The sequence below is a fragment of the Schistocerca cancellata genome, chromosome 8 (genome assembly GCF_023864275.1).
Source record: "Schistocerca cancellata isolate TAMUIC-IGC-003103 chromosome 8, iqSchCanc2.1, whole genome shotgun sequence".
Taxonomy (NCBI): Eukaryota; Metazoa; Arthropoda; class Insecta; order Orthoptera; family Acrididae; genus Schistocerca; species Schistocerca cancellata.
In genome coordinates this window covers 481,473,059-482,626,491 of record NC_064633.1, presented here as the reverse complement: position 1 = coordinate 482,626,491, position 1,153,433 = coordinate 481,473,059, and the positions used below count along the sequence as shown (strand labels likewise).

General features: G+C 42.7%; 1 protein-coding gene across 1 annotated transcript; it reads right to left on the bottom strand.

Moving 5' to 3' along the window:
- Nucleotides 1–242,342: 242,342 nt before the first annotated feature.
- Nucleotides 242,343–774,322, bottom strand: LOC126094592 (allatostatins). Its single transcript, XM_049909060.1, has 2 exons — nucleotides 774,209–774,322; nucleotides 242,343–244,150 (listed from the first exon to the last, which is right to left on the bottom strand). Exons 1-2 carry the CDS (start codon nucleotides 774,210–774,212, stop codon nucleotides 243,306–243,308), a joined length of 849 nt encoding a protein of 282 aa, XP_049765017.1. The 5' UTR covers nucleotides 774,213–774,322; the 3' UTR covers nucleotides 242,343–243,305.
- Between the last annotated feature and the right edge of the window lie 379,111 nt (nucleotides 774,323–1,153,433).

The following is a 1,153,433-nucleotide window of genomic DNA, read 5'->3' as shown; positions in this document are numbered from 1 at the left end:
GTAAGGAGGGCTATGCGTGAAGCGTTCAGTGAATTCGAAAGTAAAATTCTATGTACCGACTTGACAGAAAATCCTAGGAAGTTCTGGTCTTACGTTAAATCAGTAAGTGGATCGAAACAGCATATCCAGACACTCCGGGATGATGAAGGCATTGAAACAGAGGATGACACGCGTAAAGCTGAAATACTAAACACCTTTTTCCAAAGCTGTTTCACAGAGGAAGACCGCACTGCAGTTCCTTCTCTAAATCCTCGCACAAACGAAAAAAATGGCTGACATTGAAATAAGTGTCCAAGGAATAGAAAAGCAACTGGAATCACTCAACAGAGGAAAGTCCACTGGACCTGACGGGATACCAATTCGATTCTACACAGAGTACGCGAAAAAACTTGCCCCCCTTCTAACAGCCGTGTACCGCAAGTCTCTAGAGGAACGGAAGGTTCCAAATGATTGGAAAAGAGCACAGGTAGTCCCAGTCTTCAAGAAGGGTCGTCGAGCAGATGCGCAAAACTATAGACCTATATCCCTGACGTCGATCTGTTGTAGAATTTTAGAACATGTTTTTTGCTCGCGTATCATGTCGTTTCTGGAAACCCAGAATCTACTCTGTAGGAATCAACATGGATTCCGGAAACAGCGATCGTGTGAGACCCAACTCGCTTTAATTGTTCATGAGACCCAGAAAATATTAGATACAGGCTCCCAGGTAGATGCTATTTTCCTTGACTTCCGGAAGACGTTCGATACAGTTCCGCACTGTCGCCTGATAAACAAAGTAAGAGCCTACGGAATATCAGACCAGCTGTGTGGCTGGATTGAAGAGTTTTTAGCAATCAGAACACAGCATGTTGTTATCAATGGAGAGACGTCTACAGACGTTAAAGTAACCTCTGGCGTGCCACAGGGGAGTGTTATGGGACCATCGCTTTTCACAATATATATAAATGACCTAGTAGCTAGTGTCCGAAGTTCCATGCGGCTTTTCGCGGATGATGCTGTAATATACAGAGAAGTTGCAGCATTAGAAAATTGTAGCGAAATGCAGGAAGATCTGCATCGGATAGGCACTTGGTGCAGGGAATGGCAACTGACCCTTAACATAGACAAATGTAATGTATTGCGAATACATAGAAAGAAGGATCCTTTATTGTATGATTATATGATAGCAGAACAAACACTGGTAGCAGTTACTTCTGTAAAATATCTGGGAGTATGCGTGCGGAACGATTTGAAGTGGAATGATCATATAAAATTAATTGTTGGTAAGGCGGGTATCAGGATGAGATTCATTGGGAGAGTCCTTAGAAAATGTAGTCCATCAACAAAGGAGGTGGCTTACAAAACACTCATTCGACCTATACTTGAGTATTGCGCATCAGTGTGGGATCCGTACCAGATCGGGTTGATGGAGGAGATAGAGAAGATCCAAAGAAGAGCGGCGCGTTTCGTCACAGGGTTATTTGGTAACCCTGATAGCTTTACGGAGATGTTTAACAAACTCAAGTGGCAGACTCTGCAAGAGAGGCACTCTGCATCGCGGTGTAGCTTGCTAGCCAGGTTTCGAGAGGGTGCGTTTCTGGATGAGGTATCGAATATATTGCTTCCCCCTACTTATACCTCCCGAGGAGATCACGAATGTAAAATTAGAGAGATTAGAGCGCGCACGGAGGCTTTCAGACAGTCGTTCTTCCCGCGAACCATACGCGACTGGAACAGGAAAGGGAGGTAATGACAGTGGCACGTAAAGTGCCCTCCGCCACACACCGTTGGGTAGCTTGCGGAGTATAAATGTAGATGTAGATGAACTGAAGATAGGGTTATGGCAGAATACGGGCTTGGTACTATGCATGAGAGAGTAGAAAGACTAATTGAGTTCTGCAACGAATTTCAGGTAGTGTTTAGCGAATATTCCGTCCAAGAATCACAAGAGAGGCAGGTATACTTGGAAAAGACCAGGAGATACGGGAAGATTTGAGTTACATTACATCATGGTCAGACATGGTCCATTGATAGTGACTGGGCCAAATATCTCACGAAATAAGCATCAAACGAAAAAACTACAAAGAACGAAACTCGTCTAGCTTGAAGGGGGAAACCAGATGGCGCTATGGTTGGCCCGCTAGATGACACTGCCATAGGTCAAACGGATATCAACTGCGTTTTTTTAAAATAGGAACCCCATTTTTATTACATATTGGTGTAGTATGTAAAGAAATACGAATGTTTTAGTTGGACCACTTTTTTCGCTTTGTGACAGATGGCGCTGTAATAGTCACAAACGTATAAGTACTTGGTATCACGTAACATTCCTCCAGTGCTGACGGTATTTGTTTCGTGATACATTACCCGTGTTAAAATGGACCGTTTACCAATTGCGGAGACGGTCGATATCGTGTTGATGTATGGCTATTGTGATCAAAATGCCCAACGGGCGTGTACTATGTATGCTACTCGGTATCCTTGACGACATCATCCAAGTGTCCGGATCGTTCGCCGGATAGTTACGTTATTTAAGAAAACAGGAAGTGTTCAGCCACATGTGAAACGTCAACCATGACCTGCAACAAATGATGATGCCCAAGTAGGTGTTTTAGCGGCTGTCGCGGATAATCTGCACATCAGCAGCAGACAAATTGCGCGAGAATCGGGAATCTCAAAAACGTCGGTGTTGAGAATCTACATCAACATCGATTGCACCCGTACCATATTTCTATGCACCAGGAATTGCATGGCGACGACTTTGAACGTCGTGTACAGTTCTATCACTGGGCACAAGAGAAATTACGGGACGATGACAGATTCATTGCACTCGTCTTATTTAGCGACAAAGTGTCATTCACCAACTGCGGTAACGTAAACCGGCACAATATGCACTATTGGGCAACGGAAAATCCACTATGGCTGCGACAAGTGGAACATCGGCGACCTTGGCGGGTTAATGTATGGTGCGGCACTATGAGAGGAAGGATAATTGGCCCCCATTTTATCTATGGCAATCTAAATGGTGCAATGTATGCTGATTTCCTACGTAATGTTCTACCGATGTTACTACAAGATGTTTCACTGCATGCCAAAATGGCGATGTACTTCCAACATGACGGATGTCCGGCACATAACTCGCGTGCGGTTGAAGCGGTATTGAATAGCATATTTCATGACAGGTGGATTGGTCGTCAAAGCACCATACTATGGTCCGCACTTTCACCTGATCTGACGTCCCCGGATTTCTTTCTGTGGGGAAAGTTGAAGGATATTTGCAATCGTGATCCACCGACAACGCCTGACAACATGCGTCAGCGCATTGTCAATGCCTGTGCGAACATTACGGAAGGCGACCTACTCGCTGTTGAGACGAATGTCGTTCCACGTATTGCCAAATGCATTGAGGTTGACGGACATCATTTTGAGCATTTATTGAATTAATGTGTTATTTACAGGTAATCACGCTGTAATAGCATGCGTTCTGAGAAATGATAAGTTCACAAAGGTATATGTATCACATTGGAACAACCGAAATAAAATGTTCAAACGTACCTACGTTCTGTATTTTAATTTAAAAAACCTATCTGTTACCAACTGTTCGTCTAAAATTGTGAGCCATATGTTTGTAACTATTACAGCTCCATCTATCACAAAGCGAAAAAAGTGGTCCAACTAAAACATTCATATTTGTTTACGTATTACACGAATTTGTAATAAAAATGGGGTTCCTATTTTAAAAAATGCAGTCGATATCCGTTTGAACTATGGCAGCGCCATCTAGCGGGCCAACCATAGCGCCATCTGGTTTCCCCCTTCAAGCGAGACAAGTTTCGTTCTTTGTAGTTTTTTCATTTGACGCTTATTTCGTGAGATATTCGGCCCAGTCACGATCAATGGACCATCCTGTATGAGGAGCAGTCAAATGAAAACCGAACTCCCGCCACAAAGGGACCAGTGAATGGTTCCATCCGAAAGTAATCACGACATGCGCTACAACATTTATCCCGTTTGGAGACGAGACGCTCACTTCCTGTTTCGTAGAACGAGCTGGACCATTGTCGGATCTTCAACCGCGCACACTGTTGCACTTCCCCGTCCGACTGAAACCGACTTCCACGCATTTCTTTCTTGAGGTCGTCAAAGATGAAAACATCACACGGTGAAAGAGCCGGGCTGTACGCAGATGCTGCAGTGTTTCCCAAGCAAATCGCTGAAGGGCAGCTTGGACGTTATTGTGCAACAGGATGATTCCGTCGTTCAGCATTCCGACAATCAGAGGGTAAAAGACAAAGACGACAGTGGAAAAATCCCACATCGTCCTCTCCAAAGAAATCCAGAGCTCTTCACACTAGTTTCAGTAAGGTCATGACGACCTCCTTCTTTGACGGCAGGGACCCTCTGCTCGTCGGGTTCCTCGAGGGTGGAGCAACAATCGATGCGCAGCGCTACGAAGACATTTTCCAGAAACTGCGACGACCTTGAAGTCCAAACGCACAGGAAATGTTGTCGGACGATATCATCCCGTTGTACGATAACACCCGCCCCCACACTGCCAATCGGATGAACGCTACGCTTCAGAGATTTGGCTGGGAAATTCTTCAACGTCTTCCGTACGGCCCGGATCTTTTACCGTGTGATTTTGACATCTTTGACAACCTGAAGAAAGACACGCCTAGACGTCGGCTTCAGTCGTACGAGGAAGTGCAAGAGTGAAAGCAGTCGTGGATTCGCAAGTGGTCCAGGGCGTTCTACGAAACAGGAATTGATCATCTCGTTCCCCAACGGGATAAATGTGTTAGGCGTGCGGTGATTACTTTCGAATGGAACCATTCCATGGTCTGATTGTGGCGGGTGTCCTCTTTTATTTGACTGCCACTTTTATGCACACAATAAGTAAAATTTCGTTGTTTGCTGCGCTTTCTAGTGTTGTAATAATAGTGATCAGCAGTGCTTTTTTATGTGTTTTACCTCCCAGTCTCATATGCAATAAATTAATTAAAATACACTGTAAAGCTAAAGAATCTGGTACACATGCCTAATATTGTGGAGGGCCCCAGAGAGCATGCAGAAGTGCCGCAACACGACATGACATGGACTCTAGTAACGTCTGAAGTAATGCTGGAGGGAACTGACACCATGAATCCTGCGGGGCTGTCCATAAATCGGTAGAGTACGAGGGGGTGGAGATCTCTTTCGAACAGCACGTTGCAAGGCATCCTGGATACGTTCAACAGGAAGTTTTTAGACTCAGAATGTTCTCGGATCCACTCTGTAGCAATTCTGGACGTGTGGAGTTGTGTACTGTTCTGTTGGAATTGCCCAAGTCCGTCGGAATGCATAATTGACATGAATGGATGCAGATGATCAGACAGGATGCTTACGTACGTGTCAAGTGTCAGAGCCGTAGCTATTCGTATCAGGGGCCCCATATCACTGCAACTGGACACGCCCCACACCATTACAGAACCTACACCAACTTGAACAGTCTCCTGCTGACATGCAGGCTCCATGGATTCATTATGTTGTTTGCACATCCGTACACATCCATCCGCTCGATACAACTTGAAACGAGACTTGTCCGACCACGCAACATGTTTCCGGTCGTCAACAGTCCGATGTTAGTGTTGACGGGCACAGGCGAGGTACAGCTTTGTGTTGTGCTGTTATCAAGCATTCACGAGTGGGCATTCGGCTCCGAAAGCCGATATCGATGATGTTTCGTTGAATAGTTCGCACGCTGACACTTGCTGATGGGCGTTCATTAAAATACGCAGTAATTTTCGGAAGGGTTGCACTTCTGTCACGTTGAACGATTCTCTTCAGTCGTCGTTGGTCCCGTTCTTGCAGGATCTTTTCCGGCCGCAGTGACGTCGGAGATATGAAGTTTTAACGGGTTCCTTATATTCACGGTACGTTCGTGAAATGGTCGCAAGGGAAAATCCCCCATTCATCGCTACCACAGAGGTGCTGTGTCCCGGCGCTCGTGCACCGACTGTAACACCACATTCAAACTCACTTAAATCTTGATAATCCTCCATTGTAGCAGCAGTAACCGATCTAACAACTGCACCAGACGCTTGTTGTCTTACATAGACACCGTCGACCGCAGCCATGCTTGTCTACATATCTGTTTATTTGAATACGCATGCCTATACCAGTTTCTTTGGCTCTTCAGTGTATAATACCCAATCTAAAATGAAGTAATTGTGCAGAGTAGTACATAATTACATAAAATGGTTCCAGAAAATGCAAAACACAAACATTGTTTCAACTAAGGAACCTGCTGTGATGAAATTTGAATCAAAGATTGAGACAAACGGTTCAAACGGCTCTGAGCACTATGGGACTTAACATCTGAGGTCTTCAGTCTCCTAGAACTTAGAACTACTTAAACCTAACTAGCCTAAGGACATCACACACATCCATAGCCGAGGCAGGATTCGAACCTGCGACCGTAGCGGTCGCGCGGTTTCAGGCTGAAGTGCCTAGAACCACTCGGCCACACCGGCCGGCAAACATTGAGACAAGAAAGACATGTTTGGATAATGAAGCACAGGCTACGCAAAATCTAAAGCAGCAGCCAGGAAGGAGGAAAATTCTTGTAATGCTCACACACAGGAGTAATGGCATACTGTTTCATTTCATTCAGTCGATCAAATATCTAGGCGTAACGATGTGGAACGACATAGCATGAAGTAACCCACTAGGTCATTTATAGAGCTGGTGAGTAACCAAATACGTTTTATTGAGATAGACTAGATCCTATCCATAGTTTTACAGGGTGAAGCCGAACCATGCCAGCAAATTTCAGAGATTGTTCAGGAATGTTTTTTGAATATTTTGGTGTAAGGAATCCGTGGTCCTCCGGGGGGGGGGGGGGCTTTTTGCACAGTAATAATGTAGTTATGATTTATTAGTTTCATTTCTGTAAAAAGATCTTCACAACAGTGAAAAAAAGACGTGTAATATACCTGTATCTTGAATGATGCGGTTTACCGTAGATTTCTATGTACTGATGCAGAAGTGCTGGTCACATCGTTGCCGGAAACAGATAGCGTCAGGGAATCCATACACGAGGTGCATATCGGACAACTCTTGATCCTATTCATACTGTTGTGTATTACTATTGACATTCAATTAACACTGCCGGAAAAATAATCATGAGACAGAAAGGAGTAGTACAGAAAGCAAGCTTGAGAGCGAAGAGTAAAGTGGGTGTTACTATTACGAATAGGAAGCAGCGTGAGTGAATGCAACAACTAGATAAAAAGCACATACCATTTAAACTTGTGCCGCCATGCGGTGTTCTCATGGTTATGGGTTGCCAGACATGCCCGCTCAGACGAAGGTAAACGTCGAACCGTCACTTCAGTGACATAAAATGAAAATCCAGCAATATATTCTCTTCTTGTAAACAGCCAAATTCTGTTTCGCGAGAGCTTGTGAGGAACTGAAAGAAGTGAAGTTTTTCAATAGAAGATTATTTCCCAGCCACCTTGCGTATTGAGTGTATTTGGTGAGGCTCTCATGAGCCGTTAAACGACAAACATCCACTGAGTGCGCCACTGTAATAAGAGAGACGGCATTCAGACGCGGAGCGTCGGGGAGATAATAGCCTCATGCGGTGCGGTCCCGGCACCCATATGAAACACAGACTGTCTCCGCCAGGCGCTATTGGACCCTTGCCATCTGGGGAAGCCGTTTCTGCATGCTAATGAGCCCTCTCTCAAGCCACACGCAGAGACTGTTGATCTTCTCCGGTTTCTCTTTCGTCATTTCCCGAAGCACTCTAGTAATTCGCGCTTCTCCCGGGCTGCCTGACGTCACATTACAAACACGGAGCCCAAAGACCACACAGACAGCTAGATGTCTACGCCGATGAGCTCTATTCTGCAGCCACACTTCTACACTGTCTCTCCGGAATGGCCTTATTAGACCCAGTGCGGGGGTTAAATTCCTTTGCCTTCTTCGCCAGTACGCTACGAGAACTGAGCCTTGTCTCCGTAGTGGCAGTTAATACGCATTTAACAAGTGTGTCCCCTGTTTCTCGGGACCTTGTGCTTACGCTTGGCTCACGCGTGCAGGTTACATGCATGTTACTCAACACGTGCGCACTTGTAATTTCATTTCCTATTTGATAGAAGCATGACTGCTATCCCAGTGATCACGGTGTCTATTTTGGTAGCAGCATCTACCGCTGCTCTCGGGATTATTTTGGAAAAAGACGAAATCGTAGAAAGAAGCACGAGAGGTGTGTCAGTGAATTCCTCTTTTGCCTCGTAATGTGTGAGAGTCGAGGAACAGATAATGGAGGCAAGTAGTACGCTATTTACAATTTTTACTCTTGCTTCAGCGACTGATTGTGAAGTAATCACACATTTAAGTGGACACAATTCATTTAGCATACCACAGTTGGGATTCCAGAAAGGCTGCTCGACCGAGAATGCTACTTATACATTCACTCACCAAATAGTGCAAGCCTTCAATAATAATCTGTCACCTGTTGGTATTTGTTTGTGTTTTCTCCAAGGCCTTCGATTGTGTAGATCTTAATCGTCTGTTAGAAATACTCAAGTTTCATAGAATGGCCTTACACACAGCTGGTTTGAATCATACTTGACAGACAGAATGCAGAAGGTTGTGCTGAATCATTCAGACAATGTCTGAAAGGTAGAAAATATTAGTAACGAGGGTAAAAATCACAAAGACAGTCCTGCAGGCCTCAATTTTGAGTCCACTCATAATCCTCATATATATGTGAATGACCTTATACTTAACATTCAACTAGCAATGTTGCTACTTTTTGTAGACAATAGTAGTATTATAATAAATCTCATTAAAGAAATAGCAACAGAAGAGTTAGTAAATGATATTTTCCAAAGAATTAGTAAGTGGTTCTCTAAAAATGGTCTCTCCCTAAATTCTGAAAAAACGTACTGCGTTCAGTTCTGTAAAAGAAATAGAGTTATATGAACAATTGATGCAGCACATGAACAGAAGTCAATAAGTAGGGTAGAATGCTCCAAATTTTTGGGTTTACATATTGATGAAAACTTGAACTGGAGGAATTATATTACTAAGCTTCTTAGACAATTAAGTTTATCTACTTTTGCTCTATATATAATTGCTAATCATGGAAACAAACAATCAACCTTCTGAAATATTTTGCATTTTTCTACTCAATAATGTCATATGGAATAATTTCTTGGGGTAAATCATTACTCAGTATTGATTACACAAAGCGAGCAGTAAGAACAATTACACTGGTCAACACTCATTTTCTTGCCAAGGATATTTGAGTGGCTTTAGGATGGGTTAGTGGTGCTGAGGACGAATATAGCAACCATTTATGCAGTTTGGCTCTAGTTTTTCAGATAATGCATGATTTATTCAAAAAATTAGAAAAAATTGCTAATACTGAACTCGAGCGCTACAAACTACAATGAAAAAAGAAAATAATCTTTATAAATAGCTTCTATGAAAACCTGATAAGCATTTGTCCACGTATAAAACATAATTGAAAAGTTTCTCTATAAGTATATCATTTTCCATCCATGACGAACCGCTTCCTGCACGCTTTCCTTTTATAGGTCTCTTCAGAACAGTCACGTTGCAGATTCCAGCAATAATCTGCCATCATATGCCTGTCCCATCTTCCTTTATATCTTTCCTCTATTCCTTTCATATCTTGATGGAACCGCTCTCCTTGTTCCTCACTGAAATCACCTAGATTACGAGGAAATCGATCCAAGTGGCTGTGAAGGAAGTGCAATTTTATGCTCATGTTAGCTCCTAAGTTTTGAAAGTTAGTGAGCATGTTTTTGACCAGTTCCTCGTAATTGGGAGCTTTATGATTGCCCAAAAACATTTTACAACAGCGACAAAACTGTTCCAGGCCGATGCTTCAGTGACAGTCATGACACTTGTAAAATTGGTATCGTTGATGAGCCTGCGAATCTGAGGACCATCAAATATTCCTGCCTTAAGTTATTCACTACTGAGTCCAGGGAACGTATTGCAGATGTATGTGAAGCAATTACCATTTCTGTCTAAAGCTTTGGTGAATTGCTTCATTAGTCCTAACTTAATATGTAATGGTGGAAGAACAATCTTGTCCCTACTAACCAGAGGTTCATTAATGATGTTTGCTTCACCAACAGCCACATGTTCCCTTGGAGGCCATGTTTTCTGCTTCCAATGTTCGTGCTTTGCCCTACTATCCCACATGCAGATAAAACATGGGTGCTTTGTGTATCCACTTTGTTGTCCAAGCAAGAAGTTCACCATTTTCAAATCAACACAAATCAACCACTGGTGCTGCATATACTGAATTTTCTGCAGAACCATCTTGATGTTAGCATATGCTTCACAAAGGTTTGTTGAGTGGGCAATTGGAATAGATGCGTAACGATTGCCTTTGTGTAGGAGAACACATTTTAAGCTTCTAGTGGAACTGTCTATGAAGAGACGCCAGTCCTCTGGTCTATATTCCGGCAGCCCCAACTCAAGTAAAAGTCCAGGTATATTGCTGCAATACACTATAACCTCTTCTTGGTTGAAGTATGGAAGAAGGTTTTCTTCTCTCGTCCGGTGAGCTGTTATTTTAACACTTGGATGAAGACAGTTCTTTTCCTTAAGCCTGGATGCTAAGAGTTCTGATGCTTGCCTTGAAAGATTGAGTTCTCGTATCAAGTCACTGAGCTCCTTCTGGTCGAACTGCTGGGGTTGTGTCTCACGTCCTTCGTATTCCGAACCACTACTTGTACATTCCTCGCCGTGCACCTCGTCATCTGATGATGTTAGCGTGGGTAATGTTGTGAAGGTTGGTACAGGAACATCGTTGCTGTGCACCACCGGTCTTCTTACTGACTCCAAATCGGGATATTCCCACTTTCGTTTTTTGAACCTATTAAAACCTTTCACATTAACAATGCAAAAATAGAAATCATCTGTATGGTTCTTCTGCTCTCGCCATACCATAGGCACTCCGAAGTTTAAGCTTTTCCTTTTTCGTTTTGTCCACTGCCGTAAGCACTCCACACAGCATTTACAAACTTTATGGGGTGCCCACGCCTTGTCTTGATCTCCAAGTTTAATTCCGAAATATGCCAGATACGCTTCCTTCACAAAAGGAGTGATATTCTTCCTGTTCTTTTGAAGAACGTATTCACCACAAATGTAGCAGAACTCATCTGGATGGTTCACGCAAAGACGGCGTGAAGAACTCATGTTTTCCTAAAACAAAATTGCACAAATACTACATATTATGCAGAACTTTCTTGTATTTGCATGTCAATCACATCCAACAAACATCATTAATTGTTTTGTGTGAAATGAATACTGACCTCTTATTTGCTACGTCACGATGAAATGGCTCTATCTCCTTGAAGCTGCACTGCACATGTGTGTGACTTTCGACCATCGCCATTTTTCTTGTTTACACTGAACGCTACCTATCGGCTGTTGCGGGATTACCTTGGCCAACAAATGAATGTCGAGTACCGCCGAATTCAAATCTGCACAACCCTCAATATCTTCAACACACGCACCGCACAACAGGACTGAACACATGCTGACAGTGTGATGTTTGCATGATGTAATCCTCAACCACACAGATGCACTCCCTGAGCACAATTGTTTAATAAAGATAGTACAATATCACTAATTAAAAAACAGGTAGCAAATACATTACACCATATATGGACCCTGCAGTCGATATTATCCACATGAAACTCTCATTTCCACAAATAACCTATATCTCAAAAACCAGAGCCAATTTGGAAAAAGTACAAATATACTCGGAATGAGTATCATAAAAATATCCCATTTTCGTTCAAACTTCCCTGGCAACGAAAAAAAAATTTATTTTGTAGAGCTGTGTTATAGTATCCATTTACAGACGTCACGTAGGCACCTCTTCACGGAGTTAGGACTTTTAACTGCGGCTTCAGAGTACATATTTTCGCTAATGAAGTTCATAATAAATAATCCAGATAAATTTTAGAACAGTGATGTATATACCTACAAAACTAGAGGGAAAAATGACCATTATTACCCATTGTTATAGTTGCCTGTGACTTCAAGTGGAGTTCAATATGCAGCAACAAAAATATTTCATAAATTTCCCAATGACATAAGATGTCTGACAGGTAGCGAAGCAAGTTTTAAGTCAGATTTGAAATCATTTCGCCTCGAGAACTCCCTCTATTCTGTCGACAAATTTTTAATTAAAAACTAGTAGCCTTTAAAAAAAAGATTGTTTTTAAGTGTAGTCGAACGAGTAGGAATAAAATTATAACGTGTTCATCAGTGTTAACGCTAATCATGTATACATATCCTGTAAACTGACTTGTTCTACATACGTTCGATAAAAGAATCGTACAAATGATCTATGGAACATGTAACTAACTACAGCCTCCTAAAGTGGACGTAATGCTTTGCAAAGTAGAGCCAAAATAATGTCTCCAATATTTTCCCTGTGGCTTACACGTAACAGCCGCTATCGTGCAGCTTAAAGGGATTGCTCCAACACTATGGTGTAGGCTTCCAACAATAATTTCTAACACAACAATAACATGTTTCCAGTTTACCTGCTAGATGTCCATCCCCAGTTCAAAAGAGGGCGCCACCTGCTACTACTGTACAACTTACTAGCTGCAGTGACCTGCTATTTGTCTGTGGATGAAGAAGATCCATTACAGCTTCCTGTTTCGCGTCTGTGGTAGTAGAATGAAAATGTTGGCCATTTACAAAGGAAAAAAAATCAGTTCCAATTTTGACCACCAGATGCAAATTTAGCATCGTGCACTATTTGTATGACGGTATGACATCTGTGCTTTCATTTGACAAGTTGTTACGTGAGTGAACAGTGTTTATTTATTTATTTCATTAACAGTACAGAGTAACCCACCATCTTGAAATGTAAGGTGGGCCGGATGCATATGAATCTAACAGTAAAGACTTCTCATTATTACAAACTTACTAGTATACAGTTGTCAATGCTTTTTTAAAATAGTATAAAGAACATAATATATAAAGATTTCTCTGAGGATACAGCGAATTGCATGCTTAACAATTGTTAAAATGATTCCTTACAATTTGATACTACCTAGTTGATGAGAGCTGGTACTGCGAACGGCTGAAAGCAAGGGGAAACTACGGCCGTAATTTTTCCCGAGGGCATGCAGGTTTAACATCAACAAGAGCAAAACGAGGATAATGGAATGTAGTGGAATTAAGTCGGGTGATGCTGAGGAAATTAGATTAGGAAATGAGACACTTAAAGTAGTAAAGGAGTTTTGCTATTTGGGGAGCAAAATAACTGATGATGGTCGAAGTAGAGAGGATATAAAATGTAGACTGGCAATGGCAAGGAAAGCGTTTCTGAAGAAGAAAAATTTGTTAACATCGAGTATTGATTTAAGTGTCAGGAAGTCGTTTCTGAAAGTATTTGTATGGAGTGTAGCCATGTATGGAAGTGAAACATAGACGATAAATAGTTTAGACAAGAAGAGAATAGAAGCTTTCGAAATGTGGTGCTATAGAAGAATGCTGAAGATTAGATGGGTAGATCACATAACTAATGAGGAGGTGTTGAAGAGGACTGGGGAGAAGAGAAGTTTGTGGGACAACTTGACTAGAAGAAGGGATCGGTTGGTAGGACATGTTCTGAGGCATCAAGGGATCACCAATTTAGTATTGGAGGGCAGCGTGGAGGATAAAAATCGTAGAGGGAGACCAAGAGATGAATACACCAAGCAGATTCATAAGGATGTAGGTTGCAGTAGGTAATGGGATATAAAGCAGCTTGCACAGGATAGAGTAGCATGGAGAGCTGCATCAAACCAGTCTCAGGACTGAAGACCACAACAACAACAACAACAACATGGGTACACTCCATACAAATACTTTCAGAAACGACTTCTTGACACTTAAATCTATACTCGATGTTAACAAATTTCTCTTCTTCAGAAATGCTTTCCTTTCCATTGCCAATCTACATTTTATATCCTCTCTACTTCGACAATCGTCAGTTATTTTGCTCCCCAAATAGCAAAACTCATTTACTACTTTAAGCTTCTCATTTCCCAACCAAATTCCCTCAGCATCGCCCGATTTAATTCGACTACATTGCATTATCCTCGTTTTGCTTTTGTTGATGTTCATCTTGTATCGTCCTTTCAAGGTACTGTCCATTCCGTTCACCTGCTCTTCCAGGTCCTTTGCTGTCTCTGACAGAATTACAATGTCATCGGCGAATCTCAAAGTATTTATTCCTTCTCCATGGATTTTAATTCCTACTCCACGTTTTTCTTTTTTTTCCTGTACTGCTTGCTCAATATACAGATTGAATAACATCGGGGATAGGCTACAACCCTGTCTCACTCCCTTCCCAACCACTGCTTCCCTTTCATGCCCCTAGACTCTTGTAATACCCATCTGGTTTCTACACAAATTGTAAATAGCCTTTCGCTCCCTGTATTTTACCCCTGTTATCTTCAGAATTTGAAAGAGAGTATTCCAGTCAACATTGTCTAAAGGTTTCTCTAAGTCTAAAGATGCTAGAAACATAGGTTTGCCTTTCCTTAATCTATTTTCTAAGATAAGTCGTAGGGACAGTATTGCCTCACGTGTTCCAACATTTCTACGGAATCTGATCTTCCCCGAGGTCGGCTTCTACCAGTTGTTCCTTTGTATGTATAGAATTCGTGTTAGTATTTTGCAGCCATGGCTTATTAAACAGATAGTTTGGTAATTTTCATATCTGTCAACACCTGCCTTCTATGGGATTGGAATTATTACATTCTTCTTGATGTCTGAGGGTATTTCTCCTGTCTCATACATTTTGCTCACCAGATGGTAGAGTTCTGTCAGGACTGGCTCTCCCAAGGCTATCAGTAGTTCTAATGGAATGTTGTCTACTGCTGGGGCCTTGTTTCGACTTAGGCCTTTCAGTGCTCTGTCAAACTCTTCACGCAGTATCATATCTCCCATTTCATCTTCATCTACATCGTCTTCCCTTTCCATAATATTGTCCTCAAGAACACCGCCCTTGTATAGACCCTCTATGTACTCCTTCCATCTTTTTGCTTTCTCTTCTTAGAACTGGGTTTCCATCTGAGCTCTTGATATTCATGCAATTGGTTCTCTTTTCTCCAAAGGTCTCTTTAATTTTCCTGTAGGCAGTATCTACCTTACCCCTAGTGAGATAAGCTTCTACATCCTTACATTTGTCCTCTAGCCATCCCTGCTTAGCCATTTTGCACTTCCTGTCGATCTCATTTTTGAGACGTTTGTATTCCTTTTTGCCTGCTTCATTTACTGCATTTTCGTATTTTCTCCTTTTATCAATTAAATTCAATATCTCTTCTGTTACCCAAGGATTTCTACTAGCCCTCGTCTTTTTACCCACTTGATCCTCTGCTGCCTTCACTATTTCATCTCTCAAAGCTACCCATTCGTCTTCTACTGTATTTCTTTCCCCCATTCTTGTCAATCGTTCCCTAATGCTCTTCCGCAAACTCTCTACAACCTCTGGTTCCGTCATTTTATCCATGTCCCATCTCTTCAAATTCCCACCTTTTTTACAGTTTCTTCAGTTTTAATCTACAGTTCATATCCAATAGATTGTGGTCAGAGCCCACATCTGACCCTGGAAAAGTCTTACAATTTAAAACCTTGTTCCTAAATCTCTGTCTTACCATTATATAATCTATCTGAGACCTTCCTGTACCTCCAGGCTTCTTCTATGTATACAACCTTCTTTTATGATTCTTGAACCAAGTGTTAGCTGTGGTTAAGTTATGCTCTGTGCAAAATTCTACCAGGCGGTTTCCTCTTTCATTCCTTACTCCCATTCCCTATTCACCTACTACGTTTCCTTCTCTTTCTTTTCCTACTATCGAGTTCCAGTCACCCATGACTATTAAATTTTCGTTCCTTTCACTGTCTGAATAATTTCATTTATCTCATCATAAATTTCATCAATCTCTTCGTCATCTGCGCAGCTAGTTGGTATATAAACTTGTACTACTGTGGTAGGCGTGGGATTCGTATCTATCTTGGGTACAATAATGCTTTCACTATGCTGTTTGTAGTATCTTAGCCGAATTCCTATTTTTTATTCATTATTAAACCTACTCCTGCATTACCCCTATTTGATTTGGTGTTTACAACCCTGTATTCACCTGACCAGAAGTCTTGTTCCTGCTGCCACCGAACTTCACTAATTTCCACTATATCTACCTTTAACCTATCCATTTCCCTTTATAAATTTTCTAACATATGTACCTGATTAGGTGATCTGATATTCCATACTCCGTGCCGTAGAACGCCAGTTTTCTTTCTCCTGATAACAACGTCCTCCCGAGTAGTCCCCACCCGGAGATCGGAATGGGGGACTATTTCACCTCTGGAATATTTTATCCAAGAGAGCGCCATCATCATTTATCAATACAGTAAAGCGGCATGCCGTCTGGAAAAATTACGGCTGTAGTTTCCCCTTGCTTCCAGCCGTTCGCAGTACCAGTACAGCAAGGCCGTTTTGGTTAGTGTTACAAGGCCAGATCAGTCAATCATTTAGACTGTTGCCCCTGCAACTACTGAAAAGGCTGCTGCCCCTCTTCAGGAACCACACATTTGTCTGGTCTCTCAACAGATAACCCTCCGTTGTGGTTGCACCTACGGTACGGCTATCTGCATCGCTGAGTCACGCAAGCCTCCCCACCAATGGCAAGGTCCATGGATCATGGGGGGGGGGGGGGGGTCGGGAGTGTCCTTGCATTTAGTGTTAGTGGCCAAATACAAAAATAATTTACTGTTTTGAAAAAGTAACGTGCATTGAACATGCTTAGATTATGTGGCACTTTAAAAGTAGGAAATTTTCACACTTGTCACGTCATGTATCTAAGTCTGCTGTGTCATAGCAGGACTGTAGCTCAAGCAATGGTTAAACGTGGAATCGCCATGTTTGGCACACTAGAAACCATGACAACAGATCAGGATACTAATTTTTTTCTGAGGTGATGAAACAGTTATGTCAGCTGTTATGGATTCAGAAGTTACAGACAAACTCGGGACCTTTGCCTTTCCGGGCAAGTGCTCTACCATCTGAGCTACCGAAGCACGACTTCTGCCAGTATCTCGTCTCCTACCTTCCAAACTTTACAGAAGCAAGGTTCGCAGGAGATCTTCTGTAAAGTTTGGAAGGTAGGAGACGAGATACTGGCAGAAGTAAAGCTGTGAGGACCGGGCGTGAGTCGTGCTTCGGTAGCTCAGATGGTAGAGCACTTGCCCGCGAAAGGCAAAGGTCCCGAGTTCGAGTGTCGGTCGGGTACACAGTTTTAATCTGCCAGGAAGTTTCATATCAGCGCACACTCCGCTACAGAGCGAAAATCTCATACTGGAAACATCCCCCAGGCTGTGTCTAAGCCATGTCTCAGCAGTATCCTTTCTTTCAGGAGTGGTGGTTCTGCAAGGTTCGCAGGAGAGCTTCTGTAAATTCTGGAAGGTAGGAGACGAGATACTGGCAGAAGTAAAGCTCTGAGGACCGGGCGTAAGTCGTGCTTCGGTAGCTCAGATGGTAGAGCACTTGCCCGCGAAAGGCAAAGGTCCCGAGTTCGAGTCTCGTTCGGGCACACAGTTTTAAGCTGCCAGGAAGTTTCATATCAGCGCACACTCCGCTGCAGAGTGAAAATCTCATTCTGGCACGTTAAGTTGTTGGGTGTGGCGCATGTCAACATCGCAACAAGGTCGCACAAACCTGTCTGGTCTCCCGTAGCTGGTCGGCCGCAGACAACTGTGACTCCTTCAGTGTTGGAACGTGAGGACACTCTCATTCTATGTGATCGACGGATCACAATAAAACACCTCGTTTCTCAACTGGACGTCTCTGTTGGTAGTGCTGACACGCTCATCCACCAGTTGGGTTACTCAAAGGTGTGTGCCTGCCGGGTTCCTCGGTGGCTAACAGAAGACCATGAAGAGCAACGAAAAGGCCATCTGTGAGGAATTGCTTGCGCATTACAAGGCTGATCATGAAAAGATTTTGTCTAAAATCGTCACAGGCGATGAAAATAGGCAATCCAAGAAGTGGCGTCATATCACCTCCCCTCTGAAGAAAAAGTTCAAGTCCGTACATTCAGCTGGTAAAGTTAAGGCAACGATGTCCTGGAATTGTAAAAGGGTTATCTGTTTGACGTCGTCCCTCATGGTACAATGATCAACTATGAAGTATGCTCCGCTAGCGTTTACTGCGCTAGCCTCAGGAAACTGAAGAATTGACTTCAGCGTGTTCGTCGCCACAAAAATACAAACGAACTTCTACTTGTCCATGACAACAGAAGCATCACGCAAGTGTGCGCACCCAACAGGGCTAACAAAACTTCATTGGACTATTCTGCCTCATCCACCCTATAGCCCGGATCTCTCATCTTCCAACTTCATGTGTTTGGCCCAATGAAGGATACCTCCGCAGGAAGCAGTTCGTGGATGCTGGGAATGTTCCTGATGCTGCAAGGCGTTGGCTCGGACGTCCACCAGTAGATTGATACTACGCAGGCATACATGCCTTCCCAGTAAGGTAGCGTAAGGCCGTCGCATTGAATGGAGATTGTATTGAAACATAAGGTTTTGTAACCAAAAGAGTGCAGAATAATACTTGTATTGAAATCCTGAATAAAACGAACCCGCTTTTAGGGAAAAAAAATGTTTTGAATTTCTTATTGAATGCCCCTCGTACTTATGTGTATATATTTATATCACAAAAAACAGCTTCGCTAGAGGCTATCTGATTCCAGGAGTCGATAATTTTTGCGTCTCATTGCTACAATAGAGCGGAAGCTCCTGTATTTCCATGCTACGTCACAGCTTTAGACTCCCATGCGTTTCCTAGTAAGAGGGAAGTAAGTAGTCGACGAGTAGGAAGTGACTGCAGCGCCACTATTCGTCATACTCGTGGAACTACAGCAGGAAGGAAGGCAATCAGTATAGTACTGATTCACAGCGGCGTCTTAATTTCTAGTGTATGCAACCCTCAATGCTAGATTCTAATTCGCTTCGTTTCTGATCTGTAGCGTCGCTTTTTCAAGTCTTTTTCCTTTGGGGCAAACCAAAACACGTTTCAAACTTCCACAGTCCTACACGTGACTTCTTTCCTAGATGTAAAACAGCATAACAAATGAAGTGCATACAAAACAATTAGTGTGTTATGGAAAGACTATGAGATGAAGATTTTATGTATTTGTTATTGAAAGAAACAATTTGGCGATAAACTTTTTATGCTCTAGATATTTTACCTACGGAAGATTACAAGACATTAAAGATTTCGCAACATACCCCTGTGTCGAGACACGGCTGTTGAGAAACGCTGTCCACGGCTGTTGAGAAACGCTGTCCTAGTTGGAAGGACACGGGAACAGCTAGGGGGCGCCTCTGCCCCGGATGCGGCCGTTACCGCTCCGCCTGTGGTTAGTGGTTGTTTGTGCGTCCCTGTGGGCCTCCCGTTGTGGTCTGCCTCCTCAGTGGAGACACGTCTCGCCGCACGGCTGTCTGTATTCTGTGCAGAGTCCCGTGCAACCAACTGGTTGTCACTACGGCTGTAATCGCTAGGAGTTTTCTTTAAATGACGTCCATATCTGTAGATGAAAAGTTCCGCATGCTGCAAGTACCAGAGTTGTGGGCATCAGTATGTTTCTTTTTTATCATTTTATCTTTGAAAAATTAAGAAAAGAAAGCCTTTATTATCCAGTTAAGTTATATATGTGTTGACTTTTGTCACTGCAATTCTACGGCGAGTGGTGTGTCGGAGAGGAAATGCTGCTCTGGTTTCTTCGGTGAAGATAGGTTTCTAGAATCTGGAGAATTACAATTCAAACAGAGCCCGATTTCGTTTTATAAAGTCTCCCACCAGGGTTTCTTGATGTCTCTATATTGCCCTAGTACTGCCAACGTAATCTTGCAGCTTTTCGCTGAATCTTCTCCATTTAATTGGGTTTCCCTTCTAAATAATGAACGTCATGTGACTAGGGCCTCCAGTCGGATAGACCGTTCGCCAGGTGCAAGTCTTTCGATTTGATGCCACGTCGCCGACTTGCGCGTCGATGGGGATGAAATGATGATCATTAGGACAACACAACACCCAGTCCCTGAACGGAGAAAAATCTCCGACTCAGCCGGGAATCGAACCAGGGCCCTTAGGATTGACATTCTGTCGCGCTGACCACTTTTTTTTAGTTTAGTATCATAACCACTACACCACTTTTTTCATCAGTCCCCTTTTTTTCTTTTCTTTTTTTTTTTTTGAAAACAAATACTCCAATTAAACTGGTTTCGCCTTCCAGTAAACAAAAATTTTAGTCTCCTTTGCGATGGCGAAGAAGCAATCTTTTGGAATAAAAAAAAAAGTTTCTCAAAGCCAAAATCAAATTTCATTTTCCTTTAAGAAGAAATTATGAGGAAGAAGTAAGAAAAAGTTTTCTTGTATTTTATTATTTTGACATATTAAGTCGTCGTGCGACTTGTAGTTAAAGATCAGTTCTTACAGGAGCGCCTGAAGTGTCTCCGCCTACAGCAGGCCAGCTAGTCCAAACGTGTCTTCTCATTGCGTAGGCGTGGGTTCTGGGTAGCAGATCTATTCAGTTCGGTTCGGTTAATATAGTTTTCAGCTTCTCAGGGCTTGGACGTTCCAGCTACGAGGTCGGTCATCGAAGGTGCTCCATAAGAAATTGGAAAAATATTGCTTATAGCGTGGGTTGCGTATTATGACACAGTGTCGTTCGTTGAGATAAGTCGAATATCCGAGCGTAGACTTGTCCCCAGAAGTAAAAAGATAGCGGATCGTGTGGCCACAGATCCAATTCACAGAGTGAGTTTTGGCGGAGGGGTAGAAAGGTAGAAAGTCTGATCGGGGTACAAAAGCATGTGGACGTCGATCTGAGCTGGTATCTGTCGAGTAAGAAACGCCAAAATTCGCCGCGCAAGTGTTCAGACGTCGAACGCTGTGCCACAGTGGAACCGGTGGACATCCGTGTCATCCACTCCACAGTGGGTGCAGAGGGATGAATCGGCGAGATGGGTGCGGTACAGACGATCTCGGTTAACTTGTTTGCCATTCACGGTGATGTACCACGCTGATTGAACGTCTGATTCGAGAAAACGCGCATGGATCGCCTTCCATATGTGTCGCCACACGTACTGTGGATACTTCCGTTCGATGGGATTGGACGGGCGGCACTGTTGTAACAATTCGGAGACTTTTTTCGTGAGGTACAAACGTGTAAGTGGTAAGGACCCGTAGACATAACTGAACTACAGGAAAAATCGTTGGTTGTAATAAAAGGAGGTTGGAGTGGTCGATACCAGTACTGGGGCGGACAAGGAGGCCGGCGCAAAGTTGTGAAGCAGGAGGCTAGTAAGGCTCTCCGAGCAACGATGCCAAAGGTTTAGTTGGGAGCTGACGTAAAGTGCCTTGACACGAGTCGGCACGTGGATGAATCCCACCCCGCCACGATCTCGTGGCAGTGCAAGGGATTCATATTGCACCTTGAATAACATCCCCGAGCTGACGAAGGAGCCAAAAGCCATCAACAGTCGTCGGGCCAGGAGATTTGGGACTGGTAGTACTTGAGCCACGTGTGGTATACGGGAAGCATGATATATGGTCCATCATATTTCGGGCTTGCAGCCGGATCACGTTGACATCTTGGCACGATATTTCGGCTAACAAACATGCAGCCATCTTCAGGTGAGTACGAGACTGAAGATTACTGGTGCGCGTCGTTCTATATATACCGAAAATTGGCGCGGCGGCGCCTGCGCAGTGGAGAAGGCTAATACCGCGCCCCCTATCTAATTTGGCGCGCTCTGCAGCACAAGCGGGCTGCGCATGCGTAGTGGTGTACCTACATTTGCGCTATCTGTCGTAAAGCGCCTTCGCGCAGCTGAGGCGCGGTAGTCGAAAGTATAAAATCAATTTTCGTCAGCCGTCGCAATAGATGCAGAACAATGTCTGTGTGAAGCGAAATATCGTGCCAAGATGTCAACGTGATCCGGCTGCAAGCCCGAAATATGATGGACCAATCAATACGCCGGGAAAACTTCAAGATACACAGCATGATATATGTTCACGTATTGCGCGCGTTGGGTAACGTCGAGAGCTCGTAGCCGGTGATCTGCGAGATTTGCTCTGATTGTCTGTAGCAAGCGTCTACCATTGATAGTCGCTGAGCGGCGCAGATCTGCTGCGAAATTAAGTCCAAGACATCGTATGGTGGCGGCGACACTAAGGGGGGCAGCGCATCTCTCCGGCAAGCCCTCACCAATGAGCAGGACCTTGGATTTTGACATGTTGAGGCAGCTCCCCGACGCTTCGCCGTAAGTCGCCACCCATGTCAGTGCTGCTCGTACTTCATCTTCACTGCGCAGATATAGTACTATGTCGTCTGTGTAGGCTGTACAACAAAAACGGTGGCCATGCACAGCCATACCTTCCAAACGTTGGCGCATGCCCTGGAGCAGGGCTTGCAAGGCGAAAGCATACAAAATCGTGGAAAGAGGGCAGCCTTGTCGCACAGATCGTGCGATGACCAGGGGTGGTGTGAGGCGACCATTGTACATGATTTTAGAGGTTGCACTACTCAACAGGCGCATAACCACTGTGACAATACCGCCAGGAAATCCCATATGCTGAAGAACTGTCCGTAAGTAGAAGTGGTCAACACGGTCGAAAGCCTGGCTAAAGTCCAGTGAAGCCAAGGCGCCAGGGAGACGTTGATAATGCGCCAATGCTATCATGTCTCTGTAACGGCAAAGGGCCGTACGGATGTTGTTGTCGTCTCCTAGGGAAGTATGGTCGCAGGATGTGACGTAACGTGCTACCTTCGTGAGTCGCGATGCCAATAGCCGTGTGAATATTTTCATGTCGCTGTTGAGCAAAGTAATTGGTCGATAGTCCTGGACCCTCGATAACCCGTGCGGTTTATGTACGGGGATAATAATGCCATCTAGAAAGGCACTCGGGACCACTGTCATCGGTGACATCAGCTCTTGTGCGATTGCCGTCCACGTGGAAGCCAACAAATAGTGAAAACTTTTATAAAATTCGATGGGTATACCGTCAGGTCCAGATCTGTTATCAGAACACGCCTTGATAGCATCTACCACTTCATCTGTGGTTACGTCGTCTTGGAGGTCATGCACTGCATCCTCCGGAAGAGTGTTCGTTGTAAGCTGAGCGACTTCTGTGATCAGTGCTGCAGAATGCGGTACGGGTGCGTATAGCCCGGCAAAATGAGCATGGAGAGCACGACCGATGCTTTGTTGGGTGTCGTGCCGGCGCCCTTCCACATCAGTGAGTACTTGTATCAGAGCTCGTCGTCGTCGTTGTCGTTCCTGAAGGAGGTGGTACATCGACAGACGTTCTTGAGGGATACGATTAGAAGTACGAGAACGGACTACAGTTCCTTCCAAGTAACGCCGCATGATCAAGGAGATCTGCGCCTTCGTGCGATGGACCATCGACTGCCGGGCTGGCGAGAAAGGCGTGAAAGGCATCATCGCACAGTCACGTAGTGTAGTAGAAGTGCAGGGTATTAGTTTGCCATGCCTTAAATTCCTTCCCATAACTCATCAGTGCCTTCCTGAGGGTCGGCTTTGCACAGGAGAGCCACCATGATAAGGTGGAGTCATAGGCTTCTCGACGATAGCGGCAGCATGCCCACGCTTCTTCGACCATACGGCGACAGTCTGAGGAGGTCAGGTGAGCGACATTGAGTTTCCACAGACCACGACTATGCCACACTTGCTGTCGGGTGAGAGTGACGTCACAGAGGTACGCATCAAGGTCTGAAAAGGCCAAGGGCCAGACTTCCGCATGACGTGTGCCATCAGCAAGGGAGCGAGTAACGTAGATGCGATCAATGCGGCTTGACGAGTGAGAGGTGTAGAATGTATAGCCCGGTTGAATTCCGTGGAGCTGAGAGAGATGCACAAGGTGAATGTCGCGGGAGTTGGTCCGCGGGCTCTTGTGTCGAGTTAAAATCCCCACTGAGTACCAAATAGTCCTGCGAACCTGTGAAGAGGGGTGTGACGCTTTCGGCAAAAAAAGTTTGTCGGTCACGACGGCGGTCAGTTCCGGACGGAGCGTAGATATTAATAATACGCACGCCGAACAGTGTGAGGGCCATACCTCGCGCAGTGGGGAGATAGATGACGTCCTCTGCAGGGAGTCCGTCGCGTAGCAGGATGGCGACGCCGCTACCGGTGTCGGATGCGGGGGAAACATATGCGTTGTATCCGGTGGGAACTAGGAAGTCAGCCACAAACACCTGTTGTAAGAGTGCTATGTCAACATCCGCAGAGTAAATAGTGTCTCGAAACATGGACAGTTTATGGCGGGCACGAATGGTGGCAAGATTCATCGTGGCGATACGATATTGCTGTGTACGGCCATCCTTAGTATTTGCCGAACGTGCGGTAGAAGTAGCCGGCAGATGGAGACCCGCCGGTGGTGCCGCAGTGGTGATAATTACCGGCGGGGTGCCAGCCCCAGTGTCGCCGTGGTGGACTCCTGTGCAGACACGCTGGCAGTCTGTTCCACTTCTTCTTCGACATCATCGGCCCAGGAAGCTGAGGACGTGGACATGTGACGGTCACGTACTTCCGGAACGGGTGTTGCGGATTCCGCAACATGAGTGGCAGGGGGACCGCCGTCATCATTCTTTGACAACGGCGAGGACACGTCTCAGGCTGGGAGCGGAGGCGTCACAGCAGGGGCGCCTATTGCTGCCACATCGCGTGACTGGACGCAATGTGGGAGATCACCGTCAGACGTCAGGTCGACATCTCGCGGGGCCGTCTGAGAAAGGGCGTCATCGGAAGGCGTTCGTCGTCGTTTCCTGTGTTTGCGAGGCGACCGCTGTTTTCTGATGTGGCCTTCTGAATCAGAATGTGGTCGCCCGTCGTATGACGCCGAACCTGTCTAGACAAAGGCAGACGTCGGCACGACACCGAGGTCGACGTCCATGGTTCCGACAGGAACATCGGTTTCGGTCTGCAACCCGGACGGTCCTGAAGCGAGCACTGGAGGCGACGCCGTGCTTGTGTCGTCGGCGCTTTGTGCTGCGGCGGGTGGCGTTGACGATGCTGCTGGCGCAATCGGGAGTAGCACGACGGGGTCCTGTGCTACCTTGGCGTAGGTGATGGGTAAGGACGTGACCGTCGAAGCCTGGGTGTCTTCACGTAACAGCGTCTGTATTAAACGGCGGTGTAAGCATTCGGAACGTACATGTCCCTCCTGGCCACATCCTGCGCACGTTCGTGCTGTCCATCGTACATGACGATGGCCCTTACACCGCCAATCAGCAGGTACGATGGGACATGTTCCGTCAGCTCAATTTTTATTTGACGGACGCCTTTTAGTACTTCCCCATCATCCATGGACCTTGCCGTTGGTGGGGAGGCTTGTGCGCCTCAGCGATACAGATGGCCGTACCGTAGGTGCAACCACAACGGAAAGGTATCTGTTAAGAGGCCAGACAAACGTGTGGTTCCTGAAGAGGGGCAGCAGCCTTTTCAGTAGTTGCAGGGGCAACAGTCTGGATGATTGACTGACCTGGCCTTGCAACATTAACCAAAACGGCCTTGCTGTGCTGGTACTGCGGACGGCTAAAAACAAGGGGAAACTACGGCCGTAATTTTTCCCGAGGGCATGCAGCTTTACTGTATGGACAAATAATGATGGCGTCATCTTGGGTAAAATATTCCGGAGGTAAATTAGTCCCCCATTCGGATCTCCGGGCGGGGACTACTCAAGAGAACGTCGTTATCAGGAAAAAGAAAACTGGCGTTCTACGGATCGGAGCGTGGAACGTCAGATCCCTTAACAGGGCAGGTAGATTAGAAAATTTAAAAAGGGAAATGGATAGATTAAAGTTAGATATAGTGGGAATTAGCGAAGTTCGGTGACAGGAGGAACAAGACTTTTGGTCAGGTGAATACAGGGTTATAAACACCAAATGAAATAGGTTTGCGGGTAAGCTACTACAAACAGCATAGTGAACGCATTATTGTGGCCAAGATAGACATGAAGCCCACGCCTACTACAGTAGTAGAAGTTTATATGCCAACTAGCTCTGCAGATGATGAAGAAATTGAAGACATGTATGATGAGACAAAAGAAATTATTCAGGTAGTGAAGGGAGACGAAAATTTAATAGTCATGGGTGACTGGAATTCGAGAGCAGGAAAAGGGAAAGAAGGAAACATAGTAGGTGAATATGGATTGGGGCTAAGAAATGAAAGAGGAAGCCGCCTGGTAGAGTTTTGCACAGAGCATAACTTAATCATAGCTAACACTTGGTTCAAGAATTATGAAAGAAGGTTGTATACATGGAAGAATCCTGGAGATACTAGAAGATATCAGATAGATTTTATAACGGTAAGACAGAGATTTAGGAACCAGGTTTTAAACTGTAAGACATTTCCAGGGGCAGATGTGGACTCTGACCACAATCTATTGGTTATGAACTGTAGATTAAAACTGAAGAAACTGCAAAAAGGTGGGAATTTAAGGAGATGGGACCTGGATAAACTGAAAGAACCAGAGGTTGTACAGAGTTTCAGGGAGAGCATAAGGGAACAATTGACAGGAATGGAGGAAAGAAGTACAGTAGAAGAAGGATGGGTAGCTCTGAGGGATGAAGTAGTGAAGGCAGCAGAGGATCAAGTGGGTAAAGAGACGAGGGCTAGTAGAACTCCTTGGGTAATAGAAGAAATATTGAACTTAATTGATGAAAGGAGAAAATATAAAAATGCAGTAAATGAAGCAGGCAAAAAGGAACACAAACGTCTCAAAAATGAGATCGACAGGAAGTGCAAAATGGCTAAGCAGGGATGGCTAGAGGACAAATGTAAGGATGTAGAGGCTTATCTCACTAGGGGTAAGATAAATACTGCCTACAGGAAAATTAAAGAGACCTTTGGAGAAAAGAGAACCACTTGTTTGAATATCAAGAGCTCAGATGGAAACCCAGTTCTAAGCAAAGAAGGGAAAGCAGAGAGGTGGAAGGAGTATGTAGAGGGTCTATACAAGGGCGATGTACTTGAGGACAATATTATGGAAATGGATGAGGACGTAGATGAAGATGAAATGGGAGATACTATACTGCGTGAAGAGTTTGACGGAGCACTGAAAGACCCCGGGAGTAGACTACATTCCATTAGAACTACTGATAGCCTTGGGAGAGCCAGTCCTAACAGAACTCTACCATCTGGTGAGCAAGATGTATGAGACTGGTGAAATACCCTCAGACTTCAAGAAGAATATAATAATTCCAATCCCAAAGAAAGCAGGTGTTGACAGATGTGAAAATTACCGAACTATCAGTTTAATAAGACACAGCTGCAAAATACTTACGCGAATTCTTTACAGACGAATGAAAAAATTGGTGGAAGCCGACCTCGGGGAAGATCAGTTTGGATTCCGTAGAAATGTTGGAACACGTGAGGCAATACTGACCTTACGACTTATCTTAGAAGAAAGATTAAGGAAAGGCAAACCTACGTTTCTACCATTTGTAGACTTAGAGAAAGCTTTTGACAATGTTGACTGGAATACTCTCTTTCAAATTCTAAAGGTGGCAGGGGTAAAATACAGGGAGCGAAAGGCTATTTACAATTTGTACAGAAACCAGATGGCAGTTATAAGAGTCGAGGGGCATGAAAGGGAGGCAGTGGTTGGGAAGGGAGTGAGACAGGGTTGTAGCCTCTCCCTGATGTTATTCAATCTGTATATTGAGCAAGCAGTAAAGGAAACAAAAGAAAAATTCGGAGTAGGTATTAAAATCCATGGAGAAGAAATAAAAACTTAGAGTTTCGCCGATGACATTGTAATTCTATCAGAGACAGCAAAGGACTTGGAAGAGCAGTTGAACGGAATGGACAGTGTCTTGAAAGGAGGATATAAGATGAACATCAACAAAAGCAAAACGAGGATAATGGAATGTTGTCGAATTAAGTCGGGTGATGCTGAGGGAATTAGATTAGGAAATGAGACAGAAGAGAAGATATAAAATGTAGACTGGCAATGGCAAGGAAATCGTTTCTGTTGAAGAGAAATTTGTTAACATCGAGTATAGATTTAAGTGTCAGGAAGTCGTTTCTGAAAGTATTTGTATGGAGTGTAGCCATGTATGGAAGTGAAACATGGACGATAAATAGTTTGGACAAGAAGAGAATAGAAGCTTTCGAAATGTGGTGCTCCAGAAGAATGCTGAAGATTAGATGGGTAGATCACATAACTAATGATGAAGTATTGAATAGAATTGGGGGAGAAGAGGAGTATGTGGCACAACTTGACAAAAAGAAGGGACCGGTTAGTAGGACATGTTCTGAGGCATCAAGGGATCAGAAATTTAGCATTGGAGGGCAGCGTGTAGGGTAAAAATCATAGAGGGAGACTAAGAGAAGAATACACCAAGCAGATTCAGAAGGATGTGGGTTGCAGTAGGTACTGGGAGATGAAGAAGCTTGCACAGGATAGGGTAGCATGGAGAGCTGCATCAAAGCAGTCTCAGGACTGAAGACCACAACGACAACAACATAGGTGGTAAATGTTTGCCACTTCTCCGCGACGTGACCCAAGACGGTGCCATATGGTTGGAAAGCGGCAAGGACCACATCCTGAGGCACCTCGAACGGGAGCTCAAACACCCGCAATGTCCGGAGACCGAATCCAGCATGGGCGACTGTCACAGCACCCATATGTCCACGAGAGTGTTTAAATTTTAGTCCGGTGGCATGACAGTGAATTATGCCAGTGCAAATTTCCTCCGTCGACATCTTGATGTAGACAACACTTCCAGTGATGGAAAAGTGTATGCCGATTACGTCCTGGGGGTTCAAACGTAGATCCTCTCGGATGAACTGTTCGACTTCGAAAGCTCTGGGTCGTGGATGTTCGGCCTGAAACGTTACTTTGATCGTTGCACGGCGGTACGAGTGCGCCATGGAGTACGTTAGTACTGGACTCGATAGACAAACACCGCGACGCGGAAGTAAACACCGCCGAGAGCGGAGCTTCGGACGGCGCGCGGAGCAGCTCCGCACGCTAACACGGCTGTGATCCGACTGACCACTCAGCTACCGGGGGCGGACAGTTTTCCATTCTGCAATTTGATCAAAACCTTAATCCAGGAAAACATTCTCATTGTCAGTATCCTTAAGTACATGGGTCAGGTCGGTTGATTTTTCCCGTTTTAATAGTCCACCTCTCTCTAGAACTTTCAAAATTATTCTTTCTGTATCTAAAAAGTGTTTAGCTAATTTTAATAAGAGATTTCGACCTTTCCCATTTATTTTTGTGTTTATTTTATTTTTTTCTTCAGAAAATGTGTAATACTATTCTGGTATCAATATGTTTTACACGGTTTCGTTAACGACAGATTTCTACTGCACGTACGAAACTTCCTGCAATAAAAATGTTACAAAATCTCTAATAAGATAAACCTCTAATGCAGGTAGTAAACTCAAACTTGCAGCAGAGCTTATACAAATCCCTGTGATCTAGCTCTTAGCATTTCTGGATAGCGATGCAGAGATTGCAGTTACGATTGCTGATAGAGGAAACTGAGAAACAAACTGGCTGCGAATCTGACGCACAGGCCATCGAAGTGGCGACAAGTGTGAAGACCGGCGTCGGTGTTTACTTCTCTATTTCTATGTATTGTGAAATACACTACCTGATCAACAGTACTCGGAAACTCCTATGTAACGCATAACGGGCCTCTAGACGTCACCAAAGGTGGATCCGCCAGTATAAAAGGAGGCGGTGTGTGTGTGTGTGGGGGGGGTGGGGGGTATTGTTTTTGCAGTACAGAAGCAGTGACAGCAGAACGAGGCTGTCATCTGAGTAACATTTAAACCCTTCTTCAGCTGCCCAAGTCGACTTTCGGTAACTGTGAAGTGCACAACCATAACTATAGCCTGGCATACCTCGCATGCTGACGGGCAGGGTCTGTCGAACAACGCATATGGTGATAGTAAAAAATTGCATGAAATGAGGTGAAGGAATTAATCGTTAGTTCCAGTATGCTGCCAGCATTCCAGGTAGCACAAAGACTTTGTGTAGAAACATAAAAAAATGAAATTACAACAGTCGATCAGCTTCTCGTAGAAAAATAATTCTGTAGTCCGTGCTAAGCGATAATTGAGGTGGTGTAAAGAGTGACGCGCCTTCAAGTGGATGATATGGAGCGATGAATGAGTCTATACCCTCCGACAATGGAATGGAAAGGTCTGAATCTGGCGAACGCCTGGAGAACTTTACCTGTATAGTGGTAACAGTCAACTACGCAGGAGCTGAGGGTGTGGTTCCCTTATTAGGCTTAAGGAAATGCTAAATGTGGAAGCATATGGCAACATTTTACAGTATAGTGTGCTGTATGCAGCAGAGAAACACTACGGCCACGATGACTGTGTGCAACAGCATGACAATACTTCCTGTCAAAAGCAGCGTCTTGGGGCAGCGGTCTGTGGGCAGTAACATTCCTGAAATTTACTGGCCTCCCCAGAGTCCCGACATGAACACAGTGGAACACCTCTGGGACGAGCCATCCACATCTACATCTACATGGATACTCTGCAAATCACATTCTAGTGCCTGGCAGAGGGTTCATCGAACCACCTTCTCAATTCTCTATTATTCCAGTCCCGTATAGCGCGCGGAAAGAACGAACACCCATATGTTCCCGTACGAGCTCTGATTTCCCTTATTTTATCGTGGTGATCGTTTCTCCCTATGTAGGTCGGTGCCAAAAAATATTTTCTCGTTCATAGGAGAAAGTTGGTAATTGGAATCTCGTGATAAGATTCCATCGCAACGAAAAACGCCTTTTTTTTAATGATGTCCAGCCCTGTTCCATTATCATTTCAGTGATACACTCTCCCATATTTCGCGACAATACAAAACGTGCTACCCTTCTGTAAACTTTCTCGACGTACTTCGTCAGTCCTATGTGGTAAGGTTCCCACACCGCGCAGCAGTGTTCTAAAAGAGGGCTGACAAGCATAGAACGTTACTTCTCTCCAGACGCGAACGTTGACATGGTTACCTTCTCTTGTTATAGCTCTTAAGACAGAACGGACTGCCAGTCTTTCACAGACATTCGAACACCTCATTGCAAGCGCCGGCAGCAGAGCTCAAGCCGTCACAGCCCATTTCAATATCCACTAACATGTGTCCGCTGTAGCGTCCGTCTAAATGAATATAAGAATATTCTAGCAGTGAAGTCCAATATCGATTAATGATCTTACGTTACATTGATGACAATGTTACTTAAATGATAAGTTTGTCGCAAAGAGAGAAAAATTAAAAATATTTAAATCTCAACCATTAACTTCACCGAAGATTGCAAACTAGGCTCTCTCCAATTATAATGAGACTTCGTGGAGATGCGTGTTTTTTGACACTATAACTTTCTAGATGTCTAGATTTCAACATAGGATTATACAGCTCACCGGTTGCACACAACTGCTAGGTACATTGACCTAAGTTTCGACATCTACTAGAGGTTTCTTGATCAGAATGAAATTTCGCTAAATCGTAAAATTTCATTCTGATGAAGACACCCTTAGAGGGTGTCGAAACTTACGTCAATGTATCTACCAGTTATGTGCAACCCGTTGGCTGCATAACCCTATGTTGAAATGGGCATACGGTTTGCTGAGTAACAGCCATGTTCAAAACTGTAAAATGTCTAGATTTAACCTGTGTGGTTAGATGCAGACAGCCGCAACATTTACTAAGAACAGAATCTTAAATATTCGATCAGGTACAACAATGATCAGTGCATTCAGATATTAAAATATCCACAAATCTATTACATAAGAAATATTTATTATATACTGTATATATGTTTTTTAAATCTTGCTTCACAGAATGTAACCCACTGTACAATAGATTCTCTTACACCAATGCCTGTACTCTTTCTCTAACCGCATGGCGATTCGAATCAGATTCGTCGGATTAGAATCAATACAGTTCGCTCCGATGCCAACCAAGAAGACGGTCAACATGGAAGATAAAAGTGTACAGTGAAAAAAATATAAGAGGAACGAAGTTCCTGCAGTGCTTACACAGAAATTGTTTACATGTCCTCTATCTTTCAAACTGGGTCTACGCACGTGGAAAAAGTTTAATTAATTTTAGCGTTGATGCAACACCACTTACTTTTGATAAGATAGTGTGTTACTTGCGGTAATTTACTGTCAGATGTAGTAGTCTTTGGGAACGTATTACAAGCACCAGGAAAAACACTTTTAATAACATAAATTCGTAGATTGTTAAATGGGGGAGGAGAAAGGGTTTCCTTGGTGTTGGGAACACGGACAGTTACACGTTCTAATTCTGTCCGCTACACAAGTATATGTTGTTTCTTCAAGCGATATTTGGTTGTTGTACTGCAAATGTAATGAAAGTTAAAACGTACAAAGTACTTCGATCTTTACTTCATATAATCGTATTAATAAACGATTGTTTTCTGTGAAAGTCAATAATTCTGCACGGATACACTCATTACATGTAAATGACATCAGGCTCAAAACGACAAAAACGGAATAAATACAAACAGGTAATATTAAAATGTGGGATTTTTATCGACAATTCTTGCAGATAGACCCGAAAAAAATAAATATAGATATAAAAATTGTGTCTTGCAAATGAAAATTCAGGTCACTGACAGAACTGTGTGAGTAGTAATATTATTGGCGAAGTAATTTGTCGTTACTTTGGAGAAAGTTCCATTAGAAGAATAAAATCTGAGAGTGGTAAATAAAATGGCTAATAACATTGGCGGAAGGAGTTTTACCTCTAAGTCATTGTGTTCCAACAATACGCATCGACGGGCAATAATAACATAAGAGTTCAGCGCAAGTGTAGAACAATCGCGTTATGTTTCTAATGGGGCAACTAATTTGTGTAGTCAATAACTGTTATATTACTGGAATCATGAGTATGCTGTTGACAAAGCGCTATATCAAAAGAGAAAATAAATGACGTTTTCATTTTAATTCGTAATATTCACTTACAATCCAGTGACTATGTCCGCAGCACGTCATTAGCTGCTTTTCAATGCAAAGCATTAACGATTCTGATCGAGTAGCACAAACTGTTTTAACTCGCTGCAGTTATCATCGATGTGTAGGCTGAATACATCTGTCGTCACAAACGAGCGCAACATTATTTAGCATTATTTCCAGCCGTGTCATCGGTTAAATTTGTATAGCTGCGCAAATGGATCGGCATGCACATTCTTCTTCTAGCAATAAAAGTTTGCGCTGTTATTCAGCATACGACTGATTCAAAGCATTCGGATTTAGCGTCACATTGCTAACTGACTCCTGGCTACTAGTCCTATAAAACTATTTCTTATGTAGCAGATTTGTCATCGATTCTACAGATGTGTATTTTTGTGTTATTAGCACCTTATTTCTTAAAATTTTTGTCAGTTTTTTTTTAGTAATTCGATACATCCTTTAATTTAATTAAATTCGCATGGACGAAACGGCGAAAACAGCATTTACGGGCAAAACTACAAAGCAACATAAAATGTAACAGAAATCATAAGGTGAATGGAAGTTTTAGACATTATGGGAGGATGATGCATTTGCAAAGGAAAGCACTTGCAAGATGCTGTTGGACCAATGATGCAGAATTACTGTAGTACTTGGTGTCCTTATCAAGTAGGCATAAAAAAGTTCAGAGACTTGTTTATAAGGCCGTAACAGGACTGTATAATCCACACGGAACTGTAACGGAGATGCTTACACAACGTTATTGGAATGGTTTGAAGGAAAGGTGAGGCTAGACCGCGAAATCCTTTAGCGCATATTTAGAGCTCTTGTATCAAGGGAGACTGTTCCGTCATATATCACAGATAAGGACCATGTAAGTGAGGTAAGAGGGATTAGGGTGCACGCCGTGGCATTCCGTTATTTTTCCCAACGTTTTTACAAAACTTTACTCACCACGCTCTGCTCTATTGGCTGCCTTCGTCTGGAGCCCTCTACGCAATAAATGGCACACAATTTCATGGCGTGCGTTGTAGTTTCAGGTACTGTCAGCACAACTGTACCGTCTGAAACACTTCGTGACTTACCTGATATAATACACCCATTAAAGTGAAATGCACGTATTTATAAGCCAACGACCAAGACTTACTTTCATTTTCTATCTGGGCTTCTCATCTGTATTTTAACTATTTATGATAACTATTATTAATTTAACTATTTATGATAAACATTCGGATTTTTCTAGTATTCTTTCAAAAATGGTTCAATAGGCTCTGAGCACTATGGGACTTAACTTCTAAGGTCATCAGTCCCCTAGAACTTAGAACTACTTAAACCTAACTAACCTAAGGACATCACACACATCCATGCCCGAGGCAGACTGTAGCGCCTAAAACCGCTCGGACAACCCGGCCGGCCCTATTCTTTCGTTATCTCAAGAATTTAATTACTAATTTCTTGATTTCCCCAGTCTTTGCTTCCCAGACGAATCACCGTCTAGTATTTCATGGTCTTTGTGTGTAATTCTAGTGCTTTTGCGTAACATTGTCATCCAATCATCGAGTCATACGTTCAGAGATGAGTCACCGTTTCTTCAAGGTTACATTTGTTGTTGCTGTCGTTGTTGTTGTTGTGGTCTTCAGTCCAAAGACTGCTTTGATGCAGCTCTCCAAACTACTCATACTCCTCAACCCTCTTCATCTCCGAACAACTACTGCTTACTGTATTTATCTCTCGGTCTTCCTCTACGTTTTACCCCTCACACTTCCCTCCAACGCTGAACTGGTGATACCTTGATGTCTCGGAACGTGTTCGTCTTCTAGTCACGTTGTGCCACAAATTTCTTTTCTCCCCAATTCTATTCAATACCGCCTCATCAGTTATGGGAACTACCGATCTAATCTTCAGTATTCTCCTGTAGCACCACATTTCATAAGCTTCTATTTTATTCTTGTCTAAACTGTTAATTTCCCATGTTTCATTGCCATATATCGCTACACTCCAAGCAAATACTTTCAGAAAACACTTCCGTACACTTAAATCTAAATTCTATGTTAAGAAATTTCTCTTCTTCAGAAATGCTTTCCTTGCCAATGCCAGTCTAAATTTTATTTTACTCTCTACTTCAGCCATCATCAGTTACTTTCCTTTCCAAACAGCAAAAATCATCTGTTAATTTAAGTTCCTCGTTTCCTAATCTAATTCCCTCAGCATCATCTGGTTTAGTTTGAATGTATTCCGTTATCCTTGTTTTGCTTTTGTTGATGGGCATCTTCTATCCTACTTTCAAGACAATGTCCATTCCGTTCAACATCTCTTCCACGTCCTTTGCTGTCTCTGACAGAATTACAATGTCATCGGCAAACTTCAAAGTTTTTATTTCTTTTCCCTGAACATTACCCCTACTCCAAATTTTTCTTTGGTTTCATTTACTACTTGTTCAATGTACAGATTGAATTACACCGGTGGTAGGCTACAACCCTGTCTCATTCCCTTCTGAGTGTCTGCTTTCGTTTCATGCCCCTCGTCTCTTATAACTGGTGTCTGGTTTCTGTACAATATTCTATCCTCGCTCCCTTCAGAGCTTCAAAGGGAGTATTCCAGTCAACAACATTCTCAAAAGATTTCTTTAAGTCTACAGATGCTATAAACGTAGGTTTGTCTTTCCTTAACCTATCTTCTGAGATAAGTCGTAGGGTTAATATTGCCTCGCGTGTGCTAAAATTTCTCGGGAATCCAAACTGATCTTCCCCAAGATCGACTTCTACCAGTGTTTGCATTCATCTTCAAGGAATTCGTTTTACTATTTTGCAGTCATGACTTATTAAACTGATATTCACCCTGTCAACATCTGCTTCCTCTAGAATTGGAATTACTACATTCTTCTTCAAGTCTGAGGGTATTTCCACTGTCTCATATATCTTCCACACCAGATGGAAGAGTTTTTTCTTCGCTGGCTCTCCCGAGGCTGTCAGTAGGTCTGCAGGAATGTGGTCTACTTCCGGCGACTTATTTCGTCCTAAGTCTTTCACTGCTCTGTCAAATTTTTCTTTATCTACGTCTTCTTCCATTTCTATAACACTGCTTGCAAGTTCATCCTTGTATAGACCCTCTCTATACTCCTTCCAGCCGGCCGCGGTGGTCTCGCGGTTCTAGGCACGCAGTCCGGAACCGCGCGACTGCTAGGGCCGCAGGTTCGAATCCTGCCTCGGGCATGGATGTGTGTGATGTCTTTAGGTTAGTTAGGTTTAAGTAGTTCTAAGTTCTAGGGGACTGATGACCACAGCTGTTAAGTCCCATAGTGCTCAGAGCCATTTACTCCTTCCACCTTTCAGTTTTCCCTCCTTTGCTTAGGACTGTTTTTCCTTCTCAGCTCTTGGTATTCAAACAGCTGCTTCTCTTTTTACCAAAGGCCTCTTTAATTTTCCTGTCGGCAGTTGCTATCTTTCCCCTAGTGAAATATGCTTCTAAATCCTTACATTTGTCCTCTAGCCATTCCTGCTTAGCCATTTTATACTTCATATTAGTCTCATTTTTAGACGTTCGTATTCCCTTTCGCCTGATTTATCTGCTGCATTTTGATATTTTCTCCTTTCAGAAGTTAAATTCAGCATCTCCTAAGTTATCCAAGGACTGCTACTAGGCCATGTCTTTTTACCTATTTTATCCTCGGATGCCTTTACTATTTCATCTCTAAAAGCTACCCATTCGTCTTCTTTGTAATCCTTTCCCCTGCTCTAAACAATCGTTGTCCAATGTTCCACCCGAAACTAGCGTCAACCTCTGGTTCTTTCAACTTATCCAGGTCCCATCTCAATTTCCTACCTCTTTGCAGTTTCTTCAGTTTTAATCTATAGTTCATAAACAATAAATTGTGGTCAGATTCCACATCTGTTCCTAGAAGGTCTTACAATTTAAAATCTGGTTCCGTAATATCTGTCTTAGCACTATATAAATAATCTGAAACCTTCCGGTGTCCCCAGGTCTCTTCCACGTATACAACCTTGTTTCACTATTCTTAAACCAAGTGTTAGCAATGACTAAATTATGCTCTGTGCAGTATTCTACCAGGTGGCTTACTTTTTCATTCCTTTCCACCCAGTCCATATTCATCTGCTACTTTTCCTTATCTTCTTCCCTCTGCTATAGAGTTACAGTCCCCCATCACAATTAAATTTTCTTCTCCGTGAAGCATCTGAATAATTTATTTTATCTCGTCATACATATCTTCAATCTCTTCATCCTCTGCAGAGCTAATTGGCATATAAATTTGTATTACTGTGGCGGTATGGGCTTCGAGTATATCTTGTCTTCGATAATGCATTCACTATGTTGTTCATAGTAGCTTACTCGTATTCCTGTTTTCTTATTCATTATTAAACCTACCCCTGCGTTACTCCTATTTGATTTTGTATTTATAATCCTGTTTTCACATGACCAGAAGTCATGTTCCACCGGCTACCGAACTTCCCTAATTCCCACTATGTCCGACTCCAGCTTATCCATTTCCCCATTTTAAATTTTCTAATCTAACTACGTGATTACCGCACCCCGATCCGTAGAACGCCAGTTTTGTTTCTGCTGATGACGACATCCTCCTGACTAGTCTCCACTCGGATATCCTAATGGGGGATTATTTTACATCCGCAATATGTTACCCAAGAGGATGCCATAATTTTTAACCCTGTATGGCTTCGGGAAAAATTACGGCTGTAGTTTCCGCTTGCTTTCATGTGTTCGCACTACCGGGACAGCAAGGCCATTTTTGTTGACCTTACGAGACAAGATCAGTCAATCATCCAGACTGTTGCGCCTGTAACTACTGAAAAGGCTGCTGCGCTCTTCAGGATCCATACGTTTATCTGGCGTCTCAACAGATACCCCTGCGATGTGGTTGCACCTACGGTTCGGTTATTCGTATCGCTGTGGCACCCAAGTCACCCTCACCAACGGCAAGGTCCATGGTTCATGGGGGGAGGGATAGGGGGAAGGAAAATTACATTTAGTGTCTTAATTTTCTTATATAGATCATCATTATTTATGTCTCTATAGTCACAATTCTCTTCTCAGGGTTCAAATTTTATTCAAATTTTTTTATTGTATCTTTTTCATGTTTAAGATTTTTCCTCAGAAGTCTTTGAGATATTATTATGTTTTCTTTCTCGTACACACTTACCTCTGCTACGGCAACTTAGGAAACCGCCTTTGTTTAAAAGCTTTTTTTAGAAGCTTTCCCCATAAGATTGCAGTGATCATGGAAAATTTTGTTCAAATAAGTACCTCAATAGTTGTTCTGACAAAATAATAATAATAATAATAATAATAATAACAACTATGATAAGGATGTTACTTTCAGATAACTAATAAGAGCATAGCATGTAACGGTTATTGATATCAACGATCCTTATCTTCGCTCCAAATAACAAGGCAGAGCCATGGAACAATGAAACAAATCAAGATCAACCATGAGTCTTCTTTATCTTAAGGTCAATTTACTTTAATAAAAATGATAACTAAACCGGTATTAGAAATTCTTGCAGAAAACGAATTTTGCGTGGTTTGTCTCCAAGTAGCCTCCTTAATTCTGTTGTCCATTACAACTCTATAATCCTTAAGTACTAACGAACGAATGACCTTATATGCATCAAGCAAATGGGATCTATAGCGGCTGTATGCCCTAGGAGCGAAATGACCTGTTGATAAATTACGTGTACGAGCAAAGTTAGTTGGAGTACATACATATTTCATACAGCATACTTGTGACAAATAATGAGGGTGTTCTGTGAGATTTAATGTTAAAGATTTGTTTCAAGTAACTGGGGTCATAGTTTATCCATTGTCAAGTTCCAGCTTTCACTGAAGAGAACATTTAAACAACGCCAACAGCTCAACACCTTTTTTTGCTGTACGCCTCTTGAAGGCAAATGACGTGAATGTGTACGGAGCCAACACGATCCAAGTGTGAGTCTACTACCCTACACGACCTCGATTAGTTTACTACCTGAGACTGAGAACCTGTCAAGAAACCTGGCAGAGAGTTTGGTGTTATACCGTCCGAGTTCGCTCACAAACGGCAGCGATTACAATCTCACATCAGACTATTGTACTTTGGACATGGATATAAGGCCAGCATGTACTGTAAGAGGCTTTCATACGGCATTCGACATTGATTCTGACTCACGGCTGACATGTCTGTCTCATATTCCCAAGTCTATGTGTCTTTTCGGGCTAAAGCACAGACTTCTTTGAACACGCACCAATTCCACATTTCCAGAATACGGAACCCCACGAAAAAATAGTTGATGTTTAACATGGTTCTTAATCAAAATACTCGGTCCAGCCACATTAATGTGACCACCTGTCAAACGACTTAAATACCGCGGTTTGTAGGGCAGACGTATGGGAAGGGAGTCAGTGAGGTTCTGGAAGGTTACGGCAGGGATGAGGAGTCCCGCTGACTCCTGTGGCATGGCCAACTGCAGAAGGTTGCCCAGTTGAGGATCCATGTCGCGAAAAGTCCGATCGAGGTTCTCCCATACAGTCTCGATTGTGTTTAAATCAGGGTAGTTTGGTAGCTAGGAGAGTAGGTAAACTCATCCTGGTGCTCTCAGAACCACCCATGTACACTGCGAGCCGTGTGGCACGTTGTATTGTGCTGCTGGTGGATGCCATCGTGCTTAGGAGAAAACAAATTCCATGTAGGGCTGGACATGGTTCCCAAGCAATATGCTTACTTATGTTGATGCAATGTGCCTTCCAGAATGATGAGATCATTCGGAGAATGCCCGAAACCATTACCCAGGCCATAACGCTCCTTCCTCAGACCTGACCCATTCCGATGATTGTTGCAGGACGGAACTCGCAAACGGCCAACTGTCCGATGGAGAGTAAACGATGGTACGTCTGACAATGGTACCTGTTACCTCTCAGTGCACGTCCAGTTGCGTTATTGGCGAGGAAACTCCAGCCTTCGTCGTCCATTAACAGCAGTCAGCATGAGTGCACGAAACCGGCGCCTGCTGTGGAAGCCCATGCGCAGCCACTTTGGCGGTCGTTGATGGGACGGTGTTGGTAGCTCTTTGTTCATCTGGGAGGTCAGTTGCTCATTCTGCCATGAACGTCTCCGCAGCCTCCAGTCACCGCTGTCACCTATGGTTCATGGTGCATCACAATTGCCTCGACACCGGTTCTGAATAGGCCATCTTGCCATAACGGCATAGATTAAGCATGGTAGCACGCGAACATATTACAAATTTAGCTGTTTCGGAAGTACTTACACCCTAGCCCGGAACCCAATCATCATGCCATTTTGGACGTCAGATAAATCACTCCGTTTCCGCATTATGACAACGACTACACTGTGTTCCGCTTCTCACCGAAATATTTTGTATACCTTCCGCTGCTAATGCTACCATCTGCCGTATGTGAGTGATTATTGCACGTTGACTTCGAACATTTGCGGTGGACATACTAATGTGAGTGGACCCTGCAACTATTAAGCAATCAGTTCCACTTCTGGTCCTCATCACTTCTGTTCTGAAAACAGCTTGTGTCAGAGGTTTTGAGAAAAGCGATGTAGCTTGAAGTCTCTGATACCGTCAGTCAGAACTGTTGCGATGAACGACTTGTGGTAGCGGTCAGTTGTATTCATTTTCCTGTGAGAAATGGCACAAAGTTATATTTTTGTCAGAATTTAAAAATGATGTTTCAAGCCTTAAAAGTAAATGCATTAGGCCTATAAACAATACACTAACAAGGGAACCTCCCCATCGCACCCCCCCTCAGATTTAGTTATAAGGTGGCACAGTGGATAAGCCTTGAAAAACTGAACACAGGACAATGGAGAAAACAGGAAGAAGTTGTGTGGAACTATGAAAAAATAAGCAAAATATACAAACTGAGTAGTCCATGTGGAAGGTAGGCAACTTCAAGGATGAAGGGAGCGCAGGAGCGCAGTGGTCCCGTGGTTAGCGTGAGCGGCTACGGAACGAAAGGTTCTTGTTTCAAGTTTTCTCCAAGTGAAAAGTTTAATTTTTCATTTTCAGACAATTATTATCTGTCCGTCCGTCCGTCCGATGCGAGGTAACTGCGCCTTAGTTTGGGGACGCTACACCTAAACAAACATCGAAACAGTCGACTACAGCGCACGGAAGAGAGAGTATTCCTGCTAACGAGGCTCCCTGGCTGGCAGTTGACTGTTCGCTACTTTGGATGAGAGTGCATTAAATACGTAACATGTATTCCGTGGGCAATATGAATCCAGCAAATATAGCTCGCGACTTCAATAACAAGGTCAATGAATATTTTTCGAACTGCAAGTTCGCTGTGCGGTCGCAAAACACAGACACTAAACTTATTACAGTGAACAGAGACGTCAATGAACGAACGGACAGATAATAATTGTCTGAAAATAAGAAATTAAATTTTCCACTTGGAGAAGACTTGAACCAAGGACCTCTCGTTCCGCCGCTGCTCACGCTAACCACGGGACCACGGCGCTCGTGAGCTCAGATTGTCCTTGACGTTGGTTATCTTGCGCATGGACTACTAAGTTTGTATATTTTGCTTATTTTTTTCATAGTTTCACACAACTTCTTCCTGTTTTCTCGATTGATCTGTGTTCAGTTTTTCAAGGCTTATCCACTGTGCCAACTTATAACGAAATCTGAGGGGGGTGCGATGGGGAGGTTCCCTTGTAAGTAGTACTAGCAACTACATTGCTCTTACATAATGTGTGTCAACATGACTAGAAAAGGTTTTGATTCAGCACATCATCGATACCTAAAGAAAATGTATTCTTATGGGACACCCAAAGAAATGTATGATTGGATCGAATGTTTGCTGACAGCCAGGACGTCGCACGTTGTTCATGATGATGAGTGTCCTGACGCCTAGGTAATATCGGGTGAATTCCAGGTAAGTGTAAAAAGACGCTTGCTTTTCGTATCATACATGAATGATTTTGCGAGTGATATTTAGTGGATCACCGGGGTTCTGCAGGCGATCTAGCTATCTATTACATTTATTCCTCACAAACTACAGCACATCCAATCAGATCTCTACAAAATGTCAGCTTGTTTCATATCTTTTGTAATGAAGTTGCACACTTTACGAAACAAAAACGTGGAGCTATCCTTTGACATGAAGTAGTACGACCATATTGTGACACCATGAGGTCTATTTGCTCGGGCGCTGAGGTTGAGCGGCGAGACCACGGTAATGGAAATTGCGTGCGTAGACGGCTTCAATATTTTGATTACGGAATTGTGTCTAACAAGGAACCTCTTGAGCGCGACATCGCAAAAGGCCAATGATGTTTACGGCATTCGATGCCCCACGTACTGTCTACCATGCAACCACAATATTGGCTGCTAATGGCAACAGGGGGTGAGACTGGAGGTATCCATAGCTGAGCACAGCGTGAGGCTACGGAGAGTAGCTGAACTGTTTAGTCGCATAACAGTGCTACAGTGCAAGCAGAGGTGACACAAAGCAGAGCAACAGCAACGATAAACAAAGCCGAAGTTGACATTTAGGAAGAATGGAATTTCTCAGAGTGAGAACGAGTGGCAGATGAAATATTAGCATTTCTGCAAGATGAGTCCATGGAATGTGCGGTGACGTATACGCTCGACTGTGCAGACAAATACAGGAGAAGTACAATGATGATGATATGCGTTTAACAAGTCAGAGTGATACTGAAACAGGTTTCGAGTCATATAGTTCATCAGCCTTGTCCGGTAGAGAGCCAGAAATCCCGTATACTGTGAGACATAGTAAAGGATAATCGTTGTCCAAGGAGCAGATATTGAATATTATTATATATTAGGAAGATCACCTGCAGCATGGTAAAAAAATAAATAAAAAAATAAAGAAAATGAAGAGATTTCGAATACATCCTCAGCAATATGATCATATGGTGCATAAGGAAAAGCTACATACATTCAAAGGAGTATGAGGTGCACTTGTTGTAAAATCTGGAGTTTGTACATTTCAAGCATGCTTGATACATTTTACAGGATATGCATAATAGTTATCTAATACATTACACTCATTAAATTGCATACAACATAGATTAAGTGATTTCAAAGAAAACAGTAGTAGCAGGGCAACAGGGGCACCAGAGCGTTTTGTTAGTGTGGGTTGCCTACATCAGGGGCAGGTATGCAGTCAGGAGCAAGCCTATTGTTCTCCTTTGGTTGGCAGGCCATTAACCTATTTTTGTTCTTTGATTGACAGGTCCTTAATCTATTGTTCTGTTAAAAGGATCCTTCCTTTTGATTGACAACCTCTTAACCTATTGTCCCCCTGCCCACCCCCCTCCATCACCCCTCAGGAAACCTCAAACCCAAACCTTCCCCCTTGCTGTCACAGGTACACTTTCAGGTCTGAGTTACTGGAATAGCCCCTCTCACCCTCATCAATTTGGTTGACAGTTTAGTTAAACTGATTAATTAATTAACCTCTCCCTCTCTGGGAAACACCCTTCCCTTCCACCCTCCCTCCCAGAAATTTGCAGGGAAAAAGTCAGTTGATCTGTCATTTGGTAGGAATTCGATTGTAGTGTATGCAACATTGTTTGAACAATTTAGACAAGGTATAAAATATTGCTTAATTATTTATGGCAGTTTATGGAATAGAGTTTATTTATTTAGTTAAAGAATTTGTCAGGAAATCGATTGCAGTCTATGGAATATTGTTTAAACAATGTGGGCAATTTGTGGAATATTGTTTATTTAAACAAGTTGGGATTCAAGGCAATGTTTAGAAGACATTATATTTACTTATTTAAAGAATTTTTCAGGAAATCCATCTCGCCCTCCCCACCACCCCCATCCTTTCCTGTTACCCTCTCCTCCTCCCCTTCTCTGTGGAAATTGGCTGCTCTGCGGTGGAGAGGAAGGATGTCATGAAGTCAAATTCTGGGGTATATTTTTTGTTTAAAAAAACAGTTTATAGGAATTGGATTTCTCTTGCTCATCATTACCTGCTGTTTGGGTAGATGCAGGTCTTGTAAGAAGTAATTAAATCGATTGCCTTTCTTTTTATTCACATCCCGCAAGGAATAGTGTCATGAAACACACATCACATGTAGTTAGACAGTTAAAATCTTTTGATTGCGAAGCACACACCGCACACAACACCACTGCACATGCTCCCAGGAGTTGGAATGCACTGGTGGACCCTGCAAAGCGACGACGTGGCTGTCAGCTGTTGAACCATGCACAGTTGTCAGTTTGGTCCCACGAGCATGAGGCAGTGGCATCCCTTTCATACTTGACACCTGAGAAATGTCTGTCGAAACACGTGTCTAGCTAGACACCATTGCTCGTGCAGTGATGCATTACTTTTGTAGCTGCCACCCAGTGAGATGTTCACATAGCCACATAGTGGCACACCCTCACAGGTGCAGCTAAAACGTTGTCAGTGTTATACTGATGTCACATATCTATGTAAATAACAGCCAAGTCTCCCTCTGGATGTTCTGTAGATATGTTTTGTAATGCTCCCCATAATAACACAGAATGCATTCCTCCCAGCAGTCCTAACGGAACAGCCTTCCCATTACATATCATTCCCTCCCAGAAATAGTAAAGGGTCACAGAAATAGTTAGCGGCCGCCTTCGTTTTTGTTGTAGGAGCTTTCATGTGTCTCAGTTTGGCTGCACGGAAATTCTTGTCCTAACAGTACCTGCTAACGAAAATAGCCCAGAATAACACCGAATGCATTCTTCCTAATGGTCCTAATGGAACAGCCTGTCCATCACGTCTATTACTGAATTTACCCATCAAAACTGCTCCTCCTGCCGGTGTGGGAGCACTGTCTGCCATTGTTTCCTGCAGCTCAGACTTTCAGTGGCAAAACTATCTTTTACAGATCGCCATATTGCACTGACAGTTAAACCCAACAAAAGTGGTCTACATATCGTCAAATTCTTCCCACATACTCACTGTGCCGCTGTGCACTGCCAATGGAGGAAACTGCCACCCCTAAACACGGCCTATGATCGCAGCCACAGAAGTGCACGTCAGCCAGAGTGAGGCCACCTGGCTGTGGACCCTCCACCCCAGGAGGGCCTGAGTGGTAGGAGTTCGGACACTATCAATACTCCCAGTGCAAACAGTTGTCATATTCAATATTCTCAAATTTCTGCAGAGTATACATGGGACACATGTGGTCCCAAAGGCAACTCAATGAAAACTTGGTATTAGTTTACTATTCACCTGTCCAGGGGGAGTTGTGAACCAAATTGTCATAAGCCAGAAGTTTTCTCAGACTCTCTGAACTGGTGTACAAAGGATGGGCGAGCCCCAGCTTGGAACAAAGGCGTCTGCTGAGATGCTGTTTCCAGCCCCGACCTGCTTGCTTCTTGCTGTGCTTCCTACGGACATCTCCAGACTCACAAGAATATTGTGAAACAGGCACATATTTGACAGTGTAACTACAATTAAATATTAGGATTGCTGACGTAGTCAGACAGCGGGCGTTGTACTGGATATGTCTCCTCTTGATGGCCATGGTTATAGAACAAACTTCAGTATCTATAACACACATAATTTTCCACGAAAAAAATCCTTCATTCCCCTTATAGCTATCGATGTGCTGAGTCTATACATCCCTCATGGTAGGACACATAGTAGCAACCACCAGACACTCATATACAGGGTGAGTCACCTAACATTACCGCTGGATATATTTCGTAAACCACATCAAATACTGACGAATCGATTCCACAGACCGAACGTGAGGAGAGGGGCTAGTGTAATTGGTTAATACAAACCATAAAAAAATGCACGGAAGTATGTTTTTTAACACAAACCTACGTTTTTTTAAATGGAACCCCGTTAGTTTTGTTAGCACATCTGAACATATAAACAAATACGTAATCAGTGCCGTTTGTTGCATTGTAAAACGTTAATTACATCCGGGGATATTGTAACCTAAAGTTGACGCTTGAGTACCACTCCTCCGCTGTTCGATCGTGTGTATCGGAGAGCACCGAATTACGTAGGCATCCAAAGGGAACGGTGATGGACTTTAGGTACAGAAGAGACTGGAACAGCACATTACGTCCACATGCTAACACCTTTTTATTGGTCTTTTTCACTGACGCACATGTACATTACCATGAGGGGTGAGGTACACGTTCGATGGGCGTTTCATAGGACGTGGAGGACGTATAAATTGGCCTGCCCGTTCTCCTGATCTTACACCTCTGGACTTCTTTCTGTGGGGTACGTTAAAGGAGAATGTGTACCGTGATGTGCCTACAACCCCAGAGGATATGAAACAGCGTATTGTGGCAGCCTGCGGCGACATTACACCAGATGTACTGCGGCGTGTACGACATTCATTACGCCAGAGATTGCAATTGTATGCAGCAAATGATGGCCACCACATTGAAGATCTATTGGCCTGACATGTCGGAACACACTCTATTCCACTCCGTAATTGAAAACGGAAACCGCGTGTGTACGTGTACCTCACCCCTCATGGTAATGTACATGTGCGTCAGTGAAAAAGACCAATAAAAAGGTGTTAGCATGTGGACTTAATGTGCTGTTCCAGTCTCTTCTGTAGCTAAGGTCCATTACCGTTTCTTTTGGATCCCTACGTATTTCGGTGCTCTCCGATACACACGATCGAACAGCGGAGGAGTGGTACTCAAGCGTCAACTTTAGGTTACAATATCTCCGGATGTAATTAACATTTTGCAATGCAACAAACGGCACTGATTACGTATTTGTTTATTTGTTCAGAAGTGCTAACAAAACTAACGGGGTTCCATTTAAAAAAACGTAGGTTTGTGTTAAAAAACATACTTCCGTGCATTTTTTTATGGTTTGTATTAACCAATTACACTAGCCCCTCTCCTCACGTTCGGTCTGTGGAATCGATTCGTCAGTATTTGATGTGGTTTACGAAATATATCCAGCGGTAACGTTAGGTGACTCACCCTGTATATACCGCAAAGACAGTTGTTCAAAGGCTCTCTTGGTTCCCCTTGGCACAAAGGCATCACTGTTTCCAGCCACGACATGCTTGCTTGCTTTCTGCACCCATCTCCAGACTCTACAATTACAAGAACATATATATTTTCACATTGTTTGCCAGAGTATTATACCATTTACGCTATACTTCTCGATACCAAGCACATAGCCATATTGCTTGCATAGCAGTATTGCATGCACAGTATAATTCTGAAGATATAGACTGGAAATTATTTCTCTAGAAACCCAAAAGTTTAGCGAGTTGCAGCGAGCTGTAAACCACTGAGTAACGAGAAACGTACCTCATCTGTGAAGACCTTTACGTGAAAACTCGAACAAAACAGAAGAAACCGCGATTACCACGTATACCATGTCGGTGATGTAACAGATTCCAAATCATCTCTATAATTTACAAAGTCAACTGAGGAGTTTCTCATATCTAGAGAACCAGCAAACATGTCTTCCACCCTTTTTTCACCTGCTAGATGCACACACCACAATCGCTGTTCTCTCAACTAAATAAGGGGGGAATAAGGGGGGAAATGTGCTGAAGCAGTCAACCAGACAATTTTCATGGGAGGCAATAATGGTCCAATGCAAACACATGTCCATACTGAATGTTCTCAAATTTCCTGGAGACCACATGCGATCATAAAAGCTGTCCAACGCATACTGAATATTATTAGTTCACTATTCAGCTATCTAGAGAACGACACGGTCAGGTCAGCTACATTCCTGTACCCCAGTTGGTCTTTCCATTCAGACTGCTCCTGCCGTTAGCGGGAAACATGAATCATTCCCGCCACAGGCCACCGCCGCTGCGCGCTATGCACCCAAGACAGAATCATCCTAGGAAAACGGCTACATAAATATTTGACCACTGTGCTTACAATTAAACATTGCGATCGCAGTCGGAATTGGACAACATTCGACAATGAGCGAAGTATTAGAAATACCCCCTGCTGATGGCTGTGGCACTGGAAATAGAAATATCTGCACCATTCTTATGACTTGACATACTTTACCAAGTAAAAAAAATCTTCCATTCCTTTTTTTATTGCAGTATTCCACGTCAAATCCATACCTTGCTTACAACTGGACATATCATTTTCTTTGCAAGTGTCGGAAAACACACACATACTTCATAAGTTTGATGCTCAAGGCGAACCTAACATGCATCACCCTACCACTAAGTGTAATACTTCGCCAGTAAGTGATTGCTGGCGATACGAAAATATAGTGAGCGAAAATCAGCGAAGGCTGGACATGTCTCACAAGTTCCTCCTGTGAGCGGTGCTACTGTGTCTTAGAATGAGAGGCGTAATCGTCTTAAAAACCGCCAGATGTTAGAAACACGATCTCAACGACCATATTACAATCACAATCGGTCTTGGATGTACAGGTGCACACAAGTATCGCTAATGATGTCCGTGTTGAAAACTATACAAGACTTATAAATCGAGGTATGGCATTACCTCCGAATGAAGTGGCTTTCCCAGACAAATATCGCAGCACTGAATATAGATGGAGATCACTGGAATGTATATTATCAGACCAACAGTGCGGTTACACGTCGAGGACGTAAGATAAAGGAATTTCAAAGCATTAACTTGACGATGCTCAGCAAACTGCCTAATCAGCCAGAAAATTTGTAGATGAGATAAACGAACTTATCCCATCGTTCAGTAAGAAATTTGTTTTCAACTCCGACCAATCGGGATTTGAAGAGGAAATCCACATGGAAGGAACTCTGGTAATTAGACGTACAAAGAGAGTTGTACCAAGATCAACTAAGATCAGTGCCTTAATGAATTCGTATATAATTATGTTGACTGTTAATCTGGATGCAAATTGACTGTAAAGTTATTTATTGTGCCGAGAGAAGATGGAGGTGCTCTGCCCCCTTCGATTCTTTCACGTGTGCGTGATCTTGCAAGTACAGTATGGAATATTGACGTCGCAGCATGGAGGAGTGGGAAAGTGGGCATAAGAGAACTACAGCTATTGTTTGAACACTGCTTTTGGCTAAGGGCTTCTTAAAATAACATGTTTTTGTTTATTCATGGTCTGCATATAAAAATCATACTGCTTTAGAGGAAACTGTCCCTGCTGAAAAGTGTGTGTATTGCAGTTCATACCACCTGGAACCACTGGACGAAATCAGCCCTTGGATGTTTGTTTTTATCCGTGCCTGTAAAACATATTTTCCAAAAAAAATGGTTCAAATGGCTCTTAGCACTATGGGACTTAACATCTGGGGTCATCAGTCCCCTAGAACTTAGAACTACTTAAACCTAACTAACCTAAGAACATCACACACATCCATGCCCGAGGCAGGATTCGAACCTGCGACCGTAGCGGTCACGCGGTTCCAGACTGAAGCGCCTACACCGCACGGCCACACCGGCTGGCCATATTTTCCACTCTCTGCGACTACGCCTTAAAGGATAGCTAGTTTCACGACAAGCTCTACGAATGACTGTTTCACATTTGGTTGCATGCCATCACATTCTATCAGTTCTCATCACTCCGCCATACCAGTATGATTCTATATGCATGCTGTAAGAGTGATCTAGCTGAACATCCTGCACGGTTTCTAACTCCCAAAAGGTTCGGCTTCAACCTTGATGGTGCAAACTTTGTGATCACTATGGCGCCTCATTTTCTCTCCATGTTCACGGTGGAAATTAAGTTTTTGTTTTGAACATTTCCTTAATATCGACGATGTTTTGTGAAGTGTTATACATATATCCCACAGAAAGTTCATCTCTGCACATCCCGGATACTCATTTTCTGTCAGCGTGTTGTCACTAGCAGCTAATATTTTTCCTTTCACAAATGTTAACACAACACTTTCAAATGAGCCTTATTAAAGACTGAACTTGCGACGTCTATACTAGGTTAATCTCCCCAGAAAATCGCCGTAAAACTTACAAAGTATCTTTACAACACGCCGCTACTTCGCATAACTTTACAACCTTCCGCGGATGAGAGAATAGAGCTACGTGGACTCGTCAGAGCTTCATTGTCGACTAATTCCCTTGGTCAGATTCCCGCGCCTTATGTAGGATGTAAAAGACAACGTACACTATATGATCAAAAGTATCTGGACACCTGGCTGAAATTGACTTACAAGTTCGTGGTGCCCTCCATCAGTAATGCTGGAATTCAGTATGGTGTTGGCCCACCCTTAGCCTTGATGACAGCTTCCACTCTCGCAGGCATACGTTCAATCAGGTGTTGGAAGGTTTGTTGGGGAATGGCAGCCCATTCTTCATGGAGTGCTGCACTGAGGAGAGGTATCTATGTCAGGCGGTGAGGTGTTCCAGAACATCCCGAAGGTATTCTATAGGATTCAGGTGAGGACTCTATGCAGGCCAGTCCATTAGAGGGATGTTATTGTCGTGTAACCACTCCGCCGCAGGCCGTGCATTATAAACAGATGCTCGATCGTGTTGGAGGATGCAGTCGCCATTCTCGAATTACTCTTCAACAGTGGGAAGCAAGAAGGTGCTTAAAACATCAATGCAGGCATGTGCTGTGATAGTGCCACGCAAAACAACAAGGGGTGCAAGCCCCCTCCATGAAAAACACGGGTCCCGGCGGAGGTTAGAGTCCTCCCTCGGGCGTGTGTGTGTGTTTGTCCTTAGGTTAATTTAGGTTAAGTAGTGTGTAAGCTTAGGGACTGATGACCTTAGCAGTTAAGTCCCATAAGATTTCACATACGTTTGAACATTTTTTTTTAAAGACACGACCACACCGTAACACCATCCCCGCCCAATTTTACTGTTCGCACTACAAACGCTGTCCGCCGCTCGTGGTCTCGCGGTAGCGTTCTCGCTTCCCGAGCACGGGGTCCCGGGTTCGATTCCCGGCGGGGTCAGGGATTTTCACCTGCCTCGAGATGACTGGGTGTTTGTGTTGTCCTCAACATTTCATCATCATCCAGGAAAGTGGCGAAATTGGACTGAGCAAAGGTTGGGAAATTGTACGGGCGCTGATAACCACGCAGTTGAGCGCCCCACAAACCAAACATCCTCATCACTACAAACGCTAGCAGACGACGTTCACCGGGCATTCGCCATACCCACACCCTGCCATCGGATAGCCACATTGTGCATCGTGATTCGTCACTTCACAGATCGTTTTTCCACTGCTCAATCGTCTAATGTTTACGCTCCTTACACCAAGCGAGGCGTCGTTTGGCATTTACCGGCGTGATGTGTGGCTTGTGAGCAGCTGCTCGACATGAAATCCAAGTTTTCTCACCTCCCGCCTAACTGCCAATGTGCGATTAGGAATTCCTGTATGATGATGTGGATAGATATCTGCCTGTTACACATTACGACCCTCTTCAACTGTCGGCGGTCTCTGTCAGTCAACAGACGAGGTCGGCCTGTACGCTTTAGTGCTGTATGTGTACGTTTCCACTTCACTATCACATCGGAAACAGTGGACCTAGGTATGTTTAGGAGTATGGAAATCTTGTGTACAGACGTATGACACAAGTGACACCCAATCAGCTGACCACGTTCGAAGTCTGCGAGTTCCACGGAGCGCCCCATTATGCTCTCTCACGATGTGTAGTGACCACTGAGGTCGCTGATGTGGAGTACCTGGCAGTAGGTGGCAGCACAATGCACCTAATATGAAAAACGTATGTTTTTGGGTGTGTAGGGATACTTTTGATCACATACGGCATACAAAATTATTATGTTTACACGGTTTCATGTAAGATGACTAAACACCCCAAGATCAGGAGTTTCATGCTCCTGCCAGCAGCAATTCTGGAGTTATTAGTGTTTAATCGAAATTTGATTGTAGTTGAGACCGACTTCGGATTAAAATCTACGAATTCCAAGTTTGGTATGAGGATCTAGGTTGACATTATATTCATGAAGTTAATGCCACTTTGTGTTCTGTATACTAGTTGTACATTTACCCGTGTTTGTTTCCGTTGTTGATCGTATCGTTGTAGATTATATAGTAACAATTTTGGTAGGAGTCAAATAAGGTTGAGCGTAAGTACGTAGCGGTTTTCTGTTAGTCTAATAAACACAAAATATACACGTAACAGAGACGTTAGTCATCAATAACATGTTCTCCTTCACTATTTACAACAGTCTGCCAACACTTGGGTGGCTTTTCGGTTCTGTCACTGTATAAATTAGTGAGATTTTGAGACGAAGAACACGTCGATCCATGTTCTGAGAGCATTTTCATCCAGAAAACATATTCCTTGATGATTGTCCGCTTGAGAGCGGGAAAGTTACTAGTGCATTAATGTAAAAGGATGACATTTTCATTAACACTTTGAAACAATATTCATCACATAGCAATATTCATCACATAGCACGTCTCTGTACATTACCAACGTTAAATCCTCTCCGATCCCTGTTCGGGAAACAATGAATCTATAACGTTTTTCTCACATAAAAGGAGTTTCCGTGTATCTGCTGTAAACACAATAATTTTGTATACGTTGTTTTTTACACCTTATATAAAGCGCGAGAATATGAGCCCGGGAGTTGATCGGCAATTAAGCTGTGGCGAGTCCACGTAGCTCGATTCTGTCATCCGCGAACTGTTGTAAAGTTAGGCGAGGTGGCAGCGTGTTGTAAAGATAGTTTGAAAGTTTTACGGCGATTTTATGGAGAGATGAACCTAGTAGATAGTTAGAGCAATTCCACGGTGCGAACTATTCAGGCGAACATTAACTTTGACGTGTGTGCTCGAATTTGTTTTTTGAACAGTCACATCGAGTCGGAACTAAATAATTTTGATAGACGTTTTCAAGAGAGCCACTCTGATTTTTTCATACACATTCCGTTCCGTGCCATATAAAAACCCCTTGGCTGCAGTAACGCATCCTGGACATTTACGAGCATTGGTATTTTAAGCCGAGCAAACATTGTTTGAACTTCTGCTATTTTATGTTCTTAGTAGCGCATCCACAATTGTTACTTGGGTTGTTAGTGATGAATATAATCCACTGTAGCTGTAATTTCAAAGTTCATTTATTTTGATAAAGGCATCTACACATCAGGGTTTCAGGGCACTAATCCCATCTTCAGGTGCTTCTGCGACAAAAATGGAGACTAAGTAGAACACTAAACAAAAGGAATGAACATAGAGGATCGTTAAGGCTGTAAATTATCCGTAGTACATATCTTACATGTTTACGACAAAACTGTACAAGTTACACAACAAATTTATCCAGTAGTGTGAGAGAGCCCATGCGCGTGAGGCATGAAATTTATGGGGTCGGCCGGTGAGACTCGAGGTAAACAGGGCCTGACCGAAAAAAAGGACTGAATCTACAAATATACGCTCATAGACGAAAATAATATAACCTGATGATCTACTATGAACGGACCGAAATGTAGCATGGACTTAAGAAAAGCGACATAAAGCCAAAAATGCCGTTACCAACACCAGTTTTACTATTATACGCTCATCTCACGTCCTTATCGTAACATAATCACATGCCCATGTGGGAGTTGAAGATGAACTGAGAGAATGAACGTAAATATTAATAAGGACTACATCCCCGTGATATGGGCTCAAATAGAGTTAAAGTAGATAGCACTGATTCATTGCTAGCGTAGAAGGAAACTGCAGTCTGTCTGCAATAGAGGCTGCGTGCCAAACACTTGAATGCTGCCCACTGTATGCGACCCGTCTCAGAAGGCACCAACAAGAGATGACTGGCATGTACTCGAATAAAAAATTGCTCTACGAATGATCATAGCCTCGTCTGACTCTCACGTTGAAAAATGGTAAGTGACGGGCACTCGAAAAAAAAGCACTACATCTCGGGAGATGTGTTTTATTGAACTTCAAAGACTGTCTTTCAGAGCCGAGAATGTTCTTTAGTCCCTGCGTACCTGTCCAGTAGAGGTAAGGCAGCTGAAATTTTGCAAGCAACAGCTAGCACAGAAGCATGCAAGGAAACAGTCTTTACACGCCTCTTAAGTCAACGTAAAGGAGAGAAACACTTATACGTGGCGCTATAAAGCGCATCGTCTATCACGAATTTCACAGTAATTCGTAGAGAGTGTATTTTAATGCAGACGTAAATGTAAGAGCGAAAGTTGTAATTCCGCCATAACCTATTTCCTTTATTTGTTCATGTTCGTTGTTTCCCTGCATGCATAGTGTATAGTGTAACAGGTGGAAAGCAGAAAATGCGCAGGTTCAGAGTCCTGAGGATTAATTTAATGGCGTCTTCGAAAGAGGCTTCATGGTGCAACAGGATAGGACCAAGCGCAATTAAGTGAGACCATTCTAATGAATGTCTTTCATGAATGAACAAAATTTATTACTTTCGTTCCATTGTACTAAAATACTGCCTAGAAGAACTACTCGATGTTATTCAATCTGTACATTCAGCAAGAAATAAAAGAAACCATAGAGAAATTCGAGGAGGAAATTAATGTTCAGAGAGCAGAAATAAAAAGGCTGAGGTTTGCAGATGACGTTGCAATTCAGTCAGAGGTGGCAAAGAACTTGGAATATCAGGAACGGAATGTATGATGTCTTGAAAGGTGGTTATGAAATTAGCACCAGCATAAGAAAAACAAGGGTAATGGGACGTAGTCGAATTAAAACAGCTATTTATTTATCGTATCGTATTATTATAAATCAGCTATTTATTTATTGTATTATTTGTAAATCGTATTAATGAAATATATATTGGCCACGACATCTTGGTAGATGATTGTTGCAGTGTCTGTGTGTTTATGGGTTGCATTTTTCCGTATGACTTGTCAAGCCAATGGCAGCACGGCATCTCTTGCCGCAATTGTCACAAGTATGTCTGGCTGCTGAGATAGGAGCAGTGGTAGCATTGCGAAGCTTTTTCTGCCTTAATCTGTCTAACAAGCCTTCATCATGCTTCGACATTCCAGATGATATATCATCACGCCACTCTGGTCTCATGCTAGCGCGTGCCTCCCACCTGTTTGTGTCGATTTCAAAGCTCTCCATATCTCGTTTACAGGAGTTCTTGAACCTCAATACAGGACGTCCTACAGGTCCTTTGGCTATAGTGATCTCTCCAAGCATCACCTCACGTTATCCACGGGTGTACTGCCGGTCTACAGTGTCCAACGGGCACAATATTTCGGAGATCATACATGTCGCCATCATCAGGTGAACTGACGGACTGCGGCCCTGTGAACGTGCCGGTACGGAGATCTGTACGCTATGGCTGCTCAGGGGGAACTGGGTTCTGTCGAGGCTGCGGACGATTTAAATACCCTCCGCCCGCGGCGCACTCCCTCCGCCGTCCGCGCCCCGCGCCACGGTCACGCGGTGGAACAGATTGCGACGGAGTCTGAGATGACATCGGTGAGATGGCTCTGTCCGCCGTGGTCGTCACAACTATACGTTTGCTCGATTTACTCTTGACTAACCCAATCGCTGGTTCCCAAGCCTTGCTAAGATTATAGCCACAGTCACGGTTTATGAGGTCGTCATTGGAGCGAATTTCGATGGCCTCTCTAACAACGCTGTCCCAGTATCTCGACGTCTGTACCAGAATCTTCGTGCGTTCATACTCCATAGCGTGATTTTCCGACAAACAATGTTCAGCGACCGCCGACTTGCTCGGATACATCAGTCGAGTGTGCCTCTGGTGTTCACGGCATCGATCCTCGACGGTACGCATCGTCTGACCAATATACGACTTGCCACATTGACACGGAATCTGGTACACGCCGGCCTTCCTCCAACCGAGGTCATCTTTGGCGTTCCCCACCAATGCACGAGTTTTATTCGGAGGACAAAACACAGTTCCGACCCGGTGTTTCTTCAAAATGCGGGCGATTTTCCCCGAGAGTGCGCCTGTATATGGAATAAACGCAGTGCCTACCTCCTCCCTCGTGATTTAATCCATCTGCACAGGTTGTGCTGTAGTGGTTGGGCGGAGAGCACGTTGCATCTGCCACTCTGAGTACCCACTTTTTCGAAATACAGTCCTCAGATGTTCCAATTCCTGGGTTAGACTCTCTGCGTCAGAGATAGTGCGCGCCCTATGTACTAGAGTTTTAAGTACCCCATTCCTCTGTGAATAGTGGTGGCAGCTGTCTGCGTGCAAATACAGATCAGTGTGCGTTGTCTTCCGATACACCCCATGACCTAGGGTGCCGTCAGCCCTTCTCTTGACCAAGACGTCAAGGAAAGGTAATTTACCATCCGTTTCAGTCTCCATAGTGAATTTGATGTTGGGGTGTATGGAGTTAAGATGTGTAAGGAAGTCAAGGAGTTTATCCATACCATGTGGCCAGATGACGAACGTGTCGTCCACGTAACGGAAAAAGCAAGTAGGTTTCCATTCGGATGACGACAGGGCTTCCTCCTCTAAGTTCCCCATGTACAAATTCGCTACCACCGGTGGAAGTGGGCTACCCATGGCGACTCATTCCGTTTGTTCGTAGTATTCACCATTAAAAAGAAAATACGTGGAAGCCAAGACGTGCCTAACAAGTTCAGTGGTCTACTCGTCAAACTTCTGACTAATCAATTCTAGTGACTCTCGCAGGGGTACCCTCGTAAACAAGGAAACGACGTCAAAACTCACCATGATATCTGACTCATCCAACCTGAAGCTATCAAGGCGATTAACAAAATCCACGGAATTACGGATGTGATGAGGGCATTTACCCACATAAGGACTTAATATTCCCGTCAGGCATTTGGCCAACAAATGACCTGAGAAGTTAAGTCCCATAGTGCTCAGAGAGAGCCTGAAATAATGCGGCAAAGTGAGGAGTGGTGGACTGAGACATTTCCTAGACAAAAAAAAGGACGAATGGGCATATCAAAGATCAAAACAGTGCTGATTTGCTTTTTTGACAGTGGAGGTATAGGGTATAAAGAATTTGGTCCTCCAAGACAAATTGTTAACCAAGCGTTTTACAAAGATGTTGAAAGGCTCAGGAAAAGGGTGAGTGGTGTGAGACCGGACATAGCAGACGAGTGGATGCTGTGTCATGATAACGGCCCGTGTGAAAATGCCACTTCCATCACTAAATTTTTGACTTCAAAAGACATTACAATTGCCCCACAGCCACCCCCATTCACTTGATCTGAATTCTTGTGACTTTTTTCTGTTCCTGAAAATGAAAAATATCTTAAAAGGCCGTCATTTTGGGACTCTGGAGATCATTCAAAAGAATGTGAGGGACATGTTAAGCTTTTCAGCGCAGCTACCAAGACTGGTGGGCAACGACTCCCTCGGTGTGCAGCTACCGAAGGTTCAAAATGGTTCAAATGGCTCTGAGCACTATGGGACATAACAACCTAACTAACGTAGGGACATCACACACATCCATGGCAGAGGCAGGATCGGAACCTGCTACCGTAGCAGTCGCGCGGTTCCGGAATGAAACGCCTAGAACTGCTCGGTCACCGCGGCCGGCAGCCACCGAAGGAAACTTCTATGAAGGCGACGGTATGTTGTTCGAAAAACAAATTTTGGTTGGTAAAAAATCAGTGCCATTACATTTCTCACACATCTCGTACATCAATTCAACTGTCAAAATTTCAGGCAATACTAACAACGGGATCTGAATATTACTTGTACCGCTGGTGAGAATGTGCATTCACTTCCTCAGGATGACCAGAACTCTGTTTAATGTTATGTGTTCGTTATACGGAAGAGCTCATTAATTTATTTCGTACATCTACATCTACATCTACATGGTTACTCTGCAATTCACACTTAAGTGCATGGCAGTGTGTTCATCGAACCATCTTCATACAAATTCTCTACCACTCCACTCTCGAATGGCGCGTGGGAAAAAGGAACACCTAAATCTTTCCGTTCGACCTCTGATTTCTCTTATTTTATTATGATGATCATTTCTCCCTAAGTAGGTGGGTGTCAAAAAAATATTTTCGCATTTGGAAGAGAAAGTTGGTGATTGAAATTTTGTAAAAAGATCTCGCCGCAAAGGAAACCACCTTTGTTTCACTGACTGCCACCCCAACTCGCGTGTCATATCATGACACTCTCACCCCTATTGCGCGATAACACGAAACGAACTGCCCTTCTTTACAATTTTTCGATGTCCTCTGTCAATCCCACACCACGCAGCAATATTACAGCAGAGGACGGACAAGTGTAATGTAGGCTGTCTCTTTAGTGGGTCCGTCGCATCTTCTAAGTGTTCTGCCAAGAAAGCGCAGTCATTGTTTCGCCTTCCCCACAATATTATCTATGTGGTCTTTCCAATTTAAGTTGCTTGTAATTGTAGCTCCTAGGTATTTATTTGAATTGACAGCTCTTGGATGTGTGCGATTTATCGTATACCCAAAATTTATCGGATTTCTTTTAGTACCCATGTGGATGACCTCGAAATTTTCTTTGTTTAGCGCCAATTGCCACTTTTCGCACAGAAATTGTCTCTAGATCATTTTGTAATTGGAATTGATCGTCTGACGATTTTACTACACGGTAAATTACAGCGCCATCTGCAGACAACCTAAGGGGGCTGCTCAGATTATCACCTAGATCATTTATGTAAATCAGGAACAGCAGAGGGCCTATGACACTACCTTGCGGAACGATGATTTACCGTCTACGATCTGTGACCTCTCTGAGAGGAAATCACGAATCCAGTCACACAACTGAGACGATACTCCATATGCACGCAATTTGATTAATAGTCGCTTGTGAGGAACTGTATCAAAAGCCTTCTGGAAATATAGGAATATGGAATCGATCTGAGATTCCTTGTCGACAGCACTTATTACTTCATGGGAATAAAGAGCTAGTTACGTTGCACAAGAACGATATTTTCTGAATCCGTGTTGGTTACGTACCAATAAGTCACTGTTTACGAGTGGACAGAGCAGAGGGGAAAGAGGGGACGGCAGGGAGTGCCGGGAACGCTCAGCCCGCCCCCGTCATTTCCGCAGTTCTCATTCAGATGACGTTTAATTAATCCACGCCAGTGATGGAATCTCTGATGGCGTATTATTCCCTGCGGAAATTAAATACAACTACCAACACATGATCTGGTCATTAGGCCCTAGTAAATTTCATCTTGATCAAGTACATCACTATCCGCGTATTATCCATCCACTTGCTGTGGAATAACTGAATGGCCAAGTAATGATAAAATAGGGAAAGAATTTACTGTCTGATAGGATTAGTTCCAGGAAGATAGTAAAGCAGTCGAGAAAAGTAATGAGACTGATTCGCACTATTTTTCATTTACATGCAAACATGTAGGAAATTGTTCTGAATAATCCTGTGTGGTCTGAAAATCACATACACTTGTAATTATTTACACCGATGTTATTTTTTCAAACTCAATCAAGCGCCTTTTCGAAACAAAATAAATAAAAAACATGTAATTCATTTTACAGCAGACTGGTCAAAACGCCAATTATTCAACACACGTGTTTTATTCAGGGAAGGGAGGTTAAAAGTCTAATCAACAAAGAGCTTATTAGAGATTTAGTACAATCAAAAATACAGAAGGTTTGAGATGGAATGTGGCCTGTTTAGGATATCATCGCCGTGCTTTATAAGCTGATTGGTATTTCGTCATTTAGGGACGTACTTCAGGCAGTGTTTCTATTGGGGTCGGATGTACATCAATGGAACTACCTCTAAATACGCGACGAGGAAAAATTATAGCAGCAAGTGGTACCGACACAATTCACTAAAGATAACATCTCAAAGCTCATCAGATTTTCGGTAAGTATATCTTTTACCCTATAGTCGTATGGTACGTTTCGCAAGTACATATAGTATGTAAGCTTTCGTTTACCTATGACAGATGTTCAATTTTCCCTCCACTGGACACGCTACAAACATACAGATTACAGTAAAATTCGTCCCATATTTTTGCTAGTATGCCTGGTGTGATTGAATTCACTGCTGCAAGTACGCGGTGTCACAGTTCAAAGATTTACAAGGGAAGCACGTCCTCCCTCCCCCCAAACCCTCCAAAAAGACTTCGGGATCAGGCGACAATGGTGCAATGCTAGATCTGTACGCCTCTTACGGTCGCACGGTCAATCCATTGTTGAGACAGCTCATCAATAAAGAAGTGCTCTTAGTTGTTGGTGGAAATGCGGTTGTGCTCCGTCTTCTCCGAAACAAAAACGCCTTCGATTGCTATGCTGCCGCCACCACACACACACGCTGGATAATCATCTATCGAGTTAGCGAGCTAACTGCACCAGGGAGACCCCTAACAACAATCACAAGAACCAGCAATTTACAACTTACAAACTTTGTCTTCTAGGCGTAAGATAAAATTCTGCATAAATTTCTATCCTCATTTATGCGGAAGATAAAGTCTTTTGAAACATACAGTATATCAGTGTTACACCTTTGCCATACTTTGACGAGTCCGACTAGTGGAAACAAATGCGGACCTAACGAAAATATCACGAGTCACGCTCGTGTTAACGAAATCGGGCCAAACATTTCTTTGTGTGTGTCGGATGTGGCTCTGTCCATTAGTTACATTATCCAAAAAATAATAGACGATCAGAGAAAGGAAACATATATTGATTATCGAATAAATATAGCAGAAGCAACGTTAAAAAATGTGCAATTGCTGTACTGTGAAAAGCGTTGAAAGCCATCCCTAGATGAAAGAAACTCTTTGACTCCAAGAGCAATATTGAGCCCATTTCCCAAAAGAAATCGATCAGACGCACATAAAAGCCCACAAGGATGCGCAAATTTCGCATGAAACACAAAGTACAAAGCGAAACGGCGAGGAAACCGTGGAGTGTAAAGTGGCATTACTTCTACCACACTGTTTTCGAATCTACCATGTAATGCAGGGCTACTAAGTTAAAGAGATGTAGGTATTTTCCAGATGTAGGTATTTTCCTGTTCGAAAGTCGTTCGAGAGGACCATTTCTTCTTCTCGGTCACGGATTTCGACGAAATAAGTGGTACAGCAAGGGGTTAAACGCCTAATAAATAAAATGTACAGTTTTATTTGCTCAGCACATTGTTAGTAAAATTCTTTTTACATCTTACAGTTGGCAACCTGCGGATACACTTTAAAAAAATAAAAAAAGGTCGCACCGCGAAGTAATTATTCGCGAATGGGGCGGAAATCGGTAGACGTAATGTGATCTAAATGGGCAGACAAACAAATGGTCACGATTTCCACCTCTGACCGTTATACAAGCAGTTATTTTGCTTGGCGTTGATTGACAGAACTGATGAATGTTCTGAGAGATCTCGTGCCATATTCGGTCGAATTGGCGCATTAGATAGAATTCCGGCATGGTTGGAGGGCCCTGCCCCGTAATGCTCCAAACATTCTCAGTTGGGGAGAGCTCCGGCGACTTCGATAGGCAAGAAAGGGTCTGGGAAGAACGAAGCCATGTGCGGGCGGGAATTATATCGCAGAATTGTACGCTCAGGATGACCTGCTAGGAAGGACAACAAAACTCGACGTAGAATATCGTCTCCAAATACGTCCTCGGCCTAGAATCAGCGAAGAGGCGTCTGGAGAGTTCCCGGAATTCACTGTCGTCCTCCATACGGCCGGACAACGAGGAGTGACTGTCTGGGGTGCCATTTATTTTCATAGCAGAATCCGTTTGGTCGTCATCCACGGCAGCCTTATAGCGCAGAGATACGTCGACGATCTTCTACACCCCGTTTTGTTGCCCCTCATGGCAAGCATCGTGGTTGCCAAGTGTCACCTTGGCCAGCAAGGTCGCCGGATCTGTCCCCAAACTGAGAACTTTTGGAGCATTATAGGCAGGACCCTCAAACATCTCTGGATTTGATGGTCTAATGCACCAATTGGATATAATTTGGCGTGATATCTCTCAAAAGGACATTCAATAACTCCCTCTACCAGGTACTTAAATAATTTTTGCAGAGTAATCATGTAGCTGAACTCCATCTATCAATGCCAAGCCGAATAACTGCTTGCATAAGATCAACGCGTTATTGACTTGCTCAGTTTGTGAAGCTCTTCTTCTTGAATAAATCATCGAATTTTTCTGAATCTTTAATCATTTGTTTGTCTGTACATGTGCATCACAGCTGTCTATTTCCGTCCCATTCGGGTTTTTCGTTCTTCGTGCGTCGTTTCCCTTTTTTCTCTATTTTTTTGTCTTTTAGTGTAATTGTTTTCCTCACATATATCTCTGCAATAAAACAGTTGTAATAAGTAAAATGTTCAGCAAGCGGAACTTGTTGTGCTATATCTCTTGTCCTGACTGTTGGTAAAGAGTGGAAAAAAAATTGTAATGTAAGCAAAGTTGCATGTAATGTTTGAAAAACAACTCCGAAATGCAAGTTCGATGACTCGTAAGAGACCAACCAGGTAGAAATTTCGGTGAATTATTCTCATTATGATCCTTCTTTGACCACTAAAAATCATTCCTTCAGTATCTCATTTAAGTATTCGATTGTGAACACCAACTCTAACAATTTAACTAAATATCTCACTTATTAATTCAGACAAAATACAGCAGCAGCACCTTTCGAGAGTAGCAGTCATTCGAATGATGGCTACAAAATGGTTTCTTTTAATGTGTTATAATCCTTTTTATTAATTCGTCACTGCAGCGAATAGAATAGAATAGCAGCAAAGAGACTTTAAAGATCGAGCGCATATAGCTCTTTTGCACACTTAATTGAACAACAGCAGCGGTTAAAAAAAGTTCGCGAAACGTACGATCATATCACAATGCATCACACAAAAACCGCAAGGCTATCTAGAAGAGGCTATACTCCGGGGCAGCGGGCGCACGCCAGTGTGCAAATCTTGGGCAGATCTGTCTTACGGTTTCTTTGGCCGTCTGTATTGGCCTGACAGAGATACAACATTTCCGCTACTGCAGAAAACGAATGACCGTAAGAAATCCCACATCAGGGGTCTGCGCCATTACGTTTTAGCTCAGAGCCGGCCACGGCGTGCCAGACTTCACGCGGGCCAGGCGTGTGGGATCGCGTGAGGGCCAAGGCTCGGTCTGGGTAAGTTTTGGTCGTTACTACCCGCAAGTAGTCAGTACAGCGTCACGTGTCGTTTGGTATTGCGGTGCGGCATCTTTCGGTCGGTACAGCCCTCCTCAGTCCGGCAGAATCACGGTGTCAGTGCAGTTTACCTTTTACTATTTGCTCGTGGTGTGAAGGACGTTCACTGGTTCAGTGGCTGTTTGCACGAAAGAGGCAGTCTAGCGATCCACCATCACAAGCCTTCAAAAATGAATAAGAATCGCACAAGAGAGGGATGAGAATTCTTGATATATTTTATGCAGTCGCATAAGCGATTGTTAGAGCAATTTCCCTACGAAACGCTTTAACAATACTGTATAGAAAGAATTGAAAAACTTAGTTGACAATGAAAGAGCGAAAAATCTACAACGGTCGATAGACGGGATTGAAACGCCCTGCTAAACACGCAGGACAGGACAGGTAGTTGTAACTGTGGAAAGGGGCCAAAATGAGCGGCTGTCAGTTACACTCGAACACATGTAACTTTATTTATTTGACTAAAGAATACAGTACAAATTCTTCATAGTTATTGGCTGAATACGCCACACTATTTTATGCCTTAAGGACACAACCACTTTAATTTAAAAAAAACTGCTAAAAGTCATTAACTCAAAATTCAGACGCCAAAAAGAACATTTAGAAGACAGAAGGCCTTACGTTAAGTAAGTTCTATAATTTGGCTGAAGGCCCAAAAATCTAACACTTGGAAATCAAGGAAATTTAGTTTTAAAGCGGCCGAAGGCCCGTGACATAAAACACCACTAAAAAAAATTCAACTTTAATTCAAAACCATCGGCTATGAGCCGTACAAATACACACGACAGTAAATAAGAAAAGGCAGTTCAGCTAACGGCGCTCAGAAGTTTCGGGGGTCGGCCAGCACTTGAAATACTAACGTTCACTCAGGTTGTAACACTTTCATGCCGATAATTTGACCAAACATTGCAAGAACCCAAAAAAATTTTTAAAGACACAGCTTTAATCTTTGGGACTTAATTACCGGCTGAAACCAACCTTAATTACAAATATCTGAAGGTCACTAACTTAAAACGGAAGCATAATCAGAAATTTAAAAGGCAAGCAGTATCTTAAAACAATTCTTTAGTTAGGCTGAAGTAAACAAGTTAAATCCCAATCGGCTGAAGGCCGAAGACTTAAAAATTCAAAAATTTTTTAAAATGCCAAAGGGCTTACTGAGGGTGGCTAGAATTTTCCAACTTGAAAACCACGTTGTTGCTCCCGGGGATATCCCAACAGCCGACAACGAACTCCAAACGACACAATATGAACAGTCTCGACTTGCTGGTAGGTTAAATCAGATCTCAACTTCTGTGTCCAGTGTCGGTGAGCCATGGACCTCGTAGCAATGGGAACAGCACCACACACTCCGACACCACGCACAGACCGCCAGCGCCTTCTAGCCAAACTAAGCTCCGCCGAGAATTCCTCACTGCTCCACGCCAACCAACCGACTCCTCAGAGCCAGCACACCGACAACATTTAAAATAACTTGTCAGTCAAAATCACACAAACTACATACAGTTTCACGAACACTTACACGAAGAACTAGACAACGCTAATGGCAGGGACTGTACAGTAACAGGGACGAATCACGCATTGGCACACACAGCCAACCCATAAGTGATCGCTGGTCAAATACACGTCGTCCGGCAAGAAGACCGACCGACGACCAACCAAAGTCGTCCCCACTCCAATCATGTGTGTCGGCAACCGTCGGGCGAGTCATGGCGGTCCGGACCTCACTGCTGCCATGCCCCGACTGAACTTGTGCTGCGTGCCAACTCCAACACTGCCAGCTCCAGACTGCACTGCTAGCGCCTCCCAATTCACTGGAAGATCCGAACTAACTCCAAACACACGACAACCGGGAAGTAATAGCAGTGAGAAAAGATAATACGCCAGGGCTTATATCGATAAGCGCAGGTGCTGCCGCTCACGGGCAGGCAAGGCGGCAACTCAGCGACACCAGTGATTGAAATTAACATAACGAGGTGGTAGTACAGTAAAAACAGAACGGCAAATGAGATATGGCATGAACACGAGCCACACACGGCTCCGGGATTCTTTGTTCTGAACAAGGTGTTTCAAAAAGTACTTTATGTTAAATTTACAGACACGTAGGACGTGCATAAATTGGTGGTACCAGTACTAAAATTTCTGAGCTCACACGCATTATTCCACAGTTGTCGATGGGCATTAACTAAGAGTACGGAGACTTTGTATATTATTGAAGAGGACTTCCATTAAGCGTGCATTTAAAACTCGCTATTGTTGAGTTTATGAAGGAAAAAGAGTGCAGGAATGAAAATTAGAAAATACGGAATGGTTTGCAAACCTCGGATTTTAAATGCACTTGACTGCACACTGCCTATAGCAAGACATTGAATTGTGAGAATCAACTCCTTTCTGATTTGATAGGGATGCGTTTAAAAAGAAAATCCCGCCATAGAAGGGTCAGATTCTGACAAACACAGTCCAGTTCCCTAATCTCACTGCTATTAAAGAAAATGCGAGGTTTGAAGAATTCATTGTGGCCCTGAAAGAATTAAAAAGATAGTTTTGTAACGTTTTGAAGAATCTGCCGTCTTTCACCTGTTTTTGAGACCGTTTGCGGTTTAAGTTGAAAACGCTCCAGGGCATGTGCAGATGTAACTGATTTGCAAGGTAATTCCCATATTCAGGAAAAATCCTTTTACATTAAAACTGTCCACAACTTCTATCTTGCTTTCCTCAGGTAGAGTTTCTAGGTGTCCATAATGAGGTCGGAAAAATGCTGCAATATTTCGATCGACATATTTGTGTGACATACTTTTTCTCGAAAAATGAAACTAAATAAGTAACGATCTCGTGGTAACCTGAATGAAATTTTCTGCTCCTATCGGTTTGCCGACAGTTTGTGCCAAATAAAAGTTGTATTATGTCTTCAGCACACCAAGAATAATGAAATAATACTGTAACCTCCCAACAGTTTATTTCGGAAACCTTGCAATAGAAATGGTGACTAACCTCTCAATAAAAATGTGACACATATATAACCTTTCAATAATTAACTGACTGTGAATCTAAACTGGTAAATGGACCGAGCGAGGTGGCGCAGTGGTTAGCACACTGGACTCGCATTCGGGAGGACGACGGTTCAATCCCGTCTCCGGCCATCCTGATTTAGGTTTTCCGTGATTTCCCTAAATCGCTTCAGGCAAATGCCGGGATGGTTCCTTTGAAAGGGCACGGCCGATTTCCTTCCCCATCTTTCCCTCACCCGAGCTTGCGCTCCGTCTCTAATGACCTCGTTGTCGACGGGACGTTAAACACTAATATCCTCCTCCTCTCCTCTCTAAACTGGTAAATCTAGACGTCAGCAGTGCTAGCGTCATGGCCCTGAAAAGTCATTCTGAGTAAACTGAAAATTCTTACCTCAACGATGTCGCCGGATAACGCGTATATATCTGCTCCTATAAGAAATTTTTCTGGCACAGCCCAGTGCAATGCTGGCCACTAGATTTTGTTATGTTTATAAAAAAGACTGATTTTTCTTTACGATAATCAAGATGACCATGGATAGGAGAAATTAGTAAAATTTTTAAATTCAGATGAATGATTGTCAAAAGCTATCTTTATAAGAAAGATTATTATTAAAAGATTTTTAAAAACATTTACACGGGACTTCATATAACAATAGTACAAAATCAGTTGTTGCAAATTACATATGCCAGCGGCAATAAATAATAATAATTTTTGCTTTTACCTTATACTACATCGCTCAGGCACCGTCATCGTTCTCCACGACCGGCCTTGCTAATACCATACAGGACACAAGTGCTCTCTGTGAGCTATACAACACGACAACTGCTCTGTACGACCGGTCTGACCCAACCGCCCGACTGCGAGCTACTACTAGTACTACTACTACTGCTGCCGACACTGCTCTCTGGTCTGCGATGCTATTGTAGCTTACATATCTCAGGCAGCGTGTGAGCAATCCATCGAAGTTACATCTGCTCAAGTGCGCTAGTAATAAATTCCTTAGTCATCGACCTCTTACAATACTGAAAATTTGTTTCGTGATCTATGTTGTTGAGAAATGTGAAACTTAAAACCAAATTGTATGCAGTGCGACTACACTGCCATTTAAGTGCGGCGCATTCGTAGTTCCCCCCTCTTCACCTTCCTCGGGCTCTGACAGCGTGGCGAGGCGGTGTGGGAAGTTTGCACCAAGGCTGAGCGCTACAACACTCATGCCAGGGCGTGGCCTGTGAACTAAATTCTGGGCTGCCCCTCCTTTACGAGGATCCTCTAGCGATGTGGAATGGTACTGTGGAATGGGGATTTCAACATCTACCACGCCTGCAGATAAAACTTGACACCTAACTTTATTTTTTTTCGAGGTGATGATTAAAACCTCTTGACTACCCCATCTACACCGACGGCATGTCAGATCTGCAGTTTTCACAGCCTTTGGAGTATTGATGGAATGCTTTCACTGTAGAGACACTAAAAGTTTATGTGGTTAGCCACTTCCATAATTCTGCCCTCTTTGTGCTATAAGCCAGTGTGAAACATCGCAGAAAGATCGCATTATTTAGCCATGTCAGGGGTGCGAAAAAAGGGTGCATGTAGTTAATCACTTCCCTCATGTACCTAATTTTCCAGTATGCTGCATCATGAGATATGCATTGTTGACATCATTTCTATGAGGTGTTCCTAGTAAATCGAAGTGGAGGGTACAATATACTTACATAGGAAGTCTGATCGAGCGAGATGGTGCAATCGTTAGCAAACTGGACTCACATTCGGGAGGACCATGGCTCAAATTCGTATCTGGCCATCCGGATTTGGGTTTTCTGTGATGTCCCTAAGTCGCTGCAGACAAATGCCAGGACGGTTCCTGTGAAAGAATATGACAAATTTCTTGACCGATCCTTGTAACAACTTGAGCTTGTGCCAGTCTTTAATTGACGTTGACTTCGACTGACTGTTAAACCCTAATCTTCCTCCTTTCCTCCAGGAAGCTGACCTATAGCAGTAATTAAATATTTCAGTATGCATCAAAATGTGTACTAGCAGTAGATAGCAATAGAGTTTCTGAAGAAGATTTACCCCTAACAATTAATCGGTTTTGTTCTGTTGTTGTTGTGGTCTTCAGTCCAAAGACGGGATTGATGTAGCTCTCCAAGCTTATCTATCCTGTGAAGGCTCTTTATCTCCGAGTAACTAGTGCAGCCTACATCCATCTGAATCTGCTTACCGTATTCAGCTTTTGGCCTTCCTCTACGATTTCTTGTGTGGCCCTTCCCTTCGAGTCCTCCCTCGGGTATGGATGTGTGTGTTGTTCTTAGCATAAGTTAGTTTAAGTAGTGTGTAAGTCTAGGGACCGATGACCTCAGCAGTTTGGTCCCTTAGGAATTCACACTTATTTTCTACAATTTTTACCCCTCATGCTTCCCTCCTGTACTAAATTGGCGATCCTTGATGACTCAGAATGTGTCCTGCCAACTGATCCCTTCTTTAACTCAGTTTGTACCACAAATGTCTCTTCTCCCCAATTCTGTTCAGTACTCCCCATCAGTTACATGAGCTATCCATCCAATCTACAGTGTTCTTCTGTAGCACCACATCCCAAAAGCTTCTATTCTCTTCTCCTCTAAACTGTTTATCGTTCATGTTTCACTTCCATACATGACTACAATCCATAAAAATACTTTCAGGAAGGACTTCATGACTCTTGTATCTATATCCGATGTCAACAAATTTCTCTTCTTCAGAAACGCTTTTCTTGCAACTGCTAGTCTACATTTTACATCCTTCCTACCTAGACCATCATTAGTTATTTTTCTTCCCAAATAACAAAACTCATTTACCACTTTGAAATTCTCATTTCTTAATCTAATTCCCTCAGCATCATTTAATTCGACTACGTCCCATTATCCTCGTTTTGCTTTTGTTGAGGTTCATCTTCTATCCTCCTTTCAAGATACTGTCCATTCCGTTGAATTGCTCTTCCAAGCCCTTTGAAGTCTCTGACAGAATTACAATGTCATCGGCGAACCTCAAAGTTTTTGTTTCTACTCCATGGATTTTAGTTCCTACTCCGAATTTTTCTTTTGTTTCCTTTACTGCTTGCACAATATACAGATTGAATAACATTGGGGATAGGCTACAACCCTGTCTCACTCCCTTCCCAACCACTTCTTCCCTTTCATGCCCCTCGACTCTTATAACTGCCATCTGGTTTACGTACAAATTGTAAATAGCCTTTCGCTCCTTGTATTTTACCCCTGCCACCTTCAGAATTTGAAAGAAAGTATTCCAGTCAACATTGTCAAAAGCTAGAAACGTAGGTTTGCCTTTCCTTAATCTTTCTTCTAAGATAAGTCGTAAGGTCAGTATTGCCTCACGTGTTCCAACATTTCTACGGAATCCAAACTAATCTTCCCCGAGGTCGGTTTATACCAGTTTTCCCATTCGTCTGTAAAGAATTCGTGTTAGTATTTTGGAGCCGTGACTTATTAAACTGATAGTTCTGTGATTTTCACATCTGTCAACACCTGCCTTCTTTGGCATTGGAGTTATTATATTCTTCTTGAAGTCTGAGGGTATTACGCCCGTCTCATACATCTTGCTCACCAGATGGTAGAGTTTTGCCAGGACTGGCTCCTCCAAGGCTATCAGTAGTTGTGTACTCCTCGGGCCTTGTTTCGACCAAGGATGTTGATGTTAGCCTCAGGATACTTGGCCAATATCTCTTCAGCATGAGTGGTCAGCAATGTCATAGGTTCACCTTCCATTGCTGGTAGTGGACTAGCGCCGAGCCTAAGCCCAGAGAAAGTATGTATCTGTCACACTAACGTTTGAGGCTCTGCCCTGGTCATTACTACTGGGGTTCTTGACTTGCTAAACGCAGCGATCGTTCCTTGCTGAATAGCTTCAACAAGGACAGCAGTTGTGATCTTAGTAGTACTTGGAAATGGACTCTCCATACTGAGAAGACATAGATAGGACACCAGTACATCTGTTACCATGTTTAAACATAAGGTCTTCACCTTCAGAGAGCTGTCCCAAAACTTTTCCAGTTTCCATATGTTGCAATATCTTCCACATTTTTGTCAATAAGAAACACCAGCTCTGTCTTTCATTTCAACCATCCCCTGTACTGTGGGATTAGCTTACCTTACACCACGCAATGTCCAGCTTGCTGTGAGAGCCGATGGATCAAAATGTATTAGTGTCGATTTAGCAACTGACAAGGGCCTCAAATCATGGTAGAAAAACAAAATGTGTAGCGGTGTACAAAGATGTAGTCATACACTGCTTGCATGTGTTTAAAAAAGAAAGTATCGAACTGCTTATGAAAGAACAACACAGGAATCTTCTGTTGTGACTGATAGTCTGTGAGATATGGTCTTCCTACACTACAGGTGAGAAAACTTAACACAGTTATGTGGATACGACTCCGATCACTGGCCACTTGCTCCTAAGGACCGATATGTATATATTTAACGGGATCACCACACATGCTCGATGTTAACAAGCAGACGTTCTTTGTTTTCGAAGTATAGGTAGAGGGAGACGCCATAACATCTGATCTAGTTCTCTGCTAGTTGATGTTAGCGAAGTTTTTATAGGTTGCAGATTTACTCCTTTTACTCTGTAGGATGATATAAAAATAACGATGAGAGAGAGAAACTCCGCTGTCAGTGCAGACTCTGACGCCAGTACACTGTTATATTTCTACGTAGTAAACATAGGGATATGATAAAGGAGATTAGGACATGTACAGGGGGATCTTTATAGACAATCATTCAATATCTATGAATTGAAGGTTTGTGCTTCTGAATTTCTTTGTGCACTGAGCGTATACTCTGAATGGTCGTGAAATTCCTCTTGTAAGTTAGTGTGCTTATTTCTTGTTGTGGTAGCTACCTGCCCAGACAATGATAGGTGGAGGACTATACCGATTTCTAACTAATGGAACAGTAATGTCGAAAGGTAATGGGATTTCAAGGGAATTTGCAGGGGTTTGTGACTTGGTGGGGCGCATTTCTTACTCATCAAATCAGGTGGATTCAAATGCTATATTCTTAGACTGAAATATTCGTGAGGATACAGCAAATAAGTTATACGCCGACGAAGGGGAAGTTGAAAGTTGGTCTCTATGCTGCTTGTAAGTGTTGTGGGCAAACATGTTACCACATCTCACATATGTATCGTGAAGTGAGTGCAATGAGAAAATTAGTGGCTAACAAGGATACTTTTAACAAGCGACCATCACCAGCAGAAATTCCATCTTTTGTTTTCTTGATAAATAAAAGACAAGGTTCTTCTGTGAGTTTTGTGTGGCTGTAAATGGTTGGAGTGATAAAAATTTACATTTACAGCTATTTTCTTACTTTGCCAGCCATTGCACAGTTTGTAGCAGATGGTACTCTGTACCACTACTAGTAATTTCCTTTCCTATCCCACTCGCAAATAGAGCGAAGGAAAAAGAATATCTATACGCCTCCATATGGGTGATAATTTCTCTGTTCTTATCTTGGTAGTCCTTCTAGGAAATTTATGTTGGCGGCGGAGGAAACCTTCTGCAGTGAGCTTGAAACGTCGGCTCTCTAAATTTTCTCAATAGTGTTCCTTAAAAAGAACATCGTCTTTCCTCTAGGGATTCCATTTTTGAGCTACCTGGTGAGTATAATCCGACTGCAGGAAAGAAAATTAGTCACCATGCAAAGTGATTCCCATGATCAATTTAATTAATCAGTCAATCAATCTGATAGCAATGACGTGCTGCTGGGAGTTAAGAAGCAAGGGGCAGAGTGTCGCAGATATGATTCGCTAGTGGGAACGGTTATCGGGCGTTTTTTTCGTTTCGGAGGAATCTTTCAAAGAAATTTCCATCTCCCACCTGCTTAGCGAGAGATGACTATCGTAAGAAAATCAGCTGTAGTACCTAATTTATAAAGTGATAAGTAGATCAAATGTTCAAATGTGTCTGAAGTACTAAGGGACCAAACTGCTGCTGTCTTCGGTCCCTACTCTTACACTCTACTTCAACTAATTTAAACTAACTTATGATAAGAACAACACACGCACCCATACCCGAGGGAGGACTCGAACCTCCGGCGGGAGGGGCCGCGCAGTCCATGCATGGCGCCTCAAACTGCGCGGCCACTGCGCGCGGCGATAAGTAGTATAAACCTCATATTTACTACTCTTTTGTGCTGCTACCTTAAGAGACTCCATAGGTGATGAAGCATTTTGTTAGTTTAAGAGACTTTGAAAGTGAGGAGGTATCCGGTAACACAGGCAGAGCATGCACTTAGCACTCCGTCATGAGCCAAGAACGAATTTACTATTCTAGCCCTGAGATGTAGTACACAGCCGATATTAAGCTGATAAGAACAGATTTTTTTTACTCATGAGAGAATACTTAGAGGAAATATGCAATATGTCATATTGTTGTACAGGATTTTCACAACAATTAGCGATACCGTAGCGATGTGAACACATGTGTACGCTCTCATTTCTTGTATCTTCGAAAATAACACATATGAATGGGAGGAATTTGCACCTGCTTATCTCACACAGGCTGCAGCCAGCGGCTGACCGGAAGCTGCGGCTTAGTACGTGGCGACTAGCTGATTACACAGAATGCTCCAACCTGTTGGTTGTTGCCTGCAGCCACGGGGGCAAGTCACAGCGGCGGCGCCCTCTAGATGGCTGAATAGCGAACTAGCCAGTATGGTGGCTGAGCGGTGACAGAAGTGGACATGTGTGTTGCGTGAGAAGATTTTGTCGGTCACGGTGGCAGTCTCTCTGGCCTCTTCCTACCGGCCTGGATATGAAGATATGATGTCCTGGCTGTCGCGGTTCGCGGCACGCCTGTAATCGGCGCGCGATTCGCGATCGCTAGTGAGTGCTACAGGAAGGTTTATTTCGCCAGATATGTTTCGTGTAAGGTGGAAACGTTGTAGTGGAGGAAAGTGCTTGTGTTCTCAAACGTTGGTGCATACAAGACCTCATATACAGGGTGTTTCAGAAGTGATGGCCAATATTCGGGGATATGTCAGGAACGATCATTCGAAACAGAAAAGTCAAGTAAACATGGGCTCTAAAACTCATACCTTAAGAGCTATGAGCAATTCTTGATCCTCGATAGTGTGAAACAGATCTATTCTACTGCAAGCCCTTCGCGTCCCATGTTTTGGGAAGTGGTAGTATGAACCAAAACAGGAAAAAAATGTCCGGTAAACATGTGCTCTAAAATGCGTACCTTCAAAATTATGAGCACTTGTTCATTGGAAGAAATATGTTTCAAAGTAGCGAAGATGAGCAACTACTTATAGCTCTTAAGGTATGCATTTTAGAGCACATGTCTACTGCACTTTCTTTCTTGTTTTGGCCCATACTACCACTTCCCAAAACATATAAAGCAAAGAACTTGCACTAGAAGAGATTTGTTTCACAGTATCGAAGATCGAGAATTGCTCGTAACTGCATTTTAGAGCCCATGTTTACTTGACTTTTTTGTTTAATTCCTGTCATATCTCTGAATATTGACAATTATTTCTGAAACACCTTGTATATTTAGCGCTACTATCTATTTATGTCGGAAATTTAATTACTTGATTTGCAAGATGTTTGAAAAAATGTTTTATTAAAAAAACCTTCATCAAAACTTTGTCGCAAGATTTATTTGACTCCTGTAAACTGTTTGATAATTAATTTGATAGGATAGTGCAAATGGACTATGTACTGCCATCGTTGATATCGCAATTGCACCAGCTCTCCCTTCGTCCCCAGCATTAACCAATAGGAACACAGTATTCTGAGGAGGGATGAAAGCCTACATTTGCGTGTTTGGACACGCTGGTTCTTGCATATTTTCACGCAATCAGGAAGTAGCTTCTTGAGAGAGACAGAGACAAAGAGCGAGTCTGGAATTTCCCGCTCAACAGAATGCCACCATCTGATGCTCTGTCGGGGGCTGCAAGATCAAAGGAAGCCGACTTCCGGTCCGCAGTCGACGGTTTTTGACCTCCAGTGGCGGCGCCCGGACGATAGACACGCGCGGAACGACCCAAAACGGGGCCTAATACACCGCGCTTTATTCAATTCCTCGGCACATACAGTTATTACGTCGTGGGAAGCGAGAGTGTACAGATGAGTCCTACCCAAGTGGGGGGAGGGGAGCACTGTCTCCCACCAACTGATTAAATATAGAATATCCAAACTGAATTGAACAATATATTACACTACTAGCCATTAAAATTGCTACACCACGAAGATGACGTGCTACAGACACGAAATTTAACCGACAGGAAGAGAATGCTGTGATATGCAAATGGTTAGCTTTTCAGAGCATTCACACAAGGCTGACGCCGGTCGCGACACCTACAACGTGCTGACATGAGGAAAGTTTCCATCCGACTGCTCATACACAAACAGCAGTTGACCGGCGTTGCCTGGTGAAACGTTGTTGTGATGCCTCATGTAAGAAGGAGAAATGGGTACCATCACGTTTCCGACTTTGATAAAGGTCGGATTGTAGCCTATCGCGATTGCGGTTTACCAAATCGCGACATTGCTGCTCGCGTTGGTGGAGATCCAATGACTGTTAGCAGAATATGGAATCGGTGGGTTCAGGAGGCCTCGTATCACTAGCAGTCGAGATGACAGGCATCTTATCCGCATCCCTGAGTCAACAGATGGGGGCGTTTCTAAGACAACAACCATGTGCACGAACAGTTCGACGATGTTTGCAGCAGCATGGACTATCAGCTCGGAGACAATGGCTGCAGTTACCCTTGACGATGCATCACAGACTGGAGCGCCAGCGATGGTGTACTCAACGTCGTACCTGGGTGCACGAATGGCAAAACGTCATTTTTTCGGATGAATCTAGGTTCCGTTTACAGCATCAAGATGGTCGCATCCATGTTTGGCGACATCGCGATGAACGCACATAGGAAGCGTGTATTCGTCATCGCCATACTGGCGTATCACCCGGCGTGATGGTATGGGGGTATTGGTTACACGTCTCGGTCACCCCTTGTTCGCATTGACGGCACTTTGAACAGTGGACGTTACATTTCAGATGTGTTACGACCCGTGGCTCTACCCTTCATTCGATCCGTGAGAAACCAACATTTCAGCAGAATAATGCACGACCGCATGTTGCAGGTCCTGTAGGGGCCTTCCTGGATACAGAAAACGTTCGGCTGCTGCCCTGGCCAACACATTATCCAGATCTCTCACCATTTGAAAACGTCTGGTCAATGGTGGCCGAGCAACTGGCTCGTCACAATACCCCAGTCACTACTCTTGATGAACTGTGGTATCGTGTTGAAGCTGTATGGGCAGCTGTGCCTGTACACGACATCCAAGCTCTGTTTGACTCAATGCCCAGGCGTATCAAGGCCGTTATTACGGCCAGAGGTGGTTGTTCTGGGTACTGATATATTTGTCCAATGAATACCCGTTTATCATCTGATTTCTTCTTGGTGTAGCAGTTTTAATGGCCAGTAGTGTATTATGGATATTGATTTGAACTCAATGTCGTGAGATTGTCCTCTCCAGCTCAGGCTGTGCCTTTTCCCACAAATTTCCATATGGGGAGGGGAAGCGGGGGAGAGGGGAGCGGGTGCTGTGGGATTTCTCAGAGGGAGGGGCAACTAATTGATTAATTAATTAATTAGTCAGTTAAATTGTCATCAGACTGTATGGCAGGTAGCACAATGTTTTGTACGAGATCACTTTGTAGTGCATATCGTATCATTTGAGTGTAATTCGCAATTAAATAAGCATGTCAAGACACGAAATATGTTAGATTATGACGTCTGAATTTGAAACAATGTTTCGTAGAGTAGCACTTTAGTGCATCTTACCGGACTAGCATGTCTAGTTAGTAAATTATGTCAGGTCATGATCTTTGTATCTGAATGGTGGCGTAATTATAGGGGCAATGTACGAAAAACTTTGTTCATGAAGCATGCATGACCAGTATCGCAAAATTGCTTAGAATTATGTAAAATTCTTGTTGTTGTTGTTGTGGTCTTCAGTCCTGAGACTGGTTTGATGCAGCTCTCCATGCTACTCTATCCTGTGCAAGCTTCTTCAACTCCCAGTACCTACTGCAACCTACATCCTTCTGAATCTGCTTTGTGTATTCATCTCTTGGTCTCCCTCTACTATTTTTACCCTCCACGCTGCCCTCCAATACTAAATTGGTGATCCCTTGATGCCTCAACACATGTCCTACCAACCGATCCCTTCTTCTAGTCAAGTTGTGCCACAAACTTCTCTTCGCCCCAATCCTATTCAATACTTCCTCATTAGTTATGTGATCTACCCATCTAATCTTCAACATTATTCTGTAGCACCACATGTCAAAAGCTTCTATTCTCTTCTTGTCCAAACTATTTATCATCCATGTTTCACTTCCATACATGGCTACACTCCATACAAATACTTTCAGAAATGAATTCCTGACACTTAAATATATACTCGATGTTAATAAATTTCTCTTCTTCAGAAACGATTTCCTTGCCATTGCCAGTCTACATTTTATATCCTCTCTACTTCGACAATCCTCAGTTATTCTGCTCCCCAAATAGCAAAATTCCTTTACTACTTTAAGTGTCTCATTTCCTAATCTAATTCCCTCAGCATCACCCGACTTAATTCGACTACTTTCCATTAACCTCGTTTTGCTTTTATTGATGTTCATCTTATACCCTCCTTTCAAGACACTATCCATTCCATTCAACTGCTCTTCCAAGTCCTTTGCTCTCTCTGACAGAATTACAATGTCATCGGCGAACCTCAAAGTTTTTAGTTCTTCTCCATGCATTTTAATACCTACTCCAAATTTTTCTTTTGTTTCCTTTACTGCTTGCTCAATATACAGATTGAATAGCATCGGGGAGAGGCAACAACCCTGTCTAGCTCCCTTCCCAACCACTGCTTCCCTTTCATGTCCCTCGACTCTTATAACTGCCATCTGGTTTCTGTACAAATTGTAAATAGCCTTTCGCTCCCTGTATTTTACCCCTGCCACCTTCAGAATTTGAAAGAGCGTATTCCAGTCAACATTGTCAAAAGCTTTCTCTAAGTCTACAAATGCTAGAAACGTAGGTTTGCCTTTCCTTAATCTAGCTTCTAAGATAAGTGAGTGTCCGTATTTCAGTGTTCGTCCTATGTGATTTATGACTACAGGACTCCTATGAACGGATACGCACTTTGAGTATAGGACAAGGCGATTTCATGGTGGTCGCGCATGACTAGGTGTCGTATTAATTCTGTGCCATGAGACGCTGTTTTAGTAACTGTTTTTTACACAACTTATTAGCTAAACAAACGATATGTATTGTTTCTAAACGTTTTCTTCGTGTAAACTATTTATGTACACATGTTGCTGGAAGATAATCATCTGTACGTTTAACGCAAATTTTATATTCGAGAAACGAATGTAATTTTTGTTTCATTGAACTTTGTATTAAGTATGACCTGCTAATAAAGGCACTGGGAAGCCCCCTATTTTAACTGTGTCCATTAATTTGTGCCCATTGATTGTGGACGCGCATCTGGATATGAAATGCCTGTCTTATGCTAAAATGACGGCTGAAAGCAAGGGGAAACTACAGCCGTAATTTTTCCCAAGGGAATGCAGCTTTACTGTATGGTTAAATGATGATGGCGTCCTCTTGGGTAAAATATTCCGGAGGTAAAATAGTCCCCCATTCGGATCTCCGGGCGGGGTCTACTCAAGAGGATGTCGTTATCAGGAGAAAGAAAACTGACGTTCTACGGGTCGCAGTGCAGAATGTCAGATCCCTTAATCGGGCAGGTAGGTTGGAAAATTTAAAAAGGGAAATGGATAGGTTAAAGTTAGATATAGTATGAATTAGTGAAGTTCGGTGGCAGGAGGAACAAGACATCTGGTCAGGTGTATACAAGGTTATAAATACAAAATCAAATAGGCGTAATACAGGAGTAGGTTTAATAATGAATAAAAAAATAGGAAATCGGGTAAGCTACTACAAGCAGCATAGTGAACGCATTATTGTGGCCAAGATAGATTCGAAGCCCACGCCTACCACAGTAGTACAAGTTTATATGTGAACTAGCTCCGCAGATGACGAAGAGATTGATGAAATGTATGCTGAGATAAAAGAAATCATTCAGATAGTGAAGGGAGACGAAAATTTAATAGTCATGGGTAACTGGAATTCGATAGTAGGAAAAGGAAGAGAAGGAAACGTAGTAGGTGAATATGGAATGGGGGTAAGCAATGAAAGAGGAAGCCGCCTGGTAGAATTTTGCACAAAGCATAACTAAATCATAGCTAACACTTGGTTCAAGAATCAAGAAAGAAGATTTTATACATGGAAGAGACCTGGAGATACTGGAAGGTTTCAGATAGATTATTTAATGGTAAGACGGAGATTTAGGAACCAGGTTTTATATTGTAATACATTTTCAGGGTCAGATGTGGACTCTGACCACAATCTATTGGCTACGAACTGTAGATTAAAACTGAAGAAACTACAAAAAGGTGGGAATTTGAGGAGATGGGACCTGGATAAACTGACTAAACCAGAGGTTGTTGAGAGTTTCAGGGAGAGCATTAGGGAACGATTGAAAGGAATGGGATCCCGGCGGAGGTGCGAGTCCTCCGTTGGGCATGTGTGTGAGTGTTTGTCCTTAGGGTAATTTAGGTTAAGTAGTGTGTAAGCTTATGGACTGATAATCTTAGCAGTTAAGTCCCATAAGATTTCACACACATTTGAACACTTTTTTTGAAAAGAATGGGGGAATAAATACAGTAGATGAAGAATGGGTAGCTTTGAGAGATGAAATAGTGGAGGCAGCAGAGGATCAAGTAGGCAAAAAGACGAGAGCTAGTAGAAATCCTTGGGTAACTGAAGAAATATCGAATTTAATTGATGAAAAGAGAAAAAACATAAATGCACTAATTGAAGCAGGCAAAAAGGAATACAAACGTCTCAAAAATGAGATCGACAGGAAGTGCAAAATGGCTAAGCAGGGATGGCTAGAGGACAAATGTAAGGATTCAGAGGCATATATCACTAGGGGTAAGATAGATGCTGCCTACAGGAAAATTAAAGAGACCCTTGGAGAAAAGAGAACCACTTGTATGAGTATCAAAAGCTCAGATAGAAACCCAGTTCTAATCAAAGAAGCGAAAGCAGAAAGGTGGGAGGAGTATATAGAGGGTCTATACAAGGGCGATGTACATGAGGACAATATTATGGAAATGGAAGAGGATGTAGATGAAGATGAAATGGGAGATATGATACTGCGTGAAGAGTTTGACAGAGCACTGAAAGACCTGAGTCGAAACAAGGCCTCGGGAGTAGATAACATTCCATTAGAACTACTGACAGCCTTGGGAGAGCCAGTCCTGACAAAACTCTACCATCTGGTGAGCAAGATGTATGAGACAGGCGAAATACCCTCAGCGTCCAAGAATAATAGAATAACTCCAATCCCAAAGAAAGCAGATGTTGACAGATGTGAAAATCAAGAAATTATCAGTTTAATAAGTCACGGCTGCAAAATACTAACACGAATTCTTTACAGACGAATGGAAAAACTGGTAGAAGCCGACCTCGGGGAAGATCAGTTTGAATTCCGTATAAATGTTGGAACACTGAGGTAATACTGATCCTGCGACTTATCTAAGAAGATAGATTAAGGAAAGGCAAACCCACGTTTCTAGCATTTGTAGACTTAGAGAAAGCTTTTGACAATGTTTACAGGAATACTTTCCTTCAAATTCTGAAGCTGGCAGGGGTAAAACACAGGGAGCGAAAGGCTATTTACAATTTGTACAGAAACCAGATGGCAGTTATAAGACTCGAAGGACATGACAGGGAGGCAGTGGTTGGGAAGGGGGTGAGACAGGGTTGTAGCCTCTCCCTGATGTTATTCATTCTGTATATTGAGCAAGCAGTAAAGGAAACAAAATAAAAATTCGGAGTAGGAATTAAAATCCATGGAGAAGAAATAAAAACTTTGAGGTTCACCGATGACATTGTAATTCTGTCAGAGACAGCAAAGGACGTGGAAGAGCAGTTGAACGGAATGGACAATATCTTGAAACGAGGATATAAGATGAACATCAACAAAAGCAAAACGAGGATAATGGAATGTAGTCGAATTAAATGATGCTGAGGGAATTAGATTAGGAAATGAGGCTTTTAAAGTGCTAAATGAGATTTGTTATTTGGGAAGCAAAATAACTGTTCGAAGTAGGAAGGATGTAGTAGACTAGCAGTTGCAAGAAAAGTGTTTCTGAAGAAGAGAAATTTGTTGACATTGAATGTAGATATAAGAGTCAGGAAGTCCTTTTTGAAAGTACTTGTATGGAGTGTAGCCATGTATGGAAGTAAAACATGGACGATAAACAGTTTAGAGAAGAAGAGAATAGAAGCTTTCGAATTGTGGTGCTACAGAAGAATGCTGAAGATTAGATGGGTAGATCACATAACTGATGAGGAGGTATTGAATAGAATTGGAGAGAAGAGAAATTTGTGGCACAGAAGAAGGGATCGGTTGGTAGGACATATTCTGAGGCATCAAGGGATCACCAATTTAGTACAGGGCTTTTACAAATGATTGAAACGATTTCACAGCTCTACAATAACTTTATTATTTGAGATATTTTCACAATGCTTTGCACACACATACAAAAACTCAAAAAGTTTTTTTAGGCATTCACCAATGTTCGATATGTGCCACTTTAGTGATTCGGCAGATATCAAGCCGATAATCAAGTTCCTCCCACACTCGACGCTGAATGTCCCCATCAATGAGTTCAAAAGCATCGTTGATGCCAGCTCGCAGTTCTGGCACGTTTCTTGGTAGAGGAGGTTTAAACACTGAATCTTTCCCATAACCCCACAGAAAGAAATCGCATGGGGTTAAGTCGGGAGAGCGTGGAGGCCATGACATGAATTGCTGATCATGATCTCCACCACGACCGATCCATCGGTTTTCCAGTCTCCTGTTTAAGAAATGCCGAACATCATGATGGAAGTGCGGTGGAGCACCATCATGTTGAAAGATGAAGTCGGCGCTGTCGGTCTCCAGTTGTGGCATGAGCCAATTTTCCAGCATGTCCACATACACGCGTGAAACTTGCGCGCACGCGTTCAACCGTTTCCTCGCTCACTGCAGGCCGACCCGTTGATTTCCCCTTACAGAGGCATCCAGAAGCTTTAAACTGCGCATACCATCGCCGAATGGAGTTAGCAGTTGGTGGATCTTTGTTGAACTTCGTCCTGAAGTGTCGTTGCACTGTTATGACTGACTGATGTGAGTGCATTTCAAGCACGACATACGCTTTCTCGGCTCCTGTCGCCATTTTGTCTCACTGCGCTCCCGAGCGCTCTGGCTGCAGAAACCTGAAGTGCGGCTTTAGCCGAACAAAACTTTATGAGTTTTTCTACGTATCTGTAGTGTGTCGTGACCATATGTAAATGAATGGAGCTACAGTGAATTTATGAAATCGCTTCAATCATTTGTAATAGCCATGTATTGTAGGGCAGCGTGGAGGGTAAAAATCGTAAAGGGAGACCAAGATACACTAAGCAGATTCAGGAGGAAGTAGGTTGCAGTAGCTACTGGGTGATGATGAAGTTTGCACTGGATAGTGTAGCATGGAGAACTGCATCAAACCAGTCTCTGGACTGAAGACCACAACACATGTTAAAATGTGTAGCGGGTACATGTGTCATTTGTATTTTTGTAATTCTTGTACATTTGTTGTCGTTATTCACTGTATGGAAAGGTGCTTGGACGTATCCACATTTAAAACGCGGCATACCCATTGGCTGCGGACGTGCGTTTATTCGTGAGGCTGGTGCTGTTTGCGATTTTGACCTTCAGTTTGATTTTTACTTGGTAAGATGGGCGTGTGGCATTCAGTCATTCATTCTTATTCATTCATCATCCATAAACCGTGCACCGCCAGTTTGACGTTTATTATTGAGATTAATCACTGTCAGTGCACGTGTGTTTCTTTTCAAATAATTATTTTTTGTTACATTTGAACTTTTTATAGTAATTCCACTTTTGTATTCACTGTTCACCGACAACTAAGTACTGCTTTTTTGTAATCTCCGTAGGCTAGGCTCGTAAATGAAACTGAAAATACTGCAACTTTTGACAGAATCACTAATAAACGATTCAAGAAAAACATGCATGGGGAGAGATCGGAACTTTATGGATGTGTAGGCGCTTCCCAGCGAAAATTCTGCAGCGTGCGCGAAACAACATTGGCAACACGTCGGCGGGCCAACGTTTTGCCAAGGTTGTCCCTTCCCATGCGATTTCCATATTTTTATTGGCCTGAAGAAAGACATTTGTGGCTGTCGATTTGCTTCGAACGAAGAAGTACACGCCTGATTACAATTATGGTTCAGTCGGCAACTGCAAACATGAAGGCATTGACCTTTCCGTCTCGCAGACGAATAAAAATATCAACGGTTATTGTTCTTACTATTCAAAATAAAGTTTGGTTACTTTTTTGTGTCTATCTCGTTTTCATTTGTCTGCTCCTTGCAGGTGCATTTTGTGTCCAGACAAGAAAAAATATCTGGATATTTAATGGGTTCTGCAGTGTTCGCAACTGATGTCCGGCCTATTTCAGATGCTGGTATACGGGCGTATTTTATACAACAGCTAAATGGCTCCCCATCAGGGTGCAGTGTGTAGGGTTGTTAACGGACGGAATGTGTGCCAAAACCGTCCGGAACTTCCGGAAAATCGTGCTGTCAGTGAGCGTTATTTACACGTCCGGCAGAAGCTGACGTGGAGTACAGTGATGAACACGGGCCATGATTTATGGAGTCAGGACATAGCGCTGGTTTCTGTCGCCGTTTGCCCATTTTTGCTCTACCCAAGAGGACGAGGCTCGCTTTACTGAATGTCTCTCGCTATGTTTGTGGTGACCCCCATTCTAAAAAAATGAGGATTATATCACGAGCTCTAAAATTCGTGTAATTTTAAGCACTATAGCTTGACTCAGGTAAATAACTGCTGTAAGGGGACTACCATAAAATTCCCCTAGAAAAATTTATTTTGCGTTATAAAAATCACATAAGCCCTCTAGAATTCGCATCTGATTGCTGTTAGTAATATTCCTCTTCTCCGGACACCCACAACGGTTAACACTCATTTCACAACACTTCTTGCAAATGTGACGTCAATTTGAAGTCAAGCGCAGTATCGACTACCGCAGGATGCGCTATCGTCTCTCGTTAACGTTCTCTACGAGCATCTGACAAGACCAGGCACACTTATTGGAGATTTATAAAAACACGCCATTCTTGGAAATATTTATTATAAATATTGTTACTCTGTAAGTAGACTTACATAATGACTTATCGCCTGTTAGTGCCTTCATATAAGAGTTCTCACTCAGGAGTGGGTTGTTTTGGTCAATACTTTACAAATTAAGCCTACAACACACTTGCATTATAATTTGCAGCAAGCCGTTTCAAGATTGCAGAGCATCGAAAATTTTTTCATGAAGACGTGACCATTAGCATGAAATGTCAACCAATAATACATTAACGATATAAGCCTTCAAGAAATAGTACGATAACCAAGACGAGAAAAATATACCATCACCCGAACTGCTGATGTCTAACGTTGTGCTTTCTGAAATCGAAAGATGCAGGTTAGCATTTCGAGGCATGCAAATTTTTTTTTGTTAGCGTTATTAACAGATTCTGGGACTTTCTTATGAATACAACACAGCTATGTTCTGCAATATCCTATGTTATGTGCTTTTCCGTGTGACTAGAGAACGAAGGATGAAATAAATATTTAGTCATTTCTGAGAGTGTGGTTGGCCAGGAATCCAAAAGGACAGCTTAAATGTCTGCGAGTGAAACGAAGAGCAATAACACTCACATTCTTCCTTCTCACAAAGCCGATAGCATATCGTGTGGTCGTCGATATTGCACGTGATGCTAAATAGCAGCACGTTTGCAGGATGTGTGAAATGAGTGTTACCCGTCCACAACCACTAAAGAGTGCTAAAGGACTAAACAAGGAATAAATAGCTGTCTCAGTTTCACGCAACAATTTAAGGAAAACTAAACGCTGTGCAATTTATGAAAAACGAAATACACTGTCATACACATAAGCGATTGGTCAGTGAAAAAAAAATGAAGATATTCCGCAACTAACAACACAGACATTGCGCCTCGAAGTAATAACTTCCAGACACTGTGAAAAAGAATGAAGGACAAATACAGTAGCTCTGACGCAAATATGCCGGCCAGTCTAGAACGGACACAAAGCAATGACCAAGTTCTACACCTATACAGTTTTTTTTGTTTCTGTAAGGTAACTGTGTGGGTTGTGAACTCCGCGTCTTTGGGGCCATTGTTCGGCGCAGTGCAATCAATCGTGTGCAGTTCAGTCTTCCGTGTACTGCATACTCCAAACTCAAAGCTAGGTGGTGGGTTGACAGTTCCCACTCAATTCAAGTAACGAATTTTTCCGAAAATCATTAATAGAAGGTTTTTCCCTCACTTGTGTCCCTTTTTCTATCACCCAGCAATAATTTACAAATAATATTTTTGTAACTTGTATTTGAAATAACACTATTACATTTTGTTCTATTGTTTCTTTAATTTTTGCCGGTTTAAGTTTCGAAAAAATTGCATTTAAGCTGCTTGGGCTGCACGTTGTCGTCCAGTGAGGGGTTGAGTAATTTCAGTTTTAGGCAGATGCTGCATCTACATCGAGATCTACATGGATTCCTCGTATTTCACTGTACGGTACATGACGGACGGTACTGTGTACAACTACTAGTCATTTCCTCTCGTGTTCCACTGATAGACAGAGAGATGGAAAGTCACTGTCTAAAGCCCACCGTACGAGACTTAATTTCTCCTGAAGCGAAATTTACGTTGGCTGCAGCAGGCTCGTTCTGCAGTCGGCCTCAGATACCGTATCTCTAAGTCTGCTCAACAGAGTCGTGCGGAAAGAGCATTGTCTTCCCTCCAGGGATTCACATTTGAATTCACGAAGCACCTCCGTAATACTTGTGTGCTGATAAAATCTACCGGTAACAAATCTAGCAGCACGCCTTGAATTGCTTCCATGTTGTCCTTCAATCCGAGCCGTTGGGAATCCCAACAGTTCTGCGTTTTATTGGCAGGGCACTTATAAAATGTAACAGAGACGGCCTAAGCCACGCTTGTCCGTCCTCTTTTAGAATACTGCTGCGCGGTGTGGGATCCTTACCAGATAGGACTGACGGAGTACATCGAAAAAGTTCAAAGAAAGGCAGCACGTTCTGTATTTACGCGAAATACGGGAGTGAGTGTCACAGAAATGATACAGGCTTTGGGCTAGACATCATTGAAAGAAAGGCGTTTCTCGTTGCGACGGAATCATCTCACGAAATTCATCACACCGGCGACAAATTTTGTCTAAGTCATCTTGTATGTCATTTCGTATCATTCTGCTCTCACTCAACGACACTCTCCCGTAGTCCGCAGCGTGATCAGCATACATCTACAATTTGCTCCTCACTCTGTACGTCAGGGCACTGACGTATGTAGAGAACAAAAGCGGTCCTGCCACACTTCTCTAGAGCATTCCTAGCGATATCCTTGTTTCTAATGAACATTCGCTGTCGAGGGACTCGTTCTGGGTTCCATTACTTAAAAAGTCTTCGAGCCACTCACATATCTGGGGACCTAAACCGTATGGTCGGACCTTCGTCGACAATCTGCAGTGGGGAACCATGTAAAATGTGTAATGTGGTAACTACGACCTCTTAATTCAGGCAGATAGGAAAACCGGTAAGGTCTGGACTAGTGGTGATTTTACATACTTTATTCATTGCTAGAACAGCAATTTTTTTTCACAACTAGGTATACCCGGCGAACTTCGTTCCACCTCTGAAAATCTTTATATGTTATAGCTAACCCGGCAAACGTTGTTTCGCCATATAAATTTTCTATAGTCTATAAGAATAATGTATACGTGTAACACAATGTATACGTGTGACACGATAGTCGTAGTTGGCGGGAGCTCGTGACACAAACAATAATAATGGCCGAAAACTGTGTAGGGAATGAGAAAAGGCTTAGGTGGAAGTCCGGCAGTATCGGCCACTATTAGTTCTAACGTAGAAGAGCATACAAACATAGCGGCAATTTCGCGTCGAAACATGTTCTCCAGCATTATGAATTAGGCCAAGCGCCCACGCATCGATTTTTATCGTACGTAAAAATATTGTACGGTTAAATTCTTTTAGAGGAACACAGGAGAGCATAGGAACTTCTTTGCTCCACTAAAAGAATTTGATCGTGCGATATATTTCCGTATGATAAAAATCGATATGTGTGCGCTAGGCCTAATTGTCGGTTTGACAAAAGACGCGTGCTACCTAGTTAAACTTCTCTATCTAGTTACGTCGATTCAACGAGGGATATTCGAGTCGTTGCTTTTATTACGTTTTCTTCTATTAGCTATCTATGGAATAGTGAAAGACTATCACCGATAGACAACTGGCGGGGATAATCGATCAAGTGATAATTGATCAGATATCGACCGGGGTTGAAAATGATTTAATTACTAAAATGGCTATTAAAAATAGGGGTTGGTGGTAGAAGGGTGAAAATTTAGGGTTGTGTGTATTTTTAATGCCACGTCATACAAAAATAAAAATAAAAAGTTCTGTCGGAAAAATAAGAAAAAGATTTTAGGGTGGACCACCCCTATCACTTAGGGGTATGAAAAATAGATTACTACCGATTCTCAGACCTACCGAATACACATTTAAAATTTCATCAGAATCGATCGAGCCGTTTTTGATGAGTATGGCAACTAACACTGTGACACGACAATTTTATATATAAGGATTTCACACACATAGCAGCCAATTACCCCTTTCTGTTAATTAATTAAGAGCCCAAGTACCGCGAATCGTTTAATATTCAATACCAACTTAAATAATTTGCAGAAAATTTAACCCAAAATAACTTAATATTGTTTTAGGCGAGGCGCATCCTGTATGAGACAGAGAATGAAATGAGGATATAGTCGTAATAAAGGTAGACATAAATCTAAATAACACCACCAGAACACATCAGAAGGGCCTTAAATACCAAATGGTGAGAATAAAACATGATTTAAACTTGACTGAAAAAAACTAAAACCATACTTCAACAATGAAAAAACAATTTAACACGAATATCTTGGGAATATGATTTTAAACCCAGAAACATACAGCAATTGAAGATTTAACACATTTTCCAATAACACAAGAATAATTAAGTTGCAACAGGTTAAGGTATCTGTTGGGGTCACAAGGAACATCAAAATTTGCTTAAGCTGAAGGCCACAAGCTAACGGACACAAATTCAGAATTATTCCATGTATAAGAGACGCTCAGAGAGACGCTTGGCTCTGAATCGATCTCAGTGAACACTAAGATGAAGATCTAAAACACAGTGATATGCCCAGCAGTAATGTACGGTTCAGAAACATGCAGCATGACAAAGCGAGAAAGGGAAAAACTATTAATATTTGAAAGAACAGTAATGAGGAAGATATGGGGACCAGTTTTAGATAACGGAGAATGGAGGAGGAGCAAAAAGAGGAAATCTACCTTCTGATACGACAACCAACTATCCTACAGAAGATAAAGAGCAAAAGAATACAATGGGTGGGCCATGTAGCCCGTATGCCAGATGGAAGACAGGCGAAGATGGCACTTGCGGGGAAACCAAACACCAAACACCCCATTGGACGACCAAGGCAGCGCTGTATGGACGACCTGGCGAAGGACCTCGCAGCCCTGGGAACTGAAGACACCTGGAGGAACCGGTGACGAAACAGAAAGGAATGAAGGCAGTTTGTGGAAGCAGCGCGCGGTTTACAGTGCCTGTGATTGCTGAATATCTATCTATCTATCTATCATAAAATTAACTTGAACAACAACATTAAGTAGTGCGGCTGTGGTTGAGGAAACAGCGCGAAAAAGAGTCAGCGGCGAGAGCTGCCGATTGTATGCACTTCAAATGACGTGAACACCGTGCTAAGTAAGCCGAAGGGCCATCAGTAAGTGGAGCCCGTCCTGGGCAACATGTAATACCAATGTGGTGCAAAAGATTAACAACGGTAATTTAAACAGAGTTAAAACACACAGCCGTGCATCAAATAAATAACTCTTAGGGTGGAATTAATTAATGTGAGCTCTTACCAAAAACAATGGCAACCAAAAGATTTAAGAACAAGCTACAAATATTTTAAAAAATAATTTCAGCAATAAAATAGTTAATATCAGAATTTTTCTCCTTTTAGCAAACTACTGGAGCAGCCACAAGGACACTCGCGTGACATTCAAAGCTCATCCGTACACACATTAATCTATAGCGGTTTGGAGTGAACAAATATGTTCTGGAACAGACCAAAATTTATCGTAGCCATTTAAATAGAATAGACGCACTATATAAGTTCTTAGCCAGCACAGGCCTTTAGCATTAGCTTCAAAGAAACCAGAACAACAAAAGAAAATAATAAATAGGCCAATAAAATAGCAAAAGCGACACCCTCTGACGTGAACAATTAAACATCCGTGGTAACTGGTAATACTAAAACATTTCGCTGCACCTCCAGTTGAAAACTACATGACCAATCACTTACTTTGCTTTGGTTAGTTGCGTTCGTGGAGGGGACCAAACAGTGAGATCATTGGTCACATCGGATTAGGGAAGGATGAGGAAGGATGTCGGCCGTGCCCTTTCAAAGGAACCATCCCGGCATTTGCCTGAAGCAATTTAGGGAGATCACGGAGATCTAAATCAGGTTGGTCGGGCGGGAGTTCGAACCGTCGTCCTCCAGAATGCGAGTCCAGTGTGCTAACCACTACGCCACCTCGGTCTGTTTACTTTAGAATTCAGAAGAATCTATGGGAGGCCGACAAGAACGGGTAACACATACACTAATGCACACCACCAACCTCTCAAATAAGCTTTCTGCTGGAACATGGTGCTTCACACTGGCTAAAGGTTTACAAGCACAATAGGTGCCTAAGGTTAACACAAATTATAATAAGATATTAGCCAATGAATCAGTCTAAAATGTCTAGAAGATCTTGGTATCTCATTGCCCTTCGAATACCATGGAGACACGCGCATCCTCACCCAACAACCAGTAGAAGATAAACCACTGCGCGTCGTTACTTAATAACTTACACGGTATAACATTGATACGCCAAGCTAAACCCGCAGGACAGGACAGGTAGTTTAAATTGTGGAAAGGGGCCAAAATAAGGGGCTGTCAGTTACACTCGAACGTACAACTTTATTATTTGATCAAAAATTACAAGATCCCAAAAAATTTTTTTCTTTTTTTCAACACACAGCTTTAATCTTTGGGACTTAAATACCGGCTGAAAGCCAGTTTAATTTAAAAACGGCTGAAAGCCAATAACTTAAAGCTCAATCAAAATCAGAAATTTAAAATGCAAAGCCTTATCTTAAAACAGTTCCTTAATTAAGCTGACGGCCGAAAGAATCTGACACTTTAAGAGCAAACAACTTAAATTCAAAATCGGCTGAAGGCCCAACACTTAAGACTCAATAACATTAATTTAAAAAAAGCCAAGGCATTACGTAAAACAGTTCTTAAATTAGGCTGAAAGCCCAAACCATCTGACACCTTAATGGGAAATCAACCGTAATCTAAAAATCGGCTAGAAGCCATACAAGTACAAACAACAAGAACAAACAAGAAAGGCAGTACACCCAAGGGCGCTCAGAAGTTCCGAGGGTCGGCCTGGAGTCAAAACACTAATGCTCGCTTAGGTGAGACAGGTTGTCGGCCCAACCATTGTCGATCCGACGACAACCCAACCGACAGTCAGTCAACAGATAATATTTAGCGCCTCTGATTTTTCCTAAAAATGTGGATTCCGGTGTTAATTTTTGTTATATGGTGTTTGAAACGTGCACCACTTATTTATGAGCTCTAACTGTATCTTCTGACCAAATTCTGGCTTTCTAGCTTCATTATTTAATGCCACTCATTTTTCTCTTAAACCTGCATTTCTGCGTAAAGTCTATAACATAAAGACTTGGTATTTGGAACATTATAACACTAAAACATATTTTAAAAAAGTTTTAAACATAAATTTTCACTCTTAATTTAATTCTTAATTCTGGTGCAATAATTTGCGCGCTACGCGCAGACGCGTTAAGGTGACGTGGCGCTACTAGCAGTGAACTGGGGTAAGTCCCGGCACACTCACTCGCCCCTGTATCACACACGTGATACAACGATTGCTTCGCTTCAGTTCGACAGGCGCCGGGGAACGAAACAAAAAGGTATTAACATGAAAAAAAAACAAAAAAAAAAACAGGTAGACTTGAATATGAATTATACAAGGCGAAGGTGTGATGATGCGAGCTGTTTTGATTTATCACTAAATAAAGGAACAGTAAGTGTTATAAAAGTAAAAAAAAAATCATTTTTAATTGAATGACCAGTGCTTTTCCGTACTTAAAATACCTACAACCTTCTCAACCAAATATCCAGCCACTATATTTATAGCAGAATGATAGTGGAACATTCCTGGCAGCATCACGGAATGCTTGAATCGACTAAGGTTAGATAACTCATCGGCATGGGAAACACTCTCACGTATAAGGCATAAGTATCGATACTTTTCAGAAGTGGCTTAACAGGCAAATGTCTTTACATTTTATTAGATGAGAAGGCAGGAAGATTAGTGGTTAACGTCCCGTCGACCACGGGGGTTAAAGAGGGAGCAGAACTTGGAATTAGGGACGGATGGTGGAGGAAATCGGTCGTGCTCTTACGAAGGAACAATCTCGGCATTTTCATTAAGCAGTTCAGGGAAATCGTGAAAAATTTAAATCTGGAAGCCCAGATGGAGATTTTAACTGTCGTCCTCTAGAATACGAGTCCAGTGTGCTAGCCACTATGCCACGTTCTTCGGTACGTTAGAAGTGATCAAATGTACGTTTTGTTCCATAGATCCCAACCTTTAATAGATCTGAATGTACAGTAAATGTTAACGCGTAACTTGCTGAAGTAGTATTGTATTTCTTGCTGAAATAGGACACGGGTGAAATATCAGTTCAATTAGAAGGGGAGTATAATTAAGTAGTTAACATGGTATGCTACACCCGGTTTAACGGTTCTGACTTTAGTAACCAGTATTTTGTTGTCCTCGATATCCACTGTCAGAGATGACCCCAGTCAATACCGATAAAATCAGTCAGCTATTAATTGCAAGCTACCGTGCTCATTGGCTGGTTCAAATGACTCTGAGCACTATGGGACCTAACAGCTATGATCATCAGTCCCCTAGAACTTAGAAGTACTTAAACCTAACTAACCCAAGGACATCACAGAACACCCAGTCATCACGAGGCAGAGAAAATCCCTGACCCCGCCGGGAATCGAACCCGGGAACCCGGGCGTGGGAAGCGAGAACGCTACCGCACGACCACGAGCTGCGGACGTGCTCATTGGCGACCAATTTGCTTACTGTCCTTACAGATCATCACTGTTGCATTTGCTTCCATTGAGGACAGAGGCCAAGCCGTGATGACTCGGATGGTAGTCAGGCCTTGAAAGTCAAGATCAGATCTCTCCGACAGACTCAGTAATCTCCTCTTGACGTCCAGTGGCATTCGCTAAAGCAGGCTCAGAACTTATGGAGGGAGGAATGGGAGCTGCCCGGACCTCCCGCTTTCCCCACGCTAAGACCAGCCGACCACTGGTTGGGGACCGTGAGGTGAACGCTCTGTGACCCCACCCAGGAGACTGGAGTAGCCACATCACCGTATGGTACAAACGCGGCCAACGTCGGACTATGCTACCTGGCTAACGTGCGATCTACGTCTCATTCAGCAGCAAATTAGTGTACTTGTGTACAGCATTTTTAATGTACACAGATGCCCCCTAACACTGTAACACCACGAAGACAGCATGCAACAAAGGTCGAATCAGGCCTAAGTGTACTGCATTCTTGGTTATAGAGACGCATAGCGTTTCAACAGAACAACACGAAGTAGGTATGAAAAACGCTATCTACATTCCTATTCAGTGTATTCCAGAAGGAATGTGTCACTATTCAGGGAGATGACGGGAATCTTCATTTGAATCAAAAAACTTCACTTGGACGTATGATCTTTCCCGAATGGTTTCCGATACAGAACATACTTAACGTACATTTGTTTTTGGGCTGGTGGCGTGCACGTATGTCTCTTACGCATCCAACCTCTTCGATGTTTTCGTCTAGCCCAACTTACCTCGAGGCTGTCAGACTTCTTTCCTCGGGATGTCTTTCTGCCATTCAACTATCCCGTTCACACGCAGATGACCACGGTGTGCTGTGAGCGATGTAGTACGAGGGGTTGAGCGTGTATCAGAGGAAAACAGCAGTTAACTCTGTATGTACACGCGCTGGCTAAAGTTCCGCACAGCTACAATAATGAAGAGTATCTGCATACTCTACTTTGGTGTATATTTACGGTTTTGTGATGCTACTGCTCAAGATGCTGTCGAATAATACCGTAGAATTTCTGATGGTAGAGTGTTGGTCGTGGTAGTACGTTTAATTGGCAACCAAGATCGCCAGACCTTTATGCCATTAGATGTTTGTATATCGGGTTGGATGAAGTCTGAGATGTATAAACGAAAACTGAATAAGCGAGATTAACTGCTTGGTCGCATCATGGACGCTTCTGTCGTCATTAGGGAACTCGTGGAGGCACTCAGACAAGCAATACACCTTGTCCCAAGAGTGCACAAATGGATTTCAATTGACATTGGGATATTCGAAAATTCATCGTGAACTGTGCTACAGCTTGATGTGACGTTTAAGATAATGCTTAGAGCAGAATGTGCTAAAAGTACGCATTCTTCAATTGACATTTTGTAAAACACATATCTTAATGTTTACTAACTGTTGTTGAGCCGTGTCGGGGTTTCTGGTGTCGCCTTTAGAATTCCTGGCACCTCTAGCTCGATCTGCCGTGTCATGTCCCTCTGGTTTGAGGCCGCTAAGATCTTTGCTCAAGGTTGTTGATGGGGGACGGGGCGTGTTGTGGCGCGGCGAGTTGGTGAGTGGTCACGGAGCAAAGAGCAAAGAGGACGGTGTGAGAGGTCCGCCCGGCGAGTACGAGGAGCACTTGCGCAAGTGTCTGGGGCACGGAGTCTGTCGAGTGCTTGCTGCGCACATTTGTGGCCCAGTTTGAATCCGTGGCCGACTTTGCGTGCCGTCTTCGTGCGTAGCCTGGCCAGGCAGCTCTGGGACGTGGCACACGGCTGGAAGAGTTGAAGCCAGCCAGCTTCGCTGTGCTGATTCTGGGCCCCCTTGGCAACCGGCAAGCTTCTGCTTCGATTCGTAAACTTCAGTTAAGTTTCGGACTTTGAGGTCCTAAATGTTATTTTCTTATTGATACCGATAGATATGTTTCGATCATTGCGATTTATTAGCTAATATATTTCACCACCAGTTGGTTCCTTTAATTGTGGCTGTTGTTTGCTTTTCCTGAGTCGATAATGACCTTGGTTGTTTGTCTTCGAATACTAGATAAGTACCTTTCTCTTGTAATACAACCGGGTGCCGTCATTGCGGACGCCATTGCTCTGTTAATTATATTGGCTTAGGAGGTGCCTGGGTCTCAAAATTGGCAATTGCTGAGGCTATGTAAATGGGTTTGGCAGCCAAGTTTCCTTTCGAGCGTTTCGCCGTCGTTGTATAGGCGGTATCTTGCAGTAAAGTGGGTATACCGTTCGGCTAGTTATTGTTGCTTTCACATAATTAATCTTGCTGTGTTATTATTCCTTTAGCCGATCTGTATCTAATGAAAAGGGTCTTGGAAGGCCTGTCCTCTCGTTGTAACCTTTCTTGGCCTTCCTATTTGGTGTAGTCTTGTGCTCCTTGCTTTTTAGGCTTCTGGTGCACCCCTCGTGAGGACGCAATTGAAACTCTTGTTTACTCAACTAAAGCTGTTATTAATGACGGTCTGCCAGTTTTGCATTTGGTACTTTTACTTAACTGAAGCGGTTGTCATTGAAGTCTTGCTTGTTTTCTATTTGGTAATTTTGCTTAAATGAAGCTGTTGTTGTTGAAGTCCTGCCTGTTCCCTTTTAATTAAATTAAGAGCTATTTCATAATTTGGATTAGCTGAAACTCTTATTAATCAAGACCTGCCTGCTTTTATTGCTCTATTATTCAGACCTGATAACTTACTCAATCTGTGATGTAACTAACTGAAATCGCGGCAGCCAAAGGTCTAACTGTTTCATAAATGCGAATAAGGTGGTAACAGGAAATTACACATGATGGCAAATGGACTGTAACCTTTCGCCTTACATCCCTTTACTCAGAATTGTAGATTTCAGTCGTGCAGGATCGCACAGCCAAGTTACGTACATTGAGTGAGGAGTTTATCCACAAAGACAGTGTGACGACGACTGGAACTCCAACAACTAGCACAGTGACCATCGTTTCAGGTTTCCTAGATGCTGCTGCAGAGTAAGTTGGGTCATCTGTGGGCACAAGAGTGGCTTCACGTTGCCTTTCTAGAGGAATCTCATTTCTGCACACAACATCACCATGTAAACCTGTCAGTGTATTGAATAAAATATTTCCGAAATCATACGGAATGGGGCACATGTCCATACGAAGTTTTATGCTTCAAACGATCGGTCCTGTCATATCCCTGAATACTGACCGTTCCTCCTGGGACACCTCGTATCAGGAAAGATTACGCAATGGTCTTCTCATTTGGGAATCACAGTTAAGTGTTTGTTGTTTGTGATATGATCATCTTATGCCTCACGTAAAAAGACGACACATATTCCAGAACATGTTGGAGATCGACAGCTGCAGAATCGGGACCTGTCGAGACTGTGGTTCATTCTTCCATGGCACTGCAACTCACTTTGGTTATGATTCCACCGCTGACATACGGATCTGCAACCTTTGCGTTCCGGACGGCAGGCACACGATGCTATGCAGACTCTCAAAGGCCACACGCTGGTAGCGCTGTAGAGGACATACACTATGTGATCAAAAGTATCCTGACACCTTCAAAAACATAAGTTTTTCGTATTAGGTGAATTTTGCTGCCACCTACTGCCAGGTACCCCATTTCAGCGACGTCAGTAGTCATTAGACATCATAAGAGAGCAGAGTGGGGGGCTCCGCGGAACTCACGGACTTCGGACGTGGTCAGGTGATTGGATGTCACTTGTGTCATACGTCTGTATGCGAGATTCCACACTCCTAAACATCCCTAGGTCCACTGTTTTCGACGAGATAGTGAAGTGGAAGCGTGAAGGGACACATACAGCACAAAAGTGTACAGGTCGACCTCGTCTGTTGACTGACAGAGACCACCGACATTTGAAGAGGGTCGTAAAGTGTAATAGGCAGACATCTATCCAGAATATCACACAGGAATTCAAAACTGCATCAGTGTCCACTGCAAGTACTATGACAGTTAGGCGGGAGGTGAGAAAACTTGGATTTCACGGTCGAGGGGCTGCTCATAAGCCACACATCACGCCAGTAAATGCGAAACGACGCCTCGCTTGGTGTAAGAAGCGTAAACATTGCACGATTGAACAGTGGAAAAACTGTGGAATGATGAATCATGGTACACAATGTGGCGATCCGATGGCAGGCTGTGGGTATGGCTAATACCCGGTGAATGTCATCTGCCAGCGTGTGTAGTGCCAACAGTAAAATTCGGAGGCGGTGGTGTTATGGTGTGATTGTATTTTTCATGGAGAGGGCTTGCACCCCTTGTTGTTTTGCATGACACTATCACAGCACAGGCCTACATTTAAGCACCTTCTTGCTTCCCACTGTTGAAGAGGAATTCCGGGATGGCGACTGCATCTTTCAACATGACCGAGCAGCTGTTCATAAGGCATGGCCTGTGGCGGAGTGGTTACATGACAATAACATCCCTGTAATGCACTGGCTTGCAGAGAGTCCCACAGAGCACCTTTGGTATGTTGTAGAAAGCCCAATTCGTGCCAGGCCTCACCGACCGACACCTCCTCAGTGCAGCACTCCATGAAGAAATGGTTGCCATTCCCCAAGAAATATTGCAGCACGTCATTGAACGTATGCCTACGAGAATGGAAGCTGTCATGAAGGCTAAGGGCGGGCCAACACCATATTGAATCCAAGCACTACCGATGGAGGGCGCGGCGAAGTTGTAAGTCGTTTTCAGCCACGTGTCCGGATACTTTTGATCACATAGTGTATTTGATTGTTAAGTGTGGAGTTTATATATCAGCATACTAGGGGGGGGGGGGGGGGGAACTAACTGATATACAATCTGGACTTTCGCTACTCCGAGGGTGTACAGGTTGTCATGGGTATAAGTACAGTTGAGATACACTCCTGGAAATGGAAAAAAGAACACATTGACACCGGTGTGTCAGACCCACCATACTTGCTCCGGACACTGCGAGAGGGCTGTACAAGCAATGATCACACGCACGGCACAGCGGACACACCAGGAACCGCGGTGTTGGCCGTCGAATGGCGCTAGCTGCGCAGCATTTGTGCACCGCCGCCGTCAGTGTCAGCCAGTTTGCCGTGGCATACGGAGCTCCATCGCAGTCTTTAACACTGGTAGCATGCCGCGACAGCGTGGACGTGAACCGTATGTGCAGTTGACGGACTTTGAGCGAGGGCGTATAGTGGGAGGCCGGGTGGACGTACCGCCGAATTGCTCAACACGTGGGGCGTGAGGTCTCCACAGTACATCGATGTTGTCGCCAGTGGTCGGCGGAAGGTGCACGTGCCCGTCGACCTGGGACCGGATCGCAGCGACGCACGGATGCACGCCAAGACCGTAGGATCCTACGCAGTGCCGTAGGGGACCGCACCGCCACTTCCCAGCAAATTAGGGACACTGTTGCTCCTGGGGTATCGGCGAGGACCATTCGCAACCGTCTCCATGAAGCTGGGCTACGGTCCCGCACACCGTTAGGCCGTCTTCCGCTCACGCCCCAACATCGTGCAGCCCGCCTCCAGTGGTGTCGCGACAGGCGTGAATGGAGGGACGAATGGAGACGTGTCGTCTTCAGCGATGAGAGCCGCTTCTGCCTTGGTGCCAATGATGGTCGTATGCGTGTTTGGCGCCGTGCAGGTGAGCGCCACAATCAGGACTGCATACGACCGAGGCACACAGGGCCAACACCCGGCTTCATGGTGTGGGGAGCGATCTCCTACACTGGCCGTACACCACTGGTGATCGTCGAGGGGACACTGAATAGTGCACGGTACATCCAAACCGTCATCGAACCCATCGTTCTACCATTCCTAGACCGGCAAGGGAACTTGCTGTTCCAACAGGACAATGCACATCCGCATGTATCCCGTGCCACCCAACGTGCTCTAGAAGGTGTAAGTCAACTACCCTGGCCAGCAAGATCTCCGGATCTGTCCCCCATTGAGCATGTTTGGGACTGGATGAAGCGTCGTCTCACGCGGTCTGCACGTCCAGCACGAACGCTGGTCCAACTGAGGCGCCAGGTGGAAATGGCATGGCAAGCCGTTCCACAGGACTACATCCAGCATCTCTACGATCGTCTCCATGGGAGAATAGCAGCCTGCATTGCTGCGAAAGGTGGATATACACTGTACTAGTGCCGACATTGTGCATGCTCTGTTGCCTGAGTCTATGTGCCTGTGGTTCTGTCAGTGTGATCATGTGATGTATCTGACCCCAAGAATGTGTCAATAAAGTTTCCCCTTCCTGGGGCAATGAATTCACGGTGTTCTTATTTCAATTTCCAGGAGTGTATTTTAATACATAGACATATCAGTGTGTTGCCTTTTTCTATGTCTCAAAGAGATGTCTCACGAACACTTCACATAATTTACTATCAGATGTGTTCTACACGGTCTAACTGCACTACTAAGTGGACTATGCCTGTCAGTACAGACCAACCATTCTGTGTCCACGTTTCCACACCTCAATACCTGACCAGTTGTCCAGGGGAAAATAAACATTAATGGCTTCTTATTGCCATATTTTTTTTTTGATGTACCAGCTATCCTAAAAATAAAATAGTCAGTATAGCTGTAATTATTAGTCTCCAAATGAAGTATATATTTATGTAATGTTGTTCAGCACACTGTTCTCAGTCATTAATAAAAAGTCTGCATTTATACCTGATACACACAGTATAATTATAAGTTACTTGTACTGGAAGCTGTTGTTGGTTCGAATTCTGGATTACTTACTTCTGGATATTCCCTCATATGGTGAGAGTGGAGACAGGCAATTCGCCCATAAACATTGTCGAACATGATCGTTTTGGTGGCCCAGGTGTTACGGAGTGGGGAATATCCAAATGCAGGGTACCATTACACTCACTGGACAACGCTGTTGTGACATGGTACTGCTGCCGCAAGTGCGTCTTTTTGTGAGCACATTCAGCCCTTACTTCATTAGTATGAATGACAATGCGTTACCGCATCGAACAGCGCGGGTGGAGGAGCTCTTGGAGCGAGACGGTGTTGGCGAACGATCTGGCCTGCCCATTTTCCCGCTTAAATCCCATCGAGCACGTGTGGGGTGTAGTACGACTATATGCACCAACGACCAACCAGCAGCTGTCATCCGCGCTGGCGGAAGCATGGGACACCGTACCATAAGAACTTCTTATCAAACTTGTGACTAACACTGTAGGACGGTTCGGAGCATGCGCAGCATCAAAATCCCTACAAAGAAGGACCATTATCATCGCGCTGAACTCAGAGCATTTATTGTCTTTCAGTTAAAGTACAATTTCCGTTCGTCTCATTTTGCATTTCTTTCAGTTCCTTTCTGTACTGTACTGTAGCAGCTCTTCAATGCATGGCCCTAGTTTCGTCGAGCTATATGTACAGTCGTGCTCAAAAGTATCCGAACGACCTGAATTGCATTTCGCCTGATTCGAATGCAACACACATAGCGCAGCTGTCTAGCGGGTCCTCTAATCGCCCCTCGGTACAGTCGTTTGACTATTGAAAATGGTTCCAACAAGTCACCACCAGAAAACACTGCTCTGTATCGCAATAACTCAAGATGTAAAGTAATACCAAGGTGCTACAAATATCAGGGAACATCTTATTACAGATAAGACGGTTCTTCAGGCTTGTAAGCTCACATTTATTACAATAAATGACATACATATGTTACCACTCTCATTATTACGTCAGATAGGTAATTCACATAGTAAGTTCGCCGTATTCATGATTTCCTCTTCAAAATAACATACCGTACTTATTATTTAACACAAAATGACATTAAAAAATTAAGTTATTCACGAGCAGCTAGTTGAGAATATGTATGAACTTCAAATGACACGACGAACCGTCTCGTTCTGCATATGGATTCAAACCCAGGTCATGCAGACTAAGCAAAGGCATCGTGACTGACGGAAACTAACAGTCATTCCTGACTAGGCATACAGAGAGTGATATACCTCGATTTTAGACAGTATCAGTTAGCAAATATCAACTTTAAATTACATAACGTAAACATTTTGTTAATGGACGCGAATTCCTACCCAGCATCTACTGTCCTTGTTAACGAACTACGAGAGATGTTAAATATTACTTCTTCACAAGTAACTTACTTGAAATGCCGTGAGGTAAAGCTTTGTGTTGAACAGGGATTCGAACGCAGAACCTAATTGGATTGTCATCGAAGCACAATCAACTGTGACATATCGGATTTTCTCGGCAGTAGCTAGATGTTTTAACTGAAATGACGAGACGAAATATTAATTTTTTCTTTCCCAGGACTCCAACCTAGCACCTATCGCTGTTATATTCTAGAGAAAAAGAACGTTAAAAATGGGTTTGTTACACCAGCAGTGACATGGGAGCATGTCTGAACTAGAAATAATATGACGAAGAGTTCAGTGCTGACTGGGAATCGAGCCCCACACATATCGTTATTGACTGCACACAAAGAGACGTCAGCTACCGAATTTTTCTCCACCAGCAGCTCGGAATAGCGTACTTGAATTTACAATGATCTCGCAAACAGTTCTGTGTCTCACTGGGACTCAAAAACGTCAGATACCGTTAGTGTTGACAACGAATGAAAATACATTAAAAATCAAAAAAATGGTTCAAATGGCTCTGAGCACTACGCGACTTAACTTCTGAGGTCATCAGTCGCCTAGAACTTAGAACTAATTAAACCTAACTATCCTAAAGACATCACACACATCCATGCTCGAGGCAGGATTCGAACCTGCGACCGTAGCGGTCGCTCGGTTCCAGACTGCAGCGCCTAGAACCGCTCGGCCACTCCGGCCGGCTTAAAAATTAAAATTATTACTCACCAGCAGATAGGTGTTCTCATGCTAGAGCTTGATAATACATAATGAAAGATTTAGTGCCAGGCCAGGATTCGAACCCTTTCACGCGCAATGTGTGGAGATGTTGAGGAATCTGCAGTTTTGAACAAACAACAAATTGCAGTCGAGCTGTATTGTCACGAAGGGATCAAATTCCGCGTTAAGGGCGGTCTGAGTTGCATTTCCAGATCAGAACCAATTTTATCGACATACAGAAGCTCAAATAAAAGATGGAATAAGTGTCCTGTGACCCTACATAGCGTTTGTTTCGTCACTAGAAATAAATAACTAGTATAAGAAAGATTGCTGGTGATAGAGTCTCTACGTGACGCGACTCCTGACTTTGTAGAGAAGGAATGTCATGTTTAACATGAATGTCAGACCAGAATGCCATAATATCTTCTTCACTTGGCGTAGCCAGAAGAGCACAGAAACTGTCTCTCCGTATCAAGAATCATCAGCAGAAGTTGGAATCGAACCCAGACTATAAGTATATGAACCTAGCACCAAATTAAGAGACCACCGAATTCTCGTCACTATCACTCATTTTTCTATCACATCAATGTTGTGCCACACTGGATGAGAATTCTGACACACAGACTCCCTGTAGTAGTTTCCAGCATGTTCAGTACAGTCATTTACTTGGTTGACCGATTCGCCATGAACTAGCTGCCTCGGCTACCCAGTGCATACATTCGACTGTATTTATAATCACCGAAATAAAATCACGAAACTGACACCTACACAGAACTGCCAACAGTGTAGGATGCAGAAATTTGAACAGGAAGTGTTCCTTTCGACTTTAGCTACTCTATTGTGCTATCTGTTTGTTAAAAAAGTCGTGCAGTGCAAAAGAAAAGCTGTAACTGTCTGTCTCTCAGAAGTCTAGATCCGGCCATATGCATTATCTCACAGCACTGTGCAATACACAAGTTCTGGAGGAATTGTTGTTGAGTTCTTGAGGTGTTGTAGCTATGTGTCAGCTAGCAGCGTAACGGTAAGCGTCGCGCACTGTTGATAAGACGTCGCGAGTTTCGATACATTCGCTGCTACATTTTTTAAAACGCCATACTGCTGTCTGCTGAAGTTATCAATCTAATGGAACTTTGAACATAATTCCCTTCACTTCTCAACCTAAAATAGTCGCATGTGGAAAAAGGGCTGCGACATTTTGTTCTTTTCAGGTTTAATAGATGGCCAGGGTGCAGATGCATCTCGAAAATTTTGTATTATGTATGGGGAGAGCGCATCGTGACGAAGTACGTCAGAAAAGTTTTTTCTACATTAGCTGTCGTGTGGCAGTGGCATTTTATCCTCCATAAAACCTTGTTTGACAGCTTTAACTCAGAACAAGTTTTCTGTATGCATCTAATCAATAAACTGCATGTGCATTGTCAGACTTTTATAGATAACATAAGAGAATTCGCATATATCGTTGACGATTAATTTCTCTCTCATGTTAACTAATGTTTTAACAACACTAAAAGAAACAATACGAAAACTGTGCACTGTATTATAAGAAATGAAATAAAACTACCCACGATAACCTTACGACGAAAGTATGTTTCAATAAAACTGAGTATCTGTACACAAGCGTACCTCTATCGGCTCGAATTAGTAAAATACTAATCACTTAGATTTCGATTGGGTCTGTGTTTGATTGGTATGCTGTGTCATACTCAGGTGGTATGCAAATGTGGCATTTCATAAATGAAGTTATGTATTCCTAGAAACCCAAAATTTGTTTGTCAGCAGCGGAAAGAGGCGTTACCTGTTGTGCAGCATTGTAAGTTTTTCACCGTTGCGCTATGAGCCGAAAGTATTTTCTTGCGATTTCCTTATCGATGTGTGATCTGACTGCTTGTAGCTCTTTCACAGAAGGGATAAAAACGTTACAGTCAGCAAGACTGGAACCACAAACCATAACAGACACTTTCTCTCAGGTTAGCACGTCTCCTCAGAGCTAGGAAAGCGGCATGCGTGTAGGTCTCCTCTTACGAGACGAGTAGTGGCTAGAACTCGTAAACCGCTATTTAAATGACGAGATTAGATGCGATTTTCACGTGCAACGACTTTCCTGGGCTGAAAACCGTAAATTTCCAATCTTTTGTTACAGCTCAAGCGTTAATAATAACTCAGATTATTCAATGGAAATGACAGGAAAAATCATGTGAACTTTGAGGCTTAATTCCGTGCACACCAGGAAGTAACTCGTCGATCACAGAGTTGCCAAATATACCTTGCCTTGTTGCCAAATCTCAGTTACATTACCAGCAGGAAGAAGACGAACCGATGTGGTCCTACATTGGGCTGGGAAGTGGCCATAGCTGACGTCTCAAAGACGCGGCTGCTACGGCCTGGAATACGTAATCCGTCTAATTCGCATTTCTGTAACTGGGTTTAGGGACTGGAGCGTAGTTACTAATAATACTCAGACTGACTGCAAAGTAAGCTTCATAAATCTGTAACTCTCATAGTTGGTTTTATATATCTTTCGTAAGTGTACTCAAAACTAACAAAATCATTGACGAACGTTTTCGTGCCTCACCGACAGTCGAGCACAACAAACAAATAAAAAAAAGACTGTGTGCGTGTTTGTGTGTGTGTGTGTGTGTGCGTGTGTGTGTGTGTGTGTGTGTGAGAGAGAGAGAGAGAGAGAGAGAGAGAGAGAGAGAGAGAGTGAGGGAGAGAGGTAAAAAGAATGAGAGAGAGAGACTAAAAAATTGTTGCAAAGAAACTGAATCATGGTATATAAAGAAATCTTTCATTAAAAGGACACGTACTACATCATTACGAAATGTCGTATTCATGATCTATGGAACAAGTATTAATCTAGTCTAATCTAATCATATCATATTGCTGACTAGTCATGAAGAGGCACGAATTACAGAAATTTTCGCCAATATCAGTAACCAAATCTAAACTTAAAAAAAAGACTGTTTTTGTAATAAACCGGGACTCCTTTAAAGACCCTTTCGTCCCTGTTGACTAACCACGAAAGATGTGTGATATAACTCCATTCAGAAGGAACAAAGTGTTCATGCATTTAAAGATGAAGCGCATGATGTGAAGTTCTGTGACGGAGATACGAACCCAGCACGCAATCGGATTGTTGACAAAGTAAATTAAAAATAACAATTCCTCCAGAACTTGCGCATTGCACGATGCTGTGAGATAATGCATATGGCCGGATCTAGACCTCTGAGAGACAGACAGTTACAGCTTTTCTTTTGCACTGCACGAAGTTTTTAACAAACAGATAGCGCAATAGAGTAGCTCAAGTCGAAAGGAACACTTCCTGTTTAAATTTCTGCATCCTACAGTGTAGGCAGTTCTGTATAGGTGTCAGTTACGTGATTTTATTTCGGTGATTACAAAATAGAGTCGAATGTATGCACTGGGTAGCCGATGCTGCTAGTTCATGTCTATTAGGTCAACGAAGTAAATGAATGTACTGAACATGCTGCAAACCACTACAGGGAGTCTGTGTGTCAGAATTCTCATCCAGTATGGCGCAAAATTGTTGTGATAGAAAAATGAGTGATAGTGAAGAGAAATTGATGGTCTCTTGGATTGATGCTAAGTTCATATACTTATGGTCTGCGTTCGATTCCAACTTTTACTGATGATTTTTGATAAGGAGGGACAGATTCTGTTCTCTTCTGGCTACGCCAAGTGATGGAGGTATAATGGCATTGTGGTCTGAAATTCACATTCAACATGATATTCCTAGCTCTACCAAGTAGACGTTAGGTTGAACCAGAATAAAGTCAGGAGACGCGACACGTAGAAACTCTATCAACAGTAAACTTTCTTATACTAGTTATTTATTTCTAGTGACGAAACAAACGCTATGAAGGGTCACAGGACACTTATTCCATCTTTTATTTGAGCTTCTGTATGCCGATAAAATTCGTTCTGAACTGGGAATGCAACTCAGACCGCCCTTAACGCGGAATTTGATCCCTTCGTGACAATACAGCTCGACTGCAATTTGTTGTTTGTTCAAAACTGCAGATTGCTCAACATCTCCACATATTGCGCGTGAAAGGGTTCGAATCCTGGCCTGGCACTAAAGCGTTCATTATTTATTATCAAGCTCTAGCATGAGAACAGCTATCTGCTGGTGGGCAATAATTTTAAATTTTAATGTATTTTCATTCGTTGTCAACACTAACGGTATCTGACGTTTTTGAGTCCCAGTGAGACACAGAACTGTTTGCGAAATCATTCTAAATTCAAGGACGTTATTCCGAGCTGCTGGTGGAGAAAAATTCGATAGCTGACGTCTCTTTGTGTGCAGTCAATAACGATATGTGTGGGGCTCGATTCCCAGTCAGCACTGAACTCTTCGTCATATTATTTCTAGTTCAGACATGCTCACATGTCACTGCTGGTGTAACAAACCCATTTTTAACGTTCGTTTTCTATAGAATATAACAGCAATAGGTGCCAGTTGGAGTCCTGGGAAAGGAGAAATTAATGTTTCGTCTCGTCATTTCAGTTAAAACATCTGGCTACTGCCGAGAAAATCCGATATGTCACAGTTGATTGTACTTCGATGACAATCCAATTAGGTTCTGCGTTCGAATCCCTGTCCAACACATAGCTTTACCTCACGGTATTTCAAGTAAGTTACTTGTGAAGAAGTAATATTTAACATGTCTCGTAGTTCGTTAACAAGGACAATAGATGCTGGGTAGGAATTCGCGTCCGTTAACAATGTTTACGTTATGTAATTTAAAGTTGACTTCAAAATGGTTCAAATGGCTCTGAGCACTATGGGACTCAACTGCTGAGGTCATTAGTCCCCTAGAACTTAGAACTAGTTAAACCTAATTAACCTAAGGACATCACACACGTCCATGCCCGAGGCAGGATTCGAACCTGCGACCGTAGCGGTCTCGCGGTACCAGACTGCAGCGCCAGAACCGCGCGGCCACTTCGGCCTGCGTAATTTAAAGTTGATTTTTGCTAACTGATACTGTCTAAAATCGAGGTATATCACTCTCTGTATGCCTAGTCAGGAATGAGTGTTAGTTTCCGTCAGTCACGAAGTCTTTGCTTAGTCTGCATGACCTGGGTTTGAATCCATATGCAGAACGAGACGGTTTGTCGTGTCATTTGAAGTTCATACATATTCTCAACTAGCTGTTCGTGAATAACTTAATTTTTTAATGTCATTTTGTGTTAAATAATAAGTACGGTATGTTATTTTGAAGAGGAAATCATGAATACGGCGAACTTACTACGTGTATTACCTATCTGACGTAATAATGAGAGTGGTAACATTTCATGTATGTCATTTATTGTAATAAATGTGAGCTTACAAGCCTGAAGAACCGTCTTATCTGTGATAAGATGTTCCCTGATATTTGTAGTACCTTGGTACTACTTTTCATCTTGAATTATTGCGATACAGAGTAGTGTTTTCTGGTGGTGACTAGTTTAAACCATTTTCAATAGTCAAACGACTGTACCGAGGGGCGATTAGAGGACCTGCTAGACAGATGCGCTATGTGGGTTGCATTCGAATCAGGCGAAATGCAATTCAGGTCGGTCGGATACTTTTGAGCTCGACTGTACATGATGTCTCTCACCTATCAGCCGTCAGGGGCATTTTCTCCTGTGTTTCGGCAGATATTTGTAATTTTGATTTTGCAGTGTGCAGCTGGAGTCAGTCCCCTCCCCTCTCCCCCTCCCCCAAAAAAAAGGAAACGGCTCATGACGTCTTTCATGCGACACCCAATGTGGGTTTGCTTCTTATTAGAAACAAAAGTATTTAAAAAGTGAAATTTATGTGCCCATTGTATACAGCGGTCACAAATTAGTCTAGTGGGATATTAGGTTCAGTGATAGACATAAAAAGGACAAAATGGTTCAAATGGCTCTGAGCACTATGGGACTTAACTTCTGAGGTCATCAGTGCCCTAGAACTTAGAACTACTTAAACCTAACTAACCTAAGGACATCACACACATTCATGCCCGAGGCAGGATTCGAACCTGAGACCGTAGCGGTCGCGCGGTTCCAGAGTGTAGCGCCTAGAACCGCTCGGCCACTCCGGCCAGATTAATAAGGACAGTAAAAAACGAAGGATAACCAGTGTTCCAGCAGCTGGACTGAACAGCGTAGTTGCATGCCGGCAGCTGTCATCGTGGGTCAGGACGGCGTTGTCGCTGCTGAACTGCTGTTTATTCTTCGTATTTTACTGTCCCTGTTAATATATACTGATGAATTGAATATTGCAGTAGATAATTTGCGACCGATGTTTCGAACAGGCATGTAAAATTACGCTTTAAAAATAATTTGGTTCTAACGGGAAATAAAACGATCCGTTGACACAGGACCTCCTGTGAAAGACGTAATGAATAATTTTCGTTTGGGGCGTCTCTAGTTACACCCTGCAAAAACCTAATTGCATATATCTGCCAAAATACCAGAGAAAATGCGCCTGGTAAATCTTAGGAGAGACACCATATATCTGGAACAATCTTTCGTTGAAGCTAAAGACATGCAGTCATATTTTACTCTCCTCAAAGTAGCCTCCTTTGGCTTTAATCACTGCTCTGCATACGGGAGGCACTCTTGCTATCAGCTTCATTGTGTTTCCCCGGTGATATGCCGCCATTCCTCTTGTAGTCTGTTTCAGAGGTGATGAACGTTGGTAACAGGCCTTGATTTAATTGCTCTATCCAAGTTATACCAAAGCAGATTATGCTTATCCATTACGGATATTTTAGAACCGTGACTGTATATTGAATGTAAATAAGTTATACATAACTGCAACCAGTGACTTTTTTTGAATAATAATGCTTTATTACAGTAACTGGTTTTCGAACCTTTTCAGGTTCATCTTCAGATGGTTTCGAGAGGATCCGGGAAGTTACATCATTACTGGTAGTAGCATAATGCTGGGTGCTGGATTGCGACAGTATAGGCGGCTTTTTTCGGATCTGTCTGCCTCCATTTTGATGTCCACAACACTTTCACACAAACTATATTAGTTTACACTTTGACAGTGACACTTTTACTAGCATCCATGCTGGATGCCAAAATGCTGGTAAAATGTCACTGTCAAAGTGTAAACTAATATAGTTTGTGTGAAAGTGTTGTGGACATCAAAATGGAGGCAGACAGATCCGAAAAAAGCCGCCTATACTGTCGCAATCCAGCACCCAGCATTATGCTACTACCATTAATGATGTAACTTCCCGGATCCTCCCGAAACCATCTGAAGATGAACCTGAAAAGGTTCGAAAACCGGTTACTGTAATAAAGCATTATTATTCCAAAAAAGTCACTGGTTACAGTTGCGTATAACTTATTTACATTTTATATACCAAAGCAGTTCAATAGGATAATGGTCGGGGGACCGAGGCGGCTGGATCATATTTTTCAGTTCCTTCTTGTTTTCTAAATTTGCCAAATACGCTGTACACAGTTCTGAAGTGTATTTAGGGTCCTGAACTTGCTGTAGGACGAAACCCTTACGAATCAAACGTCTTCCACATGACTTTGCATGATACTGTAGAATGCGATGGTAATCCTCTTTCTTCATTGTTCCGTTTATTTGTACAAGATCACCAGTCTTACTGCCTCCAAAACATTCCAAGACCGTGAGGTAACACCTTCCATGCTTTAATGTTGGAGACACACGTTGGTGCAACATTCGTTCACCGGGTGAACAAACTTGAGTCATTTTGTACCAAAGGCCTCAAATTTGCATTCCTCAGTGAACTGTACCTTTTTCCACTGATTTACTGCACAGCTTTCTTGTTGTCGTGTCCAGTGTAGCCTCTTTTGCCTTTTAATAGCCGTCACTAACGGTTTCTTAGCCTCTTCACGGGCATTAAATGTCAACTGCCTGAAAACGTTGATATACGTGCGTTTCATTCTCAGTCACTATGCCAAAGTTTAAAGTTCTGAGACGGAATCACCGCAAAACATAGATCAAAAAATACACAGGGCATTTGAAAGTCCTAGCATCAAATGTCTACGGGTGATAGATCACATCATGGAGAACGACTTTTGGCAGAAGGAAGATGTTCGTTGACGTTCCACGGCGCCCCCAGACATTCTTCAGTACTTTCCGGCCTTGGGACGACGAAATTGAACCGAACTAGGAGCGTATACTAATCTGGGTCTCTGCTTCCTAGCTAGCCCGTAAATTGATGGAGTGGTCTTCAACAGGAAAATCATAACATTCTCTCTAAGCAGAAAAAGATATTTTAAAATCGAATCTGTAATTTTAAGTTTGCTTGGCTCATCCAATTTCACGCAGAGGCGATGGCCGGATTGAAGGACAAGGATTGGTGTTTCAGGAGGCACCGTATGGAAAATTTCTACTGTATACAAGAAACGCGGGAAAACATCATCCACTAAGTTACACTGCAGACGAAAGTGTGTGTTGAGTGATCGTGACAGACGGGCATTGAAAAGGATTCTGAAGAAAACTAAGAGGGCATCAGCTGTGAAAGTCACTGCAGAACTGAATTCGATCTCGTGATCCCTGTCAGCACCAAAATAACATCAACTGAGGTCCACAAGCAGAGAATTGCAGGGCCAGCTGGAATTTCAAAACAACTCATCACTGTTGCAAAGGCCCATAAGACGAAAACTTGGTGCCGAAGCCATAAAACGTTGACTTTGGAGCGCTGTAGGAAAGAGCAGATAGGTGGAAAGAATACATTGAAAGCCTCTATGAGGGTGAAGATTTGTCTGATGTGATAGAAGAAAAAACAGGAGTCGATTTAGAAGAGATAGGGGATCCAGTATTAGAATCCGAATTTAAAAGAGCTTTGGAGGACTTACGGTCAAATAAGGCAGAAGGGATAGATAACATTCCATCATAATTTCTAAAATCATTGGGGGAAGTGGCAACAAAACGACTATTCACGTTGGTGTGTAGAATGTATGAGTCTGGCGATATACCATCTGACTTTCGGAAAAGCATCATCCACACAATTCCGAAGACGGTTAGAGCTGACAAGTGCGAGAATTATCGCACAATCAGCTTAACAGCTCATGCATCGAAGCTGCTTACAAGAATAATATACAGAAGAATGGAAAAGAAAATAGAGAATGCGCTAGGTGACGATCAGTTTGGCTTTAGGAAAAGTAAAGGGACGAGAGAGGCAATTCTGACGTTACGGCTAATAATGGAAGCAAGGCTAAAGAAAAATCAAGACACTTTCATAGGATTTGTCGACCTGGAAAAAGCGTTCGACAATATAAAATGGTGCAAGCTGTTCGAGATTCTGAAAAAAGTAGGGGTAAGCTATAGGGAGAGACGGGTCACATACAATATGTACAACAACCAAGAGGGAATAATAAGAGTGCACGATCAAGAACGAAGTGCTCGTATTAAGAAGGGTGTAAGACAAGGCTTAGCCTTTCGCCCCTACTCTTCAATCTGTACATCGAGGAAGCAATGATGGAAATAAAAGAAAGGTTCAGGAGTGGAATTAAAATACAAGGTGAAAGGATATCAATGATACGATTCGCTGATGACATTGCTATCACTGAGTGACAGTGAAGAAGAATTAAATGATCTGCTGAACGGAATGAACAGTCTAATGAGTACGCAGTATGGTTTGAGAGTAAATCGGAGAAAGACGAAGGTAATGAGAAGTAGTAGAAATGAGAACAGCGAGAAACTTAACATCAGGATTGATGGTCACGAAGTCAATGAAGTTAAGGAATTCTGCTACCTAGGCAGTAAAATAACCAATGACGGAGCAAGGAGGACATCAAAAGCAGACTCGCTATGGCAAAAAAGGCATTTCTGGCCAAGAGAAGTCTACTAATATCAAATATCGGCCTTAATTTGAAGAAGAAATTTCTGAGGATGTACGTCTGGAGTACAGCATTGTATGGTAGTGAAACATGGACTGTGGGAAAACCGGAACAGAAGAGAATCGAAGCATTTGAGATGTGGTGCTATAGACGAATGTTGAAAATTAGGTGGACTGATAAGGTAAGGAATGAGGAGGTTCTACGCAGAATCGGAGAGGAAAGGAATATGTGGAAAACACTGATAAGGAGACGGGACAGGATGATAGGACATCTGCTAAGACATGAAGGAATGACTTCCATGGTACTAGAGGGAGTTGTAGAGGGCAAAAACTGTAGAGGAAGACAGAGATTGGAATACGTCAAGCAAATAATTGAGGACGTAGGTTGCAAGTGCTACTCTGAGATGAAGAGGTTAGCACAGGAAAGGAATTCGTGGCGGGCCGCATCAAACCAGTCAGGAGACTGATGACCAAAAAAAAAAAAAAAAAAAGGCATTTGGTCTGATGAGTCTTGTTTCACACTGTTTCCCGCATCTGGTCGAGTTACGTACCAAGAGCGAAACATGGCAGCAGTTCGGTGATTATTTGGACAGCCATATCGTGATATTCCATGGGCTCCATGGTTACTCTTACGAGGCAGTATTACTGCCAAATATTATGTGGCCAGTTTGCCTGATGAGTTTCATCCCTTGGTACAATGCTTGTTGTTCAATGACGATACTGTGTTCTAGGACCCCTTTCATATACCTGGAGGACTCGTTTTGTGAGAACGACTATAAATTCTAACATCTCCCCTGACCAGCGCAGTCACCAGATCTCAATATCATACAGCCCATGGGGTATATTTTTGAGTGGAAGGTGTGTGATCTTCATCCATCTCCACCATCGTTACCTGAACTTGCCCCTATTTTTCAGGGAGAATGGTGTAAGTGTCGCTTGAAAACCGTTCAGGACCTGTATTGATCCATTCCGAGATGACTGGATGGTACTAATTTGAATGCTAACGGTTTTCCTACACATGGTAATGGGATACGTTTTTCATGCAGTTCTTAAGTCTGAAATAAATGTGAGTGACGTATCACAAGTAAGCGGCGTATTAGCGAACCAGCAAAATCATTTTATAGCTGTTACGTCTAACCTATGGGTGGAAAAATATTGAATAGACTGTGAGACTAAAGTTGTTGTTGTTGTTGTGGTCTTCAGTCCTGAGACTGGTTTGATGCAGCTCTCCACGCTACTCTAGCCTGTGCAAGCTTCTTCATCTCCCAGTACCTACTGCAACCTATATCCTTCAGAATGTGCTTAGTGTATTCATCTCTTGGTCTCCCTCTACGATTTTTACCCTTCACGCTGCCCTCCAATACTAAATTGGTGATCCCTTGATACCTCAGAACATGCTCTACCAACCGATCCCTTCTTCTAGTCAAGTTGTGCCACAAACTCCTTTTCTCCCCAATCCTATTCAATACCTCCTTATTAGTTATGTGATCTACCCATCTAATCTTCAGCATTCTTCTGTAGCAATACATTTAGAAAGCTTCTATTCTCTTCTTGTCAAAACTATTTATCGTCCATGTTTCACTTCCATACATGGCTACACTCCATACAAATACTTTCAGAAACGACTTCCAGACACTTAAATCTATACTCGATGTTAACAAATTTCTCTTTTTCAGAAACGATTTCCTTGGCATTGCCAGTCTACATTTTATATCTTCTCTGCTTCGACCATCATCAGTTATTTTGCTCCCCAAATAGCAAAACTCCTTTACTACTTTAAGTGTGTCATTTCCTAATCTAATTCCCTCAGCATCACCTGACTTAATTCGACCACATTCCATTATCCTTGTTTTGCTTTTGTTGATGTTCATCTTATATCCTCCTTTCAAGACACTGTCCATTCCATTCAACTGTTCTTCCATGTCCTTTGCTGTCTCTGATAGAATTACAATGTCATCGGCGAACCTCAAAGTTTTTATCTCTTCTCCATGGATTTTAATACCCACTCCGAATTTTTCTTTTGTTTCCTTCATTGCTTGCTCAGTATACAAATTGAATAACATCGGGGAGATGCTACAACTCTGTCTCACTCCCTTCACAATCACTGCTTCCCTTTCATGCCCCTCACCTCTTATAACTGCCATTTGGTTTCTATAGAAATTGTAAATAGCCTTTCGCTCCCTGTATTTTACCCCTGCCAGCTTTAGAATTTGAAAGAGAGTATTCCAGTCAACATTGTCAAAATCTTTCTCTAAGTCTACAAATGCTAGAAACGTAGGTTTGCCTTTTCTTAATCTAGCTTCTAAGATAAGTCGTAGGGTCAGTATTGCCTCACATGTTCCAATATTTCTACGGAATCCAAACTGATCTTCCCCGAGGTCGGCTTCTACTAGTTTTTCCATTCGTCTGTAAAGAATTCGCGTTAGTGTTTTGCAGCCGTGACTTATTAAACTGATAGTTCGATAATTTTCACATCTGTCAGCGCCTGCTTTCTTTGGGATTGGAATTATTATATTTTTCTTGAAGCCTGAGGGTATTTCACTGTCTCATACATCTTGCTCACCAGATGGTAGAGTTTTGTCAGGACTGGCTCTCCCAAGGCTGTCAGTAGTTCTAATGGAATGTTATCTACTCCAGGGGCCTTGTTTCGACTCAGGTCTTTCAGTGCTCTGTCAAACTCTTCACGCAGTATCATACCTCCAATTTCATCTTCATCTACATCCTCTTTCATTTCCATAATATTGTCCTCAAGTACATCGCCCTTGTATAGACCATGTATATACTCCTTCCACCTTTCTGCTTTCCCTTCTTTGCTTAGGACTGGGTTTCCATCTGAGCTCTTGATATTCATACAAGTGGCTCTTTTTTCTCCAAAGGTCTCTTTAATTTTCCTGTAGGCAGTATCTATCTTACCCCTAGTGAGATAAGCCTCTACATCCTTACATTTGTCCTCTAGTCATCTCTGCTTAGCCATTTTGCACTTCCTGTCGATCTCATTTTTGAGAAGTTTGTATTCCTTTTTGCCTGTTTCATTTACTGCATTTTTATATTTTCTCCTTTCATCAATTAAATTCAACATTTCTTCTGTTACCCAAGAGTTGCTACTAGCCCTCGTCTTTTTACCTACTTGATCCTCTGCTGCCCTCACTACTTCATCCCTCAGAGCTACCCAATCTTCTTCTACTGTATTTCTTTCCCCCCATTCCTGTCAATTGTTCCCCTATGCTCTCCCTGAAACTCTGTACAACCTCTGGCTTAGTCAGTTTATCCAGGTCCCATCTCCTTAAATTCCCACCGTTTTGCAGTTTATTAAGGGTTTAATCGACAGTTCATAACCAATAGATTGTGGTCAGAGTCCACATGTGCCCCTGGAAATGTGTTACAGTTTAAAACATGATTCCTAAATCTCTGTCTTACAATTACATAATCTATCGGAAACCTGTCAGTAACTCCAGGCTTCTTCCATGTATACTAAAATGTCAACAAAAATGCACTTGTAGCAGATTACAGTACTAATTTATTTACATGTACCTCAATGTCTTCCTCAATACTCCTTTGGCTGCTCATGAGATACGATGGAGGTTACTTCGTGTACCATCATTATTTCTTGCTTCTACTTTTCATTCGTGAAAGGATAGCACCGTTTATAAGTTTCGATCTGTCTTTTATTGCGATTCCGTCTCAGAGCTTTAAATTCTGAGCCACATCTATACAGAAACAACATGGAGAGGTCTAGCTGAAGACTGAAGTGCATGGGACAAAACACGGAAGGCATTTACCCAGCAGTGAGTGTCAAGTGAATAATGATATACCCGGCCGCTGTGGTGGAGCGGTTCTAGGGGGTTCAGTCCGGAACCACGTGGCTGCAACGGTCGCAGGTTCGAATCCTGCCTCGGGCATTGATGTGTGTGATGTCCTTAGGTTAGTTAGGTTTACGTAGTTCTAAGTCTAGGGGACTGATGACCTCAGATGTTAAGTCCCATAGTGCTTAGAGCCATTTGAGCCAACAATGATGTAATGATAGCTCGCTAATTGGCCAGGAAGCTAAAATCTGGGAATAATCTAGATTATATGCATATTGGTTGTTATTCACGTTGTCCATTCACCCGATGAACAGCAGAAGCAGGAAATATGATGGTACACGAAGTGACCTCCATCACACCTCACGAGCAGCCAAAGGAGTATTTAGGTAGATATAGAAAAGTAGATGTGAATAAATTAGTACTGTACACTGCTACATGTCTATGTTGGCACTTTAGTCCCATATTCCAGTGATTATTTTTCCATCCGTAGGTTAAACATATATGCTATAAAACAACTTTGCTGGTGCTTGAATACTCTGTTTACTTCTGATACCTCACTCATGTTTATTTCAGACTTAAGAACTGTTTGAAATGCTACAGTAAAATCGATGTTGCTTAACAAAGAAAACGTGATGCTGGAAGCAGGTTTCTAAGACACATACACTGTATCGAATCAAAAATATGCGGAAACCTTTTAGTGGACGTCAACATGGCTTGTATTCACCCTTTCAGGTACCTCCAGCGAGGTGCCTGAAAGTCTGTAGAAGAATAAAAGTCCATTACTCCTCATGAGCTAAACCAGAGAAGGTAGTGATGTTGGACGCTGGGGTCTGGAGCACAGTCGACGTTCTCACTCATCCCAAAGGTGTTCCTCTGATACGACATACTAGTCATTAAAGGCTATTTGAAATGTGTTTATTCTTCTGATGAGACTAAGTTATTTGAGAATTTGACCGACTTAAAATGAGGAATAGTTTAGACGCAAGCATCTTCGTGTAGTAAGTGACTTAACCGGAGGTAATCCAAGTGTAACATTTCCTCCTCGTCGGCAATTGGTTTTAATATTTCAGTTATTTACTCTTGTCCCGTGAATCCCATACTAAAGTTTTTACCTACTGATCGCGTCGCCTATTTCATGGACCAGGGAATGTTATGAAGTATTTAGTTTAGTTTGGTCCTATGCGGACAGGTGTCTGGGACCATAAAAATCGCTTTCGATTATAAAACACAGAAGACACAAAAGTAGAATTTCATTTACCTTTTTGTATTTATTTAGGCTCGAGCATCGACTTATTGCTTTAGTTGCCCACTTTCCACACATTTCTTCATAAAAGTATTCCAAGCAATTAGCCTACGTCATTTAATAATAATTACCCTGCATATAATGGTGGATTTCATTTAATTTCGGAGATGTCAGCAAAGAGCGTCTGTTTCTTTTTGTTGATGAACGTAAAATAATTGCTCTGGTGTCGTTCCGTCTTCGTAAAGAGGGAGGCAAAAGAAGAAACACAGAGCAATATAAATATTTGCTGTATTACATCGCAGGTAAAAGGATTTCTTTAACATTAAGTATCGATATGAATCTTGCACGCTGGAGGCATAAAATAAAACTGAGGTACTACTACACAGGTATGAACAATGGGTGTGCGATTTAGTATGAAATAATTATAGCACATTTCTTCTTTGAGATGCTACTGTTGTCTGCTTTTCCCTCGCTGCGCAAGTAGCATCACGTTGTTACTTTCCAAAAAAATGTATGCACACTTATATAGCATATGCAGATAAGTAGCTGTCTTCATACAATACTTTCCCTAGACGGTGGAGTGTTTACGTTTCACGATACTTTCACCTCCTATTCCTAACATAACGCTGTTTGGTTTCTCCTCTGTCGTGTTATGTCAAGGGTAGACTCGAGAGAATTTGCTTACGAGGGAAAGGCTATTTACGTGATTACATAGACCATTCTTGTGATGTTGACTTTTGCATGGACTGTGATTAAGTATCAGCATAACCATATTTCAGTTTCTTGTATGTTTTTGTGCTAAGGATAGAAGTTGTGTATTAGATATTGAACCTCGTAAACATGACTGTTAACGGTTACCTGTGATGTCTGTGCTGGAACCGAATATCATCTGGATCAAAAAGGCATGAAGGTATACTTAGACATATTTTTCTCTGTTGTTTATTAAATGCTGCTGTTCTTAAGGAGCTTTTGGTCCTGTTTCATCTCTCAGTCATATAAACAGCTAATATAACGAAATAAGGCAATTCCTTCACAGACACTATACCCTGAGGTGAAAAAAGTCATGGGATACCTACTAGTATCGTGTCGGACCTCCATTTGCCCCGTTTAGTGCAGGAACTCAACATGCCGTGGACTCAGCAAGTCGTCGAAAGTCCCCTAGAGAAATATTGAGCCATGGTACCTCTATAGGCGTCCGTAATTGCAGAAGTGTCGTCGGTGCAGGATTTTGTGCCCGAACTCGATTATGTCCCATAAACGTTCGATGGGATTCACGTTGGCCGATCTGGGTGGCTAAATCAGTCACTCGAACTGTCCACAATGTTCTTCAAACCAGTCGCGAACAATTGCGGCCCGATCACGTGACGCATTGTCATCCATGAAAGTTCCATCGTTGTTTGGGAACGAGAAGTCCACGAATGGCTGCAGATGGTCTCCAAGTAGGTGAAATAATCATTTCCAGTCACTGATCGGTTCAGCTGGACCAGAGGACCCAGTCCATTCCATGTAAACACAGCCCACACCATTATGGCACCAGCACCAGCTAGCACAGTGCCTTGTTGAAAGCTTGGGTGCATAGTTTGGAGGGGTCCGCTCAAACCCTACCATCTTCTCTTAACAACTGAAATCGGGACTTATCCGACCAGACTACTGTTTTCCAGTCGTCTAGGGTCCAAACGATATGGTCACGAGCCGAGGAGAGGTGCTGGAGGCGACGTCGTGCTGTGAACAATGGCACTCGCGTTGGGTGTCTATTGCCATAGCCCATAATGCCAGATTTTGCCTCACTGTCCTATCGGATATGTTCGTCGTACATCTGACATTGATTTCAGTGGTTATTTCACACAGTGTTGCTTGTCTGTTAGCATTGACAACGCCATTACTCTCGATCGTTAAGTGAAGACCATCGGCCACTGTCTTGTCCGTCGTGGGAGGTAATGCCTGAAATTTGGTATTCTAGGCACACTCTTGAGACTGTGGATCTCAGAATATTGAATTTTCTCCCATTTCCAAAATGGAATGCCCTACGCGTCTAGCTCCAAGTACCATTCCGCGCTGAAAGTCTGTTAATTTCCGTCATGCGGCTCCAATGACGTTGAAGACGATGAATCACCTGAGACAAATGACAGTTCCACCTTGTGAAGGCGATACTACCACCAACTGTAGATGTGCAGTATCGCTATCCTATGACTTATATCATCTCAGTGACATTAATTCTTTCCCCAAATTTACAAATTTTTTTCATAGGAACGTTTTCCCACTGATTTTGAGTTATACTTAGAACAAAACGATAATTGAACTGTTATGCAAAGGTTTGTAGAGAATCACTAATTGAGATTCGTGTCAAAACTATTTCGATGGAAAATTTACAATCTTTTTCCCCTACAGTTTGTGTATCTTCACATACGGCTGCGTTAAATCATTCGTGATAGACAGAGAGTGCTTACCTGAAGTTAGTAGTAGCTTCTCAAAGTTATTAGAAGACCAATACATGTATAAAGCCAGTAAAGTGGCCCGCGGTGTAGCGTGGCTTAAGATCCTTCCAGATTATGAACCTTGGCGTTGATTAGCTCGGGATCACCTCCCAGCCGCTGGAAGCTCTCATCGATGCTTTCGTGTAGTTTCACGAAAGCCTCATTTGCATCCGGAAACCAGCGACCTCAGGTCGATAGACCAGTACTCGAACAACTTCTTTAACCCCTTACACGTGGCTTTCTTGTTGCTAAAACACAACATAGGTAAAAAGTGGAGCAGAGTGATGTACCTAGAAAATAGCGTACTAGGAATGCATGACGTTGTTTGTCAGTACTTCAGTTTAGTGACAGATTTTAGAATTCCACGAAGGAAAGCGCAGTAGTGAACGCCATAAACAGTTTCCGTCATTTTCTACAGTTTTTGTTGTTGTTAGACATGATTTCATCTTTTGTGCACCATTTGTAAATTTTTCGTGTTCCACGCATCTAAGTATAATGCTATGTAACATATTATAGTTACGTGCAATGTATAGTTAATTTTACAGATACAGAATTTGAAACATACCCTTAGAAAAATTTGCGATTTACTGTGCTGGTAAACCTCTACGTTATTTGATTTTCAAACAGCTGAGCAAAACTGAACGTACTCGTACATTTCTCTCTTTACTTATTCTGATCATCACTAAACTGACACACAATATTTTAGCGCTACGCAATCTGACTTTCAATAATCCTTACAAAAGAATGGCCCTGACTAACAATAACCTATACCTTTCATGAATCACTTACCTCACAAAAATCTTCGTTACTCGAACTACTGCAATACAGCGAGCGCCTATACTGTCAGTTAAATAAAAGATTCTAACTACTGAAGGCACTAACTACTGATAGGCATAGTTAGCAAATAAAAGATTTTAATAGAGAACAAACAATGTATCTACCTTAATAATGTTCCAAAGTCATCATATATATATCAGTTCATGATATCCAATATTACAAATTTACTCTTTCTGATGGACACACGTCCAGATCGTCCGCTCTCAAAATTTTGCCATCTCTCTCCCCACATCCACCACTGCTGGCGGCTCACCTTCAACTGCGCAACGCTACGCGCTGTTCACATCCAACTGTCCAACACTACAATAGCAAATATTCCAACAATGCAAACCAGCCACAGACTTCACACAGCACAGTCAGTCATTTTCATATAGAGCGCTACGTGGCGTTACCAACATAAAAACCTAAACAGCCTACTTACAAATTTTATGGTAAATATAATGCTCTGTGTTTTTGGAAATATTTATATAACATGCTGATGGTCAAGTCACAGTACATCTGCCGTACACCATCTTGTATCTTGAAACAGAAATAGGTCTTTTACAACGAAACATGAGGTACTTGCAAATGAACTGTGTTACTTTAATGTCATGGCAAATTTACGTGTCTTGAAACGGGAAATTTGTGGTAGTTTCTTATATCTTATATTTCATAAGATATTTAACTTGTGTCCGCTGCTCGTGGTCTCGCGGTAGCGTTCCCGCTTCCCGACCGCAGGGTCCCGGGTTCGATTCCCGGCGGGGTCAAGGATTTTCCCTGCCTCGAGATGACTGGGTGTTGTTGTGTCGTCTTCATCATAATCATTCATCCCGTTTACGGTCGGAGGAAGGCAATGGCAAACCACCTCCACTAGGACCTTGCCTAGTAAGGCGGTGCGAGTATCCCGCATCGTTCCCCTACGCTCTGTAAAGAAGCATGGGACTTCATTTCTCTTTTATTCCATTTAACTTGTAACTGATTTTTATTATACTTCGGCTTAATTTGATTTCACTTCCTGAGTGTTGATGAGTAGTAGAGTAATAATATAACAGATCGATCATGAAGTACAGTATTTGCAAGAGTTGCTCCATTGCAAGGCTTTCAAACATCAATCTAATATTTGTTCTTACGTAAATGACAATGTGGAGCAAGATTTCGCGTTTGCGAAAACATTTATTTTGCTGACTAATTTTTGTAATTCGAGAAAAAGACTGCAGTGAATCATTAAAAAATGTACAAATGCGAGTAGGACTCCCGCTGTGAGTGTTCCGTGCAAGCTCGGTTGTATATGTGGGTATTAAAGCCAATTTAGTGTGGCTCAGTGTCCTGTTGCAAGTCTTTCAATTGGACGACGCTTCAGCGACTTGCGTGCCCCTAAGCTACCCCATGTTACCCACCCGACGAAAGGGGACCTACAGTTTAAAGTGGAATCCGAACCAGGTGTCATTTCGGGTGCTTCCTCACATCGTTGAGAGGTGAAGGCTATGTTGAAACCAAGACTGCAAAATCCATGTTTTCACCGAGATTCGATCCCGCAAACTCTCGGTTTCCAGACACTCGCTTTACAGCTGGGAATTATTCGTGCAGATTAATTTATCTGTGATACGTGTGGTCTCTGTCTGCATTTTCTGATGCTAGCGACGATTTACACAGAAAGTAATTTAGCATCCTACTTGCAGCAGTGGCATTTAGAGGAACTGCTCGAATGCGGGAGCACTGGCATAAACGCAAGCAGTACGTCGTCGGACCATTGCTTGCAGTGTCCGTTCGAAGATTCTTGGTGAGTCCGCAATAGCAGTGATGGTAATTCTAGCGACGCGGTCTTCTCTCTCCTCAACGGTTTCATACAAAAGCTGCTTTCTACGCCCGCAGAGGAAGAAATCCAGACACGTGAGTTCAGGTGACCTGGGAGACGAGGCCACATGGCCACCTCGTCCTCTCGTCCTAGCCACCTATTATCGAAGGTGACTCACAGAAATGCTGAAATGAGCTGGAAGTATTTTTTATTTTTGGTCATCAGTCTACTGTTTGATGCGGCCCGCCACGAATTCCTTTCCTGTGCTAACCTCTTCATCTCAGAGTAGCACTTGCAACCTACGTCCTCAATTATTTGCTTGACGTATTCCAATCTCTGTCTTCCCCTACAGTTTTTGCCCTCTACAGCTCCCTCTAGTACCATGGAAGTCATTCCCTCATGTCTTAGCAGATGTCCTATCATCCTGTCCCTTCTCCTTATCAGTGTTTTCTATATATTTCTTTCGTCTCCGATTCTGCGTAGAACCTCCTCATTCCTTACCTTATCAGTCCAACTAATTTTCAACATTTTTCTATAGCACCACATCTCAAATGCTTCGATTCTCTTCTGTTCCGGTTTTCCCACAGTCCATGTTTCACTACCATACAATGCTGTACTCCAGACGTACATCCTCAGAAATTTCTTCCTCAAATCAAGGCCGGTGTTTGATATTAGTAGACTTCTCTTGGCCAGAAATGCCTTTTTTGCCATAGCGAGTGTGCTTTTGATGTCCTCCTTGCTCCGTCCGTCATTGGTTATTTTACTGCCTAGGTAGCAGAATTCCTTAACTTCATTGACTTCGTGACCATCAATCCAGATGTTAAGTTTCTCGCTGTTCTCATTTCTGCTTCTCATTACCTTCGTCTTTCTCCGATTTACTCTCAAACCATACTGTGTACTCATTAGACTGTTCATTCCGTTCAGCACATCATTTAATTCTTCTTCACTTTCACTCAGGATAGCAATGTCATCAGCGAATCGTATCATTCATATGCTTTCACCTTGTATTTTAATTCCACTCCTGAACCTTTCTTTTATTTCCATCTTTGCATCCTCGATGTACAGATTGAAGTGTAGGGGCGAAAGGCTACAGCCTTGTCTTACACCCTTCTTAATATGAGCACTTCGTTCTTGATCGTCCACTCTTATTATTCCTTCTTGGTTGTTGTACATATTGTATATGACCCCTCTCTCCCTATAGCTTACCCCTACTTTTTTCAGAATCTCGAACAGCTTGCACCATTTTATATTGTCGAACGCTTTTTCCAGGTCGACAAATCCTATGAAAGTGTCTTGGTTTTTCTTTAGCCTTGCTTGCATTATTAGCCACCTATTATCGAAGGTGACTCTCAGATAATAACTCACAGGAATGCTGAAATGGGCTGGAAGTATACACTTTGTCTATCATTCAGAGGTACAATCTCCAGTAGTTCTGGCTAACATGTTTCACGAAGCTGCGATATCTCTTCCCGTTAAAACGGAATGGGAGAATGTATGGTCCAGTTAACATATCACGAGAACGCCGGCCCACCCATAAACGTCGAATCGCTGTGGCGCGCGACGTCGAATACCTCTTGGTTTCGGAAGCGCCCAAGCTTGCGAAATGTGGGTACTGAGACAACCTCGTCGGTTTCACAGGACCTCTGCCGGAGATGAAAGATATAGAGCAGGCCGTTGTAAAATCCATTGCACGAACTGCGCTTCAGGTGGTAGTATTAGAACGTACAGAAGATAGAAAGGATGAAGCTGCTTGTAATGTAACGCATTCCACACCAGGCTTTGTCTGAGGCCAAGGATGCGTACAATACGTCGTTTACTTGTAGGTACACTGTTTACAACATGTAACAGGATTTCGTCTTCCATTTCGGGACTTCGCACTGTTCGATTCCGACCTATATAGCGTATACTTATGCGGTAAGTGCCTGTTCCATGTAGCAAGCGATACAGACGTCCAAATATTTAGTGTTGTAGAACCCGTCAGCTGGGAAAGCACTGTCGATGCTCGCTCGCTGAAGTTCGACCATTTCCATTCACAGGCCCTTGTACCAGATGGATGTTAGCCATTTCAGCACGCGTAAAACGTTCAAAGTTCGTTGCTGACGTCACAGAGCGGTAATGATTGCGACTGATTCGGTATGTTTACAAGGGAGTCACTGTTGTTGTCACGAGGCGGTGATGCTTCCGAAGTTGAGTTTCCAAGCAACCCTCAGAGCCAACCAACCGCAAACAGAATAGTTTGGAATGTCAGCACACATTCCCAGTTAGCAACACCGACACAGAAGCTGACGTCGGCGCAACTAACGAAGTCTTCCATAACATTAAAAGTTGACTTAAGATACTATATGTTCCTAATCGAATTATATTTGTTAAAATGTTCCCTATTACCTATGTTAATTTGAACGAATATTTTCGGAACACCCTGTAAGTAGTTTATCTATACTTCCATGGGTTTTTGTAGTATAGTTCGTGAGTATCTAAGTATGTGACGTAAATGGCTGTATCTTTTCATTGCATTGACTTAGAAGCTTGTATTTTTTATACTGGAAAAAGATTTTAGACCTTAATATGGTATAAATTTTACCTTGATGCCTCAACCCGTTCCTGAGAAACGGGGACTGACAGGCAGACGGCCAACACATTGATCCGATAAAGTTTCCGTTTTTTCTGGTTGAGGTACGGTACACCAAAAATGTATTAAACTTTTGTTACGGGCATATGTCTGAGAAGTGAAAATTGTATGAAGGTACTACATTTTCCCGTACTATTTGACATAGTTTCCAACAAACTTTTATTCTTGATAAAATTTACTTGATTACTGTTAAAATTCTCTGACCACATTTGGTTTAGGAATTTCACTGGTCTAGGACAAGTTTTATGATATCGCTTCACGTTCTGCAGGATGTTTCAGGAGGATTTAGCAAATATTTTAGAAGGTAATTCTGTACAATCCGGCCTGGGGTGGCCGAGCGGTTCTAGGCGCTACAGTCTGGAACCGCGCGACCGCTATGGTCGCAGGTTCGAATCCTGCCTCGGGCATGGATGTGTGTGATGTCCTTAGGTTAGTTAGGTTTAAGTAGTTCTAAGTTCTAGGGGACTGATGGCCTCAGAAGTTAAGTCCCATAGTGCTCAGAGCCATTTGAACCATTTTTTGAATTATGTAGAAAAGAAAACCACTTCAAATAACACGTGTTCAATTTTTGTCGGTTACAAATACAGTTTTTAAAATGTAACCAGACAAATAGCCCAGAAGGTATTAAGTAAAGGCAAATAATTAAGTTGATAGTTGATTTTAATAAATTTCATCTCTGTCTCCAAGATACTTTCCAACTCTCTTGACAACATCGCATGTAGCTCTTTTAGGAGTTCTTTTATGATAGCATCAGTATTAGTAATTCCAACCATCAATTGATCCTTCATTCCAGGCAGGAATGAAGACGTCGATTTGTTTCTCAATGACTTCTAAGACAGTGGTGATTCTGCTACTGTCACTAAATGAGAGCATTCAAAATAGATGGAAAGAACCTGTAGCTTCCTTGGATCATACTCACTACAGCAGGAAGATTTTGTCCTTAATCAGAAAGCTGGTTACAGTAAACACCACTAGAAAAAAATTTTACGTAAATTTAGATGATAAGGCCAATTACGTCGCGTCCATCTACAAGTCAACAAGAGATAAACATATCAAAAATGAGACATCTCTTAAAAGTAAAGATAAGATCAGTTCCACAAACAATTGAGTTTTCCATCCATTTCAGTTGGAAGAGACCGTAGAAGCTATAAAGAACGTGAAACTTAGGAAGGCAGCAGGTGTTGATGGAATTTACCCTGAGTTTCTGTTGCACTGTTGTCCTGCTGCTGTCAAGTGACTAGACACATTCTTTCCAAACATTGTAAGAATCAGGCCATCTGTCTCTTCAAGAAAATTAAGGTCATTGCTGTACTAAAGCCAAACAAAAAGATTCATCCAAAGTTGAAAACTACCGCACTACCGGTCTCCTTAGTGTCAAGGTCAAGCTCCATGAGAGGATCATTCATAACAATCTGCTCAGCCACTTGTCAATAGAGCAAATAGGTCCTACACCAGAAACAGGATGTGAGGAATAGGCGCTATCAATAGCAACTCATATTGAAAACAGCTTTGAGAAGCAGAAGATAAACATTCATCAGTATCATTCCAAGTCGAAAACTAACCATTTTAATTGGCAGCATCTTGTAAAAAACGAGGGTGAGTCAAATGAAAATCTTAAATAATTTTTTAAATATTACTTGTTGTGCAGATGTGGTACAAAGCTATATCACTTTTCAACATAATCTCCCCCACGCTCAATGCAAGTTCTCCAGTGATTACAAAGTGCATAAATTCCTTTAGAAAAAAATTATTTTGGTAGTCCGCGCAACCACTCATGCAGCGCCTGGCGTATGTCTTCGTCCCAAAAGAGAGTCAACGTAACCTTACCTGCTGATGGTTCTGTTCGAAACTTCTTTGGTTTTGGTGATGGTGAATGGCGCCATTCCTTGCTTGCTCTCTTCATTTCTGGTTGGTGGAAGTGAACCCAGGTTTCATCCCCAGTAACGATTCTTGCAAGGAAGTCATCACCTTCTCGTTCAAAGCGCCGAAGAAGTTCTTGACAAGCATCAACACGTCGTTCTCTTATTTCAGGAGTCAGTTGCTATGGCATCCATCTTGCAGACAGTTTGTGAAACTGGAGCACATCATGCACAATGTGGTGTGCTGACCCATGCCTATTCTGTAAACATGGTGCAATGTCATTCAGTATCACTCGGCGGTTTTCCTTCACTATGGCTTCAAAGGCTGCAATGTTCTGTGGAGTCACAACTCGTTGTTCCTGACCTGGACAAGGAGCATCTTCCACTGAAGTCACACCATTTGCGAACTTCCTGTTCCATTCGTAGATTTGCTGCTGTGACAAACATGCATCACCGTGCTGAACCTTCATTGGTCGATGAATTTCAATACGTTTCACACCTTCACTACGCAAAAACCGAATAACAGAACGCTATTCTTCCCTGTTGGAAGTCGCAAGTTGGGCGGCCATCTTTGTACTGATACTGCGACCGTATGTGTGCATCTGCACTATGCTGCCACCAACAGGCCATTCTGCACTTTGTTTGTAGCACGCTTACCGACTTACCGGATAACGGCGCGAAATTTTGATTTGTTTTGACAAATTTAAGGTTTTCATTTGACGCACCCTCGTAGATACTTCTAGGTGTTCTCAGCGAACCCCAAAAGAAGAGTTCACAAAATAAATGACAATAGCCCACAAGGTTTTGTTTTGGCCCCACACCTTTTTAATTTGTATGCAAACGACCTTCCGGAAACAAAGCCCAGAAATTAGTTTATGCTGATGATATTGCTCTGATCGCTAACGATCAAAGCTTTAGGGGAGATGAAGTAAGACTAAATTCAGACCTGAGGACGTTGGATGAATACTTCAATAGTAACTCCCTCCGACTAGAGCCTCAAAAGACCATTGTATCAACTTTCTACCTACGAAATAAGCAAGAAATCTACAAACCTATCATCACGTTTAGAGATCAGACTCTCCATTATTGCAACACTCCAAAAATCTGCTTGTGACCCTAGACAGGTCTTTGACGTACAAAATCCATCTCCAGAATGTGGCAGGTAAAATCAAAACTCAGAGCAATACAGTCCAGAAGTTAACAGGAACCGCCTGGGGGATACAGAAATAATCCTCAGATTATCAGCTCTAGCTCTTTCATAACCGGTCGCTGTTCCACTTAGGTAAACAGTGCTCAGACTAAAATAATGGGCACATAGCTCAATGAAACAATACGCCTCATCACACGGTATGTTCGCCCCACAAACACGCACTGACTATCGATACTTAGCAATATTAAACCACCGTCCATAAGAGGATCACATTCATTGGTGAGCGTGTGGACGAGAATAAAAAACAGCAAAGAATTACCAGTTCATTCAGAAAGTTCGTCATCAGAACCCAAGCGACTGAGATGTAGAAAAACATCGTGGCCCACAGCCTACTGGACGCTAACTTCAACACGCATGAAGCCTGGAACTGTCAATGGCAGCAGCAATCTCCGAAGAAGCATTACAAATTAATGAAAACTACCTGGGAGTGACAAGCAGGTTTTCATCTACTGACACGAGACTGGTGCACCCTGAATCGGGTCATAACTGACCGAGGCAGAGTCGGAGCATTACTGCACCAATGTAGATGAAAGTCCTCCCCTGGATATGACTACAGTGAAGAACACAGAACATTCCCTCAGACCTTCAAAGGGACACTGAACCTTCACATACTCTCTGAAGAAACTTCTGTCTGGGTTTCCAACCTGGACTTAGAGCTATGAACCGAACACAAACTAGAGATGGTGTTTATCTGTAGATATATGTACATATTTGATTAAATAGTTGTCTATATCTCCCTTTAGTCACACGATAAATAAATAATCCTTCTTAGAATGTAACCCCAACAAATACACTCCTGGAAATTGAAATAAGAACACCGTGAATTCATTGTCCCAGGAAGGGGAAACTTTATTGACACATTCCTGGGGTCAGATACATCACATGATCACACTGACAGAACCACAGGCACATAGACACAGGCAACAGAGCATGCACAATGTCGGCACTAGTACAGTATATATCCACCTTTCGCAGCAATGCAGGCTGCTATTCTCCCATGGAGACGATCGTAGAGATGCTGGATGTAGTCCTGTGGAACGGCTTGCCATGCCATTTCCACCTGGCGCCTCAGTTGGGCCAGCGTTCGTGCTGGACGTGCAGACCGCGTGAGACGACGCTTCATCCAGTCCCAAACATGCTCAATGGGGGACAGATCCGGAGATCTTGCTGGCCAGGGTAGTTGACTTACACCTTCTAGAGCACGTTGGGTGGCACGGGATACATGCGGACGTGCATTTTCCTGTTGGAACAGCAAGTTCCCTTGCCGGTCTAGGAATGGTAGAACGATGGGTTCGATGACGGTTTGGATGTACCGTGCACTATTCAGTGTCCCCTCGACGATCACCAGTGGTGTACGGCCAGTGTAGGAGATCGCTCCCCACACCATGATGCCGGGTGTTGGCCCTGTGTGCCTCGGTCGTATGCAGTCCTGATTGTGGCGCTCACCTGCACGGCGCCAAACACGCATACGACCATCATTGGCACCAAGGCAGAAGCGACTCTCATCGCTGAAGACGACACGTCTCCATTCGTCCCTCCATTCACGCCTGTCGCGACACCACTGGAGGCGGGCTGCACGATGTTGAGGCGTGAGCGGAAGACGGCCTAACGGTGTGCGGGACCGTAGCCCAGCTTCATGGAGACGGTTGCGAATGGTCCTCGCCGATACCCCAGGAGCAACAGTGTCCCTAATTTGCTGGGAAGTGGCGATGCGGTCCCCTACGGCACTGTATAGGATCCTACGGTCTTGGCGTGCATCCGTGCGTCGCTGCGGTCCGGTCCCAGGTCGACGGGCACGTGCACCTTCCGCCGACCACTGGCGAAAACATCGATGTACTGTGGAGACCTCACGCCCCACGTGTTGAGCAATTCGGCGGTACGTCCACCCGGCCTCCCGCATGCCCACTATACGCCCTCGCTCAAAGTCCGTCAACTGCACATACGGTTCACGTCCACGCTGTCGCGGCATGCTACCAATGTTAAAGACTGCGATGGAGCTCCGTATGCCACGGCAAACTGACTGACACTGACGGCGGCGGTGCACAAATGCTGCGCAGCTAGCGCCATTTGACGGCCAACACCGCGGTTCCTGGTGTGTCCGCTGTGCCGTGCGTTTGATCATTGCTTGTACAGCCCTCTCGCAGTGTCCGGAGCAAGTATGGTGGGTCTGACACACCGGTGTCAATGTGTTCTTTTTTCCATTTCCAGGAGTGTACTTACAGAAGGTATAAAGCAATGGCAAACAATTAAGTTAAAAGTTGATTTTAATAAATTCCCCCTCTGTCTCCAATAGACATTCGAATTCCCTTGAGTCGTGCTTTCATGATAGCAGTACTACTCGTAATCCGATCGATCAATTCGTTTCTTGTGCTTAACTTTCCTTTGCAGACTACACCTCTCACCCATGTTCACAGGCAAATACTCATGGAGTAAGGTCTGGGAGCCTCCTATTGAAGTGAATCAGATCAACGTTTGTTTTAAAAACAAGAAGGTATGTGTTGATTTAGTTCAGAGCGTTATCGGTAGGCATCAACAAATTTAACACATTGTGTTTGACCACGTTAATTTGTTTAAAAAACTGCCTAGTACGTGTCTGCATTTGATGAGATTTAAAATATTTACTGTGCACCTGTTGTAGACTTTTTGTGTCCATCATTTGAGACATGATTGGTATTGGTGATACTTGTTCTGAACGACCTGCTATTGCTTGAGCATGCGGTAGCAATTATTTCAGAAAGCCAACATTTTTAGCTTAACTTCCACGGGAATCATGAATATGAATTTGAAAACGCTTTGGCCACGGTTTATACGAGCGCTTAATAAATCGCAATTCTCCAGGGAGCGGGTGGCGCGTTGGCACAGGGCGCGAACGCCCCGCTTGATTTATGACGTGCACGATGTTTCGGAAACGAATAAAACCCATTAAACTAGGTCATCAATCTGCAAATATGTATCGACACAGCGGTACAGCGGTAACTCTGTGTGCTAATGGACGTATCCGTTGAGTTGATTTATTTGGAAGGTCACGATCGCCGTAAAAATCCTTTCGTTATTGTCCTTGTGTGTTATTTGATTCATGTACCGTTTAAAAATTTCACACTGTTTCGCAGTGGTACAAGTGTTAATATTCCATCTGCACCGTGACAAATTAGACAACTGCACGATATTTCCTGTTCCAACATTGAACTTTAAGCTTCTTCAGCGAAGTTCGGCGCTCTGTCGGTGGAATTGTTTAATGTTCACATATATTACACGCTGTTTATGTTAAATATCTGATACAGGATGTAGTAACGCTCCGCTCGGATAGCCTGCGGCGAGGCGGGTTTATTAAAAATTTTTACTCGTTCGTCGCACTGTTCGATGCAAAAGTTCCGCCTACCTCAGTACGGCGTCAGTTCACCATCCCGTTTCTATGCGAAGGTAGGTACTGTTAGTACGTCGAAAAAGCAGCGTTGATAAAATGACGCCTATACTTACGTTACAAGGTCCGCGTAACTCTAGTAACCAGCTATTCTGTAAATATCTTATAATAATTTTTGGGCGGAAGGTGGTTGCTTCATTCCTTTAGTAAAATGTCAAAATTCTAATACATGTCTTTTTATTTCCTTTAGCTCAAACGAAAAAACCTGCCATCAAGTCCAAATGCACTTAACTAACAAGACCACAGTTCTCAGTTAACAAACCATGCAATCCAGATCACACGCAGAGCAGCCAAAAATATACATAAATCCGACCCGAATAATTACGCGTTTTCAAACTTACAGTTCCGCTACTAATAGTGAGTTTCACTCTCGATCCTTTTCAGTGGATTTCTTTAACAGAAACTGCTTGCCAAATATTCCATTTATGAATACGAAACATGCCACGCGGGATTTACACACAGGCCGAAAGTTCACACGCAGCTAACTTTTCAACAAAACAATCCACCAAAACTTTCAACTTTCAACAAACTGTTCGTAAATGCAACTGCTTTCATGGCAACACAATCCAGACGCGAGGAACCAATTACTTCTTCATTTTACACGTAATGAAGACTGAAACGTTCATCATGACCTGCACGTCCAATAACTGACTAGCGACTCCTTGGATGCTGCTTCTACCACACACATCTATCTAGCAGTGCACGGGAATTGCTTAACTCTGATCAGCCCATCATTTTGGCTGGCCAATCAGAAGAATTGTTCGAGATCATTCTCACACCAAAACTGGCCTGCGCCAATCATCATTCTCAGATGCATTTACGTCATTCCAACATGCAAATACTAATATAAGATTTAGTAAAACCAAACGAAAAGAAAATTAATCTTGAAAAAAAAAATAGAATAGGATTTTACTTTCTAGCGATATTCTGGCTACTTCGTTACAAAAGCAAGTACAATAAAGACCTACGTCATCAGCAATGTGGGTACAAACATCTTTCCCATGCTATGATTGCGTAATGCGTTACATAAAATTAATCTTGAAAATTAACGTATGCTTCTTATACACTCTCACATTTACTCTCACTTATTCCCACAACAACATAAGACACAAATAATAATTTTATCTCATTTTTTATATTACTAAATGAAAAGTAGTTAAAGTTTTTAAATTAAAATCTCAAGTAAATAATTCTGCCCATTGAGAGTTCTGGTTATGTTTTCAAATAATACCAAAAGATAAACTGTTATAGTTCCTAACTGAATTTAATTCCCTAATCTCCGAAACCATGACAGTTACAACGTTGAAATTTTTATACAATCTTCTCCTGAATAACAAAAACTAGTGTACTGATTTTGAAAATGATTAAAATGATTGAATAATATTTAATATAGTTTATTTAGATTCGTCGGGGGTTTGAATCTACGGCCTCTACTAAGTGACACGGATACCGTTTCTCAAGGGTAGCAGTAGCGACAGGTGCGAATGACTCATCGCTAAGACACCGTTTGCCGTCTCCTTCACAGCCTCCGGCACCAATACTACGGTCTGTACTGCAATGTGGCTTACTGCAATAAATGTTATCACTTACGAACTTGCGACGTCACAAGCCGAGCTTGTTAAAGCGCCGTTCCCGGGACGGGGAGGTGTGCCGGCTCCGGATCAAATCCGGTCGCTTGTTTAATATCGAGGGTTGATGTGCTGGCTGGCCTAGATGTGGTTTTTAGGAGTTTTGCCACATTCCACTAGGTGAATACTGGACTGGTCCTCAATTACACGATTCACAAACATCTAGGAATCGTTCGCTCACTTTCATTTGACTAACACTACTGGCAGACCGTGGGGGGTGGGGGGTGGGTGGGGGGGGAAGCATATGTTGTCCGGAGGAGGGGGGGGGAGGGTGGTTAATTTCAGTAATGGGTATTCCTGTAAATTTTCCTATTTCTGTTCTGGACATTCTTCCATACAGTTAACATATAAGTTATTCAGGCTTGTTTATAACTTTTTTAATACTCAACAAATTTTCATGAACTAAAAAACATTTTTTCCTTAAAATGATGGAATTGTTATGTATTGCTAAAATTCAAGTTAAGCACCACCACTATGTACCAATTTCCGCATCTTTGCGACGGACTAAATGGTTCAAATGGCTCTGAGCACTATGGGACTTAACATCTGTGGTCATCAGTCCCCTAGAACGTAGAACTACTTAAACCTAACTAACCTAAGGACATCACACACATCCATGCTCAAGGCAGGATTCGAACCTGCGACGGACTTCTTTAGATAATGCAGCGATACATTTCCAAGAACTTGGCGAATTCGGTCCTTTTGAAGAACTTTTGGCTTTCTGCTATGAATCTTTCGTCATCTCCCAGAGGAAGAACACATAAGGCGATAAGTCAGGACTCCCTCCTGGCCTTCCAAGGGGCCACAGGGTTTTAACCAGTACGTTGAAAAATGGGTGTCGAGCCATGCTCGGACAGTAATTTTCCCATGTGAATGCAATACCATGAACACAATTTTCAAGCGTGTCAAGATACCGTGCAACGTCCTCATAGAAAAATTATACATGACTGTGCTTAAACTGGCACACAATATTTTTAGCGCAATGCAATCTGAATTTTAAAAATCCCTATAATGACCCTGACTAACAATAATCTATATCTTTCACAAATCACTTACCTCACCAAAAATCTTCGTTACTCGAACTACTGCAATACAGCGAGCGCCATTACTGCCAGCTAAATAAAAGATTCAAACTACTGAAGGCACTAACTACTGATAGGCATAGTTAGCAAATGAAAGATTTTGATGGAGAACAAACAATGTATTTACCTTAATAGTGTTCAAAAGTCATAATATATATAGCAGTTAATGACATCCAGGCTTACAAATTTCAAAACTCTGCCATTTCTCTCCCCACATCCACCACTGCTGGCGGCTCACCTCCAACTGCGCAACGCTACACGCTGTTAACAGCCAACTGCCCAACACTACAATGGCCAACAACAATGCAAACCAGCCACAGACTGCACACAGCACAGCCAGTGATTTTCATACAGAGCGCTACGTGGCGTTACCAATAAGAAAACCTAAATAGCCTACTTACATAGCCCCCATACTCCCCACAAAAAATTTTACAAATTGTTTTGGGCACTGGCCAATGCAGATTTGAAAAATTTTTTCATAATTATAATAACAAAGAAATCAAATGCACACACTTATTGTTACAATGTTGGTCAAAAGCTAACATTTTCTCACAGTCCATAAAGACAGTCCTGATCGTTCATCACAGTAAAATAGCAGTATTTTTCTCAAAGTCTGAGCAGTAAAAGAGAATGCACACGGAAGTAGTGGATTTAGATGCAGTCTTGAAGAAGTAGTGTTGTCATTACAACGGAAAGACACCGGAAAGACATGCAGACAGGTAATGGGCCACAACAGAGCAAACCCACCGCAGAGTCAGTCAAAGTTTTTAAGAATATTGGTAGGTAGGTCATCACAGAGTAGACCCACTGTAGTCCTGGTAGAGATTACGGTATTGGTGGACGACCAGAGGTGCAGACCCAGGGCAGTCGTTGTAGAAATAATGGTATTGGTGGGCCACCAAAGATGCAGACCCACTGTAGTCCTTGTAGAGTCGGCCAGCAGCCATCTGTTGCGACTGTGCAGGTTCACAGTCACCATCGAAGAGTCTTGCGGACAATATAGCAAATCCATGAACCACCATTTGTGCACTCACAATTTTTTTTTTGAAATACCCTTAGAACCAGCAATGCTGTTATCCAGTCCCTTGCTGAATTATTAACACACATCCAAACACTAACAGTCCTTTTTTTTCACATATTGTGCATATTCTATGACCAACAGAAATATGTGCAGTGAAATGAATGCTTACAAGTTACTTAATTTGATGAACTGGTGCCAATTACAATGTTATAACATGAGAATACAATAACAAAGGTACAAAATACATCATTAAAGAACATAACATTTACAGATAACATAGAGATAACATTTGTGGTAATGCAGGCTTTACAAAAGAATAGAAATTAACATGTACACCAGTGTTACAAGAATTGTGACATAAGTACATACATAAAAGATCAGAATAACTTTTGAAACATCAACTTCACACATGAGGATTAAAACAAAACAGAATAAATAATGTCTAAAAATCTTTACAAAGTAAATAACATATTATCAGAAAAATTCTACAACGTAACTCTTATTAGCTAAACACATAAAGACAGGAAAAACACAAATTCACATAGTGTAATAACACAAAAATACAGGACAGGGTTTGTTTTGAGTGTGACATTTGGTACTGCAGTCCATCTTTCCTCTTATTTCAACATTTGTTTCCACCAAAAAATTCCTATCCAAGCATGCTTTCTGTATTCTGTTCACATCCTCTTTCAAAAATAGTTTTTCTCCACTGTACACTACTTTTTTGGTCAAACCATTTTCTTATAGCTTCTCAATGCATTTCTTCCAATTCATTACAGTTTCCTATATAGTCTACCCCCTCTTAAGCTACCTTAAATCTACTGAGCTCAGATATTTATATACCAAGGGACGAGGCAATGCAGCAGCACAAAGCAAATTAAAACAAACAGCAAGGACAAGAAATGCAAATTGGCAAAGCTAGCAGCAGTAAATGTAATAACTTATATCTTAACATGACAAACCCACAAGCTGAAAAAATAGTACACTAAAGACAACAATGCAGATAAGTGAAATGTATAATCACATCTTAATGTCTATGTAATTAAAGCGGTGCACCACAAAAACGTATTCTATGAAATAAATTACCAAGTAGTTGAAAAGAAAATTATGTATGCAGTTACTGTTATTAATCCCTTCTTATTGTTCTTTCTATTCCAAGTGCTCCTTTTTCGAAGAATATGGATGATAAAATTATTATGTAATAGATCTGTTGGCAGAAAGTGTTCACATTAGCAAATGCACTTAATTTTATTTTATAAAGCCAATGCTGCAACACAGCTGGAAACATGATATTAAACAAAATGAGCAATCTCTCAACTAGAAAGACAATAGATGTAAAATGTTTCTCATCATTTCATTAGGGATTTTAGTAAATATCATAAATTAAGAGCTCCACAGAGTAATCATATGTTTTCAAGTTTGAGCATGTCGTATTTGCGATGATTTCTACAAAGAAATGTCAATAGCAAGGATAATGGCCTCCTTTTTTCTCCACCTGTACCTCTGAAAGGCACACACTAATGGCTTTTTCCAGGCGTCTGTCGCGCAGCTGGGTGTCCACAATGCATTACGTGAAGGTGGTCACTTAACTTTCTTACCGAAATATTTACGACAGCAGTTTCCGCTACAGTGACAGTCTCATATAAAAATATTTTCACAGGTTGAGAATTTGCTTACAAATGTGTAGAAAATAAAATCCTATAAATATAACAGTGTCCAAAAAATTTTCAACAGCATTGTAATACATTCACGCATGTACATACATTTCATAATTCTTAAAGTACAATTCTTGGTTTCCAACATCCTTTTTCACAAACCAGAGTCCCTAACCACTACTCATTATTCCTTACCTTATTACACATATACATATTCGTCAACACTTCTTCAATATTTCATCATAATAAATACATATCATAATAAACATTCCTCAACAGCATAATACACATCATTTTGGTAATAATAATATCATAATACCTCAGTCAAATCTCAAAAATGTCGTAGCTTTCTGCAATAATTTAAAAACCTAAGAAAAATTCTCTGCTCATTCCAGTAGTGTCATCTACCTCAAACGTACTTTAAATATCATGATCCCATACCAAACACATCATTCAAAGCTGTCATAGTATCACAATGGTTCCGAAAAAATATATGAACAGTTCACGAAGTACAGACAAAATACAATTTCATAAGTGTGAAGTTATCCAACTGTGTAATTGCATAAACATGTGTCACTGACATAGTAAAAGAAATGTTTGTCTCTCTCAATTAAATGATCAGATAGCTGTGTAATTTATGTGTTAGAGAAATATGGTACCGATGTGTAAAGTTGTATAAGCAAATACCATATTAGCTAGGGCTCCTTGTGCTTGCCAGACACATGGTACTCAAGGTAGGCGTGTACCCCATGAGGATTAGTGTAATTATACCCTCAGGTGTTACAGATTACAGCAATGGAATGAAATGTATCACGGAAAACCTTTGTACCATTGTACTTCAAATATCTTTAAAAATAAATGTTTTAAGTACAAAATTAATCACTCAAATACGTGTACTGTAGCGCTAAACTGTGCGTCTTGTTGTAAGATAATCTCTGTGGAAGTGTCATAGTTATTGTCCTCCGAAAGCTAAGTTCTGCAGAAGTCAATGTACTTACCTCATGATAAACAAAAGTGAAATGCTTTGCATATAGATATCTTAGTTATTACGCTTATTGCCATGATGAAGAAAGTACTGTGCTGTAAGGTATTGTTGTGCTAAGGAAAAGGCTGTCTGATTGTAGCTATACCACAAAAGTTACTACTAAAACATATTTTACTTTCAGAATAATTAAGAAAAACTGTGCAGATATAAAACAGAAACACCGCAAAAGCAACATTGTAAATTGTCACTCATTAGTAGTGTCTTGATAAAATCGTGTAGCTGTCACATAAACTAACCACTGTGTCATCTGGTATCTCACAGAAAGTACTTTAAATCCAGAATGTATTTTCAAGTAAACCAAAATGTTGCATTAAAATCTCATTAGCAGTACTGGTAAATGTTCTAAGTATGTGAGCCTTATAGTCGTTACGTAATCGTGCAACTAACAAGCAAGAATGTACAAATACCAACACTGTGTCGTCTGTTCATTAAAACAATGCATTCGTAATTTCTTTTGAAATAAGTTATCTTGGTTTTTGACTGGATATTTAACTTCAAACATCGTTGCATGTTAACAGATTCTAAGTCTGACAAAGCATACTGGTAACGTAATGTGAAAAGTTATATGGCAAAGACAAAGTTAAAAAGCAGATTATCTTTCAATAAACGGTTTTACATGTGAAATGTGGTGCATCCCTTTACTCTCTAGTGCGCAGAGTTTCAACTTCAAAGCAATTATCATGTTGTATACGTCGGTAAGGAATGCTAAAATTTTTCTCAAGGCTAGCGTCTTATGTTGTTTTTCTTGGAGCCAGCGGGCGCATGTGGCTGCCTGCGGTGCGAGTCATTGTCTGTCTCTTTGTTGGTGCGTGTCGTTTTTGGGATTAGGAGACCTAACTTCTACAAATTCACCTTGTCGAGAGTGCCCCGCTCTGTTTGAATCTCGACAGTTGTGATGCAATTCAGGTCTGTCGTTACGATTACATCGTCTGTCGTCATGTCGGTAGTTCCTGTAGTTTCTTTCTTGTCGGTTAAGTGGTGGAGAATTTCTCCCTGAATCGTAACTGCGCATTAGACCGTTGCGTCTAAAGTTATTCTGTCTCCCGTAATAATAATTGTTTTGGTTCCCATATTGTCTGTTTCTATGGTAGTCTCTGTGATAGTCATTACTATGGAAATGCAATCTTTCTCTCTAATTATTTTTACTCTGCCAACGGTTGTCATACAGGTGGTGTCTGTTTTGGTCACGATTTACATTGTAAGAATAGCCTTGTCGTGTCCAGTTATTATTTCTGTCATCGCGGAATTGTGACGGATGTGACCTGTAATTGTTGTGTTCCTGTTTTCGCGTTCCGCGATTGTCAGTGTCAATTTCCAATTCTTGTAACAGTCCCTGAAAAGCTTCAATGTCATCTTTGCAACGTCCTGCCAAAATAATAAGTCGTAAATGTTCAGGTAATTTGATTAAGCAAATGCGGATGAGTTCTGAGTGGCTGTATGGGTTTGACAGGTACTGATTGTTGTGCAACATGTTTTCAAAATATTTCATAAGACTGGAAAATTCAGATTGTTCGAAATGTTTCATCATTATAATGCTATGTTTTACTCGGTCTTGTGTAGCTTGAGACCAATATGCTGAGAGGAAGGCATGATAAAATTCTCCTTCACTGTGGCAATCGTGAATGACCGATCGCATTCTTTCAGCTGGTTCATTCTCTAAATAGCCACACATAAATTCTAATCTGTACTCTAATGATCAGTTGGGAGGAAAACAATGAGAGAATTGATGGAGCCACGCTTGTGGATGAATGTCGTTGTCAGAATTCTTAAATGTTTTGAATTTACGTGTAGTAATGAACAGCTTATAGTCAAAATCATCGTGTCGGCGAGTAGCATATCGGTCATTGTTACGTCGTGTCGGCGGTTCCATCTCAGAATTCGGTGCACCTTACCAATTTCTTTCATAATTTCCGAAATGCCCTGTGTTATTATTTTGTGGCTTTTCCGTATTTCTAAGTCCCTCTTCCCATGTTGGAGCGCGAGTGTCCTCTGAAATATGTAATTTTTGTATTACTTGTGCCAACTGATCTTGTACTTCCCGGATTTCTCTTTTGTGTTGCATATTAATTTGATTCTGATTTTGTTTGAATTTCTTAATTTGTTCATACTCTTCTGTGTCAGTGATGGCTATAGTTCTTGTGTCATTCAGATCATCATCTACCTTTGCAGATAAGTTAGTGAACTGATCCGAAAGTTCTGCTACTTTCTCCGATAGTGTACTTATTTCCTCAGTGTGTTTTTCTGAACCAAGTTTCAGAGTGTCCATTTGTGTTGAAATCGTATCTACTGTGTCCTTTAAGTTTTCCTGAGTTTTTTCAAGTAGCGTAATCGAATCGGTAGATGCAAGTGAGTCAATTTTAGCCCACAAGGTCTCATGATTTCATGCAGTTCTTTTATGGCTGCTTCGTGATTCTGTAATGCATTTTCATGCCGCGAAAAAATAGGTTGAAAATGCACACAAATTTGTGTTTTTACGTCATTACAGACTTTTTGACATTTCGATTCAATGTTATGTAACTCAGTAGTTAAATCTTCACGTGTTTGTTCAAGTGTGATGTCTAACTTTTGAAACTTTTCCTGTGTTTGTCTCTGATTTTGTTCCATTGTGTCTAACTGTTGCTGTGTTTGTCTCTGGTGTTGTTCCATTGTGTCTAAGTTTTGAAGCTTTTGTCCCATTTGTTGCATTAATTGTAATAACAATGCACTGGTGTCTGAAACATGTTCCTCAGTGCTATTCGGCAATGCATTTGAACCGGCAATATTCGCATTTTGAAAAGCAGGAAATGTGTCTTGACTTATTTGAGAAAACGGCGAAGACGCAAAACCTGAATCTACAGTATTTGCAGGATTGTGTCCTGTCATTTCGGATTCCTGAGGCAAGCTGTTGCCGACCGATCGATCGATAATGCTTCCCTGTTCACTAATTGTTTTACTGCCTACACCATTATTTGCAGCCCGCTCCATTTCCCTATGCACAGTTACCAAATTACTACTTTGAACATTAGTTAATTCATTATACGATGGCGCTAACACACTGCTTTCGTCTGCACTGTCATTTCTCAGTTTACTTCGGAGCCTAGTATTACGTTTTTCACACGCCATTATTGTCACAATATTTCACACGACAACACAGAAAACCACAATTTGAAGAGCAAAATAAGAAAACACATTAACATGGCATTGAAAATAATATCTCGTTAATTGCAAGCGCAGCTGCGAAATACATGGTGCAAATCTACATGCATGCCACAACTGTTTTACTGTACAAGAATGAAAAACTACAACTACAAAGCAAATTGTCTCTACAATTACGCGCTAGCAATAAACAAAAGCTGCACTAATTGCACAAACTACAAGAAAAAATCAGAAGATTCCAGTGAGGTATCCTCGGCTAAGGGTCGACATATGCAACGTCCCCTTAGAAAAATTATTCATGACTGTGCTTAAACTGACACACAATATTTTTAGCGCAACGCAATCTGACTTTTAAAAATCCCTACAATGGCCCTGACTAACAATAACCTATACCTTTCACAAATCACTTACCTCACCAAAAATCTTCTTTACTCGAACTACTGCAATACAGCGAGCGCCATTACTGCCAGCTAAATAAAAGATTCAAACTACTGAAGGCACTAACTACTGATCGGCATAGTTAGAAAATGAAAGATTTTGATAGAGAACAAACAATGTATTTACCTTAATAGTGTTCAAAAGTCATAATATATATAGCAGTTAATGACATCCAGTCTTACAAATTTCAAAACTCCGCCATTTCTCTCCCCACATCCACCACTGCTGGCGGCTCACCTCCAACTGCGCAACGCTACACGCTGTTAACAGCCAACTGCCCAACACTACAATGGCCAACAACAATGCAAACCTGCCACAGACTGCACACAGCACAGCCAGTGATTTTCATACAGAGCGCTACGTGGCGTTACCAATAAGAAAACCTAAATAGCCTACTTACAACCGTTGTGCATTCATTACATCGCGAATGAGATATGGACCCACAGTGAATACAATACCATGAACATGATTTTCAAGCGTATCAAGATACCGTTCTGCTTTCGTTACATCGCGAATGGGATATTGACCTACAACTTACGTGGATGTCATGCTGCAGCACCCTTTGACCTTTGAGCGATGTTGGCTTTAGTCTTCAGCAGTCACCCTAGAATCCTTTGTTTCCCAAAAATTCAAACTGTGCCCACTAACAACCCCCCCCCCCCCCCCACCGACATTAAACACGTCTTCGTCTGACCACAGGATATTACCAGTCTTCAGAACAAACAAGCATTATCATCCCTTATTCCAACCGATCGTCACAGACTTCTGGCGGTAATTCATGGCAGTTGTCTGATTTGCAAAGACGAAAATTCAATTCATTCTTCAGAACAGTTCGGATTGTGTGTCGGATTAAACGATTTTCGCGAGATTTCTGCCTTTGTGATTTCTGAGGACTTCGAGTGAACACTTCTGAATTATTTGCATATTTCCCTCCGTCACGGAGGCTGAGGTTCGACCGCTACTAACATCTGATACAGAACCTGTGTCTGTTTGCTTCGGGTGGCAGTTCCTTATGGTCTTTGCATGTGTGGACGGACGAGGTCCTTTCAGACTTCGCCACCATCAATGTAATTGTACCACCGATAGCCACACTCTGTACAGCAACCAGCTGTGCCCACTCACGCAAGATTAGACATTGCGCCGTGGTCAGTCACTGACACCTGGAATGACAAAAATCAGATACAATGTAATAAATTCTACTACTGTAGGGAACGAAATGATTTTTGTTTCATGGAAGTTAGTTGAGTTCAAAATCGTTCAAATGGCTCTGAGCACTATGGGACTTGACTGCTGTGGTCATCAGTCCCCTACAACCTAGGACTACTTAAACCTAACTAACCTAAGGACATCACACACATCCATGCCCGAAGCAGGATTCGAACCTGCGACCGTAGCGGTCTCGCGGTTCCAGACTGTAGCGCCTAGAACCGCTCGGCCACTCCGGCCGGCAGTTAGTTGAGTATTAAAAAAGTTGCAAACAATTTTCTACAGGGAGTTAATTCTCGCGCACACTATGGTGATACTATACAGCCCTCGCCTGACGCAGCAGATGATCTTTCTCTGCGGGAAACCGCTTCAAGCGTTGACCTATGTCAGTCGTTGGAGCTTACTAATACATTCTAAGACAAAAAAGACGACGTACCACGAAGAAAATATTCGAGTGATGCGGAAATCGGTATATGCGCTGTACATGTGCAGACATACAAATGTTACAGTTTCAGAAAAAGTGGATGGTTCATTGAAGGGAAAGAGTTTCACAAATTGTGGAATTCAATAACGCGTTGGTCCATCTCGGACCCTTACGCAAGCAATTATTCGACTTGGCATTGTTTGACAGAGTTGCTGGATGTCCTCCTGAGGCATAACGTACCAAATTCCGTCCAGTTGGCGCGTTAGATCGTCAAAATCTCAAGCCGAGATTTTGGGGCCTGCCCATACTCCTTCAAGCGTTCTCAGTTAGGGAGTGATCTTGCGACCTTAATGGCCAAGATAAGGTTTGGAAAATACAAAGACAAGCAGTAGAAACTCTCACCGTGTGCAGACAGGCATAATCTTTCTGAAAATAAGCCTAGGATGGCTTGCCAAGAAGGGGAACAAAACGAGCATAGAGTATTGTCGACGTACCGCTGTAATGATGCATGGATGACAACGTGTTATGAAAAGAAGTGGCACTCAGACCATCATTCCTGATTATCGGGCTGTATGGCGGGCGATAGTCAAGTTGGAATCTCACCACTGTCCGTGACATTTTCAGACACGTCTTCGCAGGTTATCGGGACTGTATTCGACGAGCGACTCATCACTGAAGACAATTATTCCCACGGAAAAGGTATTGGCCAACATTTGCAGGATTAACTAGGATCAGAACACCGGGTCACCAGTATTTTTAAACCTAGTGCTGATCTGGAGCAGGTGAAAGAGGATTTAGGATCAGGTTTGCAAAGATTTCACTAAGGAAGACACCATGGTTATAGTGGGTGGACCAGGTAATAGTACTTTTTTTCCTTAACATTCGCATTTTTATTAGGTTCTCATACTTTCTTATTAGTTTAATATAATTATATGCTATAATATTTGATATTATGTAAATATAAGTTGACCTTTTTTTGAGGGGTGACTTTGTTCCATTGACTTAATCTACAGGACAAAAAAATGGCTCTGAGCACTATAGGACTCAACATCTTAGGTCATAAGTCCCCTAGAACTTAGAACTACTTAAACCTAACTAACCTAAGGACATCACACACACCCATGCCTGAGGCAGGATTCGAACCTGCGACCGTCGCAGTCCCGCGGTTCCGGACTGCAGCGCCAGAACCGCTAGACCACCGCGGCCGGCAATCTACAGGACAGCTCGCACTACTTGTATAAAGATATTTTTCTACTTTTTCTGTTACACTTCGTAATTCACATGTTGCAAAGATTCTGCTACTGGATAGGAACAGTGATCAAGTAAGACTGACCTTGGGGTTTTACTAAAATGTGGAAATGATGAAATAATGTTTATCTTAATGCGAAGAAGTATTCCAAATTTGTACCGCACTGTTTGTAATGGAACATTTATAAGCCTGTGTCCTTATTGATTGGACATGTTACTTTCTTTTTCGTAGACGATGGAGGAAATGTGCGTTTTAATAGAGCTAACGTGGTAATTTTACGCTGTCCTGTTCAGTAAAGAGTGTGATTTACGAACTAGAAACATCCCTCAACTGCCGCTGGAGTGCGTTGCGATCGCGTATACCACGTTGGGGCCCGTGTACCGTATGCACAAGTCGCATCGTTCGTGAGCGTTCAGCAGCACGTTGAACTCGGCACGCTCAACGCTAACGTTCGACAGCACGGTCCGTGTGCCGACGGCTTAATCGTTGCCGACCGCACCTCCGTATTCTGCCTGTTTCCATATCACTGTATCTGACTACGTTTGCCTAATATAAACAGGGTGGTCTATTGATAGTGACCGGGTCAAATATCTCCCGAAATAAGCATGAAACGAAAAAACTACAAAGAACGAAACTCGTCTAGCTTGAAGGGAGAAACCAGATGGCGCTATGGTTGGCCCGCTAGATGGCGTTGCCACAGGTCAAACGGATATCAACTGCGTTTTTTAAAAATAGGAACCCCCATTTTTATTACATATTCGTGTACTAGGTAAAGAAATATGAATGTTTTAGTTGGACCATTTTCTTCGCTTTGTGATAGATGGCGCTGTAATAGTCCCAAACGTATAGGTACGTGGTATCACGTAACATTCCGCCAATGATGACGGTATTTGCTTCGTGACACATTACCCGTGTTAAAATGGACAGTTTACCAATTGCGAAAAAGGTCAATATCGTGTTGATGTATGGCTGTTGTGATCAAAATGCCCAATGGGCGTGTGCTATGTATGCTGCTCGATATCCTGGACGACATCAACCAAGTGTCCGGACCGTTCGCCGGATAGTTACGTTATTTAATGAAACAGGAAGTGTTCAGCCACATGTGAAACGTCACCCACGACCTGCAACAAATGATGATGCCAAAGTAGGTGTCTTAGCTGCTCTCGCGCCTAATCCGCACATCAGTAGCAGACAAACTGCGCGATAATCGGGAATCTCAAAAACGTCGGTGTTGAGAATGCTACATCAACATCAACTGCACCCGTACCATATTTCTATGCACCAGGAAATGCATGGCGACGACTTTGAACGTTGTGTACAGTTCCGTCACTGGTCACAAGAGAAATTACGGGACGATGACGGATTTTTTGCACGCTGTCTATATAGCGATGAAGCGTCATTCACCAACAGCGGTAACGTAAACCGGCTACGGAAAATCCACGATGGCTGCGACAAGTGGAACATCAGCGACCTTGGCGGGTTGATGTACGGTGCGGCATTATGGGAGGAAGGATAATTGGCCCCCATTTTATCGATGACACTCTAAATGGTGCAATGTATGCTGATTTCCTACGTAATGTTCTAACGATGGTACTACAAGATGTTTCACTACATGACAAAATGGCTATATATTTCCAACATGATGGATGTCCGGCGCGTAGCTCGCGTGCGGTTGAAGCGATATTGAACAGCATATTTCATGACAAGTGGATTCGTCGTCGAAGCACCATACCATGGCCCGCAGGTTCACCGGATCTGACGTCCGCGGATTTCTTTCTGTGGGGAAAGTTGACGGATATTTACTATCGTGATCCATCGACAACGCCTGGCAACATGTGACAGCGCATTGTCAATGCATGAGCGAACATGACGGAAAGCGAACTTCTCGCTGTTCAGAGGAATGTCGTTACACGTATTGCCAAATGCATTGAGATTGACCGGCATCATTTTAAGCATCTGTAATATGTATGACATCTGTACATTGTTTAGTTCTTGTGCAGTAAATAACTGAAGGTGTTCCCGGATAATGTACACCCATATGAAAGCGCAACTGAACAAAAACTGAAACTTCGCGGCTGCCAGCCAACAACAAAACAATGAGACAAATGACTGTCAACGTAAATGTGGAGCGAAATGTGCATGTAAGGCACATGACGTAGAAACATCCAGAATTCGTGAATGACTTAGAGGAAACTTAAGCAAACACTGTTTTATAATCCTCAACGCATTATATAAGCAGAAAACACATCAGAATAATATACGAAGTTTTAGCGATCTGCATAAGTCTCTGCCGGCCGGTGTGGCCAAGCGGTTAAAGGCGCTACAGTCTGGAACCGCGTGACCGCTCCGGTCGCAGGTTCGAATCCTGCCTCGGGCATGGATGTGTGTGATGTCCTTAGGTTAGTTAGGTTTAAGTAGTTCTAAGTTCTAGGGGACTGGTGACCTTAGAAGTTAAGTCCCATAGTGCTCAGAGCCATTTTTTTGCATAAGTCTCTTTAAACATAAACATGATAACAATGGACACATTCAGCAGGCATATAATGCAGTACAGTTTAAGGCATGTCTTACAGCGATAGTAAGCGCCAAAAAAGAGCCTTATGGAGATATTTTACCAGAATACGCAGTTTAGTGGTAATATTCTAAACAAAAATTCAATACTGAAGTTTCCGTAACACTCCTGTGATGTACGTGATATGCAGTATTAAAATAGAGTTGTAGATGGTTTCTGTCTGCGGCCAAAGGGCGCACATAATGTAAAAATATACACATGTAACTTAATCAACAATAAAAACTAATTCTTAAACTAAATTATTAATTTCCATAAAATTTGAATGTATACAGGGTGTCTCTGAAGGTACTGCGCAACTTTGACATGTTACAGGATCCAAACCAACTAAGATATTCACGCCATGTTCGGTTTATGTGATGTGAAATAATATCTCTCAAAGTTTGTATGCTATTCAGTCAATTTAAACATGTTCGTCTTGGGTGGCACGCACAACATTCAGTCTGTATTCTAGCTATATCCGCACTCGGTGCAACGTATCCGCATGGTTATGACGGCAACGATTCGTTTTTTTTTTTTTTTTTTTTAAATCGTTGATGTGATTGACAGGAGTTTGATAGACTCTGTCCTTGACATACCTCCACGGAAAGAAGCCCATCGGTGTAATATCAGGCGACGTAGGAGGATAGGCAATTGGACCACACCTGACAATCCCGCGATCCGGGAACACTTGGTGTAGGACGCTTCGCACAGTCTGAGCCCAATGTGGCTGTACACCATCTTGTTGGAAATGACTGTCTTTGCGGTCAGTCTATTGAGCAGACGCTAACGGCTGCAGCATGTCATTGTAATTGTTAGAATTAACTGTAATTTCTAAGAAAAAAATCGTGCCACAATGCGATAAACCATCAAAAAACACTCACATTCACTTTCGAGTTGTCACGTACCTTGCAGTATGCGGATTGGCTGTGTCTCAGATGCGAATGTTGTCTTTCTGCTTCGTCAGAAAATGTTAGGTAGTTTAGAAACTTCCTCTTCTAAACGGTAAAGAACGTCTATAGCCAATTGCATACGTTGTGGCTTGTCGCCTGGTTTCAACGTGTGGAACAACTATTGCAGTTGGTATGGACACATCTGTAAACTTCATAATGAATGGAACTAAAATGAATCGCAAGACAACTGTAATTCGTGATTTATTTATTGTCACATTTGGTTTCGCTTCATTAAAACAGCATCCTCAGGTGAACTACAAAGGAGGGAAATGATCTCATGCAATATATGTGATCAAACTATTACAAACATCTTTCAAAATTTTTTAAAAAAATTGTAAAGTTTGCGAGAATTTTCTGTCTTTGGATACATTCTTTCACTGTAACGACGCTCTCCCAACTTCCGTATTCAAAAATATCGCTGAATTTACCTCCTTTCGTTGTCTTACCATCGCTCACTAGCGCCTCCCATTGTATGTGATCTTCCCGTGTTAGTACACACCTGACGGCCTTGCATGCTGTACCCTTGCTATCACAAAAGGGTCTGGATAGATCCTCGTTTTACGTTATTTCAAGACGTCTTAGAGCTTTGCTGTCTTATTGTCTTAATTTTCTGTCATGGTTCTGTGTCCTTGCTCGTGGTATAGTCTGATTGACACAAAAAAATTTTAACGTGCCAATAACTATGTCAATGTGTTGCGGTTTTAATTTAGTATCCTCTATTTTAGGGATTCCACATGGATACGCTTATCGGCTTGTTGCTCAATCAGCCTTACGGTCTTGACATTCATCCATAAAGTGTGAGGGTGAGTGAAGGGGCGAAGGGGGGAGAGTTTGAGGAAGTGTTGGGGTGGGGGGAAGTTGGTTATTTAGCTCGCTAGAGACCCCAATGTCGATCTTTTCTGTTCATCTCTTTCGTTTTCACTCACTGTGCTTATATACGCAACCGCACTATTCGGCCCGATGTCGTGGTTTATTTTTTGACGACTTATCCTCTTCAGAGCATCGATTTTTGACTACGAACGTTGTGGACGTCTTGGTGCGGTAATATGGCATTGTTGCAAGTACGTTTTAATCTTGATTTCTTCTGAATGTTTAAGTACCTTAGGTAATATCTATAAAAGTATTTTCTTAAGAATTCTCGAAAAGTGTAAAATTTTTAAAAAAATGTTTTAAAATATTATTGTATTTCGATTATATGTATTATTACGGTGTCCTTTCTTGCTTAAGTAGTTCACCTCAGGTTGCTGTGTCAATACAGCGAAACGGGTTGTGACAGTAAATAAATCACCAGCGACAGCTGTCTTGCGGTTTATTTTTCTTCCAGTCATCATAAAGCTTAACGGCTGTGGATGGCCGCATTACGAAGTACTAGTGACGTCACTAAACGGTTTGAGATACACTGTGTACTTCAGAAACAAGGAAAGAAAGACCCGCTGAAGATACTGCAACTGTGGTGAAACATGTTTGAGCATGAAACAAAACAAAAAAAAGCGTTGTTGCAAGAACGCTTCAATTCATTATTTCAATCTGTCAACGTTCGTTCTAACTGGAGCTGTCACACATCTACATATACATCTACACAGATACTCCGCGGCCGGCCAGAGTGGCCGAGCGGTTAAAGGCGCTACAGTCTGGAACTGCGCGACCGCTACGATCGCAGGTTCGAATCCTGGCTCGGGCATGGATGTGTGTGATGTCCTTAGGTTAGTTAGGTTTAAGTAGTTCTAAGTTCTAGGGGACTGATGACCACAGCAGTTAAGTCCCATAGTGCTCAGAGCCATTTGAAGATACTCCGCAAGCCACTGCGCGGTGCGTGGAATAATTACTACCACCACTAGTCATTTCCTCTCCTGTTCCACTCGTAAACAGAGCGAGGGAAATACGACTTTCTGTACGTCTCAGTATGGGCCCTAATTTCTTGAATTTTATCTTCGTGATCCTTACGAGCAATGTATGCTGGCACCTGCAGAATCGTTTGGCAGTCAGCTTCAGATGCCGGTTTTCTAAATTTTCTCAATAGCGTTTCTCCAAAAGAACGTCGCGTTCCCTCCAGGGATTCCCACTTGAGTTTCCGAAGCGTCTCCTTAGCACTTACGGGTTGTTCGAGTCCACCGGTAACACGTCTAGCAGTCCGCCTCTGAACTGCTTCGATGTCTTCCTTCAATCCGACTTAGTTCGGATCGAGCAATACTCAAGAATAGGCCGCACCAGCGCCCTATATGCGGTCCCTTTTAAAGGTGAACCACTTTTTCCTAAAATTCTCCCAATAAACCGAAGTCGACCATTCGCCTTCCCTACCACAGTTCTCACATGCTCGTTCTATTTCATATCGCTTTGCAACGTTACGCCCAGATATTTAAACGACTTGACTGTGTCAAGCTGGACTAGTAGTGCTGTATCCACACGTTAAAGGTTTGATCTTCCTTCTCATCGACATTCACTTGCATTTTTCCACATTTGGAGCTAGCTGCCATTCATCACACCAACTGGAAATTTTGTCTAAGGCGTCATGTATCTCTCTACACTCACTCAACTTCTGAAGCTTACCATACACCATGGCATCATCAGTAAACAACCGCAGACTGCTGCCCACCCTGTCCACCAAATCATTTATGTATATACACTCCTGGAAATGGAAAAAAGAACACATTGACACCGGTGTGTCAGACCCACCATACTTGCTCCGGACACTGCGAGAGGGCTGTACAAGCAATGATCACACGCACGGCACAGCGGACACACCAGGAACCGCGGTGTTGGCCGTCGAATGGCGCTAGCTGCGCAGCATTTGTGCACCGCCGCCGTCAGTGTCAGCCAGTTTGCCGTGGTATAAAGAGCTCCATCGCAGTCTTTAACACTGGTAGCATGCCGCGACAGCGTGGACGTGAACCGTATGTGCAGTTGACGGACTTTGAGCGAGGGCGTATAGTGGGCATGCGGGAGGCCGGGTGGACGTACCGCCGAATTGCTCATCACGTGGGGCGTGAGGTCTCCACAGTACATCGATGTTGTCGCCAGTGGTCGGCGGAAGGTGCACGTGCCCGTCGACCTGGGACCGGACCGCAGCGACGCACGGATGCACGCCAAGACCATAGGATCCTACGCAGTGCCGTAGGGGACCGCACCGCCACTTCCCAGCAAATTAGGGACACTGTTGCTCCTGGGGTATCGGCGAGGACCATTCGCAACCGTCTCCATGAAGCTGGGCTACGGTCCCGCACACCGTTAGGCCGTCTTCCGCTCACGCCCCAACATCGTGCAGCCCGCCTCCAGTGGTGTCGCGACAGGCGTGAATGGAGGGACGAATGGAGATGTGTCGTCTTCAGCGATGAGAGTCGCTTCTGCCTTGGTGCCAATGATGGTCGTATGCGTGTTTGGCGCCGTGCAGGTGAGCGCCACAATCAGGACTGCATACGACCGAGGCACACAGGGCCAACACCCGGCATCATGGTGTGGGGAGTGATCTCCTACAGTGGTCGTACACCACTGGTGATCGTCGAGGGGACACTGAATAGTGCACGGTACATCCAAACCGTCATCGAACCCATCGTTCTACCATTCCTAGACCGGCAAGGGAACTTGCTGTTCCAACAGGACAATGCACGTCCGCATGTATCCCGTGCCACCCAACGTGCTCTAGAAGGTGTAAGTCAACTACCCTGGCCAGCAAGATCTCCGGATCTGTCCCCCATTGAGCATGTTTGGGACTGGATGAAGCGTCGTCTCACGCGGTCTGCACGTCCAGCACGAACACTGGTCCAACTGAGGCGCCAGGTGGAAATGGCATGGCAAGCCGTTCCACAGGACTACATCCAGCATCTCTACGATCGTCTCCATGGGAGAATAGCAGCCTGCATTGCTGCGAAAGGTGGATATACACTGTACTAGTGCCGACATTGTGCATGCTCTGTTGCCTGTGTCTATGTGCCTGTGGTTCTGTCCGTGTGATCATGTGATGTATCTGACCCCAGGAATGTGTCAATAAAGTTTCCCCTTCCTGGGACAATGAATTCATGGTGTTCTTATTTCAATTTCCAGGAGTGTAGAAAAAAACAGCGGTGGTGGTGATTAATGTTTAACGTCCCGTCGACAACGAGGTCATTAGGGGCGGAGCGCAAGCTCGGGTTACGGAAGGATGTGGAAGGAAATCGGCCGTGACCTTTCAAAGGAACCATCTCGGCATTTGCCTGAAACGATTTAGGGAAATCACGGAAAACCTAAATCAGGATGGCCGGAGACGGGATTGAACCGTCGTCCTCCCGAATGCGAGTCCAGTGTGCTAACCACTGCGCCACCTCGCTCGGTAAAATCAGCGGTCCTACCACACTTTCCTGGGGCGCTCCTGACGGTACCCAAGTCTCTCACAAACATTCGCCGTCGAGGACAGCACACTGGGTACTATTACTTAAGAAGTCTCCGAGCCACTCATCCATGTGTGAAGTTATTCCACATCCTCGTACGTTCGTTAACAGCCTGCAATGGGGCACACTATTAAATGCTTTCCGAAAATCCAGAAATATGCAATCAGCCTGTTGCACTTCATCCATTGTTCGCAGTATATCATCTGGAAAGAGGGTAAGCTGAGTTTCGCACGATCGATGATTTCTAAAACCACGCAGATTCGTGTACATTAGCTTCTCATTCTCAAGAAAGTTCATTACATTCGAACTGAGAATATGTTCAAGGATTCTGCAGCAAACTGAAGTTAGGGATATTGGTCTGGAATTTTGCGGCTCCTTCCAGTCGCTTAGAACTTTGCGCTGGGCGAGAGATTCGCCATAAATGGAGTCTAGGTAAGGGGTCAATGCCGTCGACTAATCTTTGTAAAATCCAACTGGGATTGCATCCGGATCTGGTGATTTATTTGCTTTGAAATCCTTCAATTGCTTCTCTACGCCATGGATGCTTATTGCTATGTCGCCCATACGAGAGTCTGTCCGATGGGCAAATGACGGTATGTTTTTACGATTCTCCTGTATGGACGATTTCTTGAACATGAATACATTCACACTGATGCTGTAACGAGAGCTAATACTCTTCTTAGAAGACGACGCTGTGCCAGTCCTGCCCTCAGTGCTGTTTCTGGGTGCACCACTGTTGACAGATCTCTTTTTGCTGCCACGTCCAGGCAAGCTGCTACCATGGTCACTATGCTGACAGCCCATGGTAGTCCAGAAGTCGTCGCACTGTTAGTGCGGGTACACATGTTGCTGTAAACAAAACCGGTTCCACATTTCAGGTATATGTCGTGGCTGAACGTCGTACACGGCTGCTCGATCGGTACAGCTGTCCTCCGGTGTGCCGTAGCGTGGGGCCAACTAGACTTTGCATGTGTCGAGTATGGTCTTCCCGTAGCCATAGATTTCTTATTTCCATGACAGTCGTGGGATTCCTATCAACATGGGCAGTAATTTCGTGGAACGATTGACCACGACACAGCCAATGTCGAATTCCGACAAGTACTGGTAGTCATTTCTTCTGCTTAGACGAGGTGTAACACGATCTTCTCACAAACGAACAATATTCAAACGTATTTTCTGAATCAAAAACCCGCTGTGTAATCTTTCCTTGTACACAGAACTAGCTGAGTACCCAGTGTTTCTCGGATACGTCTTTAGTCCAATCTTCTATTAGTCCATCTCCTCTTTCCCCCTTTTCCACTCCATCTCTTTCTTCCTATAGTTCCTTTTCACGGAGATTAGTGTTTGTCAGATCTCCTGACGTATATGTCACACAGTGATGTACTTTGGTAAGTACATTCAGTAGGTTATGTGGATACTGTCTGTGAAATGTGTTACAAATAGAATTAGAACAAAAGACATAATAAATTAAAAAATTATGCATGATGCTGCTATTTTTTCACTGGTCTCAGTGTTTTTGACCTCACGTGCCGTACAATGATATAATTTTGCTGATACATTAAATAGAATGTGTGAACGCTATCTGCAAAATGTGTTACGAATACAGTTAATAGTGAAGAAGTAGTAATTTATGCTTGAAGCGGCAGTTATATTGCATGAATAGTGAAAATGTAGAACGCGATCGTCATATTTTTCCTTTCATCATTCGCGGGGGTTGTTAGCGAGAAATGTTGTTTAAAAGTAATATTAAAAGTGGTATTTAATGAACTGTGGATGAAGTCCGACCAACAGGCGTTACATGCATTGAGAATAAATAATAGCTGAAATCTAGCTCTGCCAATAAAATTTAAAAAGGACGACAGATCGCTGAAATCTATAATTTACAAGTCAATATAACAGTCGCTGAGTGCAATAGCTTTCTCAATGGAAAGTAACCTGATGTTTAAAAGTTTGTTTAAAATTGGTTGCAAGTCACCAAATGCTCTCATTCTCAAACACTGGACTAATACAGTCTGCCTATTTGTTCTTAGTGAGCTACTCTAATTTTTCATCCCCACGCCCACCCCCACCCCTTTGATAGTAGGTTATTCTTATCTCCTCAACGACTGTTTCCAGCCAGTGAGTGATATTCGTACCAAGTTTGAAATCGGTCCAAAGGTTTAGAAGTAGATGCGGAACATTCCTACACACACATATATACATTCATGAATATTTACTTACATCCGTTTTTCTAATATGTATGGGGGTATATGGCAATACTTCTATCTGCTTTGTAGTGTTAATTTTGGAATGCCAATCATTTGTATATTCGAGAGTGTGGGACAGTTCATACCAATCAGACGTTTGTTGCATTCTGTCTGAATAGATTGGGGGTGGGGGGGGTGGGGAGGGAATAAAATGTAATATATAATGGAACCTGATTAAAAATTGCTGCTTAAATAATTAAAAGGGAAATTTTGAAACAATAATTGAAAGAAATTTACAAATTGGAAGGCACATATATCCTGAGTGAACTTTAACTGTCGCTAATTTGAACAGAACTTCAATATTCAATTAATTTAAGATCAAAATTCGACATTTAAATTTACGTACTTCTCGTTATCGCCATTGTGCATAGAGCTGGTTATGACGATCGCCCCTCCTCAGCTCACGCGGATTCCTCTTGATTGCTTCGATCCTTTTTATGCAGGATTCTCGTCGCGCCGCGGAATAACGAACAGATGGGTTTTTAATAAATTTCGCCTCCCAAATAACGTTTATAATACTTCTTTAATCTCCGATTAGAATACACATTTTTGAACAATATTAATGCGGTGGAACTCTTCATACGTTCTCCCAACATCACTTATAGAGACAAACAGATGACTATAAAGAAATTAAAAAATTGAAGAGAATATCTCTACTTGTTTTGTTTCTATGCCAATGTTATCTATGGTACAAATATATATAAGAACAGAACGAGGGAGAAAAGAAATAATAATAATAATAATGTGATACATTACAACTGCCCCCATGGTGCACTGACGTCATACGGAGGTGCACAGTGTCTGAACTTATTTCTCTTTTTATGGGTTGATATCTCTGGGCGGTATGGGCATAACTTTTATTTTTCCGCCACTTGAGTTATCCTATATGTTTATCAGTTTATATAGGCATGTCAGCTCCTTTAGTACATACATACATAAGTTTTCCTCCATGACAAAGTACTTGCTGTAAGTGAATAGTCCCATTATTGTCAGTCAGTATATGCCCAGTGTTTAGCTTGCGAAGCATGTGTGCGCAGCTCGACGTCCGTTACCGCCCCTGATCGCGTTCACATGTTCAATACAAAGTCAGAGTGCCCGTGTCGTGCGTTCATATAGTCTTCACTGCACAAATTCCTGAAGCAAGTGTTCAGCGGCGTGATCCTTTGTGAAATCTTCGATGCGTTGACAACTGGTTTCCATACCAGCTGCCCGAGGACTGTAATTCAACCCGCCGCTCGCACTTTTCAGTGGGGACACCAGTCGTACATCCGACATCCGCCGACAAGTTATGTTTCTTGCCGCTTGTACGACGTTGTCGAGCACAGAAAATTCATATTACACGAAGTATTGTCATTTTTAGTTCATAACGCGCACACCCACATATCTCACATGCATACTTAACACTTTGCAGGCAGGTTTCGTATGTTTTTCGCTTTGTTTTTGAGCGTCTTTCATACCGTTACTCTCGTTTGCTTTTACATTCTTTACATAACATTCATACAGTAATAGATTCTTTTTTCCTTTATGGTGTAAATTGACATACATTTCATTTCAATTTACAGGGACTTCTTGTCGGAGCATATTTATCAAGCTCAAAGAATTAAAGAAGTAAACAATAGTCGCCACAACAGATTCTACGCGCTGCTTAAATAACTACGCGTGGCGTCACCTCTCTAGCATTCCCCAGGAAGGATCTACACACTACAGGGGTCAAGAAATTTCACGGAAAGGCATTTATGTGCTCAGTTACGTCTCTTTACTAGACTTAAGTGTGACCCTCAGAACAAAATAGTTTGTCGTTTATAAACATAACGCAAACCTGGCGATATTAATCGTGTTTAAGGTGCAGCTCAATATTTACTTGTTATGTGCATTGTATAAAGGATAATCATTTCATACGCTGAGGTATACTGAGTTGTATCATCAACACTATATGTCATGTAAAGTCGTGGACAGAACGAGAGAGACCCCTCCCCTTTTCGTTATGCTGATCCGCACAGCTTTAAAATCTTCTACACCGCATAACAGGAAAGGCTACCAACATACTATGCACAGGCGTGAAATTGACAAACTATCCGAATTTTCTCAAACTGTTTTCAATCATGTGTGTGACTATATTAATGCTGATTAGTGTATTAAACACAACACTTAAATATAAGATATAAATGAAAGAAGAAACGCTAATTAGTATGAACTGTACTAATAAAAATGAATTTCAGCTTGTCGAGATAACATACCTGTTATAGTAAGACAAAGTAGCCCAGATCGTTACGAATTAGCAAAACATTATGCGCATTCGGCTGCGAAACGGTCTGTGTCAACGTTCAGACCACTCATACTGCATTACCGTTGCTGACCTACCATGAAAGTGTGCAAATTTAGCAATGCGTGAAGATTCATAATGAAGTTCAGTTAAAAATCATTCAGTGCCACACATAAGTCAAATCAATTATTGACAGAAGCGGAAAAAGTAATCAGTAAGAAGTATGAAATTCTACAAGATCTTCATATTTACATCCACAGGGCGCCGGTACAGAATAAAGGTAGCAATAAAACGTATTGGGGGCGCGAGAATTTCTTAAAATTGCTTTTCTGATAGTCTATCTGCCTCCATCAAGATTAGAACCGAAAAAAAACCCAGACGTACCTTGCAGTAGCAAACATATTTCACTAAGCTAGCAGACAACCCAAGCAAACAGCCCTCTATTATTACCCCAGACTTGAATAAGCCGGCAATTTCGCAATGAAAACGGCAAAATGATGTGCAGTTTCTGTTGCATAGAGCTTTCTGGACTAAAAAAAAATTTCTACCTTTTTGTCACCGCTTATGTGACAATCATTCGGGATGTTTGTCGAAATAACAAAATACTGTTATTAAACGAGTAAATTTAGTAGGATAATTCTGCATCCCCCCCCCCCTCCCCCAGGAAATAAACGGCTACATAGCTGCCAAACGTATTCTACAATGTTCCGAATTTTCCATTAGACTCGCCACAGCCAGAAAACGTTCATTAGCCGAAGTGTTTCTTAAGCTACCTAGCAATGGGAATGCTCGCACTTCTAAAACGCGGTGGCATTAATACTGGGATCTGAATTACCACGTGTATAGGCAAATGGATTTTTTTGCATTCCTGTAAACGTGATTTGGATCGAAAGGATATCTACGAGAAATATGCTGATGTATCGAAAGGGTATCTACGAGTAATATGCTGATGTATCGACTGCAACTAGAACATTTCCAATAAAGAGTAGGGGGAATTATTTATGCGGCCCTCATCTTCAGTAACTGTCGTAGCTATTTTCGTTGTTAGGATTTCGTCACCTAAATCGGTAAACATGGAACCCTACTAGTCTCACTTTCTTCACCGTCTATCTGTCTACCCAGCCCTTAAAACCCGTTTTGCTAATTCGTAACGATCTTTGGTACTTTGTCCTACTAAAACAGTTATGTTCTCTCGACAAGCTGAAATTCATTTTTATTTGTACAATTCATACTAATTAGCGTTTCTTCTTTCATTTATATCTTATATTTAAGTGTTGTGCTTAATACACTAATCATCATTAATATAGTCACACACATGACTGAAAACAGTTTGAGAAAATTCGGATAGTTTATCAATTTCACGCCTGTGCATAGTATGTTGGTAGCCTTTCCTGTTATGCTGTCTAGAAGACTTTAAAGCTGTGCGGATCAGCATAACGAAAAGGCGGGGGGTCTCGCTCGTTTTGTCCACGACTGTACAATGAGCTTAAAATAGTGTTTATATAAATATCAAACGTGCAAAAAAATTCAATATAAATCAGGTGTTTGACGCTTTCATGAGTAGTCGACGCTCACAGTAGTTAGGTTTCGACCCCTTGATTATTTTGTAGTGCTCGACCTTAGCTCAGCATCATGATATTCGACGTACTGCAAATGCATTCTTCTACACATACAGGGTGTTTCAAAAATGACCGGTATATTTGAAACGGCAATAAAAACTAAACGAGCAGCGATAGAAATACACCGTTTGTTGCAATATGCTTGGGACAACAGTACATTTTCAGGCGGACAAACTTTCGAAATTACAGTAGTTACAATTTTCAACAACAGATGGCGCTGCAAGTGATGTGAAAGATATAGAAGACAACGCAGTCTGTGGGTGCGCCATTCTGTACGTCGTCTTTCTGCTGTAAGCGTGTGCTGTTCACAACGTGCAAGTGTGCTGTGGACAACATGGTTTATTCCTTAGAACAGAGGATTTTTCTGGTGTTGGAATTCCACCGCCTAGAACACAGTGTTGTTGCAACAAGACGAAGTTTTCAACGGAGGTTTAATGTAACCAAAGGACCGAAAAGCGATACAATAAAGGATCTGTTTGAAAAATTTCAACGGACTGGGAACGTGACGGATGAACGTGCTGGAAAGGTAGGGCGACCGCGTACGGCAACCACAGAGGGCAACGTGCAGCTAGTGCAGCAGGTGATCCAACAGCGGCCTCGGGTTTCCGTTCGCCGTGTTGCAGCTGCGGTCCAAATGACGCCAACGTCCACGTATCGTCTCATGCGCCAGAGGTTACACCTCTCTCCATACAAAATTCAAACGCAGCAACCCCTCAGCGCCGCTACCATTGCTGCACGAGAGACATTTGCTAACGATATAGTGCACAGGATTGATGACGGCGATATGCATGTGGGCAGCATTTGGTTTACTGACAAAGCTTATTTTTACCTGGACGGCTTCGTCAATAAACAGAACTGGCGCATATGGGGAACCGAAAAGCCCCATGTTGCAGTCCCATCGTCCCTGCATCCTCAAAATGTACTGGTCTGGGCCGCCATTCCTTCCAAAGGAATCATTGGCCCATTTTTCAGATCCGAAACGATTACTGCATCACGCTATCTGGACATTCTTCGTGAATTTGTGGCGGTACAAACTGCCTTAGACGACACTGCGAACACCTCGTGGTTTATGCAAGATGGTGCCCGGCCACATCGCACGGCCGACGTCTTTAATTTCCTGAATGAATATTTCGATGATCGTGTGATTGCTTTGGGCTATCCGAAACATACAGGAGGCGGCGTGGATTGGCCTCCCTATTCGCCAGACATGAACCCCTGTGACTTCTTTCTGTGGGGACACTTGAAAGACCAGGTGTACCGCCAGAATCCAGAAACAGTTGAACAGCTGAAGCAGTACATCTCATCTGCATGTGAAGCCATTCCGCCAGACACGTTGTCAAAGGTTTCGGGTAATTTCATTCAGAGACTACGCCATATTATTGCTACGCATGGTGGATATGTGGAAAATATCGTACTATAGAGTTTCCCAGACCGCAACGCCATCTGTTGTTGAAAATTATAACTACTGTAATTTCGAAAGTTTGTCTGCCTGAAAATGTACTGTTGTCCAAAGCATATTGCAACAAACGGTGTATTTCTATCGCTGCTCGTTTAGTTTTTATTGCCGTTTCAAATATATCGGTCATTTTTGAAACACCCTGTATCTTCACACTATCACATTCATACAGATCAACTTACAACTATATTCACTTGCGGTGCGGTCCTTCCTTATGTATATATGGTACCTAACACTCGACAAGCATTTATCCTTCTTCACTTTAGGACGTGTCGATGCATCGTTCCCTGGAAGAAAAAAACTTAATACTAACTTAAATCTTCATAGATAAGTGTACAGTGACTCAATGGTCACTAATACCTCTTCCACATATTCAACCATGTATTCATTTACTTCAGTGTGCAGTCGTGCTATTACAACCTCATTTAATGTCATATGTGTGTCTCTACATACCTCGTAAATCTGAAAGATAAAGTGTATTACAGGCGTGGTGCGACCTCTTATTCAGCTTGTCTCTTATATTGTACTCGCTTGTTTACCTGCAGCAAGATTTATCCGTTCCTTCAATTATAATTAGTGCATGTACACTCAATACTTTAATTTGTAACTATATAGATATAATGATCGTAGTAGCGTAAGTTAGTAAATTTTTCGTAGTTTAGGATCCCTTTCCGTGTATATTATCTCTTAGCTTATCTTTGTTTGTATGTATTGTGTAGATAGTCGTAATTGTAGTATGGACCCTCCCTTAATTTTTTATGTCCCAGTTTATGCAATAGGCTTTAAAAATGCTGGTGCAGGCCGTAGCTCATAGGGTTTGTTTGTTTTGGGTGCTCCAACACTTTCAGCTGTGTCTGACGCACACGCGCTTACGGTTTGTTGACTAGCTTTTCCCCCAATGCGCACGCGCTGCGTAGCTCTGTTACCACTAACGGCGCGGCGAGTTGTGTATTGCAGTGCGCGCTACCGTGCGTTTCACAAGTTCTTTTATTCATTTACATCTAGGCTACGCGCATGGCGAAGCGTTGTGTTTAAAGTATCGTTATCTCCAGACACATAAAAGTAAAATACTTCCATGTTACAACCACTCACCTTATCATTTACACATTCGACATATAAGGAAAAAAAATTCCGTATCAAGTAACAACATAAATTCTGGAATGTGATTTTCCAGCATCTTAATTCTAATATTATATGAACAACTTAGAAGGTATACAGCCCTTCTTCAATATATGAACGTTGTCAAATCATTGTGTGGGTAAAGGCCCATTGTCTTTACTCGTATTCGCGTGTGCCAGGCTGTATGCTCCCGGGTAGGGGATTTTGGTTATCATGTATGGTCCGGTGTATAGTAATTGCCAATTACGATTCAGTTTTCCAATTTTTGTGGATCTGGAATGTGGTCTAAGTAACATCTTTTGTCCTGCGTAAAACTGTGTCGTACGATTTAGCTTTCAGTCGTAAATTCCTTTCCTATATTTAGCCCAGGTTTCAAAGTTGATTACTGCTAATTGTATTTTATCATCCACTGATAACTCCGGTAGCGGTATCTTGGGTAAAGGTTTTTCCCATTCGTCTACCTCTTTGCAACTGAACATCAGCTCATTTGGTGTAAATACAGTCGATGTATAGGGAAGGTTGTTAACAACTTGTAAAAAAGGAGTGACATATTCAATCCACTTGGTATGTTTACGAGGTACATAGGTCCTCACAAACCTCTTGAATTCCTTAAACACCCTTTCTATGGGGGATGCTTCGGGATGAAATTTGGATACTAAAATGTGTTTGATTCGGTTGGAATCTACAAACTCTTTCCATTTACATTCCACAAAATATGAGGCATTATCTGTTAATACGACTTCTGGTTTTCCTACTCCTGGAAAATAATCCCCTTTAATACGTCGTATAATTGAACTGGCTGTAAATTTCTGTACAGCATAAAAATTTACGTATTTAGTGAAAATGTCGTACTCCCCCTTTACCTCTGGGATAGGGTCGAGCCACATCTAACGATACCTTTTCTGAAGGTTTCTTAGCCACAATGGGTTGTAGTTCTATCTGTTCGGAGATGTTAGAATGTTTTGTTTTCTGGCAAAAAATACACTTTCTTACCACCTGCACCACTCTTCTTCTAAGGTTGGGGATATAACAATACTTAGCTATTTTATCAGTGCATTTTGCAGCGCCATAATGGTCCCAAGTATTGTGTGTGTATAAGATAAAATCATCCACATATTCTGTAGTTTGGGAGGTTTCATATGGACCAGAACACCTTTGTGAACAGTGAAAAACCTTTTTAATTTTTCATCACCGTTATGTCAAGTTTTGCTCTTACCTTACTCCAGCGTGTGTCTTCCTGCTGTAATTGCTCCATGTTTGCACATATGGACAGAGTATGGTCGGAGTGTTTTGTCCTCCATCAACATAGCTCTTATTTCACCTTCCTGCTCTAAAAGATTGTTGAATTCGAGAAAGGGAATCAGCTATTATGTTTTGATTTCGTTTTATGTATACTATTTCAGGATCGAATTCTTGAAGATACATACACCACCTGGCTATCCATCGATGTAGCAATTTACAAGTTAACAAAAACGATAGGGACTGATGATCCCAGTATATTTTTGTGTGTTTACCCCAAAGGAAACATTCAAACTTATTAAACTTACAGCCAAACACTGTAACTCCGTGAGTGAATATGAACATTCAGCTTCGGATAAGGTGCGACTGGCGAAGCTAATTACTTTAGGGATGAGATTTCCCTCTTCTACCATTTGAAAAAGGCATGCACCCAGACCGTGAGAAAACGCGTCGGTGCATAAACAAAAATCATTCTTCATGTCTGGTTGAGATAAAATATTAGCACTTAATAGGGCTTGCTTGTTGTTTTCGAAATTGGTTTGACAGTGCTTGTCCCACACCCAAGGTCTGGTTTTCCGCAGAAGATTGAGTAGAGCGTCACTGTTCATAAGTTGGTTAGGGATGAATTTCCTGAAAAATGACACCAGGCCTGAGATTGTCTTTAACAGGGTAGTTCCTAATGGAATCAGAATCCGGCAGTATGCCTTCCGAAGAGGTTATGTGTCCTAAAAATTTTACCTTTTCTTGTCCGAAATTAGATGTCTTGAAATTTGCTGTTACTCCACATACGGAAAAATGGCTCAGTACTTGTTGAATTACTCTTAAATGTTCTACCCAAGTGGATGTAGCGACTAAAACGTTGTCCACGTATACTGTTACCTTATTCAAAAGTTCGGGTCCTAGCACTTTGTCAAGTGCAGAGATAAATACACCTGCACTTACGTTCAATCCAAACGGTAGTACTTGACATTTGAAGCTCCTGCCCCCACATAGGAAGGCGGTATACTTCCGGCTTTCTCCATGTAGTTTTATTTGCCAATATGAATACCGGAGGTCTATTATAGTGAGAAATTTAACATTGTGGAATTTCATAAGCTGTTCCTCTAAATTGTCTGGACGTGTTCGGACTGGTACAATAATCTTATTAATGTTACGTGCGTCGAGGACAAAGAGCACCTTCACATCTGGCTTACTGACAGCCAAGATAGAACTACAACCAGGGGGAAATGATGGTTGTATTACGTCCCATTCAGGCATCTTGTGAATCTCTTTTCTTACTGTTTCCCTCTTTGTCCATGGTATAGGGTATGAGGTAGAAAAAAGTTTCGTGAACATATACTTCCATTTTCTACACGAAATCCTTAATAATACTCGGTCTTTTTTCAAATACATGTATATAAGCAAGTATCAGCTCGCTAAGTTCCACTTGTTCTTTAGACAAGCACTCTGATTCACTTACCTTTGTTCTTATTGTGTCGACGTTTATTTCTTCTGATGACGACTATATCAATTCCTACTTGGTATGTCCTAAATGTATCCATACCGATCAAACAATCAACTATTAATTTCTCTACTATGAAAAAACTGCATCGTACAGAAAACTGTCCTAATTGTATGAGAATTAAGGCTTTCTATTTCTGACCAGTGGCACTTTGTACCATGCAAATTTAGCACTGGCAGTGTGGGTACAAGTACAAGTTTCTTCTGCTCTTGAAAGAATCCCTGTGGCATCAAATTTGTCGTACAACCTGTGTCAGGCACAATGAGTACATCAAGGTCAAATATTTTGGCTTTTATAGTAGCTTGTACCTTGCTCTCTGTCACGGTTTTCTGCATACCCTTATTGCCTTGATACAGATAATCTCTCACATCATTACCATGACCATACCTGATAAAGCAAGTCTCTATCAAGCTCTGCCCCCGCTCCCCTCCAAGGTTACAGAACGGGGGCCTATCGTGACCGGTTCAAGTTTTCCGGCGTCGCGGTGGCATCGATCTCTGGGTCAGAAGTTAACTTCCACTAAGTTGACCATTGGTATTTGGTTACGCTAATTAGTCTCCTGAGAGGCTCTCGACTGAAATTCTCTTTGCTTCTGCGTGTTAGTCGGCACATGTGTGTTACTTTGCTGGCCGACTTTCGCTGTCTGTGGGTTATTCGGTTGTCTGTTATTGTCTTGCGCTTGCCAAGCGATCGGCTGATTATTGCCGGTACGTTATGTCTGTACATATTGTGCAGGATGCCCATAGGCTACTCGCCCATTGTAATTGATTTTGCTAAATTTTTGCCCATTTCTTTTATATCCACCTTTGTATTTACTGCTTTCTTCATTGCCGTTGTCATTACCGTTACCAATAACATAGGTCTGTTTGGGGTAAGGTTGCATCCGTGTTGTACTACGAATCCGTTGTTTACTTGTTGGTCCGTAAATCTCTTTGTCACTATCGGCGTATTAGCAGGCTTCGGTTGTACCGGTCTCTCTTCGTGTATTAAATCTGTTGAGTCCAGCACAGAAAGTATTCAGTGTCGTGTTCCGGAATGGTAATGAGTTTTTCCCTAATGTGGGCAGGAAGACGGCTTTTCAAAATTTTCAGCACGTCTACTCGAGATACCGGGCTTGTCCAGTATCTGGTTTTATTCAAATATTATTCAGAATAGCCCCTTAAGCTTCCATACTTGCTATTGAACGGAGCTGGGTTGAATACTTCTCGTCTAAACCTCTCTTGTATGGTCTCAGACCAATACTTACCCAGAAATGCTCTCTCAGACTGTTCATAATAGTGGCAACGTTCCTCCAAGTTCGTAGCCCATAGCCGAACATAACCCTGTGTGTATCCAACAACAAATTTAATTTTCTGGGCTTCGGTCCATGTACGAGGTAAAACATTTCGAAATGATCTGATAAAGACCACATGGTGTGTTCTTTTCCCTCCAGAAGTAAATATCGGAAATTTTCGATGCCTAAGTAATCCCTCATCTGCAAGCAATGTTGACAAAAAAGCCGCGCTGTCAGTGACAAGTGTGTTTATGTTCGCTTGTGACATAGCGCATGGCAACTGCGCTTGCTCAACAGGTACTGCAGGCAAGTGTTGTTGCATTGTGCAACCTTCGCAATTTTCCTTTGACGGGCTAACACCGTATTGTGGGTAACCAGGGAAGGTATCTAACTTGTCTAAAAGCATAGGTTTGTTTCCTGTCATGTGTTTTTTTGGAATGACAGTAGTTTCAGCATCACTATCTCGTAACCTCTCCTCTGCTTCCTTTAAACCCTAATCTGTTTTAGCTAGAAGTTGACTTTCTTTCTCTTTTAGAGCTTCTTCTACACTATCTACATAAATTTTGCATTCTGACACTACCTTTTCAGCAAGCGTGCTGCCATTATCTAGCATCTTTTTCAGTTATTTCCTTTACATCTGCACATAACTTATCTCTCTGATTCTAAACTTAACTGATCTACTCTTAGACTCAGATTGGGTATTTCTGTAGGTAGGTTTTTACATACATCGCTGACTGCGTTCGTCACATTTTTTACCGACGCATCCACTTATCCACTTGGGATTGCGTCTCCTGAATTTGAGAATATGCTTCAGTAAGGTTTTGTACCATACCTGCAAGTTGTTCCTGTTTATAGGTTACGGATGTTACATTTTCCGTTACAGCGGGACATGTCGGTGATTAAGGCTAAAATGGCTCTGAGCACTATGGGACTTAACATCTATGGTCATCAGTCCCCTAGAACTTAGAACTACTTAAACCTACCTAACCTAAGGACATAACACAACACCCAGTCATCACGAGGTGATTAAGGTTTTAGTTGTTTACCGAGTTCTGTGAACTTACCGGATAATTCGTCAGATAATTCAGTGCTTATAGTTTTGCTCACCTCACTGAACTGTTGACTAATACTATTCTCGAAATCATTAAATACCTGATTTTGCTGTGCAAACTGTTGTGTTATTAGATGCATGAGCTGTGTTAAAATGTGTGTCTCACTAGTATTTACATTGCTTTTGTGAACTATTTCCGTCGGCCGCTGTGGCCTGGCGGTTCTGTGCGCTTCAGTCCGGAACCGCGCTGCTGCTACGGTCGCAGGTTCAAATCCTGCTTCGGGCATGAATGTGTGTGATGTCCTTAGGTTAGTTAGGTTTAAATAGTTCTAAGGGGACTGATGACCTCAGATGTTAAGTCCCATAGTGCCTAGAGCCATTTGAAACATTTTGAACTATTTCCTGTTATTGCGTTGGCGTCGTCGTGAGCAAATAATCAAAGGAATTTTCGCTATCACGCGGTTCAGTTTCACTATTTGAAACAATGTTTCCCGGTGAGACCTGAGAAAGTGTCACATCGGGCGTCACATCATGATTAGTTATATTATTAGTTATATTACCAGTGTCATCATTTTTTAATTGTGGGACGCCAACTAGGTTGTTTGGGTAGCCATCGGCCAGTTCACGAGTTAGCGCGTTACTTTCAACTATTGCCAAGCTCGAATTTCCGACATCTTGCGTTTTGTAATGAGTTTTCAACAATGGCCATTTCATTTGCCTTCATTGTGAACAGTTTCTAACAAAATTATGAAAAAAATATTTTCAAAAACGAAATTTTGTTTGTATCGGTACTTTTCAACTAAAGCAGTTGTATATGCATATCTATTAATGAACACTTTGTTTTGCAATTTGATATTGACTTTAGACAAATTTTCGTCTTTCCTAAAGTAATGCACTTGCCGTAAAGGATATTAATTGGGAGGAAAAGAGATTATCTACTGCGAGAGAGACAGCGCCAATCGCGGCCATATAAGCATACAGCGTAGCAGCTTCCTACCTTAACCGGTGAAATCCGCATTCCCCGCGCGTTTGTTTGTAGGCAGAATTTAATTTTAATTTGCTCCTTCAAGTTTTTATTAGTTCCAATCAAACGGACATGTAACAAATGCAACAAAGGCCTCTTAGTTTCTTGAAACGATAAAATGGATCATTTATCTCTCGCCGCCGTCCTCTGAACGGTCGCCGTTGAATAGTAGCGGGTGGCGGTGGGGGGGGGGGGGGGAGGGGGGGGAGAAAATGTAACATATAATGGAAACTGATTAAAAATTGCTGCTTAAATAATTAAAAGGGGATTTTTGAAAGACTAATTGAAAGAAACTGGAAGGCACAAATATCCTGAGTGAACTTTAACTGACACTAATGTCAACAGACATTCAATATTCAGTTCATTTAAGATCAACATTCACCATGTAAATTTACATACTTGTCGTTATCGCCTTTGTGCATAGAGCTGGTTATAACGATCGCCCCTCCTCAGCTCACGCGAATTCCTCTTGTTTGCTTCGATCCTATTTATGCAGGATTCTCGACGCGTCGCGGACTAATGAACAGATGATTTTTTAACAAATTTCGTCTCCCAAATAACGTTCATAACACTTCTTTAATGCCCGATTTTTTGAACAATATTAATGCAGCGGAACTCTTCATACATACTCCTGCCACCACTTATAGAGACAAACAAATTAATATAAAGAAATTAAAAAAAAGAAGAGCATATCTTTACTTGTTTCGTTTCTATACCAATGTTATCTATGGTACAAAATTATTATATATATATATATATATATATATATATATATATATATATATATATATATATATATATACCATCACACAAACCAAGAGAAGATATCTAAACGAACAACTGGAGAGTGACTTTCAGAACTACAGTATAAGAGATTTCTACAGGACATTTCCAAATAGGAAACAAGGATTCACACCACAAAATCTCTGGTTTAAAAAACAAAATGGAAAATTAGCACTTACTAATGAAGAAAACTGCAAAGAACTCGCAGTTTACTTCGCCAATTTACTAAATTGTCTAGAACCCACAGAAACATTCCCAATTATTGAACCCGCACACACCAACCAAGGCTCAATACCGCCCTCAAAAGAAGAAATCCTCAAGCACATCCACCATCTCAAAAACAACAAAGCGGCTGGTGAAAACAACGTAGTAGCAGAACTACTGAAAAATTTAGGCCCTATATCACTTGAGGAGCTCCCGGAAATTATCAAAGAAATTTGGACAACAGAAGAATTACCTGAAGATTGGAAGTGTGCACTTATCCACCCACTGCACAAAAAAGGAGATAGAACGGATGTCAACAATTACCGAGGCATTTCACTACTACCAGTCACCTACAAGATCTTATCTGCACGCCTGTTGCAGAGAACACAGGAACAAATTGAACACAACATTGGGGAGTATCAAGCGGGTTTCCGACCCGGACGTTCCTGCCCCGAACAAATTTTTAATCTAGAAACAACGTTGAAATACAGAGCTATTAAACATAAGCCAACCAAACGTACATTAGTCGACTTCAAGAAGGTGTATGACTCAGTCGACCGTAAATCCCTTGTCAACACTCTTAACAGAACTCGGACTTTACCAGGAAACACGTATGCTCATTTAACAGACACTCTCCAACACAACCTCTAAAGTAAAATTCATGGGTGAAATCTCGGAATGTTTTGAGGTCAGAACTGGAGTAAGACGAGGAGACAGTCTATCTCCAATTCTGTTCAATATCGTTTTGGACAAGGTCATGAGGGAATTGGAGAATGAGCTTAGAAAATGTGGCCTATGGAAACCAATGAAGATTGGAAGGAAAACTGGAGTCACCTACTTAGCCTTTGCCGATGACCTTGCAATTTTGACAGACAGTGAACAAAATGCAATACATCAAATAGAAATACTCAAGGAAAGCGCCGAGAGGGTTGGCTTGCAAATTTCTTTTGAGAAAACGGAATTTATGTGTACGCTCTTAAACATACAGAATCTCACCACAAAATATTGACGGATAAACAGAGTTCCACATTTTGAATACCTGGGGGAAACTTTGGAATCCACTGGACTAGAAAAAAATCTGAAGAAACTCGAGCGAAGAAACTAAAGAGAGCCTACAGTCGAACACATCAACTTTACAACAAAAAGTGCTTGTCCATGCATGCAAAAATCATGCACTGTCATTAAACCCGAGGTGCTATACCCAGCAGAAGCCTTGTCACTCCATACCAAGATGCTACTACAAAATCTACAAAAAGAACGAAAGATCATTAGGAAAATCCTTGGATCACGAAAAACTGAAGCTGCATATAGACTGCAAACCAACAGAACTACAGAGGAAATTTCAAATATTGCTGCTGACATTAGCAGAAGACGCCTTAAATTCTATGGACACATACACAGACTCCCTGTGTATAGAGTCACGCGCCAGATACTCACAGCCACTGAAAACCTTAAAGGTATGACATGGACCGAACAAGTACGAAGAGACCTTACTGATGCTCAACTCACGATTCAGGATACTGCAGACCGTATCATTTACAGAAGCAAAATAGACAAGTGGAAAGTCCAGCCAGAGGCAAGAGCCCAAAAGACCAGTACAAAGTGGATGGATGAAAGAAGGAAAGCCTTGAGCGACAAAATGAAGGTCTCATGGAATCATGGAAAAAAACGCAGGAAGAACTGTAGAAGCTTCACGTGATCCATATATATATATATATATATATATATATATATATATATATATATATATATATATATATATAACACCATGTAATTTCAGGCATGAGTGATAGTTTTTACATCTTTACCTACATTATTCCGTGGATTAGTGCATTCTCAAATATACCGGGTGATCAAAAAGTCAGTATAAATTTGAAAACTGAATAAATCACGGAACAATGCAGATAGAGAGGTATAAATTGACACACATGCTTGGAATGACATGGGGTTTTATTAGTACAACAACAACAAAAAATACAAAAGTTCAAAAATGTCCGACAGATGGCGCTTCATCTGATCAGAATAGCAATAATTAGCATAACAAAGTAAGACAAAGAAAAGATGATATTCTTTACAGGAAATGCTCAATATGTCCACCATCATTCCTCAACAATAGCTGTAGTCGAGGAATAATGTTGTCAACAGCTCTGTAAAGCATGTCCGGAGTTATGGTGAGGCATTGGCGTCGGATGTTGTCTTTCAGCATCCCTACAGATGTCGGTCGATCACGATACACTTGAAACTTCAGGTAACCCCAAAGCCAATAATCTCACGGACTTAGGTGTGGGGACCTGGGAGGCCAAGTATAACGAAAGTAGCGGCTGTGCACACGATTATCACCAAACGGCTCGCGCAAGAGATCTTTCACGCGTCTAGCAATATGAGGTGGAGCGCCATCCTGCATAAACATCGTATGTTCCAGCAGCTGTTTATCAGCCAGGCTGGGGATGATGCGATTCTGTAACATATCGGCGTACCTCTCACCCGTCACGGTAGCAGATACTGACGTTGTGCTGTCCAGCGCCATCTGTCGGATATTTTGTGAACTTTGTGTTCTTTTTTGGTTCTAATAAAACTCCATGTCGTTCCGAGCATGTGTGTAAATTTTTACCTCTCTATCTACATTATTCCGTGGCTTATTAAGTTTTCAAATTTATGCTGACTTTTTTATCACCCTGTATATAAGGAAAAGAACGAGGGAGAGAAGAAAAGAAAATAATAATAATAATGAGATACATTACATGTCTTCATGGCGTTGCAGTTTTAATGGCCGGCAATGGGTATGAGGGAATGATCGTGTTTCAGTTCCCTGTCTGATCATCCAGATTCAAGGTGTTTATGGTTTCCCTAAATCGCATAAGGCAAATGCCAGGATAATTTTTTTCAAAATGACATAGCTGATTTCCCTTGCAATCCTTATTCAGTCCGAACGAGTGTTCGTCTCAGATGGGCGCGTCGTCGATGCGTCTATTAAAGATCTTAATGTTCTTTGCATCCGTGTACAAGGGGACCCAAACGTCCGTTAACATTTGAAAATGCACTAATCCACGGAATAATGTAGGTAGCGATGTAAAAACTGTCACTCATGCCTGAAATTACATGGGGTTTTATTGAAAGTAAAAACGAGTAGAAAAACTGGCCAACAAATGGCTCTGGACCGCAACACGTCAGTGACGCTGCATGCGAATCGTGTATAAAATGAGTTGTAATGAGAGAGTCATATCATCTCCACCGTGGCTCATAAATACATGCTGGAAGATACGACTTTTATGCAGGATACCGCTCCATCTCAGTTTGCTACACGTGTGGAAGACCTCTTGGGCACATTGTTTGAAGAGGATTGCGTGCTGATCCGCCACTTCCTTCATGCTTGGCCTCCCAAGTCCCGTGTGACTTGGTTGTGGGGTTACCTGATGTTGCAAGTCCACCGCAATCGTCCGACCTTATTACGGATGCTAAGAGACAACATCCGACAGCAATTTCACACCATACCTACTGATGTGCTGTACTATACTGTTTACACCACTGTCCCTCGACTACAGATATTGTTGATCAATCACGGCTGGCATGTAGAGCATTCGTTGTAAACATCATCATCTTTGCCAAAAATCAATTGTTATGCTAGTTATTGCTTTTGTATTATATGCAGCTCCATCTGTTGCTTATTTTGTTCACCATTTTCTTTTGGTTGCAATACAACCCCATGTCACTTCAAGCAGCTGTGTCGATTTTTACCTGTATGCCTGCATTATTCCGTGAAGTATTGAATTTTCACATATTAACGGACTTTTGGGTCACCCTGTATATACGTTTCAACTTTTTCCCTAACATGTTGACATTTTTCTGTATACTGTCTCCTTTCAATGAGGACACTTCAGGATTCTTAAGATAAGATTGTCGTCTCTTAAATGAGCTTCGTTGCTGCATAATAGTCGGATGGATTAAACAGTACACCTTCACCGTTTCGAGAGGAAACTGCCATTTGGCGGATTATTACATCACGTTTCACATTATAATGATATTGATTATATAATGATCATTTTATATATATATATATATATATATATATATATATATATATATATATATATATATATATATAGGGTGTTACAAAAAGGTGCGGCCAAACTTTCAGGAAACATTCCATATACACAAAGAAAGGAAATATGTTATGTGGACATGGGTCCGGAAACGCTTACTTTCCATGTTAGAGCTCATTTTATTACTTCTCTTCAAATCACATTAATCATGGAATGGAACACACAGCAACAGAACGGACCAGTGTGACTTCAAACACTTTGTTACAGGAAATGTTCAAAATGTCCTCCGTTAGCAAGGATACATGCATCCACCCTCCGTCGCATGGAATCCCTAATGCGCTGATGCAGCCCTGGAGAATGGCGTATTGTATCACAGCCGTCCACAATACGAGCACGAAGAGTCTCTACATTTGGTACCGGGGTTGCGTAGACAAGAGCTTTCAAATGCCCCCATAAATGAAAGTCAAGAGGGTTGAGGTCAAGAGAGCGTGGAGGCCATGGAATTGGTCCGCCTCTACCAATCCATCGGTCACCGAATCTGTTGTTGAGAAGCGTACGAACACTTCGACTGAAATGTGCAGGAGCTCCATCGTGCATGAACCACATGTTGCGTCGTACTTGTAAAGGCACATGTTCTAGCAGCACAGGTAGAGTATCCCGTATGAAATCATGGCGGTGAATCGAGGAAGTACAGTACATACTGACGAAACTAAAATGAGCTCCAACATGGAAATTAAGCGTTTCCGGACACATGTCCACATAACATCTTTTCTTTATTTGTGTGTGAGGAATGTTTCCTGAAAGTTTGGCCGTACCTTTTTGTAACACCATATATGTATATATATATATATATATATATACTCCTGGAAATGGAAAAAGCACACATTGACACCGGTGTGTCAGACCCACCATACTTGCTCCGGACACTGCGAGAGGGCTGTACAAGCAATGATCACACGCACGGCACAGCGGACACACCAGGAACCGCGGTGTTGGCCGTCGAATGGCGCTAGCTGCGCAGCATTTGTGCACCGCCGCCGTCAGTGTTAGCCAGTTTGCCGTGGCATACGGAGCTCCATCGCAGTCTTTAACACTGGTAGCATGCCGCGACAGCGTGGACGTGAACCGTATGTGCAGTTGACGGACTTTGAGCGAGGGCGTATAGTGGGCATGCGGGAGGCCGGGTGGACGTACCGCCGAATTGCTCAACACGTGGGGCGTGAGGTCTCCACAGTACATCGATGTTGTCGCCAGTGGTCGGCGGAAGGTGCACGTGCCCGTCGACCTGGGACCGGACCGCAGCGACGCACGGATGCACACCAAGACCGTAGGATCCTACGCAGTGCCGTAGGGGACCGCACCGCCACTTCCCAGCAAATTAGGGACACTGTTGCTCCTGGGGTATCGGCGAGGACCATTCGCAACCGTCTCCATGAAGCTGGGCTACGGTCCCGCACACTGTTAGGCCGTCTTCCGCTCACGCCCCAACATCGTGCAGCCCGCCTCCAGTGGTGTCGCGACAGGCGTGAATGGAGGGACGAATGGAGATGTGTCGTCTTCAGCGATGAGAGTCGCTTCTGCCTTGGTGCCAATGATGGTCGAATGCTTGTTTGGCGCCGTGCAGGTGAGCGCCACAATCAGGACTGCATACGACCGAGGCACACAGGGCCAACACCCGGCATCATGGTGTGGGGAGCGATCTCCTACACTGGCCGTACACCACTGGTGATCGTCGAGGGGACACTGAATAGTGCACGGTACATCCAAACCGTCATCGAAGTCATCGTTCTACCATTCCTAGACCGGCAAGGGAACTTGCTGTTCCAACAGGACAATGCACGTCCGCATGTATCCCGTGCCACCCAACGTGCTCTAGAAGGTGTAAGTCAACTACCCTGGCCAGCAAGATCTCCGGATCTGTCCCCCATTGAGCATGTTTGGGACTGGATGAAACGTCGTCTCACGCGGTCTGCACGTCCAGCACGAACGCTGGTCCAACTGAGGCGCCAGGTGGAAATGGCATGGCAAGCCGTTCCACAGGACTACATCCAGCACCTCTACGATCGTCTCCATGGGAGAGTAGCAGCCTGCATTGCTGCGAAAGGTGGATATACGCTGTACTAGTGCCGACATTGTGCATGCTCTGTTGCCTGTGTCTATGTGCCTGTGGTTCTGTCAGTGTGATCATGTGATGTATCTGACCCCAGGAATGTGTCAATAAAGTTTCCCCTTCCTGGGACAATGAATTCACGGTGTTCATATTTCAATTTCCAGGAGTGTATAATGAAAATAATAATATAATGATCATTATAATATCATTATAATGATATGATATAATGATATTCACATTATAATGATAAGGTTGTACACAGCAAAGATACATTTCGTAAACACTATCAGTAACAATTGAGGCAAATAGGCGGTGATAAGACATTATCTACTGCACTATCTTCTAGAAGTATATACGACGAACGATTGAATTTTTTGGCTGAATCGACGTTAGAGTGCCTCAAATGCGCCAGCACTTCGGCTTGATTTCCACTGCTGAGCATTAAGCAGCGTTGTTTCGCAGCTTTGTCAGTCAAATCACGCTACAGCACAAAGTGGTGGTCTTATTGAACACTGAATAAAATACAAGTATTTATATGTGGACAATGCCGTCTGGAAGCTGTACATACAGTAAGCACAAGCATTTAAGGAACACACGTTTGAATACGTGAAGTGACTGTAATGGCAAGTGTTCTCAAAATGTGCATAACAAGTCAATTTGTAATACACAGAAGAAGGTAAAAGATAACTGAGGATCTGCTCGGTGATGATCAGTTAGGCCTTAAGAAGGGTAATGGCAGCGGAGAAGCAGTTGTGACGTTGAGCTTGATAATAAAAGCAAGACTTAAGAAAAATCGAGCCGTGTTCATAGGATTTGTCGACCTAGAAAAAGCATTCGACAATGCTGCAAGGTAATACATGGTCCAGTCACACTAAAGTGACTACCTATCAAAAGCCTGCATAAACACCGGTTGCAGAGCGGACATGCAGGAAGAGGGTTAATGAAATTCTGGAAGGTACCCACAGGGACGTGGAAGAACGCCGCGCCGACTCCAGTGCTGCGGTCAACTGTGCTAGGTTCCTCGGTTGAGGATCCAAGGCGCGGACATTTCTGTCGCGCTGGTCCCACAGATTCTCGATTGGGTTTAAATCCGGAGGAGGGAAGGGGGTTTCGTTTCCAGGGCAGTACGGTAAACTCATCCGGGTGCTCTTTACACTACGCAACTACGTGACATGTTGCATTGTCCTGCTGGGAGATGCCATCGTTCCGAGAAAAAAACGAACTGCATGTAGGGGTGGACATGGTCCCAATGGATATATGACCACTTCTGTTGATCTACTGTACCTTCCAGAATGACGAGATCACCAAGAGAGTGCTGGCCGCGTTGGCCGAGCTGCTCTAGGTGCTTCAGTCTGGAACTGTGCTGCTGCTACGGTCGCAGGTTCGAATCCTGCCTCGGGCATGGGTGTGTGTGATGTCCTTAGGTTAGTTAGGTTTAAGTAGTTCTAAATCTAGGGGACTGATGACCTCAGATGTTAAGTCCCATAGCACTCAGAGCGATTTGAACCACCAAGAGAGTATCACGAAAACCTTCCCCAGACTACGACGCTCCCTCCTCCGACCTGGACCGTTCCGGATTGGCGCGGCGCCCTACACGCCAACGGCCACCTGCCTGATGACGTATAAAATGTGATTCATCTGGGAAGATCACACAGTGGACGCCCACTTTCACTATGGGTGCGAAAATTCTAGCCTTGAGCCGTGGAGGACCATACACAGCAAGGTTCGCTGAACGGTCGTTGTGGACACTCATACAATGAAGGCTTTCACGGATGTTTCAACTGCTGAGGTTCTTCCGGGTTGTATGCCCGTGGTCTGTGGAACCCTTCTATCCCTGACGTCTCGCCCAAAGCTACATTGGACACCTTCGGAGGTGCTCCTGGTTGTGCTGAGTCTTGCCGACTGACGAATCGGACGTCGAAGAACGGCCTTAATACCGTGGAAAGTGGGCATGGTCTTGCCTTCATTTGATAGCAGAGATAAACCTTGTCAAGGATAAAATACTGTTATGGCCGATCATAGTACGTCAAAGATAAAAACTTCTCATCGATTCTGCAGCGTCACTGTCCGTTTATCGCTGAGTTTCATAGTTTCTTCTTTTCTGTTGGGAATGATTTTAACAGAGAAGAAGAAGCTGTGAAACTCAGCGATATATGGACAGTGGCGCTACAGAATCGATGAGACGCTTTTATCTTTGATTTACTATGATCGACAGTTATATTTCATCCTTTACAAGGTTTATCTCTGTTATCACGTGGACCAGGAAGGAAAACTTAGACGGTTTGGAGATGTTTCCACCCTTGGCCCGAAAGCCTAACATCATGCCCACCTGGACGTCAGATGAACCGCTCCATTTCTGCATTACGAAAACGACTGCTCTGCTTTCCGCGCCCTGCCCCCACCCCGACAAACTTTATATACCCTCTACTGCTAGTGCTGCCACGTTCCGTTTGTGAGTGATTATGGCGTGTTGACGTTGAACATAGGCGGTGGTCACATTTATGTGACTGGATCGTGTAGAAATGATTAGAAAAATAGGTTTAAGCTATAGGAAGACACAGATAACATACACTTCTAGCCATTAAAATTGCTACGCCAAGAAGAAATCCACATGATAAACGGGTATTCATTGGACAAATATATTATATTACAACTGACATGTGATTTCATTTTCACGCAGTTTGAGTGCATAGATCCTGAGAAACCAGTGCTCAGAACAACCACCTCTGGCCGTAATAACGGCCTTGATAGGCCTGGGCATTGAGTCAAACAAAGCTTGGATGGCGTGTACAGGTACAACTGCCCATGCAGCTTCAACACGATACCACAGTTCATCAAGAGTAGTGAGTGGCTTATTGTGACGAGCCACTTGCTCGGCCACCATTGACCAGATGTATTTAATTGGTGAGAGATCTGGAGAATGTGCTGACCAGGGCAGCAGTCGAACGTTTTCTGTATCCAGAAAGACCCGTACAGGACCTGCAACATGCGGTCGTGCATTATCCTGCTGAAATGTAGGGTTTCGCAGGGATCGAATGAAGGGTAGAGCATCGTAACGCATCTGAAATGTAACGTCCACTGTTCAAAGTGCCATCAATGCGAGCAAGAGGTGACCGAGACGTGTAACCAATGGCACCCCATACCATCAGGCCGGGTGATATGCCAGTATGGCGACGACGAATACACGCTTCCAATGTACGATGACCGCGATGTCCCGATCATCGATGCGATCATCATGATGCTGTAAACAGAACCTGGATTCGTCCGAAAAAATGACGTTTTGCCATTCGTGCACCCAGGTTCGTCGTTGAGTACACCATCGCAGGCGCTCCAGTCTGTGATGCAGCGTCAGGGGTAACCGCAGCCATGACCTCCAAGCTGATAGTCCATGCTGCTGAAAAAGTCGTCGAACTGTTCGTGCAGATGGTTGTTGTCTTGCAAACGTCCCCATCTGTTGACTCAGGGATCGAGACGTGGCTGCACGATCCGTAACAGCCATGCGGATAAGATGCCTGTCATCTCGACTGTTGGTGATACGAGGCCGTTGGGATCCAGCACGGCGTTCCGTATTACCCTCCTGAACCCACAGATTCCATATTCAACTAACAGTCATTGGATCTCGACCAATGCGAGCACCAATGTCGCGATACGATAAACGGCAATCGCGATAGGCTACAATCCGACCTTCATCAAAGTGGGAAACGTGATGGTACGCATTTCTCCTCCTTACACGAGGCATCACAACAACGTTTCACCAGGCAACGCCGGTCAACTGCTGTTTGTGTGTGAGAAATCGGTTGGAAACTTTCCTCATGTCAGCACGTTGTATGTGTCGCCACCGGCGCCGACCTTGTGTGAATGCTCTGAAAAACTAATCATTTGCATATCAGAGCATCTTCTTCCTGTCGGTTAAACTTCGCGTCTGTAGCACGTCATCTTCGTGGTGTGGCAATGTTAATGGTCAGTAGTGTATAATGTGTATATAAACCAGGAAAAAGCAATGAAAATTGTAGACCAAAAGCGAAGTGATCCGATTAAAAAGGGTGTGAGATACAGATGTAGCCTTTCCCCCTTTTGCTCTATATGTACATCTAAGGAGTCGTAACGAAAATAAAAGATAGGTTGAAGAGTTGCATTAAAATTTAGGCTGGAAGAATGTCAACGATAAAATTCTCTGATGACATTGGTATCCTGAGTGAAAGCGAAGAACGATTATAGGACACAATGAATGGAATATATAATCTACTGAGCACATAATCTGGATTGAGATCACAGCGAAGAAAGACGAAAGTAATGAGAAACAGCAGAAACTGGATGAGTAGGAAACTTAACATCAAAAGTGAGGGACCAAGGAATAGTCGAAGTCATGAAATTCTGCTTCCTTGGTAGCTAAATCAGGTAATACGGACGAAACATGATGGACGTAAAAATCAGATCAGCTCAAGAAAAGAGTACATTCGTGGCCAAGACAAGTAGGCTAGTATCAAGTATATCCTCAAATTGAGGAAGACATTTCTGAGAATCTACGTTTAGAGCCCAACATGGTATGGCAGTTAATCATGGACTGTGGAAAAGAGAGATAGAAGACATTCAAAGAGTTAGAGACGTGGTGCTACAGAAATATGTTGGAAATTAGGTGGACTGACAAGATGCGGAATGAGAACTTTCTCCCCAGAAACGGCGAGGAGAGGTAGATGTGGAAAACACTAACAAGAAGCAAGGGGAAGAGCAATAGGAAGTGTGTTAAGACATCAAGCAATATGTTTTGTCGCACTGAAGGGAGCAGTAGAGGGTAAAAACTGTAGGAAAAGACAGAACTGAATTATATGCAACAAACAACTGAGGGATGTTGCGAGTAAATACTACTTTGAGATGGAGGAATGGAGTTTTTGGCTGATTGCATCAAACCATTCAGAAGGAATTTCGCTTTCTGTTTTACACTGTAACATAAATTTATATTAGCTGTGAAGTATGGTACCTGCAGTTTCTGAAATATGAAATGACAACCTGAAGCAATTGTAATGCTCAGATATCCCAGTAATCACGAACAGCAGTAGGAGAGGACAAAAGAAGGTCAGCATTAGGGTCTCATAAACATTGAGCACTTGATCGGACTGGATGGAGAAAGATGCAGGAAGTACCCCATCTTGCCCTTTAGTAGTAGTCATCCTGGTACTCGCGAGAAGTCTTTAATTAATGTCAAGAACAACAAACCAGATTAGTTTTCCAGGATTTCACTCCTGATTCTTCAGAAGACGACTACTCCCTCCAACTTCCCTCCCTCCCAACTCCTTTCTCCACAGAACACGAAACATCGTGAGTGTTTTTATCTAAAATACTACACCTAAAGCATACAGAGAAATGCGCTGTATGGAAAGTTGTCTTACGAGCTGATACGGAACTTCGTGGTGTACCTCCTATTTCAGTTTTCATTGACGGAACGCTGCTTCTGCTGTATCTTTTCCTTCCTGGGTATATTTCCACGCCCCTCTCGTCGTTTGCTTGTTTTCCTTGAGGTGCCCCTTTAATTGAGCGGCCAGTTCTTGGGTTTCGTCGCACGTCCCGTTTCCGCACGTGAGCACTACGGCTTCTACCGACTAACGCCGCCAATGGCGCTACGACTTATCTCCGCTGCCGCCACAATTCCAGGAGGCACAAAAGATGTCTCCGGTGACCCATTTTCGCTTCATAAGCCGAAATCCAGCACTAATACGAAACAATAAGACTGTAAGCCGCGTTTGGTTGACGCAGTTTCAAAACGCGTGTGTTTAAGATTATCTCTGTGGTGCAAGGACAGCTACTTGGAATCACCTGATTGAATTCAAAAAAAGTTTCAGAAATATCTTTCCATATCGAGTTTGCGAACTTTATTAAGTGTTGTCTCAATAAGCCTTTGAATGAACATTGCAAAAAAAAAAAAAAAAAAAATTATGCTACATTTGCTAACATTTTAAGAAATCTCAGATGAACTACTGACGTAAATGCATATTCTGCGGTGCCATCGTAAGATGTAATTTATCATCGTGGCATCATATGAAATAAATGTAGGTTGTAGTATCACTTACCAAGTGGCTTTTATTTGCGATGGATATTAATTAATTTCGCCAGAATATGTACAGTGCTGACGAACTGAATGATAAAAATTCGTGATGTTCACTATGCAGTAACTGTTGATATGAATAGTACGTATAATAAAAACTTTCCTTCTAATTCTGTCGAAAGACTCAGTCATATTTTGAAAAAAAAATCATATTTGTACCACCAGCAGTATAACTGTAGAGTTATTCTCTACCGGCTTCGGTTATAAAAAACATGTTCACGGGAGAAAACTGTAAGGTATAGAAGAGGGACGAATGTAAAACATATACAGAGAACATACAGAATGAGGAAATTAAAAAAAAATTAACCTGTAGTCCTTACACAGTATATATCAATGGATCAAAAATACATATTAATCAACTATGACACAACTAAGTGCACAAAACACATAAATGCACAAGAGTATGCCTGAGTGTAATCCACGTAAATATGACATAAATTAGCATAATTACAGTAACATGTACTTGGTGAGAACTTCACATTTAACAACTAGCACGTTATAGTTTTCAAAGGTACAGATGTTATGTGATCGTCAGAGAGCTCATTTGAAACGAATACAAAGTGTGAATACCTAAAAGGTTACAGTTGTTCTTTGGTCTAGTCAATGATTACAGTAACAAAAACATAGTAATGACATAGATACGTAACCCGGTGTGCTGTGTCGGCCTTAGTATTACAAGAATTAAATTGAAGGTGTATGTGTGAGATAAACACTGTGAAAGGGTCAATCTAGATGATCGTAATGGAGTAGGACATTTGAAACATTACACTATGTGGTAAATTGCAGATGAGGTTACTAGTATATGTAGGTCGACAGAAGCAATAACAGTATAAAAAACGCTGAAAGGAGGCGCAGAGAACATCTATTTGTAATAAATAATTAATCCTTTTCATTCTTAAAATTATACTAAAGTGAGTAGCAACTAGTACTGATGTAACATTTGGCTCACAAGGGAATCAATAGTCGACAGTAAAAGACTCACAGAATGATCAAGGTTTAGCACATGTAGACATGTGGTCGTTCCACTGAATATATCTATCTAGCTTTTAAGGGTATTGCTTTCCATATGAGGCGATCTATTTCTTCGTTGGCAGGGAGTAGTTTCAGAAAAAAACAAAAAGTAAATTTAATCCCAAAGAATGTAAATCTTAGGCACTGTAATATACGTCAAACTAACAAGCTTAAGTGATGGTTTCCATAAATTCCAATAACCAGATGACAAAGGCGAGACTGAGGTCTGGTGCGAGGGATAACACGAAACCTATGCATCGAGTAACATGTGTTGTAAATCACAAGTACAGTATGATCTATAATTCGAAAATTCTGTATTGAGTTTAAACGTTAAGTGCCTTTTTACAAGGAATGTGTACATAATACTTGTAGTTTTGAAAACTGTAATGCGTCAGTTATTAATTGCGAAGTTCTTACCGAGAACACATTGCTCAGTTGACATGTTAATATAGATCATATTTGATGAAAACGTATTTCTGATCCTTTGATATACACCGTGTAAATAGTACAGTTTAAAAACGTTTTTAATCTCCCACATGCTTAATGATGACTGTATATGTTGTACATTCGTCTCTCTTTTGTACCTTAAAAATTTCTCCTGTGAAAATGGTTGTTAAACTGAAACCGGTAGAGAATAAATATACAGTAAGACAGATGATAGTACAAATATGATTTTTTTTCAAAATATGACTGAGTCTTTCGACAGAATTAGAAGGAAAATTTTTATTATACGTACCATTCATATCAACAGTTACTGCATAGTGAACATCACGAATTTTGATCATTCAATTCGTCAGCACTGTACATATTCTGGCGAAATTAATTAATATCCATCGCAAATAAAAGCCACTTGGTAAGTGACAGCCGTAGACAGTCATCTGTGATAAGTTTTACTCAGTCATGTTTTTAGTTGTCAGGCCTGACACGTCTAATACTGACCTTAATGTGGGGAAATGGTCATACAGAAATGCAAGTAATATTACACAGTTCTTAATGGTAATATGCTTATAACACATGTGTCATTTTTAATATTTTTATTCCTCACTATCAAAGGGAACTTTCATATTGTATTCATGTAACGGTATCGATACTTACATTGAGCTTCTGAACACTTCGTTTCTTCTTTGTGCATCCAACTTCAACTACACACATTCTAAATTACTAACATAAATTTTTATGATAAATAGGCCAATAATGTATAACCTTATATGGTCAATGTTGGACTATGATCTGAAAACTGCGACTGCTTATGACATAAAAGGTAAATTAAAACAATTATCTGTGTCAGTCACTTATATTTTTTCCCACAACCCTTGAATGAGTGGATTACATTACAAATGTTTTTTGGATGCAGTCAGCTGTCTCTTTTGAGCTTCATTCGATGATGTGCCAGCAGGAAGAAGCCTATCTCTGGACTGTGCGTTGTCGTTTTGTGTTTCTATGCCTGTGTAAAGGGGGCGCACAGCTTCATTTGTAGAATTGCTGTGGACTGTGCTTAAGGATTTCGCCATCACTTAGGTGCCAGTCGATAACACGTCAGATACGTTCGGTAAGGTTGACATATGATGAATAACTTTGTAAGTGATAGGAGGACTGTGGCGTCGTTGCAAAGACAGTTGTCTTATTCTAAAATTACGTAGCCATTGAGGAAGACATCAGCTATAACGATATGTGGACTTAACTGAGAGGTTTATCGGTGCCTTCTGAAAAACAGACACTTTCCTCAATGAGGCCACGGGATGGAGATGTGTCATTGAGAGAGGCAAACCACATTAAATACGGTATTGCACTACTTTACCCATTTTTTGGCCTCTGTCTAGTTACGAAAATTATCTTAGACGATTATGTTTCCTCTTAAGAACATAATTTGACGTCATCAAGTATAAAAAGACTTCAGGAAGTAATATTTCCAAATTCTACTGTATAATAGATTTAATAGTTATTTATGTAGTAACCAAGTAATACACGAAACCGACCAAAGTAGCATAAATATGGATTTATTCATTAAACTCTGAACAGTAACGGAAATACGCTTCTCATGACCCCACACGAAACAAGAGAAAAGAATCATACAAAAGGTGCAACACTAGCGATAGGTAAGGGTATGAAAGGGCGAATCGCCGGTAGACGGCGCGGCGGAGACCGTGCAGTGTGCGCCCTTCGTACAGGCGGTCTTCAGTTGCTGGCCCGCACTCATACAGTTTGGTGGTTGATTTCAGTAAAATGAGCGGCGACTTTACACTCACACGCACTAGTAGCAAGGTATAGCAGTTTATGTTCTTTTGAAACATTTAGCGCGGCACGGTTTTGGAGCTGGAAGATAGAGTAGCAAGCTGACCAGTTATCACATTTTTTAATATGATGTTGAATGTTATAGTGGTGTCCCGTCCACAGACTGGTTTGATGTGGCACTCCACACTAGTCTACGCTGCGCAAGACTCTTAATCTCTGCATGCACAGGGCATGAAAGTTTTTCATATTCTCTCGGTCGCCACACGCAAACTGTCAGTCCTACAGAAAAAAATGAACAGGAACTTTTTGCGAAAAATTTAATGTACTCAAATTTTGTACTGGAATACGTCTTCCCTAGATGCCGAAGTTTTAGAATTATACAAGAAAAACTTACAAAAGCGACCTCCAAAGGCTGTTTTTCTTGAATAACAGTGTTAAATTCTTGGGATTACAGCTTGATGATAAATTCAACTGGGAGGAGCTCATCACAGAATTGCTGAAGCATCTAAACAAATCTCTATTTGCAATGCAAATTGTGTCAGACATAGGGGATATAAAAATCAAATACTATGCTTACTTTCATTCCATAATGTCATATGGGATTATTTCTTGGGGTAATTCATCAAGCCAAGATAAAGATTTCCGGGCACAAAAATGTGCAGTAATAGTTATATGTGGTGTGAACTGAAGAACATCCTGCATAAACCTGTTTAGGGAACTGGGGATACTGACTACTGCTTCCCAATATATTTATTCCTTAATGAAATTTATAATTAAAATATGAAGGGCTCGGAGAGATATAGTCATAAGCCACAACTTTCATGAAATTGAGTTTTTCATGTTGCGGCATTCTTAACAATGTCTTCTTCACAATCCGTTGAAAAAGTTCCGTGTTACTGCAACAGATGACAGGCTATGACGGAGTGCAGTTCTATGCTGTGCCATTTGGTGATAGTTTCAGAAGATACACAGTCACAAGCCACGGCAAAATGGCAGGTGGGTCAGGAACGTCTGAAGCGTCTTCGAGTCTTCAACGCATATTTGACACAGACAGTATGGAAGTGAAGAGCTTTACCCTTTGGATCCTGACAGTGATGAATCTTGGCATCCATTTAACCACCAGTTCCAGCTCAGATGACGTTTCATTAAGGAAATAAAACGGTTTATTTCAGGTGATTAATTTCCTGTGGCTTGTGACTTTGTTTCTCTCAACATTGGCAACGCATTAGACAGCCATCCTGTGTGTTAACGATGAAACTTGATGGGCACATTTATATTACTGCATAATGGTGCAATAATGTAGTTTCAAAGGCAAAAGATGCGTACAAAATATGTTATCATTAATGTGATTTTAGTGAAGTTTAATGTTTTATGTGGCTTATGACTATATCTCACACAAATTCTTAGACTATTTTGCTCTTCATATTATACCTTGAAATAAGTAGAATAAATGAAGAATCACCCGAAGAGCCAAAGCCTTCACGGAAAAGAAAGCGACATATTGATCAGTGGAAGAAAAATAAAGCAAAATGTCGACGAAATGCTGGTCAGCAGTATAAACCCACAAGACTGTTCAGGCTGCTACTATAGGAAGTCCCTGTATTTGTGCAAATAAATGCTTCACAAAACTGCTTGCAGAGGAAGAAAACATTTCTCATTCATTTTGGGACATAAGAAACTTTAATGCCCCGAATACTTACCTAATGAGCTGTAAGGAAATGGAACCGAAAAAGCGGAGGTTTGTTCACTATTTAAATACAAATGGTTTAATATTGTGTACATTTATTTAATTTTGTTATATTTGTCATAATTTCTTTCAAAGCTATCCAAAAAAGACTTCCAAGAAAATATCATCCAGGGATGTTACATTTTCTTATAATGTGAGGGTATGCGGAATAGAAGTCATGATCTGCAAGTAAGCTTTCCTAAGGGTTCATGGCTCACAGATACATGCACGAGGAGTGAGGAATTTGCAACATCAAATGAAGCAGGGATTTGCAGTGCCAAAAGAAGGTGGTAGAGGTTTGTATGTTACTCTGTGCTATAAGTTAGGGATGTACTCAAACTGAGTACTATACAAATATTTCTATTAGGAAGAGGATATTAGCTCATGCTTTTTTCTTTCAGTAAAACATGGAAACTACCCATATAAATTTCAAGACGAAGCTGTACAAAGTGTTAGAGAATTTCTCAACGCCATACCGAAATATAACAGTCATTACAGCAGGCAACAGAACCCCAATAAAGTGTATTTGGATTGTTATCTCACAACTGCTTCCTTATTTCGAGATAAATACTCCGAATACTGCAACGAAAAGCAGGTTCCTGCAGTATCTGAAAGTAAATTCAGAGAAATTTTCATATCTGAATTTAACATAGGCTTCAAACTACCAAAAAGTGACACCTGTTCAAAATGTGATGGCTTTCTAATTGCAATAAATAACCCAGGATTATGCGCAGAAGAAGTCACAGAAAGGAAACAACAATATGAACTGCATCTCATAAAGGCTGACAGAGGACAAAATATGATTGGGTCTTTAACTGCTCTGGCTAAAGAAAATTCGAAAGAGCATCATGTGATAGCAATGGACATGCAGCAAAAATTCCCCACACCTAAACTAACAGTAGGTCCACCATTTTAAAAGAGGAAAATATGGACATACAACTGTGGTATCCACGACTGTGGATTAAATAAGAATTATATGTTTCTGTGGAGCAGGAAAGATGGAGGACGGTGTTCAGATGAGGTTGGGAGCTGCTTATTGAAGTACTTGGAGATAACTAATCCCCAGACAAAACATCATAGACAACTGCAAGGGTCAGACAAAGAATTGGAAAGGTCCCTTGTTACTACCAAAAGATTTGATTCTGTCCAGCATTACTTCCCTGTGGTAGGTCACACCATGCTACCTTGCGATCGTGATTTTGGTTGCATTGAACGGTATGCAAGAAACAGACGTCCAATAGTGTACACTCCAGATGAATGGGCAGAAGTAATAAAATGTGTGAGTCCAAAACATTTCATTGTAACTAAAATGGAAAGAGAAGACTTCAGAAGTTTGGAAAGCCTGAAGACATTGACCTCGAAACGTACAGAATCCACGTCTGGAGATCCCCACCATTTCAATGAAGCTACTCAGTTTAAGTTTGAGTCTGAAGATCCCTTCAAGCTAAGTGTAAAGCACTCTTATTCAGACATAGGAGCTTTCATGTCAGTGGATATTCGTGTCAAAAAGAAAGGAAGGCTAGTTGAACCAAATCCATATCAGCTGCCAATAAAGTACAGAAAGCCACTACCAATTAATCAGAAAAAAATTGATGATGTGCTGTCTTTTATCCCGTATATACCTGCAGCAAATCAAGATTTCTTTTGGTCATGTACTGGAAATAACGTGTACAATAATAATGTAGAGGAACTTCCTTGATGTAACTGTATAAATAAAAAAGTAATTTATACATCTCAGATACCTGATATGTATATATTAATGTGTAAAAATTATATATTTTGCTTGCTGTGTAAGAGTAGTTAAAATAAATCCTTACAAATTCATACTTTATGTTTTAAAAAAATTTTGGGGAGATATAGTCATAAGCCACCGTTTACTACATCTTCATTAGAATCTTTCTAAAATTTATATTTTATAGCATTCAGAGAGTTGACTATTTAACAACATGCTTCGCAAGTATTAAGCAAGTGTTTGCAGTAGAAATAAGGTTTTTATTTTGTATTAAACATTTTCAGACCTCTATGGAACTTTAAACTCGCTGTATCTCAAAACTAGTTCGATGTGGCTTATGACTATATCTCTCCGACCCCTTCATATATCACTTTTTGAAACCAACAGCTCAATTCATGGAATAAATATTAGAAATAAGAATAATATTCACAAGGATTTAAAGGCACTTACTCTTGTACAAAAGGTGTGCATTATTCAGGAACACACATTTTCAATAACTTGCCAGCAGCCATAGAAAGCTTAACAACCAATAAAATTCAGTTTAAGAGAAGCCTAAAGGATTTATTGGTGGCCAACTCCTTCTACTACATTGATGAATTTCTCAGTAGACCCAACTGATTTGTGTGTCATGTATATATAACTTCTGCACCATGTCATTCAAGTAGTGTGTTCATTATAAATAAGTGTGTGTGTGTGTGTGTGTGTGTGTGTAAGTACGATCTAACTTCTGTACCATTTCAGTGCAGTAATATGTTCATTGTAAATAAGTATTGTAGTAGTTCTATTACATGTTTATTAACTTATAAATAAAAAACCTTTTTTTATTTTAAATTCTGTGCATTAGTGTCTGTAAAATGAGCCTTTTATATAGTGTTCATTAAAAAACATGACGATCATTCCACTTGGGACCTGTGGAAGGTACATTAGCTTATTTGTTTCAGTTGTAAATATATGCCATATATTATTGTTTTTCTGACATGTCTTACATCCTGGAGGACGTCCTCACTAGGAATCAATTGGAATGAAAGTAAATCTAATCTAATCTAAACGAAAGCTATGATTTCCAACGAAAACATATCCCAATACAAATTTTAACTACATGAAATTTCCTACAAAATGTCCCTTTCATCTTTTTACTGTGAGACTGATTAGTTGCATGTAGTGAGTGATAGGAGATGAAAATTTCACACATGGTGTTTGAAGGCATTGTGAACTGCATAAAACCCGTCGGTAGGGGCAGCTGAATCATCTTGCATACTCGTATATTGTAAACTACATGCATTTGAACTCGTTATTATCAAGCTTTGATCTCTCTCCACAAGTTTTACCCCTTACGCTTCCCTCCAGTACCAAATTGCCAATTCGTTGCTGCATCAGGATGTGTCCTATCAACTGATCCTAGTTTTACAGATAACAATATTAAGCGATTTTTTCAAACTCAGGTGTCTTTAGAGTGTGAAAACGGAAACAGTGTTATTGTATTTACAAAGATGGCGCTCTATGCTGTACAGCTCACACCAGCATGCATAAATAAACTAGTTGTTCCATAAAAACACGGGAGAACTGCCGGATATCAGTAACTTCCTGCCACGATATTTCGGCGCAGAGTCTTCTGGCCATCTTCAGGTGAATGCCACTGTAGTAGTACTGGCGAGTACGCGCTGAGCTCCGCTATTTAAAGCCTTCTGAGGCGACATTGCGCATGCGCTGCTCAGCGTGCGCGTTCATAACGGCTCCGTGCGCTGCGCCTCGCGCCCTCCACTGCGAAAGCCTGGCGTATCAGTGTCAGGTCGATTTCCATCTTTATGCAGATAACTACGTGGACTACGAAGTTTCTCTATAACAGGATTCCAAGCAGAGTTCAGCTGATAACCGCTATCTCGATTGATGAGAGTCTCATTGTCAGACAATCTTATTTCCACAGATTCATTGATAATCGAGCTCCAAAAGTTTGATGTATGGGCCAAAATTTTTGTGTCGTTGTAATTCATGGAATGGTCTGTGGAAATACAATGTTCGGCGATTGCGGACTTGGTGGGTTGGAGAAGGCGAGTATACCGTAGGTGCTCCACAATGCGTTCCTGCACAGTTCGTGTTGTTTGCCCTATATATGATTTGCCGCGTTCACACGGAATTTTGTAAACACCTGGTTTATGCAGGCCCAGGTCGTCTTTAACGGATCCCACCAGTGATGAAATTTTGGAAGGAGGGCGAAAGATGACTCTCACTTGATACTTTCTCAATATTCTGCCTATCTGTGAAGAAATATTCCCAATAAATGGTAGATAAACAGTCGACCTGAAGGCCTCTTCCTCTTCCTTGTTCCGTCGTTTGTAGGTCTTCATCACTCTGTTCACTTGCCTAGGTGAAAAGCCATTCTTCAAAAATACTTTTTGCAGGTGTTCCAGTTCCGCTTGAAGACTGTCGGCGTCAGAGATAGTATGGGCACGGTGGACCAAGGTTTTGTCTGCAAGCGGTCTTTGCAAACACAATCATTGTCCATCGCTCGTAATAGAGAATGAAAATTTCCGTCACATATTGTAGCCTCTCTGTGGAAATTGATTCAGCTACCACACAGATTGACGATTCAAGCTCGTTAAATTTGGTGGCATAGTTCCGATAGACAGTGTCTCACAGTGTGCCCCAGGATAGGAAGTTCTAGGAGTTACATATGATAAATATGGAGACCAGTCCATGATGGCCGCATTGCATTTGGAATAATGTGCCGCAGTGACTCTATTCCCGAAGTACTCATCAAGAACACGAAAGATGCACTCGGTTCGAAGTGGTTGGAGCCCATCTTGTACGGACCACTCAGTGCATGGCAGATCATCCAAGGCTTTCTGCGTTTCGACAAATTGTTCTAAAACTTGAACGTAACTTTCACTAGTTATCGAGTCCCACATGAAAAAAGACTCCATAATGCCTCTACTGTTTGCCACAGGCTGAGTAGTAACATTGGGAGAATTCAGTGGTTCCGCTTCACCCCAAAATCTCCATTCAACAACCATTCAGAACAGCCTATGAACCAGATGCTACTAAGATCAAATCCATCATGATCAATTATGTGAGAATCTGGTTTCCAGACGGCCGGAGTGGCCGAGCGGTTCTAGGCGCTACAGTCTGGAACCGCGCGACCGCTACGGTCGCAGGTTCGAATCCTGCCTCGGGCATGGATGTGTGTGATGTTTCAAAAAATGGCTCTGAGCACTATGGGACTTAACATCTATGGTCATCAGTCCCCTAGAACTTAGAACTACTTAAACCTAACTAACCTAAGGACATCACACAACACCCAGTCATCACGAGACAGAGAAAATCCCTGACCCCGCCGGGAATCGAGCCCGGGTATCCGGGCGCGGGAAGCGAGAACGCTACCGCACGACTACGAGCTGCGGACTGTGTGTGATGTCCTTATGTTAGTTAGGTTTAAGTAGTTCTAAGTTCTAGGGAACTGATGACCTTAGAAGTTAAGTCCCATAGCACTCAGAGCCAATCTGGTTTGCACAGGTAGCCGTTTGTCGCACAACAGGTACTGGAGTGACCGGTGATTTTGGAATCTGAGCGAAAACATATTTAAACTGTTTCTCAGTTTGTATCCGTGTTGAAACGCTTCAAAACAGCCTCTACTACAATTCGTAGGGCAGACTACCTCGATTCTTGCAGGACAAGTACAGAAATTGCGGTGACGTTCTCAGCAATTACGAAGGTTGGCATACAGTTCCCACTACATCATATTCTACATTACCTGTCAGAAAAAGACTAAGAGCTTGCGATTGGTCTTCACATCGGGTCTTGGTCTTTTGGGAACATGATATCGTGTTTGAAAACTGCACTTTGTTGCCGTTGCATTGTGTTCTAATGTGTTATTCCAGTACCAGTAACACACGTTGTTCGGTGCATTCAAGCTCTTTCTTCGATACGCTAACTTCCGTTCACGTTTCGGCAGTGGAACTGGGCTTCGTAGTACTATTTATAGGCACTGCGGTATTGCAATGACAGTGCCATCAGTTAGCAGCTTTTGTAACTACTACTTCGAAACTTTATAACATCCCTATAGCTTCCACAATAAAAGTATCTTCTATTGATCTTTCTTTTCATGTTATTTAATTTTAGAAAAAAGGAGTTCTTTGATGGAGCCATTGTAAATAATCATTGGCTGTGAGCTGATTACGGAACAGCCTTCGAAAGAATCAGCCTCCACATTGTTGCGTAAGGAGCAGTGAACAGTTATAAAGAGTACCTACCAGAGCAGGGCAGACTGCGTCGATATTGATTCAACGCTTATTATGTCGATGACCTTCAGTTAAGAGTCTGGAGTATTTAGTATGTGCTATATAAGATGCGCGAGTTAGGGACTGTGAATATTTTTCCGTTGCATGATACTGAGGCTAGAATTTGGCAGTGGGACTCTCATATGGGTGAAAACCTTCTCCTTCACAGCACTCTGTTGCCTTTCATTATATTTAGTAGACGTATCTTTCACAATAACAAAAGTAAAAATGCAAAGGTATTCCGAGTTCCCAAGACATTAAGAGTGTGACTGCTAAAACGAAGATTACTTTTTAGTTTTTATGGCTAGCATAAATTGTAATTAGCTTGACATTCTAATTTCATTTTTCGGGTGGAATTGATAGAAGTATCTTTCTTTGGTGTACTCGGCTTCAGAAGTGATCAGTTACAACTGTTTTGATTTCAGTTAGACTGAACAGAAATGTGCAAGGCTTAATCTACAAATCTACTGTTTTCAAACAGACAATAGACGAAAAACGAAAGATAGGAATCATACACTGCCTTAAGCCATTGTCGGAAGTCAAAATAACCTCTGTAATGGATCCCACAAAAGTAAATTGTAAAGGGTCAAAAGATGATGTGACTTTTTTGTATGTTGATTATCTAGACGTAGAACACGTTATATTGACGATAGCGGGAGTATTATAATGATCTGGAGCTGTAGATTTCTTTGTACCAAGGATAACGTTGAAACCCCTACTGCGTCGAATTATATTAAAATGCCTGACAGCTCAAATTCCATTAAATACTCATCCACTATGCGGATTCAGTTGAATGGCGAAAACAAACCATTTTAAAATTTGTCTCCGCCATTCACGAAGGTATTACAACGAATCGTTACAATGTAATTTAAAATGAAAGACGTAAATATCCTACTAAGAGTACACCCGTACCACAAATAACACTATCTCCTTAAGAAAGCCGCAAATCATCTTTTTTTCCGACCGACTGTTGCTTCAAGTATTGTTTTTACTTCTAGCTAGCTCCCTCGATTGTTTGTGCAGAGGAGAAGCTTTTATATTTATTTTTTAATATACCTCATATTTAGAAACGTACTCTGTTTTATCCATGACCACAATAATTATGATCCTGCTCTATCAACTTAAACCTGTTATGCAATTTCAGATAATTAAGCCCGATGGAAGTTGTTGATCGAAGCCCACGAGAAAGACGGACCGTGGTGCGTACGTCACACCACGTGACGCTGCAGGTCTTACGAGTGCCAGCAGCTGCCTCCAGCGGGAAGCGAGTAACTATTTCAGCCAAGTTAAATAATTGTTGACTGCTTGTTTAAATGCTTACAAGCCCTTAAGAGCACACGACAAATTTAAGAGCTTCAGTAAATACCTTTTCAAATAACATATTGGTTTCCCGTGGGTTCTGCACTGAGCCAAGCGTTCGCGAAGTGTGGCGGCCACGCTACTGGGGCGACGTCACAAGTTCGTTGCAGAACCCGCATATCTCGTTGGTTTGGTGATGCGAAGACAGCGCACCATCAGCTCGCTACCTACTGAGCTTCTACAGTTACACAAGTCGAGTCTGTTTTCTGACGTTCTTTACTAAGTTTGATTATCACTACTGTTATGCAAATCATTTGTTGCATTAAACTTAATAACGTAACGGTCCTGCGAGAACAAGCGTTTTCGCTCTCCAACGAAGACTTCTGCTCCCGACTATTTAAATATTTTGAGCTGTCACGTATTTTCATTTAAACCGATGGAGTAGGATTTTCAATTTTATCGTTAATAAAAAATCTACAGCTCCATATCATTACTACACTCCTGCTGTTATCAATGTAATGTGTCCTACAACGTGAATAATCAACATTCAAAAAATAGTATCATCATTTCACTCTTTACATTTTACTTTTTTGAGATACATTTGCCTTCATACACGTACACACCATCGCCATCTATGTGAATGATTTAGAGTTACAATTCTCTGTGAAAAGATGAACCAGAGCGCACTATTGTTGTATTTAGTGTTGCTACCAGGCCATGAACAGGGTGAGACGGTGACTGATCACTCAGAAGGATACGAAGTCGCCGCGTACTAGTTTGAGACAGCGTTATCGGCACCTGACAGATTGCGAAAGCGGCCTCACTTTCGGTCTCCATGTGGCCAGCTGATTTAATCGTGGAATGTCGAAATTTGTGAGTAATTTGCATGTGACATTGTCCCGATGTTGGACTGCATGGAAATATACGAGGGTGAGTCAAATGAAAACCTTAAATTTGTAATAACAAATCTAAATTTCGCACCGTTATCCTGTAAGTTGGTAAGAGTGCTACAAACAGCGTGCAGAATGATCTGTAGGTGGCAGCATAGTGCAGATGCACACATACCGTCGCAGTATCGATATAAAGATGGCCGCCCCACTTGCGACTTGCACCAGGGAAGAACAGCGTTCTGTTACTCGGTTTTTGCGTAGTGAAGGTGTGAAACCTATTGAAATTCATCGGCAAATGAAGGTTCAGTACGGTGATGCATGTTTGTCACAGCAGAAAGTCTAAGAATGGAGTATGAAGTTTGCAAATGGTGTGAATTTAGTGGAAGATGCTCCTTGTCCAGGTCAGGCACAACGAGTTGTGACTCCACAGAACGTTGCAGCAGTTGAAGTATAGTGAAGGAAAACCGCCGGGTGACACTGAATGACATTGCAGCGTGTTTACAGATTAGTCATGGGTCAGCACAACACATTGTGCATGATATGCTCCAGTTTCACAAAGTGTCTGCAAGATGGGTGCCACGACAGCTGACTCCTGAAATGAGAGATCGACGTGTGGATTCTGGTGAAGAACTTCTTCGGCGCTTTGAACGAGAAGGTGATGGCTTCCTTGCAAGAATCGTTACTGGGGACGAAACCTGGATTCACTTCCACCAACCGGAAACGAAGAGAGCGAGCAAGGAATGGCGCCATTCTTCATTACCAAAACCAGAGATGTTTCGTACAGAACCATCAACATAGAAGGTTATGCTGACTCTCTTTTGGGACGAAAAAGGCGTCATTTTGGAGCTTTACATGCCTAGAGGGACCACTGTCACCAGTGCATCATACACAGATCTCCTAAAAGTCATCTGCGGCCTGAAATCAAATCAAAGCGACGTGGATTGCAGGCAGCAGTTGTCCTTCCTTTTGCAACATGACAATGCAAGGCCCCACACTGCCCGTACAACAATTACAACAATCACAGACGTGCACTTTGAGTGTTTTCCTCATCCACCATACTCACCAGACCTTGCCCCAAACGATTTCCATATATTTGGACCACTCAAAGACGCAATGGGAGGAAAGAAGTTCCGTTCTGATGAAGAGGCACGCCACGTTGTGCATGAGTGGTTGCGCGGACTACCAAAAGAATTTTATTCTAAACGACTTTATGCACTTTGTAAGCGCTGGAGGACTTGCATTGAGCGTGGGGGAGATTATGTTGAAAAATGATACAGCTTTGTACCACTTCTGCACAATAAATAATATTTAAAACAATATTTAAGGTTTTCATTTGACTTACCCTCGTACGAGCAGGTAAACTCGCTGTTAAGATTCCGGTCGAGGACCCCTACAAGGACGATGCCTTATTGTGCACCGAGCATATCGTAAGCCTTTCACAACTGCGCGTGCCATCTGAGAACAAGTATCGACTCCCTGCAACAATCTGTGTCAACTCGCACCATTGATCGGAGACTAACAGCAGACGGACTAGAAAGTTGCGAGTACCGTGCCACTCGTGGGCTACCGTTGACGCCATAACACAAATGGCTGCGCCTGGAGTGGTGTAGTGACTGGTAAGCATAGGGTTCTGCACTATCCCGTATGACCATCATCAGCAAGCACGGCGGTGACCTGAGGAGAAGTCCGATTCTTCCAATGCTTTTCAGAAGCACAGCAGTTTTACTGCTAGCGTCAAGGCGCGCTGCGCCATCTGTTTTGAGTTCAGGTCGCGGCTGTTAGGAATTGAGGGTATTCAGAGGGAACATTGGTACGTCACGAATTTCCTGTGTTCTCATATGTTACCTTTCAACTTCGGGTGCATTTTTCAACTGGAAAATGCTTGCTCACACTTGGCACGTGTCTCTTTGAATTGTCTGCTCGATGCTGAGGCACTCCCGTTGCCTGTAAGATTTCTATGTCTGTTCCCCGATAGGACGTGTGTAAGAAGTGGAAGATAACTCTGTCACATTGCCAGTATCGTAATGAAGGACACGTTACAACAGTTGTGGGTCAACTTGCTTCAGCAGAGGACACATGAGACCCTTCCCAACCGAAACAGTTCATGCATCAAGGCTGAAGGTAGTTGAACAGAGTGATAAGTAGCTTATAATGCTAATTTATTTGTAAATTTGACTATTTTTTGGCCAGTGCAGTATTACTATATATCCTCCTAGCCCATGAAGATTCCGACTCGCGTTCAGGACGACTGTTCAGTCCTGCTTCCGTCCATCCGCGTTTACGTTTTCCGTGATTTACCTAAATCGTTCAGGCAAATTCCGGTATGGTCCCTTTGAAAGGGCACGGCCGACATCCTTCCCTAATCCGATGAGATCGATAACCTCGCTGTTTGGTCTCCTTCCCCAAATCAACCCAACCAAACCGTGAAGATTCATTTCGTTTCCTCCTCTCCTTCTGGGCGTTCCTCTTTTTTGTCAAGCAGTGTAAATTCCTATATAAGGAAATATTAGTCAATGGCTTTCTCATTTAGAAATTGCGATTGAAGGTTCGCTGTTTCTGAGAAGATCGTGTTATGCCTCATTGAAAAAGGTGAATCGTCTTTCAGAACGTGTTGGATATCGAAAACGCCAGGATTATGACCTATCGAGACTGTGATTCATCATTACACAGTATTCCTTGAAACACTGAGCCCCATAATCTAGCAATTTTGTAAAGTAATCTATATGAGACAATACTACTGACAAGAGTAACTTCACACCCTTGTTACAATGGTACGGTCCGTGATCATGATTATCTGAACACTAAAAATACAGCGATATAGAAAAAAAGGGGAAAGTACAACTAGAACTCGCGCTCCGAGAGGGTTACGTACAAACTTAATTATGTATATGGATATTTAATCGATACCGAGATCGAGAATCCGACGGCTTTTCGCTGTTTCTCAGTATCCTCACTGACAAGATATCTGTCCGGGGAATTCAACGACTTTCGAGAATTTATTAATTTTTTGTTAGTTTAAATTATCTGTGTGAGTTCGAGTTGACTGTGCAACTTCCGATGGAAGTTATCAAACTTCCCAAATGCGGGAATGACTGGACATGTTTTAATATCATTCATCTATGGATATATTAATCGTGCCGTCTTCTTTTCCGATTCTCGTCACTTTGGTCTTGCTATCCTTCTGTTCCAGTCCAGACACTTTATCCACTCCTCCATCAACTGCAGCTCTTCCTCGGTTCTTTAGAACAATCGTGTCATCAGCGCACTTGATGGCTTTTATTCTTCTTCTCCCACTACAAGTTCTTTTGATTTTTCCAAGACCTTATTGATTAGCTTCAAAAGTTTTTCAGTAAAAAGTGCTGATGACATTCTTCTACCCTAACTACCCCTTTCCGTCCCATATAGAGTTGCTTTATCAACCTTCTATTCTCCCAGTCTTTACCGGTATATTTCATTGTGTTCAACAGCATACGTCAGTCAAATTCTGTTAAATGCTTTTTCCCAGTCGAATAAACAAATGCATATTTCTCAAGTCTCTTAAGAAAAGTGATCTGTCTGCCATCATCCTCAGACATCCAGTTGCGTTTCTGGTTCCTCCACTTTTCTAAATACGAACTGATCTTCTCCTATACTCTCCTCTGTTTTCCTTTCTATTCTTCTCGGCACTGTGCGGCTGGTCCCGGCGGAGGTTCGAGTCCTTCCTCGGGCATGGGTGTGTGTGTCTGTCCTTAGGATAATTTAGGTTAAGTAGTGTATAAGTTTAGGGACTGATGACCTTAGCAGTTACGTCCCATAAGATTTCACACACATTTTTTTCTTCTCGGCACTGTTCCGGACACAGCCTTCGTAATGTGGCATATAAAACTAACTGTCTTACAGTATTTACACTGATTAGCACTTGGTGAGGAGTACAGATGTCTAACAAATCAGTTTGTCAGAAAGTGCAAAATGACAAAGCAGGAATAGGTAGAAGACAAATGAAAAGCTGTAGAAGCATGAATAGCGAAGTGGAAGATAGATCCCACTTACAGAAAGTGCCATTTGAAGGAAAGAAAAGCAGCAATATGAGCACCAAGAGCTCAGGCTGAGAGCCAGAACTGAGCAAGGAATGGAAGGCCGAAAGGTGGAAGGAGCAGGTAGAGGGACTGTATAAGGGAAACAAACTGATGAGAAGGGAGATGTGATACTGTGGGAAGAATTTAACAAAGCGCTGACAGACCTATGTGGAAACAAAAAATAGGCAATATTCACTCACAGTTATTGATATACTTGCAAGAACCTTTCATAACAAAATTATTCCAGCTGGTGTGCAAGATATACCAGACAGCGGAAATATCTTTAGATTTAAGGAAGAATGTAATAATTCCAATTTCAAAGAAAGGGGGTTCTGACAGGTGTGAATACTACTGAACTATGAGTTTAATAATTCATAGTTGCCAAGTAGTGCCACGAATTACTAAAGAAGACTGGAGAAACTCGGGGAAGATCAGTTTCAGTTCTGGAGAAACTAGAACACGTGATGAAATAATGACCCAATGACTTACCCTAGAAGATACGTTGAAGAAACGGAAACCTACGTTTACAGGACTTTTAGATTTAGAAAAATCTTTTGAAATTGTCGACTGGACTGCAGTCCTTTAATTTTCGAAAATAGCAGAGATAAAATACAGAGCACGAAAGTTTTTTTTTTTTACATCCTGTACAGGAATCAGACTGCAGTTATAAAAGTTGAAGGACATATAAGCCATAATTAAGAAGACGATATTCAATGCGAACTTTCAGAAAGCTGTGAAGAAAACTAAGGAGAAATTTGGAAAGAGAATTAAGTTCTGTTGTTGTTGTTGTGGTCTTCAGTCCAGAGACTGGATTGATACAGCTCTCCATGCTACTCTATCCTGTGCAAGCCTCTTAATCTCCGAATACGTACTGCAACCTACATCCTTCTGAATCTGCTTAGTTTATTCATCTCTTGGTCTCCCTCTACGATTTTTACCCTCCACGCTGAACTCCTATACTAAATTGGTGCTCCCTTGATGCCTCAGAACGTGTCCCCCAACCGAACCCTTTTTCTAGTCAAGTTGTGCCACAAATTCCTCTTCTCCCCGATTCCATTCAGTACCTCCTCATTATTTACGTGATCTACCCGTCTAATCTTCAGCATTCTTCCGGTACTTTGTTTTCGAAAGCTTCTATTCTCTCCTTGTCTACACTGTTTATCGTCCGTGTTTCACTTCCATACTTGGCTACACTCCATACAAATACCTTCAGAAAAGACTTCCTGACGCTTAAATATATAATCGATGTTAACAAATTTCTCTTCTTCAGAAATTCATTCCTTTCCATAGCCAGACTACGTTTTATATCCTCTCTACTTCGACCATCATCAGTTATTTTGCTCCCCAAATTGCAAAACTCTACTACTTTAAGTGCCTCATTTCCTAAACTAATACTCTCAGCACCACCTGATTTAATTAAATTACATTCCATCATCCTCGTTTTGCTTTGGTTGATGTTCATCTTATATCCTCCATTCAAGACACTGTCCATTTCGCTCAACGGCTCTTCCAAGACCTTTTCCGTCTCTGACAGAATTATAATGTCGTCGGCAGACCTCAAAGTTTTTATTTCTTCTCCGTGGATTTTAATTCCTACTCCAAATGTATCTTTTATTTCCTTTACTGCTTGCTCAATAAACAGATTGAATAACATCGGGGATAGGCTACAACCCCGTATCACTCCCTTCTAAATTTTATAGAGCAGAAAATGAAAAATTAAAAGTTTATTGATGACAATGTTATTTTCTCAGAAACAGCAAAGGATTTGGAAATGCAGTTTAACGGAATGGATATTGTCTTGAAAAGAGATTCTCAACAAAAGTAAAACAAGGCTAATAGAATGAAGGCGAATTAAATCAGGCATTAATCTCTGTACTAGCAGCACAAGGCCAGTAGATCGTTTGTATGTTCATTTTGCGAGCTTAAAAGTAGAAAAGAGTTACTTATTTAGATTGGGCTCTGTGATTTTGTAGTTTAATCGTGAATTTCTCGAGTGTGTGTGTAGTGTATTTTTCCACCATATGGATAGGGACTGTGAATTCAGGCTCTACAGCACCGCGGTGCTTAATCCATTGACAGAAGTGAACACGAGGCTCAAAATCACGTTTTTCGTGATAGGAGTGTAATAACTGTACCACAGGTACTCTCCATACTATTTTCTTCGAAGTGTGCGTTTCAGTGCAAGTTGACGTGTGTTATTGTCGGGTGGTCGCCCACATCATCCAACATCACCTCCTCATAGTCTGGTGTCCGGACATGTCTTTGGCTGGCTACCTGTGGTGTGAACGACTCCGTCTCTTGTAAGCTGTTATCCACGGAGATAAAATTTAGGATGACGCCTGTTGGGAAAGTGTTTCTGTACATTCGTGTTGCGTTACGGGCACTACATCCTACGTCACCATACATTCAATGCATGTCAGGCAACTCTCGTAACGAATAACGTTCCACCTTTGACTATGCTTCATGCACTGTGCACAGTAAAGCACCTCACAATGGACACATGACAAGTTGTCTGATGCAATGGGCGACTGACAACACGGTCTGTGTGCGGCGCAGATTAATGTCCCGGTGTGATGCATGCAGCCATGACGTGACACACGTGCTACGAGCTAAAGTGTGTACAGCATGTCTGTATGGTGGTCAGGGGTGTCCGCTATTTATCACAAATTACCTGTTCCAGTGTACAACAGACACCTGGGATCTTAGCGAGAGTGCGGCAGAACTGCACGCGCCTTTCTATAGATGCATTGAGAAAGGCGATCTTCACTTTGAACAACTACTATGAGCTACGTTGTCGTTATGCGGTGTACACTATGTCCGTTAATAAAACAATAAATATGCATTCCCGACCATTGGTTCCATTTCTCAAATACAATCTATTGTCGATCCACTCAAACTTCTTTCAGTTTGACCCAAAAGCTTGGAAACACCCTGTTTATTATTGTGTACCGATCGACTGGTCTGCATCTTTTTGGAGTTGTTTCAACAACTGATCTTTCTTATTGAGTGCTTTTGTAGTTTTATTTTTCCATTGTGGTTAAGTGTTAGAGTGCACTGACATCTGTGTGTTGTACTCACAGTACATTTTAACCTAGTATAGCGCAGAATGATTCAAGCGTGGTAAATTCAGTAATTGCACACGGAATACTTGCATCAAAATACATGGTAAACAATTACATACTGTAACAGAGTTGTATATGCAGCTGTAGATCACATACGTCTATGCTAAAATCAATTGATTTTGCAGTGAAGTTCGTCCAGTTGGACTCGCGACCATATTTTTTCCAAACTATCCAAGTTCATCTCTAGAAATTAAATTGTTCGGCTAGTGTAAATGTTTATTTTTTCTGAAAGTTCAGTAGCAACTTTAATACTTTTATTTGTTAATAATTTCATATCAAAAATATATTGTAATTGTTGAGTGAGTTTCCAGTGCTATTCTCGGCAGTAAGTTATATATGTTTCCTTATATCGATTCGGTAGTATTCGGAACTGATATCTTTGCTTTCGGAATTTCTAGGTAAGGGATAACACAGTCATTGACGTTACGTGGTGTGGATGTCCACGACGAGCCATCCATGACACAGACGCTTTTGTCAGTCATGGCCCCACTGCCAAACCCACTAACAAACCCTACATCCAGACATGATGGAAATTGAAGAAGACTATGGCAAGAACCGAGTTACAGCGAGGATTTTTTAACCGGGATAAATCACGAAGATCAGAGATGTTTGTCTTGAGTTCCGAAACAAAAAAAACAGTGACAGCGGGTGAACGGTATGGCTTACAACAATATGACTGGCGGAGTCGCGGCGCCCGATACTCTTGGTGCAAACGGTGTGATTAGATGGTAGCAACCAACACACACTCTAATATACACACACACACACACACACAAATAAACGACGCGCCACGAAGGAATTAGCAGATATCGACGGAAATCGGTGGATGTGATGTACATGTACAGACAAACAGGCGCTTATAATTTCAGAAAGATTTGCTGATTTATGCAAGAGGAAGAGCTTCACAAATTGGGCAAGTGAATAACGCGTTGGCACAACTGTGGGCCCTATGCAAGCAGTTATTCGGCAAGGCACTGACTGATAGAGTTGTTTGATCTCCTCGTGAGGGACATCGTACCAATGTCTGTCCAGTTGGCGTGTTAGATCGTCCTAATTCCGTGGTGGTTGGAGAGCCCTACACATAATACTGCCCAAGACAAGCGGCAGAAAATCTCACCGTATGCGAACGGTCATTATCTTGCTGAGTTGTAGGTCCAGGTTGGCTTGCCATGAAGGGCAACAAAATGGGCGTCGAATGTCGTCGACGTACTGCAGTGAAACGAAATGACATCCCAGACCATCATTCCTGGTTGTCCGATCATATGTTTGTTACTCCACTGTCTGGGGCTCCTTCGCTGGTCATAGGGGCTCAGTTCGAAGCGGGACTCGTCAGTGATACATTTCTACTCCAGCCAATGAGATTGCAGACCGAAGACATGTCTGGAGGCTCCCCAGACAGCGGCGGGATACTAGCCTGACCGTCGCCCTTCATACGGCCCGATAATCAGAGGAGGTGGTCTAGGGTGCCATTTCTTTGGATAGCAGGACCTCTTTGATTACCACATGCGGCCCACTTACAGCACAGCGGTACGTCGACGGTATTCCACGCCCCGTTTTGTTGCCCTTCATATCAAGCCATCCTGGGCTTACATTTCAGCAAGATAATGCTCGCCCGCACACTGAGAGAGTTTCTAGTGTTTGTCTTCGTGCTTGACAAACTCTACCTTGAGTAGCAAGGCCGCCGGATATCTCCCCAGTTGAGAATTTTTAGAACATTCTGGGCAGAATCTTCCAACCTGCTCGGGAATGTGTCGATCTGGCGCCCCAAGTGGACAGAATTTGGGAAGATAACCTCAGGAGAACAACAACTACCAGTCAATGCCAAGCGGAATAACTGGTTGCGTAACAGCCAGAGGTGGACTAATGCATTGCTGACTTGCTCAAATTGTAAAATTCTTTCACTCAAATAAATAAAAGCATTTTTCTGAAATTGTAATCATTTGTTTGTCTGCACATGTAAATAATATCTACTGATTTTCGTCCCATTCTGGTATTTTCTTTGTGGTGCGTCATTTTCCTTTGGGGTGTGTCATGTTTTTGTTTTTTGTTTTTTTTTCGCCTTAGATTGTATTTGCTGCAGTCTTCCTATAACGGCAGGTACTGACCAAACGGGACCATTTGTGCACAATGCTACTCCCAAGGTAATCGAAAACAACGACTGCATGTCAAAATGGAGGCAACTTCCGCGCCCCCGCTAATTGCGATGTGAAGACTACCTAAGCTGGATAGCGACTCTCCATGCTATTTGAAAACTTGGTTGCCACACAATGGTGTCTGTCCCGGGGTTAACTAAAAAATTCACATAGCCAACATGGCAGGGGATGGAAGCAGAACTTTTGCTATTGCCTCAGCCCCGTGGAACGGCACAGATCCTCGGCGCTCAAGCTGGATCAACTCTCTCAGCCGCGCGAGATTAGCCGAGCGGTCTGGGGCGCTGAGTCATGGGCTGTGCGGCTGGTCCCGGCGGAGGTTCGAGTCCTCCCTCGGGCATGGGTGTGTGTGTTTGTCCTTAGGATAATTTAGGTTAAGTAGTGTGTAAGCTTAGGGACTGATGACCTTACAAGTTAGGTCCCATAAGATTTCACACATATTTGAACATTTTGAACTGTCTGCGCTCCCGTTCTCCGAACGAGGAAGGAATTAATGTGTCTCTATAAATTTCAGCTTAAATTCAATTGTGATGATGACTATGAAAATCACTTTTTCCTCTTCGATCGGTTGTCCTCCCAGCAGGCAAGTCACCGGCGGTATTCAATGGCGGCAAAATTAGTCTAATTACATAAAATAATTAATTTGGTTTAATGACTTATTGATTAATTAACTATCCGGTTTGAAATTACTATCAATGAACGCGGAGTTTTGCAGTCAGCTAGAACCTGTGATTGAAATTACGAAATTAATTTCGTTTGTCTCTCTGTCTTTGTAACAGCGGCCGGCCCGGACAGGTGCCATGACCTCGACACGTGTGTGTTGTATGCGTTCAGAAAGTCTCCACAGTTCAAATGTTAAATAGGGCATTATGATCACAGACGATAGGAGACTGGCACTAAGGTCCTGAGGCCAATGGATACTCAAGAGAAAGAAATGAAAATGGAAGGTGAAGAAAGAGTAGTTCGTGTAAGGCATCGTTGAAACTTAAAATATTTTTAAATATAACTTCAATATAAACATTGCAAACACGTAAGTCAATAGTAGTAGAAAATCAAGAACGAGTTCTTTAACATCGAAAATATGAACCACACATAGTTGGAATACGTGAAAGAACTCTTCTGTCTAGGAAGCAAGATTACGCAAAATGACCGAAGCAAGGACGATATCAAAAGTAGACTGGAATTGGTAAATAAAGCTTCCTCCGATAACAAAAATCTGTTGGTATCAGATGACCAAAGCAAGGACGATATCAAAAGTAGACTGGAATTGGAAAATAAAACTTCCTCCGATAACAAAAATCTGTTGGTACCAGATATTGATTTGTAAATGAGTAAGATGTTACTCAAAGTGTGCGTCTGGAGCAGTAGACTGTCTAAAAGTGAAACACAGGCATTCAAAATTCAGGAGAAGCAGTTTCAATATATGAACTGTGGTAGCGTCGAAGAACGTTGACAACATGGTAAATACATGAAGGAAGAAATGAATGAATGCTAAAACGCGTAGGCAAGGAGAAATGTATTTGGAGGACCGTTTCTAGACGAAGGGACATACTTTGACATCAGAAGTCGAGTGGTTAGATGCGGTCCACCAAAATTTTCTCTTCTTGGCCAATCTCATACATTAGCATTTGCATTTAGGCCCAGTAACTCTTTTTTTTTTTTACATGTTCCTGTCTCTCTCTTCCCCTTCAATTATTTCACTGTACGTTCGACTTTGTTACCATGGAAATTGCTCGTTGCCCTAACACATACCCTATCAACATCTTGTACTTATACTATATCACTTTTCACACTTTTCTTGCTGCTTCTATAGCCACCATCATCATTTCTTATCCCATCAGTCGACTTAATTTTCAGCACCATTTATAACAAAAATTTCAAACACTTCGATCTATTTTATGTTCCTGCTTTCCCACAGTCACACGTAATTATATGGTCCAGAAATACATTCTCAGAAATTTCTTCTTCAAATTAAGACCTTTGTGTGATCTGCTAGACTTCTACTATCGGAGGATGCTCCCTTGCCCGTGCTAGTCTGCTTCTTACACCCTCTATTATACTTCTCTCAGAAGTTGTTCTGCTTTCGAAGTAGCGGAATTACATCACTTCTAATACTATATAGCCCTCAATTTTTATTTTTATTTTAACGCTGTTCTCATTTCTTCTGCTCCTCAATAATTTCGTTCTTCTCTGGTTTACTCTCAGTCCCCACTTTTGGTCAGTAAAGTTTTCATCCATTGAACATCGACTCTGATTCTTACACATTTTCGCGGATGACGGCGATGTCTCAGTGAATCTTGCCATTGATCATTTTCTTCATGTTCGGTACGACACCCGTATGGTGGTTGAAAGACACTGTAAAATTTCCTCCTCGGTTGTTCCTTATTCACTGATTATTACTTCATTGTATAATGTGTTTTTCACAATATGTCATTCCTTTGCTGGAGCAAACAAACTTTGCCACTTTTCCTAAATATATCTTCATGTTTGTCATTTTTTACGTAATGCTTTATGTTTATATGTCATCTGGCAGAATCACGTATGACAGTAACTATTAAGACCTTAATGTAAACTGTCTTCAGTCATTTGTCGCTTTCTAGCTAAGGTAAATCTCTTTTTTCATAGATGTATAGTTATGTCTGTATATGTAGTCACTTACTTGTGTTTACTTATGCTTGTGTAGCGTCTGACAGAAGTGGATTTTTGTTTATTTTATATCCGAAATGCAATAAATAACTCTTTTCTCTTTTTCCTAAATTACCTTTCACTCTGCAGACGCATTCTGTGCTTTGGCACACTCTTCGTACCGGACTTGGTTCTTACAATATCAAACTTCTAATATTCTTTTAATTACGCATATATGGTAGGCTACGTATCCGTCTGTTATATTGGTCGGGGAGAGAGGTGTATACATCAATTATCGGGAAGCCACACCAAAAATTGTCTGCCCAGAAACGCGTGCTGGCATAGTTGCGTTCTAAAACATTAAATATATGCTAATCTCGTAGTTTTAGACTGCGGCTTGGTAATTTACCTTTTCTCCCCAACGACGTACAACAATGCCGGAGTGGCTGCGGCGGCTATTCTTTCTTCGAGTTGACTTCCTCTCCGAAGAACCGAATTTTAAAACGCAACTCTTCGGCGCTTCGGGAGAGCGAAATTAGGACGTAGCTCGGTAGTAAAAAGAAAAACTTGCGACTCCCGCATATTTGAAATTTTACTTAACACAATTCTGAGGCAACTCGATTACATCTGTCTTTCTCTGACCAGCTCAGAAGACCGACAGACAGCGAGATCAGTGAAAAAGACAAATAAGGTACATAAAATAATTGCTATTTTTGTTCTTCCATCATCCATACGAAACCTTTGCCGTACGGAGACGGCGTCAATCTTTTTAATATTTGTAGGTCATTTAAAGAACCTGCACACTGTGACGCATTTATGGAACTATAAACACCCTGATTTAAATTGTTATATATTTGTTCTATCTGTTTCTCACGTGGACATACATGACAGTTGTATCGTCGATTATTACTACTGCACTCAGTAAACATTCTGCTTTCAATTTTGACGCTTGTATGTTATCTGCTCGCTCTTAGAACTGTTATGTCCGCTGTAAACAATCGGATAATATTACGTTTGTTGGCACTTGTAAGTACACAATTATTTAGACTGTTCTTTGTAAAGTATATTTTGCATATCAGTAAGACAGGCACAAACTTGTTGTATCTTTACTCTGATTTTTGTGGACTGCACTTGAATGACCAATGGTGCGAGTTTTAATAAAGTGAGCCGGCCGCGGTGGTCTAGCGGTTCTAGGAGCTCAGTCCGGAACCGCGCGACTGCTACGGTCGCAGGTTCGAATCCTGCCTCGGGCATGGATGTGTGTGATGTCCTTAGGTTAGTTAGGTTTAAGTAGTTCTAAGTTCTAGGGGACTGATGACCACATATGTTAAGTCCCATCGTGCTCAGAGCCATTTGAACCATTTTTTTAATAAAGTGAGTAAGGAACAAATGAGGCGTAAATTTTACAATATCTTTCAACTTATATTTGATAACATTTCCCTCTGAATGTTTACACCACCTCTGAACCTTTCCTATATTTCCTTAATTTCTTCTTCGAAATACAGTTTGAATTGCCTCTCTGGTGTGTTTTACCTTTCCTGCATCCAAACTAATCGTCATAAAGCAGCACCTCAATTCCGCTTTGCATTCCTATTTTATGTTAAGATAATTCTGCCTGAGCTGTATGTGCAGGGCTTAACTAAATAAGGAATGATAAAAATGGAAAAACGGGGAAAATGGATCCGACAAGTGATGTCTTTCGCTATATTAAATACGATTGCAGTTGGTTTTGGAAATCGTTCTGACAAGGAAACCCTTGAATGCGAGGTCTCTAAAGAGAATTCATATAACGCGTCGGTAGAATGGTGCAATCTCCCCCCTCTTTTTATTTTCCTCTTCCTCTCCTTTTACCCCCCCATCATCGGTCCACACACCCCCACCCCCCTCACCTCTCCACCCATCTGTCGTCGTGTCTCCTCTATGGCACAGTTTTAAGTGAGTCTTCAGTATTCTGCGTCCCCTTTCAGTATTGCGAACAGACACCATACTGCCGCTAGGTGTGTTTTTTTTAACTACTGCGAACAGAAACTAGACTGTCGCCGCATTTTTTAATGTTGCCTGTCTAATTACTATGTATTTTAATCAGCATCTCCAATCATTTGTTTTTTTATTTTCATTTCACAACTTTCCGACATGTTCCAGTTTTAACCAGTCACCGTTTTGTCGCCTGTTTTTTATTGTTTTATTATCTCATTATGTTTTTAACATCTGTAGGCTGCAGAGCGGCATAAAACGCTACTGCCAGCCCGCCAACCCTCTGGGGGGGGGGGGGGGGGGCAATGGAAAATCAGTAACGAAAAAAAATTGCTGCAATCGATTCGTCGGCTTTGTCTGAAGTTCCAGACTCAGAAGTTTGCTGATGGCTCACCTTCTGAGTGCTGTCGTTGCTCCATACTTTTGCTATAGTACAGGGTATTCTAAAGATTTTGGTGACTGAAGAGGGACAAACTCACGTTGTTCGCTAGTCGTCTCGTCTCAGACCGTTGCTAAGCAATGGCGTGAACTGCTGCCCTGTGTTGTTACTAACTGCGTCACGTCGCGATACGTTGTTTCCTCTGAAGCGGCCTACACGCGCATCAACCGACCGACCGACAAATTGTAAGCGTGTAGGCTTTTTGTCCGACCGACCGACGAACTTTCCCTGTCGGGGAAAGTCAACGGGACTAGTCAATAGCATCCCCCTCTCCCCCTTACAATCCATCCAACAAACTGTGCCGTCGTGCCAACCGCCCGACACAAATTTGTCATTTTTCACTGCGCTCAGAATTAAATGTCGCTCTATTATACATGATAGGGTTCAGTGCGGAGGAAAGGGTAAGGACAGAGTTTCTGGTGAAATATAAAGACGGCAGATGTTTGAGGGACACGTCGTACTACGAGTATAGCAACATAGATGCAAGAAATGAAGCCCTTTTTCATTTTTTATCGAATCCTTAACGGTTTCTTGTGACACATGGAGAGAATAAAAGTCCGTAGACCTTATATACACTCCTGGAAATTGAAATAAGAACACCGTGAATTCATTGTCCCAGGAAGGGGAAACTTTATTGACACATTCCTGGGGTCAGATACATCACATGATCACACTGACAGAACCACAGGCACATAGACACAGGCAACAGAGCATGCACAATGTCGGCACTAGTACAGTGTATATCCACCTTTCGCAGCAATGCAGGCTGCTATTCTCCCATGGAGACGATCGTAGAGATGCTGGATGTAGTCCTGTGGAACGGCTTGCCATGCCATTTCCACCTGGCGCCTCAGTTGTACCAGCGTTCGTGCTGGACGTGCAGACCGCGTGAGACGACGCTTCATCCAGTCCCAAACATGCTCAATGGGGGACAGATCCGGAGATCTTGCTGGCCAGGGTAGTTGACTTACACCTTCTAGAGCACGTTGGGTGGCACGGGATACATGCGGACGTGCATTGTCCTGTTGGAACAGCAAGTTCCCTTGCCGGTCTAGGAATGGTAGAACGATGGGTTCGATGACGGTTTGGATGTACCGTGCACTATTCAGTGTCCCCTCGACGATCACCAGTGGTGTACGGCCAGTGTAGGAGATCGCTCCCTACACCATGATGCCGGGTGTTGGCCCTGTGTGCCTCGGTCGTATGCAGTCCTGATTGTGGCGCTCACCTGCACGGCGCCAAACACGCATACGACCATCATTGGCACCAAGGCAGAAGTGACTCTCATCGCTGAAGACGACACGTCTCCATTCGTCCCTCCATTCACGCCTGTCGCGACACCACTGGAGGCGGGCTGCACGATGTTGGGGCGTGAGCGGAAGACGGCCTAACGGTGTGCGGAACCGTAGCCCAGCTTCATGGAGACGGTTGCGAATGGTCCTCGCCGATACCCCAGGAGCAACAGTGTCCCTAATTTGCTGGGAAGTGGCGGTGCGGTCCCCTACGGCACTGCGTAGGATCCTACGGTCTTGGCGTGCATCCGTGCGTCGCTGCGGTCCGGTCCCAGGTCGACGGGCACGTGCACCTTCCGCCGACCACTGGCGACAACATCGATGTACTGTGGAGACCTCACGCCCCATGTGTTGAACAATTCGGCGGTACGTCCACCCGGCCTCCCGCATGCCCACTATACGCCCTCGCTCAAAGTCCGTCAACTGCACATACGGTTCACGTCCACGCTGTCGCGGCATGCTACCAGTGTTAAAGACTGCGATGGAGCTCCGTATGCCACGGCAAACTGGCTGACACTGACGGCGGCGGTGCACAAATGTTGCGCAGCTAGCGCCATTCGACGGCCAACACCGCGGTTCCTGGTGTGTCCGCTGTGCCGTGCGTGTGATCATTGCTTGTACAGCCCTCTCGCAGTGTCCGGTGCAAGTATGGTGGGTCTGACACACCGGTGTCAATGTGTTCTTTTTTCAATTTCCAGGAGTGTATTTCTGTTTATTGGTTTTATTTTCACCACTTAACGAAAATGAAATGTAAAATGCAGAAATATCAACGTTTAATGGACGTTAATTCATAAAATATACTTGCTTAATTGCTGTAAGTGGTGAAAAAATCTAGCCCATATCCAAGTCCTACACTATGAAGAGTAAAGTGTGAGTTTTTTGATAAATGTTTCATTTCTTATTTATCTGTTATATTTATTAGATATTGTACGCCACCGCTATGTGCAGTCTTTCTTCTTCGCATTTGAAACGACTTTCCTTAGTCAACGACAAATCGAGTTCCAGGTTTCAAGAATCATTTTAGTAAATGATTTTGGGGATACAACACCACTGAATCTGAGGTCTTCCTAACTTTTCCCGGGGGTGGAAATCGAAATATAGCCTCTCATCGGCGTTTGCAGCCTCTCTCACGACAGTATTCTTTCGTTAAAGTGATGATGCGTAGCAGACCCGAGATATATGATTCATCCATTCCTAGACAATTACGAAAATCATCGGTTCTCAGCTGCGTAAGTAAACAGAACGTGGGAAAATTTTTTTCTTACATTGTCCACTTCTTTGCTCGTATCCCTCTCTCGGCGTTTTTTGGCCTTGTTACATTAAAAACAGGCAGGGGAAACACCCGTTTATGTTTCTGTGTAAAACCAAGCGGCATGTCGCAGAACATACACTCAATGTGTACAAGTCACAACAGGACGGCTCTTTAATCGCTGAGTCGGTCATGATGTGTGTAGGCTGCCAGAAATTGGTCGGTCAGTCGAAAAATTGGTGCGTGTGTAGCTGTCTAAAGAGGGTACGCGAAAAACAACCACCACGCAATTAAGGAAACCGTCCAATGATACCAGCAGCGAAGTAACTACGTAGGGACGACCGAGGCAATGTACCAGAGAAATAGGTGCTCTGGAATTTAAAAATAAATAGAAAAATGAAAAATTAAGATTACCCTCTTTAACTAGCTCGAAGGTCAATGTGCATTAGAATATGAATATACAGAAAAAAATGGACTAGATGTGGGCAAGTGTTTCGACTAAAGCTATGATGGACCATCTAACACAAGTGGTGCAAAACGTGGCGTGAAGAAAAGAGTCAAGTTACAATTTAAGTGGAAAATTTAGTAAAATCGATCAGTCAAGAGAAGGCTGTCGCTATGTCACAGTAATGAAAGTTTGTTTCGGAACTCATTCTGGTGTAAAAGTAGGGGACTCATTTACCCTCTTTAACTAGCTCGAAGGTCAATGTGCATTAGAATATGAATATACAGAAAAAATGGACTAGATGTGGGCAAGTGTTTCGACTAAAACTATGATGGACCATCTAACACGAATGGTGCAAAACGTGGCGTGAAGAAAAGAGTCAAGTTACAATTTATGTTCAGTCCTCAAAGGTACTAAAAAGGCCAAGGCTTCTGATCAAGAAACGTTCCTGTGTTTCGAAAAAATAGAAAAAAATTGCAAATTATCTGGTCACAGATTGGTGACGACCGAAAAATTTGTGCCGTGAGATCATCTTAAAGACACCAAATCCAATGCGCTGGGCTGGCAGATAATAAAGCATCTACACACTTACAGAGTACTTTATGTTCGTAAGTCTCTGACGACCATAATTCGAAAGAGTAAGACATAAAGAATGAAGTATAGCAATAGGTCTTAAGAAATGTAATCTTATTCCTTTCAAATTCAGTAAAACCTCTTGAAGTTACATGGTCTAAAACATGGACGTTGCAGTTGCATATGACTTCATAGGTACGATGCTGTCAGAAACAAAGGTGCAGATCTACCGTCGATGACGGGGTCATTAGAGACGGAGCACAAATACTGCAAGGGGAAAGACAGGTGAGGAAATCGGCCACTTCCTTTTCAAAGGAAGCATCGCTGCATTTGCTTTAAGAAATAGTATTTTTTTGGGAGGGTGGGGGGGTGGGGGGGTGGGAGGAGGGGGATGGGATGGACACGGGAAACAGCAGTCTGATTGGACAGGAAGTGATCTGTATCGTAAGACGTACCTTACAAAACCTTATTTCTTTTATTATTCCTACGAAGAAATCCTCAGTCTGAAAGAAACCTATGTCATACAATGTGTATGTAACATCAAATATTAAAGAACGATTATTAATTATAACTCTTGTCAGTTCTCTCATGTCAGTCTCCTCCTGGATACCAGATACCGGACTAATCCTGATCATTTTGCCAATGAAGAGATCACCATTGAATTTGTTTTTACAGGATACTGTCGATACACATTCCGTATCCTTAATGAAACTGTTTCCTCAATTTTTTTCTGCATCTCCATGACGCTGATCAACGCAGATTTTCCCGTCTCTTCCGGGTAGTTGCACTTCCCATGGGCAAGGGCCATCACCCTTTCGGCTTCTCTTTCACCCCCTTGCTAGAAAGCAACTGGCCTTTTAAGGCTGTGTTGTTTTAGCGGAAATCATCTGTCTCAGAACGTTTTCACGAAAAAAAAACCGCGCTCTGGACATGCCGAACAGTTCACAGAGGATATTGGAAGTAGTAGTTAGAGATGAAAATTGTATCACAAGATAGGAACAGATGAGTGACACCATTAGATATTAAATATGGATGAATGATGTTTGTGAATTGACACGTGATAAGATCAATAGTACGTCTTTGCAGTGGATTGGGTTAAAATAACTTTCGGTGACGAATGATGAGAAACGTCACAAAATTTTTCTACAGCAACTTCGGAATAAACTTCATATAGATTCTGTATCTCAGCAAGTCTTCTTTTTCCACTCGTTTCTAAGCTTTAGATTTAATTTATTTAGAGAATTATTATATACAAGTTATATTTTTTCATACAAAAACAGATAACCATTACTACTAATATGCTATTTCCATCTGAAGTAAAAATTATTATGAAAGACATCCCTGAACGCAACTGTATTTGTCTGACACTATGACAATTTGTTCTTTACCATATTCATTTAAAATCTTTCTGTTGTTAATTACACGCATATAATGGAGCTTGAAGTTAATGGAATTAATTATAAATGATTAAACCGTGGGGATAAAGTAAGAAAAAACTAAAATTCTACCAATATGTTGCACTGACCCCATTTGAGCGGAGCGCATCAACTAGTTACACTAATGGACATACAGATATAGTTCGCTCTTGAGATACAGCAAAATCGCTTAGTTTGTTTTCGATTACTCAAGAACTCCATTAACTATATCTTTATTGAAATTTGTTAACAATGGCTAGCGGAATACGCTAACTTCAATGAAAGACATAATTATTTTAGAACTGTGTGAAATCTGTGGGCTGGAGGTTGACACTTTGCAATGAACGAGTGTAAGTAATGTCTTAGATGGAAAACAAAGCATCATTATCCAGGAAGGAGCACTACGATGACTGCATATGTTTAGTTTTCCAGTGTATTAAATTGTAGCAAAAATATGCATGGTTTTTTTAGATCATTGTACATTGGACAGGAAACTGAAACAACATCCATAGGTTTTTGATTTATGGACATTTTTTATATCTGATTCTAGAATAAAGATAAATTTTGTGTGCTGAAGAATAATAACAAGTGTGGTTGCCCTTTGCAGTCCTAAGTCTAGAGCAGGCGTCCCAAACTTTTCGTCTGGCGGAACACTGATGGAACACTTTGACTATTTTGGAAGCTAATAAAATAATAAAATCTTAAAAATTGAGAAAAACTTGTTTCATTCAATGACTGCTTCAATTTGAATCATAACTAATAGCACAGCAATCATAATAAAAATTTTAAAGTAGGAGAAAACTTAAAAAACCGCCATGTTATTAACAGTTTTTTGCAGAGAACTTATTCACTTCCCGCAGAACATCAGTGTTGTGCAGAAGACAGTTTGGAGGACCCTAGTCTAGAGGAGTGTGGACAACGATTAGGCATTAGTGTGAAGACATTGTTGACAACTACTATTGTGGTGGTAGACTAACACACATATATATTTTTTAAGCCGCTAGGCACGTAATGATTTGATTTCTAAAAAATTTTTGTGTTGCATTCAAGATTTTAAAACGTACGTTTTGTGGTGTGTACATGTCTGCTGTGTGTGTGTGTGCGTGTGTGTGTGTGCGTATGTGTGTGTGTGTGTGTGTGTGTGACTCTGAGCACTATGGGACTTAACATCTGAGGTAGAACTACTTAAACCTAACTAACCTAAGGACATCACACACATCCATGCCCGAGGCAGGATTCGAACCTGCGTCCGTAGCGGTCGCGCGGTTCCAGACTGAAGCGCCTAGAACCGCTCGGCCGCCCAGGCCGCCGTGTGTGTGTGTATGTGTGTGTGTGTGTGTGTGAGAGAGAGAGAGAGAGAGAGAGAGAGAGAGAGAGAGAGAGGGAGAGAGAGAGAGAGAGATAGAGAGAGAGAGAGAGAGAAAAATGGTTCAAATGGCTCTGAGCACTATGGGACTCAACTGCTGAGGTCATTAGTCCCCTAGAACTTAGAAATAGTTAAACCTTACTAACCTAAGGACATCACAAACATCCATGCCCGAGGCAGGATTCGAAACTGCGACCGTAGCGGTCTCGCGGTTCCAGACTGCAGCGCCAGAACCGCGCGGCCACTTCGGCCGGCGAGAGAGAGAGAGATAGAGATAGAAAGAGAGTGTGTTTGCCTCAGGACAATGTCCGGACTCGAAAGAAAAGAAACTTTCGTGATGATGTAATTATGTTTTAACAAGCAGAACTCTTCAAGGAGTACTGCAGCATATTTTTCCTTGTGTTTAGATTCGCACGTTACATGTTCTTGTTTTGTAGATTCTTGTTTTAGCCGTCTGTGGTGTTACTTCACGTATGACTTCCAGTACCTCTTCGTAACAGGCTGATGTATGGGAAGAAAGAGTGATATATGGTGAACAACATCTAAGCGGCTTGGTTCCAAGAAAGAAGGTCACAAGTAGGATTTGATTCGACTTGATGGTTCAGCGTCGACGCCAGTGGTGGATTAGCTCCAGTCTGGCAGCAGTCTCACATTGTAGTAGTGCGGTCGCAGCACTCCCTACTCGTGTAATGCAACGGGACTGACATCAAGATTGCAGGCCAAACGTGAGTTGTGAACTGTTCAGGTGTTTAACTTGTTCCGCCATCGCTCAAGGACTTGTATAAGGATTCCGAATAGCATTCGTCGTTACAAACAACTATGTGGGAGGACAGCCACAGCTCAGAGACGTTATGAATGACAATAAAACCCTCAACATTCAGTAACGGTTCAAATTTTCATAAAAATTACAACAATTACAAAGTCAAGAAAGATGAGGTGTTTCCAAAAGCCGTACAGCTGTATGAAAGTGCTTTATTCGTAACTACCGGTTTCACGTGAGTATAGACGCATCTTGAGGTTTATAACCGTTATATTTCGATAATGCAAGTGAAAAATCTCGGATTCCCAGCTTTCTGGAAGTTATCCACCTTAAAAGTGAAACCACAATGGTGGGTTGTCATAATCAAATTGAGTACACCCATAAGATGATTGTCACAATGTACAAAGCATGACTGCTGAATGAGCCATGCCGGATAACACCACGCAGCGTATATTATGTGAACCGGTAGACACCAACTGTATAAAAATAATAAAGTAAAACTTAAAATCCCGTGTAATGTGCGTACTTCCGCCATATTGGTAATCAGCCGATAGGGTGTAAGCAGCCCGTGGAGGCTAGCAATACACTCAATACGGCGAAAGTACGCGCCTTACACGGGATTTTAAGTTTTACTTCATTGGTTTTATACGTGATATTATCCACCTTGGCTAATCCAGAAATCATGCTTTTGACAAGCATCTTGTGGGTGTACTCAATTTTATTATGGCAACTTTTGACTTTTAACGTAGACAGCTTCCAGGAAGCTGGGAAATTGTAATTTTCCAGTTACATTATGGAAATATAACAGTTATAAACCTGAAGATGCGTCTATACTGACGTCAAACCCGTAGTTGCTACAAAAGCACCTTCATACAGCTATGCGACTTTTGGAAACATCTCATCATTCTTGACTTTTTAAAAGTTGTAATTTTTATGATAAACTGAAAGGTTACTGAATGTTGATTGTTTTTATTGTTGTTCATAGGATTCGTTGTACTAAGCTGTGTATATTACAATATTTCTCACAATGATTGTGTCCTGTAATTTTTTTTTATTTCTGCCTCAGAAACCCACGCATCGTCCAGACGGGAGACGTCATAATCTTGGCGACGAGACTTTACTTGGTCACTCCAGTTACAGTCTCTCCCTGCTCCCCCAAGTTGAAGAAGAAGAACAAAAAGAAGAAGAGGAAGTTATGGAGAACTATTAAGAAACGTGTACGTTATGTTTTCGTGGTGCCGCAAGAAGTTTCTTTTGACTAGATGTACTAGGCATTCAGGCCGCCATCTGTGAGATCACATCTTATTATTTTATCGCTTCCACCTTCTTCGAAGACAAGAAAGAAAACGCTGTTTTTTTTTATTCCCACTTAAGTTCATCGTTTGTTTTGACTGAACGCACTTTACAAACTTTAGAGACGGTCTTACAAAGAACTGCGAAACCAGCGTTCTTCTGACAAAGGGCGTTGCGAAAATTTAGAATTCGTCACAGCATTAAGAATATTACTCAGATGGCAGGCGTACACTATTTGATCGAAAGTATCCGGAGACATACTGGTGGCCATTAACGTAGAGTATGCCAAAAAAAGCACTCCGTCTTCAGGCCACAAGTGGCCCACAGGGACCATCCGACCGCCGTGTCATCCTCAGTTGAGGATGCGGATAGGAGCGGCATGTGGTCAGCACACCGCTCTCCCGGTCCTTATGATGGTTTTCTTAGCCGCTACTATTCGGTCGAGTAGCTCCTCAATTGGTATCACGAGGCTGAGTGCACCCAGAAAAATGGCAACAGCGCATGGCGGCTGGATGGTCACCCATTCGAGTGCCGGCCACGCCCAACAGCGCTTAACTTCGGTGATCTCACGGGAACCGGTGTATCCACTGCGGCAAGGCCGTTGCAGAGTATGCCAACCACCTCATTTATCATGGACTGACCACTGCTGGGGACACTTTGAGTGAGGTGTCTGTGGAGAATTGGCAGCCCATTCTTCCTCAAGAGCCGATGACAAAGAAGGTAGCCATGTCTGCGCTGAAGCGAAATCGACGTTCTATATCGTCCCAGAGATGTACCACTGGGTTCATGTCGATCCTCTGAGCAGGCCAGTGCATTTCAGAACTGTTATTTCCCACAGAACGTTGCCCCATAGATGCTGTTTTATGACAGGATGCGGGGCCTTGCCGCTACAATCATCGTCGCCGAACTGTCCATCTACGCAGCATGAAATACTCTAAAATATATTCATATCCTTCACCATTGTGCCAAGGGTGATCAGATTTTGGTTTTGATAAAAAGGGTGCCACTACTCTGATTCAATGAGTCGCAGGGCACAGGTAGAAACACAGAGATCTTGCGGCGTTGAGTTCGCTGTGAGCCGGGTTCCTGGGTTCTTGACTGCACAGTGCACGAGGCGATGGCCCACAACAGGAGGTCCAGCCTGTAGCTTACTGGGCAGAGTACACACTTAGCGTGTTGGAACGTGTTAATATCTGGTGCTGAGTGTGCACTTGAGGCTGTGTTTTCGGACATTTTGTTGGTTGGTTGGCTGATTGGGAGGAGAGGACCAAACAGCGAGATCATCGGTCCCATCGGATTAAGGAAGGATCGGGAAGGGAGTCGGCTGTGCCCTTTCAAAAGAAACCATCCCGGCATTTGCCTGACGTAATTTACATAAATCACGGAAAACCTAAATCAGAATGACTGGACGCGGGTTTGAACCGCCGTCCTTCCGAATGCGAGTCCAGTGTGACATTTTCTACACGGGATGTTATGGCGGGACTCTCAAATAAATATGATTAGCAGTTGGCAAAGAAGATAGTTCTTATCTCAGATAACGTGTGCTGATTTTTTGCTAGTTCTGACGTCGTTTAGTCAGAGTGTTTTAACTGTTTTAGGTCGCTGGAAACTGTCCTAACTGTTTGACTAGATGAAACAAGCTACACTGAATGATTGTTTAAATTAATCTAAATTGACGTTGATGACTTGTTGTCGTGTCTTGTGCGAAATGCTGAGCCGTTTCAGGTAAACATTTGAGTAGTGGTTAATTTTGATACACACTATATGTGCGGATTATGATGGATCGTTTTATAAACATTGAACACGCCGCGCGGTCTGAGGCGTCTTGAGCAAATACCTTAGGATAGTCACAAAATGACAGTTGTACAACGGATTACCGGGCCAAGAGCGGTAGATTAGGACGCTGCCACAATTTGTGACGCCTTTGAAACAATTTTGGACTTGAGTGATAGTGAAAAGACGTTGCAGTCACGTTTTAACCATTTGTAGTTGAAACGGGTGAACTAGTGAGTGTGGATGAAGACCAGGAGCTATGTTTAGAAACTTAATATAAAACTATTAACGAATGACATAATAGGAACTTCAAAAAATTTAGAATTGAAGCCCGTAGGATAGATCGAAGTCCCAACAGCGAGGCAGCAGTCCATGAAAGCCTGTTCGCCAAAATTAAAAATTCATCACAGTAATTTTGGAGTGAGTATTTCGATTTGTCTTTGAATTCATTATTTTACGGTTTAATTTGAGAACAGTGTGTGTGGGGGGGGGGGTATTGAAATCACATTTGTGTTTATTAAGGTTGATACCAGTAAAAGTGAGAGGTGATTTCCTTGAAGAGGTACTACACCATACGAGAAAACAATAACTTACAGCAATTTCGGGCTAGAATCTGCCGAATAATCCCTCCTACAGCTATGCACGAGTTAGTGAATAATCAGTATGGCCTCAAACAAGGCATTCAAGAACCAATGGTAAGCGACAAATAACGAATAAAAAAAATGTGTCAGCTTTGGATCTCTCGTATAGTGCAGAACAACCGGTACGTCAAATTTTATGGGCGCTAACATTTGGCACTAGACAAAGAGCAATATCTCGCTGCTTCCCAAAAACTCTAGCTCAATTAGATCAGGTAATCCGCGAAATTCTGGCTATTAAATTCGTCGATTTACGAAGGGTTAGGCAAGGTAGGTCATAAAGAAACGTTGCCCAAATTGGGGGATGAGAGTGCAGCTTCTCAACAAAGGAAGGAAGGAAGGATGGTTGGCTCACAAGGTTACAAAGAAAAAGTCTGTCCAAAAATAACTTTTAGGAATTGTGGGCACTCAATGCATGAAAAGAGGGAATTTGCCGGCCGGTGTGGCCGTGCGGTCTAGGCGCTTCAGTCTGGAACCGCGTCACCGCTCCGGTCGCAGGTTCGAATCCTGCCTCGGGCATGGATGTGTGTGATGTCCGTAGGTTAGTTAGCTTTAAGTAGTTCTAAGTTCTAGGGGACTAATGACCACAGATGTTAAGTCCCATAGTGCTCAGAGCCATTTGAACCATTTTTAGAGGGAATTTATGCAGGAAAAGGGAGAAATGGAAGAATTATCAGATTTACAGTCCAAGAATGGTAATTTAGTTAGCGCTATTAAAATAACCCTCCCACCATGAACCATGGACCTTGCCGTCGGTGGGAAGGCTTACGTGCCTCAACGATACAGATAGCCGTACCGTAGGTGCAACCACAACGGAGGGGTATCTGTTGAGAGGCCAGACAAACGTGTGGTTCCTGAAGAGGGGCAGCAGCCTTTTCAGTAGTTGCAGGGACAACAGTCTGGATGATTGACTGATCTGGCCTTGTAACACTAACCAAAACGGCCTTGCTGTGCTGGTACTGCGAACGGCTGAAAGCAAGGGGAAACTATGGCCGTAATTTTTCCCGAGGACATGCAGCTTTACAATATGATTAAATGATGATGGCGTCCTCTTGGGTAAAATATTCCGGAGGTAAAATAGTCCCCCATTCGGATCTCCGGGCGGGGACTACTCAAGAGGACGTCGTTATCAGGAGAAAGAAAACTGGCATTCTACGGATCGGAGCGTGGAATGTCAGATCCCTTAATCGCGCAGGTAGGTTAGAAAATTTAAAAAGAGAAATGGATAGGTTAAAGTTAGATATAGTGGGAATTAGTGACGTTCGGTGGCAGGAGGAACAAGACTTCTGGTCAGGTGAATACAGGGTTATAAATACAAAATCAAATAGGGGTAATGCAGGAGTAGGTTTAATAACGAATAAAAAAGTAGGAGTGCGGGTAAGCTACTACAAACAGCATAGTGAACGCATTATAGTGGCCAAGATAGACACGAAGCCCATGCCTACTACAGTAGTACAAGTTTATATGCCAACTAGCTCTGCAGATGACGAAGAAATTGAAGAAATGTATCATGAGATAAAAGAAATTATCCAGGTAGTGAAGGGAGACGAAAATTTAATAGTCATGGGTGACTGGAATTCGACAGTAGGAAAAGGGAGAGAAGGAAACATAGTAGGTGAATATGGATTGGGGCTAAGAAATGAAAGAGGAATCCGTCTGGTAGAATTTTGCACACAGCATAACTTAATCATAGCTAACACTTGGTTCAAGAATCATAAAAGAAGGTTGTATACATGGAAGAATCCTGGAGACACTAAAAGGTATCAGATAGATTGTATAATGGTAAGACAGAGATTTAGGAACCAGGTTTTAAATTGTAGGACATTTCCAGGGGCAGATGTGGACTCTGATCACAATGTATTGGTTATGAACTGTAGATTAAAACTGAAGAAACTGCAAAAAGGTGGGAATTTAAGGAGATGGGACCTGGATAAACTGACTAAACCAGAGGTTGTACAGAGTTTCAGGGACAGCACAAGGGAACAATTGACAGGAATGGGGGAAAGAACTACAGTAGAAGAAGAATGGGTAGCTCTGAGGGATGAACTAGTGAAGGCAGCAGAGGATCAAGTAGGTAAAAAGACGAGGGCTAGTAGAAATCCTTGGGTAACAGAAGTAATAATGAATTTAATTGATGAAAGGAGAAAATATAAAAATGCAGTAAATGAAGCAGGCAAAAAGGAATACAAACGTCTCAAAAATGAGATCGACAGGAAGTGCAAAATGGCTAAGCAGACATGGCTAGAGGACAAATGTAAGGATGTAGAGGCTTATCTCACTAGGGGTAAGATAGATACAGCCTACAGGAAAATTAAAGAGACCTTTGGAGAAAAGAGAGTCACTTGTATGAATATCAAGAGCTCAGATGGAAACCCAGTTCTAAGCAAAGAGGGGAAAGCGGAAAGGTGGAAGGAGTATACAGAGGGTCTACACAAGGGCGATTTACTTGAGGACAATATTATGGAAATGGAAGAGGATGTAGATGAAGATGAATTGGGAGATACGATACTACGTGAAGAGTTTGACAGAGCACTGAAAGAGCTGAGTCGAAACAAGGACCCGGGAGTAGACAACATTCCATTGGAACTACTGACGGCCTTGGGAGAGCCAGTTCTGACAAAACTCTACCATCTGATGAGCAAGATGTATTAGACAGGCGAAATACCCTCAAACTTCAAGAAGAATATAATAATTCCAATCCCAGAGAAAGCAGGTGTTGACAGATGTGAAAATTACCGAACTATCAGTTTAATAAGTCACAGCTGCAAAATACTAACGCGAATTCTTTACAGACGAATGGAAAAACTGGTAGAAGCCGACCTCGGGGAAGATCAGTTTGGATTCCGTAGAAATGTTGGAACACGTGAGGCAATACTGACCTTACGACTTATTTTAGAAGAAAGATTAAGAAAAGGCAAACCTACGTTTCTAGCATTTGTAGATTTAGAGAAAGCTTTTGACAATGTTAACTGGAATACTCTCTTTCAAATTCTGAAGGTGGCAGGGGTAAAATACAGGGAGCGAAAGACTATTTACAGTTTGTACAGAAACCAGATGGCAGTTATAAGAGTCGAGGGGCATGAAAGGGAAGCAGTGGTTGGGAAAGGAGTAAGACAGGGTTGTAGCCTCTCCCCGATGTTATTCAATCTGTATATTGAGCAAGCAGTAAAGGAAACAAAAGAAAAATTCGGAGTAGGTATTAAAATTCATGGAGAAGAAGTAAAAACTTTGAGGTTCGCCGATGATATTGTAATGCTGTCAGAGACAGCAAAGGACTTGGAAGAGCAGTTGAACGGAATGGACAGTGTCTTGAAAGGAGGATATAAGATGAACATCAACAAAAGCAAAACGAGGATAATGGAATGTAGTCAAATTAAGTCGGGTGATGCTGAGGGAATTAGATTAGGAAATGAGACACTTAAAGTAGTAAAGGAGTTTTGCTATTTGGGGAGCAAAATAACTGATGATGGTCGAAGTAGAGAGGATATAAAATATAGACTGGCAATGGCAAGGAAAGCGTTTCTGAAGAAGAGAAATTTGTTAACATCGAGTATAGATTTAAGTGTCAGGAAGTCGTTTCTGAAAGTATTTGTATGGAGTGTAGCCATGTATGGAAGTGAAACATGGACAATTAATAGTTTGAACAAGAAGAGAATAGAAGCTTTCGAAATGTGGTGCTACAGAAGAATGTTGAAGATTAGATGGGTATCTCACGTAACTAATGAGAAGGTGTTGAAAAGGATTGGGGATAAGAGAAGTTTGTGGCACAACTTGACTAGAAGAAGGGATCGGTTGGTAGGACATGTCCTGAGGCATCAAGAGATCACAAATTTAGCATTGGAGGGCAGCGTGGAGGGTAAAAATCGTAGAGGGAGACCAAGAGATGAATACACTAAACAGATTCAGAAGGATGTAGGTTGCAGTAGGTACTGGGAGATGAAGGAGCTTGCACAGGATAGATTAGCATGGAGAGCTGCATCAAACCAGTCTCAGGACTGAAGACCACAACAACAACAACAACAACAACATTAAAATAACGGAACGTCCGCTTGCCTTTTGTTTATGTTTGATCAATAATGAGCTGGTGTCTCTTTGCTTGATTTGCCAGTACTATTTCCGGAGTCAGTTACAAATGATACATTGCTAATGACAGTTTTTAAGTGGGAAAGGTTACATTTAAATACTGAAGAGCATTTTATTACTTATAAATCAAGATTGAGGGTTAAAGGCATGATTGCAGGTGAAGGCGACCATTGGTGATTTTTCTTGGAAGCTCTGTATGAAACCAGTAGAGAATTTAGCCTTATATTTTTGGAGACTTTTTTATCGCCAAGTTTACTTTGTTTGACTGGGCGGAACGAAAATTTTATTTTAAGTTTAGCCTATAAGTTCGGTTTCAATGTTGACAGCATGGAGGTATGGAAACGATTATTTATTATAAACCTAGAACTGCAGCAACAACTGCGGAGGACCCAGATTCCTTAGACACTCAGTTAGCACATTTAGATGATTTTATGAAAGTGTAGATCAAACCAGTTTGCGTTAAATTCCAGGGTGTTTTAATGCAAGAATTTAGAAAATCCAATCTGTTAGAATATCGGACTGAGTTGACTGTTGTTCCGTTTAAGAAATCCCTATATCACCACACAGGATGAAGATATCAAAGAAGCTCATGGAAAATAAGCCACAACGAGGAGTAATCCAGCTGCGACTGTTCTGAAATCTAATGGCATCAGACAGTAGTAGACTACAGGAAATTTACCATAGATTGTATTAATATCTGTTTCACTGCCCAATTTACTCTCCTGATTTCGTTTGTTTAGGGGAGCGTGTTCTTTTACCATTCTTGATCTTAATCAAGAGCGTAATCAGATACCGTTTGAGTATCGTACAAAACCTATTCCGACTATATATGAAGATGGTATCTGTTCTTTCGGACATGTCTGAAAGTACAGATACCATCTTCAAATATAGTTAAGACTAACTGGCCATTGACCTTCTCCTTCTGTGCTGGATGCACACGTATTGCCCGAACTCTTACGGGACTCCGTAAGATTGTCTGCCGCGAGTAATGAGTGTAATAGGCAGGGGCACTATGAATGTAGTGTGTGGACATTAAGTTTGGAATGTCTTAGGGTCTTGATTTAATTATCATTTAAATATTGCGACAATTATCACGGTGTGTAACATTCTTGAATTTCACAGTGACCCCTTCGATCTGGCCACAGGTGCAGCAGTGCTTTCTCAGTTAGTGGACAGTATGTTTGCTGACACTAAATTTCGGTAAATCTTTCGCTATCTTGACGACTTGGTGATGTGTCGTAATACCACATATCATCTTCGGGAGGTTTTTGGCTGGTTAAGAAAGGCAGATCTGACGGTTAACCTACAGAAGGTAAGTTTTGCTTGTTCATCCATGAAGTTTTTAGGACCTAAAGTTTCTGGCGAGGGCGTTCTAAACGATCGAGAAAGAGTGGAAGTGATTAGTGAGTTTACTGACGCACAAAATACTAAACAAGTTGCACAGTTATGTGTGTGCAGCCAGTTGTTTTAGAAAGCCCATTGGCAAATTTGAGGAGAAGTTAGTACAGCTTAAGCCTTAATGAATTGCTTAAGAAAAGGTACAAATTTCCTTGGGGTCCCTCACAGGAAGTCTCGTTTTTGGCAATGGAATAAGCCTTGAAATCAGCACCTTTGTTAGCCCTACTGGACTTGAATGCCGAGTTAATCCTTCAATTTGATGTATCGGCATAGGGAATAAGGGCAGTTTAATTCACGACCAAAATGTGTTAAAAAGCCAATTACTTTTGCTTCAAGGTCATTGAACAATTTGGAAAAGAAGTTCTCAATTTGGGAGTTACAGGCTTGAGCGCTTGTAGTTAGCTTGGAGAAATTGCACTGCTATTTAGACCATCAAATATTTACCTAGGAGACTGGCAACCAAGCTCTCAGCCAGGTACTAGCTAAGCCGCGAAAAGCTGTGTACATTGCCAGGTTCGGCAATCTGCATCTCAACTTCCAGATTTAAGGTTGTCAATTTAATAGGGTAGGGTAATTTGGTGTCTGATAGCTGAGTCGCACCTTCGATGAGGTTGATGATAAATAAATGATCAGACCATAGAAGATCGAGGTCAGATTCCTTTAGTAAGTCCGATTTTGGTACCGATTCCTTAATTATTTCGTGATATCTGGGAATTTAAAGACTAAGATAACCGACTGAGAGAAGCTGAGGACAAGTTAGAGAAAGGAAAGGTGATCAAGTAAAGGCTGTAGTTTTAAGAGAAAAGGTCATCTGTTATAAATCGCACGCTGATAACAAATGTAAGATAGTTCTTACCGAAGAACAAGTTTCTTTGCTCTTTCGATATTTTCACGAGTCATCAGTATTTGGAAATTAGTCATATATAAAACTCGTAAAAATTTGCCCACAATTTATTAGGTAAGAAAGAGTATCCGGTTGGAGTATTTGTGCTGCTAGTAAGCTGGCCCAAATTAGCAAGCTAGGTTAGTTTGCATCCAAATCGACGGGAACAGCCTTTGAGAAGACGTTTGTGGATTCTGTGGGTCTTTTGCCTAGATCAAAGCTCAGTAATGGCTATATTTAAGCTTATTTTGCCGCGTTTACGCACGTAATCTCCGTGAATCGCTCCAGGTAAATAATGGGATTGTCTTTCTGAAAGGCGACTGCCGATTTCCTCCCCTAGCCTTTTGTAATTCGAGCTTGTGCTCTGCTACTCATGAATGCACTGTAGATGGGACGCTATACTCTAATCGTGCTTTGTTCCTTTTTTCGTTTACACGTTTTGTACGGCCGCTGCCTACTAAAGTGATAGTGCGAAATTCGCAGAGTGCTTTTTAAACCTTCACTAAACCTCAGCGTTTCGTAACTGATAATGCTATACCTTTTACGGCCCATAATTTTAAGCCGTTCTGCTGAGTTATGGAAATTCAACATGTAACAACCGTCCCTTAACTTCCAAACGCTACGTATTATGAGCGCAATAATACTCCTACGACCATGAAGTCCGCTCTTGTAAATTATCAAAGCAGACATCGGAGTGGCTGGGATCGTTCACTTCCGTGGTTAACCATGGCACTTAATCGAACCCATTCTGAAAGCCATCGATCTACACCCGCTAGTTTTCTATTAGGTTATTTTCACCTTACGCTCAGTAAATGATCTTTTATAATTTTAGATAGGAATATCAGAATTTAATAGCGATCTTTTTACTAATTTTATATGATCTTTTGTCTGAGAGCGTGAGTGCTTAGTAGGTGGTTACACAATTGAGATGGGCTCAGAGGAACATTAAAAAAGCCTATCAAAAGGAAGCTAAGTGGTACAACCTGGAGTGAAACGAAATACCTTCCGAGCTGGGCATAAGGTGTTCGTTGGGAATTTTAAGGTTATTGCTGAAGCCACTGAAAAAGTCACTAAAGAGCTATTGTCCAGATTCAAGGTTCTACCCTAAATTAGTAAGCTTCTAGCTCCGGTAATCATTTTGTAACTGACTTTCATGGGGGAAGAGAAGTGAAAGCTCAGCTAGTCCAATGAAGCCAGGTCCTCAAGCGTGATTTGAGTGTTTAACAGATGTGACTATGCAGGTACAGCCAATTTAGGATAGAGGAAGAGGAGGAGGAAGAGGAGGAGATCAGTATCTAACGTCGTGTAGACCAGTCGACAACTGTGTCATTAGGGACGGGGCAAGGATGGAGACAGGATGTGTGCATCTGTGTTTGTGAGTAAATAAGCCTTTTTTTTTAAAGGAGTCCATAACCAGATGAATTTGCGCCACTGCTGGAGTTTATTGGCTCCAAATATTACCGCTAGTGGATATAGAGGTGATGTCATCTGTGGTGACAGAAGGCTGCTGCATCCAGACTAAGGGCATGTTGTCCAAGAAGAGGAGCTGGGAAATACGTCTAGTCGAGAGGAGAGCTGGTATGCGAGACAGTGGGACCAGGGCACCGGTGCTATCTGGCCTGCAAATGTCGCCCATGTAAACGTTTATAACCATCCGATTGGCTAAAAGAGGTGTACCTCAACGTGCCCTTCGATTAGCAGTGCTTTCGCAATAGTGTCCCCTGGTCAGCAGTACCTGATGGGGGATCGTTGTCCACGTGAAATGAGCGTGGGTAGGTGCTTGTCTAGTAATGCCTGGTGCTGCACTGACCTAGGCCTAGCCGCTGTTCCATCGTAAGATGCAGTACCAGAAATTAAAGAATAAAACGACTTGCAATAAAATTTTGAAAGATCTCTGAATCCTCTCGGCAATCCATTTGGTTCGACCGCTCACCGTGCGCATGTCTAAATCGCGGGGAATGGAGAGACAGAGAGAGAGAGAGAGAGAGAGAGAGAGAGAGAGAGAGAGAGAGTGTGTGTGTATGTGCCGAGGACGGCACGATTTTAGTTTTGGTAACAAGGTTGGCACTACTCAAGTTCGATGAGTCCCTGACCAAAGTTGGTGAATGATAGATCCGGTGGAAACAAGATCTCGCAGCTCGGAGCGGTGGCTTGGAGTTCTCTGTGAGCTGGATTCCTCGCTTGTTGATTCCAGAGAGTCAACGGCTGGCGGCAGCTGGACCAGCGTCGTGGTCTACTAAGCAGAGTGACAGTTGGCTTGCTGGAAACGTCTGGCTCCCTATCGTTGAACGGGCAGCTCAGTCTGTGACTTATACCATTTTGGATTTTGTGGGCGGACGACCAAGTAAATATGAATATGATGTGTTAAGAAAGATAGTGATTACATCAAGTACTGTAAGCTCATGGTTTACTAATTCTGCCGCTGTTTGGCAACAATGACTGAACCGCTATAGTTCGCTGGAAACGGTCGTAGCTGGTCGGTTAGATGTAGACGGCCACAGTGAATGCCTGCGATTTTTGGATATTAAACGTAAAAATTAAGCTTTGGACGTTAAACGTACTGCAGTCGTGTAAATATTTTGCTAAACAACTTGGTGTTGGCCTCATGAAGTGACTGATGCTTACCAGGTTTCTTTATCAGAAAGGATTAATTAATGTATGTATATTTATACCAGGATAAAAATTTTTAAAGTTATGACTTTTCTCTGAGATGTATGCTATTTCACCTTTATATGATCAAGAGTAATTATTGCTGGCGTGTAAGCAAAAATTTTTGTGAGAAATGAACTCTGTTATTATATTTGCTTATATGAGCACAGTGGTTTTCACTGCCAGATTCCCATATCCAGTTATCAGGTTTCATCTCTACTGTAAGCAGCCCGTGCTTCACCACTGGCACTAAGCATAACGGCAGGCAACGTTTCCCAGACTTTCGCCAAACCTAAACCCTTCCACAGGACTGCAACAGGTTATATAGTGATTCATCACTCAACGTCGTTAGCTTCCAGTCATCCATCGTTCGCGGCGCATCCCTTGGCACTGACTACAGAAATGTGTGACATATGAGGAGGTGTTCGACCAATACACTTGTGTGTCATTATTTTTAACTCACTACGCACAGCATTTGTGCTTGGACTGGTGGTAGCAGTTTGGAACTCTACTCGGCTGTTTCTGATAAAACCACTTTCCAAAATTCGAGGAACGGGCCGGAGAGCGCGCGACGATCTGAGAATGAAGGCTACCTCCATGGTATTGGTTCCCGTGAGACACCAGACACAGCACCCTTATTTACATGGTGCTGATGACAATTACTTTCAGACTTATATGTATATGTTGTCTGTTCTTTCGGACATGTGAGAAAGAACAGACACCATATCCATATAAATATAAAGTTCTGGCAACACCGGCCATGACCTTCTTCCTCTGTGCGGATGCACACATATTCCCCAAATTCTTACGGGACTTGGTACGAATGTCTTCCACGAGTAATCAGTGTGGTGGGGTTGGACATTACGAATGTATTGTGTGGACATACAAGGTGAGAATGTGGGTCTCGCGGGAGGCGTGCGCGAGACAGTCCCTGCAGTCGCGCTATCCTCTGTGCCCTCGGTGGCTCACATGGACAGAGCACCTGCCATGTAAGCAGGAGATCCAGGGTTCGAGTCCCGGTCGGGGCACACATTTTCACCCGTCCCCGTTGATATAGATCAACGCCCGTTAGCAACTGAAGGTATTAATGCAATTCTAATTTCATTACTTTCAGAAGTGCCATCACGAAATTTCATTTGGTTTCTACTCTTCTTACTGGGAGCCAAAGGAACATAAAAGTGTGTCATCATTAGATCGCAGAGCTTACTGATTTGTGCTCTGGCTACTACACTCACACATGATTTGCAGTAGGGCGTAGGTTTTTTTTTTTTTTAAATGGCTCTCAGCACTATGGGACTTAACATCTGTGCTCATTAGTCCCCTAGAACTTAGAACTACTTAAACCTAACTAACCTAAGTACATTACACACATCCATGCCCGAGGCAGGATTCGAACCTGCAACCGTGGCAGTCGCGCTTTTCCGGACTGAGCGCTTAGAACCGCTCGGCCACCACGGCCAGCCGACCGTAGGTTTGATCGTTTATTTGGCATATGGCTGGCATCACACCACAAACACATTTATGAATATCAACATGGAAGTTGACTGTAATATTGCAACTTCGCATACTTAATTTTCAATTTTTATAATTCAGTTATTTCTCATACTAGTTACCACAGGATTACTACAAAGACGCAATTCTGTACCTAGTATGGATTCTGAAGAGCGTGGTGATCTTTGAGTCAGTCTGTGAAGCATGCAAGAAGTACTAAGTGACGGCTGCACCAGAGATTAATTCACAATTGGCCTCAATGTAAATGCTGTGACATGAGTCTGAAATGTGTACTCTTGTGTTCTGCATGTTGGAGTTCAGCCGTGTAATGGAGTTTGACGGTGCTAGTTTGTGTCCTACTGTTTGGTGAGGTGGTGATATGTTGCTTGGCTGTGTGTTAGGCGAGAACTTTTGCAACACGCTCTTCCTAATCATTCGGAGCAATCGCATGCGCAACTAAACTCATACGCAAAATTTTAGGACAAAAGTAATGTCAATACCAAGTAGCATACCTCGACAAAACATGGACCATACATAGAAAAAACTACTACTGTATAGTACAGAACGTAACTAAAAGAAATATGCAACGAGACAAACAGAAATGACATTTCTGAATTTGCCGCGATTTATGATGGCTCCCCGGGCATTACAAACGGCGGAACATGGTTTTTAATAGGGTGTATGATCACCATGTACGGCAATATATGCCCTGCAACGTACTCCGATGCTGGCCACAAGGTCGGTAAGGATGATAGTTGGTGCATGTGGACGTGCTCCACAATGTCTTCCCAACGCGTCTCACACGGCCTCGATGGGATTTAAGCCGAGGGAACGGGTAGGCCATACCGTTCGCAGAATATCCTCCTGTTCCAAGAGCTCCCCCACCTGCAGTGTTTCAAGTGTTCGCGCATTCACACCCATGATACTGAAATCAAGACTGAATGCTCCCTTGGAAAGGCGCACATGGGGAACGAGCAAAGTGTCACAATAACGCTGACCGTCAGTGTACCGTGTTCAAAGGTTTGGAAGTCAGTACAGCCATGCACATGCCTCCCTACACGATTAACACCTCGACCACCAAAACGATGATGTTGCACTATGTTCGTAGTTGCATTTCGTGTTACCACCTCTCACCAAGTGAGGGTACATCGAGAATCACTACTCAGACTGTATCTGCTGTCATTAAGGAAGAGCACGCGACTCTAGGCCTCGTTGGCCCAGACCTAATGTTCTTGGCGCGATCGCAAATGGCAGCCCTATATACACTCCTGGAAATTGAAATAAGAACACCGTGAATTAATTGTCCCAGGAAGGGGAAACTTTATTGACACATTCCTGGGGTCAGATACATCACATGATCACAGTGACAGAACCACAGACACATAGACACAGGCAACAGAGCATGCACAATGTCGGCACTAGTACAGTGTATATCCACCTTTCGCAGCAATGCAGGCTGCTATTCTCCCATGGAGGCGATCGTAGAGATACTGGATGTAGTCCTGTGGAACGGATTGCCATGCCATTTCCACCTGGCGCCTCAGTTGGACCAGCGTTCGTGCTGGACGTGCAGACCGCGTGAGACGACGCTTCATCCAGTCCCAAACATGCTCAATGGGGGATAGATCCGGAGATCTTGCTGGCCAGGGTAGTTGACTTACACCTTCTAGAGCACGTTGGGTGGCACGGGATACATGCGGACGTGCATTGTCCTGTTGGAACAGCAAGTTCCCTTGCCGGTCTAGGAATGGTAGAACGATGGGTTCGATGACGGTTTGGATGTACCGTGCACTATTCAGTGTCCCCTCGACGATCACCAGTGGTGTACGGCCAGTGTAGGAGATCGCTCCCCACACCATGATGCCGGGTGTTGGCCCTGTGTGCCTCGGTCGTATGCAGTCCTGATTGTGGCGCTCACCTGCACGGCGCCAAACACACATACGACCATCATTGGCACCAAGGCAGAAGCGACTCTCATCGCTGAAGACGACACGTCTCCATTCGTCCCTCCATTCACGCCTGTCGCGACACCACTGGAGGCGGGCTGCACGATGTTGGGGCGTGAGCGGAAGACGGCCTAACGGTGTGCGGGACCGTAGCCCAGCTTCATGGAGACGGTTGCGAATGGTCCTCGCCGATACCCCAGGAGCAACAGTGTCCCTAATTTGCTGGGAAGTGGCGGTGCGGTCCCCTACGGCACTGCGTAGGATCCTACGGTCTTGGCGTGCATCCGTGCGTCGTTGCGGTCCGGTCCCAGGTCGACGGGCACGTGCACCTTCCGCCGACCACTGGCGACAACATCGATGTACTGTGGAGACCTCACGCCCCACGTGTTGAGCAATTCGGCGGTACGTCCACCCGGCCTCCCACATGCCCACTATACGCCCTCGCTCAAAGTCCGTCAACTGCACATACGGTTCACGTCCACGCTGTCGCGGCATGCTACCAGTGTTAAAGACGGCGATGGAGCTCCGTATGCCACGGCAAACTGGCTGACACTGACGGCGACGATGCACAAATGCTGCGCAGCTAGCGCCATTCGACGGCCAACATCGCAGTTCCTGGCGTGTCCGCTGTGCCATGCGTGTGATCATTGCTTGTACAGTCCTCTCGCAGTGTCCGGAGCAAGTATGGTGGGTCTGACACACCGGTGTCTATGTGTTCTTTTTTCCATTTCCAGGAGTGTAGTCAGCGTGCCACTGTGGAGAGTGAGATCGCGTGCCTTTCAGTCCTGTTAAATGTAGTTGCAAACGCATACACTGTTTGACGTAGGTCACTTATTGCCTGTTGCTCAATTTAACGATCACCTACTGCAGTAACTGACCGTGGTCAACCACCTCCTCCTCTTGGGACAACCGTGCCTGTGATTCTGAACGCCCACCCCCCCAAGAAATAATGCTGTGAGGAATATTAAACTCCTGCGCTACACTCGTTACACTTCGTCCTTCTCCATCTCCCCCGCGTGATGTCAACCAAATGTTGCTCCGGGCCCTGTTGTAATGAAGATCACCGTCACAGTGCCCCGTAGCTACTCGTTGACTGACACAAATTGTCTCTTCCCGTTGCTTTAACTGCTTTTTGTTGCGGCGCTTGCCCCTTTTGACGCTGTAGTCACGGTGACCTCAGACCATGTGACGCACAATTTTCTATGCCTCCTTGCATATCTCTAGCAACCTACTCCAGCATTCATTTTCACCTCGTTCGTAATATTTTATGTTACTTTTGTGGTGTCACCGTTAGACACCACTCTAGAGGTTGCGATAATCGATAGCGGTCCAGCACTTGCAACCTCTTTGGACTCGCTGGCGCTTGCAGCGCCGCCGTATGGCACGGACAGAGACTTGCAGATCGCACCGGCCGAGTCAGCTACAGGTCGTGAGCGAAGTCAAATAAGAATAGCCTCGCTAGGTTCGCAGCCTCTAGTTCACGCATGTATTACGCACGTAATAGCAGCATTGTGTTATCTTGCTTGTTGTATAATCCAGTTAATGTTCTTTAATGAGTCATTTGTATTCAAGAAAGATAGTTGTTATTAGTTATTTTCCTGGAGTGCAGTAGCAGGACAAAGTTAAATAAGTTATTTACTAAAGTATTCCGGTAATAATTATTATAGAATGTTCCAGATACCTACAACCACCCCACTCGTGCTAGCCTCTATCATCACAGGGGTACCGATCGAAAAGCATCCTGCATTTGTGTGAGATTATGACATGCTGCCATCGATCTTCACATCATCTTTACCTATTTCGTCCCTAAGTTTTGCAGAGCAGTGTATTTTCTTGATTAGCATCGCAAAGTTCATCGATCAGAATCTTGGTTCACATGAGAAAATTCAGGCAGCTTTTATGTGTCTGTGGGGCAGTATGTTTCGAGGCTCGGCGCAGTATCTCACTGCCATTGACTGATCAGACAGGTAGTACAGTCTGTTTTGTCACCATCGCTATCAATGAAACTTTCTACATCTACATCTACACCTACATTTATACTCCGCAAGCCACCCAACGGTGTGTGGCGGAGGGCACTTCACGTGCCACTGTCATTACCTCCCTTTTCTGTTCCAGTCGCGTATGGTTCGCTGGAAGAACGACTGTCTGAAAGCCTCCGTGCGCGCTCGAATCTCTCTAATTTTACATTCGTGATCTCCTCGGGAGGTATAAGTAGGGGGAAGCAATATATTCGATACCTCATCCAGAAACGCACCCTCTCAAAACCTGGACAGCCAGCTACACCGCGATGCACTGCGCCTCTCTTACAGAGTCTGCCACTTGAGTTTGCTAAACATCTCCGTAACGCTATCACTGTTACCTATTAACTCTGTGACGAAACGCACCGCTCTTATTTGGATCTTCTCTATCTCTTCCATCAACCCGATCTGGTACGGATCCCACACTGATGAGCAATACTCAAGTATAGGTCGAACGAGTGTTTTGTAAGCCACCTCCTTTGTTGATGGACTACATTTTCTAAGGACTCTCCCAATGAATCTCAACCTGGTACCCGTCTTACCAACAATTAATTTTATATGATCATTCCACTTCAAATCGTTCCGCACGCATACTCCCAGATATTTTACTGAAGTAACTGCTACCAGTGTTTGTTCCGCTATCATGTAATCATACAATAAAGGATCCTTCTTTCTATGTATTCGCAATACATTACATTTGTCTATGTTAAGGGTCAGTTTCCATTCCCTGCACGAAGTGCCTATCCGCTGCAGATCTTCCTGCATTTCGCTACAATTTTCTAATCCTGCACCTTCTCTGTATACTACAGCATCATCCGCGAAAAGCTGCATGGAACTTCCGACACTATCTACTAGGTCATTTATATATATTGTGAAAAGTAATGGTCCCATAACACTCCCCTGTGGCACGCCAGAGGTTACTTTAACGTCTGTAGACGTCTCTCCATTGATAACAACATGCTGTGTTCTGTTTGCTAAAAGTTCTTCAATCCAGCCACATAGCTGGTCTGATATTCCGTAGGCTCTTACTTTGTTTATCAGGCGACAGTGCGGAACTGTATCGAACGCCTTCCGGAAGTCAAGGAAAATAGCATCTACCTGGGAGACTGTAACTAATATTTTCTGGGTCTCATGAACAAATAAAGCGAGTTGGGTCTCACACGATCGATGTTTCCGGAATCCATGGTGATTCCTACAGAGTAGATTCTGGGTTTCCAAAAACGACATGATACTCGAGCAAAAAACATGTTCTAAAATTTTACAATAGATCGATGTCAGAGATATAGGTCTATAGTTTTGCGCATCTGCTCGACAACCCTTCTTGAAGACTGGGACTACCTGTGCTCTTTTCCAATCATTTGGAACCTTCCGCTCCTCTAGAGACTTGCGGTACACGGCTGTTAGAAGGGGGGCAAGTTCTTTCGCGTACTCCGTGTAGAATCGAATTGGTATCCCGTCAGGTCCAGTGGACTTTCCTCTGTTGAGTGATTCTAGTTGCTTTTCTATTCCTTGGACACTTATTTCGATGTCAGCCATTTTTTCGTTTGTGCGAGGATTTAGAGAAGGAACTGCAGTGCGTTCTTCCTCTGTGAAACAGCTTTGGAAAAAGGTGTTTAGTATTTCAGCTTTACGAGTGTCATCGTCTGTTTCAATGCCATCATCATCCCGGAGCGTCTGGATATGCTGTTTCGAGCCACTTACTGATTTAACGTAAGACCAGAACTTCCTAGGATTTTCTGTCAAGTCGGTACATAAAATTTTACTTTCGAATTCACTGAACGTTTCACGTATAGCCCTCCTAACTTTGACATCGTTTAGCTTCTGTTTGTCTGAGAGGTTTTGGCTGCGTTTAAACTTGCAGTGAAGCTCTCTTTGCTTTCGCAGTAGTTTCCTAATTTTGTCGTTGAACCACGGTGGGTTTTACCCGTCCGTCACAGTTTTACTCGGCACGTACCTGCCTAAAACGCATTTTGCGATTGCCTTGAACTTTTTACATAAACACTCAACATTGTCAGTGTCGGGAACAGAAATTTTCGTTTTGATCTGTCAGGTAGTCTGAAATCTGCCTTCTATTACTCTTGCTAAACAGATAAACCTTCCTCCCTTTTTTTATATTCCTATTAACTTCCATATTCAGGGATGCTGCAACGGCCTTATGACCACTGATTCGCTGTTCTGCCCTTACAGAGTCGAAATGTTCGGGTCTGTTTGTTATCAGTAGGTCCAAGATGTTATCTTCACGAGTCGGTTCTCTGTTTAATTGCTCGAGGTAATTTTCGGATAGTGCACTCAGTACAATGTCACTCGATGCTCTGTCCCTACCACCCGTCCTAAACATCTGAGTGTCCCAGTCTATATCTGGTAAATTGAAATCTCCACCTAAGACTATAACATGCTGAGAAAATTTATGTGAAATGTATTCCAAATTTTCTCTCAGTTGTTCTGCCACTAATGCTGCTGAGTCTGGAGGTCGGTAAAAGGAGCCAATTATTAACCTAGCTCGGTTGTTGAGTGTAACCTCCACCCATAATTATTCACAGGAACTATCCACTTCTACTTCACTACAGGATAAACTACTACTAACAGCGAAAAACACGCCATCATGGGTCGCATGCAATCTATCCTTTCTAAACACCGCCTGTGCCTTTGTAAAAATTTCGGCAGAATTTATCTCTGGCTTCAGCCAGCTTTCTGTGCCTATAACGATTTCAGCTTTCTATCAGCGCTTGAAGTTCCGGTACTTTACCAATGCAGCTTCGACAGTTTACAATTACAATACCGATTGCTGCTTGGTCCCCACATTTCCTGACTTTGCCCCGCACCCTTTGAGGCTGTTGCCCTTTCTGTACTTGCCCGAGGCCATCTAACCTAAAAAAACCACCCAGTCCACGTCACACAACCCCTGCTACCCGTGTAGCCGCTTGCTGCGTGTAGTGGACTCCTGACCTATCCAGCGGAACCCGAAACCCCACCACCCTATGGCGCAAGTCGAGAAATCTGCAGCCCACACGGTCGCAGAACCGTCTCAGTCTCTGATTCAGACCCTCCACTCGGCTCCCGCTCTGTACCAAAGGTCCGCAGTCAGTCTTTGTGGCTTGTAAAGAAGTTTGATTCTCTTACATAATGAAACTCCGAATGCTACGTGTTTCCTGAGCACTTTCGTTACATGTACTAGTATGACTGAGTTATATTCTGGGAGTCAATTATATGGAGCTACAATCAAATATTCTTTCAAATTAATTTACCTTGTCACTCACTTTACTATTTACACAAATTATATCAACCTGTACTCAGCAGGACAATTATGGTAACTTGATGTTAAATATGCTATTTTCCTTCGCCAGTTGGAGAAAAAAATCTTTATGAATCTCTCACTGCAATTAACTTCAGCAAACACTACGAATATTATATTTCGGGGTTTTTTGCATGCATTTCATCAGAAAAGCTATGTGTCGGTGTTGCCGCAACTGGCAGAGACCAGTGCTTTAGTCTATGCAAAATGTACTAATCTGAAGCTTCTACCAGTTAATATAACAAACTTAGTCCGCATGTCCATTGGATTGCATGGGCCTACAAGCCACATTATTTTATACATGTTTATGCTTGGTGAGTACGATTAAATTCGGTTTATTTTTTCTGTGACCTTTGTGAATCGTTGTGCAAAATAATAATAACAATAATTCTTCACTGCCCAGGTAACATTCTACAAACTCTTGCAGTCAGAGCGTCTAAACACTATATTTAATGGAGCATAACTCTTAATTTGAGGCAAGTCCGGACTGAAAGTCATTTCTATCTGAAATATAGCAGGAAACCTGTAAACTTATCAGAGCGAATCGAATGCACGGAACCTTTTTTGATACGTTTGGTAGGACAACTGTGGAAATAGAAATACTTCATAAACAGAAATTTAGCACAGAAGGACTTGCCTCTTTAGCAGATACTAACCAAGTACATCAGATCTCAACTGCAAGCCCCTGTGATTTACAGAAAGTCAATCGTAATTTGTGCTAGAGTTATTTGCAAACGTAATCTCATGATACATCTTTCGATAAAAACAATACTCTTGAGAAAAAAGAAAAAGAGCTCACTTCCTTTGTTTCAATATCAATTGAAAGAACTGCTCCAAAAACCACTTCCTTTTAATGATTTATCCCAATATTTGGGTAGTTCGCATGCTTCAGCTAATGCTATTTGCCAGCAGTTAACAGAAACATTGGTGTTTTGTTGTTCACAATTTTAAAAATGTGTCCAGTTTCTCTAAATATAAATGCTTTTGATGTTCATTCAAAAAATGTTGTTTTCGTACATAATCGTGGTTGGTATGCGCTCATTCTTTGAACTAGGATCTTTGAAAATTTTGTGTTGTTCCGTATCAGAAGAGATGTTTCTAGAGCTGTGTTATTAAGGACCTACAAATGATAATAGATTTTTGTATGAATCCTAAGTCTTAATTTAAAAAAAAATATTTTTTGAAGTTCAAACTGTTTTACTCCCTGGAAATATCTAACGGCAGGAATTTTGAGGTCTGCTTCGTTTTGGCACCAACGTAAGAGACGCACATAGGAAAATCTATACTGCTGCCAAGATTCTGATAAGATATGATTATTATTCGTGAATTTTTAACTGAAGAAACGACCGTGGAAGAGGGTAATTTATCGAAGCAGTTTTTTTCACGGTTAAGACTATCGAGATCAGCAGCAAACGACAAATGTCTTTTCGAGTGAGGTACAGTAAAGAAGTTCCGCTTCCGTAGCTGAGTGGTCAGCTTGGCTAACAGCCATGAGGAGGAGCCGGGTTCGATTCCAGGTACTGCCAGAGATTTTTCCCTTGTTGGAGGTATGGTACAAGGTACATTCAGCCTCGTGAGGCCAGCTGCGGAATTACTCGAACGAGCAGCAGCAGCTCCAGGTTGACGAAATCCGACAACCGTGGGAGAGCGGTGTGCTGACCCCATTCCCCTTCATACCCCATTTGATGACAATATTGGCAGAAGATGACTCGGCGGTCGGTCGGTACTGTTTGATACTTCGTAGCCTGTGAGACCCATTTAGTTTAGCAATAAAGAGGATCCCGAGTAATGAAATAAGAATTGATAGATTTCATTGAGTTTGTTAAATTTGAACGAGAAAGTATTTCAGTACTATTTAAGTCGATAAGAAGTACCAAAAATTAACAGTTTTTAAGTTTAATGGATGCTTCGTGATGTGTGTAATGAATGATGATGTCAAAAAAGGGCAAGAGATAAATTCTCGAAAGCTCCATTTTTCCTTTATGCATTCCACTGACTGACCTTCGTGGTCAGTTACTTACATGAAGTGTCAGAAATCAGAAACACACTTGGAAATAAATCAGTTGATAAAATTCTGAAAGGAGACCCCTCTTAAAAGAACGAAAATTCCGAGCATTTAATATCTCTGCGAAACAAGACGATGTGAAACTTTATAATACTACTTTCCAAGCTTTTATAACCATCAAGGAAATCTAGTGCAAGCAGTCTCTTTATTGTGAACGAGATCCAGAAATACTATTATAAGCCTTCTAGTTACATGCAGCTATTTTATCTGTGAACTTTATGGAACTCTCAAAACAATCCTCAAGTTTCCTCCATCTCTGTAGCAAGTTGCGCGTCAGCCACATACAATTCGCGGAGTTTAATTATGTGCGCTAAGATGTAGAAATGAAGCTTCTGGAAGGTTACCGCAAGCGCAAAATGGAATCGGGAGACGAATCTGCTGACTTTTTATGGAACAAAAGGGTACATGTCTTTTACTGAGAAGCGATATTCAAATTACGAAAATGTTTGCAGTACGAGTTTATTGTCTTAATTCTCCTATTGTTGCCGTATTTGTTTACTAACTAGTAGTACTGTTCATTCGTTGTTTATATTTTTGTGTTACGTTAAGTGACTGAAGGTTCATAGACAACAATGAGAATCCATTCTTTAACGATTGTTGGTGTGGCACACAAGCCGGCCTGAGTGTAGCGTTACATGGTTTTCCCCGTTCGTTTAGGCAAATGCTGCTGTGCTCCTCAATCTCTGGCTCAGAAAATATGACACACAAAAAGTTGTAGTACAATAAAAGATTATGACATTCACAGACAGGTTGGACACACAATTTCCCAACTTAGGCTAACTGACGACTACGGCGACAGAAAGAACACCTGATCACGAAGTTAAATTAAAACCATTTGAACGCACCAATGAAAACAATGAACTCCGCATGACGAGATAAACACAAGGAAAGAGAGAGAAAGTCCTGAACTGGCACTGGTAAGCAGAAAACGATTTGCCCAATGAAAACAAAAGTACTGTGACGAAAAAATCATCTCCTTTCAGATAATGCACCTTTTCTTTTTCTGCTTTTATAACACTGCCGAATTACATGACAATTCCTTTAACAATGTGCACCACTGTTAGGTCGTTTATCACTCTCAGGATTAGGTGCACAACTAATCAGGACTGTCTTTCAGGAATGCAGTTACATAGTGTCTACCAACACAAAACAAAATAAAACTTTATAATGGTCAAATGATTTGTTAAACTGGAGAAACATTTGACATGCCTTTGAATGATTCTGGGAATCACATGCAGTAGCTGAGATGCTGATACGTTAGCAGCGTTAAGGGCACCACTGAGAGAAATTCCACATACATACCCCAATACTCTTTAAAACGCTCGATTTTAATTTAAGCACTGAACTTTAAATTCTCAATCGGCACCTTACTTGCTGTTCGTGATTTCGAGCATAATTAATGGGCGTGCCAAATATTTCGGTAATCTATTTTATCTATGACTTTTAGACTGAACATTTAAAAAAAGATTTAATCTTTCACAAAATTTTATATTATTTTGAAGTTTTGTTCAAAAAGCATGAAATATAGTACATTTAAACATCGATCGATGTTCTATTATTATTAAGAATATATAGATCAACAGAATGCAGAGAAGTTTCAGTTTGTGCGGTGATTTGACATTTTTGACACTTTTCGTGAAATATTTCAGTTTTCCCTGAAATCACTTATTACGTTTTTTCCTTAATTACCTTGACTAGTTTCAAGCAATTAAAAGTTTTTGGTCGAAATGAGACATCAAGCTGGTCAATTTGGTATCCTACTTTTGCTATGAAAATTCCAACAAAAATGTGATGCATGAATTCTATGGAGTTTTGTTTTCTCTCCACTCAAACATTTAAGCAAGAAAAAGAACAAATTCAGAAGCTGTATACACAGGTATGTTTTCTAAACACACCGAAACCTTCAATTTTTTTCGAGAATTATTTGACGGTTTGGTGAGAGAACTATCTCCCATCACAATGTCCTCACAATTTAATTGCTGATTTGTTTGTGTAGTTGAGTTGTAACTTCTTAGTGCCAAAAAAATATTTGTAAATTTCTATTTATTATAAATATAGTATTTGTTATAAATTTAACATTTAATATTTACTATTAAATTTCAATGACGATTATAATTATCATCTTCGGAACTATTTCCTTTTTAAATAATTAGATTTTGTATAACACTTATATTTAGAGTCACAGAAAGATGTCTTACAATAATTAAATATCTTACGTTCATACACTCCATGGAGCCAAAACCACTGTAACTGTTGTATTGCCATGGCCTAAAATTATTCGCTGCTTTCGTGTCGACTCTCAAAATTATGTGCGTACATCGAAAGCTAATGGACGCGGAACATACTGTGTCTAACGGGAATAGTTTTGCGAATGAATTGGAACACCAACAGTCTGCTTTTAAGGAAAATAGATGTCATTCACATCAGATTTTTCACGTCTTTAATAAGAAGTAAACGTCGCCAGTCATAAGAGAAAGAAGGTAAGGATCTATACAAGCCCAAAGAAAAGTACTAGTTATGCTGAAGCAATTGTCTGTCCACCGAGATAGGCTTATAGGCTTGTTCTCAGTTCTATGAAGACTGACTCGGATTTGAGGAAAGCCAGAGTTCATAAAAAACACTAACAATGTAGCAATAGCGCCTACATTGGCCAGAGAAAATGCAACTATTGAAAGATGCGTGGCACATAACCGCCACTACCACCTTTCGTAACCCAGTAAGTCATCTGTAGCTGAGATTCTATCTCCTCGTGACATTCCATGCTTTATTCTGCCACGAAAATCTTGGCCACGCCGAGAGAATTCTGGAATTAGGTTATAATAGAATCTGTGGAAGTACGTTTGGTGGGAGATGTTGACTCCTGCATTCATCTGGATAAGGGCTAGGACCTGGTGATATTTTTATTTTCTTCACAAAGTAAATTGTAGCTAATGCTGCGTCACTAAATTCGATAGAAGGCTGTCATGTAGCCAAGATCTACGCCACTTTGATGTAAACTTAGTGACGTGTAGTGCACGTGCAGCCTCCTGTCAAAAACTTACCTGAAAATGGCTGCCTGGTTATCAGCCGAAATATCGTGGCTAGAAGTCGATGTCATCCGGTTGCAGTCCCGAAAACTCAGGTAATATAAAGTATTATTCAGTTTTTATCTCTCTACGAGAGTGTACCATGACAAGTGGAGTTACTTAAGTAGTGATTTACTGTAGCTGCTAACAATTTTGATGAATGTTAATCACCTGAGTTCCTTCTTTTGCAGTTGCCGGAGGCTGATACTGCAGCCACTAGAGAAGCTGCTTCTGTGGATAGTGGTTTACTAATACTAACAGATTTATTTCATATTTAACTACTATTTTACCTAGTCAGCTCGTTACTTTGCCGGATTCTGTGTGTTTTTGCGTTTTTTTCTCTTGTGTCAATAATATTATAATCGTACATTTCATTGACTACTTCATTTCTAAATATTGCACATTATGAGAATTCCTACTTACCTAGGCCTATGTTTTGATATCTCAGAATCTTCTGTGTCTCCATCTCTTTCTCTCTAGCCTACTACGTACCGTAACGTACCGAAACATCGACATGTCAGTCTTTCACCCTCCCATAACCTGTAGTAACTGACAGTAAGTGAAGAAGTTTTACATAGTAAGTTCATCACGATTGAGTTTTGCTTGCTCTGCACATCACTTCACGGCGACGATAAATTTCAAGAAGTTCAGTGCTGTTTTTTTCTTATATTGGATGATAGAACATGTATTAGCGTCATCCTGTCCTTTGTTTATTCCATGAAACACAATATGTGCTGTAAACGGCTTTTCAGTTTATTTAGAGAAAATGCCTTAAGAGACCCTTAAGTGTAAATTTTCTCTGTATAATTTTTTAAGTAACAAGAGTGATATTTCTTCCATGTATTGTTGAAAATAATGTCAGTAATAATTCAAAATTCTTTCTACAAGCGTACAAAACCATTGGCATTTGATGTGTGTTTCTTAGGTCTCAATTTGAATACTGAAACAGTAGGCTAAGAGTAATATTGTAGAAGTGTCATCGTATTAGACGTTTGTTTATACTACAGTTACAGACTCGAACATAAACGAATCATGTATATGCCATGTGCCACTGCCAACACATTTCCAACTGACATAACAGTTCCCTGTAACGCCTTAACGCAAGAACCTATACTGGAGGAGCCAACGTTTCGGCCACGGTTACAGTGGCCTTCTTCTGGGTATACTGGTGTGTTTTTTGTGTGCACAGTAACTTGTATTTTGTTGTTACTGCTCACTAAGCATGAGAGATGTAATGTGTTACTATACAGGAGGGAATGGAGATATGCTATTGTCTGTTGCCTCTTTCGTTTTGTGCCATGATTGGTGCTCACCGGTGAATGAGACGTGGGCGCTTGTTTTCCACCAGCTGGACGCAGGTCACATGGCAGCAGCTGTTGGCCGGTAGTACTCGCTTCGTGTGTTGTCGGTGCGGCCTGTTGGACTCTTGAGGGCTGAAAGCCAGGAGCGGGCAAGCCTGTATGCATCTTGTCTGTTAATGTTGTTAGGGTGGTTTATTATTTCCATGGATTTTCTAAGCATGTGTTTTATCAAACGCTGTTCCTCAGCAAGAACACACCAGTTGATCTAGAAAAAGGCCACCGTAACCGTGGCGGAAACGTCGATTTCTTTAGTACAATATTTTTACATTATGACGCGGTACCATGCACAGAAATCTTTTGTGTCAACTTACTCTGGCTGCGGAAGCCTGCACAATTACATGTTTCCAACTGTCTGCATATCAGCTCGCTGTCAGGAATCACATATATCCCGTATAGGCCTAAGCACAAAAAAAAAAAAAATTCTTCTATATGCTGCGTAAAGCCGAAAGTGGAAATGGTTGGAGGAGTGAGGTGGATAAACCAGTATTTGAGTCGCCTTATTTAGGGGAAGTAATAACATTTCGGAATTTCTTAATAATGGCATAACAATAGTATTGTACGATTTTTTTCTATTCTGGTTCAATAGAAGTGTGTGTAGTACAGATATGCGCATTTGATCAAAATCTGTACTTTTACTTCTTTAGTTCCATTGTAACGTGTGAATTGTAGCACTCATCCAGTCCTATTTCGTAAATAGTGCTTTTGTATTCAGAGTGATGTTCATGTTACACCAATCATTAATGTGATTCAGAGATAACTTTGGAGTGGCATATTATGCATCGAAAAGAAAGTGAATATACTGAAATCTGTAAAAATGTGCATTTAGAGTAATTTATTTCGAACAGTGCAAACAATTTTGAGCAACAAAACTGTGATACTTCAACCTTTGCTACACTATCATAAATGTATATACATTGCAATTGGCCCATCATTTTCTTGATTCCAAAGCTGAAGCTGTAAGCTACTAGTTTAAGTAAATGTATTAAACTGACGTTCTAATCTGGAGCAGAAAAAAATTGAGACTCCATGAAATCAACATAAGAGATATTAAAGTTACAGTGTGTCTGTCGTTGCATGTGACTAAGCAGTTGAGAGAGTGAGATATCTGATTTCTTTGTGCTTAACTAGTTCTGAAGTATTTTCATACATTGATATACTAGTAGTTCATGCTTATTCTTTTAGGAATATCACATCAATTAGTAATCTCTAATAAATGCTTATATTGAATCATAATTTATTTATTTTCAGTATTTTACAGAAATAGATTCAGTGGTCATTATTTACTGACAAATATATATATGTAGGCTAATACATACAAGTTACCTGTTTTAATGCGAGAAACGCAAAAACTACAGCAGTAAAATGTTTCAGTCAAACATATGAGTCTGCTCATTTTTTTCATGGTATATTCGTGCCTCAGGAGAAAGTACTCAGTAGGGAGTCAGCAAATCTAGTTACTCAAACAGATTTGTTTTTTTTTTATTTTTTCATCAGTCTAGGAATTCACATAAAGTTATATAATTCACAAACGAAGACTAGCTTCATCATAATGTTTAGACAGGAACACTACCCCGCAGAGAAGCTAGCTGATAACAGGGTAAACACTGTTGTCGAAAGAAAAGCCAGAAGAAGATTTGATGCAATACTGTGAAAAATTCCTGTAGCAGAACTGCATTCTTGAAATGGCTTATGGCGACTTTGGTTGATGGCAAGACAGGCTTGAACACTGCAAGTATCATCATGTAGGATCCTGTAAACTGTTTCATGGTGGGCAGGGAAAGGCTGTGTGCTAACAGAGCATCTTTTAACAGAAAGAAGTGAAGCTATTGCTTTGGAATTTCAATAAATTGTCTAACACCTCTTTAAAGCAGATATAATGAAATAAGGATAAATTGAAATTAACTGACAATACATTTTAGTGATACTGAATGTCAGAAATCATTTGCTTTTTTTTCGACTAGTAATAGTGTGTGGGCAGCAAATATAGAGATTATGAGAGGAATTTTGTTTTACATTGTGATGTGTCCTAAGCAGACAGTGAACAATATAAGGTCCAATTCCAGGAAATCTGAACTAAATTGGGACATCATGTGAAATACATATGACAAAGGAAAGACTGCTGTTAAGAATGTCTCATACACTAGTGTACATTTACTGTGGAGAGCACGAATACTGGTATGAAGAGAGCAGGTGTCAAATTTATTCAGTGATGCAATGAGCAAGCAGAGGTAGACAACTAAAATGGATGAAGTGCTGGAAATAATGGCAGGTGAAATACTCTTAGAATGGCTGCACAGGTAGGCAGACTCGATTACCGAGTAACAGAAACGAGACAGACTCGCGGGACCTAGCTGGCGACTATGGAGAAGGGTGGGCATTGGGGCAGTACAGGTGGGGGCAGTACAGTGAGTGGCACAGAGCTGACTGAGGCTACTGGGAGTCGGCAGAGCGTGCGTCACGCTTGCCCAGACCGAAGGAGAAGCGGTGCTCTGCCGGTGCCCGCTTGCCCAGGCCGAATGAGAAGCGTCGGTCGCCACCGTACAGCGGCCGCTTGCCGAGGCCGAAACTGTACATGCGGCCCTCCCGTTTGCCCAGTCCGAAACTGTAGAGTCGCGACGGGGCGGGGCCAGCGCGCTTACCCAAGCCAAAGCTGTACGGGCGTGCACGCTTGCCCAAGCCAAAGCTGTAGAGTCGGCCGCGCTTGTCCACCAGGTCCGTGAACACGCCCGGCATCTCTTCCTCGGCCGCCTCGGGCAGCTCTCGCTCGTCGGCTTCCACTGCGACTGGCAGAGCGTCCTCGCCGTCGCCATCGACGTCGGCGAACAGCTCCTGCTCGCTGTAGTCGTTGGGCTCATCGTCGCCACGTTTACCCAAGCCGAAGGAGTAGGTGCGAGGCCCGCGTTTTCCCAAGCCGAAGCTGTACAGTGAGGCAGCGCCTGTGGCGCGCTTGCCCAAGCCGAAGTTGTACACTGGCAGGCGTTTGTACTCGGACACGTAGGTGTAGGCACGCTTGCCAACGCCAAAGTCGTAGAGTCGCTTGTACAGATCGTACTCGCTGTCGGCATCCAGAGCGGCAGCACCGGCAGAGGCGGCACCTGGCGGTGAAGCTGCAGCTGCCTCACTCGCAGTAGACACGGGAGCTGAGGCCGGACCACCTCCAGTCATCGCATCTCCGGGAACCTCCTGTGGTGTTGCTGGTGTGGTGCACAGCAGTAGCAGTACCAGTGCCGGTAGTGGCAACCTTGCAGCTTCACTAGAGGGTCTTGAAGTCATAGCTGCAGAAAAAAAATTGTTGTTAGCTCGCTTGGTACTTCATGACAGCTCTCAAAATCACTACCTGTTTTTTGACAACATACAAGTGATTCAGATGCTGTTACCGATTCACTGAATTCAACTGGCACTACATCTGTACAAGGAACTCTATCAAGTCCGATGACGACCATGTGATCAATATAATTTGCTTGTCACAGCTCTGGGTGACTATTAGGAAATGAAATCATAGTGTAAAAGATAAAAGATTCAGAAACATTGCCTTATAAAGTGTGTTTCACCACTGATTACAACAGAATTAAGAGGAGACATCAAAATGGGATGTGTGGAGGTAACAACTTTCCGGTGTGTTACATCTGAACCATTTACAAAAGATAAAGTGCTATAAATGGAATAAACCTACAGATATACAAAACCTTTAGGAATACACCGCTAATTACAGAAAGAAAAACTGTGGACACTTGGGTAACTATGACAGAAGTAAGGTATATTTTGGTCCAAAACTACCATGCAACTCAAGGCCAGTCCTCACTTGTATTTTCTACAGTATGATTTCGCTTGTTAGCTGTTGTCCAAAGGTCTGAGAGAGAAGTTACATCGATTACATAGCTGACGCCTGCCTGGATATCGTCCCTTTTACAGATGTAGTGCGGGTTGTATAAAAGAAATCAATTGGGGCAGCTGAAACACCCTGCGTGTCTAGACAAGTATCAGGCCGATCACTATTTTTATTGATGGCCACAACGGTTAGTCTGTTACAAATAAAAACTGGGGCAACAGTTTCAAGACATCTTCATACAACAAATTGAGACTTATAAATGGTATGAGAATAAGATGTTTTAATAACATTATATAACTGCCAATACGTGGACACATTTGCATTGGAATAGCTTCTAATGTGCGTTTTATTTATTTCTTTTTGCATAATATTATTATAACAACACCCCCTACAAATTAATCATGAAAGGTATAAAAAGCAACAGGAGTGATTTCGAATGTTAGAGAGTTAAAGCATCTTAGAAAAGTACGTTCGTATAATTGATACGAGTAAAAATATCTGCAGTAGTAACATGTAAATGAATTATTCGGTTTATTTTTCAGAAAATAGCGTAGTTATTAAGAGGCACTCAAATTTGCATTTCAAAACACAAATGAATAATTTTGATAAAAAGTGTTAAATATAATTAAATACTGATAACTTACTTTTCTGAAAGTAATAAAACAGGTATCTACTTAAACATTTGTATTCACTTCATGTATAACGTCATTAGCGATACATGTAATGAAATACAAGCAATTTTTTTCAGATGACATTTTTTGTCAAGGAAAGAGAGATATACAGGGTGTTAACGATACGACGTTGCCGTTTGTGTTATTCCGACCTACGATGCAAAGTTCCTTTGACATGTATGCATGTACCAGGTGATCAAAAAGTCAGTATAAATTTGAAAACTGAATAAATCACGGAATAATGTAGATAGAGAGGTACAAATTGACACACATACTTGGAATGACATGGGATTTTATTGAAACAAAAAAAAAATAAAAAAGCTCAAAAAATGTCCGACAGACGGCTCTTCATCTGATCAGAATAGCAATAATTAGCATAACAAAGTAAGATGCAGCAAAGATGATGTTCTTTACAGGAAATGCTCAATATGTCCACCATCATTCCTCATCAACAGCTGTAGTCGAGGAATAATGTTGTGAACAGCACTGTAAAGCATGTCCGGAGTTATGGTGATGCATTGGCGTCGGATGTTGTCTTTCAGCTTTCCTAGAGATATCAGTCGATCACGATATACTTGCGACTTTAGGTAACCCCAAAGCCAATAATCGCACAGACTGAGGTCTGGGGACTTGGGAGGCCAAGCATGACGAAAGTGGCGGCTGAGCACACGATCACCACCAAACGACGCCCGCAAGAGATCTTTCACGCGCCTAGCAATATGGGGTGTAGCACCATCCTACAGAAACATCGTACGTTCCAGCATCTGATTCTCTCCCTTTTTTTTTTCTTTATTGTAATTTCATTCCTCTGCCCCATATGGGCAGGGGAGGGCTGTCAGCAGCACAATCCGCCACTCTTCAGCCGAGTGACATGACAACTAAAACAAGAATAAAATAATACATACATAAGGAGATAAAAAGGGGAACATAAAACAGAGTAAGGGGAGAAAATGGAGGTAAAAATACACTGACACGTAGACGTTCATTGGGGACAGTTAAAAAGTCACCAGAAAGTTAAAAAACACAGTTGGCGATTCTTAAAACACAGAGAAGACACTGGATGCGCATGCACAGGTTAAAAGTTGGCCACAGTATTAAAAACACTTCGAAACAACACACTTAAAACCCACTTGGAGCACACACGACGAAGAATAAAACTACCAGGTGGGACCTGCCGAGGGAAAGGTCAGAGAGGATGGAAAAGGAGGGAAGAGCATGGGGCAGCTGGGGAAGCAGCGGGATGAAGAGAGGAGGGGCAACCGTGGGTTCACGAAGAGGCAGGAGACACATGGGGCGGGAGAGGAAAAGGGAAGACAGGGCAGGAGGGAGCGCAGAGACACTGAAAGAAGGCACAAGAGATGGAGGGGGAGTAGGAGGGGAAATCCGCTCAGAAGGAGGGAGGGGGGGAGAGGGAGCCCTGAGGAGGAGGCAGGAAGAGGGGCTTAGAGTTGGTAGGAAGGGTAGATGTCAGGGCGAAGCTCATCATCCGGGAGGGGTAGATGGTGGAAGTTGTGTTGGGAAAGGAGATGGAGGGTGTGGAGATGGAGAGAGGGAGGGACACAACGGTAAAGGCGCGGCAACTGGTTGGGAGTGGAGAGGAAGGGAGACACCAGGGAGTGAGGGGGATCAAGGCGGCGGACAATATATAGTGTGCGGATGTGTTCAAGGAAAAGGAGAAGGTGGGGGAAAGGGATGAGGTCATAGAGGATGCGCGTGGGGGACGGAAGGCGGATGCGGAAGGCGATTCTCTCTCTTATTACAGCTCCTTTTATACACGATTTTCATTCACAGTCACTGACGTTTTGCTGTCCAGCGCCATCTGTCGGACATTTTGAAAACTTTGTTGTTTTCGGTTCTAATAAAACCCCATGTCATTCCAAGCATGTGTGTCAATTTTTACCTCTATATCTACATTATTCCGTGGTTTATTAAGTTTTCAAATTTATACTGACTTTTTGATTGCCGTCAACCATGCATGTCCAAAGGAACATTGCATCGCAATTCAGAATAACACAGGCACTGCAACATCGTTTTTATTGCCGACACCGGGCAAACGACTTTAAAGTAGAATGTCTCACCTATACAGGTATATACATAATGGCTGTCCGAGTACAGGTTGTAGGCGCATGGTTGACGGCATGTGGAAGTTTGGGTTTGGCTGTGATTCGTGCACGGATAGCCAAATGCTAGGGCGACCGCTCGCTATAAGCGGGAAATGAAGGTTCGCGTCCCAACCCGCACAAATTTTCAGTGTCGTCATTGCGTTCTACAGCTCATGGTTGTCCATATTTGCAATTGCGAATACATTTAATGTATTCAGGGTGTTTGTTGTAGCTTCAGACAATTAAATATCGCGAACACGACCCATCGTACGAAACAAATGTTTCAGTTGAAAAGATAGTAAAGGGGACATCTGCCTGCGTTACAACCGGCCATTTCCTAACCAACCCTGCTGCATGGGCGGGATCAGCTTCGTATTTTTACATAGGAACCCCACATTTTTACTGCATATTCAGATTCTACACCATTACATACAGTGTACTCAAACTATTATTTCCCATTCATGGTAGATGCCGCTCTAATCGCCAAATGTCAAGTCTGCCTGTTTTTGCAATTAAGAACCGACACATTTGATTCTGCATTTCATTTACGATGTAAATGTAAATATTTGCTTTCTAACGGTTGATATCTCTGTTCAAACGTTACTTCCTTGTTGCAAATGTGATTGTACAGTACAAGTAATAAGGCTAGACATTGACATTTCTGGCAAATAAAATACTTGTATGGTAATGTTGTTTTCTGTTCTTTACGGGGTTCATTGTGGTCAGTCCCTAAGTCATCTGAATGCTTGACTTCGGTGGCCACCCTCGAACCCCGCCATCAGGGTGGTTCATTTAGATGTGTGTTTCCATCCAGCCATCGTAAGTCTAGCGCTGGCCGCTACGTGGCTACTGGCGAAATGCAAACCACAAGCATTGTAATAAGATAAGATGTACACGAAGTTATAGTGACAGGTGCACCTGCCATGCATACACAACAAAATCAAGTCTTCAAGAATGAAGGGGACTCACCAAAATCAAGTATTGCAGTGGAACAAAAAACCATGACAGCCACGTCGTTTTTGCTGGATCTCACTAAACGTAGTTTCTAACCAGACACTTGATATTTGTCGATTATAGCATCACGTATCAGGAATGGAAAACGCTGGTTTGAGTAAACCGTACGTAATTTTTGGCGTAGAATCGGAATACGTAATAAAAGTGGGAAGAGGGGGCGGGTGTTCACCTTTGAAAACGCCAAGTTGATCCCGCCCACCCAGATGTGATAGTTAAGAGGCGGCCAGTTGTAGCACAGACAGCTGTCCCCTTTACTAATATTAAATTCTCGCCTAAACATTTTTTTTGGTACGGTATGTCGTTTTCGAGAAACTTAGTTGTCTCAGGTTAAAGCAAACACACTCTACATAATTACTCTTCTTTTTATTTGCAGAAATGCATTCACAAAATTGTGGAGAAGGTAGTTCTTTCTAAATCTGCCTATAATTTGTGTAAGAATACTATCTCCAGCACATAAATTTGTTTTAAGATGGGTTTGTTGACGAGATTAAAGTTACAAAACATTGTTAACTGTTTTTATCTGTTCAAAGCACCTGATTGGATAAATGCACAAAGTGTAGTGGATGTTTCTAAATGACGATGTGTCACCACTAAAGTCTAACTGACGTTTCTTATATTGTTTATCTGATTTAATTGTAATGCAACATATAGGAGCTAATAGTTTCGAGATTGTAATAGAAAAAACGCTCATCGAATTTTTGAAGCGCTCCGTCTGTTCAATACTGAACAATGAACATAATGAAACTAAAATAAACATAGTACATGAACGGGAGTCAAGGAATAGGGCAGAAGCTTTCACAGGTTTGAGTACATACGTATTTCAGATAGGAGAGCAATGATGCTCAGCCAAAAGTCTTGGAGAATTTTGGAATTTGTTTAACTGGCAGTCGTGGAAACACACTAGTCGGTTTGTTAACATTTCTGAATAGTAATAGAGCTTGATCACTGTTACACAGTATTAAATAGTTCTTCAGCAAAGAATTTTCTATTGTGAAGAAGTTGCTGGAGAGAATAATATGTGGTGATCTTCCACAGTCATCTTGTGGGTATCCTTCAGAAGATTATATATTTAGTCACTGTTCTGCATTGTATGTAGAAGGATTAATTAAAGAAATTGGAAGTAATGGTTTCGCTCACAGAAACAGCACAGGAAGAAAAATCGAAGTTCAAAATTATTCAAGCGTACACCTGAAAGAAGCGTGCCATCAGTCACGTGATTCTTTTTGTCTGACATATTTCAGTTTATTACAATTCAGATCATGCAAATGATCTATACGAGGTATAATTAAATAAAGAAATAATATCAAGAACCTATCTCCAGAAGAACAGGTCTGTGATTTGACCCTGGAGGAAACAAGGTGGACTGGCAGCCAACACTGGAAATGAGTGAAATGACACAACAGTAAATTTCAGTCATTTCCTGACGTCAAGGATGGTGCAAAACATCGAAAGTTCATGCTTACACCCAAATGTGATGCTGGTTCAAACTGAGAAAATTTTGTATAAAGATATATCATCGGGCAAAAAAAAAAAAAAAAAAAAAAAAAAAAAAAAAAAAAAAAAAAAAAAAAAGAAAACTGGGTGCTGTTTTAGTATTTGTCAGTTTCCTTAACATAGAAACATTCATTGGAGCTACATATTCGTATCATGAACTACATAACATTTTTAAGTCACATTGGTATAGTTCGTAGGAAATAGTGCCTACTCACAATACTAATAATTTTATTTTCTGGTAATAAGTGAAACAGTAGGAGAAATCAGTATTCTATCAACAGCAGCGCATTACGTAAGCCACAAGCGAAAATTATTGTGAACCCTTTGTTAGTTATGGTCACAGGAACGGCATTGTGCTGCAACAGCATGCTGCAGTACGACATGATGTTACATCAGCGCGCTGGATTTGTAATCTGAAAGCTAGCCTTGCATTGTGCAACATATAAAAAAAAGTGTTCTATTCATTGTGGTGACGCTGAAATTTTATATGACATAATCGTCGTTACGTAACAAGCTACTGTTTCAGTTCTGGGATCTTATGACATACCAAAATTTATAATTCTCTAGTATTTGCAGACATCTCTCTAACACTTTACCTCCTGATGCGTAGTATGGCGCTGTTAGTGGGCTCAGATAGAGAAAACAAAAAAAAAAAAGAAAATCTGTGGACGTAGAGGGTCTTACCTCAGTACACACGATATTGTTATAATGGCGTAAGACAGCCAATCAGACGCCTCGTCAATTCGCGAAAATCAGGTACAGCCTCTGACGACAATGATGATGGCAGTCACCGAATGCTTGGTATTTTACGCGGATTTGACACGCTAAGTAAACCGAGAACTTTTTATGCAAGGACTCCGTTCGAAAAACTTCTAGCCATCTCCACAAAACATTTCACTGAATATAGGAATCCTTTGTTAATTTTACAGAGCATTTGCAAACAAAATCAGAGCACGAAGTGCATTGATGAGTTGCTTTTGAACTAATTCGGCAGCTTTCAATACTCAGCCAAACGAAAATTAGTATCTCATACTGACTATTGCGTAAAAAGTATTTACACTGAGTTAACAATAGGGATGAACTACCGTAGTACCGCAGTGGTTAAAGATCTGTATTCGAATTTGGGATGGACTGACTCCAATCGAGATTTACGTTTTCTGCGGTTTCCCGAATAAGCTTAATGACACTTTCAGGATGGATTCTTTGTGAAGGATACAGCTAATTGAACATCTTTCCTTGTTCACCTAGCTTAAGAAGGAAGGAAGGAAGATTAGAATTTAACGTCCTGTCTGCAGCTCGGTCAGTAGAGTCGGAGCACAAATTGGGTTCAAAAATGGCTCTAAGCACTATGGGACTTAACATCTACGGTCATCAGTCTCCTAGACTTAGAACTACTTAAACCTAAGGACATCACACACATCCATGCCCGAGGCAGGATTCGAACCTGCGACCGTAGCAGCAGCGCGGTTCCGGACTGAAGCGCCTAGAACCGCTTGGCCACAGCGGCCGGCAACTAAATTCGGGTTACGAAAGGATGTGTAAGGCAATCGTCTGTGTCCTTTGCCAAGGAACCATGTCGGCAGTTGCCTGGATCGATTTAGAGATATCACAGCAAACCTAAATCTGGATGGTCGGACGCGGATTTGAACACTCATCCTCTCAGATGGCACGAGTCAGTCCAATGTGCTAACCACTGCGCTATCTCGCTCTGATCCAAGTAGTTCAATTACAGAGTCTTCAGCGATTCGTTAAACTCAATTTCCTTTAGGTGAGAGGGTTGTTGAAGGGTGAGGGTTCATCGGCTGAATACTTGTTCGTCAATGTGAATTTTCTCGTGAACCGCGTTAAAATCGTTCTAATTATTTTGCAAATTATATTGTGCCAGGAATGCATATGTATACTACGATATAAAGATAAGTCGTTGTTTAATGTTATTACTAAAAATCTCGAAAAGTACTTGAGCGATTTACTTCAAATCTTTACACGATATTAAACTTTCGGACTGACATGTGATCTATATTTTTGTAACGTATATGGTAAATAAGTACATAAGAGTACATACTAAATAAAGGGGCCAAGTTTTTAGCAAAAAGTTCTTGATCGATTTACTTTCGACTTTTCACAGTATTCTATCAAACCTCGGTACGGACATAGGCTACATACATTTTAATATATATACAGTAGATAAATATGTGTTTAAAATCTGTACCAAAACTAAACTCCGTGTGAATAGGAAGGCCATTGGACAAATTGCTTCTCCCTTATTATTCTGTCTCATTATGTATATAATTTAATTGTGTACCCACGTCAGTTTTACAGAAATAGGAAAGTGGTTTTATGACTTATCGGACTATGATTACTACTACGGAATCTGAAGCGTCCGAAACTTCGTAATCTTACCCGTTCGAAGACAGAAACTACGTTAAATAGTGTCACTGAAGTACTATCCACACCGGTACAGAAGTTGGAGACGTCTGTCTCATACTCCACATTTCTATGAACCCAATAGATTTACTCATTCATTTCCAGCGACTATAATTCCGAGTCAACGTTTCGTCCGTTATAACAATAAACGAGGCTCAAGGTCAGAGAGAGGGGTAAGAGAACAGAGAGTTGCGGTGTAGGAGATGGCCAAAGACTGGGGGGAGGCGGGGGGGGGGGGGAGTTGATTAGCAGAAAGGAAGGGGGGTGATGAATGATTTCCAATTGCCATTCACATTTAGCAACTGCGAAGAATTGCCAGGTTCGCTAGTACTCCATAAAATACGTTAATAAACCGAGGTATGAGGACTAGCTCAAAAGTAATGCTTTCGAATTTGTTTATTTTCTTCTCAAATAGGCTGAGGTATTACATGCGATGCAGATTACTCAGTCCACTTTACCTACTTCGCTGAAGCAAGTTGCAACCCTAGAGAGCTGCGAATTACAGCCTATAAAATGGCGGTATGTAACGTAATTATGTCGGTGCATGAGAAACAGCATGCTGGTAATCCCTCAGGAAACTGAAACCACGAATTCTAAGAGTTCATCCCCACATGGAGCACCCTTTTTTCTTCAGCATGACGATGACAGATCATACACGAGCGCTGCGAGATGTGCAACAATCAGACGCTTTGGGTTCACTGTCATCGATCATCTCTATACGGTCCCGACTTGTCCCCAGCCGATTTTTATCTGTTTCCAAAACAAAGAACACATCAGAGGACTTCACTTTGATAGTGATGAAGCTATGGAAACAGTGGTGATGTTGTGGCTCCATCAACAAAGTCAAACAATCTGTAGTAACGGTATGAACAAACTGGTCTCCCGTTGGGAGAAACGTGTTCGTCTCCAGGATGACCATATAGAGAAATAAATGTACTGACGTGAAGGATAAAAATGTATACTGTTAACAAAGTTTTTTATTTAAAAAGATCAAAGAGTTTCCACATGAAAAGTACGGAGGCGTCACTTTCCAGCTCGCCCTCGTAGCTATAAAATTTCTTTCACTTGTGCCGTTTTTCCCGTGGATACGGAGGGTCGGCATGGTTAATAGGATTTGGCAATGTTAGTTGAAGCGGTGGCCGGATTCCCTTCCTGCCGCCACCCCGTACCCCCCGGGAAGGAATTAGTGTACCCCAACTGTCTGCGACTAGTGCAATCCATGGAATAGTGCAGAAGTGTTCAGACGTTTGTGAGCCGTGTAACTGAGGCGGGATGTGGGGACCAGCCCGATACTGACCTAGGGGGATGTGGAAAACCGCCTAAAAACCACATCCAGGCTGGCCGACACACCGGCCCTCGTCGCTAATCCGCCTGGCGGATTCGATCTGGGGCCGGCGCGCCTACCCGAGTCCAAGAAGCAGAGCGTTAGCGCGCTCGGCTAACCTGGCGGGTAATAGAGCATAAGTGTATCACAAGAAAAATTTCAAAGCTTTGTTCCATTTAAATAAAAAAAATGTTTTTTAGAATTTCGGACCTCAGTCTGTAACAACGGAACCTTATAGGATCACTTTGTTGTCCGCCTGTCTATCCATCTGTCCGTCCGTCTGTTAACTCCAATTTTCTAAGGAATGGATAGAGGTAGCAAGCTGAAATTTTGTGTCTACAGTCCCTAGAGGTTTTATAAAATTTAAGCCTCTAAGTCAATGCAGTCTAAACATCCAACCATTTATGTAACATATTTTGATATTCGAAAACACTCATCAAAACCTAGATGAAATATCTACATCTAAAATTAATTTCATACGGAACTCTCAGAGCACAAGTCCTATCACTTATCCAGTTTTTTACTACTATTATATTTCTTTTGCGCTGTAGAAACAATGCCTCTGTTGCATCAGAAAGCATGGTCACCTTGACATAACTAGAGGTGTTTGTGTGTGATATTTGTGATTAACATAAACAGAGGAAATCTCCACACATCATGAACTGCAAAAAAGGCAGAATTTGCAAAAACCTATAAAAATTTCGTAGGAAACCACCATTAACAAATAAAAAAAATATTTCGTATCACTTTCATTCAAATACTACGTGCATTTTAGCTGTCCTCGTCTACTTTTTCTATGTCTCGCTATGCCACGTTCTTCTTCGCACATACACAACAGTACCGGTCATCGGTCATCATCATCAGAATCATCGTCGTTATCATTATCATCATATTCTTGTACAGTTTCCAGCCACTGGCCGTGTCTGTTCCGAGCGTAGACCTGTCAATCACTTCCGTCTCCCTACCACCTCTCCGTCTCCATATTGACATAGTCTTTTCCGTTATTTGGAAAGCAGTCTTTCGCTCCTTCGAGTCACCTGCGTCTTAGTCATCCTCTTGGGTTTTTACTCGCCTCGTCTACCTTCCTGGGTATCCTTTTCTTCTGCATTCGCTTAACATTTCCACCCCATTTAAGCCTTGATTCTTGTATCCTATAACGTAAGGACCAGTAATTCCTTCGTCCTCTCGATCGTTAACCTGTCCATCTTCGTCACTGCAATACTGTACCTCAAGAATTTCCTCTAACTAGCTTGTAATTCGCTTCTCTCTCTTCCCTTCCTTTACGCAGGTCTCCGAGGCATACATCAGGATTGCAACGCACGTGCGATATACAGGGTGAACCAGGATTTCACTGACAAAGCATCAGAGATGGTAGTACGGATCTAAACATGAAAAAGAAATGTACATAAACAAGAGCTCTAAAATGCACACCTTGAAGGGCTAAAGTGTGTACTTTAATAGCTATGAACAATTGTTCATCTTCCCTGCTGTGAAGCACATCTCCTATGCTGCATTTTAGAGCTCATGTTTACCAGAATTTGTTTTTGGGTTCATACTGCCTTCTAACAAAAGGGGGAAAAGAAAAAGCCCTCCAATGAGCACGGGAGTTGGACGATCTATCACGCCAGTTGTAGAGAATTTGGAACGATATCCCTCAGAAGAAATCCAACATAACTCTATCAACCAATGTCAAGCTGGTTAACTGCTTTCATAAGGGTCAGAGGTAGACCACCGTGTTATTGATCTGCTCAGTTTGTGAAGCTCTTTCACTTGAATAAATCATCCATTTTTTCTGTAGTTGCAATCATTTGTTTGGCTGCTCATTTACATCTCAACTAAAGATTTCCATCTCATGCGGATAACTCCTTCGTGACGCATCTTTTTTTTTTTTTTTAGCTTGCACCATATATCCAGTACTTACTCATTTTGGGCTACCTGAAAACCTGCACTTTTGTGTGCCTAAAGGAGGTCGCATAATACAGTATATCCACGACATTGTAATTGGGTGTCACTTGTGTCATACGTCTGTACGCGAGATTTCCACACTCCTAAACATCCCTAGGTCTACTGTTTCCTATGTGATAGTAACGAGGAAACGTGAAGAGACACGTACAGCACAAAAGCTGATTCTCTCTCTTTTTTTTTTCTTTATTGTTATTTGAACACCCCATACAAGGTCGGCTGGCAGCGGAAAAGTTTAGTCCGCTCTTCAGCCGTAAGCATGACAATAAAAAAGAATGTGAGACATATAAGGAACAGAGTGGCGGTTAAAAAAACAGTAGATACAAGAATTAAAAAACATGAAGCCGTTCACAATCGACGAAACAAACAAGAAAACTGTCGGCACTGTGCACAAACACTGACGAGTTAGACGACACATGTGAACGAAGGAGCGTGGACGGCGAAAAACACAGATGCACAAACACGACGGAACAGACACTAAACTGAGGGCGATGATGATTCTCTCTCTCATTGCAGCTCCTTTTATACACGATTGTCATGCACAGTCACTGACGTTTTGCTGTCCAGCGCCATCTGTCGGACATTTTGTAAACTTTGTTGTTTTCGGTTCTAACAAAACCCCATGTCAATCCAAGCATGTGTGTAAATTTTTACCTCTCTATCTACACCATTCCGTGGTTTATTAAGTTTTCAAATTTATACTGACATTTTGATCACCCGGTATGCCCAGAAGAACAGGCACTGAGGCAACTACAGCAGTTATGAAATACACTAAATGTATTTGCACTTGCGAATATGGGCAACCGTCGCCGTCGGATGGAATGACTGTTGACTGACAGAGACCACTGACAGTTGAAGAGGGTCGTCATGTGTAACAGGCAGACGTCTATCCAAACCATCACACAGGGTTCCAAACTGCATCAGGATCCACTGAAAGCACGGTGACAGTAAGGCGGGAGGTGAGAAAAGTAGGATTTCGTGGTCGAGTAGCTGCTCAAAGGCCACACATCACGCCGGTAAATGCCAAACGACGCCTCGCTTGGTGTAAGGAGCGTAAACATTTGACGATTAAACAGCGGAAAAATGTTGTGTGGAGTGACGAATAACCGTACACAATATGGTGATCCGATGGCAGGGTGTGGGTATGGCGAATGCCCGGTGAACATCTGCCAGCGTGTGTAATGCCAACAGTAAAATTCGGAGACGGTGGCGTTATGGTGTCATGGAGGGGGCTAGCACCCCTTGTTGTTTTGCATGGCACTATCGCAGCACAGGCTGACACTGATATTTGAAGCACCTTCTTGCTTCCTACTGTTGAAGAGCAATTCGGTGATGGCGATTGCATCTTTCAACACAATCAAGCACCTGTTCATAATGCGCGGCCTGTGGCGGAGTGGTTACACGATAATAACATTACTGTAGTGGGGCCGGCCGCGGTGGCCGTGCGGTTCTAGGCGCTGCAGTCCGGAACCGCGGGACTGGAAAAGGATTGGAAAAGGGCACAGGTCATCCCCGTTTTCTAGAAGGGACGTCGAACAGATGTGCAGAACTATAGACCTATATCTCTAACGTCGATCAGTTGTAGAATTTTGGAACACGTATTGTGTTCGAGTATAATGACTTTTCTGGAGACTAGAAATCTACTCTGTAGGAATCAGCATGGGTTTCGAAAAAGACGGTCATGTGAAACCCAGCTCGCGCTATTCGTCCACGAGACTCAGAGGGCCATAGACACGGGTTCACAGGTAGATGCCGTGTTTCTTGACTTCCGCAAGGCGTTCGATACAGTTCCCCACAGTCGTTTAATGAACAAAGTAAGAGCATACGGACTATCAGACCAATTGTGTGATTGGATTGAGGAGTTCCTAGATAACAGGACGCAGCATGTCATTCTCAATGGAGAGAAGTCTTCCGAAGTAAGAGTGATTTCAGGTGTGCCGCAGGGAAGTGTCATAGGACCGTTGCAATTCACAATATACATAAATGACCTGGTGGATGACATTGGAAGTTCACTGAGGCTTTTTGCAGATGATGCTGTGGTGTATCGAGAGGTTGTAACAATGGAAAATTGTACTGAAATGCAGGAGGATCTGCAGCGAATTGACGCATGGTGCAGGGAATGGCAATTGAATCTCAATGTAGACAAGTGTAATGTGCTGCGAATACACAGAAAGATAGATCCTTTATCATTTAGCTACAAAATAGCAGGTCAGCAACTGGAAGCAGTTAATACCATAAATTATCTGGGAGTACGCATTAGGAGTGATTTAAAATGGACTGATCATATAATGTTGATCGTCGGTAAAGCAGATGCCAGACTGAGATTCATTGGAAGAATCCTAAGGAAATGCAATCCGAAAACAAAGGAAGTAGGTTACAGTACGCTTGTTCGCCCACTGCTTGAATACTGCTCAGCAGTGTGGGATCCGTACCAGATAGGGTTGATAGAAGATATAGAGAAGATCCAACGGAGAGCAGCGCGCTTCGTTACAGGATCATTTAGTAATCGCGAAAGCGTTACGGAGATGATAGATAAACTCCAGTGGAAGACTCTGCAGGAGAGACGCTCAGTAGCTCGGTACGGGCTTTTGTCAAAGTTTCGAGAACATACCTTCACCGAAGAGTCAAGCAGTATATTGCTCCCTCCTACGTATATATCGCGAAGAGACCATGAGGATAAAATCAGAGAGGAGCCCACACAGAGGCATACCGACAATCCTTCTTTCCACGAATAATACGAGACTGGAATAGAAGGGAGAACCGATAGAGGTACTCAAGGTACCCTCCGCCACACACCGTCAGGTGGCTTGCGGAGTATGGATGTAGATGTAGATGTAGACTGCTACGGTGGCAGGTTCGAATCCTGCCTCGGGCATGGATGTGTGTGATGTCCTTAGGTTAGTTAGGTTTAAGTAGTTCTAAGTTCTAGGGGACTGATGACCTAAGATGTTAAGTCCCATAGTGCTCACAGCCATTCGAACCATTTGAACTGTAATGGGCTGGCCTGGACAGAGTCCTGACCTGAATCCTAAAGAACATCTTTGGGATGTTTTGAAACGCCGACTTCGTGCCAGGCCTCACCGACCGATATCGATACCTCTTCTCAGTTCAGCACTCTGTAAGGAGTGGGCTGTCATCCCCCAAGAAACCTCTCTCCACCTGAGTGAAGGTATGCCTGCGAGAGTGGAAGCTGTCATCAAGGCTAAGTGTGGGCGAACACCATATTGAATTCCAGCATAACTGATGGAGGGCGCCACGAACTTGTAAGTCATTTCAGCCAAGTGTCCGGATACTTTTGATCACATAGTGTATCTCTAAAATGAAATTTGCGTTAACTAAAGGTCGTTATCGTTTTCCCCGATGTGTATCATGCCCAAATTTTTCTCACCTTAGCGCAAAGGTGTAAACTGAACAGGCAAAACTAATGTTGGAGCTATGTTTAAAAAGAAGTAAACTATGTTTGTGTTTTTGTGGTTTGTGTAATAAACACATGAGAACAAGATTTACTTGTTTCTGTATTCATTGCATAACTGTTTTAGTTAACAGCATCGTTCACCAATAGGCTTAAAGTGTCGACATTTCGTGATGTCACTGGAAAAGAAATTGTTACATTCGCTATACAATATCACTTGACTTACACGAGGAACAGGTATATTTTTAAGAGAGTATTAATTTTCAGAGCACCGAACCTTAGAATATAATTACTGCTTCCCACGATGTATTTTACTTAATTTTAGCTTCTCCGTTTCCGACGTAATAAACTTTCTGATTCACCTCGTTTTTAAACAGTCAAGGAATATCACATTACTCGGACGCAGATGAGCAACTAGAATGCTGAAGACTACACTGTGCTAACACTATAGCAGTAAGCTCATAACTCTTACCCCTACGCACATTTTCTTGCTGCTTTCGACGTACGTTAGAAATGTCTTGTCACTTCTGATTCATTAACTATATTACACCTGTTCTCCGCGGCATCAGGCCTGCAATCACAAAAATTACGGTGTATAATTAACTGCCGCTCCATTTATTTCAAGTTACACTTTTTCATTCCAGTAATAAGACAGCAAAGTTGTAAGTTAACAGTGACTGTCCTTGGAAAGACGAATGAGGACTACGTTTTTTGTCGGTCGCGAAAATTTCGTGTTACCAGGGAAAATTTATTGCCTCATTTGCACTTTTCAGTCCGAGATAAACTTTTTAAAGCAGACAAAAATGATAAAAGGGCTGTGAATAGGAGCACAAGGGAACTGGTATACAATGCAGACACTGGCATTTTACCAACGACGGTGTACATTTAGGCGGTTCCTGAGACAGAATAGAAACCAGCTATATAAGATGCAAGCAGAGAAGTACTCGAAATCTTTTGTACTGCATGGAGATAATTTCATGCACGTCATCGGTTTCATTCGAATATTGAATCTGTATTTCTGTTGATATACAGGGTGATTCAAAAAGAATACCACAACTTTAGAAATTTAAAACTCTGCAACGACAAAAGGCAGAGCTAAGCACCATCTGTAGGCGAATTAAGGGCGCTATAAAGTTTCATTTAGTTGTACATTTGTTCGCTTGAGGCGCTGTTGACTAGGCGTCAGCGTCAGTTGATGCTAAGATGGCGACCGCTCAACAGAAAGCTTTTTGTGTTATTGAGTACGGCAGAAGTGAATCGACGAGAATCCGCGGGAAACAACTAAGTATGAACGTGACTCGCCTAAGGTGAACGTTTTCTGTGCCATTTCAGCCAATAAAGTTTTTGGTCCCTTTTTCTTCGAAGATGCTACTGTAACTGGACTACGTATCTGGAGATGTTAGAAAATTGGCTCTTCCCTCAGCTCGAACAAGAAGCACAACAATTCATATTTCAGCAGGATGGAGCGCCACCACATTGGCACTTATCTGTCCGTAACTACCTGAACGTCAACTACCCGAGGCGATGGATCGGCCGCCAGGTAGCCCGTGACAGAGCACTTCATCACTGGCCCTTCAAGAAGCCCTGATCTTAGCCCCTGCGATTTTTTCTTATGGGAGTATTTTAAGGATATGGTGTTTCGGCCACCTCTCCCAGCCGCCATTGATGATTTGAAACGAGAAATAACAGCAGCTATCCAAACTGTTACGCCTGATATGCTACAGAGAGTGTGGAACGAGTTGGAGTATCGGGTTGATATTGCTCGAGTGTCTGGAGGGGGCCATATTGAACATCTCTGAACTTGTTTTTGAGTGAAAAAAAACTTTTTTAAATACTCTTTGTAATGATGTATAATAGAAGGTTATATTATGTTTCTTTCATTAAATACACATTTTTAAAGTTGTGGTATTCTTTTTGAATCACCCTGTACATTGATTATACAAACCAATAAAATATGTGTCAATAAACAGCTGCTTCGCTACCAACGGGACATTACCTAACATGTCTGCCGTTCTTGTAGACTCGTTGGTCACGAAAAAATGAACGGCAATAAATCTTTTTTAAACAGCACCCTGTATTTCTAATTTGGAAACCCACTTCCCCTCCTAAAGAACTGTTCAAATGCGTATCACAGTGTGCAATTCACGAAAACAAGACGTTATTAAAAACGTAACACAAAACTGACTTTCACTCTCCTGGCCTTGGGTGCAACGTACCTAAAACTTGGAGTTGACAGTAAACAGGTAAAAACACAAGAAAAATACACGACAATCATTCAGTGAACCATATTCAGCTAAAGGTTTGCGTGAGCACGATGTACATCATTCCATTCCTTGTGTATGTTAAAGATGGGACTGTGTTTGAATGACATATACACCGGCTTTAAAAATGAAATTTTTCTGTTAAGTTGTCGTGTGCTCATGAGTGGATTCACTGAAAGAAGTGAAAATAGTAACCTCGGCAGTTCTATCTGTAAAAGATCTGCGAGGATTGCTTTGCCTTCGGTTGAAATTTTCTGTCCCCTGAAGCGCCACGAGACGAAAAAACATCCGTCAGGAGGCTGGGCTACTGTCAGGCTGTCGGAGTTGTAATACGCTTACCTTCAACCACAATAATTATTAAAATGAAAATAAGTTTCAATATAGCCTAGCACGTTTTTAAATCGGACTAAAAAGTATGAAATAATTTCTCCTAGCCCCATGGTTCTGAAAATCTGTGTTAGTGAATTTTTAAGAAAATATGTATCGTGGGGCGCATGCAACACATAGCAGTTAGGACGTGAACCGTTGATGAATAAATTACGTATTGCATGCGCCCCAAGTTTTCATTAAAAATCTGCTTATATTCTTTTATTTTGTTTATGGGCAAAATCTTGAGTGAAATAGTCGCCGTAAATTGGGACAGCCTGTATAACAGACGGCTCAATAATAACTAAACATGAGAACGCAGTTTCATTTAATGAATTTATATTGAAATATGAGTCATTTTTAAATACACATAATGGGATTGTCAATTTTATGTAGTATAAGCAACCCATAGCAGCGTTACGGCAAAACTAATGAAGTCGAATTCTGTTAATAATCTGTCAGCTTCGCAACAAAATTTCTTGTAAAACTATGTTTACTGTATGTGTATAGGTCTGGGTAGACAAGTTCGAACAGGAAACAGACCTCTGACATTAACTCAGACGGGAAATGCGGTGCTCAGAATGGGAAATTAATCTGCTTCGTACGCAGCGTGGAACCGGTATAAATAGGTAAGTAGACATCGAGAACACCTTAAAGCATCCATTTTATTCCTCTTCGATGGTTGGTTATGAGCATCAGTTTGCGATTGAAAGATGATATATATTTTTTTTAAGTGTCCGTTAACTATTTAGGAACAGTATTCCCATGCTTTTACTCTTTATCGGACCAGACAGAGTGTGGATGATAAATCTGAGAAGTTATACATCTCGGTGTCTCGCAGAGTTTGTACGATGAAGATATATACAACATATCCTTACCACAAAAGCAGCTAGCGACACTGTATTGTGGGAAGTTATTTTCGAGAGGTAAGGCGGTGTTAAAGCCGTCTGCGTCCAATAGAGTTCCGAAGAGCAAGAAGTAATCGACTTGGGGAGCGGCTACAAAGGGGTGGGCCGCTCCGAATGCGGGCAGCTCACGGACTAGTCGCAGAGTTCGATAACAGCCGATGCGACATGGAGCAGGAAGCGTCTCGTTATATCTGCGCGGCGTATACACTTTAGAAAACTTTATTCGCATGCTGTTACTGAACAAGAATACGTAACAACTGAGCTGTTCAGTAGGGTATAACTAACGTAACACTACTTTTATGTATGTATGTATGTATCTCTATACTAGTATATAAAGACAAGACGCTGTTTACCGTTGTTACTAAAAATCTCTAAATGTACTTCACTGATTTACTTTAAGTTTTAAGACGATACTGTAACAAATGTTTGGACAGACATAGGCTGCATACGTTTTTAATATACAGGGTCTCTCCTAAGAGTCGTTAGGCGTTTCAGCAGATATTTGCAATTTAACTATTGAAATGTGATGCCGAAGTCGACCCAGATATTTGTGATAGCGAATTTCATTTAACGCCCAGGGAAATGTAATGCGTCGGTTTGTTCCCCGTGAGAAACAAAATGATTTTAAAGCGGAGTTTTACGAGCCTATTCGATTGAGCGATGCAAAATTAGTACAATGCGATACTCGTCTTTTCGATATACACTGAAGAGCCTAAGAAACTGATACACCTGTAATATCGTGTAGGACCCTCGCGATCACGCAGAAGTGCTGCAACACGGTGCGGCTTGGACTCGTATAATGTCTGAAATAGTGCCAGAGGGAACTGACACCATGAATTCTGCGGGGCTGTCCATAAATCCGTAAGAGTACGAGAGGATGGAGATTTCTTCTGAACAGCACGTTGCAAGGTACCCCAGATATTCTGAATAATGTTCATGTCTGGGGAATTTGGCGGCCAGCGAAAGTGTTTACACTCAGGAGAGTTTTCCTGGAGCCAATCTGTATCCATTCTGGATCTGTGAGGTGTTGCATTGTCCTGCTACAATTGACGAAACTGTCGGAATACACAATGGACATGAATGCATGTGATCGGACAGGATGCTTACGTACGTGTCACTTTCAGAGTCGTATCTAGCATATCAGGGAACCCATCACTCCAATTGCACACGCCCTACACCATTACAGATTCTCCACCATCTTGAACAGTCCCTGCTGACATGCAGGGTCCATGGATTCATGAGGTTGTCTCCATACCCGTACATGTCAAGCCGCTGGATACAATTTGAAAACAGACTCGTCCGACCAGGCAACATGTTTCCAGGCATCGACAGTCCAATGTTGGTGTTGGTGGGCCCAGGTGAGGCGTAAAGCTTGTTGCCGTGCAGTCATCAAGGGTACACGAGTTGGCCTTCTCCGAAAGCCGATATTGACGATGTTTCGTTGAATGGTTTGCACGCTGACACTTTTTGATGGTCGAGCATTGATATCTACAGCAATCTGCGGAAGGGTTGCACTTCTGTCACATTGAACGATTCTCTTCAGTCGTCGTTGGTCCCGTTGTTGCAGGATCTTCTTCCAGCTGCAGTGAAGTCAGAGTTTTTGATGTTTTACCGGACTCCTGATATTCATTGTACACTCGTGAAATGGTCTTCCTGGAAAATTCCCACTTCATCGCTACCTCAGAGGTGCTGTGACCCGTTGCACATGGGCCGACTATAACACCACGTTCAACAGCACTTAAATCTTCGTAACCCGGCATTGTAACAGCAGTAATCGATCTAACAACTGCGCCAGTCGCATCTGGAGCATTTTTATTCTTCGAGTTTTTTATCACATATTTGTATTATAAGCCAAAAACTACGTACGGCTTACTCAAACGATTGTTTTCCATGTGTGGTAGATGGCGCTGTAATCGACAGATATCAACTGTGACTGTTTTTGCAATTAAGAATCGACGCATTTGAGTCTGCATTCCATTTACCATTTAAATATAAACATAAATGTTCTAATGGCTGATATTTAACTTCAAATGCTAAATGTAAATGTGACTGTACAGCACAAATAATATGTCTAGATACTAAAATTTCTGACAGATAAGCTACTTGTATGGTAACGTAGTTTTCTGTCCCATACGGGGTTGATTGCGGTGAGTCACCAAACCATCTGTATGCTTGGTATCAGTGGCTGCCCTCGAACTCCGCCATCATGGTGACTGAATTCAGTGTCTGTTTCTGTCCAACTGGCGTCTAATGGCCGCTACGTGGTGGTGAGACGTAATCGACCGTAACCTTGACAAAAAGCATACGCCGTCTCACGTTCCCACGCAGTCCAACATCGGGGCACTGTCACATCCGAATGCCTCACAAATTTAGACATTACGGAATTACATTAGCCGTTTAAATGTTTACCTACAATGTGGTCCTTTTCAAAGTCTGTCATGTGCTGCCAATGTTGTCTCGCAGATGTACATCGCATCTCATTGTCCTTCACAGTAATCACTCAACGTCTGGCGATGTTCATTCATGTAATACGTACATATTGTCCCTGGAGGAATGGTCAATATTTGGGATCTGACAGGACCCATCATTCGCTGCAAAAAAAAATCTAGGAAACATGGTCTCAAAAACGCATAATTTAACAGCCATAAGCACTTCTTCATCTTCAATACTGTGCATGTCTTGTATTACAAGTTCAGTATTTTTCACATTTTGCGAGGACATAGTATAGATCATAACAATTAAAAATTGTCTGGTAAACATTAGCAACGACCTTGCCGCGGTGGATACACCGGTTCCCGTGAGATCACCGAAGTTAGGCGCTGTTGGGCGTGGGCGGCACTTGGATAGGTGACCATCCAGCCGCCATGTGCTGTTGCCATTTTTTGGGGTGCACTCAGCCTCGTGATGCCAATTGATGAGCTACTCGACCGAACAGTAGCGGCTTCGGTCAAGAATACCATCTTAACGACCGGGAGAGCGGTGTACTGACCCCACGCCCCTCCTATCCGCATCCTCCTCGAAGGATGACGCGGCTGTCGCACGGTCCCGATAGGTCACTCGTGGCCTGACGACGGAGTGCTGATAAACATTAGTTCCAAAATGCATACCTTAAGAGCCATGGGTACTTAGTAAAAGAGATGTGTTTCACAGCAGCGAAGATGAATAAGTGCTCATAGTTCTTATGGTATGTATCTTAGAGCCCATGTTTACTGGACATTTTTTTATTGTTTTGTTTCATACTACCACCCTTCAATATATGGAAAACAAAGATCTTGCTGTAGAAGCCAATAGTTTCACAATATCGAAGACGAAAAAGTGTTCATAGCTTTTTAGATATGCGTTTTAGAACTCATTGTTACTGGACTTCTTTCCTTCGAATGATCGTTCCTGTCATATCCTTGAATAATGGCAATTCCTCCTGGGACACCCTGTATACCCTAGCAGGTCTTGTAACAGGACTAAACTCGAATAACACTAATTGCACTCTGGTGGCCATTGTACGTATATCACAGACCATTGCAATGCAAATCATTTACGTACTAGCCGGTGGTGTGTAGCTGTACGAAGTCACATTGACATAGATCACGTCTTGCGGGTGCTTCACTTTTTTCCGGTAGTGTGTGATGTTCCACTTCGAAGCCAAGAATAAAGTGAAAGAAAATTCCGGAAGAGGAATGAAAGTACAAGAGGAACAGTTGCTAAGACCAATGTTCGCAGCCGAAATAATATTTCCGGCCGGATATAACAACAACTTAGAAGACATGTTGAGAGGAGTGGATCGTATAATTAGCAAAGAATGTTGTTAAAGGATAAACAAAGCAAAGAAGGCGATGGAGAGTAGTACAAAGTGAATACTTACATTCACAACATCGAAACTGGGAACAACACAGTAGTGGAAGAAATGGAGTAGTTCTCGTATCTATAAAACAAGGTTACATAGGAAGCCGCAGCCGAGAGGATATCAGAGGCAGACTCATTATTATTCAGACGACCATCCATGTCTCTCCGCCTTAAATTCGATTTTCTTTCAGTTTTGGGGAAAGTGACGGGTTCTCAAAACTGGGTTACCGTTGCTTTACTTCGTGTAGATGAAGGCAGTATAAATAGCATTTCTACTTTTGAACGAATACCGCATCATATTGAAATGAGAGCTTTCTTTAAGCGCATTCTGTAAGGGTTTCCCGGCTCTGGCGGATGTCGTGACCGATAAGATATTAATGAACTGCATGAAATTTAGTCACAATTGCGAATATGGTAAATAATAAGCTGTGTAATGGAAATATAACAATAAAAATTTGTGCCGGACCGGGACTCGAAACCGGATCTCCCGGTTATCGCTAGTGGTCGTGTTACCATTGGGCTAGCCGAGCACAACTCACGGCCAGACTCAAACTTCCATACGTCATCAACCATGTGTCATGGAAGCTTGATGGTTGTCCATATTCGCAACTGCGAATACGTTTCGTGTACTTCATGACGGCTGTAGTCGCCGAAGTGCCTCGCTGAAGTGCCTGTTTTTTTTGGACATACATTCTTGACCAAAGGAGGATAGCATCGCAATTCGGAATAACACAGGCACTTCAGTATCGCATTAATAAATTGAGCGCCGGACCTCAAGCCATGTTTAAATTGGAACCTCCATCCCTGTCTATTATGTTTCCGGACATCTTTCTTTTGAAAGACTCCTTAAGCACGCTGTCCTAGATTCTTGGCGTGTGCAACACAGTTCTGGTCACAATGTATTTAATTTCATGATTGTACTCGAGGAATGCACGGTAACAACTGATTTTCTTCCTTCTTTTTGTCGGCTGTGTCACTGCTCTTCCCTGAATTTTTCCTGGACTGCTGTAATGGATAGTCTGCTCCACGTATGACATGCCATATTCCCATGGAACGCAGTACACACCTGGCTTTCGGAAACCTTAATCGTCTTTAACATTATGAAGAAGACCTTTTATCTTTGTTGGCCTCGAGTCTAACTCAGTTACAAATTTGCACAGCGAGACGACCAATAGAAAATAGTGTGGCTGGAGTCCAGGCAGCTAGGATACATAACAACTCCACTCGCAGCGCTTTAAGAAGACGGCTATGGTGATCATCGAAAGATTGTACGTAATATGGAAAAAACAACTGTTGAACACTTTGAAACTCACAATTAATCAACTATACCGAGAAAACCTGAGGAATCACAAATGAATAGCTTGCGGAATATACACTTCTGGCCATTAAAATTACTACACCAAGAAGAAATGCAGATGATAAACGGGTATTCATTGGATAAATATATTATACTAGAACTGACATGTGATTACATTTTCACGCAATTTGGGTGCGTAGATCCTAAGAAATCAGTACCCAGAACAACCACCTCTGGCCGTAATAACGGCCTTGATACGCCTGGGCATTGAGTCAAACAGAGCTTGGATGGCGTGTACAGGTACAGCTGCCCATTCAGCTTCAACACGATACTACAGTTCATCAATAGTAGTGACTGGCGTATTGCAACGAGCCAGTTGCTCGTCCACCATTGACCAGACGTTTTCAGTTGGTGAGAGATCTGGAGAATGTGCTGGCCAGGGCAGCAGTCGAACATTTTCTGTATCCAGAAAGGCTCGTACAGGACCTGCAACATGCGGTCGGTCGTTCATTATCCTGCTGAAATGTAGGGTTTCGCAGGGATCGAATGAAGGGTAGAGCCACGGGTCGTAACACACCTGAAATGTAACGTACACTGTTCAAAGTGCCGTCAATGCGAACAAGATGTGACCGAGACGTGTAACCAATGGCACCCCATACCATCAGGCCGGGTGATATGCCAGTATGGCGATGACAAATACACGCTTCCTATGTGCGTTCACCGCGATGTCGCCAAACACGGATGCGACCATCATGATGCTGTTAACAGAAATGACGTTTTGCCATTCGTGCACTCAGGTTCGTCGTCGAGTACACCATCGCAGGTGCTCCTGTTTGTGATGCAGCGACAAGGGTAACCGCAGCCATGGTCTCCGAGCTGATAGTCCATGCTGCTGCAAACGTCGTCGAACTGTTCGTGCAGATGGTTGTTGTCTTGCAAACGTCCCCATCTGTTGACTCAGGGATCGAGACGTGGCTGCACGATCTGTTACAGCCATGCGGATAAGGTGCCTGTCATCTCGACTGCTAGTGATACGAGGCCGTTGGCATCCAGCACGGCGTTCCGTAGTACCCTCCTGAACCCACAGATTCCATATTCAGTTAACAGTAATTGGATCTCGACCAACGCGAGCAGCAATGTCGCGATACGATAAACCGGAACGCGATAGGCTACAATCCAACCTTTATCAAAGTCAGAAACCTGATGGTACGCATTTCTCCACCACACGAGGCATCACAACAACGTTTCACCAGGCAACGCCGGTCAACTGCTGTTTGTGTTTGAGAAATCGGTTGGAAACTTTCCTCGTGTCAGCAGGTTGTAGGTGTCGCCACCGGCGCCAACCTTGTGTGAATGCTCTGAAAAGCTAATCATTTGCATATCACAGCATCTTCCTCCTGTCGGTTAAATTTCGCGTCTGTAGTACGTCATCTTCGTGATGTAGCGATTTTAATGGCCAGTAGTGTAGTCCAAGCTCAAGGTGCAACAGCATCTCAAAAACATGAAGGTCTCCGTTACTTCTACTTCTGTGTAGATCGTTATCAAAGAAGCAGCAATTAATATCTTAAGTAATAGCGACAATGTACATCAACTCAAAGGGGGTGTTGCGCCGATGGCCTTGTTAAATGAAAATGGCTCAAATGGCTCTGAGCACTATGGGACTTAACAGCTATGGTCATCAGTCCCCTAGAACTTAGAACTACTTAAACATAACTAACCTAAGGACAGCACACAACACCCAGACATGACGAGGCAGAGAAAATCCCTGACCCCGCCGGGAATCGAACCCGGGAACCCGGGCGTGGGAAGCGAGAACGCTACCGCACGACCACGAGATGCGGGCCAAATGAAAATGACTGCGTCTTTTTAAAAGGAACCATCTTGTTGTTGGTGTCACTGAGAAAGTCAGAATAGCAACTGCCGACGCTGAAGTTATATGTGACGCCTGATTTTCATTTCGTCTAGATGATGTGTACTGTATCTACTCAGTACTGTGACTAATTCGGTTGCTAATGACCTGAAAATCAAGAGCCTAATATTAAGATACACTATCTCATCAAAAGTATCCGGAAACCTGAAAGTGGGGTTCTTCATCCTTCGACTGCTTTAACACCGCTGGGGACACATTCGGTGACATGTCTGGACGTCTGTTTGGAATGGTAGTCTTTCTGCCTGAAGAGCTGAGACCACAGAGGTTAGTGGAGTGTGCAAGTCGACGTTGTAACTTATCCCAGAAATGTTCCACGGGATTCAGGTCGTGACTCTGGGTAGAGTAGTCGATCTCAGGAAAATCGTCCACGTATCTTTGCCTCACAGATGCTGCTTTATGTCCGGGCGTATAGTCTTGCTGAAACGAACATTCATTGTCCACGAACTGTTCCTCCACTGTGCTCACGACACTATGCTGTTAGATGGGTTCATATTCTTCTGCATTTATCATTTGCTTAAGCGCATAGCGGATACGCAGTGTAAGTACGAAAAATACACCAAGAACACAAAACAACCTCCTCCACACTCACTGTTGGCACTACGCATGAAGGCAGGTAACATCCTCCACTCATTCATCAGATCCAAACCCTTCCATCGGAAACCGTGATTCATCACTCCAAATCACATGTTTCCAGTCACGCACTGGGCAGTGGCTTGCTCCTCTACACCACCGCTAACGTCGCTTAGCGGTGACTAGAGCATCGTGTGGCTTACGAGGAGCTGCTCGACCATCGTACCACATTCACTATAACTCATTGTGCTAGCTGGACTGCTGGTAGCACTTTGGAAATCACGAGTGATTTCTTCCCCTCAATTCATGCTATTTTTTATAATCGCCTCCTGTCCGACGGTCCCTGTACGTGCGCGATATTGCATGGCCTTGATATAGCTGTAGTTGTTCTTTCCCGTTTTCACTTCACAGTCACATCACCAACAGTCGACTTGGGCGGCTTTAGGAGGGTTGAAATGTCTCTGATTGATATGTTACACAGGTGACATCAAGTAACTAGTCCACTTTCGAAATCACTGATCTCTCCGGATCTTCCTATTCCGCTGTTAATACTTCTCTACTGACAACACGATACTCCCCACCTCCTTTTACGCTGGCGGTCCACCTCTCGTGACACAATGGTCAATTTAGTGTGACAGAGGCGTGTCCGGACATTTTTGATCAGATAGTGTGTGTGTGTTAGAACACAGGAGCAGAACGAGGTTCGATTCATGGGACAGTGAATGAAATGCAGGTTAAATGCTTCAGATCACACTTTCAACTGTCGATAAGTTACTAAATTTGTCCTAACAGCAACAGAGCAAGAAAAGAAGGCTATATGCTTTAGAATGGTATGGCATTTGAGAATAGGAGACAATAAACTGCCATCCAGCTACCCGTACGGGATTTTCAGAAGAAGTCGGTAATAAATGGAGTAATTAAAATTTGACAACAGCAGTTGATTTTGTAGCTTTTCTTGTGTTATTATTTTCTTATTGGGCGGGTATATAACATGGCACCGGAAGAACAAGTGGTAATTCTTGAAGGTAGCAACGCTCGCTTAATCCTAATTACCCAATCGATCACTTCTGTCGGCTTTAGAGTCAATGCTTACCCAAAGACCTCCGTTTAGATAATGTATTTTATTTTACGAGCGCACTCGAGAGAAGATTATTCATATCACTGCTTGTAGATAAATCTGGAGTATCGTGTAAAAGACTTACGTGGACTGCATTTAAACGCAACATCAGACAAGTCGGGCTCTATGATTCATTACTCCCTATGGCACAGCAGTGTAGTTCATTACTGTTCGTAGCCATAGTCATAATTGTTCAGCGAGATTTTCTGTTTAATTTAGAGAATGTTCGCATTAATAATATAGGAACCACAGCAGGTTTTTATTTTACGAGCGCACTCGAGAGAAGAATCATAGTTTAGTATCTCCTCTGTCGTAAGTATTTCAATATTCCTTTCTTCTATGAGGATGTTCCCCGTTCCAAATCACCTATATAAAGTGAAGTACAAGTTATCGCAACACGTAAACGGGGTCAGACAATTGAAGACTGAAAGGCATCAAAGGGAATTCGACCACCGATCGTCACCAACTTGCTTATTCGAGTCGTTCTGCGTTCACAACTGTTCAGTTCTGAAGAAACAAGATTTTTTTTTTTATTTCGTCCGTCTCAGTTGCGTTGACATAAAATTCAGATGTAGTGGTTACCGGTTTCGCTCTGACAAGCCATTCTCAAACTACACACATTGCTGTTAATTGTAGTTATTCATAGAATATGGCGCCAAAGGCACAGCACAGCATACAACGGGCAACAAGTATCCAGACTTATCATACGGTATGTATCTGTTTCTGAGTTTGGTTGTGTCAGTCAGTCCCAGTGGACACATAGGCTAACATCAGTGAGTGTACTTGTTGCTCACCATATACATTTCTGTGCATTTTGGCACCATGTTGACCACACTTATCATACGGTATGTATCTGTTTCTGAGTTTGGTTGTGTCAGTCAGTCCCAGTGGACACATAGGCTAACATCAGTGAGTGTACTTGTTGCTCAGCGTATACATTTCTGTGCATTTTGGCACCATGTTGACCACACTAACATTTCCTCAATCCACAATCCATATAACAATGCCGAACACATGGTACCACCGGGAAAAGATGATGAAGAAGAAGATACCATACGTATTTCAAGGGAAAGTTTTTCTGATCGATGAAATGGAAGGAGAAGATCAATTTGAAGTGACCTAGATTCACAGTTTTAGAGCCCAATGCAAGACGCCTAGGATGATAAATTTAGAAAAAGAGGCGATGAAATCAGAGATCAAATTGTAGGAACGTTCCGGCTGCTGACAGCTGCGGAAATATTTCGAGATACTCACAGTTCTTAGGCACGAGGAACCACTATATTCATAAAACGATGTGTAATACCTGAACTATCTGTCACAGTAAACCGACTTCAGGCAGGTGATTTCTTTTGTAATAAATTTTAATTACATATTATTAAAAAAATAAGTGTCAAATTGCTAAATATACATTGAGTTTCAAAGCGGAACAAAGCTTTATTTTCCTCATTAGATATTTCATAACAGACGATCCAGTCACATTAATGCGACCACCTCCTATCTTCGACGTCAAAGTGCAATAAACACTCACATACGGCGTACGGCAGCACTAGCAGTAGACGATATATAAAGAATACTAAGGGGAGCGGAAAACATTGCTATAATGCGGAAACGGAGTAATTTATATTACGTCCAAATGGGCATGGTCGTTGGCTCTCGGGCCAACGGTGGAAATATTGCTCAAACGGCTAAGTTTGTAAACTGTTCGCATGATGCCGTGGTTAGGGTTTGGATAACGCCATTTTTCATGCACGGTATATGCTTCTGCATGGTCGGACAGCTGTTCTCATAACCGTCCAACACTGTAGTTGTATTGTTTTTGCAAAGGACAGTATGGTTACTGCACTTCATTGCGTCCCAGAGAAGCCTTACTCAAAAGCATTGTAAACAAGACTGTTTCACAGATGAAATCCCTATACAATAGATTTAGAACAGGTCTTAGAGCTCGCAAATAATAATAGTAACAATAGTAATAACGATAACTGTAAAGATAAGAAATGTCGATGGAGATCTTCTAGTGAGCCCGTGGATATCATTCCCACTAACTAAATTAAGATGTATACCTTCCCTTCTAAACTGTTTACTTCATCTGAAAATGCACTTATCATTCTTTTAGTAGTTTCGTGATTCGGAATGTCTTCAGTTGCTACAATTGCAACAGACTTAAATCTGTTGAAAGCGCTCGGCATCGTTAGTTCCTTCAGTAAGATGGTTAGTTCCAAGGATCATTTTGCACGATAAATCGTGATGATCTGGAACGAGTCATTTTGCATTTTACGTCGCAAATTAATTTGTAATGCGAACTTTTCTAACTTTTTAAAACTGTTTTTATTATCATTAATTCCTATCCACCACCTTCTACAAATTACACGAACAGAATATCTTCTACGGTACAGACTTCGACGATGTGTTTAATTTCAAGTTTGTGCTCAAGGCCTGTCCACCGTGAAACGGAACACTGAATTTTGTAACAAGAGAAGCATATACTAAATCTGTTGCTAACTTACTATCGACAAATTATTGCAGTTAGTCTATAAACAAACAATTACCGTGATTGACCTACTATTTTATAGCAACGATACTTAGGCACAGCCGGCCGAAGTGGCCGTGCGGTTAAAGGCGCTAGAGTCTGGAACCGCAAGACCGCTACGGTCGCAGGTTCGAATCCTGTCTCGGGCATGGATGTTTGTGATGTCCTTAGGTTAGTTAGGTTTAACTAGTTCTAAGTTCTAGGGGACTAATGACCTCAGCAGTTGAGTCCCATAGTGCTCAGGGCCATTTGAACCATTTGAACTTAGGCACAATATACCTCTTTTTGTGAATCTCTCGATTAGTGTTGCTCTTCTTTTCAGGACATTTCACCTTTAGTGGCATAGTTCAGTCACTACAACAGAGTAATCAAACCGACAAGTCACATATGCTAGTGAAAAACTCTCATTGAATGGAAAACTAGGTTTACAGGTTTATATTTAATTCTATTTGACGCAGCACGATTTACCAGAAACTATCCGCAGTGCCGGTAAAAGAGTCGAACCGCATGACCCAATTCATGACTATATTTCAGAATTCAAAAAATTTTAACTGCTGTAGTGGTCACCACTCCATGTTTCAGTGTGAAACAGATGATTACAATGTAAACAGTCCAATGTACTCGCATCAGACATGTTTTTAACGCGGCCTGTGTGGTCTGTGTCAACTGCGGTGTTCTGTATCAAACAGCATTGATCATTGAATCAGCTATTCGCGGACGTCAGTGTAATCGCACTCCTCTATAACACTGGCAGCTGGCACTCTGCCGTCCGTAATCGGATGAGCATCGATATTACGTTCACTAATGCTCGTCGTACGAACCTCGTATGCTTCCGTTATCGTCTGAAAATTTCCGCGTGAGCCTTATGTCTTCAATGAGCACTACGTATACGTGAACAAGCTGATAAAATCTCGGACTCAGCCTGTTGTTCGAGGCAGCTACATCTACAGCTACACCTACACTCCGCAAGCGACCGTACGGTGTGTGGCGGAGGGTACTACGTGTACCAGCGTGACTGCCGGCCGGAGTGGCCGATCGGTTCTAGGCGCTTCAGTCTGGAACAGCGCGACCGCTACGGTCGCAGGTTTCTTATCCTGCCTCGGGCATTGATGTGCGTGATGTCCTTAGGTTAGGTAGGTTTAAGTAGTTCTAAGTTCTAGGGGACTGATGACCTCAGATGTTAAGTCCCATAGTGCCCAGAGCCATTTTTGAACCAGCGTCACTTCCCCCTTTTCCTGTTCCAGTCACGCGTGTTTCGCCGGATTACTGGTAAGCCTCCGTGTGGGCTAATACCTCCAATTTTATCTTCATGTTCTTATCGTGATATATACTTAGGAGGAAGTCATATATTGGTTGACTCGTATAGGATTGTATGCCCTCTGGAATTTATCAATAGACCGCATCGTGATACAGAAGTCCTCTCTTGCAGCTTCTGCAACTGGAGTCAACTGAGCGTCTCTGTTACGATTTCGCGCTTACTGAATGACTCTTTAATGAAATGTGATGCTACTCTTCTGCTATTTCCGCTATCAATCCTGTTTGGTGCGGATGCCAGGATGAGCAATATGAAATGGTTGATACAGACTGAGCTTTTCACGATGGTTGCAGCTCCCTCCTCCCAAAGTCGGGGACTTAGGCCGATAAGAGGCCTAGAACGGCAAGGGCATCCTGTGGTAGTGGCCACAACTGTGGCCATGCAGGAAAGCGAACTGCGTAGAGGGGAACAATATCCAGTTCAAGAAAATACGAGTACAAGCACCAGTGTGTTCCCAGCTACACAAGACACCAGTCCCTGTCAGAATACCGCCTGATGACCCTGTTAGGGCGTACCCGAGCATAGGACACGCCATACAATTCGCAATGCTGGAGCAACCGACTACCCTGACCACTGCCTTGCGACATGTGGTCTGGGTACTGCATAAATATGGCAGGAAGGTCACCTTATCGGTGATGGAATCTGTGGACAGAATCAGCTCAAGTCGATCAATCTCCCCACCGACTTCGGAGCTCTGTGGGATCGGGTCAAGAAAGTTTTTGAAAGACGAGGCGAAAAATTTGATCTTGATGACATCTACACACAATCAGTCTTGGCAAACGTACTCAGTGCTTTCGATTGGAGAAAGAACTCGCCAGATCCAGCAGTATTCCCAAGCTGCGAAAATAGCTTTTGCAGGTGCAACATGGCAAATTGTCAGCTGCGTGGACGACCCGAGAGCAGCAATAATAGTTACAAACAAATTATTACGGGTAAGAGTTCTCTCGCAGTACACAGTCAGTGCAACGTCGTGGAAATACAATCTCCCGCGGAAGTATTAGCTCCCGTAAATATGTACTTACAATCCGGAGATAATATTGAGCAAAACTTGGACCATCCCACAAGAGTAATCACGGCGTCGCGGGAACGGAAAGTGATTGCAACTGCTGATATTAATGCAAAATACCCCCTATGGTACAGTGGCTGAAGAGACACAAACGGAGGAAAAGTGGAAGAGTCTTTTATGGCCCTGCAACTTGTGGTGGCCAACAAGCCTGGCAACCCTCCCACATACACAGTGTGAGGAGGGGTGTGGACAAGGCACAAACACTGACGTGACGTTAACCACACCAAACGCCGTCAACATTATAAAAAAATTGGAGTCTTGAAGACAATGCCACCACATGTGATCACAATCTTACCACTTTCACAGTAAACGACAGAGAGTGCCACTGGATCATGGTGTGGGAGGTTCATATGAACTACAATAGAGCAGACTGGGAACGCCTAGCGAGGGAGTGTAATATCCCTGTGTTATCAGAAGGTGACCTACACCAAGACATATACATGAACAAGTATGCCGAAGAGATCACCAGTGGTGAAAGCAGCCGTACAAACTAGGAGGAAGACCATGGCGGCGTCTCCATCACCATGGTCAGCCGAACTAGAGGATGTGTGTCAGTCTGTCAGAAGGCCGAGGCAGCACTACCAGCGCAGTGTCGTCTGGTGGGAAAGGCAACGATGGTTGCAGCAATACAGGTAAACAAAGGAGATATTCCAAAATTAACTTCGGGCGGTTAGGGTACAAAGCTGGGAAAGCTTTGTTATAAACCAATTAGCTCAGACCCATGGGGAGTACCCTACAACCTACCTAGGAAGGGAAAAGACCCGCTCTCCAATGGTGATACCTAAACAAACAATAACAATAATAATTATTATTATTTTGTGTGGCTCAGTGTGCGTCTTTCAACAGGAAGACACTTCGGCGGCTTGCATATCTCTAATCTACGCGAGTTACCCAGGCGGAGAAAGGAGATTTCCGGTTTAACGTGGGGTCTCAACTACGTGTCGTTCCTGGCGACTGCTCACAGCGTCGAGAGGTGAAGGCTAGCTTAAAAGGAGACAAAATTTCCGTGGTTCGTCCAGGATTCGATTCTGCGACTTCCTCGTCGCCAGGGCGCGTTTTACCGTTCGACCACAAGGTCAGACTAATTGAAGCGGAGATAAATCCGTGACAACTGAATTACTATCCTTCTCAGTCCTTATGTAGCATTTACACCACACTCAACTTCTGTTTTTTCTGTCTCATGGAGTAAACAAAACTCCCTGAGCCTGATTGTGGGATAGATTCTACACCATCCGCTTTTCATGCGCCACTTGTTTTCGTTTGTGCATGTTTCCAGGAAGAGACATGGTCTACTACAAGAAAGACGTTTATTGCAGTATCAGTGTGTATTCGAAAAATGAAGGTAATTTCAGTCTTTTTCTTAAAAAATGCGGTTTTGAGCTAGAATATGTTTATAACATGCTGTAATATGCAACTATAGCTTACACTATTGTAGAAATTATTGTTTATTTGCAGTGTGGGGTAGCCGCGTTGTCTAAAGCATATTGTCACGGATCATGCGACTCCCCCGTCGGAGGTTCGAGCCCTCCCTCGAGCTTGGGTGTGTGTTGTCCATAGCGTTAGTTAGTTTAAATTAGATTAAGTAGTATGTGAGGTTAGGGAACAACGACCTACGCAATGTGGTCGCATAAGATCTTACCACAAATTTACAATTTATTGTTTATTTGATCACAACATTACAACGATATACTTTCTCGACATAGCAACATATATTTTCACATTTCAGTGGAATAGTTTTCACAATTTTTAGGTGTTTGAGTGTTTTTGTTATTGGATATACTTCAGTTGTTTTATAAAGAAAAATAGTATACACTTTCAAAAATCGTAAAATTTTGGTGTTTTACGACGATTTTTAAAATTTACTATTTTAGTTTAATTTTGTCTCAGAACAATTGATTGACCACCAATAGAAACTTTTCATTCATAAAATCTAGGCTCCGGACTGAGGAGGTTATTCTGATATTCTAGAGCAATCTATTGTCGGATTTGTATTTATAATTATCATCGGTTTCGTTCAAATAACGTACGTTTTCAGATCTGTAAAGACAAATAAAAGACATCCCAACTCTGATTTTACATAACTACTCCTAAATACACATGGCATAAATTTAACAGTGTATATACCCATTGTAGTTGCAGAGAATCCAGTCTACTTTATGCGCTGTGCTCCGTCTTCGGAAGTCGTAACTGTATACGTAGAGGCAGTATTTTTGTCTACGTTCGTTTAGCCAGGGGTATGTGAACAAGCATTATTGGTGCCTGTTTTGTCGTATTTCGCGTCAAAAGAGGGGAAGTGCTGCAAACGAACTTGAGGCGATGCCAAAACATCAGTTACAAACATACCTGAAAAATGTGCAAGTAGGAGGACTCCCAAAAGTAAGCGGAAATTATGCAGGAAGTATGACCACTGACAATTTTGAAACGGAACGGATTTGATAATACAAATACACTTATTTTAGCAGTTGCGAAGACGGATGTAAAATTACTTCAACAATGTTAAAGAAATCACGAACATTGCGGTCATACAAATGAAGAATTCTGCCATCAATTATGATAGCTGCGTGGTCAACGCTGCGGATTACGGAGCTAAGAGCTCGGTTTTGATTCACGGCCACGGTGGAGTTTTTTTTTACCGCTCGGGGCTTGGGGTTGTGTTGTTCTTACTTTAGCATCGTCATAACTGATATTACTATTGAGATGGCTGAATGAGCACTGTCGGAAAGTAAGCAAAAAATCTAAGTAGGATTCTGTTATTTACCGATGACGTTTCTGGTGCGCTTTTACCAACAAACATATTTTAAAAAGTCAAAGAACAAGTTGTTATTACTGAGCCTACGAAAATCCTTCAGTTCTCTGTGGACGGTGAACTTAAAAATCAGGTTAATGAGAGCACGCGCTGAAGCAAGTATGCGGTAATTCGTAGCACGTTTCTTCCGTCAATGGAACAGGAAGGAACCTCTATGCGTCGAACAATAAGGAAATCCTCTTCAATGTACTTCACAATGATTCGCGAAGTACAAGTGGATATGTAAATGCTACATAAAAGAAAGATGGACTATTAGTTCACGTATACATTTGGGCTTTAGTTAATACTCGTCTCTAACAACATTGGCGTCAACGGGATGTTAGTAAGTTCTAATATACCTTCAGATCACATGCGGCTGCGTTATCAGTAACAGAGAGAGTGCTGTACGCGGCTTTGGATATGCCTCTAATTTAGTAACTCAGCACTGCTGTATGGCCCACTGCAGTTACAATGGAGTTTAGATTCTGACAAACGGTGAAGTAGTTTACAAAAAATCGACATATTTGAACCAGGACTGCAATAGAAATAGGGGCGATAACAACTTTTGTATGTTCGTCATCATTTCTTGTTATTACAGAATAATGGTATCTCCATAACGTAAATAGTGGAACATGAGCAACAAACTAATTATTTAAGCAACAGCTGCTCTTCACTACTCGTGGGAAGAAAGGGCGAAATGTGAATTCATTTCTTTTTGCTTGGATGTATTGATACTTATTTTGTTGGTAAAAATCTTAAGGCATCTCGCTTACTCCAGCTGAAAACGACCTACTGTGATCCAAGGAACCACAAACAAGAGATCTATTGTGTTAGAGAACCACTCAAGACAAACATAGCTACACGGCAATGGGAGACTCTTTTGAAATGTAGTTCCCGGTTGCAGGGACAGCGGACGCTGTTTCGATGTGATGTCAGATCTTAACTACCGCAATTGACCATTAGCGGAAATTACTGTAAACAAATCCGGATTACGTCGGCCCGCAGTAGCGGTTTTGCTGCCCCGTGTTAATGCCGTGGCCACGAAATCAGCAAGTGAACATTCTTGAAACGAGTTTCCCCTTTTACACAAAAGAAAGGAACAGACTGGCAAAACATTCTTGATGAAACCTGCCATTTAATGGTTGCCCTGCTGTTTGCGAAACTGTAACATCAAGAAATAATAGATAAAGGGAAATAAAGAAAAGTATTTAAGGTTATCTTGAAACACAGTGTACTATACATCCGATTCTTCAGAATGCCCTCTGAAAAGGTTTCTGGTGTATACTGCCTCTTGAGACAACATCAAAGGTTTTTGCAAGGCATAATATTGACAAGCGTTCACTACCGAGTCAAGTGATGACTTCCTGGCTGTTACATCTGCTGACGTACGACTTACAGTGTGTGAGTGACAGGTGGTCTCTAACCCTCCCGCTCACTTCCACCGTGGGAAAGGAAACTGATTTATTAGAATATCTAAAGTGGGTGATAATGGCCTTTCGGCTGATAAGGGTAATGTTTAGGAAACTGGAAATTTTCTGAACCAATAATGTGAACCTAACCCTGAATAAATACTTTGGTGACCACGGCTTTGTGGTGTGACACGCCGAGGGATGATTTTAGTAAGATTCTGTAACTAAAATACAAGGATACTTAATTCAACTAAATTTCCATGATTCTTGTTCAGCAAATATTCCCGTAACATAATAAACAAACGTTATTGTAGGTATTTCCCAGACGAACGAGAGACGGAAATTAGATAATGTTATTCGTTACTAGCAGAAGTGTTTTTGAACGTATTTGTGATGTAACTCTTTTCAGTCAATAACACTAATTTATTTGATATCAGAAGATTGAATGTAAACATGTTCCTAACGAGCTTTTTATGCTACTTTTTAAACTGTTCTTAGTGATTTTCTATCACTTACAGTTTTTCTAATGTTTCTAATTATAAGAATTTTTTTCAGATAGCAAGATGGGTGCACGAAAATGCACCACATTTTATGCGAGTTGTTTTAGCAGGATAAAGCAATGCGTTATAGTGCAGGTTTGATCGAATAGGAGGTATTGGTGCTTGAGACTAAGAACATTTTGCATGAACCGCTTGTAGATCGCAGAAAAATTTGCTCTACTACATATCAAACATGGGTTGGTGAAACAGTTTGTAAGTGCTTTTCCACAAGACGGTTCCTGTTTTATACAGCCTTCTACAAAAGTTTCTTTCATCAGCCAATAAAACTGAAAGCTGGATTTATTGTTGGTCCACAAATTAACGTACTAGTGAAGGATCACTAATTTGAGAATACAATGAATTTTACAGAAAAAGATGCATGGAATGCTTTTAGGTCTGTTACCGAAAACTTTCTAGGGGGAAAACACCCAAACTGTAAGAACATAGTCAAAGGCATTTTGACACGTTTTAAGGAATTGAGTGTAAAATTCCAGTTCTTTCTTTATTAAGCTGACTATTGAAAATCTGGGACATTATAGTGAAGAAAAAGGAAAACGCTTCCACCAGGACATTAAGGAAATGAATAAAATGTACCAAGAATATTGGAATGAGAGTATGAATGCAGACTATTAATGGCTGTTGTGGAGGAAATTTCAAAATTAAACAGTATAGTACACATACTGTTTCTTAAGAAACTGTTCTTAGTATTTTTAGCATAGTCATAAAAATATGGACCTTGATTGAAATTTTATTTATTTGTACTCCAATTGCATAAGCTTTTAAAACATGAGATCTTATTTTGTAAAAAAAAAAAAAAACATTGACGTGACAGTCGAAAATAAAATTAATGACAAAAATTTGATAAATACAGGCTTTTATAATTATTTAATTTCGCCAACAAAACAGTGGCCGTTATGTAGGCTCCTTTATAAGGAGGTGGAACCTGATAAACGCAAAAATACTTCAGCTGGCAGGTAGGTGGCTGTTCGGATCAGCCATATAATTATAACCTAAAAGCTCGTAAAAACACTTTCAGGATCAATCATTGAAGGTCACATTCTAGAAAAGGACTAGCTATGACTGTGTAATTAATATTTCTTCATACACTGACGGGAAAAAACTGCAACACCAAAAAATAATTAATAGTAATAATAAATTAGAGTAATGAAATTTTGGAAACACATTTGTCGAGGTAAAATATGTAAATGATTAACATTTCAAGATCACAGATTAATGTAAGCGCGAGATAAGCCACTGCAAATGTGAAATGCTGGTACATTAATAACAGGGGTAACCGCTAGAATGTTGAATGCAGGCATGGAAAGGTTCATGCATTGTGTTGTAGAACTGCCGGATGCCAGTTTTAGGGATAGAGTTCCGTACCTATTGCACTTGGTCGGTCACTGCAGGGATGCTGTTTGCAGATGATGCTGGAATTATTGTCCGATGATGTCCCATTGTGCTCGTTTACAGACGAATCGGATGAGCGAACAGGCCAAGGCAACATATGGATACTCTGTAGAGCGTGTTGGGCTACAACAGCCGTATATGGACTAGCGCTAACCTGTTGGAAAACACACCCCGGGAACGCTGTTCCTGAATGAAGCACAACAGGACCAGTCACCAGATTGACGTAGAGGTTTGCAGTCGGAGTGCGTGGGATGATCATGAGAGTGTTCCTGATCTCATACGGAAACACACGCAAGACCTTAAGTGAGGTGTAGGTCCAGTGTGGCTAGCATGCAGACAGGTTGGCTGCATGCCCTCAACTGACCTCCCTTCAACCAACACACGGTCATTACTGGTACAGAGGCAGAACAAAATTTTGTCACGATGCACAACAGGCCTCCATTCTGCCCTCCAATGAGCTCTCACTTCACACTACCGAATAAGCGAGTCCTGGTGGTTTGCGGTTAGTGGAATGCACGCTACAGACTACCTGGCTCGGAGCTGTCCTTGAAGTAACCGATTTGTAACAGTTCGTTGTTTCACTGTGGTACCAATTACTGCTTAGATTGTTACTGCAGACGCAGTGGGATGCGCCAGGACCATATGCCGAAGACGATAGTCTCCTCTCTCGGTTGTGTCACGTGGCCATCCGGAGTCCGGTCTTCTTCCGACCGCACTCTCTCCGGAACACCGCTGCCAGCAATCAAGTACAGTGGCTACTGTTTGTCTACCGATAAGTTGACGACTGGCGCGGTGCTGTCGGGAAATGCCTTGCCTCCATGTTACGGCTGCCGAGGGGAGAGGAGCGGTGAGTGGAAGGCAACGTCTGCTGGTAACAGAAGTGCTGGCACCACTACCGGCGTTTTGTGCTGAACACGAAATCAGAGGCGGCACTCGCGGAAATATTGCTCGCTTAAGTGCCACGCACGACAGACCGGAAATCACCTGATTTTTGACATATTAATTTACGTACAATTTATGTATTTATTTATCGAAAACAATTAAAATTAAAGTAGATGAACGTACAACTGACGACACCATGAACTGAATGTCAAAAACTGATTTCCGGAATCTGTCTGCACGTTGAATTTATGAAGCGCATCACAGCAGTAATCTTTACATAGTGTAATTAACTGTGCCTGAAAGAGCTGTCAAAATGATGAAACTTCCAGGCAGATTAAAAATGTGTGCCGGACCGAGACTGGAACTCGGGACCTTTGGAAAGTAGGTGACGAGGTACTGGCGGAAGTAAAGCTGTGTGGACGTGACGTGAGTCGTGCTTGGGTAGCTCAGTTGGTAGAGCACTTGCCCGCGAAAGAGAAACGTCCCGAGTTCGAGTCTCGGTCCAGCACACAGTTTTAATCTGCCAGGAAGTTTCATATCAGCGCACACTCCGCTGCAGAGTAAAAATATCAGCCGGCCGGAGTGGCCGAGCGGTTCTAGGCGCTACAATCTGGAACCGCGCTACCGCTACGGTCGCAGGTTCGAATCCTGCCTCGTGCATGGATGTGTGTGATGTCCTTAGGTTAGTTAGGTTTAAGTTGTTCTAAGTTCTAGGGGACTAATGACCTCAGCAGTTAAGTCCCATAGTGCTCAGAGCCATTTGAACCATTTTGAAAATATTCTGTCAAAATGATGTTCACTGAAGATCACTCATACATTTGTGTTTGATTCAAGAACATCATCCTCATCGCTTGAGGGCGTGGTCTTGATGATAACTTCATCGATGGCCACTTCCATTATTCCATCTCGTGTCCAATACTCTTGCTACAGCTGCTGTACTTTCCTGCAGTGAGCCTGCCATTACTGTGCAGTAACTGAAAGGGAAGCAGTACGGAAAAATTTCCGTAACCTTTCCTTCGACTCTTCACCAGTGACACAGTTTTCCCTGAAATTGTGTTTTATTTTGGCACACGCCAATTCTGTCAGATTTAGCTCTCAGTTTTAGGGCGGTAAATACCCTACATTGTGGCCTCTGCTCTCAGACTTTATCCAGACGTACATTTACGCGACTGGTTTGTTTTACTTTATTATGGATAGCCGCGCGGGATTAGCCGAGCGGTCTAAGGCTCGGCAGTCATAGACTGTGCGGATGGTCCCGGTGGAGGTTCGAGTCCTCCCTCGGGCATGCGTGTGTGTGTTTGTCCTTAGGATAATTTAGGTTAAGTAGTGTGTAAGCTTAGGGACTGATGACCTTAGCAGTTAAGTCCCATAAGATTTCACACACATTTGAACATTTTTTTTTACTCTCCCTCATTGAGTCGTTGTAGTTTATTTGCTCATCTTCCAACCACCCTAACATCGTAATCCTGAAATCATATTTATTAGGCATTCTGTCGAACTCCCTGCTATGATATCGCGCATTATCCATACAATCACAGAATTAGATGGATTTTACGAACTACCATATCTGCAACCCCCGCCCCCTTTTTTCCAGTCGACGTCCGCTAGTTTCGTCAAATACAAGAAGTTCGCAAGTTGGGGGAAACAGTTTCTTGCATGAAACGTCCTCAAAAATTTGCCCAATTTGTCTTTTCGTGAAACTTCCTCTTAAACTTACAGAAGTTGTGTGTGTTCAGTTCCGGTGCGAAAATATCATTGTTGAAAAGAAGGATGACACATAGACAGACGGGCCAAAACAAATGTACCGCCGGAACACCTAAACACACAAAATTGGCACCACCAGTCAAGAAACTGCGAAATGAGTTTACCCATGAATTTATTTCATGAGAAGGCAAAGTAGAATGGCAGTACAACCGTCTTTACATTTTAGCTGATTTTTTAAATGTTACTGTAAACATAAAAGCATTACATTTGTGTTAGAAACAGTAAATACTGCAATCAAAAATCGAAGAGTAATTAAAATGCAGTCTCTTGGTGAGATATTGTGCCTCATTATTGTTCGTTATCGAATATTTGATCATACAGTAGACAAGAGGTGTTCGAAGTTTGCATACGACATCCTCAAAATTTTTAATCTAAATTAAGTCCTCTGATTTTAATTAAATAAATTGTGAGTTTTGGTAACATCAATATATACTTCTCTAACGTTTCTTTTATACTTTTTTTTATTTTTGTGTTTCGTCATGATTTTTTTTTCATCAATAAGAATGCAAAAACTGTGTCAACTGCACTGGTTTTTAAGAATAACTGGACTTCTGTTACAAGTACTTGCAGCGATTCCCTGAAATAAATCTGCCTCAGTAGCCTGAAGAAGTAAACTTGAGTAAGTTTTTGGTCTGATGTAAACACCTCAGCAAGTCCTTACAGAAGTTACTTGCTATTGGACGCAAGCCTTTTGTAATAATTCGCATCTAGGGGCAACTTGACATTGGCATGGCTCGGAGAGGATTGAATATCCCTCAAGTAGTGCCGATTTTCACCGATTCTGGCTGCATTACGGAAATCGTCAAGTTATCGTGGTCAAGCAGTACATTCCCGCCAAGTCTTTCTGCAATATCGCAGAAGAAACATCCAGCTTCTCATAACCTTATTACCCGACCTCGTTCAAACTAAGCGAGGTGCCGATAATGGGATCTTTGTCGCCTTAAAGGCGTTCTTGACTGTCATCAACTCACCACGTCCTATCTCAAAACTAACTACCGTTACAGCGTATATATATTTTTGAAACAAACCTGAACTGCATGCTCATAGCTAATAGCGCTACTCTTAAGCCACTCGTGCAAAATGGCTCAAAATGGTTCAAATGGCTCTGAGCACTATGGGACTTAACATCTGTGGTCATCGGTCCCCTAGAACTTAGAACTACTTAAACCTAACTAACCTAAGGACATCACACACATCCATGCCCGGGGCAGGATTCGAACCTGCGACCGTAGCGGTCACGCGGTTCCAGACTGAAGCGCCTAGAACCGCACGGCCACACCGGCCGGCTCACTCGTGCAAAATCTGAATACACATCACGTTTCTGATGTTGAAATACGCCACCAACTTTGATTACGTTGCACAACTTCTTCTTGATGTTGCATTTTTTCCCCGTGAGTCTATCATTCACTATGTGCAGGCGCCATCTGGCGGACGTCTCGTAACGAGAGCTCCCAGATTCAGGGGTGCGGCATGGGACCGCAATTGGGCTGTATAAGTTATCATCGAAATTTACACAATCGCAAGATGAGCCGCCGACCTGCATTCCGCAGCTACACTACGAAACGATACCTTCCGGAGGGCAGGCATAACTACAACCGCCTTCTACGCTGTCTGTTCCTGTTGCTCGCAAAACTCTTGCTCCCTTGACTTGTAGTCGCTTTCTAAATGTCATTTGTTACCATTTCTGGATAATATATTTTTTTACGTGAGAACCCTAAAAAGCAATACCAGTGCACTATTTTCCTCTGATTTCAGTGCAAAACATTTATTTGCTGCAGCAATCGTAAATCTTTAGTATACAGCATATTTCAGTTACAGTCAAATTTGAACTCTTCCCGGTATTATCATAGCGTGTCGGCCGTATCTGTTCACCCTCATTCCCATGATTAAGTTGAGGCAGTAAATGTAATGAGTTACTGCTTGTGTGCGATTTCAAGCTTTCTCGGCGAATCAACTGTTTGCACTGCTCTCGGGTGTCATTCCAGGAGCTGACTTGTTTACCCTCGCCTGATTCTTTGCAGTGCGTTGACGCTGCCTCTTGGGATCAGGTGGACCGGTTACAACCAAACAAGCCTCCAAGTACTAAAGTCTGGCAGAAAGAGAACAACAGTGGCAAGAAGAGCAACAACGAACCGTAATCAATTTCACGGGGAAAGGGATCGACAGCGTGGCGAAATCAGTCCTGGAAAAGGGATGTAAAACAAGTAATTTCCACGCTCTCCAGTGACGATGCACAAAAGAGACGTCGGGAAATGTACTGCGTGTACGCCATTGTATTGAAGACTAGTACCACGAAAGTAAGCTGCAATTAGAGAACTACGGAATGATCCCGAAACAGTTATTTTGGACAAAACAAGTGCGGCATCGTACAGGAAATTAAAAGGAGATCCAACCAACGGAGTACGAGGAAAGATCGCTGAGCTAGTCCCAGCTGAAGAAAATCATCAAAGAGCTCCGACCCCAGGCTGCTTCACCACCAAGGCCCTACGGTTTACCAAAATTCACAAACAAGACATTCCTCTACGACCTAGTGTAACGAAGACAGGTGCATCTATGTACCGGCTAATCAAACATCTAAAGACATTATTAAGCCCCTACTTCTGTTAATGCCAGCACGACGTCAGGGACTCCGTACATTTCATTCAACAGCTACAATAAATTCGCCTCTGTGACCAGGACCTTATTGTGAGCTTTGACGTGGTTTCCCCCTTCACCACAGTGCCGCTTTTGATTACCCAAAGCTGACCCTGGAGGAATTTAGCCCCACAGTAACTAGCCTCTTCCGACTCGTCCTCACATCTACGTTATTTTTCTTCAGTGGCGATTAGTACGAACAAACGGATGGAATTTTCATAGGATTCCCTATGTCACCAGTTGTGGAGCAATAATTCATGCAGGATTTCTAAGCTCTGCAAAAAGCTGCACAGAAACCCAAACACTTTTTCAGATGTGGTGAAGGCACATTTATTGTGTGGCCATGTGGGAGTGAAATACTACAGAAGTTTCTCCAACATCTGAACTCTCTGCTTCCCAGCATCACTTTCACTACTGAGGTGGAAGAGCATGACGTCCTTCCTAACTAGGCATCCAAAAAGCGAGGATACTGTGGGAGACAAATCCGACGTGCTTTCAGACAGAAGATACAGGCCCAGCAAACAGAACACGATGGCGAACATAAGATAAAATTACATGTAGATCTGTAAACATGGTGTCTATCGTATTCCAAGCGAACACGTTGAGGTATACGTCGAACAGACTGAGGGGACAATCTAAAAAAGGTGCCAGGAGCACAGGAGGCGCACCGAACTCAAGCACCAGTCTGTTCATTTCAAATGATTGTTGTTGTTGTTGTGGTCTTCAGCCCTGAGACTGGTTTGATGCAGCTCTCCATGCTACTCTATCCTGTGCAAGCTTCTTCATCTCCCAGTACCTGCTGCAACCTACATCCTTCTGAATCTGTTTAACCAACCGATTCCTTCTTCTTTTAGTTAAGTTGTGCCACAAACTTCTCTTCTCCACAATCCCATTCAATTTGTTAAATATGTGAAAATTTCTATCTCTTTCAAAATATTTAGTAAACTGCTTTTTTCGATAATATGTAGGCTCTGCGTCATGTCACTGGTTGTGTAGTTTTGTTCTTTTCAGTATGTACTAAATGAAGATACGTTCGTGCCAGTCAGGTGCAGATATTTTTTATCTTGTTTTGAAATTTCGTCCAGTTTTTCTGATGTTCATTTTCTCATAGTCATCGAATTTTAAATTATAAACACCAGAACTTGCAAATTTACAGTATTGGTCTATGACATGATAAATTAGTCTCAAGACCTACTGAATACTTGTCTCATATGATAGTTGTACTTGCTTTTGAAATTTTTTCTTGGGACTAGTTTCGAGTAAAAAGGATGTTAGATCATGGTTTAACGTACCGTTGACGATGAGGTCAGTACAGAAAGAACAGACGCTCATATTGGAGATGAATGGGAAAGACATTGACAGCGCATTTTCAAAGGAATCATCCCGGCATTCGCCTTAAGTGATTTAGTGAAGTCATGTCAAGTTTAGTATAGTCTACGTTGATAAGCATATTATTGCACCCAATATGTGTAATGTATTACACAGTATTCAAAACAAAATGAAGAAACTGTGGTATATGTATAGAGAACATTTGACGTGATCGACTTCTGATCAATAAACGATTCTGTATAAACACAACGTAGCATGTAACAACATGGACGGTAAATAGTTTGGACAAGAAGAGAATAGAAGCTTTAGAAATGTGGTGCTACAGAAGAATGCTGAAGATTAGATGGGTAGATCACATAACTAATGAGGAAGTATTGAATAGGATTGGGGAGAAGAGAAGTTTGTGGCACAACTTGACCAGAAGAAGGGATCGATTGGTAGGACATGTTCTGAGGCATCAAGGGATCACAAATTTAGTATTGGAGGGCAGCGTGGAGGGTAAAAATCGTAGGGGGAGACCAAGAGATGAATACACTAAGCAGATTCAGAAGGATGTATGTTGCAGTAGGTACTGGGAGATGAAGAAGCTTGCACAGGATAGAGGAGCATGGAGAGCTGCATCAAACCAGTCTCGGGACTGAAGACCACAACAACAACAGCATGTACAGATTATAAACACGAAAATTCAATAGAAAGAGGAGAAAATGTAAATAACTTCCATAGTCGCAAAATTAAGCAACGTCCAAATAAGCTTATTTAACTGTGAGGTCTTTGAACAGCTACCAAGGAAACACAATGAGGAACTATCTCTCCTGAGATAATCTAGCTGGTTTTACATAGAAAAAGTTTCTGTGAAAGTCACGTGTTTGATGATGAAAGAAACAATGAATAGGAGTAAGTGGCTACGCAGAAATTGTGACTTTACTTGAAGAATGTTTCACATTTTAAAGTAATTATGATTTTCTCTCAGTGACATTAAAAACTGGCTGATGTGTTAAGGCCAGGAAAAAATATAGTTGCGGAAATTGTAATTCTGAGGAGTTGTGACTACCGTTAATGGTATTAAGACACCATTTCTAATTCTGATTGGTCTCAAGGATACTGACTACATTTCTGAATCTCATGTTACAAATTTTTTCTCTGTGTTCATAAAGAGAAATAAGATTGAGGTTAAAAGTTTTGTCGACAAGGACGTGATTAGAGACGGGGACTTGTTCACAGATCGAGGGTCAGCGACGGAATGTACCTTATGAGCTAGGTGCATTAGTCGTATTAGACGTATTTTTCATCAGGAATCTGTCTTCCATTATGTCGTCTGCAGTTTTGAAACTGGTATTGGTATTTACTAAGCGTGTCAGTTTTCCGATAATGTTTTGTGTATGTGCTAAGGTCTGTTTCAGACTTAGTGTGTAACTTATTAAAATGAATTTATATGTGCTAGTACTATTACACATTAAGAACATTAGCTTCCAGTTTTGGCCACCAGCTGCAAATACGGAGCTGTGAATGTAAGAAAGTCATATAGAAATGATTCCATGTATAATGGATTAGGAATGGCACGTGAGCAGGAAAGGCCAAACAAGTGGAAAAGACTGTTCAATTTATTATTAACCGCCACTTATATAATTTCTTCCGAAGGAGCGCCGGATAAATCGACGAGACGCTGCATTTGTATAACGACTCGATCAATAGTTTTTCACAGCAGTTCCGGTGGAATTTAAGCAATGTGTTTTTTTATACTGGCCTTCAGATCAGGTAGAGAACTAACGTGTCCCTGGTAAACGCGTTCTTTTAGATATCCACAGAGGCAACAGTCACATGGACTCAGATCAGTTGATCTTGCAGCCTGTCTGGAAAGCGCTGGAGATACTACGATCGTGGAAGCTTGCGTTGAGCAAGTCTTTCACTGGACGAGCAACATGAGGTGTTACCCCAACTGTGTGGTTTTCACACACTTAAAACTAAACTCCTCCCGAACAGGCCACGAAGGCCCAACGGTGCAGACGAGGCGCCGTGTCATCCTCAGCCCATAGGCGTCACTGGACGGGGATATGGAGGGGCATGTTGTCAGCACGCCGCTCTCCCGGCCGTATGTCAGTTTCCGAGGCCTGATTTCCACAAACTTACGCCCTTGCAAAACAGGAATCACATGCTGTACAAAGATTTCTCGATAACATGCAGACATCACGATACACCTGACAGGCCCCGTGGGTATATTCTCTTCAAAGGATAACGGACAGAGAATAAAGGTAGTTGGGAATCCGCACCTCATAGACACATACGGCGAGCGCAACGGCTCTTCGTGCCCAACACGCGGTATTACAACTCCGCAAATTCGGCAGGTCTTTGTATTCACTGCACCCTGTAGTGTAAAACGTACCTCGTCACTCCACTGCATATTGCCCGGCGAGTGGTTATCAACTTCGACCCATGACAGAAACCAGGAGCGGCGCCGCGGATCATGAGGTTCCAGATGCAGCACCGTCTGGATCTTGTACGAGTACCAGTATAATATAGACCGCGAAACTTTCCGTACTGTTGACCATGGGGCGGCCAATTCTTGTGACACTGCACGAACACTACCATTATCCATGGGCACGTGCTGCATCGTTACTTACAGTAAGAGCGACCTAGTCGGTAACTTCCACCGTGATAGAAACCCTTCCTCCTCCAGGTGCCACACCAAGCTCACCAGTGGCTTCAAATTTCATTATCATGCTCTTTAAATAATTCAGTGACGTCAGGCCTCTCCCCACACCTTTTCAGTCGGCGATACTCTCTCAAGGCAGCACTGTAATTGCTACTGTTCACATAAAACAGTTTAACTGTTCATGATAGAGACTGAAACCCATGAAGTGAAGATCGCACATGAAATCTTCCTTATTTGGATGGATTAATACACTCCTGGAAATGGAAAAAAGAACACATTGACACCGGTGTGTCAGACCCACCATACTTGCTCCGGACACTGCGAGAGGGCTGTACAAGCAATGATCACACGCACGGCACAGCGGACACACCAGGAACCGCGGTGTTGGCCGTCGAATGGCGCTAGCTGCGCAGCATTTGTCCACCGCCGCCGTCAGTGTCAGCCAGTTTGCCGTGGCATACGGAGCTCCGTCGCAGTCTTTAACACTGGTAGCATGCCGCGACAGCGTGGACGTGAACCGTATGTGCAGTTGACGGACTTTGAGCGAGGGCGTATAGTGGGCATGCGGGAGGCCGGGTGGACGTACCGCCGAATTGCTCAACACGTGGGGCGTGAGGTCTCCACAGTACATCGATGTTGTCGCCAGTGGTCGGCGGAAGGTGCACGTGCCCGTCGACCTGGGACCGGACCGCAGCGACGCACGGATGCACGGCAAGACCGTAGGATCCTACGCAGTGCCGTAGGGGACCCCACCGCCACTTCCCAGCAAATTAGGGACACTGTTGCTCCTGGGGTATCGGCGAGGACCATTCGCAACCGTCTCCATGAAGCTGGGCTACGGTCCCGCACACCGTTAGGCCGTCTTCCGCTCACGCCCCAGCATCGTGCAGCCCGCCTCCAGTGGTGTCGCGACAGGCGTGAATGGAGGGGCGAATGGAGACGTGTCGTCCTCAGCGATGAGAGTCGCTTCTGCCTTGGTGCCAATGATGGTCGTATGCGTGTTTGGCGCCGTGCAGGTGAGCGCCACAATCAGGACTGCATACGACCGAGGCACACAGGGCCAACACCCGGCATCATGGTGTGTGGAGCGATCTCCTACACTGGCCGTACACCACTGGTGATCGTCGAGGGGACACTGAATAGTGCACGGTACATCCAAACCGTCATCGAACCCATCGTTCTACCATTCCTAGACCGGCAAGGGAACTTGCTGTTCCAACAGGACAATGCACGTCCGCATGTATCCCGTGCCACCCAACGTGCTCTAGAAGGTGTAAGTCAACTACCCTGGCCAGCAAGATCTCCGGATCTGTACCCCACTGAGCATGTTTGGGACTGGATGAAGCGTCGTCTCACGCGGTCTGCACGTCCAGCACGAACGCTGGTCCAACTGAGGCGCCAGGTGGAAATGGCATGGCAAGCCGTTCCACAGGACTACATCCAGCATCTCTACGATCGTCTCCATGGGAGAATAGCAGCCTGCATTGCTGCGAAAGGTGGATATACACTGTACTAGTGCCGACATTGTGCATGCTCTGTTGCCTGTGTCTATGTGCCTGTGGTTCTGTCAGTGTGATCATGTGATGTATCTGACCCCAGGAATGTGTCAATAAAGTTTCCCCTTCCTGGGACAATGAATTCACGGTGTTCTTATTTCAATTTCCAGGAGTGTAGTTTTGAGTAACAGTCTAGTCATCTTCAGATCATAAAACATTCTTGATTGTGTTGGCGCCATTACAACTACACACATAATGGAACCAACACTAATCAAGAACGTTTTATGAGTTGAAGATGGCTAGATTGTTAGCCGAATCTAGTAATACTCCCACATTGAGAAGATATCATATTCGATCTTGGTTTCATTGGTTTACAGTCCCAAACTCAAGTAAAAAGTTTACAACAGATCGCGTATCTCCTGGCTGACAATGTCAGTAGTTTTGATAAAGCAGTTTCATTGACAGTGCATCGTCTCTCTTCTCGATACCCATACAATTCACTGACGTTATGGCTTGTCAAATGACAGGGTGATATTCTACCACCATACAAACAGTGTACAGGACCAGATTTGCATCTGGTGGCCAAAATTGGAACTAATTTTTTCCAGCCTAAATCGGTTTCGCATTAACACTTTAGCATATCTACCAAGTTTCGCTACCATACGATAATTAAAGCCCACAATGGATATCCGCGAGTATCTGCACTTTGGTTATAGCCAACCAGTTGCGTAGGTGTCAGCAGAATACTCATCGGCAGCAAAAGCTTCGCAAAGGTTATATGCTATTTTTCGGATCGCGTTGGAAACTAAGCTTCTTATTGGAATTATGTATATGCAGCGGCACATACATTAATTTAATGAGACCTTTTGCTGCAAGCATTCCGTTGTGAAACGTTAACGAGGTTGTTTCTGGTCATCGTTAGCGTGAAATATCTCTGGAACGCATTTTTATCTGTTTACATTTTTTTTTTGGCAGAGCTGCTGTGGAAAACTAAATTAACTCCTAGCAAGCAGCTACGTTTTAACGAGGTACACTCAGTTACGAGCGTAATGTATTTGACAGCAGTGCCTCCATTCCGCGTCCCGAGCAATTTCACAAATGTCCTTTTTACTTCATATCAATTAATACTGTGTTGATTTAACCTGTATTACTGAAAACTACTCAACGGTGCTTCTTTTCTTGGTATCTGTGAAGTTATTATGTTAAGGTGCAGAATTTAATCACTGGAAGTTCAACAAACGTCTCTATGGACTCAGCCTAAGCACCACTCGTCTAAGTGTTTGCGGAGATGGAGGAGATCCAAATATATATTTCTCCAACGGCCTCGGAACACGTACCACATAAATGTACTTGCCAGTAATCTTAGGGCTCTTTGTCATCAGCTCCCAAGCAGCCTCCAAACTTTTTAGCAACCAAAGGTATAGTGACGTATTACCTACTGTACGTGTTCGTCAACAGCGGCAACATGGGCTTCTAACACTGGGTCAATAACATTTCTGTTGCATTGCTACCAGAAGTTGTTCTTACCTAATTTCAGGGTGCCGATTTCAGATCTGAGGTCGGATTTTCTTCTGAAAGCAATTGCCAAGTACCAATATTTCATGTTTAGATCAATTAACCATAGCGTAGGTGAATAAAGATTTGATTTAAGTCTCTCGAACTTGGCTGGGTGATACAAATTAAATAGAAACCTCTTGTAAGCCTGTTTAGTGGTACAAATTCAATCAATACCATCACGAAGAAGATAATAGTAAGACAGAAGTGAATTGTAAGTAACACGTTTCATTGAGGCAGAAATTTTCGTTTCGAGCACTTCCGTTTATGGGAGATTTCAGTCAGTACTCCAGTCATAATCTGCCATCATATGTTTGCCGATCTCCCTGGACAGCGCTCTTCCATAGCCTTGAGGTTCTAATGGAAACATTCGCCTTGCTCGTCGCTGACGGCTTCTAAGTTGTCAGGAAATTTATCAAGGGGACTGTGTAGCAAATGGAGTTTACCACTCATATTACGAGGTGCATTCAAGTTCTAAGGCCTCCGATTTTTTTTCTCCGGACTGGAAAGAGATAGAAACTAGCGCATTGTTTTAAAATGAGGCCGCGTTCATTGTCAATACGTCCCAGAGATGGCAGCACCGTACGGAAGATGGAATTTTACCGCCAGCAGCGAGAATGAGAAATGTTTTAAATACTTAAAATGGCAACGTTTTCCTTACTTGAACAGAGTGCAATCATTCGTTTTCTGAATTTGCGTGGTGTGAAACCAATTGAAATTCATCAGCAGTTGAAGGAGACATGTGGTGATGGAGTTATGAATGTGTCGAAAGTGCGTTCGTGGGTGCGACAGTTTAATGAAGGCAGAACATCGTGTAACAACAAACCGAAACAACCTCGGGCTCGCACAAGCAGGTCTGACGACATGACCGAGAAAGTGGAGAGAATTGTTTTGGGGGATCGCCGAATGACTGTTGAACAGATCGCCTCCAGAGTTAGCATTTCTGTGGGTTCAGTGCACACAATCCTGCATGACGACCTGAAAATGCGAAAAGTGTCATCCAGGTGGGTGCCACGAATGCTGACGGACGACCACACGGCTGCCCGTGTGGCATGTTGCCAAGCAATGTTGACGCGCAACGACAGCGTGAATGGGACTTTCTTTTCGTCGGTTGTGACAATGGATGAGACGTGGATGCCATTTTTCAATCCAGAAACAAAGCGCCAATCAGCTCAATGGAAGCACACAGATTTACCGCCACCAAAAAATTTTGGGTAACCGCCAGTGCTGAAAAAATGATGGTGTCCATGTTCTGGGACAGCGAGGGCGTAATCCTTACCCATTGCGCTCCAAAGGGCACTACGGTAACAGGTGCATCCTACGAAAATGTTTTGAAGAACAAATTCCTTCCTGCACTGCAACAAAACCGTCCGGGAAGGGCTGCGCGTGTGCTGTTTCACCAAGACAACGCACCCGCACATCGAGCTAACGTTACGCAACAGTTTGTTCGTGATGAAGTGATTCCTCATGCTCCCTACTCACCTGACCTGGCTCCTAGTGACTTTTGGCTTTTTCCAACAATGAAAGACACTCTCCGTGGCCGCACATTCACCAGCCGTGCTGCTATTGCCTCAGCGATTTTCCAATGGTCAAAACAGACTCCTAAAGAAGCCTCCGCCGCGCCATGGAATCATGGCGTCAGCGTTGTGAAAAATGTGTACGTCTGCAGGGCGATTACGTCGAGAAGTAACGCCAGTTTCATCGATTTCGGGTGAGTAGTTAATTAGAAAAAAAATCGGAGGCCTTAGAACTTGAATGCACCTCGTAAATCCAGGGACATGAAATGCTGACAACGTTTTGGCTATGAGACTATCATAGTTTGCAGCTTTTTTATTATTAAGGAAGTTTTCTATTACCACTACTGGTGACACACATGCAACCCTTACCATGATGTGATAAAGTCATTATCACGTGCAAGTGCCTGAACGGGGGTCCATTAAATACATAGATTTAGACAACATTGTCTGTGGAGCGCAACGTTCTGGTGCTATATTTACGTTAAAATCCAGCTATCGAAATTGCAATAACATTTGTTTATTGACCGGTTTCGGCTTTTGTTAAAGCAATCCTCAGATTTTTTGGCCAGACTATGGCTCGGTTCTACACGTGGTACCACGATTGTACACTGTGTGCAATCGTGGTATCACATGAAAAACAGAGGAGCCATCAGCATCAGCCATAGGGGGCCCAAAAAATCTGAGGATTGCTTTAACATAAGCCGAATGGCGATCTCGAACAGTTGATGTTAATACATTAGATACTCCTGCCGTGATCTTCTCTTGGGAAAAATCAGGAAGAGCGCTGACTACTTGTTGGAAGCATTCACCATATCTGGCTAATTGTTTCATGAAGCACAGCTTGATATGGAGTGGAGGGAAAATTATTTTTTCTCGACTGACAACTCGATCATTGACACAATTTGGCATAACGGTTTGCAAAGTCTCGTGTACGGACCACTCCAGAGCCTATCTCGTGCTCTGCTCGGCTGTCCCACATGCAAATAAAGCTGGGATACTTTGTAAATCCTCTCTTTTCACCTTGCAGCAAACTATTATGAGGTCTGCACAAATTATCCTGTTGTGCTCCTCGTATTTTGGTGGGTTATTCACTGTCTTCATATCATTAAGCCCCTCTTGTAAATACACAGTATGACCCACCGGAGCAGTAGCACAGATATTTTCATTATGTAACAGGGCACACTTCAGACTGTATTCGAACTGTCTACAAATAAAAGCGTCATCTTGATGTGCAATGTAATCCCTTATTCCTAGAGAAGACCTGAGACATTATGGCACTAAACAAACTTATTTTCCTACGTAAAATATCAAATAAAGCATCTTCCCTCTTTCGGTTATACGACACTCAATGCACATTTTCTTGAAATCTTGTATGTTTAGAGAGACACTCAAGCTCTTCCGTTTATGGAATACTTTGGAGAGATCTCTTTTAACACGCCAAAAATATCTGTTCTCATATTTTTGTCCCATATCCCGTGTAAGAAATTAATCTAACCACAGACTGCTAGACTGTAAAAATTCGAATTGCATGGAAGCCAGAGCATGCAGAGCAAAACCAATCCAGATTTGAAATCAACACATCAGAAACACCAAGGATCAGTAAAAAACCGCAAGCAACAGAAAGTTCGAAAAAAGTTGCTGACAGTGTAACATAATGTGTAATTAATTACATGGACAGATGAAAATGGCAACACCAAGAGGGACTTGTGCTACATAAACGAAAGTGAAGTCTATGAAAATTTAGCGCCAGTAGCATAAGAAAATGGTTCAAATGGCTCTAAGCACTGTGGGACTTAACATCTGAGGTCATCAGTTCCCTAGACTTAGAACTACTTAAACCTAACGAACCTAAGGACATCAAACGCATCCATGCCCGAGGCAGGATTCGAGCCTGCGACCCTAGCAGCAGCGCGGTTCCGGACTGAAGCGCCTAGAACCGCTCGGCCACAACGGCCGGCCAGTAGCAGAAGAGTGGGGCCAGTAGCACCAATATGAGGACGCAAATCACATTTCCTTTAAATACACGCTGTAAGGATCTTGAGCGTTAGTTATCTTCGGTATTGGACGTGGTAAGTTGATGTTAGTCACGAAGACGAAGATGAAGACGCCATTCTCGATACTTCTCTGAGGTTGACGAGTTCGTGTAATAGGGCTAGGACAAGCTGGATGTTTCTTCTGGAATAATGCAGAAAGTCTTGGCAGGAATGTAACCAATTACTATGGTTGCTAACAGCGGTATTAACGAGAATTTACAGTATCAAGGAGACCAGTCTCCCGGCATCCATATGACACTACGGAGAGGGAAGACAGTCACGATCGGCGTATGGCTCTGACGCACCGTACTGTATCTGCAGCAACAATTTGAGCAGCAGTTGGCACCACAGTGACAAAACGAACTACTACAAATCGATTAGTTCAAGGACAGCTCCGAACCCACGCCCTGTAGTCATTTGCGACTTCAGTGTGATCTCAAGCGGAAGCTCACTGGAGTTTTGATGAAAGATGGTTCTACTTCGGTGTCAGAGATTGTCCTATGTTCGTTAGAAGGAGGCCAATTGAGGACTGCACCCAAACTGTCTGCGTGATCGATACAATGGACCTATACCCGGAGTTATGGTGCGCGCTTTCGTATGACAGCAGGAGCACTATCGTGGTTATCCCATGACAATTTGTTCATCAGTATGGTGATTCGACCTGTTGCACTGTCATTCGAGAACAGCATTCCAGGCAATGTTTACCAACAGGACAACACTCGCCCGCGTATCGCCGATGTAAACCAATATCCCTATGGAGTGTAGACATGTTGCCTTGGCCTGCTCAATCACCAGATCTGTTTACACTCGAGTACATGCGGGACGTCACTGGGCAACTCCAGCATCATTCAGAAGCAGCATTAGCAGTCCATGTATTGATCGACCAAGTGCAACAGGCATCCTACAAACTGACATCCGATACCTGTACAACACAATGTAAACATTCTGGCGGTTACACCTGTTATTAATGTACGAGAATTTCACATTTCCCTCGTGCTTACATTAACCGGTTATCTAGCAATGTTAATCACCTAAATGTGTCACCTAGACAAATGGATTCTAAATTTTCATTGAGATTTTCTCTTGTCAGTGTAGAATGCCAGGGGAAGTCCAAATCTTAATTAACTATCCCACGTTCTGCTCAGCAGAATACGGAACGCTCATCCTCTAAATGTACATCAGTATGTGCCTCCTACATGTATGCGTCTGAATGCTGGTGATGGCTGTAATGCACAAATCTGGCTCTTGTAAACTGGTCTTCTGTTCTGTGTAGATGGTACTTATAGACCTGCACAAGTATTCAATAATCTATCCGCAGCTGTTGTAGGACATACAATAGAACATTTTATTGTTAATTTAGGTATATAATCATTAATATTGATTGAACTAGGAATATCGCAGATGTGATACCAATAGTCATTCATAATTACTTATTAAATTACCTGTAGGATTCTTACAGCATGCTATCTCTGTGAATCCTGTGTTACATTTTCTTCATGTTTACTCGTATCAGTATACTGTGGTTGTAAAATTTGTTTTGTGTCGGAATAGTCCTATGTTGAGCCTACGTAACTTCGTATCAGCGTACGACATACACTAATGGCTACTTTGAATTGTCAAAACAAAATTTAATCAGAAATATAAAGTTCCCACTGTTCATATGGCTGTATGGCAACGTTCTGAAAGCCAATAATAATAATAACAATAGAACTACCTGTTGAAGTTATAATTACCCTACCCAATTCGAATATAACGTGATCGTAAACAGAAGTTATTTCCTCCAAAGTGTATGAAATTGAACCATTTGAAGATAATGCAAAGGCAGATCAAGTATTCTCTGAAGAACAATACAACATGTATCTGCCTCAAATGAAATGGAGTGAATTGAACCGCGTTTCGTCTTGCTTCAGAGAGTCCAGTTTGGGACGTTGCCTGTTCAGATTTCTGCTGTTAATCTTTTCCCAGCAACATCACTTTTTCTCCAATTTATTTGCTTATTGAATATTCATCCTGACCATATTATACAGTAAATGAAGAGCGGAATGATTAATTATACGAAATTTTTCGGTGAATGTAGGTTCAAAGGCGACGAAATAAATTACTACGATAAACTACTGATATCAGAATTAAATACTATTTCTTTTTACTCTACCTGCAGGAACCGTAGGATGGTAATGAAAACTACTTTTAGTGGATAGACTTTAAGGTAACGGAAATTTTAGCAAGTAACTTACACCAACACAACATGATGTTTTCCCTTCTGTGAAACTGAACCTGAATTTTCTTAATCTCTCAAGAATACGCTGCGAGAAATCACGGTGAACTTTTCCTTATAAGACGTCGGAAAAAAAATCTAAGGTACCGAGAAGGTAATCTTCGATATGCTACACTGCTTCGTTCTTTTTTACGGAACTGTCTCGCCGTTAAACTAGTAGCTTCTTTATACTTCTTCTTAAGTTTCTTGCCGCCTTTCCTCTGTAGTTTCCCATCTACCGAAACTTGCATAACGGATGATCTTAACTTTGCCGAGATCAATATCGAAGTTATAAGGAGATTTCTTCATGTTAAGAGATAAATTACCTATGTATTATCCCAGAAACATTCAAAGAGTTCCAAGAGTTTCTTCTAGAGGACACATGTATATATTTTTAACTTCCCAGTCTTCGTGCTTTAAGTATTCTATCTATAGTCAATTGTTAAAGCGATCTGCCATTCTGATCAACGAAAAAGTAATCCGAGAAATGTTCAGTTACTTATATTGTGCTTCAGTAATACCTGTAAGCTATAAGTAAACCACGGAAAATGTAATCTGTTTCATTTCAGTGCAAATTCTGATATCTGTTACTCTGCCGACGGCGAGCTTTGTAGTATCAGAGGCTTAAGAAAGGCGAATGTGACGCACTTCTATCACAGTATTAATGGTTTCCTTTCGAAAGTGGAAGTTTAATTTTTCTTCGTTATTTCATACTATCCCCTGTGAAAACAACGCGAAGAAAGGTGTACCAGCAAAATATATCGAGATCGCAGATGCGTGAAATTAACAGATGAGTGTTTTTTATGCAGCCTAAAAGAACGAAGTTACACCAGAATTCGCCGTACAAATGCCGTCAAACGAAGTGGAAGCGTGAAAATAGGAAGCAATATCTTCTGTCGACGATAAAGAATCCAATGTTAGCATATTGCGTCGGACGACATAGTAGGGATGGCGGTTATTTCTAAGACAACCTATTTTCGGTTATATCGGATTTATTCGACAGAAGTTTAATCTGACTGTTAAAACCGATCAAAATAACTGGTTTCTGAAATAACCGAGTTTCCGTTTTTTATTCCTATTATTTCCTGTAGAAATCTAATAAAGATTGAAAAATTTGACTCACGCAGTTTCAAGATGTATAGAATCAAAATATTAAATTCTGTCCTTTCACCATCCGCTGCTTTTCTCTAAAAGTGATAAGTGGTTGAATGCTGGACAAATCATCAGTATTCTATTTCTGATTCTAATTTTTTGAAACACTGCTTCAATATCATGTTGAAATCGAGGGTCATTATTTGGGCATTACGCATACTCAATGTTAAAAGATGAAAAATGAGGTTGAAGAACTCCTGATTTGTCGTGTTAGTTTGTACGTTTTCAAGGGCTACGTGCAGATTAAGATATACCATTGGACACAGGCAACAGAACAGCTGCTTCCTATTTTTACTGTATACTATGAACGAATTGATGTTAAGTTTTTAATTTATTACTTGTCATAATTTCCTTCCTGTTTTACTGTTTCATAGAAGTGGCGGACAAATCTATAATCTTTTGTAGCAAGTGAGGGTTTGCAGTTCATTGCTACGTCACTTAGTAAAAATATTTCCATGCTAGTACTGGTGCCATTCTGCAATACAACGAACGTCCGGCGACAACAGCGAGGAACAGCCGTACAGACTGGCGGTGGGCACGTCTTGCACAATGCACGTACACGAGTTCCTTAAGCAAAACGGCACGTGGCACCAGGGACGTTATTGTCTTAGCACTGCTGTGCCAGTTCACATACCATGTGTCTGTTGGTCATTTCTGTCGGTATTGCTATTAAAATAGCACTAATCGCTTTTCCTATTTTCTATAATAATGCAACATTCCAAACCAATGGAAATTTTACAATTAAGAATTACTCCTTTTTCAAAAAGGTTTATTTAAAAATGAAAAATTTTATGACTGCTGCTAGGGCTAATTGATTTTAACTCGTTTTTCTTACTTGGTTATTAGTGAAAAATAAAAAAAAAACACCTCTTATAGCCGAGACCTAACAAAAAGTCGAAAAATACCGGTTATTCAGAACTAAAATACCGGTATCGGTTTTAACCGTTCGATTTTTTCTATGCCTTAGTCATAGACTCGTCCTCTCCAGAAAATAGATTTCCAAAACGTACGATTTCGGTTCATACTAGGCATTCGGCAATAACAGTCGTGTATTACTTGGACCAGGAGATTAAAAGGTAGAAAAGAAGTTAGGAAACCGTCAACGACGAAGTCATCAACAGGTAGCAAAATCTCAAAATGAAGAAAGAAACTCGCAGTGCCATTTTATTCCGGTATTTTTCGTAATCTACATCTACATGGATAGTCTGCAAATCACATTCAAGAGCCTGGCAGACGGTTTATCGAACCACCTTCACAATTCTCTATTATTCTAATTTCGTGTAGCGCGCGGAAAGAATGAACACCTATATCTTTCCGCACGAGCCCTGTTTTCCCTTATTTCATCGTGGTGATCGTTCCTCCCTATGTAGGTCGGTTTCAACAAAATATTTTCGCATTCGGAGGAGAGAGTTGGTTCAAAAAATAGTTCAAATGGCTCTGAGCACTATAGGATTTAACACCTGAGGTCATCAGTCTCCTACTTAAGCCTAGCTAACCTAGCCCGTGGTCTCGCGGTAGCGTTCTCGCTTCCCGAGCACAGGGTCCCGCGTTCGATTCCCGGTGGGGTCAGGGATTTTTCTTGCGTCGAGATGACCGGATGTTGTATCGTCTTCATCATCATCATTCATCCCCATCACGGTCGGAGGAAGGCAATGGCAAACCACCTCCACTAGGACCTTGCGTAGTAAAGCGGTGCGCGTCTCCCGCATCGTTCTCCTACGCTCATGCCCGAGGCAGGATTCTAACCTGCGACCGTAGCGGTCGCGCGGTTCCAGACTGAAGCTCCTAGAACCGCTCGGCCACACTGGCCGGCGAGAAAGTTGGTGACTGGAATTTCGTGAGAAGATTCCGTCGCAACTAAAAACGCCTTTCTTTTAATCATTTCCAGCCCTCGTCCTCTATCATGTCTGTGACATTCGCTCCTATATTTCGAGATAATATAAAACGTGCTGCCTTTCTTTCAATTTTTTCGATGTACTCTGTGAGTCCTACCTGATAAGGATCCAACACCGTGCAACAGTATTCTAAAAGAGGACGGACAAGCGTAGTGTAGGCAGTCTCCTTAGTAGATCTGTTACATTTTCTAAGTGTCCTGCCAATAAAACGCAGTCTTTGGTTAGCCTTCCCCACAACATTTTCTATGTGTTCCTTTCAATTTAAGTTTTTCGTAATTGTAATACCTAGGTATTTAGTTGAATTTACGGTTTTTAGATTAGACTGATTTATCGTGTAACCGAAGTTTAACGAATTCCTTTTAGCACTCATGCGGATGACCTCAGACTTTTGGTTATTGAGGGTAAACTGCCACTTTTGGCACCATTCACATATCTTTTCTAAATCGTTTTTCAGTTTGTTTTGATCTTCTAATGACTTTGTTGTTGTTGTTGTGGTCTTCAGTCCTGAGACTGGTTTGATGCAGCTCTCCATGCTACTCTATCCTGTGCAAACTTCTTCATCTCCCAATACCTACTGCAACCTACATCTTTCTGAATCTGCTTAGTGTATTCATCTCTTGGTCTCCCTCTACAATTTTTACCCTCCACGCTGCCCTCCAATGCTAAATTTGTGATCCCTCGATGCCTGAGAACATGTCCTACCAACCGATCCCTTCTTCTAGTCAAGTTGTGCCACAAACTTCTCTTCTCCCCAATCCTATTCAATACCTCCTCATTAGTTACGTGATCTACCCACCTTATCTTCAGCATTCTTCTGTAGCACCACATTTCAAAAGCTTCTATTCTCTTCTTGTCCAAACTAGTTATCGTCCATGTTTCACTTCCATACATGGCTACACTCCATACAAATACTTTCAGAAACGACTTCCTGACACCTAAATCTATATTCGATGTTAACAAATTTCTCTTCTTGAGAAACGCTTTCCTTGCCATTGCCAGTCTACATTTTATATCCTCTCTACTTCGACCATCATCGGTTATTTTACTCCCTAAATAGCAAAACTCCTTTACTACTTTAAGTGTCTCATTTCTTAATCTAATTCCCTCAGCATCACCCGACTTAATTTGACTACATTCCATTATCCTCGTTTTGCTTTTGTTGATGTTCATCTTATATCCTCTTTTCAAGACACTGTCCATTCCGTTCAACTGCTCTTCCAAGTCCTTTGCTGTCTCTGACAGAATTACAATGTCATCAGCGAACCTCAAGGTTTTTACTTCTTCTCCATGAATTTTAATACCTACTCCGAATTTTTCTTTTGTTTCCTTTACTGCTTGCTCAATATACAGATTGAATAACATCGGGGAGAGGCTACAACCCTGTCTCACTCCTTTCCGAACCACTGCTTCCCTAGTCGATAAACGACAGCGTCATCTGCAAACAACTGAATAGTTTAGATGAACCACGGAAAAGCTAAATCTGGATGACCGGATAGGGAGCTGTGCTATTATTTTTCCATTGCGCACCCTTCGCATGGCGAAGAAAATTGGGACTTAACTCACGGTCGACAAGGAGACTGTTGGGAAAGAAGCGAAAGTGCATATAGTACTAGAATAAGGCTGCAAAGCGAACAGACCCTTTCTACAGGAAACACCGTGGCATTCGTCTGAATCTTTTCAGGAAAGTCATGTAAAACTCAAATCTGTACAGCCGGAGGCGGATCCGTACAGCACTTTTGCCAAACGAGATATCGGGGTCTTAGCCACTGCACTACCTAGCTCGGTTAGCTCAGGGACGACGACTGTGTGTAGCGTCGATCGAGAAATTGACAAAGAAATGTGACAACAGCATGTGATAGCAGCCACTTAGTTCACGTGACCGTCGTGGACGATGCAGATTTGTCCATACTGTTGGCTCGATGCAATTACTCTGCAACGGATGTGAACCTGTTTGTGTCGACGCTCCTACGCCATCGACTGATGGTTAAAATAATACAATGCATATTATTGCTTCTGGTGTCCAGGACCCACAGCGCTTTAAATTGCAGCTACATTGAAGCGCCAAAGAAGCTCGAATAGGCATGCGTATTCAAATACAGAGATATGTAAAAGTGTAGAATACGGCGCTGTTGTTGGCAACGTCTATATAAGACAACATGTGTCTGGCGCAGTTCTTAGATCGGTTACTGCTGCTACAATGGCAGGTTATCAGAATTTTAGTTTGAACGTGGTGGTATAGTCGGCACACGAGCAATGGGACACAGCAGCTCCGAGATAGGGATGAAGTGAGGATTTTCCCGTACGACCAAATATCAGGAATTGATATCAGGAATTAGGCGAAATATCAAATCTCCGACATCGATGCGGCCGGAAAAAGATACTGCAAGAACGGGACTATCAACAACTGAAGAGAATCTTTCAGCGTGACAGAAGTGCAACCCTTCCGCAAACTGCTGCAGATTTCAAGGCTGGGTCATTAACAAGTGTTAGCGTGCAAAGCATTCAACGAAACATCATGTGATTTCGGAGCCAAAGGTTCACTAGTGTATCTTTGTCGACCGCATGAAAAAAAGCCTTACACCTCGCCTGGGCCCGTCAAAACCGACATTGGATTGTTGATGACTGAAAACGTGTTGCCTGGTCGGACGAGTCTCGTTTGAAATTGTATCGAGCGGATGGACGTGTACGGGTATGGAGAAAACCTCATAAATCCATGGACCCTGCATGTCAGTAGGGGACTGTTCAAGTTGGTGGAAGCTCTGTAATGGTGTGGGGCGTGTGCAGCTGGAGTGATATGGGACCCCTGATAACTCTAGATACGACTTTGACAGGTAACACGTACGTAGACATACTTATTGATCACCTGCATCCATTCATGTCCATTGTGCATTCCGACGGACTTGGACAATTTCAGCAGGACAATGTGACATCTCACACGTCCAGAATTGCTACATAGTGGCTCCAGGAATACTCTTCTGAGTTTAAACACTTCTGTTGGCCACCAAACTCCCCAGACACCGGACACGAACGTTATTGAGCATATCTGGGACGCCTTTCAATGTGTTGTTCAGAACAGATCTCCACCACCTAGTAATCTCACGGATTTACAGACAGCCCTGTGTGATTCATGGTGTCAATTCCATCCAGCAGTACTTCAGACATTAGTCGAGTCCATGCCACGTCGTGTTGCGGCACTTCTGCGTGTTCGCGGCGGGACCTACACGATACTGGGCAGTTTCACCTGTTTCTTCGGCTCGTCTAGAACGAAAACGTCACTGATGATGTTCCTAATGTAAATAAAATGTTTCTGCACGAGGATGGCCGGCAGGTGTGGCCTAGAGGTTCTAGGCACTTCAATCTGGAACCGCGCGACCGCTACGGTCCCAGGTTCGAATCCTGCCTCGGGCATGGATATGTGTGATGTCCTTAGGTTAGTTAGGTTTAAGTAGTTCTCTGTTCTAGCCATTTGAATTTGGACTAGGATGAGGTGCCGCAAATGTGTTTACTAGAGCACCTCACATGTGCTGCAAGACTCGCACTACTCGCACTATTTGAATGTTGTGGGTTCACCACTCAACATTAATAGCGTTCTCCATGTTCTGTCCATTCGAAAATTTGAAGTTGAAAATGACGGCCAGTCCTCCGGCACAGTAAAAATGAGTGGGAGCGACGAAATTATTGATGTTTGCACGTTGATTGAAGAACAGGAAAGTAATATGGAAATACGACGTAAAAGGTTTTTAGTGTATGACATTTGCAACAAAAATTGTGTACCGTTTCTTATTGTATTTCCAGATTTAATGTGACTTGAGGAAGAAAATCATTATTGTCTAATGATTCACGAGGGCTTTGTCTCTCCTCGAATTACTTTAGCTTGATCTAACCAGACAATAACAGGTTATTTAGCAAGACTGTTGGGCTAGAGAAAAAGACAGTCAGTTCAAGGAACACATGTTCATTTTAATATAAAAATTATGTTTTACTTTATTATCTAACTATATATTACTCTTCAGTTGAACAGGTTTTCGGTGTAGATGATGTTACAGCATGACCGGTACCTGCTTCTTGCAGTTGTCATTCCCATTAAAACGGATTCTGATACTTCTGTAGCCATTGTGATTTCTGTTGGAGTTACATATCTTTGTTTTGATTTCATTGTGGTCTCACAATGGGGACGTTTTAACCGTTTGTGCCATACTGGCAAAGAAATTTTTTGAGAGGTTGGAAAAGTATTTAGTTCTATCTTTTACTTTGCAAATATTCTGAAAAAACAGCAGCTGCGGTTTGTTTTTCATTGCCTTCGTTTTTGGTGGAATGGGCTTCTTTACGTCCTTAAATCCTCGTCGTCATATGCAACAGCTTAATTTCATCTTCCAGGTCATAATTATGTTGTGCAGAAGCCGAAGGCAACAGTATATTTTAATAAGACGCATATTCATCATACAAACAAGGAAACAAAAATAAGATCTTTTTCTCCAAATTTCGAGCTGAGAGCTCCGTTAGTATTTGATCGTTCTTCGTTTTTCAAAGATTGAATGTTTCTGTCCATTTCCCAATATTCTGGCCCACTTATTATTTTAACTAGTCATGTATATGTCATAAATGTAAATGTCATAAAGGTAAATTTAAAGCATGTATTTCAAAATAAAATCCTACTTCCAATACAATATATCCTGTGATGCCATATGGAGAATATTACAGCCTATATGCATGCCTGAACTCAATAAAACAGTGCGAATTCAAAGTGTCAATAACGGGAAAAACGATGAAATCGGTGGCCCTTCGAATAGGCAGTGTTTTCTTTTGTTATAATTTATTTTTAGAAGTGTTTTGCCGTCTTCCGTAGATGGTAATTACAAATTTGTGCAGTATATTCTGGTGGATATGGTAAAAAGTCAAACTGGAATATTTTCAACAATTCCAGTTTGGACGAGCCTAACCCAGCAATATAATAAATGTCATTATCTCTAAGCGACGTACGGGATGTCACACTGTGGTACCCCCGTCTGTTCGTTGGAGATGCAGTGTTTTGTTACACTGCATCTGTTGAAAAATTATTGACATAAGCCACCTCATGAAATTAACAGGAGAAGTATTCATTTACCGTCTGAGACGCAGTCTAAGGTTTCTCAAAATATATTCGCAGCTTCAGTTCGTAATTTCCGAAATTTTTGACTTAGAACAAAAACATCATAGCAGCATGTAAATGTCTCCATTCCTGCACAAATTTTTGAGGGATGAGATATGTCATTACACTTTAACTGTTCTAAAAAGTCAGCAGGCGCCGTGAAAGGCTCTGAAAATTTTATGAGTGCCTCATATGATACTTTGACACTGAGAGCACCTCATGCAGCTCATTGTGTGTAGGTGACGTCCTTTAATAAACTTCATGGATGATTTTAATTCCTCAAAAGACTCAGTGATTAGCTACTTAGCAGAGCCAAAGTTGGAAGCTGCTTTTGTACAAGAGAAATAGGAAATGATAATGCAGCAACGTTATATTTTTACTAGCACAAATATACATAAAGAAATATATCTGATGAATCGTGTAGTGCACATATAATTAATGTGATTTTTATGGATGTAACAAGTTATTGTTCTTGAAATTAATTTAAAAATTTACATAAACCTATAAACTGCACGTGGTTGACTCTTTACGGTTCCTGTCTCTTTGCAGATATAGTCTCTTAGTTGGTGAGCAAGAGTTATACTTTCGTTATTAATTTTGCACCGGAGTATAAAGTGTTCCAGCTTTCATTGCATCTGTTGCTAAATGTCTGTGTCACTCGTAAATGAGTCGTTCGGTTCGTATCGCACCGTTTATAAGCGGAATGCGTCCCTGACATTATCCACACCCGGCGAATGCATTGCCCCTTCCTCCCTACGGAGAATACCAGTGCACGCACTTTCTATATTAACGCCACAGACAATGTGACAGTGTGTTCCGTGTGGCCCTTGCGACATCAGTCGATATTGCTCAAATGGAATGATGCACATATGTCAAGTAAGATGACTGTTTTTTCATTGTAAATAACATGTGATCACGATTTATACGTAATTTTTTGTGGCAGTCTAAACAGTAACCTCTAGTTCAGGAAGATTTTACACCTCACGGTGGTTTCTCTTCTTTCAGAAAACAGCACAAGCTTTATTGCAGAAGGACAATGCCTGCCCACTTGAGGTAAGGAATGTGTAAGGCTTCTTGGAAGAACGATGGGTACACTGCCTCCTTGACGTGCGAGTTTGCTTGACATGATGATCATCAAATATATCTTAGATGTATTTGGTTAACTATACAAGTTTCTGGTAGCACATAAAAATAGAAAAGAGAACCAAGTATTTATTAGACGACACTCTGTTTGGCTTCCATTCTAAGAAAAATTTTAATAACACTAAACATCACAACTTCTGTGCTAAAGACGTATTAAACAAACACTTAACAGATAATTTCATATAAATACTTTAAAAACATCCGTTGCTTGCTGACGAAATTTTGTGAGCACCACTTCGCAATATCCACTTATAGAAAAGGCATACGAAAATAATTAAACTCAATGACACACCTATCTGATTCACAATCGCTCTTCTCGGGTTCTCCCCTGTCAACAAGAAAAGAACTGATGGCTAGGGGAGATCCGGCTCTTGCTGTTGTAATGTAATATACATTTATAGTTTTCATTTACAGTCGTCGGAAAGTTCTAGCAAGCAACGAATGAGTAAATGCAAAAGCAACTGAATACAGAACAATGCTGCAAAGACAATATTTACTTTCGTGTAGATTCAAAGCCTGATAGCTTTGGAACGTTGATTCAAGGATTTGTAATAATAGACTGCAGTTTCATTGAGATTCTCATTAATGGAGGCAAACGTCATAGAGAGCCTATCTCCTTATCCTCTGCATATATATAGCAACTTCTAACTCACAAATTCATTTCGCGGACAATGGCCTGCCACAGCTAAATTATATGTAAACTACTGTATTATTGGGCAATTAAATTAATTCAGATATCTCAGATACCTTACAGAGGTAATGTACAGATAATTTACACACGGAAAATATGCTTAAGTTTCATTTAATCCTTGTTGTGAAATTACCTTAAGTTGTACTCAAAAGGTGATATAAGCATTTAAAACTACTCAGATCATATGAAATACCTCTGTTGTACCGTGGAAAGCTAGGCGTACCAGGTAGGAATAAAAATTAGATGCACTTGGAGATGTTATTTAAAAAATGGATTATGAAGAATTTGCTCAACGTATTGAAGGTAATATAATTATGAAACATGTTTTTATTACTACAGAATATAGAGTTATCCTCAAGCCGGTGGTGCACGTCTCTGGAATCTTGACGTCAGTCCACGCACCTGGCCCCATATACCCTTACAGTTTCCATCACGTTTAATCTGCGTTGTTGTATACAATGTAGCGCCAAACAAACTACTATAGGCTTGTGTATTCAAACACAGACATATATAAACAGGCAGAATACAGCGCTGCGGTCAGAAACGCCAATATGTCTGGCGCAGTTGTTAGGTCCGTTACTGCTGCTACAAAGGCAGATTATCAGACCTTAAGTGAGTTAGAGCGAGACTTGTAGTCGGTCCACGAGCGATGGGACACAGCATCTCCAAGGTAGCGATGAAGTGGGGATTTTTCCGTATGACTATTTCACGAGTGTACCGTGTACCGTGAATATCAGGAATCCGGTAAAACATCAAATTTCCGACGTCGCTACTGCCACAAAAGATCCTGCAGGAACGGGACCAACGACGACTGAAGAGAATCGTTCAACGTGACAGAAGTGCAACCCTTCCGCAAATTACAGCAAATTTCAATGCTGGGCATCAACGAGTGTCAGCGTGTGAACCATTTAACGAAACATCATCGATAGGGACTCTCCGAGCCGAAGGCCCACCCGTCTACCCTTGATGACTGCACGACACAAAGCTTCACGTCTCGTCTGGGCCTGTCATCACCGGCATTGGGCTATTGATGACTGGAAAAGTGTTGCTTGGTTGGCCGAGGCTTTCTAATTGTATTAAGCCGATGGATGTGTATGAATATGGAGACTATCTCATGAATCGATGGACCCTGTATGTCTGCAGAGGACTGTTAAAGCTCGTGAAGGCTCTGTAATGGTGTGGGACGTGGGGATCTGGTGAGATATGGGACCCCAGATACGTCTAGATACGCTCTGACCGGTGACGCCTACGTAAGCATCCTGTCTTACGACCTGCATTCATTCATGTGCATTGTGTATTCCGACGAACATAGGCAATTCCAGCAGGACAATGCGACACCCCACACGTCCTGAATTGCTACAGAGTTGCTCCAGGAGCTCTCTTCTGAGTTTAAACACTTCCGCTGCCTGCCTAACTCCCCAGACATGAACATTATTGAGCTTGTCTGGGATGCCTTGCAACGTGCTGTTCAGAAGAGATCTCCATCTCTTCGTACTCTTACGGATTTGTAGGCAGCCCTGCAGGATCAGCCCTGCAGGACTATCACCCCTGCAGGACTCATGTTGTCAATTCCTTCCAGCACTACTTCATACATTAGTCGAGTCCATGCCACGTCGAGTTACGGTACTTCTGCGTGTTCGCGGGGGGTCCTACACGATATTAGGCAGGTGTACCAGTTTCTTTGGCTCTTCAGTGTATATTATGGAGGAAACTGTCAGTAAATGAAGTAGTATCATTACCAATCACTTTAATATATGTATTTAGCAGAAAAATTTTAGAGTTTGGTCAAAAGCCTTAGATAAAATGGAGATACATAAAAATGAGACTCTGTCAACATTCAGGGGGATAATTTGTCGATACAGTCTTGGAACTCAATAAGAGAATGTTCAAGGCAAATGTATTTCTTGCAGTATTTACGAACATATTTGGTTTCTCTGTTTTTACTTTTGCTGTCTATACATCGTCCTAGTGAGCTAGCAGTTAATTCCGCCTCAAGGATTTCCGTACCATAAAGTTCTCCAATTCTCTCAATTACCTTTTTTGGCAAATGTTATGACACTGCCATCTAATGAAATTGGTATTTCAGAAGCGCAAAAGAAAGATGCCTCAAGAATTATCTTCTCAGTTGTTCTTTCTTATTTCTGTTGAAAATAATGGCTACTTTTTTCACAGCTGTGTTCATGGTACTACGAAATACAGCCATTCGTCATCTTATTGTGTTTCTAGCTACGTTATATAGTTCTCTCTTTCCGTCTATGACGTCAACGCCATCTTTAGTAAGGTCATAGAAAAGATAATTTCTGTTTTTTTTTATCATTCCCAGTATTTTCATCAATCTGGTTTAAGAACTGCAGCAATTACTGAATAACTATTCAGAAGGTTAAAATTAGAGACAAAGTTACATCTAGACTGGAAACGAACTCTCGTACTCCGGTATCCTAACGGAAAACTCTACCTACCACCTTAACTGGGTAGCACAATCATTCCTGTGGTTACAGTGTTGCCAAACTGCATTTTGTCACGTCTTTTTTTGACAGAAAATATGCACTGGACGAAATTTTATAACAGGTATTTTTTTTTACAGCCTATATAGAAAAAATTGCGCTGTGACGTTCTATTGCGTGAATGTTGGTTTCCTGTACAGAGTGACTCGGTGATGATGTTACAGATATTCATGGATGATGGAGAAGGATAAATGTATCAATTTGCGGTAAGGGATCGTGCTCCGGAAAGGCCGAGTCGAAATTTATAAGCGAAAATCGTTCTGAGACTTCTTGCAGTGGAATACATGTACCGGTATTGTTGTTGCTAAAACCATAGGGTAGGTGTCTTTCCGAGGTGATGCTGTCTACTAAAACAAGAAAAAAGTCCAGTAAATACAAACTCTGAAATGCATACCTGGAGAACTATGAGCAGTTCTCATCTTCCCTGCTGTGAAACATCTCTTCTATTGAACAGGCGCTCGTAGCTCTTCAAGGTATGCATTTTAGAATTCATGTTTACTGGACATTTGTTTTGATCCATATTACCACCTCCAAAAATTGCCTGCTCTACAATCCTAGCAATAAAGTTATCGTTACATGAATCCCACTATCGGAGATTCATGATGATTTTCACTTATAAGTTTCGACTCCGTAGTTTCTAGACCAACATCCCTTACCTCAAAATGAGACTTTTACCCTTCTCTATCGCCTCTGAAAGTTTGTAACATCATCACGGAATCCCCCTGTATTTGAATTATGTTTGTCACGTAATAAAATGAAACACATACAGCCGTTGTTATATGTTACTTTATTATACTGATTCCGTAGAATACTACCAACTAGTGCATTGATGACTGCAGGCACAACATCGCTTTAACAGTATTTTACGGAAACGAGTTCATAGATGTTTCCCTCTGGTGGGATCGTGTATACGATGGAGATCACCACCTCAGCATCAGTTACGGCCTAAAGATAATGTTCTGAGTCACCGAAACTGGCTGGAATATAATAAAATAACATCGACACGACGGCTGTGGCTGTTTCATTTTATTACATGGGTGAACGACCGAATTACTGTAAACCATCAACCACAAAGATGGGCACACAAAGATTATGTTTCTTGTTCTTAAACTGTAATATCATGACTTGCCCAGTATCCTTTCAATAGTGACCCACGCATCACTATTACTATCACTAACTGCTACATAGTCTAGGGAAACTGAGTGAACGGATCAACGATGAACTTAAATGAATGTCATGGGATGTCCGCCCCGAACAACAGCAACGAGCGGTAACGAACAAAACGAGATGTTTCTTTTAAGGGTTAGCGTCTTTGTTTAGTAATCAACACGCTCTCGGTCCCGGGTTCAAACCCGCCACCGCTTAAATTTTGATTAATGATCAGCAGTGCGGCCGATAACTTCCGGCATAAAAAGTCACCCACATGCCGCCAACGGCCTTGTCAAAGAGGTCAGAGGGGCAGACCGAGGTTGAGCGCACTCTGTTATCTTTGGGGTGGAAAACAGCCCCTAAAGACGGAAGAATCAGCAATCATCAACAACACGAGGATGCAAAAGGCAATGGAAGCAATTGATTAAAGACACATCAAGTGTATCCTTAGAACTTGTGGCCTGTTATTGAAAAAGTGTCGTGATGATCTCTGCATTGGCAAAAGATTCCGGAATAGTTCCCCATTCGGATCTCCGGGAGGGGACTGCCAAGGGGGAAGTGACCATGAGAAAACCTAACCTAACGATAGCACACACATCCATGCCCGAGGCAGGATTCGAACCTGCGACCGTTACGGCCACGCAGTTCCAGACTGAAGCGCCTAGAACCGCACGGCCACACCGGACGGCGAACGTGGTAGGGGAGCTAGAAAATCTGAAAAGGGAAATGCACAGGCGCATTCTAAACATAGTAGAGGTGAGTGAAGTGAAATGGAAAGAAGACAAGGATCTGTAATGAGATGAGTCTAGGGTAATATCAACAGCAGCAGAATATGGTGTAACGGGAGTAGGATTCATTACGAATAGGAGGGCAGGGCAGAGAATGTGTTACTGTGAACAGTTCAGTGATAGGAATGTTGTCATCAGAATCGACAGCAAACCAACACCGACAACAATAGGTCAGGTATACATGCCGATATCGCAATTTGAAGATGAAGAGACAGAAAAAGTTATGAGGATAGTTATGGGGATATTGAACGGGTAATGTAGTACGTAAAGGGAGATGAAAATCTAATAATCACGGGAGATTGGGATGCACTTCTAGGGAAAGGAGTAGAAGAAAAGATTACAGGAGAATATGGGTTTGGTACAAGGAATGAGAAAGGAGAAACCCTAATTGAGTTCTGTAAAAATGTTCAGCTAGTAACAGTGAATACTCTGTTCAAGAATCAAAAGAGGAGCAGGTGTAATTGGAAAAGGCCGAGGGATAAGTGAAGATTTCAAATTGAATCATCGTCAGGCAGAGATTCCGAAATGAGATACTGGATTGTAAGGTGTACCCACGAAGAAATATATACTCAGATTACAATTTAGTAATGATGAAGAGTAGGCTGAAGTTTAAGAGATTAGTCAGGAAGAATCAATAAGCAAACAAATGGGCTACAGAAGCGCTAAGGAATGAAGAGGTACGCTTGAAGTTCGCTAAGGCTATAGATGCAGCCGTAAGGAATAGCTCAGTAGGCATCACAGTTGAACAGGAATGGACATCTCTAAAACGGGCAATGACAGAAGTTGGGAAGAAAAGCATAGCTACAAAGAAGGTAACTGCGAGGAAACCATGGTTAACAGAAGAAGTTCTAAGGCGAAATGGCTGCATGAAAAATGTGAAGAAATTGAAAAAGAAATGATTGTCGGAGAGACTGACTCGACATATAGGAAAGTCAAAACAATATTAGGTGTAATTAAAAGCAAGGGTGGCAACTTTAAAAGTTCAACGGGAATTCCTCTGTTAAATGCAGAGGAAAGAGTTGATAGGTAGAAAGAGTACACTGAAGGCATCTATGAGGGGGAAGATTTGTCTGATGTGATAGAAGAAGGAACAGAAGTCGATTTAGAAGAGATACGAGATCCAGTATTAGGGCTACAGAAGCGCTAAGGAACGAAGAGGTACGCTCGAAGTTCGCTAAGGCTATAGATGCAGCCGTAAGGAATAGCTCAGTAGGCATCACAGTTGAACAGGAATGGACCTCTCTAAAAGAGAGTTTTGGAAGAATTAAGATCAAACAAGGCAGAAGGGATAGATACAATTCCATCAGAATTTCTTAATTCTTTGAGGGAAGTGGCAATAAAACGACTATTGACGGTGGTGTGTAGAATGTATGTGAAGCGACATACCATCTGACTTTCGGAAAAAAATATCGTCCACATAATTCTTAAGACTGCAAGAACCGGTAAGTGCGAGAATTATCGCACAATCAGCTTAACATCTCATGCATCCAAATTGCTGATAAGAATAATATACAGGAGAATGAAGAAGAAAATTGAGGATGTCGTAGATGACGATCTGTTTGGATTCATGAAAGTTAAAGGCACCAGAGAGGCAATTCTGATGTTGCAGTTGATAATGGAGGCAAGACTAAAGAAAAATCAAGACATGTTCATAGGATATGTCGACCTGGAAAAAGCGTTCGACAATGTAAAATGGTGCAAGATGTTCGAAACTCTGAGAAAAATAAGGGTAAGCTATAGGGAGGGACGGTAATATACAATATGTTCAAGATACAAGAGGCAATAATAAGAGTGGATGACCAAGAACGAAATGCTCGGATTGAAAAGAGGGTAAGACAGGGATGTAGTCTTTCGCCCCTACTGTTCAATCTGTTCAACGAAGAAGTAATGATGGAAATAAAAAAAAAGGTTCAGGAGTGGAATTAAAATTCAAGGTGAAAGGATATCTGCGAGGGTTGTTCGGAAAGTAAGGAACGGTCGATCGCCAAATGGAAACCACAGAGAAAATCAAAACTGTTCTCTTTCCACATTTAGCTACACCTTCCAAGTACTTCTCTACATAGTTGCCGCCCCAACATAGACATTTGTCGAAGCGTTATACCAAATTTCCAACACCATCGTCATAGAAGGCAGCCACCTGTGTTTTCTGATAATTCTCTACGCTCGTCTATAGCGCGTAGCCTGTACCCAAGTGTTATCTTCGTATCCAGCGCTTCATGTGAACATGAGATGATACTCAGGACGAGCCAATTAGGGCCGTGTTGTGGGTGATGGAACACTTCAAATCGAAAAGGCGCAGGAGCGTCTTCACTGCCCCTGCAGAGTGCGGCTGAGAACTGTCATGAAGAAGGAGGTGCGTGGCAGTTGTGTTAGGTGGGCTGCATTCATTAAGGCGAAGCCTCTCAGCGAGCCCTCCTACTTGGTGGGAGAAATTTTGGTTCTAGGCACATTAACTCGCTCACAGTGCGCTCACAACTGAAAATAGCGTCTTGATGCAATCGACGGGCATACTAGAGACACTGTCCAATACGTCTGTGATAAGCCTCGACGGATTTTCACAGTGGTTTCCATTTCCGATCGTTCCCCACCTTCCGAATAGCTCTCACACGATACGATTCGCTGATGACATTCCTGTCGTGAGTGAACAGTCTAATGAGTACAGAATATGGATTGAAAGTAAATCGAAGAAAGACGAAAGTAATGAGAAGCAGCAGAAATGAGAACAGCGAGAAACTTAACATCAGGTTTGACGGTCGCCAAGTAGATGAAGTGAAGGAATTATGCTACCCAGGCAGCAAAGTAACCAATGACGGATGGAGCAAGGAGGACATCAAAAGCAGACTAGCACTGCCAAAAAGGGCATTCCTGTGCAAAAGAAGTCTCCTAACATCAAACATAGGTTTTAATTTGAGGAAGAAATTTCTGAGAATGTACGTTTGGACAACAGCATTGTATGGTAGTGAAACATGGACTGCAGGAATACTGGAATAGAAGAGAATCCAAGCATTTGAGATGTGGTGCTACAGACGAATGTTGAAAATTAGACAGGCTGATAAGGTAAGGAACGACGAGGTTCTGTGCAGGATGGGAGAGGAAAGGAATATGCGGAAAATGCTGACAAGGAGAAGGTACAGGATGATAGGACATGTATAGAGGCACCTGGGAATAACTTCCATGGTACTAGAAGGAGCTGTAGAGCGTAAAAAATGTAGAGGAAGACAGGGATTGGAATACACCCAGAAAATAACTGAGGACATAGGTTGCAAGTAATACCCTGAAATGGAGAGGAATTCGTGGCGGGCCGCTTCAAATCAGTCAGAAGACTGAAAATTAAAAAAAAAAAAAAGCTACTGCCTTTAGAGCGCCACAGTGCCACGGACTATTTGAGAAAGGGTGCCGTGTTGTTTAGAAAAGGGTAGATTTCGCCCCATAGTCACAGAGGACACGAGCTGTCCGTGCCGAACAGTGGTGCAGCGGCCGCCGCCACCTGTAGCGTTTAGCGCGGCCGCCCAATTAAGAGAGAGCAGGGAGGCCTGGTAGCGTGGTGGCCGGTGGCCCGCCGGTAATTGCTGAGGACTCTCCAGGGGTCAAGGGCGACCTCTCAGGCCGCGGCTCCACACCACGGCCAATTGTCGCGGCGGCTGCCCCCGCTGGCTAGTCTGCGGTCCCACATGGCTGACCGGCAGTCAGCGAAACAGTTCACCCCGCAGGATACCATCAGAATCTCGTTCTTGCAACTCAAGTGCATAGAGTTCACGTTATACACAGAGAGAAAATAGACATCGGTTGCATAGCAACCCTACAGGAGCTGTAATAGCCCAACTATTCCTTTATTTTGCTGTTTTGACTAATCCACGTTATTAACTACTGCAAACAGAAAATGGTGTTTGGTTGCACCGTCAAGTGAGCTTCTGTTTTATGTGGCTGTGCTGATTGAAGTTAATGAACAGGAAGAACGAATTTCAGTTTTATAAGGGCTAATCAAGTGAAACCTAGACAGGTGGTAAATAAAGTAAGTTTATCAGTCCGCCCCCAGTAGCTGAGTGGTCAGCGTGACAGACTGTCAATCCTAAGGGCCCTGGTTCGATTCCCGGCTGGGTTGGAGATTTTCTCCGCTCAGGGACTGGGTGTTGTGTTGTCCTAATCATCATCATTTCATCCTCATCGACGCGCAGATCCGCGAAGTGGCGTCAACTCGAAAGACCTGCACCAGGCGAATGGTCTACCCGACTGGAGGCCCTAGCAACACAACATTTCATTTCATTTCATTTCAAAAGTGATATCCGTAACTATTAATATCGGTTGATTTAATTACTGACGGTGTTCCGAGTGCTGCAATGCGAGCCACGTGCACCACATGATGCTAAAACTTCGTAGGTATGATCATTAATTGGTGCGCTCACGAAATATGCTGCAACCAGGTGAAAAAATTGCGCTGTAAACAGTCAGAATGTAGAGTGAAGTAAGAAAAAGGCAGGATACATTAAACACATGATAACGGCGGTTCTGGCATATGTTTTGTTACTCCTGGGTGGACTTGGCTTAAAAAAAATGTAAACTAAATATTACGATAGATTTTATAAATAATCGACAAGTACGCCAAAGAAGAAGAGAGAGAAATACTGTGGACATGTTATTCCATGGACTATTGCGCGTCTATGCATGAGCTATCTTTCCTTTGGCATTCGCTTATCTTATCTGCTTGCATTCGGACCTAAGAGGACGTTCTTGTGTAAAGCTCATGTTGCTGTACCAGCTGATAATGTAAGTTGTACTTAAAACCCGAAAAATATAATGGTTATTTTGTCAAAAGAATTTTGTGTATGCGGTCAATCTATTGTTAGTCTGATAACTAGACTGCCTTAAGTAGACGTGGGCCTTAACAAAGAATTTTCATTGTTAGGCGCCATCTTAGAAAAATCTTTAAAATTTTTCTTTTAGCTCAACTACGAGACGTGCCGTCGGTTAGGACAATTAACTTTATTGCAGATCCCACGAGAGCGGAGGCAGCTACCAATAATTTAACAATTTTATTTACAGATTTTCTTTATATAACGAGATAACATCCCAGGCAGAAAAGGTCTGGTCACAGGATTCCAGTTCCATTATAGGATTTCATTTGTAGATGCTACTCTTGTAATCTTATATTGGGGAATTCAGACGAAACCACGACATTAAGTTACGTACTACAGTAGCGTACATCGAACAGACTTGGTAAATATTCTCTGGTGCAATAAGCACACGACTTCTCACTACCCTGAGAACTGAGCTAGTTTACTGAGTGCTTATACACTTCGGGCTAAATTAAACAACATTTACACTGTTAATAATATTCCTACATTAGTTATTTCTCTTTTATGCTGATCAATTGCTTTAATGTGTACTTCTTTTTTGTATAAGTCACTGCTCATATTTTATTTTATTACATTACACTAATAGTCACAAAATAATAAAAGCTTTTATTTTATTACATTACACATGTTCATTAGGATATAGTCACAAGTTACATCATATGATCAATTCTGTCTCCCGAATCAGCAACATACTGCGTCCATAAACCGGCATTGGCGAAAGTTGCTTGCAGCTTATCTGGTGTAATCAGAGCGTTATGTCGTTCTGTGCTATTCTTCAGATAAGGAAGAGTCCGAATACATTCCTGATAGACACGATCTTTCAAATATTCCTACACTCAGAAGGGGAGATGTTGCGGTCGTTACCGAAGGTTTATAGAAGCAAATGACGTGTGGTGTCGCCCCTCTTGCATGGAAATAGTGGTGTGGACGGCGTGGCGTTGTCGTAATGCTTGAATCACATGCTGCGCATGTAGATTTCACTGTACACCTAAGAGGCTGGCGAATTGTCATCTCCTTAAAGAAAAACGGACCGAGAATGAAGGACATTGTGAAACCACGTCACACAGTCACATAGGCTGCGGGCAGTGGATGTTCCTGCAAAATATGTGGCGGAGTCAAACACCTTATGCAACAATTCTGTGCGTTCACTGCACCCTGTAGAGTGAAATGTGCCTCGTCCATCTAAAGAATATTCCCCGACAACATGTCGTGCTTTTCCTTGCATGCCAAAAACCGAAGGACCAAGTCATGGTGTTGTAGCTTATCTTAGGGATTCACCTGGTGCACATTATGAATTTTGCAGGAATGACAGTGTAAAATGCGCCGCAAAATATTATAAACAGTTCCAGGGGAGAGGCAATTACTGTGACACAGCTCGAGTGCTGGCTGCAAAATTTGAGCATTGTTGCCCCTAATTCACATGTTTCTTCAAATTTCTTGATAATATTCTTTAGCCCATTTATTGACATGGGCGTCTTTACAGGTGTTGCTGTAGGCGATATTCCCGCAATACAGAGCTGCTATTGCTGCTGTTCTGATAAAACAATTTTACCAGCAGTACACTGTCTTTCTTCTCAATAGTCATTGCGTTTCCTATGGAAACCCTCAAACTTCTTAAGCCTTTACTCCATAAGTCAATTCACAGTCAATCAACACTCATTGCCATTTCACATGCAGCATACTGGCATCAGACAGGAAACTTTTCAGTTTCTGATTGCTTACAGCGCTATATTTTCACCTTGTGGCAGAAAGTAGAATTATTATTCTTTGATCATGCTGCACAAGCGCACCAGTTAATGAACATAACTATGACGTTTCAGCGTCCTGCAGAGTATACGGCAGACACTGCAGCACTCGGAACATCCTCAGTTTAATTACAACCACCCGGTACATTAATTCTGCTGTGACACAAGACGGTCAGTGCCTTCGCTGAAAAATGTTTGCTGTTGCATCCAGAACCATAACTGTATTCAGGCGAGCACCACTTCGTCCGAAGCAAATCGACGAAAACGAATGTCTCTTTTCAGGGCTCCAAATATACGGAAATGGCATGGTGAGAGATTGGGACGGTGTGAAGGGTGTGTAAGGGCTTGCCAGCGAAACTTTTGTAGCGTAGTCGAAACAACATTAGCAACATTAGGGTGGGAATTATCCTTGCAACAGAATAATGCCGTCTGATAGTATTCCTGGGCATATGGACTTGATAGGGAGCTTCAATTTTTATTCAGTGTATATTAATTGTAGCGCTATGTTGCAGAAAGTCAATTATCAGTTGACCTCTGCAGTCAGATCATCATGACTGTCTCGGGGCTGGCGTGCACGGCTTGGATTTTTTTGGTGGGAATCTGTATGTTTCCATTGCTGGCTCCGACGTTTCCTCTCCGACGAAAATTGATGTCTTCATGTGTCATCTCACGGGACAAGAAACGATATTTTTCGTCGTGATACCATTCGACATGCTGCAGTGCTGTCGCCATTCTGCTCAACTGCTGCTCCTCCAACAGGCTGTGGGGAACCCACTATGCACGGATATTCCAGAAATTCAAATGCTCTGTCATGATGACGTGAGCGATATCGCTACTGATGCCCAACACGAGCCGCATGTCTTCCACCGTCTGCTGTCAGTCATTTATGGAAAGAGGGAAGGAAGATCAGAGTTTAACGTCCCGACGACAGTGTGGTGATTGGAGACGGTCGTTCATTTCTGACGATATCATCCACGGCAGCACTGACAGAACGCGACGGACCTCTCCTGGCCGGCAAATGTCTTTCAATGCCACGCAACCCTCCAGAAATTGTCCACTCCTTGCAAACAGATGGTCAGGTTTCATGCTGTGTTCGCAATACAAAGCAGACATTCGCCATGAATTTCACATTATGACACAGCAAACACACGCGCACTAGACGTACTGTGTTCGCAATACACAACGGACGTCTGGCGTGAATTTCACTTTATGACACTCCTTCCGCAGTCAAAAACCGTACTACACCATGCTATTCCTATTTCCCGGTCTCCATACTGAAGGCGCTACGCACACACGACTCGCTGCCCTCAGTCTAGCACGTCTAACGGACAAACGCCGCAGCGGTGAACGTTCGCGCTTTTCCTTTCTGGTTGCCAGTAGAGTTCACTTCCATAAACACTTACCTGCGTTACGAACGTCCACGTCAAGTTAGTTATACAGCCTGTCTCATTTTCTTGAAATAATGCGTTGCAAACCTCCAGCTATACCAACACAGCTTTATTTCTCTACTTGTTTCAGTTCACAAAACCATTCACTGGAGGGAAGACTGGACTTTCGTGAATTACGCATACGTATCAGTACAATGACACCTCACTATAAACTTGTCTCTGTCTTGGCTCACACAATATTTGATAACCATTGCAGCAACTTAGGTCAGAAGATCACGATCACAAATTTCAAAAATTGATTGATATTACGGGTTTGTGATCGTCATCTTCTGACTTAAGTTGCAGTAATGATTAGCAGATATTGTGAGAGCCAAGACGGAGGCAAGTTTATTGTAAGGTGGCATTGTACCGATACGTATGTGCAAATCATGTTAAATCGGCGGTTTCTGTCAGTCAACAGACGAGGTCGGCCTGTACACTTTCCTGCTGTACGTGTCCCTTCACGTTTCCACTCCACTATCACATCGGAAACAGTGGACCTAGAAATGTTTAGGAGTGTGGAAACCTCGCGTACAAACGTATGAGACCCAGTCACCTGACCACGTTCGAAGTCCGTGAGTTCCGCGGAGCTCCTCATTCTGCTCTCTCACGATGTCTAATGACTACTGAGATCACTGATATGGAGTACCTGCCAGTAGGTGGCAGAACGATGCACCTAATATGAGAAACGTATGTTTTTGCGGGTGTCCGGATACTTTTGATCACATAGTGTATCTCTGTATTTGAATACGCATGCCTATACCAGTTTCTTTGGCACTTTAGTCTATATAGTGCAACGTAGAGATTATACAATGAAAAACCCACATATATGTTGAAAATTATGACATTTTGTCCCAATGGGGAAGTTTATTGTGACAATAATCACTTTTAAAAGCGCTTTTTTCAACTATAAGGTAACAAATTTTGCAATTAATTGCTAGTTTGTCTAAGTAAACATTTTCAGATCTTATTACGAACATGCCAGTATATTAACAATTACTTTAAGGTCATTATATTCTTGTTATACTTTTTTTTCTCAGAGCAAAGGCTTTATTCTTAATGCTTAATTTCCCTGAATCCTGTATTCGTTTCAGGATGTTAATATCTTGTATGAAAGTTTTGTATATGCCGAAAGCTCCAACATCGTTCAAAAAATATATTCAGTTTGCGGCGCAGGAATAAAAATAGCGAACGTGACTGATAGTCCTCCACGATTAAGCCCGATTCAGATTTTATTATTTTAGAATGACTGCTTTCACCTATACAAGACTTTCTGGTTTACAGGTTTCACCGATTTTTTTAATCACGTAGATAGACTATTTCCATATGCCTGTTATATGAGGTCCTTCCGTCGAAAACAACAAAGATAGTTCCCCAGTATAACTGGGATAACCAACGGTGTTTTCGCGGTGACGGAGAATCTAAGACACTTGTGCTTATTGTGCAATAGAAGCTCTTTATGAGCTTGTTAGAGATTTAACTCAGTTAGAACTTTCAGAAGGAAAGTTGATGCTATCTAAAGTAAAAATTGGCTGACAGCTTTCCTTCAGTATTTTTCATCAACGATGTTACTTTTGATATACACACCTGGAAATTGAAATAAGAACACCGTGAATTCATTGTCCCAGGAAGGGGAAACTTTATTGACACATTCCTGGGGTCAGGTACATCACATGATCACACTGACAGAACCACAGGCACATAGACACAGGCAACAGAGCATGCACAATGTCGGCACTAGTACAGTGTATATCCACCTTTCGCAGCAATGCAGGCTGCTATTCTCCCATGGAGACGATCGTAGAGGTGCTGGATGTAGTCCTGTGGAACGGCTTGCCATGCCATTTCCACCTGGCGCCTCAGTTGGACCAGCATTCATGCTGGACGTGCAGACCGCGTGAGACGATGCTTCATCCAGTCCCAAACATGCTCAATGGGGTACAGATCCGGAGATCTTGCTGGCCAGGGTAGTTGACTTACACCTTCTAGAGCACGTTGGGTGGCACGGGATACATGCGGACGTGCATTGTCCTGTTGGATCAGCAAGTTCCCTTGCCGGTCTAGGAATGGTAGAACGATGGGTTCGATGACGGTTTGGATGTACCGTGCACTATTCAGTGTCCCCTCGACGATCACCAGTGGTGTACGGCCAGTGTAGGAGATCGCTCCCCACACCATGATGCCGGGTGTTGGCCCTGTGTGCCTCGGTCGTATGCAGTCCTGAATGTGGCGCTCACCTGCACGGCGCCAAACACGCATACGACCATCACTGGCACCAAGGCAGAAGCGTCTCTCATCGCTGAAGACGACACGTCTCCATTCGTCCCTCCATTCACGCCTGTCGCGACACCACTTGAGGCGGGCTGCACGATGTTGGGGCGTGAGCGGAAGACGGCCTAACGGTGTGCGGGACCGTAGCGCAGCTTCATGGAGACGGTTGCGAATGGTCCTCGCCGATACCCCAGGAGCAACAGTGTTCCTAATTTGCTGGGAAGTGGCGGTGCGGTCCCCTGCGGCACTGCGTACGATCCTACGGTCTTGGCGTGCATCCGTGCGTCGCTGCGGTCCGGTCCCAGGTCGACGGGCACGTGCACCTTCCGCCGACCACTGGCGACAACATCGATGTACTGTGGAGACCTCACGCCCCACGTGTTGAGCAACTCGGCGGTACGTCCACCCGGCCTCCCGCATGCCCACTATACGCCGTCGCTCAAAGTCCATCAACTGCACATACGGTTCACGTCCACGGTGTCGCGGCATGCTACCAGTGTTAAAGACTGCGATGGAGCTCCGTATGCCACGGCAAACTGGCTGACACTGACGGCGGCGGTGCACAAATGCTGCGCAGCTAGCGCCATTCGACGGCCAACACCGCGGTTCCTGGTGTGTCCGCTGTGCCGTGCGTGTGATCATTGCTTGTACAGCCCTCTCGCAGTGTCCGGAGCAAGTATGGTGGGTCTGACACACCGGTGTCAATGTGTTCTTTTTTCCATTTCCAGGAGTGTATATTCCGTAACTCTTGTTTTGCAAAGCAATAGATCAGGGAGTCCTGTGTCCTTATACAATTAAAATTTCTACTAGCATAGCTCTTAATTAGGCTCCATATATGCTGTTGTGTGCGCATTATTGTCTAGAAATGACGTACTGTATAGTGTACCCACTGTCACTAAACAGGTACTCCCAAAATTTACGCCAGCCGTATCACGGAGCTTAGAGCACCATTACCAATAACTATGGATTTTTTAAAATGCTGAAAATACTTTCGGTGGCAGCTCAGTGATTAGATAACTATTTTTAATTTCAGATTTACTTCGATGAGCCAGATAAGTCCATCTTTTTCATGGCTCTGAGCACTATGGGACTTGACATCTGAGGTCATCAGTCCCCTAGAACTTAGAACTACTTAAACCTAACTAACCTAAGGACATCACAAACATCCATGCCCGAGGCAGGATTCGAACCTGCGACCGTAGCAGTCGCGCGGTTCCCGACTGCAGCGCCCAGAACCGCGTGGCCACCGCGGTTGGCCATCTTTTTCATGCGGCACTTCAAATAACTTATAGTTAAATGTTCACAGACGTGGGGATGGGAAGACAAGTTTACTCCTCCAAAGACTAAAGTAAATTAGACTATAAGTTTAACGCTATTGTGGAAGTTCCGCAGATTCACGATCTTGATACTGCACTGTGTTAGTACTACGGGAGCCAGGCAGAGAAGATGAAACAGATGAACAGCTACGGCCCGTTTGGCTTCCAGAGCCACGAATAAGTCATCGTTCCTCGATACGGGGGACCGAGCAGCAGTGGAGGGCGATACTGTATGCATGGAATTACCGCAGTGCAATAATGGCATTGCCAATCACATTTGAATGGGGCCATATGTCACATGCAATAATGTATACGTTATTAAGCAGGCTTATCGACAGGTAGTGAACGTAACACCGGCTCAAGTCATAAGTAGAAGGATGAACAATTTTTCCCCTACTCTCTGGTATTCGTAGGAGTTCTACAGATTTACATTCCATATGCAGGTACTAAGTGGAGACGTAGAGAACAAACGTTACAAGGAAAGGAAGAAGTTGAAATATGTAGTGAAGTCCGATTCTGTTAGGAAGGAGAGAACGGTCTTAATGTAATTTAATGAACAAAAATTTTTAATGTAAAAAGACTGAAGTTTTCTTTTACAATTAGAGCATGATGACTGGTCTTGCCTGGTTTCTGCAACCATCTTCATATCAGCAAACAAGCCCAGGAAAAGCAGCCTAAGATAATTTTGTACAGTAAAATATCATAAGAAACATTGTATAACAGCTGAACAAAATAAATCAGCAGAATCAACTCCATTACTAAAAGTGAATATGTAACAAAACCACTTAACAGTGTTTTATAAGTGACATGTTTCTGACCTACCGTTGAAATTATAAAAACTGGAAAACATTATCATTAGCTACAGTCATGCAATGACATGCATTCGTATCATGGGCTAACAAAATTGGAATAGTATATAGTTCGTATTGTTAGGATAGTATGTAGTTCGAGAGCGAGCGAGGTTTTAAACCTGCCAAAAAATTCAAGACCTAAAATCTTAAAAATATTATACCTAAATCCAAGTAATACTAAGAAGGGAATGAAATTAAAATTAAAATTATAAGACAGTTAAACTGTCTTATATACTTAACTGACAACACGCCATTTGTGAAGCAAGAATCCTACATAACTGTCAAAGGACAATAACTTTCAAATTACAGTATAGTGCTAAAAACATCAACAGCATACCACAATATGCAAGATTCAGGTAATAAAGAAGGAAAATTGCCAGTTGCGTTAGTAAAAATTATATTTAATTCGCATGATTTGAAACTGTACAACAGATATTACGCAGCGATAACAAGAATTGTCAGCTGTTCCAGGGCTGTGAAAATACAAACCAAATAGTACGAAGTAATTTTATTTATGAAGCTATGTGATCAACGGTCATGAGGTTAGAGAGAAATACCATATCCTGGCTTACGAAGGAGTAATCCGTCAAGGCGAATAAAATAGTCGGCCTTATAAAATGTGAAACAGCTGAAGATTAAAAGTAAAATTCCACAAACCCAACCAGCCTGGAAAAACTAGTCAAGACGACCTGAATTATGCTAGGGCTCCTGCTGGCCAGCCGAAGTAGCCAACAGGACTGACACGTGGCGTGACGTTAAAAACATTAACACAATAAAGAATAAACTGTATCGTATGTGTAATGTTTATGCCGGAGATACTGAGCCTGAACATCTCGACCCCGTTACCTTAATAGAAATGGGGTATTAGCTCTTTGATGAGTAGATTCGTAGACGACACCACCGCATTAAGGCTGATCGCAACATGACCAAGTCGAAGACGCTCAAATCGACTAATAAAATTGGCTGAGTTCTTAATATTTATGCGACAAAGGACAGTGCGATCAGACAGTGGGCGTTGCGATTGGAAGCACGTTAGCCCCAGCATTTGCAAACCGGATTGTAGTGACATTCTAAGACATTGCCATTAGCAAAGCTTTTGAAGCGCTGTTGCTTCTCTCAGCACGGTCGTCATCTGGCCATATATGTGCGAAAAACTTCTGTTCGCTATTGACGTAAAAAAAGACACTTAGCCATTCCCCGATGTTCTCATCCGACGCATACGCAACGAATTTTTTATGCTACAGCGTGTACAGGAAACTGACGCACACTGGTCTGTGCGTGCACGCAGTTAGCCTTCGTCACCCGACACAAGAGCGCATCACCTGAACCATTTCCGCATAGTATTTCGAAACAGCTACAACGCTTACCAAATAACTCAAGTGGTCGCAAGGAGGAAACGCAATAGTAAACCCTACACTTGTCTGAAAAATCTGCTGTTGTTGTCAATGCTGTGTAATGCCATCACTGGATCAAGTAGGACAACACCTCTGTCGTGGCACGCACCAACGGCTTTTGGGATAATAGTAATCAACGAATCCCAACGCCGGTCGCCAACTTAATGCGGCATGTGATTCAACAATCGAATGGATGAAGCACCTGCATACTGCACAATACGGCGGGGGAAAAAAAGGAAAGAAGGAACATCTGACAGCCTGAGTATATGAAGGCTTACCAGCAGTCCAACAGCAGTCATTAGCACATGACAATAGCATAGGATCACTTGTTCGAAAGGTTGTGGATTCTTAACACCTTGAAGTGGCTAGAAGCCCGAAAACATTTTACTGAATGTCATTGCCATGAGAACGTGCATTATTACAGTACGTGGAACGCTATACGTGTTACCTCAATGTGAACATGCTTGACTCTTGTATTAACAGATTAATTGAATCAGTAGTCTGCCCAGCGTAAATACAGAAATTGTGCTCCCAACAGTGAGTCTTATGTATAGAGAAAGAAAACAAAGAAAAAAATGAACTGTAGAATATGCTATTTATGCTGTGCAGACGACGTCGAGACTTGGCTAAAGAATAGTGTATGCTGTATTTGCATCACCAACTGGTGCAAAGAAATGTGAGTTACGAATTACAAATGATGGATATTGTCAGATGAGATGAATTCACGACACTAAATTCTCACAAACAGGAGACAATAAGCGTTTTCTAAATATGTATAAAAGAACATATAAAATTTTAAATCACATAAATCGCATATGGTAAGCTCTTCTCCCTTCACCTCCCCCCCTCCCCCTCTCGCGTAACTTAAAGTTTTCTGACTGCGTTCCTAACAGTTAGCAATCGGTTATGGGGAGAGAGGGGTACTTCAACCACGTGTACATAAAATCATGAAACTACAGCCTGACTGTACTTGGTAGTTGCAATTAATTACTACAAAATCCGACTGCTACGGTCGCAGGTTCGAATCCTGCCTCGGGCAATGTTGTGTGTGATGTCCTTAGGTTAGTTAGGTTTAAGTAGTTCTGATTTCTAGGGGACTGATGACCTCAGATGTTAAGTCCCATAGTGCTCAGAGCCATTTGAACCATTTGAACTACAAAATCAGTCATAAAGGTGATAAGGTTCTTCTGGAATAAAATATGACGCTCTTCAACTTAATTTATTCATCTTCACTCAAAGGAAAACATACTAACTATGCCGGCCTCGTTCACTTTGATGATACTGACAAATTTTAAAGTTCATTATGCACACCACAAAACCACAGTCGATTCGACATTCCTATTCTGACCAAATATTCGCATCAGTATAGTATTAAAGGCTTTACAATGCACCTTCGCGCATCTATGATTCACAACTCGCGACTACCTCGCGGGCATTATCTGCCAGAGAAAAAGGCCGGAGACTGCAGAAAGCTCTAGAAACTAAGGCTCGCCAGCAAACGCCTCCTTCTAGATAGTTCATTGGCGAGGATATCGATTACGGTACCTTTACATTATGTCTGAGAAGGAGTATTTCTGAGGAGTAAAAGATGTTTGACAGACGAGATATGCTACTAAGCATCCGGGTTAAAATAACTATTAAGCTACTCAAACTAATGAAATTATCAGAGGAAAATGAAAGGCAGCCTTGGAAAAAAGAGTGAAGCAGAATGTACGAGACGTAGAGAGCGAGAGGGGCAAAGGAAATCCTTTTTCAGTAGCTCTCACAATTCAATTTGTGCTCTGTGTGCTTAGAAAACCCGATAGTTCGGTAGCCTGATTATTTCTCTAGCTTCTGCCTGCAGCCGCCTTCGCACCCCCTTAAAAATTAATTTCAGTTTTCTCAGTCGCAGTCGCGATGCGCGCTATGGACTGTGTGACGAATAAGGGAGCCGTAGCATCGGAGGAGTGCACTCGCTGTGCTGAAAGCAGCGCCTTGGGCAGGGGAGCGCAGCACGGAGCGCCGTGTTATTGTGACCGGCTAATGTCTGGCGCGGACAATGCGCGCCTGCTGGCCCGCTACCCGCAACGCCGCGCCTGCAAATTGCGCCCACTGCGGACACTCGGCTGCGTCCTATTCTACGTCGGCGGCCGCTTCAGCACCTGTCGTAGCGTTCGGATGGACACCAAGAGCTAAGAACTCGTGTTCATTGTTTAGTCCCCTTGGGTGCCACCGAAAATACTCGCGAGAGGACGGTAGCTCGTGGTGATGCCACTGTTTCTCATGTGTATTAGAAGCAGCAAGAAGCGTAATCGTAGGAGACGAAAGAATAAAAACTACTAAGTATGCACATCATCAAGCAGTGTAGGCCGAATCAGAGGAAGAACTGTAGTTCATTATGTAGAAGATCGTAAAAATGGGAAAACAATTTGCCTGGTGAGAGCAGGACTCGGGTACTGAGAGTTCTATACAAACTTAATTACGTATATAGACAGTTCATCCATGCGAGGAATCGAGGATATGGAAGATTTTTGTCTTTTATCGCCATTTATACTGGAAAGATATCGGTCTTAGGGATTATAATACTTTCGAAAATGTTTTAATTTCAAGTTCGCAGTCAGATATCAAATGACAAAAGAAATGTTGTCTCGTGAGATACAATTAGAAATACACAATTTTCGGATTTTTTTCCTTTGGTTGTGTTGTCGAACTTTGCTTCTTGGAAAATTTCAACGGGAACTATCTTCCGGTTTTTGATCTCTGAGTTCTTGAGTTTCAAAATATGTGACATAAATGTCCCTACCTTTTGATTGCATTGACTTAGAAACTAGCGTTCATTATACAACCAAGAGACCGTAGGCCTTAATATGTGATATAAATTTCAACTTGGAACGTCTACCCATTCCAGAGAAGAAAGAGTCTTATCACGCGGAAGGACAGACAGACAATCTGATAAAAAAAATTACAAATCAAAAGTTTTCGGATGTATTCCTTTGGTTATAGTGCGAAACCTTGCTTCTTGGCAAATTTCATGATTCTAGGTCAACCCTGTAGGTTTTCATGTATGTGTTTGCGAGTATCAAAGTACCGGGTGATCAAAAAGTCAGTAAAAATTTGAAACCTTAATAAACCACGGAATAATGGACACACATGCTTGGAATCACATGGGGTTTTATTAGGAAAAAAAAAAAAAAAAAAACACCCCATATTGCTAGACGCGTGAAAGACCTCTTGCGCGCGTCGTTTGGTGATGATCGTGTGCTCAGCCGCCACTTTCGTCATGCTTGGTCTCCCAGGCCCCAGACCTCAGTCCGTGCTATTATTGGCTTTGGGGTTACCTGAAGTCGCAAGTGTATCGTGATCGACCGACATCTCTAAGGATGCTGAAAGACAACATCCGACGCCAATGTCTCACCATAACTCCGGACATGCTTTACAGTGCTGTTCACAACATTATTCCTCGACTACAGCTATTGTTGAGGAATGATGGTGGACATATTAAGCATTTCCTGTAAAGAACATCATCTTTGCTTTGTCGTACTTTGTTATGCTAATTCTTGCTATTCTGATCAGATGAAGCGCCATCTGTCGGAGATTTTTTGAACGTGTGTATTTTTTTGGTTCTAATAAAACCCCATATCATTCTAAGGACGTGTGTCAAATTGTACCTCTCTATCTACATTATTCCGTGATTTATTCAGCTTTCAAATTTATACTGACTTTTTGATCACCCGGTATGTGACATAAATGGCCGTATCTTTTGATTGCATTGACTTGGAATCTTCACTTTATTACATCGTCAAGGAATCGTAGACCTTAATATATGGCATAAATCTAAACTTTACGTCTCCACATGAAATTTTGCGGCTGAACAACTTGCATGTATCACGGAAAAGAGTGATGAGCGCCTTTTCCTTTTGTTATTTCTTAGGTTACGGCAATGGATGAAGACCAACCAGAGGGTAGTTTTAGACGCCGAATAATAATAGTAATAATAATTTCGTGTGCTTCAATGTCCGAGTGCAAATCTTTCAAATGCACGACACTCCAGCGACTTGCGTTTCCCTAGTCTACCTCAGTTCTCCAATGAAAGACAGGGGACGTGTAGTCTAACGTGGAATCCGCCTGTCCTGGCGACTCCTCATATATTTGAGAGTGAAGGCTGGATCAAAGGCAAACTGAAAGTTTCCTTAGTCCGACGAGGATTCGATATAGATACCTGTCGCTTGACTGACAAGCGCTGTAACACAAGACCACCGATTCCGACGCAGAACGAATGATATCCACTAAACAGCTACGTTCTAACAAATGAAGTCTCATCGCGGCTGTCAGGTTGTTTTCTGTCTGGAAATAATGCGCGCCTTTGATTGCTGTGGCATAATTTAAGTGACTTAGTGTCTGAGGTTAATAGCATGCTTCGAATATTTACAATTACTTTCATTCCCAGTTTTATATTTTCTTGAACTCCCTGAATGAATCTTTCTTTAATCTGTTTAAAACATGTCGCCTATTGTTTGACGCAGAATCTTCACAGTAAACTAACTGCTGCATGTTATACAGACAACAAGCGCAGGCCATGCAAACGTCACATTTGAGCTTCTGAATGTTGCAGTAATCCCCTTAATAATGAAAGGCTAACAGAAGAACATTCACGTTAAGTTTGTAGCATTTGTGAACCGAGAGAAAGTCTTAGATAATGCAAGGATGCAGTTGATCTTCACAATCCTTAGAAGATCTGAGATAAGCACGGATACATACGAATAATCTACAGCCACTACAAAAATTAGATGACAATGATAAACGTGGACACTCAAAAAAGGAAATTTCACATTAAGAAGGGTGTTAGGCATCGTCACAGCTAAATCTCCACTGTTGTTCAGGTTGGTCGCCGAAGAAACTTTGAATGAGAAGTAGTACTTCGTAAGAAGAATGAAAGTGCAAGAGGTACAAATGCCAGATCAAAGATTGTAAGACGATGTAACTGCTATTACCGGACGTAAGAAAGCAGGAAAGGGGAATGATGTTTCGGGTTGAACTTCCCTACGGCTACAGACTGGGGAAGACGGAGACGAAAACTGTCCGTGTGCTTTCAGATGAATCATTCGGGCATTGGTGTTTAATCATTTGGGGAAATGGCAGAAGAAACTAAATCTGGGCGGGTGGGCAGGGATTTAAACCACCGTATTTCCGAAATCGAGTCCTCAGTTTTATCAATGCGCCTCCTCACTCGGTGATGGAAGAAAGATAGAAAAATTGTTCAACGAGTGGTCAGCACATTTGACACAGAATACGAGATATGGATAAACAACGGTGATGACTCTGAGCAGTAGAAAGCATAATAATGATTGCTTAACATCAGATTTAGAAAGGGCAAGAAGATGCGAAAAATCCTTCCATCTAGGAAACAATCTTAGACAAGAATGAAATTTTCACTCTGCATCGGAGTGTGCGCAGACGAGGCGTTTGAAGCAAGGCGAAATGCAGATTGGCACAAGCGAAGGAAGTTTTCTTCAATCAGAGCTCCACTTGTACCAGATACTGAAAAGGAAATAATGGATAAGTTTCTGAAAGTGTAGGACTGGAAGACAATATTCATGGACGTAATAATAATTTCGTGTGGCTCTGTGGCCTTGGGCAAGACTTTCTATTGGACGACATTTCGGCACCTTGCTTGTCCCTAACCTTCTTCAGTTATCCAGCAGGGGAAAGGGGACCTTGACTCAACGTGGAATCTGAATCACATGCCGTTTCTGGGGACTCCTCAAATCGTTGAGAAGTGAAGGCTAACTTAAAACTCAAACAGAAAAATCTTGGCCTGAGCGAAATTAGATCCCACGCTCTTCCGGCTCCCAGCCATGTTCTTTACCGCTAGACTACCAGGCCAGTTTTCCATGCAAATGAGACGTGAAACAATCGAAATTAAACTGAGAAAAAGCGAAAAATTGAATTTGCTACTTTCGAAATCTTTTACCAGAAGGAAGTTGGTAAGATATCTACTATGCCATTCAAGAATATTTCATTTAGAACTGAAAGTAGTACTATAGAGTAAAATTAAAGGGGCAGGTATGATAAGGCTATGCAAAAAGAATGATAGAGACGAAAATACTATGGTAAGAAGGGAAAATATTGACAATGTCAAACAAATCTAAAGACTAAAGACTCATTAGTTCATGGTATTATCAGACAGTTCATTAGGTAGTCGCTGGCTGGTTCTTTTGGAGTTTTATTCCCTTCTGTCGACTGGCGGACGACGACATTTGATATATCCGTGACTTCATAAAACTAAAATGAGCGTTTTATACCTACCACGAGGAGTTAACAAACCCCGTGGAGAAAAAGCTGAGAGCACAATCTTAAATGAAAATACAGCCATTTTATTAAATCCTGTATGCGATCAGCTGTCACCAACGCATTGTGACATCTGGAAACTCATACAGGCAGTCCTGGATGACAGGCAAAGGTCCCGAGTTCGAGTCTCGGTCGGCCACACAGTTTTAATCTGCCAGGAAGTTTCATATCAGCGCACACTCCGCTGCAGAGTGAAAATCTCATTCTAGAAACATCCCCCAGGCTGTGGCTAAGCCATGTCTCCGCAATATCCTTTCTTTCAGGAGTGCTAGTTCTGCAAGGTTCGCAGGAAAGCTTCTGTAAAGTTTGGAAGGTAGGAGACGAGATACTGGCAGAAGTAAAGCTGTGAGACCAGGCGTGAGTCGTGCTTCGGTAGCTCAGATGGTAGAGCACTTGCCCGCGAAAGGCAAAGGTCCCGAGTTCGAGTCTCGGTCGGCCACACAGTTTTAATCTGCCAGGAAGTTTCATATCAGCGCACACTCCGCTGCAGAGTGAAAATCTCATTCTGGAAACATCCCCCAGGCTGTGGCTAAGCCATGTCTCCGCAATATCCTTTCTTTCAGGAGTGCTAGTTCTGCAAGGTTCGCAGGAGAGCTTCTGTAAAGTTTGGAAGGTAGGAGACGAGATCCTGGCAGAAGTAAAGCTGTGAGACCAGGCGTGAGTCGTGCTTCGGTAGCTCAGATGGTAGAGCACTTGCCCGCGAAAGGCAAAGGTCCCGAGTTCGAGTCTCGGTCGGCCACACAGTTTTAATCTGCCAGGAAGTTTCATATCAGCGCACACTCCGCTGCAGAGTGAAAATCTCATTCTGGAAACATCCCCCAGGCTGTGGCTAAGCCATGTCTCCGCAATATCCTTTCTTTCAGGAGTGCTAGTTCTGCAAGGTTCGCAGGAGAGCTTCTGTAAAGTTTGGAAGGTAGGAGACGAGATACTGGCAGAAGTAAAGCTGTGAGACCAGGCGTGAGTCGTGCTTCGGTAGCTCAGATGGTAGAGCACTTGCCCGCGAAAGGCAAAGGTCCCGAGTTCGAGTCTCGGTCGGCCACACAGTTTTAATCTGCCAGGAAGTTTCATATCAGCGCACACTCCGCTGCAGAGTGAAAATCTCATTCTGGAAACATCCCCCAGGCTGTGGTTAAGCCATGTCTCCGCAATATCCTTTCTTTCAGGAGTGCTAGTTCTGCAAGGTTCGCAGGAGAGCTTCTGTAAAGTTTGGAAGGTAGGAGACGAGATACTGGCAGAAGTAAAGCTGTGAGACCAGGCGTGAGTCGTGCTTCGGTAGCTCAGATGGTAGAGCACTTTCCCGAAAGGCAAAGGTCCCGAGTTCCAGTCTCGGTCGGCCACACAGTTTTAATCTGCCAGGAAGTTTCAGGTTTATCGTAGCTTTTCATTACTTAAGTTAAGACTTTTCTTCGTACGATCTGTTGTTAAGATTGCGCTTTGCGCCAGCTATTAAATACTGGTCACAAGCAAGTTTGGTTCTTGTAGCTCTCAAAAGTATTATCGAACAAAATGTGGGAATACCATGAAATATATGTTAGTTTTTTCCACATGAAATGGAAGCGCTCCTCTTTTGTACAAGCACAGGCGGTAATAAAAGACATAAAAATATAGTGCCACTGGACTATTTGCAGACACCGGGCCACACGAGTGGGAAAACTCGTAACTCCCAATGGACGAGATCGACAATGTTACACGGTAGAAAAGTAAGCGGACAGAGTTCTGCTGCTACCGTGAATTCCTCTACAAATACACGTCTCACCTGGTGGAATGCGCTTACAGTTCGTATAGTTACTGGCATCTGACCTATTATTCGTTACTAGTGGATCGACTACTGAAAGGGCCGCCGCTTTGGGATGTAATCCAATTTTATTGCTGTGATATTTGCGCAGTACGTGCGTAGGAGGAAATTTCAGTTTATGAGATTCCTCGTTAAACACAGACATTGTTATACTTGTATACCAAAAAGGTTAACACCATTCCGTTTATTTTACGGTAATTACTCGTTTCCAGCTCAACATCTGTATAGAAAGGTCCTGATAACCTATTAAACCTTAATAACTTATTCATTTATTTCGAATGACAACGATGCAACATACTCGATCACTAGTCATGTCCATTTCGTACGCTGCTTGTTGGAAAGTATCCGGACAGCTCCATGTAATGCGGAATTGCCTACTAGACGTCACTAGAAGAGGACTCGCCGGTATAAAAGGAGGTGAGAGTATTATGTTGTCAGTAAATGAGCAGTAACAGCAGAATGTGTCCGTCGGGAGATTTCCGTGACTTCGGAGGTGGAATAGGCACTGGATGTCACCTGAGTAAGAAATGAATCAGGAATGCATCAATCCAAAACTGCCAGACTCGGCTGTTGGTGACATTATTTTAAAGTGTAAACGCGAAGGAACAACAACAACTAAACCAAGACCAGGCGGATCTTATATACGGAGGCACAAGGGCCATCAAGCACTGGGGAGTGTGGTTGGAAAAAAAATCACACATAATCACGGGAAGAAAACACGCGTGACCGAGCTAGGTGGTGCAGTGGTTAGCACACTGGACTCGCATGCGGGAGGACAACAGTTCAAACCTGCCTCCAGCAATCCAAATTTAGTTTCCCTGATTTCCCTAAATCGCTTCAGGCAAATGCCGGGATGGCTTCTTTGAAAGGGCACGACCGACTTCCTTCCCAATCCTTCCCTAATCCGTTGGTACCGACGACCTCTCTGTTTGGTCCCCTCCCCCAAATCAACCAACCAACCAACCAACCAATCACGAGTGAATTCTAAAGTGCTACCAGAGGTCCAGCTAGCACAATGGCTGTGCTTAGGGATTTGAAAATAATGGAGTGCAGTGGTCGAGTAGCTCTTCAGAAGCCCCATATTTCTGTAGCCCTGTGATCAGCGATACTTAAGGTGGTATGAAGAGCGCCAGCAATGGGCAGTGGATGACTGGAAACCAGCGATTTGGAATGATGAACTGTGTTGTAATCTGTAACAATCCAACGGAAGGGTTTAGGTTTGGTGTATACCTTGAGAGTGTCAGGCCAGACCAACCACAGCCCAGATTGAGAGAGGCGCCCCTGTTCAGCCAGCAACTAATATTTCCACTACTAGAAATAGTACCGGGTGATAAAAAGTCAGTATAAATATGAAAACTGAAAAAATCACGGAATAACGTAAATAGAGAGGTACAAATTGACACACATGCTTGGAATGACATGGGGTTTTACAAGAACCAAAAAAATACAAAAGTTCAAAAAATGTCCAACAGATGGCGCTTCATCTGAACAGAATAGCAATAATTAGCCTAACAAAGTAAGACAAAGCGGCTTTGTATGCATGAAAGTTATCGTTATGTGTCGCTGAAAGCGGTCGTTTTTCGTTGTAATACTTCGCAGACGACAGTCTTGCGAATCTTCAACTTCTGTTCTTCCTGCTTTTTCTCTACTTCTTACTTGATTCTTGGTTCTTCTCTGGGCAGGATATGGAAATATTTATTGATAACTAGTCGCTTTGAAGTTCTCCTCCTAGTAATAGTTTGATAAATGGTTTGGACATGTCATTTCTACTTTGTAGACGTTTTCTTCAGTTTCGTGCATCAGCATGCTGTTTAATAGCGGTAGTGTGACTTTTACACATATTTTTTTGCCAGTGGTGGCTTGCCCAAGCCGTCTTCTCGTCAGGCCATTTTTTGCTCGCTCCGCTGAGTCGGGGCGACCTGGGGCTTACGAGTGCGGTGAAAGTCTGGTGTTTGCTTGTCAGTCCCTGCACTGGTCCCTTCCGTGTTCCGCCACTCAGTGGTTCTGTGTTCTGTCCCAGCAGGGTTCTGCCTAGTGGGCAGATTTATTGCCCACTTTCGATACAAGGACCCTCTGTTGGTCTCGCTGTCCTTTCCCTTCTCTCGACGCTTCTGCATTGTAGGAATTGTGTCTTGCTAATTACGTCCTTTTCTTTCTTGATACTTCTCTCGTTGCAACTTGTGGGTCGTTGCATCTCGTCCTTGCTGGAGTTTTTACAATGGATCTTACAAAAAGTTTTACTTATAATCATCTAACATATGTCTAGTATCTACATTGTTTTACGCCTTCTTAAAAGCTTTAAAAATTTCGGCGCCCTTTCCATGTTACAATTCTAAGATATTTTGAGTCTTAACTTCTACAAAAATCCTCAAATTCGTTTTTTTATTTTTTGTGTAGTGTCGTGGTGTAAAGCATTTTAGTATTTCATGCTGTTAGACTATCTACACTTTATCCCTTCACCTTAATCTATGGTACTAATTGGTGTTATTTTTGTTTTTGTTTTTATTGAAACTACTTTCTTTTTCCCACCTTCTTCTCTCTTCATTCTTCTTTCTCCTTGCGATCTTATCTGCAACATAATCTTGAAATATTGTGTTCATTATGTACCAGTAATAAAATTAATCTTCAAACTTGTACTGAAAGTGTTTAATACTGCCGGTGTTAGGTAAAAATACCTCTGCTTTATCTCGTAAAATACCCTCTAATTCTCTTTTACTGTGTTCCGAAATACCTTGAACTTCTTGCAATTTTTGGTCGATTTCTTTATGGACTTCTAACATGAGTTGAGGCGATTCCCCATTTTGTGCATACCATTCTAATTCTTCATCCTCTTTATCTCGTGTCATTCTTAATTGTTTGTTTATAACTGGTATTTCTTCAAATTTTACCTTTTGCTCAAAGAGAAGTGTGACATTCCCGAATATTACGTTACCTTTCCCCATATCTATTATCGCTCGTCTCTCATTTAAAAAATCTGCACCTATAATCAAATCTACAGTTAGTTTAGGTATAATCACGAAGTTGGCTTCGATCTTTTCACCTTGACATGAAAGAGTTAACCTTGTTTGTCTTGTAACTTCCGCAGCATTGTTTCTAATAGGACCTCTTACTTTAATCTTACGTGTTTTCAGAACTGGCAATTCCTCATTGGCATTACACTGCATGAATAAATTTTCTGAGATCGCAGTCAGTTCACTTCCGCTGTCAATTACAATATTGACTGGGATATGCTTTACCATGGCCTTCACAATTGGTTGATTTTGAAAGGGTTGGTTCTGTTCTTCTTCTTGCATCAACGAATCCTCCACTGAATCATACATTAGTCTTTTTAGGAATTTCCCTTATGAATTCGAACTTTCTGTAGGATAAGCTTCGACTGCTACTACTCTCTCTTTTATTTCCTCTTCCCTATTTCTTCCTTCATTTACACTTTCTTCAACATCCTCTACTTTTTCCTCATTCTCGTCTATCTTCTCCTTCTTCGTCGCTACTTCCACATAATCGCATCTAAATGCTCTAATTATCGCTTCATAACTTCCTTCATTATATACGGTGGGTTGTGTGCCCACTTGTAACTTATTTTCAACTTCTGTCGACTGCGCATTATCCTCATTGAATTCGCTTTCCCTGGTTTCCATCTCTAATAGCTCTGCAATACTCATTACTTCGTCCTTTCCTCCTACAGTCGTTGTGCATGCCTCTGGTAATTCATCTTCCTCGTCAGTATTCTCCCAATTTAATTTCGTCCCAACACAATATTGTTATTTTCTTGTCTTCGTTTTCATCTTGTCCCTGCGGATTTGTTTCATTTTACTTCTCTGTTCAAGGTGCTGCAATTGTCCTGGGTCGGTGCGTCATTCTCTTTGGCATGGGCGCTTAGATGTCAATTCGAACGTTTATCGGGGTTTGGTGGTCTTACCTCCACCTCTTCTATCTGTATTCTCTTTTCTTGTTCAGCTTGTTGATAGTGGTTTCTTTGTTGATAATTTGTCGGTCTATTGGTTCTCCAGTACCCGTTCCGGTTGTCGTTATTCCCTCTGTAATAGTTGTTGCCGTTCCGGGTGAATTATAGTTATTGCCATATTCTCTTCTAAATCCATAACCGGTTCTTTGTTGAAATCTATTGTCATTTCTTGGTGTAAAGTTATCACATGGCTCGTAATTATTGTTTCTTCGTACTGTGTCTTGTGGATTCCACTGCTTTTTTGCTTTCGTTTTCACGTGCGCTTCGTCTTTTTCTTGCGTCATCTTCCGAAAATATGAACTCCAGTTCCCTTAGAATACCTTTAAATGCTTCGACGTCATTGCCTCCGCGACCTACTAATGATTGCTGGTATTTCAATGGTAGCTTCATCGCGCATAATTTAATCAATTCTCCGTCACTGTATGGTACATCTAAGCATTGATTTTTCTTTGCCATTAATTCGAAAAATTTCACGGGACTCTTCTCTCCTGAATTTTCAAAATATGGGTTCTGTAATAATTCGTACTTCACTCTGTTCTGTGCTTCGCTGGACCAATATCGTGAGAGAAACTTCTCTCTGAAATCGTCGTACGATCGGCATGTCGCTGCAACATTCTGCATGGGTTCTGCGACTGTTCCTGACATGTGTGCACATATAAACTCTAATTTGTGTGCTAGCGTCCAGTGTTCTGGTAATCCTACTCAGAATTGATCAATAAAAGTTCGTGGATGTAATGAGTTTCCTTCTCGAAAGCGCTGAAATTTTCTAACTGTGAGGAAATGATTGTTGTCGTACTTCGTCATAGTTCCATATGAAATTCGCGATTCTTCGCCACTTTTGTTTCTGATCATTTCTCCCGTCGTTCTTTCCGGTTGTGGTAGATCCATTGGGTATTGTCCACTGTAACTACTACCCTAGCGTAGTATCGTTGGAGTGGTACGCAATAATTTTCTTACATCGGTTGCGAACGTGTAGCTGAATGCGTTGCACTGTACTCTTCGCGACCTGGCTTTCCATTGTCAGGTATTGGTTCGGTATCTTGTCTGGCTAACCTTGCTGCTTCATTACACGACCCAGACTGTCTTGAAACATACATTTGTGGTTCCGCATGTGTTTGTGATGACGTTTGTTCATCAAGAATTTCGAAACGTGTTTGTTGCTGTACAGGTTGTCAGATTTCACGTATGTTACTTTCCGCCCGTGACTGGAATCGCAAATGTGTAATATCTTCGTTAATTTCTTGTTTTTCCAGTGCTGTTACAGATACAGATGTGGTTGCAGACTCTGTGCTTGTTCGATCCTGTTCACTACGTCTTCAATGGTTTGCAACAACTCTGTTCGCAATTTATGAAATGGTCGCTTCGTTTGCGCTTCTGTTTTGACTATGCTGTTATCATATCTTTTCAGCGCTGCTTTTGTGATACGTTTGTGTAACACACTGTTTTCAACAATTTCACGCGCTGTACCTACTGCTTGTTTAGAAATTAGGTTTATCTGTTTCTCTAGTTTCTTGACTTCTCCCTGGGTGTTGTTACGTAATGTTTTGATCTCGTCCTGAGTGTCATTACGCAATGTTTGTACGTCCCTGAGTGGGTTTCCAAGTTCTACAATGGATCGAAGGATGACCGATGCCATATCACATCTATAATCTAGGTTTAAATTAAGTTTCACAAGAGAGAAAACTATCAAAATGTTCTACACTGACACTCAATTATCTTTAATTACTTATCTAACTTGTCGTAAATTACAGTGGCTGATGTGGCTTCTCAATAATTATATAACAGAGAAATCATCGCGTTTCAGATTTTAACTTACGTAGCAAATGTGAATACCATGAGATTTAATTGACGATCGACACTAGTATTACGCAAATAGGGGGTTTAACAAATGAGACTTCTGCAATTCTGAGTGAAGCTTTATGGGCTGTTATGCAGCATCGCATGCGTTCATTACCTTGTTGGTGTTCGTCAGGGGGCGGCGAGCAGCACAGCTCCGCTCACCTCGCTGTTCCGGAAGCAACTCTCACCTAACTTCTCCTTACTACAATTTACCAAAGTTGGTTTAAAAAAACTATCTGTGTGTTTTCATCTGACCAATCAGGGTCTCAATGTTAACCTTAATCTCCGCCTACAAAAATTCTGTCTATCCAATGAGAAACGTTATACTTTTCGTGGTGGAGCAATGTTTTTAAAGTTTGCAACGTAACAGAGACGCGAAAAAGTCTCACGCTAAAACTTGCAGCTGGTGTGGTCTTTTAGTGTTATCGTAAGATCTATACTGTTCTTCTGGAGGGCTCTATCTTTTAACATGGGCTGGGGGTGGTCCTGACGTAACAGAGAGGCGAAAAAGTCTCACGCTAAAACTTGCGGTTGGGGTGGTCCTTTTAGTGTTATCGTAAGATCTATACTGTTCTTCTGGAGGGCTCTAGCTTTTAACATGAGCTGGGGGGTGGTCCTAGCGGTTAGCTGGCGACGTGGGTGTCCATCCCTTATCGCCTTCTAGCTTAAGACGGTTCTGCTCTCGCCTTCTGTTCTCGTTTCTCCCCTCGGAACTGCGTCTGTCTCACGGTGGGAAGGTATGACATGCATTTAGGCATTCTTGTGTTAGTCTGTGGTATTCCATTTGCTCACTCATTACTCGTATTACTTTGGTTAATTTAATGTCACAATTTACTCGTAGGTATGTGACATACTACTGGATTTGCTTATCATGTCAGGGTTATCATGGAAGGTGTTGGATTTGCCTGACACCTTACAAGCAAAGATGATGTTCTTTACAGGAAACGCTCAATGTGTCCACCATCTTCCCTCAACAATAGCTGTAGTGGAGGAATAATGTTGTGAACAGCACTGTAAAGCATGTCCGGAGTTACAGTGAGGCATTGGCGTCGGATGTTGTCTTTCAGCATCCCTAGAGATGTCGGTCGATCACGATACACTTGCGACTTCAGGTAACACCAAAGCCAATAATCGCACGGACTGAGGTCTGGGGACCTGGGAGGCCAAGAATGACGAAAGTGGCGGCTGAGCACACGATCATCACCAAACGACGCGCGCAAGAGATCTTTCACGCGTCTAGCAATATGGGGGTGGTTTTTTTTTTTGTTCTAATAAAACCACATGTCATTCCAAGCATTTGTGTCAATTTTTACCTCTCTATCTGCATTATTCCGTGGTTTATTAAGTTTTCAAATTTATACTGACTTTTTGATCACCCAGTATTTCCCACTTTTAAGTGTGTCCATCGGCAGTACTGGGATTTAGACTCCAGAAAGTAAGTACCGACCAGCCGTTCTGTCTTCTTTCAGTTTTATTGTTTTTGAAGTGAATTCTCCATATGACAGTTCTGTCATTTGTTCGAATCATATTAACTTTCTAACAAAGGAAGAGTAGTTACAAACTCATATGGTAGGTCTTCTTGTAGTGCCAAGTGAAATGAAACGAGGAATTCAGAGAACGACTAATTAGAGTCCACTTGCTAGTTAATGCATCACGAATGCAGGCTCTGTCCTAGGTCCACGCTTAGAACGGGAGGTCACTTTTAGAGAAATATTAAAGCTACGGGAGTTATACAGCCGATTCAGATTCTCGTAAGATTAAAGGCTGCCTCTAAAATGCCGTACCGACAGCTGGGGCAGAATAGCCCGCGCACGAGCAGTGCTGTCGCCGGAACCGCTGAGGCACGTGCGCCAGTAACAATAAAGACGCGACCTACACGCTTAGCGACACGGTACCCGCATCGCGCACGGCAGCTGTTCTGCTCCGAGAGCCCCCATCAGCAGCCGTGCGAAATCCCCTCCAGGCTCTAGCGTGACTGTGCGAAAATTTATGTTGCACGCAAGCGGTTTTCACCATTCTCATTGAGCATAAGGCTCTGCAATACTTCAGGTTTTCGGTAGCAGATGTACGAAGAAGTTATGAGTACCTGCTGTATTGGCATAATATCTGTCGTATACTTGAATAAACGTCTATAATTCGCAAAGAGGTTTGCATGGTGGAGTACTGCCAACATACTTTTCCTGTAGGCAGTACAGGCGTAAGTCAACTGAACACCAGCTTAGGCAAACAGAGCAAATCGGTTGGTTCTCTTTGCATTAGATGTAGTCTATGGTGCGCTTTAATGTGCTTATAGAGTTACCATTTATTTCAAAGACGGTTTCCGAGGTTCCGGGGCTCTTATCTCTGGTTCTATTGGTGATAGAGATGTAGGATGAAGTGTTTCTGATAGCTCTGGGACTAGGGACCATTTGTACAGTACATCCTCCAGAAGGAACGTCTTACTGTAACCATTCTACAGTAGAGGGTCAAAGTTTGAATATCAGACACTTCCTCCAGCTTGCGAAAATAGAGAAAATCGGTTGGTTGTCTTTGTATTAGATGTGGTCTATGGTGCTCCTTAATGTGCTTATGGAAACACCATTTAGTTCAAGGGCAGTTCCTGATGAAACCCGAAGAACATGGGTTTTGGGTACTAAAACTGAACAGCGGATTCCAAGACGGATATGTATGACAAATGCCTGAAATTTTTACAATAAATTTCTAATATTCCGACGAACACTATTAAAAATTTTCTGGATATCTTTATCGATTTCCGAGATACAGAGGTCAAAGTTACCCGACATTCACACGTAAAATCCGGTGTGAGGCGAAAACGTAGTTTATAAGGTGATGTAGGACGAAGAAATATGCTGTAAAGTGTTCCCGCTGTCATCAGAAGGTATCTGGGAACCACATGTTGTTGTACTGAATTACATACAAATTTTTGTGCACGTAAAATCCGGCCTGAGGAGTTTTTCTTTCTTTCAATTTCACACAGGTAAACTACAAAAATTTTACTTGTCTATAAATGGGAATGACGTTCTGTAAAAGCGGAAAGGAGGGAAGCAGAGGAAAAATGCCCCTGTCAGTGCATAAAAAAGGAGAACATGTTCCTGTTTATTGGAAGACTCTGAAAAGCTGCCTCATTGTACCTTCCTGAGTACCTTTAAAAATTTTCCAAAACATTTTGGCATGCAAACATATTCGTACTTTTTTTACTAAGAGAGAAGAAGACAATGACAGTGGGAAAGGGACTGTAAGTAATAAATACTGGAAGACAGTAGACAGTGATTGTGGTACATAAAGAGTGACGGAGACAGTGCCAGCGGGAAAGGAATGAAAAGGAGGAGAAAATTGAAAAATTTGGAAATTTGTGGTAAGATCTCATGGGACCAAAGTGCTGAGGTCATCGGTGTCTGAGCTTACACACTACTTAATCTATCTTAAACTAACTGACGCTAGGGACAACACACACACATGCCCGAGGGAGGACTCGAACCTCCGACGGGGGAAGTCGCGCGGTCTGTGACAAGACGCCTCAGACCAGAAAGTGGAAGTTAGTGAGAGCCAGTGGTAATGAAAGACGGAATCTATTACAATGACAACAAAAAACACAGAGATAGTAACAGTGACAAGAGGCAGCAACAATGGGAAGGAATGAATGAGACAGCAGCATAGGGAGACAGTGACGGTGAGAAGAGACAGTAGTAGTAGTAGTAGTAGTAGGACAGTATGAGAGAGACTGTGGCTGCTAGGCAGGGAACAGTGACAGAGAGACACAAAGAGAGATTGACAATCAGTTGGGCTGAATGAGTGAGCGAGAAGGGGCTTGTTTGAATGGATGGGTATATGCGAGTTACGGCAATGGACTAATGGGTGTGAGCGGGTAACAGTTAGAGGAGAGAGAGAGAGAGAGAGAGAGAGAGAGAGAGAGAGAGAGATGAGTTGCATGGTAAAAAGAGCGCGAATTTGTTCGCATGCCAAAATTTCTGATAAAATTTTTAAAGGTGGTGAGGACAGTAGAGTGGGGCAGATGGTACCCCACTCTGCAGTCTGTCTTTTAATAAACAGTAGCATGTTCACCTTTTTTGTGTTCCAAAAGGAGCATTTTTCTGCTGGCTGCATTGTGTTTGCTTTCTTATCACATTTTATCTGTCTACCTCTATTGCACTGGAAATATGTGCACAACAGGGCAAATTTTGGCGGTATGGTCTGTGCGTGTCGTGTGGTAAGAAACTTGTTACACTCCGATACCTACGGTTTCTGCTGTTGACCCCTGCAATGCCCACATTACAAAAATAGAAGACATCATATTCACGCCAGTGACTGTAACACTTTCTTTATTTCACGATTGCAATTTCGGCCTTCGGCCATTATCAAGTGAAGATGTTATGGCTATTAGGCCATGTCAACCTAAAATGAGCTGACACATTTATATGTCGTTGCCCACTTTACACTTCGTCCTTGAGTTTGCATTCAGTACTGGTGGTTCTGTGTAGGGTTTGTTTTTCCGGCGTGATAGATGTGTATTAACAGTAATAAGGACCAGTGTGGTTAGAATTATAACGAAGAGCTGATCGTTATGCACCTCGTGCAAGGGTTCACCGAATGCAATGGGAGAGCGACACAACGAAGCTAGGTTGAGCTGTTCCAGCAGCGACAGAACACGACTGAGCTCTTGCGAATGTAGATTAGATTAGATTAGATTAGTTTTTCGTTCCATAGATCCGTGCTGAGGAGATACTCGTGGATGTGGAACAAGCTGAAATAACAACACTAATAGTATGAATATATACATAATGTGTTTCTATTAAAAAATTCGTCAATGGAGTAGAAGGAGTTGGCCACTAGTAAGTCTTTCAGGCTCCTTTTAAACTGATATTTATTTGTAACTAAATTTTGTATGTTTGCTGGCAAATTATTGAAGATGAGTGTTCCTGAGTAGTGAACCCCTTTTTGAACTAAAGTAAGTGCTTTTAAGTCCTTGTGCAGATAATTTTTGTTCCTGGTATTGTATGTATGAACTGAGCTGTTTGTTAGAAAAAGAGATATATTATTTAGGACAAATTTCATTAAGGAGTAAATATACTGGAGGCAGTAGCTAGTATACCCAGTCCTTTGAAGAGGTTTCTACAGGACGCCCGTGGATGTACTCCACAAATAATACGTATTATACGCTTTTGGACTCTGAAAACTTTTGTTTGACTTGAAGAGTTACCCCAAAATATTATACCATATAACACTACGGAATGAAAGTAGGCAAAGCATGCAAGCTTTTTCATTTTTATGTCTCCTATGTCTGCTAACACTCGAATTGCAAATACAGATTTGTTAAGGCGTTTCCACAGTTCTGTGGTGTGCTCCTCCCAACTGAATTTATTATCAAGTTGTAATACCAGGACTTTAAGACTGTCAACCTCTTATATCTGCTCTTCTTCATACTTTATGCATGTGCTGGGTGGAAACCTCTTACAGGTTCTGAATAGCAGATAGTGAGTCTTTTCGAAGTTTAATGTCAGTGACTTGGCTTTAAACCATTTATTAATATCCACGAAAATATCATTAGCAGATCTTTCTAGAACTACACTCGACATGGTATTTATTGCAATACTTGTGTCATCTGCAAACAAAACGAACTCTGCTTCTGGCAGTGTAACTGATGGGAGATCATTAATATACACAAGGAAAAGCAATGGCCCTAAGATGGATCCTTGTGGGACACCACGTGTAATTTCTTCCCATTCTGATGATGACTGATGACTTAATTCACTAGTCCCTTGCACTGACACCCTTTGTTTCCTGTTAGCAAGGTGACCCGTGACACCATGGAATTCTAATTTATTTAAAAGGATGTTGTGGTTCACACAATCAAATGCCTTTGACAAATCACAGAAAATACCTGCTGCTTGTAACTTCTTATTTAATGAATTAGGTACATTTTCACTGTAGGTGTAAATAGCCTTCTCGGTATCAGAACCCTTCAGAAATCAAAACTGTGTTCTTGGTAATATGTTATTTGTGGTCAGATGGTTGAGAAGCTGCCTGTACATTACTTTTTCTAAAATTTTTGTGATTGCTGGCAAAACTACTAACTAAATGTGTTTGCGCGAGCTTGCCCTTCCTTCACGGACAGGATGGACGTTCGCTGTCGCTGGTTCTCTTGCCTGTGACACAGCGACGGTCAGTGTGAACCTCACTGCCCAGTCAGGTGCATAGACCTGCGGGTGTCGCCTTTTCAGATGAGAGCTGTTGCACAATGCGTTACAAGCTACGGCAGGGGTGTTGCTAGACGGCCGCCGTAGCGACTGTGCGTCGTAGTAGCCAGAGGGGCGGGAGAGAGCCACGTCTGTGGACGTTGCGGATGGTCGCGGTCCAGGTTCCGGGCGAGCGCGCATTGCTGTGGCGCCCGCAGGGCTACGCCACCCCACAAAGGCGACGCAATCGGCCCGTCACAGGAGTGTCACCCCGTCGGCCGGCGCCGCCCACAGCTGCAGGCCCCAGTGCGTCTACCAGCCAGTGTACAGACTCTTTGTTCGTATTTCGGCGTTATATGGAAACAGCCATAAAAACGACGATCCACATTTCTGTGTGGCATCAGACGACCCCAAAAGAGGAAGACGATTCTGATTTTATCCGTGTATAAACTGCACTGAAAAACTACTGTTCCAGGAAAGGCGTAGCAGGACGAAATAACATTTATATACAGGGTGATTTTTCCGCCTTGTAGAAACTCTAGGGATTGATCGATGAGAGGATACGGAACAAAAAAAGTCTAATGAACTCATGCCTAGAAACGCATGGTTTCTATGCTAGAAGTCATTTATTCAGTCATTCTTAGTTATAGAGACTGCAGTCTTATATGCACTGTACCACGCAACCAAGGTTACAGTGTTCATGGTTTCCCCCTGGATGGTGGTGTGTTCCTCTTCCGAGGGGCGTTTGAAATGTCTGCGTAAAGTACGAGAGATGGTACCACCGGCACGTATCGAGGACATGTTTAGTTAGTAGCATCTTTGGAAAGAACGCACACCAAGTTTCAGCCATATTGGTCTATTTCTTTGTGTTTGGCATTGGTGTAATCAAGGAAGTCAATGATTGCAAAAAATGGAGGAAAAAGAATTTCGTGTGGTGATTGAACATTACTTTATGAAAGGCAAAACGCTTCACGAGACTAAAGAGAAGCTTGATAAACATTACGGTGACTCTGCACCTTCGATTAGAACAGTTTATAAGTGGTTTCAAAATTTTCGGAGTGGCCTTATGGGCACAAATGATACTGAACGTTCTGGACGCCCTATTCTGGGCGAGATTATCTGAATGGTAAGTTGTCACATCGCTGGAGATATATATATATATATATATATATATATATATATATATATATATATATATATATATATATGTGTGTGTGTGTGTGTGTGTGTGTGTGTGTGTGTGTGTGTATGTGTATGTGTGTGTTCTAGATGTGCCTATTGGTGACCCAGCATTTTCGGAGTTACTGCTGTAAGACCAGCTACTGCGGTGCCGTGTCACAGATATGTATGTACATACATAAAGAAAAGTTTTTAATCACCCCGGTTCCCAGAACTCATGAAGATAGACGTTGACTGTGGATAGTGTATCACAGACAGAGTCCCTTTGACTGTTCAGAGATTTCACTAAACCCGCCCAAAGATGTAAACAATCAAGCATGTGCAACGCCTATTAGACGGAGACGGTCCGACAGCCGATCAGTTCGACTCATTCCACCAGGAAGGAGGTTCATGGCTTGTGTTGTCTGTAGTTCAACCATGCCTAGGCGGTCAATACCACTGTTCGATCGCGTCCGCCGGCCGCTGTGGTGGAGCGGATCTAGGGGCTTCAGTCCGGAACCACGTGGCTGCTACGGTCGTAGGTTCGAATCCTACCTCAGGCATGGATGTGTGTGATGTCCTTAGATTAGTCAGGTTTAAGTAGTTCTAAGTCTAGGGGACTGAGGACCTCAGACGTTAAGTCCCTTAGTGCTTAGAGCCATTTGAACAGTTTTGATTCGATCGCGTCCGCATTGTTACTTTGTGCCAGGAAGGGCTCTTAACCAAAACGATGTTGTTTGGAAGAGGAGAAGATACAGAGAGACAGGAACTGACGATGACATACCTCGCTCAGGCCGCTCAAGGGCAACCCGGTCAGGCTGAACGCCTTAGACACACTGCACAGCGAGTGCAGCAAGGTGAAAGTTCTCTGCTGTTTTGGGGTGGCATTATGTGGGGCCGCCGTACGCCGCTGGTGGTCTTAGAAGGCGCCGTAGCGGCTGTACGATCCGTCAATGCCATCCTCCGACCGATAGTGCAACCATATCGGCAGGCATTCGTCTTCCTGGATGACAATTCGCTCCCCCATCGTGCACGTGTTCTGAATGACCTCCTTCAGGATAACGACATCGCTCGACTAGAGTGGCCAGCATGTTCTCCAGACATAAACCCTATCGAACATGCCTGGGATAGATTGAAAAGGGCTGTTTATGGACGACGTGACCCACTAACCATTCTGACGGATCTACGCCGAATCTCCCATGAGAAGCGGGACAATCTGGACCAACAGTACCTTGATGAACTTGTGAATAGTATGCCACGATGAATACAGGTATGCATCAATGCAAGAGGACGTGCTACTGGGTATCAGAGGTAGCGGTGTTTACAGAAATCTTTACCACCACCTCTGGAGGTCTCGATGTATGGTTGTACAACATGCAATGTGTGGTTCTCAGGAGCATTAAAAGGGGCGGAAATGATGTTTATGTTGGTCTCTATTCCAATTTTCTGTACAGGTTTCGGAACTCTAGGAACCGAGGTGATGCAAACCTTTTTTTGATGTGTGTATATAGCTTTATGAGTTTATCTTTCACATACTGAATCATTTATTATGTAATGATTAGCCATTTACCTATGCCGCCATTTAAATGTTTCATGGAATTTATACTCTGTCCAGTCACATTAGTTTGAACACCTCCCGAAAGTCTGAGTAATTACCTTTTACAGCGCAGACCGTTTCGAGACGTTCACGAAGAGAGTTAGCGAGGTTCTGAAAGGTAACGTCAGGGATGTGGTGCCACGCAGGCTCCGATGCTGTCGCCAGCTGCGCTACATTTCTTGGTTGAAAATCCATGGCGTGAACAGTCCGATCCAGGTGGTCGCACAGATTCATGGGTTAAATGAGGTAAATTTGGCGACCACGGATGTCCGATAAACTCATCTTGACTATTTTCGGACCACTCGTGTATACTGCCAGCTATGTGAAACACTGCATTGTCCTGCTGGTAGATGCGACTGCACGCACTGTCTCCTACATTCGACCTTCTGTGGTCTTCATTGAATGGTCTTATTGCGCCATTGACTCAGTCAGCACTTAAAAATTCTGAAAGTGGCGTTTTTATAAATTTTACCTAAGAATATTGTAAACTTTAACAGCGTAAAACAAACAATTACATCGTTGTATTTGTCAGCCCTTCTGACTACGAAACTGCTGTCCATGTAAGGGTTAAGTTTGGATCGAATTGTCAAGGAACACCATGCTATTGCCATGTATCATTACCTCTAGCTGGATATGGCGTACTTGAAGAAATTTACAGAATCATTTTTACGCTGAATGATGGCCATTAACAATGGACTCTTTTCGTAGCCAAATTTGAGTCATCAATACAGGACTCTTTTCTTAGCCCAATGCGAGCCATTTATAATGAACTCATTTTCCTAGCCTAATGGAAGCCATTAATTATGGGCCCTTTTCCTAGCCAAATATAAGCCATTAGTAATGAACTCGTTTCCTAGCCGAATGTGGGGCATTGCCCACTCGTCTCGTATAGCGTGACTAAGGGATGCTGCGTTCTCGGAATGCCATATAACAGTTCAAGCAAATAAAATTAGTTGTTTTATTTCAACAAAGCAGACTGACAATACTGAAATTTAATGTACAAAGGTGTTGCGAGCAATTGGCGACACGCAATATAGATCCGAGTCCTGGCTATACACAAAGTTCAAACAAGCAAGTCTGTCACTCAGTTTGTGGTTCACTACTAACTGTTCTTGTAGCACTATCTGCTACGGTATGCTATGCTCCGTAATGCCCAGCCGAGGCTGGCAGGAGCGGCCCTTATATTCCCTTCGCCTAGGGGGCGCTCCTGTCTTGGTGCTCTCCTAATCAGCACACCATTGGCCGACGTCTCACAGCCTCTCCGGTCTTGCGTTCCTCATCTTCGTTCCGGCGCTTGTGTTTATGCCAGAACTCATTCGGCTAGGAAAAGAGTCCATTACTAATGGCCTACATTCGGCTAGGAAAAGAGTCTATTATTAATGGCCTACATTCGGCTAGGGTAAGAGTTCTTAACTTCCTTCAAGTGCGACACACCCAGCCTAATCCACGTGGTGACAATACGACGTTGCAGAGCTAAGAAATACCAGGGATGTTGATTGTTAAATTCGACATGCCATTTCAAATACTAGCCCACATTTTCTATGGGAGCATCCTGATACAATAGCGCCACTCTTAGAAATCTGTACCTGAAGGTTGAAAAATTGCAAAGATCACACAAATACTCAAGAAATGAAATAGGAGCAATCCACTGACTTACAAACCCAGTCACTAACGTCGGTTTGCAGTAGGTTTTTGAAACATGTACCGCGTTCGAACATTATGACTTAACTCAAAGGAAACGATTTATTGGCAATCAGCCACAGCAGATTCAGAAAATATCGTCCTTGTGATGCGCAACTAGCTATTTCTTCTTACAAAGTAATGTGTGCTATCGTCAGAGGATGTCAAATTGATTCCATACTTTTAAGCTGTCGGTAGGCTTTTGACAGCTTATCTCACTAGCAACTCCTAATCAAATGGCCTACGAAGATCTTGTGTGGCTCAGTTGTGTTACTAGATCCGTGGCTTCCTGTCAGAAAGGTCACAGTTCGTGGTAATTGATGAAAAGACGTCGAGGAAAACAGAAATAGTATCTGGCGTTCCACAAGAAAGTGTTATAGGTCCTCTCCTATTCTTGATCTACACTCCTGGAAATGGAAAAAAAGAACACATTGACACCGGTGTGTCAGACCCACCATACTTGCTCCGGACACTGCGAGAGGGCTGTACAAGCAATGATCACACGCACGGCACAGCGGACACACCAGGAACCGCGGTGTTGGCCGTCGAATGGCGCTAGCTGCGCAGCATTTGTGCACCGCCGCCGTCAGTGTCAGCCAGTTTGCCGTGGCATACGGAGCTCCATCGCAGTCTTTAACACTGGTAGCATGCCGCGACAGCGTGGACGTGAACCGTATGTGCAGTTGACGGACTTTGAGCGAGGGCGTATAGTGGGCATGCGGGAGGCCGGGTGGACGTACCGCCGAATTGCTCAACACGTGGGGCGTGAGGTCTCCACAGTACATCGATGTTGTCGCCAGTGGTCGGCGGAAGGTGCACGTGCCCGTCGACCTGGGACCGGACCGCAGTGACGCACGGATGCACGCCAAGACCGTAGGATCCTACGCAGTGCCGTAGGGGATCGCACCGCCACTTCCCAGCAAATTAGGGACACTGTTGCTCCTGGGGTATCGGCGAGGACCATTCGCAACCGTCTCCATGAAGCTGGGCTACGGTCCCGCACACCGTTAGGCCGTCTTCCGCTCACGCTCCAACATCGTGCAGCCCGCCTCCAGTGGTGTCGCGACAGGCGTGAATGGAGGGACGAATGGAGACGTGTCGTCTTCAGCGATGAGAGTCGCTTCTGCCTTGGTGCCAATGATGGTCGTATGCGTGTTTGGCGCCGTGCAGGTGGGCGCCACAATCAGGACTGCATACGACCGAGGCACACAGGGCCAACACCCGGCATCATGGTGTGGGGAGCGATCTCCTACACTGGCCGTACACCACTGGTGATCGTCGAGGGGACACTGAATAGTGCACGGTACATCCAAACCGTCATCGAACCCATCGTTCTACCATTCCTAGACCGGCAAGGGAACTTGCTGTTCCAACAGGACAATGCACGTCCGCATGTATCCCGTGCCACCCAACGTGCTCTAGAAGGTGTAAGTCAACTACCCTGGCCAGCAAGATCTCCGGATCTGTCCCCCATTGAGCATGTTTGGGACTGGATGAAGCGTCGTCTCACGCGGTGTGCACGTCCAGCACGAACGCTGGTCCAACTGAGGCGCCAGGTGGAAATGGCATGGCAAGCCGTTCCACAGGACTACATCCAGCATCTCTACGATCGTCTCCATGGGAGAATAGCAGCCTGCATTGCTGCGAAAGGTGGATATACACTGTACTAGTGCCGACATTGTGCATGCTCTGTTGCCTGTGTCTATGTGCCTGTGGTTCTGTCAGTGTGATCATGTGATGTATCTGACCCCAGGAATGTGTCAATAAAGTTTCCCCTTCCTGGGACAATGAATTCGCGGTGTTCTTATTTCAATTTCCAGGAGTGTATATAAACGATTTAGGAGACAATTGGAGTAGTTCTTTTAGACTATTTACAGATGATGCTTTCATTTACCTTCTTGTAAAGTCAGAAGATGAACAAAACCGTTTGCAAAGTGCGGAAAATTGCAGTTGACCCACAGAATGAAAAGTGTAGGGTCATCTACAAGAGTATTAAAGGAATCTGATAAATTTCGGTTACACGATAAATCACACAAATCTAAAGGTTTTGAATGTAACTAAGTACTTTGGAATTACAGTTATGAAAAGTTAAATTGGAAGGATCACACGCTTAATGTTGTGGGGACAGCGAAGCGAAGACTGCGATTTATTCAAGTGCTTCATATGGCACAGAGCACTACGGGACTTAACATCTGAGGTCATCAGTCCCCTATAACTTAGAACTATTTAAATCTTACTCCATGCCCGAGGCAGGATTCGACCCTGCGACCGTAGCAGCCACGCGGTTCCGGACTGAAGCGCCTAGAACCGCTCGGCCACAGCGGCCGGCTGCGATTTATTGGCAGAAACCGCCTTTTCTTGGTACAACTTAATTCATTTTTCCAAGCGTGTTTCGCCTTTTTCTTGCTCTAAGGCATCTTCAGTGGGATCTGTGACGACACAGTTTTGTTATTTTTGGATTATCAAACAGTTCACGTCGCTTTTTATGTAAATAAGTAATTACTTACAGTTTGCTGTGATCTGCGTTTTCTCTCATCTGGTTCTGGAGGTCGCACTACCACTTTATTTCCGAAACATAAGCACAATTTTGAATTCCAAACTTTTTCACGCTGTTCACCGTATTTCTCCTTTTTTGTGGTGTACTATTATTCTTTTGCCACTAGATATAAATATTTGTTCGAACTCTGTGCTTTTCGCAACGTAAATATTGTAACTTCATTATGTGTTTCCTCCCCTTTGGTTTGTTTACCTACATGTTGCCAACATAACGAAGTACATGTTCAAAACCAACTTCTATTCATGATGTTTATATCTGTGTGTGTGTGTGTGTGCGTGCGCGATAGATAGATAGATAAATAGATAGATAGAAAGAGAGAGAGAGAGAGAGAGAGAGAGAGGGAGGGAGGGAGCGGGCTGAAGAGTGTGTAAATTATACACTACAGATATTCGGATTAGGTTATGACATGTTCGATGTGCTTGCCATCATTGGTGATGAGACGAATAGCGAAATTCTGCATGGCCCGCTGAAGTGTCGGAACCAACCGAATGGCTCTTTTCAGCTCAGCAAAGGTCTACGGGTTATTGCTGTACACCTTGTATTTGATATAGCACCACAAAAAGGAGTCGCATGTGTTCAGATCTGGAGGATACGGCGAACAATCGAGGCCTATGCCAGCGGCCTCTGGGTTCCCCAGAGCCAGAATGCGGTCCACAAAGTGCTCCTCCATGACATCAAACACTCTCCTGATTTGATGGGGTCGAGCTCCGTCTTGCATGAACCTCATCTCATTGAAATCATGGTCACTTTGCCATCAAGTAATGTCGCACCGATTATTCCGTGACTGGACATTGTACACCACACCAGTCACCCGCTGAGGGTGAAGAGATTTCTCGACCGCGAAATATCGATTCTCAGTCCCCCAAATTTTGCTTATTGACGAACCCATCCAAGTGAAAGTAGGCTTCGTCGCCAAACTAAACCAAACATACCACACTAATTACCGTCATGGCCCGAGGCCAAGCGTGCAATTTGAAAATTCTAATGGAAACCGTTCAGAATCTATGACGATGTTGTTACATATAGTTCAATAATTGTAACCTTGTGAAAGAAAGTTTGAACATTTGGAGCGCGAAAAGAAAACTGGGTGAAAACAGAGTTGGAATGAATATCTACAAGAAATGGATCAAGAGAGACTTGTACGTCAGATGAAGAACTTTAATCCAAAAGCGAAAAGAGATTACGGTAGACCGAGAAAAAGATGGCAACCTTAACATACCACAATTGGCAAGGAAAGTGTAGAAAAAGGGGAAGAAGAAGAAGAAGAAGTAAGGAAGCAAAGTGCACTGTTAAACTTGCTACACTCCGCTTTGTCAGCTCAACAAATGTGACTCTGAGAGGAGGCACACACAGTCAGAACACAGAAACGGGTCTGCTGCTAGTGGAGGACACACCGGACAGTAGAATACAGCAGGTGCTTGAGGCGTCACGGGCGCAGCCCATTGCAGATTGTGTCTGGATGCGGTCGTATCGCCGAGTGAGCTGTCGTTGCCTCTGTCACGGGCCGCTGCGCGCGCACGCATGGGCCGTGTAATTACAAGTTGCGTGCGGTGGCGGCCAATGGCGGATCACAATTACCCACACCCGCCATCACGCACACACGATTAATTCTTTGCCGCCGCAATTAACCCGCTAAACCGCTCGCGCTGCCGCCATGGATGCCACCGCTTTCCACAATCACCGTGCACCAGGTCCTGTTCTACGCAGCAGGTGCGTCTCGTTCTGTCTCACACTTGACCGAACAAGCCTGTAGGCTGCAGCTCAACCAACAAAGTGACTTGTTTACTTCTGTTTCACTTTCGATGTCGATCGGTGAAGCCTGTTTTACACGAGCGATTCTCTGGTCAGAGCCGACTACTCGCAGCCATGCGCTGTTCGTGCCTGAGAGTAAATCAGCAACCAACCACGACGCGAGTATTTTTATGTCAGCAGTGATATATAGTTTATGCCCAGTGTCCAATTTTAAGGTTCAGAGCACGCTGCATACTGCGCATGCGCAGAAACAGGGGACTGTGGCAGCGTGTAGTAACATCGAAAGTTAACCAGCTCTATCCGAGCCCTATTATAGAGATGGATTTTGTGCTTTAGAGTCTTCTAAATCTTTGTTTTCGTAACAGATCTAAAATGATCTAAAATGAATCTGTTTATTCCTGTTAGCGTTCTCCTACAAGAGAGACGAAATATCTGAAAGCAGTAAGCTATTTACGTTTTACTGGGACGAAGACTGCACTAGGTAGCCGAACATGCGTATTGCGCTGTTTTATCCGACCAAAAAAGGCATCTGTGCAATGTTGTCAGTATGATGCAAGTGTCAGATGTGGCCAGAACGATGTTCTGTGTAGTTGTGAGAGCATTGTGGTGAAGCTAAGTGAATTCTAACATGAGTAATGTACTGGGTTCTTACGGTAGATGCTTCCGTAATCAATGTAGCCAATGTATGTTGTGTTTCAAGAGGTACCTTATCGAAGAATCATACTGCATACTGCGAAAACGGAAAAACAAGTTTTCGTGACTGACAGTAGTCGAAGAGCAGCGATGTTCGTCCACTGCTTGAATACTGTTCAGCAGTGTGGGATCCGTACCAGATAGCGTTGATAGAAGAGATAGGAAAGATTCAACGGAGAGCAGAGCGCTTCGTTACAGGATCATTTAGTAATCGCGAAAGCGTTACGGAGATGATAGATAAACTCCAGTGGAAGACTCTGCAGGAGAGACGCTCAGTAGCTCGGTCGGGCTTTTGTTGAAGTTTCGAGAACATACCTTCACCGAGGTGTCAAGCAGTATATTACTCCCTCCTACGTATATCCCGCGAAGAGACCATTAGGATAAAATCAGAGAGATTAGAGCCCACACAGAGGCATCCGACAATCCTTGTTTCCACGAACAATACGAGACTGGAATAGAAGGCAGAACCGATAGAGCTACTCAAGGTGCTCTCTGTCACACACCTTCAGGTGGCTTGCGGAGTATGGATGTAGATGTAGATGAAAAGTAAATGGACGGCAACTGCAAAAGTCACTACAGAACCGAATGTCGCACTCGTGAACACTGTCACTACCAAAACACCACGAAGGCAGCTCCATAGGCAGGAAATTGCAGGACGAGCTGGGATTCCAAAGCCACTCACCAGTGCTTCAAATGCCCGTAACAGGAAAATGTGTCGCAATGGCTATAAACCCTGGACTACAGAGCAATGAAAGAAAGGCATTTAGTCGGATGAGCCTTGTTTCACAGTGTTTACAACTTCTGGCCGGGTTTACGTCCCACAGTGGGACACGGCGGGCTTTCGCTGACGATTTTGAGCAGCCATATCGTGGTGTCCCATGGGTTTGATGGATACTATGATAATTCGCTTTACTGCGAAGGACTATGTGACCATTTAGGCTGATCGGGTCTATCCCATGATACAATGTTTGCACCCCAATGACGATGCTGTGTTCCAACATGACAGGGTCATCGCTCACACAGCTCGTATCATCCAGTACTCCTTTTGTGAGCACGAGGATGAACGGTTGCGTTTCCCCTATGAACCACAGTCACCGGATCTCAATATTATTGAGCCTTTGCGGTCTACTTTGGACAGAAGGGCGCCTGATCGCAATCAATATCTATCATCTTTAGTGTCATTGTTTTGCCGGAAGAATACCCTAGATCTGAATTTATTCTTTCCGAGACGAAGGTGTTTCGCATGCCAGTGGGTCTCCTACACTGTATTAGGAAGGTGATATGCAGTGATTTGGTGTTTCCATATTCTTGTCCACCCCCTGTGAGTATGTGTGTGTGTGTAATGTTGAAGGTGTTGGATTAATGATAAGGTGTGCATGCAATGAGTTCATTTGCCAAGCTGCATAAATACCGTTAAATGTCAAGATTCTGAACATGGATGTGCTTCAGCAACTGTGCACTCAAGAGCTTCAATGCACTGAAAATAACGGCCACCCAGTTGCAAGAAACCGGTTTCCTTGACCATGGTTTCAACGGTTTCAAAACTGTCTTCTCCAGAAGATGTAGGAAGTAAAACCACATTGCTTATAGCCAAACTGTTGGCTGTCTGGTGCATGTCATCCACTTAATGACCATGTAAACACGTTATATAAAAGTAGTTGCCGTCTGCTGTAGGGCTTTGTCTCAAAACGTTTGAAATTAAAAAAAACTACATATTTCACTCAGGGTACAAGAATGTACAGTATGCCAGTTGAAAGACTTTTATAAAACTGAAATCTAAATGTAAAACGTGGCTTCAGGTCCTACAGAAAGCGAATATGTCACTGGCTCCGCTCGTGACATATTGACCTGATGCCTGATGCCACGTTCTTCTTTCTAGGAACGAAATGTGGAATCTGGATGTTGGCACATAGCTTTTGGAGGCACTCTTTGAAATACTGGAGATAGAAGGAATAGAATACACCGAATTTAAAACTTGTGCAAAACGACAGTCTGCATTATCTCTTATTCATATATAAGTTCTCTGTCTTTGTTCAGAATCGGCAGCGACGACAGCAAAAGATTTTCATTTGAATCCATTTAAGTCACCTGTCATTATCTATTGGTCGATATTTAAAGTTCAAAGTTATTGTTGTTAGCGCATGGTGTATTTGCTGACTTTCAGAACCATAGGAAAAAAACGTACATCACATTAATAGTTAATACTCTCAACTTAGTTTTGTAATGTACCTTCATAGTTTGAAACCATCGTTTGATCCTTTACAAACATGAGCACCAGTACTGAATCGTAGCTGTTCTCTTCGCCATCAAAACCCAAGTTTTTAAGGGAGAATGAGGCGGTGTAGTCAGCCACAGCCCAATATTCTTGCTACGAGAGTACTGGAAGGTAGTTGGTGCTTATAATAATTACAGCCACCTACAAGTCCCAGTGTGGGTTGTAATTATCGTATGGCGACAAAACTTTCCCGGTATTCTAAATGCGTTAATACAGAACCGATTTACGGTGGAAAATTATTAGTTCCAATTTTGAACACCAAGTGGAAATGTGGCTTTGCGAATTCAAGAAAGGTATATAGAAAAGTTTCCATACGTAATGTATTAGTAACGGGAGGTAGACAGAAGGCCGGCCGGAATGGCCGTGCGGTTCTAGGCGCTACAGTCTGGAGCCGAGCGACTGCTACGGTCGCAGGTTCGAATCCTGCTTCGGGCATGGATGTGTGTGATGTCCTTAGGTTAGTTAGGTTTAATTAGTTCTAAGTTCTAGGCGACTGATGACCTCAGAAGTTAAGTCGCATAGTGCTCAGAGCCATTTGAACCATTTTTTGGTAGACAGAAAAGGTCAAACAAGTGTGAAAGGCATAATGTTGACTATATTACCAATCGCCGCTTTCACAATTAGTTGAGTATGGGCACCGGAGATACTGTATTGCGTCAGATTTGCGGCTCCTGGCCGAAAATGGAACTAATTTCATCCAGCGTAAATCCGCATTAACGCATTGGCGTATCTACCAAGTTGCTCTGCCATATGATAGTTACAGCGCCCACCTGACATCCGTGGGTAGTTGCAATTCCATTACAACCACCAAGTATTTGTGACGGCCATGTATAGAAACAGTAACAAATCTTTGAGCACAGAATTTTGGTCAGGCTTGTAGTTCTCTTCAGAAACGAAGCATCAACAGAAAATCCAGTAAATCTCGTGTGTATTGCACTTGATTGGATTTAACATGGTATACCATGCTATACATTTTCATAAGAACTTAACGATGTTACAGAAGGGATGGGCTACGGGTTATCTCACATTTAGAAAGGAGTGATAGGTTTCAGAAACGTAGAGAGTACGGGTATAGTGTTGCGGTTTGAATACTTTATAAATAAATGTGCCGCTGTTACATCAGTCACACCACGTTCCCCGTATAAGACGAGTATTAGACTACAGCACTGCGGTCGCTTCGTACTGTCCACTTGTGCTCCCTGAAGCGTCCAGAAATGTAGGGCAGTCGTGTCTTAGCAAGAAGGTTGAGTGTACGACCTTGCTGTTGTAGAATAGTAACGACGGATTATTGGGATCAGATGACCTTTAATGAAGCTGTGTTTTGTGAGCTTGTAGCGCATATAGGACGAAAAGTAAGTGATGCAGTGTATAAAACTGCAAATGTGTCCCACTAGAGGAGGACTGATGTCTGGAATGAGCTGGAAAAAACATACAGACTTTAACCAGTGCAAACGAAGCTATTGTATTCTTGGTTATTAAACCTCCACCACGAGGAAATATATGTGCTGCGTCAAACAAAAACTGTGCAAAGGACAATGTCACTGCGATCAAAAAGCGAGCTGTTTCTTTATTCTTTTGGTAATGTCAACTTTTGTTTATGAATTAAAGCAAGTTTTGTAGCTCATAATTCATTTCTTTAACTTTTGGGAAGACAGTTATAAATTTACTTTAATAATAAATCAGCATTTAGAGAATTCATCCTCGTGTCGTGCTTTATTGAACTGCCATAAAAGACTCTGTAAAGCCTCGAAAGTGTGTGCATGTTAAGGTAATTGTCAGATATGAGCAGAATAGATGTTAAAAAATAAAATAAATTTACAGCAGTCATCGAATAGTTTCACACGTATAAATACAATACGTACATACTAGTTTACACATAAACATTCCACATCTACAGCTACATCTACATCAACATGATTACTCTGCAATTCACAATTAAGTGCCTCGCAGAGGGTTCATCCAACAACTTTTATGGTATTTCTCTACCATTCCAGTCCCGAAAGGCGTGAGGGAAAAACGATCACTTAAGTCTTTCTGTGCGAGCTTTGATTTCCCCTATTTTATCATGATTATCATTTCTCCCTACGTTGGTGGGAGACAACAGAATATTTTAGAAACTAGGAAGAGAAGGATAGTGACTGATATTTTATGGAAAGATCTTCCCACAAACAAAGAAAGGCCTTCGTTTAAATGACTGCCACTCCAATTATCAATATACACCAGTGATTTGCCACTAAATATCGGCTGCCAACGGGAATGAAATGTTTTGAGTGATAATTCCCAGATTTCCAAATTTGAGTCAAAAGGCTTTCTGTGAATTAGGCAGTGACTCGGTGCACGAAAAATCAGTTTTGGTTCAATGCCAAAACGTCTTTTAAAGGAGCAAATGCATTAAAGAGTCATTCGATGAAAAGCGAAGGTTTTGTTATCTCTGTTACACTTCCTGTTGATTTATTTATTGGTAAATCAACAGAGCTGCCTGCCGCTGTGGCCGAGCGGTTTTAGGCGCTTCGGTCCGGAACCGCGCTGCTGCTACGGTCGTAGGTTCGAATCCTGCCTCGGGATGTGTGTGATGTCCTTAGGTTAGTTAGGTCTGAGTAGTTCTAAGTCTAGGGGACTGATGACCTCAGATGTTAAGTCCCATAGTGCTTAGAGCCATTTGAACTATTTTTCAACAGAGCTCGCAGCAGCATTAAACCTTCGCTGCGTAGTTTTCAAATTCAAGTCTATCTCTTTTTTCATGTTAATACACTACTGGCCATTAAAATTTCTACACCAAGAAGAAATGCAGATGATAAACAGGTATTCATTGGACAAATATATTATACTAGAACTGACATGTGGTTACATTTTCACGCAATTTGGGTGCATAGATCCTGACAAATCAGTACCCAGAACAACCAACTCTCGTCGTAATAACGGCCTTGATACGCCTGGGCATTGAGTCAAACAGAGCTTGGATGGCGTGTACAGTACAGCTGCCCATGCAGCTTCAACACGATACCACAGTTCATCAAGAGTAGTGACTGGCGTATTGTGACGAGTCAGTTACCCGGCCGCCATTGACCAGACGTTTTCAATTGGTGAGAGATCTGGAGAATTTGCTGGCCAGGGTAGCAGTCGAACATTATCTGTATCCAGAAAGGCCAGTACAGAACCTGCAACATGCGGTAGTGCATTATCCTGCTGAAATGTAAGGTTTCGCAGGGATAGAATGAAGGGTAGAGCCACGGGTGGTAAGACATCTGAAAGGTAGAGTTCAATGTTCAAAGTGCCCTCAATGCGAACAAGAGGTGACCGAGATGTGTAACCAATGGAGCCACATACCATCACGCCGGGTGATACGCCAGTATGGCGATGACGAATACACGCTTCCAATGTGCGCTCACCACGATGTCGCCAAACACGCATGCGACCATCATGATGCTGTAAACAGAACCTGGATTCATTCGAAAAAATGAAGGATTGCCATTCGTGCACCCAAGTTCGTCGTTGAGTACTCCATCGCAGGCGCTCCTGTCTGTGACGCAGCGTCAAGGGTAACCGCAGCCATGGTCTCCGAGCTGATTGTCCATGCTGCTGCAAACGTCGTCGAACTGTTCGTGCAGATGGTTGTTGTCTTGCAAACGTTCCCATCTGTTGATTCAGGGATCGAGACGTGGGTGCACGATCCGTTAGAGCCATGCGGATAACTGCCTGTCATCTCGACTGCTAGTGATACGAGGCCGTTGGGATCCAGCACTGCGTTTCGTATTACCCTCCTGAACCCACCGATTCCATATTCTGCTAACAGTCATTAGATCTCGACCAACGTGAGCAGCAATGTTGCGATGCGATAAACCGCAATCGCGTTAGGCTACAATTCGTTTTTCAAAGTCAGATACGTGAAGGTACGCATTTCTCGGAAACTTCCGTAATGTCAGCACGTTGTAGATGTCGCCACCGTCGCCAACCTAGAGTGAATGCTCTGAAAAGCTAATCATTTACATACCACATCATCATCTTCCTGTCGGTTAAATTTTGCGTCTGTAGCGCGTCATCTTCGTGGTGTAGCATTTTATTGCCCAGTAGTGTATTTCACTGTTAATTGTAAAAATGTCATGTCCGTACCCACAGAACGGACAATAACAAATAAGAAATAGTCGTTTTGTGGGAAGTATTAAAGCCTATGTCGTGTATTGTAATAAATCTGGTCTAATGCACGAGTGGTCTTAAAGGAGTGAAGTAAAAGAAGTAGAACTGTTCGCTGCGTCAGCATGGGCATGGTACAGTAGCGGACGATTGTGCGCTGTGGCTATCCGACCGGCTTTGTGGCGCCCGTCGCGGTAGCCACGCTGGTGACGTCACCCCGCCAGCGATCTCGTTGAGAGCGCCCTCTGGCCGCGGCTCCTCAGAGCCCCTTCCGGCCGGCGCGCGCCCTGTTTGATCAAGTTGTTCTGCAGGCCGCCGAGGGCACCCTCTATCATACGGGTGACACCCACCCCCAACCGCTCAGCTTCCGTAAATGTCAAGCGTCGTAATCAGCCCATCTCTAAATCTGCGACAATTCCGAAGACTGCAAGAGCCGACAAGTGCGAGAATTATCGCACAATCACCTTAACAGCTCACGTATTCAAGTTGCTGACGAGAATAATATGCAGAAGAATAAAAAAGTAAATTGAAGATGTGTTGGACGACGATCAGTTTGGGTATAGAAAAGGTAAACGCACCAGAGAGGCAATTCTGACGTTGCGGTTGATAATGGAAGGAAAACTAAAGAAAAATCAACACACGTTCACTAGATTGGTCGACCTCGAAAAAGCGTTCAACGATGTTAAAGATGCAAGGTGTTTGAAATTCTGAGAAAAGCAGGGGTAAGTTATAGTGAAAGACGGGTAATATACAATATGTACAAGAACCAGGAGGGAACAATAAGAAAAAAAATTGTTCAAATGGCTCTGAGCACTATGGGACTTAACATCTACGGTCATCAGTCCCCTAGAACTTAGAACTACTTAAACCTAACGAACCTAAGGACAGCACACAACACCCAGCCATCACGAGGCAGAGAAAATCCCTGACCCCGCCGGGAATCGAACCCGGGAACCCGGGCGTGGGAGAACAATAAGAGTTGGAGACGAAGAACAAGTGCTCGGATTAAAAAGAATGTAAGAGAGGAATGCAGTTTTTCGCCTCTACTGTCAAATCTATATATCGAAGAAGCAATGACGGAAATAAAAGAAAAGTTCAAGAGCACAGGTAGAATTAAAATTCAAGGTGAAAGGATACCAATTATAAGATTCTCTGATGCCGTTGCTGTCCTCCGTGAAGGTGAAGATGAATTACTGGATATGCTGACTAGAATGAAGTCTAATGAGTACAAAATACGCATTGAGAGTGAACTGAAGGAGACGAAAGTAATGAGGAGTAGCAGAAATGAGAACATCGAGAAAGTAAACATCATAATTGGTGATCATGAAGTGGATGACGTCAAGAAATTCTGCTGCCTAGGCAGTAAAATAATCCATGACGGATGGAGCCAGGAGGATACAAAGAGCGGACCAACACAGGCAAAAAGGATATTCTTGGCCAAGATACGTCTTCTAGAGTCAAACATAGGCCTCAATCTGAGGAAGAAATTTCTGAGAAGGTACGTTTGGTGCACAGCATTGTATGGTGGAACATGGACTGTAGGGAAACCGTAACAGAAGAAAATGGAAGGTTTTGAGATGTGATTGAGTGTTGAAAATCTGTTAAGACATTACGGAATAACTTCATGATACTAGAGGGAGCTGTAGAGGGTGAAAACTGTAGAGGAAAAGAGAGACTGGAGCACGTTCAGGAAATAATTGAGGACGTAGGTCACAAGTGCTAAATTGAAATGAAGAGGTTGGCACAGGAGAGAAATTCCTAACGGCTCGCGTCAAACCAGACAGAAGACTGGGAGTACTTAGTTTAAATTTTTGCAATATCTCATGAATACTCTCGGAAGGCAGACGAAACATGTTACTTCTTCTAATGTGCTTCTAGGTATACTGTCGTAATGCCTTGAGTAGTTTCAGATTCTTACCTCTTTAATTCTGATTGTGTTCACTTCTAGGCCCATAGTTTACTACTTACAGGCAGTTCTATCTTTCACCGGGCTCTAGTACTATCAGGGTCGTTTATTACTGCTTACTCATAACTTCGTAATTTTAACCGGTCACTTAGTGTGGATGTTTACAAGGTACATCAATGTTCTCGTTCGCATTTAATACGACAATAGTTGTCTGCTAAAATACTAATGATAATAATAATAATGACAACGATGCGGCGCAAGTATCTCAATTGGACGCCAATTCGGCCACTTGAGTGTGTCTAATCTACTCCAGTAATCCTTCAGATGAAAGGGTACGTACAGTTTAACGTGGAATCCGACCCACGTATCGCTTCTGCCGAATATTCATATTATTGACAAGTAAAAGCTGGGTGAAACATTCAGCCATCCGACCGAGATTCGATCCCTCGACCTTTTAGATTCCCAGGCACCTGCTTTACCATTAGACCTCTGTATAAACTGCCTGTCCAAAAAAATGAAACACCCAGAAGGCGTGAAAGTTCACTGTTTGGGAAGGCATGTGATGCTGATTCAGTAATCACAAAATAGACCAATTTATGGAGCCTCGACAGCATGAGTCCAGCGTGAAAGCATGAAGTTGCACCCTTTCCGACCTGGAGGCATGCACTGGTTCTGTTGAGAGGAGTGTCGTAAAGCCGTTGTATTCCTTCTTGAAGAAAGATGGTCCACAGCTGTTGTAATTAATTCTTCATATCCTGAGTACTGGCCCTGAGACGAAGTTGAAGTCAGGGCTGGTGCCACACGAGTTTTATCGGGGAGAGATCTGGATATCATGCTGCCCACAAGAGGGTTCAACACCAGACAGACAGTTCAGAGAGTCACGAGCTATATGTGGATTAGCATTGCGCTGTTGACAAATGACATCATGATGCTGTCGTATGAGAGGTAACGCATGTGGAAGCACGGTGTCCGTGACGTATAGCCATGCGGTTAGAGTTGCTCAGTCACTACCAGCCATGACCTGAACTCAAACCCACTGGCTCCCCACACCATGATGCCAAGAGTAATGGCAACAGGCCTCTCCAAAGCATTGGATGAATGGAACCTCTCCACATGTCACTGTCATGTACGTCAACGATGGTCACCCGGCGTAGTGCAAAGTAGCGTTAGTGTTGTTAATGGCAGTCTACGCACAGGATGGTAATTCCCTAATCTGGCTGCTGCTAGTCTTTGATCAAAGGGCCAAACGATACAAACTGCTGCTGGGAGTCCATCACTCGTTGTCAGATGGCAGGTGATAATATGAAGGGTTCACGATGTGCCTGGTGCACCGTAGGGCGATCCTCCCCTGTGGTGGTCAGACATGGTGGACTGAAAACTTGACGCGAGTGTGCATGCAATCAGGTTCCCATGTAGTCCAACATCGCGCCACTGTTACATCCAAATGCCCCACAAATCTGGATCTTGTACAATTCGACCAACCCTCCAAACAGAGACTGACAATCAAGCCCCTACGTTGTCTCACGTGAGTGCGCGGGATCACCGTGCTCTTCACAGTCATAACTCAGCATCTGACACAGGCCTGGTAACAATACTAAACGCTAACAGCACTAAGGCATTCTGGTGCCTGTTCCAGCTGTGAGAGAGAGTTGTAAACCTAATCATTTATGTACCCTCCAAAGCAGTGTACGTGTACGAAGTTACATTGATGTCAGACCACGTCGTCTGGTTGCTCCACTTATTTTGTCAGACAGTGTATTTAAATGGCAGGTGTGCCTTCTATGCACCTCGCTGGGTGACTGTATGAAATTAGGAGGATATGAGATCGACAGGAAGCGCAAACTGGATAATCAAGGATAGCTGGAGGACAAATGTAAGCATGTAGAGGCACATATCACTAGAGGTAAGATAAATATTGCCTAAAGGAAAATTAAAGACATCTTTGGCGAAAAGAGAACTACCTGTATGAATATCAAGAGCGCAGATGGAAAACCAATCCTAAGCAAAGAAGGGAAAGTAGAAAGGTTTGAGTATATAGAGGGTATGTACAAGGGCGATGTACTTGAGAACAATATTATGGTAATGGAAGAGGTCATAGATGAATATGAAATGGGAGGTATGATACTGCGAGAAGAATTTGACAGACCATTGAAAGACCTAAGTCAAAAAAAGGCCCCAGGAGTAGACAACATTCCATTAGAACTACTGACAGCCTTGGGAGAGCCAGTCCTGAAAAAACTCTACCATCTGGTGAGCAAGATGTATAAGATAAGTGAAATACCCTCAGACTTCAAGAAGAATATAATAATTACAATCCCAAGGAAAGCAGGTGTTGGCAGATGTAAAAATTACCGAACTATCAGTTTAATAAGTCACGGCTGCAAAATACTAACGCGAATTCTTTACAGGCGAATGGAAATACTGGTAGAAGCCGACCTCGGAGAAGATCAGTTTGGATTCCGTAGAAATGTTCGAACACGAGATGCAATATTGACACTACGACTTATCTTAGAAGATAGATTAAGGATAGGCAAACTTACGCTTCTAGCGTTTGTAGACTTAGAGAAAGCTTTTGACAATGTTGACTCGAATAATCTGATTCAAATTCTGAAGGTGGCAGAGGTAAAATACAGGGAGCGAAAGGCTATTTACAATTTGTACAGAAACCAGATGGCAGTTATAAGAGTCGAGGGGCACGAAAGGGGAAGCAATGATCTGAAAGGGAATGATGGTTGGTTGTTTCGGGGAAGGAGACCAGACAGCGAGGTCATCGGTCGCATCGGATTAGGGAAGGACGGGGAAGGAAGTCGGCCGTGCCCTTTGAAAGGAACCATCCCGGCATTTGCCTGGAGCGATTTAGGGAAATTACGGAAAACCTAAATCAGGATGGCCGGACGCGGGATTGAACCGCCGTCCTCCCGAACGCGAGTCCAGTGTCTAACCACTGCGCCACCTCGCTCGGTGACAGGGAATGAGACATGGTTGTAGCCTATCCCCGATGTTATTCAATCTGTATATTGAGCAAGCAGTAAAAGATACAAAAGAAAATTTGGAGTAGGAATTAAAATTCATGGAGAAGAAATAAAAAAATTTGAGGTTTGCCGATGACACTGTAATTCTGTCAGAGACAGCAAAGGACCTGGAAGAGCAGTTGAACGGAAAGGAGGATATAAGATGAACATCAACAAAAGTAAAATGAGGATAATGGAATGTAGTCGAGTTAAATCAGGTAGTGCTTGAGGGAATTAGATTAGTAAATCAGACACTTACGGTAGTAGATGAGTTTTGCTATCTGGGGAGCAAAATAACTGATGATGGTCGAAGTAGAGAGGATATAAAATGTAGACTGACTCTGGCAAGGAAAACATTACTGACGAAGAGAAATTTGTTAACATCAAGTGTAGATTTATGTGTCAGGAAGTCTTTTCTGAAAGTGTGTGGCCATGTATGGAAGCAAAACATGGGCGATAAATAGTTTAGACAAGAAGAGAATAGGAGCTTTCGAAATGTGGTGCTACGAAAGAATGCTGAAGATTAGGTGAGTAGATCATGTAACTAATGAGGAGGTGCCGAATAGAATTGGGTAGAAGACGTATGTGTGGCACAACCCGACTAAAAAAAGGGATCGGTTGGGAGGACATATTCTGAGGCATCAAGGGATCACTAATTTAGCACTGCAGGGAAGCGTGGAGGGTAAAAAGCGTAGAGGGACACTAAGAGATGAATACACTAAGCAGTTACAGTAGTTACTCGGAGATGAAGAGACTTGCACAGAAGAGAGCAGCATGGAGAGTTGCATCAAACCAGTCTCTGGACTGAAGACCACACCATGATGGAGCTCTTGAAAATGGAGCATCACCAAAATGATCTGATTGTATGAAATAAATGGCAGTGATTGTTATACAGCCAAACTGGAAAGTATTTTGATAAATTTCTAGCAGCACGGTTTGTATTATCACGAACCAGGTGAGGATTTGGGGCGGACATCACTAAAAAAAGGCTTTTTTCGTTGCGACGGAATCTTCTCATGGAATTTCAATAACCATTCTCCTCCAAATGTGAAAAGATTTTGTTGACGTCAACCTGCATAGGGAGAAACGATCACCGTGATAAAATAAGGGAAATCAGAGCTCGCACGGGAAGATATAGGAGTTCGTATTTTCCGCGCGCTATACGAGGCTGGAGTAATACAGAACTGTGAAGGTGGTTCGATGAATTTATATATCCGCAGTTCTCTCTTCCAAGAGGTCTTTCATCACTTGCTCCAACATCAACAGAATAAGGCAGGAGAGAGGAAGCATTTTTATGAGTTCTGTCAACTTTTCCTGGCGAATTACTTGTCATCCGTATTCCTCATACGTACTAGTTTTGCTTGGGTGCCATATTTACTTCGGTCATCCACGTAACATCTTTATTCAGGAGACAATGCGCCTTTGAAAAATGTACGAAGATCTCCAATGAATGTCTTTTCCGTTTCGTATTTCATTTCATCACGTTACGGAGGTTATTGTTATCTGAACATTTATTTTCCCGACAGCGAACTTGTTCTTTACTTATTTCAGTTATTAATATGAAAATAAACTTTTTCAATTTGACTATCAATTCATTGCAAAATTGGGGTGATTTTACCTTTCTGATCTGGCAATGCAGGTTGAAAACTATTTGGTTAATAACACTTACAATCCAGTTATTGCTCATTTACTAAGCGCGGCTCAAAGTGATTCTACAATAGAAGGGTGGGCGGTTGCATAGAGAGGAATTGCATCACTGAGTTCCTTATAGTACTGAAGACGCCCCTCGCTTGAGTGTTACATCTGTGGGAATTAACTTACAAAAATTAAGCTCTTTCCGGTCGTCGGAATTACTTACTTTCCAATAAAAGTTATCTTTATCTCTGCCATTTTGTTTCAGACTTTAAGGTGATTCTCAAAGGGAGATCTCAATATACTCGTGTGTCTTTTACGCTGCCGTTGCTACAATATCCTTACATTCCTGCCCTCTAAAGATTGTTACCTGTTTCCGCACGTTTAAAAAGTTCTATAATAGACGAAGGATGTTTCTTTAGATCGTCTACTATTACTATTGAGTCGCAATGAAAACAATTAAGTGTATAAGAGCAAATGCTCATTTCAGACCTTTAACCGTAAAAACGCAAGCTGTCCTAAGAGCTGCAAAAACAGCGTCTTGTTGCCAGCTCTGATGTGATTATGAGACCTTGCCTGAGCTGAAACATGACACACTATTTACAGGCAGGTGGATATTGAAAGTTGTCATTGAGCGCCTATACAGGGTGGTCCCGAATTCATGGTACAAACTTTAATGGTAGGTGCAGGACATTGTAACAAGGATATATTGTATAGGAATGTATAGTCCCAGGTGACGCGGTGAGGCGTAAACAGGGGAAATAACGGCCGAAAGGAAAACGAAAGATTTTATTGAAATCGTTGTTGACAAGTGTCATGTTTACAGTAAGTGTTCAAAATTGCGTCCACCATGAGCGATACATGCTTGACAGCGTCGGTGCAGCGATTGGCGTACACGTTCAAAGATGCCTGGTATTTCACGCACACCTGCAGCAGCTACAGATATGCGAGCAACGAGATCCTCATCTGAGTCAACTGGAGTCTCATAAACAAGACTCTTAAGATGTCCCCATAAAAAGTAATCGAGGCAAGAGAAATCAGGAGATCGGGGTGGCCAAGGGACTGGTCCACCACGCCCAATCCATCTAGCACCAAACGTGGCATTCAGGTAATTCCGTACAGCAGTGCTGAAGTGTGCTGGCGCTCCATCGTGCTGAAACCACATGCGGTTACGAATGGCGAGCGGAACATCTTGCAGCAGTTCTGGTAACACTTCTTGCAGAAAAATAAGATAGCTTTCGCCACAGAGTCGCGTGGGTAGTAAGTATGGCCCAATCAAAAAGTCGTTCACAATACCAGCCCACACATTAATACCGAAACGTTGTTGATACGCATGTGGACGCGTTGCATGTGGATTATCTGTTGCCCACACATGGGAATTGTGCGCATTAAAGACACCCTCGCGTGAAAATGTCGCTTCATCTGTAAATAGCACATGACCTACGAAATCCGGCTGCAACGCACATTGCTGCAACAACCACTGGCAGAAGTTCACGCGAAGAGGATAATCTGCCGGATTCAATGCTTGTACTTTTTGAAAATGGAAGGGGTGTAAGCGATTTTCATTTAACACTCTGCATACAGTCTGATGACTCACATGTACGTCACGCGCAACAGTTCTTGTGCTTGACTCGGGTCTATCAGCCACTATCTTCAAGATGCGTTCTTCCAGTCTTGGAGTGCGTACAGCTCTTAATCGACCAGCGTCATGTCTGTTGACGTCGAACGTACCTGTTTCACAAAGTTGACGATGTAACCGTTGAAAAATTCTATGATCCGGCATTCGTCGATTAGGATACTCCGCGCGATACATTCGTAACGCAGCTCTGGCGTTACCATTTGCACGGCCGTACATGTAATGCATGTCTGCTTTTTCTGCATACGTAAAGTCACCCATCGTCTACGGCAGCACAATTGTGAATGGCGCTTGTCCCTACTGCGATACATCATGTTCATCTACTGCCCTCTACCGGCAGTGACACCAACCGATCACTCCATTTCTCTTTCCCCTGTTTACGCCTCACCGCGTCACCTGCGGCTATACATTCCTATACAATAAATCCTTGTTACAATGTCCTGTACCTACCATTAAAGTTTGTACCATGAATTCGGGACCACCCTGTATTCCACGTAGCCGCACGCTGTGCGACGTGTACACGGGCTGCGTCCTTCCAACCACGGCATGCAATTTCACTGGTAATCCGACGTACTCTGCAATCCAGTAGCTATAATTGGATACTCAACACAAGGCGGGAAGCAATCGTATACTGTGGCCGCTAAACACTGTTCCTGTATCCAGATAGTAAAATACTCTCTTCTAACTGCGCTTTTCACCTTTGCCACACGATATGGATGTATACCACGGCTCTAGTGCGCGATTGGCGGAGCGAATCCGTAATTTGCCGATTTTATTCTCGGCTTTGTCACCGTAAAAGCGCTCCATTTACCTCAGTTTCATTGGCAAAATTAAACATTAAACTGCATGCTACCGTTTTACATTGCAGCTAATTGTGGAAGCTCTGAACTTGTAATAAAAGAAATTGACATATCCGCTTGTTATTTTCCTTGATTTTCGTACGACGCCGTACCAGCACGTACAGTACGTTTAGATGCGATAACCACGAGCGGCGGTACTGGAGTAGCGACGAAAAGTGTAAACGGCATTCCATAGCAGTTTTTATATCCGCGCATCGCTCTCAGCCACACTTGGTGACGTAAAAAGGAAAAGATCTTGAATTTTTTTCACTACAACCGAGTATGGATTTTGAAAGTGTTAGTGACGAAATACTTGCCAAGACTTCGTTTCCGGACCAGAAAGGCAAAACTGTCACTATTCTGGAGTGAAATCACAGCTGAATTGAAACAAATGAACAAGTTTATTTTCACGGTAAAAACTGAAATATTGAGAATTCGGATTCTGTGACTGTTTGATTTCGTTTTTCAGTGGAAACTTGTTTAGGTGACACATTTATGGCTTCGTAAGCTATTTTCCCTGTAAGATAACTTTCAGTTATTTCTTGCTCATTTATTAAATTTGGAGTAAGCATGTGCATTTAACAATCGCGTCTGCGACGTTTAACAAAATTATGTCGTTCTGTGGGTACTATTTCCATTTCGAAAACATTACCAAATACCAAAGGCACATTCAACAGTTCTTCTTTTTGTGATAACCTCCTGCTGAACATTTTTGATAGCGTCTGACTAATGCATTCCGTTAGGCTTTAACAAAGTGAGCAGAAGTAAACAGGTTTGCTTAGGGCTACAAGCGTGAGGCCGGGCAGGCCGCTAGTTATTGAATAAGCGTTTCAAGGAGCTCCTGAGGCGTATTCATCACTCTTTCGAGTACTTCCTCCGTCCCCATCCTCAGGACATCTTAGTAGGCTGTTAGATACATTATTTAGTTGGCCAAATTACGTCTTGGACACATCACTACGTCACCGAAGTTCCATACGCTGTCAGAGATTATTCGATGTCTGCGACTGAAGATCACAGATAGTGATTCATTCCCTTATATTGTCTGTAGCCTTTAAGCATCAAACGCCGGTTTCACGCATTAATAGGGACATAGTATGGCCACTGTCCATTTCGGCGCACATGATCGTATGTTTTTCAACGAGGCATCGACATAATCACTATTAGCGTAAAGAATTTCGAGACTTCGCGACGTCTCCATGGCATAAGTCGGCCAACTAAATAAAAGTGCCTAACGGCCTTCTGAAATCTCTTGACGATGAATACGGAAAAAGTCATCAAAATTTTGGATTGAACATAAATCTGACGCGACCAGAATTCTGTGAAGCATTTATTCACGTTTTTAAAGTTAACCATCAAACTAATAAACAAACAAGAAGATAACAACGAGTTTCTACAGATGTGTCGTCGGTAACAAGTGGGCCTATAGACTTTGTGGACTAATAATTATTGATGTATATTTATCGTGAACTAGCTTAGCAGCCACTGATTCGCTCGTGTAGACTTTGGTCTGGACAGATTTCTTTGTTTTTCTGTGATCTAATTTGTATGTTGTACGCCCATTGCTCATGTGTAAATCTACACACCATAAAAGAGTTAGTGACCTTTTACGTGGTTACTGGTCTTTTCATAGTTAATGTGTTCAAGTATGTCTTATTTAATTTCATTTAGCGGGTTAAAACTAGAAAGAGAGAAACTGGGTAAGTGGTTCGGTTCTGTAGTTACTAGCGTCGAACTAAACGCCGTACTGAATTTCTCATTTCAAAAGAATATTCTTGTACATAGAATCACATTTAAAAGTGGTGTCTACTTTGTCATAAATAATAATTAGTTGGCGTAGTAGTCACAACAAAAATAATTTTATAAACCTATTAGGCCTACTAAAAAGTTACTTTATTGAAGAGCCATTTCTTTTTCTGGCTGATCTGACAAAGGCGATTTGTAGTGGTGACTGTTAGAATAACTTTCTTTGATTTGTTCACAAATTCCAACACCTTCTAAACTTTTCACGCTAATTAGGGCCATAGAAGCATTGCCTTTTCCGAGTGTGCTTTTGATTAATAAGCGATTCTGCTTTCGTAATGATATATTTTCAAAAAACGTCTCATCCACTGTTCACCCCCTTAGGGGTGAAATTTTGAAAAATGCCTTCCTAAACGATGCCTGCAGTACAAAATGACCCATTCCATTTCTAATGTACTGAATTATTTTCTAAAAAAATTTCATAACCTATTTCACCCCATAGGGATTAAGTTTCCAAAAACTCTGGAAGACACATCTTATTTATTTCTAAACGAGAAGCCAAATACAAATTTTCATAGATTTAGCCTAAAAATGCGTTCATAGAGAAATATTTCTATAAAGCTTCTCATCCTCTAATTCGCCCACTTAGGGGCTGAATTTCCAAAAACACTGGAGCACAACTTTTTATGTCTAACCGTGAAGCCAAACACAGATTTTCATAGATGTAGCTTTAAAAATGATTTTGTAGTTCTTTAATAATGATTTTTTTTGTAAAAGATTCACCCCCTTAGGGCTTGAATTTCCAAAAATACTGAATAATATTTTTCTTATTTCTGACTGAGAAACAAACACCAACTATCGCAGTTCTAGCTTCAAAACTGCCTAATAGCGACATATTTTTTTAAAAAATTCATCCTCTATTTCACATCCTTCTGGATGCAATTTCGAAAAATCCCTTCTTAATCGATGCCTACAGTATAAGTTCAAGACTGTCTCCAAAGTTCAAGTTTCTATCGTTACCCGTTCGGGCTGAGAGGTGATAAGTCAGTCAGTCACTACATTTATTTTTGAATGTAGTGACTGTGAATGTACTAATGTTGTCTGCAACAAATTATGCGAGAGAAAAAAGAACCTTGATGTCTGAAAGCTGAAACATTTTCCGAGAACTTGTTTTTTTTACTTGAGTGAAGTTGTGCTGTACAGTGCGCACCGTCAGGTGATAGCTCAAGAAAATAAACCTCGAGATTCGGTTCAGTGGTCGGTATCACAAAGCGGCAGTCTGGGACTCACTGGTAACTTTGCGCTGCACCATGTTGCTGGATCATTACTCTGAGCTCAGTATGGAGTCTTTCGGAGTATGAGAGAAACACTTTGGGAGCGGGTCATCGGGTAATGTGAAATGGAGTGCGAGCCTGGAGAGAGTAACCGGGCCGTGTTGTGGAAATTAATCTGCTCGAATGAAGGCGGCTTTAATTAGGCGGGATTTAGTGCGGCTGCAGGTGTCGCCTGCCTGGGGCTGCCCGCCCTGGCGAGCCGCGACCGTGTTCCGCGCTAGCCAGCCAGCCGGCCGCCTCCAGAATTAACTGCGACCCGCGGGCCCGCCTAAGCTCGCAAGCACTCTCGTTTGGAGACCGTATAATTCCTCGCCTTCCCTCCTTTGCCTAGGTATCGCACTAATTAAACCTGTGAAGTAACACTGCATCAGAAAAGAAGTACACAGTCGTTTTCTGTCATATCAGTAAGCACCCCACCACCACCACCATCAGTTCTTCAAGAAATCGACCTTCCGTCTATAAAACAGTATCATATGCACGATGACTTTACAATTGCGTTACTGTGTGTGACATATCTCTTGTAGCACGTATCCTACAATTATATACACTGAGGCGACATTTTATTTAGCGTATGGCTAATACGAGGTGCATTCAAGTTCTAAGGCCTCTGATTTTTTTTCTCCGGTCTGGAAAGAGATAGAAACATGCGCATTGTTTTAAAATGAGGCCGCGTTCATTGTCAATACGTCCCAGAGATGGCAGCACCGTACGGCAGATGGAATTTTACCGCCAGCGGCGAGAATGAGAACTGTTTTAAATACTTAAAATGGCGACGTTTTCCTTACTTGACCAGCGTGCAATCATTCGTTTTCTGAATTTGCGTGGTGTGAAACCAATTGAAATTCATCGACAGTTGAAGGAGACTTGTGGTGATGGAGTTATGGATGTGTCGAAAGTGCGTTCGTGGGTGCGACAGTTGAATAAAGGCAGAACATCGTGTGACAACAAACCGAAACAACCTCGGGCTCGCACAAGCCGGTCTGACGACATGATCGAGAAAGTGGAGAGAATTGTTTTGGGGGATCGCCGAATGACTGTTGAACAGATCGCCTCCAGAGTTGGCATTTCTGTGGGTTCTGTGCACACAATCCTGCATGACGACCTGAAAATGCGAAAAGTGTCATCCAGGTGGGTGCCACGAATGCTGACGGACGACCACATGGCTGCCCGTGTGGCATGTTGCCGAGCAATGTTGACGCGCAACGACAGCATGAATGGGACTGTCTTTTCGTCGGTTGTGACAATGGATGAGACGTGGATGCCATTTTTCAATCCATAAACAAAGCGCCAGTCAGCTCAATGGAAGCACACAGATTCACCGCCACCAAAAAAATTTCGGGTAACCGCCAGTGCTGAAAAAATGATGGTGTCCATGTTCTGGGACAGCGAGGGCGTAATCCTTACCCATTGCGTTCCAAAGGGCACTACGGTAACAGGTGCATCCTACGAAAATGTTTTGAAGAACAAATTCCTTCCTGCACTGCAACAAAATCGTCCGGGAAGGGCTGCGCGTGTGCTGTTTCACCAAGACAACGCACCCGCACATCGAGCTAACGTTACGCAACAGTTTCTTCGTGATAACAACTTTGAAGTGATTCCTCATGCTCCCTACTCACCTGACCTGGCTCCTAGTGACTTTTGGCTTTTTCCAACAATGAAAGACACTCTCTGTGGCCGCACATTCACCAGCCGTGCTGCTATTGCCTCAGCGATTTTCCAGTGGTAAAAACAGACTCCTAAAGAAGCCTTCGCCGCTGCCATGGAATCATGGCGTCAGCGCTGTGAAAAATGTGTACGTCTGCAGGACGATTACGTCGAGAAGTAACGCCAGTTTCATCGATTTCGGGTGAGTAGTTAATTAGAAAAAAAATCGGAGGCCTTAGAACTTGAATGCACCTCGTACAGACATATCATGAAATTAAATTACATATGCATGTGTACATATTGACACACAAGAAACTTAAGTTTGTCTTTACGACTGAATATCCAGTCCTTCAATCCAGCGCACTGCATCCGGAGCTGCTAGCAGGAAGTCCTCTTTGGCGCCGTGATAGGCTCGAATCCTGCATTCACTGACAATGTCGTGAACAGTCTGGTATGGAGCCCCGCAGTCACAGGCTGGATTAGGCAGCTTCTTCCACTTAAAGAGAGCATCCCTGCATCGGTTATGGTCGGTACGGATTCTGTTGAGAGTAGTCCACGTCTTGCGTGGTAGGTCGAATCCCCTTGGAAGTTTAGCACCTGAGAAGATGTTATGCAGGTGCACATCTGTCACTGCTTCCCATCGCCATTTCCTTTCTACAAGAGGTTTGAAATCCTTAGCAACCATGTGAGCAGCATCGGAAAGAGTTGTATGGCTGATTTCAGTCTCTTGCGATTTAAAAGTGACAGGTCGCTATGCACGGGTAGGTTAGAATTCCTGGAGATCTTGTGGAATTCTCTCATAACGGCAGTACATCTGCGTAGATCAGGAGGCATTATACCGATTAAAAGTGGAAGCCAATAAACTGGAGTAGATCTGATTGTGCCAGATATTATGCGCATTGTCGTATTCAGCTGGGTATCGACAAGCCTTGTATGATGACTGTTCACCCAAACAGGTGCACAATACTCAGCACTTGAGTACACCAGGCCCAGAGCTGAAGATCGCAGGGTGGTTGCTGAAGATCCCCAGGTAGTTCCGCATAGCTTATGGAGGATATTGTTTCGAGTCCTCAACTTTTGAGCTAAGTTAAAAAGGTGTTGTTTGAAGCATAGTGTACGATTCAGGATGACACCAAGATATTTTCGGTTCCAATTATGACAAAGAATTCTGCCTCTGAAACTTACTTCCAGTTTTACTTTCACCAAAAGGTTATTTAGATGGAAGCAATACACTTCTGTTTTAGTCACACTGGGTTGGAGTCTCCAGATTTTGAAGTAATTATCTAATGCAGACAGGTCATTGGCTAGAGTATCTTCTGTTGTCTTCATTTCCTAGTGTTTTACGGCTAGAGCCAGGTCATCGGCATAGCAGTGTTTTCTGAACGAAGTGTCAGGTGTATCAGATAGATATAGGTTGAACAGTAAGGGTGAGAGAACTGATCCTTGAGGCAATCCGTTGTTCAGCTTCCTCTCCTTACTTATGTTGCTTCCAGTGATTACCTGGAACTTTCGATCACTTAGCATGCTGTTAATCAGTCGAGCCATTGTTCTGCAGGGTATGATGCGGAGAAATTTGTAGATAAGGCCTTCCCTCCACACGGTGTCGAAGGCGGCAGTTAGATCAACAAACGCCACAGATGTTTTCTGCTTCACTTGGTATCCTGACTCCATGAAGGATGTGAGAGACAATACTTCGTCGCAACAGCTACGCCCTGGTCTGAAGCCTGCCTGACCAACTGGAACGTTCTCTAGGATAGCGCTACTTATTCTATTATATATTAGCCTTTCAAAACGCTTGTAGGAGCAGCTAAGTAGGGCAATGGGGCGATAGTTTTCTACCTTGTTGCTAGGTTTGCGACAGAAGTCATAGGATAGGGGGCAAGTAGGGCAGAGAGTGAGTTAATGTGAACAGTTCAGTGGTAACGCTGTTGTCATCGGAATCGACAACAAACCAACACCGACAACAATTGAGCCGTGCTCCGGCTCGCCTTCGTGCCATTGACAGGTTAGCGTCGTGTATTGGGATTGTCACCTCTCGTTTTTTTAGTTCGTTCACTGGCGCCACTCCGTTTGCTCGCTTTCTCTGTCCGTGAGTGGCAGCAGCGGTGTTCATCGATAGCGAGTACTGTGGTACTATCTTTGGAGCGACGTCAAGTTTTCCGTGTCGTGGTGTGTCAGGACAGTTCACTTGGTTGTGACGCAGCAGCAGTGAGGTCCGACAGCGCCAGTACTCGCCGTTGGAGTTGGCGATATATGCGCTGCCCGATGGAAGGATGTGGTCGCGAGAGTGCACCCACGTCGAGGTCCGGATTCAGCGAGTTTAAGTTGAATGGATCGTTATATTCGAGTAGTGCAACTTTCACTTGTGTGTGTGTGTGTCCGTCCGATGCAGTGATCTCATGCCATCAAGCTGTCAGTTGGCGGTTTTTATACTCCGACCTTTGCCTTGCCTGACTTGATTGGCAACGACCGATGGTTGGTCGTTCGGGCGGTCGTCTCAGTGGACGACGTGTATCTGGTCTTTCTGTGTTCTTACCGTTGATGTCTACGCACAATTCGTCTTGTTAATGTGTAGTGACTGTTTTAGCATTGTTTGAGTTGTTTGTGGAATTTTCTTCTGCGGTTCCATGTGCATCTAGTCAGATCTTGAACAGGCAGTTTGGTATTAACCCTGTCATCGTACTAGGATTTGGTGGAGCCAACTTGTGTAATTAAATGCTTGTTATTTAACCGTGGTATTGGCTAACGCATCGTAGGTGGATTTTTCGAGTGTGCTGGTCGGCGTTTAATCTGTCCCTAGTTTGAGTTGCCATCCTGTTAAGTGAGCATAGGTCTTGGGTGCCTGTCTCGCCGCTTGCGCAGCTGAAGGGACTTTTCCCAGGTCGACCCTTGGAGCACTGTCTGTGGACCACCCCTTCTGTATTTGGTCTCATTCTGTCAATTGTTTAAAACAATATTTTGTTTAAATCATTCCTATTGCTTGTGGCCTTCAGCCGACAAATAAATTCTTCTTAATAAGGCCTTCAGCCGTCAGTGTAGCTTGTGTTATAGTCAATTTTCTTTAAAATGATTGTTTTTTAAAAATTATTTCCTTAAATAAAGTGTACGTGTTTACTGTGTAACCAACGGTAACTGATTAGGCCCTGTCCACACCTTTTCCTGCCTTTTCTAAGTCCTACGTTTCAATAATAGTTCAGGTATACATGCCGACATGGCAAGCAAGAGATGAAGTGTGTGGCGTGTTCAGAACAATCGCCTAGGTTGGCAACATCCAAACTGTTATTCTACGTTGACCCTACTTCCTGACGACGTTGCTTGTGACCTCTCTCACAGAGGGTAGAGTTTATCTGGGCTAGCCTGGAACCTCACTGACTGAAGTAGAACTATCTACAGCGATGAGTCCCCCGTCGAACTGAGCGGTGGGGTACCAACCAGGCTGCCGCGCGCCATACGACCCAACAGCCAGCAGTGATGGTGTGTGGTGTCTTTTCGTAGCAGGACCCCTTCGGTTGTCATCCGCGGCACTGTTACAGCGCAGCGGTATGTCGATGGCATTCCGCACTCCGTTTTGTTGCCCTTCATGGTAAGCCAACCAGGGCTTACATTACAGCAAGGTAAACGCCCGTCCGCCCGTTGCGGGAATTTCTACTGCTTGCCTTCGTGCTTGCGAAACCGTACCTTGGCCAATCAAGGCCGTCAGATCTCTCCCCAATAGTGAACATTTGTAGCATTATTGGTCCTCCACCTACCTCGGGATTTTGACCATCTGACGATCTAACTGGACAGAATTTGGCAAGATATCGCTCAGGAGGACATCCAACAACTCCGTCAAACAGTTCCAAAACGAATAACTGTTTATATGAGGGCCAGAGGCAGTTCAACAGGTTGTTTTATTGAGGCTCTTTTTCTTGAATAAATCATCCAATTTTTCCGTGTAAATCATCCAATTTTTTGTGTAATTGTTTGTGTGTCTGTACATGTACATCTACCATTTCTGTCCCATTCGGTTAATTCCATCGTGGTGCGTCTTTTTCTTTTGGTCCTAGACTGCACTACTAGAGTTATTTTTCCTCAGACTAGAAAAAAATGTGTGTGAAATCTTATGGGACTTAACTGCTAAGGTCATCAGTCCCTAAGCTTACACACTACTTAACCTAAATTATCCTAAGGACAAACACACACAGACCCATGCCCGAGGGAGGACTCGAACCTCCGCCGGGATCAGCCGCACAGTCCAAGACTGCAGCGTCACAGTCCATGACTGCAGCGCCTTAAACCGCTCGGCTAATCCCGCGCGGCCTCAGACTAGATATTTCATGCTTAAGGCTCCAAGAGACTATTCCGTGAAGGAAACGTGAGGCTAGACCACTCAGGGATAACACCCTCATTATTGATCTTTTCATTTTTCATAGACCCAGACGAATATCACATTACTCGGAGATAAAACGAAATTACAAAGCAAAATATTTTGTAACATCAAACATTCACAATAATTTTGAATACAATTGAATATTAACAACGTTTTTCTTTTTCCCCCCAGGTGGTAGAATACGTAAGTCATTAGGTGAAAGCCCGCATCTCGTGGTCGTGCGGTAGCGTTCTCGCTTCCCACGCCCGGGTTCCCGGGTTCGATTCCCGGCGGGGTCGGAGATTTTCTCTGCCTCGTGATGGCTGGGTGTTGTGTGCTGTCCTTAGGTTAGTTAGGTTTAAGTAGTTCTAAGTTCTAGGGGACTGATGATCATAGATGTTAAGTCCCATAGTGCTCAGAGCCATTTGAACCATTTGAACCATTAGGTGAATCAGATCTTGTACAACCATCATAAACATGTCTGTGAGAGGAACATAACGAACTAAAATTCACTCTGAAGTATTTGACAGACTGCCCTTAACAATAATACCGTTGGTTTTGGTTTATTACTACACGTTACAGAGATATGCGATACACTGATGAAGGCTCTGTAATGGTATTGGAGCGGACTAGGTACTATAACGTGCACCAAGATCGGAAATTTTGGTAGAAGGGTAGAAAGAACACGACCGCCGAATTGATTAACCTGTCCTATTTCAGCGCGATTAGCTACTGACGTAGACCCATCTGAGTTGCCTGGGACCAACATGAAGGTGTAGCTTGTGGTCGTAGAAAACCTCCTTATGTGTGCGTTCGTCGGGTATGGCCCAGCTTAGTGCAGCAGTGTTCCGGCAACCTTGTGCGCAGCATGCCACGGAGTGTATAAGCAGGATAAAATGCACTCGGTGGGGCTTCACGGCATTGAATGAACTACCCAGCAGCACATTTGATCTCACCATACGCATTTTGAAACAGATGGCTTTTATTTTGTTTCTTTTTTGGTTTCATTTCGTTATAAAGCTTTGAGTTTAATTTCATTCCTTGCTGCCGTTGCACTGAAGCCCACAGACATTTTCAGACACTGTAGTGGCATTAACTCAGCTGCAACACTCGTTTCTTTCGTAGAAGCTGACGAAATGTAGGCACTACAGAATTTTAAAAAGATTTTTTACGTTTTAAGGTAGGTGTATGTTTCTTTTATAACTACAGAAGACTGTTTCTGTTTCTTTTTTTCCATGTAACGGTGACTTCGTTCTTGAAGCTTGAGACCAATTATTTCTAATAACTATGTTCCATATTTTATTTTTTTGCTGATATATGAATTTTTCAGTGGTTGATGTGATGTGATATGAATAAAACGTTGGTCGCAAGTTGCCCATATTTGTTCATGTGCAGCTAAATGTTAACTTACGACAGTATGCAGGTAATGCAAATATTTTGGAGCAATTTATTATAGAGAAAGACCTTGTAGTATAGGAGAATGATAAGTGGTTGCCTTTAAAACGCTATTTACGCAAGTAAACTGTGAGGACAGTGGAATTTGGCGATGACTATGTGATGATATGAAGCTGTTCCGTCAGTGGGCTCGAGCGTAGGTACCGGACATTCGCCAGACCACACGGGTGGTATCGGGAAGTTTAATAATTCCAGATATTGTGTCGGAATTTTTGTATCGGACGGTTTATGTAGCAGTACGCACAAAAACCATATACAAAGGACTGTTGGACTGCATTTAGTACAATATCAAATGGAATTGCTGAATGTACATTCTCAGAATCTGATCACAAGAATTAACGAACATCTTTTTGTAGACTAAGAGCACTGCCGGCTGTATTAGAACTTAGTTTAAGGCCGTATTCATAAATTAAACGCTGTAACAATTGTAAAAAGCAAATATGGAACGGTTTTAGTTGCAACGCTGGCGTTATTAGGACAAACAGGAATAAGTTTCATTCGACTTAAAGGTTACTTAATGTATAAAGGAACAGTCCTCATTGGAAAGTTATTCTTTTAATGTCTTTCATGTGTGGTTTTGTGAACTAATGCTAAAGAAACCGAACAAACCACAGGTCACATGTGAACTGCTGGAATACTGAGATGACTACCAACGAGAGAGCTGTCTGGCCTGAAGTGTGGGTGGCTGAAAGTTCTCATTAATAACAGCCCAACCCAGAAGCTTTCTGCTTGCCGTTGACACCATTATTAGCCCCGGGAAATGAGAGCTTCACGTCGTGCGCGCCAATTTCCAGCAAACAGCCGATAATGAGTTGGGTGTCGCAACCAGGAATAGCCTACTTGTCTGTCGCCGCACGATAGCTGCTGGCCAGAAAGGCTTGCCCTTTGTGTAGCCAACTTCCACTTTGGCGGCCCGAGGGTTGCTGACAGGGATTGCGGCAAGGCGCAAGTTAACGGCGGCCTCTCGCTGCCGGCGGCGCTGTAGTCGCTCACAGAGCAACGCTAACTGCAGCTGGCGACCGTGCCAGGACTCTGGAAGGCTATACTGTTGACCAGCGGTCACCCACTAGCCTCTTACTGTCAGTCGCTGCTTTCCAGCTGCAGGCGGAAATACAGGGCTTATCCATGATTTTACATTTTACGCTGAACGTACCTTCTCTAGCTAGACGAGGAAAACATAAAATATTCCAAGCAATTTCTATACTAATTTATACACTGCTAAACATTGCAACCAAAAATTAATTTTAATATTCTTCAAAACATTGATAACACTCCCAAATGCTACTAAATGATTAGATAACATTTTTGCTAGATATTTTGACTTCATATCACTAGTGCATTATTTCAAGTAGAGCATTTCTCAGGAATGAGGGAGTCACCTAATTCATAATGATTGAGAGAGTCATTCGCCTCTCACCTGGAAGATTTAGATAAACGTGGAAACTCTACGCTATGCTAAACCATTTCTGCACTATGTTATACACAATTAAATATATGTATCGTAAAATCAATGATATTATGATTCGCTGTATTGATATTCTCATTTCAAACTGACTGATGAGAAATTTTTTCTTAGATATTTTTAATTCATGTCAGTAATGGTGTAATTCCAATTGAAGTGTTTCTCAAGTACAAACAAAATCCTCAGTTTAATCACATTCAGGGGAACACCTCTCACTTGGAAGGTTTTGGTAAACATGGCAATATACACTATGCTAAACCACAATGACGACTAAAACTAAAAAATCACACTTTTTTGAATAATCGTATTTCTGCAGTGTCTTGATTGAATAGTAACGTTGCCAATGACGTACCATATAAGAGGATAAAATCGTTTGGTGGAGCATTTACAGTTTAATACACTATTTTGTCTACAGATGCTTCAAACTATCTCTGTAATTTATTGTGGTTCTACATATTATTTCGTAACATGTATTGGGTAACGTTCCCTACTGCCTTTCGCATTCGGGAGGAAGACGGTTCAATCCCGCGTCCGGCCATCCTGATTTAGGCTTTCCGTGATTTCCCTAAATCGCTCCAGGCAAATGCCGGGATGGTTCCTTTCAAAGGGCACGGCCGACTTCCTTCCCCGTCCTTCCCTAATCCGATGAGACCGATGACCTCACTGTCTGGTCTCCTTCCCTAAACCAACCAACCAACCAGCCTGCTGCCTTGTGAAATAGTGTGCATGATGAAGGAAAACACACATTTTAAGACAACTGAATACAATATCACAAACTTGTACAACTAGGAGTGGAAATGGTCAATGGAGGGAAGTACAAATGTTCTACGAAATCATGTAGTAATCGCAAGCTCCACTTATGTTTTCACAAATCAGAAGTGAAACTATGAGAATCGTTAGAATTGTTAGGAGACTGTGCTCGGTGTGGGGGAAAGAAAGTATTTAGTTTTGAAAAACGAGAAGGAAACGAAGTTAGCAGCTTTACTTTATTTCGGTCTACATTCCTAAATGTCTGAAACGACACTCAGTCGTATGACAAAAAGTTGAAGGATGCATATCTAATGGCTTTCAGGGACAATACAAATTTTATATTCTATGTTACATACAGGGTGTTCGGAAATGCCCGTTACAAACTTCTAGGAATTGTAGAAGGGAGTGACTACATAATATTCTGAATGGGAAGTCATGTCCGGAAACGTCATCCAACGACGTTAAAGAGCGCCAATGTTCCAAATGGCTCTGAGCGCTATGGGGCTTAACATCTGAGATCATCAGGCCCCTAGAACTTAGAAGTACTTGAACGTAACTAACCTAAGGACATCACACACATCCGTGCCCGAGGCAGGATTCAAACCTACGATCGTAGCAGCAGCGCGGCTCCGGACTGAAGCGCCTAGAACCGCTCGGCCACAGCGGCTTGATCGTTGTGTGGTCAAAGTTTAAACATGCAGCTGGTCGAAAGGTTGAGTTTCTGAAGTGTCAAATCCCGATGTTTTGTTGTATGTTATTATTCTCAGATTCTTTTATTTTGCTTCTGGATGAAACGTTATGTTCAGCGTAAATGGGACACCCTGTCTACTTTTCATCCCTAAAGGTTTTGGACATCGTTGAATACCCTTTAGAGCATAAACTCAAGATACTCAATTTACTTCACCCATAGGACACATTTTTGTCTAACTAAAACTAACACTATTCCAACAGAAAGTTATAGATTCTAAAGAAACTTCGCGTGGGACATAAACTCTTTCAGGAAAAGATTACCAACAAAACCTAATTCGAGAAAAGAACCTAAAAGCAAAGGGAACAATTTTATCACAAGACTTTGAACACATTCTGCAACTATCTATCGAATTCCCACGTGTGGGTTGTCAAAAATGCCTCTGATTAGTAGTATTGTGTAAGGTAATAAATAATCAATCATTCGTCCCACACTCCGTTGGCTAATTGAATCGGGAGAAATCCTGGACGGACAGAATGCGTTCATTTAACGGTTATTACCAGGCACATCCGATACCGTGAGTACACCGCGAGAGTAATGTGATTAAAATATCGTTACATATCAGTCACAACAATCTACTTTTCAGACATCGAACAACAAATTTCACAGCAGTCATTGTATCATCGAGAAACACACAGACATCGGCCGCTTAGTTCGTCAGCAGTATTAGAATATTAGTTTTCTGTAAAATTGTTAGCAACAAAATTAACCAAAAAAGTATAAATATCTATTCCGACAACCTTACAACTACAGAAGTCCACCTTGTCGTCAACAAAACTAATGCCCAAAAGCGCTTTGACGGTAGATCTCGAGATAGCTGGATCAAACCATAGTGGCGAAAAAAAAATTTTTGTCATCGGTACTGGCTGAATGACTATGTTAAGACGTACATATATCCACACAAATTATAAAAATGAATGTACGTACGTATGTATGCGTGTATGTACATATGTAATCTCCTCCTAAATTACTGAGCCGATTTCAACCAAACGTGGTGCACATATGGTTTATTGTCTAGAATGAATCACTGTGATGTAAGCACCACCCACCTACCAAAGGAATGGGGGTGAAAAAACAGTGTAGGCCAGAACGCGAGAATACCTGTACTGTACTCATCCAGTAATTGAGAATGAGAGAGTTTGGAGACTTGCAACAACCTTTATACATAATTTCAAGATTTTACAAAACTTTTTCTCGCTGACAACCCCTATAAAACGATGAAAAGTTAAAAGTTTATAGCTTACTAAGTTTTCGCTGTTAATGCTATAAAACTGCCACGTGAAGCATGACGGTTTAATTTGTGACTGCTTTACTACTAACTGTATTAGTGACATATTTTGCAGACAGATTCACATATATTACTGAACTACAAGAAAAAATACATCACTGTACGACACTTAGTTGGGAGATACGACGTCATAAACACTGAGATGCATGAAAAATTACCACATCATGCATGAAGTTTTAATTTGTTACTTCTTTGCTGCTAAATCTATACACAACGCATTTCGCAGACAGCAGCACATATACCACTGGATGTACCTGCAAAGTTATATCGTTGGGCAGCCCATAATTCAGGAGATACGACGTAATAAACGTTCAGTTGTGTGAAAATGAATCCGCCGGGTAACATTCGCTAGAGATACAGGTGAAATATGTGTAGAAATACTTGTGAAATTTGTAAATATGTGTCAGATATACACTATGTGATCAAAAGTATCCGGACACCCCCCAAAACATTCGTTTTTCATATTAGGTACATTGTGCTGCCACGTAGTGCCAGTTACTCCATGTCACCGACCTCAGTAGTCATTAGACATCGTGAGAGAGCAGAATGGGGCGCTCCGCGGAACTCACGGACTTCGAACGTGATCAGGTGACTGGGTGTCACTTGTGTCATACGTCTGTACGCGAGATTTCCACACTCCCAAACATTCCTATGTCCACTGTTTCCGATGTGATAGTGAAGTGGAAACGTGAAGGGACACGTACAGCTAAAAAGCTTAGAGGCCGACCTCGTATGTTGGCTGACAAAGGCACATATCTATCCAGACCATCACAGAGGAATTCCAAACTGCATCAGGGTCCACTGCAAGTACTATGACAGTTAGGCGGGAGGTGAGAAAACTTGGATTTCGTGGTCGGGCGGCTGCTCATAAGCCACACATCAAGCCGGTAAATGCCAAACGACGCCTCGCTTGGTGTAAGGAGCGAAAACATTGGACGATTGAACAGTGTAAAAAAGTTGTGTGGAGCGACGAATCACGGTACACAGTGTGGTGATCCGATGGCAGGGTGTGGGTATGGGGAATGCCCGGTGAACATCATCTGCCAGCTTGTGTAGTGCCAACAGTAAAATTATGAGGCGGTGGTGTTATGGTGTGGTCGTGTTTTTCGTGGAGGGGGCTTGCACTCCTTGTTGTTTTGCGTGACACTATCACAGGCCAAGCCTATATTGTGTTTTAAGCAACTTCTTCCTTCCCACTGTTGAAGAGCAATTCGGGAATGGCGGTTGCATCTTTCAACACGATCGAGCACCTGTTCATAATGCACGGTCTGTGGTGGAGTGATTATACGACAATAACATCCCTGTAATTGACTGGCCGGCACAGAGTCCTGACTGAATACTATAGAACACCTTTTGGATGTTTTGGAACACCGACTTCATGCCAGTCCTCACCGATCGAACCGATACCTCTCCTCAGTGCAGCACTCCGTGAACAATGGACTGCCATTCCCCAAGAAACCTCTCGGCACCTGATTCAACGTATGTCTGCGAGAGTGGAAGCTGTCATCAAGGCTAAGGGTGAGCCAACACCATATTGAATTCCAGCATTACTGATGGAGGGTGCCACGAACTTTTGAGTCAATTTCAGCCAGTTGTCCGGGTACTTTTGATCACATAGTTTATTTGACGTTTGTGTATGCAAACAAAGTCACGGGCTAGGTTAATAATTGGCTCCTTTTACCGACCCCCCGACTCAGCAGCATTAGTGGCAGAACAACTGAGAGAAAATTTGGAATACATTTCACATAAATTTTCTCAGCATGTTATGGTCTTAGGTCGAGATTTCAATTTACCAGATATAGACTGGGACACTCAGATGTTTAGGACGGGTGCTAGGGACAGAGCATCGAGTGACATTATACTTAGTGCACTATCCGAAAATTACCTCGAGCAATTAAACAGAGAACCGACTCGTGGAGATAACATCTTGGACCTACTGATAACAAACAGACCCGAACTTTTCGACTCTGTAAGTGCAGAACAGGGAATCAGTGATCATAAGGCCGTTGCAGCATCCCTGAATATGGAAGTTAATAGGAATATAAAAAAAGGGAGGAAGGTTTATCTGTTTAGCAAGAGTAATAGAAGGCAGATTTCAGACTACCTAACAGATCAAAACGAAAATTTCTGTTCCGACACTGACAATGTTGAGTGTTTATGGAAAAAGTTCAAGGCAATCGTAAAATGCGTTTTAGACAGGTACGTGCCGAGTAAAACTGTGAGGGACGGGAAAAACCCACCGTGGTACAACAACAAAGTTAGGAAACTACTGCGAAAGCAAAGAGAGCTTCACTCCAAGTTTAAACGCAGCCAAAACCTCTCAGACAAACAGAAGCTAAACGATGTCAAAGTTAGCGTAAGGAGGGCTATGCGTGAAGCATTCAGTGAATTCGAAAGTAAAATACTAGGTACCGAGTTGACAGAAAATCCTAGGAAGTTCTGGTCTTACGTTAAATCAGTAAGTGGCTCGAAACATCATGTCCAGACACTCCGGGATGATGATGGCATTGAAACAGAGGATGACAAGCGTAAAGCTGAAATACTAAACACCTTTTTCCAAAGCTGTTTCACAGAGGAAGACCGCACTGCAGTTCCTTCTCTAAATCCTCGCACCAACGAAAAAATGGCTGACATCGAAATAAGTGTCCAAGGAATAGAAAAGCAACTGGAATCACTCAACAGAGGAAAGTCCACTGGACCTAACGGGATACCAATTCGATTCTACACAGAGTACGCGAAAGAACTTGCCCCCCTTCTAACAGCCGTGTACCGCAAGTCTCTAGAGGAACAGAAGGTTCCAAACGATTGGAAAAGAGCACAGGTAGTCCCAGTCTTCAAGAAGGGTCGTCGAGCAGATGCGCGAAACTATAGACCTATATCTCTGACGTCGATCTGTTGTAGAATTTTAGAACATGTGTTTTGCTCGAGTATCATGTCGTTTTTGAAAACTCAGAATCTACTATGTAGGAATCAACATGGATTCCGGAAACAGCGATCGTGTGAAACCCAACTCGCTTTATTTGTTCATGAGACCCAGAAAATATTAGATACAGGCTCCCAGGTAGATCCTATTTTTATTGACTTCCGGAAGGCGTTCGATACAGTTCCGCACTGTCGCCTGATAAACAAAGTAAGAGCCTACGGAATATCAGACCAGCTGTGTGGCTGGATTGAAGAGTTTTTAGCAAACAGAACACAGCATGTTGTTATCAACGGAGAGACGTCTACAGACATTAAAGTAACCTCTGGCGTGCCACAGGGGAGTGTTATGGGACCATTGCTTTTCACAATATATATAAATGACCTAGTAGATAGTGTCGGAAGTTCCATGCGGCTTTTCGCGGATGATGCTGTAGTATACAGAGAAGTTGCAGCATTAGAAAATTGTAGCGAAATGCAGGAAGATCTGCAGCGGATAGGCACTTGGTGCAGGGAGTGGCAACTGACCCTTAATATAGACAAATGTAATGTATTGCGAATACATAGAAAGAAGGATCCTTTATTGTATGATTATATGATAGCGGAACAAACACTGGTAGCAGTTACTTCTGTAAAATATCTGGGAGTATGCGTGCGGAACGATTTGAAGTGGAATGATCATATAAAATTAATTGTTGGTAAGGCGGGTACCAGGTTGAGATTCATTGGGAGAGTCCTTAGAAAATGTACTCCATCAACAAAGGAGGTGGCTTACAAAACGCTCGTTCGACCTATACTTGAGTATTGCTCATCAGTGTGGGATCCGTACCAGATCGGGTTGACGGAGGAGATAGAAGATCCAAAGAAGAGCGGCGCGTTTCGTCACAGGGTTATTTGGTAACCGTGATAGCGTTACGAAGATGTTTAACAAACTCAAGTGGCAGACTCTGCAAGAGAGGCGCTCTGCATCGCGGTGTAGCTTGCTGTCCAGGTTTCGAGAGGGTGCGTTTCTGGATGAGGTATCGAATATATTGCTTCCCCCTACTTATACCTCCCGAGGACATCACGAATGTAAAATTAGAGAGATTCGAGGGCGCACGGAGGCTATCAGACAGTCGTTCTTCCCGCGAACCATACGCGACTAGAACAGGAAAGGGAGGTAATGACAGTGGCACGTAAAGTGCCCTCCGCCACACACCGTTGGGTGGCTTGCGGAGTATAAATGTAGATGTAGATGTAGATGTAAAACGTTCATCCTAAACACATGGAGCGATTTCAATCAAATTTGGTAGACATATTAGCTACAATCTGGAAAGAAGTACTGTAGGGGTAAGTACCTCCATCCTCCTATTGGATCCAGTGTGATAATGAGAAAGAAGGATGAGGAGATGGACGGACTGCTAGGGAGGAGGAAGAGAGATCTGAGAAGAAGGACAGAGACAGGAGGAGGAAGAGAGGGGCAGAAAGATGGGGGAAGAGGAGATGAACAGACAGAGTGGGAAGAAGAAATGGAGAGAGAACAGGATGAGGAGGATATGGTGAGAGAGGGGGAAGAGGAGCAGAGAGGAGAGATGACTGGATTGAAAAAGGAGGGGAAGAAGGAGATGGAATTAGAAGTGGAAGGAGGAGACGGACAAAGGGAAAAGGAGCATATTGCCAGGAGGGGGGAGGAGGAGCAGATTGATAGAGAGAAGGGAAAGACGGACAGAGAGAGGGACAGGGGGGAGATGAACAGAGAGGGGAGAGAGTGGAGGTGGTGGGCAGAGCGGGGATAGTGGAAATGGACAGACAGATAGGGAGGGAGAAAATGGGCTAATAGAAGACTGGAATAAACACATACCTGGGCAACACTACATACATAGCATATATGAATATGTAAATTTTGAAACATTTGTATTGGCTGGCTGAAATCCAGAAACTGTAGGTTGTTTAATTACACTTTTACTCAGACATTTTTACCCACGGTGTGATCACATGCAATCCACGTAAAAATCTTTTATTGTGATGAAGATTGCCCTAGTGCAGTGGAAACCATGGTCAATTTGACAAAATTTTTGTGCAAACGTTGTGGATATATGTACATCCTGTAATTATATACATAATGAACTTCATGAAGGCTGCAACAGTGTGAATACAAAACATTTGTTGAACGAGTTCTATTGTCCCTGTACATTCTCTATGTATGCAAGGTGGCAATAGGCGACAAACGTAACCAATTAGTTTTGTACCTACAAACAGTGGCAGTGAAGTGCACTTGCTCCCTGTTCTGTTATGAAATTACTCACCGAGTAGAGGACTGTGACAAGCCGAACACGGACGGCGCTCCCGCAGCCCTTTCCGTCCACGCGCCGTTCCCTCCCCCACACCTATCCACAGTTCTCTCGCGCCCCCCCCCCTGCCCCCCCCTCCCCTTCCGCAGCGGATCTTCAGCCTGGGGCCCCGAGCGTTGCCCTGTCACGCGGCGGCGGCTCCGCTGATGACGCTGCCAGTTAATTGGCCTAATTGACGGAAAAACTGATAGCACTGCCTATCGGAAACAACGCGACGCGGACTCGTTAATTGCGGCACGTAATGGGTTGGCGCGGCGGCAGTCGCTAAACGCCCGCCTGCGCCTGGGCTCCCTGCGACGTCACCCGCTAAATGGCAGCCGGCCGGCCGGCCGCGCTGATAGATTGCCGCGCTTCAGTGGCCGCGCCATCACGATCCAGCTGCGGTTCGGCACGCACCGGATATGTATAACAGCCCCGCGATTCACACGCTTCCTTTTTTTTGCGAGTTGCAGCAGCAGCGCTATCAACTCCTGCTCGATTGGATCAGAAACTAGTCGTTACCGCGTCCTCAGTGCAGCATAATGAGATGCTGCGCTATTGAACTGTAAACAGTAATTTATACGCGTCGGAAATCTGTTATCACATTTAATCTGCTCACCACGCTCTTGTTTAACTGAGCCTTTCCATACGAGTATGCGAGTAATTTCTGACAGCTTAATGGAACGTCCATACGAGGTTTATGAGAAAAGTAATGACACTGACAAAACTGCGAGCGATCTGGCATCTCTGTGTTGTTACACTTGTGTAGATCGGTGTGTTGAACCCTTACAGATACTCAGTCCGAGTTTCATCTCCGCACAGTCTTCACGTGGTTTCTGAGACCGTCGTCTGTGAAGCGGTATTTTTCCTGTGTGCTATGGTTCAAATTGCTCTGAACACTATGGGACTTAACGTCTGAGGTCACCAGTCCTCTAGAACTTAGAACTGCTTAAACCTAACTAACCTAAGGACATCACACACATCCATACCCGAGGCAGGATTCGAACCTGCGACCGTAGCAGTCGCGCGGTTCCAGACTGAAGCGCCTAGAACCGCTCGGTCACTCCGGCCTGCCTGTATGCTATGAACAAGGAATTTACGGCAATATTATGCCATCAACTTTTGTGTTGAACTTGGGGAATTTGCGAGTGTGACATTGAAAGAGGCCTATGGGGAGCATTCATTATCCAGAGCAAAAGTTTTTCGCTGGCGCAAATCATTTCCGGACGGCCGTGAACACGTTGAACATGACCTCACTAGGGGAGATCTTCAACTTCAAAAACAGACGGAAACGCCGGATGTGTGGGTGCTCCTGTGAGATCAGACCGACATTTAACAATAAGGATGGTGGGTGGCCTACTAAACACTGTCGCTGCACGTCAAACTTTTGACCGAAGTTTTGCACATGTGAAAAGTTTGAACCAAAATGGTGCTGGGAAACCTCACATCTGAGCAGAAGGCCCATCGAAGACATGTGCGCATTGATCTTCTTGAGAGGATTGTCAATGGACACAAATGGTTCAGTCATGTCATCACAGGTGATGAATCCTGAATTTTTGAGGACGATCCTGAGAAAAAGCGATATTGTGAGGGATGGCACACTGAGGGATATCTTGGACCTAAAAAGGCTCTAATGAGCAAATCAAAGATCAAAACAGTGCTGATTAGATTTTTTGACAATATGAGTATCGTGCGTAAAGAATTTGTTCCTTCTGGACAAACTGTCAACCATGTGTTTCACAAAAATATCATTGAAAGACTGAAGAAAATGGTGACTCGAGTGAAACCGGTCACTGAAGACAAGTGGATTTTCCATCATGACAACGCCCCATGTCACACAGCCTCTTTCATCATGGGATTTTTTACCTCAAAAGGCATTCTTGTTGTTCCGTAGATCCTTTCCCCCCGCCCCCTCCTCCTCCTACCCCATTCACCTGATCTGAGTCCTTGTGACATTTTTATTTTCCAGAAACTGAAAAAGTCTTAGAAAGACTTCATTTTCGGACTCTGGAGAACATTCAAAAGAATGTGACAGATATGTTAAAGGCCCTACCAGTTGAAGCTTCCATCGCTGCTACCAGGACTGAGAACAACGACTCAGCCGGTGTATAGCTTGTATAGCTCCCGAGGGACAGTACTGTTGTTTGAAAAAAATGAAAACTGTGGTAGTCTTATTACTTTTCTCATACAACTCGTACATAGTAATCGTCAGACATTCTTCATATTCTGCTAGAGAAGAGCTTCACAAGAATTGTAAAGTTTGCATTATGGCATCCTACGTCTCAATTCGATCATGCTATTATCTAATCTACGACTTTCTCTACGTGCATACTCAGCAAGTCACACTGTTGTGTGCAAAAAATGAGATACTGCCCATAGAGATTAAGCGACAGTTGTAGAGTGTTCTTTTATTTTTTGTTTCATACGAGACAGTAATATGTATTCATTATATTGTTTCTACTTTAGTATCACCTGACTGCAACCTTGGAAAATTTCGGTTTGTTGCTTTAATTTTGGACACCATGTACACGTGCGTACGGAGTGAGGAAACGTGATAGACTCTACATATTCATATTAATCTCCCTCATATTACGCTCACGATTTTTGTACGAAATATACAATGGAGGCAGCATAACTGATGCGCAATGTGCCTGGAATACCGATTCGCTAAAAGTACCTTAAAGGACGCATTGTGAACAACGGCGCCTTCCTTTCAAAGAGTCCCATCTTTCTTGCAGTTTTGTGTAGGACACACGAAATTTACATTACACTAGAAACAAATATCTGAATTTCATCTTCTGCATTTAGACTTGACTGATTGGGTTACTAGACACTGCAGTAGCACACAATAATACGTGACACTACATCTTCCACATGATTTACTTAAAAGAATTAGCGCACTTTCCTATAATCCTTCGAAAATAAATGTTCTATTCGCCATCCCTAATACTGATTTGTATTTTTCTCTGTTTTATAATATTACCCCTAGATATTTAAACAATTTTACAGTCTTCAGTCGTTTATTGCAAGTATTGTAATTGGATAATTCGTCTTCTACATGTAACGTTCACCCACATTTAAAGAGAGATGATATACTGTACAGTAAGTAGAGATGCCGTCCAAATAGCTTGCCATTGCTTAGCAGTCAACTACGATATAGCTGCGTCGATGAGTAATGTAATTGTGCTTCTGACTCTACCAGCTATTAAATATGTTGCGAACTTTAGTTTTTTCGGCCGAGCCTGTAATTACTTTTATTTCTGTCTAGTGTAGCTTACTGAGTCTGTTAGAAACTATATAAGCGAGAATGTATATCAGCAAAAGCAAGGAGAAAATTAAGCTTTAAGGTCCCGTCGACAACGAAATCATAGCTGGATCGTAAGGCTGGACTGGGGCGAAGATGGGGAAGCAAACTGGCCTTCTTCTTTACAACGAAACCATCCCGGCTTGTGTCTATACTGACTGATGCAAAGTGTTGAAATTCTAATCCTTTTTATCGTTAGGGGGAATGGACTCCATTCATCCATAAAGAGGGTCGAGTGCTATAACCACAGCGCCATATGAATCCGTAAATCGGAGAGGAGTCCTGTAGCAGCGTATCTCGATTATTGTGCCACGATATAGCACAATGACTAGGGCGGCGTTGTCTGCGCCTTCTTTTCTTCTGCCACTTGCAAGATACTGTGTATGACGAAAGTCTATGTGTTACAGACGAATGTGTGTTTGGCTCTTTGAGAGCACTTTCAATATAGAAATTTAATAAAATTAAAGCTTAAAGTTTGCTGTAGAGCCCTGAAGAGGGCTGACGTACACATTCAAGCTCACACATATAAGACCACTGCTCTGGCCGCAGAAGCCGGATTCAACGTCTTCTCTATATGGTGAGTAGCAGGCTGTCCTTTTCAAAATACTGTCGTTATTCCATACTAGATTTTCCTTTTTTTTGTTACTTACTGTGTATGCTAGTATTGTTCGCGTATTCTTGTTGAACTGCTACAGAAGCTATTGTTCTGTCTGAAGTACTTCAAATGTTCAGATGTGTGTGAAATCTCACGGGACTTAACCGCTAAGGTTATCAGTCCCTAAGCTTACACACTACTTAACCTAAATTATCCTAAGGACAAACACACACACCCATGCCCGAGGGAGGACTCGAACCTCCGCCGGGACCAGCCGCACAGCCCATGACTGCAGCGCTTGAGACCGCTCGGCTAATCCCGCGCGGCTGTCTGGAGTACTAAACACCATTTCACCACAGGATACAAACAGCATACTCATCTTCCTGCACGTAAATCTTGTTACATCATAAGTGTTACTTACTGTGTATGCTAGTATTGTTCTCGTATTCTTGTTGAACTGCTACAGAAGCTATTGTTCTGTCTGAAGTACTTCCAATGTTCAGATGTGTGTGAAATCTCACGGGACTTAACTGCTAAGGTTATCAGTCCCTAAGCTTGCACACTACTTAACCTAAATTATCCTAAGGACAAACACACACACCCATGCCATAGGGAGGACTCGAACCTCCGCCGGGACCAGCCGCACAGCCCATGACTGCAGCGCTTGAGACCGCTCGGCTAATCCCGCGCGGCTGTCTGGAGTACTAAACACCATTTCACCACAGGATACAAACAGCATTCTCATCTTCCTGCACGTAAATCTTGTTACATCATAAGTGTAGTGAACTGTAGCATGTATTTTGTGGGGTACGATTAAAGATTATATTCGTGTGTGTGTATGTGTGTGTGTGTGTGTGTGTGTGTGTGTGTGTGTTCCGCTTGTGTCCTGTGCTGAAAATGCCGCTTAGTGCTACAGCCAGAGCAGCAAATTAAGAGGATTGTACAGGATAGACTAATGCGGACTGCTCCAACTAACCAGTTTCGTATGAAAGACAGCAACAGAAACTTGTATAATACAACTTAGTAAACGAGATAATAAATGCAGAAATAAATTAAAAGATCACTAATGAGAAAATAATAATTGTATATAAGTTTAGAATTAACTGTCCTTGGCATCCTTTCTCGAATCTACTGGAGTCCTGAAGCAAGGAGTAGTAAAACGCTTTTCACAGATCGACGTTACTACAGTCCAGATCAGTTAATCGAATTATTGCTTTCCATCGTTCCAGGTCAATGATAGATACGTCTTTAACAAGGCAGTAGGAAATTTTATTTATTGCTATGGGGTTCACCTTTCAAGTTTTGAGTTTGGAAACTTCCCCGACGAACGAGAAATTCTCCGGATTTTAGAGTTTACAGGAAAGTAAATGTAATTTTACACGATATTTCGACAGCTTTTCCGTATTCTTTAGGTGTTTCCAGTAAAGCCCACCTTTGATCTTTGGAGTACAGCCATTTAAAATGGCAACAATAAATCTGCTGAAAACTCAGCTGGAGCATATGATGAAAATCTTTCATCCGAGTATTTAGGAACGTCGGCTACAGGGACAAACTATTCGTTGATGAATTTGGTTAAGTATATAACACACTCATGAGCCAACTCATAATGACCAGTTGCTTAATAGCTTGTTGATACCTCTTTGAAGCGCAATAAAACAGCGAATCGACAAATCATGGGTTGTTTTTCCGAGGTATGTGGCACGCTATTGCTGTAAACTAAGGATCGGAAGTCTGCGGGCTCGGAGCCGGCGTACGATAGCGTCCCGATGTCAGGCTAGACAAGTTTGGTGGCAGCGGTATCAACGTGAGCTCACTAACATGGTCCTCAAAACGCTGTAGTGCGATTCTGGCCTCTTAAAACGGACTGTTGTGGTGTTTTCGGGGAAGATTAATGCACGAAGAACAGGTGGTCCGCAGTAAAGTTAGGTAGGTAGTCCACAGCTCTAATGGTTCCTTCGATTAGTACCAAAAGTCCAATAGAAGCCCGCGTGAACGTTCCCCACGGTGTAATACTACGCCTACTGACTTGCGTCTCTGGCGCGGCGCGTATTTCGCGCAGTCCTTCGCGTGGATGACGGCGTATGCGGGCATCTTGTGTAGTGAGAAACGTCATTCACCTTTCCACTGATCTACCGTCGAATGTCAGTGATCCAGGACCCACTGTAATCGTAACTGACGTTTTTGTTGAGTGAATATGGAAACACATAGTGACCATCTGCCACGGAGCCCATGTTCAACAATGTGTATGGTGTGGTCCGAAACATTTGTGCTTGCACTAGCAATGTTGCCTGTCTCAGAACTGCGACAGATCGCCGCGTATTCTGCTATACAGAGCTGCTAAGCCTCCGATCTCCACGTTTCGAGATGTGGTGTGTTCGTCCAACCACTTGTCGCCTACTGGTGGTTTCGACGTTTATCAACCACTTTCCACAGATGTTCACTACAGTAGCACGCTTCTCGTTTCCGAGATGCTTGTACCCAAGAGCCGAGCCATAAGGAACTGTTCTTTGTCAAAGTCGCTTATGTCAATGGATTTCTATCTTCGCCGCCCATATCGTAGCTATACTAGCTCATTATTGGTCTCTTTTCCGCTTTCAAAATAGACTTTCCTGTATGGCTACTTTCCTTATCGCGCCACGTGGTCGCAGCGTCACAAGATGGCATTCAATATCGCGACTGCACGTTGTCGTAAAGCTTTGGGTCATCAGCTGTGTGCTGCACCATATGCAGTCTAGTGACAGTATTGTTTCGGAATGAACTTCTGTAGAATTAAATGATTACTTGTTAAAATTAAAATATTTTATAATATCCACGCGAAGTTTGTTAGCGGTAGTATTAATTCTTTAAGGCGAACTTATGTATCTAATTCATGGATTAAAATGTTGACAGCACATTATTCATGGATTAAAATGTTGACAGCACATTTAGCCTTACTTTTGACTGATTCCTTTCTTGTATTATCGAACTCTCACTGTGTTTGAGGTTAGGGGACGAGCAAGAGTGACTGTAATAACGTCAGACGATTACCAGGCCATTGGCGAAGAAGGCTCCTTGTGGGCACCAGTGTTACATTATTTCCCGCAACCTCAATGTATGTGCTTTCGTTTGCTTCATTTGGGAGATGTGATGATATAACACTGTTAGATTTTTACTTCTTATTAATAGACCGGTTACAATAATGTCAATTTAATTTGTTACTTCTTGCGACAAACAATTTTTGTACGCAGTCTTTGTTGAAGCTATAAGATATGTAAGTCTTTACCACATGTTTCGCGATAGACAGCGGTGGACTTAACGATGTACCGAGCGAGGTGGTGCAGCGGTTAACACACTTGACTCGCGTTCGGGAGGACGACGGTTCAAACCGGGGTCCGACCATTCTGGTTTAGGTTTTGAGTGATTTTCCTAAATCACTTCAGCCAAATTTCGGGATGGTTTCTTTGAAAGGGCACGACCGATTGGCACGACTGACTTCCTTCCCCATCCTTCCCTATCCCAATGGGACCGATGACCTCGCTGTTTGGTTTGGTTCCCTCCCCCCAAATTAACCAATTAACCCACCTAACGATGTAATAGACACCAGATTGAGATGTATGGACTAAATACGAAATTATGTCACGTTCAGTTTCGGTGGCGTTAACATCCACAGCTGTAGGTAGACGCGTCGATGAATTACTGTCCCGGCAGTTTAGAACTACATTCCGATTATTTTTAGGCTTCATGTGAAATAGGTAACAAACAGATACTATTCGTCCATTGGGAAAAAAGTTTCCTTGGAAGAACACGTTAACTTTGCCGATAATACGAGAAGCGTTCATTTTTTAATACAATACATTTTACTCTCGGACAATTTCGCTTGAAAAAATGCGGAATTTGTGTGGGAAATCGTCGAAAATTCCCTCTTCAGCCCCTTCAATTTTGTGAAAAAGAAAATGGTTCAAATGGCTCTGAGCGCTATGGGACCTAACATCTGAGGTCATCAGTCCCCTAGAACTTAGAACTACTTAAACCTAACTAACCTAAGGGCATCACACACATACATGCCCGAGGCAGGATTCGAACCTGCGACCGTAGCGGTCACGCTGTTCCAGACTGATGCGCCTAGAACCGCTCGGCCACAGCTGCCGACAATTCCGTGAAGTTCCGATTGGTGGCGTCCTTATACGTAGGCTTCAAAATGGTGTCTGAAATGGAGGTGCGTTCCAAACAGAAAGCTGTCACTGAGTTTATTTTGACGGAAAACCAGAGCATCGCAGCCGGCCGGCTTGGCCGTGCGGTTCTAGGCGCTTCATTCTGGAAACGCGTGACCGCTACGGTCGCAGGTTCGAATCCTGCCTCGGGCATGGATGTGTGTGATGTCCTTAGGTTAGTTAGGTTTAAGTAGTTCTAAGTTCTAGGGGACTGATGACCATAGATGTTAAGTCCCATAGTGCTCAGAGCCATTTGAACCAGAGCATCGCAGGTATTTATGGGTGATTGCAGAATGTCTACGGAGACCTGGCAGTGAACAAAAGCATAGTGAGTCGTTGGGCGAGGCATCTGTCATCATCGCAACAACACCACGCAAACCCATACGATCAACCCGCGTGCCAGCCGGCCGCACACAGCTATGACTCCTGCAATGTAGGAACGTGCGGACATTCTCGTTCGAGGTGATCGACGGATCATAATCGAACATCTGGCTGGACAACTGGATGTCTGTGTCGGTAGTGCTCACAAAAGTCCATTGGACTGTTCTTCCTCATTCACCCTACAGCCCGGATCTCGCACATTCGACATCCATACGTTTGGTCAATTGAAGGACGAACCCCAAGGGAAGCGGTAGGGGGTGATGGAGAGGCTATTGAAGCAGTAAGATATTGGCTCCGACGTTTACCTGTAGAGTGATACCATGCAGGAATACAGGCCCTCCCAGTAAGATGGCGTAGGGCCGTCGTATTGAATGGAGATTATGTTCAAGAAAAGGGTTTTCAAGCCAAAAGATTGGGCAAACCGGCCACTGTGACCGAGCGGTTCTAGGCGTTTCAGTCTGGAACCGCGCGACCACTAATGTCGCAGGTTCGAATCCTGCCTCGGGCATGGATGTGTGTGGTGTCCTTAGGTTAGATAGGTTTAAGTAGTTCTAAGGTCTAGGGGACTGATGACCTCAGGTGTCCCATAGTGCTCAGAGCCATTTGAACCATTTGAGGAGCGGGCAGTAGTATGGTGTTTTGGAATAAAACCATACCGCTTTCATCAAAAATGTGTTGCATTACTTACTGAACGCCCGCGTATTGTATGTCACTGTTATCATGAATTAATTAAAAGCACAAATTTAAAAAAATCTGATTAGACCGTTAAACACTACAAAATACCAACGACACTCCCTCTCCTAACTAAAGGAACTATAATTTGAAAAATCATCATTCCGAAACTAAACGAAGTTTGCTATTTTGGGAAAAACGGAAGAGACTGAGACGACACGGGAAACTGTGAAAAGCGGCGCCATGTTCTCGAGACTAAGCTGCCGCCGAGAGCTCAGAATGCAAAAGCAACAGCTTAGCGGCACACCAGTGGGCGAAAAAACACAGTTTTCTGAGGCAGGGTGAAGATTTATCTACTTTCTCAAAATAACAGAGGTATATGAGAAGCATTCGTTCAGATAAATCTCAGGTCAGAGAGTGACGTAGACTTCCATAGTTAAACAGAGAAACTGTGGATAACGAGGGCTCTGGCAATCGAACGCTATTCGCAACTGATAACAGTATAAAGAGCCATTTCCCAGACAAAAGTATTGATTAAGAACAGAATTTTGAGACGGTTACGTGATTTTATTCCTGAACTGTTCCACTTCACAAGAATGATGAGAGGAAACTAATGAAAAATTAGACAGCTATAAGACTGCTGCTTATGGTGTACAATACTTTCACTCAGATTATCATAAATACAGGACTATTACAAATTATTGAAGCGATTTCATAAATTCACTGCAGCTCCATTCATTGACATATGGCCACGACACACTACAGATACGTAGAAAAACTCATAAAGTTTTGTTCGGCTGAAGCCGCACTTCAGGTTTCTGCTGCCAGAGCGCTCGAGAGCGCAGTGAGACAAAATGACGACAGGAGCCGAGAAAACGTATGTCGTGCTTGAAATGCACTCACATCAGTCAGTCATAACAGTGCAACGACACTTCAGGACGAAGTTCAACAAAGATCCACCAACTGCTAACTCCATTCGGCGATGGTATGCGCAGTTTAAAGCTTCTGGATGCCTCTGTAAGGGGAAATCAACGGGTCGGCCTGCATTGAGCGGAGAAATGGTTGAACGCGTGCGGGCAAGTTTCACGCGTAGCCCGCGGAAAATTGGCTCATGCCACAACTGGAGACCGACAGCGCCGACTTCATCTTTCAACAGGATGTTGCTCCACCGCATTTCCATCATGATGTTCGGCATTTCGTAAACAGGAGATTGGAAAACCGATGGATCGCTCGTGGTGGAGATCATGATCAGCAATTCATGTCATGGCCTCCACGCTCTCCCGACTTAACCCCATGCGATTTCTTTCTGTGGAGTTATGTGAAAGATTCAGTGTTTAAACCTCCTCTACCAAGAAACGTGCCAGAACTGCGACCTCGCATCAACGATGCTTTCGAACTCATTGATGGGGACATGCTGCGCCGAGTGTGGGAGGAACTTGATTATCGGCTTGATGTCTCCCGAATCACTAAAGGGGCACATATCGATCAATTGTGAATGCCTAAAAAACTTATTGAGTTTTTGTATGTGTGTGCAAAGCATTGTGAAAATATCTCAAATAATAAAGTTACTGTAGAGCTGTGAAATCGCTTCAATCATTTGTAATAACCCTGTACATAAAGAAATCGTTGGAATTTAATCAAGCAAAAGAGAAAACTGGATTCAGAAACGGTTGTAGCAGAAGGAACCTTTTGTAAGGCGTGGATGACGTTATACGACAAAAAAATGTGCGTCAATTACCTCTTTCTAAACGATTCATACATTTATAAAACGTTATGACCCGTTTTCAGAAAAATACGCTGTCTGACAAAGGAGTGAAGTACGCGGGAGAAATGGTCAGATGTCAATGTAACTTCGTACATGTTCATATAATCAGCCGGTATATAAATGGTTAGAGCTGAAATTAGTTATGACAGGTAGACCGATCACCAGAGCGCTTTACTGTTGATCCCGTTTAGTGTTGTTTCCAGTCTTAGGAGGGAGTATTTTGGCATGAACAGCGACACATTTTGATGATGATGATGATGATGTTTGGTTTGTGGGATGCTCAACGACACGGTTATCAGCGCCCATACAAAATCCCAACCTTTGCTCAGTCCAATTACGCCGCTTTCATGAATGATGAGACAGATTTTGAGAACAGAGATGCAGGATACCCGTGTGAGATATCATTCTCAGCACCTAACAGAGTTTGAAGGGGGCCTGGTTGAGGGTCTCCATATGGCGGGCTGGTCGAATCGTGGAATACCCAGACTTTTGGGGCACTCGGATGTGACAGTGGCCCGATGCTGGAATGCAGGAGAACGTGATGGCTGGCGTACTCGTAGTCTAAGTTCTGGTCGACCATCACAAGGGAGTAGTATTGTGAACAGAGCACATCGTAACCGCTCCAGAATTGCGTCAGGCCTGTGAGAAAAAGTAATGGACTCATTTCAACATACTGGGTCACCCCGCACCATTGGTCGGAGCCTATCAGCATTCGGACTACGGAATTACTGCCTATGCGCGAGCTGAATTTAAGGCTAAAATGCAAACTACTGCATTTGGAGTGATAATGCGACCATTAAGCATGGTCTGCCGCTAAATGGAGACGAACTGATTGAAGAATCGTGGTTTTGCATCCGTAGATCACCATCGTCGGCGAATATTGCTGCTACCTGGAGAAAGGCTCTGTTCTTCCAATTTCTTTTTAGGAGAAGCACAGCGGTGTTGCATCATGGTGTGAGTGCGACGGGGGGCTCGTACACTTCAGGCCACGGCTGGTAGTGTCTGCGGGAACTGTGACAGCACGACGGTCTCACGTCCTCTTGTGTAACTTCTCACGTGACGGTATCGAGGTGCTACTTTGCCATTGAACAATGATCGCAAACGCGTGACACACATCTCTGCGTGATGCTGAGGTACTCCCCTGTCCTCGACAGAACCTGAAGGAGACCAGCCCGGACGTCAACTTTGTTCAAAAATGGTTCAAATGGCTCTGAGCACGATGGGACTCAACTGCTGTGGTCATAAGTCCCCTAGAACTTAGAACTTCTTAAACCTAACTAACCTAAGGACATCACACACATCCATGCCCGAGGCAGGATTCGAACCTGCGACCGTAGCGGTAGTGCGGTTCCAGACTGTAGCGCCTTTAACCGCTCGGCCACTCCGGCCGGCGTCAACTTTGTCTCAGTGCATGTATCAAAGATATCAAGGACCATTTACAACTGTGGGCAAGCTTGCTTCAGGAGAGCATTAAATGTGTTTATCGAACTCTTTCCGGCCGAATCTCATGTTTGAAATGTTTGATGCTGTTAATTAACATTCTACATCCCGTTGTAAAGAGCTGTGAATCAGAGTTCATCATTGTGTCTCATTTAGTTTGCCGGTAACTATCTTTCCTTGGTTCTAGAAGACTTCGCATTATTTGAATAGGAATAAAAATACATGGAAGTCCAATCTATGGTACTGAGTGGTTTGGTATCTTACAGAGGTGTACTCGTCTGAATGAGGCGGTTCATCTTCATTTATCTCATAACTGTTTTGCTTGCGATACACTTCGTTGAATTTGATACTGGTAGAAAGATAAGGAAAGATGTGAAGAAATCGAAAAAGAAATGATCGTTGGGAATATGGACTCAACATATATAAAAGTTAAAACACTCTTCAGGTGTATTAAAAGCAAGGGAGATAACATTACAAGTGAAATGGAAATTCTACTGTTAGAAGAGAGAGCGAATAGATGGAAAGAGTATATTGAAGGCCTCTATGAGGGGGTGGACTTGACTGACGACGGGATAGAAGATGAAACTGGGGTCGATATGGAAGAGATAGCTATCCAGTATTGAGGCACAATTTACAAGACCTGTGGACAGTAAGGCAGAATGGACAGATAGCATTCCATCGGAATTTCTTAAGTCATTGGGGTATTGGCATCCAAAGGACTATTCAAGTTGGCGTATAGAATATATGAGACTAACGACGTACCACCAGACATTCAGAAAAATATTATTCACAAAATTCCAACGACTGCAAGGTCAGATTAGTGCGGAATCTATGGCACCATCAACTAAACAGCTCATGCATCCAAGCTGCTGACAAGAACAGTATAAAGGAGAACGGAAAAGGTAACTCAAGATCTGTCATATGACGATCAGTTTGTCTTTAGGAAAGCTAAACGCGCCAGAGAGGCAGTTCTCAGATTGCGACTGGTAGTTGAAGCAAGACTGAAGAAAAATCAGGACACATTCATAGGACCTGTCGACCTGAAAAAAGCGTTCGACAATGTCAAATGGTGCAAAATGTTCGAAATTCTAACAAACATTGTGGTAAGGTATAGGGGCAGACGGGTAATATACAATATGTACAAGAACCAAGAAGGAACAATAAGACTGGAATATCAAGAACGAAGTGCAGGATAAAAAAAAGGTGTAAGACAGTGATCAGATTTCGTGCCAACTGTTCAATCTATAAATCGAAGACGCAATGGCCGAAAAAACCGCAAGAGTTTGATTAAAATTGAGGGGGAAAGGATATCAGCGATAACATTACTGGCTTTAGTGGAAATAAACAGGACTGAAGGGATCTGTTGGATGGAATGAAGAACAGTCTAATGAGTACAGAATGTGGACTGAGAGTAAACCGCAAAAAGACAAAGGTAATGAGATTTAGCAGAAATAAGAATAGTAACATTAAAATTGGCCATTAGGAAGTAGACAAAGTTAAGGGATTCTGTTACTTTGGAAGCAAAATTACCCATGACGGATGGAGCAAGGAGGACATAGGAAGCAGACTAGCAGAAGCAAATAGAGTATACCTGCTCAATGGCAATCTACTGGTATCAAACATACGCCTTAATTTGAAGAAGAAATTTGTGAGGATGTACGTTTGGTGCACAGAATTTGTATGGTAGTGAATCATGAGCAATGGGAAAACCGGAATAGAGGAGAATCGAAGCTTTTGATATGTCGTGATACAGTAGAATGTTGAGAATTAGGTGGACTGATAAAATAAGGAATGAGGAGGTTCCCCGCAGAATCGACGAAGAAAGGAACATACAGAAAACACTGAGAAGAAGAATTGGAAGGGAAAGGGACACGCTGATAGGGCAAGTGTTAGGGCATCAGAGCGTAAGCTTCATGGTACTAGACCGATCTGTAGAGTGTAAAAACTGTAGGGGAAGACAGGTTTGAATGCATGCAGAAAATATTTGGGGTCGTATAGTGCAGTATGAAGAGGTTAGCGCAGGATAATAATTCGTGGCGGACTGCATCAAACCAGTCATAAGCCTGCTGAATAAAAAAGAAAAAAGTGTTAAGCACTGGAGAGTAAGGCGAGATTACAAAATCGGAGGGAGTATGAAATGTGTCAAACAACGAGTTTTCGTTTCCGCGAGCATGGTGGAGATGTGTCATCGAGCAAAGCCAATGACGTGAAAATAAACACCATGGCTTGTCTCTGTATGAGTATTATGAGTATCGCTTTACCGCTGCAGTGTGTTGCGGTAGTCATTATATTTCTTCTTAATGAATAAACGATAAGCGCCAACTATCAGAAGTTTGCTTGTGAATTGTGAAATAAACACATACAGGTAACTGATTATGTAGGAAGATTTTTGCGAGCTCACGAGTTGTAAATTTGCTAACTCCAAGAACAGTTTCTTGGGGGGGGGGGGGGGGGGAAGGAATAAAAGGATAATTCCATTTGTTCATTTACTTTGCTGTGTTAAAATATCACCCGCCCTCTTAGTAACGATAATGAATCGTACAAATCTTAGAATGAAGTTCTTGTTGAAGATACATGGTACTGTGACATACGAAAACTGCACTTACTTCAATAGGGATCTTATTATCTAATAGAACAACAGCAAACCCTTTCTCTAATTAGAACTGAAGAGCAAATTTTATCTGTTCCGAACGGAAAAAATAGGCACACATGGGAAGAGAAGGTAAAGTTTATACTTACATGAACTAAACTATAAGAAAAAGAGTGAACGTAATTGATAGTAACATCTACTATTATTGACACACAAGTACAAGAAAGTAGCATAACTTGTAAATACAACTACAAAAAGTTTATTTTTCTACGACGTTACGTTTTCACGTGTGTCTATTAAACACATCACTCTTAAGACAAGTAAGTCGCAAGGAAATTATTTTTATAGCGCGTAAGGTATGGAGGGAATGGAGAAAATTGGCATGGAAGAGGACGTGTAAATGGCGGATAAATACAGCTGCCCCACGTTAGACACAAAAGTAATGGAATTCCCGCAGACCACTGTTTCCTCGTTGAATGTTTCACACTGTAGAGAATACTGCCGCTGTGACGAAACGATACCATTTAACACATCAAAGGCGCATTCTTACTTTGTTCAGGCGAGAGTGAAAGTCAATCTTCTGCTGCAGGGGTACACTGGTGGGTTAAAGCCTGAGGCTCTGTGCGAAACAGACACCAACTGGTTCTCGTGAAACTTAGCTTACTACTAATGGATCTGTGATTATTTTTACGACCTACCAAGGCTCACAGAAGATTTATGAGTTTTCTACTTTTTTACGAGAGATACAGCACAGCACAAGGTACTGTTCCTATCAAAGCGACCGGACACTGCTGCACCACTCGTGTCGTTATTGGTTTTGGTTTTTCATGCCCTTAACACGATCATGCCGAGAACTTTTAGATAATCCTCAGCAAGTGAAATTACTGAAACCTGTGTTCTTCAACGAGTTCATCCGGCAAATTATATGTGTTCCGGACAGAGATTTCGAACGTCATCAAATTTAATTATAGCGTAAACCAATTCCTCAGAGTGAAGAATTCATTCCGCAGTATACACATTATATTCAATATAGGCCTCTAGCTGAATACAGTTATAAATTCTCAAAACCCAGTCACTATAAAACGCATGCGCTGTATATTAGACGAAACAAAGGTTTTCCTCACTACCTACAACAACTCATCTTCTGTACATAAAGTTTGGAGCATAGAACACTGAGGCATTTGTCTTATAATTTGACACTCTCCCTATACGTATCTCGATCTTAGGTGATCTGTTCTCGTAAGACTGGAGCAGGTGAAATCCTGTATTACAGAATGCACAGTCTGACGTCGCGATTATGCGATTATATTATAGAGTATTTTAGAATACACAGCACACTGACTAACAGATAAGAAAGCTTGTCCTCATCAATACATTATACACTGTAACTTTCATTTCTTCGTTTAGTGAAAACAAGACGTAACTCATATAACAAAAAGTAGCTTAATATCTTATAAAAATCGAGTGGGGAAATACAATGGGTACAGGAATATATTTCAAATGTAATGTCTAGATTAGCAACTTCACCTCCTCGATTATGTAATAAAGATTATTATATGTAGTCAGAAGAAATGTGAATTCAACGAAGACTTCTATCGCATGCTTGTGTTGATGACTTTCCGTTCTGAAGATACTGATGTAATTACGTATGTCGTTATTTTTTTGTTAGATTGAAAACCATTTAATCGGCACTGCTCAATGCTACAGTCTTTGAATTTTCCGGAAGTAATACTTTTGATGGCACCATAACGTGATCTAGATTGAATGCTGTGTATTCAAATTGGTGATGTTTGTAATTTAGATACTGTTTTATCTCATCAGTAAATTGAAAAATGGCGTGTTCTTTAAGTTGAACCTCCTGAAACACGAATTAAAGTTGATGCAGTGGCTTATCTTGATAGAGGTGCGAAACTGATTTTTAGTACATTATCTCCTTCATTACCTTTAAAATTTAGGCAGCTTAATTAGTTAATAATTATTTGTTAACATTCTTATGAATTTTGTATAAAGTGGCCTCACCTGTCCGTCTATGGGAAGTCTGATAATGTTTTTTTTTAATTTGTGACTGGGCACAATGGTTACACAGGCAAAACGTAATGCTAGTAGCTGTCTTTCTTTTGCAGAGTTTTTTTTAATTTTTGATTATTTTCCTTTATACAAATTTATATGACATTTAAACAATTCTATATCGGTGCTACTTCTAGTTCTTTTTATCTTGCCACTTGATGTTTTCATTTCGTTATGATCATAACTTATTCCCTGAAACACAGCTGCTGAAGATCATGCAGACTATACACATTACTTCAGTCAGCTCAAACTTTCTTAAAAAAAAAAGTCTGTCTGAAGCAGCTAATTTATCTCTGTCACTTATTTCGATCACTGAAACGTTTCTAAATCGTGTAGTGTCCGCTCCCCCCACCACACCATTTTTCCTGCTCTACTTACACTAGCAGATACCTGTTATGTTAATCTAAAAATCGCAAAAATATTAAGGATTAGGCTACGTCTGGTCTATTAGAATGGCTATGTATGATTTATAGAACATATCCCACACCCATTTAGATGTATTGTAGGCTGGTTTCTCTTTCCTGATTGAACAGATTACGAACTCGATGGATTGAGATGACCATCCCACTTAGTTCTACTTTATGTCAGCATAATCTGTTAACTTACACTCACACGAATTCCTTGTAATCCAGAGATACATTTTCAATGCAGCTAACAATGCTGAATTTATTTCTGTTCTAAATATGTGCATGTAGGTCCTGTAAAGGGGTCTGTGCTTTGTCATGTCAGTATAAATGGAGGTCATTTGCAATAGATTCGCTCGAATTCATGATAAATAAAAAAAAATGGTTGCCTCCAACTGCTTTGGAGCCGTTAGTGCATCACAAGTAGTTTGCATAACGTATTCTAAATGAAGTATTCGCATCCATTTGCTTACGTATTATGTTATTTAAATAAATTCACATTTTTAAACAAGTTTTACATCAAAAAATTTATTATCTGACTACTTAATATGCACATATCTGCTCGTAAATTAAAGACTTAAAGCGAATAGAACTTAGTCGATATATGCACTTCGCGCACCATTCGTTGGCAGCAGATAATTTACATTCGCCTGAGAATAACAGGCAACGTCAGTTATGTATAGAAAACCACAATATTATTCCATTTGTTGTACTACAATTGTCACCGTTACGATTGATCAAAAATATGAATTATCTAGTGAATACAGAACTAATAAGAATACTCTAAATGTCAGTCTTCTAAATTAAATTTTCGAGCATTTGATACGCTCTACAATGGCTGCACAACCCAATTCCGTCACTGACAAGTTTCGAATGGTAGATAAAATGAAATTATGTTGCTGGCTTGAATTTGAATGATGAAAGACACTTTGGTGGTAGAAGTACACAATACCGACGAAGCTATCTGAAAGAATTACAGATCATTTGTAAGGCTGAAAAGTCGATCTTCATGCATATACAAATAATTCATCATACATAATTAATGTTTTGTTTGTTTGCTGGTACGTGTCTGCAAGTCCCTCGCCTCAGTGTTTGACAAGGTCTTCGAACCCATCCTCTCGCAACGCATCCATCAACATCCGAACCAAAACCACTTTCTTGCGCTTAACCTATGTGGTTTCCGTCCTAATTTCGGCCTTCTGGTCTCCTTTTCAAACTTCAGATATACGCACTTCCATTTAACTATGTCCTCCCTGTGGCATCCTTTCTTTTTGTCACCACTAACAACAGTAATTCCTGTACCTTTCATCCCCCTGAAGGAATGCCCCAGGGCTCTATCCTCTCTCCTCTCCTTTCTCTCCTCTACACCGCTAATATGCCCAAACATAAACCACAAGTCCAGCTCCTGCAGTATGCGTACGACACCGATTTCCTTGCCCTCTACCCTACACTACAGAAATTCCAACGACCCCACCAAACCAACCTTACTCAGATTACCTCCTGGTGTAACCAACGGCTCCTCAAGATCAATCCCTCCAAAACCCAATCAGTAACTGTAGGACGGACCACCCACGCCTTCTACCTCCATGACTTCTACTTTACAATTTAAGACCGCCCTACCCAGTTAACTAACACAATAAAATATATTGGTGTAGCCCCCGACCAGCAACTAAGGTGGGAACCTCATTACTAACCGTCCGACAGAAGGCCCACAACAGACTAAAATTAATAAAGCTACTTACAGGCCGAACTTGGCTATGTAATACCTCCACTGTTCTCCACACCTACAAAATTCTGATCCGAGCCATACTCTGCTGTGTAAATGTTGCAAGGATCTCTGCCCCAACGAAAGTTTATAGGTCCCTCCAAATCCTCTGGCACGCTTTCCGCGTTCGTTTACCTTCCCCCACTTGGATCCTCTACCATCTCATCAAATTCCCACCCCTCCTCCCACACATCGAACACCTCTGGATCTCCTGCACTGTTCCACAAACTAGATTCAAATCACTGCATTGGCTCTCACCTGATCACAAAGCCCGGTATGCTGCCACACTTTCACGAAAATAATCCTCCATCCCTACACCTACACGCACTTCATATCCTATCCCAACGAAGCTTCAAACAACTCCCTCTCCCAGACAATGAGATCTGCCCAGATATTTACCCCTTCTCCGAACTTTGACTCTTCCCCACCTACCCCATTCCAGATCACAGCTCCTCTTTCCTTTTCTTTTCCATCTATCCCCATCCCCTTCCTACTGTAGCCACTGCCCTGCCCACACGACACTACTCCTCACCCTCTGTCTTTCCCACTATCCACTGCAACTCCTACCTCTCATCTCCATATTGTTCCTATCTAACAGACCTCTATCCTTCTGTCCGCACCCATCAACCCTACAGAACTTACTCTCCACTCTGGAAATACTTGTAAACCTAGTGCAGGTCCTTCAGATTTTAAGTGAATTTTCAGTGTTCTTGTGAGAAGAATTTTACCCTCCTGTGATGCGTTTTTAAAATGTGTATATTTTCGTTTCTTTCTGTGTCCGTCTCTGGTTTTGGCTCTAAAATAGAAAACTCCCCAAATTTTGGTTGTATATTCTCATGGTTTTTTTAATTCGCTCGGCTGAGGAGCGGAGAATGGTACTGCTGACAGCCCACCCGCCACCCATATGGAGCGAGAGCTCGAAATAACAATGCAGGAAAAAAGCTGTCTACAGTCATGGTAGACACTCGAGTCCCACCCAGCGAGGTGGTGCAGTGGTTAGGACACTGGACTCGTATTCGGGAGGACGACGGTTCAAATCCGCGTCCGGCCAGCCTGATTTAGGTTTTCCGTGATTTCCCTAAATCACTTCAGGCAAATGCTAGTACGGTTTTCCTTTGAGAGGGCACGGCCGACTTCGTTCCCTAATACGATGGGGCGGATGACCCCGCTGTTTGGTCCTCTCTCCCAAATCAACCAACCAACCAACCAACTGGGATCTCCGTGCCATAATACCGCAGTACGCCGTTAGAACAACAAGAACCAAATGACGCAGCTCATTGACGAAGCTATAGTTCAAGTAGAAAAGAAAAGACAATGTCAGTACCATAAGTGAGTACTTTACTGCCGGATCCTCGGTTGCTGGCGGATCCCATGATTCAGTATCCTGTGGTGTACAGTAGAATTTGAAGCAAGGCATTTTTCAACCTATCCCGAGTGCTGCGCCAAATGTAGTTTGTCACTGCATGTTACCAGCAAACAGCGCTAACTGATGCATAAGTTCATCGACAAATGCTGCGAATTGTCACCGCGATTCTGTGTGAGTTGGGGTGGGGGGGGGGGGATACAACACAAGCGCAGAATCATTCAGAACCACTGTCCGGGCATATAAATCCTCGCCATTCGTGCAGGTGCGACAAACACTCGGCGGCCATAAATCAACAAAGATGCGTAGCGCATGAGATGCGGAGCAGTGCGCGCTTAATCCGCCGGCGAGAACAATTCGCAGAGTTCATCACAGGAGGGACAAAACGTGCGTCCAGCAGCGCTAGTGCGTGATCTGCCTGTCAATAGAGCCCAATGGTATCTTCCCGCAGCAGAGCAGCCGGGAGCCATTCATGTCGCGTGCACTTCCCCACAACCCAATCTCTAAAGCGCCAGTTGCCCTGGTTTAACAACATACTGATAGCCTTCCACTGCAGCACTGTTCTCGAGTTCAAGTAACATACTGAGTGCTTACTTTGGAACGTTATTTATTTTCCCATTTGTAGCAAATATTGGAATACTTTCTGTGTAAATTATTCTGTAACAGTTCCAAAAAAATGGTTCAAATGGCTCTGAGCACTATGGGACTCAACTTCTGAGGTCATTAGTCCCCTAGAACTTAGAACTAGGTAAACCTAACTAACCTAAGGACATCACACACATCCATGCCCGAGGCAGCATTCGAACCTACGACCGTAGCGGTCTCGCGGTTCCAGACTACAGCGCCTAGAACCGCACGGCCACTTCGGCCGGCAACAGTTCCAAGTGTACAGCTGGTACAGTAGCGCAGAACTGTTTTGAGATTTTCATCTTTTTACATGAAGCTAGGATTTTCCTACGAGGGCGAGAACTTTAGTAGTTGTTATTATTTATTTACAATTTATACAAAACAGATACATGTTTCAGAGCGTTAGTGTCCTTCAGAGTATTCAACAGCGATGTAAACAATCTGTTGCCAGTGATGTGGAAGTCATAGGATACTGTTATGGTTCGAGTGAGCTATTGCCACACGAATCTCTGTGACAGTTCTGAAGTGAATGTCATGAAGTGTTTCCTTCAATTTGGTAATCAAGTTGAAATGATAAGAGCTTAAATCAGGGGAGTATAGTGGGTGCCACAGCACTGCCCAGCACAATGCATCGAACAAATCAGTCACAACGTGCTCCATAAGCACCCCAGCATTGTCCAGAAAAGTGATGGGTGGCTCCTGCAAAAAAATATCGCCACTTCTTTATCTAAGCTGGTCGCAGGCTGTGTTCAGAAAATGAACAACTTAGAGAAAGAAGCAGCGACACTTTCCACAGGACCCGCCCATCACTTTGCACCATAATGCTCGGGCGCTTTTGGCGCAAGTTTTCACTTATTTGTTGATCGATGGGGCTGGGAAGTTCTGTACCACCAACCAGACTGAAGCCCTCGTGACTTGTACTTGATTTCTAAATTAAAGCAAGCACTTCGTGGGATTCGCAGAGATTCGTCGGGCAGTAGGCGATCCACTCCAGCTATCAACAGAACTGGCGATACTAAGGGTAAACCACGACTTCCACATCCCTGGCAGCGGGTTATACACAATGCTGGTGACCGCTTTGAAAGACAGTAAAACTGTTAACGTGTATCAACTTTGCATACCGTGTTGATAAACAGTTGCCACTATTAAAGTTCCAACCCTTGTACGGTGCATTACATGTAACAGCCCTTTACTGGGAACGTGGAAGTCTGGTGAGATCTTTAATACGTCACCAGACGGTTTCAGAGTTGTCGTTCTTGAGACCCAAAGTCGAAAGAATGGTTTGGAGAAGCTCTACACACAAGTCTATCCTGCGCAAGCCTCTTCATCTCTGTATTACTACTACTGCAACCTACGTCCACATGAACCTGATTACTGTAATCAAGCTTCGGTCGGCCTCTACCATTTTATCACTCACACTTGCCTCCACAACCAAATTTACAATTAGAGGATGTCTCCTTACGTGTTCTCAACCGATCCCTCTTCTCGTCATGTTGGGCCCGAAATACATTTTTCCCGTTTCATTAGTTCTTCGGCTCGACCCGTTTAACCTTCAGTATTTTTTTGCACCTTCACCCTCCAAAAGATATTTTGTTCTGTCCTGTTTATCGTTCATGCTTCACTTCCCACATGTACATGAGATCTGAAATAGACCAGTATCGTTAGAAGTGATAAGACAGGATCTGGTACGTAGACGTTCTTCGCGCATCGAAGTTGGTTATCGCTGTTTCAAGCACCTATTGTGAAGCACGGAGAAAGATAGGTAGTGCGTGCGGAGTCGTAAAAAAAGGAATGCTGGTGACTTTCACGTGTAGGTACATATCTTCTGTAATGTAACTGTGCATCTACAAATATTGATCATTCGTGTCCATCAGTAGCCATAATTTACAGGGTGACAATTTTTGAACTACATGAAAAGAAAACCTGAATTAGTTTCAAACTACGGCGTGCGCACACTTTATTCAACATGTCAACACCACCACAAATTTCGGGTTTAGGTTATGACATGTTCGATATGCCTGCCATTAAAATGTTCAAATGTGTGTGAAATCTTATGGGACTTAACTGCTAAGGTCATCAGTCTCTAAGCTTACAGACTACTTAACCTAAATTATCCTAAGGACAAAAACACACACCCATGCCCGAGGGAGGACTCGAACCTCCGCCGGGACCAGCCGCACGGTCGATGACTGCAGCGCCTTAGAGCGCTCGGCTAATCCCGCTCGGCTGCCTCCCATCATTGGCGATGATGTGGTGCAGACGAATAGCGAAAGTCTTCATGATCCGCTGAAGTGCTGTCGATGACCTCCTCATGAACGACTGTTTTTAGCTCAGCAATGGTTTTGGAGTTATTGCTGTAAACGTTTTTAATATAGACCCACAAAAAGGAGTCGCATATGTTCATATCCGCAGAATATGTCGGCCAATTGAGGACTATGTGAGTGGCCTCTGGGTATCCCAGAGCCAGAATTCGATCCTCAAAGTGCTCCTCCATCAAATCAAACACTCTCCAGCTTAGATGGGCTCGATCTCCGTCTTGCGTGAACCATATCTTATCGAAGTCATGGGATGAAATCATGTTCCAGAACCTTAACATACCGTTCGGTAGTCACGGTGTCATTAAGCAATATCGCACCGATTATTCCGTGACTGGACACTGCACACCACACAGCCACCCGTTGAGGGTGAAGAGACTTCGCGATCGCGAAATGCGAGTCCTCAGTCCCCCAAACAGGCCAATTTTGCTTATTGACGAATCCATCCAAATGAAAGTGGCCTTCGTCGCTAAACGAAACCATATTCACGTCAAAGTTCTGCTAGTCAATGCTGTGGACAATGGAGTTGGCGACACAAAACCGCTGCTCCCTGGCCTTAGGGCTTAGTGGCTAATGGGTTTTAATTTTGTTCGGGAAGAGATGTAGGACTTCAACAACAACTTGTCGCAGTTTCTCCCGGTTGATTCCCACCTGTTGTGATCGATTTCCTGGGGCCAGTTTGAAACATAGTTCGTGTCTTCTCGATTTTTTTCACGTTTATAGCACTACCTACAGTGCCAACACTGTCATCACGAACACTAATCGTTCTCTCAAACTTGCGTATCAAATTCTTGATTGTTAATACACTTTCACGGTTTGTCTTCAGCTTGAACGCAGTCGCAGACTTCCTTTGAGCCGTAGGTGGGCTGTTATTGCCCGCATAGTAGACCTTCAGAAGTGACATTTTCACGTGCAAATGGCCGACAACGATAAGGGGCCTGCGCATGCGCATACTAATTCCCATCACGCCCAGCGGCCAACCGTGCCTTTTGAACGTCCTAACTGTTCAGAGGTCATGATGATTTTATTTCATATAGTTCAGCAATTTTCACCCTATACGTATACAATTAAGACCAGCAGAATTTTTTTATTTTATCAGTTTTTTTGCAGCTGTCAATGTCTCTATTCAGTACGTGGGTAGTTTGAATAAGAATTATTTCAGTCACCATTTTTTTTTTAAATTACAGGATGCATTTCGGATCTTCAGGTGAAAATCATCGAACAGAAAATTTACATTTACTCTAGAGTGAGATGAAATGCACTTTCCGAACAAACAAGGAAGAACGTTTATAACATTCGAGATCAGTATACAATGATTTATTCATATTGTCGCCGCACATATGTGCGCCTTGAGTGACGCGATGCGCGACGACAGTATGAATAAACTAACGTATCCTGACCTCAAAAGGATAAAAATGAACTTCCGTGTTTTGTCGGGAAAGGCATTTCACCTCACTCGTGACTTGAATTTAGTGAAACAAATTGTGACTGAAGGCGTTTTTGTCCAAACTACCTGTGTAATAACAAACTTGCTGAACCGTCTGTAAAGCTGACAGACATTTTCAGTTCCCATTTTCCTAAGCTAGCTTCCAAAGTCACAAGTTTCGTGGATCAAAACATCAAACAGAGACTTCCCTCTTCGCTGTTTAATTTTTACGCGCTTTTACAGAGGCGCCAAGTGTGCTATGCCAATACTGAATTGCTGGTATCATGTTGGATATAGCATTTCGTTTTCTTTGTGCTATGTGGGCGGAGTTACTATCAAAAATAAATGTTCTGATGCATGTTAATCTACAGTTTCCACGTGGAATTGCCCTCCGTACGAATAAAGTCAATTTAAAAAAATGAACGTACTGAATGCATTCGAATTCTAAGTAAATTTCTTATTAACAAAATTCATATTCATGAAACATAAGATGTAAATCGCTGTGTAAGCAGTTTCTATTTTTGAAATTGCTAAATTAGATTTCTCATGGGTACGGGGTTATATTCCAGGAGGCGAAAGTGATACACATAATTGGAAATTAGCGGACGAGAGCAGACAATGGTTGGCATACGCCTGCTAATCATGCGATTTTGTGGCAGACTTGGACTGAGTTCTAGACCACTCAGCAGAGGCCTACTGGAAGGGGATGTGAGGAACTTTGGTTCCCGATCCGTCGATGGTACTCTGGACAGTCGGAAAGAAAGCAAGGCTGTTCCTTGGTGGAGGAGTACCCTATACCTTCCTTTTATTCAATTCTGTTACGCAAACACACATCTAATTTGATTTTATAATTCAGTTATATTCATCTTCATTATTATTACAAATCTAAGAAAACATCTGAAGTTGCGAGGAAAGCAAAAATCCACCTACACCATATCAAGAACACAAGTTGAGTTTTAGCGTTGTTATCAAGGGTACTGAGCAGAATAAAATGTACATACGAGCACCGAATAACTTACAAAAGCAAAGAAAATGCTGAACTGAGGTGCTCAAAGTGAGGGAAAAAACCTCTCACAGAGAAAAATTGGCACCTGTGCGTATTATATATCAGCTTCATACTAGAGCACGTCATGTTTCCGACAATCAAGAATCTCAATTAAATATGAGTGATTTCCCACCAGATCAGAAGAATTTCCGGGCTGGAAGGAGCTCTCTGGCTAATGTATGAGGGAAATGTTATCTCACCTCACTCAGTCAGTATTTGAACATTTAAGAAGCGAGTCGTTGCTACTAGTAATTTGAACTGGTGCGTTGTCGCTGCAGTTGGATTTTGTCACCAGCAAGGACACGTTTGTACATAATCGACAAACACGTTACAAAGGAATCCACGGACCTGTGTTCCACATTAAACAATGGCGAAGATTACGTTGAAATGACATTTGTGGATGAATGACCTGTATGCAGACAATGAAGCTCGATATTTGAATATTGTAGACTGAGAAATGCTAATGGTCGAATGACTCGTCCACTGAAGAGACTAATTTCGGTTGTAATAATGTCAATAACAGCCGAACTTTAACGGGCTCTGATATGACACTTCACTTAGCATTACGACATCTCGATCGACAACGGTTAACTGTGCCTGTTGCCTTACCGAATGGTCTTATAAGTCTGCAGTTGTTTGGCTGCAGGATTGCGCTGGGCATGTCCTTTATAAAAGAAAGGTTGAAGTGGGATTAAATTTTGTGGTGAGAGGATATCAACGATGAGAATCGCTAATGACATTGTTGTCCTTAATGAGAGCAAGACTGCAGGACCTGCTGAATGGAATCAACAGTCACAGTAAAACGAACATAGACGAAAGTACTGATGAATATCAGAATCGAGATTAGTGATAAACTTAACATCGGAATTGACGACTACGGCTTGGCTAAAGTGAAATAACTCTTCTACATTGGAAAAATATAATACAGACGGACGAAGTAAGGAGGACATAAAAAGCAGACTTACACAGGTGAAGAGGGAATACCAGACCAAAGAAAGTAAACTAGTATCAAACATCAGCCTTAACCTTTAACTCACGAGGTGTGGTCTCTCAGACCGCGACAGAATTTTGTAAGTCGCTTTCGTAGGTCAGTTATGGCGGAATGGTTTTATAGACCTCCTGTAATCACCAACCCTTTATTATAGTCAGTTGCGTTATCGCCTTATTTGATTGTTACTGCCGGCCGGAGTGGCCGTGCGGTTCTGGGCGCTACAGTCTGGAGCTGACCGACCGCTACGGTCGCAGGTTCGAATCCTGCCTCGGGCATGGATGTGTGTAATGTCCTTAGGTCAGTTAGGTTTAATTAGTTCTAAGTTCTAGGCGACTGATGACCTCAGAAGGTAAGTCGTATAGTGCTCAGAGCCATTTGAACCATTTGATTGTTACTGACGTATGTTGTTTACATGTGATGGGGTCTTCTAGATAGCGCCTCGTGAAATACTCATCTGTTTTCGTCAGTTCAGTACAAAATGTGTTCGCAAGAATATTACAATTGTGCGCACTCTAGCTTCAAATGGCTCTGAGCACTATGGGACTTAACATCTGTGGTCATCAGTCCTCTAGATCTTAGAACTACTTAAACTTAACTAACCTAAGGACATCACACACATCCATGCCCGAGGCAGGATTCGAACCTGCGACCGTAGCAGTCGCGCGGACTCTAGCTTCAATGAAAGTTTTAATCATTGGGTGGAGGATGATGTCAAGGACATAGAACAAGAAGTAAACAAAGAAAATAACGATGTTTCAATAGCCAGCGAACAGAATTCTGCTATCGAACAAGAGGACCATTCAGAGGAAGAACTTCAGAACAATGATGATGAGCACCTTTCCGTTTCTCCAAAAAAATACTTAAAGTGTTAGTTAAAATTAAATGTGTTCTGAGTGGTGGTAAAGAAAGATATAGATCTCAGCACTGAATATTAATTTTGCAGCCTTTCTTTTTCTAGCTATCGAGTTCAGTTTCTATATGCATGTTTAAACCCCGGAAATTAGTTTTATTTGAAAATTTGCTTTCTACAGAGATACCATAATTTTTCAGAACGTAAAATTCAGTTCTCTAACAGTTCGTTTATGTTTACTATTTAAAAAGCTTCACAAAACGTATGTGATTTTTGCGTGATACAAAAATAAAATACTGCTGGCTTTATTTAATGCAGTAAACTCAAGAAGGAGTATTTAAACAACACTTACATAGCTGTAACCATAAATTTTATATAACATAAATTAAATTTTCAAATGATTTACAGCTTAAAACTTGTTTTAAAGATAGGGGTCTCAGAGACGACACCTCGCAGTATACGGGACTGGAAAGTCACCTCGTGAGTTAAGTGTTAATCTGAAGGAGAAATTTCTGAGTATTTACGTTTGGAGCACAGCACTGTATGATAGTGAATTGCGGAATTTGGGGAAAGAAGAACAGAAGAGAATCGCAGCGTTTTAGATATGTTGTCGCAGAAGAAAGTTGGCAATCAGGTTTCCGCGGAATCAGTGAAAAAAAGAACATGTAAAAAATGCTGACAAGAATAAGGAAGAGATGATAGGACATGTGTTAAGAAATCAGAGAATATTTCTATGGTACTAAAGGGAGCGTTAGAGTGCAAAAGCTGTAGGGAAGACAGTGATTGGAATACAGCCAAAAAATGAGGACATAGGAGACCAAAAAAGTCCTTTCGGTGCGAACCTACTTGTCTACGTCCCACCTTCCACTTAACATATCATGTAAATCTGAGCCGGTTGCGAAAATATTGCCGTATCCCACTTCATTAGATTCATGTCTATTAGAGTTTAAGAAAAGTGCAGACTACAGAGTAAAATATCAATGTAAAAACGTAGAGGTCGTACTTATTCACCGAAACATGCCTTATAAAGCTACACGGAATATTGCGAGTGGAGGTGAAAGTATAAGTGAGGTTACTTCGGGATTAAAAACAAATTTTATAGATCTTTATTTTACTATTGCATATGCAAACTTCTTCTGCAAGCTACTTATATGGTCTTGATTATATTTTTGCTTCGCGCATAATATCCAAAGTACACATCGATGAACTTTTAATCTGAAGTTATCCATTGTGGTGTGCAACTTTCTGAATTACTTACGAGACCTCTTGAAATATCCTGTACCATTTGCTTTCATTAAGGACCAGATGGAGCTCTGGGACTGAAACTACGGCAGACCACGGGGCGCAGGCTACTATTGTGTGGTACTCGGTCGTTCACGTGGATGAGTGTCGGAAGGCGCTTCCTAACTTTACTCTCAAGCCGCGCGGACCATCGTTGGTATGTAGCGCGCTAGCAGCAGCCGCGTAATGACGAAGTCTGCTGCTCTCACATCTCACTAAAGCGGTTGTATTACTTACAGTCCCACGAAGCGGGAAACTATGCTGCGCGAAGCTCATCCCAGGTGTCCGATATTGCGCGGCGACACTTGTTTACCGACAGGCGCGCTGCAGATTTCCCTTGGTCGACGTTCCTCAACATGTTAATCTGATCCGCAGAGACGATAGCGGCAGGGAGCGAATCGATGTTTACCTACCCACTCTGGAGCTAACATTACCAAGGTCTCGCTTCCTCGCGCCCAAACATTGACCCAGAGACGATGAAGTCCAGCCCAGGTGCAGCTCACGTCGGTCGTTCGTGCAATACCGGGTGGTTATAATTAAAGTGTAGTTACTCACAGAAGTCCAGTGTGGGCTTTGATTATCATATGACAGCGAAATTTGATAGATATTCTAATGCGTTAATGCGGAACAGATTCAGCAGAAAAAAAAATTAGTTGTAATTTTGGTCACCAGTTACAAATCTGGCGCTTTGAGCACAGTGGACAGAAAAAGTAAGAAAGGTATAATGTTGATTTCACTATTAACCGTCACACTTTGTTCAATATGATCACCAGAGATGTCGATAGGATGCTGTAGAGCGCTAGATTTGCACCTTGTGGGCAAAAGTGGAACTAATTTTTTCCAGCGTAAATCGGTTCCGAATTAACATATAATCATATCCACCAAGTTTCGCTGCTGTACAATAATTACAGTCCACACAGGATCTCCGTGAACAGCCGCACTTTAATTATAACCACCCCATAGTTACTTGCATCCCTGCTACGGGATTTCTTATGTTCAGATGCAGCCAGCAAGTTGAATTCTTCTTCCCTACTTTTATATAAAGAAAGGAGAGTGATGAATTGCTCCATTTTGTTTTCTCGGTGTATTTACTCAAGGCCTGATGAAAGATGCAGTTGTGGGAAGCGCAAGAGACGAGGATTTACTCCCACCGTTACTCATCTGTTCCATTATATCTAAGGCCGCATACAGTTCTATGCTGATCACTGCAAATTCAATCGGAATACTAATTATGGAAGGCAGTTCACGTGTTTGCATACTTCAGCATACGTAAAACGCAGACTGAACGATTGCGCTATGTACAAAACCGCCTTTTTCTGCAAGATTGCTGGTAAGCAACAGTCTATTAGAACGAAATGGCACTACAACGCCTTTCGCTATGTTATGTAGCAAAACACAATTAGTAGCTTCGATGTAGTAGTTTATCACAACTGTAATTTATGCAAATACGAAGCAACAGTGAACCGCTTATCCTCTCAAAGGGAAATTCTTTTAGAAATTCTCTGCAATTCAACGCAAAGCGTGTTGCACCTACAAGCCACTGCCACACACTGCTTTTTTGTTTTCGTACTTCATTGTCATATAATACAGACAAACGAGTCTTTCAGGGCTACAATAAATGACACATAGCGAAAAACACAAGTGCTGGGTAATAAAAAGTTCGTTTTTTTTACTACTTGTTTTCATGTACTTCCTTTCTCCTCTTGTAGGGATGTTGAATTTCGGCAAGATACTTTGATGCTTTTGAATGTTGTACCTGTCAATATCTTTGATGCTGCACCTCTCTCCACTTATTGTAGAGGCTAGATACTAATGTACAAATAATACCAGCATTTGGTGTATGCATTTACGAAAGCAAAGAAAATCAGGAACGAGCCGAACTGTACACGCTCTGAGTTCCCACTGTTTTGTCTGCTTACGAGTCAGCCGCCTAAAATCTATGGCCTCTCAAGTTTTTTATATGATGTGGGTTTCTCCTATCATTATATGTCACACCTTCGGACTGTTTCTAACACAACTTCTTTTGCACAGTGTCTATTCTTTTACGAAAACAGAAGAGAGTCAGGTTGGATTCGAGCGCCATCTACTAACGCAGATAATGACATAAAGATAATTTTGTTTCCACCCTACTCTAATATATGAGACAGTCCGCGCGGTGTAGCCGGGCATGGGTGTGTGTGCTGTCCTTAGCGTAAGTTAGTTTAAGATAAATTAAGTAGTGTGTAGGCCTAGGAATCCAGTGACCTAGGCAGTTTGGTCCCATAGTACCTTACCACAAATTTTCGAACTGAAACACTTCACACACTAAAGGACGTCTCTGGGTTTTGGAGCTCTGTGTGACTAGACGCGGAGACGGAAACTGGTAAATTAATCCCTTGTAAATGACAAGCACTCTTCCTGCCACTGACACAGCTCCATAGGTCTATAGTGGGACGGCATGAATGTCACATTCCGTCACTTGCAGGACTCTGTTATCGCTTTATCAGTTGACTTTCTTTTCCGTATTGCCAGTGTGGCTGAGGCGCATTTAAATGGCGCAATAATGATGTACTGTAAATGGTTCAAATGGCTCTGAGCACTATGGGACTCAACATCTGAGATCATCAGTCCCCTAGAACTTAGAAGTACTTAAACCTAACTAACCTAAAGACATCACACACATCGATGCCCGAGGGATGTACTGGATGTTCATTCCAATTTTCTCCGTCCGGCAGCTTTGCTGTAGTGAGTGGAGAACACTGCAGAAGGTTGACAAAATTATTCGCTTAATCGCAGCTCATATATGACAGTACCTGCAGGTTCGTGCACAATTCAGCAATAATGGAGAGAAGTACGCTGGGTACGAGGTTAACTGAAGTTATGTGGGACAAGCAGGTATTTTATTTCCTGTGATCCGTTACTTATAAAATAATTCTAGTCTCCATAACGAGCCAAACAAATTTTGTCAGTAGCGTTGTCTTAAATATTAGTATTAGCTGCAAATGTTTCTGGAAAGCCATTCCTAGCATAGTTTATAAACGAACTTTGTTTTCCTTTTTGATGTACTGAGTGCAGTACAGGAATTTCGTGATCGAGGTTAATTTGGTTGCTGTTAAGTATTCTTGGTAAAGTGTCCCTATCTATGGGTGCGTCTTGTGTACGACGACATCGTCAGGGGATAGAAAAAGAAGGATAAATAGGAATTAACATCCATGCAAACGAGAACTTCAGTGATTGAATATAAACGTATACTGAAAAAGGCTGTTTTCAAAGGAAACAAATCGGTATTGGCCTTCTACCGCAGAAAACCTAAATTTGCAGTGACTAACGCGGATGTGATTTATGCTCCTCGCGAATTCTATCCGCAAATTGTCTCCGCGAGTTTACTTTCATATCAAAGGATTTACTGCCGGCCGCCATGGCCGAGCGGTTCTAGGCGCTTCAGTCTGGAACCGCGGGACCGCTACGGTCGCAGGTTCGAATCCTGCCTCGGGCATGGATGTGTGTGATGTCCTTATGTTAGTTAGGTTTAAGAAGTACTAAGTTCTATGGGACTGGTGACCCCAGATGTTAATTCCCATAGTGCTCAGAGGCACTTGAACCATTTGGATGTACGTATACCGTGAATAACAAAGAACAAACTTCCTTGCCGTGTACCCAATAGTGAATTGTGTTTCAGCTTTGGTCGACGTCTCCCGTGCTTGGATAACGAACACTGTCCAGTCACATTAACATGACCTTCTCTCATAACTGTGAGTAACCATCTTCTGCAGCGCAGGCAACTGTGAGACGTGCACGGAGTGTCAATGAACGGCCAGTAAGGAGACACCTTTGGTAGCCCTTTGGTTCATCTGGGCGGTGAGTTACTTACAGTTGCACGTCCATTCGTCCGTACACATCTCGGCACCCGTCGTTCACCCCTGTCATGTCGATTTTGAATGACGCCATTTTGTCCAGGACGGTATACTTTAACCACGACGGCACGTGAACAGTTTAAATACTTAGCCGTTCTGGAAATGTTTCCATCCTTGACCAGAGAGTCAACGATCATGCGCTTATGGACGTCAGATAAATTTCCCCGTTTCCACATTACGACAACAGCTGCGCTGATTCCCGCGTCCCCATCGACACGTTTTATACGTCCTCCACTGCTAGTGCTGCCATCTGCCGTCTGTGAGTGGTTATTGCACGTTAACGTTGAACATAGGCGGTGGTCGCGTCAGTGTGACTGGACTGTGTATATAAGCTAGTATATTTCCTAATCAATAAAGTATGGGGTTTAAAATGATGCTAGAGACGTGTTTCGAACATGCTTGGCTGTTGTGTAATTATTCTGTAAATTTGATAGAAAGTCTCCAGTTCACCTACACAATCTAAGTGGAAAGAGAGAGCACTATCGAATGTGTTAACTGCGTTTGAAAAATGTCAAATAGACGAATAAGACTGATGAAATGCTTGCTAATGTTGGCGTTGAAAATTTTCGTAAAAGTGTCCGAGGCAGTTGGTATTGGCTAGTGCGATGTAAACACCGGTAAACGAAGTTCTCATGACAGACTCCGTAGCTAAATGCAGCAAGAAGATTAGCCTACAGCACTAGGATTAAATATAATTTCTCCTGTATCTTCTTTACGTGACGAAGATACCACATTAACTATGATTATTGTAAATGGAACTGTTTGCAAAATTCTAGCATGTCAGAAGGGGATTGGCAAAACTATTTCCTATCTGTGTACCTACTTACGCTCAGCTCTTGTGGAATCAATAACAGTCAAATCGCTTGATATATCGATGGAGCCTGGGATCAGAGCTGCATCTGCCAGTGTTCACACCGCAGTAGTCGGCAGCCATACCTTCCAATTTTAGCTCATTTATCGTTTTCGTTTTAGACCGTTTTAACACTAATAATAACAACCGTTATATCACTTCGCTCGTCTTTTCAACAGCTTTCGAAAGCCATTAAGAAAAGTATATTATTCCATTAAAAATACTTGCTTTAGTCTGTTTATTGATAGAAGAGTGCCGGCCGTTGTGGCCGAGCGGTTCTAGGCGCTTCAGTCTGGAACCGCGCTGCTGCTACGGTCGCAGGTTCGAATCCTGCCTCGGGCATGGATGTGTGTGATGTCCTTAGGCTAGTTAGGTTTAAGTAGTTCTAAGTTCTAGGGGACTGATGACCACAGATGTTAAGTCCCATAGTGCTCAGAGCCATTTGAACCATTTAAACAAGACTACGTGTTTTGCGGGAAACCTTGTTCTGGCGTCTTCAACGGTTCACGGAACACAAGGCTTTCATCTTTTGTCTGATTAACGCTATACATCTGCTTCCTGCAGTGACTTTAGTTGCTTCAAAATTGAACAGTAGCTGTAGCTGTTAGTTGTATTCAAATCTGCGCCCTGTTTATTATGTCAACGCTGTATTTCAGAGGACAATGAAGACGAAACACATCTTGAACTATTTACAAAATTGTTCTGTGTCCGAAACCAAATGTCATAAACAATGGGAATAATATTTTTGCTGTTTCCAGTTCGTTAGAGCTGCCTTGCAGCATATTTTTGAATCTTTTTTTGTCGTACAAATTGCGAGCAGTGAGAGACTGGTAGTCAGCAAATTAGATTCCCATCTCTGGACTGAAATGCATGCTGCACATTTCCTCATAATTGCTTTGAAGTCGCTAGACTGATTGGGTGGTATAGTCTTAAATGCAGGACATTCAGATATGAAGTCCGGAACAGAAGTCTACGACCTTAATTCCTGTAACGAGCGCACCTTTAGTCAGCGCTTCCGCATAGATGTAGAGGGACTACTCAACACAACAGAGTCTAGTTTTCATCAGTTTCACATCGGCACTTTAGTAGCATATGACATTAAAAATGGAAAATCATGTTATGAAAACGTTTCCCGGAAAGGTGTAGAATGGACTGCCATGATTATATTAAAACAGAGAAGATAATAAAATCAAATGACGATGAAAATAAACGTCTCAGAAAACTGTCGCGCTATCCTCATGACTTACACTGGTTTCGTTTTACCGACCGTAAGCATCTTTCTCAATACTAGTTCGGCCACAGGTAACTGCAACGTAAAACTATAGTATCCTGTCCACTCGCCTTATATAGGGTGCTTGGGAAGCTGTTTTCTCGTATCGCTAGACAACAATTCAAGCAAATCGTATTAATGGAGTTTATTACTGTAAGTTAAACAGACAATACTTAACTTTGGGTATTCACAAAGATGTGTCGCAAGCAAATGGTGATATGCAAATAATCAGTGTTCAAATGGCTCTGAGCACTATGGGACTTAACATCTATGGTCATCAGTCCCCTAGAACTTGGAACTACTTAAACCTAACTAACCTAACGACGTCACACAATACCCAGTCATCACGGAAAATAATCAATGTCCGTCGGTATATACGAGGGCTATCCACAAAGTACATTACGTTTTGGAATTAAAAATAAATAAAGTATTAGAATTTTTTTTATTATATACAGATGAAAGCCACACTTAAATACTACTTTTCTACATAGTTGCCATTTAAATTGAGGCACTTATCGTAGCGGTGGACGAGCTTGGAAATTCCTTCGTCGTAAAATTCGGCCGCCTGCGCCTTCAACCACGTAATGACTGTCTTTTGGGACAGAAAAAGTGTGATTTTTGTGGATTTCCTGGAAAGAGGCACTACAATAAACTCTCAAAGGTATTGCCAAACTCTGCACAACCTCAGAAGACCAATACAAAACAAGCGCAGGGGAATGTTGGGCTCAAAGATCTTGCTGATTCACGACAACGCCCGGGCCCACACGGCAAATGCCACTCGTGAAGTTCTCGAATATTTCAAGTGGGAGTTGTTTCCTCATCCGCCGTAAAGTCCCGACCTGGCACCGAGCGACTTCCACTTATTCCCAGCAATGAAGAAGTGGTTGGCTATGCAGCGTTTTGATGACGACGCACAGCTTCAAGAAGAGGTAACCACGTGGTTGAAGGCGCAGGTGGCCGAATTTTACGACGAAGGAATTTCCAAGCTCGTCCATCGCTACGATAAGTGCCTTAATTTAAATGGCAACTACAGGGTGTTTCAAAAATGACCGGTATATTTGAAACGGTAATAAAAACTAAACGAGCAGCGATAGAAATACACCGTTTGTTGCAATATGCTTGGGGCAACAGTACATTTTCAGGCAGACAAACTTTCGAAATTACAGTAGTTATAATTGTCAACAACAGATGGCGCTGCGGTCTGGGAAACTCTATAGTACGATATTTTCCACATATCCACCATGCGTAGCAATAATATGGCGTAGTCTCTGAATGAAATTACCCGAAACCTTTGACAACGTGTCTGGCGGAATGGCTTCACATGCAGATGAGATGTACTGCTTCAGCTGTTCAATTGTTTCTGGATTCTGGCGGTACACCTGGTCTTTCAAGTGTCCCCACAGAAAGAAGTCACAGGGGTTCATGTCTGGCGAATAGGGAGGCCAATCCACGCCGCCTCCTGTATGTTTCGGATAGCCCAAAGCAATCACACGATCATCGAAATATTCATTCAGGAAATTAAAGACGTTGGCCGTGCGATGTGGCCGGGCACCATCTTGCATAAACCACGAGGTGTTCGCAGTGTCGTCTAAGGCAGTTTGTACCGCCACAAATTCACGAAGAATGTCCAGATAGCGTGATGCAGTAATCGTTTCGGATCTGAAACATGGGCCAATGATTCCTTTGGAAGAAATGGCGGCCGAGACCAGTACTTTTTGAGGATGCAGGGACGATGGGACTGCAACATGGGGCTTTTCGGTTCCCCATATGCGCCAGTTCTGTTTATTGACGAAGCCGTGCAGGTAAAAATAAGCTTCGTCAGTAAACCAAATGCTGCCCACATGCATATCGCCGTCATCAATCCTGTGCACTATATCGTTAGCGAATGTCTCTCGTGCAGCAATGGTAGCGGCGCTGAGGGGTTGCCGCGTTTGAATTTTGTATGGATAGAGGTGTAAACTCTGGCGCATGAGACGATACGTGGACGTTGGCGTCATTTGGACCGCAACTGCAACACGGCGAACGGAAACCCGAGGCCGCTGTTGGATCACCTGCTGCACTAGCTGCGCGTTGCCCTCTGTGGTTGCCGTACGCGGTCGCCCTACCTTTCCAGCACGTTCATCTGTCACGTTCCCAGTCCATTGAAATTTTTCAAACAGATCCTTTATTGTATCGCTTTTCGGTCCTTTGGTTACATTAAACCTCCGTTGAAAACTTCGTCTTGTTGCAACAACACTGTGTTCTAGGCAGTGGAATTCCAACACCAGAGAAATCCTCTGTTCTAAGGAATAAACCATGTTGTCTACAGCACACTTGCGCGTTGTGAACAGCACACGCTTACAGCAGAAAGACGACGTACAGAATGACGCACCCACAGACTGCGTTGTCTTCTATATCTTTCACATCACTTGCAGCGCCATCTGTTGTTGAAAATTGTAACTACTGTAATTTCGAAAGTTTGTCCGCCTGAAAATGTACTGTTGTCCCAAGCATATTGCAACAAACGGTGTATTTCTATCGCTGCTCGTTTAGTTTTTATTGCCGTTTCAAATATACCGGTCATTTTTGAAACACCCTGTAGGTACGTCAAGGAAGTAGCAGTGGTCTGTGTTCTGCCTTTGTGGAGACAACTGGAAGAGCTTCTCGACGGAACGCAGCCTCCACCACATGATCAGTTATGCCTCTTAGCGTCCATTACGAACAAAAATACAGACCATTAAGCATATCGAGGTGTAAATGAGCAAGTGGGTATTTGGAAGGGTCAGTGACGTTGGGTTTTCCTCAGCGACAAGTGCACAGTTTCGGTGTTGTCTGATGATTGTCGTATATGAGTGCGAAAGCGGCCAGGTATCAATGCACACAGCTGGCCAACAGTAACACGAGCTCAGCAGGGAGGAGGGTCTGTCACGTTTTCGACTGTACCGTGTGCGGATATGAGGTACATCACCTGATGAAAAGCATCCGAACACGTATCAATGGACAGCGTTATGAGCTGTGTCCAGCCTTTGCCTCTACCATCGTTTTAACTCTGCTGGGGCACGTTCAGTGCAGTGTCTGCACGTCTGAGGAGGAATGGCAATATTTTCCCTAGTTTGCGGTAATACAGAATGAACTGCCCTTCTCTGAACGTTTTAGATATCGTCTTTCAATTCTGTATGGAAAGGATCCCATTCCTCAGAGCCGAAACCAGAAAAGGTAGTGATGTTGAACGCTGGGGTCTGTAGCGAAGCAGACGTTCCCAAAGGTGTACCATTGGGTTCGTGTCGTGACTCTGGGCAGACCAGTCTATATTGTAAGTAGGCTGTTTAGGTTTTTATGTTGGTAACGCCACGTAGCGCCCTGTATGAAAATCACTGACTGTACTGTGTGCAGTCTGTGGCTGGTTGGCATTTTTGGAATATTCAATACTGTAGTGTTGGGCAGCTGGATGTGAATAGTGCGTAGTGTTGTGCAGGAGGAGGTGAGCCGCCAGCAGTGGTGGATGTGGGGATAGAGATGCCAGCGTTTTGAGAGCGGACGATATCGACGTGTGTCCGTCAGAAAGAGGAAATTTATAAGACTGGGTATCGTGAACTGTTATATACGATGACTTTCGAACATCATTGAGGTAAATACACTGTTTGTTCTTCATCAAAATCTTTCATTTGCCAACTATGCCTATCAGTAGTTAGTGACTTCACTAGTTAGAATCTATTATTTAGATGGCAGTATTGGCGCACGCTGTATTGCAGTAGTTTGAGTAACGAAGATTTTTGTGAGGTAAGTGATTCATGAAAGGTATACGTTATTGTTAGTCAGGGCCATTCTTTTGTAGGGATTATTCAGAATAAGTAAAGAGAGAAATGTCTGAGTACGTTCAGTTTTGCTTAGATGTTTGAAAATCGAATAACGTAAGAGATTTACCAGCACAGTCATTCTTAATTTTTCTAACGGGATGTTTCAATATCACGAACGTGACTGTCTTCAAACCATTGACTTACAGGTACTGCTTTGTGACAGTGTGCATTGTCATGCTGATCTACGTATACACCAGTATGACTATTCTGCAATTCACACTTAGTCCTTGGCAGAGGATTCATCGAACCACCTATTCCTATACTATTCGGCTATCTAATATCACGCTGGAGTAACTAACACTGAAAGCTTTCCGTGAGAGCACCGCAGTTATCGTTTCTACCTATGCACGTGGGCGTCAACAAAATATTTCGGCATTCAGAGGAAAAGGTAAATGAAATTTCGCGAATATATTTCGCCGCAACGAAAGAAGAATCTCTTTTAATGATTACAACCCCAACTCGCATATATCCAAGACACTATCTCACCTATTTCGCGGTAATACGGAACAAATTGCCCTTCTCTCAACTTTTTCGATATCATCTGTAAGTTGTACATGGTAAGGATCACATAACACACAGCAGGACGGAAAACTCTGGTATGGGCAGTCTTTTTAGTAGGTCAGTAGCATCGTCAAAGTGCTTTGCCAATAAAACAGCGTTTTATTGGTTCGCCATCCAAACATTATCTATGCCATCGTTCCAATTTAAATTCTTCATAATTATAATCCATAGATATTTAGTTGTATTGGCAGCCTTTAACTTTGTGCGATTTATCGTGTAACCGAGATTTAACGGATTCCTTATAGTACTCATTAGTGTGTTGGATATACACTCCTGGAAATTGAAATAAGAACACCGTGAATTCATTGTCCCAGGAAGGGGAAACTTTATTGACACATTCCTGGGGTCAGATACATCACATGATCACACTGACAGAACCACAGGCACATAGACACAGGCAACAGAGCATGCACAATGTCGGCACTAGTACAGTGTATATCCACCTTTCGCAGCAATGCAGGCTGCTATTCTCCCATGGAGACGATCGTAGAGATGCTGGATGTAGTCCTGTGGAACGGCTTGCCATGCCATTTCCACCTGGCGCCTCAGTTGGACCAGCGTTCGTGCTGGACGTGCAGACCGCGTGAGACGACGCTTCATCCAGTCCCAAACATGCTCAATGGGGGACAGATCCCGAGATCTTGCTGGCCAGAGTAGTTGACTTACACCTTCTAGAGCACGTTGGGTGGCACGGGATACATGCGGACGTGCATTGTGCTGTTGGAACAGCAAGTTCCCTTGCCGGTCTAGGAATGGTAGAACGATGGGTTCGATGACGGTTTGGATGTACCGTGCACTATTCAGTGTCCCCTCGACGATCACCAGTGGTGTACGGCCAGTGTAGGAGATCGCTCCCCACACCATGATGCCGGGTGTTGGCCCTGTGTGCCTCGGTCGTATGCAGTCCTGATTGTGGCGCTCACCTGCACGGCGCCAAACACGCATACGACCATCATTGGCACCAAGGCAGAAGCGACTCTCATCGCTGAAGACGACACGTCTCCATTCGTCCCTCCATTCACGCCTGTCGCGACACCACTGGAGGCGGGCTGCACGATGTTGGGGCGTGAGCGGAAGACGGCCTAACGGTGTGCGGGACCGTAGCGCAGCTTCATGGAGACGGTTGCGAATGGTCCTCGCCGATACCCCAGGAGCAACAGTGTCCCTAATTTGCTGGGAAGTGGCGGTGCGGTCCCCTACGGCACTGCGTAGGATCCTACGGTCTTGGCGTGCATCCGTGCGTCGCTTCGGTCCGGTCCCAGGTCGACGGGCACGTGCACCTTCCGCCGACCACTGGCGACAACATCGATGTACTGTGGAGACCTCACGCCCCACGTGTTGAGCAATTCGGCGGTACGTCCACCCGGCCTTCCGCATGCCCACTATACGCCCTCGCTCAAAGTCCGTCAACTGCACATACGGTTCACGTCCACGCTGTCGCGGCATGCTACCAGTGTTAAAGACTGCGATGGAGCTCCGTATGCCACGGCAAACTGGCTGACACTGACGGCGGCGGTGCACAAATGCTGCGCAGCTAGCGCCATTCGACGGCCAACACCGCGGTTCCTGGTGTGTTCGCTGTGCCGTGCGTGTGATCATTGCTTGTACAGCCCTCTCGCAGTGTCCGGAGCAAGTATGGTGGGTCTGACACACCGGTGTCAATGTGTTCTTTTTTCCATTTCCAGGAGTGTATTTAAAGTCAGAGAAAAAAACGAAAGGAAAACAAATAACCTTTCTAAAGTAAGCCAAAAGCATACATTACGAATATCAATGCACCTAATGATTCATAGCAATTTATCATATATCCCATTACTAAATCTCTGTGGCTTCTTGCGTGCACAGTCATCTTTTCTTCTATTATTACATATCACTTACACACTACCCTTAAAAAAATATAATGTTACAAACTGAATTACAACATATGACAGTAACAGCTTTCAGTTAATATTATATACTCACATAACTTTTTCTTTTGTGTTTAATGGCTGAAGTATCTATATTTAGTGTAAAGAACAATCACATGACCTGCCACAGTAGCCGAGAGCGCTAACGCGCTGCTTCTTGGACTCGGGTAGGAGCGCCGGCGCATTAACGGCAAGGGCCGGAATGCCGGCCAGCCTGGATATGGTTTTTAGGCGGTTTTCTACATCCTGCTAGGTGAATGCTGGGATGGTCCCCATGTTCCGCCTCAGTTACACGGCTCGCAGACATCTGAACACATTCGCACTTTTCCATGGATTACACTTGACGCAGACAGTTGGGGTATTCTAATTCCTTCCTGGGAGGTACAGGGTGGCGACAGGAAGGGTATCTGGCCACCCCTTAAAATTAACATGCCACATCCGGTTAACCAGCAGACGCCGCAAGTGGGGATTAATGCTTGGAAAGAAAGAGAGAGTGTAAACAACAATCACATGCATGGAACTGCCGAGTTTTATTAATTTTGTAAGACTTGCATTAATAGCTGTTCTGTTATCGTCCATACTAGAAACAAAATTATTTCATAATTCTTAGAAGTGTGTGTGTGTGTGTGTGTGTGTGTGTGTGTGTGTGTGTGTGTGTGTGTGTGTGTGTGTGTAGCTCTTCACACAACTTTTTAAGGTATTAAGCACTATTTAAAAAAAAATTCAAGCCACATTCGTCTTGTAGTACTTTAGAGTGGATACCTAAGGCTGTGAAGTCGGACACCGAGATGCTCCTATTACCACCTACATTATCATCATCATGATTTCTAGGAAAATGTGTCTGGAGTGGGGTACTGACTGCTCATGCTAAGACTGGTGTTGCTTGTCAGTTTTAGAAGCGCGATTTCTGTAAGGAGACTGCAGAACAGGTGGTACCAAAACTTCATTGCTGAAATGAGTGGAGCTATAACTGAGTACAGTTAAGCATAGGTAGGGCCGGTCGCATTTTTGTTGGGATTAATCTTGGTATGGAAAAATTTTGTACGGAATGTCATTTAGATATTCTGAACCGCTGTTTCTTAACAGTGCGACGACTGGTAGTAGCGACAGCTGCCTGATGATCGGTGTGCCTTTGTTTGATCTAGTTGCCTCAGCAGCAAACTTAACCAAAAAGGTTTAAATTTATTTATGTTTATTTAACCTAGGTCTGATGTGAGTCTACCCTGAGACAGCACGTACCTAAATTCTCGAAAATCGTTCTGGAACCTCACCTCTGCTGTTTCGTAGGCAGTGAAGAAAGTTTGAGAGCAGAAAAGATTGTAAACATTCAAAACACGATGCTTTTATTAATTTTCCTATGAAATGACGCTTGACTTGTACGTCATACAGACAGCTTGCTAATTGTAGATCAGTCACAGTGATTTTTATTTCGTTTACAAAAGTTCAGTCTGCTCGCAGTATTGCTTTACAGAGTACACACACACACAGTACTGGCACATTTATAGAGCATACCAATGCTGAAGTGAGGAACCGAAGCTCCTATGTTCATTTTACGAGACAGTGACGGTGCATTGAGACGACAGGGCACATAAAGAGATGGATCTGCCAGGTACAGTGACGTATGTTTCACCGCACCATCTCTAAATCTAAAACTTTGGTTCTTAGCCTCCTTCAGAAACTTGTAAAATATTCCTTACTTTCTTCAAAGTACGCTAAGCCAACTAGACCTCATGACACATATTGACGTTTACTAATCTTCAGTCTTTAATATTTGCACCAGTGGAATAAGGTCCCCATTTGAAACATGCAGGCTTTTATATCGTCCCCTTTAAAGACGTTCCCATAATATTCTCCGCGAAAGTTGCAAGGAGATATCATCGAGTTCGTTAACTAACTGCAGTTCAGCCAAAGTTGCGCCATTGCTGTCTACAGAGGAACCCTGCGTAAAGGTGAGGTCCCTCCTCCACTCCACCCGGGGAAATGCCGAAGGGAACGGCGACAGCTGTTGAGCCTCACCATCGGGCGGGACCGCTTATTTTATACGCATAAAGTTCTCAGTGTTTTACGGAGGTATCTCCTCTTATCTGTCTGACAAATCTAAGTCAATTTTAGACTCTCTCTAGACTCCAAACAGAGAGAACTGGAGGTGAAGGTCCGGAGTGCGTCTTCGAGATGGTACCTAAGTGGTATGCCACTGATAGCTGCAATGATAATGACACATATTCCCAAGAAACTGAATACCTGACACAACACTAGCATTGTGTAGCATTCCCTTACGCACTAATGACGGCGGCGACGCGTCGGAGCATGTTTATTGTCGTACCCTGACAAAAAGTGAGCAGGTCACTGTTGTGAACCATGCGGAGTGTAGAAACTAAAATGGCCGTCAAGTCAATGGTCGAAAATAGTGTAGACAGTGAACTTCATGACTGCAAGCACTAATGGACAAAGCCAGCACAGTGTTCCAAATTTGAGGTCGAGATCCTGAAAGTGTATTACGTTCGGTTCTCAGCATAATGTAGGCTTGAGTTGCGAGATGCCAAACGGGACACAGAGAAGCGTATCTACACTGTCTGATCAAAAGGCTCCTGTTATTGGACGTTAATGTGAGGTGTGTCCACCGTTCTCTGTATCACAGCTTGAACTCTGCTGGGGACACTTTCAACGAGATATCTGAAGTTCTGTGGGGCAGTGGCAGATCATTCTTTCTCAAGAGCCGGAACCAGAGAAGGTAGTGATGGGCAGCTGGGGACTGGAGCAAAATCGACGTTCTAACTCACCCCATGGGCGATCCATTGGGTTCAGATCGGGTCTCGGGAAAGACCAGCCCATTAGAGGAATGTTACTGTCCACAAACCACTGTCTCAAAGATGCTGCTTTATCACAGGGAGTAGTGCCACGCTGATACAGTCATCGTCCTCTATTGGTTCCTCTACTGTTCGCAGTACACAATGCTGCAAAATTTATTGATACCCTTCCGCATTTAGCGTTTTCTTAATCCAGTAACATTCTATCCACGATGGACGTCCCTGTACCGTAATGCAACCTCCTTCGCACTTCACTGTTGACACCTCATGATGGCAGACAATGTTCCCCAGGCATTCGCCAAACTCAAACTATTTAAACGGACTGTCATAGGGTATAGCGTGATTCATACCTCCTAAACACCCGTTTCCAATCATTCACTGTCCAGTGGCGTCATTATTCACGCCATCTCAAGCGTCGCTACAGAAATGTATGACTTAAGAAAAGCTCTTTGGCGATTGTACCCCTTTTTTAAATTCCATGCGCACAATCATTGTGCTGTCTGGTCTGTTGGTAGCATATTGGAACTCACAGCTTTAGAAGGGCGGAAATGTCCCTGAAAGACTTCTTACTCAGCTGACATACAATGATTAGTTCACGTTCGTGTTCACTGAGCTCTCCTGACCAACTCATTCTGCTGTTACTGATTCTCTACTGACAACACAACATACTTCACCTCATTTTATTGTGCCAGATCCTCCTCTCGCAACATATGGAACTCAATTTCGCATTAAAAAGGGGTGTCTGGACATTTCTGATCATATGTGTATGTCCTGAAGTGGACGAACAGCCAACTCCACGCGACGTGTTTGCGGTGATCTCTGAAGTTATGGTAGCCGCTAGATGCTATACAGTTACTGTTGCCGCCATATCGCTGGAATGGCATGATATTAGAGTTTGGTCTCAAAGAGATACCGAAAGCGTTTGGGTGCCACCATGAGCCAGGACCGCAAAATGGTGCCCAAACTCACCAAGACTGATCGAAGCCAGGCCGAGAGAATTTACAATGGCGGCCCAGATGTGCTCAGTATGATTGACGTCTGCCGATCTCGGGGCCTGCCAGCCGAATTCTGACGGAGAATTTGTCCGTCAGCCACTGGAGATCACTTTCCGCTTCACGTTGGAGGACTAATTAGTCAGCAAATAGCAGGGCGTTAACGAAACAATTGCTCTTAACCAAAACTATTGTTATTACCATTCACAAGCGAAGATCCTTGTTTTCTTCACTCATAAATATGTAATTAAGACACAAATTAAGGTATATGTCTAAATAAACTCGCTGAATGCGAATAACTTGGTGTCAGCTGTAACATTTACAGATGTTCTACCTGTTGGTGAGATACGAAATATTTTTATTTCGAACGGCTGTCGATCGTCATACTGTAAATATTACAGGCCGAAGTGGGGGGGGGGGGGGTTGTTTGGGGAAGGTGACCAGACAGCGAGGTCATCGGTCTTATCGGATTAGGGAAGGATGGGGAAGGAAGTCGGCCGTGCCCTTTCAAAGGAACCATCCTGGCATTTGCCTGGAGCGATTTAGGGAAATCACGGAAAACCTAAATCAGGAGGGCCGGACGCGGGATTGAACCGTCGTCCTCCCGAATGCGAGTCCAGTGTCTAACTACTGCGCCACCTCGCTCGGTCAGGCCGAAGTGGGCACTAGATGGTAATTCATAGTCTTATTCTCAGTAAAATGGGAATACAGCATTAAGCTGCGAGAATCCAGTGACGAGTGTAGGAGACCACGGTATAGGGATGTAGACATTGTGACACATGGAAGGTTGGGTCGATCCAGGAGTGGTGCACGGATAGCCTAATGGTGGCCGGCACTGTAGCTCAGCGTGTTCGGTCAGAGGAGAGGACGACGGTCCAATCCCGCGTCCGGCCATCCTGATTTAGGTTTTCCGTGATTTCCCTAAATCGCTCCAGGCAAATGCCGGAATGGTTCCTTTGAAAGGGCACGGCCGACTTCCTTCCCCGTCCTTCCCTAATCCGATGAGACCGATGACTTCGCTGTTTCGTCTCTTCTCCCAAACAACCCAATTCGGTCAGAGGGTTAGCTGCCCTCTGTAATAAAACACTGAGTTAATGGCTCAACGACGAACTAGAACAAGCGTCATGGGACGTCCGCCCCGAGGAAAGAGAACGAACACCAAGGTACAAAATGAGATAAAATGAAATGGAGTGGGACCGCTCGCTATAAGCGGGAAATCCGGGTTCGAGTCCCGTCAGGCACAAAATTTTATAGGGCATCTACAGGTAGAACGTCTGTACCTAACACAGCTGACACCGTGTTATTCGCATTCAGTGAATTTATTTCTAGTTTTTCGAAATGCTGTCAGTCATCATCAGTGTAAATAAAATGTTTGTATTAGTGATAAAATGCACCCTTGTCAACTCCTTCATTGGTGCGCTAGAAGTACGATTCATCTTGCATTGTTGTTCTAGTCCCATTATACAAAATTTTAACAACTAAGATAAGATGGTCACGTATCCCAGTTTCTTCCCGTATCATCCACAGTGCCACTGTATTAACGTAAACACTTTATCGAGGACTCGGAATGCTACGTTAGGATCTCTCAGCCTCAGTAGAATAAACACAACTCCTGTACCAGTAGTTAATGTCCGGAAATCATATTCTTTTGCCAAAAATAAGTGTGTTATTCATGTTCTTTTTTTGTATAATGTTGATATATAATTAAAATTTTTATTTCAACAAACCAATAAGTCAATAGCTCGAGTAAGATATCTATTTCTTCCTTTTTTTAAAGATGGCCACAACAGTACATCCCGACAGTGTAATTAGAGCTACACTAGTGGCCATTAAAATTGCTACACCAAGAAGAAATGCAGATGATAAACGGGTATTCATTGGACAAATATATTATAATAGAACTGACATGTGATTACATTGTCAAGCAATTTGGGTACATAGATCCTGAGAAATCAGTACCCAGAACAACCACCTCTGGCCGTAATAACGGCATCAAGTAAAACAGAGTTTGGATGGCGTGTACAGGTACATCTGCCCATGCAGCTTCAACACAATACCACAGTTCATCAAGAGTAGTGACTGGCGAATTGTGACGAGCCAGTTGCTGGACCACCATTGACCAGACGTTTTCAATTAGTGAGAGATCTGGAGAATGTGCTGGTCAGGGCAGCAGTTGAACGTTTTGTGTAACCAGAAAGGCCCGTACAGGAACTGCAACATACGGTCGTGCATTATCCTGCTGAAATGTAGGATTTCGCAGGGATCGAATGAAGGGTAAAGCCACGGGTCGTAACACATCTGAAATGTAACGTCCACTGTTCAAAGTGCCATCAATGCCAACAAGAGGTGCCCGAGACGTGTACCCAATGGCACCCCATACCATCACGCCGGGTGATACACCAGTATGGATGGCTATGAGGAATACACGCTTCCAATGTGCGTTCACTACGATGTCGCCAAACACGAATCGACCATTATGATGCTGTAAACAGAACCTGGATTCATACGAAAAAATGACGTTTTGCCATTCGTGTACGCTGGTTCGTCATTGAGTACACCATCGCAGGCGCTCCTGTCTGTGATGCAGCGTCAGGGGTAACCGTAGCCATGGTCTCCGAGCTGATAGTCCATGCTGCTGCAAACGTCGTCGAAATGTTCGTGCAGATGGTTGTTGTCTTGCAAAGGCCCCCATCTGTTGACTCAGGGATCGAGACGTGGCTGCACGATCCGTTACAGCCATGCGGATAAGATGCCTGTCATCTCAACTGCAAGTGATTCGAGGCTGTTGGAATCCAGCACGGCGTTCCGTATTAGCCTCCTGAACCCACCGATTCCATATTCTGCTAACAGTCATTGGATCTAGACCAACGCGAGCAGCAATGCCGCGATACGATAAACCGCAATCGCAATAGGGTACAATCCGACCTTTATCAAAGTCGGAAACGTGATGGTACGCATTTCTCCTCCTTGCAAGTGGCATCACAACAACGTTTCACCAGGCAACGCCGGTCAACTGCTGTTTGTGTATGAGAAATCGGTTGGAAACTTTCCTCATGTCAGCACGTTGTAGATGTCGCCACCGGCGCCAACCTTGTGTGAATGGTTCAAATGGCTCTGAGCACTATGGTACTTAACATCTGAGGTCATCAGTCCCCTAGAACTTAGAACTACGTAAACCTAACTAAGCTAAGGACATCACACACATCCATGCCCGAGGCAGGATTCGAACCTGTGACCGTAGCGGTCTCGCGGTTCCTGACTGACGCGCCTAGAACCGCTCGGGTACACGGCCGGCCTTGTGTGAATGCTCTGAAAAGCTAATCAAATGCCTATCACTGCATCTGTCGGTTAAATTTCGCGTCTGTAGCATGTCATCTTCGTGGGGTGCCAATTTTAATGGCCAGTAGTGTATTAACTGAATTCATAAAACGAATGACTTGAAATATTTCGTGATTATTCACCGCAAAAATAACCGAGCCAACCCCAGGATTCATTTATATATCTACTTTTTAATTAGCTTTCCAATTCGCAGCCATTCAGGCAGAACACCAGTCTTTTATCATTTGTTACTATCGTATGGCGTAACAGAACATATACACACACACATGCGCAATGAACATCCCGCTCTTTACCGTTACCGAAGAGTAATAATCAGACTCGTTATTAACTGGTACGATATCATAGGTATGCTTATTGCTACCAGTTTTAATTCTGTCTGTGTAAGGGCACACGCTAACAGCATATGTACAACACACACCAATGTCAGAGGCGAGGCTTGAACAAATGAGCTCCGCTTTTCGAAGCACTGGCGCAACGCCGACAGCACCGAAGTCGACAACTGAAGCTGCACTAATCAAAAAAGGAGTTTCTCAGGCACTTTTAAATTAAACTAAACTTTTTACCGCAATGACACAAATTCCTTCACTAGTGAAGTGTTCCACGGTGTCTGGACTACGAATAGAAAAGTTTTGCAGTAGCGGGTTCCGAACAGTTCCTCTTTAGTGACGGATGGGAGGCGGCCGCTAACTGGGACGGTCGTAAACAGCATCCCTCGGTCGTGACGAGGTCAGTGTATTCATGTGGTCGCCGCTCTTTACGATCCATATATTTCGACAGAGAACTGCGACCGCCTCGCAGCGAAGGGCTACACTTTCGACTGTCGCTTTATAAATAAGGCAGTTGAGCTTGTGGGCGACCTGTCACTTGAGCAGTCTGTGTTTGTTAGTCTCCAATCCTCATGCATCCACCCATCCCCCACCCCATACACACACACAAACACACACACACACACACACACACACACACACACACACACACACACAATATTACGTCATCCTGTCAACGTACGTCGACGTTAGATGCCAAAGGCTTTCGTTTGTTTTCCTTATTATTTAACTATGCCCTCAAGATTCAGAATGCGCGTCGATGATATAAATTTTCGTCCTCTGAGATCTGTATCACAATTATGCGAAAAAAGATTTAGTTAGTTATTTACATGTTCCACAGATGATTTGAATGCCTTTTTTTTAATCGAAATGGTATAGAGCGAGTCACTTTACAAGATATACGAGTATATACACTACTATCTCTAAAAAGTGAAACATTCGAAGGCAATAGGCTGCTAGAAGCCACGATAAGAGGGCGTGTAGAACAGCAGAACTATAATAATCGATTTAAATGACAGAGTGTTAGTGTGCACATAAGCCAAACAACTCCCTCTTTGGCGTGACCGAGCAGGTCAATATTACGCGAAGCGGAGCTGACTTCTAAGTGGAAAAGTGTAGTCAAGAGCAACTACGCGTCGCGTATATCACAGGTTGGAATATACACTACTGGCCATTAAAATTGCTACACCACGAAGATGACGTGCTACAGACGCGAAATTTAACCGAAAGGAAGAAGATAATGAGATATGCAAATGATTAGCTTTTCAGAGCATTCACACAAGGTTAGTGCCGGTGGCGACACCTACAAAGTGCTGACATGAGGAAAGTTTCCACCCGACTTCTCATACACGAACAGCAGTTGACCGGCGTTACCTGGTGAAACGTTTTGTGATGCCTTGTGTAAGGAGAAGAAATGCGAACCATCACGTTTCCGACTTTGATAAAGGTCGGATTGTAGCCTATCGCGATTGCGGTTTATCGTATCGCGACATTGCTGTTCGCGTTGGTCGAGATCCAATGACTGTTAGCAGAATCTGGAATCGGTGGTTTCAGGAGGGTAATACGGAACGCCATGCTGGATCCCAACGGCCTCGTATCCCTAGCAGTCGAGATGACAGGCATCTTATCCGCATGGCTGTAACAGATCGTGCAGCCACGTCTGGATCCCCGAGTCAACAGATGGGGACATTTGCAAGACAACAACCATCTGCACGAACAGTTCGACGACGTTTGCAGCAGCATGGACTATCAGCTCGGAGACCATGGCTGCGGTTACCCTTGACGCTGCATCACAGTCAGGAGCGCCTGCGATGGTGTACTCGACGACGAACCTCGGTGCACGAATGGCAAAACGTCATTTGTTTCGGATGAATCCAGGTTCTGTTTACAGCATCATGATGGTCGCATCCGTGTTTGGCGACATTGGAAGCGTGTATTCGTCATCGCCATACTGAAGTATCACACGGCGTTATGGTATAGGATGCCACTGGTTACACGACTCGGTCACATCTTGATCGTATTGACGGCGCTTTGAACAGTGGACGTTACATTTCAGATGCGTTACGACCCGTGGCTCTGCCCTTCATTTGATCCCTGCGAAACCCTACATTTCAGCAGGATAATGCATGTCCTGTACGGGCCTTTCTGGATACAGAAAATGTTGGACTGCTGCCCTGTCCAGCACAATCTCCAGATCTCTCACCAAATGAAAACGTCTGGTCAATGGTGGCCGAGCAACTGGTTCGGCACAATACGCCAGTATACTACTATTGATGATGTGTGGTATCGTGTTGAAGCTGCCATCCAAGCTCTGTTTGACTCAATGCCCAGGCGTATCAAGGCCGTTATTACGGCCAGAGGTGGTTGTTCTGGGTACTGATTTCTCAGGATCTATGCACCCAAATTGCGTGAAAATGTAATCATATGTCAGTTCTAGAATAATATATGTGTACAATGAATACCCGTTTATCATCTGCATTTCTTCTTGGTGTAGCAATTTTAATGGCCAGTAGTGTAGATATGCGAGTGCGTTCGAAGGGGCAGAATGTTTTGTGTGCGGGACGTGGATCTTGTCATTCTGTGGCTTTGGGCTCTTAGAGGGCACGTTGCCTCAACAGTGAGGCGTATGTGGAACCAGTGGAGAGACGAGGAGCTGTGAATGCCTTAACAGTCCCGATAGGGTAGTGGCGACACGATGTGATCACAGCGCAAGACGACCGCCATCTTGTCCTCTTGGCTGTAACGGACAGAAGAGCTTCGTTCGCAGTGTTGGCGCGAAGTTCGAGCACTGTAACGGGTGTCGGACATGTCTGCGTCATTGTCTCGCTTCCACTGACCAGAACTCACCAACGCCGCAGACGGCAATGGGCACGTGAACGGGACACTGGCGAGCTGAGTGGCAAAAATGTAGCGTTTTCGGACTAGTGCCGCTTTAACTTGTCCTGCGGTGATGATAGCATACGTGTTCGACGCTGCCGTGGTGAATGCAATCGGCCAGATTGTATTATTGAGTGGCATAGCACACAAGCGCCAAGTGTGATGGTTTGGGGCGCCATTGCTTAGCACACGATCTCGACTGCTACGTCACGAGGGCAATCTGAATAACTACCGCTATAGAATGGAGGTTTAACAGCCAGGGGCATTGTCGCTCCTGCAGGCGGTTTCACGTGCCATATTTCAGCAGAACAGTGCCCGGCCGTATGTGGCGAGGCATATGTAGCCCTCTTCGATGAGCGACGGATACCACAGCTTCCCCGGCCTGGCCTTTCGTACGCCGAACATGTCTGGGATGTGGTCGGTAGGCAACTCGCTTGTTCAGGTCCTCCTGCAGCCACATTTGATCCTTTGTGAATGCGCCTACACACCACGTTGCAGAGTATGCACTCTTTGATTCCACGCCACTACACCTAGCGGCTCTGATTGCAGCTTGTGGTGGCGCTATTCTCTAATAAATTTCCAGGGTCATAGCGCATGTAAAGGTGTGTAATCCTAACAATTTGTGTAGCGTCATGTCCATAATCTGTACAATAAATGTCATTGAGAACACATGTCTCGTTCTTGGCTTTAACTTTTTCCAAAAAGTAGTGTACATACTTATTTATAATCGACAGGTATACGCTGACCATTTACGAGTTTCTAAATCGAACATTGATCTAAATGTAACAGTAAGGGACATTTATCATTTTCTGTTCTGCTCACGCAGCTACTCTTAAAACTAAGTCTATTTTATATGTCACCATTTTTAAATAAAAGTTTGTCCATGGCATAGAAGGAATTGTCCAGAAGAACTGATTCTGAGTTACATTTAAAACTTGATTTACTGTCAGACGTTGTTATAGGGCAAACGATGCAAAATTTTTGTTAGTGCATATTGATCACCTTTAATAAAGAAATACTAGAGATGACTTTTCCTTCTAGTGTTGCACGTATTGTCATAGCTTTTCTTCTCAAATTATAATGGATTATTTCTTACGAATTTCGTTATATGCTAAAACGCAATTAAAATGGCTAACTCTTTGAAGTGATGCCTTCAAAATGACTTCTTGTGAACACCACATATAATTGTTACTTCTCGCTTTTTTGCAAACAATACTCGATTTTGTGCAAACAATACTTTAATTCTAAGCGATGAATTAACCCTACAAAATATTTCATAAGACGCTAATCAGCGGAAATTTGCAAATTTGGAGGTTGGTTTGTTTGCTCCAAAGACTAGTAATTACTACAGGAAGAGTGAATGCATCTGAAACTAACTGTTTGAGAAGCCAAGTAATACGTTTTATCCAGTTCGAGTTTTGATCAATACGTACATCCAAAACTTTGTAGCAACCCGCCCTGTTCACTGACTCCTGTCCACGAGCCGCATCAATTGTTGGTATGACACTACTCGTTGTACAGAAATGAGTGCCGTGTGTTTTCTCAAAATTAAGTGCGACAACATTTCCTAAAAATCACTTATTCTTTGAACAACATCATGGACTGTTTCTGTTGTTGTTTCCTCTCTACTGGGCTTATTGCAACACTAGTTTCGTCAAAAAGTTAACGGTTCCTCTTCATGAATGTGAAATGTGAGGTCATTCCCACAGGTGAGGAAAAGGGGTGAACCCACAATTGAACCTTGTGCTACTTCCATTGTTATTTCCTCCCAGTCACTAAAATTCTCTCTCCTTACATCACTGTTTGAATTCTTTTAGCACAACGTTTAGCAGTCTGTTTGTTAAGTATGGTTCAAACCAGTTGTTTGTGAAGCCGTCATTTCAAAAAAACCTAATTTTTTAAAAAGAGTAACATTGTCTACACAATCAAATTCTTTGGACAGATCACAGAAACAATCAACCGCCGATATTCCATTACTTAAGGATTTTAATATTTTTTAAGAAAAGTCAATGACAAACTCTTGGAGGTGTAGTTATACTGCAGCACATATCGAGAAAGCAATCGACTATACTAGCTCATTGGCACCCACAGATGCTAACAAACTGAACTAAGACGAAATAAATTAACGTTGTGAGTAGAGACTTTACATAAATGAAAAATAAATCAGAGTCCTCTACCTTCCTCACGAGATAGGACTGAGTAAGAGGTAGAAGCCTTTAGGTGGTACGAATTTTCAGTCGAAGTCTTCTGGAAAAGTGTAGAGAAAGAAGATTAGATTTTAACGTCCTACAACTTTTTAACTAGAGGAGAAGCTCAAGCTTTAATTGGGAAAAGAAATAGGTCGTGCTCGTTACAAAGGAACGTTCGCGGCATCTGCCTTAAGAAGATCATGGAAACCACGGATAAAACAACGTGCAGGATGTACAGGGATCTCCACGTCACTCGGTGAAGCAATAGTTCACTGCTGCAAGATCTATTCCGGGATTACCGTGAGAAACTTCAGGGAAAACACGAGAAGTCCAAGTCATCCTGTCGAGTCAGCGAGAAAAAGTTTCGAAAAGCTTTGAAATTATGAAACAAGTTAGTTGAAGCCACTAAGTGATCTCAGTCTCAAATGAAGGACGGATATAGTCTGGGTAATTTGCGACCCGTCAATTACGATGCCTCAACACATATCCACAGTTTACTACTATAATACTTCACTTATTGTGTTAAACCTGTAATATAAGATTATAGCTCTTAACGGGTAGATTATGGTATAATATTAACTGTTTAAATTCGCTCAAAAGTTACCAGCTGAGAAATGCTCTTTCTTTAAAAGACTCTGACAGAAAAGTGGGGAAGCAGCTGCTTCAGTCACGATTTCGCTTTCCTTACCAAACATTTTGACGTGTGAACATAGTCGCATCTTTTAATAGAGAAACTTTTAAATCCTTTTATCCAGTCTTTGTAGTGAAGCCTTCACGCTCAGCATCTCCCTCTCACTGCCACTGTCTACATATGTCTCCCTCCCATTGTCCCCTTTTCCTCCAAGTGGCACTACCTCTTGTCCGTCTCTCCCACTGTCTCAGTCTTCCTGCCTTTCTCTCGCTCTTCTTGCCACTGTCTACTTCACTGTCACATTCAATGTCTCTCTGCCCAGCTGCCACTGTCACTGTCCCACTTTTTACGCTCGTATTGCCACGATCTCTTTCTTTCTCGCTTACATTCCGCTGTGTTTCTCCTCAACTGCCATTGTCTTCACTCCACAGGGCCTTGACCCGTAGAGTGGAAAACCTTAACTTGGACGTGTAGGGGACGGGGGAAAATGGTTAAATTTTTTCGGGTTTAAGTTCGCCAGTCTGGGGGAGACAAAATCCTCCCAAGCCTAGCACGCCCTCGTACGTTATCAGAATTTTCTTCTTCGAACTGAGGCTACTGTTTGATACAGTTAGAATTCTTTTGGCCACGATTGCCCTCTTTACCTGCCATAGTCCGGCTTTTAAGTCCTCTTTGGTTCACCCCTCATGTGTTATTTTGCTTTCAAGCCAGCAGAACACCTTCATTTTATCTATGTCGTGGACCTCAGTTTTTGAAAATAAGCTTATCGTTAAGCTCGTTTGTGCTACTATCTAATTACTTTCGTCCTTCTTCGATTTACTCTAAATCCATATTCTAATTCAGTAGACTGTTTTTCCAACACATCCAGTAATTCCTCTCCACTCTCATGGAGGGTATCATGATACGTCTAAAACAATAATATACTACTGGCCATTACAATTGCTACATCATGAAGACGACGTGCTATAGACGCGAAATTTAACCAACAGGAAGAAGATGCTGTGATATGCAAACGATTAGCTTTTCAGAGCATTCACACAAGATTGGCGCCGGTGGCGACACCTACAACATGCTGACATGAGAAAAGTTTCCAATCGATTTCTCATACACAAACAGCAGTTAACCGGCGTTGCCTGGTAAAACGTTGTTGTGATGCCTCGTGTAAGGAGGAGAAATGCGTACCATCACGTTTCCGACTTTGATAAAGGTCGGATTTTAGCCTATCGCGATTGCGGTTTATCGTTTCGCGACATTGCTGCTCGCGTTGGTCTAGATCCAATGACTGTTAGCAGAATATGGAATCGGTGGGTTCAGGAGCCTAATACGGAACGCCATGCTCCATCCCAACGGCCTCGTATCACTAGCAGTCGAGATGACAGGCATCTTATCCACATGGCTGTAACGGATCGTGCAGCCGCGTCTCGATCCCTGAGTCAACAGATGGGGACGTTTGCAAGACAACAACCATCTGCACGAACAGTTCGACGACGTTTGCAGCAGCATGGACTATCAGCTCGGAGACCATGGTTGCGGTTACCCTTGACGCTGCATCACAGACAGGAGCGCCTGCGATGGTGTACTCAACGACGAACCTGGGTGCACGAATGGCAACACGTCATTTTTTTTTCGGATGAATCCAGGTTCTGCTTACAGCATTATGATGGCCGCATCCGTGTTTGGCGACATCGCGGTGAACGCACATTGGAAGCGTGTATTTGTCATCGCCATACTGGCGTATCACCCGGCGTGATGGTATGGGGTGCCATTGGTTACACTTGTCGGTCACCTCTTGTTCGCATTGACGGCATTTTGAACAGTGGACGTTACATTTCAGATGTGTTACGACCCGTGGCTCTACCCTTCATTCGATCCCTGGAAATTCTCCATTTCAGTAGGATAATGCACGTACGCATGTTGCAGGTCCTGTATGGGTCTTTCTGGATACAGAAAATGTTCGACTGCTTCCCTGACCAGCAGATTCTCCAGATCGCTCACCAATTGAAAAGGTCTGGTCAATGGTGGCCGAGCAACTGGCTCGTCACAATAAGCCAGTCACTACTCTTGATGAACTGTGGTATCGTGCTGAAGCTGCATGGGCAGCTGTACCTGTACACGCCATCCAAACTCTGTTTGACTCAATGCCCAGGCGTATCAAGGCTGTTTTTACGGCCAGAGGTGGTTGTTCTGGGTACTGATTTCTCAGGATCTATGCACCCAAATTGCTTGAAAATGTAGTCACATGTCAGTTCAGTATAACTTATTTGACCAATGAATAACCGTTTATCGTCTGCATTTCTTCTTAGTGTAGCAGTTTTAATTGCCAGTAATGTATGTACTGCTGGAAAGAAAATTTGAACACTTTTTTCGACGTTTCCAGTTCATTCAAGATTTATTTTCTGCGACGGTGCATATGGAGTACATGAGTTGATTACATCTACAGGTCAATATCACCAGCGGTTCTGACGTATCAGTTATCGACCCATGCTGTAACACCCATGCTAGCACGTGCTGTAGCCACTGCTGGCGGCCATGCAGGCGCAGGCTCTGGCATCTTCTCGACCATACAGATGCCAAATACGGTCCTGAGGTACGTTATTCGACGCCTGATCGACCTGTTCATAGTTTTATAAGAGTTGTTGGTTGACGAGTCGCACGAGTAACTTCTCATCTCATCATATCACACACATGCTCGGTTGGAGAAAAGTCTGGAGATCGTGCTGGCCAGGGAAGTCGCTGCACATCTTGCAGAGCACGTGTGTGGAGAGCATTATCCTCTTGGAACAACACATCACAGGTGTAACAATATTCTGCTCGTACCAAGCGCTGGTTTGCGGCCACCTCCTCCCTCCCCTGCCAGAAACACTAGATCTGAATGAGAGTTGTAGTTTATCGCACCTCGACCATAAGGCCTGGGTTGGGGCCAGTGTGTCTTGCGAATGCACTCAACGTGTCAGCGCTCACCAGATCTACGTCGTACGCACAAACGACCATCACTTGTGTGCAGGCAAAATCCACTTTCATTGCTGAAGACCATGGCGCGCCATTCCATCCTCCAAGTAATCCTCTGACGGTCGTGCACATCGATGCTGTAGCATGATTGGAAGAAGGTTAGAGGTGTGCTTGCCCGTATTCCCACTGCTAACAACCGGTTCGCATTTCTTGTTGACAAGTGTGGGCTCATAAATCCTGTTGTCTGTGCTATGATAGCTATAAGAAATACCACTGATGCCTTTAGAATACGACGAACTAGGTGAGTGTCTGTGCTGCGTGGACGTCCAGAACCTCGTTTGCGGTTTGGAGGATGTTCACATGACCATTGATACCAGAATCGTTGCACAACGGACACAACAGGTCCAAATTGTGTGACAATTTTGCGAAAGGACCATCCCGCCACTCGGAAGGTCATAATTTGACCCCTTTCAAACTCGCTCGGTTAGCACGAGTGCGTCTCCTTAGTATGGTTATTTGCTTGCTTCACGTGTTTGGACACGCTGAGCCTTCAGTCCCTATTAAAGGGTAGACCTAGAGGTCTCTCTGGTAGCTATGCCAGTAATCTATCTGTTGAGGGATATGCTTTCATTGGATCAAAATCGACGTTCTCTCCAGGTATACTAATTATCAATTATTCAAAACCAGTCTTAATCGCATTTATTATTAATATACCGCCAACCGGTTTCAACCCAACGTAGGGGTCATCTTCTGGGCGTTTACACCATTGGTCGACTGCTGGTGTTGTCACTCCTGTCTGATAGTTTCCTGCCTTTATGTAGACAGGAGTGACACCACCAGCAGTCGATCAATGGTGTAAACGCTCAGAAGATGACCCATACGTCGGGTTGAAACCGATTGGCGGCATAATAATGATAAATGCTATTAAGACTGTTTTTGAATAACTGATTAATCATACTAATCGCTGCTTCATCTCCACAACCCTGTTGTACTAATTATTGTCCCAGCGGTCTATCCCTGTGGTTGCAAAGTCTAAACAGAAGCGGGAGCCCTTCCGCGCACTTAGTCTCTTTCGTGTGCCTGCTCGTGCTACCAGTGGTGAGGTCGCTGTGTACGTGGCTTTCAGCGGTGGTCGTTGGCTGCACTTCCGCAGAGCGCGAGTCGCTTGTTCCGTGTGCAGACAAACACAAGGAAGCGGGGCACAATGCGCAGCAATTAATTCACGGGCGGCTGGCCGCAGTAATCCAGCGCGGTGGCGAGCTGCGTGGAGCCGCGTGGAGCTGCGTAGAGCTGTGCGTCGCGAGTCTTCTGCTCATCTCTCAGAGCACCGCTGCCGCCGCCGTCGCCGTTCCACTGCGTCCATCTGGCACAGCGGCGATCATATTCTGTGGCGAACATCACAAACGCCTGCGTCGCGTCCGAATCACACACATCAGTAGTTAGACCACTCAGAGGATCGGGCGCTCAAGCGGAATACAGACTGCGGCTATTGCAGGCTGTGTTCCTGAGCAGCTTCCACTAACATCTGGTTTGCTAAACGACTAAAACGCTCTCCCAGGCCTTGTTGAAAATTGCTTCCAAAACAACAAAAATTTGATTTCTAGTATATCACATCGGTACGAATATAATTCAAAAAGTAGCGCGCCAAAATGCGACTTTCAGATCGTCATATATCACAGAGATAAAGGCTCAAGTGTCCTGGACAGCCCTTGGCCTAGAGAAAATTTCTGTACCTATCGGGAGAAGGAGTAGTGTCCTGTAGCTACACTAAAGTATGGCGTGAAAATTTAAATTTACGCACTTCCTCCAACCCAGACAAATTGAGCAAATCTACAATGTAAGAGTCAATGTTCAGTCAGAAGGCTCAGTCTGGTGAAAACGTGTGAAGAAAGCAAGCAGCCATGCCATGTAGACGAATTCGTGCTTCCTACAGCCAAATGAGCAAGTTTGAAATGAAACGGTACAGTAGTTTCCCCTCCATAAGCAGCAGGTTTCGCTGCTCGCTCGCACCGAGAAATACAAACGGAGGTGGCTCCGCTGTCAATTTTATTGCATGACGCGGCCGGCCGCGAGTTCAACAGAACCCATGTGGACGGGTGGAAAGAAATGTGTCAGGTTTCATAATACATATTTATATGTGTCGTGTATTATGCATTTCTTGTACGTGAATGTGAATCTGCACATGAAGTGGTTAGACCATCCCCTCCACCGGGGCCCAGGAAGACCTCTGGGTGCCCGCTATATTCTGGGAGTGTTACAGAAGACGGGTAAGTGAGCAGACATGCCCTCAGTGCGTCTATCTCGATGTTTACGCGTGGAAGAGAGGTATTTGAATATTTGCACTAATTCTTTAGGAAATGAATGTTCTCGTTTAATTTCGGAATTTGACCCCCCCTGCGTTAATGTATCTGGTCCCCAGTTTGCCCTTCATCCTCCTCACATGGTGGATGTCCCATGTAAAATATTGGGAGACTTTGGTGGTATACAATTGGCCAACGCAATTCCGTCTTGCCCGTAGAAATGTGCGTGCAGATTAGTATATAATATAACCGAGCTCTAAGTTGTAAAATTGTACTATCTGTAAACTGGAACAATTGCTGCAATCGTTGTAAAGTCGAGTGATAATGTTTAAAATAAATAGGTAATCAATTGTCATCAATCTTTAACATTCCCCAAAAATCACATAGGAGTCAAGTTAAAGGAATTCATTTAAAATAAAAGATATAGAATGCAGGGACCCACACATCAGCGTGTGAGCCCTCCAGCCCCTTGCCTAGTATCGTACAGAAAGGGCACGCTCTCTAGGTAGCGCTCTCAAGCTCCCCTCCCCAGTTATCCGATTCGCAATTATCATTCAGGGCTTGACGACATCAACTTTCATCTGGCGTCCCTAGCAAGGAGGTTTGATGGTAATCTTTCAGAAAGGTAAAAATTGTGATCTTCAGGGAGGCGGAATGGTCCTTTCGGAGAATTGCCACACAATTTAGACGTGCTGCGTCAGGTGTGCAACGATGATGGTATCAGTGATCACGTGAACATTCTCTCACCTGCAGACGAGGTTCTGGACGTCCACACAGCACAGGCTAGCGCCAGGACCCTCGTATCGTAAGGGGAGCAGTGCAGATCGTAGTGGTACCACAGCGCAGGCTTCTGAAGCCAGACGCGTCAACACGAACTGTTATGCATCGGTTATTACTTCTGGGACTACAGGCACACACACCTCTAGCCCGTCTTCCACTCACGCCACAGCATCGAGTTGCACGTCTCGATTAGTGCCGTCAGAGGGTCACGTGGAACGTGGAATGGGTAGATGGAACTGTGGAAAGGGGTCAAAAGGGGGCTGTAAGTTAGGCCTACACTCAAACACATATAACTTTATTTAGTTGTCCAAACAGTACAGAAAACGTTTCTGAACTTAGTTATCGGTTGAACAGGCCACACTATCTTATGCCTTAAGGGCACAACCACTTAAATTTAAAAACGGCTGAAAGCCATTAACTTAAAAGCCAGACTCAAAAAAGAATATTTAGAAGGCAGAAGGCCTCACGTAAGTAAGTTCTATAACCTGGCTGAAAGCCCAAAAAATGTATCACTTGAACAGCAAACAAGTCTAATTTAAAGACCGCTGAAGGCCCATGATTTAAGACTGCAATTGTTGTTGTTGTGGTCTTCCGTCTTGACACTGGTTAGATGCAACACTCCATGCTACTCTATCCTGTGCAAGCTTCTTCATCTCCCAGTACCTACTGCAGCCTACATCCTTCTGAATCTGCTTAGTGTATTCATCTCTTGGTCTCCCTCTACGATTTTTACCCTCCACGCTGCCCTCCAATACTAAATTGGTGATCCCTCGATGTCTCAGAACATGTCCTACCAACCGATCCCTTCTTCTAGTCAAGTTATGCCACAAGCTCCTCTTCTCCCCAATTATATTCAATACTTCCTCATCAGTTATGAGATCTACCCATCTAATCTTCAGCATTCTTCTGTAGCACCACATTTCGAAAGCTTCTATTGTCTTCTTGCCTAAACTATTTATTGTCCACGTTTCACTTCCATACATGGCTACACTCCATACAAATAATTTCAGAAACGACTTCCTGACATATAAAACTATACTCGATGTTAACAAATTTTTCTTCTTCAGAAACGCTTTCCTTGCCACTGCCAGTCTACATTTTATATCCTCTCTACTTCGACCATCATCAGTAATTTTGCTCCCCAAACAGCAAAACTCCTTTACTACTTTAAGTGTCCCATTTCCTAATGTAATTCCCTCAGCATCACCAGACTTAATTCGACTACATTCCATTATCCTCGTTTTGCATTTGTTGATGTTCATCTTATACCCTCCTATCAAGACACTGTCCATTCCGTTCAACTGCTCTTCCAAGTCCTTTGCTGTCTCTGACAGAATTACAGTGTCATCGGCGAACCTCAAAATTTTTATTTCTTCTCCATGGATTTTAATACCTACTCCAAAATTTTCTTTTGTTTCCTTTATTGCTTGCTCAATATACAGATTGAATAACATGCGGGTTAAGCTACAACCCTGTCTCACTCCCTTCCCAACCACTGCTTCCCTTCCATACCCCTCGACTCTTATAACTGCCATCTGGTTTCTGTACAAATTGTAAATAGCCTTTCACTCCCTGTATTTTACCCCTGCCACCTTCAGAATTTGAAAGAGAGTATTCCAATCAACATTGTCAAAAGTTTTCTCCAAGTCTACAAATGCTAGAAACGTAGGTTTGCCTTTCCTTAATCTTTCTTCTAAGATAAGTCGCAGGGTCAGTGTTGCCTCACGTGTTCCAACATTTCTACGGAATCCAAACTGATCTTCCCCGAGGTCGGCTTCTACTAGTTTTTCCATTTGTCTGTAAAGAATTCGCGTTAGTATTTTGCAGCTGTGACTTATTAAACTGATAGTTCGGTAATTTTCACATCTCTCAACACCTGCTTTCTTTGGGATTGGAATTATTATGTTCTTCTTCAAGTCTGAGGGTATCACGCCTGTCTGATACATCTTGCTCACCAGATGGTAGAGTTTTATCAGGACTGGCTCTCCCAAGGCTGTCAGTAGTTCTAATGGAATGTTGTCTACTCCGGGGGCTTTGTTTCGACCAGGTCTTTCAGTGCTCTGTCAAACTCTTTACGCAGTATCATATCTCCCATTTCATCTACCTCCTCTTCCATTTCCATAATATTGACCTCAAGTACGTCGCCCTTGTATAGACCCTCTATATACTTCTTCCACCTTTCTGCTTTCCCTTCTTTGCTTAGAACTGGGTTTCCATCAAAGCTCTTGATATTCATGCAAGTGGTTCTCCTTTCTCCAAAGGTCTCTTTAATTTTCCTGTAAGCAGTGTCTATCTAACCCCTAGAGAGATAAGCCTCTACATCCTTACATTTGTCCTCTAGCCATCCCTGCTTAGCCATTTTGCACTTCCTGTCGATCTCATTTTTGAGACGTTTGTATTCCTTTTTGCCTGCTTCATTTACTGCATTCTTATATTTTCTCCTTTCATCAATTAAATTCAATATTTCTTCTGTTACCCAATGGTTTCTACTAGCCCTCGTCTTTTTACCTATTTGATCCTCTGCTGCCTTCACTATTACATCCCTCAAAGCTACTCATTCTTCTTCTACTGTATTTCTTTCCCCCAGTCCTGTCAATTGTTCCCCAAGACTGCAGGTAAAATTAATTAAAAAAAAACACAAGGGAGGAGGCCTTATCTTCAATTAGGCTGAAGGCTCCACACAGTCTGATACTTGAAGGACAAGAATTTAAAAACAGCTAAAGGCCGATTACTTAAAACAACAAAAATAATTTTTAGTAGGCAGAAGGCCCAAAGCTTTATCTTTAAACAATATTTTACACAGGCTGAAGGCACAAAAGTCTAAGATTTAACAAGTAAGAAATTTAAATTTTTATGTGGCTGGTGGCCCATTATTAAAAAACACAACTACAATAAATTTTCAAAAGGCAGAAGACCCAAAGCTTTATCCGAAAAATTATATTAAATGAGGCTGAAGGCCCAAACAATGCAAGACTTGACAGGTAAGGAACTTTCAGTTTTAAAGCGGCTGGAGGGCCATTATTTAAAACCCAACTAAAAGCATACAAATACAAATCATCGGCTATAAGCCATTTAAATGCAGAATCAAACATCAATAAGAAAAGGCAGTACAGCCAGCGGCGCTCAGAAGTTTCTAGGGGTCGGGCTGAACTTGAAATATTAACGTTCGCTTAGGGCAGACAGGTAGTCCGCCCAACTATATCCGATGCCCCGGCAACCCAACCAAGAGACAGTCTACGAACCCACCGACAAGACGACTTGCTTTCCACCCGACCAGTGCACAAGGAACTCCAAAGCCAAAACGTAAAAGGCGTAGCCGCCTACAAAGAAGTATGCATAAGCTGCCAAAACTACACACACGTGTTGGACACCGACAACACGGTGAGGAAGGGACACTGCCTGAATTTAACGTCAGCGGCCAGGACAAGTAACCGGAACGCTAACGGCCACAATGCAGAAAATTCCGCTGGTGCACTTGGACTTCAAATAACCAAAATACAGTTAAATTCCACCGGATGGTGGCCAACTCCAACACTCGCTGTTGCTCACGGTAGCCATGAAAACCAACGGCACAATTCGAACCGTCTGGCTTCGGTAATTAAATCACCACTCAACTCTGATGTCTGGGTCGGTGAGCCACGAACCTCGTAGCAGTCGGAAAGACCGCCAGCGGGCCCGGCCCACTGCGCCGTGCGGATATTTCCCGATTGATCCACACCAACCGACCGACTGCCGCACACCGGCTCTCCGGGAAACATAAGCAGCAGACCAGAGATAGTACGAGGTGTGAATATCGATACACACAGCTGCTGCCACACGTAGAAGGAGGAAGAACCACGGCATAACCTCAATAACCGCGGGAAACCAGACGCAAAGTAACAGTTAAGGCTTAAACCAACGCATAAGCCGAGGCCAGCATGGCTCAGCGCGCCTTGGTCTTCAGCGATGAAAGTAGAGTCTGCCTGCGAACAAGTGATGGTCGTTTGTGCGTACGACGTAGACGAGGTGAGCGCTCTCTGGTAGCCCAAGACACACTGGCCTCACCGTAGCGCTGATGGCTACAACTCAGGTTCACCTTTTGTGCTTCCGGAGGCAACGCTAACCAGCGCTCGGTACATGGACAATGTTGTTAGGCCCCTTCTTTTGCCGTTCTTGCAACAGAATGGTAATGTGTTGTTCCAACAGGATAATGCTCGCCCTCACATTTGCCGTGAAATTCAACGTGCTCTGCAGGCCGTGCGATCATTTGTGTTCCTATTAGAAGAACTGACATAATGTAGCTGTGCCGCACTATAGAGTGAAAATACGAGACCGCAGGAGAAGTCCATCTTTTCGCAACGTATCCATCAGTTATTACTCACATTCATAAACAAGCGGTTACATCTGTGAATTTTCAAGTTAGACGCGTTTCTAACTGCTCTTTTCGTAGCCTGTGACTATGATTACACCGCCTTATTTAAACATTCAGAGCATATTAATTGTACTGAAGCTAGTAGACGGTAAGCTTGGCGATCTCAGTTTTATGCTCATGTAGGTCTAGTGTGATTTCTCTCTCTCTCTCTGTCTCGCGCTACCTCTGTCTCTCAGTACTTTTCATTCCCTCACTCCTTTTCTCTCTACCTTTCGTTTCTCCGCAATTTCAGATACAGTACCACTTCATTAATTCGGCACTTACTTTGGCAATCACTTTTCCTAATACCATAAAAAGCAGAAATTAATCAATCGATTTAAGCTACTGCTCGACTGGCACTTAAATTGCAGATGTGGACAGAAAAGTAGAACAGGATCAAACCAAAGTAGTGACAAACTGAAAAATTTTGAATCATATTTTGTTGACTGCATATGAATGGAATCATTTCGCTGTCCTATTGCATACGAATGGAATCATTTCGCTGTCCTATTCGACATTGGTGCTAATCGCCTAGGATAACACCACGATACCGACGACTTCAGAAACAAATACATACGAGGGTGAAGTAATGCATCCAGTGTCACAAAGAAAAAAATGAATATGGGAGGGTTACTCGTTTATTAATGTCCGATCGAATGCGAAATGGAAACAACAGTGGAAATAAATAAAAATGTTTTATCTGCAATAGTTAGCTGTGCCTTCCAGCTACTTCTTTACATAGTCGCCGCTCCGACTTGTAACGTTGTATCAACTTTCCAATACCCTCGTCATAGAACGCAGCCGCCTGTGCTTTCTGCCAATTCTCTAAGCTCGTCTGTAGCTTATGGTCTGTGCCAAGCCGTTGTCTACATAGCCAGCGGTTCAGGTGAGCGCACATACAACTGAGAAGGAGCCAAGTCCGCGCTGTTCGGTGGGGGATCAAACACTTCCCATCAAAAACGTTGGAGTGTGCAGCCGAAAAGTGTCGTGAAGAAGGAAATGCATGACAGTTACGTTACGTGGGCTACATGAAATCAGGTGAAATCACTCAGCAGGCACTCGTACCTGGCGGGAGACACTATTTTCTAGGTATCTTTATATGCTCACGGTGGGCTTAGAACTGAAAAGAACGACGTGACGCGGTTGACGGGCATACTAGAGACACTGTCCACTGTGGAAGGCTTCATCGGATTTTCACTGTGCTTTCAATTTTATAATCGATAGGAGCATAATAAAGGAATAGCCCTTGTAAAACAGCAGTATTAGTCCATATCATAGCTTGAACTGTACTCTTCACAACACTACCATTCAAGGTAGTCACCATGCATTTATACACATTTGCGACGCCTTTGAACCTAGGCATCAAAACCAGTTTGAAAAAATTTACCCATGATTTTAAAGCTGTTTTAACCTCAGCCATAAAGGAAGTGTACGGGGAGGCTGTAATGAACATCAGAAGTGTGTGGCGTTGGGTGACGAGCATGTTTGGTAACAGAGGAAGGGACATAGAAGAGAAACCGCGCAGCGACCAGTTAAAAACGTCTGACACAGATCCCAGTCGAGGACTCGCTGAAGAAGTGACTCGACCGGATAGACTCGTTAGAGCTCACAATCAACAGGTTTATAAATATTGTGAGACAAGTGGGTCAAGATTCAAAACACGGAATTTTTTCAAACCTCTATTGCTGCCTATGTTCAACGATGTCGCAAATGTGAAAAAAAGCATAGTGATTATTCCATTCCATCGTGGCTTCGTAGAGCAGCAATCTTATTAATTCTAATATTAAAAACAGTCGCAGATTGCACAACGTTCATTAGAACGACGCGTTTCGCCTGGGTAGAGCATCGTAAGGTTGTCAGAAAGTATGAAGGGGGTACGACACAACCCATATCCTAGACTGTGAGAACAAGAAAACAGCCCGAATGAAATGGCATAGCAATATATACACCACAACAAATTTTAAAAAAATTTAAACTTATTGCCAAGAGGCGTTTTTAGGTAATGTATCTTATGCTCTAGCTAAACGTTTTCGGGGTCAAAATGTGAGAATAGTGTTTATCAGCTCTAATAAAATCCATATCATTATGTTCACAATTAGCGTCGCCACAAAGACAAAGACGCTGCCTCTGGCGTGTATAAACTCGAGTAATGTGAATGTCAAGCAGCTTACATTGACCAGAGGGAAAGGGCGTTTAAAACACTGTTTCAGGAAGATCTACTCAAAGAAAGGGCAAGTTAAAGATAATTCCGCCTTCCCAGAGCATCTCATACGCAGTGGCCACCAACCACCCACGCTCCGGAATCTAAAGGTTTTACACCACGCTCTCAAAGGTTACAGACTTAACTGTCTTGAAGAGACTGAAGTTAATAAACTTTAGTACATTAAGAAGGATATGTTACTTAACGATCACTCGACCAGTAAAAAACAAGTCTTCTATGATTCAGTTTCTCCCACTTTTAAAGGATTTATGACCTTTTAGTTTCCCTTCATCATAACGACCCAGTGCTTATTTACCATATATATTTTACTGTACCTTTCATATATTTTCATTGCTTCATTTTAGCTTTATATTTGAATCATGACTTGTTAAAAGGGCTCAAGTCCACTTGTCCCCTTTTTTAGTCATGTATGTTGTGGGATCTTGACACAAATACATACGTTAGTGATAAAATGACTTACTCCTACCAATCCTTGACGAAACACAAAGGTTTCAGTTTTTTCATGTAGTGTCAGTAGGACTTCAGTCCAGGACTTAAGTGCTTTTGAGATCGAACTATGAGTGTGTGAACCGAATGAAAGCGACTACACCTGTGAATAATAGACTAATCTCTGGCCACAAAGATAATAGAGAAGAAGCTGCGAGTTTCTCGTTTCTTATTATTTATGATTATATTAGAGTTTTAAGCTGGTTGCCTAAGGTGAAATTGTTAGTGACACAACAAACGAAGATAAAAAGAGAAAGGGTCTGAGAAACAACACCTTGTTTTCAAGGAACATAATAAAACAAGTCCATGTTAAATGACAGCCATACATAAACAATCAGAAGAAACCGTAAAAATGATCGAATCATGTGAAAAATTGAATTTTAATATCTGGTAGCCACAATAAGTACCAATGAAAACAAATAAAACATTTTGTACCCCCATCAGAACAAGTGTCATTTAAGCCTTGTGACTTTATAGAATTTAAGTGCTCTTCAGATCTGTAACGATGTGTAGAAACTTCATCTGATGTATGCAGCGCCATATGTCATACATTTAAGCTTTATAATGAATTGGAATAAAAATGTGTGCCCCAACCGGGACTCGAACCCGGGATCGTCTGCTTACATGGTAGACGCTCTATTCATCTGAGCCACTGAGGACACAGAGGAGTAGTGCGACTGCAGGGACTTATCTCAGGCACGACTCTCGTGAGATCAACATTCGCAACTTATTGTCCCGCACCAAATTCATAGTGCCCCTGCCCATTATTATTTTTACTCGCAACTTCACTGCCGATTCCCGTGAGAGTTCCGCAAGAACAGATACCATCTTTATATATATATATATATATATATATATATATATATATATATATATATATATATATATATATATAGTTTATGGTTTGTTTATTATGTGTTTGGATGCTAGATACCCGCAAAAATGTTAGAGATAACTGTTTTACATGAATTTACAGGTCATTCAGAAAATGTACGAAACCGCCATTGAGTTTTAAAGGAATTAATGATTTCAGATAAAAAAGTATGTTTTTAGTTGAGGATAACAGTAACAGAAACAATAAGTAATACTATTTTTGGAATACGTTTACAAATTAATTGTTAAATGCACTTATGTCCATGCATTATAAACACCTTAAAATACGTCTAAATTGCTTTTGAAATGGAAAGTGTTCTAATAAACATGTACAAGAATAATGCTAGCAGCTCTGCAGTTTGAATTGAAGTCACGCAAATGAAACCCATGGCAAACAGTTTTTTTTTCCTTTTTAGTTTCTTCATGAAAAGAGTCGGTGGACTTACGCCCTTTTAACAAGTACTGAGTCATTTATTGTTATCTTTCCACTATTGTTTCTTTCGCCAGTTTCACTTTTACTGTACTGCGCTTGCACTTATGGGCCTTTCTGTTGCTGTTCCCATCCTTTGTTTTCTGTTATACATCCCAAACTACGTATATTTGCATTTTTATTATAATAAAGTTTAGATGTTTTTCTTTAACTGTTCATTACTATTTTACAGTTTTTTTGCTGTTATGGCATTGTACGCCCGCTTAGAGCACCGTCTAGTGCCTGTCATTACTACTAGCCCAATACTTTCCTCGTGCTGTTATCATTCATTTGGATGCTTTGTGTGTATATGGGCGGTTCTCCGGCGCCTCTTGGTCTGGGACCATATTTACAGTTCGTGCGCATGATCTTGCGTTGATGTGATCGTTATCAACAATACTAGGTAGCGGCTCCCTCGTTTTCTTCTTATGTTCTCTATCGATCCCCATTCCCTGCGTCTTTCTTCCGTCCGTTTTTATGGTCTGTCATTTAGTTTATTCCAGTTGGTGTCGTACCTGTAATTGAGGCATCCCTCTTGGCAGTATGTTTAATTTTTCTTACGTGATTTTATGCCATTTCATTCGGTCTGTTTTCTCGTCATCATTTACCTGTTGTTGTACTCCAGGAAAGAATCACGTCGGGTTAATTGTAATGTGTCCGCCGTTTATATTTCCAGATGACCTGATAACGCCCCACCTAGGCGAAACGCCTAGTTCGTAAGTTAATAAAGAACATTGTGCAACCTATGGTATTTTTACAATTGAATGGAAGGTGACTGTGTTGAACGGCAGTGTAGTGAACGGGACAGTTCAGGCTACGATCTGTACTAATCCCGCCATCATATCGCACACCGACAAGAAAAAAGAGGCTAGTCAAAAAACGCCAATTTATAATTTTTGTCACCAAAAAATACCTGTGGAGTGCACCACTGTACACGAGAAACGTAACATGCCTATCTTGTAGTTTGTCCACTTCAGGGCAGAGGTGTCTTTTTTGTTTTTTTCTTTTTCGTAATCTACTCCACGACGCGCCCTGGTAATAGCAGTGTCACGTAAGCGTTTCTACTCTGAAGGAACAGATACTGTTTTGGTGATTACAGATGTTCCAGATATTAAGAAATTTCGTGCGTTGCAGCAAATACAGCTTTATTTATTTAATTAAACCACATTGAATAAATCTCTCTATTTTCTGAAACGAATCCCTAAACCAGTTCCCCCAAGTTTCTGTGGAAATAAGGGACACTCGTTGTCCCAAACCCTCAGGAGGTCCTTATAACTTGAAAACTGTACTACTTTCAGCTGCATTTTCACATGCAAGAACACTGCAAAGTCACAAGGGACAAGGCCTGGACTGTAAGAAGTGTGCTCAAGAAGTTAAAGTGTTGTAACCTGCAGATATTCGGTTCACGCTTGGGCGCGGTGAGCTGGAGCATTCAGTGACGGAGGAACCAAATGTCCATTCTTGACTTCGGTTGCAGGTTCTTCAAAGATTGGGTGGATTTGGACAGGCACTGCTAAGTGTACCACTTAGCTGTAACTATCTTCTGTGTGTCCAAAACAACACGCTCCACAGTTTCACTCTATTTTTAATAGATAAAATAAAAAAAAAACTATAATTTTCTTCGTTACTGATCGGGATTTTCTGACAGCTACGGATGTGACGTCATCTTCAAAGAGTCAAACACTTTTTTTAGTCGTAGTCGGCACGTCATAATAGTACAGATTAGTCTCGTCACCTATCACGATATTATTCAGCTACTGAGATTCTCCCTTAGTAAACTACTTTAACGTCTCCCAGCACCAAGTCACATGTCATGTCATCTGCTGTTCCATCAATCCGTGCGACACCCGGAGACAACTCAGTTTCTTTACTTGCAAATGATCACGCAAAATCGAACGAATTGCTGATGCATTTAGCCCTAAAGTATCCTCTATCTGCTTATGGGTCACTCTCCTGTCATCGTCTATCATTTTCGTCATAGCATCAATGTTTTCCTCTGTAACTGATGATCGTGGCCTTCCCGTCCTCTCAGCGTCCTCCAGAGTGAAATATCCTCTTTGGAATTCTCTGTACCACCTGAGTATACAGGGTGTTTCAAAAAGGACTTTACAATTTTGAAAATTCATATAAATTAACTCATAGTACCTACAGAGGTGATTGTAGTGTCAATTAGTAGGGAAAGACAGCAAGTTTTGTCTCGTGTACTTCGCTAGTGCCGAATCGCAGCGTTAGGAGCGCTAGCGGCAGTTGCATTAAAGATGACTCCCTTCACTGGACACTAACGTGCTAGCTGCGTGTTTTGGTTTGAAGAATAGGCCTACAATTTACGAGTGGATTAAATGTTTTGTAGAAACAGGGTACTCGGTAACACAGGGGAAATATTCAGGTCGTCCAAGCACATCTGACGGCGTCGTTGAGCGAGTGAGACAACGTTTTGTCAACAGCCCTACGAAATCGAGCCGGAGTACATCTCGCGAATTGCAAATCCCACATAAGTTTGTTTGGCGTGTGTTGAGAAACCGTTTGCATTTGAAACCGTACATATTGACGATCGTACAAGCAGTAAAAAATACTGATAAAACTGCTCGCAAGAACTTCTGTGCGTATATGTTAAACTGATTACATGAGGATGAACACTTCTTGGACAAAATCATCTTTTCTGATATTCGAGTTTTCACTAAGTGGCAAGATTAGGGCAAATAACTATAGGATTTGGGACAATGAAATATACATCAAATATTGCGACGTGTTCGTGACGTGAACGGTTTTTATGCTTTGATCAAGAAGAAAGTGAACCATCAATGGGTTTGTGTACCTGGATATGTTACAACAATTTTTGATACCACAGATTGATGAGAATGACCAAGAGCGAAATGTTTACTTAATGCGAGGTGGTGCACCTCCCCACAACCTCGCTGACGTTCGGGATTTTCTCAGTGACCGCTTTCCAGGTCAATGGATTGGCCATGATGCGCCAATTGCAGGCTTCCACGTTCCCCAGACCGGACACCACTCGATTTTTTTATGCAGATTCATTAAGGATATTGTATTTTTACCTTCTGTGCCCGCTTCTGTACGTAAACTTAGAGCAAGTATTCACGCCGCCACTGAGCAAGTTACACTTGCAATGCTACAGCGAGTTTGGAAAGAAATTGACTTCCGATGGGATGTGCGCAGGATAATCAACGGAAGCCACGTACAACATCTTTAGTTTAAGGTAAAAATAAAACTTTACGTGTTTCCCTACAAAATACACTAAACCCAACTCTATATCTTCTTTCAATAAATTTGCACGAATTTTTAAAATTGTAAAGTCTTTTTCGAAACTCCCTGTAGTTGTTCGATGTGGACACGCGTCACCGACTGCAAGAGTCTTCAAAAGACTGATCTATTTTTAAACCACGCGCGAAGCAGTACCGCAAAACTGCCCGAATCTCACTTCGTGACCACGATGCCATAGCAACAAGCGTTGCTAGTGTACGACTCCACCCACACACTTCACACAGCGGCTACAATGCAGTTCTGAATACGATCAGAACACAGCAACAATCATCTTCCTGCGATTTATTGTTGCGTCGCATTGCAAAACTTTCCTAGTACCCTCCGATGTAGGTTACTGAGCATCGTCTACAACTAGACAACTACACAAGAAAGGATATATATAATGTTGTTGTAGTCTTCAGTCCACAGACTGGTTTGATGCAGCTCTCCATGCTACTCTATCCTGTACAAGCTTCTTCATCTCCCAGTACCTACTGCAACCTACATGCTTCTGAATCTATTTAGTGTATTCATCTCTTTGTCTCCTCAACGATTTTTACTCTCCACGCTGCCCTCCAATACTAAACTCGTGCCGGCTGGAATGGCCGAGCTGTTCTAGGCGCTACAATCAGGAACCGTGCGGTCGCTACAGTCGCAGGTTCGAATCCTGCCTCGGGCATGGATGTGCGTGATGTCCTTAGGTTAGTTGGGTTTAAGTAGTTCTAAGTTCTTGGGCACTGATGACCTCAGATGTTAAGTCCCATCCTACTCAGAGCCATTTGAACGATTTTTGAACTAAATTGGTGATCCGTTGATGCCTCAGAATATGTCCTACCAACCAATCCCTTCTTCTAATCAAGTTGTGCCACAAATTTCTTTTCTCTCCAATTCTCTTTAATACCTCCTCATTAGTTCTTATCTCCAGCATTCTTCCGTAGCACCACATTTCGAAAGCTTCTATTCTCTTTTTGTCTGAACTATTTATCGTCAACATTTCATTTCCATATATGTGGCAAAATGGTCATAACGAAAACGAATTAGTTTTTTAGAAAATCAAGAAAAGTGACAGACCTCAAGAAATTAATTAATAAAAACCAGACAACTTTGAACAGAATTACATGTCCATATTACTGTTGTACAGGCTCTCATAGAATTTAGTGGCAAATATTTCAAGGAAATTTATACCATTTCATATAATTTTTATAGAATTCTTTAAGCCTATTTCTCTCAAGTAGTGCCTTTCTGAGTTGTGTCACTGTTCTCGGTGGGGGCGAAATGTTCACTATTAAATTTGTTCGTTTCATGAGACATTACCTTTTTAACCAACCTCGTACATCTACACGTCACTGCTGAATGGTAGGCCACTGCGGTTTGGTAAGCAGGAATGTAAAAGCTTCACCAGTCTCGGCTCTAAATTGAGACATCGCAAGACAGCATTACGCGCAGACGCTCGGCAAGCCGTAAACACGCTCGAATGAACAGTGTCAGCGAGGGCTGGGGCTCTGTCGACGCTCGTGGAATGCGCGGCAGACAATGGCTGGCGGCACTTATATCTCGGAGGAGAGTCTGTGAAAAGCGGCGCGTGCTGGGTCCGCCAGGCGAACGCTATCCGCGGCGGCGCCTGCCCCCTTTGTCAGAGCGGCTTTCAGAGACGGCCGCAGCTGATATGGAAAAGCGGGCTGCGGGAGGGGAAGCGCGACAGCAGCCCTGCCGGGAGACGCGAGTCGCGAAACAAAGCCGCCCGGCAGAGATCAGCGCTCGTGAAATTGTTTTCATGAGCGCCGAGGAAAGGAAGAGGGCTGCGCAGAGTCGCGCCAGTGTTTGACATTTAGGGTATCAAACGCACAGGGGGGGAGGACCGGGAGCTAAAAGAAAGGAAGATAAACACTTGTCATGTCTCCTCGACGAAGGTAGGGCAGTGACCTGTGGGCTAGTGTTGGTCGGTATTGTGAACGAAAGCTGTTTCTGGAGGACAGGAGCTACGCCCAAGTCTGTGCTCCGTCAACACGACTCCTGGCAGACTTAGCTCCCGGCCACAAGGCCTGTCGGATTCCACTGTCAGGGCCGGTAAAATGCTGAGGCGGCACATTGCAAGACGGCCACCCGTTGCAACGGCGAGCGACGTTACCTCATGCCGAGCCCTGATGCCGTGTCGCTTCAGCCCCCTACACGAACAGAGGCGTAGCACTATCACAACAAAATTCGGAAAATTTGCCATAAAAACTCACCGCGCGGTCCCAGCACTGTGTGTCTTCGACTGCTGCCTACACCGAGAAGTACAACACGCCAGTCGTCGGTCCGATGTAGATTATTGAGTGAGGTCTACAACCACACAACAACACAAGAAAAGAAATATGAGAACTCATCTGAATTACAGACCCACATCGCTAACGTCGATTTGCAGTAGAATTTTGGAACATATTCTGTGTCCAAACATTATGGATTATTTCGAGCCCGCATCTCGTGGTCGTGCGGTAGCGTTCTCGCTTCCCACGCCCGGGTTCCCGGGTTCGATTCCCGGCGGGGTCAGGGATTTTCTCTGCCTCGTGATGGCTGGGTGTTGTGTGCTGTCCTTAGGTTAGTTAGGTTTAAGTAGTTCTAAGTTCTAGGGGACTGATGACCATAGATGTTAAGTCCCATACTGCTCAGAGCCATTTGAACCATTTGATTATTTCGAAGAAAAAGGCCGGCCGGTGTGGCCGTGCGGTTAAAGCCGCTTCAGTCTGGAACCGCGTGACCGCTACGGTCGCAGGTTCGAATCCTGCCTCGGGCATGGATGTGTGTGATGTCCTTAGGTTAGTTAGGTTTAAATAGTTCTAAGTTCTAGGCGACTGATGACCTGAGAAGTTAAGTCGCATAGTGCTCAGAGCCATTTGAACCATTTGAAGAAAAAGAATAATTCAGGCCGAGCGGTTCTAGGCGCCACAGTCTGGAACCGCGCGACCGCTTTGGTCGCACGTTCGAATCCTGCCTCGTCATTAGGTTAGTTAGGTTCAAGTAATTCTAAGTTCTAGGGGGCTGATGACCTCAGATGTTAAGTCTCATAGTGCTCAGAGCCATTTGAACCATTTTTTCGAATAATTCACAAATAGCCATCATGGTTAAAAAAATATCGTTCTCTTGAAACACAACTAGCTCTTTGCAGTCGCGAAATAACGAGTTCTGTCGACAAGGGATGTGAAACTGGTTCCGTGTTTTTAGATTTCCAGAAGGCTTTTGACACACAAATGGTTCAAATGGCTCTAAGTACTATGGGACTTAACATCTGAGGTCATCAGTCCCCTAGACTTACAACTACTTAAACCTAACTAACCTATGGACATCACATACATCCGTGCCCGAGGCAGGATTCGAACCTGCGACCGTAGCAGCCGCGTGGTTCCGTACTGAAGCGCCTAGAACTGCTCGGCCACAGCGGCCGGCTTTTTGACACACAAGAGGCTCGTGCATATAGAGAATCGTCTAAGTTGTGCGACTGAATTCCCGATTTCTTGTCACCAAGGCCACAGTCCGGTTAATAGACGGAAAGTAATCAAGCAAAACGGAAATGCTGTAGACCCTCTTCTGTTCCTGATTTACATAAACGATTCAGGAGGCAGTCTGAACAGCCTTCTTAGATTGTTTGCAGACGATGTTGTGTCTTTTAAATTCATCAGATGATCAAAACTATTTGCAAAATGATATAGGAAAGATATCTGTATGGTGGAAAAAGTGGCAGTTGGCTCTAAATTATGAAAAGTCTGGAGTCGTCTACACGAGTACTCAAAAAGAATAAACCACACAAATATGAAGCCTGTGAAATACCTGTGAAATACTCATTGATTACACTTACGAATAACTTAAATTGAAATGATTAAATAGACGATGTTCTGGGGATGCGAACTAAAGACACCGATTTATTGGCAAAACAGAAAATGCAACAGGTCTACTTAAGATACTGCCGACAATACGCTTGTCTGTCGTTAAAAAAAGGAGTTTTTCGTTGAGGTAGCATCTTCTCATGAAGTTTCAACTAACTTCCTCCTCCGAGTGCGAAAATATTTTGTTGACACCCACCTACAACGGGAGGAATTTTCATCGTAATAAAATAAGAGAAATCGGAGAGAGGTTCTTCCTGTGCTCTTTTAGATCCTGGAACGGTACAGAAATACCTTGAAGGTGGTTAGTTGAACGCTCTGCCAAACACTTAAGTTTCAACTGCAGAACAGTCAAGTAGTTGTAGAAGAAGCTTTTTTAATAAACATGTTTTGGAACAGTGTTCAAAAATTTTTAAAATTTTTCTTTTTATATTCAGTCTTGATCACACTACGTATGTTACAACATAGGTGACCGGTTTCGGTCATATCACATGACCATCATCAGACCCATGGCATCCTACGAAGATGGTAGGTGGAGCACTCTTCTCAGCTGCGACCAGTTGGAAAAGCGCCTTTCCTCCGTATGGGCCCTAATTTCTCGTATTTTCTCTTCTTGGACCGTACGCAAAATTTATGTTGAAAGCAACAGAATCGTTTTGCAGTACGCCTCAAATGGCGCTTCTCTAAATGTTCTCAATAGTGTTCATCGAAAAGAAATTCGCCTTCCCTCCAGCGATTCCCATTCGACTTCACGAACCATCTCCATAAAACTTTCGTATTGTTCTGACCTACCAATAACAAATCTAGCAGTCCAGAGGCGGAACTGCACAATGTTAAAAGATACCTGTAATAATTTCTCCTAGGAGTGTCTTTTTTTCGGTGATCTTATAAATTTAACCGTTAGGAAGTCCTTTGTAAAAGTATTTGTGTGAAGCGTGGCACCGTGCGGGAGTGAAACGTGAAAGCTAAGCATTTCAGACGAGAAGAGGCGGAAGCGTTTGAAACGTGGTTTTACAGAATAATGCGAAAGATTAGATAGGTAGATCGAGTAACTAAGGAGGAAGCACTGCCGGCCGCGGTGGTCTAGCGGTTCTAGGCGCTCAGTCAGGAACCGCGCGACTGCTACGGTCGCAGGTTCGAATCCTGCCTCGGGCATGGATGTGTGTGATGTCCTTAGGTTGGTTAGGTTTAAGTAGTTCTAAATTCTAGGGGACTTATGACCACAGATGTTGAGTCCCATAGTGCTCAGAGCCATTTGAACCATTTTTGAGGAAGCACTAAATCGGATTGGGAGAAAAGAAACTTACGGCGTAAGTTGACTTACAGGAGGAATTGTTGATTGGCATGAACTAAATGCGAATTTGGTAATCCAGGGAAAGAGCGGAGGGAGGGGGGGGGGGATTTGCAGAGAGGAGTAAGGGATTAATACAGCAAACAGGTTCAAATGGATATAGGCTGTAGGCTGCTGCAGTTATTGAGATTTGAAGAGACCTGCAAAGGATAGACTACGTGTAAAGGTGCATCAATACAGTCTTCAAAATGGTTCAAATGCCGCTGAGTACTATGGGACTTAACATCTATGGTCACCAGTCCCCTAGAACTTAGAACTACTTAAACCTAACCAACCTAAGGACATCACACAACACCCAGCCACCACGAGGCAGAGAAAATCCCTGACCCCTCCAGGAATCGAACCCGGGAACCCGGGCACGGGAAGCGAGAACGCTACCGCAACAGTCTTCGTACCGAAGATTAGAAACAACAAAAAATTTAGTAATACTTCGACGCTTTATTTATTATTACCGTGCTAAAGTACTGTCTTGGTCAAGCGGAGAACGAATACGTTAGCCGGCTACATACGTATATGTTATTTCAGCGTTCATGACACGCGGCCACGGTTCTGGAGCTGCCCACACGTGACACGTGGTACTTCAGGGTGTGTGCACGCCAGCAGTAGCAAGGAAAAATGTGACATCCGACATTTTCTCTTAACGCTGCGGACTTAACGTGGGGAAGTAGGTCGAAGCCGGGGGGCCGTGTGACGTAAAGTAGAGATGAGGGCTGCGATACGCAGCGGCGCGGCCTTCCGGTGGGCCAGTTAGCCGGGAACGGCTGCTCTTCATTTACACTCGGCGCCGGCTGGAGGTGTACTGAGCGCCAGATCTGGAGACAAGGCCGCCAGCTGCGGTGCCAGCGACTGAGCGCTGTGCGTGCTGCCTGATGATATCAGGGGCGCCGGCGGAACGACGCCGCCCCGCCCGTGCGAGACGCAGACACGGTTGCCTAGACGTGCGGCGCGCACCCTCCTCTGCAGATTACCTGCTTCAAGCACAAAGTGTGTTCTGTTTGGGGACACGGTATCACACGGTATCGCAGAGTAAGCTATAGCGAAAGATAGGTAATCGGTATGTATGTGACAGCATGCGTGCCTAATACATTCCAAAACGCCACGCATAAAAACAGGATTTTCCGGTGCTCATACATTGGGTTCTATTCATGTTAAAAAGGTATTGTCAAGCGCCTTGGATAGCCCATGGGCTAGGGACTATTCGTATACCCACGAAAAGGATCGTCTTAGTGTCACTAACCTACAGTACAGGTTCAAAGTGTGAATATTACACATCCTTTCTGCTTAGGCAAATGGAGGAAGTAGGTTGGTTTTCTTTTTTTTCTTTTTTGTCATGTTCTCTACGGTACATTTCATGAGACTTAGAGAGGCACCATTAGTTCGTGGGTGATTCCTCGTCAAACCCAAATAGGATTTTTTAAAATATTTTCGCCGAAATGCAGACGTGGACTCCGAGAGGCTGTGAACAGCAAATGGGTGTAATTTTTGCGAACTATTCCCAAAATCTCGATCAACATACAAAATTTTCTTTGTATCCTTATCCGTTTCCGAGACACAGAGGTCCAAAGTTACCCGACTTGTACACGTAAAATATGCACGTAAAAACCAGTGTGAGGCGAAAACGTAGTTTATAAAGTGACGTAGCAGGGAGAAATATGATGTAAAACGTCTCCGTTATCATTTGGGAACACCGTGTTGTAGTACTAAAGTGCATGCAAAATCTGTTTGCATGCAAAATCTTTTTGCACGTAAAATCCGTTCTCAAGTGTAAAATTAGTTCGTGTTATTTCAGTTTCACATGTGTAAATTTACTAAATTATCAAATCAAAAATGGTTCAAATGGCTCTGAGTACTATGGGACTTAACATCTATGGTCATCCGTCCCCTAGAACTTAGAACTACTTAAACCTAACTAACCTAAGGACATCGCACGACACCCAGCCATCACGAGGCAGAGAAAATCCCTGACCAGGCCGGGAATCTAACCTGGGAACCCGGGCGTGGGAAGCGAGAACGTTACCGTACGATTACGAGCTGCGGACTCTAAATTATGCTGACCAATAGATTTCTTTTCGTACAAGTTACACGCCCTGCTTCAGTAGGGAAAAAAAGGAAGAAACCATCGGAAGAATGCTCCTCTCGGAGCGTAAAAAGCTGCCACTATGTTCCTGCTTATTTAAAAGAGTCTGACTGAAAAGTGGGGTAGCCGCGCGGGGTAGCCGTGCGGGCTCAGGCGTCTTGTCACGGTGCGAGTGGCTGTCTCCGTCGGAGGTTCGAGTCCTCCCTCGGCCATGGGTGTGTGTATTGTCCTTAGTGTAAGTTAGATTAAGTAGTGCGTAAGCTTAGGGACCGATGACCTCAGCAGTTTGGTCGCATAACACCTTACCACAAATTTCCAAAGTTTCCAAAAAAAAGTGGGATCCAGCTACCCCATTCTACCTTATTCAGCACCTTTAAATGTTTTCTCAAAAATTTTGGCATTTAAACATATTCGCACTTCTTTTTACGTGCAAGAACGAAGAGGGAACAAAATGACTGGAAAACCGGAATAAAAATGAGGTAAGACTGGGACGTAGTCTTTCGCTCCTAATGCGCAATCTATTAATCGAAGATGCAATATCGGAAATAAAAGGAAGTTGCAAGAGTGGGATTAAAATTCAAGGTGGAAAGAATCGATGATAAGATTCGCTGATGACATTGTTATCCTCAGTGAAAGTACAGAAGAGTTACGTTATCTGTTGAACGAAATGAACAGTCGAATAAGCACAGAATATGGATTGAGAGTAAATCGAAGAAAGCTCAAAGTAGTGAGAAGTACAAGAAATGAGAAGAGCGAGAAATTTGACATCAGAATTGGGGATGGCGATGTGGATAAAGTTAAAGAATTCTTATATCTCGGAAGCAAAATAACCCATGATAGATGAAAAAAGGAGGACGTAAAAAGCAAACTAGCACTGACAAAAAGGGCACTTGTGCTCAAGAGGAATCTAGCAGTATCAAACAAAGGCCTTGATTTGAGGAAGAATTGGTGGGGATGTACTTTTGGATTTCAGGAATGTTACTGTCCGCCAATCATTGGCTCACAGATGGTGCTTTTTGAGAGACTGCATTGTCATGTGGCCACTTAGCAGAAGTCGGTACAAAGTGAGGAAACAAATACTAATAAACAATAGTATACATTTGGATCATCTTGACGTCATCAAGTGATACAAAATACAATTATATTCTTAGAACAACAGTGCAAGAACAGTTTACAAAAGTACTATCCTTTATGACAGCAAGCAAATGTTATATAGTGAACCTTAAAATGTTTAGTGTTTAGAGTTCATTTTAGTTATTATTGCTACAATAATTTTTTATTTTTACTTCTTAAAAATCACAAAAGTCTAAAAACGGCATAGGATTTGAAATTAAGAAATTACATAACAAAATAGTCTCAACTACAATAGAAAATTGAAGCAAAATTGCAAATGCGTTTGGTCATGTTTTCGTTTTACCGTAATATACAGTTTATACTACTACAAAAATTCGATCTGACCATGAATCTTGTGGCGTCGTAAAACTAGCGTTACACAACAGAAATATAAAATTAATTTTTGTTGAAAAGAACTCCAGCGTCCATAGGGAATAGCGACATTGTGTGGCTATGCATTACTTTGCAACCATCGGTTGACGATCTTTGGTCGCATATCCAATTTCATGTTTACCCAAGCAATGTCCGTGTGTTCGCCGGGACTCTCGGCGGAGCTGCAACCCGCCTTCTCCATCGTCAAAGCCCGTCGATGCAGCCTCTCACAACTGCACGCTACCACGACCGTGACTGGTCAATGAGCTGCGACACGGCGTGGAGAAGGCGCGTTGTAGCGCCGCTGAGAGCCGTAGTGTACACCTGGACACGGTATGGGCAAACATGAAACTGGAGATGCGGCCAAAGATCGTCAACTAACAGTTGCAGAGTAACACATAGTCGAAGTATGTCACTGCTCCCTCTGGACGCTGAATTTCTTTTCAGTAAGAATTAAATTTGTATTCTATTATGTAACACGACTATTTCGACGCTACTTGCTTAATTTAAAGATTCATGGTCAGATCGATATTTTATAGTGGCATAAACTTCGCTAAACGCTATTTGCGAATTTGCTTCTAATTTCTTAATACATTTGGGACAATTTTGTTATATAATCTCTCAAATTGGAAAAAAAATGCTGTTATTAGAAGTCTACATCTACATCTACATCTACATGGATACTCTGCAAAGCAAATTTAAGTGCCTGGCAGAGGGTGCATCAAACCACCTTCACAATTCTCTGTTATTCCGCTCTGGTATAGCGCGCGGAAAGAACGAACACCTATATCTTTCCGTACGAGCTCTGATTTCTCTTATTTTATCGTGGTGATCGTTCCTCCCTATGTGGGTCGGTATCAACAAAATATTTTCGCATTCGGAGGAGAAAGTTGGTGACTGGAATTTCGTGAGAAGATTCCGTCGCAACGAAAAATGCCTTTCTTTTAATGATGTCCAGCCCAAATCCTGTATCATTTGTGTGACACTCCCTCCCATATTTCGCGATAATACAAAACGTGCTGCCTTTCTGTGAACTTTTTCGATGTACTCCGCCAGTCCTATCTGGTAAGGATCCAACACCGCGGAGCAGTATTCTAAAAGAGGACAGACAAGCGGAGTGTAGGCAGTCTCCTTAGTAGGTCTGTTACATTTTCTGAGTGTCCTGCCAATAAAACGCAGTCTTTGGTTAGCCTTCCTCACAACATTTTCTATGTGTTCCTTCCAATTTAAGTTGTTCGTTATTGCAATACCTAGGTATTTAGTTGAATTTACAGCTTTTAAGAGGTAGGAAGAAAAATAATAGTAATAATAATAAACAAAACATACTCTAAACATAGGGTGAACTCTTATCACCGCTAGTCCGAATTGACATCTACTTAGTATTTGATGCATGTACTTGGGAAGTTTGCAGTCATAAGGGATAATATTTTTGTAAATTGTTCTTGTTCTACTGTTCTAAGTGTGTAATTATATTTGTTGATCATAGGTTGGCCTGAGAATGGTACTCTGTACCGAAACCAGTAGCCAGTAGGCAAAATAAATAAGGTGCGATGCGATGGTTCGTTTGAAAGGGCAAGGCCGCCTTCCTTCTCCATCCTTCCGTAATCCGATGGGAGCGATGACCTCGCTGTTTGGTCCCCTCCCCCAAATGAACCAACCAACCAAACTGCGACTCTAAACACAAACATAGGCCTACCGCTGTGGCCGAGCGGTTCTAGGCCCTTCAGTCCGGTACCGCGCTGTTTCTACGATCGCAGGTTCGAATCGTGCCTCGGGCATGGATGTGTGTGATGTCCTTAGGTTAGTTAGATTTAAGTAGTTCTAAGTCTAGGGGACTGATGACCTCAGATGTTAAGTCCCATAGTGCTCAGAGCCATTTGAACCTCTTCGAAGCTCTTTCTGTCAGCAGTTTTCGCGCATTGCAGCTCTGCTATCGCTGACATTCTGATAAGATAATTTCGTAATTTCACCAGCAGTGCATGGTATTTCTTCTCAATATCCATTGCGTTTGATATGGGAAACTTCAATCTTCTTAACCACTTACACCAACAGTCACTTCACAAAATAAATTAACACCTGCAAGTGACAAACAGCATCTGAAGTCAAAACAGGAGAATTTCACATTCTGACTGGTTACAGTGCTATATTTTCACAGCATCTTCCGTGAGCGCACTGAATAATAAAAATACCTACAATGTTTCAGCGTCCTGTGATGTATACAGTTCACACTTAAGCACTCGCAGTACCGTCAGTTTGACTGTAAGCACCCGGTTCAAAATGGTTCAAATGGCTCTAAGCACTATGGGACTTAACATCTGAGGTCATCAGTCCCCTAGAACTTAGAACTACTTAAACCTAATTAACCTAAGGACATCACACACATCCATGCCGAGGTAGGATTCTAACCTGCGACCGTAATAGCAGCACGGTTCCGGACTGAAGCGCGTAGAACCGCTCGGACAAAACGGCCGGCTAACATCCCGGTACATCTCATTTAACTCCTAAGCTACAGGAAGAGTGTCTGCTAATGGTTTTATTAACAGGTTGTTTCAGTAGGAACAATAACTGAACAAATATAGTCGTTCAAAGTAAACAATTCCTAATAAGAGTACCGAAAAGGCACAAGATACATGAAAGAAGGACCAAACTGTGCAAAATAAGATCGACCGTGTGCTGCACGAAGTAAATCTCATAAAACCAAAGACGGGTAAAAACGTAGTGTAACGGACAACATTGCCTACTATGATACTGAGAATGGAAAATAAAGAACCTCAATACTGCACGGGGTGTGCAACATTTTGTGTTTTGCATCAAAATAAAAATAATCGGTGTTTTCGACTAGTGTGTTTTTTGTTTGTTTGAAGTTTTTGGATGCTACTTTAAGGAAAGTAATCGGTAGACGAAACTGACTTTTTAGTTTATCATTGTTTATCATGTGACGCCAGATGCCACGCATTCCCGTACAATGCGATGTCCAGAAGCAAGTGTCATGCAAGAAACCAATCATTATTGTGTGTGTGTGTGTGTTTTCTTTTTTTTTAACTGTATAAATTGTCTTGGGGACTGATGACCTCAGATGTTAAGTCCCATAGTGCTTAGAGTCATTTTGAAGGTTCAAAATGGTTCAAATGGCTCTGAGCACTATGGGACTCAACTGCTGTGGTCATAAGTCCCCTAGAACTTAGAACTACTTAAACCTAACTAACCTAAGGACAGCACACAACACCCAGCCATCACGAGGCAGAGAAAATCCCTGACCCCGCCGGGAATCGAACCCGGGAACCTGGGCGTGGGAAGCGAGAACGCTACCGCACGACCACGAGATGCGGGCAGAGTCATTTTGAATTTGAACAGAAACATATACCTTTTCAGTATTGTATTGGTCGCTATTCCAACGGCAATACTTCAGGAATGTGTAAAGAATACGTAAGTATTCGGTTAGCGCCGAGTAATCACATGGTCGTACATAAACTCGTTCATTGTCCTTTCAAGCAGCCTGGTCGCGTCGTCTTGAAGTATCGCTAATGTTCATACGATCCCCGGCGATCACGCTTTCGTGTCACAAATATTAACGGTGCGACAATTACTCAGTGTGCGGTGACGCAAATTTGAAACGGGCCGGAGTAATTGTGAGCCGACGAGCCCGCCCCCCGCCGGTCGCGATTTATTGGCGAGCTGACGGGCAGGTGGAGCGCGTCCGTTTGCACGGCGGCGGGTGTCCGCGCGCCGCGCCCAGCCGCAAAGCAATTTCGGAAAAGCCATTAAGCGCGCCGGCCGGCCCGCGGCGACGTAATGCGCGCCGCGACGCCTCGAGACAAATGCGCATCCACTTGCTGGCGCCGACGCGGCGCACCGCACCGCAGCGTCGCCTGCGGCACCTGTGGCGAAGGCGGACCCGCGAGCCCTGGATCTTTGTCCGCCTCACGAAGCACCGTCATGTAAAATGAATAATAGTTGCAAGCCAAAGGCCATTTCTGTTACAGGTAACCAGAGCTTGTAGCGCTGTAATCAAATGAAGCCTTGCGAGTGTTAACAGGATGAATGTCGCTTGTCCTGAACATAGTGAAGGCAGCCTTGTTATACCATACCAGACATGGGTAGATCACATGACTAATGAGGAGGTATTGACTAGAATTAGGAAGAAGAGGAGTTTGTGGCACAACTTGACAAGAAGAAGGGACCGTTTGGTAGGACATGTTCTGAGGCATCAAGGGATCACAAATTTAGCATTGGAAGGCAGCGTGGAGGGTAAAAATTGTAGAGGGAGACCAAGAGATGAGTACACTAAGCAGATTCAGAAGGATGTAGCTTGCAGTAAGTACTGGGAGATGAAGGAGCTTGCACAGGATAGAGTAGCGTGGAGAGCTGCATCAAGTCAATCTCAGGACCGAAGACCACAACAACAACTTGGTACGGCTGATGGGCTCCAGGCTCCAGGAGCCACTGCTGGGCAAAACCCTAGATGTAATGCTCACGAACACAAGAATGGCAGAATATATGGAACCAGACACATAATGTAGGTAAACACACAGCTGGATACCATATGTGGGCCTGTGGTTGATAGGCTGTCGGAAGCTGTCAATTCAACCATACTGCCCAACACGCCTGCTGACAGACCATAGTCTGAAGAAAAAAGATTTGTGACCTGGGCATTGAAGAAACTGTGAGATGTACGTGACATGAGGTAGAGGGTTTCAATCAAGTACTCTAAACCTTCACATAGTACATTGAGTGTAGAGACCAGCGCATAGAGGCAGTGCGACCTGAATACTTCCAGAAAAAGGAAACTCTGCTCCAAACAATAGCGAGATTGTCAGCAGTAAAAGGATTTGCTTAGGAATCTTTTGAAACCAGGGAAGTAGCAAGAGCCGGCCGGAGTAGCCGCGTGGTTCTAGACGCTACAGTCTGGAACCGCGCGACCGCTACTGTCGCAGGTTTGAATTCTGCCTCGGGCATGGATGTGTGTGATGTCCTTAAATTAGCTAGGTTTAAGTAGTACTAAGTTCTAGGGTACTGATGACCTCAGAAGTTAAGTTCCATACTGCTCAGAGCCAGTTGAACAATTTTTGAAGTAGCAAGAATACTCCTTGAAATATTGTGAAAAAGATCTAGGATCGTGGCTGAAGACAGCGACCAGCACAAACTGGAAGCCACTAAAATGTTATTGACCTGAGGCGTCCGAAACAATCATAAACTCTTGCGCATTTGGAGGACACTGCCTGAGCTATTGGAGGTCGTATTGTCCCTAGTTCAGTTGTTGGTGCCAGTCTTCTCCTAAAGAAGGCTCAGGAGAATGATGGAGGGATTACGAACTACCTCTCAGAACCACCGATGGTGACTCTGCGTGGATCCTGGGACATTAGTGGAAAAAAGGGTATGTCAGGAAAAGAGAAAATCAGTCCTATTGACAGCCAAGAACCTGGGAAACTGGTGACCGACGGCTTGTGGGCCAGATCAGCCTGGAGAACACAGGATCTCCCCTGCAGATGCTACAGTGCTGGTGAAACGCTCGCCGTCACCAATGATGGCGTTGTCTCCGTATGGTTCCCCATGGACGTCCTAGAGGTTGGCTAAAGGTGCTCCTCAATAGAAGGTCGCTCCCCCACACAGGGAGTAGTTCTTCCGAGTCGGTCTCATTGGGAATGGTGGAGCTGGATAGTGAATACATAGGGTGGACTTTAAGGGAGGTTGAACGAAATCTCTGGTATCCTTGATGATGATCCCTGCACCAGGGGAAACCTGCACCAGAGCAACCATTTATGATACTGACCACCTCATAAAGGGGTGCAAACGGTTCCCATGTCGCCGATTGCAGCACATACTTAGAGGTAACAAATATTTCTCTAGAACAATGTGTTTCGGAGAAATTAACGTTCTGAGTCATAAGAGCTTATTGAAATTTATGCAAGTGCGACAGCTACAACTGCTGGATATAGTATGTATTCTTTACTGAGTAACGAATACACTCTTTGATCAGATGTATCCTGACACGCCTCGCAGTGCGTCCTTGACCTCTACATGTCACGAGAAACGCCACCCCTTGTCTCCCACATAAAACAAGGGAGAAGCATTGCGTTGTCAGTGGAGAAGTAGTAATAGCGGAATGGATCTCCCAGGAGAAATCACTGACTTCGAACACGCACTAGGCATTGGAAATAATCTGAATAACAAACCCGTTAAGGAGATTTCAATCCCTATGTAGCTGCCCTCGTCGCCTGTTGGTGGTGTTACTGTGAAGTAAAAACGCGAAGAAATAATCACAGCTATACCAAGAGCAGGCAGTCCTCTTGTACTGATCGACAGGGGGGGAGTTTGTAAAAAATCGTATGAAAGCAAAGGAAAGGAATCATTGGTGAGTTCCAAAGTCCTACCAGCAGTTCAGCTAGAGCAAAGACTGTGAGTAGGCAGGAAAAAAAGAATTAGATACAACGGTCGAACGGTTCCTCAGAAGCCACACTTTTTTATAGTCAGTGCTAAGTGGGCTTGAGATGATGCAGAGAGGTGCACCACTGAAGAGTGGATGACTGGAAGTGAGTAATTTCGACTGATAAACCACACTATACCATGTGGCAACCCGATGAAAGGGTTTCGAATTTTCGAATACCTGCAGAACGATATCCGCCATCAACAGCTGTTCCTTGTTGCTGCCACAGGTACAGTGCGCTTGTAAGCCCTGTCTTAAATGTAAACATAATTGTTTTACGCTTAACATTCGGTGCACGAATTCCGCTTTCCCAACGATTCTGATTTCCGTGAACGTTAGCAGCACTTAGTTCAGATACTCAGTGAAACATTACACAACGTTTCCAGTGTTGCCTAACTTGGTGAAGTAATTTACCGTTGACACAGTATTCCATTTGGTGCGTTACTCGTCCCACTGCAAAACTAACCCACTGTTAAACAGGTCTCTACTACGCATGTTGTTGGCAGGATGCACATTCCGGAAACAAAGCACCATACTTCAGTAAAGAAATTAATATCATTGTTTCATCACTCACTAACGGCTCGTCAGAATGTTGACCGGACGAGATGGCGGATTGGTAAAACAATGGACTCGCGTTCGAAAGAGCTGTGTTTCAAACTCCCGTCCGGGCTTCCAGATTTAAGTTTTCGGTGATTTCCCAAAAACTGCTTAAGAAAAATGCAGGGATGGTACCTTTGAAGCAGCACTACTGTTTCTTTACTAAATCAGAGCTTAAGCCCTGTATTTAATGTCTTCGTCCATGTTAACACGATAAATTCTTATCTTACTTCTACCATTCGTCGTATAGGCTATCATTTTAGGAATATACGATGTTTATTTATATTTTACATACTACATGTATCTGAGCTGAAAGTGCAAAGAGGGACACCATGTGTACGGTGTGTAAGTGATGGAGGCAGTTTGTCACAAAGTTTCCTTGATACAAGTCTCAGTTCTCAGTCGTGGTTCTTTCCCAGCCAACTAAATTCAAATTACAGCGCGATGAAAATATACTGAATAGGTTGTATGCAACTTGTAATTCCTGGCGAAATTTTTCTGGATTTTATTGATGTTCTTATGCTTTTACCGCTGTTAATGTTCATTTATTGATACAATTTACTCTTACATTTCACTATTTTTTCAGTGAAGTCGGTACCCAAGTACGATAGCCGTTCAGTAAGTAATGCAACACATTTTTACCCTGACCAATTTCGGTTAAAACGCGAAATGGTACGTCGTGGAATATTCGTACTTCTGCCCCTATAGTTCCATGAAATTTCGACAGGTGGCGCTGCTATACGTACCGTTCAAAATGGCATTTGGAACGGAGGTATGTTTCAAGCGGAGAGCTGTCATTGAGCTTTTTTAGCGGAATTCCAGAACATAGCATATACTCATAGGCTGTTGCAGAATTCCTGCAGAGACCTGACAATGAACAAAAGAGAGCTGGACGAGGGATCTGTCCTCCTCGCAACAAGGTCGCGAAAAACTGTCCTGCTGTGACTGGCCGGCCGGAGTCGCCGAGCGGTTCTAGGTGCTACAGTCTGGAACCGCGCGACCGCTACGGTTGCCTCGGGCATGGATGTGTGTGATGTCCTTAGATTAGTTAGGTTTAAGTAGTTCTAAGTTCTAGGGGACTGATGACCTCAGAAGTTAAGTCCCGGAGTGCTCAGAGCCATTTGAACCATTTTGCTGTGAGTGCTGCAATGTTGGAACGTGTAGACACTCTCATTTGAGGTGATCGACGGATGGTAAGCAGACACTTCGCTGCTCAACTGGAGGGCCCTGTTAGTAGTGCCGGCCCACTCGCCCACCAGCTGGGATACCGCTACCCCCAAGGTGTGCGCTCGCTGGGTTCCTCTCCGCCTAACAGAAGACAATAAAGAGTGACGAAGGACCATCTGTGCGAAGCTGCTTGCTAGTTACAGGGCTGATAGTGATAATTTTTTAACGAGCATCGTCACAGGCGATGAAACATGAGTTCATCACATCGAACAGAATAGAAAACGGCAATGCGTGGGGTGGTGCCACACCATCTCTCCTCCGAAGAAAAATCGCAAAGCCACACCATCAGCCGATAAAGTCATGGTGTGGGTATTATGGAACTCTGAAGAGACTATTCTGTTACATGTCGTCCCTCATTGAACAACAATCAACCCGGAAGTGTGCTGTGCTCCCCTTAGGAAATTGAAGAAGCGACTTCAGCGTATTCGTCGCCACGAAAATGCAAACGAACTTCTCCATCTCCATGACAACGTAAGGCCTACAAACGTCTACCCACCCGAGAGAAGCTCACAAAACTTCATTGGACTGTTCCTCCTCATCTGCCGCACAATCCGGGTCTCGCACTTTCAGACTTCCATCTGTTTGGTGCAATGAAGGATGCTCTCAACGGGAAGCAGTAAGTGCATGATTGGGAGGTTACTGATGCAGCAAAACGTCGGTTGCGACGTCGAACAGTAGAGTGGTTCCATGCGGGCAGACAGGCGCTCCCCGTAAGGGGGTGTAGGGAGGAGATTATGTAGCCAGGAGAATGGGGAATAATATGGTGTATTCAACACTGAATGAAACCAACCCGATTTCAGAAAAAAAAGTGTTGCATTGCTTATGAAACGTCCCTCGTATTACCTATTATTTTGTAACCGTTGCAAAATGTTAGTCGTATCAGCAGGGAGACTAGGTACGTGGTGTTTATTTTCTTTTTATTTCAGCTCGGCCTTTGTCTGAAATGTCAAAATGGTGACATGGTTGTGATAAACATGTCAGTGATGGTTGTCAGACGTGACAGTACATACCGGAAGGTTCTTTTAGTTCTTTTACTCGCTGTTTTGAAGTAAAGATGACGAGGATAAATAGATCCAGACTAAATGCTTACAACAGTTTGGGAAGTAAAAAAAGGATTATCATGTCTTAAATCTGCAGGAGACTGTAAAATCAGTTATCATATTTTAGCAAAGATGTGAAATGAATTTCCAAGCTGAAACTGACGATGAAAACATAGTTTGGTGTTTACCACTGTTGCTTATTTTCCAAATGGAAAATATTTGCTGATGAAGACGAGAAGAGATTTAAGTAGTATGTTCCTCTAGCTTTTAATCTTCACTACGGTTTTCCGTCTAAAGCAGTAGCGAATATTAACATTGTTTTGTTAGGGAAGGGGGGGAGGGCGGGGGAGGCACCTAGGGCCACATATGTGCCGATGTTGATGTTGTTATTAATTCGTAACGTACATAAATTGGAATGATATGAACTTCCAACAAATAGGTATAGTAACGGCTCCAAAACTCAGCCGCCTGCCCCAAAGTACTGATGGTTAAATGTCGTCACTTCCTGCCGGCTGCTCCTTGTTTCAGATTGCTGCCACCCTAGGCGACACCAAAGCTGTGCCCTGATGCAGTGTTATTGTGTTTTTTGTGTGAGCGGATGATTGATTAATAACAATAATTATACTTGTATACAAATACATTTTGCAAAATGAAACGCGATCATTAACGTTTACTAAATGTTCTGACTGCCATTTTTCTTCTACTCATTGTGTTTTATTCAACGGCCCTAAAGCAGAACGACCATGAGAAAGACACACTATTTAAAAAGTGCACCAAAACGACAATTTTGAAGGTAGAAAAATGAAAATTTATACAATACTTCACACGAAATTAACACATTAACTGTTAAGTTTCTTGGATTATATATAGTTAACATTTTTAATATATGCGCTTTTGTCTCAGAAATTATTCAAGAGATTTCTACAAAATTTTCTCTGTTTATTCTCGTTGCATATAATAAGTTTCTCTCATACGGTTTTTGGTGTTTGGGTTATATGGAATAGGAGAATATTAGATATCTTTAATTATAATTCTGTAAGCTAAATTGCAAGCACTTTGATCCAAATCTCAGCTTACAACCAGAATTACAAAATTTTCCTCTTGAGACAATAAATACTGGATTTGTAGAAATAAGTGTACTCATTTCATAATTCTAGCCTTCGTAGATTCTAACAAAAAGGTATATAACTTTAAGGAACAAAAATGTCAGAAAATGCAATTTTAAGTCTAACTTAACATTTTTTCTTGTGTCACCTCTTCAGAAGGCCCCAGATTTGCACTTAGGGTCCTCTGTCCCTTCAAGTCTTCTCTTATGGTTTCTTGTCTCCTTCCTTCTTTACGTTACCAGGTCTTCATCTGACTTTTCAGCTACAGAGAGGCGCTGTTAATCTATTTTTCTCAAGATGTCTTACGTGAAACTTCCTCTCTTAAATCCAGTTCTCGCTAATATCTTCATCCTGCCTGCGTTCCCACCACTAGATACAAGAATCTAACACTTGCGTAAACTTCCGTCAATAGCAAAAGAAAAACAAGAATTGCTTTTTCTGAAACAAAGCAGCCGCGCGGGATTAGCCGAGCGGTCTGAGGCGCTGCTGTCATGGACTGTGCGGCTGGTCCCGGCGGAGGTTCGAGTCCTCCCTCGGGCATGGGTGTGTGTGTTTGTCCTTCGGATAATTTAGGCTAAGTAGTGTCTAAGCTTAGCGACTGATGACCTTAGCAGTTAAGTCCCATATGATTTCACACACATTTGAACTTTTTTTTTTTAAACAAAGCAGTTAGTTTGTTATTGTATCTAAGATACGAAACAGATTCACAGGTGACGTACAGAACCAAACATCATTTATCACAGCTTTCTACATGTATACCGAGCAAGTTTTCTTGAAAGTAATCCACGGAACTGTTGTTCACGGAGCTTGTATTGAAGTGTCGCTTCGAGAAGTGGCGCGGCAGGAAGGTTGCGTCACACATCTGATTATTTTTCAGACACTTCGAATGCATTGTCATCATTGAAACATCGCCCACGGGTTCTCCTAATAAATAAAAAATAAGTTTAAAATTGAAATTTTCCATCAATTTCATGAACGTATCGTAATTTTTTATATTCCTTGCGAAAAATATGTATACATTTTAAGATGATCGTCGCTGTAACGAATACTGACGAATCCATGTTACTCCCGTGTCAAAATTTATACCACAGAATCTGATCGGTACAAGTCAGGCAAGCTCATGAGTAGCCAGTACTGGAAAACGAACAATAAAACACAACCCGTCTTACACCCTCTATCCCCGCAATGGGCGCGCTATTTACCGCTCTTGCCCTCAGATACGCGGCCAGTTTAGCTTAGGTTACGGCCGAAGTCGTCAACTTCAGTTAAAAACGCCGCGCGGTACTGGCCAAGAGGTCTAGGGCGCTGCAGTCATGGACTGTGCGGCTGGTCCCGGCGGAGGTTCGAGTCCTCCCTCGGGCATGGGTGTGTGTGTTTGTCCTTAGGATAATTTAGGTTATGCAGTGTGTAAGCTTGGGGACTAATGACCTTAGCAGTTAAGTCCCATAAGATTTCACACATATTCAGTTAAAAATTAAGCACATGTTACAGTATTACCGTCTCTGTATTTTTGTTACTGAGCAGGAAAACTGCTCTTAAAATTCTATTAAAGTTTGTTGACGCATTTGAATTCGTTTGTTAGTTGCTGGATACGTACCATTATACAATGGACGTCTGAAAAATTCGATGAATGTTATTATAAAGTAAAATAAACAGGAATTACTACCAAAATATCTTTACTAGCCTTCAAAGTAATCACCATTAGCCAGAATATACTTGTGACAGCGGTTGTAAAGTGTTGGAAACTGTCAGGAAACGCTTCTTGCGTAGTCGTTTGAAGCACCGCGGTCACGCGTTATTCGTTATCGGCGACATTTCCGAGTTCAACTTTCACGCTCCACGCAAAGTGACTTCATTGACACCCTCTTTATTACACATATTTGGCACCGACTGACTTCTTTTTTGTTTCTCCCCCTTAATTTAGCTCTCGAAAGGCTTACGCTTCGCAGACGTTTCACGGGACTACCGTTCTTCGAGAGGTTCCACAAGAAGCTGTTTCGAACAGCTTTACAAGCGATGTCAGAAGTGAGTTGCAGCTAAAGGTGATTACTCTGAAAGCCAGTAAAGGTTGAGTAGTTGATTCGGGCTGCATGCGGCCCGCGAGCCGCAGTTTGGAGACCACTTGTCTAAAGAACTTTACCAAAGGCTGACTATACGACTTATATAGGCAGAAATAACTCACTAAAAGGAGATAGAGCACTTTTAACAGAGTCACGAGTTAAAAGAAGGCTTGAAGAATAAGTTGAAAATGCCATGATAAAAATCAATGAAATATCTATTTGGAATAGCAGCTAATAACAATGTGAAAACAAAAAACAAGAAAGGAAGTAAAAAGAAGAAGAAACACAAAACCACATTTAGTGAAACAGAGGATGATGCTGACTACTTATGTAGTTTGTTGTGACCAATTTTTATGTTACTGATAAAGAAACATGGATCCATTGTATGGAATATAAGATGTGGGCTCATGAGTTACCTACCCCTGAATCAAATAAGTATTATGCATGTCAAACTTCTGAGAGCGCAACCGAAACCGACAAGTCCAAAGTTCTTACATGTTTTTCTGAATTACTATTATAGTGTCTAAATTGGTCTTAAAAACGCTTTGCTGCTTAATTAATATAATTTTTTGTTTTTTATATTCTTAATACAATTCTTTTTCTAAAAAATATTTTTTTTCTGATCTAAACAACCCATGCCAGCCAAGTCCAATGTTTTTGACAACCAACCAGGAACCGGCATATTGTCACAAAAATTTATTCCGCCAAATCTTTTTTTTTACTGAAAAGCCAGATTCTTCTAGGGTCTCAAATTTGTGGGAGAATATAACAAGGTTACAAATCACAAGATACACTAATAACAGATAGGGCACTGGAGACATTTCCGCTTCAGTAACAGAAAATCATAAACTGGTAGAGGCAGCCCTAGGCTCCCCGAAGTGGTTCTTATAGTTTTAACAACACAGCGGGCTTTTGACAGCGGATTTGACGAATAAAGAAGTTATGATTCGTATTTCTTCTACACTTCGCCAAATGGCTGAAATGCCGCACTGGTGGTGGCTCCGCAAATGCTGAAGAGGGTGCTTAAGTTGGTGGCGCGGCTAACGTACAAAGCGAGTGGAACCTCCTCCAAGCCGCAGCGCGTTGTGCGCCTAAGGCGGCCCGTGATGCGCTGTTCTATGGCTGCTATTAAAATATAATACTGCTCATTAGTGGTGGGGAGGCTATCAACTCCCGCGGCGTCTCAGAGGGTGATCGAGCGGTGTAACTGGAGCAGACGCCTCGCCTCGCCCTCGCACCCTCCCCCGCAAGCTGCAGCTTCCGCCAGCAGCTCCGCGCTCTCTAATTGCGTTTATCGGCTCTCCAAGTTCCGACTGTCGCGTCTACCATATCAGTTTCTGGCCGCATTATATCTCAAAAACCATGAGATAGCAACGTGTGCGTCATAAACCCCCAAGAACAGGCAGCTAATTCGTCTCATATAACTGTTGGCTCCTCTTGAGAATAAACCATCAAATCTGGGTTAGTTAGCCAAGATAGATCCCTCCACCTGAACATTTACACTCAGAAAGTCACCTTACGGTTGTAACAGAGGGTACTGTTGTGGAAGAGGGTACATTTCCGCCATATCGTATCCCACCATATCCAGTTCCCGGTGCGAATTTTGGGCGGGATGAACGAGTGTTCGTAAGCAACCGAACGAATTATCATCATCATTATCAACAACAACATTATCATCATCTCCTTACAAGGACTGGTGTCACCTATTCCGGTCTCTTCATCCATCCATCCATCTCTTGCTAGGTCTACTTAGTTCTCTCTTTCGAGTCGACAAGTAATTCGTTATGTTCTCCTTGGCAATCGGTTTTCTGTTAACATGACCCTTCCGTTTCATTCTGTTCTCTTCTATCTTGGCCTTAACAGAAGAGATTTTTAAATCTGATCTTATTGTCGCATTCCTTATTTTATCCATTTTGTTACAGCTTCTTCCATATCTCATGAACTTCATCTTTGCTGCCTGTATTTTGCCTTTTTGGTTACTGTCAATGGTTTGGAACCATATACAAGAGTGGGTGCAGCCGTAATTTTGTAGAAATTCATTCGTTTTTCCTTTCTTGTTTTTCTTCCCAAAGTTCTTCCAATTTTCCCTCAAATAGGTTGATGTTTTTCAATCTTCTTCTTAATGTATTTGTCTTAGTTGAAACTAATACCACAACCTAGATACTGAAGAGGGATACTTGTTTTAGAATTTTGTTATTTATTGCTTTCGATCTGACTGGATCCTTTGAAAGCCATTGCTTTTGTCTTAGTTTCAGTTACATTTAAGTTGTACTATATCACGTTTTGGTTTAGTCGGCAGCCTGTTCTTTGTAAATTATCTTCTGTTTCCTGCATAATTATCTGGACACGAGCATATAACAGAGTATTTAATGAAATTACTGTCCCCAAGTAATTATCTAAAACTAAGAGTATTTAATAGTACGCTAAGTCCTGTTTTAATTTATAAGTGTATTTCATCGTTCCATTCCATAAAAAAGTCCTTAATATAAGAATTAAATAAATTTGGTGTTAGATTGTACTATTGTTCAACACGTTGGTTCATTAAAATTTCATCTGACATAGTCGATATTGGACTTATTACTGTGTTTGTATTTACATATAGTGCCTTTGTGGTATTAATAAGGTGGTTATGAAAGTCTTTTATCTTCAATATTTTTCACAAAAGGGGTCTTTTTATCTTATAAAATGGTTTCTTACAATCAATAAATGCTAAATGCGCCTCTAAACCAAATTTCCGACGTTTTTCAATAATTTGTATTATTATAAACATATTATCATTAGACGAATGGTTCTTTCCGAAACCTGACTGCCCTTCTGAGATTATTGCAACGGTGATAGTTCGTAATGTTTGATTTAGAATTTTCCCATAAACATTAAATCCAGCATATGTAATTTTACTTTCATGGGCTTTTCGAAAGTCAAATGGAAGTAAGATATTGGTAATTCTTCTAGGTGTGTACGCTCTTGGAATTTTAACAATAAACCACACTATGATGCACAACGCCTCTTTTGTAGCATCTGGCCGCGGAAGTTGGCTAGCACCACCACGAGGCTCTTGCGCATACTAAACAAACGCGGGCCGAAACGCTCTGCTTGTATATTGATTTTATTTATTTACTCTGTCAATTCTCTCTGATGTGGATCTGAGATTCCGACGTTATCCACTGGGACATTTATATACGAGTTGCTAGTTAATTAGCTTCATGTTCCTCGAATCATTTTGCACGATAAATCGTAATGGTGTGGAGAGCCATTTTACAATCACATCCCAAATTAATTTGTACGTATCGCTACACGCTTAACATTTCTTTCTTTTTCGAAAACAAATTTGCAGTTGCGAGTTAATAGTTTTCAACCACCCCCTTTTGCACATTGCGATAGCAGAAATTCTTCTAGGAAATAGAAGGTGAAACTTTCTCTGTTTGCTTTCAAATTTTACTTTGCTGTCTCTCAAAGATTTTACATCACTGGATAGGTGCAACTCTGTGCGCCCATTTTTTTTTTTACTAAATGTGGAATAATGAATGTCATTTTTCCTTCTGGTATTGTAATTGTTTTCCTCTTTGTGCCTTTTGAACTGTAAAAAGTTGTTTACAAAAAACGTCATGGTTCAAACGGCTCTAAGCACTATGGACTTAACATCTGAGGTCATCAGTCCCCTAGAATTAGACCTACGTAAACCTAACTAACCTATCACACACATCCATGCCCGAGGCAATATTCGAACCTACGACAGTAGCAGTCTCGTGGTTCTGGACTGAAACGCCTAGAACCGCTCGGCCACACCAGCCGGCAAAAGGTCATGAGAGAATACATATACTGTGAAACAGTAGTCAGAATGTCCAGCTCCTCAAAAAGATGTCGACAAGATCATCGTGAGTGAGCACCACATATTATTCGTACAGCACTTTTTGCACAATGAAAACTTCCTTTCTTAAAAACGAGTTGCGCAGAAATATAGTTAGGTATGACATCATTGAATGAAAATATGCAAGGTGTGTAAACTTACTGATTTGTCTCTCCTCAATATTTGCAATGATTTTAAGTGCAAATGTGGGTAAACTGATTTGTATTAGGAGTTCCAAAATGTGCTTTTTCCAATTTAAATTCTCATCTATGTGGATACTTAAGAATTTTGAAATCTCCGCCGTATTTATTACTTCCTCACTATGTATTATGTTTATCATTTGCATAGTACCCCTAGATGTGCAGAAGTGAATATGTCGTGTCTTTTGAAAATTGAGGATGAGACCAATGGCAGAAAACAAGTGAATAATAGTTTTAAGAAGTTTGTTTACCACTTGTTCTGTTTCCGCATGTATGTTTAGATTAATTGCAATACTAGTGACATCTGCAAAAGTTGTGGATTACATATTGCAGATAAGACCGGGTTTATTATATGGGAACAAATCTTTAGTACTCTATAGGAAACATTATCAAAACCAGATGAACTTTTATTTAGGAGAGAATGAATTATCTTCTTAATTTCAGAAGTCTGAAAAGTTCGGTGAATGGTATCAAAAATAAAGGAAACAAGAGTTACAAATAAAATACTTTTACTAGCTTTAAGAGTGATCACCATTAGCTACAACAACTTTCCGACATCGGTTGGAAAGCTGTTGGAAACTTCAGCGAACGCTTCTTGTGGAATCGATCAAATCACTACAGTCACATGTTGCTGCATATTCGCATCATTACAGAGACGAGACCTGGAACGACCAGCAAGATCCACAGACCAAAGTACAGTCAGTGGCCTGATGATCGTCGTCTCCCCCACCTCCCACGCTTGGAGAGCCCTAGATCAAGCCCTCGCTGTCGAAAAAGGCGATCGAAATCGTCTTAATCTTGGATTTTGTCAGCCGACGTTTCTTGGGGTGCGAGTAAAACAATAAATACCACGCCACTGACTGTCGCTTGGTCTCCAAATCGTAACGGTAGTACCAGGTCATGTAATCACGCGGATATCCAACAACGCGTACGTTGCTTCGAGTGATTGCACTTGAAGCGTTTGGTGACGCTTCAAAGAGCTTTACATTCGGTATCAGACTTGTGTCATAGTTAACTGAGATTATTTTGGAGGCCAGTAAAGATATTTTTTAAATCCTATTCTCCTTGTTTTCTGAGACCATTCACCGAACTTTCTGGCGCATCTTGTATAGTGTGAAAAGTTAGAGTATGCAATTTCAGACACATGTCATCGCAGAAGGCGTAGCTTGTTTACAACAATCTTGTTGAAGCATTTACAGTTTATGTAAACTCAATATTCCTGATTTAATTTCGTATATTTATACTCTTATGCGCACAAAAATTCCATAGTCTTATGCTGTATGATACAGTATGTTGTTCTTTGCATGAAGACGAAAAACCGAAAAAACCATATAGCTAAAACGTTTAGGTTCAGCCATTTGCCATAAGAATAATTGCCAGCTTGTTGGGATATAGAAGACACTTAAGTTAACATATTTTGCATATTTTCACTCATTTATGTCTTATATTACTATTTTGTGGTGTAACTCCTGGCTTAGGCGGAACGTGTTCACTGCACAAAATGAAGTATTAGAATTATGTAAGGAGGTCACACGGATACATTTCCTGGATATCTCTTTAAGCAGCTGGGAATGTTACCGCAGACTCACAGTACATTTACTGTTATGAAATTTGCTATCAAGAATCCATCTAAATTTGACAGTGACAGAGATATTTATAAGTACAGCAGGAAGAAAAATAATCTGCAGTAACCTTTAATGAATCTAACCCTGACACAAATGGTGTGAAATATGAAGCTATAAAATCCTTTGACAATCAACCCAATTAAATAAAAAACAGAGGTGAAGTTTTTTCAAACGTAAATTAAGAAAGTTTTTCTTTAACAACTCCTTCCGTATAATAGAGGAATTCTTGCGTAGAGACAAGTATTCATCAAAAGAAAAGAAAAAAAGCCTCTAAATGGCCAGCAAGCAGCGTATAAATATTGTTTTTAATTTTTTCGTTTAATTCAGGGTATTCAAAAAACTGTCGAATACCTTGAGAGGTGGTAACACTCTACGAAACAAGACAAAGAAGTCCAATATACTTGGGTGCGAAAATGCATTGATTATATGGGTACAGTATCCCCTCTCTCCCCAGATAAGAGAGTGAGATACGCCTTCTGCTACTGCTAATCGTCGCACACTGGTCCCAGGGATTTCTTCCTCCGAACGTAGTACACGCTTCTCCATATCAGGCGTGGGGACTGTGTGGGGCTTTCCATTGTCAGTGTTCCGAGGTGCCAGGACATCTGTACTGCTCAGACGCTGGAGAAGTCTGCCGAACAGCTTATCTGAGGACACTCTGCGCTGTGGATATTTTTCAGCGTAGAGGGCACGGGCTCGCAGGCTACGTCCATTTGTTAAACCGTAGCACAATATCATATCCGCCATTTCACCTGTCGAGTAGTAGGCTTCCATTGATAACAAGTTGGCAGATTAAAACTGTGTCCCGAGTTCGAGTCTCGGTCCTGCACAAACTTTTAATCTGCCAGGAAGTTTCTTTTCAGCGCACACTCGCTGCAGAGTGAAAATCTCGTTCTAGAAAAAAATGTAAATGTACTACACCATTTGTACGTACAAACAGCGCAATAAGTGAATCTGCGTTTGGAAAAAGGTAAAACGTCATGATACGTACTCAGGTTTGAAAATACTGTTCAATAAGGCACACAAACAAGACGAAAACTAACGCACTCTACGACACGAGTCGAACCACGCAATGACTGCAGACCACCTAATGGTAGGTAGAGTACTTTGAATAAGACATCATAGTACCATGCCGACACGTTTGACGGAGCTCCAATGCAACGACTGTGCAAATACGAGTATGTACAACCAAGCGTCTCGCAGCCCTCCTATAAACACGTGTTTATCTCGGAAAGTTTGCATTTCCGGACCCATGTTTATTGGACTTTTTGTTTTGTTTGTATGAGTACTACCACATCTCAAAGTATTCGACAGTTTTTTAAGAACACCCAGTATAAGTGTTCTATGTTTTTCCTGTCAACACGATCCACATAATAATTTTTATCGCGCATTTGATCAGTGGTACAAATAGCAAATTATAACTATAGCTTATAATTCTCCCTTAGGTTACGCCAGAAGTTACTTTTACGTCTGGAGACTTGTCTACGTTAAGAATGACATGCTTTGTTCTGTCTGATAGGAAGCCTTGCAGCTGTGTAGAACGCCTTCTGCAAGTCAAGGAACATGGCATCAACCTGGAAGCCGGTGTCTGCTACCTTCTGGGTCTTGTGGACGAGCACAGCTAAATGGGTTTCACACGATCGTTGTTTGCGAGATCCATCTTGATTCCTATAAAGGAGATTCTCGGCCTCCATGAAGTGCCTAATGAATTCGCATGAATTCTACAACCCACAGACGGCAACGATGAAGGCTTATAGCGAGCGAATCTTCTCGGCGAGTCTTGTTCACCGGTAAAGGACTGAGAATTTATCCATATAATTGGAACGTTTCGTCAATACCTTCAACGACTTTAAAACTACGTCATGACATCTTGTACCTATTGAGAAGCGGCACACGTGCTTAGAAACGAAAGAATAACTGCTCTCGTTTTAGTCCTGCAACTGCCGTCTTTTGGAACCGACTGAGATACTCTGTGGGTGTACTAGTTTGAAATCATCGAGCCCACAAAATTTCACAGCCATAATATTCATATTTGTACATAATGATGTCTTAACAGCCGAAAATCGTTACGCAAAAATAAAGTAATAAATATTACGGAAATTACACTAATGTCTTTTATGTTTTCATTTCCAATGTGTACAATACTCTATCAAAAAACGACGGAACAATGAACCATTGTTAAGAAATAATACTTGCTACAATCGAAAAAAGTGTGTTTGTCGTTGGTTAGTGAACGGTTAAACAGATTTCTTAACGTCGAGGAATGCGGAGAATGTGGTGTTAGAACAAGATTATATTTCACTTTCTACAGTAAGAAATTGAGTGTTTCCAATATTGCAAGACATGCTTTACCATAGTTTACACGAAAACGGAAAACACTTTTTGAAGGCAGAATAATGCGAACTAAAAAAGAAATATTAATTCTTGAATTTATAACTGCACACTTGTGTCAAATTATTTAAATCTAAGACTGTTAATCAGGGAATGTCTATTAAGCAGGGCCTGTCTCTCCTGTGTATGCTTGCACCTAATTCCGTATAGTCCAACAGTCTATGTAGAACATAGTTGGTTTATTCGTCGATCTTAACATACCTTCTCTTTTATGGCTGCTTGAAAAAATTGGTTTCTGACTTTGATGCCGGAGAATGTTCCCGATGTAATTCGTCACGCTCTTTATAAAAGACAGAAACACCATTTGTTGAGATAATCGTCATCTTTATTGTCTGCTATTTCTTCACCCTTCAGTATTTTGTCTTTGACTGCTGCATAGCCATTTGATATCACTGTTTTTCTTAGATTACTTAATTCTTGTTTTAAATTGGCTTCGTTACAGATGCGAAATACTGTTGCTCTCGGCGTACTGAAAACTGCCGGGTTCTAAGCAAGGCGATGGTGAGAATCCGCGTGCAGGCATTCTCCGGTATCTGTGGGTTTCATGTTTACTTTGTGACTTAATTCTGTATTGGTTTGTCTGTAAATTAGGACACCTAGGAAAAGCAGACTGCCGGTAGGTGAAGATGGAGACCCTGTTGCTCCACGTAACGGAGCCTATGGTACTGTTTTATATCCTTTCTTTCAAGTGCTCTTCTTTCTAAAGCCTCCTTGAAAATACCTGCAGCCTGGGCTAAAGCTATAGGTGGAGTAGGATGTGGGTGTTGCAAACAATGAGTAGCAAAGCTTCTAGCTTTGCAACATATCTTGACATACAGAAGGCATTATATACGGTTATATACTGTCGTTTAATGAGTAAAATACCGGTTTACCGAGTAACTGACCAGTTTTGTGACTGGATTCAGTATTTTCTGGGAGATAGAACTCAATAAGCTACTCTTAACCGGATGAAATCGATACATATAAAAGTAATTTAAAGAGTACACGAGGGGAATGTTGTGGGGCCATTACTGTTAACAATACACGTAAATAATCTAGTGAATAACGTCGGAAGCAATACGAAGCTATTTGCAGATGATGTGTTGACTGTAGGAAGGGTACAGCACCAAAGACTATAGTGAAATTTCGAAATAACTGCAGAGAATCGATGACTGGTGCAGAATCTGGCCGTTGGCTCTGAACGTTAATAAATAAAACACCAAGACCGTAAATAGGCGAAGATATCCGATACTGCTCAATACCGACATTGCTGAAAAGTCACTGGAGACTTTAACAACCATAGAGTACCTAAGACAACCTTCCGGAGTGATCTAAGTAGTACGACCACATACGAGGTGCATTCAAGTTCTAAGGCCTCTGATTTTTTTTCTCCGGACTGGAAAGAGATAGAAACATGCGCATTATTTTAAAATGAGGCCGCGTTCATTGTCAATACGTCCCAGAGATGGCAGCACCCTACGGCAGATGGAATTTTACCGCCAGTGGCGAGAATGAGAGCTGTTTTAAATACTTAAAATGGCGACGTTTTCCTTACTTGAAAAGCGTGCAATTATTCGTTTTCTGAATTATTGTTTTGGGGGATCGCCGAATGACTGTTGAACAGATCGCCTCCAGAGTTGGCATTTCTGTGGGTTCTGTGCACACAATCCTGCATGACGACCTGAAAATGCGAAAAGTGTCATCCAGGTGGGTGCCACGAATGCTGACTGACGACCACAGGGCTGCCCGTGTGGCATTTTGGCAAGCAATGTTGACGCGCAACGACAGCATGAATGGGACTTTCTTTTCGTCGGTTGTGACATTGGACGAGGCGTGGATGCCATTTATCAATCCAGAAAGAAAGCGCCAGTCAGCTCAATCGAAGCACACAGATTCACCGCCATCAAAAAAATTTCGGGTAACCGCCAGTGCTGAAAAAATGATGGTGTCCATGTTCTGGGACAGCGAGGGCGTAATCCTTACCCATTGCGTTCCAATGGTCACCACGGTAACAGGTGCATCCTACGAAAATGTTTTGAAGAACAAATTCCTTCCTGCACTGCAACAAAAACGTCCGGGAAGGGCTGCGCACACCGTGTGCTGTTTCACCAAGACAACGCACCCGCACATCGAGCAAACGTTACGCAACAGTTTCTTCGTGATAACAATTTTGAAGTGATTCCTCATGCTCCCTACTCACCTGACCTGGCTCCTAGTGACTTTTGGCTTTTTCCAACAATGAAAGACACTCTCCGTGGCCGCACATTCACCAGCCGTGCTGCTATTGCCTCAGCGATTTTCCAGTGGTCAAAACAGACTCCTAAAGAAGCCTTCGCTGCTGCCATGGAATCATGGCGTCAGCGTTGTGAAAAATGTGTACGTCTGCAGGGCGATTACGTCGAGAAGTGAGGCCAGTTTCATCGATTTCTGGTGAGTAGTTAATTAGAAAAAAAAATCGGAGGCCTTAGAATTTGAATGCACCTCGTAAAATAAATTGCACGGAAAGCAGATGCCGGGCTGAGATTTACTGTAGTAATCGAAAGGAAATTAAATTCATCAACCAAAGAAATCGTTTACAAAACCCAACTTCGACCGACTCTTGAGCACTGTTTACCACTTTGGGGTCCGTACTGCTGTGTGCACTGTCGTATAACGATAATGCTAGAGGGCGCCACCATTCGGGCAGTCTTCACGCCAGCACCTTAACGTTCTGAACAGTCACCATACAAAAGGCAATCCCGAAATGGAACCAATTTATGCTTCCGCCATGATACCTTCAAATACTCAGCTCCAGTCACCTACTGTAATGTCAGCTGCGAAAGAGGGCGCTGACACCTGGAACTACTCTTCCGCGAAGCAGATCGCTGATGGACAAAAGAAAGCGTGCCAGTCGCGGATAAATGGAGAGATACCGGTTACACTTGGCCAGTTGTAATTCTTCTTGCAGTTTAGAGTAGCGGCAGGAGTTTATAAAGCCACGCATTATGCGCCACTAAAGTTTCGTACTCAATGTAACTTCTTTTAATAAATGTTTATTATTTGTTTTGTTTTTCGTTGCCCATATTACTTGCTTCAGTTATAATGCCCTTTGATCACATCTGTTGCTAGGGTGGAAGCCAGCTACCTTGTACAGCATTAATTTTTCTGCAGTAGAGGGCTCGTTACCTACTATCTTGTATGTTGAGCATCAGACTTGTGTTGGTGAATACAACACTTACCAAGTAGGATTAACTGAAGAGATCAAATGACAAGCGGTACGTCTGGTTACAGGATCGTTTAATAAGAACGAGAGTTTTACGAAGATACTCAACAAAGTCAAATGACGTTGTGTATCACTGAGAAGGTCATTATTGAAATTCCTAGAGCGTACGTCCCAAAAAGAGCTGTGCCGTGGGTAAGCGCCTATCCAGCTAGAAGCCAAAAGGACATCCGAGGGAAGCTGTACATAGCTCATAGTGATCAGCCTTCCTACAGACAGACGCAGCTTGGCCATGGACTTTCCAGCCATAGACGGCATCCCAGGCCCAGACTGAGGTCGCTGGCCCCGCGAGCCACATGATTGAACATAGCGCTGGCCCTATCCCGACGCCCGGGCTTTCTTTAGGCCGGCGCTCGAACCGCGACTAGCAGTTCACACCAAGTGGGCTTTCTGGGCCAGTCGCATTCCATCAATCAGGAACTCACTTTGGAGCCCCTGCAACGACGACGCTGTTTTCATGTGAGTAATCAGTTAATGGACTTGTGAGATTTCTTGTTTTTGATCCTATCCTGAATTTAACTGTGCTTCATCATATTGGAAACCTGAAGCTGGACAATCCTTCTGTTACTACAAATCATATGGAGTCTAAATGTGCAAAACTTCAACTTTGCACTGTCCCGTCACGAACTGAACGTGGGGTAACATTGCGCATTGTGGATTTATTAGAGACATTTCCATCGGTGTTTGTTCCAAAGACCCAAATCTTAGATATTATTTATGTTTAATCGTTTTCTCATAAGGAGGGACTGTTTTGGCTCTGGTCTTTCGCCTCCCTCATAGAATTGTTGTTGTATATATGGATGGGAATTTGGACTGAAGAGATAGTAGTGCTAGAATAGTCCGTGAAATTGTACAGAACCACTGTGCCAGGGTAGCGTAGGGGTTAGCGCATCTGGGTAGTGAGCTGGAGTCCCGGGCCCGAATCCTGGCCTTTGTACAAATTTTTATTCGTCGGTTCACTCTGCATATATACATAATAGATGCTTGAGACCTGATAAAGCATCCGGAAACTGTATTTTTATTTTAATGTTTTTGTTATTTCACTACTCAATACTGCTTATTCTTATTCAAGAAGACATATCCTCTTTTGATAAATAAACTTTTTCTATTAAATCTACTTGATCGTTTCTTATCCGCCTAACTAGGTGGATACAACAAGTTGGGCAACATATTATTTCTTCCCAGATATGTGTCGCCAAATCAGAGCTCTCACGTAAGTTTATCGACAGTCGTTCTTCCTACGCACCATTCGAGAACGGAACAGAAGAGGGATTGGGGGAGGGGAGACGGAAGGTAGTAGGATGAAAACAAGTGTCACATGATGTGCCACTGACCAATAACGTAGCTCGATAAAACTTGGAGCATACACAGAAGTAACTGTTACGGTATACTACAGAAGGTAACTGAAAGAGATACGCAGTGTGACGAACAGAAATGACACTATTGTTCGAACACCATAAATTCACTGAATTGAGACAATTTATGGTGGTGCCCTGGCCATTACAAAACGTGGGACGTAGATGTCAGTAAGGTGTGTGATCTGCGCGAACAGCAGAGTATGCAGCGAGGTTGGTAAGGAGTTCTTGTGATAGGGCGTTCCATTCCTCCACCAGCGTGACCAACGAGTGCTGGATGGTCGTTGGTTCATGTGGATGTGCTGCATTACGATCCCCCAACGTACCCCGCTCTTGCTGGTTGGGATTTAAGTCGAGGGAAGGGGCAGGCAGGTCCATTCACCGAATATCGTCCCGTTCCGAGAGCTCCTCCACATATGCAGTTCGATGCATTCGCGCATTTCATCCGTAAACATGAAGTCAGGGTCGGATGCAGTCCTGAAAAGACGTGTACGGGGAAGTGTACCGTACTCATAGATTTGAAGCTCAGTACATTCATGCAACGTTGTGTCTCCCCATACCAGAACACGTGGACAGTGCTGGACGTACCCTCATATCCCGAGAGGTGTGAACGCGTTATGCACACAGGAGCATTGTCGAAAATGGTCGCTTTGGTGGTCCAGATCATCTCGTATGGAGAGGCATAATGTTGCACGTGTGCACTGCCCTCACTGGTCAACTTTATCGTGTTATTGTACTCCTTCAGCACGTGCGTCTTGTCAGGGGTGAATTCGCTTCATCTTTATGGACGACAGTGTGTGACCACATCGAAATGTGCAAGTGGAGGAGGTCTTGGAAAGAGAGCATGTTCGGCAAATGGACTGTACTGTCCGATCCTCCGACTTAAATCCAATCGAGCACGCGTGGATTGCGTTGGGGACCGCATTGCATCACGTCCACAAGCACCAATGACCATCCAGCAGTTGTCAGCCAAGCTGCTGGACGAATGGACCTCCCTACAACAAGAACCCCTAACAACCTTGTGGCTATCATGGGAGTATGAGTCACCGTCCGTGCTGATCAAACACCCTATTAATACTGTGGTATGAATGGGACAGCGCTCAGATGGTTTAAATCATACCTAACTGCAAGAGTGCAGAAAGTTGAAATATGCAAAAAAACTGGTGATTTCTCAAACTGGGGAACAATCAAGAATTGGGTGTTGCAAGGTTCGGTCTTGTGTACTCTGCTGTTCTTAATATATATTAATGACTTGCCATTCTATATTCACGATGATGCAAAGCTGGTACTTTTTGCCGATGATACAAGTATAGCTATCACAGACAGGAATTAACTGATGAAATTGTAAACGATGTTTTTCAGAAAATCATTAACTGGTTCTCTGCAAATGGGCTCTCATTAAATTTTGACAGAACACAGTATATACAATTTCACACAGTAAATGGAATGACACCATTAATAAATATAGACTTAGATCAGAAAGTGGTAGCTAAGGTAGAATATTCAAAATTTCAAAGTGTATGCATTGGTGAGGGGTTGAACTGGAAAAAACACGCTGAAGATCTTCTGAAACTTTTGAGTTCCGCTAGTTTTGCTATTTGGGTCATTGCAAATTTTGGCGATATACATCACACTAAATTAGCTTACCACGCCTATTTTCATTCTCTGCTTTCGTATGGCATCATATTCTGAGGTAACTCATCATTGAGTAAAAGAGTGTTCATTGCACAAATGCGTGTAAGCAGAATAATTACTGGAGCTCATCCAAGATCATCCTGCACACACTTATTTAAAGAGCTAGGGATCCTCACTGTACCCTCACTATATATATATATATATATATATATATATATATATATATATATATATATATTCACTTATGAAATTCGTTATTAACAATCGGAACGAATTCAAAATTAACAGCAGTGTACATGGCTACTAGACTAGGAGAAAGGATGACCTTCACTATTCAAGGTTAAATCTAACTTTGGCTCAGAAGGGGGTAAATTATGCTGCCACAAAAGTCTTTGGTCACTTACCTAATAACATCAAAAGTCTGACAGATAGCCATATAGCATTTAAAAGGAAATTAAAATAATTTCTGAATAGCAACTCCTTCTACTCATTAAATGAATTTTTCGATGTAGTAAGTGAGTAATTTCCTCACCTCCAACAAAAAATTAAAAATATTATGTGCCATGTAATATTTTGTGTAATGTAATATCTTGTACAGACACCTTTTATTAACTTGACACGTTCCACATCATTACGAAGTGTCGTATTCATGATCTATGGAACAAATACTAATATAGTCTAATCTAATCTAATCTTTGTAACGTCCAGGAGACGACCATTGCGATAACTTTTTGGTGTAAATATAGACCTTGAATAAAAAAGTCATTTCTGTTCGTCTCACTGCGAATTTCTTTCAGCTAGCTTGTGTACTATGCTGTAGCAGTTCTTTCTACAGGGTGCCGGCTGAAGTGGCCGAGCGTTTCTAGACGCTACAGTCTGGAGCTGCGCGACCGCTACGGTCGCAGGTTCGAATCCTGCTTCGGGCATGGATGTGTGTGATGTCCTTAGGTTAGTTAGGTTTAAGTAGTTCTAAGTTCTAGGGGACTGATGACCTCAGAAGTTAAGTCCCATAGTGCTCAGAGCCATTTGAAGCATTTTTTCTACAGGGTGGCTCAAACGTTCTGGATCAAATTGAAACAGATGATAGTGGGTTCTCAACCGATTATATTGAGACAAGCAACCAATGATCGGAAACGCATATTTATTGTGTTACGGACATGCACAGCGTGCACGGCGTAAAAAGAATGTGGCTCACAGTAATTATTCAAAGTGACCACCGCCAGTCTCACTGCATGCATGACAACAGCGCATGATATTTTGCTGCACACTCTCAAAGACACCTTGAGTCTGTTCTACCAGAAGACAGGCAGCTTGGAACCTAGCGAGCAGGTCTTGATACACTGACGCCTTGACGTAAACCTAGAGGAAAAAGTCGGGTGAGATTCGGCTATCGCGCTGGCCGTGGGACAGGGTATCCCCTTCCAGTCCAACGATGAGGGCAGGTGTTGTTCAGGTGCGCGTGGGCATAGCATCGAAGTGGGCTGGTTCACCACCGTGCTGAAACCACATGCTTTCGCCGATAACAAGTAGTACTGTCTCCAAGAACTGTGGAAATACAAGTCGCAGCAACACCAGGTAATATGGACCAATAAAACGGGTATGTAGCAAATAAGGTCCTGTTAGGTGACCTTGGACAATGCCCGCCCATACGCTGACAGAGAATCATCTCTGGTGGCGAACGATGTCGTTGGCGCGGAGATTGTCCCCACTCCAAATATGGCTATTGCGGCTGTTGAAAACACCATCACTGATGAATGAGGCCTCATCCGCGTAGAATACAACCTATACGAAGTTCGGCATCGCAGCACTGCAGTGGATAATCCATTGGCTACAAATCCATTGGTCCACTGGCTAAAAACCCATTAGTCCCACTGCTTCCATAAGGTTATGGTGGTACTGTTCCACCAATATTCTCCACACCGTATCCTTCAAAGTGTGCGTTTGACGTGCACATTGACGGGGCTCTTATAGCTGGGTGGTCGGCCACACGATCCAACACCTCCTCATCAAAGTCTCGTTTCCAGAAATGTCTTTGGCGGGAACGTTGACCGGCCCTTTGTGGCGTGAACGACTCCGGTTCTTGCAAGTTGGTATCCCCGGGGACAAACTTGTTAGACTTAGGACGAGGCCTTTGAGGTAACGTTCTTTACATTCTTGCAGCTTTACGGGCGGCATATCCTGCCACACCGTACATTGAGTGTTTCAAAAATGGTTCAAATGGCTCTGAGCACTATGCTACTTAACTTCTGAGGTCTTCAGTCGCCTAGAACTTAGAACTAATTAAACCTAACTACCATAACGACATCACACACATCCATGGCCGAGGCAGGATTCGAAACTGCCACCGTAGCGGTCACGTGGTTCCAGACCGTAGCGCCTAGAACCGCACGGCCACTCCGGCTGGCCATTAAGTGTTTGTCTGGCAACTTCCGTGACGAGTAATATGCCATTTTTGATTACGTGTCATACACCGTACACAGTAACACACCTGACCATGTACACATCACAAACTGTCTGCTGCAATGGACAACTGACCCCAGGGATAGTGGTGTGCGTCTGCACAGATTATTGCGCAGGTGAGGGGCATGTGGTCATCACATGACACACATGCTATGAGCGAAGTTGTGTACAGTATTCCTGTGAGGTGGTCGGCGGTGTACGCTGTTTATCACCTGCTGCCTGTTCCAGTGTACAATAGACTCTCAGGATTGCCAGAGTGGGGCAGGACTGCATGCGCCGTTGCAATACAGGTACTGACAGTGGCGGACGTCGCTTTAAACGGTTACTACGAGCTAAGTTGTTTTTAACCGGTTTACGCTATTTCTGTCCATAACACTATAAATAAGCATTTCTCAACCATTGGTTCCCTATCTCAATATAATCGGCTATGAACCCACTATCACCTATATCAATCTTCCCAAAAGGCGTAAGAAGTTACATGGAGCTATGTTGCTTGGCAGTGACACGTCATGCCACCTTCGTCCACACGTTCAGCACCCCATCAATGGCAAAACGTCGAGGTTCCGAGTACATTTTCCGTGAATCTTATTTGGTATGTGGTAGCCCCCATCCGCGGCCTAGCCGCTCGTCCGTCTTGTGTTCCACCGACGGCGGAGGAAGACGCAGCATGCGGCCCGGCGCGGCGCGGCGCCGCCGCACCCGCAGCCCAACTGGCGGCCGTGCGGGGGCGGCACCCGTCGCGGCGGCACCCGTCGCGGCGGCGGCGCTCTCTCATCCATTAGCGGCGGCCGGCCCGTGTCCCGCGGCGGCTCTTCTTTGTCTACCGTCGTCCGCGCTAACGCGCCTCTATGTCACGCGAATGCTACAACTCCCTTCACCCCGCCCCATTCTTAACCGCTCCGGTCTCTGGAGCCGGCCATGTAACTCCTACAATAACAACGCCCGCGTCAAGAAGCGCCAGCGTCGCTACTGCATTACGTAGTTTTTTTTTTTGAGTCATCTGTCTTCTGAATGGTTTGATGCGTCCCGCCACGAATTCCTCTACTGTGGAAACCTGTTTGTCTTGGAGCAACACTTGCAACCCACGTTCTCAGTTATTTGTTGGATGTCTTCCTTTACAATTTTTACTCTCTCCTGCTCCCTCCAGTATCATTGAAGTTATTCCCTGATGTCTTAACTGATGTCCTACCATCTTGCCCCTTTTTCTTGTCAGTGTTTTCCATATATTCCTTTCCTCACTTGTTTTGCGAAGAACCTCCTCATTTCCTACTTTATTAGTCCACCCAATTTCAACGTTCTTCTGTATAGTTTTTTATATATGATTTTTACTTCCTTGCTCCATCTATCATATTTCGCTGCCTAGGTAGCCGAATTCCTTAATTTCATCTGCTTCGTGATTACCAGCCCTGACGTTTACTTTCTCACTGTTCTCATTTCTGCTATTTCTGGCCGGCCGGTGTGGCCGTGCGGTTCTAGGCGCTTCAGTCTGGAACCGCGTGACCGCTACGGTCGCAGGTTCGAATCCTGCCTCGGGCATGGATGTGTTTGATGTCCTTAGGTTAGTTAGGTTTAATTAGTTCTAAGTTCTAGGCGACTGATGACCTCAGAAGTTAAGTCGCATAGTGCTCAGAGCCATTTGAACCATTTTTTTGCTATTTCTCATTACTACAGTCTTTTTTCAATTCACTCTCAATCCATATTCTGTACTCATTAGACTGTTCGTTCCATTCAGCGGATCCTGTAATTCTTCTTCACTTTTCTGAGGACAGCACTGTCATCAACGAATCGTGTTACTGATATCCTTTGACCTTGAATTTTAATTCCACTCTTGAAACTTTCTTTTATTCCGCCATCCTCTTCGGTGCATGATTGAACAGTATGGGCGAAGGGCTACATCCCTGTCTTATACCGTTCGTATTTCGTAACTGGTCTTCCACTCTTATTATTCTCTCTTGTTTCTTGTACATATTGTATATTATCCATTTTTTCCTATATCTTACCCTTATTTTTCTCAAAGATTCAAACATAGTGCACCATTTGATATTGTCGAACGCTTTTTCTAAGCCGACAAATCCTATATACGAATCTTGATTTTTCTTTAGTCTTGCTTCCGTTGTTAACCGCAACGTCAGAATTGTCTCTCTGGTTCCTTTATCTTTCCTAAAGCATAACTAATGGTCATCTAACACATCCTCAATTCTCTTTTCCATTCTTCTGTATATTGTTCTTGTCGGAAACTTGGATGCATGAGCTGTTAAGCTGATTGTGCGATAATTCTCGCAATTGTCAGCTCTCGCAATCTTGGGAAATATGTCATGATGTTTTTCCAAACGTCAGTAACTTCCTTTTAGTTTCCGCAAAGGCTATTTAGACTTTCCTATATCCCGAGTCAGTCCTTCTGACGATCATTTCGTTTTAGATTTCTTCACATTTTTCATACAGCCATTTCGCCTTAGTTTCCCTGCACTTCCTATTTATTTCATTCCTAACATTCTCGTTTATTTTCGTATTCCTGAATTTCCTTGAACATTTTTGAAATGCGTTCTTTCATCGATCACCTGAAGTACTTCTTCTGTTACCAATTGTTTCTTCGCAGTTTCCTTCTTTGAACAGACAGTTTTCTTTCCAGCTTCTGTGATTGCTCTTTTTAGAGATGTCCATACCTCTTCAACTGAACTGCCTAATGAGCCATTCGTTGTCACAGTATCTACAGCCTCACAGAATTTTATGCGTACCTCTTCTTTCCTTAGTACTTCCGTATCCCACTTCTTTGCGCACTGGGTAGTCTCTTAAACTTCAGCCCACTCTTCCTCACTACTAAGTTGGGATCTCACTCTGTATTTGCTCCTGGGCACACCTTACAATCCAGTACGTGATTTCGGAACATCTGCTTGATCATGATGTAATCTAACTGTAATCTTCCCATATCTCTCAGCCTTTTCCAAGTATATTTACTCCTCTTGTGCTTCTTGAACCGAGTATTCGCTATTACTAGCTGAAATTTATTACAGAGCTCGATCAGTCTTCTTCCTCTCTCATTCTCAACATCCAGCCCATATTCTCTTTCCACAACAACCATCTCCCTTTACGTATTGAAGTACCCGCTCAATATCCTCATATACTCGTATTTTCTCTACCTCTTCGTGTACCGCTTGCGACGTCGGCATATATAGCTGAACTATCGTTGTCGATGTTGGTTTGTTGTCGATTCTGATGAGAGCTACCATCTCACTGAACTGCCACTTCAACTCACTCTCTGTCCTACCTTCCTATTCATAACGAAACCTGCTCCCTTTATAGCATTTTCTGCAACTGTTGATATTATTATACACTCATCTGACCAAAAATCCTTGTCTTCTTGCCATTTCACTGGCTGACCCCCACTATATCTAGATTGAGCCTTAGAATTTCCGTTTTCAGCTTTTCTAGCTCCCCTACCACTTTAAGACTTCTGACATTCCAAGCCCCGACTCGTAGAACATTATCTTTTTGTTAGTTATTGTATCGTTTTCTCATGGTCATCTTCCCATGAGCATTCCCCTCCCGGAGATCTGAATGGGGGACTAGTCATCTAAATCTACATCTACATCTACATCTACATGGATACTCTGCAAATCACACTTAAGTGCCTGGCAGAGGGATGGTGGAAGCACCTTCACAATAACTCTCTATTATTCCACTCTCGAACAGCGCGAGGAAAAAAAACGAACACGCATGCGCTTCCGTGCGATCCCTGATTTCCCTTATTTTATTTTGTTGATCGTTTCTCCCTATGTAGGTCGTCATCAACAGAAATTTTTGCATTCGGAGGAGAAAGTTGGTGACTGAAATTTCGTGAGGAGATCCCGCCACAACAAGAAAGGCTTTGTTTTAATGTCGTCCACCCCAGATCCTGTGTCATATCCGTGACACTTTTCCCCCTATTTCTCGCTAATACAAATCGTGTTGCTCTTCTTTGAACATTCTCGATACGCTTTGGTAATCCTATCTGGTAAGGATTCCAGACGGCGTTGCAGTACTCCAAAAGAGGATGGACAAGGGCAGTCTCTTTGGTAGAAACATCTAAGTGTTCTGCCAATAAATCGCAGTCTTTGGTTCGTCTTCCCCACAACAATTTCTATGTGTTCTTTCCAGTTTAAGTTGTTCTTCATTGTAATTCCTACGGATTTAGTTGAATTTACGGCTTTTAGATTTGGTTGATTTATGGCGTAACCGAAGTATAACGGATTCCTTTGAACACTCATGTTGGTGGCCCCACACTTTTCATTATTTAGGGTCAATTTCCAAATTTCGCGTCATACATTTGTCTTTTCTAAATGGTATTGCATTTTTTTTATCTTCTGATGACTTTACTAGACGATAAACTACAGCATCATCTGCAAATAACCTAAGACGGCTCCTCACATTGTCTCCTAAATGATTTATATAAATAAGGAACAGTAGAGAGCCTATAGCACTAAGCCACACATCACTTCCGTTTTACTCAACTATTTTTCCTCAGTTACTACGAACTGTGACCTCTCTGACTGCAAATCACTAATCCAATCGCGTAACTGAGACGATATTCCATAAGCAAGTCATTTTATTACAAACCGTTTGTGATGTACAGGGTTAAAAGTTTTCTGGAAATCTAAAAATACGGAATCAGTTTGAAACCCCTTATCAATAGCTCTCAACACTTCGTGTGCGTAAATAACTATTTATGTTTCACAAGAACGATGTTTTCTAAATCCATGTAGGCTGTGTGCCAATAGACCGTTCTCTTTGTGGTAATTGTCAATGGTCGAACATAATATATGTTCCAAAATCTTGCTTCTTATCGACGTTAATGATATGGGGCTGTAATTTAGTGGACTATTCTTACTACTTTTGAAACTTCCTGGCAGATTAAAGCTGTGTGCCCGACCGAGACTCGAACTCGGGACCTTTGGCTTTCGCGGGCAAGTGCTCTACCAACTGAGCTACCGAAGCACGACTCACGCCCGATACTCACAGCTTTACTTCTGCCAGTACCTCGTCTCCTACCTTCCAAACTTTACAGAAGCTCTCCTGCGAACCTTGCAGAACTTTCAGAACTTTCAGGAGTGCTAGTTCTGCAAGGTTCGCAGGAGAGCTTCTGTAAAGTTTGGAAGGTAGGAGACGAGGTACTGGCAGAAGTAAAGCTGTGAGTATCGGGCGTGAGTCGTGCTTCGGTAGCTCGGTTGGTAGAGCACTTGGCCGCGAAAGGCAATGGTCCCGAGTTCGAGTCTCTGTCGGGCACACAGTTTTAATCTGCCAGGAAGTTTCATATCAGCGCACACTCCGCTGCAGAGTGAAAATCTCATTCTGCTTACTACTTTTGTTGAATTTAGGTGTGAACTGTGCAACTTTCCAGTCATTAGGTACGGACCTTCCGTCGAGCGTTCGGCTGTATATGATCTGCGTCAACATATTCTGAAAGGAACCTAACTGGTATACAGTCTGGACCCGAAAACTTGCTCTTGTTAAGTGATTTAAGTTGCTTCACTACTCCGAGGATGTCTACTTCTACTTTACTCATGTTGGCAGCTGTTCTTGATTCGAATTCTGGAGTATTTACTTCGTCTTCTTTAGTGAAGGAATTTCGAAAGACCGTGGTAAATAACTCTGCTTTAGCAGCACTGTCATCGATAATATTTCTATTGCTATCGCGCTATGAAGGAAATGATTGTGTCTTAGCGCTAGCGTACTTTACATTAGACGAGAATCTCTTTGAATTTTCTACCAGGTTGCGAGACCAAGTTTAATTTTGGAAAATGTTATTAGCATCTGACATTGAAGTCCGTGCTAAATTTCAAACTTCTGTATAAGATCGCCAATCTTGGGGATTTTGCGTTCGTTTAAATTTGGCATGCTTTTTTCGTTGTTTCTACAATGGTGTTCTGACTCGTTTCGTATATCAAGGAGGATCAGTCCCATCGTTTGTAAATTTATTTGGTATCTGTCAATTGCTGTCGATACTGTTTCTTTGAATTCAGTCACATCTAGTCGACACTTACATTGTTAATTTGGAAAGAGTGGAGATTGTCTCTTAGGAAGGCGTCAGGCGAATTTTTATGCACTTTTTCTTGGATATGTATATTTTTGGTTGTTTTGGAGGATTTTGGAGTTACAGTATGCAGTCCTGCAATGACAAGCCTGTTTTCACTAACTCCTGTATCCGTTTTGATGCTCGTTACTAGCTCAGGATTATTTATTGCTGAGAGGTCAAGTGTGTTTTCACAATTGGTTACTATTCGAGAGGACTCGTGAGCTAACAGCTCGAAATAATTTCAGAGAATGCGTTTAGCTCAATTTCGGATGATGTTTTATGCGTACCTTCGGATTTAAACAAGTATTTTCGCCAACATATCGAAGGTAGTTGAAGTAACCACCAATTCTAATTGTATGAGTCGGCTACGTGTTTGATATTCGGCTCAACTTATCTTTTAATCTTTCAGCAAGTGTATCACTGAGTTGGGAGATCGGTAAAAGGATATAGTTATTAATTTATTCCGGTTGCCAAGAATGACCTCTACCCGTACTAACTGATAGGAACTATCTACTGCAATTTCGCTACAAGATAAACTGCTTCTAACAGAAACAAGCACGCCACCACCTACTGTGTTTAGCCTATACTTTCCGAGCACCTTTGGGTACTTCGAAAAAATTTCGGCTGAACTTATCTCCGGTTTTAGTCAGCTTTAAATGCCTATAACGATTTGAGAATCAGCTCCTTCTATTAGCGCTTCGAGCTCTGGTACTTTCCTACCACAACTACGACAATTTACAACTACTATACCCATAGTCCCCAGATCTACGTTCTTCCTGTGTTCGACCTGCACTCTATGGGACTGAAGTCCTTTTTGTGAGTCACCTCAAGAAATGAAGTTACGAAAAGGAATATTGATGGTGGTTTCGTCCTTCTCTACATACTAACTCTTTAAAGCGTCACATTTATCCCAATGATGGATGATTTCCCAGAGACAATGGTTGTAGAAGTTTAGATTCCAACTGTTCAAGAAACTTAATTGATCGAAAATTTCAATTTTCAGTTTATTTTTTATTTGATAGTGGAACTCATGGGCAATAATTTCCAAAAATTTCAGTGATGAAATCACATCCGATGTGCCTGAAAAATAATTAAATTCGTGACGCTACCTTCCCGCCACTCTCAATGTTTGAAGCAACAGTTCAAAACTAGCTCGGTGAATTACTTTCCAGCAAACTTGCCGAAGGCTGTGATATATACACTTTGGTTTTTAGGTCATCTGTCACACTGCCAAAATCACAAAGAGAGTCTGCGTCTGCAGATGTTAGTGAATGCAAGACGGGAGAAACAGCAACAAATCATCATTCATGATATGTGGCGCTTAAGCTGCTGTAAATATCTACAGGCTCAGAGGGAAAACAACCCCTACGTTCACAATAAGAGGCATCCAAATTGTATCGCTGATGTTGTCAAGCCCATGTACAGGTTCTTGGCCTATTCAGAACTTCTAAAAAAGTGTATTCGTAGGAAAACCGAGACTCAAAGGAGTCTCTAAATTCACTCATATGGAAACGAAGCCCTACAACCACATTTTCATCTGCTCAATTTCTCAGAATTGCAGCTTATGATGCAGTCCTTGTATTTAATGATATGAACGTAGGAAAGAACAATGTATTAGAGAGAATGCGCTTCAAGATAGGGAATTTCACACAAGACATCTTGAAAACGAAATAGATTTAAAACGCCTTTCAGCAGCTGCAAAGTCAATTGAAGACCTGGGGAGAATACAGAAAACATGAAACTAGAAGAGAAGCCTTAAAGGGAAAGAAGGCCCTGAATAAAAATTTGGTGGCTTCTGAAGAGGTGGCGTAAGAGAAAAATGTTGGGTTCCACTTCAAATCGCATTTTCTGAAAATCATGTTTTTAAAGTTTATGTACCATTTTAGCGGAATCTATGAAGGCTAGAATTACAATATTTTATTTTTGTAAATCCAATAAAAATTGCCTCAAGAATAAATTTTGAAATTCTGAGTGTAAGCTGAGATATGGGGTAAAGTACTTGAAATTTTGCATGAATTTTATATTAAACCTTCATAATTATAATTTAAAAATTATCAAAATTCTTGTATTCGATACATTCAGAAAACGTCATGAAAGAAGCTTATTGTGTGCAAAGAGATTAAACGCTGGACATTCGTAGAAATATCTTGAATAGTTTCTGAGAAATAGGTACATATATTATTTCTGAAAATAAAGGTATTAAATTCCATAAAAAGTAAAATGTACATGATCCACGAAACTTAAAAGTAAATTTTTTAATTTCATGTAAAGAACGATGCAAACTTTCATTGCTGTGTCTTCAAAATGGTGTATTCGGTGCATCTTTTAATTAGTGTGTGTTTTCATGAACGTCCCCCCTTAGCGAACCGCACTCCGATGTATAAAACAGCATCAGATATGGGATTAGCTTACGAACGAATTAATGAATTTAACATTAGACGTTTAACACGCAAAACCTTTATGTTTGAAGACGTCATATCTCTTGTCTATCTATGTGTCGTACAACGACATAATTTTGAGGTTACATTTAATGGTATATGTGGATACTGACTTCAAAATGTGTTGCGAAAAGAGTTAGTAGTGAAGTATCAAAGCTTAAGAAACTGAAAAAGATAATTAAGTGCTAGGTGCACCCGCACAATGATCTAAACATCGAACATTGTCATCTATTGTTACTCGTGAGCTCCCAGATACGAACACAAATTCCACGAATTCTGCACAACGAGTGTAGGCAGTTTTCACTTTTTCCAGCATCTACTGTCATCTACAGTGACAAAGCAGGACATAAATTTCCGACTTGCTATTTCTCTTTTATGAAGCTACTCATTACAGTAGATTAGTTGGTGTTTGAGTGACATTAAAAATGCCTCTACGAAAAATTGATTTTTAGTAAGAGCTGATACCATGACACTTTATTCAATGTGGTCTATATATAAATAACGCTTAGAAATTAATAACCTTATGACAGAATTTCTAAAAGTGTTAAATTTCCCAATGTAGAAAATAATTCAACGTGAGAAGTATTGAGAAGAAACGTTGCTGGATTTTAAGATAGATTAGTAACTGTCGTTAGTGCAGCCATGCGTCGTGAAATCTGCATGGGGCTAGACATTATGTTTCAAAAATACAGCATTTGCTCTACAACAGCGTAATATGTATTACAATGTTACTGCTGTGTTGTATTGTCAATTCGTTTGTTTACTGTTGTGAAGTGATTTCTGAAGTAATTTCTGGTCTATTACAGAAACTACGTACAACCCGAGAAGGCATTTTCATGAGATAATTAAGCATTATGATGATATGCCTCATTGTTACTGTCATAGATGTACGGTACGAAGTACAGATTATTTGTATAGGTGGGTGGACTATGTGCACTCGTTTCATAAGCTGTAACCCCCACAAACTCGTCATGCTTTAATATTTGTATTTGCAAAGGAATATACACTCCTGGAAATGGAAAAAAGAACACATTGACACCGGTGTGTCAGACCCACCATACTTGCTCCGGACACTGCGAGAGGGCTGTACAAGCAATGATCACACGCACGGCACAGCGGACACACCAGGAACCGCGGTGTTGGCCGTCGAATGGCGGTAGCTGCGCAGCATTTGTGCACCGCCGCCGTCAGTGTCAGCCAGTTTGCCGTGGCATACGGAGCTCCATCGCAGTCTTTAACACTGGTAGCATGCCGCGACAGCGTGGACGTGAACCGTATGTGCAGTTGACGGACTTTGAGCGAGGGCGTATAGTGGGCATGCGGGAGGCCGGGTGGACGTACCGACGAATTGCTCAACACGTGGGGCGTGAGGTCTCCACAGTACATCGATGTTGTCGCCAGTAGTCGGCGGAAGGTGCACGTGCCCGTCGACCTGGGACCGGACCGCAGCGACGCACGGATGCACGCCAAGACCGTAGGATCCTACGCAGTGCCGTAGGGGACCGCACCGCCACTTCCCAGCAAATTAGGGACACTGTTGCTCCTGGGGTATCGGCGAGGACCATTCGCAACCGTCTCCATGAAGCTGGGCTACGGTCCCGTACACCGTTAGGCCGTCTTCCGCTCACGCCCCAACATCGTGCAGCCCGCCTCCAGTGGTGTCGCGACAGGCGTGAATGGAGGGACGAATGGAGACGTGTCGTCTTCAGCGATGAGAGTCGCTTCTGCCTTGGTGCCAATGATGGTCGTATGCGTGTTTGGCGCCGTGCAGGTGAGCGCCACAATCAGGACTGCATACGACCGAGGCACACAGGGCCAACACCCGGCATCATGGTGTGGGGAGCGATCTCCTACACTGGCCGTACACCACTGGTGATCGTCGAGGGGACACTGAATAGTGCACGGTACATCCAAACCGTCATCGAACCCATCGTTCTACCATTCCTAGACCGGCAAGGGAACTTGCTGTTCCAACAGGACAATGCGCGTCCGCATGTATCCCGTGCCACCCAACGTGCTCTAGAAGGTGTAAGTCAACTACCCTGGCCAGCAAGATCTCCGGATCTGTCCCCCATTGAGCATGTTTGGGACTGGATGAAGCGTCGTCTCACGCGGTCTGCACGTCCAGCACGAACGCTGGTCCAACTGAGGCGCCAGGTGGAAATGGCATGGCAAGCCGTTCCACAGGACTACATCCAGCATCTCTACGATCGTCTCCATGGGAGAATAGCAGCCTGCATTGCTGCGAAAGGTGGATATACACTGTACTAGTGCCGACATTGTGCATGCTCTGTTGCCTGTGTCTATGTGCCTGTGGTTCTGTCAGTGTGATCATGTGATGTATCTGACCCCAGGAATGTGTCAATAAAGTTTCCCCTTCCTGGGACAATGAATTCACGGTGTTCTTATTTCAATTTCCAGGAGTGTAATTATTCGTAACCTACGTACAGTCTTATGAAATAGTGGCAACAGAAATGATCTTTTAAAAGGAATTTATTTCGTGATCGAAATACAAACTAACTGTTGTATTTACACGTTAGAAAACTACATTTTACTTCTGATGGATGGCAACCACTGGTTTAGAAAGACCTACATTGAAATGACCACATAAAAGGAATTGGAGGAAAAACAGATGCCACGCTGAGATTCATTGCAAGGATCTTAAGGAAATGTTGCTTAAACGAGGCATGCTGCCACGTGGTAGTAGGTCTCTAACTGTTCCGTACTGAGGAGATTTGGTAATTTCTTACGTCTGTCTCAGTTGCACTGATATCAAATTTTTGCTGCAGAGGTTACCAGTTTCGTCCGCAGCTCGTGGTCGTGCGGTAGCGTTCTCGCTTCCCGCACCCGGGTTCCCGGGTTCGATTCCCGGCGGAGTCAAGGATTTTCTCTGCCTCGTGATGACTGGGTGTTGTGTGATGTTCTCAGGTTAGTTAAGGTATAGGTAGTTATAAGTTCTAGGGGACTGATGACCATAGATGTTAAGTCTCATAGTGCTCAGAGCCATTTGACCCCATTTGAGGTTACCAGTTTCGGGCTGACACTACCATTCTCAAGCCACACATCTTGTTATTAACCGTAGCTAGTCACACAATACTGTGCCAAAAGGTACGAATATCTGCTTCTGTACACTGTATACTGTTAACTATTGGGAACAAGCGCCCTCACTGATATTAACCTACATGTCTGTGTCAGTCAGGTGCAACACTCACATCGGATAGTACCAATGAAGGTACTTGTTGCCAACTGTGTTCCTTTATGTACAGTAGCAGTTATTAGTGCCTTGACTAGTGACGGTTAACAATAAAGTGTGTGGCTTGAGAATGGACGTCTAAACCCGAAGGTGGTAACCTCTGCAACAAAAATTTGATATCAGAGCAACTGAGACAGATAAATAAATTATTTAACCTTTATTAAGGAAATGTAATTCATCGACGAAAGTAGTGAGTTACAAACACATGTTCGATGGATCCTTGTGTAGTGTTCATCAGTCTAGGACCCTTATGTAACAGCATTAACAGAAGACATAGATAAGATACAACGACATGCATCATGGAGAAGTATACTAAGAGTACTAAAATTACGGGAGCGTACGTTCGAAAAGAAATTGGACAGTGTATTTCCATTTCCTACGTATGACTTGTGAAACGACCACGACGAAAAAATGAGAGAAATATCAGCTTGTACGGGAAATTACGGAGGGTCGTTTCTTCCACACGCCATTTGCGAGTGTGACAGAGAAGGAGCAAAATGACAATGGCACCAGAGGTATCCTTCGTCATCCCCCACACCACCCCACCACCCCACCCCTCTTTTATATGTGGCTTGCTGAGTATAAATGTTGATGTAGATATACCGCAACACCAGAAGAAAGAGACGGTGAAGTGAAAAGAAGGCAGAAGTGTAGGAAGTAGGTCCGTTCTCCAGAGAAGGGCACCAGGAAGAAAGCATACCGAACGCGTCGTATAGCGTTTGCCAGACGGAGCAATTATCAAAATAAGACACCGCACGACTGCTGTTTGTTGGGCGGTGTAATTCACTCCATTGCGGCCACGGCGCATACAGAAGACTACGGGTGCTCTTCGTAAACTACACGGGACGGACAGACCGTCCTACGCTGCGAAATTGCTGTCGACACGGCGGTCGTGGCGAAGCTCAAACGGAAGTCCGCGGTGGCCGCAGTTGCCTCCGTGAACCCAACATTGGCGTCGTAAGACCTGGTTACGTGAAATTGCGCTTAAATGAGAGTCCCCACCTTTATAGCACTTGTAAGGCTCACGCCACCAACCTTAATAAAGCCCGGCACAACAGAAAGTAGCGGAGGCATTGTACCGACACAGAAACCACGAATGTACTCAAACATCCTTTCTCTGACTTCCCATGCTGAAGTACTGCATTGCGTTTTGCAGTAAGCTGGACATCGTTTACCATAGAGGACGACGCAACGAAAAATAGCTTTCGGCTCTTCATGGCCGGTGTATATTTTCCCACATTGTGGTATTTTAATGAACATTCGCTAGATTCTCATAGCCTTAATTCTCTCTCATTTTCAGCCATTCACTGGATCAGCGACTTGTTTTCTTTTTCTTCTTTATACATACTTCTCAAGTCAACACAAAAAATACTTTGCCTACATTGATAGCCATCTCAACTAGTGGAAAAAAAAATTGCGACCAATCCTTCAGGAGTGAGGTAAATTTGACCAATTTCATTGCTACGTTTGCGATCTCTTTCGACAAATCCGTGTATAGGAAACAGTGAATTTGACAGACGAGTTTGATCTTTTATGGGGGATTATACATACGGCTGGTTCTCTGGACCATTCGGAACTGACCGTACCTTTTTCAGTAACAGACACTGCCTTATCGTTGAAAAATGCTCAATCGCCACCTTTGGGGCTCCATAATGCTTAATGTGAGGAGAGAATAATCGTTCATATTTCCCCTGGAACAGTTTCATGCAATCAAGTTGCACTAAACGATACTTTCCAGATATTTGGAAGTTTTCTGTTAGACGCTAGGGCAACAGTGAGTGATTAATTTTTTTATTTTTTTTTTCGCGGAGTGTGGGCGTAGTTACACACCAAATCAGTATCGCCGTTGTTAGCCACTAGCATCTGTTGGCGACTTATATTTTACTTAAACACTCATTATGACAACCGTGAACTTTTATAACGTGGTAAAAGAAATATAACAATGGCAAGCTTCCGTGTGAACGTGGAACAGAATTTAACTGGTAATATGAGGATGACTGGGTTTAGTCACTGCTCTGAACAGTGGCAAATTTCAGTGTGGCCGTGGAACAGAATTTCACTGGTAATATGAGGATGATTGAGTTTAGTCACTGTTATGAACAATGGCAAACTTCAGTGTGAACGTGGAAAATAATTTAACTGTTAATATGAGGATGATTGGGTTTAGTCACTGTTATGAACAATGGCAAACTTCAGTGTGAACGTGGAACATAATTTAACTGTTAATATGAGGATGATTGTGTTTAGTCACTGTTAGAAAGTGAGCAACCTACACTAAACGGAGTAAATGTTATGAACTATTCGCCTCTCAAAGCGACCTTTTCATTTAAGTTCTTGAACTAATGGATTTAATGTTCGCAAATTAAAGTCTCTTGTTTTCGTTTAGGCAACATGGACAAGTTACATACGAAACGCGCTCTCTCTGTAAACCATCTATTACCCGTGTCCGATCGCCATAAAGCAAACTGTTTCTATTGTTAATCGACAAAAATATAGCGGAAGGGAGGTTAAAAGTGTTCTATACAGAGGGTAGCAGTTTCCTGCTGATGATTAGAAGTAGGGTTAGCTGTACGTTTCTGATATTGACGAAATACGGTTAAGCGTGAAAAGCAATGCCACCATAGCCCTCTCGAACTGCTGCATGAGGCCAGTGAAACTGCACAAAAGCGCATCGGTAACCTCCCTCACTAAAACATAAACAACAAACCATCTGTACTTTTCGTTTAACGACTGAACACAGGCGCCTGCATATCTACATCTACATCTACCTGGATACTCTGAAAATCATATTTAAGTGCCTGGTAGAGGGTTCATCGAACCACCTTCACAATTCTCTATTATTCCAATCTCGTATAGCGCGCGGGAAGAATGAACACCTATATCTTTCCGTACGAGCTCTGTTTTCCCTTATTTTATCTTTGTGATCGTTCCTCCCTATGTAAGTCGGTGTCAACAAAATATTTTTGCATTCGGAGGAGAAAGCTGGTGATTGGAATTTCGTGAGAAGATTCCGTGGCAACGAAAAACGCCTTTCTTTTAATGGTGTACATCCCATATGCTGTACCATTTCTGCGACACTCTCTCCCATATTTCGCGATAATACAAAACGCGTTGCCTTTCTTTGAACTTTTTCGATGTACTCAGTCAGTCCTATCTGGTAAGATCCAACATCGCGCAACTGTATTCTAAACGAGAACGGACAAGCGTAGTGTAGGCAGTGTCCTTAGTAGGTCTGTTACATTTTCTAAGTGTCCTACCAATGAAACGCAGTTTTTGGTTATCCTTCCCCTCAACATTTTCTATGTGTTCCTTCCCATTTAAATTGTTCGTAATTGTAATTCCAAGGTATTTAGTTGAATTTACGGCTTTTAGATTAGACTGATTTATCGTGTAACCGAAGTTTAGCGCCTTCTTTTTAGCACTCATGTGGATGACCTCACACTTTTCGTTATTTAAGGTCAGCTGCCACTTTACGCACCATTTCGATATTTCTTCTAAATCGTTTTGCAGTTTGTTTTGATCTTCTGATGACTTTATTAGTCGATAAACGACAGTGTCATCTGCAAACAACCGAGGACGGCTGCTCAGATTGTCTCCCAAATCGTTTATGTAAATAAGGAACAGCAAAGGGCCTATAACACTACCTCGGGGAACGCCTGAAATCACTTCTGTTTTACTCGATGACTTTCCGTCAGTTACTACAAACTATGACCTGTCTGACAGAAAATCAAAGATCCAGTCGCATAACTGAGACGATATTCCATAAGCACGCAGTTTCACTACGAGCCGCTTGTGTGGTACAGTATGGAGTACTAAATAATGCTAGTAACGTATTTTACGACTGAGGGCTGCCCCGAATACTCCCTGCTTTTCCTTGGAGCGAGACGTTATTTACTTTGATTCAAATCTGAGGCAAACTCGCAGAAGTAATGCTCTCCAAACGGGAGCGAACAGTGGGGGGGGGGGGGGGGGCGGCCGCTCTCAGAACGCCCTCGTAAAGGCAGGAATCACGACAAGTACCCGTTTCCCGAAACACGATCCGTAAAAACGGTACAGCTATTGAAAGCGAATTCGGAGGGGAGGGAAACGCAATACTGGCTGAGACGTGCCGTTCTCAAGGCGGCACTGGAGCTTATCGACTGCATGTCAGTCAGAAGCACTCGCCAAGGGCTGAGAAGGAGGAGGAGGAGTGAGTTGGGGGGGAGGGGGGCGGCAAATTTTTGGTTCCGCTAGGGTGTTCTGCTGCTTCGGATACAGCAAGAGTAATCACCGGGCGCAGTCGGCCGAATAGCACTTCAGTCAGTAATAAAAGAGACAGGCTGAGAGACACAGCTTTCTACTACCTTTGCAACGATTTGATGTGTTGATTAATAGTGTAGCACCCATATTAGATTAGATCGAATCTCGTGTTTGTTCTGTACAGGTTTCATCGACATTGAACTGGCATTTATATTTTGGAATTCAATTAGATCGACAATGTATTTGGTAGTTATACTGTGGTATTTGTATTTATTACTTTTCCACTGTCATCGTCAATTAAACAGAAAAAAAATTGGCCAGATTCAAGTACGCCTCGCGTGCTGATGGTTCCGGACAAGCTTAATTATGTGTATAGACAGTTTATCCATTTCGGAAATCGAGGATACTGACGACTTTGTCTATTTTCGACATTGATACTGGCAAGGTTTTCGTCCTAGCGATTCCAAGACTTTCAAGAATGTTTTAATTTCTAAGCTTGAAGTCGATAACAAATGGTAAAAATAATACCTTTTTCGTCTGATGTAAATACGAATTAACAATTTCGGGTGTATCCTTCTGCGTGTACTGTGAAACCATGCTCTTGCCAAATTTCCTGATTCTGGGTCAACGGGAAGTACCCTATAGGCTTTCATGAGTGAGTTTACCAGTATCGAAATATGTGACATAAATGGACGTATATTTTGATGAACTGACGTAGAAGCTTAAAATTTTTGCACCGCTAAGGACCCATAGATTTCAGTATGTGACATAAATTTGAACTTGATACGCCTACCTTTACCAGCGTCTTAACAAACGGAAAGACAAACAGACACATAAATAAAAAGCGCCAAAAAGATATTTTTTCGAGTGATATCATTAAAAATTAACAATTTTCGAATTTTTTCCTTTACTTGTGCTGTGAAACCTTCCTTCCTGTCAAATTTCGTGATTGTGGGTCAAAGGGAACTACCGTATAGGTTCTGATGAGTGAGTTCTCGAGGATAAAAATTTGTGACATAAATGGACGTATCTTTTTATGAATTGACTTTGAAGCTTAAAATTTTTGCGGTGCCAAGAGACTATAGATCTTAATATGTGCTTAATATGTGATATAAATTTGAACTTGATACGTCTGCTGGTTCCTGAGAAAAATAATTCTTAACAGTCAGACAGACAGACAGAAGTCCTTATAGGATTCCGTTTTCACACATTGAGGCATGGAACCCTAATGACTTCAAATCCTATCTGGTATTATTCAGAGGAGCACGTTAACAGAAACAAAAGGTGCGGTGCAAGTCTTTTCTAACGTATTCATTTGTAACTCGTATAGGTAATGATTATTAAAATAAACTATCGAAAAAGAATGTCATAATTCCAGTTAAAAGCTGTTTGTACTCATTTAGATGACTCATATTTAGCGCGTATCGCCGAACTCGCTGAACTTCAGATGCAAGCGAGTTACAACCTGCGGCCAACAGAGAAAAAAAACCTGTAGGAACAACGACATAGCTGTACAAGATACGAGGTAAAGAAGCAAACCGCTCTCAACTCATGACAGGAGACGATTTGGGGAAAATGCTAATATTTAGTTATTATAAAAATAATATAATTAAAATAAATATTCAAAAAACAAAAATTAAAAGATAAATATTAAAATTGGTATCATACCACCTGTCCATTTTTCTCACGAGTTACTCAACATAGGCCTCCATACGCACCAATTCACAAAGAAACAATTCGCACTATGCTCATCCTAATTAGTTAATGGCGAGGACGTGCTAAAAAGTAACGCCCCCGAATTTGTCACTGTATTATCAGTATCGGTTGACGTATTACATACCATGCATACTACTCTGAGTCGACTTTCACACTTTGCGACGAAAGTTGCAGCCCTCTGCCGCTGGAGGGCTCGGAACTGCAGTCTGTTATATACACTACTGGCCATTAAAATTGCTACATCAAGAAGAAATGCAGATGATAAACGGGTATTCATTGGACAAATGTATTATACTAGAACTGAAATGTGATTACATTTTCAAGCAATTTGGGTGCATAGATCCTGAGAAATCAGTACCCAGAACGACCACCTCTGGCCGTAATAACGGCCTTGATACGCCTGGGCATTGAGTCAAACAGAGCTTGGATGGCGTGTACAGGTACAAATGCCCATGCAGCTTCAACACGATACTACGGTTCATCGAGAGTAGTGACTGGCGTCTTGTGACGAGCCAGTTGCTCAGCCACCATTGACCAGACGTTTTCAATTGGTGAGAGAACTGGAGAATGTGCTGGCCAGCGCAGCAGTCGTACATTTTCTGTATCCAGAAACGCCCGTACAGGACCTGCAACATGCGGTCGTGCATTGTGCTGCTGAAATAAATGTAGGGTTTCGCAGGGATCGAACGAAGGGTAGAGCCACGGGTCATAACACATCTGAAATGTAACATCCACGGTTCAAAGTGCCGTCATTGCGAACAAGAGGTGACCGAGACGTGTAACCAATGGCACACCATACCATCACGCCGGGTGATACGCCAGTATGGCGATGACGAACACACGCTTCCAATGTGCGTTCACCGCGAGTCGCCAAACACGGATGCGGCCATCATGATGCTGTAAAGAGAACCTGGATTCATTCGAAAAAATGACGTTTTGCCATTCGTACACCTAGGTTCGTCGTTGAGTACACCATCTCAGGCGCTCCTGTCTGTGATGCAGCGTAAAGGGTAACCGCAGCTAGGGTCTCCGAGCTGATAGTCCATGCTGCTGCAAATGTCGTCGAAGTGTTCGTGCAGATGGTTGTTGTCTTGCAAACGTCCCCATCTGTTGACTCAGGGATCGAGAGGTGGCTGCACGATGCGTTACAGCCATACGGATAAGATGCCTGTCATCTCGGCTGCAAGTGATACGAGGCCGTTGGGATCCAGCACGGCGTTCCGTATTACCCTCCTGAACCCACCGATTCCATATTCTGCTAACAGTTGCTGGATCTCGATCAACGCGAGCAGCAATGTCGCGATACGATAAACCGCAATCGTTATAGGCTACATTCCGACCTTTATCAAATTCGAAAACGTGATGGCACGCATTTCTCCTCCGTACACGAGGCATCACAACAACGTTTCACCAGGCAACGCCGGTCAACTGCTGTTTGTGTATGAGAAATCGGTTGGAAACTTTCCTCATGTCAGCACGTTGTGGGTGTTGCTACAGGCGCCAACCTTGTGTGAACGCTCTGAAAAGCTGATCATTTGCATATCACAGCATCTTCTTCCTGTCGGTTAAATTTCACGTCTGTAGCACGTCATCTTCGTGGTGTAGCAATTTTAATGGCCAGTAGTGTAATTATGACGGTGCGTGAGAAACAGCGTGCTGTAATCTAGTTTCTGAAAGAACTAATTCGAAGAGTGAGTCCACACACGGGGCACCCTTCCCTTCAGCATGACAATTCCAGATCACACACGAACGCTACGACGTCTGCGACTACTTAAGTTTTTATTGACCCGTCAAACAAGTGCTAGAAGCTGTTCAAAGCGACGATTGCCTCTCCCAGTGCTAGCATTATCATACAATCCGATGACAGAACTGAGCTTCGGGTTCGAAATTGATCCCACGCATTTTTCATGACATGGCTGTATTTACGTCTACTCCAACACTGTCCACAATGCTTCTTCGAGAACTCAATTTCACTCGCAAGTTGCTCACTGACAGATTTCCTCCCACTCGATCCTCAAGCATCTCCTCGAATTCTGCTGTGGTTTCTGAGGCTTGAACGACCGAGTTTCTTGTAATTTCTTACGGACTGCGAAAAATACCTGCCACTTAGGATGACTGCCGTCGTGAGACTTTTCCTTCTGTGCTCGTTTGGCTTTCAGGGCACTACAACCTGCTGTGTCACACATTAAAAGGATGTCTGAAGTTCGTGTAATGACAACCGTTGCGCTTCGACGACTATTAATAAACAGGAAACATCGGTAATGTTGCTGAGATTTGAAGCTTCTTCTGCGAGGTTTCCTCGTTTGTGAGTTTTAAAAAAAATCATTGAGTTATATACATGGCAATCTTCGTTAGGACTCTAACTGGAAAACTAAACATACACATCAGAGGGTACTGTGTATTATTTCTCTAGCTAGAGCCAACAAGGTCGATATGAAAGCAATATTTTATTAGGAAACATGAGCAGTTTACAAACAAAGGCTTCACACCCACTGTTTTCTGAAAATCTAGTACCGCCTGAAACTGGCATTTCCTGGACTTTAATCCCCTTAACTTAAAATATTCAGTTCAACACCATCTCTCATCTAATTCTGAACCTGGAGGTTCGGGATATCCTGCATAATAGGAGCAGGAATGGTTCTCTCCTCTTCCTTGGGATACACTCAAATTATCTCTCTGATACAGTATTGCAGTTTGCATGCAGCCTGTCAGAACGTAAGCTGGACCATGTTGTGCTTCCACAACTATTAACGTAGGTGCTTAGAACACCACTACTGATGGTATTTTAGGTGCATTTGTTAAGCACGACTGGTTTCATTCCACACAAACGTCCTCGGGTGATCGGCACTGAAATGCGTTAAAACATGCACATATCACTTTATACGGTATACAAATAGCATACTGAAGTCACCAACAATCTTCATAAATAACACAAGTGGTAGAAATGTACCGGTGCACTGAGTTAAAATTCTTAATCGGCCAGTAAAAAGTTCAAATGCAGATACCGGATATCGAGAAGTACCATGTTTCACTTCACTGACTGTCATGGTATACACATAGCCAGCAGAACGTATTGGGTACAGAGTAACATTCAGTGCTGAGCAAAGAGGGGCGCCTCAACGAAAGAAATAAACATGCAGACATCCTTCTTGTCATCCGTCGGATGTGACGTAGACACTGTAAGATTTCACAATCGTTTCAAACGAAGTTAACGACTGTGCGAGACTGTAACCTAATAAATGCATAGGTTGTTCATGGAGGCTGAGCTTAAACGTTTGATGTATAAATATTCAATCCACTAAATATGGCAATGATGCATAAAATAACTTTTTAAGAGGAAAGATTTACAGAGTTGACTGTCAAGTCTAAGAAACAGCACACTGTTATTTCTGAAAATACTGTATACAGGGAAAAGCAGTTCACAAAAATTATGCCTAATGCAAGAGAAACCGATAATTCTGATTACACAACATCGTATATAATGGACATGAAAATTATCTACTAAATCACCAGTCACAAACACTTCGAGTGCGTCGAATTTACTGTAAATTTTGTATCCCAGATCTTACACAGCCACATGTGTACGATGATTTTTTCCATGTTTTTGATATATATTTTGCCAAAAGATCAAAGATTTGGTCAACAAAAATGTAAACAACATCACGTAGCAGTACATTAAGAGTCCTCAAGAAGAAAATGTGGTCAGGGGCTTAGGCCCCAAAACTGTCATTAAACTGAAACAAAAACATATTAATTACAACATGTTATGCTTCTTGTGTCAGGGCATCAGGGACTAACCTTCACAGTATTAGAGGGAAGTGTAGAGGATAAAAACTGTAGAGAAGACATTAACTGGAATATATTAAGCAAATAAATTATTTAGGACGTAGGGTGCAATTGCTACTCTAAAATGAAGAGGTTAGCGCAGGCGAAAACAAATCTACTTTCTACTAACAAAAAGTCCTCCGAACGCCAGCTAGATGAAGTTGCTGAAATGTGACTCCGATTCTCGTCGCTTCACTGCTGTTTTAGTCGTTTCATTGTTCTGCACGTAAATTATTTGCGAATCAGCTCTGACAACAGCATAAATAACTGCACCATTCATTATTATGGAACATTGTATATTTCGAGTATATCCCTCAGTCAATTGAGGTCATGGAGCAAGTTTGAATAGATACTGCTGCACTGTTTGCGTCTGTTGCAAAGAGTAAATGTATAGCGCCCTTAACTGGAATGAAGTATTTATTTACGTCGTGCGGACGTGTACATGTGTGACTGTTGTGTGTGTATGTGTGTGTGTTTGTGTGTCTGTCTATGTGTGTGTGAACGTGTGTGTGGTGTGAAAGAGAGAGAGAGAGAGAGAGAGAGAGAGAGAGAAAGAGAAATGGTTCAAATGGCTCAGAGCACTATGGGACTTAACTGCTGTAGTCATCAGTCCCCTAGAACTTAGAACTACTTAAACCTAACTAGCCTAAGGACATCACACACATCCATGCCCGAGGCAGGATTCGAACCTGCGACCGTAGCGGTCACGCGGTTCCAGACTGTAGCGCCTAGAACCGCACAGCGACTCCGGCCGGCAGAGAGAGAGAGGTAGACTTGTAAGATAATAGAGGAAATAGGAAGCAAATACGTATAAACGTGTAACACAATCTGCATGTTATGTTAAAATTCTTGTAAAACTTCTGTAAGGTTTAGCTCAGTCTGGTATGATTCGGCATACTCTTCTCTATCGATGTCAGCGTCCATTTACAGTGTAGGTATTTCTCAATACACATATGAATCATGACGACTCTTCTACACAAATTGATTGAATGCTGAGTTTCTTGCGACAAAAGCAACAGCAGAGAAAGTGGGACGAAGTAGCGCCCGTATGTTTTTCTTCTCATTTGAAATGAATAGATTTACTTACGAATAACTAATTGCGTGACTTGTTGCCATAAAATTGTTGGAAACAGTATTAATGGAATGATAACTATCTCCAAGCTACTTCCGAATCTCATAACTGCTTGGGCACGATATCGACTGAACACGCTTTTAAGTTAAATGGTTTGAACTTAAAATATAATGATTCCTTTAGACAGTTTTACTGTTCCTCCCAATGATTTATTTTCCCTTGATTCGGACGTCTTGAGACAAACAAGTTCTGTCTGTGGGCTTTGCATCCTTCACATTTCGCCGTACAGTCACATCACGAAAATTCTGCGAGAATAACCTAAAAAGGGAATACTTTTAGAACGTTCAGCAGAGAAAACATACTATGAAAAACTCATTCGATTACCGCTCCTTTGGAATATAAATAACTGATTCGTGATGTACTCGTTGTTTATAAGTAGTAGTAGTAGTAGTAGTAGTAGAAGACGAAGAAAGAGAAAATAAATACATGTCAAAAAGATGTTGGATCAAACTTTTATAGGAGGTGGTAGATAGACATTTCATTGATTCGGACAGATTTCTGACGCTTTAACAGATTGTGGTTTGAATGAGATTTGAAACAGTGTGAATTATTTGTTGTCCCTTAGTGCACTGCGCTCAACTTGTATGCATGTCAAAATACATGTAGTGTCTGCACTGGTTGTTTGGCTTCTTCATGCCATTTTTGTGCAGGCATTATGAACAACATGACAACAGCAATATACTGGATGCATCTCAGTGTTGACACTCGCATATAATGCGATAGTTACAATATTCTGAAGAAGGATACAAAGTGCCTGAAACCAGTTAAGAAATTAAATATCCTTTATACAAGTGGTTGTCGTCTATTTTGATACAATGTCATATTTTTATTCCAAGTCATATTAGGCAATGGCTGAAATAGCTGCACTATTCATGATTCATGATACGTCGTATATTCCGAGTATATATGTTCAGAATGGGGAACAAATAAATGAAATAAATACTTAATCTTAAGCATCAAGAAACGATAAAAAGTTTGCCATTTGCAATGTCTGTGTTTATCGGTCTACTATGCAATGTCCATCAGAGATGTATGCATGTCTGCAGCAACAGACATTGCTGTGATATACAGCTGTTTGAACGATTTGACTCTAGCTGTACAATTTATTGGTGACCTAGAAAATTTTTGCCGGACTGGGAGCCAAACACGGATTTCCAGCTAAACGTGAACGGTCGCCTTAACAGCTGCGGCTATCTGAGAATGCTTCCAAGACAGACCCAAACCTCAATATTTACATTAAATTTCATTTATCATTATCCATCGATCCCGTGGAGGGGGGCTTCTGGGATGTGGAAAGCGTCAAAGTTTTTCTAGAGACTTTTTTTACTCAGATACATGGATATTGTACAATTCAAATGCAGACAGAGTTATGAGCTATAACCCTCGTGAAGATATACATTGTATACATTGATGGAGTAGAATGAGTTGGCCAACGGGAAATTCTTTAATTCACTCTGAAACCGATCTTTATCACTTACAAGACCTTTGATATACTCTGATAAGTTATTGATTATATCAGTACTCATGTATTTGACGCGTTTTTGTACTAACATTAAGCTTTAACAGTTCTTATACAGATTGTTTTTGGTTCTGATATTATCATAATGTTTTGCACTATTTTGTGTAAAAAGAGACATGCTGGAAATGACAAAGGACATCGATGAGTATATGTACTGAGAAGTAGTAGAATACCAAGTTTCTAAAAAGAGGTCTCTGCATGATGGTCTAGGACTGACACCAGATGTAATTCTAATGACCCAGTTCTGAATTTTGAAAATGTTCTCTTTATGAGAGGAGTTTCCCCAAAAGATAATTCCATAACTCATTAGTGAATGGAAATAGGCCGAATAAACTAACTTTTTCATTTTAAAATCACCTATTTCTGCTATCATGCGAACCCCAAATGTAGCTGAACTACAGCGTTTCATTAAGTCTAGTGTGTTTTCCAATTTAGGTTGTGGTCAGTTTGTAGCCCTAAGAATGTGACACGGTCTACAGCTCTAATTTCATTGATTGAATACATTATAATTAAAGGGTCAGGTATTCTTTGTGAGGTACTAAGCTGCATGTACTGGGTCTTGTGAAAATTCAATGACAATCCATTTGCTGTGAACCACCCATTGATACACTCCTAGAAATGGAAAAAAGAACACATTGACACCGGTGTGTCAGACCCACCATACTTGCTCCGGACACTGCGAGAGGGCTGTACAAGCAATGATCACACGCACGGCACAGCGGACACACCAAGAACCGCGGTGTTGGCCGTCGAATGGCCCTAGCTGCGCAGCATTTGTGCACCGCCGCCGTCAGTGTCAGCCAGTTTGCCGTGGCATACGGAGCTCCATCGCAGTCTTTAACACTGGTAGCATGCCGCGACAGCGTGGACGTGAACCGTATGTGCAGTTGACGGACTTTGAGCGAGGGCGTATAGTGGGCATGCGGGAGGCCGGGTGGACGTACCGCCGAATTGCTCAACACGTGGGGCGTGAGGTCTCCACAGTACATCGATGTTGTCGCCAGTGGTCGGCGGAAGGTGCACGTGCCCGTCGACCTGGGACCGGACCGCAGCGACGCACGGATGCACGCCAAGACCGTAGGATCCTACGCAGTGCCGTAGGGGACCGCACCGCCACTTCCCAGCAAATTAGGGACACTGTTGCTCCTGGGGTATCGGCGAGGACCATTCGCAACCGTCTCCATGAAGCTGGGCTACGGTCCCGCACACCGTTAGGCCGTCTTCCGTTCACGCCCCAACATCGTGCAGCCCGCCTCCAGTGGTGTCGCGACAGGCGTGAATGGAGGGACGAATGGAGACGTGTCGTCTTCAGCGATGAGAGTCGCTTCTGCCTTAGTGCCAATGATGGTCGTATGCGTGTTTGGCGCCGTGCAGGTGAGCGCCACAATCAGGACTGCATACGACCGAGGCACACAGGGCCAACACCCGGCATCATGGTGTGGGGAGCGATCTCCTACACTGGCCGTACACCACTGGTGATCGTCGAGGGGACACTGAATAGTGCACGGTAAATCCAAAGCGTCATCGAACCCATCGTTCTACCATTCCTAGACCGGCAAGGGAACTTGCTGTTCCAACAGGACAATGCACGTCCGCATGTATCCCGTGCCACCCAACGTGCTCTAGAAGGTGTAAGTCAACTACCCTGGCCAGCAAGATCTCCGGATCTGTCCCCCATTGAGCATGTTTGGGACTGGATGAAGCGTCGTCTCACGCGGTCTGCACGTCCAGCACGAACGCTGGTCCAACTGAGGCGCCAGGTGGAAATGGCATGGCAAGCCGTTCCACAGGACTACATCCAGCATCTCTACGATCGTCTTCATGGGAGAATAGCAGCCTGCATTGCTGCGAAAGGTGGATATACACTGTACTAGTGCCGACATTGTGCATGCTCTTTTGCCTGTGTCTATGTGCCTGTGGTTCTGTCAGTGTGATCATGTGATGTATCTGACCCCAGGAATGTGTCAATAAAGTTTCCCCTTCCTGGAATGGCTCTGAGCACTATGGGACTTAACATCTATGGTCATCAGTCCCCTAGAACTTAGAACTACTTAAACCTAACTAACCTAAGGACAGCACACAACACCCAGCCATCACGAGGCAGAGAAAATCCCTGACCCCGCCGGGAATCGAACCCGGGAACCCGGGCGTGGGAAGCGAGAACGCTACCGCACGACCACGAGATGCGGGCCCCCTTCCTGGGTCAATGAATTCACGGTGTTCTTATTTCAATTTCCAGGAGTGTACAAATATTTTATTAGCTGGTTACACAGTGAGATCACGGGTACTGTTTTTATACCAATACTTGTATCATCTGGAAATAAGACAAAATTAGCATATAATAGGAACAACAAGGGTCCTAAAATAGAGCCCTGGGGCACCCATTGTCTGGTGGTTTCATATTTTAAATGACTATTGTTATGTCGTAGGCCTGGTACAAACACACACTGTTTTCTATTAAAAAGGTAGGATGAGACCCATGAGCCTTACTTATTACTGTCGTGGTCTTAGCCCAGGCATGTAAATACACTTCTCGTGTTTCATAGAGCGGTGCATGTCTGAAGGACGTTGCATAGTAGACCATTAAACACTGACACTGCAAACCGTATCTACATGCCTAGGCAAACGACGCAACAGTACTAAGTAAATGACAGCTATTGTGCGAGTGCAGGACGTGGATATATTGTGACGTAAGGAGTGTGAGTCGGTCCTGTAAGCGTGCTCGGATATCCGAAGTGGTAAGGTGACCACTCGCGTGAAGCGGGAAATCCGGGTTCGGGTCCCGATCCCGCACAAATTTTCATATGTCACCAACAACTGCACTGCTGGAGTCTTATCGTATTTGCAATTTCGAATAAATTTCTGGTAAAAACTTTATCTGCCTACATATTTTATCGCCATATAAAAGCGAAGGGATCGGCTGCTGAGGTGCCCTGAATTTTCCGTAAATTATGAAACCACAGAAAACGTAAGCAGCGACGGTAATTTATTTCCGTATGCTGTTCATTCTCTCGGAAGAGCGGCATGTTCGAGTAATGATCCTTTGTAGGCTCAAGCAGTACTCAGACAAAGACCATGCGAACTGGTAGCAAGCCGGAGATGGTCTTCATTGGGAATATTTGCAAATATTAGTGATGGAACTTCCAATTCAGGTATTTGCCTGAAAACCAAAGGATACCATGCAAGAACTTTGCTCAGAACGAGGGGTACGCCAACTACCGTCATGTGCCCACATGTCAACACTTGTAACCTCCCTGATGTCCAAACGAATTTAAAGAAAAGAAGCCTACGAGTGAATTTGCGGTTAGTGGCATCAAGTACAGCAACTCAAAATGCAACAGGCAGATTTTTTTCCTAAACAATTCCTTTTGTTCAGGTGCTAAATAATTTCCAGGAATGGGACACCTCAGAAGAGAATATAATGCGTGTTGTGGTCTGCGGAAACGAAGCCACCCATTGCTGCCCAAAGAAATTTCCAACGTGAATTTCAAAGGCAGCCACCAGACGTAACGCCAATTAAGGCTTGGTAAGTCAAATTTCTAGCCACCGGGAGTGCAAACACACATTCAGGTTCTGGCAGAAAACACACATCTCATGGAATGGCTTAGAAGATGAGGGAGACGTTTCACAGTAGCCCAACGAAGTCACTTCCCCGTGCGGCTCGCTGAACAGTTCGAAGGTGCTGCAGAAAGGACTTCGCTTCTTTGCTTAAAAAGTTCTTATTGTGGAAATATTGAAGCGAAACGACTTGCAGCTTCGCTACGAAGTTGCTATTGTGGTGTTGGACAGAGTCGGGAAAAAGGCCAACTATCTAGGAAACATCTTTTTCTGCGACGAAGCAACCTTCCACAAGTGTGGATGTTAATCGGCAGAACGATGGTATATGGTGTTCGAAACACACCCAAAGTTTTCAGGAACAAGTCAGAAACGGCGAAAAGGTGAATGTGTGGTGTTCCCTGACAGCATAGTTGAAACATGTTCCTTCATCGAACAAACAATAACAGGATACAGTTTATCCGGATGTGCTTGAGCAATTTACTGTCCCTCAACTTCTTTCCCTTCAGCCAAATGTGAACTTCCAGCAGTAAGGTGCAACAATCCACTGGAGTTTACGTGTTGGTGATTTCCCGGACCGAACATTTCCATAGCTATGGATAAGATCTTCTGTGCCAACCAAGTGCCTACCGCTATCTCCGGGCATAGCCCTATTGGATTTCTTTCCGTCTTGGCGATGTCCGCAGTAGAATTGTAACTGCAATATCCTTTTTCAACGCAGACATGCTTGAGCACACGTCGGTTGAGAGAGAGAGTATCTCTTAGAAAATTTAGGGCTGCAAGAACAGTTGATGTAGAAATGTGTTAATTATTTGCAGAAAACTGTTTGAGTTACTTTCGACGATACCGCAAACCACGAGTATTTATGCCTCATAGGTTTATTTTTAATTGCGTTTGGAAATCAGGAGGCTTCATGTGGATGCCCTGAATTTTTAAGTTAATCCTGAACTAATATGATCCTGACAAAAAATTGAAATCTTAGTGTACGTGGAAGTTTGTGGGTACAAGTTGTAAAGTCTCCTGCTTGTTCGACATATGCAGTTTGTTAGTAACACACTTCCGATTTTGTATCTAAGCAACGGCCTGTTTAAGGACACCGTTCATAACAGATGTTCCTGGAAACCCAAAACTGTCAGCGACTAATCTGGATGAATTCTTAATCGATAGTACCGAGCGGGGTGGCGCAGTGGTTAGACACTGGACTCGCATTCGGGAGGACGACGGTTCAATCCCGCGTCCGGCCATCCTGATTTAGGTTTTCCGTGATTTCCCTAAATCACTCCAGGCAAATGCCGGGATGGTTCCTCTGAAAGGGCACGGCCGACTTCCTTCCCAATCCTTCCCTAATCCGATGAGACTGATGGCCACGCTGTCTGGTCTCCTTCCCCAAACCAACCAACCTTAATCGATAGTAGATTTCTGTGAAATTCTTGGACAGCTCCATAGACGGAATCGCGTGTGTATAAGGGTCGCTGGCCATTCAATAATGCTGTTTGTACAACGGAAACTGAAAATACAACTGAATACAATAAGGAGCCAAAAAGTTAACTGAAGGACCCTGTTGCCATTATTGAAGATCAGAAATTGGAGTGCAGGTTTCAATTGCAGTTTGTAAACACGGAATACAGGAGACACATAATCTGCCACTAATTCGTTGACATCTGTCGCTCCTCCTGAGCGCTGTGTCAAGTCATTCAGTTGACACAGACGCTCAAATAAATGGAAAAAATTAAGCCAAGAGACAAATGAAATTAATGATGTAAAAAATCAGATGATATCAATTGTAGGCCATGAATTAATAAGTTATATGCGTATTCTGTGGATCATAACTGCGACTGTGGTACAGGTCAGTGTAACAGAGTGGACTGTCTCCGTGAAAAATACATGAAAATGCTGACTACTTGCACGATTGATTTAAGCCGTTCTTTTTGCATACTGTCGTTTATACGCAATTATGTTCAATTCTCTTTCTTCTAAAGCACACACACACAAACACACACACACACACACACACACACACACACACACACACACACACACACACACGCATTATCATCTGCGCAGAGATTCTTCTATGGAGCAGACGGAACTGTTAAGCAGATATGACTTTAGTTTGTGTTTGAAGTTACTTTTACCATCTATTAAATCCTTCACATCATCAGTACCCAGTCTTTAAAAAGTTGCTTGACCCAATCCCTTACTCTTTTTTGTGACACATTTAGGCTGAGGGGCGGAAACTGTAAGTCATTTCTGCTTCTAGTATTATATTTACGAATGTTACTGCCATTTACAAACCGTTATCGATAACAGACAAATAACAAGGGGAAAACGTAGTGTTGGTCTGGTGTCAGAACGTACAATTTAATAACTGTCTACAAGAAATTCTAGAGAGGAGACGACACACTGACCTAATTACACGATTCTGTGCAACAAACACAATTTTTCCTCAGTGACGAGTTACTCCAGAATGTGATGCTATAAGCCATTAACGAATGAATTTAGGGAAAACAAATCAACTTCTTCTCTTAAATATGATGTTATCCGCAACGCAAAAAAATGCTTAGTTTAAACCTTTAAGAATATCTGTAATATGTGGGCTCCAGTTCGGTGTCTTATCAATATAAACACATAATAATTTAGAATATTGTTTTTCATTTACTGATTTACCCACGCGCAATCTTTCTGATAGTTTGATGGGGCCTTGTGCAATACAGAGTTTTATGCTTTTGTTTATGTAAATCCCGACGGCCGCGGTGGCCGTGCGGTTCTAGGCACTCCAGTCCGGAACCGCGCTGCTGCTACCGTCGCAGGTTCGAATCCTGCCTCGGGCATGGGTGTGTGTGATGTCCTTGGGTTAGTTAGGTTTAAGTAGTTCTAAGTTCTAGGGGACTGATGACCACAGCAGTTGAGTCCCATAGTGCTCAGAGCCATTTTGTTTATGTAACTTCATTAACAGTTCATTTGCCGAGAACCAGTTATTAATTATCAAGTAAACTTCACTTACTATTTCCTGTGTCGAAGTGTCTCCGTTAGGATTAACTGTCATACGTGCATCGTCACCAGAGAGAACTTAATGCGTCTGAAGTATACTATGGCAGATCATCTATTAATAACGAGAACAAGAGTGGAACAAACATCGATTGCTGTAGCATATCTTAACCGATTATTCCCCTTTTTAAATTGCTGATTTGTTCTCTACATGTGTTCTCTATACTGGGTTTCGTAGCATGACGCTTTGCATCCTTTGGCTTGGATAGGATCAATTCCAGTTGCTAGCAAGATTTGAGTTTATCTAGATAAATATTAAATTGACAGCTATAATTAAATTTCTGGACCATTACGAAGCTAAAATGCAACTAAAACATCGCGATAGCTTTTTAAGAGAGGTGCGTGTAAGTTATTTCAATTTGCTACCGAGGAAGCAAATTGACAGAAAGAACACAACTAGAAGAAGTGTAAAACCGAACAGATAAAAACATAATAACAATATTGGAATAATATAATTCCAGGTATAATATTATTAGAACAATGAATACGTGAGTGCAGCGTCTCTTAATATATTAAGAATGAAGAAATGTGATGATCGAGCGACCAGTAGAAGGTGACAGTTCCTGAGGAATTGCAAGAGAAGATCATGCAGCAGAGATTATATTATGAGAGTGACTGTGAGTATAGGTTGAGAGTCTGTCTAATAACAGAGACAAGGAAACGAAATATGTCATCAAGTCGAAACAGCCATACAAATTTCGAGTGGGAAATGATGTGGTAATTGCTTATTAAACGTATTCTTATAACAGATCTCTGCCTGACATATGCGCGAACACTGCATACCAGACGTATTGGCTTTTGGCTTCTGTCTCGGGAGACACGCAATAAGTCAACCAAGAGAACACGAAAGCCTCAACAGTTTTGTACAGCATTTCTTCTCGTTAAGTTTGCAGTTCCGGTTTTAGAATAATACTGCCTGTCATAAGGGTGTCGTTAACGTTTCGCATTTTGGTTTCATAGGTGGAAATAAACTGCCATCCAGTAAGCAGTGGGCTAAAAGCAGAGTCGTGTTGCGCTATAAAAGCTACTCTAACAGCTCCGTCGAGAAGTTGATTTAATTTTTTTTGATTGCAGGTATCGTTATGCAGCAAATGGCCGTCAGCTGTTTTGCCCAAAGTATGCACCATAAGATGAGATTACAAAACCACATCATACTCTAAAAAAATCGATTTACATGAGATAACAGGGACGCTCTCTTCGCAGACAACACATCTGAGGCTCTTTCGTGGTGACTGTATCAGGGATGTACACCCTCGAATAAAACATAAGCTCTGAGGTAAGAGACTCTTTGCCGGTGATCATGACTAGACAACTTTATTCTATAGCCGGCCGCGGTGGTCTCGCGGTTCTAGGCGCGCAGTCCGGAACCGTGCGACTGCTACGGTCGCAGGTTCGAATCCTGCCTCGGGCATGGATGTGTGTGATGTCCTTAGGTTAGTTAGGTTTAAGTAGTTCTAAGTTCTAGGGGACTGATGACCACAGCAGTTAAGTCCCATAGTGCTCAGAGCCATTTGAACTTTATTCTATGAGTGCTGTTTTTTTTCTTTTCTTAAATCAAATGACGGTACTCGGCTGTCAGTTTCTATGCGATAGCATGCGTTACCAATATGTACCAGAACACTACGCATAATAACGGGATTATTCCGGAATTCAAAACTTGGGTTCTGTTGGATAGCCATTAGACTAGGGACCATTTGTATAACCAACAAAAGGATCGTCTTACAGTACAGGTTCAGAGCTGGAATATTACACATTTCTTCTAGCCTGTGCAAATGGAGCATATCGTCTGCATCCTTTTGCATTAGATGTGATTTATGGTGTACCTTAAGCGGCTTATGGAGACAGCATTAAGATTCTGAGAAAACACGGAAAAGCGATTTTCACCAATTTTGCGCCGTCAGCAGCGATATATAAATAATTAAAAGCAGCAGATTCCTCAAATTTTGATGTTCTCTGAGAATTTATCTAGAAGTGTCATCCTCCCGTTTTCAAAAATCTTTATCCGTTACCGAGAAGTTCAAATGGTTCAAATGGCTCTGAGCACTATATGACTCAATTGCTGTGGTCATAAGTCCCCTAGAACTTAGAACTACTTAAACCTAACTAACCTAAGGACATCACACACATCCATGCCCGAGGCAGGATTCGAACCTGCGACCGTAGCGGTCGTGCGGTTCCAGACTGTAGCGCCTTTAACCGCTCGGCCACTCCGGCCGGCTACCGAGGAGTACCCCACAATCATGGGTTTTGGCTACGAAAACCGAGCCACGGTTTCCAAGGCTTCTATGCGCAGCAAATAGCTGAATTTTTATTCCTACGATTCCCATCTCGAGTGGTCTTTAAAATTTTCTTGATATTGCTATGAGTTTCTGAGGTACAGAGATTCAAAGTTACATCGCTTGCACACGAAAAATATGCACGTAAAATTCGGTGCGAGGCGAAAACGTAGTTTATAAAGTAACGTAGTAAGGAGAAATATTCTATAAAGTGTCTCCGTTACCATCAGAACGGTTTTGGGAACCCGAGTTCGTAGAACTGAAGCACACACAAAATTTTGTGCACGTAAAATTCTGTCTGAGGTCTAAATATATTTTTTGCATTATTTCTGTTTCACAAAAGGTAACTGCCTCATGAAGCTCTTTTCATATGACTGACAAGCCCTGGAATAACAGGGAAAAGAAGGAACCTGCGGAAAACTACCGTGTTCCTGTTTAAAAGATTCTTACTAGAAAGTGGGGTACAACTGCCTCAGTCTATCTTCCTCAGCACCTTTAAATTTTTTTCCTAAACTTTGGCGCATTCGCACCTTTTTATGCTGAGAGAGAATTAGACCGTGGCTGTGGGAAAGAGACGAAAATGTACTAAATACTGGAAGACAGTGGTTGTATTATAGAAAGAGAGACGGGTACAACGGCAGTGTGAGAGAAAGAGAGTGACACAGTGCTAGTAGAACATAGTTGACAGTGACAGAATAGTGCTAGGAAAAGAGTGAAGGAGACAGTGCCTTTGAGAGAGGGATAAAGAAAAGGAGGAATTGGAAGTGGGTGATCAGGTGAGTAAATATTGCAGAATAAAGATTTCATTGTGTTTAACAATGTCTACTTTTTGGTATCCAGTACAGAACAACAAAATGTCAGAAGTGCACGATCCATGTTACGATACGGACACAGACACCGACAGTGGCGTTGAGAGCGGCCTGGCAGCCTGCCTGAAATACGGGAAACTATGGAACTTTAATCTCTATACTTAGTTTGAGAATACGGGTGCTAGATTAGAATATTTTTCACTTATTCTTTGTGGTTGGGTCTGGTAGTCTGGTGGCAAAGAGTATTTATTTGTAATATCCACTACTGCAGTTGTGACAGTGTGGCTGTTATCAAGTGGAAATTATGTTCCTGATTATGACCTTTTTTTGTGCATTGCATTCTTTGAATTTAATTGTCAATATTTTCTGTTTTTTTTTGTTTAATTTTCGTTCTCGTCCGTCATATTGGACGGGGTAAATGATTCCATATTTGATTTTGTTTCTTATGAAACAGAAGCTGGTTTCATCGCATGTTATTCTGTGGACTCAAGTTTATTTGTTACTGCTTACGCACCCGTGTGTGAGCTGCTCGATTTAAATGCTTGTAAGTATACTGCTAGGATTCAAACTTGTTTTTGTTCCAACTGTTTTTAATGCGGGCCATCGAAATTTTCTTTGCTTTCAGATACGATGTACTGTTTACAGTACCCCATAAAATCTGCGTAAGTACTGTCACGCTTCTAGCATTTGCAAGGAAGAATGCTCTAGTCACCAAGACTACAGTGAATGCTCATCTACATCTCCACCCATTCTCTGCAGGCCACTGTGAAATGCATGGCACTCAATGGCAGGGAGTACATCATTCAAAGCAGAATTATATACTCTTTCCGTGTCAAGATGTCGTACAGTTGGAGACCAATACTCTCAAAACCTGCGAACATGGAGTTCACTTTTAAATGCGAGAAAGTAAGAAAAACGGATGCAAACACAAATAAAGAAGATTGAAAGCAACATACTTAACATGCATTTAAATCGAGCAGTTGACACACGGATTTGTAAGCTAGTAACAGATTCATAAAAGTCCACAAAACACCATCGACGAAACGAGCTTTGGTAATGTATGAAATAACAGTAAGTACGGTATCATTTATTCCATCCAATACTACGGATACAGATAGAACTCAATCATAATACGAGAAACATATTTGCAACTCAATACAAAAAGCGCAATACACACGAGAAGCAGAAGCACTGTGTAGTGAAACAAGTTTCTGTTAACAATAAAACAAAAACAGACAAGCAAGCCTAAAACTCAGCCAATAAGAAAGAGAGATCATGGACTGGTAAACGACAGCGCTCCAAGTTATCTGGCAGAGAACCAACGTCTTGTTATTGTAACTCACTAAATGAGTTTCACCCCCATGGTATCAAGGGTGAATTATCAGTGATGAGTTAATATTATAATTATCTTTAATTAGTTGAAAGTATTTCATTAAAAAGCAAAGAGTAAATTCTAGGTCTAAAATTAATTTTTATGGTTTATAAACATGCCAAGGAAAAGTGGTCATGTTAGTACGAATCATTTATATATTATAAAAAGGAATTTAATGAAATTAAAAAAAAAACAATTTATTCGCTTAATAATATTTCACCGAAGCTAAATCTTCGCTGTTGAATGAAAAATAAATCTGGTAAAAGTTGCACTGCCCACTTTGCACCACTGCGCGCACAGTGACCTGTGTTTTTTGAAGAAGTTAACGAAGTTTAATTTATGAAACTAGCTTAAAATAAAACAAGATAAGCTAGTCTGCCGCGCAGTAATTTATTACACGTACATGCAGTTCAGCACTTCTCATTTTCATAGCATGCAGATAGAGCAGAGTTGAGTTTTGCGTTGGCAGGTGAGAAACGATCACAGGTCCTAAACGAACTTTCTGAGATGAAATTAGAAACGGTATTCATTTGCAAAATTTTTATGTACTTCATTAGATGCGTTTTCCAACAGCGCACGGTTTCAATACGTAACAGTTTTATTCACAGGTAGTCAGATTCTGCTTTGATTGGTTGGCTGCAAACACATTGAAAGTAATTTACGTACTTAGCGTACTTAATGTTCATGTTAAAAAGTAGGGTAGTAAAGGCATTCCAGTTCAGAATATTAGGGCGACACTGTAATCGGAATTTAAAGTCACACAGTTTCCTAGTGAAACGTAATAGATCAGTTTAATACAGTTACAATAATAGAATTATATTTAAAAGTTTGAAATGTAGTTCACCGGAGATCGCGCATGGAGCACTAGTGCGACCCATTCTTGGCTGCTGGTCCAGTGTTTGCAATCCCCATCAAGAGAAGACAACGAACAATTTGAAAAGCAGGCTGCAAGATTTGTTACCCGTAGGTTCGATCAACAGGCAAGTATTACGGAGATGCTCCGTGAACTCAAATGGGAATATCGCGAAAGAAGACGACGTTACTTTCAGGAAACCCTACCAAGAAATTTTGAGAAGTAGCGTTTGAATCTTTCGGAGAAATTAGGACTTTTACGGCGGCCTATAGATAGTCGATTTTCCCTCGCCGCATTTGCTAGTGGATCAGGAAAGGAACTGCCTAGTAGTGGAGCACGGTACCTTGCACCACGTACCATGCGGTGGCTTGAGGAGTATGCATGTAGACACAGAAAGATTTCATCCAAGAACTGGCGAACAAATATGTGGCGGTACACCATCTTGGTGAAACATGAGCCATTGTTGAAATTATTGTAATTGACGGGTCAGATAACATTTGGAAGTGTATCTTTATGGATACACTTCATGTATTAAGGTACTATTTGGGAAAAACCGACAGAAAGGGAGTGTATGTTCGTGTAAAACTTAGTAAGTTAAGCTACCATTTGCAACAAACCGCTTAGCTGTAGGTAGCAGATAATAAGGCTAATGACTTTATGCTGACCCTCTAGTTTCCTTACCGCATAGTTATGGAAGATGTTTTATGCTCAAGAAGTACGACGTTTTTGTAGGAAGAAAATCTGCTCCGTAAAAATCAACATGGGTTCTGCAAACGGAGATCTTGCCAAAAAGCTCGTTCTGCTCCTCCATCAGATCATAGCACTGTAGACAACGACGCTCAAGCTGATACCAGTATTGCGTTTGACACCGCCCTGCACTGCATTCTAGTATTGCTTACAGTGTACGTAATTATTCTGATAGAATACGTAGGAAGCTCTTTAAGACTGTTCTCAGATGATGTGGTTGTCTATAAAAAAGCAGCAATGTCAGAAGACAGTATATCTACAAAATAACCTACGCAAGGTTGATGCTTAGTGCTGTTTCTGGCAGCTGACATAAATGTAAACATATGTAACAAACTGCGCATACACAAGAAAAGAAATCTACTATTGTACACCTACACTATTGATGACAAGTCGCTGGAAACAGTATATATTCCACCTTAAGTGGAAGGACCACACGAAACAAATAGTAGGGAAAACAGACGCTAGACTGAGATTCATACGAATAATCTTAAGGAAATGTGATTCATCCACGATGAAAGAGGCTTACAAGGCGCTTGTTCGATCCATTCGTGAGTATTTTTCATCTAATTGTGATCCTTACCAGGTACGAATGATGGTAGAGAGAGAGAGAGAGAGAGAGAGAGAGAGAGAGAGAGAGAGAGAGAAGACCCAAAGAAGAGTGTCACTTTCGTCACGGGATCGTTTAGTCGGCGAGAGAGCTTTACAGAGATGCTGAACAAACCACAGGCAATACAAGAGAGGCGTCGTGCATCACGGAGAGGTTTACTATTCAAATTTCGAGAGAGTTCTTTCCGCGAAGAGTCGGACTTTTCTCCCACATACAGCTCTCGAAACGACCACAATGAAAAAAATCGAGAAATGAGAAGTAATACAGGGGGCTACTGATAATCGTTCTTCCCACAGGCCAGTCGCGAGTGGAACAGGGAGGGGGAGGATCAATGAAAGGTACCACAAGTACTCTCCGCCACACACCATCAGGTGCCTTGGGGAGTACTGACGTAGATGTAGACGTGCCCGCAACGTCACTACACAGTAGTCATAATGTTTTGGTTCATCAGTGAATCCATGTAAGAACCACAACAGATTCTTCGGCGAAGGGCAGGTCGTTTTGACTCAGCACCTGGGAGCGAGTAGTTCGAAACAACGAAGATGGTCTGTTGTTTGGGTGCTACTGTCGTAACCATGTGGTGGAAAGCGGTTCTGAAACCACGAGTAGGCGACAAGGTGTTGCACATCTACGCCTCACCACGGACTGTGAAAGTAGGAAGCTATTCTGTTCTGCAATTCAGGATAGGCGGATCTGACGGAGGAGTTCAGTGTTGGTACAGGTGCAAATGTCCGGACCACATAGATCAGCCGACTATGTTGAGCATGGGGAACCTCAGCAGACGACCTCTGCCTATGTTGACACAACAATATCGTCGATTACTATTGTAAGTGGGCAGGGAATCATCGAGATCGACCGCAGATCAAAGAAAATGTGTCAAGTGTTCGTTTGAATGACATTTCTTGTTACACCATGTCGATAGTCATATCCGGATACCCCGTCATCCAGACTAACGGCTACTTGGTCATGCACTGCTCCACGGACACAGTCGGGTGGGTGCAGTATGATGCTATGGAGGAGATTCAGCTGACCTTTCATGGGACCTGTGAAAGTAATCGAAGGCACCATGACAGTTGTGGAGTGCGTAAAAGTTGTTGTGGGCCATCTGGATCCTTTCATATTTGACGTCTACCCCAACCGTAATGTCATCTTCCAGGAGGAGAACTGTTCGTGAGACTAGGTCAAAGCCATGCTACAATGGTTTGAGGGACATGATAGTGAATTCACGTAAATGTAATGGTCACCAAATTCACTGAATACGAGCCCGATAAAACACAACTGAGACGTAATCGGGCGCCACCTCCGCTCGCATAAACCACCGGCCACAGAAAGTGTGTTATATATGCGTAGATTTCTGTTGCCATGTGGCTCCGGGAACCTATCTAGGACTCCTCGAATTCATGCCATACGTTGCGTTCCAAAGGTGGACCAATATATTACAAATAGGGGTGGTCATAATGTTTGCGCTGATCAATGTTTGTGAGATGATGTAACCTGCGTGTTTAGGTAATGGCAAGGTGTCAGTCGAAGACTGAGATACTCACTGTTAAACGTGGTTTAGGATTATGACGCTGACGAAGGGAACCTGTGAAAATACGAGGGCTGTTCGGAAAGTAAGGTAAAACTGGTTTCGAAATGGAAAGCACAGCTAAAATCAACAACGTTTTATTTGCAACAGTTAATTACACCTACCAGCTACTTTTCCACATAGTCGCCGCTCCTCCTGAGACATTTATCGTGGCATTGTTCTAACTTTCCGATACCCTCGTCATAGAATGCAGCTGCCTGTGCTTTTTGCCATTTTTCTAAGTTGATTTGCAGCTTGCTGTCTGTGTCAAAATGTTGTCCTCGTCGCCATGTGAGCAGAGATGAAAATCAGAGGGAACGAAATTCGGACCGTATGGTAGGTGACCAAACACTTCTGTAGGAGTGTCCCCATTGCTCCTGCAGTGTACTGTGCGACAGAGATTTGTCATGAAGAAAGAAAAGCATGGGAGTTATATCGTGCGGACTGTGCAAAATAAGGCGAAATTTCTCACAGGCACTCGTACTGCCTCGCGGGCTTAGCCGACTGGTCTAGGGTGCTGCAGTCATGGACTGTGCAGCTGATCCCGGCGGAGGTTCGAGTCATCCCTCGGGCATGGGTGTATGTGTTTGTCCTTAGGATAATTTAGGTTAAGTAGTGTGTAAGCTTAGGGACTGATGACCTTAGCAGTTAAGTCCCATAAGATTTCACACACATTTGACCATTTTTTTGCACTCGTACTTGGCGGGAGACACTATTGTCTAGACACCTGTAGGTGCTCAGTACGTGCTCAGAACTGAAACAAGCGACGTGATGCACTCGATGGTCATACTAGGGACACTGTCCAACACAGCTATGCGAAGCTTTATTGGATTTTCACTGCGATTTCCTTTCTCTATCGATAGGACCTTACTTTCCGAGTTGCCCACGCATTATAAGGAAAATACACAAAGCTCTCTGTAATACTCATACGTTTGTATATAACCGCGACTGAATGTTGCTAGCAATAAATATTAACAATCGATAGCACATTTGCATTAAATATACGATTTTAATTCCGGATAAATTTATCTGAATATTCAAAACAATTGCAGTCACATGACAAAAATGTAAAATTACCGTAATGGTCCCTAGAAAATAATAAAGCCTATATAGTCTTAAAATACGGTTACCGTTCTAGGGAGAGATGGGTTGCATTGGTTAAGGCAATTGACTCGAACTCGGTAGGAGCGAGCTTAAAGTCTCTGTGTTATTATCCAGACCATTGGTTTCCATGTTTTTTCCCAACCGATTACGACAAATGCTGGGGGTAATTTCTTTCAGAAGAGCCCCGACAATTTCCTCCTCGTCCGTGCTCCGTCCCTTATTATCTCGCCGTCGGTAGGATGTTAAATTCTAATTTTTCTTCCTGTTTATTTAGTTCATTCTGACCATGTGTTGTCCGAAAGTCCACTGCATCATAACAGATTCACTATAGTACCTTAAACGATTTAATGTTGCTTGCAGCTGTCATTTTTTCCTGTATTGGTTACACAATTGCACGATATCAGTCGTAGGCCATTACCAGGTACCCTCACAAAATAAATTCATCTATGGCACGTTATGCCATACATGCTTCTACACCTATGTATACTTAAACATCATCCACCATCAGCGTGTCTATGAGTGTAGGTGTCGAAACAGTCATAATTTTGAAATCACTGGCTCCGTTCATACCGCTACATGTCACAGCTTTTAAAAATGTTATTAGTGATTTCGGCTTTACGACAATTACGACATGTGTACTGATAGCCACGATGGCCGTGAACGCTACGTAAGTACACAGAGCTGCAAAGGCTAATCTGGCATAATGTGCCATCAATGAATTTTTTTTGTAAAGGTGGTTGATAATGGTCTATGACTGAAATTGTGCAATCGTACAACCAAATAATAAAAAAAAGTCAGCTGCAAGTGGCACTAAATAGTTTCAACAATTCATCACAGCTGCAGGCCCAGATCATTTACCTGTATTACGTCACTCAGCTTAATAAAGATGCATTTCAAATTCCGCACCGCAATTAAGAACTTGATCATTTCGTAATAGTGGATAATCCGTTTTCGTAGCACTTTTTAAGCATGAATATTCCCTGTCAGGCAACTCGTGATTATATGCATCCGTCACAGCAAAATAACAAGTGGAAGCTAGAAGCTGTTGATCAATAAGCAAGAGACGGAAGTAAAAAGTAGAGAGCTGAATGGGAATGGAAGAGCCACGATCGGTTTAATGGAGACGTTAATAATGGACGGACAATAGCGGCCTCAGCCCCCATCCCTAACTCCGAAAGATCGGATGGCGTTTTCATGCTCTGTGATGGCCAACTTTTTATATCTCTCTCTCGAAAGACCGATTTCACAGCCCGCTGCCTTTCAAACAGAGTCATGTAAGGATACCCCTCATAACCTTTCAGAGCTTTTGTATGCGTGTCAGACTGACCTTTGCTCCTCAAGGGATAGAAATATCCTGCCCTAGATAGCTAAGACTATCAATGGACGCTCGGCTATCTTGGAAGCAATTAAATAGCTGGAAATAACAAATGAGTCGGTAGTTATAATAACACGTTTATCAGTTTCAGCTTGACTTCCGGAGAGATGCCCACCTATGAAAACGTATCTCATTCTCACGATCCTATTGCAGAATGTGTAATTTATTCCACAACTGACATGCTATGTTGATAGGCTCCCAATACTAATCGTGTTCTTCTTGTTTCGTTTAAGTCCCTAGGTTAACATTATGGTTTCTCCAATGCTCTTTTATTTGTTCATCTATTTCTGTACTCTTATGTGCTTGCCTTCTTGGAAGTGTTTTTTGTTTAAAACCTTCCTATTTGTTAATTTTGTTTCTCATTTTTTCTGTTTTTAGTTTCTCACTTATTTATACCAATTGCTTGTAGCGCTTTGTACACTTTTCTCGACCATTTAGGTTCACCTTTTATCTGTTTCAAAGTGCACAGTTTTGCTATTGTCAATGTGCTAAAACTCGTTCTTAGTTTGTAGATCTGCCAATAGAACATTACACTTCCTTTCCTAATTTCCTCGGCAATTATTTTTACGTGTGTGTATACTTCCGCGTGACTCCTAATTTAGAGATTTCTATTTTTGTTCTCTGTTCCAGTATTCTAGTAATAAAATGCTTTCTGAATGTTTTCACCACATGCTCAGAATTTTAAATATGAGCCCATCGAAAGAGATTGATAGGGCTAAAGCAATGAATTTTTCACGCTGCTCGGCAGAGTGGACGGAATCCTTCAGACCATTTCTAATGGGAATTTTATAAGCATCCGGATTTCCTGACCGATATGAAACCGGAGTCACTAATTCTCCAAGACGTCTTAGCCGACCATAGGATCAGATTTGAGCCCATCCCAGTCCATCCTCCGAAGAAAGATCCTTGTCACTACTTGGAGCGGTAACCGCGTCTACGTTGTGCTAGTGATGCATGTTAAACGCTCAGCTATCCACGTGATTGGACATATTAGGATTTCATAAAAGGTTTTTATCCTGCATTTCTGGTCAATCACAGTGCACCACAGCTCTATAACGTAACGCACAGCGTCAACTCCCTGTCCGTTTTAGTTGTTAGTGTCTGTTAATATTTAGGCATTGGACTGATTGAGTAGTAGTGTGCTCACATCCGTAGTTAGCATTGGCCGTTAATAGTGAGCATGTGTTAACATATACACCGATGAGCCATAAAAAGTGATACACCTGCCTAATATCGTGTAGGGCCCCCACGAGCACGCAGAAGTGCCTTATCATGGACTCGAACATGGACTCGACTAATGTCTCACTACGCTGGAGAGAATTAACAACATGAATTCTGCAGGGCTATCCATTAATCCGTAAGAGTACGAGGGGGTGGAGATCTCTTCTGAAGAGCAAGTTGCAATGCATCCCAGATATATACAATAATTTTCATGTCTAGGGAGTTTGGTGGCCAGCGGAGATGTGTTCCTGGAGCTAATCTGTAGCCATTATGGATGTGCATGGTGTCACTTTGTTCTGCTGAAATTGCCGAAGTCCGTCGGAATGCACAATGGACATGAGTGGATGCGGGTGGTCAGACAAGATGCTTACCTACGTGTCACCTACCAGCGTCGTATCTAGGCGTATCACGGGTCCCATATCACTCCAACTGCACACGCCTCACATCATTACAGAGCCTCTACCAGCTTGAACAGTCCCCTGCCGACATGTGGGGTCCATGGTTGTCTCCATACCCGTACACGTCCATCCGCTCGATATTGGTTGAAACGTGACTCGTCTGACCAGGCAACATGTTTCCAGTCATCAACAGTACAATGTCGGCGTTGACGTGTCAAGGCTGTGCGTAAAGCTTTGTGTCGTGCAGTCATCAAAGTACACCAGTGGGCCTTCGGCTCCGAAAGCCCGTATCGATGATGTTTCGTTGAATGGTTCGCACGCTGACACTCGTTGATGGCCCTGCACTGAAACCCGCAGCAATTTTCGGAAGGGTTGCACTCCTGTCACGTTGAAAGAGTCTCTTCAGTTGTCGTTGCTCCCGTTCTTGCATCGGTGTCGGAGATTTGATGTTTTACCGGATTCCTGATATTCATAATACACTCGTGAAATTGTCGTATGGGAAAATCTCCACTTCATTGCTCTCTCGGAGATGCTGTGTCCCATCGCTAGTGAGCCGACCATAGCTCCATGTTCAAACTCACGTCAACCTTGACAACCTGCCACTGTAGGGGCAGTAACAAAAAAATGGTTCAAATGTCTCTGAGCACTATGGGACTTAACTTCTGTGGTAATCAGTCCCCTAGAACTTAGAACTACTTAAACCTAACTAACCTAAGGACAACACACACATCCATGCCCGAGGCAAGATTCGAACCTGCGACCGTAGCGTAGGGGGGGGGGGGGGGGGGGGGGCAGTAACCGATCTAACAACTGCGTCAGACACTTGTTGTCTTATATAGGCGTTGCCGACCGCAGTGCCCTATTCTGCCTGTTTACATATTTCTGTATTTGAATACGCATGAGTATACCACTTCCTTTGGCGCTTTAGTGTACGATCACGATTGGATTTCATGTTTCCAATTATATACGGAAGGAAAATAAATACTTACAGTTTCATGAGTGTTTTTAGAGTTCTGCACACATTAACAAAAATGGAATTGGATTTAATTATCAAATGTACTGTACTTCACAGTAGCACCTATCGTCCATCTTACTGCAGTGCTGTTTATTTAGTGCAACCTCCTACATTAACAAATTAATGAAGTTACCGCAGTTCTAGCAATCCGAATTGATGGGATTTAATTCCACGGAAAACTGACTGTAGAGCAACTACACGTGAGCAGTGTTTTAAATTTTGTCTTGCTTCGACTGCAGCCTCTTAAAATTGCAACTGAACCGATTTATCCAGTAACTGCGATTCTTAGTATAGCGTCTAGGGTAACGTAAGGTAATTTTACAGTGTTATCAATAGGTATAGCTTTATTTGAGCAAAATAACAAAAATTGTTTCATTTAATTTTATTGAGCCATATGTTATAAAAGTATAACATTTTTCTTATTATAGCCACTGTTCGTAATTGTAAATAAACTTGAATTGTAAAGAGGAAGGTAATTTTTCAACAGGTAAGGTAATTCTGCAGTAGTGGTAAAGCAACACTGCAATACAGAGATTCATTCACAATCATCAGACCGCATCTGCAGAAACGGAATTTTCGCAACAGTTGTCACACATGAAACTTCCTGGCAGATTAAAACTATGTGCCGGACCGAGACTCGAACTCGGGACCTTTGCCTTTCGCGGGCAAGTGTTCTACCACTGAGCTACCCAAGCACGACTCACGCCCGTCCTCACAGCCTTAATTCCGCCAGTACCTCGTCTCCTACCTTCCAAACTTCACAGAAGCTCTCTTGCGAAAGGCAAATGTCCTGAGTTCGAGTCTCGGTCCGGCACACAGTTTTAACCTGCCAGGAAGTTTCATATTAGCGCACACTCCGCTGTAGAGTGAAAATTTCATTCTAGTTGTCACACATGTCGACAGCTTCCTTTGGCTGTGGATTTTGACAGTTGTCGTGGTAGGTTGTTAAGCAAAAAAAGCCTTGTCTATGACGCACCTCTTTCTTTTTGCACCTCAGATTAGTAAGTCTTCAAGAAGATAGTATAAATCCATTCGTCATCTTTCCTGTAGACGTTGTTGTTTGAATGAAATAGTTACAGCCTTTAGTGCATTGCTTACTATTGTCGAGTTCGATGGTGGTAGACTGAAATCTTGGTTGCGTCCATTGAGACATACACCCAATGAAACTTCTTCCTCCTGTTCTGCTGCTGTGTTTACTCCATAGGTTCATTAGGAATCTTCTACAGAGCTCAGCGTTTACTGGAATTTCTGGAACCCTAAAATACAAACCAGTTTTGACCTCCACCATTTGCAAGGTAACTGTTTTGCAGGGTTAAACATAAGCTCTTTTCCTTGGGCTGCAGCTAAACCCTACGTAAGTTTTCTGATTTGTGTCACGTTTAATGCAGAACCAAGCTTCTGCAGCTCAACAATGTATTGGACAGCACGATGATCTCTTCCAAATGGTAATGTAAATGGCCTGCCCAGTTTTTCCATTTATGGATGTTGAGTGTCTCCATTGTCTGACAAAATTTTTTTTATAATAGTGTTGAAGGGGACACAATTAAGTTTCGCTGCTTTATGTGTAGTCTTATTTTATGTGTCACTCGTCTAGTTACAGCCAAGAGATCCGAAGTTTCGTAATTTCTGTACACTTTTACACGTTTCACTTTATTCGTTTCTTTAGGTTTTAGTTTCACATGCGTCCCTTGATTATTAGTAGCTTTCTTCTTACGGGCCATGTTAAACCAAATCCCTTATAGTTCGAAATAAAAAAATATGAGCAAAAACGCTTAAAATAGGTTTCAAATGGTCTTTATTTAATAAATAATTCTTCTGTTGTAAGGGAAAGTAAATCAGGAATGGTGGGTTAGGTAATTTGGCAATGGTGTGAATTAGGTGTCTGAAATACATATTTGCCGCCAGTAATACTTGTAATAGACATTAGGTAATTAGGCAACAATTGGATTTTAAAAAGTTTGTTTATAGTTAGGCGTGTGAAACACTGGCCTCCAGTATATTCGCATTAAATATCTAATGAAACCCGTAGAACTAATGTAACGTCAACAGTCGTCCAGCTGAGTGACTCCAGATTGAGTGTGACTATCGCAACACCTAGCACTGACTTCCTAAAGTCCTTTGTCTTCACATTTTTCACCAAACAAATAAACTAAATTGTTTACATAACACTATTGATCTTATTATACGTACTATGTATAAACAAAACTTATATTACTCGCTTCTTGTGTCTCTAAAATTAATTTACAACTGCGAATAAACAAACCACCCTGCTTTCAAAATGAGATGCATGCACACGAGTAACTTGCTTTGTCAGTGCATTTCACTGACCGCGAGAGAGCGCAGCTGTAACGCAACTACAGAAGACATAAATAGGAAACAGTATACTGGACGGGTTCATCGCAGCAAGCTATAACAAAATACTGCAAAATTATCTTACGTTGCCCTGTAAATATATTACACACACTTCCAGCAGCCTGCCGCTGGTCAGCTTTCGTTTTATGGCATGGGTGGTGTGTCGTCCTTAGCGTAAGTTAGTTTAAGTTAGATTAAATAGCGTGTAAGATTAGTGTGTAAACCTCAGCAGTTTGGTCCTATAACACCTTACCACAAATTTCCAAAAAATTTGTTTTATGGATGTAGCTCCACAGCGATGCGTTTCCAACCAGTGGTTACATGGCAAACTTTGATTGATTCTACGTCCTTTATTCTGTACTGACGTTATTATCAAGCTCGTTTGCGCGTCCTCTATGGTAACTGTGCCCGAAGCTGCAAGTATTCCGTTAAGCAGCTCACAAACTATATAGAACCTTCCTGTATGATGTTAGAATAATTGCTATGGTTGTGAGCATATGAAAGTAAAAGTGAGTCAAATCATATATATATATATATATATATATATATATACCAATGGTTCATGGTGTGGGTTCCTGTAGTCATGTCCTAGTTCATGAACCACGGGCAACGTATGAGTGGCCAAGTAAGTGGTCCCGACAGTGGGGATACCAGTTACTTTGGAATAAGGCTGGGCATCTCGGACATATTCTGAGTCGTGGTCACCTTTGTGCTCATACGGCAAAGACTACCAAATCCACCGGTTAGTCCCTCAGCCGTTAGGGGTAAAACCCAATGGGACTCGGGGCAAGTAAGGCTAGCAACCTCCTTCCCTGGTACTTTAAATATGATGCTGGCAACAATCAGAGCAAAATGCCTCGGACCTATGGAAGTGATGGAGTCCCACCTCTAACTGACAAACCAGGGACTCCTAATATACGACTTGGCAAACAAATGGTAATGAGATGGGGAGCTATTAATATCAATGGGGGCTACTCTGGGAAGAAGGTAGAGCTGGCAGAGGCTGCAAGTAAGATGGGGCTGGACGTTATAGTTGTTAGTGACATTCGGGTAAGGGGTGAGAAGGAAGAGGAAGTGGGAGAATACAAGGTCTACCTGTCAGGAGTCAAAGCAGGAATAGCACAATGGGGTGTAGGGCTTTACATCAGGAAAGAAATGGAACCCAGCGTAGTTGCAATAAGGTATGTAAACGAACGACTGATGTGGATAGATTTGACAGTGTCTAGCAAGAAAATTAGGATTGTGTCAGTATATTCGCATTGTGAAGGGACAGATCAAGATAAGATGGATAGTTTTTATGAGGCACTCAGTGATGTAGTTGTTAAAGTAAAGGACAAGGACAGTGTTCTGCTCATGGGTGATTTTAACGCCAGGATTGGAAATCGAACAGAAGGGTATGAAAAGGTTATGGGTAAATTTGGAGAGGATATGGAGGCCAACAGGAACGGGAAACAACTCTTGGATTTCTGTGCCAGTATGGGCTTAGTAATCACAAACTCCTTTTTTAAACATAAGAACATTCACCGGTATACTTGGGAAGGCAGGGGAACCAGATCTGTCATTGACTATATAATAACAGATCAGAAATTCAGGAAGGCTGTGAGGGACACACGTGTATTCAGGGGATTCTTTGATGACACTGATCATTATTTAATCTGCAGTGAAATTGGGATTGTGAGGTCGAAAGTGCAGGAGGTCAGGTCCATATGTAGGAGGATAAGAGTGGAGAAACTTCAGGATAAGGAAATCAGGCACAAGTACGTAACAGCGATCTCAGAAAGGTACCAGTTAGTTGAATGTAGTCAATTACAGTCATTGGAAAAGGAATGGACAAGGTACAGGGACACAGTACTAGAAGTGGCTAAAGAATGTCTTGGAATGTGTGTAAAAGTAGGATGAAGCAAACAGCTTGGTGGAATGATACAGTCAAGGCAGCCTGTAAAAGGAAAAAGAAGGCGTATCAAAAATGGCTACATACCAGAACCCAGGTAGACAGAGAAAGTTATGTTGAAGAAAGAAACAAAGCCAAACAGATAATTGCAGCATCCAAGAAGAAATCGTGGGAAGACTTTGGAAACAGGTTGGAGACTATGGGTCAAGCTGCTGGAAAACCATTCTGGAGTGTAATAAGCAGTCTTCGAAAGGGAGGTAAGACGGAAATGACAAGTATTTTGGACAGGTCAGGAAAACTGCTGGTGAATCCTGTGGATGCCTTGGGCAGATGGAGGGAATATTTTGAAGAGTTGCTCAGTGTAGGTGAAAATGCGATCAGTAATGTTTCAGATTTCGAGGTAGGATGGGATAGGAATGATGATGGAAATAGGATCACATTTGAGGAAGTGGAAAAAATGGTCAATAGATTGCAGTGCAATAAAGCGGCTGGGGTGGATGAAATTAAGTCGGAACTCACCAAATACAGTGGAATGTCAGGTCTTAAATGGTTACACAGGATAATTGAAATGGCCTGGGAGTTGGGACAGGTTCCATCAGACTGGACAAAAGCAGTAATCACACCAATCTTTAAACATGGAAACAGAAAAGATTGTAACAACTACAGAGGTATCTCTTTAATCAGCGTTGTGGGTAAAATCTTCTCAGGTATTGTTGAAAGGAAAGTGTGAGTATTAGTTGAGGACCAATTGGATGAAAATCAGTGTGGGTTTAGGCCTCTTAGAGGTTGTCAGGACCAGATCTTTAGCTTACGGCAAATAATGGAGAAGTGTTATGAGTGGAACAGGGAATTGTATCTATGCTTTATAGATCTAGAAAAGGCATATGACCGGGTTCCTAGGAGGAAGTTATTGTCTGTTCTACAAGATTATGGAATAGGAGGCAAACTTTTGCAAGCAATTAAAGGTCTTTACATGGATAGTCAGGCAGCAGTTAGAGTTGACGGTAAATTGAGTTCATGGTTCAGAGTAGTTTCAGGGGTAAGACAAGGGTGCAACCTGTATCCACTGTTGTTCATATTATTTATGGATCATATGTTGAAAACAATAGACTGACTGGGTGAGATTAAGATATGTGAACACAAAATAAGCAGTCTTGCATATGCGGATGACTTAGTTGTGACGGCAGATTCGATTGAAAGTTTGCAAAGTAATATTTCAGAGCTAGATCAGAAATGTAAGGACTATGGTATGAAGATTGGCATCTCCTAAACGAAAGTAATGTCAGTGGGAAAGAAATATAAACGGATTGAGTGCCAAATAGGAGGAACAAAGTTAGAATAGGTGGACGGTTTCAAGTACTTAGGATGCATATTCTCACAGGATGGCAACATAGCGAAAGAACTGGAAGCGAGGTGTAGCAAAGCTAATGCAGTGAGCGCTCAGCTACGATCTACTCTCTTCTGCAAGAAGGAAGTCAGTACCAAGACTAAGTTATCTGTGCGCCGTTCAATCTTTCGACCAACTTTGTTGTATGGGAGCGAAAGCTGGGTGGATTCAGGTTACCTTATCAACAAGGTTGAGGTTACGGATATGAAAGTAGCTAGGATGATTGCAGGTACTAGTAGATGGGAACAATGGCAGGAGGGTGTCCACAATGAGGAAATCAAAGAAAAACTGGGAATGAACTCTATAGATGTAGCAGTCAGGGTGAACAGTCTTAGATGGCGGGGTCATGTTACACGCATGGGAGAAGCAAGGTTACCCAAGAGACTCATGGATTCAGCAATAGAGGGTAGGAGGAGTCGGGGCAGACCGAGGAGAAGGTACCTGGATTCGGTTAAGAATGATTTTGAAGTAATAGGTTTAACATCAGAAGAGGCACCAATGTTAGCACTGAATAGGGGATCATGGAGGAACTGTATAAGGGGGGATATGCTCCAGACTGAACGCTGAAAGGCATAATCAGTCTTAAATGATGATGATGATGATATATACACCATTCAGAACAGGAGTTCGACAAGGAGATGGACTGTCCCCAATTCTCTTTTAACTTGTCTTTAGATAAAATAGTAAAAACATGGAAAAGCGCATTAAAGAAACAGAGGCACGAAGGGTATAAACATGGCCCAAGCAAAGAAAAAAATTGAAGTGAAATGTTTGGCCTTTGCGGACGGTATTGAATTTTTAACTGAAAACCGAAGGGACGCAAGAGTTATGCTTGATCTGTTACACGAGATTGCTGAAAAGACTGGGATAAAAATATCCTATGAAAAAATCGAGTACATAGAACACAAACATAATACAGAAAATCTTATGAAAACAAAGTATGGAAAAATTAAAATAGTTGATAAATTCAAATACCTTGGGGAGTGGTTCCAAGCCAATGGATTGGATAACACAACAAATAAAGAAAGAAAATAAAAAAGTCCCAATTTGCATATAAATTAAGACAAAACTACTACAATAAGAAATCAATTCCATACAGTAGACATCATAATTCAGTTATTAGGACGCAAGCAACATATGGATCAGAGTGCCTAACATTGAATAAGAAAGTCGAATTAAGAGAACTATAAAAAAAGAGAGAAAAATACTATGAAAAATTCTAGGTCCTGAGAAAAACAATGAAAATAGGTGGACTACAAGGAGAAGTGAAGATTTATACAAAAATACAGAAAAGGCCACAGAAGAAGAGACGGCTAAAATTTTATGGACATTAAAAAAATGGAAGAAACACGGATTACAAAGAAAATTTTTAATTAAGTAAGTGAGCTGAAAAAACTGTAGGATGCATAGAAGCAGTAAAGAAAGACGCCAACAAAATAGGTGTTACAGAAGAAATAATACGTGATGGGATTCACTTCAGGCTACTGGCAGAAAACGCAAACTATGAAGAAGATGAGCCAAAACTTAGACCCAAGACAGTATGGACAGATGAGAAGAGACGAACAGGTGGAGAGATAATGAAGAAGTACTGGGAAGAAAGGAAGAAAATGAAACACCGTAAGTCTTAAGTTGTATGCGGTCCATAGTTGGCACCACATTTACAGGGGTATTACAAACGATTGAAGCGATTTCATAAATTCACTGTAGCTCCATTCATTGACATATGGTCACGACACACTACAGATACGTAGAAAAACTCATAAAGTTTTGTTCGGCTGAAGTCGCACTTCAGGTTTCTGCCGCCAGAGCGCTCGAGAGCGCAGTGAGACAAAATGGCGACAGGAGCCGAGGAAGCGTATGTCGTGCTTGAAATGCACTCACATCAGTCAGTCATAACGGTGCAACGACACTTCAGGACGAAGTTCAACAAAGATCCACCAACTGCTAACTCCATTCGGCGATGGTATGCGCAGTTTAAAGCTTCTGGATGCCTCTGTAAGGGGAAATCAACGGGTCGGCCTGCAGTGAGCGAAGAAACGGTTGAACGCGTGCGGGCAAGTTTCACGCGTAGCCCGCGGAAAATTGGCATTTCTTAAACAGGAGATTGGAAAACCGATGGATCGGTCGTGGTGGAGATCATGATCAGCTCTTCATGTCATGGCCTCCACGCTCTCCCGACTTAACCCCATGCGATTTCTTTCTGTGGGGTTATGTGAAAGATTCAGTGTTTAAACCTCCTCTACCAAGAAACGTGCCAGAACTGCGAGCTCGCATCAACGATGCTTTCGAACTCATTGATGGGGACATGCTGCGCCGAGTGTGGGAGTATCTTGATTATCGGCTTGATGTCTGCCGAATCACTAAAGGGGCACATATCGAACATTTGTGAATGCCTAAAAAAACTTTTTGAGTTTTTGTATGTGTGTGCAAAGCATTGTGAAAATATCTCAAATAATAAAGTTATCGTAGAGCTGTGAAATCGCTTCAATCATTTGTAATAAACCTGTAGTTTAGGAGATGTGACGTTATAAACACTGAGATGTGCGAAAATCTGCTGCATCACGCATGAAGTATTGATGCATTTATTCTTTACTACTAAGACATTCCCAGAGTCGAGACAGGTAAAGGAAATTCTACACCTGTTTCATAACTTCAAAGGTGTTTTTACAAATACATGGAAGTGGAATTTTTTCGATACTTCGCTACAGACACAGTACATTTATTGTTTTAGTTTCCGATATGAAATTCGAAAAATGAAAACCTGGACACTGTCGGATTTGTCAGCTGGTATTTGTAGAAAGAATACATTTGTAGCCAATTAAGAGAATTTCTTCAGTTCTTTCTATGACTTTTTTCACGTTAGCAGGATTCAACAGATATCCTACTTTACTTTAATGTAGAGGTGTTGGCTACTCTGTTTTCATTTTACTTGAGAGACAACTCAGGAGTCATTTATCGCGACAACTTTCCTACCACATAATTAATTAAAACCGTACCTTGTTGCAAGCAACGAAGTTTCGTTATGCTTTGCTTATTACAACAAGCGACAAACTGTATTTCGCCTGTTTATCCGTTACAAGATGCAGTAATTAGGTCAGGCAGTCTGTGTCACAGCACAGTACATTAAAGGACCGCGAGTTAACTTCCAGCGAAATTAAACGTCCACTAACTTACTGTTTGTCTGGATACAGGTAAGTAAATGTAACTGATTCCGCTTTTAAAATTTACGTATTAGATGTTCATATCACACGGTTCTTCTGAAAATTGTAATATTTTGTGGCTGAACGTTTTTATCAACACGAGGAACATGCAGGGGTGTAATTTACGTGACGGAATTCTGACATACAACGTCCAGACTTGACATATTGCTGCGAGTTCCAAAGATTCATCGTTAATAACTGTGGATGAAATGTTTTGTAATTAGTATTAACAAAGTCTGACGAAGTCTCCAAAACATTCATAAAAACTAATAGAATCATTGTCTGCAGACGTAAAAAGTTAGATCACGCCTTTTTATCGGAGCCTCAACGTTCAATCCGAACTTGACACTGGCTTCCAAGCGCAGTCAAAATCCCGTTCGTTTGCATCACACTTACTCAATAATGAGATTAGTCAGGAAACGGTGAGTGTCAAACTGGATGATTAAAGCATTGTAGCATGATAATAGTTTGAGTACAATTTACCTTTCTTTTCCTGTTCTAGACGCAAACTGATCTATCGAAAAAGTTATACGGTTGCGAACCTTAGCTTTATTTTCATCTCGAAGTCAAGTTAATAATTTAGTTATTGAGAAGTGTTCTATCTATAGTGGAAGACGTTGGCAAATCAAAGATACTGATTTCGATTTCTTCATCGATGGCTGATAATAACTGACACGAAAAACTGATGTTGAATAATGAATATATATAATAGCATAGAGGTTACACATAGATACAATTAATATCATACTTTTAACGTATAAATACAGAAATAATTAACATTCCGTATCCCACAACTTTTTGTCCACAGTCTGTAATGCTTCTTTGTTAGCTGTCGGTAATTCCAGTACAGATTCAGGTATAAACTGACTGTTACACCTCACTGCATATTTAACGTAACATAGAATTCTCCTCCATTTTTGTAGTGCGTTTCCTAACGATGTAAGTCTTAAAAGTAAAAGTAAACCATACACAGGTATAACAAATAAGGATTCATGATTTCACAAACATCTTTAATGTTAATACAAACCGTTTGAAAATGAAGAGAGCTGAAAGCGTTTATTATTCGTAATAATTGTCTTTCAAAGTAACAAACGAAAGGAACGAAATTATTCGAGATTTGATTACCTGAAAAACCCTAACTGTCGATATACCAATTTCCTTTATATAAATATTTATTTTTATTCGGATCAACTGCAATATCAACCGAATATATATTGTATTAGTTCGAAGCATCATTATTGAAAATTACAAACAATCCGGGCACACATTCTTCGTACCAAGCTGACACATGTCTCGGTGGATGACGGGAGCAACCGTGAAAGCATTGCCCATTGTACAGTTGCTCCCATTAGACACCGCACATACAGTCTTCTTGGTCTGGGTGAAAAGTACTTGACACTACGAAATCATGACTTAAAGAAAATGAATAACGTTGGCCCGAGCTTAGCCACGAAAATAGTCAGTGTTCCTACCTATTTTTTTCAAAAGATGTTGCTTACCCCAACCTCCTCCGTGGCCACCAACACCCCCCCCCCTCCCCCCGCCGTCCTCCTGTGGCAGTCACCATAGAACCATGCTGCCCGTCGCAAGTCTATCTCACTTTAGCATATTAAACACGATCGGAAAACTTTAGTGTCGATTTTCTCTAGAAATTTTGAGACTTACAACGAACTGCTTCGCCCGATTGATATTGATACCTGAGTTCTGAATTTCACTAACCATAAAAAAGTTCGATTGTACTTCTCTTGTCACTTGTACTTCTTGTGGAGGACCGACTACCCGACGAGTAATGCAGAACTGTGGACGTTGTCCCATGCTGTGACACGGCTTCCTCAGATCTAAATTTGTTTTTGAATGATCAGTATATAATTTCTCCATTAATATGCTTCTTGTATGTTATGTGTGTGTGGCTTTCACACTGTCTCTTATTCTGGCTCATACAATTGCTGTGTGTTCGACCACTGATGCTGCCATGGTGAGGGGACAGATGATCTGCAGAGTAGTGACAGCTACGACAGCTAATTCTATGAATTTCTTCCCCTCTTCGATATCAACAATGAAATTCTGTCCACGCCATAGAATGAGTCATACTCGACATGCAAATTTTTCTTATTCTGGCATTCTGGTTCTGAAGTGCGTAGTTCGTCCTAAATTCAATCTTGTTACTAACCACAACTGCCATTAAAGAGCATATGTGCTCGCACGTAAGTGTAAAACTCCGTGTTTTTAGCAGTGGAATCTAAACTGGCAGCAATTTTTAGTTATAATATATTATAGGATCAGTGCCTTTGAAGCAACTTTTGGATGATCGTATAACAACTCGAGTACTCAAACCCAGCGAAGTGGAGTTTAGTCGTGTGGGTGGAAGCTGTGTCATTCGTGATCTGCAGGGGAGCTGGAACTGGAGTGGCTTATTGCTCAAATTTTGACTGGGCAGCAACTCGTTACGCCAGGTTAGTGAACGTTGCCATCTGTCAGACGTAGTGTCGTCGATGGCATAAAAGTAACTAGTAACTTGCTCTCTCCAGAAAACTTTTTTTTTCCAAATATGAAGGACCGTTTTGTCGGGCGAATGTGGTCATTCATAACACATCTGTGTGTGTGTGTGTGTGTGTGTGTATTTTTCCTGCAAAGTGCGCGTATTGATGAATGACACTATTACGAAAAGTAGAAACTTTGTGCGATGCCAGCTGAGACCTTATTGGTCAAAGACTACTGAAGGAGGACAGTGGGCGGTCAGTCGCCTTGCTGTGAGTCTTGAGGGAAGGAGACGTGGGGGCGGGCGCTGGTGATGTATGACGCGGCGCCTCTGTCAGCCTGCTGTCCACGTGAATTATAGCCGGCCTGCGCAGTCGTCCCGAGGCTCGCAAGGCAATACCAACGTAGGAACAACGACGGCGATTTTGTCCAACTCCACGGCAATCACTAACGACAGCAAATATATCTAGCTACGTTTGTTAACCTTAAAGCATTCAAAAAATACTGTTGAATATAGAAACAATAGTGCTGAAGAGGAGCAGTTGACAAACACCCCTGTTCTCCATATTCTAGAAATGTGTCACCCGCTACTGTCTTTCGCAGTGTTGAAGATATCGCAAAGACTGAGGAAAATACTTTCAAACCATTAATAGTTGGTAATTTTTGATAGGACACAACTTCGATATAGACGTTTTTGTGTGTGAGTTTATAGCGTAACACATATACTCAAAGTGATTAACAGTACCATTCTTATGTTGTATGAATTGATTACTACAAGTGAATTAAATGCAAAATAATCATCCAAGGAATATATTCCTTACACTCTTATTAGGTTTTTCTGTCTGTTGTTTTTGGAGTATATAGTTCTGATGTTACTGGTCGCTAAAGTTACACCAACATAAGTGTTGTCAGACGACATTGCCTTTTGCCAGAGACGATACTTTTGTAACGGTTTTGTTTCAGATTCACTGCGCTGCATATTGCTTCACTTGTTTCAAATCATGCTCATTTCAAAATAGTGCTGTTATTAACTGTTTTATGCCTTTTTTGAGTTACGCATGAAGCAAGGCATCGTTAATAGGAATGACAGCGGAGGAGCGTATTTCAGGGGATGGAATATTCTGAAAAGTGTAATTACGAGGCCAAGCTGAAGAGTAACGCCTCCGAAGTTTTCAGTTGAAAACTGTTAAAGCATTTTAAATAAAACGAACGTTTTTAACATTCGACATTTTTATTCTTCATGTCTACATATTTGTTTCTCAACATAGCCAAATTGGTGGCGAACAAATTACTCATAACGAGAGACCTGTTTGTTGATACCGTCACGGTAGAATGATTGACTTTGTTGACAGAGCCACAATTTCACCTCTGCCTGCACCGCGTAATCACTGTAAAGCGAAGTCCTAGAAGATGTTCTTTGCCTTGGAACGAAATGAAAATCCGCTGGGGCGAAGTCGGGACTGTACGGAGGATCATCGATGACAGTGAACGGAAGGCGTCGGATTGTTGCTGATGTTGCAGCGCCGGTGTGTGGTCTAACATTTCTATGCTAAACGAGAGGGTGTTCCATGTATCGTCGCGCTCCTCGAATTCGTGCTTTCAGGAACTCGGTTACAGCTCGCGGTTTCTCAAGACCGATATACTTCTAGTCACGTTCCACACATCCATGTTACACGCTACAAGTCGGAGCCCTAGAACGGCAGAGGGCTGCAAATATGAGACATGAATGACAAAGGCGTATGTGAATAACTTTTGTTTTATTTAAAAATCTTTAAGAGTTTTCAGATGAAAAATTCGGAGGCGTTAGTTTTCAGCATGCCCATGCAATTACACTTTTCAGGGTATTCCTTCCACTGAAACGCATTGCTACGCTGTCATTCCTTTTAACGGCATACTGCGCCATGCGTAAGTCAAAAAAAGGCCTGATAAAATTAATAACAGCACTGTTATAAAATGAGTGTGATCTGAAACAAGTAAAGTAATATGCAGAGAAGTGAATCTGAAACAAAACCGTTACAAAGATATCGTCCCTGGATGAAGCCAACCCCGTTTGATAGAATACTTAGGCTACTTTTGTGTCACTTTAGCGATCAGTAACTAATAATCTTTACTTATTAATATAGATGACTACTGAGGCTAATAATTCACTGATGAGATACCTCGTGAACATTATTTTGTTAAAGCACCGTCGTGCGACCTCGAGGAGGAGAAAGCTGTAGAGTTATGCAATGTCGCCAGTGTTGTTCGTACATTCGTACGTATACCAGCAATTTTATTCCAAAAACTTCACTACCTACATTCACGGGCATCCTCGAATGCAACCAAGGAAAAACACACAAGCCGTGCGGGATTAGCCGAGCGGTCTAGGGCGCTGCAGTCATGGACTGTGCGGCAGGTCCCAGCGGAGATTCTCCTTTGGCCATGGGTGTGTGTGTTTGTCCTTAGGATAATTTAGGTTAAGTAGTGTGTAAGCTTAGGGACTGATAACCTTAACAGTTAAGTCCCATAAGATTTCACACACATTTGAACAGTTTGAAAAACACACAAGTATGAACGGAAAATTCAACTTAAGCTTCAGTATGTCTGGAGGTAACAAAGTGCGAGTTTTAATCAAAGAACATGTTTAACCGGTTGGAGATTATCTGTGCGTGAAAATATTGTTTCATTGTTTTGAAATTTTTGTGAAGCATCAGCCGTGTCCACTTCAAATAAACTCGCAGTATGAAACAAAAGCCTTGAGATTTCCTTTAGCTTTAGGATAAATGCGAGCAATAGGTATTGGACGTCGAATCAAATCGATGATTATACGAGTCTTACTTGAAACTCAAGTGTATACACGTTGTGTCGAAACCACATAGACGGAATTTCAGAGTTTTTCATGGATATTTTGTGAGTATTTTAGTGTAAGGATGGCCTCCAGTTATTCTTTATAGAGTAATAACGTGATTATTATTTATTCTCTGTTTCTGTGCAGTGAACCATGCGGCACTTATCGATAGTCGCACAAAAGGGCAGTGACCGCTCTTCGGGCTGGAAAGCGACTGGAGATGCTTTGGTGCGGTGGTCGGGGGCGAGTGAAGTGGTTGTTGACTGGACTGGCGTTAAGTCGGAAGCGTGGCGAGGACAGCATGGCTGGTGGTCTGAATTAATTAGAACAAGAGGTATGTTCAGTGTCCTGCTGAAGCAGTGTTGACGCAAAAGTATCAGTGCTTAATCGTCAACGTGATAATTGCATTTGTGGCGATGTAAGACCGTACGAAGCCGACGTTTAACTAACTTATGATTATACTGCGTACTGGCTGAGAAATTACTGAAGAAGCCTCCTGGAACCACTGCTGTTGCCACGGTCTATCTCTTGTGAAATACCGAGTACTATTTGTGGTCCGGAGAAGTGCTGAGTTTAATAGTGGTCAGTCCCTTGAAAAGCGTCAAAGATATTTTAAGAGAAACACTATGGGCGCATGAGAAATAGGCTGATGTTTGTCTAATAGTTTTGTTGCCGTTTGCCGTTCGGGTGCTTGTATAATATTTGTTAAGCTGATGCAGTGTTATTCTTTCAATGTGTAACATATGCCTCTTGTATATTAATAAAACCAATGTCTAAGTCCCATGCATATCAGGGCACCCCTGCGCCGATGAGCTCCAGCTATTGTTCTTTTATAAATGGAAAAGATGCCATATAGATGCCCTATGCTGCTGAATAACTGGACAGGATGCTGGCAGCAGTTGAGGCGTACTGCAATAGAAGGGAGAGCACTATTTTTTATTCAGCACGGGTTTCTGTACTTCTGCGAATGATGCTGTAGAAGGGGTTCATCTACTGGTTTCTAACCTGGATCGAAAGACCAGTAGGTTCTATGATTATGGTTTGTTCGAAAAAGGGGATAACTCCAGATTATTGTATTCTGGGAATATAAAAGTAATAATTTTGGATTTGTTATTTTTAAAGATTCTCGTCTTAATAACATCCAATTCACTCTTTGATTATCAGACACTATATTATGGAAGGTAAAGGTTGGACACTGTTTTTTTCTTTTTTTCTTTTTCATAAGATTTTGCTGCAGCAATTCGTTTTTAGTACCTTTATCCCATTAGTCATTCTTATATTAACTTGCAGACATGACTCTGTACTAGATATTCAGTTTATATCTGGGATCACTATTGTGTAATTTGGTCAACAAATTTGACCTTATATTGTATACCCAATCAATCGACTCCGCCAGTAATTATTTTGGGCCAATTACACGCTTCCACTACAGCAACTACGTTCGCATCAATAAAAATGACTGTAGCATACAGTCATTCTAGTATGGATGGATCCGATTTCTCGTAGGCGCCTACATACAGGTGAAAAAATTTTAGAAAGTAGTCGTCGTCGCTGCAGCAACATTCAGCATGAAGTCGCGCTGTCGCTCTTCCACTGCATTCAGTGACCTCATACACCAGGTGCAGATTGGCCAACTTTTCATGAGTAAAAGCGTATCATCTGTCGTGTTTTACTGTCAACGCACAATTAGAATTGCCATAAAAGCAAAATCGGCACACAACCCAGCTGTACTGAATACAAATTTCAGAGCGAAGTCTAAAGTGGGGACTACTGTTCCAACAGCAAGTGTGGAGGGTGAATGAAACAAGTTTTTTTTCCCGAACGAGACACACCGCCCATACCGTAGACATCTGCACTGTACCGGCCGGAGTGGCCGTGCGGTTCTAGGCGCTACAGTCTGAAACCGAGCTACCGCTCACAGGTTCGAATCCTGTCTCGGGCATGGATGTGTGTGATGTCCTTAGGTTAGTTAGGTTTAATTAGTTGTAAGTTCTAGGCGACTGATGACCTCAGAAGTTAAGTCGCGTAGTGCTCAGAGCCATTTGAACCATGTGAGCCATCTGCACTATCGCACACATAGTTAAAGTGTAACACAGACACGAACAAGAGAGTAAAAAATCAAATGAAATGCTATTACTTTGTAACGAGTAACAGGAGACATGGATCGCTGATACCAAAATATTCAGCAATTCGCTCTTGTAGAACGTTTTGTTATTTCTATAGTGAAATTCTGACCAAAAATATATTTGGAGAACACGTACCTAGAACGAAACAAATAGTGTCAATTACAATCCAACACTCATTAGTAGTCGAGATTTAGCTCTCCGTTGCGTACAGCTTGCGGGCGTGGAAGCCCCTTTGTTGTGTAAGCGGCTGTATCATCTGAAGAGTGCCTCGTAGAATTCGAATATACGAATACATGGAAATGGCAGTCGTTGGAATTGTCCGCCAGGGGAACAAACAGTTGTCGTTCGCGGAAAGGGCGCCGAAATCCAACGGGGTCGTTTCTCTCGATGGGGCGGACGTCCCCTGGCGGCGCTGGTGTCAGCCAGTGATGTACTGCGTCTGCTGGCTCTCTCGCAGTGCAAATCCTTGCGCACCAGGACGCTGCAAAACTGGGCTGTATTTAATTCACGACAACACTAGAATAACTCGGGTTCGCATTTCACAGTTTACGTGGTCACGTGTTTGTGTGTGGCGGGGAATGGGGGAGGAGGCGAGGAGGCAGAGGGCTGAAACGTTCTTGGCTTTGGCCTCTTCCAGTTGAATTTCAAAAGTGAAAGCTTCATATCTCGGAACGAAAGTATTTACTATTCTCGTAAGAGGGGCTACGCATTATAAAGGCCAAGTAACTTTTATCGGATGCTGCACTATACTTCGAAGTGACACAGAAACGTGACACTATTCTTCCATGTAATCAACAAGACTCTGTAAACAATGGTTCAAATGGCTCTGAGCACTATGGGACTAAACTTCTGAGGTCATCAGTCCCCTAGAACTTAGAACTATTTAAACATAACTAACCTAAGGACATCACACACATCCAAGCCCGAGGCAGGATTCGAACCTGCGACCGTAGCGGTCACGCGGCTCCAGACTGAAGCGCCTAGAACCGTACGGCCACACCGGCCGGCTGTAAACAATGGCCGGATACTTCTGCCAATCGTTCAGTTCCTCGACGACACAGATCCACGTACTGGAGACAAAACCATTCGAGAAGCACTGTGTGAACGCTCTCATAGTTGCAATACCTGTTTTACCCCTTACGGCTTTCCGAAGAAAAGGAACTCCGTATTGCAAGATCTGGACTTCTCGATCATTATACACGTCTGAGCGGCTTTTGTTAAATTGTTGGCACAATTTCACTACGTCTGGAAATAACATTGCATTTAATCCGTATACCTCCAAAAAATCACTGCCAACTTACGTGTCATTCAGACGTTTTGCCAACACGAATAGCACTGTGCCGCGGACTCATGTTTGAAATACGTTCCAGTTGCCGCGCCATTTCACGCCCACACTGTGACGCACCACTTACCGTACAACAGCAAAACTTCGTCTGCTGGAAACCCGGAACACGTATTCTCTTCTGACAAGGTTTCAGGCTTGTTACACAACGGTCTTGGCGTGGGGCGACGTGTGTAACTTAGTTTCTGAAGTCCCTGTGCAACTATTTTTAATTTGAGGTAGAATGTGATATGGCCGATGCACAGCAAAATTTAACGTCTATGGCGTTAGAAGGAATCGTGAAGTTTACGTTCCTCCCCGCAATGTTACTGGGGCAGGTTAGGGACACGCGAGTCACCGAAGTGGCGCCCAGTTCAAAGGCTTCCATCACGCCTTTGAAATACACGAATTAAATGGCATATCATTATTCGTATGTCACCAATGGTACAAGCCGACCTCGGGGAGATCAGTTTGGATTCCGGAGTAATGTGAGAACTGACCCTACGAATTATTTTAGAAGATAGGTAAAGGAAAGGCAAGTTTATAGCATTTGTAGACGTAGAGAAAACTTTTTACAATTGTGGCTGCGAAAGACTATTTACAACCTACACAAAAGCCAGACGGTAGTTACAAGAGTCGAGGGGCGTGAAAGGAAAATAGTGGTTGAGAAGGGAGTGAGACAGGGTTATAGCTTATCCGTAATTTTATTCAGTCTGTACACTGAGTAGGCAGCAAAGGAAACCAAAGAGAGGCTTGGAGTAGGAAGCAAGAAGAAAGAAAAACTTCGAGGTTTGCTTATGACACTGTAATTCTGTCAGAGACAGAAAATGACTTGGAAAAGCAGTTGAACGGAATGGATAGTGTCTTGGAAGAAGGATATAAGATGCAGATCGACAAAAGCAAAACAAAGATAATGGAATGTAACCGAATTAATTCAGGTGATACTGAGGGAATCGGTTTAGCTAATGAGACACTTAAAGTAGTAGAAGCAAAATAACTGATGATAGTCGAAGTAGGGAGGACATGAAATATAGAGTGGCATTAGCAAGAAAAGAGTTTCTGAAGAAGAAAAATTTGTTAACATCGAGTATAGATTTAAGTGTTAGAAGGTCTTCTTGAAAGTATTTTTATGGAGTGTTGGGAAGTATGGAAGTGAAATATGCATGATAAACAGTTCAAACAAGACTCAGAAGCTTTTGAAATACGGTGCTACAGTAGAATACAGAAGATTAGGTTCGTAGATCACGTAACTAATGAGGAGGTACTGAATAGAACTGGGGAGAAAAGAAATTTTATGGCACAACCTGACCAGAAGAAGGAATCGGTTGATAGGAAACATTCTGAGACATTAGAGGATCACCAGTTCAGTACTGGAGAGAATGTGGGGGGGAGGGGGGGAAAAATTGTAGAGGGAGACCGAGATGAATACAGTAAGCAGATTGAGAAGGATGTAGGTTGCAGTAGTTATACGGAGATGAAGATAGTTACCCAGGATACAGTAGCATGGAGAGGTGCACTAAGCCACTCTTCGGACTGAAGACCACAACAACAAAAACTTGGTACTAGTTTCTAATCCGACAAACGAAAGCAGCCACTTACAGTAGACTACCGGAGTGGGTGATGCGAGGAACGTCGCCAGCTACGTGGCGTTGCGCTCTGGCCATTGCCCTGCGCAGTGGAGGCAGTGTGCGGTACCCAAACTAGCTGACAGGGCACACGCGGGAAACCAACCGAGGAGGCAGACGAGAGTCGATTAAACGGGCTGCACGCGATCGGCTGGCTCGGGATTAAAATTCCTGCGAGGGCGTGGGAGTGAAGTGGCGGGTGTGGGGGATGGAGGAGGGGGAGGGATAGGGGAGGCGGCCTCAGACACGATGTCGGTGTTGCGCTCGTAGTCCGCTCCACGGCTCATAAAACTCATGGCCTATCGCAGGCCCTCGACCCGCCAGCATAAACCGGCCCGGCGTGGCAGTGAGGTGCGTCTCTACACAGATTGATACTGTCAGTCCCAGTGCGATGCTGCAGCGTGGTCAATCCCTGGAACGATTCCACGTGGCTCGGGTCAACACTCTCTCGTTCGCGTCCTTGCCTTTAGCATAAATCCATCCTAAACGCTCGAATCCTGGATATCGAAAGCGAAACTGCTTGCAGTTTGTAGAATATTATAAAGAGATGAAACTGCGACGACAATGAGACGAAGTGAATAGTTCTATGCCGTGGTTTATGCTGTCAAAGCAATTGGGCGAGGCATAGTACGGTCGTGGATAATGCTTCAAGTAGCTAACAAATAGCAGCCAACTATTAATGTTCATAAATGAGTGTGACAAACGAAAGTACTCCTGATTACAGCAAACGAATACTTGCTATACATAATCAACCTTGCTGTGACTTTTTCTTTTATTCTTTTCATACTCAACTCCTACGGCTGGACCGGACTGTTCGAGATCTGGCTCATTGAGGAATCGCGGTTCTATTCAGCCGATTACCGGGCTAACTGATTGTGGGTTCACAATTGTGGGTGGAGAGATGCCTACTAGTTCCAGCATGCGGTATACCACTATTGGGGATCTCCCAACACCTATCAAAACCATGAAACATAATCGACGTTAATCCATACATACAAGTACTCTAACTCTCGACGATCGAATGCAAGATAGTTCTAAGGCGAAGACACGGTCTAAAAAATGCAGTTTAGCCATCTGTCTTCGTGTGGTTTAAAATTCCATTTACTATACATAAGATATACCCAGTAAATAAAATGTACGCAATTAGTAGAAGATACCCACATCTGCAATCCAAAGGTTGCGGAGGATAAATAGTGCAAAGAGAAACGTTGCTTTTATATATTCTGTGTGTAGCACGAAGTTAAATCTGTGTTTCAGTTTGAAATAAACTTTGTATGAGATAGGTCAAATAGAGAAACTCCGACTCACGGATCAAATAGAATATGATACAACCTAGCTGAGCTTATGAAAGTAATTTCTAAAACCTACTTAGCTAAACGTCTTCCTCCTGAATCGTTTCATCATCTGCACATTCCATAAATCCAAATTTTACTAAGTGACTAGCCCATATACAGAAGGATGTAGAACATGTTTTACAAAATAATTTAAATTTCGCACTTTTTATTTTGCCCACTATAATTTGACGTTATACCATAAAACTGATAACTATATACATGAAATAAAGGGTAATCCCAACGACTGTTACAATGAATATGGTGCGCGGGATTAGCCGAGCGGTCTGAGGCGCTGCAGTCGTGGACTGTGCGGCTGGTCCCGGCGGTGGTTCGAGTCCTTCCTCGGGCATGGTTGTGTGTGTTTGTCTTTCGGATAATTTAGGTTAAGTAGTGTGTAAGCTTAGGGACTGATGACCTTAGAGTTAAGTCGCATAAGATTTCACACACATTTGAACATTTATAAAATGAATACAATAATTGCCTCAGAGCTTATATGTAGCATAGAAACATTTACTATCAGCTAGAACGGTAGAGAAACACTGTGTTTGACAGAAAAATTCACGACAAAAACTTTTGGGTCACTGAAGGAAGAAAAAGTGTGGAGGAGACTGAAAAATGAAGAAATATACGCTATAACGCAGCGTCAGAATATCGTACATCCAGCAAATACTAAGCGAATGCAATCAGCTGGACATGTTACGAGGATGACAAATGATGCTGTTCCAAAAGTACTGCCGGTAGGGAGGCGAGACTCACGGTGAAGTCTAAGAACAACAAGGGATAACTAATTATAGAAAGACCTGAAACAGCGAGGGTTCACCGGAAACTGGATGGAAGCTGTACAGGACAGGATCTGTTGGAGGCAGTTTGTAAGGCCGGTGCGTGATCTGCAAGCTCCCTGATCACTGTTTTAGAGAAGTACATGCTTACAGGAAATGACAGCCCACTCTGTCTGAAATCGGTAATTTATTATTTGAAAGTACACTTCATTTAAATTTTAAAAAAATGTTGGAGTAATGCCTATTGCAACTAGCAGAAAGTGAATCAATTTTTTATAATACTCAACAAAAATACCCAATTCATGGTTCCTTCCATTGAGAAACTATGTTTTCAATCACAAAAAATTACGATCTTATTTTCTTGACGTTTACGGATTTTCTCAGATTATGATGCAAGCCTTTGACGAGATTAGCTATCGTCACAAAATTCTAGGCACAACATGAGACTCAGAGGAAAATCAGCGTTATTACACAAATAAACAGATACATCAACGTACACAAAATAAGTTTAGTTACAGACCATATGGAAAAATATGACCTTTTTTCTACATATATGCTTGCTATTAAAACCATACACGAGCTCCTTCAGAACAGCTGTGGAATGACCACATAAAATATGGCGTCAACAGTATGGCATGGGAACGCAGGCAGCGCTGAACAACTTGTCACAGTCTCTCTGTGTTGTCTACCTTTTTGGTTTGTATTACGTTTATGTTAACTGCAAGCGGTAACTTGAGACAGTGCTATGCGAGTGAAAGACGTTTTAATGACTTCTGGAATCGGAAGCTCTAAAAACCAAAGACAATGGGTGCCAGGCTTTTCGTTGGATATGACTGCATTGCTCGGATTGCTGCAATGGAGCCTGTGATACCACGGTTGGGAAAGGAAGACCATACGCAAAGCGCCTGAAATTTGTGCCAGTTTCTTTGTAACAAATTAGCTACACGTTTCCTCAGATACAACGGTTATGAGAGGATTATCAGAAGAAAGGAGACGGGGTCTTGTATACTTTTCGGAGTTGAACGGATGGCAAGGGGCCAACAAGTGAAAAGCAGGTAATATGTTAATTGGTCAACTTAATACTCCCAAGACGACAGCCGTTTTTGTGGAGAAGAAACATATTTAAATCACGAACGGTAATTAGAATTATTCGACCAGAGATAGAACATTCTTGTGTTGAATAAGAGGATAGTTTCGAGTGGCCATCGTGCAATGAACAGAATTACCTTCAGGGAACTGGACGGGCTGGGAATAGATAATGATAATACAACATACTGACACCGAGCGGGGTGGCGCAGTGGTTAGACACTGGACTCGCATTCGGGAGGACGACGCTTCAATCCCGCGTCCGGCCATCCTGGTTTAGGTTTTCCGTGATTTCCCTAAATCACTCCAGGCAAATGCCGGGATGGTTTCTCTGAAAGGACACAGCCAACTTCCTTCCCACTCCTTCCCTAATCCGATGAGACCGATGACCACGCTGTCTGGTCTCCTTCCCCAAACCAACCAACCAACATACTGACGTATCTCATAGTCCTTTGATTTGTTGTAAATTAGTTCAAATAGTATTTAAGCCCTCAGAAATAACTAGTTTCAGAGCAAATCTTCCTGGAGGAATACCTGCCCGTCCAACGAACGGACAGTGAAAAAAATTCTGTCAGAATAAATGGTGACACTGGAACATTGTCGAAACAGTTGTTGTATGACTGCAGAGATAATCTACTAAATTATGTATTATTTGCTTTTTTAGTAGCTATTTCCCTCTGACGACAAGAGAAACCTCAGATATTCATCAAATGATAGTAACACGGAGTGCTTCACGATGTTGAAAGATCAAAATTTCTACATTTTCATCAGACGACGAGTACTGAAGGGGCTATCGTTGGCAGAGCGAAATCGTTAACAAAAATGAACGTGCAAGCTCAGTTCTGGCGGTTTTTTCATACCCTGATTCCCAACGATCACTGTTTGCTCCACTGGCGATGTCAGCGGTCCGCCATTTATGGTGCGTTTTTGGAATTAAACTTCTCATCTGGCACTAACCTCAGGCAAAACTCACTAACTGTGGTCTCAACCTCTCATGAACTTCAGTTAATGCAAACCAGAACAAATGCCTTAAGGTCTTTTAATTTTAATAACCAACAGTCTCAGTTGCAACGTTTACTTAGAATTTACCTAGGTTTCAGCCGGGATAACCCAGCCTTCTTCAAAATAAAAGTAAACACCGTTTGTCCATAGTGGACATCGTCAAGCTAAAACTACAAATCCATAAATTAGCGTCAGACTTTTAAAAACGTATCTGAAACTGCCTCGGCCCCACTTCGCCACCGCGATGCGGCACCCACGAGTGCTGTTCCAGTACAGCACTCGTGGCTGCCTCATCGCGGCATACGACAGAAATAATGAACAATGTTTTGAGCTATTTAATATATAGCGACAGGCTCCACTCACTTGGGCTTCGAAACAACGTTCAGCACAAGTGTACAGTACCATCTCCTTTTTCTACCCCTGTGGTTGTGACTGTGAGTTAGTCTCTGCCATGGGCGTACATTACTAGAGTGGCAATACGGTACACAGTATCATTGGTGTCAGTGAAGTCAGTTTTGACAGGTAAGTACTACAATTGTCTAATTCCAGTTATCATACCAAGAGAGTTACTTTTTATGTTGAAAATATGGAGACACAGTGAAATAGAGAGTTACTATCTTAGGTCTAATTTATACGGCTATATGGCCATCATCAAGCCAGTCTCTGGACTGAAGACCACAACAGTATGGCCATCTGTTTACGAGACTAGTGTTAGGTAACTGCAGTAGTGTAGCAGGTAGTGTGCTGCCAGTCAATAAGTACTTTTAATAATTTTCACCTGTACATAGGTTTACATACGATACTACGAGTCTTTACATCTCTGTTATAGGGATCTCCAAACCATTATGCTCCGTTTAAAGCACTCACAACAGGAATCTGTTGTACTAGCAGGTACGATGTGAAGAATGAGTTTGAAAGATTAATATTTTGGTTTCCCTAAGGGTGAACGAAGATAAATGTATGATATCAGAGAGCAAAAAAGGAAAAAGTTCTGCTCCAAAATTTTCTAAAGTGTGATAAATTACTAATTTGCAGTGTGTCATAGATCCAAATTCGATGCTTTTTAGGACACTTTCAATCTCACGTGTTTCGAAGCCATGCCGTAATGCTACCGTCAGATAAGTTTTAAATAGAGACTCACCAACACGATCGAGTACAGTACAAAATTCAAAAATTTCTTTTTTTGAAAAAAAAGGTGAATTTGAAAACAGACAGTCGCCAGTACGATCGAGTATAGTACAAAAACCAAAAAACTCTTTCCTTGGAAAGAAAAATCAAGTGAAATGACCTTGAAATTATGTCTTCAATGATTCAAATCTAGTTTGTTGCAGATATTAAGCTGCCTGTTAAACGCGTCTGCAAAATCCACGCAACGTTTGGTCGGGATCCGCCTGTACTAGCTGACTTTCAAAATCTGCTAGCGCTTAAGCCACACTACAGGCACGCGATCTGTGGAGTCCGTGTACATTTGCAACAGAGATTCTGTTCTGTGCATCTGAATGCTCACACTATAGAAATTTCTATTCTGTGGTTAGTATTAAAAATATTTCAGCTTCTTTCGTTGCTATGCTGAAGTTGCTGAATTCAATTTTCGGCGCTTTGTTAATTTAATGAAATTTTTAACCTCGTCGATCACATACGACTCCAGGAATGTTTTTGTTGAAATGTCCAAAATAGTTATCGAGAAATTTATTCAGTTTGTGTGAGGGTTTTAGGATGAAATATAAGGCATAATTTTACATTCCAGAGACAACTGCGGTCTAAATATTTACGTTGAACTGTGCTATTAATTCGGTACTGAAACATATCTTAATTTTTAGACTCAATACCCTAATGCAAATGTTTTTGCTGTTCACGGTGGGTCTCAATTTTTTATAAAAACTGCAATTCAGTTTTCTACTCTTGCTGTATGACACTTGCGCTCTTGATATCAAATAATTTCATTTAACACGCTAAACAGCATCTTCTCCGTCCTAAACTTTTAAACATAAATATTCATGGCGTTACAAAATGAAAAACATATTTTCCGACAGTTTTCATAACATGCAGTCAACAGCAACCTCCTCTCTCAATCACATGTTTCACAGATCTGTGTACCATCGACGGTACCTAGCTTGACATGGATTCAAGAGATAATATTCGTAATACGAACGTCGTTCTTGAGGATCTTCTTTCATAGTTTTATACTCCCAATGTACCTCCAAACATCTGTCACAAGAAGAGCTGCCGAGAAGCACTAACTGCTGTGAAATATTAGGCGGACGGCAAAGTTGCAGAAGTAATGAGAGGATGGTAAAAGCCTCTTTCTTCAGGACTATTTTTCCTTCAGAGCTGTCTGTATAATGATGTCATGACCGTGTCGAGATATTGTAATAGCACAACATGACGCACATTTGCTTTGTGACATCATTAGTTCGATGGTTCACTATTTGTCCCTTTTCTTGTTCGTAATGTTCATGTATAACTGCTTAAACATTTTCAAGGGATGTCTAATGACTATGATTTTCCTCGCTTCTCCGATCTGGCACAACTAATACTGTGTGGATGTTTTTGTTAAATCAGGGATGACAAGTTACTGCTGAGGAAGGTTGAAGCTATCTTCCATGAAGTTTAATCGGTGCAATAATTCCCCGTGTTCACGATTATTTCGCAGGAAGATATGGGATTGTCTTGTTAATATCCGGAATAATGATTACGACTCCCTGAAAATGGAGAAATTCAATAATAATGTAATTACTCACACTGACAAATAACCAAAACGTCGCACTAAAATACGAGATGCTGTACCGACTGCTTTACGTGAACATGCAATTGCAGAACGGAACACAAACCAATCACAAGAGATTAAGTATTTTAGAGGCAGGAAATGAAACTAAAAGCGTAAGAGTCATTAAAAACCTACCAATTAATTACGTAAGTGATGCAGGAAAAACCGACACCGAACTAAGTTTGTAGCCGTAAGACGCTGGGAAGAACACGGGCAATGATCATGGATGCGATTTGTAACTGAAACTTAGTAGGGATAGGGAAGCCACAAACAGTAACGGGTGAGGGGGAGCGGGGGAGGGGGGGAGGGGACAAAGATAACTGGAGATCAAGAAAAAGCTGTAGCTCCTGAGAAATTATACGATGACGTAAAGCCCTTTAGGACGTCAAAGGGAGCTCAAAGACGGTTCTCGGGAACTTAATGTTACGCAGATAAAACTGGATGAGTATGCATGCATGACAAGGCCAGATATGAGGGTATCTTAATAGCAGTGAAGGGAATAGTGTACAGCAATGGTAAAATATGGTGAAAGTTTATGGACGAGGATCTTTGATGGATCCATAGTAACAATTCGAGATGCAATTGTTGTCGCCGAAAGTAACGGACACTTCAGGAAAGAAGATTGTGTTACCCGAAACTCTTGCATCATTATCTCGAAACTGCATTTATAAGTCACTTTGCATCAAGTAGTAAACCTAAAGGAAAAATAAAGGTCTTTTGCCGCTTAGAGGTAAACGTGATACCTATAGTTACATGTCGGATAATGGAGATATCACAAGAAAAACATGCCGCCGAATGATGAAGTTGGGGATATTCATAAGCTGCAATATCTATCTGTAATTCAGCAGTGGTTACAGAATGGGAAAAAAAACTGATACGATGTCTGTTAGTGGTGCACTTTTCATAGTCATTTTGTAAAAGGAATGGGTCTGAAATGGAATGGCGCGTATTAGGAATCACACCACGGTATTAAACAAACAGACTGAGAGCTATGCCGAAGGTGCATTTCGCTGTTTCAGTTCGTCCTAGAAATTTATAAGCAACTCTGAGATATGTTAAATATTAGTTCGTAATCGTTGGTGTTTGCTGATCAAAAAATTGAGGTGTTAAAAAGATATTGACTCTGGCTATCATTAATTTCATGGAACTAGAATATGTTCTAGAGGGAAGCATAAATATTTTAAAAACAACCTTTTGTTACTTTCAGTGTCTTGGAAATAAGACAAATCTTGGTAATAATAATGATTTAAGAAACATTGTGGTGGAAGACCCACCAGACCAATCGTGCAGCCACGTCTCGATCCCTGAGTCAACAGATGGGGACGTTTGCAAGAGAACAACCATCTGCACGAACAGTTCGACGACGTTTGCAGTAGCATGGACTATCATGGCTGCGGTTACCCTTGAGGCTGCATCACAGACAGGAGCGCCTGCGATGGTGTACTCAATGACGAACCTGGGTCCACGAATAGCAAAACGTAATTTTTTCGGATGAATCCAGATTCTGTTTACAGCATCATGATGGTCGCATCCGTGTTTGGTGACATCGTGGTGAACGCTCATTGGAAGCGTGTATTCGTCATCGTCATACTGGCGTATCACCCGGCGTGATGGTATGGGGTGCCATTGGTTACACGTCTCGGTCACCTCCTGTCGCATTGACGGCATTTTGAACAGTGGACGTTACATTTCAGATGTGTTACGACCCGTGGCTCTACTCTTCATTCGATCCCTACGAGATACTACATTTCAGCAGGATAATGGACGACCGCATGTTGCGGGTCCTGTACGGGCCTTTCTGGACACAGAAAATGTTCGACTGCTGCCCTGGGCAGCAAATTCTCCAGATCTCTTGAAAACGTCTGGTCAATGGTGACCGAGCAACTGGCTCGTCACAATACGCCAGTCACTACTCTTGATGAACTGTGGTATCGTGTTGAAGCTACATGGGTAGCTGTACCTGTACACGCTATCCACGCTCTGTTTCACTCAATGCCCAGGCGTATCAAGGCCGTTATTACGGCCAGAGGTGGTTGTTCTGGGTACTGATTTCTCAGGATCTATGCACAGAAATTGCCTGAAAATGTAATCACATGAATACCCGTTTATGATCTGCATTTATTCTTGGTGTAGCAATTTTAATGGCCAGTAGAGTATCACCCTTTTGAAAGGAATGGTAAATAACTGTTGGCCTGTAGCGTAGTTCATTTGTTGCGAGTTGTCATCGTTGACGCTTGTGGTAAGCGACAAAGTCTGCATAAGCAAACAAGAGACGGAATTTGCTGGGTACACGCTTTCTTGAAGGGCAAAGCACGTGTCTGCGGGTACCACAACTGTCGCTTGGAACCGTCCGCGTCTCGATCTGCGCGAGGCGCCATTTGTTCGTAAATCAGACTTCTGCGCCTTCACCAGTGCTGCACGCTATTACCACATCTTCCACAGATCTCCAGCTGTCCAATATAAAGAGCGGACAGGCCACCGACGTCCTGTTCTGTGGGATGAGGCGTGGACGTCTAACAGCTCCTCGCCTATAACTTGTCCTTCGGGTATTTTCCATAGTGCTCACGATAGAAGCGCGCAAACAGCCGAGTAGCTTCCTAGTTTACGATGTGCTCCTTCCCAGGCACCATGTATAACAGTTTGCCTCTCGTCAATGTCGCTCTGTCAGTGGATCTCTATATTTGCGCCCCATATCCGCTTGCATACTTTCCTTGTCACCTCACGTGCTCGCAACATGTCCAGGCTGCATACAATCTGAGGGCGAGCAGTAATAATTTTTGGACTCGTTTGTGTTTATTACCAACAATTCTATAAGGCTTCCAATGCTCCTTCCCGAGTGAAACAAGTCTTCATTGACAGAAATATTGTGTGGAACTACACTTCAGTTAACCGAATACTTCTTACACGCATCTCATGATGGACGCTAACATTCCAAGCTTCGTCATCGAATTGAAGAAAATGGTTAATCGCCTGAAACCTGCAGAGTGGCACCACAAGGTCAAAATAGAACATCGCGTCCACAAGGACATTAAAAGTATATCAGGCAATCATTTGAATTTGTAAGGTAAGGTAACGAGAGGACTCAGTTTCGGTTAAAAATGCGGAATGTGTTGTGGAAAATTGTGGAATATTCCTACTTCAGCTCCTATAGTTTCAAGTTCCGTTATGTGGCGGTGCTCTACGTGGCCTTCAAAATGGTATCTTTAACGGAGTCGCTCTCATTCAGTTTCTTTTGGTGGAAAGCCGGAGCATCGCAGATATTCATAGGCGCTTGCAGAATGTCTACTAAGGCCTGTCAGTAACCAAAAGCACGACAAGTCGTTGAGCGAGGCATGTGTCGCAATCGCAAAAATGGTCGTGCACGCCTGTCCGATGTCCCGCGTGCCTGCCAGCCGCACGCAGCTGTCTCTCCTGCAGTGTTGGAACGTGCGGACAGTCTCACTCGAGGTGACAGGCGGATCACCCTTAAACACCATGCTGCTCAACTGGACGTCTTTGTTGGTAGTGCTGACACACTCGCCCACTCGAGGAGGAGGAGGAGGAGGAGGAGGAGGAGGAGATAGACAGAAGAAGGGGGAAAGGGTGTTGAAGAAAGGTAGGAGTGAGGAGGAAATGGACAGAAATAGGGAAGAGGGGGAGATGGAGAGTGGAGAAAGCAGGATATGGACAGTGAGAGTGGGATCAGGGTATGGCCAGGGATACGGAGAGGAAGAGGTGGACAGAGAGAGGAGCAGGAGGAGACGCACGGAGACTGGTGGTTAGAAGAGGTGGGCGGTGTTGAAGGGGGAGGGGAGATGGACAAAGAGAGGGTAGGAGGAGGTGGACAGTGAGAGGGGGCAGGAGATTTACAGAGAAAGAGAGAAGAAGGAGAGTGGCTAACAAGGGAACCTCCCCACCGCACCCCCCTCAGATTTAGTTATAAGTTGGCACAGTGGATAGGCCTTGAAAAACTGAACACAGATCAATGGATAAAACAGGAAGAAATTGTATGGAACTATGAAAAAATAAGCAAAATATACAAACTGAGTAGTTTATGTGCAAGATAAGCAATATCAACGATAGTGTGAGATCAAGAGCGCCGTGTTCTCGTGCTTAGCATGAGCAGCTGCGGAACGAGAGGTCCTTGGTTCAAGCCTTCTCTCGGGTGAAAAGTTTAACTTTTTATTTTCAGTTTATGTGACAAACGCTTATGTTTTCATCACTTTTTTTGGGAGTGATTATCACATCTACAAGAAAACCTAAATCGGGCAAGGTAGAAGAATCTTTTTACCCATTCGCCAAGTGTACAAGTTAGGTGAGTCGACAACATATTCCTTTCATGTGACGCACATGCCGTCACCAGTGTCGTATAGAATATATCAGACGTTTCTTCCTGTGGAGGAATCGGTTGACCTATGACCTTGCGATCAAATGTTTTCGATTTCCGTTGGAGAGGCACGTCCTTTCGTCTACTGATCGCACGGTTTTTCGGTGAGGTCGCAAAACAGACACAAACCTTATTACAGTGAACAGAGACGTCAATGAACGAACGGACAGATCATAACTTTGCGAAAATAAAGAAAGTAAACTTTTCACCCGAGGAAAGACTTGAACCAAGGACCTCTCAAGCCGCAGCTGTTCACGCTAAGCACGAGACCACGGCGCTCTTGAGCTCACACTATCCTTGATGTTGCATATCTTGCACATAAACTACTCAGTTTGTATATTTTGCTTATTTTTTCATAGTTCCACACAACTTCTTCCTGCTTTCTCGATTGATCTGTGTTTAGTTTTTCAAGGCCTATCGAATGTGCCAACTTATAACTAAATCTGAGGTGGGTGCGATGGGGAGGTTCCCTTGTAAGAGAAGAGTGGAATAAATACATCCCAGGGGAAAGTCGGCTACTCTGTTATAGTGAAATATAAGCTAACCAAAACTTCTGTCGGTCGACTAAAACTATCTTCAATTTCTTCCTGATGACAATGAACATGAGGACCCAAAATCTGTCAACGAACTAGGATACGAAGTGTCCCCAAGTGTATCAGAAAGTTAAAGAACCAGGACGTGTGGTAAAATTCCCTGGTAAAGTTGCAGACGTCACTGAGTGAAACCCACTTTAAGGGACGGGGAAGGGGCGAAGTGGGAACATAGAGATTAAACGCACACGAACTGCATACTGCGAAGCAAGAATTCCACCACGTACGTGGTAAACTACAACATTGATCAAATGTGTAAATCGCACGCTCTACAAATGATTACAATCGGATGGCCAGCCCCCCCCCCCTCCCCCGCCGGAGGTTGTTATTTTAAGTAGTGTGTAAGTCTAGGGACCGATGACCTAAGCAGTTTGGTCCCTTAGGAATTCACACACATTTGAACAATCGCATGACCACAGACATGTTTGTGGAGACTGTCGCCGTCTAAATGTCCGCACAATCCCACAATATTATCTAATTTCAGGTAAAAATAACAAGTTATTACTTTATGACAAGAACTCAAATAATAGATAGACCGCTAAAAGGCTTGTTAGCAAATCCCGTCTGCGGAGGAAGACACACAAAAATCGTTAGTTATTGCCTCATGCCGACGACGTGAATTTAATTTCATACCTTTTTGATTAAGAACTCTCCCCCCCCCCCCCCCCCCCCCCAAGCACTTTCAAAGATTTACTAACGAAGTACTGAAAAGATTAGAGTTTTCGTTTGCCTGCATTCTGTATTGACAATCTGATCGGATCTCATTTACAAGAATAATGCTTGAATGGAATTATTCTATTCGCATAAAGATCTTTTTATACGAAATTTAACAAGTGCAATACCATTTCCTTGCAATGGTTTACATTCGACATTAACTTAGAACTACATTTATATACAACAGAATGTAGACGACATACCAGGCAGAACAGTGTCACACAATTTTAGAAAAGTATTTAGTGAAACAAATCATTAGTCTGACACGAAAAATTTGGAAAAATACTGTTCCCATTTCATCATTGTCAATCTGGCACAGCAACTGGTTACGACATTTTTTAATGAAGACAGGAGTTTTATTTACACAAATTACGCGTTGCACCCTTGTGTGGCATCATCAGATTATGCAAAAATTCAGCAGAAGCAACTTCATTCCTTAGTTACCACAACAAGACAGAAAATAAGAATAAAAATCATCTAGATGAGTCATCCGCTGTTAAAAAGATCTTATCCGAATCGAATTAGCATGGTGTACACAGCATATAAAAACGTGTACAACATGTATGCCACGAGGAAGAGAGCGTTCTGGTGAAACAGGTTTGCTAAACATTACAGCAAAAGCTTTTGTGTTATGTGAGATGTAATGCCAAATACTACTGCAAAAACAGTTCGAATGTGCGAATGCACTGTAGTAGCGCATGAAATACATTGAGTATGTGCTTATAGTGTGTCTAAAGTAGTAGACTACACATTTTGATCATGTAAAAATAAGTAGTTGGTGCCGACATGTCACCGAAAATACTTGGCTCATAATTGGGAGACAGTTGGGCTACAGTCGGATTTACCTGTGAGTCTGAATAGCCTCTTGGATTCTCATAGTCAATTATAAGAGGTAGTTGCATGACAGAGCATGTAATTGATGTCCAGCACACCAATTCAGTTAACTGTACATTCTCCTATATACTCACCTGACTTCAAAGCATGTTTCTAACGAGGTTACAACAAACTCTCTGTTACGTAACACCTGTCAATGTGTTTCTTCTGTTGCCAGTCGTGGAGGCATGTAAGGCAGCATGCACAAACTACGCCACGTGTATTCGAGTATGCGGGAGTCAAACTGGTTGCTAGGAGGCGGTATGTGAGCACTTTGTGACCGTTTGTGCTAAGCGTTGTAAACCATTCGTAAGATGCAGCAAAAATTTAACCAACATCTGCCTCAGAGGATATAATACGTGTCGTTAAGTCATAATTCAGAAACCAATCCTTCCAGACACATGTTCTATACATTCCAACATTTGAACTTGCTACTCCTACCTTCAGTTTTATTAAAGAGATTATAGAATAAAAATGCGCTTCAGTTGTCTGTTATTTCTTAATTGATTCGAGATCGATTACGAAGCTTAAAGATCTTCAAGTGCACGAAATAATTACGAGGATATAAATGTGTGGCAATAGGGCTAGTCAGTCCTTTCGTGCTGTCCAGGAGTGCGTTGTGGTTGCTGGTCCTACGCTCCCACCCTTTAGTTTGAGTGTGTGTGACCCCCCACGCCGTATGAGTGACTGGCCCGACCGCCACACATTTATGTTTCGATACTTATTTGCTGGCACCAGAAGATGAAGCTTATTCTATAAATATGTTATTCAGTTCAGTTCAGCGGACGTTCACTTAATCAAATATTTTGTTACTAAGGAGGTGGGAGATTGTGATTTAACATTCCGTCGACGACGAGATTATATGGGACGGCGAGAAACATCTTATTGGAGAAAGATGAAGATAGAAATCTGCTGCGTCCGACTATTATTTAGGGAAACCACGGAAAACGTAGACCAGGATAGCTGGACGGTTTCGTGCCGAATGCAAATATTTTGTCTCAGTCAATGATACTGTCATCAGAAACTGCACTCGAGAAGCTTGTAAATCGAATTTCATAGACAGTCATTTGTAGTTTTCTCACATAAAAGGCATGAAAGTCTCGCGTTAATTAACAGCACCTACTTCTAAGTCAACGAGAATCAACCAGTTTTACGGGAAATGTCACGTCTCTCTAAGTAGCGCGGAACAGTGTTGTATAGGCTCGCCTTTGACAGTTAATATGCGTGCGTAATGAACTTCGATTGAACAGACGGTTGGCTCAGGAAGCTGTCAAAACTTTGAAAGCGCGCTGGAGCTAATAAGCAAAACTTTGTTACGAATTTCTTGTGTTAACTTCAGCAGCACGTGGTAATTTTTGGTAGAATGCCAAACATCAAGTAGTTCCCTTCTCAATCGACAAATTACGCCAAAGAAAGTTTCACTCTGTGTCTCGTTTAGGATTTAATGTATTTAAGCAACGGATTTGTAGGATGACGCAGCTGCCTGCTTACTTGTAGTTAATAGAGTAATTTCCTTGGACAAAAAGGGGAAGGCGAGTAATGTCATATCAGAGTAGTTTAATCAGCGTCACAACGTTTCATAGATGTTACTTTTAATCCAATAAATCAAGCGTGCTAAGTGAGCACATTCCCTATTACTTTGCAGCTGATAGTGAGTTGACCTTCACGTTATCTGCCGCCACTAACCAGAAGAGTTCTGCTCAGCATACAAACTTGTAATGTTTTTCAGGTCCGTCTAAATGGAGTGAACGACAGCCAACATTAAAGGTGCGTGTTACAGGAGATATAGAAACGGTTTAAGGTAAAATGAGTGTTAACAAGTACAGGTAAAATAGGTACTGGAATGCGTATTTTAGGTTATCAGGTACAGTAGGCTATCTGTTATGAGTGAGTGTATACAATAATTTCGAACATACTAATGAACTTTGTTTAATGTGGTGTTTGCAATGAGGTGATGATGCTGTTGCCGAAGAATACGTCAGAATTGCGTGGAGAAATCACACACAATTTTACGTGAAGGAAAGAAAGTCAGTGCGTTTCAATTTAAATTCCATTTTGACGCAATAATTTGCCTTGGAGGTTGGTGTCATGCTGTTACAAACCCTGAATTTCTTAAGCAGTGTTGTGTACCTTTACGTTACACTGAACATGACTGATGTTTCAGGCATAATGCAATGAATGCATTACGAATGAGCAGAACTGACCACAAAATGGAGTTTCATTGATTTTACTCGATCAAAGGTATTCGAATTACCTAATGTCAGATAGCCGTTAATTTACAATTGAAGGATTAAAAATATTTACACAGTAAAGAAGATAAGTTTGTAATCTTAAGTTCGCAGTTATCTTATGAAGCAGAAGCGTTCAGAATACTTCTTTAAGTACTATTTTCCATTGTGGCGGTACAGGCAAGCGTAGGTATGAGTTGTGTGAATGGAACTGTCTTTCTTTCTCTCCACACCTGAGACATCTGAACTCTGCCCGTGCTGTTAATTTAGGTGGCCGGTCGTACCTGGACACTCAGACGCCCCTCCTGATCTGTGTAGAGGCTGTCTGCTTCCGTAGCGTGGCGGTAGCGTTACCGCTTACCACGCAGGGTGCCCGGGTTCGATTCCGGGCAGGAGACTGGGTGTTGCGCGCGCTTAGTCATTGACTCGCAAGTCGCCAATGTGGCGTCACCTGTAAAGTACTTGCAATACGGCGGCCGAACTACCCCGCACGGGGCCTCCAGGCCAACAATGCCATACCATCATTCCCATTTCTGCAGTGGCTACGCACTGCCATTGCCACGTTGCGGTAAGTTTTAATACACAAATTCATTTTAACAATCAACATTTTGTATACAACTATGCTGTGCTCGTTAATTAACGTTATTTCATTATGAGTCCAACTAACAAACACTAATGGACTTGGACAATTATGCAAGCAGTTACGAAACTTCCTGGCAGATTAAAACTGTGTGCCCGACCGAGACTCGAACTCGGGACCTTTGCCTTTCGCGGGCAAGTGCTCTACCATCTGAGCTACCGAAGCACGACTCACGCCCGGTACTCACAGCCTTACTTCTGCCAGTACCTCGTCTCCTACCTTCCAAACTTTACAGAAGCTCTCCTGCGAACCTTGCAGAACTAGCACTCCTGAAAGAAAGGATATTGCGGAGACATGGCTTAGCTACAGCCTGGGGGATGTTTCCAGAATGAGATTTTCACTCTGCAGCGGAGTGTGCGATGATATGAAACTTCCTGGCAGATTAAAACTGTTTTAATCTGCCACGAAGTTTCACAGTTTTAATCTGCCAGGAAGTTTCATATCAGCGCACACTCCGCTGCAGAGTGAAAATCCCATTCTGGATGCAAACAGTTATTCGACTGAGCATTGATTGACAGAGTTGCTCGATGTTCTCCTGACGGATATCCTGAAAAATTCTGTCGAATTGAGGCGTTAGATCTTCAAACTGACGATCTTGTCGGAGGCCTCTGCCAATAATACTCCAAGTGTTTCCTAGTGGGGATCTATCCAGCACCATTTCTGGCCAAGGTAGGGCCTGTTAATAACGAAAACAAGGAGGCTGGACTCCCATTGACTGTCTTCATAGAAGAGCCCCGCTTCGAATTGAGCCTCAATGACCAGCGACGACGAGTCTGGAGGCACCCCGGACAGCGGCGCGGTATCGACCTGATTGTCGCCCGCCTTATGGCCTCACAGCTAAGTGAGTTGGTCTGATCAGCCATTTCATTACATAGCAGGACACCTTCGGTTGTCATCCGCGGTGTCCTTACAGCACAACAGCACGTCGACGATCTTCTATGCCCAGTTTTGTTGCCCTTCATACAAAGTCATCCTGGTCTTACATTTCAGCTAGATAATGTTCTCCTGCACCCGACGAGAGTTTTTGTTGCTTGTCCTAGTCTCTTGTCAAACCCTCCCTTCACCACAAGGCCTCTGGATCTCTCCCCAATTGAGAACATTTGGAGGATTATGGGAAGGTCCTCAAATCAGCTCCGTAAATTGACAATCTAAAGCGCCAGTTTGACATAATTTGGCACGGTATCCCTCAGGAGGACATGCAACAACTCTATCAACCATTTCCAAGCTGCCTGCATAAAGACCAGAGGTGAACGAACATATAATTGACTTGCTACGTTTGTGAAGCCCATTTCCTTGAATGTCTCATTCAATTTTCTGAAATTGTAATCATTTGTCTGTCCATATCACATCTACGGATTTCTGTTCAATTCAGATAATCCCTTGGAAACGCGTCGTATTTTTGGTCTTCGAGTGTATCTGAGCGTCGCTTACTGAGAGATTGACCGGCCACCAGTCACCAGCAGCTACGATTTCTAAACTCTGATATATAGTGGTGATCCAGCGCCCCTATCAGGGTCGTTTTATGCAACCCGCAATGTTACATCGGACGTTCAAAAACCACGAGCAAGATTTTCGTATTCTGTCACTCGCTACGTGCATACTCTTAACTCTACAGAAAAAAATGAACAGGACCTTTTCGTGGGAAATTTAATGTAGTTAAATTGTGTACTGGAATATGTTCCCAATAGAGGCCGCAGTTTTCGAGGAGGTATTCAAGAAAGACGTACAAAACTGACCTTCAAACACGCCACCATTCTAAAATTCAGCTCCTGCTGGTCAGGATTTTTAGTAAGTTGTTCGTGGCACTTACTCCTACAAAAAAAAAGAAAAAAAAACGCGATTTTACGAATTATCCCCATATCCGACGGTTTTTTGGTTTTATTGAGTGGTCTTACTAGGCAACCTTCTTAGTCCAACACTTAAAAATGGGGAAACTGATGTTTGTTTGAATTTTATCTAACAATTTTGTGAATTTTAACAGCATAAAATAGAAAAATTGCAACGTTGTATTCGTCAGGTCTCTCTACTACTAAACTACTGTGCTTATAACGGTTAAGTATGGATCGAACTGTCAACGTAATTAGTTTTGTTGTAAGTTTTACAAAAGGCCAGAATGAAATTTTCACTCTGCAGCGGAGTGTGCGCCGATATGAAACTTCTTGGCAGATTAAAACTGTGTGGCGGACCGAGACTCCAACTTGGGACCTTTGCCTTTCGCGGGCAACTGCTCTACAAACTGAGCTACCCAGGCACGACTGACAACCCGTCCTCATAGCTTTAACTCTTCCAGTACCTTTCCCACTAAAGGCAAAGGTCCCGAGTTCGAGTCTCGGTCCGCCACACAGTTTTAATCCGCCAGGAAGTTTCATTTCAGCGCACTCTCCACTGCAGAGTGAAAATTTCATTCTGGAAACATTCTCTAGGTATGCAAGAGAGCTTCCGCGAAGTTTGGAAGGTAGGAGACGAGGTACTGGCAGAATTAAAGCTGTGAGGAGGGGTCGTGAGTCGTGCTTGGGTAGCTCAGTTGGTAGAGCAGTTGCCCGCGAGAGGCAAAGGTCCCGAGTTCGAGTCTCGGTCCAGCACACAGTTTTAATGTTTTACAAAAGTCGTTCTTCTTTCATTACCCTCACGGTCGCGTTTAAATCAATATTGTTAACGAAATAGCCTACTATGATGGTGGCGTTATAGCCCAATTAATAAAGACCAACAAAAGTCGCATAATGGGGATAGTTCGTGTCCTAGGAAATTTTTGTACAATGGTCGGAGGGAGTGCCACGAAGAACGTATTAGAAATCTTGACTGGCTAGGGATGAGTGTGAGACTCGTCACTCTCGTATGTTTTTCTTGAATGACTCGAAAACCTCGGCCTCCACCGAAAACGTATCCCAGTACAGATTTTAACTACTTTAGTTTTCCTACAAAAAGATTATGTTCATTTTGCCTGTAGGGTTAATAGTTTGCGAGTAGCGATCTAGAGAACACGAAAATGTCGTGTTTGGTTTTTGAAACCCAGATATAACATTGCGGTTTGCATAAAGCAACACCGGCAGTGACAGCTGTATCACCCCGTATAGCTGAAATGACATGTTGTGTGGTACTTTCGTCTGTGATGTAAACTCAGTTCGATTCAATATCCTGCCCGGAAAGAATCGTTGTTTCTGCTAGTGGTGGCAATTTGTGTACTACGTTTCGCACCCTGTACACAACCAAATCACCTGCAACCTTAATCTTGAATTATTGTTGATAACAGTCCCTGAAATTTAAGAGTGACATAACTTACGTTCATTTTTGCACCTGTTCGTACGTTATCTAAGCAACCGGACGGACACAACGATTTTGTTGGCTTGCAGCAATTGCTCTATACTGCAAAGATACGTTCATGCATTCCATTAAGCGGACGAAATTAGATTTCGCTATAAGCTGTATAACTGCTAACACTTTCTGCATAAATTCTTCTTCTGATGGAATTGTGTGCCACTGCAGTATTTCCGCATCTCCTTTTCCTCCATGCAGCAACAGCATTTGCTTCGGTTTTCTGATAACATCAGCACACGATGGCAACATTTGCATGCATTGCAACAGTGGCGGTTTAAAAGATTGTCCAATACATCCCGGTCGCTCTTACCTCTTCCCGGCTAATACGTCCATTCGATAAAAGATAGCAATGTTTAACTGGGGCACACCTTTGGGTACCGTTGCACACTGAAGCAGTTATTTTATAGGAAAGGGGCGGAAAATATCGAGAGTCATCAGGACGTAGACTCTTACACATACCTGTACGTGCCTTTTTCGTCGAATTAGGTCTCAGACGCGTGGTTTCCAATAAGCTTCTATTTTTCGCCGTGGATATTCTTTGTGGAACGCCATCGATTTTAATCAACGATGAGCTTACTTTGTCCATTAAGTTATAGAGTTTCGATGCAGTTCAACTTTAGCGGGTAGCAGAGAAATTGCTTCATTACCGTGAATCGGGTCTAACAAAATTCCATTACATGCTGCTACCGTAACTACACATACGGAGATGACTTTAGTCTAAGTAATAGCTGTCGGCACGGCTTGCTCTGTGACTCCATTCTGCAGCCAGCACAAGAAACTTCAACCTTTACCTGCACGAGTGTGAAACTGAATCCCTCAACAATGCTGAAATAGATCTGTCATTGTTTTCAGTGAAATCTGAATCAATAGAATTCCAGTTTCACTTCACCGGAGACTATACCCATTCTTCACCTGGGACTAGACAACCCCGTTGCTAGTGCTCCACTAATATTGAGGGAAAGCACGAAAGTGAAACTACAGAACGAGAAAGTACAGTGGAACCTCGCTTAACGAGCATCTCACATGACACGCAATTCGCATAACGAGCAAAGCAAATTGTAAAAAATTGACATGCTTTACCAGGGCTGTTTCGCACAACAAGCGACGGCATTTTAGTGTAACGTCAACAGCCATTGGCACGTGGCGGGGGAAACCTTCACCAACTAAAGACCTTTATTGTTGGCAGCGTCATTAGAACAATGTCTTTAGTACTTACTGCAGTCGGGCTTTAGCGCTGTTTCTGCTACCATCTTAGAGCAGCTTCTGATCACATATTTTTCTAAACTTGTGTTCACACAGTGTTTCTTTGTGTGGAAAATTCAATAATCTTCATAGAAATTTCACCGAAGATACAGTCGCAAGAAGACGACCATAAGAGAAAGAAAATGACCGTAGAAACGTAAAATCACTGAAAAACGCGAACGTGATGTGAGCGTTGCTGATGTAGCACTCGCTTGCAAACGGTTAACGTCAAGTATTTGTACTATCCTCAAGAACGAGGACAAGATTAAGGAGAGAGGAGCTTTAAAGCGAGTGAATAGAGTATCTAAACAACGGTTTCGTATTCTGCACGATGTCGAAAGATTGCTCCTCATATAGATAAATAAAAAGTAATTGCAAGGCGATACTATTAGCGAGAACATCATTTGTGAAAAGGTGAGAATGATTTTCGCCAACCTCTTTAAGAAGACGCCAGGATCATCAGTGGTCAAAAAAATGTTTGAGGGAAGCCGTGGATGGTTCGAGAAATTTAAGAGAAGAACCGGCACCGTTGTGCGGCACGCCGAAGCAGCCAGCTCCAACATACAGGCAGCAGAGAACTTTATCAAGAACTTCAAGATGCTAGTAGATTCTGAGGGTATCTGCCGCAACAGGTTTTTAATTGTAACGAGGCGGGTCTATTCAGGAAAAGATGGCAAAGTGTACCTTTATAGCAGCAGAGGAGAATGCATTGCCCGGCCAGAAGGCAATGAAAGACGGTCTCACACTGCTATTCTGTGCCAATATAAGCGACGATTTGAAAATTAAATCGCTGCTTGTTTACCACTCAGAAATTCCACGAGACTTCAAGAAGTGTGAAATGCAGAGGAGCATATTAAATGTGATGTGGAGGTCCAACAACAAGGCTTGGGTGACACGTGATCTTTTTTATGATTGGATCAATGAAGTATTTGGTCTTTCGGTGAAAAAATATTTGGTTGAGTTGAATCTGCCACTCCATGTCTTGATTGTTACGGAGAACGCTCCTGCCCATTCTCCACGCCGACAATACCACTTCGTTGAAGAATTTCAGTTCATCGAGATCCAATTTCTACCTCCCAACACCACTCCGTCACTGCGGCCTATGGACCAGCAGATTATTTCTAACTTTATTTAGCTCCACACTAAAGAACTCTTCGAGTTTTACTTTGTGTTGACAGACGCTACCAATCTCACTCTCAGAGAGTTTTGGAAATACCATTTCAACATCGTTGCCTGTGTTAAGATAATCGAAAAGGCGTGGGAAGGCGTTACCAAGAGAACTCTCACTTCTTCTTGGAATAAGCTTTGGCCGGATTGCGGTTTCGAATGTGGATCTGAGTCAGTTTAACTAGTACCTGTGGAGCCTGTAGCAAACGAAATTGTGTCCTCAGCCAAGAGCATGGGCTAGAAGTGGATAACAATGATATCGAAAGATCACAGCCAAAAAATGTCCACCAAAGAGCTTATGGAGTTGCAGCGTGTTTCACAGCAGGAAGTTCTGGAGAGGCTTTCTTCAGAGGATATGCAGGAGGAGGCAGTAACAGGAAACCAGCAGTCTTTTGTGGCAATAAGGGAAATGCTGAAAGCTTGGGAATCGGTTGCATTGTACATTGAAATCATCACCCCAATAAAGCACTGGCTACGCACGCTTCAAATTTATTTGACGATAACGCTGTGTCACATTTTCAACGAGTGTTGAAGCGTCAGTGGAAACAATTGATTATAGATAGCTTCCTAGTAAAAAATAATTAGCTATCTATCGTGAACAATAAAGTACATAATACTGTATGTATAATTTTCTTTGAATAACTGGCAGGAATAAGTACATTTTTTGCGTGGATCGCATAATCGTATTTTAGACTAATTTATATGGGATAAACTGTTTCGCTTAACGACTGTTTCGCAATACAAGTAATACTGTGGAACGAATTACGCTCGTTATGCAAGTTTCCACTGTATTGGTGATGCTACTGTAGCATATACTTAATTACCACTACAAAATAAAAGGAAATGATTGTTATAGGGTGAATGATGACTACACGATCGGAGATTTTTCCGGCAAGTATGTAATTTATTTTCTTCTAGGGTGTTAAGCCGGGTAGTATTACTGATCGGTTATCAGTAGTTACCTAAAGATGGCATCAAATCTCGTTGCAGACAATTCGTGCAATATCAAAAACTACAACCAGTGGATCACCCGAGAAGAATTTAAATAGCATCACAATTAATAGTTAGTTAATAATCCAAATTCACTAACGTCAAATGAAGAATAAATTACCAGACAAATTCCACAAGCAATAAATAATCGTGGGAGGGTGGAAACATGGTAGAAACCGTCAAATCACCATGCTCAAATGCCGTAAAAGAAATTACCAGTATCATGAAAGATATTCTGCGAATAGAGCAATTTCCAGAAGGTCGGAAAAATGCGTAAATTCAGACATTGCACAAGAAGGGAGAAGAAATAGATATATGTGACTAAAAGGGAATCTCACTATTATCAGTTGCACATAAAATTCTGTTCAGTGTGTTCTCGACAGAGCACAGAAACAACTTGAACCAAAAACTGGAGAATCTCAGGCAGGATTTGCACCAGGAGTAAATCTTAAACCTGAAGCTAATCCTAAGATATCATAGGAATTATAAAAAGAATCCAAGTCTGCCAATTTGTTGATTTCAAAAAAGCCTGCGGACAGTTCTTCCAAGGACAAGGTCTACATTTTAAAACAATTGCAGACACTGACAAGGCCCAAACACAAAGGTTAAATTTACGGAGGAAATCAGAGATCTTTTCGAAATCAAAGTGGGAGTAAGACATGGAGATGGGGTTTATCTATTACTTTTGAACTGCGTCCTTGAGACAGTGATTCAAGAATAACTCAAAGAGAGATTATTTATCAAAGTTGAACAACCAATCACTTTAGGCAGAGGAAAGTTGTATATAATTGACTAGCATTTGCAGATGGTTTAGCAATCTTAGCTAGCGACGTTTCAGTATTCCAAAATCGGACTGAAGCCTTGAAAGAAACTCCAGAAAAATTGACCTTCAGATATTTTCCGAAAAAGGCAGATTTTAAAGCTTTCCCGGCGTACTGATTGTTCCATAAAAACACAACTGCCGGATATCAGTAACTTCCTGCCACGATATTTCGGCGCAGAGTCTTCTGGCCATCTTCAGGTGAATGCCACTGTAGTAGACATTAGAAACGCAGGTTAAGATTGTACAAAACTGATCTGAAATTTGCAGGAGTACAACGGAGATAGCGAAAAGTGTACTGTAGTAGTACTGTAGTAGTACTGGCGAAGTACTACTACAGTGGCATTCACATGAAGATGGCCAGAAGACTCTGCGCCGAAATATCGTGGCAGGAAGTTACTGATATCCGGCAGTTCGCCTGTGTTTTTATGGAACAAGAAACAAGCACCAAAATTCAAAGAGTTGAAGTATTTCAAAATCATACGTGTTCCACAGTTCAAACGGTAAAACCAGTCAGAAAATGAAATCGGAACAAACGTTACCGAAATTAAGAAGGAAATTGCATTCCGACTTACCTAAACATTTACAACAAGCACTGTATCTCAAAGAACACAAAACTAAGCCATTACATTACAGTAATTAAACCAGAAAGCTTCAGTACTAGTTTTAACAGGAAAACACATTGAAAACATCGAGAAATAGGAACGGAAAATCATAAGAAAAACACCGCAAAACTTGTAGACAAACAATACCTACTTAGGGGCAAACATAAAGTCAAGCAATACGCAGACATTAGAAACGCAGGTTAAGATTGTATAAAACTGATCTGAAATTTGCAGGAGTACAACGGAGATAGCGAAAAGTGGAAATCTTCACGTCCAAAACTTGCAAATGACAAGTTGACCAAGAGGAAAAACCAAAGAGGAAGACTCGAACAACCGCTGTCTGAGCACAGAAATGAAGCCTACAGGAAGAGAATGTAAGAAACATGGAAGCTAAGGAAGGCAAATGCCCACCCCCTAAGTAATTTGTGTAGCCCTGATGAGTTATTGGCAAATAATAGTAAGAGTCATTATTAATATGAGCCAAAATTGACACGAGTAAACGTACACGATGGTAGAATAAAATACGTTTCACTAAAAATGAGTTCGCAAACGAGCCGTTTGCCACATAATTGCGAATGCGGCATGAAATACTGTTCAAGTTAGTACAAATACATTTAAAATGATAGTTTTCGATTGAGTCCCGTCTAATAGGCCTCAAACCATATCCACGGTCTATCTTATCAAGACGTACAATACTGGTCCAGCACGTCACATGTTACAATCTACTATACACTCGAATGTGTTAAAGGAAATGTTCAACTTGTCCTCGCAGTTGGATGCAATACTGTACCCGCCTGCGCAGTGAGCTCCTTATTCCCTATCAGCCCAGAACCATCTCGTAAATCTTGAAAATACAGTACAATTCGGTATCTAGTTCTTTAATTATGTCAACGGAAGTGCTGTACACTTCACTTTTGAGATAACGTCATATAGTGAAATCCAGCTGTTTATGGTCAGGTGATGTTCAAGGCCAGGATAGAGTCGCTGCTTGACCTACCCCCCTTGGACCATACTGGTGTGCTATATATCGTCCTAACTCAGCTGCAAAATAAGCCAGTGCCCAATCAAGTATATACCACACTGCCCAACGTTGCGCAAGGAGAATATTCTCAAAAAATCCTGGAAGACTCCAGCACAGAAAGCGAAGGTATCCTTGCACAGTAAGTTTTCTTGGCAGAATGTGTGGCAAAATTAGACGATCACCTTCGGCCTCTAACCACACAAGCAAACAATAAATGAAGGGAAACAGTCAAATTCCATATTCCTAGATTTCCGAAAAGCGTTTGACATATTGTCCCCCTGGAGACTGTTAACGAAGGTACGACTGTACCGAATAGCTTCCCAGATATCTGAGCGATTCGAAAATTTCTAAAGTAATAGAACCCAGTGCGTTGTCCTCGACAGCGAGTGTTAGGCAAAGATATCGTCAGGAGTGCCCCAGGGAAGTGTGACAAGACCGCCGTCATTTTCTACATACAGGTTGACCCAAGAGTCAGTAACATTTGAAAATTCAGTACTTCGCCGAAGAGAAGTAAAAATTGACATACGTGTTTCAAATGACATGGGCTTTAACTGAAACCAAAAAGTCTATTGTTGTGGGTTGGCAGGAGAGCCAACACCGGTTTACTAGAGGAAGCCGAAAGGCACGCGTTTTAGCTCACGCAGGCTGGCGTAAGGTCTGGAACAGGACAAGGAAATTAGACTTTAGAAAAAACGGACGTAGCTGGTGGAATACTTAACTTTAATCCATAAATGGTGAACATCGCTCTTGTCGATACATTATTCATAATCTCGATAGTAACTGGTAATGGCGCCTTGCTAGGTCGTAACAAATGAAGTAGCTGAAGGCTATGCTATCGTCTCGGCAACTGAGAGCGTATTTTGTCAGTGAACCATCGCTAGCAAAGTCGGTTGTACAAATGGGGCGAGTGCTAGGAAGTCTCTCTAGACCTGCCGTGTGGCGGCGCTCGGTCTACAATCACTGATAGTGGCGACACGCGGGTCCGACGTATACTAACGGACCGCGGCCGATTTAAAGGCTACCTCCTAGCAAGTGTGGTGTCTGGCGGTGACACCACATCTACAACATGGCCTACAGTTGGCGCTTCATATGATACAAAGGCAATAATTAGCATAACAGTTGATTTTTAGTAAATACGACGTCCGTCATAATAAGAGGGATATCCAGAAAGTAAGTTCCGATCGGTCGCGAAATGGAACCTAATGTGAAAATCCGATGATCCTTTGTACAGATGTGTTGGACAGTGTCTGTAGAACCCCTGCCGATCGCGTCACATCGCTCTTTTCAGTTCTGAGCGCACAGCGAACACGTAAATGTACCTAGAAAACAGTGCTTCCCGCCAATTACGAGGGCCTGGTGAGAAATTTCGCCTGAAGCTATGCAGCCGCGAAACACAACTGTCACGCCTTTCCTTATTCATGACAATTCTTAGCTGCACTCCGCAGAGGCGATGAACACTCTCCTACAGCGTTCTGAGTGTTTGATCATCCACAGTACAGACGGCAACTGACCCCCTGAGTTTCATCTCTGCTCGCACGAACCGCTGGCTATGTAGACAACATTTTGGCACAGACAACGAGATGTAGACCTGCGAAGAGAATCAGTGGAAAGCACTGGGAGCTGTATTCTATGACAAGGGTGTTGAAAATTGGTACAACGCCACGAAAAATGTCAAAGTCGGAGCGGAAATTATTTAGATAATTAGCTGGGAGTTGTGGCTAGCTGTTGCAAATAAAAAAATTTCGTTTTTACGGTAGTGCCCATTTCGTGGACGATCGGAACTTACTTCTGGATAGCCCTCGTATATGCTCATCATGTCGGCCGTGTTTCATCAACAATGTCTGTAATCAAGGGACAATATTGTGAACAGCACTGTACATATTGTGAGCAGGTATGGTGAGAAATTTTCCGCCGTATGTTGTCTTTTAGCATCCGTAATGAAGTCGGACGTTCGCGGGAGACTTGTGACTTCAGGTAACCCCCACAACTAATAATCACAGGATTGAGATCTGGGAACCTGGGCGGCCATGCATGACGAAAATGTTGCCTCATCACGCGATTCTCACCAAACAAAGTGCGCAAGAGATCTTTCATACGTGTAGCAATATGGGATGAACCGCCAGCCTGCATATAAGTCGTACATTCCAGCAAGCGTTCATCAGCGAGTCTAGGGTTGATACCATTCCGTAACAGATCGGTGTAACTCGCACCAGCCGCGCTGAGAGTTTGAACAGCACGACCCCACATTTCCTCGAAAAGGAGCCCAATGATGATTCATGTGGTAAATCCACACCACACCGTGACATTCTCGTCATGCAATGCGCTTTTCGCGACAGTTCAAGGTGTTTAGGTAGTCCAAACTCTACTGCTGTGAGCGTTAACAGACCCTCGGAATGCGAAATGGGTTTCGTTGGTCCTCAACGTATTAAACAACCAATCGTCATCTCCCCCGTTTTTGAAGTGCCCAAATTGCAAATGCTCTCCGCCTCACAAAATCAGTGGTTAACACTTCACGGTGAGGCTGGATTTTGTAAGGATAGCATTAGAGGGTACACTTTAGTGCTGTCCAAAGAGATGTGCGTGGAATACCAGTGCTATGTGCGACTTAACGAGAACTGACTTCACCATGAGGAGATGAACACAGCAAAGTCTCCATTTCTTCCTGAACTGTCTGAGCAGCTGTAGCTGTCGTCTGGTCACTCACTACGAAGCCGATCATCTAAACAAGTCACGGCTTCGAACTCGGCGATCATATCCTTCACACCGACACTTGTGAAGGACCTTCACCCGTTCGACTACCCTTCTTATGACTATGGAACGTAAAGCCGCAGTAAGCGAGTTTTCCATTCTGATAGTAAGGCTTCACGAGCTGTGCCTTTTGGTAAAGTTAACATGCCTCGATTGCTAGTGCATCAGACTCCCTCTTTCACTAGGGGTCATTTTTAACACGATCCTCATACGGTGCGGCTGACGTTTTGCTATCCAGCGCCATCTGTTGGCCAGATCTTGCACATCTCTTTGGTTTCAATAAACCCCACGTAATTTCAGGCAAGTGTGCCAATGTTAACTCTCCACTTAAATTATTCCGTGTATTAGTGCATTTAACGAAATTTTGGCTCAACTTGTAGATAAATGATCCGGATGGTTAACAGCAGCCAGCGGCTGATGATGCTGTGCTGTACGGGAAGGGGTTGTTGCTGAATGAATATAGTAGGGTAGAAGTCGACTTATAGACAAAGTTTCTTGTTGGTGTAGTGAATGACAGCTAGCTCTAAATGTAGAAAAATGTAAGTTAATGCAGGGGAGTAGGAGAAACAAAACCCATATTGATCCAATACAGCATTAGCAGTGTGCTGCTTGGCAGAATTGCATAGATTAAATATCTGGGCGTAACGTTGCAGAGCAGTATGGAATGGAATACACATATAAGGATTGTAGTAAAGAAAGGAACTTTTCGACTTTGGTTTATTGAGAGAATTTTAGGAAAGTGTGGTTCATAAATAAAGAAGACCACATACAAGACACTAGTACGAATGGGTCGTATTCTCGATACTGCTCGAGTGTTTGGAAGCCGCACAGGCCGGATTAAAGGAAGCAGTTCAAAGGCGGGCAGCTATATTTGTTGCCGGTAGGGTCGAACAACACGCTAAGATTAGAGGGATGCACTAGGAACTCGAATGGGAATCCCGGGAGGGAAGGCGACGTCTGTTTCGAGAAACAATGTTGCGAAAATTTAGAGAACCGGCATTTGAAGCTGACTGCAGAAGGATTTTAATGCCGTCTGTGGCTGGTTGTTACTCTCTGACGTCGACCATAGCCGTGGTCACATTAACGTAAGTGGACTCTGTATTTCCTCTGTCTTCGTTACTTACCTATGAAAGCTGCAGAAAGTGTCATATTAGCTTTCCTTGGTAATAGAAAATGTTTTGAAAAAAGTAGTCTGATGTTTTGGGAAATAATTTAGTTAGAATTTCGAAATGAAATAGATTAAGAAACATTTGTGGCGCCTTTGAATAATGTCCCAAATCATGTGCAGCAAAAGAGGTGCCGACTGAGAATTCAAAGTTCATCGTTTAACTTAGATCAGATAGCAGTTGGAATCGGTTGCAGAGTTTCATGCATTGGTCTCTCAACGTCACTTGCGTATGAGCATCTCAGCCGCTACGCCTAATGATTTGCATAGCTATAGAAATTCTATCGGTAAAATATTTAACCGAGATACTTCACATGTCAGTGGTGCATCAACACCACACATTTGGAGGCTTCATGGTCTAGATAAGGCACCAGACAAATATTCTCTAACACACTTCAAAATTTTAAGATAATAACTGAGTTAAAAATTGAACTTTAATTTCTCAGTAGGCACCTCTTTTGCTGTATATGACTTTGAACTCATTCAGAGGCGGATCAAATGTTTCTCTAATCTGTTTTATATCTTACATTCAGACTATTCATTTCACAAAAATTTGAACGTATCTTTTTACTCTGTTCAGCTACAGATTTTTTTAGTAGTTTTTGAGCACATATCTCTTGGAGCACAGTAGTTAGCAAGAATTGCGTTAAAAATGGACGCGAACACTCTCGACCGCAAGCAGTTTCGATTAGATTTTGACAATCCTCAGATCCTCATAACGTTGGACCGTGGTGGTGATTGGAGCGCGTGTTGTAGCTCCCCAAGCCTCAACTGCGTTGATTGACAGAAACCGGTTAACATCGAAAGAAACGTTTTTGCGGTAGTGACTGTTTGTGTCTATTATTAAAGCACAAGAAGTACAAGTTCCTTTAGTTATCGCGGCTACTTTCTCCAAACAAAAAAAATTTTTTTTATTTTTTTTATTTTGCAAATCTAGATCTCAAGTGTATTAATTTTGTATCACATTCGTTCCCTCCCCTCTCCTCATCTAACTTTGAAAACATGGAAAAAGTTTTATTTCACATCACTAATTATGTTTTTCTTAATTACTCAGATTACATTCAAGCAATTTAACCTTTTTTGCGAAAATACAACTCACGCTGGTCAAAATGATACCCCATTTTTCCATTTCCATCTCTTCGGTCGGCTACGAAAATTCGGATAGAAACTCATTAACTAGTTTGTAGGGAGTCTTGTTTCCATTGCGCTGAAATGTTTGACCAAACAGTAAATTGTTCAGGAAGCCTTTCGTTGATCTAATGGAATCCTACAGACCCTCTACAATTTACAGTAAATTTCGTAAAACAGAAAGGTGTCTCCCGCACACTGAGCATGCCCTGTCCGCGTTGGTACACGGGAGGTCCTGTCCAGCAAGTTGGAACACTACGCGGCTACGGGCTGGGCGGCCGGCTTTACGATTGGGCGCATCATTTCCTAGCTGACAGCAGCCCCTCCCCCCCCACCCACTCCTCCCCCACCCCACCCCGCGGTGCAGTGTAGCGATAATCCGGCGCACGGCGCTCTATCACTCGCGGACCGACGCTTTCCTCCTGATTGATTGGCTGCGAAATTACACTTTATCCCCAACACTTGCCGCTCTACTCCCGCTGTCGAGAGCCCATATCCGCTCGGATATTTGACTGGGGATTTACTTCTAACATTTACAGTATTTCCGCAGATGGAAAAGCAACTGAAAAAATACTGAAAGAGGAGAAAGTAGTGATACACTGGCTCATAGACCTCAGTCAGTATTTCAGTTTCTTGTTAGCCGACAATGTTTCAGATTTTAGTGTGCTTAAACGAGTTACGAATTTTCTGATGGAGACAAGTTTGCGACATCACGCTTCAGAATTTGTTTCAAGATTTGTTCAGCCACGATCGATATCTGTGAGCTTAAAGCCCATGGCCAGAATATCATGGCCAGAATAATGAAATATATATATATATATATATATATATATATATATATATATATATATATATAGAGTGAGAGAGAGAGAGAGAGAGAGCGGCGCGGTCGTCTTTTTCTAGTCTATGACTAGAAAAGATGTTTGTTTAACATCAGTGTGCCATGAATCATATATCTTCGAAAGAGATTTTTGTCGTCTGTAAAGCTACAGAAAAGTATCAAAATAAGGGATGTCGACCTGAAAACGCTGCAGTAGGAATGTATAACTGAGAGAGTTCCTTATAATCTTCTGGAGGTGGAAGGTTCAGCCAAACACGAAGCAGAACAAGCCAAAGCCAAAGGAAAAGAAATAATAACAACTCAACAATAAAGTTGATAACCCATAAAATCAAATATATTAAAACTATAAAATATATTAAAACTACCAATTAAAGACAATAATATTAAAGCCAATCACTTTCGATAACAACGAAAGTAAGTATATTTGCAAAAATTGTTAAAAACTGCGCACTCTTGCTGTGACGTAGGCCTGGCAGCGCAACGGAAAACATAGCTTAATTTGGACAAGCTCACTGGATATGATGATTCTCAACAATTTATCTTCCTTTATTTAGCACCATCTGGTGGACAAGGTTTTTTGTGAAATTAGGCGCTAAAGAGGGCACGAGAAAATTCTAGTGTGTAGAACAAATTATCTGTCCACTTGTGAGGCTAAGTAAACGTTCAAAGCGGCGTGGCTTCCAATAAAGTTGAATCTAGATTAGTCCACCAACCACCAGGAGCACGTGCTGTAGTCGAGACTTTGTCCCTCATAATCACAGTACGCGCCACTACTATTGTTAGAGTCTGAAGAACATAGAGGTGTGTTTAATAATCGTTCAAACTGCCCGCCCTAATATTCAGTACAACTCTGGTATGGATGGCTCCATACGAATTTGCTAAATCTTTTACTTAATCTTCGGCTGTTAAATAACTCACTCAAAAGAATCAAGCATCAGTGCGGACGGTGATGAAAAACACACACTCTTTCAAAAATGCACCAAATCCACAGTCTTGGAGATATGGCAATGAAATTTTGTACCACGCTTTACGTGAAAGTAACACATTTACATGTAAAATAATTTGACTATATATATTCAACTTTTTCCTTGAATGAAATTTGAAGTTTTATTTTCAAAAATAATATTTGTTCCTTTTTCTCAGAAAATATTCAAGAGATTTCTACAAACATTTTTCTGTTTCATCTCTTTATATGTTGTAAGCTTCTTTCATGAGGTTTTTGGAATAAGTCAAATAGGACAATTTTCATAATTTTTTAATTATAATTCCAAAAGTACAATTTTAAATTCATGCAAAACTCCAAGCACTTTGTTCCATATCTCAGCTTACAATCTGAATTTCAAAATTTTCTCTTCAGACAACGTTTGTTAGGTTTACAGAAATATTTACACAAAATTTCATAATTCTAGCATTCATAGAATCTGAGGAAAGGCTACATAAACTTAAAAAAAAATCTTTTCAGGAACCACAATTTAAAGTTGAACCTAACTTTTTTCCTTATGTCACTTCTTCAGAAGCCACCACATTTGCACTCTGGTCGTCTTTCCCTTCAAGGCTTTCTTTTGGTTTCTTGTTGTCTGTCTTCTTTCCTTTACCAGGTCTGCAACTGACTTTTCAGCTGCAGAGACGCGCTGTAAATCTATTTTTCTCAGGATGTCTTGAGTAAAATATCCTATCTTGAAGCCCATTCTTTCTAATACCTTCACACTCCCGACGTTCCCATCATTAAATACAATAACTGCATCATAAGTTGCAATTCTGACAACTGTAGCAGATGAAAATGTGTTTTAGGGCATCGTTACCATGAGTGAATTTAGAGACTCATTTGGATTTTGCGTTTTGCCATGAACAGACTTTTTGAGAAGTGCAGGATCGGCCAAAGATGATCTATAAAACCAAATAGTATGTATCACGGCCTTCTAGATGTATCCCGCACACGTTTGGTTGAAAGTAATACACAGAATCGTTGTTCACTGAGCTAGTATTGAAGTGCTACTTCAAAACGTGGGCGGGGCAGGGATGGCCGCGTCACATTTTTAATTAATTTTTGGGCACTTCGGATGGAATTTAAACATTGAAAATTTGGGAACTTATTGTCTATGAGTTGTAATAACAATTAAAAAATAAATCGAAAATTGACATTTTTGGTCAATTTCATCAACGTCCCCCTTTCGTCTGTGAGAAATAACTTGGAAAGCTCATGAGGTTTGGAGACATGTTGCACCACTCATCAAGCAAATGCTTGCGCGACGCGAAATAGCTTGAACTCAAGGTGTGGGCAACTCATAAATGGTAAAGGTGCATTTTGTGTCCTGGTAGTAGGCATGTACGCAACTGACCGGAGATTTCCAGGCAGCGCAACACATGGAAACCGAAGTTCAATATATTGTAGGTTCTGACAGACACAACTACAGTATCCTTCAGATTATATGCGAATTTAAGGAACACAGTGTCCATCATGATATTGCTCGTGACAATGACTACTAGGTACAAGTTGACAGACTAGCTTCCACAGAAAAATAAAAGTTCAGTGATACCAACTCCTGGTAAGGCTAGCATCGGAGAAAGAGGCTACAACGGTGATGGCTTACTTCTTGGTGTAGCTGCTGTGAGGTTTCCTCCCTTGTCTTGTGCTAAAAGGAGAAGTAGCCGGCGACTGGCCGGATATAAGGAGCAGTCAAGTGAAAACGAGACAAGTGGAAAAAAAGTAAGTTAACTGTTCAGTATTTCAGTAGTTATCTTCGTAACAGCTAATACATTAATTCCACTGTAAGATAAGACGGTCAATACCGTCATGGAAAAATGTTTGCAGTTGCCTACGATACATGATCGTATCAAGGTACGCTACTCGATATCTACAAATCGACGCCCACGAATGTCTTTCTTTAGAGCTTCAAGTCTGTGGAAATCGCATGGGGAGACATCGGGACTGTGTGGAGGCTGTGTAAGGGCTTCCCACCGAAACATCTGCAGCACAGTCGAAACGTGGCAACATCTGGTGCCGCCCACATTGAGCCGAGGAGCACACCCTAGTGCAATCATATTTCTGTAGGTAACCTGAAGCATTTTACCGTGAAGGCACTCACTGTCTTGTCTCACAATGAGATAGATGTATTTATAGTTATGAAGATTACTTTTGAAATAATAAAATGTTTACTTACTTTTTTCCCCTCTATCTAGTTTTCATTTGACTACCCCTTAAAATAGTACATATGTAGTCAGTGCAACAAACTGGTGATGGCTAGACGTCGCCGTTTGTTGTAGAGCCAGAGGCTGGGCTCGCCTGGCCAGAGACGATGGGTTCAGTAGGGTTGAGCTCGACGGTAGCTCCAGTGGATGGACTGCTGGGTGCAGAAAGCATGACGCATGGAGCATGAGTGTAAGAGGAACGCTAGTGGTCAGACAGTGCCTTCAATATCTATCTGGCAGAACGATATCCATGGTGTGTTTGACGAGCACATGACCCATGAATGTAACATAGTCCCTATGATTCCAGCGCCAATATTGTGGATGGTGAGGTTGTACCTCTGGTAGTATCTGCAAGAATTAACTTGTCAGGAGGCATGCTTATGTTTGTTGGCTGTAAGGTTACCAAATTCGCAATGTACTTGGATTGCTATGTGCGTTTACTATCTACGAAGGAGAAGCGCTTGTAGCACTGTAGCTGACTATCCACTGGACACAGGTGTTGTGCTAAAAGTAAAAGTGGCCAACAAGTGGCTGGATATAACATCCCTTCATCCTTAAGGAAAAGATGGTAGAGCTACCTTGAAATTGGCCAAATTATCTTGCATGCATTCCCCCGTCAGTAGAAGACAGCAACGCCAACCCAACAATGGAGAGCCAGTGGGCATCTACACAGATGAAGGGATGCATCTCCTGGATCAGTGCATGGGGAGCTCTTGCTTGCTGCGACTCTGTACCCTGGAATCTGGGACCTGACGCTGTGAGGGGATTACTGAAGGGGGATGGGGGTAGCTGCGAAGAAAGCTGGGGTGGAGCAAGTCTGAAAACAAACAAAATATGCAGAATTGGTGTTTTGGTTGGACCAAACCTAGCATATCACAGCTAGTGGTGTGGAGTGGTATCTGAAGGAACGACTACAGGGCCAGGGAAGACTAACTGGTGATCCACAAAGAAAATTCTGGCGACCAGCAGGTGCGAGATGGGAGAACTGGAAGAGATCAGTCCACAATTTGCGGACATATGCGCAGGCCTATAGGCTGCAGCAGGCAGAGTTCCCATCTGTAAGGTGAAGTGTTGCAAGAGAAGTGCACCTCGCATGGCGCACTGAAGGGGGAGCGGCTGCATTTGCTGGAAGAAGACTAGCAAATTAATAGCAGTTTGATGATGCTGACTAGTGTGTGGGGCATTAGTGGGGCGTCGGAGGCTGATAGGAGATGGCGCTCGACCAATGGCAGCAGCTGCGGCCCCAAAAGTGTCTATGGACAAGTGGGGTGTCAGTGGTCAATGGGAATCAGGGCTCAACCAAGCGGTAGCTGGGCACTGCCAAAAGAGATGACTAGAAGGAAAGTGTGAATGTGGCAGATGGAGTCCAGGTTGATGGGAGCACCTTGGGCAAGGGCAGTGAAGCTGTAAAGGACGAGCATCCATTAACCAGAGTTCAGACAGCGGAAGGACAGGGATAAGAAACGATTAGCCAGAGTTCAGACAGCAGAAGGACAGTTCAGAAAGATGATGCATGTGGGTGAGCACGCATTTTGTCCACATCGTTGTCAGTGGGCCCTATGTGGCAGAAGGGCCATATGCTGCCAGGCTATGCATGAGAAAGTGCAAGGAAAGTCTGACAGGCTTTTTCAGGAAATGGAACTGACAGCCCAGAACATGTGGCACGTGGAGGAGCACACAAACAGGAAGGGCTGGTGGGAAGCCTAAAGGAGTGTGAAGGTTGTCACTGGATGGGACATGCATAGAAGCCTTTGAAAAGGACAAAGAATGGCACACACTAAAGGACAGCAGAATCTAAACCGCGTGAATGAGGAGAGGGGGAAGCACCAAAGAGATTGTGAAGGCAACACAGTGTAGCAGGGCATGCAGAAAAGGGGAGGCGCAAGTGCTATACTGCCCTCTTGAGGCTGACCATGGCTGCATCTTCTTTACAAAGAGCCAGGAAACAACGGAGGTAGTTTCAATCTTGGACAGGCTGGGTAACTTCCAGGCGACACTCAGTGGCAGTGGAATCCAGTTGATATGACGCCAAATGATCACACTGGGGAGTGTTGACTTATTCTCATCGGAAACTTTTGTTTACGATGGTAGGCATGCACGCAATTGATTGATGATTTCCAGGTAGCTCGTAATAATACTTAACTTGCACAACACATAGAAACCAAAGTTCAAGATGATGTGGGTTCTGAAAGGCACAACTAAAGGATCCTCTGGATTGGATACAAATAGGACGAAATCAAAGACCGCCGAGACGTTGCTAGTGACCGCCAGTATAGGCACTAGTTCACAGTCTAAGTCCACAGAAAAATACAATTCTAGTGACACCGAGTCCCAGGACGGACACCAGTGGAGGAGAAAAATTCTCCAAAGGTGATAGCTTACTGGGCAGGGTGGTCGCTGTGGACCAACCTTTCTGGCAGCTGCTGGAGTGACGTCGCCTTGCAGTGTAGTTCTAGATGCTGGGCTCGGCTGGCTGGTGCCTGGATATGGTCACCGAGAGCTCTGATGGATGTTTTGCCTCCGATGTGGCGTAAAGCTTGGAGCGTGAGTGTAATCTGGCTGCTAGGTGTTAAGTGTTGTCTTAAATACACGGCCAGAAAAAGATTAGTACACCCTTTTAGGGGTTTCACATACAGTCAAGATTTGTTGTTACGGTCCTGAGGCACCAGGTATCGACCAGTGCAGAAACTCTGACATTAGTACATAGTGTAGTATTCACAGGCGGCACTGCAGGCGCTGAAATCGGCATCCAGTCGACATATAGATGGCGAAAACTGTCCTGGGGTACATTATTCTACACCTGCTCGAACTGTTCTCGTGGTTCAGTAAGAGTTGTAGGTTGATGCGTCACACGAATCACTTCTCATCCAATCGTATCTCACACGTGCTTAACTGGAGATGAGTCCGGAAATTACGCTTGACATGGAAGTTGCTTCACATATTGCAGAACACGTTTAGTAATGGGCAGTGTCTGGGCGAGCATTATCGTGTTGGAACAGCATATCGCCTTCCTAGTCGCAAAAAAAGAGAAAGAACGAGACTAACAATATTCTGCACCTACCAAGTCTCCTCCAGAAAGTTGAACGAGAGTTGTAGCTTATCGTACACCAGACCATAAGGCCAGGGATGGAACAACCGTGACTTGGGCGAATGCACCCTACGAGATAGCGCTCACCAGGTCTACGTTGTACTGGCAAACGACCATTCCATCTTCCAAGTTGTCCTCTGACGGCACCAGTCGAGCTGTGCACGTTGATGCTGTGGCGTGAGTGACAGACAGGCAAGAGGTGTTCGTCCCTGTGGTCTCACTGCTAGGAACCAGTCCTCAACAGTTCGTGTTGACACGTCTGGACTCACAAGTCTCCTTATCTCTGCTATGATAGTTACACGATCTGCCACTGCTGCCCTTACAATACGAGGATCCCGGCGGGCGTCAGTGCTGTATCGACCCAGAACCTCGTCCGCGTGTTTGAAAATGTCAACGTGACCACTGATACCAGCATCGTAGCACAAATGACGCAGCTTGTGTGGCAATTCTCAGAAAAGACCATCCCGCCACTCGGAAGGCCACAATTTGATCCCTTTCAAACTCGCCCAGTTAGCTGTAGGAAGCACGAGTGCATCTCCGTGGCAGGGTTGTCTTCTTGCTTTGCACGGTTGCACCACAATGAGCATTCTGGCTGTGAGCATTCCCTAGTAAAGGGTACACACAGATGGCACTCTGGTAGCTGTGCCACCACGCTGTGTGTCGGCCGACGGTTTTGAAACCATTATCAGTATATCTATTATCCCACAGGTGGCATATGCAGTCATCGAATCAAAATCGACGTCGTCTTTCCAGGTGTACTAATTTTTATTCCGGCAGTGTATCTGCATTGCTCGACACGGGTACTGTCTCTTGAGGCGAAGCGCCTGCGCTACAGGGACAGACTACCCGTTAGCCGCAGGTGCTTTGTCGGAGGCAGAAGTGACCGGCGAATGGCCGGGTATAAAGCACTCCGTCTTCAGGGACACGTGGCCCATCGGGACCATCCGACCGCCGTGTCATCCTCATTGAGGATGTGGATAGGAGGGGCGTGTGGTCAGCACACCGCTCTCCCGGTCGTCATTATGGTTTTCTTTGACCGGAGCCGCTACATTTAGTCGAGTAGGTCCTCAATTGGCATCACGAGGCTGAGTGCACCCCGAAAAATGGCAACAGTGCATGGCGGTCTCGATGGTCACCAATCAAAGTGCAGGCCACGCCCGACAGCGCTTAACTTTGGTGATCTCACGGGAACCGGTGTATACACTGCGGCAAGGAATGGCCGGGTATAAGGAGCAGTCAAATAAAAACTAGATAAATAGGAAAAAAGTAAGTAAACTGCTTATTATTTCAAAGGTAATCTTCATAACTGTTAATATCCCAATGTAATATCCCACTGTAAGACAAGACGATCAGTGCCTGCGTGGAAAAATGTTTTCGGTTGCCTACGGTTCCGTAATTGTACCCAGGTGTGCACCTCTTCATACGAAGCAAATGAAGGAACTGACCGTCTTGTCTCACCATGGGATAAATGTAGTAACAGTCGTGCAGATTACTTATGAAATAATAAACAGTTAACTTACTTTTTTTCCATCTGTCTCGTTTTCATTCGACTACCATATAGCAGTGCAGATTCCACTCCTGCAATAAACTAGCAGCGATGGTCTTGCTCGTTTTATGTGCAAGTGATAGAGCTGTTAATGTTTATTGCTTATTGGAGTACCAGTACAAACATTTGTAACATCTTTGTTGTATATGTAGTAGAAAACGAACTGTTCCTAATAAATATTTACACAATGTTGCGATAAAGTGGTCTTTGGTGAACTCATTCATTTGTACTTGTTTCTGCACAATGTTTCTACTTTCACACTAATTCCTGTAACGTGCTCATATGAAGTAAAGTGCGTCATTAATACGTTTCACGAGGCTGTGCCATACTTCACTGATCGTGATGAACTGGAGGGCTCACTCTTCGTGATTTTGTTCAGAAAAGGAAAGAATGTGCTTGGCGATGAGGATAGCTAACGTTGTAATTTGTAGTGATCGGGGGAAAACGGACTGAGTTTTGTGCTCTCGGGGCACTTGGTAAAGGGATACCAAATGAAAATATTTAGAATGTATATTCTTCTACTGTCTGTCGAAGGGATACATAATGATGACATGTATATATCGTACTTAAAGCAATCCAAAGTGAAGTCTAATCCTGTAAAACACACAGATCGCTCGATCCGTCCGTAGCTGCGACTTGTAAACACGAAAAACTTAGAAATAAGTCTACTGATGGTTCGAGCTCATGGCCACCGTCCCCCATAAAACTGAACGAAACATCGCGCAGTGACTAATGTCAAAGTTAAATGCCGCCAACTGAAACGAATCATTTCGACAGATCTTCATGTTCATAGGATTTCTGATCTCGTAATTGGATTTTTCTTCATCTTCATGTGGATTTAGAAAGTCAACACACAATTTGTGGCGGCGGGCACAAATCCGACAGGAAAACAGAGTAGTCTAATAAGGATTTATTATAAATGTTAGTAATAAAAGTAGACAGTTATTGATTTTTATCATTGTTGTTTAGTATTGTTAACTAGTATAAAAATCTGAGCTGTAAAACCCTCAAATTTAACCAGATATTCTTCATACTTTACCAGGACATTGATTATGCGACATTAGGACAACAGTTTTAATGTTTACTGTGGAAAATAACTAACAGAAATAATAATTACACACAGAGTGAAAACTATAGTGGGTAGAACACAAACAAACGTAGCTTAAAGTGCTTCGTGGAGAGCAGAATAATAAAGCGAATTCTAAAAGTTAGGCAGATTTTCATTGTGAGATGTGACAGAAATCTTGAGCGAATGTATGGGACCTGAAAAGGTAGATAAATGTGAAGAAGCAGCTAAATACAAACAATTAGGTTAAGAGGAAAAGCTGACTGAAGAGAGCGACTGGAGAAGGAATAGGCTGTTGGACAGATGCAATGGAGAAGGTGTTTGGGAATGTTTCGGTTTGTGAATGGGTACAGCCAGGAAACAGCTCTTAACACATTCTAAAAAGTAAAAGTAAATAAGATATAAAATACTCTTGGTGTACAAAAATGTGTATTCACACCTTGTTCCTGAAGTTGGAAAATTAGTGATATTTGGAAGAATATTGTTCACTGTAATAGTGTGTAAATATAAGTAAATGAATACACAACTTATATGATTGACTTGTCTGACAAATTTTCTTTCTCCGTGGAGCTGTATGCCTTTGCTTCTTCGGTACAGCTAGTCTTGCCTGCCTCTTTTCTCTACTTATGGTTGCCTAAACTAAGCTATTCCTCCTTCCAAAGCACGGACTTTGTCGATGGGAACAACTCAGATTGCTGCAGAACACCGTCTCTCAAGTGAGAGCTCAGAGCAGTGTTCAGGCTGCAGTCAGCCGCGGGGTTCCACCTCTCATATACGTCCATACGCATTATCATAGAGGGAGACCTGGGGCGCTCAGTGCTTAGTGAAGATCTGCACGACGCAGCATCGACAAACGGCGGCGCCCTTCTCTCTGTCTCTGTCTCTCTCTCTCTATGACAGGAGAGAAGCTCTCTGCGGACCCGTGTCCACTTCTGCTTTGTTTGTGCGTGGGCTTCGGCACAGGCGCCGGGACGAACCTGTTCAGACAACAGTTTGCTGGCTGTTGCCAAGCATCCAGAACAGCCGCGGGCCACTACGATGTTTCCTGCCCGTGTGTCTGTAGCCACGGCTGACAGAATCAAACGGGCGGATGTATCGCACAAGTAACCCATTGAGCGCGAAGTCGCAAAGGACGAATGATGTGTACAGCATTCGACGCGCCACAAATTGTCTTCTATGCACCCAAAATACTGGCATATAATACCAACAGGGGGCGGGCCTGAAGGTATCCAGTGGTGAGTACAGCTTGAGGCTACGGAGCGTGGTTGATCTGTATAGCCGAAGTTACAGTGCACTACAGTGCAAATGTGGATACAAAACAAACAATAGCAACGATAAACAAACAAACTTTGGAATGTATCTACAACAGTTGCCGACTTCGACATTTCGTCAGAAAGGAACCCAAAGATATTCGCAGACTGAGAAAGAAGCAGCAGATGAAATATTACCGTTTCTGCAAGATGAGTCAGTGGAATGTGTGATGTCGTATTGTGCAGACATAAACATGCGGAGTACAATGATGGCAACACCTGCTTAACAAGTGAAGGTGATACTGAAACAGGTGTCGAGCCACCTAGTTTATCATTATTGTAGGACAGGGAGACACAAATCCCGTCTCCAATGAAACGTAGTAAAGCATGATCGTGTAGTGCATAAGAAAAACTAAGGATATTCAAGGCAGGACAAGACGCACTTGTTACAAAAACTGGTTTTTGCGCGTTTCAAGGATGCTCGATGCGATTAACAGTATGTGCTTGATAATGACATACTACGTTGTGCATATCAAATTTCGCGCGACATAGTCTGTAGTGGTTTCAAGAAAAGCGATGGATGTTTGCATACCTTCAAACAGTGCTACGGAATTGGAAGACGTAAGATAACGAAATTTCGAACATAATGTAAACTTGAGGACGCATAACAAACTACGGAATCAGCAAGAAAATTTGTGGATGAGATAAAGAAAGGTATCCCATCGTTTAGTAAGGAATTTGTTTTCAATTCCGACCATTTGAAGAGGAAATACATATGAAAGGAACGCTGGAAATTAGAGGTATCAAGGGAGATGTATCAAGATCAACAAACATCAATGCCTTAACGCATTAGTATACAATAGTGTCGTCTGTTAATCTGGATGGTAAATTTGCTGGAAAATTATTTATTGTACTGTGAGAAGTAGTAGGTGCTCTAACCCCTATGATTCTTTTTCGTTTGCGTGATCTTGCAGGAGCAGGAGGGAATATTTCGGTTACAGCAAGCAAAAGTGGGAAAATGGACGTAAGAGAACTACAACTATGATCAATAGCTGTTCAAAATAATTTGCTTTTGCTTGATTCATGGTGTGAGTAAAAAATTCGTACTCCTTTAGAGCAAACTATCTCTCCTGAAAAGTATGTGACATTGCAAATCGTGTCACCTGCAACCAGTGGACAAATTCAGTCCCTAGATTTTTGTTTTTTCCGTCCTGTAAAACATTATCACACTACCTGCAGGTACAACCATAGGGTAGCCAATTTCAGGATAAGCTCCAAGACTGTTTCGCAATCTGTTGCCTGCCATTAAATTCCATCTGTTCTCATCACACCGTTACATCAGTAGGATTCTATATGCATTCTTTCCGAGCGGATAGCTAGCTGAACGTCCTCCACGGTTTGCAGCTCCCAAGGAGTTCGCTTTCGGTCTTGATGGTACGAAAGTTTGTAATCACTGTGGCGCGGCATTTTTTATTTCGTGTTCATGGTGCAAGTTAATGGTTTGTTTGGAACATTTCTTGAACGTCCATTTTTTGAAGTGTAATACATACATCCCATAGAAGGTTGTTCTCTCCAGTTCCTGGACTTTCCTTTTCTGTCACTCTCTTGGTTCATAGGGTGTGTCATTAGCAAAATTGGAAATTTGTGGTAAGTTCTATGGGACGAAACTGCTGAGGTCATCGGTCCCTAGGCTCACACATTACTTAATCTAACTTAACCTAACTTACGCTAAGGGCAACACGTACACACCCATGCCCGAGGGAGGACTCGAACCTCCGACGGGGGCAGCCGCGCGAACCGTGGCAAGGCGCCCACAGACCGCACGGCTACCCCGCGGGGCTGTCATTAGCAGCTGATACGTTTCTGTCATAACTGTTAACACAAAACTTTAAAACGAGCCTTGCTAAAGATTGAACTTGCGAATCGCCCTCAAGACGCCCATTGTTAGTTTTCATTTCACCTACCTCCTTACTAGTCAAGCCTCAAAATGTTGTTTCTTATACACTTGTGTAATACCACCAGCACACTTGTATACAGAGTATAGAATTACATATGAGAAATTGAAATACTATGGCGTCAACAGTTTCCGTCTTCCATGGTTGGAATTTCAGTTTCATAACCGAAAGGATAGCGTTACAATAGTTTTATTCCTATTTGGAAAAAAACAAATATCATGTTCTACAGGGACTAATATATGGTCTAGCCCTATTCCTAAGGTACGTAAATTATCATCTACGACTCTGAAGCATTTTTTTGAAAACTGTAGTATTTGCTGATGATAGAAGTACAAAAGTAAAGAGACCATAATCAGTCACGCTAGACGAAGCTGAGTACTGTACCTGACTCACAGAAAGCAATTAAAGTCTTAATCCAAGAAAGTATTTTATTTTGCAATTTCAACCAGATAAAATATCCTGCCTACAGCAAAAATGTAATGAAAAGACTGGTAAGCTAGTCAAATACTTCAGTTCTGCATTTCTTCTGTTCAAAAATTTAACTGAAGATCAAGGTATTAGTTTATTGTACGTACTTCGACGCTCTTTTGTCTTACGACATAACGTCTTGAGGCAGAGAGGCTAAACAAGATAAAGTTTTTGTGCAACAAAAGCGGCCAGTTAGAATACTGTCCGTATTAGATAACTTCACGTTTTGAGATATGGGCCGTTTTACTTAACACGAATAATGTGTAGTTTTCGGTGGTGTAGGCAGGATTGACAAGATATGGTGTAGAAAATAACCAAACTACGCACTTATGGGTAGATACAAATCCTCAAGTAATCATAGAGGTAAGGCATCAGGATTACTTCAGTATCAGCGGGCAGGAACTTTGGCAGGCAGGTTAACAAGTACTGTGATTCGTCCATTTTTGCATGATGAATTTTCAGCACTATTGGAGAACGTTATACTTGCAGAAATACAGCGATTGAAATTTATGATCGACGCGGCACCTCCTCATTTTGTACAAACTGTGCGACAGTACCTCATTACATCATTTCCTGGGCCATGGATTGGTGGAGGACGTCCTGTAGCATTCCTCCCCGTCCTCCGGAACTGAAACTGTTGGACTTTTTGCTATGCGAACATTAAAGAAACCCATCGACAATGTGCAGACGTTAGAGGAGCGTGTGACAAATACATGTGACGCAATACGAATGGTGCCAGTGTATTCAAAAGTGTGCATGATTCACTGCGAAGGCCAGAAACATGTATCACAATGTATGATAACCACATGTTGCACTGCCTATAGCTTTCACTTCTACGTGACAGATAAGTGGGAATCAGAGGACTGATTGGCCCACAGATCAACAGCTAACTGTTTTCAGACATATAATTACCAGCTGAAAAATGCTCCTGCTTGAGCACAAAAATGCGAATACACTCCTCTTTAAGAGACTCTGACAGATAAGTGGGGAACCAGCTGCCTAAGTCTTCATTCACACCAAAAAATTTCGCATGGAAACACATTCACGAGGTTTTAGTTCATGACAGTCTAAATTATTGTACCGAGTCTCTCTTTGTAATGAAACCTTCATACTTAGCATCTTCCTCTCACTGCCACTGACTATATTTGTCTCTCTCCCACTGTCCCCCTTTGCTCACATTGATTTACAGTACTGCCACTGTCACTTCTCTCAATTACTTCTCCTCTTTTCTTTCTTTCCCACTGCCACTGCCACATTCACCACCACATCTCGGCGGCTCAACGATTTTGCCGTTGTTCAGTTTATTTTGTATCCTATATCCAAGTGTTAACAATTTCGGCACAAAAAGAGCGAAGACGTTCGCACGCCGAAATGTTTGGTGAAGAAGGCGGAATGAGAGTTGAAGCAATTGGTTTCTCCCTTTTTTGTCATAGTCCTTTAAAGAAGAACATATTTTCCTTTTCTTGCGCTCCAACAGCAGCACTTACCTGCTGGCTCCCTTCTTTTCATTGTCACAGCAGGGCGTGCTGCTTATACAATACGAATTCTGTAGGTCAGTATAGTTCAGGCAGTTCATTTATATACTGCGACACATTTGCACGCTTAGACACATTTAAAAAACAAGTAAGTACACGTAGCATAAGGTTAACACAAAATTGTCTCCCATCGAATGCAAGTTCACTTTGAACTACTTTACGTAAAAATTCCCAAAAGCTTTAGGTTACATTTACTGTATACCAAATAATGAGGTGTTCGATTTGCAAGTAAAATAATTTCATATGACAAAATAAATTTTTGTGAGGTTCTTACGCCGTCAGGCCCAGCCGGATAATTTCCATGCCAAGACAGTCTGCATAGGCGAGAGAAAGCTTAATAAAGTTATATTAGTGGAACAATTGGGACTAAAAACAAAATTTGGTGATCTCAGAACCATTGCGATGACCGCAGAGTCCTTCACATGTATTAATTACGTCACTTGGAACTACATTTACGTCTCAGACTGGATGTTACGCGCGTAACCTCTGGATCTCAGTAACGGATAATTATATCGAAAAAAAAATTCGAAGTGCCCTAAGAAAATCATCTTAGGAACATAATGTAAAAATTTAGATGATTTTCCATGAATGAAAATTGTGTAAGTAACTATTCCCGTAATTGATACTTTTGGTACTAAAAAATCACGGTTTTCCGGAGTTTTCTCAGAAACCGCCCATGAACAAATGGTGGATTTATAAGCCGTTTAAGTCCTACTCTGGGAAACAGCTCATGCAAAACAACCAACGGATTTTCTCAATTTTCTCAGGCAGGAGGAAGTGTTTAATGTTTAAACTTTGACCCTGCGTTATTGGGTAGCTACAGTATGCTCGTTCTACCGATAACTATACAAATAGTCGTTAAGTCCAAGGCTTTACAAACACTGGACACATTATTTCTGTGATCGTAACACCTGAGATATATTTGCCTTACATATCACATTTTCGCACGCTACTTTTTGGAACATACCGGTATCATGCACTGTCGTGCACGGAAGTAACTACTCTTCTAGTTTTAACAATACTATCTTCTGCAGGAATATGTGACACATTTTTCGAAACACTCTATTTTTTTATAATTAAAAAACCAGATTACGTTGAATAATGATTCAAGCCACCACAATACGAGACGATAAATTAATTTCCTTGTAGATTTTGTTCCCGTTGTCTATGGTTCTGAGTGTATTCCTTTAGTCGCAAATTTGCCAACAAACTATAACGTATGAAATATTAAGAATTCCCATACATTCAGCCAATACATCTGTAAATTTTCAAAGTATCTAGTCTAGATTCAAGGGTAGGTACTTCTTATAGTTACATGTCAAATAGCAGTTTTTTACGTAAACAAGTTTTGACTGTTAAGGTAAATAGATATACGTTACTCCTTGGTAAATGGTCAAATGGCTCTGAGCACTATGCGACTTAGCTTTGAGGTCATCAGCCACCTAGAACTTAGAACTAATTAAACCTAACTAACCTAAGGACATCACACACATCCATGCCCGAGGCAGGATTCGAACCTGCGACCGTAGCAGTCGCGCGGTTCCGGACTGAGCGCCTAGAACCGCTAGACCACCGCGGCCGGCTACTCAGTGGTATATATCAGTGTAATTGTGGAGATGTTAAGCTATCAATTTGGGATAAGTAGCAGATATTCGACAGAGTTTATGCAGTGATATTATAAGGGGTGATCAGAAAGCTTCCGTTCGAAGGCCGTATAGTCCAGAATCATTATGTCATTCAAGCAAAAACGCCATGAGCATTGAAGCAATCATCTCACCGGTTCACCAGGTTGAAGATACCCGTTTGGTGAAACACAGTATCCTGCCGCAGTAAGACATACGTCTGCTGCAAATCCTCGTCCGACAGGAATCGTCGACCCTTCAACGGCTTTTTAAAGGATTGAAGGCAAATAATTGATGGGGAGTATTGAGGACTATAGGGCGGGTGCTCTAGCGTCTCCATCTTAAGCTGGCGTAACTTCTGCGTTACGACATTTGCGATATGCGAACGTGTGTTATCGTGAATCAGCGGTACAGATTGTCGCTGTTTCCCAACAACTGAAGTTTTCGACATACATGCTGCCCCGAACACATTCTTCACTCTCCGCCGGATGTCTACCGGTGTTTTTCCATCGGCACCCAAGAAAAGATTAACAGTACACTGGTGCTGCTGGGACGCGTTTGGTAATAATGTAGCCATAACTCAAGTTCCCGTATTTAACACAGGCACGTCGGGGAATGTCAAGCTGATCCCTTCCCTAAATGTCGGTGCATATATAGAGTGATCATTTGGAACTTGCATAGCAAAAATTGCGGAAATGGAAAGTGTTATTGATTTGCGGTTTTCACAGAACGGAGTGGTAGTCAGAGGCCCGTACCGTTAGCCAATAAATAGATTGTAACAATGCTTAGAAAGTGCACTTTCTGTGCAAATACATGTTTTTTTAAAATGGAACAATGCCTATTGACATTAAAAAACTAATAGTAGGGTAAATTAGAATGTCAGTGGTGTTTGTTGCAGTATTATTGGGTGAGTGGCTTAAGAGATATCGTATTTCGAAAAGTGTCCACAGTGTCTCTTGTTTGTGCCACTCATTCCGCATAGTTGCTACGTACGATATTGTTACGTTTAGTTACAGCATGCTCGTGTGTTCATTGAGTGATTATGACTTTCTAGTCAGTTAGTGTGCGCCGACATGCACATGTTGTATGGGCGGTGTAGGAAGAATGTAGGCCGTTCTTGTACGGTGTATGTGGCAAGATATCCCAACAGACGTCAACCATCTCGGCAATTACTTTTCAACCTCTTCAACCAGTTAAGTGAAAGTGGTAGTGTGACACCTAGGCAACGTAACAGAAGGAAACAAGTGACTACAGAAGTGGAGGAAATCAATGTTCATCTGCTGCTGCAGCTGATTCTAATCCACATTATGTGTTTTTGTAAATTTTTGCACCTGAAGATGCGACAACAGTATCGCATAACTGGTCTTCTATAACCTTGGAATAAGGAATTACCACCAGCTAATGCGGGTTCCATAAGTTTTCCAAAAGGTTATAATTATTCCAAAGAATATTTTAACATTTTGAGGATTAACCTGAGGGTAAGATTCATTAAACTGACAGTTCTGTAATTATTGCAGCGCTTTGCACCTTGGTTTACTGAGAAGTGACAAAAGCGCTGATGTAGTGTTATTCCACTCTGATAGCTACCGTTGAACAAACCGAATCAGTAAAGGAAAAGATCGTCCACTCTTGAGCAGTGATAGTACTTCAGTGTGCATTTCTTCAAGACATATAGCGTGCCAACTGTTTGATATAGTTATGACTTCTGTTATTGTGGTATTCATACCATCGCTCTCTAAGACACTATCATCAACATTTCTGTTGTCTCTGAAATGATTTTTCAGTGTATTTTTTCCACTAATCCAGTTTGTTCTCAGTACTCAGAATGGCGCTAGCTGCTCAGCATTTGTGCACCGCCGCCGTCAGTGTCAGCCAGTTTGCCGTGGCATACGGAGCTCCATCGCAGTCTTTAACACTGGTAGCATGCCGCGACAGCGTGGACGTGAACCGTATGTGCAGTTGACGGACTTTGAGCGAGGGCGTATAGTGGGCATGCGGGAGGCCGGGTGGACGTACCGCCGAATTGCTCAACACGTGGGGCGTGAAGTCTCCACAGTACATCGATGTTGTCGCCAGTGGTCGGCGGAAGGTGCACGTACCCGTCGACCTGGGACCGGACCGCAGCGACGCACGGATGCACGCCAAGACTGTAGGATCCTACGCAGTGCCGTAGGGGACCGCACCGCCACTTCCCAGCAAATTAGGGACACTGTTGCTCTTGGGGTATCGGCGAGGACCATTCGCAACCGTCTCCATGAAGCTGGGCTACGGTCCCGCACACCGTTAGGCCGTCTTCCGCTCACGCCCCAACATCGTGCAGCCCGCCTCCAGTGGTGTCGCGACAGGCGTGAATGGAGGGACGAATGGAGACGTGTCGTCTTCAGCGATGAGAGTCGCTTCTGCCTTGGTGCCAATGATGGTCGTATGCGTGTTTGGCGCCGTGCAGGTGAGCGCCACAATCAGGACCGCATACGACCGAGGCACACAGGGCCAACACCCGGCATCATGGTGTGGGGAGCGATCTCCTACACTGGCCGTACACCACTGGTGATCGTCGAGGGGACACTGAATAGTGCACGGTACATCCAAACCGTCATAGAACCCATCGTTCTACCATTCCTAGACCGGCAATGGAACTTGCTGTTCCAACAGGACAATGCACGTCCGCATGTATCCCGTGCCACCCAACGTGCTCTAGAAGGTGTAAGTCAACTACCCTGGCCAGCAAGATCTCCGGATCTGTCCCCCATTGAGCATGTTTGGGACTGAATGAAGCGTCGTCTCACGCGGTCTGCACGTCCAGCACGAACGCTGGTCCAACTGAGGCGCCAGGTGGAAATGGCATGGCAAGCCGTTCCACAGGACTACATCCAGCATCTCTACGATCGTCTCCATGGGAGAATAGCAGCCTGCATTTCTGCGAAAGGTGGATATACACTGTACTAGTGCCGACATTGTGCATGCTCTGTTGCCTGTGTCTATGTGCCTGTGGTTCTGTCAGTGTGATCATGTGATGTATCTGACCCCAGGAATGTGTCAATAAAGTTTCCCCTTCCTGGGACAATGAATTCACGGTGTTCTTATTTCAATTTCCAGGAGTGTAGATTTGTTGGGTAGTGGCCTACGGCTTTGATAGCTATACGACATATTTTCAGGTATCAAGCCAAGGCGATGACTCACTTTGCGTTCACAACATTTCAACGACTAATCCAGACGCCTTCGTCAGACGGAGTTAGCTGTCTGCACTCAAACTTAACTGGATTCAGGATTTGATATTACTCTTAAAGAAGAGATTAATACCTGTAATCATGTGTAGATAATTGCGTCCGGTATGTGCTGTAACACGGATGTACCTTGAGAAAATTGCTGTTTCAAGATGACACTATATCAGTCCAGACTGATCGGATAGATGTAATAGAGGTTTGACAGAAACGATTGTATAACAATATCATAGTATTGTTAAGTGTGGAGAATTTTCCAACAACCACTAGAAAATATTATAATTTCGAAGATGTTCATGTGCCCGATACTACCCGACTTTTCCATATATTTAATTTAGCTAAACTACATTACAGTTTGTGAAAAATGGAGGAGGATTGTGATTATCATAAAATCCAATTGACATAGACTGTACTCATGGCATCAACGTACCACTGCTTCCTTCCTATCGACTATAGTCGACAGAGGCTAACTATATGATCCTCCTGTATGATATTTCAAGCGGAGGATGGAATTTTCACACCTTTATGTTTGTATAAGGCCTGTAACTGTTTCGTTTTTCGGAATTTTCGCAGCAGTAGACGTCCGCATCAAATTAAATGATTTGCCAGACCGGAAAACAAGAGGGGCGAAAACACAGTTTTTCCTACATGAATGCTCAGGTGGCTACAGGAAGTTCGATACTGTGTTCAAGAGAATACACCTAAACCCGTGCAGTTTGAGGTGCCGTATGATCATAAACCAAGAAAGAAACATATTCGACTAAACAAAGAGTAGTTGTGGTAATACACAATATGTCTTTTCAAATGCATATTGAGGCTGTTGTCTCTACATAAGCATCTCAATTAACTACTGCCTTTCATTTTTAATGGAGTTTCGTGCTCCAGTTTAAAATAATTTTATGGTAAGATGGTTCACACGGATGCTAGTCGCGGTCTGTGCGCTGCTCTTCACCGGTAAGTGTAGATCCATGCCAAGGATACATCGCTGTCTTTGTCTTTCAAGATACCAAGAAAGCTATATGAATTTTTTGTGTCGTCAGTCTTCTGGTTGGTTTGCTGCGGGCCGTCACGAATTCCTCCCCTGTGTCAAATTTTTCATCTCAGAGTAGCAATTGCTTTTGCTCTATGTACTCCAACCGCTGCCTTTCTCTACAGTTTTCACCCTCTACAGCTCCGTCTAGCACCATGGAAGTTATACCGTAATGTACTATCAGATATTCTGCCATCCTGTAACTTCTTCTTGCCGGTGTTTTACATAAATTCCTTTCCTCGTCTATTTGCAGTGAACCTTCTCATTCCTTACACTATCAGTCCAACTAATTTTCAACGTCCTTCTCTAGCAGCACATTTCAAACGCTTCGGTTCTCTTTTGTTCCGGTTTTCCCACAGTCCTTGTCTCACTACCATACAATCTGTGCCCCTGCCGTACATTTTCAGAAATTTTTTCCTCACATTAAGACTTAATTTTGATACTAGCAGCCTTTTCTTGGCCAGCAATTCCCTTTTTGCTAGTGTTAGTCTGTCTTTTACGTCCTCCGTACTCCGTCCGTTATGGGTTATTTTGCTACCTAGGTAGCAGAATTTCTTACCTTTGCCTACTTCCTGACTTGCATGTTAAGTTTCTCGCTGTTCACATTTCTGCTACTACTCATTACTTTCGTCTTTTCTCGATTTACTCTCAATCCACCTTCTGTACTCATTAGGCTGTTCATTCTATGCAACAGATGCTAGTCGTGAGCTGTGTGCTGATCTTCACCGGTAAATGTAGATCCCTGCCAAGGATACATCACTTACTTTGTCTTTCAAGATACTAAGAAAGCCATAGGATTTTTTTTTTTTTTTTTTTTTTTGTGTCGTTAGTCTTCTGGCTGGTTTGATGCGGGGATCCACAAATTCCTCCCATGTGCCAACTTTTTCATCTAACAAGGGAACCACCCCATCGCATCTCCCTCAGATTTAGTTATAAGTTGGCACAGTGGATAGGCCTTGAAAAACTGAACACAAATCAATCGAGAAAACCGGAAGAAGTTGTGTGGAACTATGAAAAAAATAAGCAAAATATACAAATTTAGTAGTCCATGCGCAAGATAGGCAACATCAAGGATAGTGTGAGCTCAGCAGCGCCGTGGTCCTGTAATTAGCGTGAGCAGCTGCGGAACGAGAGGTCCTTGGTTGAAGTCTTTCCTCGAGTGGAAAGTTTAATTTTTTATTTTCAGGCAATTATTATCTGTCCGTCCGTCCGTCAAATGCGAGGTAAGTGCGCCGTAGTATGGGGACGCTACACCTAAACAATCATCGAAACACACGACGTCAGTCGACTACAGCGCACGGAAGAGAGAGTATTCCTGCATTCATTTGTTGCAGTTTATGTGACAAACTCATGTTTTCATCACTTTTTTGGGAGTGATTATCACATCCACAAGAAAACCTAAATCGGGCAAGGTAGAAGAATCTTTTTACCCATTCGCCAAGTGTACAAGTTAGGTGGTTCGACAACATATTCCTGTCATGTGACGCACATGCCGTCACCAGTGTCGTAAAGAATATATCAGACGGCGGACGGAGTGGCCGTGCGGTTCTAGGCGCTACAGTCTGGAGTGGAGCGACCGCTACGGTCGCAGGTTCGAATCCTGCCTCGGGCATGGATGTGTGTGATGTCCTTAGGTTAAATTAGTTCTAAGTTCTAGGCGACTGATGACATCAGAAGTTAAGTCGCATAGTGCTCAGAGCCATTTGAACCAATATGTCAGACGTGTTTTCCTGTGAAGGAATCGGTTGACCTATGACCTTGCGATCAAATGTTTTCGGTTCCCATTGGAGAGGCACGTCCTTTCGTCTACTAATCGCATGATTTTGCGGAGCGGTCGCAAAACACAGACACTAAACTTTTTACAGTGAGCAGAGGCGTCAATGAACGAACGGACAGATCATAACTTTGCGAAAATAAAGAAAGTAAACTTCTCACTCGAGGGAAGACTTCAACCAAGGACCTCTCGTTCCGCAACTGCTCACGCTAACCAAGCGACCACGGCGCTGCTGAGCTCACACTAACCTTGATGTCGCCTGTCTTGCGCATGGACTACTCAGTTTGTATATTTTGCTTATTCTTTTTCATAGTTCCACACAACTTCTTCCTGTTTTCTCGATTGATCTGTGTTCAGTTTTTCAAGGCCTATCCACTGTGCCAACCTATAACTAAATCTGAGGGGGGTGCGATAGGGAGGTTCCCTTGTAAGAGTAGCAATTGCTTCTGCTCTGTGTACTCCAGTCTCTGTCTTTCTCTGCGGTTTTCACCCTCTACAGCTCCCTTTGGTACCATGGAAGCTATACCGTAGTGATAGCAAAAACACAAATGAAAAGTTACATTGCATAAGTTATCACTGAGCAGCCCTCGTCCTTCGCTGGCACTGGAACGGCAGTGCGACAAGGAAAAGAAGAAACCTGAAAGGATACAAACAGGGTTCCAGGGTGTAGAATACAGCAGGTAATGTCATAAGTTCTTCTCCATATTTTGTGTCGATTTAGCCTACAGTGTGTTGTTTGGAACGACACTATCGCAACCACACACAGCGAATTTCCACAGTTGGCTTTCACGTCGGTATCCCTTTAGGGCCCCTACCATACCATCCCCGCAGCGCCGCCTACATTTACCTGTGTGGGTGGAAGCTGGAGTTACGTCAATTGTCAGCCATTGAGCTCCTCCTCCAGACACTATCGGCAAAAACGTCTAACGACAAGCCATCTCCTAACATTATCTCTGAATGGTGTTGGTACCCTTATAACAGCGAAAAACTTGGTGTGACAATTTCTCTGAGATAAGTGGCATTTGAATTCCTCTTCAGTCGAAAATTCTTGTTTTTGCTAATAGAAAGTCCTCAGCCGTTTTCGGGTATAAGATTTTGTACGTGCATCCCGTCAAGGCCAAAAAGATGGTCAAAGGCCCAAACCAGTAGATGTTTTGATGTAAAACAAAAACAGCATGCATTTTATACATAATTTTCCAAAAATTGTTGTAAAGTTTACGTACCCTAACGTATGCGGGATTACCCAACACCACTTTCGATAAAATGTTTCTGGATACATTGTGATGTCTTACTGCCGCCAGTATTTCGGTTACTATTGTAACTGGTCTTTAAAAGAGAAACTTGTGTGCTATCAGTTCACCGCTATTTCAAAACATACAATATGTTAAAAAAAATTATAAGATATTCATACAGGAGATAGTTTTAGCAGAAAATAGAAGAAAAGTTCCTGTATTTATGCTTCCAGAAGTCAATAGCTGTTGAGATAAGGGACGTTTTAATTTTGACAATTCATGTATAGTATTCAGTGGTGTAGGCAGGACTGACAAGAGATGGCGTAGTACAGTACCGCAGCATACCCGTGTGAGCAGATACAAATCCTCGAGCAATAATGGAGGTGGGGCGTTATAATCGCTTCAGTATGACTGTCTGGGCATGAATTCTCTATGACATTTCATAGGCTCATATACGGTTTCTATTAATGTTTTGGCGATGTGTATCACTGATTTCTGCGCGATGAAATACCAGCGCTGTTGGAGACTGTCACCCTTGCAGAAAGACGAGGACTGTGGTTTATACATGAAGGGGCGTCACCCCATTTTCTGTGGATCATGTGGCAATACCTTAACGTAACGTTTAACGGACTATAGATTGGTCGGGGGGGTCCGGAAACATGGCCTTCCGTTCACCAGTCCTGATTTCATTGGATTTATCACTATGAGGACGTTGAGAGACATTGGTGTGTCCATCTAATGCAGGCTGTTCCAACCGAGCTCCAGGGAGCCGGAGCGCTCCGGAGCGCTCACTGCGGCAGCTCGGAGCCTGCGTGGAGGGGGAAAGCGAACTCACTGCCCCCTGGCCGCATGCAGCCGCAACTGACGCAATAATTCGTGTTCAATGACAGCTATGACTAGCCGCGGGAGCCCTGCACCTCTATTGGAGGGTACCTTTCTATTCATTGAGAGGGATGGTCGTCCGCAGTGCCTTTTATGTCGTAAAGTATTTAATTCTGCGAAGAGGTACAATATACAACGACATTATACACGTCTTCAAGTAGCGCACTACGATCAGGTAGAAGGCGTTGCACGCAGAGAACTGGTAGCCAGGCTTAAGAACGACATACCAGGAGACCTAAGTCTAAAAACGGTTTCGTAATACGGAGGATATCAAAACATGCAACATAGTTCGTGTTCTGAAATGCGTTTATAATTTTCAGGCGAATGAGAGTAGAGAAAACACTACTGAATGTGCAATTCGAGTAAGCTACAGGGTCGCTCACATCACTGCGAGGTCGCTGCAGGAAAAAGGCAGAGAGCTTTGTTGCATTTTCGCTAGCGCTTGACGGTAGCACCGACATATCGGACTATGCTCAGCTTGCAGTCTTTGTGCGTGGTGTCGACATGGAGCTGCAAGTAAATGATGAACTCTTGGATGTGGTACCATTCGATTACAGCGCGACAGGACGTGACATTTTTAAAGCTGTTTGTGACTCAGTGGTTCAAATGGTTCAAATGGCTCTGAGCACTATGGGACTTAACATCTGTGGTCATCAGACCCCTAGAACTTAGAACTACTTAAACCTAACTAACCTAAGGACATCACACACATCCATGCCCGAGGCAGGATTCGAACCTGCGGCCGTAGCAGTCGCGCGGTTCCGGACTGAGCGCCTAGAACCGCTAGACCACCGCGGCCGGCTGACTCAGTGGACAATATGAATTTACCGTGGGATAAGCTCCATTCTGTAGCGAGAGACGGTGCACCACAAATGATCGGGCTTCTCGTTTGAAAAATAAACTCGGGGACGAACTCGGGAAAGACATTTTGACTCTTCATTGTTTTATTCACCAAGAGGCACTGTGTGCTGAAACGGTAGAGCCTGGTGGCGTAATGAAAGATGTCGTGAAGTGTGTGAATTCTGTGCGGCGTCAAAGTATGAATCATCGCCAATTCAAAGGATTCCTGAAAGATATGGAAGCGGAGTATGGGGATATACATTACCACAGTACAGTTCGTTAGCTGAGTCGGGGAAAAGTTCTTGATGTTTTCTTTGCCATTTGTGAGGAAGTATCCCTTTTTCTCGAAATGAAAGGCAAAGAAATGCGTTGTCTGGAAGGTATAAAATGGATATCTGACCTCGCGTTCCTAGCTGACATAACTATGCATCTCAGTAATTTAAATCTGTCATTGCAGGGCAAAGGGCAGCTAATCGTTGACATGCACGACCAGATCAAAGCGTTCATGGAAAATTTACGTTTATTTGAGAGGCAGATGAGTAATGGACATTTAACGTTCTTCAATCGTCTTGCTTCTTTAAAATTACCTGAAGGTACTACTTTCAGCGATTACCAAGTAAAGTTAAAGCAGCTCATCACGTCGTTTGAAACACGATTCCGAGACCTCACTAGTTTGGAAATGGAACTTAAGGTGTTCAGCACTCCTTTTTCAGTTTCCCCCGATGACTTGTCATCGTCACTTCAATTGGAGATTATTGATTTGCAAAATTCAACTTTGTTGAAAGAGAGGTACTGCAACACGTTGAATTTGTCACGATGGTATCGTACATTACAGCAGAAACCATTTCTCAAGCTTCACAACAATGCCGCTCAGATCATGTGCATGTTTGGATCTACATATTGTTGTGAGCTGCTTCTCTCAGCAATGAAGAGTAAAAAGTAAAGAACAATCGTTTCTTCAGGATGCAACAATGAAGGCCATCCTCCGCATTAACGCTGCCAACACTTTGACGCCTGATATTTCCGATCTTGTAATGAAAAGAAAGTGTCAAGCTAGAGAGGTCCAATAAATGTAGTACGCAATTTCTTGTAAAACAGTTGTTTCTTATTTATTTCCTGAACATCATATATATTCTGGTGTAGCAAGTCACCACGTCTTAGCAGCTAAGAGTATGAGGTTGTCGACCTTGTAAGACGCAGCTGGCACAACAGAACGCTTGCCTTGCCGCCTGCCCCAGCCAGCCGTGCCACGTGCCGGCGTGCCGGCCCACTGGAATGGTCACAGCGAGCGACACGGCTCCCTGGAGCAGGGAGCGCTCCGCGGCTCACAACGGAGCCGACGAGCTGGAACAGCCTGGTCTAATGCTACATGTAGCTCGACAAGTGTGAGCAGCCTATAGTGGCTTGCCTTATATGTACCTTTTTTTTTAGTTTTGTGACTAAAGTTTTATCGCTTGATATTTATTTTATACGTGAGATACCAGTTTGATTGTTTTACTTTTGATGAAGACACTCTTAGTAGTGCCGAAACGTAGGTCAAAAGAATTTTTTTTTGCGACCGAGGATTGTTATTGCTTTAATTTTACATTGGTGTGTGCCCAAATCATTAACAATGTGCAGGCGTTACAGCAGACTGTGACCAATGCATGTGACGGAACCAGGTGTATTTGAAAGAATGCCAGTGAATGGCAAAGATGTCAGGATGCGTGATAATAATACGAATCACAGCATGTGGTTTCTGGATATATCATTACAACGATTTTTTCCTCTAGTTTTGTTCAGTACTAGCTCTTGTAAGAATATGCGACACTTGCTAAACACCGTGTATATACTGAACTACCTGAGAGAAAGGCTTAGTTGTCTGTTAATGGTAACTGGATCCTGACTGGGACCACTTGCGGTCGAGATGGAAGAGCTGGGCGGTATTAAGGAAATTGCAGTTGTATACCTAGAAGGATATGAATGAGGCTTTTTTACCAGTTAAGTTCTTATGGATTTTAGTCAAACATAAAACTGTTTCATTTTCGTTCTGTTCTGCAGCTACAAATTGTATAAATTCTCTTGTAATGATCACCAGAAGTGCTTTTTTATATCTTTTCTGCTTATTGCTACCAGTGTCGAGCACAATTCATTTGCAAGCGGTACCTAAATATAATCAAACCATTATCAGCACTAGTTCCATTGTAAATTTTATGTATACAGTGCTATCGTAAATGCTATTTTTCAAGTAGAATGTATTTGCAACGGTTGCTCCACCACACACCGTCAGGTGGCTTGCGGAGTATGGATGTAGATGTAGATATTTCTGTTTTCTTGTATTTCAACGTGGTCTTTATATTATCGATCTACGTAGTAAGTGTAATGTAATGCACAGATAGGAACATAAAAAATTAAATGCAGTGACTGTGACGGATGCTGTATCAGAGAAAATTTACAACAAGATACGAAGATCATCTAAACAAAAGTAGAAACAAGCTCTCCACATTCAATATGCATTTTTGAGAAAATCAACACTCTATGACAGATATAAACACTAATCTTTCTATTCATCATACAGCCGAAGAAGGAAGCTACATGAGCGTTATGGAGAAAGCGGAAATCTATACACATTTGGCAAAAAATCCAAATAATATCCTAAATGAACAAACATAACTCGGGAGTAAAAGGGAATATATTGAGAACGCTGGCAATATTCTTAAATATGTTAGATAATTAAGAACAAAAGACGCTCCTAAATTTTACCAAAGATATAAATCGATTCCCATCACAGATAAAAATTTAAAAACAAACCATATCTCTGAGACACAGATCGGTAATACTCGTGTAACAACCGAGTAAAATATAACAAAACGAAAGTAAAACGTATTTGGAAAATAGCATTTACGGTATTATTGCGTAAGTAAAAAATTGCAATACAACAAAATATTATACATTTGTACGCATACATGTAGCTATATGTACTGATAATAGCTTGAATATTTTAAGGTATTGCTTAAAAATGAGCCATGCTCGAAACCGGTAGTCATAAATAAAAAGATATAAGAAAGCAGGTCTGGTGAACTAGCATTACAGCGTACTTCATAAAACTCTGTGGCTGAATTGCCAGTTACAGCCTGCACGAGAGTCGATAATCAATCAGTGATAGAGCCTCGACCTGCGACGGACTTGTGTCGTCCCTGTAAACACACGCTTATCTGCCTTGGCGTCACCATGATTGCCAAACCATTTAGACAGCGACCACTTCAGTCCTGCCCCACTTCTGCCAATAATAACTAGAGTGGGACGCAGGTGGCGGGCCTCAATAACCAAACAGGCTGTAAAACAGTGCCCAGAGGACCAGTACTGTCAATGGCAGCGTCATAGTCGTCATTTTGAAGCACACTGCGAATAGAAAACCTTAAACACTGGACTAGAAATTTTAAACATTTGATTGGCTGTGACCCAGCAACCGTACGCTATTTAATTACGGGACGTATATACAGCCACTTCCGTTGCACAAAATTTTGTCAGTTGACCACATTGGAATACATGTAATCACACCACGGACGTTTTAAATCCATTCTGTGATTACATATATGCCATGTAACTTTTATTCTGTTGAAGATTGCCATAGTGCAATCGAAACCGTGGCCAATAGACAAAATTTTGTACAACCAAAGTTGCTGAATATACGTCCTGTAATTATATACTGGACTAGCTTCTAAGTCATTTCAGTCGCAGTAACTTATGCAGCGATATTAAAAACTAAACTGTGAAATGGCACAACGGTGGACCACCTGCAACGTTAGGGTCGTTATCTCATCAGAACGCTGTGATCCTCGACCTGGCAGTAGCTAGTTTGAGTCTTGGGGAGAGGAAAAATAATCATCGCCAGTACTTGGAGGGAGAACGGAGGAGAGGAGTTGTCTAATTCCTGAACGAAGTGCTGTTGTCCCAGCGGAGATCTTGATGACCTTTCTTTCTCCCTCATCTTTATCCATCACGACAGCAGGCTCCGCAAATGCTGATTTCCATGTAGGGCAAACATTTAAAATGTACACTCTGAGGAGAATGGGACCGCTCCCACTGGAAGTTGAACATATCCCTCGGAAGTTTCCGACTGTATTGTAATCAATGGGTAGGTTAACTTCGTATACACGATAATAAAACCTAATTAACTGTTAATAATTAGCGTATTGTCATTCTCGTCTCAGTGCCCGAGAGGAGTGTTATAGAACCATTACCTTTCACCACCAGGCCACGTATGACCCGCTGGATAACAGCACAAGCCAAAGTCAGCCACAGTACAATTTTGGTTGGAGAATCACGTCTCGACGAAAAAATAATAAGTGTGGCTAGGAGGAAGGCGTGCAGTACTTCGTATCAAAGTAGTATTAAATAGAAAAATGGATCACAGAAAAAGCATTTATACTAAACTATAAAAATTATTAACTATACATTATTTAATCTAACTATGTTAGTCAGGCCTCTCCACAGACAGCCCTACAACGTGGTTGCATCTACAATACCGCTGTCTGTGTCGTTGAGTCATACAAGCCACACCATTTCAAGGTTCTTGGTTCATGTGGGTGAAAGTAAAACATTCATAAGAAGTAATCTCCCACTCCAGTTATTATAGAAGCAAGAAATTTTATACGACTTTCTAATTTCAATACATAGGATCACTGGCCTGCCCCCATAGCAACATCAATGGAGCCATCGGAACGTATTTAGCATATCTAGAGATTTTGATGGCTTTCGACTCTGTACGTCACCAAGACCTGATGAAGGACATGCTTTCATATGAAATATCAACTGACAACTTTATCATGGACGCTACAGAAATTAAATTAATTTTTGTGTGTTCATAGGTTTATAATAGAGCTCTTGATGATATGTGCTAAAGGCTTAGCAGATAACATCAGTGGCAGTTTCACACTTTTCCTAGATTATTCTGCTGTGTGTGAAGAAGTTAATTTCTATCTTGACAAAATACACTACTGGCCATTAAAATTGCTACACCACGAAGATGACGTGCTACAGACGCGAAATTTAACCGACAGGAAGAATATGCTGTGATATGCAAATGATTAGCTTTTCAGAGCATTCACACAAGGTTGGCGCCGGTGGCGACACATACAACGTGCTGACATGAGGAAAGTTTCCAATCGATTTCTCATACACAAACAGCAGTTGACCGGCGTTGCCTGGTGAAATGTTGTTATGATGCCTCGTATAAGGAGAAGAAATGTGTACCATCGGTAGGTTCAGGAGGGTAATACGGAACGCCGTGCTGGATCCCAACGGCCTTGTATCACTAGCAGTCGAGATGACAGGCATCTTATCCGCATGGCTGTAACGGATCGTGCAGCCACGTCTCAATCCCTTAGTCAACAGATGGGGACCTTCGCTAGATAACAACCATCTGCACGAACAGTTCGATGACGTTTGCAGCAGCATGGACTATCAGCTCGGAGACCATGGCTGCGGTTACCCTTGACGCTGCATCACAGACAGGAGCGCCTGCGATGGTGTACTCAACGACAAACCTGGGTGCACGAGTGGCAAAACGTCGTTTTTTCGGATGAATCCAGGTTCTGCTTACAGCATCACGATGGTCGCATCCGTGTTTGGCGACATCGCTGTGACCGCACATTGGAAGCGTGTATTCGTCATCGCCATACTGGCGTATCACTCGTCGTGAAGGTATCGGGTGTCACTGGTTACACGTCTCGGTCACCTCTTGTTCGCATTGACGGAACTTTGAACAGTGGACGTTACATTTCAGATGTGTTACGACCCATGGCTCTACCCTTCATTCGACTGCTGACCTGGCCAGCACATTCTCCAGATCACTCACCAATTGAAAACGTATGGTCAATGTTGGCCTAGCATCTGGCTCGTCACAATACGCCAGTCACTGCTAGTGACGAACTGTGGTATGGTGTTGAAGCTGCATGGGCAGCTGTACCTGTACACGCCATCCAAGCTCTGTTTGAGTCAATGCCCAGGCGTATCAAGGCCGTTATTACGGCCAGAGGTAGTTGTTCTGGGTACTTATTTCTCAGGATCTACGCACCCAAATTGCGTGAAAATGTAATCACTTGTCAGTTCTAGTATAATATATTTGTTCAGTGAATACCCGTTTATCATCTGCATTTCTTCTTGATTTAGCAATTTTAGTGGCCAGTAGTGTATCACCCTTTTTAAAGGAATGGTAAGTAATTGTTGTTAACGTAGGGCTGTTTAATATTGTGTATTTCACTTACCGAGAAAATGTAGGAGCTGTTGATAGCTCGATTGATGTGTCTCAAATCGAATCCATCACGTTATACAAATACCTGGGCGTTAGCTCGTGGCATAGGCTTAGTTGTAGGTGAAGGAAATATCACGTTTCCTTTAACTTACGTCTATGGTCACAATCTTTTCTGTTTAACAGATTACCGGTTTCGGTCTTTTATGACCATCATCAGATCTGTCTCATAAAAGCAAAGTCCTAATGCACTGCAGCCATAGTGGCATAGTCAACAAGGCTCGGCACGTCTCGGCTTTGCTCGGTCCTTCTCGGAAGTACTCGGTATAGCGCGACATTGCGTTGAGTACTGCGGTGTGGCAACTTTTCGCTCGACACAACTCTCTTCATTTAGACAGAACAGTGGTGTTAGCGAGGTTTACACTTTGCTATTTGTTCGTAGTATGAAGGATGTTCACAGGTCCAGTGGCTGCTCCCACAAAAAGAGGAAATCTAGCGATCTACCGTCACAAGCATTTAAAAATTAATGAGAATGACAGAAGAGAGGGGGTACTGCAAATTTTCGTGAAACGGCATGCACAGTGAAAGAGCAAAATACTACGACGGTTGAATAACGAAATTCTTTGTTTTGTGCATCAAGAAGCACTTTGTGCTAGATTTGCAGGCATGAGGCGCATGGAGAAATTGGTGTAAGAATAGTAAAATTTCTGAAATTGTATGCATTATTCGACTATCAGTTGCAACAGTTATCGGCGGAAATAAACGAAGGGTGTGGAGCCTCTATATATAAAATATTGCAAGCTACGTTGATCAAGTGTAGGGGCATCCCGGGAAAAATCTTTCCATTTGAAACCCGCTGTTGTTGAAGTTATGAAGTAAGAAAAAAAAAAAAAAAAAAGGTGTAGGAACGAAACTGAGAACATTCGGAGTGTACAGCAGATCTCTTACTCGAAGTGGATTTGACCGGACACTGCCCACAGTAAGGCACTGCAAAGTGACAACTAATTTGTGATTTGATGAGGATGCAATTTTAAAAAATCTGATTGTGGAAGTGAGAAATTCTGACAGAAAACACCATCCATTTCCTTAGCTCACTGGCGTTAAAGAAAAAGCGATATTTGAAGAACAGAGATAGTTTTCTATATGTTTTGGAGACAGTCTCAATCTCATACCTATTTCCGAGCTGTTTTAGAGATTATTTGCTGTTTCAGTTGGAAGCACCCATGCGCATGTGTAGAAAAAACTGATTGATCCGCAACGTAATTTTCGTTTTAAAGGCAAATTCTTTTACGTTAAAATTGTTCAGGACGTCTAGATTGTTTTCCTCGAGTAGAGTTTCCACGTCTCCGTAATCAGGCTAAAAAACTGCAGCAATATTTCGATCAACACATACGTGTGTGAAAGATATTTTTGCTAATATGAAACAAAACAATGACGTTTACGTGGCAACCTGGGTGCGAAAGTCTATGATATATTCCGCATCTGTCCGGGTGCCGACAGTTAGTACCAGTTAAAAACTACATTACGTCTTCAGCGCGCCAAAATAAGTAATACTGAATACTTGCTTTACTTTTGATCTTTGTTGCTGAAAAATGTGAAATAAAAACCCAAATGGTATGCTATGTGACGGCATTGCCATTCAAATGCGGCGCATTGACAGTGCGTCCCCACTTCCCGTAAGCACAGACACTACGTTTTAGCGGTGGGGGAAGTGTGCAGGATATGGTTCGTCAGCCGAATTCTTGGCCAACCCTTCTCTAATCGACGTAGTACAGGACAATATGAGCGACTTGTGGTCTTGCGGTATCTTGTTGAAAGATAACGGCACAGAAAGCTGCAAGATATGGTACAGTTTCTGCACTTAATCAGAAATGTAGCGGTTCCTATACAAATTACCGGCTATATGACTGCGTTGCGAGTGGTATCGATAGCTACGATGCCACAGCTAGGTGCCCGTTCTTAGGTTGTCACTACGAGAGCGGAAGATCTTCGCCGACCTCAGCGCCCTCTAGACGACGCTGTGCAGCTCTACGAGCGCCACTCCACTCGCCCAGTTCTTCAAGAGCGGGCGGCCGGGACACTTCGCTTCAGCTTTGCTCCGTATAGAGACTTTGCACTACTTACGACGGGACTAAGGCTTCGCACCTACGTGCTCATATGTACAAAGTTATGTATGCCTCTGTTTATATTCATGCACCAGTAAACCCCTTTTATTTACTTGCAGTACCGACGTGTTTTACCTCACTTGCTCCTACTCGCTTCCTTCATTCGGCCAACCTTTAAGTTTTCAGGAGCAGAACCTCGCGCCGCCTTCCAGGTGGGATACGAAATTGTGTATCCAATGGTGCGTACGATTAAGCCAGGTGATGAGGCTGTATTACATTGACGAATACAATCTTCTGACTTCATTATCCTCTGAGCTTCCACACAAGCTTGCATGCATTGTGGGTGTGTATGCAGAACTTAGACTCATCTGAAAATATGACGTGGTGCCACTCCTGCGTCAAGTGTTTTCTTTGTGGGGAAGGGGTGGGGAGGGCGGCGTCAATGATGGCGCCACTGTCCTTGCGTCAAGGGAAGCCACAACAATGGCCGAGATGCTGACGGTTCGTCGTATGCCAGTCGTCGTCTCAATGCTCTTGTTGTTTCTTGTCTTACTGCTATCAATCGCCGGCCGGGATAGGCCAAGCGGTTCTAGGCGCTACAGTCTGGAACCGCGCGACCGCTACGGTCGCAGGTTCGAATCCTGCCTCGGGCATGGATGTGTGTGATGTCCTTAGGTTAGTTAGATTTAAGTAGTTCTAAGTTCTAGGGGACTGATGATCTCAGAAGTTAAGTCCCATTGTGCTCAGAGCCATTTGAAACATTTTTTGCCATCAGTCCCATTTTGGGCCTCAGAATACGTGATGCGGATGTAGGAAACTTTCACGTCCGAAGGAATAATGTCTCCATTCTCTGGGACACTATTTGTAAGGACTTTTTCAGATCCTGAATGACGTTAAGTATGGTGTTCCTGAGCCCAAACGGCTAGCCATGCTGTCTAATACGCTGCTTCCCGAGCGGGAAGGCGTGACGGTCCCCAGCACGAATCCGCCCGGTGGATTAGTATCGAGGTCCGGTGTGCCAGTCAACCTGTGGATGGTTTTTTTTCCATCTGTCTCGGTGAATGCGGGCTGGTTTCCTTTATTCCGCCTCAGTTACACCACGTCGGAGTTTTCTGTGCAAACACTATCTCCACGTACGCGTACATCATAATTACTCAACCACGCAAACATTCGGGTTACACTCGTCCGGTATGAGACGTTCCCAGGAGGGTCCACTGGGGGCCGAACCGCACAATAACCCTGGGTTCGGTGTGGGTCGGCGTTGGTGTGGGTGGTCTGCTGTGGCCTGTTGTGGGGTTGTGAACCACTGAGGGCTACAGAATCTTCTCCGTCCTTTCTAGGTCCCCGGTTCAATACACAACACACACACACACACACTGGTTCTCCTGAATCTATCGACTGCATGGCAGTGACATATCCGTACAATAAATCGCTATTTCTGTGGGTCACGATTCTATAACTGGTATACGTTTCTCCTTCTTACACGAAAGATATCACAATCTTCCACCAAACGGGATTTCTGAGTACTAAATCCGCTGCGTATCTCGCCTCATATACAGCACCGAGACATCGCTACTCCTACCAATTTCGTACATTTGCGCTGAAAAGCATATCATTTGTATACCCAAGCCTGAAAGTTCACCTCGTACCACTTTGTGGTTCGTTGCTGTCTTCATGGTGTTGCACTTTTTGTGGCCAGAAGTGTATCATTTTGCTAGAGAATAGCATAATTCGCTTGCTGTTCACAACGGTTGAGTGGGACAAATGTTCTCCGCAGGGTGATCCCGACGACAGTAGCAGCGAGCTGGGGCGTGTCATCAGAGGCTATCGGCACGCGCTCGGTGGGGCGCGCTACGGCTGCAGCGGCTATTGTGCTGGCAGCGGATTAATACGGCCAGTCGGGCCTACGCGTCGCCTCATTAAATGCAAACGCGCCTCGTAAAGGCCGGTTTTCGCGCGGTATTACACCCGCTCGCCTAAGTCACAGACGCCGCCTATGGGTTATGTCGGCTTACTGGCTGCTACGTATTAATGGCATAACGTGTTTCGCAGTGAATTCCGATCGTTTAAATGTTTCCGTGTTCTGCAGTACCATACTTTCACTAGAATGCTTTTCGATGTATCGCTTGCAACGATGAATCGGGAAATCTGGAATGTCCAGCACCTGTAATGAAGCAGCATCTCTCTGTTGCTGTCGGGGTCGACGTGGCGCAGTGGTAAGATAACGAACTCGGATTAGGAAAAGTGACAGGCATATCTCGTCTGTAGTTCAGTCAGTGCCTACCTCAACCAGTATCGTAATACGATTTTGTAAAGGTCTCTGTTGCAACGCCTCAGTGTTGTCAAAGGTCTGTAGATGATGACTGTGTTCGCCTGCAGCCGTTAGCTCTTCGCAGCTGTAAGTTGGCAACAGTGCTACAACTTCGCCGGCCGCGGTGGCCGTGCGGTTCTGACGCTGCAGTCCGGAACCGCGGGACTGCTATGGTCGCAGGTTCTAATCCTGCCTCCGGCATGGGTGTGTGTGATGTCCTTAGGTTAGTTAGGTTTAAGTAGTTCTGAGTTCTAGGGGACTTATGACCTAAGTTGTTGAGTCCCATAGTGCTCAGAGCCATTTGAACCATTTGAAGCTACAACTTTCGTACGCCGTCTCCACTTTAGCCAAGCAGATTTGAGTTTTTAGTCATTTACCTGCATCTTTTATGTGAAATTCTCGAATGATTCCTTCGAAAATGACACTGCCTGTTTTTTTCCACGTCCTTCTACAACGAGAATTGGTGCTCTGTCTCCTCTGATCTCGTCCTCGTCAGAATCTTAAACCACACTCACCTTTCTTCCTCTGCAGTCGGTACCTAGGCTGAACCCTGGGAAAGAAATGTGTTGGTGAAGTGACGAGAAGTAATAATTTTTAGTAAATGAATCTAGAGCAGCCAACCGGTTGCACCGAAAGATGGTTTTATTCCATCTACTAGCATTGTTTCGATGAATGCGAACTCTTCTTCAGAAGAAGAACACGCAACAAAATTTCACGTTGGAAAAACACCAAATAATGAAGCAATCTACAACCATCCGACTAAAATATGCTGTCAGCGCACATCACTATAAACTTTGTAAAATATGCTGGTCCCTATGGTCAGGGCTTGTCGAGTAAGAATAGTTAAAATCCATAAATAAAACCAATCATACAAACCACGGTAAAAGCTTGAATAGAACCACCTTTAGTACCAACTCGTTGGCTGCTTTGGATTCATCTCCAACCGTTACTGAAGCGCCGCCATGTTCAAAGTATTAATGCATTTTACTTTTTGTACATCATGTTACGTGACAATGTTCTTAGAAATGTGTGAGATAGTACGAACGTAACATCGAGTTCGAAGAATGCGATGTAGAGAGCACTGACGAATGCGTACGAACAATTGGGCTGAATGAATTTTAACTCAGAGTCCAGTACTGTCAATGGATTATACAGTGCGTCCATAATGTCATAGTACAGTTGTAATCGGTCTCATAAAAACAATTAAACAAGATAGAAATGTGAAACAAGATGGAAATGAAAGAAAGCTCCTCAAGTGTGCATACCTGTTCAGCGCAAATCGATGTGGCTTCCATTTGTTGCCCTGAACACATCTAAACGATACTCCAGTTCTGCACACATGCGTGTAAGGACATCAGGTGTAACAGTGAATAGCGAATGTGATCATTTGTTTCTAATGATTAGTGTCGTTGATGCGCTCATTATACCCACGTTGCTTCACATAATCCCAAAAGTAAAAGTGTAATGTCATTAGGTCCGGGGATCGTGGTGGCCACGGTTTAAAACTACCCCTTCGTATTCACCGCTGGCGAAATTTTGTATCCAGGATTCAAAATGATTCAAATGGCTCTGAGCACTATGGGACTTAACATGTGTGGTCATCAGTCCCCTAGAACTTAGAACTACTTAAACCTAACTAGCCTAAGGACAGCACACAACACCCAGCCATCACGAGGCAGAGAAAATTCCTGACCCCGCCGGGAATCGAACCCGGGAACCCGGGCGTGGGAAGCGAGAAAGCTACCGCACGACCACGAGATGCGGGCTTGTATCCAGGAGCTCCGTCTTGTTGAAAGATGACACCTTCTGGACACTGCATATAAGTCCAGCATGTCTGGGATTTGCGAAGAAAAATGAGCATATAACTTTATCGTTCATCAGGGAACACTACACTCTCACCTTAGAGGTGTTACATTCATACTGATTGTAACAGGATTTTCAGAAGCCCATATTCTGACTTCGTAGCGATGAACATGACCAGAGACATGGAATATGGCCTCATCACTGAACACAACCTTCTTCATAAATCGTCAGTCGGTTTGACGGCATTCAACAACTGCAGTTTGTAACCTGAAAAAAAGATGTTTCTTTAAAACAGAACGAGGTTTGTCCAGCAAACTACCAGTATCCTTTTACTATTTATACCACCGGTTACTGTTATTTCTATGTGGTGGCTCTTTGTCGTACACTCGACGATATTCACTTTGACCACAGGCCACTGATTCAAATTTAGCAAACCACTGAATACACTGAACTTTCCTCTGTACCACCCACATTCCGACTGGCGTGGCTTGATCCGCTGCTGTTCCACTGATCGTTGTGTTGCGTCATCACCTGTGCGCTCACGCCGCTGAGCACCATGCTACAGAAACTCTTTGTGATACTGTCCAATGTAGAGCAAGTTTTGTTTCTCTTAGTCACAACAAGCGTTCAGAACCCCACCATGACTTTACGGGTGCACTGTGTTGTAATGCATGTGTTGAGAGTGTCAGTCATCACGTTGAACAGTTACTTCGATCTTTTCTCACAATGCGGCAATTGTTTATGTTAGTAAATAAACCTAAATATTCGTTTTATATAACTGGTTCATTATACTGAAGTACACAATCTTTGCCAGCTGCATAATTTACATGCTAAACGTTTGGGTCAAGCTGCATGGCACTATATACGTTAGCTAGGCTGTTCCAACGCTGCTCCACAGAGCTAAGGTACTTCTGGGTACTCATCAGCTCACTCGTAGACAAGGGCAGCTTGCATAGACTATCTTCCACGTGTTCTTCCCATTGGGTATACACTTGACCACCACTGCCCAGTAGGTTCTTAGACGATGTAGTTTGGTTACAAACGCGACTGCCCAGTTGCAAGTTGCCCGCGCGTCAGCTGTTTGCTCACCGCTGCCCACCTGAGCCCGCGGGCGCCCGTCTGGCAGCAGGAGGTCCCGGAAGCTGGAATAGCCAGTTCGCCTAACGTCACATGATGTTCAGTCGCTGTCAGAAGATTATCTAAGGGCTGTTTGGAGAGATGCATTGGCAGCCCCTACAAGAGAGGTAATTTACACATCCGAGCATTTTACATTGAAAAGCGAGAGCTCTTCTAAGAGTCAACCACCCACAAAAAGGTAACGTTAGAGAAATTCGAGCTCATACAGCGGCTTCGCAAGTCATTCATCAAGTGGACTACTAGCGACTGCAACAGGAGGGGCAGAGAGGCGACGTGGTGGATGGAGTGGATGTGGAGATGGACGTTATGTCTTTCTTTATGATAGTATCTTTGTTGTTATCAGAACAAAATCGGTAGTGTTGGAACGTTACAGGGCCGCTACAATTTACATTAAGGATCTAATGGATGATGCTGGAGGCTCCACAAGGCTTTTTTCGGTACTGTTGTCTATTGAAAGGTTGCAACGCCACAAGACTGTAGTGAAATGCAGGAACATATAAAGATTATCGACGATTGGTGCAGTGAATGACAGTTGACCTTTAACTTATATATATGTAAAAAAATTCGCATACATAGACGAAGAATTCGATGACACTGTTGATCACAAATCACAGGAAACGATAACCACAGTAAAAAAAAAAATGTTCAAATGTGTGTCAAATCTTATGGACTTAACTGCTAAGGTCATCAGTCCCTAAGCTTACACACTACTTAACCTAAATTATCCTAAGGACAAACACACACACACTCCCGAGGGAAGACTCGAACCTCCGCCGGGACCAGCCGCCACAGTAAAATACCTACGACTGATCATCCGGAACGACCACATAAAACAAATACCGGTAAAAGCAGATACCGAGATTCAGTGGTGGAATGTTAAGGAAATGTGATTCAGCCACGAGAGAAGTGGCCTACAAACACTTGCCCTATCGATTCTTTAGTACAGTTCGCCTGTGACACCATAGCAAGTTGTGCAAATAGTAAAGATCCAACTTCGTGCGTTACATTTCGTCAAGACATTCTTTAGCTGGCGCTTAGAGCGTTACGGAGACGCTCAACAAAGTCCGGTGGCAGAGGCTACAAGAGACTGTTGAAGTTTGGAGGGTGCACCTTCCAAGATGAGTGGGGAAACATGTCGCATCCTCCCACTACTTACGAAATGATTACTACGAGAAAATTACAGATATTAGAGGTTGTACGTAGCCTTATTAACAACCATTCTGCTCAAGTGCCGTTCACGAATGGGACAAGGAAGTGGATGTCGTAGGGGTGATGTACCAGAAGGACCTCCCGCCACACATCGTTAAGTTGCTTGCGGAGTACAGATGTATAGAACTGGCAAAATAAAATTGACTCGGGAAATATTTCATTCCCCTCAAAGCAGGCAGTCCAACTTACATCTTTATGGGGTGATATAAGTCGGGGTGCTTATCTTAGGTTTCAAGAAATACGCTCTAAGACAGAGAAACCGACACCAATGAATCATCGAAATGGGGCGAAAATCGGTGGATGTGATGTACGTGTTCAGAGAAATAAGATACAATTTCAGAAAAATTGGATGATTTATTAAAGAGAACTTCACAGACTGAGCTAGTCAATAACGTGTTCGCTTTCCTCTGACCCATATGCAAGCATTTATTCGACTTGGGTTTGATTGAAAGAGTTGTTGGATGTCCTTTTGAGGGATATCGTGGCAAATCCTGACCAACGTCCGCATTAAACCGTCAAAATATCGTCAGATTCCCGAGATGGTTGGAGAGTCCTGGCCATAGCGTTCCACTGTCAATTCAAATGGTTCAAATGGCTCTGAGCACTATGGGACTTAACAGCTATGGTCATCAGTCCCCTAGAACTTAGAACTACTTAAACCTAACTAACCTAAAGACAGCACACAACACCCAGCCATCACGAGGCAGAGAAAATCCCTGACCGCGCCGGGAATCGAACCCGGGAACCCGGGCGTGGGAAGCGAAAACGCTACCGCACGACCACGAGATGCGGGCCACTGTCAATTGGAGGAGAGCTTCAGCAACGTTGCTGGCCAAGGCAGTGTTTGTCAAGCACGAAGACAAAAAGAAGAAATTCTTGTCGTATGCGGGCAGGCATTATCTCGCTGAAATGTAAGCCCAGGATTACTGTCCATGGAGGTAAACTAGTACCGCTGTGTTGTGATGTTGCCGCAGATTACAACCAAATGAGTTCTGTTGTGAGTGGAAGCAGCACCCCAGACCATCACAACTGGTTGTCGGGCGACAGTCAGGTTGGTATCCCACCGTTGTGTGGGGCGTTTCCAAATACGTCTGCGGCCTGGAATGTCATTGAGGGGAGCAGAATTGTCTTCAGTAATGAGTCTCGATTCGAATAGAACACCGATGAGCAGCGATAACGTATATGAAGACACCCGGACAGCGATGGGATAGCAATCTGACTGTCACACAGCATACGGCCCGACATCCAAGAGTAATGATCTGGGTTTCCATTTCCTTTCACACCATGAGATCTTTGGTTCCCATCCGCGGCACCATTACAGCAGAGCGGTTCGTTGACGATCTTCTACGCCTTGTTTTGTTGCTCAAAAATGGTTCAAATGGGGAAAATCGCCCGCATTCTGAAGAAACACCAGGTCGGAACTGTGTTTTGTCCTCCAAATAAAACTCGTGCACTGGTGGGGAGCGCCAAAGATGACCTCGGTTTGAGGAAGGCCGGCGTGTACCAGATTCCGTGTCAATGTGGCAAGTCGTATATTGGTCAGACGATGCGTACCGTCGAGGATCGATGCCGTGAACACCAAAGGCACACTCGACTGATGTATCTAAGCAAGTCGGCGGTCGCTGAACATAGTTTTTTCGGAAAATCACGCCATGGAGTATGACCGCACGAGGATTCTGGTACAGACGTCGAGATACTGGGACAGCGTTGTTAGAGAGGCCATCGAAATTCGCACCAATGACGACCTCATAAACCGTGACTGTGGCTATAATCTTAGCAAGGCTTGGGAACCAGCGATTGGGTTAATCAAGAGTAAATCGAGCAAACGTATAGTTGTGACGACCACGGCGGACAGAGCCATCACACCGACGTCATCTCAGACGCCGTCGCAATATGTTCCACCGCGCGACCGTGGCGCGGGGCGCGGACGGCGGAGGGAACGCGCCGCGGGCGGAGGGTATTTAAATCGGCCGCCGCCGCGACCGAACCCAGTTCCCTCTGAGCAGCCATAGCGTACGGATCTCCGTGCCGGCACGTTCACAGGAGCTCAGTCCGTCAGTTCACCTGATGATGGCGACATGTATGATCGCCGAAATATTGTGCCCGTTGGACACTATAGACCGGCAGCACACCCGTGGATATTTTGATTATGGTTCAAATGGTTCTAAGGACTATGGGACTTAACACCTGAGGTCATCAGTCCCCTGAACTTAGAACTAATTAAACATAACTAACCTAAGGTCATCACACACATCCATGCCTGAGGCAGGATTCGAACCTGCGAGCGCAGCAGCAGCGCGGTTCCGGACTCAGGCCCTTAGAACCGCTCGGCCACAGCGACCGGCTTGTTTTGTTGCCCTTCATGGCAAATCATCATGGGCTTACATTTCAGCAAGATAATGTCCGCCCACATATGCCGACAACTTCTACTGCTTGTCTTCGTGCTTGCCAAATCCTGTCTTTGCCAGCAAGGTCGCCGGATCTCTCTCCAGTTGGCAATGTTTGTAGCATTATGGGCAGAGCTCTCCAACTATCTCGGAATTTGGACGATATTTTGATGATCTAACGCGCCAATTGCACATAATTTGCCACGACATCCCTCAGGACGACGTCCAACAACTCTTTCAATCAATGCAAAGCCAAAAAGCTGCTTGCGTAAGAGTCATAGGTGGACCAACGTTATTGACTTGCTCGATTTGTGAAGCTCTTTCACCTGAATAAATCAGGCAGTTTTTCCTGAAATTGTAATCATTTGTTTTTCTGTACACGTACATCACATTCTACCGGTTTCCGTGTCATTGCTTCGTGGTGCATCGTTTTTTGTCTTAGAATGTATTTTGAGGGTCAGTTTAATTTGGCAAATACCGTGGGTATTTTGGAACATGGCTAGAGAGCCTGTGGAAAATAGTGCCTGAAGTCATATTGCTTTACTATGCAAGAGGTTGGAAAGGAGCGAGGGTAAACAACGGCAGCCATCGGGCATCTCTCAGTGTTGTGGGCGCTGGCGTTCTCGGCAGACGGCGGCGCGGAGTGGCGGCACCCGATCCCCTCTCAGGGTCCGAGGCTGGCCTCGTGCAAATCCGCGGCAGACAGCTGTTTGCATTCCGGCCGCGCAGACCAGCCCGCCATCGGCGCCCCGGCATGGGAACTCGATGCTTTAACAGCACCTGCCGCGCCCCTGTTTATCGGCGCTGAGCAAACTCCTCCGCGTGAGCCACGTGCTGCTCGGTGCGCGCCGAGGCAACGCACCACACAGCTCCCGCACGCAGCAAATCCTCTAGCCTCCTCAAGTCAGCTCTTATGTACCGTATTGATCACATGAGACTTCTACCTTTTATCTAGAGCAGCGAATAAATTAAACTCACAGTGCCTTATATGCTTTACACGATGTGTATTATGGGCATCACTTGTTATAATAATATTTCATATGGCGCTAACTGTCAAATTCACTGTGCCTTACGTACTTTACACGATGCATATGCATATTTAATACACTACTGGCCATTAGAATTGCTACACCACGAATATGACGTGCTACAGACGCGAAACTTAACCGACAGGAAGAAGATTCTGTGATATGCAAATGATTAGCTTTTCAGAGCATTCACACAAGGTTGGCGCCGGTGGCGACACCTACAACCAGCTGACATGAGGAAAGTTTCCAACCGATTTCTTATACACAAACACCAGTTGACCGGCGTTGCCTGATGAAACGTTGTTGTGATGCCTCGTGTAAGGAGGAGATATGCGTACCATCACGTTTCCGACTTTGATAAAGGTCGGATTGTAGCTTTGCTTGCGTTGGTCGAGATCCAATGACTGTTAGCTGAATATGGAATCCGTGGGTTCAGGAGGGTAATACGGAACGCCGTATTGGACCCCAACGGCCTCGCATCACTAGCAGTCGAGATGACAGGCATCTTATCCGCATGACTGTAACGGATCGTGCAGCCACATCTCGATCCCTCTGTCAACAGATCGGGACGTTTACAAGACAACTACCATCTGCACGAACAGTTCGACAACGTTTGCAGCAGAATGGACAATCAGCTCGGAGACCATGGCTGCGGTTACCATTGACGCTGCAACACAGTCAGGAGCGCCTGCGATCGTGTACTGAACGACGAACCTGGGTGCACGAATGGCAAAACGTCATTTTTTCGGATGAATCCAGGTTCTTTTTACGGCATCATGATGGTCGCATCCATGTTTGACGACATCGCGGTGAACGCACATTGGAAGCGTGTATTCATCATGGCCATACTGGCGTATCACCCGGCGTGATGGTATGGTGTGCCATTGGTTACACGTCTCGGTCACCTCTTGCTCGCATTGACGGCACTTTGAACAGTGCACGTTACATTTCAGATGTGTTACGACCCGTGGCTCAACCTTTCATTCGATCCCTGCGCAACCCTACACTGCAGCAGGATAGTCCACGACCGCATGTTGCAGGTCCTGTACGGACCTTTCTGGATACAGAAAATGTTGGACTGCTGCCCTGGCCAGCACATACTCCTGATTTCTCACCAATTGAAAACGTCTGGTCAATGGTGGCCGAGCAACTGGCTTGTCACAATACGCCAGTCACTACTGTTGATGAACTGTGATATCGTCTTGAAGCTGCATGGGTAACTGTACCTGTACACGCCATCCAAGCTCTGTTTGACTCAATGCTCAGGTGAATCAAGGCCGTTATTACGGCCAGAGGTGGATGTTCTGGGTACTGATTTCTCAGGATCTATGCACCCAAATTGCGTGAAAATGTAATGACACGTCAGTTCTAGCATATTTGTCGAATGAATACCCGTTTATCATCTGCATTTCTTCTTGGTGTAGCCGCTTTAATGGCCAGTAGTGTAGTAGTTCACTCGGCGTTAACTGTCAGACGATCGCTCGTTGTAACTGCTGGGCTGTAACTACGGCACCTGTAGGTAGCTGCCTGGCAATTGGAACTAATCGGCAACTGGGAATCTGTGACAACTTGCAAAGTGAAGCGGTGCGTTCGCATTTATTGGCGGATGTATGTCCTTCTGCGAGCTATTTGGCGGAAGTAAGAAGTAGTCCGACGTATCTGCCTCCTCTGTGGTGACTGACACAGATGTCGTTGGATGTAGGGGACCGACTGTAAATCTTGTGATGGAAGCACAGTCTGGTTCCTGTTATGTGCGCCATTTGTGTTGTGACGACTGTTCATATCTATGTGGCGCTACTCTGCCTGGCAATTCGCTTCCTCTGTAGATACAACAGTGCACCATGTCTGACGGGGGACGCAGCAACAACAATTCAGCGATGTATATTTTTTTACATTTATCTCTGGGTCTACATTCGGCGGCGACCTATACATTCGCATTAAAGATCCATTGATTTTCTAATTTTTAGGTGTTTAATACGGAGATTTACCAGCATTGCATACACGAAGGTTGTCCAGAAAGTAAGTTCCGATCGGTCGCTAAATGGAAACTGCAGTGAAACTCAGAAACATTTTATTTGCAATAGTTAGCTAAACTCTCCAGATACTTCTGTACATAGTCACCACTCCGACTTGGACATTTGTCGGAGTGTTATACCAATTTTCCAACACAATCTTCATAGAAAGCAGCCGCCTGTGCTTTCTGATAATTCTCCACGCTGGCCTATAGCGCGTAGCCTGCGCCCAAGTGTTGTCTTCGTACCCAGCGTTTCATGTGAACAGAGATGATAGGACGAGCCAACTAGACCTGTGTTGTGGGTGATCGAACACTTCCCATCGAAAAGGCTGCAGGAGCGTCTTCACTGCCCCTGCAGAGTGTGGCTGAGAATTGCCATGAAGAAGGAAGTGCGTGGCAGTTGTGTTAGGTGGGCTGCATTCATTAAGGCGAAGCCTCTCAGCGAGCCCTCCTACTTGGCGGGAGACATCGTTGTTCCAGGCACTTTTACTCGCTCACAGTGCGCTCATAACTGAAAAGAGCGTCTTGATGCGATCAACGGCCATACTACACTACCTAACACATCTGTGCAAAGCTTCATCGGGCTTACACTGTGGTGTCCATTTAGCCACTGATCGGAACTTACTTTCTTGACAACCCTCGTATATCAGTTGTTTTCCACTGTACAAACACTGACTGAAAAAAAAACCGCAACACCAAAATATGATTAATGTAGAGTAATGAAATTTGGAGAATACATTTTTGTAGGTAACAATTTTACGTCATTAATATTGCTAGACCACAGGTCAATGTAAGGACGCGATAAGCCATTGCAAATGTAAAATGCTTATGCATTAATATCTGATGTAACCTTCAGAATGTTGAATGCAAGCATGTGAAGGCGCACGCATTGTGTTGTTAAGGTGCCAGATGTCAGTTTGTGGAATGGAGTTCCATGGCTGTTGCACGTGGTCATGCAATAAAGGGACAGTTAATGCTGGTTGTGGATGACGCTGAAGTTGTCATCCGATGATGTCCAATATGTGCTCTATTGGATACTGATTTCGTGATTGAGCAAGCTAAGGCAACATGTAGACACACTTTGAGCCTGCCATGTTGCAGCAGCGATACGTAGCCGAGCATTGTGCTCATGGAAAACATCCCTGCGGTTCATGACTGGCAGCACAACAGGTCTAATCAACAGACTGAAGTACAGATTTGAGTCAGGGTGTGTGGAATAACCACAAGAGTGCTCCCGCTGTCATATGAAACCTCAGCTTAGATCATAGCTCCAGGTACAGATACAGTGTGTCTAGAATGCAGACAGTTCGGCTGCAGGACGTCAACTGGCCTCCTTCTAACCAGAACACAGCCATCACTGGCACCAAAGCAGATCCAAATTTCCTCAGAAACTGCAACAGACCTCCACATTGCCTTTCAATGAGCTCTCGCTTGACACAGTGGAACGCACGCTACAGGGCGACTGGCTTCGAGCTGTCATTGAAGTAACTGATTTGTGACAGTTCGTTGGGTCACTGTGGTGCCAACTGCTGCTCAAATTACTGCTGCACATGCAGTACGATGCGCCAGATCCATACACAGAATACGATGTTCTTCCCTCTGTGTAGCGTCACGCTATATTCCGGAGCCCTGTCTTCTTGAGACAGTACATTCCCGTGACTACCGCTGCGAGAAATCATGTACAGTGACTACATTCCAGCCTAGTCTCTCTGCAATATCGCAGAAGAAACATCTAGAGTATCGTAGCTCTGTTACACGAAACCGTTCAAATTCAGTAAGGAGCTGATAATGGCGTCTTTGTCGCCTTAAAGGCATTCTTGATTAACATCAACTCATCACGTCCAACCTCAGAGGTATCTACGTTATGCAACTGGCGCGAAAGTTGGATAGACATCGTGATTCAGATAAAGAAAGACGTCTACCAACTTTCGTTTACGTCGCAAAACTCCCCGTTGGTAGCGTGACTTTTTCTTTGTTTTTTGTTTTTTTTTGCCGTCAGAGTAGCATTCACTTTGAAGTTGTCCTCAAATTCTTCTAAATTACTACATCTTTTAAATGCATTATTTTAGCCTTATTTTGCCCCAGAAAAGTGGATTGACCACCAGTATAATCTTGGCATACATAATATATAAGGGCCATTGCGTAAGTCATAGTATCTATGGCCATTGCATAAGTCATAGCACCTATGGCATTTATTGCGACAGTGCAGCAACGATGTCCGTGGCACCTATAAGACAGTGTGTATCTGAATGACAACACACAATTTTTTTCCAGACTGGAAGTTCCTGGCAAAGGGTGAAATGAAACACACGCATTGGAACTCTGTGTAAATTAATTGTACATAAGAAAAAATGGAACAAAACTGAATCAAAATTAGAGACCTTCAGATTAGTCCGCCAGTGAAGCTAGACAGCATTGCCAGTCACCAACAGCTGCTCGTAGTTCCGCATGACACTGAGTAGCATTTCTGCCAGATAGAAAGGAAATTTTCACGTGTGTCCACCATTTCACTCTGTTTACATCCGCCTTGTAGCACGGCCAACCTCATACTGGATGTTTCAGGCACTGGTACCGCTCCATCCTCGCATGCTGCTTATTTCGGTACTGTTTACCGCTGACTTTCGAATGTATTATAGCGATGCCACGTGTTCGCACGACATATCATAATTTCCATTACTTATGGACTGACCGTCGTATGAGATCAAACCCGAGGAGACTTGAGGAATGCGCTCTGCTCCTTCCTCTTCTCTATTTCTCTCTTCTCGACGTTAGTAGTACTGGATATGATCTTCAGTTCAAGCATTTATTTTAGACTAGATGTTCCCAAATTTCGTGTATAACATCATTCCACTGTTCTGTCATATCTATTTCTTTCTTCCAAGAAGCTGATTTAATGTTCTTCGTTTAAAATTTTATTGACGAACACTTCCTTTTATTTTTTGTCATTATATTGTCGTATTTACACTGATCAGTCAGAACATTATGACCACCGACCTACTATCGATATAAACTCACCCAGGTGACAGCAACGTTACCTGTTGAGGAATGACTACCAGTCAGACACACGCACGGTGCACGCAGTACAGTGAGGGTCCCGTCCATGTGTAGGACGGGGAAGTCGCACTACCTATCTCAGTCTGATCGAGTGCAGATTTTGAGGCTTGGTATGAGCATTTTGCATGACTTGTCAGGTGTTGAGCAGTGCTGTAGTGATGGTCTTCAACACGTGGCGAAACCAAGGTGCAACCACGTCCACGTGTCGTGGGGTTGGGCCAACCCCCTCCCCCTCCCAATTACTAATCTCGGACGTCGTTGGCTGGGCGCGGCGAACTGTGGTGGAACTAACATCAGACTGTGATGCTGGGCAGAGTACAAGTGTACCTGCACCCACAGTGCACCGGACGCTCATAACGATGGACCTCTGCAACCGACGACCCACGCATGTGCCTTTGTTAACACCACGACACTGGCAACTACCACTAAATTGGGCACATGACCATAGGTACTGGACGTTGAACAGTGGCAGAGCGTTGCATGGTCTGATGAATCCCGATACCTTGTTCATCGTGCCAATGGGAGGGCGCGAATCCATCGTCATTCAAGGAAACAGCTCCTTGACCCCTGTACTGCGGGTCGGAGAAGAGCCAGCGGCGGCTCCATTATGCTCTGAAGAACATTCGCGTGGGCATCAATGGATCCACTGGAGCTCGTGCAAGGCACTAAGATGGCCAAGGAGTATTACACTGGCTACAGATGGCATACATCCCTTCATGACGATCATGTTACCCAACGGCAATTGCGTTATTCACAAGGCCACGAGTGAGATGGAGTGGTTCGAGGAACACTTTGACGGAAAGCAATTGATGTGCTGTCCCCATAACTCGCCAGATCTGAATTCGGTCAAAAACATCTGGGATGTAGCTGTTGTTATCCATGCCAGAGGTGGACAGATCGGCTATTAAGTAGGTGATCATAATATTCTCGCTGATTGGTGTATGTCATCTTTTTCTAAAGTTGGGATACTTAAGGATATATTTTGGTATGCTGTTACGAGTTTTCTTCTCCAGGTTTATTGTTGTTGTCTCTAATTCAGCCACTGGCTTGATTCAGTCCTCTAAACTAATATACCCTGTGCAAGTTCATCTCTGCAAAACTACTGCAACCTACGCGTACTTGAACCTGCTTAATGTCGCCTTGGTCTCCCTACAGGATTTTAGGCCCCCTTCCCTTGCATTCCCCTCCTTTGCCAAATTGGAAGTTCTTTGATAACGTAGGATGTGTCCTGACAACCGATCTCTTCTTGTGTCGTTTTCTCCCCAGTTCGTGTCAGTACCTATTAATAAGTTACCTGATGTGAACGTCTAATATTCAGTATCCTTCTGTAGCATCACATTTCAAAACTTTCTCTTCTGCTCTTCTTCGAACACTTGCTGTGAAACTGGATTGAACAGTTTCTAGAAAACAAACACCAGCATGTCATTCTGAACGGAGAGAAGTCCTCAGACGTAAAAGTTACTTCGGGCATGCCCCACGAGAGTGTTATAGGACCATAACTTTTCACAGTATTTTTAAATGACTTAATAGATAACGCGGAAATTTCCACGAGGCTTTGCACGAATCAGGCTGTTGTACACAGGTAAGTCGCGACGCTAGAAAATTGTAGCGAAATGTAGGAAGACAGTAGATAATTGACGCTTGGTGCAGGTATTGCCAATTGACCCTCAGCAAAAATTAAATGTAACGTATTACATTTACATACACAGAAAAACCTTTTATTCTACGATTAAAAAATCATCCAATAATCACTGGAAGCAGTGACTCCCATAAAACGTCTAGACTATCCGAACAGAGCGATCTGAAATTGATGGATATTAAGGTCCATACCAGACTGAGATTCCTTGGAAGAATCCTCAAGAATGTAGTTCCGAACAAAGGAAGAATTTGCAAATCGTTCTACCAGTACTTAAGTACTATTCGTTATCTGGACCAAATATGATTGACAGAGGAAATAGAGAAGATACAAAGAAGAGTAACACGTTTTGCCACAGATTCATTTAGTAATCCAGAAAGTGTCACGAAGGTGCTCAGTCAACAAGAGAGGCATTTTATGGCGCGTTTTCACAGTTCGAACAAGAGTCACCCAATATATTGCTTCCCCCTAAGTATATCTCGAGAAAAAATATGAAGATAAAATCAGATAGATGCGGTGGGAATGCGTGGAGGGAAGATGATATTGTGTTCACGAGCAACTGCTAAACAGACTTTTAGAGCCCATCTTTAAGCAACTTCATATTTCAAATTAAACTGGATCACACATGTCCATAAGTGACAACAAATGTGCGCAGTGTCTTCGGAGAACGCCCAGGGAGATTTTATTCCCTTGTCTAGGGGATGTGCCTGATATGATCCCCAATGAAAGTGTCGTCAACGTGTTTATCATGATTTTGGAGAAATTACTGATTGTGCTTTGTTGATTCCCGTAGAAGCCGTATGATTGAAGACTCTCCAGAAATACACCCAGGCACTCCTCGATTCCATGCCTTGATACTTGGTCCCTGCCAGCAGCTCGTAACACATCCTCGCAATACCGAATTTTCAGAGTATGGGACCACGTACAGTTTTTCAACTCTGATCATTTGTTTATCCTTGTGTAACAAAGATGGGTAGGGAGCTCACTTTAGACACACGTAATGCAACTTTCACAAATGTCAGCGAACATGTCAGTCTGTACTCATTTATCTCATATGACACTACCCAACGCGTCGAAAACTGATTCGAATGCCACATACAGCAGATAGTGAAACGAGCAGTATTGGTGTCAAATTTCACATACTGGTTTGTTATAGTAAGAATGCTGCGGAATGAACCCTTTGTTGTGTTGTTGTTGTTGTGGTCTTCAGTCCTGAGACTGGTTTGATGCAGCTCTCCATGCTACTCTATCCTGTGCAAGCTTCTTCAACTCCCAGTACCTACTGCAACCTACATCCTTCTGAATCTGCTCAGTGTATTCATCTCTTGGTCTCCCCCTATGATTTTTACCCTCCACGCTGCCCTCCAATACCAAATTGGTGATCCCTTGATGCCTCAGAACATGTCCTACCAACCGATCCCTTCTTCTGGTCAAGTTGTGCCACAAACTTCTCTTCTCCCCAATCCTATTCAATACTTCCTCATTAGTTATATGATCTATCCATCTAATCCTCAGCATTCTTCTGTAGCACCACATTTCAAAAGCTTCTATTCTCTTCTTGTCCAAACTATTTACTGTCCATGTTTCACTTCCATACATGGCTACACTCCATACAAATACTTTCAGAAATGACTTCCTGACACTTAAATCTACACTCGATGTTAACAAATTTCTTTTCTTCAGAAACGCTTTCCTTGCTTTCCTTTGTTGTGTTATCATTATTAATTATTATTGAGCCGCACGACTGCGCGTATAGATGGTTAGTATTTGTCGACCACAATATTATTGCAACAGGGAGTGATGGCGCTTCGGTTGGCTTATCGTGAGTTCTTATAGTGGTATTTCACGAGGAATGGTGAACCACTTGGTAGAATATGCCCAACTTTTCTGAAGGCATTCGCAGTGAGATGCGTTTTCATTAGTCACCACTCTATTTTTTTTACTATAACGTCACAGCGCGTATCCAACAACGACCGCGGGAGGCCAAGTGCTGTTGGGTAGTAAGCTTTCGTGTCTTTGCTCAGAGAATTCTATGACTTCTCTGCCCGGTCGAAAGAGGGCATTACCGTTGAAGACGTTTTTAGTGGCTCCACCGGCAAGAATGCTGGAGTTGCTATGGACAGTTTACCTCGTCGCTGCTGGCTGGCCAACACCGGACGTCGGCTTGGCCTGTGATTGTGTGCGATTCCGCGCGACGGAATAGGATCTACGTTGATGCTGATTTTCAAGCGGCTCTAGTTATATGGAATTATGTCTCAGAAATGAAGACTGTCTGGACTTATTAATGTTGCTCAACTGCCGTAACGAATGCGGACGGGTTGTCGGTGAGAGAAGATTGCATGGTGAGCAGTTTATGAACTTAATACTCTTGTGTTGTCGACGGTGGTTAACGTGGCTGATTTATGAAGTTCGGCATCTTAGACATTTGTAGTTGTCGTCACCCGAGTAGCAGTTGATTCTCCTTCAATTTCGAGTGGATAAGTTGCTAAAGCAAGAAACAGTATTGCTGTTCGGCCATCCTGATGTTACTGTTTTCTTATGGGCCGATATAAGACGACCTATGTATACTGACTGGGTGTAAGTCCTTCCCCGGATTTCTCGTATTAATTGTATGGGTGTCAACAGTGTACATTTGGAGCCTGTGCTTATTTGTGTGTTTTATCTGTCGTAGTACTGTCACTGTTGTATGGTCTGTGATTACTGTTGTTTTGAGGGCTTTGTTCTTCTGCAATTCAACCGCAGTTAATCTGATGTTAGCAGCGCTGATAGGCTCGTGGAAGACTATTGGCTGGGAGTCAGGTAGTCCGTTTTAAATTTTGAACATTCACCAATGAGTGCAAGGAATCTATGGTGACAGGATTTTGAACACCATTGGAGTAAAAAAAAAAAAAAAAAAAGTTTCCTGCTTGCCCTTTATGTAAGGCATTTAACATTCATTTCGAAGAAACTTGGCATTTCACTGGTTGTGGAATTTCTGTGTTATTCCTTATGTCTGTAACATAATTTCTTAACGCTGTACGCTGGATTCTGCGCAATCTGAGTAATCTCGTGTTCCAATGAAATTACCGTGTATGTGTAGTTCTTTTAAAATGATATTCCTTGTACAGTTATAATTGAATAGCAATGCCTTTCGTTTAGTTAAGAGACTTCAGCTGATCAGTCCTTGTCTTTTTTTTGTAATTTGCTTGAGTATTTGTTAAATTGTTTTGTTATTATGGAGTACTAAAATTTTTATAAGTACGTTATTCCCTTCGCATTCGTGGCAAAAAGTGGTTGTTGTATAAATTGCACAAGTTTTTGGTTCCTTTCCGTGCCTATTGGGTATTCGACTATCGTGTTTCGAATTCTCGTCAGTAATTTTAAAAAGGTTATTACTCATCTTTTGACTGAAAAAAAATTTGTAGCTGCGTGTTAAAACGCCTTCTGCGTTTTCTGTTATCGTTTTTTTTTCTTCACTACTTTGAAAAATGTTATCTGTCGATATTTTGATTAACAATTTTTGTGACTGTGTGTTAAACAGTTAACAATAAAATCTTGTGGGATATTCCTGGCAAATAAATGTATGCCCTGCAGTTTCCATTCCACTTTTACCCCACCACTCTTATCAGTTATTAATATTAATATTGGAACATTCTTTAGAACCGGCGTGGAACTAAATAGATGGAAAACCTCTGAAAAAAAAACAGGAAGTCTGCTGTAGCACTCAGGAATAGCAATAGCAGATTAGAGCACTGAAAAGAAAAGGCATTTAGAAACATTGGAACATGCAGAACAGGTTATAGGGGGTACTGCGTGTAACATTAATGTGTGTATGAAAATATTAGCACGAAGTAGGAAGAAATGCGAATCTGTATTGATCTAGTAGAAAATTACTAGAAGAATGGGAGTGTGCGACTTCCACTGTAATTCGTGTAGATCCATTGGTTGAGACCGACTTTGTGAGATGGATATCTCAGCTGCAGTATCCACTGGTACAACGTAATAAATTGTAAAGCAAAGATAAGACAATTTCGATTTCCTTAAATAACCATATTGAGGAAATTTATGATAAAAACTCTAAACTCTATTTTATGCGAAGAATAATTTTTCTCAATCTGAGTACGATAAGCATTCAGTGAGTGACCCATGTCCGAGCAAGCCATCGACTTCATTCTGATACATATCATCAAATACAATCATCTCGGACCCTTATCCTAGCAATTTTTCCGTCTCAAATATTCCTGTTTGGACCTCTCTATGATCCATTCCCAGTTTTCCTAGTATTTCCTTGAAACGTAATTGACTGTATATGTCCAGCTTCCACAAAAGTCAAGCACCACACAGAGGGCTGTGAGAAGACGTTAGCCAATTGCACACTGACCGACCCATCTCCAGGACGACAATGCGACAGCAGTGGCTCCTATGCGAAGAGGTCATAAGCACCGCGCCCGACTGGTCGCGGCCCAGTTCTACAGCAGCTTCAAAAGTAGCAACATGGACGGAAGCATCAACTCTAATCACTTGCTTGTAATGTCTATGTAACACGGACTTGGCAATTGTTATGCTGAACAGATTTCTCATTTTGTCTGTCGCCCTTTACTTGCGACACATCTGTGTAACACAAAGTTAAGTATTGTATTTTACCTTTTATAGCAAAACTCATTAATACGATTTGTCTGAATGTTGTCTGGCGATCCGAGAATGCAGGTGTCCAAGACACCCCATGTTTGACGACTAGGCTGGATTTAACAGCGTAATGGTTCATTGCTCCAATAGCCGGTCAGAGTGAAATTATACCGACTAAAAGGGTGCACATTTGCACCGTCGTAAGTAGCCCATGTTCCTGTAGGGAAATTACTCTCTGCCTAGAGACGTGGATATTAGGAGAACAGATATCCCGCCACTGGCCTGCTGCATACGTTGCTGGGTAATTCGCCGTGACTATCGTGGACTTCAGCGGCCACCATTTCTGCGTGCTGGACATGCTAATCCCGCTTCGAGGTACCGGAGCAATATGCCGTGCAGCAGGGCCGCACATGGTCCTGCAGACAGCCGGCCTAATCTAAAGTTACTTTGGACCCTCATGGGCAGCCGCGCCCTTGTGGTGAACCTCACGTAACCCAAATATATGTGACCACTCCTCCTTGTGCACGAAGCTAGGCAGCTTCTGTGACAGCAGGCTTGTCATTTACACTTTTGCGAGAACGTCAAACAACCGGGAAGACAGTCGATGGGAAGTCTTTCACACAAAGGACACACATATATCTCGCTTCCTCACTGTAGGTGCCCGACAAACATCTATGAGCATTCAACAGCACTTATTTAATATTAATTGTTCCTTCATAAACGCTTAGGTGTAAATTCACCTAATTTTTTTTGGGAGCGATTTTCATTTTTGTAGAGCACCAGACACTAAAGCTTAAAACTATTACAAGTTTAGTGACGTTTATCTACGCCGTAATTATGTCAATAATGGCAGGAAATATCCTAGCTTGTAGCGCTGGCGTTCGAGAAACGCAACACTATGGAAAGCTCAACACTGATGATTGTAGGTTAGTCACATATGAGCTACAGTGCCACCAAGAAATAGTAGAAACGTATAGAGAATTAAAAACAATGTTCCATCTCCAGAACCACAACTTTTTGTCATTATTCAGAGTTCTGACAAATCTTCCACTCATTTAAGCGCGAAATTAAATATGCTTTGAATTTGTCAGTGAAGAGTTGTCTTTCAGATAGATTCCGTATAACAACAGTCACATTTAGTGGTGCTAGGACAAGCGTTACGAATGACGACGTTCGAGCCACACTGAATGATGAGAAAACGATTGGAATTTGAGCGGAGAAACAGTTTTGTGAGTTCACTGTGTTGTGTCTACGAAGATCCTCTTGTTGACATACAAGTGTGTAAACAGAAGAGAGATAGTCTGAGCTCTACAATTTTTCTGATTTAATGAACGTTCCTGAGAGAGTGTTCTCTGGAAGTGCCAATGAAGCCCGCGTGCACTCCTCATAATAATGACGGGTTTATATTTTCTACCGGATCGACTAATGCGCTTCATATCTTGTAGATAGTACTAGAACGAAAGTGTCACCAGAAGTGAATCGAGAAATATGGTAAATGGAAACTTGTCGCAGTGGAAACGCCACTGCACAGCAGACACCAGAGATATGTGGATGCAGACTCTCAGGCAATTGTAATATTGATCATTGACACTTAAAATGAAGCTCTAAGCTTCACTACTTCCAGCTGTACGAAACGTCTCTCAGTTCGTGTTGACATTAGTTTGTGGTCTGCTACTATGTTTACATGCTCTTCGTTCGCCTTCGATGTCCAGCTTCCACAAAAGTATCAAAGAACTAAGGCTGCAGGTTGTGTATGCATTAAAGTAAACCCATCAAAAGAAAGCTATAAAATCTTGCAAAATTCCACAGCTTGTATATACTGATCGTAGAGCGATAGTTCATGAAAATTTTATCCTTGGTAGACTTCGATATACTACGAAAATCTATAACATTAGAACTTCGTGCTGGATCGGATATCGAACAAAAATCATTGCCTTTCTCATGCGTTATTCATACTGACTGAGATAAAAATGCATGACTCAAAATATGCAAATTTCAGTCTGTCACTGCATCCATCCAGATGGCATAAAAAGATTGACTCTTGGTATCCGACAGAAAGAATGATAAAAGAGTACACTCCTTTCTATACTGAAAGTTTCATTGCATGTAGCACATTCAGCGTTCTATGTAACAAAGGAACTTTTTATGAAAATGTGAAGAAGATGTAACGATGTAAAAACTCATGAATGCAACTGTTTACAAAAAACTGTGGATGCAACGGTAGCCACGATAAACAAAGAACTATGCTGAACTGGAAGAACCCACACGACCGATAAATAATTTAAGACAAGGGAGGTTGATAGGTTGTGTAGAAGCAGTTGCGTCGCAGTAGTGGAACAATAAGCCAAGTAGGTTAGCGCGAGGGCACCACTGTTGTGTGAAAGCGTTATGATTGAAACATATGGAATTTTAGGGTTATTGTGACTGAGAAGAAAGCGTTCGTAGTGTTGGTTCGAATGACTAGGCACTCTTGATTAGTTACAGACCTTCATTAATTCTTCTTCAGGGACAAACTAGGAATTTACTGTTATTTGTATGTGAACAAAGATCATCTCTCAAAACCCAGCAACGTTCATCATTTGTTGCACTAGAGTGAAATAATTATCCTACAAATAGGTGTCGTTTAATTTGATTCACATTAAGTTTAATAAAGCTTGAAAATAGGTTACTACCGTACGTCAGAGTTTAAGTAGTTACGTTCTCAAGTTACCTCTGTGTTATTACTCGACAGCACGTCATTTCTCCCCAGCTGTTCCTTCACGGTTCTCTGCTCCAGGCCACAGCACCGTTTTGCTGAAAGCTCTTTTTGCCACGTGCAGAAGGAGGGGGTTGGAACAGAAGTTTCGCAACTACTTTTCGTATCGGTGACGAAACACTTTCAAGCTGAAAACAAAGGAAGAGCGGCAGTTCGAGATGAGGCCTGGGAAATGTGCCACCTGTTGGTCTCTCCTCTTGCTATGCATGGGAATCTTGTGAAATAAGCCCGTGTTGAGTGTAAATAGCAGGTGATAACAGCAGCAGCAGGTACTGTAGGAAACAGAAAGGGTATTTGCTTCGAGAAACAATAGGATTTTCAGCTGCTGCAGGAAATATACTTCTCCGAGGACAAAATAAGTTTTTGGTCCATGTTGCTCATACACTCTGAGTTCGATACGTACGACATAATTATTTACAAAGCACAGAGTGTTTACAGAAGCTACAAGTTCTTAATAAAATGTGAATCATAAGCTCAGAGCTGTTTGTTTGTTAGGCAAAAGTCCAGCAGTGTGTGTGTGTCCACCTCACTGGTCTTTTTACTACGGAGCTAGCAAAATCGAGAACGAGTGAAGGAATGAGGGAGTAATTCTTGGTGTCCACTGTAAAAGCGTAGCACATTCTCCTTGTGAGAAAGTTTCTGAAAGTGCAGTCATACGAAGGAGGCATCTTTAGTGTCGTGGACTCCAGATTTGGAGGTTAATCCTGATGGATAGGAATACAGAGCTTCAAATACTTACTGTAGCCCGGAGTCTTAACGATTAAGGTTCAGAGATACAAAGATGATATGTTGCAAATACTACACGACTTTTCAGAAGTGCAGATAATGGCGATTTCCCCTTCGTGGCCCGTAATGCTGCTCTGGTGGATTACTCTCTCGCAAATGACGATATCCATCGAACAGACTGGCGTGTGATGTCTCCGGATCTGAATTTCACGAAAAAGGGGTGAGTGTCTTTAGGGGAAATATGTGCAGCCCGTTTACCGCCACATCTCTCCATATTTCCGCACAGTACTTTGTCAATAACCTGTTAAAATTCCACTTGAGTTCTTGAACCAGCTCATAGAGATCATATAATGTGTGATAACAGCTTTGGCGTCCTGGAAAAGATGTTCCCAATTTGTAGCGGAGTTAGATGGTTATCTTCAGTTTCAGTAGTTTTCTAATTTCGTGCTTTTGACACCATTGTAATTAAGCTTTATCTTGTCATGTAACCGCGCAAGCAAATTGTGCAGCAAAATGTGCTTCTATTTGTTGAATAAGCTGAACTTTTGGACTCTAGGTGAACATTTGCTGTTCTGCTGTTCGCTTTGTAAGTACTGTTTTACGTTTTCGGCATTCCAAGATTGTTCATAGTACAATCTCTGAAGTATCCTAAAGTAGCTACTGGAAGGCTATGGCGTAATAGAAATTTAGAACTCTTGCCAAAAATGAGACTAGGTTACCAATCAAACCACCAATTCTTCCGGTGACCTGACAAAGTAAACAACGATAACAGAGGCTGCTGCAGGAGCTGTAACATTTTACTCTACACGTGAATCCCAGATTCTTCGATTCAGTGACAGGATATTAGAAAGCTCTTTTTTCCTGCCGAAGAAATCTCTTACAACACACCTGTACCATCTGCACTGGAATAATGATTAAGTAGACAGGATTGAGACTGGTACTGATAAAGTGGTGCGCACTTAAGAAGGTAGGTGTTGAGACAATGGGCACCACGCGATGAACCAGCCAATAGCACCATTCTGCGGAATGTGTCTGTAGTGTGTGCTTAGCATATGAGTAGGACATTTATGGCGATCCCTTCTTCTAGTCAAGCTGTGCCACAAACTTCTCTTCTCCCCAATCCTATTCAATACTTCCTCATTAGTTATGTGATTTACCCATCTAATCTTCAGCATTTTTCTGTAGCAAAACATTTCGAAAACTTCTATTCTCTTCTTGTCCAAACTATTTATCGTCGACGTTTCACTTTCATACATGGCTACACTCCATACAAATACTTTCAGAAACGACTTCCTGCCACTTAAATCTATACTCTATGTCAACAAATTTTTCTTGTTCAGAAACGCTTTTCTTGCCATTGCCAGTCTACATTTTATACCCTCTCTACTTCGACCATCATCAGTTATTTTGCTCCCCAACTAGCAAAACTCGTTTACTACTTTAAGTGTCTCATTTCCTAATCTAATTACTTCAGCATCACCCGACTTCATTCGACTACATTCCATTATCCTCGTTTTGCTTTTGTTGATGTTCATCTTATATCCTCCTTTCAAGACACTATCCATTCCGTTCAACTGCTCTTCCAAGTCCTTTGCTGTCTCTGACAGAATTACAATGTCATCGGCGAATCTGAAAGTTTTTATTTCTTCTCCATGGATTTTAATACTTCACTGCTTGCTCAATATACAGATAGAATAACATCGGGGAGAGGCTACAACCCTGTCTTACTCCCTTTCCAACCACTGCTTCCCTTTCATGCCCCTCGACTCTTATAACTGCCATCTGGTTTCTGTACAAATTGTAAATAGCCTTTCGCTCCCTGTATTTTACTCCTGCCACTTTCATAATTTGAAAGAAGGTATTCCAGTCAACATTGTCAAAAGCTTTCTCTAAGTCTACAAATGCTAGAAACGTAGGTTTGCCTTTCCTTAATCTAGCTTCTAAGATAAATCGTAGGGTCAGTAAGTGTTCATTATGGGAGATTTAAAGGAAGCACGATTAGTGGACTCTCCAGTAATAATGGAGCGGAGAGTATTGGGGTGCCAATAGGGAAGCAGTAACAGCAGAATGTGCCGGTCAGGCGAGCACAGTAACTTCAAAAGTGGACTTGTCACTGGATGTCACCTGAGTGACCAATCCGTCAGGGAATTTCAAGCAAAGTCGACAACTGGTGATGTAAAGTGGAAAGGCGAAGGAATAATGGCAGCTAAATCAAGACCAGGCAGCCCTCACGTACTGACAGACAGGGAGCGTCGAGGGAGAGTGGTTGTAAATAGCTGCATGAAATCATCGGAAGTGATCACTCGTGAATTCCAAAGTGGTACCAGCAGTCCAGTTAGCGCAACGACTGTTGATATGGAGTTAAAAATAATGGGGTACAGTGATCGAGCTGCTTCTCAGAAACCCCACACTTCTGACGTCAGCGCTAAGTGACACTCGAGTTAGTGTAAATAACGACACTACTGGATGGTGGATAAATGGAAGAGAGTGATTCTGAGTGATGAGTCGCGCTATACCCCGTGGCAATCCGATGTAAGGGTTTAGATTTGGTGGATGCCTTGAGAACATTACCTGCTGTCACTTGTAGTGCCAACAGTGAAGTACGGAGGATGTGAGGATATTTTTCGTGGTTAGGATATAGTATTCTTTTGAGGCTAAGAAAACGCTAAATGCGGAAGTATACGAACACATTTTGCAGCATTGTGCACTGCATGTATAATAGGAACAGTAGACCAAGAAGAACGCCGCTGCAACCGTCACCGAAACGTTCGTTTTTTCCTTCAGCAGTAGTTTTATACAGTTTGACGATGTACCATACCCAGAAAATTTTTATGTCGACTGACTCTGGCCGCGGAAGCCTACGCAATTATAACAGGAAGAGTTAGGAGACGAAGACTGTAGAAGACTTTATCAGCGAGACAATGCACCATTTCATAAGGCAGCATCTGTGAGGCTACGGTTTGTGAACAATAACATTTCTGAAACGGGCTGGTCTGACCAGACTCCCAACCTGAACCAGTTGGAACAGCTTTGTAATGGAACGTTGTCTTCATTACAGACCCATGCGTCCAAAATCACCTTCTCTTGCTTCTGTTCTTGAGGAAGAATGGGCTGAAATTCCTCCACAGGCATTCAGGCACGTCACGGAAAGTGTCCCCTGCGAAGTTCAAGACGTCATGAAGGTGAAGGGTGAACACAAACTGTATTTTTATCTATTGGCAAGTGTCCAGATATTTTTGTTAGATAGTGCGTTCGAGCAGTCATTCTTTCCACTCTCCACCTGGGTATGGGAAAAAAGTTGATGTATGGTATAATAAAATGTACCCTGTGCCAAGCAAATTATCGTGACTAACCGAGAGCAGATATAGCGCGAAACTGTGCGACACTCTCAATAAAACAAAATCATTTACGACAGATGTGTAGTTAAAAAATTTTTATATTGTATGTGTTCGCATCGATGTTTCTTTATTTCCGGTTGCGAAATTGAATCAGCTCGATGTATTTCTTTTGCAGCGTGACTGGGCTGGTGACAGCCAATCATTGAAAACTGGCCGTAATCAAATTCCACTCAAAAAGGCAATCCATATTGATTGAAAAGAGCAACCTCCCCTGTATGGTTTACGTAACGTTCAATACAAATTTTTAAGCCGATCGGAGAGGACATGTAATCCATTATTAAAATACTCCGCTTTGTAGAGATTATCTGACTCTATCCTTGTTCTTTTTTTTTTTTTTCAGTTCATATTAGATTCATTGTGCTGCCGTCGTCTGGTTGTAGAGAATTAATCAGCGCTTGTAAGATAGCGAAGCTCGGTTTTCGGACCTCAAAAATTCACGGTGCTCATAACGAGAAGATGGAGAACGTAAAATATTCAGTGGAGATAAACACGATATTTCCTTCACAAACCGCAAAGGAGGAATGTTAAATAATTATTGCAATCATGAGGAATTTAAGGAAAATATATCGAATATCTCAAACGCTGATGACATAAATATATTCTGCAAATTACGATGATATTTGGGACAGAGGATTTTATTAATTTTCCAGATATTAAGTTATCCAGTCTCAGTCTGTGAAGAATGACTGCTTTTATGTCTCCATTAGATGTTAAATTTGTCTTATTTTATTTGAACAATTCTTATCGGAGCGATACTAAAGGTACTAAAATCCATCGTAGACAATATGCTAAAAATGTATTACTATAATTTTTAATTGGTATTTGCAAGATAGAAAACATCCTTCCAAGAGTTTCTGCCAGCTCAGATTCTGTATCATTTGCTTCACACAGTCCTCCAACTTAAAGAACCAAATAACAACGTCCTTTATACTGTTGAACCTCGAAAACTCCTGTTAGCCCAAAATGATACACGTGAGCAGAATTCAGTTAAAACAGAATACCTGTTTTATAATAATGTCTTCCACACCACACTGTGCACGATTCATATTCTTATCATCCACTACCCCGATCAATTTACAACATGCATCTCTCCTATGGTTTCTGAACACCTCTCGCTTTCTAAATGGTTTTCGCTTTAAAAAATGCACGCCTCGCTGCCATAAACTAAATAACATTGCACACTGGTTGTAAGCCTTCCTTTTTAAATGTTTCGGAAATACAGTTTTCGAAACAGTAATTGCTTTACCTGAGGCACTTTTCACGATTTTTGCTCTTTTGTTCGTCTTGCAAATGACAATGTCTTTTGAGGGGATCTGGACGTCAATAGGTATCATTTTCACCACATGCCTTGAGAATGCATTACTCTCGATGTGTAACACTTTGCACGTTGCGGTTCCACGTCGACATTGCGTAACAGCAGGTAAAGCAGTATTAGAACCTCTTTATCTTTGGCAGTTTAATTATAAGAATTTGTTCCCGACGTCTATTTTCAACGCACATTTAGTTTCCGGTTCCGTTATTTCCGGCATCGTAAGTGTAATATCACTCAAACTATTGCGCGCTTCCCTTGACATTCATGGAAATATGCTATGCATCACATTTTCTAATCTGACGCAATACTGAAAAAATAATAACAGTTTATTTCAGCTAATGTTGAATATGTGAAATAAATTATTGCCTCAGTCACATTACATCCCCCTTAAGTAAGGAGTATACACTGTCCATCCAAAATGTTCCGAGTCCGATTCCATTCCTAGCGTATAAGCGACGTCAGCGCAGTAACTGCGATGCCAGCCTGACCTGGCACGTATAAACAACAGCTGCGCGTTCGACCAGTCAGCTGTGAACAGGCTGTGGATATGTGATCATATATGAAAATATCGCGCCCATATATGCAGGGCACGTTCAGTATATAATGGAACACTTCTTTCTCGGCTATTTTCGGTTGAAAAATGTGTAATTTGTTGTAGGACATTGTGGAACATTCCCGCGTCATCCCCCACAGTTTCATTATGTGGCGATATGTGGCTATGCTACATGAAGTCTTCAAAATGCTGTCTCTAACGGAAGTGCGTTTCAAGCAGAGAGCCGCACACAGCTGTGACTACTGCAAATGCTGGAGCGTGCGGACACTCTCATTCGAGGTGATCGACAAATGACAAACACTTCGCTGCTTAACTGGACTTCTCTGCTGGTAATGCTGACACACTCGTCCGGCAATTGGGGTACTGAAAAGCGTGTGCCCGCTGGGTTTCGTGCCACCTAACAGAAGACCATAAAGAACAACGAAGGACAATCTGTACGGAATTGCTCACGCGTTACGAGGCTGATCGTGATAATTTTTTGCTGAACATCATCAGAGGCTATGAAAGATGGGTACATCAGTTCCAACCGGAAATAAAACGGCAATCCATGGAGTGGCGCCACACCACCTCTCCTTCGAAGAAAAAGCTCAACGCCGCATCGTCAACCAGTAATTTCCGGCAACGTTCTTCAAGAGCTCTGTAGGAGTAATTATGTTCGATGTTCTCCCTCATGATGCAAGAATCAACTCTCAAGTCTGTTGTGCTACCCTCAGGAAGTTGAAGAAACGGCTTCAGCGTGTTCGTCGCCACAAAAATGCAAACGAACTTCTCCTACATGACGACGCAAGGTCTCACATAAGGCTACACATTCGAGAGCAGCTGATAGAATTTCGTTGGACTGTTTTGCCTCATCCACCCCTCTGCTTGGATCTCGCAATTTCCAGTTGTTTAGCCCAGCGAAGTATGCACTTCACGGGAAGCGGTACGTGGGTGATGGGCAGGTTAATGACGCAGCAAGGCGTTCCACTAAGGGATGGCTTTTCTTCTAGGCCGGTTAGAAGATGTGGTCCATCCATTCCCGGGTGGTCTCTAGACGCTGGAATACCGACAGTCGGACAGTGAGCTGTATATTGGAATAAACCAGTGCCTTGGACTCTCAAAACCAGGGGATTGCTGAGCTACTTCCAATCTGGGTTTTGCAACTACCGGTCCACACCTGACAATCTCCTCCAAATGGAGGTGTAACTTGCGGACTTTCAGCGTGTCAGTAAGGTAGCATAAGGCCATCCTAACGTACGAAGATTATGTTGAAAAATGGGGTTTTAAAGAGTGGAGAATGATGTGGATTATAGAAGTCCTGAATAAAACCAACCTGCTTTCAAGTGAAAAATGTGTCGCATTATATATTGAACGCCCCGCATAGAACTGTGGATTGCGTAAAAGGAAATTTCAGAGGCAGCTCAATATCCCTCCATGCATCTACTTTGTGAGCTTTGGCTGACATATCAATTATTTGCTTATCCAAGCCCACATGGTACCATCTTGTCGTTTGTTGCATATCGCTTTTAGCAGTGTATTATACCGGCATGTCCCGTTGCAGTACGTCCACTCTCGGTGAGAGTGGTAATGGAGATCCCGTAAAACAGATCCACTCCCCCTACCCCTTCCCTCACTCCGCCTCGTTGCGACGCTCTCTCTCTCTCTCTCTGTGCAGTGCGCAGTCGCGGGCTCTCAGCGGCGCCACCGCGGCGCTGGGCTGGTAATCCCCCGTGTTTGCTCAAGGCGAAACCATTCAGACGCGCCGTGCCGTGCCGCGCGGATATCGTTATGTTCTGCCGCCTGCCCTCGCAACACCAGTCCGTCCCACACTCCGTTTTAATATCGCGCCTCGGAAGGTACGTGCGCCGTCCATTCCTGTTCCATACACCGCTTTTCTTTTTTTTTTTTTCAGGCTACGCCCGCCCTCCGACGAGGATAATCGAATTTTATTTCGATGGAGGCGAGAGCGCGTTGTGCAAGCAACACAGAACATTTCCGCTCTGGGGTTAGCAGGGAGAAAGGTTGTGAAATGTTCAAAGACAATTAAGGGCGTGACACTCCCATTGAAAGTTTGAAATCGCGGAAAGCACGAAATATAGGAGACGACTGCGAGTCATAACCTGACAATCACTCCCAAAGTACTACTTCCAGAAAGCAGATGTAACTCAATTAGTCCAACTCATTGTACCATCTCGCGCTTTCTTTTGAGAGGTTTGAGACTGCCTGAAAGCAAAATGACAAATGCGATATGAAGCCGTCGAGAGACAACGATAAATCATTGTCTAGTGACGGTGGGTCTGCATGTTTTTTTTTCTTTTTTCTGTCATCAGTCTTTTGACTGCTTTGATGCAGCCCGCCATGAATTTGTCTCCTGAATTACGATCTCACAGCAGCACCTGCAACCTTAATTATTTGCTGTATGTATTCAGATCTCTGCCTTCCCCTACAATGTTTACCCTCTACAGCTCCCTCTAGTACCGTGGAAGTTATTCGCTGGTGTCTTAACAGAGGTCCTGTCATCTATTACCTTCTTCTTTTTGGTGTTTTCCACATATTCCTTTCCTCGCCAGTTCTGCGGAGCACTGTCAGTCCACCTAATTTTCACGATTCTTCCGCAGAACAACGTCGCAAAGGCTTCCATCCTCTTCTGTTAGGGTTTTCCCACTGTCCATGTCTCACTACCACACAATGCTGAGCTCCAAACTTATATTTTCAGAAAATTCTTCCTCTAATTAACACCTACGTTTGATACCAGTAGATTTCTCTTGGCCAGGAATGCCCTTTTTGTCAGTGCTAATGGACTACTTATGTCCTTCTTGCTCCGTCCATCATGCGTTATTTTGCTGCCTTGGTAACAGAATTCCTTAACTTCGTCTATTCCGTGATCCCCAATTGTTATGTTATATTTCTCGCTGTTGTCATTTCTGCTACTTCTCATTACTTTAGTCTATCCTCGATTTACTCTCAAGTCATATTGTGTAATTATTACATTATACATTCCATTCAACACATCCTGCAGTTCTCCTTCAGTTTCACTGAGAATAGCAATGTTATCAGCAAATGTTGTTATAGATATCCTTTCACCATGAATTGGAATCTCACTCTTGAACGTTCCTTTTATTTTCCTCATTGCTTCTTCGATCTATACATTGAACAGTAATGGCAAAAGACTACATCCCTGTTTTGATGCCTAGATAGCAGAATTCCTTAACTTCTTCTGCTTCGTGGTCCCCAGTTCTCATTATAAGTTTCTTGCTGTTTTCATTTCTCATACTTTCACCTCTCTTCATTTTACTCTTAGTCCACATTCTGTACTCAGTAGATTGTTCGTTAGATTCAGCTTCAGAAGTCTTCTTGGCTTTCACCGAGGAGAGCAATTTCATCCGCGAGTCTTATCATTGACATCCTTCAACCTTAAATTTCTATTCAGCTCCTGAACGTTTCTATTATTTTCGACATTGCTTCTTCGATGTATAGACTGCACGGTAGGGAGGAAAGAGTGACCTCAATATTCTCTCTGTCTTGTTTAACGGCACGTTCGTAATTAGTTGAAAGTCTTGAATCATGATTCTGTCGTATTAATACTACTCGCACACACTATCTGGATAGCTTATTGCGTTAAAATTCCCTCTTCCAGAACACAAGGAGGCGCACTGGCCCCGAATCTAATCCACTCGGAGGATTAACAGCGAGTGCTGGGTGTAGTTTTTAGTTGGTTTTCCACTTGCGACTAGATAAATACAGGGCTTTTAACCACGTCCCACCTCAGATACTGTATTTGCAAACACTTAAAAATCTTTCTGACACTTGTGAAGGAATCAACACTAGGCACAGAGAGATGACATTAATGAATTCTTTTGTGTGTGTGTGTGTGGGTGGGGGGGGGGGGGAAGGAGGGGGGGGGAGCGGTGCGAACTTGCAGAAAGGAAGGATGGAGTGGCGATGTTAGGGAAGGTATCCGACCACCGACCAGCACTAACATTGCCAATTCGGAAATAACAGGCCGACCCTATGGAAACGCAAGAAATTTCTTGGCAGAATAAGAAGACAAAGAAGAAGAATCCTATTTGAACAATTCCGTAGTAACACAAAGCTTCTTGTACCATCGCTTAAAATATGCGGCTCAGTCACGGGACTTTCGTCGCCTCGGGACGTTACATTTTAACTGATTTGTTGCGGATTTCTCTCCAACACGTGTGTGACAAACGTGATGTCATCTAGGATGATAACTGTATCCACAAGTAAGACTGGAGTATGCGTTTCTCCACACCTGTGTAGTGACAGGTAAACGTGCACAATCCTAGTCGTCGGTATCTGAAGGATAAATTAGTGGCTGACTAGGATCCAAGCTCTGATTATGGTACCGGGTTCAAGGAACTGTCGTTATGGAAATAAAAGATATGTCAGATCTTTTTACTGATGTTCTCTGCATCCAGCTATACAGTACAGAAGTGGTAAACCGGAAGACGAAAATACATCTGTGTAAGTACCTGAAGACCATATATTAACTAATACGAGATCATAACAACACATCAGAGATGGTATCTTAGCTGCCTCGATCGCGTTTTCACGATAAAACATTAACACTTTCCACTCATTTTCAAAGTGCCCGTCCTGTATAAACGATTCATAACACCTCGGTGGAAATTAACGGAACGACTGCGTGCGTATAATATATACAATGTTTCCCTCCTAAAAGTCGTAAGTCGCATTTTCTCTGATCTTTCCGCAGGTATTTGCCAAGGCCTACGTGATCATGTTACAAATAACGTACGAACCTGGCTCAAAGGAAATTCGCTGATTGTTTCAGTCATTACAGGTCACTGTTTTTCTTTTCAGTATCTGATCACCATCTCAACAACTATGTGAAAATAATGTATGATTTGTATCTTTACATGAAAATAAATATAATGCGCGTAATTGTGGCATTTAATCAATGTCATCTTAATTTTTTTCTGAGAATCCGGATTATCTGAATTTTAAATTATCCGGTTAACCTATGGTCCCCCATGGTACACGTAAAGAAGGATACACTCAATACGTATATAGGTTGTTCAAAAATTCAGTGTCCAAACTGATAGATATTACGATGGAGCTAAGAACCACCGAGCATACGTACGTGTGCTTGTGGAGAAGAAGAGAAAAAGAAAGTGCCGTCTTCAAACATTATAAAATCAAAGTTGATTTGAGGTACGTAGTGTTTTGGTGCCCTGACTTTCGAATTGAGCGAGTAAGCAACACGTAGATTAGCAGTGCCTGCTTGGAATCGCAGTGAAAACTGTAGAGCGCTTTACAGAAACTGCTAGACATGCTCCGCATTAGACTTCTTTCCCTGGATCTACGTGAAAAATGAAGTGTAATTTACCCCCGGCGACACAGCGGAGGAGTTAGTTGTAAGAATTCTTGCAGCGGCCACACACGTACAGAACACGCCACACATATTCTATCGAACATGGGACACCATGATTCGTCGATACTGGCTCTACGCTGAAGTTAGGGAGCTAATTTTGAATTCAAATTGTAACGTCGATCACAACAATAAAGGATTGACTCAGATTTAACATTATTTTATTCCCAATCAAACTCCATGACCTCCTGGATACTTCATACTCACTCTATATGCATTTCCAACACTTGGTTGATTAACGAAATATTTTTTTTGTTGTCTCCATCGTTATGTCTGTCAGTCTGGCGATTGAATATATGTATGCGTATATAATACTGAGTGTTCAACAATCCAGTGTGAAAACTGACAGATTTGATGACGGAGACAACAAAACTTATGGACGAAAGCTACCTTCGCACGATTTGTTGCTGTCAAATAACATGGTTCTATGAAACTTGGACCATACATAGGAAGACCTGCTACAATGTAGTACAGAATGTCACTAAAAAGTACGCATTGAGACGAACAGAAATGGCACTTTTGTTAAAAGAAAACAATAATTATTTAGAAGTTACCGCGATTTGTGTTAGTATCCTGGACTTCTTTTAGAAAAAAGACTCAAGGTTGGAAGAGAATTCATGTGGTAGGGCGTTCCAATCCTGCACCAGCGCTGTTAACAACTGTTGGATGGTCCCAGGTGCTTGTGGACATGCTGCAATAAGTCTTCAAAACGCATGCCGCACGTGCTCAATCAGATTTAAATCGGAGGAAGGGGCAGGTCAAACCATTCGCCGAATGTTCACTCGTTCCAACAGCTCGTACACCCGCAATGATTGATGCGGTCGCAGATGGTCATCCATAAAAATGGAGTCAGAGCTAAATGAACCCTTAAAAGACATCTATGGTGAAGAAGTACACTGTCGCAATAACGATGTCCGATGAGTGTACCAAGTTCGAAGATTTGGAGATCTGTACTCTCGTGCACACCAACGATCATGTTCGACAGTGTTCCTAGTAGTACCATCTCTCGCAATATGAGGGTACGTCCAACATTATCGGCTTCACTATAATTATTATCTTTGAATAAAAGTATCATTTATGATGGCTTCATTGCATATTTCGTTCAGTTATCTTTTGTACTGGACTGTAGCAGTTCTTTGTATGAATGGTCCAAGTTTCATCGAACTATTTACTTGGCAATGACACATCATACGAAACTTATTCTCATCCTTAGTTTTTGCACCTCAGTGTATTTTGTTCAGCAACTAATTGTTGACAATGCATACTGACAGGATACGGAGTGTCCTGGACGTCATGGGAATATATTGCCGGCCGTTGTGGCCGAGTGGTGCTTCATTGTAAGTGCTAACATACTTTTACATCAGTGCACACAGATGTAATAGATAAAGCTGGTATTTTTTCATATGTGTATAAAATACAAAAATGCTTCAAATGGCCCTGAGCACAATGGGACTTAACTTTTGAGGTCATCAGTCCCCTAGAACTTAGAACTACTTACACCTAACTTAACCAAAGGACATCACATACATCCATGCCCGAGGCAGGATTCGAACCTGCAACCGTAGCGGTCGCGCGGTTTCAGACTGTAAACGCCTAGAACCGCTAGGCCACCCCGGCCGGCCATAAAATACACTTATATAAAATACATATGTATGGACATACCAGTTATGGCTATTGCATTTGTGTGCAATGTAGGAAATGTATGTTAACGTATATGATGAAGGCAATGGTTTGAGAACAGAGGACATAGTCCGAAACTAGTCAGCACAAAAAAAAAGATATATATATATATATATATATATATATATATATATATATATAATAACATATAATAACATATAACATATAATAACATATAATAATAAATGTAACTGTGCCAGAAACTGGAAAAAACAAAATTATGTAATCCAACTTTCTGGTCCTCGCTACTACATTACCTTGAAGTAATATACATATATTGTGTTAAGGGCAGAAGTGCAGATATTGTGATCATTGTTACCCACTACACCTGTCAGTATAGACTCACCGCTTTGTGTCCAAGTGTCCATCCTTCAACACCAGACCTGCTGCCCAGGGGAAATAAGCTCTGACGACTTGGTCCTACCACATTTACCTGGCGGTAGTATCCTAAAAACGTACTATTCCTAATAGCTATAATTATTAGTCTGCAAATGAAATAAGTGTTATGAGGTCGGCATTGTAAACGGGTTATGCCATTGTTAGTGTTAAGTTAGTGGCCAGATGAAGTAATTTTGGATAGAGAACATTTATTTGAGGATAATTCCTTTTTATTAACAGCACAATACTAAAATTCGTTTTCGAATGCTGTACTGATGGAACAGTGGTAGCGAACTAGAGGAACGAAAGAACACTATCGCTCAGCTAAGCGGCGTGTTTCCGCCTTCAGAGAGAAAAAGAAGTTACGTAACTGTCCTGGCGCATCTACTGGACAAAACTGTCGACAGTCGCAATTTAATCATGAGAAACGGCCGAACTGGAGTGCGACTTAATTTTGTTTTCTCTCGTAAACGGATAACGGACAGTAACCTGGAACAAAGTTTGCTTCGCGCCGGTTGCAGCTCGCTTCGCAGCTTTAACCTTGCGGCAGACACGTGTGGAACGCCTACCACCCTGTCCAACCCGCACGACGTCACAACACCGGATGCTGTAACCCCACTGTAATGTGCGATTCAGAAGAAGCTTTTGTGGACCACTAACAACTGTTCCTACCTCGTTCGCATGAAACTGAGAAACTTCCGTACTCTTTGGCGGTAGTAAAAGCAGAAAGCTTGCTTCCACAATTCTCCCAATCGTATATGTTCTGGAAGATCAGTGAACACACAAAGTTTCCTCAGAACTACCTTGCCGTAAAAAGCAGAATAAAAAGTCAAATAGCGGCGAGGTACCGCAGTGTCGGCGGCTGGCGGCTGTGGAACATCTGACCTCTGCAAACAAAAACTCCGTGTTGCCTTGTTGCTAGGTCGGTTACAATCTGATGAAAGTTCAGCGTTCCCTACCGAAACTGGCGTATTTATTCTTCAAAGCAAACTCCAGTAACTCTTATACAATTTGCCAATGGATGTTTCGAAAATAATTCTTGCCCAGGGAAAACTTGAGCTAGATACCGGAATCCTCTGTCTTTTCTCGGCCGTTGCAGTTCGTTGCATCTACATATTCATCTTTAGCCACTATATAGGGTGTAGCGGAGGGTACTTGTAAAACCGTTGTCATTCCTCCTCATTCCTGTTCCATTCCCGAATGGCATATGGAAAAAACGGCTATCGGTAAACTCCCTCGTGAGCTACAGTTTCCTTGACTTTCGCAGAGTGATCATTTCGGAAGACGTATGTGGGAGAAAGTATTATGTTCTTGGAACATTCGCTGTCACTATTTCCACACGAAACCTCTCCATAATGCGCAACATTTGTCTTTTAGCGACTGCCGTTGGAGTTTGTTGATTCTGTACCACTAGTAGTTTCTAAACAGTCTCGGAAGGAAATGCGACGCATTTCATTAGACCGTCTCTATCTCTTCTATTAATCTCTACTGATAACCGTCAGAGACTGATGGTCTTCTGATATTAGCTTTATGTCTAGTTGCACAGAATGCCGTTTCTTCTCCGTAAAGATTGGTCTAAATGACCACGACGTCAATGGGATGTTAAGCTTCCGACGTTTCTTCTTCTCAAACCAACGGTAAACATTTGACTCCAACACCTACATAGTTTTGTCATATTAGGCATAGTGTAAATGTGCAATGTAAGTGAAAGAATTGATGAGGCGATATGTTTTTGTCCCGTGGATGGTGCCAACGTTCGTCCCTCGTTGCTTGTGATATGAAAATCTGCACCCCTATTAGTCATGTGCATATGGTATTGGTCAAAGGCGTAATAAGGTGTAAAATATTTTACTGATGATTGCTTTTTAGTCGACTCAAAGCCGTCTAGAAGCAATTATTTCGAAAGGCGGTTGCTCTGCATTTCTTCGAATCCCACACAGAACACCTCTTGAGTTACGGTTTCGTGACACAGTGACTGAGTGTCAGACATCACACGATAACTTTCGTGATCCTGTAGCTGCTTCAGTTAAAGGCTACTTGCTGGCACTCAATAGGATTTTCAACTCCAGCAATACTTTATGTGTCTAATTAGGCGTGGCGGATTTCAGGTAGGAGAGTGATAAGGGCGTATCATCTGAAACAGGACTATACACAGCAAGGTGCTGTGATGTACAAATTTGTCTGTCTGTTGATGTGTGCTTCATATTTATTGCTTTATACATATCAATAAGCTGCTAACATTGCATAATTTTTATTAGGGCGAATAAAATTAAACATAAAAGATTATAGATATTCCTGGAACGTTTCGTATAACGATGGTTTTGATGATGTAATTAGTTATTCCTATCTTACGTTACAAAACTCTAGTTCTCTCAGTGAGCACTGAGTAGATAATATTCTCAATGTGCACTCTGGTCCGTCGTCATTCCGTTTAAACTGAAATCTGTACCACACTTTGTGAGCCACTGAGCTTGAGATCTTCTCCTACATACTGTCACCGAAATTATATGTCTGCTAATAAACAGTTCGACGATATTGCAAAACGTTTGGTACTTAATGTGAGAGATAATTTAGGCAACAGCTTCTTTGCAAATTGTGTAGCCTGAGGCGTTAATAGTTTGGCTCCGCTGATATCTGAATTTTCAACATCACTCGATTTATTTTGTTGTGGATTCACGTAAGTGCTCAAGTTATGACTTTCCAACAGAGATAAGGGAGATGGACTCAACAACTCTGGTCCCCTTAACACTACGCTAACTTGCCTGAGAAAGCGTAAAACCAGATTTGATTTTTAACTTTACATCTAATATGAGAATGGGAACACAATAAGTATCAAAGGTGTGGAATGAAATTAAACTAGAGGGCAAAAGGTAGAGAGGAAAATCGTGGGACAGCAGGTTGAAGATACTAAAGAAGGCCGTTCGAAGGTGAGAGGAAGACTCGAAAAAATAAACTCAGGACAGCAAAAAAGAAAAAAAAGAGCTATTAATTCCAAATAGATCCGGCTTCAGTCTGGAACAAAGATGGTTATCTAAAGTATCACACTGAAATATGTACGAGCACCAGAAATCGAATCTAGATTTCCTGATTTTAATAAGCATTTGCCATAACAATTGCGTTATACATCACTTCTCCTGGGCCAATCTAAATTCTCGTTGCAGCTCGATGGTACTCTCGTAATTTCCCTTCTTTTGTGGGCAGGAAATCTCTGCTCTGTTCCATCAATGGGATACGACCGCTGCAAGAGAGATGGCTGGAGGCTTTTACTGACCCAGGACCACAACTTAAAGCTACAATAACACAAAAACGTGCTTAATAGGCTGGATGTAGTCTGACACACAACCTACATAAATTTCACAAACATGTTTGTGCGATCTATGGCAAAAAAAAGTTTCATTGGTTAATGATTATACATTTGTACGATCATCAAAATATATATTTACTACGAACCAGTTTTCCTCTTTCACGTGTAAGTTGTATATCACCAAAGCCACGATTGATTTGGTTACCAGCAGTAAAACACCTCGCTCATGCTATGTAAATAAACGGTTTGAATTTGCGCATCGGTGCAGGTCGTTCTATTTGCAGTCACTTCGGTGGAATTCGTGCACCTTCCTCTATCTACATACTTATGCAGGTTCTCAACTGCCAGAAAAAAAACCAAAAAAACAAAAAACGAGCAGTCGAAACCAGCAGTCCCGCTTCAGAAGGACAACAGTCCCAGCCGCTAGACCGTTGAGGTGATTTTTCACGTGTATTTAATGTTGCCAGATGCTACTGGTAGGGAAATCGGGACTTAATGACAGGTTGTTTAAAAAAATCGACAGAACAAGAAAGTAAAAGCCAGCACTTCAAAAGGAGAGAGAAAGACAGAGAGAGAACAGTAAAAAGAAGAAAAGTAAATTTTCAATAATTAGGTAAGTATTTCCTAACAGTAAATTATGAACAACGTTGGTACCCTGATGTAACTACACTTTAAGGGAAGATATAGATTTTCCTTACTGTTTATATTTTGGGAAGTTGTGATGGCAACTCAAATAAATGTCATAAAACTATCTTGATCTTTTAATATAAATAGTTAAATGACATCCAAAATTGACATCCACTGGCCGTACTGTATATACACAGGGTGGTCAGAAACAGTCTGAAAATCTTGTAAGGGTGTTGCTGAGAAAATAACTGCTAAGAAAATAATTTGCACCTTTTCCGAGTTAAGTAGCATTGAGGTTAGCCAATAAGGTCACTGCGCAGCACACGTGTAATTAGTGTCAGTCGTTCTCATAGCGCAGATGACGGTGCACGAGACTTCTCAGCCTTCGACTCGGGTTCGATTCTTACTACCGTCTCAGGTCCAGTTTATGTATAGCTCTGATGCTTGGTTTTAGGAAACCAAGCTCAGAACACGTTTGGCGACATCTTCTCTGGCAGACTGCTTGAATTTGCGCGGGCAACGATCTCATTGGCTAATTTCAGTGCTAATTAACTCGAAAACGGCGCACCGTATCGAATTCCTTTTTTTACAGTAATTTCTCAGTTTAGCGTACCAAGCAAGACAATAGCGCCACAAACCACTGTCTCAGAAGAAGTTCCACAAACGCCTGCCCTATTATACCAAATGTAAGCATTCAGTAACGTATCTCGGAAATTTAATGTGCTTGACAGTTTTTTAAGTGAAGGCGCATTATATTTCGAATTGCCATAGTACCCAAAGCCGAGTCATTTGCACTGAATCCATATTTCTCACTATCTGATGGAGAGCGATTGTGTGATCCCATGTTGTCCGACGTCGTTCTTGGTGAGTGTCTACATTGGCTTCGGCTAACCCCCGATGGGAAGGCAACTGGAGTTGTGTTATGAGAGTATCATGGGTTACTTAGAGGATGAACTTTTGTGTTGGCTTCTGCTTAAGACTTAGACCAAAGATGTGGGTGTACCGCTTTAATGAAGATAGGCCTGCAGGGGAATTCTTTGAAACGTGCCAGCCTTTCCGAAATTATCCACATAAACTAAAGATCTAACACTGTATGACTAGAGAAATGTTTATCCAAAATACTTAAAGGCATAAGAAACGATATACAGGGGTTGGGAAAAAATATGCAAACACCGAGAGAAATGCATGCTTGAATATAAATTCAGATAGAAGCCAATCGTGCAGGTTGCGCCGCTGTATTTGACCACTAACGGCACCTGTGCAATGATCTCAGTAAGTTACAAGAGACGGTCGTGATGAGTGCGGTGGTCTCCGTAGTTGCGAGTGCATTCTGTCTTAGCTCAGTGCATTGGAACGAGCGAAAATTGTTGGTGCTCATCTGTGGGTGCTACCGAAGTGTATGGTGTTTCAAGAGACACGATACCGAAGATTTATACCGCATGCAGGAAAAGTGTAAAAACGTCGTCCACCAAGTCACAACGGGGATGAAACTGTGCGTTGAGTGATTGTGACGAAAAAGAAGAGGTCGACAGTGGAAAGAGTCACTGCAAAATTTAATGTCGCTCTCGAGAACCCTTTCAGTACCAAAATAATACAAAGGGAGCTCCGTAAGTAGGGAACAGCAGGCCGAACTGGAATTTGAAAACCACTCACCAGTGATGAAGTGCCCATAACAGCAACACGTTGTGTCAAAGCCATACAACCTGGACTCTGGAACAACTGAAGAAAGTCATATGGTCGGATGAATCTTCTTTCACACTCTTTCCATCTTTTAGCTGAGTTAACGTCTGGCGTAAGATGCAGACCGTTTGCTACCAACAGTAAAGATGCCGGAGATCCGGTGATGATTTGGACAGCCAATCGTGGTATTCTATGGTTGCCATGGTTACTCCGCAAGGTAGCATTACTGCCAAGAGTTATGTGACCATTTTGGCTGGTAAGGTTCATTCGAATGTGCAACGTTTGTTCTCCAATGGACAGACTCTCGTTCACACCTCTCGCATCATCCTTGTGACTACCAGGATTAATTATCGCATCCCCCTTGGTCACCAGGTGTCAATATTATTGAGTCTTCGTTGTAAACTTTGGAGAGAAGGATGTATCATCGCTATCCACCTCTAACATCGTTACCTGAACTTACCACTCTTTTGCAGGATGGATGGTTCGAGCTGGCTTAATCTTATTTTCACAAGTAATCACAATTAAAATTTGAAACCATGTTGGGTATTACTAACAAAGAACTGTTATTGGTTAACTATGTATGAAATAGAGGTAGTCTACTTGAGGTATGAGACTGGTAACAAATATGTCTGGTCCGTCACTTGCCGGTCCATAATCGGGCATCATCGGTTGCTGTCGTATCGGGCTTCCGCTTGCACTGCACGCACTTATGATCTTGTCTTAGTGAATTAAGGATCCAATGTAGGTGGGGTGGATCTTGAAATCCCTAAAAATAAGGACATCCGTCGGAAATCGGGATATCTGGCAACACTATGGGTAGAACTAAGTGTAACAGTAAACTATCACAAATGGTGATTTTTAGCTTTTGGGATACTATTGATTACATATTGTCCAAATAAACCTTCCCGGTGTTTTAGTGGTATCTTGAATATTTGGTCACAAATGTATGAGTCCGGCCGGTTGAAAAAGCAACTTCTTTATACAACGTTCAGGATAGGTTAGAGGAGACTGGAGCAACACGTATAGACTACCGTCATCAATCTGCGTCATGCGGAAGAACACTTGAACAGCTTCAGCGCTTCTTCCGCGGGCAACCCGAGCCCTCTGATAAGAGGAGCCGCCTACGAATATTTACTGCCACTCTCTTGGCAGCCTACACAGCCCCTGTCAGGGCTTGCCTTCGCGTCGGTAAAAGTGCGCTCTGCCAGCACACGCTATTGGTTCCGCAAATGCACGTTGTCCTACGTAACATGGACACGTAGACTCAGGGTATGGAAACGGAGGATTTCTACAAGTGATGGTACGCAGCCGGACGACTTTTCTATTGGATCATGCTGCTTTCATCGACATCCCACAGCTGTTAAGAGAAGTAGAAAGTGGTATAACATTTACTAATACATGCAAGCGAAATATTTCAAAAAGTTAGTAAAATAATGTGTTAAATAGGTAACTTAAATCTTGCAGCACAGTTCGCTTTCAGATCCGTTACGCAGTGTCTTCGAGGCAAAGAATCTACACTGATTCGGCATTCCGCAGCTCGTGGTCGTGCGGTAGCGTTCTCGCTTCCCACGCCCGGGTTCCCGGGTTCGATTCCCGGCGGGGTCAGGGATTTCCTCTGCCTCGTGATGACTGGGTGTTGTGTGATGTCCTTAGGTTAGTTAGGTTTAAGTAGTTCTAAGTTGTAGGGGACTGATGACCATAGATGTTAAGTCCCATAGTGCTCAGAGCCATTTGAACCATTTGAACTGATTCGGCACTGATAAGCTTATGTTCTAGATGACACGTCTTCTAAAACGCTATGCGGAAGTCTTACTGAAAACTTTGCCTGTCACAATATCTTCCTTCTCAGGAATGTCAAATGCTGTTAAAAAGTGTGCTGTTATGGTCAGGTTAGCCAAAACTATATGACCACCTAGTTGAAAAGGACGCGTGACGACTGCGTGTCAAGGGGTGGGCTGTGTAGTGAAACCGGTAGCCAACACGCAAAACGAAGAAAAATTGCGAGTACAGACATAAAAACAAATATTTTTTCTGCCATGACCACAGTCCACAGGGGGACTGATGCCGATTTCGTGGCGGTACGGGCACGTTACGCGGTAAGAACTACGATGGGAAGTCAAGATATGCGTAAGTGGAGCAGAGACGAATGAGCGTCATTGAAGTGATGATACGGACTGCTCTAGGGAAAACCCACTGACGTTGCCGGCTTTGTCAAAGGGTAGGTTGTTATGACTCTCGGACGGGAACGAGCATCTCGAAAACGGCGAACTGGTCGACTGATTGCGTGCTGCTGTTGTGAGCGTATAGGGAAAGCGGTTGAAGGCTGCTGAACCCACGAGTTGCCGACACGGTGTTGAATGCCCACGTGATAGAAGGAGATCTGTGGGAGATGTGGCACCAGATTACAATGCAGGTGTAGGTACAAATGTTCCAGACACCTTGCAACGCACATTGTTGATCATGGAGCTCTGCGGCAGATGACCCCAACGTGTTCTCATGTTGAACCAACTACATCGTCAATGACGACTGAAGTGAGAACATGGAATCATCGAGGTTGCTCCGCAGGTCAATAGAACTGTGTCGCCAGGTAAGATGGATGACGTTTAAGGTCAAATACGAAAGGGCCGTCATAAGAACCAAGCCACAGAAGCAGAACGGTGGGGGCTGTGGGAGACAATCACCGAGTCTTCCATGTGACCAGTGATAACAATCGAAGATACTGTGACAACTGTGGTAAGCGAACATTCCTACAGACCACCGTTCATAATTTGTGTCTTTTCCGACGGAGATGGCATTTTGCAGCAGGATAACTGACTGTGTCACGAAGCTAGAATCTTGGTACTGTAGTTTGAGGAGGTTTATAGTGAATACATGTTCATTCATTGGGCACCAGTTTACCAAATCTGGATCCAATGAAACACATCTGTGACGCTATAGTGGGGGGGGGGGGGGGGCTCTGCATCCAGAAAAATCCCGTCCAGTAATTTAAGGGAATGGCGCGATCTATATTACATGTCTTCGCAAACTAGCTAAGACTTGTCGAATTCATACCACGCACAATCGCTGATGTATCGCGCTTTAAACATGGCCCAATACGCTGTTAAACAGATGGCCACAATGTTTTTGTCTCATCAGTGTATGTACATGATCCAAAGGAGATGTAGTCTTTGGCAGAGGAACGTCACCCTTGACGCATTATCATTTCTCGAAAAGTCTTTTTCGATACTTTGAACGGTTCATGAAGTGAATATGCAGTGACTATCGAAACTTTGTGCCAGACAGAGACCTGTAGTTTTACTTCTTTCATATCGCGACCAATAAGCGTAAAAATGACTTGCTTAAGCATGTTTCCACACCAGACTCAAAATATTGTTATCACATGATTATGAGGTAAGTTGAGAGGGGACAACACGTAGAAGACGTGTTTCATTTGTCAATACAAGACAATAAGGAATTAAATCTATCAGTTATCAGTGGTATCCATATTGTTCTTCCAGTTGTGCGAAAATAATGGAATAATATCTATGTATATTTTCTGTTAACCTTTTGAGGATGGAATGCTTGTTGCTTTTCGAAAATCATTTTTGAGCAAGTTTCACTAATGAGGCTATATGTAGCACCTATAAATAACTGACAGCTCTGCAACTACTATGATAATACGACGTTCAGTACTCTATCGAAAGCGGCAGTGAGCGTAAAATAATTCAACATTAGCTGTAATTACGTATATTTCATATAATACAGTTGCAACTGCTATTGGCTTGACCCATTGAGGAGTGGTGTAAAGATGACATTCCAAAACTCCAAATAAATAAGAAGTTAGATTCAGATCCCAAGTTACGAGCTGATGATAAGCTGTGCTTTGTCATCTAGATGTAAATGACGCGCTGTAACAGACTAATTTTTCCATAGTGATTAAAATTAAGCCGTCAGCTACTTTGAAACACTGAACCGTAAAATTATCACATAAGGCACCAATCTGTACCCAAAAGAGATTTGTCTTACAGTACAGTATTATGCTAGCAAATATCACTGCATGGTGCGTGGGTCTGTGCATGGCGTTCAGCAGGGATTTTAGATAACCGCAAACTTCTGATAGGTGGCTATCTGTCGAGAGCGCTGAGAAGTAACAGCGGTAGGAATGTGTTCTGGCATACTGCGGAGTTCTTTGTCCGACAGACTACGGAATATCAAAATATTCTGTAATCCATCTCACGTCTGAACTGTGGCCGTCCCGTCAGGCCACCACTAATTCCATGTGTCTGCACGATGTCAGGAACTTGAGTGGCAGCAAGTTACCGATTTGCGGCAGTTCTCGCAAAATTTCACCGAACGATTTATACACTGGGGAAGTTCTGACAGCTCTACCAGTTCACAGCTGATCTGGTATGCCACTGCGGGAAGAACCTCTTTCACGTGAATTTTCAGGTCGGTAGCACAGAATCTGTTGAGCGTGATATGAGTACAATGGAGTCGCAGAAGCTCCTACCCACAACGCTGTTGTATTGTGTCCGTGACCGCTACATTTATGTGCCATACAACGAGCGAGAACGGCTATCTTCAACTCTTGCCTTGGATGGGGTTGAACATATTTATCATAAAGTCTGAGTCTAACACATTACTGGGTATTATAATTACAACACAATCAAGATGGTATGCAATAAACGGGTGTCCATAAAAGAGTGTTATAACAGTATCATTTACGATATTTACAACTAATGATACATAAAACTGAAGGTAAGCTAACAAAGTTTTTCTTAAAAATGTTGAGTACGTGCACATGTAAATAACAAGTCCGGAATAATGGGAGTAATAGCATCTCCAGTTCCGTACCTCAACTCTGTCTGATCATCAGGTAGTGACGAAACGTAGACAAGATCTTTTATAGATCCCCAAACGAGAAATCCCTTGGCGTGAGATAGATTAGCGTGAGGCCAGGGGGAAAGATCTCTGTCGCATTGACCGTTACGTCCATTCCAACGGTCGGAGAGTTCGATGTTCAGCCACTCACGGACAAAGAGAAGCCAAGGGGGAGGAGCTCTACCTTGTTTTGCAATGAGGTTTACAGGTTCACCTTCTAATCGAGGAAAGTGTCAGTCTTACAGCATATCCAGATAAACCACCCTTGTTACGGTAGCTTCAGCGAAAACAAATAAATAAAATAAAATTGTCTGTGCACATGACGTCGGGACACAGTGCCGAATAACTTTCGGGAATCACTTTGATATTGTACAGGTTCATGACGATATTCTCATCATCAATACTAGCATTATGGATATTTACGAGGTTTGAAACTTTAATAGTGACAACTATTTATTTGCAGCTCGTACAAAATAGATACGTGTTCCAAAGTTTTACTGACCTTTAAAACAGTCACCAGCATTGTGTATAACCCGTCGCCAGCGATGTGGAAGTCGTAGGATACTCTTAGCAGTGCCAGCTGTTTTGACAGTTCGAGCGGCGCAGTCTGTTGCCTCTAGAATTTGTAGCAGTTCTGAAGTGAATGCCGTGCAGTGTTTCTTTCAGTTTAGAAATCGAGTTGAACTCATGAGGGCTTAAGTCAGGCGAGTGCAGTAGGTGGTACAGCATTTAGAAGCCCCATCAGTCAAACAAATCAGTAACAGAATGAGATTTTCACTCTGCAGCGGAGTGTGCACTGATATGAAACTTCCTGGCAGATTAAAACTGTGTGCCGGACCGAGACTCGAACTGTAAAGTTTAGAAGGTAGGAGACGAGGTACTGGCAGAAGTAAAGCTGTGAGGACGGGGCGGAGTCGTGTTTGGGTAGCTCATTTGGTAGAGCACTTGCCCGCAAAAGGCAAAGGTCCCGAGTTGGAGTCTCGGTCCGGCACACAGTTTTAATCTGCCAGGAAGTTTCATATCAGTAACAGCTTGTACTGTATGTGCTTGAGCATTGTCCTGCAAAATGATGGTCAGATCCTGCAGAAAGTGTCATCATTTCTGTCTCTAAGCTGGTCGTAGGTTGTGTTCCAAAAATGAACAGCATAGAGACAGAAGTGATGACACTTTCTGCAGGACCTGACCATCATTTTGCAGGACAATGCTCAAGCACGTACAGTGAAAGCTGTTACTGATTTATTTGACTGATGGGGCTGCAAAGTGCTATACCACCTACTGCACTCCCCTGGCTTAAGACCTCGTGAGTTCAACTCGATTTCTAAACTGAAGGAAACACTTCACGGTATCCGCTTCAGAACTGCTACAAATTCGTCAGGCAATAGACCGCGCTGCTCGAACTGTCAACACAACTGACACTGCTAAGAGTATCCTACGACTTCCACATGGCTGGCAACGAGTTACACATAATGCTGGTAACTACTTTGAAGGTTAGTAAAACTTTGAAACACGTATCTATTTTGTACGAGCTGTAAATAAATAGTTGTCACTATTAAAGTTCCAACCCTCGTATAAGGGAGCCTAAGAGTTAATTCATTGTATAAGCCATCTCCATTCCACATTTTATCCAAAAACCTCCAGCAGTTACAGCGTGAAGGAGTAACAAACATACTAACTCACACGCGCGGGCGCGCGCCCCCCCCCCCCCCCCCCACACACACCACACACACACACACACACACACACACACACACACACACACACACACACACACAAACTTGCATTTATAATATATATAAGTCTGCTTAAAGTTACAATTAACGTCCCGTGCCTCAAGGTTTGTCCAGTACTGGAGAAGTTTCTTCTAACTGAGCTCATTTTCATCAAGGCATTCCCTAACAACAATCTTTGAGTGTCTATTGTGCACTTAAAGTAATTTGTTCGTTTGAAATTGGTATTCTTGTTGCTTAACTTAGAAAACAGAAAGCGGTAGTTTACTTTTACTGTTACACTATAGTAGTAGAACTATGGCTTCGAAGCCAGCTTCCATTTCCAATGAATCTGTATCCCGAACAACGTTTCAGAGGAGAGCTACAATGTTGAGCGCCAGATATGATTAGGCAGAAGTAAATTTAGGCAAACACTGAAAACCGTGATGATTAGAGCTTCCAGTTATTAGGTATAAACGTCAAGCGAGAGTGAAATTACGGCCATAAATTGCTTTCGCGAATTGTTGCTGCTGCTAATTGAGCTAATGAAAACACATTTGTGTGAGAGCGTTTGCAAACAGTGGTAGAGCAAGAAGTCAGTCGCTGCATTACTTTGTCAGCTGAAGCTCATATGAAGGCTCCCGAGGCAGGTCGAAAATAGCTGAAAACTTGCTTCCTACAGAAAACACTATAATATAATTATTTCCAAAAATAACGGAGTTTCTTTCTGAAGTGGTCATAGTGAAGTGATGGAAGATGCAAAGACATATACGAGCAGTCCGATGAAGGTGAATCAGGGCACGTCTGCCAGATCGTGGAAAAGATTGGTGCCGGATGTACTTATAAAGCCCTCCCCCCCCCCCCCCCCTTGTGTTAATCTTAGATTATTTAAGACATCATGGTAAATCAGGCGTAGTGAACGTCTCGCTATTGAGGAATGGTCACATATATTTATCACCTCGGAAGAAAAGTTTCTTAATTTATTTTTGTTTGGGAATATTTGACACCAAATCAGGGCTTGTACTAAGGTGTTGTTTTAACTTGGAACAACCAAATATCTCGAAAAATGTGCACCGCACAAAAAAAAGAAAAGAAATTCCATATGAAACGTTAATCTACATCTACCCCTACATCTACATCCATACTTTGCAAGCCACCTGACGATGTGTGGCGGAGGGTACCTTGAGTACCTCTATCGGTTCTCCCTTCTGTTCCCGTCTCGTATTGTTCGTGGAAAGAAAGATTGTCGGTATGCCTCTGTGTGGGCTCTAATCTCTCTGATTTTATCCTCATGGTCTCTTCGTGAGATATACGTAGTAGGGAGCAATATACTGCTTGATTCCTCGGTGAAGGTATGTTCTCGAAACTTCAACAAAAATCTGTACCGAGCTACTGAGCGTCTCTCTTGCAGAGTCTTCCACTGGAGTTTGTCGTAACGCTTTCGCGATTACTAAATGATCCTGTAACGAAGCGCGCTGCTCTCCGTTGGATCTTCTCTATCTCTTCTATCGACACTATCTGGTACGGATCCCTCACCGGTGATCAGTATTCAAGCAGTGGGCGAACAAGTGTACTGTAACCTACTTACTTTGTTTTCGGATTGCATTTCCTTAGGATTCTTCCAATGAATCTCTGTCTCGCGTCTGCTTTACCAACGATTAATTTTATATGGTCATTCCATTTTAAATCACTCCTAATGCCTACTCCCAGCTAATTTATGGAATTAATTGCTTCCAGTTGCTGACCTGCTATATTGTAGCTAAATGATAAAGGATCTTTCTTTCTATGTATTCGCAGCACATTACACTTGTCTACACTGAGATTCAATTGCCATTCCCTGCACCATGCGTTAATTCGTTGCAGATCCTACGGCATTTCAGTACAATTTTCCATTGTTACAACCTCTCGATATACTACAGCATCATTCGCAAAAAGCCTCAGTGAACTTCCGATGTTATCCACAGGGTCATTTATGTATAGTGAATAGCAACGAACCTACGACACTCCCCTGCGGCACACCTGAAATCACTCTTACTTCGGAATATTTTCAACGGGGACATCTATCTCTGCTAAAACTGGCCACATTTTGTTTCATTGAAGATTCGGATTCAACGCCAAAAATACCTAGGGTTACAGGAAACAATTTTTCTATTCTTAGTTGATGGCGCTGTAATCGACAAAATATATTTTTTTACGGTTTTTGCAATTAATAACGACTGATTTGTCTATTTTCCATTTTTGATTATTAGATAAAAATTTAAACTTGTTTGTTCTAAACAGTTGATATTATTGCCAAGAATTTAAGAACTCGAATATGAAATTAAAAAAAACGACGTTTCACTTAGAAAATCAGAAGTTGATCCCCTATGGGGGTGGGGTTGGCAGTTAACTGAGTTTAGGACAGACAGATGTCCTTTCAAAATATTAACTTTTCATCAGGAATATTATTTCATACGATGCATATTTATCGGGATTCCTAGCTGTTCCAAGGTCAAACAAACACACTGTGTAAGAATAATGCAATTTATTTTATTTATAACAGTTTTGATTATAATAACCATCATCAGAACAAAATTAATTTCTCAAGACTGCATGAAGAGCTAGTGCTCGGAGCTGCTGTGAACTATCATGAGCTGTTGGTGACAGATGGTCCTGCACATGGTATCGTATTGTATCGAATTGTATTGTATGGAACTGGGGACCTAGAAACGACGGAGAGGCTTTGTCCCTGGCCGTAACCCTCAGTGGTTCACAACTCCACAACAGGCGACAGCAGTCCACTCACCCCGCCGCCACCCCACACCGAACTCAGAGTTATTATGCGATTTGGCCTGGATTCGCATAAGAGAATACTGAAGTGGTCTCTAATCAAAAGCTTTCCATGAGGCTCAGAGTCGCATCACATTCAGTAGTCTAAAGCATCAGCTTAGCTGAAAACACCGCTATGTGGATCAGCTGTAGCTAATGTACACAGTAATGTGCCCACAACACTATAGTTTTGATTCACTATTGTTTCTAGAACTCCTTTCTTACCAGTCAAGTATTTTAGTTAATCATCTAACGGCTACAGATGCGCTTCACAAAAACATTTTCCTTTCTTTCCAAGTCGTAAATGGAAACAGAGTTGCACAAAAAATAATGGTTAGCAAAAACGGCGTTGACAACAAAGGAAAAACGAACAGAAACAGCTGAGAAGGAACACATAAATAATTGAAACCACCGAAATATAGAGCTTCAAAAAGGCATAGCGTAAATAAACGTTTTGTTGTACAAAAATAAAATAGCAAGAAAAGTAAAAGATCGTAGGATGTCCTAAGTAATGAATGAAACAGCAACAATTTTCGATACATGTAGAAATGAGATTGCCTCTTGGGATGAACTACCTAGAACAGCTAAAGCAGAATCGTGCAATTTCCATTTGATCGTATTTACCTGCTGGTAAGTGAAAATTGGGATCGCAGGTATTTCTCAAAATAATCGCTTGATCACTTTTTAGCAAATCTCTGAAGTGTAAGCGATTTTCTAAGAGAATTACGAACGGTTTGGATTTGGAACATTATGTGTATGCGAGCATGTCTGGAAGGGAAAAGAGGGAAAGAGAGAGAGAGAGAGAGAGAGAGAGAGAGAGGGGGAGAGAAAGAGAGAAGGGAGGTAAGAGGAAGAAGAAACATGGGGAGAGATAGACCAATATTCTGACGAAAAGCTAATTAGCTGCAAACTACCTGAATAGAAAAGCTTAATGTAAATTGGCCACAAAGTCCTAATTGCTTGTGACACATGATGCTGGTTTATGGACATTCAGTGTCGAATTTATGTAGAGATAAATTGCTGTTTTAATGGATTTCACTATTATGAACGAATACGTGACTGGACGGATGAGGAAATCTCCTTGTAACTACAGTTAAATGTTTCACTGTATTATATAAGACAGAAATAATATATGTGGCCCCACAGTATTACATGTAATTTGGATGTTAAGTTAGTTTTCCCTTCCAGGTATATAATAAATCGTCTTTGCTATAATTTGTGAACATTGGGGTAATAATAAAAACAAAAATCTAGCAAAGCAGGAGCTTTCACATCGAAATATTACATGTTGTAATAGACGTGTAGGTACAGTACAGTGGAGAAAAATGTTTGTAGACAAATGTTTTCTAGTAGGGAGCACCTTAGTACATTATCCATGAGCTAACTCAGTCTTTAGGAGGCGAAGAAATAATGTACAATTGGAAGTCTTAAATATTGACTACATTCTCAGAATGACGTACACTTCATAAATAACTAACAGAGATATCAACAGCAAATAATTTCAGTTATCTGCTGAAATCTAGGAATGTAATGAAAAGTATATACGAGTAAAAGATGAAGGTATACTCCAAGTAAATATTAATCAGTTAAATAGAATCGGTAAAAATCACAACGGTAATACTACATCGGAAAACCAAGAATATTGCAATACCTTTCTTGGACGCAATATGGACCCATCAAAAATATTCAAGAAGATTATTCTCTCATACATACAAGCTTATCGTATGTCGGGGGTATATAACATGCCTTGTAATGACGAGCTGTAGTAGGGAGTTTTGTGCCTTCGTATACATCTCAAACTTCTCAGACTTTCGCCTCTAGCCAAGGAGGAGTTCAATACTTCTCCATTATTCCATTTATAAATTATGGCATTCACTTTTTAAGGGCTTTTTTTCTTAAATGATAAAAATTTGTCCAGGAAACTGAGGTTTCCCCAAATGTGAAAACATGTCGCAAGATAAAACATGGTTGCCTGAAAACAAATATTGTATTTGAAATGTAAAAGTGTTACATTCGAGGAAATCTTGTTAGTACGGTATTTAACTGTCTATCTGTTACATTATTACTCTACGATAATAATCAGTAAGTGAGATCAAATTAAGTACTTATGTTATCAAAAACAAGGTACAAGTTAAATCATTTTGAAATATAAGTTGTTGGAAACTAACACAAATTCCTAGTTTCAAAAGAGGTAAAATTGTTAAGATATTAAAGGAACTCAGTTCATTCGCAAATATCAAATGTTTCACGATAGAAGAAGTTCCGCTGTTTCAAGGTACAAGCTGGTGCACGACGGACGAAGAATGGCTTAACTGTCCAAATATTACATAAATAGTTCTAAAAGTATATAGCATTTTACTCACAACATAGTTCTGTACCTGAAGATTTAACAATGCAGGATGTTCGGAAATTCGCGTTACAGAATTCTAGGACTTGTAGAATGAAGTGAGCATATGATATTTTGAATAGGAACCTCTCTCAGGAAACATGTCGTTTCCATTCTACGACAGATTCACTGCTGATGTTTAGCCCATCACTTCTGCTTGAGGAATTGATTTAGGCGTGGCGCAATATAATTATTAAGTAAAAATTCGAAAGTAAACATAACGAAACATCCTTTTACATTTAACTACATTTTCTTGTATCACCACTTAAAAATTACGTGTTTGCGTTATTCAAAAACAAAAAAGAATCCAATATACAGTACGTACAGAGCAGTACTGATGCATTACAACAGTGGCTCGACGTGGCAACCACCAACGCTGTTACATTGCACCTATGGAGCATGTTCTCTCCGTACCACGTGGCATTTCTTCAATTTATTGTGCAATGGCCGGAACGCGTGCTGTCAGATCTTCCTCTCTCTCTACAGGAGTATCGCAAACTAAAAACCACAAGAAGTAGTCCATAGGAGTTAAATCCAGCGATCACAACGGCCACTTGATTGGACCACGTCGGCCTATCCATCCTTCACCACATCGTCTGCTGAGATGTCTCCGAACAGCATTTGAGAAACCAGGTGGTGCACAATCATCCTGAAACTACATTTCCTGACGAACATTCAGTGGCACACTACGTCGTCTACGCTATTGCATACCAAGACAAGCAACTCTTAGACTTTTCTCTTTCCCTCAGCAGATGCGGACGAGTTACACATAGTAACTCAAACAGTCGTAGAACTGAAACGGTAAATTCCGGACATGGGTTCCAGTTCAAAATATTATGTAGTGACTCCCCTCTACAAGTCCTAGAAGTTTGTAACGAGAATTTCCGAACATCTTTTATATGCCAAATAGCTTTCAATATACAGGGTGTTAGAAAAAGGTACGGCCAAACTTTCAGGAATCATTCCTCACACACAAATAAAGAAAAGATGTTATGTGGAAGTGTGTCCGGAAACGATTAATTTCCATGTTAGAGCTCACTTTAGTTTCATCAGTACGTACTGTACTTCCTCGATTCACCGCCAGTTGGCCCAGTTGAAGGAAGGTAATGTTGACTTCGGTGCTTGTGTTGACATGCGACTCATTGCTCTACAGTACTAGCATCAAGCACATCAGTACGTAGCATCAACAGGTTAGTGTTCATCACGAACGTGGTTTGCAGGCAGTGCAATGTTTACAAATGCGGAGTTGGCAGATGCCCATTTGGTGTATGGATTAGCACGGGGCAATAGCCGTGGCGCGGTACGTTTGTATCGAGACAGATTTCCAGAACGAAGGTGTCCCGACAGGAAGACGTTCGAAGCAATTGATCGGCGTCTTAGGGAGCACGGAACATTCCAGCCTATGACTCGCAACTGGGGAAGACCTAGAACGACGAGGACACCTGCAATGGACGAGGCAATTCATCGTGCAGTTGACGATAACCCTAATGTCAGCGTCAGAGAAGTTGCTGCTGTACAAGGTAACGTTGACCACGTCACTGTATGGAGAGTGCTACGGGAGAACCAGTTGTTTCCGTACCTTGTACAGCGTGTGCAGGCACTATCATCAGCTGACTGGCCTCCACGGGTACACTTCTGCGAATGGTTCATTCAACAATGTGTCAATCCTCATTTCAGTGCAAATGTTCTCTTTACGGATGAGGCTTCATTCCTATGTGATCGAATTGTAAATTTTCACAATCAACATGTGTGGGCTGACGAGAATCGGCACGCAATTGTGCAATCACGTCATCAACACAGATTTTCTGTGAACGTTTGGGCAGGCATTGTTGGTGATGTCCTGATTGGGCCCCATGTTTTTCTACCTACGCTCAATGGAACACGTTATCATGATTTCATACAGGATACTCTACCTGTGCTGCTAGAACATGTGCCTTTACAAGTACGACACAACATGTGGTTCATGCACGATGGAGCTCCTGCACATTTCAGTCGAAGTGTTCGTACGCTTCTCAACGACAGATTCGGTGACCGATGGATTGGTAGAGGCGGACCAATTCCATGGCCTCCACGCTCTCTTGACCTCAACCCTCTTGACTTTCATTTATGGGGGCATTTGAAAGCTCTTGCCTACGCAACTCCGGTACCAAATGTAGACTCTTCGTGCTCGTATTGTGGACGGCTGTGATACAATACGCCATTCTCCAGGGCTGCATCAGTGCATCAGGGATTCCATGCGACGGAGTGTGGATACATGTATCCTCGCTAACGGAGGACATTTAGAACATTTCCTGTAACAAAGTGTTTGAAGTCACACTGGTACGTTCTGTTGCTGTGTGTTTCCATTGCATGATTAATGTGATTTGAAGAGAAGTAATAAAATGAACTCTAACATGGAAAGTAAGCGTTTCCGGACACATGTCTACATAACATATTTTCTTGCTTTGTATGTGAGGAATGTTTCCTGAAAGTTTGGCCGTACCTTTTTGTAACACCCTGTATTATACAGCACTTAAATTAGTAGAACATGAAGCATTTAAAAAAGCGTTACGAAACACATCTTCCTATTGAACAACAGCAAAACCCAGAAAATGATGAAAACTGCTGACGGCAGCCCCTAGTGCGCATTCCTTGATGTGATTCTACAATCAGTCGGCAGACTGAAGTACCCACCAAAAAGCAGGTTTTGCTGGGTACACTATCCTGGAAAGCAAGACAAGCATCGATCTGCGGCAGGTCTGGCCATCGACTACGATGCTAGTGAAGATGCAATGTTTTTTGAGATCACAGTTCAATGTGTATTGATGAAAATGGGACACCGTAGAAGACAAGCCATACTTAAAAAATGGTTCAAATGGCTCTGAGCACTATGGGACTCAACTGCTGTGGTCATAAGTCCCCCAGAACTTAGAACTACTTAAACCTAACTAACCTAAGGACATCACACTCATCCATGCCCGAGGCAGGATTCGAACCTGCGACCGTAGTGGTCGTGCGGTTCCAGACTGTAGCGCCTTTAACCGCTCGGCCACTCTGGCCGGCCAAGCCATACTTATTTCCATATTGACCCAACGACATCGTCGGTTACGATATCAGTGGGCGCGGTATCATAGATTAGACGGTGTGTCAGTAGAAACCTGTCGCCTGTTCGGATGAACTCGTTTCTCGTAACGCGAGGTTAATGGTCTTGTCCTGGATACGTAGTCACCCAGGCCAACGGCTGTCGAAGCACGCACCGCGCCACGTCGGTGCCAGTACTGTGCAGTACCGTGCTGTCCGCAGCTCGTGGTCTCGTGGTCGCGTTCTCGCTTCCCGAGCACGGGGTACCGGGTTCGATTCCCGGCGGGGTCTGGGGTTTTCACCTGCTTCGAGGTGACTGGGTGTTTGTACTGTCATCATTTTATCATCATTCATGAAAGTGGTGAGATTGGACTGAGCAAAGTTTGGGAATTTGTACGGGCGCTGCTAACCGCGTAGTTGAGCGGCCCACAAACCAAGCATCATCAACATCATCAGTACTACGCTGTGAAGGGCATTCACCTGGGCTTCCATGGGCGTAATCGTGGGAGCTATGAAAGCTTTGGGGGTGGTGTAGTAAAGCCTGAGACATATTCTGAATTCTTCGATACTGGCGGATATCGGTAATTTTAATTTAGAAATCAAAAAATTTCCTACAAATCTACCCACGAATAAATTTCGTTATTTCATGCATAATTATTTATACGTAACGTGCTTATAGCAAATCCTCTTTGCTTCAGATGTTAGCTTTGCACTTTGACCTTGGCACTTGGCCTGAAGTTGTGGAGTAATGGAAGCAAGTCTTGTTTGTGTGCCGCAGAAACCAGAAACTGTAGTTGAAAATGGCAGCGCGTGGGAGCAAATGAATGTCGCATTTTTTTATTCCGATGATTGAAGAGTTAAAATACAAATGTTCAAAAGTACAGATATTTATTTCATTTCGTAGTTAATGAATCAGCTGTAGGCCTCATCTCGTTCGGTTTGTATTTGACTGTGTCACGTGCCGTAATATAGACACTGTTTACTGTTATTGAAGCTTCGATAAGGCGCAATTACCTGCTGGGATCATTTTATGCGTGGTATCTCATGTACCCATTGCTACCAAATATCAGCCAATCTGAAGATGCCTAAATAAAGGTGAAACGCGCATTTGGAAGTAATGATAAAAATTTTAACACTGCAACCAAGACTGCTTGTTTCTTCATACGAACGACAAAGAGACATAACAAAGGTGTCGGACTGCAGTTCCTGCACAAGGGCTGCATTTGGCAGATTGCAACCCATACAGGAGCAATGTGTGTACATTACTAGCTGCAGAAAGAGCCTGCGACACCTCCGTAATGTCTCGAGCAGTTTCTGTCAAACTGGACAAACATGTTACTTGCAATCTAGAAAAAAACTGTGACAATAAAATTCTCCTAGCACCCCTACAGCCGAGGGCGGCGGTGTTGAAAAGAGGCGACGTAAAAGCATAACTCAGGGACGCCTTGAGGAATTTCAACCAAATGTGGTATCTACATGACTAATCTTTTTATATGAAAGTACTGTGGGAGTACCTACTAGGAGGTGGATGCGGTTGAGAAGGCTGTGATACGTGAAAGTGTTCTAAAACGACCTGATGGTATTCCTTTCCTCTGTTTAGTTGACTTGTATACTTTTGAAGATACGAAGTGTGGTTGTCTCTAATTTGTGCTGTTCACTGTGTGAAATAGGTTGCGAGAATGACTGTTGCACCGAGTCAACGCGTTTCGGGGAGAGGTCACGACACGTTGCTGAATATCATAAATCAATTTAAGATTTTCTCTGCAGTCTTATGGCCTAAAACAGCAGAGAAAAAAGGCATATATGTGTGCCATATATGTGACATACATGTATGTGGGTGTAGTCGTGGGTAAAAAGCTAGTACATTGTACATTGTTCCGCAAACTTAAGGACGAGATGATAAAGTAACATAACATTTTAACTACTCTGTGGAAATGAAGGAAAGTGTGGGAGAATGTCGCCAGAGGTCTACGACTCGCGCACAGGAAGCTGGACGGCACATGGCGTAAGGTCACAGTAACTGAGGTGCCAAACGGGGCTGGTGCCGGGTCGAGGAAAGGGAGAAGACAGGCTGCTTCAGTCAGTGAGCAGTTACAGCTGCACTGTGGTGGTGTTATCATTATAACATGGTCCGAAAACATCATTTGGATGGCTTCACATCATCAGGAAACTGGAAGAAGGACGAAGTCTGGCGAGTGCAGCCGAGGAGTTTGGTACTGCTTACAGCACTGGTCACGTTCATGGGGAGCGTTCCGAACCACAGGCATTGCTGGCAGAAGTAGAGTAGGTCATCGTAGATGATCAACTATAGCAGCAGAAGACCGCTACATTGTGCAACAGGCAAGAAGGGATCCACGTCAAATAGCGGGTGGAATTGCAACCACATTTAACAGCACGCAACCTCACGTTACGATGGAACACGACAACTGCAGGGGGAATGGCGTCCTCTTTACCCAGCAACCAGTACATTCTGTTCTGTTGACAACCACACTGTGGCATAATTATTCGCCATGGTACCAGGAGCATAGGGAATGGATCAACGAGAAGTGGACCGAATTCTCTTTTCGAAAGAGCCGGCCACTGTGGTCTAGAGGTTCTAGGCACTTCAGTCCGGCACCAAGCGGCTGCTAAGGTGGCAGGTTCGAATTCTGCCTCGGGAATGGATGTGTGTGATGTCCTTAGGTTAGTTAGGTTTAAGTAGTTGTAAGTCTAGGGAACAAATGACCTCAGATGTTAAGTCCCTCCGGCCGGAGTGGCCGTGCGGGACTTAACAACATCTAGGCGCTACAGTCTGCAACCGAGAGACCGCTACGGTCGTAGGTTCGAATCCTGCCTCGGGCATGGATGTGTGTGATGTCCTTCGGTTTATTAGATTTAATTAGTTCTAAGTTCTAGGCGACTGCTGACCTCAGAAGTTAAGTCGTATCGTGCTCAGAGTCATTTGAACCATTTTTTGTTAAGTCCCATAGCCATTTGATTTCTCGAAAGAGAGCAGTTCCAGTCTGAGTTGTGATCCTGCACCTAACTTCATATGTCAAGAAGTGGGAGCACGTAATGGACTCAGTAACATTAGAAGACATGATTGTTTTGGTGGCCCGGTGTTGTGATGTCAGGAGGTGTAACGTTGCACTGGCGTACTGACCTCCAAATCTTTGAGAACGGTAGACTCATCGGTAAACGTTTTGTGACCTTGTGCATCTTAACCATGAGTCTAAGGAGGGATGCATTCAGAGCTGATTTCATTTTTGTGGATCAGAGTGCGCGACCGCATTGAACAGTGCCGATGGGGGAGTTCTTGGTACGTGAAGATATTCGGCGAGTGGATTGACTTGCTCTTACCACAACTTAAATCCCATCGTACACATGCGCGTTGAGTTTGTGAGACAAACTGAAGCACGTCCACATCCACCAACGTCCCTCCAGCGGATGTCAACAGCACTGGTGGAGGAACGGAACATCCCAGCACGATCTTATCAATCTTGTGGCTAGCGTCGGAACACGACGCTGGCACGCATTGCCGTCTGTGGTGATCACACAATCTAGTAAGAAACGTGTACCGCGTTTTGTAATGATCAGAGGACCTTCATTGATCACGGCAACTTCAACGGCTTCGAAGAAATGTGTGATTTCTTCTCGTCGCATTGCGTCATTATCTCAGTTATCTTGTGTACTATACTGCCGCAGTTCTGTCTACGTTTGGTTCAAGTTTCATCGAGTTATGTTACTTGGCAGTAGAACGTCATGGGAAAGTTACTTTCTTTCTTAGCTTTTGTAGACTACTATGTATTACAAGTCTTTCTCTATGGCTTGTAACTTTTTTCTGAGAATTACGAATCTTTTACATCACTTTGCGTTGTCAATTTTTTTTTCTAGACCGAAAAATCCTGCCAAAGCGTCACCATTTTTCTTACGGATGAAGATGTTTAGGGATGAAAAACGTTTTGAAACAAATGAAGCGGTTGTGGCAGGTGTATTGTAGAAGAATTCCAGAATAACACTTCAGGAGAGAAATACCTACACTGGAAAAAGTGCGCAAACCCGTAAAAGGACTTCGTTGAAAAATAATTGCATATTTGTCCGTCGAACGCAAATTTTTTTTTCAAAGCAGAAACACAGGGTATTTCAAAATGAATATAAGGGTTTTAAGGATTCGTAACATTTATTACGTTCACTTTACAGTAATAAATAATATATAAACTGAAAGAGCAACTCAAACAGTTTTCTTTGGATACCCGTGCGCAAACGAAAGAATATGGAAAGACCAGGTATGGCTGAAAAACGTGTTGAGTGAGTTAGAGTCTTCACCTAAAATCAGTTCGGAATTATTGTGAATTAGCAATTCTAGTGACGTCCGTGTGGAGACTTTTAAGAGGCGCTTACTGTGGCGTGGATAGTTAGGATGCCACAACGCATGTGCACGCTTTCGTAAGTTGGCACTACGACAGAAGACTAACTACGCCGACCAGAGCGCCCTCTGGCCAATGCTGTGGAGCTCAGGGAGTGCCGCCTTGATTTCATCCCACTTGATCAAGAGCAGACGGCCTGAAAATATCGCTTCTACTACCGAGTGGGCTAACTTGCTATTGAGACTTTGTATCAGTTAGTTCAGTTAAAGTTTGGACAGCAACGAGTATTTGTTAGTTTTGAAATTATACAGAACAGTCATCCTAACTTCACAAGATTAGACATGGACTACGGCTTCACACCTACGTGCTCATCCTAGCCAAAGTTATGTATGCATTTGATATTTACATGTGTTTCTGACTCTATTAAAAGTGTTAAAGTTGCATACAGTACCGACGTGCTTCACCTCTCCTGCTCCTACTCGCTTCCTTCACTCTCGGCCTATACGAGGTGCATTCAAGTTCTAAGGCCTCCGATTTTTTTTTCTCCGGACTGGAAAGAGATAGAAACATGCGCATTGTTTTAAAATGAGGCCGCGTTCATTGTCAATACATCCCAGAGATGGCAGCACTGTACGGCAGATGGAATTTTACCGCCAGCGGCGAGAATGAGAACTGTTTTAAATACTTAAAATGGCGACGTTTTCCTTACTTGAACAGCGTGCAATCATTAGTTTTCTGAATTTGCGTGGTGTGAAACCAATTGAAATTCATCGACGGTTGAAGGTGACATGTAGTGATGGAGTTATGGATGTGTCGAAAGTGCGTTCGTGGGTGTGACAGTTTAATGGAAGCACACAGATTCACCACCACCAAAAAAATTTCGGGAAACCACCAGTGCTGAAAAAATGATGGTGTCCATGTTCTGGGACAGCGAGGGCGTAATCCTTACCCATTGCGTTCCAAAGGGCACTACGGTAACAGGTGCAGGTCAGCGTTGTGAAAAATGTGTACGCCTGCAGGGCGATTACGTCGAGAAGTGACAACTAACCGAAACAACCTCGGGCTCGCACAAGCCGGTCTGACGACATGATCGAGAAAGTGGAGAGAATTTTTCTGGGGGATCGCCGAATGACTGTTGAACAGATTGCCTCCAGAGTTGGCGTTTTTGTGGGTTCTGTGCACACAATCCTGCATGACGACCTGAAAATGCGAAAAGTGTCATCCAGGTGGGTGCCACGAATGCTGACGGACGACCACATGGCTGCCCGTGTGGCATGTTGCCGAGCAATGTTGACGCGCAACGACATCACGAATGGGACGTTCTTTTCGTCGGTTGTGACAATGGATGAGACGTAGATGCCATTTTTCAATCCAGAAACAAAGCCCCAGTCAGCTCAATGGAAGCACACAGATTCACCCCCACCAAAAAAATTTCGGGTAACCGCCAGTGCTGAAAAAATGATGGTGTCCATGTTCTGGGACAGCGAGGGCGTAATCCTTACCCATTGCGTTCCAAAGGGCACTACGGTAACAGGTGCATCCTACGAAAATGTTTTGAAGAACAAATTCCTTCCTGCACTGCAACAAAAACGTTCCGGAAGGGCTGCGCGTGTGCTGTTTCACCAAGACAACGCACCCGCACGTCGAGCTAACGTTACGCAACAGTTTCTTCGTGATAACAACTTTGAAGTGATTCCTCATGCTCCCTACTCACCTGGCCTGGCTCCTAGTGACTTTTGGCTTTTTCCAACAATGAAAGACACTCTCCGTGGCCGCACATTCACCAGCCGTGCTGCTATTGCCTCAGCGATTTTCCAGTGGTCAAAACAGACTCCTAAAGAAGCCTTCGCCGCTGCCATGGAATCATGGCGTCAGCGTTGTGAAAAATGTGTACGTCTGCAGGGCGATTACGTCGAGAAGTAACGCCAGTTTCATCGATTTCGGGTGAGTAGTTAATTAGAAAAAAATCGGAGGCCTTAGAACGTGAATGCACCTCGTATTACAGAAGTAGTTAGCAGGAGCAGACCCACGCACCGTCTATCCAGGAGGGATACAAAACGTACAACATCCTTGCAGTCTCTAAAGCCTATAGACTACAGTTTACGTGCCTACTTTGCAAACGGAATGTTGGCGCACAGATATGAACATTTTCCAGATCTTGTCGTCTTCAGTGATGAGTCGACATTTCATCTAAGTGGAAAGCAGGATAGACATAATGTTCGACTCTTGGGTTCGACATATCCCCACGAGATGGTACAGTCGCAACGGTACTCCCCTACAATGAAGGTTTTTGTGTCATATCCTGGCGGAAAGTTTATGGACCTCAATACGGAACTGTTTAAACGACTTTATTCCCAACCGCTGAACCGGCTGCAAGAGGCCGGATGACAGAATTTGTTTTGCACGATCTCCACGTTCACGCGATCTGACACCATGCGATATTTACCTTTAGGGGTCGTAAAGGATCAGGTGTAAGAGTATTTGCCTCCACCATCAACTGATCTAGACTTTAGAAGGAGCAGTCTTGTAACAATAACTCCAGACACTGATCAAGATTTGGGAAGAACTCGCCTGAAAGCGTTGTGGCCGAGTGGTTCTAGGCTCTTCTGTCCGCAACCGCGCGACTTCTACGGTCGCAGGTTCGAAACCTGCCTCGGGCATGGATGTGTGTGATGTCCTTAGGTTAGTTAGGTTTACGTAGTTCTACATTCTAGGGGACTGATGACCTTAGATATTCCCTTAGTGCTCAGAGCCATTTGAACCATTTTTGAACTCCCCTGAAGGCTCGATGTGTGCCGAACGGTGCTCAGATTCTGTGGTGTCACCGCCAGGCACCACACTTGCTAGGTGGTAGCTTTAAATCGGCCGCGGTCCATTAGTACATGTCGGACACGCGTGTCGCCACTGTCGGTGATCGCAGACCGAGCGCCACCACACGGCAGGTCTTGAGAGACGTACTAGCACTCGCCCCAGTTGTACGACGACTTTGCTAGCGACTACACTGACGAAGCCTTTCTCTCATTTGCCGAGAGATAGTTAGAACAGCCTTCAGCTAAGTCCATGGCTACGACGTAGCAAGGCGCCATTCACCATTTCTAGAGAGAGTCTCACTTGTATCATCAAGAATGCTGTATACAAATGATGGATTAAAGTTAAGTATTCCAGCAGCTACGTATTTTTCTTTATAGCATTCATTACGTATCCTGTTTCAGACCTAGCGCCACCTGCGTGAGTTGACGCATGCATTTCGGCCTCCTCTTGCCCCACAGTGTTGGCACTTTTGCCAACACTACAGATTCAACACTTGATCGTTCATCTGATGTATTATTTATAATTGTAAGTTGAATGTAAGAAATGCTACAAAACCTTAAAAACCGTATATTCATTTTGAAACACCTTGTGTTTTACCGTTGCCGTCGCAGTGATCACGTTCTGGCCTCCACATGAGCTTTCAAATATGATAGGGCGCTTTCGGAGCATCCCCAACGCAGAACGTGGGAGCCTTGTTGTCGGCTTCCGTGCCGCACTGATTACTTGCTGGCATCTCGGTACTGCACGTAACAAGCCAGGACGAGGCGCAGAGTCGCTGCGACCTTATACACATGGGAGCGATTAACCCCGGGGCTTCTGGCATCTTTAAAAGCCGCCCTTTCAGTTCGCAGTTCGCTCGTCTCCGAGTACAGGTAAATGCAGCGAGCAGCGGGGAACAAGGGGAGACGCCCACGGAGGCGGGGGCGGTTCGCAGGCAGCAGCCGTCAGCCAGCAGCTAGCCTGGCATCCAGCAGCGGGGCGCCACTCCGGCTGATTAAAATGCCGCCTCCGCTCCGGCTTCCGGGAGCAGCCAACACCAACAGTGCCAGCAAGTGTCTCGCCAGATCGACCGAGCCGCGCCGGCGAGCGGCGGAATTGGCCGGCGTGTGCTCCCAGTTCGCTCTCCCAGTGCGATCCGGCGTCGCACGACGCACTTGGTTCCGCAGGCGACGCTTTGCGGCCGGCGATGGCGAGCCGCTGAGAAGACGAGTGGAACGAAAGTGGTGGAGCTCTGTTACGAGGGCAAAAGCTTCTTCACATAAAAATATAAACCGTTTTCTATTTTGTAAAAATGCCCTTATTATGTACTAGGTCGTTACAATTACATCTACATCTACAGGATTACTCTGCTATTCACAGTAAAGTGCCTGGAAGAGGGTTCAATGAACCACATTCAAGCTGTCTCTCTACCGTTCCACTCTCGAACGGCAAACGGGAAAAATGAGCACTTATATTTTCCTGCGCGATTCCTGATTTCTCTTATTTTATTGTGATGATCATTTCTCCCTATGTAGGTGGGTGCCAACAGAATGTTTTCGCAATCCAAGGAGAAAACTGGTGACTGAAATTTCATGAGAAGATCCCGTCGCAACGAAAAACGCCTTTGTTTTAATTATTGCCACTACAATTCACGTATCATGTCTGTGGCACTAACTCCCCCATTTGGCGATAATACAGAACGATCCGCCCTTCTTTGAACTTTTTCGATGTCATCCGTCAGTCCCACCTGATGAGCATTCCACACTGCACAGCAATACTTCAGAATAGGGCGGACAAGCGTGGTGTAAGCAGTCTCTTTAATAGACCTGGTGCACCTTCTAAGTGTTCTACCAATGAATAGCAGTCTTTCGTTTACTCTACTCACAATATTATCTATGTGAGCGTTCCAATTTAGGTTATTTGTAATCCATAAGTATTTACTTGAATTTATAGCCTCCAGATTTGCGTGACTTATCGCGTAATCGAAATTTAGCTGATTTCTTTTAGTACTCATATGGATCACTTCACACTGTTCTTTATTCAGGGTCAATTGCCACTTTTCGCACTATACAGGTATTTTATTTAAATCATTTTGCAAGTCATTTTGATAATCTGATGAATTTACAAGACAGCATCATCTGCATACAATCTAAGACTCAGATTGTCTCCTGTGTCGTTAATATAGATCAGGAACAATAGAGGGCCTATAACACTTCTTTGGGAAACGCCGGATATTACTCCTGTTTTACTCTTTCACTTCCCGTCTATTACTACGAACTGTGACCTTTCTGTTAGGAAATCACGAATCCAGTGGCACAACTGAGGAGCTCCTCGGTAGGCACGCAGTTTGGTTAGAAGACGCTTGTGAGGAACGGTGTCAAAAGCCTTCCGGAAATCTAAAAATATGGAATCAATTTGACATCCCCTGTCGATAGCACTTGTTACTTCATGAGTATAAAGAGCTAGTTGTGTTTCACAAGAACGATATTTTCTGAAACCGTGCTGACTGTGTGTCAATAAATCGTTTTCTTCGAGGTACTTCATAATGTTCGAATACAGTATATGTTCCAAAATCCTAATGCAAATAGACGTTAGTGATATAGGCCTCTAATTCAGCGGATTCAAGTGAATTCAGTGGATTAATGTGAAGCTAGTGTGCGCTGTATTTATTGTACGGCAGCGAAACGTGATAGATATTGTAAGGCGTTAATGGGGAACCGATTTACGTTAGAAAAGAAATTAGTTCCAATTTTGGCCAACAGGCGCAAATATGGCGCTGTGATTGCAAGAAAAACCTTTAGAAATGTATCCAAATGTAATGGATTGCGAACAGGACGTCGTCAGAAAAGATTAGACAAGTGAGGAAGGCATAATGTTGATTTTATTCCTAACAGCCGCTTACACAATTTGTTTAGTATGAGCACAGATTCGTCGACGAGATGCTGCGTCCGTTAATGAAAATGCCAGCAGTTACTCGCAGCACTTTCGGTGCATTATGGGCAACGTTTTCCTTTATACTGGCCTGTAGGTTAGGAAGAGACCGAACGTGTCCGTGGTAAGTGCGTTCTTTTAGATTCTGCCAGAGATAAAACTTACATATTTCAGATTAATTGATGTTGCAGGCCATGCATCTGGGAACCCTCTGGAGATAAGACGTTCGTGGAAGACTGCATTAAGCAGACATGACGTGTTGTCCCATCTTGCAAGAAAACAGTGGTTTCCACAGAGCTGCGCTCTTCCAAAGCAGGAACCACATGTTTTACCAGGAGGTCTCAATAACGTGCAGACGTAACGGTACACCTCAAAGGCCCAGTGGGTGTGTTCTCTTCAATGAAGAACGGGCCGAGAATGAATCCGCACTACGTAGTCACTCAGGGCCAGTGCAATGGCTCTTCGTACACAACACGTGGTTTAACAATATTCCATATTCGGCAGTTCTGTGTATGTGTCTCGTCAGTCCATGGAACACTGTCCGACCATCAACTTCGATCCATGTCAGGAACCCTGAGTTAATTCTGAACGTTGCTGTAGATCACATGGTTTCAGTTGCTGCACTCTCTGGACCTAGTGCAAGTAGGAGTGTTAAAGTAGATCTCAAAACTTTGCCACTGTTGATCATAGAATGGAAAATTCTCGTGGCACTGCTTAAGCACAAGCACAACGAGGTCTGCATGGGGCACGTGCTGTACGGTCACCAACAGCAACAGTAACCTCGTCAACAACTTCCAATGTGATAGGAAACCTCCGTCTTCGAGGTGCCACACCATGCTTATTTGTGTTTTCAAATGTCGTTATCTTCTTCTTTCTAACCATTTAATGATATCAGGACACTTTCAGACACTTCAGCAGCTGTAATTGCCGCCGTTCACATGAAACAGTTTCACGAACAGTGTACGGTCTCTCTTCTCCATAGCCATACTGTTCACTCACGCTATGGGTTGTCAAATGACAGCTTGGATGTCATAGCGTCATACAGACAGTGCACAGTGCCTGATTTGCACCTCGTGGCCACAACAGAAACTAATTTGTTTTCCACAGTGAATCGGGTCCGCAGCAACGCATTAGTATGTCTGCCAAGTACTGCTGTCATACGATAATTACAGTCCACACTGGAATTCCGTGAGTAGTTGCACTTTAATTATAATCATCAGATACAAGGGAATTGAAGACAAAGTTATATAAAGGGAAGATGAAGTACACGATGATGGATTGATAAAAAAATTGGACAGAGCACTGTTACCATGGCCTCTGGTGTAGATGACATTCCATCAGAATTTTGGAGATGCAATTGATAGCCAGCCATGGCAAAACTATTCATCCTGGTTGGGGATATAACACAGGTGAAATACTCATAGGCTTCAAGAATAATATAACCAAGAACACGCATCCTGGCAGCTATGGATGTTACCGAACTTTTAGTGTAGTAAATCATGACTCCTAATTACGGTTTGCAGAAGAATGGAAAAATGGAGAAAGCCAACATCGGGGACATCAGTTTAGAATCACACGTAACAATATTGATCCTAGGATTTATCTTAGAAGATAAGTTGGAGGATGCCTAACCTACACCTACATCATTTGTAGATGTAGAGAAAGCTTTTGGCTTTGTTGACTGGAATACACTCTTTGAAATTCTGAAGGCACTAGCGCTGAAATACATAAAGCGAAAAGTTTTCTACAACTTGTAGAGGAATCTGACAGCAGTTAAAAGGCAAGAGTAGACGGACATGAAAACGATGGAGTAGTTGAGAAGGGAGTATACAGTGATAGCCTTGTGCGGATGTAATACACAGTACCTTGAACAAGCAGGAAAGGAAACCGAGGAGAAATTATAAGATGAACTTCGACGAAAGAAAAAGTATAACGAAATTTAGCCGATATCAGTCACGGGATGCTGAGGAAATTATGTTACGAAATGAGACACACAATAGTAGATGACTTTTGCTTTTTGGTCAGCAAACCAACTGGCGATGCCAGAAGTAGAGAAGATCTGTGTGTTCAAATGTGTGTGAATTCCTAAGGGACCAAACTGCTGAGGTCATCGGTCCCTAGACTTACAAATTACTTAAACTAACTTAAAGCTAAGGACAACAATCAGTCCCATGCCCGAGGGAGGACTCTAACCTCCGGCGAGAGGGGCCGCACGATTAGTGACGTGGCGCCTCTGACCGCGCGGCCACTCCGCGCGGCAGAGAAGATCTAAACGGCCGCCTGGCTGTAGCAAGAATAGCGTTTCTGCAAAACCCAATGTGGTTAAAATGAATATGAATATGAATTTAAGTGTTAGGCAGTCTTATCGGAATTGTTGCTCTGGAACAAGGCCTTGTCCTGAAGTGAAACGTGCACGGATAAGAAGTGAAGGAAAGCCTTTGAAATGCGGTGCTACAGAAGAATGGTGATCCATAACTAATATACTACATCAAATTGAGGAGAAAAGAAATTTATGGCAGGTAGAACTTAAATAAACGAAGTGATCCGTTGACAGAAAATGTCCTGAGGCATCAAGAAAACATCAGTTTGTGAAGCAAGGAAATCGTGGTAGGCAAACATTGAATACCAAGGCTTCGATACAGTGAACAGGCTGAAATGGATGTAGCTTGCGGTAGTTATGGAGAGATGAAGAGGCTTGCAAGGGATGGAATAGCGAGGAGAGCTGGATCAAACTAATTCTAGAACATAAGACCGCAACTAACATTTTATTTGGCCTTTTAAACATCGCTTAGAATCACGAATTAGTGTAGTCTTCTTGTTCTTCTCATATTCCCAAGACTTTGAAACTTCCTTCTCCTACTTCAGAATCTCCGTATCCTCTGACGAAGCTTTATTCGTGGTTGAGGCTCTGTGATGAGCAGTGACCGAGACAAATTATTTATTTTATTTTACTTAACTATTGCTTATTTAGCCTGACCAGATTAGGTCCTTATGATCCTCACTTACATCAGACCAGGAACAATACATACAAGAAAAGCATTACATAAGAATTGCAATAATAATAATTTGAATTATTAATAAGAACAATAATTGATAATAATAGTAATAATAATAATAATGATAATGATAAATAATGGAGGAAATTAAGAATAATATTAATTAATTATTGCAAAACATTCAATAATAATCATTTGTATTATTAACGAAAATAATAATTTGCAATAATAATATTAGTAAAACTAATAATAATAATAATAAAATAATGGAGGCACTCATGAAGCCTTGTTTGGTATTAGAAGAAGTAGAAGGAATAATGGAAGAGGAGAGGAAGAAATGAAAGTGATAATGATTGCTGGGAAAGAAGAGAATTTCAATAGAGAACTCTATAGATAATGGAAGGGAAAAGTGATGGGAGAGGGAGAGTTAACGTGAGTGAGATGTAAGAAGTGGTAGCTGTTGTGAAAGAAGGCGGGCCGTTAGCTGCCTTTGGAAATTTGAAAGGATTTCAATTTCTCTACAATTTTGAGGAAGATCGTTCCAGCGTCGGGTTTCTGATACAGAGAATGATTCAGAGAACATGGCGGTGTTGTGCAGTGCTACAGAGAGGAGTTTACTTTGTTGGGAATGAATATTTCAGCTGTGTTGTTTATATACTAGTGTAAGGGTTGAAGAGAAATAGGAAGGAGTGCAATGGCTGAGAAGGCGATGCGGCGAACACAGGGTATGACAGTCTCTTCGCTTATGATAACTGTGCATAGGTACGGGTGATATTGTCGAAACAGCACACATCCCAAGTGTATCGCACACAAGAATTCATCGCCAGTTACAGTGGAACTGAGCTCTCACACTAAAGTCCTTGGAGAGTAGGATCTTCGTAATCAAGGACGGAGAGTATTAGTTTCGTTTAAAGATCAGGAGGAAATACTTTTTTACATTCCTGTAATGAATGAAATGATACGGACATAATTTTACAGGCTGCAGTTGTGTGTTCAGTTCAGAATTATCCCCAAATTCCTTACGTCACATAGTGACTCGCTAATTTAATCGGAATTGTTTATTGTCGGACCCGAAATAATTACGTGCGCTATTTTATATACTCCGTCTAAAAGAAAAAAAGATAGCTCCAGTGTATCTTTGAGTTGTGCGATAGGGTTCAACTTGTCATTAATCATACACTAAAGTGCGCGTCATTTATGTTGGCGCCCGAGTTTAGGTTCGTTCTGCGCATCTGACGTCACAAAACACAGTCAGCCAATGAACAGAGAACGACGTTGCCAGATCTCGACTGCAGTGCATAGCGTGGACGAGTGTCTTCAGTTTTAGAAACGTTCAGTCATAAATAAAGTAATAGAACAAAAGCAATGTCTTGATAGCAGACTTTCTTTTATAGAAAGTTTGGAAAAAGCATTCTTTATATCAATTGCTTCATATTCTATTAATTAATTAAACCAAACAAGCAATAAGACTCCTAATTAAGGCGATAGCAAGGAAAGGTGCTTGTATCAATTTCACGAACCGCTTTTTCGCAATAAAGAACAGCGGTAATTGTTTATTTCCTATTCTACTTCGCCGAAGCGTGAGTAATTCATAGTCATACCAAGAGTGTTTGTCAGTATTGTGCGCGACGTGTTAGAGTCCTCGTGGCGGTGTGTTGTCAGACGAGCTGCGTTAGCGTAACGGTTAAGGTGTTGGGCTTCTAAGGGAAAGGTTATGAGTTTAAACCTTGTGCACTGCTTAATATTTTCATTATTTAAAAACAATATCGAAGTGCCTTACTTCACGAATTATGTTCGTTTGAATGCAATTTTTTTTGAAATTTCTAGTGCTTTGTCTCTTCATTAACCCTTTCGCTGCTGCAGACACGTGCTCCCCGCATTCCGCGCTGTGCGCGATTTTGTCATCACTGCATTGCTCGCCTGTGCAGACACATGGTGTTCCCACTGCTTTGACACACTTATCATTCGATTTCACAAAAACTATTTGGCCCAAAAATTTGGTTTTTACACATCTTCTTGACTGATACCTTCCCCCCATAAATGACTTAATTTTGTTTCGATGTTCAGCGCAGTTATTATGCAGCATTACATTTAGTAATTTTATATGAAATTTAGGTATCTTGTCCACATTTCCTTCTCAACATCGTGGCAACTAAAATCGACCATACGGAAAGTATACTCTATGGACTTTTACCTCTGCAAACTTCAAAATTTCGTGCAACACACACACACACACACACACACACACACACACACACACACACACACACACACACACATATATATATATATATATATATATATATAATCACCAAATATATATATATATATATATATATATATATAAAATCACCAAAGGACCCTTATTAGGTTGTACAAAGTAGATTAAAAATTATCTAAATATTTTGTGTAAATACATTACTTGGAGTCTGATTCACAGGCTAAGCCTTGTAACGCCGGAAATGCATATCCTCCTATTTCCATCTATTGTACTATAAATTTTTTTTCCTTATTTTTGTTACCTGAATATATGACATTTCTGTGTCTTTACATATTGTAATTGTTTTACTATTTGTATATATATATTTATGCATTTATGTCGATGTATAATTGGTTTGTTTCGTAAATATTATTTGTATTTTTACGCTGGGTCTTGCCTAGGGAAAACTGCTATCGAACGATTACATCGATAGGTCGTGTGAAGAATCAAAGTGTGTAGGACCTTTGGGAGTGTTAACTCTGCCGCGTGGAGCGCGGGCTGAGCAGAGAGTCTGGAGTCGGGCTGGGGTGGTGCAGTGGAGCAGGTGTGTTGCGTGAAGCTCCCGCGAGTTGCCGCGCTTTCGGGATTTGGCAGCATGTAATTGCGCTCGACTTGCGATAATAGTTTCTGACATGGTGTCGCGGACGGGAAGCATTATCTGGCGCACATCAAGAGCCCGTTTCGTCTGGTGACCGTGTCGAGAAGAAGGCGCGCCAACATCCAGCTTCTGCAACAGCGACGGCCGACAATGAGTGACTGTCGCCACCTCCTCGATCGACGGCTTCAAACCTTCAATCAACCAACAAGGAAGACTGGAAGCACGTAAAGTTTTAGAACTATATGGCAGACCTCAGCTTTTCAAACTTTTAAAATTGTTGCATCACAAAATTACAGCAACTTAGCATGAACCTTTGTTGCTCATTGTCCCAATTGCATTGCCAAGCAGGGTCCCTTCCTTTTCCGAAATGAACCCGAGTGTCGTTGAAATTCAAACGCCAGCATTAAAGTAATATTATAGCATTTCACTGCTTTAATTTCAAAGTTCAGTTTAAGTATTCATAGCTGGCTACAATATTTAGATTACACAAGCACGAATTAAGAGTGCGAGTTTTGTTACCGTATTTTAGCTTACTTGTGACCGCAGCTCAGCTTGGTACGTACTAAATTTTACCATTGTTAATTGATTACAATCATATAATTCAAGTTCAAAGTTAAATCTCTTATTTCTAAATTGCGTAAATTCAAGTAGCTTTTGAAATGATTGTTGAGGTAGTCCAAGACTAACCGCATTTTACTGAATTTCGTTGTGCTTCAGAAACAAAGCTCACTGTTAATTTCAGTCACTAAATTAACTTTCAATTTTCCGGTTTTATTAATTCTTTTGCTAAATTAAGTCACAGTGTAGCGAAATTTATTACTTCTGACAAACTTTCAATTTTCACACTACACGTGTCAACCTTCAGTTGCCACGCTTCTAGTGCTAATTAATGTGTAATAACCTTTCTTTTTCAGTTACTATAGTAATTGTCCTTCGGACTGGCGACCGTAATTTCCCCCAAATCACAAATACCTAATTACCGCTAATGAATTGTTAACGTAACGTCCGCACATTTACTTTCTTTTTTAACTTTACCCCTATTTCAAAATTAATTTCCTCCAGTTTCATTAGCATTTTTCCTTTCATTTAGATGTAATCCTTTCCTCCCTCTTTACCGACAAATTAACCTCGGTGACGATTGCTTTTCCCAAATTTCCATTAGGTACACGCGGTTTAATTTTTCACTGTCATTAAGGTCGATAAGTGAGGGGGAGGTTACAGCCTCTCTGTCATTTACTACTTAACAATAGAATTAGTTAATATTCCGTACCTCAGATGATAGCTACAGCTGCTCGATCTTTTAATTAAATTCAAACAAACTCTGATTGCGTGATGAATGGGTTTATATGATTCAAGCCAACAGAGCAAAATATACACGATGCTCGAGTCTGGCTATAATTTTTTCGGTTTCGCGTGTCAGCTTCCACAGCCTCAGAGCTCCAATCACCAAAGAAATGTCGTCTTAAACTTAATATGGCATTTGACTCTTTTCTGTAAATTGTCTTAAATGATTAATTATGTCATTTTATGCTCCTAACATGCTTTTTCCCCCTCTTGAATTCCAGTATTGTTTTACAAAATCGGAAACGGAATTGAAATAATTTGAAAGTCTGATAAAATGCTCCATTCGAGTCTTGAGATGCCTGTGACGTCACCAAATAGCTCGCTGCTCTTCTGTCATAATGTTAAGTCATAGCGATCTCTTGTTTTGGAATTTAAGTTTCGAAAAATGAATTACAAATGGTGTGTGGTACCACACTGCACAAATACATAAGCACTCCTCAAAAGCTGTTTTTGAGTGTTCCAGAGAACAAGACGCGTAAAATTGTGCTTGCACTGTACCGGTAAATATCCACCATGTCGACGCACAAGTTCACTAACTTAAATAAAAACGTGTGGCACTGTGAAGCAAAATTAATTTGCCTCCGAGATACGCTCTTTCACTGTTACAACGGATAGCACCATTTAACGAAAAAAAAAACCCTAATGAAAACTGCCCTTTACCCACCCAAATATTACACCTCAATGATTCGGTAATTCGGATCTTAGAGCGTTACGCCATCGAATTTTGTAAGATGATGTACATAGATCGCTGGTTCGAATCTAACCTGAAAGAACATTTTTAGATTATTTGTAAAACGATTCGACTGCCCTCTCATGTGAAAACCAAATTACAATTACAAAATGTCACCACACCTATCAGAAACAGAATATTATTGCGTTTTCTTACCTGTTTACATGCGCTTACATTTGCATTCGCTGTTCAAACGCATCGCTTTCAAAAAGATGTTTTCTGGTTAATGTGACCACGCACTATTTAGTTTATTAGAAACAATGATTTTATATTTTTACTGTCCAGCGAGGATCCTTATTCTTTAAACTTTTGCTATTTCATCATCTTACACAAAGATGAAGTAAGTCTGCATCAGACGCTAAAATTAGTTTACGCTCAATAACTTCACAGCCCTTATGTTTGTATCACATGCATACTGTACACGCTTTATATCTGCCCGCACAACCTCCTCATCGTCCTACACTTCGTTGTACTCTGGGGATATGGTGATATCTTCACTGCTAGCAATGCTTTCCTAAAAAATGAATTGTTTGATCGCGAAGTAAATGCTTTTATCCTTTCTTGTCCACTTGTCAGACTAATGTAAATCCACATATAATACACCCCACAATCGAAACAAATGCTACATCAATTCCTGCTAACGCTATTTTCGTATTTCACGTAAAACCTTTAAAAGTATATGACCATTTTGGGATTCTAACATTTCACCGTTTAATCTGCAATCGGATGCGCTGCTCGTTGAGCACCAAATAGCAGCGACACGGAATGTACTTGTTGAGGGTCTTCTACAGTGGAAATCAGCACTAAGTTGTGCCAAGAATAATTCTATTGGGCTTTGGGTCATAACTCATGACATAGTCAATCTAGTTATAATATACGGACCTATTCGCCAAAGTTCTACAATTCCTCAGTTTGGAGAGAGTTTAATGGTGTTGCAGGGAGCAGGGAAAAGAACGTCCGTCGTTGCTTGTTTCGCTACTTTAAATGGGTGCAGCATAAATGCATCAACTTTCGGAAGGCATCCACTATCAACGTTCTCAAAATTCCTTTCTATTCTTACTTAAAAGTTGTAATTGCGATTTCCATCACTAAATATCTAAACTGTTTGCAGAAGAAATACGTAAAAACCTCGTAACTTCGGCTAAGGCTCCTTAACACACATATAACTCCGTCTTACTGCTAACCTATGACATTACCAGAAGATCAGCCAATAACAGAGCTTTTTCTATCATTTGACCAGCTCTTTATATATAACGATTTTTAAGCTTTAGTTGGATAAAAATAGCCGCTGTTTCGTCAGAAAATTGACTGTAAATGCTATTTATATCTTTCTGCTTGAAAGGAGAACTCAAGAATTCAAATTACTGATGACTGATTCTACGTGACGCTCCCTAGGTTTAATTTGTAGTGCAGTGAAAGAACCTCTAGGAAGTTGCAAGCACAAGTAGTACTGACAACCACGGGCGCCTCTTGTCAATATGGCACACCAACCAAACACCAATTCATGTGATTATTGGAACAATTTTCCTAACAAAATGATTACTTAAAAAAAATGGTTCAAATGCCTCTGAGCACTATGGGACTCAACTGCTGAGGTCATTAGTCCCCTAGAACTTAGAACTAGTTAAACCTAACTAACCTAAGGACATCACAAACATCCATGCCCGAGGCAGGATTCGAACCTGCGACCGTAGCGGTCTTGCGGTTCCAGACTGCAGCGCCTTTAACCGCACGGCCACTTCGGCCGGCGATTACTTAAACATTCAATAAATCAATCCTTATCAAAACATCACTTTGGTTTTGAAGCAGCAGCATGAAATCGACACTTGTCCTTCAAGGATTTTAGAACACATTCGGGAAGACGACGACTCAAACCCGTGTCCAGCGATCCTGATTTAGGTTTTCCGTGATTTCCCTAAATTCCTTCAGGCATGGTTCCTTTAAAAGGGCATGTCCGACTTCCTTCCCTGATCCGACGGGACCGATGACCTGGCTGTTTGGTCCCCTCCCCCAAAATCAACCAACTAACCTTCAAGGATTTACATGAAAAGATGGGTTTGAGCAGTCTCTTTAGTGTAGTATTGAGGTCACTGGCGGCAACAAGTTATTTCTCAGATTTATATGTTCCTTTTTTTTGTAGTCTGATATTAGAAAGTTTTCACACGGATATTCTCCTGAATTTTGAAGACGGGGAAGAGAAGAAAAAGAAGAAGACAGCGAAGAAAAAGAATAATTATTGTCCAACGTCTCGTTGACAGCTGTGCCACTGAATGTCGAGCACTAACTTAGCTGAACAATGACCGCATATCCTATTGGCCATAAATTTCGATCGATTCACATGAAGCCGGTCGGTGTGGCCAAGCGGCTCTAGGCGCTTCAATCCGGAACCGCGCTGCTGCTACGCTCGCAGATTCGAATCCTGTCTCGGGCATGGATGTGTGTGATGTTCTTAGGTTATTTAGGTTTAAGTAGTTCTAAGTCTAGGGGACTGATGACCTGAGATGTTAAGTACCGTAGTGCTTAGAGCCATTTGATTCATATGAATGTCAATGGAAGGTGCGTTGCTATGAAGTATTCCAACATAACGCATAATTGAATGTACAGCACCGGTCATTAAAGTAGCAACACCAGTGGAGTTGATTTGAGGGTGTGCTGTAGGCGACATTTAGTACACACAGCTGCCACATATGATATCGGCTCTATGCCGCTTGGGCATCGACTGTGACTAATCCTGGACGACATACATGGACGAGATATTCCAAGCTGCATCAACTCATATCCACAGTTTATCAGCAGTAGTGGCTGGTTAGTGGTTTTGTGCCAGTATTTGCAGCAGATGAGAGATATGGAGAACGAGTTTGCCAAGTCAACAGTCGAACACCCTCTGTAATGACGAAACTTGGGCTATAATGGGCGACATGGAGTCCTGTGTTATCTTGTTGATGAACAGTGTCATGGAGACCTCGAAGATAGGGCACAGCGACCTATCTTAGCACTCTGGAAACGTAAAACCTGTACCCCAAGTTACCACCTAAACGATCCAGACGTGTCCTCGTTCAGTACTCAATGACACCTCATACCAACATACGATGTGCCGAACCCGTACCACGATGACGACTGCAGTGTAGCAATGTTCGTTCCCTACGAAGTCTATACACATGGTTACACCAAACGTGGTGCGACAAGTAGAATCGGGGCTCACCACCCTCTGTCCAGTGGTGTCGCTGCGAGCACCACTGTCATTGTTCAGGGTATGTACTCACTGAGTTGACGATGATGTTTGGTTTATGAGGCGCTCAATTGCGCGGTAATCGCACCTGTACAAAGGCCCAATTTTTAAACAGTCTAATTCTTTTTCGCAGTCCAATCTACGAATGACGATGATGATGATGAAATGATGAGGACAACACAAACACCCAGTCCCCAGAAAGAGAAAATCCCCAACCCGGCCGGGAATCGAACCGGTGCCCCGTGATCCAGAGCCAGCAACGCTAGCCACTAGACCACGAGCAGCGGACACATACTGAATTGACGAAAGTCATGGGAGAGCGGTGTGCACACATACAAATGGCGGCAGTATCGCGTACACAAAGTATAAAAAGGCAGTGCGTTGGTAGAGCTATCACTTGTGGTCAGGTGACTTATGTGAAACGGTTTCCGACGTGATTATCTCCTCACGACGGGAATTAACAGATTTTGAACGTAGAATAGTAGTCGGAGCTAGACGCACTGGTCATTCCATTTCGGAAATCGTCACGGAATTCAGTATTCTAAGATCAACAGTGTCAAGAATGTCTCGAGAATACCAAATTTCAGCCGTCACCTCTCACCACGGACAACACAGTGGCCGAAGGCCTTCACTTAACGACCGGGAGCAGCGGCATTTGCGTAGAGTTGCCAATGTTAGCAGATAAGAAACGCTACGTGAAATAATCGCAGAAATGGTTCAAAATGGTTCAAATGGCTCTGAGCACTATGGGACTCAACATCTTAGGTCATAAGTCCCCTAGAACTTAGAACTACTTAAACCTAACTAACCTAAAGACATCACACACACCCATGCCCGAGGCAGGATTCGAACCTGCGACCGTAGCAGTCCCGCGGTTCCGGACTGCAGCGCCAGAACCGCACGGCCACAGCATCCGGCAATCGCAGAAATCAATGTGGTATGTACGACGAACGTTTCCGTTAGGATAGTGCTGTGAAACGTGGCGTTACCGGGCAATGCGAGTAGACGACCGACGCGAGAGCCTTTGCTGAGAGCACGACATCGCCTGCAGCACCTCGCCGGCCGCGGTGGCCGTTCGGTTCTAGGCGCTCCAGTCCGGAGCCGCGCTGCTGCTACGGTCGCAGGTTCGAATCCTGCCTCGGGCATGGGTGTGTGTGATGTCCTTAGGTTAGTTAGGTTTAAGTAGTTCTAAGTTCTAAGGGACTGATGACCACAGCAGGTGAGTCCCATAGTGCTCAGGGCCATTTGAGCCTGCAGCACCTCCCCTAGGTTCGTGACCATACCAGTTGGACCCTAAACAACTGGAAAACCGTGGCCTGGTTAGATGAGTCCCGATTTTAGTTGGTAAGAGCTGATGGTAGGATTGGAGTACGCAGGCCCAAGGAAGGATGGAGCCAAGTTGTCAACATGGCACTGTGCAAGCTAGTGGTGGCTCCACAATGCTGTGGGCTGTGTTGACGTGGAATCGACTAGGTCATCTGGTCCAGCTGAACCGATCATTGCCTGGAAAAGGTTATGTTCGGCTATTTGGAGAGCATCTGCAGCCTTTTATGGACTTCATATTCCCATGACAGTGCGCCATGTCACCGCGTCCCAGTTCTTCGCGACTGGTTTGAATTACATTCTGAACAATCCGGGCGAATGATCTGGTCACGCAGATCGTCCTAGATTAATCGCATCGGACATTTATGGGACATAATCGATAGGTCAGTTCGTGCTCAGAATACTGCACTGGGAATACTTTTGCACTTATGGACGGCTATAGAGGCGGCATGGCTGAATGTAGTCCATGGAACTTGGAGTTGCTACAGCACGCCGGGCAGAAAAGAAATCCCATACGATATTAATTGGTGTCCCATGATTTTGTAACCTCAGTGTAAATTAGTTTTACAAAAATAATCTTTAATTCAGAAAAGGCTAAGCAACTTACAAAAATATATGATACAACAATGATTGCAATATATATTCTTGTTTTATTCCTGCCTAACGCTGTCAGGGACTGCAGGCGCGAATGAATTATTCCAAGACTTATCATGGACTCGTATAACAGTCCAGAGGTGCCCAGGTTTGTTTATAGTACCATGAATCAGAATCCGCTTCCACAGCTCAGAGACAATTCAGTACAAAATGTCACAAGCCACCACCTCAATGACAAATTGTTATTAATTGGTCAATCATTTCACCGAAACTGGCTTCCATAAAACCTGGGTTTTCTGTAAGAAGATGTACTGTCTTTTCTTTTTTTTTTTTTTTTGACGAATCAACTGCAACTGGCACATCGTACCTTCGTACCTAGACATGCTTGAGCATTATCTCATGCCTCAATTACAACAGGAAAGGGCACAGAATTTATCGTGAATCTGTCAAGTAACTCTACAGGAATGTGCCGACTTGAACTGGACATGACGGAACGATATACTCGTCACCATGGTCACCCGATTTAACCTCAACGGACTTCCGTGTTAGAGGGTTACGTTAAAGGCAGATTGTTTCTTCCTTCGCTTCTAGTAAACGTCGAGGAGCTGTAACAACGGATAACGGAAGCAGCTGCGACCATACACCAAGAATTACTTCATAGGATTAGGCAGAAAACTGAACACAGATGGGACATTTGCCGTGTTACCGAAGGTAACCATAGCCAACATTTCTAAATAAAACTTGAAGAGATACTGCATGCAGTGCTGCATCAAACACTTTTGTAAGTTACTTACCGTTTTCACAATTTTGAGCTTAAATAATTTATAAGCACACTGCCTTTTTTCTTCTGCCGTGTCGAGGTAAGCTGCAAAAATGACTGCCGTGCTGACAGTCAATAATGTAGCAGAAATCGTTGCACTGCCTGCGTGGATACTTGTCTTGCTGCTTGTATGTCCATTACTGAATCAAGGGATGTTCGAGGCAGTACGATCATACACTGACCGTAAAAAATAAGTTTGTTCTCTGAGGCCCTAGTAATGTGGGGCTGTTCGGATAGCGATTAGTACGGCCCTCCTGAATCCGTCAGTTCCATAATCACGTGAAAGTCGTGTGAACAACGCGAGCAGCAATACCGCTGAACTATTAACCGCAGTCTCGACAAGCCACGATCCTGCCGCTGTAGAATTCAGAGTCACGCTGTTAGGCGTTTCGCGTTTTACACGAGGTGTGACACTATCATCTCAAATCACAAGGTTCAACGTTCAAAGGTCATTTTTGAACGAGAAACTGCCGCGCAATCGTTTCTTACACACGTAATGTAGATAGGGTTACACGTACCTCTTGTGAGGTTGCGCTCATGTGCGTCATTTGCATATTGATGCGTATAGCAAACAAAGTCAATTAGACATGTTTTGCATGTCCCCTTCACTGTGTTGCAATTTTAGTGACCAGCAGTGTAATATTTATCGTGGGTAACACGTACGATGAGTTGTTCTTATCCAAGAACGGCATACGGTATAAACCAGCAGTCAAAGGTAAATCCCAATAACAGTATTTACAACGAAGCCGCTTACTGCTGTTTTAAGAAAACTATTATCCGTAGTGATTTATTTTGTATGATATTACGGCACAGATGCTATACACTGAGGTGACAAAGGTCTTGGGACAGCTTCTTCTATCGTGCAGAAATTATTTTTGCCTGGCTTAGTGCAGCATCACGACGCGACGTGGGCTCAACAAGTCGTTGGAAGCCCCTGAAGAAATATTGAGCCATATACGTCGATAAATGTGAAAGCGTTGCCAGCGCAGGATTTTGTACACGAACTGACCTCTCGACTGTGTCCCATAAATATTAGATGGTACTCATGCCGGACGATCTGTGTGGCCAAACCATTCGCTCTAATTCAAAAATGTTCAAATGTGGGTGAAATCTTATGGGACTTAACTGCTAAGGTCATCAGTCCCTAAGCTTACACACTACATAACTTACATTATCCTAAGGACAAACACACACACCCATGCCCGAGGGAGGACTCAGGACCAGCTGCACTGTCTATGACTGCAGCGCCTCAGACCGCTCGGCTAATCCCACGCGGCCTTTCGCTCTAATTGTCCAGAATGTTGGACAAACCAATCGTCGCCCGGTGACATGGCTCATTGGCATCCATAAAAATTCCATCTTTGTTTGGGAACATAAAGTCCACGAATGGTTACAAATGCTCACCATTTTCAGGGAATCATGGGTTCATTTATGCCATAGGAACCAGTCCGTTCCATGTAAACACAGCCCACACCATTATGGGTCACCACCAGCTTGCACAGTGGCTTGTTGACAACTTGGGTCCATGGCGTCGTGGTGTCTGCGCCACACTCGAACCCTACCATCAGCTCTTACCGACTGAAATCGGGACTGAACTATCGAGGCCACGGTTTTCCAGACGTCTAGGGTCCAACTGATATGGTTATGAGCTCAGGAGAGGCACTGCTGGCGATATCGTGCTGTTAGCGAAGGCACTCGCGTCGCTCGTCTGCTGCCATAGCCCATTAACGTCAGATTTCACCTCATTGTCCTAACGGATACGTTCAGCGTACATAGCGCATTGATTTCTGCTGTTATTTCAACCAGTGTTGCTTGTCTGTAAGCACTGACAACTCTACAGATACTGCACTGCTCTCGGTCGCTAAGTGAAGGCCATTAGCGATAGCTTCCTTCCTGGTGAGCGATAATGCCGGAAATTTGATATTCTGGGCGCACTCTTGACACAGTGGATCCCTAACGATTTCCGAAATGAAATGTCCGACGTGTCTAGCTCCAATACCATTCTGTATTCCAAATCTGTTAATCCCGTCGTGCGGCCGTAACCACGTCGGAAACCTTTTCACATTAATCACCTTAGTATGACAGCTCCGCCTATGCAGTGCCCTTTTATACCCTGTGTACGCCATACTACCGCCATCTCTGCATGTGCATGTCGCTATCCCACGACTTTCGGCACTTCTGTGTACTGCAATGTATTTACCAGGGAAGACAGTAAGAGGCACACGAAAGGTTTCAAAACGACGCTACAGATATACACCTGAAAATTGACTGACTCTACATTACTTAAATCGAAGTTATTTGTGAAGTAAGATGGAAGCTTTCTGTGCTTTGCTGTTAACTTTCCTGTGTGAAAGCAAGAAGTAACAGCCTGAAACGCGACAATATATTCTGAGATTCGAAGCCGATTCCTGATAAACGTAGTACCACGAGCACAAGTAAATGTACAAGAATCTCTTTTACCTCTGTAGTTAATAATTCTTTTATTTGTGTGCCTCCGTCTGCCATATCTCGTTTAGCTAAGGCGCAGAATCCCTCTCTGCTGACTACAGGGAAAATGAAGACCCCCATCGTCTCTACGACAGTCCATAAAGCTATTCTCAAGTATTTAATCTCTTCTAGAACACTACTGTCTCATAAGCAGCGACATGGTCGAGGATTAAAAGAGTGATCCAGAAAATTTAAAACAAATTTCTTTTATTTCCGTCAGTCATGACAAAACATTTGATCCTCAGATTACTGATTTCGGTCAGCAATAACCATGTTCTGATCTGCAGCAAAATGTGGGAAATTAAATACGACTACTGGACAGATTACATCTTGTAACAAACGAAAAATTATTACTTTCATGAATGTGGGAACACGCGCTTAAAACATGAAGAGTCATATCTGTTTTATAACATGTCCTAATAAAATAAGGTCATCGTCACAGAATACACAAAGAATCAGCTTAGTATCCTCGCACATGTTTAAAATACGGGAAAGGTAGACCACAGTGCCTGTGGAGTCATACTTTCTCTGTCGCTACTGTTCCCAACGCAGAACAGTAGCCACAGGCTATGACTGTTCCGTAAGGTCATTAGATGTCGCTACTGTAAGTCTACACATGTTCGTCAACTATAAAATTGTACAGAATGCAATATATGAAAAGGACAATAGGTAACGTCTGTCATGAATAAAGTTAGATTTAAAACTGTTAAAAGGAAATGCCTACATGATAATATATGATTCTGTTTGTGTAACACATTTCATTAACAAGCTAATGTCCGCCTGCTTAGCTGCGAGGTAGTGTGCTCGCCTCCTATGTTAGCGGGCCCGGCTTCGATTCCCGGGCGGTTTGGCGATTTTCTCCCCTCGGGGACTGGGTGTATTGTTGTCCCCATCATCATTTCATCCAGCTCACCCGCGCGCAAGTTGCCCAACGCTGCGTAGACTGAAATAAGACTTGCACTTGGCGGCCGAACTTCCTCGGATGGGGCCTCCCGGCCAACGATACCATACGCTCACTTTATTTCAACAAGATAATCTTATTAAATGTCTGTTACACTATTTCATTATACTTTACTTGAAACAGCATGTCGAAGGATAAGTGAGACCCTCTGACGGTGAAGTTCCTCCGACTTATTATTTATGCTGTATCTGACGGCTACGCCAATACATGTCACTCATCAGTTACTTCAGCCTTTTGTTTCATCCATTTCACTTCTTTCCCAATTTGTTGTATCATATTTATATTATTTTATTAGCTCCATAAGCTTTTTCTTACGAATGTTTTTATTTTTATCTAAGAAGACCACAATATCGTCTCAGAATCACATTGCATCACTTAATGGCTTCCTTTTACCAATTTTAAATTTAACTTTATTTGTGTTTTTTGTTATATATTACATTTTATAACTGTAGTAACTTTTAAATTTGGCAAGCGCACTATAGACTTTACCTACTATACTCTTCACTCATTACATTCTCTACAGTTCTATAATTGACGAATATGTGTAAATTTACAGTAGCGACATCTAACGAGTTTGCAGCACGGTCATATGTTGTGTCTACTGTTCTGCAATTTTTTATCAGGGTTGGGTCTGTTGACAGTATGACTCTTCCCTCACTGTGACCTAGTTTGCACCATATTTAAAAAAAATGTCTCTGAGCACTATGGGACTTAACTGCTGTGGTCATCAGTCCCCTAGAACTTAGAACTACTTAAACCTATCTAACTTAAGGACATCACACACATCCATGCCCAAGGCAGGATTCGAACCTGCGACCGTAGCGGTCGCGTGGTTCCAGACCGTAGCGCCTAGAACTGCTCGGCCACTCTGGCCGGCTATTTTTTAAATATGTGACACGATACGAAGCTGATTTTGTGCATATTTTGTGACGATGTTTTTATTACGTTAGGAAACATTATGAAACAGATAAGCTTCGTGTGTTCCCGCATTCATGAAACTCGTAATTTTTTTGTCAGGTATATTTCTTCTTTTAAGATATAATCTTTCCATTAGTTGTATTTCATTTCCCATGTTTTGCTGCAGATCTGAAGATGGTCACTGCCGACCGAAACCTGTAGTCTAAAGAGAAAAATTGTTAGTAATCACTGACGGAAATAAAAGAGCCGGCCGCTGTGGCCGAGCGGTTCTATGCGCTTCAGTCCGGAACCGCGCTGTTGCTACGGTCGTAGGTTCGAATGGATGTGTGTGATGTCCTTAGGTTAGTTAGGTTTATGTAGTTCTAAGTCTAGGGGACTGATGACCTCTGATGTTACGTCTCATTGTGCTTAGAGCCGTTTGAACCGTTTTTTTGAAATAAAAGAAACTTATTGTAGACGGTTGTATGCTTTCTTTGCCTTTCCTCTCTAAAGATTCTCTATTTCGTAATTCATCTTTCGATTTAACGTTTAAGCCCTCTTGCGGCTATTATTTATGATGTTTTCGATTTCTTTTTTCCGTATGTTGCTGTGTTTGATACTCTTAGCACAAAAAAAAGAAAAAAAAGAAACGAGAATCCATATGATCTAGCAGTGCTGAAGCTACAGCAATTCCTGGTCTCCATGCAATGATTCCAGTTTTCTATGGTGTAGGAATTCGCCTTCTTGATGCAGAGAAAGAGGAAGAAGTGCTGAAATTTTCACTCCCTATTGACACTGATGTTACATTAGAAACAGAAAACGATAATGAATAAAGACATTAGCCATTTCTTTGTTGTAACCTAGTCAGCAGGAATAGATGAGTACTTCAACTCCACTCTTTCTGCGTAACTACTGCACCTCCTTTTCTATTACCTGCGTTATTTAACGTGTGTTTCTGATGCCGTCCTTCGTTAATCCTTTGTAAAAGGCATTTTTGTTTCTATTGGGCTGAAGATGCTGAAAATGGAGAAAACTTGGAATGAACAGGAACAGGAAGGAAATAAGTCGTCTCCTTGTACGCACCATCTTCCCATTTAGGAAAATACAAGAAAGTATGAATTAGGAGACCCGGCCGGGACTTTTCCTATCAATCTTTCCGAATTAAAGTTCAGCACCGTTATCAGTGTGTTGCCTCCTTCACTTCTTCCAATTGTCTCGACTGAAGTATTGATTTCACTGTAATTTCTGTCTTACGTAAAGGAAATTTCACAAATCAATAAAAGATAGTAAGTTGTATCTACAGCTGTATCTACCTGACTATTCTGCCATTCACAATAAAGTGCCTGGCAGATGGTTCAATGAACCACCTTCAAGCTGTCTCTCTACCAGTCCACTCTCGAACGGCGCGCGGGAACAACGAGCACCTAAATATTTCTGTGCCAGCCCTGATTTCTCTTACTTCATTGTGATGATCGTTTCTCCCTGTGTAGGTGGGTGCTAACAGAATGTTTTCGCAATCGGAGGAGAAAACTGTTGATTGAAATTTCATGAGAAGTTCCCGTCGCAACGAAAAACACCTTTGTTTTAATGATTGCCACTACAATTCACGTATCGTGTCTGTGGCACTATCTCCCCCATTTCGCGATAATACAAAACGAGCTGCCCTTCTTTGAACTTTTTCGATGTCGTCCGTCAGTCCCACCTGATGAGCATCCCACACTGCACAGCAATAATCCAGAATAGGGCGTACAAGCGTGGTGTAAGCAGTCTCTTTAGTAGACGTGTTGCATCTTCTAAGTGTTCTACCAATGATTCGCAGTCTTCGCTTTAGTCCAGAATAGGGCGTACAAGCGTGGTGTAAGCAGTCTCTTTAGTAGATGTGTTGCATCTTCTAAGTGTTCTACCAATGAATCGCAGTCTTCGCTTTGCTCTACCAACAACACTATCTATGTGATCTTCCCAATTTAGGTTATTTGTAATTAAAATCCCTAAGTATGTAGTTGAAATTACAGTCTTCAGGCTTGTGTGACTTATCGCGTAATCGAAATTTAGGGAATTTCTTGTAGTACTCATGTTAATAGCTTCACACTATTCTTTATTCAGAGTCAATTGCCACTTTTCGCACCATACAGATATCGTATTTAAATCATTTTGTAATTCTTTCGGGTCATCTGATGATTTTGCAAAACGGCAAATAACAGCATCATCTGCAAACAATCTAAGAGGGCTACTGAGATTGTCTCCTATGTCGTTAATATAGATCAGGAACAATAGAGGGCCTATAACGCTTCCTTAGGGAACGCCGGATATTACTTCTGTTTTACTCGATGACTTTCCGTCTTTTACTACGAACTATGAACTTTCTCACAGGAAATCACGAATCCAGTCGCACAACTGATGCGATATTCCACAGGCACGCAGCTTGGTTAGAAGACGCTTGTGGGGAACGGTGTCTATTCTGGAAATCTAAAAATAAAAGTAGTTAAGATTGATCGACTGCTTACGTGAAATGAGTTTCATTGAATGTAAAGAGCTATCGAAATCCTTTTCAGGCTGGCTCTTTGACTTACGGCAATTAATATAAAGCTGTCGACTAGAAAGTAGGATTCGTGAACCAAGTCACCTAGAAAATTAGCGAAAAAAAGCGGTAAACCTGCCTACAATCGAGTAGGGCCTCACGAGCACGCAGAAGCAGCACAAAATTACGTGGCATGGACTCGACTAATGTCTAAAGTACGGAAGGGAATTGACACCACAACTCCTGCAGGGCTCTAAATAAAGCCGCAAGAGTATGAGGGAATGGAGAGCTCTTCGAACAGCTCGTTGCAAGGCATCCCAGATATGCTGAATAATGTTTATGTCTGGGGAGTTTAGTGGCCAACGAAAGTGTATAAAGTCAGAAGAAATGGTTGAAATGGCTATGAGCACTATGGGACTTAACATCTATGGTCATCAGTCCCCTAGAACTTAGAACTACTTAAACCTAACTAACCTAAGGACATCACACAACACCCAGTCATCACGAGGCAGAGAAAATCCCTGACTCCGCCGGGAATCGAACCCGGAAACCCGGGCCCGGGAAGCGAGAACGCTACCGCGCGACCACGGGCTGCGGACAAAGTCAGAATAGTGTTCCTACATCCACTCTGTAGCAATTCTGGACGTGCGGGATGCCTCATTGTCCTGGTGGAATTGCCCAAGTCCATCGGAATGCACAATGGACATGAATGGATGCAGGTGATCAGACAGGATGCTTACGCATGTGTCACCTGTCAGAGTCGTATCTAGACGTATAGGAGGTCCCATATCAATCTAACTACACACGCCCACACCATTACAGAGTCACCACCAGTTTGAACATTCCCCTGCTGACATGCAAGGCTCACGAGTTCATGAGGTTGTCTCCATACCCGTACACGTCCATCCGCTCGATAGAACTTCAAACAAGACTCGTTAGACCAGGCAGCATATTTCCAATCATCAACCTGTCCAAAATCGGTGTTGACCGGCCCAGGCGAAGCGTAAAGCTTTGTGTCGTGAAGTCATCAAGGGTATACGAGTGGGCCTTCGGGTCCAGAAGTCCATATTGATGATGTTTTCTTGAATGGTTCGCACGCTGACACTTGTTGAGGACCCAGCATTGAAATCTGCAGCAATTTGCGGAAGGATTGCACTTCTGTTACATTGAACAATTCTCTTGAATCGTCGTTGGTCCCGTTCTTACAGGATCTTTTTCCGACCGCAGCGATGTCGGAGATGTAATGTTTTACCGGATTCCTGATATTCACAGTACAGTCGTGAAATGGTCGTACGAACAAATCTGTATTGTTTCTCTCTACTTTTTCAACATCAGCTTGGGATTTTGTCGTGTAAAATATTACATCTACATCACACTAAGCAAGTCACCTAATCGTGTGTGTTGCGGACGGTACTTCTGGTACCAATCACTTATCCTCTAAACCCTGTTCCACTCACGAATAATGCTTGGGAATAATGGTTGTTGGTAAGCCTCTGTATTACCTGTAATTATTCGAATTTTCTCGTTTGATCATTACGTAAGATGTAAGTGGGAGGAAATAATATGTTGTTCCACACTTACTGGAAATAGTTCTCTTTTTTGTTGAGCATCTGTGTAACGCTCTCGCTCCGGCTAAACGATCCCGTAACGAAACACGCCGCTCTTCTTTGGATCTTCTGTTTCTCTTATATCACTCCTATCTAACAAAGGATCCCAGATTGATGAACAATACTCAAGAATCGGTTGAACAAGCCCCTCCAAACCACTTCCATCGTGGATATCCGTTTTTCCTGCTGTTTGTTTTACAGAGTCATTGCACTTGAGATCTCTCGTAGTTTGTTTGAAACAAAATACTGATAGTGTTTCATTCCATGAGTTCTGTCCAACTATTCTTGACCGGCACAAGCCTGAGCAGATAGACATGTACGAGTGCGGAGATCTAGGATCTCTGTGACATGTAAGCTGCTTTAATAGGGCTTGACAGTGTCAAGAATATGGAAAAGGATCTTAATTTTCAATTGTTGTCTTATTTTCGAGTTTATCAAGTGATATGATCATTATAAATTGTGGTAGCAATCATCTTCAGATCACAAAATATCGTTACAGAGTGTAACACCTCATATGTTGTACAATCAGAATCTGAGTCATTGAAACATTGTGCTCCACTGCGTAGTATACAACATCTTTAGACATAACTTCACGTTTACGTCCAGTTTATATACGGCTGTAAGACACCATGAACGTGGCGTAATGTTAGTGACGTAACTAAGAAACTCATACAAATTGTTAGTACAACAGAGCGAAAAGTGTCTGCGCGATTTCATCAGGGTGCAACGTGTGTTACCAGCTGGCACCCTACAGTGAGTGCGTGTAAAGGAGGAATGCCAGGTAGTTAAAGCAAATTGATCAGTGACTACATTATGGATGTGGAGGTCATGATTAGGTGTCCACACCTTCACAAACGCTTCCACTTGCAACTCTGCCTAAACGACAGGAAGAAATAGTCTGGCACATGTCGGACACATAGGTCTACGTAACCACAAACATTAGATTAGTGTTATAATTACAGTAACCGTAGCTACAGGATCCTTCCAATGTAACATACATTTGTAACTTTCAGATTTACCATAATTATCGTTAGTTGATACGAACAACGACCCTGGACGGGGAGTAAAGTCTCATGGTCTTCAGAAGCTGAACGCCGCATGAAGTACTACACAGAAATAGATTAATAATAGAATGCAGGAAACTAGCTGTGAGATCTAGACCCGTTGCACATTTCAAGGCCACAATCCCCGGCAGCTGCGGTGTGAAGAGGCCCATATCAATTACTGTTTTGTAACCACTCTTTTCTCTTACTCTTAGAGTTCTTCAGTTCGTGTCTTTTAGATTATCTAGCAACGGGCTTCTTAAAACACCAACTGTTATTCTTCAAGCAGTGTTAATGCTACCAAAATATACTGTGTATACGAATTGTGATTGAAAGTTGTTTGTATATGATGGATTATTGTAACTACGGTTGTCCTTTATGGAATATACACTCCGTCATATTATCTATACAGCCAACAATAAACTTATTACGTCAAATAAACAAATACATTTCTTATATGAACTTTAATTTTTGTATTTCGAATTAAAATGTGTATCGCCGATATACGTTAATCTCATCAGTTATTATACTGAATTCTGATGACATACATAAAGAAACTGAAAAATTCCCTATTTAACTCATTTGCAGTGTAGCACCCGGCTCTAATGAGACAATTATTTACATTCGGTTTTTACGCTCGAATGGATGCTCAGTGATGGCATTGTGAACGATCGCTTATGGTGGTGCTCTGTTAAGATATGCTTGGGGTCCCGAAGCTCCGTTCAGGTTATTAGTGATTTCCCTGGGTTGCATAGCGCAGATGATGCGAATGGTTCTTTTGAAAAGGTTACGAGTGATTTCATTCTTCATCCTCATGCAATCCAAGAACTGCATTGCGACAAGAATTTCCACGCGCACGACACAGACCGGCCCCACTCATCTTTCTGTGTTCGATGCCACGCAGCGCTCCTCGACACGTCAGCCCTTGAGTGAGTACCTGCGCGAGCTTTTAACATATCGGTCTATACACTGACCTGTTTGGACGCACATTGTGGTTTCGGCAAATTCCTGCATTGATAATACTGTTATATCTTATATGGCTTCGCTAGCAACTCTCCTTGCCGTTCAGTGATAAAGTCTCATTCAAAGGAATCACACAGAAAGTGTGTAGACACAGCTTTGCAGGTTAAGCAGCTAGAAAGCATCTGCCTCGACATTGTCGTCCATTTCCATCTACTTTAGCGGAAACGACAAACAAATTTACGGAAACCTGTAAGTAATTTCCGATAACGTAAACGGCCACAAGTGAGATATCTGCTTGCTTCGTGGTTTCACTTTCGGAACGGTTGTTAAGGTTCTCGACGTTCGTTCACGTTAATTAAAGAGGAGGCGCCTCTGGCCGGGTTAAAAAAGTTCTCCGGAATGCGCTGACCTGTGTTAACGAATGGCTCCAGCAACCGCTGGAATAATTTGCAGAGTCTGGAGAGCGGCGTAAATCACGCAGTCCTGCTGAGGCACCGAGCCAAATGGACTGCGAAGACTATTGCTTTGTGTTGCTTGACCTGCTGAGACGTCGAGGGAAACCCAAAACGGAAAACATCATATTGGCTCTTAGACACTATGTACCGGAGAAAATATTGACACTAATCGGCGGAAAATGTGTTGTTTGCGAAGACAATGAACTGATGACTTGTCGGAAGGGGGAGTTGGGTAAGAGCGGTCACTTAATGAATAAGGTTCGTGATCAGATTAAAGGCGTAGGTAATGGGAGAGAAGTACACCTGTATAATTCACCGACTGTGGAGGTGATAATTCAAGTAATATTTATTACAAGCTCTTAATTCCCAATCGTTCTAGCGGAACGTCTGACAGCTTGGCGGGAAACACTGTTACGAAGGAGGAAGGACCCTCAAATTGCATGACTAATAAGTTCATTAGTCTGGCGGAAGTAAGTTAATTGTACCTATACTAAATGTGAAACCTCACCTCGCAAAATCCAATTACTTTGCTGCCGGTGTAGAGAATTAATCTGAATTCTTAATTAGTGAGAGAATCAGGAAATTCAGCGTAAAGGAGCGAGTCTGTCCCTTGGAAACAGGCATATAAAACTGAATTGTAGTTGTAATGTCACTCACTTTGAAATCGGGAAGCGTGGTCGCCTGTAAGAGAATTATGTCAATTAACTGCAGCTGCCAGAAGCGAAGTTTTTAGATATCTACACCGGTAAAGAGAGGAAGGAATACAAGGTGACGGAATGTTCCTGAACAAACTATTTACGACTGGTATTGTAGTGTTTGCCTCTAATTCAGATAAACTTCAATAACTAATGCAATACCTTAGTGAGCAATACTGAAAATAGACCTGAAATTTAATTATAAAGAGATTAAATAATGTAAAATCGACATATTTACGATGTTGTTGGCGGTCTCCAATTGGAAAACTGGTTGCATGCAGCTCTCCAAGCTGGTCTATCCTGTACGAGCCTCTTAATCTTTGCATAGTTACTGCAGCCAACATCCAATTGAATCCGCTTACTGTAATCAAGGTTTTGCCTCAGTCTACCACTGTATTTTTACCCATAATACTTCCCTTTATTACCAAACTGACGATTAGTTGATGCCTCAGGATATGTCATATCAACCGATCTGTTCCTTTTTTTTTTTTTTTTTTTTTTTTTTTTTGCTAAGCTGTTCCAGAAATGTCTCATTTTTCCGAACTAGACACCGTATCTCTTCTTCATTAGTTGCTCTATACACAGACCTAACCTTCGAAAATTTTCTACATTCTTCTGAACCACGACAGTTCAAAAGCTTCTTCTGTCATCTTGGCTGAACTGCTTGTGGGCCACGTTACACTTCCGTACAAGGCTACACTCCATACAAATACCTTCACGCAATTCTTCCTAACACTTACATTTCTATTCAGTGTTAACAAATTCCTCTTCTTCAGAATCCTTCTTCTTGCTATTACCTCTCAGCATTTTATATTCTCTCTACTCCGGCTACCGTCAGTTGTTTTGGTGTCCAAATAACAAAACTCCTCGACTACTTTTAGTGTCTCATTTATTCATCAAATTCTGTCATCTAGAAGGAATTTGTACAACTTAAAAATGAAGTAGTTGATAAATTTTCATATTCATGGAAGTTGAGGACAACGTCTGGATGAACGAGAACAGACAGTATATATGGTCCTGAATGAATGTGGCAATTTAAACCCAGTCTTCAAAAATATGATCAGATTTATTCGAAAAGATTAGTTTTTAATTACCAGTTATGACTTACGGCAGTGTTTTTGAACCTAAAGCGTTCGTAACCTGAAGTTTCTCGGAGAGCACCCTACTGCTACATGTTGCGAATTCCCAGAAGAAAGGGGAAAACAAACAGATGGAGCACAGAACACTATGGAGTGGAAGACATAATCATGACTGTAATAAAAGTGAAATGGAAGTAAAATAGACGTGTATGCAGTCCACTAGAAAGTAGATCGATCAAGAACGTTTTTCGCTAGATTCCAAGAAGTTATCCCATGGTGGAAGCTCTCACCACGCAATTATAACAGGTCTGACCGTGATCCTAATGACTATCGGACTATACGTACTTCAGCTACCAGCCACGATAGCACAAAACATGATGCTGTAATTTACCGTCTAGTAAGGTCATCCGAAGACCAATATCAGTTGCAAAGCGATTTAGAAAAGATTGCTGTATTGTGTGGCAGGTGTCAGTTGACGCTAAATAACGAGAAGTGTGAGGTGATCCACATGAGTTCCAAAAGAAATCCGTTGGAATTCGATTACTCGATAAATAGTACAATTCTCAAGGCTGTCAATTCAACTAAGTGCCTCGTTGTTAAAATTACGAAAAACTTCAGTTGGAAAGACCACATAGATAATATTGTGGCGAAGGCGAGCCAAAGGTTGCGTTTCATTGGCAGGACACTTAGAAGATGCAACAAGTCCACTAAAGAGACCGCTTACACTACACTCGTTCGCCCTCTGTTAGAATATTGCTGCGCGGTGTGGGATCCTTACCAGGTGGGATTGACGGAGGACATCGAAAGGGTGCAAAAAAGGGCAGCTCGTTTTGTATTATCACGTAATAGGGGAGAGATTGTGGCAGATATGATACGCGAGTTGGGATGGAAGTCATTAAAGCAAAGACGTTTTTCGTCGCGGCGAGATCTATTTACGAAATTTCAGTCACCAACTTTCTCTTCCGAATGCGAAAATATTTGGTTGAGCCCAACCTACATAGGTAGGAATGATCATCAAAATAAAATAAGAGAAATCAGTACTCGAACAGAAAGGTTTAGGTGTTCGTTTTTCCCGCGCGCTCTTAGGGAGTGGAATGGTAGAGAGATAGAATGATTGTGGTTCGATGAACCCTCTGCCAAGCACTTAAATGTGAATTGCAGAGTTATCATGTAGATGTAGATGAAACATTAAACTGCTCATTAACTCTACTTGGCGTCGCTGTAATTACTTACTCTAAAATGAATCATAAACTCACTTCTAAAACAAAAGATGTCCTTTAAATTTATTTATGCGTATTCGAACAATGGAAAATACCCCTAACTGTATCACTGTACTACTCCACCGAAATATTTCCCTCGTCGCGCTATTAAACACTTTATAATTGAACTTCGCGTATTTATGACTCGCGAGTCTTTCATTAGATGCTCACTAGACCGAGGCCGTCCCATTACCACATTTCGCGCTCGCTTCTAAACTTGCCTTGTCGACGGAACACAATGCCCTGTCCACCGGAGAAGACGGAAAGCCTCAGAAAATTCCACGAGAAAAGGCTAGCCAGCTAGCTCCTGCTGCTAGGTAGCTCACTGACAAAGACACCGATTATACTATCCTTAGAACGGGTAATCCATAATAGTGAATGAGATTATGATGATGATGATAATGGCTTTGTTCAAATGGCTCTGAGCACTATGCGACTTAACTTCTGAGGTCATCAGTCGCCTGGAACATAGAACTAATTAAACCTAACTAACCTAAGGACATCACACACATCCATGCCCGAGGCAGGATTCTAACCTGCGACCGTAGCGATCACGCGGTTCCAGACTGAAGCGCCTAGAACCCCTCGGCCACCCTGGTCGGCTAACAGTGTGTATGGAAGCAAATTAAGCAATACCGTGGCTAGACGATTTTCTATTTCCTACTATCAATGGCCATATTCACATCGTCGTCGGGTAATAACGTAAACGATAGTGTTAACATCAACTGAAATTACTAGAATAACAGAGTAAAGAAAAGTTAGAGCTTAATGTCACTAAAGCCGGAGCACTAGATCAGATGGACAAGCATGGATAGATATTGTAACATGACGGTTTAGAATGAATCGTCAAGGCACTCTCCTGAAGTAATTTATGGGAGCCACGAAATTTTGTTATTTGGATTGATGGATCAGTGGATGGATGGGAATTTGAATCCTGCACCTCCAATACAGACTTGCCGTATCACGTAACCGAGTGATGTTGTTTAAAAGGAAGATGTATTTCCTATGTATAAATCTGTCAGTGACTAGACATCAGATACTGGATGATTGTACACGTCAAAATCCTCTGGTAGAAATGAAAGCAAAATCAAATTCAAACAGAACAGTTGAGACTGATACAAGAAATTGTAATAACAATTAAACTATGAATACAGATGAAAGATACTACTAGAGTAGCTATTGTGTGCGTGTGATTAACTATGAACATATCTTCGTTGAATTTTTCTTTTTTTGCTGAGGGTGTGGAGTCCAAGGGATAAACAGAAATATCATGATTTGTTGTAGTTGAAAATTAATGTAAAAAGAAGAGTAAAAAATTGACACATAGTTGGTATGGGAGGGACTTGTGACCGTTGCAAAAATGGGTTCGGGAAAATATTTGCTGTTGTTTTTCTCCTCTTTCCTCAATCCTGAAGTCTGTGGATAGCATGATTCTTTTAGGGACTTCACCTCTAAAGATCTTAACGGCATAATATGACTGCACCCTCATACCCTTGGGAATATATAGGCTAGTACTTCCTCTATTTAGTTTAACTTCTTTTTGACGTTTCATACCAGAAAATGGCGTAATAAGTCTAGAAACAAAGAATATTAAGGTTTAGCACATCATTAAAACCATAAGAGACGGATTGAAAGACAGGAATGGATAAGATATTGGCCGAGGCCTTGTTAAAAGTATCATACTGGTAGTGAATTCAAATGATGTGGGAAACCACAAGAAAGTTAAACTAGAGTGCCTGTACGATCTCTTGCTTCTTAAGAACACACTGATGAGAAAACCTTGGGCGAAAGTAACTTCCACATGCTGTTTCACCGCCAAGTAACATAGCTCGATGAAACATGGGCCATACACAGAAAGAACTGCTGCAGTACAGTAAAGAAGGTAACTCAAGGAAATACGCAGTGAGACTTACTGAAATGACCATTCTATTCAAAGATAATAATTACACTGGAGTCACCGTCATTTATGATGGTCTCATGGACCTTTAAAAAAGGCGGGACATGGTTGTTAATAGGGTGTGCGACCACAACGGACGGCAGTGCTTGCTTTCCAACGTGCTCCCGTGTTACACACAAGATTGGTAAGCAGTTCTTGTAGCGGCGCTTTCCAGTCCTCCAGCAGAGTGATTGACAACTGCTGGATGGTCGCTGGTGCACGTGGACGTCCTCCAATACGTCTCCCCGGCGCAACCCACACGTGCTCGATGGGACTTAAGTCGGGGAACGGGCGAGCCAGTGTATTCGCCCAATATCCTCTCGTTCCAAGAGCTCCACCACTTGCGTTGTCCAATGCTGTCGCTCACTGTGTAATATGCCTCTTCAGTGCTGCACATTCAATGACTTATTCTCAGCTTGGACATTAGTCATGATTTTGAAGTGGGCTGCATCGGGGGCATATCGGTATACTAAGATATAAGGAGCAGATGGAAGAAAAGTAAGTAAACTGTTTATTATTTCGAAAATAATCGCCATAACTCGTAATACGTTCATCGCAGTGTGACATGAGACGGTCAGTGTCTTCATGGAAAAATCCTTGCCGATGCTTACGGAAGTACGATTGCATCCAGGTGTGCAATTCTTCGTTCGAAGCAAATCGATGACTCGGGTACAATCATGGTTCCGTGGTATAATAAATCTGGGTCTGACGAAATGTTTGCTCAGCTAACGAACTATGCGATACGACTTAAATTGTAGCCATTGTTCGTAATGTACGAGACGCATATCTGTGGATCTTCACAGAGTTTTCCAGTCGTCAGGCGTAATTTTTGTCCCAAATATGTTTTTTAGTTTATGTGTCGATATGTTCGCACAGTGTCAGGATACGTTCTAAATATAAATATGCATGTAATTAACAGGAAATATTCTAAAAACAAAACAACATTCCAACATTCTGCCAGGAAGTTTCATATCAGCGCACTCCGCTGCAGAGTGAAAACATCTCATTCTGGAAACATCCCCCAGGCTGTGGCTAAGCCATGTCTCCGAAATATCCTTTCTTCCAGGAGTGCTAGTTCTGCAAGGTTAGCAGAGGAGTTTCTGTGAAGTTTGGAATGTAGGAGACGAGGTACAGGCGGAGGTAAAGCTGTGAGGACGGGGCATGAGTCGTGCTTGGGTAGCTCAGATGGCGTCGTCACGGTAGCTCAGAACGGATCAAGGCAAAGGTCCCGAGTTCGAGTCTCGGTCCGGCACACAGTTTTAATCTGCCAGGAAGTTTCAAAACGACATTGTTTACTATTATTTTTACCATACAATTTTAAATGCAGACAAAACATATATTACAATTTATATATATTTTTATTCTTATAATATTGATATATAGCCGACATCCCAGTAAGACAAGAAGCTAGTAGGCTCAATATTGTCAATATTTTATAAATATCATCATCAGCTGTCATTCTTAAAGGTGTTTACAGAAATACATATTCGCAAGAAATATCGAAACTCACACTAGCATTGTTTTACCCGTAGAATGTTTTGCAGAGTTAAAGAAGAAAACAGCGTGTCTTTGGAGATGCTGGTGTAAAGATGTGCGAAGATCTTTGCAGTATGGAACAGTTTAAATGACCTTAAGTTGTATGTATTACTCTTATATCTTGAATCTCTACGTGATTGTGAGTAAATCCACATTTTTATGTAATGAAAACTATTTGCCTCACTCCTCGACGCTACACGCCCTGGACCTAAAAGAAGATATTAAAACTACGCACTACACATAAACCTCTAGAAACTGATGCCATCTTGAAATCAAGTAAAACTTTATGTTACCTCTTTAAGATCGAAAATACATTGCTACAAAAATGGTGCACATTATTTTCTTATATTGTGAAGACAAAAATAGTTCACTTGTGCTATATTAAGGAAGGGCCGTTGCAGTAGGCAATAGCAAACATTTTTCCATGAAGGCATTATCTCACAGAGGGATAAAGGCATTAACAATTACGGCGATTAATTTTGAAATAATAAACAGTTTACTTACTTCTTCCCCATCTCTCTCATTGCCAGTTGACTGAACTTTTTATAAACTTTTTAATTAGCTGATTACCTTGCTATTACCTTTGTTCTCTTCCTAATACCCATGATAATGTCTGCAGGCTGGGCTGGTACGTAGAAAATTAACTGATGAAAGGACTTTGAAAATCTTGTAATTCTCAAATTACGCAAAGAATTAAAGCATCCGAACTTTAAATGGTTGTATTCTGAAACTTTTCACGCACAGTAATGACACAATTTGAAATAATAATTCGGACAGTGTCTCATTTCTGCAGCCTCACACAGAGACTAGGCCATCATCTACCATAACTTATTTTTATGGTAAAACATCAACATTGTTCTAAACACATGCACTGTAAATATTTAAACTTGAAATAATTAATTTTATGAATTTTTATAAACTTTTCCTTTTGTAACTGAAGATACCGCTACCCGCTGGTATCGTAGGATTCATAATGTGTCATGGGCCTCATTAACTTACAAGTGTCATCCATAAAAATGAAGTCAGGGGCGAATGCACACCTAACAAGAAGAACGTGCAGAATAACGTTGAGCGGTGAGTATACCGCGTTGAAAGATTTAGAGGTCAGTTTGGACAGATATGACCCGACGACATCATGCCTCCTCACAAAACAAAACACATGGACCACCAAAACGATAATGTTCGACAGTGTTCCTGGGGGCGTTAAGTGTTCCCACCTCTCGCCATAGGAGGGTACTTCAAGAATGACCACTCAATCTGAATGTGCTCTCATCTGTGAAAAACATGAGACCCCATTCTTCGTTGGCCCAGTTCCTATGCTCTTGACACCAACGGTGTCGCCTATGTGCGGGTATCAACGGAACACAACGCACTGGTTGTCGGGCTGCCGCCGTGCCACCGTGAAACATGAGACTGCGTGCTTTGCAGTCCTGGTAGATGTGGTTGCAACTGCACCTGCTGTTCGACATGGGTCCCTGTTTGCCTGTTGCACAAAGTGTCAGTCTCTACTGCTGTAGTTGACCCTTGTCGACCACCTCCTCTCATTCGGGCAACAATGTCTGTGGTTCGGAATGTTCCACATGTATGTGAAACAATTCTGGGGGCAACACCAAACTCCTGGGCTACACTCGCCCCACTTCGTCCTTCTTACAGTTTTCCGATGATTCTTCCCAGTATGAAGTCGTCCAGATGTTGTCTCCAGGCTATGATGTAATGAAGAGCATCACCACAGCGCACCGTAACTGCTCGCTGACTAACACACACTGCCTTTTCCCATTCCTTCAACTGCCTCGTGTTTCGGGGTCAGCCTCATTTGGCACTATAGTCACGTCGACCTCTCCCCATCTGACATCCAGCTTTCTGTTCATGACTGGGAGGCCTCTGGCAACACGCTCCCGTACTTTCATTCTTTTCCAAGGTGTTGCTGATATGTTACCTCTCCCTCAAGTTTTGCAGAGCAGTGAACGACTGCATGTTTTTTCTTAAACAATTCTTTATTGAACATAATGAGAATTACACACACGAAAGAATGGTGTTTTACCTACACACCCTATTTTTCCACATAATCTCTATCCCGTTCTATGGCCATCCTCCAGCGCGTAACAAGGGTGTATATACCCTGTCGTTACCAATCTTTGTCCTGGTGGCGTAGCCAGTGTTTCACTGTGTCAACCACCTCCTCATCGTCCTCAAAATGCCTTCCACGAATGCCATCCTTTACAGCCCAAACAAGTGGAAGCTCGTTGCAACATGTCAGGTGTGACAGCCGTGGATGGTCTCCCCGATCACTGCAAATCATGAGCTCCACCTAACCGCCTTCTGATGATCTCACTTTCTGTTCTCAGCGACTAACTGCACTTCTGTCGACAGCAGTTGCTCCATAGACTTTGCACAAGCGTTTGTGAACATCCCTTACAGTTTCTTTCTCTGCGGTGAGAACTTCAATGATGACACGTTACTTGTAACGTACATCTCCTACAGACGCCATTTTGAAACTTCCCTGCAGCTACACTATCTGCCAGATGCGTCGGAAACTTGGCACGCTCAATCGGGAGACTTCAGATAATACATACGCAACGTTTCGCATTTGTAGCATTGTTTATGATTCATGAAAAAAATGTGGTGCATTACTTTCTGGGCAACCCTCGTATGAATGTCTTCATTTTAGTATTATATTATTTCTTCTTTCCCAGTATATTCACTTCTCTCCTGCTCCATCCAGTAATCACAAATTTGTTGTTCTATCCAAAGGTAAGTGCAGGTTCCGTCACGAACACTACATTTCTTCCTAGGTTCTTACGTTAGTTGCATCAAATATTCTTGGATGCAAGAGGCCTCTATATAAGCATAATAATCTGCTCGGCTGTAATGAACACTCAACCTTGTTCAATAAATTACATCTCAGTCATTTTGTGCCTCCCACATGTAAAAGGAAACAGTACTAACAACAAGCAATATCAGGGCTTAAGGGAGTGATTTCGTCTCATAATATTAGTCGAAAGACAGACCCTTCAGATATCTACTTCTCCTGAAAGCAGGGATGCAAACAGGGACAGATTCAGACATTCGGATGCGCGAATGATTGTTCGTCTGACTGACAGGCGAATCAAGATGCAGTGAGGCAGTGCAAGCCTGCTTTCCATCTTTATGGCCTAATTTGGTTTTAACTAACAACAATTTCACTTGGCACAAAAAGCATTGAAAAGCCTATATTTTATGAATACAAGACTATCGACTGTCTGTAACTGAGTTATTCTTTTTTTAATTTACCATACGTATATGTAACTCTCCATTGTCAAGCTGTCCAAGAATCACAACAACTTTTCAGTCATGCAGTGAAAAATGGTTCAAATGGCTGTAAGCACTATGGGACTCAACATCTGAGGTCATCAGGCCCCTAAACTACTTAAACCTAGCTAACCTAAGGACATCACACACTTCCATGCCAGAGCCAAGATTCGAACCTGCGACCGTAGCAGCAGCGCGATTCCGGACTGAAGTGCCTAGAACCACAGCGGCCGGCCATGCGGTGGCAGGTGCGATTGATTCAGCACGTGATGACTGAATGCTTCATGCTTTTCCTCTAAGAACTACCATGATAAATATTAAAAAAAATTAAAACAGGACAAGAAAGTAGAAATGCTGACAGTCTGAAGACTTTTGTGCCAAGTGCTTTGCAAATCTGTCTTGAGTTTATAATTACTTAAATGACATCACATACTCATTCTTATCCTGAAGTTTCATTTCTTTTCCTCTCCCGCTTCCAAGGAGTTCACTTTTTTTATCAGTCAGCATAGGGCGCGAATAAATACCGACTGCCCTCTTTCATTTAAACTGCGGTTATCGCCTTCTTGGAATATCCGTTTCACAGAAATTATAGCAACATAACAGTTTATGATTAAGGATATGTTATAGAAATGAATTGAGAATGAGTCATTATTATACGCGTGCATGCTGGAGAGTAATGCCTCCGAATTTTTATGTGAAAACTCTTACAGATTTTTAAATAAAACGAAAGTTATGAGCATTCTTTATGTCTACATATTTTCAGCCCTCCGCCGCTAAAGGGCTCCAAATTGTAGCGTGTGTCACGTTGATGTATAACGTAGCTATGTCGGAATGTGGGAAACAGAGTTCTGTAATCGAGTTTCGAATTCGAAGACTTCATCGACACACAGAGCACCCTCATTTTGAGCGTGACAATTCCGGACTACGGACGAGCGCCGTGACATCTGCAACGATCCGACGCCTTGGTCTCACCGTCATCGGTCATCCTCCACTGAGTCCCGGCTTGGCCCCATCCTATTTTGAACTGTTCGTAAAACTTAACTTCGATAGTGACGAAGCGGTGCAACCAGAGGTGAGGTTGTTGCTCCGTCAACAAAGTAAAACATTCTATAGTGATGGTATTAACAACTGGCCTCTCGATGGGAGTAATGTGTTGATACGCAAGTTGACTACGTGGAGAAATAAATATATAGACGTGAAGAACACAGATGTAAAACGTTAAAAAAGTTTACTTTGTTTAAAAAAATTTAAGTCTTAATATAAAAAATTCGGAGACGTTTCTCAGCACGCCCCCGTATTTCAGAATGATAATATTTGACCTCACTGGCTGTCATCGGATAAATTAAAACTTCGCTAGAATCAAAAGGCAGTTTTCTTTTACTTCAGTGAGTGGCAATCAGTGTGGTAAAAAGTATCATTATGATAATTTGTTGAGTGTGTCAACCTGTTGCAATCTGAAATAACTGTGAAAATTTTCAGTTCATTGTATTAACATAACTGTCATGAATTATTTCCTGCAAATTGCAATGCAGGGTAGCCACAAGTTTTAAATAAATATTAGCATTTATAATATCTAGTACAGGGCAACGACACAGCCAAAAAATTACCTTTGAGTCGACGACTCTCCTCTCATAGTTCAGCGGAACGCTCTTCACTCAGACAAACCTACTGAATTACGGCTGTTCAGACCAGTATTCCAAATTAGCGCACATCATTAACTTCTTTAGTGAATCACGTTGTCTGTATGAAAAATATTTATACAAAATTATATTTTTTTCCGCATCTACAGATAAAGTGTACAGTTTTTGAGACGGACCTTGCGTCAACCGATACAGGGTTGAGGCGTCAGGCACATTTTCTCTGGTGTTTACGCAGATATTTAAAATTTAGTTTTTGCATTATGTAGCCGTAGGGAGACCAAACAAATAGGGCACATTAGGTCTTTCATGTGACGCCCAGTTTCGACGGAAAACGACGGTTTGTTTCCAGTTACAAACAATACGATTTTTAAAATGGAATTTTACGTGAGAATTATATAGAGTGGTGCGACATTCTTTTTTCGATATGTATTAACGAGGCCAATAAAACTCAAAGATTAAGTAGTATTTCAGCAGGGGCAGCACTTCCCGCTTCCCGGCACGCGCTGATTGCTAGTGTCAAGCATGCAGCGCTGCTCGGTCGCTGTATTGCTGTTTATTCTTCCTGTTTTACTGTTCCTGGTAATACAAGTCGTTAAAACGAATATCGCACTGAACTAATCTGGGACCGCCTATCGAATGGATACGAAAAAGTTCCGAGTGAAAAATTATTTTAGTAGTAACGGACAACAATGCGATCTTTTCTGTTGTCACAGGTGTCGCATGGAAGACGTGACGAGCAGTAACTGTTTGCCTCGATTCCAGCTACACAATCCGAAAACGAAACCGTAAATATCTGCAGAAACACCAGAGAAAATGCTTCAGGTGACTCTTAGTAGGGACACCCGGTGTATCATAGTGGGAGTAATACGTCAGGTAAGTCATGATCGAGACCATCTTGAATTCTCTACTCGCAGTGAGAGCAGTAAGCCAATGGAACTGATCATGGGTGATTACGCCATCACCAGGTATTAAGAGGGAGCACGTACTTCTTTCTATCGCGTTATTCAAACGCTTTGGGGGGTCTGCATGTTATCAGATTTCCACTCATACAGTTTTAGTATTGTTGTATGTTCTTAATCAAATGCCACGGTTGTGAGAAGTGAAAGAGAAAGTCTTAAGTCTGCGGAGAGTGTAAATTTATAGTATATTTTCGGTTTTAACTGGTTGTGTCCTACGTTTCACAGAGGGCGTAAAGAACCAGCCTGGTGTTTGCCTTTCTTGGTGTAGTCAGTTGCCGATATTCCTGACTGACACTCACTCACGATCCATGCTAACAGTCCTTGTAATTCGGTGGTCGGGTGCAGCTCGTTTTATTTCCTCTAAAAATCTCATTAACTGGCGTCCTACGCATCTTCTGTCGTCTAGCTATCTTTTTTCATCTGTTGTTTCATCCTCCTCACTCCATATGGGCAGGTGTGGCTATCGGAAGTACAACATTTCGCTCCTCAGCCAACAGCTTAATCATATAAATTAGACGAAAACTTTACAGATGGTTAACTATAAAAAGGAAGAATTATTTTGACCTTTACATAAAGATATCCATACTTTTTAGAGTTAAAATCAAAGAACTAAAGATGAAAAACATACACATTTACAAAAAACTTCGCATGCTTATAAGAAACGGCACTTCCCTTTCACTCAGAAGGCGAACTTAAAACGTCAATGACCTGCACCGGGAGAAAATGACTTGAGGAGAAGATAACTTCTTTTGGGTTGAGGGGTGCAGGTAGGAAAGTATAGCGATCCGTTGGTAGGAAACAATCGAGTTGAAGGTAGATGTTGGGGTTGACGTTGGGAAACCATAAGATGGGGAAGGGTTTGGTGTGGGAGCAGGACAATAGCGTCAAGAGGAAATGGATGAGAAGAAAGAGAAGGAAAAAGAGAGGAGAGGCTGATGTAGAGTGGGATAAGTGGGTAAGTATTATGGTTGCTAGGACAGTTAAGTATCGCGGCGGATATCATTGTCTAGGTGAGTTAGTCAGTTGAGGTTCCGTTGGACTCAGATGTGGAGCTCGTATGCTGGGATGTGCCTGCAAAGGCGCGGCAAGACACTGGGATTGGTGATCAATACGGAAACAATGGGTTTATTGGTATCTAGTTTGTGTATAGTGTTTGCGGATAGTGTAGGATATTCGGAGGTTTTCGATGTCGGTGAGTAAGCGTCGGAATGACATGGTAGAGGATCTCCGTGGTGGGAAGGAAACGGATGGAAAGTGCAAGACTTTCAAGGATCTGGTGGGAGTTTTAGTACTCCCTGCGATGTTTGGATAGTTGAGGGTAGGTCAGATCAAGGTTCTGTTGATGTAGAGGATAGAAAGGGGGGGGGGGATTTAATCGCCCAGTTTGGCCAGGAAGTAATTTTAGTTGTCTTAATCTGTTATGGGATTTCTGTTGAACGGTCTGCGAGGTTTCCGCGACTGTTGCCGCTCGTGAGTTAGTCCAAGGTATTTTAGTGTAGGCTGCCAGATAACTGGAAAGGACGGACCCCACGGAAGGTATGGGAGGATCGTCCTACACTTGTTACCTGGGTTTTGGAGACGACAGTAATTGCACCAGGAGGTAAACCGATTGAGAAGTATTTCTAATGGTCTTTGAGATTTCTGAAGCGTATGACAGAGGGCGAGAAAAACGGTGTCATCAGCATAGAGATGGAGGTGGATTGGCAGGTGTCGCTTTAGAATATCGGTATTGTAGAGGAGATGTAGGAGAGAAGAGAGGGCGGAGTCTTGGAGCACAACTGCAGTGGTCTATCTCCTCTTACTTTGTATCTACCTTCTATCTGTCCATCCACATCGACATCTACGTGATTAGTCTGTTATTCGCAATAAAGTGCCTGGCAGAGGGTTCAATGAACCACCTTCAAGCTGTGTCGAGCTGCACCACTCTCGAACGGCGCGCCGGATAAAACGAGCAATTAAATTTTTCTATGCCAGCACTGATTTCTCTTATTTTACCGTGATGACAATTTCTCCCTATGTGGGTGGGTGCCAACAGAATGTTTTCGCAATCTGAGAAGAAAACTGGTGATTGAAATTTCATGAGAAAGTCCTGTCACAACGAAAAGCGCCTTTGTTTTAATGAATGCCACTCCAATTCACGTATCATATCACGATAATACAAAACAAGCTGCCCTTCTTTGATCTTTTTCGATGTCATCCGTCAGTCCCACTTGATGCGGATCCCACACCGCACAGCAATATCCCATAATATGGCGGACAAGTATGGTGTAAGCACTCTCTCTACTAGATCTGTAGCACCTTCTAAGTGTTCTGCCAATGAATCTCAGTCTAAGCACTCTCTCTACTAGATCTATTGCACCTTCTAAGTGTTCTGCCAATGAATCGCAGTCTTTGGTTTGCCTTTTTTTTTCCTTTATTGTAATTTTCATCACTTGATACAGGCGGGCTGTCAGCAGCATAGTACGCTGCTCTTCAGCCTTAAGTGGAACAATAACAAGACATATAGGTGATACAGACAATACAGTAAAAACGGCGGGCAAAAAAAGGAGATACAAAAAACAATAAACATGAAGCCGTTCACGCTGGACGCGAAAAAATAGTGAACACTTGGTGACACGGCGCACAGAACACGGAAGACGGCGACGGCACACGTGAACAGTTGATGCCTGATGGGGACAGAACACTAAACACAAATCGGCGCACACACACGACACACAGATGGCGATGATCTCCGGCGCGCGAAAGTCCACTGAGCGTGTACAAGTCCGGGGACCTGCCAAGAGTGGAGGAGGGGGAGGAGGAGGAGGAGGGGAATTGGAGAGGGGAGAGAAGAGATGCCATGGGCAGCGGAGAGAGGGGGAGGGAGGAAGGGGGAGGGGAATCCCGGGGGAAGAGGGGAGGAGGAAGGGGGGAGAGGAAAGAGAAGGGAAGGGAAGGGAGGGAGGGAGGGTGCCTAAGGAAAGGACACAGGAGGTGGGGGGGAAGGTCAAAGTTGATAGGAGGGGTAGATGGAGGGGCTTTGGTTTGCTCTACCTACAATATTAATGTACTTACGTAAATTGAAGTCCACATGTGGTTTCTGTCTGTATGTCTGCATCTTCAAGTTGATGTCAGGAACTACTGTAGGCATTTACAGTTTTGTCTAATAGGCAGACTGATCCACAAGGTAGGTTTCTGTACATAGTTTATAAATATTTCGTGCAAACTGACTGAACTATGATGAAATAAATTCCCTCGCTACTGCGGAAGTGATGCCCTTGCCATCTAGCGGTGAATTGCAGAACTCCTAGGAATCATCTATATACATTAGGGCGCAGCCCATGTGACCGGCCCAGACAAGGCAGTATGGTAGCTTGCAGGCATCTTTACTGACACGAGATGACACTCCAAACGCCAAGTTAATGTGGAATTATCTGCTACGTGATACTTAAATCGGTTAAGTTATATCAAAGTGATGATATTCAGTAATCTGACGTTGTTCTCAGTATTTTAGTGATAACTCTACGCAATGGGCCATAAGTAAAACTACCATTACGCCAGACAAATCGTTCCAGTGGTACCCGTGAAAAGCTGGGACGGGTTGCTTGTTAAAGAAGGATGTGGAAGGAAGTCACCATGATCCCTCCAAAACCCAGGCGATCATTGTAGGCAAAACCACCCCTTCCTTCCGCCTCCTTGATTTCTATCTCACCATCTATGGCCGTCCTATCGCCTTCACTCCCACCCTAAAGTACCTTGGCGTCACCCTCGACCGTCGCCTCTCCTGGACTCCCCACCTCCGGACAACCCAAGCCAAGGCCCGCTCCCGACAGTCTCCTCAAGCACCTCTCCGGCCGTACGTGGGGTCTGGACCCCTCCACCATCCTCCACACCTATAAATCCCTTATCCACCCTATCCTTTGTTACGCCCATCCGACTTGGATCTCCGCCCCCCCCCCTACATTTTATAAATCCCTCCAAATCCTCGAACGCCATGCTCTCCGCCTCGCCTATCGCATCCGTCTCCCCTCCCCCACGCGGATCCTGTACGATCTCATCCCGTTCCCCCACCTCCTCCTTTTCCTCGAAAGGATACGGATCCTGTACACCTCCCGTAAACTCGATCCTCCACACCCGCTGGTCTCCCCGATCCTCTCCCACCCCCGCCCGCTGCTGCGCCTGTATTTCCACGTCCCACCCGGTCTCCATCTATCAGCCGTCCTTACCCTCTCCCAAGGTGGCTTCCGCCAGCTCCCTCTCCCTGATGATGCCCTCCTCCCCTCCATCTACCCCTCCTACCAACTTTGATCCTCCCACTCTCCTCCTGTGTTTGCTCCTCTGGGCACCCTCCCTCCCTTCTCTCCCTCTTCCCTCCCTCATCCGTTTCTCCTCACTCCTCCCCAGGGCTTCCCCTCCCCTGTCCCTCTCCTGCTGCCCCCATATCCTCAGCCTTTGGCATCCTTATTCTCCCCTCTCCCCCACCTCACCCTTATTCCTACTCTTGGCAGGTCCCCGGACTTGCACATGCTAAGTGGACATTCGCGCGCCGGAGATCACCGCCATCAGTGTCTTGTGCGTGTCGTCGTGTTTAGTGTTCAGTGTTCACCGTCACACTCCATCGTTCACCAGTGCCATCGTCATCTTCAGTGTTTGTGCGTCGTATCACCAGTTTGCAGTGTGGATTATCGTCGAGTGTGAACGGCTCCGTGTTTGTCTTTATGTGTCTACTGTTTTATTGCCGACCGTTCTGTACCTTATGTGTCTTCTCACTGTTTTTTCTCATTGTGTATTCTATGGCTGAAGAGCAGCGTAGAGTGCTGCTGACAGCCTGCCTGTTGTACAGGTTTTAAAATAACAATAAAGAAAAAAAAAAGAAGAAGTCACGATGTCCTTTTAGAGGGACCATCCCGGTATTAGCCTGAAGTGATTTAGCGAAATCACAGAAAATCTAAAACAGGATGCCTGGACGTGGGTTTGAACCGCCGTTCTCCCTCAGTGAGAACGTTTAGGAATGACAGCCACTGTTTTGCGATGTATACTAAACGCAACAAGATTTTGTTACTCATATTGGTACAAGCGGGGAACTGATCTAATTGTAAATGAAGCATAACGGTATGTTACAAAGTCTCCGCTTTCTCCAAGCCTAGTTTTTTTATGAATTACACCGGTCGATCTGTTTTAATGTCTGAAACATCTCACGTTTCAAGTCAGTACTTCTTACACCTAGTTGTCCGCCTCCGTAACTCTGTAGTCAGTGTAGTCTGCTTTCATGCAGAGGACCCGGCTTTAATTCCGGGTACTGTCAGGGAATTTCCATTGGTGGGAGGCCTGGAACTGGGAACTACTCAGCCTCGTGAGACCAGGTGAAGAGCCACTTGAACGAGAAGTAGTGGCGACAAGGATTGCTCAGCCGTCAACAGCCGGGAGAGCGTTTCTGGGCCCTTGTCCCTCCGTACCGCATCTTGATGAAGCCACTGTCCGAGGATGACACGGCGATCGGTCGGTTCCGACTGGCCATCTGTGACCAGAGTGGCGGAGCTTTGCTTTACACAGATTTACTATAGTTCATTTTTTTAGCAACACAGGGTACCTCTACTATCATTATTATGACGCACAAAGAAGACACTGCAGCAAAATGGTGGTGGTAAGTTCCTATGAGACCAAACTGCTAAGATCATCGGTCCCTAGGCTTACACACTACTTAATCTAACTGAAACTAACTTACGCTAAGGACAACACACACACCCATGCCCGAGGGTGGACTCGAACCTCCGACGTGGGGAGCCGTGCGAACTGTGGCAAGGCGCCTCAGACCGCGCGGCTACCTGCGCGGCGCAGCAAAATGGTCTTTAATTTTTTGCGTTGTTGAACTCGTAAAGTTGTACGTAATTTTAGTTCCTCATTTGTATAATAAACTAACTAGTTTGAGTCTATAAACCTATAAAAAATGGCTCTGAGCATTATGGGACTTAAATATCTGGGGTCATCAGTCCCCTAGAACTAAGAACTACTTAAACCCAACCAACCTAAGGACATCACACACATCCATGCCCGAGGTAGGATTCGAACCTGCGACCGTAGCAGTGGCGTGGTTCCGGACTGAAGCGCGTAGAACCGCTCGGCCACGGCAGCCGGCTATAAACCTATAAATATGACTTTAATAGCTTACGTTTGCGTAGAATAGTATGGAACTAAAAGGGGACCGTGGAAAAACTGCAAAACAAGAATTTGAGGCATATTGCGACAAAATGGTTTTAATGTTCAAATGGGCATAGAAAGCACTATACTGGGTAGGAGAAGAAAGAGCATTATGTAAAAAATAGCTAGAATAGAGGCAGAGGCATGACAGAGATATGATCTTTATTAAAGCATTCAGGGCCGATTAAAATGAAGGTGAAGCAAGCAAAACAGTGGAAAAGATGATGTAGATCGTAATGACCTGAAAATATATCGCAGATTATTGAGGATATTTTTTGTAGACGGTGTGGAAACTGTGCACATGACAGCAAGAAGCATACCATTGCATGAAGCAATAGAAATACTGATACACGAAGGAAAAGAAAAATAATTTCGCTGGGAGCAACGGAGATTGAGAAAATAGTTGTAGTGGAATGAACAGAAAACGTATGAAATCATTTCACTAGCTTTACTTTGACTAGCCAGTTACATGGAACAATGGCAACCGATGTGTCTCTACATACAAGGGTCTTCTACTGTATTGGACGCTTGCGTGTGTAGAAGTGCACTCTCGCACATGTAGTACCTCTCTGCAGTACGTAAGGGTCACCCTCTGCAAATAGTAATGGATTACCAACTGATTGCTTTAACGATTTTGGCTGTAACTTTGATGTGCGGAACGCTAGTGCGAAAACCCGTACTTGCTGGCTATTGGAATGGTAAAGTTTACTAGTCCTCTGAGTGGCTAGTTTAGTGCACTATGGGTGCGCTTGGAAGATTCATGGTTAAGCTCACCTTATTTCCATAAATATTTTGAAAAACATCTTATGTCACGAAGGCAGGCCATTGTTCACAACTTCCGATGAAGAAAGCGAAGGCAGGTACTCCGCACCGAATAAGTCATTTATTGAGCCCTATGACCGTAACTGTCACTACTGGCGACTAAACACAAATTACAAATTAGTGAAAAGTATGGTTCGGTCTCCGTACTTTCTGTACGTTAAAGATGTGACCCAAGGAAGAAAGTGAAAAGTCATTCAGTATAAAGAGATTTTGAACGAAATTTCCTCTGTAATTTTTAAGATATTGTACAAAGAACTTTCTTATACAACGGAAAAGAACCAAAAGTAAAAACAGTGGAAAATATATTCGCCGAAATGGGAAAAGCATTACAGGTAAGTGTCAATATTTGGCTATGGTAATCTCCTCCAATGAAATTATGTTTTTGGGCACATTTTCTCTTTGTGTCCTATAGTTTATTAAACCCATGTTCTGGCTGGTTCATTAGGGAGAGCTGGGTCATCGGCATGGTCGGATTAGGGACGGACAGGGAAGGAAGTCGGCCGTGTCCTTCCAAGAGAACCATCCAGGCATTTGCCTGAAGCGATTTAGTGAAATCACGGTAAACCTAAATCAAGATGGCAGGACGAAGGTCTTAACCGTAGTCATCCCGAATGCGAGTCAACTGTGCTAACGATAGGTACTGCCCTCCCCGGAATTATCAGTTTCGGTTTCCTTCGGAAAAAAAATACACATTGGTATGGTCATCCTCACTGATCTGTACAATCAACAGACTCATTCGCTAAATGGCTGCGGTAAGTAAATTCCGTACGCCGTACAGCGGGACATGGGTTGTCATTTATGTGAAAATACACTAATCCACTCTTGTCGATTAGCATGAGTTTCTGAAACGGGATATCAACACCGAATTGCGTTGCCTTATCAGCTTAAAGCTAATAGTATTATTTTAACTACGCAATTATGAGAGTAATCCTGATTCTTAAGTGGATCAGAAAGTACGAGTGCAAATTAAATTTTCTGAGCTCCATAAGATAAGAATTAGCCATTTCATCTCTTTTTGTATTTATTTCATTTCCGTTATTTTTTGAAGGCTTAATTCCTGAACAAGAAAATTTTGCACAGTTATAAAGCGAGGAACATAATGGCATTGTGCAGTCGTAAATACAAATTGGATATTAATTATATTACACTGTCGGCAAGTACGTACATTGAACAGTAAGCTGTTGGTATCATTTAAGCTAAAACTACGTTCTAATTTCCATCCAATAAATACAGAGTAGGCTGTCCGAAATTCGAATCATTGGACAGTGTATTTCTTTTCAGCAAAATGCTTCTAGCATATCTCTTCAGTTCTTCGTACTTCCGTATCCCACTTCTTTGCAAACTGATTCATCCTGAGTGGTTCAAATGGCTCTGAGCACTATGAGGCTTAACATCTATGGTCATCAGTCCCCTAGAACTTAGAACTACTTAAACCTAACTAACCTAAGGACAGCATACAACACCAGTCATCACGAGGCAGAGAAAATCCCTGACCCCGCCGGTAATCGAACCCGGGAACCCGGGCGTGACATCCTGAGTAGTCTCTTAAATTTCAGCCTATCATTCATCATTAATAAATTGTGATCTGAGTCTTTATCAGCACCTAGATACGCCTTACAATCTGAAATCCGGTTTCTAAATCTTTACGTGACCATGATGTAATAAAACTGAAATCTTCCATATCTTTCGGCCTTTTCCAAGTATACGTCTGCCTCTGGTGGACCTTGAACGGAGTGTTCGTTATTACAGGCTGAAATTTATTGCAGAACACAGTTAGTCTTTGGTTTTTGCATTGTATTTCTCCTCTCTCGTTCTTATAATCAAGCCCATATTCTCCCGTAACCCTACAACCGCATTCCAAGCCCCCAAGACCATTAGATTTTCATCTCCCCTTACTTACTGAATTTTCTGTCCAAATATCCTCATATATTTTCCCTATCTCCTCATCTTCTGCTTGCGACGTAGGCGAGTACATCTGAACTATTCTTTTCGCGGCTCGTTTGCTGTTATTTCTGATGAGAACAACACTGCCATTGATCAATTAACAGTAACTCAGTCTCTGCCGTAACTTCCTACTCATAACGAATCCTACTCCTGTCATACGATTGTCATGCGATTTTCTGCTGCTGTTGATATTACGCTGTACTCGTCTGAGCAGAAATCCTTGTCTTCTTTCCACTTCAGTGACCCGCATTGTATCTAGACCGAGCCTTAACATTTCCCTTTCCAATTCTCTAGATTCCCTACTAAGTTCAAACTTGTAGAACGCTATCATTTCATTGTATACTGAGCCTTTTTCTCATGGTCACCTCCCACTTGGCTGTTCCCTCCCGGAGATCCGAGTGTGGCACTCGTTCGTAATCTTTTGCCAATAAGGAGATCATCATGAAACGTTTTCAGTTTGAGGTCTCGTGTGCTGTCGGTGCACATTATGTGTCTTTAATGCAGTGCTTTCCATTGCCATCTGCATCTTCATGCTGCTGATCATTGCTGATTCTTCCGCCTTTCAGGGGCTGTTTCCCTCATCAAGGGCAAGGGAGTGCCCTGAACCTCTGCCCGCACTTGCGCCCTTTGTGACAAGGTCGTTAGCAGAATGAGGGTGACTGCTTATGCCGGACTTCTTAGGCCACCACTGCTATTTTTTTTCAAGGTTTAAGCACTGGCGAATTTCGAAACCGGGACAGAGGATGTTTTGTTCATTACTCAAAGACGCTACCCCTGGACCACCGCTCTAGTACGTAGCTTCAAAGCTAGAAAATGGTTCAGTAAAGTGAAATAGAAAGAAGATGAATATTTCTGATGAGATGAATATGGGGTGATAACAACAACAGCAGAAAGTGATGTAAGGTGGCAGGATTCTTTGTGAATAGGAATGCAGGGCAGAGACAGAGTTGGTGCGTACAATTCAGTGATTGTTGTTCTCATCAGATTCGACCGGAAACGGACACCGACAACAATAATTCAGATATACATGGTGACGTCGCTAGCAGAAGATGAAGAGATAGAGAAAATAGACGAGGATACTGAACAGGTATGCCAGTGTGCAAAGGGAGATGAAAATCTAATAGTCATGACAAAGAGGAACGCATTTGTAGCGGAAGGTATAGAAGAAAGTGTTACGCGAGAATATGGGATCAGTAGTAGGAATGACACAGGAGAAAGGCAAATGGAGTTCTATAATACATTTCATGTAGTACTATCGAATCACTGTTGATGAATCACAAAAGGAGGAGAGATACTCGAAACAGACCCGGATGCACGGAAAGGTTGCAGGTGAATAACAACATGGTCAGATAGAGATTCCGAAGTCAGATATTTGATTGTAAGGCGCGGCCAGATGCAGATATAGACTGAGGTCATATTCTAGTAATGATAAAGAGAAGGCTGAAGATCAAGAGAATCGCCCGAAAGAATAAATGTGGAAGGAAATGGGGTACTGCAGAGTAATGAGATGGGTTTCAAAATGATAAGGATGTGGGTACTGCGACAAGAAACACCAGAGGGGGTGTTTCAGTTGAAGGGGAATGGACACCTCTAAGAAGGACAATCACAGATGTTGTACAGGCAAACATAGGTATAAGGAAGGTAACTCAGACGAAACCTTTGGTAACAGATGAAATCCTTCAACTGATCGACGAAGGAAGAAAGCATAAAAATGTTCAGGGAAAGACCGAATATAGCAACATAATCCCATTGAGAATGAAATAAATGCAGTGAACAATGCAATGGCAGCCAAGGAGAAATCGTCGCAGGAAAGGTGTGAAGCAATAGAGAAATGATCGTAGGGGGAACTAACTCCGCATATAGAAAAGTCGAAACAACCTTCGGTGAAATTAAAAGCAAGGGTGGAAACATTAAGGGAGCAATGGGAATACCACTGTTGAATCCAGTGCAGAGCAGGTAGTTGAAAAGGGTACACTGAAGGCACCAACGAGGGGTAGGACTTGCCTAATGACTTGATAGAAGAAAATATTGGAATCGATATTGATGAAGTAGATGATTCAGTGCTTGAGTCATAATTTAAAATGTCTCTGGAAAGACTTGAAACCGAATTAGGTAGCGGGGTTGGGTAACATTCCATCGGAATTCAAAAAAAATCATTGGTGGAAGTGGGAACCAAACGACTGCTCAAGTTGGTATGTTGAGTCTATGACACTGGCGACTTACCTGCAGACTTTTTGGATAAATATCACCTACCTAGTTCCAAAGACAGTAAGAACAGATAAGTGCGAAAACTATTCCACAATCAGTTTAACAACTCGTGCTTATAAGCTGTAGTAGAATTCAAAGGAAGTGAGTGTAAGTTAGTCGACGATTAGTTTGGTTTTAAGAAAGGAGAAGACGCCAGAGAGGCAGTTCTCACTTTACACATGATAACGACGCAAACATCAATACATGCTCATAACATTCGTCGACCTAGAAAAAGCGTTCGGCAATGTAAAATTGTGCAAGATGTTAAAAATTATAAGAAAAATTTGTTTACCTGTTGGGAAAGACGGGTGACATACAATCTGTACAAGAACAAAGAGGGAGTAACAATACTGGAAGACCAAGAAATAAGTGCACGAATTAAAAAGGGTGTAACACAGGAATGTAGCTTTTCGTCGTTACTGTTCAATCTATACAGTGAAGAAGCAACGTCGGAAATAAAATAACAGTTCAAGAGTGAGTCTAAAATTCAGGGGGAAAGGACGTCAATAATGAGATTTCCTGATAGCATAGCTGTCCTCAGTGAATCTGAAGAAGAATTACAATTAAATTACCCTTAACGGATGAAGCAAGGACATAAGGTGAACACAAAAAGCAAACCAGCACAGGCCAGGAGGGCATTCCTGGACACTAGATATTTACCGGTATCCAACATCGGCCCCAATTTGAGGAAGAAAACTACTTTATACGGTAGTGAGTCATTGACAGTAGTATAACCGACAGAAGGGATTCGAAGTGTTTGAGAAGCGGTGCTACAGAAGAATGTTGAAATTAGGTGGACTAATAAAGAATCGGCGAAGAAAGGAACATATAGCCGGCCGAAGTGGCCGAGTGGTTCTAGGCGCTTTAGTCTGGAACCGCGCGACCGCTACGGTCGCAGGTTCGAATCCTGCCTCAGGCATGGATGTGTGTGAAGATCTTAGGTTAGTTCGGTTTAAGTAGTTCGAAGTTCTAGGGGACAGATGACCTCAGCTGTAAAGTCCCATAGTGCTCAGAGCCATTTGAACCATTTTCTTTTAAGAACATATAGATAACACTAATGAGATGAAGGGACAGACTGACAGAATATGTGTTACGAGACCTCGGAATATTCTCTATGGTACCAGAGGGACCTGTGGAATATAATATCTGTTGGCAAAGACAGAGACTGGATTATACTCAACAAACAGTTGAGGACGCAGATTGTAATTGCTACTCTGAGATGAAAGGATTAGCGCAGGAAAGGAATTCGTGGCGGGCCGCATCAAACCAGTCGGAAGACTGACGAGTCAAAGAAATAAATAAAGAAATATATAAATAAAAAGGAATTAATTAATTAAGCACGGACATTAACTTCATAATGAAGAAAAACCTCCTTGACAGCTTGGTAATAATCCATGGATGGGAGATATTTTAATTTATTTCTGAGTCAACATGTGCCTGAAAAAATACTGTAGTATATTGCATGTGAAATTGTACTTATTTATGAGTATACAGAGTAGAGTCGATGACTTGTTCAACCTACGTAGCGTACCTTCTAGAGCCAAAAGGTGTAGCAAAATTTTGGATATTGACACAAATAAGTCGGCTACGAATTTGTCTTTGTAAAGTTGCTTCGTTGCATCATTCTCAGAGTGTTTATGGCTGGCATACATTCTGCGTCGGCGTTCTTTGTATTGAGGCGAGGAACGAAACGTGGTTCAAAATTTTGGATTTTCTGCAGGATGATTGAGAAAGTGATTTCTTTGCTTTTACGTATCTTCAGATAATTAGGAAATTGCTCGTTTTAGTGAAACATTACGTAAGTATCTGAAATATAGACAATAGAATGCTATTTGCGAAACAATCTTTTATCCAGTTATTACTTGCAATGAACGTCAAAATGAAAGTTATGTTGACAGTTAATATACTGGTATATCTCCTCCTTTTGAAAATAAAAATATGTGTTTGTAGTGCAATTTGCCAGCAACGGTATCCTGAAAAATAAAGTAGCTTTCCAGTTCTAGTAACGTATTAAACCTCTCAGAAACTTTAAATTAAAGAAACTACAGTTCAAAGCTAATCACTTATCTATTACTCATTTTTTTCAGTTTCAAATAGGATGTTCTTCTTGAGTTTCTTGTTCGTCACATTTTCATTTCCAATGTCATTTCTCTTTATTGTTGTTACTTCTTTTGCATATTCAAGGACTCATTTTTCGGCTGCCCTTCGATTCCTCATGTCAGGAGAGATCCAATTTATAGAAATTCTGTGGCTGATAACTTACATAAAGTCACATCATGAATACAAATTACCGCATCTGATGTACCTAGTTTCTCCGTATTGCATCCAGGAAACAGTTATCTTGAAAAGCATTTCTATAACAAATGCCTCACACGTTCGTTCACATTTAATGTGTTGCCATGTTAGCCCTTGAGATAACAATTTGTTACAACTTATGTCTCGGTGTGTAGGGTTAATTGATTCTAGTTCCGCATATGACAGAGACTGATTAAGCACACACACTTGTACAAGTTCAGTGTCAACTTTTCACGTGGAAAAGGAAGCGAAATTGACAAATCGACTGCCGAGATTTAAAGTAGTTGTAAACAAATGCTCAAATTATTTATTTTATTTCAAGTACCATTAGGTTCTCAGAATTACGCGGATTGGCTTAAGACAAAAGACTGATAAGCGATTTTTAGAAGTCACACCCATAAACAAATTTACTTTGCGGAGTGATGTCTGTCACTATTTTATCAAATTTTAACTGCAACTTTTCCTTACGGTTTAGTACTGTAGTAGTTTTCTTCATATGTTTCGGAGAAAAATCTCATCTCTCTCATAAAGGTTAGCTACGCCATATTGTTTTCCGAAAATCCATATGCGTGTCTCTTAGCCTAATTCATACTGGTAGCGTGCTAAAACTTATGACCGACATTTTCAATTTGCTGTTACTTTCATATTTAATAAACAAATTCTGAAGATTTTCCTTGACAATGTCGCAAAAATGTAAAGAGTCCACATGCATCAGAATCAAGAAAACGTTGCCATTCTGTAGTAATTAAAAGATTATGCTGCAGCAAATTCGTCGCTGCGATTTGGAGATGTGTGCAGGCAACTCGGCGGCGATCCACACACATGTGGTAACGCTGTTCGTGTGGGGGACTCCTTCCGACAAAGTGTCTCACAGTGCATTCTGTGCGATAAATGGAGTAAATCGTAGGAGGCAATTTTCTCGCTTTCTGAACAAATATTTTCTTCATAAGTGGATAAAAGACGCAAAAGTAGTTGCAGATTTATGACTTTAGCACTATTAGTTCAATGACTCGAGCAAACAGGTAAACTGAATCTGTGGTGCACGAAGGACTATGATTGTCGTCCCTTATTTTGCGCAAAATTCTTGGCGATAATAAATACCGGAAACATGCTATTAACAGAGAAACACTCAGTACTGACTGATGCTATGTATTTCTAGTGTACATTTTTTTTGACAAGACCCTTACTTGCAGTTGATCTTGAATATAGTTTACGTGAGGTTACATTATTATTCTCGGTGAATGCCGGAATAACTCACCGATTACACTTTGCATTTTAAAGTTTTTGAAACTATATGTTATGACTGTAAGGTGATATTTAAAGTATTTTTTCATTTCAAAGATGATTCTGACTTTTCTGTATGACGTCAGATTTTAGAAAAAATCAAGTCTGAAGTTTGAGATGAAATCACATTTTGTTCTAGCAGGGATTTAAAAAAGATTGCATTAAAAATTGATTATTTATTTTGTAATCTCTAATATAACCACTATAGACAGCTACAGAGTAGACAATGGTATATGTAAGTTAAAATTCTAATAATTATTACAAAAACACATGTATGACAGCCGTTTGGCTGTACAAAAGGTTTTGTTTAACGATCTAGATTTCGGCCTTAGGCCATTATCAAGTGTTACAAGTGTTATAAATCATTACACTTGAGAAGAACCCAAGTCATACACATAACAAGTGTCTTCGGTTAAATAAATCAATTTTGTAAAAATTGTGTAATATGCTAATTTACTGGAAATTAGCATGACTCAATGGATATGGATGTGGAAAGATAGATGACCTAATTACAGGTTTTAAACTTTGCTACACTGTGTCTAAGGGGCCACAAATATATGACTGTGGCTTTACAGAAGTAAATTCATTATATGTATGACAACACATTTTCCCTTCGTTGATCTGTGCATCAAATTCTTCTGACAAAGGGGACGAAACTTCTCTTACTCGGCTGTATCCCTCCACTAGTGACGTCTCTCTTTAGCAAACCACCGTAGTAAATCATAATTTTTCATTCCTCGTTCTGTGGTACGTCTTTTCCAACTCCTTGATGTCTGGTGGAACCGATTTTCTTGTTGTTCACTGGTATCATCAAGTTTCACAGGGTAAAAATTATTATGTGAATGTAGAAAATGAATCTCCACATTCAAGTTACATCTTAGATGCATGAAACTGTACCACACTGTTTTAAACATAAGTTTATAATTTGGGTTTTTCTTGATGTCCTGAAAACTAGCCACTACTTCTTTAAACGAAGCCCATGCCCTTTCTTTACCGGATTCATTGTACTTCAAAACATTTCAAATTTTTAATCAGATATTTTTGGAAACCTCATTACCATGTACTGCACGTCAAAAGCGCTCTACAGTTTTCCGAAAACAGCCAGATGGGTGTGACAAGTGTGGACAACAACTCTTTCTTTCTAAAATAGTTTCCCTTACTTGGAATAAAATTTCTCCCTGTGGTACTTAGGTTTATGAAACGTCAGTTTACTAGACTTCTGAAAATTCTGTACGTGATAGAAAAAACAAATAGGCACTTCTTCGAAAGGTTGCAGATGCGATCGAAAGTGTTTGCTCTCGTCAATGAAAGTGAAGGTAAACTAGAGCTAACAAAGGTTTCAACTTCCACCTTCAAACAGGATTGTGTGGTCGACAGCCGTTGTTCCATTGTCAGGCAAAGGTCAACACACTGGAGGCTCGCTAAAGCTTAATGTCAGCCTTGTACTATGGGATCCCGTAGTGGTTACCGTAACTCCGCAACCTCTTCTGTCGCTTTCACTAACTGCTGCTTCTGTTTAAGCTGGAGGGCCGCAGTGTCAGGGTGACGTAATGCCTGCTACCACCTACGAAAGGCCGCAAAGGTGCCACGATTTTTCTTTGTGTTTACTGAAGTCAAGCCTACATTTAAACAAAGGTTAATGCTATACGGCATGGCACAGAAGGTTTTTGGGAAACACGAGAGCAACTACCGTCTAGAAGAAATACGGCGGACACTTTCAAAAACATGTTAAACCTTCCAGTTGAACTTTGACGACGGATACTTCACCATATAGTATCATGCCACCTACTAAAATATTTGGAACTAACTTTCGTCTGAAAAATTCTGTGGAAAACCCACTGTGTATGTATGTATGTATGTATGTATATACATATAAAAAAGGAGAAGCGCTCGTGCTACGCTAACAGATTAAACGGGATGATTACACCCTTCCAGTACCAGTCATACAAAGCAAGCTTTACCTGACTCATCTCAACCCTTGTGAAAATTGCTCGGAGTTTTGCTCCTCCCAGTTTTTATCACATAATCCTCATCACCTTATATTCTTATCCGGATTCTTTGCATAAGAAATATCCATCAGATCTATATATCAGATCGATTCCGTGTTCCTGGAATCCCGGAAGGCTTTTGACACTGTACCACACAAGCGGATCTTAGTAAAATTGCGTGCTTATGGAATATCGTCTCAGTTATGTGACTGGATTTGCGATTTCCTCTCAGAGAGGTCACAGTTCGTAGTAACTGACGGAAAGTCATTGAGTAAAACAGAAGTTATTTCAGGTGTTCCCCAAGGTAGTGTTATAGGCCCTTTGCTGTTCCTTATCTATATAAACGATTTGGGAGACGGTTGTTTGCAGATGACGCTGTCGTTTATCGACTAATTAAATCTGAAGGGCAAAACAAACTGCAAAACGATTTATAAACGATATCTGAATGGTGCGAAAAGTGGCAGTTGACCCTAAATAACGAAAAGTGTGAGGTCACCACATGAGTACTAAAAGGAACTCGTTTAACTTCGGTTACACGATAAATCAGTCTAATCTAAAAGCCGTAAATTCAACTAAATACCTAGATAATACAATTACGAACAACTAAAATTGGAAGGAACACATAGAAAATGTTATAGGGAAGGCTAACCATAGACTGCGTTTTATTGGCAGCAAACTTAAAAAATGTAACTGATTTACTAAGGAGACTGCCTACACTACGCTTGTCCATCCTCTTTTAGAATGCTGCTGCGCAGTGTGGGATCCTTTACTAGGTAGAACTGACGGAGTACATCGAAAATGTTCAAAGAAAGGCAGCACGTTTTGTATTATCGCGAAATATGGGAGAGAGTGTCACAGAAATGATACAAGATTTGAGCTGAAAATCATTAAAAGAAAGGCGTTTCTCGTTGCGACGGAATCTTCTGACGGAATTTCAATCACCAACTTTCTCCTCCGAATGTTTTGTTGACACCGACCTACATAGGGGGGACGATCACCACCATAAAATAAGGGAAATCAGAGCTCGTACGGAAAGATATAGGTGTTCATTCTTTTAGCGCGCTATACGAGATTGGGTAATAGAGAATTGTGAAGGTGGTTCGATGAACCCTCTGCCAGGCACTTACGTGTGATTTGCAGAGTATCAAAAATGGCTCTCAACACTATGGGACTTAACTTCTGAGGTCATCAGTCCCCTAGAACTCAGAACTACTTAAACCTAACTAACCTAAGGACATCACACACATCCATGCCCAAGGCAGGATACGAACCTGCGACCGTAGTGGTTGCGCGGTTCCAGATTGTAGCGCCTACAACCGCTCGGCCACCCTGGCCGGCTGAAGAGTATCCACGTAGATGTAGAAGTAGATGTAGATCTGATAGTAACTACCAGTGGACTGTATCGGACTAGAGCTGTTTCTAAACTAACGGTAGCGGGCTCACCTGCCGCGCCACTGCACTGTGGAATATTTAGGAAGAAGACCACCCACGAGATTTTTAATCGGAACAACAGTGCGTTTCAGAGTGACAATAACATCCTAGTCGGTTTTGCAGTGCGCGAACCTAACTTTGGAGTTTTGCGTTTTGTTCACTATAAGTAAAACTACACTCCTGGAAATTGAAATAAGAACACCGTGAATTCATTGTCCCAGGAAGGGGAAACTTTATTGACACATTCCTGGGGTCAGATACATCACATGATCACACTGACAGAACCACAGGCACATAGACACAGGCAACAGAGCATGCACAATGTCGGCACTAGTACAGTGTATATCCACCTTTCGCAGCAATGCAGGCTGCTATTCTCCCATGGAGACGATCGTAGAGATGCTGGATGTAGTCCTGTGGAACGGCTTGCCATGCCATTTCCACCTGGCGCCTCAGTTGGACCAGCGTTCGTGCTGGACGTGCAGACCGCGTGAGACGACGCTTCATCCAGTCCCAAACATGCTCAATGAGGGACAGATCCGGAGATCTTGCTGGCCAGGGTAGTTGACATACACATTCTAGAGCACGTTGGGTGGCACGGGATACATGCGGAAGTGCATTGTCCTGTTGGAACAGCAAGTTCCCTTGCCGGTCTAGGAATGGTAGAACGATGGGTTCGAGGACGGTGTGGATGTACCGTGCACTATTCAGTGTCCCCTCGACGATCACCAGTGGTGTACGGCCAGTGTAGGAGATCGCTCCCCACACCATGATGCCGGGTGTTGGCCCTGTGTGCCTCGGTCGTATGCAGTCCTGATTGTGGCGCTCACCTGCACGGCGCCAAACACGCATACGACCATCATTGGCACCAAGGCAGAAGCGACTCTCATCGCTGAAGACGACACGTCTCCATTCGTCCCTCTATTCGCGCCTGTCGCGACACCACTGGAGGCGGGCTGCACGATGTTGGGGCGTGAGCGGAAGACGGCCTAACGGTGTGCGGGACCGTAGCCCAGCTTCATGGAGACGGTTGCGAATGGTCCTCGCCGATACCCCAGGAGCAACAGTGTCCCTAATTTGCTGGGAAGTGGCGGTGCGGTCCCCTACGGCACTGCGTAGGATCCTACGGTCTTGGCGTGCATCCGTGCGTCGCTGCGGTCCGGTCCCAGGTCGACGGGCACGTGCACCTTCCGCCGACCACTGGCGACAACATCGATGTACTGTGGAGACCTCACGCCCCACGTGTTGAGCAATTCGGCGGTACGTCCACCCGGCCTCCCGCATGCCCACTATACGCCCTCGCTCAAAGTCCGTCAACTGCACATACGGTTCACGTCCACGCTGTCGCGGCATGCTACCAGTGTTAAAGACTGCGATGGAGCTCCGTATGCCACGGCAAACTGGCTGACACTGACGGCGGCGGTGCACAAATGCTGCGCAGCTAGCGCCATTCGACGGCCAACACCGCGGTTCCTGGTGTGTCCGCTGTGCCGTGCGTGTGATCATTGCTTGTACAGCCCTCTCGCAGTGTCCGGAGCAAGTATGGTGGGTCTGACACACCGGTGTCAATGTGTTCTTTTTTCCATTTCCAGGAGTGTACATTTGTAGTGTATCATCAGATAAATATGGTGTGATCTCTGTATATAAAAAGTAATGTCGCGACTGGTTGACTCACTCACTGACTCATCGTCACCAAGCCCAAGCCACTGAGGACAAAAAATTGAAATTTGCAAAGGGAGTTGATACTATAATGCTGGATTTTTCGGTATGCCATCTCTAAGGCGGTGAAAGAGGGCTTGAAAACCTTATTGAATACATGTCGCTATTAAGGCAATTGTACGAAAACTGGGATTTCGTTTCTCTGTCATAAATAAATAAATCCGTGTTTCATCATTTTTGGAAATTTAATTCGTATGGCGGTGAAACAGTGGGTGAAGTTTCTTTTAATATATCACTATAAAAGAACTCCTGAAGTAGTTTTACAGCTCCGTCTACCAACCACGGTGTTTGATTTCTCGGCTACAACTAAAAAACCGGGTGTTTCAGTGTTTTTGAAAATTCAGCCCCTAAGGCGTTGGAATAGAGGAGGAGATGTTGTATGAAAATATTTCATTACGAAAGCATTTTTAGAGATAAACCTATGAAAATGTGAATTATGCTTCTCTGAAATAAAAAAATACATATTTTACAGTTTATAGAAATTCATCACCTATGGGTGTGAAGTAGGGGACGAAATTGTTTATCGAAATATTTCGTTGTGCAAGCAGTATTGTAGTTAAAAGTATGAAAAGTTGTATTTGGCTTCCTGTTGGAAATGAAAAATACATGTCACTGTTTCTGGAAATTCAGTTCCGAAGGGGATGAAATAGGGGTTAATCAATTTATGAAAAATATTACCATTATGACAGCATTTTTAAACATATATCTTTGAAAATTGGTGTTTGGCTTCTCGTTTAGAAATGAAACAAATACGTGTTTCTCTGTTTTTGAAAATCCAACCCCTAAGGGGGTGAAATAGGGATAGACTGATTCACTAACATCCCCCAGATCAAAGCGCTAAGGATATAAACTTGAAATGTGGAGAGGGTGTGGGATCTTATACTGTAGGCGTCATTTAAGATAGGATTGTTCGAAATTCCACCATTAACTGGGTGAAATAAGGGATGAAAGGCTTTTTGGAAGTACGGCGCTATCAAGGATTTTTTGAAGCTAGAACTACGAAAACTGATATTTTGTTTCCCAAACCGAGAAAAACCTGTGTTCAGCGTTCTGGAAATTCAACCAGTAAGGGGACGAAATAGCGAATGAAAATTAATAAAAAAATATTTCTTTATATTAAAAAGGTTTTAGAGCTATGTCCTCGAAAACTGTTATTTCAGTTCTCGGTTAGATTGTAAGAAATGAATGTTGGGGGGTTGTAAGTTTCTATGGAAACATCTCCATAAGAACGCAAGAACACATACTAATAAGAAGCTTGGACTCCAGCTACCATAATCGCTTTTTGATCAGAAGTACATTTTGAGGAGACAATGGTTCTATGGCCGTAATTAGCGTGAAAAGTTTAGGAAGTGTTGGAATTTGTGATCAACATAAAGATGTGATGAATGAAAACACAAAATGAAAAAAAAAAAATGTTTGTAGGCAATATGGTCTACGCGAGCGAAATAGCGGGGGCTAAGTTAGTTCGCTGTGTTGTAAGCTGTGACAACGTCAAACCCAGATAAGAACAATGCTGCTGTTAAATTATCATAGCAGTACAGTTCCTATCAGAAACTTAATGTACCGCACAAAACAGACGGCATAAAAATTTAAATGTTTACAGATTTTGTATCTTTAACAGGCAGAAATGGAGAAGTGAGGAAATAAATGGGAACAAAATAGTATGAAGAAAGTCGTTTGGAAGTGTTAGATTTTTGAAATGACAATCAGGGAAGATTGTGAGAAATAATCAGCCCCAAGAAGTACATTAGGTGATGAATTTAAAGTTTTACGGGGAAACAAAGAGTTGGTCATGAGATATGAATTAGGAAATAATCAGTTCTTTCCGAGAAGTTTCAGTGATGAACAGGAAACAGTATTGTCCAATCATGTTAAATATTTACGTAGGTGGTTTTAGTGAAAATGAGCTGTTAAATCTCGTCTAAAAATATGTAGAGCGATTGAAATTAAAACATCGGGTCTATAAGATAGTAACGAGACTAGGAGAAAGGCTTATACTACGATTTTCTGGAAAGACATGAAGCCTTAAGTCAGAGGGTAGCAGAATCCACGAGTTTTCGGCGAGCATCAGGTTTCATCAAGAGAAAAGTTGACACATTCCCCGACAAACTAAGCGAGCTGATCGACAGTTTCAAATTCATTACAATTTACAATCGAACTGAATTTTTTTGCAACTATAATTACTCTTTTATACATTACAGTTTCATGTCCCATACAATCCTCAAAAAATTTGAACGGCCAAAATTCAAAGAGGGGAAAAAGTATTAAGAACTCGAGGAACGTTTATTCTTAAGACATCGAGTTTCCAATATAAATTATAATTTCGAAACAGCTTACGCTTCCGATAGTACCCAATTTTTCCCCTGCACATCCTTTACCTTTTGCTCCCAACCCACCTCAGATTCCTAGAACTTGACTAGTAAAACTTTACTGTGTCACCAGTCATCACCAAATCTGAGCCGCAGGCGCACTACTAGCAACAAATACATCTGTGTGTAATTATTCACTGTTTCGTCAGTATCAATTAATAACTACAATGTTCACATTGTCGATTTCCTCAAATCTTCAGGTGTTATTAATGGACTATGGCTGTATCACGATATATAAAAATACCAGTTATAAGGTAGCATAAGAGATGCCATTCTATTACACAGCATGTCGTCACGTAGAGTCTCTTTTCCTTGTGGACATATGACGCATAACTTATTGACAGTTTTTATATACCACTTCCTGATGTTCGGAGTGCATGACTGTAATTGTTACACACCTCACTTAGCTGTCAATGTATTCCACACATAGAAAATAGTAATAAAATACTAAAACGGGTAATGTGATCTTTGTCATTATCAAAGGATCTTGATATTATAATAAATTATTAAACAAACATTTATAAGGCCAGATACTTCCGTTTGTAAATATGTTTATTCTTCACATTGTAAGTAGGCTGTATGAAAATTACTGGAGTGCTGTGTGCAGTCTGTGGCTGGTTGGCATTGTTGTTTGTTCTCTATTAAAATCTTTAATTTGCTAACTATGCCTATCAGTTGTTAGTGACTTCAGTAGTTAGAATCTTTTATTTAGCTGGCAGTATTGGCGCTCGCTGTATTGCAGTAGTTCGAGTAACGAAGATTTTTGTGAGGTAAGTGATTTGTGAAACGTATAGGTTATTGTTAGTCAGGGCCATTCTTTTGTAGAGATTATTGGAAGTCAGATTGCGTTGCGTTAAAAATATTGTGTGTCAGTTAAGTGTTGATCAGAATAAGTAAAGAGAGAAATGTCTGAGTACGTCCAGTTCTGCTCAGCTGTTTGAAAATCAAATAACGTAAGGGCTTTATCAGCACAGTAATTCATAAATTTTTCTAAGGGGACGTTTCAACATTCCACGTCATGTCCATATGTAATTTAAATTTACTCTCCTATATCCGTCCAGGAATCTGTAAGGAAATCTGTCTTTCTGACTTTCTGGCATTGTCCTTTTCTCCCCTCGTCCAGAAATAAAAGCTCTGTTACATTTCCCTCCAACTATCGCTCCACCCCTCTAACGCCCACCTCACATCCACATCAAACTCCTTTATGTCATTAAAATGAAAGTATATGGTTCCAGAGACCTTTTCAAGTCTGAAACATCTGTGACGTACATATGCATACTGAAGCGACGAACGAAATTTGTACCAACGCTGGGATTCGAACCCAGGTAATCTGCTCAATATGCAGCTGCGCTAATCAGTATGCTACTCGGCACAGTGGCTTTGCACAACTGCACGGACTGCCCTGTCATGCCTCCGCCCTCAATCCCAGTTCCCATTCACACCTCAGCCCCCTCGGTTTTCCCCCTAAACTTCCCCTCTAACATCCACATCAAACTCCCTTTCCATTCTTGGCTCGAAATCCACATCAAGAAGCTGCTACTGGTATTACTTCACATCCCAGGTACATACAATCCACTTAAAATTACCAGAAGCAGTTTACTCATTCACCTTGCGACCCACGGCATTCATAAATTTAACGTGACACAGCGCGTCAGCAGATATTAACCAATGTTAACGGTCCGATTTTAATGCAGTTCATTATTTTAAAGATGCCCCGTAAGTTTTAAATATTCATGAAGGATGAAGGAAGCCATAGTGGCAACTGGCAATCCACCCACGAGTAAAGAACAATTATCCAGACACGAGTTTCAGTACGAGCAGCTTGTTAATTCACGGTTACGTCAGTCCAGACATTTTTCTGGTTTTCAGCGGGTACTTGCATGAGTGTGTGCACAGTAATAAGCAGCATACGTTGCCACTCTAGTTGATTATACCTCCGAAACAACAGATGTTAATTCAAGGTATTGCTACAAATACAGCTCCACTTTTAGACTCTTCTGGACATTTCTACCGAAGAGCTGAAAATTCACAATTCCTTCAAGGCAAAGACTGAATTACGTGAGTAAAGTCCTAACTTAGTATGCGGGTCACCACCTTACTATCCAAAGTATTTCATCCGTTAAATCTGAGAGATGTTGACAATCTAAATACAATTTTTTTACATCAAAGACCTACGTTTTATAAGAATGTCCTGCACATATTTGCTGGAGGAAATTTAGGTATGTACTTTTTATATTAATAAATTATATAATGAGTACGTAATGGCAGCACTAGGTGTATTTGAATATTAATGCCATTGTTCACTGACGTGAATGCCTCACAGATATTTAATGACCCGACCACTGACTTTCTAGATTATTTCGAACGTTGTTCGAGACAACTCGGAAATTAGCACTCACTCACGTATCATTCAGAATTGCATTGAGTATAAATGCGGTTTTGTTAAAACGTTATTATAAAAGATCAAGAGTCTTGGAAGAGGTCAACGATAATGGTGCCCTAATACAAGTGGAGATCTGTCAAGATTGCAGTTAGCACATCCGCATCAACTGTAATGAGCAGAGCGGCATCATTAGATGCACGCAGAAAGAAATAACCAGTATAGATTATAGAGTGTTTTTAGGATTCAGTAAAAAACTGTGTAAATTTTAAAGTGTCGTCTAACGACGGCTGCCCTGAAATAGCCCTGGAGAGTCCAAAGAAAAGGGAAAAAACCGAGTATTTGTAAATATTAAAATAATGAATATTTTGCTGTGCGTTTGCTAGAATGCTATACAAATATATGTAATGCTTCCATTAAGATGGTAGCTACAGTTAATTAAATTATATAAAGGGGACGCAAATCGATAACTTTCCCGACTAGACTCATCGAATGTGGCTCCAATCCCTAGTCATCCACACTTTCGTCTGTACACAGGATATTCCTATGGAGTGGGTGAAAGCAGGTATTGAACACTCATAGAGGGTACGAACATTTTTCGAAAACTTCCCTCCAAGTACAGTGATTACAGTTTATAATGACTTTCATGCTGCAGTTTAGGAAACGGACTAATGTACATGCCACATCCTCTAATTTGCTGAATTTCATCTCATCATTGTACAAAAGTAAAGATCTGCAATAAAGCTGTTTGCTTATTTTTGTCTCCCAAATGAAATAAATTAATTTATATTTCGAGTATATTAGGTCATCATCAGCGGTTATTTTAAGTTTGCAACTACAATACGTACTGCCAAAATATTAGAATTGGCCTGTAGCACAGCTACCAGTAGATGAAATTGACTTCCAAAGAGTGTAATCCATAAATTTTCAAATCTAAGTTCGAAGGTATCCTAGTGACACACTACTTTCGTTTTGGACAAGTTTCTCTCCGTTGTTCAGAGCTTTGAATTGAAACGTATTAAATGTGATACAGCTTTCTTGCGCTTCTAAATTTTTAATGTTTTCTTATTGGGCTTATAAATGTTCTGATAAACTGTTCGTGATGTACGTAGCGGAACGTTACATGACCAAGTAGGATTGTTACAGTGGACCTATGAAACCGGATCAATTAAATAAAGTTTGAGTTACTGTTCATAGAGATCTTCAAAGGTATAGTAATGCAGAACTATTTGTCTTGGGACTAGGATTCGAAAAGAAAAGACTGGAATAAAAAGAAAACGATGCATTTACTTATTCAAATTAACTGTCTCGTCTAGTGAAATAAATTCGGTACTTTACCTGTTGGGGTCAGATTATAAAGGAAATGACGGGGAATAAGAAGACAATGGACTGGTTTACTGGCATATACAAGTGAGACAATACATTTAAATTAAGAAATAAACCGAAGTTCAGCTCATAGTTCACTCAGTTACAGGGACTTTTTTGTGACATTTAGTAGACTGATATGTAGCTAAAATGGAAACGCAACGGTACGTCATTGATATCAGCTGTGTGTGAATTATCTCTTTCATGAATCACATTACTCCATTTGTCTCGGTAGAATGAAACAACGTATACTTTTTACCGTCTATTTTAGTAAAAACTGTTTACCAAAGTGTATCGTTCTACTTGTACGACACTTGAATCTCACGCTGCAGTTGTACAGAGAACAACTTCTCATCTTGAAAATTTACAAAGAACGTCAAGCCTTGAGGTCAATGAATTAGGTGAACAGTATTTATCTGATCTGCATGACGTAAGTCACTGGGTAAAGTATTCAGAAACTGTCACGGTTACGGTTACACTTCGAATATGAGGAATACAGCAACAGGTGCCGCTTCCATTCCTTTTCGTCACATTAACAGCATTCAGCATTAATAACAGGATAAATATGAATAACGTCAGACGTCACTGATATAAACTACACTTCAGGGAAAGGTACAGCACTGTGCAAAAGAGAGTGGTTCAGTTATTTCTTTAGAAAGAGAAAGCAGTGAGTAATTCTGCCAAGTTGGAGTAGTCCGCAGAGCAATACTGCGGTTTGTACGTAGCGATCACAAACTTTTGATTAGAATGTGGGCGAGAAATAGCGCTGTTATTTTCCGTGGACGACAAGAAAGTTCATTTTGATAAACTAAGACAAATGTCGGTGGATAAATTACCATTTTTTGTGTAAAGTTATTAGCAGTTCTGCACAGACAAGAACATCAGCGACATACAGTTCATTCGGCATTACACTGTAAGTCAAACCAGTCGTTGAAACTAATAGAGAAAAATAGAATCAACAGAATCGAATGCTTAGAGCCTACAGTGGTTCTTCTTGATGATAAATGAAAGATGATGAAATCGTATTGAATTACTGTTGAAATGAAGAACTTGGCATATTTTGAATCTTAAGTTACTAAGGTCTTATGGAACACTCTTTTGTGTGTAAACTTGAAGTTTTACCACAATTATTATTAAAAAAGGGTAATTACTGTTACTTGTGCGATACGTAGATGTGTGACTTAGGACCCGCTTTATGAGAGACTGAAAACTGTAACATTACTCTCTAAGGACACCTCACTGATAAAATTTGTCATCAAAAAGTCTCCCACTACGAGGATGATTGTGGTATTCGCAGACGCTGTTATAGAAGTACAGTTGATGTGCCGTACCTCTGGTGATTTTAACACTGTGTCAAAAAGTTCCGAAGTCCTTAGCTATGTGATAATTCACCTACAGAAATAAAAGTCTGCGACACAAGAGGAATGTGTTTATACGCAATTTCAATCACGATATGTCCTTGTTGTAACATTAAAAAGCTTTAATTGAAAAAAAGAAACAGCAGCATTTGTAAAAATTGCATGTTGTATATTATAAGCTAATTACAAATACGATCATGGAACGAGTAACCAAACAGTTAAGCGAATGCAAACGACTCTTTTCGCTCACATCAAGAAATGGGAAAATGAGAGAATATTGAGGTGAAGGAAGTGAGATTACCTAAGTGAAAAGGGAAAATCGTAACAGGCTTTCACAGGTAAAAATATTACTCTATGGTATATCATGGAATAATGTAAAGCAGGCAGTGCAAAAACAGAGAAGAACTACAAAGAATTGAAAACCAACACTAGACACGATGTAGCAAATTAAAATGACAGATAATATACTCGTACAATCTACAACGTATTATAGGGAATCAGCAGAAAAAAGTGTGCCAAAAACTCCGATTACAAGAAGTTACAAATTTATGAGGTAAGTGATAACACATGAGAGACAGCAATGAAGAAAGCAATGTAAGGTGAAAACGGGAGATGACAAAACAGTTTGGAACAGATAACACTGATGTTGAATGCCATATTTACGGATAAATTAAGTCATAGCACAGAATACGACGAACTAAAGATCGCAAAGAGGTTATGAAAACAAGGAAATCGCAACTTTGGACACTACGAGACACAAACCACACAGCGCCATCTTGTACTGAATTTCCTCTCAACAGAAGGTACACGACTTGTCATCCGTGAGCGTAAAAGCACCTCTGGAAGAACGCCAGGAGAAACTTGATTTTGTGAAAGTCCTAGTCGTCGCGTTCATTTCCAGTGTTTCCGCTTGTTCGGGTGCTTCCATAGCGCCGCGAGAAGTTGACACAAAAAAACAAAATAAAAAAGAGAAAGGAGGGAGTTGCGTGGGCGAGAGAGCTATCACCGTCGGTCGTTTGTCTGCACAAATGTCTCAGTTGTGGGTTAAAGGACGTCGCATGGAAAAAGACGCCGAGGGGACGAGCGAACCCCTTTGCCTCAGATTTAAGCTGCTTGTGCCCGACAAAGTGATCCTTTGTGGTCCAACGCTTCAGAACAGTGGAGCTGCAGTCTGTAATCAAGAGTCCGTATCTCGAGGTGCGGCGAAACCGGTGGAATTCCGCGAAAATTTTTTAACCGTACCAGCTAGAATTACATTCGTGAGGACCCTCTATCTCTGTTTCCTTGAAAAGAAAAACATTTTTTTTCCAAACCTTCTGTGGAAGCAAATTCTTATCCCTTACACTCATTCTTATACTTAAATATTTGCCTTCCCGTGTTATTAAAGCAACGTGGAAATGTATAGAAAACAGAATTCCACGCGAAATTATTTAATTAACACCGAACCCTTGAGGAATTTCGGCAAGTATATTTTTTTATCAAAGCGATTTGTTTTTGTTCTAAGAAAATAGATTATTCCTACACTTCTTGTTATCAAATCTTAAATGTTGGACTATACAGTATGCAATACTTTCGGATCTGTTATAGTTTCTTGCAGAGATGTACACTGATGAACCAAAACATTACGGCCATCTGCTTAATAGCTTTCTGGCCCGTCTTTGGAACGAAATACATTACTGTTTCTGCGTATCACGGAACCAACAGTTCGTTAGTAGGTTTGTGGAGGTGCATGGCGTTAGATGTCTACGCATGGGTCACGTAATTCACATAAATGACGGGCAGCAGATTTGCGGATGCAGCGATGGCGCTCGATAGCGACACAGATGGGTTCCATGGGTCTTACAACAGGCGAATTTGGTCGCCGAGACATCAATGCGAGTTCACTACAATACTCCACGAACCACTGTGGCACACTTCTGGCTCCGAAATCGGGATAATTGTACTGCTGAAGGATGACATCGCTGTCAGAAAGCCATCAAGCATGAAGGGATGGAAGTGGTTCGCAGCTGTCAGCGTGTCTTCGATTACTACCACAGGTCCCGTGCAAGCGCAGGAGAATGCCTGTAGTAGCATAATACTCCTCTCGCCAGCCGACGTCCGTGGCACGCTGCATGTTTCGAGCCGCCGTTCACCTCGATAATCGCACTTGCGGAGACGACCATCGATCTAGTGTGATCACCCGAAAAGCCGACAGGTTTCCATCGATCGACGCTCGAATCACGATGGTCCCTTGCTACTGTAGTCATCATTGGCTATGTCGTTGGGTCAACACGTGAACATGCAGGGGGAATCTGCAACGGGGGTCCGTGTTCAACAACGTTCTGAGTAGTGTGCTCCAAAACACTTGTGCGTGAACCAAAATTGGCCTCTTTCTGCAGAGATACCACAGATTACAATGTTTCTTACTTTGCAGAGCAGGCAAGCTTCTGAAGCCCACGTTCTGAGTACAGACATGTACATCGAACCATTTAGAGCCTAGTGGTAGTTTCGCTGTCCAACCTCTCTCCGTAGATCTTACGACAGTAGCACGTGAACATTCGAACAGCTTAGCCGTTTCCGAGACACTCGTTCACAGGCTTTGCCTGATAATAATCTGTGCTTTGACAAAGTCGTTTATCTCAGTGGATTTTACAATTTTCAGCCCACATCTTCGCTAGGGTGTTCCCCAATTGTCTCTGGTGCACTTACGTACTTTTCATAGCGACTCACATGCCCGCAGGGTTACCAGGCGTCACCCAACCTCTCGGTGGGCTGTGGTAATAATGTTTTGGCTTATCAGTGTATACTCCGCGCGTACTGCTATACAGCATTTCCCATTTAATCTTGACCATCCTAAATAAATTTATTCACAAGTAAGATAAACTGGTATACACGGCAGGTAGCCGGGATAACGCAAACCATCCACTGGCTCAAGTTGACAGTAAACACATGAAAACACAAGGAGAGTACACACTGATCCCTCAGTCAGCCGTCGTCGGCTGAGGGTTGGAGTGAGAAAAGTGTGCGCCAACGAAGATAAGTTAGAAATGTAACATAGTGTTCAAAAGTATTGCAATACTGTATTACATGAATCATATTGTAAATAAGAAGACTTTGGTGCAACAACTGTTGCACTAATTGACGTTCTACGTGGATGAGTTACACTTCAGCTTACCATTATTTGATATTCTTTGATCTCATACAAATCTTCAACTAAAGACGGCTGACCGAGGGACTAGTATCCATTTTTTTCGCGTTTCTATATGTCTGCTGACAACTCTAGCAAGTGGACGAGTAACGTTACTACAACCACCTGTGCTGCGTGCTGGTACAGGGAAGTCAAAGACAGCTTTGTGTTACGTTTTTAATAAAGACATGTTTGCGTTAATGGCACACTGTGATACAGTTTCCAGCATGCCATGAAGAGGAGAAGTGGATTAGTAAATAAAAAAATATAGGTTACTATTTGAAAAAAGATCTACAGTCGTTCATAGTTTCGTAATGAACTAAATTACAAGAATAGCATGCCGGGAAATTTCCTCTAAGTAACTTAAGAACATTTTCTTGATGTATTTTTCAGTTTGCTTTTAGAGAAAAATTTATATGGTGTGGTAAAGATATATTCGACACTAGGTATGTTACTGATTTGTGGCAGAAAGTGCGCGTTAATTTAAGAAATCTGACGTTTTGATCATAGAATGTGATTGCTAAGAGATGTAACAATGGCTTGTAGTTGTCTACTATGTAAATGTGAGTAAACGATTTCGCTGAATATGAAACACTAAAGTTTTTACAGAATGTAGAATTCAACTTGTTCGATTATAAGGCCCCGAAATGGTCACAACGTAAAATAAAATGTTGTGGGTCACATGATTTTTCTATTTTGCCATCGCCGAGAGTGACTATTACGTTATCAGATACGTTAGTTCCTGATGTGCTACCGTGTCGTCATTGAATATAAATATTAAAATATCGGAGAAGTGGTGTTTTGGGACCAATAAAAATTTAAGATTTGTCCAAAAGGTTTAAATGTTTGTATCCCGTCTGCAACTGTCAGTTTACTTTATTTGTTTGTAATTTTGTACAGTTTCGGACTTAGGCCATTTTCAAGTGTCTGGATACCTGTAGACAACACAGCCGTCAAGACTCGCCGGCGGTGGAAGCTCACGTATTTGTGTTAATGAGCCTCGCCTGAAGGAAAATGTACCACCAAATCGTGATGAGCTTGATTCCATTGCTGTGGCGGTAAAAAGCAGGAACACCGCTGCAGAGACTAATAAACTTATGTTGCTTGTAAATACATGTTATGGGACAATGAGGTGCGGCATACCGAAAAGCTTTGCCTATGCAGTATTTGTAATCAGCCTTCAACGCGTTCAATAGACGCTCTGGGTCAATTACACAGAGGCACAGAGAAATCGATGAAAATGAACAGCAAGAAGATTGAAATATGACGTACCGTTATGAATGACGGATATCTGGGCTGGTATGCGGCTACTAGGGAGAACGAAAGCAGAAGCTGTGTAAACACGGAGACGGCGCAAGAGGCCATTCTGCTGAATGTCTCTCGCGGTAAGCTCCCTTATTGCGAAAACGTTAACGCGTCCGGCGTAGCGACTAGTCTTAAAAACAATGTTATGGCGACGTTAAGCAATTATGACCCTGCTTTAAAGGATCTCCGGCGCACTTCTTTCATATTACACTTGTAAATAACACTCTTAAGAGTCAACATGGCGTCGTCGTCCTGCTTCTGTTCCTATGACATGCAGCTCGAAAGTACAATTTAGAGCACTGAGCCTTGTAACGGACGAAGCTACTAGAAATGAAGTGATGTATTCCCTCCTACTTTTCAGGAAGCTTGACGGAGGTTTCATTTAAAAACGATGCATAACCTACGCAGTCAAGCAAAATATCGTACAGTAGCAATACTCTGAAGTCTAAGTTGACTGATGTTTCTCTTCCGACAAAAACGATGCTTAAAAAAATTGGTTGATAAATGAAAGATGACATTACGGTAACGTCTCCGTTCCTCTTCTTCTTCGTGAATAAGTCTACCTTTGCTTTCTTGTTTCGTATCTCTTTGCACCTCTTATCTGAAGCTGCGTAGTATTTTCCTGATTCAGCAAGTTGAGACTTATTACAATAATAGAAAGGTACTAAACTGTCAAAGAAGTAATAATCTAACACTTTGGCTGACTTATTACCGAAGTTTGTAGACGTAGTATTCATTCCCGTAATCTACATAAGAACAAATACTATTAGTTGACAAAAGTCTAGGTGGAAGGAGATTCTCTAGTCAGAAGATTTCCATGGTCCACTGAAACAGTTTTAGCTGTATCATATTGGAACAGTATTTCCCCATTTCGTGGGAAACAATTCAGATTCTACTTGAAACAGGATTCTGATAGTTTTGTTTTTCAGTTATCCTGTCTAAAAGAACTTGTTCGTGTCTTCAGATCTTTATAAATGTTTTAGCTAGGACAAATGCGGGCAGTGAACACAGGAAGTGAGAAAAGATATAACCTCCATCGGAATTGTATGTTATGACACACCAAGGCATAGATGTTCCCCTACAAAACGTTTTACGTTTTTCAGCTCGAAGCTTACACTTATAATGCATATAATATTTCTCTCAGTTGGAAATACTGTGTTACAGTTTTGATCATCGTCGTTTTTAGGACGATGAAAGATCCTAACAAAATAATGCTTCATTGACTGAAACAAAATTCCTAATCTAAAAAAAAGAAACTCTGCAATAAATTGAGGCGCATATGTGCTTTTCATACCGAAATAGTTGTTCATTCGAGATGTGACCGAAAACACCTTCGCTACGTATTTAGATTCCGTAAGATCAATACTGCCGATGTTACATGAATATTAAATTCTCCCTAAATAGTATTTACAATACTTATGTTAATAAAGCTTTTGTACATTTAATGTAACTTCAACCAAAAGAAAAACATTTTAATTGCTTACTTCTTTCCTTTTGGTCTCGTTCATCTGTTTTGCACAGACATACGGTCCTCTCTGTGCGAATCTGCAAATTTCGGGCTCCTAAAAGTTTACTTAAACCAATTTGTTTGAAAGACGCCAAAAGTTGTTAAATAGGTTCCTTCAGAGACATAGGAGAATTGTAATCTCAAGGTCCCATACATGCTAGTGACGAAGACCATCGTGCGGAATGTATCTGCTGTTCGTGGAGTCTTCCTCAATGAGGAAGCGAGCTCGAAACGCCTGAGAAGGTACAAACTATCATCTGGTTGCGAAGTAAAAGCCTTTGACTAGCCGTGTGATCTTTTGGTGATAAACGCTACGTAGCAGAATAGAGACTACACGTAGTTTCTAAGCTTTTCTTCTCATTTTCATTTTATTCAATTCCATTTCCCTTCCACTATTTTTTGTGCGTAGGTATCTTTGTTGTGTGTGTATACACCCTTGTTTACCAGTGAGAATATTACAGTTTACTTATTCAGAAACTGGAAATGAACCTATTTTCATCCCGAACGTTTAACAACGGGCTTGACTGCTACCAATAACTGTGTCTATTGAAGTATACAGCGAGATGTCTGTAATCAGGTGGTTTTAGTTACAGTTTTACGATGTATTAGACATCAGCTCTCAGGTGGATTCAACCAGTATTGGTGTATAAAAGACATTTTTGTGCTCGATTTTGTGGCAGCCTGTGGTGTTATCTTCAAATGCTACTTTCCAAACGGTGTACTCCTATACACGTTATATAATCGCGTTTCATAAAGTTAAACACGTAACGTATGTAATCACATATACTTAGAACAGGCAAAAACGGTTTGTGCGTTTGTTATTGCAAGGAGGAAATTGTATTTTTGTGTAATATTATTTGGAAGATCAATTCTTTTTAGGGGCTTCCTTATATAGTACACAGTTGTACTGTTTGTCTTTTGTAACTATCGATTTCAGGCTATTGTCGAACCATATTCGTGTTATCTGCATCAGGAAAATTTTTTGCTTCAAATGTATCCAAACGAAGTAAAATGTTTTCCTCTGATACAGATAACACGAAAATGGTTCGACTATAGAAAGAAATCGATTGTTTCGGTAAACAAGCAGCACAGCTGTACTTTGCATATAACATTACCAACGATTCTTGAAAGCTGCCCAATACTATGTACTCAAAATGTTTCTCTTTTTTTTTTTTTACTTTCAGCATAACGAAAGAAACACGTATTGAAAATAGGGAAGGAATTAAGGTGTTTTATTCATTACATCATTGGAAGTTTCTTTTCCTATTTTTGGTATATTTAAATTCCTTCGAAAATTTCGCTTTCTATCCTTCAACGTTGTCCAATCCGTCAGCTTCAGTGCAATTATTTTGACAGTAATTAAAAACGGACATAATTCTAAAACATTTTCCTCAGAAAATTTTGAGAGCTTTATTCAGCTATACTGATTTTGGACGATGTAGCCACTTGAACAAATTTTGAAGCTGAGATCAGTTTCCAACAGATTCCAGGCAAACCGCCGTTAATCATTCAACTCACCTTTAATTGTTCGTCGTGAGTGTATTCTACCCGATAAACTCGAACGCACTATTTTCTAAAAGAAAAGGTTCATATGTTAGTTCCGGGTAACTCTATACTCGTAATGGTTAAAATGTGGTGCAGAATCATAAATTCAAGTGACTGTTTACAAATAATTGTACGTTTTTATGTTGAAATATTCACGAAATTTGTACTTCAGTTTTTGTAACACAAGCCATAAAAATAATGATGTTGAAAAATCCACATTATTCTTGAACAATCAAGTTCGATAAGATCGCTAGTATTTCTTTTTATTGCTATTACCGGCTTTGACAGGTCTACGCTGCCATCATTGCATCTTGTAGCATTAGATATACATGCTTTTTGCAACACTGAAAGTCACATATTGATGTTGCGTCGAATTGTAATAATGAAAAGTGGCAGGGCACCATGTCAAAAATAAAATACGACACAATTAACACGAACAACACGTAGTGCTGATGTACTGTCACACACTCCAGTGCTGGGACATTAGCACAACATGTATGTTTTAATTGTGTGACATTTTAAATGTGACTTGCTGATGTTCGCTGCTAATTTTTATTACAAATTGACGCAAGATCTGTATGTGGCTTTTGGTGTTGTTAAATTCATGTACATCTAATAATATAACAACCGGCAATAGTACAAAGAAACTAATTACTAACGATCTTAGCAAACTCGATTCTTAGAGAATTTATAACATTGATATCGTTCCCAGGGCTGACGCAATGTAAAACATATAAAAGCTTCAATGAAATAGAAATGACAGCCAATCAGTCGCATAATACAGTTTTATTAACCTCGACCATGGTTTTGACTGTCTTCATAAGAAGATATTGTATGTAGAATCACATTATTTATAGTCAATGTGGGAGTCGTTGACTGTCTAGTACAGCTAATCCACTTAATCAACGTTTAAAATACATTATATAAAAGTAGTGGCCATATACCGCAGAATTTTGTCTTCAGCCCTCCAGTAGACGGCTACTACTTTTATATAATGTATTTTAAACGTTGATTAAGTGGATGACATGAACTGGACAGAATCAACGACTCCCACATTGGCTATAGGTAATGGAATTCTACTTACAGTATCTTCTGGAGAAAGCAATTTTAAAACCGTTGAAACTTTGGTCAAGGTTTAATAAACCTGTATTTGCAACAGATTTTCTGTTATTCCTACTCCGTTGAAGCTCTTGCATGAACAGTTGCTGAAGCGCAACCATGTTCAAACTCTTGATATGTATATAGTATCCACCTGCGGGCTACCAATTGTTGGTATCCAAAGGACACAAGATTTCAGTCATAATATTTCAGCTCTTGGAAACCTAAACCAATTGGTACACCGGTGGATTATTTTGTTATAATATAGGTAGGAAAAAAGTGATGAACTAGTTCTTATGAAGAACTCAGTTAAGGGGGGTAGGACGTCAAACGGGCCGACTTGGAGCAGGAGAGGCACCACAGGACATTTTAATTTGCACTGTGTATACTTTTACAAATAAATTCATAAAACTTTAACAGCATGACCAGAAAGGATTCAAGATTCATACTCATAGCAGTGGAAGCTCAAAACCGTAACAAAACACATTTTTTACATGTGAAATTTCATCATTTTTTCACTTACTACTGGCTGAATTTGTTGCTATAGGTACACTTTTCTTCCTAAGTAAGAGAGATTCTTCGATGATTTTTGTACAGCATACAAACCATAGTTACAGGTGTATGAAACTCTAGAAGTTATTTAATTTATGAAAAAATGGATGAACTGTTACATTTGAAACTTCAGGTTTAGAAAAAAACTCAAGTTTTATAGATAATTATCTCAATTTCTTCCACAGTTTTTTAATAGATTTGGAAAATTTTAGAGTTTCATACACCTGTAACTACTGTTTGTATGCTATGAAAAATTCATCGAAGAATATCTCTTACTTAGGAAGAAAAGTGTACCTATAGCAACAAATGCAGCCAGCAATAAGTGAAAAAATGATGAAATTTCACATGTAAAAAAACGTATTTTGCTACGATTTTGAACTTCCATTGCGATGAGTGTGAGTCCTCAATCCTTCCTAGTGATGGTGACAAAGTTTTATGAATTTATTTGTAAAAGTATAGACAGTAGAAATTAAAATGTGGTGTGGTGCCTCTCCTGCTCCAAGTCGGCCCGTTTGACGTTCTACCCCCCTTAAGACATCAGCTACTGAGTAAAAAAAAAAATCACGTCCCCGTATTTCACGTTATAGAGTTCTTCGCAATAGTTTCCTGGGGAACCAACAATATGTAGAAGAGAGGAAACGAAAGAAGAAGAAAGGCGAGAAAATGTAGAGATGAAAGGTTTAGCAGGGAGTGCCCGCGGCAGCCTCACCCATTGTTGCGGTCGTCGGTCGGCAGGGAGAGAGGAGAGCGTCGGGAGCGTCTGCGGCGCCTGCGGGAGACGGTGCGGGCTGCGGCGTCGGTCGGCGCGTGTGCGGGGTCGGCGGCGCCGGTGTGGATGCGCGCCCGCACCCGCCTCGCTTTATAACCGCCGCTCGGCGTCGCGACGCGCCGTGACGTCACGGGCCGTCCGGCGCGCCACCAATGGGCGCTGCAGGCGTGGGGGGCTCCGCACGCCGCACGCCGGCGCTCATCCCCGCCCCCGAACGCCGCCCCCACGGCCGCGTGAGACGCCGGGTTTAATTACCCCTCTCTGCAGTGCGGTGTCATTCCGAATAATTCCGCTTACTTCTGACAGATTATCGATATTAAATTTCACCTGCTTAATTTCTGTTTACTGTAGCCCGATTAAAATTTTATCCGCGTCGGCTTTCGGAACCGAGCGGCGCAGGTAGGTGCAAGATTGCCGGAGATCGGATGGCGGGAGGAAAAGTCGACCAGGGGGATTGTTAAGTATATTGTTAACGGAACGAACTCAAAATACGGCCGTCCGGCACTGGAATTTCGTGTAAATGCAGAATGGAGAAAAGCAACCTGGTAATGAGGTTAGAGCATGACAGGGGACATCGAATCGAAAAAAGTTTCCAGATAATCACGGGTCACAAATGCATTGTTCTGGAACTATAGCCATAAAATTATTGTCAGTCAACAACGAGCCCTAGGTAGTGTTGCACTTCAACAACTAGGCACAGTTAATATCAATTATCCTAAAGAGAATAAAGTTTTCAGGATGTGATGATTTATAGCTTCTACGAATTTTTGGAAATTCGTGGTTTGCAGAGAGCAGTACCGGATGATTCAAAATGTAAGAACAGATTTCTATTGTTTATTACAGACAAATTACAAAAGATAGAAACTCATTGCGCTTGTCACAGGAGGAAGAAGAAAAATGGATCTGAGCGCTATGGGACTTAACTTCTGAGGTCATCAGTCCCCTAGAACTTAGAACTACTTAAACCTAACTAACCTAAGGACAGCACACACATCCATGCCCGAGGCAGGATACGAACCTGCGACCGTAGCGGTCGCGCTGTTACAGACTGTAGCGCCTAGAACCGCTCGGCCACTCCGACCGCCTGAAGCGATTAAGGCTCCGAAATCTTTTGGAAATAAGGTAAACACCATCTGAGTGAAAAATGACATGAACATGATCAGTGTACACGAAAAATAAAGTAACGTCGTTAATTTGTTAAGATTGTAAGGTATACTACAAATAAAGCATTGCAGTAAGGTGGTCTTCAGACATTTTATGGTAAACTTTGTTATAAGGGGCGATCACGAAGATCGCGATCGAAGGCCTTACAGTCCAGAATTGGTATGCAAATGAGCCCAAATCGCCATGAGCACTTGCGGCGGTGCGGTTCCTTCCGTCCCTTTACGACGAACCTGCACCTACCTGAGAACATTGTTTCAGCAGATCATCAGTAGGGAAGCCGAGTGAAACCTACTTTACTTGGACGTGAACAAGGCTGCAAATAAAGTCACTAATGTACGTTTCGGGATAAAGTTTTCACACGAAATGAAAGGTTGGAAATTTTGTCCTTAGTTAATATGTTATGAAACGTAGGTAAACAAATATCACTGCCAAGCCAGTGCTAGTCTTAACACAGTCACTCACAATCCCTTTCACTCCCGTTAGTAACTTTATGGTGTTGCATTTCCAAAACGTAATAGCTAAAAAAATACGGATTGTTTTTGATTGAGAATGCTCGACAAATATTAAGTCTGTCGGTACCTAATGCAGTCACAGTTTTTATCCACCGACCTGCTCAATACGCCACGCCGAATTTATGTCTTTTCTCGTCACAAAATTTACTTAAAAATTCCGAAATTTCTACGCACCCATCGGAATAATTATACCGTCACTTTACAACAATTTTGATGTCTGAAACACTGCTAGATCCGGCAACTTATCACTTCCATCGGAATTACTACTACACACGTCCAAATTGTTTCGTGGCTAGGCTCCGACTCCTCTCTAGAATATTCTAAAAGTCTTCTCTACCAGCAGAGAAAGGCGCACGAAGAATATTGCTTCACCATTGGTCAGTTTACTCAACAGCCAATAGCAAAACAAGATTCTCCCGCGTAAGTCCACGCTTTTCATCAACAACCAATCGCTAAATAGTAAACCTAACGACTGCACTTTTTACCGACGTAATTATCTAATATGCTGAAGTTTTGTTTATGCATAAAGCTATTTACTATTGTTATTTATACCTGAATTAACTTTCCCTCTACCATAAATTTACTTTACAAATCCATTCTATAAAAATCCCCTTTATCCACATCCATGCTTCTTAGAAATGTTCCCACACTAAATCCCACTACATAAGTGATTAAACAATTATCTTCATATTAACCTTAAACCACACTCACGCATCATTCATACTACTAAAACACATTTATAACATTTTAGATACACAAAAAGACATAATAACACTTTATGAAAATACTATAACAGTTTATGAAAAATATTCTATTATTTAGTGCACTTTAGTGGGCACAATCGAAACAAAATCACAGTCCCCTATCCAATACTGTCCTCTGTCGGCTGATACATAAACTACGTGCGCTTCCAATCTCGCATCACCATCTGTCACTATCCAGCACTGAGACACATATCCCACTTAACCGCCTCCAAGGCAGGATCGGTATATGGTGCTACACCTCACACTGAGGCAATCATGCCACCGACGACACAGGCTGAAGACATTCGTTTGGTAAAACACCGTGGCCAGCTGCACATCCTCGTCCGACAGGAATCGTCGGCCCTTCAAGATGTTCGAGGTGGTAAACGCATGGGGATACGTCACGACGCCATGGCGGCTGCTCGAGTGTCTCCCATCTGAGTTGGCGTAACTTCTGTGTTACGACATTTGCAGTACGGGGAGCACGAAGCAGCAGCGCCAGCATTCCATAACTCTGGTTTTCGACTCATATGCTGCCCTACACACATTCTATATCCTCCGATTGGTGTCTACCGGTGTTTATCCTTCGGAAGCCCAGAGAAGAATAACAGCACTTTGGTAATGTTAGGACGCATTTGGCAATAACGTCACCACAGTTCACGCTTCGCATTTACCGTATGCATTTAGCAAGGATAAGAATGGCACCCTAATCCGTTGGTCACATGTCTACTAATATAGACCCACATTGGAGTTGCGCAGGGCTGCATTTACCCTAAAACGGAAAATTTTTATCGCTCCTCGTAATAGTGGAATCTAAAGGTAGCGAGTTTAAAATTTACAGTTATCCATGATCTTTTAGTTGAGGTCAGTGACTGTGTTACAAATTTATGAAATAATTTTTACCACTTCAGTCAGATTCTACTAATATTTGTTAGCATGGTGCATTTCGACAGCACACAGCTGTCATGAGCTGCGTTACAGTCACGTATACATTAATCTAAAGTGTGGTGAAGATTATTTGCTGGTTACATCAGTGAGGTACTCTATCAAAATTTAACCCTCTCAAAACGATTCATTTATTTCATACCTTAAGCTAGTGATAAGTTAGAATCATTGCATTAACATATTTACTTATACTTTTGCTGGAAATCTGCCTCGTGCTCAGAGCACAGTAATGAACACATCATCCTCACTTAGCATTTTAACATTCAGATGTTTAAATTCCAAAATATTTCAACCCCTAACGCAAAATTATTTCAATTGCTATGATATTGCTACAATGATTTGGTGATAAGTTCCTATGGGACCAACCTGTCGAGGTCATCGGTCCCTAGGCTTACACAATCTTACTTTAACTTCGGCTAAGGATAACACACACACCCAGACCCGAGGGAAGATTCGAACCTCCGACGGGGGTAGCCACGCGAACCGTGACAAGGCGCCCTAGACCCCGTGGCTAACTTTCCTATACAAACATATCTACAGGTATATCATGAAACATTTTAAACAGTCCCGAAGTTTGTTGCTTCTTCAGTACTTTTTAGATTTTTTGAGTTAACTTCTTATATGTATTAATAAAACAATAATTCGACAATGTACATTTTTAATGAAATTTACACTGAAGAGCCAAATAAACTTGAACAGCTGCCTAACATCGTGTACGGTACCCGCGAACATACAGAAGTGCCGCAACAGGACGTGTTATGGACTCGACTTACGAGTGAAGTAGTCCTGGAGGGAACTGACACCATGAATTCTGCAGGGCTGTCAACAGATCCGTAGGAGTACGAGGGGGTGGAGGTCTCTTTTGAACAGCATGTTGCGAGGCATCCCAGATATGCTCAATAATGTTCTGTCTGGGGAGTTTGGTGACCACTGGAAGTGTTTAAACCCAGAAGAGTGTTTCTGGAGCGACTCTGTAGCAATTCTGGACTTGTGGGGTGTCACATTGTCCTGCTGGAATTGCCCAAGTCCGTCGGAATGCACAATGGGCATGAATGGATGCAGGTGATCAGCCAGAATGCTTACGTACGTTTGACCTTGCAGAGTCGTATCTAGACGTATCAGGGGTCCCATATCAGTCCAACTGCACACACCCCACACCATTACAGATTCTCCACCACCTTTACAGTCCCCTGCTGATATTCAGGGTCCGTGGATTCATGAGGTTGTCTCCATACCCTAACACGTCCATCCACTCGATACAATTTGAAACGAGACTCGTCTGACCAAGCAACATGTTTCCATTCATCAACATTCCAAAGTAGGTGTTGAAGGGCCTAGGCGAGGCGTAAAGCTTTGTGGTGTGCGGTCATCAAATGTACACGAGTGGGCCTTCGGCTCGGAAAGCCCACATCGATGATGTATCATTGAATAGTCCGCACGCTGACACTTGTTGATGGGCCAGCACTGAAATCTGTAGCAATTTGCCGCAAGGGCTGCACGTCTGTCACGTTGAAAGATTCTCTACTGTCGTCGTTGGTGTCGTTCTTGCAGGATCTTTTTCCGGCCGGATTCCTAATATTCACGGTACACTCGTGAAATGGTCGTACGGGAAAATCCCCATATCATCGCTACCTCGGAGATAACGTGTCCCATCTCTCGTGCGGCGACTATAACATCACGTTCAAACTCCTTAAATCTCGATAACATGCCATTTTTTGGTAGCAAAAATAACCGATCTAACAACTGTGTCAGACACCTGTTGTCTTATAAAGGTATTGCCGACGGGTGCGCCGTATTCTGCCTGTTTACGTAATATCTATTTGAATACGCATGCCTATACCAGTTTCATTATCACTCTTTAGCGTATCATTTAGCATCCTGTTAACCCGTACTGTGCCGTGTTTTAGTTTTTGCTGACGTACAGTGACCGTGGACGACCTTTTATTCTAATAAGAACAACGTAGGAAGTATGAATTAAGAAAATGATGAGAAAGAAAACGGACGTCAAATTGTAAGGACTCTTTACTCGAACCACATGTTTTACTCCATACAACAACTGAAACAGTACAGCAACACCGCTGAATGGCTGCCGTTTTAAGGCCGTAGCTCAACAGCGGCCCATTTATGAGCTACGGCTATTTGAGAAATGTTGCTCGATTCGACGATCCCTGTCCAACTGCTTATTATCGTGTGTATTGACACCGTAACTAGGTGGATATTAATTTTACCTACGGGATTGGATAGCAACAGAACTCCATGTACTGTAAATTATGATGAGGACTAGATCTACAGTCTGTATGTAATTGTTGAATGTAGTCGTTTCACTTATGGTTGTTGAAAATATTTATTATGATTGCAATTTCGTAATTTTGAAACTATCCAATATTAGAAAAATCCGGCAATGGTTCGCAATGCTAAATATGTGTGCAAACTGCATAAACATCATAATATGCTGTTCGTCCCGGTGTCTATCCTTCTCCTCAGCGTCTCTTGGTCCATCGCTTCCTCCTGCCCCCCCCCCCCCCCCACCCTCTCCCACTCAGCCCCACTCCTTCTCCGGCCCCAATCTCTCTCGATCTCCTCCTCCCCCAGTCCCTATCTCCTATCTCTGACCTTGAGCCTCGTTTATTGTTGTTTCAAATTAGTATTCCGTAGTAGTATTCCAAGCAACAGTCAATAAGCCATATACACAAGTTTTCTGTTTTTTGTGAAAATAAACTGCAAGGAAAAAGCAAAATTACACATACATGGGGGAAAAAATTTGTCTAACTGTGAGAAAGAGAACAAAACCGCCCTTTTTCACAGCAGCCACAGGATTTTCTTTCTCGGTGTCGGTTATAACAGAAAACATGTACATTGTTGTCTCATTAAATATGTGGTCACATCCATCCAAGTGTCTGTAGAGTACCGTGTAAAACTCAATCGTAATTCGGTCAAGAACTTTTAGAGAATTTTGGCAACAACATTTTTCATTTCAATACTACGTATATACTCATACATTACAAAAAATTAATCTATGTTAGTCCGAATGTTCATCAGAGTACCCTGCAGAAACTTGAAATATATCGCTCAAGAACTTTCTACATTTTTGATAACGACATTTCCAATTTATTTATTTGATACATATTTACTATTGTATGACAAAGAAATATATAGCCAATGTCCATTTAGAGTGTCCTGTAAAAAGCAGAAGTAAATTCGTCAAGAAATTCGACATAAAAGCCTACGCCCGCTCGAATTTTTGTTATAGTGTCGTGTTAAAATCTAAAGTAAGTCGGTTAAGGACTTTTCTAGATTTTTGGTAACTTTAAAATACGACATATCTTGGTATAGTAACATCGATAATAAGATGTTAAAGCTTACTCTAGAATGTTAACTTGTGACATCTTGCCATAATTCCCAGCAGTCTGAATGCAAATACCAATGTTGGCGTAAACATTACATCAGTGGTAATATGACAAGGGAGCTGCAATCCAACCCTCACGTTGCTTAAACGAGCGACTCGTTTCATAGTACCCTGTGGATGAAGTTATTATTTTTGTGTAAGTATAATGCTGCTTTTGTGTTCGCCACGTGGTGTGCTGAAGAGCCACTGACACGGCACAGTACGGGTTAACAGGAGCCAAAGATATTGGTACACCTGCCTAATATTGTGTACAGTCCGAGTGAGGACGCAGAAGTGCTACAGCACTAATCTTTATCTTTGATGTAGGGCTGGAGGGAAGGTGAAACCATGAATCCTGCAGGGCTGTCCATAAATTCGTAAGAGTATCAGGGGGTGGACATCTCTTCTGAACAACATGTTGCAAGGTATCCAGATATGCTCAATAATGTTCATGTCTGGGGAGAGTTTGGTGGCCAGTGGAAATGTTTAAATTCAGAAGAGTGTTTGAGCCACTCTGTAGCAATTCTGGACATGTTGGGTGTCACGTTGTCCTGCTGGAATTGCCCAAGTCCGTCGGAATGCACAATGGACATGAATGGATGCAGGTGATCAGACAAAATGCTTACGTACGTGTCACAGGTCAGAGTCGTATCTATACGTATCAGTGGTCCCATATCACTCCAACTGCACACGCTTCACGCCATTACAGAGCCTCCACCAGCTTGATCAGTCCCCTGCTGACATGCAGGGTCCATGGATTCATGGGGTTGTCTCCATACCCGTACACGTCCAACCGCTCGTCACAATTTCAAACGAGACTCATCTGACTAGGCATCAACAGTCCAATGCCGGTGTTCACGGGCCCAGGCGAGGGATAAAGCTTTGTGTCGTGCACTCGTCAAGGGTACACGAGTGGACCTCCGGCCCCGAAAGCCCATGTCGATGATGTATCGCTGAATCGTTCGCATTCTGACACTTGTTGGTGGCCCAGTATTGAAATCTGCAGCAATATGCAGCAGGTTGGAATTTCTGTCACTTTGAACGATTCTCTTCAGCCATCGTTGGTCCCGTCCTTACAGGACCTTTTTCTGGCCGCAGCGATCTTGGAGATTTGATGTTTTGCCGGATTCCTGATATTCACGTTATACTAGTGAAATGGTCGTACGGAAAAATCGATAACTCGAAGATATGTGTCCTGTCTCTCATCCGCCGACTATAACACGACGTTTAAACTCACTTATATCTTGATAACATGCCATTGTAGCCGCAGTAACCGATCTAACAACCGTGTCACACACTAGTTGTCTTCTATACATGTTGACGACGGGAGCGCCGTATTCTTCCTGTTTACGTATCATGTCTGTATTAGAATACGCATGCCTATACGTTTCTTTGGAGATTCAGTGTACTTATCCCACCATTTTGATGGGTTGAGATGGCAGTCGATGTTATTTCAGTGCGTATAAACAGGAGTCAAATTTACAAAAAACTTGGTTGTGTAAGCGCACTTACCAGTAAGACGTTATATTCTTCCCGGCTTTAGTGCATGCACTGGTCTGGTTGCAATGCGTGTCATAACGCCGTTGTGTCGTTTCTTGGGGCAGTATGGTCCACAGTAGTTGTTAGTATTTCTTGATATCCTGGATGCTAACACTGGAATGGAGTTGACGTCCGATCTGGATCGATTCGTTTTCAGGGAAAGAAGTAGTAGAAAGGGTTTCGGGAGAATATGGGCTCGATAATAAGAATGAGAGAAGAGAAAAAATAATTGAGTTCTGTAATAAACTTCAGATATTAATAATGAACACCTATTCAAGTATCACAAGAGGAGGAGGTATACTAGGATAAGGCCAGGGGATGTAGAATGATTTGAGTTAGATTACATCTAGGTCAGGCGGAGATTTCGAAATCAGATACTGGGCGTACCCAGGGGCAGATATAGACTAATATCACAATTTGGTTATGACGAAGAGGAGACTGGTGTTGAAGTGACTAGCCAGGAAGAATCAGGGCGTAAAGAAGTGGGATGCGGAAGTACTATGGAATGAAGAGTTATACTTGAAGTTCTCTGAGGCTAGAGACACTGTGATGATAAACATCTCAGGAGGCAGTTTCGTTGAAGAGGAATGGATAATTGAAGAGCAACCACAGACGTAGGAGAGTTGATCGATGAAAGAAGGAAGTACAAAAATATTCAGGGAATTCAGGAATACAGAACTACAAGTAATTTAGGAATGAAATCAATAAGAAGTGCTGGAAGGTAAGGTGCAATTGCCTTAGCGTGTAGAAAAGTCAAAACAACCTTCGTTAAACGTAAAAACAAGAATGGTAATGTTGATAGTGCCATGGGAGTTCCACTGTTAAATTTAAAGAGCTGACAGGGGAAAGAGTACATTGAAGGGCATATGAGGGGGAGACTATTGTGATGATGTGTTCGAAGAAAAAACAGGAATCGATGGGAAGAGGTATGGGATCCAGTATTAGATTCAGAATTTAGAGTGGAGTGGGAAGACTTAAAATGAGATAAGGCAGAAGGGATAGATAACATGCCATCTGAATTTTTAAAATAATTTGGGTAGTGGCAGCAAAACTATTATTCACGTGCGTGTGTGGGCTGTATGAGACTGGTGGTATACCGTCAGACTTTCGAGAAAAATATCATCCACACAATTCAAATACTACATGAACAGACAAGTGCAAGAATTATCGCACAATCAGTATAACAGCTCATGCATCCACGCTGCTGAAAAGATTAATATACACAAGACTGCAGAAGGAAATAGAGGATGTGTTAGTTGACGATCAGATTGGCTTTAGAAGAGGTAAAGGCACTAGAGAGGCAGTTCTGACGTTGTGAGTCGTAATTAAAGCTAGACTGAAGAAAAATCGTGACACATTCATTGGATTTATTGCTCATGTTTTCGCTGTGCATTATATATCTGGTGGATTTGGAACAGTTGAGTCTGACTACAGACCGATATAAGTTGAAACGGGCACATGAAACTAACTGTAGGAAAGAAGATGCCAAACAGATTCTGTGAAACAATCCTGAGGACGTGTATTCCACGCGTGAAAGAGTTAGTTAAAAAAAACCATCGTTTGACCTGTACTTTAATATTGTTTGTCGATCTTGGAGACATACAAGAAGAGATGGTAGAGAAAGTAGTGAACATCCAAAGAAGAGCAGCTCGTTTCGTCAGATTCGTTTAGCAAGTGGGAAAGCGTCAAGGAGATTCTCGTTCAACTTTTTTAGTGTGAGTGACGAGAGAATTGTTTCTTTATGAACCCGATATGACGCTCGATTCTAGATATGACTCTTTCAGTGCGTTGTTACCACCTCATTGTTTTCTCGCTCCGTACATACCGTACATTTTCTTTCCCAATACTCAAAGTTTTTCATATGAAATCTATCAGAATGCTGCATGTGTATTTTCATGTATTTTATATTATGGTAACAACGTCACTCTGCATTCAAAACCCCGTGAGTCAAGGGGCATCACGCTCCAAAAACTTCTTACTCGGATGATTTCAGTTTGAAGCTCTGCAGTTTATTCATTGGGTGGGTGAACTGCTTAAAATTTTCAGTTCTTCAGACACAACCAATACACAAACAAAGTAGCCACGAAATGATAATATATACTGAAAGAAAAGTATATTTGGCGAGGAAATATCAAAAGATTATTAACTCTTCACCTTGATTACTTAGTGATTCCGCATCTTTCGTCAGTAGCTATCGAAAACTCAGTGATCTATTTCCACTTAAGTCTGTTACTCCTTCTTTATTACTGCAGTGATCAGTACACCGGTACACTTCGCTTTGTTTCAACTACCCCGCACTAATCAACACTCCTGAAATAGCTCAGTGTTTCACTGTTCCAGCGGCTGGACAGTTGCTCGCTGTTCATGCCTGCACCCAAGCAGCTCCCTTGCTTTTGCCACCTACGTACGTACTGGAGCACCGCCGCGTTCAGTCTCCCGTTCAAGTCTGTCTCCTTTCGTAATCATTTTTTTCTTCACTCCAGACCAATAAGTGTTTCACACTGCCTACCGTAAAACCAACCGACAGATTTACTTGGATTCGTTGATAACAGTCTTCTGAGATTGCTTGAAGTTCGTTAGTATTGTGAATTTTTGAAGACACCGGCATGGGGCCAAGCCCCGGCCATCCCTTCGTCTAGGTCCTCTCAAATTTGTTCAGAGGCAGAAGAATTCACCCGCTACTGCTGGCGTGTTATCCAGGTAAACTGTTATGCAGTTTAGAACCCCCTCTACACCCCTATTCTCCCCCCCCCCCCCCCCCCCCCGCCACCATTCTCAAGTACTCGTTAAGCAGCTACGCGGAGGCAACTGCAATATAGCAAGTCCTGCAGCGCAGAATACCAGAGAGTACCTGGGAATGCCGCTGCAACAGGAGCTACCTGCAGAAAAGGAATCGTTCTAGAGGCACCAGGTACTCTGTCTCTCATGGCAAAATCAGATATTGCGGTATACTGTCCGCAACAAGGCGCATTTCCTTCACTCCTCTTCTTACTCCCCTTGTAAATATAATACGTATACAACACGACTTTAAACACGTTCAGGAACCGAGAAATGATTCGCTAGCAGGTTCAGCATCCATCATCTACAAAGCTGCAAGGCGGTTCCGATGACTGACGGTATCCGGAAGCACCCAGTCATAAAAAGCTCATGCGATCACCACAAATGACCGCTTCATTCCGGAACCGCGCTGCCGCTACGGTCACAGGTTCGAATCCTGCCTCGCGCATGGAAGTGTGTGATGTCGTTAGGTTTAAGTAGTTCTAAGTCTATTGGGACTCCAGTAGTGCTTAGAGCCATTTCAATCACTTTTGCGAGCCTTAAAAAACCGCCCACTTAGTACAGCCGCAACTGCCTTATTATTTGTATCTTTCGACCCTTGCTTGAATTGAACATACGTTTATGATACTGTTCCGTCTACGCAGATCCTACTGTGATACGGATTTGATTACCTTCTTTGAAACTTTGCCCATTGATACAATACCACTTCTACAATATGATCTTCCAGGCACATAGCCAAAACACTGGTTTGTTCTATGAACCCTACTGTATTTTTCTATTCATTTTGTGAGCGACTCTGTCTTCGAAACAAGCATTGTGTTGTGCGTCTATGACAGTGATGACTTGAGGTACAAGTCAATTCAGTGAATTCTGGACCCAAAAATGCTGAATGTGTAAAGCAGAAGTACCAACATTTCCAAGTTTCATGGTAATAGCATGATTTTTGGAAGTGATAATTTAAACTTTGTGATTATATAGGGTATCGCCAGGCAACCACCAACAACCCTTAGTATGTTGTGCGAAAAGTACAGCTGCCGATATTATCGATATTATTTCCGAAATACGTCGATTTACCCAAGCGTATTTTTTCACCGATATATCTTAATCGAAATGGCAATACCGAGTGCCGACATTTTTATTTTATATTACACACTTTTCGCAATTTTCGATAAATATTGGAAGTTATTCTTTTGGAATTACTGTAGAGCATAATTTAACTTTCACTGTGTGAAGGAGTCTTACTACTTTTTGAGCTTCCATCACGTCGAGTCTTTCTCTTTGACTGTGTGAAGCAAGTATAGATGGCACAAAGAAGTGCGATTGCAGTGTGGGGTGGCTGTGTGAATGGAATAATAAGATATCCGATGTGAAGAAATACCACACCAGTTGCGTTAAACACAATTTTTAACGCAACATAGTGTGCTATTTCTGCACATCGGTATACTTAAAAAACAGCTGCTGAAACTGATGAAGAAACACCTAAATGACAAGAGGTTGACCATTGGTATTTGCGATGGGTGGAGACGTATAAGGGTAAATGCTGACGTACTTTGCGCTCGGCGCTACCAACAGAAACTACAACATTTAACTTCAGCACGCAATTCTGACACTATGACTGCCAGGTCGCTGGCATTTACAGAAATGAGAAAACAGGAAGTCGACATGAAGTGTCCCATACAAATCTGATATGTGATGAGACCGACTGATGGACGCATCGGACACCTTTTGTTGTGGCACTTAACTGCAGTTACCAATGTTAACAAAATGGTTATCGCCAAGCGTGAACGCGAATCATTTTCCTTTCAGTTCCTGCTCTGAGGCAGATAAACAGGCTGCAAGTTTGTTTATGTACAGAATATCTAACAATGAATCAATACTAAAACACACAGCTCTAAAACTGGCAGTATATTTTTTTGCCGATATGTCTATGATATTTCCTTAGATATATCCATATACCGATAGTTTTTATCGACAGCTTGCGCCCATAATGACTTTTGAAATATCGATACATCGAGTTTCCGATATTTATAAAATTTTGAAGTCATAGCGGGAAGGCAAACCGACCGGTTTCATGAAGGAACCCATACCCGGAAACGCACGCTTGGGAGCTGGAGAGCGTCGATGTCTGAGGACGAATGACTGTGACGGTGAGCCCTGATTTGTTTCACTGTATGTGTACAGAAGGTATGTAACCCTTTAGCCATCTGCGCACTGCGGATGGACGAACTAAACCTAATGATTCTGCGCATGCGCTACATTCCTGCACCCACATCTTGTGCGCATCCTACTACGGGCCTAGGGTGGTCTGCCAGTGGAATAACCTTGTTGACAGCAGTCCCACATGTGCCAGTACTCAGTTGCGGAAATGGCCGATATGATGATTGCATACGGTGAACGGGATTGCAATGGGAGAGCTGCTGCAAGATTGTATGCGGAACGTTTTCTAAACAGACCTACCCCACATAGTTCCACGTTCACAGCAACTGAGATAGCCCTCTGAGAAGCCGGAAAGTTGCACGTAGGTATTTTATGCCTGAGGTGTGTCCATTTTACAGTAAAGCAGTAGCACTTTGTGTTTGGTTCTTGTGATTACTATCCCCCGTCTCTTGTTCGTCCTGTGGTGGGTGCCGAAACGTATGCGGGTCATCTATGCTCGGCTCGAATACTACTGTTAGAGCAGAACGTGCTGGCAATGTTCGAAGAGGTCCCAGCCACCAGCATATGGCAGGTGGCACAGCCGCTGCACATGATTTGAAGTGCCGTCTGGTGTGTTGTGCACGAACACTAGCTCCCCCTTACCGTCTGTAGAAGGTCCAGGCATTACGGAAGGTCTGCCCATAACGGGTACAGTATGCGCAGTGGTATTTACAACAATGCATACTCCAGCCACAATCCCCGACTTGGCACTACTGATGGACATCTGCACGTTTTTTTTAGTGATGCCATATTACACTTGCACAACATCCATATTCGAGTGTACGAAAATCCACATGCGCAGGTGATTCAAAATCAGCAACAACGGGCCCGGCTAATTGGTGCCCATAGTATCTACTGCCAAATAGACTAACAGGACAGACCTATACTACAAAGCTTATTTGCTTACACTAGTGGATGTAGTGCCACTACATTTCAAATGGACATGTGGTACCAACAGTACGGAGCTCGAGAACACTTTGATGTTGATGTGCGGTATCACTTCAACGTCACAGATCCCAGTCGATGGATTGCTAGTGGTGGACCAGTTCCTTGGCCAGCAAAGTAGTCATATCCGACACCTCTCGGCTATCTTATGTAGGGTAGTATGGAGGACGTAGCTTGCAAGTGCTATTCTGAAATTTTGGCGCATAAGAGAAATTCGTGGTGGGCCGCATCAAACCGGGCAGAAGACTGATGACTCAAAAAAAAAAAAATTGTAACAAATAAGCCCTCGGTCACAAATATTAAGTCAAAATTGACCTTGTTTCGACGCTACTATGAGCGTCGTCTTCAGAATTAGACTAACTGTACTAAAACATTAGGTATGTAGTACATTAATAAAATTAAAGTTTGTACTGACTCGAAACGATGCAGTACTTACAAGTCACATATTAAAAAAGATCTCCGCCGGAAAGGCGACGTCATGAACACTTGTCAGATGGCGAGCCGCTAAGGGCTGCTCGTACTGTGGACAGGGGTTGCAACAAGACTTAGGTGCCCACTTTAGAAAGTGTGGGCAAGTACACATGGTGTTCGTACGAGTGCCATCTAGTAGCCGCAGAAACAACTAGGGTACAGTACATTCAAAATTAGACGAATGAAATTGTGATGCAGCTGATTCAGGCATAACGTAAGCCACCTCCATACCACTTTCAACAGAAATGTTTGATGAGGAGATTAATTTACTTAAAACCATAGCAGTCAATAATGAATACACGCCAAACGTAGTGGACGATATCCTAAAAAAGAAAACTGCAAGAACTACCACGCTCGATACCTAATGCACTGAAATTAACCCAAAAACACGTTTTTCTATTCCTTTCATAGGACCCATTTCCTATCAGATTCAGCGCATGCCTCGCAACAAATACAACTGCAATGTTGCCTTCTCTACTAATAATAATCTAAAGAGAAATTTCATTCAATATTTGAAATCCATTCACTCCCCCTACAGAAAGTTCTGGCGTTTATAAGATCATCTGCGATACCTGCTCCTCCTATTATATGGGGCAAACTGGACGTGCAATCACCATCAGATATGAAGAACATATTTGAGAAAGAACGGCACCAGTCCCCTAAATTCATCCTTTGCCGATTATCTCTTAATTACTGGACACGTGCCTAAAGCCATAGGCGATAACAATTTTCTGCATACCGAAAAGAAGGGGTGTAGGTTAGATGTCTTAGAGGAATTGGAGATTTTCAAACATCTCACTCGTCATGATGGCCTCATTCTCAACGAACAGCTGCAGCTGCGAAATAAAAACGTTTTTGACTGTATAAAGCTATTGCTTGATCTTTGATTCAGATTTCGTCATGCAGTTTACGAAATGTTGTTTTCCTGTCACATCTATGCTGTTTGCTTGTATGTCATAACAAACGTTTTTACGTTACAAAATGTATGTCTATTTAAAGCCGATAAATATGTAACTTCATCCTGTTATTATTAATGCTTGCGTTATGCCTAAATCAGCTGCATTACAATTTCATTCGTCTAATTTTGAATGTACAGTAGCCTAGTTGTTTCTGCGGCTACCAGATGGTGCTCGTACGAACACCATGTGTACTTGCCCACACTTTATAAAGTGGGCACCTCAGTCTTGTTGCAACCCCTGTCCACAGTACGAGTAGCCCTTAGCGGCTCGCCATCTGACAAGTGTTCATGACGTCGCCTTTCTGACCGAGATCTTTTTTAATATGTGAGTTGTAAGTACGGCATCGTTTCGAGTCAGTACAAACTTCAATTTTATTAATGTACTATATACCTAATATTTTAATACAGTTAATCTAATTCTGAAGACGACACTCATAGTAGCGTCGAAACCAGGTCAATTTTGACTTAATATTTGTGACCGAGGGCTTATTTGGTACAATATAATTCTGACACGGTCACTGAAGCTTTGGAGCTATGTTCATAGTTTTTTTTCTTTCTTTTTTTTTTAGGATTGGAGACTAGCGAGTATGGCATATCGGTGACGTCAGAGGAGGACCTTATTACTCGAGTCCAAAGAGCGACTGAAATACCCACATCAATAATAGTTTTGCAGCATCCGGGTTCCCAGAATTCCTGAAGACAGACGTTGACACAGACACAGACACAGTCATTTTGACTATTCAAAGATGTCACTAAAACCTCACAAAAACGTAAACAGCCATGCAGGAGCAGACGGTTATACGGAGGGGGTCCGACAGCCAATCAGTTCCAGGCATTCCACCAGGAAGATGATACACGACTCGTGTTGTCTGTAGTTTAACCATGCCTAGACGGGCAATACCCCGTTTCGATCGCGTCCGCGTTGCTACTTTGTGCCAGGAAGGGCTCTCAACAAGGGAAGTGTCCAGCCTTGTCGGAGTCAACCAAAACGATTTTGTTCGGACATGGAGGAGATACGGAGAGACAGCAAATGTCGACGACATGCCTCGCTCAGGCCGCGCAAGGGCTACTACTGTAGTGGATGACCACTACCTACGTATTATGGCTCGGAGGAACCCTGACAGCAACGCCACCAAGTTGAATAATGCTTTTCGTGCAGCCACACAACGTCGTATTTCGAGTTAGACTGTGCGCAATAGGCTGCATGATGCGCAACTTCACTCCTGACGTCCATGGTGAGGTCCATCTTTGCAACCACTACACCATTCAGCGCGGTACAGATGGACCCAATCACATGCCGAATGGACAGCTCAGATTTGGCATCACGTTCTCTTCACCGATGAGTGTATCATATGCCTTCAACCAGGCAATCGTCGGAGATGTGTTTGGAGGCAACCCGGTCAGGCTAAACGCCTTCGACATACTGCCCAATGTGTGCAGCAAGGTGAAGATTCCCTGCTGTTTTGGGGTGGCATTATTAGGGGTTGACGTACGCCACTGGTGGTCATGGAAGGCGCCATAACAGCTGTAAGACACGTGAATGCCATCTTCCGACCGATTGTGCAACCATATCGGTAGCAGGTTGGCGATGCATTCGTCTTCATGGACGACAATTCGCGCCCCCATCGTACACATCTTGTGAACGACTTACTTCAGGATAACGACTTCGCTCAATTAGAGTGTCCAACATGTTCTCCAGACCAACAGCAGCAGAAAATGGTATAACGTGCGTAGGATTTTTTATGAATAGGAAGGTACAGCAGGGAGTGTGTTACTGTGAACAGTTCAGTGACAGGGTCGTTCTTATTAGAATCGACAATAAACAAACACCGACAACGACAGTTCAGGTATACATGCCGACGTCGCAAGCTGGAGATAAAGAGATAGAGAAAGTGAATGAGGATATTGAAAGGGTAATACAGTATGTAAATGGAGATGAAAATCTAATAGTCATGCGAGACTGGAATGCAGCTGTAGGGGAAGGAGTAGAAGAAAAGGTTATAGGAGAATGTGGGCTTGGGTTAAGGACTGAGTGAGGAGAAAGAGTAATTGAGTTCTGTAACAAGTTTGAGAAAGTAATAGCGAATACTCTGTTCAAGAATCACAAGAGGAGGAGATATACTTGAAAAAAGGCAGTTGATACGCGAAGATTTCAGTTAGATTTCATCATGGTCAGACCGATTCCGAAATCAAATACTGGGTTGTAAGGAGCTGACATAGACTCAGATCACAATAGAGTAGTGATGAAGAGTAGGCTGAAGTTTAAGACATTAGTCAAGAAGAATAAATACGCAAAGAAGTGGGATATGGAAGTACAAAGGAATGACGAGATACGGTTGAAGCTGTCTAAGGCTATAGATACAGCAAAAAAGAATTTCTCAGTAGGCAATACAGTTGAAGAGGAATGGACATCTCTAAACAGAGCGATCACAGAAGTTGGGAAGGAGAACATAGGTACAAAGAAAGTAACTGTGAAGAAACCGTGGGTAACAGAAGAAATACTTCAATTGATCGATGAAAGGAGGAAATACAATAATGTTACAGGAGACTCAGGAACAGAGTAATACAAATCGCTGAGGAATGAAATAAATAGGAAGTGCAGGGAACCTAAGACGAAATGACTGCAGGAAAAAATATGAAGACATATAAAAAGAAATAAGCGTCGGAAGGACAGACTCAGCATACAGGAAAGTCAAAACAATCTTCGGTGACATTAAAAGCAAGGGTGATAACATTAGGAGAGTAACGGGAATTCCACTGATAAATGCAGAGGAGAGAGCAGATAGGTGGAAAGAATACAATGAAAACCTTTGTGAAGAGGAAGATAGGTCTGATGTGATAAAAGAAGAAATAGGCGTCTATTTAGAAGAGATAGGGTATCGAGTATTAGAATCAAAATGTAAAAGACCTTTGGAGGACTTAAGATGAAATAAGGCAAAAGGGGTAGATAACATTCAATCAGAATTTCTAAAATTATTGGGGAAGTGGCAACAAAACGACTATTCACGTTGGTGTCTAGAATGTATGAGTCTGGCAACATACCATCTGATTTTCAGAAAAGCATCATCCAGACAATTCCGAAGACTGCTACGACTGACAAGTGCGAGAATTATCGCACCATCAGCTTAACAACTCATGCATCTATGTTGCTGACAAGAGTAATATACAGAAGAATGGAAAAGAAAATACAGGATGTTTTGCATGAGGATCAGTTTGGCTACTGGAAATATAAAAACACTAGAAAGTCCATTCTGACGCTGCCGTTGATAATGGAAGCGAGACTGCAGAAAAATCAGTACACTTTCATTGGATTTGTCGACTTTGAGGAGGCTCTCGATAACGTAAAATGATGTAAGATGTTCGAAATTCTGAGAAACGTAGTGGTAAGCTTAGGGAAAGACGGGTAATATATGCTACTGGCCATTAAATGCTACACCACGAAGATGACGTCCTACGGACGTGAAATTTAACCGACAGGAAGAAGATGCTGTGATATGCAAATGATTAGCTTTTTAGAGCATTCACACAAGGTTGGCGCCGGTGGCGACACCTACAACGTGCTGACATGAGGAAAGTTTCCAACCGATTTCTCATACGCAAACAGCAGTTGATCGGCGTTGCCTGGTGAAACGTTGTTGTGATGCCTCGTATAAGGAGGGGAAATGTATACCATTACGTTTCCGACTTTGATAAAGGTCGGACTGTAGCCTATCGAGACTGCGATTTATCGTATCGCGACATCACTGCTCGAGTTGGTCGAGATCCAATGACTGTCAGCAGAATATGGAATCGGGAGGTCAGAAGGGTAATACGGAACGCCGTGCTGGAACCCAACAGCCTCGTATCATTAGCGGTCGAGATGACAGGCATCTTACCCTTACCCGTATGGCTGCAACGGATCGTGCAGCCACGTCTCGATCCCTGGGGACGTTTGCAAGACGACAACCATCTGCACGAACAGTTCGACGACGTTTGCAGCAGCATGGACTATCAGCTCGGAGACCATGGCTGCGGTTACCCTTGACGGTGCATCAGAGACAGGAGCGCCTGCGATGGTGTACTCAACGACGAACCTGGGTGCACGAATGGCAAAACGTCATTTGTTTAGATGAAACCAGTTTCTGTTTACAGCATCATGATGGTCGCATCCCTGTTTGCTGACATCACGGCGAACGCACATTGCAAGCGTGTATTCGTCATCGCCATACTAGCGTATCACCAGGCGTGATGGTATGGGGTGCCATTGGTTGCATGTCTCGGTCACCTCTTGTTCGAATTGACAGCACTTTGCACAGTGGGCGTTACATTTAAAATGTGTTACGACCCGTGGCTCTACCCTTCATTCGATCCCTGCGGAAACCTACATTTCAGCAGGATAATGCACGACCGCATGTTGCAGGTCCTGTACGGGCCTTTCTGGATACAGAAAATGCTCGACTGCTGCCCTGGCCAGCACATTCTCCAGGTCTCTCACCAACTAAAATCGTCTGGTCAATGGTGGCCGAGCAACTGGCTCGTCACAATACGCCAGTCACTACTCTTGATGAACTGTGGTATCGTGTTGAAGCTGCATGAGCAGCTGAACCTGTACACGCCATCCAAGCTCTGTTTGACTCAATGCCCAAGCGTTTCAAGGCCGTTATTACGGCCAGAGTTGGTTGTTCTGGATACTGATTTCTCAGGAACTATGCACCCAAATTGCGTGAAAATGTAGTCACATGTCAGTCCTAGTATAATATATTTATCCAATGAATACCCGTTTACCATCTGCATTTCTTCTTGGTGTAGCAATTTTAACGGCCAGTAATGTACAATATGTACAAGAACCAAGAGGGAACAATAAGAGTGAACGACCAAGAACAAAATGCTCGGATTAAAAAGGCTGTAAGACAAGGTTGTAGCCTTTCGCCCCTAGAGTTCAATCGGTACATCGAGGAAGTAATGAGGGAAGTAAAAGAAAGTTTCAGGAGTGGAATTAAAATTCAAGTTGACAGGATATGAATGACACGATTCGCTGATGACATTGCTATCCTGACTGAAAGTGAAGTAGAATTAAATGATCTGCTGAACGTAATGAACATTCTATTGAGTATAGAGTATGGATGAGAGTAAATCGAAGAAAGACGAAGGTAATGAGAAGTAGTAGAAAAGAGAACAGCGAGAAACATAACATCAGGATTGATGGTCACGAAATAGATGAAGTTAAGGAATTCTGCTGCCTAGGCAGTAAAATAGCCAGTGACGGACGGAGCAAGGAGGACATCAAAAGCAGACTAGCAATGTCAAAAAGGGCATTCCTGGCCAAGAGAAGTCTACTAATTTCATATATCGACCATCATTTGAGGAAGAAATTTCTGAAAATGTACGTCTGGAGAACAGTATTGTATGGTAGTGAATCATGGCCTGTGGGAAAACCGGAACATAAGAGAATCGAAGCATTTGAGATGTGGTGCTACAGACGAATGTTGAAAATTAGGTGGACTGATAAGGTAAGGAATGAGGAAGTTCTGCGCAGAATCGGAGAGGAAAGGAATATGTGGAGAACACTGATAGGGAGAAGGAACAGGATGATAGGACATCTGCTAAGACATGAGGAAATGACTTCCATGGTACTAGAGGGAGCTGTTGAGGGAAAAACTGTAGGGGAAGACAGAGATTGAAATACGTCAAGCAAATAATTGAGGACGTAGGTTGAAGGAGAGGTTAGCACAGGAGAAGAATTCGTGGCGGGCCTATCAAACCAGTCAGAAGAGTGAAAGAGAGAGAGAGAGAGAGAGAGAGAGAGAGAGAGAGACCGAATACTTCATATCCACGAATCAGCACGACTACGACTTTAGAAAGCGTCGCTCGCGCAAAACACAGAAACACAGCTTGCTATCTTCTCACATGAAGTGTTATGAACTATGGATGAAGGGCAAATGGCTGATTCCATTCCATATTTCTAGATTTCCGAAAAGCATTCAACACGGTAGTCCACTACCGACTGTTAACGAAGGTACGTGCATACGCAATATGCTCCCCGATGCGTGACTCGCTCGAAGGCTTCTTTAGTAATAGAACCCGGTATATTGTCGTCGACGGTGAGTGTTCACTGAAGACAGGGGCAACATCAGGAGAGCCCCAGGAAAGTGTGATAGGGCCGTTTCTATTTTCTATATACATAAATGATTTGGGAAACATTGTGGGCAGCAACCTGGGGTAGTTTGCGGATGATTCTGTGGTTTGCAGGAAGGTGTTGACGATAAGTGACTGTAGATTGATACACGATGAGCTACACAAAATTTCTAGTTAGTGTGATGAATGGCAGCTGGCTCTTAATGTAGAAAATGCAGATGTGTAGGATATGACATTAGAAGAGTCCAGCTCGAAATAGTCACACGTCGTTGAAATATCTGGGCGTAACTCTGCAAATTGATATGAAATGGGACGAGATTTAGATGATTGTGTTTTGGAAGGCGAATCGTCGACTTCGGATTATTGGGAGAATTTTATGAAATTGTGGCTCATCTGTAAAGGAGATCGCATGTAGGACGCTTGTGCGACCTGTTCTTGGGTACTGCTGGAGTGTTTGTTATCTGCAGCAGGTCGGATTGAAAGAAGAGATCATGCAAACGTTGCGGATGTGCTTCGGGAGCTCAAGTGGGTTGTTTGGTTGGTTGTTTGAGGTTTAAGGGACCAAACAGCAAGACCAAACAGCAAGGTCATAAGTCCCTTGGTTCAAATATGCTCCATCCGCTAATGGGACATCTCAGTAAAGTCAGAACAATAAAACGGAAAAAAGGAAAAACGTAAAAGGGCAGTCATGTTGTCATTGGTAAAAAACAGAATGAGGGAAGTCAGCAAGAGAACGAACCCAACACTATGCTGAAGCAGCATAGGCAAGACCACCTGTGACTTAAAAGGTACAACTGCTATAATGTAGAAAGTACGTATGGGAATAGAAAGACTAACCAAGCCTTAAAAAAAAGTGTAAAAACAAAGGGGAAGAAAAGAGGATTTCGGTCAGGGAGGTGAATCGGGAATCTCCGAACACTGCGTACAGTGGGAGACACCCAAACACTCACCGCCCTGCCCCAACACCAGAGAGAGATTAAAAACCTTAAAACTGAGAATAGAAACCACTTTCCCGGAGGAAACCGAGAACCAGAGAGATCATCCGGGAATCATCAGTCAACGTCAAAGGTAAAGTGTGGGGGAGTCTGTACTTAACATGCAGAGCCAAAAGAAGGGGTCATTCAACCAAAATGTGGACTACTGACTGGAAGGCTCCACAACCACATAGTGGGGGTGGCGCAACACGCAAAAGAAAACCATGGGTCAGCCTGGTATGGCCAATGCGGAGACGACACAGTGTGGTCGAGTCCTTTCGGGAGAGGCGAAAGGAAGAACGCCACGGGCCTGGTGTCACCTTAATTGCACGAAGTTTATTAGACAGGGGAACAGCCTCCCAAGAATTGGCCCATGACTGTGTGAAGTGGGATTTGATGTGAAGCCGTAAATCCGCTGCAGGAGGGGTTACAGAAAACGGGGGGTAAGTAACTGCTCCCCACCCAAACCATCAGCAAGCTCATTACCTGAGATACCCACATGGCCAGGGACCCAAAGGAAGTCAATTGAACAAGCAGCACAGTGAATATCAGCGAGATGGTCATGGATGGCAGAGACCAAGGGATGGCGCGAAAAAACACTGGTCAGTAGCAAGAAGGCCACTCATCGAGTCCGTACATAACAAAACGCGGGTGTGTTGGGACTGTTTAATAAAGGTAAGAGCTTGGAAAATTGCCATCAATTCCGCAGTAAACACCCCACATGTAGGTGGCAGCAGATGACTTTCCGTTCCAACAGAGGACGTGAAGGCATACACAACATGATCAGCAGATTTAGAGCCATTGGTGTAAAAAACCAACAGCATCCCGAAACTCCCATAAAATTTGGCGGAAAAAAGAACGGAACACCACTGGGGGATGGAATCTTTCGTATCTCGGCGGAGATCCATCCGAATTCGAGGCCGAGGAACTAACCAAGGAGGGGTGGAGGGGAGGGAGCGAGGAAGACAGGACAAAGAATGAAGCTGAAAATCACGGCAAAGAGACGCAAGGCGCAGCCCAACCGGTAAACCCGCCCTAGGGCGGGAGTCGGGTGGGCGACGTCCATGGTCTGGGAACAGGATAGAATAGGAAGGATGAGTGGGAGAGAAACGGATAGTGAGTGCATAAGACACCAGAAGCTGGGACCGCCGAACAGAAAGGGGGGGGGGGGGGGGATCCCAGCTTCAACCAGTAGACTGTCAACAGGGCTAGTAGGGAAGGCACCGGTGGCCAAACGGATACCACGATGGTGGACTGGATCCAGCATGTGCAGTGTGGAAGGAGCAGCTGAACCATAAACTTGACATAGTCCAAGCGAGACAGAACTAGAGCACGATAAAGACGGAGGAGGAGGGAACGGTCCGCACCCCAAGAGGAGTGGGCAAGGAAGCCAAGGACATTGAGTTTACGGAAACATCCTACCTTCAGGAGTCTGATATGGGGCAGCCAAGTGAGCTTGTTGTCGAAAAGAAGACCCAGGAAACGAAACTGTGGGACCACAGGCAATCGTTGTGCAGCGAGATAGAGCTCTGGATCAGGGTGGATCGTAGTACGGCGACAGAAGTGGACCACCCGCGATTTTAAAGGAGAGAATTGAAACCCGTGTGAGAGGGTCCATGCAGAGGCACGCCGTATAGCTACCTGGAGCTGCCGTTCTGCAGATGCCATCGAGGAGGAACTAACCCAAATGCAGAAATCATCCACATAGAGGGCAGGGGCGACCGACAGAGGCCACAAGTCCATCGATAGCAATGAGGAAAAGGACACTCAAGACAGAACCCTGTGAGATACCCGTCTCCTGGGTCCATGGAGAACTAAAAGCAGTACCAACTCGAACTCTGAATGACCGATGGATCAGGAACTGGCGGATAAAAATCGGGAGTGGGCCCCAAAGACCCCACTGATGAAGGGTAGTAAGATGTGATGGCGCCAGGCCGTGTCATAGGCCTTGCGAAGGTCAAAAAACACTGCAACCAAACGGCGGCTCTGGGAAAAAGCCTGCCGAACTGCGGATTCCAAGCGAAGTAAATGATCGATTGGAGACCGTCCCTCTCGAAAGCCACACTGGTAAGGGGACAATAGATCCCGAGATTCGAGGACCCAATTGAGCCGACAGGCTACCATCCATTCAAGTAACTTACAAACAACATTGGTCAAACTAATTGGCCGATAGTTGTCAACAGATAGGGGGTTCTTACCAGGCTTAAGGACAGGAACCACAATGCTATCCCTCCACTGAGAAGGGAAGTCACCCTGGAGCCAGATACGGTTAAACACCCGAAGAAGATGTTGCCGTAGTGGACCACTGAGATGTTGAAGCAGTTGGTTATGAATGGAATCTGGGCCAGGGGTCGTATCATGAGAAGAAGATAGAGCAGAAAGAAATTCCCATTCAGTAAAAGGTTCGTTGTAAGATTCTGACTCACAAGGGGTGAAACATAAGGTGGAAGCTTCAGCCCGCTGTTTTTGGTGAAGGAAAGCAACTGGAGGCTGACGCTGATGCCACTGCAAAATGGGTCGCTAGATGTTCTGCAAGAACTAATGGGTCTGTACAAATGCCATCTGGGAGGTGAAGGCCTGGGAGGGTGGAGTGCCGATGGCAACCTTGGAGAGAGCGAAGTGTAGCCCATACCCGTGACAGAGGGACAGTAGAACCAAGGGAAGAAACGAATCGTTCCCAACATATCCGCTTGCTCTGTTTGATTAAATAACGGGCTTTAGTGCTAATGCGTTTAAAGGTAGTAAGGCTGGCTACGGATGGGTGCCTCTTAAAGTGTTGCAAAGCTCGACGGCGATCACGGATGGCAATGGCAATGGCCGTACTCCACCACAGGACGTGCCGGCGACGAAATGGTCCAGATGAGCGCGGGACAGCAAGGCTAGCAGCGCGAACAATCGCGTCAGACACGTCATGTAGGACGTCATCAATACAACCCGACAAAGAAGGAGAAAACACGACCTGTGCAGTGTATAGAGATCAATCGACGCGTTGGAAAGACCAACGAGGTAACCTGTCCATCGGGGAGCGGGAAGGGAGCGTGATAATCAACGGGAAATGGTCACTATCACAAAGGTCGTCGTGTGGCGACCAGTGTAATGAAGGGAGGAGAGAGGGAGAAGAAAGAGAAAGATCAATGGCAGAAAAGGTACCATGACCGGCACTGAAATGAGTAGGGGAGCCATCATTAAGAAGGCACAGGTCATGGTCTGCAATAAATTGGTCTATAAGAAGACCTTGTTTAGATGGAAAGGCACTGCCCCACAAAGGATGATGAGCATTAAAATCCCCAAGGAGGAGGAAGAGGAGGAAGTTGCTGAAGAAGGGCGGTTAAGGCAGCATGTGTAAGAGTCCTGTCAGGAGGGAGATAAAGATTGCAAACTGTAACTGCAGAGACTAAGTGGACCCTAACAGCAACCGCTTCCAATGGAGTTTGAAGAGGAATCCACGTGCTAGCAATGTCTGTACGGACCAACGTACAAACGCCACCAGAAGCCCGCAGGGGTCCGACCCGATTTCGACAGAAAACACGGAACCCACAGAGGGTCGGTGAGTGAGCATCAGTAAAATGAGATTCCTGGAGAACCATACAAGCTGCAGAGTAGGACGAAAGAAGTGATTTCAATTCCGGAAGGTGACGATAGTATCCATTACAATTCCATTGGAGAACCACAGAACGATGGTTTAAATGGGGGCTGAACACGCTAAATCCAGTCATACCGCCGGGTCCTCACCCGTCACCAACAAGGAGGGGGCGACATCCATGAACGACAGGTCAGAATCTGGTTGTGAAGTCGGGGAAGGGACCTCCGGTGACACCAGAGGCTCTTTGTCCCGGGACTTATGTTTCTTCTTCTTTTCAGGCTGAGATCGAGGAGGGCTGTGTGGCATAAAGGAGCCAGCAGCAGCAAGATCAGGAACAGGAAGAGACCGAGCGACCTGGGGGCCGACAGACCGCGGCTCTCGCGGCCGTCGCGCAGCAGCAGACCTTTGGCCTGGAAGGTGCCGGGAAGGGGCATCCTGGGAGAGGCGCCCTTGACCGGCAGACGCCGAAGGAGTGGGACACTTCTCCGGCTGGGGAGGGGGAGCAGCGCCCATAGGAGAAGGTGTGGGAGCCACAGGGGAGGGGGGGAGGAGAGGGGTCCGGGATGGGGGTAAGGAAGGGGGAGGAAGGGGTGAAGATGTAACCAAGGCGTAACTAGATGTCATGGACACAGGGTGAAGTCGTGCATATTTCTTACGGGCCTCTGTGTAGGTTAAACGATCGAGGGACTTATACTCCTGCATTCTTTTTTCCTTCTTATATACTGGGCAATCTGGTGAACGTGGAGAATGACTACCATGACAATTTACACATACAGGAGGGGGAACACAGGGACTCCCCTCATGGAGTGGACGTCCACAGTCACCACAGAGAGGGGCCTGGGAACAGCGGGAAGACATGTGGCCAAAATGCAAGCACTTTAAACACCTCATAGGAGGTGGAATGTACGGCTTCACATCACAGCGGTAGACCATAATCTTAAGTTTCTCAGGGAGTGTAGCCCCTTCAAAGGCCAGGATAAAGGCACCAGTATCAATACGATTGTCTTTAGGACCCTTCTGAACACGCCGAACAAAGTGAACACCCGACCGTCCGAGATTGTCCCGAAGTTCCTCATCAGTTTGAAGGATGAGGTCCCTGTGAAAAATCACACCTTGTACCATATTTAGAGACTGGTGGGGGGTAATGGACACAGGAACTGTGCCAAGATGGGTACAGGCACGAAGGGCCGCAGATTGGGCAGCTGAAGCAGTTTTTATCAGCAACGAACCCAACTGCATCTTGCTCAGGGAGTCCACTTTGCCAAACTTGTCTTCAATGTGTTCCACAAAGAATAAAGGTTTGATATTGGTGAAAGTATCTCCTTCAGTCCTGGTGCAAACTAGATAACGGGGGAAAGGTTTTGCCCCTAGCTGACGGGCCCGACCCTCTTCCCAGGGGGTAGCCATGGAAGGGAAGGGCGAAGGGGCAAGAGAAGCAGCACCTGAGGAATCAGTTCCACGCAGAGAGATGGACGCAGAAGAACGGCCAGAGTTCTGGACCCGTATGCGTTTCATTTGCATAGCGTCCGCCCTGATACCACCCACTCTGATCAGGGGCTCTCCTCACAGGCGCCACCCAGCCACAGCAAGGGCCGTCTGGCACGGCGGCCATTGCCAGGAGTTCTGATGCTCCAGGATGACGAGCAACATCTCCAAGGCATGCATGAGGAGGTCACAGCTCAGGTATCAGAAGTGTGATCCCTGTGTGTTCAGGGGGCTCAACCAAAAGGGTACATAGCGACCCCACCACACGGGCTGGCTACCGTGCTGGCTATGCACACTAGTATCAGACAACGATGTGAAAGAAAAGGTGGAATGTACTAGGAGGGAGCACGTCGGAGACACTAGGTAAGGTGCTCTTCCCCAAATGGCTCACACTACGGAGGAGAAATTTTGTAAGGGAGGTCAAACCCCAGAGGGGACCAAGGAGGAGATGATTATGCAACAAAGCCGAATTGGAAAACCAACATAACCAGGAGGATAGCGGGGCCAACATAAGCAAGGACACCAGGAGAGGGAGAGGAGAGGGCGAGGAGATGGGAGCAAGGAGGGGAAAGGAGGGGAAGGGAAAGGAAATGCAGCCCTGGAGAGAAAGAAGGCTGCAATGGCTCGGGGCCCCGTGCTCGCCACGCACGTATCCACAAAAGAGTTGTGGACCCCCTGGGGGGAGCTCAAGTGGGAGTCCCTGGAGGAAAGAAGACATTCATTTCGAAGAACACTACCGAAAACGTATAGAGGATCGCATTTAAAGCTGCCTCTAGAACGATTCTGCTGCCTGCAACATACATTTCGCATAGGGACCACGAAGATAAGATGCGAGAAATTACGGTCATTCGGAGGCATATACGTCGTCGTTTTTCTCTCGCTCTATGTGCGAGTGGAACAGGAAAGGAAATGAATAATTGTGGTACACGGTACCCTCCACCACGCAGGGTGGTTTGTTGAGAACGTATGTAGATTTAAATGTAGATGCAGGCTCTGAGTGACGTAGTTGGTATGCAGTTCGAAGCCCATTTGAAATGTAGATTGCGCGATGTACTACTTATATTGCGTTTGCCCAAGCTGTGCATTTCCGGATGTGGGTTCCTTCTTGAAAACCGATCATGTGCCGTCCTGCACATCATACTTAGCGATGTCTGTGTTTTTTTGGGACAGGCTGTAAATGCAGACTGAAATGACGACTGAAAATTTATACCAAGGATGGGGTTTGAACCCAGATCTCCAGCTCACTACGTAGATGTGTTAACCATTACGCCACCTTGACTACCCTAGCTAGCCTCGCTCCTGAGTCCAAATACCTGTTTTCCAAGTGGGCTGAGGCGTGAATGGGAATTTGGACTGAGGAGAGAGGCGTGCAAGGGTAGTCACTGCAGTTGTGCAAAACCACAGCGTCAGAGTGGCGCACTGGTTACCGCATGTGCTTAGTGAGCCGGAGACTTGGGTTGGAAGCTTGGCAGTGGTACAAATTTTCATTCGTCATTTCAGTCTGAGTAAATACATCATAGATATTTGAGACTTGAAAAGTTACCTGAAACCGTATAGTTTCAATTGATTAAAATCCAAACCTCATACTACAGCAAACCACTGTGATTGTAATATGTTGACCTCAGCTATTCCCTCTTTTGTGTGGAGACCATGAAATTAAATGTTATGAAATTGGTATTTAACAGCGCTTTACCGTGCTCGTTTTTATAAAGATTCAGTGGAGGTCGTTTGGGAACGAAAAAGCACTAGGACCACAAAATAAAGTATACTACAACAGAAATACAGAGACCCAAAACTGAAGTTTTTGCGACAAGGTACTCGGCTAACAACAATCCTTGAAGTGCATGAGCGTAAGATGATAATTAAAACTACGAGGCTAGCCCCACAGTGGAGGGCCAAAATGAAATTATCAAATAATTCAAGCACTAAGCATTTACTACAAAATTTTTACTCGCCCTATGTCTTTGCTTGTTACATCAGTTGACTATACTTGGCAACTGCAACGAAGGTTTAGGCCCCAATGGTGAGTGCGTGTCATAGCGAAGCAAAAAATAATTTAAAAAGCCCCAAGGATAAGTGACTATCACAGTGAAGCCATTTCAGCTAATACCAGTTTACATACAATTTTCATTAAGGAACATGTTTCCAAGGCCATAAGACAAGTTTACCGGTAACAAATACCAAAGTTACGTGGTCAAAACTGCACTTGAGAAAACCTTAATAACTTTTGCGGCAAATACAGGGGTAAGAGAATAAACAGCTGGAAACTACAATTAGTGAAGGTTCTTCAGGATTTACAGAACTTAGTAACTATCTTGAAAAATCTTAATCTTAAACACAGAGAGCTTTACAGTGCCATGGAAAGCAAAATCAGCAGGTTAAAGCCCGCTCCCAGACGGTGTCACTTGGATTTACTGAAACGGGGTTCAGGAGAGATTAGTTGCCTTACATTATCTACAAGTGGCATATAAAACACCAAAGCAAGCCAAGCGTTTTGTTTCACACCTCACAGAAAAATAAACAATGGCAATAGCCGATCAAACATACAGACCGAATCAACTAAGCCGGGTAAGCAGCAACGGTAGAACAAATGACAAGATAATTATCAAACAGGCAACTAGTTTGGAAAATAGTAAATGACAACTAATACGGACTTGATGTAATCAGCTGTCCAGCTGTCCTAGCAATATAGATACCTATTCCAGAGGTGTATTACCAGATCGTTTGGTGAAATTTCTTCAGATTGATCGAGGTGTCCAGTGAGGTCCCTGATACATAAAGCATTAAATGACGACTAATCTGTTCTGTAACACATACATACAGGCAGAAGTAAACGCTATTCTAGTTAAATGTAAAATCAATGCATAAAATATGTTTGGAGGAGGCCAATTAGTTTATGAAATTCGGTAAGCACTGTGCGCTAAACATTATTCTCTATGATGCCAAAAACATAAATAAAGGCTAAGAAACATTGAATAAAATACGAGACACTAGAGTGTAAGCCATTTGGTAGTTTACAGTTGGTCTTAAGAGTAAATACTTTGAACACCCCGGTAGCTGAATGGTCAGTGCGAGAGACTGTCAATCCTAAGTGCCCGGGTTTGAATCCTGGCTAAGTTCGAGATTTTCTCTGCTCAGGGTCTGGGTGTTGTGTTGTCCTAATTATCATCATTTCGTCCCCATCGACGCGCAAGTCGCCGAAGTGGCGTCAAATCGAAAGACTTGCTCCCGGCGAACGGTCTACCCGACGGGAGGCCCTAGTCACACGACGACCACTACTATCTTGAACTTTAATAGAATGCAAAACATTTTAAAGAAGGCTGGCAGTCATGACATAAAAGAACTAGTTCAGGTAATGTACAGAATTATATGACAGAAAGTGTGTATTGCGCACACAACAGACGAGCCATGCTGCCTAGTAATGTTACAAGTAGATAACAAAACTTGAAATTTAATTCAAGCTCCCCACAAATCGTGAATACGTGTCCAGAAATCCGGTCAGAGACAGCCAAGTATCAACATAAACGAGCGTATTTGCGTCACGTCAGCAACTAGAGAAACGACACAAATGTTAAACAGGCCTGAAATTTACCAGGTTCAAATGGCTCTGAGCACTATGGGACTTAACATCTGAGGTCATCAGTCCCCGAACTTAGAACTACTTAAACCTAACTAACCTAAGGACATCACACACATCCATGCCCAAGGCAGGATTCGAACCTGCGACTGTAGCGGTCTCGCGGTTCCAAACTGACGCGCCTAGAACCGCTTGGCCACACCGGCCGGCAAATTTACCAGGATGTAGTTACTGACACAGCGATTGAGAACAATATACTGCCCATTGTCAAAGGACCTCAGCATGTAGTCCACAATATGGGCACAAAACCGTTTCCTGACCAGCTCGCTTCCTGCAACGGTTGAATAGCTGTAATTAAACGTCAGCCGGCGTTATAGCGCCAGTAAGTCTCCACAGGACAGGCCGCCGCCTTCCAGCTACGTTCGCCTCAATAGAGAGCTGATAGTCGTTAGTAAACGTAGCCCTCCAACTGTCCACACGTGCCAGCAAGTCACTTCCTCACAGCTAGCCAAGCATAGCCCTATATCCATGTCCGCTACTGCTTACACCCACACTCCTACTCGTTACCCAACGCCCTATGGTCTCCCAGCAACGGTCGGGAGAAAAATATAGGGCAGATAGAATAGATACTAGAGCACCAAGATGTCGCATACACACCGTAGGCGTGCTTTGATTAAACTTGCCTTTGCTTGTAGGTTGGCACATCCCTCCAAAACCCAGGCGATCATTGTAGGCAAAACCACCCCTTCCTTCCGCCTCCTTGATTTCTATCACACCGTCTATGGCCGTCCTATCGCCCTCACTCCCACCCTTCAGTACCTTGGCGTCACCCTCGACCGTCGCCTCTCCTGGACTCCCCATCTCCGGACAATCCAAGCCAAGGCACGTTCCCGCCTCCGTCTCCTCAAGCTCCTTTCTGGCCGTACGTGGGGTTTGGACGCCTCCACAATCCTCCACACCTATAAATCCCTCATCCGCCCTATACTTTGTTACGCCCATCCCGCCTGGATCTCCGCGCCCCCTACCTTTTATAAATCCCTCCAAATCCTTGAACGCCATGCTTTCCGCCTTGCCTATCGCATCCGTCTCCCCTCCCCCACGCGGATACTGTATGATCTCATCCCCTTCCCCCACCTCCTCCTTTTCCTTGAAAGGATACGGATCCTGTACACCTCCCGTAAACTTGATCCTCCTCACCCGCTCGTGTCCCCAATCCTCTCCCACCCCCGCCCGCTGCCGCGCCTGTATTCCCACATCCCACCTGGTCTCCATCTCTCCACCCTCCTTACCCTCTCCCAAGGTGGCTTCCGCCAGCTCCCCCTCCCTGATGATGTCCTCCTCCCCTGCATATACCCCTCCTATCAACTTTGATCCTCCCCCCCCCACCTCCTGTGTCCTTTCCTTTAGGCACCCTCCCTCCCCCCCTTTCCCTTCCCTTCTCTTTCCTTTCCCCCCTCCCTCCTACCCTCTCGTCCGGGCTTCCCCTCCCCCTTCCTCCCTCCCCCTCTCTCCTTTGCCCATGGCATCTCTGCTCTCCCCTCTCCCATCTCCCCTTCCTCCTCCTTCACCTCCGCTCTTGGCAGGTCCCCGGACTCGTACACGCTGAGTGAACATTCGCGCGCCGGAGGTCATCGCCATCAGTGTATCGTGTGTGCCGTCGTGTTTAGTGTTCAGTGTTGCCGTCGTACTCCATCGTTCACCTGTGCCATCGCCATCTTCAGTGTTCGTGCGTCGTGACAACGGTTTGTAGTGAATTATCGTCGAGTGTGCACGGCTCCGTGTTTGTCTTTATGTGTCTCCTTTTTATTAACCACCGTTATGTCGCATTTGTGTATTCTTTCTGTTTTTTCTTATCTCCTCTACGGCTGAAGAGCGGCGTACCATGCTGCTGACAGCCTGCCTGTTTGTACGGGTTTTAAAATACCAATAAAGAAAAAAAAAAAGTAGGTTGGCACTCGATCAATAGTGTTCATTTGTGGGCATGGAACTTGTGGTTGCCTTCAGTCTGAAAGAAGTTCGTGTACGTTCGCAATTAATTGTGCTCACTTGTTGTCAGGAATTGGTATAGTATACACGCATAAGAACTTTCACTTGTGTTTTCTAATGTTGACAGGGAAGCTGAATTTGTCTGGCCCATATGCACAGTGTTCATCAGACACGGCAAAGCGTAAGAAGCTAGTGAAACGAAATAAAATTATTTACTTGGAAGGTTAATTCTCTGTGGCGAGTCAAGTTTGTCAATGTGGCTAGTACCAACCCGCACTTAAGCAATCCAACTGCGTGCTTCAACACAGTGAAATAGGTACTAAGGGTTGTTATTGCGAAATGCCTGGAAGCTGGTTACTGCTTCACTGTTTGCTTGCATGTTATTATAAACTGATTGATGCTAAATATAATGGAGTATAATACAGTAATTCTGAGAATTTAGGACGAGTTATTTCAAGTGTTTCTTTTCCCTTGATTTTTTTAAGTTGATTGTAAGTCGGGATATTCCTACGAGATTGTAAAATTATTATTGTTTCCCTTGAAGTTTATTACAGTTGAATCACACTAGATTTTTAATGTGTGCTGTTATCTTCAAGGAAAATAAACTCACATCCCATGAAATAATCCACACATATTATGTGTACAGGGTTTCCATAATTAAATTCACGGTTTCAAAAAAGCTGTAGAAAGAGAACCACTGCTCAGAATGACGTCGTGTTTGTACAGCATAGGATCGTAAGCAGCTGGTAAAGCTCTTTTACGTGAACAGTGACTGCGCGCCAGTACCCTGCAGAAGTTCCAGAGACTCAAAGCCGTGAGAAAGGGTTTCCGTCCGACTTCTGCTGAGGGTCTGAAGAAAATGATTACAAAATTCGAAAAAGACAGGTTCTTGTGAAGTGCAATTTGGCACACAGAAAAGTAGTTGATTTGGCGTCTGTCGAAGATGTGGCCACAGCATCGCAGGAGGTTTCGCGCGGTGGTGCGCAAACATGTAGTGCACAGGGAATTGCCCGAACGTTGGAAATGTCTATGAGCATGATGCATAAGCCCTGCGAAACAACCTGTATTGATATACAGGGCTATTACAAATGATTGAAGCGATTTCATAAATTCACTGTAGCTCCATTCATTGACATATGGTCACGACACACTACAGATACGTAGAAAAGCTCATAAAGTTTTCTTCGGCTGAAGCAGAACTTCAGGTTTCTGCCGTCAGAGCGCTCGAGAGCGCAGTGAGACAAAATGGTGACAGGAGCCGAGAAAGCGTATGTCGTGCATGAAATGCACTCACATCAGTCAGTCATAACAGTGCAACGACACTTCAGGACGAAGTTCAACAAAGATTCACCAGCTGCTAACTCCATTCGGCGATGGTATGCGCAGTTTAAAGCTTCTGGATGCCTCTGTAAGGGGAAATCAACGGGTCGGCCTGCAGTGAGCGAAGAAACGGTTGAACGCGTGCGGGCAAGTTTCACGCGTAGCCCGCGGAAAATTGGCTCATGCCACAACTGGAAACCGACAGCGCCGACTTCATCTTTCAACAGGATGGTGCTCCACCGCACTTCCATCATGATGTTCGGCATTTCTTAAAAGGAGATTGGAAAACCGATGGATCGGTCGTGGTGGAGATCATGATCAGCAATTCATGTCATGGCCTCCACGCTCTCCCGACTTAACCCCACGCGATTTCTTTCTGTGGGGTTATGTGAAAGATTCAGTGGTTGAACCTCCTCTACCAAGAAACGTGCCAGAACTGCGAGCTCGCATCAACGATGCTTTCGAACTCATTGATGGGGACATGCTGCGCCGAGTGCGGGAGGAACTTGATTATCGGCTTGATGTCTGCCGAATCACTAAAGGGGCACATATCGAACATTTGTGAATGCCTAAAAAAACTTTTTGAGTTTTTGTATGTGTGTGCAAAGCATTGTGAAAATATCTCAAATAATAAAGTTATTGTAGAGCTGTGAAATCGCTTCAATCATTTGTAATAACCCTGTACATACGAAATCATCCAATTTCAGGAGTTGCTTTCTACTGACGTGCCAAGAACACAAAAATTCGCTCGGGAATTTCTTGTTCGCGTGGAAAAGGGACAAGGAATGGTCACGGAACATTCTCTGGACAGAGCAAGCCAATTTCTATCTCCAAGGACATGCCAACACGCAGCTTGCAGGATATGAGCAAAATAAAATCTGCACTCATATCAGCCGGTACCACTTCATTATGCAAAGGCGACTGTGTGGTACTGGTTGACAGCGTCGTTTATCGTAGGCACGTATTTTTTCGAGGAAATCAGTCTTGTGGGTCTTGTTACCTGTACCGTCGTCGGTAAACGCCTATGAGAATATTTTGGGCCCAACGTTATTCCAATCCTTTAACAGCACGGATGTATGGATAGGATCATTCTTATGAAAGATGCCGCTCTTTCGCAAACTACGCAGCCACTGAACAGCCTACTGCAGAGGCATTTCGGAAAATCTGGAACAATCATCCGTCACTTCCCTATAGCCTGGCCGTCCAAATCACTGATCTTAAGCTGTGTGACGTCTGGCTGTGAGGTTATTTGAAAGGTGTATTACGAAAGTAGCTGAGGTGAAGGCACGCGTTGCGCAGCACAAACTGAATGTGACCGTCGAGACACTCCAGCCTGTTGTGGCACAGACTGTTTCTCGATTTCAGTTTGCGGCAGAGAGCGATGGACTGCATATTGAACTAGTTACACTTGAGCTAGTTACACTACAATTATCAACCGGTGTAACTTTGCTTTTTATGTGGATTTTGGCACCAGGGCAAATAAAAACCGATATCCTTTTGCGTTTAATGTGGATTTGGCCTAAGGACGTTTAAAAACCGATTTTTCCAATCTGATGAGGTACGACCTGGCCGTGGTGGATATGCTTACCTAACAAACAGCACCGTAAGAGTGACTACCGAACTTGTGCAGTCATGCATACTGAACAGTACGGATGGTGTCATGTGCAACTACACTCCTGGAAATTGAAATAAGAACACCGTGAATTCATTGTCCCAGGAAGGGGAAACTTTATTGACACATTCCTGGGGTCAGATACATCACATGATCACACTGACAGAACCACAGGCACATAGACACAGGCAACATAGCATGCACAATGTCGGCACTAGTACAGTGTATATCCACCTTTCGCAGCAATGCAGGCTGCTATTCTCCCATGGAGACGATCATAGAGATGCTGGATGTAGTCCTGTGGAACGGCTTGCCATGCCATTTCCACCTGGCGCCTCAGTTGGACCAGCGTTCGTGCTGGACGTGCAGACCGCGTGAGACGACGCTTCATCCAGTCCCAAACATGCTCAATGGGGGACAGATCCGGAGATCTTGCTGGCCAGGGTAGTTGACTTACACCTTCTAGAGCACGTTGGGTGGCACGGGGTACATGCGGACGTGCATTGTCCTGTTGGAACAGCAAGTTCCCTTGCCGGTCTAGGAATGGTAGAACGATGGGTTCGATGACGGTTTGGATGTACCGTGCACTATTCAGTGTCCCCTCGACGATCACCAGTGGTGTACGGCCAGTGTAGGAGATCGCTCCCCACACCATGATGCCGGGTGTTGGCCCTGCGTGCCTCGGTCGTATGCAGTCCTGATTGTGGTGCTCACCTGCATGGCGCCAAACACGCATACGACCATCATTGGCACCAAGGCAGAAGCGACTCTCATCGCTGAAGACGACACGTCTCCATTCGTCCCTCCATTTACGCCTGTCGCGACACCACTGGAGGCGGGCTGCACGATGTTGGGGCGTGAGCGGAAGACGGCCTAACGGTGTGCGGGACCATAGCCCAGCTTCATGGAGACGGTTGCGAATGGTCCTCGCCGATACCCCAGGAGCAACAGTGTCCCTAATTTGCTGGGAAGTGGCGGTGCGGTCCCTACGGCACTGCGTAGGATCCTACGGTCTTGGCGTGCATCCGTGCGTCGCTGCGGTCCGGTCCCAGGTCGACGGGCACGTGCACCTTCTGCCGACCACTGGCGACAACATCGATGTACTGTGGAGACCTCACGCCCCACGTGTTGAGCAATTCGGCGGTACGTCCACCCGGCCTCCCGCATGCCCACTATACGCCCTCGCTCAAAGTCCGTCAACTTCACATGCGGTTCACGTCCACGCTGTCGCGGCATGCTACTAGTGTTAAAGACTGCGATGGAGCTCCGTATGCCACGGCAAACTGGCTGACACTGATGGCGGCGGTGCACAAATGCTGCGCAGCTAGCGCCATTCGACGGCCAACACCGCGGTTCCTGGTGTGTCCGCTGTGCCGTGCGTGTGATCATTGCTTGTACAGCCCTCTCGCAGTGTCCGGAGCAAGTATGGTGGGTCTGACACACCGGTGTCAATGTGTTCTTTTTTCCATTTCCAGGAGTGTAGAACCATAGCCGTTGTATTGGGATTCATCTGTCATATGTAGCGGACACTATTTGCGTTAATACAGTGCTGTCTATTGGTAAAATGCTTCAATAACATTCTTTTCAAATTTGACGTCAATCTGAGCAGTGATTGTCTTTCGTCAACGTTGTGACATTGTAACTTTAATTATGGACACTCCGTATGTATGTTTGTATGTAGGTATGCTCCACATCACCTCCTAAACCTGAACCGATTTCAACCAAACTCGATACATACATCACTAAATGTCTGGAGATAATCGCTGTAAGGGTAATAACCACCTACCTATCAAAGTGGTTGGGTTGAGGATGAAAGAGCAGTGTAGCCCACGACCTGCAAATATTCATACTTTATTTATCCACTGTATGAGACAAAGAGAACTTAAAGTCTTTCAACAAACTTTACGCATTACTACAAACCTTGTAAAACTTTTTCTTGCTGCCAACCACCACAAAATGATGAAAAGGGAAAAGTTTATAGCTTACTACATTTTCGATGTTCACTCAGTAAAACTGCCGCATGAAGTATGGTGTTTTAATCTCTTACTTCTTTACTACTAACTGTATTCGCAACACTTTCCGCAGACAGTACGCGCATTTGCCGATGAATTTGTTAACAAAAATATATCATTGTACGACTCCCTATGGTCCAGGAGATATGCTGCCAAATACTGAGATGCGTAAGAAATTGCCACATCATGCATGCCGCATTAATTTATTACTTCATTGCAACTAACTCTCTTCGCAACACATTTTGCTGGCGGTATCCATAATTGCCGCTGAATGTACCTAGAAAAAATATATCATTTTATGACTCATAGTTCAAGGCATATTACGTGATAAATACAGAGATGTGTGAGAAACTGTCGCATATTGTGTGCCGTTTCAATTTATAGCTCTCGTTCTGTTCATAACACATTTGCAGACAATAGGAAAGTATGCCACTGGACGTAGTTGCAAAATTATATCATTCTTGTAAGCTCATAGTTCAGAAGATACGTCATAAACATTAAGCTGTGTGCAAATGAAATTGCAGGACGAAATTCGCTATACACATGTATACAAATACGCCTCACATACGTTAATTACATACGAAATATATTTTATATGTGTGTGCGTGAGTAAAGCCGCTTGCAGAAAGCACATCCTATGTCCCTGTAACGGTTTCAACCAAATTTGGTACACATGTTACTTACAATCTGGAAAGAAATACTGTCATGTCTAGAAACACCGGACACTTACTATTATGGGGGTCGTAACGTGCAGAGAGAAGGGGGTAGGGGCAGGTAGATAAAGAGGGGGAAGGAGGAGATGGACACAGACAGTGGGGGCAGAGGAGGTGATCAGAAAGAGGGGGAGGGAAAATAGACAGAGAGAGGGCAGAGGGGGTAATGAATAGAGAAATGAAGTAGGAGGAGATGAGGAAAGACAGGGGCAGGAAGAGACAGGCAACAAGAGGGGGGAGGGAGGAGATGGACAGAAAGAGGGGAGGGAGGAAATGGAGAGAGAACAGGAAGAGGAGTCAGAGAGAAATAGTGGAGAGGAGGAGATGTACAGATAAAGGGGAGAAGCTGGACAGAGAGAGAGAGAGAGAGAGAGAGAGAGAGAGAGAGGAGGAGATGAACAGCGAGAGGGGAAGGAGGGGATGAGATGAGAGATAGAGAAAGGGGAAGGAGAAGATGGACAAAGAGTGGGGAAGGAGGGAATGAATAAAGAGAGGGGGATTGGAGATGGAATTAGATGGTAGATGGAGGAAATGAACAGAAGGTGAAGGAACTGATGGCCAGAGGGAGGGGCAGAAGGAGATTGACAGAGGGTGGGGTGCGGAAGATGTGGACAGAGAGAAATGGTGTAGAGGAGATGGACAGACAATGAAGGAAGGAGGAGATAGAATAATAGAAGACTGGAATAAATACATATCTGGGCCTTGCTGGATATTCGGCTAGTTTCTTATATTTAGATAATTCTGTGTATGTAACCGATTTAAATATGCCAAGCTTGTGAGCCGCCATCTTGTCGAGTATGTCAATTAATTATGCCAGACACCATCACTATTAGGACTCGCTGTCCAACTGCAGAGCTGGCACAGAGGATTACAAATGATTTTAGAATCTTTCTGCCTGCAAATTAGGTTGCAGCTGCGTTTACAATAGAAGTTACGGTATACTGAGTTGTTGGCTGCTGTTCCGAGGAATACTTATCGATTGCAGTACAACGTATGAAGCGAACCTGCATTGCAAATGATCATCCATTAATTAAATGTTTTCCTAGATTTCGAATTTATGCACACACATATGGGGTGACTGTACCACAGCACAGCTGCATGCTATAAGCGGAAAGCTAACACAAGTTCAAAGTAATCTGTTGCACTACTCATTAATGTACTGTTTACACAAGCAAATACACAGGCCATCATTTCCTCCATGCCGCGGAATTCGTAAACGTGTGTGATGTGTGACAATTTCCTTTACTTATTTTCACATCATATCATGTTATTCAAATTGTCTTCTTGGGAATTAGAAATTTACTCTATGTATATCTTCAGATATTATAATTTATTTCCCAATAGTTATGAGAGAATTTTAAATTTATGCTTCTTTATACACAAGAACACAACTTTTGTGCCTTGTATGCAGTTGGAAGATTCGATCTCGAAGATGCAGACGCCTTCATAATGAAGACTTATATGTAGCCATCATAGCATCTCGCACTGGAGTTTTAACAGAAGTCTTGTAGTGTTTCCTAAATGTATCTTTCTATTTGATTTCTAAATTTAACTGCCTTTTCTTGCTGCACTGTAGTTTATTTCTCCCAGACGCGTTTCGCCTTTTTTTACTCTAACGCATCTTCAGTGGTATCTAGAAAAATACAGTTTTGTTTTGATATGTATTATTTTTAGATTATCAAACAGTCCACGTAGCATTTTTATGTAAAAAAAGCAATTACTTACAGTTTTTTAGCGTCTGCGTTTCCTCTCATCTGGTCTGGGAGGTCGCAGAAGCATTCTATTTCCAAAAAATGAGCACATTTTTATCTCCCGAACATTCTCTTCACGCTGTTCACCACGTTTACCTTTATTTTTGTGGTGCACTATTACTGATTTGCCACCAGTTACAGATATTTGTTAGAAAATTGTGTTTATAAAGACGTCAATATTGTGAGTTAATTACGTGTTTCGTCCGTTTTTGTTTGTTTACCTACATATTGCCAAAAACGAAGTATATGCTGAAGACCAGCGTGTGTTCATTGTTTTCCTCTCTCTCTCTCTCTCTCTCTCTCTCTCTCTCTCTCTCTGTGTGTGTGTGTGTGTGCGTGTGTGTGTGTGTGTGTGTGTGTGTGTGTGTTGTGTGTGTGTGTGTGTGGAGTGGAGGGAGGGGCTTTTCGTGGTTAGAGTAGTAATGTAGAATACGAATGTAGTAGATTAAACTTATCCATTACGGATATTTTAGAACCCATGACTGTTAACTGAATGTAAATAAGTTACATAATACAAGTACTCACTTTTTTGAATAATTATGTTTTATTCCACGAACCAGTTTTCGAACCTCTTCACATTCATCTTTAGACGGTATCTGCAGGTTACATTATTAATTTTAGCATAATGCTGGGTGCTGGCTTGCGACAATATGGTCGACATTTTTGTTAGTGTCCATCTGTCTGCTGCCACTTTGATGTTTAGTTGGTATATCATTTTGCACACTTTAACAGAATATATATATTAATTTACACTCTGACAGCGAAGCTTTGCTAGCATCGAGCATATGCTGTACAACAGTTGTACCAACATTTTCAAAAGACAGGTAATAAACATAGCATACACAACAGACAACTCTATACAAAAATACACCATAAAACTGAAAAAAAAGCAGAGACATACACCAGAATCAGGTATATATCAACAATACTGTAACTTTTGTGACGGAAAATACATAGGCGGACAGACAAAACATGTGACGTCAGATACAAAGAACACATGGGAGCCTGGAAGTATGGGACAAACCACTCTACATATGCAGAGCACATAAGAGAACATAATCACAAACCAACCACTGGAGAAGAAGACATAAAACAATTAGACTCAACAATAAAAAACTTCTCCTAACCCTGCAAGAAAACTGCCACTTACAGAAAGCCAAAGTAGAAAAGAAAACCCTGTTCAGTGATCAAGTACACATGCCAAATGATTCATTGTTTACACTAATAGATAAAATAATAGAATAACACTTCAAAAAAGGATTATTATCATAGCAATAGTAAAACCACCCAACACGTTTTCACTCACTTGTCCATGAATCGCTCCGCAGAACATTTAGAAGAAAATCGAAATCAGCTGATCATCAAAGCTTTCAACCACTCTCTAACAGCTATTACATTAATATTCAACACTACAACTCAAACCATCACTCTCCCCCCTCCCATACACAAACACACACACAAACACAGACACACGCACACACACACAGAGAGAGAGAGAGAGAGAGAGAGAGAGAGAGAGAGAGGAGGGGGGCGGGGACAAACATAGACATCAGTTTGCAGCATATATTTTATTAGGTTGGCAACGTGTAGGTAGACAAACCAAACAGGAGGAAACACATAATGAGCCTTCAATTTGTACTTTTTTTGAAAAGGATAGTTCTCGAACAAATGTTTATAACTGGTGGCAAAAGAGTAAACTTGCACCACAAGAATAAAGCTAAACATGGTGAACAGTGAGAAATGCAAAAATGTGCGTATGTTTCGGAAAAGATTTTTAGTAAGTCCTCCAGACAAGATGAGAGGAAACGCAGATGCCGACATACTGTAACTAACTATTTATTTACATAAAAAGGCGACGTGAACTGTTTGATAAACTAAAAATAGCACATATCAAAACTAAAGTGTATCGTTGTAGATCCCACTGAATATGCCTTAGAAAAAAGGGCGCGTCTGGGAGAAATAAATTATAGTGCAGCCAAAAAGCTCACTTTTATTTACAAAACAAATATTTCTGTTCTTGCCCGGGGGAGAGGGGGGGGGGGGAAGGGAGGAGGAGGGGGATTGCCAAGCAAACAAACGTGTTATGCGTCATCCTGTTGTTCAATTATCAGACCTCTGCTATTTCTTTGGTTTTACATTAAAAGTCTATATCTCACTGCTGTTGTTGTTGTGGTCTTCAGTCCTGAGACAGGTTTGATGCAGCTCTCCATGCTACTCTATCCTGTGCACGCTTCTTCATCTCCCAGTACCTACTGCAACCTACATCCTTCTGAATCTGCTTAGTGTATTATAGAAGGTTGTATACATGGAAGAACCCTGGAGATACTAAAAGGTATCAGATAGATTATATAATGGTAAGACAGAGATTTAGGAACCAGGTTTTAAATTGTAAGACATTTCCAGGGGCGGATGTGGACTCTGACCATAATCTATTGGTTATGACCTGTAGATTAAAACTGAAGAAACTGCAAAAAGGTGGGAATTTAAGGAGATGGGACCTGGATAAACTGAAAGAACCAGAGGTTGTACAGAGTTTCAGGGAGAGCATAAGGGAACATTTGACAGGAATGGGGGAAAGAAATACAGTAGAAGAAGAGTGGGTAGCTTTGAGGGATGAAGTAGTGAAGGCAGCAGAGGATCAAGTAGGTAAAAAGACGATGGCTAGTAGAAATCCTTGGGTAACAGAAGAAATATTGAATTGAATTGATGAAAGGAGAAAGTATAAAAATGCAGTAAATGAAGCAGGCAAAAAGGAATACAAACTTCCCAAAAATGAGATCGACAGGAAGTGCAAAATGGCTAAGCAGGGTTGGCTAGAGGACAAATGTAAGGATGTAGAGGCTTATCTCACTAGGGGTAAGATAGATACTGCCTACAGGAAAATTAAAGAGACCTTTGGAGATAAGAGACCCACTTGTACGAACATCAAGAGCTCAAATGGAAACCCAGTTCTAAACAAAGAAGGGAAAGCAGAAAGATGGAAGGAGTATATAGAGGGTCTATACAAGGGCGATGTACTTGAGGACAATATTATTGAAATGGAAGAGGATGTAGATGAAATGGGAGATACGATACTGCGTGAAGAGTTTGACAGAGCACTGAAAGACCTGAGTCGAAACAAGGCCCCCGGAGTAGACAACATTCCATTGGAACTTCTGACGGCCTTGGGAGAGCCAGTCATGACAAAACTCTACCATCTGGTAAGCAAGATATATGAAACAGGCGAAATACCCTCAGACTTCAAGAAGAATATAATAATTCCAATCCCAAAGAAAGCAGGTGTTGACAGATGTGAAAATTACCGAACAATCAGTTTAATAAGCCACAGCTGCAAAATATTAACACGAATTCTTTACAGACGAATGGAAAAACTAGTAGAAGCCGACCTCGGGGAAGATCAGTTTGGATTCCGTAGAAATGTTGGAACACGTGAGGCAATACTGACCTTACGCCTTATCTTAGAAGAAAGATTAAGGAAAGACAAACTTACGTTTCTAGCATTTGTAGACTTAGAGAAAGCTTTTTGCAATGTTGACTGGAATACTCTCTTTCAAATGCTAAAGGTGGCAGGGGTAAAATACAGGGAGCGAAAGGCTATTTACAATTTGTACAGAAACCAAATGGCAGTTATAAGAGTCGAGGGACATGAAAGGGAAGCAGTGGTTGGGATGGGAGTAAGACAGGGTTGTAGCCTCTCCCCGATGTTATTCAATCTGTATATTGAACAAGCAGTAAAGGAAACAAAAGAAAAATTCGGAGAAGGTATTAAAATCCATGGAGAAGAAATAAAAACTTTGAGGTTCGCCAATGACATTGTAATTCTGTCAGAGACAGCAAAGGACTTGGAAGAGCAGTTGAACGGAATGGATGGTGTCTTGAAGGGAGGATATAAGATGAACATCAACAAAAGCAAAACGAGGATAATGGAATGTAGTCGAATTAAGTCGGGTGATGTTGAGGGTATTAGATTAGGAAATGAGACACTTAAAGTAGTAAAGGAGTTTTGCTATTTGGGGAGCAAAATAACTGATGATGGTCGAAGTAGAGAGGATATAAAATGTAGACTGGCAATGGCAAGGAAAGCGTTTCTGAAGAAGAGAAATTTGTTAACATCGAGTATAGATTTAAGTGTCAGGAAGTCATTTCTGAAGGTATTTGTATGGAGTGTAGCCATGTACGGAAGTGAAACATGGACTGTAAATAGTTTGGACCAGAAGAGAATAGAAGCTTTCGAAATGTGGTGCTACAGAAGAATGCTGAAGATTAGATGGGTAGATCACATAACTAATGCGGAAGTATCGAACAGGATTGGGGAGAAGAGATGTTTGTGGCACAACTCGACCAGAAGAAGGGATCGGTTGGTAGGACATGTTCTGAGGCATCAAGGGATCTCACTGCAGCAAATCGAAATTGGTAATTTACACTAATTGCAAGGTTTCTTTACAGGCACATTAAAAATCTGGCTTTGAAAGCTTTATTTGGTTTCTTCAAAAGCAGTCTCCAAAGTATTTGTAGGCTTTATTTACACTGTTCATCGACTGTTGTCGTTTGCATAAAATCCTAATACTAACCAGTAAATCAATTTGTATTGTTTCTCTCACGATTCGATGTGCTTACTTTATTTTACTCTGATCGTCATAGATTTTCAATCCTGTTTTCAAATTTTCTATATTATGTTTTCCATTTGGCATGAAGTTTCATGTGCTCTATAAGTAATCAAAGCTAAACGAAGGTAGAGCAGATATACTGCATTGATACATATTCGTTGTTCCTTTCTTAAATGCAAGGAGCTGAAAACGTCTTCTAGGAGTGCTGTGAAAAGATTTTCCGATAGTTAGTTTCCTTTCCTAGCTTATGTTTCAGTTTTAACTTTATTCCTATCCTACAGAACGAAATTTTCACTCTGCACTGGCAGATTAAAACAGTGTGCTGAATCGACACTCGCACTTGGGACGTTTGCCTTTCGCAGGCAAGTACACTGTCAGCAGAGGTACCCAAGCATGACTCACGATCCGTCCTCACAACTGGATTTAGTTTGGAGACGAGGACGAAGTAAATCTGTATCTGGAAGGGTCTTAATTCGCGTTTGGGTAACTCGGTTGGCGGAGCACTCGCCCACGACTAACAAAGATCCCAAGCGTGAGTTCCGGTTCGGCACACACTTTCATTCTGTCAGGAAGTTTCTTATCCCTATCCTGTTGAAGTGTAATGTAAGCTGCAGTAGTGATATATACAGGGTGTTTCAAGTCACTATGTCGAAATGTTAGACAATGGCGCTTCCCGGCGACGCCATTCATCTTTTTGTATTGACAAGCGAACCCAGAAGTGCTTCGAAATTACTAAATATTTTTTGGATATACCTCCTAATCTTCTATCGCAGCATCTCCTCCCCTCTCTCTCTTTCCATTACCGCCTTTAACGTTTCTGTGTCCATTTTCTGTCCCACCGCTCTGCGTATTTCCTCTTGCCCCTATCTATGAACATGAACCTTGTTCACTGTTCTTCCACATTCAGATGTCATAGTCGTGTTCTAATGTTTAGCCGATAATATACACAAAAGCAGATTTCATTTTTTTCATTCAATACTGAGTGAGAGGAAGTGAATAAAACAGCACGCTGTTTTGTATACAATTTTGTACATACACACATTAAAAAAGTTTTGCATCACCCCGGTTCCCAGAACTCCTGAAGATAGACGTTGACTGTGGATAGTCCCTTTGACAGTTCAAAGATTCACTAAACCCACACAAAGATGTAAACAACCAGGATCAGCGCCCATCAGACGGAGGGGTCCGACAGCCGATCAGTTCCAGTCATTCCACCAGGAAGCAGGTACACGGCTCATGTTGAATGTTGTTAACAATGCCTAGACGGTCAATACCGCTGTTCGATCGCGTCCGCATTGTTACTTTGTGCCGGGAAGGGCTTTCAACAAGGGAAGTGTCCAGGCATCTCGGCGTGAACCAAAGCGATGTTGTTCTGACATGGAGAAGATACTGAGAGACAGGAACTGTCGATGACATGCCTCGCTCAAGTCGCCCAAGGGCTACTACTGCAGTAGATGACCGCTACCTACGGATTGTGAGTCGGAGGAAACCTCAGAGCAACGTTACCATTTTGAATACTGCTTTTCGTGCAGCCACAGGACGTAGTATTACGACACAAACTGTGTGCAATACGTTCCAAGACTCGCAACTTCACTTCCGACGTCCATGGTGAGGACCATCTTTGCAACCACGACACCATGCATCGGGTACAGATGGACCCAACAACATGCCCAATGGACCACTCAAGATTGGCATCAAGTTCTACTCTCCGATGAGTGTCGCATATGCCTTCAACCAGACAATTGCCAGAGACATGTTTGGAGGCAACCCGGTCAGGCTGAACGCCTTAGACACACTGTCTAGCGAGTGCAGTATGGTGGAGGTTCCCTGCTGTTTTGGGGTGGCATTATGTGGGGCAAACGTACGCCGCTGGTGGTCATGGAAGGCGCCGACGGCTGTACGATACGTGAATGCCATCCTCCGACCGATAGTGCGACCATATCGGTAGCATATTGGCGGGGAATTCGTCTTCATGGACGACAATTCGCGCCCACATCGTGCACATTTTGTGAATGACTTCCATCAGGGTAACGACGTCGCTCGACTAGAGTGGCCAGCATGTTCTCCATAACCCTGTTGAACGTGCCTGGGATACCTTGAAAAGGGCCGTTTATGGACGACGTTACCCACCAACCCTTCTGGGGGATCTACGCCGAATCGCCGTAGACGAATGGGGCAATCTGCGCCAACAGTGCATTGATGAACTTGTGGATAGTATGCCACGACGAATACAGGCATTCATCAATGCAAGAGGACGTGCTACTGGGTATTTGAGGTACCGATGTGTACAGCAACCTGAACCAGCACCTCCGAAGGTCTCGCTGTATGGTGGTACAACATGCAGTATGTGGCTTTCATGAGCAATGAAAAGGGCGGAAATGATGTTTATGTTGATCTCTATTTCTGTTTTCTGTACAGATTCCAGAACTCTCCGAACCAAGGTAATGCAAATTTTTTTGGATGTGTATGAGAGAAATAAATTATCTAAGTGTCCTGTTGTCGTAGCTGAAACTGGCTGCAAGAAAGAGAACAACACCGCACATTTTCACAGGAGAGCATTTTCTTTCTTGTAGATGCTCCTAACAGAAACCATATACATTGTTCTTTAAAAAGGAATACAGCCTATGTCCATCCGAATGTTCATTAGAATATCCTGTAAAAATTTCATGTAAATCGATAAAGAACTGCTCGAGTCTTTTGCTAACAGTGTTTCCCCTTTACACGCCACATATATATTTATACATTGTATATGTATTCAAAACTACGCTACGCTGCTTCCAAGTCCAGGGCAACATACTGCAAGTAATGAGGAAGGAAGTGGGTGAGGAGTAACAATATCTATAAAAAAAAAAAAAAAAAAAACATTGTTCACGTGGCCCAGTTGATATCACCCTGTCGGGGTGCTATGGTTTCGATGAAGACTTCAGTGTTAATGAAGGCGGAAAGAATGGATCTTGAAGTGGCGAAACTAGCGGAAGAAGCGAAACAAGGAAAAACTCCACAGTGCTTCTGGCTTGCAACAAGCAGTAAAGTGGTCAACGTCTGTTCACCAGATGTGCTGCTTGATACATGTTCCTCAGAGCTAACAACCCTGAGTAGTATCTTCAGGGGACTGGTTCAACTAACTCAATAACATGATGAACAATAGAGATGCACTTTTTAAGAGGTTTTACCCTGAGGAACACCCAATTTCCTATTTCCAAGGAAGCGTAAAGTAGGCATTCGGATTCTGGGGGCCTACAACGATGTGCAAAGAATTAGTCGGAGCTTTCTGAAACCTGCTTAAAACAGCAAACACAGAAACATAAATTACATAGCAACTTTTGATGTAAATTCACTCTTAAAAAGAGGAAACGCAGTAAAAACAGTAAACGCTTAAACATATAAAAACTTTGTAGAAGAGATAAATGGAATTATAACAGCACTTTAGGGAACAAGATTTGTTTATGAACACCATGTCTATTTAGAAGAATCCAGGATATTTAAGGGAAAGCCAGGAAAAACAGTTACGACAACTGTACCCCAATTTGGACTAGGATTCATTGTAAACAAAATATTAAAGTCAATAATAGAATTTAAATTAATTAATTAAAGACTTTGCACACTGAATTTAAATCATCAAACAAAATTTACAGTATTTTAAACACACATGCACCAACAAATGAGAAATGCAGAACACAGAAAGAGCAAACAGAAAATTTTTGGAAAACAAACATTATAGATAACACTCCATCGAAGATCACATAATCACTACTTGGAGACTTTAATGAACAAATTGGCAAAATACATTAACACAGATCAATAGTAGGAAAACTACCTGCCCATAAAGGACCCAACGCTAATAGAGAAAGACGCTTAAGCCTCTGCTGGCAGCATAACGTAGTACTTACATCTATATTCTTCAAAAACTTCCTAAAAAACAAACTAGATGGGTAGAACAAAATCTGATTTGTGTTGAAAACCAATTCGATCACATTGCAATAAGCAAACACTCTGCAATGGAGTTACTCAATTTAAAAGCTGCCAAGAGTGCCGATTTAGATTCAGAAAAAGAACCAATGACAACCCAGAAAGTTTGATTCCCAGAAGTTGTCTAGAGAAATTGATCAGAAAAAGTAGTTGGAAAAAAGAATACCTAATGCTGGGAACGACTTCAAAAAGATATTACTGAGACTGCAGAAGTAACTGTCCCTCTTAAAATATAATTATTGGTGGAATGATGATTGTGATGAGTTAATTAGAAAGAGACAACGAGCTTGGAGTATCTGTAATGCAAGTAAAAATGATAAGAACCGGAAAATTTTTATAAAAGCAGGGAAATATGTTTCAAAGTGTCTCAAGAAGATCAGAGTACAACATACAAAAGGTCAACTAACATCAATTGAGAAACACATTAAGCAGAATGACACAAGGAATTTTTACAAAACATTCAAAATCAGTGTACAGAAGTATTATGTCATAAATTTTGCAATTTATAGATCCAAAAACGAATAAAAGATTGCATGTAATAACACAGAGAAGTACAGAATACTTGTGGACTTCTTGAAAGATTTATACATCTGTGATCCACGAAAAGAAGAATTGAACATTGATAATGTAATCGAAATACAACCAGTCTCAAAGCCACAAACAATAGAGGGAATAAAAGAAATCATAAAAAAACTTAAAAATAACAAAGCATCAGGAGAAGATGCTGAACGTGGGCTTTCCACGATAGTTTACAGTCTATCTGAACACATAGAAATTTGTACTGTCCGGTTTCACTAATCGTGTGTCCATTCTATGAAATTAAAACGTCGGGATTCGTTCAATTGTGCGTTAGAAACAGTAAAAACTGAGTCTTTCGGTGATTTAGCGTTAGTTTATTTCCTGCAAGCCATGAACGTACATCTTGAACTGCACTGTTTGAAACATTGCCAACATTCCACAGCACACCCTTTGCTACCGAGCTAGTGCCTCCAGGAAACAGAAATATTTTTGAATTACGTGTAATACTAGAGGGCAAATCATTTATATAAAAAAGGAACAGGAGTGGCCCCAGCACTGATCACTGATACCTGGGGCACATCCTCCCCCCCCCCCCCATTTAACCATGCCCCCTCAGACCCCACATCATAGTCATTCTCGACACTGTGGAGAACGAACTTTTGCTGTCTGGTATTAAAGTAAGAGGTGAACCAATTGTGAGGTACTCCCAATATTCCATAATGGTCCGACGTCTGAAGCAATATTTTATGATCATCACAATCAAACGCCTTAGTCAAATCAAAAAAGTTTTTTACTATTCGAACGGTATCTGAAGTAAGCGACAGTTCGACACGAAAAGTAGGGTCTTTGCTTATTTTCATTCGCTTATTCCGTATGGTATATTACTTTGGGGTAGCTCTTCTCATTCTCAAAGATTTTTTGGCTAAGAAACGGGCTGTTCGGGCAATAAGTGATGTAAGTTCTTCATCCTGTTGTCGACGCCCGTTCACTAGTCTTGATATTCTGACATTGGCCTCTCAATATGTATCCTGAAGCTCCAAAGAAACTGGTATAGGCTTGTGTATACAAACACAGAGATACATAAAAAGTCAGAATAAGGCACTGCTGTCGGCAGCGCGTATGTAAGACAAGTGTCTGGTAGAGTCGTTACATCGGTTACTGCTGTTAGAATGGCGAGTTATAAGGATTTGAGTGAGTTTGAAAGTAGTGTTATAGTCAGCACGCGAGCGATGGGACTCAGCGTTTAAGAGGTAGCGATGAAGTGGATATTTTCCCGTACGACCTTCACACGAGTGTACCGCGAATATCAGCAAACCGGTAAAAGATCAAATCTCCGACGTCGATGCGCACGGGAAAACATCGTGCAACAACGGGTCAACGACGACTGAAGAGAATCGTTCAACATGAAAGAAGTGAAATCTTTTCACTAACTGCTGCAGATTTCAGTGCTGGGCCATCAACAAACGTCAGCGTGCGAACCATTCAACAAAACATCATCGGTAATGGCTTTTGGAGCCCAAGGTTCACTCGTGTACCCTTTATGCTTTATGACTGCACGACAGGAAGGTTTACTCCTCGCCTGGACGTGTCAACACCGACATTGGACTGTTGATGACTGTAAATATGTTTGTTGCTTGGTCGGACGAGTCTCGTTTCAAATTGTATCGAGCGGATGGGCGTGTACGGGTATGGAGACAACCTCATGAACCCATGGACCCTGCATGGCAGCAGGGGACTGTTCAAGCTGGTTGAGGCTCTGTAATGGTGTGGGGCGTGTGCAGTTGGAGTGATATGGGACTAGTGACACGTCTAGATACGACTCTGACACTTACGTAAGCATCCTGTCTGATCACCTAAATCCACTCATATCCATTGCCCATTCCAAAGGACTTGTGCAAGTCCAGCAGGACAATGCGACACTCCAAACATCCATAATTTGTACAGAATGGCTCCAGGAACACTGTTCTGAGTTCAAACACTTCCGCTGGACACCAAACTCCCCAGACATTAACATTATTAAGCATATCAGGGATGCCTTGGATCGTGCTGCTCAGAAGAGATCTCCATTCCCCCCCCCCCCTCGTACTCCTATGCATTTATGGACAGCCCTGCAGGATTCATGGTGCCTGTTCTCTCCAGTACTACTTCAGATATGAGTCGAATCCATGCCACGTCGTATTGTGGCATTTCTGCGTGCTCGCGGGGGCCTTATACGATATTAGGCGGGTATTACAATTTCTTTGGCTCTTCAGTGTATGTTCCTTACTGCCCTTTCTTCTTAACAATATCAGCTTATTCTCAAGAATTTGCAGCTTTCACTCATTTAATACTAGGCTGGAATCTTATCTACATTTGGATCGCACTTTCTTGACTGTTGTGCAGGAAGGCGTGCAGTATACTGTATTTTCAATAGGTTACCACAAAAATTCAAAAATTTTAGCAGTAATCCACGCGCTTTCAAATCGAAACGGAAGAGTTTTCTCGTGGGCAACTCCTTTATTCTGTCGAGGAAGTTCCTTGAAACATTAAGCCGATTCCTGTGTGATATTGTTGATTACGTTTACATAAACTTATGGCTTGTCTTTTTTTGGGTTCATAAACATTTTATTCTGTTATGGCTTTTATGTTGTAGTGTCATGTACTGACACGTACCATGACCCTAGAAACTTACTCCACAACTTGGCCCTACGGAACTAGACGTGTAATATAAAATAAATAATCAGAAATAATTAATTAAATTTGGACAAAATCGGCTTACCTTCAGAACGAACACCGACATTAATACATTCACTACATAAAAAAGGAAAGAAAGCTGATCCTAACAATTACAGAGAATTTCCCTCTTACCAGTGACATTTAAGATATTATCCATGGCACTTTTAACGAGAGCTTAAGGAAAATTCGATCCGTATCTAGGAGACTATCAAGCAGGATCTAGGAAGGGAGGGTCTTGTGCAGAGGAAATACTAAAGCTAAAGAACATAATAGAAGTAAGGAAAATAAAAAATCTGAAATACATGATAAAATTTGTAGATTTTAAAGGAGTATAAGACTCCATTGTTTTCAATGCACTTATTAACTTTTCAAAGGAATTTGGACTCGATAATAAAGTAACACAAATAACTACAGCAACTTTAACAAACATAACATCAATAGTAAAATTAATGGGGAAACTGTCAAAAACGATCGAAATGAAATCACCAGTAGGACACGGATGTGGTTTATCACCGCTAGTTTTAAACAGCGCCTTGGAGAAGATAGTGAGAGAACGGAGAAAATCCATCGATACTAAGGGTGTTCAACTAGGAAGAAACCCAATGTAAATCACTATAAATTGTCTAGCTTTTGCAGATGATGTAGCATGTATTACTGACTCCCTGGACAGTGCCCAAGAACAAAGCACAGAAGTACAGAAACAAGCAGGCAAAATAGGAATAAAAGTATCATTTCAAAAAACACATTTCTTGACAAATATCAGTGATGCCCCTCCAGATCTTAAAACTTATAACAACACAATATCTAAAACAAACTGTTTTAAATACGTAGGAGAATGGATAACAAATAACACAAAAGAACAGATAGCCGGAGGAAATGAGCACATAAAATGGAAAGGACATTCCAAATGACAGAAAACATACATAAGAAAAATCTTTGTGCTGGAACACAAAACAAAGACACTATCAGACAGTGGTAAGGCCTAAAACAATGTATTGAGCAGAAAAACTTAAACTAACAAGATCTGGGGATCTCGAAAAACTGGAAAAAGTTGAAAGAAGGTTTTTTTGGACAATACTGGGACCTAGAAGTAATACTGATGTTGGATACAAATTAAGATCAAACAAACAGTTCTCTTTGGAAATGGCGAAGCTAATTGTAATAAAGTGGGAAAAAAAGCTACAGTTTTACAGCCACTTATACCGAATGGATAGTAACAGACTATCCAAGGAGATCTTCAGTTTACTATACAGCTGCAAATCCAAACCCACATGGTTCACCGAAATTGACAAAGATAAGGAAAACACTGGAATTAGAATGTCCATAACAGATAACAGAATACTTTTAGAGAAGCAACCCAAAAGGAAGGATTTCAGGGAAGAAAGCGATCTTCAAAAGGAAGAAACTGGACCCAGGAAGAAAAGGAATGGCACTATCAAAGGGTGAAGGAACGAAAATTGAATACAAGGAAGGGAAATCAAAGATGATTTATCATATTCTCCAAAAGGACTATTCGAATAAATGATATATATTAAAATATACAGAATATATCTCTCCGAATATTTATTAGAATATAGTGTACAGATAGGAAGTAAATTCAAGATTTTTTGAGAGTGTTGCTAACAATGTTTCCCCTTTCCCTTACTTATATGTTTATATGTTATATATAAGAAAAATATATAGCCTTAGCCTATGTCTGTTCACACGTTTATTAGATTATCGTCTAAAAATTTCAGGTAAGTCGGTGAAGTCCTTTTCCAAAATTTTGTAACTACTTTAAAGGGCGACGTGTCCTTATATAGTAGTATAGATTATGGACTAAAAAGACATAAGCAATCTACGGCCTTCGTACAGAATGTGTGTTTCTTAACCTCCAGTCATTTGCTCCGTGTGAAAGGCGGTAGGCAGAACAGAAAATCCTTCTGCAATTAGACTCATTCTTAAGAGTTTCTGGTTGAAAATCACTTAATCAGATCATGGAGTAGGTAGTAGCAATACACCAAGTTAGCCGGCCCAGCTAGTTCAGTGAAATCTCGTCGTCTGAGGGCTGGCAAATACTAAATGACGGCTAGAGTCGTTTGGAAGCTTCAGCGAACATTTCATCTCTTTCATCACCCGCCACGAATTCCTCTTCAGTGCCAATCTCTACATCTCAGAGTAGCACTTGCAACCTACGTCCTCAATTATTTGCTGGATGTATTTCATCTCCAATATAAGTTATTCCCGATGACGTGAACTGTCACCCCTTGAAATTTCTCGCGAACACTTTGTAACACACTGCATATTCTTTACAGTTCTTACATACGTAGATTGAACCAGTGCCCTTTGTCGCAATGGGTGTTCACACTTATTTAATAAAAAACGACAAGGACAGGTTCCCAGGGGTTGGATCGACTATTTTTAACAATACAGTGGTGCAGGTTAGGCTTCCAAGTGAAAAGAAGAATATTTTGTCATCCGCTAGAACACGAAGAAAGTCCGGCGGAACCATAGTGGATAAGTTACTTGGATGCGATGCTGCATGTTTTAGGTTAACCTCCGGTTGGGAGCAATATATTCTTCATCTTGATCGAAACTACTGCAATCATTATTTTTATTGAATCACTAGGTTTAAATTTAAGTTTTTCATTTTAATTTTTTCATTTAATTCGTTTTAAAATCCTCCTTTTCTTCATTTTATATTTTCGTCCATGTTATTTCTGTTAGTCATTTTTTCCTAATTCGTTTTATTGGTCAAATCTGCTTCCGTTTAAATCTTCATCTAGCTTATTTTACCTACGGTGCCAGCATAATTTGTGTTTTAAATGTTTGTATGATGATTGCCATCCAATACAATGAAAATCTTCTATCGAAAAATAAATTTCTCACTCAAATGTACACCCAAAACATGTGAATTATTTCGTCTTTAGTTTTTTTATTAGATAGATAAGCATTTCCGAATGTGTAAACATTACGACAGATAAATATATTTATTTAAAATCACGTTGAGAGCAAACAAAACAGTTAACACAATCATTAAAATGACGTGCAAAAAATTAGAAAAAAGGAAATACATTTAAGCCAATTGTCGGTGATCTAATAAAGATTACGACGGCTGTTGCTTCGATAAAGATGAAAAAGCCGATTGCACAAGTTAACCATCTGCATATTAGCCGAACAATTTAACTGCGGGGTAATGGCGCCATTCTGAAATAGATGCTATTTTTAAAGTTCTAGTGAATCATAAGATCTTCTGATAATCTTTTTTGTCAACTACTTGCAAATGAGAGACAATCAGGGTCAATGGTTGCAAGGTGTGATACCTGGGACCGCAATCTACACCAAGACGAAGGCTTTTGCAGGAAGTTGATGCCACGCCCTGGGACCTCACACTTGTGAACCAAACGTTTTCTCAAGGTAAGTGATTGATACACAGAGAGGTAGATCATACTCATGCTCAGTTGTAAATTTTAGTTCATGACTTGAAAATGTTTCGCTACACTGTATCTCCTTCTAAGGTGAATCTGTAAGGCCTTGATTAAAATCCAATGTTTTGTGTAGTATTTTATTAGGAACAGTCGGGTTTTATGATGGGAAAAGGTGTGTTGATAACATCTTTTGTGAACACCATATGTCTCAGACGATGATCTCAAAAAATCAACTTTTGGTGCTTGTTGATCAGAAAAGGCCTATGCCAAGGAAGCTACTAAGGACAGAACGTAAAACAGTTGGAGTGGATGGCGCATTAGCACAGCATGTGAAGACGATATATCACCAAAGCGGGGAGGTTGAGAAGTTTGATGGTAAAATATAGGGAAGACTTAAAAAGGAAAGTTTTAAAAGAAGTAAAGGACTAAGACAAGGATGTTCTATGACACAAACTTTATTTAAATTGTATTTAAATTATTGGTTACTGGAGTAGACAGTCCAGAAGCTTGGGTATGGCTGTATACTGTCAATGTTTATATCCATTACTCTTTGCCGAGTATCGAGTACTTATGGCACTGGATAAGAATGCTGCCATATATCATATGAGGAAGTTAATGGATGCTTATAAAACAATGGGGGTTAATAGTCGATATGGATAACGCAGAACATCGTGTTATTGTAAGTGAGCAAGGTGATCATTTGTATTTTGAGCTTGGCTGGATAAGCAATGTGGCAGTGTTCAGGTATCTGCGTTCACTAGTCGATACGGCTGGCCAGCGTAAAGCGAACATGCCCACGGGGTAAGCCAAGCGAGGGTAATTGTTATATCGTTAAGTGGCATCTTTTAGAATCGGCACACGTCCAGACGAACAAATAAAGTTGTGGTACGTGTTGTGGTTGAAAACATTCTTACATGTGACTCAGCGTGATGGACAGTGAACGAGAGAAAGGGGGAAAATTAAGCCTATCGAAGTGGACAGGTTACGGAGGAGAGTGAGAGCGCCCCCTTGGATCGTCTGAATAATCAATATGTAAAAATGGGGATGGTTACAGTGGAACGAGTCAGTGATTGATACTCCAGTACTGAGATGATACGGACACTCCCGAAAGATGGAGGAACAACGATGGCCACAGTGTTTGCTCAACAAGGAGGAGGAGCCGAGGGAGACCGAGGGCAACGTGGAGCGGAACTAAACAGCCAAAGCCACGAAATGGGAGAGGTCTGTGGGAAGAAGATGGGCAAGATAGAAATTTGCGGCATCTGGGAGCGGGCAACTGTTAATATGATAAATGGATTTGCCTGTGTGTACGTGTAAGCTAGCTATTCTTTGGCTGGTAAGGCCTGTGGCTTTCTTTGCACATTCATAATTTCCTTCTCAGATCGATAAGTAAGCTATATCCTTCACTGCAAGAGCTGCGGCAGCTTATTTTGCACTGGGCTGACTGTCCTTTTGGTACTTCGCGAAGCACTTAAAGTGATGCAGCTTGCTCTATTCACTTTCTGGGAAAAGCTAATATCCGTGTTGAAATTGAAGGAAGGTCGGGGGAAGCCAATGTGTGTTCCATAATTGAAAGCCAAAGCGACGAGCTCGCCTTACTGGTCAGTGCGGGACAGATTCGCTGTGGTAACCCCATACGTACAGCTCACGGCTTCCTCCCGACTCAGGCAGACGCAGTCCTTCGGCATCGTGCTTCTGCTCGCCCGCCTCCCGCTGCTTGCAAGATGTCGTATTCTCCGACGCACTCGATGCTGGTGGTAAATTACCTCCTTCCATAACTTTTCTCCTTTATCTCTAACTAAGCAAACAACTAAAATAATATCTAAAATGAAAAGCATAGCTCAAAAAATAGACGGCACTCTTGATATGGGTGAAGTAATTACCATTCTGGATTCTCCAGTTAATGTAAGACTTCCATCTCGGCTACTATGTCAATAGCACACAGGGGTTTTTATACCGACGGTAAAATTCGATCCGAGAAACCGAGCGTCGTGACGCAGCAGTTAACGCACTGGACACGCATTCGCGATGATGGCGGTTCATATCCTGGCCCAGACGTTCTTAGTCAATGTTTCCCGTTTTTTCTATAAGAAACTAAAGACAACGGCATGTTCCACTCTGATTATAGAATCAAAACCCTGGACCAGTGTCAACCTGACTAACAGCAATTTTTTAAAGATTTTGTGTTATACTTCCTTACCCTAAAGAGAATTATAGTCTCTTCATTTGATCAGGAACAAATTTTGCAAACTCGAGGCCCCTTCACTGTATTACTTTCGGCAGTTGAGCTGCGAGTGAGACTGCCGTCAACTGTGTGACAAACAGTTTAAGGCTTTCGTTAGTTCTACTATAGCTGCCCACGAGTTTATGAAATAATAATCCTGTGTACGAATAGCAGGTGGCCTGTTTAATTTATTCCGTGTCTGCATTGCTATTAAAATAGTGACAATTACAAGTACCCGCACAGCACAGGGCTACTATAAATGACTAATTCGTTTTCAAAGCTCACTATATTCCAAATTATTACATGTAGAAATTTTATGGATGCATGAATAGAGCCGTAAACGCACCAACTTTGTAGTTCACACGCTACAAATGTTCTATGAGTGCCTCTCTGGGCACGCAGCATATGTGCAAGTGATAGACAAACACGTTACATACATCATGTATCAGCATCCTGTTAGTGGTCATCACATCAATACTGATGCGTTCTCTGAGCTGTTCCAATGTTGCTGGTGGTGATGGAATCCAAACATGGTCCATAACGTATGCGCAAAGCAATATGCCACAAGGCGTTAAGTAAGGCGACGTGAAGAGTCAAGGGAAAAGAGCCACGTCATGTTCTACACCTACATCTATAAACATACTCCACAAACCACGCTACGCTGCATGGCGGAAGGTGGCTTGTACTACTAATAGTAACTTCCTCTGCTGTGCCACTTACAAATGGAACGAGGGATGAACGACTGTCTAAAAGCGTCTTTACGGGTCTTAATTTATCGTTTTTTTATCTTGTCGGTACTTCCACGAAATGTTTGTTGACAGCAATAGAATGATTTTGCAGCCGGCCTCAAATGCTGTTTCTCTCAATTTTGCGCTATAGTGCCTTGTGGAAAGCTCATCGTCTTCCCTGCACGGTTTGTCATTTGAGTTTACTAAGCATCTCCGTAATACCTGCATGTTGACCGAACGTACCAGTAACAAGTATAGCAGGGCGCCTCTGAATTGCTTCGGTGTCTTCCCTTATTCCCAGCCTGGTTGGGACCACAAACACTATTTACTCAAGAATCGGTCGCACTAGTGTTCCGTGGGCATCTTCTGTATAGATGAGCTACGCTTCCTCGAAATTCTCTCAATAAAAGTCGACCGTTCGCCTTCCCTCCTACCAATCTGACGTGCTCCTTCCATTCCATGTCGCTTTGTAACGTAACGCATAGATATTTAAGCGATGTGACTGTGTCAAGGACCACAGTATTAATGCTGTATTCCAACTTTACAGGATTGTGATTCCTACTCATCCACATGAACTTACATTTTTCAGCATTTAAAGCAGGGTGCCTTCCATCACATCAAGTAGGAATTTTAATTAATCTTGTATATAGGCCACCCGGTTAGCCGTGCGGTCTGACGCACTACATTCCTGGCGGGAAGGCGTGCCGGTCCCGGGCACGAATCCGCCCGACGGATTAGCGTCGAGGACCGGTGTGCCGGCCAGTCTGTACATGGATCTTAAAGCCGTTTTCCATCTGCCTCGGTGAATGCGGGCTGGTTTCCCTTATTCTGCCTCACTTACACTATGTCGGCGAATGCAGCGCAAACACTTTCTAAACGTAAGCGTACACCATACTTACTCTATCATACAAACATTTGGGGTACACTCTTCTAGTGTGCGACGTTCTAACATTCTGCGTGGTGTCTGTTTGTTCTATATCGTGTCTCCCTACCACTTTCGCGCAACGACGCTCTGAGCGTGTTTTTTAGGGAATTGACTAGTTTCAACCTGGGACCTGTTGCTGGTAAGGAGACGCCAGACCACACATGACATGTAGAGTTCAGAAGAGTTCAGTGAGACTAGCGATGATATAACTAAATACTTAATGATTTCAGCGTCAGCTCCACTGCACTCCCTGTAAAACAATCTTAATACTAACTAAATTTAGTGGAAGGGGTTCAAGGCTTTCCTATTTTTAGTTAGCTGGTAAAATAACGTCTAAAAAGCAGTTAAGTTTACCATTGGAAATTTTATTCTACTCACAAAACATTGTTTATAAATTGCACTATTGATAAAAGGAAATGTTTCAATACAGGATGATAAAAACCAACTGTGTTCAACAAAAAAAAGTGAACGAATATTCCCTGAGTGGGTTTCCAAGTTCTACAATGGATCGAAGGATGACCTATGCCTTATCACATATATAATCTAGGTTTAAATTAAGTTTCACAAGAGAGAAAACTATCAAAATGCTCTACAGTGACCCTCAATTATCTTTAATTACTTATCTAACTTGTCGTAAGTTACAGTGGCTCATGTGGCTTCTCAATAGCTATATAACAGAAAAATTATCGCGTTTCTTATTTTTACTTAATTGACGATCGACACTAGTATTACGCAAAAAGGGGGTGTAACAGATAAGACTTCTGCAGTTCTGAGTGGAGCTTTATGCGCTGTTATGCGGCATCGCGTGCGTTCATTACCTTGTCGGTGTTCGTCAGGGGGCGGCGAGCAGGACAGCTCCGCTCACCTCGCCGTCTCGGAAGCAACACTCTCCTAACTTCTCCTTACTACAATTTACCGAAGTTGGTTTAAAAAACTATCTTGCTGTGTTTTCATCTGACCAATCAGGGTCTCAATGTTAACCTCAAGCTCCGCCTTAAAAAATTCTGTCTATCCAATGAGAAACGTTATACTTTTTGTGGTGGGGCAATGTTTTTAAAGTTTGCAATGAAACAGAGACGCGAAAAAGTCTCATGCTAAAACTTGCAGCTGGTGTGGTACGTTTAGCGTTATCATAGATCTATACTGTTCTTCTGGAGGGCTCTAGCTTTTAACATGGGCTGAGGGGTGGTCCTGACGTAACAGAGACGCGAAAAAGTCTCACGCTGAAAATTGCGGTTGAGGTGTGGTCCTAGCGGTTAGCTGGCGACGTGGGTGTCCGTCCCTTATCGTAGGGCCTTCCGGCTTAACACGGTTCTGGTCTCGGCTTCTGTTCTCGTTTCTCCCCTCGGAACTGCGTCTGTCTCATGGTGGGAAGGTATGACATGCATTTAAGCATTCTTGTGTTAGTCTGTGGTATTCCATTTGCTCACTTGTTACTCATATTACTTTGGTTACTTTAATGTCACAATTTATTTGGAGCTATGTGACATACTACTGGATTTGCTTATCATGTCAGGGTTTTCATGGAAGGTGTTGAATATGCCTGACACCTTACATATCACCACCCTTCGAACTTAATTTTTGTACTGAAGTTAGGCAATGATTGAATCGTTGTCTAAGTCAGTTAAAATTATTCCATTATTTAAATTTTGTTGCCTACTGTTCAGCCAGGTTATTCTGGTTCTATGCTATTTTGTATTACTAATTTATATTTTTATATTCTTCCACATTATTCTCAAAAATGACAAGAGAAGAATATTTTTATGCTATTATAACTTTTTAATTATTTTCTTCCCTTATTTAAGTGTGAAGTTTGCTTTTTAAGAAGTTTGTTATCGAAACTGAGGAGTCTTTCACATCGATTTTCTTAGAAATATATACACTCCTGGAAATGGAAAAAAGAACACATTGACACCGGTGTGTCAGACCCACCATACTTGCTCCGGACACTGCGAGAGGGCTGTACAAGCAATGTTCACACGCACGGCACAGCGGACACACCAGGAACCATGGTGTTGGCCGTCGAATGGCGCTAGCTGCGCAGCATTTGTGCACCGCCGCCGTCCGTGTCAGCCAGTTTGCCGTGGCATACGGAGCTCCATCGCAGTCTTTAACACTGGTAGCATGCCGCGACAGCGTGGACGTGAACCGTATGTGCAGTTGACGGACTTTGAGCGAGGGCGTATAGTGGGCATGCGGGAGGCCGGGTGGACGTACCGCCGAATTGCTCAACACGTGGGGCGTGAGGTCTCCACAGTTCATCGATGTTGTCGCCAGTGGTCGGCGGAAGGTGCACGTGCCCGTCGACCTGGGACCAGACCGCAGCGACGCACGGATGCACGCCAAGATCGTAGGATCCTACGCAGTGCTGTAGGGGACCGCACCGCCACTTCCCAGCAAATTAGGGACACTGTTGCTCCTGGGGTATCGGCGAGGACCATTCGCAACCGTCTCCATGAAGCTGGGCTAAGGTCCCACACACCGTTAGGCCATCTTCCGCTCACGCCCCAACATCGTGCAGCCCGCCTCCAGTAGTGTCGCGACAGGCGTGAATGGAGGGACGAATGGAGACATGTCGTCTTCAGCGATGAGAGTCGCTTCTGCCTTGGTGCCAATGATGGTCGTATGGGTGTTTGGCGCTGTGCAGGTGAGCGCCACAATCAGGACTGCATACGACCGAGGCACACAGGGCCAACACCCGGCATCATGGTGTGGGGAGCGATCTCCTACACTGGCCGTACACCACTGGTGATCGTCGAGGGGACACTGAATAGTGCACGGTACATCCAAACCGTCATCGAACCCATCGTTCTACCATTCCTAGACCGGCAAGGGAACTTGCTGTTCCAACAGGACACTGCACGTCCGCATGTATCCCGTGCCACCCAACGTGCTCTAGAAGGTGTACGTCAACTACCCTGGCCAGCAAGATCTCCGGATCTGTCCCCCATTGAGCATGTTTGGGACTGGATGAAGCGTCGTGTCCAGCATGAACGCTGGTCCAACTGAGGCGCCAGGTGGAAATGGCATGGCAAGCCGTTCCACAGGACTACATTCAGCATCTCTATGATCGTCTCCATGGGAGAATAGCAGCCTGCATTGCTGCGAAAGGTGGATATACACTGTACTAGTGCCGACATTGTGCATGCTCTGTTTCCTGTGTCTATGTGCCTGTGGTTCTGTCAGTGTGATCATGTGATGTATCTGATCCCAGGAATGTGTCAATAAAGTTTCCCCTTCCTGGGACAATGAATTCACGGTGTTCTTATTTCAATTTCCAGGAGTGTATTTTTTTATAAATGTAGTAATGAAGTAAAATCTATTCCTAACACATTTTCTAAATATCATGTACAAGTAAAATGTCTTTGTTTCTAGACACTCATTTCAACATTGTTACACTAACAAATAAGAATTATTTCCAAGAATTGCTTTGACAAAGAAATATACATACGCAAGTATTGAGATATTACCCTAACAAATGGTACAAATTTTAAAAAAATGGGAAAACATCCAACAAGATAATTTTTTATTCTTTGTTTTTATAAGGAGAAAATAAGTGGCATATAGTTTTAGTGTTTATTATGCCTTACATTTGTTCTTTATGTACTATCCATTTCAGAACTAATGACTTATTTTTATCGATAGTATGTTTTTTACTTAAGTCCATAGTCATTGACTGTTATTTTGTAGTTTATTAGCTGTCTGGTGTGCTTAACTTATTTAGTTTTTCACACGTTTCTTTTGCACAATTCCTACATCACATAATTTGATTTCACACATTCACACAATCCTATGAATGTTTAAGCATGAGGTTGGCGAATGTTTTTGCACAAAGATGATGGACTTGAGCGAGATGGATGTGGGCAAGTATTTGATGTACAGCTTCGTTCGTCGTTCCTTGTTGGCTCTGCAAGTGTGTGTTGCTGTTGTGGAGGTCCCATAATGGAATTAAGCTGTGAGTGCAGTATCTCGTGGTTTGCTGGCTTTGTATGCGTGAAAGTCATCGTTATGTGTCGCTGAAAGCGGTCGTTTTTCGTTGTAATACTTCGCAGACGACTAGTTTACAATAGGACAGGGATTTGGGAAGGTATGTAATCTATTCTTCACCCATCTTCTTTCTCAGTCTCAATCTTCTGAATCTTCAACTTCTGTTCTTCCTGCTTTTTCTCTGCTTCTTACTTGCTTCTTGGTTCTTCTATGGGCAGGATATGGAAATATTTATTGATAACTAGTCGCTTTGAAGTTCTCCTCCTAGTAACAGTTTGATAAATTGTTTGTGCATGTCATTTTTACTTTGTGGAAGTTTTCTTCAGTTTCGCGCATCAGCGTGCTGTTTAATTGCAGTAGTGTGACTTTTACACATTTTTTTTTTTTTTTGCCAGTGGTGGCTTGCCCAAGCCATCTTCTTGTCGGGTCGTTTTTTGCTCGATCCGCCGAGTCGGGGTGTACAGCGTCCCGGGGTTTACGAGTGGTGAAAGTCAGGTGTTTGCTTGTCAGTCCCAAGACCCTCTTGGCTTTCTATGTTCTGTCACACCTGGGTTCCCCTTAACGGGCAGATTTACTTCTCACTTCCAATACAAGGGCCTTCTGTTGGTCTGGCTGTCCTTTCCCTTCTCTCGATGCTTCTGCCTTGTAGGAAACATGTCTTGGCAATTACGTCCTTTCCTTTCTTGGTACTTCTCGCGTTGCAACTTGTGGGTCGTTGCATCTCGTCCTTGCTGGAGTTTTTACAATGGTTCTTACAAAAAGTTTTACTTATAATTATCTAACATATGTCTAGTACCTACATTGTTTTACGCCTTCTTAAAAAGCTTTACAAATTTTGGTGCCCTTTCCATGTTACACTTCTAAGAGTTTACACTTCTAAGAGTATTTGAGTTTTAACATCTACAAGAATCCTCAAATTCGTTTTTTTTATTTTTGTGTAATGCCATGGAGTATAGCAGTTTAGTATTTCATGCTGTTAGACTATCTATGCTTTATCCCTTCACCTTAATCTATGGTACTATTGGTGTTATTATTGAAACTACTTTCTTTTTCCCACCTTCCTCTCTCTTCATTCTTCTTTCACCTGACGATCTTATCTGCAACATAATCTTGAAATATTGTGCTGATTATTTACCAGTAATAAAATTAATCTTCAAACTTTATGATATGGCTCACATGGTAAAGTCCTACGGTTTTGCCTGTTTTTGGGTTCATTAGTTCCACAGCATTATCATGAGCCATTCAGCTAATTATGACAGGTCCTTTGTATGCAGCGTAAAACTTGTGTATTTTGTGTTTCTGTTTTCTGGAGAGATGGTGTGTTTTTACAAATACTTTCTGGCCTACTGAGAATGTTCTTTTAATTGCTGTTCTATCTCCTCTTTCTTTTATTTTAATAGCTGCCTTTCTGATGTTGGAGAGTGCTGTTGCTACGACTAGTTTGTGCTGTCTACGTGGTACAATAGGATATCTAACATTTCTCTGGTTATGTTTCGGGGTTCAGTATTTTTAAGTACAGTAACTGGAGGTAATAGTGTAGTGCTATGTGGCATTTCATTTATTACTTCTTGAAAATCTTTAAGGTATATATCCCAAGTGTTGTGTCTTTTTCCTGCATATAATTGGCATAAAGTGCCTATGTCCTTCATAGATCATTCTGCTGGGTTTACGCTAGGTTTGTACTTAGATATGTAGATGGGTTTTATTTTGTGTTGTTTTAATGTGTTCTGTCATTGCACTGATTTGTATTGTGGGCCATTATCCGAAATTATTCGTTCCACTCGACCTACTTGTCTGAGAAAATCTTGTGTAAATGTTTTACTTATAGTAAGACCTGTTGCCCATTTCAATGGTGTCGAGGCAACATATTTAGAAGCAAGTTCCAAAACGACAAATATGAAAATATATCCATTTTTTGTGCGTGGGACGGGCCCCATCAAATCTGTTGCAGCTATTTGTTTTAATCTTTTAGGGATTATTGGAAACGTAGGTGGTTTGGTTTGGAAAGTGACATGTTTAGCCCTCATACATTTTTTGCATTTGACTAATACTGTTCTAATTCGTCTTTCCATATTAGGAAAATGGCTTGTTTGTTTTATTTTTAAAAAGAATTTCTTCGGTCCAAAGCGGCCATTACTTAAATGTGTATACCATATGTACTTATTAATTAGTTCATCTGGGATATAAATTAACCATTGATTCGTTGCAACATTTCGTCTAAAAAATAAAACATTGTTTTTTAAGAGATAGTGCTGTCGAATGTCTGGAAAATCCTTACTTCTCCACTTGTGTTTTATTCCTAGTATTTCGGGATCCTTGTCCTGTTCTTTGCCCATGTTTTTCAATGCTGTGGTAATGTAGTTTTCGAAAGGTACTTGTTTCATATAGTACATTGTAAACTGGTCTTCTACTGCTTCCAAACCTATGTTAATGGATGCACATCGTGATAAAGCATCTGCTAATACATTCGCTGGTCCTGGTATGTGTGTAATAGTGAAGTCAAATTCTTGTAGTATTAGCATCCATCTGGCTAACCTCCAATGAGTTAGTTTGGCGGATAATAGAAATTCTAATGCTTTGTGGTCAGTGTATACTTTTGTTTTTCTTCCGAATTGGAAGTATCGAAAACGTTGGAAGCCCCATACAATGGACAATGCTTCCAGCTCCGTGACTGAATAGTTTTTCTCGCTTTTTGTGAGTACCCGACGGGAAAATGCAATTGTTCTATATGATCTTAGCCCTGCCTATTCGTATTCTTGGAATAAAACAACTCCTAAACCTGTTTTCGCGCTATCAGTGGCCATACAAAAATTTTGTGTTAGATCAGGATTTTCTAAAATCGGTGCTGTTGTTAGTGCATTTTACACTTTTAAAAACTGTTCATTGGCTTGTTGATCCCATTCCCATGGCGTGTTTTTTTTTCAGTCAATGCACATAGGCGTGGTGTTGCGAGAGAGTCGATCCAAATAAATTTTTTATAGAATCCGGTGAGACCTAGAAATCCTCTGAGAGTTTTCTTATTAAATGGAGTACAGAATTCTTTGATTGACGTTAGTTTTTCTGGGTCGGGCATTACCCCTTTCTCGGAAATTATGTGTCCTAGAAATTTGACCTCTCGCCTTCCAAATTTGGATTTTGTTATACTTACCGTGACCCCATGCTCTTTCATGATCTGTAAAAACTGATTTAATGTGTCGTTGTGATGTTCCCAAGAGGGTTCTGCTATAATCACATCATCAACATAACAAGTAATTTTTTGTAAAATTTCGGGACTGAGTAGAGTATTAAATCCCCTAATAAACGCTGCTGATGATATGTTTAAACCAAATGGCAATCGTTTAAACTGGTAACATCTACCAAATAGGATAAATGCTGTAAATTTTCTACATTCTGGGGCCTATTCTATTTGCCAGAAACTACTCCGTAAATCAGTTGATGAAAATATCTTAGCACCGTGGAAGTTTTGTACCAATTCCTCTAATTTTTCTGGGTGATCTGTCTCAGTGATTATGATAGTGTTGATCTGTCTGGAATCAAGCACTAACCTGATGCTCCCATCTCGTTTTTGTACAATATGGAGCAGGCTGTTATATGTCGAGATAGCTCGTTCAATAACATCGTCATCTAACATTTTAGATATCTCCTGGAATATTTTATTCCTGTAGCTTAATGGGATTGATAGGGTGGCACTCTAAATGGTTTGTGCTGTTTTACTTCAAACTTGTACTGAAAGTGTTTAATACTGCCAGTCTTAGGTAAAAATACCTCTGCTTTATCTCGTAAAATACCCTCTAATTCTCTTTTACTGCGTTCCTAAATTCCTTGAACTACTTGCAATTTTTCGTCGATTTCTTTATGGACTTCTAACATGAGTTGAGGCGATTCCCCCTTTTGTGCATACCATTCTAATTCTTCATCCTCTTTATCTCGTGTCATTCTTAATTGTTTGTTTATAACTGGTATTTCTTCTAATTTTAGCTTTTGCTCAAAGAGAAGTGTGACATTCCCGAATGTTACGCTACCTTACCCCATATCTATTATCGCACGTCTCTCATTTAAAAAATCTGCACCTATAATCAAATCTTCAGTTAGTTTAGGTATAATCACGAAGTTGGCTTCGATCTTTTAACCTTGGCACGAAAGAGTTAACCTTGTTTGTCTCATAACTTCCACATCATTGTTTCTAATAGGACCTCTTACTTTAAGCTTACATGTTTTCAGAACTGGCAATTCCTCATTGGCATTACACTGCATGAATAAATTTTCTGAGATCGCAGTCAGTTCACTTCCGCTATCAATTACAATATTGAGTGGGATATGCTTTACCATGGTCTTCACAATTGGTTGAATTTGAAAGGGTTGGTTCTGTTCTTCTTCTTCTTGCATCAACGAATCCTCCACTGAATCATACATGAGTCTTTTTAGGAATTTCCCTTGTGAATTCGAACTTTCTGTAGGATAAGCTTCGACTGCTACTTCTCACTCTTTTATTTCCTCTTCTCTATTTCTTCCTTAATTTACGCTTTCTTCAACATCCTCTACTTTTTCCTCATCCTCGTTTATCTTCTCCTTCTTCGTCGCTACTTCCACATAATCGCATCTAAGTGCTCTAAAAATCGCTTGATAACTTCCTTCATTATATACGTTGGGTTGTGTGCCCACTCGTAACTTATTTTCAACTTCTGTCGACTGCGCATTATCCTCATTGAATTCGCTTTCCCTGGTTTCCATCTCAAATAGCTCTGCAATTCTCATTACTTCGTTCTTTCCTCCTACATTCGTTGTGCATTCCTCTGGTAATTCATCTTCCTCGTCAGTATTCTCCCAATTAATTTCGTCCCAACACGATATTGTTATTTTCTTGTCTTCGTTTTCATCTGGTCCCTGCGGATTTGTTTCTTCCATCTTCTCTTCTCGTGATAAGATTTTTACTTCTCTGTTCAAGTTGCTGCAATTGTCCTGGGTCCGTGCGTCATTCTCTTTGGCATGGGTGCTTTGCTGTCAATTCGAACGTTTATCGGGGTTTGGTGGTCTTACCTCCACCTCTTCTATCTGTATTCTCTTTTCTTGTTCAGCTTGTTGATAGTGGTTTCTTTGTTGATAATTTGTCGGTCTATTGGTTCTCCAGTACCCGTTCCGGTTGCCGTTATTCCCTCTGTAATAGTTGTTGACGTTCCTGGGTGAATTATAGTTATTTCCATATTCTCTTCTAAACACATAACCGGTTCGTTGTTGGAATCTATTGTCGTTTCTTGCTGCGAAGTTATCACGTGGTTCGTAATTATTGTTTCTTCGTACTGTGTTTTGTGGATTCCACTGCTTTTTGCTTTCGTTTTCACGTGCGCTTCGTCTTTTTCTTGCGTCATCTTCCGAAAATATGAACTCTAGTTCCCTTAGAATACCTTTAAATGCTTCGAAGTCATTGCCTCTGCGACCTACTAATGATTGCTGGTATTTCAATGGGAGCTTCATCGCGCATAATTTAATCAACTCTCCATTACTGTATGGTACATCTAAGCATTGATTTTTCTTTGCCATTAATTCGAAAAATTTCACGGGACTCTTCTCTCCTGAATTTCCAAAATATGCGTTCTGTAATTATTCGTAATTCACTCTGTTCTGTGCTTCACTGGACCAATATCGTGAGAGAAACTTTTCTCTGAAATCTTCGTACTATCGGCATGTCGCTGCAACATTCTGCATGGTTTCTGCGACTGTTGCTGACATGTGTGCACATATAAAGTCTAGTTTGTATGCTAGCGTCCAGTTTTCTGGTAATCCTACTCGGAATTGATCAATAAATGTTCGTGGATGTTATGAGTTTCCTTCTAGAAAGTGTTGAAATTTTCTGACTGTGAGGAAATGATCGTTGTCGTACTTCGTCATAGTTCCATATAAAATTCGAGATTCTTCGCCACTTTTGTTGCTGATCATTTCTCCCGTCGTTCTTTCCGGTTGTGGTAGATCCATTGGATATTGTCCACTGTAACTTTCGTGTACCAGCGGTGCAGGCTGCTTGATTTCACGTATGTTACTTTCCGCCTGTGATTGGAATCCCAAATGCATGATATCTTCGTTAATTGCTTGTTTTTCCGGTGATGTTACAGATACGGATGTGGTTGCAGACTCTGTGCTTGTTCGATCCAGTCCGCCGCTCGTGGTCTCGCGGTAGCGTTCTCGCTTCCCGAGCACGGGGTCCCGGGTTCGATTCCCGGCGGGGTCAGGGATTTTCACCTGCCTCGAGATGACTGGGTGTTTGTGTTGTCCTCATCATTTCCTCATCATCCGGGAAAGTGGCGAAATTGGACTGAGCGAAGGTTGGGAAATTGTACGGGCGCTGATAACCACGCAGTTGATGTTGATGATGATGATGTTTGGTTTGTGGGGCGCTCAACTGCGTGGTTATCAGCGCCCGTACAATTACCCAATCTTTGCTCAGTCCAATTTCGCCACTTTCCTGGATGATGATGAAATGATGAGGACAACACAAACACCCAGTCATCTCGAGGCAGGTGAAAATCCCTGACCCCGCCGGGAATCGAACCCGGGACCCCGTGCTCGGGAAGCGAGAACGCTACCGCGAGACCACGAGCGGCGGACGACGCAGTTGAGTGCCCCACAAACCAAACATCATCATCACATCATCATCATCATGTTCGATCCTGTTCACTACGCTCTTCAATGGTTTGCAACAACTCTGTTCGCAATTTCTGAAATTATCGCTTCGTTTGCGCTTCTATTTTGACTATGCGGTTATCATATTATTACAGCGCTGCTTTTGTGAAACGTTTGTGTAACACACTGTTTTCAACAATTTCACGCGCTGTACCTGCTGCTTGTCTAGTAATTTCGTTTATCTGTTTCTCTAGTTTCTTAACTTCTCCGTGGGTGTTGTTACGTAATGTTTTGATCTCGTCCTGAATGTCATTACGCAATGTTTGTACGTCCACTTGTACCTTGTCAATGTCTGTTCTCAATTGATTGTGACCTGTTACTAAGTTTCCTATCACTTCTCGAGATTCTTTTGCCTCGTCTTCAATATGAATTAGGTGTAACTGAATTTTTTTGTTTTGTTCTTTAATCTCACGCATTTGTCTCGTGATTTCTGCATTTTGGTTCGTCGTTTCTGCATTCTGAATTTTAATTTAATCCGCAGTTTCTTTATTTTGTCTTGTCATGGTTTCCGTCATTAATTGTAATAATTCTGCCAGATTGGTGGGTCTTATTGCGTTTTCTTCCAACGTCATACGCTCTGTGTTTTCGCCCAAGTGGTGGTTCGCAACCGATTGCATTGAACTGTGCTGTGACACGTTTCTGCTCGCATTTCTTGTACTCTGTGGTGAGGGAGCTCTGATTACTTGTACTATGGGTTCTACGTATTCAAGACGCAACTTAGAATCCTCGTCGACTGTCTCTCTACTTTCATGCTCCTCTGTCGTATGCTGACTTTTGCTTTCTATGCCTTGGCGTACATGATCCTCGTTATGGTGCGTTGTATGTCCTATTTCTCGCGGTACTGCATCGTCTGTTGTACTGTCCTCTATTCTCTGTCCATTTTCATGCTGGGTCTCTACCTCAATTCGGTCAAGGTCTCGATTTGCCATTGCTAATCTTTCCGAGTCTTTTATTTTCTGTTTTAAAAGCAATTCACGCGTCCTACTTCACGTCAACATGCGCTCATACGATCTCACACGTTTCATAAACTTTTTGCACACACGACGTGACAATCAATTCACTTACTTGTTGGGTCAGAACCAACTTGTCAACGATGTATCCGCCACCTGTGCGCTTGCATTGAGGAGAAAACTTCATTCAAACAATTTTTAAAATTAATAACTTAATTATGCTATTTTCTGTGCTAGAATGTCTCACTTTCTCTTGAATACTTTGTTACTATCTATCGCTGCAGCTACTGTTTTCGACTATGTATAACGTTCAAAAAAATTTTTTTATTACGAAATTTTTCAACAGGATATTTTTCTGACATAGTTAGGCATGTGGTCGACCTTCAATCATGGTATTTTACAATCCTGGCAGGGTCGCCATTTTCTAACGTTCTGCGTGGTGTCTGTTTGTTCTATATCGTGTCTCCCTACTACTTTTGCGCAACGACGCTCTGAGCGTGTTTTTTAGGGAATTGACTAGTTTGAACCTGGGACCTGTTGCTGGTAAGGAGACGCCAGACCACACATGACATGTAGAAATCAGAAGAGTTCAGTGAGACTAGCGATGATATAACCAAATACTTAATGATTTCAGCGTCAACTCCACTGTACTCCCTATAAAAGAATCTTAATACTAACTAAAATTAGTGGAAGGGGTTCAAGGCCTTCCTATTTTTAGTTAGCTGGTAAAATAACGTCTAAAAAGCAGTTAAGTTTACCATTGGAAATTTTATTATATTCAGAAAACATTATTTATAAATTGCTCTATAGATAAAAGGAAATGTTTTAATACAGGATGATAAAAACCAACTGCGTTCAACAAAAATGTGAACGAATATTCCCTGAGCGGGTTTCCAAGTTCTAGAATGGATCGAACGATGACCTATGCCATATCACATCTATAATCTAGGTTTAAATTAAGTTTCACAAAAGAGAAAACTATCAAAATGGCCTACAGTGACCCACAATTACCTTTAATTACTTATCTAACTTGTCGTAAATTAAAGTGGCTCATGAGGCTTCTCGATAACTATATAACAGAAAAATCATCGCGTTTCTTATTTTTACTTCAAATGGCAAATGTGAACACCATGAGCTTTAATTGACGATCGACATAAGTATTACGCAAAAAGGGGGTGTAACAGATAAGACTTCTGCAGTTCTGAGTGAAGCTTTATGCGCTGTTATGCGGCATCGCGTGCGTTCATTACCTTGTCGGTGTTCGTCAGGGGGCGGCGAGCAGGACAGCTCCGCTCACGTCGCCGTCTCGGAAGCAACTCTCTCCTAACTTCTCCTTACTACAATTTACCGAAGTTGGTTTAAAAAACTGTCTGGCTGTGTTTTAATCTGACCAATCAGGGTCTCAATGTTAACCTTAAGCTCCGCCTTAAAAAATTCTGTCTATCCAATGAGAAACGTTATACTTTTCGTGGTGGGGCAATGTTTTTAAAGTTTGCAATGTAACAGAGACGCGAAAAAGTCTCACGCTAAAACTTGCAGCTGGTGTGATCCTTTTAGCGTTATCGTAAGATCTATACTGTTCTTCTGGAGGGCTGGGGGGTGGTCCTGATGTAACAGAGACGTGAAAAAGTCTCACGCTAAAACTTGCGGTTGGGGTGTGGTCCTAGCGGTTTAGCTGGCGACGTGGGTGTCCGTCCCTTAATGTAGGGCCTTCCAGCTTAACATGGTTCTGCTCTCGGCTTCTGTTCTCGTTTCTCCCCACGGAACTGCGTCTGTCTCACGGTGGGAAGGTATGACATGCATTTAGGCATTCTTGTGTTAGTCTGTGGTATTCCATTTGTTCACTCGTTACTCGTATTACTTTGGTTAATTTAATGTCACGATTTATTCGGAGCTATGTGACATACTACTGGATTTGCTTATCATGTTAGGGTTTTCATGGAAGGTGTTGGATTTGCCTGAGACCTCACAACGTGTCCGGGCGCGAGGGGGGGGGGGGGTGATCCACTGGGGTCCGAACCGCACAATAACCCAGAGTTCAGTGTGGGGTGGCAGTCGGGTGAGTGGACTGCTGTAGCCTCTTGAGCAACTTGAGGGGTTGTGTACCACTGCGGGCTAAGACGGGGACGAAGCCTCTCCGTCGTTTCTAGGTCCCCAGTCCAAAAAAATGCAAATCTCCTACATTCCTACAGCCACTCAACGACGACATCTTCCCATACACCATTGTGCAATCCAGCGATGAGGAAGTACTTAGCTTAGGTAACGACGAATGTCGATGCTGTAATGAGGGGATGCCATTTCTTGTTCTCGGAATCTGCACTCAGTTGCGGAAATAACTACAACTGCAACATATCGATATAAGAGCTACCGTCGCAGTCGCCTCACAAAAAAAAAAAAAAAAAACGGCCCACACAGTTTCGCCTATGACAACGCACAGAAAACATTAACCTTCGGCGAATCTCGTTCATGCGTCACTGTTTCGCGAGGACTGTCAGTATCCCATACTCTCACATCGTGTTAATTTACCTTTATAGAAAAATGGAAGGTTGCTTCGTCACCGAATGTCAGCTTGGAGATGAAATGTTCATTGTGATGCAAAACTGAAGGCGGCGGCGGTAATCTTCAGGTTTTAATTGTTGCTCTAGCTGCAGGCGGTGCTGTTGGAAAAGTAACCACCGCCGGAAAATCTTCCACACTTTGATGACGTATTCTAAGTTCGTGGCATACGAAACTTTTCCTCACCCTCACCGTGGTCGCGTTTGGCACACCTGACCGACCGGTTTTTTTTTTTTTTTTTTTTTTTTTAGAAAGACAATCAGTGTATCTGAACTGTCGATACTGATGCACAGTACTCTGTTTACATTGCAATTCTTTTCCATAGTTCCTTCTGACTGCACGCTGCACTGTTGTAATTGATAAATATCTCAAGTAGTGTGCCAAAAAAAATTTTTTTCTTCCTTTGTTGCCATTTTGGCATGGCACTGCACATGTAAAGTAAACTTTTGGGGGTTTGGGGGAAGGGGGGACAGGGAGTGCGCTTGTAGTATTTTTGTAAATGTACAGTTTTGAAACGAGTGAATCATTTACAGCATCCCTGAGTCTCTGATTTCTAGAAGTTCGGATTGACAGAACCTAATGACCGCTTGTGTGAAAGCTGAGAAGTATTAAAATTTTCACGCTGGTTAAACCGTGCCTGGCTGTGTCGCATCCCGTCATTCCAAACAGTAACCGTTCTTCTCAGTGTTAGTCAGTCGTCACATTAAGAAAAGTAGATATATCTGCTTAGTTATCGCAGTCAACATGTATGCAATTTGCACGGGACTTTGACCTATAACCTATCTAATCAATCAATATTTTTTCAGGCATACTCAGATATACTACAAATTACACGTCGAATAAGACCTCTATCTCGACTTGATAGAGTCAATAATTTGTGGAAATTGGACCAAGTTATCGGCACACACACACACAATGAGATAACAAAGATCATGGGATTCATTCTAATATTGTGTCAGACTTTCTTTTGACCGGCCTAGTACAGCAACTAGAAGTGGCATGGACTCAGCAAGACGTTGGAAGTCCCCTGCAGAAAAATTGAGCCATGCTGCCTCTATAGCCGCCCCTAAGTGTTGCCAGTGAAGGATTTTGCGAACGAACTGAGCTTTCGATTGGGTCTAGTAAATGTTCGATGAGATCCATATCGGGCGATATAGGTGCCAAAATCATTCACTCGAATTGTCCAGTACGATCTTCAAAGCAATCGCGAACAACTGTAGCCCGGCGACATGTTTGGGAACATGAGGTCCATGAATAGCTCTAAATGGTCTTCAAGTAGCCGAACATAATAATTTCCAGTCAATGTTCGGTTCAGCTGGACCATAGGATCCAGTCCATTCCATGTGAACACAGCCCACACCATTATTGACCACCACCAGCTCGAACGATACCATTAGCTCTTACTAACCAAAACCGACTCATCCCAGCAGTTCAGGGTTTCCCAGTCGTCTAGGTCACTAACGCAGGAGAGGCGCTGCAGGCGATGCCGACCTGTTAGCGAAGTCACTCGCATCGGTCTTCTGCCCATTAACGACAGATTTCGACGCACTGTCCTAACGGAAACGTCCATCGTTGTCTTTTGTGGTTACTCCACGCAGTGTTGCTTGTCTTTTAACAATGGTAACTCTGCACAAGCACCCTTGCTCTTGGTCGTTAAGTGAAGGCCTTCTGCCCCTGCGTTGTCCCCAGTGAGTGATAATGCCTGAAATTTGTATTCGCGGCACACTCTTGATACCTTGGATCTCGGAATAATGAATTCCTTAACGATTTCCAGAATGTAATGTTCCATGCTTCTAGCTCCAAACAACATTCCACCCAAGTCTGTTAATTCCCATCTTGCCGCTGCAATCACGTCGGAATCCCTTTCACATGAATCAGTTGAATACAAATGAGAGCTCCGACAACGCACTGCCCTTTCATACCTTGTGTACGCAATGCTATCGTCATCTGAACATATCGCTATTCCACGACTTTTGTCACCTCAGCCTAGACCTGAATGAAATAATAGCCCCGTGCTAGCAGCTAGCACCAAGAGGTAACTGACCCCCGCTTAGTTGCTGAGGATGTCTTTTTTTTCTATTTTACCAAGGAAGGTCGCCAAACAACCGTATATTTTGAGAAGTTTTATTTAGACATCCGGTTTCGGCATATCAATAATGCCATCTTCAGAACGCTGTGCATCACGCATATAGACAGTCAGATATATCGATACTTGCATAAATGAAGCCATAAATATCTGGGCTGCGTGATTTCATTTAACAGTGTTTAATTCGAAGACTTGATCACAACTCATGTCAGGTTGTGGTCAAATCTTCGAAGTAAATATTCCTAAAAGGAATTCACGGAATCCACATACTGATGGCTCCACGTATGCAAGTATCGTTATATCTGATAGTTATAACATGGAGTGCATAGGGGTCTGAAGATGGCATAATTGAGATGCAGAAACTGGTTGTCTAAATAAACCATCTCAAAATATACGGTTGTTTGGCGATCTTCCGTTTTAAATATTTGATCGGCCCCCTGTCCCTTACCCCTAATGGATCAACAGGGATCTTATAACTGTGGTGACAGCTGTGATATTCCTGTACAAGGCAATGTTTTCGTTCCTCGTCTGCCGCATCCGCTTTAATCTCGTAGTGGTTAGGTGCCTCGCCGTACTCCGATGAAAATCGCCATATTGATTGATAGTGTTATTAGATATTTTTATTTCTATAGCTTCTTTTATTATGCTATCCTAGAAACCATTAGCCCGCATGATGTTAGAGGTGTCGTTGAATGCAATTTATGACCAATTTTCAAAGCATGCTCAGCTACTGCCGATTTGTCTGGACCGCTAAGACTCAGGAATCTACCATGTTTAATCTCGCGTTGCGCTCTCATGAGCATAGTCTGTCCAACGTAATGTTACATTTGTTTTAACGTGTTGCACTGTAGATCCCACAGTACGAAGATGTGATGAAGATAGTATTATTTTTATGTAGTTTGCTATGAAACGATCGGTAACAAACGAAAAACTATGAGTTCCTGAGGAAACTCTACGCTCGCTAACACGGATGTGATTAAGAGAATGCAGTGATGGTACTGGTGTGAGAGGTTTGGAAATAACTGTCTTATTTTATCATATCGTGTAGACTATTTTCGTGAATCGGGTTGGAAAATATACTGTTGTAGTCCAACGCTGTGTGTTACTAATTGCTCTTAAATATACAACACGACGTGGGTCACGTTGGCCTTTCTTGAAATTTCTAGCGTGATGCAGCTGCTGGCTCCTTCAAAGGTTCAAACCCGTGCCCCATGCTCTCTTTGGACAGAGGGGAGGGCTAGAGTACACTCTGTGGGGCCATTTAAAAGGCTGGAGCATGGTCACGATAAACAGTCCAAGTTATTTAGATGTTGCCGTCATCAAAGGTGGTAGACTACTAAAACGCGCGGTCCTTTAATATTCTTTTCTTTTATTGAGACCAGTTTGAACAGAAAATGGTTTAATGGTTTAATATTCTTCTCACCATCACAGTGAGCCTGAGATTTTCATGTCAACATGTTAACATGATTTCAACGTGTCGGTATTTGTAATTGAACATCCAGCAGCTTGAGCTTAAAACAGAATCTGAAACAGAGGTAGTTTATCACCTCAAGATTCCAGGAGTATGAATCAATGTTCACATAATTGAGGCGAAGGTGCACAAATTTGCATACATACGTTTAACGGTTCAAATGGCTCTGAGCACTATGGGACTTAACTGCTACGGTCATCAGTCCCCTAGAACTTAGAACTACTTAAACCTAACTAACCTAAGGACAGCACACAACACCCAGCCATCACAAGGCAGAGAAAATCCCTGACCCCGCCGGGAATCGAACCCGGGAACCCGGGCGTGGGAAGCGAGAACGCTACCGCACGACCACGAGATGCGGGCCATACGTTTAAAGGATGAGACATAACACTGTAATGAAAACCATACATAGCACAAGGAGTCCCTTTTTATTATATTCTATTCCTCTGTGTACAATCATGATCAGTTTTGCATATTTATAAAGTAACACAATCTCTGATTCGATTAAGCTCTTATTTGCATATTTATTGTAATGGAAGTATGATTCTACCGTCTGGAGTTCATCTGTTTGTGCAGTGACCAGACGAATCCACTTACGTCCGGCCATAGCCGTGTGTTGCTTGATTGCTCATCAAACTAGAACACATGAAATATTAGTTCACTTTCTTACATAAACGAATAAAAGATTTACTTAACTCTGGCACTGATCTTTGCCACAGAATAATTGATGCTTCAAAACTGTCATTGAATATGAAATCATGTCTTGACGTGCAGATTAACAAATAGTTCAATTGCAGTACAAATTACAGCATTCACGAAAGTCAATTTAATCAGAAAATTTGTCACTGTACTGCATGACAATGTTGACTGCTATACCTGAGGTCTCGAACTAGGCTGAGCTCTTGCATACTCGAAACTATCTTGACCTAAGCACGAGGGCACTACTATACTGAGAGGGAGGGCGTGTCTTCTGGAAGTCTCACACTGGCTGTTGCGGATTGCAGCGAGCCCTCACTAATATCAGTGGCATCGATCCCCGTTGCCAACTTTGGTGCAGCACCGCAATCTCTGGATGATACCGCTGTTTACACATGGGTTGTTATATTACGTATTTTTGTGGAGAGCGGTTAAAGGCGCTTCAGTCTGGAACCGCGTGACCGCTACGGTCGCAGGTTCGAATCCTGCCTCGGGCATGGATGTGTGTGATGTCCTTAGGTTAGTTAGGTTTAATTAGTTCTAAGTTCTAGGCAACTCAGAAGTTGAGTCGCATAGTGCTCAGAGCCATTTGAACCATTTTTTTTTTTTTTGTGGAGAGCGAAAGAATGTTTTGCTTGTTGCGCCAGTGCGGTTATATTCTTAAATGTTGTTTGTCGCGTCCAAAAGGATTACTTCAGACACTGAAGCGCCAAAGAAAAAGATATAGGCATGCGTATTCAAATATAGAGATATGTAAGCAGGTAGAATACGGCGCTGCGCTCGGCAATGCCTATGTAAGACAACAAGTGTCCGGTGCAGTTGTTATTTCAGTTACTGCTGCTACAGTGGCAGGTTATCAAGACTGAAGGGAGTTTGAGCATGGCGTTGTAGTCAGCGGACGAGCGATGAGACACAGCATCTCCGAGATAGCGATAAAATGGGGATTTTTCCGTACGACGATTTCACGAGTATACCGTGAATATCAGGAATTAGGTGAAACATCAAAGCTCCGACGTCGCTGCGGCCGGAAAAGGATCCTGCAAGAACGGAACCAACGACGACTGAAGAACATCGTTCAGCGTGACAGAAGTGCAACCCTTCCGCAAACTGCTGCAGATTTTAATGTTGGGCCATCAACAAGTGCCAAAGTGCGAACGATTCAACGAAACATCATCGATATCGGCTTTCGGGGGCCTAAGGCCCACTGGTGTACCCTTGATGACAGCACGACACAAAGTTTTCCGCCTTGCCTGGGCCTGTCAACACCGACATTGTCCTGTTGATGACTGGAAACATGTTGCCTGGTCGGACAAGTCTCCTTTCAAATTGTACCGAGCGGATGGACACGTACAGGTATGAAGACAACCTCATGAATCCATGGACCCTGTATGTCAGCAGGGGACTGTTCGAGCTGGTGGAGGCTCTGTAATGGTTGGGGAGGGGGGGGGGGCATGTGCAGTTGGAGTGATAGGGAAACCCTAGTACGTCTAGATATGACCTAACAGTTGACACGTACATAAGCATCGTGTCTGATCACCTGCATCCATTCATGTCGATTATGTATTCCGACGGACTTGGACAATTCCAGGAGGACAATGCGACCCCCCACACGTCGAGAGTTGCTACAGATTTGCTCCAGGAACACACGTCTGAGTTTAAACGCTTTCGATCCCGCCGTACTCTTTCGGATTTATAGATAGCCCAGCAGAATTCATGGTGTCATTTTCCTCCAGCACTACTCCAGACATTACTAGAGCCCACTCCACGTCGTGTTGCGGCACTCCTGCGTGTTCGAGGGGATCCTACACGATATTAGGCAGGTGTACCAGTTTCTTTGGCTCTTCAGTGTATTAGTGTGTATTATTTAAATAATATGAGACATACTTTTACTTATATTAGGTAACTAAATTAGTTTTACGGATTTTCGGAATGTGTAATGGCAACCAAGACCGTCAAGTTTAGCATAAGAACTCATGTCTGGAAACTTTTTCCCGTTACACTTAAAATACCAGAACACACTTTACTCTTTGACTGCTACTGCTCGTCGTCTTACTCTTACACGTAGTACGCGATGTGACGACCGTCGAAGTCAACGCACATGTCCCGGTACACACAATCGCCAATCGCTGGTCCTTCAGCACCCGTTGCATCCATAAGCCGCGCCATTAGGTCTTCCTCTGATGTCACAGATCTCTCGTCAATCAAGGATTCCATGTGACACATACCAACACAACTGAATGACTTGTAGAAAAACCTATAGTGGGCATGGGTCATCAGGTGATCAGTGAATAACGAACGTAATACTCTAGTCAGTGCCGCTGAAAATATGGTAAATCAGAACGTGTGTTGTGGTGTTTTGCGTGTAGCGGGTAAACTGTGCGTTTCCTGGCATAAGCTCCTACGCTTAACTTAATCGTCTTGGTCCAGACTACGTGTCCTGAAAGACTGTAAAGGGAATTATGCTACATTCTGTATGTGGTGCGCAGTGCACAAGAACGAACTCAACATCACGTCACTCCTCCTCATACAGACGTTTAAAGAGGAGTGGCCAGGCTTGTAGCTGGTCCATTATTTCTCAGACTAGGAGAAGGTAAGTGGTTCAAAATGTTCAAATGTGTGTGAAATCTTATGGGACTTAACTGCTAAGGTCATCAGTCCCTAAGCGTACACACTACTTAACCTAAATTATCCTAAGGACAAACACACACCCAGGCCTGAGGGAGGACTAGAACCTCCGCCGGGACCAGCCACACAGTCCATGAGTGCAGCGCCTTACACCGCTCGGCTAATCCCGCGCGGCAGGTGTCTTCGGAGTTGTGTTAACTGCAATCGTTCCCTACCAGGTCATTCATCTGTTGACCTACGGTCCCAGGCGTCGGACGTCCTCTCCTAGTACAACTGTTTCGTCCCCTAGTAATGAATTAATTAAATAGATACGGACATCAAGAAAGCTACAGGTCAATGACAGTCAATAGATTCTGGTAATAATATCATATATTTTCAGAAATTAGCATATAAATACGAGGCAGTCCTATCACAATTCTTTCTTAATGTGTCACTCACAAATAACAGGCTCTTGGCGAGCAATTGTCTTGCTGTAGGAAAAAATCAGATTTTACGAAATTTTCCATAAATATTTACACCAACAGAATGAAGTCGAGTTCCTATAGAGAGAGAGAGAGAGAGAGCAGGAAATAGCTCAACGTCAGGTACAATAACGAAAGACGCCAGCCATGGGTAATGAATATTGTTGCAGAAAACAGGCATGAGACGATAAAGCTTACCACGTTAAGACATGTGGATTTGCAGCACTGGTATCTCGCGGCAGAGTTGCCACGATAGCACAGTGGCAACGGCAGGGAATGCAGCGCTCTCATTAACGCAAATCTATGATGAACAGATAGGGGATGGCTAAGCACAAGGTAGCACCGAAAGAAATGGACTGCAACACCTGCAACAAAATGACGGTAATTGCCGCACGATGACTCTTTCCATGTAGAGTCGTTCAGAAAATGCCAGCGAATGGGCTGGAGGGAGGGCCTCCGTAGTACTTGTAACCTCGGACGCTGCACAGTCGTGTGCATATGAGGTTAACAAACAGTTTCCCCTAGCTACCATATCAACGGTTGGAGGTGGAATCGCTTCCGCAGCCTCGGTCTAAACAGGTGGCATCGTCCTTTAACGCCCAAGCTGGGACACACGCTTGCTCGCGAATTCTCAGAACGAGAAATGGAACTGGTATGCCTTCGCCACCGCACGGCTTCAACGACGCCCAGGAGGCTTTCCTGGAATTCGCCATCTTAATCGTTTTCTATATTAATGAAATTTGGAATGTCAATTTACACCGCTCCCTACCCTCTCTCCGATCGACATAGTTCTCTACGTAGACATCCTTACTGTCTACTGGCTGTGAAAATTAATTTAATAGTATAAAAGGGTAATTAAGTTTGACGACCTGTTAATTACTCAATTTAACGGTCTGAGTTCAGTGTCAACTTACTCGGAATTTTATCAGGAGTATGAATTTGTGATTGAAATTGAAGAATTAATTTTATTTTCTCTTTCTTTTTGGTAAGCGCTAGTCTGGACAGTCACTGTGGCTTTCCCTTGCCAAAGATGCTGCAACTGCTAAGAAAATACCTATACAGTGGGTACAGCTCTTTCTGTACAAGCATATTTTCTTCATTTATTTAATTAAAAATATTTTTAATGGGGTCAGGCACTGACTATCTTTGCTGTTACTGGACACGTTTGCCCCAAGTCTTTACTACTAATGAAACAAGTGCGTATTCAGCATTGGAGAAATTTTCAAAGAGACCTACAATTTTAATTTACATCCTGTCATTCAGCAACTTCTTTCCATGGTTTTCTTTTTTTCTTCTTTCAAGTGCTTCATGTGATTCCATTTGAAGTCTCTTATTCATTTTACGTAACATATGACTATTATTTTCTGTGCCATGGAATGGGTGCCTAGTGCCCTTATGGAGTACTGAGAGTAGGTTTATTCATCTGTAGGGAACTTCTACAAGCATATAGGTGAGCGTGGCTGGATGCCAACCGAAGTGTCCCTGGTTCGATTCCCAGTCAGGGCAGGGATTTGTCTCCGCTCAGGGACTCTGTATTGCGTTGTCTTAATCATTCCATTATTACCGACGTGAAAGTCACCTCAATTGCGTCAAGTAAATAGACTTTCTCTCGGCGGCGAGATATAAATGTTCAGGAATACACAAACAGAAAAGAAATTCATATCTAGAGTGTTAAAAAAGATATGAGAAACATTTTGGCAATGGACAAAGGACTGAATCAGAAGCAACAAGGTTCAGATATACATATCGTCAGTTTTTTTATTTTCTTAGTCATGGACAGTGTTTTGTTGTTACATGTTTGATATTTTCTTTTTCTTTCAAATTTCCAGCTTGGTTCTACAGGTATCTTCTGTTTACAAATGTTGTCTTCTGACGGCTAAATGAAATGATCAAATTGTCTATCTTTAACTCTAACACAAGATCCTAAACGCCGCGTCATGGGTTGAATTACTCGCTCCCCTATTTCAGACGTCTGGTGTACCTGTTGGAATCATTCTTGAACATGTTGGCGAAGAATGTCAACGTTCTTAATAGGTCTTGAATACACCATGCTCTATAAATAACTTCAAAAATAAAAATCCAGTGGACTGCCATCAGGACATCGAGCAGGCTATGATGTTGCTGTCGTTGACCTATCCATCTATTTGGAAAACGCTGATTGAAAATTGTTCTTGGCTGCAGAGCAAAATGAGTTGGTGTTCAATCGTGCATAAACAACATGTTTTGGTGTAAGTGTAGTGTGACGTCTTCCAGCAGAACATTCAAATGTTCCATCAAAATGTGACTATCTGATGCTCGAGTCAAGGTTCCATGAAAAATAAAATATCCCCTCAATCTCTCTCCAGTAATGCCTGCCCATACATTAGGATAAATTCTGTTTATGTCTTGTTTTCAAAAGTGCAAAGGGATTCTTATCCAACCATAGATGGGTCTTGTGGAAATTCTACGCCACCTTTCTGTTAAACTTTGTCTCAATAGTGAATAGGATGGTTTGCAGAGTATTTGCCCTGAGTGCACATCCCCAGTAACCATGTACGAAGGTTTCCTGGATTGAAAATCTGTTTCAAGAATGCCTTGCACTCTCTGAGCATGGTATGCATAAAGGAGTTGCTCTCTCCACACTGTCAAATGACTCATTCTCAGTTTCTGCTATTTCTCTGCTACTGCTGACATTACTGTCCTGAAAATGAAAAAGTACTGGATTTTCTAAATCAGATGTTCCAATACTGTTTGGTCCTCCACAATAAAATGACCTTTTCTCGAAAGAGACTGGTCTTTTGGAAGGTCCTATTGTTCGGCAATGTTTATTAGGAAATCTTCCACCAAACAAACGTCTGGCTTCTGGTCATAGCAATCTGCAAGTCTATGCGTCAGATTCATGTCCGTCATGTGGTAATTAGAATACACACTCGTGAGTGGAAGTCAGACACAATACGTTGCTCTCCAGCTGAGGTCACTAGCGCGCGCTTGTTCGGTGGCGCCCTCTCAGAAACGCAGCGTGATATGACTAAATATTGACGGAAAAAAAAACAAAAAAAAGAGATGCCGACGAGTTATAGCAAGGAAATAAACCAGCTCCCAGTTGAATCTGACGGCTTTTGAATACAGCGCAATGACACAGAACTCAATGTATTTACTGAATTAAGGCCATATATTCTGCCGAGCTCCGGTATCACCATGTCCAAAACGACACTGATAGCCACTGCTGCTGACTAACTGACTGCGGCTCCCTCACCATCAGTAGACGCTCGCTGCAGCTCTCAAACCTGCCTACTTACTTGGACTAATATTGTCCGAAACACTCCTCTCTGTGAACTGCTCTGGTATCGTACCGTGTACGACTGAGTTCAGCTGATTGCCAACTGGCCAGATATAGTCTCGCTACAAGCGCGCTAGAATAAAGAGTCCAAATGCTCTTAGAGATTCCTAATTTCCCGACTCTGATTACAGAGTGACGAATATACAGCTCACAGAGACGCGCTGGTACATCTACTCGATAGTAAAAATCGGAGTCTAGGCGCCTCTCTATTGTGCACAAGATGGCCACTCACGGAAGAGGCTCAGACCCGACCGTCCTTTATAAAAAAAACTTAACAACTCCGCTGCTGCAAAAGAACAGCAGAACGACCATACTTCCCTGTCCAATCACAGGGCTCGTCTCTAAACGAGTGCCCCTTCCTGCGTCGAGTCATACAGCCATCCGAATTTCCAGCAAAACTCCCACTCGTGCCTAATTTTTCAGAAGAGCTAACGGCTGGCTTTTTTTTAAAAAATAAAAAAGTGGACGTTAGATTGTGGCTGGGGTGGAGCCGTTTCGCCGCAACAGGCTTTGCTAAGCACTCCACCCTCAATAAACTCTCACGGCCCGAGTCCATATAAACGTATACTCGTACTTCCAAGAGATGGTTTTCAGCCGGAAGGACTGTGTACCCTGCTCTGCCTTTGAGTCCGGAACGCGGCCGCCCCCAACGACATCGCACTGAGCAAGCCCTTAGAAAAACGCTGTTCCGTCCACGCCACCCACTGCGGAGTGGGCCGCTACTTCACAATGCCTGTCTTCGTTTCCTGTGGTTTCTCAGCAAAAACATCTTGCCGTATTCTGACTGCAAGTTATCCTTTGCATTTATTACTGTCGATTAATAAAGTCACCCTCATTTCTCACATATGTCAATGTTCTAAATAACTTGTACGCGATCTCAAACCGCAATTAAAATACAAATGCTGTTCTAATTACTTCATGTAAGACGTCCATAAATCCCGACGTTCGACAGAGCTACCGAACAAAATGCAGAAATATCAAATAATATGCGGAACAATCAATAGAACTTTAAGTAATGAAGCGATTAAGCGAGAAGCACTGTATGCAGCAGAAACACTAAACATGAATTTCAAAGGTCAAATGGTTGAGCTAAAGGAAAGAAAAATTTTAAGAAAAATCATTGGACCAAAATTCAAAGACAATAAGATTATATACATCAAAAATGAAACTCTCTACAAGTAAACTGAAAAACTTTCAGATACTATGCGAAAAAGGAGGATAACTTCTTGTGGTCATCTTTTCAGAATTAATTCCAACAGATTAACCAAACAAATATTTGAGTTTTTCTGTAACCGCAAAACGAAACCCAACTGGTTTAAAGAAACTGAGGAAGACCTAGTACAATTAAAGATTTCAGAAAATTCGCTTATCGATCGAACAGATAAATTAATTACTAAAGATGAAAATATAAGGTTCCAAGACAAATCTTCACGAAAGTCCAAACCCTTCATCCCGGAAGAAGATCAGAAAGAATGAAGAAATACTGGGCCCTAAGAAAAGAACAACGCACAAAGAAATGATTGATCCAGCGTACCCCGAAGAGGGTGAAACGAAAGAAGAAGAAAATGGGAAAAGATACAAAAATAAATTTTGTAAGGTAATGGCTGCACCCACATTGCTACACTCCTGGAAATTGAAATAAGAACACCGTGAATTCATTGTCCCAGGAAGGGGAAACTTTATTGACACATTCCTGGGGTCAGATACATCATATGATCACACTGACAGAACCACAGGCACATAGACACAGGCAACAGAGCATGCACAATGTCGGCACTAGTACAGTGTATATCCACCTTTCGCAGCAATGCAGGCTGCTATTCTCCCATGGAGACGATCGTAGAGATGCTGGATGTAGTCCTGTGGAACGGCTTGCCATGCCATTTCCACCTGGCGCCTCAGTTGGACCAGCGTTCGTGCTGGACGTGCAGACCGCGTGAGACGACGCTTCATCCAGTCCCAAACATGCTCAATGGGGGACAGATCCGAAGATCTTGCTGGCCAGGGTAGTTGACTTACACCTTCTAGAGCACGTTGGGTGGCACGGGATACATGCGGACGTGCATTGTCTTGTTGGAACAGCAAGTTCCCTTGCCGGTCTAGGAATGGTAGAACGATGGGTTCGATGACGGTTTGGATGTACCGTGCACTATTCAGTGTCCCCTCGACGATCACCAGTGGTGTACGGCCAGTGTAGGAGATCGCTCCCCACACCATGATGCCGGGTGTTGGCCCTGTGTGCCTCGGTCGTATGCAGTCCTGATTGTGGCGCTCACCTGCACGGCGCCAAACACGCATACGACCATCATTGGCACCAAGGCAGAAGCGACTCTCATCGCTGAAGACGACACGTCTCCATTCGTCCCTCCATTCACGCCTGTCGCGACACCACTGGAGGCGGGCTGCACGATGTTGGGGCGTGAGCGGAAGACGGCCTAACGGTGTGCGGGACCGTAGCCCAGCTTCATGGAGACGGTTGCGAATGGTCCTCGCCGATACCCCAGGAGCAACAGTGTCCCTAATTTGCTGGGAAGTGGCGGTGCGGTCCCCTACGGCACTGCGTAGGATCCTACGGTCTTGGCGTGCATCCGTGCGTCGCTGCGGTCCGGTCCCAGGTCGACGGGCACGTGCACCTTCCGCCGACCACTGGCGACAACATCGATGTACTGTGGAGACCTCACGCCCCACGTGTTGAGCAATTCGGCGGTACGTCCACCCGGCCTCCCGCATGCCCACTATACGCCCTCGCTCAAAGTCCGTCAACTGCACATACGGTTCACGTCCACGCTGTCGCGGCATGCTACCAGTGTTAAAGACTGCGATGGAGCTCCGTATGCCACGGCAAACTGGCTGACACTGACGGCGGCGGTGCACAAATGCTGCGCAGCTAGCGCCATTCGACGGCCAACACCGCGGTTCCTGGTGTGTCCGCTGTGCCGTGCGTGTGATCATTGCTTGTACAGCCCTCTCGCAGTGTCCGGAGCAAGTATGGTGGGTCTGACACATCGGTGTCAATGTGTTCTTTTTTCCATTTCCAGGAGTGTATTTGGAAGTGAATCTTGGACAACTACAAAGAAGAAAGAAAGTTGAACCCAAACGGAAGAAATGAAATTTCTGATAGGAGTTAAGGGATGTACAAGATTAGATAGACTAAGCTTGGAAGATGTGCTATAAATGGGAAGATCAAGTGTAATCAACAAAGGTGGCTAGAAAGAATGCCAGATTCAAGACTACAAAACTAAGCCTTCAATTTCTGACTGTAGGTACAAGATCCGTAATAAGACCAAGAAAAACATGGCTGGATACTTAAAACACGGCACAGGCCTATGGCCAAGACAACGTTGAAAGAAGAAGAAGAAGAAGAACTCGGTCACAGACCTCAACCAATTAACAAATTTAAGATTTTTATTTGTTTTAGGCGCCATGTACATATGATCTAGCTATCTCATTGGACACGGTATATCTTATCAAGAACTGTGTCACTGATACTGCAGTGCAGAGGCATAATCTGGGTATGCCGATTGATAGTAGTTTGTCCCACAGACGTTAGTAAGTTTAAAAACGATACTGAAGCACTGAAATTGACCATACATGAGCTTGTAATTTTAAAATGTAGCAAGTTTTGCATGTTTTACGTGTGGGCCACAGTGGGCGATTGATGCTAGAGGCACAGTGGGCATACTGCATGGTGTGCCCCGCTAGTATTGCAGTTATTGCTATGTAGTATTATCCTCTTTCCTCTCTCATGTACTTGAACACTGGATGAAAGAAGCCTTACAAGCTATATTAAAAGATGCTTATGCTGTTCTTGTAACATCTAAAGAATGAAAAATTTCCTAGACAGATGCTTGCACTGTTCTTTAACGTAATTTATCTAGGACCAAATTTGAAACTACAGTATGAAACTTTTCATAACTGGGATTCACAGCTATGTTTGTTTTTTGTTATTTGTTTTTTTTAATGATATCATCTTTACGCCAGTGACTGCTAAACTTTTTATTTCCACTATTGCAATTTCGACCTTAAGCCATTATCAAGTGCTGATGTTATGGCTTTAAGCCTTGTCAACATTATACACGCTGATACATTTATAGCCCGCATCTCGTGGTCGTGCGGTAGCGTTCTCGCTTCCCACGCCCGGGTTCCCGGGTTCGATTCCCGGCGGGGTCAGGGATTTTCTCTGCCTCGTGATGGCTGGGTGTTGTGTGCTGTCCTTAGGTTAGTTAGGTTTAAGTAGTTCTAAGTTCTAGGGGACTTATGACCACAGCAGTTGAGTCCCATAGTGCTCAGAGCCATTTGAACCATTTGATACATTTATATGTCGTTGACATTCTCTGTTATATACAAATGTATAAAGTTGACATGGCTTAAAGTCAAAACATCTGCACTTGATAATGGCTTAAGGCAGAAATTGCAATAGTGGAAATAAAAAGTTTAACAGTCGCTGGCGTAATCATGATGTCTTTCAAAATATACAGTTTGAAAGATGTGCACTGAGGTGCCGAAGAAACTGGTATAGGCAAATACAGAGATATCTAAACAGACAGCATACAGCGCTGCGGTCGGCAACGTCTATATAACACAACAAGTGTCTGGCGCATTCGTCACATCGGTTACTGCTGCTACAATGGCAGGTTATCAAGATTTAAGTGGATTTGAACGCGGCGTTAAAGTTGGCACACGAAGGATGGGACACATCATCTCCGAGATAGCGATAAAGTGTGGATTTCCCGTACGACCACTTCACGTGTGTACCGTGAATATCAGAAAACCGGTAAAACATCATATCTCTGACATCGCTGCAGCCGGAAAAAATATCCTACAAAAACGCGATCAACGACGACTGAAGAGAATCGTTCAACGTGACGGAAGTGCAACCCTTCCGCAAATTGCTGCAGATTTCAATGCTGAGATGTAAACAAGCGTCAGTGTGAGAACCATTCCGTGAAACATCATGTGGGCCGTCGGAGCCGAACGCCCACTGGTGTACCCTTGATGACTGCACGACACTAAGTTTTAAGCCTCGCCTTGTCCCGTCAACACCGACATTGGACTGTTGATGACTGGAAACATGTTTGTTGCCTTGTCGGACGAGTCTCGTTTCATATTGTGTCGAGCGGATGGACGTGTGCGGGTATGGAGATTACCTCATGAATCCATGGACCCAGCATTTCATCAGAGGACTGTTCAAGGTGACGGAAACTCTGAAATAGTCTGAAGCGTGTGCGGTTGAAATGATATGGGACCACTGGTAAGTCTAGATACGACTGTGACAGGTGACACGTACGTAAGCATCCTGTCTGACTACCTGCATCCATTCATGTCCATTGCGCATTCCAACGGACTTGGGCAATTCAGACAGGACAATGCGACGCCCCAAACGTCCAGAATTACTGCAGAGTGGCTCCAGGAGCACTCGTATGAATGTAAACGTATCCACTGGCCACCAAACACCCCAGACATGAACGTTATTGAGCATATCCGGGAACTCTTGCAACGCGCTGTTCAGAAGAGATCTCCGCCTCCACGGACTCTACAGATTTATGGACAACCTGCAGGATTCATGGTGTCTATTCCCTCCAGCACTACCTCAGATATTAGTCGAGTCCATGCCACGTTGTGCTGCGGCATTTCTGCGTGTTCGCGGGAGCCCTACACGATATTAGGCAGGTGTACCATTTTCTTTGGCTCTAAAGAAGGTACTAATTTACAAATTTATTTTCCCAGGTATATGAACAAAGCAAAGGCTGTACCAGTCTTTGAAGATGTTCGATCTTATCCAACGTATAATTGTTGACAAGTTTTTACACTGGAACAAGAAAAACTTTTATGTGCGTATGCTGATCAGCTAACATGCTGTGTTGCATCACCATTACGCAGCTTGCTAAGCTGGCATATGACGCAGTAGCCCGTAATTTTAACAAAATCTCAGAGAATTGGGAGACAACGTGCTGGTTCAGATTGGTGCCAGGAATTTCTGAAAAGAAATTACGCACTAAACTTGAGGAAGCTACAGCCTACATCATTATCAAGAGCAACAAGCTTCAAACCTCACCATGTGGGAATGTTCTTTGAGAAACTGGTGGAGATCTTCAAGCGTCGCCCGTATGGCTCTGAATCCACATATAGGTTTGGTGGGACTGGGGTGACAGGCTTGCAGACACTGGCAAAAATCATTGCTCCAAAAGGACAAAAGCAGATAGGGTGTTGCACATCTGCTGAACGTGGCCAACTTGTTACCCTGACTTCTTGCGTAAATGGGGAATTCCATTCCAGATGGAACAATATTCCGTAGAGTTCGTTGCCCAGAACACATGCTATATAATGGCCGGCCGGGTTGGCCGAGCGGTTCTAGGCGCTACAGTCTGGGACCGCGCGACCGCTACGGCCGCAGGTTCGAATCCTGCCTCGGACATGGATGTGTGTGATGTCGTTAGGTTAGTTAGGTTTAAGTAAGTCTAAGTTCTAGGGGACTAATGACCTCAGAAGTTGAGTCCCATAGTGCTCAGAGCCATTTGAACCATGCTATATAATGCACCACCAAAAACTCTAGGGTCAGCTCACATGTCAGTGTGGTTGACAGAGAAAAATTTTAACTAACCATTTTGTTAGATATTCAAGCGCATCCCCTAACAACAAAATTTTGGGGATTTATGACCATCATGGAAGCTATCTCAATATGGATTGTACTGACGTAACAAAACAAAAGGGTGACACAATTATGACACTCCCACCTCATTGTAGCCACGAGCTACAACCTATAGAGATAACTGTTTATGGTTCTTTTAACAGGTTTTATTACAGTGCTTAAGACAACTTTGTGACCATTAACCGTGGAAAGACTATCACACTCAAAAATGTTGCAGCAGTTCTTGGAAGAGCATATCCAGTGGCATTCTCCACATCCAATATCACTTCAGGATTCCAGTGCACAGTCATCTACTCTCCTAACAGAGATATTTTTACAGAGGAAGATTTCCTGTTGCTTCTGTAACGCAGCGGGAACCAACTGATGAACATAGAAATGGGAACTATGGTGCAATTAACGATAAAGGTGATAATGTAAGTGTTTATCAACCTTCGATGAGTCCAGGAAATTGCAAAGAAATGCTGCACCCGGCCCTCCAGGAGAAGATACCAGCAGATCATCATGCTTCTGTGTAACGCCTCACGATATTAGTCCGTTCCCAAGGCACCTCCAAAGAAAAGTTCAACTGCCAGAAGGAAAAGAGTCAAATCACGAATCTCGATAATCGTCTCAGAAAAACAGAAACTTGTAGAACAAAAGTAGAAGAAAGAAAAGGGAACTGGAAAAGATATCGTTCCTGTGAAGCGAAAAACCAGCGCCAAAACGCAGCTCGGTTTTGGAAGTGATGACTCTGACGCAAAAATGCAAGTTGAATTGGGTGACACAGAAGATGAAAAAAATCGTAGAACTGTAGTACCTGGATAAATTAAATAAAAGCTAAAACCATTTCCTTTTGGAATAAACCGGAAAAAGTGACATCCGCTTTAGTGAGATTGTGTGTAAATTCTCCAAGCCCGTTGGAGTTACTAAGCGTTGTAAAACATTTCTGGAGCTTAGTCTCTTTGTGACGTTATACTGTCCAGCAAAAATGTGAAAAAATTTTGTGTTGTAATTAAATAAATGTGGTAGTTAAAAAAAATGTCAGTAATTTAGCTTCCCAAATATGTGCTCATGTTGTTGTGGTCTTCAGTCCTGAGACTGGTTTGATGCAGCTCTCCATGCTACTCTATCCTGTGCTCATAGTGCTCATAGTGCCCCAATAAACTACTCACTCTGACCTTGAGTGGGACACAGTACACACAAGAGACAGAGCTGTAGTTTTCCAGTATTTGTCCCAAAACTGTTAATGTGAGGGAAAAGGCAAAAATTAGAGACACTTATGGACTTTGTTTCAGCTTTCTTTTGAACTTACTGTATCTGAAAAAAAAAATATTAAGTGTGTTTATTGGTCGCTGTGTCCCAGCTACCCCTACTCCCATGTCCACCAAGATCTCTATACACTATGTGATCAAAAGTATCCGGACTCCCCCAAAAACATACGTTTTTCATATTATGTGCATTGTGGTGCCACTTACTGCCAGGTACTCCATATCAGCCACCTCAATAGTCATTGGACATCGTAAGAGAGCAGAATGAGGCGCTCTGCGGAACTCACGGACTTCGAACGTGGTCAGGTGATTGGGTGTCAGTTGTGTCATACGTCTGTACGCGAGATTTTTACACTCCTAAACACCCCTAGGTCCAGTGCTTCCGATGTGATAGTGAAGTGGAAACGTGAAGGGACACGTACAGCACAAAAGCGTAGAGGCGGACCTTATCTGTTGACTGGCAGAGACCGCCGACAATTGAAGAGGGTCGTGATGGGTATTAGGCAGACATCTATCAGACCATCCAAACTGAATCAGGATACACTGCAAGTACTATGACAGATAGGCAGGAGGTGAGAAAACTTGGATTTCATGGTCAAGCGGCTGCTCATAAGCCACACATCGCGCCGGTAAATGCCAAACGACGCCGCGCTAGGTGCAAGGAGCGTAAACATTGGACGATTGAGCAGTGGAAAAACAATGTGTGGAGTGACGAATCATGGTACACAATGTGGCGACCCGATGGCAGGGTGTGGGGATGGTGAAAGCCCGGTGAACGTCATGAGCCATGACTGCGCCAACAATGCCAACGGTGGTGTTACGATGTGGTCGTGTTTTTCATGGAGGGGGCTTGCAACCCTTGTGGTTTTGCGTGGCGCTATCACAGCACAATCGTACATTGATATTTTAAGCACCTTATTGCTTCCCACTGTTGAAGAGCAATTCGGGGATGGTGATTGCATCTTTCAACACGATCGAGCACCTATTCATAATGCAGGTCCTGTGGCGGAGCGGTTACACGACTATAACATTCCTGTAATGGACTGGCGTGAATCCTATAGAACACCTTAGGGATGTTTTGGAACACGGACTTCGTGACAGGCCTCGCCGACCGACATCGATACATCTCCTCAGTGTAGGACTCCGTGAAGAATAGGGTCCCATTCCCCAAGAAACCTTCCAGCACCTGATTGAACGTATGCAAGCGAGAGTGCAAGCTGTTATCAAGGCTAAGGGTGGACCAACACCATATTTAATTCCAGCATTACCGGTGGAGGGCGTCACGAACTTTTAAGTTACACTCCTGGAAATTAAAAATAAGAACACCGTGAATTCATTGTCCCAGCAAGGGGAAACTTTATTGACACATTCCTGGGGTCAGATACATCACATGATCACACTGGCAGAACCAGAGGCACATAGACACAGGCAACAGAGCATGCACAATGTCGGCACTAGTACAGTGTATATCCACCTTTCGCAGCAATGCAGGCTGCTATTCTACCATGGAGACGATCGTAGAAATGCTGGATGTAGTCCTGTGGAACGGCTTGCCATGCCATTTCCACCTGGCGCCTCAGTTGGACCAGCGTTCGTGCTGGACGTGCAGACCGCGTGAGACGACGCTTCATCCAGTCCCAAACATGCTCAATGGGGGACAGATCCGGAGATCTTGCTGGCCAGGGTAGTTGACTTACACCTTCTAGAGCACGTTGGGTGGCACGGGATACATGCGGACGTGCATTGTCCTGTTGGAACAGCAAGTTATCTTGCCGGTCTATGAATGGTAGAACGATGGGTTCGATGACGGTTTGGATGTACCGTGCACTATTCAGTGTCCCCTCGACGATCACCAGTGGTGTACGGCCAGTGTAGGAGATCGCTCCCCACACCAGGATGCCGGGTGTTGGCCCTGTGTGCCTCGGTCGTATGCAGTCCTGATTGTGGCGCTCACCTGCACGGCGCCAAACACGCATACGACCCTCATTGGCACGAAGGCAGAAGCGACTCTCATCGCTGAAGACGACACGTCTCCATTCGTCCCTCCATTCACGCCTGTCGCGACACCACTGGAGGCGGGCTGCACGATGTTGGGGCGTGAGCGGAAGACGGCCTAACGGTGTGCGGGACCGTAGCCCAGCTTCATGGAGACGGTTGCGAATGGTCCTCGCCGATACCCCAGGAGCAACAGTGTCCCTAATTTGCTGGGAAGTGGCGGTGCGGTCCCCTACGGCACTGCGTAGGATCCTACGGTCTTGGCGTGCATCCGTGCGTCGCTGGGGTCCGGTCCCAGGTCGACGGGCACGTGCACCTTTCGCCGACCACTGGCGACAACATCGATGTACTGTGGAGACCTCACGCCCCACGTGTTGAGCAATTCGGCGGTACGTCCACCCGGCCTCCCGCATGCCCACTATACGCCCTCGCTCAAAGTCCGTCAACTGCACATACGGTTCACGTCCACGCTGTCGCGGCATACTACCAGTGTTAAAGACTGCGATGGAGCTCCGTATGCCACGGCAAACTGGCTGACACTGACGGCGGCGGTGCACAAATGCTGCGCAGCTAGCGCCATTCGACGGCCAACACCGCGGTTCCTGGTGTGTCCGCTGTGCCGTGCGTGTGATCATTGCTTGTACAGCCCTCTCGCAGTGTCCGGAGCAAGTATGGTGGATCTGACACACCGGTGACAATGTGTTCTTTTTTCCATTTCCAGGAGTGTATTTTCAGCCAAGTGTCAGGATACTTTTGATCACACAGTGTATCAGCCCCCGACAGGTCATATGTCGGACCAGCTACAACGTAAATTCCGTCACTGTGCGAGTATCCAGGACATCAACGATCAATTACAACAGTTGTGAGGCATCTTGCGTCAGGAGAGGAAAGAATGCCATTCTGACACCGATCCCAATTGAATCAGCGCTTGCTTCCAGGCCAGAAGGAGGGCAACATTAAACTGATAAATAGGCTTACATTACCAAGTTAATGACTCCATTTTGTAATGACTGAAATAACATCACATACTCTCTCAACTCGTTAAGTTTTTTTCATTTCCGTATTTCCTTCTGGGTATTGCACTTCTCTGCAAGGAAGCGTAAATCTCATAGCAGCATCCTGAGTTTCGAAAACAAAGAGCGTGTGGACCGCGGCACGGACGTACTTTCAGCAAATCGTACTACACTGTTCACTCCATATACACGAAAGTGAAAGTTTCTCCTGCAAGAAGGAATCATAAGAAATGAGTGAAATATTATCGACTTCTTGCCCATATTGTTAGGAAGAACCTCTGAAATGAGATTTTCACTTTGCAGCGGAGTGTGCGCTGATATGAAACTTCCTGGCAGATTAAAACTGTGTGCCGGACCGAGACTCGAACTCGGGACCTTTACCTTTCTGCGGGCAAGAGCTCTACCGACTGAACTACCCAAGCACGACTCACGCCCCGTCCTCAGAGCTTTACTTCTGCCAGTACCTCGTCTCCTACCTTCCAAACCTAACAGAAGCTCTCCTGCGAACCTTGCAGAGCACTTGCCCGCGAAAGGCAAAGGTCCCGAGTTCGAGTCTCGGTCCGGCACACAGTTTCTATCTGCCAGGAAGTTTCTTAACCTCTGAAATGTTCAAAGCAAAAAACCGATGTTACATACGAGATGTGCAGTTAATGAAGCTACCTCACACAGATATATGAAATACACTCCTGGAAATTGAAATAAGAACACCGTGAATTCATTGTCCCAGGAAGGGGAAACTTTATTGACACATTCCTGGGGTCAGATACATCACATGATCACACTGCCAGAACCACAGGCACATAGGCACAGGCAACAGAGCATGCACAATGTCGGCACTAGTACAGTGTATATCCACCTTTCGCAGCAATGCAGGCTGCTATTCTCCCATGGAGACGATCGTAGAGATGCTGGATGTAGTCCTGTGGAACGGCTTGCCATGCCATTTCCACCCGGCGCCTCAGTTGGACCAGCGTTCGTGCTGGACGTGCAGACCGCGTGAGACGACGCTTCATCCAGTCCCAAACATGCTCAATGGGGGACAGATCCGGAGATCTTGCTGGCCAGGGTAGTTGACTTGCCCTTCTATAGCACGTTGGGTGGCACGGGATACATGCGGACGTGCATTAACCTGTTGGAACAGCAAGTTCCCTTGCCGGTCTAGGAATGGTAGAACGATGGGTTCGATGACGGTTTGGATGTACCGTGAACTATTCAGTGTCCCCTCGACGATCACCAGTGGTGTACGGCCAGTGTAGGAGATCGATCCCCACACCATGATGCCGGGTGTTGGCACTGTGTGCCTCGGTCGTATGCAGTCCTGATTGTGGCGCTCACCTGCACGGCGCCAAACACGCATACGACCATCATTGGCACCAAGGCAGAAGCGACTCTCATCGCTGAAGACGACACGTCTCCATTCGTCCCTCCATTCACGCCTGTCGCGACACCATTGGAGGCGGGCTGCACGATGTTGGGGCGTGAGCGGAAGACGGCCTAACGGTGTGCGGGACCGTAGCCCAGCTTCATGGAGACGGTTGCGAATGGTCCTCGCCGATACCCCAGGAGCAACAGTGTCCCTAATTTGCTGGGAAGTGGCGGTGCGGTCCCCTACGGCACTGCGTAGGATCCTACGGTCTTGGCGTGCATCCGTGCGTCGCTGCGGTCCGGTCCCAGGTCGACGGGCACGTGCACCTTCCGCCGACCACTGGCGACAACATCGATGTACTGTGGAGACCTCACGCCCCACGTGTTGAGCAATTCGGCGGTACGTCCACCCGGCCTCCCGCATGCCCACTATACGCCCTCGCTCAAAGTCCGTCAACTGCACATACGGTTCACGTCCACGCTGTCGCGGCATGCTACCAGTGTTAAAGACTGCGATGGAGCTCCGTATGCCACGGCAAACTGGCTGACACTGACGGCGGCGGTGCACAAATGCTGCGCAGCTAGCGCCATTCGACGGCCAACACCGCGGTTCCTGGTGTGTTTGCTGTGCCGTGCGTGTGATCATTGCTTGTACAGCCCTCTCGCAGTGTCCGGAGCAAGTATGGTGGGTCTGACACACCGGTGTCAATGTGTTCTTTTTTCCATTTCCAGGAGTGTACGTTAAACGCCCGTTTCATGAATTATTTTTCAATCGACAAAATAATACACATACTTCAAAACCTTCAATGTACTTACCTACTCCCGTTTCTGCTTGAGAGAGTGGTGCTCTAAAGTTCATAAAACCCATTCATTATTACATAGAAAGAAGGTATAAAACATCAGAAAGTAGTTGCGTGACTTTTCCTGTGGCACAAGAGGATTTCAGCTTGTTTCATGAAAGTCGACGGTGTGTGTATTGCCTAATACACAATGAAAGCACCCACATCTTGAAAAATTATATAAAATCAATTGGCAGACCTAAACTCATTAATATATCCTGAATTTTGGGTTTCGGCTGCTAACTGGTCATCTTCACAACAGATATTCTGCTGCTGACAACTAAGTTTGTCATTCCCTAAAGCAACATTATTGCTATGCATGAGGGTGACGAGCTAGAGACACGATTCTAGAAATTTGTTTAACATAATGTAGCCCTCTATGAGAATACAGAATTCGCCCTTCACAATTTACTCACCTCCGCTAACCTGTTCGTTTCAGAGCAGCACTTGCGCCCTTCGTCCTCATCAATTTTTCTCGTATTATCAGTTTCGCCGTTAACATTAAAACGACGTTTTATTTGGCTGTTAACTTAAGAAAATTTCGTCTATTTAGGTTGTCATTTTTCCTCAATTATTTGTTGGATATATTCAAATCTCTGCCTACTGCTACAGTTTTTACCCTCTACATTTCCCTCTAGTACCATGTAGATCCCCCGCCATGAACCATGGACCTTGACGTTGGTGGGGAAGCTTGCGTGCCTCAGCGATACAGATGGCCGTGCCGTAGGTGCAACCACAACGGAGGGGCATCTGTTGAGAGGCCAGACAAACGTGTGGTTCCTGAAGAGGGGCAGCAGCCTTTTCAGTAGTTGTAGGACTTGTGGACAATATTGTGGAAATGGAAGAGGATGTAGATGAAGATGAAATGGGAGATACGATACTGCGTGAAGAGTTTGACAGAGCACTGAAAGACCTGAGTCGAAACAAGGCCCCGGGAGTAGACAACATTCCATTAGAACTGCTGACAGCCATGAGAGAGCCAGTCATGAAAAAACTCTACCATCTGGTGAGCAAGATGTATGAGACAGGCGAAATACCCTCAGACTTCAAGAAGAATGTAATAATTCCAATCCCAAAGAAAGCGGTGTTGGGCCGGCCGCGGTGGTCTAGCGGTTCTGGCGCTGCAGTCCGGAACCGCGGGACTGCTACGGTCGCAGGTTCGAATCCTGCCTCGGGCATGGGTGTGTGTGATGTCCTTAGGTTAGTTAGGTTTAAGTAGTTCTAAGTTCTAGGGGACTTACGACCTAAGATGTTGAGTCCCATAGTGCTCAGAGCCATTTGAACCATTTGAAAGCGGTGTTGACAGATGTGAAAATTACCGAACTATCGGTTAATAAGTCACAGCTGCAAAATACTAACGCGAATTCTTTACAGACGAATAGAAAAACTGGTAGAAGCCGACCTCGGGGGAGATCAGTTTGGATTGCGTAGAAATGTTGGAACACGTGAGGCAATACTGACCCTACGACTTATCTTAGAAGCTAGACTAAGGAAAGGCAAATCTACGTTTCTAGCATTTGTAGACTTAGAGAAAGCTTTTGACAATGTTGACTGGTGGTGGTTGTTGGGATGTTTAAGGGGGACTAAACAGCGAAGGTCATCAGTCCCCCATTCCAAAATCAGGCGAGCCGAAAATCCACGGAGCAGGTAAAAACCAAAGGGGGAGGAGACGTCCCCCCAGGCGCTAAAAGAACACAAATGGAGCAACAAACATTACAGACAAGAACAGAACAGAGGAACACCAGACAGAAAGAAACAGAAGAAAGGAAGACGGCCGGAGACTGGTTGACTGACCACGAGAACAAAAAAGGGAAAGAGCCAACCATCTCACGGCACACCAGAACAGCAACAGACACAAGGACAAAAGACACAGAAAAGGAAAGGTGCAGGACCTCCCTAAATCGAACCATAAAACGGACTACCACGGATAAAATTTAAAACGGCATCAGCCATGGAGGCATCGTCAGATAAAATCAAAGCCAAAGTGCCCGGGAGATTAAAAGATTGCCGGAGTGTGCGCAGTCGAGGACACTCCAGCAAAATGTGGCCGACCGTCAGCCGGGACCCACACCGACACAAGGGGGGATCCTCCTGACGCAACAGATGGCCGTGCGTCAGGTATGTATGGCCGATGCGCAGCCGACACAGGACTACCGAGTCCCTGCGAGAAGCCCGCAGGGAGGAACGCCACACATCGGTCGTCCCCTTGACAGCCCGCAGTTTATTCGGGGCTGTCATGCCACGCCACTCAGCAGCCCACACCCCAATCAGCTTACGGCGCAACACCATCTGCTGGTCGCGAGCCGTAAGGCCGACCTCCAAAGCCGGGGCGTCGATCGCCCCTTTGGCCAGCCTGTCTACACGTTCGTTCCCTGGGATGCCAACATGACCGGGCGTCCAAACCAGGACCACCGAACGACCAGAACGGGCAATGGCGGAAACAGTCTCCTGAATGGAGGACACCAGAGGAGAGGAGGGATAGCAGCGGTCGATGGCCTGAAGGCTGCTCAGGGAGTCACTGGAGATGACGACGTACCTACCTGGGCAGAAACGCATATGCTCAAGAGCGCGCAATATGGCCACCAGCTCTGCAGTAAAAACACTGCAGCCAGCCGGCAAGGAGCGCTGCTCAACATGAGCAGCATGAGCAAAAGAGTAGGCAGTGCGACCATCAACCAGGGAACCATCAGTGTAGACAGTCTCACAGTCCGAAAATGAGGCGAGGAGAGCAAGAAAACGGCGACGGAGGGCCATAGGCGGAACCGAGTCCTTAGGTCCCTCTGCCAAATCCAGACGGACGGATGGCCGGGACAAACACCAGGGAGGCGTAGGGGCACGGACCCGGAAGGGAGGCGGAAGAGGGAATGAACCCAATTCCGACAGCAGGGACTGAACGCGGACAGCGACGGAAAGCCCAGACCTAGGTCGCCATTCGGGCAGATGGAGGACCATAGCAGGGAAAAGCAGGCAGCGATTGGGATGATCTGGCGAGCAATGAACGTGGACAGCATAGTCGACGAGCAGACGATGGCGGCGAATTCGCAGCGGGGGAACCCCGGCCTCCACCAGTAGACTATCCACGGGGCTGGTGCGAAAAGCGCCAGTGGCAAGCCTAACCCCACAGTGGTGTATGGGGTCTAACAACTTCAACACTGAGGGGGACGCAGACCCATAGGCCAGGCTCCCATAATCAAGCCGGGACTGCACAAGGGCCCTGTACAACCGCAGCAGCATGCAGCGATCTGCACCCCAAGATGTGTGGCTAAGGCAGCGGAGGGCGTTGAGGTGCCGCCAGCATTTTTGCTTCAGCTGGGTAACATGAGGAACCCATGTGAGTCGGGCATCAAACACGAGTCCCAAGAAGCGGCAAGTGTCCACCACTTCAAGCAGGTGGCCGTCGAGGTAAAGTTCAGGATGAGGGTGGACCGTCCGACGCCTGCAGAAGTGCATAACTCGAGTCTTGGGTGCAGAGAACTGAAAACCGTGAGTCAGAGCCCATGATGCTGCCTTGCGAACGGCGACTTGCAGCCTGCGTTCGGCGACTCCCGTAGTCGTGGAGCTAAATGAGATGCAGAAGTCGTCGGCATACAAAGAAGGAGACACCGACGACCCCACTGCTGCAGCCAGACCATTAATGGCCACTAAAAATAAGGAGACACTCAACACCGAGCCCTGTGGGACCCCATTTTCCTGTATGTAAGAGGGACTAGAGGTGGCACCGACTTGCACCCGGAAAGAGCGGCGCAATAAAAAGCTTTGAAGAAAAGCCGGGAGCCGACCACGAAGACCCCACTCATGCAATGTGGCGAGGATGTGATGCCTCCATGTGGTGTCATACGCCTTCCGCAGATCGAAAAACACAGCAACGAGATGCTGACGTCGGGCAAAGGCCATACGGACAGCAGATTCCAGCTGCACCAAATTGTCCACTGCAGAACGGCCCCGACGGAAGCCACCCTGGGATGGAGCGAGGAGACCGCGCGACTCAAGGACCCAACACAAACGCCGCCCCACCATACGTTCGAGCAATTTGCACAAAACGTTGGTGAGGGTAATGGGACGATAGCTGTCCACCGCCAGTGGGTCCGCACCGGGCTTCAAGATGGGGACAATAACACCCTCTCGCCATTGCGACGGGAACACGCCTTCGCTCCAAATGCGATTAAATATCGCGAAAATGTGTCTCTGGCAGTCCCTGGAGAGATGCTTAAGCATCTGTGCGTGGATGCAGTCCGGTCCTGGTGCTGTATCAGGGCAATCGGCGAGGGCAGCGAGGAATTCCCTCTCGCTGAAAGGAGCATTGTAAGTTTCAGAACGACGCGTGTGGAACGATAATGGCGTCTGCTCGGCCCGCTCCTTGAGAGAGCGAAAGGCGGGGGGATAAGTTGCAGTCGCAGAGCTCGTAGCGAAGTGCGCAGCAAGGTGTTCAGCAATGGCGGCAGCGTCCGTGCACACAGCGCCGTCCAAAGAGATCCCAGGGACACCCGTAGGGGTCTGGTGTCCATAAATCCGCCGTATCCGGGACCACACGAGCGAGGGGGAAACACGGGAGCCCAAGGAGGAAACATACTGCTCCCAGCACTCCTGCTTGCGCCGTGCAATAAGACGGCGGGCGAAGGCACGGAGCCTCTTAAAGGCAATGAGGGTCTCCAGAGACGGGTGCCGCCTATGACGCTGGAGAGCCCGCCTACGGTCACGAATAGCCTCAGCAATCTCCGGCGACCACCAGGGGACAGCCTTCCTCCGAGGGAGGCCAGAAGAACGGGGGATGGAAGCCTCGGCCGCTGAAAGGATGGACGTGGTTAAAACACGAACCACCTCGTCAATGTCACCCTGTGGGGGAGACTCAATGGTTGCAGCGGAAGTAAAAGCTAGCCAGTCAGCCCTGTGGAGAGCCCAGCGGGGCAAGCGCCCAGAAGAATGACACTGGGGCAGTGACAAATAGATGGGAAAATGGTCACTACCACACAGGTCAGGGTGCACTCTCCAGTGGAGGGATGGGACAAGGCCAGGGCTGCAAATAGAGAGATCGATGGCCGAGAACGAGCCATGGGCCACACTGAAATGCGTGGGAGCACCGGTGTTCAGGAGGCTAAGGTCGAGCTGAGCCAACACATGCTCCACGGCCCGACCGCGAACATCGGAGACAGTCCCACCCCATAGAGGGTTGTGGGCATTGAAATCACCCAGCAGCAAAAAAGGTGGCGGCAGTTCGGCTATCAGAGCAGCCAGGACATGCTGTGCGACAACACCATCAGGTGGAAGGTAAATACTGCAGACGGTGATAGCCTGTGGCGTCCACACCCGAACAGCGACAGCCTCTAAAGCTGTTTGTAGAGGTACAAACTCGCTGTGAAGAGAGTTAAGGACATAGATGCAGACGCCACCAGACACCCTTTCATAAGCTGCTCGGTTCTTAAAATAACCCCGATAGCCACGGAGGGCGGGGGTTCGCATTGCTGGAAACCAAGTTTTCTGCAGAGCAATGCAAAGGAAAGGATGACGGCTGAGAAGTTGGCGGAGCTCAGCTAGATGGTGGAAGAAACCGCTGCAGTTCCACTGGAGGATGGTATTAGCCATGGATGGGAAAGGCGTGAAGGGACTGGGGAGGCAGATTACGCCTCCGGGGCCCCTGCTGCTACTGAGTCACCACCTGGACAACAGCTATCTATTGCATCCGAGGGACTGGCGAGATCCATGTCCTCAGCGGACGCCAGGATCTCCACCTCATCTTCGGACGCAGAGGGAGAAGGTTGCGGTGGGACAGGTGCCACCGCAATTTCAGGATGCTTGGGAGCCTTTTTCTTCGACAGCTTTGCGCGCTGAGCCTTAGGTGGTTCTGGCTGGGAGGGCCTCACTGGGTCAGTCTCTGGGACTGAAGACGACCGTGACGCCCTACGACCAGCGACCGGTGGCTGTTTGACAACCTTGCGGGTGTCCGCTTTGGCACTGGGCAAAGCCTGGGATGGGAGGGCCCCAAGGGACCCCTTCCGAGCGAGAGGAGCCGAAGAAGGCTCACGCTTCTCCGGCTGTGAAGGGGGAACAGATGTCCCCGGTGGTTGGGGTGGTGTTGCTCCTGAAGTAGATGGAGCAGGAGCAACAGGGAGTGAAGTGCCCCCCACAACCAAGGGGGCCGGTGAATGCTGACCGAGCTGAGATCGAACTGGTGTTGCAGCAGCGGCATAACTAGTTGGCATTGGCACAGGATGTAGCCGCTCAAATTTCCGCCTTGCCTCGGTGTAGGACAGGCGTTCCAGGGTCTTATATTCCATTATCTTCCTTTCTTTCTGGAAGATCCTACAGTCCGGCGAGCAGGGGGAATGGTGTTCTCCGCAGTTAACACAGATAGGAGGCGGGGCACATGGAGTATCAGGATGCGAAGGACGTCCACAATCCCGACACGTGATGCTGGAAGTACAGCGAGATGACATGTGCCCGAACTTCCAGCATTTAAAACACCGCATCGGAGGAGGGATATATGGCTTCACATCACAACGGTAAACCATCACCTTAACCTTTTCGGGTAAGACATCACCCTCGAAGGCCAAGATGAAGGCACCGGTGGCCACCTGATTATCCCTCGGACCCCGATGGACGCGCCGGACGAAGTGAACACCTCGTCGTTCGAGGTTGGCGCGTAATTCATCGTCGGACTGCAGAAGAAGATCCCTGTGGAATATAATACCCTGGACCATGTTCAGACTCTTATGCGGCGTGATGTTAACTGAAACATCCCCCAACTTGTCACAATTGAGCAACCTCCGTGACTGGGCAGAGGATGCCGTTTTGATGAGCACAGAACCAGAGCGCATCTTGGACAAGCCCTCCACCTCCCCGAACTTGTCCTCTAAATGCTCCACAAAAAACTGGGGCTTGGTTGACATAAACGATTCCCCATCAACTCGCGTACACACAAGGAACCGGGGTGAATAGTCTCCACTGCCTTCTTTTGCCATACGTTCCTCCCATGGAGTGGCCAGGGAGGGAAATGATCGTGGATCGTATTTCCTGCCGTTGAGGTTAGACCTCGATCGCTTAGAGACTGCTGGTGGTGGCCCACCAGCGAGAGATGATGTACCACGCTTCATTGCGGGTCATCCGCCCTGATGCCACCTACTCCGACCAAGGGCCCTCCCCACGGGCGCCACCCAGCCACAGCAAAGGCCACCTGGCAGGATGGCCATTGCCGGGAGTCCCGATGCCCCGGGGCGATGGGCATCTACTCCTTGGCATACGTGGGGAGTTAACGGCGCAGGCATCAGTAGAGCGATCCCTGTGTTGTCAGGGGGCTACAACCAAGAGGGTACATGGCGGCCCCACCACAACGGACTGGCTACCGTGCTGGATCTTAGGTGCAAAAATGGCCAAGGTCGTCGTCGCAGTTAAAAGAAACACTGCAGAGTGCAGTGTGGTAATCGCCCAAGAGATCGAAAACGAGCGGGACACCATTGCAACGACGAGAAAGACGGCTAAAGGTCTAAATGCACGACGGATACAGTGCACCATGTAAGGCGCCCTTCCTCAATTGGCTCGCTCTTCGGAATAATTAAGGCCGAAACATGTGAGACTCCTTTTAGTCGCCTCTTACGACAGGCAGGAATACCGCGGGCCTATTCTAACCCCCGAACCCGCAGGGGGAAATGTTGACTGGAATACTCTCTTTCAAATTCTAAAGGTGGCAGGGGTAAAATACAGGGAGCGAAAGGCTATTTACAATTTGTACATAAACCAGATGGCAGTTATAAGGGTCGAGGGGCACGAAAGGGAAGCAGGGCTTGGGAAGGGAGTGAGACAGGGTTGTAGCCTCTCCCCGACGTTAGTCAGTCTGTATATTGAGCAAGCAGTAAACGAAACAAAAGAAAAATTCAGAGTAGGTATTAAAATCCATGGAGAAGAAATAAAACTTTGAGGTTCACCGATGACATTGTAATTCTGTCAGAGACAGCAAAGGACTTGGAATACATCTACATCTACATCTACATCCATACTCCGCAAGCCACCCGACGGCGTGTGGCGGAGGGTACCTTCAGTACCTCTATCGGTTCTCCCTTCTATTCCAGTCTCGTATTGTTCGTGGAAAGAAGGATTGTCGATATGCCTCTGTGTGGGCTCTAATCTCTCTGATTTTATCCTCATGGTCTCTTCGCGAGATATACGTAGGAGGGAGCAATATAATGCTTGACTCTTCGGTGAAGGTATGTTCTCGAAACTTTGACAAAAGCCCGTACCGAGCTACTGAGCGTCTCTCCTGCAGAGTCTTCCACTGGAGTTTATCTATCATCTCCGTAACGCTTTCGCGATTACTAAATGATCCTGTAACGAAGCGCGCTGCTCTCCGTTGGATCTTCTCTATGTCTTGTATCAACCCTATCTGGTACGGATCCCACACTGCTGAGCAGTATTCAAGCAGTGGGCGAACAAGCGTACTGTAACCTACTTCCTTTGTTTTCGGATTGCATTTCCTTAGGATTCTTCCAATGAATCTCAGTCTGGCATCTGCTTTACCGACAATCAACATTATATGATCATTCCATTTTAAATCACTCCTAATGCGTACTCCCAGATAATTTATGGTATTAACTGCTTCCAGTTGCTGACCTGCTATATTGTAGCTAAATGATAAAGGATCTATCTTTCTGTGTATTCGCAGCACATTACACTTGTCTACATTGAGATTCAGTTGCCATTCCCTGCACCATGCGTCAATTCGCTGCAGATCCTCCTGCATTTCAGTACAATTTTCCATTGTTACAACCTCTCGATATACCACAGCATCATCTGCAAAAAGCCTCAGTGAACTTCCGATGTCATCCACCAGGTCATTTATGTATATTGTGAATAGCAACGGTCCTATGACACTCCCCTGCGGCACACCTGAAATTACTCTTACTTCGGAAGACCTCTCTCCATTGAGAATAACATGCTGCGTCCTGTTATCTAGAAACTCCTCAATCCAATCACACAATTGGTCTGATATTCCATATGCTCTTACTTTGTTCAATAAACGACTGTGGGGAACTGTATCGAACGCCTTGCGGAAGTCAAGAAACACGGCATCTACCTGTGAACCCGTGTCTATGGCCCTCTGAGTCTCGTGGACGAATAGCGCGAGCTGGGTTTCACATGACCGTCTTTTTCGAAACCCATGCTGATTCCTACAGAGTAGATTTCTAGTCTCCAGAAAAGTCATTATACTCGAACACAATACGTGTTCCAAAATTCTACAACTGATCGACGTTAGAGATATAGGTCTATAGTTCTGCACATCTGTTCGACGTCCCTTCTTGAAAACGGAGATGACCTGTGCCCTTTTCCAATCCTTTGGAACGCAACGCTCTTCTAGAGACCTACGGTACACCGCTGCAAGAAGGGGGGCAAGTTCCTTCGCGTACTCTGTGTAAAATTGAACTGGTATCCCATCAGGTCCAGAGGCCTTTCCTCTTTTGAGCGATTTTAATTGTTTCTCTATCCCTCTGTCGTCTATTTCGATATCTACCATTTTGTCATCTGTGCGACAATCTAGAGAAGGAACTACAGTGCAATCTTCCTCTGTGAAACAACTTTGGAAAAAGACATTTAGTATTTCGGCCTTTAGTCTGTCATCCTCTGTTTCAGTACCATTTTGGTCACAGAGTGTCTGGACATTTTGTTTTGATCCACCTACCGCTTTGACATAAGACCAAAATTTCTTAGGATTTTCTGCCAAGTCAGTACATAGAACTTTACTTTCGAATTCATTGAACGCCTCTCGCATAGCTCTCTTCACACTACATTTCGCTTCGCGTAATTTTTGTTTGTCTGCAAGGTTTTGGCTATGTTTATGTTTGCTGTGAAGTTCCCTTTGCTTCCGCAGCAGTTTTCTAACTCGGTTGTTGAACCACGGTGGCTCTTTTCCATCTCTTACGATCTTGCTTGGCACATACTCATCTAACGCATATTGTACGATGGTTTTGAACTTTGTCCACTGATCCTCAACACTATCAGTACTTGAGACAAAACTTTTGTGTTGAGCCAACAGGTACTCTGAAATCTGCTTTTTGTCACTTTTTCTAAACAGAAAAATCTTCCTACCCGTTTTAATATTCCTATTTACGGCTGAAATCATCGATGCCGTAACCGCTTTATGATCACTGATTCCCTGTTCTGCGTTAACTTTTTCAAATAGTTCGGGTCTGTTTGTCACCAGAAGGTCTAATATGTTATCGCCACGAGTCGGTTCTCTGTTTAACTGCTCAAGGTAGTTTTCAGATAAAGCACTTAAAAAAATTTCACTGGATTCTTTGTCCCTGTCACCCGTTATGAACGTCTGAGTCTCCCAGTCTATATCCGGCAAATTAAAATCTCCACCCAGAACTATAACATGGTGGGGAAATCTACTCGAAATATTTTCCAAATTATCCTTCAGGTGCTCAGCCACAACAGCTGCTGAGCCAGGGGGCCTATAGAGACATCCAATTACCATGTCTGAGCCTGCTTTAACCGCGACCTTCACCCAAATCATTTCACATTTCGGATCTCCGTCAATTTCCTTCGATACTATTGCACTTCTTACCGCTATAAACACGCCTCCCCCTTCACTGTTCAGCCTGTCTCTGCGGTATACATTCCAATCTGAGTTTAGGATTTCGTTACTGTTTACGTCTGGTTTCAACCAACTTTCTGTCCCTAGTACTATATGGGCGTTGTGATCGTTTATTAATGAGAGCAGTTCTGGGACCTTTCTATAGACGCTCCTGCAGTTTACTATTAGCACATTAATATTGTTATTCCCTGTTGCATTTTGCCTACTCCTATCTTGCCGCGTCTCAGGAGGCGTCTTGTCGGGCCTAGGGAGGGGATTCTCTAACCTAAAAAACCCCCATGTGCACTCCACACGTACTCCGCTACCCTTGTAGCCGCTTCCGGCGTGTAGTGCACGCCTGACCTATTCAGGGGGACCCTACATTTCTCCACCCGATAGCGGAGGTCGAGAAATTTGCACCCCAGATCTCCGCAGAATCGTCTGAGCCTCTGGTTTAAGCCTTCCACTCGGCTCCAAACCAGAGGACCGCGATCGGTTCTGGGAACGATACTACAAATAGTTAGCTCTGATTCCACCCCGCGAGCGAGGCTTTCCGCCTTCACCAATTCCGCCAACCGCCTGTACGAACTGAGGATGACCTCTGAACCCAGACGGCAGGAGTCATTGGTGCCGACATGAGCAACAATTTGCAGTCGGGTGCACCCAGTGCTCTCTATCGCCGCCGGTAGGGCCTCCTCCACATCTCGGATGAGACCCCCCGGCAAGCAGACAGAGTGAACACTGGCCTTCTTCCCCGACCTTCTCGCTATTTCCCTAAGGGGCTCCATCACCCGCCTAACGTTGGAGCTCCCAATAACTAATAAACCCCTCCCCCCGTGTGCCTGCTCGGACCTTGCTGAAGGAGCAGCCACATGTCCCCTCACAGGCAGAGCGGGCGATGCCACACGGCCAGCCTCCACATTGACCTTCCGCCTCGTGCGCCGCGAACGCCGCTGAACCCGCCACTCCCCTTGGGGAGAGGGTGGCCCAACCGCGCCCGGTACCCGCGAAGATGTCTCGACAGCAGGGACAGTGGGTGAAGCATGTAACACCTGGGGTGTACCTTGCGACGCACCAGACTCCCCACTGCCGCTACACTCCGAGGCAGCAGCCTGAAGACGGCTGACCGCGGCCATCAACACGCTCAGCTGTTCGCGAACAGTGGCCAGCTCCTCCTGCGTCCGTACACAGCAGTCACACATCCTATCCATCCTAAGGAAACAATTTACTGAAGAGAGTTAATCAACCTTTAACTAGACTGCTAATTCACTAAAGGCGGCTGCTTATTCACTAAACTATGGTTGCTAGCCACTTCTTGTAGAAAACAATGAAAATAGCACTACCTGTCTCTGGACTGTATTGAAAACAAACTCTAGCACTACTGGCACTATGGTTGACTACAGGGACTCTCTCTTACTGTATTCAAAACAAACACGAAATCTATGGAACACTATTAAGAGCACTCGAAAAATAAAGCTTCCTAAAAGCAAATACACACGGAAGAAGTGACAAGTAAGAAAAATACAGTTAATACTTAAATTAAGGTAGCTCGCTGCACAGCAGACGTGAAGCAGGTGGCAGTTACGACGACACTGACACTACTGGCACTATGGCTGACTAAAGGGCTCTCTGACTGTATTCAAAACAAACACGAAATCTATGGAACACTATTAATAGCGCCAGACAATTAAAGCTTCCTAAAAGCAAATACACACGGGAGAAAAAGTGACAAGTAAGAAAAATACAGTTAATACTTAAATTAAGGTAGCTCGCTGCACAGCAGACGTGAAGCAGGCGGCAGTTACGACGACACTGACACTACTGGCACTATGGCTGACTAAAGGGGCTCTCTGACTGTATTCAAAACAAACACGAAATCTATGGAACACTATTAATAGCACCAGACTATTAAAGCTTCCTAAAAGCAAATACACACGGAAGAAAAATTGACAAGTAAGAAAAATACAGTTAATACTTAAATTAAGGTAGCTCGCTGCACAGCAGACGTGAAGCAGGCGGCAGTTACGACGACACTGACACTACTGGCACTATGGCTGACTAAAGGGACTCTCTCTGACTGTATTCAAAACAAACACGAAATCTATGGAACACTATTAAGAGCACTCGAAAAATAAAGCTTCCTAAAAGCAAATACGCACGGAAGAAGTGACAAGTAAGAAAAATACAGTTAATACTTAAATTAAGGTAGCTCGCTGCACAGCAGACGTGAAGCAGGTGGCAGTTACGACGACACTGACACTACTGGCACTATGGCTGACTAAAGGGACTCTCTGACTGTATTCAAAACAAACACGAAATCTATGGAACACTATTAATAGCACCAGACAATTAAAGCTTCCTAAAAGCAAATACACACGGAAGAAAAAGTGACAAGTAAGAAAAATACAGTTAATACTTAAATTAAGGTAGCTCGCTGCACAGCAGACGTGAAGCAGGCGGCAGTTGAACGGAATGGACAGTGTCTTGAAAGGCGAATATAAGATGAACATCAATAAAAGCAAAACTAGGATAATGGAATGTAGTCGAATTAAATCGGGTGACGCTGAGGGAATTAGATTAGGAAATGAGACACTTAAAGTAGTAAAGGAGTTTTGCTATTTGGGGAGCAAAATAACTGATGATGGTCGAAGTAGAGAGGATATAAAATGTAGACTGGCAATGGAAAGGAAAGCGTTTCTCAAGAAGAGAAATTTGTTCACATCGAGCATGGATTTAAGTGTCAGAAAGTCGTTTCTGAAAGTATTTGTATGGAATGTAGCCATGTATGGAAGTGAAACATGGACGATAAATAGTTAGGACAAGAAGAGAATAGAAGCTTTCGAAATGCGGTGCTACAGAAGAATGCTGACGATTAGATGGGTAGATCGCATAACTAATGAGGAGGTATTGAATAGAATTGGGGAGAAGAGGAGTTTGTGGCACGACTTGACAAGAAGAAGGGACCGGTTGGTAGGACATGTTCTGAGGCATCAGGGGATCACAAATTTTGCATTTGAGGGCAGCGTGGAGGGTAAAAATCGTAGAGGGAGTCCAAGAGATGAATACACTAAGCAGATTCAGAAGGATGTAGGTTGCAGTAAGTACTGGGAGATGAAGTAGCTTGCCCAGGATAGAGTAGCATGGAGAGCTGCATCAATCCAATCTCAGGACTGAAGACCACAACAACAACAACCATGTAGATTATTCTTTAATGCCTCAACACATATCGTCTCATCCTGTCCCTCCTTCTTGTCTGTATTCTCGACATGTTCCTCCTTCACCTGATTTCAACATTTTTATGTAGCATCACATGTCAAACGAGCGATTTTCTTCCGTTCTGTTTTTCGAGTGTTCATGATTCACTATAGTACAACGCTGTGCACCACAGGTATGTTCTCAGAAATTTCTTCCTTAAATTAAGACCATTGTTTGACACCAGTGGACTTCTCGTGTCCCTGTATGCCCACTTTGCCGTGCTAGTCTGCTTTTTATCTCTTTCTTGCTTCGTCCATCAAGGGTAACTTTGTTTCCAGGTTAACAGAATTCCTTCTCCCAAGTTAACAGAATTCCTAAACTTTGTCTACATCGTTTCCATCAATTTTGATGTTAAGTATCTCGCTGTTTTCGTTTCTGCTACGTCTCGTTACCTTTGTGTTTTTCCAGTTTACTCTCAATCCATATTCTGTACTTATTAGGCATTTTCTCACATCCTAAATATGCTGTAATTCTGTTTCTCTTATCAAAGTCATCAGTGAATCTTATCATTGATATCGTTTCACATTGAATAATAATCCCGCTCTTGAACTTTCATTTTATTTCTGTTGCTTCTTCGACGCATAGATTGAACAGTAGGGGCGAAAGGCTGTGTTCCTGTCTTACACCGTTACACCAGTTCGTTCTTGGTTTTCCAGTCTTATTGTTCTTTCTTGGTTCTTGTACATATTGTATGTTACCCTCCTTTCCCTACAGCTTACTCCTATTCTTCTCAGAATATCGAACGTCTTCCGCTATATTACGAGGTGCATTCAAGTTCTAAGGCCTCCGATTTTTTTTCTAATTAACTACTCACCCGAAATCGATGAAACTGGCGTTACTTCTCGACGTAATGGCCCTGCAGACGTACGCATTTTTCACAACGCTGACGCCATGATTCCATGGCAGCGGCGAAGGCTTCTTTAGGAGTCTGTTTTGACCACTGGAAAATCGCTGAGGCAATAGCAGCACGGCTGGTGAATGTGCGGCCACGGAGAGTGTCTTTCGTTGTTGGAAAAAGCCAAAAGTCACTAGGAGACAGGCCAGGTGAGTAGGGAGCATGAGGAATCACTTCAAAGTTGTTATCACGAAGCGTAACGTTAGCTCGATGTGCGGGTGCGCTGTCGTGGTGAAACAGCACACGCGCAGCCCTTCCCGGACGTTTTTGTTGCAGCGCATGAAGGAATTTGTTCTTCAAGACATTTTCTTAGGATGCACCTGTTACCGTAGTGCCCTTTGGAACGCAATGGGTAAGGATTACGTCCTCGCTGTCCCAGAACATGGACACCATCATTTTTTCAGCACTGGCGGTTACCCGAAATTTTTTTGGTGGCTTGGTGAATCTGTGTGCTTCCATTGAGCTGACTGGCGCTTTGTTTCTGGATTGAAAAATGGCATCCACGTCTCATCCATTGTCACAACCGACGAAAAGAAAGTCCCATTCATGCTGTCGTTGCGCGTCAACATTGCTTGGCAACATGCGACACGGGCAGTCATGTGGTCGTCCGTCAGCATTCGTGGCACCCACCTGGATGACACTTTTCGCATTTTCAGGTCGTCATGCAGGATTGTGTGCACAGAACCCACAAAATGCCAACTCTGGAGGCGATCTGTTCAACAGTCATTTGGCGATCCCCCAAAACAATTCTCCCCACTTTCTCGATCATGTCGTCAGACCGGCTTGAGCGAGCCCGAGGTTGTTTCGGTTTGTTGTCACACGATGTTCTGCCTTCATTAAACTGTCGTACCCACGAACGCACTTTCGACACATCCATAACTCCATCACCACATGTCTCCTTCAACTGTCGATGAATTTCAATTGGTTTCACACCACGCAAATTCAGAAAACGAATGATTGCACGCTGTTCAAGTAAGGAAAACGTCGCCATTTTAAGTATTTGAAACAGTTCTCATTCTCGCCGCTGGCGGTAAAATTCCATCTACCGTACGGTGCTGCCATCTCTGGGACTTTCAAATGCGTCTCCTAATTCCTCAGTATTTCAGTACCCCATTTCCTTCCTCATTGATTCTTTCGGACGATTCTCATACACTTCAGCGTACTCTCCATGATTATTAAGTTGCGATCTGAGTCTATACCTGCACGTGGGTACACCTTGTGTCTGACCATGATGTAACCAGCTGCAGTCTTCCCATGTGTCTAAGTACTCTCTAAGACAAAGAAATCGACGCACCGCGAAGGAACTATGCGATTGGGAAGGAAATCAGTAAATGTGATGAACATGTGCAAAAAAACAAATGATTACAATTTGAGAAAAACTGATTTATTTAAAGGATGAGATTCACAAGTTGAACAAAACAATAACGCGTTGATCCACCTCTGGCTCATGTGTAAGCAGTTTTCAGTTTGGCACTGATAGAGTTGGATGTTCCGCTGATACATAATGTATTAATTCTGTCCAACTGGAGCGTTAGATCGCCAGAATTCCGAGATCTTTAGAAGGCCCTGCTCATAAAGCTCCAAACGGCCTCAATTGGGAAGAGATCCGGCGATCTCTCTGGGAAAAGTAGGGTTTAGCAAGCACGAGGGCAAGCATAGAAACTCACACCGTGTGCGGGCAGGCATTACCTTGACGAAATGTAAGCCCAGATAGCTTTTCATGATGGTCAACATTTGGGGCTTAGAATACCGTCGACGTTCCGCTGCGCTGTAATTGTGCCACCGATTATAACCACAGGGAATGGTACCCAAGGTCTTCGCTCCTAATTTTCGGGCCGTATGTTACTTAAGGCAGCCCCCTACTGGAGTCCCGAATGAGGAATCAACCCAGAATCTTTTGGCAATTGAGAGATCATCTTGTTGCAGCAAAATTTCACATGTCCTGTGGACATACATTATGTATCGTTAATGTAGTGGTTTTCATTGACTTCTGTATCCTCATATCGTTGAGCATTACTGATTATTCCTCATTTGAAGAGCAGTTTCCCACGCCAAGGGCAAGAGGGTGCCCCGAAATTCCGTCCGCTCCTCCGTCCTCTTTGACAAAGCCGTTGGCAGAACGAGGGTCTTTCGCCGCCATTCCTGATGATTTTATTCAAAATTTAAGAAGTCATTAAGTTTTAGGTCACGATACGTTTTGATTAGTAGTCAAAGACGCTATCTTCTCTAGGCAACGTTGCACTTTGCAGATAACGACACCAGTGTGCCTATCGGGTCAGTTTCGATCTTTACCACACACAATCGGACTTTGATTCACCTCAAGAGTTAGAACAGATCCAATTCTAGACCTCCTGACTACTACTATTATAGGTCTTACACATATACACCGATATTGTACTACCCTGTGCCCCTCCCACGCGCACACGCACACGCAAACGCATGCACACACACACACACACACACACACACACACACACACACACACACAACACACACACTAGTTTCATGGGGCAAACTGTCGGATGTCTGTAGCTTTCTGTCACGATGTTTCTGCACAGAGTCCTCCGGTCATCTGGCGAAAGTGCACTGATCTCCACTACTTAAGACCCCGCAGGCGCATTGTTTTGTGTGTTCAGTTGTCGCCGCACCTGCGTAGCTTGAGAGATTTGCGTTTCTGATACAAACGTATGCGCCGCTAGGAGCGCTTTCCGTGGTGAAAACTAGTCTCATCGATATCACATAGAACACACGGTAAAATCACAGAACGACACCTGCTGTACAGAGCACGAAGATTTTCAATAACTGCATTCCATGCTTTATCTAGTTGGAAACAGCCGCTCCGATGGATAATGGCCTCAGACAGTCGTGTTTCCTCTGATTCATTGATAAAGGAGTTCCACAGTACCGTAGCCACATTACCTATACTGTGGAGCAATGAAAGAACGTTATTTGGTCAGACGTCTTGTTTCTCACTGTCTCCAACTTCTAGCCCACTGTACGTCCAGAGAGTGAAACAGAACAGTGGTTCGGAGATTATTTGGGCAGCCACATGGTGGTATTCCTCTGCAAGGTCGCATTAATTAAAAATTGTGTGACTATTTTGGCTGATCAGGTTAACACTATAATACAATGGTTGTTCGCCAATGGTGATGCTGTGTTCCAAAACGACTGGGTCCATGTTCACACAGGACTTGTTTTCTGAGCACAAGGATGAAATGTCGCATCTCCCCTTGCCACCACAGCCACCTGTCAATGTTATTTTGCCTCTGTGGTCTGCTTTAGAGCGGAGGATGCGTGAAGGCTATTTACTTCCTTCATAATTACCTGAACTTGCCACAATTTTGCAGGAACAACTCTACAATATTCTCTTGAAACCCATACCGAACCTGTATTTATCCATTACGAGGTGACTGGAAGCAGCACCATATTAAGCATGGTAGAGTGCTGTGTTTCGGTGTTTCCATGTTTTTGCCCGTTCCCTGTGTAATTTGCCTTACTCACGCCTGTCTTGCACAGCTCTAAGCCGTCTTTGTCCAACCTCAGAAGTGCCACCATTGTCTGTACAGACCAAGGTTTTGCTACAGTTATCCTCGGTTATCAGGCGAAGGCCGAGTCGAATTATTCCCAGCTGGGAGACCCTTGGCTGCCAGTTTGCTGGGATATTGTCCTAAAAAGATCAATGATCTATAGATCATTGAGTGAATGTAAGAGGATACAAGATGACTTGGACAGGATTTGTGATTGGTGTAAAGAATGGCAGCTAACTCTAAATATAGATAAATGTAAATTAATGCAGATGAATAGGAAAAAGAATCCCGTAATGTTTGAACACTCCATTAGTAGTGTAGCGCTTGACACAGTCACATCGATTAAATATTTGGGCGTAACATTGCAGAGCGATATGAAGTGAGACAAGCATGTAATGGCAGTTGGGGGGAAGGCGGATACTCGTCTTCGATTCATTGGTAGAATTTTGGGAAGATGTGGTTCTTCTGTAAAGGAGACCGCTTATAAAACACTAATACGACCTATTCTTGAATACTGATCGAGCTTTTGGGACCCCTATCAGGTCGGATTGAGGGAGGACATAGAAGCAATTCAGAGGCGGGCTGCTAGATTTGTTACTGGTAGGTTTGATCATAACGCGAGTGTTACGGAAATGCTTCAGGAACTCGGGTGGGAGTCTCTAGAGGAAAGGAGGCGTTCTTTTCGTGAATCGTACTGAGGAAATTTAGAGAACTAGCATTTGAGGCTGACTGCAGTACAATTTTACTGCCGCCAACTTATATTTCGCGGAAAGACCACAAAGATAAGATAAGAGAGATTAGGGCTCGTACAGAGGCATATAGGCAGTCATTTTTCCCTCGTTCTGTTTGGGAGTGGAACAGGGAGAGAATATGCTAGTTGTGGTACGAGGTACCCTCCACCACGCACCGTATGGTGGATTGCGCAGTATGTATGTAGATGTAGATGTAGAAGGCCATCCTTCCCTCATCAGTAGAAAGAAAGAAAAGGATTATAACGTACATTAAGGTAGAAATCCAGGAATGTTAGCATCGAGCCTCCATTTCATTTTAAAGCGGTTTACAGAAGTTGTATTTAGACTTGGTCCGTGTAGCTGACCAGTAAAGAGGGAGTGTGCTTGAGAGTGATGGAAGTACTACTGTAGTGGCTGTCGCAGCAGAACGCTTGCAGAAATTTCTACCGTAGTGTATTTTCGTCGTGTAATCCTCAATAGTCGTAGGAGGAGCCGTTGTGAAGCAGCCACGCGTCTCTAACTTGCAGAAGCGGACACTTGAGTGATGCGATGCATGAAGTCGTAGGCGGAGCGTGGGAGCACAACTGGTATTCGGTGCAATAACGTGACGGATTGTCAAAGACAACTTATTTTTCTTTCATTCTGGCGTTAGGGCCGCAACACGTGTTTTATATTCATTTCAATTGGAGGAAGTCGCTTGAGAGAACGGTATTCGTGCACATCGATACTGACTTCGCCCTTTGATATGCTTTGAAATTACTGCTTCTGTTAACAAAGCCACGGCGCCATTTGTTATTGTTTTCTGGGCGAAGAATGAGCATTCCAAACTACAGAAATTTTGTCACATAGGTACAAATGTGTAGGGTCTCCAGATCGGCAACAGAAGTGTATCAAGTTAAGGCATCGGACCACTAACAGGCAGAGATGCTCACATTCGTTAGTGATATCTCTGTCTATGAATGTCTTGATGCCCTAAACAAGTATCATCACACTTAAGATCATATAATAAATACTAAATTGAATGGAAATTTGGAGACTAGAGTGATTATAAGATTACATTTCACAATTTTAGGTTTATTAATCGAAACACAGCGCAGTATTCTTGGTTGAAGTGACACATATTCCATCTGAAAGCAGTTATCGTATTAGGACGTTCCCACGCCTATATCGTGAATGACGCTGCCTGATATATTGGCGTGTCATCGTGGACTACTCAACATATCTATAAGGAATGTTTACCACCTACAACCATGTAACACTGAGTACGAGCAATGCTCATAAAAATATCCCAACCAACAAGAGCCAGAGACGACTAACACTAATTGGATCACCGTATGTTAATTTTCCAACACAGGCCAATAAAGGCTATAAGATCTTAACCGTTTTTTTTTCTTTGATGAAGCTCAAAGCGAGCAAATAACTCCATACACGCTAACAAATGATTCATGATTCCTGATTGTGATGAACAGTTAGAATAAATAAGATAGTACCTTACAGTACAGAAACTACTCAGTGGAAACCAGTTAGGAAATTAAAGACTTCAGAACACATACTTTTAAGAAAATTATGCAAGGGATGACCTGATAAAATTTATAATGAAGGGAATGCTCATATATAAATTAATCCATTTCATGATAAATTTTTATCATCATTCAAAAATAACTTTCCACATTACCTTCTCCGATAGAACATTAAACAGCCATGTAAAAAATGATGGATTGCTAGAGAGATTAAAGTATAAAATGGAAGGAAAAGGGCAAGAGCTAGTAGATATGCTGCAGTCGTTGCACATTACGACAAACATCCAACAGTTGCAAAAAAATCAAACAGCATGAACATTTATTTGTTGTAAATAACCCTCTGAAGTTCAAAAGGAATAACGACGTATATAATTTCGATACTAGGGAAAATATGTCATTCATTACTCCACATTAAGATTGCCTTAAGCACAAAAAGCTTGTGGAATGCTGCAACCAAAATTTTTGTCCACTTACCTAGTGATGTAAAATGTCTGCCAGACAGCAAAGTAAAATTAAAAAAAAAACAGAAAAAAGTTTTTCCATGAAAAATCCTTCCATTCCGTAGAAGACTATCTATTATTGTAAAGCGTAAAGGTGGTCAGTAGGAATTACTAGCTCTGTATACTAAAAAAGAAGGTTAGTATGTAACCATATTTACAAATTAATTTGTTTTTTGAGTGTAGAATGACTCATTTACATCATTGTTTTTATCGCGCAAAAGATCGATGGAACATGAAACTGACCAACAACTTCTGGAATAATGGTGTGGGAAGCCATCAGGTACGTCTTCATGTGACGGGTGACAGTGCTTGAGGAAACCGTGGTGAAAGGTACATCGCGGACACCCTGCGCCATCAAGTGGTACCTCACAACCTCACAAGCAACAGTGTCATGGTGCCATTTTTCAATAGGACACTCCTTCTTTTTTTTTTCTTTGGTCATCAATCTACTGACTGCTTTGATGCGGCCCGCCACGAATTCCTTTCCTGTGCTAATCTCTTCATCTCAGAGTAGCACTTGCAACCTACGTCCTCAATTATTTGCTTGACGTAATCCAATCTCTGTCTTCCTCTAAAGTTTTTGCCCTCTACAGCTCCGTCTAGTACCATGGAAGTCATTCCCTCATGTCGTAGCAGATGTCCTATCATCCTGTCCCTTCTCCTTACCAGTGTTTTCCACATATTCCTTTCCTCTCCGATTCTGCGTAGAACCTCCTCATTCCTTACCTTATCAGTCCACCTAATTTTCAACATTCGTCTATAGCACCTCATCTCAAATGCTTCGATTCTCTTTTGTTCCGGTTTTCCCACAGTCCATGTTTCACTACCATACAATGCTGTACTCCAGACGTACATCCTCAGAAATTTCTTCCTCAAGTTAAGGCCGGTATTTGATATTAGTAGATTTCTCTTGGCCAGAAATGCCTTTTTTGCCATAGCGAGTCTGCTTTTGATGTTCTCCTTGCTCCGTCCGTCATTGGTTATTTTACAACCTAGGTAGCAGAATTCCTTAACTTCATTGACTTCGTGATCATCAATCCTGATGTTAATTTTCTCGCCGTTCTCATTTCTACTACTTCTCATTACCTTCGTCTTTCTCCGATTTACTCTCAAACCATACTGTGTACTCATTAGAGTGTTCATTCCGTTCAGAAGATCATTTAATTCTTCTTCGCTTTCACTCAAGATAGCAATGTCATCAGCGAATCGTATCATTGATATCCTTTCACCTTGTATTTTAATTCCACTCCTGAACTTTTCTTTTATTTCCATCATTGCTTCCTCGATGTACAGATTGAAGAGTAGGGGCGAAAGGCTACAGCCTTGTCTTACACCCTTCTTAATACGAGCACTTCGTTCTTGATCGTCCACTCTTATTATTCCCTCTTGGTTGTTGTACATATTGTATATGACCCGTCTCTCCCTATAGCTTACCCTTACTTTTTTCAGAATCTCGAACAGCTTGCACCATTTTATATTGTCGAACGCTTTTTCCAGGTCGACAAATCCTATGAAAGTGTCTTGATTTTTCTTTAGCCTTGCTTCCATTATTAGCCGTAACGTCAGAATTGCCTCTCTCGTCCCTTTAATTTTCCTAAAGCCAAACTGATCGTCACCTAGCGCATTCTCAATTTTCTTTTCCATTGTTCTGTATATTATTCTTGTAAGCAGCTTCGATGCATGAGCTGTTAAGCTGATTGTGCGATAATTCTCGCACTTGTCAGCTCTTGCCGTCTTCTGAATTGTGTGGATGATGCTATTCCGAAAGTCAGACGGTATATCGCCAGACTCATATATTGTACACACCAACGTGAATAGTCGTTTTGTTGCCACTTCCCCCAATGATTTTAGAAATTCTGATGGAATGTTATCTATCACCTGTGCCTTATTTGACCGTAAGTCCTCCAAAGCTCTTTTAAATTCCGATTCTAATACTGGATCCCCTATCTCTTCTAAATCGACTCCTGTTACTTCTTCTATCACATCAGACAAATCTTCACCCTCATAGAGGCTTTCAATGTATTCTTTCCACCTATCTGCTCTCTCCTCTGCATTTAACAGTGGAATTCGCGTTGCACTCCTTATCCACACTTAACACGTATCTCTATGACCTATCTGCGTGACGTTGAGGCACTCCTGTGGCCATCAAGATACCCTGATCTCATCTCCCGACAGCATTTGTGGGACCAGATCGGACGTCTACTCCGTCCCAGTGCCAGCATCCAGGATATCAAAGACCAGTAACTATAGTTCTGGTCCAGGGTGCTTCAGGAGAGGATACAGTGGCTGTATGACACCCTTCCCCACCGAATCAGTGCAGTTATCCAGACCAAAGGAGCTGCAACGTCATACTGGCCAGTGGGCTCATGCTACCAACTTCTTTATAAATTTGATTTGTTTCTGTAATCACTGCATTAATACCACATACCTTCTCAAGAAGTGGAGTGTCACTTCGTTTCCGCATCCCCTTCTGTGTGCTTCACTGTTTTCATCAAGCAGTACGGTTTTGGATGTTTCAAATTTTGAAGTAAGCTCTTGCGATTTATAATTTTTACAAAATGGTAGTGAAAGTTAGATAGGTTTCCTCGCCTGTCAGAAGATGTTGTGAACGCAAGGTTACTTGCTACAGCACCGGCCCTACCGCACTGGGATGCCACGGCAGGTCTTCTGCAGGGGAGCACACGGCGGCTTACGGCCGCTTCCGCACCAGGACGCCAAAGGAGCTGCCAGTACTACCTGCCGCCCACCCGAACGTAGTTATATTCGCCCACGTGAGCACTAGGGACAGTTTTGACACAGAATCTTTCATCTGCAAGATTCAAGTGAGATCAGCAACTTGGAACACTCCTCTCAGAACTATTCTAAAAGCGAACTGGAAAAAAAAGTGTTGGGAATTACAAGAGTCATAAATGAAGCTCAGTTCGGAGACTAAGCCTCTCCACATTGCAGTCATGTTCAAACTATTTACAGTAAAGCACTTTCTGGATTCTGGCTGGCTGGAGATCGTGGAAATTATCGACCTTCAATTTCCTCACAGCCTGTTGCTGATGCTCCACTCCAACCATGAGAGCTTTACACCACAGACAAAGCACGTTTACTTACCCCGGCTATGTAAGTTTTCCTCGACACCTGCTTCCTGTCGGAAATGGCGCAGCTACATCTCCTCCCGCAGCAAGTTGTTCTAATGGGACAGATACATCAGACTTACTAGAATTATTTAAAGGAAAAAAAAAATATGTGAGCGGGGGAGACAGGTTTCCGACTTATTGTCTAAAAATTTGTAAATTTAATTTCGGTTTATAATGTCGTACTTTTCAAAAAAAAATTTAAGATCATTTATATGTACATAGGGTGTTTTGAAAGGTAATTTTCAACTTTGAAAATTCATATAAATTACTTCATGGTACTTACAGAAATGATTGTACTGTCAATGTGTATGGAAGTACATCAATTTCTTTCTCGAATAGTTCGCTAGTGCCGAATCGCACCGTAAGGAACGTAAGCAGCAGTTGCATTGAAGATGGCTGCGTTCAGTAGAGCCGAGTGTGCTAGCTGTGTGTTTTGATTTGAAGAATCGAAGTCGGTGACAATGATTCAGCGTAATTTCCGTACCACGTGCGCTAAACATCCTCCTAGTAGACCTACAATTTATGAGTGGCATAAATGTTTTGTAGAAGCAGGGTTCTCGGTAAGGCATGGGAAATCATCAGGTCGTCCAAGCACATCTAACGACGTCGGTGAGTGAGTGAGACAACGTTTTGTCAATAGCCCTATGAAATCGACACGGTGCGCATCTCGCGAACTGCAGATCCCACATAGACTGTTTGGCGTGTGTTGAGAAACCGTTTGCATGTGAAACCGTTTTGATTGACGATCGTACAAGCAATAAAAGGCACTGATTAAATTGATCGCAAGAACTTCTGTGCGAATATGTTAAATCGATTACATGAAGATGAACTTTTCATGGACAAAATCATCTTTTCTGTCAATTCGACTTTTCACTTAAGTGGCAAGGTTAACACACATAACCGTAGGATTTGGGGCAGTGAAAATCCGCATCAAACATTGCAATATGTTCGTGATAGCCCTAAACTCAACGTTTTTTGTACATTGAGCAAGAACGATGTGGACGGCCTCTTTCTTTTCCGTGAGAGAACCATCAACGGGACAGTGTATCTAGAAATGTTACAAAACTTTGATACCATGGATCGATGAGGATGAATAAGAACGAAAGTTTTGCTTCATGCAAGAGAGTGCACCACCCCACTACCTGGCTGACCTCAGGGATTCCTCAGGACCACTTTCCAGGTCAATGGATTGGCCGTGATGCGCCAATTGCATGGCCCCCCACCTTCCACAGATCTGACACCACTCGATATTTTTAATGGGAATTCATCAAGGATATCGTGCTTGTAACTCTTGTTCCGGCTTGTCTACCTGAACTTAGAGCAACAGTTTACGCCGCCACTGAGCAAGTTACACTTGCAGTGCTACAGCGAGTTTGAGAAGAAATTTACTTCCGATGGGATGGGTGCAGGATAACCAACGGAAGCCACATACAACATCTTTAGTTTAAGGTAAAACAAACTTGATGTGTTTCCCTATAAAAAGACACTAAACCCAGCTGTATATCTTCTTTCAATTAATTTATATGAATTTTTAAAGTTGTAAAGTCCTTTTTTAAACACCCCGTAGTTTGCATTTATAACTAGAGCTATAAATATCACGGAAGACAACGAATAATTAGCTACCGAGTACACAGGTCACGAGAAGCTTTTCCTCTGGTGAGATTACCTTGCTTAAAACAGTGACTTCTTTTGTCAGTTACTCTCGGTAACTCTCCACTACCTCGTCAAATGAACAGAATGACATTATCAAGACACTGGAAACTGTAATATTTTAAATCATTATAAAGTGTGTCATATAACCTACTAATGTCACGATCAGCAATGAAAGAATGTGCCAAAAAACTTCTTTATCTGCATTCCTTTGCTATTTCGAACTTGCACACAAAGCTTGTAGCTTGCCTACCGAGCAGAGGCTGAAGACGTTTCCCTGGCGTCTCTGCTAGCGTCTTATACTGCCAGACCGGAGCGTTGTCAGCGGAGTGGCCAGCAGATTTGCCGTGGCGTCACAGTGCGGTAGGGCCCTGAGCTGTTTTCTGAGAACGAACGTTAAAATAGTATTACTCATCCTCACATCCGTCACTTTTCTGAAGCAGCCATCCAACACACAACGTCTGCATCAGGTGGTCAATGTCCACCACAACTGAGCCTCTGTTAAAGAAAATTTTGGGAGTTACTCATCCTTAGGAGTAGTCAGAATAGAGAGCTCAATGTTTGCCGTTGGCGAAGCATAAGTTACCACTCACACCCCGCCTTTTTCCCTCAATCGTTTTTAAGGATCGAAAGATAACCAGATCGTACACTTCTCGAGATTGATGTGCTTTCTAAGTTGCAAAACCTGATGATCAGCGTCAGCGCGTTTTATACCTCTGATTTCAGTGACTAAAATTTGTCTGCTTAAAAACATCTAAATCTGTAGTGCACAATATTATCACACTTGTCGACTAAAATATGAGTTCCCCATTATGCTATGGCTAATGTACAGCCCTTATCCACAGCACAATATAAGAACCGAATACTTGCTTTACGCCTGTTAGCAGGTTCGAATATACGTTTTTCAAGGCTAAATTGAACGAAATATCGTGTCTCACGTGTACCGCCCTAGCAGTTTTAAAACGTTTCCACCTGGAACTTACTATTCTGACATCAACACTATGACCTTGAGACTGCCAGGAATCATTAAAACGGTTCATGTCCTGTCTTGAATGCGAACAGTTTTATCAACACAATCCCGCACAATAGGGGTATTGAAGAATCGTGAGCAAGTTTTGCATTTCACGCTGACTCATTCGTGACTTACTTCTAGCGGATAACACAGTGCGTTATCTTCCTCCACATTTCAGTGTCAAGATCACTACCTGACACACCGACATTCCTTTCGACGTGCCGACATTTTAAACTGGCGACAAGCGGATCAAGAAGAGCAGAAGACAGAGCGTTGTTGCAATTCCAGAGCTCATTTGCTTCAATTTTGGCGAAGAGAAGGTGATAATCCTTTAAAGCTTTCGTGCGCATTCCGTCTCGAATACCGTGAGCATTTATTCAGGAATGCTGCGCGTTAAGCCGTTGTTAAAATACCGTTGCTGGTATCAGCACCTGTATTTTCCATCAGGCTTCTCACGGTTGTCATTTGTCAATAAACTGAAGGATGTAAAAATTTAAAAATAATTAGAAATAGCTCGTGACGGCGTTTGGCGAAAAACGCTAATCATTTAGCGACGTAAAACGGCTCAGTTCAAAAACTCACATCGGTATAAAACAAGAAAGTATGGCCCTATACATATACAATGAAGCGCCAAAGAAACTGGTACAGGCATGTGTATTGAAATACAGGCATGTGTATTGAATTGGTTGCATATTGATATGCAACCAAGCAGAATACGGCGCTGCGGTTCACAACGCCTATACAAGACAGCAAGTGTCTGACGCAGTTGTTAGACCGGTTACTGTTGCTACTATGGTAGGCTACCAAGATTTAAGAGAATCTGAACGTGGTGTTATAGTCAGCGTACGAGCGATGGGACACAGCATCTCCACGGTAGTGATGAAGTGGGGATTTTCCCGCACGACCATTTCTCGAGTGTACCGTGAATATCAGGAATACGGTAAAACATCAAACCTCCGACATCGCTGTGGCCGGAAAAAGATGATCCTGCAAGAACAGACCAACGACGACTGAAGAGAATCGTTCAACGTGGCAGAAGTGCAACCCTTCGACAAATCGTTGCAGATTTCAATGCTGGACCATCAACAAGCGTCAGCGTGCGAGTCATTCAACGAAACATCATGGATATGGGCTTTCGGAGGCGGAGGCCCACTCGTGTATCGTTGATGACTGCACGACACAAAGATCTACGCGTTGCCTAGGCTCGTCATAACCGACATTGTGCTATTGATGACTGGAAACATGTTACCTGGTCGGACGAGTCTCGTTTCAAATTCTATCGAGTGGATGGATGTGTACGGGTGTGGAGACCATGAATCCATGGACCTCGCATGTCAGCAAGGGACTGTTCAAGCTGGTGGAGGCTCTGTAATGGTGTGGGGCGTGTGCAGTAGGAGTGATATGGGACCCCTGATACGTCCAGATACGACTATGACAGGTGACACGTACGTAAACATCGTGTCTGATCACCTGCATCCATTCATGTCCACTGGCATTCCGACGGACTTATCCAGCAGGACAATGCGACACCTCACACGCCCAGAAATTCTACAGAGCGGCTCCAGAAACCCTCTTCTGAGTTTAAAAGCTTCCTCTGGCCACCAATCTCCCAGACAGGAACATTATTGAGCATATCTGGGATGCCTTGTATCATGCTGTTCATAAGAGATCTCCACCGCATCGTACTCTTACGGATTTATGGACAGCCGTGCAGGATTCATGACGCCAATTCCCTCCAGCAGTAGTTCACACATCAGTCGAGTCCACGCCACGTCGTGTTTCGGCACTTTTGCGCGGTCGCGGGGGCCCTACATGACATTAGGCAGGTGTACTAAGTTCTTTGGCTCTTCAGTGTATGTTGACATATTAGTTTTAACAGGCATACGTATCCCAGAATGATTTCAAAACTATCTTTACTATAATGTAGAAGTATCCACGGTCAGTTTCATTTTCAATGGTGCTGCGCTGCGTTATTATGAAACATTACACTAACTGTATTGGGGACGTTACAGCCGTCTTTGCAGCAACTCTCTTCAAGATGACTAAACTTAGTTCAGTCATCCTGCAGAGGCCAGCAGCAAGGATGGTGGCAACAGTTATAATTGGATCGTTCTCCCGATAGCGTTGTAACCAACATTTCTGGCCAAAGCGTATTTTAGTTGAAATGTCGTTATATCTGACATCATGAATCTGCTTTTTAAATTATTTCCACCTCAAATTATTTTATGTACCAGTGGCGAACCACAAAATTATAGTTCGATGAACGATGTTGCAAGTAAAGGCAACATGATTGACAACCAAATGCTGTGGTAGTGAGCGGAGCGCAGAAGCACGTGAATAAAGGGAGAGAAAATGAACGTTTCTGAGTGGAAGGAAAATATACGTGAGGCACAGAGGAATAGTGAATGCCCTCATATATAAAGGAGAAATATTGGGAAATCGCAACTTGATGGTGTGAGTGGATCAACGTTGTAGGTGCTGCTGGTAATAAAAAGAAAAAATGTTCCTCATGATTCACGTAGCCATAAAGTGGTATCTGTTAAATATTTCCTTTATCTAATACATTAGTAACTTACTCGAATCTGGAATACGACTTCAATAGATATTTTACTGATGGCGACCATAAATTCTTTGTTACAGCGGGTAGTTTCCTGCCATGTGATGAGGCTTTTGCGCTTATAGAGAGAAACAAAAGATCCTTCATAACGGCAGGACCGCTTGATTCCAGTCATTACTAGCGTCAACAACAACGGATTCATTGTTTGCCATGCGGAACCAGAGGATCTCAGGTGTATTAGTGCACTAGACCAAATGCTGCGTAAAGACTCATTCAAAATAACTGAATACGTCTGGCTGCATATTTCATCTGACGCCCCGACTACACTTCGGGGAAGAGAAATTAATAACATACTGCAACCGTGGATTTGTCAAAGCATTGCAATGAAGCTGAGAGGTAGTGGGTAAAAAAATCAACCTCCCGCTAAAATTTCAATTTTCTTGTATTGTATGATAAACTTCGGCAATCAAACGGATCTGAAGAAAAATTTATGTGAAATGTGTCGGTATACCCCAGCTGAGAAACGCGGTTTCTATCAGCAGCTAATAAGTGAAGAGCGGATGTACTCAACGATATGATAAACCCTTGATTGACGAGTGAAAATGTAATGCTCCATGTACAAATCTAGTATAATTGTAACAGAAATGCCGTTAAATTTATCAGCATGTTTTACTACTGTTTTACATAATTATATTACAGTAAACATTAGGTGTTTTGACATTTTTTGTAGTATTTTTTCAAAGTAACCTTTCAAATTCTGGTATCAGTAACACAGAAGAAACACTTAGTTTCAGCAGTACGAAGTTTTACCTACTCAGATACGTTGTTCGTCCAGGTAACTTAGAATATTGCTGTTTTGTCAAAGATAGCAAATTAAATTACGTAATAACTGTTAAAATATACAGAATGTCGATTTCTTTGTATACAAGGTGTAAATGATAGCTCTACAGCGTAACACAGTGCTGTAGCAGAGGTCGAGATAAACCGCCTGACACAGGACACCAGTGGTCTATAAAGCCAGGAATCAACCATAAATTGGCCAACAAAAAGCACCTATGCTACAGAGCAGGCGCACCACGCATGGTTTTGAATACGTTAAAGAACATTTTGAAGTTTTCCACCAACGCTGTTCTTCACAACTATTCCGTTTATTATTTCTTGCACGATTCCCCAATTCGACCTTACTGGCCACTTTCAACCGTACTAGGTGTCGATGTCTCGTATAGTTACCCTGTTAATAAACAGCGATGCACTTGATCTGAAAGCGAGCACACAGTATAGCACACTATTTGTGTTCGCTTTCGTTCAACAACAAAAGTGGACATGCATAGTGTCCTACAACGTGGCATTAGTTATAAAGATGGCTACTACTGAAAGTAGTAAGCTTTCCGATTTAAATTCTGACGCTTGCACGTTGTCTGCTGAATTTCAGAAAGGGTATATCGTCGTTTATTGACAGGATGATTGTGCAAAATATCTTCCACCAACTTCCCCACCTAGACCACATCAGGGCTCCTCCCTCTTTTTTGTTCTCCAACCATGCCATCCATTTACTCTTGTATCCACTACCCCACCCACACAACACACTACTCCTCTTCCTCTATCTTTCCCACTGATTGGATGTCCCACTGTTCACCTCAACTTCCACGTATTATCTCCACAGTTTACCTACCTAACAAAGCCCTACCTTTTTCCCATCCCATGAACCATACTATCTTCTCCAAAAATACGTCTCAGTGGTTCTCATCCAGTGCAGGTTCTTCAGATTTTAAGAGAAAGCACGGCGCGTCAGTGCTCATACATATCAGAAGAATTTTACCTTCCTGCGTTGTGTTTTTAAAACGTATATAATTTCGTTTTTTAAATGTCTGTCTTTGATTTTTAATTTAAAATAGAAAAAGAGGCCCAAATTTTGTTTCCATTTCACATTATAATTTTTTAGTTCGATTGGCGAAAGACCAGAAAATTTTCTCGTTAACAGCCCATCCCCCGCCCATACTGGACGAGGGGGATGAAATAAAAATAAAGGGAAAAATTATAGCACATAGATACCTATTGTGCTTGAAAATCGCCACTTGGTCCGAAATTGGACAGCCGTGCGAGATATATTAAACTGAATACCTGTGGAAAATTTCAAAATGCCCTGTAACATATATATAAAACTGTGGTACTGCACATGAAGAAATTAATTAGAATGTGCTCTCGCTTCCTTACGTCGTCGGCTTAGCCGATCTCAATTGTTTGAAGCTTACTTCTTTTTGTCACTAAAACTGTCCTTCAATATTAAATACACCTCGTTCTCACACTTATAAAATGTAAAATTTACGTTTATGTGCGTATTATCTAAAAATTCTGTGAATTTATCAGATTAAAATTGACAATTAATTACTTTTGTTTCTATGAGACTACTGTGTTTGTAAGGGTTAAATTTAAATCGAATTTTAAATATAATTAGTTTATGCATAACGTTTACAAAAGTCCTATTTTTCATTACCCGCACAGAAAAGTTTAATTTGCTAATATTAACGATACAAAAAGTTCAAAATTCTTGTTTACTACGGCAGTGGTGTAAAGGGGCGATATGATATTTAGAATCTCGCGCGGTGCGCATGCGCTGATGTTTAGATGGCTTTTATAGTCTAATTTGAGGTTGACAGACCACAAGCGTCCTACGTTCACGATCATAAAAAGAGCTACACCAAAACCGATCCACTGCAAACTGGGTAGGTAGTTGCACACCATCAATGATTGCTTTTCCTGGTTTAGCTAAGCAGTCGGGGAGCGTGAGTGGGCCATTACATCATGTCCATCGGTTGATATAAAGGTAACCATTCACAGCCCGATTGGTCTGCCGACTCACTCATCGGCCGGTCCAACTGAGTTTGCTTGGCAAACCCAACCTGGCTGCACTCACAGAGTGCAGTATTGCAGGAAGTTGGCAGATAGAAGACTGCTGGGGAACCAATGGACTGGGACTACGAGCCCATCACCCGCACACAGGCGAACAAATCAGGACAGGCTCACGCAGCGGATGGGTCGACTGACTCCTCTGCCTATCTATAGTAAGAGGGGCTCAAACGGAATTGTGTAGCAGCCTCTTTATCGGGGGAAAATTCAACGTCAAGCAGGCGGGGTGGAACTCCTGAGTCACCAACACCAGCAGACAAAGTCTACTGCGAGCGGCCAACAACCACAATGCGATTTTGATGGGGCCGTGTTGCGAGGTGCCGGGGCTAGCAGTGTATTCAATACTAAATTCTTCTAGAATCTTCATATATAAATGATGCTCTAAGCCCCCCCCCCCCATTCTAACTCCGACTTTCGCTGTTGCACACGGATTAAAAAGAAACGCGAACTGATTGTAATTGACCCTGCAAGTGGAGTGGAAAATAGTTTGGCACCTGCAATAGTTTAATTTGATAAATAAGTTAAATAAAGAAAAGTTTCATGAATGTAGTGAGAAATGAAAGGGTTGCTCTACCGATTAACAGAATGACAGTTCTGTCCAAAATAACAATATGATTTATTATGACTAAACTCAAAATAATAAACAAAACACATGAAACATTTACAATACATCAAATTGTATACTCAAATAAATGCTGTGAAGGTGAAGTTGTCCATAAACTAGATTGTGACATTTATGACCAAGTGGTATGTGGAGCCAATTCCTTGCAACTCAAATCTTAAGAGAAACACCCAGCCAAACCAACTTTAATTGCTGCTATAGTAAGGAGATCTCAGACAATGAAGACCCAAGACAGAACAAAGTTAGAATAGACGAACAGGCGCGCTCTGCTGAGCTCTGATTATCACCTAGTAAAATGCCCTAATCTGCCAGTGCTGCGGACATACATTACAACTGCAAGGACACGATCTGGCATACCGGAGGCGATGGCTGGTTGCTTCAATGTCCCGTCATGGTGATGATAATGTTGCGAGTATAGCCCGAAACAAATTATCCTGGTCTGGTTGTTTCAGGCAAAAAACTTCCTAGCAGCACAAATGAGCCTCTGAAGGTGATGAAGAATGCTCGCCACACAATCACTGACGGTACAGTGATTGATTTTAACAAGTGAAGTCACACAGTGCCCGCATCTCGTGGTCGTGCGGTAGCGTTCTCGCTTCCCACGCCCGGGTTCCTGGGTTCGATTCCCGGCGGGGTCAGGGATTTTCTCTGCCTCGTGATGGCTGGGTGTTGTGTGCTGTCCTTAGGTTAGTTAGGTTTAAGTAGTTCTAAGTTCTAGGGGACTTATGACCACAGCAGTTGAGTCCCATAGTGCTCAGAGCCATTTGAAGTCACACAGTAACTCTGATACAGTCCACTTTAGCCAAAACTGCTCAAGGCCGACAACATAGGCCGCTTGTACGCAGAACGCTCAACTGCCAACTGTACTCGGAAAGTTACGTTGAAGTCGAAACTTCAGCAACTTCGTCATACAGTTACAATTAAATGAAAATATATTAGACAGCCAACGGAAGGCAGACTGTCCAGAGCAGCAAGAGCTCAGTCTTGTAACCTACCCCGACCGAAAGGCAAGAGCCGACTCTCTCAAGAGCACCCGTACAAACCGAAAACAGAACATTCCCGCCCCCACGACAGTGGCCGTGGTTAAACGTTCCAATCAGCAACTCGAAAACTGGCGGAAAATTCCACTCTATTGCTGAAGCACTACTAGTCCACCAATGGAGATTCTTGGCGCCAATTTCTGCACCGATTTTGCTACATCACAGAGCTATGCCCTGAGCAAGCCAATCACAGTTACGATTTTGCAGAAAACGCGGGAATTTGCCCGCCAAGACTGCCTGGGAACACAAGTCATTCCCACGCCTCGCTGGTAGCCTGCCAGAAAGTGTTTTCCCTAAGTTTCTGTGAAGTAACGGAATCTCTAGACCAGCCGCTCCTTCTGGCCCCTTTTGGCGTGTCGCTCCCACTCTTATGACAAAGTCGGCATCTGGAACGCATCCGCTCGACTCCCTCACACCCGTCGGCTTAACCCTCCCAAACTCAGCAGAGCGCCTGTCACCGGACCACCCGGGTGATGAGAGACGCAGCATGGGTAGTCCATGTGTGAAGGAATAGCAACTTTTCACCGCATGCAATTAGAGAGGAAAATCGAATTACTCAGACTAAGATAGAAATATGAGAGGGGGCTCATGCCACCTCTCAATATGACCCTATAGTGTATTCAATACATGGCGTGCCTGATCTTCTTGACGACGCCATGGCCATGGGGTCAGCCAGCAAAGTAGTCACGACCACCTACTGTGCGCTGTAGTCTGATCAGCTGCCAATGTTCTTTGACCTGGACAGAGGGTGGCACCACTGCAGAGCCGCAATCGCAGCTCGACGTCAGCTGGCAGCATTTCCGGGTGTATATGGCCGAGACTGTCGCCACCACACCTGATCCATACGCTGAAGGTGCGGAATCAGCGCTCGCTGCGTTCACAAGCTGCGTCGACCTGCCGGCCGAAGTGGCTGCGCGGTTCTGGCGCTGCAGTCTGGAACTGCGAGACCGCTATGGTCGCAGGTTCAAATCCTGCCTTGGGCATGGATGTGTGTGATGTCCTTAGGTTAGTTAGGTTTAACTAGTTCTAAGTTCTAGGGGACGAATGACCTCAGCAGTTGAGTCCCATAGTGCTCGGAGCCATTTTTTTGCGTCGACCTCGGAAGTAGGAGGATTGATCCCGCCAGCTTCCAGCAGAAATACTGCAGGACATTAAGGCAAAAAAAAACGGCTTTTTCCTGAGTGGCGGATCCCGAGAAATCCCGCCACAGAATGCCTACTGAACGACTTGGCCGAACATCTCGGCCGCTATCGTACACTACCTCAACCAAGCCTGAGCTGGCACGATTGCCACACACAGGATCGATGACGGTAGCCCACGCAAGACGACCAAGCAGTTCCTAAGGTAACGCCATTGTAACCTTCCGCTACAAGTAGAACATGAAGCCATAATGGAGCCAGACGCCAAAGCCTGCGTGTTAGCTCACACCCTTGCGGCTGAATTTACTCTGGTGGAAGACGTCATTAACGATGATCACATCTGTGTGGTGGTGGAGCGGCTACCAGTGTTCCTAGACAACAGAGCTAACGACGAAGAAATCGACACCATCGTGGAAGAAGAGGTCCAGTAACAACATTCACATCTGCTGCCGAAGGAAGCAGGGGTGACGGACAAGGCCGATAACGCAGTGCTGAAGCGACTGCCACTGGGTGCAGCGCGAGTGCTCATGACAATCTTCAACTCTGTCCTGAGGACCTGCAGTTATTCGTCGAAGTGGACACACGCAGCGGTGGTAGCTTCTCTTAAGGTGGGTAAGAATAGAAAGCTGGCACAAAATTACGAGCTTAACAACTTGCTGTCAGGGAAGATGGTTTGCTCCCTGTCGAGCAGTTCGGCTTCCTCAGGGTCCACTCTCGCTGGAACAAACTTTTGCTATTTGGTGGATAATTCAGTGGGGGAACTGCAGTGTTCGATTACATTGAAGCGGTACTTCTCGACACCTTCAAAACCTCTGACAGCATGTGGCATGACAGCCTCCTCTGCAAGCTGCCTCTGCTGCGGGTTACTATGTAGCATGTCCGCCTGTTCCAGTCATACCCGAGTGTTCGCACACTGCATGTGCGAACAGATAGCAGCCCTTCGACAGCTCGTCCCATCAGAGCAGGAGTACCACAGCAGCTAGTGCTAGATCCCCTACTCTACTCCCTCTTCAGACTGCTCGAAGACAAAAAGAGTTCAAGTGCTGCTCTTCATTGCTGGCATCGCGCTGTTCACAAGAAGTAGTGCAATTGCTGCATCCTGCAAAGAGCTGGTAGCCTGCGCCACCAAAAGGCGGCTGAAGTTTAACGCAGCCCAAAGTCAGGCACTGGTCTTCAACCAAATAAAGCAGCCAGCAGATTTCCAGCCAGTGCACATCATGTGTAGTCCCATCCTGTGGTCCCGAACTGGATGGTGTCACTTTGAAAGGACGCCCATCGCGGAAGGCGCACTTACGGGAAGTGAGTGATAAAGCGCTGGATATAATGCTCTTGTTGTGCCCCTTACTTAACATAACGAATGTGGCAGTGTGGCATTACGCTGTACGTGACATTCATCTGGCCGGTGTTGGAGTGTGCTGCCAAAGCGTGATGACATGCTGCGGACTCGTTGCTCCACAATCTGCAAACGTTCCAGAACAAAGCCCTCAGGCTGCCATGGGAGAAACACCAAATTGCCGCAACCCGATGATAAATGGTCGATTTTACACGACATCGCAGGGATCTGCAAATCATCTCGACAAGGGCCTGGGCAACCAAATACATTGGCGACCGACCACCATGTGCTGCGAGGGTAGTGATACACCCACCAGCAGCACAGGATGTGAAGACAACACGTGACAAAGAGATGGAGAACCAAAATGAGAGGCTAAATCAACCATCTGAGGAAAGTAATTGGCAGTGTACTGAAGTAGCATAATCTGCGAAACGACGAAGCAAGTAAGCCTCATGAGGACACAAGGACGATGACGACTACGATGACGACTACGATGACGACGACGATGACGACGACGATGACGACGACGATGACGACGACGATGACGACGACGATGACGACGACGATGACGATGACGACGACGATGACGACGACGATGACGACGACGATGACGACGACGATGTTCCGGCTAGTACGACAGTGGATAGCTAGTAAGTGATAGGACCATTGGCAGGTGTATGCATGATACAGGACTTGCCGCAATCGACAGTTACGACGCCTGCCACTCACATCCCCGCAGCGTCGCCCCAGACTCGTCTGGTGCTGGCAACGACGGACTTAGGAGTCTGAAGACTGGCAGCGGGTCATCTTTAATAACAAGACCCGCTCAAATCTTGGAGGCGACGAGCGCAGCGTCCGTGTCAGGAGGTGCAGTGAAGGGTGGAATGATCTTCCATCACAAATACCGCCAAGTTGGTGTGGTGGGCAATACCCTGTGGTGCATTTTCGCTGTTTGTATTCATAATGGGCTCTGTAACAGCTACGCGGCACATGGACGAGTGCCTGCGACCGGTGGCTCTGCTGTTCATGAACGCACATACCCATTCCCTATTTCAACAGATAACTCTTGTCCTCATACCACTGCCATATGCCGAGCCGCTGCAGATAATTTGCCATGGCCAGTAGCATCGCCTGATGAGGTGAGCTGCCATGGAGCATGTCATCAGGTCTCCAAATCCACCCACCAAGATGTGGGATTTGCGTACTCAGGTGTAACCAGGATTGAATGGAGTACCACAAGACTACACAGGACTACATCAGAGATCTATAAGACTCTGAATGTGTTCAAGGTATATATATACTTTGAACACATTCAGAGTACATAGAACGGTGAATCACGCAGAACAAATCCCGAGAATGAAATTACAATTTTAAATTTCACTCATTTATCTTTGTTCCCCAAGTTGCAATTTTTTCATTAGGTACTTTGAGTTCATCACTGTTGGGAATGTAATTTCGTTTTCATTCTTTGGAGACCCACAATTTGGACAAGCATGTCTCGTGTGTAGCTCTGATGTGTAGATTCGTTTTGTCCAAGGCTGAAAGGAAGTTGAATTGTTACTGCTATGAATCGTTTTGCCACTACTATTCCTTTCTAAAGCAGAATTCCATAAATGTTGAAACAGTGAAGAGTATCTTCTCATCTATAGCGAAGTCCTTAACAGACGTCTCTATAGAACTGAAATTTCTTTTCTATTATAGGCACCACCGGTTGTTGTAATCATGAACATCTCCTCTTTCAACGAGAACAAGATTTTCTTTAGAGCTAGAGTTAACTACATGTTTACACACTTCATTCATTGTGTAGAGTCTATCCACAAGCCTCAGTCTTCTTTTCACTACTAGAACATCCATATCTGATGGCAGAAAGGAGTGTCCTCCGATACCGAAGAGAAGTGTGAGGTTCAAGAAACGTCTATGAGCCATCTTCCCCGATACATATCGGTAGGTACTGCCTTTCCTGCTGCCGCTCAAGCGCCTCCATGCTTGTGTCATGGTTCTGCTATCCTCTGCGTTTTAAATATGGACTACCGTTTTCGGCGCTCTATCTGTTTACAACTTGACGGGAATGATGGGGAGTGGCTGTAAGGTAGCTATTTTTCTGCGATGGCTTGTTAAAAAAGAACCTTTATCACCAGACGGTGCGTCTTCTTGTGACATTAAACCGTTCGTGACTTTTAGTAAAAAAGTTTTCTACAGCGAGTGGGGATGTTTCTTCCAAAATGTGGAAACCTTTCTGCGGTTCCCAGCAATTTAAAATAACAGCCATTAAAAACCTTATGAGAGTCTTATTCTGGCCTGGACATCCGTCAGAAAACAGAGTTCTTTAACAGTATGTGAATAACAAGTATTGATATAACTGAGGAGAAAACTGCAAACCTGATAAGCAAAACAACTTAGTTCCTGGACTAAGGCTGTTTTTCCAGTCAACACAGCTATTCTGTTTCTGGAAAGAATGTGCAGGAGACGCGGACGGAAGTCCTTTTGATATTAAACGATGCAATTTAGGCAAGTGAACATTGCTGTACTCATGACTCTAAACCATGGAAATTTCGACTAAATTTGTTTCGCAAATTCGTCGTTCATATCAAATTGCTCGTCTCGTCTTCCCCTGCAGCAATGTGGGACGTTGTAAAGTTATTGTTTACAAGTTTACAGTCTGCATCAAGAAAGCCCGAATAGATAGAGATATTAATGTGTCACAAAATACATGGCTAATATTGCCACACTGGCGTCTCTGCTCTGTTGGAAGATGTTGCTTTGTGGGAATATTATACCCTATCTCTGAGGACTTGCAAGACACTCTATGGTGAGTGTCGATCGATTACTATAATTGCTTTCTCCGTTTTTCAAGAAAGGTTGTTTCAATTTAACAAAATTTCTATAGGTAAGTTTGTAACCTCCCCCTCACTTGATCGACCTTAATGACAGTGAAAACTTAAACCGCGTGCACCTAATGGAAATTTGGGAAAAGCAATCGCCACAGAAGTTAATCTGTCGGTAAAGAGGGAGGAAAGGGTTACATCTAAATGAAGGGAAAAATGCAAATGAAATTGGTGGAAATTTATTTTGAGAAAAGGCTAAAATTAATAAAGAAAGTAAATGTGCGGTCGTCACGTTAACAATTAATTGGCGTTAATTAGATATTTGAGATTTGGGGAAAATTACGGTCGCCAGCCCTATGGACAACTACTATAACACGTGTTGTGTGAAAACTCAAAGTTTGTCAGAAGTAACAAATTTCGCTACACTTTGACTTAATTTAGCAAAAGAATTAATAAAACCGGAAAATTGAAAGTTAATTTAGTGACTGAAATTTACAGTGAGATTTGTTTCTGAAGCACTACGAAATTCGATAAAATAAGGTTGGTCTTGGGCTACCTCAACAATCATTTCAAAAGCTACTTGAATCTACGCAATTTAGAAATAAGAGATTTAACTTTGAACTTGAATTAAATGATTCTGGACAATTGACAATAGTAACATTTAGTACATACCAAGCTGAGCTGCAGTCACAGGTAAGCTAAAATATGCTAACAAAACTCGCACTCTTAATTTGTGCTTGGGTAATCTAAATGTTGTAGCCAGCTATGAATACCTTAACTGAAGTTTGAAATTAAAGCAGTGAAATGGAATGACATTACTTTAATGCTGGCATTTGAATTTCAACAACACTCGTGCTCATTCCGGAAAAGGAAGGGACCCTGCTTGGTAATGCAATTGGGACAATGAGCAACAAAGGTTCATGCTACGTTGCTGTAATTTGGTGGCACAAATTGACCAGTTTGAAAAGCTGAGGTCTGCCATAGAGTTCTAAAACTTTATGTGCTTCTCGTCTTCCTTGTTGGTTGATTTTAGGTTTGAAGTCGTCGGTCGAGGAGGTGGCGACAGTCACTCATTGTCGGCCGTTGCTGTTGCAGAAGCTGGATGTTGGCGCGCCTTCTTCTCGACACTGTCACCAGGCGAAATGGGCTCTTGATGTTCGCCAGCTAATGCTTCCCGCCCGCGACACCGTGTCAGAAACTATCATAGCAAGTCGAGCGCAATTACATGCTGCCAAACCCCGAAAGCACGGCAACTCGCGGGAGCGTCACACAACACACCTGCTCAACTGCACTACTCCAGCCAGACTCTCCTCTGCCCGCGCTCCACGCGGCAGAGTTAACACTCCCAAAGATCCTAAACACTTTTGTTCTCCACATGACCTATCGATGTAATCGTTCGATAGCATAGTTTTCCCTAGGCAAGACCCAGCGTAAAAATACAAATAATATTTACAAAACAAACCAATTATACATCGACATAAATGCATAAATATATACATACACACAGTAAAACAATTACAATATATAAAGAGACAGAATTGTCATATCTTCAGGTGACAAAATAAGGAAAAAATTTATAGTACAATAGATGGAAATAGGAGGATATGCATTTTCGGCATTACAAGTTTTCAAAAATTTCTTTCAGCTGTTAAATGTGCTTATGCAATGAGATTAAGGGTCATACACGTTCAAAGAGTTACACTGTGGCCTTGCTCTGTCAGTTTTTCTTTGGTGATGGAAAGTATATATTTCCAAGATGACGTATCGGATTGTATGGAATACCTGAAAGCTCTGATACAAGTGTTCCTTGCTCTTCTAGATATTCTTATACATCCATTGTTGTTTTTTTTTCGAAAACTTTGTTTATATCCTTGCAGATATCACCACCACATGAAAACGAGACGTCCAATAGAGGCATAATAGCTTGATTATCATCTATACTTAGCTATTATCCATACAAAACTTAATTTGAAGATCTGAAAGCTGAGTAACTGTCCGAAGGCAACAAATGTTCTCTGGATGATAACATAAAACACAAAAATTAGAAACTTCCCAACATTGTAACAATGTACAATTAATTTCGAATGGCGATTTTAATGGCGACGTTCAATGCTTCCATTCTAACGTATCATCTGAAATGAACTTTATACCACATGGAAGACCACAACACCGAACGTCTATTTGTGACGAAAAATTTTACGAAGATATTCAAGGAGAGCCCTGGCTATTACGTTTGGGTTCCTCTCTTTTACGTTGGCGCAGAAAATACTTGTGGCTTCTGTGAATCAAATAAGCTAAGATGCCTTACTAAACTGCAAAACTGTATTGCGTAAAACGGCATGTATTATCTACGTCTCATTACATCTCGTTTTTTTATCAAACGTAGTTTGTTTTCTATATTTTCAGTAGTCTTTCAGCATTATCTGGCTGTTTACAATTAGCATTCATTTAAAATTTTACTTATTTCGCTTTTTTAATAATAAAAACCTGGAAATTTCTTTCCCACAAGGTATAACTAACTACAGTGTGACTTTTTCTTGGCTCTGAAAATTTGAATCATTCCTATCTCCTATAAATATAAAACAGGTTTCCTGTCTCCTCTCAAATTTCTTTTAGTCGGTTACAACGTTGACGAGGTAACAATGAAAAAATGGAAGTGTCTGATAATGACATAGCTTTAGACACAAACGAATTTGATTAAAAATTTTTGAAAACAGCCACAAGACGCAATTAGTATTTTTTTTACTTAACTGTTTCGTTCTTCAAATCTGTATGTATAGATATCTCATACCTGTAGGTATCTAATTAGCTTTTAAAATACATTTGTAAAAATTACAGTATCTTTCAAAATACATTATAAAATTTATATATTTAAAACGTCTTCAGAAATGCGCATTCAAAATTATTGTTTCTAGAAGTATTTCTGTTAGGATAATACAGCAGGTATTCAAAAACTTCGTTTTAATAGTTTCTGTCCCTGCAGGCAATGCCTTTTCCTGCTGAATTTCATTCACATATTCGTACATTCTTTCCAAAAATCTCTGAGTAAAACACTTTTCTTTATCTGTGAACTGTACTGTGTGAGTGAGTCATTCTATCGAGACCCATGAGAAATTAAATCATAGATAACTCCTGTGCTGATTATGCTGTTCAGAATGCAACTGGAGTCACTCAGCAAGTCATTTGCTGCAAATGACGTGTGACCTTAGATTGACCGTCGGTGTCACAATCTAGTGCAGGATAGCCAAGACACGAAGTCGATGACCTAACGTTCTGGACTCATAGTTTCAGAGGTTGGGCGGGCACTACGATTTTAATTTTCCTTCGTGTGAGAAGGGTACCGTGAGATAATTAGCAGAGTCTGTGAAAGTGATTAAAGGAATGGATGTATACAATAGTGATATTCTAGTCGAATCTTATAGCAGTGCTCGGTAACACACGTATACTAGTAAATGAATCAAAAGCAGCCAAACGACTGCAAGAAAAGGTGGTTTTTATTCAACCTTGGACCAAATTTTCGGTGGATTTACACCCTTCTTCTTCAGAAGTACATGTAAATAAAATTTAATTGGGAAAACACCAAATAATGAAGAAATGTGAAGTATGTTCCATGAAAATAGGCTGCCATCATACATTATTCTATACATCATTAAATATGCTTATCTCTATGATCAGGGATTTCAAGTAAGTGTGCTTAAAATCCAGGAACAAAAACTATCAAATAAAATGACAGGTCATTTTATAAGCTGCTTTTGATTCATTTACTAACTTCTAATCGTTGCTGAAAGGCAGCCATATTCAAAACACGTTTCTGTCTTGGGGCCTTTATCCCGCTGCAACGAGGGGTCAGGCGTATTACTGTTGATTTGGCAGTGTTAAAGTGCGCGTCATTTATGACGGCGGCCGAGTTTAGGTTCGTTCTGCGCATCTGACGTCACAAAACACAGTCAGCCAATGATCAGTGAACGACGTTGCCAGAGCTCGACTACAGTGCAGAGCACGGACGAGTGTCTTCAGTTTTAGAAACGTTCAGTCATAAATAATTGAACAAAAGCAATGTCTTGATAGCAAACTTTCTTTTATAGAAAGTTTGGAAAAAGCATTCTTTATACCAATTGCTTAATATTCTATTAATTAATTAAACCAAACGAGCAATAAGACTCATAATTCAGGCGATAGCAAGGAAAGGTGTTTGTATCAATCTCACGAACCGCTTTTTCGCAATAAGGAACATTGGTAATTATTTATTTCCTATTGTACTTCGACGAAGCGTGAGTAATTCATAGTCATACCAACAGTGTTTGTCGGTATTTTGCGTGATATTTTAGAGTCCTCAAGGAGTTTTATTGACCGGCGAGCTGTGTTAGCGTAATGGTTAAGGTGTTGGGCTGCTAAACGATAGGTTATGAGTTGAAACCCTGTGCGGTGCTTATTATTTTCTTTATTTAAAAACAATATCGAAGTATCTTACTTCATGAATTTTATTCGTTTGAATGTAATTTTCTGAAATTTCTAGTGCTTTGTCTCTTCATTAACCCTTTCGCTGCTACAGAGACGTGCTCCCTGCATTCCGCGCTGTGCGCGATTTTGTCATCACTGCACTACTCGGCTGTGCAGACACATGGTGTTCCCACTGCTTTGACACACTTATCATTCGATTTAACAAAAACTATTTGGACCAAAAATTTGAATTTTACACATCTTCTTGACTGATACCTTCCCCCCATAAATGACTTAATTTTGTTTCGATGTTCAGCGCAGTTATTGTGCAGCATTAAATGTAGTAAACCATTGCACGAAGTTTTGAAGAGTTTGCAGAGGTAAAAGTCCATAGCGTATACTTTCCGTATAGTCGATTTTAGTTGTCACAATGTTGAGAATGAAATGTGGACAAGATACCTAAATTTCACAAGCTGCAGTGACCCGTATATGTAATAAGTTTCCTTTACTTTACGTCTATGGTCACAATCTTTTCTGTTTAACAGATTACCGGTTTCGGTCTATAATGACCATCATCAGATCTGTCTCATAAAATCAAAGTCCTAATGCACTGCAGCCATAGTGGCATTTAACAGTTGACTATGCCACTATGGCTGCAGTGCATTAGGACTTTGATTTTATGAGACGGATCTGATGATGGTCATTAAAGACCGAAACCGGTAATCTGTTAAACAGAAAAGATTGTGACCATAGACGTAAATTAAAGGAAACTTATTACCTAAATTTCATATAAAATTTACTGCATAACAATATCTCATTTAATTTAAGTACCAGATAGATGCCATATGTAATATTGAGAAACATTCCATCTTTCACGACTGTAATAAAAGTTTTATTTACACCAGACGCGTTTTGCTTTATTTTAAAGCCAAAGGGGTAATGGGTTAAAGGGTTAATGCTGCCGTGGTGGCTTTACTTCATGAACTGCGCACTCCCCCCTAAACATAAGTTTGCGAACTATGCTATACTATACTATGGCGCTGCTTCTCTCGGTGCGTGCGTCGTGTGCAACTGGCAACGCAGCATTCTCACGCGTCTGGGCGGGCATGCGCGAGCCGCCAAGATAAAAGAATTGAACTATAGTTGCAGAGAGTGGCCGGAAGCCCTTCTTGCTGCCACCCCGAACCCCCAGGACAGAATAAGTGTACCCCATCTGTCTGCGTCTATTGTAAGCCTTGGAATAGTTCTAACGTTTTCAAATGTCTGCGAGTCGTGTAATTGAGGCGCAGCATGGGGAACAGCCCGGTATTCACCTAGCGGGGTGTGGAAAACTGCCTAAAAACCACATCCAGGGCTGGCTGTTATCGTTAATCGTCCGGGAAGATTGGATCGGGGTTCGGCACGTCTACCTGGGTCCAGAAAGCAGCACATTAGCGCTCTCGGCTACCCTGGTGGGTTCAGAACACATGTATACTTGTCGAAATTCGTTGTGATGTCTAACAGTCATTGGATATAGCCGCAAAATTAAAATTTTCTGTCAATACTGAACTACTATCAAGATATTATCTTCAGCAGTAGACATGAGACTAGGACTCCTGACCACCGTGACCTTCCTGAGATCCTACCTCACACTCTTCCAATAATGGGACTTAGTGTTGCATGGTGATTAAAAGCAAAATTTTGATAAAGACATTGAAATTGTTTATGAAACACCTTAAGTATTACTAGCCAAACTGCAACGACTGCTCCAAATAAGTTCCACCTACCCCAAGAGATTATCACATATTTTGCGACGGTTCATGAAACACAGTTGTACATGTGTATGCTTTACAAGCAAAATATTGTGCTAGCCACCCGTAGTGTCTTTAAATTATATTATTCTACATCTACATATGTACTCCACAAGCCACCTGATGGTGTGTGGCGGTGCGTGCTTCCCGTGATCCTACCTTCTCAGATCCATTCGCGAATAGAAGAATGATTGTTGGTAAATCTCCGTATTAACTCTAATTTCTCGTTGTCGTCATTTCGCTAGACGTATGTCGGAGGAAGTAAAATGCTGTGGCACACCTCCCGGAGTCTAGTCTCTCGGAAGTTCAATAGTAAACCACTCCGTTTTCCACAACGCTTATGTTCTAGCGTCTTCCAACGGAATTTGTTGAGCGTCTCCGTAAGGCTCTTGCGCCTGTTAAATGATCGTATGAGGAAACGCTCCTCTCTTCGTCGGATCTTGTCTGTCTCTTCTATTAATCAAGCCTGGTAAGAGTCTCACACTGATCAGCAACACTCAAGCAACGGTCGACAAGTGTTTCGTAAGCCACCCCTTGTGTCGATGAGTTACGTTTCCTTGTTGTTGTTGTGGTCTTCAGTCCTGAGACTGGTTTGATGCAGCTGTCCAAGCTACTCTATCCTGTGCAAGCTTCTTCATCTCCCAGTACGTACTGCAGCCTACATCCTTCTGAATCTGCTTAGTGTATTCATCTCTTGGTCTCCCCCTGCGATTTTTACCCTCCACGCTGCCCTCCAATACTAAATTGGTGATCCCTTGATGCCTCAGAACATGTCCTACCAACCGATCCCTTCTTCTGGTCAAGTTGTGCCACAAACTTCTCTTCTCCCAAATCCTATTCAATACTTCCTCATTAGTTATGTGATCTACCCATCTAATCTTTAGCATCCTTCTGTAGCACCACATTTCGAAAGCTTCTATTCTCTTCTTGTCCAAACTATTTACCGTCCATGTTTCACTTCCATACATGGCTACACTCCATACAAATACTTTCAGAAATGACTCCCTGACACTTAAATCTATACTCGATGTTAACAAATTTCTCTTCTTCAGAAACGCTTTCCTTGCCACTGCCAGTCTACATTTTATATCCTCTCTACTTCGACCATCATCAGTTATTTTGCTCCCCAAATAGCAAAACTCCTTTACTACTTTAAGTGTCTCATTTCCTAATCTAATACCCTCAGCATCACCCGACCTAATTCGACCACATTCCATTACCCTCGTTTTGCTTTTGTTGATGTTCATCTTATATCCTTCCTTCAAGACACCATCCATTCCGTTCAACTGCTCTTCCAAGTCCTTTGCTGTCTCTGACAGAATTACAATGTCATCGACGAACCTCAAAGTTTTTATTTCTTCTCCATACCTACTCCGAATTTTTCTTTTGTTTCCTTTACTGCTTGCTCAATATACAGATTGACGTTTCCTTAAGATTGCTATTTGTTTTATGTTGTCATTGCACTTGGGTAGCTCTAGTTGGTTACTCCTCTGTGTTTTACAGTATTTACTGTTCCAACAGTTTGGCATCAATCTTGTCAGTGCAAAGTAGTGCATATCATCTTCTGTGTATGAGCAATATGTTACACTGATTTACGTTCAAGGTCAACTGTCAATCACTGTACTATTCATGAATCCTTTGCAGGTCTTCCTCCAGTTCGCCAACTTCTCACATACAACCACATCAACTGGAAACAGCATAAGACATTATCACTAAATCATCTATGCAAGGCGTCCCATGAGAAATGTTCAATATCAGGGATATTACAGGAACGAGCACTCGAAGGAGAGAGGTCTAGTTAACAAACGATTACCTCATAGCTATAAGCATTTCATCTTTTATGCTGTGAAGCAAATCTCTCGTATTGCAAGCTCTATGATTTACATATTTTGGGAGGAGATACATAGATTAAAATAATAAAAAAATGTCCAGAAAACATGGGTTCCGAAGTCCATACCTTAAGAGCTATGAGCACTTCTTCATCTTTGCTACTGTGAAACACATCTTTTCTAATGAATAGGTATTCATAGCTCTTAAGGTATACATTTTAAAATTTAGGTTTACTAGTCAATTTTTTTTCTAGTTTGGACCATATTGCCTCCTACCAAACTAAGGAAACCAAGTAGCTTGCAGTAAGAGAGATCTGTCGCACAGTACGGAGTTTGATGAAGTGTTTACAGCTCTTAAGGCACGCATTTTACAGCCCATGTTTAGTGGACTTTTTCCTTCGAATGATCATTCTTGTCATATCCGTGAATATTAACTATTCCTCCTGGGACAACTTGTATATATTGCTAACACTTATCACACTTCCTAGGGAAATTACTTAAATTAAATTAACATTTATTGATTTTGTTCCGTTAAAAGCGACGAGTTGAGCTTTATTTTTAAGGAAGCCTTGAATCCGGTCACAAATCTGGTTCGATACTCAGTAACCTCTTATTTTTTTCACTAGATGGCAGTGCAGGACGGTGTCAAATGCTTTCCTGAAGTCAACAAACACATCAGCCTGGGCGCCATTGTCTACAGCACTATGGATCGCTTGGAAGAATAGAGCGACCTGAAATTTCGCACGACCTCTGTTTCCTTAAACCACTTTTATAGAGGAGATTTTTGTTCTCCAAAAACGTCGCAATACGTGACAGTAAAATGTATTCCACAATTCTAAACTGAAAGTATCGATTGAAATTTTAACTTCCAAATTCAGTTTATTCATTAGGTAAAGAGATTTTAATATCTGGTTATGTGCAAGAACGTTAAATCTTTAGAGCAAGCCACCACTTTTAGCTTCATTAGAACCTTAAGTGTTCTTTCAAATATCTGTTATTACGAGGCTGCACTAAAAGGTAATGCCTCCGAATTTTTATTTGAATCACACACCTGTTATTACGAGGTCTTACTGAAAAGTAATGCCTCCGAATTTTTATGTGCAAACTCTTAAGGCTTTTTAATAAAACAAGCGTTGCTAACGTTGTACGGGATGTTCAAAAAATCCCTTCCCAGTGCCGTATGATTGTTAGCCGTGCGTGACGTATGCCACAGTGAATAAACCGAAATGAAACTCAGCGAAATACAAGTTATTATCTTATTAAATATTCATTTTTACTTATAAATTTTCACGTTACATGTTGAAAGTGTCCCCCCTGTTGTTGAATATACAATTCAATTAGTCTGATCATGTTTACAAACACAAGCTGTAACATTTCTTCTGTAACAGAAACTGTGAAAGTGGATATTGCAGTTTTCATTTCATCGATGGACTTTGGACGGTTTTTATAGACAGTTGCTTTCGCTGCACTCCAGAAGAAAAAGTCAGGTGGTGTTAGGTCAGGCGACCGTGGAGGCCAAAGACCCTGTGAATTTATGCGATCTCCAAAACCATCAGCAAGCACTGACATTGAAACGCGAGCTGTATTCTCGGTGGCACCATGTTGTTGTAAATAACCGTTTAGTATTTCACTTAACACAAGTTATCCTATGAATGGGTGCAGAAAACGATAACGACGACCACTTCTCGGTGCATCTGTCACTGAACCCGTACTTGGAAATTTGTAAATAAAATCTCGCACAGTATCACGATGGAGTGTTGTTTCCGGGAAAACTGAATTAAATGTTTGACGAACTGAAACTGTGTACTTACCGCCAGCTTTGAACACTTGTTCGACTAAAATCACACGTTCTTCAATGGATAGCATTTAAACAAACGAACAAAGGAACTAAAACGTTCACGTCAACACGTAACGACATACGCCAACGATACTACTGACGCTGGCTGAGATAAACGAAACAGTGGAATGTTGGGAGAGTCCACATGAAGGGAAGTAACCTAGGCAGGCGAATAATCATACGGCACTGCGGAGAGACTTTTTGAACACCCAGAGTAGATGCACCAGATAGCTGCTTATAATATCTTTATTTGCGACAGACTATTTCGGATTTATCGCCATTTTCATGCACCTGCGATTACAAATTTTGTGGGAAACATATATGACTGTGAATGTCATTTATATTAAAGTAGGTGTATTGTAGTCATGTGCACTAGATTGATGTGACATCGATTTTGCGTCGTTAGTGGGCAGTCTTATAACTGTCACTGTTTTAATAAGCGGTAAATGATGTTAGTATGTTGAAAATAAGATGTTAACTGAGATGTGACAGTAGTTTGACAGTTCTACTCTTACGACGCTGTGTTTTTACAAAGATTGTGGAGATGAGCAGTGATATTATTTTACTAGCTAAAATTCGCTAAGATTGTCTTTGGTTGTTGCATATGTTATTTCCGTCATAATCATTTTTGTGTCTAAAAGTTCAATAAAATTTTTCAGGTAGTGGTAGTTGTGTCTTAATTCTGTACTTTCGTTTAATATTCCTTGAGAGTATTTTCTCGTGTACATATAAATTTCTAATTCTCCAAGAATGTTCGTTCTAAAACCATTTGACGTTCTGTGCAGAATCTGCAGTGCATTTTCGATCGTATCAGCAGTGTGATTTTAATTTTTCAAGTATAGAAGGAAGCTCGACTGATTGTATTCGCTCTCTCGGTAATTTCCAGGAGTATTTGCCTATCGAAGCCGCGGGCTCCAGACGATAGATATCGAACGTGCAATTCTAAACTGATCACACGACTGTGGTGACGGGCGTTATGAGCACGTTTATAGTGGTCACAACAGCAACGAAAAAAAGCGTTACTAAAATAGTTGTAATTACAAAGGAAGCGACTTACCTGATTCGCCGTCGACGTTGTTGTCATACGAAAGTCCATTTGGTGAGTATGCTACGGGAAGCATTCCCTTTTTGCCGTAACCAGGGTAGACTCAGCCAATGTCACGCAAAAATGTGGGTAGATTGTCACATTTACGACAAAAATTCAAACAATATTCTAGTGAAAGGATGGCGTCAGGAAGGACATCTGGCCACCAACTACCACTAACATTGCCAAACCATTTATAACATGCTGACCCCATACAGACACAGGGCAAGACAGAAAAGAAGAAGATGACGGGACTAGAATACGTTTTTGTCATTCTACCATTTAAGTGTTTCATTCTTTCTACTTTTGTATTTTGTGGACACAAGCTCTTGACTACTCCAACAGGGAAAATCCTGATAGGTTTTCTCAGAAGGAAATAATCGAAAATACTCTTTTCCAAGAAGGAAAAATAGGAAAAAGTTAGTTTGCAATTTTCACGCGATTTGTGACAAATTTAAATTTGGTGTTAACAGTCTAAGACACAGCGAAAAGCATTTAGCTTTTAACGTGACGTGCTACCGCTCAAACGAAGGCAGGAAGAAGATTTTATTGAATTCTGCAAGCGAGACACAAGCGACACCAGCTGAAGATTAATGGAGCGGGTTGTCAAAGGCACGTGGCTGTGCGAGAAGGCAATTACAGACGCGAATTTTTCATGTGAGCGGCCGGTCGATGGGTTTTTACGCTTGCGAGATGCTTGAGGTTAAAAAAATATTAAAAAAGTTGTGTAACGCCCTTCTCTGGTGTCGACACGTCGCCACAGTGACGGAAGATCAATTGAACGAGAACCGCGTGTGGGTATGTTCACGCTCCATTTGTTCTAGACGACCTGAAGACTATGTCCATCGCGAAATGTGAGGGATGGTATCTCAAAGGTCACATGGAAGAGCCGTGCCTTAGTTCGAAAGGCATTTAGTTTGCGTGGTCGATAAAGAAGCCTCATTCAAGTAAACCGTATTTGCATAGTGGCTTCTGATAAATATGAGGACCCTGACGCAGGCGTTGCTACAGTAGGATATTTGCAATGAAGGTTACAAAGCCGGATAACGTTTGACGGGTTTTGAGGTGTCGCTGTCGTTAGTAGTGAAAAGGAATGTCTTCGCTGACTTCACTAACGACACAGCCCAACTTCGAAATGAGAAATGATGTGAAAGAAAATCATTGATGTCCTTTTTGAAAGAAAAACCATGCATTTACCTGAAGCAATTGAGGGAAATCACGGGGAATCGAAGTTTTGGTGTCCAAACAGGGTTTGAACCACCATCCTCGCGAGTACGAGTGCAATGGCCTAACGACCGCGCTACTCCTCTCTGTATCTACACTCACCTTCATCAAGTCACCTTAAGGCGTGTTGCACTGGGTATTTTGAATACGTCTGTCACTTTCTCCTTTCTTGTTTCAGTCGCAAATGTTAGTAAGTCCACGAAAAAATGATCGACAATGTTTAAATGAGTGCATATAAAAATGCAAACTACCGAAAAAAAAAGACCTCGGCTGACATTATATGAAATACCAAAAGAAACAATTGATGAGGATATACTGGAAAAACTTTACAAATTGAATGCAAAAGATAGAGAAATCTGAATTCTTGTAAGAGATCAAACTCTGCTTCAGTATGAGGCGTAAGCTGAAAAATAGATTGCATCGAGCTACTGAAGCAACCAATGACTTTTGAATGTACTTCTAGAAAAAGGAAAAGTTCACATAGGATTTCAAGTACTTAACACTGAAGACTACACTTCAGTTCCATTTTTTTAAAAGTCATGATATTAACAACACACTTAAACACTGAAACATCGCAGCATCATAAATATGGTAATTGTGCCTAGCATGGGCATGAGAAAAATGAATGCAAGAACAAATCAGTTGGATGCATACTGTGTCATCAACGTAAGAAAAAATAGCGACAAGACAGCAAAGAATGTGGGACATACTGAATGTTTCTGCGATGGCTGTTTGCTAGGATAGATTACGGATAGTAAATACAATTATATAAATATAAAGCAGAGTGAAAACTCTTCTGCTGATGCCGCATCAGACTTCAGATCATCCACAACCAAAGCGGAAAGAAAACAGCCGTCTGCAGTACTTAGGAAATGACGACACTTCCTATAAATATTATAGCAAATGAAATGGATAGCGTAAAATATCCTTCCTGTACGAACAGTTTTTTCCAGGATGTCAATGACAATTAACTAAGTGTATCATAATACATTTGTAGCTCTTTTATATGTCAACCGCACCATCCATACAAATCAGAGCATAGGTTTTTCAAAGTGCGATGCTGGAAACCCAAATGGCCAGAGATGAAATACTGAATAGTGACCATCAAACATACTCCAATAGGGAACTGGCCATAGGAAATACCATGGAGATAACTGACATGAAGACAGATACGAAAGAATACGTTGCACAATCTCCTACAGTAACAACGACGAAAAATAATAATGGAAACAACCAATGGCGGCTTATGGTAGAAGCAAAAGAGGCAAATATATTAAACCCGTGAAGTTTGAATCAGGGGGAATAAGCCGCACGCACTACAATTATGGAGAATAGTCAACAAACAGACGATCTACCAACTACCGCAGTCGACGTACATCACGACAAGACGACAAGGATGTAGGGAAATCGTCAAAAATACGAAACAGCTTGACCACATTAATAAGCACAGACGCTAGACAATACTTAAAAACAGTGGACCCTACTTAGAATTCAACGCGGCACTCGATAACTAGAGGACGAAAAATTTACTCATATCGCCCTTCGATGCGTAGGCAAGAATAGGGCATCAAACGAGGGAATAATTCTCCTTCCCCATAACAAAGTCAGTAGACAGACTAATTGAGAAGACAAACAATCTGAGCACAGATTTTGAAGAAATATACTGTATGACCTGCTACGTCAAGTCTTCATCTGAATCCATACAACTTTAACAGAAACCGTTTAAGAGCCTATGAGCAAAATGAATTCTTTTCCCGACACCCCCCCCCCTTTAGTTTTTATTCGAACGCGCTTCCCATAGTGGCCTTAAAAATTCTAGAGATTCCTGCACTGAGAAGTAATGGCTGCGCTTAGAAAAATGGTAGAAGGCATGGTAGTTGATCTGTTATGTATCCAGGAGTCGCACTTGAATAATGGGAAGCTCACGTATTTAACCCTTGGCCACCCCTCTCCCCTTCCGTCCCCAGACTGCTGTTACGCCCATCGATCAGCAAAACGTGAAAGTAATAAATAAGGTTATAAGCTGAGGAATGTAATTAACAAAATGTCGGAAATGTGTAGCGAGCATTCGGTTTCTACTGCATTTCGACACAAAACAGTGAACGGCTTCCCACAAATAGGCTATATAAACACAATACTGTGACCACATTTAGCCATACGTTGAAACTTAACAGACATTCTCTCTGAATTAGTAGACACAAAAATGATAGAGGCTACAATGTTGTAAAGATCATTCAAGTATTTGACCTGTCAGCGGCGAACCGACAGGCAGAGATATACACAGCAGAGCATGCGCAGCTACCAAAATAGACATCACACTAACAAACAGAAGGGCTGTACACTAAGCATCCGAGTGGACAGTCCATTCTGAAATGAACAGCAGTGATCACAACAAAATTACATTCATGATTAATAGTAGAAAGAAAACCGACCAAAACATAATTACAGCAGAAAGATTTAAATTTAAGAAAGCATATTGGAAGAGACTGTACGAAATAGAATCAAAGTCAACAACATATCAGGCAGTGTAGAGCTAAGGTTCAACCATTACAAGGAATAATACAAACGCGCTATTCGAATGTTTTCCAAAAACTGCCATTACATCATTAAAGAATATGCCGTGGTACCGAAGCTGATGGAAATTGGACAGCGTACTAGGCAAGGTAGAAGAGACAATCAGAAGTCATCCACTGCAACCATCAAAGCAGCCCTAGCGGGCAAATACAGAAATCTCAAGTGCCAATACCGAGAATTTCCCTATCAGCACAAATAGTGCACAGGGACGGCTACCTGAGCAACTAACCAATGGGGTAAACCGTGAAAAATACTGACAGAAAAATCAAAGCGCCTATCGTTCTACCCAGAATAAAAGCTGGAGATGGACCGGTTGCGGGTAGATGGAGACAGTCAGCAAAATATCTGCCTGGCGAAACCTCCAGGACGACGATCAAGATGATAATCAACTCTACAGGCAACTTAATAGCGACACCGTTCGGTGAAGAAGAAGTAGCCCTTGCCATAACAAAATTAAAAAACCGGAAGGCTCCAGGACCAGATAAATCCACGCCCAAGCTGTGACGAAAATAAAAGCAAAGGTTCTTCCATTCCTAACCCGCCTACTGAATGAGTCTTTAACAGTTTGCAAAAATTGAAATAATAAGAAAGCCCGAAGGCGAAGATCCAACTTATTTTAGAAGCTATAGACTAATCTGTTTGAGTAACAGACTTGCAAAAGTTCAGAAATGCTAGTCCGTGACCGGTTACACGCACACAGGGAGCTTTACGGGTTTAATCAGTGACTGTTTGGCTTTAGAAAGGGAAAATGTATTGAAGATGCGTTTAAGAAAGCAATCAAAACTCTAGACACATACAACGAAAAATACGCAATTGCAATACAATGTTGATATCCCAATGTGTACAGTACATGCTCATCGATTGCTGTAGGTGTGGTTGTGGAATGATCAGCCGGCACACACAGCGTAATAAAATGAACTACTGAAGGGAACACAGGAGACGATTTCCGGGCCAGTACTTTTATATATGGCAATTGAAAGACTCCTGCACAATATGGAAGAAGATATTCATCATATTCAGACAATCGTACACAAAGCAAGCAGCATTATAAACAAAACTGCCCTAGCTCAACAGCTTACTCCAGGCTACCGATGCGTGTGTGATGGGCCTATAACGGTGCCATTATGCCATTTTCACGTCCATCTTGACTGGAGTATTGTCTCTGAAATCCTGAAGTTTATTTTCATTTGTTTTCGCCTTCTACATCCCCATTGACCACTGCAACCACCACCAATTTTAGTGTCAAGGTGCATCACACGCAGTGCAGGCATACATTGTAAATGTATATGGTGTAACTATTATATCCCTACATCTACACCTACATCTACATCTACATCTACATGATTACTCTGCAATTCACATTTAAGTGCTTGGCAGAGGGTTCATCGAACCACAATCATACTATCGCTCTACCATTCCTCTCCCGAACAGCGCGCGGAAAAAACGAACACCTAAACCTTTCTGTTCGAGCTCTGATTTCTCTTATTTTATTTTGATGATCAATCCTACCTATGTAGGTTGGGTTCAACAAAACATTTTAGCATTTGGAAATGAAAGTTGGTGACTGAAATTTCGTAAATAGATCTCGCCGCGACGAAAAACGTCTTTGCTTTAATGACTTGCATCCCAACTCGCGTGTTATATCTGCCACACTCTCTCTCCCTACATCACTGATGTTTATTTATGTCTATAACTTAATGCGACAGCGTTTGGGATTTAAGGAATGGGTTCTTTCCTTATAAATAAAACACGGAAACATTGTTAATAAATTATTTTGTTTATTCGTTAGATGCTCTACACACGGTCTATATTATACATTAAACAGATTCTTTTTTAGTAGCAGTAATAAGTCTACTGTTGGTTTGATGTGACCCACCATGAATTCTTTTCTGTTCCAACGTTTTCATCTCAGAGCAGCACTTGCAACTTACATCCTCAATTATTTTCTGGACGTGTCCTAGTTATGTCTTCCTCAGGTTATCATGGAAGTAAGTCCCTGATGTCTTAATAGACGCCCTATCATACTGCCCCTTTTTCTTGTCAGTGTTTTCCATATATTCCTCTTCTCTCCACTTCTGCGGAGAACTCTTCATTCCTTAGCCCACCTAATATTTAACGTTCTTCCGTAGCACATTAGCTCAAATCCTTCCATTCTCCTCCTTTCCAGTTTTCCCACGGTCCATGTTTCACTACCATACAATGCTACTCTCGAAACGTATAGCCTCAGAAATTTCTTCCCAATATTCAATCCTATGTTTGATACCAATAGAATTCTCTTGGCCAGGAATGCCATTTTTCCCAGTGCTAATCTCGTTTTGATGTCCTCCTTGGTTCCTGCGTCATGGGTTGTTTTGCTGCGTAGATAGAAGAATTCCTTAACATCATCTGTGTCGTGATGACCAATCCGAATGTTAAGTACCTTGCTGTTCTCATTGCTGCTACTTCTCATTACTTCCGTCGTTCTTCGAATTTCCCTCACTCCATATTTTGTACCCGTTATATTGTACAGTCCAATCAACAAATCTTATAATTCTCCTTCGCATTCACTGGGGACAGCAACGTTATCAGCGAATCTTATCACTGATGTCCTTTCACCTTCAATTTTAATTCCATTCTTGAACTTTTATTTTATTTCCGTCGTTGCTTGTTTGATGTGTAGATTGACCAATGGGGTCGAAAGACTGAATCCCTGTCTTACTCGCTTTTTAATCCGACCATTTCGTTCCTGGTCTTCCACGTTTATTGTTCCCTCTTGGCTCTTGTACATGTTGTATAGTACCCGTCTCTCCCTATAGTTTACCCTTATTTTTCCCAGAATTTCTAACATCTTGCACCATTTTACTACGTGGAACGCTTTTTCCAGATCGTGAAATAATTGCCTTGATTTTTCTTTAATTTTGCTTCCATTATCAACCGCAACGTCAGAATTGCGTCTTTGTTACCTTGATCTTCCCTACAGCCAAACTCAAGGTCACCTCACAGACCCTCAGTTTTCTTTCCCATTCTTCTGTATATTATTGTTGTCAGCAACTTGAAATCGTGAGAATTGTGTGAATGATGTTTTCCCGAAACTCAGATGGTATATCACCAGACTCATACATTCTAGACACCAACATGAACAGTCGTTTGTTGCCACTTCCCGCAATGGTTTTTGAAATTCTGATTGAATATTATCTATCCTTTCCACCTTCTTTGATCTTACTCTTTTAAATTCTAATACAGGATCCCCTAACTCTTGTATGTCGAATCCTGTTTCTTTTTCTATGATGTCACCAGACAAGTCATCTCCCTCAATGAGACTCTTAATGTACTCTTTCCAGTTATCCGCTCTCTCCTCTGTCTTTAGCAGCGAAATTCCCATTGGATCCCTAATGTTTCCACCCCTGCATTTAATTTCACCGAAGGTTGTTTTGATTTTCTATATTCTGATTCCATCCTTCTGACAATAATTTCTTTTTCGATATCTTCACATTTTGTCTGCTGCCTTTTCGCCTTAGCTTCCCTGTATTGTCTGTTTATTTCATTCCTGTATTTCTGTGTTCCTGAATTCGGCGAATGATTTTTGTACTTCCTTCTTTCGTTGACTCGCTGAAGTATCTCTTCTAGACGCATTAAAAAAAGATTTGGATTATCCCGGTTCCCAGAACTCCTGAAGACAGACGTTTACTGTGGATATTGTATCACAGACAGGGTTCCTTTGACTGTACAGAGATGTCACTAAACCCGCCCAAAGATGTAACAACCAAGTATCAGCAGCGCCTATTAACCTATTACCCGATCAGTTCCAGTCACTCCACCAGGAAGAAGGTCAACGGCTCGTGTTGTCTGTTGTTCAACCATGCCTACACGGCCAATACCGCGGTCCGACCAGGTCCGCATTGTTACTTTGTGCTAGGAAAGGCTCTCAACAAGGGAAGTCTCCAGGCGTCTCAGAGTGAACCAAAGCGATGTTGTTTGGACATGGAGGAGATACAGAGAGACAGTAACTGTCGATGACATGCCTCGCTAAGGCCGCCCAAGGGCTACTGCTGCAGTGGATGACCACTACCTACGGATTATGGCTCGGAGGAATTCTGACAGCGTCATCATGTAGAATAATGCTTTCCGTGCATGCACAGGACGTCATGTTACGACTCAAACTGTGTGCATGATGCGCAACTTTACTCCCAAGGTTCATGGCGTAGTCCATCTTTGCAACCACGACACTATGCAGAGCGGTACAGATGGGCCCAACAACATGCCGAATGGACTGCTCAGGATTGGCATCACGTTCTCGTCACCGGTGAGTGTCGTCGCATATGCCTGCAACCAGACAATCGTCGGAGACGGTTTGGAGGCAAGCCGGCCAGGCTGAGCGCCTTAGACACACTGTACAGCGAGCGCAGCAACGTGGAGGTCCCTGCTGTTTTGCGGTGGCATTATGTGGGGCTGACGTACGCCGCTGGTGATCATGGAAGGCGCCGTAATGGCTGTAGGATACATGAGTGCCATCCTGCGACCGATAATGCTACCATATTTGCTTCATATTGGCGAAGCATTCATCTTAATGGACGACAATTCGCGCTCCCATTGTGCATATCTCGTGAAGGACTTCCTTCAGGATACCCACATCGCTCAATTACAGTGGCCAGAATGTTCCCCAGGCATGTACCCTATCGAACAAGCCAGGGTATATTGAAAAGGTCTGTTTATGGACGACGTGACCCACTCTGAGGGATCGAAGGCAAATCGCCGTTGAAGAGTGGGACAATCTGGACCAACAGAGCCTTGATGAACTTGTGGATAGTATGTCATGACGAAAACAGGCATGCATCAATGCAATAGGACGTGCAACTGGGTATCAAAGGTACCTGTGTGTACAGCAATCTGAAGATCTCGCTGTATGGTGATGCAAAATTCCATGTGTGGTTTTAATGAGCAATAAAAATGGCAGATATGATGTTTATGTTGATTTCAATTTCAGTTTTCTATACAGTTTCCGGAACTCCCGGAACTGAGGTGATGCAAAACTTTTTTTGATACGTGTATTATCAACAATCTTTTCGCAGTTTCGTTCTTTGTACATATACTTTTATTTCCAGCTTCTGTGACTGCTCCTTCAAGAGACATCCGTTCCTCTTTAACTGAACTGCTTTCAAAGCTGCGCCGGCCGCGGTGGCCGTGCGGTTCTAGGCGCTGCAGTCCGGAACCGCGGGACTGCTACGGTCGCAGGTTAGAATCCTGCCTCGGGCATGGGTGTGTGTGATGTCCTTAGGTTAGCTAGGTTTAAGTAGTTCTAAGTTCTAGGGGACCGATGACCTAAGATGTTAAGTCCCATAGTGCTCAGAGCCATTTCAACCATTTTTGCAAAGCTGCTTCCATTGTGGAGGTATCAGTGGTATAATACAGGAACGAAAAGCTATTTACAATGTACACAGAAAGCAGACGGCTGATATAAGAGTCGAGTGGCATGAAAAGGAAGCAATGGTTGAGAAGGCAGTGAGACAGGGTTATATCGTATCAATTTGTACATTGAGCAGGCAGTAAAGCAAATGAAAGAAAAGTTTATAATTAAAGTGAGGGAGAAGAAATAAAAACTTTGGAGTTTACCAATGACATTGTAATTGTATCTGAGACAGCAAATGACTTAGAAGAGCAGTTGAAAGGTATGGGCAATTTCTTGAAAGAAGACTATATGATGAACATCAAGAAAAGAAAAACAAGGATAATTGAATGAAGCCGAATTAAATCAGGTGAGGCTGAGCGTATTGGATTAGGAAATGAGACACATAAAGTGAGAAGCCTGGAATGAAATAGCACTTTCTCCAAAATTAACAAAGATGATGTTATTGCTTATTTCAATGCGTGTTTTCCACAGAACATGGTGCACTGATCTGTTGGTTTCTAGTTGCACTTAACCCCTACAGAAAGAGACGAAATAATCATACTTTGGGGACACAGAGCACTTTCTCCCTCAGTTAAAGTGTAGAATGACTCAAAGACAGCGTCAGCCACTGGCAGCCTCTCATTCGTGCCATGTTGCTTGACTGTTTGAGATCAACTGTTGCAGAGAAAGTTATTTTTAATTTTGATAGTGGTAAGTTGCAATTATTAAGCAATTTTATTATTACACTTAAAATCATTCTATAACGAAACGGACCTTAGCATTACTCCAGTCGGTAATAAGTGCAAGAAAGTTATTCCACGACGTGGAACTTAGAAGATAATGTTCTGAAAGTTAAGAGGTTATTGAGTGTTTTAATCCTATTACTGAAACTCAACTACAAATTTTTAAAATGTGGTGTTGATAGACAAAAATGTATTTAACTCTCAGGGAAAATTATACTAACGCAAAAAATTAATGTGCATCCAAATGACGTTAGGCCTACAAAGTTTCCTAGCGAGAATATTACTGTGTACAAAGCTTGAGGAGAGTAAGTAGATCTGCATGGTTGTGTTAGAAAATATTCGTATGGGCATTTTCTCTCTCTTACATTTTTTTAATACCAAACAAAGAGTATGCCTGTTTATCCACTATGTACACATAAAGACCATAAACTGTACAAACGTGAAGCACTAAAAATGCATGATGATATACACTTCCTCGGAATGTCCTATTAAGAGCCTCAAAAACGTGTTCATTACCACTAAATTGTAAAACATACTCATATGACCAAAGTAAAACGAACAAGAGTAGTAGAAGGAACTTATTCGGAAAAGGATGCACGAGCCAAGTACTTTGTTAAAACCAAGACACAAAGTGACGTTCGAGTGTGCAGAGCGACATTTCCCTGCGTTCTTGGTGAAACTGCCAGGCGAGTAAATACTGCGCTACAGAAATATTACCACAGTGGAAATGTCAGTGAAAAGACGGCTGCTTTTAGAAGAAACGATGAATTTGAAGATAAGAAACAAAGTGTGATTCAGTTCATCAAGTGCTTAGAATCACAGTACAGCAGTGTTAAGAGAACCCGAAAATATTTACCTTCGGAATTAAACACAACACTGTGGAAGATGTATTCAGAGATTGCGGTGAAACTGACAGTCAATTAAAGCTATTTCCGAATGATTTTCAGTACCTTTTATAATCTGGGTTTTGGATCTCCTTAATCAGACATGTGCCACTTGTGCCTACAACTCCGAGGAAGAATCCCGTCAGCCAAAGATGTCACTGAACAGGCAGCCTTAGTGGCAGATCTGCGTATACATAAAGCTCGTGCTAAAGCATTTTTTGAACTGCTACAAGATGAATATCTATCAAAACTGATAGCGTCATTTGACTTCGAAGAAAAGATACCTAAGCCCCGACTACCAGATTAATGTGTCTGTTTTTCGACGCCGTTCTATACAGCGTGAGTCACCTAACATTACCGCTCGATATATTTCGTAAACAACATCAAATACTGACGAATCGATTCCACAGACCGAACGTGAGGAGAGGGGCTAGTGTAATTGGTTAATACAAACCATACAAAAATGCAAGGAAGTATGTTTTTTAACACAAACCTACGTTTTTTTTAAATGGAACCCCGTTAGTTTTGTTAGCACATCTGAACATATAAACAAATACGTAATCAGTGCCGTTTGTTGCATTGTAAAATGTTAATTACATCCGGAGATATATGTTCAGATGTGCTAACAAAACTAACGTGGTTCCATTTTAAAAAAAACGTAAGTTTGTGTTAAAAAACATACTTCCGTGCATTTTTGTATGGTTTGTATTAAACAATTACACTAGCCCCTCTCCTCACGTTCGGTCTGTGGAATCGGTTCGTCAGTATTTGATGTGGTTTACGAAATATATCCAGCGGTAACGTTAGGTGACTCACCCTGTATATTCAGCTTCACATCCGTTTGAGGGAACAGTAAAATGTGACTTCTACATATGGGCAAAAAATGAGTTATTGAAAGACGCTAACACAGTGGCGTCATGTGTGTTTGATTATTTGAATTCCAGTAATATGGTGGAATACACCACACTTCACCTAGTATCGGGTGTGGTAGACAGAATCAAAATTCTATTATGATTTATATGTTAATGAAAGGATTTGGCAATCCACCATGTAACATTCAAAGCGTGGAAATCACCTTTCCGGTTACAGGGAAAGTGAAGTCATACACACTATTGAAAAACTGAAAAAAATCATGTCATGGTACTCAACTGTCAAGAAAGTTGGTAGAGACACCAACATTTACGATTTTAAAGATTCTGTGGAAGGCTTCATGGCGATTACAGATTTCAAAGGTGAAAAGGATCCTCTTCAAGACACCCAAAACCAGTAATATTCTTGTATGCGGGGAGTCTCATTTCAAAACAAATATAAGTAATTACAAGAGTCTGTTCACAACTTTCTGCAGTTACCATGACATTCCACCCATAAAAATTCCAAAAGAAAATGAAACAACGCAAGAAAAGAAGAAGGACATGTAGAACTTGCTAAAGAAACATCATGGAGCCGAACGGAGAAACATCGAGTAACTAAAATTGTATGGGAATGTTACTGATGAAAGAGAGCAAGAAGAAGGATCTGTTGATTTTTTGAAAGTTTGTGGTAAGGTCTTATGGGACCAAACTGCTGAGGTCATCGGTCGATAAGCTTACATACTACTTAATCTAACTTAAACTAAGTTACGCTAAGGACGACACTCAGACCTATGGCCGAGGGGGGGGGGGGGGGGACTCGAACTTCCGACGGAGGGATCCGCGCGTACCGTGACAAGACCCCCGTCGACCGCGCGGCAGTCTGTTGATATGCAGTGCTTTCAGCCACGGGAGGAAGAAGAAAATGTCGTCATATAAAAGTTGTTCAGTGATCGGTAAATGAGCATACTGCTTTTTAAGAACTTTTTCCCTGCTGTAATTCAATTATTTACAAACGAAAATCGTATAACTTCTATAATGGTCTGCGTTTTTCAGTAAGGCAGATTGTCGTGGATGCCGTATTTTAACCTAAAAGTATAATTTATTCTTGAAAGAAAATATTTGATTGAGAAATAGTGTTGTTGTTAGTACATGAGATGGGTTCAAACTGCACTTTATCTATGACCAAAAGTCAAAATGAACCTTCTCCAAGGTTTATTCACCTTCAACTCTTTAGTATATCACCTAGATCTGTTTTTATTGATTGACAATGTAATCTACAGGTTCACAATTAATGTGTGTGTATCAGTTATACGTACTGTTTTCGAGTTCAGCTGGAATCGGTTTTTTATCTCTACTGAAAGATCATGTTTTTGGATAGTGTGCGATTTGATTCCAGAATACTCAAGTAGTAAATGCTTCTTGTTATTTGGACAGCGAAATAACCGATTATGGTCAAAGTAGAGAGGAATAAAATGTACTTTGGCAGTGGCAAGAAAAGCGTTTCTGAGGAAGAGAAATTTGTAGAACTGGTGGAAAGAGAAATTTGTGGCACAGTCTGACTACAAGAAGGGATTATTGATAGGACACATTCTGAGACATCAAGGGATCATCATTTTAGTATTGGAGGGGGGGATTGTAGAGGGAGATCTAGAGATCAGCACGTTATGCAGATTCAGAAGAATGTATGCTGCAGTATTTACCCGGAGATGAGGCTTGCATAGGATAGAGTAGGACGGAGAGCGTCTTGAAACCAGGCTTTGGACTGAAGAAAATAACAACAACAACAACAAAAAATCATGTTTTTGGATAGAGTGCGATTTGATTCCAGACTACTCAAGTAGTAGATACTTCTTGTTATTTGGGCAGCGAAATAACTCTGCAGCAAGTGTAAAGTGCACAGCGTTCTGTGTGCATGGAACTGGCAAAGCATGCGAAATGCAAATAGGGTTGTGCTCCTCAGATTTACAGGGGTCTTTGGCACTACTCCAACGAATACTTTGCAGGTGATACTCAGAATCTACCCAACAGACGTTACAGAAAGATGTCGTACAGCCTCCTTCTGATTACATACAGGAGGTCTGACAAAAGGCCAACAAATCCTTAAGTAGTGGTAACCAAACTTTGAAGCTTCTGAAGTACTGCACAGTTTTTAAGTCCCATCAAAAGAAAGTAGGACAGAGACAAGAACTTACTGTCTATAAACGTACATTTCTAATAGATATAAAATGAAATTAATTAGGGTGTATATATACGAAAAAGTATGTGAAATTTAAGAGTACATAAGAAAGAAACTGAAGTGTAGTTAGTAATAAATTGCGAATGTAAGACCAGTTTTTTATCAGACTTATTAACTTTAATTAAAAGGATGGCACTCTTTCTGTCACCATCAATATCTTAACGCTGGGAGAGTAGCTACTGACTGCCATTTTAATAGTTATCCAAGTGTTCCTTCATCAGTCTGTTTCTGTATTTACTTTTTAAGAAACTCAGACAGATGTGTATAACGAACATTTCTTTCACTTTGAAACCAAACTGGACAAAATTAGTATCTTTCTTTAAGAATAAAATGCCAAATATTTTCAGAGGTTATTCATTCTTCAAACAGATTTCACAAGTGTTATTATACCTGAAGTAAGCCAAAATAAAGTTCTCAAGACACGTCATGATGGACACTGGGCATTGTCAGACTCAAAAAAATAGCAAGATGATATTGTTGACGCCCAAAAGTGAACAAAGTAGTTGACGAAATGGTTCCACATTGTGAATCTTGTCAAATGGCAAAGCTCAATCGCAAGAAGAATTTTCAAAACTGACTCTAAGCAACAGAGCCACAGGAAACAATTCACGCTGTTTATGCTGGACTATTTTGAAAGGCATCCTGATTCATATATGTGGATGCATAAGATTTCTATTTATTCATAAAGATAAGACGCTAAGTTGCAGACAGGAACAATGAAGAGACAACTAAACAGCCTTCGTCGGAAAAGGAGAAACACACACCCCTCATTCACACAAGAAACACACTTCATGCACAAGTCACCCCTGACTCTGGCAGCTTGGACCAGAATCCTCAACTGCAGAAGCTGCAATAAAGTTACTAAAACAAATCTTTGCCGTCGACGGGTTCCCCAAGACTATAATTTCTGACAATGGTAGACAACTTGTATCGAAATAATTCCCAGATTTCTGTGGCCGGAACGGCTTACAACATGTGACTAAAGCTCCATTTCACCCATCTTCAAACGGTGAAGCAGGAAGACTCGTCGGTGGTTTTATGGAAGCGATGAAAAAAACTGTATGGAGAGGAGAGAACAAGCAAGATATTCTTCAAGAAATGTTGATTACTTATCTCACAACCGAACCCAATAACTGAAAAATCATCTGCTGAATTACTACATGGTTGATGGCCAAGGATCGCATTGTCACGGGTCCTTCCATCAAAAGAGGAGGTAAAGCCATCGGATGGATCAAAGTTTGCCCGCGAAAGGCAAAGGTCCCGAGTTCGAGTCTCGGTCGGGCACACCGTTTTAATCTTCCAGGAAGTTTCAAAGTTTCTGGTTGCTGATAGAGTGTATCCCGACAATGTATCAAATAATTTGTCAAGTCGATCAACATGGATCATTGGCACTGTTACCACACAGTTTGCAAATATACTGCACATCGTAATACTGAATGATGGAATTGTCAAAAGGCGTCAAAACCAACTCAGCAAATAATATTGAAAAATAGCGGTCAACACAGAGCAGAAAATGAATGATACTTAATTCGACTGCCTCTTTAATTAGCAGTAGATCAGGATGAAACTGGATCACTGTCTCCTGAAGCAGCAGTAGAGGTGAGAATGGATCTCCACCTACTTCAGGAACTGAACTAGCAAATACACAGATTGATGGGACATATACTGAACTTAGGAAGGTAAACAAGGATTCGTAGAAATTTGGATCGCTACACTATACGGAAGTACTGCTTTGTGTTTTATGTTAATAAACATATGTATTTATGTACCAGCTTTCTCGTGAATTATCTTTGGCGTCGCCACTGACCAAATAATGTATTACACACAAGACAGAAATTTTGGAAAGCTGTGGTCTCTATGACAGAAGGCTAAGAATCTCTTCTCTCCTTCTACCTCCACAGGAGCCTCATCAGTTGCTAAGCTGGCCAACTCCTTTAGTTAGTTAGTTATGTGTTCCATTGATCAATCTCACCGAAACTGTTATGATGTGGACTGTGTTAAGTGCATGAACCAAGGCTCTTTTTTTTAATAAAAATTTAAAACTGTTGTTGCCTATCCAAGTCACTTAAATGACACAAAATAAAGATATTACATCCATAGATTTATTTATTCCGATTCAAGTATTAACCTGTGGTATAGAAGGAATTGTCAAGGATATAATGAATTCAATTTATTATTGAAACTGTTACTGCTGCCTGTCAGGCATTTTATTTCATATGGTAATTTATCGAAAAGTTTTACAGCAACATATTTTACCCCTTTCTGTGCCAAAGATGAGTTAAGTAGTGGATAGTGTAAGTCTTTCTTTCTTCTGGTATTATAATTATGAATCTCACTTTTTTTTAAAAACTGGCCCATGTTGTTGAGAACAAATTACATTAAAGAGTAAAAGTACCATGAGGATGTTGTAAGAATTCCTAACCTCTTAAACAGATACCTACAAGATATGTGACTATAAACCCCACACATTATTCTAATCACTTTCTTTTGAGGAGTGAATACTTTTTGCCAATGTGTTGAGTTAGCCCAAAATATTATTCCATATGACATCAGAGTGTGTAAGTATGCAAAGTGTGTTACCTTGCTAATTTATATATTCTCAAAATCAGCAATTAAGCCGATTGTAAAAGTGGCCAAACCTAGTCGCTTTAGGAGATCAAAAATATGAATTTTCCAATTAAGATTCTCATCTGTATGTGCACCCAAAATCTTAATATGCTCTACCCTGGCTACTGACTTCTATTGACATTTATTGAAGGAACCGTACTCCTTGCAGTAGAAAATTGAATGTACTGTGTTTTTTCAAAGTTCAGAGCGAGCCCATTCGCAGAAAACCAATCAATAACTTTTACAAAGACATTATTTGTATCATTTTCCATTGGAGTTTCTTTTACTAGATTTATATTGATGCTTGTATCATCAGCAAATAGTGTCAGTTTAGTTTCTTGTTTAAAATAAGAATAGAGGTCACTCACATACATAAAGAACAGAAGGAGACCCATGATTTAACCGTGTGAAACACGTAATGTATTTTCACCCAAGTCAGATGAAGTGTGAAACTTCCTTGTACCACTTAGTCCATATAAAGAAACTTTTAGCTTCCTGTTCTGTAGATATGACTTAAACAACTCATATGCTGTTCCATTTACACCATAGAATTGTATACTACTGGCAATTAAAATTGCTACACCACGAAGATGACGTGCTACAGACGCGAAATTTAACCGACAGGAAGAAGATGCTGTGATATGCAAATGATTAGCTTTTCAGAGCATTCACACAAGGTTGGCGCCGGTGGCGACACCTACAACGTGCTGACACAGGAAAGTTTCCAACAGATTTCTCATACACAAACAGCAGTTGACCGGCGTTGCCCGGTGAAACGTTGTTGTGATGCCTCGTGTAAGGAGAAGAAATGCATACCGTCACGTTTCCGACTTTTATAAAGGTCGGATTGTAGCCTATAGCGATTGATGTTTATCGTATCGCGACATTGCTGCTCGCGTTGGTCGAGATCCAATGACTGTTAGCAAAATATGGAATCGGTGGGTTCAGGAGGGTAATACGGAACGCCGTGCTGGATCCCAACGTTCTCGCATCACTGGCAGTCAAGATGACAGGCATCTTATCCGCATGGCTGTAACGGATCGTGCAGCCACGTCTCGATCCCTGAGTCAACAGATTGGGACGTTTGCAAGATAACAACCATCTGCACGAACAGTTCGACGACGTTTGCAGCAGCATGGACTATTAGCTCGGAGTCCATGCCTGCGGTTACCTTTGACGCTGCAGCGCAGACAGAGCGCCTGCGATAGTGTAATCAACGACGAACCTGGGTGCACGAATGGCAAAACGTCATTTTTTCGGATGAATCCAGGTTCTGTTTACGGCATCATGATGGTCGCATCCGTGTTTGGCGACATCGCGGTGAACGCACAATGGAAGCATGTATTCCTCATCGCCATACTGGCGTATGGCCCGGCGTAATAGTATGGGGTGCCATTGGTTACACGTCTCGGTCACCTCTTGTTCGCATTGACGGCACTTTGAACAGTGGACGTTGCATTTCAGATGTGTTAAGACCCGTGACTCTACCCTTCATTCGATCCCTGCGAAACCCTACATTTCAGCAGGATAATGCACTACTGCATGTTGCAGGTCCTGTGTGGGCCTTTCTGGATACAGAAAATGTTCGACTGCTGCCCTGGCCAGCACATTCTCCAGATCTCTCACCAATATAAAACGTCTGATCAATGGTGGCCGATCAACTGGCTCGTCACAATACGCCAGTCACTACTCTTGTTGAACTGTGGTATCGTGTTGAAGCTGCATGGGCAGCTGTACCTGTACACGCCATCCAATCTCTGTTTGACTCAATGCCCAAGCATATCAAGGCCGTTATTACGGCCAGAGGTGGTTGTTCTGGGCACTGATTGCTCAGGATCTATGCACCCAAATTGCGTGAACACATGCCAATTCTAGTATAATATGTTTGTCCAACGAATACCCGTTTATCATCTGCATTTCCTCTTGGTGTACGAATTTTAATGGCCAGTAGTGTAATTTCTGTTACACAATGTCATCGTTCACACAATCAAATGCTTTGGGTAAGTCACAGAAAATATTGGTCACATTTCACTATTTAAAGACACTATTATGTGGGCAGTGAAACTGTATATTGCTGTATCAGTAGAACAGCATTTTTGAAGTACAAACTGCGGTTTACTAAGTATCAAATAACAGTTGAGATGGCTAGCCACTCTTGAGTACATTACTTTCTCGACGACGTTTGAAAATGCAAAAATACTGACCAGTAATTATTGACTTCTGTGGTGTTCCCTTTTTTGTAGAGAGACTTGACAATGGCATATTTAACCTGTCTGGTAAACCACCTTGAGTTAGGGATGCATTACAGATGTGACTCAAACGTCAGCTGTAACAGTTCGACATTGTTTTAATATCTTGTTAGAGATGTTTTATACTCCAATGGAACATTTATTATCAAAGAATTAATGATTTTACTTATTTCACAAGAGGTTGTTGGATGAAAATTAATCTGACAAGAATTTCTCAAAACTGACTCTTCCATGTACTGCTTGACTTTTTATTTTGAGCTATTCTCACTAATTTTGTTTCACATACACTTAAGAAATGATTGTTAAAATTATTTGCTACATGTATAATGTTGTTATTATCTTTAATAGTGATACTAGCTACCCCATCAGTTACTTTTCATGTCCCTCATTTAACAACATTCCATACTAATTTTATTTTATTGCCTCAGTTGTTAATTTCATTTCTAATACACATATTTTCTGAGAACGTTTTTCACTATGTTACAATAAATTGTTAGTGTAAAATCACTTCTGGTTTGCTACTAATTTTTGCTGTCACATACAGTTTTCTTTTTCTTTCTGAAGACGCTTTAATACCTGCAGTAATCCAACGTTTCTTTGAAAACTCTTTGGTGTTATATTCAGTAATATTTTTGGCGCAACAGAATTCAAAAGGGGATAAAAATTTATCAAGAAATATGTTGCATTCTTCATTAGCATTTGGCTCATTATGTGAGAATAAGGTCCCATACTCCGAGGAGTATGGTTTCTGAACTGTACAACCTGCTGGGTTTGGTACATTTATCAATTGTGCATCATGGTCAGACAATACACGTATCACAGGTAAAGCATGTGTAGTTTTTACATCCTCTTGTTGTACAAATACATTATCTATTGGAATGCTATTGCCTTGAGCTATATGTGCAGGGAAGTTGATCACTAGTTCTAGGTTATATGACATTAATAACACTTGCAGAACTGCTTAGGAAGTTTAATTTGAAATCACCAAAGATAAATAACTTCTCCTTTTATGTCTGACAGACAGCATAACAGTGGGTAAAACTTTTTATCAATAGCTTCTAATCTCCTAATGGGGATCTGTACACTGTTGCTAGTATGAACAATACATTATCTAGCTGTAGTTCACATGCAGAAACTTCAGAGTGCTGATCAACACAAAATTTACTTACTTCTATTTTTGTACTTTTATCCTTGTTTTGTGTAAATGGCAGCTCCTTGTTTATCCATGATAGATCTGCAAGTGTAAGATGCCAATATATGCCCATTTATTGTGGCATTTGTCATCCCCACAGTTTCATCGTGTACAGAAAGACAATGTATATCAATCTCATTCTTATTTTTGAGATAATCTAAACACACTAACAGCTCATTTACTTTATTTTATTTTATTTCCCTGATATTTTGGCGAAGAGAATCGATATTGCCCTTACCTTTATCCATATTTAGTGTACATGAAGCTTCATTTATTCTATTTTTCTTGATTGTTGTCTGTCTGTCTTAACCTGAAAATCAGTCTGTCTGGTGCCATTAACCACAGGGATAATCCCTTGTCTGACTGTAGCTCTCCTTACAGTATCTGCTAGTAGAGAAACTAACTTACGTTTCGTCTTCCTATTTAGGTGCAGGTCATGTGTAGTGTATCCCCACCTAACAATAGCATCAATGGAAACAACACTTATGTGAGATTTTGCCGGTGTCTGGAGCATCCTGTTCAGCATTCTGTTAACAGTCCTTACTTCAGTATTTACCCAGGGCCGATCATGATGCTGAAGGACCTTCGCAAATCCCACATTTGTATGACTGCCGTGCAGAGTAGCTGCGTGGTTTGAGGCACCATGTCACAGATTGCATGGACCCTCCTGCCGGAGGTTTGAGTCCTTCCTCGGGCATGGGTGTATGTTGCTCTTAGTGTAAGTTAGTTAAAGTTAGTGTAAGTAGTGTGTAAGTCTAGGGACTGCTGCCCTCAGCAGTTTGGTTCCATACGAATTAACATACATTTGAACATTGGTGTTCACAGTTTCTACTTCTATTTTGTCCATGTCACTCCTGGTACTATATGTTGGATTCATAGCCAGGCTGTTTCCTGCTTCCCAACTATAATTACCTGATCTTCCTTCTCAAAATCCCTACGTAGGTGACCTAAACTTTCTGTCACCTGGCTAAATCTAGCTCTTGGTTTCAAAAAACTTGTGACCTGGTGCCCTGCATCTAATTTCTCCTGAAGCTGCTGGCCTACACCGCTACCTAGAAGCAGAATTCTTCTTTTCCTATTATGATTTGATCCCGTCTTGTATTTTTTCTTTAAGCTAATATTCTACTTCAATATACATTCAATTACATCTGGATGAGGCCCTTCTTCCACTATTCCAGATAGCAAGCCAAACTGATTTACTACCTGAATTTCTAAAGTTTTTTCAACAGTTTCCCTTTTTTGCTCTTTGCTTGTTACCTCTTCCCAGCACCTCGTATCTTTTTCCTCTTGTAGCCTACATAATTCCAAATTCACTTTTTCTAATTCAGCCTTGAGGGCACAGATCATTGCCCCCTGTTCAGCGATTTTCTATCTTTTCTCCATAAACTACATCGCCATGGAAGAGAATCATTGTTGTTGTTGTGGTCTTCAGTCCTGAGACTGGTTTGATGCAGCTCTCCATGCTACTCTATCCTGTGCAAGCTTCTTCATCTCACAGTACCTACTGCAACGTACATCCTTCTGAATCTGCTTAGTGTATTGATCTCTTGGTCTCCCTCTACGATTTTTACCCTCCACGCTGCCCTCCAATGCTAAATTTGTGATCCCTCGATGCCTCAGAACATGTCCTAACAACCGATCCCTTCTTCTAGTCAAGTTGTGCCACAAACTTCTCTTCTCCCCAATCCTATTCAATACCTCCGCATTAGTTACGTGATCTACGCACCTTATCTTCAGCATTCTTCTGTAGCACCACATTTCGAAAGCTTCTATTCTCTTCTTGTCCAAACTAGTTATCGTCCATGTCTCACTTCCATACATGGCTACACTCCATACAAATACTTTCAGAAACGACTTCCTGACACCTAAATCTATATTCGATGTTAACAAATTTCTCTTCTTGAGAAACGCTTTCCTTGCCATTGCCAGTCTACATTTTATATCCTCTCTACTTCGACCATCATCGGTTATTTTACTTCCTAAATAGCAAAACTCCTTTACTACTTTAAGTGTCTCATTTCCTAATCTAATTCCCTCGGCATCACCCGACTTAATTTGACTACATTCCATTAACCTCGTTTTGCTTTTGTTGATGTTCATCTTATATCCTCCTTTCAAGACACTGTCCATTCCGTTCAACTGCTCTTCCAAGTCCTTTGCTGTCTCTGACAGAATTACGATGTCATCGGCGAACCTCAAAGTTTTTACTTCCTCTCCACGAATTTTAATACCTACTCCGAATTTTTCTTTTGTTTCCTTTACTGCTTGCTCAATATGCAGATTGAATAACATCGGGGAGAGGCTACAACCCTGTCTCACTCCTTTCCCAACCACTGCTTCCCTTTCATGCCCCTCGACTCTTATAACTGCCATCTGGTTTCTGTACAAATTGTAAATAGCCTTCCGCTCCCTGTATTTTACCCCTGCCACCTTCAGAATTTGAAAGAGAGTATTCCGGTCAACATTGTCAAAAGCTTTCTCTAAGTCTACAAATGCTAGAAACGTAGGTTTGCCTTTCCTTAATCTTTCTTCTAAGATACGTCGTAGGGTCAGTATTGCCTCACGTGTTCCAACATTTCTACGGAATCCAAACTGATCTTCCCCGAGGTCGGCTTCTACCAGTTTTTCCATTCGTCTGTAAAGAATTCGCGTTAGTATTTTGCAGCTGTGACTTATTAAACTGATAGTTCGGTAACTTTCACATCTGTCAACACCTGCTTTCTTTGGGATTGGAATTATTATATTCTTCTTAAAGTCTGAGGGTATTTCGCCTGTCTCATACATCGTGCTCACCAGATGGTAGAGTTTTGTCTTGACTGGCTCTCCTGAGGCCATCAGTAGTTCTAATGGAATGTTGTCTACTCCCGGGGCCTTGTTTTGACTCAGGTCTTTCAGTGCTCTGTCAAACTCTTCACGCAGTATCTTATCTCCCATTTCATCTTCATCTACATCCTCTTCCATTCCCATAATATTGTCCTCAAGTACATCGCCCTTGTATAAACCCTCTATATACTCCTTCCACCTTTCTGCTTTCCCTTCTTTGCTTAGAACTGGGTTGCCATCTGAGCTCTTGATATTCATACAAGTGGTTCTCTTTTCTCCAAAGGTCTCTTTAATTTTCCTGTAGGCAGTATCTATCTTACCCCTAGTGAGACAAGCCTCTACATCCTTACATTTGTCCTCTAGCCATTCCTGCTTAGCCATTTTGCACTTCCTGTCAATTTCATTTTTGAGACGTTTATATTCCTTTTTGCCTGCTTCATTTACTGCATTTTTATATTTTCTCCTTTCATCAATTAAATTCAATATTTCTTCTGTTACCCAAGGACTTCTATTAGCCCGCGTCTTTTTACCTACTTGATCGTCTGCTGCCTTCACCACTTCATCCCTCAGAGCTACCCATTCTTCTTCTACTGTATTTCTTTCCCCCATTCCTGTCAATTGTTCCCTAATGCTCTCCCTGAAACTTTGTACAACCTCTGGTTCTTTCAGTTTATCCAGGTCCCATCTCCTTAAATTCCCACCTTTTTGCAGTTTCTTCAGTTTCAATCTGCAGTTCATAACCAATAGATTGTGGTCAGAATCTACATCTGCCCCAGGAAATGTCTTACAATTTAAAACCTGGTTCCTAAATCTCTGTCTTACCATTATATAATCTATCTGAAACCTGTCAGTATCTCCAGGCTTCTTCCATGTATACAGCCTCCTTTCATGATTCTTGAACCAAGTGTTAGCTATGATTAAGTTATGCTCTGTGCAAAATTCTACAAGGCGGCTTCCTCTTTCATTCCTTCCCCCCAATCCATATTCACATACTATGTTTCCTTCTCTCCCTTTTCCTACTGACGAATTCCAGTCACCCATGGCTATTAAATTTTCGTCTCCCTTCACTACCTGAATAATTTCTTTTATCTCGTCATACATTTCATCTATTTCTTCATCATCTGCAGAGCTAGTTGGCATATAAACTTGTACTACTGTAGTAGGCATGGGCTTTGTGTCTATCTTGGCCACAATAATGCGTTCACTATGCTGTTTGTAGTAGCTAACCCGCACTCCTATTTTTTATTCATTATTAAACCTACTCCTGCATTACCGCTATTTGATTTTGTATTTATAACCCTGTAATCACCTGACCATAAGTCTTGTTCCTCCTGCCACCGAACTTCACTAATTCCCACTATATCTAACTTTAACCTATCCATCTCCCTCTTTAAATTTTCTAACCTACCTGCCCGATTAAGTGATCTGACATTCCACGCTCCGATCCGTAGAACGCCAGTTTTCCTTCTCCTGATAACGACGTCCTCTTGAGTAGTCCCCGCCCGGAGATCCGAATGGGGGACTATTTTACCTCCGGAATATTTTACCCAAGAGGACGCCATCATCATTTAATCATACAGTAGAGCTGCATGTCCTCGGGAAAAATTACGGCTGTAGTTTCCCCTTGCTTTCAGCCGTTCGCAGTAGCAGCACAGCAAGGCCGTTTTGGTTAATGTTACAGGGCCAAATCAGTCAATCATCCAGACTGTTGCCCCTGCAACTACTGAAAAGGCTGCTGCCCCTCTTCAGGGACCACATGTTTGTCTGGCCTCTCAACAGATACCCCTCCGTTGTGGTTGCACCTACGGTACGGCCATCTGTATCGCTGAGGCACGCAAGCCTCCCCACCAACGGCAAGGTCCATGGTTCATGGGGGGAGAGCATCATTATCTATTCCCATTTAGAGCGTGGTATGGTACCTGACAGGATGCGAACCATATCCAGTTTACCTGAACAAATTCGACAGGAAAGACAATGACGTCTGACGGTGTGGTCATAAGGAAAGTTTCGACCACATTATGCTTAACTGTGATGGCTATAATGAAACTAGGGGACCAATAAAAACTAGCCTGTCACTGTATGAACTTTTAAAATTTTCCGTATGATTGACATTAATAGACAATGTTTATTATCAGCATTTCTCGGAATGAAAAAGAGAAATTTGCAAGGGTACAGCAGTTACAAAATCCCTCCCATCCCACACTCCGTCACCGTGTGAGTGTAAATGTGTTTGACAAAATATTACAGTGTTGTGAAAGGAGTGGATGCGGGTGTTGCGGTACAGAATATGCGTGTGCAGCCACGATCACAGCACTACACTTCAGCCTCATGTCAGCCCCTATTCCGCATCAGCGATGCTGATGAAGAAGATATGCGACTCGGAGAGAGGTGCATAGCACAAGAAGTGTAACACAAGTCGTAAACAGTTCCTATGCTTTCCGATACTGCTTTCAAACATAAACAAGCAACAGAGTTGGCAGACGTAGAACGCAAACGTGTTCTGATGCAGTTCCAGAGCGTACAGCAATGGTACCAACTGTGAGAAACTCATTTCCTCAGTAGAACTACGGAACTTCTAACCTTAGTTTCTGGATACCTCTCGTATATACAAATGCATTCATATCATCGTGAGATGATAGAATTAACTCTGTTTCTCTCAGTGTAAAATGAGTTCTAACATCAAATATTCTGTGCTAGGATTCATCATTATTTCCAAATTTTAATTTTGTCCCCTTTTAGTCAATACATGCCCATATAAGCTCTCATCTATTATTTTTACTGGTCAATAAAAAATTTGTAAATATGGATACAGTTCCTTTTTACCATTACTTAATCATTATTATTATCGTTATTATTATTATTACTTTATTATTAGCGAATTTTCCCAATAAATGGAAGACGGTAAGCGAATAACTCAGTCAACTTTCATATAGGTTTTTCTTGTTGTTCCAATAGGATTTCATTCTTTCCGAGAAGGCTTGTTTATGTTCTTCCGACAACTTTGGTCTGTACTGCTTTGTTTTGCTTGCTCTGATGTAACTTCCCATTTGTGTACAATGGATCTGAACGTTTGTCGGCTGGTCTTGTGTTTGCGTTGCTGAGGTTCCTTAGTGTTTCGTTCCGCCAGGGCATTGAGCTCTTAAGTGATGTGTCGCATTGCTGGTAGTCTGTTGAGACGACCAAAGTGTTTCATTTGCCTTTGCCAGTATTTGAAAATTTTTCTGTTGTTTTGATTGACTGTAGCCTGTAACCGCCTTGGGCAGTTCTTGTTCCTAAAATATTCCTAATGATTTTCCTCTCTTCTTTTTTGATTTCTGCGAGTTCGTGTTTCTGTTAAGTGCCAGTGTGACACTTACGTAAGGGCTGCTGGTGTTGTGCCAAATTTTTGTCTGTCTTGACATGGATTTTTTGCAGCAGATATTTTTGATTAATCCTAACCCTTATTTGACTTTTTGGAGGTGATTTGGCTAGGAGATGTATTCAAGGCCTGTCTGTTCCATGAATTCTCCGAGGTATTTAAAATAAAGTACACTATTGATTTTATGTGTTTTATTTTCATGCTCGTGATTTCTGTCTTTAAACATTAAAATTAAGTTTTCTCAAATGAGATTTGTACCCCTTTTCTTCTGTAATTTCTGTAAGTGTCTCGAGCTTTTTGACGGTAGTCTCTTCGTCCTCTGCAATGGTCGTCTGCAAACGCGAGGTATGGTATGTAGAGGCTCTATTGGCCGACAAAACCCTCTTTTGTTGTTATTTCTCCCTTCTCCATAATTTCGTCTAAGACGACGTCGAACAGAATAGAGAGAGAGTCCTTCTTGTCTCACGTCTGTCTGAGTGTCAAAGGATTTTGAGATTTCCCTCACAAATTTTACTTTAGGTTAGAATTTGGAATCCTGTCTGTCGAGTACTATGCCTTTTTGAAATCTGCAGATGTGCATACTACTGGTTTCTGTCTGAGGGCTTGTTGTTTGTGTACGGTTTTGAGGTTAAAAATTTGTTCTGGGCATGACCTTTTCTGTCTGAATCCTGCTTGATATTCTACTAATTTGATTTCTAATTGCTTTTATGCGCTACTTCAGAGACAAAGATAGAATTTTGTAGGTGACCCCTAAGACGGAGATGCGTTTATAGTTGCAGACATCTGATTTGTTGCCTTTTTATGCAATCCACTGTGTTGTACGGGTAGTACTGGAATGTGTTCCAAGTGGTGCACGGGCAGGTGGGCATGGTTAAGCAGAGAGAGGGGGTTACAAGAGTTGGATATTGCTTTCTTGTCTGTTTCGTACAACGTTTGAAACTGATTTTAAAGAAACTTCCTGGCTCATTAGAGACTCGTAACTTCATAGTTTATAAGTAAATGACATCGCAATATTAACTCACTCTGTTGTCTGATGGATGGCGGTGGGTGCTTTGTTTACCACAGTCATTTCCGATGAGCTATATACTTAAAGCAGAGTTCAAAAGTGCATGGCATTGCAATATTAACTCGCTTTCTTGTCTATAGTATGGTACAGGGAAGTTTATGTACCACTGAAATTTCCTTCTTTTCCTGTTTGCGGGAAGAACGATTACAGGTAAGCCCCCTTATGATCTCGAATCTCTCTTATTTTTACGTTCACCGTCTTGTTGCTAGACATAGGTAGGAAAAAAGCACTATACTGATTGAGAAACTGAAATAAACCTGAAATTTTTCGTATGTTTAGGGAGATACAATCTCATTAAAAGGAAATCGACTGAAAAATTTCACACTCACACAAGAATGAAAATAGAGAATAATTATCTGAATAGAATGAATTTTTCGAATGCGCCATATTTTTAAATCAGACTAAACAGCAGGAAATAGTTTCCGCCAGCCCCATACGGATTCATAACCCCATACAGATACTCCTGAAGATTTGTGATTCTGAATTTTTATCATATATGAAAGAACTCATAAGATTTAAAACAAAAGCGTGGGACACATGCAACACGTAACTGATACATGATTGGTTTGAGTCCTTAACATTGCACAACTTCTTCCATGAATAGTTCCCCTCCTTGCTATTATTTATCACATGCAACACATGTTTTCAGTTTTAAATCTTAAAATCACAAATTTTCCAGACTGTATGTATGGGATTAGGTGAAATTATAATATACCTTTTGGTCTGATTAAAAAGATGTACGTAAGACATGGGACAGCAGCTCATCTATCACAATACCTGCTGTGGTACCTGACGGCTCCAGTGGACCCACGAGGAGGAGGACCAGTGTTAGATTGTGCTTAATTTGGGGTGGGCTGTGTGCACATTGTCTCATGCACTACAGAATGGCATCATGAAAAGTTTCGTGTTGTCTCTGGTAGGCCTATAACCTTACAGGAGGGAGCGCTATAGTGTCTCTAGCAATCATCAGGTCGAGGTGCAGACAACACATCATAGACAGCAGCAATGCTACCAGCGGAATTGCTCTCAGACGTGCTTGAGGTCATCGTATCTCTCGCCGACCTGTTTCATAACTGGTGGTGGAATAGCTTCACCACCTACATCTTGCAGGTCTCTGGCGGGGCAGTGAGAACTGTAACTCGAGGTATCGTGGAAGTGGAGGAAGCTAGCGAAATAAATTTGTGTAATTCGTTTTTTAGGTAATGAAAGTGATGAAGCTGAAGGTGACAAGGCATTAGTGGAAAATAATGATAAGGAGCCCAGGACGAGCTGCTGTGATTTGGGAGATGAGAAAGTTCAAAGTAGCTGAGGAATTAAAATTACACAATGTTGAGAGGAATTAAAATACACAACGTTGCTCTTCGCATTCCAGCAAGGTAGCTATATCCTGCTATGTTTCTTTGGATTATTTCAGTGATTATTCCATAAAGGAAGGATAGATAAGCAGAAAATCAGATTTGTTGTCGGTATCTAAGAGAAGATGTGTTTCAAGGCAGCTATAAGATATCTGAGGAATTTCAATAACTGCTAAAAACCGATTTTGGGCAAAGGATTCTCAATGCAGATTAAGCATAGAAATTGTTGATTCGGGAGATTGTACTACTAAATATGCAGGGCTCAGACCTTATTCTGAAATGAAACTCGAAATGAATTTGGTTCAGTACATGGATGATCATCTAAGCTCTAAACCTCTAGTCCATAAACCGATAAAGCTATTCAGTAAGAGAATTTCTAGACTATTTAAATCAGTTGGATGGGTTGGAAAGAAATGGGTCAGCTAGAGAAAATTGTTGAGGGAAACCATTTAGTAGCGGACATTCACTGGATCAGTTTCGGATGAATGAGGGCCCTAATAGCGTCAAACGCGTTTTATAACAACCAGACAGATGCTACTGACAATAGTGGTGGTAAAAAAATAGTAATTATCTATGTACGAGAAATCGGGGTCCCGGTAGTAACAATGAATTTTCGTATAGTAAGGGAAAAAAGTGGAATACAACAGAAAAGAGTAAAATCAGAGGTACTCGACGATGTTACAATGTGTCCAGCTGAAAATAATTGAGTGACAGTGATACTTAAGTGCAACTTGGTGAAATATTTGAGCAATGTACTGGAAACTATAAGATTTAATGGTGATGATTCTGAAGGGGGTGTACATCTGCTGCCCAACCGCAGGTGGAGATTACATTGTTTGTAAAAAGTGCACATAGAAACATAATGTGAGAGATCTTTTCCAAAACAGCCAGAGAAGATACTCGAAGCGATGTCTTAAATTTGTAAGCTGTTTGTTAATTTTTTATGTAATATGTTATTTAAAATGATGGTATTAACAGGTATTATTCATGAGGTGTTCCTCTTAATTAATTAAAATACCATGTTATTTAGAAAAGTAGAATATTATTCGACATAACTTTGTGACTAATTGAGAGTATTTACTGACAGTTATTACACTAATGTTTATCATTTTCAATACCTGTTTATTTTAAGACAAAGAGGATTTCTTATTTAAGAAGGGATTTATTGTGTTGACAACAGAAGTTAGTAAGGAATGAAGAGATTCTTTCTTATTGTTTGATTAAGTCAGGCGAAATTTCCCTTAATTATCTGTATAAGCAATTGACAAGTATTAGATTTATATAATTGACATAACTTGTCTGTTCAGCAAACGACGAAAAATATTTATGTAGTATGACTGATGTTACCAGAATTAAATTGTTTTTAGACTCCTGTAGCAGAAGCTTGAGCTTGTTCTAATATGAGCATGTGCAACCGAGTGAGTATTTAAAATATATAGCGTTATTGGAGCATAAACGTGAATAAATACAAGATTCTGGCGGCCAGTGTAATGGTGCCGCTTAATAAACGAATATGCAATAATAGAGTACTATAAGAAAAAGTAATAAAACATTAGTTTCAAATGTAGAGAGGAGATATACAGTATTGCATTTTCCAATTAGTTTCAGTTTATTGCAGTGCCGTTAATTAACGATTTAAGGGATGATGAATTGGGTAATAAGTATGCAGGAAATGATAAAGCATATGAAGAATAGAAAGTACTTAAAGCAAAAGTTCAGCCATGGTGGTAAATCGAATGTGCAGAGCAGATGATTTATTCACACTGTCAGCTTTTATCGTAATATATACCGAAATATAGTTTCATATGAAGCTGGACTGTATGAATGAGTACAATGTCAATATAGGTGTTAAACTAGTATGTACGTAAGTTCTGAGTGGGAGTACGAGCAAATGTTTTAATAAATTATTTATCGTGCATGTAATAAATCACTGTTGGAAGCTGTTTTGCAGGGTGAATCACCTCAGACTTGCACCGGAAATATTGGACATACGCAAAGTGATATTTATATGCGGTTTTCACAACATGGATTGGTAGTCAGGGGTTAGTATTGTTAGCCAATAAACAGATAATAGTAACACTTAGAAAGTGTACCGTTTGCGCAAACATACGCGTTTTAAAATGAAACAATGCCTGTTGACATTAACAGACTAAACATAACCTAAATTAAACTGTCAGTGGTGTTTGTTGCAGCCTTCTGGTGTGAGTCGTTTAGGAGATAGCGTATTTCTTCAGGCTGACACTTTTTGTGCCATTCAACCTGCATTGTTGGTAGGTACGATATTGTCACGTTTGCTTTTAGTGCGTTTATGTGTTCCTTGAGTGCATTGCGACTTGCTAGTCGGTTAGTGCGTAACAGTCCAAGCAGTAGGTCGTGAGAGGGCAATATGTTTTACCAATGTAGAAAAAGCCGACATGTTCACGGTGTTCGGTGTTGTATGAAGTCAGATGTTGGTAAGATGGGCATCGAACGTTATTATATGTTAACGAGGAGCGCTTAATATTAAAAGATATAATTACAGGAAGTAGGGTAGGGTGGGGGTGAACGTATGCGTGGGGCAAGAGAGGTCACCAGTGTTTACAGGTCCATAAAGCAGAAGCTCACCATTCTCCTCTGTAGCAGCGCGTACTTCATGACCTCCTCAGTTCAGTTCTTAAACCTCATGGCAGCCGGACGCTTACAGTTTGAGAAAATGAAGTGAGTCACTTCTGTATATTTCTGATGTAAAATTTTTGTAGCTCTGACAGAGTGTTTGTTGAACCTAAATCCATTTAATAAATTAGGTAAAATCTGTAACGGAAGTGGCGGCTGTAACCTTCCAGTATCCTCCTTGACCTCCATGACTTTAGTTGTATGTGTCTTCTATAGATTTCCGAAAATGGAGATACTGGAATGGGGTAGAAGTATACAGGTGTAATGGGGTAGAAGTTCGCAGTGCGTACTTTTACTCCATCAAGAAACTATCAGCAAACTCTTTCCCGGTGATCTGTACATTGACTTGTATAGTTTCTTCTCGAGTATTCAAGAATTTTTTGTTGGTGATTATTTATATGCCTCATTATTGACTTACGAAACTTAAGTTAATATTTTTTGTAAATTTTGCTTCATTGAGTGGTGGTTTTTTTCAAACGTACCTACCTCCAAAATACAATTCGAATACAATCGCGTTATCCTTAGTGGCAATTTTTTCCAGAAACTGACGAGAACCCAACTCGACAGCCATTAACAAAGCCGCCCTATCATCAAGCTCTTGATATTATTCAAAATGAGAGCTTAATACGACAAGCATCCACAGCTACTGAGTATTCAGAGGCTACCTTAAGAAGACGTCTTAAAACGACCAAAAGTAATGAGCTTTTTCACTGCAGGAAGAACAGGCGACACTGTAGAACAGCATTTGTCGCGATGAACGTTTTTCAGGCCTTATTCTCACATCACTACAATTAGTTTTTGAATTCACCGAAAAATGAAGAGTTCGTTATTCGTTTTCCATGAATTTGTTTATAATCTGTTTTATTTGAGAGTAGAGGTATTCACTCTCGCCTGAAGCCCGCATCGTTTACCGCACAGCATGGTAACAGCAAGCAAAAGTATTTTTTAGAAAACGTTTATTGCTCTTCTAATGACAGTTTGATGACAACGGAACTATTACACAATGTTACCAAAATGTCAAACTAGGTGTTGCAGGCTAGTTGATATAAGATTACTACAAGTTGTTTAAAAATATCTAGTGAAACAAAAGTTGCGTACTTTCACCCTTACCTATGCCATATACACTTACAGGAGTGTAATATCTTTTTTATTACAGTGACCGTAGTCAATAATCGCAAATGATGTTATGTCATAATGGAAAGTCTTATAAACTGATAAGATAGCGACCGAATGGTTATGATGAATATACCTATCCACATAGATATATCACGACGGATTTACTTTGAATGAAGACTGTTTATAATGTAATTAGCATTACGTGTTTGTGTAACAAGGCAGTGCCTCAGAGAGATAGTGAGAGAGGTAGAGGTGGAGAGAGAGAGATTAAGAGCTACAAAATAACCACCCACCTGCAGCCGCCAGGGCATGCAGTACCCAGACGGAAGATGCGTGATGGAGGCGACAAAAAGTGATTAAAAAATGGGCCAGACGGCATGGAGTCTATAGATACCGTTGCAACTCAAAAGAACATTTGTTGAAATCCTGTGAAACATCTGGGTCATGTCAGATTGATTGAACTGAACATTGTTTACTTTTTACTAAAAGAATTGTCACGTATTGCGAGGTGCAGTAACTGTATTAGTGTTTTCAGAATATATATGATGTGTAGTTTCAGTAATTCACAGTTTTTCTCTGATGTACGCGAGCGTGCTAAAAAGCAATGCCTCCAGATTCTTGTGTAAAATTCTCAAATGTTCTGAAAGAAAAAACAGTGCTTAACATGCTACGACTTTACTCTTCATGTCTACATATTTAACTCTGAAGATAGTAATCTTGTCGAAGATGACCTTTCTCCCAACAACAGACCATTTTGCTGACGGAGGATAATATAGCATAGCGAACCTAAAGCATCGGATTGTTGCAGATGCCTCAGCCACTTTGTGTGATCTGTCATTGTCTTTCTGAAGGAGAAGGTGCTCCATGTGTGGAAGAACTCTTCAAAACTCGATTACAGCATGCTGTTTCTCACGCACTGACATAGTTACGTCACACACTGTCATGTTACCCACTGCAATTCGGAGCCCTCTAGCGGCAGTGGTCCGCAAATATCTAGACGTGAAGAAAGAGATGTAGAATTTTAATAAGGATTTGAATGACTGTGTAAAATTTTATTTTCACTGGAGTGCACTGGTAGTTTTCTTTTTATTTAATGAGTATTTTTTGAAATAGTGAGAGATAATTATTACTTGACTGTCCTGGATTATTCTTTGCATTATTATACACTAGAGCAGTGATACTTTTATTATAGTATGTATTGGTTAGAAAACGCAGTCAAATCGCAAGCTTACATATCGAGTAGGACTACATGTACAGGATGCGTTGTTATAATCAGAGATCATTAATATTAGGCCCCTTTTACGATACGTTCACCTAAGCGAGCTTGGCAGAGCTGATATTACTAGGTAAATTTAGCACTCAGGATACAAAGGCTGCTAGTCATGCAGACATAAAAACGAGAACTGCCACATCCGTTGTGTTTGCTTCGTGCAGTGGGCGTTTTGAAAGTGGATCGATCTTTAAACTTACTTCATATGGAAACGCTACATTTCCATATATGAGTTCATTATTAAAAATTTATCTACTAAGTCCTCTCTACAATCCCTAAAAACCTATAATAGGAATTATGAAATATCCTGTATACAGTTTCTGTATCAAACATGTAGGGGCGATAGATCACATTATGGGGAACAATTATTGTTACAATATAATTTCTGTCGCTTCCCAGAGACACTAGGCATCCTTTATTATTGGTTATGCCTCTAAGAGGCGGCAGGGCATAGGCACTCTGCGACATACGTATGCAGTGAGTGATGCCTATGATCCAGTCATCTGTTCGAGAAAGGTCGTACGCCGAGGAAATAAAAGTTCCTGATTCCCTTCTAAAACATCTTTCTCCAATTCGAGATACTCATTCTCAAAGTTTTCTTGTTGGAATCATCTCTGGCAGTTTACTGGCATAGCAGCTGCAGCACACCTACTTAGCAGAGCCTGCTTTTTCAGTGAGATCTCATCATCCCAAGGCCGCCGAAGGCTGTATAAATGTGTGTGTGTGTGTGTGTGTGTGTGTGTGTGTGCGTAACAGGTTATCAGCCTCCAAATATCTGCTTCAGAAGAACAAATGGATCTCTAGAAAGAAACAGTGAAGAAAATTGCAATATTCTTAAAGGATACTTTGGTTAACTCCTCAGCTGTGAGAAGCCCAAAGAAAAATTACACTTCACGAAAACACTACAAAATCCAGACTCGAAGCCTCCTACAGTCACAGAGGTACAGAAGGTTACAAAACAACCAAAAACCAACAGAGCCACAGGGGATGATGGCATTATGGCCGAGATCTGGAAACTCACAGACCAAAATATTAAAAAGGAAATTCATAAAATTCTCTTTGAAATACGGAGTACAGAGATAATTCCACAGGAATGGAAATGGGAGCTGATTCACCCAATCCACAAAAAGGTAGACAGGACATACCGTAATAATTACAGAGGGATCTCATTATTACCTGTCACTTACAAAATTCTGTCCAAGGTGTTACTGGTCAGACTGGAGCCATAAGTGACTACAAAGTTAGGTGAATATGAGGCAGACTTCAGAAAGGGAAGGTACTCTATTGAACAAATTTGGAACCTGTGAACACTGCTGAAGGTCACACAGGCGAATGACACTGTAGTTACATTTGTGGACTTAAAGAAGACCTATGACTCCATTGACAGACAGATTCTCTTTGATACACTAGAAGAATACGGAATAGACAGAACAACTATGGCACCACACACAAAATAAAATTTATGCGGGAAATCTCAGAGCGATTTCAGACATATACAAGGGCCAGACAAGGAGATGGTCTCTCATCACTTCCATTCAACATAGTGCTGGACAAAATTATCAAGCAGTGGGAAGAAAAAGTAAAAAAATTCAGTTAGGAAGAACACGTGTAAACAAAACAATCATAAACAGCGTAGCATTTGCAGATGACTTGGCAATACTCACAAGGGAATGGTCAGACTTGTCATGCCGAAACATGTATTGCTTTTTTAGCACTGTTATTTAACTGTGCAAAAAGGTCCGTATGCAGAATTGTAGCTGCTGTCATGAACTGGAAGTCACCTAAAAAAAATCACGAACATGGATGTGTTTCCTGCTTGGCGCTTGCAGTGACGGCTGGCCGCCCTTGGAAATGGCGAGTCGCGAGCGTTGTGCGCATGGTCGGCAAGTGCGACCGTCATATCGCGGCGTTCACTAAAGAGGAATATCGCTGCACGGTTTTGGTGGGAAGGGGAAACGAATATTCGTTTCTGTGGCATGCACGCCCTTTTAATTTCTGGTACGTATTTCGAAACATACCGTCCTGAAACTGGTTAGAGATGTGAAAGATGTTCTGTACATGTTCATCTATACTCCGCAAGCCACTTTACGCTGACCATTCAATCTCCCCTCACAGGTGATGGCGAACCCTGTAAATGGTTTGCTGCTTGCCATGGAGGAATACCACATACGCCAAATGAAGCAATCAACAGAAAACTCGCGTGAAGACTACGTGTTGTGCGACATGGTTGTTAAACTTCTAGACGAGCATGTAAATGGCGCAGACATGTGGCTAGAAACAACTGAAAAACTCGATATTGCAGACTGTGAATCTACAGACGGCGAAGACACCGACGAAAGTTGCACTCATGAAGACTCCTCTAGTGATAGTGCCACGTACCATCATCAATTATCTCCGAAATTAACACCAGCAACTACAATTACCTTATCAGACAAAGAAAAAGCGGTGACGTACTGATTGAACGAATGTGGTAAGAAACGCCTACGTGTCAGTACTGTTCAAAATAAGTATCGCTTTGTCCGTTCTGAACGTGAATTGTATAGATGGAAAAAGGAAGTCGCTGGACGACGTAAGAGTCTACTGGAAATTGCGACGGAGATAAATGTGCGACTTTTTGAGCTATTTACCGATGACAGACAACAGTCATTTAGTGTCAGCAATACAACTTTGCGTAATTGGGCGTTAGAAATTGCCAACGCGATAGGCGCTAAAGAATTTACAGCTTCTCACAGTTGGATTAGTCGCTTCAAAAGATCACATAAAATTGTGGCACGAAAAAATAACAAAATTTGTATCGAGAAACAGGTCGGAAAATGAAGTGGCACAAATAGAAATGATAGAAGCTTTTCTTACGAATGCAAAAAGTAAGATCGCTAGTTTTAGTGAATCGTATGTGTACAATGCAGATCAGTCAGGTTTTCAAAAAGAAATGCGTACGAAAAGAACACTGTCATTCAAAGGGGAAAAACGTATTGAGGCGATTGCGCAGTCGACGACTTCACTCACCCATTCATACACTATAATGCCCATAATTAGTCTGGATGGTTCATTGCTGCGTAAACTATATGTGTGTCTTCAAGAAGCAACTGGACGTTTTGGACGACGTGTCAAAAGAACAATGTTCTACGCAAACAATCTTGCGGTAGACGCATCGAAGTCTGGAAAAATGGGAAATGAAAATGTTACACTTTTCATGCGTCATGCTTTTATTCCGATCTGCGGGAACAAATCTCTTCTCCTAGAATCGTGGTCAGGTTATAAAAGGTCTGATTCATTAAAAGCTGTATTTCGAGCGCACCCTGACAAAGAAGTAGAGATACTTCAGATTCCACCCGGCACGACGAACGTAATCCAACCTTTAGACAGAGAATTTTACCATCAGTGGAAGGCATTTTACAGATAACTAACAGAGAAAATTATTGTGTGCAGAGCACTGCAATTTCCTGTCTATCACCGTGACAATATTCTCAAGCTGCAATCAGTAGTACATAATCAATTTTCCTTCCCACGGTTTCAGAATCTGATTAAATATGCTTGGCACTCCTCTAAATATACTGATACTAGGCCTGATTCATTCCTAACACCAGCCCAGTTTTGTCTGCGGACATCTAACAACGTCTGTGATTCGCTGGGTCGTCTTTGCTTGTATGTTCTTGGTGCACAAAAAACCTAGGTTTTGAACATTGTATCAATATTTCGCATTTTTGCGGTAATTACAAGAAATACAATTTGGACGTGTTCTAAACCGTATATTTATTTGTGTCTATTTCATTGCTATTTGGAAAGAATGTTGTAGACAACGTATCAGCCATATTTGTCAACGAATGTTTAATTATCATACGATCGCTTTCACTGGGGAATCAGCTCTCTCACTGCTGTGGCAAGAGAGCGGCGCGTAGCTAACGCCACCTTGTCCCTAGATGGCGTTGGTATAACGTAGCGAGAGAGGTCAGGGTTGTACAAGAGGCAGTTATAAGCGCGGAAACCATGCGACAATAATGTCTTACTTCATAAAATTGTTTACAGACTTACAGGTCATGTCAGCAGCTAAAATGCTGCATACAGACTTCTTGCAATGTTAACTCACAGTGGTAAAAAATGCAACACAGTTTTCGACATGACAAGTCTCACCATTCCCTCGTCAGCAACAAGTGAGAAGAAGCGCAAGAAGCCGTGGAATATTTATATGAAAACTCTGCTAAAACGGGGTTAAACATATCATACCAGAAAACACAATATATCGAAAGAAAGAACAACAATACACAAACCATGAACACAAAATACGGATTGGTTAACAGAGTGGAAAAATTCAAGTATTTTTGAGAAAACCTACAAATAGGAGGATCAAACAAGGCATAAAATACAGAACGAATGAAAAATTCAGAAAGCGCACAAACTCACGTGGACTCACTACAATAAAAGGAGCATCTCAAGACAAGTGAAACTCAGGCAGTACAATTGTACTACCAAAACCCCTCTAAGCATCAAAAACGACCACAATGGGGGCACCATGCATCACAGAGACAGAAAAGATAGAACGTGAAATCCTTCGAAAAATTTTTGCAGAACTGCATAGAGGAGGTATTTGGATGAAGATGCCAAACAAAGAACCATACGAACATACAGACAGACTCACAGACATAATCAGAAAACGTCGATTAACATTCTTTACGCACATACGCAGAATGATCAACAGACTCACAAAGAAGATTTTTGATGTAGTCGACAGCTCAATCAAAAAAAAAAAGAATGTTTTCGTAAAAGAGAAGTCCTAAAACAAGCAGGAATCAATAAAGAAATGACAGATGAAAGAGACAGATTCACAAACAAAATTATGAACACTAAATTTAAAGTAAAAGAAAGGAAAAGACAAGGGAAAATATTGACAGAACACAGTCAAAGAATGAAAAATTTTTGGGAAGAGAAGGAGAAGAAACAAACATGAAAAAAAAGCGGAAAATTGAATAATCACGTAATATCAAGTTCAATCACTCTCTTAAGGGCAAAAATGTGTACAATAATAATATGTATGTATGTGTGTGTGTGTGTGTGTGTGTGTGTGTTTGCAAAGGAAATTTCCATATCTGGACAAGAAAAGAAAACTGATGGCCGAAATTCTGGCACAGTGTTGTGGCACTTCGTTTGGGAGAACTCAGAAAGAGCTAGGAACTCATTCGAGCATTCTGATTTATGTTTATCGTGATTTCACTGCCCATTCGGGTGACCGCTGGGGTAATTACTCGACAAGGTCTTAGCCCATTCTCAACCACTTTCCAGCTTAATGACTGATCTGTTCTTATATAGCCCCCTTATCAGTGGGAACCCAAAGTTTCTTCATTTTTTTAAATCTGCTGTGGCACTTGGTAATATATATCACCGAAAAAAGATTCTTATTTTTGCTGCACTCAAAATTCTACCCCTTGAAAATCCTCTTCTATCAGTTTCAGCTCACTGTGATTATTCGAAAAATCTAATGTAATTCTAAAATTTGTGTTAGTCTACGAAATAAAATAATGTAGATTGCTGGTGGAGGTAATTGTAGCATCTTGCCAATTAGTACAGGTCCACGTCAGTCACTCATCCACAGTACATCCCATGCAGCTGCCAGAGAGACTGCTCCCCATATTCCGGAACCGTATGTACGTTGGTGTCTCGACAGCTACCCCTCCGTTGTGGTTGCTACGAGCATCTGTATCGTTCTGGCACGGAATTAAACCAACACTGGCGAGGTCTGTGATTCGTTTACTGTATCTCATCTGTCTGCATCACACTTTTGTGATAAACTTGTTATTCACAGTGTTTCCAGTGCTGAACTAATATCATGGTTTCTATTGCTGCTATATTTTTGAGTCATCAATCTTCTGACTGGTTTGATAAAGCGCACCAAGAGTCCCTCTCCTGTACCGACCTTTTCATCTGAGAGTAGCACTTGCAAACTACTTCCTCAATTATTTGCTGGGTATATTCAGATCTCTGTCTTCCTCTACAGTTTTTGCCCCTACAGCTCCCTCTAGTACCCTTGACATTCTTTCCTGATGTCTTGACACATGACCTGTCCCCTTTCCCTTCTTCTTGTCGGTGTTTTCGATACATTCCTTATATATTCCTTTCCTCGCCAACTGGGGGAAGAACCTCCTCGTTACTTTTTTCTTATCAGACCACAACATTTTCAACATTATTTGTAGTATCACATCTCAAATGCTTAGATCTCTTGTGTTCCGGTTTTCCCACAGCCAGTGTGTCACTACGATACAAAGCTGTGCTCCAACGGTAGATTCTCAGAAATTTCTTTCTAAAACTAAGGCCTATATTTAGTACTGGTAGACTTCTCTTGGCCAAGACTGCATTTTTTGTACTGCTAGTCTGGTTGTTATGTCCTCCTTACTCCGTCCATCATGGGCTGTTTTACTGCTTAAGTGGCAGGTCTCCTTAATCTTCATCTACTTCGTGATCTCCAGTTGTGATGTTGAGTTTCTCGCTGTTCTCATTTCTGCTACTTCTCAATACTTTGTCTTTCTTCGATGTACTATCAATCCATATTCTGTAGTCATTTGCGTTCCATTCATCAGATCGTGTAATTCTCCATTTTCACTGAGGATAGCAATGGCATCAGCGAATCCTGTTATCCTTCACTCCTATTATTTCCTCTTAGGTCTTGTACAGATTGTATATTACCCGTCTTTCCCGATAACTTACCCCTGTTTTACTGTGAATTCTCAACATCTTGCAACATTTAATATTGTCGAACCCTTTCTCCAGATGATCAAATTCTATGAAAGTGTATCGATTGTTCACCAGTCTTGCTTCCGTTTCAGCCGCAACATGAGAACTGCCTCTCTGGTTCCTTTACCTTTCTTAAAGCCAAACTGATCGTCATATAAAAGATTATGCTTTCTTTTCCATTGTTCTGTGTATTATTCTTTTAAAGGTGATCGTGTGATAATTCGCACACTTGGCGGCTCTTGCTCTCTTAGGAATTGCGTGGATGATGTCTTTTCCGAAAGTTTTATGACATATCGCCAGTCTAATAGATTCTACGCATCAATGTGAATAGTTATTTTCTTGCCAGCTCCATCACCGGAATGAAATCCATCCCTTCTGACTTGGTCTTAAGTCGTCGCAAACTATTTTAAATTACGATTCTAATGCTAGATCCCGTGCCTTCTCTTTGTCGACTCCGGTTCCTTTTTCTGTCACGTCATTAGGCAAGTCTTCCCCCCCCCTCCCCCCTCCCCCTCTCCCCCCCGCAGAGCACTTTGGCGTATTCTATCCACATAATTTCAAAGAAGGCTGTTTAGACCTTTCTATATGCTGAGTCAGTCCTTCCGACAATCATTTCTTTTTCCCCTACTTATTTCATTGCTAAGTGATTTGAAATTCTTGTACTTCCTTCTGTTGTCGATCATATGAAGTATTTCTTCTGTTACACACGGTGTCTTCGCAGTTACCTTCCTTGTACCTACGTTTTTCTTTCCAACCTCAGTGATTTCCTATTTTAGAGATGTCCAATTCTCTTCAACTGAAATGCCTACTAAGCTATTCATTATCGCAGTATTTATTGCCTCACAGAACTTCAAGTGTATTTCTTCGTTCTGTAGTATTTCAATGTTCCACTTCTTTGAAGACTGATTCTTCTCAGCTAGTTTCTTAAATTTCAGCTTACTTTTCAACATTACTGAACTATAGGAAATTATATCCGCTACTGAGTACGCCTTAAAATACAGTATCTGAGTTTGGAATCGCTGCCTAATCATGATGTCATCTGACTTGATGTTCCTGTATCTCACGACCATTTACAAGTATACATCTTCCTCCTTTCAGTCGAGAAGTCGGTATTCGCTATTGCTAGCTGAAATTTGTTTGCAGAACTCAATTAGCCTTTCTCCTCTGTCATTCCTAGTAGCAGGCCCATATTCTCCCGTAACCCTTTATTCTACTTCCTCCTGTACAACCGCATTCTTATCTCCCATGACTGTCAGATTCTAATCTTCCTTCACTTACTGAGTTCTCCTTTTGCTTGCAACGTTGGCATGTATAACCGAACTATCGTTGTCAGGACAATCCTATCACTAAACAGTTAGCAGTAGCTCACTTTCTACCCTACCTTCCTATTTATAACGAATTCTTCTCCCGTTATATCATTTTCTGCTGCTGTTGGTATTACTCTATACTTGTCTGACCAGAAATCCTTGTCTTCTTTCCATTTCACCTTATTGACCCCCCCCACTATATGTAGTATGAGCTTTAGCACATCCCTTCTCAGATTCTCCAGCTTGTGTGCCACGTTTAAACTTATGACACTGCACTACTGCAGGCCGGGGTGGCCGAGTGGTTCTAGGCGCTAGAGTCTGGAACCGCGCGACCGCTACGGTCGCAGGTTTGAATCCTGCCTCGGTCACGGTTGTGTGTGATGTCCTTAGGTTAGTTAGGTTTAAGTAGTTCTAAAGTTCTAGTGGACTGATGACCTCATAAGTTAAGTTCCATGGTGCTCAGAGTCATTTGAAGCATTTGAACACTCCACTCCGTGACTCGTAGAACGTTACCCTTTTGTTGGTTATACAGTATTTTTCTCATAGTTATCCCTCATTTGGCAATCCCCGCCCAGAGGTCCGAACGGGGCCAAGTACGGAATGTTTTCCCAATGGAGAGATCATCGTTAAACTTTTCAATTACAGGTAACATGTTTCGTGGATACACACTGTGTGTCTTTCACGCAGTGGTTTTCATTGATTTCTGCATCCTTGCCTTTGATCATTGGTGAGTCTTTGGCCTTTTAGGTCAGTTTCCCACCACAATGACAAAAGAGTGCCCTGAACTTCTGTCCGCTCTTTTTCCCTCTTTGAGAAGGCTGTTGGCAGAAGGAGCGTGACTTCTAATGGGTGAGCTCTTATGGGTGACTTCTTATGCCGCAAACCTTCGGCCGTCATTACTAATGATTTTTATTCGTAATGTAAACTGGGGTGTAGTGCGAATCAGAGAACTATGACGTTTTGGTTACTAATCAAAGACCTACACATAGACCACTCATAACTTATTACTGCAACATAGACACCTCGTTGTCGTGTAATATCTCAGACTAAAATGTAGGATTGGTTGATTTTAGGATTGAAATGGTAATTGGGAAATGCATTAAGCTATAATGAAAGGGGTTGATAGATCAAGAACAAAGTATGTGATGTGGTTTAAGGAACTACATAGCTGGATTTCAGTAGGAGAGACCAGAGCGATTATCTGATGGAAGAGCAATAGTTGATAGTAAGAAATCTGCAAGAGCAAGCGGGCTGTATGGAGATGAAGAACATAATGTGAAAATAGACGTTGTTCTACTTAACGAACGTAGAATTCTCAAGTTAATGTCCGTAGCAGCATTTTCCAAGTCAGTATACTGGCTAATTTCATTCGATTCAACGCTTGTAATGAAATTATCATTGAAGGGACATTCGAAATTATGTTCTCTTCTATTTATGCCCTATGGAAAAAGAACATCAGAATCATATCTCGTTTTGGGCATCATGTCAGTAGTATTTATGTGGTAATTGGGTATTGGGTAACAATTCCTTTATGGTACTAGCAGCTGAAATAAACCGAACCTGCAATCAGCATTGCCATTTAATTCAGAAGAAAGAGTGGACAGTACCTTTTTAGTATACTGACCATTCTTTGACAAAAAGGATTCTGCAACATATGCTGCGTTCGAACATTACGAACTACCTCGAAGAATACGATTTATTGACACACAGCACGAATTCAGAAAACATCGTTCTTGTGAAACACAAGCAGCTCTTTATACTCATAAAGTAATGAGTGCTATCGACAGGGGATTTCAAATTGATTCCATATTTTTAGATTTCCATTAGGCTTTCGACACAGTTCCTCACAAGTGTCTTCTAACCAAACAGTGTGCCCTTGGAATATCGCCTCAGTCTGGTTTCGTGATTTCCTGTCAGAAAGATCACAGTTCGTAATAATAGACGGAAAGTGATCGAGTAAAACAGATGTAATATCCGGCGTTTCCCAAGGAAGTGTTACAGGCTTTCTATTGTTCCTGATCTATATTAACGACATAGGAGACTGCAAAAGTGAACGTAGCTGCGAGTGCAGAGTTAAACATTTTAATAAAAAACATTTCTAATACTCCTATCAAGATGAAATTGATACAAAACCTAGATTAAACTCTTAGATTTAAAAAACATTTTTTTTTGAAAAATCGAATTTTCGACAGCAAGTCCACGCCATCCTCTTAAAGGGTCAATTGTTTTAGTATTTTAACTATCTTATTCTATGACACGGCAGTATTCCCGATAAGGGCTGTTTGAAATTATTACCGGACGCTGCAGTGCACATTGGTTGGCATTGCTGTAGTTTTGAGTTAAATGATTGATAATTTATTCGTGAAAATACAGTAGCGAAATCGAAGCTATTGACAGAATGAATGACCCCACTTATAAGATTTCAAACACATAGTTATCGAAGGATGTCTGTCAGAAACCTGGGACGTAACCAGCCAATCTGATTTTCAATAGTAATAGTAAACGCAGAGGGGACTTCCGTATCACACAGTCAGACGAGTGGAAAGAGAGAACGAGAGAGAGAGACAGAGAGAGCAGCAGACACACACACACACACACACACACACACACACACACACGAGAGAGAGAGAGAGAGAGAGAGAGAGAGAGAGAGAGAGAGAGAAAGGGGGGAAGGAGAGGGAGGCAGAGAGAGAGTCGTATTGGTGCATTCGTGGTCACATGAGGTGGAAGGCCAACGGCTAGTACTTAGAATATTTTCAGCACTTTTCAAATTGTTTCGTCACGTGCGTTGGCGGGCAGTGGATGAACACGAATGAGAGATTTTTTCCCATCTGTGCCCTGTCCACCATCAAAGCACGAACAAAGGAAGTAGTTCACAATATATCTATTGAAAATTATCTTCGCGGCATAGCTATTGTTAGATCCGTCATGCGCAGCGGCATGAATATTTTTCTATAGCCCATATTCGTCAGCTAAACAATACGCGGATTTGCAGGTCGGTTAAAGAACACTAACGTAATACGGCCTTTCTCGAGCTGCTAACGCTAAAACTGGTCGTCCGAAAGTTTCGCTTTTGTACATGCCACATGTATTTAGTGAACACACTCAGCAACGAAAATTTCTGTTATATTGTTGCCCCGAAGCTGAATAAATCGCTCTTTGGCAGCATAAAATTTGTTTCTCAATTTCTTCGTGACAAATGCGAACAAGATCCATATATGTACCTTTCTCGAAATACTCTGTACTAGTATTTCTCAGCTTGCCCTTGTCGAATGCTACTTGTGAAATATTCTGGCATGGTCGGACTCATAATAAATGGAAGCTCTTCTTGCAGATACGTCGGTCCTTTATTTGCGACAAAATCGTTTTGCAAGCAATGTAAGTCTGGGAAACGTTAAATATATTAACCACACTTATTTCCTATACTTTAAGGAATAAAAGCAGCGAAATACGAGTAACACAAGCTCAGGAAACACAAAGTTACAGCCGGCCGCTGTGGCCGAGCGGTTCTAGGCGCTCCAGTCTGGAACCGCACGACTGCTCTAAGTTCTAGGGGACTGATGACATCAGATGTTAAGTCCCATAGAGCCATTTGAACCACAAAGTAACAGTCACTAAAATTGACTATTTTGCTATCGTGGTAGTATGAGCCAAACTTAGAAACCTCGATTATCGCTATCAGCTATCATGCAGTGAATAGAATAGGGCTGCCACCCGTCTTAGCTATCGTCCACTTTTGTCGCAGCCGACGTAGGAGGGACATTATAGCGTAGATTACACAGTGGAGGTGGTAGAAGAGGAAAAACTTAACTGCAGAATATAACCAGTCATTAAGAATTCATTGCTACAGAAATAACCGGACCGCGTGATGTCCAACCACCGAAAAAAAAATGGTTAAATAAAATCCTGGGGTCCAATTTCCTTGAATGCACTGGAACAATGCGCTTTGATCCAGAGGTAGGAATACTGGAACCAGTGGCTCACGGCTATTTCTGATCTGTGTGGAACTAAACGAAAACTCTACAGAAACAAAAACAATGAAGCACTTCGTTTTCAGTTTATCTGGTGTTCTACGGTAATACATACATCATAAGAAGTTTTGCATCACCTCGGTTCAGAGAGTTTTGGAACCTGTACAGAAAACTGGAATGGAGATGAACATAGACATCATTTCCGCCATTTCTATTGCTCATGAAACCCACACATTGCATGTTGTACCACCATACAGCAAGACCTTGAGAGGTGGTGGCCCAGATCGCTGTAAACACTGGTATCTCTGATACGCAGTAGCACATCCTCTTGCATTGATGTATGCCTCTATTTGTCGTGGCATACTATCCACAAGTTCATCAAGGCGCTGTTGGTCCATATTGTCCCACTCCTCAACGGCGATTCGGCGTAGATCCCTCAGAGTGGTTGGTGGGTCACGTCATCCATAAACAGCCCTTTTCAATCTATCCCAGGCATGTTCGATAGGGTTCATGTCTGGATAACATCCTGGCCACCCTAGTTGAGCGATGATCTTATCCTGAAAAAAGTCATTCACAAGATGCGTACGATGGGGACGCGAATTGTCGTCCATGAAGACGAATGCCTCGCCAGTATGCTGCCGATATGGTTGCACTATCGGTCGGAGGATGGCATTCACGTATCATACAGCCATTACGGCGCCTTCCAAGACCACCAGCGGCGTACGGCCGCCCCACATAATGCCACCCCAAAACAGCAAGGAACCTCTCACCTTGCTGCACTCGCTGGAGAGTGCCTTTAAGGCGTTCAGCCTGACCAGCTTGCCTCCGAACTCCGATGACTGTCTGGTTGAAGGCATATGCGACACTCATCGGTCAAGAGAACATGATGCCAGTCCTGGGCGGTATATCCGGCATGTTGTTGGGCCCATGTGTACCACGCTGTATGGTGTCATGGTTGCAAAGATGGACCTCGCCATGGACGTCGGGAGTGAAGTAGAGCATCATGCAGCCTATTGCGCCCAGTTTGAGTCGTAACACGGTCCCGTGGCTGCACGAAAAGCATTGCTCAACATGGTGGTGTTGCTGGCAGGGTTCCTCCTAGCCATAATCCGTAGGTAGCGGTCATCCACTGAAATAGTAGCCCTTGGGTGGCCTGAGCGGGGCATGTCATCGACAGTTCCTGTCTCTCTCTGTATCTCCTCCATGTCCTAACAACATCGCTTTGGTTCACTCCGAGACGCCTGGGCAGTTCCCTTGTTGAGAGTCCTGCCTGACACAAAGTAACAATGCGGACCCGTTCGAACCGCGGTTGTGACGGTCTAGGCATGGTTGAACTACAGACAACACCAACCGTGTACGTCCTTCCTGGTGGAATGACTGGAACTAATCGGCTGTTGAACCCCCTCCGTCTAATAGGCGCTGCTCATCCATGGTTGTTTAAATCTTTGTGCGGGTTTAGTGACATCTCTGAACAGTGAAAGGCACTGCGTCTCTGATGGAATATACATTAGCAACGTCTATATTCAGGAGTTCTGGGAACCGGGTGATGCAAAACTTTTTTTGACGTATGTAGTTCAAATGCGAATATTTCGCTGTACATCGAGCTGTTACCATTTCACGAAGTAACTGAGTGCCAGTCTAACGTTGATTAATTCGCTGTTGTAGATAAGATCATCAAATGCTATTAAAAAAATTTCCGGCTTAATACAGGCCCCATTCGGAAACCCTTAAATTACTTTCACAATCGTCCTGAGAACTATCTCTGTATTTCACATTTATAGCGCCTACAGATCATCTGCATTGGAATGGCACCTTCCGATGTCTTTCCGAAGCACCTGTGTAAAATTGGTCTGTAAACTCGTTGTTGAATAACTGTGGTAGGTTGCATCTTGAACAAAATTTATGTTTTGTGTGATGAAAGGTAACTTAAACTAAATATAAGAAATTTAAGGTAATGCACGTCGCCCCGCGGCATTAGCCGAGCGGTCTAAGGCGCTGCAGTCATGGACTGTGCGGCTGGTCCCGGTGGAGGTTGGAGTCCTCCCTCGGGCATGGGTGTGTGTGTGTTTGTCCTTAGGATAATTTAGGTTAAGTAGTGTGTAAGCTTAGGGACTGATGACCTTAGCAGTTAAGTCCCATAAGATTTCACACACATTTGAACATTTTTGTAATGCACGTCAATAGAAAAAACAATTCCTTAATTTTCGAATACATCATTAATATTATACTGCTTGACACAGACATATCTTGGTGTAATGTTGAAGGCGATATAAAGTGGAATGAGCATGTAAGGACCGTAGTAAGAAGGGTATGGTAGACTTTGGTTTATTAGGACGTTTTAGGAAAGTGTGTTCCACCTGTAAAGGAGACTGCATATTGAACACAGTGCAACGAAGTGTTGACTACTGCTCGATTATTTTGATCATGAGTGGGTATTATTAAAGGAATATAAGATAAGAAAAATTAGGGATTGCCTACGGAGGCAGATAAGCAATCGTTTTTTCCTCGCTCTGTTGGCGAGTGGAACAAGAAAGAAAATTACTAGTCGTGGTACTGCTACCATTCGGTGGTTTGCAGAGTTGCGGAGTATGTTTCTGAATGTAGTACTCGCCTTGGTAATATCTCATAGGCTTTCGATAAAATGCACGAGAAGATTGTCTGACAAGACAGCATGACAAATGTAGATTTTCTAGTTCGTGTTTACACCGTATAAACCACCCATCCTTTTTTTCCTCCATCCAACATATAATTTTAAGTAACAAAATATTGTATCGCTTTTTTATTTCTCAGTGTTTTGATGTTGTTATATACTGAAGTGACAAACGCCATCGTATAGATATATGCACATACACAGAGGGTTCTAATATCTCGTACACAAGTTATGAAGGGGCAGTGCAGCAGCGGAGCGGTCATTTGTACTAAGGTGATTCATGCGAAAAGATTTGGCCGCACGACGGTAACTAACAAACTTTGAACGCGAAATGGTAGTTGGGATAGATCGTTCGGAAAGTCAGTATTCCAATATCCACAATGTCAAGAGTGTGCCGAGAATACCAAATTTCAGGCATTACCTGTCACTTCGGAACACGCTGTGGCCAACGGCTGTCAATAGCAATCGAGAGCAGAGGCCTTTACGTAGAGTCCTAACAGACAAGCAACACTGCATGATATAACCACAGAAATCAATGTGGGATGTACGATGAACGTATCCATTACGACAGTACGGCGAAATTTGCCGTAAATGGGCCATGGCAGTAAGCGACCGACGCGAATGCCTTTACTAAATAGCACGACATCGCCCGCAGGGCCTCTCCTGAGCTTGTGACCCTATCAATTGGACTCTAGACAACTGGAAAACCGTGCCCTGGCCAGGTGAGGCCCGATTTCAGTTGCTAAGAGCTTTTGGTAAGGTTCGAGTGTGGCTCATACCCGACGAAACCATGGACCCACGTTGTCAACAAGGAAATCAATAACTCAGGAACAGTCTTAATCGAATTTATTATTATTATAATACCGCCAACCGGTTTCAACCCGACGTAGGGGTCATATTCTGGGTTTACACCATTGGTCGACTGCTTATGTAGACAGTAGTGACAGCACCAGCAGTCGACCACGGTGTAAACGCCCATAAGATGACCCCTACGTCGGTTTGAAACCGGTTGGCGGTAGTATAATAATAATAAATGCGATAATAAATGCGATTAAGACCTTAATCAACCTAATCGCTGCTTCTCTCCACAACCATGTTGTCCAAATCTCTTGTCAACAAGGCACTGAGGAAGCTGGTGGTAGCTCCGTAATGGTGTGTGATGTGTTTACGTGGAACGGACTGGGTCCTATGGTAAAACTAAACCGATCACTCACTGCAAATGGTAAAGTTCGGGTATCTGAAGACCATTTTCAGCCACTGATGAACTTCATGTTCCCAAACAACGATGGAATTTTTATGGATGACAGCACGCCGTGTCACTGGGCCGCAGGTGTTCGTAGTTGTTTTGGAGAACATTCTGGACAACTTGACCCAATAATTTGGCCATCCAGATCGTCTGGCACGAGACCCATCCAACATTCATGGGACATAATTGCGACACCAGTTCGTGCACAAAACCCTGCACTGGCGTCACTTTCGCAATTATTCTGCAGCGGACTTCCAACGGTTTGCTGAGTCCATGCAATTAAATAACATTGCAGAGCGATATGAAGTGGAACAAGCATGTAATGGCAATTGTGGGGAAGGCGGATAGTCGTCTTCGGTTCATTGGTAGAATTTTGGGAAGATATGGTTCATATGTAAAGGAGACCGCTTATAAAACACTAATACGACCTATTCTTGAGTACTGCTTGAGCTTTTGGGATCCCTATCAGGTCGTATTGAGGGAGGACATAGAAGCAATTCAGAGGCGGGCTGAGGAAATTTAGAGGACCAGCATTTGAGGTTGACTGCAATACAATTTTACTGCCGCCAACTTATGTTTCGCGGAAAGACCACAAAGGTAAGATAAGAGAGATTATGGCTCGTACAGATGCATATACACTCCTGGAAATTGAAATAAGAACACCGTGAATTCATTGTCCCAGGAAGGGGAAACTTTATTGACACATTCCTGGGGTCAGATACATCACATGATCACACTGACAGAACCACAGGCACATAGACACAGGCAACAGAGCATGCACCATGTCGGCACTAGTACAGTGTATGTCCACCTTTCGCAGCAATGCAGGCTCCTATTCTCCCATGGAGACGATCGTAGAGATGCTGGATGTAGTCCTGTGGAACGGCTTGCCATGCCATTTCCACCTGGCGCCTCAGTTGGACCAGCGTTCGTGCTGGACGTGCAGACCGCGTGAGACGACGCTTCATCCAGTCTCAAACATGCTCAATGGGGGACAGATCCGGAGATCTTGCTGGCCAGGGTAGTTGACTTACACCTTCTAGAGCACGTTGGGTGGCACGGGATACATGCGGACGTGCATTGTCCTGTTGGAACTGCAAGTTCCCTTGCCGGTCTAGGAATGGTAGAACGATGGGTTCGATGACGGTTTGGATGTACCGTGCACTATTCAGTGTCCCCTCGACGATCACCAGTGGTGTACGGCCAGTGTAGGAGATCGCTCCCCACACCATGATGCCGGGTGTTGGCCCTGTGTGCCTCGGTCGTATGCAGTCCTGATTGTGGCGCTCACCTGCACGGCGCCAAACACGCATACGACCATCATTGGCACCAAGGCAGAAGCGACTCTCATCGCTGAAGACGACACGTCTCCATTCGTCCCTCCATTCACGCCTGTCGCGACACCATTGGAGGCGGGCTGCACGATGTTGGGGCGTGAGCGGAAGACGGCCTAACGGTGTGCGGGACCGTAGCCCAGCTTCATGGGGACGGTTGCGAATGGTCCTCGCCGATACCCCAGGAGCAACAGTGTCCCTAATTTGCTGGGAAGTGGCGGTGCGGTCCCCTACGGCACTGCGTAGGATCCTACGGTCTTGGCGTGCATCCGTGCGTCGCTGCGGTCCGGTCCCAGGTCGACGGGCACGTGCACCTTCCGCCGACCACTGGCGACAACATCGATGTACTGTGGAGACCTCACGCCCCACGTGTTGAGCAATTCGGCGGTACGTCCACCCGGCCTCCCGCATGCCCACTATACGCCCTCGCTCAAAGTCCGTCAACTGCACATACGGTTCACGTCCACGCTGTCGCGGCATGCTACCAGTGTTAAAGACTGCGATGGAGCTCCGTATGCCACGGCAAACTGGCTGACACTGACGGCGGCGGTGCACAAATGCTGCGCAGCTAGCGCCATTCGACGGCCAACACCGCGGTTCCTGGTGTGTCCGCTGTGCCGTGCGTGTGATCATTGCTTGTACAGCCCTCTCGCAGTGTCCGGAGCAAGTATGGTGGGTCTGACACACCGGTGTCAATGTGTTCTTTTTTCCATTTCCAGGAGTGTAGGTAGTCATTTATCCCTCGTTCTGTTTGAGAGTGGAACAGGGAAAGAAGATTCAAGTTGTGGTACGTTGTACCCTCCGCCACGCACCGTTTGGTGCATTACGAAGTATGTATGTAGATGTAGATGTAGATGTCGGGTTGCTGCACTACGCGCGGCAACAGAATGTCCGACACGATATTACGAGGTATGCCATGAGTTTCATCACCTCAGCGTATTTTTAATTAGTGACAGCCTTATACGTTAGGCGCCCTGTAGTATTGCTTACAAAAGTAATGAGTTTAAGTGTGAGTGCTACCGCGATCTTCCTGACAACATTGAACCAAAGTGCGTCTTTCAGTTGTGTTATCATGCGAACGTCTAATCCTATGCGGTACGCTGGAGGCTAGGAAAAATGTAATACGTATATTAATATTTTTTCTCACAGTATAAAATATAATAATCCTTACGCGATGGAGCAGTGCGGTTTTTTATAGTTTAGTTTATTTCAAAACAGTATCGTATTTATTGCTTTACTGAAAAAAATATTTCGTTCAGGAGTAAACGAATCTAATATCATTTCGCCTCAGTTGATTGTGTTGAGAGCAAATTCACATCGATGCTGTTATTGCGAAAAATTTATTGAAGTAAAAACTGAACTTCGAATTTTGCCTGCAGTAACTGTGAGACTGTCGATGCTTTCGAAAGCAAAAATATATTTATATGATTGTAGTTGGAGAAAGTACGCAAAATATGAGTCAAACGTGTTGGATAATTAATGCATCGGCGATTCAAAACAAATTTTTTATCGTCTCACCTAAGTTACAAAACAAAACCCACCAAATACAGCACTGAACCTTCGTGTTTATAAAATAAAATATTGTGACTGTTCAGTCTGTTTGCCAGGAGCCGATCATAGCACAGATAACAGCCAGTTATGAGTAACAGTTAAAATAGTCTGTTCGAAAAATAACTGCTACTTCATTAAGGAATGATGTATTTGAGGCCACCAAATATGAGTAAATCTACTTTTTCCCTACGCGGATGAGAGTACACAAATATTCACTATGGATTGCATATCAGGTTCTCAGTCTTAATGTGGCTTGCAAAGTGATAACAGGCGCCTTTTAATATGTCGTTGAGGTCAGGCACATATTGTTTAAGAGCTTATCCCCCTGAATTTCAACTCTGCTTCTGAACTTTGGTTTATTCCCTTCATTGATTCTTCGAAATACGGACTGAACAGTGCGAAAGAAAATTTATATACTTGCCTTACGTCCATTTGAATTCGGATTCTTGCCTGTCAGTCTTCCACTGATCTGGATCCCTCTTTGTTGGTTCTTGTACATGGTGTATATTACCCGTTTACCCTGGAGTGCTTGTGAGAGTTTAGAACAACTTCCACCATCTTCCATAGAAGAACGTTTTTGTTAATAGACAAACAGTAAGTGTCCTGATTTTACTTGCGTCTTGCTTCCACTACCAAGCCCAACATCAGAATTGTTCATTTGATGCCTCTACCTTTCCTAAAGGCAAAGTGGACGACCTCTAACAGATCCCAATTTTTTTTTCTTTTCTTGCGAGTATCATTTTGGTCAGGAACTTATACGCGTGAGCTAATAAGCCGATTGTGCGCTAGTTCCCGCATTTATGTCGGTTAGTTTGTTACTTGGTTACATGTTCCACAGATAATTGGAACAACTTTTTTCTCGAAATGATGTGGAATGTGACAGTTCACTCGACGTGTACACGTGATTATCTTCAGTGGATGACTACATGATGGCCTTTAGCAAGTTCGTAAACGGAGAAGCTATAGCTGTGGTCTTCAGACCGAAGACTGAGTTTGACCATCTTCATCTCGGCTTAGCTACTCAATAGATGTTGTTTGTTGTGTACATTATTTATCTAGGGCACCATCTGTATAAATCTGTATGGTCAGGTTGTGTGACAGATGTCTATGATAACCGCCTGAGCGAAGCTAAAGAAACGAATGAGAAAATTTGTAATGAAAATATAAGTTTAACGGTACATCATATTTATCTTAGAATTATAAAACGTATATATCGTAGCAAATACAGGCATTAAACAATGCATCAAATTAACAACGTTCTTTTCTCGCCCCATTTAATTGTCGGTGTAGGCTGTGTGACAACAGCAAATAACACTGCATGTTATTGTACATAAACCTGTTCCGCGTTTGGAATGCGATGTGTGGACAAACTTCGTTATTTGCTTGAGTCGAATAATCTCTGTGAAAATATGAGCCGTATTTTTTCATTGCTCATTTGACAGGTGCAGTGACCTGGATATTCAGTTGCTTTCGCACGTAACGAGAAGCGGAATGAAATTTACATTGCTATAAAGAAAATACTGTAAAGAGGAAAAAAAGGCATAGCAAGAGCTAAGTAGAGGCAACTCCGGAAGAAAACTTGACAGACTGATTTCGTCTTGTTGCTCAGTCTTTTAGCTCTTGGGATACTTTTCTGCATCTGTACATTTACACTGAAATTTACATAACAATGTCAAAAGTTTATAAAGTTATTGAAGTATTACAATATTATGACAGTATAAAATGTGGAAATTGATGCACCCACGAATAACACGCGGGAACTGGTGCACCCATAACAAGAAATCCACAGCTAACTACATCAATACCGAAATGAAAATTTAACGGGCAAATATCAGGAAGCGGGTGTTTCGAAGCTAATAGCAACTTCAGACATGTGTAGACGATTTGTAACAAGACAGTATACTAGGCTTATTCACAGAGAGAGAAGATTAGACCGGTGTGGCACAGCAGAAGAAAAGGGCAAGACTCATTAGTGGCAAAGGAGATATCCGGTAAAGACATGTTAAGGAAACTGCTGTATGCTGTGATACGAGTTATTGGAAATAACGAGTAATTGGAAATGGCGGAGAACTCTGACTAAAAAGAAGTTCTGACATTTTGCTGAAAGAAGCTACCTAATATGTCATTAATAGATAAGAGTCCTCACGTACAAGGTGTAAACGTCTTTTCGGGTGGAGGAACGGTTAGTTCTCGAGAAACATCATAATAGGCGAACATGAAACGTTTTCCACAATTCCACAAGTCCACTACACCAGCTCTCACAAGCGTGCTCGGCACATGTATGTCTCAATGGAACCATTGAATACTTTTCAATTTTGGCCACTGATCAACATCTCCAAGTTATGACATTGGCTCTCAGATAAACAAAAGTGTTTTCTGTCACAGTTGCTAAGCAAAATTATTTTCGTACTGGTTTAACGTTCCGATGAAATTGATAGTATGACAATCGTAAAAGTCCGTCGTATGCGTTACCTGAACTGAAAAGTGCTGGTCTGCTAGCCGTTAGCAGATCTCAGATGTTTCCATCACTAATCGGTTCTCAGAATTAACTGGCCGAAGTAATTTCTCTAAAGGACGTTCAGAAGTATATGCTCCCAGCCGAATTTGTGACATCATTTTGCATTTCACGATCTGAGCTGTCAGACGATATCCTGGAAGTGAAAATAAGCTAGCAGGATGGTTTTGAAGGCTGCAGACCCATGAATAGATTATGCTCATGAAAGCACCAGGAACAAACCCTGTATGCAACTTCAAAAGAATTTCTCCGATTTTCGCTAATATTGATGCTTATTCCTTCGTGAATGACTATAGCAGAAAGTATTACCTCTTTGTTTTGTTCTACGGGACACGCTACGATTTTCTCTCCCATGCGAACCTCCACATCTGAGAGTAGCACTCAACACTCGAAGTCCTGTTGGGTGTATTGCAATCTCTGTCTCCCACTGCAGGTTTTATCCTCTGTGTATCCTGCTAGTAAGATCTGAACTATACCCTGATGTATTAACACAAGTAATATGAGCCTGCCCTTCTTCTAGTGAATGTTATCCACATATCGCTTTCTTCGCCATTTCTACACTCCTGGAAACTGAAATAAGAACACCGTGAATTCATTGTCCCAGGAAGGGGAAACTTTATTGACACATTCCTGGGGTCAGATACATCACATGATCACACTGACAGAACCACAGGCACATAGACACAGGCAACAGAGCATGCACAATGTCGGCACTAGTACAGTGTATATCCACCTTTCGCAGCAATTCAGGCTGCTATTCTCCCATGGAGACGATCGTAGAGATGCTGGATGTAGTTCTATGGAACGGCTTGCCATGCCATTTCCACCTGGCGCCTCAGTTGGACCAGCGTTCGTGCTGAACGTGCAGACCGCGTGAGACGACGCTTCATCCAGTCCCAAACATGCTCAATGGGGGACAGATCCGGAGATCTTGCTGGCCAGGGTAGTTGACTTACACCTTCTAGAGCACGTTGGGTGGCACGGGATACATGCGGACGTGCATTGTCCTGTTGGAACAGCAAGTTCCCTTGCCGGTCTAGGAATGGTAGAACGATGGGTTCGATGACGGTTTGGATGTACCGTGCACTATTCAGTGTTCCCTCGACGATCACCAGTGGTGTACGGCCAGTGTAGGAGATCGCTCCCCACACCATGATGCCGGGTGTTGGCCCTGTGTGCCTCGGTCGTATGCAGTCCTGATTGTGGCGCTCACGTGCACGGCGCCAAACACGCATACGACCATCATTGGCACCAAGGCAGAAGCGACTCTCATCGCTGAAGACGACACGTCTCCATTCGTCCCTCCATTCACGCCTGTCGCGACACCACTGGAGGCGGGCTGCACGATGTTGGGGCGTGAGCGGAAGACGGCCTAACGGTGTGCGGGACCGTAGCCCAGCTTCATGGAGACGGTTGCGAATGGTCCTCGCCGATACCCCAGGAGCAACAGTGTCCCTAATTTGCTGCGAAGTGGCGGTGCGGTCCCCTACGGCACTGCGTAGGATCCTACGGTCTTGGCGTGCATCCGTGCGTCGCTGCGGTCCGGTCACAGGTCGACGGGCACGTGCACCTTCCGCCGACCACTGGCGACAACATCGATGTACTGTGGAGACCTCACGCCCCACGTGTTGAGCAATTCGGCGGTACGTCCATCCAACCTCCCGCATGCCCACTATACGCCCTCGCTCAAAGTCCGTCAACTGCACATACGGGTCACGTCCACGCTGTCGCGGCATGCTACCAGTGTTAAAGACTGCGATGGAGCTCCGTATGCCACGGCAAACTGGCTGACACTGACGGCGGCGGTGCACAAATTCTGCGCAGCTAGCGCCATTCGACGGCCAACACCGCGGTTCCTGGTGTGTCCGCTGTGCCGTGCGTGTGATCATTGCTTGTACAGCCCTCTCGCAGTGTCCGGAGCAAGTATGGTGGGTCTGACACACCGGTGTCAATGTGTTCTTTTTTCCATTTCCAGGAGTGTATGTAGACCATCCTAATTTCTTGTCTTATCAATTCACTACATTTTCAGTGCCCATTTGTCATCTAGGAACACGTCATCACAATTGAGGGCCAAACGTCGTACCATGGGATGAAGCTGTCAGCCATAATGGCTACATAATCCTTGGCAGTAACGCCACCTTGCAACGTAACAATGGGGCCTAGGGAATACCCCAATATTGCTGACCAAATCATCACGGAAGCCCCGACATGTTTCATTGTTTGGACATCAACCGGCTACAGTTGGAAACAACATGAAAGATGACTCATACGATCAAATGACTGTCTTCCAATGCGCCATGTCCGGGGTTAGGCTTCGGCATCACGTTTTCCTGTTACGGGCATTTGCATCACTGATGAGTGGTACTGAAATTCTAACTTGCCTAATAGTTTCCTGCTTATGGAGCTCCATCCGCGTTGTTTTGGTGATGACATCTGACAGAGTTCAAGAGTGAGACATTTAGTTCTACAATTGCTTTTCAGCTGTCGTTCCCTTGTTTTCCGTCACAATCCTCTTCAACGACCGTCTATCACGATCACTCAACCGACACTTCTGTCTCCCTTGTGAGTTAGCGGATGTTGTTCTTCCGTTTTCCCATTACATGTTACAGATCTTGGATACTGTGGCTCTTGAAAAACAAAGCCTTTCTCTACGTTGGTTGCGGAAGTACACATCGTGCGACCACCAACAATTTTCTCACGTTCGTATTCATTTAGCTTCGACGTAATGCACTGCCATCTAACAGAGCGTAATTCTCAACACCACTGACACTTGTAATGTACTTAGGATACCACGCAAGCGCCGTTCGTGGTCAAATATAACATCGTCACCTACAGGTTTGGCTCGTTCCTGAATTTATGTTCAAGGACGCTTTTCTCGTGCTGTTTCCATATTTTTGCCCAACCCGCTGTAGATTAAGAATTTGTGTTTCCGTTTTCAGATTTCCTAACCTCTCATTCACGCTGAGACTTCTGACAGAGTACGCTCATCTTACTCTTTCGTTGGTTTTGCTAATTTTTTTCTAGCCTCCTACTACTTTGCAGGCGCCTCGAGGAGATTAGAAAGTGCAACGAGTCCAGAATGTTTTGTCAGTGGAGACCATCATAACAGTTTCTCAACTAACAGTTACATTTCGTGTGGATACACATTATGCGTCTATAATGCAGTGGTTTCCCTTGTATTCCCCATCCGTATGCCGTCGATCATTGCTGATTATCCCTCCCCTTTGCCATCTTTGACGGGATTGTTGGGTGAATGATGGTGATTACGTATAGGGGATGCATACAGCCACTACAGCTGATGACGTCTTACAAGAGAACCTCCCCATCGCACCCCCCTCAGATTTAGTGATAACTAGGCACAGTGGATAGGCCTTGAAAAACTGAACACAGATCAATCGAGAAAACAGGAAGAAGTTGTGTGGAACTATGAAAAAAATAAGCAAAATATACAATCTGAGTAGCCCATGCGCAAGATAAGCAACATCAAGGTTACTGTGTGCTCAGGAGCGCAGCTGCGGAACGAGAGGTTCCTGGTTCAAGTCTCCCTTCGAGGGAAATGTTTACTTTGTTTATTTTCGCAAAGTTATGATCTGTCCGTTCTGTTCACCGTAATAAGTTTAGTGTCTGTGTTTTGCGACCGCACCGCAAAACCGTGCGATTAGCAGACGAAAGGACGAGCCTCTCCAATGGGAACAGAAAACATTTGAACGCAAGGTCATAGGTCAACCGATTCCTCCACAGGAAAACACGTCTGATATGTTCTATAGGTGACAGCATGTGCGTCACATGACAGGAATATGCTGCCGACCCACCTAACTTGTACACTTGACGAATGGGTAAAAAGATTCTTCTACCTTGCCCGATTTAGGTTTTCTTGTGGATGTGATAATCACTCCCAAAAAAGTGATGAAAACATAAGAGTTTGTCACATAAACTGCAACAAATGAATGCAGCAGTTTCACAGTCGCACAGTTTTCCCTGTGCTCTGTCAAAACATATGTTTTCAACGTTTTCAAATTTTTCCGTCTGTAGACCGTCAAATCCTGCATATGTCCAGGCAAATCTGAACATGTCCTGGAATTTTGGAGAGCGAAGTTGATTATGTGTGAGTGCCTGAACTTTGAGAATTGCATGAAAATAAAAAATTAAACTTTTCTCTCGAGGGAAGACTTGAACCAAGGACCTCTCGTTCCGCAGCTGCTCACGCTAACCACTTTTTTTATATCGTTGAATGGCTTTTATTTATTGTGATGTTTCTGCACAGGTGAATTTGAGCATCAAATAGTGCGTAAGAGGTTAGAAACACCCAAAAAGCAGTAGTTCTCAACTTTTACATGATTTCGTTCTTCTTCCATTGTAATACACCCATAAATAAACGAAAAAATATTTCGACCGTGACAGGACTCGAACCTGCAATCTTCGCATCCGAAGTCCGACGCCTTATCCATTTTTTTTTAATTCCACAGAAACAGTAACAAAAATGGGTAGAATGAAATGACATAAATAAGGTGACAGATAATTGGGACCACGGCGCTCCTCAGCTCACAGTAAACTTGATGTTACTTATCTTGCACATGGACTACTCAGTTTGTATATTTTGCTTATTTTTTTCGTAGTTCCCCACAACTTCTTCCTGTTTTCTCGATTGATCTGTGTTCAGGTTTTCAAGGCCTATCCACTGTGCCAACTTATAACTTAATCTGAGGGGGGTGCGATGGGGAGGCTCCCTTGTTAGTGCTGCTTATGCCTCCAACAACTGCTTGCATGTTCTTACATATCGTGCTTAAGAACCGATTGCAACACTAAGTTACGTAAAGAATTCATTTTTCAAGCTTCCTGAAAGGGGAAACTGGAAACAACGGTTTCTTTTTATATAAGAATTTTTAAATTACCTTATCTGTTCTTTGGGGACACTTCAAGCTGAGTCACAACATCTAAATCGCCTTGACTTGCCAAACATTGAATTTTTGACCAACTGGCAGTAATCGCTCAGTAGTAGAACAACACACACAGAAAATTTTGGTCATCTCTTATTCTGCAATCACACAAATGGAACAGCTACTTGGCTTCTCTCTTCCTTCACATAATAGTTAAATATTGTCTTTTTGAACTACGTCATAGTTTAATTTTCATATCTCCACCTTTAATCTTAGTGGATTAAGAAAGCAGCTAACCATTAATCAATTACTTATAGTCTCGTATATCGAAGTTTTACAGATTCGTGAATTGGTTCATTACAGAATATGTATTTAGTATAAGCATTTGACAGAAATACTGGCTTCTTTTTTTTATTTAATAATGGTTTATAGAACGTAGATGGTATTTTTTATTTCCATTTTATCAACTCCCAAGTGTTGATCTGTAGATCTTGTACAATTGTTGTGATAGTTGTTGTTGTGGTCTTCAGTCTTGAGACTGGTTTGATGCAGCTCTCCATGCTACTCTATCCTGTGCAAGCCTCTTCATCTCCCAGTACCTACTGCAACCTACATCTTTCTGAATCCGCTTAGTGTATTCATCCCTTGGTCTCCCTGTTGTGTCACCGCCAGGCACCACACTTGCTAGGTGGTAGCCTTTAAATCGGCCGCGGTCCGTTAGTATACGTCGGACCCGCGTGTCGCCACTATCAGTGATTGCAGACCGAGCGCCGCCACACGGCAGGTCTAGAGAGACTTCCTAGCACTCGCCCCAGTTGTACAACCGACTTTGCTAGCGATGGTTCACTGACAAAATACGCTCTCATATGCCGAGACTATAGTTAGCATAGCCTTCAGCTACGTCATTTGCTACGACCTAGCAAGGCGCCATTACCAGTTACTATTGATATTGAATCATGTACCGTCAAGAGCGACGCTCATCATTAATGGATTAAAGTTAAGTATTTCACCAGCTACGTCCGTTTTTCTAAATTCTAATTTCCTTGTCCTGTTCCAGACCTCACGCCAGCCTGCGTGAGCTAAAACGCGTGCCTTTCGGCTTCCTCTAGTAACACGGTGTCGGCTCTCCTGCCAACCCACAACACTCCCTCTACGGTTTTTACCCTCCACGCTGCCCTCCAATACTAAATTGGTGATCCCTTGATGCTTCAGAACATGTCCTACCAACCAATCCCTTCTTCTGGTCAAATTGTGCCACAAACTTCTCTTCTCCCCAATCCTATTCAATACTTCCTCATTAGTTATGTGATCTACCCATCTAATCTTCAGCATTCTTCTGTAGCACCACATTTCGAAAGCTTCTATTCTCTAATTGTACAATTAGCACTTGTAAATATAGCTGAACTCATGGAATTTGTACGCCGTAAAGTGAATCAAGTTTTAATATATGTCGCTGAAATTTTGTAATCAGCAATTGTAATGATGGTTAAAGAATTTCTAAGAGTGTCTTCCTAAATTACATGGAATAATATCTGTCTTGCGGGATATTAGTGTTCCGATCTCGATAAATAGTCCTCGACAAATGAAATGTTGGTTTGTAAGACAGATGGACCAGACTTATTTCTTCGCCGGCCGCGGTGGTCGAGCGGTTCTGGCGCTGCAGTCCGGAACCGCGGGACTGCTACGGTCGCAGGTTCGAATCCTACCTCGGGCATGGGCGTGTGTAGTGTCCTTAGGTTAGTTAGGTTTAAGTAGTTCTAAGTTCTAGGGGACTTATGACCTAAGATGTTGAGTCCCATAGTGCTCAGAGCCATTTGAACCATTTGAACGTATTTCTTCAACCCAGGGTGTATACATTTAACTTCTGTCTGGCGTTTAGCACTCATTCCTTTTACTTCTGAGGCTGAGACAACTGCTTCTCGGCTTATATAATTAAAGAAATCCTTTTATGTCCGTTTTATGTAGAACTGAAAGGCGCATCGTCTACTATTCAGCGAGGGATCTCTTTATGGTGAGAAACATCTGAAGTACAGTGGTAAGGGACGTGTAAATGTGAAGTCCCTTCAGTTACAATTATACATTACCGTAGATGTATACCTGCCGCTTCGTCCAAAAATTGTATAATTTTTCTCGAGAAATCGTAGTGAAAAATATTATCGCTCTTAGATTCAAAATGTATAAGTCTGCGAAGAATCAAATCAGTTTATGAACTCATGTTAGTGTACAGAGTGCGAGCTAAAATTACTTTTTGCAACGTCGTACTCATCTTAGATACAGGGTTTAGGCACCCGTCTGTTCTGGCTTCACAGAGTTTATGTTCACAGCCTCTTTGATCGACGTATGCCACTTCTTGTATTGTAGTTGTACTTCAGGATTTTCTGCAGTACTCTTATCTCTCATTCTACTGATATGTTGCTGACATCTATCTTTATACTCAGTTTCTTTCTTATTAACAGCATGCGCATTCAAATCGTTAAAAACGTTTTAATTTTTGATTAAAGCTCTTCTTATGCAGACTTTCACACCTGTTAAGAGCTTCCTGCTTCTATTTTTCTGCCTTTTTCTGTTTATATGGTTTGGCATTATGTCAGTTTGGCAGCGCTCTGAAAGCTGTCTTATTCTTGAAGAATCAGGTTTACCAAGATGGCTAGCAATTTTTTTTTTACTACTATGACCGGTTTCGACAGATCGAAGCTGTCATTATCGGACCTTGTAACACTATTAGTTGTACATCTTTGTTACAATACTGAAAGCACTGTAACAAGTATGTATAACTAACAATTCTGTAACAAGCACGTACATCTAATAATTCTTGTTACAATACTGAAATTACTATACATGAATGTTACAATATTGAAAGTGCTGTAACATGCATGTACAACTAATAACGTCGCAAGATCTGATGATGACAGAGTAGACTTGTCAAATCTTGACATGGTAATAAAAAGAACTGCTGGCGATCTTGGCAAATTTCATTGTTCAAGAAAATCTTTCTTTGTATTTATCCAGCTCTCGCTTTCATACAAATGTAATGGTATCGCTGTACTTTTTTAATTTTTGATTCTTGTTTCTTTGTAGTGTCTTATTGTTAATTGATACATTTGATTTAAGCGATTTACTGTTAGCTACAGGCTATCAGAAGTTTCTAATATTTTTAATTTATTGACTTCAAATAGTAGTGCTCTTAATTGGTGTGTTTTCAACGTCCTGCTTAAATCTAAATTTTCAATTTTTCTTAACTTATCCTTTCCATTGTACGCTTCGTCACTCATTCGTTCCAGCTTTGAAAATTGATAATTTCCGCGGTACACGAAGGAAGTCATTGATCATGATCTTGTACAAAAGCCATGCGAGTTTCTTTTAGAAAATGGACTGGACGTCAATGAAACCATCGTTTCTTTTTTTTATAAGTATTTCTACATTACCTTATCTGTTCTTTTGGGACAATTCAAGCTGAGTCGCAACAGCTATATCTGCTTGACTTGTCAAACATTGAATTTTTGACCAACTGTCAGTAATCGCTCAGTAGTAAAACAACACCATACACAACTTTTGGTCGTCTCTTATTCTGCAGTCACACAAATGTAGCAGTTACTTGGCTTTTCTCTTTCTTCATATAACAGTTTAACATTGTCCTTTTGTAGGACGTCATAGTTTAATTTTCCTATATGCATCTTTAATCTCAGTAGATTAAGGAAGCAGCTAACCATTAATCAATTACTTATAGTCTCATGTGTCGAAGTTTTACAGATTTGTGAATTGGTTGGATACAGAGTATATATTTAGTATAAGCAGTCGATAGGAACACAGATCCTGAGAAACAGCTTTCGGCAATGGTGTACACTGCACAGATAAAAACCTGTGCGAGTGACACGTTTTGTATATGCTCTCAAGCCCTGGAAGAACTAATTAGCTGACAGTCAGAAAAAAGAATTTTAACAAAAACGTTCCTCAGGCAAAATTCTGAGGCTAGAAGTGAGAAAGAGAGGAGGAGGAGGAGAGTGGGGATGGGGGGCAATCAAAGACGGGATAGGGAGAAACAAATAACAAAAGTTTCATTCGGATGATGGAACAGGAGGATTATCTTGAATCTTTACTGAGAAGATAGAGAGTGATTCAGAAATCGGTGCCAGCAGCGGCAGAACAAATACAGCTTCCAGAGAACAGCCGAAAGAGCTTTCCATTCCGTAAAGAAACCAGCGGTTTCGCCGAAGTAGTTGTTTGAAATTCGAAACATTTCCATTTCCCGTATTTACGTCATATCACGTGACTATCATCTCAACCTCCAGTAATGGACGAAGTCGTTAGAAACAGAGCACAGTGCCTTATTGAACGAGGAAAGCAAAGAAATTCTTTCTAAAGGAACCATACAGGTATTTGTCGTAAGCAACTTGAAAACTTAAATTTGAATAACTGGGAGGCAATTTGAATTTCACTCGTACTCGCTCAGTCATTTAGTGGCAGAGACGCATCGAGCTACGCGGTAGTAACCGTGATACGACTCATTTTTTGCTACCAGACGAGTAGCTGTCGTCAGAGTTTTCCTTTTTAAGTTATCACCTCCCCTCCATCACTCCCACTACTATTTATTTCTTTAGCAATCTTCAGTGGATAGGGAAACGTATTGTGTGAAATAACGTAATATGTAGTGTGGAAAATCTGTTATCATCCTCGGATGTAATACATTAAGTCATCGGGTGCATTCGGCATCGTTGTTAGTTGGAAATAATACCTCATCTTAATCTGAACCCTCCAACTTTAATCTACTGCTAAAAATAAATGCTTTTAACAAGTAGTCTGGTTACAGTTTCTGTTGCCCTTTTACTGCAAGTATAGCGCGCTGAGGTGATAAGTGCGTAGTGTGTATCCAGCAATATTCCAGAGCATACCCACACTCACCAACCCACCCTCCCATATGCACACACACACACACATACACACACACACACACACACACATACGTACATTCACTCCTTGCACCGGTTCTTATGACAGTTTAACATAAGGGATATATAAAACAAAGAAATAGAGATGAATACCAGTCGCCTGAAATCTCCACAGCTATTACAATTGCCCGTTTCATACACCGTATGTAGACTGATACCTTTAATTACATGGAACGGGTACTTGGTAAATTTAAAACCCTTCTTTGTTGAAGATCAGGTTCCTTTCGTGCCACCTCATTTCAAGTATTCTCCCATGAGACAGACCGATTAATTTATGTTCTACACTGAGGTAGAATCTTTCAAATCTTCCGTTTTTTGGGGAGTGTGCAGCTGTTGGACGACACTTAGGCATTCGGTCACTAACATCATCCATATTGGCGAACATTTTTTCTTGTTTCACATTTTTCTCAATTTTTCCATTTCCTATTTCGTTCTTTCGCGATTATTCTTCCATTCATTTTCCTCTCCTGCTGCTATACAGCATTTTTATTCTCTCTTTACCTTCGCCGACATCTGTTTTTCAGTCTTCAGTAAAGTATTCTGTGAGTAGCAGAAACGCTACAGCACACACTGAAGTAACAAAAGTCACGGGATACCTCCTAGTATTGTGTCGGATCTCCTTTCGCCTGGCGGAGTGCAGCAACTTGACATGGTATAGACTCAACAAGTCGTTGGAAGTCCTCTCCAGAAATGTTGGACCACGCTGCCTCTATAGCCGTCATTACTCGCGGAAGTGTTTCCGGTGCAGGATTGTGTGCATGAAATAGCCTCTCGGTTATATTCAAATGATTCAAATGGCTCTGAGCACTATGGGACTTAACATCTGTCATCAGTCCCCTAGAACTTAGAACTACTTAAACCTAACTAACCTAAGGGCATCACACACATCCATGCCCGAGGCAGGATTCGAACCTGCGACCGAAGCGGTCGCGCGGTTCCAAACTGTAGCACCTAGAACAGCTCGGCCACCCCGGCAGGCTCTCGGTTATGTCCTATAAATGTTGGATGGAATTCATGTGCGCTGATCTGGGTCGCCAAATCATCTGCTCGAATTGTCCAGAAAGTTCTTCAAACCAATCGCGAACAGCTGTGGCCCGGTGAATTGGCGCATTGTCATCCATAAAAGTCCCATCGTTGTTTGGGAATATAAAATGCGTGAATGGCTGTAATGATCTCCGACTAGCCGAAAGTAACCATTTCCAGTCAATTATTTCAGTTGGACCTGAGGACTCAGTCAATTACAGCCCACACCATTATTGACAATTTGGGTCTTGGCTTCATGGGGTCTGCGCCACACTGTAACGCTACCATCAGCTCTTAGCAACTGAAATCTAGTCTTATCCGACCAGACCAAGGTTTTCAAGTCGTCTAGTGTCCAGCGGATATGTGAGAGGCCCTGCTAAACCCGCAGGACAGGACAGGTAGTTTAAATTGTGGAAAGGGGCCAAAATAAGCGGTTGTCAGTTACACTCGAACATACAACTTTGTTTATTTGACCAAAAATTACTAGAGTCAAGAAAATTAAAAAAAAATACAGCATTAATTTACTGGCTAAATGCGCCAGACAGTCTCATGCCTTAAGGGCTGAAAGCCAATAACTTAAGACTCAAACCAAAATCAGAAATTTAAAAGGCGGAAGGCCTTATCTTAAATCAGTTCTTTCAATTAGGCTGAAGGCTCAATCTATCTCACACCTTAAGAGCAAAACAACATTAATTAAAAAAAATCGGATGAAGGTCCATCACGTAAGACTGAAACCAAAACAAATTTTTAAAAGGTGAAGGCCTTAGCTTAAAACAGTTCTTTACATTAGGCTGAAGGCCCAAACAATCTTACGCTTTAAGGGCAAAACAACCTTAATTTAAAAATCGGCCAGACACCATACAAATACAAACAACAAGAACAAATAAGAAAAGGCAGTACACCCAGTGGCGCCCAGAAGTTTCCGAGGGTCGCGACCTGGAGTTCAAACACTAGTGCTCGGTTAGGTGAGACAGGCAGTCGGCCCAACGATTCTCGATCCGACGACAACCGAACCGACAGACAGTCAACGGACCCACCGACAAGATAACTTCTGCTACACCCGACCAGCACACACCAGGGAGTTCAATGGAACAACGTAGAAGGTATTGGCGCCCACAACCAATTATACGTTCGGCTGTCAAACTACACACCGTGTTGGACAGCGACAACACGATGAGGAAAAACACTGTCTGAATTTACGTTAACGGCCACAAGGCAGAAGTTTCTGATGGTGTACTTCAATTCAAATAACCAAGTACAGTTAAACTCCACCGGAGGGTGGCTAAAATTTGTCAACTTGAAACCACACGTTGTTGCTCGCGGGAATGTCCCAACAGCCGACAACGAAATCCAAACGAGACAATTTGAACAGTCATGACTTCCTGGTAGATTAAGTCGAAACTCCAGGATCGGTGAGCCACGGACCTCGTAGCAATGGGAACAGCACCACACACTCCGACCGCGCGTGTACGCCATCAGCGGCCTCGGCCAAACTACGCGCCGCGGAGATTTCCTCGCTGCTCCACGCCTACCGACCAACAACTCGCACACCGCACAGCCGAAACTATTAGCGCCAGGGCAAAAATAGTAAAAGGTACGAATATCGATACACACCGCTGCTGCCACTCGCGGAGAGAGAGGATAACAGAATAATCGCGATAACCATGGGAGACTAAACACGGAATAGCAGCCAAGTTTTAGTCCAACGTATAACATGAGCCAGCCACGGCTCGATATGATCACGAGCCCAGGAGAGGCGTTGCGGCCATGTCGTGCTGTTAACAAAGGCACTCGCGTCGGTCGTCTGCTGCCACAGCCCATTAACGCCAGATTACGCCGCACTGTCCTAACGGACACATTCGTCGTAAGTCCCTCATTGATTTCACGCTTTTTTCACGCAGTACTGCTTGTCTGTTAGCGCTGACTGCTCTGTGGAAACGCCACTGATTTCGGTCTATAAGTGAAGACTGTCGACCATTGCGCTGTCCGTGTGTAGTGTCCCTTTTGCAATATTCACCATTATCTAGGTGAAACATAAATAAAAATGACTGTATGTGACTCAAAATGAATTGCAAACATTGATTTATCTGCGAAAGGTAATAACACTAACTGTAAAAATATACAATATAGATCGATAAATGCAGAAAAGACATTATTTTTATTGTAGGAGATTATAATGTGATTATCTTTGTAAGAGTATAAAATACAATGCAATGCTCATTCTTCTGTCTAGTCTGTTTTGTTCTGTTCGTTCTAGTGTTAGCTGGAATACGGTATGCAAGCTACTGAGCTGCGCTAGCATTTGTTTCTGTCGTAACGTAATTGCAAATATTTAATGGTGTAAACTGTGTCCTTGTAAGAATATATTAGTATAAAGTGATCTCCGTGTGTTATTTCAAGAACCTACGCCATATTTATCTTATGAAAAGAATATTTAATGAAAATTATTTAGCATGTTTCCAGCTGCTGCAGAGCGAGTAACAGTGATCTCTGACTGTTAACAATTAGCCGCCATTACGCGGTACATTTAAAAGATATTTTTTCACAGCACAATGCCTGATAGCCGGAGCGGAAGAAATTATGTTAGAATATTCAGTCAGATTAATTGAAGGGATCCAGTGAAATAATTTTATTAAAACTTGTCTATTTTCTGTGATAGTAATAATTTCAGAGCTGAGTAATACTACGCTATTGCATTTACAGTAATTTGTAGGGAGCCTGGCGCTCGATAAAACCAGATATAATACGTAATTGGCAACCTACGAAATGCATTATTTTGCTTATTATATCTCTTTCGTATTTTTTTTTTAAAGCTAAAAGTAAAAGCTAACTCCACTAGAAATCAGAAACAGATCACGATAAATCAAAGGACAAACAAATTTACTAGGAGAGTGTTTCCTCTAAATAAATAGTTACATTATTTTTTTTAAGAGATATAATACGTGGTGAGAGGTAATGCCTGAAATGTGGATACTCTTGACGCTGTAGAATACTGAATTTTTTAACGACTTCCGAAACTGAATGTTCCATGCGTCTAGCTCCCATTTCACATTCAAAGTCTGTTAATTCCCGTCGTGCAACCATGATAACGTCGGAAACCCTTTCACATAAATCACCTGACGAAAAATGACAGCTCCACCAATGCACTGTAGTTTTACACCTTGTATATGCGATACTTCCACCATCTGTATATGTGGAAATCGCGATCCCATGAATTTCATCACTTCATTGTAGATTATGTCAATAAAAGTCTGTTGACTTTTGTATCTCGATTTTTCAAGATTTTATTTCCGATAGATATTTCGGAGCGAAAGCTCCTTCGTTATCGAAGTTTCAACTGCTGAAGCAGTCTCATCTGAAGGAGGGTGTGTTATATAAACGAAAAAAAAAACATGATCGTTAGTAATAAAAACTGTACCGCCATACTACATATCGCGAGAGTATGCTTCACTAGGGTCAAGGAAGCAGCAAACTTATAATGTTACAGGACATAATATCTGGAATGACATAATATCTGGAATCGGGGACAATATAAAGATTATCTACCACACACTCAATATACCGACGGCATCATCATGTACAGGTGACGAACGAACTCGCGTAAATCTGCGTCCTCTAGTTGTAAGTAGGCTGTTTATATTTTCTTATTGGCAACGTTACGTAGCGCTCTATATGAAAATCACTGGCTGTTGCTGTGTTTGTCTCTGGTGTTGTTCCATTGTGTCTAACTTTTGAAGCTTTTGCTGTGTTTGTCTCTGATTTTGTTCCACTGTGTCTAACTTTAGAAGATTCTGTCCCATTTGTCTCTGATTTTGTTCCATTTGTTGCATTAATTGCAATAATAATGTATTAGTGTCTGGAATCTGTTTCTCTATGCTTTTTGGCACTGCATTTTCACCGGCAACATTCACATTTTGACAAGCAGAAAATGTGTCTTGACTTATTTGAGAAAACGGTGAGGACGCAAAATCTGAATCTACAGTATTTGCAAAATTGTGTCCTATCATTTCGGATTCCTGAGGCGAGCTGTTGCCGACCGATCGATCGATAATGCTTCCCTGTTCACTACCTGTTTGACTGTCTACACCATTATTTGCCGCCCGCTCCATCTCCCTATGCACAATTACCAAATTGCTACTTGGAATGTCTGTTAATTCACTACACAGTGGTGCTGATAAGCTACGCTCGTCGTCACTATTATTTCTCAGTTTACTTTGGAGCCTAGTGTTACGTTTTTCACACGCCATTATTGTGACAATATTTCACACGATAACACAGAAAAACACAATTTGAAGAGCAGAAATAAGAGAGCACATTAACATAGTACTGAAAATAATATCTAGTTAATTGCAGCTGCGAAATACTTGGTGCAAATCTACATGCATGCCACAACTGTTTTACTGTACAACAATGAAAGGCTGCAACTACAAAGGAGATTCTCCCTACAATTACGCGCTAGCAATAAACAAAATCTACACTAATTATACAAACTACAAGAAAAAATCAGAAGATTCCAGTGAGGTATCCTCGGCTAAGGGTCGACATATGAAACGTCCCCTTAGAACAATTTATACACGACTGTGCTTAACCTGACACAATATTATTTAGCGCAACGCAATCTGACTTTCAAAAATCCCTACAAAAGAATGGCCCTGACTAACATTAAACTATACCTTTCACAAATGACTTACCTCACAAAAATCTTCGTTACTCGAACTACTGCAATACAGCGAGCGCCACTACTGCCAGCTAAATAAAGGATTCAAACTACAGAAGCCACTAACTACTGATAGGGATAGTTAGCAAATGAAAGATATTAATAGAGAACAAACAATGTATTTACCTTAATAGTCATAATATATATAGCAGTTCATGACAAATTACAAAACTCCGCCATCTCTCTCCCCACATCCACCACTGCTGGCGGCTCACCTCCGACTGCGCAACGCTACGCGCTGTTCACATCCAGCTGCCGCTGCCCAACACTACAATGGCAGACAACAATGCAAACTAGCCACAGACTGCACACAGCACAGCCAGTGATTTTCATATAGAGCGCTACGTAACGTTGCCAATAAGAAAATATAAACAGCCTACTTACATAGTAAGTGATGGATGTATTCCAATCCGTATTTTCCCTTATGGTGTTTATCCTTTATAGTTCAGATTCTGCGAGAAATTCCTCATTATTGTCTGATCAGTAGGGTATGTCCGGGGGTGGAGGGGGGGGGGGTAGTGATGTACCGTAGAACACTTTTCGCTTCTAGCCAGATCTGTAATAGAAGTTTAATATATTTTCATATTCATATTTAAAACGGCAAAATTCACCTAACGCGTGCTGGAGTCTTTTCTGAAACTTCAAAAATTAATACGGAGAAGCAAGGTTTTTCCAGATGTGAGAAACTTTTTCTAGTAAGAACTTGGTCACGTAGCTATGAACGAGTGTTCTATTCCAGTTACCCAAATGGCTTATACAGCCGACTCACAGCCAGACGCCGGTTTCAAGTCCGTCATTACATTTCTGGCTGGGAGTACGTCCGAGCAGCTGCAGCTTCTTCTTAGTGCTTCTTCTTCTCTATTAATAGATGGCATGACATTTTGCATACCATTGGAAATATGAAAATGGATCTATTTTGTGATTGTAACACGCCCGATTATTTTCGATATTTTGCAAGTTATAAGTAATCTTTTCAGGTCTTGTTAGGTTTATCCTCCCCAGTTACATGAAGAAAACACCGTCCAGAAATTGTGCAGTGAGTAATGCAAGAAAGAAGAAAAGTGATACACGGTATGTTAGACATGTGTTGTGGCACTGAATATGCCTGTATTTCTTCTGATACAACACACTGACAAAAACTGATAAAACAGTATAACTTCACTCCACATCACTTCAATAAATAGTAGGGACAGATTTGTACAGAAATCCTATAAAAATTGTATAATATTGGAAAAACCATCTTAGACAAAATATGATGATTTTAGTAAATTTGCCGGCCGGGTTGGCCGAGCTGTTCTAGGCGCTACAGTCTGGAACCGCGCGACCGCTACGGTTGCAGGTTCGAATCCTGCCTCGGGCATGGGTGTGTGTGATGTCCTTAGGTTAGCTAGGTTTAAGTAATTTTAAGTTCTAGAGGACTGATGACCTCAGAAGTCCCATAGTGCTCAGAGCTATTTGAACCATATTTTTAGTAAATTTAAGCAGTAAATATATTATCGTCTATGGAGAAAAATATTAGTAAGTCGCGGATTAAAAGTGTTGTCGTCGAAAAAAATCTTGTCCGTACTGTATTTATTCGTCTATGTGTTACATCATTACTCTGCTACACACGAATGCTCAGTCAGCGAAATCAAATAAAGTGGAACTACTGTCAAAAACTTGTTTTAAGGGAAATACGATTTCTACTGAAAACTGTTCGCAGCTAACACAAATTTACCTTTTAAAGGCAGGGAAAACTGTAAAGGCTTAAAGAAACTCAGTTAATTAGGAAATATTACGTGTTCATTGTAGAAGACCGTCCTTTTCGAGGTACAAGATGGTGCATGATTGGTGAAGTATGGCTTAACAACCTACGGGTTACGTAAATAGTTTTAAAAATATACAGAGTTTAACTTACCATAAAACTCTGTAACTGAAGAATTAACAATATTCTAGAAATAGGTTTCACATATTATACAGGTCTTATATATGAAGAACTCGTAATAATGCGATTCTTTACTTCCTGCCGACGTATTTGTTGATCGAAAAGTCCACGGGTATACTGCCGGTTCATAGTGTCTAACTGGCACAATGTTTCGGCCATCAAACATGCCGCCATCGTCAGATGCCCTGACGAACTGAGATCCTGAAGGCGAGCGGCCTACTAATATCCGCTACCTCCGCGAGCCGCTCCGTCAGTGGTCCCTGTCCGCGGCTGCGCGTCGGCAGCCGCTGAGACGCTAGCGCCGGCATCTGTGATGGCGTTGATGTAACTTGTCTGCCCACTCTGGTAGCCAAATCGTTTTATTTGCTGAGGGTCTTCTTAATTAAACTCAGTGTTGGTTCCCATGCCTTGCTAAGATTATAACCGCAATCTCGATTGATGAGATCGTCCCTGGTACGAATTTCTATGGCCTCTCTATCATCGCTGTCCCAGTATTTGGAAGCTGTGCCAAGATCTTGGTACGTTCGTACTCCATCGCGTGGTTGTCGGACACGCAGTACTCCGTGAACGCTGACTTATTGGAATACATCAGTTCCGTGTGCCTCTGGTGTTCTCGGCAACGATCTTCGACAGAGCACACTTTCTGTCCAATATATGTCTTCTCACATTGACATGGAATCTAGTAGACGTGACCCTTCAGCAAACCGAGATCGTCTTTGACACTTCCCAATAATGCTCGTGTTTTATTAGACGGGCAAAAGACGGTTTTTACTCGGTGTTTCTTCAATACGCGTCCGATTATCCCCGATAGTGCGCCAGTGTCGGTATGCAGGCGGTGGCTGTTTCTTTCTACGTGACTTCTTTCGTCTCCTCAGCTTGCACTGTGGTGGTGGGACGGTCAGTACGTCTGATCTGCCATTCAGAGTACCCGCTTTTCGCAGTACAGTTCTGAGGTGTTCCAGCTCCTGGAGCAGATTCTCTGTTTCTGAAATGGTACACTCCCTGGGTGTTAGTATTTTTAGTAACCCAATCCTCTGTTAAGGTTGGTAGCAGCTTTCTGCATGCAAATACAGATCATTGTGCGTTTTGGAAACTTGGAAATTTTTGGTAAGATCTTATGGGTCATCGGTCCCTAAGCTTACATACTATTTAATGTAACTTACGCTAAAAACGACACACACACCCATGTTCTAGGAACGACACGAAACTCCGACGGGGAGAGCCGCACGCACCATGAGAAGATGCCCTAGACCGAGCGGTTACCCCGCGAGGTTCAGTGTGGATTTTGTTCCGATACATACCGCAGTCCAGGGCGCCATCATCTAGATCTACATCTACATGGATACTCTGCAAATCACATTTAAGTGCCTGGCAGAGGGTTCATCGAACCACCTTCACAATTCTCTATTATTCCAATCTCGCATAGCGCGCGGAAAGAATGAACACCTATATCTTACCGTACGAGCTCTGATTTCCCTTATTTTATCGTGGTGATCGTTCCTCCCTATGTAGGTCGGTGTCAACAAAATATTTTCGCATTCGGTAGAGAAAGTTGGTGATTGGAATTTCGTGAGAAGATTCCGTCGCAAACGAAAAACGCCTTTCTTTTAATGATTTCCAGGCCAAATCTTGTATCATTTCTGTGACACTCTCTCCCATATTTCGCGATAATACAAAACGTGCGGCCTTTCTTTGAAGTTTTTCGATGTACTCCGTCAGTCCTATCTGGTAAGTATCGCACACAGCGCAGCAGTATTCTGCCGGCCGCGGTGGTCTAGCGGTTCTGGCGCTGCAGTCCGGAACCGCGGGACTGCTACGGTCGCAGGTTCGAATCCTGCCTCGGGCATGGGTGTGTGTGATGTCCTTCGGTTAGTTAGGTTTAAGTAGTTCTAAGTTCTAGGGGACTTATGACCTAATATGTTGAGTCCCATAGTGCTCAGAGCCATTTGAACCATTGCAGCAGTATTCTAAAAGAGGAGGACAAGCGTAGTGTAGGCAGTAGGTCTGTTACATTTTCTAAGTGTCCTGCCAATAAAATGCAGCCTTCGGTTAGCCTTCCCTACAACATTTTATTAAATTGTTCGTAATTGCAATACCTAGGTATTTAGTTGAATTTAGGGCTTTTAGATTAGACTGGTTTATCGTATAACCGAATTTTAACGAGTTCCTTTTAGCACTCATGTGGATGACGTCACACTTTTCGTTATTTAGGGTCAACTGTCACTTTTCGCTCCATTCAGATATTCTTTCTAAATACTTTTGCAGTTTGTTTTGATCTTCTGATGACTTTATTAGTCGATAAACGATAGCGTCATCTGCAAACAACCGAAGACGGCTGCTCAGATTGTCTCCCAAATCGTTTATATACATAAGGAACAGCAAAGGGCCTATAACACTACCTTGGGGAACACCTGAAATCACTTTTGTTTTACTCGATGACATTCCGTCAATTACTACGAACTGTGACCTTTCAGTCAGGAAATCGCAAATCCAGTCACATAACTGAGATGATATTCCATAAGCACGCAATTTCACTACGATCCGCTTGTGTGATACAGTGTCAAAAGCCTTCCGGGAATCCAGGAATACGAAATCGATCTGAAATCCCTTGTCAATGGCACTCAGCACTTCATGTGAATAAAGAGCTAGTTGTGTTTCATAGGAACGATGTTTTTTAAACTCATGTTGACTGTGTGTCAATAGACCGTTTCCTTCGAGGTAATTCATAATGCTGGAGCACTATATATGTTCCAAAATCCTGCTGCATATCGACGTTAACGATATGGGCCTTTGATTTAGTGGAATACTCCTACTGCCTTTCATGAATATTGGTGTGACCTGTGCAACTTTCCAGTCTTTGGGTACGGATCTTTCGTCGAGCGAACGGTTGCATATAGTATTTAACTAATGCATCAGCATACTCCGAAAGGAACGTAATTGTTGTACGGTCTGGACCAGAAGACTTACTCTTATTAAGTGAATTGAGTTGCTTAACTACCCCGAGGATATTTACTTCTACGTTTCTCATGGTGTCAGCTGTTCTCGCTTCGAATTCTGGAATATTTGCTTCGTCTTCTTTTGTGACGGCTGTGTTTAGTAACTCTGCTTTGGCTGCACTGTCTTCGATAGTATCTCCATTGTTATCGCGCAGAGAAGGCATTGGTTGTTCACATACGGCCAGAATCTCTTTCGATTTTCTGCCAGGCCGCGAGACAAAGTTCCGTTTTACTGATATCCATCCTTCACAATGATGGAAAAATCGATAAAGACACAGGCGATCTCAAGAAACCAGATATTATAACTCAGCTCTTCTCTTGACAATGACGTCCAGGAATTCGCCTGCGCTCGCGAATTTGTGTATGGAGTACTTGGCGAACATTCAAATGGAAACACACGTGTTTCTACCGTTATGTGGATGACACGTTCGTTAACTGGTCTCATGGAATGGAAAAACTCAATGAGTTCCTCACACATTTGATCTCCATACATCCTAACCTCAAATTCACCATGGAGACCGAAGCAGAAGGAAGATTGCCATTCTGGACGTCATAGTCAAGAGAAGATCAGAGTTATAATTTATGGTTACTTGAGATCGCTTGTCTCTTCATCGATTTTTCCATCGTAGTGAAAGATGGATATCAGTAAAATACTCTTGTACTTTTTGGTGCGTATGAAACAGGCGTTGCCTCTTTGGAAAACTTTCTGGTATCTGTCAATTCAGGAGGAATCTAATGTTTATTTTTAGTTCAAGTGCCAACGTATGAACTTTTAAGGCCAATTCCTTTACCAAGTCGTAATCCGTAAACCAATTGTCGACCATGATATTTCTGCGACTGTAGAAAATAGGTGCTGATAACCTTGTTACAACGTCGAATGGTTTATTGCTGACACTAAATGGACCTTCTGGCTAGTTTCGGCCTATATTTCCATATTATATGTATTATGTAGCCGAGAGTAGACCAAAGCATAAATTTTTAAGCCATATTTCCTTCGACTTTTTGAAATATATTGTATGAAACCGCATCTCCCTCGAAAAGCCTCGAGTTTTTCATCGATTGTGACATTTTCACTAAGTAAAAAGCATATCTGGTCTGGCAGTTCCCAACGAATTCTTCAAACATAATTCGTAGAGGAGCTAGGCGGCCAGTTTTTCTTCGTTCTCCTCTTTTTTCTATATAATCAAAAGGAATACAACACATTAAAAATTGGAATCTTTTTATGCTCATGACGGTTAGGAAGTCAGCAGTCTTCCATAAGTTGTCAAGATTCCAATGATTTTCGTAGTACACCTCAGCGAGATAAATTAGTCCAGATAAGGCGTTCATTTCCATCCTGTCTGTCTGTTGAGCGTCTCTTGAACGGGAATAGTTGTATTGTAAGAATTACCCCCCCCCCCCCAATGAACCATGGACGTTGCCGTTGGGGGGGGGGGGGGGCCTTGCATGCCTCAACGATAACGATACAGATAGCCGTACCGTAGGTGCAGCCACAATGGAGAAATATCTGTTGAGAGGCCAGACAAAAGTGTGGTTCCTGAAGAGGGGCAGCAGCCTTTCCAGTACTTGCAGGGGCAACAGTCTGGATGATTGACTGATCTGGCCTTGTAACACTAACCATAATGGCCTTGCTGTTCTGGTACTGCGAATGGCTGAAAGCAAGGGGAAACTACAGCCGTAATTTTTCCCGACGGCATGCAGCTTTACTGTATGATTAAATGATGATAGCGTCCTCTTGGGTAAAATATTCCGGAGGTAAAATAGTCCCCCATTCGGATCTCTGGGCGGTGACTACTCAGGAGGACGTTGTTATCGAGAGAAAGAAAACTGGCGTTCTACGGATCGGAGCGTGGAACGTCAGATCCCTTAATCGGGCAGATAGGTTAGAAAATTTAAAAAGGGAAATGATTAGGTTAAAGTTAGGTATAATGGGAATTAGTGAAGTTCGGTGGAAGGAGGAAAAAGACTTTTGGTCAGGTGAATACAGGGTTATAAATACAAAATCAAATAGGGGTAATACAGGAGTAGGTTCAATAATGAATAACAAGATAGGAGTACGGGTAAGCTACTACAAACAGCATAGTGAACGCATTATTGTAGCCAAGACAGACACGAAGCCCATGCCTACTACAGAAGTACAAGTTTATACGCCAACTAGCTCTGCAGATGACGAAGAAATTGATGAAATGTATGATGAGATAAAACAAATTATTCAGGTAGTGAAGGGAGACGAAAATTTAATAGTCACTGGTGACTGGAATTCAAGAGTAGGAAAACGGAGAGAAGGAAACATGAATATGGATTGGGGCTAAGAAATGAAAGAGGAAGCCGCCTGGTAGAATTTTTCGCAGAACATAACTCAATCATAGCTAACACTTGGTTTAAGAATCATGAAAGAAGGTTGTAAACGTGGAAGAACACTGTAGATACTAAAAGGTATCAGATAGATTATATAATGGTAAGACAGAGATTTAGGAACCAGGTTTTAAATTGTAAGACATTTCCAGGGGCAGATGTGGACTCTGATCGCAATCTATTGGTTGTGAACTGTAGATTAAAACTGAAGAAACTGCAAAAAGGTGGGAATTTAAGGAGATGGGAGCTGGATAAACTGAAAGAAACAGAGGTTGTACAGAGTTTCAGGGAGATAAGGGAACAATAGACAGGAATAGGGGAAAGAAATACAGTAGAATAAGAATGGGTAGCTTTGAGGGATGAAATAGTGAAGGCAGCTGAGGATCAAATAGGTAAAAAGACGAGCTAGTAGAAATCCTTCGGTAACAGAAGAAATATTGAATTTAATTAATGAAAGGAGAAAATATAAAAATGCAGTAAATGATCAGGCAAAAAGGAATACAAACGTCTCAAAAATGATATCGACAGGAAGTGCAAAATGGCTAAGCAGGGATGGCTAGATGACAAATGTAAGGATGTAGAGGCTTATCTCACTAGGGGTAAGATAGATACTGCCTACCGGAAAATTAAAGAGACCTATGGAGAAAGGAGAACCACTTGCATGAATGTCAAGAGCTTTGATGGAAACCCAGTTCTAAGCAAAGAAAGGAAAGCAGAAAGGTGGAAGGGGTATATAGAAGGTCTATACAAGGGCGATGTACTTGAGGACAATATTATGGAAATGGAAGAGAATGTAGATGAAGATGAAATGGGAGATATGATACTGCGTGAAGAGTTTGATAGAGAACTGAAAGACCTGAGTCGAAACAAGGCCCCCGAAGTAAACAACATTCCATTAGCACTACTGACAGCCTTGGGAGAGCCAGTCCTGACAAAACTCTACCATCTGGTGAGCAAGATGTACGAGACAGGCGAAATACCATCAGACTTCAAGAAGAATATAATAATTCGAATAACAACGAAAGCTGGTGTTGACAGATGTGAAAATTACCGAACTATCAGTTTAATAAGCCACGGCTGCAAAATACTAACGCAAATTCTTTACAGACGTATGGAAAATCTGATAGAAGCCGACCTCGGGGAAGATCAGTTTGGATTCCGTAGAAATGTTGGAACACGTGAGGCAATACTGACCCTACGACGTATCTTAGAAAAAAGATTAAGGAAAGGCGAACCTACGTTTCTAGCATTTGTAGACTTAGAGAAACCTTCTGACAGTATTGATTGAAATACTCTCTTTCAAATTCTGAAGGTGGCAGGGGTCAAATATAGGGAGCGAAAGACTATTTACAATTGGTACAGAAAACAGATGGCAGTTATAAGAGTCGAGGGGTATGAAAGGGAAGCAGTGTTTGGGAAGGGAGTGAGACAGGGTTGTAGCCTATCCACGATGTAATTCAATCTGTATATTTAGCAAGCAATAAAGGAAACAAAAGAAAATTTCGGAGTAGGTATTAAAATCCAAGGAGAAGAAATAAAAATTTTGAGGGTCGCCGATGACATTGTAATTGTGTCAGAGACAGCAAAGGACTTGGAAGAGCAGTTGAACGGAATGGACAGTGTCTTGAAAGGAGGATATAAGATGTAAGATATATAAGATATTGATATGAACATCAACAAAAGCAAAACATGGATAATGGAATGTAGTCGAATTAGGTGGGGTGATGCTGAGGGAATTAAATTAGGAAATGAGATATTTAAAGTAGTAAAGGAGTTTTGCTATTTGGGGTGCAAAATAACAGATGATGGTCGAAGTAGAGAGGATATAAAATGTAGACTGGCGATGGCAAGGAAAGCGTTTCTGAAGAAGAAAAATTTGTTAGCATCGAGTATAGATTTAAGTGTCAGGAAGTCGTTTCTGAAAGTATTTGTATGGAGAGCAGCCATGCATGGAAGTGAAACGTGGACGATAAATAGTTTAGACAAGAAGAGAATAGAAGCTTTCGAAATGTGGTGCTGCAGAAGAATGCTGAAGATTAGATGGGTAGATCACATAGGTAATGAGGAGGTATTGAATAGAATTGGGGAGAAGAGGAGCTTGTGGCACATCTTGACTAGAAGAAGGGATCGGTTGGTAGGACATGTTCTGAGGCATCAAGGGATCACCAATTTAGTATTGGAGGTCAGCGTGGAGGGTAAAAACCGTAGAGGGAGACCAAGAGATGAATACACTAAGCATATTCAGAAGGATGTAGGCTGCAGTATGTACTGGGAGATGAAGAAGCTTGCACAGGATAGAGTAGCATGGAGAGCTGCACCAAACCAGTCTCAGGACTGAAGACCACAACAACAACAACAACAACAACAACAAGAATTAATTTGTCTGTATTTTCTGCGATACGTTGGATCATTGTGTCAAAGATGAGGCATTTCCATAAATAAAGAATATTCGCAAGTCCGAGTACTCCGTCACATGAAGTAAAATATTTTATTTCGTTCGTCTTTGTGTGTCCCTTTCTTTCGGCCATTGCCAAACCTTAGTTATTTTTTTCATTTTTCCTTTGAACAGGTTGAAATGTCGGTTGGGTACTCTCATCTTCATCGCCTCCTGAGCTGGACTGAACACTCAGTTCCACATCCGACTCTTCATCTCTTTCCGATAGATGCTGTTCTTCTTCAATATCACTGTCGTCTATAAAACTGTTGAGCTGATCATTCTCGTCGTCGGTATCAGGCAGAATTGCATTTATCACAGCTTCAGCATCCAAAGGTTTGTTTAAATTATAGATCTCTTCACCCCCCCCCCACCCATAACACCTAAGAAATAAATAAGAAACTAAACTGCATAAATAACATGACGCAAGCATTGAAGATCGCGCCTATGTACCACATACTATTTTGTTTAATTTCATGTAACTTCAATATGTTTACTACTTTAAATTATAAACATTAAAAATTTAACAATAAGCCTTGGAAAAGACGCGCCATGTCACGGATTGTGCGGCCCTTCCAGCCTGAGGTTCCAAGTCCTCCCTCGGGCATGGATGTGTGTGTTGTCCTTAGCGTAAGTTAGGTTAAGTTAGAGTAAGGAGTGTGTAAGTCTAGGGACCGATGACCTCAGCAGTTTGGTCCCTTAGGATTTCATACACAGTTGAACACACATTTTGGAGGTTAACATTATCACATGTAAGGGTCGTCGACTGCGGAGAACCATCGTTAGAAGTGTTCGGTGCACTGTGTGTTCAGACACACTCGCACTCTGCCCAGCATTAATGTCTGATGTTAGTTCCGCCACAGTTACTTACCTGTCCTGTGTTACCAGTCTGCCAAGCTTACGACGTCCGATATCTGTAACGAGGGGTGGCCGCCCAACGACGCCTGGACCTGGTTCCACCTTGGTTTGTCCACGTCTTGAAAACACTCACCTCATCACTCCTCGAACAGCCGACAAGTCCTGCAGTTCCCGAAATGCTCGTGCCGAGCCTCCGCGCCATCACAATTTGCCCTCGGCGAAACTCAGATAGATGGCGCGCGTTTCCCATTCTACACACGGACAGCACGCTCACTGATTCCACATGCGCCGTGCGTGTGTCTGACTAGTAGTCGTTCCTCGCCAGGTGATGCTGCTATCGCCTGTGTTTATATCGATAGCAGGTCGGTGGTCATGATGTTCTGTCTGATCAGTGTAAATGTATGTATACACAGGGTGATTCAGTGATGATGATAGAAACTTTCTAGGGTGATGGATAAGGATAAATGTATCAATATGAGGTAAGGGTTCCTGTAAGTGAAACGAACGAGTCGAAAGTTATAAGCTAAAACCGATACTAAACCTTCGACAGTGGAATATATGGACCGGCACTATTGTTTTTAAGAATGTAAGTAAGGGCATCTTTGAGAAGTCGTAGTATGGATCGAAATAAGAAAAACTGTCTAGTAAAGATGGTCACTAAAATGCATCCCTTAAGAGTCATGAGCGCTTGCTCAATAGGGGAGATGTGCTTTACACTAGTGAAGATTAACAAGAACTCATAGCTCCTCAGGTATGCATATTAGTGCCCATATTTACTTGACATTTTTTCTTATTTCGATTCATACTACCATCTCTGCTTTTTTCCTGGCCTCAGCAACAACAGTAGAGGTACATGTGTTCCAGAGATATCAGAACGGTTTTCGCCTGTAACATTCGTTAGCACCCGGTACAGAGACTCTTGCCTCATATTGATACATTTATCCTACCCTATCATCCTAGAGATTTTGTGATATCATCACGGAATCACCCCATATATATACATAAATTAAGGCACTGGCACCTATAACTTAGACACTCTGTGGTGCTCTTGGATGACGTTTCCGGATCTGGGTCCCTATGTAAAACTTAATTTACTAATTGTGAATTACCCTGTACATCAAGATAATATCAGTGTCTATTTAATATATGTCGCCTGCTCTCGCAACACACATAAGATAACAAATGATATTATAGTGGCAATTAATTAGTGCAGTACTATCATTGCTAGCCTCAAAGGCTTCTAAATCTCTAATTAACCTATTTCTGAAACTATGATGATAGTTTGCCTTCTCTGGAAAATATGACGTCACAAATTCTACATTCACTGCATGAGACAGGCTGTATATCACTGGGAAATACGGGTGAACTGTCTGGGGTCTTAAGTAGAAAAGGACTAATATATGGGCAAACGTGGAGTTTTTTTATCCGAGATGCAGATAAAATTAAGAACAGAACGCACGTCGCTCGTAAATATTAATTTATCGGAGGGCACGCAGACATCGATGTAGCAATGCCGTATGACCTGTGTAGACGTAATAGGGGCGGGGACCGGCCGGCGGCTGGTCCGTGGGCAGGCAGAGTGCGGGGGCGACCGGCGGTTTTAATGCCGTAACAAATGCCGCGCGCTGCTCCCCCTGTAACTGTAGGCAGACAAACAGGCGCGCTGACGTCACGTGGATAACGAGCACAGCGTCCCCGGCGAGCCGCGGGACGCAGATGGCCGCTCATCCCGCCCGGCCGTCCGCTGTATTAAGAGCCCGGCACTTCCCGGTTCAGCTGCCTCCAGCGGACCTGCCCCCACTGCTGAACAGCTGTCCGCCTAAACAGCGTCACTGCTCCATTAGCAGCTGATTGTGCAAAAGATGAAGAGAAACGTGAAGAAAAGTGGTGAGACAATGTGTCATGTCAGGAAAGGAAATCTTCAACCACTTACAGCTTCCTTCTGTTTAAATTTCTCAATCAGTCACGCAACTTTTTACCCCACTGTCCCATCCATCTACTCGTGTCCATTCCTGCTAGTGTTCATTGATTAAATTAACTTGCCTATTACTTCTCTTTATTATTGCACCTGTCATGAAAGGATATAAAATTTGTTTCTCTGCAGTGTTCAAGTCACAGTATTTTTTAAAAAGAATATGAACGAGAATAAGAATCAAAGACCAAGAATAAAAAGGGTATAAGACAGGGATTTAAGCTTCTGCCCCCACCGTTCAACTATACATCTAAGATGGAATGACGGAAATAAAATATAGGATCAATAGTGGAATTAAAATTCACGGAGCCGGCCGCGGTGGTCTAGCGGTTCTAGGAGCGCAGTCGGGAACCGCGCGACTGCTACGGTCGCAGGTTCGAATCCTGCCTCGGGCATGGGTGAGTGTGATGTCCTTAGGTTAGTTAGGTTTAAGTAGTTCTAAGTTCTAGGGGACTGATGACCACATATGTTAAGTCCCATAGTGCTCAGAGCCATTTTTTGAAAATTCACGGTGAGAGAATACCAATGATAAGATTCATTAAAAAGTCATATTCTATACACCATGAGCTGCACTAGAAACGGTTTATTTTCCAAAGCCAGTTTTCAGGTTTATAGCCCATCATCAATGGCATCTGATACAAAGGAGCAAAATGTACATAGATTTCTACAAAATTATAACTGTAGTTGTATAGCAGTAATATGAGTCTATTCACATTATGTTCTTCTGTACCAGTAACATGCTGGCAGTTAAGACGACAGGATCTGAAATATGCCCTACAGCACTGTATACGGTTTGCCATGTACTTTACTACTGTCTAATTTTAGGCAGCGTCAATTTTTGTTAATGTTTGATATAACTGTCACATAGAGTAAACGCGGAACTGACAAGTCAAGGACTTTGCATTACCTGTCTTTTGTTATTTTTAAGAATTGTTTTTTGGAAATTTGTGGTAAGGTCTTATGGGACCAGACTGCTGAAGTCATCGGTCTCCAAGCCTACACACTACTAACGCTATGGACAACACACACACACACACACACACACACACACATACACACACACACACACATGCCTGAGAGAGGACTCGAACCTCCGACGCGGCAGCCGCACGGACCGTGACAAGACACCTCCGATCACGCGGCTACCCCATGCTACTGTTATTATGATCATATTTATATATGTCTGTGACATGTATCCATTTAATTATGTAAATTAAAATTTTTAGCAATTGGCATGTCAAGGTAGAATATACAAAAAGTATAAGACTGGAAAACAGTCCAACCTTTCACATATTTTAGACAATTTTTACGTGCTGAACATAGACTCCAAACCAAAATTATTATGTTAAAACAATGTTGAAGTTTTTACATACATCATATTCTATAACACTGTTGGTTTCTTAAGTACGTTCTTTGGGTGTTTCTCATGTGTGTGTATATTTCAGTTTCTTCTAGAACATTTAATAATCTCAACATAGGAAATATACAGCTAACCAGTTGTAAATAACTGTTTGGTGCATTGGCCTGTGTTTCGACACCTCTACGGATGTCTTCATTAAAATGAAATTTTGAGAAGCCCTATAAAATGATACAAACAAAATTAAGTATGACAAAAAGCATTAACTAAGATGACAATCGTCATGACGTACAAAGGTTACTTACGTAATACGAGGTGCATTCAAGTTCTAAGGCCTCCGATTTTTTTTCTAATTAACTACTCACCCGAAATCGATGAAACTGGCGTTACTTCTCGACGTAATCGCCCTGCAGACGTACACATTTTCCACAACGCTGACGCCATGATTCCATGGCAGCGGCGAAGGCTTCTTTAGGAGTTTGTTTTGACCACTGGAAAATCGCTGAGGCAATAGCAGCACGGCTGGGGAATGTGCGGCCACAGAGAGTGTCTTTCATTGTTGGAAAAAGCCAAAAGTCACTAGGAGCCAGGTCAGGTGAGTAGGGAGCATGAGGAATCACATCAAAGTTGTTATCACGAACGTTATCACGAACGTTAGCTCGATGTGCGGGTGAGTTGTCTTCTTGAAACAGCACACGCGCAGCCCTTCCCGGACGTTTGCAGTGCAGGAAGGCAAAACATTTTCGTAGGATGCACCTGTTACCGTAGTGCCCTTTGGAACGCAATGGGTAAGGATTACGCCCTCGCTGTCCCAGAACATGGACACCATCATATTTTCAGCACTGGCGGTTACCCGAAATTTTTTTGGTGGCGGTGAATCTGTATGCTTCGATTGAGCTGACTGGCGCTTTATTTCTGGATTGAAAAATGGCATCCACGTCTCATCCATTGTCACAACCGATGAAAAGAAAGTCACATTCATGCTGTCGTTGCGCGTCAACATTGCTTGGCAACATGCCACACGGGCAGCCATCTGGTCGTCCGTCAGCATTCGTGGCACCCACCTGGATGACACTTTTCGCATTTCAGATCGTCATGCAGGATTGTGTGCACAGAACCCACAGAAATGCCAACTCTGGAGGCGATCTGTTCAACAGTCATTCGGCGATCCCCCAAAACAATTCTCTCCACTTTCTCGATCATGTCGTCAGACCGGCTTGTGCGAGCCCGAGGTTGTTTCGGTTTGTTGTCACACGATGTTCTGCCTTCATTAAACTGTCGCACCCACGAACGCACTTTTGACACATCCATAACTCCATCACCACATATCTCGTTCAACTGTCGATGAATTTCAATTGGTTTCACACCACGCAAATTCAGAAAACGTATGTTTGCACGCTATTCAAATAAGGAAAACGTCGCCATTTTAAGTATTTAAAACAGTTCTCATTCTCGCCACTGGCGGTAAAATTCCATCTGTCGTACGGTGCTGCCATCTCTAGGACGTATTGACAATGAACGCGGCCTCATTTTAAAACAATGCCCATGTTTCTATCTCTTTCCAGTCCGGAGAAAATAAATAGAAGGCCTTAGAACTTGAATGCACCTCGTATTATACTGCAAGACAGCAATGGTCCAAATTAAGAGCAGATATGCTCAAGTCAAAAAATAAAATAAAACACGCTCCAGCATGTCAGAACACGTGCGTAGCTGTGAACAGCATCAGGCTCATCGGCCGAGTGGCTTACACTGCTGCCACGAAAACAATAAGAGTTGTGGCGGTTATCAGGCGTTGACTGTGTGCCCATTTGAAATAATTGAAAAAACGACAGTTAATTTTAAAAATAAAATAAAAAGGAAGAGATCTTAATACACTTTTGAAAACACACAGTAGTCAAGCAGACTACGTATAACTAAGAATCATGTGTTAGGCTTTACAGAAATTACTGTTACGTAAATGACAGAATAATATAGAAAAATTATACTGACAGCCGTACAGTCCAGTAAATGTCTGCATGAAAGGAAACTTAAGTAGCACGCATCTATGGGATGTTTCGGAACCAGAGGCAGGAAGATATAGTAAAAAATAGAAGAATCAAAATTCCGCGAGCAGTGGATTAAAACCATTGAAAAATTCTTGTTACGTAATTGTTACTGTTCACTGAGAATGAGGCCATTGTTCTCAGGAATATGCTTACAAATCTCCAGCTCTTCGGGTTCATCGAGCCTTTGGCCTTTCTTTTCTCTATGTAAAATAGAAATTTCTTCAGCGCTTTCGTTTTGTGTCCGAAAATTAATAGATGATCAGCAAAAGTGCAACTGTGTGCATTAGTGCCTCTTTTTCCCAATAAATGTTCCATGTACCTGGCGCTAAGAGATCCTCCAGTTTGTCCTGTGTAATAAACGAGACACGTATTGATTTTACACACTCCTGAATTGTCCATAGGAGCAATTGTGGACTTGAAAATGGTAATGAGATTTTTTGCCAGTTATTGTTAGTTTAGAAGGTTTCTTTGAATCCATATTTTTTTATCAGGAAACGACGAATTGTATTCGAAATAGGGCCTATCAGAAACAGCACTGCTGCTTAAAGTTTCCAATTTCGCGTCTTCTTTAACTTTGAAAAACTTGTCAACTAACGAGGGATCATAGCCTTTATTAACTGCAATAATTTTTGTTATATTCATCTCTTCATTAAACTTGTCAGATGAAAACGGTGTCATAAGAATGGCAGACTAGAAAAGTGCTTTTTTATGGGAATGAAGATACTCTGAACCAGCGGGCACAAATTCGTCTGTATTAGTGGCTTTTAGAAAAGTACCGGTTGTAAGTCTGAAGATAAGGTGGGTAGATCACGTAACTAATGAGGAGGTGTTGAATAGGATTGGGGAGAAGAGAAGTTTGTGGCACAACTTGACTAGAAGAAGGAATCGGTTGGTAGGACATGTTTTGAGGCATCAAGGGATCACAAATTTAGCACTGGAGGGCAGTGTGGAGGGTAAAAATCGTAGAGGGAGACCAAGAGATGAATACACTAAGCAGATTCAGAAGGATGTAGGTTGCAGTAGATACTGGGAGATGAAGAAGCTTGCACAGGATAGAGTAGCATGGAGAGCTGCATCAAACCAGTCTCAGGACTGAAGACCACAACAACAACAACAACAGTAAGTCTGTCGTTGCCAATAGCAATACTGTGGTCCAAGTAATTAAGCTGGTGGTAGTTATTTTCTAATTCACAGGTAAAGCTGAATTTTTTATAAAGACCATTAAAAAATTCAAAAGTTGAATTCCTACCCGGGAACCACTGTATATGATCAAAATGTCCGTCCACGTATCGAGAATAAGACAAAATATCCACATTAGCAACTGAAAAATTGATGAAATATCTCTTCCAGCGAATTAATGAAAATATCGGCCAAGATGCCGACCAGTGGGTTACCAATTGCCAGGCCGTCAGGTTGATGGTACTGTTTGCCATTGAAAACAAAATAGTTGTACTTTACTACTATTCTTAGCAAAAGAGTTAGGTCAGTGATTTGCTCATCGGAAATATCGGTTTTACAAGTACGTCGGTTTTTTCAACGTTGTCAGTTGAACACGTACCTTAGTACCTTTACATAGGTTCGTAATACTAATGAAAACAATGTAGTATCTTGATCACATTGCAGATCTTTAATTTTACTAATTAGATTTTGACTATTGACGACACAATAATTATTACGAAAAAGAAAGGAGATTTTTTATTTATTCGTGAAGAAACCCTGTTACGTCGTGTTATGCAGTATTCACACTCTTCACAATCGGACTATTGGATGTACTTTAAACTGGGAACGCAATTCTGGAGCCAGTGGATTCATATTAATAAGCTGTTTTTAATGAAACGGTTTAAGTAAATGCGTAGTTAACGGCAAGCCTAATTGATTTTTGTAACGCGGGGATGGTATCCTCATCTAGCTCCGAAATATTATCATAAAATATTGTAATCTTTTAGACACATATTCATTCTGAGTAATAACGATTATAGCATTCACATTGTCAGACTTCGTTATAAGGGAATTGTTTTCTTTTACCTTTAAATTAATGTTTATATCAATTTCTTATGACAATCATATGGACAGTAGTTTTTTACTCCATGCTTCTCAAACATATTGCATACATCATTAGCTATCCTCGTTTGTCGAGAAGCGTCTACTTTGAGGGTATCAAGGCTTATTTTAAGAACTACAGTCATACTTTCTACAACATTTGTGTCTGACAGTTTAGGTATTAAATTGTATTCAAGTCGTTTTGCCAACAAGGTAGTTTCTTATGGTGTAAAATCTATTTCACTCTGATTCAGAATTCAGCTGAAAAATTTATGCAAAAACCTTTGAACACTTCAACAGCCGTTTTTGGAGGTAAAATGCTCTTAAGATCAGCCAGTTTCTTCTAGTGTCTTTTTGCAATACAATTACTTCCATCAATAAAATCCCAAAACGTATCAATTCGAAAATTAAAATTTAAGAGAAAAATTTTAGTGAGCTTAAGACACAAAACATAGGGCTCTTCAATTAATCTGCACTGTTTTGTATAAAGTCCTAATTTTTATAATGATATCCTTTTTTTCGCTTTGTGCTCAATTGTGACGTCTTTGTTAATGTCATTAGCAAAATGCGTGTTTGTTTGTTCTCGCCTTCCGCCAACGAGCATTTGAAGCTATATACACAAATGTTTACAATACTACTAGTAATTAGAACGTTACATTTGACGTTGTCCTCCTAAACTAACAATTCTTTGTTTACAACAAATTAAAATTCGTGGAAGCGGCAGAATAAGAACCCGATAACAAAAGATTACAAACTCATCGCTTAACCTACGAAAGAATCCTCCCACTTGTATGAAGTGCTTTATGGCCTTTCATCTCTGAAAGCGTTGTCATCATCATTATTACTACGTATGATATTTTGAGAGGAAATACATTTTACACGGAACTCTGATCAATACTCACAAACACTTAATTTATTAAATCTTTGTTCAAAGAATTTAATCGGGAATGAATTTGACTTCTGATGCGGTACTCCTACCTTGTCAATAGGTCCTTACTTGAGAAACGTCACAACTCAAGGAATTTGATAAAGGTCGCAATCCCGCGCTTTGTGAAGACTAATACTGTTGACCAGTGCCATTTGCCGTGCACTAGGGTACAGAAAATCTACGATACATCTCTAGGTGAAGAGGATGGCGGAGAAAAGCCTCGTCAACTGCCGTCGTTGCCCTGGACGTCCATGGGTTACGACGGAGGATCAAGACAACAGCATACTCTAGCGCAGTGATGAAGACCCGTTCAGGACTAGCACAAAAATTACGAACATCCTTCGGGCAAGTCTTAGCAGGTCGACCATTCGTTGTAGTCTCAGCGAGAAGGAAGACATGGACGAGAACCAGCGGTTAACAAAATGTTGAAGGAGCAACAAAAGGCTCCCAGGTTAAACCGCTTCCGTACTGAGAGCAAGTTCTGTTTACGGTCGAGAAGCTGTTTTTTACTGCACCAAATACTTTGGTCCATCTACATCGTCCAAGTGGAGCACGACTCGACAACAAATACATCCATTATAGGTATAGGTGTGCTGTCACAGTTTGGAGACTGAATCAGCAGGTGGTTGCGACGTTCCGTTTTCTACTCATTACTACTTCGAAACAGTGGGTAACGTAATGCTACCTTCTGTTCGTCTGAGAGTTTCTAGAGGCAGAATAATCTCCCAGCATGACGGTTCTCCGGTCTACACAGTGAATTTTGTGAAGAACTGGTTTCAAACGAACGGAGACCTTGAAATGTTGGACCTGTCTCTAAAAGGTGCTGACCTCAGTTTCTTAGAGCACATATGGGCACGGCTGGAGAAAATTATTAGGTGCGGAAGACCGGCACCAGTAACCGAGCCAGCGGAGTCCGGAGCAATTCAGGATGCTTAGGAAGAGCTGTCACAGAATAAAAGATTCATCCGGAAACTTATTGCCTCGGTTCCCAGAGGGCTATAAGGAGTTGCAGACGAGGACGGAAACTGGAAACGTTACTGAATGATCGTGTTATTTTGGAGAAAATTTTGTTTATAACAAATGAATGTTTTGTTTTCGCTTTGTTTTATTTTATTTGTTTATTTTTTTCAAGGGCAGTAGATTATAAATAAAAGCTGGGCTGTCTATTTCACTCTTGTCACATGGTTCGTGACGTCAGAGCCAATCAAGGCATCCAAGAGGAAGTAATTCGAGAATAAACGTGATATTAGTTTGTGGTCTTTTTTTTTACACGGAGACAGAAACCCAATAACGGTGAAACCAGTACCAAGCAGAAATCACGATACATGGAGAGAAAATGTTCTGCAAAACCAGCGATGTAGACATAGTCTAGCGTTTGAGCCTACTAAAGACTTTAGTTATATACTTACGAATTTTTATATTTATGAGTACTGAATAATTATCGTTTTACTCCTAGACTAATAACTGCGACCCTGAATTAAAATTCATGGAAGTGACAGAATTCGAAACCCTTTTTCTGAATTAGAACTGATCACCTTAAACATTACGCCACTGTACCAATCGCGAGCGCTTTGTTTACGGAATAGTATGATATGATATGTGACGTCACACCTTTTCCATGAAAAAAAAGTGGTATACCGAATGAATGCGGCGCACTGCATCTTCGACGGAAATTCCGAGAGTCCATCTGACCTTGTGTTCCCTGAACGAAATTATCAAAAATATAAGCGAAATGAAAGTTACGCAGTAGGTATTCTGCTAGGCTTTATCAGATCTGCTAGTTTTGGAGATGCTGTGTGTGGGAGAGAGTGAGGACTTAATTGCTGTTCACGCAGGTGCCATAAAATTTCGACACAGTGATAGCAAAATTACTCATACGGTCATGTTGCAACTGCTCGTGCATAACGATATATTCTATCATCATGATTGAAATATATCAGAAAATGCTGTAGAATTATATACTTATCGTAGCTGTCTTACAACGAAAGTCTGATGTAAAGTTGTGAAATGGTTTCAGTATGTCACACGGTAATCAAAATTAATTTTTAAAGGAAAATGAATCCCTTTCGAGGTATATTCAAAAAGATATACATGAAAAGGCGGAAAATTCTGCTATCCAATACATTTTTCGGTTCCAGATTTACTTCAGTATGTTCATTGTTTCCGGAAGATTTATTTCATGTTATGATTCCCTAAATGACATGAAACACGCAAAATACTGACATTAATGGTCGCTCTGGGCTTTTCTGAGCCCTTCTTAAGAAGTAACTCAGTTTTTTCAAAACAGACACTTCTGCTCATTCCTGTGATATAGTGAATGTTGTGAGGTGGCTTATCTTTCAGAGATTGTCTCATTATGCTCATTATGTAGTCACTGAATGTCGTTGTGGCCGTTTGAAGAACGAATTACGAAAACGAATTTTACTTAGTGTCACATCTTAAATGGAAGCCATTCGGAATATTTCATCGAAATGACAAGCAAGTACAGCATTAGATGTAAAGCCTTGCCGCCGGCCGGCCGCGGCAGAGACTAAGTCCGAGTTATTCATTTAAGGCGTCCAGTACTCCGACCACCCCTCAGAAAGGCGGCCAATATTCCGATCACCGCTGAGAGTTCTAAGTACGGCTATATACACGATCTGGTAACACCATAGGACGCGGAATTATCTGCAGGAAAGTCTATCAGTCTTCTCGAGGTGTTTTTGTGTTTTCATTAGGACGTTCAAATAGCACGTATGGCCGCGGTGCACTATAGGAATTAGTATGCGCGTGCATGGTTTGATTTAGCGAAGAAGCCCACTTTCATCTGGATGGGTTCGTCAATAAGCAACATTGACACAGTTGGGGGACTGAGAATCCACATTTCGCGATCGGGAAGTCTCTTCGTCTTCAATGGGTAACTGTGTGGTGTGCAGTGTCCAGGCACGGAATTCCTTGATGGCTCGGTGACTACCGAACGGTACGTGAAGGTTTTGGTAGATAATTTCATCCCCATTGTCCAAAGTGACTGTGATTTCGACAATATGTGGTTCATGCAAGACGGAGCTCGTCACCATCAAAGCAGGAGACTGACGTCCTGGAGGAGCAATTTTGTGGACAGCATTCTGGCACTGGCGTACCCAGAGGCCACTAGCATGGGAGTCAATTGGTCACCATATTCTCCCGAACTGAACACATGGACTGCTTTTTGTGGGGCTATTTTAAAGACGAGGTGTACAGTAATAACCGCTAAACCATTGCTGAGCTGAGAATAGCCATTCAGGAGGCCCTCGACAGCATCGATATTCCGACACTTCGGAAGGTCTTGCAGAACTTCGCTATTTGTCTGCACCACATCATCTTCAGTGACGGCAAGCGTATAGAATAAGTCATAACCTAAAGCCGAATATGTGTAGTGACGTTTACATGTTGAATAAAGTGTGTACAATTAATTGTGACAGTTAATGATTTGTATTGTTTTGTTTGCAGTCGGCGCATCTGAATATTATTAGCGACGACGCTCTAGTGCCTAAATCCAGTTACAGAAACGCATTTAAGACTCATTGACGTATGCTGTGGGTATTTCGATGCTCAACTGCCACATTTATAAGACAGGAAATATGGTCACTCCTAGGCCTCTCAAGGTTGGTGTTCTTCCTGCCAGAACTGAAGCTTGGCAACAACGCAGAATATGTTTAGCTACCCGGTAAAGGACGAATTGCCATGTGGATGACACAGAATTAGCCTACAAAATTGACTTGATGGTCTTTTCCATTAAATAATCTAAGTGATTTTAAAGTTATCAATTTTTTATTTTGTGTCCAGGAAAGACATTCGCCATGGAAATTGTCCTTAGGAAATTTTATTTATTCAATTTATGAAATACCACATTTCCATACTACTTCTTTGTGAAATAGGACAGCAAGTAAACACAGACCGTTTCGAAGTCCACAATTAATATTATCCTATTAATTAGAGCTGGTATAGGCATACTGCTGTTAGAGGTACTCTATGTTTTATTAAAACAGACTCTCCTTGTAAGGATATCGCGGTAATCTGAATTTCATTTAAATTATGACAGTAAATATTTTAATTGCGTTTTCCTTTATCTTACTGAACACAACAGTAAATATCCGAGCGAAATTAATCATCAACAGAATATTCTCTCACATTATCTAAAGTAATGTGACAATGCTCATATGGTTTGCCGATTCCAAGCCTGTAAAACATGCTGGATCCATGTTGAAGATGCTGTCAAACAAGATTTAAAGTGCATTTTCGTCCAGAGAGATATTTTCTTAACTGTTTTCGAAAAGGAGCTTGAAAGGTGAACATTTTAGGGGACTTCACAAGAATAAGTGTGTGAGAGACGTCTTTTCAAACTCTTGGATAGTATTCTTAGTGAGATCATCATAGTGGGCTATCGTGTGGTATAACACATGATGAAGTTTTCTAGGTCTTTTTTGTTTCACTGCGACCGACATGTGCCTTAGTTGTTGGCAAAAAGTACCAGCTGCAGTATTCTCTCCCGTGGGGACGTTTTCATAATGCACAAGCCACTTTTTGAGCCAGCGCAGACAAAATATTATGTTAACACTGCCTATTGTTAGGGCTCACCCATCAATTGTTGTTAAGAAGTTAATATAAAGGTATCCAAACTAGTCACCAGTACGAACAACGCAACAAAATTCTCAATAAAGGCAACTAATGACGATCATGCAAAAATGTAATAATAGCAACGCGACTGATTTTTGGTGTTATAAATTAGATCATGCAGCAAAAGAATATGTTTCTGACCTGTTTTGCCAAAACGCACTCTCCCCACACACAGTACATGGCCGTAATGAGAAAAGGTATACCACAGCAGTGTCATGTTGGCTTAGTGGCAGTTGGCTTACGGGTATAGTTGCCTGTGGACCATCCCCGCGTGCCATGCAGAATTCTGCTAACAGCGTTGTTTACTTAAACGTTGCAGTATTTGTGGGCTATAGCGTCCATCTGCACTGTACCCCACGTTGCACTCTTATCGCCAAGCGTCGCTAACAGTTAGATTCTAAGCCGAACACTCATGACCACATGTTTATGAAACCGAACAATTCATTAGAGAAGAGCTACGCCTAGACCCACAAGAAGGGACACCGGCAGCATCGTCTACATAAAAAAGACGATGGAGGAAGCATGCGCTGACATAGTTCGACAACACACACTAGGATCAAAGTGGACAAGCATATTGGGTTGGTTCAAATGGCTCTGAGTACCATGCGACTTAACTTCTGAGGTCATCAGTCGCCTAGAACTTAGAACTAATTAAACCTAACTAACCTAAGGACATCACACACATCCACGCCCGAGGCAGGATTCGAACCTGCGACCGTAGCGGTCGCTCGGCTCCAGACTGTAGCGCCCAGAACCGAACGGCCACTCCGGCCGGCAAAGCATATTGGGGAGGCGACGATAGACCTCGGTGATTTCGGTCTTGGGTGTTTGAGCTCCTTTCAAGGCACCACAAGACGTGGTCGTTGAAGCCTTTCAAACCTAAGGCAGCATTGTGGGCCACCTCGCGGAAAGATGGAAGATGTTCACGACATACCACATATTAAATAGTGTTCAACAGATTCGTCAAAACATGTACCATCCCATCTGCTGCTTGTTGGTATGCGAGCATGTATGATGGTCATCCACGGTCATCCACTGACATGTGCAGGTTATGGGCAAGAGGGTCATGTTACATCGGATTGTGTCTGTCGCTGTTTGCTCCAGGTCCAAATCAGTGATACAGCTCCCAATGCAATGCTCACTTCTTTACCAGACAACTGCACCTCGTTCGTGCACAACCTGGATGCATAATCTCAGAATGCACCTTACTGGCACCAGCTCCTCTGATGGTAATGGGACCAACAGTTGCCTGTAACTGGTTTGAATCTTTTGGCTGATGATGTCGATGATGGAGCAGATTGGGATACTGGCACCTCCGTTGGGGTTGCCCCATGGTGACCCTTGACCCAGCTTCCACCCAGTGACTGCGGCCACTGTGATTGTGCCAGGTGTTTCACACCAGCTGAAGATCTCGGCAGGACCCTCTGTGCAAACAAGGAGAACACATCCACAACAGTATCCCATGATGATGATGAGTCTGGACATAATTTACACCACCTAAACCGGCAGTGTTCAGAGACACCATTCACACCCCTGATATCGACATTGTCGACTGGCTACATATCTCACATACCTCTGACAGTGGTAGTGGAGTGGCCATCCTCCTCCATGCAGAGCTCCTTGCTGAAGTAGTAGTGTACTTTCCTAATGCTAGAGGTATGTGACACACACAGTTTTTCTTCCACACCCTAAATGTATATGAGCCATCTAGCTCCAATGTGAACGACACAACTTCTTTGCTGATGATGTAACACTGTTTCTTAGGACCCGCTGGATTATACGGTGATCTGCGGGACTTCATCTCAACACAAGGGCCCACTGATTAACTCTCACAATATTTCCTGTTTGTGGTGCTCGCTGTCATCATCGAACGATTTCAGCTTAACACACATGAATGAAAGGTCGTGACATCTGTGCGATTTCACATACTATACTGCACACTCATCCAGTCTTTCGACTGTATATACTTCAGAAATTGGCTTGCTGGCTTCATTTGACATGCAGAAGTGTGGCCTTTGGCTTTCTGCGACCTCAAGACCTACATCTGAGATGTCGCCCTCGCCCTCCAAAGTGTGTGGCACATCCAAGGACTGTGGAATTCAAACGTTGCCCACGACTGCTGATGGATCGTTGAGGATGCATGGGGTCACTGTCGTCGACGTCGCCCCGTCCACACATCCACCATATCCTGGTATTTATCAAAAAAATGTTCAAATGTGTGTGAAATCTTATGGGGTTTAGCTGCTAAGGTCATCAGTCCCTAAGCGTCACACTACTTAACCTAAATTATCTTCAGGACAAATGCACACACACACATGCCCGAGGGATGACTCGAACCTCGGCCGGGATCAGCCGCACAGTCCATGACTGCAGCGCCTTAGACCGCTCGGCTATGGTATTTATCCTGTGTGAAACTGACTGTATGATGGAATATAACAAAGACATTAAGGCTTGGCATGCCAACACCATGGACGCTTATTACGCTACAAGACTGCACTTCGATGGCATTTTCTTTCGTCCGTCAGGCGATAGTGCATTTTTGCCAAAGCATGTATCACTTCAATCCAACGGCGATGCTTGGAAGGGACCCTTACCAGATCCTGCACCCACGACCGTATGCCTTACGAAATGGCGTAGATGAACCACGTACTCACAGAAAGCCGGCGTCGTCATCGAGCTCTCACATACAAGCTCATCAATGTGGAAGGATGACGATATACTACACAGTGTACCATTGGTTACACTTTCGATTACGATTTCACCGGACAGTAGGCTGTCATCCCACATCTCCTTCTTTAACTGACGTGGTAGCGGATCGTTAACATCGTATTGAGGTACAAGCCTCAAAAACTTTGGGAAGAGTGAGGATGTTATCAAGATCAGAGCTGCCAATAAGTTCGCTGACGGCCTCCTCATAGAATTTTACAAGTGTTTTATCCATCTGTTGGTACCTACTTGGACGTCCATCTGTCCAGAACTGATGCCCCCACAACGATTATCCCAGCCACCTTCGCTGTGGGGATCGACACCAAGGTACCTAAACTGCATGGGCAATAGCGGGTCTGTGATGACTGGCTCATCACTTTGCTCAACAGTAACGTGAAAATTTTCACCTGTTTGTTTCCATCACGACTAAAGAAGGCAGCACAATACGTCATGCCCCATGATGAGACTTCCCTGGGTGGAGACAACTACATTCATACGGTCCATATCCGTTACAAGGACTTCGTTGCACTCAACACGTTGTGGGATCTGCCTGGTGCATTGGCATTGCTTGACTTCAGTCAAGCATTCGACTATGTCGATCACACGTTCTTGAAGACGTTTCTCTAGCTCACAGGTTTTGTGGCTCATACAGTAACAGTGGTAATGCGCCTCTTGAGTAGCGCGACTTCAAGAGTACTTCTGTTATACGGCCTGTTCTGACGATGCCGTCCTTTCTTGTACACAGAGAAGATAATGCCTGCACAGCTCTCGCATGGGTGGCGATATCAGGCAAAGTAGTCTGGATTTCTCTTAATATTTCCAAATCGCAGGCTCTGCTCATAGGTGAGGGCCCACCTGTGAGACGTGTTGCTCCTCAAAGTGAGGTCACCACCGTCCACAGCTTGGTCGCTGATTTTACGAATGATCTCCGACGTTCGGCGGCAACAAACAGCAGACGTCTCCTCGAGATGATCAGAGCTAGCCTTGTTGATCACCAAGTTTTTGTATGTCCATCCTTCTGACTGGAGGTCTGAGGTACTTCGGCCGTTCACTTTACGTAAGGAAACGAAATACCTACAGCAATCCTTACGATGCCATTTACTGTATGGATAAGGCCTGAAGATGGTGCACGGAATCACCGAAACTGGTAGACAAACAATAAATGACATCATAAGGACGGCTGTAGGTGTTTCATTTTTCTACGTATTGTTAATCACCTGCATTGATCCCTCTGCATTGTACAGCATGCACGATATGTGAATGTGCATCACACCTCCCGCATCCATCATGTGGCACTAATGTTCCCACTTCCAGTTACCCTCGCTTGTCGAATGTTGATGGAGATGGGATCCTTTGCCTGAACTGGGCTGTGATTCAAAGTTCAGTACCCCTATCTTTCCCTCCCATGGGACCGTGGTCGGGTTGGCTTATTTCACGTGCCAGACAGAGTTAGAGCACATTTTGGTGCTGAAAGCCTGGTGCTGTTGCCCGACAGGCCTCACCGGAATGCTTTTACATGAATATGCGCGGGTCGCAACGTCAGCTCCAATCATGTTGTCAGACATTTTACCCCAATTTTATCACCTTCACCATTTCTTTCTGGAATTAAGCTACTTCCTCCACTCCTTACCACTTCCGGATGTACTCCACAAAGACTGTACACGACGCATTACAAATGCATCGGTTCCCCAGTCCAATCGAACATAAGTTTCCCCATATCATATGATGTTGTATGCACGCAGACTTACTCGACACCAGCGTCCACCCACCTGGTATATCACTGTCAATTGCCGACGTGATACTCTGAAGGTACTACAAACGGAATCTCCATTAAAATGTAGATAAGACAATTTTCGACATTCCACCATCCGATGCCGGACGACTCCCGTAATTCCGGTACATAAATAAAAAAAATTAACCTATAAAACAATAAAATGGCACCTACACAAATTGTTTCATTTTCCTTGCTCTCATTTGTTTTCTCTTGTCCTACTTTGTTCCTTTTCTCCACCCCCCTCACCTTCTAGTAATAGGTTAGTTGTTTTGGGATAGAGACAGACTGCGCCAACGCCTGAAGACGTACAGTTGTGCTTTTCTTCTTAAGAGACAAGTAGCGGTGGCAAGCAGAACTTTTTTATGTAGTTCCCTTTCCTGTCCAGGAGATGAAAAGTAAAAAAGATAAAAAAGGGGCAGAACGGAAAAAAATTAAAAAAGAGGTACAAAAAAGCGGTAACAAGCTCGATTTCCAATGCGTTGGTTGATATACAAGCCGGGTCATATCTCGCTGGAGAAACGCTGCGGTTTGGAAGTATTTCTCTCGTGTTTTTTAATTTTTTTTTATTTTTTTTATTCAACCTACAAACGGCCACCGAGCGAGTTGGCGCAGTGGTTAGCACACTGACTCGCGTTCGGGAGGACGACAGTTCAATCCCGCGTCCGGCCATCCTGATTTAGGTTTTCCGTGATTTCCCTAAATCGCTCCAGGCAAATGCCGGGAGGGTTCCTTTGAAAGGGCACGGCCGACTTCCTTCCCCATCCTTCCCTAATCCGATGCGACAGATGACCTAGTTGTTTGGTCTCTTACCCCCAAACCAACCAACCAACCCCAACAAACGGCCAGAACGAAATTCAGTGACTAAATCATAAAGCAAGCTTTGCTTTGTAAGCCATCTCACAGACTCCATTCAAAACATTGTACGAGTGAGACTGTGTATTTGGGAAACACTATGGGACTTTACATCTGAAGTCGTCAGTCCCCTAGACTTAGAACTACGTAAATCTAACTGAGGAGATCACACACATCCATGCCCTAGGCGAGATTTGAACCTGCGACCGTAGCAGCCGCAAGCTTCCGGACTGAGGTACCTAGAACCGCTCAGCCACAGCGGCCGGCTATGAACGGCAGAACTGCACTCTTTTTGATACCTTTATATTTGTACCTGTGAGCCGTGGTAAAAATTGCTGTTTTGAAGAACGGGCTGCGGCGCGTAGTGTGAAGCAGTCGTCCTAAGTTTCTGGCGGTGGCGCCGCTGTGGCAATCGCAGCTTTGCTGTCTTCCTCTGGAAGGAAAGGGGAAATGTTGCCCGCTCACGTGCATTTAAGGGGCGCTATGAGCTCGCCAGGGGGCCAGTCTGGGTAAGTCTCTCGTCCCCAGCTTGCTAGTCTGTCTTTCCTACGCATTTGTTAGGCAGTTAGTGTCTGTCTGTCGTTCGGAGGGCTAGTATGTGTGTCGTTCGGGTCAACCCTTGAAGCTGGCAAAATGAGAGTCTTTCCACTCCGCCAGTAAGAGAACTCAACGAGTGGTCGTCCGGTCGTGGCTGAGTTCCTGCATCTGAGTCTGCGCGTTAGGCCGCCAGTCTGCTCGAGTTTGCTTTGGCAATGGTCATTGGCGGTTGGATCGATGGGTTGGTCGGTCGCGCACTGAGACAAAGATTGACTTGTCCGTCTTGAGCGTTGGCGCATGTGTGGTCGCCACGCGTGTCAAGTGGGCCGCGGCCTATTGCGAGGGGTAGTGACTTCGCGGTCACAGGAGTCAACCCACATCAGTCTGGCCGGTGCCAGTTGCGACGCCGTGAGACGGGAGATCGGCGCGCCTTCCTGCATCCGTTGAAGCGGCTGGCAGCGGACGGTTCGGGAGAGCGATTTGGGGGTGCTGCGCCAGGTCTTCTCGAGAAATCGCAGTTTATTAGAAGCTCATTGATTGGTGATATGTTGTTTGTTTTACTCTTGTTAAATTCTACTTGTTTTCTTGGTGAGGTCACCAGCCGTTATGCTGTGGAGTCGTCCCACCGTTCTTCTCCGTTTGCCCACACGCGGGAAAGTGGTTGGTTATAAATTGGGTGGTCCGTTTTTCCTTTGTGGAAAAGGGGCGGGTTAGAGCAACCTGCGGTTCGGGTTGTTTGGTAATCTCCCTATCAATGTACCGTACGTTAGTAGCTGCCTCTGTCATGTTTGTCGGATTTGGTGTGTTAACGAATTTATTGCTTGGAGTGTAACGGTCTAGTACCTGAAATATGTTTTGATCTTTAGAAACTTTGATATTATTGCCTATGATCTTGAGAGGCGGTATATGTGTACTGTAGAGCATCTTAACTATTGTTTGACCAACCTTGTACAATTTTACGTAAAACTGCATTTCATGGGCTTTTATTTAAATGATCATTTTGGTATATAAAAGCGCCACCTTTTCACCGTAAAACTTTTCTTGGAAGTTAATATCAAGTTGCACCCTCGGTGACAAGGTTAATATTTTAATTGTTAGTGTTTTGTACCATTTCCATCCGTCCTACGGGGGGTGCATAGTTTGTGTGCTTGTGTAAATTGTTAAAATTCTTAGTGTAACGTTATCTGGTGTGTTGCAGATTTGCACCAATGTAGTCTTTCAGAGGCTGTTGTGAGCGGTTGTAACAACGGCCGTGTCAAAAGGGAGCGGCAAGGTTCTCTGCCCGAAAGGTCATACAGTCAAAACTTGTTTCTTTCTGTCTCTGAATAAATTGTAACTTTGATATTTAGAAGGTGATATCTGATTATAGTTTTAAATCTGTTTCTTTAAAAAAATGCCTTTAGGCACTATTAAAGCGAATAAAATTCCCATTTGCTAAAAGGAATTTGGTTATGATTTCATCAGTTACTCCCTGGCAACTACTTCCATGCTTACATTGTGTGATTAAATGTGTCAATGTTCTTGACGAATCGCTAGTAATTAAAATAAATTCTTAAGAATATTGTTTGAAAGTAATTCACGGTTCAATCTGCATCATACATTTTTCTTGTACGTATACTGTGTGGCATACTGGAATTATTTCACAACTGTGAAACAGTTTTCTCTCATTACATCAAACATTCATCGAAACACACATAATTGTATAATTCAGCTGAATTTCCGGAGACATTTCCATTATGGTGATAGAATATATGCTTTCGCACGAGCATTACTACGTGAGTAACTTTGCTAACTCTGTGTCGAAATTTTATGACACTTGCGAGAGCAGCTGTTAAGTCCTCACACTCTCCCACACACGGCATCCCCAAAAGTAACACATCTGATAAAACGTAGCAGGATAGCTACTGTGTCATTTTCTTTTAGCTTATGTCCTTCATAAGTACGTTCACGGAAATCAAAGTCAGATGGACTGTCCGCATTTCTATCGAAGACTCACTGCAGCACTTTCACTTGGTATATCACTTATTTTTCATGGAAAAGGTGTAACATCAGAGGTAAAATTGTACCATTCCGTAAACATCGCACGCGCGTTTGGTACAGTGGCGTAATGATTAAGGTGATCAGTTTGTAAGCCACAAGTACGGTGTTCGAATTTCGTCACCACTATGAATTTTAATTCTTGGTAAGCGTTATTAGTCTAGGAGCTAAACGATAATTACCAAGTACTCACGATTTTAAAGAATTCGTAAGTATGTAATTGAGGATATAGCGGGTTCAAAATCTCGTCTATGACTACACAGTCAGTCTTCTACCACTTTTTATGTATTGTGATTTCCGCTTGTCATTAAAGGAAAATAACATTCTTGTCCTTTGGTCGGTATTGGCGCCAAGCCTGTGTATAAAGAGAACACAAATAAACATACTTTTTCTCGACATAAAAAACTAAATACTTTCTCTTTGATGGCACTGACGTCTTGCACCATGTGACATAGGTCTATTTAAGTCCTGAAAAGAGTGAAATAGACATTCTGGTTTTTATGTATAACCTGTTCCTCTTTCAAAAAATAAAGATAAAACACAGACGAATTTTCCTCTCCTTCCAGATGAAACAAAACATTAATTTGTCATGAAGAAAATTATCTCCCTAACAACACAATAATTCGGTAACGTGTCCAGTTTCTGCCCTCCACAACAACTGAATTTAGCCCACAGGGAACCGAGGCAACGAGTTTCCGGATTAATTTTTTATGCTGTGACAGCTCTTCCCATGCGTCATGAACTGCATCAGACACTGCTGGCTTGGTTGTCGGCGCTGGTCTTGCACATCTAATAATTTTCTCAATCTCACCCCATAAGTGCAGAATGGTAGGAGGCCAGCTCCTATGGAGGCCAATCCAACAGCTCAACGTCTCCCTTTGTTTGAAACCAGTGTATTACACAGTTCAGTGTGTGGACAGGAGAACGGTTGTGTCGGTAGATTATTCTGCCTGCCGAAAATATCAGACGAATAAAAGGAAGCATTGCGTTATCCAGTATTTCACAGTGGCAATGACCAGAGTTGCCACGGAACGTCGTTAACACATGTTAATATCCATCCCAGCACTTCTTTGCCTCTAATGGACGTATTTCCTGTCCAATCTCGCTCTACTTGATCGTATATGGATCGAAGTATTTGTTGCAGTAAAAAACATGTTCTCAACGTAAACAAAACTTCCTTTCAACACGACAGTGGTTCAAGCTGGCAGGGTAATGTTGCTCCTTCAACTTTTTCTTAACCGCCGATTTCGGTCGATACCTTCCTTTCTCGTTGAGACGACCACGACGAATGGTCGACCTGCTAAGACTTACCTCGACGGTGTTCCTAATTTTTGGGCTAGTCCTGAACGGAGCTTCATCCCAGAACTGGAGTTTGCTGTTTTCTTAATACTCCACGGCTCGTAGACGTCCAGGGCAATGACGACGGTTGACGTGGCTTTACTTCGCCATCCTCTTTACATAGAGATGTATCGTAGATTTTCTGTACCCAAGGACCCAGGATATGGCGCTGGTACAGTATCAGTCTTCACAGAGGGCAAGAATGTGATCTGTAGCCAATTCCTTGAGCTCAGACGTAACTCAAGTAAGTACTTACTGACATGGCAGGAGGAAACGAAGTGCGATACTAGGTGGAGAGCACTTTCTCCGCCTCAGAAGTAAAATTCATTCTCTATTATCGGCTTAGAAAACAGATTTAATAAATTAGTTATCAGTGAGTGTTGTTCAGAGTTTCGTGTAAATGTATTGTCTCTGAACATCATACGTAGTAATAATAATGACACCGTTTTGAGAAATGAAAGGTATAATTTAGTTTCACGTTGTGAAGCAGGTCATGTAGCTTCGTCTATCGTATTTTACTCTGCTGTGTTACCTCACGCGTTACTCCACGTGAGTCCATAACAGCGCTTCATACCCCCCCTGCGGGTCCGGGGATTAGAATAGGCCCGAGGTATTCCTGCCTGTCGTAAGAGGCGACTAAAAGGAGTCCATCCCCCTCACGGGGGTAGTTAGCGCCTGCGTCCGGAGACGGACGGTTTCACGACCTATAATCGTGGTCTTTTTGGTTTTTCACTTCTCGTTTCTTCCTTCCTTTTGTTGGTCCCTTTCTTTGCTCTTCTCCACCTCACTGTCTTCCTTACTCTTTCCCTTGACTTCTCCTTGCCTTCTCATTGCCTTTTTCTCCTTGCCTTCTCATTGCCTTTTTCTCCTTGCCTTCTCATTGCCTTTTTCTCCTTGCCTTCTCATTGCCTTTTTCTCCTTGCCTTCTCATTGCCTTTTTCTCCTTGCCTTCTCATTGCCTTTTTCTCCTTGCCTTCTCATTGCCTTTTTCTCCTTGCCTTCTCATTGCCTTTTTCTCCTTGCCTTCTCATTGCCTTTTTCTCCTTGCCTTCTCATTGCCTTCTTCTCCTTGCCTTCTCTGGTCTCCGCCTCGGCGTTTGAGACAGTCTGTCCTCTTTCTCCCTCTCTCTCTTCTTTTTCCTCTTCTTCCTTCCTCCCTGTGCGTGTCTCAAGGCCGACCCACGCGTTCGCACGCGTAGCCGGTGACGGGGTAACGCGTAAGTCCCCGCCCTGGGTAGACATGTAAGGCACGCGAGTACCCCCTGGTAAAGGCCAGGCCCGGGGAGGGGTGATTGCCTGAGCTGATACCTTCTGACCATGCCGATTGGTCCCTCCGTCTGTTTCTCGGGAGGTGTGACCTGAGGTGTAAACATTCACCTAAGGCGGGAGTGCCCTCTGAGAGAGTCCCCACAAGGAAGGAGCGCGCCATCGGAGACGCTGGCAATCATGGGGGATTCCTCCGCAATGGATTCTACTCCATCGCTTTCGACTTCGACCCAAAAACGGAAACGTGACCAGCCAACAGTGACAAAAGTACTACCGCCTGCCCCACAGTTCCTCGTAGTTTCTCGCACTGAGGACGGAAAGGATTTTTCCTCTGTCAACCCTTTTGTTATTCAGAAGGGCGTTGATGCCATAGCCGGATCTGTCAAATCTTGTACCAGGTTGCGTAACGGCACCTTATTACTCGAAACTGAGAGTGCCTTTCAGGCACAAAAACTGCTTCGGGCCACCCTCCTGTACACGTTCCCTGTCCGGGTGGAGGCCCACCGAACTTTGAATTCGTCTCGTGGTGTAGTGTATACTAGCTCCCTCGACGGATTGACTGACGAGGAGCTTCAATCTTTCCTCGCTGAGCAGGGCGTGACGGCTGTCCATCGGGTCATGAAAAAGGTCAACAACGACCTTGTACCGACCCGGACACTCTTCTTGACCTTCGATAGTGTTAAGCTGCCATCGCGCATCAAGGCGGGCTACGAGGTTATTTCTGTTCGCCCCTATGTCCCGACACCTACGCGCTGCTACCAGTGTCAGCGTTTCAATCACACTCGACAGTCTTGTTCCAATGCGGCTAAATGTGTTACTTGTGGCAGGGATGCCCATGAGGGTGACTGTCCACCTCCGTCTCCTCATTGTGTGAACTGTCAGGGTGACCATGCCGCATCCTCCCGCGACTGTCCTGTCTATAAGGACGAACGTTGCATCCAAGAAATTCGTGTCAAAGAGAAGTGTCCACCTCGGCTGCTCGCAAGCTATTGGCTAGTAGGAAGCCCACGCTGCTCCCAGCGGGGAAATATAGTACTGTCTTCGCCTCGCCTCTCCTCGGACTACCCGGGAGGTCGCAACCCAGACATGCGATCTGACCTTCAGCACCACGGTCGTCCGTTCGGCCAGTGCTAAGATCGCGCGGTCGACGTCTCCTCTTCCTCCCATCACACCACAGACACCAGCCACTTCCTCAGCTTCTGCTAAGTCGAAGACCCCGAAGTCAGATGCACGGTCCTTCAAGAAGGAACCATCCCGTGCAGACTTCCTCCGTCCCTCGACCTCCCAGCCTTCGACCGGTACTTCCACCAAACGTCCTTCCAAAAAGGCGCATAGGAAGCACAGTTCTCCTTCTCCGCCACGGCGCATCTCTTCTCCTGCGCCACCCAGCGGTTGCCGCCCCAGGCCGTCATCCGTTTCGCCTGGCCGCATCGCCGGTAGCCGTACATCTGGCCGTTCACCGGCGGAGGAAGCTCCCCCTCCCGGCCATCCTCCCGAGATGGCCGATGACCCTATAGACCCAATGGACGATGACTGTCCGCCTACTGGTAGCGGCGGCAGTGCTCGCTCGAAGCCAGGCCCTAAGCGGCCTTCGAGGTGACCCCTTCTCTCATCTTCCTTTTCTTACGATGGCACTTATTCACTGGAATATTCGCAGCATTCGCTCCAACCGAGAGGACTTGAAGTTGCTGCTCCGCTTGCATCGTCCGCTCGTCGTAGCCCTCCAGGAAACGAAGCTACGCCCATGCGATCACATTGCCTTGGCACACTACACCTCTGTGCGTTTTGACCTACCCCCTATGGTAGGAATCCCAGCTCATGGAGGGGTTATGTTGCTGGTCCGGGATGATATTTACTACGATCCCATCACGTTGCACACCGGCCTGCAGGCAGTCGCCATCCGCATTACTCTCCCCACTTTTACGTTTTCCTTTTGTACCGTTTACACTCCCTCGTCATCTGCCGTTACCAGGGCAGACATGATGCAACTTATTGCTCAGCTACCTGCACCGTTTTTGTTAACTGGAGACTTCAATGCCCACCATCCCCTTTGGGGTTCTCCAGCCTCCTGCCCGAGGGGCTCCTTGTTAGCAGACCTTTTCAACCAGCTCAATCTTGTCTGCCTTAATACTGGCGCCCCTACTTTTCTTTCGGACACATCTCATACCTATTCCCATTTAGACCTCTCTATATGTACTCCCCAACTTGCACGCCGGTTTGAGTGGTATGCACTTGCTGATACTTATTCGAGCGACCACTTCCCGTGTGTTATCCATCTCCTGCAGCATACTCCCTCTCCGTGCTCCTCTAGTTGGACCATCTCCAAGGCAGACTGGGGGCTCTTTTTTTCCAGGGCGACCTTTCAGGATCAAACCTTCACAAGCTGCGATCGTCAGGTCGCACACCTCACGGAAGTCATTCTCGCTGCTGCTGAATATTCCATCCCTCACCCTACTTCTTCTCCACGTCGCGTACCGGTCCCCTGGTGGACCGCAGCATGTAGAGACGCTTTACGTGCTCGTCGACGTGCTTTACGCACCTTTAAACGCCACCCTACAGTGGCGAATTGTATTAATTATAAACGATTACGTGCTCAGTGTCGTCGTATTATTAACGAAAGCAAGAAAGCCAGCTGGGCTGCTTTCACAAGCACCTTCAACAGTTTTACTCCTTCTGTTGTCTGGGGTAGCCTGCGCCGGCTATCTGGCACTAAGGTCCACTCCCCAGTTTCTGGCTTGAAGGTCGCGAATGAAGTCCTTGTGGCCCCTGAGGCTGTCTCCAATGCCTTCGGCCGCTTTTTCGCCGAGGTTTCGAGCTCCGCTCATTACCACCCTGCCTTCCTCCCCCGCAAACAGGCAGAGGAGGCTAGGCCACCTGACTTTTGCTCCTCGAATTGTGAAAGTTATAATGCCCCATTCACCATGCGGGAACTCGAAACCGCACTTGGCCGATCACGGTCCTCCGCTCCAGGGCCTGATTCTATTCATATTCAGATGCTGAAGAACCTTTCTCCTGCGGGTAAAGGTTTTCTTCTTCGTACATACAATCGCATCTGGATTGAGGGACATGTTCCCGCATGCTGGCGCGAGTCTATTGTTGTCCCGATTCCTAAGCCGGGGAAGGACAAGCACTTGCCTTCCAGTTATCGACCTATCTCGCTTACCAGCTGTGTCTGTAAAGTGATGGAGCGAATGGTTAACTCTCGATTGGTTTGGCTGCTTGAGTCTCGACGCCTACTTACCAATGTCCAATGTGGATTTCGTAGGCGCCGCTCTGCTGTTGACCATCTGGTTACCTTGTCGACCTTCATTATGAATAACTTCTTGCGGAAGCGCCCGACCGCGGCTGTGTTCTTTGATTTAGAGAAGGCTTACGACACCTGTTGGAGGGCGGGCATTCTACATCTACATCTACATCTACATTTATACTCCGCAAGCCACCCAACGGTGTGTGGCGGAGGGCACTTTACGTGCCACTGTCATTATCTCCCTTTCCTGTTCCAGTCGCGTATGGTTCGCGGGAAGAACGACTGTCTGAAAGCCTCTGTGCGCGCTCTAATCTCTCTAATTTTACATTCGTGATCTCCTCGGGAGGTATAAGTAGGGGGAAGCAATATATTCGATACCTCATCCAGAAACGCACCCTCTCGAAACCTGGCGAGCAAGCTACACCGCGATGCAGAGCGCCTCTCTTGCAGAGTCTGCCACTTGAGTTTGTTAAACATCTCCGTAACGCTATCACGGTTACCAAATAACCCTGTGACGAAACGCGCCGCTCTTCTTTGGATCTTCTCTATCTCTTCCGTCAACCCGATCTGGTACGGATCCCACACTGATGAGCAATACTCAAGTATAGGTCGAACGAGTGTTTTGTAAGCCACCTCCTTTGTTGATGGACTACATTTTCTAAGGACTCTCCCAATGAATCTCAACCTGGTACCCGCCTTACCAACAATTAATTTTATATGATCATTCCACTTCAAATCGTTCCGCACGCATACTCCCAGATATTTTACAGAAGTAACTGCTACCAGTGTTTGTTCCGCTATCATATAATCATACAATAAAGGATCCTTCTTTCTATGTATTCGCAATACATTACATTTGTCTATGTTAAGGGTCAGTTGCCACTCCCTGCACCAAGTGCCTATCCGCTGCAGATCTTCCTGCATTTCGCTACAATTTTCTAATGCTGCAACTTCTCTGTATACTACAGCATCATCCGCGAAAAGCCGCATGGAACTTCCGACACTATCTACTAGGTCATTTATATATATTGTGAAAAGCAATGGTCCCATAACACTCCCCTGTGGCACGCCAGAGGTTACTTTAACGTCTGTAGATGTCTCTCCATTGAGAACAACATGCTGTGTTCTGTTTGCTAAAAACTCTTCAATCCAGCCACACAGCTGGTCTGATATTCCGTAGGCTCTTACTTTGTTTATCAGACGACAGTGCGGAACTGTATCGAACGCCTTCCGGAAGTCAAGGAAAATGGCATCTACCTGGGAGCCTGTATCTAATATTTTCTGGGTTTCATGAACAAATAATGCGAGTTGGGTTTCACACGATCGCTGTTTCCGGAATCCATGTTGATTCCTACATAGTAGATTCTGAGTTTCCAAAAACGACATGATACTCGAGCAAAAGACATGTTCTAAAATTCTACAACAGATCGACGTCAGAGAGATAGGTCTATAGTTTTGCGCATCTGCTCGACGACCCTTCTTGAAGACTCCGCACCATGCATACATGGGGCCTTCGCGGTCGCCTCCCTCTTTTTATTCGTACCTTTTTAATGGATCGACAGTTCAGGGTACGTGTGGGTTCTGTCCTGTCCGACACCTTTCGCCAGGAGAATGGGGTGCCACAGGGCTCAGTTTTGAGCGTCGCTCTGTTCGCCATCGCGATCAATCCAATAATGGATTGCCTCCCAGCTGATGTATCAGGCTCTCTTTTTGTGGACGATTTTACCATCTATTGCAGCGCGCAGCGTACACGTGTCCTGGAGCGCTGTCTTCAGCGTTCTCTTGACCGTCTTTACTCCTGGAGTGTCGCCAATGGCTTCCGTTTTTCTGCCGAGAAGACGGTCTGTATTAACTTCTGGCGCTACAAAGAGTTTCTCCCACCGTCCTTACGACTTGGTCCCATTGCTCTCCCAATCGTGGAGACAACCAAATTTTTAGGCCTTACCTTTGACAGGAAACTTAGCTGGTCTCCACATGTGTCATATTTGGCCGCCCGTTGTACCCGTTCTTTAAATGTCCTCCGTGTTCTCAGTGGTATGTCGTGGGGAGCGGATCGAACCGTCCTACTTCGTCTATATCGGTCGATCGTCCGCTCCAAGCTGGATTATGGGAGCTTCGTATACTCCTCTGCACGGCCATCCATCTTACGCCGCCTCAACTCCATACAACATCGGGGTTTACGACTTGCGATCGGAGCATTTTATACCAGTCCCGTAGAGAGTCTTCATGCTGACGCTGGCGAATTGCCACTCACTCACCGGCGCGATATACTGCTTTGTCGGTATGCCTGTCGGCTACTGTCAATGCCCGACCATCCGTCTTATCGTTCCTTTTTTGACGACTCTCTTGACCGTCAATATAGGTTGTATGTCTCTGCCCTGCTACCCCCTGGAGTTCGCTTTCGTCGCCTCCTTCAACACCTTCATTTTTCACTCCCTGCAACCTTTCGAGTGGGCGAGAGCCACACGCCACCTTGGCTCCAGGCTCAGGTCCGCGTTCACCTTGACCTCAGCTCGCTCCCAAAAGAGGTCACCCCCAGTTCGGTCTACCACTCCCGTTTTTTGGAACTTCGTTCGAAGTTCATCACCATGACTTTCATTTATACAGATGGCTCTAAGACCAATGACGGGGTCGGGTGTTCCTTTATAGTCGGGGCACAAAGTTTCCAATACCGGCTCCATGACCATTGTTCGGTCTTCACAGCTGAGCTCTTTGCCCTCTACCAGGCTGTTCTTTACATCTGCCGCCACCGACATTCTGCTTATGTCATCTGCTCAGATTCCCTGAGCGCCATCCAGAGCCTCAGTGATCCGTACCCGGTTCACCCTTTCGTACACCGGATCCAACGCTCTCTTCAGCGGCTGGTGGACGTCGGTCCGCCGGTTAGCTTTATGTGGGTTCCTGGCCATGCCGGTATCCCTGGGAACGAAGCTGCAGATGCCGCGGCCAAGGCTGCGGTCCTCCGGCCTCGGACAGCTTCTTGTTGTGTCCCTTCGTCCGATTTTAGCAGGGTCATTTGTCGGCGCGTTGTGTCGCTGTGGCATGCCGATTGGGCTGCACTTACCGACAACAAGCTTCGGGCCTTAAAACCTCTTCCCGTGGCTTGGACGTCCTCCTCACGCCCTTCTCGGCGGGAGGAGGTCGTTTTAGCAAGGTTAAGGATTGGACACTGCCGGTTCAGCCATCGCCATCTGCTGACGGCTGCGCCGGCGCCGTTCTGCCCGTGTGGGCACTTGCTGACGGTTAGACACATTTTAATGTCCTGTCCCGATCTTAACCAACTGCGCCTCGATCTTAACCTGCCTAACACTTTCGATGACATTTTAGCGGATGACCCACGAGCAGCTGCTCGTGTTCTTTGTTTTATCAATTTGACACACCTCGCTAAGGACATTTGATGAAGTTTTTTAATCCTATGCCTGTCAGTCTGTCTTTTGTGTTTTTCCTTTTAGTTGTTGTTGTCAACTTGTGGCTCGCGGTGCATTTTTAGAGTAGTCAGGGCGCTAATGACCATTGAAGTTGTGCGCCCTAAAACCACAAAAAAAAAGCGCTTCATACAAGTGGGAGAATAGTTAAGTGGGTAAAGCGGTGAGATTTACTCTCTTGTTATCGGGTAAATGTTCTGCCACTTCTACTAATTTTAATTCATTGTAAACAAGAAATTGTTAGTTTTGGAGGACGACGTCAATTGTAACTTTCAAAGTACTCGTAGTATCGTAAACATTTGAGCATATGGCTCCATATGCTCGGTGACGGAAGACGCCGACAAATAGTCTCTCCTGGGTTCCCTATTATAAATACATCTCACTTTGTGGATGAACTCAGTCTTCAGTTGTGAATCATTTGTACTTTTAGCAGTATCATTTGCTTAAACTCGGTTTCAACTGAAGATTTCAACTCCTGATTCAACACAGTGTGTGATACCTCTTAGGAAAATTATAGTGCAGTGCTATCACACGAAAACATCTAGCTGGCCGAAACTGTGCAGACTTTGTTTTTTAACCTTTCCCTACTTGAATAATAAACTTTCCTTATTCGGTAAAATTGTGAACGTTGCCATTTAAGAGGTTTTAACATTAAACTAAATTCCTTCACCTACGATTACTATAAAAGAAATGTTAAGCGATTGTTGCCAGCATTTTGCGGCATTTGTCTGGTTAGAAGAGAAAAAGCTTACTAACAAGAAAACTAATATCCCAGAATAAAGGAGGAACGAAATGAAATCTCATGTTGAAAGGTCATGTTACGTTTATGTCAATGATCACAAAATCAATAAACCGAACAGTAACGTTGGCAGTAGTAACACACTGTTGGTGTCAGGATGACGTTGTAGTACGTGGGGCCTAATATCAAAGAGCCAGTTTAGGTCAGGAATATATTGAACTGGAAGCTAAGGCACTATTAAATTCTGGAACCGTAGGCATTGCTTGCACACGAAAATACTGTATAGCCATCTGTTTATTTTCCGGCTAAAAAGGGCAGTGGTAAACAGCCTTCAGTACGTAAGTTTACTGAAAATGGTGTTCCATGGATTTAGAATTGCTGGCTGGCTACTAAGTGTAAGGCCTCTGAGTCGGATGTCAGTTCTGCGACGTTAAAATATTATTCTACATTGTTGAAGTGGATACTACAGATAGGGCAATTCCGCGAAAGTATGAACTTGGACCACGTAAAATCAGTGTTTGCAACGGAAAACAGTTGACCGTCTCCAGTATTGTCTTCCTTGCACTACTTGAAATATTTGACGTCGACGAAGTCATCTAGAGAGAATGATTGTGATGTTTAACAGAAGACATTAACGTCCTCTGGCTTTGAAAGTGGTGTTTACCGCCAGTTTTAGTATTTTACAAGCGTCGTTGTTAAGTGCAAGTAAAAAGGTAGGGCAACGCAATTTGTTATGAAGTAACGTCTTCATCATTTAATTTGATTTTAATGTAATCTACGAATAATTAGAGTTGTCTGATATTGACCTGGAAAGTAATTTCTCGACATGAAAAGAGCTAAATAACTACTTGTAATGGTCCACTTGCACAGAACCTCGCAACAATTTGCTGCGAACTAAATATTTACCTGTTTTTGGGCAGCTGCTTCTAAAAATGACGAAGAAGCAGTAAACGCTTTCTTCAGTAACACGAGTAACAGCAGGATGAGGAAGTTAATAGCTATAATGGCAGTAATAATGGAACTAATAGGTAACTTCATACTCTGCAATGACTTCTCGATCTAAGAAATTTCTTGAAATTTCGAAAATTTCAAAATGGCTCCGAATCGAACCTATGATGGCTTCAAGCGTCTTTACATTCCGCTGACCCAGACTAGCATAATTTCCGTGTTAGTAACCCGACGATAACTGACCAGTTAATAGAGAACTGAATTTTTCCAATCGTGTCTAATTCGTAGGCTAAACGCGTCGCACGTTAAGACACAGTCTTGAGTTTAGCGAATGTGGGCTTCAGTGGCAGCTGGGATGACCATAGTGTTTTAGTTGCGAGGTATGGGTTCAATTCCCGCTTCCGTCGTATATTTTAAACAAATACCGACAGATCTCCTTCTCGTCTATTCATGCCAGCTGAAGAACGTCAGGATGCGCAGTAGTTCAGAATCCGAGTTAAGAACATCATATCCCTTTGCTATCACTGGACTAGACCCGGTTTAGGTTGGCCATAGCAATGGCGGAAGTCGCGGCAAACAGAAACTCTGTCGCCAGTGAGCTTCCTTGTGCTATAAACTTCATTTTATTTAATGAGCCGATGATGACTTCAGGTCAAAGGGTTTTATTTTATTTGAAATTCAGGCGTTGAAAAATTTGTTGCTGGACTGGAATAAGAATTCGGATCTCTTCTTTCGTGGTATGTGAACCACACGGAACGATATATTTCGATTATCTCGTTATTTTCTCCAAGACTTCAGACTCTTCTAGATTTCCACGACGGGCACGTATGTTCGTTCGAATCCCAGTCGAGCACAAAAATATTCATGATTTCATTTGAAGCCCTAGCATATGCGCGCCGAATTATCATTTTTATCTCTATGTGTGTTGCCAATAGTAACAATAAGTGCTGTTATTTCTACTCAAATATGCACACACCTAACTACTGGTGAGGAAACAACGGCGGCAGGAGCCGCGTCCGATTCCCCGTCAGGCAGAAACAATTGTATCCACATTTCGAATTCAAACATCTCGTTGCTGGTGTTAAAATTCGACATCTAACATCTGATTTTACTTAGTTAACCATCGGATTACGTGCTGGGTTCGAGTCCTCGTCACAAAACTTTACATCATATCATTTCATTTTGAACACGTGGAGTCTTTGTTACTTGAATTATATCAAACGTGCTCCGTGATTAGGTAACGGGAGGTAAGGCTCTTGACAGGTTTCCCGGAAGTGCACAAAATTTTTCAAATTTACATTTGCAAAACTGACACCACTGAAAACTTCAACATTCCATGACTCTCGAGCTTATTCACCAGTGACTAACGTTGCTGTGATCGAGTCTGGGTCAGGCGTTAATGCTTCCCGTAGATACAATGGCTATACATGCTTCGTTTCCATCCAGGTCAAGGACAAAAAAGTTCGTCATGTCGTTTGAAGTACAGACATGTGGACAAATAATTGCTCAGTCATGGGTACAGAGAAGTTACTGGTAATATGATGTTAATTTTGAGGTCTCCATAGCTCCCTTGCCGCTTTGAGTCGTATTGATTTTAACAGGTTAGTTCAACATTCAGTTTATGACAAACCACTCGTATTAGAAATGACGTTGCACAGGAGTGGGGAAAAACATTTAAAGAACAAAAATACTTCGAATTGTCAGAGAACTTTAGGAGTCCAAATAGTGTCTCAAAATATCTTTTTCATAACAATATTTAATTTTGCCTAAAGATTGCTGGTTTGACTTATGTGACTGATACAGTAACTTAAATTCTAGCCAGTGTTGTAGTGATCTTGGAATGTCACGTACTGTAATAAAACTGAGTTCACAAGCGTTAAGGACTGTCTCACCTCACGTTTCCTAATATTTGCAACATCTGGACTGATTACCTTAAAAAGGAGTCTTCTGTAGAGATCTCTTGTAGTATCCATTTTGTATAGTAAAATGACTCTAGCGCAAAGAGATTAGAAACAGCTACATAATGTTAGCTGCATGAAAGTCAGGCGAAATGCAATTCAGGTCATTCGGATACTATTGGCTATGAAAGTACACACTGATTTTTCTTCCTCTGTATGAGGTTCCACTGATGACAGATTATCAACCAGAAAACCGGTATTGGGAAGTAAACGTTTCTAGCGCAGCTCATCGTGAGTAGACGGTGTCTTTTAATAAATATTTGTAAGCTGTGGAGCAACAAGTATTCAAGATTTTTAAATAATAAGGTTGAATGATAACAACGCACACTCAGTGAAAGGGAAGAAGAAATACAGGACGTACTGAATAGAATGAACAGTTTAATGAATGGACTGAGGGTTAAACGAAGAAAGACGAAAACAATAAGTGCCAGAAATGAGATTAGCGATAAACACACCAAAATTAGGGCTCACAATAAAGGCGAAGTTAAGGAACTATGCTACATCTGAAGCAAAATGACACATGACGGATAAAGCAAAGAGGTCATAGAAAAGCAGATTAGCGCAGGCAAAAAGGGCATTCCTGGGCAAGAGGCGTCTACTGCTATCAAACTCAGACTTAATTTCACGAAGTAACTGCTGAGAACGTACGTCAGGAGCATCGCATTGTACAGAAGTAAGTCATGGACTATGGTAAAACATTAAAAGAAGACAATCGAAGCGTTGTTGACCGATAAGATATGAATGAGACAGTTCTCCGCGGAATCTGGGAGAATGAAACGTGTTGAAGGTACTGACAAGGAGATGGGACCGGGTGATAGGATATATATTAGGAAAAAAAATGAAAGGAAATTTTGTATTCTGTATTACATGTTACTTATAACATGCTCCTCGAAAGGAACGTAATGTAACGTAAAATACGTACAATGTCTGGCCAGATGTAAGAGTGAGCATATGCCTACTATCTTCGCAAAGTAAATAATTTATTCTACTCGCTTGTCATTTTCAAAGGCCCCATTCGAAATATTGTAGTGCGAAAAAAGTTAATTACTTTAGATACTCAAAATACGATCGTATACAACGTCCACACATTACGGATTAAACATATTATCAGGCCTTCGTTGCAGACGACGGCTCGTATCTTTTGAAAAGAGGTAAAATCGAAACTCGTCAGTCCACACTCCATGCTTCCAGACAGATGCTTTCCAGCTGCTATGGTATTTGGCTGAATGAAGATGTAAAACTTTATGTACCACTATGAGGACTGGCATTTTCAGGTATACAATTCCAAAAGTCCAATGCACGCTGTCAACTCTCCGTTGTTTGCTCAGAGACAGGTTGAGATGGATCTTCATCAACTGTCATAATTCTCGTCTGCTCTGAACCTGATTGTCATAGACATGACGTATCAGCTATCTCTGCCACATCAGGGCGCTAATGACCATTGAAGTTGTGCGCCCTAAAACCACGAAAAAAAAACTATCTCTGCCACTAGTCGTTCATCGCTGTGAGTGGTAAACCATTCCTCGTAGACACGTTAGGCAGTCAGCAATTCAGCAATTCAGGCAACTTCACTCACGGTCTGAACAAGGGGCACTTACAAGCACGATAGCCCCTGTCCGCCATTCTGTTTCGCCCCCATTAGACCCATCTTACTGTGCTGATGTCATACAACCAACTTACACATGCGCGCCACTTCACTAGCATCACTTAAATAACCGTCATAGGTTCAAGAGAACTCAAAGCCTAGCGGACAAACGAAAGCTGAACGAAGCGAAAATGAGTGTAACGAGATCACTGGGAGAAGCGATCGATGAGAGTAAAATTTTGTTAACCAATCAGAGCAAAAACCTTAAGAGGTTTTGGGCTTGTGTAAAATCAGTAAACGGCTCGAAATCCTCTAGTCATCCACTCAATGACGATACTTGTGCCGAAGCGGAAAGCAGCAGAGAGAATGCCGAATACTGAATTCGGTCTTCCGGAATTGTTTCAGTGCGAAAGATCATAACACGGTCCCTCCTTTCAATCATCGTACGAACATCGAAATGGCTGATACTGAGATAACCGATCACGGGATAGAAAAGACACTGTAATCGCTTAATAGGCTGCAGATTCCTCGACTTGCGCCAAACCCGGTGGTTGGGTTTCGGGTTCCGCTGAATAGGTCAGGAGGCCACGACACGCAGGAGGTGGCTACACGGGCAGCAGCAGCCGTGTGGCGTGGTCTGGGCGGTTTGTTAGGTTAGAGGGTCTCGGGAAGACACAAGAAGGGCTTCAATCACAAAGGGTGCAGGCCGCACTCAGGAAGAACGTAGATACAGGAACCATCTGTATAACAGTTTCAACTTGTCGTAGCTGTGTTAGAGAACTACCAGAGCCCCAAGAGCTAATAGAAAGCGCTGATGCTCAAATCGTTATAGGCATTGAAATCTGGCTACAGCTGGATACAAGTTCAGCAGAAATTTTTGCGAAGAACCTAAAGGTGTTCCGAAACGATAGGCCAAACGTGGTTTGCGGTGGCGTATTTGTTGCTGTTAGATGTAGTTTATCATGTCGCGAAATTGAAGTAGATACTTCCGGTGAGTCAGTATGGGCAGAGGTCATTATTGGCAACCGGAATAGAATGATAATTGGATCCTTTTACCGACCTCCCAATTCAGATGTTACAATTGCTGAAAGGTTCAAAGAAAACGTGAGTTTAATTTTAAACACGTACTCATACGATTGAAGTTGGTGGTGACTTTAATTTACCCTCTATATGTTGGTGAAAGTAATTCCGAAGGTACGCATCATCCGAAATTGTGCCCAACGCATTTTCTGAAAATTATTTCGAGCAGTTAGTTCATGAACCCACGTGAATAGTAAACGGGTGTGAAAACACATTTCACCTCTTAGCAACAAATAATCCTGAGTTAATAACGAGCATTAAAACGGATACAAGGGTTAGCGAACATTGAGTTGTCGTGGCGAGACTGAATATTGTAACCCCCAAATCCTCCAAAAATAAACTAAAGACATATCTATTCAAAAAAGCAGACACAAATTCACTCGACGTCTTTCTGAGAGACAATCTCCACTCATTACAAATTAATAATATAAGTTTAGACCAGATGTGGCTTGAATTCAAAAAAATAGTATCGGAAACAATTGGGAGATTTATACCAAATATATTAACAAACGACGGAGGTGATTCTTCTTGGTACACAAAACGGGTCAGAGCACTGTTGCAGAAACAACGAAAAAACATGTCAAACTTAAACACATACAAAATTTCAAAGATTGGCGATATTTTACAGAAGCTCGAAATTTAGCGCGGAGTTGAATGCGAGATGCTTATAACAGTTTCCACAACGAAACTTTGTCTCGAAACCTGGCAGAAAATCCAAAGAGATTCTGGTCGTATGTCAAGTATGCTAGCGGCAAAAACAATCGATGCCTTGTCTGGGCGATGGCAATGGAGACACTATCGAAGACAGTGCTGCCAAAGCACAGCTACTAAACACAGCCTTCTGAAATGCCTTCATAAAAGAAGACGACGTAAATATTCTAGACTTCCAATCAAGAACAGCTGCCAGCATGAGTAACGTAGAAGTAGATATCTTCGGAGTAGTGAAGCAACTTAAATCACTTAATAAAAGCAAGTCTTCTGGTCCAGACTGTATTCCAATTACGTTCCTTTCGGAGTATGGTGATGCAATAGCTCCATACTTGACAATCATAAACAACCGTTCGCTCGACGAAAGATTCGTACCCAGAGACTGGAAAGTTGCACAGGTCGGACCAATATTCAAGAAATGTTGTAGGAGTAATCCACTGAATTACAGGCCCATATCGTTAATGTCGATATGCAGCAGGATTTTGGAACGTATATTGTGTTCGAACATTATGAATTACCTCGAAGGAAACGGTCTATTGGCACACAGTTAACACGGATTTAGAAAACATAGTTCTTGTGAAACACAACTAGTTCTCTACTCGCATAAGTTGTCGAGTGCTATTGATAAGAGATTTCAGATTGATTCCGTATTTCTGGATTTACGGAAGGCTTTTGACTCTGTACCACACAAGCGGCTCGTAGTGAAATTGCGTGCTTACAGAATATCGTCTCAGTTACGTGTCTGGATTGATGATTTCCTGTCAGAGAGGTCACAGTTCGTAGTAACTGATGGAGAGCCATCGGGTAAAACAGAAGTGATTTCTAGCTTTCCTCATGGTAGTGTTATAGTCCCTTTGCTGTTCCTTACATATATATACAAAAGATTTGGGAGACAATCTTAGCAGCCGTGTTACGTTGTTTGCTTATGACGCTGCCATTTATCGACTAGTTAAGTCATCAGAGGATCAAAACAAATCGCAAATAAATTTAGTAAAGATAACTGTGTGGTGTAAAAATTGGCAGATGACCCTAAACAACGAAAAGTGACGATGAGGTTGTCTACTGATCTGCAGAGGATTCATGAATGGTGCACCCCCTGGCATTTGACCCTGTACATTAATGGTTCACATGGCTCTGAGCACTGACTGGTTATCAGTCCCCTAGAACATAGAACTACTTACACTTAACTAACCTAAGAACATCATACACATCCATGCCTGAGGCAGGATTCGAACCTGCAACCGTAACGGTCGCGCGGTTCCAGACTGAAGCGCCTAGAACCGCTGGGCCACGCCGGCCGGCTCCTGATCATTAATAAATTTAACATGTTGCGCATACATAGGAAAAGAGATGTACTACTGTACAACTACACTATTGATGAGAAACTGCTGGAAACCGTACCTGCCGTGAAGTATCTAGGAGGAACTATCCAGGGTTAGTTTATGTGGAATCACGGCGTGATCTAAATAGTAGGAAAAGCAGATGCTAGACTGAGATTCATGGGAAGAATCTTTACGAAATTTAACTCATTCAAGAAGGCAATGGCTTACAACGAGCTTCTTTGACTGATTCTTGGGTGTTGTTCATCAGTCTGTCATCCTTACCTCGCAGGACTGATAGAAGAGACAAGATCGAAAGAAGAGCGGCGCGTGTCACTACAAGATCGTTTAGTCCGTGCGAGAGCTTGATAGAGATGCTCAGCAAACTGCTTTGGCAGGCACTACAAAAGATGTGTTTTGCGTCACAGAGAGATTTTTCTATCGAAATTTAGAGAGACCACTTTCCAGAAAGAGTCGGACAACATATAACTTCCTACCACACCTCGTGAAATGACCAAGGTGAGAAAATTAGAAACACTAGAGCCAATACAGAGGCTTACCGTCAATCATTCTTCCCACTGCCACTCGCTAGCGGAAAAGGGAAAGGTGGATCAGTTAACGGTTCTAGAGGTACTCTCCACCACACACCGCTAGGTGGCTTGCGGAGTATGATGTAGGTGTAGAATTGCACATGACCGCCTGTCGCGAGTTCCCAACATCTAAAGCGCTCTATAGCCACCACTGTACACTCTTAATGGGGTTTCTAAGAATTTATTTGGAGAACTTACATGACAGTACGCAAGTAACTGAATCTGTAGAACTGTAGAAGATCACTGCGTATGAGTTTTCATGCGGTGTAGTTAGGGATCATAAAAGTCGTGCCACGGAATTAAAGAATACTAGAATATAGTCCTTGCGAATCTCCCTCCATGAAATTTGCACACGAGTACAAAAAGGAACAATAGTGTTTTTTTGGAGGACCGTAACGAACGACTTGTCGACAAAATTCCATGGGTAACATGATTAGAAGAACGTGAGAGTTAGATAAACGCTGATACCCTCACTTCTCCAAGTAAGCCCAGTATTATCTTCACACTTTTCATCCAGGCACTGTATAACGCGGCGTTACCATCTGCGTAATTGAAAGCTTCGAGATCACTATTCAGATTACCACGATGCCAAGAAAGCTAGATAACCGTTTTTATACAACGGGAACAACAGCTGCCACGCACTCAGCACGCCTGTGACGGCTCTGAAATGTCTTAGACATTCACGGCTCCTGCAAAATGGTCCTAGCAGGCAATGTAGTTGATATGGACACATTTCGAGGCCGTATGTGGGACACAAATTACGTATGATCCACACCCATACATACACATACACACATACACACACATATACACACGCCCACATAAACGCACACACATCAGTACTGTTGCAGAGAGTCCTGTACTAACCGAAATAGCGCGGTATGACGAAGCCATTTCATAGCGGAGCCATTAATTTGCCTCGTTCGCACTCAAACAGTAGTATTCCCCTTTCACGTAATGAGGAATGCCAGTAGATAATTTCACGTTTCCACTTCATTTAGCTAATTTTCGCTGATTGAGGTTTGCCTAACACCGACGCTTGTAGCCACACGATAGACAGAGCAGGTCTTTGACTGTTTAATGTGACTGTTCTTTTCAATTACATTCACCCATGTAGCTCCGAATTTTCCCTGTTGTTAGTGTTTGCGCATTAACCAATGATACTCTCGATAAAAGTGTTGGTCGAAAGCAGAGAAGCAGTATCATTCCTCTCATCCTTAATGACGACTCAGGCGCGCAATTACAACAAAGAAGTATTTGAATCCATGGTTTCTTATAACTCTGAGAGTAGTCGTCTTGCTCCAGGAGATGTATGTTACATGGTAAGTCATGCTCTTGAAGCTTACTGATACGTAGTTCGTGGACAAGGCTATCACATTCAGTGAAAAAAAGAGTTGTACAAGCAATAACATCATCCTCCTGGTGCGAAACAGTGTAACAGCCTTTCATTATATAAAATGCACACAGGAAAGTTTTAATCTAATTCCTGGTGGGAATCCAGAAATCTTTTATCGCGAAATGCTTTACGAACGCCTAATAAGATATTTATCGAATTACTGTTATATAAGTGGTGTCTATTTTTCGGACATGTTCGAAATAATACCCACCACAATATAACACCAACGAGGAAAATACAGCAAGAGCCATCACCCGATTTTCCAGAAGATTTTCTCATTGAGAGAGGGGTCAAAATAAGCAAAGATGCGTCTCGGCTAATCCGTAGATACTTCACCGTTTCTGAGTAAACGACGGTCAAAAATACACTACTGGCCATTAAAATTGCTACACCACGAAGATGACGTGCTACAGACGCGATATTTAATCGCCAGGAAAAAGATGCTGTGATATGCAAATGATTAGCTTTTCAGAGCATTCACAAGAGGTTGGCACCGGTGGCGACACCTACAACGTGCTGACATGACGAAAGTTTCTAACTGATTTCTCATACTCAAACAGCAGTTGACCGGCGTTGCCTGGTGAAACGTTGTTGTGATGCCTCGTGTAAAGAGAAGAAATGCGTACCATCACGTTTCCGACTTTGATAAAGGTCGGATTGTAGCCGATCGTGATTGCGGTTCATCGTGTCGCGACATTGCCGCTCGCGTTGGTCGAGATCCAATGACTGTTAGCACAAAATGGAATCGGTGGGTTCAGGAGGGTAATATGGAACGCGGTGCTGGATCCCAACGGCCTCGTATCGCTAGCAGTCGAGATGACAGGCATCTTATCCGCATGGCTGTAACGGATCGTGCAGCCAAGTCTCGAGCAACAGATGGGGACGTTTGCAAGACAACAATCATCTGCACGAACAGTTCGACGACGTTTGCAGCAGCATGGACTATCAGCTCGGAGACCATGGCTGCGGTTACCCTTAACGCTGCATCACAGACAGGAGCGGCTGCGATGGTGTACTCAACGACGAACCTGGGTGCACGAATGACAATACGTCATTTTTTCGGATGAATCCAGGTTCTGTTTACAGCATCATGATGGTCGCGTCCGTGTTTGGCGACATCGTGGTGAACACACATTGGAAGTGTGTATTCGTCATCGCCATACTGGCGTATCATCCGGTGTGATGGTATGGGGTGCCATTGGTTACGTGTCTCTGTCACCTCTTATTCGCATTGACGGCACATTGAACAGTGGACGTTACATTTCAGATGTGTTACGACCCGTGGCTCATCCCTTCAAATGGTTCAAATGGCTCTGAGCACTATGGAACTTAACATCTGAGGTCATCAGTCCCATAGAACTTAGAACTACTTAAACCTAACTAACCTAAGGACATCACACACATCCATACCTGAGGCAGGATTCGAACCTGCGACCGTAGCGGTCACGCGGTTCCAGACTGAAGCGCCTAGAACCGCGTGGCCACTCCGGCCGGCGCTCTTACCTTCATTCGATCCGTGCGAAATCCTACATTTCAGGAGGATAATGCACGACCGCCTGTTGCAGGTCCTGTACGGGTCCTTCGGGATACAGAAAATGTTCGACTGCGGCCCTGGCCAGCAAATTCTCCAGATCTCTTACCAATTGAAAAAGTCTGGTCAATGGTGGCCGAGCAACTGGTTCGTCACAATAGGCCAGTCACTACTCTTGATGAACTGTGGCATCGTGTTGAAGCTGCATGGGCAGCTGTACCTGTACAAGCCATCCAAGCTCTGTTTGACACAATGCCCAGGCGTATCAAGGCCGTTATTACGGCCAGAGGTGGTTGTTCTGAGTACTGATTTCTCATGATCTATGCAGCCAAATTGCGTGAAAATGTAATCACATGTCAGTTCTAGTATAATATATTTGTCCAATGAATACCCGTTTATCATCTGCATTTCTTCTTGGTATAGCAATTTTAATGGCCAGTAGTGTATATGACTTGTAGCATCTTATATCTGTCCATGTCTATAGAAGATCACTAACGAATGTTTATTATCAAACTAGCGGGTACAATGGTGTAACGTTAGTAGTAAAATTAGAACTAGGTTTCGCAGTAAATTTATTACATAATACGCTGGTCAACAAAAACATTATGATCACTGCCCACTGCGACTGTGGATGTCAGCTGGTGGCATGGAGGGCACGTGACGTGCTAATAAAAGTGTCTACGCGGAGCAGACACGAATGGGGGATCACCCTACGGAAGAAATGGCCTGCAATCCATTGACATGAGCGACTTTGACAAAGGGAAGATTATTATTATGCATTGCCTATGAACGAGTGTCTAGAAAACAGCTAAGCTGGTCGAATGGTCAGGTGCTACTGTCTTGAGCATCTGCGGGAAGAGGTAAAAGCATAGTGAAACTATCACTAGGCGCTAAATGGTAGGATGGCTACGACTCTTTTCAGAACCTGAGATTCGGAGGCTTATCTGCTTTGTAAAGTAAGATAGATGGTGATCTGTGGCATCTCCGCCGAAAGAGCACAATGCTGGCTCACGCACAAGTGTTTCGGAGCGTACCGTTCGCACATTGATGAACATGGAACTTCGCAGTAGACCACCCCTACGTGTACACATGTTGACCCAACGACATCGTGAATTATGACTGCAATGGGCACGGGACCATCGGGATTCGAAACGTGTCGGCCCTTCGGGTGAATCGTATTTTTAATAGACGATGGTCGTCTCCACAAACGCCATCGTAGAGGTGAATGGCGGCTCGAAACGTGCAGCGAGCTGCGGAGGTAGGCTGGTGGGAGCGGTGTTATGCTGTGGGAGACATTCTCCTGCGCTTGCACGGGATCTGTGGTCGTAATCGAAGACAAAATGGCTCTGAGCATCTATGGTCATCAGTCCCCTAGAACTTAGAACTACTTAAACCTAACTAACCTAAGGACATCAAAAGTCCGCAGCACGTGGTCGTGCGGTAGCGTTCTCGCTTCCCACGCCCGGGTTCGCGGGTTCGATTCCCGGGGGGGGTCAGGGATTTTCTCTGCCTCGTGGTGACTGGGTGTTGTGTGATGTCCTTAGGTTAGTTAGGTTTAGGTAGTTCTAAGTTCTAGGGGACTGATGACCATAGATGTTAAGTCCCATAGTGCTCAGAGCCATTTGAACAATTTTTTGACATCACAAACACCCAGTCATCACGAGGCAGAGAAAATCCCTGACCCCGCCGGGAATCGAATGGAAGACACGTTGACAGCTGCGGACCACCGGCATCTTTTCATGCTCGCTGTCTTCCCTGACAGCGATGCCATCTTTCAGCAGTACAATTGTCCGTGTCTCGGAGCCATAACCGTGCTACAGTGGCTAGAGGAGCATTGTAGTGTACTCCCGTTGATGTCTCGGCGAATAAATTCGCCTAATGTAAGGAAACCATCTGGATTGCTATCGGGTGGCATCACCGCTTCTGCAAGCAGCGGCTCATTATCTACGAGAACTATATGACCTGTGCGTAAAGACCTAATGCCACATGCCTCTACAAACCTACCAAATACACTGCCGGATCCATGATACGCAAAATCAGTCATGAATTTCGTTTGAAAGACGGACAAACAAACTATTAAGCAGGTGGTCATAATGTTTTGGCTCATCAGTGCATACGTATCGTCGTATTTTCAGAGGTTAAATTTTTTTACAAGTTCTCAAATTTTTGTACATTTTATATATGCACCAAGCTTGTATTTTGCAATATTAATCTTGTACTTAAAATCATGGTCTGTTATTATTGAGTATTTGATACTACAGATTATAATTTCTGTTTTTTGTAGACCTCATGGCTCTTCCTGGGGTGAGTTATTGGATTTGGCATGTAACCAAACTTGTGTGCGCTCAGCCTAAAGTTACGCTCGTGTGCGTCGTGTGTGCGTGCTTCTATTTGCACACTCTCTTACTCCGTGTTGAGGAGCCCTTCGGGCTACAGTTGTACAGTTAGCAAGCCATCTGCCAAATGTTGTGTATCGAAATCACTGTGTCTATTAGCCCCTAAGGGGCCCCAGTAAAGTTATAACTTGATTTTCAAAACCTTGGTTAATTGTAATGTAACGGTTCTTTTAAATGACCTTGTACATTGCTTCTTCCTATTCGTGGTAAGGTTAACTTGCAATGTTATGAGCTGGCCGCTCCCATAGTGATGTTTCAATAGTCGAATTTTCAATTGCCCGTTTAAGTATTACTGTGTGAGTTAATTTTTATCAAATTTGTTTTGCTGTTTGTTGTTTGGTATACGTTAGAACCGATGCAACGTCAGCGGTTGAGGCGTTGCTTTTCTGCTGATCCGAGGCAGGGACGCGTTTTCCTTATGCTTCGGCGGCCTTCCCGTCACCGCACGAGGCCGCAGTGTTGGAAGGTCACACGCGATCCTGCGGATTTCCCGTTCCAGTCTCAAGTTGAGTAGTTTGTTGTTATTCTTTTGATATCGTGCCACGGTGGAGGTGTCGCCGCATTAGGAAATAATTGACTCAGTATTTCTCTTACTGTAAGGTCCTTGTGGCGTGTGACGAAAGTCTTTGGGCAAACTGAGCACTGAGTTTTTTGACTATTTTAAAAACATTAAGAGCTTTACTTATCATTACCACTTGAATTGTGTTTTAGGGCCCCGGTAGTTTATTTAAGTACTTAATGTGATTTACGTGGAACAGGGTTGTGGCCAATTAGTGAAGTACTACTGTTGCTTCGGTTTGACACGTGGGTAGCCTTTGGACATCCTGGCTGTATCTTCTCTAAATGACAGCAGTACCCGTGGTGTAGCGCTCAGCGCGTTCGGTTACAGGGCTGACTGGTCTCTGTAACAAAAAACTGAGTGGAGAGATCAACAGCGAACTTCAAAACTTCAACGGATGTCATGGACGTCCGCTACGACAAAATACAACTAACAATAACGAACAAAATGCAAAAACAAAACACAAAGGGATAGCGTCTTTGAATAGTCATCGAAATATCGTCAGTCTCGGGTTCGAAGCCCACCACTGCTTACATTTTGATTATTAATCAATAGTGGTGGCCGAAGACTTCTGGTATAAGAAGTCGCCTTCATTCTGACAATGCCTTGTCGAAGAGAGAGGAGGAGCAGACAGAAATCTGGGACACTCTATTGCCCTTGGGGTGCGAAACTGCCCCTAAACACGGAAGAATCGGCAACGATCAACGGCATGAGGATTCAGAAGGCAATAATAACCAATGCATAAAAGACACATAACGTGTATCAACAGGACATGTGGCCTGTAATTGAAAAATATTGATCTCTCCATTGGCAAAAGATTCCGGAATAGGGCCTCTTTTGGATCTCTGGTAGGCGACTGACTAAGGGAAAAAGACCGAATAACCAACGAAAGGATAACGTTCCACGAGTCGGAGCGTGGAATGTCAGAAGCCTGAAGGTGGTAGGCAAAATAGAAAATATGAAAAGGCAAATGCAATAGCTCAATCTAGATATAGTAGGGGTCAGTGAAGTGAAATGAGAAGAAGACAAGGATTTCTGGTCAGATGAGTGTAGGGTAATATCAACAGCAACAGAAAATGGCATAACGGAATTGGATTAGTTGTTGAAATCCCTGCGCTATCAGGACAAAGCGGCTGCGGTTATATTTGTGGAAAGGAGCCAAAATAAATTACTGTCAGTTGCGCTCAACATATAAATTTTATTTCTTAAAACAAACAATCACACAAGCAAGAATCAAAACTCTCGAGGTTGTAACGAAAGACCTCCTTTGATTTAATTTAGATCGACTGAAGGCCACATCGAAAGTCCAAGGTAGAAAGCCTAAGCAAGGAATTGAGGTACAAGAGTGCTTCTGGAGGTTTCATTTCTTTAGAAAATTTTTTTTATCTTCAATATAACTAGGCTGAAAGCCTTAGATTAAATTTTTCCCATGGAACTCGGCTGAAGGCCTCACATTAATTAAGAACAGTATTACGACTTAAGGATTAGACAAAGATTTTCAATGTTTAACCTAAATAGGCTGAAAACTCGGCTGAAGGCCGCATATCAGTAAAACAATTTAACGGCTTAAGGCTTAGGAGGAAGAGCTTTTTTCAATCTGGAAAGGCTGAAGGCTTTATCTTACAATATATCGTGTAAAACTCGGCTGAAGGCCTCATGCTAAGGAATAACAATCTTATGACTTAAGGGCAAGACAAGGATTCTGAATTTTTAATTTAAGGGAGATTAAAACTAGGCTGAAGGATACACACCATGCAGAAAACAATTTTACGGCTTAAGGCCTAAGGGGAAGGGTTTCCAAGTTTCAACTAAAATAGGCTAAAGGCTTTTTCCTAAAATGCTTTACATAAAATTCGGCTGAAGGCCACATATGGAACCTAAACAATCTCACGGCTTACAGCCCAGTCAAAAAAAATTCGAATTTTTAATTTAAGCTGGAAAACTAGTCTGAAGGCCACATACAAACTAGAAAATATTTCTTACAGCTTAAGAACTAGACAATTTTTCTCAACTTTGGATTTGAAAATGCTGAAAACTCGGCTTGAGGCCTAGGCATAAGGAGTTTTCAGTTTTAATTTTGAAAGGCTGAAACTCGGCTGAAGGCCACATACTAAACAAGAAACAATTTTTTTACGGCCTGAGGCCTAAGAAGAAAAGCCTTGCAATTTTATTAAGCAAAAGCTCGACTGGGGGCCACACAGAGTACTTAAGACTCAAAAGGAAATCACTATGTAAAACACAAGGAGCGGCGCTCAGAAGGTTCCAAGGTCTGCCTGGGAAGGTAACACTGACGCACGTTTAGCTGAGACAGGCAGCCAGACCGACAACCTCTTAATCGGAAGACAACACAACCAAGGGGCGGTTCACGACCGACCGACAATCTGACCGATTTCCAACTGCACATATAATGGAAAATATCGACTGATAAAGAGTAAACCAAGATACTAATTGTGGTGTCACCGGCAGACACCACACTTGCTAGGTGGTAGCCTTTAAATCGGCCGCGGTCCGCTAGTATACGTCGGACCCGCGTGTCGCCACTGTCAGTGATTGCAGACCGAGCGCCGCCACACGGCAGGTCTAGAGAGACTTCCTAGCACTCGCCCCAGTTGTACAGCCGACTTTGCTAAAGAAGCTACACTGGCCAATACGCTCTCATTTGCCGAGACGATAGTTAGCATAGCCTTCAGCTACGTCATTTGCTACGACCTAGCAAGGCGCCATTAGCAGTTAATATTGAGATTATAAAACATGTACCGTCAAGAGCGATCTTCTCCAATTATGGATTAAAGTTAAGTATTCCAGAAGCTATGTACTATTTTTGGGTGCTATAATTCCTTGTCATTTTCCATACCTCACGCCAGCCTGCGTGAGCTTTAACGCGTGCATTTCGGCCTCCTCTAGCAACACGGTGTTGGCTCTTCTGCCAACACATCACATTGGCGACGAGTGTAAAAGCGGCTTTCTTCTTTATACTTGCTTAAATTACTTGTGTCATGGCTTCGCCACAATCTCCAGATGTACTGTCCGAATTTTATCGCTTACAGAATCAGCAGACGCAGGCCTTATTGAATGCCCTTGGACAGCTCGTCCAGGGTCAACGTGCAATGCAAAACGATGTGGCGGCCGCCGCTTCACCGCTACCGCAGCCACAACACGCAGTTGCACCACTTTTTCGTGCTTTTGATGCGGCACTGGAAAGCTGGACGGAGTGGTCACGCCAATTTGGATTCCATCTCGCCGCCTACAGAATTCAAGGTAACGAGTGGCAGCCTTTTTTACTAGCGTGCGTCGGCGTGTCCAAGGAACTGTGTGATAGTGAAATTGTTTCCACGACGTGACGTAGCAACTCTGTCCTACGAAGAACTTTTGTCGGAATTAGATGTATATTTCAAAGAATCAGTCAATGTAGTTGCATATAGGTATACGTTCTTTTGTACAAAACGTACGGCCGGTCAAACTAATTGGGAGTGGGTTGCCACTTTGCAAGGCCTTACTAGGGATTGTGCTTTTGAGTGTGAATGTGGACTCCCATTATTCACATACTATGGTGCGTGATGCAATTGCACAGAACGTTTCTGATGTTCGCATAAGGGAACAGATTTTGAAACTAGTCAATCCCTCCCTTCAACAAGTGATAGACATATTGGATCAGCAGGACACACTTGACTTTGCTCAGGAATCATTTGAAACTTCGCCAGCTGTGTGTCACATTAACCGGCCCGCCGGGCGCACTGCACGGAACAGTAAACAGTCCTCGCGCCCAGACGCGCCAAAGCCACCCGGCTCTCAGCTAAGTGTCCCGCGCCAGCATGCAAATGCAGTGAAATCATGCCCGCGGTGTGCTACTAGACATTCGCGTGAGAATAGCCCGTCACGCCAAGCTATTTGCTTTTTCTGTAGTAAAAAAGGACATGTTCAAAGTGTTTGCCAGAAAAAGCTCAGATCGGACACTCACAACCATTCCAGGCCCTTTGCTTCACGCCGGAATCGAACCAAGACTACTCAGGCTTGTGAACCTTCGCCCATGGAAATTCATGTAGTTAATTCCACTCCGCCCAGTGCCACTCTCTCTAACAGTGACTGTGTTCGTCCCACAAATAGTGTGCGTCGCCATCGCAGGAATTCCCATCAAGTAGCAAGTGATTCTGTACCAGTGTCATTTCACGTTGCACGAGACAGTCGCTCTTGTCGTCAGCAGGACAATAAACTTTTTGTCGACTTCGACATTCATGGCAACGTGATCTCGTTCCAGCTCGATACCGGAGCTGCAGTTTCACTACTCAATAAAGACACGTACAAACAACTGGGCACACCTCCGTTGCGTGCCGCAAATGTTAACTAGTTATTCAGGACAAGAAATCCCTGTGTTAGGACAGTGCAGCCTTCTTGCAACATACAAGGGACAAACAAAACTTGTGTCATTATAAGTCCTTCGTTCTTCTTCTGCAGTGAACTTGTTTGGTTTAGATTTATTTCAGTTGTTTAACTTGTCTATCATAAATCAGGTCCTATCAGTGAAACAGACTGGGCCTTCAGCCAGTGTTTCTCGTCTATGTGAAGAATTTGCCGACATTTTTGCACCGGGCCTTGGTTGCACTAAGAACTATGAAGCACATTTGGAATTGAAAGTAAACGCGCAACCGCAATTTAACAGAGCGTGCAATGTTCCCCACGCATTGCGTGATGAGGTCGCAACAACATTACACGAATTGGAATCAAAAGGTGTCATTGAACGTGTGCAGGCTTCTCTCTGGGCTTCACCCTTAGTAATTTTGCAAAAACCTTCCGGAAAATTGCGACTTTGTGTGGACTTCAAGGCAACAGTGAATCCACAACTAGTGACTGCAACTTTTCCTTTACCCCACCCGGAAGATCTTTTTGACAAACTATGCCCGTGTAAATATATTTCAAAGTTGGACCTAGCAGATGCGTACTTGCAAATACCGGTGGACGAAGAATCCCAGCGCGTTTTGGTGGTTAACACGCATCTTGAATTGTACCGATTCAAACGACTGCCATTCGGGTGTGCATTCGCCCCTGCATTGTTTCAGCAATATTTACAAACTGTTTGTGCATCGGTCCCTACTGCAGCAAACTATCTGGACGATATTGTGATCTCCGGAAAGACGGAAGAAGAACATTTAGTCAATCTCAGAACATTATTTCAGGTCTTGCGACAAAATGGTCTTCGCTAGCAGAAGGACAAATGTGTGTTTTTTGCTCGTGAATTGCCATATCTGGGACATGTACTCAATGCCCAAGGCATACATCCCAGTCCAGAGCACCTCTGTGAAATACAAGACTTGCCTTCGCCGCAGAATTTGAAGCAGCTACAGAGTGTGCTGGGAAAAATCAATTACTATAACAGATATGTGCGCCACGCCTCTTCCATTTCAGCTCCGTTTCATCGCTTACGCCGTAAAGGTATTCCGTTCGTCTGGACGACGGAATGCGAACTCGCCTTTCGCCAGTTGAAGTCGGCGTTGCTTTCCCATCCTTGACTTACGACATTCGATCCCCTGAAACCCCTTTTGTTGATGGTAGATGCATCGGATTTCGGGATCGGTGCTGTGCTTGCGCACAAAGATGGCTCACATGATCGCCCTATTGCCTTTGCGTCCAAATTGCTCTCGTCCGCGCAAAGAAATTATTCACAGATCGAGAAAGAAGCTTTGGCTCTCGTATTTGGTGTTACAAAGTTTCATGATTTCTTGTATGGTCGTCACTTTACCATAATCACAGACCACAAACCTTTGACATCGCTTTTTCATCCGACCAAGCCTGTACCTCCACGTACAGCGCAGAAATTCATTCGCTGGTCTATTTTCCTCTCTCAGTACCGCTACGATATCTTGTATCGGTCCACTGCTAAGCACGGAAACGCCGATGCGTTGTCCCGTTTGCCTGTTGCTGGGGATAGAGCATTCGATTCCTCCGAACTTGCTTGCATGTTCATTGATTCGGAAACTGATGACGTGGTCAAATCGTTTCCGATTGATTTTCGTCGTGTAGCTACAGCCACAGCTGCGACCCTGTCCTTGCTACCGTTTTGCGTTCTGTTGCTACGCAATGGCCCTTCTCAAAGTCACGGATCGAGGATCCGTTGGTTCGCCGATTTTTTGCTCACAAGGAGAGACTTTTTGTACGACGTGGTGTTATGCTGTTGCGTTCTGATAATGATCAGTCCAGGGTCGTGGTCCCACGTTCGTTACAGTCCTCTGTCTTACGGCTTCTCCACCAAGGACATTGGGGTATAGTGAGAACGAAACAACTTGCTCGTCAGCACTGTACTTGGTTCGGAATCGATGCCGCGATTACGAATATGTGCTCTTCTTGCATGGCGTGTGCCGAACACCAATCCGCACCACCGCGGAAATTCTTTGCATGGCCAAAAGCCACTTCCCCTTCGCAACGCTTACACGTAGATTTTGCTGGTACATTCTGGAATGCTCGATGGTTGGTTGTGGTCGATTCCTTCAGTCATTTTCCTTTTGTTGTCCGGATGTCTTCCACGACGTCATCTGCCACCATCCAAGCGATATCCGCTATCTTTTGCATTGAAGGTCTTCCACAGAATATTGTTTCCGACAATGGCCCACAATTCATGTCCGCAGAATTTCAGTCATTCTGCAAGGCCAATGGTATTCAACATCTGACGTCCGCGCCGTTTTCGCCACAGTCAAAAGGTGCCGCTGAACGTTTCGTCCGGACTTTCAAGTCACAGATGTTGAAGTTGAAAGAGTCGCATTCTCGGGAGGACGCGTTATTGCCCTTCTTGTCCACGTATCGCTCTCAGCCCCGAGATGGCCGCTCGCCGGCTGAGTTGCTCCATGGTCGTCCTCATCGAACCTTGATATCTTTGCTGCATCCGCCGCATCAGGTTCCTGTGCAGCGGCAGACACCTGCTTTTGCCCCAGGCGACGTTGTCTGTTATCGCAACTATCGCGGTTCACGGCGTTGGCTCGCAGGGCGCATTCTTCGCTGCCTCGGCCGCGCTATGTATCTGGTTTTGGGGGCCTCTGGTGAGGTGCGTCGGCATCTCAATCAGCTGCGCCTCTGTCGTCGCACGGGTTCTGCCGCTCCCCGTCTGCTTTCAGCGACGGTGCCGTCCGGTCAGCGCCCTGGGGACCCATCTACTGGCTCGCCTCATCCCCAGGTGTTACCGACGCTGCCTTCCATTTTGCCCCATGGCAACGCGCCGCCACCGCCGCCTGTTCTCCCGCCGGCGACGCCCGAAGTGGACGCTTCGCTGCAGCCGCCCAGCGCCTCCCTGGGTCACGCGCCGCCGATCGCTTCCCGTGACCAGTTGTCCTCCGCCATGGAACTCTTGCCCGCTCCGGACCATCCGTCGTCGTCGCCGGTCGGGTGCTCCGACTCGATGGAGGTCGACCCTTCGGCCCCTCCTGACTATCTACGGGCGCATACACCGCATGTTGGCGTGCACCCTGGACTAGGTTTTCAGGCGTTTCCTAGCTCCCCTCGGACCGAATCGCCGGGTGCGGGTGGCACAACCTCGCCTGTTGTTAGGCTCCCCACCTCGTCGCATACGTCAACATGGGGTCCTCCCCACGGCGGGCGGAAGCCTTATAAACAACCGTTCGCCGATTTGCGGGGGAGGAATGTGGTGTTACCTCCAGACACCACACTTGCTAGGTGGTAGCCTTTAAATCGGCCGCGGTCCGCTAGTATACGTCGGACCCGCGTGTAGCAACTGTCAGTGATTGCAGACCGAGCGCCGCCACACGGCAGGTCTAGAGAGACTTCCTAGCACTCGTCCCAGTTGTACAGCCGACTTTGCTAGAGAAGCTACACTGACCAATACGCTCTCATTTGCCGAGACGATAGTTAGCATAGCCTTCAGCTACGTCATTTGCTACGACCTAGCAAGGCGTCATTACCAGTTAATATTGAGATTATAAAACATGTACCGTCAAGAGCGATGTTCTCCAATTATGGATTAAAGTTAAGTAATCCAGAAGCTATGTACTATTTTTGGCTACTATAATTCCTTGTCATTTCCCAGACCTCACGCCAGCCTGCGTGAGCTTAAACGCGTGCATTTCGGCCTCCTCTAGCAACGTGGTGTTGGCTCTTCTGCCAACACATCACTAATAACTTCAAAATCGGATTCACCAAGATCAAGGCGTCAAACTCCACTCAAGACAACTTTAAAAGAATACCGGAAACACAGGTCACAACTGTCAAGTCACTACGGGAGGCTGCAGATTCTAGGCAACAAAACACACGACTTATCACATGCGTCTACAGCTGAGGAACCAACAATCCACAAATAACGAACAAATCGTAACAGTCGAGTTTTGAGTGCAGGTAACTAATTACTCAACTTGAGGATCCTGCTTAGGAAGAAAGTGAAAAGTCGCTCACACAGGTAGCGCCTCCAAATCCAACAGCGCGTGCTCGCCGCCAAAAGCCCCGGCCTGGCTTCATGCTGTGGAGACTGCGTCGCTGCTCAGTTCCAACTGCCCATCTAGGTCCAACCACATCCCAACTCGGAAAAGGGTGATCGTCCTGAGGATCCAAAACGTCGTCGACTGAGACGACCGGCGGAGCAAACGACCACGGCAGCCCACTTTCGCCGACAGCGGTCCCTGCGAACACTGACAAACACTGACACCATACGGACCCGACTGTTGCTGGCTGCCAACTCTTCCCCGTCTGATCCTGGTGTCAGTGCTCAGCAGACCACATGTCGCCATACGACGGCCAGCCGACCGATCGACCAACGGCCTTCCGTCTGCGTCGACCAAGGTCCTGGCGCGTACTTGCACCATGCGGACCTGCCTGATACTGAATACCAACTCGTCCAATCGCCGAGTAACGACGAGTCCGACTCAGTCCACAACGCAAAAGCGACTCAGACTCAGAGCCCACTGACTAACAAGGGACTGTCTGCCTTCTGACTGACTCTGCCGACTCACTCTATCGACTCCGTTCACCTACTCCGTCACTTCCGTCAGAGCGGAACCCGGAAATACTCGTGGTCGCTCCACAGATAGTAACACGAACCTACTATCGATAACGCTGGTGCTGCCACTCACGGACAGCGAAGGTGAGCAAGGACAGTGGTGCCAGAAGATATTAACAGAAAAAAAAATAGTCTTGCCGTTTCAGAATTGCTGGAAGGACAGGTCACAACTGTGAGCCACGCACGATTCAGTTATGAATAGGAAGGTAGGGCAGTGAGAGTGTTACTGTGAGCAGTTCGACAACGATAGTTTCAGGTATACGTGCCGACGCCGCAAGCTGAAGATGAAGGTACTAAAAGTATAATACAGTACGTAAAGGGAGATGAAAACCTAATAGTCATGGGAACTTGAATGTAATTGTAGGGGAAGGCGTAGAAGAAAAGGTTACAGGATAATACGAGTTTGGGACAAGGAATGAGAGAAGAGAAAGACTAACTGGGTTGTGTAATTAATTTCAGCTAGTAATATCGAATATTCATTTCAAGAATCACAATAGGAGAAGGCATACTTGCAAAAGGCCGCGTGATAGAAGAAGATTACACCATGGTCAGACAGGGATTCCGAAATCAGATACTGGATTGTAAGGCGTACCCAGGAGTAGATATAGATTCAAATCACAATGTAGTAGTGATGAAGAGTACTCTGAAGTTTAAAAGATTATTTAGAAAGTATCAATATGCAAAGAAGTGTGATGTGGAAGTACTAAGGAATGACGAGATGTGATTGAAGTTCTGTTAGGCTGTGGATACAGCAGTGAGGAATAAATCAGTAGGCAGTACAGTTGAAGAGGAATGGACATGTCTAAAGAGGGCAATCGCAGAAGTTGGATATAAAAACATAGGTACAAAGAGGTTAACTGCGAAGAAACCATACATAACAGAAGAAATACTTCAGTTGATGGATGAAAGAAGGCAGTACGAAAATGTTCAGGGAAATTCAGGAATAGAGAAATATAAGTCACTGAGGAATGAAATAAATAGGAAGAGCAGGGAGGCTAAGACGAAATATCTGCATGAAAAATGTGCAGAAATCGAAAAAGAAATGATTGTCGGAAGGACTGACTCAGCATACACGAAAGACAAAATAATCTTCGGTGAAATTAAACGTTAAGAGGGCATCGAGAATTCCACTGTTAAATGCAAAGGAGAGAGGGAGAGAGCGGTTATGTGGAAAGAATACTTTGAAAGTCTCTATGAGGAGATGATTTGTCTGATGTGACAGAAGAACAGGAGTCGATTTAGAAGAGATAGGGGATCCAGTACGACAATGAGAACTTAAGAGAGCTTTGGACGACTTAACACCAAATAAAGCAGAAGGAATAGATAACATTCCACCAGATTTCTAAATTTATTGGGGGAGTGACACAAAATTACTATGAACGTTTTTGTGTAGAATGTATGAGTTTGGCTACATACCATCTTACTTTCGGAAACATATCATCCACACATTTCTGAAGATTTCAAGAGCTAAGAAGTGCGAGAATAATCGCAAAATCAGCTTAACAGTTCGTGCATCCCAATTGGTGACAAGAATAATGTACAGAAGAGTGGAAAACAAAATTGACGATATATTAGATGACGACCAGTTTGGCTTTAGGGAAGGTAAATGCACCCTACAGGCAATTATGACGTTGCGGTCGATAATGGAAGAGAGACTAAAGAACAATTAAGACACGTTCATAGGACTTGTCAACCTGGAAAAAGCGTTCGACATGTAAAATGGTGCAAAATTTTCGTAATTCTGAAAAAATGGCTATATGGAGAGACGGGTAATGTACAACATGTACAAGAGCCACGAGGGAATAATCAGAATAGACGACCAAGAACGAAGTGGACGGATTAAAAAGGGTATAAGACAGGGATGTAGCTTCTCGCCCTCCCTGTACATCGAAGAAGATGCAATGGAAACAAAAGAAAGGTTCAGGAGTGGAATTTAAATTCAAGTTAAAAAGTTATCATTGGAACGATTCGCTGACGACGTTGCTATGCTCAGTGAAAGTGAAGAAGATTTACATGATCTGGTGAATGGGACGAACAGTCTAAAGAGTAAATAATATGGATGGAGAGTAAATCGAAGAAAGACGAAAGTAATGAGAGGTAGCAGAAATGACAACAATGAGAAACTTAACGTCAGGATTGACGGCTGCCAAATGTATGCAGTGAAGGAATTCTGCTACCTAGGCAGCAAAATAACCAATGATGGGCGGAGCAAGGAGGACATCGAAAACAGACTAGCACTGGCAAAAAGGGCATAGCTGGCCAAGAGAAGTCTACTAGTATCAAACATAAGCGTCAATTTGAGGAAGAAATTACTGAGAATGTACGTTTGCAACAGAACATTGTATGGTAGTGGAACATGGACTATCGGAAAACCGGAACAGAAGAGAATCGAAGTATTTGAGAAGTGGTACTACAGACGTATGTTTAAAATCAAGTGGACTCATAAGGTAAGGAATTCGGAGGTTCTGCGCAGAATCGGAGAGGAAAGGAATATCTGGAAAACATTGGCAAGAAGAAGCTACAGGATGATAGGACATCTATTAAGACATCAGGTAATGAATTCCATGGTACTAGAAGGAGCTGCAGAGGGGATAAACTATAGAGGAAGACGGAGATTGGAATACATCCAGCAAGTAATTGAGGATGAAGGTTGCAAGTGCTACTCTGAGATGAAGAGTTTGGCACAGGAGAGGAATTCGTCGCGGGTTGCATCAAGCCAGTCAGAACACTGATTACTCAGAAAAAAAAAATGAAAGCGGAATAACCAGTAGTGCTGTATACATTTTAATTTTTTTTATTTTTTTTTTATTAGTGCTTGTTGAACTTGTATTCAATTCCTGTAGTGGGATTAACCGACAGTTGTGATATTGTTGCGGGGACAGAGTGCCGCCAAAGTTTACTTAATTATTTGTTGGTAGTAGCGCCTCCATTGTGTTGCACAGTTGAAATTTTTGAGTACTAGTTGCAATTTTACGTATAATACAAATGTCCTTGTACATTGTGAACTTATTTTAAAAATCTTAACTATTTGTATGTATTTCTCAAGAATCTTGTTAACTGTCAATTGACTCACGATTGAATTATCGGCGTTCGTTCCACGTGTTTTCCTTAAATTAACCTGATCCTTGTTCTTGGTCTCAAAAATTACTCTCCAAATTGTAATATCTCTTCTTTTTATTGGTCGTGACCGGTTTATATTAAAATGTCCGTCATCCGACAAAAATTAGTTTTCTCACACAAAATGGTGAGCTGGTGCTCAGAGCCGCTGTGTAAATATCAAGAGGCGGCTGGCGCTGAAGCCGGTCACCGCCAACAGAAAGATAAAAGATTGAATTTAGATTGCACTTTTTGTTCTTACAGAAAGTAAAAACCTCTGGAATCCAAATAAATTTGCCATTTTTTAAAGTGGTGCTGCTTTATGCTTATGTTCTTGGTGCATTACGTACTTTGCTATGTGGTTAACGTCCGCAACAGTTTTATCTGCTAACACAAAACAATTCTCATGGTACTGGACAGCTCTTTGAAAAGAGGGGTGGTGTGATACAAAGTATATCAACGTTTTAACTCGAGCCATCGGTGGACATAGCCCGGCAGCGTAGTAAAAGTGAGAGGCAAAGTTGCCGATAGCATGCAGCACTAGTATCGCCCCAACAAGCACATAAACACTGAATAATTGGAGTGAAACTGCCCTGCAGCGACAGACATCGGCCTGACATTTAACACCGGGCGCTTTTGGGAATCGTTCCACTGGAGACATTAACAACAGCTACAGTAGTACACTTGTCACTTTTTCAGCTATCGAATATCGGAGAAAGCGGTATAGTGTGGCACTAAAAATGCAGGCGCTTCAATATATAGGGTTATAAAAATGTTATGACTCTTAACCACACATTAAAATCACACTCCCTTACGTAATATCACATTCCAAAAACGATGTTTCGATGTAATAAACCGTTTAAGAAATGTTGAGGGCGTCACATTAGATATTCCACTCAGAACTGTATGAGAAAAAGCTTTCTGATCGTGAGTTACTTTTAGAAGGGACTCATAGCATGCCTATACTATGTTAGAAAAAATACGATTACTGGAACCGGAAATGAAACGAATACCACGATTAACGTACATGAGAACGGACAGTTGATTAGTACGCTGATGTGCAAAACTCAAGGAAAAAAGTAACTTTCGCATGAAGTGTCATGACAGTAACGTAGCTCTATGAAACACGGAGCATACATAGAAGAAAATGCATGAGTGTAGTACAGATGGTAACCGAAAGAAATACTCAATGAGACGAACAGAAATGACAGTTTATTGGAAGATAATAATTACACTGAAAGACTGCGAACTGTGATGGTCTCCTGCACATTAGAAAAGGCAGGACGTAGTTCTTAACAGAATGTGTAATCATCAGCGACAGCAGTGCACGCTCCGCAACGTGCTCCTACGCCAGCCACAAGGCTGGTAACGAGTTCTTGCGTAGGGCGTTTTATCCTCCACCAGCGTAACTGACAAGTGCTGGATGGTCGTTGGTGCACGTGTATTCAGAATGCCTCCCAAACACGTCCCACCTGTCCTCGCTAGGACAGTCGGGAAAACGGACAGGCCAGCACATTCGCCAAACATCTCCTCGTTTTAAGTGCTCCTTCACCTGCACTCTTTAAGGCTGTCGCACATTGTCATCAATATGAATGACGTCAGGGCAGATTGCACTCCTGAAAAGACGCACATGGGGAAAGAATACAGTGTCACAGTTACGCTGACCAATGTGCATACCATATTCCAAGATCTGCAGGTCACTACACCCATGAAACGTTATGCCTCTCCACACCATAACAGCTGGACCACCAAAAGATCATGTTCGATCATATCCCTGGGCTAATTGAGTGTTCTTCACTCTTACCATACGTAGATACATCGAGAATCAATGCTGAGACTGAATCTGCTCTCATCCGAGAACAGCACTTGTCCTCCACTCCTGGATAGTCCAGTCTCTAGACTCTTGGCAACATCACAAACGGTGCCACCGATGTAGGGGTCTCAACGGAATACAGAATAACATCGTCCGGTAAAAAGACCTATCCCCATGCAGTCGCTTCGCCATTGTGGAGTGCGAGAGACAGTGTCTTACTACTGTCCAGTTAAATGTTGTTGCAATTACACCCGCTGCTTGTCTTTGGCCTCTTCTTGCATGTGGGCGATGTAGAGGTCACCTGCTGCTGTAGTGGACCATGGCAAACCGCCTCCTCTCCTTGAGGCAACAATACCTATCGCTCGGATGCACGTGAAACAATTCTGTGAGCAATACCAAATTGCTACACTCGCCACATTTCGTCCTCTTCCAGTCCCATGTGAAGTGTCTCTACAACCACTTCAGTACACCGTAACTGCTCGCTGATAGACACACACTGTCCTTTTCCCGTTCCTACAACTGCCTCGTGTTGCGAGTCAGCCCCATGTGGCGTCCCACTTCCTGCGCTTGGTTAGGAAACGTCTGGCAACATGCTCCTTTCATTCGTTTCGATCCAATTGTTAATATGTCATTTCATTTTATGTACCATGTCCACAACGACCAAATTTTAGTATTTCGTACATTGTGAGGCTCCGAGTATTCGAGTATTGAATCAGAGTCTGTAAATGTTATAGCATGGAACCAAAGACGCGTTAGGTGTGTCGATGGGAATTTCTCTCCTCGCGATCTGTGTGCAGGGCCACAACGCGTAATAGGTTCTAGAGGAAGGCTGGCTGTAGCATGTGAACCCAATGCGAGGGCTGCATGTGGGCCAAATCTCGGCCTGTCCCTGGATTGCCCTGTCCTTCTCGAATTTACGCGGTACAGCACAACATTTCATTTACGAGGGCAGTTCAATAAGTAATGCAACACATTTTTTTTCCCGGCCAATTTTGGTTGAAAAAACCGGAAATTTCTTGTGGAATATTTTCAAACATTCCCGCTTCGTCTCGTATAGTTTCATTGACTTCCGACAGGTGGCAGCGCTATACGGAGCTGTTAAAATGGCGTCTGTAACGGATGTGCGTTGCAAACAACGGGCAGTGATCGAGTTTCTTTTGGCGGAAAACCAGGGCATCTCAGATATTCATAGGCGCTTGCAGAATGTCTACGGTGATCTGGCAGTGGACAAAAGCACGGTGAGTCGTTGGGCAAAGCGTGTGTCATCATCGCCGCAAGGTCAAGCAAGACTGACTGATCTCCCGCGTGCGGGCCGGCCGTGCACAGCTGTGACTCCTGCAATGGCGGAGCGTGCGAACACACTCGTTCGAGATGATCGACGGATCACCATCAAACAACTCAGTGCTCAACTTGACATCTCTGTTGGTAGTGCTGTCACAATTGTTCACCAGTTGGGATATTCAAAGATTTGTTCCCGCTGGGTCCCTCGTTGTCTAACCGAACACCATAAAGAGCAAAGGAGAACCATCTGTGCGGAATTGCTTGCTCGTCATGTGGCTGAGGGTGACAATTTCTTGTCAAAGATTGTTACAGGCGATGAAACATCGGTTCATCACTTCGAACCTGAAACAAAACGGCAATCAATGGAGTTGGCTCCGACATCGACCAGTGGAATGGTACCGCGCAGGCATACAGGCCCTCATTTCAAGGTGGCGTAAGGCCGTAGCATTGAATGGAGATTACGTTGAAAAATAGTGTTGTGTAGCTAAAAGATTGGGGAATAACCTGGTGTATTTCAATGCTGAATAAAACAACCCCTGTTTCAGAAAAAAAAATTGTGTTGCATTACTTATTGAACTGCCCTCGTAGTACTGCGTGCAGCATTTTTCGGTCGGCACAATTGTCTTCTGTTCAGCAGAATCGTTGTGTCAGGTCGTTTACCCTTCGTTATTTCTTCGTGGTATGAAGGACCTTTATAGTTGCAGTGGTTGGTTGAACAAAAGGAGGAAGTCTATCGACCTATCGACCTATCGACGCAGGCCTTTAGACCTGAAGGGCGTGACAGAAAGGAGGACGAGAATTCTCAGTATCTACTAAGCAGTGGCGTAATCGATGGGTACTGCAGGTTTGCTATGAAACGACATTACAACACAATGAGGAAATTGTTCAAAAATTTAGTTGACAATGAAAGAACAAAAGACTAGAAGGATAGAGAGATGGGATCCATTGTTCTGTAAACCAAGAAGCACTTCTTGCTAATTTTGCAGGGATGAAGCATATGAAGAACCTGATTGTACAAATAGTATAATTATCTGAAGTTCACGCACAATGCCACTGTCAGCTCCAGCAGATTCGAGGAATTCGAAAGAAGAGTATGGAGACTTCGTAGGTTAATGGAAAGTACATTTCTTAAGTCAAGGGGGATGTCTGGAACGTGTTTTCAATTTAAGAGCATCTATTGTTGATTATGACCGAAAAAGAAGTGCAGGAAAGAAAACTAGAATTTGTGGAGTGGATTACTGACGTCAAATTTTTAGTGGACCGGGCTGCACACTGCTCACAGTGGAACATTACAAGGCGAGAAACTACTTATTTCTGATTTGATAGGGATGCATTTAAAGAGAAAATAGCATTGTAGAAGGGACAGAATCTGAGGGAAATACAATCCCGTCTCGTAAGCTCATTCGCGTTAAAGAAACATGATATCTGAGGCATTCAGTGTGGTCTTGACAGCATTAGAAGTACAATTTTCTAAATTAGAACCTTAGTGTAGTTTGCTAATCAGCATGCCATGCATGCGCCCATTCCAGCATGAAATGATCAGAATACCTAGCTTATAGAGAAAACCACCTTCCAAATAATACTGAAACTGATCTCAAGATCCTCAGAGAAAGTGACAGTCTGTACAGAAATCTTACAGCAGAGAGGAACTACCACAAACAAAAAGCAATAAGGCAATGAAAAACAGTTTTTAACGAATACATAGCACTATGCAACAAAGCACGGTATGAAACACTTAATGAATCATTTAAAGTCACTTACTGGTAGAAACAACACCTGCTCTCTAACCCGCTCTTCCCCCAATCCATCCCATCTCTCTCTCTCTCTCTCTCTCTCTCTCTCTTTCTCTGTCTCTAAAGAACACACACTATATCAGTTTCTACCCCAGCAGACGCGTTTCGAAAGCTCTCAGCAAACACTCAAAATTTAGAGCCGTCCTGGATAACTATGAACAAGTGAAAGGTGAAAATGACGCAGCACCGTCTAAGGAAACGTAAGTTCACTTCTAAATACCATTTTATGAGGGAAACCGTTTAAGTTCAGGCGGGAGTGAAGTAAATATTTTGTGAAAAATAGTGACTGTAATGACAAACATAAAATAAAGCACAGTGAAGACGCACAACGAGACTAACAACGCAAGTACAAGACGTACGCTACTACTGTTCTCGGAAAATATTATTCCAAAAGTAATAACTCATTAGGAAAATTCTTCCGACAACTTTACAGATGACAGGTCGTCAAAACATACAAATGCATGAATAAAAGCCGACCTGTAAAATTGTACATTCACAAATTAATGTAATTGCATGTGAACAGACAAAATAAAATAAACCACAATAAGGAGATGTCCCGTCCTGTTGAAAAACGAAGTTATCCTCTTTCAGCCTGGGAAACAACCAGTTTTGTTCAAATTCAAATGGTTCTGAGTACTATGGGACTTAGCATCCGAGGTCATCAGTCCCCTAGAACTTAGATCTACTTAAACCTAACTAACCTAAGGACATCACACACATCCATGACCGAGGCAGGATTTGAACCTGCGACCGTAACGGTAGCGCGGTTCCAGACTGAAGTGCCTAGAACCGCTGGGCCACACCGGCCGGCACCAGTTTTGTTACACAGCAAGACGCTGCTGACCGTTAACAGCGTTTCCATGCAAGAAGAATGGTCAGTAAACAGGTGAGTGGGATATTGCACAAAACATATTGACTTTGAGAGAATCTCATACATGTTTAATTTGTGCGTTTGGTTTCTGTAGGCCTCGTATTCGACCACCGTGTCTGTTTACTTTCCCAGTCAGGTGGAAATTCAATTCATTACTGAACACGTTGCGTTACGAGAAAGCGTTATCATTGTCAACAGCATTCTGATACTTGTCAGAAAATCAACACGTTTACTTTTATTGTCACGACGTAGAGTGTGTAACAGCTGTACGACGTCATAACCAAGCGACGTCTCAATGCATGCGACATTGTTCTTGTAGGCTCCCAACAAGGACAACGCGACGGGTTGATTTTGCGGGACTACGTTGGAAGGCGGTTTGATTCGTACGACATTTCATCGGAAACACAGGGGGCGGGTGGGGGGGGGGGCAGGAATCTTACCTTTACATACACAACACGTATCTAGAAACTGTCGATACCTTCTGCGAATGTTCCATCCGTTCTAAGGATCAGTTTGGTTCCTCAACCTGAAACATCTTTGCACTGTAATTATGAAATTACACTTCGTGCAACTCGAGAACACAAAATGATCTCTGCTGTGGAGAAGCCGTTTTGCAACATGTGACGGTAACCAAACAAACAGAAGACAATAGACATGTGCGCCAATGACAATAAACTAGAAAATGTATTCGTTCCTCCAATAATTGTTGGTAAGGCGGGTACCAGATTGAGATTCATTGGGAGAGTCCTTAGAAAATGTAGTCCATCAACAAAGGAGGTAGCTTACAAAACACTCGTTCGACCTATACTTGAGTATTGCTCATCAGTGTGGGATCCATACCAGATCGGGTTGACGGAGGAGATAGAGAAGATCCAAAGAACAGCGGCGCATTTCGTCACAGGGTTATTTGGTAACCTTGATATCGTTACGGAGATGTTTAACAAACTCAAGTGGCAGACTCTGCAAGAGAGGCGCTCTGCATCGCGGTGTAGCTTGCTGTCCAGGTTTCGAGAGGGTGCGTTTCTGGATGAGGTATCGAATATATTGCTTTCCCGTACTTATACCTCCCGAGGAGATCACGATTGTAAAATTAGAGAGATTAGAGCGCGCACGGAGGCTTTGAGGCAGTCGTTCTTCCCGCGAACCATACGCGACTGGAACAGGAAAGGGAGGTAATGACAGTGGCACGTAAAGTGCCCTCCGCCACACACCGTTGGGTGGCTTGCGGAGTATAAATGTAGATGTAACGGAGCCATGGCACAACGACTGATAGTTTTGACAACATAATACTTCGCTTTACTTATATCCTTTTTGAAACACCATGTATTACTATGTAGTTCTAATGCACCAAGCACGTTTTTGAAAGCAGACTGTGGCCTAACTTGTATATCAATTTGGTTCGGATATATGACGAAACTAACTAAATCTGCGTGGCTGCAACTCAATAAGAGGAATTCTCTCTTTCCTAATAAAGTTGGGGTAAACTCTCATTTTGGAAACCGTTGTAACACAATTTAATAGCTTAAAGCTCGCTGAGATGGCCACCGCCAGGCTATTACACTTTAAAGGCCCACTCACTTTGTAATAGCTCAAATGGTTCAAATGGCTCTGAGAACTATGGGACTTAACATCTATGGTCATCAGTCCCCTAGAACGTAGAACTACTTAAACCTAACTAACCTAAGGACATCACACAACACCCAGTCATCACGAGGCAGAGAAAATCCCTGACCCCGCCGGGAATCGAACCTGGGAACCCGGGCGTGGGAAGCGAGAACGCTACCGCACGACCACGAGCTGCGGACTGTAATAGCTCAACTGCTGGAAAGTTCTATATGTGGAAACTGAATAAAAGAATGTTCGATCAGTGCATGAATATCTGAAATATTTCTTCCTTGTACTATCTTCTTCTGCTGATTTTAAGTATTTTGTAACGCGACCACCGCTGTGGTCTCCCGTTGGTGATAGGTTAGGTCCAGAAGAGAGAGCTGTGACAAGCGTCGATATACAGTTCAGCTAATATCGTTTTTCTTCCAGTTACTGAGTGATATGTCATCAGCCTTGCAGGTACCCATGGCGTGCTAGACAAGTAAACGGCGGACTATATCGCACGCTTTAGATCTAGCAGGATACGTGCTGTATTCCTAAGATTATCTTTGTTTAATCAACATCATCAAATCCTACGAAAAAGAAGTATCCCACAGTATAATGGCCTTCTCTGTTTGATTTCGTGTAGAAAACCAGATAGACGGACTTTATTTTCAGTTGAACCAGGTTTTTATCTCCGCTAATACGCTGAAACTGAGGGAGTAACTGTAACTGGAAACAAAGCCATGCGAAGACGACGCTTAAGAGAGGCAGCTGGTCTTTTAAAAGAAAATGCGATACAAAAGCTGGCGCGGCCTTTGCCGGTGGTGGGGGCCGCCGCGTTACGTGGGAGGACACGCAGCTGGTGGTGTTTGCATTGTTTGGAATCCTGAATTAGCGGCTGGCTGGATTACGAGCCGTGAACGCTGGCTGCCCCGTGTGGCCGGCGCAGTCGCTGAGCCCGCGTGGGCGATTTAATGCGTCAGCCCGCGGCCCCCACCGATTCAAAACTATGCAGCGTGCATTCGCCGACAGTACTCATTTGACTAATCACAGGAAATTCCAAACATATCTTGCGCCCTGTAATTTGGAATAAAAATGTGTTAGTATTTTTGGGACTGGAAGGTCTGTGTAGACTTTGTGGACGGTAAACATCCGTCTGCTCTAGGTTAACGCTGAGAGTTACTGTGGTATTGTAAGGTTTCCTCAATTTTCGAAGACGGGCATCTAATCCTGTTTCATGCCTCCATCAAAGAACTGTACGAAGGCTGCTTGTCTTTCGGGCCGTCTTTACGAGGGTGAGTTATTTGTCCTTACATGGTGTAAAATATTGACAGCTGTAGTCCGTAGTGGAGGGTTGCACTGTTCCAATTCCTCCAAGTATACAATTGGACCACCGACTGTATGCTTTTACTAAATATTCGCAAGCAGTGAATTCACAGGAGTGGAAAATGATATCCCTGGCCTCACGACACTTCTGGTACCACCCTGTCATAGCAAACCGCGACGTGTCGAAAAGAGGCTCCTAGTTTAGGTGGCAGCTGCTCTTAGTAGAGGCAGACTGTCGTCCAGGCATCCCAGTTCAACGTTTTTACTGATTGCCTATGCATATCATCTCGCAAATTGGTTACACCTATCGGTTTTTCCCACGATAACACTAGCGGCTGTTTTTGTAAGCCACGACGTTTTACCAGACGATGATACCCATATGAGCCTAACTTTTGGCCAGTTTCATTGTAACCAACGAGCTTTCCGACTTCGACGTAATATCTGACATAAAACTGCAACGCATTAACGATTACCATTGCTAAATTCTTTCCTCACAGATTCTTCGTATCAGAGGAATGAGGACTTCCACATAAGCAACAAGAACATCTGTGAAAATTTCATTCCGAATGAAAATTAGCCTGTCTCCGAGTTCGTGAATATCTTACTGAAACTCTACTGAGCCACTGGATGGTCGTCAGGTGGCCAGCGACTTAGCACTTATCGGCTGGCCTCCACAGTCGCCGGCCTTTTTGCTTTCTGTGGACTTACATTAACGATAACATTTATTTAAAAACACAATTATGGAACCTGGAAGAGTTAAAGAACCGGATCCGTGCTGCCATAAAATCAGGGTCGATGGATATGCTCAACGGTGTCCGTGCAAACATTGCATATTTTCAACAATAATTTACAAATTTTGTCGCAAAGCTTTCAGGACACAAGGCTGTAAAATTCCTATTGGGTTCGTTTGTGTTGTTTGTTGTTAATTGAGAAATTTAACTTCATAGGAGCGTGTATTTCTCTTGCTAGTGAAACGTTTTTCAATTGTCAAACCTCCATCTCGACGAAGTACTCACAAATTAAATTTAATATTTGTAGATACTGCGTCGGTAGCGTAGGTTCCTCGCTCAGGTAGCCCAAAGTCTGTTGCTGCAGAAGAGAAACTTAACATTGTCGCGCATGGGACTATTTTGCAGTTCTAACACTACTTCTTGGAGTATATCTATGTAATTTACGGAATTGACAGTACTGTTAAAAAAATACGGTTCGATTATCCCACCGCGCATAAGCTCACGCCTGGGAAGTTTAACATTGTCTCCATTGCCACATGGGGATTTGTAGAATATCAGCAGATTCAGTTGTCTGTTCACTCTGCGATCCGCCTTAAGAGTACCTTTGTCGCTCCTAAGGCTATTTTTGCGAAACTTGCTATGTCTTCTTGTTGGATTGTGTAAAACTCGTAAAATTTCATACGCCTGCCCTGATCGCCCTCCTTTATGGACTGAAGTAAAGTAGGTATATATGGCATCAGTTTAAGCTGCTTCTGAACTCTTCGTAGGCTTGTTTTTGCTATCCCGTAGGCCTTGGACATTTTTATTTGAGATTTAGTCGGTGGTTGCACTTAAAACATTGCGTGACAGTGTTAACTTTCCCTTCTGTAGTAACAGACTTTCATCTGTCTGAATGATGATGCTACGCTACGACAAAGTCTCTACAAATCTTAAATTTAAATTGGTAGTACTTAGTCGAGATCGTTCCGCAAGCAAAACAAATACACGCCGTTATGTAGACACTTTTGTGCTCATTGTTTCTCAGATAACATCAAATAACATAAACTCAAGCTGATAGCGCTAATTGACTGATGCTTACTACGTCCAAGTCAAGTACACAACTGACTGACACTACGCTAGGCAAACAATTGCTAGAGACAACTGACTTGTGGCCCAAACTATAACATCTATATTTTATATGGACCAGTGTCTCTTTGAAATGAATTTTTTTCTGGTAAAAAATGTAATTTAGTAACGAAAATATGAAACTTACCCGAAACTCTTGGTTAGCCTTCATACCGCAGCTTTCAACAGTTAGATTCTCATAGATCCGTCGGTTAATTCATTTTGAACTGATTCCAATCAAAATTACAGCCAGTACAGCCACGGCTGAAAGCAAAGGGAAACTACAGCTGTAATTTTTCCAGAGGGCATGCAGCTTTACTGTATGGTTAAATGATGATGGCGTCCTCTTGGGTAAAATATTCCGGAGGTAAAATAGTCCCCCATTCGGATCTCCGGGCGGGGAATACTCAAGAGGACGTCGTTATCAGGAGAAAGAAAACTGGCGTTCTACGGATCGGAGCGTGGAATGTTAGATCCCTTAATCGGGCAGGTAGGTTAAAAAATTTAAAAAGGGAGATGGATAGGTTAAAGTTAGATATAGTGGGAATTAGTGAAGTTCGGTGGCAGGAGGAACAAGACTTTTGGTCAGGCGAATACAGGAACATAAATACAAAATCAAATAGAGGTAATGCAGGGGTAGCTTTAATAATGAATAGGAAAATAGGAATGCGGGTAAGCTAGTACAAACAGCATAGTGAACGCATTATTGTGGCCAAGATAGACACGAAGCTCATGCCTACTACAGTAGTACAAGTTTATATGCCACCTAGCTCTGCAGATGACGAAGAAATTGAAGAAATGTAAATTTATATCAAAGAAACTATTCAGATAGTGAAGGGAGACGAAAATTTAATAGTGATGGGTGACTGCAATTCGGTAATAGGAAAAGGGAGAGAAGGAAACGTAGTAGGTGAATATGCATTGGGGCTAAGAAATGAAAGAGGAAGAATTTTGCACAGAGCACAACTTAATCATAGCTAACACTTGGTTCAAGAATCATGAAACAAGGTTGTATACATGGAAGAACCCTGGAGATACTGACAGGTTTCAGATAGATTATATAATGGTAAGACAGAGATTTAGGAACCAGGTTTTAAATTGTAAGACATTTCCAGGGGCAGATGTGGACTCTGACCACAATCTATTGGTTATGAACTGTAGATTAAAACTGAAGAAACTGCAAAAAAGTGGGAATTTCAGGAGATGGGACCTGGATAAACTGACTAAACCAGAGGTTATACAGAGTTTCAGGGACAGCATAACGGTACTATTGACAGGAATGGGGGAAAGAAATACAGTAGAAGAAGAATGGGTAGCTTTGAGGGATGAAGTAGTGAAGGCAGCAGAGGATCAAGTAGGTAAAAAGACAATGGCTAGTAGAACTCCTTGGGTAACAAGAAATATTGAATTTAATTGATGAAAGGAGAAAATATAAAAATGCAATAAATGAAGCAGGGAAAAAGGAATACAAACGTCTCAAAACTGAGATTGACAGGAAGTGCAAAATGGCAAAGCGGGGATGGCTAGAGGACAAATGTAAGGATGTAGAAGCTTGTCTCACTAGGGATAAGATAGATACTGCCTACAGGAAAATGAAAGAGACCTTTGGAGAAAAGAGAATCACTTGTATGAATATCAAGAGCTCAGATGGAAACCCAGTTCTAAGCAAAGAAGGGAAAGCAGAAAGGTGGAAGGAGTATATACAGGGTCTATACAAGGGCGATGTACTTGAGGAAATGGAAGAGGATGTAGATGAAGATGAAATGGGAGATATAATACTGCGTGAAGAGTTTGACTGAAAGTACTGAGTCGAAACAAGGCCCCGGGAGTAGACAACATCCTTGGGAGAGCCAGTCCTGACGAAACTCTACCATCTGGTGAGCAAGATGTATGAGACAGCGAAATACCCTCAGACTTCAAAAAGAATATAATAATTCCAATCGCAAAGAAAGCAGGTGTTGACAGATGTGAAAAATACCGAACAATCCGTTTAATAAGCCACAGCTGCAAAATACTAACGCGAATTCTTTGCAAACGAATGGAAAAACTAGTAGAAGCCGATCTCGGGGAAGATCAGTTTGGATTTCGTAGAAATATTGGAACACGTGAGGCAATACTGACCCTACGACTTATCTTAGAAGCTAGATTAAGGAAATGCAAACCTAAATGTCTTGCATTTGTAGTCTTAGAGAAAGCGTTTGACAATGTTGACTGGCATACTCTCTTTCAAATTCTGAAGGTGGCAGGGGTAAAATACAGGGAGCGAAAGGCTATTTACAATTTGTACAGAAACCAGATGGCAGTTATAAGAGTCGAGGGACATGAAAGGGAATCAGTGGTTGGGAAGGGAGTGAGACAGGGCTGTAGCCTATCCCCGATGTTATTCAATCTTTATATTGAGCAAGCAGTGAAGGAAACGAAAGAAAATCTCGGAGTAGGTATTAAAATCCACGGAGAAGAAATAAAAACTTTGAGGTTCGCCGATGACATTGTAGTTCTGTCAGAGACAGCAAAGGGCTTGGAAGAGCAGTTGAACGGAATGGATAGTGTTTTGAAAGGAGGATATAACATGAACATCAACAGAAGCAAAACGAGGGTAATGGAATGTAGTTGAATTAAGCCGGGTGATGCCGAGGGAATTAGATTAGGAAATGAGACACTTAAAGTAGTAAAGGAGTTTTGCTATTTGGGGAGCAAAATAACTGATGATGGTCGAAGTAGAGAGTATATAAAATGTAAACTGGCAATGGCAAGGAAAGCGTTTCTGAAGAAGAGAAATTTGTTAACATCGAATATAGGTTTAAGTGTCAGGAAGTCATTTCTGAAAGTATTTGTGTGGAGTGTAGCCATGTCTGGAAGTGAAACATGGGTGATAAATAGTTTGGACAAGAAGAGAATAGAAGCTTTCAAAATGTGGTGCTACAGAAGAATGCTGAAGATTAAATGGGTAGATCACATAGGTAATGAGAAGGTATTGAATAGGATTGGGGAGAAGAGAAGTTTGTGGCACAACTTGACTAGAAGAAGGGATCGGTTGGTAGCACATGTTCTGAGGCATCAAGGGATCACCAATTTAGTATTGGAGGGCAGCGTGGAAGGTAAAAATCGTAGAGGGAGACCAAGAGATGAATACACTAAGCAGATTCAAGAGGATGTAGGTTGCAGTAGGTACTGGGATATGAAGAAGCTTGCACAGGATAGAGTAGCATGGAAAGCTGCATCAAACCAGTCTCAAGACTGAAGACCACAACAACAACAACAACAGCCACCTCTGTTGAAAAAGCGTTCTTTTTAACCAGTTGTAAAAAATATAAACTGAAGATGCAAAATTTTTCTTTATTTGTTGACGAATTGAACAATCCCGAAAGATTCATACAGATAGTATTATGTCTTCTGATGATACAAAAAAAAGTTACGTTCTCATAATTAAGAATAAGATCCGCTACAATTGTAAAAATTATTCACTTTGATTTCCATTGGGGCATTTCAACTGTGGGTTGTGCTTGTTTCCGGTCTAATGGGTGTGTATGCAGCACTATGTTCGAAAGACTGCCTGTCTTCATGCGGATCCATAAGTATTACGCTTTTAAGCCTGGACTGTAGTCCTCCTCGGCTAGTGACTTTATGGGAGGCTTAGGACTGAAGATGATATCCTTTTTCATGCAATGTACCAGGGATGCACTATTTTAATACACTATAACGTATTTTAACTTCATCGACTCACAATTTAATATGCACATGAAGAGGAGACACATGTCTTGAAACGGGGTTGTGCTTCCCTTTTTAGAAATAAATAACTTTTACAACTGTAGCAGATTTTATCCTTGATGATGAATATCGACAGTTGTGGATGACCCGTTACAAAACTCTTTTCTTCTTTCTTCGCCCTTCCTTCCGCCTCTTTTGTAGCTGTTATAGCATCGACTGTATACTTGCCCCTTACCAACGCTCATTGGTAGTTGGTTGTTTCATAACACAATTGTTACTAGACTTGGTTTTTGCATGTGACATAAGTATGCCCCTAATGGTTTACACATTAACACTTTATGCTGAGTTGTGACACACAGACATATTTATATTGTCATTCTGACAGGTTAACATAGTGGTATTTAGATTTTGTTGAGGTTGTCTTTCAGCAAGGGCTACTTCCTCACACATGTGTAAAAGTGTTCATCCAGAACATTATTTTGAGTTCTATATATTCAGTATATGGTTTGATATAGTAGTTTCGTCTACAGTAGGGACCTTGACACATTCTTGGACATTCATTTTATACATATGGCATAAACTGAATAGGCAAAGAAACTAGTACACTTGCCTAATATCGTGTAGGGCCCCCGCGAGCACGCAGGAGTGCCGCTACACGACGTGGCATGGACTCGACAAATGTCTGAAGTAGTGCTGGAGGGAATAGACATCATGAATCCTGCAGGGGTATCAGAAATCCGTAAGAGTACGAGTGGGTGGCGTTCTGAGCAGCACGTTGCAAGGCATCACAGGTATGCTCAGTAATGTTTATGTCTGGGGACTTTGGTGCCAGCGGAAGTAAAACTCAGAAGAGCGTTCTTGGAGCCACGCTGTAATAATACTGGACGTGTGGAGTCCTGCTGGAAATACTCAAGACGGTCGTAATGCACAATGGACATGAATGGCTGCAGGTGATAAGACAGGGTGCTTACGTAAGTGTCACCTGTCAGATTCGTATCTAGATGTATCAGATTCACGAGGTTATCTCCATACCCATACACAAGCATCAGCTCGATACAATTTGAAATAACATTCGTCCTACCAGGCAACATGTTTTCAGTCATCAACAGTCAAATGTCGGTGTTAACTGGCCCAGGTGAGATGTAAAGCTTTGTGTCGTAGAGATATCACGAGGCTTTGGCTCCGAAAGCTCATATCGATGATGTTTCATTGCATGGGTCACGCTCTGACACTTGTTGATGGCCCTGCATTAAAATCTGCAGCAATACAATATGCAGAAGGGTTGCATTTCTGTCACGTTGAACGATTGTCGTCAGTCGTCGTTGGTCCCACTCTTGCAGGATGTTTTTTGGCCGCAGTGATGTGGAAGATTTATATATATATATATATATATATATATATATATATATATATATATATATATATATATATATATATTCACGATACACTCGTGAAATAGTCGTGCGGAAAAATCCCCACTTCATCGCTACCTCAGAGATTCTGTGTCCCATCGCTCGTGCACCGACTACAACATCACGTTCAGACTAACTTAAATAGTGATAATCTGCCATTGTAGCAGCAGTAACCGATCTAAAAATTGCGCCAGACACTTGTTGTCTTATATAGGCGTTGCTGACCGCAGCGCCGTATTCTGCCTGTTAACATACAGTATTTCTGTATTTAAATACGCATGACTATATCAGTTTCTTTGCCGCTTCACTGTAAATAAGCTAAATATTTTATGAAGCTAATGTTATGCTGTCCTTATGCAAGGGAACTTGCGCGTAGATGTATGTTTCTTCGCTTTACTTATTTCTGAGGTTTTGGCTCCTTTCATACATTTGTCATTTTGTACAGTTATTTTTGTCGTTTAGTAGGTTATTTTAGGATTGTACAGCCAATGTATCGTTCAACTGACCAAAAAAGTTCATGAAATATTTAATTTGTGAAGTTATTAATAAGCAGTATATTTGTACGATGTATAGAACGGAAATTCGTTTGTTGCTCTTTAGGTACTCCACAATGGATGTGTCTGTTGGTTTTATCAAATGATTACTGTAAATTCACTTATAGAATCTTGTCCTTGATTCTTATTCTGTTTTTATTCTGTTATTGCATGGTTGGTAAATTGATGAGGCTATCATTAAATGTTTATGCATACAGGTCTGAAGATGGTTCTCTGAAGCACCGGAACAGGTTGCCAGAAAATAAATGACATCATAAGAACTCCTGTAGGTGTTAAATTTTATTACATGCAGTAGAATTGTCTTCAGTGAAGAGTCCCGCCTCGTACTGAGCCCCGATTATCAGCGAAGACATCTCTGAAGACTCCCCAGACAACGGTGGGATACTGACTGTCGCCCGCCATACGGGCCTAGGTGAGATTTCTTCTCATAGCAGGACCGCTTTGATTGTCATGAGTGGCAGCTTCCAACACAGCGGTACGTCGACTATTTTCTATGGACCAGTCTGTTACCTTCACGGAAAGCCATTTTGGGCTTACATTTCAGTGAGGTAATAACCGACCACACACAGTGAGAGTGCCTCCTGCTACCTTGGCCAGCATAGTCGCTAGATCTCTACGCAATGGGCAGGGTCCTCCAACTATTTCCGTATTTTGACGATCTAAAGCTCCAATTGCACAGAATTTGGCACGATATCCCAGGAGGACATCCACAATCATGCTAATCAATGCCAAACCGAATAACGTATCACATAAGGGCAAGGTGGACCAACTCATTGTTGACTTGCTCAGTTTGTGAATCACTTTCTCTCGAATGAATCATTTGTTTGTCTGTATGCGCATATTACATCTACCCATTCGGATAGTTACTTTTTTTTGTAGTATACAATGCACACATTCATTCCAGTGAATAGTGTGAGTATGGAATTATTTCATTTCTACCATCACAAATGACACCATTCTCATAATTATGAGAGACTTTCAGCTGGGTTACAGCATGAGCTACGTGTCGCTTTTGAGTCTGCCATAAGAGTCTCTGCAGTGGCATGTTGCACACTCTTAGCTTACCTTGTACTGGCACGTGATTCTATGTAATACGCATACATTGTAGATGACAGATCTACAAATGCCTTGATCTGTTACCCATTCGCCTCCTCTTTCATCAAACCGATAATCTTATTGTTAGTTGGCTCTACACCATACAAGTTATCGGTTTTAAATCTACGCATGCTCATGTTTTGAAATGGCACCTTATTGACTCTTATGCCTTGCAGTAAAATGGCACCTTATTGCCTCTTATGCCTTGCAGCTCTTCCGCCAGTAAATGAAACTGTGTGCATTAGATAAAGCACCTTTGGGTCTTCAAAATGTATTTTGCAGACTCATAACGAAACTAGTACACCAACCTGTGTCAGATTCCTGAACTGTACTGCAACCTTCGCAATCTCCAGAGTCAAAAATTCTTTGTGGAAGATGGCAGTATGTTTGTGATCTGGCTTGTACTTCGGTTATAACAATTTTTTCACCTACTCACGACAGGGATGATATTTCTTCACTGGTCGATTCAGTAAGTTCCATAACCAAACTGAGACGCTGTCAGGCGTTTCTATAATGTATACTATATTTATTTTTGTCCCCCAGCCTTGTCATCAGCTTGAAGAAGCCACTACGTCACAGAAATTGGTGCCCTAGACACAGTGGCATATCACGGTGCTCTTCGTGAAAACTACACTGGCAGAAAAATCACAACAACAAAAATTAATTAATGTAGAGTAACGAAATTTGGAGAATACATTTGTCTAGATAACATATTTAAGTGATTAACCTTACAAGATCACAGGTTAACGTAAGTGCGAGATAAGCCATTGCTAATGTGCAATGCTGGTACATTTTAACCTGTGCAACCGCCAGAACATTGACTACAAATATACGGTCTTGCATCAATCGTGTTGTAAAGGAGCCGGATGTCAGTTTGTTGGGTGAAGTTCTGTGCCTGTTGCACTTTTTTCTGTCAATACAGTGACAGTTAACGCTGTTTGTGGATGACGCTGGAGTTATCGTCCGATGACGTCCCACATGTGCCTCACTGGAGACAGATCTACAGATCGAGCAGGCCAAGGCAAAATGTCGACGTTCTATAGAGAACGTTGGGTTACAACATCGGTATGTGGGCGAGCGTTGTCTTGTTGCGAAAAGACCGTAACTCCAGGCGTAGGTCCAGTGTGTCTAGCACGCACTCAGATTGGTTGCACGACTCCATGTGGACTCCTTCCTACCAACACACGGCCATCACTGGCAATGAGGCAGAACCATCTTTCATCAGAAATCACAACAGACCTCCCACTCTGCGCTCCAAGGACCTCTCGCTTTACACCACCGAAGTCACAAGCGGCGGTGGTATGGGATCAGTGGAATGCACGCTAAAGGGTGTCTAACTCGGAGTTGTCATTGAAATGACCGATCTATATCAGTTTTTTGTGTCACTGTGGGGCCAACTTACCGTTGCTCAAATTGCTGCTGCAGATGCGGTACGATGCGTCAGAGCCATACTCGCATAGACGAAGGTCTTCCTACTTGGAAGTGCCACGAAGGCGTCCGGAGCCCGGTCTTCTTGCTACCGTATGTGGTCATGACAATCATGTACAGTGGCTACATTCCTGTCAAGTCTTTCTGCAATATCGCAGAAGGAACATCCAGCTTCTCGCAGCCCTATTACACGACCTCGTTCAAAAACAGTGAGGTATTGGTAATAGTGCCTTTGTCGCCTTAAAGACTTTCTTCACTAACATCAACTCACCATGTCCAATCTCAAAGGTAACTAACGCTCATGACCAGCTAGTATTTAAAACACACATGATTTGCATCTTCAATTGTGACGCTATGCGACTGGCGCGAATTTTGAACAGACATCATCTTTCAGATGTATAACACGTCTACCAGCTCTCGTTCATGTCGCACAGTTCCTTCTTGATGTTGCGATTTTTTTGCGTCAGTATATTAGGATACGATAAATCTATCTCCAAAGCATATCCAGCGTTATATCCATCTAATACAGTTCAAAAATGCATTCCATCGATTTTAGTACGAGTCACCAATTAAAACCCAACGATAGGCAGAAATGTTACATGCTGTGCTGTATAAACTGCTAACATCCTAGAAGACATAACTTGAATCGATGGTGTTGTTGAACAATTCACCCATTTATCAGTTAGTTGCCTTGTTATGGCTATCACTACATGCAAAGTCTTCCATGGATCCAACGCCGAAGAAACAATATGTGGACATCAAAGACAAGCCAGAGTTCCGTTTTTCTGAGTGTTTCGGTTCACGTCATTTCATGCGCAGATGGGATCAAGACTGTGTGTATCCGCGGATACATTTCAGAATTGTTAGAATACATCTACAAGGAGGCGTGCATCGATGTCCATGTAATGCGTTGCACATTCCCCGAAGTTAGGTGTATTACTTTCTTGCAAACACACGATGCGTACTCAAATTTCGCAACCGTCATGGCATCGGCTGTAAGTTTACTGTAGATTGCAGAAATATTAGTTGGCGCGGTTTCGTAGAGACTGTCTGCTGACTCCAGATATTCAAATAGGGAAACACTTTTCTTCGTAACGAGCTGAAAGTAACTTTATAGGCATGTGCAGGTCGTGAGCGGTGCGTATCATCCTGACGTAGAGTTTCAACAAGTTTTTGAGGTGATGCCTGCATAAATCATAACAAACCCAGGGAGCACAGTGTCGTATGCTCAGTAACACTCTTCAAAAACAAAATATACATCTCTATGTTCTTGAGTAGGACACTAACCCAGTCTCACCTCAGACCAAGACTAACCAAGTGCTAAATAATGAAGTGAGTATGACATCTACTCAAATTATGGAAAAGTTCAGGCATGTGACCTGGAAGCACAGCATAATTTACCGGTTAAATGACAGCGATCCGTAAGCTGCTTTTCGCCGGTATTTGCTAACAGCAGCTCACGGATATGACATTTAATAGATTTATCATACTTCAATTGAATTTCCTGCATTATAGTTAAAGGGACGATGATATCAAAGATCCAATTGATTTGCTTTGCAAGTGCTTCAAGCTTAGAGGACAGCAACTACGTAGAATTTTCCCATCAGAGGATTTAAGACAATTTTGGTTCGCGTAATATGAAACACAGCCAGATCCGCTGCAGAAAATGGTACGTGTGACTGTGTGAGGTTTGCATGTGAGGCAGTGGGGTCAGTCTCATGCCTGACCACAGGAATGAGAAGTAATTAAAAGTCGATATACATTACAAGTAGCTCTGGGTTCTTAAGCGAAAAATTTTTAAACTTTAAGAAATATTGCACCTCAATAGGCATCTCTGCACAAACTGGACCCTGCTACCTCAATTGATCGTTCACTGAAAAGGCACAGTAATGTTGCTTAGTGGCAAATTAACATGTTTTTCACTTTGACCTGGGACTGGGGAATAGTGGAGAGGCCCAACCAACATTATCTCCAACCTTATTTGTCTTCTGCGCGTCATGCTCATCGGCCTTTCCTTTCTCCTCCTCCAGTTGATTCCGTATTTCTACATTTCCGGAAAGCTTTTGACACCGTTCCTCACAAGCGACTTCTAATCAAGCTGCGGGCCTATGGGGTATCGTCTCAGTTGTGCGACTGGATTCGTGATTTCCTGTCAGGAAGGTCGCAGTTCGTAGTAATAGACGCCAAATCATCGAGTAAAACTGAAGTGATATCAGGTGTTCCCCAGGGAAGCGTCCTGGGACCTCTGCTGTTCCTGATCTCTTAGGTTGTTCGCAGATGATGCTGTAATTTACCGTCTAGTAAGGTCATCCGAAGACCAGTATCAGTTGCAAAGCGATTTAGAAAAGATTGTCGTATGGTGTGGCAGGTGGCAGTTGACGCTAAATAACGAAAAGTGTGAGATGATCCACATGAGTTGCAAAAGAAATCCGTTGGAATTCGATTACTCGATAAATAATACAATTCTCAAGGCTGTCAATTCAGCTAAGTACCTGGGTGTTAAAACTACGAACAACTTCAGTTGGAAAGACCACATAGATAATATTGTGGGGAAGGCGAGCCAAAGGTTGCGTTTCATTGGCAGGACACTTAGAAGATGCAACAAGTTCACTAAAGAGACAGCTTACACTACACTCGTTCGTCCTCTGTTAGAATATTGCTGCGCGGTGTGGGATCCTTACCAGGTGGGATTGAAGGAGGACATCGAAAGGGTGCAAAAAAGGGCAGCTCGTTTTTGCATTATCACGTAATAGGGGGGAGAGTGTGGCAGATATGATACGCGAATTGGGATGGAAGTCATTAAAGCAAAGACGTTTTTCGTCGCGGCGAGATCTATTTACGAAATTTCAGTCACCAACTTTCTCTTCCGAATGCGAAAATATTTTGTTGGGCCCAACCTACATAGGTAGGAATGATCATCAAAATAAAATAAGAGAAATCAGAGCTCGAACAGAAAGGTTTAGGTGTTCGTTTTTCCCGCGCGCTGTTCGGGAGCGGAATGGTAGAGAGATAGTATGATTGTGGTTCGATGAACCCTCTGCCAAGCACTTAAATGTGAATTGCAGAGTAGTCATGTAGATGTAGATGTAGGCTGTACATCCAGATTTGTATGCCTGGGTCGTTCTTCTCAAATTCTGTAACATCCGTGATGCTTATAACACAATGAAGATCGTATATGCAATATTAACTAACGCTGTGTGCATGCTACACAAAATTGTATCACAACTCAAAAGAGACCAAGCGAAGCAAGTGTTGTGGAAAGTTTTCACGTTAGTAATAACTATTTTTCAGCTATAGCTCTCAGAATTGGGAATGAGAAGAACCTCCACATTGTAAACCATAAACAAACGCGCACCTGCCGAACCTCAGAACGCTGTTCGGGACTCTCCCCGACTCTCGTTCTTCAAATTGGTGAATGCGGTCTGTATATTGTTGTTAACAGTTTTTCAAACCGCTGAGTGATTAGAGAGTTCCACGATACCGCACCGACCTAACCTCACAGATGTACGGGCAGTACAAAAATGACACCACTCTCCACAAAGGCAATGTGGCATTATACCTTATGCCAGGACATCATTGAGAACTTAGGAAATCTCTCATTCCCAAACACATTCACACACGTTAAGAAACAGGTGTGGATCTTGATACCCTAGCCCGATTCTCGATCCTGGCAAGTAAGATCCTCCCGCGACGTTCACTTCAAGTCCCTATATGTTATAACCCTGTGGCTTCACACATGCTGCGCACATGACTGTTGCTGTTACTAAGGGGTGCTGCTGGCCGAGGGATTACTGTAAGTAATAAGCTTCTCCATAGCTTTTGGGTGTCGCTTCTGTCGCCTTGATGAGCAGGGTGCAGGTTCTGGCATCTGTGATGAGATACTGGGTGCTCGTTATTAAGTCCATTTACCCAAAATTACTGGGAAGAAAAACATACAAGCATCGTGTAAGCATAATTTTTAAGAACATCAGCAGTATATATAAGTACAAAATATCGAATGGTTCTGAAACTTACTCACTGGATACCCTCAACCAATGAATATGGTGCGGTGTGAAGGGTACTGTGGTGGGGATTAGCACTCTACATTCACGTTGGAGCTGCCTCTGGATTCGACAGTAAACGTTCTATGCTACCTGCAGGGAAAACGTTGCACGGAAGTAGTACAAGACTTTATTTTTGAATCATTTATGTGTCACCCAGCTCAGGAGCAATTTTACATTATCATCAGCACACGTAAAGTTATCAGTATCGTTCTGGGTGCTAGAAGATAGCGACAGGCGGGGCGAGTGGGGTGGGGGAAGCCGATGGGTGACTCTGACCTGGACCTTGAGCTAGACTTCTGTACATGCAGTTAAGCATTATTTAGTCGAATGACGTCTGATTTAATGCTCAATTTAACGAAGAGGTGGCAAAGATCCGTGCCTCAGCTGCTGTGGAAACTGCCGGCGTCACATGTGTTTCCGCCGTACAGGAAACACCTTGTACCATCCCGACAACCTGATTAAAGGTTTTAGTGAAACCACAGGAAACTTAAATCTGAAACCTGGACCTGCCAAAAATGAGCCCAACGTCTTAACCACTGTTGCGTCTCGCTCGCTCTTACTGTGGAAATGTGCTGCATAAATGTTATATGCCATGCATGATGGAATGTTTTCAGTGACAGGTGAACGGACCATTTGAGAAAAATTGCTGTAAGCCCGAAGCTAAAAAAAAAACTGTGAGAACAAGAAATGGAGCTTCGAACGATTCCGGCATAGATATGTGAGATCAGTGGATAATCACTGCTACCACACAAGGACCGTATCCATCAGTCACCCCTTGATGTTAGAATGTTTATGCTGCTGACCCGCAAATGTTCACTTAGTTAATTCCTCCATTCCAGTGATACCTTATTCCTGGACTGCTCTACATACGTAAAAATTAATCTTGAATAAATCCTGAGAATCCGTACTGTTTTTCTTTCCTCTTTCTTTGTAATAATGTAAGATTGTCCTGTATATCTATTTAAGTATATTGAATTTGAAGATACCACCTGAGTATCACGAGAAGTTTTTCACTGCTTCTTTATCCTTTACAGCAGTTCATTCTATAATGAGTTTTGAAGGATTGTTATAAAGAAGAGTTTTTTCCTGATTTGAAGTGCAATTGGGAGCGAATGATATTCTCTATTGCTTGTGTAATAGTTTCTATTTGGATTAAATGATTAGACAGATAAATCCATAAGCCTCAAATCTAAATTTTTCGCAGTGGTGATCCGAAGCGCAGTTGCAATTACATTTACACAATGTGATGTCAGAATCTTGTAGGCTACTGGTGGAATGTTGAGGGATACAGATCGGTTAAAGCTGATGCGGTATATATTCCACCCCACAGTCGACACTAATGTTATGCACAACGCATGCTATCACACGGAGTAATAATTCAGAATTCCGCGTAGTCACATACTGTATTGGCTCATGTTACAAGTACATCCAGGGTCTTGCAAATGTCTCAAAATGGTGAAACATGATACAGAATGTACGGCATTGCAACACTGCAGGACTATTATGAAGTAGGATATAATTGCTGTCAGCAGAAATTAATGTAATACGATAAGAACTACGGCATTGCAACACTGCAGGACTATTATGAAGTAGGATATAATTGCTGTCAGCAGAAATTAATGTAACACGTTAAGAACTACACTGAAGAGCCAAAGTAACTGGTACATCTGACTAATATCGTGTGGAGGGCGAAGATCTCTTCTCAACAGCATGTTGCAAGGCATTCCAGATATGCTCAATAATGTTCATGTCTAGGGAGTCTGCTGGCCAGCGGAAGTGTTCAAACCCAGAAGAGTGTTACTGGAGCCACTCTGTAGTAATTCTGGACGTGTCGGGTGTAGCATTGTCTTGCAGGAATTGCCCAAGTCCTTGGGAATGCACAAAGGACATGAACGGATACAGGTGACCAGACAAGATGCTCACATATGTGTCACCTGTCAGTCGTATCTAGATGTATCAGGGGCCACACATCACTCCAACTGCACACGTCTCACACCATTACAGAGCCTCCATCAGCCTGAACGGTCCCCTGCTGACAGGCGGGATCCATCCTCCCAGGGGGGTCCACAACTCTTTTGTGGATACGTGCGTAGCGAGCACGGGACCCCGAGCTAGTGTGGCCCTCTTTCCTTTCTGGGCTGCATACCTCCCTTTTCCACATCCTTTCCCATCCCCCATCTTACCTCCCCCTCACCTCCACCTCTTCCCTTCCCTTTCTCTCCCTGTGGGAGTATGTTTAGTGCCTACGTCTGCGTACTGCGTACTGCGTACTGCGTACTTCACTGCTACACACCTTTCCTGTCCAGGTGGAAGGGCACTGCACTTTAAATTCACCACGTGGGGTGGTTTATACACGCTCCCTCGACGGATTTTCCGACGAGGAAATTCTACATCTACATCTACATCTCCATTTATACTCCGCAAGCCACCCAACGGTGTGTGGCGGAGGGCACTTCACGTGCCACTGTCATTACCTCCCTTCCCTGTTCCAGTCGCGTATGGTCCGCGGGAAGAACGACTGTCTGAAAGCCTCCGTGCGCGCTCGAATCTCTCTAATTTTACAATCGTGATCTCCTCGGGAGGTATAAGTACGGGAAAGCAATATATTCGATACCTCATCCAGAAACGCACCCTCTCGAAACCTGGACAGCAAGCTACACCGCGATGCAGAGCGCCTCTCTTGCAGAGTCTGCCACTTGAGTTCACTAAACATCTCCGTAACGCTATCACGCTTACCAAATAACCCTGTGACGAAACGCGCCGCTCTTCTTTGGATCTTCTTTATTTCTTCCGTCAACCCGATCTGGAACGGATCCCACACTAATGAGTAATACTCAAGTATAGGTCGAACGAGTGTTTTGTAAGCCACCTCCTTTGTTGATGGACTACATTTTATAAGGACTCTCCCAATGAATCTCAACCTGGTACCCGCCTTACCAACAATTAATTTTATATGATCATTCCACTTCAAATCGTTCCACACGCATACTCCCAGATAGTTTAGAGGAGTAACTGCTACCAGTGTTTGTTCCGCTATCATGTAATCATACAATAAAGGATCCTTCTTTCTATGTATTCGCAATACATTAAATTTTTCTATGTTAAGGGTCAGTTGCCACTCCCTGCAACAAGTGCCCATCCGCTGCAGATCTTCCTGCATTTCGCTACAATTTTCTAATGCTGCAACTTCTCTGTATACTACAGCATCATCCGCGAAAAGCCACATGGAACTTCCGACACTATCTACTAGGTCATTTATGTGTATTGTGAAAACTAATGGTCCCATAACACTCCCCTGTGGCACGCCAGAGTTTACTCTAACGTCTGCAGACGTCTCTCCATTGATAACAACATGCTGTGTTCTGCTTGCTAAAATTTCTTCAATCCAGCCACACAGCTGGTCTGATATTCCGTAGGTTCTTACTCTGTTTATAAGGCGACAGTGCGGAACTGTATCGAACGCCTTCCGGAAGTCAAGGAAAATAGCATCTACCTGGGAGCCTGTATCTAATACTTTCTGGGTCTCATGAACAAATAAAGCGAGTTGGGTCTCACACGATCGCTGTTTCCGGAATCCATGTTGATTCCTACAGAGTAGATTCTGGTTTTCCAAAAACGACATGATACTCGAGCAAAAAACATGTTCTAAAATTCTACCACAGATCGATGTCAGAGATATAGGTCTATAGCTTTGCGCATCTGCTCGACGACCCTTCTTGAAGACTGGGACTACCTGTGCTCTTTTCCAATCATTTAGAAACTTCCGCTTCTGTAGAGGCTTGCGGTACACGGCTGTTAGAAGGGGGCAAGTTCTTTCGCGTACTATGTGTAGAATCGAATTGGTATCCCGTCAGGTCCAGTGGACTTTCCTCTGTTGAGTGATTCCAGTTGCTTTTCTATTCCTTGGACACTTATTTCGATGTCAGTCATCTTTTCGTTTGTGCGAGGATTTAGAGAAGGAACCGCAGTGCGGTATTCCTCTGTGAAACAGCTTTGAAAAAAGGTGTTTAGTCTTTCAGCTTTACGCGTGTCATCCTCTGTTTCAATGCCATCATCATCCCGGAGTGTCTGGATATGCTCTTTCGAGCCACTTACTGATTTAACGTAAGACCAGAACTTCCTAGGATTTTCTGTCAAGTCGGTACATAGAATTTTACTTTCGAATTCACTGAACGCTTCACGCATAGCCCTCCTCACGCTAACTTTGACATCGTTTAGCTTCTGTTTGTCTGAGAGGTTTTGGCTGCGTTTAAACTTGCAGTGATGATCTCTTTGCTTTCGCAGTAGTTTCCTAACTTTGTTGTTGAACCACGGTGGGTTTTTCCCGTCCCTCAGTTTTACTCGGCACGTACCTGTCTAAAACGCATTTTACGATTGCCTTGAACTTTTTCCATAAACACTCAACATTTTCAGTGTCGGAACAGAAATTTTCGTTTTGATCTGTTAGGTAGTCTGAAATCTGCCTTCTATTACTCTTGCTAAACAGATAAACCTTCCTCCCTTTTTTATATTCCTATTAACTTCCATATTCAGAGATGCTGCAACGGCCTTATGATCACTGATTCCCTGTTCTGCACTTACAGAGTCGAAAAGTTTGGGTCTGTTTGTTATCAGTAGGTCCAAGATGTTATCTCCACAAGTCGGTTCTCTGTGTAATTGCTCGAGGTAATTTTCGGATAGTGCACTCAGTATAATGTCACTCGATGCTCTGTCCCTACCACCCGTTCTAAACATCTGAGTATCCCAGTCTGTATATGGTAAATTGAAATCTCCACCTAAGACTATAACATGCTGAGAAAATTTATGTGAAATGTATTCTAAATTTTCTCTCAGTTGTTCTGCCACTAATGCTGCTTAGTCGGGAGGTCGATAAAAGGAGCCAATTATTAACCTAGCTCGGTTGTTGAGTGTAACCTCCACCCATTATAATTCACAGTAACTATCTACTTCTACTTCACTACAGGATAAACACAGCGACAAACACACCACCACCGGTCGCATGCAATTTATCCTTTCTAAACACCGCCTGTGCCTTTGTAAAAATTTCAGCAGAATTTATCTCTGGCTTCAGCCAGCTTTCTGTACCTATAACGATTTCAGCTTCGGTGCTTTCTATCAGCGCGTGAAGTTGTGGTACTTTACCAATGCAGCTTCGACAGTTCACAATTACAATACCGATTGGTGTTTGGTCCCCGCATGTCCTGACTTTGCCCCGCACCCTTTGAGGCTGTTGCCCTTTCTGTACTTGCCCGAGGCCATCTAACCTAAAAAACCGCCCAGTCCACGCCACACAACACCTGCTATCCGTGTAGTCGCTTGCTGCGTGTAGTGGACTCCTGACCTATCCAGCGGAACCCGAAACCCCACCACCCTATGGCGCAAGTCGAGGAATCTGTAGCCCACACGGTCGCAGAACCGTCTCAGTCTCTGATTCAGACCCTCCACTCGGCTGTGTACCAAAGGTCCGCAGTCAGTCCTGTCGACGATGCTGCAGATGGTGAGCTCTGCTTTCATCCCGCTAGCGAGACTGGCAGTCTTCACCAAATCAGATAGCCGCTGGAAGCCAGAGAGAATTTCCTCCAATCCATAGCGACACACATCATTGGTGCCGATATGAGCGACCACCTGCAGATGGGTGCACCCTATACCCTTCATGGCATCTGGAAGGACCCTTTCCATATCTGGAATGACTCCCCCCGGTATGCACACGGAGTGCACATTGGTTTTCTTCCCCTCTCTTGCTGCCATATCCCTAAGGGGCCCCATTACGCGCCTGACGTTGGAGCTCCCAACTACCAGTAAGCCCACCCTCTGCGACCGCCCGGATCTTGCAGACTGAGGGGCAACCTCTGGAACAGGACAAGCAGCCATGTCCGGCCGAAGATCAGTATCAGCCTGAGACAGCGCCTGAAACCGGTTCGTCAGACAAACTGGAGAGGCCTTCCGTTCAGCCCTCCGGAATGGCTTTCGCCCCCTGCCACTCTACCACAGGTGAGGGATCAGCCTCAATGTGGGCAGTATCCCGGGCAGCCACAGTCGTAGCCCGATCTGGGGATGCGTGGGACGAGCTGGCCGTCCCCGACAAACCCTCATCCGGACCCCCACAGTGGTGCCCATTGTCAACAGCCTCAAGCTGTGTGACCGAAGCCAACACTGCCTGAAGCTGGGAGTGAAGGGATGACAACTCAGCCTGCATCCGAACACAGCAGTTGTAGTCCCTATCCATGCTAAAAACTGTTGTGCAAAGAACGTCTGAACTAATGTACAAAGAGCACAAACAAATCGACACAAAATTTAAACAGTTATTAAAATACAAGATTGCCGAGTATATGCAGTAATGCTGCTACTTGCGCACTGCTGACACACTGCTCGGCGGCGGACGGAGACTACGCGATTTTACACTATTCAGGTACTAAATCGCGATGCTACAACTCTCAAATACTATAATACGTCGAAAGCCCACTGTGCCTCACGCAGGTAAATACAGCACTGTCCTTGCCTCTTCTCGGCCTACAAAGGAGGCAGCCACACAGACTTGTGATCTCACCTTTAGTGCCATGTTCGTCAGATCGGCCAGCGCAATGATCGCCCATTTAACCTCCCCACTGTCACCTGCTCAATCTATGGCTCACCCTTCATTAGGTCTGCTAAATCACGAGCCCCAAAATCAGACACCTAGTCTTCCAAAAAAGAGCCTACTCGTGAACATTTTTTACGTACCCCGACTTCACAACCATCGATTCCTCCCTCATCTCAACGTCCTGTTTCCAAGAAGGCTAATGAGAAACCCATTTCCTCTCCCTCTCCGCCACGGCGTGTCTCGTCTACAGCACCATCTGGCGGTAACCGCCCTCGGCCATCTCCTGTATCGCCAAGCCGGACCGCTGGCGGCCAATCAACCGGCTAATCGCTGGTGGCAGGAGCTGCTCCTGAACAACCTATGGATCAGGATCTTCGGCTGAATGCCGTTCCACGCTGTCGGTCGCCGGCTCTGAGCAGTCGTTGAGTTGAGGGCCACCTTGGCCACATTCTTCTCTTTTCTGTCCACCCTATGTCCATTATCCATTGGAATATCTGCGGCATTCGAGCCAATCGGGATGAATTGTCGATCCTACTCGCCGGCCATCTTCTGTCTTCAGGAAACAAAGCTGCGTCCCCACGATCGCTTTGTTTTCCCTCATTTTCAGTCAGTCCGATTTGATCTCCCCTCTGTTGATGGCACTCCAGCGCATGGAGGACTCATGATACTTCTCCATGATACTGTCCATTATCACCCAATCCCTTAAATAGTTCCTTCCAAGCTGTTGCTGTCCGTCTTTCCCTTTCTGGATACACCTTCTTTATTTTTATCGTATGCATTCCATCGTCCACACCAATGGCCAGAGCTGATCTCCTTCATCTTCTTGGTCAGCTTCCGCCCCCCTATTTGCTGGTTGGGGACTTCAATGCCCACCACCCGCTTTGGGGATCTCCGCGTCCTTGTCCACGCAGCTCACTATTAATAGACGTCTTCCACCAAGCGGGTCTTGTTTGTCTCAACACTGGGGATCCTACATTTTTGTCTGCCTTCACGAAAAATTTCTCTCATTTGGACCTTTCAGTCGGTACTGTTCCGATAGCTCGGCGCTTTGAATGGTTCACTCTTGCTGGTATGCAGTCGAGTGAGTCGAGTCCTTAGATTGCAGCCACAACTGCCATATATGCGTCCGAGACGCGGGAAGTTTGCCCAAGCCGATTGGACACTTATTTCATCTCTAGCGACATTCGATGACAGTCACTTTCCTAGCGTCGACGATGAAGTCACTCACATTACAGAAGTCATTCTTACAGCTGCGGAACGTTCAGTACCTCGCACATCCGATTTGCCCCACCCCTCCCCCCCCCAGTCCCTTGGTGGAACGAGGCATCCCGTGACGCAATACGTGAGAGGCGTCGTGTTCTTGGCGTTTTCCACCACCATCCTACTTTGGCCAACTGTATCCGCTATAAGCAGTTCCGTGCGCGATGCCGTCGCGTCATCCGCGATAGCAAGAGGGCAAGCTGGGACTTCTTTACTAACTCATTTAACACCTTCACTCTCTCCTAGGAAGTTTAGAGTCGGATTCGACGGTTATCTGGCACGCCTAGTTTCTCACCGGTCTCTGGGCTCACTGTTGCGCTTGATACCTTAGTGGACCCCATCGCAATTTCTAACTCATTGGGTCAACACTTTGCTGAGATTTCGAGCTCTTCAAATTACCCGCCAGCTTTTCTCCCGAAGAAACGTGCAGCGGAAGTGCGACCTCTTGCCTTCTCCTCTCAAAATCGTAAAATTATAATACTGCTTTCTCCATGCGGGAACTCCAACATGCACTCTCTTCTTCTCTCTCTCCCGCCTGGTGGCTGGAGTCCTGAAGTCTCTTAACACCTGCCCAATGCGGTTTCCGAAAGCATCGTTCTGCAGTTGACCATCTTGTTGCTCTCTCCACTTATATCACGAACAATTTTCTCAGGAAACGTCTAACAGTAGCAATATTTTTTGATCTGGAGAGAGCATACGATAGCTGTTGGAGGACAGGCATCCTCCGCGCACTGTTCTCTTGGGGCTTTCGAGATCGGCTGCCCCTTTTTCTTCGCGAATTTATGGCAGAGCGCACATTTAAAGAGAGGGTGAACACTACTTTCTCCCGTACTTTCTCCCAAGAAAACGGGGTACCCCAGGGTTCCATGCTAAGTGTTGTACTGTTTGCCATTGCCATAAATCCAATTATGGATTGTCTCCTTCCCGATATCTCTGGCTCCCTCTTTGTGGACGATTTTGCGATATACTACAGCTCTCAACAGACCAGCCCTCTTGAACGACGTCTTCAAGGATGTCTCGATCGCCTTCACTCTTGGAGCATCGAAAGCGGCTTCCCCTTTTCTCCCAGTAAGACGTTTTGTGTCAATTTTTGGCGTCGTACGGACGTCGCAAAATTTGTGGGTCTTATGAGACCTGAGTTTCTCGTGGTGTATACAACTTTCAAATAACTTCTGGGAATTCAGCCAGGTAACACTTTCAGCGACCGCCGATATTTCGGCAGGAGAACACCCCGCTATTTTCAAGGCAAACTGCAACGGACAGGCGGCGTACATGCAAATTTAAAACCTCGGTTCTCGGACTGAACCAGGAAAGATAACACACACACTGAACACTAGTGCCACCACAGATGACCAAAGTCAGAGCTATCGATAGTGAGACTATGAATTCGCAGGTGAGGTAGCATTGACTCTGCCCTTCTGTTTTTTGACATGGGAGAGAGCCGGATTCCAAATAGTTTAAACAGAAACCTCCATCCCTGTTAACGAGATTGCTCGCTAATTTAATCTCAACTGCCTCCCTAATAACACTGTCCCTATAGCTGGACGTGCATGCCAATATCTCGGTGTTATTATATAACATGGGGTGACCAGTATCCTAGCAAGGTTCGGCTATAGCAGATCTACTTGGCTGCTGTAATCGTGTGTGCCGTTTATGCTCAGTACATCGGTCCTCCACGGTCCTGATAGTTTGACCAATATATGCCATGCCGCAGCTACAAGGAATACGATAGACACCCGCCTTGCCGGCCGCGGTGGCCGTGCGGTTGTTGGCGCTCCAGTCCGGAGCCGCGCTGCTGCTACGGTCGCAGGTTCAAATCCTGCCTCGGGCATGGGTGTGTGTGATGTCCTTAGATTAGTTAGGTTTAAGTAGTTCTGAGTTCTAGAGGACTGATGACCACAGCAGTTGAGTCCCATATTGCTCAGAGCCATTTGAACCATTTGAACACCCGCCTTACGCAGTCCAAGATCATCCTTAACGGAACTTAAAAGTGCTCTAATTTAAGATGCAGGTCGGAAAACACATTTCACATCTTATTTACGACCGATCTTGTAGGACGTATTTTCTACGTAAGGCAAAAAGGCAGTAGACTTAGGTGTTGACTCAGAATTATCATCAATCACCCGATGTACAGTTGGTCGATAGCGCAACGCACGTTCAATCTGTCTATCACAATAACCATTTTGACGAAATGTAACTTCAAGATAGGACAGCTCAGCTGGCAAAGTCGCAGCGCCTGAAACGATATGTGTCCTGTGTACCGAGGTACGAAGTACCCCTTCACGCTGAGCCAGATGGTGACAACTATTAGCCTGTAAGTACAAGTCGGTGTGAGTTCGTTTCCTGTAGACCGCATGTCCCAATGATCCATCATTCTTCCTCCTAACTAACACGTCAAGAAAGGGAAGGCAACCATCCTCTTCCACCTCCATCGTAAAACGAATGTTCGGGTGGATCGAGTTCAGATGTTCTAGAAAGACATTCAAATTCTCCCTACCATGAGGACAAACAACGAAGGTATCGTTAACGTATCTAAAGAAACAGGTGGGTTTCAAAGGCGCCGACTCCAATGCACGATCCTCGAAGTCTTCCATAAACAAATTTGCGATCGCAGGAGACAATGGACTACCCATCGCAACTCCATCTGTCTGCTCGTAATACTAGTCATTAAATAAAAAATAAGTGGATGTCAACACATGCCGAAAGAGATTAGTTAATTCAGCCAAACCTGGACTCAATTAACCGCAACGAATCAAACAGAGGAACACGAGTCAAGAGAGAGACCACATCGAAACTCACTAAAATATCAGTGATTCAACCGCAATCCCTCCAAACGACATAAAAAATCAGCTGAGTTCCAGATATTATGTTCACACCGACCTACTTGTGGACTCAACAGAGAAGCAAGATGCTTTGCTACACGATATGTCGGAGCGCCGATGTTACTCACTATAGGATGGAAAGGAACCCCTTCCTTGTGAACCTTCGGAAGGCCATATAACCTAGGGGGAACAGCACTATAGGTGATAAGACCCTTCATAGTGTCCTGCGACAAACCACTTTTTTTTTCAGGAGGCTGTTGGTCTTTCTCTCAACACTGTTTCGTGGGGTCAGCATCGATTCTGCGATACGCTGAATCAGATAGTAAACGTTGCATCTTTTGTACATAATCATGTTTATTTAAAACAATGGTGGCATTGCCCTTGTCCGCGGGTAAAATAACAATATCAGGATCAACTTCGAGAGATCGTAAAGCAGCCCTCTCTGCTGTTGTTGCAGTACTCTTAGGTGGACGAGCCCTAGTCAAAACACGGCATGCCTCCCTCCTAACCTCCTCTGCAGCGTCGGGATGTAGTTTGCAAACTGCCTGTTCAATTGAACTAATAAAATCAACTACCGGCAAACTCTTCGGAGTGGGTGCTAAATTTAAACCCTTCCATAGCACGGATAAGGTTGCGTGGTCAAAAGATTTCTCTGTGAGATTTATCACAGAACGTCGAGATACAACATCCGACTCCGCGCGATGAAAACGTTCAAACTTTGCCAAATGCCGGGCAGTGACGGAGTTGTATTCCCAGTCAGCTTGAGTCCATAAGGCACCGTCCAACCAATCCCAAGTGAAATCAGACACTTCAGATGTACGCCGCCTGTCCGTTGCAATTTGCCTTGAAAATGGCGGTGTGTTCTCCCGCCGAATATCGGCGGTCGCTGAAAGAGTTACCTGGCTGAATTTCCGGAAGTTATTTGAAATCTTGGGTCTTATGTTTGACAGAAAACTGTGCTGGTCCTCCAACGTCTCCTATCTTTCGGCTCGCTGTCTGCGATCCCTTAACACCCTCCATGTCCTGAATGGTACCTCCTGAGGAGCGGACCGAGTGGTCATTCTCCGCCTGTATCGCGCCTTAGTGCGCTCTAAATTCTACTATGGAAGCATAGTTTACTCCTCTGCTCGGCCGTCTATTCTTCGGTGTCTCGACTCTGTCCACCACCGTGGATTGCGTTTAGCGTCTGGAGCTTCTTACACCAGTCCTGTGGAAAGCCTTTATGCCGAGACTGCTGAACCTCCGATGTACAATCGGTGAGCTGTCCTTCTGAGTCGTTATGCTAGCCATCTGTCTTCCATGCCTGCTAATCCGGACCATGACATTTTTTTCGATGCCTCCTTGGATTTTGGGTATGCACGCCGCCCTTCGTCTCTACTACCACCGGGAGTCCGCTTCCGTCAACTGCTCCGTTCTCTTTCCTTCCACTTTCCTAAAACTTTCTTGACAACTTGGGGTACAGCACCGCCTTGGCTCCGGCCCCAGACCTGCCTAAGGATGGTACCCCTTCTCTTGTTTATCGTCGGGCATTTGCAGCTCCATGCGGACAGATGAAGGATGCCACATTTATTTTCACTGATGGCTCAAAAACATCATTTGGTGTTGGGTGTGCTTATATTGTTGGCGACACCCCTAATCGATATCGGCTTCCCGACCAGTGTTCGGTTTTTAATGCGGAGCTTTACGCTGTTCTCCAGTCTGTCCAATAAATCGGTCGCCATCATCGGTTACAGTACATTATATGCTCAGATTCGCTCAGCTCTCTCCTCAGTCTCCAAGCTCTCTACCCTGTCCACCATCTCGTCCACAGGATGCAGGACTGTCTCCGCTTGCTCCACTTAAGGGGGCGTCTCTGTGGCGTTTCTCTGGATCCCAGGACATGTTGATATCTATGGAAACGAGCGGCCGATATAGCCGCCAACGCTGCAGTCTCTCTTCTTCAGCCTGCTGTTCACATGGTTCCCTTCGCCGATCTACGGAGTGTTTTATGTTATCGTGTTGCTCTTTTATGGCACGCACATTGGTCGACACTTCCCAATAACAAATTGCGGGACTTGAAAGCTCTTCCCTGTGCTTGGACCTCTTCCTCCCGAACTCGTCGTCGGGAGGAGGTAATTTTAACTAGACTCTGGATAGGGCACTGTCTTTATAGCCATCGACATCTTCTAAGTGGCGATCCTCCCCCGCTTTGGGGGACGGTGAGACACCTTTTACTTGAGTGCCCCTATTTTACTCCGTTACATGCCCGTCTTCAGCTGTCGCCTGATATGTCTTCCATTTTAGCAGATGACACGCGCTCAGCCGATCGCATTCTCGAGTTTATTAGTGTCAGTGAGATGACGTCAGTCATTTGAAGCTCTTTTTGGGCACAAACAACCGCCCTTCTATAGTGTTTTTTAAGCTTTCCTTTTGTTTTTAGTTTCCCCCGTTTTTGAGTTTCACTCCCATTGCTGCTGGCATTCAGTTTGGTTTTTTTACCTTTTACTAAGTCACAGACCGGGCGCTAATGACCGTAGCAGTTTTGCGCCCTAAAACCATAACAAAAAAAAGTGCAGGATCCATGGATTCCTAAGGTTGCCTCCATACCTGTACGTATACGTCCATTCGGTCGATACAATATGAAACGAGACTCGTCCGACCAGGCAACGTATTTCCAGTCATCAACAGTCCAATGTCTCTGTTTACTGGCCCAGGCGGGGGTGTAAAGCTTTGTGTCGTGCACTCATCAAGGGTACACGGATGAACTTTCGGCTCCGAAAGCCCATGTCGATGATGTTTCTTTGAATGGTTCGCACGCTGACACTTGTTAATGAGCCAGCATTGAAATCTGCAGCAATTTGCGGAAGGGTTGCACTTCTGTCACGTTGAACGATTCACTTCAGTCATCGTTGTTCCCCTTCTAGCTGGATCTTTTTCCGATCGCAGCGAAGCAGGAGATCTGATGCTTTACCGGATTCCTGATATTCACGGTACACTCATGAAATGGTCGACGGTAAAATCCCCACTTCATCGCTACCTCGGAGATGCTGTGTTCCATATTTCGTGCGCCGACCATAACACCACTTTTTAGAAGTCAGTAAATCAATGTATCCTATCCAAGAAATTTCACTGTTATTTTGTATTTGTAAAGATAAAATTATGGTCCTTAATTCTGTCACTGGCGTAAACATCTACCATTGAGTTAAAAAATAAATAAAAGTGCCATCTTCTTGGGACGTGCGGCTCAGCTTCTTTCGAATTCTTGGATGCAAGCCGCAAGAGTACGCAGTCGGCGCTACAGCTGACGGAGTGTCGCAGTGGCTTTGGGCGGACAGAAGTGGAAGCGGGAGTTCGCATGATACCACCAGAACAGTCAGGAGGAGGCCCCATCGGTTTTCAGAACGAGAGGCCCTCAGGTGTTTGCGTTCGGTTCAAGGGGATCATCGTCTGCCCTGGTCGTTCCCCCTAATACAAGGCGAACTCCCCATAGCATCCTCTCACAGTTAGTCGCAAGACGGCTCAGTGGATAACCCGTGAAAAATTTACCACAGATCAAGCATTAAAACAGGAAGAAGTGTGAAAATGGGCAAAATAGAAATAGTGGACGGTCCAAGATCAAGCTGTGGTTCACTGAGCGTGCTTCCGTAGCCATGGCGTTGAAGTTGTGTGGTTATGGCGTTGGACTGCAAAAGGGGAGCTCCGTGTTGAAATCTCGCTTTCGCCATTTTTTTCCCACTAAATTATGAACTCTCCGTCATGTCATTGACGGTGTCTCTTCGTTGTATTCAGATGTGGGTCTGTGTCATAGTGTAACGTCCGTTTTGCAACAGCGAATTGGAAGGAAGAGCCCTCCAGACATATGTACCTCCTATTTGTTCTACACAAATACCATGTGTTATGACTATTTCGCTCCGTTTTGGAAGTTTTGTTGTAGCATAGTTCACCACCGTTTATTTGTTGTTTTCATTTTTGTGATAGGTCTATGCACCATCTCGTCTGCTCTCACTATTCACCATATTTTATAGCGACGGTGATATGTTCTTATCACATGACTCATATTCCTTAGCCAATGTAATGTACGAAAATTTACAAGACTATAGAAGAACAGACACGTCAATGACCCGACGGAAGGTTCATAATTTTGTGAAAAACAAAAACGGTCTGGGGTGCGAGCGTGATTTGGACACGCATGCCCCATTCCGCAGTCCAAAGTCATCACCACACAACCATGACGTGGTGATTATTATGGATAACTCGATAAGGTACATCTCCAGCTTGTACGGTTCACTGTTTCTATTTCTCTTCTGTTTTCACAGTTCAGTAGACTTTCTTCCTGTTTTCATGCTTGATCTGTGTTTAGTTTCTTACGGGCTCTTCAATGGGCCATTGGGGCGTGCAATGGGGAGTTTCCGTTGTTAGTGACCTCCTTTAACTTCTGTGATCCCGGAAAAGAACTTCGATCCTAATTACAAGATCCTGACTAATGGCTTAGCTGAATTCCTGAAAGAATGAGCCTGGATAGTGTCTCCTAGCTGGTAGTTGTTTCATATTTATTCAGTTAATGTGACTGCCCATCCCGTGTCCTGTTCTAGATATTACCTGACATCTACGAGGTAGTGGGCGTGTATCCGTAAACACCGTCCGTGAACTGTGCCAGTTTCTGCTTTGTCTGCAGCTGTCCTACTTTGGGCGGCTGTTTGGTTTAACCTTTGCGTCTGTCGGACACCTCTTGAGTTGTTCTAGGTCTTCATAGCATCTTTCTTGTGTTTTGGTTCGATACGGCCTCGTGGGGGTCACAGACCTTAGTTTCTGCCCATTGCCATTTGAGCACCTGGTAGTTCGGTGCTTCCATATTGACTGTGGTTTCACAAAGGCACTGCACTACTTCGCACTGAACTAGCATTTCTGAACTTGCTACCGCTTGCATTTCCCCTCCCGCTTGCATTTATTAAACAACTTCTGGACAAGTGGCATGGAACCGACCATTAACACAGGCACTGGTGTGATGGCCACACATTGCGGAAGATGGCGCCAGTCTGACGTGGTGGGAGGATGATCGGAGCTGCGACGTCCGAGGGCTGACGGCTCTGCAAATGGCTCACCGAATCAAGAGCTATGTAAAGCAATTTATCCACGTTTCCAAAATTCTCTCTCAAATGGTTGGTTCTTTCTTAGATGGTGAATACTTTAAAAATTTTCCTATTACCTATTTAGCTTAAAGAAATTGAAAAATTTTGTTAAGTATAGTCGAATCACTAAGACTTTAATATTTTAAAGCAATTATACATAACTGGAAGCTTGCCCTGAAAGCACAGATTGAGGGTGTGTCTCAAAGGATTGTTTTAAAATGGTTAAGACCTTAAGAATTTTTCGGCTGTTCGTTTCATTGAAATATATTGTAAGATTTTACTAAGAACGATCAAATCACTGAGATTTCAGTATTTTAATTATATATACACTCCTGCAAATTGAAATAAGAACACCGTGAATTCATTGTCCCAGGAAGGGGAAACTTTATTGACACATTCCTGGGGTCAGATACATCACATGATCACACTGACAGAACCACAGGCACATAGACACAGGCAACAGAGCATGCACAATGTCGGCACTAGTACAGTGTATATCCACCTTTCGCAGCAATGGAGGCTGCTATTCTCCCATGGAGACGATCGTAGAGATGCTGGATGTAGTCCTGTGGAACGGCTTGCCATGCCATTTCCACCTGGCGCCTCAGTTGGACCAGCGTTCGTGCTGGACGTGCAGACCACGTTAGACGACGCTTCATCCAGTCCCAGACATGCTCAATGGGGGACAGATCCGGAGATCTTGCTGGCCAGGGTAGTTGACTTACACCTTCTAGAGCACGTTGGGTGGCACGGGATACATGCGGACGTGCATTGTCCTGTTGGAACAGCAAGTTCCCTTGCCGGTCTAGGAATGGTAGAACGATGGGTTCGATGACGGTTTGGATGTACCGTGCACTATTCAGTGTCCCCTCGACGATCACCAGTGGTGTACGGCCAGTGTAGGAGATCGCTCCCCACACCATGATGCCGGGTGTTGGCCCTGTGTGCCTCGGTCGTATGCAGTCCTGATTGTGGCGCTCACCTGCACGGCGCCAAACACGCATACGACCATCATTGGCACCAAGGCAGAAGCGACTCTCATCGCTGAAGACGACACGTCTCCATTCGTCCCTCCATTCACGCCTGTCGCGACACCACAGGAGGCGGGCTGCACGATGTTGGGGCGTGAGCGGAAGACCGCCTAACGGTGTGCGGGACCGTAGCCCAGCTTCATGGAGACGGTTGCGAATGGTCCTCGCCGATACCCCAGGAGCAACAGTGTCCCTAATTTGCTGGGAAGTGGCGGTGCGGTCCCCTACGGCACTGCGTAGGATCCTACGGTCTTGGCGTGCATCCGTGCGTCGCTGCGGTCCGGTCCCAGGTCGACGGGCACGTACACCTTCCGCCGACCACTGGCGACAACATCGATGTACTGTGGAGACCTCACGCCCCACGTGTTGAGCAATTCGGCGGTACGTCCACCCGGCCTCCCGCATGCCCACTATACGCCCTCGCTCAAAGTCCGTCAACTGCACATACGGTTCACGTCCACGCTGTCGCGGCATGCTACCAGTGTTAAAGACTGCGATGGAGCTCCGTATGCCACGGCAAACTGGCTGACACTGACGGCGGCGGTGCACAAATGCTGCGCAGCTAGCGCCATTCGACGGCCAACACCGCGGTTCCTGGTGTGTCCGCTGTGCCGTGCGTGTGATCATTGCTTGTACAGCCCTCTCGCAGTGTCCGGAGCAGGTATGGTGGGTCTGACACACCGGTGTCAATGTGTTCTTTTTTCCATTTCCAGGAGTGTAGATGAAAGCTCTCCTTAGAAAGCACATGGGACGGTGTCCCTCAAAGGGTTATTTTTTATTAAACGGTTAATACCTTTTTTTTAAAAAAAGATCTCGTTACTTGTTAAGCATTCTGGACTCAATGGGAACTGTAAAGGATTTGAAAATACATGTTTGGGGTGTCTCTTAAATTGTTTCTTCTCTGAAGTGGTTACGACTTCTTTCAATAATTGGACAATTTTAAACCTATCTCAATACCATCAGTAGACCTGCAATTTACGCAGCGTGTTGTTATTTAAATTCTTTAAACCTCGTTATTATACAGAAATCAAACAAGTTTTGCATCACCTCGGTTCCGAGAGTTACGAAGCCCGTACAAAAAACTGGAATAGAGATCAAAATAAACATGGTTTTCGACCTTTTTATTGCTCATGAATAGCACACATTGCATGTTGTACCATCATACAGCGAGAGGTTCAAACGTGGTGGCCCAGTTCGCTGTACACGCTGGTACCTGTAATATCCAGTAGCACGTCCTCATACATTGCTGCATGTATGTATTCGTCGTGGCATACTATCCAAAAATTCATCAAGGCACTGTTGGTCAAGATTGTCCCTCTCGTCAACGGCGATTCGGCGTAGATCCCTCAGAATGGTTGATGGGTCACGTCGTCAATAAACAGCCCTTTCCAGTCTATCCCAGGCATGTCCGATAGGGTTCATGTCTGGAGAATGCGCTGGCCACTCTCGTCTAGCGATGTCGTTATCATGAAGGAAGTCAGTCACAAGATGTGCGCGATGGTGGCGCGATTTGTCGTCTATGAAGACGAATTCCTCGCCAATATGCTGCCGATATGGTTGCACTATCGGACGGAGGAGGGCATTAACGTATCGTACAGCCGTTACGGTGCCTTCCATGACCACCAGCGGCGTACGTCGGCCCCACATAATGCCATCCCTAAACAGCAGGGAACCTCCACCTTGCTGCACTCGCTGGACAGTGTGTCTAAGGCGTTCAGCCTGACCGAGTTGCCTTCAAACACGTCTCCGACGATTATCTGGTTGAGCCGGCCGCGGTGATCTAGCGGTTCTGGCGCAGCAGTCCGGAACCGTGGGACTGCTACGGTCGCAGGTTCGAATCCTGCCTCGGGCATGAGTGTGTGTGATGTCCTTAGGTTAGTTAGGTTTAAGTAGTTCTAAGTTCTAGGGGACTTATGACCTAAGATGTTGAGTCCCATAGTGCTCAGAGCCATTTGAACCATTTTTGATTATCTGGTTGAAGGTATATGCGACACTCATCGGTGAAGAGAACGTGATGCCAGTCCTGAGAGTTCCATTCGGCATGTTGTTGGGCCCATCTCTACCGCACAGCATGGTGTTGAGGTTCCAAAGATGGACCTCGACACGGACGTCGGGAGTGAAGTTGCGCATCATGGAGCCTACTGCACACAGTTTGAGTCGTAACGCGACGTCCTGTGGCTGCACGAAAAGCATTATTCAACATGGAGGCGTTGCTATCAGGATTCCTCCGAGCCATAATCCATAGGTAGTGGTCATCCACTGTAGTAGTAGCCCTTGGGCGGCCTGAGCGAGGTATGTCATCGACAGTTCCTGTCTCTCTGTGTCTCCTCCATGACCGCCGAACAACATCGCTTTGGTTCACTTCGAGACACCTAGACACTTCCCCCTTCATGGCACCAAGTAACAATGCGGACACGATCGAACCGTGGTATCTAGGCATGATTAAACTCCAGACAACAAGAGCCGTATACCTCCTTCCTGGTGGAGTGACTGGAACTGATCGGCTGTCGGATCCCTTCCGTTTAATCGGCGACTAGTAGAGCACTACTAGAGCACGGCAGGCAGAACGGACCAGCTGCGTGCCAGTAACCAGTTATCTAACTGCATCATCCGGTCCTTATCTACACCGGAAGCTATTTTAGTGTACCGACGTGCTATGTAAAATATATAGGCAGCACGAGAAGCCGGAGACTAAGTCCAAGAAATGATCGTAAATAACGACTGCTACAGTCACGCTATAATACACCATACAGTCACCTACAACCTAAATCTTGCAATTTCCATTGCCTACTTTGGCCCAAATGAACAAATACTCCTCAGAATTAAGCAGCTTCTTTTTTCTAGTCGAGATGATAAACGGCTTGTCTGGAACCAAGGTACCATAGGTTATCTTCACTACCTTTAAAAATGGTATTACCCATTTGAGAAAAAACGTACTGCTGCGATGCCTCGTCGCCGTTATTATCGTCATTGTCCTAGGCCGTATGTTTCTGTGTATAGGTCATTGAAAGCAATTAACATTGACCTTACTGGGCAATTTAATAAGAACCAGCTTATGGGAGGGCCCAGTCTTTTTCGTGGACTTAAAATGCAATTCACGTGTGATGTACCAGCAGTGTTTGGAGGCAGTACATGGTTGACCATTTGTATGGGGCAGTCATGCAGAGTACGGTGGCCTTGAAGCCTTTCATAATGCAAACATTATGGCTTGGAAGACTTGCAGTATAGCGGAGAGTACTAGCGAAGATTCCCTATGGTAGCCTGGTTCCAGACAAGCCGTTCAACATCTCAACTAGAAGAAAGAAGCTGCTTAATTCTGACGAGTATTTGTTTATTGGGGCCAAAGTAGGCGCTCTCATGGTTGTTTACATCTTTAGGCGGGTTTGGTGACATCTCTGAACAGTCAAAATGACTGTCTGTGATACAATATCCACAGTCAACATCTATCTTCAGGAGTCCAGGGCACCGGTGTGATGCAAAACTTTTTTTGATGTGTGTATTTCTTAAACCAACAGAAATGTTTCCTTATTGAAAAATTTTGGGTCTCGTTTAAATAAAGTGTGTAAACTGAAGGGTGGAAGATGTTTTCCCTGAACTTTGCCTAGCCGTTCCACGTTCCCTTGGTGTTGTTGTTAACGCTGTTATTATGTTTTGATAGTCCTGGTCACTATTGGCTCTTTTGTGTACTACCAAACTAACAGCGCAATTTATTGGTTCTTTGGCGTACTATTCTGTTATTAAACATGTGTACTACAAAGCTGAACAGACAATTTAAGATGAAACATTAACTTATTACATCTTTTTTCTGTGCTTCGATTTTGATGAAATAAAGCCTATATGCTGCCTCAAGCTACGCTCATGTTACCTGTGAAAACTCCATGAAAATTCGTCTAGCAGTTTTCCAGATCAGTGTGTTCAAACAGGAAAACAGATCGAGAGGACGGATATACTATTACTAGTGTAGATAAAGGGCTCTGCCCAGTATAGGAGCATACTTTTTTCTGTTTGGTCCAGAACGCTTTGTTAGGATTGGTTGATTGATATTTTAGAAACCAAAAGGTTGTCAGTAGGTACTAGATTAGATATCTATGACTTACAGAGTTTGATGTAAGTTTCATTGCTGTAATTTCATAAGATTTTACTGAAAGAAATTCTAGTTTTAACATATATGTATTTTCACAACCACCTATTCTGATAGTAAAATTTCCTTATCTAAAGAACAGTGTATTTCAATGGTAGTAACATTTATATTATTACTTAGCTGTCTCTTCATGTTTACAACATTAACAGTGAAGTGATTTGTATGAAAATTCAAAGCCAAAAAGTTCATATTTAAACCAATATGAAAACTGTGAAACTAAGATCTATTATGCAAAACAACAGACTAAAAAATAACTGTAGGAGTACAAAACAATTGTGTGAAATCACAAAGTAGCAAAAAAATGAGGAAACCCAAATTTAGACTTGAATATTGAAACCTCATTATCAGTGCCGTATTGTTATAAAAAGGTGAACAAATCTAAAGTAGTTTATGTTAGAATATTTTCTGTCACTTATCCCCTGGACCACCTCTGGAAATTACTTGCGAACGTGAAAAATGCCAAGTTCCAGGTTGTTTCAAAGTACACGTTAAACTGTAAGGCCTACGGTAACTGACTGAGAAAATTCCTTGTACAGCACAGAGGGGTTCAAAACGGGCATCGATTTATTTCTCCTATCCATACAGTGAGAAGTATCCGTTTTCTGTTCCGGCATTAACTGATCGTAGCCTATCCAGATGATTAAATCCATTTTTACTGTTTTCGGTACTGGACATCGTGTTTTCATCCGTGCGTTCCATTCGTATTTTATTCCCGATGTGAAGTAATCCATGTGTCATTTACCGTACGATATCGGTACAGGTATTTTTAGAATCGAATAAACGTTACTGACAAATTGGTTTACGTAATTGCTTTAATGGACAATGATTTAATTGACCGAGCTGTCTATTCTAATGCTGAATCTAAGAGGTCTTTATTTATGGTAGTTTGTTTATGAAAACTTTTTCGCTACAGATTTACATAATTTTTATAACTTTATAAATACAATATTTTGTCGGAAGACTGTTGTACCTAGTTGATAGTTCTCAAAGGAACTTACCGTGATTTTTTGGTCGCTACTTCAGTCCATTAGCCAACGGCCTTGCCACAGTGATAACATTGGTTCCCGTCACATCAACGAAGTTAAGCGCTGCCGGGGTGGGCTAGCACTTGGATGGGTGACCATCCGGTCTGCCCAGCGCTGTTGGCAAACAGGGTGCACTCAGCACTTGTGAGGCAAACTGAGGAGCTACTTGACTGAGAAGTAGCGGCTCCGATATCGTAAAGTGACATACGACTGGGAGAGATGTGTGCTGACCACATGCCCCGCCATATTTGAATCCTGTGTCGCCTGTCGACTAAGGATGACACGGCAGCCGCTCGGTAGCATTGGGCCTTCATGGCCTGTTCGGACGGAGTTTAGTGCTTCAGTCTAATAACTGATTTTAGAACCGCATTAAGAAATACGCACTGGAGACCGTCAAAAGCAGTTTCCGTCATTTTCTGCAGTTCTTGTTGTTGTGTTCTGTGCAGACTTTGTAAATATTTATCGTTCTACACATTCTACACATCTACGTGATGTATAATATTTTAAAGTTATTTGGAATATATTGTAAATTCTTAAGCTACAGGATTTTGCGACACGAAAAACGCTGTACAGAGTTATTTTTATAACATCCGGACAATTGAGCCATACTGCGTCTCTCGTACGCCAAGTTTTACGTTGAAAAAGAAAAATGTTTTTTACCATGGTACATGTAATGCCTCCAAATGAAATTACTTTCTTTAATATTTCAATAATTTTGCCTGTCTTGAAAATGCAAATTGATTTTAGTTTCCAATGGCTTGTATTACAAAACGTAAGTAATCTGTAATTACTTTTTAGAAGTACTGCTGTTTAATTTGTTTGCACGTTCTGATTACTGGTGCGTAGCAGAACAATAATGTATCAGATACTCTATTAAATACAGCATTGACTAGATTTTCTCGACTGCGACGCTTTCAAATAACAATCAGATATTTTTTCCCAGCTACATGGCTATCTTGTGCCTTGCAACTTCTGTCTGCATTTGGAAATATTTTAATTTTCCAGACTATTTTTTGCAACCTCAGAAAAAGGCTGAAGCACATAAAAGGTTAATGCTATCATTTAAAAAAGGAATAACAAAATATAGTGAACATTTATTGCAGGGATAGCCAGAGACGAAAGTCCGAAAAGTACAACAAGGAACAACACTCTCCCCTACTACACTGAACCGCCAAAGAAACTCATGTAGGAAAACGTATTCAAATACAGAGATATGTAAACACACAGAATACAGTGCCACGGTCGGCAACGCCAATTTAAGACAACAAGTGTCTGAAGCAGTTGTTAGATCGGTTACTGCTGCTACAATGGCAGGTTATCAAGATTTAAGTGAGTTTGAACGTGGTGTTATAGTTGGCGCACTAGCGATGGGACACAGCATCTCAGAGGTGGCGATGAAGTGTGCATTTTCCCGTACGACCATTTAACGAGTGTACCGTGAATATCAGGACTCCGGTACAACATCAAATCTCCCACATCGTAGCGGCCGGAAAAAGATCCTGCAAGAACTGGAACAACGACGACTGAAGAGAATCCTTAAACGTGACAGAAACACAACCATTCCGCAATTTGCTGGAGATTTCGATGTTGGGCCATCAACAACCGTCAGCGAGCGAACCATTCAAAGAAACATCATCGATGTGGGCTATCGAAGCTGAAGGCCCACTCGTGTACCCTTGATGACTGCAAGACACAGAGCTTTTACGCCTCGCCTGGGCCCGTCACCTTCGACATTACACTGTCGAAGACTGGAAACATGTTGCCTGGTCGGACGAATCTCGTTTCAAAGTCTGTCAAGCGGATGGACGTGTACGGGTGTACGGGTATGGAGACAAACTCATGAATCCATGGATCCTGCATGTCAGCAGGGGACCGTTCAAGCTGATGAAGGCTCTGGGGCGTGTGCAGTTGGAATGATATGGGACTCCTGATACGTCTAGATACGATTCTGAGACGTGACACGTATGTAAGCATCCATTCATGTCCATTGCGAACTACGAGGGATTCGGGCAATTCTAGCAGGTCAGTGAGACACCTCGAACGTCCAGAATTACTACAGGGTGGCTCCAGGATCACTTTTATGAGTTTAAACACTTTCGCTGTCCACCAAACAGCCCAGACACGAACATTACTGAGCATATCTAGAATGCCTTGCAACGTGCTGTTCAGCACAGATATCCACCCTCTCGTCCTATTACGGATTTATGGACAGCCCTGCAGGGTTCATCATGTAATTTCCCTTCAGCACTACTTCAGACATTAGTGAAGTCTACGCCACGTCGTGTTGGGGCACTTTTGCGTACTTGCGCGGAGCCTGCGTGATATTAAGCAGGTAAATCAGTTTCTTTGGCTCTTCAGTGCATAAAGAACGAGCTCTGAACAGGAAAGGGCGACTACTTCATCAAATAAATTACCCACTGATATCAGTGCAATGATTTAACTTAGTCTAAAAATTGGTATATTGTTACAGCCTTACGTTTTTTATTATCTGCACCACATTGTAATAGGTTTCGTATAGCGAATGCGAAAAACCTTACTTGGTATGAATAAGACAAAATATGTACGAGTCAGATTTAAAAATAATTATTTTACTTTGTTTGTTATGATTTTCGTAGAGAAGGTACGTTCTTCAATGTGATGGTGAAGCAATGAAACCGTAAGTTCAAATGTCAGTATTTTAAAATTCATTATGACTCTGTAAAAGAAAAGAGATAATCTACTGATTTATCTGAGACAGAATTTGTATTGATGGTTCCAACAGTACTTTCTCTATTTTCTATGCATACCACATAAATAAACGTATCAAGTGTTGATGTGTCCATGCTGCTACATTCGTTCTCGTTTCAGTAAATAACAAAATAATGACGATAATAACAACACCAATAATAATAATAATAGTAATAATAATAATAAGAAGAAGAAGAAGAACATGAACAAGAACAAGAAGAAGAAAAAAAAGAAGAATTGAAATATTTAATTCCTCGTCACAATGACGTCCTCATCAGACATTTCACATAGAAGTAAACTGCTAATAGTAGTAAATATACTTCCCCACCTTCGCTACTGTGAGACCCATCTCTTCTACTGAAACCTCCTCGGTTTCCGTATTTTGATATGTGCTAGTATGGAGTAAACCGAGAAGAAAAGTCTAGTGAACGTGGCATCTAAAAGACCTATCTTATGATCTATGAGCGCTTATTCTTTAGACGATATGTGTTTCGCAGTAGCGAATATGAACAAGTGCACATAGCTCTTAAGGTTCACTCTTTACAACCTGTGTTTACCGGGCATATTTTTCCTATTTCGGTCGATACTAACGCCTCTCGAAATATGGAAACCAAAGAGTGTTCAGTACAAGTGGTGTGTCTCGCAATAGCTAAAGTGAACAACTGCTCGCAGCTCTTAGTGCTTTGGATTTCAGGATCATACCGTATACATCAGTGGATCAGTTGCTTCGCTTAAGAAATTTGTCAGTGGAGTGGAGGGAATTAGCCACAATAAATGCCCTCTATTGAAATTGGGTATTGGACCGAGCCTCCAATGCGGAAATTTGCTTTTTCAGTACAGCAAATCCCTCTCCCCCTCTCCCCCTCAGTTACGGTGCGCGCAGGAGGATGTATGTAAAGTCTGGAAACAAGTTCTGATGGGAGGACAGTGAGTGAGAGAGGGGTGGGAGGGGAAAAAGACTGAGAGAGCGAGACAGAGGAATGTGTAGTAACTCTCACGTGACAGCAGACGATGGATTTCAGTGGTCGACGTATGACGTCAGCGGCAGCGTTTTATTGAGCATAAAAACGGAAGGAATATTTGAATTTTGATGAGACCATACAACAGAATGCAAATAGTTGGCTGATCGTTCTATACGCAGAATTCCTATTATGAAACCCAATTAAACTTCGCCGAAATGCTTCCGCGAAGTCATCATAGGTGGCCAGATTACTGACTGTAAATATACTAGTACGTCGCCATTAATTACATATCTATGTGTTTCTGATGAGTCTGCATTTATCTTTTTACTAACCGCTACCATAACTTACTGTACGCTTTGAGCGATATAATTTAATAGATTACCTTAAAAACGCACTGTTTCAAGTATCCTTCTCAAAACACACCTAATTATGTTTCCTTAATAACGGCATAATTCTATTCCAATAAAATTATGTGATTTTCAATCATTTAAAGTGATTTAAGAGTGAATTAACGTTCAAATAGCTATAACACGAGCAGCATTTGAACTTTTTGATTCTTTGTTATTGAACTTTGTGTAGGAAGTGTATGACTTAAATTATGTATCCTGCGAACATCGGATCTGCTGTTGCATATCAGATTTCTTCTTGTATAAGTTCTCAAACATAATTATGAACCCATGAAACAATTAATTATTTATAAAATTATTTATTATATATTTTCTTTTATTTTATTTAAAATTGGTAATTATTTTTAAAATAATACCATTCTTATGTTAAACGGAGACGTACACAGTTTTCGCAGACGAATTCTTTGAATTAAACTGCTTAAATCAATGCCTCCCTTCTTCTTGTTCTGTCGAGATGTTTTCTCCGTTTTAAAGAATGATCCAGCCTTCTTCTTCAGATGCTATCAAAATGCCAAACTCAAGTTAGTGAGACACTGCACAAAAACGTGTTTCTGAACTTTACAATGTCACCTAAATTCTGGCCAGATGTAAATCAATTTTCATATTATCTCTCTCACATTTGTGGATATTCATAGAGTTTTGAAGTCATCAAGTGTAGTTTCCTGTGAATTTAATTTTCCGTTAAATATCGACAGATACAAACTTCGATCTTACACTACGAAAATTAGTTGGCAAATAATAATAGCAAATGCTCTGATAACGAATCTAGATTAATTCTGATATTTTTTTGACCATTCAGTTTTAAAGCAGATTATATCTTGATGAAACATTACATAATATAAGTCTGACAAATAATCTAAAAACCAGAGATTACTCTAAGTTTATTTTGACGCACAGACTGTTCTACAATCTTATGGAAAAAATACTAGTCTTTTATTATATTTTTGTTTGGGGAGGAGGGGGGGCAACCTCCCCAGTCTTGCTCAGTCTTTATCAGTGACCTACAGTCTTCCATTTTGTTATTCGTGGTATGTGCGTACAAATATTTTGAATTTCTTACTCGAGAGCAAGCTACTGTGAGAGAAGCCCAATCTGGTTTTCTCTTGCTCAGACGTGTGCATACCGTTTCTAACCTGATAGAAGTCCTTTAAAATTCATGACGGGCTCTGAGTTTTCTGTTCTGATATTAATGTGTGACATTTTAAAATTGTGTGTGAAGTGTTACGTGAAAGGATAAATAAACAACTATTTACTACTGCAAAGTTAACAGCTCCAGCCCGAGACATTCATGAAGTCTGGACCTTATACTGGATATTACGCAACAACTTTTAAACAAAGGAAATTGAGTCCATTTGAAGATTCAGTAATATTTTCTATGTTTAATTGTTTGTTAGAACATTTCTAGTGGAGAAACAGCGGTATGGGTAAAAGTACTTTAAAAATGGATTAAAAACTATTTCGACCACAAAAATATTTATTTCAATGGTAACTGGTTTCGGTAAGTATTTGACCATCCTCAGACCATCATACCACGATGGAAGGCGGTGGCGGTAAATGGAGCTAGTGTTGAGTCTCCACGAACGTCAACCGCTGAGACTCTTTGTTATCCATTTTTAAAGTACATATATGCATTATCTCTTGTATTTAAAAATGCACTGCTGCGTTGGGTTTTGAGGCTAAAGTGCTTCATAGTTTGAACTTGAGCCAGCCACAGCTTCATACCCATTTCCTTTTTCATTTTCTTCCAGAAGCCCTCTTCATTAATGCACTGTGTTTTTCCATTCTTTCCTCTGTCCATTTTTTCCTTTTTCTTTTCTTCAGCCTTGTTCATTTTTCATGTTTCTTACTTCATTTATGAACTGTTGTCTGTCCTTAATTCCTTCGTATTTTACAATCATTCTCGGTTTATTGTATTCCCATCATCCAAATCATTTTTAATTTACTCTAGTAATTTAATCTCGTACTTGTACTAATTATGTTAAAATTGTACCAGTGAGTCCGTTTCTCATCCAGTCAACATGTGTGTACGTAGAACTGTAGGCGTCTTTTCGTAAATTTGTCTGTGATATTGTCAGAATTTTCGCACAGGTCCTTTGTTGGTCATCTGACCCAAGTTCCATCTTGGACAACAGCGCCTTGTACTTTTCTAGGAATTTTCGGTTCTGGCTATTCCATGTTGTGGATTTCTTATTGTATTTTTGATGGTTTTCTTTGGTATATGCCGCATTCAACGCTTAAGGAAAAACACCTGTGTTGTAATGTCGTAGTGTTATGAGACGCTGTTCGTTCGGTGTAGTCATTTCATGTCAGTTCCTACGCCTTTTGCAGTTTGAATATTCTTTCTGTGTTGACGAGTGCGTTCAGTCCTGTGGATCGACTAGTTTCTCCTAAGTACTTCAAGTGAGCGATCTGTGAGACTACTCTGTGGTATGCTTTCAGTGAGAGGTTTCCTACTGATCTGGTATCCGTATACTGAGTTTTTTATACGACCATAGGCGTCCGGTTTCACGGCAGATTTCACGTAGTTTATCTAGCGCTGATTACGCTTCATCTTTATTGCCCGCTAATACAGCCAGGTCATCTGCAAAGTCCCATCGTTTTACAGTGCCTCTTTTTCTTTTCTCCTTTTCACTATGATACGTTTGACCTCATTCTCTGATTATATTTCCCTTGACGACGGTAAACAAGAGGGACCACAAGTTATCTTTTTGTCGGATCCTGTGTGAATATATAGAATCAGTTTGAAATTTCTTCCGTGAAATTGACTTTTGAGGTGGTTCTCGATAATGTGTCCTGGATGATGGCTCTGCTTTTTCTATCTTCTAGGCTATTGAATAGGGTTTGCTTTTCAACAGAAAAAAAATGGTTCAAATGGCTCTGAGCACTATGGGACTTAACATCTGAGGTCATCAGTCCCATAGAACTTAGAACTACTTAAACCTAACTAACCTAAGGACATCACACACATCCATGCCCGAGGCAGGATTCGAACCTGCGACCGTAGCGGTCGCACGGTTCCAGACTGAAGCACCTAGAATCGCTCGGTCACGTCGGCCCGCATTTTCAACAGAATCGTAAGCTTTTATTCAAATACTCAAATGTGGTCTTAGTGTTTCAACATAGTCTGCTGCGTAGCTAGATTTTGAGATTGCAAGTCTGATCAATACTTGAGCTCTCTTTCCTGAATCGCGCATGATACTCGCCAATCTCTGTGTCCGTTTGCGTCTCGAGTCGGTCCACCATTTCTGTAGAGAAAATTTTCTGAGTTACTGGAAGAACTGAGAGTCCTCTGTACGGATCTGTAGTGTAGCTTTTTTTTCTGGAGTGGGTTTATCAGGACGCTCTTCAATTATTGTGGTATTTTCTTTGTTTTGCAGACTTATGATATTACTCTGTGAATTTCAGATGTTAAGTGTTTTTGGTGCAATTTTTATAATTCTACAATAATTCCATGTCCGGCAGATGATCAATTGCTTTTCAGTGATTTGATTATGCTCACTATTTCTTCGTGTGAGGGTGGAAGCAAATCAGGATTTGTTGCTGGTTTTGGAAACGGAATTTGTTCAGATGGCGTTTCTCAATTGAGTAGTGATCTGACGTACTTCACTAGCATTTCACAACTAGTTTTGTATCGTTTTCTTGGGATCCATTATGTAAGAGATTATTAAGGAGCTAAATTTTGTCTGAAGGTCTTATAAAATTGTTATTACTGTTCTTGGTGAAGTTTTCTCCTACTTTGTTTAGCCTGTTATTGTCGTAGTTCGATTTTTCTTATCGAGTAATTTTAGAGACTTTTTCAGTGCCTCTAAGAAGGTATTGAATAGAATTGAGTAGAAGAGGAGTTTGTGGCACAACTTGACAAGAAGAAGGTACCGGTTGGTAGGACATGTTCTGAGGCATCAAGAGATCACAAATTTAGCATTGGAGGGCAGCGTGGACGGTAAAAATCGTAGAGGGAGACCAAGAGATGAATACACTAAGCATATTCAGAAGGATGTAGGTTACAATAAGTACTGGGAGATGAAGAAGCTTGTACAGGATAGGGTAGCATGGAGAGCTGTATCAAACCAGTCTCAGGACTGAAGACCACAACAACAACAACAACAAGAATTCTTGCCCTATTTCTGTTGTTTTATGAGTGCTGAAATTATTCCACGCTTTAATCCAATATGCAGCAGCTTGACTGCATGTGATGTTTCGTCACCTAAATTTTCTCTTTCTTAAGGAGTCGTATGATTTTTTTTTTTTTCAGTTTCAGGGGTACCCGCCCTATGGATTTCTTCAGTTATTTTCTTTTTATTGAATACTAGATATTTGGGATCAGTACAGAAAATCTTGGTTACTTTAGTCCGTATTCTGATGAGACCACAATGTTGTACTTCGCCTCCCGCGGCCTCCATCGGAAACACACGATGACATTGCAGTGAACAAGTGCACTAATGACTAGGTAAAACGCATCACATTGTGAATGATTTCAAGGCATTTGTGCATATACTATCAAGTGTATCAGCGTGTTTTCATGAAATATCACGATAAAAACACACGACGAAACGTCCATAGTGCCCTCACTCCCAGGTCGAATAACATTGTGGTCGACCAATACAATAAATTGACCAAATAGGGCCGCTCCACGACAGACGTAAACATGTTACCATAGTACTGTAATTGTTACAAGTAGTGACAGCACCTTCAACAAAGAACTTATACTAAAGTGTAAAAACAATTATGCAATTAATACAAACAATTGAAAAATAGAAACTAACAATAGTTATCAACAATTTCGTACAACAAAAAGGGAACAGTTACCGATGCTAACACGAAACTACGTAGTCATTTGACAGCTGTAATGATAAGTGAACAATTACAAAAGACAACCGCAAAATAATTCTGTAAAATATCAGAAACGTCAATTATGATCTTACAGAACGATCATAAGTGATGAATCACATAGTTAGAAAAGATGCATTGTCTGTGAAAATGTAAAATAGCTAAAGCAATCAAATTGGTGTTTTTCCTCGTACGTTGTTAATTTGATCACAAACGAGCCGTGTTAAACTTGCTATAATTATTTGCAATGGAAGGAAACATATACTACTGGTTATTCCAAGCTGTATCGTTGCCAAGGTCAGTAATGCCGTACAACTTATTATTCAATCGTCTGTGAAGTAAATACATGCAATATACAGACCCAGTGACTGTGATCGCAGAATGTGATGATGGCTACAGAATAAAAGCAGTTACTACACATACCATCTTGTTGAACGCATAAATGTCGGAAAATCTTTGGGCCAGTGAATGATACAGGGTTTTGGACGAACAGAAACAATAAAGAGATCAGAGAGTTGTACAAAAAACCAGATATCGTGACAGAAATAAAGAGTAATAGACTACGTTTGTTGGGACATGTAGAAAGAATGGCGTAGAACAGCACAGTCAAGAAAGTTTTCAAAGGAAAGGCGCGTGGTAGCCGTATAAGGGGAAGCTTTTGAAAATCATAACCATGAAATTGTTGATGCTGCTAAGTATGGAAGGGAGGAACCTCGTTGGAATGTTGTATTCGCATAACACTCCTTACCCCACTCGTACATACAGGCTTGCTGGTACAGTCAAGTGGGTTTTACAGCCACTACCAAAATGTTAGTTACATGCTGATGCTCTGTTTCTTTGGGATCTTTTCGTACTGCGTATAAGACAAAATTACAACATACAGACAGAGTTTACCCTTATAGATTCTGCATCAAACAGCAAAGAAGTGAACTTGAATGGTGTCTTGATAATTATATATTTCAGCCTCAGGTCAAACAAAGTGGTCTCATTACCGGTTCTGATTAATTACGAAGTCATTATCGAGTAATGAATTGCTTACATACTTAATTAGTACTTACTTACTTTCTCCTTGGCACTACAGCCGGTGTATCCTGCTGCACAATCTCCACCCACTCTTCACTGCTGGTTGCCTTCGCTCTCCATCTTCTAACTCCCATTCTTCTCAAGTCCTCCTCCACGTTGCCTAGCCATCTGGTCCTCGGGCTTCCCCTTATACGGCTGCCACGCGCCTTTCCTTTGAAAACTTTCTTGACTGTGCTGTTCTACACCATTCTTTCTACATGTCATAACAAACGTAGTCTATTACTCTTTATTTCTGTCACGATATCTGGTTTTTTGTACAACTCTCTGATCTCTTTATTGTTTCTGTTCGGCCAAAACCCCCTATCATTCACTGGCCCAAAGATTTTCCTAAGTACATTCCTTTCGCATCTCTACAACAACTCCTCAACATTTTGCGTCATTGTCCAACCATACATCACCACAGGTCTCACTTCTGTGCGATACACTGTCAGCTTCAGATTCCTACCAAAGCTTCTTGCTTCAAATACTTTAATCAGTGCGAAGTAGCTCCTGTTACCAGCTGTAATCCTTGCATATGTTTCTTCTCTCATTATTCTCAGTTACCAAAGACTCGAGATACTTAAAGCTCTCACAGCGTTTAAATTCTTTCGCATTCAAAGTCATGCTTCTTTCACCTTCACTAAACCTTTTCCTAGATGTTGATTAATTGTTATCCCCATCTCCGCTCCATATCCTTCTAGTTTTCTAGATTTTCAAGCTTTTCTTCCAGGTCCTGTTTTCCTGGATAACAAATCAGTATCATCTGCATATTCAAGATCCTGCGTCACTCTATCAAACAGTGTTCCTTCACGGTTGCCGCTTTGTGTCTTTCGGCCGGCCGGATTGGGCGAGCGGTTAAAGGCGCTACAGTCTGGAACCGCACGACCGCTACGGTCGCAGGTTTGAATCCTGCCTCGGGCATGGATGTGTGTGATGTCCTTAGGTTAGTTAGGTTTAAGTAGTTCTAAGTTCTAGGGGACTTATGACCACAGCAGTTGAGTCCCATAGTGCTCAGAGCCATTTGAACCATTTGTGTCTTTCGCATTATCCTCTCCAAGACGACATTAAGCAGAAGAGTGGAAAGCACATCATCCTTCTCAGTCCTTGGTTAACTTCAAATGTCTTTGATAAAGTGCCCTCAACTTTTACTTTACGTACTGTTCTTCTCAAATTCATTTGAACCAATCTTATTAGTTTGTTTGATACTCCTGCGTCTTGCATTGCCTTCCAGTTTATCCCTTTTGATACTGTCGTAAGCTTTTTGAAATCAATGAACAGCTGGTGGATGTCGACATATTTCAAGGATCTGTCTGATGGTAAAAATCTGAACTGTAGTGCATCTATTAGTTCTGAAACCACACTGACAACCGGCCGGAGTGGTTGAGCGGCTCTAGGCGCTACAGTCCGGAACCGCGTGACCGCTACGGTCGCAGGTTCGAATCCTGTCTCGGGTATGGATGTGTGTGAAGTCCTTAGGTTAGTTAAGGTTTAAGTAGTTCTAAGTTCTAGGGGACTGATGACCTCCGAAGTTAAGTCCCATAGTGCTCAGAGTCATTTGAACCATACAGAGGTTTACGAAATCGCGTTACGTTATTAGTTGAGATCAGCCCACGAAGCTACCCGTGACAATCCCACTGCACTGTCAGTGATCAACTTGCGCCGACTCAACTATATTGTTTGTTTTCCGTCAGTGTTAGTAGCGCGTTAACAGCAGTACTGCGGACAGATTTAATGGTATGGAACTGACCAATATGGACTTCGTGTAAGGGTTCACAGGATGCAGTGCAAGAGCGGTACAACGACACTGTCCCTATACCGATGCCAACACATCACAGTACTTTTTCATCTTCACTCAGGCGCCCACATGAAACTAGATCTTTATCTGTTACAATGGAAGATAGGGTGGCTGCTTGAGGTACCCTACAACATCCGAAATTACGCTCCTGTCTCTAGTAGTCAGCACTTTGCGCGAGCTCTGAACACAAGATAGTCAACTGTTTTGAGAATCCTAAAAGAGCCATTGCACGCAGATCATCCACGGAAGGTGCAGTCATTCCATGCAGTTGTCATACCATTCCGAGTGGTGTCTTAAAGTCAGTTCAATGTGCAAAAACATCAATTTTCCCGCGTTTGTTTATAAAAAACGGCAATTTCGCTAGAGTGAGCCATGTACTATATGACGAAAATCCACACGTCACAGTCAATCATATCACAGAAGTTTTTAATCAGATGAAACGATATGATTCCAGAGAAGTTCAAATGTTTCAAACATCTATGACATACACTCCTGGAAATTGAAATAAGAACACCGTGAATTCATTGTCCCAGGAAGGGGAAACTTTATTGACACATTCCTGGGGTCAGATACATCACATGATCACACTGACAGAACCACAGGCACATAGACACAGGCAACAGAGCATGCACAATGTCGGCACTAGTACAGTGTATATCCACCTTTCGCAGCAATGGAGGCTGCTATTCTCCCATGGAGACGATCGTAGAGATGCTGGATGTAGTCCTGTGGAACGGCTTGCCATGCCATTTCCACCTGGCGCCTCAGTTGGACCAGCGTTCGTGCTGGACGTGCAGACCACGTTAGACGACGCTTCATCCAGTCCCAGACATGCTCAATGGGGGACAGATCCGGAGATCTTGCTGGCCAGGGTAGTTGACTTACACCTTCTAGAGCACGTTGGGTGGCACGGGATACATGCGGACGTGCATTGTCCTGTTGGAACAGCAAGTTCCCTTGCCGGTCTAGGAATGGTAGAACGATGGGTTCGATGACGGTTTGGATGTACCGTGCACTATTCAGTGTCCCCTCGACGATCACCAGTGGTGTACGGCCAGTGTAGGAGATCGCTCCCCACACCATGATGCCGGGTGTTGGCCCTGTGTGCCTCGGTCGTATGCAGTCCTGATTGTGGCGCTCACCTGCACGGCGCCAAACACGCATACGACCATCATTGGCACCAAGGCAGAAGCGACTCTCATCGCTGAAAACGACACGTCTCCATTCGTCCCTCCATTCACGCCTGTCGCGACACCACTGGAGGCGGGCTGCACGATGTTGGGGCGTGAGCGGAAGACGGCCTAACGGTGTGCGGGACCGTAGCCCAGCTTCATGGAGACCGTTGCGAATGGTCCTCGCCGATACCCCAGGAGCAACAGTGTCCCTAATTTGCTGGGAAGTGGCGGTGCGGTCCCCTACGGCACTGCGTAGGATCCTACGGTCTTTGCGTGCATCCGTGCGTCGCTGCGGTCCGGTCCCAGGTCGACGGGCACGTGCACCTTCCGCCGACCACTGGCGACAACATCGATGTACTGTGGAGACCTCACGCCCCACGTGTTGAGCAATTCGGCGGTACGTCCACCCGGTCTCCCGCATGCCCACTATACGCCCTCGCTCAAAGTCCGTCAACTGCACATACGGTTCACGTCCACGCTGTCGCGGCATGCTACCAGTGTTAAAGACTGCGATGGAGCTCCGTATGCCACGGCAAACTGGCTGACACTGACGGCGGCGGTGCACAAATGCTGCGCAGCTAGCGCCATTCGACGGCCAACACCGCGGTTCCTGGTGTGTCCGCTGTGCCGTGCGTGTGATCATTGCTTGTACAGCCCTCTCGCAGTGTCCGGAGCAAGTATGGTGGGTCTGACACACCGGTGTCAATGTGTTCTTTTTTCCATTTCCAGGAGTGTATATATGCAGACTGAAGGGACGAATGAAACTGTATACCAACGCTGAGATTCGAACCCAGGTCTCATGCTAACTAGGCATATGCGATAGCAACTATGTCTCCCTGGCGCAATGGCTTTGCACATCTGCGCGGACGAAACTACCACGTCTCCTTCCTCAACCCAAATTTCCATTGACGTCTCAGCCTATTTCGTATATCTCGTAAATTCGATCAGCATTTCAGAGGCTGCCGGCCGGAATGGCCGTGCGGTTCTAGGCGCTACAGTCTGGAACCGAGCGACCGCTACGGTCGCAGGTTCGAATCCTGCCTCGGGCATGGATGTGTGTATGTCCTTAGGTTAGTTAGGTTTAATTAGTTCTACGTTCTAGGCGACTGATGACCTCAGAAGTTAAGTCGCATAGTGCTCAGAGCCATTTGAACCATTTCAGAGGCTATCGATCTGTATCGGAATAGCACCTCAGCATCAAACGAAATGGAGGATCCTGCCTGAAACCCAGATACAGGTGCTTTTAATCAAATGAAACGCTATGGTTCCACAGATTATTCGCGCCTCAAACATCTGTGATGTATACACGCACGCCGAAGGGACGAATGAGAATTTGTACAAAGACCATGTCTCGAAGCTGGATATCCTGCTCACTAGGCAGATGCGCCAACATCTGCACTATCGTGTCCTTAGTACAAATGTTCATTCGTCGCTTCGGTCTGCAGACGTACAACTAGAGAACTTTACTGTGAATGTATGGGCTGATGTCAACTATTCTGTGATTGGACCTTTTCTATCTCAAAATATACTGAACGGAGCAGTGGACAAAATATTCCTTCGACTGTTCCTCCGACAGTTGTTAGAAGAGGTGCCGGTGAGAATTCGTCGTCTTATGTAGTTGCAATATGACGAAACGCTGGCAAATTCTGCCTTCTATGTTAAGAACGACATTGGAGAACAGTTTGGACGACAATAGGTTAGTAACGGTCGTTGAGCTCCATCGCGAGCTAGGACAAGGCACAGTGGACATGTGAATGAGCTTAATGTATGAGACTACATGCAATATTTGCACGGACCTTACGGGACAGGGAAGTAGTATACCGAATTCCTGGAATTCTTAAGCAAGTGCACACTCGGTCGTGATCATGGTGGGTGAAATTTTGAACAATACCTGTACGGCAATAGTTATGCTTGTGTTATGTTATGTAATGTACAATGATGTAGCAGAATGGGCAGTCTGTGATAAAAGTGTACATGTTTCGTCTCGTGAAATTTGCACTAATCAGTTTTATGTGTTGTACGTTTGGTTATTGCATGTGACATGCTTTTTCATTGTTATGAAGATAATTTTGAAGATAATTTCATAGATGCAAGTGTGATTACGGCGGTTATCTGAATAAATCATAATTACATTATCAGTTGTGACGAGCCTCTGGGGACTGTGTGTGCCTGATTCCAACTTCCGTACAGCGTTTTCCCCGTAGCAGTTTCTTCTAATCTTACTACTCTATGATCTTTTACTTAAATGTATTTCTCACTGCCCTGTCCTCATTTTAGCCGTAGAATGACATTAAAATTACCACTGCCTTATTACAGAGGGTTTAACGTAATTTCTCGAGAAATGAGAGACATGAAAATTACGATACGAACATAATCTTACAATTATAGTACATGATGTCCCAGAGTGATCACCATTTATTACGTAACTGATGTATAATGAGAATTTTATACTTTTTATATTATGTGACGTATTACGATTGGGTTTCTATGAATTTTTATGTTGGAAGTTAGATACCATTAGCCAGTAGCAGTTTTGGTAAATGACTACAATCCACTGATTTACTTGTAATGGTGACTGGCGAATTACGAACGTGTTGTCACTTGAAGCCATCATGCTCGAAATAGGGGTATGTCAAGATCAATTTTCGGGTTCTCTACATGTGAAACAGAGACAAGTACGTTGCCGAAAACACTTCATCCTCCAGCGTCTGAGTGAAGAACCCATTGCGAAAGGGATGTTGAGGTAGAAGGTGGTATGACATTAAGTTTTTGGGGCTTCTATCTTCTTTCTTCCTTAGATTTTAACACACACATCCTTAATTTCCTCTTCCTTACTTCTTCGACTGGAGTACCTATTTTATCACCCCTCTTCCCACATTCATAGGTTTCTGTCACAGAAAACCTTCTTTTCCGCAGTCTACATAGAGGTCCCAACGATAGCGTAGCATAGATCAGTAACACACGAACGGCAACAGGAAACGCATACCGTTAACTAAAACAGGCGACGTATCTGGAAGAAATACTTACGTCAGCTTCGTCATAAAAACAAGCAGAAGAACGGAAACGGAAATTATTCCATCAGTAAACACAGATGTGACGGATTAACATAAAAATAAAGGTAAAGCGTTAGCGCAGTCCGCCAACTGTATCAGTTGTAGTTATCTCTAGAGAAGCGCAGAAATGCTATCAATGATAGAAAATTAACAAATGTGGGAAGAACACCGTAAGAGTAGAAACCTTGTATTAGATATTACCAACATTGCAAGGAAAGCAGGTGAATGTAATAAAACAAGGAGTTAGAAAACACACGTTTGGAATAAAACCGGGTAGCGTCGATATACTAAAGAGAAACTTTATTATTAGAGTGAAGATGGAATAGGGTGAGAGTGTGCATACCGTTAAATATTTAAGACGGACAGTGCCCGATTTAGGGTAGGTGGGCAAACAGACCCCGGAAATTGATGGTCCACACCTAGGTCAAGTGATCCAAGGAAGGAATAGCCTATACCGTTTCTTTTATGTAGAGAGCTAAAGAGAGGGACACATGCATGGAGAAGATTAAAAAAAGTATTTGTACAGTATTTGACCATAGAATAGTAGCATGTTAAGGTGTTATGGTAAAGATGGAAATAATCGTCTTTTGTCTGAATTAATTTGAGAAACTAACTCTCTAACGATTAATGATGGCCGGCCGCGGTGGTCTAGCGGTTCTAGGCGCTCCGTCCGGAACCGCGCGACTGCTATGGTCGCAGGTTCGAATCCTGCCTCGGGCATGGATGTGTGTGATGTTCTTACGTTGGTTAGGTTTAAGTAGTTCTAAGTTCTAGGGGACTGATGACCAGTCCCATAGTGCTCAGAGCCATTTGAACCATTTGATTAATGATGTAAAGGCACAAATAGGACTGTTACATCTTAGTACCCAGGATGTAGTGGGGATAACGAAACCTATTATTTTTTGTATTGTTCGCTACAAAAAGGGAAATCATGTACATCGAAATCCCATACAATGAAAGCAAAAGTATCCAAACGGGAGAAATTATTTGCTAGTGTACAGCATGTCATGAACAAAGGAATGGTCAATGAAACGTGCACAAGTATTCCCGAAGAATTATATTAGTTATAAGAATGTGGGACATTAAGCTGAACCAGCGGCAACGAGTGAAAATGTGTACCGTACCGGGATCCGAACCCGGGATCTCCTGCTTACTAGGCTACAGCTGATAGCAGTCATACCGCTTCAGTTTACATGCAGTGTTTCACAGCTGCGAGATCTGCGTGGTGACTGTTGTTTCGAAGCAACAGATGCTGCGCATTCATCTAACTGATGAACCTGGCTCGGCAATGGACCCACTTTCATTAGTGCGACTGCACGAACGGCGTCCGACCTCCTGTGGGAATCTCTGGGTAACGCGCGGGAGTATAATGGGCAGGGACTGCGGTTAGGTGGCGCTCGGTGGGAGTATGGATGGGCCGTGAGGCGTGCGGAGATATTCTGTGCAGTGCCGCTCACGCTGTGTCACGGATAGCACAGTGGTCACCGTATTTGCCTAGTAAGCACTACATCCCGGGTTCGATTCCAGGTCCGGTACACCTTTTCGCTCGTCACCGCTGATTCCGCTTAATGTCCCTCTGGAGCTGACGGTAGTGATCCGTCTTCTATTTACATGAACTATATTAGGAATGGCTCAATCCTCTGTCGGATCAAAGTCGATTAATTGAGGGAGTTTCATTTTCATAAATAAAAAATGAGTTTTCCTGTAAAAACATCTGTTGTTGGAAAAATCGTGAAAATAAAGAAAAGTAAATTAGTATTATCTAAATAATATTATTTCGTTATGCCATGTTGTGATTAGTTAAGTATGTTGAGTTCCACGATATCTTCCGTTATAGTGAGGGATCGACAGTGAAAGATGTAATCCTTTGGATAACATTTTCCACTCTTATCTTCTTAGGCCAACGAAGGTGTTCGTGAGAGCTGAAACCGTGATTTAGACAGTTGGTAAAGATAAGTCGGGCCTCTTTGCGCATTCTCGTTTTTATGTCTGTGCAAATAAAGCGGAAGGCGCATCACCTCCGTACATGGACAAAGCGCGACAGCAAATGAACTTTCCCATCTACTGTAGCAGAGCTCTTGTTCTTCGCACGTCGCGTCTTGGCGATGCCTTGGAGATCAAGGAACAGAGAGACGTGCTCAAGAATGTAGAAGAGCAGCAACAAATGAAATTTAGGGACAGACAATTACTCACATTCGATCGCTAATGTCATAATAGGCACATGTCTGTCATGAGCTACAAGATCTGTTGACCCATATTGTACCTGAAACTCTGTATCAAAGGGAGTGGCGTAAAGTGCGTAAGAATTATCGCTAAGCTGTTTGCGTCATTTAATAATATAGACAGTTTACAGCCCTCTGCCACCAGCGTACGTTGTAACAAAGTGAAAAAGTCTGAGAGAATTATCATGTGGCACTGCGTAGCAGGGAGATCCAGGTAATTGAATTCGAGAACGACGGTCGGAAATTACTTCCAAGATAAGTTGATACACATGTCTTTCTGGGTCACAGATAGTTCTTGATGTGCGCAACAGCACGACATAACACCACGAAACACCTCATTTGGCTTTCTTGTGTAACGTTTTCCGTGAATATGTAACTGCACATTAACTGTGAATATACGTGTATATTTTCTTTCGTTCTCTTTCAAGTTATCAGAAAAAGATTATAGTACTTAAGACCACTCTTGCTCACAACATGATTTCTGTTCAATACAAACATGACAAGGTGCAGATTTAAGGTATTCTAGATATTTAATACACTGGATAACTTTATGGTCCATTTGTCTGTAATATTGATACATGGAGAGTGGAGAGTGATAGGGCGCTTTGTTGCGTAGAGGTGAGAGAAGACTCTTCATGTTTTTTATTTTTTTTATTTTTTTTATTTTTTATTTTGTACGTCTCGTTTCGTAGGACCCAATTGAGGAGCAAATCTCCAAAGACATGGAACGTGTCCGAAAGGACAGACACCGCACATGTATCACTGTGCTTTAAGTTAGTTGGATGTCGCTAAGCGTTTTCATTATTAAACATTAGATGAGTACAGTGTGGATAATTCGCCCTCCGTTTGACAAATAATCAATTTTTTTACATATCTCGTTGTTTTTAATGTCATACCTCCATAACAGTGTATCATACGATGATATAACTTTGCCGGTATATTCATTAGTATATGTCGATATCGTCTCCAAAATGCGTTGCGATTACTAAAGAAGTAATATATTAAACAGTCATCCCTGATGCTGAAGTTTTATTGCATGAACAACGAAAATGAAAACGACAAACTCTTTTTTCCGTTTCATTGTCTCATGAGGGGTGTCAGTGAGACAAAGTCTCGAAAAGGTTCGAAATAATGTGTAAAGTTTATGAAAAAGCGCTAGGTGCTCTCAGCCTCAAATACTAGATGAATATAATAATAGGTAGCTAGCGCTCTCGTGGGTAATATAGATTGGGGAATTTGTGATTTTCACTGCCTCGAGGCATACACCACTGTTTCTAGTTTCACTACCTGGCTTCCAGTGTTAAACCTTTGACATAAGATTATTCCTGTTTATGAGTATATTGCGACAGTATTTTAAATTCGGTCAAAACTCACATGAAATTCTGAAATCTAAATATTTTGTTTCCCTAGAAGGCCTTGGATAAGGAAACTGGAACTTGGAGGCCGGATGATAGTTTCATCCGCTTATGGATAACGATATATTTTGCTGAAAGCACCGAATTGTACCGTCATCTGCAGCTCATCAGCGTCATGTAAACAGAATGAACTGTTTAGAAACTGAGTTTTCGTGTTCCTTCCTGGTAGTCGCCTGCTGTTGGAGAATCGAAGCAGGATTGACTTTGCTCATTGTGTAGGTGACTGGAAGTTCTTATTGGCACCGTAGTGTCAACTTAATTCAAGGCGAGAGGCAACAGGTACTGCACCAGCCTACAATACGTACGAAGTCTGTTCCTAAGTAGGCGATCACCTAAATGGCTATGGCAAACTACCTGAAATCTGCTCCCAGACTGAGACTGGTTGGAATGCCCTTCAGACAGACATTGATTCAGCACATGGATCTGATTCATCTACAGCGCAATTCACATTCACCCGTCACAAGATAGCGCTCTGAAGGCAATGATTTGATACTAAAGGGAAAACTGTCGATTTAGTAGAGGTACATACGTTTATCGAACACATGACTTATCGCTAGTTGGCTTTGACTACTTGTTTTGTGGAAGGGACGGAGAGTGGGGTGGTAGGGTCTCTCAATGCATTAACTAGAACGGCAGGAAGCTTGGGAGAACGTGAGAGGAAAGTGGTGATCGTTTTACTGGACAAATTTCACAGCAACATTTATAAGAAATCAAAATCAGAACTTCACACACAATAAGATCGATCAACACCGGGCGGTCACAACAGTTTGATCACAAAATACATTTGGCTAAATACAACAATCTTTAATGCTGTAACTGTTGTCAGAAGGTATGATTGTAATACCTCATGAATATTATATGAAAATAATAAATAACAAACTTAGGCATACATATATTATCAAAGCAAAGCGATACGCGAAAATGAACCAACTGAGTGGTAATAATTACTATTAAAATACGAGAGCATGTATTTCAGTAAATCCTCTAAAATGAAATAACGAAAAGGGAAGTTTGTATGTAGTATAAGAGCATTGCTTGTATTCGTTACGATTCTTTCTCATATATAATCTACAAGGATGTACAGTATGTGTATGCTGTGTCACGTCTCAGAAAAATTATATCATAATCGACACTTTGTGCACACCAATTACTTAACTCTGTAGATAACAAAACTCAGTCAAATATCTTTTCTTTTACAGAACATAAGATTAGACATGAACTCTTCTACTTTCCTCAAGTAACTCTCTTGTGATTTTGAATCTGCTCCTCTCAGCCCACACATATGTTAAGTAGAGTACATAAACAATTAATTTCTGATTTAATATTGTGCATACAATTTAATATTAATATTAAATTAGTATGGTCATTAATGCCAACAATAAACATTTGCTTTTAGTATTCCTTTTTGCACTACATTCTAACAGGTCAGTAGATAGTATTTCAAATGAACGTAAAACAGTGCATTCACGGCACCAGTGTAGCCGCGCGTGGCGTTGCACGTAGTGTTAGTGGTAACGTGACCACAGGGACACGTGTGGGCAGCCTTCCTGCAAGTATACCGATCCTAATGGCGACAAAGTAGATGAAACATGTGCCCTGGTTTCGTCCCTGAATGATGCTCAGTCGGTCACTCCTGCTTGTGCAATTTGTCGGCCCTGATGTGCGTCTTCATGATGTGGACTACCAGAACCTACTGTACGGCTGTGGGATTGTTCCACAGACCATTGTTGAAAAGCGGGAAACGTTGTGCCCAACATGTGTGTCACTGCGTCGACACGTCCTTACAGCTTGCCGCAGGACCACAATGCAACCCTGTTCTAATGGCTGGAACTGTTCAACACAAGTGCATGCTCGTTAGTGGGGAATGGCTGCAGTGGGGCATGGCTGTAGTCTAGAATGAATACTGCTAAAACGGTTTACCTCCAAACTGAGAGTATCACTGATGACCGTGAAAAATGAATCACTAACACTAAAACCCTTCTATACACACATATTATACCCTGGTGCACCTGAACACGGTAATTTTTTTAAGGCTGTGTAGATTATAGAGTACAGCACTTCTAACCGCAGTCACACTAGGAGGTGGAGGGGTGGATATTGTAGATTGCTTGGTCGAAACAGCATTGTGACCACTACCTATATTCAATGCCAACATTCAATAATCACTCCAAGATGGCAGATGGCAGCAGAAGCAGTGGAGGGTACGTAAAGAGTGTCGGGTGGATGCAGGAAAAAGTCCAGTCAATGTCATAATGTGGAAACGAAGCGATTCATCTTAAATCCAAGAGGACATGATCATTGCCTTTCGGGCCAAGGGTGAAAGCATTTCAGCAACGGCTAAGTTTTAAACTGCTCGCGTTCCGATGTGGTTAAAGCATACCATGCATGGAAAAATGGCGCCATCCAGAACTGGCGCCGAGGCAACTACAGTGCACCACGGCCCATGGACAGCAGGGGTGCACGACAGCTGCAGGGATTCTGTAGGCGAATAGACATGCAGCTGTTGAGCAACAGATCGCACAGATTAACCAAAGGGCTACCGACAGTGTCTCCTCAAAGACTGTTCTGCGAACGTTAGTGCATATTGGCCTCTGCAGCGGGAGCCTGCTTCATGCACCCACACTGTTCATCGGCCAAGAAAGTTGGAATTTGCACGCCAGTATCGTAACTGAACGTCCTCTGAGTGGCGGCAGGTAGTCTTTTCAGATGAATTATGTTTTACACTCTATCGCAGTACACAACCGTTGACGAGTACGACGCTGCAACAATCAACGGGTGGGACCAGGAAGCAGTACGGCGCATTATGCTTTGGGGAATGTTTTCGTGGCCTTACCTGAGTGACCGTGTCACGCTGGAAGACGCAGTGGATCAACACAAGTATACATCTGTCCTTGGAGACCATTACTACACTTATATACAGTTTGTTTCCTCCTCGGTACGATGGCATCTACCAACAGGACAATGCAACGTGTCACACAATGTACATGTGTGGCTCGATGAGCTCCAAAATGAATTTATCTTACTCCTCTGACCACATAACTCCGCGGATTTAAACCCAATCGACAATCTGTGGCCCTACCTGGATCGGACTTAGGGCTGTTCATCCTATGGATCCTCAACCGAGAAACCCAGCACAGCTGACCTTGGCGATTAAGTTGGTATAGCTCTGCATCCCTCTCGATACATTTCAGAACCTCATTCACTCTTTTCCTGTTCGTCCGTGCTGCAAAAATTGTTTATTCAGGCTTTTGACATGTCTGTACATTAAAGTAACTGGACAGTGTATTATCAAAATATAAATCGTATGGATTTCGTGGACTTCATTTATTTATAATTAAATTGTATGCATTCATGAACAGGTTAGTTACACAGTAAATATCCGGTCTCAGTATGTGTTTGCAACAAATGGGTTTGTTATGGTCTGGTCTATTTGACGAATATAAAGGAGACTGCTTTGTCAGTAGTCAACCATTTTCCATTTTGTAATTTCGAGATAACAGCAGGTGTTGCTATATGAGTGTAACGTGGTACGTTTACGCATTCATGTCATTTGCACATCAGTGAATACTTTTTTAATAAAGCTTTCGGATTAGTTGTCCTCGACCTCAAAGAGAAACTCGTTTTTAATTAACTGCTACAGTCTAATTTAATTAATGGTTATGGCTGCTTTACCTTTGGAGATGAAACAGCTTCATAGAAATCGCGCGGCATACAAAAACTTAACTCATTTACTGATGCTGTTCAAGATGGAAATTCGAGTAACAGGTACAGCTAACAACACAAGATCATCCCATACTTTGTTAATGTGTCCTCCGTCATACACTATAAATGGCTTGCGGAGCATAGATGCAGATGTGGTTGTAAATGTTTGAATTCACACCTAAGAACACAAAAGTAACGTAGGAAGAACTATCATTTACGAAGACTGTAGGCCAGAGGTTTCCTGCATCTTCAACCTGTTCTGATGATTATGCTGGATTAATATTAAAAATAGACCTTTAAATGTAGTATGTGAGATAAATATGTAAATTACCACAGGAAGTGGAGGCCTTCATGGGCTTAAGCTGCTTATCGTCTGGCATGTACGACTTTCCAGAAGTCAATAGATACGTTGCCATGATCATGACCATTATGTGCAGGCTGTTACACTCTCTTTTACTTCACCTACACAAATGCTGACATACCCCAAAATGCCAATTCAACAAATTATTGTAGTGCATCACAGTGAGATGCTGAGTTTGAAAGAAATGTTCATCGATTTCTGCTTTAGTTAGGTAAGGGGCGTGCGTAGTACAGATGTATATGTAGATGTGGATGTAAATGTAAGCCCTTACAAGGACTTCTTTAGACTGATACATAGTACTTGGACTAGTCGCTATCAACTATCAGGGCGAGATATCGCCCGACAAATCCGGTATCGATACTCGAAATTATAGAACTATCCATTTTTCAATGATAAACGTCTCTTAAGTACGGATGACATAATACAACACGCTGTAAGTGTTCATGGGCATTCATGTCGTCATAAGCACCTCCTGAACCTTTTTACATGGTTTTCATATCTTGTATGGAGTTCAAAGTGGGACTGAGAGAAAAAGAGACTGCTTATAAAACATTACTATAAGACGTTTTGTAGGGGAGTTGCCTGGTGAAGTTGAGTCACACATAGTGCATAATAATAACTGAGTGTGTCTCAATGGACGAGTGCAAATCTTTCCATTTAACACCTTGGACGATTCGCATGTCCCTTGCCTACACCAGTTATCAAAACACGGGTAAGCGGTCTACAACTTAGCATAGAACCTCAATCACGTTTGGTTCCTGGTGACTACTCACACAGTAGCGAGGTGAGGGTTAGATAGAAGCCAAACTGAAAATTTCCTTAGTCCGAACGAGATTCGATCCTGCAACCTCCCGGTTACCAGTTACATGCTATATTACTAGACCACCTTGACCAACACCAAATGCATAACATACCATGACCCAGGATACATTACATGCTCTACTGACTAACAATGGCGGTACCATCACGACGATAAGGCATGCCGCCTGCGCAAGCTATATCTGGCCTCAGCTCGAAGTCAAATCGTAAACCTAATACATAATGTGGTAGGCAATTTGAAATGAGTTACCCTAAATCTTTTTATACGCTTTGAGGTGACGTCAACGACATTTGGGCACTATTCGGCACGCTCCACAACATTTTTTGATTAACTGCAACACATCTCTTAATATTACTAACATTGTCTGTTTACTCTATTAAGAACATTGTGGTAACAGGCTTTCATTCCACTCAAAAGGTGATGTAATCCTTCTCTACTTTCAGTGAGGATATGAACGTCATCAACATTTTCTACAAAGTGAGGCTCGCTAAAGTCAGTACATTGTGCGAATCGGAGCTCTATCCACAAACTTTCACTATTGACCACAACAAGTAAAAAATCTCTAGGAACCATCCACTCACTGACCCATCATTGCTTACTAGGATAGAAACTTGAAATATGCAAAGGGTGTTGGTCTTCTACTGTGGGCATCATTTAAGACGGGATTTTTTAAATTCCATCACAAAGGGGTGTAAGAGGTCCGAGCAGATGCAATTTCGATGTATTGCTCATGCGCTGCTTGCGATATGCAAGGTATAAGAGAATCTCTGACCAGAGAGCAGTGTTGACTGCAGTACGAACTGTGTAGCTGTAGCCGTTAAGTTGCTGCTAGTCTGCAGTCTGCTCTGGTCTGATCTGGTGTATCGTGTTGGCTGTGCCGGTCGCGGTGCAGCGATGCCAGAGCCTGAGTATTATTGTATAAGGTAAAAAGCAGCCTCGTGCATATGTAGTAATGTCATCTCAAGTCCCATGTAAATGTTTTAAAAATCTCGTAATAATAATCCTTCTCATATAAAGTAATTTTTAACAACCATTCATTTCAATTTAAAGAATTTACTAATTTCTCCCATCCATGATCATCCCGAATGTTGCAAAAGAAAAATCAGTTGCTTCCTTTCATAAATGACAAATCTATCGGCCAGCATTGCACAGGGCTGGGTCAGAAAACATTATTTTAAGGGCAGATATATATGCGTTATCCGGCGACTCCACTGAGGTAACAATTTTTCTCTTTTTTATTCAGAATGATCTTTTAGGGCCATGACGCAGCACTGCTGACGTCCAAAATTTACCAGGTTAAATTCGCAGTCAATTATTGGAAAGTTATAAGTGAGAGACAATTTAATTGAGAGGTTAGTTACATTGTATTATCACCAGGTTACTGATTTTTTTTTTTTTGTTGGGACGTTACACTGAATGTGAACGACATAATTATAATTTTTTACTGTTGAGAGGTTTAGGAATTTTTCTGTTTTGAGGTTACACTAAAATTATTTTGTGCAGAGATTACACAAAAATTATTTTGTGGGGAGGTTACACTTGGCGACAACCGGCCAGGTTCGTATTTCTTTGTGAATTTCTGAGAAGTAGTCATACATCTGCTCTTACTTACTTAAATGTAGTTTGCATCTGGCGCAACGCATTTACTAATCTGTTACTCTTTCTTTCACAGATCATCGGCAATTTATTGCTGTTTGTTGTAATTGTGTTGTTCCATTTTTGCTTTGTCTTTGTTTCATTTTTGTGCTTAATTTTGATTTGTGAAAAATGCCGCGAAAAACTGTTAATAGTACATCGCGATGTGCAATGAGTGAAATAGCCGACTTGAATAATTTGACCGATAATATTTGCGAAACTCAGTGTACTCAGTGTAATAATCCCTGTACAGTGTAATAATCCCCTAATTACACATAATCAATGCCTGCCGATCACTAGTATTGATTTTGATCCTAATGATGAGCAAACAAATGCAATTATGTTCAGAGTAAATGTAATAATTGATGACGCGGCACGTTCCGTTACAATGAACGCAGCCCAGCTTGACACACCTGATTTGATAAATTTACGTAGCGAACAGGCAATTGTTTCTAACGAAGGTGACCAATATACACAAAATATGTCAGATTTATTTGATTCCGGTGTAGTGACAAACAGTGCACATCCAATTGGCAAACCTTTTCAAGAATCACAGAATGACCAAATGGTTACACAAAACGTGACACATACAGATACACCAACACACAACATAGAAAGTTGAGAAGCTAATTTTGGCTGGGATCGAGTTATAGCATTAATGCTACAACTTAATGAAAGTCTCAAACAACAAATTAATGAAAAAAATGAAAAACAAGACAACAATTTCAAACAACTTAGTGAACAGATTGCAGCTGTAGCCGCACAATGTCATGATACTAAAGAACAATTACGTGAGGAAATTAAGGCTTGTGCTAGGAATAGTAGTGAAGAAATTAGATCTGTGGCACAAGAATTAAGTAATACACATGCAGCCACAACTAAATTACTTAGAGACGCAATTAATGCAGTCGCTGAACAATGTTCCGAAAACGCAACACAGTTACACGACGAGTTTAAATTAATGTCAACAGAACTTTCACGCACGATGGATGCGAAAGTAGACGCGAAATTTGACCTACAGAACAGACAAATTGACGAACGTTTTAATCACCACTTACAAAGCAGTGAAACGCGTTACCGTAAATTTATACAGGGACAGAATAAAGTAAAGCAACAAGTCATGGAAACAATTACTGCACAGAGACAGGAAGATAAGCGTAAATTGTTTACGAAAGCAAAAACATACATAGACAACAATATTGCTACAGTATCGGACGAAATCAAACAGTTGAACACCGAATTGCATGATGAAATCTCCGATCTTAAAACAAAACAGACACACACACATTAGACTTTCAGACAATGACCAACAGACTTGAAAAGTTGGAACTAATACAGGATCCCGATGCCATCAAAGCAGATGTTAAGAAATTGAACAAAACCAAACATAAAATACAAAAACAAATTAATGCTTGTGACACTAAAAACGACGATCACGTGAAAGCACTTACTGAAAAATATGATGAATTGGCCAGTCGTATTGACGTTATCGAAAGTAATAATGACACCAAATCAGACGATACGTCACCTGTTTCGTTTAATCAAACACCCGAATTCCAAAATTTACAGCAGACGATCAGTGAGATAGGTTCGTCCAATAATACATTACGTAGAAAATTTTCATCTTTACAGCAAGAAGTGACGCAGATGAAAAATATTTCAGCCTTTAACACATCGCAACATACGACACTTTCCGAACATTTGTCAGACTCACACAGCCAGTATAATTTAGGTAATTTACAGAGAGTCCGTGAGTTAGATTCCGAACAGTCACAGACAAACAGATTATCATTCAATCCTGAACCTGCTCAGACATACAGAGACGATAATTTTTATTACAAACACTTTCTATCTATTAGGAAATTTAAAGTGCTTAATAATAACCGAAGACAGATTCACGCTTTGGACTGGATACGACAATTTGCTTTTGTATTTTCATCAGCTTGGCCTGTAACGCAGAAACTAGAATTGGACTGAATACAACAATTTACTTTTGAATTTTCACCGGCATTGCCTGTAACGCAGAAACTAAAATTTATTTGCAGCGCGTAAGTGACCTCAGGGGATTCATTACACTTCGATGAATATGTGCTGTAGCGTGCACAGGGCCCCGAGCCGTAGTAGTGCTATTTCATCTTTAGTTTTCTGCACTGCTACCTTCTCTTTTACTATCCTTTATATCGATCAAAACAGCTCTTCAACTATCGATCTATCTAGGATTAAGGATGAGTAAAGAAAACCTGATACGACAAGTTTTACCGAAAGTGACAGTTTTCTTTAGACACTCCCGAAATGACAACTACCGGCATAATTTTAATAACAGACAAAATTGTAATCATCAGTATGTACAATATTTTGAGCAATCGTCAAAATTATCAGCAACCACATTTTGGTAACAATAGAAGTTTTTCCCAACAACAGCAACAAAACAAGCCGGTTAGCATACCTAACCAACAATGTAATGTGCAAGGTCAACCAAACTTTAATGTTTCACCGCTTACACGTATAGCGACGGCTCCACCAAATAGTAACGCACAGCAACAAGGAAATCAGTACGTACAGAAAACACACCATTTCAACTCATATCGCAATGCAGCGTATAGAAATGACTATCATGACAGACGTAAAAGTAATGAGCACAATTTTCAGCGTACGTTTAATAACAGTCGGTCTTACCAGCAGCAAAATCATCCGCAACAACAGATTATCATGAATGAACCAGACAGTAGATATCATCCCGAACGTAATACGTCAGGACAAAATAACAGAACAGTACAAATAGTCGAAATGCCACAGCATCCTCCCGCAAATAACAGCACGTCAGAAAGAATTTGTCTATATACAGTACAGGTTGCATCTTCCAGCAACGCAAGCAATACTTTTGACACAGAGACTCTTGTTCACGAAAATGTTATTACTTTTGACGACATCTGAGACATACTTTTACATGAAAAACCAATAGTCTGATTTTTACTAATCTGAAACAAGCTTTGTTGAATACACCACTTTTATCACACCCAGATCTTACTAAAAATTCTTCCATTGCCACCAACAGTTCTAACGCAGCTTTAGGCGTACACATTTTTCAGGAAATTGAAGAAGATGGTAATACAGTAATTAAAAACATTGCCTTTTCGAGTCACATTCTGTCACCTGTTGAACGCAATTATTCTGTTACAGAACTTGAAACATTATGTGTTGTATGGGCATTTACGAGATTTACGCATTTTCTTTATGGAAGACATACGACCGTTTACACAGATCACAGAGCGATACAATTTGTACTTTCAGCAAAATTTACACGTGACAGGTTAAGCAGATGGAAACTTTATTTACAGGAATTTAATTTTACAATTGATCTCATTCCCGGTACACAAAATATTGTAGCAGACACACTATCCCGTTCTCTCAGCAACAATCAGCAAGACATCACAACCAACTTCTTCCAAGCAAATTCTAGCGTCATGTATATTCAACAAGCTGCATTTGAAAATTTTATTTCGGCATCATTACGAGATATAGCACAAGAGCAGAGCAAAGACAACGTATGGAAAGAAATTAAACATCTTTGACAAGATAGGAATAATGTTACCATCAGAGAACCATTACACTGTACACAATAATATTCTGTTTCGCCACTCTCACCCTGACAGCAACAACTGGTTACTATGTATTCCTGACGAGCTTGTTAACAAATTTATTTGGTATACTCATTTAAGTTACGCACATTACGAAGCCAGAAAATGTTTTCTTATACTGAGACAGAACTGTTATTTTGTCAACATGGAGAAACGTATTCGACGAGTTTTAGCGTCATGTAAAATCTGCCAGAAAGCTAAGTCAGACACGACTTTACATATTCCTCCGTTACATCCCATTGTACCTGTTAAATTGAGACACATGGCCGCTGTAGACATTTTTGGTCCGACTCCCAGAACTAATAGAGGTTTTCGCTGCATCTTTGTCGCTGTTGAACTCACTTCAAAATTTGTAATCTTCACTCCGTTACGCAAATCTACTGCTAAATCGATTTCGAATGCATTTGTAAAACATTTTTTATACCACAGTTTCGATCTGCTATATGGACACGTATGTTATGAGCAAGAAACATTTCTCCGATCTATATATCCAGGTACCACGCTTCTTCGAACCCTTGTGAACGACTAATGAAAGAAATTGGTAAACTACGTAGAATATACTGCCATAAAAAACATATTGATTGGGATACACACATACTGTCATTCCAGGATGTAATTAACTCGATACCAAATGAATCTACTATGCTATCTCCGACTGTTATATTGAAAAATGTTGAACCACCTAACAAAATTAAAGAATTAGTATCCTTTCCTACCTCTCGTCGACGACGACACCATGAAATAATTGACATTGCACTCAACAACATCAAACGTGCCACAGAGCGCCGAAGAAGACAGCAAAAACAGGTTTGTACACGCCATGACTTTCACATTGGACAGAAGATATTAGTACGCACACATTATTTATCCATTCAGGGGAAAGAGTAGATGTAGTAAATTTGAGCTTCTATACGCAGGTCCATATCGAATTCGCAGCATTCCTCACCCCAATGTAGTACACGTCGAAACTTTGAGAACCAGAAAAAGCAAGGACAATCACCATGTCTCCAATATTAAAACCTTTATTGAATGAACATACTTTATGCTTTATCACACTGTAATGCCATTTCCTGATTTTTATATGACCACTTATGCAATTATATTTATATGAACACTTACTAATGATTATCATATTTCTTCTTGGCAAATGCCCAGCAAGGTAAAGTTAGCAGGTCGCTTTTCTTGTCGTTATATATCACACCATGCACATTTTCCATTTTTCATGTATGTATTATTGTTATCCTGTTTTGTCTGTATGCACTATGAAATGTTTAAGATGTAACAAACACCAGTTGACTTTGACATTTTTACTTATGATATCACAATATCTTGACTATTTAAAATTTTTTTTTGCTACTACATTACGATACTCTGTGTACATTTTTTTTTTTTTTTTTTTTTTTTGCACTTGTAAACTGTCTATGTTTTTGACAATACGTTTTCTGTCATGCTATGCTGTATGCTTAATTATATCACTAGAAACAAGTTTTTTATTTAATGAGTATATGATTTAAATGCAAGATATTAATCCTTATTCATCATTTTCAGAAAGCAATAACGTTTAAAAGAAATAAATTAAACAAACCACAGTGGATTACTATGAATGGGAAATTCACCTTTGAAATGAACGAAAGAAAATGCAATATCTTGTCATTAAGAGTAAATGGATCAGAATTAACAAGCATTAACAAGAATATACTATAAACATCGTATGATAGCAGTCTTAACTAATTATTTTTCTTTCAGAACACGAGGCGATTGATGCAGGCTGTCAGACAGAACTACACATCTTAGTTTTAGTGATGAAATATGCTAGAGATAAGAAACCCTATACTATGAATAGTTGTATGAAGTAAATGGTAATATGAATAATGAATAATGAAGTGTCTTTTTTGCAGATGATAATAAATGATGATGAATAATTATATTAAGAATGTGCTAATATGAATAATGAAGTTTTCCTTTGCGGGTGATGGTAGAAATGAAGTTATGGTAATATGGATAATGAAGTTTTTCTTTGCAGATGAGGATAATGACGAAGTTTATATATTTACTGTTACTTAAGAAATGCTATGTAGCTATTTAAGTATTTGTTGCAGTTCGTTTTGACAGTATGTCTTATGTCGCATGGTATAATGACTGAATGCTTTGGAAAGGACAGCTAGAGTACACATATATTGAGTTACACAAAAATTATTTTAGTGTAACCTCAAAACAGAAAAATTCCTAAACCTCTCAACAGTAAAACATTATAATTATGTCGTTCACACTCAGTGTAACATCCAAACCAAAAAGAAAATTCAGTAACCTGGTGATAATACAATGTAACTGACCTCTCAATTAAATTGTCACTCACTTATAACTTTTCAATAATTGACTGCGAATTTAACCTGATAAATTTTGGACATCAGCAGTGCTGCGTCATGGCCCTGAAAGATCATTCTGAATAAAAAGAGAAAAATTGTTACCTCAATGGAGTCGCCAGATAACGCATATATATCTGCCCTTAAAATAATGTTTCTGGCATAGCCCTGTGCAATGCTGGCCGATAGATTTGTCATTTATGAAAGGAAACAACTGATTTTTCTTTTGCAACATTCGGGATGATCATGGATGGGAGAAATTAGTAAATTCTTTAAATTGAAATGAATGGTTGTTAAAAATTACTTTATATGAGAAGGATTATTATTACGAGATTTTTAAAACATTTACATGGGACTTGAGATGACATTACTACATATGCACGAGGCTGCTTTTTACCTTATACAATAATACTCAGGCTCCGGCATTGCTGCACCACAACCAGCCCAGCCAACACGATACACCAGATCAGACCAGAGTAGACTGCTGACTAGCAACAACTGACTGCTATAGCTACACAGTTCGTACTGCAGTCTACACTGCTCTCTGGTCAGAGATTCTCTTGTACCTTGCATATCGCAGGCAGCGCATGAGCAATACATCGAAATTACATCTTCTCGGACCTCTTACAGGGGATGAAATAGAGGATGAAATGTTGTTTTCAAAATATGTCGCTATTAAGGAATTTTGAAGCTAGACCTACAAATATTCATATTTGGTTCCTCATTCAGAAAGAAATAGACATGTGTTTCAGCATTTTTGAAATTTCTGATATCAAAACATTTTATGCAAGATTTACTAGATGTATTATAAACAGTATATATATATCAGTTACCAAAAATTATTTGAAGATTTTAACAAAAATTGGAGATAAATTAGATTGGAATTCGCAGCATACAATTAAAAATTATCTGAAGATTTTTATTAGATATAATACCATTAATCAATTATTCTTGTGTATGGTAATACAAATGAAAATAACTGTGCCAACAAACAATTCTTAAAGTTTCTCCCATTCATTGATATAGATTTATAGAATTAGGATTATAATTAGGTATTAAAATAGCTTCATAGTTTGGATATCTATCTTCAATTCTATATAATTGCCATTGTAACGATTTTGTTTGCTGTAATACACATCAAGTTTTCATGAAATAATTTTAAAAGAACAACACTGTTTCTTAAATTCTGATCTAGAGTTTGAGGAAGTCATGTTTCTCTCTGTCTTTATTGTACTGTTTCTAAAACATTATCAATTACTCCATTTAAATTTTCTATATGTACACGCTTCATGTTGGTTTTATTTTCCATGTGAGCTATTGATCTTTAATTTTCTATTCTTCATATATACAAACTGATGGTAAACCTTCTTCATAAATCCATTCTTAAAAATTTTCTACTAATCTCATTTCTTATTTCATGATTAATGAATGTAGACTAGGTTCATTAACAAAATTGGTATCTGCAAGTAAGTGTAATGAATTGTTACCCTTCAAATCCTTACACTTTTTCCTATACTTATGTCTAACAGTATGAGATACTGCCATTCTTATGTTTATAAATTCTAAAATTTTTGCCCCATCTTCAGCTTGAAACGATAGATTACTATTTTTATCAATAATCATCCACACTTTTTGATTATTGTATATAAGCTAATTGTTGAAGAGGTTGATGACTGACTCTACATAATAAAAATTTTTTTTTAAATATATATTTTTTATTTCACAATATTTCAAGTTCATATAAATGGAGTTACTTTTACCATTGTGAAATCAGTAGCTGCAGATGAAAACAGTAAAGTAGTGAAATAGTTGAATGATTGTGGTTACTTGGGTACTCAGGATGGGGAAAAACTTACTCAAATGAATGATGTTGATTTTAGAGATCAGTTAAAGACATTTCATGACACATATGGTCTTGAAATAAGTGGTGATGTAAGTGAAGAAACTTTAAATTTCATAAATTAAAGTAGCTGCATTGGAAACACCATAAATATTTCCTACAGAACCACTACATCTAAAAGCAATAAGAGAAATATGAAAAGGTATTATAAAGGTTTAAGTGAAGAGGTATTACAAGTAACCAATGCTGCATTTCATTTGTGGCAAAAGTATACTGGCATTAAATTTCATCAAGATAACAATAATCCTTATATTTTAATTACAATTAAAAGACATGTACTTAGTTATAAAATATATGGTCTCTTTGTCCAAAGTGTCTAGGTGGATATGGAAATGGTTATGCCATACATTTTTCCCAGATGGGAATAATGATCCACATATGGACGATGAAGAGTTGTACTACTTGGAGACTAATGGGTATAGACCAAAAAATGAGACAAATTTGTTTGAAATTTTGGTTCATGAAATTGGTAATGCATTAGGTTTAGAACATATGGATGTTGATGGAGCAATAATGTATATAATGTATCCATACAATAATGGTTCATATTCGAAATTATCTCAAGATGATATCAATCCTGTTCGAAGCTTGTATGGTAAAAAAATATCGACAGTAAGACAAGCTTCAATACCCAAAAGAGTTCCAGTTGTTTCACCTGAACCAGTTGAAACTTTATGTCAAATTAAAAAGTTGTATCATTTATTATTTGTGAATTACGTTTTAACCACAAGTGGGTGTGGATAGGTAGAGATATTAAATCATAGCAATAACTAACTGGTTACCATTTTCCCACAAGATTTATGAAAAACAGATTGAATATATGAAAGAACAGGTAACTAAATTGTTTTATTTGTTGTTAATATGAAAAATTTGTGTACATTACAACTAACACCAGGATATCCAAAGCATATATCTACTAAAGGGTTATGTCAAGAGTTTAAATTAAATGGTGTAGTCAACATATATATGAAGAACATTTTTCTGCTGGAATGAAGTTTAGTATAGTACGATTTTAAATATAAAAGACAAGGTGTTATAACTAGAGAATTTCAAGGGATGACTACTGGAATGAATTCTGCATTTCGGTACATTAATGGTTTGCTGTATTTTTTTCTAGTATCATCCTTCTATGAATATAATGAATTCATGGGAAAGGTAATTAGAGCTGGTACAGCTGTTTAATATTTAAGCTGTATTGATAACAATAAACCATCAGCATTAGTTGCTGAGGTGATACATATTTTACAAGATACACAGCAGGAAGTAGAAAACTTTACTTATCTTGAATAAATATTTTCTGTATAAAATGGAAGCAATCTAGTCTAAACTGTGCAATACAAAATACAAAAAAATGGTGTACATTAAAGATAATTTATGCGAAGAATATATAATCAAATGTTATCAAGAATTTAGAAAGAAAAGTTTTTATGTTAATGGAGAATTAAACAATTATTATATTTTTGCATGTTAGAAGTGCAGTAATATAGTTGCAGAAAATCAGTTAAAGCATTGTAGAAAATGATTTAGAAAGAGAATTCCTCTACCTGTACTGAAAAATACATGTGGTGTGATTATGGAGCTCAACAAGCAACAGGCATGTAAATTCCAAAACTCATAAGAATTTACAGTTTTGATGACGTTATTGTTCACACATTTAAAACAAATTAACAGCTCTGTACATGGACAGCATTTAATAAACATAACTATTATATATTTAGAGTTAATTATGCTAAATTATGTGTTTCAGTATTTATTTTGAAGTATTTTGTTGAAAATACAATAAAGCCACATACTACCTACACAAGAACTAAATTAATGTCATTGGAGATAAAACAGGATTAAAAATTATAGATAGCAATAATTTTCTATGAGGATCACTTAATAGTTTTCCACATACATTTGATTTCATAGAGCTAAAGAAAGGATATTTTCCACATTTGTTCAACACTATGGAAAATGAAAATTGCAGATGGAGAATTCCTGATATCGAGTGTTATTGTGTTGACACTATGAAACCACAAGAAAGAGAAATATGTCCAAAATGGCATACTCAACAACTTAAATAAAATCATGTGTTAAATATGAAGAGTGAAATTAATTAATATTGTACTTCTGATGTAGATATATTGAGAAGTGGTTGTTTATAACTACAACAACTATTCCTAGAAATAGCTAATATTGTTTAACAAATGCTGGAATTTTTATGGCTACAAACAGATCTATATATTTACCTAATAGGGAAAAAATGTAATAAATGTACTGGATGAAGAACAATGCGAAAATTGTAGTAATTATTCTGTAGCTTAAACACTAATAAAATCAAGATGCTCTTAATGCAGGTGAAGTAAATATAGCTGGACCTGAAGTAGATGGTTTTGATGTAGAAACCACTACTATTTATCAATTGTATGGTTATTTTCGGCAATCTGTAAAAAACATTTTAAAACTGAAACGATTAACAGCAATAATCCAAAATCAAGACATGATTTATATCAAAAGACATTAACAAGAAGTACAGAAATACGTAATTATGGATACAATTTAGTCGAAATTGGGGAATTTAATTGGATTAACTCAGAAATGTATAAAAACTTAAGAAATTAAAATCATTACCTGAAGCTGTTGAACCACTGAATCCAAGAGTTTATAACCCTCCTACCTCTGTGGCTAATTAAGCTTTTCTCTATGACCATGTACCTGAACACTCTAATCTGTGGGGAAAAGGCACCTACTCCAAAGAATAATGCAGAACCGAGAGAAGTAGATGAAGTTATAAATGAATCGACACTGATTAGTACTTAAGGAACGACGATTAAAAACAAAGTTTGGGTAACTTTATATTTTTTATTTCATAAACTAATTTTTAACTAACAGTAGTTAGTGGCAAATTTGGACAAAAGGTCTTCAAAGTATGTCATTAACTTAAATAACCAACAGTCGCCAGTTACTCACCAGAACAAGAATAGTTAAACTGAAACTGAACTTCATCCTCATAAGCAATCTTACATAAGAACAGTTATTGGTGTCATGACACAAGAACAGTACCTAATGCACACTTTCAAGTACTTCACACCACGTATGTCATAGTAGTCAAATTATAATCAAATAGCAAACACATATTAAATTTCAAAGATCAATTAAAGTAAGATTGTGTACTGGCTGTGATCAGAAACTTTTTGTTACGGTTCTCTCCATAATACTGACTGTCATAATTGTAGCAAGCACAAAGATTGTTTGAATTTACTCACTGCCAAGGACTGTAATTTACCAAGCAGTTACTCTTATATTTCTTTGTAATAAAACTTATGAATTATTCCCCAAGCTATAAATGTTAAACTGTGCTTTGACAGTGACATTTAGTGTCCAAGTTACATAAAGGTTTTTACCAATTTTTTATTATGGAAGGAACTCTATTTGTAGCAACTGCATTAATACTGGCTTTTATGTCATTCTGTTGCTGACATTATTCATACTACAGCTAAATATTTCATTATTATGTAGTTGTTCAACAGTTGGTAAGATTATGTTTGCATAATCTAATAAATTAATATTCACTTCATCTTCAGTTCATTGTCTGATAATCTTGGTTCACACAGAGGGATAGAATGGATACTACTTGGATAACGACTTAGGAAAATCATTTACTTGACAATATGCACAGAAACAATGTTATTTAAGCAATAAAATTCCAACTATGCAGGTCAGTCTATTACAATTCTAGTTATAAAATGTGTAAATCTTACTCCACTTCATGATGCCGTTGGTCTGTCGAGTTGCTTCATTTAGTGGTAAAATAGGGCACAGGTTGACCTTCTTGCCATACCATAGCCAATAACAAGGGCCCACAGTACTCTTGATGTTATGTGAATTATTCTTGCTTCCTGTGCCCAATAAATGCTATACACATAACTTTCCCATATTAAACATCCACCAAAACAACCATTTCAGTTTACAGTGGTCTGCACTTTGGAAACAGACTTTTTATCTCCACACTTTTGCGTAGCCACACTGCCAAATACAAACAACCAATGACACCAGCCACCTCCTCATGACTCCGAACTGCTACTACAGAGTGTCCCAAAATAATATATGCACTCTTTGAAACTGAACACCACTTTAATGAAAAGGGTTAGAAATACAATTTTAGTTGTGTTAGGTGCCTCATGGTGCGACTTAATGTGGTAAATGTTCAAACTGGTGTCTGTCCATCGCAGTACACCATCTACAACGACTTACGACTGAGCGACATCCTAACTTCATTGTTTCCAACGGAATACGATCACAGGCTGCCTCAATTTGCTTTCTAAGATCATCCAGTGTATGTGGTTTCGCAGTGTTCTTGAGAGTACACCACAGAAAGAAGTCTAGAGTTAAATCTGAAGATCGAGTGGGATACTCCACACTCCCTCTTTGTCCTATCCCTCTGGCAGTCAATGTACGACTGATAAATGCCCTCACATCCAGGTGGAAGTGAGGTGGAGCTCCATCCTGTTGAAAGCAATAATCTTTATTTCGAAACACAACACTATGACCAAAAGTTATCATTTCCAACGTTTCCAAGTACGAGTTTCCCATGACAGTGTTGTCAAACAAGTACAGACCGACTAACCCTGTAAAAGACAGATCACACCAGACTGTTACTCCTGGTAGATTAACATGCCTTTGCTCGGTGCTCCCTGGATTCTTCCTTATGTCACTTAATTGTTCCATGAAAATTTTAAATGTCGCTTCATCTGACCAAAGGAGTCGATCTAGAAAACGCTGTTCTTTATCACATCTGTTAATGAATCACATAATTTGCTTCTCCTATCAGGATCGTCCTCATTAAGAGCATGGAGAAGTATTCGAATGTAACGCTTAAAGTTCTGAGACCACAAAATTCTATGAACACTGCTTCTGCAGATACAATTCTCATGAGAGCATTGCCTCACAGATTTCTGTGGGGATCGTGTGGATGCCTGGATTACTGCATCAAGACTCTCATTCTCTGTTGAACTTCTCTTTCGTTCCCTATGCCCCTTCTTCATATCGTTCACTGTTCCTTGGACTTCACACTTACCTCTGGTTCTTGTACTCTTTTCGGTGGTCGTGTTCCAAATTCAACTCTCAGACTTTGGCATACCGCACGCACGTACTCTGTTTTCCAGTAACACTCTAGCGCCCATTTCCGTTGCTCAAACGATAGCGCCATGTTTCCTGACAATCCTGAAACAAAACAAAGCATTTTCATGTTTTTCACCACCTTCTAAATTATTAACCAGGAAATTGTATTTCTGTCTCCTTGAATTAAAGAGATATTCTGTTTCAAAGAATTTATCCAGCGTATCTACTTACAAAATGTTAACATTCCTTGCGTATGCTCTTTCTTAAATAACATATAGCACTTGTAACTTGACAACATACTTAAAAGACTAATATTCAGCACAACTAATAAAACAAACTTCATAAAACATGTAGAAAATGTATGATGATCCACAGATTTGTGGTGTTATTTGTGCCCCACGTTTCTTTGATATGCATCACCAAATGCAGAAAGAAGGAAACGTCCAAACCAACAACACTGTGGATTCCATGACCTATATGTTTCATAAATAATGAAATCAGCTTCACACACAGTATCACTCATTAAGAATGTCTCTCTGCATCCCACACTTGAAAACTAATACCAGCAATGTGTAATATTAACAGCAAATAGGTTATATACATTTCATGACAACTGTCACTCCATCCTTCAAAAAGTAGTGCATAGAAAATAACCATTATTTAAAACATTACAAAGTCAATATTCTCTATTATTTTAAGTTTTATTTCCTGTAAAAGAACATGAAATTTTCTATGCACAATACTGCACTTCATGTAAAAGAATGCGGAATTTTCTGTGTGCACAACAGTACACTTCTTGTAATGTATCCTGACATTATCTGCACGGAACAGTGCTCTTTTACACTTCACCCTGTCTTCTTTGTGGTGCTTACATGCCAATCACATCCACCTGCGCTCTGTTTCTCTTTCACCCCACTTACAGTAGTGGTCCTTTGTCACGAAATTTAACTGATTCGCACATTTTTACCTGCAACATAAATGACAAGTCTTAGTTCATTTGATTTTACATCATTATTACATACACCAAGATTTCTCAATAGCAATAACACTAAATCTTATCTACATACTCTTTAAGTAAATGGCTTCTTTACTTACAGTTATTTGTATTTTCATTATAAAAATTGTATCTAAGAACATGGGTAGGCTTATGTAGCATTGGTCAGTATTGTCATTTCATTCAAATACCGATTATTTATTATATAATGACAATTCAAATAACGTTTATGGTTTTATTTTGTTTTCTAATTAGAAACTTCAGTCAATTATGCTTCAGTAGTTCTTCAAGTGTTCTATATTATGCACACCTAATATTTTATTTGACAGTGGGATAAACTAGACAGAATGCATTAGGTTGAGGAACGCACAATTTTGAAAGAACCATATAAATGGATTTTAATTTTATTATTTCATTATCTGTCTCACAGGATTTCTCGTGGGTTTTCAGGAGAACAAGGTCCCCAACCTTAAATTTTACCGACTTTATTCTCTGATCTTGTGTTTTAACCCGTACCTCAGTACGCTTTAACATTTTCTCTCTCACCAACTTCTTTTTCTGAGATATCCAAGTCTTACAATGGTGGAAAATTAATCAAATTTTGTACTATACTTTTTGGTTTGTTACCTAAAATTCTTTCGATTGGAGTGAACCCTTTATTCTCATGTGAAACAGAGTTCATGATTTCTTCCATTTCTGAAGCCTACTTGTCCCACGCCCTGTGATTACTGTGACAATAGGTCCTAAAATACCAACCCAGTTCACGCATATAGCGTCCTGGAGGGTTACTTTGGGGATGGTATGGCGATATATGAATAACTTCTACACCTTTTTCTTTCATTCCTTCATTCCATACCTTAGCTATAAATTGTGGTCCATTGTCAGATAATATTGCTTTCTGTTTCCCGATTTGCTCAAAATGACCAACCAATTTACTGAAAACTGACTTAGCAGCAGCTCTTCATAAAGGGTATAACATTACATATTTGGAAAACGTATATAACAACACCAGAATATATGCCAAATTTCCAGTGGTTTGTGGTACATGCCAATACAAGCCTGTTGCAAAATTTTTCTAGGTTGTCTTTAGGTTGTATGCTTTGCATTGGACCATGTCTAGTCACATTTGTTATTTTTACCTTCTGAGATTTATCACAAGTTCGTTCTCTCTCGGTTAATTTTCTTGTCATATTAGTAAACATTACTGACTTTGCTATCTTAACTAGACACTTCTTTGGTCTGCAATGACCATATGCCAAATGAAAATAGTCAATCACTTCGAGTAAGTATTTAGATGGCCAACATACTCGCCAGTTTTCCTTACTTTCATCTTTTTGCAAATACGGCACACCATCATACACCTTACGATATTTCCTTAATGTTTCTCCTTCTTCAATTCTAGCATCGAATTTAGTTTTCACTAATTTTGAGCACTCATCTTCCGATTGATATGGGCCCATGTTCTTACATACATCTTCCACCTTCCCCTTCCCTTAAACATTTTTTAAATACATTATTTTGAACGTCTTTTCTGAACTTTCCCTATTACCCGAACCATTTGTATCCAATGGTAACCATGACAAAGTGTGTGCTACACAGTTGTCTACACTTCTTACATAACAAATTTCGTACTCAAACATCTGTATGTACGTCGCCCACCTCGTCAGTCTGTCACGCAGTAGTAGACAATACTTCAAAAATGTTAAGGACATATGGTCTGTATGCATTACACCTTGTGTCTGGATTAAAAAAACCCTTAAAGCTCTTAAATTCCGAAACAATAGAAAACACCTCTTTTTCTAAAACATTATAATTATGCTAATATCTCGTTAAAGTTGTACTCGCGAACGTTATAGAACGACATTCTTTACTTCCTCTTCCCTCTGTTTCCTGAAAAATATGAACTGCAATCCCATAATCGCACGTGTCTCTTCCCGTATGGAATGGTAATGATAAGTCAGGGTGGGGTGAAATTTGGCTCTTTATAAATTCCTGTTTTATTTCGTCAAAAGCTGACACTTTACCATCTATTCAAATGTACTATTTTTCTTCCATAAATTACATAAATCTGGACCATTTAAAGCTTGTCCATTACACATTAGCGAAAGAAATTACTTGGGCCAAAAAATAATTAAGCTGTTTTTTCTGCTTTGATGTTTGTCAGTCTCTAATCGTTTCTTATTTCCACGGATCTTTCGTTATACCCATAGTCGTTACAATATGACCTAAGAATTCTAATCCCTTTTTGCAAATTCACATTTCTTGATTTTTAATGTCATTTCACCTGGTCTCAATGCTTGAAAAAATTCGTTCAGCAGCTCACATTGCTCTTCCCATGATCATGCTGCTACCAGTAAGTCATCAACATAAATTGTTATTCTACTCGCTAACTCTTTTTCTAACTCTCCATCCAATGCTCGGATAAACATGGATGCAGACGTGTTTAATCCAAAGGGAATGACTTCATATTGATAGCACCTTCCTGCTAAAAGAATTGCTGTCAGTTTACTTGATTTTGGATTGCGGTTGGATTGTTTCTAGGGAAGGAGACCAAAATGCGAGGTCATAGGTCTCATCGGATTAGGGAAGGAGGGGGAAGGAAATCGGCCGTGCTCTTTCAAAGGAACCATCCCGGCATTTTCCTGGAGCTATTTAGGGAAATCACGAAAACCTAACTCAGCATGGCCAGAAGCGGGATTGAACTGTCGTCCTCCAGAGTGCGACTTGATTTTGGTTATAACGAAATTTGCCAACTCCCTGCCCCCCAAATCAAGACTTGTCATGTATTTCACACCACAAAACTTCTGAAGCGTATCATCCAAACGTTCTGATCTATCAGTCTCATGCTTCACTATCTTATTTAAATCGCGCGTGTCTATCACAATTCTCACTCGTCTGTCTTTCGTATTGACCAGAACAAGTGGATTATTGTACTTACTTCTAGACCTTTCAGTTATTCCCCATTCCTCCATACGATTTATTTCTCTCTGTACTGCCTCCTTCCTAGCTAACAGGATTTGATAGATTGGTGCGAAAAATGCTTCATGCTCTACAGTTTCGATTTCATATTCAAAGTCACTTACTAAACCAGGCTTCTCTGAAAATCCTTCTTTATTACTGGCTTAAATATTGTATAATTCCCTTTTCTGTTTTACTAATGTTCCCAAAACCTTTCCTACTATGTCTTCCATTTCGTCATCAAATGGGTACAATTTCAAACGTGCTAACGTTCAACTCCTTCACCCAGGCCTGCACACATTGGTAATTTAAGTATTTGTAAATTAAATTCGCTCTTTTCACCAGTCTCAATTGCTTCATCAAAATACACATTTATCTTCTCATCCCCCACTGAAAAAAATCATTTCCTTCCTATCACAGTCAATCAATACTTTATGCTTAGTCATTCAATCCGTACTCGCAATTAATTCAGTACTTAGCTGAGGAACCACTAAGAAACCGTGTTCACACAACACCATTTTAATAATCGAAATTGGTTTACTACAACTACCATTAGCACATGTTCTCTTCACGCCCTCAACTGGCATCTTGACTATTATTTTCGATTTCATTCCTAATATGCTCGTAATATGACTGGGAACACACACTGATCTGACTACCACTATCGGTTAATGTCTGAATTTCCACACCATGTACATTTACCCGAATCATTATCTGTTCAAATCGTCTCGATTCATCACCTCTGTTTTCCCATGATAAATCCTATTCCACTTCCAAATCATTCTACAGAATACCACCTGGTTCAACCATTTTATCTGGTGGTTTTTTCTGCCTCCTACTGCTACCTTCTTCTGTTTCAAACAAAACATGTTTTATTTCCACAGTATCTGTTGCTTCGTCAAGCTGGCTTATTTCATCTGAACACAATAGGTCTGACGTAACTTGGTACGCATTGGAATCTTCCGTTTCGCTCAATAATCTCACCCAGCTATCAGAACAAATATACTCTTGCCCCAGAACACAGTTTCTGGCTGTCTTTTCTAATCCCCTGACATCCTCAAGTTCGAGAATGGCATCAACAACACATCATTTTTACACTCCTCACGTGCCTTACATTCTTTGTTCTATTCACAAATCGCTTCAGCATTATCTGCTTTACATAACATCTGTTTCAAATTACTTGCCCTTTCGTCTCACAAACAAAATACGCATCTTCATTACTCATCACTTCCTCATTACTTTTCGTAAAATATGTGGTGTCACCGCCAGACACCACACTTGCTAGGTGGTAGCCTTTAAATCGGCCGCGGTCCGCTAGTATACGTCGGACCCGCGTGTCGCCACTGTCAGTGATTGCAGACCGAGCGCCGCCACACGGCAGGTCTAGTGAGACGTCCTAGCACTCGCCCCAGTTGTACAGACGACTTTGCTAGCGAAGCTACACTGACAAATACGCTCCCATTTGCCGAGACGATAGTTAGCATAGCCTTCAGCTACGTCATTTGCTACGACCTAGCAAGGCGCCATTCACATTTGTTATTTATCTGTGGATGCCTGTACCGTCAGACCGATGTTCACCAATTATGAATTAAAGTTAAGTATTCCGGAAGCTATGTACTTTATTTGCTACTATATATTCCCTTAACTGTTCCAGACCTCACGTCAGTCTGCGTGAGCTAAACGCGTGCTGTTCAGCTACAAGGCATAGTGGATTGGCTGTCGGGTCAGTCCACTACAGTTGGCGACGAGTGTAAAAACCGGTCTTCTTCTTTATACTTGCACTAATTTACTTGTGTCATGGCTTCGCCACAATCTCCAGATGTACTGTCCGAATTTTATCGCTTGCAGAATCAGCAGACGCAGGCCTTATTGGATGCCCTTGGACAGCTCGTCCAGGGTCAACGTGCGATGCAAAACGATGCGGCAGCCGCCGCTCCACCGCTACCGCAGCCACAACACGCAGTTGCACCACCTTTTCGTCCTTTTGATGCGGCACTGGAAAGCTGGACGGAGTGGTCACGCCAATTTGGATTCCATCTCGCCGCCTACAGAATTCAAGGTATTGAGAGGCAGCTGTTTTTGCTTTCTTGTGTAGGGGTGCAGACGTACCATGTGATAGTGAAATTATTTCCCCGACGCGACGTAGCAACTCTGTCTTACGAAGAAATTTTGTCTGCATTAGATGCATATTTCAAAGACTCAGTCAATGTAGTTGCAAAAAGGTATATCTTCTTTCGTACAAAACGTACGGCCGGTCAGACTAATAGAGTGTGGGTTGCAACTTTGCAAGGACTTAATAGGGATTGTGCTTTTGAGTGTGAATGTGGACTCCCTTATTCAGATACTATGTTGCGTGATGCAATTGCACAGAACGTTTCTGATGTTCGTATCAGGGAGCAAATTTAGAAACTAGTCAGTCCCTCCCTTCAACAAGTGTTGGACATATTGGATCGGCAGGACACACTTGACTTTGCTCAGGAATCATTTGAAACTTCGCCAGCCGTGTGTCACATTAACCGGCCCGCCGGGCGAGCTGCACGGAACAGTAAAAAGCCCTCGCGCCCGTCGGCACAGCTGCCACCTAGCCCTCCGCCACGTGTCCCGTGCCAGCAAGCAAATGCAGTAAAATCATGCCCGTGGTGTGCTACTAGATATTCGCGTGCGCATTACCCGTCACGCCAGGCTATTTGCTTTTTCTGTAATAAAAAAGGACATGTTCAAAGTGTTTGCCAGAAAAAGCTCAGATCGGACACTCACAACCATTGCAGGCCCTTTGCTTCGCGCCGGAATCGAACCAAGAATACTCAGGCTCGTGAAACTTCGCGCATGGACATTCATGTAGTTAATTCCACTCCGCCCACTGCCACTCTCTCTAATAGTGACTGTGTTCATCCCACACAAAGTGTGCGTCGACGTCGATGGAAATCCCGCCACGTCGCAAGTGATTCTATACGAGTGTCTGTTCACGTTGCACGAGACAGTCGCTCTTGTCGTCAGCAGGACAATAAATTTTTTGTAGATTTGGTCATAAATGGCAACGTGATACCATTCCAGCTCGATACCGGAGCTACAGTTTCACTAATCACTAAAGACACGTACAAACAACTGGGCGCACCTCCGTTGTGTGCCGCAAATGTTAAGCTAACTAGTTATTCAGGACAGCATATCCCTGTGTTAGGACGGTGCAGCCTTCTTGCAACTTACAAGGGACAAACAAAACTTGTGTCATTTTACGTCATTCGGTCTTCTGCTGCAGTGAACTTGTTTGGTTTAGATTCATTTCAGTTGTTTAACTTGTCTATCGTAAATCAGGTCCTATGTGAACCAGACTGTGCCTTCAGCCAGTGTTTCTCGTCTATGTGAAGAGTTTGCAGACATTTTTGCACCGGGCCTTGGTTGCGCTAAGAACTATCAAGCACGTTTGGAAATGAAAGTAAACGAGCAACCGAAGTTTTTCCGAGCGCGCAATTTTCCCCACGCATTGCGTGATGAGGTCGCAAGAATAATTTGGAATTACAAGGTGTGATTGAACGTGTGCAGGCTTCTCTCTGGGCCTCACCCTTAGTAATTTTGCAAAAACCTTCCGGTATACTGAGACTTTTTGCGTGGACTTCAAGGCCACGGTGAATCCACAACTAGTGACTGCAACTTTTCCTTAACCCCGCCCAGAAGATCTTTTTGACAAACTGTGCCCGGGTAAATATTTTTCGAAGGTGGACCTAGCAGATGCGTACTTGCAAATACCGGTGGACGAAGAATCCCAGCGCGTTTTGGTGGTTAACACGCATCTTGGATTGTACCGATTCAAACGACTGCCATTCGGGTGTGCATCCGCCCCTGCATTGTTTCAGCAATATTTACAAACTGTTTGTGCGTCGGTCCCTACTGCAGCAAACTATCTGGACGATATTGTGATCTCCGGAAAGACAGAAGAAGGACATTTAGCCAATCTCAGAACATTATTTCAGGTCTTGCGATAAAATGGTCTTCGCTTGCGGAAGGACAAATGTGTGATTTTTGCTCGGGACTTAGCCTACCTGGGCCATGTACTCAATACCCAAGGCATACACCGCATGTTGGCGTGCACCCTGGACTAGGTTTTCAGGCGTTTCCTAGCTCCCCTCGGACCGAATGGCCGGGTGCGGGTGGCACAGCCTCGCCTGTTGTTAGGCTCCCCACCTCGTCGCATACGTCCGTGGGGTCCTCCCCACGGCGGGCGGAAGCCTTATAACACAACCGTTCGCCGATTTGCGGGGGAGGAATGTGGTGTCACCGCCAGACACCACTCTTGCTAGGTGGTAGCCTTTAAATCGGCCGCGGTCCGCTAATATACGTGGTGTCGCCACTGTCAGTGATTGCAGAGCGAGCGCCGCCACACGGCAGGTCTAGTGAGACGTCCTAGCACTCGCCCCAGTTGTACAGCCGACTTTGCTAGCGAAGCTACACTGACAAATACGCTCTCATTTGCCGAGACGATAGTTAGCATAGCCTTCAGCTACGTCATTTGCTACTACCTAGCAAGGCGCCATTCACATTTGTTATTTATCTGTGGATGCCTGTACCGTCAGACCGATGTTCACCAATTATGAATTAAAGTTAAGTATTCCAGAAGCTATGTACTTTATTTGCTACTGTATATTTCCTTAACTGTTCTAGACCTCACGCCAGTCTGCGTGAGCTAAACGCGTGCTATTCGGCTACAAGACATAGTGGACTGGCTGTCGGGTCAGTCCACTACGAAATATACGCAACTTTCCTTCTTCCATTCCTCCAAACCATCGTACGTATTACTTAATTGCGTCAGCCATTCCTTATCATCAATTGCCGGCCGGTGTGGCCAAGCGGTTCTAGGCGCGTCAGTCTGGAACTGCGAGACCGCTACGGTCGCAGGTTCCAATCCTGCCTCGGGCATGGATGTGTGTGATGTCTTTAGGTTAGTTAGGTTTAAGTAGTTGTAAGTTCTAGAGGACTGATGACCGCACATGTTAAGTCCCATAGTGCTCAGAGCCATTTGCACCATCTTTTTATCATCAATTATTTCAACTTCATTTACCGAGAGAAATTGCTTATTCGCTAACGCAGGAACTCGGTGCAGTGGTACTCTCTGTACTCCTACGAGTAGCCACTCCAACATTCGTGATTTCGCTTGCTAATACATCTGATTTGACCAACGTCCGAATCACTACAGCTCTGCACCATTTTTCAGTCTCGCTGTTTCCAGTGTACATTTGTCCTTATTCAAGTTCGTTACTCGTTTTGCTTCCCTTTGCGTCGTCTTTGTTGCGGCGGCAGTGCCAGCGGGGTCTCACAAA